Source organism: Phocoena phocoena, chromosome 18, assembly GCF_963924675.1.
Source record: "Phocoena phocoena chromosome 18, mPhoPho1.1, whole genome shotgun sequence".
Classification (NCBI taxonomy): domain Eukaryota; kingdom Metazoa; phylum Chordata; class Mammalia; order Artiodactyla; family Phocoenidae; genus Phocoena; species Phocoena phocoena.
In genome coordinates, this window is record NC_089236.1 from 32,014,726 (window position 1) to 33,110,533 (window position 1,095,808).

The following is a 1,095,808-nucleotide window of genomic DNA, read 5'->3' on the forward strand; positions in this document are numbered from 1 at the left end:
CCTAAATGCAAGATTTTGTCAGGTAATGACCTCACGATTTTCACCGTATCTCACAATTGCTGTCTGGTGGTGATTATAGGGTAGGGAGCAGTGTGTTTCTTGGGAAGATCCAGATTAGGCCTGGGAGGGAGGTAAGTTGTCTGGCAGGACTGACATGCAATGAAAGATTATAAAAACCTGGTTTCTCCAGTCTGACAATGAGTATGGTTAGAAAGGAACTTAATTGCACCATTTAAGATTAGGAAAGGTACAAGGGGAACAAAGTTATCAATTCTAAGCTTAAAATGCCATCGCACAATATGAGAATAAGTACTCATATGAATGGCACAGCAAGAAAATTTAAAAACCAATAAAATGAAATACTTCTGCACACAGTGGAATTCAGTGCTGCAGGAGATCAGAGTCAAATGCAGCAGCTGTATTTTAAAAGGAAGCTGAATAATTTTATGACCACTATAAAAGAGGAGACAGGCTTAAATTGCTACAGGAGGTTAGAAATGAGGAAAAACTTCATAACTACAAAAGTCGTAAGACCTGTGTGTAGGCTTAGTCAGAGTATTTTGATTGGCCACATTTTCTTTAGCTTTACCAGGATTTGTCACTCCTATTAGCCAAACCAGAAACTGTTCAACCTCAAAGCCCATGACCTTTTGTTTTGCTCTGTGTGGCTCACCATCTTTTGTCTTCCCCATTTGTAACATTACCAAGGCATTTATCACAGACTCCCTGGTGATACCTCCCTGGAAACACGTCCACCAAAGTGACTGGCCAGATGCTGTTTACTTTGCACACAGATTTCTGAAAGCTACTTTACGTCTTCAGTCTCTCCTCCACTTCAAGTCACATTATAGCCCTGAGGAGATACTGGGAGCAGACTCCAAACTACACCCAGAAATGCCATTAGATTTCAAATCAGTTGCTTTAACCTCTTATGCACCACAGACCACAATAATCCATCAGACGATGCAGGTTTAACCACATTCTGCCTCTCCCCAGTAGCCAACAATAGGCTTTTAGATAAATTAGGATTTTCATTCTGTTGACTGTGTATTGCTTCACACTCCCTACGGGATCATTTCTTGGATGGTGGCACCCTGAAATAATCCCTTGCATTGGTGTAGCACTTCAGAAGTTACGGCATATTTCTGTATCCATATCATTTGATAATCATAGAAGCTCACTATGAAAGTCAGGGTAGGGCAAATATTAACATAGCCTGTTGAAAAATGAGAAATCAAGCTTCATTTCTGCTCAAGCGCTTATACTTTCTGATTCCTGGTCCTTTTCAATACAAAAGATGACTTACTATAGCTAAGAAAGCTGGCCATTTTATTCACAAATCTCCCTCCTTCCTCTGCCACTTTACTTAAATTCTCTGCCACATCTAGAATGGTCTGCTGTTTCTTTCTAATAGTTTTAGTTTACTAAATGCTATTTACTCCATGAAAACAACCTTCATTCACTTAAAATAATCTCATACCCCAAGCAATTATCCCTAATACACACATTTCTCTAGGCCTCTTTCCCTAGTCTTCTGAAAAATCATGTTTGCATCCATAAACTACCCAGGAACAGATAAGGTGAATCAAATCCACAATGTTAGTCATTTTATATGCCTCACAAATTCAGGAACATCTTCCATATGAGTGTTCATAAATTCTTTCATTTATTCAATAAATATTTGAGCATTTTCTATGTTCCAAGACACTGAGGATATGTAGCAGAGAATGAAACAGACTAACATTCCAGACCTTATTGAGTTTAGAGTCTAGTGGGGAAGGCAAACAGTAAACAAAGTAACTAAGAAATTTATAGAAGTGATAGAGTCTAAAAAATATAAATTCGGTAAAGAAGGAAAAAAGTGTCAGGATGGAGGCAAGTAGATAAAATTTTGATAAAGTGGATAAGGCTTCACTGAAAAGATGGACTTTTGAGTGAAAATCAATGAAGCAAAAGAGATAGCCATGTGACTATCTGAGGGAAGAGTATTTCATATAAAGGAACAGCAAGTGCAAAGGCCCTGAGGCGGAGGTCTGACTATGTGTTTCAAGCAAGAACAAAGAAGCCTGTGTGGTCAGAGTGGAATTAAGGAGGACATAGTGGTAGAAAGTAAAGTCAGAGAGACACTGGAATGATAATAATATAGGGCCTGGTAGGAGATGGAGACCATGTGTGAAGAGAATGAGATGAACTAAGTTATACTTTACAAGATATCTATCTGATTGGTTGAAACTAGGCCAAAATGGGCAAGAGCAGAAGAAGGAAGATCATTTAGGAATCTATTGCATTAATGCAGGCAAGTGACTCAGGAGTCATAGTGAATGTGGTAGGAACGGGATAAATTTAGGATATATTTTGAAAGTAGAATCAGTTGATTTTATGACAAATTATACGTAGAATACCAGAGAATGAGTGGAGTCGGGGATAACACAAAGATTTTGGCTAGAACAGGTAGGCAGATGAATTTTCTATTAATGAAGATATGGAAGGCAAGTATAAGAGCAGATTTGGAGGTGGGGAATATCAGCAGATCTACTTGAGAAATGTTAAGTGTGTGATGTCTATTAGACATTCCTGTGGAATCTCAAGTGAGCATTGTGTATATGGAATATTTGGATGCATTTGGATTTTGAAGTTCAGAGAAGAGGCCCAGGCAGGAAACATAAACATAGGAATTAATAAGCATGTAGGTGGTAAAGATAATATTTAGAAATGAAACAGGATGAGATCCCCTGGGGAGTGGGAGAGAAGGGTTAGAAAAGAGAAAAAGTTTAAGGAGTGAGCCTTGCACATTTCAACATGCAGAAATTGGAGAGACCAAAAAAATGGTAAAGATATATCTAGAAAAGTAAAAGAAAATCTAGGTAAATGTGGCATCTTAGAAGTCAGGTGAAGAAAGTATTTCAAAGACAGAGTGATAATCTAAGTCAAATGCCTCTGATAGGTCAAGCGAAATATGAGAAATAATCTTTAGATTTAGCAACAAGGAGATCATTGGTGACCTTGTTAAGAATGGTTTCACTGGTATAGTGGGGATTAAAGGATAATTTAAGTGGATTAAAAAGAGAGAGGAGAAGAGTAATTGGAAACAGAAAGTCAGCAAACATAGATAACTCTTTCAAGGGAAAATGAGATCATACCTAAAGGAGGAAGTAGGGACATGAGAGGGTATTGTTTTTTTAATATTGGAAAAATAAGGACACAATTATAATCTAATTGGAATAATCCAATTTAAGGAGGTTTGGAGAGCTACAAAAAAAGGGGGAGAATTGCTGAAGTGTTGTCTCTGAGTAGGGAAGGCAGGATAGGGTCTAATCATTCATGGAGTGTTTAGCCTTAGCCAGGAATATGAAGTTCACTTACAGCAAAAGAAAGAAGGTAGAATTGAGATAAAGGTAGGTGATTAGAGCATGTGGAAATTTCTTCTGATTGCTCTTATTTTACCAATGAAGTAAAAAGCAGCATTGTTAGACCAGAGTTAGAATGGGATGGGGGTACTTGGGATGATTGAAAGAGAGGAAGTACATAGCACGAATCTAGGAGACTGGGAGAATGAATGGATTGGTAGGATGGCTGGCAGCCTTAAATTCTGCCTTGAAAGTAATGATCATGTGTTTAAAGTGAAAACAATCATCGTGAGTTTGATTTTGTCTCACTTGTACCAGCTGCCTGGATTCAGTCACAGAAGTACTCAAAAGCTTGTTTTAACAAAGGTTGTGATTTAGCCGAGTATAACAGAGGGAAAGGGAACAAGGGAGTTGAGGGTACAGTAGGCCCTCCATATGCATGGGTTCTGCATCTGGGGATTCAACTAACTGCAGACTGAAAATTTTTCTTGTTTTAAATTCCACAAAGTTCCAAAAAGCAAAACTTCAATTTGCTGTGTGTCAGCAACTACTTACATAACATTTACATTGTATTAGGTATTATGAGTAATCTACAGATGATTTAAAGATACAGGAGGATGTGGGCAAATTATATGGAAACACTACTCCATTTTACATAAGGAACTTGAGAATCACCAGATTTTGGTATCCCGGGGCGGTGAGGGGGGTTCTGGAACCAATCCCCTATGGATACTGGATTTTGACGGATGACTGTATTTGCAGATGACAAGTGAATGAGTATAATGATTGGCCATAGATTTCAAACTAGATAAGAGGTTAGGAGAGGAGGTTAGAGATTTAGAGAAAGTGAAAAAGTAGTAGGAACCGGGGGGCGGGGGGTGGCGGGAGTGAAAAATTGTTGCAGTTGAGGTAACTGAGGAGGCAAACTGGGAAGAAGGGGTGGGGTTGGTAATCAGTTAATGAGATGATTGAGGTAAAATTGTTTGGATAATAAAAAGATCAAGATTATAGCCATAGGAGTGGTTGGCTGAGGTCCAATGAAGGCTAAGAAACTGGGAGTGCAGAGGACTGACTGGAAAGGTGATTTGTGTGGACTTGTAATCACTAAGCATGTGGCATGAGTGGTGCTGGAGTGAGGAGTAGTAAGATAAATCCTCAAGGGATGCAGCATACTAGCCAAAGGGATGGATGGGACAGTGGATGGTGGCAACAAAAGATGTAGCAGATGATACTGCAGTCTGATGACAGGGGAGTAAAAGTTGAGTCTATTTAAGGAAGAGGAGGGTAGACAGAATGATCTGAAAGTGGTCAAAATGAAACAACCTAATCCATCTCATCCTTTTTACAAGAAATGTGGGAGATAAATGCTATATTTGAGGGTGTCCAGGGGAAGTAAGCCAGGCTTTAGTTAGACAAGAAAAATGAAAGGAACTTTGACAGAAGAAGTTGAGAATATAGGGATGTTTTTGCAGTTGACCATTTGTTCCAGAAAAGTTAACATGGTTCAGGAGCTAAGAAGTGAGGCAATGAGGATGAGAGTCTGGAATGACTTGGGGTCCCTGGGCTTTTTGTGATAACTGACCTGAACAGAGGTGAAAGGCATGTGAGGTTAGTCCTCATGGCTTCAAGGCTGTGAGCTCTCTCATCATTATAAGTGGGCTCTCATTCCAGCGAGTGAGCTCTTGTTCAGGAACTTCAAGAGTTCTAGACTCTTAATTGTGGAAATGTGGAAGTTGCAGAGGGGCAGTCTTATTCTTAAGGCACAGCTAATCTCCTAAACCCTGCTGCTGTGGCCTGCAGAGGAGTGGCTGTCCCTAGTGTTCTGACGCCTTCTTGACTTCTGTCAATAAGGCTCCGAGGCTGCAAAGACTGCAAAGGCAAGAGTGAGCCCTCCTTCTGGTGTCCACCTCTCACTGCAGTGGTAGCCAAGGTCGTCCAAAGAGAGCAAAATAGCTGAGGTGGCTTGTGGAGAGTTTTAAGGAAAACCTTAACCATACATCCACATATATTTGTTTCATTAGAGTACATACATATATTTCATTCATTAGAGTATATGAAATATTTACCAAAAAAAATTTTTTTGAAGGAAGGAATATTGAGAAGCCTACAGCTTCAAAGGAGATTTAGCTGGTCTCCTTTGGTTATTATTATTTTTTTTTTTTTCTGAGTGTTAACACATCAAGCTCAACCTGAGGAAACAAGGGTTTGGTAGTAAATTCCATATGTTTCCCAGATAGGGTTACTAGGTAAAATACAGGATAACCAACTAAATTTGGATTTTAGATAAGCTATGAATAATTTTTCAAAATATAAGTATGTCCCATGCAATATTTCTCTTTATTGTATTTTTATTTGCTACATTTGACAATCTTACCCCAAGGGAATTTTAGAAACTTAATAGAAATGTTCAGATGGCTAACGGTGGTCTGTCTTAGAGTAACAAGCCCTGAATGCATATGTCTCAGAAATAGTGGAAAAGTTTTAAAGCCTCCTTCTCCCAAGTTACCCATTCTAGATTTCCTGTGTCACCAACTGAGTTTGGAAGTATACAGCTAAAGCTGAAATAAGCCAATAGTCACCTAAGGTGCTTCCTCTCTGTTTTGCCCAATACACTCCATTATTCCCAACGTCCCCACAATTTCAAATGATGGTTTACAGAATGGAGAGAGAAACAGTACAAGAGATTGGATATGGTAACCATTAGAAGGTGGTTTCAACGAGATTCCATAGTCATGGGACAAAAAGGAGACATTCTTAGGGATGGTCCCCAGGGCAACAACCCTATCCTGTTGCAGGCGTTTCACAGGACTGACCTCCCCTGTGGGGTCTCTGGCATAGCTCTGGATAAATAAATGTTCTACATCTTTCCACCCTAACAGGTTTTAAAGAAAAAGAAAAAAATGGAAGATGGAAAAAATCTTTTCTAATGAAATGTTTCAAAAATTCCCAATTTAAATATAAAGAATTTAGAACAGCACATTAAGCTTGCCACCTGTGTTCTATTTACCTAGAGCAAAGATGATGTTCCCTGATTACTGAAGTTCATCAATGACCAGAGCACACCCTGTGTTATACTACCTACTGGTGAAAGTCACATGGGTGGCTGAAACATGAAAGAAATGCATTATGTTAAAATCTACTACCAATCCAGGAGGCAAGAGCCAGCTGGATAAATCAGAACAGATTTCAAATAATCACTCTATATGAACCTGCAAATTTATCCACATCCCTATCTCAAAAGCTAACATATTTCATGTTCTTTCTCATATTTAAATCTAGATAAGTGAATTTCCAATATCCTTTGAGGATGTAGCTGTTGTTTAACACTGTGATTTCATATTTATACAGCTCTTCTCATTGTAGGATCTTAGACCATTTTGCCAGCATAATCCAGTATTAATAACCGTGAAATAAACAATAATTTCAGCTCCGGTATTCTACTGGGCAACTAATCAGGAACACATTTATTTCCCTGGGCATTTGGAAGTTCCTGTTTTAACCTCAAGGAGAAAAAGCAGCCAAATCTTCTGACCCCGCAGAGGAAAATAAAAATAATTAAGGCCAGCCAACAGGACGAAAGAGTGATGTTTCCAAACAAACTCCACTTGTGGGAACCTCTAGAAAACCACTTTATATGTTTCAGGAAAGAAGAAATTGGTTTGGTAATGTGGTGACATTTTTTTGACAACATTTATGTAGGAAAGGAAACCAAGATTATTGTATGGATTATACTACTTGGATAAGTTTGTATTTTTTGATTAACGTGGCAACTCCCCAAAATCCAACTATAAAAAATCAACTTGGAAATGTGTTTTTCTTGTGAATGAATGATTGGATGCAGCCTCTTCTATGAGCCCTGTACCTAGAATATTATATCCTCTCCCTTCACCCCAAAATCTTACTCTACCCAACAATGTAGCCAGAATGGTTATTTGTATCACTGATAACTGATGCCTGATACAGAGAATGTTTGTTTCTAGAAACCTCAGTAACCTTTTCTCATCTCAATGGATAAATCCAATCCCATTTTATTTTTCTTACCTACACACCATTTACCTAATTCCATATCAAGCCAGCTTCCTCAGGTACTTACACAACCTTTTTCCCAATATTTAAATATAGGACCATAAGTAAAAAGGGGTTAGCACAAAGTACTAGTTCCTGAGTCAGGGAATAACCATTGAGAATTTAGTTTAAAACTGGTAGACAGGGGCTTCCCTGGTGGCGCAGTGGTTGGAGGTCCGCCTGCCGATGCAGGGGACGTGGGTTCGTGCCCCGGTCCGGGAAGATCCCACATGCCGCGGAGCGGCTGGGCCCGTGAGCCATGGCCGCAGAGCCTGCGCATCCGGAGCCTGTGCTCCGCAACGGGAGAGGCCACAGCAGTGAGAGGCCTGCGTACCACAAAAAAAAAAAAAAAAAAAAAAAACAAGCAAACAAAAAAAAAACTGATAGAAAGAGCTCCATGCAAGAAAACAAGCAAGTGTATCTATTCTGTCTTGTAACCAAGAAAACCATCCTGTGTGTGTGTGAAAATTAGCTGTAAAACTTGGCAGATTCTTACCAGATGCAGAGAATGATTTTTAAGCAGTTGAAATAACTAGGATAAACAGGCCTCTTTAAATGACATTGTGCATGTCACCACCTTACAGCACAGTTTATTTTAGTTGATTTGCATATCGAAATTCTTGGTACTGCATCATTTGTCCCATTTTAAAATGAAATCTCCTCTTCAAAGTTTCTTTTACTTTCTTTTTTTTTTTTTTCTCTTTTTGAATCCTCCACACATCAGACTTCCTCCCCCAAAACAGATGTCATTCACTCAAATCAGGTCACGAAACTGAAGAAGTAGCATGCTGGGAAGACAGACTGAGCCCTGGGCATCATTAGGCAATGCAGGATTAAGTACCTCCAGAAAGGAATTGCATTTCCATGTCACAGTGGTCTGAGATGGATTTAGGACAAGACAAGGCAAGTAATAAGTATGTCTGTTGAATTTCATGAATCCTACTAATCAATTAGTTGCTAAGATATAAGAAGATTTTCTCTATCCTCTTCCTCACCCCCAGTTCTACATAGCCCAGGAAGTTATCAAGCACAGGGGACTGGAGTGATCTGCCAGCGCTCAGCTGCTGCAGGGGGCTCCTAAATGGAAAATTACTCTGATTGTGGCAGTACAATTTCAGATGGCAAGCACTGTCCATGATAGTGAACCTCTCTGCTGAAGCTCAGAAAAAGGCCGAAGTGTTTATCCCATTTTAAAGACACAATTAGCTCAAGTTTTTATCTCCACGTCTGAAGAGCCTAAATCAGACTAGTGCCCCGTGAGCATTTCTGATGGAGAAAAGGAGAACGCAGTCCCACACTGGGTTAGTTCCTTTTTCTTTCCATTAACTGACTTTTTGAATAAGCAGCAATTAATCACCCTCCTCTGCCTACAAAGACAAAATTAGAGCTTTGTATGCTAACTCTATTTGATGAGTATTTAGGGTAAAGAAATAGCAGTATAGTCAGCATCTTCAACATCAGAATAAGAGCTTATGCAGAGTGTCGTGAACAAGCAAATTTTTTTATCTCCACAGGAATTTTTCGACACAAATCATTTTTTAAAAACCAGAAAGTTATTGAATCATCTTTGGAGGCGTATGAAGTAAAAATGAATATATTTTTAGTGATTTCATAAAACAAGTGCAAAGAACACACAACGAAAATGTGTTGCTCATTAGTGTTACCATAAGAGTTTACACTTAATCCAAGCATTCTTCCGCTGCACTGGACCTTTTTGATGTTTTTTTATTTAAGTATTAGAGTACATTCACTCACTAAATATTTGTCCCTTGAGGCAGAATGTGATTTTTGAAAACTTTCAAAGCTCATATGGAAATTCTTCTCATCTGACGAATAAGAGCCCCCAAAGTGATCATGTTGAAAAACAATACTTCTTGGTAAGCACCATATTTATCACATCCACTCAGTGAGGCAACATTTATGGACTGAGACATTGCCCTGTGTAAGGTGCCAAGATGGAGAGATACAAATAAGAACACATGTGCACCCTACCCATTAAGGAGCTTAAAGTCTATTGGGGAGAGAAAAATAGATAACCTTGACAATTGCAGAATGCCTTTAATGACTCACAGAGTGAGCTGAGAGGACCCACAAAGGAATTATTAATGAGAGGACTGGTTAAGAATGTTGAATTTGATCTGGGCCTTGAAAGATGAGTAAAATTTTAACAGAGGAAACTAGTAATGGATGGGAATGGAAGTTCGTGTTAAGCAAATGTGAGAGAAAAGCCACAATACACAAGAAAGAGCAGAGTGTGTTTATGGTGCCACAAGTATCCTGTTGTAAGTTGTAAGTCTTATATGAAAAATAAGAGGCTAGAAAAGTAGAAATGTGGTCATCAAAAAATATACCACTGAATAGGACCTGAGAGAACATCCGATTCTACTCTCTTGCTTCATAAATAAAGAAACAAAAAGTAGCTAGCATAATTTGTAAGGTCCCAAGGATCACTAGATCTAGCCAGAACTGAACCCAAATCTTCTGTCAACCAGTTTCCTTTGCACCACTTCATGTGTAGGTTGGCATCACCTTCTGGAAGTCTGTCCTTGTAAGCAATAATGAGTGTGAAGTTGTTGAGCAGGAGAGTGATATGATCAGATATACATACATCAAGGAAAACTTTGAAAGCAGTTAGAAGAGACTGGAGGGAGAAAGATTGATGAAAAAGCTTCTATAGTCATCTAAGTTAGAGATTATGGCAGTCTGCACCAGACCTGTGATGACCGAAATAGAAAGGAAGCAGTGGATTCGAGTGTCATTTCAAGAATGAAATTGCTGCAACTTGGTGATGAGAGAGAAGAAGCTATTACAGATAATGATGAAGCTTTAGAGCTTCAGTGAAGGATATTACCCCATCACCTGAGAAAGGAAAAGGAGAATGAAGAAAAGACTTAGAGGGATAAAATAGTTAACTCTGTGTTTTCCTATCTTGGTGAATGGCATTCAATTGCTCATGAGAAGCTAAGAAGTCTTTGTTCAGCTTTCTGGACCCTAGATCATACATGCAAACATCAGTGCACATGAGGCTAAAACATCAACTTTATTATCAACTGGTGAAGAACAATAATGAAAAATAAGGTTTGGGACACTGTATTGGAGATGTACCAGAAGAACTTTCCTTTTTCACCTCAAGTCAAGTTTTGGGGAAAGAGTAATATGTCCACAGGGCAGACCCTGAGTCAACTTCCCAGGCAGCATTAAGGGCAGCTTCACCACCCAGATGGAGACAGGATGCAGAGGAGAAGCCCTCCGCATAAGAGCCAACAAAGAAAGGGGACGTCTTCTGCCTGGTTCTTTATTTTGAGGACACTAGTCCCACCCTCTAATAAATGGTTGTCCAATGAGTATTAAACTCTGACCAAGCTGAATACTCCTCCTCAAAGGAAACAGAGAGACGCAGAAGCTTCCTTCCCAGCATGTCCCTGCAAAAGTCAAATTTCCAACAGAGTAAAAAGAACAGAGAACTTCCTTCCTCTATTTTCTAAGTCAGACACCTGAGAGGCACCTTCAACAACATTCTCTTCTCCCATAGCAGTTGAGTGATGCTGAAGTCTGATCAGCTCTATCTCCTGAGCACAGCCCAACTCTGTCCTCATTTGCCTATCCCCACTGGTATTTTTTTCTTATTTCCCCTAGACCAGTGCAGTAGCATCTCCCAAATGATGTCATAATCTTTGGCTTCACAACATTCCATTTCATTCTTTACAATACTGAGAGATACTAAAATGCAATGTAATTCTCTCTCCTCTCACTTAAAGCCCTCCACATGCTCCCAGTCATTTGGAAAGCATCCAAATACTTGACAATGTTAAATTTATTGCAATTATTTGTCACCGTATCCTACTATCCTACTAAATTCTGGGTTCTCTTATTCAGGAACATTGTCTAATTTATTTGCGCATCGTTTCAAAGCATAGCAATGTGCCTTAGTGTTCAAAAATGTATTCTGACCTGTACAAAACCCTTCCATATCTGATCCTGCTTAGTTCTCCAACTTTGTGTCCTGTCACAGCCTCATCAATTCCTACCTACTTTTCATGCAAGTTTTAATTCCAAGTATTCCAAACTACTTGCTGGTAACTGAATATTTTTTGCTCTTTCTCCTCACATTTGCACACAGTCTTTGCTCCCTTCCTTCTGTTCCTCTGTTCCTCTTAGATATATTCCTACATATTATCTATATTTCAAAATAGCAGCTCATGCCTCCTTCCTGCAAATAGCCTTTCCTAATATTAATCGTTTCTTCTCATTACAAAACTGGACCAGGGTGAGTAGAAGACTCTTCCCATAGTATCTATGCATATTTCTAACCCTGCATTTATCAAACTGCTTTATAATGGTGATTTATCTTTTTTCCTATATAGATGTGTGAATGAAAAATATTCCCTGCCATATCAGTAAACAAAGGATTTTGCAACCATCAAGCTATCACATTACAGCTGCCCTGATGGTGAGCCCTGAGGGAACTCAGGGTGAGAGAACACAGGATACTGGCCACAGATAGCCGAGGTGCATATTCAAAGGAATGATTTCAGTGAGCCCAGACTCTTGCAACTTCCCATACATAGAAAAACACTAAATTACTTAATTTGAGATATCTGGCTTTCTTTAATTAACAATAATCTTTTGATGTTCTGACTACCTGGTCTTTGTTGCAAAAACTCCTGTACATTCTGGCTCCCCTTCTTTCCTCTATGGAGAAGTCTCTCAGAGTTACCTGAGATGCTGTGTCCCAGGCTTAAGTCCTCAGATTTGTGCCCTGTATAAAACATAACTCTCAACTTTTAGATTGTGCCTTTTTTTTTCAGTTTGACAGTTGCTAAGTTTCCTATGTAGATGTTAATATGCAGACACAGGTCTTCATGTGAATGATATATACATAGATTCAGTAACTGTTGAAGGAAAAAAGGAAGGAAGGAAGGAAAGAAGAGAGGGAGGGAGGGAAATAAAGGAGAAAGCAAGGAAGGAAAAAACAAGTTCAGTATTTTACATATTAAGTTTTTCAACAGAATATTCATTGGGACTTGTCCAACAGAACCACAAGGTGGAAGGTTGAGCCTCTATTCCTCTGTCTTCCTGCTAAATACTTTGTTTTACCAAACCTTCAGAAACAATTCAATAACTAGAGGGTTCATTTTAAATTGCATTTTAAGTTAGAAGAGTAAACACAAATCTTTTAGGAAAAGCCATGTTTTATTAAATATTTAACTTTCTCCTAAGACTTATGGAGTTACGCAAGTCAGAAAAGGTCTGCTCTTCAATTAAATGGTGCAACTATAAAAAGTAAATAAGGTCAAATTTGACTATGTTTATGAAGTATTTGACAATTCCCTCTACTACTAGAAGAGTATCACATCCCTCCAGTACATTGTCTGGTTGCTGCCTTCCCTCTGGGCAACTGCATTTCATGGTCACGGTGAGAATCATGAAAAACAACATTCCAAAAATTAAAATAGAGTCTACTTTTTCTCTGACGGAAGTCAAAGGTCCTTCAAAAAATTCTTATAGGAATAAACAAGAATACATGAAATACTATAAAAAGATAAACCCATTATAGTTAAATTAAATAAGTTATAGCAGCAGGAAGAGCTTAGGACAATAAGAGATATCAAGACCAGTTTAACGTACTATATAAGTAAGTTGTAAGAAAACAAGAAACTTTATTCTGCAAAGTTCTGCTTTTAGCACTTCTGCTTCATTGGAGAAGAAAGAAGAACAAAGAAAATTAAGGTTCTTCTTAATGATAGCATATATGTAATGGGGCTGACACTTCCACTCAACAGGTTTTGTCTTTTCCTTTTCTGTTATCATTTTCATGACAAACCTATGTGACTAATGTTTTTCATTCAGCCAATAAATGTTTATTGCATGCCTATTACATAAACACACGGTTAACAAAACTCAGTCCTTGCCCTGAAGCTTAGCAGGTAAATTAACCAAAGGCAAAATCAAGGTGTGATAAGGGCTAAATTGAGGAAGCAGGTAGAAAGAGAACATAATTTAGTCTGGGGGAGGGGCTAGAGTGCGGATTTCCAGGTGGAGGTAATTGCTAAACCGACATAATCAAGCAAAGAAGAGTGGCTTAGCAACAGGGAAAAGGAATCAGAGGACAGAGAGGATGTTCCTGTCTGAAGGAACAGCGTCTGCAAAAGAAAAAAAAAAAAGCATATTTGTAAAGGATTTACCAACATTTCAATATTTGTAATTTATATTGTGGTGGAAGAAAAGATAGGAGATGAGGTTGAAAAGATAAACAGCAAAATCATGAAAAATCTGAAAGGACACGTGAAGGAGTTGGATTTTATCCTGAGGACTGTGGGTTGCACCAGAGTTTTAATCACATAGTTTGGGTTTTAGAAAGACTGTAGGTCATTAGTGTGGGATAAGACAAGACTGGAGACAGTTTGGAGATGGTTCTGATAACCTAGGTAAGAGATGATGATGGCCTAATTCAAGAGAGCAGTGATGCTGTGGAAAGACATGGAGATACTGGGATGGTATTAGGAATGAAGAAGATGTGACAGAACTTGATATGTAGTCGTGGGAAGTTAAACCAGAAGAAATTGCTCTCTAGGCTTTTTATACCATGTCTTTTCCTTTTTTTTTACATGATCTATGAAAGCTAAGCACTAATGGTGGTTAAACACCCTATGAAGCCATGGAAGGCTGCAGTGTGGGCTGCATCCAGTTGTTTATATTGATGGCCTAGGAACAGTGATAAAAGAAATGAAACATCCTGCCCAGTTAACAGGAATTTTTTCACTGCTCTAGGAAAATGGAACATTCAACATTATGTTTAGGAAGATAAATGAAAAATACTTGAAAAGTAAGAAGAACAAGGACTGAGGTTTATAATCATTATTCTCCATATAAATTACTAGCAGTTTATAAACCATCCATAAATACCTCCATGAATCTGATGTGTTTCAGAATTTAGTTTTGCTGTTTCATAACAAAAGAAGTTTCTATGATTATTATTTCATATGAGTTCACATCCCATGTTTTTTTCTTTGAACCTACAGTTCAAACAAACCTCAAATCTAATCACAAGACTTTAGGTTTTTTCCTCTAAAATCTGAGAATAGATTGAAATTCTTTTCACATTTGCATGAAATCTATATGGAAAGAATAGTTCCCTATTAAGAGCCTTCTCAGCCAAAGATAAATATAAGCAAATTTTAAAATGTTCCAAGTACCATCAAGTCTGCTTTTTAGCACATCAACCATGAGACAAAAAGAAAAAAAGGAAAAAGTACTGTGTGATTTGAGCAGAGAGGAATAACAGTGAAAGTCTAAACAGACCACACTGATAGTCTCCTTTAAGGAAATAAAAGTAAACCAGACTTCTGAGAAGGGAGAAGTGCCATGAGGCACTAAAATGATCAGTTATATTGCAAGAAGGGAGAAGACAGAAGGGAGTTGTTCATAAGCAAAATTCTTCCCCAAACTCCACATAACAAACTAACCAACATAATACTCAAGGGAACTTTATTCTTTTACTGCTCCTTCTCTGAATGGTCAGAAGTAAAATCTAGTAAATACATGTTGATAGGTTTGAGTCTGGGAAAAACAGTATCCTAACATTACAACCCTTGGCTATAACCCAGCAAATATATGGCCAAGCCAGAAATTTCTCCAACCATTACAATGGAACCACACAGCAAACACCAGGAATATTTTAAGTTCCTCTGAGTAGTATTTATTGTTACTACATCCCTTAAAAAAGAAATTGCCTTAAATTTTTGAGATGAAACTTTTTAAAAAGTATTTTTAGAGATGTTAGAAATTAGACAAACACCTACCTTGATCTAACACCCTGCCTTGGGAGGATAAAGGCCCCTGAGAAGCTTACCTTATGTGGAAAAAGCATCTTGGCAGATGTGATTAAGTTAAAGGTCTTGAGATGGGAAGATGATCCTGCAAAATCTGGGTGGGTCCTAAATGCCATCATGGTGTCTCTGCAGAGAGGCCAAGAGGGAGATTTGACTCAGAAGAGGAGAAGGTGAATGACCACGGAGGCAAAGAATGTAGTGATGCAGCCAGAAGCCAAGGACCCCTGAGTCACTAGGAGCTAGAATAGACTAGGAACAAGGCTCCCCTAGTGCCTCCAGAGGGACCAGGCCTTGCCAACATCAGTGATGCTGATTTTGGACCTCTGGCCTACAGAATTGTAAGAGAATAAATGTATCTTGTTTTAAGCTACAAGGTTTGTGGTGACTTATCACAGCAGCTACAGGAAGTCCATACAGACATCTTGGGTATACTGGGGGATGGAGATGCTTCTCATCACTCACTTTTCCACTCAGCAGTTCTCCTACACAATGCACTCATGGCCTTGTGCATATTACCTCGTAAAGAGGCAGAGCTTTAACTGCTTTAACTGAAGAGAGTCTCCCAGGTATCCTCACCAAGAGGAAGTTGAAACTTCTATGCAATCAGAACAACCAAGCCCCACTCAGGAGCAGAGTTAGGCGGTGGGTAAGAGACTATATCCTTTTCAATGCACTCCTGCTGCCAGTTGCCCCTGGACCCATTCTGGTAGCAAATCAGTTTGTACGACTCACCGACTCACCAGTAGGGAGAAATCAGAGGCCAAGTGTGGGGTGATGGGAAGCCTTCCAGAGAAGGAGGCCCTTGTCTCAGGTCCAGCATTCACAAGCAATGTGACTGTGGGCAAGTTGCTAACCTACTTCACAACAGTGTCATAGGGCAGCTTTACGATTAATTTGGAAATGCCTTTTGGTCTACAGAAAATCCATTCTGCCTGTGAGATTTGTATCTCCCAGAGCTACTGATTTGCATACCATGCAATTCTGCCAAGGAAACGAGCATCTGCCTGCAGTAAGTACCCATGCAGAGTTCTCTTACAAACACAGGTTCTCGGCTCAATCCAAATAAAAATGAAAGAAAGGGAGAGGGAGTCTCTTCCATTTGTTTCAGTCCTACTGATGAAATCCTATTTGACAGATTCTGATTCTGTTTCACAAACAGGTATATTGGCAAGCGTTAATTTCCTTGAACCCTGTGAAGCTGTTGGCAAATTGTGTTCAAACGCTTTTGGATCCTCAGGAATAGGGCACTGTATAAATCCAGGGAACAATTATGTGAGAGAGACAGAGCCTTTATCTCCCAGTCTTAATAAAGAACTAAGCATAACGCCTATCAGACTTGTAGTTCTGACGCCAAATTGACCCCTCTGGGAGCTGGGAAAGTCTCAATCTCTTTCCTGCCTTGTACAGCAGTGGTAATAAAAGAGCATACGCTGAGGATTAACTAAAGTTCACATACTGCCTTGAAGAGAAAAGTCTTAAGTGCTGAAAATTTACATTAGTGGGAGGGGAAAGACTGGAGAATGGAAAAAAGAATGGAAAGTTCCAGAAAGTTATAATGAGAAATATAAATTGAAGCAGGTCTAAGGGAAAGATGAGAGATCAGATGCATCAAGGTAGGGGGTAGGAAAGATTGCCCCCCCAAAAAAGACTTTTCCTCCATCTGTGTTGGCTTAGGCAGGCTCTTCCAGTCCTAATGGGAAGTGTATCCTTTAGGCAACAAAAGAGTAATGATTCCAAGTGTAGAAAAGAGAAAGCAGCAGTAGAGTACCAGGGCATAAGAAAAGGGAAAAGAAGACAAAGAACAAAAACGGTTAAGAGAGGGAAAGGGACGTGATAAGACAATAGAGAATGAAATTCATGAAATCCATAACAGGGTCTAAGAAAAGAGGCCTTTAGTCCCCAATCTATTTTAAGGGCAAGCATTGTTGTCCTGATTTTATGAAATCAGAGCTAGCCCATACTGTCACCTTCCTGCTACAAAAACAATGTGACCAAACCAAATAGAGAGATAGTCTAGCCTCTTGGCATATGGCAAAAAGAAATATTTTATTCACATTCAAAATTCCTAACATAAAATACTCTGACCACCAAAGCTGTATTTGCACACAAAAAAGCAATTTGGCAGAATTTCATTAAAAAGTTGGATACAATTAAATTGGTTTCCAGGCTCCTATAATCAAGTAAATGGTTAGTTTTTTTGTTTATCTGTTTACTTTTTAACCTAAGTTGACTAAGCTTTCCATAGATGTAGCTGACAACAGTGCCTACAAAAGGTAACATTTTCAAATTTTCTCTGAATCGTTAGAAGCAAAGTATTATAATGCATTTTGATTTTGTACTGGATAATTCCAAAACCATCTTGTGGTTTTACAAAAACCTTGGCCAAATTCCATCAGATAATAGTCATGTCTCTCTTTGTGATATGAAGGGGAGTAGAGAGGGCAGGTGACAAAATTGGACTGCTCCACAGTCCAGAGAAAAGACATTTCCCCAGCTCATGAGTGAGCAGATCTCAGATTACATGACTACTCTGCCAGGCTGTTTCTTCAGCAGTGCTCAGTCCTTTTACTCTGTTCCAAATAATTAAACCATATCATCTGTGTAGCATTTTAAGTTATAATGATCTTATTTTCCCAACAGCATCATTCATTTATTGGACAAAAGTATTGAATAGAATTCAGTTAAGGAATAGAAAGCAGACTAGTTATTTCAATCAAGGATGATTTATACAAGGAATGATTAAGTAGGTGTTAAAAAACTGGAAACATGGTTTTATCACAGGTAGGGTGGTATTGTCCAACATGGTAGCCACCAGCCACATTCGGCTTTTGAGAGCTTGAAATGTCATTAGTCTGAATTGAGATGAACTGAAAGTGTAAAATACCAGATTTCAAAGACTAAGTGTGAATAAAGGAAGGTAAAGTATTTCATTAATAATTTTTATATTGATTACATGTTGAAATGATAATATTTTGGGATATGTTGGGTTAAATAACGTATTTATGTCATCTATTTATATTTACTTTTATACTTCAACTACAAGGAAACCAAATTTTACAAATGACTTGCATTTTCTTTCTACTGGGCAGTACTGGATTACAGGCTTAGAAGGCCCCCTGGAACTGGAGTCTTTTGAGAGGGTGCTGCAGGTTGGTGTTAATGTGTCTGAGAGAGAGTGATGGAGCTGGTTCTGGAGGCATGGAAGTCTGCAAATTGGAGCTGATTGTTGCTGAATCAAGTGTCACTGCCATGGTGAAGGAATGTTGGTGCAGGGATGCTGACAGGAATAACAGAAGAACAAGTAGGAGGAAGTCTCTTCTTTTCCAGCCTTGTAATTTTCCTCTGTTGCCGCCAATCGGCAGAACCTAAGAGGAGCCCAACTCTGGGAGAGAAATGTGATTGGCAGGTTCCCAGCCCCAGCAGCACAAAGCACAACATTGAAAGGAGAGTTTGGTGTTGAGAAGCAAATCGCTTAATCACCAGCGTGACAGATGCTCTTTGCTGTCAGGCATGGTTTTTAGATATTAGGGATGCAACCATGAACCAAAGTCCCTGGCCTCATACAGCTTCCATTCCAGTGAGATGGGCAGACAATAATAAATACATAAATAAGATAATTTCAGAGTGATAGGTGTTACAGAAAGAAGAAAACAAGGTCATGGGTTAGAAGGTGACATGGTGAAAGAATGAGTTGGACACTGCTTTAGATAATGAGATCAGGAAATGTCTCTCTGAGAAGATGACATTGGAACTAAAGTCTGAATGGAGGGATGGAGACGGGTAGGGGATAAGAAAGAGGAAGCATTCCAAGGCCAAAGGAAAAATACATGCATAATCTCTGAAAAGAGAATGACCTGAGATTGTAGCTCAGCGGTCCCCCAACCTTTGTGGCACCAGGGAGTGGTTTCATGGAAGACAATTTTTCCACGGATGGGGGACAGGACGGGGTGGGGGTGGTGGCAGTGCTGGCGGGGGTGAATGGTTCAGGCTGTAATGCGAGAGATGGGGAGCTATGGGGAGCAATGGGGAGCGAGCGGCAGATGAAGCTTCGCTCGCTCCACTGCCATTCACCTCCTTCTGTGCAGCCCGGTTCCTAACAGGCCGCAGACCAGTCCGTGGCCCAGGGGTTGGGGACCCCTGTTGCAGCTGAAGCAAAGTTGCCGGGAGAAAAGATGATAAAGGGTGGTTGGGAGTGGATTATGTAGGGTCCCTGTAAATCATGGTAAGTAATAACGGATTTTAACTTAATTGCTATGGGAACCACTGCAGGATATTAAGCAGGAAAATGGTATGATTTGATTTACATTTGTAAAAGGTCATTCTGGCTGCTGTGTAGAGCACTGGGCTCTAGAGGGGCAAGCATACGACGGAGACCAGGAAGCTATCGCAATACCCAGGAAAAAGATGATGATGATGCCTGAGGCTGTGGTGGAAGCAGTGGAGATGTTGAAAAAGTGACTGTATTCAAGATATGGATTAGAGGTTTGAGCCAATAGTACCCATTAAGATCGGGGTGATTCATGTAATTCATTTGAGTAAATTTTCCAAAGACCTGACACACTTTAAATGCTGAAATTTTAAGAAAATGTTCTTGTTTTTTTTCATGGAAATAATTCAAAGTTGTACAAAACGTTTCTTGGCCTTGTTCTATAGAAAATCTCAACCGAATTTACAAACTGTTATTTCTACTCAGGGTCCTGTTCTCCAATTTTGTCTGCCATCTGACACAGTCTCTGTCAATTTCTTGAGTTCCTCAACTCCAATTACTTAGACTCCATATGTTAAAACTCTGCTTGTTTTGAGGCAGATCTTAATTAGGATGAAAAGATGATTTTTCCAGCTAATCTAAGCCACACACTGACTATGCCATTGAGGTACAAATTGCACCTGCCTGGCTCAGGTCAGCATCTGCTGCCCCAGTCTGTCCATAAAGCCTCTGCTTACAAAAGCCTTCATCTAACCAAAATTATCCTTGCTTCTGAGACATCAGTCATACTTAGCTGTTGTGACCCACCAAGGTCAAAATCAACATGATGTGTACTTATGAAAACTGAATAACCAATCATTCAGAAAAGCTTATCTCCATATTACTTTAAGTCCCAATTTCCAGTACTTGTCTGTTTTCCAGTGTTCCTAGCTGATTCATAAAGTTGCTAGGGTTTTTAAGGGGCCAATAAATGATCTTTCTTTTTTCATCTGCCAAGATGTTAATGGGAGTCCAAACTGAAAATCAAATTATCATTTACTGATGGATCTAAACTAGAGACTGGCTTGGATTTAAGGCTAAATGACTTTGCTAATATGTCCTCCTAAATTAAACTTAACGCACCATACTACAAACCCACTACCTTCAATGAAATGGTGAAGGTGACAATCAGATTAGAGTTGGGTGAAAAGCAAATAGAAGGTGAGATAGAAAATAAGGCTTGATGATTCACAAAGGTGGGCTCCTGAAAGGAATGGAGAAATTGAGCTGTAGTTGATAGGGATGTCAGATCAATGAAACACTATATTTTAAGAAGGTAAGTAGCGGGACATGTTTACATGTACATGGAAATAAGCAAGGAAAGAGGGAAAGACTGAGGATGTAGGAAAGTGGATGTATATCAGGAAAGGTGATTGAGAGTCTGTGGATGGGATTCAGAGCAACAGTGCAGAGACCGGCCTCCATAGTAACAGGTGGGAACATAACAAACATGGGGGCAAATGAACTTAGGTTTCTAGATTTAGCTGTGGGCAGATGGAGTTTTCATTCTATGTTTTCTATTTTCTGAATGAAAAATGAAGTGAGGTATTCAGCTAAGAATGAGAGGGTGGGAAGTGTGAAAAGAGAGAGGGTTTGAAATTAAAATCTTGCATGGGAGCAAAGTTACTGAGGAAACATTTCTGAGTGGTGGTGAAGGTCCATTTGAGGTGCGTTCACAGGAAACCAGTCAGTTCAGACAGGTAACTTTCTCCAGCAATATTTAGATGCTCAGGGATATCCAAGGAGAAGCTGGTCGTGTGAACTCAAGTAAACAGGGTTATCACAGGTCAAGGAGGAGGAGAAATGGAGAGTCAAAGGAGTTGAGGACGTTTGCAAGAGCATGATTATATTAATTTATTTAGCAATAATCCTCTAACTCCTAATGTATGTCAAGAACTAATCAAAAATATATATACACTAATAAGTATAAAATGGATAACTAATAAGAAACTGCTGTATAAAAAAATAAACTAAATAAAATCAAAATATTCAAAAAAAACCACACAGTGAGATACCACATTATACCTGTTAGAATGGCTAAAATTAAAAAAAAAAAGAAAGAACTAATCAAAAATACCCAGCTAACTAATAGGTAGATGTAGGTGCAGGCCACTATCTAGGGGTTCTACCAGAACTGGGTGCAGATTTTTTCTTTAACCTCTTTTTCTTATTTTCATTTTTCTTAGGAAAAAACTAAAAAAAGGAAAACAACAAAAGACAACATATATTTAGTACTTACTATGTGTCAGGTACTCTACAAGGCACTTTTAAAAATTATCTTACTGCTTCCTATATCAATATTATGAAAAGATCACTATTATTAGCCCCATTTGCAGATGAGGAAAAAGTATGAAGATATTAAGCAACCTATGCAGATAACCACAGCACATTCTGAACTACTGGCTTTAGAGCCCCTTGCTTCCACAGGTTGTCTTCATCACTTGCATTTTTACTTTAACACATAAGAAGTGGGTCCTTTATTTGGAGATCCCTTTGGAAGAACTTTAAACTCTGTTAAAAACTGGAGTGAAATTATTATTCCAAATTTTCTGATTTTAAAAATTGAGCAGTCTTGCCATACAAGTAATTATTTTAAAACTTTACAAAGAGGTAAATAGCTACTCTAGTCTCCTTCCTTCCTAAACTCTCTTGTGGGTGATACATGCTGAAGAAAATATTTATGCCTTACCTAATATTTTCTACTTAAAGGATACAATCTGAATTTCTAAATTTGGGCCTGAAAATAAACAGAACTGTCCCTCCTTAATTCCTCTTCCTTCCTTCCTTCCTAATCAAACCAAGATAATTGTTCTGCCCTAGAAAATGTTCAGTGAGTAACATACTATTGTTTTTTTTTTTTTCCTATGCAAAGCCAAACTTAAAGAGACACCCCATCCTATTCATCAACAATCACAAAATTAACGAGGAATGAAAGGACTCAGGCTTTAAAGCAAGGATTATGTAGGGGTTAAGGTCACTCACATTTTTAATGTGGAAAGTTTGACAGGGAAATAGGAGGTGTTCCCTTATTACCTAGAAAAAACACACAGTTTCTAAAGCTGAATCATACAAAATTCCCTTTGACTGACTATTTTTTAAGACTATGTCATATTTGAATGTATTCAACCATCACTGTCTGGAAAGACAAATCCAGGTCAGACAAACATTAAAAAATGAACACTTCTGAACAACAAAACTAATTGGTCATGCATGACATTTAGCAAGGTTTGGTAATAGCTATCATTTGCTGAGGATGTACTGCATTCTAATCCAGAGAGTCTCAATCTTGGTTACACATTAGAATCACTGGGGATTTTTTTTAACTTTATTTTGAACTAATGTTAGACTTACGGAAAATTGCAAAAATAATAGAGTGAGTTCTCATATATCCCTCACCTGTTTCCTGTGACATTAACTCCTTACCCAGTACAAAGATCAGAGCCAAATTAACATTAGTACACTATATTAACTCAATTAAAAATCTTATTAGAGTCTTTGAAGTTGTTCCACTCATGTCCTTTCGGATTTGTCTGGATTTGTTTTCTCATGATGAGAATGGAGTGATGATTTTTGTAAGAATACCCAGAAGTGATGGATCCTTCTCAGTATATTATATCAAAGAGCTCATGATATCCATGTCTTTTTCCTGGTGATACTAACTTGGATAACTTCGTTGAAATCATGTCTACTGGATTTCTCCACTGTAAGGTTACTATGTCTCCCTTAGTATTTAATAAATATCTTGATACTTTGAAACTATGCAAATACTGTTTCTCCTCAAACTTTTATCCATGAATTTTAACATTCATCAGTAGATCTTGTCTACAACAGTTATGACTGTGGTCTTATAAAGTGAGTTTCTATTTCTCTAGTTCCTTCTACATTTATTAACTGGAATTCCACCTGATACCGAGTCCCCACCACAGGTCAATTATATTAAAATATACTAAGCATATACCTGGTCCTCACAATGTGGCTAATAACCAGATGTTATTATCTGCTTTGGGATATGAAGAAACTGATACTTGGAATGACAAAAACTTAGATTTTTACAGCCAATAAGTAACTCTGATCTGCTGTCTCCAAAATCCATGCTCTTTTCACTGTCTAATCTTCTTCCCTTTTAAGTTCAGCTCACTGCTCTTGATGTCATAATTTGTCCCAGTTAAAGCCTACTCTCTCTACTAACTCTAATCATCTGTAATTTTTGCCTAGATCAGTCCAAGGTTGGACACATTTTTTTTTCCCGGAACCTTTTGACATCCACCTGCTTAAAGAGTAAGGAACAGTTGCCAGCTATGTTTTTTGCCTTTATCTGGACAACAAATCATTGCAGAACAATATGTGGGTGAAAAAAAAGGGTATGTCATATACATATCAAACCATTTATATATTTAGGCTAATAGGCAACCTTTTGAAGAAGTATAATCCAAATGCTCTCTGAAGGAATTAAACTCAGCAAGCATAGAAACCTATGTGTGTAGTGGTTAAGAGTGAGGTTTTGCTCCTACACTGTTGGTGGGAATGTAAATTGGTACAGACACTGTGGAAAACAGTATGGAGGTTCCTCAAAAAACTAAAAATAGAATTGCCATATGATCCAGCAATCCTACTCCTGGGCATATATCCAGACAAAACTATAATTTGAAAAGACACACGTATCCTTATGTTTATAGCTGTACAGTTTACAATAATAAAGACATGGAAACAGCTTAAATGTCCATCAACAGATGAATGTTTAAAGAAGATGTGATATGTATATACAGTGGAATACTACTCGGCCATAAAAAAGAAAGAAATAATGCCATTTGCAGCAACATGGTTGGACCTAGAGATTATCAAACTAAATGAAGTTAAGTCAGAGAAAGACAAACACCATATGATATCACTTATACATGGAATCTAAAATGTGACACAAGTGAACTTTTCTACAAAACAGAAACAGGCTCACAGATGTAGAGAATAAACTTGTGGTTGCCAAGGGGGAGAAGCTGTGGGGAGGGATAGTTTGGGAGTTTGGGGATTAGCAGATGCAAACTATTATATACAGAATGGATAAACAACAAGGTTCTACTCTATAGCACAGGGAACTGTATTCAATATCCTGTAATAAACCATAATGGAAAAGAATATATATATGTTTATATGTATGTATGTATATATACAACTGAATCACTTTACTGTACAGCAGAAAGTAACACAACATTGTAAATCAAATATATTTCAATAAAATAAATTTAAGAAAACAAAGAGTGGGGTTTTGGAGCTAGGTAGACCTGAGTTAGAGTTTGGCAAATCACTCAATGAATATGTTTTTTAAGTTTTTAAGGTTCTATTTCCTAACTGTTAAAATGCAAATATTAATACTGATTACATAAATTTCTTGTGAGGATTCAATAAGCTCTTAGCACAGGGAGATAAGCAATCAATAACTACGAACTTTAAAAAAAAACTCACTGGAAAATATTTGCAAATGAAGCAACTGACAAAGGATTAATCTCCAAAATTTACAAGCAGCTCATGCAGCTCAATAACAAAAAAACAAACAACCCCATCCAAAAATGGGCAGAAGACCTAAATAGACATTTCTCCAAAGAAGATATACAGAATGCCAACAAACACATGAAAGAATGCTCAACATCATTAATCATTAGAGAAATGCAAATCAAAACTACAATGAGATATCATCTCACACCAGTCAGAATGGCCATCATCAAAAAATCTAGAAACAATAAATGCTGGAGAGGGTGTGGAGAAAAGGGAACACTCTTGCACTGCTGGTGGGAATGTGAATTGGTTCAGCCACTATGGAGAACAGTATGGAGGTTCCTTAAAAAACTACAAATAGAATTACCATATGACCCAGCAATCCCACTACTGGGCATATACCCTGAGAAAACCAAAATTCAAAAAGAGTCATGTACCAAAATGTTCACTGCAGCTCTATTTACAATAGCCCGGAGATGGAAACAACCTAAGCGCCCATCATCAGATGAATAGATAAAGAAGATGTGGCACATATATACAATGGAATATTACTCAGCCTTAAAAAGAAATGAAATTGAGCTATTTGTAATGAGATGGATAGATCTAGAGTCTGTCATACAGAGTGAAGTAAGTCAGAAAGAAAAAGACAAATACCGTATGCTAACACATATATATGGAATTTAAGGGAAAAAAATGTCATGAAGAACCTAGGGGTAAGACAGGAATAAAGACGCAGACCTACTGGAGAACGGACTTGAGGATATGGGGAGGGGGAAGGGTGAGCTTTGACAGGGCGAGAGAGAGTCATGGACATATACACACTAACAAACGTAGTAAGGTAGATAGCTAGGGGGAAGCAGCCGCAAGGCACAGGGATATTAGCTCGGTGCTTTGTGACAGCCTGGGGGGGTGGGATAGGGAGAGTGGGAGGGAGGGAGACACAAGAGGGAAGACATATGGGAACATATGTATATGTATAACTGATTCACTTTGTTATAAAGCAGAAACTAACACACCATTGTAAAGCAATTATACCCCAATAAAGATGTTTAAAAAAAAAAAAAAAACTCACTGTAACCAAATTGCCTAACACTTGACAAGAGATGAGTGCTTTTTAAAGGAATTTTTGGGTAAAGCAGATAAAGGTAATTTTGGCCCTTTAAAAGAGAGCAGATGTTGTGGGCATGTAGAGGTATTTTGGAACAGCCCGTGGGGTGCATAAGGATTCTGATGGAGAAAGGGATAAGAGGAAATGGAGTGTGAACTATCACCTTAACTCCGTTCCCTTGGTGGGGGTGACCATCAAGTCAAGAGCCAGATAAAAGGGTGGGCCAGGGGAAGAGTTGTCACAGCTGCCAATCTGGAATAGCAGGTAGTTAAAACATCACATGAAATGTAAAGAGAGAAGATTTTCCTCAGAATGTCTCTCAGGAATGTAAACCTCTCAGGTATGCACCATATGTGTAAACCATGGGGATGAGGAATTTTATCTATTTCAGTCCCTTCCGTATTCTTGGTGCCTAGAACACTGCCTACCATATAGTAACTGTTCAGCAGAATTATTAGACTACTAGATAATGAATGAATACACTAATAAATTCAAAAGTCTGATTAGGAAGCTTAGCTACTTATAGGTCTTCTCTGTTGCTAACAGGGGTAAAAAATATTAGGTGGCTGGACTGATTTTTCAGGTCTATAGAAGAAAGCATGGGTCCACCTACCAGCTGCTCTCCTTGTCTCTCTCTTCCTCATTAAGGGTTCAGGGTCTCTTCTAAATACTTGTTGAACAAATAAAGAACAATAATTTTTAAAAGGGCACCAAATTATAAACATGCTCACGACATCTAAAAATCTGTTCGACTTTGGCTATATGTCACTGAAAATTACAACTGTACAAAGAGAAACAGTCATTTCTTGCCCAACTATGAAAATGTGAAATAAGATGCCGGTGGCAAAGATTTGAAGTTGCTTTTCTCCCTTTCATGTTTAATAAGAGAGCCCTGGGAAATGTGCCTAGCTAAAGAACTTTATTTCCCAACCACATTTATAAATAGAGGTGGCCATTGAGATGTAAGTGATCTCCAGGGAAACTGCCTTGTCCGTTGGTCTTGTATTCCTGCCTGCAATAAAGTTATAATGTTTGGAGCTCCAAGAGTTATCGTGTGATTTTGAGGATGATGAACAGAAGGGCATAAGGAAACTGGGTCTCTGATGATTTTCTAGAGCTGCCATAACAGTGTCTGTCTCCAGACTTGATCTGTATAGGAGAAAAACAAATTTCCAGCCTGTTTAAGTGACTATAGTGATGTAAGTACCTAACACAATGTTAGTGTTGTGCCCCATCAGATGAAGTGTGTGTTTAGTTGAAATGGTAGAAGCTAAATATGTGTACTTCAGAGAAAGAAAGCAAATACAAGTTTTAATTGACAGTTTTAGTAATTATTAACAGGACGGAAGAAACTACAGTGCACAATTTAAATAAATACTTATTATGAGAGCACTGTTATCTACTACAGAATTAAATAACTGAGCTGTAAGTGTTTTTGTCAATAACGGCACATGTGATATTGAAAAGGATCATAAATCACCTAGTCCAATTACCTGTCTGATGCTCAACTCTTCTCTAGAATATTTAGTAATAAATATTTAGTAAGAAATCATCCAGCTTATGCTTGGCTACATCAAGTGATGAATAACTCTCTACTTCCCACGCCAGTCCATTTTTATCTTTGGACAGTTCTGAAAGTTAGAATGTTGTTTCTTACATTGAGCTGAAAATCTGTTTTCCTTTAGCTTCCATCCACTCATTCTAGCTCTCATCTTTAGAGCCATAATCAGTACATCCAATCCTTGTTCTAAATGATAAGCCTTCAATTATCACACTCCTCTTGAGACAGATGCCCCTGTGAATTTTCATGCCACAAAATCATGCTGACCATGTTTCTGAATATATTGAAATCTGCTTTCCCAGAATCCAGGGAATATGTATGACTACTCTTTTCTTTCCTTGGCATCATATACCTTGAAAGGAAATGGCCACATCCTTTCTAGTTTGTAACAACTTCTATTTTGCCAAAAATTTTCTCTGTTACTCAAACACAGATACAAAGTAATCATTATTCCCAGTTGTTTTCAATAACTCTGAGAGATACATTTTGAGACAAAGCAAGTAAAGAACTTGTCAGATGTTTTACTGTTTGCTGAATGAGACTATCCCAATTATACTTCCCCCAATTTTTGAAATTCCCCTTCTTACTGTGTTTTATATCTATGCAACTTATATGACTTAAATCAGAAATAAATCATTTATTTCCTACATCAGATCAAATGACATTTGGTACATTTCACCATAATATCACTTCTGTCCTTTCACCTTTCATACACACTCCAGTGATCTCCAATAAATTTCTGCTTTTAGGATTTTGGATTTCTAATCAGGCATAAATGATATTGACACAGAGTACTATTGTGAATTTCTCCACTAAACAAAGTCTATTTCTACTCAATTGGATCTATTCTTCTATTACCATATTTCAAACAGACCCCACCCACCAAACTTTGGTGACACCTTGAGATTTTTACCATCTGTGTAATAATATTTAATTCAATTGGTTACCTGCTAAATTCAATTGATTACCTGCTAAAATCTAATATATTGAGCTCACAAAATGTAATAATAGGCAAATAAATGTAACCTAAAAACTTATTTATTTATTTTTTTTTTTTTGCGGTACGCGGGCCTCTCACTGTTGTGGCCTCTCCCGTTGCAGAGCACAGGCTCTGGACGCACAGGCTCAGCGGCCATGGCTCACGGGCCCAGCTGCTCTGAGGCATGTGGGATCTTCCCAGACCAGGGCACGAACCCGTGTCCCCTGCATCGGCAGGCAGACTCTCAACCACTACACCACCAGGGAAGCCAAAACTTATTTTTTTAATTAAAAAAAATGAAACTGAAACTTGGCCAGCTAGCAAGGACATTGTAAATTTAATCTGGAACTAATCTCTGGGTTTGACACCTAAGGGCAGACATCCCATAAGGAACTTCTGCCACTTTTCTCTGTTTCTACAACCGGTGTTATGTGAAAGAGGCAAAATTAAAACGGTCAGGAACTGCAGTTACCCTGTACCTGGAGAGCAGAACTCATTTTTCAGGCTAGATTTTTAAGAGTGTAAAGCCAGGTTCACAGTTTAGGAGAAACATAGTTTCTCATTCACAATCTGTCGCCCAGTCAACCTATTCTACTACCAATATCAGAAAGGTACAGAGATAAAATATAGTTTAAACTTTAAATCCCTCAAACCAGGCTGTCAGGGAGGGGAGAGGTCAGATGCTGACATGCTGGAAAAAAGGAAAGCTGATGATGACCACAGTGGTGATATCAGTTTTTCACCAGATAAGTATGAGTTGGGATGGGATCACGTTACGGTGTTGACGTGAGAGACAGATGTGCCTAGAGAGGGTTAGGTAAGTGGCAGGCGAAGCAATGCATGCTCAAAATTGAGATAAATCATTGGCAATCTCTGGGAATCATTATGTTCCCTACTAAACGTAGAAGAGATTGTTTTTGAATCATATGCATCCTGAAAAAGTCTTTTCTTCTGGGCCCAGAAATTTCCTCCCCAAAGCGTAGGTGGGAAAGATGAGCTCAGTCCACAAGCTTACTCACGTCCTTCACTGGCTTTCACTTCAGCATGTATCTATTTTTCCTTCTCATTAAAAAAAAAGCACTAAAATATGTTATCAGGATACCATTCGGAATTTTCATTCATATGGCATATTAGAAATAATTGCTTAAATTATACAACTATTATGTGGAAGACAACTTATTTTTATTACTAGCTTTATGGGTTGGTATTGACATTTTACATAAGAGTAAGGATAGGTTTCTTCTGTCTTCAAAGACTCCACAGCCTAGGAGAGAAGACAAGACATTCATAAATACCTAATACATAATTTAGACTGTAACATGTGCCTTAAGAGTGAGCTAAAGAGTCCTAGAGGTTTAGAGAAAGAAAAGATTAATTCTGAACTCAAGAACACCACTAGCAAAATGTGCTTTGAATGTTTATGTCCCCCTAAATTTGTATGTTGAAATCCTAATGCCTAATGGGATGGTATTAGAAGGAGGGGGTCTTTGAGGGGGTGGGGGGTGCTTAGGCCATGAGGGTGGAGCCCTCACAAAGAGGATTAGTGCCTTATAAAAGAGTCTCCGGAAAGATCCCTAGCCCATTCCACCATGTGAGGAAAGAGCGAGAAGGCAAAGGCTATGAACCAGGCTGAGGGCTCTCACCAGAAGGCGACCATGCTGGCACCTTGATCCTGAACTTTCCAGCCCTCAAAACTGTAAAAAGTAAAATTTTGTCATTTATAAGCCACTCAGACTGTGGTATTTCATTATAGGAGCTCAAACAGACTAAGACTATTGGTGAAATGACAAGATTCAAACATGAGCACGGTGAGTGCTGATCTCAGTCTTACTGCCCTGCCTTGGCCACATCATTTTACTGTGCATTAGTTTCTTCAAACATTAAATGAGAAAGGAAAAACAGCATTCTTGCCCAAAGTACTCATATCCTCTGGAGACAACTCAGAGATGAACAGATCAATAGACAGATTCCAAATCAAGCAAAAACATCATATTGTTCATGGAAAGCTTCACAGCGCTCAGAATAGAGCAGCAGTGTCGTCGCTCCCCACTGCTGCCATCCTCCAAACTTTACATTCTTTTGGGACGTCCCACAAACCGAGACTATATTGTCAAGCTGGAGTACAACGAGATGTTCACATGCAGCCAATCTTAAAAGAAGGTTAATTTGTGTTAGCAAATTGTCAAATAACCTGTCATGCCTAATTATTTTTCTTTACCCACATCCTTTTTACCCCACATAGCATTAAATAGAAAAAAATTAAAAAGGTCTCCAGGATTGTGTGATAGCTGATCTTTCAAGGCTACTTTGTGGCTAGATAAATAAAAAGAAAAACAGAAACATTGCTATTCCAGAATTTTTTTTCTCTCTTTGAAGACACTGAAAAGCAATAATGATGATATAGATTCAAGGACAAGTGCTTTATCCTTTATAAAGTTGAATGAGTAAGTTGATCCTCTTTATCCAGTATGTTTTTCATGCACAGAGAGATAACATTTGATAAGTTCATGAAAAAAATTACATTAGTACAACAAGTAAGAGAGTATAGGCAGTGAAAATTCATGAAACAAACCAAAATGCAAAGAAAGTGATTGAGTCCCTATTGTAGTACATAAATTGCATTGTTAAAATGATGACTGATATTATAGCTTCTATTTCAAAGACTCCCTTTATATAACAGGTCTATTGTCAAAACTGATAATAAGAAAATACTTTCTCAAGAGCATACCTGCCCATAAATTATTCTTATAAAATTGTAGACATGAGAGAGTTATCTGAAATAATGGCACATCTAAATTGAGAGGTGGGGAGAGGAATTTAAAGGAAGAAATGACACTAAAATATATCACCTTAAAGTGTTTTTTAAAAAGTACACCACATAAAGTGGTCAAAAAAGAGCATGCAGGATTACATTATTTAGAGTTATGTAGCACTCCATATTTTTCAATCATCCTCCATGCATGAATTCATAACAGTGTTCTTCTATAGTTATCTGATTATATATTAGAAAAGTGTCTCTCACTCTCTCTCTGTCTATCTCTCTCCCTCTATCTCTCCAATGAAGAAATTGAGAAGGAAATGAGTCAAGTAACTTGCCTCAGCTCCTACTGAATAAAGACAAGTTTTTGAACATCTAATAAGAGAACTTTCAAATATGATAAGAGAGATCATGTCTGACCAACTTATCTAAAAAAAGAGAGTGAGAGAGAAAAAAAGCCCTCAATCAGGGCTGACCCCAAATTTGTTCTTTATGCATTTATAGGTTGCAAGGAACAGAGGGGGATTTTGGTTATTGTCAAGTAATAGGGATCACTTTCAGTTTCCAGTCCAAGCTTGAGAAATAAAACCTTCTGGAGACCCAACCTTGGGGGTGCCCCCCATCACTTGCATGAGTTTTACCTCCAGTAACACTACCAGGTTCTTACTGAGAAATCAGAGAAAAATCTCCTCAAGCTTCTGGAAGAGGAGGGGGAAAGTAACTGTTCTGAAATATAAATAGAGCATTTTTTTTTCTCCTAAAAAAAGACTTCCTTTAAGGAAAATTGTTTTACCAGAGCCTAACAGATCTGGAGGAAGGGAAATGCCCAACTCCAACCCCCTCTAGCCTTCCTGTCTCACTTAAGGGGGAAAACAGAACAAAATAAAACTGAGACTTAGACATAATCATAGGACTATGGAATGATTCCCTAATTCCCACATGTACCACATCAATAGGGGTCCTGAATAATAACAGGGCATTACAGCTAAAAATTACTGTATAGCTCAGACCTTATTTACAAAGGGGGCTTTAGGGAAACCCAAATACAACCCAAATACAAGAGAAGGCAAAAGCCGGAGAGGACAAAAGACATGACAAAGTTTAGCCTGTGACATCTATAGCAAATAGTGAACAGCCTAACACCTAGCCAGATAAATTAAAAAACCTCATACTAAAGATCTCATTACCTCGGTTCCTTTTACCCAATACACATGTCAGCTTTCAACCAAAAATTACAAAGCATGCTAAAAGACAAAAAACAGTCTGAAGACATAGCAACCATTAGAAGAAGACACAGATCTAGCAGATATTTTGGAATTGTTAGACCTGGAATTTAACTATATCCTTAGGCTACTAATGGAAAAGGGGACAACATGTAAGAACAGATGGGTAATGTAAGTAGAGAGATGGAAATTCTAAGAGACAATTAAAAGGAAATGCTAGAAATCAAAAACACTGCAACAGGGCTTCCCTGGTGGTGCAGTGGTTGAGAGTCCGCCTGCCGATGCAGGGGACACGGGTTTGTGTCCCGGTCCGGGAAGATCCCACATGCTGCGGAGTGGCTGGGCCTGTGAGCCATGGCCGCTGAGCCTGCGCATCCAGAGTCTGTGCTCCGCAACGGGAGAGGCCACTACAGTGAGAGGCCCGCGTACCAGAAAAAAATGCCAAAAAACAAAAAGAAACACTGCAGCAGGAATGAATGTCTTTGATCCGCTCATCAGTAGACAGGATGAAGCCTAGGAAAGAATCAGTGAACTTGAAGATATGTCAATAGAAACTTCTCAAATTGAAAAGCAAAGAGATTTTTAAAAACTGGGGAAAAAAAGGAATGGAATATCCGAGAACTGTGGAACAAATACAAAGGTATAATATTTACCTAATAGGGATATTAGAATGAGAAGAAAGAGAGAAAAGAAGAAATGTCTAAAGTCTTAATGAAGTGATGGCGATTTGTAGTGAGGATACAAGGGAAAATGAGGGAGTGCAGAAAACCACATTCAGCTGTCAAGGCAACAAGTTCCTAATCTAGCAGTAATCTAGCAGTCACTATCCTCACAGGAAAATTTTCTACTGTGAGTGGAAATGGTCTGTTTTCTGACTACTTTCTTCCTTCTCTTCCTCATGTCCTTTATTACATGGCTTCTACCACCTCATGCCTGCTGTGTGTCTCTTAGCTTTGTGATCAATTTATTGTCCGTGTCCCTCTCTGGATGTCCCTATCACTAAGAGAAAATCTGACTGAGTTAATCACCCTCCAGCATCAGAACCTCTACGAGACAGGATTCCTTTATCAAACCACGTGACAGGATGTTGGCCAACCTATAAGATGACTATATGCAGCTCAGGTACCCATTCCTAATCCAGTCATCTCTGAGCTAAGCAGAAGGATCATGTGATAAGATGAATGAAGAACCAGAAGCTGCCTCCTAGTTCATGTTTGGAAGGAACTGTTAGCAAGGTAGTCTCTCAGTATGTTACGAATTTATCTGAATTACCAGGCATTTTGGTAGCATGTTGCAAAAAGCAAACTAGGTACCCAAAGAAAATGGTAACTTTGATTCAATGTATCCTTTTCTCCTTGAGTTCCATTTCTGGTTTACACCATGTTACATATTCCCCACAACCACCAATGGTGGGGCAGGGAGTATGAAAGGTAACACTGCTGATGACAGCTCCAAAGTAAACTCTGAGATTCATCAGAACCTGGACTAGGCTGCCCCTATGACTCAAAGCATTCTGGTGACAGACCAGGGCAGACAGCTACACAGAGTACAAATGTTGATCCGATGTCCCCAAGAACAGCTGTGCACAACTTGATGGTCCTGTTCTTTGAGTTATTTCACTGTGTCACCTGTCCCAAATATTTTCAACCATCCTCTACTAAATGTGGCTGAAAGACATAGAGGAAAATGTGTGTGTGCTAAAACATAGGCATGTGTGTGTATGAAAATTTCCCCTCAAGAGCACACTATGTTTGAAAAGAATTATTTTCCACTTACCTGATTTTGATTTAGGATATTACTTTTCTAAAACAGATAAAATCAATGTAGGAAGAAAGCAGTGTTCTATCAGTAATGTTTAGTTTTCACTGGAATTCAAGTTAAATATGAATGTGCTTTCTCTTAACTAGCTTTCAAGAGATCGTATTCAACTAACTTCCCTGTACACATAGGACACAGAGCAGTGAGGGAGAAGTACCAGACACCAGCATCATTCTCTTTAGTTCTTGACTGTGTCTGACTTTCAAGGGCATTTTTCTCAGGGAGAGAAAGAGTGTTTTGCTCTACCTCCATGTAAAGTGCTGTGAGTGAGCAAAGGCTACAAGGTAGAAGGTGAGAACCCTGTTCCTGTTCAACTAACTCTCTCTGGCCTCAGAGTCAAAAGAACTATCCTCATGCATCACATCCTTTCTATTATCTCTGTGCATACTGTTTCTTGGCAAAAAATACAGTGATACCTTGTGTTTTCCTAGTAGATATCTGTATTTAAGAAATTGATACAAGTGCTTCCCTGGTGGTGCAGTGGTTGAAAGTCTGCCTGCATCGGCCTTGCCGATGCAGGGGATATGGGTTCATGCCCCGGTCTGGGAAGATCCCACATGCCGCGGAGCAGCTGGGCCCATGAGCCATGGACACTGAGCCTGTGCGTCCGGAGCCTGTTGCTCCGCAACGGGGAGAGGCTACAAAAGTGAGAGGCCCGCGTATGGCAAAAAAAAAGAAAAAAAGAAAAAAGAAATTGACACAAAATGCACACCAGTACACTTTTCTCATTTTACCAGTTTTCTCTGATTCCACATACCTTATAGCCTGACTGTTGCATGGCTGTAAGCAGCACATTACATCCTAATCTGTTTCTTATGATAGATTTTTAGGGGAGAAAAGGCAACTATTTTGAATATTTTTTCTTCATAACTCCTTTGCCTTTACCAAGAAAAAACAGTGGCCACAGTTGTCACTATTCAATTTGCAAAAGAAAATACCAAGGTGATTCATTCATTCATCAAAATATATTGAGTGCCCCCAAGACTCAAACAGCCTTTGTAACGTCTGTGGGAACTTAAATTTGTCAGATACTTTTCCTATTATAAAGATGAAGAAACTAAGTCACAGGGAGGTTAGATGATTTATCTAAACTGAGAAATGGAGTATAATTGCAAAAATGAAGTCATTTTTTAAGTCTGGCTTCATGATTGTCAGCCAAATCATTTCACTTACACTTTCACACACAATTGTTACAAATGTTACCATACATCAGGACCCATGAGATCTGTACTTCCTGTAATATACATGTCATGTAAAGTATAGCTCATGTAACATTATGCAATTGTTTGTTTTTACCTGTTACATAAAATTATGGTGAATTTACACTCAATGTTAATTGAAAAAATGTTCAGAGTCGACTTTTTCACTAGCAAAACAAAACAAAAAATGAGCATGTCTCTTAAATTAAAAAAGAAAATTGACCAGCCTTACTTTGTTCCCTCTCCTAAGGGCCTCTTGTCCATGAATTAGCATTAATGAAGGGAGTGAGAGAAGTGAACTCCCCTTACCTGGAGAGCAAAGAAAGCCAGACACATATAGAGAGCTTAGTGTACATGCCGCATAATAGTATTTCTGAAGAGTAGTGAATTCTGTATTCAAACAGAGATCGGCAAATAAATCCAGAGTTCCTGAGAGTTTGATTTTTCCTTTTTAAAGACGAGATGCTCTGATGGTTGGAGGTTTTCATTTCCCAGCCCTAACACAGAGTATGCAAACACAGATACAATGCCTGCAGTCTCAATGTAGATTAATTATTTCTGGCTGCCAGGAACCATGAGTGGGCTATGCTGTTGTCATGATAAACCCCACCCCTCCCTCACTCAGAGACAAAAGAAACACACACATGAAAAGGCCAGAGCCTCAAACCATAGTTATTTCACCTTGAATAGACTTTCCAAATTAAGCCTTTCATTTTGCTTTCTATATTAAACATTGAAAACCAAAAAGGAATTTCAAATCTTGTTTCTTCATTCGTGTATCACAAACTGCTAATTAGAAAAGATTTCTTTTACTAAATGATTTAGTTGTTATGTCTTTTTTAACACTTGAAAGGTTACAGCTTCAGGAAAAGAGGAAAGAGCCTTAATTAAAGAATGAATTATTGAATATTCAGTTTTAATTGATGTTGCCCCAGTACTATTATTTTGCATGTTTATAGATGTTTTATGTGATTCTGTTATCAGAATAACCAGAGAGAGACATCGACTACTGAGCCTAAAAAAGGGGGAGGGTTTCTGCCTGATCACATCCAGTCATTTAAGTTCAAGAATCATCTGGAGTGGTTTCCATGACAACGAGTCACTAATTGTGAACATAAAGTAAAAAATCAACCTTCCCTGAATTTGGCAACTACATGGATGATGCTGAATTTTTTTTGTAAATAGTAAAATGGCACTTTTCCTTAGGCAATTCCTCAAGTCACTTTCCTGAAATGAAGAAGCCACTTCATTATGGAGTTAACTCTGGTCTGGCAATGGTGTCAGATTAAAGCCATCCAGATCTGTCAGGCTTTGACTGCCAGCACCTAGCTTCTGCTACAGACATGGGGAGAAGGTTGCAATGAGGAGTGAAGGATTTTTGCATCTTAGAGCTGAGAGAGTTGCTGAGGACAATGAATAACCCAGTAAATGCTACCAAACACTGGATTTGAACATTCTCTAGACTGGGGAAAGAACAACAATTGAGGGGGAAAAGTGAGTTAAAACCCCAAATCAGCCACTTTCCATGGGGTTAGTCATCCATGCTCAATCACTAGCAAAGGTTTCTGGTTTCTCTGTCTGGCAGATTAAACAAACAAACAAAAAAACCCAGAAAAACAAAAAAGTGAACTCTTTGAGACTTGGAAACCTGTTCAACCGACACAATCACACCATTGAAAATTTACCAGTTGATGACTTGCAGCATATCATTTGTAAAAATTGCTTCAGCCTGAGTTACCTTTCACCAGCTCTGTAAGTCTACTCACTGGGTCACTAGGAGTGAGTAAGAACATTTTGATAAATTCTGTTTCCATGACGATGAATTAACCAGTGAAAATGGGGAGGTAGTGAAGGATCTGTATTCTGTAGAATACTCTCAGATGTTTGCCTGTTTTCATTTTTAGCCATTTAGTTCTCATGGCTTTGTTCCAGGACTCTTTAATTTGCCAGTAGCTGTTTTTCCTACACAGATTACGGGAGTAATTCATCAGTGAATGTTTCATTCAGTGGTCCTATCTAATGTAAGAAAACATAAAAAAGAATTTTTCCAATTATGACTTTCTGTTTATTTAGAAAGAATGTAGTAAGCTTTTTTCCTTTCTTTTTTCACAATCTAGCTTTAGTGTTCTTACTCTCCCTTATTGACCATTACTTTACACAGACTATAACTGCAATTTGTAAGGTGCTGGGATCTGCTTTTAAATACCAATAAATCCCAAAAAGGCAATGATTTTTGAATTTACTGGACTGAAACCCGAGAGGGGGACATAAAGAGAAAATGAACATTAAAACATGTAGGCCCAGTACATGTTACAATGGAACAAAGTGTTTAGGAAAAATTAAGAAAGGAATAGAGCCTTTCCTTTACTAAATTACTTTAAACCGGCTTACTTATTTATATACAATGGAATGTGTTTATGTTATTTCAGCATTTACCCACTTCCTGAATTTAATGATAACATTACTATATCCTTGCAGGGGAGGAGGGGACAATTGATTCTGATGGTTTTGTTTTCCAAATGATGAAAAAAGCAAAGAGAACTCATCTATTTGTACCAGAAAAAAATAGATATGCAACTATTTTTTTCTGAGGTATGAAATAAGAAAAATGTCTCCTCAAAACATGTATTTTCAATCTAATTTAATTTGTATCTCAACAAGTAACTAATTTATCTCATTTTAAAATCTAAGTTCAAATGGTAAGATTTTTTCCCTTGTCTATCTTTTCACCTAAAGCAAGGCAAATAACCAGTTTTCAATTTTCAACTGTTTATTCTGCCATTGTGTAGCCACAAATTTAAAGGATAATTACATTCTTTTCCAAATTCATTCATTTGCTCAGAGCAGGAAGAAATGTTATGCCTAGATGTTGTAGACTGCCAACAATGAACAAAATGATCAGATATCATCTTAATCTGAGACTAAAAGTGCAAAGGACCATGAGATTCACAGGAAGTAAAGCAGAAAATGATTTAACATTTATTATGCAAAGCTCTGCCAATCAGAACTACTTTTGAAACAATTTCAGTAAATAGTAATGCAATAATATATATTTCTGTGAAGAACTGTTCTTCAGGGTCATATTTGCTTTGAGAGCTTGATTTCTCTACCAAGAACAGAAAGAACTCTCACATTGAAAAGAATATGGTAATTTCCTTTTTCTACCTTTTTAACACATACATACCAAAAATATTATTAATATTAGTGGATCTCAGAGAATGTGCATGATTGGAAATCAAAGTAATTGTTTTAAATGAATAAACTCTAGTTGTTGTGCTAATCTATAAACTATTAGAAAAGAAAACCATGCCACTCTAAAATCAGTGTTGGCAGCCCTGAATTTGTTCATCTTGATTTAAAATAGCAAGGGCCACAGTGTCAGTTGACTGGATATGGACAAGGGGAAGTCTAATGAGTTCTTTTGTTCACCTGCCATATGTAACTCCTTCCACTTCTTATGGGCAATGTGCATGGGTTCTGCTAGCAGTGCCATGCTTCCCTTCCTAGACCTAAGGTCGTAACGCAGGTAGCTGGTATTCAGTTCACATTGATGTTAATAGTGTGAGATCCCTCGGCCAGCTGTTGTCTGGGAAATAAAGATGGCATGGCCCACACAAGAGACAGCTGCCTCCACATCAGTGTGACCCGTAGCTGGCACCAGGCAGTGCAGGAGTCAGCTTGTTAATGCTAATGTCTCCGATGAGATAGGAATAAACAGCCACTCTCTCAGTCCTGTAGATTGAAAGTGTCACAAAAATACTGCCAGTCTAGGCTGCTGATCATTAAAAACTAGTACAGATGAGAGGAATAATGGCTTGCTGATCCACCCGAGTCAAGTTTGACATCCTTGTGACACTATTTACAACTGTATAGAGTCTTTCAGGTATTAGTGGGAGAGATTTTGACAAAGAATATAAGCATGAAATTTCTTGAATTTTAGGTTAAAACTGGTCAATAACAGAGAAAGTATAAAAAGAATATGTATATTTATATATATATATGTATAACTAAATCACTTTGCTGTACACCTGAAACTAACCCAACATTGTAAATCAACTATATTTCAATAAAATTTTTTAAATAAAATAAAACTGGTCAATAATAAAACATACTATATACTCCGATAATTTCTTTTCACAATACACATTAAATGGTGTGCTCAACATCTATTTCATATGTCGCATATGCCACAGAACATCTATTACTTAAAATTGTTTTTAGCACTGACAGGGCACTACGTAAATATTCAGGACAATGACATTTTCAAAGGCTTATTACTTTGCGTATGAACATAATACATAAATAAATACATAGTATTTATCATAAATATGGTCACATTTAAAAAACAATGAAAAGAAATATTGAATGTATATTCATATAGCAATATAAGGATTAATAAGGAAATATATATTTATGAGTCTAAAGAACAGTATCTTCTAATATTTCCAATCTGTTCCTGAAAATGTATCTGAAATACTTTTTTAATCATATAGTATTTTACTTCACTGAGATCTCACTACTTAAATACATTTTGCAGTGAACCTGTTAGTAAAGCCAGAAATATATTTGCAATATGAAAACTATTCTCTCCATATCTGTTTTGCAACTTTATTTTTTTTATAGCTATGGTTTTAAAATGATATGTTTAGGGACTTCCCTGGTGGCGCAGTGGTTGAGAGTCCACCTGCTGATGCAGGGGACACGGGTTCGTGCCCCGGTCCGGGAAGATCCCACATGCCGCGGAGCGGCTGGGCCCATGAGCCATGGCCGCTGAGGCTGCGCGTCCGGAGCCTGTGCTCTGCAACGGGAGAGGCCACAACAGTGAGAGGCCCGCGTACCGCAAAATAAATAAATAAATAAAATGATGTGTTTAATATTAAAAGTTTAAAGTACATACATGCTTTTGTTGTTGGCATTTTTCCCCACTTTTATCCCCAGAAGTGATACTGAGAGATATAGCTTCAAGGGCAGCATCGAATCTCTTTGGAGCAAAGAGATTTGATCAAGAATGCTGGCCCAGGATCCAATATCCCACATGCCCAGAATCTAATCCCAGTGGCTACATACTGCTCCCTATGGTACAAGAGGTTTATATATATAGTTGACAGCTTAGGATCTCTGCCCCAAGCCAAGAAAACATCTATTGAAGGATGTTTAGATGAATGAAAGACATAGTGTTCTACTTAATGTATAAGTCAAGGCTAACCCCCATCGGTAAATAATATAAGATTTTTAACTGCATTGAAAGATTATTTTAAAAAGCCCTTTTAGTAGATTGCTACCAATTCAGTGAGCTAGCTGACACAGTCATTCACTCAACAAACAGTTATGGAGTATTCACTATTTCTTTTCCCCATAGTTGGCTAGGTGTGCACATAAGATATATAGAGGTAGAGATAAAGAATCTAATGATTATAAAGCAATATGGAAGAGTAACCACAGAAACGCAACCAGAATAATTGTATTGGAGGATTGTGGGAAGGGAGAGAACAGTAAGGTTTAACAATATGATAATTAGGGAAAAGGCATTCCATACAAAGGAACAGCTGAACAAAGAAAAGTGAAAATTAATCTATTACATATAGAAAACCACAAACAGCTCAGGGTTGCCTGAGTGCCCAGTCTAAGGTAGATGGTAGAAATGAAGAGTGACAGAGATAGACAGGGGCCATATCAATGAGGTTCCATAGTCATTAACTACTTGCATGTTACCTTGTCCCAATGACCTTTTGGGAGGTGAAGGTAGCAGTTCTGATGAAAGATAATGACAATGACAGAAAATATTCGACAAGAAGATGAGTTGAAAATATGTTTAGGAAGTAGAATTATCAAACATTGGTGATTGATTGGGCATCTCATGAAGAGATGAGAGATTTCAAAATACTATATGATGCACAAGTTCTACCTGGAGCAACTGGCTGGATGGTGGTGCCAACCAACTGAGGGAAAAGAGCCAGCTTAGGGAAACTGTGTTGAAACAGAAGTGTCTATGGAACATTCTTGTAGAGATGCCCACGTAGTACCTGGGTAGATGAGTCCAGAGCTCAGAGCACAGACCTAGATTTGGAATCCACCGGTAAATAATGTTATCTGAAACCAGGAGACTGAATAACATTGTTCAAAAAATATAGAAAGTGAGGGGCTTCCCTGGTGGCGCAGTGGTTAAGAATCTGTCTGCCAGTGCAGGTGACATGGGTTCGAGCCCTGGTTCGGGAAGATCCCACATGCCACGGAGCAACTAAGCCAGTGTGCCACAACTACTGAGCCTGTGCTCTAGAGCCCGTGAGCCACAACTACTGAGTCCACGTGCCACAACTAATGAAGCCCATGTGCCTCGAGACCGTGCTCTGCAACAAGAGAAGCCACAATGAGAAGCTCGCACACTGCAATGAAGAGTAGCCCCTGTTACCCACAACTAGAGAAAAAAAAAAAACCCGCACGCAGCAATGAAGACCCAACACAGCCAAAAAATAAATTTAAATATATGTATATATAGAGAGAGAGAGAGAAAGTGAGATAAGTTATGAATTCAGGATCCAACCCTGGGACACAACAATTATTTTAGCGATTTCCAAAAGTAGCCAAGAAAGGAAACAGCAAGGAGTTGACCAAAGGAGGAGAATCCATAATACATTAATATTATGGGAGCCACAAAAGTGAAAAATGAAGCACAAGGCTCCAGTAAGATGAAGATGGAAAAATACAAATTAATCTCCCTCTCTACCTCTCCCTACCTTAATACAAATCTACATCATTAAAAAAAAAAAGAACTTAGAAACCTAAAATGAAGAAACATTTGGAAAGGCCACAGTCTGTATACTCACATATTATTTAGGAGTTTTATAAGTTTGTTCTATTTACTCATTCTCTACCTTATTCTCAAAGCACTACAAATTTCTTAGATAAAATTCCTAAATTCAGTCTTCACAATTAAACTTGTAATAAATGTTAAGCAAAAGTCAGTTCAGTGTTATTCTCATTGACAAGTACCAGGAGTGCAGATTCTATCTCTTGCCAATTATGGGTGGAAACTTTGGCTTTAATGTCATGTTGAGAGTGCAATGGGTATTTTGTGAGAGATGAGAAGCCTCACCCATCAATTGAGTCCTAATAGAAAAGCATAGTATTCTTCAATGCAGACAAGAAGAGCAAGTTGTAAAATGGAAGGAAACTGGACTATAAAGCCAGACAAAGTAAACTCACTGTAGACTCCTGGGTAGAGGACAGCAGAAATGCATTGGACTGTTTACTTCTTGGCATTGTGCACAGAAACAACCCTTCAACTGGAGACATAACTAACATGCCATCAAAGTTTTGTTGTCAGACACTGTCAGATTCCAGTAACAGTTCAGCCTTTCCCAGCTGTGTGTCTTAGGCAAATACCTAATGTTCCTAAATTCTACTTTCCTCATTTGTATCTACCCCAGACGCTTGTTGTGAAAATTAAGAGGTAACATGTAGAGCATTAGTCTAGTACAGCGGTCTCAACACAGGGTGATTTTTCTCCCCAGAGGACATCTGGAAATGTCTGAAGACATTTTTGGTTATTAGGGCTGGGGAGGGGTTGGCTGTTACTGGCTTCTAGTTAGGTAAGAGTTTGGGGATGATGTTAAACATCCTATAAGACACAGGACAGCATCCAAGAATGAAGAATTATCTGACCCCAAATGTCAACAGTGCCAAGGATGAGAAATCCTGATCTAGTAGTTGTACACACATTATAATAACTGGTGTTTCCTGAGCCCTCACACCATGCTAAGGGTTATTTAAGTGCTTGACATTATCTCATCTAACCTCACCCAAATACCATGAGATTAGTCCTAGTATTATCCCCTGTTTACAGAATAAGAAACTGACAGACAAAAAAGAATTTAAGTAATGTACACAGAGTCACATAACTGGTAGTGGTAGAACCAGGATTTCATAAATATTAACTATTATTACATTTCATAAAAAACTGAAAAATTGCTCAGGTATTTTCAACTCTTAGCATCAGATAACAAAGATTGTTTTTTTCAACTTTCATGCCAACATTAATAAAAATCCAGGCAAAATTGATATGTTGCATGCTTTGACTTCCTTACTCAAGTGTTTCTTTAAATGTGGACAAAATGAAAATGGAGTAATGGTTAAAAGGGCGGGGAGGGGAATCTAGCATTTCTTAAGAGCACCTTAAAAAGACAATTGCCAGAGCTCCTTTTAGAAAAGTCTTAGTGTTAAAAATCAGTAAAACCTGACTTCAGTAACTGGCATTAGGTCCCCTCTAATGCTGAAGTCAATAGCTCCTCTTGTAATGGTGTTATGGTTTAAGCACTGCTTCAGGCCTATGTGAAACTTGAATGTGGGATCAAAGAGATAAAAGGGACCTGACTCTATCACTTTCACTTATAGCCTGAAATTCCTAGGATTTGTACATTTATGCAATCTTCAGTGATGTGTCATCGATTGTTTTTAAAAATCTTTTGCATCAATGTCTTTTGGAAGGTATTTTTCTCCTTTTTAAATCTCCCTTCAGGGAAGCTGAGCTATAAGCTGTTGAGTATACATGTGTATGGACCTGAAACCCTGAAAGGCAACAAATGCTGAAATGTGAGCATACATATGAGTATTTTGACAATTATAACAAAATGTTTATGGAAATTTGTGGATCCTGAATTTCCAAGATAATTGCATGTTGAGGGAAAACAGTATAGTATAAAGAAGGAAGCAATATGGTATAGTGGCTAAAAGTGCAAGATTTATCCTCTGGTCAGTATTCAAATCCCAACTGTATCATTTAATAATTATGTGATCTTGAAAATTGACTTGACTATTCTGAATCTCAGTTACCTTTCTTATTGAAGAAGGAAGACAGAAGGTTTGAGCAACAGAGGTTGGTGTTCAGTGACTTATGAGTTGAATTTGAAAGGTAGCCAGGGATTAAGTAATGCAGAAATTTATATACCATAGTAGGATTTTGGATTTTATTCTGTGATGGGAAATCATTGGACATTTTTTAGTAGGGGAGTATCATGATGGCAATTTATGTTTTGAGAGGATCACTACGGGTCCTACGTGAAGAAGAGACTCTAGGGAGCCAGGAGTAGATGCAGGACAACCAAGAAAAGACAATTGCAATAGTGCAGGCAAGATGTGTTGGTGGCTTCAAATAAGAAGATGACACCTCACACCTGGCAACAGCCAAACCAATTAGATTCATGACTCAACATAACTTCTGATAGATTGAATATGAGTTGTGAGAAAGAAAATAAAAATGATGCCAAAGTTTTGGGTCTAAGTAACTGGATGAATGGAGACAGAATAAGAAACAGGTAAAAAGGAAGGGGTATTATAGAGTTTAGTTAGAAATAGTAATTAAGCATCCATGTGGGAATATTCAGTCAACCATTGGATATAAAAGTGTATGCGTTCAAGAAAGAGGCCAAGAATGGATCTTAAAATTTAGGCATTAAAAGAGTAGAAATATATTTAAGCTATGAGAACTGAGTGAGATTGCTATAGGAATATGTTAAAATAGTAATGAAAAGAGACTCTGGGTCTGATCTCTAGGGGTCTCCAATATTTAGAGGTCAAGAAAATAAGAAAAATGCAGGAAAATTATGGGAGGGGAGTTTCTTAGAGTCAAGCAAATAAAGTGCTTCAAGAAAAAGGAAATGACCTACTGTCATATGCTACAGAGGCACTGAGTGAGATGAAGGAAGAATTGACCATTGGCATTGTCAAGATAGAGGCCATTGGTGACCCCGAGAAGCAAACATTCAGTGGAGTGATGGGTCAAACACCTTATTTCATGAAGTGAGTTCAAGAAAGAATGAGAGGAGTAGAAATGGAGAAGGGAAAATTAACTAACATATGTTTGTGAAAATTAAATAAGAAACTATATGGGAAGCATTTAGCTCAATACTTGGCACTTTACAAAGTGCCAATTGATAGCTACCATCACTGTTTTTATAATTTTTATGTAGTCATCCCCTATCATTTAAATATTAACTGTATCCACAGCCAGACCAAGAGAAATATATGTGTGTATTAATATATTAGCATTTTTGTCAAGGTGTTCAATAAATATGTATGTATAATTATCTTATTTTTTCCTTACAACATTCTGTGGAGAAAAAAATATAGTCGTGTAAGTTTTTCCCTGTTTCACAGCTGACAACGTTTAGGCTCATAACTTATGACTTACCTAAAGTCACATATAAAACCGGAGTGAAACCAAGATCTAATGGCACTTGACTCTTTTCTCTTTTCAGCAATAAAGAATAAAAGTTCAGTTATATCACCAAAGGGAAAAACAAAAAATATCAATGAGAATTAGACAATGTAAATACAAACATACCTTGTTTAGTGGGTTTTGCTTTATTGTGCTTAGCAGATATTGTGTTTTTTACAAATTGAAGATTTATGGCAACTTTGCATTAAGCAATCTACTGGCATCATTTTGCCAACAGCTTTTGCTCAATCCATGTCTCTGTGTCACATTTTGATAATTCTTGCAGCATTTCAAGCTTTTTCATTATTATTATATTTGTTATGGTAATCTGTGATCAGTCATCTTTGATGTTACTATTGCAAAAAGACTACAACTCACCAAAGGCTCAGAAGATGGTTAACATTTTTTGGCAATAAAGTATTTTTAAGGTATATTCATTTTTTAAAAAATATAATGATATCATTAATAGACTACAATATAGTGTAAACATAATTTTATATGCACTGGGAAACCAAAAACTTCATGTGATATTCTCTTTATTGCAGTGGTCTGGAACAAAACCCATAATATATCCAAGGTATGCCTGTATCTGACTTGAATAATGAACACCCAAAAGATATTTTTAATTCATTAATCATTTGCACATGTTCTGTTAACCATCTGGTACACTCTGTTCTTTTTAGACATGGTCAGATTATTCTATCAAGTGAGAAAATGTTCTGCCATAAAGACAGATTAAAATGTTTTAGTCATAGAAATTATGTAAGGGAAGGTAGAAAAAAGCAAAACATTTCTTTAAGTATACACTTAATCAATCAAGAAACGTCAATTTCTTGCAATTATCCATGTTGGGTAGTTGGTTAGGTACTGGGCATACAAGAGGAAATAGCCAAGCATAATTTCTGCTCCCTTGACATCTATAGTCTAGTGAGATAGATAATAATCAGAGTTAAGAGACAGAGGAATATGTTCCAAGTGAAAGAAAAGGCAACACCCAGAAAAAGAACTAAACAAAGTGGAGATAAGTAATCTACCTGATAAAGAGTTCAAAGTAATAATCATAAAGATGCTCAATAAATTCAGAGGACTGGATGAACACAGTAAAAGTTTAACAAAGATTTAGAGGATATAAAAAAGAACCAAACAGAGCTGAAGAATATAATTACTGAACTAAAAAATACACTAGAAGGAATCAACAGTAGATTAGATGATATAGAAGAATGGATCAGCAAACTGGAATACAGAGTGGTGGAAGTCATCCAAGTTGAACAGAAGAAGTAAAAAGAATTTTTTAAAAATAAGGATAGTTTAAGATAACTCTTGGACAATATCAAGCATACTAACATTAGAATCAATGGGTCTCATAAAGAGAAGAGAGGGAGAGAGAGAGGAAGGGGCAGGGAACTTATTTGAAGAAATAATAGTTGAAAACGTCCCTAATATGGGAAAGGAAATAGATGTCCAGCTCCAGGAAGCAGAGAGTCTCAAACAAGATCAATCCAAAGAGATCCACACCAAGGCACATTACAATTAAAATGGCAAAAATAAAAAATAAAATAAAATCTTAAAACCAGAAAGAGAAAAGCAACTAGTTATGTACAAGGGAATTCCCATAAGACTATGAGCTGACTTTTCAGCAGAAACTTTGCAGGCCAGAAGGGAGTAACATGACATGTTCAAAGTGATGAGGAAAAAAAAAACCTACAACCAAGAATACTCTACTTAGCAAGGATATTATTCAAATTTGAAGGTAAGATAATGAGTTGTACATAAAAGTAAAAGTTAAAAGCATTCAGCATCACAAACCAGCTTTACAAGAAATGTTAAAAGGACTCCTCTAAGCAGAAAAGAAAAGACTACAACTATAAATATAAAAATTATGAAAGAAAAAATCTCATTAGCAAAGGCAAACATACATAAAGGTATGTTCAACCACTTATAAAGCTAGTAAGAAGGTTAAAAGACAAAAGTGGTAAAATCAACTATATCCACAACAAGCAGTTAAGGGAAACACAAAACAAAAAGATGTAAAATATAATTTCAAAAACATTAAACATGAGGAGAGGGGAATAAAAATGGTAAAAATGTGGGATTTTTAAGATGTGTTCAGACTTAAGAGAAAATCAACTTAAAATAATCATATCAATAATATATGTTGTTATATATGAACCTCATAGTAACACAAACCAACAACCACTAACATATATATATATATATATATATATATATATATATATATATATATATATATATACACACACAAAAGAGAGAAGAATCCAAACAGAGCACTAAAAATAGTCATCAAATTACAAGGGAAAAGAACAAAAGAAAGTAACAAAAGCAAATACAAAACAACCAGAAAATGACAAAATGACATTAAAGACATACCTATAAATAACATAATTACTTTAAATATAAATGGACTACATGCTCCAGTCAAAAGACACAGGGTAGCTAATTGGATAAAATACAAAGACCATATATATGCTGCCTACAAGATCCCAATTTAGATCTAAAAATACACAAAGACTGAAATTGAGGGAAGGAAAACAGTATTCCATACAAGTGAAAATCAGAAGAAAGCCAGGTAGCAGTAATTATATCAGGCAAAATAGACTTTAAACAAAAGACTGTTGCAAGAGACAAAGAAAAACATTACATAATGATCAAGGGATCAATCCAAGAAGAAAATATAACAATTGTAAATATATATGCACTTAACGTAGGACCACCTAAATACATAAGGAAAGTATTAACATATATAAAAGGAGAAACTGACAGTAACACAATAAAAATAGGGGATTTAACACCCCACTTACATCAATAGATCAACCAGACAGAAATCAATAAGGAAACACTGGCCTTAAATGACACATTAGGCTAGATGTACTTAATAAATATATGTTCCATTAAAAAGCAGCATAATATACATTCTTTTCAAGTGCACATGGAACATTCTCCAGGATAGATCACATGCTCGGCCACAAAACAAGCCCTGGTAAATTTAAGATTGGAATCATATTAAGCATTTTTTTGACCACAACTGTATGAAACTAGAAATCAGCTACAAAAAAAAAATGAAAAACCCACAAACACATGGGGGATAAACAGTATGCTACCAAACAACCAATGGTTCACCGAAAAACTCAAAGAAGAAATTAAAAGATACCTGGATACAAATGAAAATGAAAACACCATGATCCAAAATCTATGGTACACAATGAAACAGTTCTAAGAGGGAAGTTTATAGAGATACAAGCTTACCTCAGGAAACAAGAAAAATCTCAAATAAATGCCTAACCTTACACCCAAAGGAGCTAGAAAAAGAGGAACAAACAAAATCCAAAGTTCATAGAAGGGAAGAAATCATAAAGATAAGAGCAGAAATAAATGAAATCGAGACAAAAAAATAGAACAGATCACTGAAACTAAGAACTGGTTCTTTGAAAAGATAAATGAAATTGATAAACATTTAGCTAGACTCATAAAGAAAAAAAAAAAAAGAGTGAGGGCCAGATAAATAAAATCAGGAATAAAAGAGGAACAGTTGCAAAAACACCACAGAAATACAAAGGACTATGAGATTACTACAGACAATTATACATCAATAAAATGAACAACCTAAAAGAAACAAATAAATTCCTAGAAACATCCAATCTCCCAAGACTGAATCAGGAAGAAACAGAAAATATAAACAGATTAGCAGTAATGAAATTGAATCAGTAATAATAATAAAAAATAATTCCCAACAACTGAAAGTCCAGGACCAGAAGACATCACAGGTGAATGCTACCAAATATTTAAAGAAGAGTTATCACCTTTCCTCAAATGATTCCAGAAAAATTTGAAGAGGAAGAAATTCATTCTATGAGCTTCCATACTCAGTCTACAAGGCCAGCATCACCCTGATACCAAAACCAGACATTGACAACAAACACACACACACACACACACACACACATGACATGCCAATATCATTGATGAACATAAATGCAAAAATCCTAAACAAAATAGCAAACAAAATTCACACTACATTAAGAGAATTATTCACCATGATCAAGTGGGATTTATGACAGGGATGCAAGGATGGTTCAAAATCTGCAAACCAACCAATGTGATATACCACATTAACAAATTGAAGAATAAAGTCTATATGATCATCTCAGTAAATGCAGAAAAAGCTTTTGACAAAATTCAACATCTATTTATGATAAGAACTCTCAACAAAGTGGTTATAGAAAGAACATACTTCAACATAATAAAGGCATATATGACAAACCTACATCCAACATCCTACTCAACATTGAAAAGCTGAAAACATTTTCTCAAAGATCAGGAACAAGACAAGGATGTCCACTCTCACCACTTTTCTCCAGCATAATATTGGAAGTCCTAGCCACAGCAATAACACAAGGAAAAGAAATAGAAGAAATACAAATTGAAAAGGAAGAATAAAACTGTCACTGTTTGCAGATGACATGATACTATATAGAAAATTCTAAAGATGTCACCAAAAAAACTTTTAGAACTAATAAAAGAATTCAGTAAAGTTGTAAGATACAAAATTAATATATTGCAAATCAGTTGCATTTATACACACTAACAACAAACTGTCAGAGAGAAATTAAGAAAACAATCCCATTTACAATTACACCAAAAAGAATAAAATACCTTGGAATAAATCTAACAAAAGAAAGTAAAAAATCTGTACTCAGAAAATTATAAGATATTGATGACAGCAAACATGAATGGAAAAATGCACTGTGCTCATGAACTGGAAAAATTAATATTGTTAAAATGACCATCTTACTCAAGGCAGCCTACATATTCAGTGCAATCCCTATCAAAATACCAATAGTAGTTTTCACAGAACTATAACATATAATTCTAAAATTTGTATGGAAATACAAAAGACCCCAAATAGCCAAGACAATCTTGAGAAAGAAGAACAAAGCTGTCTGTATCATGCTCCCTGGTTTCGAACTATACTACAAACCAGATTAATCAAAACAGTATGGTACTGGAACAAAAACAGACACATAGATTAATGGAATGGAATAGACAGTCCATAAATGAACCCACACTTATATGGACAACGTAACCTACAACAAAGGAGGCAAAAATATAAAATGAGGAAAAGACAGCCTTTTCAATAAATGGAGTTGGAAAAACTGGACAGCTACATGCAAAAGAATCACACTGGACTATTTTCTCACACTTTACACAAAAATAAACTCAAAATGCATTAAAGGCTTAAATGTAAGACCTGAAACCATAAAACTCCTAGAAGAAAACATAGGTAGTATGCTCTTTGACATCAGTCTTGGCAATATGTTTTTGGATCAGTCTCTTCAGGTAAAGGAACTAAAGCAAAAATAAACAAATGGGGCTACATCAAAGTAAAAAGCTTCTGCACAGTGAAGGAAACTAACAACAAAATGAAAAGGCAACCTACTGAATGGAAAAAGGTATTTGCAAACAATATATCTGTTAAGGGCTTAATATCCAAAATATAAACAAAAAACAAAACTCATTCAACTCAACACCAAAAAACAAACAACCTGATTAAAAAATGGGCAGAAGAACTGAATAGACATTTTTGTAAAGAGGACATACAGATGGCCAACAGGCACATAAAAAGATGCTCAAAATCACTAATCATCGAGGAAATGCAGATCAAAACCACAGTGAGGCACAACGTCACACCTGTCAGGATGGCTATTATCAAAAAGGCAACAATTAACAAGTGTTGGCAAGGGTATAGAAAAAAGGGAACCCTTGTGCACTTCTGGAGAGACTGTAAATTGATGCATCCACTATGGAAAACAGTAAGGAGGTTTCTCAAAAAATTAAAAACAGAACTGCTATATGATCCAGCAGTTTCACTTCTGGGTATTTGCTGAATAAAACAAAAACACTAATTCAAAAAGAAGTATGCATTCTAATGTTCATTCCAGCATTAGTTATGATAGCTGATACAAGGGTCCACTGATAGAATAATAGATAAAGAAGATATAATGGAATCATATATATAATGGAATAATAGTCATAAAAAAAGAATGAAATCTTGCCATTTGTCATGACATGGATGGATCTAGAGGGTATCATTCTAAGTGAAATAACTCATACAAATAAAGACAAATATTGCATGATGTCATTTAAATGCAGAGTCTAAAAAACAAAACAGACAAAACAAAATGAAAACAGATTCATAGATACAGAGAACAAACGGTAGTTGCCAGAAGGAAGGAGTGTAGAAAACTCGGCGAAATAGTTGAAGGGGATTAAGAGGTTCAAACTTCCAATTATATAATAAATAAGTAACAGGAATGTAATATACAGCATAAGAAATATGGTCAATAATGTTGTCATAACTTTGTATGGGTACAGATGGTTACTAGACTTATCATGGTCATCACTTAATGTATGCAAATGTTAAATCATTATTGAGTACACCTGAAACTAACATAATATTGTATGTCAACTGTATTTCAATTAAAAAAAGAAATAACAATTAAACCAACAAAATATATTTCATTAGTAACAATAGATGCCAGAAGACAATAATATCTTTAAAGTTATAAAGGAACATCACCGTCAAGCTAGAATTCTATACCCAGTTAAACTATTGTACAAAAGGAGAGAAAATAAAGATATTTTCAGAAACATAAAAAAGAAACATATATCATTTGTATGAAAGATAAGAAAATATCTGCATCCTTTCGGCAAACCATGTATAATCACTTCCAGAAGCTTGGAATGAAGAGACTCTCAAAAAATACATGCATTCAGTAAGGCACTTTGGTAAAAAATATAAAAGGGAAATTGGGTTGATTTTCTTTTAAGGAATCCATATTTCTTGTTTCCACATTAATGAAAATAGAGAGTAGTGTACTTCATTTACATATCCTTGTAAGAGGCCACTGAAGCCAAGGTGAAACATTAATAGAAATAAGCATTAAACAATTCTGAAATGCTTCCAAAATGTGTGAGCTGCTCCTAAGTCTCCAGGTAATCAGTATGGAACACTACTTACTGCTTCTACAAGGCCAAAGTATTCAATCCACGAGAGACTAGGGTTTCTTTGGAGCTGCATCCAATCTAAGGTAATGCATACCTCCTGAGAAACATGCACTTCTCCATCAGTGAGAGAATGGCTGATAAATTGTGTGTCAGCCTTCAAATCAGCTACTTCACACTCCAGTCATCTTTGTTAGCAACCAAACTAATCCTTCTTGTTCACCCAGTCCTTTGACACCCAAACTGCTTGGTACATGTTTGCACCAACCCATGCCTCACTGCCACTGTCTCTCCAAAATCTTTCAATTGTGTTCTCTTGAATTCCATTCTGATTAACCCTTACATCTTTAAACTCTTCCTGAACAATGTCTTCCACCTTGGTTAAGAACTTGGAGCTTCTGATGTGAGGTCCATGAACTATGTTTCAAGGAGTCAGTGACATGCTTAAAAAGACAATTTTTAAGTTTTCTTTCTATTATTTTGAAATATGTCTTTGTTAAAAAAAATTGTGTCTGTATTATAAGGATACTGTGTTATTACAAAAGGTCTAGGTTGCTTAGTTTATATGATAAAGCAACATGCAATCAACATTAAAACTTTTTATAATGTTTTGAAATGTTTTCTATTGACAAAAATTAAATAAAATGTCTCTGCCTTATGATTAAAGAGAAATATTAGTGTTAACTTTAAGCATAGATTAACTTGCAGAAAACCTCCAAGGAAATAAATTATAAGGATCGTTTTATATCCTTTGGTTTTACCTTTGAAAAGGAACACACAAGCCACAATAATTTTTGTATCAAAAGGTTTGCATGAATGGATGCACAAAGCTAGCAAAAGGCTTGCCTTGAATTTGTGGACCTTTATACACACACACACACACACACACACACACACACACACACATACACACACACTCATATACTTGGATTGGAAACACTGTAACATTACCAAAACCTTGCCAAGCCAGGAATCAAGATCCATCCTGGACTCCTCACTGTCTTTCACTCTTCACCCCACATCTATTCACTTTCCAACACCTATGGATTAAACTCTTAAATATCTCTCAAATCCATCCACTTCTCTCCATACCCACAGCCATCACTCCTGTCCAAGCGAGGTCACCTATTACTACAATTACTGCAATCTTTTCTGTGCCTCTAGTGTTAGTCCTCACTTCCTTCAATTCTGCAGTCAACCAGGGTGATTCTTACATTGCAAGACAAGAGAAAGAGAGAAAACAGATACATCACTATGGTTGTTTTTGAAACTGAGACTTTTTGGAAATTCTGGGGGAAAGTTGTGATGAAGGGAAAACTATTGAGGTAGAAGAAAATCTTAAATAATCACTTTGTTTATTGAAGATTAAAGTCTTGGGGTTAATTTGTAATATAATTACAAGTAAAATAATATAATGAAACTAGAGGTTGCTTTTGGACAAATCAGAGTTTGTTGACTTTGTTGTTTTATTTTTAATGCAGTAAAGGTTTATTTCTGTCTCAAAGTTTTCAGCCAACATTGGTTGCTGGGGGAGGGAGGGTCCTGCTCCCTCAGTTGTAGGGGGCAAGGCTGAGAGGAACTCCACTATAACGGCGATATATCATCTGAAGTTCATGCCTTCTTCAATTCCCCTCTGCAGGGAATGCATAGCACAAGGGTCTTTACACATTTTTTGTCCTGCTTTGGTCTGGGAGTGATCCACTGATTAGAACTAGTTGGAAGTCCCTCTCTAAAAGCAATGGGCTTGGGAAACATGGTTTTCTATGTTCCCAGAATAGAGAACTGGATCATCTCTACAAAGTCTTTCTATTCACTTTATACTTCAGTCAATTTCTTTGTTGTGTAGAGAATTTTCTCACCCACCCACTAAGGGAAACAACCCCATAGTACACTAAACACAGAGCCAGGCTATTTCTTTTCTTATTCAGGTCACATATGGTCCTTTCCATCTCATTATGAGCAATAAAAACCAGGTCTCATCACTCTATCAGATGGCCACCAAGGACAGCTCCCTGGCTCATGGAATGATCTGGGTTTTGCTGCATTTTGGCTGGACCTGGGGAGGCCTTTTTGTATCTGATGATATGAAAGAGGAGCAGTTCCTCTGGGATCTGAAAGTGGAGATGGTAAAGAAAGATATCTGTGTGGCCTTTACAGAAAAGCTTCCTGCCATTAAGAGAACATATGAAAAAACTGATGTGACTCCCATGTCCAGAATCAGTTTCATTCACAAATGTGCACATAATGTGTCATGATATAGGTTACTTCATGATCCTGACATGCTGCGAGAATTTTATTTAACCTCAAGGAAGCTGTGGATCATGTCAGTGATTTGTTTTTTTTAATGTTAGGGTATGTTAACTTGTCACATGGTTAGCCAGAGAAGGGAGTTATTCTTTTATGTTCTTTGGGATGGGATTCATGGGGTAGTTGAGGCTCAGGAAAGGCAGGAGGTGGGATAAGAGGCTGTGATCTGAGAAGGAACAGATCACAGATTGCATAAATCTGTAAGGATAGCTAGAGCCAAGGGAAGAAGTCAGCAAGGACCCCCATGACAGCTAATGACAAATGAACTGACTTCCAAGTTTCCTTTTTCTCCTCTGTAATCCTCTTATGAAAGCCACACATATTTAGAAAAGCATGTTAGTATAGCCTTGGAGAAGGAAATAAATAGGCTCTATTTATGCTTGTGGCAAAGCAGTATGGGAGAGGACAGCAGCTCACAGAGCAGTGATGGGAAGGCCAGGAGTGTACGTGAGGGGCCTCAAGCAGTAGTTAGGAGTGAGCAGTGAAGGGCAACAACTGGTAAAAACAGAAGCCTTCCTTTTCTGGAGATCCTCAGACAAAATTTTGTACTTAGAGCAGATGGAACATTTGTTCAACGAACTTATATTGTTAGTTAATAACACTCCTCTAGGTGCCGGGGATAAGAGAAGTGAACAAAACTACCACAGCCTAGGCCTTGTGGAACATAGGTCCCTGTGCAAGAGATGGATAATTTAAAAATACCGTAAATTATGTCCTATGGTTTTAAGAGCTGTGGAAGAAAGAAAGTGTGGTTGATGTGATTGCAGCATCTGGGGAGGGCTCCATGCCATTTATAAGAGGAGATCAGGGGGACCTCCCTAAGAAGATGGCATTTGAGCACAGAGCTGAAGGAGTTTGTGATTGATTTATACAGATGTCTGCAAGAGAATGTTCTATGTGAAAGGAACAAGTGAAAAAGATGAGACTCAAGTATGCATGATATTTTTGATAGCTTAGTAAAGAAAGGAACTCATATGTCCATGTGACTCACTGCTATCCCCATTGGCATATATTGGCATCAAATCTTATTTTCCACTGAGAAAGTCATTAATTTCATCAGAAACCGAACATGACTGACCAGTTTTTCCTGAGGATTTAATCAAGAAATGAAAGCAGAATGTGAAAATATTAACTTTTATACTAGAGTTTTCTGATCTTCCATAGGGCAAATCTGGAAGAATTTGATTAACCTCTGGGGAGATATTTCACTATTTGTTTTGGGGGTTTTGTTTTTCACTTTTTGTTTTTTGGAGGTTTTGGGGGGGCTTTGTTTTTTGTGGGTTTTTTGTTTGTTTTGTTTTGGTTTGTTTTTGTTTTTGTTTTTGTTTTGTGGTATGCAGGCCTCTCACTGTTGTGGCCTCTCCCATTGCGGAGCACAGGCTCAGGATGAGAAGGCTCAGAGGCCATGGCTCACAGGCCCAGCCACTCCACGGCATGTGGGATCCTCCCGGACCGGGGCACAAACCCGTGTCCCCTACATCAGCAGGCGGACTCTCAACCACTGCGCCACCAGGGAAGCCCGGGTTTTTTGGGTTTTGTTTTTTGTTTTTTTGAGAGAGAGAGCAAAAATGCCAGACAACTCTAATAGTTTTTCAGAACAGAGTTCATTCATGATTTGCCTTATTTGGAAGCCATGTTTGGCCACATTAATGTGATACATCTTTTTACTCAAGGTCTTCCATCATTGTCAGGGAGGTTATTACAAGAATATGTGCATTTGGGTCAAGCTGCTCACTTTTGAAGAGAAGATTAGAGGTAGAGGACTATATAAATGTAATGTTAATGAAGTGTTTCCACAGTTTAAAATTAAGAGTGACAAAGCTTTAATGTCTCTGCAAGCAGAAAGCTGCAGATACCTGGAAATGAAAGAAAGAAAGAAAGAAAGAAAGAAAGAAAGAAAGAAAGAAAGAAAGAAAGAAAGAAAGAAAGAAAGAAAGAAAGAAGGAAGGAAGGAAGGAAGGAAGGAAGGAAGGAAGGAAGGAAGGAAGGAAGGAAGGAAGGAAGGAAGAAAAATGTAGTGTGCCTTTGATGTGGGAAAGGCCAAGGATTACTAAAACATTTATCTTTATTTTGATGCCAAGAAATATGGAACACTCTGACTTCAAAGGCTGAGGCAAGAAGTGGAACCAACCCTCTCCTAGTTCACCCTCAGATAACAGTGGGCTTGTGTGGGGAATTCCAGAGATCACCCAGTTCTCCAAGTTGAGTAGTTGAATTCAATGTAAAATCATTTGGGTGATGAGTGAATGTAACATCATTGAATGATGAATGAATGTAATATCATTTCCCTTGTCTTCAAACAAAAGAAGCTACCTTCAAGGACTATGACACAGACACTCTCAGTGTCAGGAGGAAAATTATAATAATTCATGCTTTGATTTTAAGGTCACATAAGTAGAAGTAAACCGTAAAGAATTTAGTTTCCCTTCCTTCATTCCTTCCTTTCTTTTTCTTTCTTTCTTTCTTTTTCTTTCTTTCTTTCTTTCTTTCTTTCTTTCTTTCTTTCTTTCTTTCTTTCTTTCTTTCTTTCTTTCTTTCTTTTCCTTCTTTGTTCCTTCCTGCTTTCCTTTCTTTGTTTTTTACATTTGCAGATATCTACAGCTCGCTTCCTTCCTCCCATCCTCTCTTTTCTTCCTTTCTTTCTCTTTCTTTTTTGTGAATAAACCTGAGCTTTCTCATTAAGCTTTAATACACATTAAAATTTACTTTTAAAATCTGCATAATTTGCAATTATGTTAATTTTTTAGGAAATCCACCATTTGTTGTTGGCATGAAAAAGCAAAACCAAAAGATGCAATTATTTGTAGAGATTGATTTTACATTCTGTCTCTGAAAAGAAATCAATTTTCAATTCAATAGAATACCTTGTATGCAGTTCTTATGTATATGTGTGTTTATATGCAGTTTCCTAGGAACAAGTCTGTGGCTTTCATTAAATTCTCAAATGACTTTCAAAGGAATAAATACAAATTTAGAAAGCCAAGGCCCACTGCCTTAAATCAAACCCTAGCTCTACTCTGGGAATAGTTCTTCTTCTCCTGTTTTCTCCAGTATAGTCTGTTAATTTCCTCAAACTTCACAGCTCTCAACACTTGAATATAGTCTCCACTACCATTTCCAAATCATTCCTCATCCACCATCTTGTATAATGTTTATCCTCACAGCATCACTGTCCTCCACCAACTTCCTTTTCATTGTCCCTTACTTACTAAAAACTTTATAAGCTAATTCACAGTCTTCCTCTCCATTCTAGGTTCTACCAGCAGTAACAGAAAGTTGACCATATAGGTGAACAATATATCCAAAACTGTCCTCAAACATTTCTTTATTTCTATAATTTCAATGACCTTCCCCAACATTCTAATTCTGTTACCCACATCCCATAGATAGGACCTCTTCCTTTGTCATCACTTGAAATGTTCATGTCTGATTTCCTAAATTTAAACATCACAACCTAATAACCACAATCTTAACCTTCCAATTCTTTCACTCAGCTACTTACATAATACCTGTAGCTGCAAAGCATCCCAATGGTTACAGCAAGAGCTCTGGAGCAGACACTCTGGGCTTAACAGCAGTTTTACTATGTTTAAGATGTATGAACATGAGCAAGTTTCTTAACCTCTCTAAGCCTTTGTTTTTTTCTTTTGGAAATAATAGTTGTTGTTGAGAAGATAACATACCCCATAACATTTAGCATGATGCTACTGAGGAAGCATGTAATAAATCATAGTCCTTTTTATTATTATTTGACATTAACAAGATCTCTAGTGACTTCCTTCCTTTAATTTCTTCTTTGTTAACTCACTTCTAAACCCACTTCCCTCTCTACCTATCTTAAAAAATGTAGTCCTTCACTTTAGACGTTCTTCTGCCAGCACCCTCAATTCTTTTACCCCACTGTACTTCCATTGCACTCACTGTACAAAATGCCAGCCCTAGATTGCCATTAAAAAATAAAAAGGCATATGACTTGGTATGCTGTCCTTGGGCCAGTATAGGTGTTCAGTGAATTTTGAGTGAATTAATGAATGAATGCTACCATAAATTCAAGGCCTTCATAATACCTTCAGAACTTCCCAGTAGACTTATTTCTTAGTCATCTCTTTTCTTTTTTTTTCAAAGAAGTTATTTCAAACATTCTCTACTCTTCTGTACACTACCACCTGATTTCTCAGGAATTGCAATCTATATATTTTCCTCTCACTCCTGGTTCATACTCTTTTGGACCTTCTGCATCAGCATTGAATCACATATGAGTCTCTTTCCTGCCCAGATGCAAACAAAACTATCTCTCAAAGTTAAATCCATCCTTCTTCATATTCTCTCCAGTTGTTGCCCTATTTCTTGGTTTTTCCCATCAAAAGTTCTTGAAAGAATTATCTAATATTCATGATCTATACTTTCTCACCTCCTGTTTACTCCTCAATATGATTTGAACCTCACCAGACAATTGGAACTCTTTCTGCCAATGTTATTCGTTGCAATAAAAGCTTGACATTTTGGCAGTAATTGACATTGCTAGATATTTTCCTTTGAATGCTTTTTTCCCTTGAGGGTTTTTTTTTTTTAATAACAGCTTTATTGAGATGTAATTCACATACTATAAAGTTCACACTTTTCAAAAGTACAATTCAATGGTTTTTAGTATATTTACAAAGTCGTTCATTGATCACCATGATCTAATTTCAGAATATTTTATCACCTCCAAAAAGCAACCCCATACCCAGTAACAGTCACTCCCTACTCTCTCCTCCCCAGGCAAACATAAATCTACTTTCTGACTCTCTGGATTTGCCTATTCTATTCAGTTCATACGATGAAATCATACAATATGTGGGTTTGGCTTCTTTCAATTAGCATATTTTAAAGGTTCATCTACATCGTAGCATGTATCAGAGCTTCATTCCTTTTTGTGGTTGAATAATATTCCATTGCATGAATATATCACATACATGTTGTTCATCCATTAATTAATTGATGTGCATTTGAGTTGTTTCCACTTTTTGGCTACTATGAACATTCCCGTGCAAGGTTTTGTGTGGATATGTTTTCAGTTCTCTTTGAGTGTATACCAAGGAGTGGAATTGTTGAGTTACATGGGCACTCTATATGTAACTTTTTGAGGAACCATCAAACTGTTTGCCAGAGTGGCTACACCAGCAACATAAGAGGGTTCCAATTTCTCCACATCCTTGACAACATTTGGTATTGTCTATCTTTTTAATTATAGCCACCCTAGTTGGTATGAAATGGTATCTCATTGTAGTTTGGATTTTCATTTCCCTAATGACTAATGATCTTATCTTTTCATTTGCTTCTTAGCCATTGTTTATTCTCTTTGGAGAAGTATCTATTTTTCCCTTCCCTCAGACTTCTCTGAGATCATACTTTACTGGTTTTCCTCTCTCTTATATAGGTTCCTCTTCATCCACCCATATTTTAAATATTGATGTTTTTCATTACTCTGCTCCAGATCCTATCCCTAGGTGGCTTCGTTCATCCCAGGAAATCATTAAAATCTAAAGATCAAATATTCCTAAATCTCTACCTCTTGTTCAGTTCTCTTTCCTGATATCCAGATTTGGCTATCCAACTGTCTACTGGACATCTTCATCTGTATGTTCTATAAACATCTCATACTGAACATGGTTAAACTTGAATTCACTGCTCTCCACCTAAACCTCAACCCATTCCTCCCAAGATGAAGCCATTCAGTAGATTACCCAAGCCAACATTCTACCTATCTTACTTTTCCCATTCCATTAACTCACACATGTAAAACATCCAAGTCCACCTTATTCCATCTCTTAAATTCTCTAAATAGGGTCCTCCACTATGTCCCTATTATCAGTGCCCTAGGTCAGCCCTGTTCATTAATTACCTGAACTAATCACAAATTAGAGTGGAAAATACAATAGACTGGCTCCCTTAACACCAGGTCAGCCAATCCTGCCAACATGAACAGAGACTGGCATGCTTAAGGACTACATTTCCCAATCTACCCTCAAGCTGGGCTTTCCACACTGAATTTTCAAGCAGAATTATGTTCCAGGCTAGAGGATAGAAGTAAGTATGATGAAATGGCAGTCACTCAGTTCTCTTGAAAGCACTGACAGGGAAGCAAATTTGTTATCCTGTGGCAGCTTTCCTGGAGATCCTTATGCAATGGTTCTTAAACTTGGCTGTGTACAAGCATCACCTGGAGAGGACTTTTTGTTGTTTAATTTTTAATACTATGACTGGGCCCTGCTCCAGGTCAATTAAATACAGTCTCTGGAGGTGCAAGCCCGGCATCCAAGGGATGCTGGTGGGAAGCCAAGTTAGGGAAAAATTACCTTGATGTCTAGCTGGTCCCTAACTTCCTGGTTGCCAAGCCCAAGCCATGGTAGCAGCCATAGCTCCTGATTCAGCAGCTTTCCTGAGTGTGGCCGAGGCAGTGTGATTCATGAATGGGAGGTGGTGGCAGCAAACGCAGCAGTTCATTGGCCAGCCAGCATGGCAATGTGACTTGTGCAATTGTTTCTGGAAGCTCAGACTAGAGTCAGCTTCTCCAGCCCTTCCAACAAGTCTGTAAGCTGCTTAATACTCTGTAATAAATCCCTTTCGGCTGAAACTGGCTAGAGATTGTTCAGTTGTCTGCTACTGAACCTTGACCAATACAGCTACCTAAAATTCAAATCAAGCCACATGACATTCCTGCTTTAAATAATTTACTGGTCTACCCTGTTCTCACATTAAATCTAAAATGCTTTTAAATGACTTACAAGGTCTTTTGTGATATGGCACCTGCCTTTTTTAAGGCATGTTAGAAACATGCATTAAAGTAATTTAGAAATGCATAGCTTCATTGAGGAAATTAATCTTGGAAGAATTTCTTGAAAGGAAAGATTTGGACATATGGGCAACACTAGCTGTACATGAATATACATCACTGCATCTTATATTATTATTTTTAAAAACTGTAAGAATTCCATGGATATTATTGGTAGTAGTGAAGTGAGAAGTATTTTGGTATACTCATAGGGTGAGTATTAGTTAAAAGAATCTCTGGGTGATAGTCTTGTGAGTGGTTTCTTTTTTTTAATTTTTATTTTATATTGGAATATAGTTGATTAACAATGTTGTGTTAGTTTCAGGTGTACACCAAAGTGATTCAGTTATACACATACATGTATCTTCTTTTTCAAATTCTTTTCCCATTTAGGTTATTACAGAATATTGAGCAGAGTTCCCTGTGCTATACAGTAGGTCCTTGTTGGTTATCTATTTTAAATATAGCATTTTGTACATGTCAACCCCAAATTCCCAATCTACACCTCTCTCCCACCTGTCCCCCTGGTAACCATAAGTTCATTCTCTAAGTCTGTGAGTCTGTTTCTGTTTTGTAAATAAGTTCATTTGTATCATTATTTTTAGATTCCACATATAAGTGATAAATGATATTTGTCTTTCTGTGTCTGATTTACTTCACTCAGTATGACAGTCTCTAGGTCCATCCATGTTGCTGCAAATGGAATTATTTCATTCTTTTAATGACTGAGTAATATTCCATTGTATATATGTACCACATCTTCTTTATCCATTCATCTGTTGATGGACATTTAGGTTACTTCCATGTCTTGGTTATTGTAAACAGTGTTGCAATGAATATTGGGGTGTATGTATCCTTTCAAACCATGGTTTTCTCAGGATATATGTCAAGGAGTGGGATTGCTGGCTCATATGGTAGCTCTATTTTTAATTTCTTAAAAAACCTCCATACTGTTCTCCATAGTTGTTCTAACAATTTACATTCCCATCAACAGTGTAGGAGGGTTCCCTTTTCTCCACACACTCTCCAGCATTTATTATTTGTAGATTTTTTGGATGATGACCATTCTGACTGGTATGAGGTGATACCTCATTGTAGTTTTGATTTGCATATCTCTAATAATTAGCTGTGGTGAACATCTTTTCGTATGCTTCTTGGCCATCTGTGTGTCTTCTTTGAAGAAATGTCTACTTAGGTCTTCTGCCCATTTTTTGATTGTTTGTTTTATGATATTGAGCTACATGAACTGTTTGTAAATTTTGAAGACTAATCCTTTGTTGGTCGCATTGTTTGTAAACATTTTCTCCCATTCTGTGGGCTTTTTCATTTTCTTTATGGTTTTCTTTGCTGTACAAAAACTTTTAAGATTAATTAGGTCTCATTTGTATATTTTTGTTTTTATTTCCATTACTCTGGGAGGTGGATAGAAAAAGATACTGCTGAAATTTATGTCAGAAAGTGTTCTGCCTAGGTTTTCCTCTAAGAGTTTTATAGTATCTGGTCTTACATTTAGTTCTTTAATCCATTTTGAGTTTATGGCTGTGTATGGTGTTAAAGAGTGTTCTAATTTCATTTTTTACATGAAGCTGTCCAGTTTTCCCAGCACCACTTATTGAAGAGACTGTCTTTCCTCCATTGTATAGTCTTGCCTCCTTTGTCATAGATTAGGTGACCATAGGTGCATGGGTTTATCTCTGGGCTCTCTATCCTGTTCCAGTGATCTTTTTTTCTGTTTTTGTGCCAGTACCATACAGTCTTGACTACTGTAGCTTTTTGTTATATCTTCTTCTTGGATTGATTCCTTGATCATTATGAGGTGTCCTTCTTTGTCTCTTTAACAGTCTTTATTTTAAAGTCAATTTTTTCTGATATAAGTATTGCTACTCCAGCTTTCTTTTGATTTCCACTTGCAAGAAAAAATTTTTGCATCCCCTTAGTGTCAATCTGTATGTTCCCTAAATCTAAAGTGGGTCTCTTGTAGACAGCATGTATATGGATCTTTTTGTATCCATTCAGGTAGTCTATGTCTTTTGGTTGGGGTATTTAATTCGTTTACATTTAAGGTAATTATCCATATGTGTCTTCCTATTGCCACTTTCTTAATTTGTTTTTGTAGGTCTTTTTTCTTTCCTTCCTCTTTTCTTCTCTTTTCTTGTGATTTGATGACTAACTTTAGTGTTGTGTTTGGATTCGTTTTTCTTTTTTGTATGGGTATCTTTTGTAGATTTTCAGTTTGCAGTTACCATGAGGTTTTGATGTATCAGTCTGTATATAAACAAGATTGTTTTAAGTTGCTGGTCTTTTACTTTCAAATGCATTTCCAATATCCTGCATCTGTGCTCTCCTGTTCTCACAATTGCCAGTTTTGATATCATATTTTTGTGAGGATGTGATTTCCAACATTTACTCTATGTTTGCCTTTACCAGTGAGCTTTTCCATTTGTAGTTTTCTTTTTCTAGTTGTGGCCTTTCCTTTTCTGCTTAGAGAGTTTCCTTTAGCGACTGTTGTGAAGCTGATCTGGTCATGCTGAATTCTCTTAGCTTTTGCTTATCTGTAAGTTTTTTTTATTTCTCCATCAAATCTGACTGAGAGCCTTGCTCAGTACAGTATTCTTGGTTGTAGTTTCTTCCCTTTTATCACTTTAAATATATCATGCTACTCCCTTATGGCCTGCAGAGTTTCTGCTGAGAAATCATTTGATAACCTTATGGAGTTTCCTTGTATATTGTTTATTGCTTTTCCCTTGTTGCTTTTAATATTTTTTCTTTGTTTTTAATTTTTGTCAATTTGATTACTATGTGTCTTGGCATGTTCCTCCTTGGGTTTATCCTTCCTGGGACTCTCTGTGCTTCTGGACTTGGGTGACTGATTCCTTTCACATGTTAGGGAAATTTTCAGCTATTATATCTTCAAATATTTTCTCAGGTCCTTTCTCTCTCTTCTCCTTCTGGGACCTCTGTAATGCAAATGTTGTAGCACTTAATGTTGTCCCAGAGGTCTCTTAAACTGTCTTCATTTATTTTTTCATTCTTTTTTCTTTGTTCTGTTCCATGGCAGTGATTTCCACCACTCTGTCTTCCAGGTCAATTATCTGTTCTTCTGTCTCAGTTATTCTGCTATTGATTCCTTCTAGTGTATTTTTCAATTCTGTTATTATATCATTCATTTCTGTTTGTTTGTTCTTTAACACTTCTAGGTCTTTGTTAAATATTTCTTGTACCTTCTCTATCCTTGCCTTCATTCTTTTTCCGAGATTCTGGATCACCATCACTATCATTATTCTGAATTCTTTTTCTGGTAGGTTGCCTATCTCCATTTCACTTAGTTATTCTTCTGGGAGTTTATCTTGTTCCTTCATCTGGGACATATTTCTCTGCTGTGTCATTTTGTCTAACTTTCTGTGATTGCAGTTTCTGTTTCACAGGCTGCAGGACTGTAGTTTTTCCTGCTTCTGCTGTCTGCCCTCTGGTGGATGTGGTTATCTAAGAGGCTTGTGCAGGCTTCCTGATGGGAGGGATTGGTTCCTGCCCAGTGGTGGGTGGAGCTGGGTCTTTTCCCTGTGGTGGGCAGGGCCATGCTCTGGAAGACTTGAAGCCACTTGTCTGCTGATGGGTGGGACTGTCTTCCCACCCTGTTGGTTTTTTGACCTGAGATATCCCAGCACTGGAGCCTACAAACTGTTGGGTGGGGATAATGGCATCCTCCGGGAGGGTTCATGCCATTGAGTACTCCCTAGAACTGCTGCTGCCAGTGTCTTTGTCCCCACAGTAAGCCACAGCCACACCCCTGCCTCCACAGGAGACCCTGTAACACTAACAGGTACATCTAGCTCAGTCTTTTATGGGGTCACTGCTTTCTTCCCCTGGGTCCTAGTGTGCATGAGACCTTGTGTGCTCCCTCCAAGAGTGGAGATTCTGTTTCCCCCAGTTCTGTGGAATTCCTGCAATCAAACCCCACTGGGCTTCAAAGCCAGATCCTCTGGGGGCTCCTCCTCCTGTTGCCAGACTCCAAGGCTGGGAAGCCTGACATGGGGCTGAGAAATTTCACTCTTGTGCGAGAACTTCTGTGGTATAATTGTTTTCCAGTTTGTGGGTCTCCCACCTGGTGTGTATGGGATTTGATTTTATTGCAGTTGTGCCCTTCCTACTATCTCGTTGTGGCTTCTTCTTTGTCTTTGTATGTAAGGTATCTTTTTTGGTAGGTTCCAGCATTTTTTTTGATGGTTGTTCAGCAGTTAATTGTGATTTTGGTGTTCTTGTAAGAATGGATGAGCTCACTTCGTTCTACTCCGCCATCTTGAGCTAATCTCCTATTTTTGGTTTCTTATACTTTATTCTTATTTCACTTTTTTTTTCGAAGAACATGTATACGTCCATCAGAAAAAAAAAAAAAAGACAGTTTCACTATAGGAGGAGGAATTTTACATTTATAACAGACAAATCAAATCAAATAAGCAGCCCTCCTTACAGAGCAATGCCCTAACAAGTCAGAATTCTTTCTGGGTGACTTAATGGACACATGCTCTCCATTGACAGTCTCCTTTCATGAAAGCCACTTTGGTCATTGCTATGGTCTTTCCAGTGTAGAGAAGGTAATCGGAAATATTATAAGGACATGGAGATATTCAAATATTTGTAAACTGTATTTATCTGCTTTGTCTGTGGGTTAAAAGTAAACGAGTCTAAACAAAGAAGAAAGGTAAAAGCAGATCTCAGGAAATTAGGACAAATCATCAATAATTCTGCTATCTGCTTCTGCTTCATCTCTTACATTAATAGCATGTGTTATACCAAAAGGGAACACAATTGGGTATTGACTAATGCACATACTGATAAAAAACATCATCAAAACATGTTCCCAGTCCCTAGCATGCACCAGGAGCCATGGGAAGAGCTTTAGAAAATGATAAATACCATTAAAATTTCATAGAGTATCTCATCTGGTTCCTTCAATATCCCTGTGTGATGGGAATTCCTGCATCATCACGTTACAGGTAAGAAAACTGAGGTTCCGGAAAATTAAGTCCCTTGCTCAGGTAAGCATAATTCATAAGTAGCAGGCCAGGTTTCTTAGCTAGCTTTTACTATTCATTTAAGTTCTTTTTTTTTTTTTTTTTAACATTTTTATTGGGGTATAATTGCTTTACAATGGTGTGTTAGTTTCTGCTTTATAACAAAGTGAATCAGTTATACATATACATATGTTCCCATATGTCTTCCCTCTTGCATCTCCCTCCCTCCCACTCTCCCTATCCCACCCCTCCAGGATGTCCCAAAGCCCCGAGCTAATATCCCTGTGCCTTGCGGCTGCTTCCCCCTAGCTATCTACCTTACTACGTTTGTTAGTGTGTATATGTCCATGACTCTCTCTCGCCCTGTCAAAGCTCACCCTTTCCCCTCCCCATATCCTCAAGTCCATTCTCCAGTGGGTCTGCGTCATTATTCCTGTCTTACCCCTGGTTCTTCATGACATTTTTTTCCCTTAAATTCCATATATATGTGTTAGCATACGGTATTTGTCTTTTTCTTTCTGACTTACTTCACTCTGTATGACAGACTCTAGGTCTATCCATCTCATTACAAATAGCTCAATTTTATTTATTTTTAAGGCTGAGTAATGTTCCATTGTATATATGTGCCACATCTTCTTTATCCATTCATCCGATGATGGGCGCTTAGGTTGTTTCCATCTCTGGGCAATTGTAAATAGAGCTGCAATGAATATTTTGGTACAAGACTCTTTTTGAATTTTGGTTTTCTCAGGGTATATGCCCAGTAGTGGGATTGCTGGGTCATATGGTAATTCTATTTGTAGTTTTTTAAGGAACCTCCATACTGTTCTCCATAGTGGCTGAACCAATTCACATTCCCACCAGCAGTGCAAGAGTGTTCCCTTTTCTCCACACCCTCTCCAGCATTTATTGTTTCTAGATTTTTTGATGATGACCATTCTGACTGGTGTGAGATGATATCTCATTGTAGTTTTGATTTGCATTTCTCTAGTGATTAATGATGTTGAGCATTCTTTCATGTGTTTGTTGGCATTCTGTATATCTTCTTTGGAGAAATGTCTATTTAGGTCTTCTGCCCATTTCTGGATGGGGTTGTTTGTTTTTTTGTTATTGAGCTGCATGAGCTGCTTGTAAATTTTGGAGATTAATCCTTTGTCAGTTGCTTCATTTGCAAATATTTTCTACAATTCTGAGGGTTGTCTATTAGTCTTGATTATGGTTTCCTTTGCTGTGCAAAAGCTTTGAAGTTTCATTAGGTCCCATTTGTTTATTTTTGTTTTTATTTCCATTACTCTAGGAGGTGGGTCAGAAAGAATCTTGCTGTGATTTATGTCATAGAGTGTTCTGCCTATGTTTTCCTCTAAGAGTTTGATAGTTTCTGGCCTTACATTTAGGTCTTAATCCATTTTGAGCTTATTTTTGTGTATGGTGTTAGGGAGTGATCTAATCTCATACTTTTACATGTACCTGTCCAGTTTTCCCAGCACCATTTACTGAAGAGGCTGTCCTTTCTCCACTGTACATTCATGCCACTTTTATCAAAGTTAAGGTGCCCATATGTGCGTTGGTTTATCTCTGGGCTTTCTATCCTGTTCCATTGATCTATCTTTCTGTTTTTGTGCCAGTACCATACTGTCTTGATTACTGTAGCTTGGTAGTATAGTCTGAAGTCAGGGAGCCTGATTCCTCCAGCTCCTTTTTTCGTTCTCAAGATTGCTTTGGCTATTCGGGGTCTTTTGTGTTTCCATACAAATTGTGAAATGTTTTGTTCTAGTTCTGTGAAAACTGCCAGTGGTAGTTTGATAGGGATTGCATTGAATCTGTAGATTGCTTTGGGTAGTAGAATCATTTTCACAATGTTGATTCTTCCCATCCAAGAACATGGTATATCTCTCCATCTATTTGTATCATCTTTAATTTCTTTCATCAGTGTCTTATAATTTTCTGCATACAGGTCTTTCGTCTCCTTAGGTAGGTTTATTCCTAGATATTTTATTCTTTTGGTTGCAATGGTAAATGGGAGTGTTTTCTTGATTTCACTTTCAGATTTTTCATCATTAGTATATAGGAATGCCAGAGATTTCTGTGCATTAATTTTGTATCCTGCTACTTTACCAAATTCATTGATTAGCTCTAGTAGTTTTCTGGTAGCATCTTTAGAATTCTCTATGTATAGTATCATGTCATCTGCAAACAGTGACAGGTTTACTTCTTCTTTTCCGACTTGGATTCCTTTTATTTCCTTTTCTTCTCTGATTGCTGTGGCTAAAACTTCCAAAACTATGTTGAATAAGAGTGGTGAGAGTGGGCAACCTTGTCTTGTTCCTGATCTTAGTGGAAATGCTTTCAGTTTTTCACCATTGAGGATGATGTTGGCTGTGGGCTTGTCATATATGGCCTTTATTATGTTGAGGAAAGTTCCCTCTATGCCTACTTTCTGCAGGGTTTTTATTATAAATGGGTGTCGAATTTTGTCAAAAGCTTTCTCTGCATCTATTGAGATGATCATATGGTTTTTCTCCTTCAATCTGTTAATATGGTTTATCACATTGAGAGATTTGCGTATATTGAAGAATCCTTGCATTCCTGGAATAAACCCCACTTGATCATGGTGTATGATCCTTTGAATGTGCTTTTGGATTCTGTTTGCTAGTATTTTGTTGAGGATTTTTGCATCTATGTTCATCAGTGATATTGGCCTGTAGTTTTCTTCCTTTGTGACATCCTTGTCTCGTTTTGGTATCAAGGTGATGGTGGCCTCGTAGAAGGAATTTGGGAGTGTTCCTCCCTCTGCTATATTTTGGAAGAGTTCGAGAAGGATAGGTGTTAGCTCTTCTCTAAACGTTTGATAGAATTCACCTGTGAAGCCATCTGGTCCTGGGCTTTTCTTTGTTGGAAGATTTTTAATCACAGTTTCAATTTCAGTACTTGTGATTGGTCTGTTCATATTTTTTATTTCTTCCTGATTCAGTCTTGGCAGGTTGTGCATTTCTAAGAATTTGTCCATTTCTTCCAGATTGTCCATTTTATTGGCATAGAGTTGCTTGTAGTAATCTCTCATGATTTTTTTTATTTCTGCAGTGTCAGTTGTTATTTCTCCTTTCTGTTCTATTGATTTGAGTCTTCTCCCTTTTTTTCTTGATGAGTCTGGCTAGTGGTTTATCTATTTTGTTTATCTTCTCAAAGAACCAGCTTTTAGTTTTATTGATCTTTGCTATTGTTTCCTTCATTTCTTTTTCATTTATTTCTGATCTGATTTTTATGATTTCTTTCCTTCTGCTAGCTTTGGGGTTTTTTTGTTCTTCTATCTCTAATTGCTTGAGGTGCAAGGTTAGGTTGTTTATTCTGAATGTTTCCTGTTTCTTAAGGTGGGCTTGTATTGCTATAAACTTCCCCCTTAGAACTGCTTTTGCTGCATCCCATAGGTTTTGGGTCGTTGTGTCTCCATTGTCATTTGTTTCTAGGTATTTTTTTATTTCCTCTTTGATTTCTTCAGTGATCACTTCATTATTAAGTAGTGTATTGTTTAGCCTCCATGTGTTTGTATTTTTTACAGATCTTTTCCTGTAATTGATATCTAGTCTCATGTCGTTGTGGTCAGAAAAGATACTTGATACAATTTCAATTTTCTTAAATTTACCAAGGCTTGATTTGTGACCCAAGATATGATCTATCCTGGAGAATGTTCCATGAGCACTTGAGAAAAATGTGTATTCTGTTGTTTTTGGATGGAGTGTCTTATAAATATCAATTAAGTCCATCTTGTTTAATGTATCATTTAAAGCTTGTGTTTCCTTATTTATTTTCATTTTGGATGATCTGTCCATGGGTGAAAGTGGGGTGTTAAAGTCCCCTACTATGAATGTGTTACTGTCGATCTCCCCTTTTATGGCTGTTAGTATTTGCCTTATGTATTGTGGTGCTCCTATTTTGGGTGCATAAATATTTACAATTGTTATATTTTCTTCTTGGATCAATCCCTTGATTATTATGTAGTGTCCTTCTTTGTCTCTTTTAATAGTCCTTATGTTAAAGTCTATTTTGTCTGATATGAGAATTGCTACTCCAGCTTTCTTTTGGTTTCCATTTGCATGGAATATCTTTTTCCATCCCCTTACTTTCAGTCTGTATGTGTCTCTAGGTCTGAGGTGGGTCTCTTGTAGACAGCATATATAAGGGTCTTGTTTTTGTATCCATTCAGCCAATCTGTGTCTTTTGGTGGGAGCATTTAGTCCATTTACATTTAAGGTAATTATCGATATGTATGTTCCTATTCCCATTTTCTATATTGATTTGGGTTCGTTATTATAGGTCTTTTCCTTCTCTTGTGTTTCTTGTCTAGAGAAGTTCCTTTAGCATATGTTGTAAAGCTGGTTTGGTGGTGCTGAACTCTCTCAGCTTTTGCTTGTCTGTAAAGGTTTTAATTTCTCCATCAAATCTGAATGAGATCCTTGCTGGGTAGAGTAGTCTTGGTTGCAGGTTTTTCTCCTTCATCACTTTCAGTATGTCCTGCCACTCCCTTCTGGCTTGTAGGGTTTCTGCTGAGAGATCAGCTGTTAACCTTATGGGGATTCCCTTGTGTGTTATTTGTTGTTTTTCCCTTGCTGCTTTTAATATGCTTTCTTTGTATTTAATTTTTGACAGTTTGATTAATATGTGTCTTGGCATATTTCTCCTTGTATTTATCCTGTATGGGACTCTCTGTGCTTCCTGGACTTGATTAACTATTTCCTTTCCCATATTAGGGAAGTTTTCAACTATAATCTCTTCGAATATTTTCTCAGTCCCTTTCTTTTTCTCTTCTTCTTCTGGAACCCCTATAATTTGAATGTTGGTGCATTTAATGTTGTCCCAGAGGTCTCTGAGACTGTCCTCAGTTCTTTTCATTCTTTTCTCTTTATTCTGCTCTGCAGTAGTTATTTCCACTACTTTATCTTCCAGGTCACTTATCCGTTCTTCTGCCTCAGTTTTTCTGCTATTGATCCCATCTAGAGTACTTTTAATTTCATTTATTGCGTTGTTAATCATTGCTTGTTTCATCTTTATTTCTTCTAGGTCCTTGTTAACTGTTTCTTGCATTTTGTCCATTCTACTACCAAGATTTCGGATCATCCTTACTATCATTATTCTGAATTCTTTTTCAGGTAGATTGCCTATTTCCTCTTCATTTGTTAGGTCTGGTGCATTTTTATCTTGCTCCTTCATCTGCTGTGTGTTTTTCTGTCTTCTCATTTTTCTTATCTTACTGTGTTTGGGGTCTTCTTTTTGCAGGCTGCACGTTCGTAGTTCCCGTTGTTTTTGATGTCTGTCTCCAGTGGCTAAGGTTGTTTCAGTGGGTTGTGTAGGCTTCCTGGTGGAGGGGACTAGTGCCTGTGTTGTGGTGGATGAGGCTGGATCTTGTCTCTCTAGTGGGCAGGTTCACGTCTGGTGGTGTGTTTTGGGGTGTCTGTCGCCTTATTATGATTTTAGGCAGCCTCTCTGCTAATGAGTGGGGTTGTGTTCCTGTTTTGCTAGTTGTTTGGCATAGGTTATCCAGCACTGTGGCTTGCTGGTCATTGAGTGAAGCTGGGTGCTGGTGTTAAGATGGAGGTCTCTGGGAGATTTCCGCTGTTTAATATTATGTGGAGCTGGGAGGTCTCTTGTTGACCAGTGTCCTGAAGTTGGCTCTCCTACCTCAGAGGCAGAGCCCTGACTCCTGGTTGGAACACCAAGAGCCTTTCATCCACATGGCTCAGAATAAAAGGGAGAAAAAGTAGAGAGAATTAGTAGAAGTATGAGGAAAGAAAGAAGGAAAGGAGGAAAGGAAGGAAGGAAGAAAGAAGCAAAGAAGGAAAGAAAGGAGGGAGGGAGGGAGGAAGGAAGGAAGGAAAGGAAAGAAGGAAAAAAGACAGAAAGAAAGAAGATACAGTAAAAATAAAATAAAGTATAATATAGTTATTGAATTAAAAAATATTTAGAAAAAAAAAAAGGGACGGATAGAACCTTAGGACAAATGTTGGAAGCAAAGCTATACAGAGAAAATCTTACACAGAGTCATACACATACACCTTCACAAAAAGAGGTAAAAGGGGAAAAATCATAAACCTTGCTCTCAGAGAGCACCTCCTCAATTTGGGGTGATTCGTTGTCTAAAGGAGGGAAGGAAGGAAGGAAAGAAAGAAAGAAAGCACGAAGGTAAAGTATAATAAAGTTATTACAATTAAAATTAATTATTAAGAAAAAAAATTAAAAAAAAAAAAACCATGGATGGATAGAGCCCTAGGACAAATGGTGGAAGTAAGAGTATATAGACAAGATCTCACACAGAAGCATACACGTACACATTCACAAAAAGAGGAAAAGGGAAAAAAATCATAGATCTCGCTCCTAAATTCCACCTCTTCAATTTGGGATCATTCCTTGTCTATTCAGGTATTCCACAGATGCAGGGTATATCAAGTTGATTGTGGAGCTTTAATCCGCTGCTTCTGAGGCTGCTGGGAGAGATTTCCCTTTCTCTTCTTTGTTCTCACAGCTCACGGGAGCTCAGCTTTGGATTTGGCCCTGCCTCTGTGTGTAGGTCGCTGGAGGGCGTCTGTTTTTTGCCCAGACAGGACGGGGTTAAAGGAGCCGCTGATTCGGGGGCTCTGGCTCACTCAGGCCGGGGGTGGGGGTGGGGGGAAGGAGGCGCACTGCGTGCGGGGCGGGCCTGCGGCGTCAGAGGCGGCGTGACGTTGCGTCAGAGGCCGGCGTGAAGTTGCACCAGCCTGAGGCCCGCCGTGCGTTCTCCCCGGGCAAGTTGTCCCTGGCTCCCGTGAACTTGGCAGTGGCGGGCTGCACAGGCTCCGCGGAAGAGGGGTGTGGATAGTGACCTGTGCTCGCACACAGGCCGCTTGGTGGCGGCAGCAGCAGCCTTAGCGTCTCCTGCCCGTCTCTGGGGTCCGCGCTTTTAGCCGCGGCTCACGCCCGTCTCTGGAGTTCCTTTAAGCAGCGCACTTAAACCCCTCTCCTCGCGCACCAGGAAACAAAGAGGGAAGAAAAAGTCTCTTGCCTCTTCGGCAGGTGCAGGCTTTTCCCCGAACTCCCTCCCGGCTAGTCGTGGTGCACTAACCCCTTCAGGGTATGTTCAAGCCGCCAACCCCAGTCCTCTCCCTGGGCTCTGTCCAAAACTGAAACCCGAGCCTCAGCTCGCAGCCCCGCCCGCCCCGGCGGGTGAGTAGAGAAGCCTCTCGGGCTGGTGAGTGCCAGTCGGCACCGATCCTCTGTGCGGGAATCTCCCCGCTTTGCCCTCCGCACCCGTCTCTGCGCACTACTCCGCGGTCCTGAAGCTCCCCCCGCCTCTGCCTCCCGCAGTCTCCGCCCGCGGAGGGGCTTCCTAGTGTGTGGAAACTTTTCCTCCTTCACAGCTCCCTCCCACTGGTGCAGGTGCCGTCCTTATTCTTTTGTCTCTGTTTTTTCTTTTTTTCTTTTGCCCTACCCAGGTACGTGGGGAATTTCTTGCCTTTTGGGAGGTCTGAGGTCTTCTGCCAGCCTTCAGTAGGTGTTCTGTAGGGGTTGTTCCACGTGTAGATGTATTTCTGGTGTATCCGTGGGGAGGAAGGCGATCTCCGCGTCTTACTCTTCCGCCATCTTCAAGGTCCCCCCATTTAAGTTCTTTTTTATGCAGCTTACTTAATTTTATTAATTCTATTTTATTGTGGTAAGAACACTTTACATAACATTTACCCTAATCAAATTTTAAGTGTACAATACATATTGTTGACCATGGGTAAAATGTTGAAAAGCAGATCCCTAGAGCTTACACATCTTGCTTACTTAAAACTTTATGCCTAGGGCTTCCCTGGTGGTTCAGTGGTTGAGAGTCCGCCTGCCACTGCAGGGGACCTGGGTTCGTGCCTCCGTCTGGGAGGACCCCACATGCTGCGGAGCAGCTGCGCCCATGAGCCATGGCCACTGGGCCTGTGCATCCGGAGCCTGTGCTCCACAACTGGAGAGGCCACAACAGTGAGAGGCCCGCGTACCGCAAAAAAAAAAAAAAAAAAAAAAACCTTTATGCCCATTGATTAGTAACTTCCCATTTCCCCAGTCCCTGGCAACCACCTTTCTATTCTTTGATTCTGTTAATTTTGACTATTTTGGATACCTCATATAAGTGGAATCATGTAATATTTGTCTTTCTGTGACTATCTTATTTCACTGAGCATAATGTCCTCAAGATTCATACATGTTGTCACATATTGCAGAATTTTCTTCTTTTGCAAGACTAAAATATACCACATTTCCTTTATCCATTCTTTGTCAATGGACACTTTGGTTGTTCCCACATCTTGGCTATTGTGAAGAGTGTTAAAATGACCATGAGAGTGCTAATATTTTTTTTTAATTTTTGAATTAAAAAATTTTTTTTATACAGCAGGTTCTTATTAGTCACCAATTTTATACACATTAGTGTACACAGGTCAATCCCAATCACCAAATACATCACACCACCACCCACAGCCTGCCATGGCTTTCCACCCTTGGTGTCCATACGTTTGTTCTCTACATCTGTGTCTCAATTTCTGCCCAGCAAACCGGTTCATCTGTACCATTTTTCTAGGTTCCAATTATATGCGTTAATATATGATATTTTTTTTCCCTTTCTGACTTACTTCACTCTGTATGACAGTCTCTAGATTATTCCACGTTTCAACAAATGACTCAATTTTGTTCCTTTTTATGGCTGAGTAATATTCCATTGTATATATTTACCACAACTTCTTTATCCATTTGTCAGTCAAAGGGCATTTAGGTTGGTTCCATGACCTGGCTATTGTAAATAGTGCAGCAATGAACATTGGGGTGAATGTGTCTTTTTGGACTATGGTTTTCTCTGGGTATATGCCCAGTAGTGGGCTTGATGGATCATATGGTAATTCTATTTTTAGTTTTCTAAGGAACATCCATACTGTTCTCCAGAGTGGCTGTATCAATTTACATTCCCACCAACAGTGCAAGAGGGTTCCCTTTTCTCCACACCCTCTCCAGCATTTGTTCTTTGTAGATTTTCTGATGATGCCCATTCTAACTGGTGTGAGGTGATACCTCATTGTAGTTTTGATTTACCTTTGTCTAATAATTAGTCATGTTGAGTAGCTTTTCATGTGCTTCTTGGCCATCTGTATGTCTTCTTTGGATAAATGTCTATTTAGGTCTTCTGCCCATTTTTTGATTGGGTTGTTTGTTTATTTAATATTGAGCTGCATAACCTGTTTATATATTTTGGAGATTAATCCTTTGTCCATTGATTTGTTTTCAAATATTTCCTCCAATTCTGAGGGTTGTCTTTTCATCTTGTTTATGGTTTCCTTTGCTGTGCAAAAGCTTTGAAGTTTCATTAGGTCCCATTTATTTATTTTTGTTTTTATTTCCATTACTCTAAGAGGTGGATCAAAAAAGATCTTGCTGTGATTTATGTCAAAGAATGTTCTTCCTATATTTTCTTCTAAGAGTTTTATAGTGTCTGGTCTTACATTTAGGTCTCTAAACCATTTTGAGTTTATTTTTGTGTATGGTGTTAGGGAGTGTTCTAATTTCATTCTTTTAAATGTAGCTGTCCAGTTTTCCCAGCACCACGTATTGAAGAGATTGTCTTTTCTCCATTGTATATCCTTGCCTCCTTTGTCATAGATTAGTTGACCCTATGTGCGTGGGTTTACCTCTGGGCTTTCTATCTTGTTCCATTGATCTGTGTTTCTCTATTTTCTGCCAGTACCATATTGTCTCGATTACTGTAGTATAGTCTTAAGTCAGGGAGTCTGATTCCTCCTTTTTTTCCTCCAGTTCCTTTTTTTCCCCTCAAGACGGTTTTGGCTATTTGGGGTCTTTTGTGTCTCATACAAATTTTAAGATTTTTTGCTCTAGTTCTGTAAAAAATGCCATTGATAATTTGATAGGGTTTGCATTGAATCTGTAGATTGCTTTGGATAGTAAAGTCGTTTTCACAATATTGATTCTTCCAATCCAAGAACACAGTATATCTCTCCATCTGTTGGTATCATCTTCAATTTCTTTCATCAGTGTCTTATAGTTTTCTGCATACAGGTCTGTTGTCTCCATAGGTAGGTTTATTCCTAGGTATTTTATTATTTTTGTTGCAATGGTAAATGGGAGTGTTTCCTTAATTTCTTTTTCAGATTTTTCATCATTAGTGTATAGGAATGCAAGAGATCTCTGTGTATTAATTTTGTATCCTGAAACTTTACCAAATTCATTGATTAGCTCTAGTAGTTTTCTGGTGGCATCTTTAGGATTCTCTATGTATAGTATCATGTCATCTGCAAACAGTGACAGTTTCACTTCTTCTTTTCCAATTTGTATTCCTTTTATTTCTTTTTTTTCTCTGATTGTTGTGGCTAGGACTTCCAAAACTTTTTAAAATAATAGTGGTGAGACTGGACATCCTTGTCCTATTCCTGATCTTAAAAGAAATGCTTTCAGTTTTTCACCATTGAGAATGATGTTTGCTGTGGGTTTGTGGTATACGGCCTTTATTATGTTGAGGTAGGTTCCCTCTCTGCCCATATTCTGGAGAGTTTTTATCATAAATGGGTGTTGAATTTTGTCAAAAGCTTTTTATGCATCTATTGAGATCATTGTATGGTTTTTGCTCTTCAACTTGTTAATATGGTGTATCACATTGATTGATTTGCATATATTGAAGAATCCTTGCATCCCTGGGTTAAATCCCACTTGATCATGGTGTATGATACTTTTAATGTGCTGTTGGGTTCTGTTGCTAGTATTTTGTTGAGCATTTTTGCATCTATATTCACCAGTGATATTTGTCTGTAATTTTCTTTTTTTGTAGTATCTCTGTCTGGTTTTGGTATCAGGCTGATGGTGGCCTCATAGAATAAGTTTGGGAATGTTCCTTCATCTGCAGTTTTTTGGAAGAGTTTGAGAAGGATGGGTATTAGCTCCTCTCTGAATGTTTGGTACAATTCACCTGTGAAGCCATCTGGTCCTTGACTTTTGTTTGTTGGAAGATTTTTAATCAGAGATTCTATTTCATTACTTGTGATTGGTCTGTTCATATTTTCTATTTCTTCCTGGTTCAGTCTTGGAAGGTTATACCTTTCTAAGAATTTGCCCATTTCTTCCAGCTTGTCTATTTTATTGGCAGGGTTGCTTGTAGTAGTCTCTTAGGATGCTTTGTATTTCTGCAGTGTCTGTTGTAACTTCTCCGTTTTCATTTCTAATTTTATTGACTTTAGTCCTCTCCCTCTTTTGCTTGATGAGTCTTGCTAAGGGTTTATCAATTTTGTTTATCTTCTCAAAGAACCAGCTTTTAGCTTTATTGATCTTTGCTATTGTTTTCTTTGTTTCTATTTCATTTAGTTCTGCTCTGATATTTATGATTTCTTTTCTTCTGCTAACTTTGGGTTTTGTTTGTTCTTCTTTTTCTAGTTCCTTTAGGTGTAAGGTTAGATTGTTTATTTGATATTTTTTCTTTTTTCTTGAGGTAGGCTTGTATAGCTATAAACTTTCCTTTTAGAACTGCTTTTGCTGCATCCCATAGGTTTTGCATCATCGTGTTTTCATTGCCATTTGTCTCTAGGTATTTTTTGATTTCCTCTTTGATTTCTTCAGTGATCTCTTGGTTATTTAGTAATGTATTTTTTAGCCTTAATGTGCTTGTGTTTTTTACATTTTTTCCCCTGTAATTCATTTCTAATCTCATAGCGTTGTGGTCAGAAAAGATGCTTGATATGATTTCAATTTTCTTAAATTTACTGAGGCTTGATTTGTGACCCAAGATGTGATCAATCCTAGAGAATGTTCCATGTGCACTTGAGAAGAAAGTGTAATCTGCTGTTTTGGATGGAATGTCCTATAAATATCAATGAAATCTATCTGGTCTATTGTGTCATTTAAAGCTTCCGTTTCCTTATTAATTTTCTGTCTGGATGATCTGTCCATTTGTGTAAATGAGGTGTTAAAGTCCCCCACTATTATTGTGTTACTGTCGATTTCCTCTTTTACAGCTGTTAGCAGTTCCCTTATGTATTGAGGTGCTCCTACATTGGGTGCATATATATTTATAATTGTTATATCTTCTTCTTGGATTGATCCCTTGAACATTATGTAGTGTCCTTCCTTGTCTCTTGTAACATTCTTTACTTAAAAGTCTATTTTATCTGATATGAGTATTGCTACTCCAGCTTTCTTTTGGTTTCCATTTGCATGGAATATCTTTTTCCATCCCCTCACTTTCAGTCTGTATGTGTCCCTAGGTCTGAAGTGGGTCTCTTGTAGACAGCATATATTTGGGTTTCATTTTTGTATCCATTCAGCAAGACTGTGTCTTTGGGTTGGAGCATTTAATCCATTCACATTTAAGGTAATTATCGATATGTATGTTCTATGACCATTTTCTTAATTGTTTTGGGTTTGCTTTTGTAGGTCCTTTACTTTTCTTGTATTTCCCACTTAGAGAAGTTCCTTTAGCATTTGTTTTAGAGCTGGTTTGGTGGTGCTGAATTCTCTTAGCTTTTGCTTGTCTGTAAAACTTTTGATTTCTCCATCTAATCTGAATGAGATTCTTGCCGGGTAGAGTAATCTTGGTTGTAGGTTCTTCCCTTTCATCACTTTAAGTATATCATGTCTCTCCCTTCTGGCTTGTGAAGTTTCTGCTGAGAAATCAGCTGTTAACCTTATAGGAGTTCCAGTGTATGTTATTTTTCTTTTTTCCCTTGCTGCTTTCAATAATTTTTCTTTGTCTTTAATTTTTGCCAATTTGATTACTATGTGTCTCAGTGTGTTTCTCCTTGGGTGTATCCTGTATGGGACTCGCTACACTTCCTGGACTTGGGTGACTATTTCCTTTCCCATGTTATGGAAGTTTTCAACTATAATCTCTTCAAATATTTTCTCTCATCTTTCTCTCTCTCTTTCTCCTCTGGTACCCCTATAATGCAAATGTTGTTGTGTTTAATGTTGTCCCAGAGGTCTCTTAGGCTGTCTTCATTTCTTTTCATTCTTTTTTTCTTTATTCTGTTCCACAGCAGTGAATTCCACCATTCTTTACTCCAGGTCACTTATCCATTCTTCTGCCTCAGTTATTCTGCTATTGATTCCTTCTATTGTAGTTTTCATTTCATTATTGTATTGTTCATCTCTGTTTGTTTGTTCTTTAATTCTTCTAGTTGTTTGTTAAACATTTCTTGCATCTTCTCAATCTCTGCCTCCATTCTTTTTCTGAGGTCCTGGATCATCTTCATTATCATTATTTTGAATTCTTTTTCTGGAAGGTTGCCTATCTCCACTTCATTTAGTTGTTTTTCTGGTTTTTTTTTCTTGTTCCTTCATCTGGTACATAGCCCTCTGCCTTTTCATCTTGTCTATCTTTCCTTGAATGTGGTCTTTGTCCCACAGGCTGCAGCATTGTAGTTCTTCTTGCTTCTGCTGTCTGCCCCCTGGTGGATGAGGCTATCTAAGAGGCTTGTGCAAGTTTCCTTTTGGAAGGGACTGGTCGCTTATGTCTCTTTGAGATCTTGATTTCAATTCTTTTGGATAAATATTCAGAAGTAGGATTGCTGGATCATATGGTAGTTCTCTTTTTAATTTTTTGAAGAACTTCAGTACTCTTTTCTAGAGCTGTTGCACCAGAGATGAAAGATTTGCATATTGAAAACTACAAAATGTTGATGAAATAATTTAAAGAAGACAAACAAATGGAAAGATGTTCCACATTCATGAATTGGAAAACTTAATATTGTTATGATGCTCATTCTACCCAAAGCAATTTACAGATTCAACATAATCTCTATCAAAATTCCAATGGCCCTCTTCACAGAAATAGAAAAACCAATTCTACAATGCATATGGAACCAGAAAAGACAACAAGTTGCAAAATCTATGATGAGAAAGAAGAACAAAACTGGAGGCATCACACTTTCTGCTTTCTAAATATATTAAATAGCTACATTAACCTGAGTTTTGAAAGGAAAATTCACAGAAACTATCCAGGTCTTAATGCCGGGTCTGCAAGTGGGAGGAGGATGGAGAAGCTGGGGTGCGAGGAAAGGCTGAGGGAAGAGAATAACAAAGGAAATTTTCAAGGAAGTGAGTAGCATAGAAAAGAGGAGGCCCCACTCATCACTTCTTTACAAAAGAAAATTTGGAGAAATATGCCCTTTTGGGAAACAAATTTAGTGGTTAACACAATGTCTGTGTGTGTACACATCCATTCCACAGCGAGAGGAAAAAACGCCTTCTCTTCTGTTGGTTCCAGGAAAGGCCATCCTAAACCAAGGGATCAGCAAGCATCACTGTGTCTTATTCTTCCTGCCAGAGTGTGTGGAATTACCTATACTGCTCATTTTTAATTGAGAAATTCAACTTATAGTAAATTTCTACTTTAAAAACATGAAACGGTGCTGAAGTAAGTAATAAATACAAGAGAAAGTAAATTCTCACCTCCAATTCCTTCCCCACTCTACCACCTGCATCTTTTCTCTAAAGGTGACTCTGTGAAACGGTAGCATTGTCCCTACACAGTTGAGGTTCCTGCCCAGAACAGAGCCTCCCTTTTGTACTTCCAGGAATTAATTTTAAAGAAACACACACAGGTACATTGTATACATGGATGTTCATTGTATCATTATTGATAACTATAAAAAATTGAGGGAAAAGATGCCCATGAATAGGAGTATTAAATAAATTATGGAAGAGCCATACCATGGAACAATAAACAACAATTAAAAATAAGAAAGTGGACTTACAACAGGAATGTTTAGAAATAGCCTCCTAACAACCCTTCCTCATTAGGGTCCTGGGAGGGAATTTAAGTTTGGGGAGTTCTGGGAGAAGCCTTTTTATCCTAAACAGCTAATAATAGTGCTCTTCAACCCTAAACATTAAAGGGAACTGAAAAAAGTGAAGTGACAGTACACCTGACAATATAAAAAGTAAATGACCCACATGGATTGAAGGAGGCCAACACAATAAAACTCTGCTAGTAAGACATTTAAGTTATTTTTGCTACTGCCTCTACTATTTTGTTAGTGTTCCATCCAGGCATCCAAAATATTCATGCTCTCTCTCCCTTCCTGTTATCAGCTCAAAGGCTGATCTGAAATCAATCATTTACAGCTTAGTGGGAATGTGTTGCAGAGCCAATATAGGCCTGGCTGAATCACTCAGGGGCCTATTTCCAGAAGTTCCTGGGCTAGAGAAGTACATGTAGCTAAAGTATTTAAAATAATTGTGCAGTGGCATTGTTTTCTGCTATTTCCCCCATTTTTAATATTTTTATTACAAGTGTATGGTTTTCTGCTACAGAGGTCAGTTGTGTTTTTGAGGACTAACCTGACAAGATAAGGATTATTTTCTAATATTGGTCAATGGGAGGATGTGACCAAAATTTCAAAATTCTTAACATTCACATTAGAAAGAAATCTGTTTCTAAATTTTGAACTACGTGGATGCTAAATCAGAAATTAAAGGTGGTTAAACACCACGAACTGCTCTCAAGTAGATATTTTTGCCTTTGGAGCAGGGGTCTGAGTGTCATTGCTAAAGATAATGGAAAACCACTGAGGTCATGAGGAAGAGTGACAAAATAAAAGTGACACAGAAACTCAATTTGTTAGTGGAGTGTAGAATGGACTCAAAAGGATAGAGGTGGAGGCAAGCAGATTAGAAAGCTCCCGTTGTGTACAAGTCACTAAAATGCATATTTTACACATGTAACCTCACTTACTCATCATGACAATAATCTGCCATAGATATTTTGATACTTATTTTACAGATGAAAAGACTGAGACTCAAGGAAATAAAACAGCTCTCCTAGTATCACATTGTTATTAAATATCAGTGCCAATTTGAGGAAAGAGAGAATCTAGAATAAATTTATAACATCTTAAGGCCTGAGATCAGTTACTTTGATGATCCTCTCTCTAGAACAGCGCTTCCAAATTGGCTGAGCATTGCAATCACTTGAAGAACTTTTTAGAATACCTAGTCCAGCATTGCACACCAGAAAGATTCTGATTATCAGTCAAGTTTGGGAACCTCTGTTGTCATCCAGATGATCTTCTGGTCATTTTACTAAAAGAGAAACTAGTGCAAGGGATGACTAATTCAGCATTAGACCTATTAACTTTGAGATAATGGCAGGGCACCCAGTAGAATCTCTGCATAATTTAGTTGGAATCATGAGACTAGAGCTGGGAAGAAATATCAGGACTAGAGGAATACATTTTGGATTGATCTGCATGGAGGTGGTACTTGGAGTCATGAAAGGTCTCCCAGGAAGAAATGGAGGGGGGAAGAATAGATGCTGAGGATAGAGCTCTGATAAATAGCCACAGGGGTGGAATGGGAGGAGGAAGAAACAGATAGACACACTGAGACATTCTTCTTTAGATAGAAGAAGAACCAGGAAGATAAAATGCCACAGGAGTCAAATGAGTGGAGTCCAATTCTATAATCATTAAAGGTAATAGTCATTAAGGAAAAATTTGGATTTAATAATTGAAAAGTTACTGACAAATCCTGAGATTATTATTTGGGATAGAGGGCAGGCAAAAGGAGTTGATGAACTTGGTGAGAAAAAGAAGGAAGCAGATGTAGGCTTCAGGGAAGTCTGGCTATGAAAGAAAGGGAAGAAAAAGTAGCAGCATCTGGACCACAAAACTCAATGGAAGGTGTTTTAATTATTATTGTCATTGGAGTATTTGGTGCATGCTAAGTAAGTGTGAAAGCATAATATTAAATTTAACTATAAAACAATTTACCCAAGCCCAGAGGAAGTATCTCCAGTTCTAAACAGGGCTTGGTCATGTTAACAACACATACTTATTGAATTTCGCATGTTAAATTTGACTAAGAGGTTATCAACAGGATTCAGTTTAAAGTTCAAAAATAAAGTTTGGGATCATGTTGGGATGAAACCAGAGGAGAGGTAGTCCTGGGGTTCTGTACCTCATGTTTAATACTTCAAAGATGTGTAAGTGCAGCAGTCTGCTTCAAAGGAGGGGGAAAAAGGCAGACAGCCTACCATCTCACAAAACTGTTGACAAAAATTAAAGTATGTATGTGAAAGTGTAACATAAGCCACAATACCTGTTATTCATAAATTTGGTTTAAGCCTATGTGATGAGATATAAGACTAATGAGGGCAGAGAAAGTCTTTAATTCACAGCTCTAACCCCAGTGGGTAGAACAGCGCCTGGTATGTAGTAGACTCTCACTCGTTGCTTGTCAATGAATAAATGGTCATCTCTCATATTAAAATAAGTTAAATCAATAGAAAATTTTGTTGAATGATTTAATCCTACTCCTTGAAATGTCAGACTATCCTTAGAGGAATTTAATTTAAAGGTTCTGAAAATAGGATAGAGTCACATATACAAAAGGGTGTTTAAAAATTGAGATGGTAGAACACACAAATCAATCCTCTAAAGATAACCTCAAGACCTATGTCCCTAGTTCATTGCCATTAATACTTGAAAATCAACTCAAGCATCGTCTCCTCCAAAAAGCCAGCCTTGACTCCCCAGTCTGGGTTAAGTACTCACCACACCCCCGACACAGATCCACCACACCCAGAACTTCTGTAGTACTGTGGGAATATTTCTTTCATAGTACCTTTCCTATTGCTTTGAAAATCACTTGTGTCTTCCCCACCAGTCTTTAAGTCTCTTTAGGTCAATAGAATTGTCTTATTCTTTTTATAGTTGCTAATTCCTAACATAGTATCCGGCACTTAGTAGATGCTAAACAAGTTTTCGCTGAAGCGAACTGAATTTGTAAAAGACCTTCATAGATGGTATCAGTTTTATAACCTGATTCACTCATGCATTAGCTTTCAGCCAGTTTTTCAGCTAAGCCCTGTTCATACCTGGAAGGAATGATAACATATCACTTCATAAAGACTTTCAGGACCACTTTCAAGTTACCAAATGTCATTTTAAAAGAATTTTGATCAATACTAGTTTAAATTAGATATCAGAAAATCCAATGCATACGTAAGTGTTTGCAGTATTTATATAAAGCTAAATTCAACAATTTCATCCATTTCCTTTCCTCCATTTAGCCTGACATTTCAGCTGATATTCCTGAACTGCTGGGTAAAGCAAATGCATTTCAGTTAGAGCCAGTGTCTCCCGTGAGATTTTGCCAACAGGTACTCCAGCTTCTTCATTCTATGTACTCTTTCCCTTTACTTGCTGGATTACTAGAACTAGAATTCTGTATTAAAGAATTTACTGTGATTGCTCTAAAGACTGATTTTTACAAATAAGTCTCTTTTGGATTACATGCAAAATGAAAATTTAAGGACCAACTACACCCCCAGCATTGTATGAGAAGTGGTCAGTAGACAGTGTCCTGATGTTTTCTTTCCTACATCTTTCCTCAGTACTGAAATTCTGGGGGAAAAAAGATATTCCAGGAATGCAGCTTTATGTTCACAACTCTTAATATTCCAAACACATAGAAAATCCCACTCTAAGAAAATATAGCATAACCTTTCCCTTCTGAATATGACATACCAGCCTAAATCCATATATTCCAAGTCTCTCTGGTAAATATACACTTTGTGTTACCCATCTGTGCAACTGCCATATATTTTTAAAGCCCACAGTTCACAGAAAACTGTCTTAGAGAAACAAACAATGGAAAAGTATAGAAATATCTGATTTATTTCTCTGAATAGGGACCTCCCCAGAAGAAAGTGTACTACAGTATCTTCAAGGCATTGTGGTTTATCTTTGGAGGAGGAGAGTGAGTGTGAAGAAGGCATCATTTTCCTGCAGTCTTAAATGGAATCTCTAGTTATATTTGCAAAGATAAAAAGTATTTATGATTCTCAAGATTTTTTGAAAGTTGGCTTTGACATGTACTAATTAACCTTGAACTCCCTGGATACTGCTTCATTCTTCTTTACCCAAGAAATTTGCATATAGGCTTCCCTGGCTAATTTCAATTGTTTCATTATCTCCTGTGCTTTTCCCTCTCTCACATCTCCTGCCTCAACAGAACAAACCTTCTTGCACATTTTACTTTGTCTTATCCAGATGAACTTCCCCAACTATTATTACTCTGCAGCAGCCCCTGCTGGTAAAAGGCATCATCCAATTTATCTGTCCCTTCTCAATCAGCTGTTTTTGTCAAGCCTGGTGGTTAAATCCCCAACGAGCTATGTCACAGTCTAACCCTGGTGACCCACAGGCTCAGCAGAGCCTGGAACAGGGCTGCCAACCATCTGCAGGGGAGCAAATGTGCCTTGTTTCCAGTGTGGAAAGAATGCCAGAGGAATGCATAATTTTTAGGTGTCTTTATTTCCCTTGTTTCTAGAGCACATAAGGAAAAAGGGGATTTGAAACTGTGTGTGACTAAATGATAAAGGAAAATCAATACAGCAAAACAGACCACCAGAAAATCTTCAGTTGAAGCACAAGTTGTGACATGATGTCAAAGAGGCATTCTTTTCACAGAGAAGGCGTATTAAATTATGCGAATGCTGACTGCTCTTCCAAGGACTGTTGATAGATACTTAGGAGAGGAAAATCTTCCTTTCTGGTTGACCTTAAAATCTGTCTTATCTCAGGTCTTAAACGCTTAAATGTGAACATAAAACATTTTTTCATTGATCCTAGAAAAAAAAATATTCTCAACCTGTCCTCTTTAGTTGTGGCTTATCAACTGCCCATGCATATAGAAAGATCTATGTGTGTATAGATAGGTAGATAGATGTATAGATATATTAATTCTCAGCTAAAGAATAAATACATTTATCATTCAGAATGATAGAATTAGAGTGGAAAACACCCAGGTGATTGCAATTTGTTTTGCCATGCGCCCATGAAAACTCCCTATAGCGGAAAAAAAAATAGAGCAGGCAGGTTATGATAATAGGATATATCTGTTTTTCCTCACATTTGTCATTATATTTAAGCCAATCTTCCCAAAAAGTGTAAAATGTATACATTCGTAATAGGGATACAATTCCCCCAAGACTGATATGCATGGGAAAAAGTGCTGTGGAACTAATCTACAAGCACATGTAACAGAGCAAACAAGGCATTGATTGGGAGAAATAAAAAAGAAGAGAACAATGCGAGACAGGAAACAGGACACAGAAGACAAACCAATTTAAAGATTTGGAGTATGTGGCTATTTTGGTGTCAGGAAACCTAGCTTTAAAAGGAAGGGTGAATAAGCCTAAAACAATGGGAGATGCATTATTTTTGTGCGCAATCTCAACAGGAACAACATCCCTTCAAAAGAGACACCTTGGGGTTACTTCTAACTCAATAAGTTACTTTTATTTAATAGCAAATAACACCACCAGGTGTGCCAGTTACCAGGAGACTGTTAACCAAGCCAGGTAACCCAGATGGATGAGGCTTCTCAATTAGCACTATCACACAATGGGCACACCAGGGCACCCAAGGCCAACAAAGCATGATGGGTGAGAGTAGAATCTATTTGAATGAAATAGAATAATCCCAATGTTTTTTTCTTCTATTTGAAAACCAAAGTTGTCCCCAAAGAGCCAGCCTGATATAACAAAGCAGAGCAATCCAGGCTGAAATAACAGAAACCTCTTAGGCAAAGCTGCTAAACAGTTGTACTTTTTAAAGCAAACAGACAAAAAAAAAAAAAAAAGAAATCCAAACGAAACACTGTATGTTCCCTCAATACAAAAGATAAAGTATCAAGTTGTGACAAGGGGCTTTGACTTACAGCAAACCTTGACTTCAAGAATCAGTGTGCAGATGAGAAACTGTTAAGTCATCTGACCTTTGTCTGTACTCTGGTTGGCAGACACCCACAAAAATACTTCCCAAGAAATATCACTCCCATAAAGCAATGCAAAAAGTCACTAATGTATTACTGTATCTGGCAAGGGGAACACTCTAGAATTTATTCATTGCTAATGAATTACCAATAGGAGAGTATATGTATATGCCTTTGTGACTTGGGGGGAAAGGCCATGAGGACCCAGCTTATTAAATTTTGTAAATCATAAGCCTTGTCTGAAAATGCAGAGCACTGTAGCTGATTTAGTTGGAGGCCTAGAAACTGTGCTGTTAGGACCATTAAACAGGTCTAGAGTTTAAGTTGCGCAGTAAATTATACTCAAAAGAAACAGACAGAGATTTTGCCTCATGTTTTCTGTCTGTGAAGCACAAACCAGCTGCACCGCAGTGGCCCTGTGATATGGTATCAGATTTTTACATGAATATGTCAAGCTAGTGCACCTTGGTTGAGCTCACCTGAGAGGACTGTGGAGTTCTCCTGTGAATTTTAATGTCGAAAATGGAGAACCAAATTAAATTAAGCTTTTCCTATTTGAAACATTTTCATAGCTGGAATAGATACAGCCAATACTCTTTTTAGGTTATGCCAGCTTTTACAGTCACTTTCAACAAACAGCCATCATTAGAAATAGCAAGGACAATGCAGTTGATCGTTTAAAAATAAAAGGTTGTCATTTTGATTTTTTTCTTAAAAGAAATAATGAATTGCCTATAGCCACTATGACTGAAACACCCCTTTAGAGGCCACAAATAAATGAGGCCATAAAGAAAGCATAGTCATATGTCAAAAAAACCTGATCCAATTAATCATTCTTTGTAGTAATTCTGTTACAAAACTTTCTAACATTTGTTTCTATTGAGATGTAAACCCTTAGCTGGTAGTTTGCAGCCTATTCAGTTACTTAATTTTATATTCATTTTTCAAAATGAAGGATTATTTTCCATACAAGACTAAAATTTTGAAAGTTCCTAATGACTAAGTTATAAATAGCCAATTATTTCATAAAAAGTGGGAAACAATTATTTTCTGAAATGTAGAGACTAAAGGAAAATGCTTTGGAGTATGTAATATAACATGAGTATTTATATTTTGAAAAAGGATTACATTCTATAATTGTTGCATAAACATTTAATTGGCTAAGAATAAATATCAAAATTGACCCTGTTACATTCATATAATCTGGGAGTATGTTTTTCAATCATCATAGAAAGAAAGCTATGCTATTCAACATCACTTTTAGAATGGAGCCCTACATACAGTAGACACTCAAAAATGTTGGTTGATGATAAACATGATTCTGCCCATTCTATAGACTTTTTAAACATAAAATTCTGACTTAGTTTTCCATGGTAAATTAGGTGAAACCAATCATCATTGGCAATTTATATCTACAAAGCTCTCTTCAGGGCAAAAGAAAATTAGTGTCAACCATTTATTGAGGTCTTCCTACCATCCCCAAGATTCTGTATACATAGAACTTCACAATGTAATACAACAGAACATTGCTTGCTTAAATTCATTAAAAAAAGTTTTTCCCACTCGGATACTTTTTATGTTAAGACACAAGAATCTAGTTTGGAAGATATGATTAAAATGTGGTTTGATATCAATAGAAGAAGGAAAGGGCAGAAATCAATACTGCAGGAGCTAATAAAGACAAATGTTCTGTGATTCACCAGGGAAGAAATAATGGATGAACAATTGAATATGATTCAGCAGTGTAACACTGTCACCAAAAGGCAAATGCTATATCGGATTGCATTAATAGACATATCATGTAAAACAAGCAAGGTTTCAGTAGCAGTAGTTCTCAACACTATCGGTTAGGCCAAAATTAGAAAAGCACCTGTTCTTTGACCACAATCATTGCACAAAGTGTTGTATAGAGTTCACAGGAGAACAAAACACAAAGAAAAATAAATGAATTAATATGGATTGTTAGGAAGATAGATACATAGATACATAGACAGACAAACTATCAGACACAAAGTTTAGAAAACCAGACTTGCTTTCAGAGATCAAGAGAATTAAGTCTATGTTCAGTCAAAAGAAAAGCCAAAACCAGCTAAGAGAGGACATAATTACTATAAAGCCAAATACACAAAGGGAACAAGATCCAAAAAGAAGATAGGGACAAGTTAATTTTATTAGGCAGTGATAGAACCAATAACAAATGGATTCCAGTTGTTTCAGACAATGATTTACATTAAACAGAAAGGAAAATCCCTAGCACATAGACAGGCATGCAATGATTCAATGGTATGCCTGGGATCCCAGTCATTGGAAGTATTCAAAATAATCAGGATACTCATTCATTCAAAAGTGATCTGGTTAATGAGTGCATGGCTGAACACACCTTCAAACATTTATAGTTGTTTTGACATATATATATATATATATATATATATATATATATATATATATGACATATATATATGACATCTAGTCAGATTGCTTACCAATAGAGCAAAGTTGAAAGAAGCAGCTGAGGAAATTCAACCTAAAGTTACAGATTCCAAGGATCACTGAACCCCCACTTTGTCAAAAATAATCTCAGAATAAAAAGATAAGGAAAATACTAGCTAATTTTATTGAAAATTACTATATACCAAGCCCTGTCCTGTATTTTGTACTTATAAAACCTCATTTAGTATACAATCATATATACTATTATTATCATATTACTATAATTATCTCCATTTACAAATGAGAAACTAAAGTATAGGGAGATTAGGTAATTTTGCCCACAAGTGCCCACAGTCAGAATTTTGAACACCATCAGTCTAGCTGCAGGGTCTAGAAGGCTATCCTGACCCTCAGTTACCTAGGAATATACCACAGACTCAAAAGCAATAAGTAGAATGGGCTAAGATGACAGCTAAGTAGAATGGGCTAGCATGACAGTATCAATAGGTAATGACAGTTGGAGACTAAAGAAATAAACTTACGATGCAGAAGAGAAAATTTAAATTAGGAATAAGAAAAAATTTACACTTAATGGATGACATTAAGATTAGAAAACACATTTTAGAAGGCTAAGGAATATTCTCTCTAGACTTTCTAAAATTCTAAGTAGTTTAGATTTTCTTTTAGTGACGATTTAGTGAAATTTCTTTTGGATGTAGAATATTACATTAAGTCCTCCCAAACTCTTTTATAACATATGATTTATGTAGATCATAACATTGCTTGGAAACATTACACTAGAGGACTTCTAAGGAAATATTTAATTTCTAATATAGATTAATTTCATATTTAATTTCTGTCTAATATAGATTAATCTAATTAACAGAGACAGCTGGCTACATAACCATACCACCAAATTTTGCACCTCTTGAGTCCCATTGAAAGAACAGGCAGTTAAAAATGGGAATAGAAAAGCAATCTAGAACATAGTCATGATTATGACAATGACCTAAATTGTATCACTCATAGTATAAGCATACCAAATTTGGAAACATTATTCAAAAATGTATTCATGATATAAGAAAGAATGTCTAGCTGCACAACAGACACTATATTAATGCTGCTTCTTATAAAACTCCAATGATTATAACTAGTTTCTTCTTGCCTTAGAGCTTCCAGGTATTTCAATACGCCTTGTTCTTCTGTTTCTTTTCTTTCTTTCCCCCTTCCCTGAACTGGTCTCATTGAAAGCATATTTCATTTCTGATCAAAACAATGAGCCTACAGGTGACATAGGACTTCCTCCTTCAACTCTGATCTCCATTACCACCTTGAACAGGTACGCAGTAGCACCAGTTCTACTGGGAGTGTTTCCCCACCTGTCCCATTATTCTGTTCTTTCCCACTATCTAAGGGTCTTTAAGGGCATTTAGAACAACATTGTATTTTTTCATAATGGGTTCATTCATCTGTCCCGTGTGGATAAAATTGCATAACTGATTTAGGAATTTTCTCAATAAAACTCTTATGTTGGAGATTAAAGCTTTCTGTCCAATACAATTTTTAATTTTCACATATAATACTGGTGAATTCATGAATTGAACACTAGAGTCAAAAATAGCATGCTTCCTCTGGATCGTAAATCCTGAGCCTTCTCAAAAAAAAAGAAATCAGTAGCATTCTTCATAAAAAATGTTGGCTTTTCACCGTTCTTCATTGAATATCCACTGATTGACAAAACACTGTTTACACCTAGGAAGGTTTAGGACAGATAGGATTGGTTCAAATATTGGTTCTGCTACTTACTACCTGTATAAATTGACAACTCTGCACCTATTTCAGCATGTTTAATGGGAATAACTTTACTACTTTACTTATGTTGCAGGATAACTGTGAAGATTAGAGATGAAATCAAATTACTATGATATCATGCATGTAGCAGATACACAATGAATGATAGCTTTTAAAATTATGTTTATAGTGTAATTACATGTTAAACTACATTAGAAAGCCAAAGAATATTCTAAAAGAAGGCAACGGATTTTTATACAGAAAATCTGAAAGTTGGGATTAGAAGTGTCTCTCCCAATCTTCCATTTCTGTGGACCTACCTTGTACCTCCATGACTTCTATAGTGATGGAGTGGTTTTAAGAAGACAGAGCCCCAAATCCCACAATTCTTCCATCAGAGAATCTCAGAATTTGTTTGGTGCACTGGGCTTCCAAATAAGGTTTTATCTGATAAAAACTTTCTTTTAGTAGAATAACCTAGGAAGCTATGTGAGATGTCCAAAATTCAAACAGATATTTTTCTAAATTCTTAAGAGTTGAGGTACTAAACAATTTTTTAAGTATATGAAAAAATGCACAACTTTGTCAAATTCAGGGGTCTCTAATGTTAGAAGGAAAAACATTCTGCATATTTTAAGAGTCAAGGAGATGCAAATTTCAATCAAGAGGTGTAGCCCCCTGAAAGAGGATTATAGAGTAATTGGACTCGTGGTGTATCTGATTAGCTGTGGCTTTAAGTTGTGAAGTCACTGTCGCATACAATATATAAGAGTCAGTCCACCTTATCTACATCACAAGCAAAGAATCTGCTGCTTCCTGAAAAGAACTTCTGATTGTTAATAACTTCAGCAAACTGAGAAGGCAACCAAAAACATCCCTCTTGAGAAAGCCACTCTAAAGAATGTTTGAGGCAACAAAACTGCATCCCCCAAAGGAAACATTGTTCAAGCCATGTATATTTAGAATTAAATATAGAGTATTTAAGATAATCGTGTGTTCATTTATTTATCCATTCATTCATCCAAAAGTATCTATTGACTATGTGCTAGGGCCAGGTACTGTTCTGGGCACTGTGGATACATTAATGAGCAGAACAGAAAAAGTCTCTACCTTTGTCAACTCTGCCTTCTGGTCAGGGAATAAATATAATAAACATAATAAATGAGTAGAGCTGATGATGCCAGTGCCCTGTTTACATTTCCTCCACCCTCATGGGTTGAAGGCTATTAATTGTGAATAAACAACTGCAGGTCTGCCTGAGCTGCAGGAGCACAGTCCTCCGACACTCAAGAAACAGCAGAAATGAGCTTTCAAGTCCTGGAAAGAGCCCTCATCCAAAGACAGAAGTGGTGCTGGGTGATACACACCCCAGCTCCTCACCTCTTGGTGGCAAGCAGTTGAGACTCAGCTGTCCACCAAGATAATCTGCTTGATAACCTACCTCTCCCTGACCCACTACCCTACTCCCCTACCTGTTTTTCTTGGGGTTAACTCCCAAATAAACTACTTACACTCAAATTTTGTCTCAGGATCTGCTTCCAGAAGAACTTGTCTGTCCTAGGCAACAAGTACATTACATAGTAGGTTAAAAGGGGATACACGCTATGAGAAAGCACAGAACATATTAAGAAGGATCTGAATTAAAAGGCAAGGGATAAGGTGGTGGAAGGCATTTGAACAAAGATTTGAGGAGATAAAAGGGTAAACCATGGGGATAAAGGGAGGAAAGCTAATGCAGAGTCCCTGCAGCAGGAGTACGCCTGGTGCCTTCAGGACTTTGGAGGAGACCATTGTGACTGCAATGGAGTGTGTGAGGGAGGGAGTAGTAGAGTATGGGATATGAGTGAGGTAACAGCTGTAGGGAGGTATTAAAGATTTTATAAGCTCTTATAAAGACTTTGGGTGTTAGCCTAAGTAATAGAGTGATATGCAAGGATTTGAGTGGGGGAGTAACATAATCTGACATTTTAAAATCTTTTTAGTTACTGTGTTGAGAAAAGACTGTAGGAGGTAAAAGATAGAAGCAGGGAGAACAGTTGGACATCTATTACAAAAATACACGCAAGAGTCCATCAACAGGGACTTCCCTGGTGGTCCAGTAGTTAAGACTCGGTGTTCCCAAAGCAGGGGGCCCCAGGTTCGATCTCTAGTCAGGGAACTAGAGCCCGCAAGCCACAACTAAAGATGCTGCATGCCGCAGCTAAGACCCAGAACAACCAAATAAATAAATAAATAAATTAACAAATATTTAAAGAGTCTATCAACAGGTGAATGGATACATAAATTGTGGTATTTACATACAATGGAATATTATTCAGCCATAAAAAGGTATGAAATACTGATACATACTACAAAGTAGGGTAAACCTCAAAAATATTATGCTAAATTTTAAAATGCCAGACACAAAACGTTACATACCGTATGATTGTATTTATAAGAAATATCCAGAATAGGTAAATCCATAACGACAGAAACATAATAGTAGTTTCCAGGTGTTGGGGGGAAGATGATTTGGGAAGTAACTTCTTAACGGGGACAGGGTTTTACTTTGAGGTGATGAAACTATTTTGGAACTAGATAGAGGTGGTGGTTGACAACATTGTCAATATACAAAATGCCACTAAATTATTCACTTTAAATGGTTAATTTTATGTTATGTGAATTTTATCTCAGTTTTAAAAAGAAAAATCTAAAAAGGGGGAAAACTATGTGCAAGTGGGCTTCCCTGTTGGTGCAGTGGTTGAGAGTCCGCCTGCTGATTCAGGGGACGCGGGTTCGTGCCCCGGTCCGGGAAGATCCCACATGCCGCGGAGCGGCTGGGCCCATGAGCCATGGCCACTGAGCCTGCACGTCCGGAGCCTGTGCTCCGCAATGGGAGAGGCCACAACGGTGAGAGGCCCGCATACCGCAAAAAAAAAAAAAAAAAAAATATGTGCAAGAAATTATGATGGCTTGGACCAGAAGGCTAGTAACAGAGGTGTTGAGAGTGGTATGATTCTGGACATATTTTGTAGGTGAAGTCAAGACAATTTCAGGACCAAATGTCAGTGTGAAGAGTCAGAGATAACTCCAAATTTGGGGGCTTGAGCAACTATTAGTATAAAGTTGGCATTTATAGATACAGAAGGTTGCCATTGGAGTATGGTTAGGTTAGAAGATCAAGAGTCCAGTTCTGAATATGTTAAGTTTAAGAGGTCTGTAGATAGTCAAGTGGAGTTTGAGATTTCTAGCCTTATGGCAAAAATTTAGAATCATATCCATTGTATTATTATGTTCACTGAACAATGAGTCAGTAAACATTTGGTATTTTAAATATGTGTTGTGTTTAAGGGAATTCAGCTAATTGGAATAACACATCAGGCTTGTAATTCTGAGTCAAAATGTATAACCAGAATTTAAATATATTGATGATTTTAAGTGGAAATTTTGGTTTTATATATCAGATCACTTAAAAAAACAAACTTTTTCATATTTGTAATTTTAATTTATTAGACTCATAAGAAATAAAATTCGTGAAACTTGCCAATGATATCATTGACATAGTTAAAAAGAAAATATTAAATCTACTAATGAAGTTTAAATGATTTAGAGGTATATACACTTGCAAACAGATCCAAATGTTATTCAAAGGCCTTTAAAAGTTATTGTAGACTTACATAGTAAATTTTGTAGAATAAAACTAAAGGCTTAAGGAAGAACTAGGTTTTTAAATCTCTAACTTTAATAAGTAGACTATTATGCCTTAAAAGCAAGTTAACTACTGAATGTTTTTTTTCTACACCTGAGGGCATCAACAAACTCATATTTAATAGCTTGCTCTGATGAAAAATGAAGAGGTTTGAATGTCTACTTTCTGAAGACCAAGGAAATTAAATGTGCTACATAAAATTTCAAAGCCTAAATTTCCAGATATTTCCTAATATTATTCATGTCTAAAGGGAGTCATGGTTTAATTGTGAGTTATTTTGGAAGTTTGGGCAATCTATGTTGCATGTCACGTTATTCAGGAACATGCTTGGAGGCCCAACTTGTTAAGGTGTTTGATGCCTTTTATTACTGCTGTTGTTTTAGCTATTCAACACAACGTGTCCAAAATTCCAATCCAATGCACTTTGTGACACAATAGCCCTGTGCATAGGAGAGAATGAAGTTGCCCAAAATGTCCCAATATGTCACAACCAAGGCGACAGCAGATACAGTCAGTGAGCAAAGAGAAGAAGTTACATCTGAACATGTGAAAGGTGCCACGTTCATTTTTTTCTAGTCCATTAACATATCCAGATAGAGATCACAGCAGAAGTTTAAAATATTAAGAAGAATTTGTGGATACATATAAAACTGTGCTGATTAATTCTTTAAATTATTGTGTATAAGTAATACTGAGCTCTGTTGGATTACAGCTATTTCTAAGTTTACAACAAGTGGAGTTTCACTGCACTTACTCTTTATGGACTTATTTTAATAGTTTAAGGCATCTGAAATTTTGGGTTGCTCCCATAAGTAGAATTAATTTAGGTGGTTTGATAACTGATTATTTATGAGACCAGTTGGAGGTGGAGTAGTGATATTAAAGTAGAAAATCAGTTTAAGTAGCTGAAGTTTCCAGCCAAGCTTTCCGAATTAGTTTAATTCACTAGGTAATTCCTCATCCAACTCTGAATTTTATCTTTTGGGGACAGACTATCCCAGAATATTTTTAAAAACAAGAGTTAACCACAGAAGAGTAGAACATGCAATTTTGTAGAACTTAAGATATATGAAAAGATAACCTATTAAAAATTATCAGTCCTATCTGTCATTTCTTGTCCAACTCATTTGGCTTTATATTTAAAAATTTTACTAGTGTATTTCCAAATCTTAACTCTAAATATAAATGTTTATCTTTTAACTTTGTTTAAAAAAATTCTTGCCCATTTTACAAATTCATTTTTTGTAAAATTAGGAAAATACAAGAATGTTTCAAAAAGAAAATAAAAACTTCTCACAAATTTACTACCCAGACTCAACATTTTGATGTATTTCTTTCCAGGTTTCCTTCTGCATGTATATAAAGACTTTATTTTTAAAATTTGGATTATATTTTTTATCCAGTTTAGCTTTCTTTTCTTTCCTAGGTAACTTCACTTTGTGGACATTTTCCCAAACTTATAAAGATTCATGAGAAAAGTTTTTTAATGGTTATATAGTATTTCATTGTACAAATGTATCCTAATTTATTTAACCATTTCCCTATTGTTAAGTATTCTGATTACTTATTACTAAATAACAACCTAATTAATACTTGAAAACATGTGTGTGCCAACAGAATAAAAATTGACTAAAAATATGTATTATAAGGAAGTTACTAAAGAGTTAAAATATTATTTCTTATTTTTAAAAATCTGTTCTATTATCCTTCTCCTTGGAGATACATCTGATTATATAATTTTAGTACTTATACCTATTCTTTGATTTTCTTCTTTTTGCTCATAGTTGAATATACAGTCAGCTTAATTATATGGGTCTATTAGATTCTGAATTGGTGACATGCTAAGTTTTCATTTTTATCTCAGCTATATATCTACAAATGTTTGAGAGATTTACTTCTGATTACTTGTATCAGCATTTTGCTTTTTCTGTTTTCCAATATATTTTTTGGAAATAGTGAGGACGATCCAATGTGATATTCAAACAATTATACAAACACTGCTATTAACACAAACCTGTCATCACTATCAAAGCTGAAATGGTAGCTGGCATTTCATCTGTATATACCAGCAGCAGAAAGCAACTATAGCTCACCAGCCTAAGGAAAAAAATATATATATATTGGAAAAACATGAGGGCTTTCACAGGACCAAAGGGAAGTCAGGATGGAAACAGGAAGCAGGCAGCTCTACAGGGTCCCTGTGACAGGAAACACTAGAAGTTTGGCCCTGGCACTGCTGTGACTAGAATTAATAAAATCTTTTTTTCTTACATCGTCACACTCGAGCTTGAATTTTCCCAGAAGAAAGTGTCCAATTGGGCAAGTTGCCCTTGATAGTACTGGGGGTGAGAAGAAGGATCTGGAGGGAGGAGCCTACAAGGATGTTTTGGATTCTCTAGTGAGCAACCAGGCACATGGACTTACCTTTACTTTGTTGTCACAAGATGAAGGAGAGGGAATTCCTCAATGGGAATCAGGGTGCACTTAGGAAAAAGGGAAGTGAATTCTAGACTGCCAACTCCATGGGGCAGGAATCTTTAGGTTTCTTATCCACTGGTGCTACATACAGTAGGTGCTTAATAAATATTTGTTGAATCAAATAGAATTGGGTAGGCAAAAAAATAAGAAAAAAAGAAATGAGGGAGGAAGGAAGGAAGGGGGAGGGAGGGAGGAGAAAGAAAGAAAAAGGAAAGGAAAGGAAAGGAAATGAGAGAAACTAAACTTAATTCAGGGTGAATACTTCCTTAATAAAATAAAGAGCTAAGCTAGATGACACTTTTTCTTTTCAATACGAATAAGGAGTGACTCTAAAGCAACGTGATTGATTTTCCTGGATGGCTTGCATATTGACTTTGAAGGCAATTTTCAAAGGGAAGCTTTGAAATGATCTTAAGCAATGGCAGTAATGTTGGTGTAATAGAGAGCTTCTCTATGGGGGCACTTTAAAGGACTCATTTAGATGTTTAAGTCCTGGTAGGTAGGCTTTTAAAAAATTCACTTGTGATACCACATTGCACATTTTCTATAAACTAATTGGTTAAGGAAAGCAATATAAGGTAATAAGAAAACTAAGAGAGGAGCAGGAAGAATACTACTCTAAACATGGTAGGTTTAATAAGATTTACAGATCCAATATAATTTGGGGACCTAAATGATTTCTTAAACACATTTGTAAGACCTGTTAAAAGCTATACTAATAGTTACCATATATCTAATATTGACTAGGTATAAGGTACTTATACATTAAATTACATCTATACATTAAATTATCTATAATACTCATAACATCCACCCAGCTAAATAGATACCGTTGCTCCAATTTTACAGGTAAGGAAACTGAGGGTCAGAAATTTGAATTGTCCAAAGTCTTGCAGTAAAGAAAAACAAAGCTGTGATTTGAACCAGTCTGTTCAGTGCCCCACCCTAAGTGTGACACTGAAAGCAACACTCTCCAAAAGCAACTGAGCAAATGAGGCAACATCCCCTGTTCTCCTTGAAGATATAAACTTATGAGCATATTTACTCCCTACCTGCATCTCCAAAACGTTCTCACACAAACCATTTAATATATTTTCTAAATGATGCTAAAGTCAAGCAAGCATTTAATGTTATCAAACCCATCTTTCCATTTTTTTTCTTTTCAACCCAATTTATCTTTAAATTTATGTTTAGGTTTACAAATCTAATCATGTATTTAATATATAATACTAATTTTCAAAATCAAAGTGCCTTAAACATTACCAAATAGATGGATAGTGATGAACTTTCTCTTAAATGAGAACTTCAGCATATGATTTGCATTTGCACCAAATTCTTATTTTATGGAAAAAAAGTCCTGTTTTCTATAATGACCAAGGAATAGGCCTAGAGATATCCCTTGTAAAGACTCCTTGATGCCAGAGCGTATCAGCATGAAAAAGTAATAAAAGAGAGCTCACAGAGCTCTAAAAAGTTTATGGAAAGAACAACTACTTCATAATGAGAGTTTCCAGATCACAAAGTAGAAAGAAGAAATCCAACTATAAATCTATATTCAGACTACAGCAGAGGAAATAGGATATGAGATAATTTTTGCCTTAATTTTTGAGCAGCACAGATCTTATGAACGGAGATGGAAGCTATTCAATAACATTTATTGCGAGGCCTCATTCAGTGCTTTCCACGGGTGGGCAGTCAATAAATCTTATCTGGAGATGATATTTATGCAATGATAATCAGTCTACCTCAGCATAGCAATTTGGGGGGAGAATATTGTCTGTAGCAAGGTTAAGCCTTGTGAAGTAAAATGATAAAAGTAAGGGCAAAGACCAGATGTGGAAAGTATTCAAAAAAGAAATTAAGGTTTATGCAATATTTGCATAAGCATTGGCAACTACAATTTAGAAAAGTAAATGCATTTTCAGAAAAATTTGAAACACATTTTGGTAAATGTAGGGAAAGCATTAAAATTAGACATGATTCTCCGCCCCCACCCCAAACTTCACCAACCAACACATATTTATTTCCTCATTCAAACAACGAAGACACAGACACAGAAGAAATTTGACCTTTGTTTCAGGGCAGAGTGGGATCAGTCATATACAACGGAGCCCTTTTATCTTTGTTTCTTGACTCTATGTAGACTAAATTAACAAGTTATAAACACGATCCCTAGAGTTTTGTCACACAAAATATCAAACTAAATAATTTCATACATTGACTTAATGGTATGCTTCATCTGTAAAAAATAATTTAAACATAGAGTTTAAAATGGTTGATTTTAAGTTGAGAATCTTTATGTTCTTTGAATGAACTAAAATTCATTACCTCATTTCAACACACACACACACACACACGCACGCACGCAAGAGCACTCTCAGTGGACACTCAGGTGCTAGTATATGAGCTGGTCTCGTGTTTAGAAACAAAACATCCCAAGCCATGCTGACAGTTAATGTAGAAAAAAATCTATACTTTCTGCTTATGAAAAATTTATTTTTACATAATTTTGTATGGAATTTTAAAATAATAGAAATTTCAATTATTCTTTTTTTCTATCTAGTAAGAGAACTCTAGTTTGAGGAATGACTTATGGTGAGGAATAAAATGAGGAGTAGAGAAGGAAAAAGCTGCTATGACAACGTTTCTCTAATTAGGTGGCACGTAGAGTTATTTCACTCCATTCACCATAAAGTTATACAACATGCATGTTTTAGAAGTTGTTAACGACTCAAAAATAAAATGTAAGGTTAAAAATATAAATAATTGGAGCTGAAACTGTCACCTTAATAGTCTAATTTCTCATTTAATGTTTGTATGATTAGTAAGAAGGCAAGCTACATAGCAGACAGGACACTCTGTTATAAACCCAAAAAGGAAAAAGATAATTGACTGCAAACTTCAGGTTACCCAACCACTCAAATCATTTCTATGTTAGGGTCTAATTTTAGTTTTCTTAGACGAGTCTATATCCTCCTTCCTTTTCCCGTTCATAAACCCAGTCTGAAGCTCTGTAGCTAGCATAACTCCCCGAGATTTCAGCAGCCAGCTAGGAACAGTAACTTTTACCTGATCTTTTCTTTTCTTTTTTTTTTTTTTTTTTTTTTTGCGGTACGCGGGCCTCTCACTGTTGTGGCCTCTTCCGTTGCGGAGCACAGGCTCCAGACGCGCAGGCTCAGCGGCCATGGCTCACGGGCCCAGCTGCTCCGCGGCATGTGTGATCTTCCCGGACCGGGGCACGAACCCGTGTCCCCTGCATTGGCAGGCAGACTCTCAACCACTGTGCCACCAGGGAAGCCCTACCTGATCTTTTCTTATAGAGAAAATGGGGAAGAAGAAAACCCAGGCTGTTCAGTTAGCAGAGACAATGAAACCTAAAATAGATTTCTTTTTCGTAGTTGGAGGGGATATGTAGATGGGGCAGGCAAGGGAAGTGTAAGAGGCAAACTTGTCCCCAGGAGCTGCCATCAGCCAAACAACCAGGAAGATAAACTGAAAATAAGAATAACTTCTTTTCACTGGGGCTTCTCATTTTCCACAAACTGCTCTGCATCCATATTGCAACTTCATCTCTGACTTCCTTCTGTAAGGAAGTCTGTTGTCACAATTCAAACGAACAAAGTTTACAGTAAATCTTTACAAAAAGACAGCTGAAGCCTTGGGAGCAAGTCGCTCTGAAAACCTGGAGAGGACAAAACTTCACAGTGCACAGAGACCAAATCAAATAAATTACATATTTGTGCCAGTACCTTTTGGAAACATATTGGACTTCACACGCACACACACACACACACACACACACATACACATACACACACACGCACACACAAATTAGAAAATTCTGAATGTGTCACACTTTCCTCATTAAGCCTGACATAAGAACATGTGTGCGCATACATGCATGTGTGTATGTAATGTGTGCAGGCAGGGGGGAGAGAAAGAGAAAGACAGAGAGAGAAGGAGAGAGACAGAAAGACAGAGAGAGAGAAAGAACTGTAGCAAAACCCATAGAAAGAACCCAAAAGAGATGAAAAAAGTTTTTTCCATTCTTTGTAATGTTCAAGTACTTAGGAATTACTATATCAGGATATACCCCATTCAGGCAAAAAAAGTTTCATGTTAGAACTTCGGGGAAAATGTTTTGGAATAGGATTCTATATGAGTCTGGTTGAATTAGAGGTGGTCAAATAAGGAGCATAAATTAAACACCAGTCAAATTTAGGAACATTGGCTAAACAAGGTGCAACAAATAAGGTGTACAGAAAAAATTTATTAAATATCCACTCTTCGTCCATTCAACTGTCATAAATATTTGTTGAGCACCTACAACATTCCAAATTCAACCTCTGCTTTCAGTGAGTTCACAGATAACCTTATCCAGGTGACCAAAGGTGACACTTCTGGGAGTCAGGCAGCAAGGATCAGAAATTCAGGCTAAAGAGAACAAAGAGAAAAATCAGATACCTGGGCAGAGGAACGAAGCCAAGAGAACCTGGGCCCTCAGACCAGTTGATCTGCCTCGATTAGCAGAGAGATGCTCAATCTCAATTCAGGAAGGCTCCTGAATCGCAGATGGGAAACTAAAGTTGACCCAAATCCTATACAGTCTTCTCTCCTCCCGTGTCAGTCCCCATATCCCCTATTATCACGTCCACCCTCACTTCCATCTTTGTACATTTCTGCTCAAACCCTGTATTTTAGTACAAAAAGACTGTTAAACGCATTCTTTCTGACCATCTCCTGCCTCTTCTCTGCTCTCACTCCTCACCCAGATGATGGAACCAATTTCAGATCTGCACATACAACACACTCTTTCATACTTACATGCTTCTACCCGAGCCTCCATGTGACAAGTTCTCACACATGCTAGGCATTGTGCCAAGTGCTCAATGTGAATTGCTCATGTAATCCCCATGAAGAGGCTATGATGGTTATTATTCTCTCCCAAGGAAAGCCGACAAGGAAACCGAGACTTAAAGAGTTAACTTACACAATAATTCACAGCCATGAGTTGAAATGAGGTCCGAAGCCTTGAAACCTGCCTCCAAAGTCAATTTCATCATGAGTCAGACCATTTCACACTAACTCCTATCCCAAACAAACTTCCTCACTCCATCATTTGACTTCGATTCTGTTTTCTATATCCCCTAAATAACCTGTCATTTCTCTGTCACAGCACTTATCACACTCACCTTCATAGATCCATTTACTTGATTGTCTTTTCTCCAGTATCTAGAATAAGCCCACGAGCCCCTTGCACTTGCAGAATTTAGCCCAATGCCTGGTATTTGAAAGGTAAACAATGAAAGTTGTTGACAGGAATAAATAAATGTCATGAGGTTATGAAATCATGAGAATTGGAAGGATTAAAATATAAATTCATCTAATTTCCAAGCCATTCTTCTTCCAGTGTACCATACTGGCTCCCAGGTAATTGTGGATAAAAGTGGAAACAAAATTTTCCATTCTGTCATCCTTGAATTAAGTGAGTGGGAGAATCAGAGTTAAAATCTACTGTTTCTTATATCTGGCACACAACAGGAGCTCAATAAAAGTTTGTTGAATAAATAAGCCTGGTCCTGGTGTATAGGTAGCTGCTGACTCCTCACATAGGTTGACAGTGAATGTGTTACTTAGATTGTGATCTGTAGACCAGTAGGATTGGCAACAGCAGGGAGCTTGTCAGAAATACAGAATCCCAGGCCCTGCCCCATATCTGCTAAATCATAATTTGCACTTTATCAAGACCCCCAGGTGACTAGTATACACGGTAAATTTGAGAAGCACTGCTCTAGAATGTATGCTGTGTATGGAGATGCGGTTCCCACCCAAGGGACTTGCAATTTAAGTTAGAGAGAAAAATTCTCCAGGTCATAAAATACAGTAGATTAGCACCATAAAAACAATATTAATGTGAAGGAAGAACAGCATTGATGTAAACTGAAAATTATAGAGAAGAAAATAATGCAATATTTCAAGGAGCTCTTCTTAGGCAGAGGACACAGAGCTCTCAATACAGGTGCTGACTGCAAAAGTTTGGTAGTGAGCCTCCTGCCCAGCACACCTGCCTTTAAATCATAATGAAGACAGATCTCAGAAAACCCATGTGGTTGGCTTCATATTGCAACTCAAGGAGAAGACTTGTATAATGGACAAGGAAGCAGGATCTGGAGGTAAACAGCCTGGGTTCAAATCCCAGCTCAACCATTGACCAGCTCAACAATCTTGACATTGGGCACACTGGTTAAACCTCAGGACAATATGGGTACCTAACTCATAGAGTTGTGATGAGCATGGGATGAAACGATCCCTGAAAAGCACTTAGCAGAATGTCTGACACAAATAAGCGCCCAATAAAAATAATACGTAATTACATAAACAAGATAATTCTTGAAATACATAGGCAACTGGTTTGCTTTGGCATGGCTCCCCTGCCATGATAAGCTTGATGGGTAGCCTGGGTTGTCCCATCCCTCTTTCCAACTCCCCATCCCCAAATGTGGTCGCTTGGCTCCTAATCAGGGCCCATGAGCTAGGGTGCAGTTGAACCCCTTAACCTTATACGAAAATGTCGCATACAGAAGTATTTGTGCATATTTCTTCAAAAAAGTTCATAGCTTTTACTAGATTTTCAAAGGCATTGATGGCCTCAAAAAGTCATTAATCACTATTCTAAATGAGGTGGGATAGCACATCAAAAGCAGGTAATAACAACAGACTTGAATTCGGTCCTGACTTCATGAGTTGAGTGACTTTTCTAAGGTATCGTCTCATCTTTAACGTGGGGATAATAACACCACCTTATTAATATCATTTCCTGTGAGGGATTGTGTAACTGTCAAGTGAGATGCTGTATGAAATTGTACCCTAGCTGTAAAAGGCTTCCAGGTGTTAGGGGCAGCTGTTATTATTAGTGATTTCTCAAACATCTCCCACTCACTCCAAGGAACTGTGTTCTCAGGAAACATCCCCCTTTGAGAGCCACAAGTCAGGTAAGCTGGTTAGGAGGCTTCAGTGCCCACAGCTTGTACCCCTGAGATGTTTATAAGGATGGAGATGGCTGAGTGAAGCAAGATGGAAACAGCAGCTGGGATGAGTGGTTGCAATGAAATGTTGCTTAAGCAGGAAGAGGGGATGGTGGCAGCGTCTGGCTTGGCTGCCATGGGTTGCTATACTTTGATCTCTGGACAGATGTCTCAGGCAGACATGCCCAGATGTGTCTTCCAGCCAGTGCTGTTTTCTCTTCAGCAACACATCTCCAGGCAGCCTTGCTGTGACATTTCCATTTATCAACAACAAAAGTGAGTGGAATACAGAATGAAGAAGTCAAAAGATTCTGCTTCTTTAATTAAAAGAGGTCAAAACAAAGCAGTATAGAGAAAAGGAAGGAAAACAAGCTACATGAGTAGATGGGGACATAAGCTTGGCTTTGAACCTAGACATTTCCACAGTAATCAAGTGGATTGTCAGGAAGCCATGAATGTATAGCTGAGGTGCAAGTAAAAATGAGACTGCGAGGGGTGTGATAACAGTCCTACATCGACAAAAATTTCATCTCATAGGACTCTTGTACAGGACGCCGACAGTGGGCTAGCTCTGTGCTGAGCACAAACACGGCTTCAGAGTTTTTAAAGATGTGTTACAGTCTTCGTCGTGTTCTTGAACAACTCATTCCAATCAACCAGTCTTTCCCAGCTAGCATTCCTTTTGAATTTCAGAAAGGAAAAGGCAGGTTCTCTGTCTTCCCCTTATTGATTTCAAATCAGAAATAAGGATATTAAATCAGTTAATGAAGAAATGACATAGGAGAGCCATGTTTTTTAAAATGTCATATCCTTGATAATATGGAAAAATAGGATGATGTTTGGAGTTTCCTGTCTCTAGGATTGAATCATGTTTGGGTCAGCCCATGACCATATATAACTGATGTCCATGGCCTGGCATTTGCTTGCATTTCTTCTCTCTGAGCTTTACTGCTTGAACAGTGCTAGTAATGAGAGGAAATGTATTTGTCTCTCATAACTGTCAGAGATGACACAGAGAAGCAAAAGGAATGTGGGCGGTGCTGTTTTGTTTCTAATTAATGAGGGTTTTCAAGCATTTGTGTAAAAAAAAGAAGTTGACATTCAAAGGGTCGTAATCTATTGCCCTTTTCAATGTTTTCCTTTAAGGAAAAAGAAGACAAATTTTTATGTAAAGAAAATATTGTGTGTGCAATTCAATGGAAATGATAGGGACAGCCAGAAATGAAATACAAAAAAAAAAAAAAAAAATCATCCAGGTACCATAAAGCAATGCATAGCTGAAGGTACCTTATTACTTTGTATCATACCTTCTCATTCTGAATAACTACTGTTATGTAATATGATTCATTGATGTTTAATAATAGAAATAACCACAGTCAGATGCCAAATCAAGGAGAAAAGATCTGCACTTTGAAAAAAAGAACTCTGTTAATATACATGCCACATAAATGTTAAGAGCTTGAGCTCTGAAAGGAATCCTGCAGTGGGGAGCTATTGAGAAAAGCAGTTCTGAGCTAAAGAAGTGTGGGGGGGAGGGGGCGGGTGGCAAATCTAGTTACAATTCTGGCTATTTCCCAGTTGAAGTAAGTGACACTATGGAAGTACATCTAGGCCTAGCTCTGTGTGTGTGTATACCACCACACACAGACACCCTTTCTGGTTGCCTAGTAGCAGCTGGCAGAATTCAGTGGGCAGTGTGTCCATCCATCAAATATACCTACTGAAGTGTCTAATGAGAAGAGAGCTCTGTGTTACTCATCTTAAGGGAATAAAAAAACAAACAGGGCTTCCCTGGTGGCGCAGTGGTTAAGAATCCGCCTGCCAATGCAGGGGACACGAGTTCAATCGCTGGTCCAGGAAGATCCCACATGCCATGGAGAAACTAAGCCCATGAGCCACAACTACTGAGCCTGCGCTCTAGAGCCCATGAGCTACAACTACTGAAGCCCGCATGCCACAACTACTGAAGCCCACATGCCACAACTACTGAAGCCCGTGTGCCTAGAGCCCATGCTCTGCAACAAGAGAAGCCACCACAATGAGAAGTCCACGCACTGCAATGAATAGTAGCCCCTGCTCACTGCAACTAGAGAAAGCCCACACGCAGCAACAAAGACCCAACGCAGCCAAAAATAAATTAATTTAATTTAATTTAAAATTTTTTTTAAATTTAAAAAAAACAAAAAAACTAGACTTTATATCTCAAAGACAAAAAGCAAAACATAAGAATATCTCTACAAGGTAACATAGCAACAAATAGAAGGTATTCATATTGCAAAGCGCAAAGTCAAGAAGTAAAGGGATGCCCAATACAGTGTTTAATAATTACCATAAAAAGAAAAGAATATACTTGTGATGAAGATGTGGGTTCAATCATTTATGTCTTCCTGAAAGAGGAGAGTTTTTAACAGACAAGGAGTGATGGAGATCTATGAGAATTCACAGGTGAATGGAACATTCTGTTACCATACCCAGAATTTAACTAGCCACAAGTAACAAAAAATTGTGATGGACAGCAATTCAAAACAATGGGGATTTCTTTGTTTCACATAACAAAAAGCCTAGAGATAGGCAGCTGCTGGTATTAATTCTGCAGTCTCAAAAGATAAGAGCTGGAATTTTTGTGATTTGAGGGATCCTCCCTCTTGATCACAAGATAGCTGCTGCAGGTCCAGTCATTGTAACTTCATTCAAGGCAACAACAAAGCAAAGAAAGGATAAAAGGATGACAGAGGATGGGAGGGGAGGAAAGAAAGAATGATTAGTACTCATGGTATATGTAGTATATGCCACTTTTACTAGGAAAAGTAAAAGTCTTCACCAAGCCCCCAACCCCCCTGCAGACTTCTACTTGTATCTTATTGGCTAGAAGTGTTTCTCAGGACAACATGGGGATTCTGACAATGTGAGCCTTGAGTTTTTCCAGTCTCCAGAATGGCTGGCAGAAAGAGTTGGGGGATGTCTAATGATCTACAAAAATTGGTGCCTGCCACAATTGGACAGACAAATAAGAGAACATATACAGGTTATGGAGAGATTCACTTTCAGGACTGAAACTATCTAGATGGTATTTTGAAAGATTTTACAAAGCACCCAAAGAAAGCATAAAAGTAAATTGTGGGTAGAAATAATATCTAGAATATCTTGCTTACAAAAACATTCACACCCTTATTATACACTTTCACACTTTTATGCACTGGAAAATTTCTATCCATGACAGAAGATCAGCCATCTCTGAAACAGGATATGGCAGTAATTGACCATGCTGCACACAGGAATTCTATGACACAGGTTAAACAAGAAAAGAGAAGCCACTTTCACCAGAGCGAAGCTACAAAAACGGGTTGTTAGAATAGAATATATATACTTAAAGCATCTCCCACTGAAGTTCCACATTTCACCTCTCTTCTCTGGTCTGTTATCAAACAAGTGACCTCTGTTTTTTGTAGCACCTAGGCACTTTGTCTTGTTTGGGGATGTTTTATTTAATTGCAGACACATCCTGCTGGGTACCCTTGTCCTGTTACCTGAAATGAGGAGGAACTGTAGGGGGTTTTGCTCTCTGCTTACTGCCTGTCAATGAAGTCTTTATGCATTGGGACTTTTGAGGCTCTCCACAACCCCATGATTTGAAGTATTACTATCCCTATTTGAAAGTTGAGCAGCCTGAAGTTTAGAGAAGTAAAGTTAGATGACTGAGAAGGAACATCATAGAACAGCAGCCTGGTACCAAACCAAGACCATCAGTCCACAGAGCCTGCTGTGGTGCCTCCTGAGCACGCTCTGATTTTGGAAGTCTAAGAGACTAGCCAAGAACCAGCAAACTAGCAAAATTTCTGCATTATGTTAGATGTTAAGTGAATGAAACCAATTCTACTCTGGCCTCAAAAGAGAGAGTAAAAACAAAAATATTTTCCAACTTTGAGAGCACCAGGTCAGTTTGATTCAAGCCACTGTGGTCATCTGAAAGCCATTCTATGGTTCAGAGAAAGTAGCCATGGCATGCTGGGCATGCCAGTAGTTAGGCATGCTGGGAGGTCCCCGACTATTTGCAGGACATGAGGTAACAGAATCCCATGGAAAGAGTGAGAACCAAACAGTTTTGAATGTAACTCCTCATTCTAAGTATCACTAGCCATTGTCCTCAGTTAATAGCTGAGTTCTCTGAGCCTGCTTTTCCTCTTGCGTACAATAGGGTTCATAATGTCTACCCAGTTGAAGTAATGTATGCAAAGCACCTTGCATAGTGCCTGACACAGACAGCTGGTGCTCTAGAAGGAGAGCAAACATGGGTGCTTGAGCCCTCTGTTAACACTATGGTCTCCATGTGATGATACTCCACAGGCCAGGGACCTTCCAAGGTATGACCCCAAAGTGGATGAGGGAAACAGTCAGCAGGACAGTTCTCCATGTCCCTGCCAGCCCAGGACAGGGCAATCTGGGGCTCAGTGCTACCTGAAAAGCACATTAATATAGTATTGGGAGAGTTTGAGCACACAGGAATGTGATAGAGAGAAGATACCAGAGATTAGGACTACTGAGAGATTAGAAGATGAAAGGGAGACCCAAGAGAACATAAGGCTTGCTAGCTGCATTGACCTTTTCCAAGTTACCTCGGTTTGGTTTCCTCATCTGTAAAATGGGGCTAATTGATAATAATACCTTCCTCATAGGGTTGTTGTGAGCTTAAAATGAAGAAGCACTTAGAACAGTATGCAAGGGCTTCCCTGGTGGTACAGTGGTTAAGAATCTGCCTGCCAATGCAAGGGACATGTGTTCGAGCCCTGATCTAGGAAGATCCCACATGCCACAGAGCAAATAAGCCCATGCGCCACAACTACTGAGCCTATGCTCTAGAGCCCGCGAGCCACAATTACTGAGCCCGTGCGCCCCAACTACTGAAGCCTGTGTGCCTAGAACCCGTGCTCTGCAACAAGAGAAGCCACCACAGTGAGAAGCCCATGCACCGCAATGAAGAGTAGCCCCAAGTCGCCGCAACTAGAGAAAGCCCGTGAGCGGCAACAAAGACCCAGCACAGCCATAAATAAATAAATAAATAAATAAATTTTTAAAAATTAAAAAAACAAAACAACAGTATGCAAAAAAAGAAAAAAGATCTTCTACCAGGAAGATCAAATGCTCCACAATTAAATAAGGTGAGGTTTTAAAGCCTTAGAATTTCATAAAATTATGTTACTCCCAACAGCAGAGTGGAGTGGAGTGGAATTGTTAGTGTGAACTAGGAAATGGGTGAGCAAGCAGTGAAAGCCTGGCCGTGGAAAGCCAGAGATGAGCCAGAGTTAGAATGGATACAAGGGTCAAGCCAAGTTTTGGAGTGGGTTGTTTTGGAACAGGGTTTTTTAACCTTGTCACTATTGCTATTTGGGGCTAGATAATTCTTTGTTGTGGGGCTGTTCTGTGCATTGCAGAATGTTTGGTAACATCTCTGGTCTCTACTCACTGGATGCCTGTAGCCCCTCCCACCCCCAAGTCTTGACAATCAAAATTGTCTTCACACTTTGCCATCTGCCTTCGAGGGCAGGGAAGGGAGAGAGGAAGGGGCTACAAAATCACTCAATTGAAAACCACTGCTTTCTAATGCAGAGATCACGGTATGTTTTAAACCACAAGGAAAGAAATATATAGTTTCCATTTCCTGTCATGTCAAGCTTTTCTGTTTCATATCAATATAGAGGAAAAATGCCAAAATTTCAAATGGTAACAGGAAAAGGAAAAATAGCAATGACTGTCAACTTGAAAGGATGGGAATCAGCAGGTTCTTTATTGCTGTTTTTCTATGCAATAGTGCAAGACAACTGGGGGAAAGTATTGAACTGTAATTTTATTTAATTTCAGGATATGACCAAATTAAGAATAAATAATCTCTATTTACAAAATAGAAAAATTTGTATTAGCTTGAAAACAAATTTCCAGTCAAGAGTTTTGAAAGAACTCAATTGGCTTACAGTATCTTTACTGTCTGGACAGAAAGAAGCAATGAATATGACAAGAAGTCCTGATAGCTTTAGTTTGTCTTTTGTTTTTTTCAGACATGATGCACTTAGAATCTTTCAATTGCTCTTACCTCCTGGCTTTCTTTCAATATGAAAGCTTTAGCATTCAGTCATGAAATACTGCATCCCAGTTGTTCCTTTTTTTTTGATGTTGGGGGTAGGAGTTTATTAATTAATTAATTAATTTTTGCTGTGTTGCGTCTTCGTTTCTGAGCGAGGGCTTTCTCTAGCTGTGGCAAGTGGGGGCCACTCTTCATCGCGGTGCGCGGGCCTCTCACTATCGTGGCCTCTCTTTTTGCGGAGCACAGGCTCTAGACGCGCAGGCTCAGTAGTTGTGGTGCACGGGCTTAGTCGCTCCGCGGCATGTGGGATCCTCCCAGACCAGGTCTCAAACCCGTGTCCCCTGCATTAGCAGGCAGATTCCCAACCACTGTGCCACCAGGGAAGCCCAGTTGTTCCTATTTTTAAAGAGATTCCGCAGAGTTGATATTAGTATAGTTTAATGTTTTAGGCAGAAGTTCAAAAAATAAATAATTCAACCCCATATCTTTACTTAGTCACATATTAAAGAAATATAATTTATAACAAACATCTGCTTTCCAGGATTAGAGTAACAGACGGCAAAGCAAATTGGGTGTGAGAAATGACATACACTCATGCATTTATGTAATTAAACCTTAAAAGAATAGCTGAGTGATATTTTTCTTCTAATGCCAATCCAAGAATTAATAACACTCAAGTTAGTGTCAGGTCTTATAAAAGTACCATCTTAAACATAATGACCTGGTCCAATGGTAACACCTGTTAGTTCTCTTCCTAGACAGCTCTCTGATGTACATGCTGGGGTGACACTACAGGGAAACAAAACAACTAGTCAGCTCAGAAGGGGGGAAATCAATAAAATTGTTTATTTGGCATTGTGAACACACCTCTCCAAAAAAGGTGATCACATTTAATTTTCACTTTCCAATTGTTAGCTTTAAATTGCTTTGATAAAAATGTACAGGAAATTACTATAGCGATTGCTCTGTGTTATCTTTATACCAAAATGTATGACGTTTATATTTTCTTCTGCCTCTTATCAAGAAGAAATAATGGATATTTGAAAAAGTATTTGCTGGATTATCTGAAAAAATCACCAAAGATAAGGACTTTAATTTTAAAAATAGCCATTAGGTTAAAACCAATAAACTCTGGTGTAGAGCATGTTGCAAATGAGGTCAAACTCTTGAGTTAATTCTGAAATAAGCTGTTTATTTTGGTTTTGTTCCATGACTATAGATTGTAGCTTCCAACCAGGCCAGCCAAATCAAAACCACAGATGTTAATCCAAGACTACTCTCTAGTATAAACGAATCAATTCAAACCCGTGACCGTTACTGGAAAAACAACTCAAAATATACAGACCCACCCTAAAACATGACTCAGTAATGGGGAAAAAATCAACCAGCAGGCCTGGTTCTTATGGTTGATCAATAATGCTACCTTCATTTAGGGGGAAGAAAACCAATATATTTTCATTTTGAATTGCAATAAACAAAGGGAAGTTCTACAATTAGCTCAAACTCAACCAAAGATTACTAGTTACAAAGTATCTGTGCCTCTCTATGAATCAGCAAGGTCAATCTGCAGACATGGCCTATAGATTCGCAGTTAAGTTACAGCTGGCCTCAGTCACTCTTTTAAAACTGTTATTAAACAGGATTTGAAATGCCATTTGTTGAGAGATGACTTAGATTATAGGGTTCCAAATGGAAAGAAAGTTATAATAGAGTAAGAAGGTAGAGCATCCATATTCTACAGAATGAAGTTCCAAATGACCAAAAAAACCTTTACTGAAAACAGTGAGGATCAAAATCCCATTCTGTACCATAAACACTAAACCCAGAAATCTCACCCAAACACTTGAGTCTTAAAGCAAGCTGACAATACATAATGTTTTGAATGCTGCAAAAGGATGATGATAAAAACAGAAAAGAAGTTTTTAGTGTCGATTAGAAAACATCTTGGAAATGACTTCATCTGTTGTTGATAATTAATTTTGCAAAAAAAAAAAGACAACCATATTATCTCACCTTCGAGTTCTTGCAAGTTGTTCATTCATCACATTACCTTTATGAAAACAAGATTAAATAACAAAAGCATATTCTGGTATTAGGGATTCCTTTATAAAAGCAATCTTAACATCCAAACAGTTTCAACCCACTTTCTCAACTTACTACATTTACATCTTTAATGTTCACCATAACTGATGCTTAAAATATTAAACTCAAGGCAGTATAAGAGTCTGAAAAGTCAATTTGTGTTTAATATACCTTGTTTATGAAAGCATAAAATTAGAAAATACATTTTCAAAAACATTCAAAATGTATGATTGAAGCAAAGAAATAGAAGTTGGGATGATAGATAGGTAATCAGATGGTTTATGTTCAGCCATGCCAGAAAATTTAGCTGTGACCAAATATTTATTGTTCTGTTACAGAGCTCTTTTTAGTCAAGCTGTCTAAATTTGCTCTCCATCAGTGGTTCTCCACTTCTGTGTATATGTAGGAGGGGAGAGGATGAGGGGGCAGGGTAGGGGACTAATGGGGAGGACATGTCAAATGCCCAACTGCATAGTTCCTCTCAAATAGATCTGACTCTGTAAGTCTGAGGGGATCTTGTGTAGACCTGTATTATAAGTAACCCAGATGACTCTGATGTAAGTGGTCCATGAATAATACTTACATTAAGAAATATTGCAGCCTTCTGCTTAACACTGGAGAAGCTTTGCTTACATCCTTAATACTCTCTACCAAACACTCTCAGGAAGGCACATTCCTCATAAAAGATTCCTCCTTACTTCTTACCAATTCCTTGGGGTGTCTTTCCAGTCTCTGCCTCCCAAATCTCCTTGAATCTCTCCCTGCATCATTTCCTTCCACTTGAAACTTGATAATTTGGACTGTCCTTTACTTCCTGAAACTGCGCTTGCCTGATGTGAAGATTCTAGTTCCCCTGCAAATGCAATTTTCTGCAAGGTACAGACAGTTCTGTTCTTCTTTCAGCGTAGCTGCTATCACAAGTTTATGACATTCTTCTTTTGGAAAAGGCAGAGTGGTGTAAGACAAACAACCAGGAAGCTGGAGTCCAGAAACTTAGGTTTGCATTTTGATGCATTTTGATGCTGCTAATTCTGACTTAGGATGTTGAGGAAGTCACTTTATGCTCTGAGCTCCAGTCTCCTCACCTGTAAAATAAATCAAATAATGCCTAACTCTTAGGATATAAGTTAGGGTTAAATGAGATACTGTCTGGAAAAAGTCCTTTGAAAATGGTAATTTCCTATAAATTTGGGAAATTTTTGCGAAGCAAGAGAAAGACCTGCCTATGATCATTTTGAAATCCTTGTCTCATGTGGAACAAAATATGGAACTTCTAGCTACTTTTTCATGAAGGGTAAAAAGCATAATCCCTTGATAATAATTTAGTTCTTTAGCCATCAATAATGCTAACTCTTTAGTGATCCAGAAACCAACTGTTCTAGATATTTTCCATTTTTCACTTCCTTCCTTTCTTCCTCTGTCCTGCTTTGATGCTCAGGAGTTGGTTCCTGCAGACCACATCTCCTGGAATCTCTTGCTAGCTGCCTTCTGGGTGGTGTTGGCCAACAGAAGGACCAGCAGGAGATGGTTGGCAGGATAGAAGCTGGGCTGTTTCTTCCCTACTCATTCCCCTTTCATACCATATCTGTGGTGGCAACTGTATCCACTCACTATGACAGCAACCCTCTCCCTCCACAATTCCAATGCTCACTGGGTTCCAGTTACATATTTCCTTCCCTCAGTCCCTCAGCCCGGGGTGTGAAATAGGTTCCTGCTTTCAGCCCCTGAGGGGAGCACCTGTTCATCCTTCATTTATTCTCATTTGATCCCAGCTTCCACACCCCTAAAAGTATGCCTTCTATTAAAGTCTTCTCATTTGAACCATCGGGAATGAATTCTGTTTCTTGCAGGGACCCTGACTGATACACCAGTATAGTAGTAAACCAACTACATGCATGGAATTTTTGAAGGACATGGATTTAAGTTCATTTTTATGATTAGGGTTTTTTGTTATTGTAGAGTATCTTCCAACCTCCTGTTCTTAGTCATAAACAGACATTACTATTAATATTGAATCATTTGCCTGGGCCAACATGGTGAAAAAGATTATTGCCCTAAAGCTAAATAGAAACAAATTCTCTCTCCTGAAGAATCTCTCTGAAGTTTCTATTACCATGGTGGTACTTTGGCTTTGGAGTGTTTTTCTTTTCTTTCTTTGTTTTCTTTGAATGACAAAGAAATGGAAGTTTTCTATGGAGGGGTGGTATTTTTTCCTGTTACTAAGGTGAGGTGAGAAATGATTTCTTCTTTTTAAATAAATGTTTATAAGTTTTTATGTGCATTAAATTCCCTCAATATTTTTACGGAGAAAAAAAAATTAATGAAGAAGTTATTAACATTGGAAAATAAGCTATCTCAATTACACAGTAACTTTTTCTCAATGGTTTTCTTAATATTTATATATTAACATCATAATGACTCAATACAATTTATACAATTTGCAGCCATTATTGTGAAAAAAGATCCCTTAAAATAATACCTCCACCTTACAGACAGATTTGACATGCCATAATGACTCACGGAGAGCCAAATGCAGGATTACATGATAAGCCAGAAGCTGTGTCATGGTCTACCAGGCCAGGTAAGTAATACACATTTCGTAAAGGAACCAAGTAAATAGTTACAGAAACAGGAAAGTCTCTGTAGAGTAAATTGCGCTCAGGCAATTTTTAAAATATGGATTATGGAAGATTCTCTTCTCTCCTTTTCTCTAGGCTTACCTTTTTAATAAGAACAAAAGTAAAACAAATGTGTGTGCACAAAGACACAGAATACATTCTAATAACTTCAGGGACTCTGCTTTAATCTACTGAAGATATAGTTCAGAGTAGAGAAATGACATCTTGAGACCCCTTCATTCTATCTGGGTGTTACAGCTGAGATGGGCCTGTGTGAAGCAAGCTAAGAACAATATGTGCTGTTCTGATGCCTGAATATTATAGGTGCAGGAATAACTAGCTTGCAGAGCTTCAAAGAGCAGAGACGATTTCAACCTTAATAACCTCTGTGGCATTTTTCAATTTTCCAGGCTGCCAGTCAAATGAATGCATGTCTGGGGTTGGAGAGGAGACAAGAAAGGGAAGAGATTAACCTCTGAGATCCATGATATAAACTCCATTGGCTAAAACTGGTCATGTGTTAGAAACCAAACACGGATAGTGATAACCCTCTCTATACACTGAGCTCAGATGTTAGAACAAAGGTTCTGGGAGGGAAATTGGGATCTTCAGGGTTGCCTGGCTGAAATAATCATGGAATGTTAATCATTCTTATTTTCTTCTTCCCCTAGATTGAAAGCAACCCCGCAGTCTCCTCCTGATCTTCAAGCTAATTAGTTCAAGAGATTGTTCTTACAAAACCGTTGAGTGTCTTTTCAAATGAGAAAGGCTTGCAGAAAACTCAGACCTGCCCCTGCCCAAACTCCTCTATCTCACCAAAGTGAGCAAACAAAACTCTTGATCTGGCACCTTCCTCATACACAACCCTTCCTCAGGCTTGCTTTATCCATCGGGAAATTAGAAACTCCCCCAAGAGGTGAAGATCTCCTAATTATGGATGCTCTAAGAAAGCTAAGATTGCTACTATTGCCAAAGAAATACAAATTATACGCAGAATGAACTTGCTCAAAAGAAGAAGCCATTGTGCAGATGTCTCACCACACCTTGACTTGTTTCTTACATTTTCTGGTATCAAACACTTTCAAGTTTTCTTTCAAAGTGTATCTTGAGGCTCTGCTTTTACATTCAGTGCTCCTCCCAGAACTTCTGTGCAGGCACTGGGCATGCCAAAAATAAGACAAGGAATCACCCACTTCTGGAATAAGGTCCATGAAATTAGGGAAAAACCATGAGGAATAGTCTGTTGATTCTGTCAGAAATCACCAGTCCCAGCCCTTGAGTTTGGGATAGTGTCACCATGATACTGCCAAGGGGCTGCTGACTCCAGGGCTGACTTCACCTGAGCTGATCCTTTTTCATTAATTTATCTATTTATCTATTCATTTATTCATCTGTGAAATATGTAATTTGTAGATATGACATACAGAATTCTGTGACAGACACTAAAGAGAAATAAAAGCAGTCCAAAACATATATATCTTGCTAAGGAGAGTCTGCCCCACCTTAATCTACCTGTTTTTTTGTTTTTGTTTTGTTTTTTTTTGGGCCAGGCCTCACAGCATGAAGGATCTTAATTCCTAGGCCAGGGATTTGAACCCATGCCCCCTGCAGTGGAAACATGGAGTCTTAACCACTGGACCACCAGGGAAGTCCCGATGTAGCTTACCTCTTGTCTGAATAACTATAAGAGTGTCACACCTAGCCTCCCTTACCCACCCAAGTACACTTCTAATCCATTCTCCACACTGCCCCTAGGCCAGTAATATTTTCAAATACAGCTCTGCTGTGTCTTCCCCTCACTGCAAGATAAAAACTGCACAAGGTCCCTGAAAATCTTCAGCCTTATCTTGCACCGTTGTTCCTTTACATATGAGCTTCTTCCATTCTGGCTTTCTTTCTTAAATAAACTTTTAATTTGGAATAATCATTGATTTGCAGAAAAGTTGCATAGGTAGTAGAGAGTTTCCATACACAACTCACTCAATTTCAGTTTCCCATAACGTTACCATCTTATGTAACTATGATATGTTTGTCAAAACTTAGAAACTAACATTAGTACATTACTATCAACTAAACTCCATACATTATTTAGATTTCACCAGTTTTTCCATTAATGTTCTTTTTCTATTCCTGGGTCTAATCACCCTTCCCTTCTCTTAAATGCTTATCCCATCATACAGCAATTATGCATGTCATTGTATCACTTAAAATATTCTCTTACCCTCACTCTTCCCCCCAGCTCTCTTTGCTATGTGGTTTCTACTCATTGTTCAGATCTTAGCTCAAAAGTCACTTCCTCAGAGGACTCTCTCTAAAGCCTGGGTCTAGGGCTGGTTTCTGTGTAATGTGCCTTTATACAACTACGTGCCCTTCCTTTGTAGCACTTTTCTCTTTGATGTGATTATTTAATTTTGTCCCTATCTGCCACTAGGCTCTAAAGACCATGAAAGCAGAAAGCCTGTCTGTTTTTCCTAATCATTGTATTCCCCAAGTCTTAGCACGGTGTGTGGCATATCATATGGACTCAAAGAATGTACTGAATTAATAGATGGATAAAAGAATGAAAGAGAAGAGTTAAGTGATAATAGGAGGAAGCACATTATAGAACATCAAAATGAGTGACCCAGACAATACAGATGATCACAGAGCTTCAAAAGAGGGAAAGATCAAAGTGAGAGGCAGAATTACAAGAAAACTTCATGATAATAGAGAGTGGGACTTTACCTGGACCTTTTATTCATGCAATTAATAATTACTGAGTATTTACTAAGTGCCAAGCCCTCAAAGTGTTTTGTTCATTTTAAGCAAGGAAATGGTGTGATCAGTGTGACATGTTGTAAGAAACAATGGAGCAATATGGAGGATTGACTGAATAAGAAAGAACCCAGAAAGTTTTAAAAAACAGTAAAGATAATAATTCAGCTAAGAAATACTGAGATCTCAGACTAAGGCAAATGTGATGAAGAAAAGGAGATACTGAGGAGGTCAATTCAACAAGCACTTGGAGATAACAAATATTAGAAAATGAGATTCCCAGCAGGTTAAATAGCAACAAGAATGAGTTACAAGTTAAAAATTAACATGGATATTTGGAATACAGCGAGAGTACTTCCAGGTTGAAGTAAAGGGCTCATGATGGGAGCTATGGAAGAGAGACCTGGATAGATAAATTCTGCTTTTGAAAAGTCAAGGAGATTGGACTTTATTCTATTAGTAATGAGTCATTAAGCAATAATGACATGATGAAAGTGAGATATAGGATGAAGAGAATTTAGACAAAGGAAGGCTCATTGAGAAGCTGCTGAAGAAATCTAAGCATTTGCTTTAGAGTGTTAGTGTTAGAAATGAAGAGGAAGTGGCATCCCTATCACATTTTTTAAAAGAAGATTGATTTACAAGTACCTAAATCAGCATCCAGTGTATTGATAGTATCTAGTGTAGAGTATTTTATCCTCGTTTTATTTGACTTACTCTTCTTTATGGAGAAAACATCCTGGAAGACTAGTAGGTTTTGAATACCCATCAATATTCATTGAAAACCCTTTATATGACAAGAACATGGAACATACAAAAAAAAAGTACATATGTGGTCTTCCTTTGAAGTATCTTTTTTACTCTTAGCTTTCAGGAGAAATGAATATATGTGATATACTTCTGTGGTCATGTTCCTCCAAGATGACCCCCATGATCTCCACCTCCTGGCATTCACACCCTGTGTAGTCCCCTCCTGTGTTGTATTGGGCTTGGTCTGTGAGACCAGTGACCTAGAGCAGAAGTGATGGCTTAGCATTTCCCAGAGTACATATAAAAGACTGCATCTTCTGTCTTGGCTTTTCTTCTCTTTTTCAGATCACTCACTCTGGGGAAAGTCAGCTGCTGTGTCATGAAGACATTCAGGTCACCTGTGAAGATGCACCTGTGGTGGGAAGGGAAGCCTCTGGACAACAGTCAGTGAGGAACTGAGGCCTGCCAACAACCACATGAGTGAGCTTGGAACTAGATTCTCAGGCTCCAGTCAAGCCTTGATTCAACTGCAGCTGTTGCCAACAGCGTGACTGCAGCTTGAGAAAGTAAGCCTGAACCACCCAGCTAAGCTGCTCCCTGTTTCCTGCCCCTGAGAAACTGTGAGAGACAATGTTTGTTGTTTCAAGCTGCTAAATTTGGGGGGTAACTTGTTACACAACAATAGATAACTAAGGCAACTTCATACTACTAAACATTGAAAACTAGCAAGGAAATCATGTTTCCATCTTTGTCCTCGCTGCTAAGAAATGTAAGCTAAATATGATTCTTGATTTTGGTTGCTTTTCTCAGTCTATAGTTATTGATTTATCTTCTTCTCCCCCACCCTTTATTTTTTGTTTCCTATCCTTTGTCCTCTGTACACTGATTTTGGTTTTATTCTTCTTACTCCTTTATTGTAAAGCTCCTAAAGCCTTTTTGGAAATAGATGCAGGATAAAACAACAAAGTAAAAATAGCAGACATTAAGCTAGGGATCCAGCCGCCATCAGAGAGATCACAATCTCATGGGAGAGAAAAGAGACCAAGTAATGTGACACAGTCTATTACCAGTGTTCAACCACACAGAGATTGCTGTTAGAATTCCAAGGAAAGGGATACCAGAAAAGTTGTATTTTAGGTCAAGTTCCCCAGAAGCAGACCTTGAGATAGGATTTACATTACAAAAGTGCCCTCAAAATAAACTGCTAAGGAAATGAAGAAAACAAGACAGGGAAAGGGAAAAAGCCAAGCCAGGAACATTTTGAAAGTCTCATGGAAGATGGTTTCAACCTGATCCTATATGATAAGTCAGGAATATGAGAACGGCTTAGAGAGAGAGTCCTGAGCTTCCATACTTCTGTACCCATTGGCCAAGGGCCTCTGAAAGACAGGGAAGCTCCCAGGCACACCAGCTCCTGGTGGGACCCCTTGAACTGCAAAGAAGTGGCATCAGTAGCCTGAGGGAAGTCCTCAAAAGACAGCTGCAGTTGTCAGCAGTCAGAAGAAAGAACATGCTGAAACCAAATGAGAACACAGAAATGGTGAAGAGATCTGAGGGCATCTGCATAGAGCACCAAGGTCTGCTCTATTAGGGAAAGTTCCATTCAAGGAGAAGGCTCATCACCTGTAAGGAAACTTATGGGATAGCTAGAATTGGGATAGACATGAAGAAGAAAGTATTTTACAGAATCTGAGATGACTAACCAATTATAAAACAGGTAGAACCTCTTGGAACTCTAGAATGATTCAATATTATAACTTAGACACTTAATTCTATTTCTAATCCCAAGGTGGAATCTTAAGCCCACCTCTTTTGGGGGTTATTAAAACACAATCATTTGTCTTTAGAAAAGAGATGGTGAAAGGTTAGAAAAATCTCATGCTTCTTCTAAACCTTAGACATGGTATTTTTCACCCATTCTGTTTCTAAAGTACAAATACAGCATAAAACTCTGAGCTAAATCTTAAATAAGAAGAAAGCCTGGTGGAAGAGTATGAGAATCTCTAAAGTGTTTTAAGACTCCCTCTTCTATTATTATCATTATTCCTGGGCAGCTAAAATTTGGAGACCACTTCAAATACAAGCTATTTAATAATATGTCTCTTTCTCTTTCTCTCTCTCTCTCTTTCTTTTTTTTCCAGAATTTATCACTAATAAGTAAAGTGTTGTAATAGCTTTTCCTCCTATATACACTTTATGATATAGTCTAAATTTATCTGGAGTTGAGCATGAAGGCATAAATCACTAAGCCCCTGCTTGCCTGATCAAGAGCCTATCTTCTAGAAAAATCAGGCCTCCAGGGGCTGCTGTTCACAGAAACTCTATTTTCTGGCTCTCTGTCAGGGTTGCAGACACCTCTCCCCAAGGATTCATCAACTGCCAAACAAAGAGGAAGGCAGGTCAATGATACCAAAATCTGTAGCTTCAGGAGCTTCTGAAGTGTCTGACCAGAAAAAAAAATAATAATAAAGAGAGAGAGAGAGAGAAAGGAAAAACATTTTCAAAGGAACAAAAACACATGGTCTTTGAATTCATAGGCTACGTTCTGGAAAGGAGACTCTCAGAACCCCATAACAAGCAAGTTTCTGGGACTCTAATGATGGGCTACCAACCAGCCTAGGTAGGTACTGATCATTATTGTTTTATTAGATAGAGTCCAGTTTTGGGTGCTATTCTATCATTTTGACAAAAGAATTTCTTCATGACATCTTTTGTCATGTTATCCTGACTTAAATGTGGATGAACGATACTGAATGATTCACATTTACAGAATGTAGGCTCTGCCTTCTAACTGAATATTTCTCTTTCAATTTGACCCCAGATACCCTTGTACTTTGGAAACACCAATTTATAGCACAAAATGTTAGAATTCCAACCCAAAACAGGAGCCACTGCATTGAGGGTTGTCACATATTATAGGTGAGAAAGCTGAGATTTAGAGAAGTCATATAAACCTGCTTAAGGCCAAGCAAAGCTTGTAGTAGAAGACCAGTTACTTGTCTTTCTAGCCAAAGCTCTTCCAGATATACCACAGTTCAACTAAGAAGGTTAGAGGCCAATTTAAACTCCAAAGTGGTGCTGTATAAGGATTTAAAGAATCTTTTGAGGGTGAGACATAGTGCAATGAAAGCTGGATAGATGAGACAAAAAACAAACTCTATCACTTCAGCATCGAATGAGAGAAGGCTATCAGGCAAGGCCACTTAGGGGCTGGATAGAGGAAGAATGACAACAAGCTGGGGACAGAGGCAGGGTAAGTATGGCAAGTGGGGTGGGCTGAGCTAGGCTTTTCAAGCTTCCTGTGGATCAGCTAATTTGAATAATTCTGTGGGTTCCCGGGTATAGGGGCTGCCCTTGTTGTCTGGCATCTGGCTTTGGGGCAATTACGGTGGGTGCATATTAGCCCTGGAGTGTGGAAGCTCCATAAGGGAAATGGTTGGGATATGGACTTGACCAGTTCTGAGAAGGGGAACTGACCAGCCTTTAGCCATGGGTGAGCACAGCATCTCCAAAACAATTACAAGTGTTTATGAAAAAATAGAATTAGCCCTAGGCCAAACCACAGATACTCACAGAAGCAGCTATGAAAAAATAAAGAAAAATAAACAACACCGTTAAGAATCAAAAGACCTGGGTTTGAGTCCCTCTGTCACTCATTTGCTATGTGGCTTTAGGCAAGTTGTTTAACTTCCTCTGTATCCCAGGCTCTTCATCTGTGCATCGAGAATTCATATAATTCACCTTACAGGATTGTGGTGGAGATTAAATATAAATTAATATAATAAATTATAAAAAAATAAAAAAATAAAAATAAATTAAATATTAAAAATAAATTAAATGTAATTAAATATAATAATGTACATCTAACAAATACACATATTTCATATGTTTATATAAAATATAAGGTTGTAAACAAAGGGATTTTCACCCTAATCATAGATACCACTCAAATGTAATGATATTAAAATATTTCTTAACATCTTTATTGGAGTATAATTTCTTTACAATGTTGTGTTAGTTTCTGCTGTATAACAAAGTGAATCATCTATATATATACATATATCCCCATATCCCCTCCCTTTTGCATCTCCCTCCTACCCTACATATCCCTTCCCTCTAGATGGTCACAAGGCACAGGATCACCCTGTGCTATGTGGCTGCTTCCCACTAGCTTTCCATTTTACATTTGGTAGTGTATATATGTCCATGCCACTCTCTCACTTTGTCTCAGCTTACCCTTCCCCCTCCCCGTGTCCTCAAGTCCATTCTCTACGTCTGCGTCTTTATTCCTGTCCTGCCCCTAGGTTTGTCAGAACTTTTTTTTTCTTTATTTTTAGATTCCATATATATGTTAGCATACGGTATTTGTTTTTCTCTTTCTGATTTACTTCACTCTGTATGACAGACTCTAGGTCCATCCACCTCACTACAAATAACTCAATTTCATTTCTTTCTATGGCTGAGTAATATTCCATTGTATATATGTGCCACATCTTCTTTATCCATTCATCTGTCGATGGACACTTAGGTTGCTTCCATGTCCTAGCTATTGTAAATAGTGCTGCAGTGAACATTGTGGTACATGACTCTTTTTGAATTATGGTTTTCTCTGGGTATATGCCCAGCAGTGGGATTGCTGCGTCATATGGTAGTTCTATTTTTAGTTTTTTAAGGAAGCTCCACACTGTTCTCCATAGTGGCTGTATCAATTTACATTCCCACCAACAGTGCAAGACGGTTCCCTTTTCTCCACACCCTCTCCAGCATTTATTGTTTGTAGATTTTTTGATGATGGCTATTCTGAGTGGTGTGAGGTGATACCTCATTGTAGTTTTGATTTGCATTTCTCTAATGATTAGTGATGTTGAGCATCCTTATAATGATATCAAAATATTTTAAAGGACCATATTCTTATCACTACATATACCTACAATCCTTCTAATTCTCAGAGAGTGTCTTTTTACTACCAAGTAGACAGAAGTATTAATTGTAGATTCTTGATATAATAGATCAAGATAGCTCCTTCCAATGTGTTGTGTTCTATTGCCTCAAAATAATAAACTGACAAGACAATATCATGCATCATATTAGTGGCAGCTTATTCAGTGAAACTCTCAAGGAGAGGAACCTGCAGCTCACAGACAGATGCTAGGTTTCATCCTTTGTTAGCTCATCCTTCTTTGTAAACTCCTGAATTTCACAGAGTAAGAAAAATCTTAACTTATAATGATCAGAAAAAGGCATGATTCATGAAAACACTCCAAGTTCTTGGAAACACAAAACTATAAAATTATCAGGGGTAAAAGCAAGATAAAAATAAATCATTTTGAACTTAGAAGGACTAGTTTGGGGTAAAGATTTATAAGGGGTATGTAGGAATGGGAGTCTGACTATAAAACATTCAGAGTTCTTTTCCAGACTTCAGAAGTTCTCAATGATTCTCAGTTCATTTTTCTCAGGAAGCACAGTTCTTTTGATATCAATAAAAGAGACTCAAATTGACCTCACCGCTGAGTCTTTCTCATTAAAATGTCTTCCCTCATCAGAAATGGGTGGTAGAGCAGACCCCCAAGGAAGGAAACGGTCTGTCAGTTAAAACCCTTGTTCACATTCTCTCAAGAGCTAAAAAGTATGTTCCAGGAAGACCTCAAACATTTCCAAGAGATAGAGCTTTTCTTTTGTGTCCTTTCTCCACAGAAACAAGACACCGGTGAATTACTCAACTACATATATTTTCAAAGCATCATAGTGTGAGTACTTTTAAAATGCCTATAAAGCAGTAGTCTGCGTAGTGCAGTTCCCAAAGAGTGTCACTTCTAATGAAGTCCAGCCCAAACAGGAATTTCCAATCACTACTCACAAACCCCAAGTATTAACTGTATCTGCTTACAAGTGCATAAAACCTCTCATTATGTGTATACTTGTCTATTCTATAACCTTGAAACTCCTGGGAGCCTCCTGCTACCCTAGTCCAAGTTCATGTACTCTCTTACCACTCTCCTGTTTACCAAGAATTTTCCTCCTGTGTCAGTGGCCAGAATGAGGTCATATAATAGGAAAGAACATATCTGACTCCATATTAGATCTATTTCTTTTGCTTTAACGTTGGTATTCTATTGCTTTAGCTTTAGTTAAGAATGTTGCCTATACCCTGAAATGTACAGGATAGACTATTCTCAAGGCTCTGACCTTTAAGGGTGTAACACTTTTCCATTCATATAGAGATAACAAGTTGCAGAATAGTGAATAACATTTGTCTTGTTGGAGGTTTACAGGAACATGTGACCTGACCTACCTGGACAGCTATAAGAGCAAAAGATTCCAACACCAAGAAGTTTGCAATAACCAACCACACCCCCTCCCCTTTCAGCATAAAAGAAGCCTGAATTCTGACTTGGGTACGATGGCTCTCTAGGATGTTAGTGTGCCATCTTCTCAGACTTTCTGAATAAAGTCATTATTCCTTGCTCCAACACCTCATCTCCTGTTTTATTGGCCTGTCATGTGGCAAGCAGAACAAGCTTGGACTCACACATCCACTTCTGGTGACATATCCAGCCACTGGTGAGGGGAATTAGACTACCACACTTGGCTAGGACAAGTCAGGATTTATTGCTGAATCATGTGGGAAGGGGTGGGCACTGAACACATTAAGTTCTAAAATGTCCATTGGTTAGGAACCCAGCAGGGTCTGTTAGCATTGTCATTTCCTGAGTACTGCATTTAGCATTTTAATGCAATATTTTATTTTATCTTCAAATACTCATGAGCTATTTATTACTATTCTCATCTTACATATGAGAAAACAGTTGTGGAAAGAATCAATACCATGCCTGATAGATCAGTGATATGCCCAGTGTCACATCATTTTTCATAGTGGAGCCAGAAACTACAGCTAAGTTTGATTCTAAAACCTTTACAATTACCTAGCATGCTGAACTTTTCAGTAAAAACTTCAGCAGCTATGGTTTCTGTTGAATCATCATAATAAGTTGCTCTTGAATCATCAATTTGTTTTCCTTGGAAGTTCTTGGCAAATAACAGATGAAAGATACTGGGCTTGGACACTTCTTAGTTATCCCCAAACCAACTCAGTCAGATTCACCTATGTTGAGATTGTTCAACAAAACAGCCATATGAAAAAATAGAGAGAACCAGAGGCTTGCCATGAAGCTCTGAGAACAATAGAGTTATTAAGAAGAAATACCAAAATATCATTGATTCGCTGGAGAAAATGTTCCTGTTCTGATCCTCACATGCTGATACTACAGATGGACCCAGCTTAGCTGAGGCATGCTCTGTGCTTCAGCTGTTTACTTAAGCAGCACCAGGGTTCTCAGAAATAGTTGCCATGCCAACCAGCTCCAGGACTATATATACATTCATGACCAGGGCTTATTCTTAGGGCTTTGTTACCTCTCTTTCAAAAGTTTGAATCTCTTATTGCTAAACTGCTTGCATTCATGCATTACAGTCTCTGATAGTCAGGCGGCTTCCTTTTCTCCAGCAGGTGAAAAACCCAAGTGGAGGTTTGCAGCTTGTGCAGAGCAATCTTTTGACGCCACAGTTTTATAGTCAGGGACCAGACTGCTCTTTTTGCCCAAGCCTCTGAAGATTGGGTGTTTAGATGATAAAGGGCAGTGCCTTTTGTCATCTATTATTAACTGTCACATGTGTGCATTACCACGGAAGTTCTCAAAGGGGAAGTAAAGTGTGATTTTGAGGTACTATGATCATCATGCTTTTTAAATTTCTTTGCCGCATTTTTAATGAGGCACATTTCAGAATAGCATCAGCCAACAAATTTGGCCAATCAATCCAGCTCATGTCTCCTGCTACTGCTGTATTTAAATAAACCTGCAATGTTGAAAGCTGAAGAGAGAAAGCTCTTTAATTACCTTTTCTCCTGTTTATGTTACTTTGATGGTTTTGTTCAAATGCATCTGAATTTTCAGTCTGTTTATTTTCTAATTATTGGATGACTACATGCAGCACTGCCATTTCAATTAGATTTTGATGGCTGATAAAACCACTGTTGACAGGGAGTGCACAAATGAATTTGGGTAAACCAGATTAGTGATGTTTGTGTTGCTGCATTTAAATAAAACCAAATATCCTGGTAGCAATGTGATCAAATGTGAAAAAAAAATTATAAAAAAAGAAAAAGCAGTACTGTGAGAAATCAAGTTTTCAACAGAGAAGCTGTTTCCTATTGAAACATCATTTTAAATCCTCAAGTGTGCCGCCACTTCTTCAAACATATTAAAACCCCCAAAACAATCATATAATCTCTTCTAACAAGAGGTTTGTAGCTAGACAGATTGCTTTAAAGGAGAAAGAAGTAGAAAGTCAAAATCTAAATACTGATAATACATGCTAAATCGATCTGAATTGATAAGGTAGAGAAAGCATGGTGATAAAGCTTAAGAGGTTAAGACTTTATGTTCACCCAAAAGATCAATACCTGGGGAGGAAGAAAGCTTGGAAACATTTCCATCTCCAACTAACAACTGAAGTATACATAGCAGAGGAGGCAAAGAAGAAACAGACAGGCTATTTCCCCGGGAACAGACCCTGCCCCAGCGGGGCTCAGGCTTGCTTTGTTATCGATGTAATAACTGTGCGAATGATAATCTTGAAGTGCTAAAATATTTGCAAAAAGGAGTGGATATCTGCTGTTTCTCTCAAGTCATTAAAGCAAAGCCAGAGAGTTTAAACAAAACAGAACCATGTGTAGTTGGCCAAACTGAACAGAAACTAACATCCGTGCAGGGTGCATCACCCGCCATGCCCTCTGCTCCACGCTGTGCCATGAAGCAGCCTCCCAGCTTGGAACGTGTAGCCCACCTGGCTGCTCAAGGGAAGAGCTGGGATAAGAACCCAGGAGTGACTCCAATGTCTTTGATCTTGGCCATTTGGCAATGGCAGGTTATCTAGTTTGATTTCATCTTATAAAATATTCACTTATTATCTACTATTTGCTCTTCCTTTCCCTCCTCACTGAGTGGGATCTGAGGTCTTCACCAGGAAAGCTCAGCCAGGATTGGAAGTGAGCGAGAAGTACTGCCTACCATCTACGTGTTCACAAACAAAGCCTGATGTTAAATGTCTGGGAGAACAAAACCCAGAATGGTTGGCTACACTCTCACCTTTCAATCAGATGTTTTGATATAATAGACTAATAACAGCTAACAACTATATAGAGCTTTCTATATGCCAGGCACTTTCTTAAACCCTTTGTAGAGAACTCTTAGTTACTAAGTAGAAGAGCCAGATTCTGACCTAGGCAGTCTTGCTCCAGAGTCCATGTTCCTGCCTGACAATATTTCCTGAGCCTGAGAGGATGACTGAGTGGGCATGTGATCTTGCATCATGCATATATAAGTGGTGCTTGCATCTAATCGTATATCTCTGGTCCACTGAACAGTGAAACAAAATTGCTTTTCTATTACCTGTTGTTTTTCTTGATTACTGCTACTGATAGTTGGCCTGATAAAAATGTGTTTCTAATTGTTATAATGTATAGAATTTCTAACATTTCCATATGCCAAACTTATGAATAATATATTTATACCCTGCTTCACAAATAAATTGCCTATATTCTCTACTTTCACACTGAAGGAAACAGCTCTAAGAAACTAACATCTACTTGTAATGCATTCTATACCTACTGTTCAAATGTATACAGCATTTCATTTGGTCCTCACAGCAAGCGCATGAAGTAGTATAGGTGTTATTGTCTCAGAGTGAAAAGGCAAAGAACCAGGCATGGGTAAATGAAAGACAATAATCAATGGGATCCATTCTCAAAAATAAAAGAATAAGATGGAAAAATGATAGATGCTGTGACTGAAGAAGTTGACTTGCCCATAATGACTGTTGAATAAGTCAGACAAACTGCTTAAGATCCTAGGGAGGCTAGACAGAGGCCTATTAGCCCAGAAATTACAATTATTGTTTTTTGAATACCATACCATGGACTGTGGGGAGTTAGATAAGGAGAACCGAAGTCTCTAACTTTAAACGACTTATAATTTGACGAAGAGATATGCACATAAGTCCATATAAATAAGAAAAAGATTTAACACAGCTTCATCGTTTTGGTTTTTGCTGTGCAGCTTGTGGGATCTTAGTTCCCTGACCAGGGATCAAACCCAAGCCCCCTGCACTGGACCACCAGGAAATTCCCAACACAGCTCCACCTTAGCTCCCAATAAAATATTGATACTTGAAAAAAATAACTGTCTGCTAATCTAATATCCACTAGATTACTTACAGGATTATTGCAAAAGAAAGAATTAAAGTTATTATTGAGAAAAGAATAAAGAGCACAATGAAATCATTGAGTAAGATTCTTGAACAGATGGAGAGGATTTCATGTTGATGGGTAGGATAATGCTGTAGGTGGAGGAGCTGTTGTAACCCAATTGCTGCTGGAAGTTAGAAGTCACGTTAATAAAAATTTCCATTGTATGAACTCAGGACCAAGATCTGAAATGAGAGTAATGATGGAGTTTGAGTGTAACACATTCTTATCCAGCCAGTCTAAGAAGTTGGAAGAGTGAGCACTGTACTCTCTTGGTTTCTTGTTCGGTGGTAAGGCTGTGTTGGAGAAAAGGAAAGTTTTATAATGATAAAAATTCTAAGGACTTCCCTGGTGGTTCTGTGGTTAGGAATCGGTCTGCCAGGGCAGGGGACACGAGTCCGAGCCCCGGTCAGGGAAGATCCCACATGTCACGGAGCAACTAAGCCCTTGTGCCACAACTACTGAAGCCCGCACACCTAGAGGCCGTGCTCCACAACAAGAGAAGCCACCGCAATAAGGCAGTACACTGCAACGAAGAGTAGCTCCCGCTCTCTGCAACTGGAGAAAGCCGGAGGACAGCAAAGAAGACCCAACATAGCCAAAAATAAATAAGTAAATAAAATAAAATTTAAAAACTATTCTATACTATATGTCTAACATGAAGATTACTGCCTTTACCTGTTATGATCTTAGTTGCATGTTTTTATACTGGTGAAAGACAGAGCTTATTCATCTACTCTCTTATTTGACCCCTCCTTCTTACCTTCCCTCTCAATAAACATCACACATCTACGATAAAAAAAAAAAAAAAACGAATCCCAATGGACTGGGTTAGGTTGTACATGCGAGAGCTGTCTGGGGAAAAGAAAGAAAGTTGGCTCTTATCAACATATTATGACAGAACCAGGAAGACATCCCACCATAAGTACCCAGGAACTAGACCCAGAGGTTATTTCAGGGGTCACACTAAAATAGCTGCTTTTCTGCTTTTAATTTCAATTACATATGACAGTTTACCGCAACATAACCTACAGATAAATTGTGATTCAGAACCTAAGAAGGTATAAAATGTTACACATCTTATCAGAATTTTGTTTACTACAGACTTTATAGTCTTACTGTTAAGTAGTGTATGGCCTTAAGACACTATGCCAATTTCTCTGAATATCTTTTTCTTCATCTGTAAAAGATGGGATTGAATTGGGAAGAGATATAAACTCCAAAATCAGCTAAAACTGGAGTTCTAGGCACTGTGACATAATGATCTTGCAGCACATTGTATTACACTGATGTGCTTCACCCCAGCTCTTCTTTCATCGTGTGATAAAGGGATTCTGTCCAGTAAACAATACTACTGTGTAATACTTGAACTCATAAGCACTTATTTTTGCTGTATTATTACCAGCATTTTTTTTAATATTTCTAAAAAATGCTTTTTTCCTTGTCATCAAATATAGTAGTTTCTTCACATTGAATTTTCAGAAGAAATAAAGATGGAGAGTTTTCAGAAAGGAGAAAGATATATTCTGTTTCAAGTCATTTTCATCTTTTCAGTCTTGCACTGCATTTTAAGTCTCATATGACATATTGATAATCAAACTTCAAAGTATCTAGGAAAAATTCAAATCATCCCCTTTCTTTCCTCTTCTACTCTTCTATTAGAGGAAATGTAACAAAGGGAGGTGAGAAGAATAGAGAAAAGGAAAGGAGAGGAAACTTTTCAAGATTTTGGACTGTCACTATCAAAATAAAAGTTCTTACAAACACCTTCCCTGTAAACAGAAGGAGTTGAGAGTCTAGCCCTTCTTGAGAACATGTTTCTTGCCCTTCCTCCTCTGTGCTGCTTGCTCTGTCCACAATTTTACCCCTGCTCTCCTCTCTGTAATCTCTCCACTTGGCTCTCTTTTCTTCGTGCTGTCCCTGCCCCCAGCATCTCTTCTGCTCTGGCCCCTTTGGCTGTCTCCAAGCTGCCTCTGCTCCTCCGTTATCCTATTCTATTTCAGTAGCCCTTTCCATGACCTCCTCTGCTCCCCCTGCCCCCCACTCACCCTTGTGATCTTTCTGGCCTCCCAAGCTTTTCCTATGATCACTCTCCTTGGTTTTTCTCTGATTTCTCTGCCCTCTCTGGCTTTCTCAACTTTGTTTAGAACTCAGAAAACCTTAAAAGGTTCAGAGATTAATTTCAGTTTGGATAAGCACCCAAACTTGTGAGTGCTTACGCTGATTCTTTACTAAAACTTTGGATCTAAAATCTCACTGGGAAGGTCAGCCTTATAAAAGTTCAAGTTCTTAGAATTTTATCAAGAGAATAATTTCCCCTCAAACACTAGCCTTTCTGCTTCTAATTCTGGGTATGACGAAAAGAGGGCCATTGTTTACTATGCACAATTTATCTTCTTTCATGGGAGGTGGGCTCTATACATGATTAGAAATCCCAGTAGGGCACTAAGGAGAGACCCAAGCAAACATATTTTTATTCATTCAGTAAAGGTTTATTAAATGCCTGCTACATGATAGAAGTGCAGGAAACTGTGCTTTACTTCAATCTCAATGAAGTAATCATAGACTTACTTTTCATAAATACATTTTATAGACTGTATACTTTGTGACCTTAAATTAGATTAGAAATGTCAAAAATGGGGGCTTCCCTGGTGGCGCAGTGGTTGAGAGTCCGCCTGCCGATGCAGGGGATGCAGGTTTGTGCCCCGGTCCGGGAGGATCCCGCATGCCGCGGAGCGGCTGGGCCCATGAGCCATGGCCGCAACGGGAGAGGCCACAGCAGTGAGAGGCCTGCGTACTGCAAAAAAAAAAAAAAAAAAAGAAATGTCAAAAATGTTACTGTGTAAGTCTCCCTACTACTCTTGCTTCACTGTCTAGAATTTAAAGATTAGATATTGTTATTTACTTTCTTTACATTAAAATACATATTTCCATTATCCCTATCACAGAGCAGCTTAGGTGCTTTTAATCAAAAGTTTTCACTGATTCTGTTACCAAACAAAGTTTGTGTGCCCAATGTACAGTGAGGCCAAACAAAGTGAAACATCAGAGTTTGGAGCAGAGAAAGGTTTATTGCAGGGCCAAGCAAGGAGAAGGGGTGGCTCATGCTCAAAAACCCAAAGCTCTCTGATGGTTTAGGGGGCAGAAGTTTTTATAGGCAAAATGTGGGGTGAGGGCTGCAGGGTATGTGACTTTTTTCTGATTGGTTGGTGATGAGGTAATAGAGTGGTGCTCTAGGAATCTTGTGCTCAGCCTCAAGTTGCCATCCTCCACCTGGGTGGGGGTCTTAGTTCTGCAAAAGAACTCAAAGGTATTATTATATATATCCCTTGAGGGGGAACCAGAACCCTGCCCCAAAGCTACACTACTGTTTCTTGACTTCTCCTCCCTTGCCTCTGCCTCCCCTTACTTCCCTGATTAGCAATTGTTTGAACCTGCCCTTTGGAACTCAGGGAAGATCAAGGAGGCTGAATGAAGCCTATTTCCTAAAAACAAGAAGCAAGGGACACAGAAAGGTTTTGACCTGGGAGCCTCACAGGGTCCTGCTCTGTTTCAATTCTCCCTTTCCTGGTCAAGTCCTTACCATAAAGAATGAAAAATGAATAGGATGAAATCATAATTCTTTTTGCTTGATGTCTCCATCCACTATTTAGTATATTTCTTTGTTTAGCTTTTATTTTTACATTTTTTATGAAAGCTGGAAAACTGAATTTTTATAGTCAACATCAAGCTAGATTGCATAATCTGAAAATATCTGAAATGTTGAACCAAAAGGTAAATTCTATCTTCTGTCCTACTTATATATGGACATTTGCTCCTGTATCCCTTTGTTATAGGAGTCCCAAACTGGAGGTTCATGGGCCATGTCTGCCAAAAGATGTGTTGTATTTGCCTGTAAAATATTTTTTAAATCTGAACATGAATCTGTAGCAGACTGATAATCTCCACTTTGCCATAATCTCCAGTAATATCCAGTCATCTACTTGTGAAATCATGAACCTCAGATTGAGACTTGAACCCACGGGCCAAGACTTGAACCTAGGCAAAACCCAGATTGGGACTTGAACCCACCTTCTTTTAACTGAGATCACACACTTAGTCTCAGGTCTTAATGAAGTTCAGGTTCTTGATGTCTCATCGCAGAAAGAATTCAGTGAAAGACAAAGTGATACGTAAGAAATAGATTTATTTAGAGAGAAATGCACTCCCCAGATACAGTGTAGGCCATCTCAGAAAGTGAGAGTGACACCAAGGTATGGAGTTGTCAGTTTTTATAGGAGTGGGTAACTTCATAGGCTAAAGAGTGGGAGGAGTATTCCAGCTATTTTGGGGAAGGGGTGGGGATTTCCAGAAATTGGCTCACTGCCCGCTTTTTGACCATTATGGTCAACTTTGGAACTGTCATGGCACCTGTGGATGTGTCATTTAGCTCACTGATGTGTTATAATGGGCGTATACTGAGGCTCAAGGGCTAGTGGAAGTCAGTTCGTCTACCATCTTGGACCTATTTGGTCCTAATCAGTTTATGTCAGGTTATGTCATTCTTTTAAAGGTTGTGCCCTGCCCCCTTCCCTCCTGTTTTGCTTGTTCTAGTTCACACATTTATATTACTCACCTAGTTCCATATGCATTTGCATTTATGATTCGTAGCTGAGTGTAAAAAGGGAGGTGAGATATGGAGGGACATGAACTTTTGATAATAGCTCAATACATCCTAACAATAGGTTTGCTTGAAATGTAGTGAGAAAATGCAAACTTCAGGGCTCGTTCTCCCACACCTTCTCTGTATGGATGAAAAAATAAGGTGAACTAAGGAAAGGAAGCATTCTATTTTCTTGATAACTCCCAAGAGACCCTTCTACAGTGTTTGGGATGAGTGAGCCTGCATTCTTAGACGAATTCTCTTTTAATAGAAGCTAGCAGGAATATTCACTTTCTCCCAAACAGGGGGATGTTGCTTTCCAGTGTTAAATTTTATTCAAGGATCAGGAAGATAATATTTATAAGTAAGCCCTTAAGTAAAATTGAATAGATTATCAGGGTACCTTTTATGGTATGGTAAGGTAATGTCTGAGTACAAAAGGGCAGCGAGATTACAAGAATTTGTCCATTTCCTTAATTCTGGCAGAATTGTACCTACATAGAAAGTGTCACTGACAATTGCAAGTTCCTTCAGAAATCAAGGGGCCAGAAATAAGTTGAACCTACACTGGATATGCTGCTTCTCAACTTGCTCTATAGTCACCTCACTCGAATTCTGTATCAGGATCAAAATTATGTTTCTGTATGGGAGGAGGGCCGAGTAGTATACAGTATAGGATTAATTTAGCCCAGATTGAGGTTTGACCTTTGCCCTCAGCTCCTGGGAAGTAATCTCTACACCTTTAGAATGTCCACTGATAAGAGTGTCTTTGTTGGTGGTGGGGGTGGCGTGGTTGAGCCATGCTAGATAGTCTATACTAACGAAGTGACTTATGGTGGGGAGCTTTGTCCACATGGCATCAGCTCAGTCTCTGGATGGGCTGGAGACTAAGGTCAGCCACATGGACAGTCAACTATGTCTATATGACTGAGCCCCAGTAAAACTCTGGACATTAAAGATCAGGTAAGCTTCCCTGCTGGCACTACTCCAGGTGTTGAGAGAAATAGGCACTGTCCACACAACTCCACTGGGAGAGGAAAACTGGGTGTTCCATTCCGTATCTTCTGAACCCTCCCTTTGCAACTCTTCCCTCTGCTGGTTTCATCTGCATCTTTTCACCATAACAAACCCAAACCATGAGTATAACAGCTTTTCTGAGTTCTCCAAGTCTTTCTAGTGAATTATTGAACTTGTGGATGGTCTTGGGGACCCCCGAAATTGCAGGTGGAGAAGGTCAGAGGGATGGGGGAGAATCTGTAATGCTTTAGAAATTCTGCAGTAACTTTCTAAGGGTTCTAGCCCTATAAAGCCAACTATTGTCAGAAGACAGAGCTCCTCAGACTTTCAGCCAGCTCACAGAAATGGGGTCTAGGCATCCAAGAAGGGTAGCCTGAGCTTCTCAGCAACAACATATGGATTCTTCTTCCTCTTTCCAATGTAAGCCCCACCAAGAGAGAGAAAGAAAATCCAGCCAACTCACCTTTCCTTCATTCTCAGCATCTTATTCGATAAGTTTTCCTAAACCTGCTTCTCAATATCATCTGATTAAGGAAAAAGATAATTATGATATTAATGTCTTGCTTCCCAACACTGAGTGAAGTCACAGGCATTTAACTTCACACTTCAAAGAAATGGGTTCCAGTGTACAAGACACCTATTATTCAAATGCAAATCTCAGAGTGAGACTGAAAACTCAGTTTCTTTTCATTTCTGACTACAAAGAACAGATGGCATTTTCACTGAACTGATCTCAAACTGCCTGTGGGACTGGAGTAAAAACACAGGTATGTGTATAGATCCACCTTAGAAAGTAACAAATTATATTTGGAAAAATATACATCTAGACTAATTCACTCCTGATACTAATAACATGCTGCCAAACACTGGAAAAGTTTTCCCCTACCTATAATTTTCCTTCTTAGTATAAAGTTCTAAACCCTAGAGCAGAAATATAGGAAGCCCAATGGTGCACACCCAGGGTTTCCTCTCTCCTAGTATATCTTCCATACTATAAACATAGGGCAGGGCACAGCCAATGTGGAACATGGTACAGACACCAGGGCTGCTACGACGCCGACTCCTACTACTTACAGAACGGTTTTCGAGTACCTGTCACTGTGCTGAGCACAGCCATTATCTTTTTCCATCCTCTCAACAGCCCTGGAGGGAGAAGGTGTTATTCTTCCCATTTTATAGAGACGAGGAATCCAAAGTTTAGAGAGGTTCAAGGGCCTGCCCAAGATTCCAAAGCTAGCAACTGCAAAATCAGCCTTCCACCCCAGTTCTGTCCACCTAAAACAGTTTTTTAATCGATGCACATTCGGCGCTCTAGTTAATTAGAGACTGATGCTAGCCATTTATCTTATGGGTCATTAATGGATTGCTAATATTCAAATACTTAAAGTACAGTAAAATATCCTTAAGATTAAAAGTACTCAAATTATACAGAATATAATGAAATTTTTCTTGGATGCTTCAGATGATACTTTAAGCCCTGCTAACATCTCAGGTGCATCTTCCTGCAGAAGAGTGATTGTGCTAAAGAAGTGTAGGTCAGAAGAATAACAGATAAATCAGCTTCCACTTACATATAATCACTACCTTAATTCTCATAAATACTTTTGCAGAGTTCATAATGTAGTGATCTACTAACTTTTTTTCAATTCAACTTAACAAGTCTTTATCTAGTGCCTTATTTGTGCCAAGCCCCATGGTAAGCTCTGTGCAGCCGTAATAAGTGTAATATAATGCCTGTCCTTAAGGAGGACACATTCTGACTTTGGAACAGTATATTATCCCCCTCGCAATAGAATTACCTTATCAATATTTAATTGGCTGTAAGTGGAATATTAACAGCAACAGATCTACATTTTAAAAAATAACAATTGGTATGTCCACTGATTTGTAAAGTGGCTACTATTTTTCTCTTCTCCTCTCCTTTATGTTATCTATTTCAATGAGCTATAACTTTACCTCCTATGTCACCCAAGCTTATTTTGAAACTCTCTCTCTCTCTCTCTCTCTCTCTCTCTCTCTCTCTCACACACACACACACACACACACACACACCTTACTAAATAAATCGTTTGATGGTGGTATTTATGGTATTACCTAGCATCTATCACTGCTGCATATTCACAGGGATTTTGCAAAAATCTCTCTTATGACTCTTGGGAGGGAAAAGGAGCAGGGAACAAAGGCAGAAGAATGAGAGGAAAGAAGCATAACCTTCCCTTTGGCAGATGTCTGAGAAAAGGAGACCCTTTATGAGATCACTGCATCAAAGGGAAGTAAGAAGTTTCCAGGCTGCCAGTCACAAAGCCACCAAAACTCACTTTTAATGAAAAAAGAAACTGTTAACTCCTGCACTGTTGTAAAATACTTACCAAAGACACCTCCCCTGCTAAGTGCCATTCATTTCAGGAGTGAAATGCTGTAACAGAGAAAAATGCCCAGGGCAACTGGGAACGGGGAACTGTGTGGTTTAACTGTCCCTGTAGGGGAGGGAAAGTGTCTCTTTCCTTGACAGCTACCCCACTTAACTACTGTGCAGTCAGCTCTACTTGGCACCAGTGAAAATTCAGCCTTCCAGTAGATTCCCTGCCATCTGCCTTATGACTATCAGCCTACAGTCAATACACCTTGAATGCTTAAAATCCTCAATGACCCCAAGGGCTGCCTTTTGGGGGCAATTAGAAGATCCATGGGAAGAAAATCTTTATTTTGCCACTTGGCTTCAGTTTATGAATTTAATTGAAATTCTGGAAGACAACATTCAACTAAACATTATTTCCTGATTTTTTTTTTCTTCACCTTGGTGCTTTTTTGGTATCCACAGCCAGCAGCCATGGAAGCTGAGGGAGTGACAAATGGCCATCAGGAAGGCTTGAGTCTCCAGAAAATCAGCAGAGATTTTATTCAACTAACAAGGAGGAAAAAGAAGAAATGAAAACAGAAACAAAATAAGCTCAGCTTTTGGCCCCAGGGCTCTACCAGGTATGTGCCAATTTATTCACCCTGAAATCTGAAGAGATTCCAGATGGAAACATTTTCATTTGTTTTTATTATTTCTTTACTTTATTCAGATTTTTAGTGGTTACTACTTAAAAGTTTCCTTTACAGGGCTAAGAAAGAAGCAAAACAATTACCCAAAATCTATGGAGAGAAGAGAAGTGTTTACTCACTTAGATCACTGTAGTATGGAGTATATGTCTCAGTAAAGCCAATATCTGCTTTTCCAAAATGTATTTTTCCACAAGAAAAAAAAAAGTTTATTTTTTTTTGTACAAAACACATGACTGGGCTTGAGTACAATCAAAACATGTCTTCCTGATCCATTTGAGCCCTAGCTAAATGACCAAAGCTAAATGACTATTCACCAGTTCAGTCCAGGACCTGAAAACTTAGATAATTGCTTGTATCTTCATAGTCTGTAAAGTCTTGTGAACAGTGGTATAGATGGTAGAAACAGTTTTTTAATCCAGCTAGTATTGTCCTCCCCACAGTTACGTTTTTATCCCTGGTAATTTCTGTCTAGTTCCTCTTGTTGAATGATTCCTCTAGATTTGGATTAATAGACACCTTAAATTTCTTCAATTCAGATCCACATTAATTAGATTCATAGCTCTACTCATTTTCCTAGGCACACACTTAAAGAAGTCATAAGCCCAAATATAAATAATGCTTCTGAACAAATGCATTTTTCAATACTGTATTTAAAAATACACTAAAGCTGAAACAAAAGCTTCCCAGTTAAAATAGAAAGTGATGAAGTTTCAACCAAAAACATATTAACCATTTAACCATACTGCACCTGTGTTCCAAGGACAGTTATTTTAGCTTCTTAAAGACATTTTAAAATGCAATTTAAGTTATTTCGTAGCATCTTAACGTGGTTTTCAATCACTTCCATTTGGAATTAAACTTAGATTGACTTTACAATCAATACTCATCTTCCTTTTTTTCCTAGATTTTTTGGAGACAAGAAGTAATTCTCTATGTTGCAAAGAAGAGTTTTAGTTGCATTAAGAATTTCTACTCTGAAGAGAAAGACAAATACCCTATGATATATCTTATATGTGGAATCTAAAATATGACACAAATGAACTTATCTATGAAACAGAAATAGACTCACATACATAGAGAACAGACTCGTGGTTGCCAAGGGGGATGGGGTTGGGGGAAGGATGGAGTGGGAGGTTGAGGTTGGGGTTAGTAGATTTAAGCTATTACATATGGAATGGATAAACAACAAGGTCCTACTGTATAGCACAGGGAATTATAGTCAATATCCTGTGATAAACCATAATGGATATATATAACTGAATCACTTTGCTGTACAGCAGAAATTAACACAACATTGTAAAACAGCTATACTTCAATTTTTAAAAAATTAAAAAGAAGAAAAAGAATTTCTACTCTGTCAGAATCTGAATCAAAAAGAATAAGCATGGTAACTTTTTTCTTAAACTGAAAAGTGAGTGAAAGATCCCAAGTGTATGGCTCACACATCTCAACTCTCAGGTCAGTGTCCTGGAAGAGCAAATGGTGTTTTTCCAGCCTCTAGATCCCTGTTGCATTTGCTGGGATTCTCTCATTAGCAGTTTCTGGAAGCTGGAAATGAGTTCCATAGCCATGACTGATGCTTTGAACTCAATAGGTTTCTCTGGGGAAAAATTTTACACCAGGGTTCCAATTAGAATCTAAGGCTGATTACTTACATTTATAGACCTCCGGTCTAAATCCAAGCTTTCCTCATCACTGAATCGATGTTTCTTCACTAGATGATTGATTGTGGGAGCATTTAGTGGTTCCTCCCCAGAAGTCTTCTTTCTATTGCTTTTGGGGAAGCTCCAATGGCTTTGCTTTAGCAAACAGAGAAACTGGCTATGAGGTAGCTCTGGAGCCTCCCTGCCTCCGTTTATAACCCAACAGCACCACTTACCAGCATTGCCACCTTGAGAAATTTGCTAATCCTCTCAAGGTCTTAGTTTCCTTATATATTAAATGTAAATACTTAACAATACTGGTCTTAAAGAGTTCTTTTGAAGATTAACTGTATAAACTATTACAGCACTATAGTAAGTACTCAAAATATGGGATATTGTAAGCTATTATTATATATGTTATATATGTATGTTATATATTATTAGATTTTTTCTGGTTCACTGGAGTCTCAATGGGGTGTAACACAAATTATAGCATAACCTAACATGCCCTTGAAAATCTCCCTAAGGTAGTATGTACTCTTTTTGGTACAGAGCCTTGAAAAGACACAGCATCTATATCAAACACAGTTGGTGCCCTGTTGATATCCTTACTGTGTGCAAACACCTGCCAACTCTCTGCTCAAGGACTTTTCATATGTCTGTGGGCCCACCCTCAGCCCATGTTTAGGGTCAGCCAGAAGTCTGGAGAGTTAATGCCTCTCAGAATCTTCAACAAATGACAAACAAGCAGTTGATAGGTAAATGTCACTTATTCCTTGGCCATCAGTTGGGACAAATGAAATATGTTCACACTGTCCTCCAGAGTTCCCTTGAGGGGCTGAGCTCCAGATATCCTCAGAGATAACTGTTCAGAGGACACCTTTAATTGTCTTCATCTCCTTCATTCACTTCTCTATTCTCCCAGTATTTCCTGCGATGACCTCCCATACACATCACTTACACTAGAATCTTTGTCTCTAAGTCAGCTCCTGGGAACCCAAGAAGAGCTCTCAATAAAACTGTTATATTTTCTTTCAATAAAATGTGGAAATAAATTGTTTCTTTTTGGTTGAGGACCTAGTAAAGTAACTGACTTGGCTTGAAGGCTATACATTACTTATATGTATTTATATTACTTATATGTACGTGTGTATTCTTAGAGTTGAAATCATAGTGGAACTCAGCAGCGTGGTTCTGCCTTTCCACTCCAACTTCCAGAAGTTTCTCCATTCTTCTGAGAGGTTCCTTTAGAATATGGGCCTTGGCTCCCCTTTTTCTCTTCTATTCTTGAAAAATTGACCTCAAGTCAGTAGCTGGGGCCAAACCAGATACATAGCTTTGCATTTCTGAGGAAGAAGGGAAGGCAAAGCAGCATCAACAGAAAGGATATTAGAACTAAGTAGGAAGAGAAGAGTTGAGGGGTTGGGGAGGGGGCTTGGAGTGGCATGTTGTAACCTGAGTAGAGCATACATAGCATAAAGATCAGGGTTTCTAAACACTATTTGTTGCTAAAAGGAACGAGGGCTGATTCCAGGGCTGATTCCTGGCTTCTAGATGATCTTGTGCCAAGGACAAAAAGAAGTGCTCCAGGAATAATGGGGCTGTGTCAACAGGATACAGAGGTCATCAAGAAGGGGCTCCTACTTGTCAAATCTGGGACAATTTGAGCATCAATAGAAAACTATGTAGCAACAAATTATAACCATTCAACAAAATAGAAATCTGTGAGTTCATACTGATCTTAACTAATGAATTAAATTTGATGAAAAACAGGATATTTACAAAACCTTGAAGCACCTCCCACACAAAACACATCTTAATTACAAAGGGAAAAGGAGTGACATTACTGTGAAGAATCCTGGCAGACACCAACTAATGCAAATGTTCAAACTTAATATAACTAATAATAGAACAAATCAAAATTGTGCACCACCACGTGATAGAATGCAGTAAGAAGTTTACTGCTGTGATATTCCTGCTGAAGACATATAACATGAAAATAATCAGGAGGAACTATTAGTAAAAGGCAAAATAGAAGGACATTCCACAAAATATCTGACATTCAAAAATGTTAAGGTCATAAATGTTGAGGTAGAACTGAGGAACTTTTCTAGACTGAAGGAGACTAAGAGAAATGACAGCAAAAGGCAACATATGAGACTGGCCTGGATTCTTCCCATAATGGACATTATGGGAAAATTTAAATGAGATCTGAAGGTTAAACAGCAGCAATCTTAATTTCCTGATTTTGGTGTACAATTTGGTTATATAGGGGAAAGTCCTTGTATATAGGAAATACACACAAAAGTACCGCATAGGCCACTTACTCTCAAATGATACAGAAAAAGAAAAAGGGGGGTGGTATATTCACTAGTCTTAAATTTTTTCTCTAAATTTGAAATTTTTTCTAATTTGGTAGCCAGAGAAAATACCTATAGATACCAATATTTAAAGATCCTTCCCCTGCCCCCCAAAATTCAGTTAACCAGAAGACCTCAGTCAACAAGCTCTATCAACAAAATGCAGGTTTCATCAGGTTTTCAGTACCTCACACCAAAGTGTGAATAATCAACCAAATATCATTAAACTCTTTAGGAAAGCTTACACCATGCCCAAACAAACCACCAAGGGACAAAATAATCCAGACAAAAACACACATAAGAAAAAGAGAGCATTGGTTCATTTTTTTTTTTTAAACAGTATCTGTGGGGCATTCACAAAGTCACCACATAAGATAGTGGAGGTTTTTTGAATGAGTTCTCCCATTTTCAACACAAAATTCAACTTTGCCCACATTCTTTTGACATACTCTCCCAGAATAGTTGAAATTTACTAAAGCAATCACTGATGGCTGTTTTAAAGAGAGCTGATGGAGCTGTAAATCACTGAAACTCAAGTAGTAGTTTACTACCTAGGCTTTAGAATCAGACAGACTCTGGTTTGAATCATAAATCTGCCAATCATATTGGATGTTCTTCTTCCTGATTCTTCTTTTTTCATCTGCAAAATGAGGACAATAATACCTACCCTCACTGTATGGTTGTGAAGAGTAAATGAGATTATATTCACAACTTTGAACATTAAAAAGTACTCATCAAGTGATGCTCTTGATAGTACTTTTATTACTCACCATTAGCTGTTCATAGTCTCAAGATAAATAGGTCTTCCTTCTGGAAGAGGCCCTGAGCTCATCATTTGTCTCAATCATGTTCTGTCAAAGAAATGTCCATGGCCAGTTTCTACTGATCACTCCACTCTCCTCATGACACCCATTCCACCAATCAGTATCTATGTCCCAGTTTCCTAATTACTAAACTGTTGTCTCTCAGCGTCAGACCCTATTTAATATACTCTGTTTGGCAACACAAGGGCTGAGACTCTAAAAACCTTCCTCTTCCTTTGCCAGCAGCTCCCTGTTAGGCTCTGACACAAGGGGATGCTAGAGGGAAGTTCTTCCTTCCTGTTTGCATCCTGCTTCCATTTTGATTTTCTGTTGCTGCTTGACTTTCCTCTTCTGTGTCACTCTGACAGCTTTTCTTCACCCTGATGGTTGGTTCTAATGTAGTCGTTGATCTCAGTCTACAACACTCAGAGAACCGGCCTCAACACACGACTCCGGGACAGAGGCTCTGCAGAGCCCCTCTCACAGCCACTCAGTGTTAATAATCCCAATCTCTTCCCTCTTCCTGCCGTCCTGGGGTTGTGCTTAGTGTTCCCTTTCGACCTTTTCATTTCTGCAGTACCTGGTAACAATAGGTATCAAATAGTTCTTTATTTTAAATTCTTTCTATTAAAATAATGGGTGTGTATTTTACCTCCTGAGTGGACTCTAAGTGATACACATGGGTTGTACATCCTTCTTAAAGTCCTCTTTAGACTCTATCCCAGGATCCCTTCTGGGAATAATCTTGAGCCATAAGCTTAGTCAGTTCTGCACCAACCTACTCAATATAGGCATTTCTCAAATAACTTTGAGCTCCATGACTGTTCAGGCTAACCATGGCTCTCTGTCAAAGTAACACTTGTCACTACATCTGATCTTTCCATTCACGTCCACTGGCCCCTTAGAGACAGACACATGTGTTTTACCTGAGTGCCACTAACCATTTCCCTTCACTTCCTACCTCCCACCGAAATCACCTGTAAAAGGTTTTTGAGTCAGGCTAGTAACGTAGCTGAGAAAATTGTTGAAACCAAAGGTAGTAGAGAAGGATAGACAGACCCATACGTATCATGTTTTTATCACATATTCTGCCTCTCTTCCATTTCTCCTACCTCCAGGTCACTCCAAAAAAGCCATCAGTATTTTCCTCAAACATCATTTTCATCTTAGCACTCCCTTCCTCAAGCAGATACAATGACTCCCTATTGCGTACCAGATCAAGAAAAAACTCCTAAGTTAGACCCTGGGTGTCATTAAGGTGGCTTCAACCAATTAGACTGTAACAGTCTGTAGGTATTCCCACTGGGGAAATGGGATGTGTGGGAAGTGGGCCTGGGGTTCAGCCACTCTCAAAGCAAACACTCTGGAATGTGGTGTACTGGGGAAAGGACAGACGAGAAGCCATAATCTCCATGGAATGTGTTAAAGCCCAACAGGGAATCCCTCCAGAAATGGAGCAAGTCTTTTGGAAGAGCTTGAAGTGCTCCTCACTTCAGTTACATGCTGTCAGGGGCCACAGACATCTTCAAGACTATTTGAGGGCCAGGAAAACTTCATTCTTTGACACCAGAGGTTGCTATGCCCCTTTGTAGAAGGCCATTTATGTACAGTAAATTGAGTCCTTCACCTGCATTAAAAGAATTTGAATATTTTACCTGTCTCAATGGGTGTTTCCATCAACCACACATATCCACCAGATAAATTTCTACGAAAAGACTGTTTAAAAAATGCTTATTAGGAAGACGAGGGGAAGATGGTGGAAGAGTAAGATGCGGAGATCACTTTCCTCCCCACAGATACACCAGAAATACATCTACATGTGGAACAACTCCTACAGAACACCTACTGAACGCTGGCAGAAGACCTCAGACTTCCCAAAAGGCAAGAAACTCCCCACGTACCTGGACAGGGCAAAAGAAAAAAGAATAAACAGAGACAAAAGGATAGGGACGGGACCTGCACCAGTGGGAGGGAGCTGTGAAGGAGGAAAGGTCTCCACACACTAGGAAGCCCCTTTGCGGGCGGAGACTGCGGGTGGCGGAGGGGGGAAGCTTCGGAGCTGCGGAGGAGAGCACAGCAACGGGGGTGCGGAGGGCAAAGCGGAGAGATTCCCACACAGAGGATCGGTGCCGACCGGCACTCACCAGCCCGAGAGGCTTGTCTGCTCACCCGCCGGGGTGGGCGGGGCTGGGAGCTGAGGCTCGGGCTTCGGTCGGAGCGCAGGGAGAGGACTGGGGTTGTTGGCGGCGTGAACACAGCCTGCAGGGGGTTAGTGCACCACGGCTAGCCGGGAGGGAGTCCGGTGAAAAGTCTGCAGCTGCCGAAGAGGCAAGAGACTTTTTCTTCCCTCATTGTTTCCTGTTGCGCGAGGAGAGGGGATTGGGAGCGCTGCTTAGAGGAGCTCCAGAGACGGGCGTGAGCCACAGCTAAAAGCGCGGACCCCAGAGACGGGCATGAGACGCTTAAGGCTGCTGCTGCCGCCACCAAGAAGCCTGTGTGCGAGCACAGGTCACTATCCACACACCCCTTCCGGGGAGCCTGTGCAGCCCGCCACTGCCAGGGTTCCGGGATCCAGGGACAGCTTCCCCGGGAGAACGCACGGCGCGCCTCGGGCTGGTGCAACGTCACTCCGGCCTCTGCAGCCGCAGGCTCGCCCCGCACTCTGTACCCCTCCTTTCCGCCGGCCTGAGTGAGCCAGAGTCCCCAAAACAGCTGCTCCTTTAACCCCGTCCTGTTTGAGCAAAGAACAGACGCCCTCCGGCGACCTACACGCAAAGGCGGGGCCAATCCAAAGCTGAGCCTCAAGAGCTGTGAGAACAAAGAAGAGAAACGGAAATCTCTCCCAGCAGCCTCAGAAGCAGCGGATTAAAGCTCCACAATCAACTTGATGTACCCTGCATCTGTGGAATACATGAATAGACAACGAATCATCCCCAACTGAGGAAGTGGACTTTGAGAGCAAGATTTATGATTTTTCCCCTTTTCCTCTTTGTGTGTGTGTGTTTTCCTCTTTGTGTGTGTGTGTATATATATGCTTCTATGTGAGATTTTGTCTGTATAGCTTTGCTTCCACCATTTGTTCTAGGGTTCTATGCATCCGTTATTTTTTTCTTTCTTTCTTTTAAAAAAAATCTTTTTTTGTAATAATTATTTTTTATTTTAATAACGTTATTTTATTTTATCTTACTTTATTTTATTTTATCTTCTTTCTTTCTTTCCTTCCTTCCTTCCCTCTTTCCTTCCTTCCTCCCTCCCTCCCTCCCTTCTTTCTTTTCTTTCCTTCTTTCTTTATTTCTTTCTTTCCTTCTTTCTTTCTTTCTTTCTTCTTTTTCTCCTTTTTATTCTGAGCCATGTGGATGAAAAGCTCTTGGTGCTGCAGCCAAGAGTCAGTGCTGTGCCTCTGAGGTAGGAGAGCCAACTTCAGGACACTGGTCCAGAAGAGACCTCCCAGCTCCACATAATATAAAACGGCGGAAATCTCCCAGAGATCTCCATCTCAACACCAGCACCAAGCTTCACTCAATGACCACCCAGCTACAGTGCTGGACACCCTATGCTAAACAGCTAGCAAGACAGGAACACAACCCCACCCATTAGCAGAGAGGCTGCCTAAAATCATAATAAGTCTGAAGACAACCCAAAACACACCACCAGACGTGGACCTGCCCACCAAAAAGACAAGATCCAGCCTCATCAACCAGAACACAGGCACTAGTCCCCTCCACCAGGAAGCCTACACAACCCACTGAAACAACTTTAGCCACTGGGGACAGACACCAAACAATGGGAACTACGAACCTGCAGCCTGCAAAATGGAGACCCCAAACACAGTAAGATAAGCAAAATGAGAAGACAGAAAAACACACAGCAGATGAAGGAGCAAGATAAAACCACACCAGACCTAACAAATGAAGAGGAAATAGGCAGTCTACCTGAAAAAGAATTCAGAATAATGATAGTAAAGATGATCCAAAATCTTGGAAATTGAATAGACAAAATGCAAGAAACATTTAACAAGGACATAGAAGAACTAAAGAGCAAACAAGCAATGATGAACAACACAATAAATGAAATTAAAAATACTCTAGATGGGATCAATAGCAGAATAACTGAGGCAGAAGCACGGATAAGTGACCTGGAAGATAAAATAGTGGAAATAACTACTGCAGAGCAGAATAAAGAAACAAGAATGAAAAGAACTGAGGACAGTCTCAGAGACCTCTGGGACAACATTAAATGCACCAACATTTGAATTATAAGGGTCCCAGAAGAAGAAGAGAAAAAGAAAGGGACTGAGAAAATATTTGCAGAGACGATAGTTAAAAACTTCCCTAATATGGGAAAGGAAATACTTAATCAAGGCCAGGAAGCACAGAGAGTCCCATACAGGATAAATCCAAGGAGAAATACGCCAAGACACATATTAATCAAACTGTCAAAAATTATATACAAAGAAAACATATTAAAAGCAGCAAGAGAAAAACAACAAATAACACACAGGGAATCCCCATAAGGTTAACAGCTGATCTCTCAGCAGAAACTCTGCAAGCCAGAAGGGACTCGCAGGATATATTTAAAGTGATGAAGGAGAAAAACGTGCAACCAAGATTACTCTACCCAGCAAGGATCTCATTCAGATTTGATGGAGAAAATAAAACTTTAAAGACAAGCAAAAGCTGAGAGAATTCAGCACCACCAAACCAGCTTTACAACAAAAGCTAAAAGAAATTCTCTAAGCAAGAAACACAAGAGAAGGAAAAGACCTACAATAACGAACACAAAACAATTAAGAAAAAGGAAATAGGAACATACATATTGATATTTACCTTAAATGTAAATGGACTAAATGCTCCCACCAAAAGACACAGATTGGCTGATTGGATACAAAAACAAGACCCATATATATGCTGTCTACAAGAGACCCACTTCAGACCTAGAGACACATACAGACTGAAAGTAAGGGGATGGAAAAAGATATTCCATGCAAATGGAAACCAAAAGAAAGCTGGAGTAGCAATTCTCATATCAGACAAAATAGACTTTAAAATAAAGACTATTAGAAGAGACAAAGAAGGACACTACATAATGATGAAGGGATTGATCCAAGAAGAAGATATAACAATTGTAAATATTTATACACCCAACATAGGAGCACCTCAGTACATAAGGAAAATACAAACAGCCATAAAAGGGGAAATCAGCAGTAACACATTCACAGTAGGGGACTTTAACACCCCACTTTCACCAATGGACAGATCATCCAATATGAAAATAAATAAGGAAACACAAGATTTAAATGATACATTAAACAAGATGGACTTAATTGATATTTATAGGACATTCCATCCAAAAACAACAGAATACACATTGTTCTCAAGTGTTCATGGAATATTCGCCAGGATAGATCATATCTTGGGTTACAATTCAAGCCTTGGTAAATTTAAGAAAATTGAAATTGTATCAAGCATCTTTTCCGACCACAATGCTATGAGACTAGATATCAATTACAGGAAAAGATCTGTAAAAAATACAAACACATCGAGGCTAAACAATACACTACTTAATAATGAAGTGATCACTGAATAAATCAAAGAGGAAATCAAAAAATACCTAAAAACAAATGACAATGGAGACACAACGACCCAAAACCTATGGGATGCAGGTAAAGCAGTCCTAAGAGGGAAGTTTATAGCAATAGAATCCTACCTTAAGGAACAGGAAACATCTCGAATAAACAACCTAACCTTGCACCTAAAGCAATTAGAGATAGAAGAACAAAAAACCTCCAAAGTTAGCAGAAGGAAAGAAATCATAAAACTCAGATCAGAAATAAATGAAAAAGAAATGAAGGAAACGATAGCAAAGATCAATAAAACTAAAAGATGGTTCTTTGAGAAGATAAACAAAATTGATAAACCATTAGCCAGACTCATCAAGAAAAAAAGGAAGAAGACTCAAATCAATAGAATTAGAAATGAAAAGGGAGAAGTAACAACTGACACTGCAGAAATACAAAATATCATGAGAGATTACTACAAGCAACTCTAGGCCAATAAAATGGACAACCTGGAAGAAATGGACAAATTCTTAGAAATGCATACCTGCCAAGACTGAACCAGGAAGAAATAGAAAATATGAACAGACTAATCACAAGCACTGAAATTGAAACTGTGATTAAAAATCTTCCAACAAAAAAAGCCCAGGACCAGATGGCTTCACAGGTGAATTCTATCAAACATTTAGAGAAGAGCTAACACCTATCCTTCTCAAACTCTTCCAAAATATAACAGAGGGAGGAACCCTCCCAAACTTATTCTACGAGGCCACCATCACCCTGATACCAAAACCAGACAAGGATGTCACAAAGAAAGAAAACTACAGGCCAATATCACTGATGAACATAGATGCAAAATTCCCCAACAAAATACTAGCAAACAGAATCCAACAGCACATTCAACGGATCATACACCATGATCAAGTGGGGTTTATTCCAGGAATGCAAGGATTCTTCAATATACACAAATCAATCAATGAGATACACCATATTAACAAATTGAAGGAGAAAAAAGCATATGATCATCTCAATAGATGCAGAGAAAGCTTTCGACAAAATTCGACACCCATTTATGATAAAAACCCTGCAGAAAGTAGGCATAGAGGGAACTTTCCTCAACATAATAAAGGCCATATATGACAAACCCACAGCCAACATCATCCTCAATGGTGAAAAATGAAAGCATTTCCACTAAGATCAGGAACAAGACAAGGTTGTCCACTCTCACCATTCTTATTCAACATAGTTTTGGAAGTTTTAGCCACAGCAATCAGAGGAAAAAAGGAAATAAAAGGAATCCAAATCAGAAAAGAAGAAGTAAATCTGTCACTGTTTGCAGATGACATGATACTATACATAGAGAATCCTAAAGATGCTACCAGAAAACTACTAGAGCTAATCAATGAATTTGGTAAAGTAGCAACATAAAAAAGTAATGCATAAAATTCTCTGGCATTCCTATACACTAATGATGAAAAATCTGAAAGTGAAATCAAGAAAACACTCCCATTTACCATTGCAACAAAAAGAAAAAAGTATCTAGGAAGAAACCTACCTAAGGAGACAAAAGACCTGTATGCAGAAAATTATAAGACACTGATGAAAGAAATTAAAGATGATACAAATAGATGGAGAGATATACCATGTTCTTGGATGGGAAGAATCAACATTGTGAAAATGACTCTACTACCCAAAGCAATCTACAGATTCAATGCAATGTCTATCAAACTACCACTGGTATTTTTCACAGAACTAGAACAAAAAATTTCACAATTTTTATGGAAACCCTAAAGACCCTGAATAGCCAAAGCAATCTTGAGAACGAAAAATGGAGCTGGAGGAATCAGGCTCCCTGACTTCAGACTATACTACAAAGCTACAGTAATCAAGACAGTATGGTACTGGCACAAAAACAGAAAGATAGATCAATGGAACAGGTTAGAAAGCCCAGAGATAAACCCATGCACATATGCTCACCTTCTCTTTGATAAAGGTGGCAGGAATGTACAGTGGAGAAAGGACATCCTCTTCAATAAGTGGTGCTGGGAAAACTGGACAGGTTCATGTAAAAGTATGAGATTAGATCACTCCCTAACACCATACATGTAAGGCCTAAATGTAAGGCCAGAAACTGTCAAACTCTTAGAGGAAAACATAGGGAGAACACTCTATGACATAAATCACAGCAAGATCCTTTTTGACCCACCTCCTACAGAAATGGAAGTAAAAACAAAAATAAACAAATGGGACCTAATGAAACTTCAAAGCTTTTGCACAACAAAGGAAACCATAAACAAGACTAAAAGACAACCCTCAGAATGGGAGAAAATATTTGCCAATGAAGCAACTGACAAAGGATTAATCTCCAAAACTTATAAGCAGCTCACGCAGCTCAATAACAATAAAACAAACAACCCAATCCAAAAATGGGCAGAAGACCTAAATAGACATTTCTCCAGAGAAGATATACAGACTGCCAAGAAACACATGAAAGAATGCTCAACATCATTAATCATTAGAGAAATGCAAATCAAAACTACAGTGAGATATCATCTCACACTAGTCAGAATGGTCATCATCAAAAATCCTAGAAACAATAAATGCTGGAGAGGGTGTGGAGAAAAGGGAACACTCTTGCACTGCTGGTGGGAATGTGAATTGGTAGAGCCACTATGGAGAACAGTATGGAGGTTCCTTAAAAAACTACAAATAGAACTGCCATATGACCCAGCAATCTCACTACTGGTCATATACCCTGAGAAAACCATAATTCAAAAAGAGTCATGTACCAAAATGTTCATTGCAGCTCTATTTACAATAGCCCGGAGATGGAAACAACCTACGTGTCCATCATCAGATGAATGGATAAAGAAGAAGTGGCACATATATACAATGGAATATTACTCAGTCATAAAAAGAAACGAAGTTGAGCTATTTATAATGATGTGGATGGACCTAGAGTCTGTCATACAAAGTGAAGTAAGTCATAAAGAGAAAGACAAATACCATATGCTAACACATATATATGGAATTTAAGAAAAAATAGATGTCATGAAGAACCTAGGGGTAAGACAGGAATAAAGACACAGACCTACTAGAGAATGGACTTGAGGATATGGGGAGGGGGAAGGGTATGCTGTGACAAAGCGAAAGAGTGGCATGGACATATATACACTACCAAACGTAAAATAGATGGCTAGTGGGAAGCAGCCACATAGCACAGGGAGATCAGCTCCGTGCTTTGTGACCACCTAGAGGGGTGGGATAGGGAGGGTGGGAAGGAGGGAGACGCAAGAGGGAAGAGATATGGGAACATATGTATATGTATAACTGATTCACTTTTTTATGAAGCAGAAACTAACACACCATTGTAAAGCAATTATACTCCAATAAAGATGTAAAAAAAATGCTTATTAAATAAATCTATGATGCCTATCTTAAATAAACAAACAACTACAATCTTTAGTTCTTTGTGTGGTCACTCTTTTGGTTTTATTACATTATATAAGGTTGGCCAAAAAGTTCGTTCTGGTTTTTCCCTAAGATAATATGTTACCTACAAGGAAAATTATCTATGCCTAATTTATAAGTTTTAAAGAGATTGTTCAGGTTATTTCTATATGATTCTAAATAGCCAGCTAAAATTAGAAAATTCAGTCAAAAGTCTACATTTCTGACCTATATGATATCAAACACCTAGATATTTAAAGATACCTGGATCATTGATTGGCATATCTTATAGATCAGCCTAAGGAAGAAAGATAATTAGGACATGTAAAACACATTTCCATATTTTTAGTGTTCCTACTGAATTTTTACTTAGCTAATTATGATTTGGCTTTAATGTTAAATATTATGTTTGGGGTTTTTTTCTTATAAGTTGACTTGGTACTAAATTATCCTTATTTTTGATGTGTCTGTCACGACCTTAAATATATTTACTGTCATTCATTTCACTTCAATGTTTCTTCTCAGTTATGCTCTTGCCATTTACTCTGTTTTAGCTGTTTTGTGATTAGGATATGACATATTTCAAGTTCTTTCACTCTATTTCTTGAAGATTTATGGTTTTAACAACTTGATTTCTTAGTTAATGTTACAAATCTCTCTGATTTCAGGAATCTATAAAAATACTGAAGGCAAAATGAGAGATATAAGCACAAGAAAGTTTCTGTTACCTAATTTCACCAAAAAATGAAGATTTGATGAACAGGGTGGGGGTGGGCGGTACTGCCTATTTAAATCCATCTGTGGCCCACATTCTGAGCTTCACATGTGGCACATTACAAGATATTTTATATTTTTTGCTTATTTCCATGAAATAAAATATGTTTACTATACATATACTACTGAAACAAGTAGTTTATTCACACTTGAATGTAAAGAACATGCTTCTCTTGATGAGTCATCTGGAGGTGGTAAATGTAAGTAGCAATGTATTTATTTTTGTAAATGTCCTTTAACCCACACTGCTGGCCAAACTTCAGGTTCAGCCTCATTTGATAGGCTGCTTTAAGAAAAATAACTCTCACTTAAAAATAAATAAACATATGACCATCAATAACAATTTCTTCTATTTATATTTCCTTGGAATGCATCATATCTCATATAACTGAATTTAAATACATTCTCAGATTACTAAAATGCCACTCATTCCAAAAGTCCTTTGGAATGTGCCTACCCCATGAATACCAAGATGCACTTAGAATAAAATCCAAACGCTTTAACCCTGACCGACAAGGCCTTGCCTGATCTGTCAATTGCTCATCAATTATTACTCCCTTATTTAATATATCCCAGCCATACCAATCTTCATGTTACATGACTTGCAATGCTCATTTTCCCCTCAGAACCCTTGCATTTGCTGTTCCCTCTACCATGAAGGTTGTTCCTCCAAGTCTTTGGATAACCAGTTCCTTCTTATTCAAGTCTTACCTCAAATGTCACATCCTCAAGAGGTCTGCTCTAAAATTTTAACTGCTCTCTACTCCATTTCCTTGGATCATCGCATTTATCTGTATCTGACATCAGGTATTTTCTTGTTGTCTGCCATAGGCTGAGTCTCTGAATAGCCTCATTCTTCCCTGGGGCTTCTCCTCCATTCTGACCATCTAAGTGTGGTCCTTAGATTCTCTCCAGGTTTCTGATTTGTTTTCTCACTCTCTGCTGGGACTGGGGGCTGCCTCAAATCTTTACATGTTTATGTTTGACCCTGATGCCTGTCTTCCTCCTACCAGCACCTTCTGTCTCAGAACTAGATGTGGCTCCCTGTACCCTCATGCCTTGTTTTCACAAAGGGACCTTCCTAAAAGTTATTATCTTTAAGCTACACTCACTAGATCAGAATCTTTGGCTTGGACCTAGGAACTTTGGTTGAATATTCACCTCCTTAAGAAACAGGCTGAACATGAAGACTGTTTTCTTACTCCTCCAACATTCCTTGAGATGGTAAATTTTCTTGACTCTCTCGTATTTCTTGACATTTACAGGAACCTCATTTCCGGAAATAAATGATTTCTCATTAATTTTATCAGGATGCCAAAATATGATTCATGCAGCTTAATGCAAGCAACACATGGCACAGTGAGGTGGCTAGTTGCATGAGTCTGGGTTCAAATCCTAGCTATACCATTTACTAGCGATGTGAACCTGGAGATATTTGTCAAGCTCTCTTAGCCTTATCCTCCTAGGTATAAAATGGAGGTAATAAAACAGTCTTCCTGAAAAGGTTGTTGTGAGGATTCAGTGAGATAATGTGAAGTGTTTATATCTGTGCCACACACGCTCACACACAGTGGAGGTGCAGAATGATACAACCCTATGGAGAGGAATTTGCAATATGTAACAAAACCATATGTGTATTTTACCTTTTGGTCCAGCATTGCACCTACAAGTACACCTCCACAAGTAGAGTACAGCATAGACACAAGGTTACTTGTCAAGGCTTTGTTTGTGATAGCAAAGTATTGAAAAAAATCTAAATGTGCCACCGCAGAACGCTGATTGACACAATAGAGCACTATGCAGTTGTGAAAAGAGTGAGAAGTACTTGTATGAAGTGATATCAAGGGATTTCTATGATGTACTAAGTGAAAAAATCAAATGCAAAAGAATATTATGATATATATGTAAAACCTTCACCATAAGACAGAAAATCAGAAATATGTATGTATCTATACATGCATATATAGAAACACATACATATAGATATGCATGTATACCTATGCAAATATTGATACACATATTCATATGTAACTTATTTACTCACTTTTGAAAAATGAAATATAGGAAGAATAAACCAGAAACTAATAAAAACAACAACCCATACGTGGTAGATGGAAATTGGGAGAAAGATAGAAATAAGGTTTCTCTGAATAGATTTTTTTTTAATGCAGTTTTGCCTTTTGAACCATATGTTTTACATATTCAAAAATTAAATTTAAATGAAAAAGGATTTACAAAAAGCAAGCTCTAAAATTGAATACAAACAGAAAAAAATGAACTTAACCATATATCAACTTGATGATATAACCACACAGAGAAGCAGAATGTTTTGAACACTGTAGTCTTGACAATACACTTGGTAGGACCTTATCAGGCAAATCCAGATTGTGGGACTTTCTATAGGGTGTCCGTCTTGGAATCTTCAAAAATATTAATGTTAAAACTGAAAAAAATAGGCAAGGGAGACTGTACTAGATGAACGGGGACCAAAGAGACAAGATAATGAAATATAATGTGTGATCCTTTCTTGGATCTTGAATTCAACCACAAAAAATAGCCATAAAGGACATTATCGGGACAGTTGGGGGGAATTTGCATATGGACTGTAGGTTACAATATATCATCATATCAATGTTAAGTTCCTTGGATATGATCATAATAAGATGTTTTTGTTCTTAGAAAATATATGCTGAAGTATTTATAGATGAACTGTCATGATTCTACATGAACCTTACTTTCAAACTTTAGGCAAAAAGAAAGACAGAGAGAGGGAAAGCAAACGGGTAAAATGTTTATATTACTCTTTCAACTACTCTGTAGGTTTGAAATTTTTCAAAATAAAATTTTGGGAGGTAACCTCCAAAACAAACAAACTAAAAGTGATCTGTGCCTGCTAGCTATTACTATCTCTGATTCTCCCAATCTGGGAGGCTGTGAAAAGGAAACCTGGAATAAATACATATGGCTGATAATAAAAAAGAAATCGTGTACTGGGATCTATTTTCAGCTTACTGAAGCATGTCAGTTGATACTTATTCATTTCCCATAACATTTGCCCAAACAAATAAAATTGCCTCCAACTTTTAAAAAAGGAAGTGAGACTGTCTCCAAGCCTCCCTGGAAAGAAGCAGTTAAATCTTATCCTTATTTTGCCTCCCTCTTATTTAGTGATGTGCTTTGGCAGAAACTCAAGGGGAGTATAGTTCCTGCCAGCCTCTGGGAAAAACGCAGACAACACTGTCTCTCTCCCCCGTGAATTACACTGGGGGACATGCCGCTGCTTCCAGCCTGCCCATCTCAATTATGATGACAAAGCATCAGGCCAAGAGGCAAACCCCTGGGTAGTTGGGTCTATATTATTTCAGATTTTAAATACTGAAAGCAAGACAGAAAACCTTTCTCCTAGATAGGGAGTGGGAAGTATAATTTACAAAAGATTAAGCTCCCCTTATCTGGGGGCATTTAAAGATCTATAGGACCTTCCTTTTATATTTCTGGTACACAATTGACCTAACAAAACACCTTTACACACTCCTAAATTACATACTTTTAAAAAGTCTTTTTCCCAGATATATAATATTTGCCCCACAAGATGATGAAATGACAATTTGCCACTGGCCTTCTATTTTTCTTTCTTTCAAGACTTAAAAGCCTGTTTCATTTCTATTGCCGGATTGTGTCCAGGTATAGAGAGACACCCTTTGTAACTGGTTAAAAGCTACAGAAAGGCTCTATTGAAACAAAATGCTGCTCATATCCCGATCCATGCCAGTAGGAATAAATCGCACAAAAGCACCTAAAGAAAACCGTTTTATAGTTACTACTGTGGTACATTCGCTGACAAGGGAGAGATGCTTACATTTATAGATTTTTTTTTTTCCTTTTGTAGAGGCAGAATCTATAAGCAGCTGAAGAATTGTGTATTATCACCGCTGGAATTTGAATTCAGCTAATGAGAACTAAGAGCAAAAGGAAGATGCTTTGTGAGGCTTCTTGGTCTTGGCCCTGTACATGGGCCATAAAATTAGGCTGCCTTGCTTCCCTTCAGGACTACAGCACCTCTCTGCAAATGTATTTCAAGATTCCATTTTCACATGCATAAAAATATTAAAATATGCACCTCCTTAAAGCATGCATCCTAAGCTAATTATGAAATTGAAGCTATCAATACCAAGGTAATCTTATGATATCTTATATTTACATAGTATTATGTACCTCTGTGTTTGACAGCATAGTCACAGACATAATCTCACTTAATCCTGGGAACTCTGTGAGGTAGATTGAGTGGTTCATCTTTCCATTATGCAGTTAAAGCAACGGAACAAGACATTCTCAATGCTGAAACTTTATGTCTACCATTTATCAGAACTGAAAAACTCTGACTTGAGAGAGAGAGGAAGAGAGAAATATTCAGCTTTTTCACTTACTAGTTGTGTGGCCCTAGACAAATGACCCAACTTCTCTGAGCTTCAGTTTCCTCAGCTGCAAAATAAGGGAAATAATACCTACCTCTTAAGAATGGTTTGATGGTTAAATAATTTATTTTTGAACTTACACTCAAAAATGATAGCTATTTATTTACTGACTCATTCAATAACTATTTTAGTGTTTTTAGCATTTGACAGACAAGAAAGATACAGATCTAGAGGAAGCAAGTAATATAACCATACTCTTAAGATACAGTGCTAGCCTTCATGAAACTCACAGACTTGAAGATTGGTATACATTTAAATAAACCATTAGAATGTAGTGTGATATTATGGAAAGCCTGCAAAGGCCACCATGGACAGTGTGAAGGTTTTACATTGCACAATCCAGGGGGCAAAATTCATGTCACAGTGTCTGTGAGTGATGACCCTAGCGTTGTGTAATGTACCACCTGAGAAGCCATCCACAGCAATCCTGCTGGTAACAGACAAAGGTTAATAATAGCTTCATAGAGGTAACATTTAATCTAGGCCATTCCAGAAAAGAGAAAAAGTGCATGAGAATATATGAAATGAACATGGAATTGCAAGACCACCATTGCCATAGTAGGTGGAGTACACATATGATCAAAATATGAAGTTGAAAAGATAAAAAGAGACCATGTGGTGAAAGGCCTTGTAAACCATGCCAGATGCAGTTAACTCTCCCATAATGTGGGGATTAGGGGCGCCAACCTCCCACACAGTCAAAAATATGCATATAACTATAGTCAGCCCTCCATATCGTGTTCCACATCCTCAAATTCTATGAACCGCGGATCCTGTAGTACTGTAATATTTAGAACCGAAAAAAAAAAAGCTGCATATAAGTGGACCCACACAGTTCAAACCATGCTGTTCAAGGGTCAACTGTAATTTGTACTTTACTCTCAACAACAAAGAGCTTTAGTGTAAATATATGACTGCTGCCTTAGCGTACCTTCTCCATTTCCCATCAGCCTCCAATGTCCATTTGGAGATAGTTCCAGGGATTGTCCAAACAAAATGAAACCCAAAAATGTTATTGATAATGCTGAGACCACTGTACAGGATTCACTGTGGCTAAGAGGGAAGACAGCCTTAGAATAAAGTGGACACTCTGGCAGGTGTACTGGAGTGAGAAGAAGAAACCAGGCTCCTGATGACTACATTGAATCCCTGGGTCCAGACTTGTCTGAAGTCCACCTACTTTGGGATCTTTGGTGATGTGAACCAATAAAATTCTATTTATTACCTAAACCACTTTGAGTTTTGCTTTCTGTTTCTTTCCACCAAAAGATTTTAACTAATACAAGTGCCAACAAAAGACTCTAAGCAAAGAAGTAGCATAATTGTATATACATTTTATTAAAATATTACTGGTAGGAACTGGGAAAAGAATGTACTAGAAGAGGCCAGAAGTCAATAGAATAGTCTTTCACCAAAGTCCAAGCAAAAAGGGAAGACAAAAGGATGAGCTGTATATCCTGTCATAAAAAAAATCTTCAAGGAATATTTTTTACAGTAAAACCAAATTGCAAAAAATTTTGTATAATATAATCTTGCTTAATTTTTAAAACCTTCTTTATTTATGTGTCACTTCACATTTTACTACTATATTCTGCCTGAATTTTTTTAAATGAGAACTCTTAGTTGTATAATTTAAAGAAAGAAAATTTAAGAAATAATGACCAAGTGACTCAACTCTGTGGCCTTGAATGGAAAGGATGAATTTGAAAGACATTTAGAAGTCAATCTATCTAAAGCCATCCTTTTAGGAAAAGGATGGCTTTTAGCTCCACCTCATATATGACTCCACCTCATACATGACTCTTTTCTTGACTACCCCTTCCCAGGATGATCTTTCTCCTTTTAAATCCTAATATTCTCACTCTCTAGATGATCATTCAGTCTTTCCCACATTCTGCCTTGTACTGAAGATTAACTTTTTATGAATGTTTTGATATATCTTCCAAATGGTTATAATCTCCAAGAATCTTGGTTTATGCTACTTTTATAGCTCCACTACACCTAGCCCTGTGCTTTGTATGTTGTAACTATTCAAATATGTCCTGGTTTGCTGGGTGTTCTTTCACACCCATTGTAGAGAGGGCACTACACTGCCCTCTCTATTCTGCATTCCCCTACCAAACTCCAAGCAACCCTTGACCAAACAGGCCTGGAAATCTCCTGAGAATGTTTCTGTCCTGCAACGTTAGAACTCTTCCAGGTTCTAGTTTTAGCACTGCCTCTGTATTACCAAAAGGCCTTGGGAAAGTGTCAACCTCTGTGGGTCTCTTCCTGTCTGTAAAAACCTTCACAGAAATATCTGGAGAGGCCAAGATTAAAAGTCAAGATACAGGGCTTCCCTGGTGGCTCAGTGGTTGAGAATCTGCCTGCTAATGCAGGGGACGTGGGTTCAAGCCCTGGTCTGGGAGGATCCCACATGCTGTGGAACAACTAGTCCCATGAACCACAACTACTGAGCCTGCACATCTGGAGCCTACACTCCGCAACAGAAGAGGCCGTGATAGTGAGAGACCCATGCACCACAATGAAGAGTGGCCCCCACTTGCCACAACTAGAGAAAGCCTTCACACAGAAACTAAGACCCAGCACAGCAAAAATAATAATAAATAAATTAATAAACTCCTACCCCCAACATCAAAAAAGAATTTTCCATCAGGCAGGACAATCACATACTTTGCTAAATAGCTTTGGCTGGGTCTGTAACTAACCAACAACATTTCTTTAAAAAAAAAAAGTCAAGATACATGGGGCATCCTTGTTGGCACAGTGGATAAGAATCTGCCTGTCAATGCAGGGGGCAGGAGTTCGATGCCTGGTCCAGGAAGATCCTACATGCCATGGAGCAACTAAGCCTGTGTGCCACCACTACTGAGCCTGTGTTCTAGAGCTGGTGTGTCACAACTACTGAAGCCCACGTGCCTAGAGCCCGTGCTCCACAACAAGCAAAGCCACAGCAATAAGAAGCCTGTGCACCACAACCAAGAGTAACTCCCGCTCGCCGCAACTAGAGAAAGCCCACAGCAACAAAAACCCAACGCAGCCAAAAATAAAAATTAAATTAAATCTTAAAAATAAATAAATAAATAAGTAAATTTTAAAAAACAGTGTACATATGCCTTAATTTAAAAATGCTTTATAAAAAAAAGTCAAGATACTCAGAACCTGTGAAGCACAGAAGGAAAAAGCTGGCTGGTGCAGGAAGACAACAATGGAGAAGAAATAACATGTCTGAAGGAAGATAATTAAAGTACATTCTAGAGAAAGTACAACTGATAAAGACATCCATTTGAGAAAAGCAATAGGACAAGAGGACATAGCTAAAGGCTTTGCACCAGAACGCATGATCCAAGTAAATAAGCTGTCCTTAAACGACTACAACAAAATCACAAACAGATTTGATCTGGTTGTGTTTTGTTGTCAAGGTCATTTATTCAATGAGTTCATTTAGTTTCTATATTTATGAAGCACTGTGGTCAGTATTGAGAAGACAGTAATAAGATAAGCATGATCCTGCCCTCATGAAGCTTTAGTTCTAGTGAAGGATAAAGACAAGTAAACAATCAATTGCAATACAGTATGATGAGTGCAGTATTGGGAGGGCACCACTCACATTGTAGTCTGTGTACCTGGACATTTACATTTTTCCCTGAAGGACATTTTCACAAACTGCAATGTGGGTAGTGCTCTGGATAAGAAATATAATGGGTGTTATGGATTGAATGTTTGTGTCTCCCTGAAATTCATATGTAAAGCCCCAACCCCTAAGGTGATTATATTTAGAGACAGAGACTTTACGAAGGTAATTAAGGTAAAATGAGGTCACATGGTTGGAGCGTTCATCTGATGGGATTAGTGTCCTTGTAGGAAGAGACATGAGTGGAGAGAGCTCACAATCTTGCTCTCTCCTCACCATGTGAGGACACAGCACGAAGGTGGCTGTCTACAAGCCAGGGAGAGATCTCCCACCATAAACCAATCCTGCTGGACCTTGGTCTGGGACTTCCAGCCTCCAGAAAATTTCTGTTCTTTAACCACCTAGTTTGTAGTATTTTGTGATGTCAGTTCTAGCAGACTGATTCAATAGGAAAATCACAGAGCATTATAGGGGCACCTAACCCAATCTTAAGGGTTTATTGAAGTCCTCCCAAGAGAAAATGAAATTTAATACCAGATCCAAGGAATGAGTAATAGTTAGCAAGTCAAAGGGAGAGTTGGTAGAGGGACTGGGGGAAGGTGTCATGTGGAAATGTTTCCCAGGCAAAGAGAGGAGCAGATACAGAGAACAAGACACAGTCACGGTCCACACTGAGTGAGAGGGGCACAGTTGTAAAAGGATTAGCAGGACACAGTCACACAGGTCTTTTATAAACCTTCATAAGAAGTTTGGATTTTACCCACAGATCTATAAAAATGCTATAATATTCCTAATATGAAAATTAACAATAATTGGAATCATTTGTTCTATGTAAAATAATTTGCAATCTGGAAGGAAATATTCACTTCTCCAGTTTTTCAAACATTTGCTCAGCACCACATGGTTAGCCGTCAGTGACATTTGTTTAATAAATGATGGGTTTAGGCTTTTTCTGAGGTTATTATGATCCTCATCTTACCATTGCAATGTACCACGGTTCCACATCAAAGGGTTTTTTAATGACCTCTTATTGACATGGTAAAAAAGCCTTTCTCTAAAGAAATCCATGTAATAACAGCTTAAAATTCAGGCTTGCAGTCAGATTGCCTCCTAAAATTCAGCCCTGGCATCACCAGATCAGCCAACACAGTGCTGGATTTGGGAGGGTCAGGTTTAAACCATCCACTCTGGCCTCCAGAAAAATTCTGTATTCTTACTCTTCCTGCAAGCTGCCGATCCTTGGATGAGTATTACCACTACCATTTTACATTTCTTATCTTTCCGGAAAACAATAGCTAAACATCGGAGCATGAAATAATATTTTGTTCTGGGGTCTGCTGAACATGTCAGGTCAAATTCTCCTTTTTTTGGCCTTCAAGTTGTTTTGTGCACTCCCCAAATAGCATTGCACCATATTTCGTCTTCAGGAAAACAGACATTTTGAAAACAAGAGTTGATGGACCTTGACAGCCAGCTCCTTAGCATGGGAGATAGTTACTCTGACCTTGGGGTCCTTGCCCTTCTCCAAATTCCTCCCACAGCATTGTGAACTCATGGCTGCTGGGAGTCCACTGCCTACTGGACATACCTTAGTCTCAGCATTTGGAGAAGATGGCCAGCTCCCAGAAATCTTGAAAATACTTTTTCATACTGCCCATTTTTTAGTGTGTATCTGATGCACATAAAAATCTCAATGTGATGAAACTAAGAATTGGAGCCATGGGATGAGGAAGTCATATAGACTCAGGTTGATAACGTGAGCAAACCCCCACCCCAATACAGTACCACTGCTGATTGAGCTGGCAGCAAGAAGTCATTTGGAGGAAAGGTGTTTCTGTGATCAATCATCTTTGAGCATCCTATTCAGAAATATCAGGCTTTAGAACTCAACAAAAGAGTCTTCCTGAGAAAGCAATGAGACACCCAAATTGCTTCAGAAACAGAGATGTCACTCACCCTACTGAAACTCTAGAGGAAGGTCAGCGAATGCAGCTCACCTGAATTCTTCACCACTCTGTATAAAGATGGCTTTGGCCAAGTCATTGGATCTATTTCACATAGAAATAATATTAACCACCTACTTTGCCTGAATAACTGTTCTCACCTCAGTGTGGGATTCACTCTTCTAGAATCCTTATAGGTGCTTTTCTTTCCTCTGGGGCAGCTACCAGCCCCTTTACCACGAGTAATGGACAGCATATCTATCGGTCACTTCTTTATTTTCACTTGTCTTTGTCTGCTTGTCTGTCTTAGGTTAGGTTTGCTGGAAACAGACCCTGAGACAGAGACTTGCACACAGTTTTATTGGGGCATGCAGTTAGGACCGACGTGCACACGGAAGTGAAGAACAGAAGTGATGGAAAGGAGTTTGCAGTAAGAGGAAGGAGATGAATTGGGATGTAGTCACACTGGGGGCCAGACCTACAGAGAGCACTGAAGCTAGCATGGTCCTTCAGAGTTGTCCCAGTTACGGCAAGGGGGCTGGGGCTTTATATTCCTCAGTTGACAGGTTCTTAGGTGAGGGCTGCTCTAAGAAGTGATCCTGGCCTTGGGTAAGGCAACTCCAGCAGATAGAGAGCGATTCCTGGGGAGGGGCTCAGCTGTGAGTCTTCAGCAGCAACACCCCCAGAATCTGGGGGACTGGTGTCTTTCACTGGAAGGGGGTGTGGATGCTGCCCCACAGCATTGACCACACCCCTTCACCTGATAATTTGAGGAGCAGCGAGGGATGGAGAGAGTCTGACTTAGGGTGATTAAGTCACATTTTCTCCCCTCTTATTTAGGTCAGCATCCCCTTTTCATTCCTCCTCCCTCCTAAACTCTGGTGGTATGTTAAGGAAATGCTCCAAGGGGGCTCTTGTTTCCACTCCTCCAAAAGGATCAGACTAAGGCAGGCAGCTTAGGCCAAGGGTCTTGTAGTTTTAAATTCTGCAGTGCTTAGATAGGTTTAAATACATTATGTAATATTTTTTACAAGAGGAAATTTCTAATACTCACTTCTAATTTCTCTTGCTAGCTTTGAAATGCAAAACGCACAGTATTTCCGCTACATTCTGGTCCAATAAATTTTTGTCCACCATCCAAGAAGGCTTACAGCCATTGTTTCTATGGGAAAATGTGTATTGAGTTCCAACTACTGAGATCAAAAGAAGTCTTGGAACATTGCCAGCTGGGGACTGCCACACGTAGTGGCTGAAATGAGCACGTCATAATTGTCAAACCCTTCAAACACACAGAGGAAGAGCAACCAGCCGATTAAAAGCTGAAGTTGCTCAAACTCATGCTGGAGGGCCAAATTATAGTTCACGTCAATTTATTCCCAACAAATAAATCCAGTAACACACACTCCAAAACAAGGTAGGCTATCTCTAGAGCTCACACGTTTTAATGGAATCGCACTTCATTTCTGGAACAAGCACATCTTGCCTAAGCAGCTCAGCTCTCATTACCAACAGGGTCTGGTCACTACTCCCTCCATCGCCAGCATTATCCCCGTCATATGAAGGAAGCTGGCATGAGGAAGGATCAGGGCTGCAGCCTGCAGCTGGGAAGGCGGGCCTGCCCCTGCCCCAGCCTCCACCTGGGACTCCCTCCGGGCTGCGGGGCCTGAAATGTCCCTTTAACTCTCTTTGGCTCTTTTACCTGTGAAACAGGCCGCAAACAGCCTTTTCCAGGAAGACTCAATGTTCATTCAACGTAATCAAAGAAAAACCCGCCCTCAAGGGAGACACAGAGCTCAGAGCAGTTTCTGAGGAATGACTTACTTTCCTCCTCAAAGGGGGTTAGAATTTCTGAGGTTCGAGGCCCTCTGATTCCTTTGACAGCGATGTTCATAATCGCCGGCTCTCCGCTGGCAGGGCGGCACCACCGAGGAAAGCCCGGTGTGAGATGTGCCCAGTGCAACGATGCCGGTTAAATAAGTACCCTTCATCACCTCCCAACAGTCAAGGAGTTTAAAATCCTGTCAATTCATCCCACGTGAGGGAGATTATGTGATTTCCATGTTCAAGTGCCCCTGTGGTTTGATTTGCATAAGCAAAGACTTTGGGGGCATGGAAACAAAGGATCAGTGTGAAGGACCGGAGCGCTGTTAGCATAGAGCATTCTGATTTCCAGACAGCGGGTCCAGCAAACCACTGGCACCTTCCCCCACCCCCACCCCCCACCCAATCAAATCTAGGATTTGAAGATTTCTCATCTACTATAAGGAGAGAGGTTACGGAGCTGAGGTTTACCAGGAAGGCTGTCTTCTTAAGCATAATAATTTCTTTCCTTAAAGGGCTCCCTTCCTCCCACCACCTCTTTCTCTTCTGATGTTCATTCCAAGGCATAAATATTCTGCCTGATAATACTGGGAGAGGCAGCCACAACCATTTCCAACACTGGAGAGCACAGAGGGGAGCTCTGTCTTCATCAACACACACACACACACAAAAATGTATTTATTTTTATCCTGTTTTTTCATCCACTCATGGAATATTGATCCAGCACCACCTAATAAAAAGGACATTGGTTAGGAAATTTGAAGACTTGGATTTGTCCTGACTTTGCCACATTAGTTATCTGGGCAACTCACCTATGTCCTCTGCAACCCAGTTTTCTCCTCTCTAAAATAGCAGAGATGGACCTGAAAACCCTTGGATTCCTTCCATCCCTAACATAAGAAAAATTAATAAGACAACCCAGTGCATGGTCATAGCAGACAGACTGAACAACTGGAATGTAGGGGCTGAAGGCCAAGGGGAGTGTCCCAGAAGCCCCACCTTAAGTATGCTGTCACCTGTCACTTTAAGAGTTTGTCAGCTACCATCCTTGAGCTAGTCTCTACTTCTTTGAAAGAATATCAACAAATGTGTCTTAGGAGTGTTGGGAAAGTTAAATATAGTACTTCTATGTGAAAAGCACTTTGCAAATTATAAATGCAATACACTGCTACTAATGTGTTAACTCAGGTGAAATTGAAATTCCAAGTACTAACAGCAGGATGTTGTCAAACAGTCCTTTAACCCATTGGTTTTCAGGGGAGTGGACTTGGGAGTGATTTTACCCCCCAGGAGATATTTGGTAATGCCTGGAGACATTTTTTGTTGTCACAACCAGGAGCAGAGGAGAGGGGCTATTGACATCAGCAGTACAGCGGCTGGGGATGCTTCTAAACATTCTGCAAGATCAGGACAGTCCTTCGCAACAAAAAATTATCCTGCTTAATAGTAGGCCTAATACTCCAAAATCATCCTAAACAGTGGCTGCCTGTTTTCCCGGGAAGGAAGACAGGTCCAGTCAGAATGGACCACCAATACTTAGATCCTGTGAATATACCTAGACTCCAACAGAGTCCTGTAGTCCCATGACAGAGCTCCAGCTAAAAGCAGTTTCCCTCAAAGATTTCATCACCAAGCTCTTAGCTACAAGAATTTGGATAGAGGTTGTCCTGTGACCAAAACGTACCCTACGTGGAAGGGCAGGAAAATCATGAGCATGTGAATAAGTATGGAAAACATAAGCTCTCTTTTTCATTGGGGTCAGGGGAAGAAAGTCAAATCTCTGTAACATATTTATTACATGTAATTAGGCAATGGGAGTTGGGGAAAGAATGTATGCAGATTGCACAAGACATCCGGTATACTGTGGGCTGAACTCACTGAGTCTGTGTGTATTCCATCCCATGCAAAGGAGTAGCTCATTTTCTCTGGAAATCTACCAATCTAAAGGTCTGCTGTGAACAGACAATATAAGAGTTTAAAATATCTGCTATAATTGATATTTCTTTCAGTTACTTCTTTAAAAAGAGGTTTGCTCACTAGCCAGGTGTTACAGAATTTGAAGCGTGAGTAGTTCTACTGAATGTCTGTTGAGCATTTGCACTAGAAACACTGCTTGCAACCCAGGCTGAACAGTGAACATGATTCTGTTGGATCTTTAGTGGGTTGGTAGCTTTAGTCTCCAACTGGTTCAACACCTCAGATGGAGAAAAATAAATAATGAAACCAGAAACTTTTATTTCACATTTAAATAGCAATGTTTTTGTCCCAAAGAAAAAAATAATTTTAAAAGCATTTGACTTATTTCTCACCATAATGCCTTAAGGAGGATGTTACCATAAATGGGGAAACAAAATTGTAAGGAATAAGAAAGCTTTGAAGGTAGGATTAGAACTCAAAACTTTTAAATCATTGAAACTCATGGCAACGGTTCTGAAAATGCAACAGTTACCTTCTCTATACCTTCTCCTTAAACTTGACGTTTTCCCGTTCCGTGTTACGCCAATATGTTCTCTAAAAGCCTTTTTTTTTTTTTTTTTTTTTTTTTAATCACAGTGACTTGGTAGGTGAGGGTATTGCAGTGCTGGCCATTCCCTCTTGACTTGTCACATTCAGACCAGATTTCAGTCCTTGGGCCTGGTGTTAAGGTCTCTGACACCTCTGACCACACTGAGAGTTCTTCCTTTACCCTCTTGAAATGTTGGTGCAGGCACTGGCACTGACTCTCCACAGAGATGAAGAGCCTGGCAGTGAAATCGCATAGTGGAGGTGAAGACCTTGTAAAACACAGAGCAAAAGCATGATGGTTTTAAGGTGAATCAAGGTCACTGCTCCTGGGAGTTTGGTGAGGTGACATTGACAACACCTTCAGAAGCCCTGGTTTTGTAGTACACTGGTCATTGAGGTCTCTTTGAGAGGAAGTAGCTGATTAAGGTATATGCAGATAACAGTCCAGATTTTTCCTAGGTCTGAATATAAACTTGGCTGGTCTTTTTGAAATGGCATAAAATCTGTCAAGTCACCAGGCTGTCATTTTTTAAATTCCTGCTACAACGAACTAAGTGGCACCTCCCAGGAGTTACCCCATGTTCAAAACTTGTTCTTATAATTAAAGGATAAAACAACCTGATAAAACTCTAAGAATATAATTTAGGTTCCAGGAGACTCCAACTATTGCGGGCCTACTTTTGTCTCTGTACTTCCCTTAGGACCTAAGTGAACTCTTAAACTTTTTAATTAACAGTTTATTATAAGAAATTCATAAAAGGTATTATTCTCCTATCATCCTGTAACATGCATGCAAACATACACATTTTCTTTGTAGAGTTCACTTTTGAGGTTTCTGGTTAAAGACAATCCCAGCTTCTAAAAGGCCTTCTTTGGTTTGAGCTAAAGAGAGACGAACAGCTCAGGAGGTTCCTCTCAGAACCTGTAGATCACTTTTATTAAGGGTGGGGAGACACGGGAATGGATGAAGGTAGAGGGAAGGAGACTATCTTCCATAGATGTGTATATGTTCAAACTGGAGGAGAAGTTCTCAGTGGTGCGTAGGTTAAGGAATCTTAAATAAGTGTCCAAGGAGCTTTTCCTGAGAAAGCAGTACTACCCCTGGTAGGATCACCTACACGGGCTGGTTTTATCAGCACAATTGGAAAAGAAGAACCTCAAAGCCAAGCCTCTGGGAGAACAATAGCCTGACAAAGAGATACAGGGAGAAAATTCATCTTAGTGAAAATGATGTTTATTCAAAAATACTTCCAGAAGCTATCACACTTCAAGGAATAAAGATATTTTTTTCTTTCTATAAGGAGGAAATTGAACCAATCACACTGTTAGAGCAGTGGTAACAAAGGAAGCTCAGCCAGACCCAAGATGTGGGCAGGTACTTATAAGACCCTCAGGTGGAGGACCTTCAGGATGGTGGAGGAGTAAGACATGGAGATCATCTTCCTCCCCACAAATACATCAAAAATACATCTACATGTGGAACAACTCCTACAGAACACCTACTGAAAGCTGGCAGAAGAACTCAGATGCCCCAAAAAGCAAGAAACTCCCCACATACCTGGCTGTGTGGCTGACAGGGTCTTGGTGCTCCAGTCGGGAGTCAAGCCTCTGAGATGGAAGAGCCGAGTTCAGGACATTGGATCACCAGAGACCTCCCAGCCCCATGTAATATCAATCAGTGAGAGCTCTCCCAGAGATCTCCCTCTCAACGATGAGACCCACCTCCACTCAACAATGAGCAAGCTCCAGTGATAGACACCCCATGCCAAACAACTAGCAAGACAGGAAAACAACCTCAGCAATCAGCAGAGAGGCTGCCTAAAATCATAATAAGGTCACAGACACCCCAAAACACACCACTGGATGTCGTTCTGCCCACCAGAAAGACAAGATCTAGCCTCATCCACCAGAACACAGGCACTAGTCCCCTCCACCAGTAAACTTACACAACCCAGTGAACCAACCTTACCTACTGGAGGCAGACACCAAAAACAATAGGAATTATGAACCTGCAGCCTGCAAAAAGGAGACCCCAAACACAGTAAGTTAAGCAAAATGAGAAGACAGAGAAATACATATCAGATAAAGGAGCAGAGTAAAAACCTGCCAGACCAAACAAATGAAGAGGGAATAGGCAGTCTACCTGAAAAAGAATTCAGTGTAATGATACTAAAGATGATCCAAAATCTTGGAAATAGAATGGAGAAAATACAAGAAACATTTAACAAGGACCTAGAAGAACTAAAGAGCAAACAAACAATGATGAACAACACAATAAATGAAATTTTAAATTCTCTAGAAGGAATAAATAGCAGAATAACTGAGGCAGAAGAACGGATAAGTGACCTGGAAGATAAAAATGTGGAAATAACTAATACAGAGCAGAATGAAGAAAAAAATATGAAAATAATTGAGGACAGTCTCAGAGACCTCTGGGACAACATTAAATGCACCAATATTTGAATTATAGGGGTCCCAGAAGAAGAAGAGAAAAAGAAAGGGACTGAGAAAATATTTGACAAGATTATAGTTGAAAACTTCCCTAATATGGGAAGGAAATAGTCATTCAAGTCCAGGGAGTGCAGAGAGTCCCATACAGGATTAATCAAAGGAGAAACATGCAAAGACACATATTAATGAAGCTATTAAAAATTAAATACAAAGAAAAAAATTAAAAGCAGCAAGGGAAAAATAACATACAAGGAAATCGCCATAAGGTTAACAGCTGATCTTTCAGCAGAAACTCTGCAAGCCAGAAGGGAGTGGCAGGACATATTTAAAGTGATGGTGATGAAAGGGGAGAACCTACAACCAAGATTACTCTACCCAGCAAGGATCTCATTCAGATTTGATGGAGAAATTAAAACATTTACAGGCAAGCAAAAGCTAAGAGAATTCAGCACCACCAAACCAGCTTTAGAACAAATGCTAAAGGAACTTCTCTAGGAAGGAAACACAAGAAAAGGAAAAGACCTACAATAACAATCACAAAAGAATTAAGAAAATGATAATAGGAACATACCTATTGATAATTACCTTAAAAGTAAATGGATTAAATGTTCCAACCAAAAGACATAGACTGACTGAATGGATATGAAAAAAAGACCCATATATATGCTGTCTACAAGAGACCTACTTCAGACCTAGGGATATATACAGACTGAAAGTGAGGGGATGGAAAAAGATATTCCATGCAAAGGAAACCAAAAGAAAGCTGAAGTAGCAATTCTCATATCAGAAAATATAGACTTTAAAATGAAGACTATTACAAGAGAAAAAGAAGGACACTACATAATGATCAAGGGATCGATCCAAGAAGAAGATATAACAATTGTAAATATTTATACACCCAACATAGGAGCACCTCAATACATAAGACTAATGCTAACAGCCATAAAAGGGGAAATGGATAGTAACACAATCATAGTAGGGGATTTTAACACCACAATTTCACCAATGGACAGATCATCCAAAATGAAAATAAATAATGAAACACAAGCTTTAAATGACACATTAAACAAGATGAACTCAACTGATATTTATAGGACATTCCATCCAAAAACAACAGAATACACTTTCTTCTCAAGTGCTCATGGAACATGCTCCAGGATAGATCATATCTTGGGTCACAAATCAAGCCTTGGTAAATTTAAGAAAACAGAAATCGTATCAAGTATCTTTTCCGACCACAATGCTATGAGACTACATATCAAATACAGGAAAAAAAACTGTAAAAAATACAAACACATGGACGCTAAACAATATGCTACTAAATACCAAGATATTACTGAAGAAGTCAAAGAGCAAATCAAAAAATACCTAGAGACAAATTACAATGAAAACACGACGATCCAAAATCTATAGGATGCAGCAAAGCAGTTCTAAGAGGGAAGTTTATAGCAATACAATCCTACCTCAAGAAACATGAAAAATCTCAAACAAATAACCTTACCTTACACCTAAAGCAATTAGAGAAAGAAGACCAAAAAAACCCAAAGTTAGCAGAAGGAAAGAAGTCATAAAGATCAGATCAGAAATAAATGAGAAAGAAATGAAGGAAACAATAGCAAAGATCAATAAAACTAAAAGCTAGTTCTTTCAGAAGATAAACAAAGTTGATAAACTATTAGCCAGACTTATCAAGAAAAAAAGGGAAAAGACTCAAATCAACAGAATTAGAGCTGAAAAAGGAGAAGTAACAACTGATACTGTAAAATACAAAGGTTCATGACAGATTACTACAAACCACTATATGCCATTAAAATGGGCAACCTGGAGGAAATGGACACATTCTTAGAAAAGCATAACCTTTCACGACTGAACCAGGAAGAAATAGAAAATGTAAACAGACAAATCACAAGCACTGAAATTGAAACTGTGATTAAAAATCTTCTAACAAACAAAAGCCCAGGAACAGACGGCACCACAGGCGAATTCTATCAAGCTTTTAGAGATGAGCTAACACCTACCCTTCTCAAACTTTTCCAAAATATAGCAGAGGGAAGAACACTCCCAAACTCATTCTACAAGGCCACCATCCCCCTGATACCAAAACTAGACAAAGATGTCACAAAAAAAGAATACTACAGGACAATATCACTGATGAATAAAGATGCAAAAATCCTCAACAAAATACTAGCAAACAGAATCCAACAGCACATTAAAAGGATCATACACCATGATCAAGTGGGGTTTATCCCAGGAATGCAAGGATTCTTCACTATACGCAAATCAATCATTGTGACACACCATACTAACAAATTAAAGTATAAAAACCATATGATCAACTTAATAGATGCAGAAAAAGCTTTCGAACAAAATTCAACATGCATTTATGATAAAAAACCCTACAGAAAGTAGGCATAGAGGGAACTTACCTCAACACAATAAAGGCCATATATGAGAAACTCACAGCCAACATCATTCTCAATGGTGAAAAACTGAAACCATTTCCACTAAGATCAGGAAAAAGACAATGTTGCCCATGCTCACCACTATTATTCAACATAGTTTTGAAAGTTTTAGCCACAGCAATCAGAGATGAAAAGGAAATAAATAGAATTCAGATTGGAAAAGAAGAAGTAAAACAGTCACTGTTTGCAGATGACATGATACTATACATAGAGAATCCTAAAGCTTCTCTCAGAAAACTATTAGAGCTAATCAATGAATTTGGTAAAGTAGCAGGATATAAAATTAATGTACAGAAATCTCTTGCATTCCTATACACTAATGATGAAAAATCTGAAAGAGAAATTAAGGAAACACTCCCAGATACACTGCAACAAAAAGAATAAAAAGCTAGGAGTAAACCTACCTAAGGAGACAAAAGACCTATATGCCAAAAACTATAAGTCACTGATGAATGAAATCAAACACAATACAAACAGATGAAGAGATATATCGTTTTCTTGAATTGGAAGAATCAACATTGTGAAAATTACTATACTACCCAAAGCAATCTATAGATTCAATGCAATCCCTATCAAATTATTAATGGCATTTTTCACAGAACTAGAACAAAAAATTTCATGGTTTGTATGGAAACACAAAAGATGCCGAATAGCCAAAGCAATCTTGAGAAAGAAAAACAGAGCTGGAGTAATCAGGCTCCCAGACTTCAGACTATACTACAAAGCTACAGTAATCAAGATAGTATGGTACCAACACAAAAACAGAAACATAGATCAGTGGAACAGGATAGAAAGCCCAGAGATAAACCCACGCACCTATGGTCACCTTATCTTTGATAAAGGAGGCAAGAATATACAATGGAGAAAAGACAGCTTCTTCAATAAGTGGTGCTAGGAAAACTGGATAGCTACATGTAAAAGAATGAAATTGAAACACTCCTTAACACCATACACAAAAATAAACTCAAAATGCATTAAAGACCTAAATGTAAAACCGGACACTATAAAACTCTTAGAGGATAGCTTAGGGAGAACACTCTATGACATAAATTACAGCAATACCTTTTTTGACCCACCTCCTAGAGAAATGGAAATGTAAACAAAAATAAATAAATGGGACCTAATGAAACTTAAAAGCTTTTGCACAGCAAAGGAAACCATAAGCAAGACGAAAAGACAACCCTCAGCATGAGAGAAAGTATTTGCCAATGAAGCAACTGATAAAGGATTAACCTCCAATATTTACAAGCAGCTCATGCATCTCAATATCAAAAAACAAACAACACAATACAAAAAATGGGCAGAAGACCTAAATAGACATTTCTCCAAAGAAGACATACTGATTGCCAACAAACACATGAAAGGATGCTCAACATCACTAATCATTAGAGAAATGCAAATCAAAACTACAATGAGGTATCACCTCACACTAGTCAGAATGGCCATCATAAAAATATCTACAAACAATAATTGCTGGAGAGGATGTGGAGAAAAGGGAACCCACTTGCAGTGTTGGTGGGAATGTAAATTGATACAGCCACTATGGAGGACAGTACGGAGGTTCCCTAAAAAGCTAAAAATAGAGCTACCATATGATCCAGCAATCCCACTACTGGGCGTATACCCTGAGAAAACTATAATTCAAAGAGCCTGGTACCACAGTGTTCATTGTAGCACTATTTACAATAGCCAGGACATGGAAGCAACCTAAGTGTCCATCGACAGATGAATGGATCAAGAAGATGTGGCACTATATACAATGGAATATTACTCAGCCATAAAAAGAAAAGAAATTGAATTATTTGTAGTGAGGTGGATGGACCTAGAGTCTGTCCTACAGAGTGAAGTAAGTCAGAAAGAGAAAAACAAATACTGTACACTAACACATATATATGGAATCTAAAAAAACCAAAATGGTTCTGAAGAACCTAGGGGCAGGACAGGAATAAAGATACAGACATAGAAAATGGACTTGAGGATGGAGTGGGGGAAGGGTAAGTTGGGATGAAGTGAGAGAGTGGCATAGACATATATACACTACCAAATGTAAAATAGATAGCTAGTGGGAAGCAGCCGCGTAGCACAGGGAGATCAGCTCGGTGCTTTGTGACCACCTAGAGGGGTGGGATAGGGAGGGTGGGAGGGAGAAGCAAGAGAGAGGGTATATAGGAATATATGTATATGTATAGCTGATTCACTTTGTTATACAGCAGAAACTAACACAACAATGTAAAGCAATTATACTCTAATAAATATGTTAAAAAAAAAAAAAACCAAAGACCCTCAGGTGTAGTTTGTGGTCTCTGCTGGAGAGTGAGGGATTCCAGGAAGACAGATGAAACAAACGTTCCTATAGTGTCTGTCTCAGAACAGCAAGAAAACTTCCTGAGATCAGAGCATCCTGGAACATGCCACCTCACCCTTGCTCAGATTTTACATCGAAACTAATTATCAATATTCCATTTGACACAAAAGTGCTTTAAAATAGAATGAAAGAAGCTTGATAAATATGAAAAGGCAAGAAGGTATATGTAATTACTTCTGTTCCCTTTGCTGATAACTTATCCTATGTGGTTCCCTTTGTTCCTCAAATCTAAAATTGTCATATAGATCAAAACAAAGTCTTCTTTTAAAAAAGACTTTAAATAAATAAATGAAGAATCTGTTTAAAGAAATATATTCTGAGATACACTTGTTTAGTTTCCTCAGTCACTACCCTGATATTAAGTCAAAGTTACAATACACATACTCTCCTAGTGAAATGCTTAAGATAAAACAAGATTTAATAAATGTTTCAAGCTTATCTGTGAACAGTCACACTTCTCCCTCTGTCTTTTCATTTACTACATTTTTCCACATAAAGAACGCCATATCTGAGCAACCATTTTAAAAATAAACAAAGCTCTGTGGGTGGCTGATCTCAGATTGTGTCTGAGATTCATCTTTGTATCGGTGCTAATCTGTGTTGTCGTCCAGTTTTGATGCTTCCCCAGCCTCCAGTGGAAGGCACTCACCTAGGAAACAGAAGATTCATTTTTCAATTGCCCCAGAAGTTTCTTTCTCAACATGAATGCTTCCATGAGTAGTTTATATCCCATTGACTATAACCCTATTACCTCTATTGGGAACAGATGTTGGTATGTTGTAAAAAACTAATATTCATCACAAAAATTTCATTTAGATCATTGTACATGAACACATAGAGACAAATGCAGGGCTAAAGTAATAGAATTCAAGAACATGGAAAAATTCAGAAATAGCTTATTCTTGCTATGCACTTTATCTTCTGGAAGTAAAAGCAACAAACTGTGCCAAGAATTGATTGGGAATTAATTATAAAATTCTCTGACCTAAATCAAATTATAAATTATGTGAAAATAGAATTATTTCCATACATTGCAAAATTGTACTTTCCTGAGTATATCTGTTTTACTATGTAGTATTACATACTTTTTCAATGGTACTCTATGCTAATCATTGTCATTTATTTTATACACATTTTTAGCTCAACTCTACTTATAAGGACACTTAGGATTCCAAACATGCACAGTTTTATGGAAAAATACCATTTTTGATATATTGCCCAGTAGACACTGATAATGTCAAATCTTTTGAGAAGCTTGCCAAATAGTGGTAGATTTGTTAGTTATGATTAAAGTGAAACAGAATGCCTAATACATATTGACCAAAAAAGAGAGATTGTTGGAAGATTCCAGAACAGTGAGGTGCTATCAGAGGGTGTTCTTAGATGTCCACCAAAGGCAGTTCATTACTTAAGGCCAGGAAAGATTTATGAGGCTGCAAAAGGAACAGAGTGTAACAATTATTCAAAAAGGATATTTGAATTTAGGTATCAAAAATTTGAACAGCCTTAGTTACATGATATTTGACAAGGGAAATGTCACTGTCTTTATTTTTGAGTCTTTAGAAATGAGTTTGAAACTTGGAATAAGTATAAAATCATCAAAGAGGAGCTCAGCATCTCTTAGTAGGACTGTCCCAGTTCAGCCATGCTGTTATCCGTATGATGTTGTAAAAATTCAAATAAAGATTGAAGGTGTTTTTCCTCACCTGCTCCTGTCTGGTAAAAGTACTCATGAAGAACTTAAGTATCAGAGCCATGCTCAAGTGGTAGAGAATTATGTCACAGAAGTTAATTTTTTAGAATTAAAATGGGAACTAAGATATCTGATACAAATCCCTTGTTTTACAGATATAAATATTCACATTTGGAGAAGCTGAATGTTTTTTCTAAGTACACATGGTGAATCAGTGGAGGCTGTTAAGCTTGAGGGTGGGTGCTCTGGAATTGTACTGCCTGCTGAGCATCCCCCTTCCACCACTTGGTGACTATGTGACCATAGCGTGTTTCTTTATTAATCTTTCTAGGTTTCTATTTCAATTTCTTCATCTGTAAAACAGACATAATTATAGCAGAGTGGAAGCCCTCTTATTCAATGTCATAAAGACAACAGTATCAAAATTTCATTGTAAGCAGTGATACATTAAAAAATACACAATAAATTATTTATTTTAACCTAAAATGTATTTATTTTATTTATCCATCTTTCATGTAGGGCCAAGGCCTTTACCTTGAGTACAAGCCATCCTACTTTGTTTCCAGTCATCCATAAAGGTTCCATTCCTTCAAAGTACAGCAAGCATTTTAAAGACATTGCAAGTCCATCTAAGCACAGAACTCTTTTAGATTTTTACAGTTTCCAAATGTATAGCTGTTGTCTTACCTGTACTTAATTCAACACCTTTTTGAAAACTATATCATATTGATTGAATCCACCCAGTACATTCAAATTAGTTTTTATAAACATAACCTTCTTTTCTACTGGGATTCTTACTTCACTGAATTGTGTTATATTTAATAAAAATATGTTTTGTTGTAACAAGTGCAACTGGTATAGTCAGATTTGGGTCCGAATATCTCTGACTCGATAACATGTACCTTGATTTAGAGGAGTAATGGTGGTCAACTTCCTGAAGATGTGCCTTAAGTATGTCAGTGTGTTTTACAGATGATATGGAGAAAGGTAAGTAGTCTTCTCAATCCAGGTGGTCAAGGAAACTTGTACTGAAAGTTCACAGAATAGTGCCAGTATGTTAGCTATTCAAGTTTAGAACTCATTTCTCCTAACTTCTTGTCAAGTGTCAGGAAGGGGAAATTTCTCCCCTACTCCTCTTGAGTTCTTTTGGCTGGTCTAATAATTAAATTGATCAAGACAGATTAACAAGAGAAAAAGACTAATTTAATTCATATGCACAGAGCTCTCATAGAAATAGGGCCCCCGAAGTGACCAAAGTAGGCTGTTTATATATCATTTTTAGACAAAGAAAAAAGTATTTATGAAAGGGGCTGTACTTCGGGTAGGAGACTAATGAAGAAATAACAAAGTCTGTTTATACAGCTTTCTTAGCCTTGAATTCCCTAACTTTGTTGATAAGAATGCTTTCTATCCTCCTGGTATAGGAAGGAGGCCTTCACATGGGAGATTTATTTCCTGCTTTTAGGGGAAAGTTGGGGGGTAAGAGTGTTTTTTACATATCATTTTTTAACCAGCTGTTTCTCATTTAACTTTAATTCAAAATAATAAGTATGCCATTGAGGTATGTGTTGGGGCGGCCTGCCCTTGGCCCTAATACAGGAGATAGATTGATGCTTGTAGGTAGATATTCTTCTTTCCTCTCCACATTTTTTTCACATTGACATTCAAAATTAACTTTGACTCTCTATTTAGTTACATTAATAAAAATTACTACTTGATTACATTATATATCCAAGGTTTGTTACAATAGTAAAGACTGGTGATTAACTCTAGAGTCATGCTAAATACAGTCCCCATAAGAAAAATGTTTTTATTTTTTTAAGAGTTAGTTTCTATTTTTCTCACAATTAAGCTACATACAGTTTAAGAGTCAGATACCGTATGACACTGATTCAAGTCTGCACATTTACCCACATTTTAATATCTTGGAGATCTGGATGCCTTCTTACTGTCCATGACATCTCATAATTACCATGGACCAGGTGGCAGTCATAACATATGACGCTGCCTGAACATTTACACTCCTTAAACGTATCAACATCAAAATGCAGAAGTGACAGCAACTTGGAAGAGAATCACAGAATCAATAGATCAGTCATTTGAGGAATCCCACGTCACTAGTGATCTCAATGGCCCAGAGAGCCATACAGTGGTATGGAAAAATACAAGCACTGACAGCTTTGAGCTGAAGTAATTCAAAAGAATTTGAAGTTTTAGGAATAATATCCAATTCATTTCACTTACATTTTTGTTTTACATGTATTCACAGGAGGGATGTATGATCAAAAAATACTATATCAAATAAATATAAATGAGCTCTTTCATTAATATTATATAAAGATTAAAATGATCCTGACAATAGTGCAGTAACTAGTACCAAAGTAGCACTCCCATCATAAATGAGTGTAATAATGGAGCAAATATATGAGGCAACTGGGTTCTGGTACTGGACTACAAACAGTGTAAGGCTGTGCTCCCTGAAAAAGGAACTCAAGATGTGAGTCTCATTCGTAATAGCCCAGCTGTCTGACTACGGACAAATTCTTGATTACAGTGCAATGAGCTGGAGTCCAAGCAGATCAAGGCAATTTATCTGAGCTGAGGAGCCAGAGATCAGACTTGGGGCAACTGAAGCAGCTAGAATCTATAGGACCAGGACGCCAGAGGCAGAAGCTGCATGGGACTTTAAAAGTTTGAATGGGGTTTCCTCATGCACCACATGACAAAAGGCTGTGCTGTGCATGGTCAAAATGATATCACATGAGGCTTGCCAGAGAGCAGCTGCTACAGGGTTCAACCTGGAAAAGAGATAGTAGTGGTCAAGCAGTGCTTGTTAAAATGTCACTAGCACTTTGGATATCCTCCAGGGCAAAAAAGACTGCCCTTTAGAAGTAAAGCCTCTGTCTTACTCCATACCCACCCAAACAAAACCTAAAACCAAACTCTGACAAGATCAGCTGGAAGACAGAGTGCAGAAATTGAGTCCCATCAAGAGGAGGTTGGAAAACACCTCCAAACACCTTTCCGAACATCCATCCTGACAAAGCATATAACTAAGGCTAAGGTTACAAAATGCAAGGTGATCAGCCAATAATTGAACTGACTGCTAAAATAAAATCAACATTTTCCAGAGTCTCAAAAATGTACTATCAAAGATGATGGCTATAAAACCAAATCCAGGGACTTCCCTGGCCGACCAGTGGTTAAGACTTCACCTTCTAATGCAGGGAGTGTGGGTTCGATCCCTGGTAAGGGAGCTAAGATCCCGCATGCCTCAGGGACAAAAAAACAAAACATAAAACATAAGCAATATTGTAACAAATTCAATAAAGACTTTAAAAAAACAAACAAACAAACAAATCCATAAAGAAACAAGAAAACGTGAGGCATAGTCAGTAAAAAAGCTGTCAAGGGCTTCCTTGGTAGCGCAGTGGTTGAGAGTCCGCCTGCCGAAGCAGGGGACACGGGTTTGTGCCCCGGGCTGGGAAGATCCCACATGCCGCGGAGCGGCTGGGCCGGTGAGCCATGGCCGCTGAGCCTCCGCGTCCGGAGCCTGTGCTCCACAACGGGAGAGGCCGCAACAGTGGCAGGCCCGCGTACCGCAAAAAAAAAAAAGCTGTCAAAAAAAAAAACATTCCCAAGATTACTCATATGTTTGATTTACCAAAGACTTTAAAGCAGCGACTATAATAAATATGTTCAAAGAGCTAAAGAAAAATTGTTTTAAAAGTAAAGGAAAATATGGTTGGTCATAATAAGTAAATAGGTAGAAAAATCTCATAAGATAATTTTTAAATTTTTAAATATAAATTGTAAAACTTAAAGTAGAACAACTAAAATGAGAAAATGGGGTTAATGGCATATTAAAGTTGGCAGAAGATTTAGTGATCTTCAAGATATATGAAGAGAGATAATCCAATCTGAAAATCAGAAAGAAGAAAATACTAAAGAAAAATGAACAGAGCCCCAAGAGGTCTCAAGTGTTAAAACTGGAAAATGATAGATGATAGATATAGACAAAATACAGAAAGGAATGGAGAGAGGGAAGGAGGGAGAGAGGGAGGGAGGGAGAGAGGAAGCACATAAAGATTTGAAAAGAGAAACAGAGAAGCAGAATTATCTCTGTTTACAGACCATATGATTTTCTCTACATAAAATTCTTAAGGTATCTACAAATTTTTTTGAAATTAATATGTGAATTTAGCTAGCAAAATTTAATACACAAAAATCAATTGTATTTTTATACACCAACAACAAACTGGAAAGTTAAAATTAATTGAATAAATTTAATTTAAAAAGTACATGATCTCTATACTAAAAACTATACTGCATTATGGACAGACATTACAGTGGACTAACTGGAGAGATATACAATATTACAAGTTCAAGTTCATAAACTGGAAGGCTTGATATTATGATGTTCATTCTCCCCAAATTTGAACTACAGATTCAAGCAATCTCACTTAAAAGTCACAGCAGTAGAAGTTAATAAGCTCATTCAAAAGCTGATATACAAATAAAAGAACCTAGAATAGTCAAAACAATTTTAAAATTAAAGAACAAGCTATAATAATTACACCATCTCATGGTAAGACTTACTAAAATTTACACTAGTCAAGACAATGCAATAATGGTGTAATGATAGACAAAAGTATCATGGAAATAGAATAGAGTCCAAAAACTGATATACATATATGTGGCCAATTGATTTTTTACAAAAGCCAAAATGTCATCAAATAAAGAAACATATTCACTTCATCAAGTGGTGCTGAAGCTACTAGATACCTGTATGGAAAAAAAAAAATGAATCTTGACCGCATCTGACACCATATACAAAATTAGTTTGATAAAATTCATACCTAAATTTAATAAAGACAATAAAATTCCTAGAGGAAAACATAGGAGAAAATCTTTGTAAACTTGATATAGGTAAATATTTCATAAACAGAAGACAAAAAATAATTGATAAGTTGGACTTCATCAAAATTAAAAATCTCTGACAGAGCCGGGATCAGGGTGAGGCAAGAGCAGCCAAATCATGCTCGTTCAGAGTTAGTCTCTGTCTTTATTTAAAAGTTTGATATTTTGTTCATCATGAATTTTTTATACTAATTTTAATTTTTAAACTATGGGATTAAAATAGTATTTATACTATTATAATAGTATTTATCTTTAGTTTTTTGGCATCCTTTTAAACTTGTGCTTGAGACAAGTGGTTTACTCTCCTCACACTAGTCCTGGCCCTGATCCTGTCCTTCCTAAATTTTGAACTCTGTATCCTCAAGTCAGTGGATCCGCAGGCTTGCTTTTGGTTCCCCATCCCTGCTGTGTAGCTGGAACACCCTTTCCAGTCAGTAAACTGGGTCAGTTACAGAAAATACCTCATTTGTTTTCCTTCTCCAGGAATCACTGTCCAAGTACCTATCTTCCAATGGGTGAACATCATTTTTTCATATGTTTTGTCCAGTTTTCTAGTAGTTTAAGAAGGGAGGGTAGTTCTGGTCCCTGTGTTCCATTATAGCTGGAAGAAGTACTTGCAAGAGTTTTGAAACGTATTTTTATCTCTAGTGTTTGTATGTTTAAAGTTCAGTGAATATGGCAAGCTCCTCAATTTATACCGATTTAGAAGAGAGGGTTATCAAAAAAAATTTTTTAAGTATTATAATTTTTAATCTATATTAACATTTTGCAGGTGGCCTGGTGACCATTGATTTTTATAATGCTGACTTTATTTTTAAGTCTAAAAATATTTGGTAATTACTTGTAAGAATGCTGTGGGAAGTACACTGAACCAAAGTTATGGACAATGTGCAGGTGTGTGACACATGACTGTCTGTAACAGGATCCACAATGAAAGAACCAGAAGTTGCAGGGTTTCGTGACTGACATTGAAGTTATTTCTATCTCATATGTGGAGATGTATTCCATCTGCATGAGACAGGCTAGAAATAAAGAGAACTTTTATACTTGTCTCTATTCCTATGAAACTTTGAAAGATGTTTTATCTTCCCTTCCCAAAACAGGGATAAGGTATTAGTTCCAAGAATGTGGACTAGGCTCAGAGGAGGAAGGTCAGTTGCTCTCAAACTGCAGGTCTCTGGGCTAGAACCAGGAGAGGCAGGTGGGAATGGCCAAGAGGAAGAATGAAGTATTCAGGTTCCTAAGCTATGAAATGAAGACCAGAGAAACCAGCCACAATAAGAAGGTCTGAATTCGAGAGCAGGAGGTTAGAGGCAGCAGCTTGTATATCCTCAGAACTGAGAGTGGATGGAACAGCTTGTAATCTAGCAATTTCTGTCCCTCCATTAGTGAGCATTAAATATTTCATCCAGAGGGACAGATCATTTCATTCTGTTGTGATCAGCAGCACGCATTTACTAAGAGAGAACAGTAATTATACAACAACAACAGAAAAGAAATTTGTGTGCATAAATTATCTCCCTAAGGCATAAGACATTATTTAGATTAGTTTAGATTAAGAAAATTATCTTTTTACTTCCTCTTACTGACCAAACATAGAACAAGTTTTGGCATCTTCTAGCACCGCTGCAACATGTTTACTGCAACAGAAATATGAAAGAAACTGCCACTCTGCAAGGTGAAAGAGGCCCATTCATTATTTTTCTTTTTTTGATTTTTGAATTTTTATTCTGAGATTCAGAAAAGAAATTTACAATTGTCAGATTAATTTAGAGAGTGTTGAAATACTTAAAATCATGGTTAACATTACTTCTGTGATATTCCTTGTGCCATGCCAATTACTCAAGATGGTTTCTTAAAAGATTGAAATAGTACAGTATATCAATGAACTTTCTTTTCTAATTCTTGAAACTTCAATGTAGACCTGTGGAGGAATGTACAGTCAGGCCCATGGATGCAGAGGGCCAATGACACTAGTTATTTTACATAAGGTACTTGAGAATCTCTGGATTTTGGTATCCACGGGGATGGGTGTTTGGGGGTGTCCTGGAACTGATCACCCGAGGATACTAAGGGACAAAATAAAATTCACTCTCCTAGCATTTAGTTAACTGGCTTTTGGAATGCATCTAGCATAGTCTCTCCTGGTTGTGAAGTGTGGACAAAGGAGCTAGACAGACTCGAGGGTGTTTGAGGGATGACCATGGACAAGCTCTTGGATCCCCGTGAGCCTCTGTTACTTCTGTAAAATGGAGGTTACCTTCCTTACTTCTTAGGGTTGCTCAAGAAACATGTCATTGTCTGAGACTTTCCGGGGTGGCCAGCCTTCGGTTACAACAAAGTCTGCTGACCTAGTGGAGCTCTGAAAAGACAGGGGGTCTGAGTATTCCTTTTCAGACTATAGTAATTTGAATCTACCACCAAAGCTAAGTTGGTATTTATCTTGGACTAATGGAAAAATTAGGCTTCAGTTTTGTAGACCAATAAGTCAGAAAATGTGCCTGGTTGCCTTTTTGTTCCTGTCTCTCCTCTTCGTTGAACTTTTGTGAAACTTCCTTTCCTCCCCATGACCAGACCATTATTGACTTTTCTCTCTTATGTATGGGAGGTCCCACAAACTGCTTCTCGCAGTCTGCTGTTTATCTTCATCACTCTGTCTTTAGAGAGATCTTTCTTGTTGTTAGAATAATTGAGTGCAGAGAACTAGGAAGCCGTTTTCAATACACAGTCCTTTGAATGTGGTTCAAATAAATTGAGGCTCCTTGGTTGGCAGCTCTTTTTAATATAAAAGAGCTTGAGACTGCAGTACTACATGGTAAATGTGACATGGGATCCATCTCTTCTGTATGATAATGACTCCTTTCATCTGTATCTCCAGCCCAGATCCCTCTTTTGAACCTCGTATGTCCAACCTTGCAGGACACCTCCAGTAGGATAGCTTAAAGAATGACTACATCCAATCCTTCCTGAAGGTCAAAGCAACTCATCATTTCTGACCCAGTACCCAGGGGAAAGCAGTAGCAGGTCGGCTATGAGGCACTGGAATCTGCAGGAGCAAAGCCTTCCTTCCGAGGCCCATTCATTCTTAAAATCATTCCGTGTTCTCTTCTCCCTGCTGAGGCTGCCAGCCACCTGCCAATTGTGATGTATTTTATGATGTAGGTGGAGGGAGCTAGACAAGGATCACCAATTAATTTCCTTCCCAACAAACGACAAAACGTATCAGAAACTGGTGACCACTGGGTCTTGGCTTCTACCCCAAAGGCAACAGTTTCTCCTCTTTGACAACTACTTTAAACTTGGAATGAACTCAGCAGTTCTTGCCCCTATGGCCACAACTATCTAAGCCAGGTCTATAAATAGAATGTTTGGAAAATATGGTAGAGATTCTCTGATCCAGGCCTCCCAGCTTAGACAAGCTAACTGAGGCCCAAGAAGTTATATGACTTATGCAAAATCAGCATAAATCAAAGATATGCAACTCACACATTTATCCAGTTATTATAGTCAGGGATACCTTTCTTACTTGCCTTACCCTGTCTACACAGTTTAAAGATAAGTCTATTTTTATTCAAATTATGAAACTAGTTTGCAAATATGTGGTCAGGCTTCTTTATAACCAGAGTAAACTAAAACTTTTAACTTAATAAACAATTAAATAAAATTCAATAAGTTGAATATTTTAAAAGATCAAGAAAAAAGCAGGTACTAATTGCATTAACAAACACTTGAGTGTTTATAATATACAAGATGCTGGGCTAAGTTCTAAGGAGGCTAATGGGGCAAATGCAAAGAAATTTAAGGTAACCTCCAGCATCAGCTATGTATTGCTGCCAAAAAAAACAAAACAAAACAAAAAATGAATCTGAGCAGGTTAAGACAACAATTTATTATATTTCAGGATTTTTTTTGAATTTTATTTTATTTCTTTTATATACAGCAGGTTCTTATTAGTTATCCACTTTATACATATTAGTGTATCTATGTCAATCCCAATCTCCCAATTCATCCCACCACCACCGCCACCCCCGCCACTTTCCCCCCTTGGTGGGCTGACCAGGCAGTTCTGCTGATCTCAAGTGGACTCTGGGGCTGCAGTAGGCTGGTGGCTTGGCTGGCACTGGGTGCTCTGATGGCTTGCAGTCTAAGTGGGAATGTCTAAAGTAACGGAGATGGCTGGGCCTCTCTCCACTTGATCCTTCATCCTGGGCTTCTTCACGTGATGGCAGAGCATTTCAAAGAAGCAAGAGCAAAACCAAAATCTGCAGTCTCCTTGAGACTTCCACAGCATCAAGCCTATTATGCTCTTCTGTACAAAAGGAGAAAAAGACCCACTCAGATGTAAGTGATGAGGAAAAAGAGGCTTCATCTCTTTGTGGGAAGAGCTGTGAAGTGTTGGTGATCATTTTTAATCCATCACTTCTCTCTATCTCAGGAACTTAGAATCTAGTTGCAGAAATCATAAGTATAAATTGCCACCAGACATAGCATTATTTTACTGGTATGTGTGAGGCAAGTTTCTAATGCCTTTATATGTATCATCTATCTTAGTATTCATTATAATCCTATGAATTATTTTGAGTGATAATAGATTTTATTAGTAGACATGATGAAACCTTAGTACCTAAAAGGTTAAGTAACTTGACCAAGGTCATGCAGTTTGAAGGCATTGAAACAGAATGCAGGCCCAAGCAGTCAAATCTAAATCCCATTCTCTTGAACACCACAGTTTGTGAAATGCTGTTAGGGTACTGCAGTAATTTTCTATTGCTGACATAACACATTGCCACAAAGATATTGGCTTTAAACAATACAAATGTATTATTTCACAGTAGTGTAGGTCAGAAGCTTGGGTTGCCTTGGCTGGTTTCTCTGCTCCAGGTTTCACAAAACCAAAATAAAGGCTGGGCTCTATTTTTTTTTTTTTTTTTTTTTTATGGTATGCGGGCCTCTCACTGTGTGGCCTCTCCCGTTGCAGAGCACAGGTTCCGACGTGCAGGCTCAGCGGCCATGGCTCACGGGGCCAGCCGCTCCGCGGCACGTGGGATCTTCCCGGACCGGGGCACAAACCCATGTCCCCTGCATCGGCAGGCGGACTCTCAACCACTGCACCACCAGGGAAGCCCTCTATTTTTTTTAAGTTCTTTTTTTTTGTTAATTGACATATAGTTGATTTACAATGATGTGTTAGTTTCAGGTGTGTACAACAAAGTGATTCAATTATATATTCTTTTCCAGATTCTTTTCCTTTTAGGTTATTACAAAATATTAAGTATAGTTTTCTGTGCTATATAATAGGTCCTTGTTGGTTATCTATTTTATATACAGTAGTGTGTATATGTTAATCCCAAATGCCTAATTTATTCCTTACCCCTTTCCCTTTGGTAACCATAAGTTTGTTTTCTATGTCTATGGATTTATTCATTTGTATTTTTTTTTTAGATTCCACATATGAGTGATATCATATGATATTTGTCTTTGTCTGGCTTACTTCACTTAGTGTGATTGTCTCTAGATCCATCTATGTTGCTGCAAATGGCATTATTTCATTCTTCTTTATGGGTGAGTAATATTCCATTGTATATACATATCACATCTTCTTTGTCTATTCATCTGTCAATGGACATTTAGGTTGCTTCCATGTTTTGGCTATTGTAAAAAGTGATTCAATAAACATTGGGGTGCATGTATATTTCCGAATTATGGTTTTCTCTGGATATATGCCTAGGAATGGGATTGCAGGATCATATGATAGCTCTGTTTTTTTAGTTTTTTAAGGAACCTCCATACTGTTCTCCATAGGGACTGTACCAATTCACATTCCTACCAACAGTGTAAGAGGGTTCCTATTTCTCCACACCCTCTCCAGCATTTGTTATTTGTAGACTTTTTGTTGATGGCCATTCTGACTGGTGTGAGGTGATACCTCACTGTAGTTTTGATTTGCATTTCTCTAATAATTAGCAATGTTGAACATCTTGTCACATGCCTGTTGGCCATCTGTTTGTCTTCTTTGGAGAAATATCTATTAAGGTCTTCTGCCCAGTTTTTGATTGAGTTATTTATTTTTTTAATATTGAACTCTATGAGCTATTTGTATAATCTGGAGATTAATCCCTTGTCTGTCACACCATTTGCAAATATTTTCTCTCATTCTATATGTTGTCTATGGCCATAGCACCCTGAATGCACCCAATCTCATTTGATCTCAAAAGCTAAGCAGGGTCAGGCCTGGTTAGTACTTGGAAGACTGGGCTCTTACTGGGAAGTTCTGGAAAGAATCTGTTTCCTAGTTCATCTGGGCTGTCGGAGGAATTCAGTTTCTTGCAGCTGAAGGACTGAAGTTTCATTCTCTTGATGGCTGTCAGCCTGGAGTCACTTAGCTCCTAGAAGCCTCTCTCCAGTCCTTCCATGTGGGCCCCTATATCTCAAAGCCAGCAACAGTATATGAAATTGTCCTCACACTTATATCTAACTTTTCCTTCTGCTGCATCTCACCTGACTACTCTTCTGCCCCATCTCTCTTACTGCAGCCAGAGAAAGTTCTTTTCTTATAAGGGATCATGTGATAAGATTAAGCCCTTATCAATCTTATTACAGGTAATAAGATTAGGTGATCCAGGATACCCTCCCTATTTTAAGGTCTGTAACTTTAGTTACACCTGCCAAATTCCTATTGCCCCATAAGGTCACACATCATGGATTCCAGGGATTAGTGTATGGACATCTTTGTAGGTTATTCTGCCTACCACAGGTATTAAGTACTACTGGAGTTCAGAGGAAAATGAGATCATGAAGACTGGGAGGTTGGAAAGTGTTCAGGGATATAAAACAAAAGTTGGCTTTTAAGAGGATGCATGAGACCTGCTCTTTGTGTTGGGGAGGAAGAAATAAATGCCCATGCGGGAGGCTATTCCAGTTAGTAACAAGAATTGCACAAGTAAGGACACTCAGGAAAGTATAAGGCATTTGTAGTAAATGATAATGATTAGAACAATGGATTTGTGGAAGCAATTAGTGGGAAGATATGTTAGAATACAGATTAAGGTCAGCTGGTGGGAAACCATTAATGCCACATAGAGGAATTTGAGTTTTATTCTACAGCCAGCAGGAAGTCATTACATTTTTTAGAAATGAGTGAATAATAAAATGATCTTCTGAATGAATCCAACCAGTGTATAGGAAAGATAGGACTGGGGAGGGCAAGAAGATGGCAGAGTAAATTAGGGGACTATTATAGTCATCCAGTTGTGCAATAATAAGTGTGGATAGAAAGGAAGGGAAATTGGCAAGAAGTCTCAGGAAGAAAGAAACAGCTGCACTCTGGGATTGATTGAAAGTTGCATGTAAAAGAGGAAACTGTGATCTTAGAGAAATGGTAGAGGGGTGGGACGGGATGAAATCTACTACAAAGAGGAAGGTTGAGTCAGGTTAAGCATTAAGTGTGATTCCAGTCTGGGAAGAACAGCTCTGCCCTAACAGGGAGGGGTTGGGGTCAGCATCCTGTTCAGCCTTCATGTCCATGCTTAGGGTAAGAAATGGACTCCCCACTAAGCGGGTACCCACCTGAGTTCCCCTGACTTCAAGAGCCACAGCTCCAGGCACAGAAATGCAGAGACACTTTTCCCCCTGAAAAGTTCCTTTCAATATTTGGAGTTATTTTCCAAACAGTGGTTTAATTAGTGTTTATAATTTCTGCACTTAATGAAAAATTTACAGCTCCACGTTTGCTTCTGAGGATTCTATGTATTTGTGAAAGAACTTTTTTCTTTCTTCCTATTTTTTTAATGCAAGATTTTTATAGACTCAAAATCTTCTGAACTTTAATCTTTGGGAGCATCTCTGCATCTCAGAATTGATGTATATAATAATAAAAAATATCCCCACTGTACTAGAGGATGGATTAAGAGATCACTCCTGAAGGCACTTCTTAATAAACATTCTTTGGCAGGCCTGAGATTTACAGGGGCCATCATCAAAGCAGCCATGTAAATGGGGACATATTGACAACTTTCCCACTTAAAGGCAGAGCAAAAAGGATTTATATGCTTCAGCCACAGCTCTCTTGGGAACTCAACAAGGGACTTATTTTGTTTCTCTTTTAATAGCTCCTTTTGGGTACTTTATGGACCAGTTCTCTCATCTCAAGCGTCCAATCCCAAGACATAAATTAATTTTAGATGCACCTTTTATCCACCTTGTCTGCTAAGGCAATATTCACTATTTGTTTTGGTTGCCATGGAGATAATTGACTTCCTGGTGTGGCAGGAGTCTTATTTGGGGGTATTTAAAGGGTTTGGGTCCAAGGATTCTTTAATTTACACACACTGAGGAAAGTCATTTCATCAATGGAGCATTTGTATATATCACCCACTTATAATTGGAATGATTTTTTTATCACCTTGTGAAATTTCCCTTTTTATTTTCCATCACTTCCTTTTTTTAAGGTTTAACCTCTACTCTCCAAGGTGCTGACTAAAACCACAGCAAAGGGCAAACAGTCCATTTATTACTGTTGTGTAAGATGCTTGGACACAGCCTCCCAGAAGAATTCTATTTGAAAAAACAGCTGAAGAATCTGAGAAAATGGTGGATTATAGAACCCTATTCAGGTGGATGAAGAGGCTACATTTTATTAAGGCAAGAAACACTTTGAATACCAATTCATAAAATCAATCTCCTAGTGATCAATTCCGGCTGCTAAAGATTGGTCCCTCTGGAGTTTATGTACCAGTTCTGAAATTTACAAAGGTGATTGTTGGATTCTGCTGTAAACTGTTAGAACAGGCAGTGTGAAAGCCCTTTTCAGTACAATGAGAAAAATTAAGAAATGGCAGTTTTGAAACACTCAAAGAGAGGTATACAAATAAGAAAATGATAAAATATAACATTTTACACACATTCCCTCTTACCATCCACATTTTGACTACAACTACAGATCATGAACATTTGCATAACAGATTATAAAAAGACCTTTAAAGGCACTTAAAAATATAACTACCAGAAACATACCATATTTATTGCACTCCACAAATTTGATGTTTGAAAATCATATGATTTATAGTATTTCTACACATATATTTACAACACCCAAAAAAGTCCCTTAACAATTATCCACAGGGCTAATATTTTTGCTAAAATAATTTTTTGTTGTAGTTCAAAAAGCTATTACCGAAAAATAATTAAATCAATGATCAGCATGAGAATCCTTAGGAGCAATAACAGTGAACAAAACTCTAAGAACCCACTTCAGTTTTTAAGTGCACAGCACAAAATCAATTTGCTATGACCCTGAGAATCAGCCTTCTTCACCACATGACAACAAAAGAAATGGGGATGAAAACAAATTAAAGTATGTTCTTAAAAGTCTTTTTTGCCTTCCAAAGATTTCAGGGTCTCTTTAAGCTGTGAAACTTTTAAAGGCAGCTCTTTGAATGTTTATCAATATCGTTATATATTCTTACAGTAATGGCTTTTAGGCTGACCCTAGAAACTCATGATTCCCTTTCTGATTCCTCTTTCATTCTCATTATTGGCTTATTCCACAAATATTTTTGAGGGTGTATCATGAACATAACACTGTACTAGTCAAAGGAGGGAAAGAAAAATAATTGATGCAATCTAGACATGCACTAAGGTAAGGATAACACAAGGCAGATAATTGGGTGTATGCATCCAGAAAAAAAAATGCCAAAGGAATCCAAAGTGGAGGGGACTGCTCCACTATAGTGTTCCCATACATAGACTCCTTTAACACTGCTGATTCCCAAAGGTATTTCACATGTGTAGGAGAGGAAAAGGCATTCCAAAGGGAAAAATGTACACATGGAGGCTAGTATGCATGGAGACAAATAATCACTGAGTCTTACATGCACTCACTCGCTGCCCCAACACAGTCCTAAGTTCATTCTATATATTAACTTGTTTCATCTTCACAGTGACATCCTCATTCTTGAAGGAGAAAAGGTACTATTATCATTCCCTCTGTCTAAGGAGAGCTGGAAAAGCACCTTGTGGCCAGGCTGAGAAAGGCCTTCCTTCGATTGCCCTCTCTAGGCTCTGGGGAGCCATATTTTTCTTTTCTTTTTCTTTCCTTTTTTTTTTTTTTCTTGAGCAGGGATAAGCTCAACTCAGCTTTGCGCTTTAGAAAGATAACCCTGAAGCAAAGAGGAGCATGGATTGAAAGGGATAAAATTTGGAGGGACTTTTCTTTCAACAAAAACATATTTATAGATAACCCTGTGCACACATACATACCATGCACAAAACTCACATAATACACTGCACACCCACACACAGCATGTAAATGCACATATACCACATACTCCAAACACACACATGTACACATGCATACACATACACAACAAACACACATATGTACACACAAATACACATCACAGGCACATATATATGTACCACACATAGACATTCACACATGTCTCACATATACATATATGTACATATACACTCAAATATGGCACAGAACACACCCACTAGCACCACATGCACACATACAACATGTAAACCACACATATATACATCACACACACTCACAACACCGACACACTGACACATACTCACATTCATTCCCTGGCTTCTATCATGAGGTAAATGAGCTCAAAAGGCAATGCTCATGAAAATTACTTTATATCATTTATTTTCTGTTCTCTGATAGACTGGACATTGTCAGCAATCCTGAGCCTGCAGCAAAGAAATGTTGCAAATCTCCTTCATCTTCTATTTCTAATGACCTGACATTAGAAAGACTTTGTGTTTCTGAGCTCAGCGTCCGTGCCAGGAGGGCTATCTGGAAAGGCAGCACAAGGGACTTTGGGCAGCACTGTCCTCAGCTACTGCAGATGATGTCCTGGTCACTTATGTCATAAATTAAGAAAAACCAATACATTTTGGTTTCCCGAGTTTCATCTGGTTTCTTTTTAGAAATTGTCTGTGTTAAACCTGGAGAAAGTCAGTATATAGACCAAGACAGTGACTCCAGCCTGCCAGGGGATCCCCCTGAGTACATATAGACTAACTTAAGCAGTTTTCTTTATGTCTCATTTTCTACATTTCTTTTTATAATTAACACAATATATAATTTCATCATTTATAAGAATAATATATCTGTATCTATACAAAATAAAAACTTTTTTTTACTCAAAATAACTGCCACCTAGGTGGTAAATTATATTCATATTGTGATTCATAACTTGTAAATTTCTTTAAGCCTTCAGGAAATTCTGGAAAGCAAAACATTTTTGAGTGCACGTGACTTAAGTTTCACTTAGGGACCATGAAAAACACATCCTTTAGAACACACGTAGAACATTTACAGGAAATGTGGTCCATGAGATATGAAGCCTCTGTTTGGTGTGAATGGAAGATCACATTTTCATAGTTTTAGGTCAAATTACATCAGTTTCTTTCCAGTTAAAAAAAAAGTGTCATACTAGAATGTTAATATCTTTAAAACCTCTGAGATGCAATATTGTGATCTCTCAGGATAATTTACTTAAGTGAGACCAATAAACTGCAGCAGCTGTAAATACCCAGAGTTGTGCTTAGGAGAAAAGGATTTCCAGAATAAACCATTTGCAGGGAAAATAAAATCTAGCATCCTTTATTTTGAGAACCTACGTTTAGAGCGGAAGAAAAAAACCTCCAATATATATCAGTGTAGAGTTTTCACACTTTATCATAAGTATGAATAATTCGACTTGCTGCAGTAATTTAGGACTTAAGACCAATGTATGACTCTAGGAATAATTTCATTGAAAGAAACAACCAAAGTGATTTCTTTTAGTTTCTTCCCTTTCCTCCCTTTTTCCTATCTGTCAACTGTCCAGTATTATTATTTCTACAGAACTGCATGCAAAATATATTCAAGAAGCATTTACTGAGCCCCCCATTCTGCTAGGTTCAGAATGAGACATAAAACTGCAGGAAGCTTCATATTTGCCCTAAGTGAGCCTGAAGTCCAGCAGGAGGGATAAGACACTCATGGGAATGCCTAAAAACAAAAGCCCAGTTACGAGGATGAGCAGAGCGGCGCAAACTGCTATAGGAGCACAGAGCTGAAGTTGAGAATCACCAGACTGCAGGCTGAAGAAGACATATGCGTAATTCCAACAATGGGAGATGAAATTCCCATTTCAAGGACCTAAAGTTTAAGTCTGTTGAGGGACATTTTGACGACAGCAGCAGATGTTTGAGACCCAGTGCTAGAAACAGGGAGAGTTAATGACTACAGGTGGCTATCATACCAAAATGACAACAATAACAAAAAATCCATAACAACCAAAGTGGCTTCTGCTAGATGTGCTGGCATATTTTCAAACACTGAAAAGTGTTGCTCATCAATTATCTTTCAATTTGATTTCCTTTTTCTCTGTATGCTGGTGAAGTGCTTTAATGAACATTCACACCATCTCAGTGGAATTGGGAGATAGTGCTTTGTGGAAAAACAGGTGAGGTTGTTGCTCAAGGATGTCTGAGTGTTTCTGCCCAAGGGGTACAGCAGTGGACTCACAAAGCCCTTGCTGGGCCCAGGACAATCACAGCGACTATCAAAGCAAGAGGTTTTTGGTCCCTGGGGAGTTTTTGAAGTGGGATTTTATGGAAGACTCTGTCAGAGAGCCCTCAAGGCTCTTCGTAAGAGTTCACACACATCCCTCCTCTTCCTCCCCTTGGCACCTGCAACCTGAATTTCCCACACAGAATCACATCCAGATCTACAACGCAGAAGAGCCCATTCGATCAGAGGCATCCCTCCCTGCCCCACCAGTGGGGAAGAGCTCCACTGTTAATATTTCTGCTGAAGTCTGAGCAGCCCAGAGCCTATAGGTTAAGTAAATACATTATCAGAATTTCCAGCCTCCAGGGGAAACAGCAATCTGCCATTTGCAGAATGCCTATCGTGTTCCAGAGCCTTACATATTCTTTTTTCTCTAAACAATAATCCTGTATGGTTAGTTACTATTATTCCTTTTTCATAGGCTTCAAAAGGCAAAATAATTTGCCCAAGACCCCATGACAGAGAGTGGTAAGACTTTCTGATCCTAGACCATTGCTCCTCTCTGTTCTGGGACTGGAAATATAACCCACAAGTGAATTATATATTGCAGTCTAAGCAGTGTAAAACCATGGTGATCAACTAGGTATAACTATATTGGGCTAACCCTGAGAGAAATTGAACAAAACCCCTGGAAAGCCCAGACCACATTATTCTAGGTTAGAAGAGGTTGAGGAAGGAGCTCAGACTGGGACACTGTAACCTTAACCAGATAAATGAATTCCCTGCCCACAGGGGCCAGTGTGATGGAGCCTTGCCCTCTCTTTTATAAGACAATATTTTCACAGACACGAAACCCTCTCAGAACCTTAAACTAGGGCTTGATGATTTGCTTGTTCACACATAGTGCCTACTGAAGTGTACTGGATGGAAATCTGAACCCAAGCAGGTTATAACTTCATGACTTTTCCCTATGAGTAGTTAATCTAAAAACCAGAGATTTCAACATGGACGTTCCAAGTTGCTGTGCCATCCCTTAGGAAATAAATGGTACTTATTCAAAAATTACTGAAATCTCATAGACTTGAAATGGGCTGACCCCAAGGCATAGGGATGAACAGAAATGAAAGATGAAAGGATCTGTCCTAAAGAACAATCATCTTATTCTCCTACTACCTGTGACTTGGAATGAAATAGATCCTAGATTAGGCAAGTTTTCCAGCATCTCATAGACAGCATACTTTCATTTCCCCTCTTCCTTTTCTTAATTGGCAGTGGTCTCTGTGGAGCGGTCGTGTTCAGAGTAGGATGGGTGTTGAGGTTTATGCGGAATGGAGAGAGATGAGAAAGAGGAGGAAGCAATTAATTCTTTTAATCATTCATTTCACAGTATCCGAGTACCACCTTTGTACAAGCTGGGTATATCATTTAGGAAAATAGTCAACACTCCCTGCCCTTGTGAAGATTCCATTCTAGTGAGGGGACAGATGAAAAAAGAACAAATAAATAAAATGTACTGCATGTTAAACAATAAGTGCTAAGGAGAAAAATAAAATAGAAGGGCATAAGAAGTGTCTGGGAATGCAATTTTATGAGGGGATAATTTAACATGGGAGCACATGTTACTACTCAAAGACTTCTAATTGGAATTGTCCTAACCCTGGTACAGTAGACTTAGTTGGTACATTAGTTTCCTAAGGCTGCTTTAACAAAGAACCACAAACTGGGTGAATTAAACAGAAATGTACTGCTTCACAGGTCTAGAGGCTAGAAGGCTGGGATAGAGGAATCAGCAGGGCTGGATCCTTCTGAGGGCTGTGAGAGACAATTGGTTCCAGGCCTCTCTCCTGGCTTCTGGTAGCCACAGGTATTCCTTGGCTTGTAGATGGCATTCTCCCTGTGGCTTCACATTGTCCTCCTTCTGTAAGCATCTGCATGTGCATGTCTGTCTCTGTGTCCAAATTTCTCCTTTTAATGAGGACACCAGTTACATTGGATTAAGGCCCACCCTGATGACCTCATCTTAACTTGATGATCCTAAAGATCCTATTTCCAAATAGGGTTGAATTCACAGGTCCTGGGGTTTAAGAGTTCAATATCTTTGGGGGGAGACACAATTCCAACCATAAAAATTGGTAAGAAATGCTTTAAAAAATGTAAAGTCCTTACAATAGCACTTGGAGAGAGGAATCATTAAAGGGGTTGATTGCTCTCATCGGGGAATGGTGATGATGCCTGCTTCTATATTTAATAAAGGCTAGTTTCAGCCCTACAAACATTTGTAATGAATTATTTAATGTAAGCTGGCAAAAATATACCCATTGAACAAAGATGTTGTCGTCTGTTGCTATTGGATTTGTCTATAGAACAAGAAAGGAATTAGTGATCTCTAAGGGACTATAGCAACAGAAAAGGACAGGGAAAGGTCTCCTTAGCCAAATCATAGCAACTGAGCACACATTGGGTTAGTACCTGTGCTAGCAGCAGCTCAGCATTTCCTCCTGGGTTCCCTAATAAGCATATTCTCTGTTCACAAAGGGTGGAAAATATTATCAAGCTAAATTTTTCCCTCTGCCAACGGTTAGGGATAATGTGCACCATGTGAATCAAACTGATCACATAAATTAAGCCTTTAAAGCACAATATCTGAACATTTCCCAACAGAACATTACTTTTCTGTATAAATTAAAAATGTCTAAAAAGGGGTTTATTAGAAGGAGACTATCAAAGCTTTTTATGAACATGCTTTCTCTTTTGATCTATATAATTTTCAAAAAGTGTTAGACATATCATGATTTCTAGCACAACTGGAATTTTAAATCTAAGAATCAGAAGGAAAAAATGCAAATAGAAAAGACATGATTTTGAAGCCATGTCTGTTCTGCTGCAATTAGTCATTAAGCAGAGGAAATGAATTTCAGTAAAAAGCTTGCACTATCTAACACTTTATCAACCAGAAAGCTCCAGAAAAATAGCGTTTCTAATATCCCCCAACACAAATCTTCAATCTATTAACCACAGGATTACAAGAAGGTTATTATTTGCTTTCTTACTGGTTTAGGGAGGAGAGAGAAAATTACATCTTTGCATCAGTGAGCTTTTTCAAACAATGGAGATTTACATGTCAATCTCCTGATTATTAAATATTATCTATGTGATTTTCAACTACATCCAATAGAAAAATAATTTTAGTCGCAGATGATATTTTAGAAATACTAACTATGTACTTTGAATTTACATAGAGCCTTGGAGAAGATCAAAGTCCTTTCAAGGTATGCTTGTGGATCACTGAGCCAGAACAGATCTGAAGTGGTCATTTATTTCCTAGCCCTCTCTTCAAGTATGTCAATATTAAAATATCAAATATTAGCAGACTTTTCAGGTTCCATTCTTAAAGAACTCAATCCATGTAAGGCAAGTTAATAGTGCCTCCTTGTACTTGGGAGATTACTAAATAGTAAATATAGGCTTCATAATGAGTCCAGGTTGGTGGCCATGGGAGGTGATGGAAAAATAATCCTTGTTTGAGTGGCAACTAAGGAAAAGTAAAGTCCCTCACTTTTGAAAGGTTAGTCCGTCAAGTTACTGGACCACAGAATACTCAAAGGATACAAAGTCAAGTATATTACTTTGCTAGGACTTCCATATAAAACCAGAGACTGGGTGGCTGAAACAACAGAAATTTATTTTCTAATAGTTCTGGAGGCTGGAAGTCCAAGATCAAGGTTCTGGCAGAGTTGGTTTCCTCTGAGGGCCATAAAAGAAGGGTCTGTTCCAAGCCTTTCCCCTTGGCTTGCAGATAGCCACCTTCTCGCTGTGTCCTCACATGGTCTTTCCTCCTTGCATGAACACCCCTGGTGTCTCTCTCTGTGTCCTAGTCTCTTCTTATAAGGACATGAGTTACATTGAATAAGGTCCACCTTAACACCCTCATTTTAACTGAACTACCTCTTTAAAGGTCCTATCTCCAAATAAAGTCATCTTTTGAGATATTGGGGGGTAGGACCTCAATGAATGAATTATGGGGGGAAACAATTCTGCCCGTAACAGCAAAAGATGGGGATCATCTATTGAGCTCAGTGATCATGACTCTACTGTTCATAAAGTTTTGCACATTATTCTTGCTTGAAGGATAAAGGCAGGCATCATCTTTTTTTTTCTTTCTTTCTTATTAGTCATCAGTTTTATACACATCAGTGTATACATGTCAATCCCTATCACCCAATTCAGCACACCACCACCCCCACTCCCCCACGGCTTTCCCTCTTTGGTGTCCATACGTTTGTTCTCTACATCTGTGTCTCACCTTCTGCCCTGCAAACTGGTTCATCTGTACCATTTTTCTAGGTTCCACATACACGCATTAATATACAATATTTGTTTTTCTCTTTCTGACTTACTTCACTCTGTATGACAGTCTCTAGATCCATCCATGTCTCAACAAATGACTGAATTTCATTCCTTTTTATGGCCGAGTAATATTCCATTCTATATATGTACCACATCTTCTTTATCCATTTGTCTGTCGATGGGCATTTAGGTTGCTTCCATGACCTGGCTATTATAAATAGCTCTGCAAAGAACACTGGGGTGCATGTGTCTTTTTGAATTATGGTTTTCTCTGGGTATATGCCCAGGAGTGGGATTGCTGGGTCATATGGTAATTTTACTTTTAGTTTCTTAAGGAACCTCCATACTGTTCTCCATAGTGGATGTATCAATTTACATTCCCAAAAACAGTGCAAGAGGGTTCCCTTTTCTCCACACCCTCTCCAGCATTTGTTCTTTGTACATTTTCTGATGATGCCTATTCTAACTGGTGTGAGGTGATACCTCATTGTAGTTTTGATTTGCATTTCTCTAATAATTAGTGATGTTGAGCAGCTTTTCATGTGCTTCTCGGCCATCTGTATGTCTTCTTTGGAGAAATGTCTATTTAGGTTTTCTGCCCATTTTTGGATTAGGTTGTTAGTTTCTTTAATATTGAGCTGCATGAGCTGTTTATATATTTTGGAGATTAATCCTTTGTCCATTGATTTGTTTGAAAATATTTTCTCCCAGTCTGAGGGCTGTCTTTTTGTCTTGTTTATCGTTTCCTTTGCTGTGCAAAAGCTTTGAAGTTTCATTAGGTCCCATTTGTTTATTTTTCTTTTTATTTCCATTACTCTACGAGGTGGATCAAAAAAGATCTTGATGTGATTGATGTCAAGAGTGTGCTTCCTATGTTTTCCTCTAAAAGTTTTACAGTGCCCAGTCTTACATTTAGGTCTCAAATCCACTTTGAGTATATTTTTGTGTATGGTGTTAGGAAGTGTTCTAATTTCATTCGTTTACAGGTAGCTGTCCAGTTTTCCCAGCACCACTTATTGAAGAGACTGTCTTTTCTCCATTGTATATCCTTGAATTCTTTGTCATAGATTAGTTGACCATGGGTACATGGGTTTATCTCCAGGCTTTCTAGCTTGTTCCATGATCTATGTTTCTGTTTTTGTGCCATATTTTCTTGATTACTGTAGCTTTGTAGTATAGTCTGAAGTAAGGGAGTCTGATTCCTCCAGCTCCATTTTTTTCCTTCAAGACTGCTTTGGCTATTCGGTGTCTTTTTTGTCTCCATACAAATTTTAAGATTTTTTGTTCTAGTTCTGTAAAAAAAATGCCATTGGTAATTTGATAGGGATTGCATTGAATTTGTAGATTGCTTTGGGTAGTATAGTCATTTTCACAATATTGATTCTTCCAATACAAGAACATGGTATATCTCTCCATCTGTTGGTATCATCTTTAACTTCTTTCATCAGTGTCTTATAGTTTTCTGCATACAGGTCTTTTGTCTCCCTAGGTAGGTTTATTCCTAGGTATTTTATTCTTTTTGTTGCAATGGTAAATGGGAGTGTTTCCTTAATTTCTCTTTCAGATTTTTCATCATTAGTGTATAGGAATACAAGAGATTTCTGTGCATGAATTTTGTATCCTTCAACTTAACCAAATTCATTGATTAGCTCTAGTAGTTTTCTGGTGGCATTTTTAGGATTCTCTATGCATAGTATCATGTCATCTACAAACAGTGAGAGTTTTACTTCTTCTTTTCCAGTTTATATTCCTTTTATTTCTTTTTCTTCTCTAATAGCCATGGCTAGGACTTCCAAAACTATGTTGAATAATAGTGGTGAGAGTGGACATCCTTGTCTTGTTCCTGATCTTAGAGGAAATGCTTTCAGTTTTTAACCATTGAGAATGATGTTTGCTGTGGGTTTGTCATATATGGCCTTTATTATGTTGAGGTAGGTTCCCTCTATGCCCACTTTCTGGAGAGGTTTTTGTAATAAATGGGTGTTGAATTTTGTCAAAATCTTTTTCTGCATCTATTGAGATGATCATATGGTGTTTATTCTTCAATTTGTTAATATGGTGTGTCACATTGATTGATTTGCATATATTGAAGAATGCTTGCATCCCTGGGAAAAATCCCACTTGATCATGGTGTATGAGCCTTCTAATGTGTTGTTGGATTCTGTTTGCTATTGTTTTGTTGAGGATTTTTGCATCTATATTCATCAGTGATATTGTTCTGTAATTTTCTTTTTTTGTAGTCTCTTTGTCTGGTTTTGGCATCAGGGTGATGGTGGCTTCATAGAATGAGTTTCGGAGGGTTTCTTCCTCTGCAATTTTTTGGAAGAGTTTGAGAAGGATGGGTGTTAGCTCTTCTCTAAATGTTTGATAGAATTCACCTGTGAAGCCATCTGGTCCTGGACTTTTGTTTGTTGGAAAAGTTTTAATCACAGTTTCAATTTCATTACTTGTGATTGGTCTGTTCATATTTTCTCTTTCTTCCTGGTTCAGTCTTGGAAGTTTATACCTTTCTAAGAATTTGTCCATTTCTTCCAGGTTACCCATTTTATTGGCATAGAATTGCTTGTAGTAGTCTCTTATGATACATTGTATTTCTGTGGTGTCTGTTGTAACTTCTCCTTTTTCATTTCTAATTTTATTGATTTGAGTCCTCTCCCTCTTTTTCTTGATGAGTCTGGCTAATGGTTTATCAATTTTCTTTATCTTCTCAAAGAACCAGCTTTTAGTTTTATTGATCTTTGCTATTGTTTTTTTTTGTTTCTATTTCATTTATTTCTGCTCTGATCTTTATGATTTCTTTCCTTCTGCTAACTTTGGGTTTTGTTTGTTCTTCTTTCTCTAGTTCCTTTAGGTGTAAGGTTAGATTGTTTATTTGATATTTTTCTTTTTTCTTGAGGTAGGCTTGTACAACTATAAACTTCCCTCTTAGAACTGCTTTTGCTGCATCCCATAGGTTTGGATCATTGTGCTTTCATTGAAATTTGTCTCTAGGTATTTATTGATTTCCTCTTTGATTTCTTCAGTGATCTTTTGGTTATTTAGTAACGTATTGTTTAGCCTCCATGTGTTTGTGTTTTTTACATTTTTTCCCAGTAATTCATTTCCAATCTCATAGTGTTGTGGTCAGAAAAGATGCTTGATATAATTTCAATTTTCTTAAATTTACTGGGGCTTGATTTGTGACCCAAGATGTGATCTACCCTGGAGAATGTTCTGTGCACACTTGAGAAGAAAGTGTAATCTGCTGGTTTGGATGGAATGTCCTGTAGATATCCGTTAAATCTATCTGGTCTATTGTGTCATTTAAAGCTTCTGTTTCCTTATTAATTTTCTGTCTGGATGATCTGTCTATTTGTGTAAGTGAGGTGTTAAAGTCCCCCACTATTTTTGTGTTACTGTTGATTTCCTCTTTTATAGCTGTAAGCAGTTGCCTTATGTATTGAGGGGCTCCTATGTTGGGTGCATTTATATTTATAATTGTTATATCTTCTTGGATTGATCCCTTGATCATTATGGAGTGTCCTTCCTTGTCTCTTGTAACATTCTTTATTTTAAAGTCTATTTTATCTGATATGAGTATTGCTACTCCAGCTTTCTTTTGATTTCCATTTTCATGGAATATCTTTTTCCATCCCCTCACTTTCAGTCTGTATGTGTCCCTAGGTCTGAAGTGGGTCTCTTGTAGACAGCATATAGATGGGCCTTGTTTTTGTAACCATTCAGCAAGCCTGTGTCTTTTGGTTGGGACATTTAATCCATTGATGTTTAAGGTAATTATCGATATGTATGTTCCTATGACCATTTTCTTAATTGTTATGGGTTTGCTTTTGTAGGTCCTTTTCTTCTCTTGTGTTTCCCACTTAGAGAAGTCCCTTTAGCATTTGTTGTAGAGCTGTTTCATTGTGCTGAATTCTCTTAGCTTTTGCTTGTCTGTAAAGCTTTTGATTTCTCCAGTGAATCTGAATGAGATCCTTGCTGGTAGAGTAATCTTGGTTGTAGATTCTTCCCTTTCATCACTTTAAGTATATCATGCCACTCCCTTCTGGATTGTAGAGTTTCTGCTGAGAAATCAGCTGTTAACCTTATGGGAGTTACCTGTATGTTATTTGTCTTTTTTCCCTTGCCGCTTTCAATAATTTTTATTTGTCTTTAATTTTTGCCAATTTGATTACTATGTGCCTCAGTGTGTTTCTCTTTGGGTTTATGCTGCCTGGGACTCGCAGCACTTCCTGGACTTGGGTGGTTATTTCCTTTCCCATGTTAGGGAAGTTTTTGAGTATAATCTCTTCAAATATTTTCTTGGGTCGTTTCTCTCTCTCTTTTCCATCTGGGACCCCTATAATGTGAATGTTGTTGTGTTTAATGGTGTTGCAGAGGTCTCTTAGGCTGTCTTCATTTCTTTTCTTTCTTTTTTCTTTATTCTGTTCCACAGAAGTGAATTCCACCATTCTATCTTCCAGGTCACTTGTCCATTCTTCTGCCTCAGTTATTCTGCTGTTGATTCTTTCTAGTGTAATTTTCTTTTTTTAACATCTTTATTGGGGTATAATTGCTTTACAATAGTGTGTTAGTTTCTGATTTATAACAAAGTGAATCAGCTATACATATACATGTGCTCCCATGTGTCTTCCCTCTTGCGTCTCCCAACCTCCCACTCTCCCCCTCCCACCCCTCCAGGCTGTCCCATAGCCCCGAACTAATATCCCTGTGCCTTGCCGCTGCTTCCCCCTAGCTATCTACCTTGCTACGTTTGTTAGTGTGTATATGTCCATGACTCTTTCTCGCCCTGTCAAAACTCACCCTTCCCCCTCCCCATATCCTCAAGTCCGTTCTCCAGTAGGTCTGCACTCTATTCCTGTCTTATCCCTAGGTTCTTCATGACATTTGTTCCCCTTAAATTCCATATATATGTGTTAGCATACGGTATTTGTCTTTGTCTTTTTGACTTACTTCACTCTGTATGACAGACTCTAGGTCTATCCATCTCATTACAAATAACTCAATTTCATTTCTTTTTAAGGCTGAGTAATATTCCATTGTGTATATGTGCCACATCTTCTTTATCCATTCGTCCAATGATGGGCGCTTAGGTTCTTTCCATCTCCGGGCTATTGTAAATAGAGCTGCAATGAACATTTTGGTACATGACTCTTTTTGAATTTTGGTTTTCTCAGGGTATATGCCCAGTAGTGGGATTGCTGGGTCATATGGTAATTCTATTTGTAGTTTTTAAGGAACCTCCATACTGTTCTCCATAGTGGCTGAACCAATTCACATTCCCACCAGCAGTGCAAGAGTGTCCCATTTTCTCCACACCTTCTCCAGCATTTATTGTTTCTAGATTTTTTGATGATGGCCATTCTGACTGGTGTGAGATGATATCTCATTGTAGTTTTGATTTGCATTTCTCTAATGATTAATGATGTTGAGCATTCTTTCATGTGTTTGTTGGCATTCTGTATATCTTCTTTGGAGAAATGTCTATTTAGGTCTTCTGCCCATTTTTGGATGGGGTTGTTTGTTTTTTTGTTATTGAGCTGCATGAGCTGCTTGTAAATTTTGGAGATTAATCCTTTGTCAGTTGCTTCATTTGCAAATGTTTTCTCCCATTCTGAGGGTTGTCTTTTGGTCTTGATTATGGTTTCCTTTGCTGTGCAAAAGCTCTGAAGTTTCATTAGGTCCCATTTGTTTATTTTTGTTTTTATTTCCATTACTCTAGGAGGTGGGTCAGAAAGGATCTTGCTGTGATTTATGTCATAGAGTGTTCTTCCTATGTTTTCCTCTAAGAGTTTGATAGTTTCTGGCCTTACATTTAGGTCTTTAATCCATTTTGAGCTTATTTTTGTGTATGGTGTTAGGGAGTGATCTAATCTCATACTTTTACATGTACCTGTCCAGTTTTCCCAGCACCACTTATTGAAGAGGCTGTCCTTTCTCCACTGTACATTCCTGCCTCCTTTATCAAAGATAAGGTGTCCATATGTGCGTGGGTTTATCTCTGGGCTTTCTATCCTGTTCCACTGATCTATCTTTCTGTTTTTGTGCCAGTACAATACTGTCTTGATTACTGTAGCTTTGTTGTATAGTCTGAAGTCAGGGAGCCTGATTCCTCTAGCTCCTTTTTTCGTTCTCAAGATTGCTTTGGCTATTCGGGGTCTTTTGTGTTTCCATACAAATTGCGAAATTTTTTATTCTAGTTCTGTGAAAAATGCCAGTGGTAGTTTGATAGGGATTGCATTGAATCTGTAGATTGCTTTGGGTACTAGAGTCATTTTCACAATGTTGATTCTTCCCATCCAAGAACATGGTATATCTCTCCATCTATTTGTATCATCTTTAATTTCTTTCATCAGTGTCTTATAATTTTCTGCATACAGGTCTTTCGTATCCTTAGGTAGGTTTATTCCTAGATATTTTATTCTTTTTGTTGCAATGGTAAATGGGAGTGTTTTCTTGATTTCACTTTCAGATTTTTCATCATTAGTATATAGGAATGCCAGAGATTTCTGTGCATTAATTTTGTATCCTGCTACTTTACCAAATTCATTGATTAGCTCTAGTAGTTTTCTGGTAGCATCTTTAGGATTCTCTATGTATAGTATCATGTCATCTGCAAACAGTGACAGCTTTACTTCTTCTTTTCCGATGTGCATTCCTTTTATTTCCTTTTCTTCTCTGATTGCTATGGCTAAAACTTCCAAAACTATGTTGAATAAGAGTGGTGAGAGTGGGCAACCTTGTCTTGTTCCTGATCTTAGTGGAAATGCTTTCAGTTTTTCACCATTGAGGATGATGTTTGCTGTGGGCTTCTCATATATGGCCTTTATTATGTTGAGGAAAGTTCCCTCTATGCCTACTTTCTGGAGGGTTATCATAAATGGGTGTTGAATTTTGTCGAAAGCTTTCTCTGCATCTATTGAGATGATCATATGGTTTTTCTCCTTCAATTTGTTAATATGGTTTATCACATTGATAGATTTGCGTATATTGAAGAATCCTTGCATTCCTGGAATAAACCCCACTTGATCATGGTGTATGATCCTTTTAATGTGCTGTTGGATTCTGTTTGCTAGTATTTTGTTGAGGATTTTTGCATCTATGTTCATCAGTGATATTGGCCTGTAGTTTTCTTCCTTTGTGACATCCTTATCTGGTTTTGGTATCAAGGTGATGGTGGCCTCGTAGAAGGAATTTGGGAGTGTTCCTCCCTCTGCTATATTTTGGAAGAGTTCGAGAAGGATAGGTGTTAGCTCTTCTCTAAACGTTTGATAGAATTCACCTGTGAAGCCATCTGGTCCTGGGCTTTTGTTTGTTGGAAGATTTTTAATCACAGTTTCAATTTCAGTGCTTGTGATTGGTCTGTTCATATTTTCTATTTCTTCCTGATTCAGTCTTGGCAGGTTGTGCATTTCTAAGAATTTGTCCATTTCTTCCAGATTGTCCATTTTATTGGCATAGAGTTGCTTGTAGTAATCTCTCATGATTTTTTTTATTTCTGCAGTGTCAGTTGTTATTTCTCCTTTCTCATTTCTAATTCTATTGATTTCAGTCTTCTCCCTTTTTTTCTTGATGAGTCTGGCTAGTGGTTTATCTATTTTGTTTATCTTCTCAAAGAACCAGCTTTTAGTTTTATTGATCTTTGCTATCGTTTCCTTCATTTCTTTTTCATTTATTTCTGATCTGATTTTTATGATTTCTTTCCTTCTGCTAGCTTTGGGGCTTTTTTGTTCTTCTTTCTCTAATTGCTTGAGGTGCAAGGTTAGGTTGTTTATTCGAGATGTTTCCTGCTTCTTAAGGTGGGCTTGTATTGCTATAAACTTCCCCCTTAGAACTACTTTTGCTGCATCCCATAGGTTTTGGGTCGTTGTGTCTCCATTGTCATTTGTTTCTAGGTATTTTTTTATTTCCTCTTTGATTTCTTCAGTGATCACTTCATTATTAAGTAGTGTATTGTTTAGCCTCCATGTGTTTGTATATTTTACAGATCTTTTCCTGTAATTGATATCTAGTCTCATGGCGTTGTGGTCAGAAAAGATACTTGATACAATTTCAATTTTCTTAAATTTACCAAGGCTTGATTTGTGACCCAAGATATGATCTATCCTGGAGAATGTTCCATGAGCACTTGAGAAAAATGTGTATTCTGTTGTTTTTGGATGGAGTGTCCTATAAATATCAATTAAGTCCATCTTGTTTAATGTATCATTTAAAGCTTGTGTTTCCTTATTTATTTTCATTTTGGATGATCTGTCCATGGGTGAAAGTGGGGTGTTAAAGTCCCCTACTATGAATGTGTTACTGTCAATTTCCCCTTTTATGGCTGTTAGTATTTGCCTTACGTATTGAGGTGCTCCTATGTTGGGTGCATAAATATTTACAATTGTTATATCTTCTTCTTGGATCGATCCCTTGATCATTATGTAGTGTCCTTCTTTGTCCCTTTTAATAGTCCTTATTTTAAAGTCTATTTTGTCTGATATGAGAATTGCTACTCCAGCTTTCTTTTGGTTTCCATTTGCATGGAATATCTTTTTCCATCCCCTTACTTTCAGTCTGTATGTGTCTCTAGGTCTGAGGTGGGTCTCTTGTAGACAGCATATATAAGGGTCTTGTTTTTGTATCCATTCAGCCAATCTGTGTCTTTTGGTGGGAGCATTTAGTCCATTTACATTTAAGGTAATTATCGATATGTATGTTCCTATTCCCATTTTCTATATTGTTTTGGGTTCATTATTATAGGTCGTTTCCTTCTTTTGCATTTCTTATCTAGAGAAGTTCCTTTAGCATTTGTTGTAAAGCTGGTTTGGTGGTGCTGAACTCTCTCAGCTTTTGCTTGTCTGTAAAGGTTTTAATTTCTCCATCAAATCTGAATGAGATCCTTGCTGGGTAGAGTAGTCTTGGTTGCAGGTTTTTCTCCTTCATCACTTTCAGTATGTCCTGCCACTCCCTTCTGGCTTGTAGGGTTTCTGCTGAGAGATCAGCTGTTAACCTTATGGGGATTCCCTTGTGTGTTATTTGTTGTTTTTCCCTTGCTGCTTTTAATATGCTTTCTTTGTATTTAATTTTTGATAGTTTGATTAATATATGTCTTGGCGTATTTCTCCTTGTATTTATCCTGTATGGGACTCTCTGTGCTTCCTGGACTTGATTAACTATTTCCTTTCCCATATTAGGGAAGTTTTCAACTATAATCTCTTCAAATATTTTCTCAGTCCCTTTCTTTTTTTCTTCTTCTTCTGGAACCCCTATAATTCGAATGTTGGTGCGTTTAATGTTGTCCCAGAGCTCTCTGAGACTGTCCTCAGTTCTTTTCATTCTTTTTTCTTTATTCTGCTCTGCAGTAGTTATTTCCACTACTTTATCTTCCAGGTCACTTATCCGTGCTTCTGCCTCAGTTATTCTGCTATTGATCCTATCTAGAGTACTTTTAATTTCATTTATTGCGTTGTTCATCGTTGCTTGTTTCATCTTTAGTTCTTGTAGGTCCTTGTTAACTGTTTCTTGCATTTTGTCCATTCTACTTCCAAGATTTTGGATCATCCTTACTATCATTATTCTGAATTCTTTTTCAGGTAGATTGCCTATTTCCTCTTCATTTGTTAGGTCTGGTGGGTTTTTATCTTGCTCCTTCATCTGCTGTGTGTTTTTCTGTCTTCTCATTTTGCTTATCTTACTGTGTTTGGGGTCTCCTTTTTGCAGGCTGCACGTTCGTAGTTCCCGTTGTTTTTGATGTCTGTCTCCAGTGGCTAAGGTTGTTTCAGCGGGTTGTGTAGGCTTCCTGGTGGAGGGGACTAGTGCCTGTGTTGTGCTGGATGAGGCTGGATCTTGTCTCTCTAGTGGGCAGGTTCACGTCTGGTGGTGTGTTTTGGGGTGTCTGTGGCCTTGTTATGATTTTAGGCAGCCTCTCTGCTAATGGGTGGGGTTGTGTTCCTGTTTTGCTAGTTGTTTGGCATAGGTTGTCCAGCACTGTGGCTTGCTGGTCGTTGAGTGAAGCTGGGTGCTGGTGTTAAGATGGAGGTCTCTGGGAGATTTCCACCGTTTAATATTATGTGGAGCTGGGAGGTCTCTTGTTGATCAGTGTCCTGAAGTTGGCTCTCCTACCTCAGAGGCAGAGCCCTGCCTCCTGGGCTGGAGCACCAAGAGGCTTTCATCCACACAGCTCAGAATAAAAGGGAGGAAAAGTAGAGAGAATTATTAGAAGTATGAGGAAAGAAAGAAGGAAAGGAGGAAAGGAAGGAAGGAAGAAAGAAGCAAAGAAGGAAAGAAAGGAGGGAGGGAGGGAGGGAGGAAGGAAGGAAGGAGGGAAAGAAGGAGAAAATGTAGAGAGAATTAGTAGAAGTATGAGGAAAGGAAGAGGGAAAGGAGGAAAGGAAGGAAGGAAGAAAGAAGCAAAGAAGGAAAGAAAGGAGGGAGGGAGGGAGGGAGGAAGGAAGGAAAGAAGGAGGGAAAGAAGGAGAAAATGTAGAGAGAATTAGTAGAAGTTTGAGGAAAGAGAGAAGGAAAGGAGGAAAGGAAGGAAGGAAGAAAGAAGCAAAGAAGGAAAGAAAGGAGGGAGGGAGGGAGGAAGGAAGGAAGGTAGGAGGGAAAGAAGGAGAAAATGTAGAGAGAATTAGTAGAAGTATGAGGAAAGAAAGAAGGAAAGGAGGAAAGGAAGGAAGGAAGAAAGAAGCAAAGAAGGAAAGAAAGGGAGGGAGGGGGGAAGGAAGGAAGGAAGGAGGGAAAGAAGGAGAAAATGTAGAGAGAATTAGTAGAAGTTTGAGGAAAAAAAGAAGGAAAGGAGGAAAGGAAGGAAGGAAGAAAGAAGCAAAGAAGGAAAGAAAGGAGGGAGGGAGGGAGGGAGGAAGGGAGGAAGGAAGGAGGGAAAGAAGGAAAAAAGACAGAAAGAAAGAAGATACAGTAAAAATAAAATAAAGTATAATATAGTTATTGTACTAAAAAATATTTAGAAAGAAAAAAAAAAGAACAGATAGAACCCTAGGACAAATGTTGGAAACAAAGCTATACAGAGAAAATCTTACACAGAAGCGTACACATACGTGTTCACAAAGAGAGGCAAAGGGGGAAAAATCATAAATCCTGCTCCCAGAGACCACCTCCTCAACCTCGGGTGATTCGCTGTCTAAAGGAGGGAAGGAAGGAAGGAAAGAAAGAAAGAACGAAGGTAAAGTACAATAAAGTTATTACAATTAAAATTAATTATTAAGAAAAAAAAATTTTTTTTTTAAAAACCATGGACGGATAGAGCCCTAGGACAAATGTTGGAAGCAAAGCTATACAGAGAAAATCTTACACAGAAGCATACACATACACGTTCACAAAGAGAGGCAAAGGGGGAAAAATCATAAATCCTGCTCCCAGAGACCACCTCCTCAACCTGGGGTGATTCGCTGTCTAAAGGAGGGAAGGAAGGAAGGAAAGAAAGAAAGAAAGAACGAAGGTAAAGTACAATAAAGTTATTACAATTAAAATTAATTATTAAGAAAAAAAAAATTTTTTTTTAAAAAAACCATGGACGGATAGAGCCCTAGGACAAATGTTGGAAGCAAAGCTATACAGAGAAAATCTTACACAGAAGCATACACATACACGTTCACAAAGAGAGGCAAAGGGGGAAAAATCATAAATCCTGCTCCCAGAGACCACCTCCTCAATTTGGGGTGATTTGTTGTCTAAAGGAGGGAAGGAAGGAAGGAAAGAAAGAAAGAAAGAACGAAGGTAAAGTACAATAAAGTTATTACAATTAAAATTAATTATTAAGAAAAAAATATTTTTTTTTAAAAAAAACCATGGACGGATAGAGCCCTAGGACAACTGTTGGAAGCAAAGCTATACAGAGAAAATCTTACACAGAAGCATACACATACACGTTCACAAAGAGAGGCAAAGGGGGAAAAATCATAAATCCTGCTCCCAGAGACCACCCCCTCAACCTGGGGTGATTCGCTGTCTAAAGGAGGGAAGGAGGGAAGGAAGAAAAGAAAGAAAGAACGAAGGTAAAGTTCAATAAAGTTATTACAATTAAAATTAATTATTAAAAAAAAATTTTTTTTTTTTTAAAAAAAAAAACCATGTACGGATAGAGCCCTAGGACAAATGGTGGAAGCAAGAGTATACAGACAAGATCTCACACAGAAGCATACAGGCACACATTCACAAAAAGAGGAAAAGGGAAAAAAATCACAGATCTCGCTCCTAAATTCCCCCTCTTCAATTTGGGATCACTCCCTGTCTATTCAGGTATTCCACAATGCAGGGCACATCAAGTTGATTGTGGAGCTTCAATCCGCCGCCTCCGCGGCTGCCGGGAGAGACCTCCCCCTCTCCTCCCTGCTCTCACAGCTCACAGGAGCTCAGCTTTGTACCCGGCCTTGCCCCTGCGCGCAGATCACTGGAGGGCGTCTGTTTTTTTGCTCAGACAGGACGGGGTTAAAGGAGCCGCTGATTCGGGAGCTCCGGCTCAGTCAGGCCGGGGGTTGGGGGATGGGGGAAGGCGGGGCACTGCGTGCGGGGTGGGCCTGTGGCGGCAGAGGCGGCGTGACGCTGCACCAGCCTGAGACCCGCCGTGCGTACTCCCGGGGAAGTTGTCCCTGGATCCCGGGAACCTGGCAGTGGCGGCCTGCACAGCCTCCGCGGAAGAGGGGCGCGGAGAGTGACCTGTGCTCGCACACAGCCCCCCTGGTGGCGGCAGCAGCAGCCCCAGCGTCTCCCGCCCGTCTCTGGGGTCCGCGGTTTCAGCCGCGGCTCGCGCCCGTCTCGGGGGCTCGCGCCCTCAGCCGCGGCTCGCGCCCGTCTCTGGGGTTCGCGCTTTTAGCCTCGGCTCGCGCGTGTCTCTGGAGTTCCTTTAAGCAGCGCTCTTAAACCCCTCTCCTCGCGCACCAGGAAACAAAGAGGGAAGAAAAAGTCTCTTGCCTCTTCGCCGGTGCAGGCTTTTCCCCGAACTCCCTCCCGGCTAGTCGTGGCGCACCAACCCCTTCAGGCTATGCTCAAGCCGCCAACTTCAGTCCTCTCCCTGCGCTCCGTCCAAAACCGAAACCCGAGCCTCAGCTCGCAGCCCCGCCCGCCCCGGCGGGTGAGCAGACAAGCCTCTCGGGTTGGTGAGTGCCGGTCGGCACCGATCGTCTGTGCAGGAATCTCCCCGCTTTGCCCTCCGCACACGTCGCTGTGCACCACTCCGCGGTCCCGAAGCTCCCGCCTCCGCCTCCCGCAGTCTCCGCCCGCCCTAGTGTAATTTTCATTTCAGTTATTGTATTGCTTATCTCTGTTTGTTTGTTCTTTAATTCTTCTAGGTCTTTGTTAAACATTTCTTGCATCTTCTCGATCTTTGCCTCCATTCTTTTTCCGAGGTCCTGGATCATTTTCACTATCACTATTCTGAATTCTTTTTCTGGATGGTTGCCTATCTCCACTTCATTTAGTTGTTTTTCTCAGATGTTATCTTGTTCCTTCATCTGGTACATAGCCCTCTGCCTTTTCATCTTGTCTATCTTTCTGTGCATGTGTTTTTTGTTCCACAGGCTGCAGGATTGTAGTTCTTCTTACTTCTGCTGTCTGCCCTCAGGTGGAGTAGGCTATCTTAGACTCTTTTGTAAGTTTCCTGATGGGAGGGACTGGTGGTGGGTAGAGTTCCAGGCATCATCTTATCCAACTGCACAAGCTACAACTTTGATCTGCTTGAATAAAGAAGACTTAGCACAATATGGACAGTTAATGCAGCACTCCCCACTGCAGCACATGAAGCTGTCAGCCTCTCCCTTCTGCTCTTGAAATAAAGAGGAAATGCAGTGTGGATTATGAGAGTCAAGGCTTTAGAAACCTCAAAATAGAATACTGGGTCCATTGGGAGATTTTAAAACCTTGTCTACCACAGTGTCTGATACAATCAGGAGCTATCTGAATAATATATCTCTAAGTAAGCTAACCTCCATCATACTCCTTCTTGTTTGTATCTTTCAGCGGACAGCAACCCCTGTCAGAGCAGAGATGTACCACATTCACTAGATTTCCCCAGTTCTAGCCATGGTAGTAGATACATAGTACTGTTGACCCTCGAACAGCACGAGGGTTAGGGACATTCAACCCTCCACACTGTGGAAAACATACAACTTACAGTTGGCTTTCTGTATAAACCTTTACCCATATCCACAGTTTCACATCTGTGGACTCAACCAACCATGGATCATGTAATTCTGCCATATTTATTACTGACAAAATCCACAAATAAGTTGACTTGTGAAGTCCAAACCCATGTTGTTCAAATGTCAACTCTAATTGAAGCCTGTTGATGAGTGAATATACCTTTTCCTTTAGGGGCAGCTCTAGGGCTACCACAGTCATAGGTGAGACAAGTTTTAAGCTTCCTGTATCACTGCCTTTGGCTTTTCCAAGTAATCTGATTCAGATTGTCTGCACATTCTTGATGAGAGAAAGGTAGTCTGAGCTTATCAGTCATGGGTTTTCACTTTTTTCACCATTGCTCTATGTAGTCTCATTATCTAGCTGAAGGAGACAACTCTAAACAGGACTGACTTTCCATTGATTGGCTTTGCTTCTGGTTTGATTCATCTGAATGGCAATCAAGGAAGGGCCTTCACAAGAGTGCAGCTGGCAGTAAGGGTTTATTTGCTTTTATACTTTACATAATACAGGGTAAATTTTGTTTCTTCTAACTAAACATCTGACATTATCCATTTCACTAAATTTCTCACAAAGTGTCCTCCTAATGAACATGCACTAACTTATAATAAGTCACACAACTGTGACTGAAAGGCAGCCATGTCCATGTGCATTTTTATCGTGGTCTATGCAAATTTAAAGTCTGCATGCCTGCCGGGTCCTGTTTCCTAGTGTGAGGACTCCTAGACACCCCTCGTTTGCCAGCATTCCTGGGGAAGAAACATGGACCGAGCATTAGAGACCTCTCCCAGCTACAAGAGGAATCTCAGTACCAGCACTGCTTCCCCTGGCCCTCCCCTCTCCAACTTCCTGGAAATGGAGGTCATTCCTCTTTTCTAGAAGACCAAGGGTCCCTGCCCTGCTCTGAGTGTCACAAGATAGAGAAGACAGAATAAGCAGCAAAATAAAAGATTGGATGCTGTTTCCAGGAATTCACTCCCATTCTCAGATTACAGATTATCTAAAGGGAAAATTTCACTCAACCAAAAAATCCGTTCAGCTCTGTGAAGCTGCAGATGTTATAAATGGACTCTTTCCTAAAGATCACCAAACCTTGAATTTTTCCTGCCAGAGAGGAGCTGATCTTCATGGATACCCATGTTATTACCAGACATTAAGAAGGAAGGTGAACTCTGTTCTCTCCTCACAAAAGACATTTTTTGCCTTTCCCTCTCCTCGTCCACTGAACCCACTATGTTTATAAGTACAAGCTACGACTCTGGAGATGGAAAATCTGATACTGTCAGCACAAGTGGAACAAAATGAAAAGGGAAAAAAACCTACATCCATCTGGACTTCCATATGTTCTGTAGCCAGGAGGCTAATATAATTCCTTGAATGTTGGTTATAAAGCAATGTGATATGGATAACTGCTATGCACTGAGCTTATTTAGACAAGTGTTCTTTCTACTCAATAAACCTTTGAAAGGATTAAAGTACAATCACTCCCAATTATCTACTCATAATTTCTTCCCTTCTATCAGAGTTTGGACCATACCCTACAACTGGTCCCTGTTTTTATCCCAGTCTGAGTCCCTGTCCACTGGACCAGGGGATAGAGTGTAACAAGATGCATGAATTCAGGGAAGGTTAAGAAGTTGAACATGACAAGGGTGCTGGGTGCACAGCCAGGCAGAGGGCTGATGACAGTTCTGCCTAATGAGTTAGGAGCCAGGCTGTACATAGCCTTATATGTTATGGAATGGATTTCATATCTGAGCAACAGGAACCCTTTGCAGTAATGTGATGCTTTTTGTTTGAAAGAAATAATCCTGGTGACAGTGTGGACAATATGCACAAGAAGAGAAAAAAGATGAGGGGACAATTTGGTGGGATTGCCATGGTCCAGCAAAGAAATATGAAGACTAAACTAAAGCAACCCCTGTAGGTATGGAGAGGAAAACCCAAGTTGAATGTTGTACTCAGAATTATACACTGTGAAAAGTTACTCTCCTCTTGTCAAAAAACAAAGCAAAAGTAGAACCCCCAAGGAATCCTTCTGGGGATTTTCACAGCCCCTATTATATAAAGAAGAATATTAGGGAGTCTTCACACTTGTTGAAAAATACTGGGGAAAAAAGTGGGGGGAACCTTAAAATTATACACTTTATTTCTTTATCTTATACACCTTATTTCTTTACCTTATACACCTTATTTCTTATCTTTATCAACAGTCATTAATATTTTAATTTCTCATCTTAACGTGTAAGTTGCTTCATGATTTCTAAAACTCATAGTTTTCTGTATCCTAATTTTATTCTGTTACACTGAGTATAAAAACACCCTTGGTGTTTTTTTCTTTTCATTTTTTTCTGATGACACCTCAGATTTCCACCTCCAAAAGCTCAGTAACAACTTTGACCATGGGCCCTTTAGTACACTTCATAATAAAATTAAAACTAAATAGATTTCAACTTAATGTTTCTACATCCTCTTTTATATATATCCTTTAAAGTTGGAGACCACACAATGGTCTTTGTGCCAATTATTTTTTAAAAAGAGGGGAGTTTTGCAAGATACATTTCCCCCTAAAAATTTAAATCTTCTGCTAAAATCTGGTCAAAATTATTGCTACATGAAAGAACTGAAAAGAGCCACGATTCAGTGTGGGTAGATGAATACTACTATAATATAATTTACAAAGATTGCACCGTGCTAACCAAACTCTCTTTTGTTCTACAGTTGGAGTAATTGTGTATTCCAAAGATTTTCACCTGTTAGGAAGGATGGGCCGGCTTAGCTGAACACTGTTTTGTAGGTCAGCAAGTTCAAGGTCACCCCTTAGAAGCAGCTTCTGAAGAGCTCCAGAGCATGACGTGAATTGGATAACCATACCAACCTCAGCAGAGCTTGGCACTCAGATGCTCAGGGACCCACAGCCTGGATACAGAGGAGTCTGAATCTTAGACATTAGAAGTGGGTGGGATGACAGGATTGTGAGACATGTTTTAAAAGAATTAAGGATTCCGAAAGAGTGGGAGGAAATCACCTCATGTCCTCACTGAAGCTTCTTGTGAAGCCTGGACACTAACCCGCTGCAATCAGAAGCAGATGTTTCTGATTTCTAGCTTTCTCTTTGTTATGAAAATAAGCACAGGTTAAAAGAGAACTGCGTTTGTTGGACCATGATTTGAAGCACGAATCCCACAGGTATGGGAGAGATGGGAGAAATGGCAGCAGAAGCCCTCACCTGTTTTCTGATGGGCTGTGCAGAAAGACAATCTCTTGAGAAGTAAACAAGTTTGTCAGTTCACTAAGAAAGCAGCGAACCAGCTGTCACTCTATTGCACGACACTTAGTCTTTAATTTTATCCCAAAGACACAAAAACAGACATCCAATACCACCTCTCCGTTCTCCTAAGTAATACATTGGAATTGAGATTCTCCAAGTCCACAGAGAAAAAATGTAATTGTAGTAACTAGAATAGGGAGAAAATAAACATATATATATATATAAGGGAGAAGTAGTCATCAGCTGCTAACTTAGGATTGGTTTTTCAGTGGGTCTTCCTAATCCTGTCTGGAGTCTTTATAATAAAGGCAGCTTCCATTTTCACCAGTATAAGCCTATATTTCAAAAGCAAATTGGATACCTGCATGAACAAGCAGGCAGTTAGGCAGCTAATTACTGTTTGCAATTCAATTACCTAATTACTGTGGGCAAGTGTAGGGTGTTTGTGCAAGCAAACAGTGCCACCCACAAATATTGCAGATTTGATTAAGAAGACTTAGGTGCAAAGATCCGTGTTCACTGCTAGTGCCTAATAGGCTCAATAATTTTCCCTCTGGGCCCAGGAAAGTCCAGATTAAACACTCTTCTAGGAATGGAGTGGGGAAAAGCCCACCTAAGCAGACCTCACAAGCTTCTCTCCATGTCAGGCTGATGCTAAGATGGAGCTCTGCCTCACTACTCAAAGTATGGTCCACAGAGCAGCAGTATCAGCATCTTTTGGGAGCCTGTTTGAGAAGCAGAATCTCGGGCCCCATCCTAGAACTACTGAATTAGAATTTGCATTATTGTAAGATGCCCAGGTGATTCATATGCACCTGCGTGTTTGAAAAGCACCACCATAGATAGCTCCTCCAGAAACAAGGTTGGCCTTGGTTCTAAGTCTGCAGAGTTAGGTTGGGGGGTGGGGGGGAGTGTTATCCTAGGAAGTTTTCCTTTAAAATGAGAGCCAGGATGGTAGAAGGAGATGACCAGTGTTTATTCAGCCACAATGAGCAAGCTTGAAGCTTCAAGAGAAATCCTAAAGAGGAAAGCTTTCAGGAATAAATCCTGAAAATGCTAATACTGAGAGTACTCAGCACGCGCCCTGGGAGACAGCAAAGACGATAGAGCTCGTTACCCCACTAAAGGCTTTCACGTGTCATTCCATGAGCATTCTCCTCTCATCTAGGATCCGTTTGCCTGGTAATATTTATCTACATCTGGGACTACATGTTCAGCCACAAAATCATTCTGTGAATGCCCCCAACCAGGACTTTGAGTCCAATTAATCAGTACAATCCTCCTCCACAGAAGAGCAATATAAGAGGACTCTATTTTGTGGTCTCTGCCAATCTCCACAGAGACCGACCACATTGATGCCTTTACCCAAACGTTGCTGAGACGATGGCCATGCAGCGTCAGGGAGAGGATTTTTCTACTCCCAGAGAGACTGCTTCAACCACCTCATCAATCTTTCTCACTTTGCATGGTGCTGGAACCTGAGAGCATGACATTTTAGGCAAAATAGTGTAGTTTGTCTTCATGATCTAGAGGAAAAGCACTGCACTGGAATCAGGGACCTGACCCCACCACTTAACAGCTGGGCAACCTCGGGCTCAGTCTCATCATCCAGAAAATGAGGGGATTGAATTGGATGGTTTCATTAACTCCCTTTCCAGTTCCCACAATAATGTGTCTTCATCTCTCCATAATTGGGCTCACAGCTTCTAAGCCTACCTCCAGATGCCCCATAGAGCACATGAGACCTTCCATTTCCCAGCGTGGGCCTTTTCAGCTATCTCCCACCTATACTTTCCTACCATGAATCTCATCCAGTTCAGAGCTTCCTTCAGCTATCTGTTCCATTGGACACCTTCCACAAAGCTGTACTCTAAAGTATTAGCAGCTAATTTAAATGTGTGAACTTTCCCATGGTGTATTTAGGCTTGAATGGAAAACTCTTGCCTTAGCGCAGAGGACTCAATTTCTAATGATGAAACTTTAAACTTGCTTCCTTGATAAAGAAACTATGGTGTGTCTACACATAGCCAAAGCACTGATCATGAGGCCACAAAACACAATCTGTCTCTTTTTGTTCCAGCAACTGAGGCCCAGAGACATGAACTCACTTGCCCAGGGAGTTGTCAGGATTAGAATGAACATTTCCTGAATCTCAACACTGTAAGGAGGTTCATCTTTTTTATTGTTATTGTTATTAAAGCAATTGCAATTTGAGGTAAGTGCTGATCAATCAGCATGATCATTAACTTTGTATCTTAAAAGGTCAATGGGAGACCAGATCTCAGACAGGAAATGGTTTTCATCTCAGGACTTCTTCTGAAAAGGAAATGAGAAAGTATCTTTCACAATAATGCTTTACAGTAGTTACCCAAATGAAAGTTAGTGGACTCTTAAAATCAGTCATTCAATAACCCAAAGGGAAAAGGCAACATTGCTGAGAGCACAGAGATTATTACAAGAGACCAAGACAGAGAAAAGGATGCAAGGAAACCTCTGACTGTCAGTCACTGAGGTCAATGACTTTGCATCTTTGTCTGGGCTTGGATTGGATGATCTCTACATTTTTCTCATACTCTGAAAGTATTTTGAAAAAAAGTGTAATAGGTAGGAATAATGAATCAAAAGCCCAAAATGAAGGTTAGTAGGAATAAATAAAAGGTCTGATATGTGGATCCATATAAATAACTGTACAAGGACAGGATGAAGTGAAGCCATTGTTCAGCAGCTCTATGATTTTTTTAAAAGTCACTGATACCAGGGCTTCCCTGGTGGCGCAGTGGTTGAGAGTCCGCCTGCCGATGCAGGGGACACGGGTTCGTGCCCCGGTCTGGGAAGATCCCACATGCCGCGGAGCGGCTGGGCCCGTGAGCCATGGCCGCTGAGCCTGCGCGTCCGGAGCCTGTCCTCCGCAACGGGAGAGGCCACAACAGTGAGAGGCCCGCGTAACGCATAAAAAAAAAAAAAAAAAAAAAAAAAAGTCACTGATACCAGTCAATCTCATATGACTTTGAAAGGGTTAAGTTCAAGCAACATTAACATATGTTCATTTGAATATAAATTAAGGAAAATTATAGTCCTCCTCTTCTTGGTTAGACCACATCTAGAGTTGCATTTCATTTTGATACTGCATTTAAGAAGCACGTGGATAACCAGAAGAAAGTGGTCAGAATGGTGAAGGGACTCTGAACTTTGTCCTGTGAGGAATGATAGAAAGATGCAGAATGTTTAGTCTGAGGGGGGAAAAAGGCTCCATATGACCTGATGAATACTTGAAGGGCTGTCATTTTCAGGAGGGGCTGGCGTTATTCTGTGTAGTCCCAGTAAGTGGAGTCAGGGTCAGTGCAAAAGAGTTGCAGAGGGAGGACTCTGAGAAGTCAGGGGCGTCCAAACTCAGAATGGGTGACCTCAGGAGGTCACTCACCAGAGCAGTCCAAGCCCCTCTGTTTGTTCTTCTTTGGAAAATATCCAAGCATCACATGAGTGGATGAGCAAGGGGACCCTTCCCAACTAAGGGTCTATGAAATGAAGAGAGAAGCTGGACAGAAAGAGAAAGCAGAGATGAGCACGTGCCAGGTGTTTATTACTGCTTTAAATGAAACCATTCCTGTCTAGGGAATAGCACTAAATCACTCATTTTCACAGGGGGATAATTTTAGTCTATTTTGCTAATAGACATAGAAGGCACTTCTACAGCATTACGACAATTAAGGCACTCTTGATGTCACTGATATAACAAGGCTATCACCTATTAGTAAGTTTTATTTTTCACTAATGAGACACAAATATCTTGTGTTTATAACTAGATAACTCATTTTTTTCTGTACCTAATATGTGAATTCACTACATGTGCCTTAGTTAAGTTTGTCATATCTCATTAACAAACTGTATTTTTACCTGACCAGTGGAAAACTCATCATGTTAATGGCAACTCTTATTACTTCATGAAGAAGTGTGTTGCCTTTGCTTTGTATTCATTCTAGGTTTCTTTGTTGCTGCCAGTGTAACTATAATTTATTAAGATGTGGCTGTCTTCAGTAGTGTCACCATCTGTGTTATTAATACAAAAGCAAAACAAAATCTGCTCCTTTTATCTTATATCTACCACTGCCCTCACCCCCAAACGCAATGATTGTCTTATTTTGACTTGGCCTAGAGGCATGAATTGTTTCCTGATTTTAAGAGCCTCTACTTGGAAAGTGTTTGAAGTTCACCTCTTCTCTATAGACACAAGAGAAATCACTAAAACTCTGACAATACACATCACAATCAAATGTGCAGATGTCTACAACTATTAATTAGTACAGATATTGAAATTATCAGAGAAAAACGTTCCTCTGTGGTTTGTATCACTATAGTCTGTTTTGAAATTGTACTGTATTACTCCCAATAAAGGCCTGGAGACAGAGAAGAAAGATATATCAATTCATAAAAAAGTGAGCATTTTTTATAATTAAAACAATAAGCTACTAATTCTTTTTGGGAAAAGGAAAAAAAAGGAGCAGTGACTTTTGGACAGCTAAGGGGTAAAATAAGGCCCCTGATTCCTAGAAAGTAAAGGAAAAGAACCTGTAAGAATGCTGGAGAAAGTACATAAGGGGATGTGAAGACGCCAGAGGCCACTTTTTCCTGCTTTTTAGTTTTTCCTGGGTTATAGTGAAGCCAACTGCCAAAGAAAATAGTTATGTCAGCTTATATCTGGGCAGGAGGTAGAAACAGCCTCAAATAAGAGGAGCCCTGGGCCAGTAAGAGTCTCTCCTTTGTAAAGGCCTCTGAAGAGCTACACTATCCCTCGGTAACCCTCCAGAGCCTCCCAAGAAATGTTCTTTGAATGATCATTCTCGGGGAGTTCAGTCCATTAAATGACCTGGGATTTCAAGCTCATGTCTTTCTCTTGATCACCACTATTTTTACCAAGGTTCTGGCACATATTAGAAGCCGGAGGGAAGGAGCAGGAAAGCCCACAACAAACAGGCCACACAACAAGCTCCTAAGTCTTGGAAGCCGCTGCCCTTCACTGGACCTCCTCCCCACCAATCATGGTTGTCAGAGAAACCAACTCTCTGTCCAGATCAGCCTGTTCTAACAGCCCACTGTCAGAGCGTTAGTGACCTTTGAAGAAAGGGGGAAAGAATTATTTGAAATAACCAGTATTTCTCAATGCTCTCTGGGGATAGAGGTGTGGGGGGGTTATTTTTATATTTGATTTTTAATACACAACTATGAGTTAGCAAAAGTAAATATCACATTCTCCAATGGACAAATGAAGAAATCAAGTCAAGAAGAAATTGAGACTTTCCATGGTTGTCAGTGTCACTCAACTATGGCCAGTCATTCAAAGGTCATATGGAGATAAACAAAATTAAGATTAGAACCCAGGTGCCCAAATCCCTAATTTAAAGCTCTTTGGTGAAGTCAATATCCCTCTTCCCAACACTATCTAGTTCTCTTCAAAAAGAAAAGCTTTTAATTCTGCATGAGTTCCAGAAACTGTTCTAGATTCTGATGAATCAGTTAAGTCCACAGAAACTCAAAACTTTTAAGTTAGACAGGTAAGTCAATAATTACACGATTAGTTCTGTGGATAGTAATACAAGCTCAAAGAAGATGCTACAGGAACACAGTAGAAAAAAATCTCAATTTTGTCTGAGGATGTCAAAGGTAGTAATGTTTGAGCTAGTTCTTAAAATGTAAGAGTTTCCAAAGTAGAAAAGAGGCAAGAAATGTCCTGAAGAAAGCATAGGGTAAATAAAGGCAGAAAAATATACAGACCACAGGTATTCTAAAGGAATGGGCAATGGTTTAGAGCCACTACATTGGGACTGGGTTGGGAAGGGTCCTGTATGCTAGGTTAGTGAACTGGCACTCAGTCCTGTGGGCCAAGGGAGCTATGGAAGGATCCTCTAAAACCAGTGAGTAACAACTGTTATCAACAACCTATTAGGAGCAGAGTTCCAGGTTGCAGACACCACTCTACTGGCATGCTGGCATGAATTGAGAACAGCAAGGGTCCTTTTGCTTATACTAACCTTCCTCCCCCAAGCTGATATCACCATTTCACCTCCCCTTCTACACCATCCAGGAGGCATCTCATGTAATTGAACCTCCATAGAAAGTTCTATGTTTGCCGTGAATGGAGTCATTCATCCAACTACAGGATCTTCATTATAATTGCAGGAAGCTCTCACTGTGGGCTGCATTAGGAGAGCATACTCAGGGCTGGCACGAGGACAATGGGCTGGTAGAGCCAGCTGCTAATGTCATGTCCAGCTTTTATGCACAAAGTGAATGGGAGTTTAAAAAAAGTCAACGTCCATTATCATTGTGATTCATCTTCTTCCCATCAGCACCAGGATGTCTCAGATTAGGTTATCTGGCATTTGGGGAAAAGATCTAGGGCCAGGCTGAAGGGAAAGGGTGTCACTGAAGAGGCAGGGGTTCTTCTGAGGCCCCAGCTGCAGACACCACGCACCAAGCTGAGAGTCGAGCCAAAGTTGGCCTGAACAAGGGCTGAAAAGGCCTTTATAAAACAGAACGGGGCTTCCCTGGTGGCGCAGTGGTTGAGAGTCCGCCTGCCGATGCAGGGGACACGGGTTCGTGCCCCGGTCCGGGAGGATCCCACATGCCGCGGAGCGGCTGGGCCCGTGAGCCATGGCCGCTGAGCCTGCGCGTCCGGAACCTGTGCTCCGCAACGGGAGAGACCACAGCATTAAGAGGCCCGCGTACCGCAAAAAAAAAAAAAAAAAAAAAAAAAAACAGAACGTGAACCCTGGAGCCTCCTGCTCCCAGTAAGAGGAGAATCAGGGAATGGTAGGAACTGACTGTAATTTTCTTTTTCTGTGGTAGCAGAGCAAGGAGAAGTGTCACTAACAGAAGGAAGAGGAAACAGGAGATCTTTATGCTGAGCCGCTAAATTCACTGGAATCTGAAAACCGCAATAGGTTAAGTTCACTTCCAACACCATTTGGCGTTTCACCTTGTGTGTTCAAGAACCTCGGGTGCAAGGATTTTAAAAATACAGCCGTCTCATCTGCAGACAGGGACAGATTGCCTGAAACCTTGGGACTAAACTATGAGGCTCTGAGTGCCTGTATCTGTGAGGGTCCAATCAGAAAAGGAATTTATTGTGCAGATTTGACTTACAAAATTGAGGGAGCTAGTAAATAGTCTCTGCAAAGCTGTTGTCTTTGCATCTGATGCTGGAGCCTGATGTGCAGAGGGCAGGCAGCCCAGAAGGGAAGGTGGATGTAAAGTGGGCAGTGAGGGGGGATGAGCTGGAATCTGGGGAGAGTCCCTCACAAGGACAAACTCACACTTGGCCAGGAGTCAGAGAAGCTGCAGAAGGATTCAGGAGAAGACGGAGCAGTTGTAGACCCAGCTGCTGCCCCTCACCCTGGCAGTGGATGAACAGATGCTCACCTCTGTGTAGGAGTGACAAAAGGACCTGGTGACCCTGCCCAGTCTTCCAAGCATAAAAACAATAGGGTAGTTGCTGTTACAGTTGTGCCCCCTAAAGCTTGCACAAAAATATCTCTTGTACCTGCCTTGATTAGAAACATACAAGGAGGGGGATTCTGGGAAATGCAGCCCAGCCTGGTCAAGCCGACATGCTGCAGAGCAAGAACATGCTTTTAGAACTGACTTTGTGATTCTAACTGAACGTGGATGGTGTATAGGTGTTGTGTCCATTTCTTAGGGCTCCTGTAACAAAATGTCACAATCTGGGCAGCTTAAAACAATAGAAATTTATTCTCTCACAGTACTAGAAGCTAGAATTCCAAAATCAAAGTGTCAGCAGGACTACATTTCCTCCAAAGGCTTTTCTGGAGCCCAGGGAAGAATCCTTTCTTGCTTCTCATTTCTGGTGGTTGCCAGCAATCCTCAGTGTTTCTTGGCTTGTGGCAGCATAACTCCAGTCTCTGCCTCTGTCTTAAATGACCTCTTCCCAGGTTCTCTGTGTGTCTTCTTTTCTTCTTCTAGGGACACAAGTCATGCCGGCTTTAGGCCCCACCTTAATTCAGTATGACCTGATCGTAATGTAACTAATTACATCTGTAGAGACATGGTTTCTAAATAAGGTCACATTCTAAGGTTCTGCATGAACATGAATTCTGTGGGGGACACTATTTAACACAGTACGAATGTCATAAGGGAAAATCTAGACCAGGAAATAAATGGAAATCTTAGAATAAAGAATTCAACCCAAGAAGAGCAGCCTCATTCCAAAGAATCATGTGTTCAGGAATGCAGTTAGGATCCCAGTTAGACACTAAATCTGTTGACCTTGGAATTCAGGCATATCTAGAAGACTGAAAGGCAAGCACTTACTGTTTTCTCATTTATCTCATTTATTTCCTCATAGGACATATCATATTCTTATTCAAATTAGAAAATCTAGACTCAGAGAGATTAAATAATATGACCAATATACAACCAAGAAGCAGTAGGGTGGAATTTGAACTCGAGACTATCAGCTTCCGTAGGACATCTTCCTTCATTATCCACATTGTGTACCAGTAAATAATATTTACTGAGTAAATATTAAGAAACTTTTCTGGACCATCTCTAGCTGATCCTTCAATGCTTACATCCTCTCTGCAGACTCCCTTAACTGCCCTGGATGGAGTGACTTCCTCCACTGATCTCCCACATTTTGATCACAGTTCCAAGACTGCACTCATTCCATTGTGCTGTAATTCTCTATTTGCATATCTGTTTCCTGCCTCCTGTGCCAGTTCTTATCATTGCGGTATTCCTGTGCCCAGCCCAGTGCCTGGCACATAATAGGAACTCAAATCTTAATTGATTAAAGTTCTTCAGAGAAGAAACACTACTTTCTAAAAATTTCTGGGAATGTTGTGTCTATATCCTCCCCCAATACACTATTTTCAGACTTTAGAGACTCTGAACTTTTCTCTTATGCCAAATGAAATATTTCTACTGCAATGCAAATTTTTACTTCTCTTCCCTTTTCTGAAAAGGTATAAAACAGCTAGTCTTCTGAAAAACTTCAGAAAATGTAGCAAGTAATTTTATGTGTCCATTTTTCTTTTTCTGGTTAATAATCTTACTTCCACAACCTAATTTTATGATATTTTTTGAAAATCTGTTACCTGTACTTATGAACACACATAAATGTTTTTCATTTCATTTTTTGTTTTTAGGTCATTTCAGAAACTTAAAAAATCCACATTATTCCCAGCTATGCTTTGGGTTCTATTTCTTCCCATGCATCTTCTCTATTTCTTGCTACTTTGCTCATTTCTCTAGGAAAAAGCATCTGCCTTCATCAGACTCACTCACTCCCCAGGGAAACAGACCACCATGAAAACTATACCAAAGGGGGAAAAAAAGAGGCAAGGCAAGTTTTACTCAGGGCCACCACCTAAATTTAGGCTCACTGATTACCCTGGGCCTTGCAGCAACTAAATATTATTTTTACTTATCTAGTAGCCTTCGGTTTACTCAGGCCTGTATTATCCACAATAGAGGCTACAAGTCAGAAAGGGTCAATTTCTTTTAGCCCATGGCCAGCTCTCATTTCCTTAAGTATTTCAATCCATGCCTAGTGATGTACTTGATCCTGGCCATCAACATGTGCTCCACAGACAGGCAGCAGCAGCATTTCCCTGGAGGCGATTAGAAATGCAGCATCTCTGGCCCCTCCTCAGACCTACTGTGTCAGAATCTACATTTTCACAAGTTTACCAGCTGATTCTTATGTACATTAATTTTTGAGATGCATATCCCTAGATAATTGGAGGTAACTGTGAGTTAGAAGTAATACAAATAAATGGCATTAAAAAACAAACAAAACACCTAGGCTGGAATCCTGGCTGTTCTATATTTCTTACCTATGTGACCTTTGGAAAATCACATGGCATTTCTGACCCCCAATTTCCTCAACTGTTTAAAAACACTGTAAAGTAATCTAAGAGTCACTTGCATCAGAGTCTTCAGTCCTACTCTATAACCACTAAATCAGAATTTCTCAGAGATTTACATTTTAAAAAGCTTCCCAGGTTCTTATGCACATTTTAATTTAATGGTCACTGTTGTCAATACATGTAGGGAATAATCTTTTCTATCTTGACATCAATGCTAGTGACATGAGGGAAGAGTACAGTGATTTGAATAATTCTCTCACTAAGTTGGTGTCTGTACTGTGTTTCATCTTCCTTCTTTAGTCTCCATCATAGGTGAAGAAGGGGTAGTCTTCCCTCAAACTGAATCATAACAGGAAGATTGCTTTATGGAAGAACTCAAAGACTGACAGTCATTTGAAAACATTCCACCAAGACAAAGGCATGTGATGCTTAGTGAGTTATTGTTATTAACAGTGGCTATTCATTGCTCTTCTGATTTGTCTAATACTAAAAAGGTTTCCAGGGAGATGTGGCTTCCCACATTCTCCTTCACAAGATGTTTCTACACCTAGCAGTTAAATAAAACACAGAAAACCGAGCACTCCCTTCTCACTGCTATGCAAGCTTTCTAGATCAAAGAAATCCCTTCAGCAGTCCTATACAATTAAGTTAGAGAGCCATGATGGAAATCAATATTCGGTAAACCTCTCCTATATGCCAGGCACTGTGCTAGTTAACCTATGGCCTCAGATTCAGAGAGAAAAAAAAACAAAAAACCTGCAATCTTAAGAGCCAGGGGTTTATTTATTGCATTTTACAGATAATGATGAGAATGAGCATTTGGACACATTACATTCTGTTTTCATGCGTAGGTTTGATTCTGAGCTTTAGTTAGCTCATTAGAGTCTCAAAAAAAACAAAAACACAAAAACCTAAGAACTAATACTCCAGTGGTGCTTAACGTACAATTCATTCACCATCTAATCCTATTCACAGTTTTCACTCTCACAGTATCACGCAACTTAATTCATGAAATATTGTTTACTGCTGGCTCTACTCCCTGGGCCCCTGATAGGCAAGGTGAGGGCCAGTTAAGTATGAAATGATGATGACACCTATGAAGACTGCCTTGCATCCTACTCTAGAATGGGATTGATACAAACAAATGAGCTGATACCACATGAGTAAGAAACATTTAATCAGGGACAGACTCTGGAAACTTCCACTGGTATCTGGCTGAGGGGGACAGACCAGGCACAGGAAGGATCTTAACGTGCAGAGATGGAGGGTCGAGCATCGCAGGAGAAAGATCAGATAAGCAAAGGTTGGGCAGCAGGGCAGTTCAGGCTCTATTCAAGAAAACGGGAGTGGTCCCATTTGGTGGCAGCACAGCAGATATGCAGGAGAGACCTGGGAAGGCAGGATGATATCACGAAAAGCCTTGAATGTCAAGCCAAAGAGCGTGTCATATATTCAGAAGGTTTTGGAGCAGAAGAGCACTTGATTAGAGCTGCATTTTAAACATCACTCTGCCAGCTCTGTGTAGAGTGCTTGGAGGAGAAAAAGAGATAGAGGTAGGGAAGGAGGCTGTAGCCAAACCAAAGCCCCTGGATGAGTGAGAATGGAAAGGGACAGCTGATATGAGAAACCTCCATGGAGCAGAATTGTATGCACCTTGCTGGGGACTGAGCATCAGTAGCATCAGAAGGCAGGAAGAGCTGAGAGGAGGCCACCTGTGATCCTTGATGTCAGCTAGATCGGCATTTGTACCCCAACTCTGTTCAGCTACCAAAACTCTCTTGAGTCTGAAACCTTATTTGTAACAGGGAAAAATTAACCTTACAGGGCTCTGGTGAGGGGTGACTGAGTGAACTTGTAAAATATCTGGTCCAGAGTGCGCCTGATACCTTGGCTTCCTCCTTTCCCTGTGTTCTTGTTATTTAAAGCACAGGGCATGTTGGGGGAGGGATGGAGTGGGGGGTTGGGGTTAGCAGATGTAAGCTATTATGTATAGGATGGGTAAACAACAAGGTCTTACTGCATAGCACAAGGATCTATATTCAATATCCTATGATAAACCATAATGGAAAAGATAAAAAAGAATGTATATGTATGTATAACTGAATCACTTTGCTGTACAGCAGAAATTAACACAACATTGTAAATAAGCTGTACTTAAATTTAAAAAAACAGAAAAGAAAAAAAAAACAGGACATGGACCCGCAGCAGCAGTATCTAGAAACATGTTAGAAACGTAGACCCTCACTCCCCACCCTAGACCTGCTGAATCAGAATCTGCCCTTTGACATGATCCCCAAAGATTTTCATGCACATTAAAGTTTGAGAAGCATTACCCTAGGCTGTCCATCCAGGTCCCCCAGCTTTTGTCTGACTTCTTAGCTTTGACTCCCCCATTCTTTCCTCCACCTCCCATCCTCCAAGAAAAACTGGGGAAATGAAGGGGAAAAATACCATAAAGCCTAGAAGAATGTCTTCTGACTCTAACGTAATAACATTAATTTTTCTCTTTTGTTAAAACTGTCACTAGAAGGCATTTTTTTTTAATTTCTAAGAAGTGAGTTTCAACAATATTTGAAGAAAAATGACTTCCAAAGACAGATTTAGTTGGCAGTTTTTCTGCTGTGTTTGTGGGGAGTGGGGGCTGTCTCAATATTTCCCAGGTGGTGCAGTGGTTGGGAATCCGCCTGCCAATGCAGGGGACACGGGTTCCAGCCCTGGTCTGGGAGGATCCCACATGCCGCAGAGCAGCTGGGCCTGTGCACCACAGCTACTGAGCCTGCGCTGTAGAGCCCGTGAGCCACAGCTACTGAGCCCGCGTGCTGCAACTACTGAAGCCCATGCGCCTGGAGCCTGTGCTCTGCAACGAGAGAAGCCACCGCAATGAGAAACCCGCACACCACAACGATGAGTCGTCCCCGCTCGCCACAACTGGAGAAAAGCCCACATGCAGCAACGAAGAGCCAATGCAGCCATAAATACATACATACATACATACATAAAAGAAAAAAGCACACCTGCAGTGAAGTTTTTACATGGGCTGATAAAGGAAAAGACAGTGCTCCAGTGACAGTACTAATCCAATTTTATAAGGTAACAAGCAGGACCTGTGGCTGAGAGACGAGAACCTTTGATTTTGTGGATTAAGGATCAAGCTCAGTCCTGAATGTCTGTACATTTGGCTACCATTCAAACCAAAGATTTTAGGCTCTCGACACTGAAGCAACAGCATGGTAAAGGATCAAAAGATGGAGATTTCTTCATAAGGGAGGGTTAGTTCAGGTTCTGCCAATGTAGGTATTCTCTACATAACATCCACAAGCATGGGAAAGTAGCTAAGCTGGCAAGCCAGTGGCTCAAGGCAGCAAAAACAGACATTCTGACTCCAAACAGAGAGGACAGCACCGTGAGCTCTAAGCCTCACGCTTGCAAAGCTGTGTTCATGATGAGAACACAAAAGCCACAAAACAAACAACCCTGGATCAACACCTCAGAAATTCACCAGCGCAGATCCAGGACTCCTTACCAGAACAGTCCTCCAAATACTTTTCTGTAAATGGGAAAAACTTCTAGAATCTCCTAACTCTGATGAGAATCTGCAACTGATAAAACATTCCCTGATTTTATTTCAGACTAAATAAGTGAGGATGGCATGGATTAAAAAGTATATGCAGTTGACTGGATAGTCTACCACATTTAATATAATTTCTTATTTTTAGTGATGGCACCATTATGATAGAGAACAAAGATCTAGGAAGGTGAGATTCTCCGCCACTTAGCTGAGTTCTTAAGCAGGTGGAAAGCCACCTTTTAAGTATCCATGTTGTTGTCAATAATGATTATAGTTAATTTCCATTTATAAAGCAACAGACTGTTCTTACAAAATGTTACTGTAAGGGTAGTAGATAATTCCCAAATGTTAAAACTGAGACAGAGAGAGGTTAATATCTTGTCCAAGGATATACAACTGATAAAATATGAAACTGCCCATTATATTTACATCTTTCTGACTCTCAAATCCTATCTGCTAATTCACATTGCCTCCACTAAGTCAGTACACCTTACTGTGCCTCACTTTCCTTACCTGTAAAATGAAGACTGTATGGTCTCCCATGTCATTTTCTACCCTGATATCTTTTTTTTTAACAATTTTATTGAAGTATAATTCCTTTACAATTGTGTGTTAGTTTCTGCTGTATAAAAAAGTGAATCAGCCATACATATACATATATCCCCATATCTCCTCCCTCTTGCGACTCCCTCCCACCCTCCCTATCCCACCCCTCTAGGTGGTAACAAAGCACCAAGCTGATCTCCCTGTGCTATGCGGCTGCTTCTCACTAGCTATCTATTTTACATTTGGTAGTGTATATATGTCTATGCCACTCTCTCACTTTGTCTCAACTTACCCTTCCCCTTCCCCATGTCCTCAAGTCCATTCCCTACGTCTGTGTCTTTATTCCTGTCCTGCCCCTAGGTTTTTCAGAACCTCTTTTTTTTTTTTTAGATTCCATGTATATGTGTTAGCATATAGTATTTGTTTTTCTCTCTTTGACTTGCTTCCCTCTGTATGACAGACTCTAGGACCATCCACCTCACTACATATAACTCAATTTCATTTCCTTTTATGGCTGAGTAATATTCTATTGTATATATATGCCACAACTTTTTATCCATTCATCTGTCGATGGACATTAGGGTCGTTTCCATGTCGTGGCTATTGTAAATAGAGCTGCAATGATCATTGTGGTACAAGACTCTTTTTGAATTATGGTTTTCTCAGGGTTTATAAGAAATTATATTAAATAATTTTATTAAATAATAAGAATATATTAAATAATATAAATTTAATTAATAATTAAATGATATGAATTTAATTATATTATTAATTAAATATAAATTTTATAAATAATTTATAAATATAATAATTTATATTTTAATATTTTAGTATTAATAAATTTATTTAAATATAAATAATTAAATAGTATAATGTTAATTATATTATTTATTAAATATAAATTTAATTAATAATATAATTAAATATATTAAATAAGAAGAAATTATATTAAATGTGGTAGACTATCCAGTCAACTGCATATACTTTTTGATCCATGCCATCCTCATTTATTTAGACTGAAACAAAATCAGGGAATGTTTTGTCAGTTGCCCAGTAGTGGGATTGCTGGGGCATATGGTAATTCTTTTTTTAGTTTTTTAAGGAACCTCCATACTGTTCTCCATAGTGGCTGTATCAATTTACATTCCCACCAGCACTGCAAGAGGGTTCCCTTTTCTCCACACACTCTCCAACATTTATTGTTTGTAGATTTTTTGTTGATGCCCATTCTGACTGGTGGGAGGTGATACCTCATTGTAGTTTTGATTTGCATTTCTCTAATGATTACTGATGTTGAGCATTCTTTCACGTGTTTGTGAGCAATCTGTATGTCCTCTTTAGAGAAATGTCTATTTAGGTCTTCAACTCATTTTTGTATTGGGTTGTTTGTTTTCTTGATATTGAGCTGCACGAGCTGCTTGTAAATTTTGGAGACTAATCTTTTGTCAGTTGCTTCATTTACAAATATTTTCTCCCATTCTGAGGGTTCTCTTTTCATCTCGTTTATGGTTTCCTTTGTTGTACAAAAGTTTTTTAAGTTTTATTAGGTCCCATTTGTTTATTTTTGTTTTTATTTCCATTTCTCTAGGAGGTGGGTCAAAAAGGATCTTGCTGTGATTTATGTCATAGAGTGTTCTGCCTATGTTTTCCTCTAAGAGTTTTACAGTGTCTGGCTTTACATTGAGGTCTATAATCCATTTTGAGTTTATTTTTGTGTATGATGTTAGGGAGTGTTCTAATTTCATTCTTTTACATGTAACTGTCCAGTTTTCCCAGCACCATTTATTGCAGAGGCTGTCTTTTCTCCATTGTATATTCTTGCCTCTTTTATCAAAGATAAGGTGAGCATATGTGCATGGGTTATCTCTGGGCTTTCTATCCTGTTCCATTGATCTATCTTTCTGTTTTTGTGTCATTACCATACTGTCTCAATTACTGTAGTTTTGTAGTATAGTCTAAAGTCCAGGAGCCTGATACCTCCAGCTCCATTTTTCTTTCTTAAGATTGCTTTGGCTATATGGGGTCTTTTATGTTTCCATACAAATTGTGAAATATTTTGTTCTAGTTCTGTGAAAAATGCCATTGGTAGTTTGATAGGGATTGCATTGAATCTGTAGATTGCTTTGGGTAGTAGAGTCATTTTCACAATGTTGATTCTTCCAATCCAAGAACACGGTATAACTCTCCATCCGTTTGTATCATCTTTAATTTCTTTCATCAGTGTCTTATAGTTTTCTGCCTACAGGTCTTTTGTCTCCTTAGGTAGGTTTATTCCTAGGTATTTTATTCTTTTTGTTGCAGTGTAACTGGGAGTATTTCCTTAATTTCTCTTTCAGATTTTTCATCATTAGTGTATAGGAATGCAAGAGATTTCTGTGCATTAATTTTGTACCCTGCTACTTTACCAAATTCATTGATTAGCTCTAGTAGTTTTCTCAGAGCATCTTTAGGATACTTTAAGTATAGTATCATGTGATCTGTAAACAGTGACAGTTTTGCTTCTTTTCTGATTTGGATTCCTTTATTTCTTTTTCTACTCTGATTGCTGTGGCTGAAACTTCCAAAACTATGTTGAATAATAGTGGTTAGAGTGGACAACTTTGTCTTGTTCCTGCTTTTAGTGAAAATGCTTTCAGTTTTTCACCATTGAGAACTAGGCTGGCTGTGGGTTTGTCATAAATGGCCTTTATTATGTTGAGGTAAGTTCCTTCTATACCTACTTTCTGGAGAGTTGTTACCATAAATGCGTGTTGAATTCTATAAAAAGGTTTTCTGCATCTATTGAGATGATCATGTGGTTTTTATCCTTCAATTTGTTAATATGGTTTATCACATTGATTGATTTGAGTATACTGAAGAATCCTTGCATTCCTGGATAAACCCCACTTGATCATGGTGTAAGATCCTTTTAATGTGCTGTTGGATTCTGTTTGCTAGTATTTTGTTGAGGATTTTTGCATCTGTGTTCATCAGTGATATTGGCCTGTAGTTTTCTTTCTTTGTGACATCCTTGTCTGGTTTTGGTATCAGGGTTATGGTGGCCTCGTAGAATGAGTTTGGGAGTGTTCCTCCCTCTGATATATTTTGGAAGAGTTTGAGAAGGATAGGTTTTAGCTCTTTTCTAAATGTTTGGTAGAATTCTCCTGTGAAGCCATCTGGTCCTGGGCTTTTGTTTGTTGGAAGATTTCCAATCACAGTCTCAATTTCAGTGCTTGTGATTGGTCTGTTTATATTTTCTATTTCTTCTTGGTTCAGTCTCAGAAGGTTGTGCTTTTCTAAGAATTTGTCCATTTCTTCCAGGTTGTCCATTTTATTGGCATATAGTTGCTTGAGGTAATCTCTCATGATCCTTTGTACTTCTGCAGTGTCACTTTTTACTTCTCCTTTTTCATTTCTAATTCTATTGATTTGAGTCTTCTCCTTTTTTTTTTTTTTTGATGAGTCTAGCTAACAGTTTATCCATTTTATTTGTCTTCTCAAAGAACCAGCTTTTAGTTTTATTGATCTTTACTATTGTTTCCTTCATTTCTTTTTCATTTATTTCTGATCTGATCTTTATGATTTCTTTCCTTCTGCTAACTTTGGGGTTTTTGTTCTCCTTCCTCTAATTGCTTTAGGTGTAAGTTTAGGTTGTTTATTTGGGATGTTTCTTGTTTCGTGAGGTAGGATTGTATTGCTATAAACTTCCCACTTAGAACTGCTTTTCTGCATCCCATAGGTTTTGGGTCATCATGTTTTCACTGTCATTTTTTCTAGACATTTTTTGATTTCCTCTTTGACTTCTTCAGTAATCTCTTGGTGATTTAATAACATATTGTTTAGCCTCCATGTGTTTGTATTTTTTACATTTTTTTTTTCCTGTATTTGATATGTAGTCTCATAACATTGTGGTCGGAAAAGATATTTGATACGATTTCAATTTTCTTAAATTTACCAAGGCTTGATTTGTGATCCAAGATATGATCTATCTTTGAGAATGTTCCATGAGCACCTGAGAAGAAAGTGTATTCTGTTGTTTTTGGATGGAATGTCCTATAAACGCCAATTAAGTCCATCTTGTGTAATGTATCATTTAAAGCTTGTGTTTCCTTACTTATTTTCATTTTGGTTGATCTCTCCTTTGGTGAAAGTGGGGTGTTGAAGTCCCCTACTATGATTGTGTTACTCTCTACTTCCCCTTTTATGGCTGTTAGCATTTGGCTTAGGTATTGAGGTGCTCCTATGTTGGGTGCATAAATATTTACAATTGTTATATCTTCTTCTTGGGTTGATCCCTTGATCATTATGTACTGTCCTTCTTTGTCTCTTGTAATAGTCTTTATTTTAAAGTCTATTTTGTCTGATATGAGAATTGCTACTCCAGCTTTCTTTTGATTTCCATTTACATGGAATATCTTTTTCCATCCCCTCATTTTCAGTCTGTATGTGTCCCTAGGTCTGAAGTGGATCTCTTGTAGACAGCATATATACAGGATTTGTTTTTGTATCCATTCAGCCAGTCTCTGTCTTTTATTGGTAGCATTTAATCCATTTATATTTAAGGTAATTATCGATATGTATGTTCCTATTAACATTTTCTAAATCCTTTTGGGTTTGTTGTTGTAGGTATTTTCCTTTTCTTGTGTTTCCTGCCTAGAGAAGTTCCTTTAGCATTTGTTTTAGAGCTGATTTGGTGGTGCTGAATTCTCTTAGCTTTTGCTTCTCTGTAAAGATTTAATTTCTCCGTCGAATCTGAATGAGACCTTTGCTGTGTAGAGTAATCTTGGTTGTAAATTGTTCCCTTTCATCACTTTAAATGTGTCCTGCCACTCCCTTCTGGCTTGCAGAGTTTCTGCTGAAAGATCAGCTGTTAATCTTATGGGGATTCCTTTGTATGTTATTTGTTGCTTTTCCCTTGCTGCTTTTAATTTTTTTTCTTTGTATTTAATTTTTGGTAGTTTGATTATTTGTGTCTCAGTGTGTTTCTCTTTGGGTTTATCCTGTATGGGTCTCTCTGTGCTTCCTGGACTTGATTGACTATTTCCTTTCCCATATTAGAGAATTTTTCAACTATAATCTCTTCAAATATTTTCTCAGTCCGTTTCATTTTCTCTTCTTCTTTCTGGACCCCTATAATTCGAATGTTGGTACATTTAATGTTGTCCCAGATGTCTCTGAGGCTGTCCTCAATTCTTTTCATTCTTTTTTATTTATTCTGCTCTGTGGTAGTTCTTTCCACTACTTTATCTTCCAGGTCACTTATCCGTTCTTCTGCCTCAGTTATTCTGCTCTTGATTCCTTCTAGTGAACTTTTAATTTCATGTATTGTGTTGTTCATCATTGTTTGTTTGCTCTTTAGCTCTTCTAGGTCCTTGTTAAACATTTCTTGCCTTTTTTCCATTCTATTTTGAAGATTTTGGATCTTCTTTACTATTATTACTCTGAATTCTTTTCCAGGTAGGCTGCCTATTTCTTCTTCATTTGTTTGGTCTAGTGGGTTTTTACCTTGCTCCTTCATCTTCTGTGTTTTCCTCTGTCTTCTCATTTTCCTTAACTTACTGTGTTTGAGGTCTTCTTTTTGCAGACTGCTGGTTTGTAGTTCCCATTGTTTTTGATCTGCGCCCAGTGGCTGTTCCCAGTGGTTAAGGTTGGTTCAGTGGATTGTGTAGGCTTCCTGGTGGAGGGGACTAGTACCTGTGTCCTTGTGGATTACCCTGGATTTTGTCTTTCTGGTGGGCAGGACCACGTCCGGTGGTGTGTTTTGGGGTGCCTGTGACATTATTATGATCTTAGGCAGCGTTTCTGCTAATGAGTGGAGTTGTGTTCCTGTCTTGCTAGTTGTTTGGCATGTGATGTCCAGCACTGTAGCTTGCTGGTCATTGTGTGGAGCTGGGTTTTAGCATTTAGATGGAGATCTCTGGGAGAGGTTTCACCATTTGATATTACGTGGCGCCAGGAGGTTTCTGGTGGACCAATGTCCTGAACTCGGCTCTCTCACCTCAGAGGCACAGGCCTGACACCTGGCCAGAACATCAAGACCCTGTGCCTTCTTTGTCTCCACCATCTTCTTCTGGCGCTGTCACCAGGGAAAGCCCTGTTGTTAAGCTAGGTCTCAGTGTCCTTACCCTGACATCTTTGATTCTCTGTGAGGTTAGGTTAGTCAATTCATATACTGTAAGGTATTGTGATGGTTAATTTTATGTGTCAACGTAGCTAGGCTATCGTGTCCACCTGTTTGGTCAAAACTAATCCAGATGATATAGTGAAGATATTTTTTATAGATGTGATTAACACTTACAACCAGTTGGCTTTAAGTAAAGGAGGTTATCCTCAATAAGGTAAGTGGGCCTTATTCAGTCATTTGAAGGCCTTAAGAGAAAAACTATGGTTTCTCAGAGAAAAAGTAATTTTGCCTCAAGACTATAATGGAGAAACCCTGCCTGAGTGTTCAGTCTTCTAGACCACCCTACCAGTTTTGGACTCAAGACCCCAATTCCTACCTGAGTTTTCAGTATACCAACCTGTCCTATAGATTTAAAACTTGCCCCTACAATCTTATAAGACAGTTCCTTAAAAAAAAGAAAAAAGAAAAAAAATATATATATATATATATTTCCTGAAGGTTCTAGTTCTCTGAAGAACCCTGACTAAGTGACAGGAAATAATTTATAAATTTTAAATACAGTGTTTCTCAATCATTTGGCCTAGATGAAAGCACTAAACACAATCAAAATCAGGTATGTAGAAGAGTAACATAAGCAACATGAAAAAATTGATCTGGGGCTTCCCTGGTGGTGCAGTGGCTGAGAGTCCGACTGCCAATGCAGGGGACGTGGGTTCATGCCTCAGTCCGGGAAGATCCCGCATGCCATGGAGCAGCTGGGCCCATGAGCCATGGCTGCTGAGCCTGCATGTCTGGAGCCTGTGCTCCGCAACGGGAGAGGCCACGTCAGTGAGAGGCCTGCATACTGCAACAAAACAAAACAACAAAAAAATTGATCTGCTCCCAGATTGACCTTAGACTTCTGAACCTTCCAAATTATGAGAAATAAATTCCTGTTGTTTATAAGCCACCCAGTCTGCGGCATTTTTTAATAGCAGCCTGAGAAGTCTAAGGTAAAAGACAAAGAACTACAAGACAGACAGAAAACAATTAACAAAATGACAATAGTAAATCCTTTCCTATCAATAATTACTTTAAATGTAAATGGATTAAACTCCCCAATCAAAATACATAGAAAGGCTGAATTAATTAAAAAACAACAAACAAAATCGTATGTGCTGTCTACAATGATTCATTCTACATTTAAGGATACACATTGGCTTAAAATGAAAGGATGGAAAACATATTATGTGCAAATGGTAACCAAAAGAAATCAAGAGTGGGCATAATTATATCAGACAAAATAGATTTTAAGTCAAAAACTGTCAAAATAGACAAAGATAAAACATTATATAATGATAAAAGGGTCAATTCACAAGAAGATATAACAATTATAGCTCAACATCAGAGGTTTATATACCTAAATACATAAAGCAAATATTGACAGAACTGGAGAGAGAAATAGACAGCAACACAATAATTGTAGGAGTTGTCCATACCCCACTTTCAATAATGGATAAAATATCCAAACAGTAGATGAATTAGGAAACAAAAGACTTGACTAAAACTAAAGGTCAAATTGTCCTGGGACTTCCCTGGTGGCACAGTGGTTAAGAATCTGCCTGCCAGTGTAGGGGATGCAGGGTCGATCCCTGCTCTGGGAAGATCTCACATGCTATGGAGCAACTAAGCCTGTGTGCCACAAATACTGAGCCTGCGCTCTAGAGCCCACAGGCCACAACTACTGAGCCCGTGTGCCACAACTACTGAAGCCCGCATGCCTAGAGCCCGTGCTCTGTAATGAGAGAAGCCACCACAATGAGAAGCCTGTGCACCACAACAAAGAGTAGCCCACACCTGCTGCAACTAGATAAAGCCCACATGCAGCAACAAAGACCCAATGCAGCCAAAAATAAATAAATAAAATAAATAAATTTATTTTAAAAAGAAAAAATATATCAAATGCCCCTAACAGGTATATATAGAATGTTCCACCCAACAGCAGCAAAATACATGTTCTTCTCAAGCACACATGGAGCACTTCTAGGACAGATCACATGTTAAGTCACAAAACAAGTCTTAACAAATTTAAGAAAATTGAAATCGTACCAAGTATCTTTCCAGCCACAATGGAAATCAATAACAGAAAGAAAACGAAATTTTGCCGTATGTGGAAATTAAACTATATACTCTCGCACAGTGGAACAAAAAAGAAATCAAAAGGGAAATTAGAAAATATCTCAAGACAAACAAAACACACAACATACCAAAACTTATGAGATGTAGCAAAAGCAGTAATAAGAGGGAAGTTTATAGGGATAAAAGTCTATATTAAAAGAGAAAAAAAAAATCTCAAGTAAACAACACAACTTTACAACTCAGAGAATTAGAAAAAGAAGAACAAACTAAGCCCAAAGTTGGCAGACGATAAGTAATACTAAAGATTAGAGCAGAAATGGAAAATGGAAAAACAACAGAAAAAGTCAACATAAATGAGTCCATTTTTTGAAATGATGAACAAAATTGACAAACCTTTAGCTAAACTGACCAAGAAAAGGAGAGAATATTCAAATAAATAAAATCAGAAATGAAAGAAGTTAATAACTGATGCCACAGAAATAAAAAGGATGATGAGACAACTATAAACAATTATACTCCAACAAATTGGATGACCTTGAAGAAATGGTTAAATTCCTAGAAACATACAATCTATCAACACTGACTTATGAAGAAATAGAACATCAAATAGGCCCATAATTAGTAAGAAGATTGAATCAGTAATCAAGACCCTCCCATCAAAGAAAAGCCCAAGACCAGATGACTTCACTGGTAAATTCTACCAAACATTTAAAGAAGAATTAACACCAATTTTTCTCAAATTCTTCAAAAAATTTGAAGAGAAGGAAACACTTCTAAACTCATTTTATCAGGCCAGCTAATGCTGATACTAAAGCCAGAAAAAACACTATAAAGTCAATATTCCTGATGAATATAGGTTTAAAAAAATCCTCAACAAAATAGTAGCATACAAAATTCAACACACTTTACAAGGATCATACACTATGACCAAGTAGGATTTATCCCTGGATGTCCATGTTCAACATATGAAAATAAATCTATGTGGGTGATACATCACATTAACAGAATAAAGAATAAAAATTACATGATTAGCTTTATAGACACAGAAAAAGTATTTGATAAAATTCAACACTCTTTCATCATGAAAAGACTCAACAAACTAGGAATAGAAAGATTGTACCTCAACATTATAAAGGCCATACATGAAAAACACACAGCTAACATCATACTCAACAATGAAAAGCTCAAAACTTTTCTTCTGAGATCAGGGACAAAACAAGGATTCCCACTCTCTCTGTTTCTATTCAACATAGTACTGGAAGTCCTAGCTAAAACAATTAGTCAAGAAAAACAAATAAAAGGTAGCCAAATCAGAAAGGAAGAAGTAAATACATCTCTGCTCACAGATGACATAATGTTATATGTAGAAAACCCTGAAGACTCCACACATACACACAAAAATTAGGACTAATAAATGAATACAGAAAACATGTAAGCTACAAAATCAACAAATAAAAATCAGTTGCATTTCTATACACTAGCAATGCATACTCCAAAAGGAAATTAAGAAAACAATTCTATTAACAATAGCATCAAAATGAATAAAATACTTGGGAATAAACTTAAGCAAGGAGGTGGAAAACCTGTACACTGAAACCTACAAAACATTGCTGAAATAAAGAAAACACAAATAAATTGAAAGGCCTCCCACGTTCATTGATTGGCAGATTTAACATTATTAAAATGTCCATACTACCCAAAGTGATCTACAGATTCAATTCAATCCCTATCAAAACCCAATAGTATTTTTTACAGAAATAGGAAGAAAAATCCTAAAATACATATGAAACCACAAAAGACTCTAAATAGCCAAAATAATCTTAAGAAAGAGTAAAGCTGAAGGCCTCACACTTTTTGATTTCAAAACATGTCACAAAGCTACAGTAATTAATACAATATGGTACTAGCAGATAGACAGACATATAGATGAATGGAACAGAATAGAGAGTCCAGAAATAAACCCATGCATATATGATCAACTGATCTTCAACAATGATGCCAAGAATACTCAATGGAGATTGCATTATTTCTTCAAATGGTGTTGAAAACCTGGATAACCACACACAAAAGAATGAAATGGGACCTTTATCTTATACCATACACTAAAATCAATTCAAAATGGATTAAAGGCTTAAATGTAAGATCTAAACTCATAAAACTTGTAGAAGAAAACATAGGGGCAAACTTCTTGATGTTGGTCTTGGCAATGGATATGACACCAAAAACACAGAAAACAAAAGCAAAAATAAATAAGTGGGACTATATCAAACAAAAATCTCTGCAAAGTAAACAAAACAATCAAAAGGGTAAAAAGGCAATCTATGGAATGGGAGAAAATATTTGCAAACCGTATATCTCCAAAGGGATTAACACCCAGAATACTTGAAGAACTCCTATAAGTCAATAGGAAAAAATAATAATAACCTGATTTAAAAATGGGCAAAAGATTTAAATTAAAGAAGACATACATATAGCTAGCAGGTATATGAAAGATGTTCAACATCACTAATCATCAGAGAAATGCAAATCAAAACCACAATGAGATATCACTTCATATATATTAGGATGGCCATTATAAAAATAAATAAATAAATAAAACAGAAAATAACAAGTATGAGTCAGGATGTGGAGAAATTGGAACACCTACACATTGTAGTAGGAATGTAAAATGGTGTAGCCACTATGGAGAACAGTATGGATGTTCTTCTAAAAATAGAACTACTATATGATCCAGCAACCACTTCTGGGCATTTATCCCCCACAAAGAAGCTAAACTCAGAATATCCAAGAGATGTATGCACTCTCATATTTACTACAGCATTGTTTATAAACCTTCTAGACAAGAGGTAGAAACAACCTAAATGTCCTTTGACTGATGAATGAATGAAGATAATGTGGTATATACATACAATGGAATATTATTCAGCCTTAAAAAGAAAGGAAATCCTGTGCTATGCTACAACATGGATGAAATTTGAGGACTTTATGCTAATTGAAATAAGCTCCAGAAGGATATATACTGCATGATTCCACTTATATGAAGTATCTAAAGCAGTCAAACAAAGCAGAAAGTAGAATGGTGGTTTCAGGGCTGGGGGAAGAGGGAAACTGGGAATTGTTGTTCAATAAGTGTAATGTTTCAGTCATGCAAAATGAAAAAATTCTAGTGATCTGCTGTATGACATTGTGCTTATAATTACCAATACTGTAATGTACACTTAAAATTTTAAGATTATGTCTTGTGTATTTTTTACAATTTTTTTTAAAGGTAGGTATATGTTAAAACTGAAAGTAAAAGCGAACTAGTGAAAGGAATTATAAGAAGTGTAATTTTTGCCTCTAGACCTATGGCCAGCCACAGTCAAAACCATGTATAGTTTTGTTTTTTGAAATATATTCCATAATTTTCCAAGGCAACTCCCTCCTTTGTCCTTAGGAAATCTTTCTTTAAAATTCTTAACTCTGTCATGAGATATGGCATTTGTGCCTTGCCCTAAGTCTAAATGTTTTATTCCGTACTTGTCCGTGCCCTTAGGATTCTCTGTGTGCCTTTTCTTCCCTGTACTATAAAAATTTTTAAATGACTCTGAGACTTTACCATGCTATAAACCACTAAAATTCCTTGGTATTGACCAACAGATTGACGATCCTTAAACGTCACTATGAAATAACCAATTCAGTCAGCAAGGTAGTTATCAGATTTTATTCTCTTGGCTATGCTTTTCACTTTGTTACCTAGCCCTTGCCTTTCAAAATGCCTAAAATTAGGTTTAGTTTACCTGTGCTAGCTACATGTGGCTAGTTATATCTAAATTTAAATGACTTAAAATTAAATAAAATCGAAAATTCCATTTTCTAGTCACACTAGCCACATTTCAAGTGCTCAGTAGCCACATGTGGCTAGTTGCTACTGTGTTGAGCAGTGCAGATATAGAACATTATCATTACAGAAAGTTCTATTGGACAGTGCTGTTCTAGATCCTTCCTTCACCCTCCAAAAACCCCACCCTTAGTTGGCATATTAGCAGAACACTTAGCCTCTAAATAAAGTTCACTTGTCTCATCTGAAAAGTGAGAATAGTACTTTTCTGATTCAAGAAAGAGGACTGACCCAGATTATTCTGATGTTTCTTACTAGTCTGATAGTCTCATTTCTGCAAACCCACTAAGACTTGACCCTTGGTCAAGAAAATAACTCCATTATAATAATGTTTCTCAGGAAAAAAATCAAATTTGAATTACATCATCTCAACTCACAGCCTCTTTGCCAAGAATATAACCTACTTAAGTGTAGGAACTGCATTCCAACTTCACGAATTCCTTATTCAGTCCAATATGGCAGGTGGTACTTAAATCGTATTTTTTCACACCCCAAGTGGCCTTGAAAACACTGTGATAAGAGAACCAGCCTCTCTATGAAGGGTCACAGCATCCCTATAAGAAGACATCTGGGAAGCAGAAAATTCATTTAAAAATGCAAACTACATAGTCCTATAAGTAATTAATTGGGGAACATAAGTTGTATTTGAATTAAAATTGAACCTTTGATTACATTTAATGTCTGGTGGATGATTAATGTTTAAAGTGTTTGTTGTTTACTAAACAAGGAATTTGTCTTTTCTTACCATCTGAAAAATCTTGTTTAAAACACGTAGTTTCAGAGATATGATCATTTCTTTGGCACTTACTGGACTGTTAAATTGAATTCATGCTGTCCTTCCACATTTTCCAGCCTACGCAAGAAGTATGAAAATGGGAACGGATGAGCAAAGCCTGGACATGTTTCCATATCCACTGTGTTAACGTTTATTGGTGCAAGTCAGCCCTGCACACAGATCTACCACCTGGACCAAGATAAATGGTGAACAGTGTACTTGTTGCTTGGGCAAATTCACTTCCACATGCAAGACAGAAGTTTCCTAACTTGGAATGTTATTCACTATCACTGCAAACTTTATTGAGATCATCATTTTATCTTAGAAACCATTTTATATCAAAAACCCAGATATGGTTGAAAGACAGTAGTTCCCAGCGCAGGATATAATAGGAAAGGTTATCAAACCACCCTTCCTTCTTTGCCTCAAATAGTCATCTTTGCTCTAGGGTTTCCTGAGCAGGGAAAATGAACTGGGGGAGGACTGGGTAATTCTCTCCATCCTTCCATTAACCTTCCCAGTCTTCTATGGTGCCAACTCAACTTGTTGTGTTATTCTTGGCTTCCTGCCTCCTGAAGAACCTGAAAAAAAAAAAAGCCCCTCTCTCATCCCCAAGTTTTACTAGTTGAGATGTGATCAATAAACGTGGATGATGGACTTCAAGTACTGAAAGATTGACCGGTGATGTCCAAAAGCTGATTGTAATAACACCCACCACTATTTGTTATGGGGCCAAGCAGTTTATACACATTCTTCTATTTAATATCAATAATCTTTCAGGTGGGTATGATTTACTGTATTATGAGATGAGGAAAATGAGACTCAAATTGGCTAAATATTGTGTTCAAGATAACAAAGCTAACACATTGCAGCGACAAAATTAGAGCCCAGGTCACTATGATTCAAAAAGCTTGTTCATTAATATTGCCCAGCTAGGAATGCCCTCCCAGACTGTAGGCATGGACTACCAATTCTCCCATCATGCTGCCTGAAACTGAAAAAGTGGCATATCTCATCATTCTTTGGGCAGGGCAAGATAAGGCTAATTTTAGAAGTCTAATGAGAAAGAATTAAGGTACATCCTGTTAGACAGTCAACATAAGTGGCTCTCATTAGCACAAAGAAAAACCAGTTTGTATGGTCAGCAAAGGAAGCAGCCTCAGCTTTCTTTTGTGATTCTCAGCTGGTTGCCCCTTTAAGTAGCTTAGCCCACATAGTCACATTCGTAGATCCTCTAAATCAAAACCTTTTTTAAAAACACCCATTATTTGGTAGTAATGATTCCTAACTACCAAAGAGTAAGACACACCCTCTCAGGAAAGAACACTGAAGAGGTTTCTCTGAATGTTGGTGAGTTTCAGCTTTTCAAGAGAAAGCCATCTAAAAGAGTGATTTTACACAATTTGTGAATTTTATTCAATTCCAGCAAACTTTTATTGGCACCTGCTCTACATGGGAATTGTGCAAAATGCTGCAGAAGAAGCAGAGAGGTGTAGAATGAGATTGTTGTCCACTGGAGTTTCACGGTTCATTGAGAAAGACAGATACCCACCCAATATGTATAATCTGGCAGACAGTAGTTAAGCTGCAAAATCGATCTCCAGCTAAAATGCAAGAGGAGGGTAGGAGAGGAAAAGAGTGATTCTAACGATAGGCAGGGTAGAGACAAGTCTGAGAAGGGATTGTAGAGATGCGGGCTCTTTGGGTAAATAAAGGCAAGTAAGACATGGATAGGAACTAGCATCCCAGAAGCATAGAAGAAAGCATGTATGCATCTGAGAAATAGTAATAGTCTGGGAAGGCCAAACAGTAGAGTGACTGTGGGGAATCAAGAATATTAAGGGCAATCAGCCTGGGAAGATGTTGGAAACCAAGTGTATTGCCATAATTGTCAGGCTCCCCCTGTAGACCCTTGCTACTCAGAGTCTGGTCGAGGGAATTCCTTGGAAGTACCATGGTTAGGATATGGCGCTTTCACTGCTGTGGCCCAGGTTCAACCCCTAGTCGAGGAATTAAGATCCAGTAAGCCACCCAGAATGGCCAAAGGAAAAAAAAAAAAAAGTGCACTAGAAAGAACAGGAGCCTCAGGAACATCTGGGAACTTGTTAGATGTGCAGAAGCCCAGGTCCCACCCAAGACCAATCACACCAGAATCTACAATTTTACAAGATCCCCAGGTGAATCTTTGCACATTATGGTTTAAAAAACACTGCTGAGGACAATGGGTGAGCCATTGACGGTTCCTAGGGAAGAGGAGTAGTCTGATCTTACCTGTGCTTGGGAAATGCAACTTTGTGAAGTGGTATGGATGGCATACAAAATGGCCATTGGATGAGCAGTTATTCAATGATCACATTCTTTATAAAAATAAGACCAGTTGTCTTCTAGAATAATAATTACTAAGTGATACCCCAGTAGTCATAGCTCCATCACATTTAACTTTGAGGTAACTCGGATATTAATTTTTTTAATGAAATTTATTCATCGCATGGGAAGATGAAGGGAAATCTTCCTACTGCCAAAAGTAGACATATTTTTCACTTTAATTCATAGGTCTGGAATCTATGTAACCATGCTGTTTGATTTTAGATGGTTCAAATCTTTTAAAGCTATCTGAAATCTAATAGCCAAGGACCCTGTAATATGAGATAAAATTAATCAGGCAGGCTCAGCGCCCTAAATCCAGAATAGTCTGTAGCAACTCTTGGACCCTCCCACTTTCTCCAAACACCCGTTTTGAGATAGCCAGGATAATTTTCATTACCTGCCCAGACAGCTGTGGAGTGTTGTAATTCATTGTTAGATAACTGCAACATTCCTCCTTAGAAAAGGATACTTCTTGTCAAGGATGCAGTTATTCTCAAAGGTTTAGTATATTTCTTAAACAGTGATGTACCCACCACGTGCAGAAATAGCCTAGCCCTAGAAACCTCAAAGCCAGGCCACAGCTAACATGCTCATCCCTGCTTGGAGGTCAGTACTACAAATACCCTCTCTAGGTTGCTTGTAATCTCTGCTGCTTTAGCAAACAGTCTAAACCACTCCTGTTGGAAAATCCTCTGGACTCCTGAAAATAACTCCTTACTAGCTGAGCAAACCTTAACCCTCCCCTACAAGCAGATAAGAAAATGCCACACATCTAGAAGGCAAGAGGTAGCCAATTTTTATCTTTAACTCTCTCCTCCCTCTACATCCACAGAACAGCCCTGCTATCTTATGATCTTTACTATGAAACTGCAGAAAGGAGAGAAGTGAAAGAGCTAAAAGAAGATAAAATCTCTCCACTCTATGTGTGCGTGCGTGTGCATGTGTGTGCGCATGCATGCACACAGTCATGTGGGAGGGATGCAGAGTCGACCACATAAAATTGAAAATCACCTCAGATGACAGCGAGGAGACAGGACTTGCAAGACTCTGGGGGCAGAGATGATTAGAGTGAGTAGGTGTGTTGGGCGAGGTCTAAGAGGTTAGACTACGTACTTAGATTACTTGGGAAATGTTGGACTTTAGGTCAAGGGAGGTTCATTGCTACGCCACTTCCTGTAATCAAGATATCACAAGTGACAAACAGGACAAATATGAGGGAAGTTTTATACTCGAAAATCACTTTTTCTATGTTCATAATAACCTCTTATTTGGCACTATTTTCATTTTTTAAGACACCTTAGCATTGGCAAAATATGTCCAGAGGCAATTAAATCCCTCTAGTTTCTTCTGTGAAATTGATGTTTAATAACTATTTGGGGAGTTTCTCCAAATAAAAAATTCCATTTTTCCCCATTTCTATTTTAAGATCTCTGACAATCAGTCAATTTAGTTTGACAAGTAATGCCACAAGTAAAGCTACTTCCTAGCTTCATAAAATCAATCACAAACTATATCCCCTGTGGTAGAGAAGAGACAGTCTTTGTTCGTTGGCACAGCCTGGAAGTACCCAGAAACCAGGCAGCAAAGCTCAGCTGGTCCAATGCAGTCAGAAACCTCTCTGAATCCCTATGAGTACCTACTGCAGATCAGGTGCTTTGTTAGGGAGAGGTTGAGAGAAGACAAATAAGGCATAAACCCTGTCTCACAAACCTTATATAATATGAGGGAGGCAATCAAGGAAAGGGTCATTGTAATCCAGGTTTATCACTATAAATCAATACGGGACAGCTATCCACAAAGGGTTGGGAAAATCTTCTTGACCAATTAGGGGGAAGATCTGTCCAAAATTTAGTTCTTAGAAGTTCATTCTGATGGAGGATTTCAGTCAACCCGGAGATGCCCAGGCAGGGTTAACCAGCTCTGAGAGCAAAAATCAAATATCATATGATATCAGTTGTATGTGGAATCTAAAAAAAGGATACAAAAGAAATTATATACAAAACAGAAACAGGCTCACAGACACAGAAAACAAACTTATGGTTACCAAAGGGGATAGCAGGGGTGGAGGAGGGTTGGGAGAGATAAATTAGGAGTTTGGCCTTAACATATACACACTACTATATATAAAATAGGTAAACAACAAGGACCTACTGTATTTTTTGTTTTGTTTTTTTCCCTTGATATCTCCAATTCCTACCTTTACTACTACTTTCAAATTTGTCTACCACTTATTTGGAATAGTAATACAGTGAAAATTTATTTGACTTAAGGAATAGGCAGGTAGCCAATTGGAGGAGAAAGAAACAATTAAGGGAAACTCAGCTATGCCCCTCAAAAACATATAAATAGCCTGGATAAGTGAGAATTATTTAGTCCATTGTTGCCTTCTCACTTTGTATTGTCTAAGTTATTTTGGTTTTGAGTCTAAGTTATTTTGGTTTTGAGTGTCTTTGATTGTTATCTCCCAGAGAAGAAATCTCTAGTTAGTGAGTTAGTTAGTTACTTAGTTAGTTTTTTGTGCATGATGGAGGGCCAAGTTTTATTTCCACAACCTTGAATATGACCATGGACGGATTGCTGACAGTAAAATCCTTTTTTCTTATTTTGAATTTTATTTTATTTTATTAATACAGCAGGTTCTTATAAGCTATCTGTTTTATGCATATTAGTATATATATGTCAATCCCAATCTCCCAATTCATCCCACCACCACCACCACACTGCACTTTCCCCGTACATTTGTTCTCTGCATATGTGTCTCTATTTCCACCTTGCAAACTGGTTCATCTGTACCATTTTTCTAGATTCCACATATATATATATTAATATACGATATTTATTTCTCTCTTTCTGCTTACTTCACTCTGTATGACAGTCTCTAGGTCCATCCATGTCTCTACAAATGACCCAATTTCGTTCCTTTTAATGGCTCAGTAATATTCCATTGCATATATGTACCACAACTTCTTTATCCATTCATCTATCGAGGGAAATTTAGCTTGCATCCATGACCTGGCTACTGTAAATAGTGCTGCAATGAACATTGGGATGCATGTGTCTTTTTAAATTATGGTTTTCTCTCGGTATATGCCCATTAGTGGGATTCCTGGGTTGTATGGTAATTATATCTTCAGTTTTTTAAGGAACCTCCATACTGTTCTCCACAGTGGCTGTATCAATTTACATTCCCACCAACAGGGCAAGAGGGTTCACTTTTCTCCGCACCCTCTAGCATTTGTTGTTTGTAGATTTTCTGATGATGGCCATTCTGACTGGTGTGAGGTGATATCTCATTGTAGTTTTGATTTGCATTTCTCTAATAATTAGTGATGTTGAGCAGCTTTCCATGTGCTTCCTGGCCATCTGTATGTCTTCTCTGGAGAAATGTCTATTTAGGTCTTCTACCCATTTTTGGATTGGGTTGTTTGTTTCTTTAATATTGTGCTTCATGAGCTGTTTATATATTTTGGAGATTAATCCTTTGTCCGTTTATTAATTTGCAAATATTTTCTCCCATTCTGAGGGTTGTCTTTTTGTCTTGTTTATGGTTTCCTTTGCTGTGGAAAAGCTTTGAAGTTTCATTAAGTCCCATGTGTTTATTTTTGTTTTTATTCCCATTACTCTAGGAGGTGGATCAAAAAAGATTTTGCTGTGATTTATGTCAAAGAGTGTTCTTCCTATGATTTTCTCTAAGAGCTTTAGAGTGTCTGGTCTTACATTTAGGTCTCAGATCCATTTTGAGTTTATTTTTGTGTATGGTGTTAGGGAGTGTTTTAATTTCATTCTTTTAAATGTAGCTGTCCAGTTTTCCCAGCACCACTGATTGAAGAGACTGTCTTTCCTTCATTGTATATTCTTGCCCCCTTTATCAAAGATAAGGTGACCATACGTGCGTGAGTTTATCTCTGGGCTTTCTATACTGTTCCATTGATCTATATTTCTGTTTTTGTGCCATTACCATGCTGTCTTTATTACTGTAGTTTTGTAGTATAGCCTGAAGTCTAGAAGCCTGATTCCTCCAGCTCTGTTTTTCTTTCTCAAGACTGCTTTGGCTACTCAGGGTCTTTTATGTTTCCATACAAATTGTGATTTTTTTTTTTGTTCTAGTTCTGTGAAAAATGCCATGGGTAATGTGATAGAGATTGCATTGAATCTGTAGATTGCTTTGGGTAGTACAGTCATTTTCACAATGTTGGTTCTTCCAATCCAAGAACATGGTATATCTCTCCATCTCTTTGTATAGCCTTTGATTTCTTTCATCAGTGTCTTATAGTTTTCTGAGTACAGACCTTTTGCCTCCTAAGGTAGATTTATTCCTAGGTATTATATTCTTTCTGTTGCAGTGGTGAATGTGATTGTTTCCTTAATAGATGCAGATTTTTCTGCATCTATTCATATGGTTTTTATTCTTCAATTTGTTAATATGGTGTATCACATTGATTGATTTGCGTATATTGAAGAATGCTTACATCCCTGGGATAAATCCCACTTGATCATGGTGTATGAGCCTTCTAATGTGTTGTTGGATTCTGTTTGCTAGTATTTTGTTGAGGATATTTGCATCTATATTCATCAGTGATATTGGTCTATAATTTTCCTTTCTTTTTTTGTAGTCTCTTTGTCTGGTTTTGATATCAGGGAGATGGTGGACTCATAGAATGAATTTTGGAGTGTTGCTTCCTCTGCAATTTTTTGGAAGAGTTTGAGACGGATGCATCTTAGCTCTTCTCTAAATGTTTGATAGAATTCACCTTTGAAATGATCTGGTCCTGGACTTTTTTTTGTTGGAAGATTTTTAATCATAGTTTCAATTTCATTACTTGTGATTGGTCTGGCCATATTTTCTATTTCTTCCTGGTTCAGTCTTGGAAGGTCATACCTTTCTAAGAATTTGTCCATTTCTTCCAGGTTGTCTGTTTTATTGGCATAGAGTTGCTTGTAGTAGTCTCTTTTGAGGCTTTGTATTTCTGTGGTGTCTGTTGTAACTTCTCCTTTTTCATTTCTAATTTTATTGATTTGAGTCCTCTCCCTCTTTTTCTTGATGAGTCTGGCTAAAGTTTTATCAATTTTGTTTATCTTCTCAAAGAACCAACTTTTAGTTTTATTGATCTTTGCTATTGTTTTCTTTGTTTCTATTTCACTTATTTCTCCTCTGATCTTTATGATTTCTTTGCTTCTACTAACTTTGGGTCTTGTGTATTCTTCTTTCTCTAGCTCCTTTAGGTGTAAAGTTAGATTGTTTATTTGAGATTTTTCTTCTTTCTTGAGGGAGGCTTGTATTGCTATACACTTCCCTCTTAGAATTGCTTTTGCTGCATCCCATAGGTTTTGGATGGTCATGTTTTCATTGTCACTTGTCTCTAGGTATTTTTTGATTTCCTCTTTGATTTCTTCAGTGATCTCTTGGTTATTTAGTAATATATTGTTTAGACTCCATGTGTTTGTGTTCTTTATGTTTTTTTCCCTGCAATTTATTTCTAATCTCATAGTGCTGTGTTTGGAAAAGATGCTTGATATGATTTCAGTTTTCTTAAATTTACCGAGGGTTGATTTGTGACCCAGGATGTGATCTATCCTGGAGAATGTTCCATGTGCACTTGAGAAGAAAGTGTAATCTGCTGTCTTTGGATGGAATGTCCTATAAATATCAATTAAATCTATCTGGTCTATTATGTCACTTAAAGCTTTTGTTTCCTTTTAATTTTCTGTCTGGATGATATGTCCATTGGTGTAAGTGAGGTGTTAAAGTCTCCCACTCTTTTTGTGTTACTGTTGATTTCCTCTTTTATAGCTGTTAGCACTTGCCTTATGTATTGAGGTGATACTATGTTGGGTGCATATGTATTTATAATTGTTATGTCTTCTTGGATTGACCCATTGATCATTATGGAGTATCCTTCCTTGTCTCTTGTAACATTCTTTATTTTAAAGTCTATTTTATCTGATATGGGTATTGCCACTCCAGCTTTCCTTTGATTTCCATTTTCATGGAATATCTTTTTCCATCCCCTCACTTTCGGTCTGTATGTGACCTAGGTCTGAAGTGGGTCTCTTGTGGACAGCACATATATGGGTCTTGTTTCTGTATCCATTCAACAAACCTGTGTCTTTTGGCTGGAGCAATTAATCCATTCACATTTAAGGTAATTATCAATATATATGTTCCTATTACCATTTTCTTAATTGTTTTGGGTTTGTTTTTGTAGGTCCTTTTCTTCTCTTTTGTTTCCCACGTAGAGAAATTCCTTTAGTATTTGTTGTAGAGCTGGTTTGGTGGTGCTGAATTCTCTTAGCTTTTGCTTGTCTGTTCAGCTTGATTTCTCTGTCAAATCTGAATGAGATCCTTGCTGGGTAGAGTAATCTTGGTTGTAGGTTCTTCCCTTTCATCACTTTAAGTATATCATGCCACTCGCTTCTGGCTTGTAGACTTTATGCCGTGAACTCAGCCGTTATCCTTCTCAGAGTTCCCATGTATGTTATTTGTCATTTTTCCCTTGTTGCTTTTAATAATTTTTCTTTGTCTTTAATTTTTGTCAATTTAATTCCTATGTCTCAGTGTGTTTCTTCTTGGGTTTATCCTGCCTGGAACTCTCTGTGCTTCCTGGACTTGGATGGCCATTTCCTTTCCCATATTAGGGAAGTTTTCCACTATAATCTCTTCAAATATTTTCTTGGGTCCTTTCTCACTCTCTCCTCCTTCTGGGACCCCTGTAATGTGAATGTTGGTGTGTTTAATGTTGTCCCAGAGGTCTCTTATGCTGTCTTCATTTCTTTTCATCCTTTTTTCTTTATTCTGTTCTGCAGCAGTGAATTCCACCTTTCTGTTTTCTGGCTCACTTATCTGTTCTTCTGCCTCAGTTATTCTGCTACTGATTTCTTCTAGTGTATTTTTCATTTCAGTTATTATATTGTTCATCTCTGTTTGTTTGTTCTTTAATTCTTCTAGGTGTTTTTTCTTTAAGTCTTCTAGGTCTTTTTTAAACATTTCTTGCATCTTCTCGATCTGTGCCTCCATTTTTTTTCCGAGGTTCTGGATCATCTTCACTATCATTATTCTGAATTCTTTTTCTGGAAGGTTGCCTATCTCCACTTCATTTGCCTATCTCCACTTCATTTCTCTGCCTATCTTGTTGCTTCATCTGATACATAGTCCTCTGCCTTTTCATTTTGTCTATCTCTCTGTGAATGTGGTTTTCATTCCACATAGTGCAGAATTGTAGTTCTTCTTGCATTTGCTGTCTGCCCTCTGGTGGATAAGGCTATCTAAGAGACTTGTGGAAGTTTCCTGATGGGAGGGACTGGTGGTGGGTAGAGCTGGGTGTTGTTCTGGGGGGCAAACTCACTAAAACTTTAATCCGCTTGTCTGCTGATGGGTTGGGCTGAGTTCCTTCCCTATTGGTTTTATGGCCTGAGGCAACCCAGCACTCGAGGCTGCAGGCTCTTTGGTGGGGTTAATGGCAGACTCCAGAAGGGCTCATGCCAAGGAGTCCTTCCCAGAACTTCTGCTCCCAGTTTCCTTGTCCCCGTGGTGAGCCACATCCACCCTCCACCTCTGCAGGAGACTCTCCAACACTCGCAGGTAGGTCTGGTTCAGTCTCCCCTGGCGTCAGTGCTCCTTCCCCTTGGGTCCTGATGTGCACACTACTTTGTGTGTGCCCTACAAGAGTGGAGTCTCTGTTTCCCCCAGTCCTGTCAAAGTCCTGCAATCAAATCCCGCTAGCCTTCAAAATTTGATTCTCTCGGAATTCTTGCTGTCATTGCTGGACCCCTAGGTTGGGAAGCCTGACATGAGGCTCAGTAGCTTCACTCCAGTGGATGGACTTCTGTGGTATAATTATTCTCCAGTTTCTGAGTCACCTACCCAGTGGTTATAGGATTTGATTTTATTGTGACTGTGCCCCACTTACCATCTCACTGAGGCATCTCCTTTGTCTTTGGATATGGGATATCTTTTTTGGTGAGTTCCAGTATCTTCCTGTGGATGATCAGCAGTTAGTTGTGATTCTGGTGCTCTCGCCAGAGGGAGTGAGTGCACATTCTTCTACTCCACCATTTTGAACCAATCTAAGGCCTCCTGTGTAGCAAAGGGAACCATACTCAATATCTTGTAATGATGTATAATGGTAAAGAATCTGAAAAAGAATATTTGTATATATACATAAACTTGAATATGTATATGAAATTGAATCACTTTGCTGTACGCATAAAACTAACATAGCATTGTAAAATAGCTATAATTCAATTTTATTTTATTCTATTTTATTTTTGACTGCGTTGGATCTTCATTGCTGCATGCAGGCTTTTCTCTGGTTGCAGCAAGCAGGGCTAGTCTTTGTTTTGGTGCATGGGCTTCTCATTGTGGTGGCTTCTCTTATTGTGGAGCATGGTCTCTAGGTGTACAGGCTTCCATAGTTGTGGCTCGCCGGCTCTAGAGCACAGGCCCAATAGTTGTGCTACATAGGCTCAGTTGCTCCGCTGCATGTGGGATCTTCCCAGACAAACCCATGTTGCCTGCATTGGCAGGCAGATTCTTAACCACTGCACCACCAGGGAAACCCTATACTTCAATTTTGAAAAAGCATTTAAAGTTAAACTATTGTGTCCTTGCACAAGATGAGCTACCCCAGCACCACATGCAGAATTCAAAATGGATTGAATCCCGTAGTCAGGATGACCCCTGAGCATCTGTAGAAAGTTCTTGTGTGCTAAATCTGTGGTTGGTTCAGTGGGAAAGACTAGTTAGTCGGGGTTCACCACTATCAAGCACTTTAGAATGAGCAAGGACCACAGAGCTGAATGGACTGCCTGGGTTTGAACCTGGCTCCCCATTTACCACATATTGGACCTTCGGCTCAACCTCTCTGTGCCACAGTTTCCTCATCTGGGAAATGGGGATAATAATAGCACCTACTTCATAGGGTTGTTATGAGGAGTAAATGAGTTAATATTTGTATAGTTTTCAGAATAGTGCTTGGCCCTTAGTAAGTGCTTTGAAAGGTTATGTTAAATAAAAGTCAGTATCATGAGCCCCTTCCCCATTCAATGTCTATCAAGCCAGGGTGGCAAACCATAATTCATTCCAGATAATATCTGCTTTTCTATAGATGAAATGACCTTTCTCTGGGGGAAAGAGAGCATCTGTCTGAAGCAGCCTTTCTCTCTACCAAAAAAGATTCACTAGGATTATATTCAAATCATGTCCCCTTCCCTCCAGTGAATGAATGGCATACATTTTCCCAAGACACTGGCCATGGTGGGGCCCAACATCTCCTTCTTGTATGAAATAGATATTCAACCAAAAGTAAGAGGTGGTCTCAAGGGAATAGAGATCTCAAGATCTGATAACAAGTTAGCATTGAACTACAGTCATATCCTTTATTCTCTCTTCTCTTAAATTCAACATTGAAATTAATTCCATTAATTGGCTTTTTTGTCTTAGAATATAAAATTAATTATCATAAATCTTCTGTTTTTCCTATTGTTCTCCACAGAAGCTGGCAAATAACCTTCCTTCTCTAGACCCCTCAAAAAATTATTTTTTAACAATTACACTTAGGCATACACATTATCCTCAGACTGACAGACTTCTAAAAAATTAATTTCCCCATCGTCTTATCAGAGGTCTGCACTGAAGCAGCAGCCACATGGAAACTGTTTATAAGCTGCACAGGGCAAGTAAATGCCAGGAAGCAAAATTGGCTGCCTTTAAGATTTTACATAGACATTCCAAGTCCCAGAGCTATTTCTTTTCCAAAATTTTAATAATTAGTCTTTTTCTTAAGCTTCGACCCAAAAAGAGAAGAAGAAAGAACAAAAGCTTCCTTCAGAGGATATTAGGATTGTATTAGCCTACTTTGTCTGGCAGCTTAATAAGCTTCCCACTGAGAGGGTCAGGAGCCACAGACACAGCCCCTCCCAGGCTCACTGCAGATAAAAACTTCACTGATACACACTTGAGTCCCTGACTCGCAAGTTAACACTCCCTGTTTGTCCAGACGGCCATTCTCCTGAGTGCAGGCTGACAATCACGTCAAAGGAGGCTAGGACCTGACCACCAGCCTCATTTTCGATTGTGAGTAAAATCAGGGTTTGAAGCCAGGTCTCTGAAGATCTGGTGCAATGACATGAACTTGGTCCCCTAATAAATCACAGCTGAAATCAGTGTGCAGGAGACCAAATGCTATATGATGCTGCTGGCAAGATGAATTCTATTATAGTCTCACTTGTCCCCTTTTGCCTTGGCTTAAAACTTTCAAAGAAGTTTAATCAGAGTTTCCAAAACTCCATGTTTATCCTTTGTTTAAAAGCAATTTTTTTGTTCTTTTGGGGTATCATCGTACAGATGACCTCAGGGGGAAAATTACATATTTGATATTTATCCTGAGGGCTGTGGTCTCTCACAGGAGCAGAGTTTAGAACAAAAACCATATATGAATTTAGAAATTCTGAGTGAAGAAAGAACAAAAATTACACATCAAGCCATTTTTGAAAGAGCAAAAATTACATATCAAGTCATTTTGATTTATTTTTAACATTTTACATTTTCTATCTAGAAATGCTGAAAATAAATAATAATGCCTGAAAATTACTATTTACCTTCTGAATTCAGCTTCATTGGAGCAGGTGATACTTAAGAAAGCATTGCCAGTAAATATCGAAACATCACAGAAATATTGATGTCTTACCTCTGTTTTCTTCTCAGCAATTTTTAAATGGGCCAAGTGGTATAAATTCAGCATTAAACACGTAAAGTACAAATATTTTTTCTTGATTCTTAACGCAGAGATGTGTACTCACAAAGAAAAATCAATTTGGCAACCTTGTGTGTACACGACAGTTTTCATTTCCCCACTTGCTGAGAAGAAATGCAAACAATGGGCACTGCTGAATGAAGTGACATTTAGAGAATTGTGATTTTTTTTCACTACCACCTTAGTCACACTTAAAATTTTTATTTCAATTACATGAATAAACCTTTCCTACATATTTGAAATCCAACCAGTAAAATTCTTTGCAAGGAAGCAAAATTTTCACCTACTCAAATCACCCTTTTATGCTTATTGTCAAAATGATACATGTAATGGCATCAAAAGGCTGAACAAGTAGAAAACTCAGGCTCTTTGGGCAATATTTTACAAATTTATCCATGTCTTCACTTGCCCTAAACTGACTTCTTTTAACCTTAGACTCATGCCTTCTGCATCTAGCCCATCCTTAGTTTCATGACCACATGATTCTAACTGCTGAACTAGAAGCAGCTAATTTACAGTCTCACATCATAAAAGAATCAGTTTTCCTCTTTAAAGAGATAGTTAATCATTGATGGTTATGCCTTCTATACTTAGAATATTCTCTTAGTCATATCCTACAATTTGGAGAGTGAGTTTTGGGGGAAGTAGACTGTCTGCCCTGCTATTTTGCCAGATGAGCACTTTTTCCTAAAGTACCTTCATTTTCCTGAGTAAACCCATTTCTCAGCTTCCCTGATGTGGAACAACAACAAATACCCCAGCCATCGGGCTTCACATGTTTCATACTCTGGGAAACAAAGGTCTTTTTCAACATCAGACCCATTTAACATCCATGCCAGACCCTGATCATTATTTCATTTGTTTCTTCAAAATAGCCTTGCAGGATTGGTCATCTTATCATATTTTCTAGTTGAAAAAACAGAGTCAGAGAGGTTCAGAGGAGTTAGGCTCACTTAGCTATCAAGAATTTGAGTCTAAGTTGTATAGCCATGTGTAAATCAATGAAGTTAGACACACCCTCTCACCATACACAAATATAAACTCAAAATTGCTTAAAGACTTAAACATAAGACATGATACCATAAAACTCCTAGAAGAGAACATACACAAAACATTCTCTGACCTAAATCATACCAATGTTTTCTTAGGTCAGTTGTCCAAGGCAATAGAAATAAAAACAAAAATAAATAAGAGGGACCTAATCAAACTTACAAGTTTTTGCACAGCAAAGGAAACCATAAAATGAAAAAACAACCTACAGAATAGGAGAAAACATTTATAAACAATGTGACCGACAAGGGCTTAATTTCTAAAATATACAAATAGTTCATACAACTCAACAACAAAAAAACAAACAACCCAATCCAAAAATGGGCAGAAGACCTAAATAGACATTTCTCCAAAGAAGAAATTCACAATAGCCAATAGGCATATGAAAAGATGCTCAGCATCCCTAATTATTAGAGAAATGCAAATCAAAACTACAAGAGGTACCACCTCACACCAGGCAGAATGGCCATCATTAAAAAGTCTACAAATAACAAATGCTGGAGAGGGTGTGAAGAAAAGGGAACCCTCCTACACTGTTGGTGGGAATGTAAGTTGGTGCAGCCACTGTGGAAAACAGTATGGAAGTTCCTCAGAAAACTAAAAATAAAATTAACGTATGATCCAGCAATTCCATGCATGAGGATATATCTGGACAAAACTATAATTAAAAATGATAACTTGCACCCCTATGTTCATAGCAGCACTATTCACAATAGCCAAGACATAGAAACAACCTAAATGTCCATCAACAGATGAATGGATAAAGAAGATGTGGTACATATGTACAATGGAATACTACTCAGCCATGAAAAAGAATGAAATAATGCCATCTGCAGCAACATGGTTGCAACTAGAGATTATCATACTAAGTGAAATAAGTCAGAAAGAGAAAGACAAATACCATATGATATCACTTATATGTGGAATCTAAAATATGAACCAAATGAACCTATCTATGAAACAGAAACAGAATCACGGCATACAGAACAGACTGGTGGTTGCCGAGGGGGAGGGGGATGGGGGAGGGTTGGAGTGGGAGGATGGGGTTAGCAGATGTAAGCTTTTATATATAGAATGGATAAATGAAAAGGTCCTACTGTATAGCACAGAGAACTATATTCAATATCCTATGATAAACTATAATGGAAAAGAATATTTTTTAAAAGTATGTTTATATAAGTATAACTGAATCACTTTACTATACAGCAGTAACTAACACAACATTGTAAATCAACTATACTTCAATTTAAAACAAAAAAGAATTTGAGTCAAAGGGTCTGCACCTAGAACTTGGATTCCAGTAAGGAGTCATCTTGCTTCTGTTTCTGGACACAAGCAAAATATAATGGTGAGGATTTGAAACTTGTGTTCAAATCCCACCTCTGCCCCTTCCCAGCTTGGAAGAGTGAAATAAGGCTAGAGACGGACAAGGCCCATAAGACGTTAGTTTGTGAAGTTTAGAGAGTATGTAAAAAGCACTTAGCACGGTGCTTCCCATGTAGCGAAGTGTTCAATAAGGAAGGGGCTATCAAAGCATGGCAAGTCCCAAACTGATTTAAGATACTCCAAGTCACAGTAAGTGTCTTCAAGACATCGCTAGAGTTAAGATACAATAGGCTTGGCCAGTTTTTTAGTCATCCAGGGCTTTAATAATAATAATTAATAAAAATATCTTTTATTAAAAGCTTACTACAGCCAAGCACTGTGATTAGCACTTTCTATACAACATCTTCACTGATTCTCACAACCATGCAATGAGCTAGAAATTAAACTTGTTTTATAGATGACAAGCCAAGGACTTGGAGTGGTTCTATACATAGCCGGCTAGTTATGTGAAGGAGTGGAGCTATAAACCGAAGCTTTTACTATAGTTCTGTGAACTACCCTTTGATTATCTCTGTGGCAGGATATGTAGTTGTTTGTCTAAATGCTACTGTTTTATTGGCTTTTTTTTCTCTGCTACATTAAAAAGATGGAATGAAAACATTTCTACTCACCTCCTAGAAAATGTGAAGATTGAGCTCTCCCTGCCCTCCAAGAAAAAGAAGCTATCTTACCGATTGCTAACAATTTGGGTTCCAAAAATGCTGAACCCAATAATGGGTCATCCACTCTGCAAGAACATAGGAAAACAGGGTTTCAAGAGAGCTGAAGTCTCTCTAAGAAAGAAGGAGAGATCCCTCCAAAATGAAAGTAAGTCAGAAGGCAGCAACTTGGAAGGAGGAGGTGAATAAAAACAGTCACAGGAACAGGAGCCTCATCCCCAAAAGTAAGCCTTACCAAGGACAGCCCTGAGGGCCTGGGTGAAAGGCAAGAGCAGAAGTGGTGAAGAACATCATTCGGAAGCCAGCCTGCCTCTGAGCAAACCCCACTTCCACTTACTTACTTGTGACATTTGACAGGGGACTTATCGTCTCTGCTACTCAATAGCTACCTCAGTTTTCCCTTCTGTAAAATGGAGATAATATTACTATCTACGTTATAGGGTTCTGAGGATGAAATATTAAGCCATTAGAACAGTCCCTGTCCCAGGGTGTGTGCTTAGTAAGTGTAAGTCATTATTTATACAATATTTGCAAGCTCTGGAGTTGGGTGGAGCTATGTCACCATATGACCAAAATAGAGCCTTTGCACGGACGGCACCCACACCCTATGTTCTCGCCAGCAGATTCTCCTGTTGGAGCTAGTTCATTCCTAAAGAAGGGGGACATTTTCCCCTCTACTCTTCTAGGTTCTTGGCTGAGATCCCCCGTTATAAAAGATAGATGAACAGGAGAAAAAAACCCCACACGTTTAACAACATATATACCTCCTGTATACATGGGAGAGACCCAGGAAAACTGAGCAATTCTCCAAAATGACCCAAGACACCACCTTAAATACCATCTCTAGCTAAAGACAAAAGATGTTGGGGAGTACGGGGAAGGCCAGTTACAGGCCATTACCAGGAAAAGTGCAGTAAACAAGGGCATGGTAGTTATGCCTTCTCCATTGATAAGAGTTTCTAGAGATCTGGTTATCCTCTTCTTCCTGCTACAGAAAGGAAAACATGCTTAGAAATGGACAGTCCCCTTACGCATGTAAATGTCTCTTAGAAAAGGGTAAGTGCTACTCAGTCTTCAGAGCTTCTCCGTTGTCTGCTGTTTCTGAAAAATAATCAGCCTAAAATAATCTTTATGCCAAAGAGGAGTATTTGGGGGTAACAAATTCTGCTCCCCCTCAGATCCAAAAGTACCCCTGTGGTCTCCCAGCAGGAACAACTCTGCTCTGCCCCTTTCAAATGCCACATGGGGCCACTGTAATGCTGAGGTCAGAAAGCACAGTAAAGTCAGAGCCCAAATGACTAAGAACTGGAACCCCAGTTCCTGGTCCTTCTGCCCCGCCCCCCCCCTCCAACGCCACCTACCACTTAGTTCTATTTTACTCATTTCCCTCATCTGTAAAACAAAAACACCACCCACCTCACAAGATTGTTATGAGTATTCACTGAGATAACAAATAAGAAGCAGCTAGCATAACACCTGACACATAGTAGGTTGTTTAAAAGATTTATTTCCTTTCTTCTTTCCTTAAGCTAAAGACAGCATTTACTAAACACTGTTAAGGGACTAATAATTTAAGGTTAAAAGGCTAATGGGAAGCAGGGAATCAGTTCTAGCATTAAGACACTGCTGCCTATACAATATCTACTGATTTATTCCTTCCCCAAATATTTGTTTCTCATGATGTTTATAGGTCAGAAAGAATGACTTCTATGTAGGAATAAAATGAGGATAACAATAATAATGATTATTAATAATATCTAACTTCAGATCATAGGCAAAGTGCCTTCTGTTTCTTTAATAGAAACATCTATGTTTTTCTCTTTAGGTCCCTAGAAAACGTAATCATAATTTACTCCTGTGTGTTAGGAGGAAATCAGCCCTGCTGCAGTCATTAAATTCATTTAAGTCCACACAACAGAAGAAGATGCTCTGGAGGTCCTCTTTCATCGTTAACTGAGCACCTAGGTGGTGTGGACAGAAGTGAAGAAGATAAAGCCACTTTGAGTAATAAAAGAGAAAAAGCACTGATTAATAAAAATTAATCCGATTTTACATATTAATGGATACAGACCCTCCATCTGTTTACTATACCCATTGTGTGACAATGCAAGGAAGGTAATGAGGAAAACTACTGGAAAGGCCCCACGGTTTAAAAGACCAGAAAAGACTAGAAACAGAGGCTCACTTGAAGGACCGATTATGATGCTACACCTAACTCCTCAGCAGGACAGCTAATTTCTCACACCAATCAGTCCATTGCTAGAAGTGCTGAAGAGGAAAAAAAGAAGTCCCTGCTGCACACTATCCTGTCTCTCCCCAGATTCTAAATCTTCACACACAAATAATTTGCAAGCACAGACATCTCTGAGATTCGGTGAATTGTCCCTCCCACCTCTCTTTGTTCCCTCAATCCTAGAGGAATGCTCCCAGCAGACAGGAAATGTGACCCAGAAGTGTGGCAGCATGTTTGTGTCTTGTTTCAGGAAGATGAGTGGTTCCCAGTCTCCTCCAGTTGAACTCACACGTTCCATCTTTGATGAAAAATTTAAACAGTCCTGGCTCATTTGGAGCTCTTTGTTCTCAGGGCCAGTTTAGGAAACAGCCCTCAGGACACAGCCAGTAAACGGCTTGGTGGTACCCACTGTGCTCTGAGTATGTAACCTCAGGAATCAAGACAAGCTATGGATATTTTCATATTGTGGCTTTTTAGGCAGGATTCCTTGCTACCAACCAGTAATATCAATCCTGATCTAGGTTAGATTTCAAGAATCTATTTCAGTGGTCAAATGCTGGTTAATAGAGTGGATATAATATATGCCCATAGCCTTCTAATTAGTTCCAATGTTTCTCTCTGAGTATAAAATGTCATTAGAAGTATTCTTAAAGAAATAACTGGAAGATATGTAGATAACCCACACAAATATCTATATGTAGCTGGGCTTTACACAAGTGAACCCAGACAGAAAATGTATCAATATTAACTAATAACAACAATCGTTCATTTACTCTCTTATTGTCATAGGATTGAAGGCTAGGGAAGTCAGGGTTGATTAAAGTAGAGGGTCTTGGGTTCAAACTGATACCAAGAGCACAAACATGCTCAGAGCTGCCACTAGCCAATACAGAAAATGTAGACGGATCCCTGCCCCAACCCTGAGCAGAGGCAGCCCTGTGGGCCCAGAGTTTGTTGAGCAGAAAGGGGATCTGAATTTTTGATCCCACTTGTGACTTCAGTGGTTGTTGTATGTTTCACAAGCAGCACAGTCACAGAGAGCTGCAGACTCCGTGTGCACAGGGCACCTCCAACAGCAGAGTGAAAGAAGGCATCTAGATGGGTTGGTGCTGGTAATAGGGACTGTCCCACAGGTGAGTCTTCCAAAAGGTAGACTCTGCCTCTTCCTGTGGTTATTCAAGTGAAAGTGAAAAGTTCTCCCATTCATGGCATAAAAGCAAGCAAAAAATAACCACCATATCACTTGCCAACCTTGTCTCCTTGACCGGGGGGATTTTGAAGACAGAGGGAATGATCACTTGGTTCTTTGCATCTGTATCAAACCAGCCTCTCCTTCACTGTTGGATTAATGGTTTGGGACACCTAGTGCTGCCACGAAAAGTGCTAGCACACCAAACACCTTGACACAAGCAGCTCGTGTAGGAATGGCTTTAGTTTACAATCAGATGTAAGACATGTACGATTATATTCTTTAAATACATGGGATATATTTTACCTTTTCAAATGAAAATTCCAACACATTACCGTTCATAAATGAAACAAACAAAAAGTCATAATCAGGAAAGAAGTTAGAACCCGCCCAAATAATTTCTTCTGAATTGTCTCTCTATCTGCTCCATTTCTCTTTTCCCCACCCTCCCAGAGTCTGTTGTTACCAGCGAGGAAACATGAATGCTGAAGCAAGAACAAAAGGAAAACAGAAACATATATTTATGTAAACTTGTATTGATTCAACTAGGAAGAAACCCCACAGCTTTCAAGGTCTGAGTCACAAATCATTATGACCAGAAATGCTGATGTACTAGGAATACGCAAGGACTTTTGCTTGTTATCATGGGTCAGGCCTGTTGCAGTGCTAGAGTTAAGCTGAAAAACATTAAATATAGTTTTAAGCTTCCATTTATCAGGTGATATTTTGGGAAAGGGAGGACACAGTGGCTGTGAGTCCAGGCTTGTATATTCAGCTCCACATGTAGTCACAGACAGATCCACATTCAGGAAAATCAGAGGGAGGTCGCATCACCTTTCCAAACATGAGAAAACTCTGTTCTTCCCAAGATGACCTGAAATGTTCTAATTATTGGTTATTCCCTCTGGTTGGTGATGCAGCCAACAAGCACGTAGAGTTCAGTGAACCCACAAGTGCACAGCTGTTATCTTTGACTTGTGGCCAAAACAAAAATTGGAACAGAATTTACCCAGACAAGTATAAAGGCTTCTGTTTAAAGCCGCTATTTTCTAAGTCAGATAAATAGCTTTGAAATGGAGAAGAAATGAATTCTTTTCTAGAATGTCTGAATCAAAGTGAGGTCAACGTCTTGAAGACAAGATGTTAACACAGATTACCCACACAGGCTGCACAAGTCTCCCAAAGAATGAGGGAGCCTCCATGCCTCCAGGCCGCCTGTAGTTCTACCTGTTTCATCAACTTGTTTTTGTGTTTGGAAACAACCTTCTGCATTCAGGACAGGTAGCTATGTTGATTTAGTTAGTTCATGATATAAAACAGCAAAGGACAGCAAACCACTGTGTTAAAAGCTTCCACGAGCTGGCAGTGGCATAGGCCAGTGACCTCTTTTTCCAGTAGCTTGAGAGGCTCTTATCTGGCAGTAGGAGGGCAGAAAGAAAGAGAGTAGTTTCACTTTGGGCTTGCGTCAGTGATTCTGCCCTTTGAATTTCCACTAAGAAATGACATTAACAAATACCTCACTTTTTGTAGGAAGCAAAGGGACTGGTAAGAAATAGCTGGTGGGAGAAGCAGGGGAAAATCACCCTCCCTGTTCCTTACACAAACACCACATGCCTATGCTAATCTGGCAATCCATCTTGCAATCACCAAGCAGTACCCAGCAAGGAAGCAATTTGCACGGCAACAGTGGTCCTCAGAGCTTTTCATAGCTTGACGCCTATTGCGACTGCTTATACTGGAGCAGCGGGTGGGTATAAAATAGCAGAATCTGAGCCTACAGAAGCAGCATCCCAGGGTAGAAGAAGAGATTTTTTTTTTCCAGTAGAGCGAATATGCGTATCAATGTACCTGAATGGAGAGCTGGGTCCTGGTGAGCTGTCATCATCAGCAAATCTGTCTGTACTTCCATCTCAAGTGGTCTATTTTGGTGATAAAAACGCTTATGCAGCAAGGGTTTGAAAAGCCTGCTTCTCTTGAATCCAAAGGGGTTATGGACCATGTCTGCAGAGCAGACAGCCCTCAGCCTACTCTCAGCTTTCATTCATTCCCAAAATCTCCCTGCACTCTTCACTTGCAGCAGTAGTAAAATGGCACCATTTACCAAGGCCTTTCAGCACAATGCATCCACACATGATAAGGAATGACCAAGCATCGTGGGCTGTTCTAAAACACTCTATTGTGAAGGTGGTCAGACGCATAATTGGTGTCGACTTCATACTAATTTGGTCAGGGATAGTTATCAGAAGTCCATTGAACAAATGGATGGGATGTTTCAAACCCATGAGCGTCAAGCTTCTCCAAAAAACAAGAAGTGACAGCTGAAGTCATGCTTAACAGAATTGGTTTTAAAATGTGAAGTGGGTTTTAAAAGCAGCCCTGCCTTCGTATTGGGTGTGAATGAGGCTTAGCAAGAAATATCAAAAGAGGAGAAATCCCTGTCAAGGCGGAGACTCTTACTTTGTTCTCTGTGGATGACAAATAGATACCTCTAGATAATACTTGAAAGGACTAAGTTGTGTGGGCAGCAGATGGGTGGGCGGCCAAGGCTGTGTGAAACAGCATTCCAAGAAAGCAATTCAGCCAACTTCACAAGCAGCACATTAGGAACAATCCCTGTAACAATTCCTGACCTGCTGTTTCTCTGGTAATTTGTTCACCAGAAATCAGCAAGGGAAATTCTGCCTCCACCTTCCTTGGACTGCATGTGTCCTGCTGCTGGTTGTCTGGTTCTTTTACCCTACTTCTACTCAAGCTTTCTTGTAATTCTCGAACACTGGAGTTGGCAAACTTGTTCTGTAAAAGGGCAGATAGTGGAGATTGGTTCAAGATGGTGGAGTAGAAGGACATGCTCTCACTCCCTCTTTCGAGAACAACAGAATCACAACTAACTACTGAACAATCATCAACAGGAAGACACTGGAACTCATCAAAAAAGATACTGCACTTGCAAAGACAAAGGAGAAGCCGCAATGAGACGGTAGGAGGGGTGCTATCACAATAAAATCAAATCCCATAACTGCTGGGTGGGTGACTCACAAACTGGAGAACACTTATACCACATAAGTCCACCCAGTGGAGTGAAGGCTCCAAGCCACACACCAGGCTTCCCAACCTGAGGGTCTGGCAATGGGAGGAGGAATTCCTAGAGAATCAGACTTTGAAGGCTAGCAGTATTTGATTGCAGGACTTTGGCAGGACTGGGAGAAACAGAGATTCCACTATTGGAGGGCACACACAAAGTAGTGTGCACTTTGGGACCCAGGGGAAGGAGCAGTGACCCCATAGAAGACTGAACCAGACCTACCTGTTAGTGTTAGAGGGTCTCCTGCAGAGGTGGGGGGTGGCTATGGCTCACCAAGGGATAAGGACACTGGCTGCAGAAGTTCTGGGAAGTACTCCTTGGTGTGAGCCCTCCCAGAGTATGCCATTAGCCCCACCAAAGAGGCCGGGTAGGCTCCAGTGTTGGGTTGTCTCAGTCAAAACAACCAACAGGGAGGGAACCCAGTCCCACCCATCACAGACAAGTGGATTAAAGTTTTACTGAGCTCTGCCCACCAGAGCAACAGCCAGCTCTACCCACCACCAGTCCCTCCCATCGGGAAACTTCCACAAGCCTCTTAGATAGCCTTATCCACCACAGTAGAGACAGCAGAAGCAAGAACTACAATCCTGTAACATGTGGGGGGAAAAAAACACATTCACAGAAAGATAGACAAGATGAAAAGTCAGAGGGCTATGTACCAGATGGAGGAACAAGATAAAACCCCAGAAAAAAACTAAATGAAGTGGAGATAGGCAATCTTCCAGAAAAAGAATTCAGAATAAGGATAGAGCAGATGATCCAGAACCTCGGAAAAAGAGTGGAGGCAAAGATTGAGAAGATGCAAGAAATGTTTAACAAAGATCTAGAAGAACGAAAGAACAAACAGAGATTAACAATACAATAAATGAAATGAAATATACACTAGAAGGAATCAATAGCAGACTAACTGAGGCAGAAGAACAGATAAGTGACCTGGAAGACAGAATGGTGGAATTCACTGCTGTGGAAGAGAATAGAGAAAAAAGAAGGAAAAGAAATGAAGACAGCCTAAGACAGCTCTGGGACGACATTCACATTATAGGGATGCTAGAAGGAGAAGAGAGACAAAGGACCCGAGAAAATATTTGAAGAGACTATAGTCAAAAACTTCCCTAAAATCGGAAAGGAAACAGCCATGAAAGTCCAGGAAGCGCAGAGAGTCTCATACAGGATAAACCCAAGGGGAAACATGCTGAGACACATAGTAATCAAACTGGCAAAAATTAAAGACAAAGAAAAATTATTGAAAACAGCAAGGGAAAAATGACAAATAACATACAAGGGAACTCCCATAAGGTTAACAGCTGATTTCTCAGCAGAAACTCAACAAGCCAGATATACTTAAAGTGATGAAAGGGAATAAACTACAACCAAGATTACTCTACCCAGCAAGGATCTCATTCAGATTTGATGGAGAAATCTAAAGCTTTACAGACAAGCAAAAGCTAAGAGAATTCAGCACCACCACACCAGCTCTACAACAAATGCTAAAGGAACTTCTCTAAGTGGGAAACACAAGAGAAGAAAAGGACCTACAGAAACAAACCCATAACACTTAAGAAAATGGTAATAGGAACATACATATCTATAATTACTTTAAACGTGAATGGATTAAATGCTCCAACCAAAACACACAGGTTTGCTGAATGGATACAAAAACAAGACCCATATATATGCTGTCTACAAGAGACCCACTTCAGATCTAGGGACACATACAGACTGAAAGTGAGGGGATGGAAAAAGATGTTCCATGCAAATGGAAATCAAAAGAAAGCTGGAGTAGCAATTCTCATATCACAAAAAAATAGACTTTAAAATAAGGACTATTAAAAGGGACAAAGAAGGACACTACATAATGATCAAGGGATCAATCCAAGAAGAAGATATAACAATTGCAAATATTTATGCACCCAACATAGGAGCACATCAATACATAAGGCAACTGCTAACAGCTCTAAAATAGGAAATTGACAGTAACACAATAATACCGGGGGACATTAACACCTCACTTACACCAATGGACAGATCATCCAAACAGGAAATTAATAAGGAAACACAAGCTTTAAATGACACAATAGAACAGATAGATTTAATTGATATTTATGGGACGTTGCATCCTAAAACAGCAGATTACACTTTGTTCTCAAGTGCACGTGGAACATTCTCCAAGATAGATCACATATTGGAGCACAAATCAAGCCTCAGTAAATTTAAGAAAATTGAAATCATATCAAGCATCTTTTCTGACCACAACACTCTGAGATTAGAAATCAATTACAAGGAAAAAAACGTAAAAAACACGAACACATGGAGACTAAACATACGTTACTAAATAACCAAGAGATCACTGAAGAAATCAAAGAGGACATCAAAAAATACCTAGAGACAAATGACAATGAAAACACAATGATCCAAAACCTATGGGATGCAGCAAAAGCAGTTCTAAGAGGAAAGTTTATAGCTATACAAGCCTACCTCAAGAAAAAAGAAAAATCTCAAATAAACATTCTAACATTACATGTAAAGGAACTAGAGAAAGAGGAACAAACAAAACCCAAAGTTAGCAGGAGGAAAGAAATCATAAAGATCAGAGCAGAAATAAATGCAATAGAAACAAAGAAAACAATAGCAAAGATCAATAAAACTAAAAGCTGGTTCTCTGAGAAGGTAAACAAAATTGATAAACCATTAGCCAGATTCATCAAGAAAAAGAGGGAGAGGACTCAAATCAATAAAATTAGAAATGAAAAAGGAGAAGTTACAACAGACACCGCAGAAGCATCCTAAGAGACTACTACAAGTAACTCTATGCCAATAAAATGGACAACCTGGAAGAAATGGACAAATTCTTAGAAAGGTATAACCTTCCAAGACTGAACCAGGAAGAAAGAGAAAATATGAATAGACCTATCAAAAGTAATGAAATTGAATCTGTGATTAAAAATCATACAACAAACAAAAGTCCAGGACCACATGGCTTCACAGGTGAATTCTATCAAACATTTAGAGAATAGCTAACACCCATCCTTCTCAAACTCTTCCAAAAAATTGCACAGGAAGGCAACTCCCAAACTCATTCTATGAGGCCACCATCACCCTGATACCAAAACCAGACAAAGATACTACAAAAAAAGAAAATTACAGACCAATATCACTGATGAATATGGATGCCAAAATCCTCAACAAAACAATAGCAAAAAGAATCCAACAACACATTAAAAGGATCATACACCATGATCAAGTGGGATTTATCCCAAGGATTCTTTAATACACGCAAATCAATCAATGTGATACACCATATTAACAAACTGAAGAATAAAAACCATATGATCATCTCAATAGATGCATAAAAAGCTTTTGACAAAATTCAACACCCATTTATGATAAAAACTCTACAGAAAGGGGGAACCTACCTCAACATAATAAAGGCCATATACAACAAACCCACAGCAAACATCATTCTCAATGGTGAAAAGATGAAAGCATTTCCTCTAAGATCAGGAACAAGGGAAGGATATCCACTCTCACCACTATTATTCAACATAGTTTTGGAAGTCCTAGCCACAGCAATCAGAGAAGAAAGAGAAATAAAAGGAATACAAATTGGTAAAGAAGAAGTAAAACTGTCACTGTTTGCAGATGACATGATACTATACATAGAGAATCCTAAAGATGCCACCAGAAAACTACTAGAGCTAATCAATGAATTTGGTAAAGTACCAGGATACAAAATTAATGCACAGAAATCTTTGGCATTCCTATACACTAATGATGAAAACTATGAAAGGGAAATTAAGGAAACACTCCCATTTACTATTGCAACAAAAAGAACAAAATACCTAGGAATAAACCTACCTAGGGAGACAAAAGACATGTATGCAGAAAACTATAAGACACTGTTGAAAGAAATTACATATGGTAACAACAGATGGAGAGATATACCATGATCCTGGATTGGAACAATCAATATTGTGAAAATGACTATACTACCCAAAGCAATCTATAGATTCTATGCATTCCCTATCAAATTAGCAATGGCAATTTTTACAGAACTAGGACAAAAAAAAATCTTAAAATTTGTATGGAGACACAAAAGATCCCGAATAGCCAAAGCAGTCTTGAGGGAAAAAAATAGAGTTGGAGGAATCAGACTCCCTGACTTCAGACTATACTACAAAGCTACAGTAATCAAGACAATAAGGTACTGGCACAAAAATAGAAATATAGATCAATGGAACAGGATAGAAAGCCCAGAGATAAATCCACGCACCTATGGTCAACTAATCTATGACAAAGGAAGCAAGGATATACAGTGGAGAAAAGACAGTCTCTTCAATAAGTGGTGCTGAGAAAACTGGACAGCTACATGTAAAAGAATGAAATTAGAACAATCCTTAACATCATACACAAAAATAAACTCAAAATGGATTCGAGACCTAAATATAAGACCAGGCACTATAAAACTCTTAGAGGAAAACATAGGACGAACACTCTTTGACATAAATCACAGCAAGATCTTTTTTGATCCACCTCCTAGAGTAATGGAAATTTAAAAAAATAAATAAACAAATGGGACCTAATGAAACTTCAAAGCTTTTGTGCAACAAAGGAAATCATAAGCAAGATGAAAAGACAACCCTCAGAATGCAAGAAAATATTTGCAAATGGATCATCAAAGGATTAATCTTCAAAATATATAAACAGCTCATGCAGCTCAATATTAAAAAAGCAAACAACCCAATCCAAAAATGGGCAGAAGACCTAAATAGACATTTCTGCAAAGAAGACATACAGTTGGCCAAGAAACATGAAAACCTGCTCAACATCACTAATTATTAGAGAAATGCAAATCAGAACTACAATGAGGTATCACCTCACACCAGTTAGAATGAGCATCATCAGAAAATCTACAAACAATAAATGCTGGAGAGGGTGTGGAGAAAAGGGAACCCTCTTGCACTGTTGATGGGAATGTAAATTGATACAGCCACTCTGGAGAACAACATGAAAGTTCCTTAAAGAACTAAAAATAGACTTACCATATGATCCAGCAATCCCCCTACTGGGCATATACCCAGAGAAACCCATAATTCAAAAAGACACATGCACCCCAATGTTCATTGCAGCACTATTTACAGTAGCTAGGTCATGGATGCAAGGTAAATTTCCCTCGACAGATGAACAGATAAAGAAGATGTGGTACATATATACAATGGAATATTACTCAGCCATAAAAAGGAACGAACTTGGGTCATATGTAGAGATGTGGATGCATCTAGAGACTGTCATACAGAGTGAAGTAAGTCGGAAAGAGAAAAACAAATATCGTATATTAACGCATATATGTGGAACCTAGAAAATGGTACAGATGAACTGGTTTGCAGAGCAGAAATTGAGACACAGAAGTAGAGAAAAAAACGTATGGACACCAAGGGGGGAAAGAGGCAGGGGTTGGGGGTTGTGGTGTAATGAATCGGGCAGTTGGGATTGACATGTATACACTGATGTGTATAAAATGGATGACTAATAAGAAAAATAAATAAACAAAAAATAAACATTAAGAAAAAGAAAGAGCAGATAGTGAAAAGATTAAAAGTCAATAGGCCATTCAGTCTCTGTCACAGCTACTTAACTTTGCCATTGTAGCAGGAAGCCAGCCAGCCACAGACCAGACACAAATGAATGAGTGTGGCTGGGTTCCAATAAAACTTTATTTACAAAAATAATTTGGGAGCCAGATTTAGCCCACGGCCATAGTTTGCAGACTCGCTTCTCTAAAATACTTTATCTTAAACAAAGTCAACCCTGGGAAATACTGTGAATTTTCAGTTCCTAGTCCACATTTCAACAACCTTCTATGGTAAATTGTTAGAGTAATGATTCCCTCCCCACGCCCAATCTCTTTGTGCCTTCCACTAGCCATGCCTCTGGGCAGTCTCCCCACATAGTGACTGTTATGAGCTGAATTGTGTTTCTCCAAAACTCATATGTTAAAGTCCTAACCCCTGGTAACTAGAATGTAACCATATTTGGAGATCAGTCTTCTAAAGAGGTGATTATGTTAAAACGATTACGTTAGGGTGGAGCCCTTATCCAAATTGGCTAGGTAGAAGGGACACCAAGGAAGCACATGCAGAGAAAAGATCCTGTGAAGAGGCAGCAGGAGGGAGGCCATCTGCAAGCCAAGGAGAGAGGCCTCAGAAGAAACCAAGCCTGCCAGCTCCTTGATCTTGAAGGTGCAGGCTCCAAAACTGTGAGAAAATACATTTCTGTGTTGAAAGCACCCAGTCTGTGGTGTTTCGTGAGTTGAAAGCACCCAGTCTGTGGTGTTTTGTGAAGGCAGCCTGAGCAAACTAATATGCTGACTCTGGGCCACACACGTGACTCACCTAGGCCAGTGGGGCAGGACAAATACGACACAAGCAGAGACTGGAACAGTGTCTCTTGCTGCACTCGAGATCCCTGCCAGCAACCCTGTGAACAAGTCTGGGTTACTCTGCTGGATGGTAAGAAACACACGGCCAGTCCTCTTGTCACCCCAGCCTGCAAGTCAACCCAAAGGCAGCCACCCACGAATGCAGCAGGGCCTAGCTGAGCTCAGTGGGAGAACCAAAGAACTGACCTGTGCTAACTGCTGACCCATGGGCAATTGCTGGTGTTTTCAGCCACTAAGTTTGGGGATAGTTGTTACACAGAATATATACCCACCGTGTCTCCATCATTTTCCATGTCTTTTCTACCGCACCACTCAGACTGACACCCTTGCCTCCAGCTTACTTGGGCTACTTCAAAGCTGCACTTCCCTCCCCCTCCACACTGCCCAGTAGTTCAGTCCATGCTCATCTGTGCAGGACACAGCTCTCTAGTAGGTGGGCGTATTCATTTTCTGTTGCTGTGATAACAAATTACCACAAACTTAGCAGCTCACAACCACACACCTTTATGATCTCACACTTCTGTAGGTCAGAAGTTTGACACAGGTCTCCAGGTTAACACTGAGGTGTCGGCAGGGCTGTGCTCATTTATCGGAGCCCCCAGAGGAGACTATGTTTTCCTGCTCATTCAGATTGTTGGCAGAATTCAGTTCCTCGCTTCTAGAGGACTGACAACCTTGCTGGCTGTCAGCTAAGTGCCATTCCCAGCTTCTAGAGGCCACCTACATGTCTTAGCTCCTTCCTCCATCTTCAAAGCCAGCAAGGTGACGTCCCTCTCATACTTAGAATCTCTCCTGCATCTTCGTCCATCACATTTCTCTAACTCCAGGTGGAAAAGTTTTCTGCTTTTTAGTGCTCATGGGATTAGATTGGACCTACACTGATAATCCAGGATAATCTCCCCATCTCCATAACTTTTATCAACTTCTGCAATCACGTCTGCAGAAATTTCTTTTGCCACATAGCATAGCATATTCACAAGTTCTGGGGATTAGGATGTAGAGATCTTGGAGGAAGGTGGGGTCTGTTATTCGGCCTACCACAGTTAGCAACCTGTGGCAATGAAATCAGAGGCTGTAGTTCTTTACCAGCTCTCAGTTACAATGGGAATTTTTGAAAGGCTAACTCCAAACTCTCAATGTGGCCACCTCCCCACCATAACCACCATCACAGCCACTCCAGTGCTTCTACATCATTTATTTATTCTAGAGTAGTCTTCACCCACACCTATGTACTCCTCCATCTATGTAGCTCTTATACACACTTAGTTGGAAATTAGGGTATATGGACCATGACTCCCTGAACACAAGGTTTTTAAGAATGTTGTCTGGATTCCCTTATGTAATTGTCTTGGGCAAATGAGCTCTAACATGTAGTCGTTTTTCTAGCCAACTGCTTCAAACTCTATTAAGCTCACCTCTAAGGTTGTGTGCAGGAAAAATGCCAGTGTTATGAGCAATGTCACAAGTTCCTACCCCTCTCTACTTCGAATTTTGCAAACTGGTTTATTGCAGTCAATTAGAGCTACCAGAACCTGTTCTATATCAGTTAGGATGACTTCAGCTGCAAGAAAAAGAAACCCTGATTTAAACTGGCATACACAATATGAAAAATTACTATTTCACGTTACAAGAAGCACAGACACAGATCAGACTTCGGGGTTAGTTAATTCTGTGGCTCAAAAAAATAATCGAGGTCAAATTTTGTTCTCTCTCTCTCCATCCTACCATTCTTGGTGTCATCAAGCTGGTAGCAAGGTGTCTGCTGCTCTTCCTGGCATCACATACAATTGTAACATCCAGAGGAAGAAGAGAGATCGCCTCTTCCTGCATCTCTATCTTTGTTGTGAGGAAATGTTTTCCTACAGGTTCCCCAGTAGACTGCCCCCTGGTTTCATTAGCAGAACTGACCTCATTTTAAAGCAGGACATGGGAAGGAGAACATGTCACTTCATCAAGCCCTTCCCTGATCAGCCTTTTAAAATAACAACTGCTCCCCAGCACCATCTTCCTACATCTCCTTCTGGCCCTGCCAAGGCCCTATTTTCCTCCTTAGTCTTTATCACCATGTGTTTTGCACTGTTATTTGTACATTTTCTTTTCACACATACTATAACATCAACTTCATTGTGTCAGGGATCTGGAACTTCCTTACTTACCTAAAAGAAGGCATGGCACATAATAAGTTTCCTTCAATATTTGTTAAACAAATGTGATACCCCTTGAACCAGTCAGGTCCTTGGAGCTGGAGGTAAGATCCACTTCCCCATTTGGCTGCAGTGGGGTGGGCAGGGTACTGAACAAAAGTGAGTTTGTGTTAAGAGTAGATAGGCAGTGAATGTTAGATAGGCAACTGACAGCCTCATTTTTAAACCCATTTCCTCACCAACACCATCAACTATTGGCCTGGGGAACGTTGAAAAGACAGAGACTTTGGTCATAGTGAATCTTAAAGCGGTTCACTGGTTTCAGGTAATCTTCCAAGGAGTCTTGGTATAAGGACCAGACTCACAGAAGCTTCTCTTCACAGATCCATTTGTCCTAGCATCCTAGCATCGTTTGGGGTAGAAGGGAAGATTACTGATGTTATCAAGTCCACTGACCTTTATTTAATCTTTTGCTACTTTAATATTTGGAACACTTTATATATTTTACCCATATAATTCTGAGGAAGCAATCAAACTAAAGTTTACATAGTAATAAGAAGGGGTTTTATCCTGGAAATAATCAGGATAATCTAAAGCAGTTAGTTGGGACAATAAAAGGAACTAAGGAAAGCCATTAGGCTGGTGTCTGGCTATTCAGACTACTCCACTGAGGGAAGCCTGAGCAGAGTTTGGAGAAAGGCAGCAGGTGAGCCTATTCCTTTCATGTGGCATAATTCATAATATTCCTCATCACATTCTGCTCTCAGAGGTCTTGAGAGCCACAAGGGAGGGAAACACCAGGTCTCTCAGGCCTCCTGCTGGAGGCCCCTCCCTCAGAGAGGAGCCAATATACTCACTGCAGAGAGATACCTGACAAGCACCTTGTGTATGCCTGTCCTGGAAACCCCTTCCCACTCTCATTCCCAAAATGTTTCTTTGTCCTTGCAAAGAAAACAAAGGGACTATGTGGTCTGTTTATCCGGAATCATTAGAGGGGGACAACCCTGCGACACTGTGACCCAACCTAACCCAGGCTCAGAGTCTTCTTCCCACTTGGACCTATTCTGCCTAAATAATGCCTCTTACCCCACTTAGCTCTTGCCATCACTGCCTCTCCCAAGGCTCTGCTCCTTCAGGGGGCCACTTCCCTCCCAAACCAAAGACAACTGTGCCCAATTTCCTCCCCTGGATCCTCAAGCTGCTTCTTGAAATTCCTTATGGTCTCTAGAACCAGCTCTTCTCAAAGACACCCTCTGAGGAAACCCTAATTATAATCAGTGGTTCCATTAATTATTTTCTTGCTCAAATTGTTCCAGCTTTGGGCACTAAGAGTCCCTTCAGGTTAACTCCTCCTACGTCCTTACAGCAAGCATGCTTCCTTTTTCCAGCACTTCCTTGTGCCGCAAGATGATCCTGGTTAATCTTGTGTTTTCCCTGCCCTACCCCTGGAATCAATCACTTCTTTATGAAGCTCTGGTTCCTTTTATTGAAGAACGGTGTTCAGAAACCAAGATCTGGACACCAGGCATACTCTGCTATTGCAGTGCCATTGTTTCTTAGGCCTTCTCAGCAAACAGAGCTAGGAAATACCTGTGTGTATACTAACCCATGCGTACACACATATCTGTATTCTTGTATCCATCTGTGTGTGTGTGTGTGTGTGTGTGTGTGTGTGTGTGATATATATATATATCTCCAAGTCCATGAGTTTATACTGATACCTCTGATTCCAGGCCAACCTTATAGGTTTTAGCCTTCCCCCTTCCTCCAATAATGAGAAACCTGGTTTAATGTCTACTTTATTACTTATAAGTGAATATATGACCTCCTTTGTTCATCTCTAGTGTATACATGAAGTGTTTCAGGATTTCTAGTCCATGCCCCTGTTAGAAGCACATTTACTAACTAGATTACAGCATTTGTATACAGTTACTTTTGTCTTTAGTCTTCGAGTATTCAGTCAGAATACTCTTTTACAAAGTTACTTAGGTTCACTCTTTTCTAGCAGTAAGATTCTTGACTGAAGGCTTCTTCAAGCAACCTGTGTCCCTTCTCATAAGCATGGGACCCTTTCTTCACTTACATATGACCTTAGAGCATTGGGTTTTGACATAATGATCCCTTTTCTTCTAGAGAGCAGGCACATTTAAACACACTTCTGAGGTCCTACTTTTAGATCCTTAGCCTAAACAAGTGTCAAATATATATTGCGCCAGATCTTTAAATGTCTTCTTTACAAGATTAAACCTCTTAATTAAAGATGGAGAATGGGCTTGAGTCTTGTGTATATTGCAATTATGCTTTATTATTTTTCTATACAATACTTTGGATGCCTGAGATGATCATTATAAATTTCTTTTTATTATTCTAAATTTGTATTATACCCTTAAGTGGTATATTGGATTGCTATAGTTCACAACCTCCAGCCATAAAATACAAAGCAATAAAATCTTCTAATTAATGCATACATATGAAAAGTTTATAATGAAATGCAAAGCTATAATTGGACCCAGTTCCCCGTCTCACACAAAATAGCAATAGCTATGAACTACGGGGGAAAAAGAGCTGGAATATTCAGCATTGAAATTGAATTATTTACAGTAACTTAAAGAAAAAACATTATTCCATATTTTAGAGAGAAGAAATAGCCATAAAACCAAGAAGGAAAAATTTGTCTCAATTTATCATTACACAGGAGGATAAGGTCTACTACACTCATGACACACCAAGGTGGGGGAAGACTGTAGCCAATTTATAGATGTGGTAGCTAAGGAAATAAGCTCATCTACTGACTATAATCTGCCCACATATACTCCTACATACAGCCAACACACACACACACACACACACACACACACACACACACACACACACACACTCCTCTATGGGGAGCCTTAAATTCTCACTTCCTTTTGAGTTTTTGTCCTACATATTTCTATACATATATTATGTCTCTTGCTGCAAACGCAGTTGTTCTATCTTTGAGTACACGTTATCTCCAATCATGACTTCAAATGACCCAAAAATACACTTTTCACAAATAATTTGTTTCCAAATTCTAAAAAACTGAAAATAATAATTTAGGAGTTCTGAACTTTACATGAAATGGAAAAAATCCCACATCATTATATTAATGTTAGGACCTAACTGACCAAAGTTGCTTCACCCTTAGTCTTCTGATTAAACACAAACTGTCACCACCATCCCTACAGTTGCCAAAGCCAGATCCTGGAAATCATCTGTCATTCCTCACTCTCTCTGCCCTGGGGCACATTAATCTACCAATAAGTCCTATTAGTTCTATCTCCAAAATGCAGCATGAATTCTTCTACACCTTTCAGTTTCTACTGTCGCAGTCCTAATCCAGCCTACTAACAGTGATTAGTTGAACCACTGAGGTTGTCCCTTAACTGTTATCCCAATATCCATTTTTCCCACCTTGAATCCATCCTCTGTACTGCAGTAAGTGAGTGACCTTTCACAAATATTAACTAATAATATTACTCCTTTGTTTAAAGAATGTTAAAAGTTTCCCATTTCCTTCTGGGGACTCATCTTGCCCCACACTTCACTCAGTCTCTGAACTCATGCCCATAACCACCTTTCGGTTCCGTTCTGCCCATCCCTCCCACTCTACACCTAGTTAGTTCCTACCCATCATTCGTATTTCAACTCAAATGTCACTTCCTCTAAAAACTCCTCCCTAACCTCACAGAGTAAGGCAGGGTACCTCTCATCTATTGTCAAAACACAATATGCTTTTTCTTCGTAACACTGATTATAACTGAAATTCCACATTTGTTTCAAAAATTATTTAATTACTCTCCTTCTACCCCCATTGGACTATCAAGAATTATGTCTACCTGGGTTCTCTCTAGCATCCTGAGCAACAAGGAGGGTGTCTGGCACTTAGTAGGTGGTCAATAAATATTTATTCAATGAATTCTGGAAAGAAAAGGAATAGCCTGAATATATAGAATTTTCATTTTTGTCTTATTTATCAACTGTCAACAGCAGGTGAAATAAAACCCTGTCAGTGCACGTGAATCTCCTACTGTGATCCCTGAAGTTCTGCTGAGCTCAAGACAGATGGAAACCCTGCAGCAGCCTCATAGAAGGGCTCTCAGGTATGACCTGCATACAAAGTAGGGAGCAGGAAAACACTCCAGGGCAGAAAGCCAGCAGCCTGTTGACATCCATAAAATACAAGGCCGGCTCTGGCTATGACCCTCTCGGGTCCAGTAAAACATGGTACAGATGGAGAAAAGGAATGGGCTGATTTCTTGGAGTTATTCCAGAAAAGCTGAAAATATGACCAATATTTGAATATATGACCATTTGTCAGCCACTCTTGTATGACCTAATAATGTGCGATCATCTTTTTAGTCTCAAAAAGCAGGAGACTAAATGTTTCAATGGTGATTTTTCTTCTTTCTGTCATTTCCAGGTGACATATTTTAGTAAGATATTTAGTAAATATAAGGGTAATGCTTTCTGATCCTCTCTTTCCTTGCTCCCACAAAAATATCGCATCCTGGCCTTGGAACATGGAGGCAGGAGAGTAACCCACCTGGAGAGGGGACACACCACCTCCAGGAAGGAGCCAAGAGCTCAGGAACACTGGCCCAGGGTGTGCAATGAAGGCTTGCCTACTCTGGAATGGAGCAACATACAGGGGTCTGGTCCCAGGGGCCTGGCTGACACCACGAGGGATCTCCAGGCGGCAGAATTTCTGGGCATCAGGTGGTGCCTGAGGCATGGACAGTGAAAGATGCTAGAGGCAGGATTCAATGCAAAGAAAAGGGATAGTGGGAACCAGGCAGGTAGAATCAAGGACCATGGCCAAGCAAATGCTTCATGATTAGGGGGAGGGAGAGAATTGAGAAACAAAGAGGATAAAGCTGACCAGGTTGACCCCTACCTTATCATGCTTCCTTTCCCTTGAATCTTCCTGAGATTCTATCTGCAGGCTCTTAATCAGTCATCTTCTGATCTTTGTCCCTTGGATGAACCTGCCAGGAAAACCTCCTCAATCAATTCACCCATCTACCTCTCCTTTCACATGTTTGGTCTGACGACTGTATAACTCAGAATAAAATTGTCCTAACTGTGTAGAATGGTACAATTCCTAATTAACGAACCCCACCCCCACCCGTGCCCACAATCTGAGCTCCCAGTGCACCTAGTCACCTTTCTCCAGATGCCGTCCCAAAATGTTAACATCTGAGCAGGGTCTTTTGAACTGTCTCCGCTCCCATCAAATCCCATTCCTACCTTGACTCTCAGCCAACTACACCTCCTATTCTATGGAGAAAATAAAAGCCATAGGAAAAGAAACACCTCAACCTCCTCTCCCTACTTTTTGACCTCAAAAGGTGTCTGGATAATTGCTCTCTTCTTTTCCACCTCAGAAGGAGAGGTGGTTCCTCTGCTGCGGATGGTGAAGCCCCCCCACCATGCGCTCAGGATCACATTTCGTCCAAGTCCTCACAGAGCCTTCTCCATTAATTATGGCCTCCCTTCCCTTCCTCTGTCTGCAGCTTCTCCTGTGCTACTCACTCTTGGCAGGTAAGTCTCTCCCTGCTTAAAAGAACTGTTGTCCCTTTAACTCTTTCCTTCCCCACTTTCATAGGTGACTTAAAAGGCCTCTTTTTTTTTTTTTTTTTTTTTTTGCGGTACGCGGGCCTCTCACTGTTGTGGCCTCGCCCGTTGTGGAGCACAGGCTCCGGACGCGCAGGCTCAGCGGCCGTGGCTCACGGGCCCAGCCGCTCCGCGGCATGTGGGATCTTCCCGGACCGGGGCCCGAACCCATGTCCCCTGCATCGGCAGACGGACTCTCAACCACTGCGCCACCAGGGAAGCCCAAAAGGCCTCTTTTATACTTAACAATTTGTACTTTGTCCCCTCTGATTCACCTGGCATAACTGAAACAGCTCTCACCAAATCAACAACAACCCAACGGACACTTTTCTGTCTGTTTCACTCACTGCATCTGACACCATTGGCCACCTTCTCTTCTTGCAGCTCCTATGACCCTAACCCTCAATCTCTCCATCCCTTTGTAGTCTCTCCTGCTGACTTCTCTTCTGTTCCCTTCCTTGTCTCAGCGTCACATATTACTTACAAGAACTCACCCACCAGCCATTGCTGAACACTTATACACAGAGGACTTTCAAATAGCAATCCTGTTCTCCTTAGTTCCAGACCCCCCTGTCCATGAGTTTACTAAAAGCTTCTCTTTAGAAAGCCCAGAACTATGTCTAACTCATCACATCCCAAATTGAATAAAGCTTCCTCACAAAAAACATCTCGTCCCTGATGGCTTCTCAGTTCACCCCTAGTCACCCAAACCCAGAGCCTGAGAGGCCATCGAGATTCTTCCTATCCTTTGCCTTCACACCCAATCCTATTGACTGTCCCTCTTAAATACTTCTGCACAGCTGCACTCACATCCATCTCCACTTTCAATGCTATGGTTAGGCTCTGGTCATTACTTTCTTGAAATGTATCACTGGACTCCTGATGTATTTCCTTGTGTCTCCTCTGCTCCCCCTTAAGTATATCCTAAAGAGTTCTCCTCTGCTTTTGTCCCTTAAAATACATACTACAGAGAAAATACCAAAACTTCCTAGCATGTCATACAGATGATTCTCAGTCTGAAGAACACAATTACCACCCCTATTAATAAGTATGTTATTTGGGAATTAATAATACCTACTGCCTAAGGTCTTTGTGAGGCATAAATGAGTTAGTACATATTAAATGGTCAGAAAAGTATCTCATACAAAGAGAGTACTCAGACAAATTAGAGAATATTCCAGTAAGAATTCAATAAATGTTCAATAGATAAATAAATGACTGAGACACTCGGCAGAGGGTTTGGTGGTTTGCATCCCAGTGTTCTGTAAGCACAGAAAACTAAATATGAGCACAGCAGACCTCAGATTCCAGGCTAAGGGGGAGGCAACTGCTACTATGATGCCAGTTAGGAAGCTCGGTGGTCCAAAGACCACATTCCTGGGTTTTGCAGATCAATTTGAGATTAAAAAATCACATTAATTGTGAGATCTCTTTTTTGGTTTCTTATTTTTATTTCCGTTGGGGATGATTCATTTGCACGTTCTTCTCTGCTTGTTCACTTTGAAACCTTTGAGTACAGACACATACCGGGCAAGAGCTATATTGCACACAGTGGAAACTCAACTTCTAACTGAGTTCCTTAGGTAACTGATGATGATAAGATGATCAAATGATGACAGTGAAGATGCTAATAAACAGTTTCTTCTCTTCCCCACCTACATTACCTAAGCTTGCCAAAAGAAGCCTCTAATCCCTGTAACCTTAAGGAAGATTTTACATAAAAACACAACTGTGGGCTTCGCTGGTGGCGCAGTGGTTGAGAGTCCGCCTGCCGATGCGGGGGACACGGGTTCGTGCCCCGGTCCGGGAAGATCCCACATGCTGCAGAGCGGCTGGGCCCGTGAGCCATGGCCGCTGAGCCTGCACGTCCGGAGCCTGCGCTCCGCAATGGGAGAGGCCACAGCAGTGAGAGGCCCGCGAACCCCACCCCCCCAAAAAAAACAAACAAAAAAAACACAATTGTTTTGCAGGGTCCCAGGTGGCAGATCCTGTCTCTGTCTGAGTCACTGAAATTTATGCTGCAAAAGGATGTCTCTGTGCTCTTCCACATCAACCTCCAAGACACACCTGAACCTCCATGAATGCCGTCATTGTTATTTATCTAAACTAGGCCTGCAAGCTGTTTATTTTTGGGCAGTGAGCTTCTCAAGTTCCAAGTTTACCTCTTTCCAGTTGAAAGAAGGTCATTCTGTGTACCTGGATTTGGGGGAAAAAAACAAAGGGTTGGATGGAGGGAACTTCCTTTGTACTACTATGAGATATGATTTAAAAAATACTTAATGTTCCCAAAACCTTTCACTGGGGCAGGATGCAGCCACAACTTTCAACATGAAGACCACAAAACACTGCCAATAATGGAGAAACATATTTCACTTCAGTAATTACAGCCAGGAAAGTATGTTATTTTTAAGAGAAACTAGCTATTACATTTTAGATATTTTTATTCTTTTTACACTTTACGGTTCTAGGATTCAGAAAGGATCGTGTTATACAATTAAATTCTCTCTATAAATACACAAAGCAAATATAAGATGTTTAGTATGGTGCCTGGCACAGAATAATATAATACATGGTCATCATTGCTGTTGTTATTCTCATCATTTTGATCATTATCTCCCATAGTCTACTAGGGATATGACCAGGAAAGAGAGCCAATCATAACTTTATCTTCTACTTAGGTGATATAAATACAGACAGATACAGATGAAGGTCTTTTGCAGTCATCACATCACATTCACACAGTAGCCCTGTGAGGTAGGAAAGGTAACATAATTATCCTAAGGAATTATCCCATAATTATCCTAAGGAAGGTGACCCCGAAAGCAGATCAACACCCTCCCCACCTGCGGCAGTCAGTGGAAGGTTTGAGCATGCAATTCTGCTTTTCAGACTCCTAGCTTCTTACTTTTTCTCTTTGAGGTTGAGAGGAGGGTGCAAAGGAGACCGGGAGACAGAGATGTGAGAGAGGTCAGGGGATGAGAGATAGTTATAAGGATGTTGTTTCCCAGGTTACATCTGTCCCTCAACCAATACAAGGTATAGAGTTGTCAACTGATTTCATTAGTGAGCGTAGCTTATGAAATTTCTCTCTTTACTTTGTTATCATCCCCATAAACTGATTGTAAATAGACATTAGCCTACTTTCATGGTTTGTTGCTTCTTGTACCAGCATGAAAGGTCAGAACACAGCACTATATCCTACAAAGGCTCAAACTTCTCTTTGAATTTATAATACTTGTTCTAAAGGAGAAGTGAGATTCTGACAATCATGGGTTGATTCCCCATCATGCTCCCTGGCTTCTTGGCTTGATAAGCTAGACCTTCAACAGTGCCAAGCATATGCTAACTGCCCTGGCTCACCCAAGGTATGCTGGAGGCCTTAGGAGACCATATGTTAGGCATCTGACATATGTTTAAAAAGGAGCTGGTCATATTTCTGAAGAGGTTTTCTATAATGTAGCTTCTGCGCTGCTAGAACTAGCCCTGTAGCTCACCATGTTTAATTCATGTGTAATTACATTTGAATCCATGAACTTTCCCACGAAGTCTTCACAATTGCACTCCCGCCGTAGTAGTCTTAGTTGCTGAATTTTTCTGTGGTTTAAGCACAAATGTCAGTGCCTTGTGAAGTTTCACAGTTATGCTATTCACTGTCATTTCTCAACCAGCCATGAATCAACATAATTTGATGATAGCTGCACAATTATGAAAATACTGTCAAGTAGACATCACCCATGTGAACCTAGTGCTAAGCATTATTGTAATGAACTGAGGGAAAAGTCATGAAATTCCTAGCCAGCCTGAACTTAACAGAACACGAAGTCATTTAACTTAATTGAAAGTGTTAGCAATGAGTGTTTCTACTTCAGCAACAGAAATTCCACACAAATTAGAGCTGCTTAGGGAAGGACTGCCTTCTGGGTTGCCTTTCACACAGAGATGAAAAAGCGACCAGATTTACCCTGGCATTTCATATGCATTCAGCCTCCTTCTCCAGGTACCATTTGATAATCTCCTACTACCACGTTTAAATCAAGTCCTACAAAGTTCTGTATCAGAAAGTCGTGGAATCACAGCTGAAAGAAACTTCCAAGGTGACCTAATCCTTCACATTCATTTCACAGATGAGAAACTCAGACCCACACTCCCAATATTACAGCTGTATAGCAGTAGCCTGGACCTGGAACTCAGGTTTTCTGACACCCTACCCAAGAAATAGTTTTAGACATGTACTAGAGCACATCTCAGAAATGGTAGCTGAGCGTTACGAGTGAAGACTGAAGCTTTGTTCCAACCTGAGCAATGGAACACCAAGGGCTCAAACTTGGTCTTCTTCTCCACTCAGATCGACCAACCCTACTACTCTGGCTTTATGCCTGAAAACCTCACCATCAGAAGTTCTTCTTTGGATTTAAACCATTGGGTTCCAAGCAGAATCTTGTTTAAATGGAAATAATGCATTAGACAGCAGAGGCTGTCCCCTGAAATGGCCCAAGAAAGTGTGGATTTCCAGTCAGCAATCAGGGCCTGAACGAGTAGGACAGAAGACAGAGGTAACTGATGCAATGGGATGAGGGAGGATACCCTGGGCATGGTACAGAGCCATGCTGGGTACCTGGAATCTGAATGTCTGGATAGTAAACATGCCTCTGAGGGGCAGAATGAGTATTTATAATAGGTGGGGAAATGGAGGGAAAGAGACTGATAAAGAGCATTGGAGTAGGTGGGTGGCTGATACCCACACACTAAGGACCCATGAATAATGACCAATGACCAGTACTTCATTCTCTGGAGAAGAACTATATCTCCTAGCAGCATTTTACCTTTTCATTCCTTTCTTTCTCAGAAAAGGGAAGAAAATTTCTGCATCTCTCTTAGGCACTTTTGCCTAAGGTTTTCTATAAGTATGTATTACATACAGGTGTTCAATCCCTTAGCTAGAAAGGCCTCGGTTTGAGAAAATCTTCTGAGTTCAGGCAGCAGGGAGAAACCTCCCAAACAAACCATCCTCCTCCCATCCTTTTGCTACAAAGCTTCCTCGAGGTGGCCTTGGTCAGTTTTGAAGTCCACAAAATACAGGAAAAGAGCTGCAGCTATTGCCTAGCAGCACCTCTGCCTCTCTTCCCTTTTCTCCACATGCATACCTTATACATGTAGGCTGGACACAGTAGTTATGGTAACACTTAAGGGCTCTGGGACCAATCCTGCCCTGCTTTAAACTGGGTGACGATATAATAAGGTAGGCAATTCCCATAGTAGGTAATCTCCACTAGGGTTGAGATGCAGGTCATTTTCTGGTGTGTATAAGTGAATCCACCAGCGAGGCCCTGTGCTAGTCAATGAAAGTAGAGAGCAAAACCCAGAAACACAGGCCCTATTCTCAAGAGCTTCCAATCCAGTGCAGGAGAGAGAGCATCTATGGAGAGAGATACCCAACAAAAATAACAAGATCAGCAAAGGGAGGAAAGGGGAGAGGAAGGGAATGCAGAAGAGGCATGAGAGGGAAGGGAAGAAGTAAATGGATGAAAGAGAAGGACTGGGACATGCATCTTTGCGTAGACGATGATAACAGTTAAGTGAGCACTGCGTCCCCAGCATAGTGCTGTGATATATACATTACCTTAGTTGATGGTATTTGTGATTTTACATCTCCAGGAAGAAACTGGAATCATTAGTAGATTAGTACCTGTCTCCTAAGACTTACCTCTAGGAAAAGGAACGGAGCAAAAGTGCATCAATTACGGATGACAAAGCAAAGCTGGGGCCTGTGGTTTGAGAGCAGTGAGTCAATGGCCGGAACTCTGCCTTAAAGCTCCTTCCTCTGGGCACATTATCTGCCATTTTATCAACTTGGCTTTGAGTGTCTCCTAATATCTGGCACAGCACGCTGGACAGCACAGGTACCCAATGTTCATGTGTGGGTTTGCCTTTGATTGTAACTTCTTGCATCCCGAGTGACCCCTCATTGTTGTCATTAGTGAGGGACCAAATCCTTACCCTTCAGTTTATCAGCAATTCAAGTTTCCAAAGTGCTTGACAGATCCAGACCCACTGTAGACCTTTGGCCGATCTATCCTGATATGCACAGCCATTAAAACTCCCCTCCTGTGCCTGCACATGCCGGCCAGTTCCTCCAAGTGCCAAGTCACTCTCAAGTGCCAAGAGTGCAAGTGGAATTGAGATATTAGTGATGCAGAGGTGGTCAAAAAGTGGCGGGGGACAAAGGAACAGCAGCACTTCATGCTAAGGACTTTTTCACCCAGAGCAGGCCAAGCCTTTGTCTGCCAGCTTGGAAAATGCTGGCCACAACTCACCCTGGGCTTGCCAGGGTCAGAGATTCTATTGTGAAACGCTCTCTAGGCCCAGGGAAATAATTATTAACTGTGGCTTCCACAGGCTGGGATTATGCCAGGTGGAAAAAACCCTGGACTTTAATCTTCCGATCTGAAATGTCAAATTGGGCCTAAATACTTCCTAGGGCTGTAAGTTCTGCTTAAGGCATCAAGCCAAGCTCTTGATGCCTTAAGACCTTCTGTTCTCAACTCAGTCTTTTCTTTTGCATTTCCATGTTAATTAGAATTCTCTGCAAGGGAGAGAACAATTGTTCTGGCTATTATGTACTATCAACAGGCCATTTTCAAGCTTTTACTCAAAATTCAGTGATTAGACCTCAGTCATCATGCCTTCCGGTTACTCTCACTTAGCCCTTCACACTTGCTGAGTAGACAACAGTCAATCATGTGGTTCTGAGACTCGGAACATATTAGGCCTCCTTCCATTCTTTTTTTTTTTTTTTCTTGTACGCAGGCCTCTCACTGTTGTGGCCTCTCCCGTTGTGGAGCACAGGCTCCGGACGAGCAGGCTTAACGGCCATGGCTCACAGGGGCATGTGGGATCCTCCCGGACCGGGGCACGAACCCGTGTCCCCTGCATCGGTAGGCAGACTCTCAACCACTGCGCCAAGGAAGCCCCCTCCTTCCACTCTTAATCTCATTGCCTACAGAACTCTGAGGGGAGAGGGCCAAAGATGAGTCCTCCTCCTGGGACCAAAGCCTAGGGTAACTCACTTCCATAAAAGAGACAGAGAAAGCCCTTCAGAGGCTAGCGGAAAACAGGCCCGAAGCAACATCAGGCCGCACGAGGAAGCTGGTCACAACCAGGCCGGCAACGCGGACTGTCAAGAACAAGGTGGGTGGGTTCGCACACAGCAGTAAAATGAGACCAGAGCAGAGGAGCGCGCTTCGGTCTCTCCAGATGGAGACCCGCGTGGGTGCCGCGTGCGCTGGCGGGCCAGCCTGACTCGTCACCCGCCATTCTTCGGCCATCAGGAGCGTGGTCGGCAGCCTGGGGGGTTACTAAAGCAAGAGCAAACACAAAGTCATTGCCTTAGTCTGTCTCTTAGCTCCATCTACTCTTTGGAAGCCGGAGAATTATTTTCCCAGAGTAAAGAGGACCCGTGCAAACTAAGCTCTCAAGGAACAGCCAACATTTTGAAAGGACGAGTCAGACTCCACCTTTGATGTCTGGCTGCTGACAGCTCTCCAGGTGCCCCCATCCCCTTCCCCTGCCCCACATCCCAGCTAGCTGACGAGGAAGCCGTTGGCGCTCACAGCCAAGTTCAAACCACACAAGCCACAGTCCGGAGGTGGGGAACATCACCCCAACCCCTCCCCGGCCACAGCTCCCTAAGTACCCTAGAATCTCCCTTCTCTTCTCAAGCTTTTTTCAGGCCAGCTCGGGAGCCTGCTTTGTTCTCCCCAGAGAGCCTCATTATGTGAGTAATAAACATTTTTACACCTTCTTGATGCCCGTGTAATGTCATCATGACCACAGTTGAGGTGGAGGTCCACCTGCCTCCCTGGATGGACCACAGCGCCTTGTTCCAAATGCAGATGAGCAAATATTATTTAAAAACTTGACTTGGGGAAATTGCCAAGATGTATTCTTAAGCATAGAAAGCAATTTGTAAAACAAGTGTTGTATTATTCCATTTATATAAAAATAACTATTTGTATATCTATTTTATCTATAAACTAAAACCTGTTAAGCCTGGTCACTCCTAGATAGGGGAGTGGAGACTAGAAAGGGATTGAAAGGTTACCTTCTTTGTTTAATCTTTGCTTATGTAAGGCTTGAATCATTTACCATAGATGTATTACACTGTTTGTCTACGGCACTACCAAAAATTAAAATAAATCAAAATATTGAGACTAAAATAATTTTAAAACAAATTTTAAAATAGTTTTACTCATCAGACCAGCAAAACTTTTTAATGGGGATATCTCACGTTGATGAGGATGTGAGGAAACAGGCACTCTATGAATTGCCAGTAAGCCAGGGAGAAAACTGATAGATAGATACGTAGATAGATGATAGATAGATAGATAGTAGATTGAGAATTATAGATCTATAGATATATATGTGGCCTTAAAATGATCAAGTCCTTTGATCCAGTAATTTTATTTCTAGTGATCAATCCTAAGGAAAAAATTAGAGCTATGCATAGTAATCTATATGAAAGAACCCCTATCGCATTATTTTGAAAGTTAATTTTTATTTCTATCGATGGAATGTATGCACATAGTTTAAACAGGAAGCGAGTTATAAGATTTATGGTGAACATAGCCACCCCTGCCCCCCTATTTCCCATCTCAGAGCCCATTCCATAGATTCCATCTCTTTCAACTCTTCGATAGGCTTCTTCTGATGTGTAACTCGTATTTTAAAATAACATGCCTATCCTGCTACCTCTTGATTCGTTAATTATAGACATAATATACTGATCTTATTATGGTGGCTGAGACTTCAGCTGTCCTGCATCATCCCCATCCCCACTCATCCTTACTTCCTGTCCCTTCCTCCTCCCAATATTATCTCACAATCTTTATTTTATATTATCATAGCTACATATATACTGTACTGAGTCAAGAAGTGTGCTACAATTACATTTCCTTTCTTGTACAACATTTTTCCTGAAGTTAATAGTTTCTCCTTTTCTCTACAACGCCCCCTAATATTTTTCGATTGTTTAACTAGATGTTGATCTAGATCAAGTAGTCAGCTCCTCCCCGCAAGCACATCTAGGGCTACCCTTTCTTCCTTCTCATTTTAGATGGATACCAATTTTTCTTGGTCTTCCTCTATGTTTACTCCCTATTTTGCTTGAGCTCATCTTCCAGCTGCCTCCCAAGAAGGGAAGCAGGGAAGATCTTTTCTTTTTTTAAGTATTTTCATGTCTGGAAAATCTTTTCTTATTTCTCTTATAATTTCTTCATCTTTGTCTTTATGTCTCTCTTACTAGTTTGATGTTAGACTTTCTGGATTGATTTTCTAATTTCTTTTCTTTCTTCCATTTTCTGTCCCCTTTGGTTCTATTTTCTGAGAGTTCCTCAACTTCATCCTCTAGTCCTTTTATTGAATTATGTATTCTACTACCATATTTCTAATTTTAAGGGCTCTTTCTAATCTGTTGGTTTTTTTTTTATAGCCTCTTGTGTTTGTTTTATAGATGTAGTATCTTTTATTGCTCTGAAGATATTAAATATAGATTTTTGTTTGTTTTCTTCTGCATTGTCTCTGTGTTTTATGGGACATTTTTTACTTGTTTGTTTGTTTTTCTCTTTAATGTTGGATGCATTCCTCAAATATATAGTGATCCTTGGCTGAACATTCACATTTAAGGCTGACAATTTCAAAGTTGCTGATTAGAAGTTCAGCGTTCCTGAGTATGACTTGTCCATCAGTGGAGTGTGGTGCACATGGCCATGACTTGTCCACTCGTGAGCTAAACTGGTGATGTTTAGCTCTGAAGAAAACAAGGCTTTTGGTAAAAGAGAAATATCAGTATGTGGAGATCCCTTCTCTGGAAGAGTTGTGTTTCTTTAAAAATTCTCTAATCCCTCACTGGGGGCAGGGGAATTTTGTGAAGAGGCATCATAAAACTGACTATTAGTGTTACCCAACCAAGCGTAGTTTCACTCGCAAGCACACCATAAAGTCAATCTATTGACAGCTGGTTGTGGTGAAAGAAAATGCAGTGTTTATTATAAGGTATCACACAAGGAGCCCAGGACAACTAGTGCTCAAAAAGCCCAGACTTCCCTATGGCTTTCAGCAAAGCATTTTTAGAGGCAAGATGAGGGAGGGGCATCCCAGGGTATGTGATCAGCTCGTGTACAATTCTCTGATTGGTTGATGATGGTGTCACAGGGGTTACCATTATCAATCCTAAGGCACCAGGAGGCCTGGGGGCTATGTGCTCATGGTCATCAAGTAGTTAATTTCTTCTATTTGGTGGGGATTTTAGCATCTGTAAAACAACTCAGGAATTATGCATCAGATTCTAATATCTAAGTACTTCAGAGAGGAGCTAAAGCAGAGGATTTGGGAGAGAGGTCTGCCCTGGGAAGGCCCCATAGGGTCCTGTGTAGTTACATTTGCATTCTAGAAAAGCAGGGATTAGGGAGGACAGTGAACTGTGGAGGATTCCATAGATTAGTGCAGTTTAATGGCCCTGCTTCCAGCTCTCTTCCCCACCCACTGCAAGTACTATGATGCCTAGTGTTACTAGGAGAGGGGAGACAGACAAATTGACAAAAGAGGCAGGTAAAGTATAGAGTCTGAAGGAACTGATATGTTACTGGGATGGTATGCCATACTCCTCAGAATTCATGGGGCTGGAGACTTCTGCAAGACCAATGCAGTTTATTGACACTTAAGGTTTCCTAAAGATGAATCCTACTCTTAGGACTAACTCTGGCCAACATAAGGAGATAAAGTGTTGTAAGCTGGATAAAAAGTACCAAGCAGCAGCCTCCATAGAGCTATATTGCTAAAATAAATCTTCCTGCTAGCTGGTCTGAAGCTCGCTGTTTCTGTGTATTGAATTTCAACCTATTTTTATAGTCATGCATTCCTATAAAGATGCTTATTACAGAATGCAAAGACCTGATTAGGAAGACTAGCTACAGAAAATGAATTATGCAAAGAAAAGAGCTTGCATTCTTAATCAATATACTTGCTAACAAATATGCAGCAAAGAAACAACAGGCTAAGAGCCACTACCCTAGAAATAAATGCTTGTTATTCTAAGAAGAGTATCATTTAGAAATAAACCACATCATTTGGAAAACTTATGTGAATGACATCCTACAACTCAAGCAGATGAAAAGAAATTGCTCTTGTGCCATCACTGGGACGTAATGAAAAGTCTCTCTGCTCTCTTCCTAAACTCTTGGTTCAAGTTACACTCATGTCAGGATCAAGAAAAAACTCACTTCTACAGCTTTCTTGGTACCTTGCTCAAAGGAATGAGAAGCTTCCAAAAGAAATGTTCAAAGATGGCTTTGAAATGATCAGGAGAATTTGGGGTCCCTAATACTAGTCTCTCCCACCTTGAGGGTAGTGATTTCTTACTATGGAAAACTGAAATTTTCCTTCACTGAACTTCTCTGTATATGTGAGAAGTCTTATACTACCCCAGGGAGGTAGGCTTAGTACAGTCTACAGTGGACACTATATAGCAACTCAAATATTGAATAGCTTTAATGCCACATATCTACCCATGCATATATCTACCCATGTCTACCAATGCCTATACATTATTAGTTACCATAAGTGGTTAAATATCCTATGAAATGTCCTCCAATCCTCAAGACTATAAACAGGTATTCCTACTGTATCCTGATATGTATACTTACTCAATCTTAGCAGTTATAATTGCCTATTGATACATCTATGTCCCTTCCAGACTCTTAGTTATGAAGGCGTGCATGGGGCATCATCCAACATTACATACCCTGCCCAATGCCCAGCACAGTGCTGGGTACTTAGCAGATGCTCCTGCTGCATGAAGGAGTAGCTTACTGTGTCTTTATTAAAAGCTCTTCATAGAGCTTCCCTGGTGGCACAGTGGTTGAGAGTCTGCCTGCCGATGCAGGGGACATGGGTTCGTGCCCCGGTCCGGGAGAATCCCACGTGCCGTGGAGCGGCTGGGCCCGTGAGCCGTGGCCGCTGAGCCTGCGCATCCGGAGCCTGTGCTCCGCGACGGGAGTGGCCACAGCAGTGAGGGGCCCGTGTACCACAAAAAAAAAAAAAAAAAAAAAGCTCTTCATAAACCTTGCCTCACTTCTCATTTCAGCTTCTAAATAATTGAGAGGTAGATATGGAGGTACAAGGGGAGAAAGCGTGGAAAAGGATCAAATCGTCAAAATGAATTTGACTCTTCACCTGTTTTTGGAACTCGAATTTTGAAAGCCACAACTCCACCTAATTAAATGTTTTGAAAGAATGTAACTTGATGCAATCACCTTAGTAAACAGTTTAGCACTATCCTTTAAAGTTGAATTAACATAGTCTACAACCCAGCAATTCCATTCCTACACTCTTTAAGAACTCTTGTATATGTGCACAAGGGGACATGCACATGTTTATTGTAGCTTTGTTCACAACACCAGAGAAATGGACACACCTAAGTGTTGATTGAGGAGAGAATGTGAAAATAATGGAATGGCAAGTGAGCTGAAGTGAACTAAAGCTACACAAAACAAGGGTGAATCTTAGAAACATGTGATGGTTAGTTTTACATGTCAACTTGGCTAAGTTATGGTGCCCAGTGGTTTGGTCAAAAACTAGCCTAGTTGTTGCTGTGGAGATACTTTTCAGATGTGATCAAAATGTATAATCAGTAGACTTTAAGTAAAGCAGATTATCCTTCATAATGTGGGTAGGCCCCAACCAATCTGTTGAAGGACTTAAGAGCAAAGACTGAGGTTTCTTTTTTTTTTTTTTTGTAATTTTCAACATCTGCTCCCCACTTTCTTAGGCTTGAAGAGAATGGCAACATTTCTGTGACCCAGGAAATTAGGGAGAGCTTCTGTTCTTTTTTTTTTTTATCTTCATTGGAGTATAATTGCTTTACAATGTTGTGTTACTTTCTGCTGTACAACAAAGTGAATCAGCTATATGTATACCTATATCCCCATATCCCCTTCCTCTTGAGCCTCCCTCCCACCCTCCCTATCCCACCCCTCTAGGTGGTCACAAAGCACCGAGATGATCTCCCTGTGCTATGTGGCTGCTTCCCACTAGCTATCTATTTTACATTTGGTAGTATATATAAATCCATGCCACTCTCTCACTTCATCCCAGCTTACCCTTCCCCCTCCCTGTGTCCTCAAGTCCATTCTCTACGTCTGCATCTTTATTCCTGTCCTGCCCCTAGGTTCTTCATAAACACTTTTTTTTTTTTAGATTCCATATATATGTGTTAGCATACGGTATTTGTTTTTCTCTTTCTGACTTACTTCACTCTGTATGACAGAGTCTAGGTCCATCCACCTCACTACGAATAACTCAATTTCATTCCTTTTTGTGGCTGAGTAATATTCCATTGTATATGTGTGCCACATCTTCTTTATCCATTCATCTGTCGATGGACATTTAGGTTGTTTCTATGTCCTGGCTAAGTGCTACAATGAACATTGTGGTACACGTATCTTTTTTTTTTTTTGGCTGCATTGGGTCTTCATTGCTGCACATGGGCTTTCTCCAGTTGTGGCAAGCAGGGGCTACTCTTCATTGTGGTGCACAAGCTTCTCATTGAGGTGGCTTCTCTTGTTGCAGAGCACAGGCCCTAAGTGTGCAGGCTCAGTAGTTGTGGCTCGCGGGCTCTCGAGTGAAGGCTCAGTGGTTGTGGTGCACAGGCTTAGTTGCTCCGTGGCATGTGGGATCTTCCTGGACCAGGGATCGAACCCGTGTCCCCTGCATTGGGACCACTGTGCCACAAGGGAAGTCCCACATGTATCTTTTTGAACTATGGTTTTCTCAAGGTATATGCCCAGTAGTGGGATTGCTAGGTCATATGGTACTTCTATTTTTAGTTTTTTAAGGAACCTCCATACTGTTCTCCATAGTGGCTGTATTAATTTACATTCCCATCAACAGTGCAGGAGGGTTCCCTTTTCTCCACACCCTCTCCAGCATTTACTGTTTCTAGATTTTTTTATGATGGCCATTCCGACCAATGTGAGGTGATACCTCATTGTGGGTTTTTTTTTTTCTTTTTCTTTCTTTAATGAACTATAGTTGCTCTACATTATATGTTACAGGTGTACAATATTGTGATTCACAATTTTTAAAGGTTATGGTCTGTAGTTATTATAAAATATTGGCTATATTCCCCATGTTGTACAACATATCCTGTGTATAGCTTATTTTATACATAATAGTTTGTAGCTCTTAATCCCCTAATCCTTTATTGCCCCTCCCACTTCCATCTCCCCACTGGTTGTTCCCTATATCTGTGAGTCTGCTTTTTTGTTATATTAACTAGTTTATTGTATTTCTTTTTAGAGTCCACATACAAGTGACATCATATAGCATTTGCCTTTCTCTGACTTATTTAATTTAGCATAATGCCTTCCAAATACATCCAGGCTGCTGCAAATGCCACATCTTCTTTATCCATTCATCTGCTGATGGACACTTAGGTTGCTTCCATATCTTGACAATTGCAAATAATGCTGCTATGAACACTGGGGTCCATGTATCTTTTCAAATTTCAAAATTTTTCTTTTTCTTCAGATATACACCCAGGAGTGGAATTGGTGGTCATATGGTAGTTCTTTTAGCTTTTTAGAAACCTCCATACTGTTTTCCATAGCAGCTGTACTAATTTACATTTCCACCACCAGTGTGGGAAGATTCCTTTTCTCCTAGGTGTGATATTCTTTATAGTCAGTGCCTTCACATACATTATTTCATTACAGTCCCTTAACAACCTTATAGGTCACACAGAGAAAACAAAGAAACTAGGAATCAGAGATGTAAGTTCTCACCAAGATCATACAGCTGTGGCAGAGGGAAGAATAAAACCCAGGTTTCCCGGCTCCGTTCTACACCTGACTGCATAATGTTTATATTTAGGCAAGGGGACACTGAAGCAATGCAGGAATCCTTAAAGGATTGTAAGAGTTCTCAAGACATAGTCCTCGGTTACTATCATTTGTCTCATTTTTTGGCTTAGACCACCAAGGTACCTGCTAAATCACTTGTAACCTTGCAAAGGGTTACAAGTAGCCACTTCATCTGTGACCCTCACCTTCTAACACCGATCACTCTCTGTTAGACTAGTTATGTTGTCACCTTGGGTGCTTCAAAGAGTGAGAGAAACACACTCCTTTATCAAGGTCTTGGGTAAGGGCAGTATGGGGGTCTATCATAAAGGAATACATTGGGGCTACATCAGAGGTAAGACCCCCAAAGACGGATGGTCAGAGAAGGGCCCTGTTTTGAGGGAGGGCCAGGAGAGGGTAAATGCCACAGTAGAACCTCAGCGTTCTCTCTGATCTGTGAGCAGCCCTGTGGCGGAAAGTTCCAAAGTAAATTGTAGACCTTCTCTCCCCATCCCCAGGATCATGAGCATAAGTTCTTTAAATATTATTTTTTTATATTTAATTCTATTAGAGCATAAGTTCTCTAAATATTACTTTTTATATTTAATTCTATTAGTTATTACCTATATTTGTGTGTATGTAAATATTTAATATCTTCTTACAGAGGTAGCATCCAAGAAACAGAGAGGTTAAGTACTTTGTTCAGGTGCATTCAGCATATTCGGTGGTGTAGCAATAAGGACTTTTGTGCCTAGAAACATTATTTATTATAAGTTGTTTATATTATTATACTGTCTCCCCAGTGATATTACCAGGTCTTCAATGCCAAGGTCTAGATCGTATGCATCTGTCCCATACTGCCTCTTGGCTTTCATGTCACATCCACAACTCCTATCCTTAAATACAGCTTTGGGGCTTGACAACTAGAGTTGACTAGTTAAGTGGGTCGTAAGTTCCATCTTTAAATCATCCAGCTGTTCTTTTTTCTCAAGAATAAAACCAACCCGGCTGGTAGGTGGGAGTTTCCCACTGTGACCCAGGAAGTCGAGGTCAGGAGACAGGTGTGGAGGGGAAAAGTGGAAGGGAAGAGGGAGCAGCGAGGGGGTGGCAGGGACTTAAACCTTCTCCTGGTCTACCAGAGCACTGTGGTGGGGCTGCTCACGGACAGGGGTGGAGGTGCCCCAAGTCGTTATTTGGAAGGAAGCTTATTTCTTGCTGTGCTCTGCAGTCGGGTAGGAATGGAGGGTCAGGGCATAATAGGATCATTGAATGTTGGAGCTGGAAGAGGTCCCATGAACTGAATCTAATCATTTTGGAGATGATGAAGCTGAGGTCCACAGGGGGACATGCTTGGCCCATGGACACGACTGGAGCCTAGTTATTCCAACTCCACTGAGATCTCTTCTTTGTCTAATAACTCATTGTGGTTTTGATTCACATTTCTCTAATGATTAGTAATGTTGAGCATCTTTTCATGTGTTTGTTGGCAATCTGTGTGCCTTCTTTGGAGAAATGTCTATTTACATCTTCAGTCCTTTTTTGGATTCGATTGTTTGTTTTTTTGATATTGAGCTGTATGAGCTGCTTGTATACTTTACAAGCAGCTTAATTAATTAAGAGATTAATCCTTTGTCAGTTGCTTCGTTTGCAAATGTATTCTCCCATTCTGAGGGTTGTCTTTTCGTCTTGTTTATAGTTTCCTTTGCTGTGCAAAAGCTTTTAAATTTCATTAGGTCTCATTTATTTATTTTTGTTTTTATTTCCGTTACTCTAGGAGGTGGGTCAAAAAGGATCTTGCTGTGATTTATGTCATAGTGTGTTCCGCCCATGTTTTCTGCTAAGAGTTTTATAGTGTCCGGTCTTGCATTTAGTTTTTTAATCCATTTTGACTTTATTTATTTATTTATTTTCGGTATGCGGGCCTCTCACTGTTGTGGCCTCTCCCGTTGTGGATCACAGGCTCCAGAAGCACAGGCTCATCGGCCATGGCTCATGGGCCCAGCCACTCCGCAGCATGTGGGATCTTCCTGGACCAGGACACAAACCCGTGTCCCCTGCATCGGCAGGTGGACTCTCAACCACTGCGCCACCAGGGAAGCCCTTGACTTTATTTCTGTGTATGGTGTTAGGAAGTGTTCTAATATCATTCTTTTACATGTAGCTGTCCAGTTTTCCTAACACCACTTATTGAAGAGATGGTCTTTTCTCCATTGTATAGTCTTGCCTCCTTTGTCAGAGGTAAGGTGACCATATGTGTATGGGTTTATCTCTGGACTTTCTATCCTGTCCCATTGACCTACATTTCTGTTTTTTGTGGCAGTACCATACTGTCTTGAATACTGTTGCCTTGTATTACTGTACAATAGCCTGAAGTCAGGGAGCCTGAATCCTCCAGCTCTGTTTTTCTTTCTCAAGATTGTTTTGACTATTCGGGGTCTTTTGTGTTTCCATACAAATTGTAAAATTTTTTGTTCTAGTTCTGTGAAAAATGCCATTGGTAATTTGATAGAGATTGCATTGAATCTGTAGATTGCTTTGTAGTGTAGTCATTTTCACAATGTTGATTCTTCCAATTCAAGAACATGGTATATCTCTCCATCTGTTTGTATAGTCTTTGATTTCTTTCATCAGTGTTTTATAGTTTTCTGCATACAGGCCTTTTGCCTCCTTTGGTAGGTTTATTCCTAGGTATTTTATTCTTTTTGTTGCAATGGTAAATGGGAGTGTTTCCTTAATTTCTCTTTCTGATCTTTCGTTGTTAGTGTATAGAAATGCAAGAGATTTCTGTCCATTAATTTTGTATCCTTCTACTTTACCAAATTCATTGATTAGTTCTAGAAGTTTTCCAGGGGACTTCTTTAGGATTTTCTATGTATAGTATCATGTCATCTGCAAAGAGTGACAGTTCTACTTCTTCTTTTCCAGTTTGGATTCCTTTTCTTTCTTTTTTTTCTCTGATTGCCATGGCTAAACCTTACAAAACTATGTTGAATAATAGTGGTGAGAGTGGGCACCCTTGTCTTGTTTCTGATCTTAGAGGAAATGCTTTCAGTTTTTCACCATTGAGAATGATGTTGGCTGTGGGTTTGTCATATATGGCTTTAGAAGGAATTCTGCCTCAAGATTGAAACAGAGAGACCCTGCCTGAGTTTTCATTTCCAGCCTGGCAGCCTGGTCTACAAATTTCAGACTTGCCAGTCCCCACTATCATATGAGTCAGTTCCTTAAAATAAATATATATCTACCTCCCTTTGGATCTGCCTCTCTGGAGAAACTTGACTAACACAATGCATAAACATCAGTGATAAAAGCATATAAAATAACATCCAGTGGTACTGTGTTACCATATTTATAAAGCTCAAAAAGAGAGAAAACCAACCAATATAATGTTTGGGGATATATACATATGTGGAAAAATTATTTTTACAAAGGAAAAGATAAGCCCCACACTGCATGATTCCACATAACCTCTGTGCAGGGAAGCAGGGGAGGGAGCTCAGGCTTCCCTTTTACAGGAAGTTGGTAATGTGCTAGTTCTTACATAGGGTGCTAGTGTTGTGAGTATTCGTTTGATTATTATGTCTTACATTTTATATGTATATTAAATGTAGAGTTTTTATGAAGCAAATATTTTATGCTTAAAACTTTTTTAATAACAAATCTTATAGACACCTATATAAAAGAACATGCTGCTGAGTTTCTTTTGTTGGCTTAGCCACTGTTTTTAACATAAAATATTTCTTCCTGGAAGCCTCTCTCTGTTCTTTTTTCTTTAGTAACACTCTTTCCTCTTTTCTCTTTGTCCCACTTATACTTTTCACAGTTTCTAATCCATTAACCACTCTGACATATGGATTTAAAAGCCCTTCTTATTACACACTCTGTTGGATTCAAGTTCTCCAAGTCTGATTTTCCCAACTCTTGTTTCATAATAGGTAGCTTTCCATTAACCTTGATTTTCAACCCCCCTCATCTGGTTGTACTGCCAGCTCCCTCATGCTCACTGTGCCCAGGCTCTGAGCCCTGTCCAGGGAGAGTACCATATTCCCTGTTGACTCCTTGGGCTTTGATTATCTCTCCTCTTAACCTTGTTCTTTTAGTTAAATAATTTCTCTTAGCTAAAAGTTCACACTGTTCCTGTAAATTTCTTTCCTTCCGTTCTCTCTTTGACCTTCTCTAATCCAGCTTTTACCCACTTCACTCCATTGAGACACAAAGCTACCAATTACCTCCTCCAGGGGGCTCAGCCTCCTGACCTCTGCACCAGCCAGGCCCCCTTGGCCTCACAGCTCCCTTTGATCTTCTGAAACACTGTCCTTGGGTCCATTGATAACTCCTGCAAGGACCAGGCAGAATGTGGTCTTTTGCCCAGAATGCAGAACAGCATGCAGCTGACCTGCCATATTTTGCTTGCTACAAAGTAGCTTCCAGCTCAGAGAGAGAAGCCTTGACAGGAGAATCCTTTTCATTTGAAAGGGTTGATTGTGCAGGCTGAAGTAACTTGAGGAAAGAACAGAGCTGCCTATGATTAGAAAATGCAAATCTTCTTTCAAATAATTTTTCATCAACTTAACAAATAGTTGAATAAAATGAAAATTCTGAGGGAATTTGAATTGGGTCCAAAGTTCACTGTAATAACTTGTCTCCACTTTTTTTTTTTTTAATTTTCTGAGCAGCATATTTGGGGTTTAGTTTTATAACTAAACATGTGAGCAGCATATTCCAATTTTTTTGTTTGATTAGCGTTTATTTTGATTTAGAAAGAGCTAGAAATAATCTTTTCTTCTCTGAAATGATACTTTTAAAAAATCTTCCTTTATGGCCTTTATTGTAACATCATATATGAAGATAGGATGTATTACTTACAATATAGTTGTTTGGATTTGAGTTGATAATCTGTACTTGGACATTCAAGATAGATTCTCACAATATATCTCCAAATTACCATTATTGATTTATCTCTATAATTGTATACAACTAGCTAAACAGGACTCTTTTCTCCCTATGCCTTTATTTTTCTCCTCCATATCTCTGCTCCTGTAAAGTGTTTTTTGTCTTTTGTTTTTGTTTGTTTGTTTCCTGGCTTAAAGACCTCCTTGCCCTCTCATTTCCTCTGGTCAAAATTCCTCCCATTATTTGACCAGCAGTAGTACTCAGATTATACCCTCTCTGACCTTATTTTGATTTATGTATTTGCTATATTATACCTTTAACTTTTTATTTGGAAATAATTTCAAGCTCACAGAAAAGTTGCCAACATAATACAAAGCATAATACCTTTTACACAGATAAACAAATTTTAACATTGCAATATTTGTTGTATCTTTTCCTTTCTCTGTAGGCATGTGTTATGTCCAATATCTCCCTCATGAACTTCTTTCAGATGGGTGGTATTTATCATGCCCCTTTATCCCTTAGCATTTCAGTATGTATTTCCTAAGAATGAAGCTATTATTTTATGTGTCCTTGGTACAGTTATCAACTTCAGGAAATTTAACATAGATATGATACTTTCAATCTAAGCAGTCCATATTCCAATATTGTCAATTATTCTAATAAAGTCCTTTTTAATTTTTTTGTAACCTCTAACACAGGATCCAGTTTAAGATCACATAGTTCATTTAGATTGCATTTAATCAAAGTCATGTCATTTCTTTGAATTTATCATCACAGCTGATAAGCAAACTGGAGGTAGTCATATTAAGAATATATAAAAATCCTGCTCTTCATCACACTCTTCCCCCAAGATTTAGCATCCATTAATGATTCTTGCCCAAATAAATCTTTATTATGATAATTGGAAAATGGTGAATTTCCAAGTCCACTATTCCATCCACATTTTTTTTTTTTAGCGGTACGCGGGCCTCTCACTGTTGTGGCCTCTCCCGTTGCGGAGCACAGGCTCCGGACGCGCAGGCCCAACGGCCATGGCTCACAGGCCCAGCCGCTCCGCGGCACGTGGGATCTTCCTGGACCGGGGCACGAACCCACGTCCCCTAGCATCGGCAGGCGGACTCTCAACCACTGCGCAACCAGGGAAGCCCTTCCGTCCACATTTATCTGTCTGAATTTATTCTTAAAGGAAGAACCCTCCCTTTTCCAATTTTTTTTACTATATTAATATTATCTGTATAGACTCATAGATTCCTATTTTATTCAATGGGTTACTATCCTTATTTACTGTGATGCTTAAAATTGTCCCAGATTTGGCCAGCAAAACTTCTTCAAGCTGGCTTACCTATGCTTTTGTTATGTCCATGCACTTTTTTGATCACTTCCTTACTTCTGGCATAACAAGATGGTCCAGGCTCATCTTATACCTTCCTGTCCCAGCCCTACAATAAGCCATTTATTCATTCATATCACAAACATTATTTTAGTACCTACATGTGCCAGGCATACTTCTAGTCTTCACAGATGAAGTTAACAAGAAGAGACCAACATTAGTCTTTTTCCCCATATCTCACACCCATTCATCCTATTCTTTGTGGTGAAGTACATGAATTTCTCACAAGTTGGATTGCATATTTACTGAATGAAAAAAGTTACTTTCTTAAGTTATTTTCTGCTTATCTCAAAGTTTCTCTCTTGTCTGAATCGCAGGCAGGGTGGTCCTGTGAGTCAGTAAGAAGTAACTACAAGTCTAGGGCTGTCTTCAGCCAGCAGGGAAGGTTGCTCTAGGGGCTTCATCCTGGGGTCAGAGCGCACCCCAGTGTCCCTGCTGGCCTGCTGTAGTGCCAGCCTGCTGGGGACAAAGCTGGCAGGAGGGCCTAGATGTCGGCTGTTGAGAACACAGGGCACTGGATCAACACTTTAGGGAGGAGGCACTGTAGCCAACTCAGAGATCTGGGTTAATCAAGAACAATATGGTACAGTCCCCCTTTATCCAAAATTTTGCTTTCTGTGGTTTCAGCCAGCCATGGTCTACAGTTTTCTGAAAATATTAAATGGAAAATTCCAGAAAGAAATACTTCATAAGTTTTAAATTGCCAGCTTTCTGAGTAGCTTGATGAGATCTCTGGCCTCAATCCCACAGGACCTGAATCATCCCTTTGCCTGGTGTGTCCACGCAGAACACACCACCTGCCCATTAGTATAAGAAAAAACAGTATATATAGGGCTCCGTATCATCCTCGGTTTCAGGCATCCACCAGGGGTTTTGGGACACATCCCTGCAGATAAGTGAGGGCGGCTACTGTATTGTTGAAGAGCCATATGATTCTCCATCTTGCTCCCTATGCTTCAGTCACAGAGGCTTTCTCGCCATTCCTTGAAAAAGCCAAGCTCTGTCTCATCACAAGCTCTGGGTTCTCCACACTATCCCATCTCTTACCCTCCAAGACCCTTACTAACCCTGTTCATTTCTTTAACGTTAACTTTACAGACTGCACAACAGATCCTTAAAGAACATGGCGAGGAGCTTGGATTTTTATTCAGGGGCAAGAGACTTTAAAAAAAAAAAAAAACTATCATGACATTTAAGGTAATTGACTATAGATGTACATACCCTCTCACTTGAGCTAAGAAATGTAACAACCTAGATGAAAATGTTAGTACTCTCACCTCTATAATCTAGAAGACTTGCTTGCAATCTGAAAATTTAGAAATGAACAAATCACGGCACACAGATTCAGAAGAAATGAAATGTCCCATGGTGAGGCTTTAAGCAGAACCTCCTGCTTTATCGAGGGATGCAACTTCCTGCTTTGGTCATGCTGTTTGAAATTATTAGTGGACTGTTAGTTAGGTACACCTAAGGGACATTTGAGAATGTAATTTAGAACATTTAATATAGATGAAATGGGAATGCTTTTCATACCCAGTTGTGCAAAGCTGAATGCAAAAGGGTAGTTGACTGAAAAAGTGTATTTGTGTTAGTAATGCTGAATTTTGAAGACCTTTCTCTCTATAACCCCACTACCTTTTTTTATTCATCTGGAAAGTGGTGGGAAGCAGGAAAATGTCCCAGAAGAAACGCTATTTTTAAGCATGTACATTTTGGGAATTTGAGGCTTTGAAAAATTATGTAACCAATCAATCTGGTAATTGGATGGCAAAATAATCAGATTATGAATGTTTTATTCACCAATAGATAAAATTATCTGTAGTCAAGATTGGAGAGGTTTGCTAAACAATTAGATATGAAGAAAATATTGGTATAGGTTTTTAAAATTATTTTTCTGATTATAAAAGTAACATTAAAAAAGCTGAATGTCTTGAAAAAAATGATATAAATTTGTTGCAATCTCCTCATCCAAATATACTAAGAACTATTATTTTGATATGTCAGTGAATAAGTTGAGGTAGGTCACACAGTAAAGAGAATTCTATATTCTGACTTCTGCAATCATTTTCTATTCTATTTCTTCTTGTCCTTAAATAATCTTCAGTATATGATTTTGAGTGCCTACATGTTATTCTGGCATGCACATATACCTAATTTATCCAACAACTTCCTTCTTTGGAGGAATATAGGTTGTTTCCGATTTTTAGTTATAATGAACAATATTTTGGATTTCTGGTTTGAAAAATGGCAGATTAACTACAAACACTTTGGCCCTCTCTTTTCCCAAACCCAGCTGAAATATACATATGTGTATATATATATAACTATATATATGTATATAGTTATATATATATAGTTATATATACATATAGTTATATATATAGTATATATGTTGGAAATCTTTAAACACATACAATTTATTGAGTCTTGGGAGAAACTATACGCCTATTTATGTGACTTTTAAAGTAACCTGGCTTGCATCAGGAAGCTTAACAAAAGCTTCTGATGATAAAGTAAGTGGTTCTTATTATGTTCAAATCTGAGTGCTTGGTTTTTGACACTTTCCCTTGGTGTAGGTAACACCACACTTGAAGGCTTTCTACCTCCATGTGATCATAGCTCTTCTATTACTGCATTTATTACTTCACATTGTAACTATTTGTTCACAGACCTGTCTCACACACTAGCCTAAAGGGTCACAGAAGCCAGGAACCACATTTTGATTCCTTCAATACATATTTTTTGAGCACCTGTTACATATCACAGTGTGACAGGAACAGGAAAAACAATGATGAACAAGTAAACATGGCTTATTTCAGCAAATGCAATGTGGTCTGACCCCCAGACTGGTGCATTAATTAGTTATTTCCACTGTGATGCTGCATAACAAACCACCCCAAAACTTGGAGGCTTACAAGAGTCAGCATGTGTTCTCCTGCCCACAGGTCTGCAGGTTCTCTATAGTTTGCTCGATCCGGGCCGGGTTCCTGCAGACATTCTGCTTCAAGCCGAAGTTTGGCTGGGCCTCGCTCCTCGCTGTGAGTTGGGTTCTGGTCTAAGACACTTGTGTTCATTCTGGGACACAGACTTCTCAAAGCATGCTCTCCTCATGGTGGATTGCTGAAGCACAAAATGTCAAATGCATTAAAATCGTCTGCTCCATGACGTCCATTAACTTTCTATCGGCCAAGGCAATGGCCAATGTCAATGCAACCTCAGCGTCAATGCAACAGGATGTGACCACTGTGGGAGGGCACTGCCAAGTTCCATAGTCTGCTTATAACAGGGTGAATGTCAAGAATGGCAAACTATGATTCAATTTACTCTACTAGGTTACTTTTTTTTGTTACAGCTAACCATCGTACCCTGTACTGATCCTTTTAAATTATTCATTGCCCTTATAAATAATTTGTTCAGTATTTGTCTCCCTACTCATCTGTAAGCTCCATTAAGGTAGAGATCTTGCCTGTTTCACTCACTAACTAGTCACCAAATTATCCTAAACACATAGAAAAGACTCAATAAATTAGTATTGAATTAAATTGAATTGGTGGTGAGTGTCATGATAGGGAAGGTCAGAGAACTAAGAGATCATATGGAACAGAGTTTCCTAGCATTGCCTGCTTATCGGTATCACCTGGAGAATTTTTAAAAACTCTCTCTGGCTTCCCTCGTGGTGCAGTGGTTGAGAGTCCGCCTGCCGATGCAGGGCACACCGGTTCGTGCCCCTGTCCGGGAAGATCCCACGTGCCGCGGAGCGGCTGGGCCCATGAGCCATGGCCGCTGAACCTGCGCGTCCGGAGCCTGTGCTCCGCAGCGGGAGAGGCCACAACAGTGAGAGGCCCGTGTACCGCAAAAAAAAAAAAAAAAAAAAAAAACCTCTCTCTGTCTGTGCCTCACCCAGACCAATCAAAGCAGAGTGTTCTAGTTTTAATCTGAGAAAATGGAGATGGGGCCTTGGCATGTTTCAAACGCATACCAGGTGTTTCTAACATGTAGCCAGGGATAAGACCCACTGATCTGGGGACACCTATCTTGGATTTGGGCAGCAAGGACTAGTCTGTGAAGAAAGTGTATTTAAGCAGAGACTACCCCAGGACTGATGAGTAGGTTTTGGCCCAGCAGGGAGAGGTGGTGGCCATGGAGGCGTTTAGCAGAGAAGTTGTATGTGCCAAGGCACTGAGGTAAGAGAGAGCTCCTTCACCTGGTGTCTGGATCAGGCGCCAGTGAGGGACGTGGAACCCAACAAATGTCCCTCTGGGCAAAATTCTCAAAAAATGACTGGAAAACTTAGGATTTGGAGGAAAGTTTTCCAACCAGGAAGCAGAGGTTTCTCAGGAAGGGTTCTGCCTGGTCTGAGTAACTTCCCTCAGTGGCTTTCCAGGGTGAGGCTTTTGTTTAGTGCAGCTTTTGCCTGAGTGTATTTTTGTTGCTGCTGTTATAATGCTGAACTCTTTCCAGCTCTTCTTTGTTTATGTAACTCTAAGCAGCCATCTAATTTCGAGGATATGACAATCTTTCCATGCAGCATTTTTGTCCGTGGTGACTGCTGAGTTACGTCTTCATAATAGGCAAGCAAGTTTATTTTTGTTCACGTATCAGTGTAAGAAATAATCATACCAAGAACATTTCGGCTTTAAAAAAAAATCCTCTTTAAGAGAGACTTGATGTAGCTCAGTAGTCTCCTCCTGCAGATCCATATGATGAATCTATTTCAGATGTTTTTACCAGTGAAAGCTTGTTGCTCTTCTCAAAATGACTTACTTTCTTGTACTCAATAATGAAAAATATTTATCCGTTATGTTTTATTTCTTGTCTTAGGAAGCTTAGAGATAAAATTGCAGAATTCAATATTAGCCCAGGTTTGGGATATAATTCTCTTCCTGCCTATCATATTTTAATTCTTTCCTTTTATCTTTAGCAATTCTACTCTACATGTGTCTTCAGTGGTAATCTACATTCGATACTTTTTTGAAGCAAGAGGATTACAAATTACAGAACTCTTACTAGATGCTGTGGCAAAAAAAAGGCATGTAAGACTCATTCACTGTCCAGGAATCTTCAACCTACTAAATATTCAGAGAGGAATTTCTCTTCCAATAAGTATATTAATGAAAGGCTTGTAATTTTCTAGGCCTCAAATTATCTCGACAATAGGCTAAAACTAAAACTGTATTTCCTTGCATTCTATCTGAAAATTGAAGTTATAACCATTTTAATTAAAATTCTTCCAACGGTATACAGGATATTCTTTTCTGCAAAGACATATATGTACAGATATACACACATATGAAAAGGCAGTAGTAGTTGATAAGACCAATGTATCATTGTGAAGGTTGGCAAATATGAAAAGCTTATTTGTAGCAGGTATATGGGCATTAACAATGAAATAGTAAGTGCATAAATAATTGCTGCCTGCTGCCTTTTTTGCAGCTTTCCAGAGAAAAAATTATCCATTGAGATCAAGTAGTTTTAATCATTTTGCAACAGAGAAGATAATCTAAGAAAACCGAGTACCCTGTTCGAAGAAGTTAATGAAAACAGGATTCAATAAACCAACAAGTTGAGACTTTCCAAAGAAAATTAGGCCATTCCAGATCCCGACGCCAGGGTTGTCTTCTAATCTACCTCCTTTGAATAAAAAGAATAATTTTTTAAACCCTCTAAAAATTATTCCTTGCCACAGTTCTGCCTTCCAAATCTAATTAGCAATTTTTATTATCTCATTTTAGTAACATCTGTTAAGCTTGAAAAATATATTACTGGCTTTCTATTGATCTCTTTCTGGTCTGTATTTATAGAGAAGAAAACTTCTTATTTCTATTTACCAACATGAAAGAAAAAGAGATTTAAGGCAAGGCACTTAGCACAGAAACGTCATAAACTTCCACCTAAATAAGCAGTTACAGAAGAGCAGATGCGTCTTGATTGCTTTGGTAAACGGTGCTGTCATAGACCAGTCAATACAGTTAATGCTAACTGTAATGTACTGTTGTCAAAATTGTACTTATTCCTAAACTTAATTTCTGATTTATGTCATTTTACATAAAGTAATTCTGAAAAGCTAAAGCTTATTGCATTCATTCCTGCTGATGGGAGACCGACATGACAAATATCTTCTATTATGAGTATTTGAATATCAAGTTCAATATACCTTGTGGGTTCAGGATTGACTGGTGTTTGCTCAGTCATCCCCCATCTGCCCCGGACTTCTGGTAACACAGCTTGAAATACCAGTGAATCAAAATTGACAGGTCTTGGGACTTCCCTGGTGGCACAGTGGTTAAGAATCTGCCTGCCAGTGCAGGGGACACAGGTTTGATCCCTGGTCCAGGAAGATCTCACATGCCACAGAGCAACTAAGCCCGCGAGCCACAACTACTGAAGCCCAGGCGCCCTAGAGCCCGCGTGCTGCAACTACTGAGCTCATGCGCTGCAACTACTGAAACCCATGCACCTAGAGCCCATGCTCCACAACAAGAGAAGCCCATGCACCGCAACGAAGAGTAGCCCCTGCTCGCCACAACTAGAGAAAGCCTGCGCGCAGCAACAAAGACCCAACACAACCAAAATTTTTTTTAAAAAAAGATTAACAAGTTTTGACCTGAGCTGTATTTATAGAAAACACCATGTTTGTCTCCAGAGGCAATATCCTTCACGAAGACCTATAGAAATACTTACAATGCACTGTGGAGTGCCTTGGTCATTTTGTTCAATAAGTGGTGCATTTCTAAAATGGGAGAAGAATGAAAATTCAAGTTTTTACTTTGATTACAAACAAGTCTCCAGTGAACTGTGGTTGTTCCTTACACATCAGTTCCTATTCCTTGGGGCAAACACAGGAACTGTAGGAGCCAGAGCCATCACGTGTTGTTCTAAAGAAGCTGGAAAGTGTCAGAGCTCCCTGCTTCTATGGATGTAGAAAAATCCTGCCGGATCCTTCTCCTAGGCAGTATCATGTCAGAGAATTTGCGTAACACAAACTTGTGTTAAGCACTGCTTTCTCTTTCTCCAATCATCCCAATCTTTCCCTCACTCTCTCTCTCTCTCCCCTCCCTGGCTCCCTTTCTTATTCTATTTATACTACCTGGTTCACATTTACCTTTATAGAAATTTCTGACTAGATAATTCACACCCTTTGTTGGGGGGCGGGGGTAGGGGGCCAGGAACAGAGCAGAACGTTAGATTCTATGCTAACACACTTACAGAAGAGACTCTAATAATTTCCTACAGTTATTCTTCTCAGCGTAGTATGGAAATGCACTCATTAGTTTAATTTTTTTTCCTTCTGATTGCCAGAATTATTTATTGCTGAAAATTGAAAATTTGTATTATAGTTATTATTCATTTTGATTGGTTTAAAAATTCAGTTTGTTAGGAATCTTAAAGAAAAAAAAATCCCACAAAGTTTATATGTGGTTCCAAAAGGCAGCAAAGGAATTTGAAGAGAAGAGATCTGCTGAAAAAGAAAAATGTTTTAGCATTTTCAACTGACCAGAGTGGAATCAATGAAAAGCAGGAAGTCTCAGAAGGAAACTGCAGCAAAGTAAAAAAGGGTTTATAAAAGAATAAATAGCCATTTTGAGAGTTGTGTTGGAAGGGATAAGGTGATTTTTTTTTTTTATCTGAAGCTATAATGAAAAGAACAGAATTACAGATTTGATGCCTCTATGGGAATCAAACTTTTCCACGACAAGAAATAGACTTTCATCTACGGCTAAAAATCTTGAAAAGACCTAGAAATATGGACCTGATTATTTAGAGTTGATTCCATCACAATCTGTGGAGAAACAACGCATAATAAAGGATCAGGGTGATCATGTCAATTGAGGACAGTCCCATGAACTAATCTGAATGATTATTTGAGCTGGAGGTTTCTTAGGCTACAACTACCTATAGACAAGAAATGAGTGGATTATGGCACAATCTTCATTGTTACTATCTGTGGAGATTGTTCTGCAATCACTTCTGCAGCTGTGATTGTTATCAACAGCCAAAGTGAACATGAGCAAACAGCGTGGGGCAGTGGGGGGACACACCCAAGGAACCGAGGTGAGGCTTGAGCCTCTTTTTTTCTCTTCCACTAACCAGCCACTTGATGTCCCATATGGGGAAGCCCTATAAACTCCTATCTCTTAGTTTCTTCAACTTTCAGATAGGAATAATATAATAATATTCACTTATCTACTACCCCACTGGGTTGTTATGAGTATCAAATTATATGAAAGAAGGAAAAGAACTTTAGAAAAAGATTTAAACCATTGATAGATTTGTTGATCTATGGTACCAAGGATCATTCTTGCATCTGCTCAAAGCTCAAATTTCATTACAATTTATGGCATGCATATTAATTTTATTGTTTTTTAAACTTAGTCTTAACACATTCCTACTTAAAAACTAGTAGATGAGATGGTTTTTGCAAAGGGACTTGTCTTTTGTTTTGCTGTAAGTGGAAAAGTCCTATTGCAGAGACTCATTTTTTAGTACTTGGAAGACTTTGGAAAGAAGTTCAAATTCAGAGACAAGTTTTAAATCCCCTTCCCAAGTATTTCTATGGTAATGGCAACAACAATATTAACACTAACTGCAGTGACAAAGTCCTTGATTTCCCCTTATGGTTATGCTGAATGCATACTGTAGTTTGAAAAAGATAAAGCAATACTTCCTGGGAAAAGCCAGCTAGCCTCCGACAAGTTCGCATAGAGAAGGAGAGCCTTCATGTGGTTACCAGGGGTCTGGATCATGGATACTCAGGTTGGAAATTCAGTGGTCCGCGCATCCAGAGGTAACTGGGCTCAGAGACATACTCACACCAATCCAGCTCCCAAGTCTGATGTTAAGAATCCACAGCGCCAATTTATTCACTTATGGCAAAACTGTCCTTCTGCATGGGTAGATCCAGACAGGGCAATGCTCACCAGAAGATTGCTTGATGGATATAGAGTCAGAAGCTTACTGCCTGACCTGAACATCTGCTGTGAGATACCTGCACTGCACAGGCCAGGACCTTGAGCTCATGGTTCAGGACACCCAGTCTTCCGGAGAAGGCTGGAGATGGAGAGCCCACCTTCGTCCCCTTTGACTGGCCCTATTATTGACCAATCAGCTTTCAGATTAAGACATTTTTTCCCTTTGCCACATGAATACCTTCCCTTCAATTTTAGCCTGGGAGGCGTTCTGCCTCTGTAAGGTAATCATATATCTTTGCTCTGATATATTAAGTGTTTGCTTCATAGAAACACTTGGAGGGTAATCTTTCCAGGTTCCTGGGCTGCACCTCACTGTGGCCCCAGGTCACGCATCACCAACCATTCTTCCTCACATTTCCCCAGCCTGCTCTGGGCCTTTGAGCGCGATTCGGTCTGGAACGTTCACCATATCCTGTGAAACTTCAGTACCATTTTAAAAGTCCATTCCTCTGTGTGCACTGGGTAGGCTAGTGTTCACTAAGAGAGCTACGTCACCAAACTCAGACTGTGGGGCATAAGTCATTTTGCTGGCATAGCCCTTCCCTCCAATGGAGAAAAATAGAGAATGAACATCCTCTGCATTTTGCAAGAATGACAATGTTGAAATCAGTCTTCGAAGAATCATTCTAGTTCCATGGGCCCATAGTAGCTATGGGATCTCCTCTTGACTAGGAAGATTTCACTTCATCAAATAAAAAAGCTGTATTTTGTCAAATAAAAAAAAAGTTGTCACTAATCACCGTAATACTCCCAGATTCAAGCAATTACTCCATAACTGAATCACTTTACTGTACACCTGAAACTAACACAACATTGTAAATCAACTATACTGCAATTAAAAAAAAAGATTCAAGCAACTACGCCAGCCCTAGCTCCAACGGGCTACATGTGTAATCACAACTAACATTTATTGAATGCTTTCTCTGTGCTAGGCAGAGTATTAGCATTTTGCATGGATTACTTCATTTAATCCTCACAATGACCTTATGTTGTAGGTAGTTTCATTATCCCCATTTTACGGATGGGGAGACTGACAGTAAGAACAGACAGATGGTAGAATGTGGAGCCAGGACATAAACTTCCCGGTGAAATCTGAAACAGTGTGGTGACGAGAGTGTTCCATTACTGAAAGCCTTTGTTTTTCCCATGGTACTTGTCCCTATGGTATGCCTGATCCCTACAGCAAAGATGGATCTAGATATTTTTGCAGTTGCTAACCATCTTGGCAAGAGCTGGGCAAATAAAAAGTCAAAAAGTGTAGAAACTTGTATTTTGTTGCTACAGAAATTGTGCCAGGCACTCCTCGGATCAGTTATGATTCCCAGCAGACAATTTTCTCAGCTGCCACAGAGCCATAAACACAGCTCTGGGATCTACTGATCAATGTTCTGAGCTGTCCAGGAGAATGTCACACACTGAGAAGTATTCAGATTTGAACTGAAAAAAGGGTTTTGTGCCCTACAAACCATAACTGAAAAAAAAATTGTCAAACATTTTTGAAGGACTCACAGTTTTCACGTAATTTCCAGAACATTAGACATTTGCTGGTTGTGTATATGCATCTTTTTTTACTTTCAGGCCTATGTGGTGATACAGTTTTCACCTGAGAGCCCCAAGGAGAGAAACTTCTGCCTCACCCAATACTCATAGGGTTAGAGACAGCATTTTTGTTTCCTTCTAGAAAACCAATAAGGACTTCCCTCATAAATGGACCACAATCCCTGTATGTATTGCTATCTCTTCAACCACACTATTTGCTCCTCCAGAGGAAGCTATTGTATAGGCCACTGCAGGCCCAGGCCCCAGTGGGACTCCGCCAGAGGTGATATCTAAACACAACTGTGGCTCACAGTGGCCTTCCGACCACTCAGATCCATGAATTTGGCACCTACCATGTGCAGGCCACTTTGCTATCAACCTTCAGTGTTTTAAGTTTTATAAATGTACCCAAACGCTGAAAATTATTTGGCCAGTGTGAAAATTTTAGATCCATGCTTAATATGTATATGAAATGTCACTTAGCCCAGGGGTCCACAACCCCCAGGAACCGACCACACAGCAGAAGGTGAGCTGCGGGCAAGTGAGTGAAGCTTCATCTGCTGTTCCCCGCGGCTCCCATTACTGACTGAACCATCCCCCCCCATCCCCCACCCCCGTTCTTGGAAAAATTGTCTTCCACAAAACTGGTCCCTGGTGCCAAAAAGGTCGGGGACCGCTGACTTAGTCAAATAAATTGTCCTGTTGTGTCATCTGGACCGGGACGCACGCCTTTTAGAATCAGAGGACACTCAACCTTCAAAGCTGGTCGACCCCACTTCCCTCCCCCACACCCATCTCCAAGTCACCTCTCATCCCCTACATACAAACACACACTTTTTCAAAACAAACCCATGGAGCAGCTATTCGCATGGCTACTCCATCATTAAGATCTATCACTTCCCAGCACCTTATGGCTGTAATAGAATTCCCCCCCTTTGATGAATGCTTGTTCAACAACTCTCACATTTGCCTACCCAAGAAACTCTTTCCTGCGGGAGGAAACAAAATTACACCCTCCTTTACAATGATCCAGCAGAGAACATGAGATCACCCAACACATTACAGCTTCTATCAGCGGAGCCACATGCTCCCTCTTGAGAAAGGAAGGAAAATGAGCTGCCAGCTAAAAACTCCTAAAGAGCGTCACAATTACAACTTTTCATTGGTGCTCCCAGTGACGGTACCTCTGACCTAGAACAACTTAGACACGCAGATGTACTCCTGAGTCTGCTCATTAGCCTAATGAGGATCGAGTCAGGCAAAGAGTTAATTTGACTAATTTAATCAACAAGCCCTTCGACGTGTCTACTGGGAGAAAGCCAAAGTGACAGAGACAAACAGAAACACACAGAGGAGAGGAATTTACTGAGCTGTGCTTGTGATTAGGCAGAGCCATAGCCTGAAAACATAATAGGATAAAAGCTGGAAAAAGCCTTAATGATTGCTTACCCCGGCCACTTCATTTGTTAAGACCTAATGAGGTTAAGAAATCATTATAAAAATAAAACTTATTATAAAATGAGTAATACATGGGAAAGCGTTTTCAAAACTGTAAACTGCTGTGTGTGTGCATATACAAAATATTATTAAATTGTTTTCCCAAACAACATAGAAGAAAAACTAAAGCAATGTATTCATTGTTACATATTTTCATAAAACAAATACTATAAATAAGTGTCTTCCCCTTCCCAACCCCCACCCCCAAAACCCTGATTCTTTAGCTGTGTGGACACACTTCACACTCAGTCTGATAAGGACATAGTTTGAATTTATTATAAAAAATTTCCTCTAAACTTTTCTTACTCTTGAAGACTCTAGAAAAATAAAGCATTGATGAGTGTTATTTGATGACAAATGTAAATTTTAGTTTTACCAGACTTAGAGATTTTCAGTTAATACTTGGTGTAGGTGATTTATGTTTTTGATTAATGGTTTTCAATTTCTTTAAAGTTCTACCTTAAAATGAGCACTATAAAATGTCTATTTAATGTTGGCAGTACTCCTGACAATGTGCCTTGATCTTACAATTAGAGATTAAGCCACAATTGCTCATCAGATTCTGTAATTCTAAGAGACTTGATTGAGGGTTTCTTTCTGGACAACGGAATGTCATTTGCATTGATTATTTCATTATATTAATTTTCTCATCACTTTTTCTTTTCTTTTTTCTTTTTTTTTGTTTTCATTTGAACACTATTAAGGAAGTTTTTTCCCAACAGGCTCAAGCCTAAGTGGATGAAAAAAAGGAAATGAATGAGTTTCTTCAGTTAAAAACAAAGGAAAGGAAGAAAGAAAGGGTTTATGGAGATACTAAGCCATATAGCCTATAAATTGTTCCTTTTTCCTTTTATCCTTGATGATAGTTTGTAGAATTAAAAGAGGATGGAGAAATTTATATTTTGAGGGTGAGTCTTTTAAGAAATTAATCTTTTGTAATGTCCTTTCTATTTAATGATACTGCAACAGACAGGCCAGGCAATACATAATGTTCCTTTTCTGTAATTTTTCTTAAAAATAATTTTTCCCTATTCAATTATTGATGGAGATTCTATTATGTATACTAGGTATAAAGTTTATATTCTTGTAAAAGAGATAGACATTAAATAAATAAACAAATAAATATGACCATAAAACATAAGTGCAATAAAGGAAAAGAATTGTGTTCCATGAGAGAAAAACGGGGATAACAGTATTTATATGTGAGTGTGTCAGGGGTGGACTCTCTGAGAGATGTAAAGAACAGGTGCAAGTTTAGACTCATCAAGTAGAGGGAAGAGGGACCAGGCAAAGTAACAGAAAATGCAAAAGATCTGAAAACAGGAAAGACCTTGGTGGGTTCAAGGAATATCATCAAGGTCAGTGTAAATGGAGTAAAGGAGAAAGTGGTACAAGATGAGGCTGGAGATGAGGCCACTGTCCAGACTGGAGTGATTGAAGAGTGAATAGGGGAGTTGATATAGACCAGTAGTGAATTGAATGCAGGATTAAGTTTCTTTGCTTCCTCCCCAAATTCATTATAAAATGACAAACAGAAAATAAATCTTTTATAAAAGGCATAAACCCCCAAGAACAAAGAAAGATGCAGAAGAGACAAACGGCATCAAAATTTTATAGAGTCTGAAAAGCATGTGAGCAAGTGGTAATTGATTTATCAACTCTGAGAAAGTCAGCAGTGGGGAAAGTGAAGAAGTTGCCCAGTTTACCAAGTTACCTCTAGACATGGGGTAAAGGTGAATCTAAAAACAGAAGGATTGGTCGAAAGTCCATTCAAGAATCAGAGAAGGGCTTCCCTGGTGGTGCAGTGGTTGAGAGTCCGCCTGCCGATGCAGGGGACACGGGTTCGTGCCCCGGTCCGGGAAGATCCCACATGCCCCGGAGCGGCTGGGCCCGTGAGCCACGGCTGCTGAGCCTGCGCGTCCGGAGCCTGTGCTCCGCAACGGGAGAGGCCACAGCGGTGAGAGGCCTGCGTACCGCAAAAAAAAAAAAAAAAAGAATCAGAGAAACTCTGTACCAGTCAAGAAATGATTCAATACAGAGAATTAGCCACTTACAAAACTGTTGGGAAAACTAGAGAAGTGCAGGTCAGAGAAAGCCATGGTTACTTCTCAGTTTCGCTGTCAGTTTTCAGAAAATCAAGAAGTTGCAAAACTTCAGAAAACTGCCAAAGATGATCACAGCTGTCTGAAGCATCATAGCAGGTGATTTGCAAGAAAATACTCTGAGGCTGCTGTAAAATCTCATATATGCTGAAGTCCACAAAATTCCCTACAACTGCCAGGGGGCAATAAATAACATGGTTTCCACGTTTTTGATGCCTTCCATTCTTGTAGGTGTGTCTCTTATTGGCAGACTTGAATCCAGAACTTGGCCAGCAAATAATTCTGGGAATGTAGTTCCTGGGCTTCTAGCTCCTCCAATACAAGCAAGAGCTCAAAAGAGTCATGATAGCAGGGGGAACAGAAAGAGTACTGAAGCTGAGTTCCTACATCTGTTCAACACGGAGTCCCTCCCAGACCCCACTGCCCATTTGTGCAACTGAGCAATAACCCTTTCCTCTTGTGGGTAGAAGATGAGGGGTAGGACAGATCGTCTCTTGACTGGAGCACTAGAGTCAGCTGATGGCTGGGAGACCATTCTTAAAACTGGGGTGTTAGAGAAACTGAACATATTAAATGTTGAGATCACCCCCAGACCTCTTCTCCCATTTAACTCTAGGTTTAAGCCCCCAGGCCAGATATTGTAAGAGCCTTCCCTAGAAAACCTGACAAGCCCCAAAGAAAAGGCTGCAGAGATACTTCTACCAAGGATTTCTCCCAGAAAAAGTCCTTGTCAGATCACTGTATAGAGAAGCCCACAGTGGCAAAAGCCAAGGATCACCAGCATTTGAGGAAGATAACAAATATGAAGATCAGAGCCCAAAATAAACAAATAAACAAAAAACAAAACAAACAAAAAACATGGAAGACAGAAGCTATAAAGGAAAGAGAAAAATGTCAGAAACAAAAGCTATCATCAACTATCCTCAGAGACTAAGGAGGGTATATTGAAACGAGAACCGAAAACTATTTTTTAATTGAAGTATGATAGCAGAACCAAAAAAGTTCTGCTTTTTAAAGTTTCTTAGTAGAAACTTTAGCAAATAGTTACAAAAATATCCCAGAAATTAGAGTAAAAAGACAAAGAGGTTTAAAAAAGATAAAAGGAGAGAAAATATAAAGGATGATCCACATAATAGAAGCTCCAAAAATAGAGAAATGAGGAAATTATAAAAGGAGAAGAAATTATAGTAGGGAAAATTCAAGTTAATATACCAGAAATGAAGGACACTGTACTTAACACAATGAATGAACATGGACCAAGAAACATTAGAACACTAGGAACAAAATCTTACAAGCCTTTAAAGAGGAAACCAACATAGGACTTATATCAGGGATTGGCAAGCTTTTTCTGTAAAGAGCGAGATCATAAATGTTTTAGACTTTGCAGGCCATAATATCTCTGTCAAAACTATGCAGCTCTGCAGTTATAGTGTGAAAGCAGATATAGACAGTATGCAAATGAATGTGCATGGCTGTGCTCCAATAAAACTTTATTAAAAACAGGCAGTGTGTCATACTTTGCTAACCCCTAACTTACATAAAGAATCAAGAATCAAAATGGCATCAGACTTTGCAATCAACAGACTGAAGACTGCATGACAATTTTTCAATGTTGGTAAAATTCTGAAGGAAAAGTATTTGTCATGTAGAATTCTATCCCCAGCCAAATTATGAAATAAAAGTGAAGAGTGAATAATGTCTCAAAAATGTTATTTCCCACTGACCTCTTCTCAGGAAGCTAACCAACAGTGAGCTTCATCAAAATGAGAAAGAAAGTCAAGAAAGAAAAAGACATAGGATCCTGAAACCAGGAATTAGTCTCCATTTCTTAGAACTCAGATTATGGTAAAGCAAAATACCAAGCCTGAAAGTCATACAGCACACAAGGGCACCCACTCCAGACTGGAGCAGAGCACAAGGTTTTGGTAGAAACGGCTTCAGGAGGATGAGATTGAGAGAATATCAACTATGTTTATATGGATTCAGAAAACACACAACTACACAGAAAATATCCAAATAAACAAAATGACTGTTATTAACTCCAAAAGAACAAAAAGTTGTGCAGGAAAAAGAAAATAGTAATCATTGATCACTGTATGACTCAACTCTGATAATGGTCTCAAAGTCATAATAAACATTATACATTGATCTAATCAAATTATGATAGAGTAACTAAAAGCAAAAATAAAAATGGGACCTAATTAAAAGCTTTTCACAGCAAAGGAAACCATCGACAATATGAAAAGACAACGTACTGAATGGGAGAAAATATTTGCAAATGATATGACTGATAAGGGATTAATATCAATGTATATAAACAGTTCATGCAACTCAACATCAAAAAATCAAACAACCCAATTAAAAAATGTGCAGAAGAACTGAATAGACATTTTTCCAAAGAGGAAATGCAGATCCCAGCAGGCACATGAAAAGATGTTCAATATCACTAATCCTCAGGGAAATGTAAATCAAAAACACAATGAGATATCACCTCACACCTGTGAGAATGGCCACCATCCAAGAACACAAATAACAAGTGTTGGCGAGGCTCTGGAGAAAAAGGAGCACTTGTACACTGTTGATGGGAAGGTAAATTGGTGTAGCCACTATGGAAAATGGCATGGAGGTTTCTCAAGAAACTAAAAATAGAACTACCATATGATCCAGCAATTCCACTCCTGTATATATATATATCTGAAAAAAAAAAAAAGACACTAATTCAGAAAGATACATGCACCCCAATGTTCATAGCAGCATTATTCACAAATGTCAAGATGTGGAAGCAACCTAAGTGTCCATCAACAGATGAATGGATAAAGAAGATGTGGTATATATGTACAATGGAATACTACTCAGCCATAAAAAAGAATGAAATTTTGCCATTTGCAGCAACATGGATGACCTTGGAGTGCATTATGCTAAATGAAATAAGTCAGACAGAGAAAGACAAATATTGTATGATATCACTTATATGGGGAATCTAAAAAATACAACATAGCAGTGTACATATGTCAATCCCAATTTCCCAATTCATCCCACCCTCCCTTTCCCCTCTTCATATCCATATGTTTGTTCTCTATGTCTGATGTCTCTATTTCTGCTTTGCAAATAAGTTCATCTACAGTACTATGTATAAAATAGATAACTAATGAAAACCTACTGTATAGTCCAGGGAACTCTACTCAGTGCTCTGTGGTGACCTAAATGGGAAGGAAATCCAAAAAAGAGGGGATATACATATATGTATGGCTGATTCCCTTTGCTGTAAAGCAGAAAGTAACAACATTGTAAAGCAACTATACTCCAATAAAAATTAATTTAAAAAAATAAAATAAACATTAGAGGATTTAGAAGCTAAAAAAAATACAATAAACTAGTGAATACAACAAAAAAGAAGCAGACTCACAGATACAGGAATCAAACTAGTGGTGGGGGGAGAGGCAATAGAGGAGTGGGGGGAGTGAGAGGTACAAGTATTGGGTGTAAGACAGGCTCAAGGATGTATTGTACAACACAGGGAATATAGCCAATATTTTGTAATTACTATAAATGGAAAGTAACCTTTAAATATTCCATAATTTTTTTCAATTTTAATAAAAATTTAAAATATTATGATAGAACTACATATACTGAAAAGATGGAGGGTAAGAACCGCAGTGTGTGGGAGAGGTGGGTATTTGTGGAAAAGAGAGCTAAAACTGTCTCCGATAGCGGAAAATCAAATAATATGTAAAGCTTAAAGTCTAAAAATAAGTAGTGCTATAAACATTTAGAGTTTTAGAGGCAAATACCAAATGAATCAGCTGCAAAAGTTGAACATGGTTGTGTCAGGGTGTTCTGCATTAAGGGTGGCAAGAGTCATTTAAGAAGGCTTATGGAACAATGCGACCCTTTTAAACTCCGAGTGTATATAAAACTTAGATTTTTTTAAGTTAAATTTTAAGAATAATGAATATTTTTCCATCAGTAAGAAAATAACCAAATGGTAAATTTAATCGGTAGATTTTGTATAGCTCTTAAAGTAATCAGATGGGACTCACGTTTTAAGGTGGATAAAGCTCAATAATAATGTGGAACAGAAAACAAAACAAAGCAAACTTCAGAAAGAGATGTGGAGTGTGGTAGACATAAAAAGTTTAAAAGCATGGAAGACAGTACTGTGTTTTATTTATACATACATACATATGTACTAAAGAATGAAGACTTGTGTGGCAAAAATAAACAACAAATTCAGAATGTAGTGGTCTCTTGGAGGGAGGACGATGAGGTCAGAGAGCAGTGCCAGGAATGCCTTCACTCTAGAATGTTTTATTTCTCTAAAAATGTCTCTTAAGCAAACGAGGTGAAGTAATCCAGTTAGACAAATCAGGAAGACATTAGAGATGCAAGAAAGAGAAGGATAAACATGAAGAGCAATCATAACTTTAAAATCAGAGCTGTGTTCCTTTTTCTGACAACACTTCACCCCTCCATGTAGAGTCTTCTTTCACTTCTCTTTTTTCCGTTTTGTTTTGTTGTTGTTGTTTTGAGTGTTGTCTGTGTGGTCTTTCCATCAGCATTCCAATGTGCCCTCGCAATGACTACACCTCCCTCCACTTAGAGTCCTGCTCCGTCAAGCTTCCTGAGAGGGTTTGTTACACACTGAGTCTCCATTTCCTTACCTCCCATCCACTCTTAAGGGTTTTCTTGTTTTTGAAGTAACTATGCCTCAGTAGGATTATATTCTGACTAAAATATAGTGTTATCAATTAAAATTGTTTTTTACCTCCGCCCATCCTGCCATCATATCTTTGGAAAGGGGAAGCTATAACTTAAAGCACTGTGAGATTTACAGCACAATTTCATCATTAAACATAATGCGAAATCAGGAAGTAGCAATTTCCAGGATTGGTTCAGTCTTGCAACACTGTCACCAGGAGCCAGGCTCCTTCTACACGGGCATCCTCAGAGCATTGGCTGGGTCAATCTGAGGAGATTTGCCCCTCGCAAATGTGGCCGTGCGGATGCCACAGTCCCAGTATCAGCTTGAAGAAAAGAGTTGTTTCCTCGAATCCACCTCTTTTATTACAGAGGAAGCCTATCTTAACAACTAAAGCAGACGTTCCTTTGGGTTGCATTCACCAGGGTGGGGGTATGTGCTCATGCCATAAGTACAAAGTGGGATGGAAATGAGAATCTAGAATTTTCAGTCTCTAGAGTGGGAGGCAGGTTCTGCCAGCAAGCAAGTGGGGGGTTGGATAGGCAATCAACAGTGCCTACCACTTACCTTGGGTGGCTCAGAATATCCACCACCATACCCCACAGAGGGCACAGCAGTGCCAGTGGACAGAGCCATACTAGCAGAAGTAGCAACAATGCCTACCAAAGCAGTACCCAGATAGAAAGGCGGTACCAAATGGAAGCCACAGTGGTGCCAGCAGACACAATGGTGTCCGGCAGAGAGAGCTGAGTCCAGCACAGGGACAGACTACAGTTGCATTGTTTGATATGGTCACCAATATCCACAGGTGGCTCTTAAACAAAAATTAAATCTAAAATTCGGTTCCTCGGTCACACTAGTCACATTTTAAGAGTGCAGTAGCCACGAGTTGCTACAGCTATTGCTACTGTATTGGACATCCCAGATCAAGAACATTTTCATCTTCACAGAAAGTTTATTGTTTTAGCACTGGACTAGAGCAAAGGAAGAACTTCTGAAGCGACAAATCCACATTACATAGGAATAAGATTAAATTACAGCTCATCTGCAGGCATCTCCAGGGATGCCTGGAGTTATGGTACAGACCCTTGGCCAAGATAGCAATGAAATGTTCTAGTTAATGATTTATGATGTGCTGTTTAAAGCCCCAAATTCCCCTGGAGATGCCCAGTGCCAGCTTGTCTGCATTGTTTAGTGACAATGTATAGATTGATGTTCCCCACCTGGTTTACCTGCTCACTCAGCCTGATTTTGGCTGTGTGATCAGTGAGGTATGAAAGATCTCCAAGCAAACTGGTGCCTTGTCTTCCCTGAAACAGATATCTCGTGCTCATATTGGTAGACCATGATCCTGAGACGGAGCATATTCTGTACAACAGAGAAAGGACCCTGGAAGCTGTGCCCAGGTGTTCCAGCCTCTGTAATGTTGCTTTGTGCTTTCTGGCTCCTGGTGCCTGTATCCTTTGCTTGTAATCAATCTTTCATGAGCATATACCTTGTTAGAGTCCTTCGAGTGCTTTCAATTATCTGACCCCAAGTAATTGGTGCGTCCCATGGTGGCCCATCAGATTTGGTCATTAACACATACAAAACACCCTCTGGACACTGCCAGAAGTAACTAGGCTGAACTTTAGAAGGCTCTGGAGGTCCCACTCTAGCAAGTGTAAGCAAGAAACACCATGATATATACAAGGTTTTGTTGTTTTCTTCACTCTTACATGTCAAAAGGGAGTCATCAATGAAGTGATATAGTTTGACGTGAATAATGAAAGAGATTATTTATGTTCAAATCCTTGGAAAGATCATTTTATTCCATAAACCTCAATTTTCTCTTCTGTAAAATGGAAACTATTACAGAATTCACATCATAGGACTGTTTGAGGTTGATTTGTATACCACATATAGTGAGTAAAATGCTGATCATAAAGTAAGAACCCCAGAAATGTGAGCTCTTGCTATAACTCTCCCCAAATAAAGATATCTGTTAATAATGAACATTCATAACAAACTGAGTAATGCATTACCTTAAAGATCTCATTGTCTGTCTTGGGTTTCTTTTTTTGATTTTATCCAGTAGCATTGTCTCAATTATCTTCCAATTTTACATATGTTTTGTTTTCCTTTAAATATTTTACACAAACACACATTGTATCTGAATACAGTGTTACATCTGTAACACTCAGTGCTACATCTTCCAACCCCAAATAGCATAATATTTTCATATGCTCTGCTGATGAGCTTAGTTTTTATTAAAAATGCTATATTTTTATCCCATGCATGATACTTGCTCAGTGGGAAAATTATGAATGTAATTGTTAGACCACTAACTCAGATTTCTTTCCCTGGTGGTTAATGATGGCTTCTAATCCCAGTGGTACAACTGTTTTCTAGCCGTCTGCTGGTATAATCTTTTCACTTCATAGTGAGATCTCACAGCTAGTAAATGGTAGAATTGGGACTCAAATCCAATCAGACCCATATAAATGTTGAAGTTGTAAGAATATTTGGATGATATGATACATTGGAGAGGATATCATTTATGATAGAAATAAGAGATTGTGAAGAGACAAAATTTTTTTTAAAGAAATTGCTTGAACCAATTTATAGGACAAAGCTGCAGGAGAGATAACAAAGTATAGGATATTGGTCTTACTGTTAAAGAACCTAGACCCCTGATTGGACCTGTCCTACTCAAGTTTCTTTAAATCATATGAAACAGAAACCCATTCAAGATAACTCAAATAAAATTGTGATTTATTGTAAGGCTATCTTAAACAAGAAAAGGAAATATGGCTGAGCCTCATGTAAACTAGATTGGAAATCAGAACGGTTCTAGGAATTGAGGCAGGGACTTACTCTCCCTCTTTTGATGATAAGATCTCTAAACTCTACCTTTCATGAATCCTTTAATCTGAATTACTTTCTGTCTTGCCTGGTTTCTTCTGCTCACATATCTGAACATGGCCTAACACACCCTGACTCTGAACTCTAGGGCCCATTGCCTCATATGACCAACATTGTGTCTGTCATTTCTGTCGAGTAGGATCCTCCTTACCATTATAGTCATTCTGCATTGCTTGCCCTTGACTTAGAAGCTCATCTGTTTATCAGTTTGGCTGGAGGTTTGTGAGCACCTAGAGCTTTATAGGACTGTGGAAAGTAAGCACCTCCAAATATATCCTTTTTACATATATATACATGCCATTCAAAGGCATTTAGGGCTACCCCAGTGGTGCCATGTAAGGTATACGCCAAATATATAGTAAAAAGGGAAGTACTCCAACGTTTCCATGGTAGTAGATATCCATGTGGGTGGAAGCTCTAAGAAGCCTCAATAGGGGAGGTGAATAGTAAATGGTATCTTGAAGAATGGGTATACGATGACATGGAAAGAAGATTAAAGGGTGCTCCATTCAAGTAAAAGGGCATGAAGGTAGGAAATATTAAGGTGCATTCAAGGAGTGGAGTTTTTGAACTGAAGCAGAGTATTCATATACAAATGTAATTTAAAAATAAGTTTGTAAAATGTAAATTGGTAATCAAGGAAGGCCCTGAAGTCTGTATTACAGAGAACAGATTTCATTCTAGAGGAAAATTTGGACAAGACATTATTTAAAATATTTTCTTTGGGGGGTACATAAGGAGAAGTTTTGGTATTGGGGCTATTTGAAGATGGGTCTTGGGTGGTCCAGGACTGGAAAAAAGAGGAAATGTGATATAGCATACTCTACTTCTAAGACTCCATCCTTAGGAAATTATGAAAGATAAAGACCAAGATTTTTGTACCAAAATACTCATGGCAGCACTACAAATAACAGAAAAACCTGGAAATGATTTAAATACCTAACAACATGAGGTTCATTCATAAATTATGTATATCCAGATGCTATGTCATTAAAAAGAAAGTTTCTGGAGAATATTTGGTGATGTGGGGAGAGGTGAGGTGGAGCTGCTCATTATATATTAAACATAAAATTCAAGGACAAAGCTAGTGTTTATGCATATGGTACTGCCTAAAACTTAAACATCAAATCTTCAGAATTGTTATAATTCACTCTCTACTTCTTAGACTAACATTACAAATGACAGAAAAGGCTCCAGCCTTCAACAGACTTTGCTTTCCATCCTGCAAAATTTCTACCTGCTTAGAATGGAAGAGGAGGGGAAAACACAGCAAATACACACACACAAAGAATCACTTATTTTGCCACCAACTTATTGGAATTGTGGGTAAAATCAGAATGAATGTACTTCAGTACATGGACTATCTGCTTTAAATTGGCAGGTTCTTTTCTGCTTGGTTCCTAGTTACTGGTCAGATTTTGGAGAGTTGGAAAGGTCAGCTAACCTGCACCTAAGTGATGTGTCCATGTCTGAGTTTTCTTTCATGTCTGAAAAGAAAAGGAGAGTGGCAAGAGGACACAGTGAAAAAAGGAGAGGTTCCTCATTTAACTGTCGAGCCCACAGAGTTTGCCCTGGTTTAAGATAAAGAACCTGGAGGCTGTCGTAAAGCTTGAAGGGTTTATATTTATTACACAAACCCAGGCCAGCAGATGGACGTGGAATAGTGTTGGGAGCCCCGAGCAGAACAGAGAAGAGGCAAAGAGGGAAAAATATAAATTTCACTCAAATCACACCCAGGGCAGGTAAATGGGTCCTTTTCTTTCTTTAGGCTGCTTTCTATCCACATTCACCTCCTGAGAGAATAGAACTCTCTGGCTCAAAATCAGGTTTTTGAGGATCAAATCTCCTATTTCTCAGTTCTTGGCCTATCTGACTTCCCAAACATCAACATTTCAAATTTTTAGAAATATTTGACATGTTTCCTGTTGATTTAATACAAACCAGTGATTTTTTTTTTTTTAAGAAAACTCATTTTAACACAATGAAAACATGACAAGAAGCAGCATGCAGCCAGTTCCCTGCTGATGGTGTGGCCGCCTCTCAGCAGACACTTGGGAGGGCCTCAGAAGTCAAACAAGGAGAGGAGCTCAATATTTTATGTCAGGGAAAATTCCTCTACATCTTCCCTTTTTCCTAAAGATGAAGAAGTGTTGTAGTGACTTTCTAAGGTGCTATGGTTGACATCTTTATTAATGATCTTGCAGAGACAGCAAATGGTACTTAAATGAAATTTGCAGGTGACTCTAAATTAAGAGCTGTTGCTAATACCAGTGAAGACAACACAGTAATAAATAAACCTGCGATGGTTAAAAATACAGGGAAGCAAAAAGAAGGAAGAGATACAGAATATGCAATACAAATATGATAGCAATACAGAATACGTGTGTCTTGTAATGTTATGTGAGAGCTACCATGCCCCCGAAAAGGAGACCTATATTAGGGTAAATATGAAGGCACTGGCTCATGGAGAGAGGAAATTCCATGTCCCTTCCTTACAACTCTAATGGACCTGAACTTGGAACAGCATGTCTAATTTGGAGCCCTGTATTCAATCTGAAAAAGCCTGAGAATAGAGAACAAAGCCGAATGGAGAATCACCAAGTGTGATGCAAACAAAAGAGTTAATGGGGATAAATATTTATAATTTCAAGACTAAAGAAAAGAAAAGTCTGCAATTATTTGGAAGGTGCAAACACCACGAATAACAATTATTTCGCCTGGGGAAAGACTTATAACTAGAAATAATGAAGTTAACTATGGCATTATTTCAGAAATATCAGGAAACTTTTTTCCCATCCACAAAAGCTATTAGATCTAAGCGATAGGTGCAAAGAACATTCTTCCAGAACTTCCCATTCTGTGGGGAAGAGGAGAAGTAGTGGGAAGGATTGTAAGGTAGTTTAAGAGAAAACATTAGCCCACCAGTGAGCAAAGAGCAGGGAAATCAGGACCCTAGGGCTCAGTAGCACCAACACAGGCCTCTGAGGGCCTTGAGATAGGGAGCTGTGGGCCAGGGTTATCCAGCTAAGAGAATGCATTACAAACAAATAAGGAAGACTTGTGATTTCCAGAACTCCTTCCAGTCCTGGAAAGGATGAGCAGAAAAGATTCCATTCAGATATCAAAGGAAATGCTTAGAAGAGATCTCTGTCCCATATTCCTGGGGTCCTCTAAGAATTAACTCTCCTGTAGTGGCAGGTAGGTTATTCATCCCAGCAGCAAGTGTACTAAGAATAGACAAAACTTTCAAGTGAATATTGATACATTCTGACAACAGTGAACTCACAGTTCAGTTATGACAAACTCTCAGGTCTGACAATTTCTCCTCTCATCTCTTCCGGTTAGTTGTTATTAAAAGAATTACAGGATAGAGCAACACATCATTGGCAGGCCTCAGCTCTGCCACATAGTAGTATGATATCTTGATTAAGTTACTTGACTCTTATAAGCCTCAGTTTTCCCATCTATAAAAAATGGATATCATAATAATGTCTAGAAACTGTCATTTGCCTACAATTTCCAAGATCCAAGAATCTTCCTAGTCACTTAAATGAATGTTTCATAAATTATTAGTTTTGTAAATACTAGTTTTGTAAGGTAGGAAGTGGGCAATGGATGATATCAGGCAGAGCTCTTGATTACATACAACAAAGCCAGCTCTGGTGATGAAATAAGAAGTTTTTAAAAGGGATATTTAACAGGGACAAAGATGTTGTGGAAAAATTGGCTATTCACATGCAAAAGAATAAGACTAGACCCTTCTATTACATCACTCACAAAAATTCACTCAAAATGATTACAGACTTAAATGTAAGGCCTGACACCATAAAACTCTTAGAAGAAACCACAGGGAAAAGCTTTTTAACATGGGTCTTGGCAATGATTTTTCGAATAAATTTAATCAGAGAAATGAAAAAATGAAGAAGCAAAGAAAAGCAGTCAAACAGGACAAAATAATAATAGTTTAGCTATTAAACAAAGTCAAGGACCTTTAGTTCCTCCTCAAGGGTTACAGATAATATTCTGAGCTGTATCCTTTGAGCTGTTTTGCAGATACTGAAACCCCCACCAGGTGGAAGAAGTTAACTGCATGATGAACAGAGTGCAGCCATGACATAAGTTGCTCCATCTTACATAATTCTAAGAACTGGCCTCAAAGAAATGGGATCAAACTGATTCTGGATCTGAAGATTAATTGTACTAACAACAATCAAGATGGCACTGATCAGACCACACATGGCTAATTTCAAGATGATTGCCAGAGCTGACTGTGCTATTCTGCATGTAGCCCCCTCCCTCTGCTTATACACCCCTAAAATCCTCCTTTAAAAGGTCTTGTTCCCTGATTGGCAGCAGGGAGTTGGCTTTTGTACATTAGTCCACCTTCTCCCCTGGTTGCTGACCTCCTGAATAAAGCAACTTTTGTATTCCTACCAACACTTGTCTCTCAGGTATTGGCTTTTGAGCTGTGAGCAGCCAAAACTGAGTTCGGTAACCCAAGGAGAGGAAGTAAACACTGTTAGAGTTATTTGGTGATAATAGTGAAATATGCCACTATTACCCACTTCCTTGGTTTCAGGACCCCTGCGTTCTGGCTATGGAGGAAATGGTGCCACATATTGGTCACTGGCTCAGGTCAAAACCACATCTTGGAAAATAACACACAGCCTGCACACAGAGCTGTTATCCAACCAGAGTGGTAACTGAGTCTTCATGGGCCATCCCACTGAGCTACCAGGCCAGCTGTTTCTGAATGTCAGGGTACACAGTAGGGCCAGTGAATCCTATGGCATGGGCACATTGGCTCATGTCTTTTACTCTGAAATAAATTCTCTGTTCTGTAAATTCTGGCCCCAGCTAAAACCTTGGGAAAAGGCAATCATCATACACTTCTCAAATGGGTAGCCAGTTGGATCTTGCCGCCACAAAGTTCTCCCCTGACCCTTTTCCAGGCAGTTTAGGGGGTGAGGGAACATGATTCTCAAGATTCCTCAGGATCACATAGCAATCACAAGGAAGGTATTCCAGCCCAGCAGGATTCTGAGAGGCCAAGTTTATAGCAGTCTTGTATCTCCAGTCTCTCTACCTTCCCCTCTTTCCTCCTCTCGATTATCCTTCTCCTCCTCCCCCCTCCCTTCACCTCCCCCTCCTTCCTTTCTTTTAGCCTTTTTGCTATATTTTTTTCACTCTCCCTCTCTCTTTTCTCCTTCCTCCCTTTTTTCGCTAATTCTTTCTTCTCCTCCTTCACCTTGGACATTTTTTATCATTTCTGTAGTTTCAGTCGCCTAGTTTCTTCTCCAAATGGGGAGAGGCCCAATTCCTACCTAAATTTCCCAGGGCAACCTTTATCCCACTTGACCCCCAGGCATACTGTAACTTAGAACATTCAGAAAAAACAAACAAACTTTAAGACTACTACACTAAATTATTCTTCCTAGCATAGAAACATTTCTCATTTGTCTTTATTTTAAAAGTTCAAGCTTTGATTCTTTCACTTAAAAAAATTATTCATTTAGATATCAGAGGAAGTGTTTGCAAATTCCTTAATACATTCTTTACAAATTTTCTCAGTTTCAATTTTTATCTAAGATAATTTTTCTTTCAAAATAAAAACCCTCTTACACATCGATGGTCTCATTAGATAATTGTGTTTTAAACTGAGCATTTGATAGGCTTTTAATCTGTCTACATATTTCTATGTTTGTTTACTGTGTTAGATTTAAGTACATATTTCCAAGAACAGTACTTTTAACCCCTTTGGATATTTTCTTATTTGTGTTGCTATTGTTATTTTACCCTTTTCTAACTTGTTTTGACAAATTTTATTTTGTGACTTTGATCTTTAGTAATAGATCCATGATAAAAGTAATTATTATTTCTGTTACCTGACATCTTTCAAAAACTTTGAAGCCCAAGTTTAAACATTGTCTATTGACTGTCAGACATCTGTTTTAACTAATAATACAGTTTTATGGAAAAGATAAAGAATTGCCTAAAATTTCAGTAAGGATTTTTCAGTTGAGGCATAAATGGGAATGTATAAAAGAAAAAGCAAGTTATTGCAAAAAGCATATGAGTAGAAATCGTCTAAAATAGAAGGAAATTTTCTAAGAATAAGAAAATGTAGTTGGAACATGCACACACAAACACACAGACACTCTTCTCTTAATCCTTTTGGGTCTTGGATTCCTTTGAGAATCTAAATAAAGCTTTGGATTTATCCCCAGACAGAAATACATTGACACACAAGGTCCATGGAGCCCAACTTAAGAACCCATCAACCTATCTCTAAGGAATAATATTAGATAATTAAGTCAAAATACCTTCTTGCTCCCCTTTTGCTCCAAAGCCCCATTGGTTGAAATTTAGTACAATTGTCCCTTAGTACCTATGGAGCTTGATTCCAAGACTCTCATGGATACCAAAATCTGTGGATGCTAAAATCCCTTGTATAAAATGCCATAGTATTTGTGTATAAACTGGGCATAGCCTCTCATATACTTTATTTATTTTATTTGTGTTTGGATTTTTTTTTTTTTTTTTTTTTTTTTTTTGCAGTATGTGGACCTCTCACTGTTGTGGCCTCTCCCGTTCCGGAGCACAGGCTCCGGACGCGCAAGCTCAGTGGCCCTGGCTCACGGGCCCAGCCATTCCGCGGCATGTTGGGATCTTCCCGGACCGGGGCACGAACCCGTGACCCCTGCATCAGCAAGTGGACTCTCAACCACTGCGCCACCAGGGAAGCCTGTGTTTGGATTTTTTTCCTTCCAGTTTTATTAAGGTATAATTGACATATAGCACTGTATAAGTTTAAGGTATACACTATAATGATTTGAGTTACATACATCATGAAATGATTACCACAGTAAATTTAGTGACCATCCATCACCTCATATAGATACAAAATAAAAGAAATAGAAAAAAAATTTTCTTCCTTGTGATGAGAACTCCTAGGATTTACTCTCTTAATAATTTTCATATGTAACATACAGCAGCATTAATTATATTTATCATGTTGTATTTTACATCTCTAATACTTATTTATCTTATAACTGGAAGTTTATACTTTTGACCACTTTCATCCAATCCCCCTCCCCCTAACCCCCACCTCCAGTAACCACAAATCTGATCGGTTTTTCTATGAGTTTGTTTGTTGATTTTGAAGTATAATTGACCTACAACACTATTTTAGTTCCTAGTGCACAATATAATGATTCAAAATTTCTATACATTTCAAAATGATCACCATGATAAGTCTAGTTACCATCTGTCACTATACAAAGATATGACATAATTATTGACTATATTCCCCACACTGTACATTTCATATCCATGACTCATTTATTCTGTAACTGGAAAATTGTACTTCTTAATCACCCTCACTTAATTTCTCTCATGCCCCACCTCCACCCCCGACAACCACCTGTTTGTTCTCTATATCTATAACTCTGTTTCTGTTTAGTTACATTTGCTTATTGTTTTGTTTTTTAGATTCCACATAGAAATGAAATCATACAGTATTTGTTTTCCTCTGACTTATTTCACTTAGTATAATACCCTCTAGGTCCATCTTGTTGCAAATGGCAAGATTTCATTCTTTTTTATGGATGAGTAATATTCCATTGTGTGTGTGTGTATATATACCATGTATTCTTTATCCATTCATCTATTGATACCTGGGTTGCTTCCACATCTCAGCTATTGTAAATAATGCTGCAATGAGCATAAGTGTGCATATATATTTCCTCTGTATACTTTAAGTCATTTCTAGATTACTTAGAATGCCTAATATAATGTAAAACATATATAAATAGTTGTTAATACAATGTAAATGCTACATAAATAGTTGCCGGTATGCAGAAAATTCAAGTTTTGCTTTTTAGAAAGTTCTGGAATTTTTTTCAAATATTTTCAATCCACTGTTGGTTGAATCTATGGATGCAGAACCTGTAGATACAGAGGGCCTACTGTATTCATCCTGACATAGAAGTAAGGTCAGTACTACCTGTGATTTAATCTTATGTCCATTACGACAGAGCAGAAAAAGAAAGAAAGAATGAGTGAATGAAGCAAGCACAACTAATTATGGGCGTGACTGTGAAAATACTGTGGGCCCAGGTTTGGAGAAAGTCATTCTAGGCAGAAGAGACTTTTCTGGGCAGAGCAAAAGGAGATGGTGTGAAGCACCATGCTTTGTGTGGCAAATCACCAGTGTGAAGGGGCAGTGTAAGAGATGGGATCACTCCATGGGGGTAGGGAGGGGGCTGGTGTATGTAATGACTGGCACCTAGACTTTACCCTGTGGAGAAAGAGTTTTGCACGGTAGATTAACTGGTCAGTTTTGAATGTCAGAGTGTTCACCCCGGCCAGAGTGTGGAGAGGACATTTGAGGAGGATGAGACCAGAGTGCTGGAGGTAGAACCCCCACTAGGAGGTGGTGGTAGAAGTCCAGGACAAAGAGGAAGAGAGACTGAACTAAGGCAGTGATGATAGATATAACAAGAAGAGAAAAAAAATTGAAAAACATGTAGGAAATAAAAAACACAGGACTTGGTAATGGAGTGGAGATTGGAAGTGATGGAAAAGTCAGTATGCTATCCTTCTTAGGGGTACTGGTGTTTTACGGAGGACTTAAATTGTAGGATAAACAGCTTTAGCATCCCAAAACCACTCCACTGAGGGCTTTGGGTGGTCTCATGCTGAGAACACAGCCTCATCACATGACATTTTCCTTCTACTAAATGACAGCCAAGACTGAAGTTAGGAAGCAGAAAAATTGAGGGGAATGAAGTAAAGAAAGGAGACTCACAAAGAAGTTTATACACCTATAAATGTCCTTGTAGTCTCCCACGTCACACACACACACACACACACACACACACACACACACACTGAGCCCCCAAAACGGAGAGTGCTCCCCTATCAGTGCCACACACCTACAGTCTGTTTGACCAGGATTCTTGTGCTACATAGAATGCAGTGCCATTGAGTGCCTAAAGTATGTTTTCTTTGATTTTCAGAATACATTCTTTCATATTGAAAAATTGCTCCCATAAGTGCTTACCCTAGTAAAATCACGGCTTATGATTCATATGTCTGATTCTGCTTCACTGAATTTTGACTCTTTTTATAGCTGATATATTTGGGGGATATTTTCTAATTTCTGGAAAATTCCCTCTTTCTCTCTTCTTCCGGTCACTGACCACTTGAAAAATAGAAGAACCACAAAGACAAAGGAAAGGAAAAGAGTGTGTGTATGAGAGGAATATGAACTACTGTTAACTCTTGATGGTTATATCAGGGCCCTTCACCCAACTGCCTTTTCTCCATCAAGCCCAGCATAGCGAGTGTCTCCTGAGAGGGTTTTGGCCCCCTGACACCCACTGATAATCTCCATTGGTGCTTCCCTTAAGCAATCCATATAAAAATACAATAAAAACATATATATAAGTAAAACAACACGGTTTCTTTTTTTCTTTAGCAAGCCCAATTATGAGCCTCCCAAGTTCCCATCTCCAACCCACTTGCTGTCCCTAAGCCATTTCTAGTAGTTTGAACCATATTCAATAACCCTTTTTACATGTCAAGAATGGTTGCATGTCCACAGTTTCACATGGTTGAACTTAATATTGTAGAAATTCTAGAGCCACTGATATCTACAGTGTGCCCTTTCCTGAGATCATAGGGAAGAAAAACAATCTGATCCATTCTTTCTGTGAATGTACCTGTTGCAACACTTCTGTGAATCCCCCATTCCTCCTACCCCACTTGAGGATTCTCCCTTCCACAGAATTTGTGTTGGGTTGAAGGAGTAATGACAGGTAGTCTGAAAAACTTAGGGGTTTGCTTGGAAAAGACCAAAGGAAAGACATCTGCAGCCTAGCCTGTGTCAGAAACAGTGCAGTAGTGCAGAATTCTCCTCCAGCTTCCCAGGACCACCCCACCAAGGACCATGGTGGTCTTGTGCTGAGGACACAGTGCCAGCACATTGCAATATGAGAATCCATTTCCCTCCCACTAGACCCAAAGCACTGTCCTGGCCTCCTAAGAAAGATCCCTCCCTCCTGTATACAAAAGGAAAAAATATATAGATTTTATAAAATGTGGCCAACAAGAAAAAACGAAAGAGTCCAAATTCTGAAGACCCTGCTGGAAAAATTCATATCTGACTTTAATAATCAATAGCATATGCTGGCATGTGGCTATCATAACACACGCTTGCTATACGCCTGCAGACTGTGATACAATCAAGCTTTCATGTATATTTATGTGACCAGGAGGACTTTGTATTTGACAATTTTAAAAGATGCATGGACTCGGCTCTGTTTAATTCTGACATATTGTTCTATTAACCATAGGAGGCCATTGGCTAAATTGTACTAACATGGACATGAGGGTCCATGATGGAAATTTATCAGAATGATAGGAAAATATTCAGATTTCAGTTTTCTTTAACAGTGAAATTTGAGAATATAAGCATATTGCGCTTCCAAACGGCCATCAGAACTAGATTTAAGAGGACCTCATTGTACAACAAATGCATTATTAAAATAGGTTTTTATGCATGCATTAAAAGAGAAGCAGCTTGACAACTGATGGAGCAGGAAAGACCAGATCCACAAAATTGTAGCAAATGAAACTACAGACTCAGGGAGTCAAATTCAGCAAGCCTGGAGGAAGCCCCTAACGGTGAAGGAAACTGGCATTTCAAAAAATAAGCAGTTATTTAAGTATTTATTTTGCTTCAATAATGCAATATTTACTTAACTTCCTCAATGCTAATTCCATCTAGACAAGTCATTTCAGTTCTCTAGGCCCTTTCATTCATTCAGCATCTGCGGGTTGGATGTCTCAATGCGATAGTTATTGTAATAGACAGAAGTTTGCAAAGGGACTACTCATGGTCACTGCCCTTAGGAATCTGACAGTCTAGAGAGAAAATAGACAGAGATACTTGTTGACAGAACACTCTAGTTTGGTGTTCCTCTTGAAGGAGATAAGAAGTAGCAGGAAATTCCTGGTTGCCAATGGGAATTTCAAGAGCATCAAAGAAAGGTGTTATAGGGCCTGTGAGCCCCAGAGAGCATGTTCCCCTCTCAACATTATCCTTGTTTAATGGGGCCTTTTAAGGGGCAGGGTATGTGTCTGCCACTGTCTCAAGCGATGGTGATGGGTTTGCAGTAAATCATTCTCGTGTGTGATCAATGACATGCATATTCAGGATGCTAGTCTTGGTGAGCCAAGATAATCAACTTATTGCAAACAACATGTGGGATTAAAAATGTATTAGACTTGGGGTCAGAAGGCCTGGCACTGAGTCCCAGCTCTGCCACTACCGGCCTATGTGACCCTGAAAAAAATCACTCCAGTTGCAAGGAAATCTCAGCTGTGAAATGTTGTTGGAATAATGAAAGTCACTGGAGGCCTAAGTTTCTATGGCTTAGTGGAACTGAGCCTTTGCCCAGCAAGCCTAACTAGACATCTTTAAATGAAGGCCACAATGGAGCATTTTGACTTTGTCTCAGAGCCACAGGTAGAATCCTGCCTTCACAAGACCACATGATCATGCTGATGAAGTAGATTTTGTTGCCTTTAGACATTATCTATTAAGAACTAAAGACTAAAGATCGATGCAATCAGTGATTATATATTGAGCCTATACCATGGGCTCTGGGAAACAGTGGGGATAAAACAGAGTCCCTTCCTCTCCCTGCATCAATAAGCAAGAAAAGCATTCTGGAATTTATCAAGGAAGTCAAATATCTTCTAGTAGCATGCATAGCTACTATGAGAACCCTACGTCTGACATGATCTTAGAGACCATACAGGAAAACATCCTCATTTTTCATTAGGGGAAATTAAGACCTAGACAGATATCTTTCCCAAGTCACTCAGGGAGCTAATGACATTCTTCATTTATCAACAAATATTTGAGCTCTGGACGTTTTGCTGGATGCTGTGAAAACAACAGTAAACAAAGCACTCACAAATCTTTTTTTTTTTTTAAAGGGGCAATCTTTCTTGAGTTTATTTAATTGAGGTTAAATAAACTCAAGAGTTAAGTACAATTGCTAACATATTCTCCTGTTTCTAATGACCGTGTGACATTCTCATACCTGCTAGCTGTGTTTGCTGATCAGATTAGCCTCACAAATCTTACAGTCTAATGGGAGAAAGATAAGTAAACATGATTTGATAAGCATTATGATCTGGAAACCCATTTTATAGGAGTGCCAGAGAGGGTTTTCTTGAGGGAATCAAGTCTAGGCAAAGCTCTAAAGGATGGGTAGGAGGCAAAGACCTAGGCCTGTGAACCCAAATTTAGAGTTCAACCCTCTTCTACCAGCCAGGACTACAGGAACCACCTGAGATTCACTGCTCAGTGGGGAGTGGGTAATGGTCCTGGAGGAGATTTACCTGCCTCCAGTCCTCTCTGACACACAATGTCCGCTGGCTCCTGAGAACCTTAGTCTGGGTTCGCTCTGCCCCTGCTTCAGTGAATGGTGGATAGGATAAATGTAGTAGAAAATGTACGTCCAGCTGAGTTGAGCAGACCTAGGTCAATCCCAACTCTGACAGTGACAACAGCTGTGACCTGTGGGTCAACCCTCTCTGATTCCCACTTCCCAGCTGCACAATGAGGAAAATACCTCTTTAATAAAGTTATTTAGTCTTCAGTCAAATAATAAATATAAAATAGAGCCTCCAGCAGCCAGGCCAGATCAAGAGCCCACAAAGAGTAGCTTTGAAGGGTTAGGTAACTGCAAACACCTGAACTTGCAGGCTTCTTGTCAGGGGTTACTAATAGAATTTGCAAAGGAAACAATAAATTCAAGGTCTCTATACACTAAGAAACTATCTTCTGTTCTGCTCCTCTGCTTCCTCATTATCAATTAGAAATTATTATAAAGTTTCTTGGTGCTTTACATCAAGGCCATTAAAAGATATCTCCATAAACCCTCCATCCCAAGCTCGTAACTACTATGGGCTTACTGAGAAAAGCACCAAAATTAAATTCAAATGTACAGATTTACTGATTAGAATCAATTCAGTCAGACATAACATGTAAAAAGAAGCACAATTTCTGTTGTCTTGTTCTTCTGGCATAAATTAATTATAGCTTATCCAAAGGAATTTTTCATGAAGGACCTAACAAAATTGTAAATGGAGAACTGGGAATACTTTAAATAAAAGAAGCAAGGGCTTCCCTGGTGGCACAGTGGTTGAGAGTCTGCCTGCCGATGCAGGGGACACAGGTTCGTGCCCCAGTCCGGGAATGTCCCACATGCCACGGAGCGGCTGGGCCCGTGAGCCATGGCCGCTGAGCCTGCGCATCCGGAGCCTGTGCTCCACAATGGGAGAGACCACAACAGCGAGAGGCCCGTGTACCGAAAAAAAAAAAAAAAAGAAGCAAGTACTCCATCCCACTCCTGATTCAGAGGGGTTCTTCCAAGGTGGATAGAAATTTAGCTCCCCAAGTGATCCTCTTTGACTGGATACAGAACCAGGTGGGTGAATGGGTGACGTCCAGACACGTAGACTGCATTCCAATGCATAATTTCTCTGCAGGAAACTGGGAGTTCTAAATTCAGTGAGGATCACCCTAGCTGTTGGTCTCCCGGACTTTAGTCCATATAATTTCCTTCTTACATCACCTTCAAATCTAGCTTCTCATCAGACTTTGCAAATGATGGAAACGACAAGTTGCAAACTAACCACACTGAACCTGAATGAAAGGGGATGTGGAGGACCTGGAGGCTGATAATATGCCTGTAGGTCCTGACATAAAATTTCTACTCTGTCTTTTTAGATGCAATGATGATATCAATTTACTCTTTTCTACTCAAGGATGTTATGCAACATCAGCTCCCAGTCTCTGACTTACAATTTTAATGATCCCTAACCAATAGATCTTCTTCAATCTAGCTACAGAAATCCTAAGGATTCCTCTAACTGCTGTACAAGCAACTTGCAAGTTTTTTGTCTCCTTTATACACATATGCCAATGTTATCAACAAAAGTCAAACTTGTCACATGAGAAAGGGAGCATAGTGCAGTATTACTAGCCCTGAGAGAGCATCATTGTTTGAATTAATTAATCCAATTAGTGACCCTTGTACCCTTCCAGCTAATTGTAAACCTCTATCAATGGGTGATTACCCCATATAATTTTAACGAAAAGAGTCAAAATTTCATAAATAAGCAAGAGTGCACATAAAGGGAATGTATGGTTATTCTAACCAATGGAAAAGAAAACAATTCTAAGTTCTCAAACTCAGCGTGTGTCCTGATATCTCTCACAACTTCTGTGTCACTGTTATCACCGAACACACTGATAATCTAACAGCTATTGAAAGAGGCACTCTTCCTAGGGCTTTGATATCATGTCAGTTCTCTTGTTCCCTCTCATGTCCCAAGGTCCACACGCTAAGGCAGTGATCTGAGCAGGGATGGTCAAATGGGATACTCGTAGCCCTGGGAGTATAAAGGCTTTCCAAGGGGTATGGGAATTCCTATAGTCGTCTGGGCATTCCTTTTTTTAAAAATGAGGTATGACTGACAGAACATTACATTAGTTTCAGGTGTACAATGTAATGATTCCATATTTGTATCAAGATGCAAGATGATCATCACAATAAGTTCACTGGACATCCGTCACCACATATAGTTACAAAAAAATCTTTTGTGACAAGAACTTTCATGATCCATTCTCCTAGCTACTTTCAAATATGCAATACAGTATTATTAACTGTAGTTGCCATCCCTACCATGGTGGGGTTTATGACTAAATTGTGTCCCAGCCTCTCCTACGTGCTTTGAGCTATGTGGGCCTCCTCTCATTCGCCTGATGGGTAGGAGCCTGATGTGTAGCCAGTTTTTAGGTTTTATCCAGAGCAAGTTATTCTATATGTACTTGTAGATTTGGTGTGTTTGTGGGGGGAGATGAGTTCAGGATCCTCTTATGTCACCACCTTGAACCAGAATCCCCCTATAGATTTAAGAAAATCAATTTCCAGGTTCTCAGACTCCACTCATACCCTTTCCTAAGAAGGATTTGCCTGAGAATGCACCTGGGTTCACCAAGAGCCCCTTTCTTGCTTTACAAAAAGTGAGCCACAGCTTCACTCCCCACCCCCACTGTAAGAATCATCAGGGGAGAGGACCTTCTTTCATGACTACGCAAGACACTCTAAGTTCTTACAGCTTCCAGTCGTTTCCTCTTTTTTATGTACTTCTGATAAGAATGAAGGTGGGCATTAAAAATGAAAAATGTTGGTCCCTGTTTGTATGTTCTAAAAGCACATATACAATAAAGTGGGGCTAATGATAATAAAATAAAATAATGTGGAAGTAAGGATCATTTTTGCTTAATGACTTTACTTCTTTTATACTCAGATTATTATCAAAAGAATCTGTTGAGAGTAAGGCAAAAGGAGTATCTATGGGAAATATTGAAGTCTAAAAATGGTACCTTCTTTTTATGTATTTAAATATAAGCACTTCTTTTCAGCTATTCTCAGTGCTCATCCCTAAGACATGTTATTAGCTGGGAAAAAAGAAGCTTGCATCAGAAAAAAGAAAAGTACTTTCCATCAGCCAAAACAGTATGGGTTAGTGACATAGATCTTTTAAATGTAAATGGAATGTTTCCTAGGTTTCCAAATTTTGCAAGATAGATTAGGTAAAACCCACATATAAACCTCTATAAGATTTCTTTCAGAAATTGGTGTGTATTATTAAATAAGGTAGTTAAAACTATTTTATCTAGTCATATCTTGAAATATTTATTCTAATCTTCATCTTATGAAAAGTTTAGTATTTCTACCTGCTATTAATAAAATAGAAAATTATGCTAGCTGCCAGACTGATTCATTTTCAGCAGTTTATATACATTTCTCTTTTGTTTCATATGTAGGAACTTTGATCATAGTGTCAAACTAAAATAATGGAGTTATTACTTATGTGTATAGCTGCATATTATTTAATTATACTTAACAACCAGACACCAAAATATGATGTACACACACACACACCACGTATGCACATGCACACATATTTACCTAAGAAATGTCATGACTTTTACTATAATCTCTAATTTTTTGGTGACATAATTTTACCTATACATTACACTACATTGTTACAAATTAAGTAACGAGAAACTATATATTGAATTATTTTGTTTTTATGTCTTAGTATAAAATGGATAAATTAGATGTATTAAATCAAAAACATTTAAATATTGACTTAACAGTTTTAGTAATCACTTTTATAAGATGTATTCTATAATTTCTTTCTTCAGAGTTTCCATTATATACTTCAAAACCCACTTACTGATACATTTATTTAATTTAAAAATGAAGTCAGAGAGATCTCCAATTCTAGGAAAAGATGGAGTAGACACACTTCTCTATATTCCACCAACTAAGTACAACTTAAAATTCAGTACATTATATAAAAAAACAAACAAGAAGGCTCTGAAAGGAAGAAGGTGGACCAGTGAGGGACCTTGGGACCTATGGAACAGCATAGCAATAAGTTCCGTAGTTTTTCTGTTTGCCTTCTATATATTCTAGACTGGGCACCAGAGAAGCCAGAAACACCAACAGGTACAAGGGGGGGAAAAATCCCCCCCAAAGCCTGCTTTCTCTAGCCAAAGGGCCAGGAAAGGGTTACCCAGCAAGAAAGAAAACTTTTAGACAATACTGCCCTACTCCAGCCACATACCATGAAAAAAGTCAAGGCCATACTCCTACTCCCAAGGTGTGCCTTCCTACTGCCAGGGTGGTGTCAGACAAGGCTAAGCAGGGAGCCAGGACATTCACCACCACCCAGTGGTAAAAAGAGATCCCAGTGGAGGCTACATGAGGAGTTTAAACATCCACCTCTGTCCAACAGTAACAAAGGCACCCTCTCCCAGAGTGTTCATGGAATCTGGACATCTACCTGCACCTGACAGCAACTGAGTGGTGTCCACCTTTGCCCACCAGCATGCTGTCAGAGGAAGTCTGCTAAAACAAAATATTTAAATAAAATCCAGAGTCTAATACACAATACTCAAAATATACAGAATATAATAAAAATAAATCACTCATCTTACCAAGAACCAGGAGAATCTTAACTCAAATGAGTGAAGATAATCAAACATACCCCAACATGGAGATGACACAGATGGTAGAATTATCTGATAGAGATTCTAAAGCAGCCATGATAAAAATGTTTCAGCAGCAATTACGAACATGATTTAAACAAATTTTAAGAAATAGGAAGGTTCAGGAAGGAAATAGAAACCTCAGCAAAGAAATAGAAGATATAAAAAAAGAAAAACAAATGGAAATTTTAGAACCAAAAAAAGCAATAGCTGAAATTTTAAAACCTCAGTGTATGGGGTCAACACCAGAATAAGAGGACAGAGGAAAGAATCAGTTAACTAAAAGACAGAACAATAGAAATTACGCAGTCTAAGCAACAGAAAGAAAAATGAACTGAAAACAATTAAGAGAGCCTTAAAGATTTGTGACTATAACAAAAGATCTAACATTCCTGGTTTTGATATGTAAGATGTAACCAGTGGGGGAAACTGAGTGAAGGAAACTGATCTCTCTCTACTGGTTTTGGAATTTTCTGTGAATCTATAATGATCTAAAAATGTTTAAAATTTTTTTCCAAAAAAATGAAGTTAGACATCTTCTGAGATGAAGTTAAGTTAATCAGTTTGACAATGTGCCTTTGCTTTTTAAGTAATCTCTATGTTGATCATTAATGAGCTAAATTTTCTACTCTAAATTTTAGATGAAAAACTATTTGAGCTACATGATAAAATAAAAGTATTTTATCAAAATATAATACTGGCAAAAGTGGAATAAAATTAACACTGTATTTGGTTTCCCTATCCTTTCTGAGTATACACCGGGTTTGAGTAAACAGGGTGCCTATAAGTTTTTAAATAATAGGTACAATTAATTGTCATTTGATAAGTCTGATAGAATCTTTTTGGCATACTTTGCTTTCCTGAAATCAGAAACTCAAGTTCAAGGAGACAGGGAAAATTATAAAAGTTTCTAAACTTAAGAGCAAAATTATATATATTTAAACTGGATGATAATGGATATTAAATCATTATGGGGGCTTCCCTGGTGGCGCAGTGGTTGAGAGTCCGCCTGCCGATGCAGGGGACATGGGTTCGTGCCCCAGTCCGGGAAGATCCCACATGCCGCTGAGTGGCTGGGCCTGTGAGCCATGGCCGCTGAGCTTGCGCATCCGGAGCCTGTGCTCCGCAACGGGAGAGGCCACAACAGTGAGAGGCCCGCGTACCACAAAAAAAAAAAAAAAAAATCATTATGGTATTTAGATTCCACTGGATACATCTAAAAGGGTGATGTAACAGTTTCACACTTAAGTGTCAATATTTAGAAAATACCAGAAATCTGCATCCCTTTGCAATTATCTAAACTTATGGTAAAAAAGTCTTTGAGGTCATTTTAAAAATACATAGAAGGGCAAAAAAATGTTTGAAGACCATATCCATAAGCCCAGCATCTCTCAGACCTGACCTTCTTCCCAATGGTCCCAGACCACTCTGGGTGCTGACCATCTATCACCACCACATGGCTACATAGCCACTCACACTGGATTTGTAGGATTCAACCCCTCTTCTATTTGCACTTCTATCATAGTCACTACTGGATTCTTCCTAGGGCTAGTCTTAGAGTCAGGTGTTCTGGGTGTGGAGATAATAGACTTTCAATGCCAATCTAAACAAAAAGTGAATGAGACGATTAGTCAAGGAGGTTTGTGTCTCGAGCACATTTGACCTAGGACTGCTTCTGACCCATTTGATCTTTTTAATGCTTCTTTGTCAGTTCTTGGTCTCCTTTACAAGTTGTGTTTAGTTTATTTTAAGAAATATTTATAAAAACTCCTATATACATAACACTGTACTTTGTGCATAGATAGATAGCTTATATATCATTGCATATATATTTTGAACATACATATTTATATTGTATGTACATTAAAAGGAAAATGTAAGTGAAATAAATTGATTAATATGTTCCTGAAATTTCTTCCAATTCAGAGTTTATCTTTTCAATATAACTTTTTGAGTCAGAGTTTTTCATGTTTATGTCTTTCAACACAGTGTAGGATTTTCTTTCAAGTTGCTGATACTCTTTCTGCAAGTATCTGCCCATTTTTTCTTGACTTTATGGAGAAGCTGTCAACAAAAGATTTCAAACAAGATTCATGATCCTTCTTTGAAAGCCTTCCTTAAATAGTGTGTTTACAATGAGGGTTTGCAGTTGTTCAGTCATGTTTCCATAAATAATAACCAACTTTAAGTATGTGCATAAAACAACAACCATGTTATAACTGCTGTCTGCCCGGCCACCAGCAATCAGAAGATACCAGCAAATATAAAGGCTCTCTGATTTCAGAAATGATAAGATGTAGGGGAAAAACTGTGTTTTAGATTTGATCTAATATGGTAGTATAAAGGAAAGAATCATTAACTTTCTCTAGGATGGTCTGGGTTGATTCTCAGAGGTCATACCTGAATATGTTTTTGTTCATTTGTTGTCTTATTGCTGGATAGGCCTCCATCAGGCAGATATGGGAGGGGGAGGAGAAAACATGGAGACATGAAGCAGCAGAGCACAGTGGGGTACAAATGAGTTGGTGAGAGCTTAAGGTGAGCCTGGACGCCACAAGTAGCCTAGATCTCAAAATAAAAAGTTTAGACTCTGTTGGGAAGGTAACTATGAGCCACTGAAATTTTAAAGCAGTGTTGAGATATTAAAACCCACTCCAGTTGCACAGTAAAGGAGAAGATTAAGGGATATATTTCCAGAGAGCAAGGAAAACAGGAAAGTCTATTAGGCAAGAGAAAAGTGCTGCTGAATCGAACCCCGCCCCAATTCAACCCAAGCATGCGTTAAACCTTTAAAACCAAGAAAAGAGCTTTATAGGTACTCTCCAGTAGAAGGCCAGCAATAGGAACTAGATAAAGTTCTTGTTCTCCAGAAAATGTATTAAGAACTCAATAAACATTTGCTGACAGGAGAGAGAGAGAGAGAGAGAGAGAGAGAGAGAGAGAGAGAAGGAGGAGGAGGAGAGGTAGTAGTAGTAGAGGAAGGAGAAGGAAAAGGAGGAGGAATGCAGGGAAGGAAGGAAAAAAGAAAGAAGGAAGGCAGAAAAAGAAAGAGAGAACTTTTCAAAGAATCAACATTTCAAGTAAGAGATGCTATCTGCATTTTGAAAGTTTAGAAAGATTATAATAGATGATAGAGGAAGACATCTAAAAGAACTTTTTTCCCACCGGGCAAAGTTCTGGTAAATTTCTTCATGCCTCCTTCTACATCTTTACCCTATCTCTCTTTACTCACGTCAGGGTTAGAATTAGGATTTATTTCATTCTCACCTCGGTTTCTGAGACTCCAGTTTTACATATGTTAGACTTTATATATCATTCCATAGTACCTTGAGGCTCCATTCAATTTTTTCAATCTTTTTTCCTATGAATTGAGACTTGATCATTTTTATTAATCTATCTCAAGTTAACTGATTTTCCTCTCTCATCTACAGTCTACTGCTAAGCTACAGTCTACTTCAGTAACTTTTTAAAATTTTAAGATATGGTATTTTTATTTCTATAGAATCCAAATGGTTTTTCATTATCTTTGTGGAGATTTTCTATATTTAATTCACTGCAAACATATTTTTCTTTACATCCTTAAGCATAGTTAAATAGTTGCTTTAAAATCTTTGCCTGCTAATTCTAACATCTTGTCCACCTCAGAATTTGTCTTTTCTCTTGAGAACGGATCATATTTTCCTGGCTCTTTAAATGTCTAGTTATTCAGGATTGTATCCTCAACATTGTAAGTACTGTGTTTTAGAAACTGAATTCTTTTATATTCCTCTGAAGAGTGTAAATTTTCTGTTTTAGTAAACGATTATCTGATTGGAGTCAAACTGAAAACACTGTCTCTTGGAAAATAGCTTAAAACTTAGTTCAGTTCTTTAATATTTGGCTGGAATCTGTCCCATGCATGGTTTGACATTTAGCCAGAGACTTGGGCAGATTTTGTAACAGAACTTGGAGCTCTCCCTCTCAAAGTCTCTGGAATTTCCTCATCATTTGTCAATACCTGTGGTTGCCCAAACTTGTGCTCTGGTTCTTTAGGCCAGAAAAATTGAACATTTTCTTTTAGAGTTTTTTTTTTTTTTGAGGTACGCAGGCCTCTCACTGTTGTGGCCTCTACCATTGCGGAGCACAGGCTCCGGACGCGCAGGCTCAGCGGCCATGGCTCACAGGCTTAGCCGCTCCGCGGCATGTGGGATCTTCCTGGACCGGGACACGAACCCGTGTCCCCTGCATCGGCATGTGGACTCTCAACCACTGCACCACCAGGGAAGCCCCTCTTTTAGAGTTTTAGTGACATCTTGATGCCAACTTTGGCCTGCCCTCAGACTAAATACTATTGGAAAATGGGTAATTCATCCATGCAGTTCACTTTTTTTTTTTTTTTTTTTTTGGTACGTGGGCTTCTCACCGCTGTGGCCTCTCCCATTGCGGAGTGCAGGCTCAGCGGCCATGGCTCACGGGCCCAGCCGCTCCGCGGCATGCGGGATCCTCCCGGACCGGGGCACGAACCCGCATCCACTGCATCGGCAGGCAGGCTCCCAACCACTGCGCCACCAGGGAAGCCCAGTTCACTTTTTTAAAGTGTCAGCTTCTCTCCAGAATCTGCCTGCTTTTGTTCATTCTCTCATGCCTTTAGGTCACTGGTTTTTCAGTTTTGTCCAGAACTTATAGTTACCAGCAGGAGGGTAGGCTCAGTAGAGGTTACCCAAGCCACACTGGAAGGGGAGGTCAGATTATGACTAATCCTAATTATGATTTATAATTTCTTACTGAGCCTTTGCTCAGTAAAGTAATTTGCTCGGTGATTAACAAATAGATAGATAGTTGGTAGATGATGATGATAGGTAGGTAGATAGGTAGATAAAGAAATAATCTCATTTAATCCTACAAGAATCCCCAGGGGAGGAACTTGTTATTGTTTACATTTTACAGACAAGGAAATGGAAGTGGAGAAAGGCTAGAGGTCACACTCCAGTAACAGATTCAAACCCAACTGTTTTAGAGTCCGAAGTCCAAATTCTTATTGCTTTAAGGAAGAAAATTAGCTCTCTCTACCAAAAGGTGCCCTGAGGCACCAAAGATGGCCCCAGGCAGGTTTCTTAATCAGAAACCAACTTTAAACTAGATGATTGCAGGTGCTTAGAAATTCATTTCCTTACTCACTTAAAGCAGTGTTCCCCAACTTGGCTTAACAGAAGGATCACCTGAGGGGAAGCTCTGACTACAGATCAGAGACTTTTAATCAGTCTCCAGGGGCTGGGGATGAAAATCCAAATATTTAACAGGCTCTCCAGATGATTCAATGTTCTTCCCAGTTTGAAAACACTTACTTAGAGAAATGAGCACCTGGTACCCAAACACTTTATTCACAACTGTTTCCTGGTATAAATAATGATGATAATAAGAAATGCTAATTATCACCTAGAGCTTACCTCAGGCTCAGCAGGCTCTTTTCTAAATATTTTACATGTATTATCTCCTTTAATCCTCCCAGCAAACCTGTAAGTAAGTCACTATTGCTTTTATGAGGAAACTTGCCCACAATCATACCAGGAAGAAGAGGAGCAGAGGTTAACTAGGCTGTTTGATTCTACGACCACTCTTTTTATTACCATGCTATTTCATTTCCACTTGTCCAATCTGCCACAACTGAAACAGGAGGGAAGGGGGCAGGGCACAACATTTGAAGGAATGACATAGCCCAAGGACATGACATAAACTGATTAGAACCAAATGAGTCCAAGATGGCAGAGAAGTCGACTTCCGCCAGACCTTGAGCCTCAGTATACACTCAGTATATACTCACTATAACACATCAGCAAGCTAAATGACACACCCACCAACATCATGAGAGTTCCAAGGCCACCATAAGGATCAAAAAGTGGACAGTGACCCAATTCCTTTAAATCCCCGCCCCTTCCCAAAATAGATTACTCCTCCCACTCATTAGCCTATGAAATTACCCACCCTTATAAAAACTGACAACCCCATACCCTGGTGCCTTTCTCACCTTCTGAGGTGGCCCACACTGTCTATGGAGCATGTTTCTCTCTAAATAAATCCACTTCAGGACTTCCCTGGTGGCACAGTGGTTAAGAATCTGCCTGCCAATGCAGGGAACATGGGTTTGACCCCTAGTCTGGGAATATCCCACATGCTGTGGAGCAACTAAGCCTATGCACCACAACTACTGAACCTGCACTCTAAAGCCCACGTGCCACAACTACTGAAGCCCGCGCGCCCTAGAGCCCGCACACCGCAACTACTGGGCCCAGGCACAGCAACTACTGAAGCCTGCACGTTCTGGGGCCCATGTGCCACAACTACTGAACCCGCATGCCACAACTACTGAAGCCCGTGTGCCTAGAGCCCATGCTCCACAACAAGAGAAGCCACCACAATGAGAAGCCCATGCACGTGACTGAAGCCTGTGACTATAGTCGCTGTGCAGGCAACGAAGAATAGCCCTTGCTTGCCACAACTAGAGAAAGCCTGCGCGCAGCAACGAAGACCCAACGCAGCCCAAAAGGAAATTAATTAATTAATTAATTAAATCCACTTCTTACCTATCACTTTGTCTCTCACTGAATTCTTTCTGCGATGAGACATTAAGAACTTGAGCTTCATTAAGTCCTGAAACCAGTTGTGTGATCTCAGTTGGAAGACTGTGGGTTTTGGCTGGGTTCGAGTCCTGGCACACGGGTTCAAGTCCCAATCTGAGGTGCATGGTTTCACAACCACTCCTAAAAAGAAGTTTGTGTAAACATGTGGCCATTATACATATTTCCCAAGGGCCAAGAATAAAATTCATAACTCAGCCTGGAGAGAGTCCCTTTTCCTTGACTGAACTCATTGAAGCTTTGGGTCGTTCTCTGGGCAGTGTCAGAAGGTCCTGCTTCTTTGATTACTTTCAGCAGGAAGATAGGAGAAGAGTAGGAAAGAGCACCAGAGAGCACAGCCAACTGAATCACAACCTAGTTATTTCTACACACTTACAGTAGCAGCCCCTGCACTAGGTGTCAGTGTATAAACCAGATGAGGAGTTTACAGACAAAGGAAAGAGGAATACAACAAACACGATGCCAACTACTGCAAACTGACCTATTGACCACATGCACAATTCTTAGGGTCTTTTATAGAAAATGGTGGCCACCAAAGAAGTTTCAAGTAGAGAGAGTCAGCCATTTCCTGACAGTAAGTTATGCTTAAAACAAGTCAGACCAATAGATGTTTATAAACTAAAATTTTATTATCAAAGCAAGTATTAAAAAAAATTTCTTATGACTTCTGTAGACTGGAGAAGGCCTCCATTCTCTTCCCTTTCAGATGTTTTAACCACTAACTTGCATGAAAGGCTCATTTTAGGACAACGCCAAGTTTCCAGAGGCAAGATTCTGTCACCCTGATAGCCTGACAGAGTATAGAGCTCATGGCTACAAACCAGACCTTTCAAGTGCAGTCCCTGAGGGTACAGTCACAAACCTTGCTAGATTCTTATACCCTATTTATGCTATTTATTAAACTTTCATTGGATATTAAATTCCTTAATTTCACAACTGACAGCTCATTTTCTAATGTTCCCCACATTAAACAACAGGCTGCATTTTATGCAAATAGAAACCTATTTCTGACATCAAATATGCTAATTAGAAACAATGTTGTTGATGGAGATGTGGATAACTGGAGGGCCTGCAATAGCTACCTCTGGAGTGTGGTCCTTTCTGATAGAGTGCTTTCTGACCCTTCAGCTATACTTAATTAGCATCCTAGCTGACCAGTCTTGACCGTGCTTTCTAAATTAATCCCTGGATATGGGCTTAACCTAAAGTTTACATCTTGTAATATCAGATTGTAATGTTAAAGAACTTTAAAGATAATTCCACTAACAACGACAAGAAACTAGAAACTATGGAAAGCACTATAAGGAAGCCAATTACAGGGCGTTTGATAGAGAATAAGAAGGGAAACCCATTTCCTCTCACCAGGGACCCAAGACTGGAGGAGGCAGGGAGACTCAGGAGTCAGGGATCTCCTTTCCTGCTTTTTTCTCCCAGTCTTACTGCCTCAGTTGTCCAGAAGTACAAGCAGGGCAGAGCGGAGAATGTTCGAGGGAGTGTAGATAATAGGAATCATTAACAGTCAGAAGGGACAGGTAACTTGCGTGCCAGGGATCAACAGGAAAGCTTCCTGAAAATACCCCAACTCTTACCTTCCCCCACCACCAACAGAGCTGGTGTAGTCATCTCAGTGGACCTTAGGCACATGGATTCCTTCTTCTCAGAATGCAAGCAATTCTAGGCTCTCAGAGCCCTTTTCTGCACAGACCACCTCTAATTGTTGTGTCTGATGCCTCCTCCACAATTTTTCCTTAACTCCTTCCCCTCTGTTCAGCCTCATCCAACATTTCTCTATGAAAGCCGTCTCTGGTCATTCATACTTTCCGGCATGGCACAGCTTTTCCTCTGCTTCCTAGTTCCTAAATGATGACAGAGGGTGGATTCTGTTCATTTTTATACTTCCACTGGTGGGGCTTTTTTTTTTTAACAACAAAAAATGTTATGTTCTGTATACTCATTATACAAAGAAATCAAGCAGTATACAAAAGAATAAGGACTAAAGCAATAATCATGTTAAATCCTACAACCCAAAGAGAACTACGGTCAGTAAACAAACTTTCAAATATCTTACTACAAACAAATACACATAAATTTGTATAATTTTACATAAACAGGGCCTTATTATGCATGTTAATTTTATCATAGCCATGTTTTTTTAAACACATATTTTGGCTTGCTTCCACATTCATACATTCTAATATAATCAAACATGTACACATATAGGGATGAGTTGTTTTTAGTGAAAACATATTATGAATTCTTCCTTTCATCTTGCTTTTATCACTTAACAATGCATTATGGAAAATCCTCTAAGACAGTGGTTTAAATTTCATTCTTTTTAATGTCAACATAATATTCCATGAAATTACCAGGGTTTATTTAACCATTCTCTTAAGGAAGGACATTCACTTGTTTCTAGATTTTGTTTGTTTGGGTTGTTTTGGGTTTTTGTGGGGTTTTTTGGCACTACAAACAATATATGAATACTTCTTTTACATATATATCCTTTATGTATTGTCACTTTTACTTCTTTGACTATAAGTGAAAAATCTACAGGCCATTAGGGATTGCTTTAAAATTTCTTACAACCACAAATAAGACTGCAACAAACATTCTAGTCTACACCTCGGATTGTTTCCATAGGTTAAGTTCCAAAAAATTAAATTAGTAAATTAATGAGGTAGAACATCTTCTTCACACACACTGCCAAATTTTTCTCCAGAAAGACTATGGTTGTAGCCTTTTCAATCTTTCTAGCAGTGTAAGAGTGTCTATTTTATAGCACCCTCCCTAGTACAAACTATTCTTCATTTCTTCATTAACGCTGTTTTATAAGAGCATCCCTAATCATAATCGTCACTCTGTGTGTCCACATCTCTTGCCAGATCCTGAAATTTTGACGTTCAAATGCCAGTGGTTTACTTTTTCTTTTCTTTTTTATCCTAAGGTGGCACTCTCTGTGAAGTACCTTTAGTAACTTCTGGAACAAAAGGAATTCCCTTTTACTCTGGGGCAGTTTTCACTATTGTTGATTACAATCTAGTTTATATCCCAAAACAACCAATAATTTTATCTTCCAAGAGACAACCTTTATTCCTTGAGGTTTCTAGCACTGATGAATATAAACTACCAGAATGAGGGTGTCTTCTTTTTTTTTTTTTAACATCTTTATTGGGGTATAATTGCTTTACAATGGTGTGTTAGTTTCTGATTTATAACAAAGTGAATCAGCTATACATATACATGTGCTCCCATGTGTCTTCCCTCTTGCGTCTCCCTCCCTCCCACTCTCCCCCTCCCACCCCTCCAGGCTGTCCCAAAGCCCCGAGCTAATATCCCTGTGCCTTGCGGCTGCTTCCCCCTAGCTATCTACCTTACTACGTTTGTTAGTGTATATATGTCCATAACTCTCCCTCGCCCTGTCAAAACTCACCCTTCCCCCTCCCCATATCCTCAAGTCCGTTCTCCGGTAGGTCTGCGCCTCTATTCCTGTCTTATCCCTAGGTTCTTCATGACATTATTTCCCCTTAAATTCCATATATATGTGTTAGCATACGGTATTTGTCTTTGTCTTTCTGACTTATTTCACTCTGTATGACAGACTCTAGGTCTATCCATCTCATTACAAATATCTCAATTTCATTTCTTTTTAAGGCTGAGTAATATTCCATTGTGTATATGTGCCACATCTTCTTTATCCATTCGTCCGATGATGGGCGCTTAGGTTCTTTCCATCTCCGGGCTATTGTAAATAGAGCTGCAATGAACATTTTGGTACATGACTCTTTTTGAATTTTGGTTTTCTCAGGGTATATGCCCAGTAGTGGGATTGCTGGGTCATATGGTAATTCTACTTGTAGTTTTTTAAGGAACCTCCATACTGTTCTCCATAGTGGCTGAACCAATTCACATTCCCACCAGCAGTGCAAGAGTGTCCCCTTTTCTCCACACCCTCTCCAGCATTTATTGTTTCCAGATTTTTTGATGATGGCCATTCTGACTGGTGTGAGATGATATCTCATTGTAGTTTTGATTTGCATTTCTCTAATGATTAATGATGTTGAGCATTCTTTCATGTGTTTGTTGGCATTCTGTATATCTTCTTTGGAGAAATGTCTGTTTAGGTCTTCTGCCCATTTTTGGATGGGGTTGTTTGTTTTTTTGTTATTGAGCTGCATGAGCTGCTTGTAAATTTTGGAGATTAATCCTTTGTCAGTTGCTTCATTTGCAAATGTTTTCTCCCATTCTGAGGGTTGTCTTTTGGTCTTGATTATGGTTTCCTTTGCTGTGCAAAAGCTTTGAAGTTTCATTAGGTCCCATTTGTTTATTTTTGTTTTTATTTCCATTACTCTAGGAGGTGGGTCAGAAAGGATCTTGCTGTGATTTATGTCATAGAGTGTTCTTCCTATGTTTTCCTCTAAGAGTTTGATAGTTTCTGGCCTTACATTTAGGTCTTTAATCCATTTTGAGCTTATTTTTGTGTATGGTGTTAGGGAGTGATCTAATCTCATACTTTTACATGTACCTGTCCAGTTTTCCCAGCACCATTTATTGAAGAGGCTGTCCTTTCTCCACTGTACATTCCTGCCTCCTTTATCAAAGATAAGGTGTCCATATGTGCGTGGGTTTATCTCTGGGCTTTCTATCCTGTTCCACTGATCTATCTTTCTGTTTTTGTGCCAGTACCATACTGTCTTGATTACTGTTGCTTTGTAGTATAGTCTGAAGTCAGGGAGCCTGATTCCTCCAGCTCCTTTTTTCGTTCTCAAGATTGCTTTGGCTATTCGGGGTCTTTTGTGTTTCCATACAAATTGCGAAATTTTTTGTTCTAGTTCTGTGAAAAATGCCAGTGGTAGTTTGATAGGGATTGCATTGAATCTGTAGATTGCTTTGGGTAGTAGAGTCATTTTCACAATGTTGATTCTTCCCATCCAAGAACATGGTATATCTCTCCATCTATTTGTATCATCTTTAATTTCTTTCATCAGTGTCTTATAATTTTCTGCATACAGGTCTTTTGTATCCTTAGGTAGGTTTATTCCTAGATATTTTATTCTTTTTGTTGCAATGGTAAATGGGAGTGTTTTCTTGATTTCACTTTCAGATTTTTCATCATTAGTATATAGGAATGCCAGAGATTTCTGTGCATTAATTTTGTATCCTGCTACTTTACCAAATTCATTGATTAGCTCTAGTAGTTTTCTGGTAGCATCTTTAGGATTCTCTATGTATAGTATCATGTCCTCTGCAAACAGTGACAGCTTTACTTCTTCTTTTCCGATGTGCATTCCTTTTATTTCCTTTTCTTCTCTGATTGCTGTGGCTAAAACTTCCAAAACTATGTTGAATAAGAGTGGTGAGAGTGGGCAACCTTGTCTTGTTCCTGATCTTAGTGGAAATGCTTTCAGTTTTTCACCATTGAGGATGATGTTTGCTGTGGGCTTGTCATATATGGCCTTTATTATGTTGAGGAAAGTTCCCTCTATGCCTACTTTCTGGAGGGTTTTTATCATAAATGGGTGTTGAATTTTGTCAAAAGCTTTCTCTGCATCTATTGAGATGATCATATGGTTTTTCTCCTTCAATTTGTTAATATGGTTTATCACATTGATAGATTTGCGTATATTGAAGAATCCTTGCATTCCTGGAATAAACCCCACTTGATCATGGTGTATGATCCTTTTAATGTGCTGTTGGATTCTGTTTGCTAGTATTTTGTTGAGGATTTTTGCATCTATGTTCATCAGTGATATTGGCCTGTAGTTTTCTTTCTTTGTGACATCCTTGTCTGGTTTTGGTATCAAGGTGATGGTGGCCTCGTAGAAGGAATTTGGGAGTGTTCCTCCCTCTGCTATATTTTGGAAGAGTTCGAGAAGATAGGTGTTAGCTCTTCTCTAAACGTTTGATAGAATTCACCTGTGAAGCCATCTGGTCCTGGGCTTTTGTTTGTTGGAAGATTTTTAATCACAGTTTCAATTTCAGTGCTTGTGATTGGTCTGTTCATATTTTCTATTTCTTCCTGATTCAGTCTTGGCAGGTTGTGCATTTCTAAGAATTTGTCCATTTCTTCCAGATTGTCCATTTTATTGGCATAGAGTTGCTTGTAGTAATCTCTCATGATTTTTTTTATTTCTGCAGTGTCAGTTGTTATTTCTCCTTTCTCATTTCTAATTCTATTGATTTGAGTCTTCTCCCTTTTTTTCTTGATGTGTCTGGCTAGTGGTTTATCTATTTTGTTTATCTTCTCAAAGAACCAGCTTTTAGTTTTATTGATCTTTGCTATCGTTTCCTTCATTTCTTTTTCATTTATTTCTGATCTGATTTTTATGATTTCTTTCCTTCTGCTAGCTTTGGGGCTTTTTTGTTCTTCTTTCTCTAATTGCTTGAGGTGCAAGGTTAGGTTGTTTATTCGAGATGTTTCCTGCTTCTTAAGGTGGGCTTGTATTGCTATAAACTTCCCCCTTAGAACTGCTTTTGCTGCATCCCATAGGTTTTGGGTCGTTGTGTCTCCATTGTCATTTGTTTCTAGGTATTTTTTTATTTCCTCTTTGATTTCTTCAGTGATCACTTCATTATTAAGTAGTGTATTGTTTAGCCTCCATGTGTTTGTATTTTTTACAGATCTTTTCCTGTAATTGATATCTAGTCTCATGGCGTTGTGGTCAGAAAAGATACTTGATACAATTTCCATTTTCTTAAATTTACCAAGGCTTGATTTGTGACCCAAGATATGATATATCCTGGAGAATGTTCCATGAGCACTTGAGAAAAATGTGTATTCTGTTGTTTTTGGATGGAGTGTCCTATAAATATCAATTAAGTCCATCTTGTTTAATGTATCATTTAAAGCTTGTGTTTCCTTATTTATTTTCATTTTGGATGATCTGTCCTTTGGTGAAAGTGGGGTGTTAAAGTCCCCTACTATGAATGTGTTACTGTCAATTTCCCCTTTTATGGCTGTTAGTATTTGCCTTACGTATTGTGGTGCTCCTATGTTGGGTGCATAAATATTTACAATTGTTATATCTTCTTCTTGGATCGATCCCTTGATCATTATGTAGTGTCCTTCTTTGTCCCTTTTAATAGTCCTTATTTTAAAGTCTATTTTGTCTGATATGAGAATTGCTACTCCAGCTTTCTTTTGGTTTCCATTTGCATGGAATATCTTTTTCCATCCCCTTACTTTCAGTCTGTATGTGTCTCTAGTTCTGAGGTGGGTCTCTTGTAGACAGCATATATAAGGGTCTTGTTTTTGTATCCATTCAGCCAATCTGTGTCTTTTGGTGGGAGCATTTAGTCCATTTACATTTAAGGTAATTATCGATATGTATGTTCCTATTCCCATTTTCTATATTGTTTTGGGTTCGTTATTATAGGTCGTTTCCTTCTTTTGCATTTCTTATCTAGAGAAGTTCCTTTAGCATTTGTTGTAAAGCTGGTTTGGTGGTGCTGAACTCTCTCAGCTTTTGCTTGTCTGTAAAGGTTTTAATTTCTCCATCAAATCTGAATGAGATCCTTGCTGGGTAGAGTAGTCTTGGTTGCAGGCTTTTCTCCTTCATCACTTTCAGTATGTCCTGCCACTCCCTTCTGGCTTGTAGGGTTTCTGCTGAGAGATCAGCTGTTAACCTTATGGGGATTCCCTTGTGTGTTATTTGTTGTTTTTCCCTTGCTGCTTTTAATATGCTTTGTTTGTATTTAATTTTTGATAGTTTGATTAATATATGTCTTGGCGTATTTCTCCTTGGATATATCCTGTATGGGACTCTCTGTGCTTCCTGGAGTTGATTAACTATTTCCTTTCCCATATTAGAGAAGTTTTCAACTATAATCTCTTAAAATATTTTCTCAGTCCCTTTCTTTTTTTCTTCTTCTTCTGGAACCCCTATAATTCGAATGTTGGTGCGTTTAATGTTGTCCCAGAGCTCTCTGAGACTGTCCTCAGTTCTTTTCATTCTTTTTTCTTTATTCTGCTCTGCAGTAGTTATTTCCACTACTTTATCTTCCAGGTCACTTATCCGTTCTTCTGCCTCAGTTATTCTGCTATTGATCCTATCTAGAGTACTTTTAATTTCATTTATTGCGTTGTTCATCGTTGCTTGTTTCATCTTTAGTTCTTGTAGGTCCTTGTTAACTGTTTCTTGCATTTTGTCCATTCTACTTCCAAGATTTCGGATCATCCTTACTATCATTATTCTGAATTCTTTTTCAGGTAGATTGCCTACTTCCTCTTCATTTGTTAGGTCTGGTGGGTTTTTATCTTGCTCCTTCATCTGCTGTGTGTTTTTCTGTCTTCTCATTTTGCTTATCTTACTGTGTTTGGGGTCTCCTTTTTGCAGGCTGCACGTTCGTAGTTCCCGTTGTTTTTGATGTCTGTCTCCAGTGGCTAAGGTTATTTCAGCGGGTTGTGTAGGCTTCCTGGTGGAGGGGACTAGTGCCTGTGTTGTGCTGGATGAGGCTGGATCTTGTCTCTCTAGTGGGCACGTTCACGTCTGGTGGTGTGTTTTGGGGTGTCTGTGGCCTTGTTATGATTTTAGGCAGCCTCTCTGCTAATGGGTGGGGTTGTGTTCCTGTTTTGCTAGTTGTTTGGCATAGGTTGTCCAGCACTGTGGCCTGCTGGTCGTTGAGTGAAGCTGGGTGCTGGTGTTAAGATGGAGGTCTCTGGGAGATTTCCACCGTTTAATATTATGTGGAGCTGGGAGGTCTCTTGTTGATCAGTGTCCTGAAGTTGGCTCTCCTACCTCAGAGGCAGAGCCCTGCCTCCTGGGCTGGAGCACCAAGAGGCTTTCATCCACACGGCTCAGAATAAACGGGAGGGAAAGTAGAGAGAATTATTAGAAGTATGAGGAAAGAAAGAAGGAAAGGAGGAAAGGAAGGAAGGAAGAAAGAAGCAAAGAAGGAAAGAAAGGAGGGAGGGAGGGAGGAAGGAAGGAAGGAAGGAGGGAAAGAAGGAGAAAATGTAGAGAGAATTAGTAGAAGTATGAGGAAAGAAAGAGGGAAAGGAGGAAAGGAAGGAAGGAAGAAAGAAGCAAAGAAGGAAAGAAAGGAGGGAGGGAGGGAGGGAGGGAGGAAGGAAGGAAAGAAGGAGGGAAAGAAGGAGAAAATGTAGAGAGAATTAGTAGAAGTTTGAGGAAAGAGAGAAGGAAAGGAGGAAAGGAAGGAAGGAAGAAAGAAGCAAAGAAGGAAAGAAAGGAGGGAGGGAGGGAGGAAGGAAGGAAGGTAGGAGGGAAAGAAGGAGAAAATGTAGAGAGAATTAGTAGAAGTTTGAGGAAAGAAAGAAGGAAAGGAGGAAAGGAGGATAGGAAGGAAGGAAGAAAGAAGCAAAGAAGGAAAGAAAGGAGGGAGGGAGGGAGGGAGGAAGGGAGGAAGGAAGGAGGGAAAGAAGGAAAAAAGACAGAAAGAAAGAAGATACAGTAAAAATAAAATAAAGTATAATAGTTATTGTACTAAAAAATATTTAGAAAGAAAGAAAAGAAAAAAAAAAAAAGAACAGATAGAACCCTAGGACAAATGTTGGAAACAAAGCTATACAGAGAAAATCTTACACAGAAGCATACACATACGTGTTCACAAAGAGAGGCAAAGGGGGAAAAAATCATAAATCCTGCTCCCAGAGACCACCTCCTCAACCTCGGGTGATTCGCTGTCTAAAGGAGGGAAGGAAGGAAGGAAAGAAAGAAAGAACGAAGGTAAAGTACAATAAAGTTATTACAATTAAAATTAATTATTAAGAAAAAAAAAATTTTTTTTTTAAAAAACCATGGACGGATAGAGCCCTAGGACAAATGTTGGAAGCAAAGCTATACAGAGAAAATCTTACACAGAAGCATACACATACACATTCACAAAGAGAGGCAAAGGGGGAAAAATCATAAATCCTGCTCCCAGAGACCACCTCCTCAACCTCGGGTGATTCGCTGTCTAAAGGAGGGAAGGAAGGAAGGAAAGAAAGAAAGAAAGAACGAAGGTAAAGTACAATAAAGTTATTACAATTAAAATTAATTATTAAGAAAAAAAAAATTTTTTTTTTAAAAAACCATGGACGGTTAGAGCCCTAGGACAAATGTTGGAAGCAAAGCTATACAGAGAAAATCTTACACAGAAGCATACACATACACATTCACAAAGAGAGGCAAAGGGGGAAAAATCATAAATCCTGCTCCCAGAGACCACCTCCTCAACCTGGGGTGATTCGCTGTCTAAAGGAGGGAAGGAAGGATGGAAAGAAAGAAAGAAAGAACGAAGGTAAAGTACAATAAAGTTATTACAATTAAAATTAATTATTAAGAAAAAAAAAATTTTTTTTTTAAAAACCGTGGACGGATAGAGCCCTAGGACAACTGTTGGGAGCAAAGCTATACAGAGAAAATCTTACACAGAAGCATACACATACACGTTCACAAAGAGAGGCAAAGGGGGAAAAATCATAAATCCTGCTCCCAGAGACCACCTCCTCAGTTTGGGGTGATTTGTTGTCTAAAGGAGGGAAGGAAGGAAGGAAAGAAAGAAAGAAGGAACGAAGGTAAAGTACAATAAAGTTATTACAATTAAAATTAATTATTAAGAAAAAGAAAATTTTTTTAAAAACCATGGACGGATAGAGCCCTAGGACAACTGTTGGGAGCAAAGCTATACAGAGAAAATCTTACACAGAAGCATACACATACACGTTCACAAAGAGAGGCAAAGGGGGAAAAATCATAAATCCTGCTCCCAGAGACCACCTCCTCAGTTTGGGGTGATTTGTTGTCTAAAGGAGGGAAGGAAGGAAGGAAAGAAAGAAAGAAGGAACGAAGGTAAAGTACAATAAAGTTATTACAATTAAAATTAATTATTAAGAAAAAGAAAATTTTTTTAAAAACCATGGACGGATAGAGCCCTAGGACAAATGTTGGAAGCAAAGCTATACAGAGAAAATCTTACACAGAAGCATACACATACACATTCACAAAGAGAGGCAAAGGGGGAAAAATCATAAATCCTGCTCCCAGAGACCACCTCCTCAACCTCGGGTGATTCGCTGTCTAAAGGAGGGAAGGAAGGAAGGAAAGAAAGAAAGAAAGAACGAAGGTAAAGTACAATAAAGTTATTACAATTAAAATTAATTATTAAGAAAAAAAAAATTTTTTTTTTAAAAAACCATGGACGGTTAGAGCCCTAGGACAAATGTTGGAAGCAAAGCTATACAGAGAAAATCTTACACAGAAGCATACACATACACATTCACAAAGAGAGGCAAAGGGGGAAAAATCATAAATCCTGCTCCCAGAGACCACCTCCTCAACCTGGGGTGATTCGCTGTCTAAAGGAGGGAAGGAAGGAAGGAAAGAAAGAAAGAAAGAACGAAGGTAAAGTACAATAAAGTTATTACAATTAAAATTAATTATTAAGAAAAAAAAAATTTTTTTTTAAAAAACCATGGACGGATAGAGCCCTAGGACAACTGTTGGGAGCAAAGCTATACAGAGAAAATCTTACACAGAAGCATACACATACACGTTCACAAAGAGAGGCAAAGGGGGAAAAATCATAAATCCTGCTCCCAGAGACCACCTCCTCAGTTTGGGGTGATTTGTTGTCTAAAGGAGGGAAGGAAGGAAGGAAAGAAAGAAAGAAGGAACGAAGGTAAAGTACAATAAAGTTATTACAATTAAAATTAATTATTAAGAAAAAGAAAATTTTTTTAAAAACCATGGACGGATAGAGCCCTAGGACAACTGTTGGAAGCAAAGCTATACAGAGAAAATCTTACACAGAAGCATACACATACACGTTCACAAAGAGAGGCAAAGGGGGAAAAATCATAAATCCTGCTCCCAGAGACCACCCCCTCAACCTGGGGTGATTCGCTGTCTAAAGGAGGGAAGGAGGGAAGGAAAGAAAGAAAGAACGAAGGTAAAGTTCAATAAAGTTATTACAATTAAAATTAATTATTAAAAAAAAATTTTTTTTTTTTTAAAAAAAATAACCATGGACGGATAGAGCCCTAGGACAAATGGTGGAAGCAAGAGTATACAGACAAGATCTCACACAGAAGCATACATGCATACATTCACAAAAAGAGGAAAAGGGGAAAAAATCACAGATCTCGCTCCTAAATTCCCCCTCTTCAATTTGGGATCACTCCCTGTCTATTCAGGTATTCCACAATGCAGGGCACATCAAGTTGATTGTGGAGCTTCAATCCGCCGCCTCCGCGGCTGCCGGGAGAGACCTCCCCCTCTCCTCCCTGCTCTCACAGCTCACAGGAGCTCAGCTTTGTACCCGGCCCTGCCCCTGCGCGCAGATCGCTGGAGGGCGTCTGTTTTTTTGCTCAGACAGGACGGGGTTAAAGGAGCCGCTGATTCGGGAGCTCGGGCTCACTCAGGCCGGGGGTTGGGGGATGGGGGAAGGCGGGGCACTGCGTGCGGGGCGGGCCTGCGGCGGCAGAGGCAGCGTGACGCTGCGGCAGAGGCCGGCGTGACGCTGCACTAGCCTGAGACCCGCCGTGCGTACTCCCGGGGAAGCTGTCCCCGGATCCCGGGAACCCGGCAGTGGCGGCCTGCACAGGCTCTGCGGAAGAGGGGCGAGGAGAGTGACCTGTGCTCGCACACAGCCCCCCTGGTGGCGGCAGCAGCAGCCCCAGCGTCTCCCGCCCGTCTCTGGGGTCCGCGGTTTCAGCCGCGGCTCGCGCCCATCTCTGGGGCTCGCGCTTCCCGCCGCGGCTCGCGCCCATCTCGGGGGCTCGCGCCCTCAGCCGCGGCTCGCGCCCGTCTCTGGGGTTCGCGCTTTTAGCCGCGGCTCGCGCCCGTCTCTGGAGTTCCTTTAAGCAGCGCTCTTAAACCCCTCTCCTCGCGCACCAGGAAACAAAGAGGGAAGAAAAAGTCTCTTGCCTCTTCGCCGGTGCAGGCTTTTCCCCGAACTCCCTCCCGGCTAGTCGTGGCGCACCAACCCCTTCAGGCTATGCTCAAGCCGCCAACTCCAGTCCTCTCCCTGCGCTCCGTCCAAAACCGAAACCCGAGCCTCAGCTCGCAGCCCCGCCCGCCCCGGCGGGTGAGCAGACAAGCCTCTCGGGTTGGTGAGTGCCGGTCGGCACCGATCGTCTGTGCAGGAATCTCCCGCTTTGCCCTCCGCACCCGTCGCTGTGCACGACTCCGCGGTCCTGAAACTCCCCCCTCCGCCTCCCGCAGTCTCCGCCCGCGTAGGGGCTTCCTAGTGTGTGGAAACTTTTCCTCCTTCACAGCTCCTTCCCACTGGTGCAGGTGCCGTCCTTATTCTTTTGTCTCTGTTTATTCTTTTTTTCTTTTGCCCTACCCAGGTACGTGGGGAGTTTCTTGCCTTTTGGGAGCTCTGAGGTCTTCTGCCAGCCTTCAGTAGGTGTTCTGTAGGAGTTGTTCCACGTGCAGATGTATTTCTGGTGTATCCGTGAGGAGGAAGGCGATCTCCACGTCTTACTCTTCCGCCATCTTCCCGCCGACCGAGGGTGTCTTCTTGATAAAATACAGATAATATTGAGCTGGAAGAGGCTTAAAGCCTTCATTTCTTCAAGACTTTTGCTTCTCAAGGATATCTGGAAACTAAGCATCCATGAGAATTTATTTATCCCAATGATTCTCAAGCCTAAAGTCCATCAGAATCACCTGAAGGGCTTGTTAAATGACCTGTTGCTGAGTCCCAACCCCAGAGTTTCTGATTCTGTCGGTCTGGGACCCGGTTCCAGAATTTGCATTTCTAGCACATTTTCAGGGGATGCTGATAATGCTGGTTCATTAGCAACACTTGAGAACCACTGATGTCGCCTACTTCCCCACTCCCCGTTTCAGTAATAGAGCCAAGTATTTAATAGGCCTCACCATGAAGTTCTACTATTTCTCTATAAAGTATCCCTCTTTTTCTTAGTTCCATCCTCTGTGACAGTAAAGAGCAGCTGATCAGCACATTCCTCATTATAACCTTTCATACCCTTGAAGGAAAATATTAAGTTTTCCTCATTCTCTTTTCACCCATCTAAAGTCCTGATTCCCTCAGCCTTTTCTTATAGTCATATATCCACCTGCTCATCTTTTTTTTTTTTTTTTTTTTTTTTTTTTTTTGCGGTACGCGGGCCTCTCACTGTTGTGGCCTCTCCCGTTGCAGAGCACAGGCTCCGGACACGCAGGCTCAGTGGCCATGACTCACGGGCCCAGCCGCTCCGCGGCACGTGGGATCCTTCCGGACCGGGGCACGAACCCGTGTCCCTTGCATCAGCAGGAGGACTCTCAACCACTGTGCCGCCAGGGAAGCCCACCTGCTCATCATTTTTTTTTTGTTGTTGTTGTTTTTTGTTTTTTTGTTTTGCGGTACGCGGGCCTCTCACTATCGCGGCCTCCCCCGCTGCGGAGCAGAGGCCCTGGACGCGCAGGCCCAGCGGCCATGGCTCACGGGCCCAGCCGCTCCGCGGCATGTGGGATCCTCCCGGACCGGGGCACGAACCTGTGTCCCCTGCATCGGCAGGCGGACTCTCAACCACTGCGCCACCAGGGAAGCCCGCTCATCATTTTTATGGCTCTTCCCTGAAGGCCATTTTCAATTTCCACCCCACTCCTGTCCCCATCTCTGTTACTAAGAGGACATGAGGGGAAGGGGATGTGCCAACAAAAACCTTGAATGCATAACTTTGGGGGCTACTCCTCCAGGTCTTTAAAGTAACTTCACAGGAATCGGTAATTTTTTTCTCAGTTCTTTATGTTAAAAATTATAGTGTTACATGAAAGGGTAGAAAATATTTGTCACTTTCTTCATACTTATCCAAACATAATCAGCTGCATCTTTTGGTACCAAAAATATCCATTCGTTTATTTAGTCCACAAATATTTATTGAACACCTAGAATGTGCCAGGCACTGTGAACACCGTATCTGGTGGATGTGGTATTAACTTTTGGTCAGGTCAACTTGTTTAGGCAGGTCCTAACCACCTGAGAATGTGGAAAATGTTTCCACAACTCCACCCACAGTATGGCCAAAAAGATAAAGTTTAGCCACCCACAAGTTATTTTAGCCTCTTCCAAATCTACTATGTTCATATAGAAATGAACCTAGATTATAATCAACCTTCCATTATCTACAAGGAGGTAATAATATTTTCTATTATTCAAGTTGGTATGTTATTTAAAATAATCATTTCTGTTTGTCTTTGAGGTGTGTTCTGAAACATGCATATTCGATTTAATGCTGTCACGGCAAGCACTGATTAGTCACAAACTATGTCTGAAACAGTCTTCGTCCTCAAACGGTGGAAGGAGAGTGACAACTCTGTGGGTCTCTTTTATAAAAGCACGAATCCCATTCATGAGGGCTCCACTGGGCATTAGGATTTCAACATATGAATTGGGGGAGAGGGGGACACAAGTGTTCTGTCAGTAGCAGAAACATTTTTTAAAGGTTACTAGATGATTTTCCCCTGCCCTGAACACTATTCTGTACTTTGAGGCAGCAAAAACTTGCATGGTAAACTGCATTGTGCATTCTCCGTGTTATGCATTCTTGCACCATGCTTGTGGTGTTAGGACACAGGATGGTTATCAGTGAGCCAGGAAGCACTCTTCTCAGGTTACCCTGTGGGATGTGCTCTGCATATGAATTGTTTAGTCCTCTTTCTACCAGTTATTCTGGCTTCTGATGAAAGGGTTTTGACTCCTAATGCCCAACAAAGTGTATGCAAATAACGGTGCTGAATTTATCTCAAGGAAACAACAACAATAAAACCATCCCATAAAATGGGAAGATGCAACTTTTATGATAGCTTGAGTCTCCTTCAAGGAAATGACCATGGAAAAGGAAAGAAAAATCTGTAGACAATGAGGGATTGGTGCACTTTAACCTAACAATAGGCTCCAGACATTACCTTAGCTGACGCCAGTCTGTGGCTTCTGAGAATTTGAAGAAAATGAGGAGGATTGATTTTCAATGTGTAATACCAAGTCCCCATTTCCTTAGGCGCTGTGCTAATCCTATCCTTTCTGATATTAATTCCATTCCTTCCAGGAACATATGGACCACACCCTGAGGGGAAGTGAGGCAAGAAGTGAGCTCAGAGGCAAGCCTTTGAACTTCACCCCCTCCAAACTAATTTTGGAAGCTTATATGAAAATTCCAAATATAGTACTAATGATTTAAATTCAATAGTACATTAAAATAATAATTCCTTATCTCACCAAGCATAATTTTTTACAGTAAATTTGTTAATATAACATTTTAAACATCAAAATAAGTAGAAAATATAATAGTACATTCAGAAGAGGTGTTGGATAAAAATTTATTCCTATTCTTAACTTTAAGGTCTCTAAAAATTAGGAATAGAAAACTATTTTCCTATAATGAATACCTATTTCAAACCAATTGGCAATATCATAGTCAATGGTAAAATACTGTACATATTTCTAGTAAAATCTGAATGAAGCAATAAAGCCTACTACAATAATTATTACACAAAAATCCCTCTTCTTTATTCAAAAATATATATTAAGCACATACATTTTTCTAGGCCCTGGGGGTATAAAAATGAACAAAATAAAGTCTGTTGTCTTGAAAGTTCTCATCAAACAAAAAGATATAAAGATATAGCCATTGGAGGAGCTTCCTTGGTGGCACAGTGGTTGAGAGTCCGCCTGCTTGCTGATGCAGGGGACACGGGTTCATGCCCCAGTCCGGGAAGATCCCACATGCCGCGGAGCGGCTGGGCCCGTGAGCCATGGCCACTGAGCCTGCACGTCCAGAGCCTGTGCTCCACAACGGGAGAGGCCACAACAGAGAGAGTCCCGTGTATTGCAAAAAAAAAAAAAAGATATAGCTATTGGAAAGGAGAAAGAAAATTATTGTTACTTACAAATCATGTAAGTTTATGAAGGCAGTAGTTTGTGTAGAAAATATCAGATAATAAACTGAAAATGAACTAGAATTAATAAGTGAAATTAAAAACATAAATGCCTCCAAATTAATATTGGGTGGAAATGTTATGCATAAAGTAATAAAAAGATAAAATAACTAAGTACCTTACCAAGGAATATGCAGACACCAGAATGAATGTGAAGAGTACTAGAATACGCCACCCCAAAATATGCCTCTTTGGCATATGGATTATTTGGGGCCAGACTACTGAGATCCAGCAAAGGCAGAGCAATCTATTTACCTCTCCCTAACTGCCTAAAAATAGACCACAGTTGACTCTTGAACAACTCAGGGGTCAGGGCGCCAACCCTTCAAGCTGTGGAAAATCTGCGTATAAATTATAGTCTGCCCTCTGTATCCACAGTTCTGCATCCATGGATTCAACCAACAGTGGATCATGTAGGACTGTAGTATTTACTATTGAAAATAATCCACATATAAGTCGATGCACACAGTTCAAACCATGTTGTTCAAGGGTCAACTGTAGAAACATCCCCTTTTATAAAGGAAATTTTCATTTGTAAAGGTGTCTCAACACCCAGAAGAGAGCTACCCCTGAGATAATCCTTATCACCTGAGACTCTTACCCGCATAAGACAACACTTATTTACCATCTATTTTCTCCCCTCACCTTCCTATATAACTTGCCTCTTTGCCCTGAAGCCGCAAACCCCTTTTTCTTCGTTAAGTGTCAGATGGTATAGAGCCTCAATCATCTGGCTACCATTTTGAGTCTCGTTTCTTTACAAAACTCTGGACATCAGTCATCATAAGTAATGAAAATTGTTTTTTCTCTCTTTAATGTCTTTACCAGTGTGAATCTCAGGCCCTAGCCATTGAACCTATGAAGGCAGAGGAAGAGGGTTTTTCCCTCCCCTACAAGTGAAACTATAAAGTCTACAGAAAGATCCCAAAGAAAATGTGACTAAGTGGAAAGGCACACTAACTAATCTCAATTTCTTCCAAAATAATATATACAGCTTGAATACAATATCAATTAAAAGAGCAATGACTTTTTAAAAAATTTGACAGACATGATTCTAAATTTAATCTGAAAAATTAAAAAGCAAGACTACCTGAGAAAATCTTGAAAAAGATAAATGATAAAGGAGGGGTTTCTTTACCAGATATTTTAAATCTTCAGAGCTACAGTAATAATTTTTCAAGTGTCTAATTCTGAGAAAATATTCAGACGAAACAATAGAACTGCAAATTTATAGGATAAGGAATAAATTATTCAATAAATAATTTTGGTTACATCAACAATTTACAAACAATCCATTTAGAACCTCACATTACAGTTGAATTTAAAAAATTAAATATAAAAATAAGTTACTCAAAAAGTTAAAATATAATTATGCCAAGACCCAGAAACTATACTCTTAGGTATACAGCAAAATAATTAAAAGCAGATATTCAAACAAACACTTGTACACAAATGTTCACAACAGCACTATTCACGATAGCCAGAAGTGGAAACAACCCAAATGTATACCAATGGATGAATGGTTAAAAATATATGGTATATCATATAATGAAATATTATTCATACAAGGGATTGAAGTGGTTATGTTACCAGAGTTGCCACCAGACCCTTGCAAAACCCCTCCCTTGAAAAGGAGCTAACATATATTTTTAAGTCACAGGTCTGTACACAAAGAAAGGAAGCTATAGGAAGAACCAGAGAGAACCAGCTAAAACCAAGATGGGATTAATCTGACCTCCAGCTGACCCTGAGTCTCATTCTACATTGATTTTACTACATTAGCTAACACACCTACAAGCACCACAATGGGAATTCAGTGACCAAAAAACCATTTCCAGGAAAGCCCTGCCTCTCTCCCAGAAAACTAATGCCTATGCCTCCCCATCATTTGTCTCACTCTTCCCCATAATGTCCTTAGTCCTTAAAATAAATTCCTCTCACCATTAAGGAGAGAAGTTGATTTGTGAAATAAATTCCCACTTCTCCAGTCTCTGGCCATTGAATAAAACTTGCATTACTTCAATCTCAGTTTTGGTTTCATTTTTGGCTGCATGAACCCAACAGAAAAAGAAGGCAGAAGCCTAGGGCTCAAGCAGGGGTCCATATGACTTAATTTGGTAACAGTTATACATGCTCCAAGATGGATGAACCTAAAAAATATTTGTTGGGGAGGAAGAGTTTTTCCTCTACCCTTCTAGGGTCTTCTGGCTGGTCTAAGAATTAACTGACATGAGACGGATTTTCTCCTGTTGGAGAAAATCAAACAAAAGTTTAATAACATGCATACATGGGAGAGACCAAACTGAATAACTCCCCAAAACTAACTCACTCCCCAAAATGGTGGACACCCTCACCTTAAATACCATCTTTAGCTAAAAACAAAAGAGGTTGTTGGGCCTAGGGATTTGGGGCTTCCAAGGGAAGGAAAGCAATTCATGTGGAGATGGAAAAGCAAATGTTCGGTAAACAAATGTCTGCTGGGCTATTCAGAGACAGTGGGACAAAGAGAGTAATTTTAACAAATAGACTTTGCTGGGTTCCTCTCTGTCGACCACATCTATCTAGTTCATATTATCTATGGTGATGGCTCCCTTGGTGGAACAAGTCCTACATTCTTCTGGGCAGTTATGGAGAAGGTCAAAGGTTCTTCCTGAGTCTTTGGGGTCTTAAAAATAATCTGCCTGGATTAATCCTCATGCCAAAGAAACACATTTTGGGGTGGCAAGTTTTGCTCCATACACATTATACTAAGTCATATATTTTATAAATTAAATGGTTATTCATATATGTAAAATATATACATAATACATTAAAATATATAATAAATATGTATAATAAAATGATTAGTTATGTGAATTTCACCTCAATAAAAATGTAAGTATATAAAATTACAGAAAAAAAACATGGATGCATGTGCTCTAAAATCTGGATTTGGAGGAGCTTTCTATATATAAAATCATGAAAGAAATCAAAGGAAAGGATGAATACATTTGATGGGTGAAAATATTTATAATTTGGTGAGTCAAACTAAATAAGAAAATGTACTATATAGATAGGATTCTGAAAAAATATGAGTCATTATGTCTCCAAACTTGCCTGCCCTCCCCCATTTATAACTCTTCTCTGGTTCTCTAACCTCTTGTTAATCTGATCTAAAGAACCAGTTGAAAGGCTATCAGACATATACATAAAATTTGTTTCACACCTTGCCAACAGCATGAAATAAGCCTTAATATAGGGTTTATGAAGACACTATTTATGCCCACAAAGTGTTGAATTTAAAAAGGAGCAGATCATAGCAAGATTTGTCACAAGTCTTACTTTGGTTCACCTATAAACAGATTTTATTAGATTTTTATTTAGATGCTCTGGGCAGATTGTTTAATTTTGAAATTAAGTTTCCAGGTTGGCAGTGGAGTTTTAAATACTTGAATTCTAGAAAGGCAGCAGCTTTTAACCTTTGTATTTCTCTTTTAAAAGCTAATTAGGAAATCAGACCCCAAAGGACTGAATCCATAAAATGTTGGCTTTGTAATACTGATGGAACAATTTAAGTCACCTGCTATTTTGGTGTCATCCGATTAGTCACTGGAATGAGATATTCAAAGAAATCTTAAAAGATTTTAAAAAATAATTTAGGAGCTCCACCGCCTTGGTTAATATTACAAACTATTGCTTGGAAAATTAAATCTGAATAGAGAAGTATTTTAGACTTTCTTATCACTCCTGGCTAAATGTTTCCTTAATTTATTATGCACTTGATCAGTCGGTAAACTTTGGTGATAATTCCTAGCTGTGGTGTCAGCTGGAGCTCCAGAGCCTGCCCATTATCTCTGTGGGTGCCCTGGTGCCCCGTGGGCACTCACCACAAACAGCTGGAGTCCACTGAGGGGAAAAAAGAGCACTAAAGCTCTTTCTACCTCCAAAGGCATTTCCAGCCTGGGAGCACTTGAAATGCTCAGCGACATTCAAAATTCCCCTTTCCTTCAGCAGAAGGTTCCATTTACAGCTATGATCTTCGACCTCTTCAAATGAGTCTAAAATACCTCCTGACACTGAGGTAATTTTTTCCCCTTTTATCTTAAATATGGCCAGGATCCTATGAAATCCCAATGTGCAGGGTGACCCAGGTATGTGTGCCTCAGGGATGAGCTTCCTAGGACTCCCCTGTCAGCATCTCCATTTGAATTTTCTTCTCTTAAATACCAATCGTGTGAAGCATATTTCTCGTTAATTTAATCCTCAAGAACAAACAGATTTTTTTTTTCCATTCGACAAGTGGAACTACTGAAAGTGAGCAAAACCCTGTGGGGCCCTCCCAGTACAAATCTTTCGGTGTCTCCATTTTTTTATCTGTAGGAAATAGCCTTCATTCAACCTCCTTGACCTTCCCTGAGTTCCAAAGGGCAGGTTCAAACAGTTGCTAATCAGGGAAGGGAGGGGCCGCAGGGACAAGGGAGGAGCAGACAAGAAACAATAGTGCAGCAATGGGGAAAGGGTCCTAGTACCTCCTCAAAGAATATACATAACAGCCTGCTACAGAACTCTGAGTCACACAGGAACTAGGGCCTCCACCCACGTGTTGGATGGTAACTTCAGTCTGAGCACAAGCAGTGGACCCCAGACTAGTTGGAACCAGAAGGCTGATGATTGATATTCCCAGAGCAGCGCCCTGTTACCTCACCACCAACCAATCAGAAAAAAGTCACACACCCTGCAGCCCTCTCCCCAGATTTTGCCCATAAAAGCTCTTCCCTGAAGACTAATAGAAATTTTGGGCTCCTAGAAGTGCTTAGGAGAGGTGTATGTGCCAAGGAGTAATTAAACAATATGTGTGGATGGCAAATGAGAAGCCTACAGGGGAAGAGCAGGCTTACAAAGGAGGGTGGGCTTCGTTCTGCTTTGAGGTCCGTGACTCAGAGATGAAATGGATCTTCAAAGGTAAAGGATTTTGCTTATAGATATGAAGAGGAAGAGAACAAAGCATTCCTGACTGTGGCCACTAGTCTCCAAAGACCATCACCATCAATTCCCTCCCACCTCATACCCGAATGATGTTTGTTCCATCAAGAGTTGGATCTAATTTCCCAACCGTTGAATATGGGCCGATCTTAGCGACCCATTCTAACTAGTAGAAAGAGGCAGAGGTACACTGTGCGACTTCCAAAACCAGATTTAAAAAGGCCATGCCACCTCTACCTAGTGTGTGTGAGGTGCTTGCTTTTGGAACCCAGACACTATATATTATGAGGAAGCCCAGGCCTCATGGGGGAACCTGTGTGGACAGGAGCCAAGGACCCCAGCTGTCAGCCTGGCTGAGCCCACAGCCACTATGAATTGCCACACATATAAATGAGGAAAACTTTGAGGTGACTCCAGCCCCAGTGACTGTCTGACTTCAGCCTCATGAGAGAACACAGGTGAGAATCACCTAGCTGAGCCCAGTCATCCTCTACCACCCTGAGTGAAAATAATTGTGTGTAAATGACTGTTGTTTTTAAGCCAGAGTATTTTGGGGTGGTTTGAAACAGGAGGGAAGGGGGCAGGGCACAACCTTTAAAAGAATGACATAGCCATAGGACATGAAAAAAACTGGTTAGAATGAACTAGGTCCAAGATGGCAGAAGATTCGACTTCCAGTAGAACTTGAGCTTCATTAAACACTCATTGTAATGCATATCCATGCTAAATGACATACCCACAGGCACCATGACAGTTCTGAGGCCAACCATAAAAGGCCAAAAAGTGGGTAATAGCCCTATTTCTGGAAATCTCCACCCCTTCTCCAAAATAGTTGGGATAATCCTCCCACTCATTAGCTTATGAAATTACCCAGCCCATAAAAACTAACTACCCCATATTTTGGGGCCTCTCGCCTTCTGAGATGGCTCACACTCTGTCTGTGGAGTATGTTTCTCCCAGGGCCATTCTTACCTTTTGAGATGGACCACGTTCTGTCTATGGAATGTGTATCTCTCTAAAAGAAATCCACTTCTCACCTATCACTTTGTCTCTCACTGAATTCTTTCTGTGACAAGACATCAAGAACCTGTGCTTGGGCTTCCCTGGTGGCACAATGGTTGAGAGTCCACCTGCCGATGCAGGGGACACAGGTTTGTGCCCCGGTCCGGGAAGATCCCACATGCCACGGAGCGGCTGGGCCCGTGAGCCATGGCCACTGAGCCTGTGCGTCCGGAGCCTGTGCTCCGCAACAGAAGGGGCCACAGGCCACAACAGTGAGAGGCCCGCGTACCGCAAAAAAAAAAAAAAGAACCTGTGCTTCATTAAGTCCTCAGACCAGGTGTGTGATCTCAATTAAGAGACGGTGGGTTCAAGTCCCAATCTGGGTTGTGTGGGTTTGAGTCTCAGCCCTTGGGTTTAAATTCCAATCTCAGTGTTGGCTGGGTTTGAGTCCCAGCTTGTGGGTTCCAGTCCCAATCTGAATTGTGCAGTTTCCGCTTCTTACATAGAAGTAGAAACTAGAGCACAAAGGAGGAAGCCGAAGTAACAGCACAGGGTCAGTGAACAACAGCCTGACTTCAGGCTCACTGAAGCTGAGGAAAGGGGATAGAAGGAAAGCATGGCATAAGGCTGCAGGGTCAGGCACAGGATATGGACAGTTGTTGATGCCATACCAAGGGGGGCAGTCTATTCTATGGGCAATGGGGAAGCCACTGAAGTGGTCTTAGAGGGGACGTGGGAGGTTAATATGATCAGATCTGAGACAGCCCTTCTAGCAGCAGTGTGCAGAAGCCCTGGGAATACTCCATTCATCCCAGTAGAGAGGGTGAGGGGCCCTGAAAGAAGGCCAGAAAGAGGAGGGATGGAGCATGGAGGGAAGATTTAAATGTGCTAGGGAAGATAATCTACAGGATTTGGAGGTTGCCTGCATTTGAGGTTGAGGGGAGGAGAAATTAAAGAAAACTTGTTCATTCATTAAATTCTGATTGACAGACTACTAAGTACTAAGCATGTTTCTGAGCCCTGAGGATAAAGCAATGAATAAGGCATTTGGTCCCTCATGAACTTATATTCTAGTGAGGAAGAAAAACAAATGGGTTTAAATGAGTTTAAGACAATTTCTAGTTCATGCCTTTTCTATTAATCCATCTTCTCATATACCAGGCAGTATACAGGAGAAATGGACAATTTTTCAGAAAATAAGATGAACTCCTTAATTTAACATTCTGATGGTGATCCACGGGCAAATTATCTGGGTGCTGGAGAGAGTTCAGGACTTGTTCTTTGATACTGTTAGACCCTGTGTGGAAATCCAGAAACATGGAGGTCAAAGGAGTACCCTGGGTTGTCTCTTGTGGTCTTTGGTCCCAGAGACCACGGCCATGTGGCCAAAAGGAAGCATGAAGGACACGCTTGAGCCAGGAAGGAAGTGATTCTCATTCATTTTTCTATAGTCAGGTAGGCATTTGTTAATTCAGCAAATATCCGTCATTCTGACTGCTGGGCATACTGTAGTGAAAAAGAGAAAGAAAACCCCTCAATTCATGGGGCTTACATTATATTAGGGAAGACAGATAATAAGAGGTAAAGAAACAACATAATATCTGTATAGTAGCTTCCTATTGCTGCTGTAACAAAATATCAGAAACTTAGCGGCTTAAAATGCCACAGATTCATTATCTTACAGTTCTGAGGTTTAGAAGTCTGAAAGTGGATCTTATGGGTTAAAATCAAAGTGTCAACAAGACCACATTCTGAGAATCCATTTCCTTGCCTTTTGTAGCTTCTCGAGGCCACCTGCATTACTTGGCTCATGGCCCCCTTCCTACAACAGCCTCATTCTGACCTGTTTCCCCTGTTAATCTCCCTCCCTGACTCTGATCCTCCTGCCTCCCTCACATAAGTACTCTTGTCCCACGCAGACAATCCAGGATGATCTTGATATCTTTTACTTAATTACATCTGTAAAGTCCGTTTTTCTATCCCTTTTGCTATGTAAACTGACAAAATTAATGACAGATTCTGGGGATTAGGATGTGACATCTTTGGGGACCATTATTCATCCAACCACAGTCAAGTTCTGACTACTACAAAGAAAAATAAAGCAGGATAAGCAGATGGAAGGTATGACTGGGGAGAAAAGGAATGAAAGGAGAGGTCAAATTGGGGCCTGATTATGTAAGATTTTTAAACTGTGGTAAGGACTTGGGAGTTTATTTTCAGTGTGTAGGGAAAACTCTGGAGGATTGGCCAAGTGTGGCATGACTTGGTTTACAGTTTTCAAGGTTTACTTTTGATGCCATGTGGAGAAATTTTTAAGGAATTTCATTCCAAAGAATAACAGAAAAAAAGGACTGAAGGACAATGCACGGTCAAAGGAGGTGTTGTTGCTTTTGTTTTTATTCATTTTTTCACATTAGAGATATACCAGCAAGTCTATGTGCCTGTGGGAATAGTCTAGTGAAGGAGAAATGGGTGATACAGGAAGAGAAGGGATTAAAAGCAGAGGCAAAGTCCTTGACTGGGCAAGAAGGCAATAGGATCCAATGCACAAGACGAGGGGTTAATGTACGATAGGAACAGAGATGATTCTTCCTTCATTAACAAGTGGGAAATGTAGAACCAGAGGGAAGGGACAGACGTAGGGAGACCAGTACACTGTACCTATCTCCCTGGTGGAATAAGAAGCAGGGGTATTGCTAAATCTGTGTGTGTGTGTCGGGGGGGGGGGGGGGTGTTACAGGAGAAAACTAAGCATGAAATATTTGAGAGTGACAGAATGCTTTGAGTATGGAAATGTTGTAGGTTTCCTGGGCAATATCGAGAGCCCCTTGAGGATTGTAGTCATTAATTTAAAGCCAGCAACATTGCCTGCATGCTTTGGTTTCAGCCATGATCAGCTGCTTGGGAACAGTAATGAAGAATATGAAAAGTTGGATTTGATCAAGATTAGAGTTTTGAATGTAAACACAATGGAGAGAGAAGGGGAGAACGGATTTGAGGGTGTGTAAGGGAACAATTATAAATGTGGACTCTGGCATTTAAGTTATATAAAGGAGCAAAGTGAGGACATGGGGCATTGAAGGACAGCAGAAAGAGGTAGGGTCAATGGATAGAAGGTCTCAGGGGGATAAAAAATTATTGGTATGGGGGTATTAGAGTGAGATGGAAAAATGGAGGTAATGATCAAAGAGGGATGCCTCAAATTGAGATTTTGAAAGAGATGTATGTAAGGGTAACAAAGCATACCATGGATTTGGATAACTAAGGTGCAATGGAAGGCAAGAACATTAGAAGTAAAGACAAAGTGTTGGACAAATTATCCATATAGATATAAAAACACAAAGGATAATAATAGAATAGTGATAGGAAAACTTCCAGTGATCCAGGGCCTAAATTCTCCAACTAATTAAGGCAAAAGATTAGAAGGATGGTAAGTGATTATTAAAAAGAGGAGTACCAAATAGCATAGTCAAAGACATTGGGTAGGGTTAGGGAGGCAGGGGAATGATGGTCTGGAAGTGGGAATGAAGAGTATTACCACTCTAGGTCCAGTGGTCCATGGAGTGGTGGGAAGGAAAACGGCCATCATTTGAGAAAGCTACAGGGAAAACACTGGCCTCAAGGGACAGCCAGATTTCCTTAGGAACGAGAAGGTGGAAGGCACTTTGAAGCTTAGGATTTAGGGGATTTTGCTGATGACACTCAGTGAGTTCTAGAAAATACAGTTGCCAAGTTTAAGGCTCTGAGGTGTAGGAACTGGGGTCGGGAGAGAGCTGCACAGAGCCATGATGGGGATAATGCCCTGGGCACTCATGGGATTAGTCTGATGTTCTCTCAGGGCAGGAGCCAGAGAACATTTTCTGTAAAGAGCCAGACAGGTTTTGTGGAACATAAGTTCTCTGTCACGACGATAACTCAGCTCTGGCAGTGCAGCCTCAGACGTGCGTAAACGAATGAGGGTGGCTGAGTCCCAGTAAAACTCATTAGAGGAAACTGGCAGTTAGCCGACCCCTGCCTGAGGTGGAGTTGATTGATGAGTTTTGGGGACTGTTAGTTGGGTGGTTGCAGGGATAAAGCAGGTTGAGGTCAGAGGAGGGTGGTGGGAATAGTATTCTCACAGAGAGTTCATGTTATTCTAGGGCCCTGCATCCTACCAGCAGGGTGAGGGCTGGGTAATCCCTGTGGCATCTGGACCTCTGCGGGCCTACTCAGACCCTGCTGTGGCCTCCTGGGTTTTAGCTAGACTAATGGGTAAATGGTGTGGTCACCTTCCAAAACACAAGTGAGGAAGAAGAGACACTTTTGAGGGAAAAATGTTGAGTTTCATTTATGATGTTGACTTTGTTATCCGAGTAGAGACGACCAATTGAATTAGGGTCTGGAGCTCACAAGATGTCTGGGTGGGACATATAAAGGCACCATCCTTGGGTAAAGGATAAATTGAAGTCTCACTCAGGCTTTAACTGAAGACAATCCCCTTGGGAACATTTAAGGGCAGGCAGAAATGGTTTCCAGTTTTATATATTGATAAAATCAATCCCATGTTTTCTAAATCCCATCCTCATTTTGTGCTGGATGGGCACCAAGATTTTGAAAAGTATGAGATGGAAAGTTTCCACATTCACAGATCAGATAAATGCACTACTTGTTTGAGGTTGTATAACCGAGGAATGAGTGCATGAAAAAAAGTCTTGAATCTCCTGCAATTATTTCAGTAGAGCACAATGATTAATGAGTTGAGGGTTGAAATATCCTCTTTCCTTTTGATGGCTCATTTTTCTGCCCATCATCACCTCTAGAAGAGGACAAAGAAATGAAATCATTTAACATTACTACCAATTAACAGCTTCTGTGGAGAAACTAATGGAAACTCTAGCATAAGTGGACGTTTTTAGGTTGTCTCTTTCTGTGCCCTGAGAACCCAGAAAATCAGTATGAGGTAGTGGAAATGTGGTGGTCTGTGCTGAGAATCTGAAGACCTGAATTTGAGGTGGTTTAGGTACAAACAGGACAGGTGACCTTGGGTTCCTCACTTAACCTCTCTGCCCTGCAGTGTTCTCACTTGTAAAGTGCCAACTACATGCCAAGTATATGCCAGACACCATGCATACCCCTTGCTTCATTTAATAATTCCTACCTGGGCTTCTCTGGTGGCGCAGTGGTTGAGAGTCCGCCTGCCAAGGCAGGAGACACGGGTTCGTGCCCCGGTCCGGGAAGATCCCGCGTGCCGCGGAGCGGCTGGGCCCATGAGCCATGGCCGCTGAGCCTGTGCGTCTGGAGCCTGTGCTCCGCAATGGGAGAGGCCACAACAGTGAGAGGCCCGCGTACCGCAAAAACAAATAAATACATAAATAAATAATTCCTACCTAAAACAAGGTTGCTGTAAGAGCCACGGGAAATGGATATAAAAGCACCTTGTAAACCATAAAGCAATACACCACATCAGGCATTCTATAACACTAATCACGGGTTTTCAGTGGCCCTAATTGCCACAGAAATAGCAATCAGTTTGCCCATGTCTGAAAGCCTCATTCTGGGGTTCCGTTTTCTTTTGTGTTGCTGTTTTTCTTCTTCTTTTTTTTTTTTTCTTTTTTGGATGTGCCCCACGGCATGTGGGATCCTTTTTCCCCCGACCAGGGATCAAACCCATGCCCCCTGCATTGGAAGGACAGAGTCTTAACCACTGGACCACCAGGGAAGTCCCTGTGTTACTGTTTTTCATTATTGTTCTTAGGTTAAGGAACCAAACCTCCCATTTACTGCTTATGTTTTATACTAAAATTGCCAAACTCAGAAAAGGGAAGGTAAAGTTCTAGAATTCTTCAGTGACCCGAGACCCAATCCTCTTACTAAATGTGCTGTGACTTTTATAAATCCCAATCTGCTGCCCTTTCTAAAGCTCCCCTTAGCAAAGTAAAGGGTTTGGAAAAGGAATCCACAGGAGTGCTCTTTTCTGACCTGAGGAGGCAGTGCCATTAGGATATTATGGCATTCTTGCATTATAATTTACACCTGCATTTCATGCATTTTATTCACCGCCAATAATTATTGAATAATTACTGTGTTCTCCCACTGCGGGCTCTCTTTGTACTCCCACTTCTCCCTAGGGTTTCAGCTAGATTGTTGCCTCTTGAAAGTTTCTTTCCTTCTGAAAAGCAGGCAGGTGGCTTGTAATTGTTATTTTTGAGCCAAAAATTTAAATAGGCAAGCTTTCTACCCAGTAGCCTATCTCCCCGGTTTCCGTGTGTACTGTTTACTGGAAGGATAACAGGAAGCAGCTTGTCCTAGGAAGTCACTGCTACTTAAAGACCTTAAAATTCATGTGTTTGTGACTCCCGTGTTACCTATTTTCATGTAGCATCTTCCAAATCTGCTAAGCTGATTTGAATTGAGATAAATTAGATCATTTGCAGCCCAACTTGCCTGCCAAATTCAAACTGGCACTTGAAGCACTTTATGTATGTTTGGGGGTTTGCTGGAAGACAAAATCATCAAGACTTAGCTATAGTGAAGGAGTTTGTTTGTTTTCCTGTATGGAAAACAAGTTAACTCCTGCTTCTTTTTGCTTTTTACTCCTTTGCTTCAAAAAAAAAAAAAATAATTCCGCAGTCACCTGGTTAGTCTGTCTCCATATACATCCTCTAACTCAGAGATTTCTATCTTCTTGCCAGGAAACAAAAACTTCAGAGATTATAGATAAATCTAAAGTATTAGGTATAATCTGATTGCTTTACCTACATGATCTTTTAGTCATTTCAGTGTCACTGCTCCCGGGGAAAGTCTTGTTAAGACTGGAATTTTTACTCAACATTCCTTTCTGTTAAAAACCTATAATTACTCTTGGAACGAACTTAAACTTTTGTTACTTCCCAAAGAGTGCTTACGCTGAATCCTAAAGTGTTCATTGGGTTTTTGCCACCTACTTTACAACCACAATGAAACTCAATATATGATGGTTTAATAGACAAGTGTTTCTTGAGTCTGATTTTTGAAAATGGAGAAAAAAGCTGTTCTGGACTCCAAAGCTTTCACATAATTTATTATTCCACACATTTGTTATTGCGTATTTCACAATAAATACACAAAGGCTGCTTTCTGTATTTATTCAGACTTAGAAATTGTAACCAAAATGACCCAAGCCCTGGTATCACAGGATAACTGAATACTTATTATTAGAAGGCAAATTTTACTGGATAAATGCAGACATTGCTCTAATTGGTTGTACAGTGTAACACCCAGCACTTACTAAGGCAAAGTTGTTTACACTCATCTCTCAGTTAATCCTCACGTCAAGGTGTCCCTAAAGTAGGTGGGTAGAAAGTAGGAAATAATATGATCCTCTGCGCTATAGCACAAGAGTTGAGCTACTTGGAATTGGTTTGGAAATCTAAGCTCGGGACACTCAGAATATCATCTTGTTCCCAGGAGTCTCCTCAGTTTCCAAGTGATTTTCCCATAAGAAAAGAGAAGATAATAAATAGAGTCATAGGAATGTTTGAAACTTCATTTTATGTTGTTGTAAATAATACATTCCTTTAAATAATATCCCTTTGTAAGCTCATGTGTCACCTCACCCAGCCGTCTCTATTATAAAAAACTCAGATTTGGGACACGACAGATTGGCAATCCCAATGCCCCAATTGTTGTAAAATGTTTGATAAAGTTGAAGTCTGCCTTCATGTATATTTTAGACATTGGTCAGTTTATTCATTTAATAAATTATTACTGAACATCTGTACATGTTAGATACTGCACTAGGGCTGGTGATAAAACAAATAAAGCATAACCCCTGCTCTCCCTAGAACGCTCAATGATGCTAAATGTAAAATCAGAATGAAAATCTAGGAGATGAAATTATTTAGATAGAGAAATGACTGACCTCAAGAAATAATCTGTGCATGGCCAAGATGTTACAACACATAACCAGTACACAATCACTTGTGTTGAGTCAGAGATATTAACTAATCCAAATACAGTAAATAGAAGAAAGTGAAATAATTCACTTACTCATATATCATGTATTTATCATTCGCATACCTTTCTGTGCCCTCACAGAACTTACAGCCCTTATTTACCAGTGTCTCCCTCAGTTTTCCCAGCTGTGAATATGTCCCCACATCCATTCAGTTGCCTAGACCAAATAGCAGGAATCAACCTTGATTCACTTCTTTCCTTCAACCTCAAACCTCCCCTGACCTCTCACCCCCAATTCAGAAGCAAACTCGGCCAACTCCAAAACACACTGAATGTACACTGTCTCACGGTCTGCAGTCACTGCTCTTGTCAAGCCCCGCCACCTCTCGTGTGGCCCTCGGTGGAGCCCTGAGTTCCCTGCCTCTGTTCTGCCCTTCCAACCCCAGCACACACAACATCCATTTCCAACTCAGCAGCCAGAGTAAACTTCTTAAAATGGAAACCAGCTGTATGTCAATTACATCTCAATTTAAAAAAAAAAAAGGAAACCAGATTGTGCCACTTATCAGTGCAAAGTGGCTCCCCTTGTACGGAATAAAATTCAAACTCCTTTTTTGGGGCTATGAAAGCACATATGATCTAGTCCCTGTCTTTCTCTCCAAGCTCAACTCCTACTATCACGGCCCACTCCCAGCCATACTGGACTTTCTGTGCCTCATGTTCACCAACTGCCTTCCCACTTTGAGCCTTTGTACAGGCTGGTCCTCCTAATCTTTACGTGGCTGGTTCCCTCATCACTCAGATCACAGCATAGAGTTATAGCCTCAGACATCTTCTTTGAGCTCTCCCTTTACCATCATATCACCACCAGTTTAATTCTCCACATACCACTTATCACACTCTGGGGGTATCCCTTTTTATTGGTTTATTTGATTGTTGTCTGTCCACCACCATTAAAATGGAAACTCCATGTCTATCTCATTGTGCCTAAAACAGTGCCTGATAATGTACCCAGTGCTCAATAAATATTTGTGGAATAAAAGGATGAATGATGTCAGCTAGAAAAGGTTGGGGGGCAGAATGAGGAACTGGAGGGAGAGGCGGGGAGGAGAACTGGGTTTAACCTCAAATCTGTCGCTCTGCAGTTTATGTGATCTAGCCCAAGTTATCAATGCTAAGCCATAATTTCCTCTTCTGTAAAGTAGGAATAATAACTGTGAGCATATAAACTGCTCAGCTTTCTTCCTGTTATGTGTGGATGCTAAGTAAATATTAGTTTTAATGTGATATTATTAGGTGTGCTCTGTTATGGACCTGAACACTTCTAATATGTCACCCCATGAGTGGGATGAACTACACCTCCATAGCTTCCACCTCTTTCAATACGATTCTCTGCAAGTCAAGCAACTCTCTGATTATTAACTTGACCTCCTACATACCTGATTCATTAGTATCCTTGGCTGCCAATAAAAGCATATTTCCTGATGAATATTAATAAGATAACACCATGTTTACATTTAGTCTCTTTTGAGTTTTGTTAGCTTGAGTCAGTCCCCTGAACTTATTCCTCTCTGGGAAAAACCAAACACAGAGGTGTGGGGCCTCCAAGGCTGCTGTCCAGGCCCTGCCCAATGGCTGCACCAAAGGCCCAGGCCCAGGAGAGCAACCCCAGGCTGTCCTGGACAGCCGTTCCCAGTTGTGCACATGGACTCCCGTGCTTTGAATCTAATCACTCTTCCACATGATAACTCTTCTAATACTGAAAATTTTCTATTTTTCTTTTACCTCCCTCCCCCAAATCTTCCCTCGAAGATGGATATCTGCATAGAATGAGAAATCACTGGGGCCGTTTTACAGTTCTGAGCTTCAAATGGGTCAGGAGTGACACCGGCTGAGACATTTCATGTGTTTTTCTTTTAATCTGTCTTTGGGGGAAAGAGCTATATCTGTTATAGACTTAATATTTTTAGAAATTTAATGGGCTCATTTAGAAGTAAATATTTTAAATGGGCCACCCACTCATTGCCTTAACTGCATCTTACTGTGGCATTATCACAGAGGCTTCAAACCTCAGGGACCCAGAAACCTTTTAACACTCTGTTTAGTAAACGATAAACTCTTGGTTGATGATCTGAGTTCACTCTCCCTTAGCGCAGATCAGGCTGCTGAGCAGGTGATATTTCAGTCATTTGAATGTCAGTCTAAAAGCATGAACATCTCTGCCACACATCATCAGAGCCCCGGGTCATTTACACTTGTGGTTGTCTTACTTCACAGCCCAGAGCTTTCCCCGAGCTGCTGTCATTCTGACCCTGAGGCCGCCCTTCACAGCCTCCTGACTCCACTCCCCACATCCCCTTTCAAGCCGACACTGAGCAGAAGTTGACCTTGTCCCATCAACCACTTACCCACACAGACCCAATTAATCTTTGGTTGCCAGTCAGTCTAACTCACTTTCCTCCTTGAATTCTATAGAATCTCACAGAAGGGAAGTTTCGGCTTCATTTTCTTCCATGTGGAATGAACTGTGGCTGAAACATAGATGGCTGCACTATGGAAGGATTTGAGGACCCCTGGGGACCAAAGGCATCTTCTTGTCAGAGTGTCAGTGTGTGGGAACCTACCCCTACTCCTTTCTTTTACTCTTTAGGGCTTCTTTCCAAGGATAAGAAATTCCTAGGTAAATAACCAATTGCTTCCAACCTGGGAGTCTGCTCTAAGACAGATTCCACACAAAAATAAGGGGAAATGGATGGAAAAGGGCACCGAAGAAGGCATTCTGAGTGTCTCAAGGTGTATGAGGGTGCTGGGTGCCTGTGCATAGTGGGTGCCCAAGTGAGTTTAACCATGATTAGACCTGGCTTCAGTCAAGAACACAAAAACGTAAATCAGTTGTTATTTCAATAAATGTAGGGCAGAAGTCTATCATGAGGACTCGGTTCATCAGTGTTTAGAATATTCAAAATGCATTCAGACCACTTGTAAGATGATAACTATTGTCTACATGAGATGCCTATATCGTCATTGACCTGGATTTGATGAGCTGCTCACACGAGTAGAGTAAAGATTTGATTTGGGGTGCAAAGACTGAAAAGAAAGACAGCATTGCCCATGGAATGAGAAACTCAAGCAGTGGGGAAGATCAGTGGTCCATCCCACATTCCAACACCAGGGAAAACATCCCATGGTGCCATCCTTGGAGTTTGTGAGGCCCACCCATTGTAACAACAGTTGGGGAATATACTTGGGTCCTGTGATAGGCAGAATAACAGCTCCCACCCCCAAAGGTTTTCATGTCCTAATCCCCAGAAACTTTGCATATGTTAAATTACATAGTAAAGGAGAATTAAGGTTACAGATAGAATTAAGGTCTCAATCAGCTCACCTGGAGATAGGTGAGATTATCCTCAATTATCTGGGTAGGCCAAATATAATCACAAAAATCTTTAAAAAGTAAAAGAGGGGGCTTCCCTGGTGGCACAGTGGTTGAGAGTCCGCCTGCCGATGCAGGGGACATGGGTTCGTGCCCTGGTCCGGCAAGATCCCACATGCTGCGGAGCGGCTGGGCCCGTGAGCCGTGGCCGCTGAGCCTGCGCATCCGGAGCCTGTGCTCCTCAACGGGAGAGGCCACAACAGTGAGAGGCACACATACCGCAAAAAAAAAAAAAAAAAAAAAAAGCAGTAAAAGAGGGAACCTGCAGAGGAGGTCAGAGTGATGATATAGGACGGACTTGACCCCTACTGCTGCTTTTGAAGATGGGAGAAGGGGGCCACGAAGCAAGAAATACAGACAACAGGAAGAGTCAAGGACAGATTCTCTCCTAGAGCCTGGAGAAGGAACACAGCCCTGTGGGTACCCATGAGACCCACATTGGACTTATAATCTATAGAACATGTAAGATAATACATGTGTGTTGTTTTAAGCCATTCAGTTTGTGATCACCTGTTACAACAGCCACAGAAAACTAATACAGGTCCCTTCCGAGGTGGAGATCCAGATGCCCTCCCACCAGGGATAATTTATCCAAAGTAGTGAATCATTTTTCAGTCTCTGTGGAGAGCACCTGCTCATCTTTTACCAAAAGCTAAAAGCTTCCCAATTCCACTCTCTCTTGTGGCATATGCTATTCAGACCAGCTCCTCTGTGGCCATAGGCATTCATAAGCCCTGGGTGGGCAGCAGAATGCTAAGGGAAGAACATCCATTATTGGAAGTCAAAGTGAAACTTACGTTAGAACTTTTCAGCCTACTACTTCAAAAGAAGAGCTAAACTTGAAGGGCGTTGTTAGGGATCTGACTGTGCAGCTTTAGCAAAACAAATTCAGAGACAAAATGTGTCCTATATCTCTAGTTTACCTTTATTGTTCCAAAGAATAGCAGGGATCTTAGAAGACTGTCATCTTACAGCACAGTGTGTGGAGTTATAGATGGAGGGGCAGTACTAATGGAGCTGCCTTGCTTTAGTAGGTTTAAGGAAAATCCTTGACATTATTTTCCTGCCGTTTTCTAAATTAAATTTATAAGAAATATTATGTATCCTGCTGTGCTGTGTGAAAGCTATATTCCTGTAAAGGGCTTATAATCATATTTTAAAAGCTGGAGGGTGAAGTTTGTTCATGCCATCAAAGTCACAAAGTAAAAACTAGAGCCTTACCTTGTGCATTTTTATAATTGTAATACCTTTTGATATATATAACACCACAAAGTGCTTCCCTGATATTGTTTCATTAATCCTCAGAACATCCCCACTGGAGAGGTATATTTTTATCTCCACTTTGCATATGGGAAAACTGAGGCACAGTAAGTGTCAGCAATTTGCCTTGGCCTGCCAGTGGGTTGGCCTCACAGCTGGCACCGAAACGCCAGGATCTTAGCCCGAAGACGATTCACGCCATTCATCAGACAACAGTCATCTTGCTAATCTACCTTTCTGCAGGTACAGAAATAACTCTAGGAGGACTTCTGCATTGCTCAAATTTTATCTTCAAGGTCCTCAAGAAAAAAACCCTATAAATAGATTTTCTGTTAATTCCACTACATCTGCTTAAAATAATTATGAACAGTCAGTAGTTCGGAGCGGGAGGGTTCACAGTGGGGGCGTTTTGAAAATTTAGTGGGAAATGTGGATGCTCTGGGAAAATGCAACAGGGACTGAGTCTGGGGAGCCGGAACAGGACTGTCGGGGAAGCTGGAAGCTCCCACAGCCACCTGCCCACCGGAAGCACTCATCTCCTCTCAGACCACGGAACTCCAGACCTTTCGGGACATCATGTTCCTGGGCAGAGAGGTTACTCCTCTTTTTCTACAGGCTTTGATTTTACCCTAGCTCTCAAGCCACTGCTTGACATGCTTTCAACCAATGATTATGCTCCAGGTTTGAACATCTTGATAGAAAACTACAGTAACCTAAAATCTTTACCCCTGCCCTGTGCCTTTGCAGGAGCAGGAGGTCCAAAATCTCCTTCTCTCTGCTTGTTCCCTCAGTTGTATTTCCCTGAGCAACATAGAACCAAAGTCTTGAGAATCTTACAAACAACAGAGGTGAATAAATGATGTTTTAAGCCCCACTATGTATAGGCATTAATCTCGGTATGTCACTCCAGCAGCCTCACTAGAATTAGGCTGCCCCTGTTGTTTAAGGGTGTTTTATCCTCAACACCCTTTAATAAAAAAATTGGGATATTGTTCCTAGTTCTTCTTCCTGAGAACTTTTTTTCTTTTTTTTTTTTTTTGCGGTACGCGGGCTTCTCACCGTTGTGGCCTTTCCCGTTGCGGAGCACAGGCTCCGGACGGGCAGGCTCACCGGCCATGGCTCACGGGCCCAGCCGCTCCGCAGCACGCGGGATCTTCCCGGACCGGGGCACGAACCCGTGTCCCCTGCCTCGGCAGGCGGACTCTCAACCACTGCGCCACCAGGGAAGCCCCGTGAGAACTTATTTAAAACAAAGGTAGTGAATTTATTTGGATAATTAACGTTTTCTATTCCTTTCTTCGTATGCCCATATGCTATATGTGTCACTGTGTTGCAAATGCTCAGTTGTTCTGTGAGTTATTTATACAAATAGTTGATTGACTATAGCTGCACAGAAGCACATTTTAGAGCAAAGTTTCCATTCCAGGATTAAGATTAACAATGGGGAGACAAGGGGCTTGCTCTGCCTGTTCCCTCCTGGACAGGGTAGGTGGTCTTACACAGTGTTGTTTCTCACACAGGGTGTGGGGTGCCAACTGGAGGGTTTCCCAGACCTGCCAGCCAAGCCCCAGCCATATCCTCTCACTTCAGATCATTCCAGTCTGTGCCAGTGGTTTTATGCTGCCAGCACCCCGGGTTCTAAGGGTTCCCGCTGGCCACAAGCATGCTCAGCCTGAGAGGAGGAACTGTCAGAGGCACTGGGGAGTGACCACCGCTGGTGCAGCACTAACCAGATGTGAATTGGGATGAGTGGATCCGTGTTCCACCCTCCTGGCCTCTCAGGTAGAATACTTCTGAGGCATATTCTATACCATCTCCCAGACGCCCCTTAGAGGATGCAACCCAGTCGCCCACAGAAGTAACCTGTCCTCTGAGCACCCTGTCTCGGCTTCCTTCAATTCCCAATCTCACTTCCCCACTCCCTGTTGTCCCCTCCTGGAATAACTTCCCAAATAAACTCAAGGTTGGCTTCTGGGGGTACCCAACCTAACTCACCCATGTTTCCTGGACTTCTGTCTTCCTATTGAATCATAGAGTTGCACGGGACCTTCCAAATCATCTAGCTCCTGACAGACCTTTGGGGGTGGAGGAAGGGCAAGAAATCAGGACTCTGGCCATTTTCTTCAGCTAGAGCAGGGGAATTTCTATGTGTTTTACCTCTCATCTTCCAGGTAATATTCCACTTGAACTAAACGATCTAAACCTTGAAAAAGTTGCTTGAAAACCATAGATCTAGGGAAACGTATTTCCCTATCCAGGAACCCCCTCTGTGTTAGTTTCCTATTGCTGCTGTAATAAATTACCACAAACTTTAAAACTACAGAAATTCATTTTTTCACAGTTCTGGAGGACAGAAGTCTGAAATCAAGGTGTCAGCAAGGCCAGTTTGCTCCAGAGGCTCTGTGGGAGAGTCTTTCCTGCCTCTTCCAGTTTCTGGTGGCTTCAGGCATTCCTTGGTTTGTGACAGCATCACTCCAATCTCTGCCTCCATCTTCACATGGCCTTCTCCACTGGCTTTGCATCCTCTCACCTTTTGTCTTTCACAAGGACTGTTCTCATTGGATTTAGTGCCCACCCAGATAATCCAGGATGATCTTAATTTATTTATATCTGCAGAGATTCTTTTTCCAAATAAGGTCATATTCACAGGTTCTTGGGGTTAGGACATGGACAGATCTTTTGGGAGCCACCATTCAACCCACAACATCATCCATGGTGTCTCTGGCCATCACAGCACAAACCTGTAATGATTAGCTACTCCTTCCTTCACAAGGCAGGTGATTCCATCTTTGCTAAATTCAAATTTCATAAAGAGAGTCTTCTTACTGTGCCCAATATTGTGCCCAAATTGACTGTCTATAACTTTTCCCCATCAGTCCTGCTTCTGCCTATGGTGACATCCAGGGGAAATTCTGTTCCTTTCCAATGAGATTAATGAATTGAGCTGAGCCTAAAAATTTGGGGTCAGAAAAATTTGGAAGTTTGTAACGTCAGGGCAATCTGGACAACTAATTCAACCTAATTCATCAAATATTATGTGTTTACTTTGTGCAGTGTACTGTGGTGGATGGTGCAGAAGATTCTAAGATGGGTAAGAGAATCCAGGATGCAGTTTGTGAGCATCTAGCAGGGCCACAGGACATGTTCACACATAACTATTACACAACTAACAATAAGACAAGGTAGAAGGTGATGGAGGTCATAAAAGAGGCTTAACAAAGTGCACTGCGAGTTAGATGACAGAGAATGTACCTTGCCATCCTCTCCAATCTATTCTCCACACAGAAGCCAAAATAAGTTTTAAAAAATTCTGAGTATGTTCTTTCAGGCTCAAAACTATACAGTGGTTTTTCATGAAAAAAAAAAAATAATTGAACTCCTAGTATGGCCTTCAAATCTCCTTCTGACTGGGCCCCTGCCTGCCTCTCAACCTTGTCGTGTACATATTCTTCCTTGCTTCCTGGAAAGGCACCAACCACATGAATCCACGTTTAGTTCCTCAGTTATGCCAAGCTCTGTCCTAGCCCAAGGCCACCTCCCCAGTTACTCCCCGAGCCTGGAACCCTCTCACCCCCAATTTTTTCACCAGTTAGGTCTCAGACTCAAAGAAGATTCTCTTGATTCTTTCATAGCACCATAACATTTCTTTATACCATTTATTACAGTTTGCCGTCACACACCTTAGGTGTGTAGTTGTTTGAAGTGGTTCTTTGCTAGTAAACAGCAAGTTCATCGGGGCTATTATTTCCCACAATGCCCGCATGGCTTATCACAGTGCCTGGATGATAGATGTTCAATAAAGGCATTTGCCAAACAAGTGATTCAACGATGAAATAACAAGAGCAACCAGATGAAAGTTTCTGTAGGAGGTGACATTTGAGGAAAATTTTGAAGAATTGGTAGAGTTGGGGCAGGAAAAACGTTCCAGAAGAGTGAAGAATGTATAAATGGGAAGTTCAGTGCTTACTGCTTGGAACATGGCAAATAACAGAGTTTAGTTTAATATAAGGATATGTCTTGGGCAGGGATCCACCAACTTATCTGTAAGGGGCTAAATAGCAAAGATTTTAGGCTTTCTGAGCCATGGAGTCTCTGTGGCAACTACTCACCTCTGCCACTGCAGTGTGAAATGTGACATAGATGGCATGTGAACAGGTGGGTGTGCTTGTGTTCTAACAAAACTTTATTTACAAAAATAGGTGATGGGGACTTCCCTGGTGGCGCAGTAGTTAAGAATCCACCTGCCAGTGCAGGGGACACAGGTTCTAGTCCTGGTCTGGGAAGATCCCACATGCCGCGGAGCCACTAAGCCCACGAGCCACAACTACTGAAGCCCGCACACCTAGAGCCCATGCTCTGCAACAAAGAGAAGCCAACACAGTGAGAAGCCTGTGCACAGCAACAAAGAGTAGCCCCCGCTCGCTGCAACTAGAGGAAGCCCGCGCACAGCAATGAAGACCCAACGCAACCAAAAAATTAATTAATTAATTAATTAAAAATAGGTAATGGACCAAATTTGGCCAGTGGTTTGCAGTCTGCTGGCCCCTGGTCCAGGGAATAATGAGAGGGTTACCATCCATTTGAGGCTGGTACAGCACCCTGAATTCTAAACTGTGGATTCAATAAGTTACCAGACAGGTAATAGGCCTACATATGGCCCAAAAAGCCATAGCAAGTTTTAGATAATGAAGGTATGTGATTAAAGTGGTGTTTTTAGTATGGTTAATCTGGCAGCATCCTCTGATCCCTGAATCAGAAGAGATTAGAGACACAGAGAGGAGCACTTGGGTGTCTATTGTAATAATAATAATCTAGATAAGAGATGATAAGAGCCTTACTTGAAAAGAATGAACATAAAGCAATAAGGGAAACTGAAATATTAAGTCTGAGGTCTTCATCCTGAGTATTAGAAAATGGTGCAAGGCTAGTAGGGAAGGAACAGGCAAGTGAGGGGGAAGAAAGCTTTGGTGTTGAGGGAAAATGGCCAGCGGAGTTCTCACATGTGCAGTTTAGGTAAGAGGAGAACATACAATGGGATATATAACAGATGAGAGAAAAGTTAGGGTTCAAGCTAGGGATCTGTGCTGTGGATGCAGACTTGGGTGAAAGCCTGAGCGAGTGGAGAGAGGGAGGGCATGGTGCCTGAAGACAGATGTTGGCGATGATCTTCACTGAGACACTGAGTAGAGGAAGAAAGTGTTAGTAAGTGACCCAGGATAGCAGAGGCCATGGGAAGCAAACAGGGAAGGTCCCACAAGGAAAGGTGAAATCAGGCCCAAACAAATTCCTGTCCAGAAAGCCAAAAAAAAAACAAATCTGTTTCTGGAATTATTTTTTAAACTATATTCATAACATGGTGCATTAACCAGAAATGATGCACAAAAATTAGCCTGAGTGAGACTGGCCTTAAGGTTGGTACCACTCTGTTCTATTCAAGAATGAACATGAGGGACGGAGTCAAGATAGTGTCCTAGGAGGATGTGGAATTCACATCTCCTCACAACTAGGGTAACTACCAGGCATCGGTTGGGGACCATGGACACCTAAGGAGACAGGAGGAATGCCCAGTTACCAGCTTGTGGGATCTTGGTTCCCAGGCCAGAGGTTGTATCTGAGCTCCTGTGGTGGGAGCTCCAAGTCCAAACTGCTGAACTAACAGAGAACCTCAGACCCCAGGGAATATCAATTGGAATGAGGCCTCCCAGAGGTCCTAATCTCAGCACCAAGGCCCAGCTCTATCTAACTGCCTGCAAACTCCAGTGCTGGACATCTCAGGCCAAACAACCAGTAAGACTGGAATACAGCACCACCCATCAAAAAAAATGAAACGACAAAAAACATGTTACAGATGAAGGAGCAAGGTAAAAACCTACAAGACCAAATAAATGAAGACAAAATAGGCAACCTGCCTGAAAAAGAATTCAGAGTAATGACAGTAAAGATGATCCAAAATCTCGGAAACAGAATGGAGAAAATACAAGAAACATTTAACAAGGATCTAGAAGAACTAAAGAGCAAGCAAACAGTGATGAACAACACAATTACTGAAATTAAAAACACTCTAGAAGGAATCAATAACAGAATAACTGAGGCAGAAGAACAGATAAGTGATCTGGAAGATAAAATGGTGGAAATAACTGCCAGGGAGCAGAATAAAGAAAAAATAATGAAAAGAATTGAGGACAGTCTCAGAGACCTCTGGGACAATGTTAAAAGCACCGACATTCAAATTATAAGGGTCCCAGAAGAAGAAAAAAGAAAAGGTCTGAGAAAATATTTGAAGAGATTATAGTCAGAAACTTCCTTAATATGGGAAAGGAAATAGTCAATCAAGTCCAGGAAGCACAGAGTGTACCATACAGGATAAACTCAAAGAGAAACACACTGAGATACATATTAATCAAACTATCAAAAAATAATACAAAGAAAAAATATTAAAAGCATCGAGGGAAAAGCAACAAATAACATACAAAGGAATACCCATAAGATTAACAGCTGATCTTTCAGCAGAAACTCTGCAAGCCAGAAGAGAGTGGCAGGACATATTTAAACTGATGAAAGGGAAAAACCTACAACCAAGATTATTCTACCCAGCAAGGATCTCATTCAGCTTCAATGGAGAAATTAAAACTTTTACAGATAAGCAAAAGTTAAGAGAATTCAGCACCACCAAACCAGCTTTACAACAAACGCTAAAGGAACTTCTCTAGGCAGGAAACACAAGAGAAGGAAAAGACCTACAAAAACAAACCCATAACAATTAAGAAAATGGTACTTGGAACATACATATCGATAATTACCTTAAATGTAAATGGATTAAAGACTCCAACCAAAAGATAGACCAGCTGAATGGATACAAAAACAAGACCTGTACATATGCTGTCTACAAGAGACCCACTTCAGACCTGGGCACACATACAGACTGAAAGTGAGGGGCTGGAAAAAGATATTCCATGCAAATGGAAATTAAAAGAAAGCTGGAGTAGCAATTCTCATATCAGAAAAAATAAACTTTAAATTAAAGACTATTACAAGAGACAAAGAAAGACACTACATAATGATCAAGGGATCAATCCAAGAAGATGATATAACAATTGTAAATATTTATGTGCCCAACATAAGAGCACCTCAGTACATAAGGCAAATGTTACCAGCCATAAGATGGGAAATCAACAGTAACACAATCACAGTAGGGGATTTTAACACCCCACTGTCACCAATGAACAGATCATCCAAAATGAAAATAAATAAAGAAACACAAGCTATAATTGACACATTAAACAAGATGGACTTAATTGATATTTATAGAACATTCCATCCAAAAACAACAGACTACACTTTCTTCTCAAGTGCTCATGGAACATTCTCCAGGATAGATCATATCTTGGGTCACAAATCAAGCCTTGGTAAATTTAAGAAAATTGAAATTGTATCAGATATCTTTTCCTACCACAGTGCCATGAGACTAGGTATCAATTACAGGAATAAAACTCTAAAAAATACAAACACATGGAGGCTAAACAATATGCTACTAAATAACCAAGATATCACTGAAGAAATAAAAAAAATACTTAGAAACAAATGAAAACATGACGACCCAAAACCTGTGGGATGCAGCAAAAGTAGTTCTAAGAGGGAAGTTTACAGCAATACAATCTTACCTCAAGAAACAAGAAACATCTCAAATAAACAACCTACCCTTACACCTAAAGCAATTAGAGAAAGAAGAACAAAAAAACCCTAAAGTTAGCAGAAAGAAAGAAATCATAAAGATCAGATTAGAAATAAATGAAAAAAAAAAAGAAGGAAACAATAGCAAAGATCAATAAAACTAAAAGCTGGTTCTTTGAGAAGATAAACAAAATTGATAAACCATTAACCAGACTCATCAAGAAAAAAAGGGAGAAGACTCAAATCAACAGAATTAGAAATGAAAAAGGAGAAGTAACAATTGACACTGCAAAAATACAAAGGATCATGAGAGATTATTACAAGCAACTATATGTCAATAAAATGGACCACCTGGAAGAAATGGACAAATTCTTAGAAGAGCACAACCTTCAGAGACTGAACCGGGAAGAAGTAGAAAATATAAACAGACCAATCACAAGTAATGAAATTGAAACTGTGATTAAAAATCTTCCAACAAACAAAAGCCCAGGACCAGATGGCTTCACAGGTGAATTCTATCAAACATTTAGACAAGAGTTAACATCTATCCTTCTCAAACTCTTCCAAAGTATAGCAGAGGGAGGAATACTCTCGAACATTCTATGAGACAACCATCACCCTGACACCAAAACCAGACAAAGATGTCACAAAAAACGAAAACTACAGGCCAATATCTCTGATGAACATAGATGCAAAATCCTTAACAAAACACTAGTCAACGGAATCCAATGGCACATTAAAAGGATCATACACCATGATCAAGTGGGTTTTATCTCAGGAATGCAATGATTCTTCAACATATGCAAATCAATCAATGTGATATACCATATTAACAAATTGAAGGATAAAAACTATATAATAATCACAATAGATGTAGCAAAACGTTTGACAAAATTCAACACCCATTTATGATAAAAACCCTCCAGAAAGTAGGTATAGAGGGAACCTACCTCAACATAATAAAGGCCATATATAACAAACACACAGCCAACATCATTCTCAATGGTAAAAAACTGAAACCATTTCCTCTAAGATCAGGCACAATGCAAGGTTGCCCACTCTCACCACGATTATTCAACATAGCTTTGCAAGTTTTAGCCACAGCAATCAGAGAAGAAAAAGAAATAGAAGGAATCCAAATTGGAAAAGAAGAAGTAAAACTGTCACTCTTTGCAGATGACATGATACTATACAGAGAGAATCCTAAAGACGCTACCAGAAAACTATTAGAGCTAATCAATGAATTTGGTAGAGTAACAGGATACAAAATTAATGCACAGAAATCTCTTGTATTCCTATACACTAATGATGAAAAATCTGAAATAGAAATTAAGGAAACACTCTCATTTACCATTGCAACAAAAAGAATAAAACACCTAGGAATAAACCTACCTAAGGAGACAAACATGTATGTAGAAAACTATAGGACACTGATGAAAGAAATTAAAGGTGATACAAACAGATGTAGAGATATACCATGTTCTTGTATTGGAAGAACCAACATTGTGAAAATAACTATACTACCCAAAGCAATCTACAGATTCAATGCAATCCCTATCAAACTACCAATGGCATTTTTCACAGAACTAGAACAAAAAATTGCACAATTTGTATGGAAACACAAAAGACCCTGAATAGCCAAAACAATCATGAGAAAGAAAAATGGAGCTGGAGGAATCAGGCTCCTGGACTTCAGACTATGCTACAAAGCTACAGTAATCAAGACAGTATGGTACTGGTACAAAAGCAGAAATATAGGTCAATGGAACAGGATAGAAAGCCCAGAGATAAACCCATGCAGATATGGTCACCTTATCTTTGATGAAGGAGGCAAGAGTATACAATGGAGAAAAGACAGCCTCTTCAATAAGTGGTGCTGGGAAAACTGGACAGCTACATGTAAAAGAATGAAATTAGTACACTTCCTAACACCATACACAAAAATAAACTCAAAGTTGATTAAAGACCTAAACGTAAGGCCAGACACTATAAAACTCTTAAACACACTATGACATGAATTACAACAAGTTCCTTTTTGACTAACCTCCTAGAGAAATGGAAATAAAAACAAAAATAAACAAATGAGACCTAATGAAACTTAAAAGCTTTTGCACAGCAAAGGAAACCATAAACAAGATGAAAAGACAACCCTCAGAATGGGAGAAAATATTTGCAAATGAAGCAACTGACAAAGGATTAATCTCCAAAATATAAAAGCAGCTCATGCAGCTAAATATCAAAAAAACAAACAACCCAATCCCAAAATGAGCAGAAGACCTAAATAGACATTTCTTCAAAGAAGATATACATATTGCCAGCAAACACATGAAAAGACGCTCAAAATCGCTAATCATTAGAAAAATGCAAATCAAACTTACAATGAGGTATCACCTCACACTAGTCAAAATGGCCATCATTAAAAAATCTACAAACCGGGCTTCCCTGGTGGTGCAGTGGTTGAGAATCTGCCTGCCGATGCAGCGGACACGGGTTCATGCCCCAGTCCGGGAGGATCCCACATGCCACAGAGCGGCTGGGCCCATGAGCCATGGCTGCTGATCCTGCACGTCTGGAGCCTGTGCTCCACAACGGGAGAGGCCACAAGGGTGAGAGGCCCGCGTACTGCAAAAAAAAAAAAAAAAAAATCTACAAACAATAAATGCTGGAGAGGGTGTGGAGAAAAGGGCACCCTCTTTCACTGTTGGTGGGAATGTAAATTATTACAGGCACTCTGGAGAACAGTATGGGGGTTCGTTAAAAAACTAAAAATAGAATTACTATATGACACAGCCATCCCAGTACTGGGCATATACTGTGAGAAAACTATAATTTAAAAAGAGTCATATACTACAGTGTTCATTGCAGCACTATTTACAATATCCAGGACATGGAAGCAACCTAAGTATCCATCGATAGATGAATGGGTAAAGAAGATGTGGCACATATAAACAATGGAATATTACTCAGCCATAAAAGGAAACAAAATTGAGTTATCTGTAGTGAGGTGGATGGGCCTAGAGTCTGTCATATAGAGTGAAGTAAGTCAGAAAGAGAAAAAGATATACTGTATGCTAACACATATATATGGAATCTAAAAAAAAAAAAAATGGTTCTGATGAACCTAGGGGCAGGACAGGAATAAAGACACAGACATAGAAAATGGACTTGAGCACACGGGGAGGGGGAAGGGTAAGCTGGGACAAAGTGAGAGAGTATCATTGACATATACACACTACCAGATGTAAAATAGATAGCTAGTGGGAAGCAGCTGCATGGCACAGGGTAATCACCTTTGTGCTTTGCGACCACACAGAGGGGTGGCATAAGGAGGGTGGGAGGGAGACACAAGAGGGAGGGGATATGGGGATATACATATGCATATAGCTGATTCACTTTGTTATACAGCAGAAAATACGCAACACTGTAATGCAGTTATACTCCAATAAAGATATTAAATTAATTGATTAATTTTAAAAATGCAGAGGTTAAAAAAAAAAAAGAAGAACGAACGTGACACAGAAAAGCAACAGACCTATTTGCTTTCTTTATCCTAGGCAGGCTTGCATATGTCAAATGACCTGAAAAAATTCGATAATCTGTTCATTTGCTCTTGTCTCTCTCTGAGACTCCATCGATGGCTGATTTATCAGTGCAGCCGGGGATTGCACAGGGGCATTCTCTGCATTTGCTTTGATGCTCTGATGCCAAAGCACATTATCATGACCAAAGGCGGTTAGTTCCACAGAAAACAATGGCTCGTGGTTAATACCACCCTGTTGGCATATAACAGGGGAGATGACTGGCGATAATGCGAGAGCAGAGAGTTCACTGCAGCTCACGTCTGTCCTTCAGCTGAAGCCTATTGGCACTGTGCTATCATGCTGCCCTGCATTCCCAGGAAGAGTGGGCTGTGTTTGTTCTTAGAACAAAGGCTCAGCATCCTTCTTGGTCCCAGCTAAAATCAGGAGGGGTGATGTCCATTCGCAGAGGACTGACAAAGGCTGATTTCACTGGATTTTTTACCTCTCACTCTCTAAGTCAGAGGCCTTTGACTGCAGATTCATGTGGTTAGGCCAGCAGAGAAATTAGCAAAAGGAGGAAAGCAATGATCCTAAATAACCTTTCCTGGAAAGGGCCCAATTTATCCTCACCTGCTGATCTCTGCACACTTTCCAGGTACTCTTGAATTTAAATGACTGTTTATTAGTTTCTTTGGATTCTCTTTATGAAAGATTTACCATTCTGCATTTTATGGAAGAAAAAATTAAAATCTTCTGCAGCATCGCTGGGGATTTTACAATCAGAAAGTAGAAAACTGCATTTCAAATTTGAAGCTAATGAGAGCATGTCCTGTAATAGATGGAATGTAAGGCTCTGTGTCTGCAGAGGGAAGGGATGGAGAAAACAGGCTATCTGCCTGCTGCTGTTCTCTGTCACCAGAAAAATCTCAACTTTACCATCTAACAAGAAAGGTTTGCAGCCTGGAACAAGTCATGCCTCAAGTGAAAAACAACTGTTACCAATTCAGTTAACAACGTATGTGATTTTCACAAAGTCATCTGGCTACAGAATAATGAGTCAGTTATTTTTCTAGAATGACTTCTCATGGAGTTTGTGAATACATTTCAAACTTTAACACTACAGTGTTGCAGGTATAAAAGCTACCAGGCCGTAAATTAAGCTGTGCTGTCATTTGCCTTTGCCCCTGCAGATCCATTTTCCCACCTTCTCTGTGCTGCAGGAGGCTGACATTTAAAAACTCTTTCACCAAATCTCCTTGTTCTCTGGTTTCTGATTAGGCTTGTCCAATAGGGGGTGCCAGCAGGAGATCAGAGGACAGGATGAGGGAGGCCAGGGTACCTGTCCTTTCCCTGCCAAAGTTTGAGCAGTGGCTGTGTTTTGCCATGTGGCCCCTCCTGTGGGCTCGGGTCTCAGTGTCTCTTCCTTTGCCCCTGCAGACTCAGGGGCACTAAATGACTTCCCACTCTTTGCCCCTGGTGCTTCCCCATGCTCTGCCATCTCTTTCATACCTGGCCACACCTCTGGAAGTAGTCCTTTCATTAACTTCTCTTCAGTGAAACCCTTTGAAGGTACCTTTGCTTTCTGACTGCTCCTTGAAGGAGACCAGGGCAATATTTTAATGATACCCATCTAAAAATATGTAAAGGGAAGTATGGAAATAACTATGTATATCCTAGTCACAATTTGAACAGGACTATTGGGAAATTTGATAGAATAACTTGATAGAAACTGTTGTGGTCTGAGCGTGGGTTGGAAATCCGGACATAAGGCAGAATGTAAGGAAGATAGAGTTTATTAAAGAAAAGGATGGCTGCAAGAACAGTGGCTGACTTCCTGGTAGCCAGGGAAAGTTGACAATGAGCATGGGTTTCTTGTCTGTTTTTATAGCCAGGGAAGCTGCAAGTCATCTGTTGACTGGGCAGAGTACGTATACTTTCAGTGTGCTGAGCGGGAGAAAAATGTGGCAAATGTCTTTCCTTATGTAGGATGGGAAAGGGACAGGGCATGCTGCTTGGGAAGGCTCTGAGACATTGCAATGGTCGCATTATGACAGTGTTAGGAGTCCTGTAACTTTTTGTTCTGGCAATATTGGCCCTTTGAGCTTATCTTGTTCTTTGTCCCTGGAGCACACCAAAGAAACTTGATAGAATAAACCTGAATTTCATCTGGAAGAAAAAGTATTCAAGCACATAGTCCAAAATTTTCTGAAACATATTTAAAAAGCAAAAGCAATGAAAGAGCTCTCAATTTAGCAGATATGTCAATTGATTTTAATATTTCACAAATTGAAACAAATTAACACTTATGCAAGAGCAGAAGACAGATGAGTTAAAGAGAATAGAGAGTCTAGAAATCCACACAAAAAATGTGGGGAAAGTGTTGAGGAATGTATGAAAATGGTAGTATTTCCAATCATTAGTGAAAATAATGATTATTTAGTAAAAAGATTTAGGGTAACTGGCCAGCCATTTGTAAAAAGTAAAAAACTGGATTCCCAACCTCATTACTTATATCACAACACATTGCAGAGAAATCAAAGATTTTAATGGGAAAAAAACCAAACAATAAAAATACTCAAAGAACATAATTTATAATCTTGGAGCAATTGTTTATGGTTGTTTCTAATCATGTCAAGTAAATATGAAATAATATAGTTTTCATTCTTAATTGTTATGTAAAATACAAAATTCTGTATACTTAAGAAAAACTCCACAGTATATATATGAGGGAAAAATTTTTTTTTTAATTTTTATTTTATTTATATTTTTATACAGCAGGTTCTTATTAGTCATCAATTTTACACACATCAGTGTATACATGTCAAACCAAATTGCCCAATTCATCACCCCCCCACCCACACCCCCCCACCATTTTCCCCCCTTGGTGTCCATATGTTTGTTCTCTACATCTGTGTATCAACTTCTGCCCTGCAAACCGGTTCATCTGTACCATTTTTCTAGGTTCCATATACATGCGTTAATATACAATATTTGTTTTTCTTTCTGACTTACTTCACTCTGTATGACAGTCTCTAGATCCATCCACGTCTCAACAAATGACCCAATTTCATTCCTTTTTATGGCTGAATAATATTCCATTGTATATATGTACCACATCTTCTTTATCCATTCATCTGTTGAGGGAAATTTACCTTGCATCCATGACCTGGCTACTGTAAATAGTGCTGCAATGAACATTGGGGTGCATGTGTCTTTTTGAATTATGGGTTTCTCTGGGTGATATATGCCCAGTAGTGAGCTTGTTGGATCATATGGTAACTCTATTTTTAGTTCTTTAAGGAACTTCCATGCTGTTCTCCATAGTGGCTGTATCAATTTACATTCCCATCAACAGTGCAAGAGGGTTCCCTTTTCTCCACACCCTCTCCAGCATTTGTTCTTTGTAGATTTTCTGATGATGCCCATTCTAACTGGTGTGAGGTGATACCTCATGGTACTTTTGATTTGCATTTCTCTAATAATTAGTGATGTTGAGCAGCTTTTCATGTGTCTCTTGGCCATCTGTATGTCTTCTTTGGAGAAATGTCTATTTAGGTCTTCTGCCCATTTTTGGATTGGGTTTTTAGTTTCTTTAATATTGAGCTGCATGAGCTGTTTATATATTTTAGAGATTAATCCTTTGCCCGTTGATTCGTTTGCAAATATTTTCTCCCATTCTGAGGGTTGTCTTTTCGTCTTGTTTATCATTTCCTTTGCTGTGCAAAAGCTTTGAAGTTTCATTAAGTCCCATGTGTTTATTTTTGTTTTTATTTCCATTACTCTAGGAGGTGGATCAAAAAAGATTTTGCTGTGATTTATGTCAAAGAGTGTTCTTCCTATGATTTTCTCTAAGAGTTTTAGAGTGTCTGGTCTTACATATAGGTCTCGAATCCATTTTGAGTTTATTTTTGTGTATGGTGTTAGGGACTGTTCTAATTTCATTCTTTTACATGTAGCTGTCCAGTTTTCCCAGCACCACTTATTGAAGAGACTGTCTTTTCTCCATTGTATATCCTTGCCTCCTTTGTCAGAGATTAGTTGACCATAGGTGCGTGGGTTTATCTCTGGGTTTTCTATCTTGTTCCATTGATCTATGTTTCTGTTTTTGTGCCAGTACCATATTGTCTTGATTACTGTAGCTTTATAGTATTGTCTGAAGTCAGGGAGTCTGATTCCTCCAGCTCCATTATTTTCCCTCAAGACTGCTTTGGCTATTCGGGGTCTTTTGTGTCTCCATACAAATTTTAAGATTTTTTATTCTAGTTCTGTAAAAAATGCCATTGGTAATTTGATAGGGATTGCATTGAATCTGTAGATTGCTTTGGGTAGTAGAGTCATTTTCACAATATTGATTCTTCCAATCCAAGAGCATGGTATATCTCTCCATTTGTTGTTATCATCTTTAATTTCTTTCAACAGTGTCTTATAATTTTCTGCATACATGTCTTTTGTCTCCCTAGGAAGGTTTATTCCTAGGTATTTTATTCTTTTTGTTGCGATGGTAAATGGGAGTGTTTCCTTAATTTGTCTATCAGATTTTTCATCATTAGTGTATAGGAATACAAGAGATTTCTGTGCATTAATTTTGTATCCTGCAACTTTACCAAATTCATCGATTAGCTCTAGTAGTTGTCTGATGGATCTTTAGGATTCTCTATGTATAGAGAACTTACTGGCAGTATTGTGGAATACATAGCCTGATTTTTTTTCTGCTGAAAACAACTAAAAATGCTGGATTAAAAATTGCTAAAGCTCTTTAAATATATTACTGAGCTGGGATAAAACTAAGGAGTTTCCAGAGGTCAAAAGTGTAATTGTAGTAGAACCCTGTGAGATAAGTGAGGACTGAAACAGTTTTCATTCTGAGAGTGTCTGCCAACCCTTATGACCCAGATCTTCTCTTTTTGTTGCTTCTACAAGGAGAAGGGGACAAGATAAAGCAAAGGCCTGACTGGGAGCACTAAGGTTATACCTTTCCCTGTAAGAGTGAACAAGAACTAAGGCCTGTTGTGTAGAAGGAGAGAGCAGGGAAACTTGCCTGCCACTGCCTTGGCACTGCATGGACCAGTCCATTTCCACTGAATGGAAAAATCCTACCCTGAGGATTTGCCAGCCTTCCTGGGGTTCTGCACCCAGAATTCTCATTTTCTGGTACAGTTAGTCCAAAAAGGTTCCAGCTGGCAGTGACCCCAGGCAACAGGCAGAAGCAAGTACAGATTCTCTCTGAAGGCATGAAAATTCAACCCAAGCCTCAAAGAACTCTTAGAGATAAGATTCCAAAATGTTTAGACATCAGCATTATCAGATATAAACTCTAAAATAGTGTATTTAATATGTGTTGGTAAATAAAAGAGAATAAAAATATGAAAGGAGGGGCTTCCCTGGTGGCGCAGTGGTTGAGAGTCCGCCTGCCAATGCAGGGGACACGGGTTCGTGCCCCAGTCCGGGAAGATCCTACATGCCACGCAGCGGCTGGGCCCGTGAGCCATGGCCGCTGAGCCTGCGCATCCAGAGCCTGTGCTCCGCAACGGGAGAGGCCACAACAGTGAGAGGCCTGCGTACCGCAAATAATAATAGTAATAATAATAATAATAATAATATGAAAGAAACAGCAGGGTACTAGATACAACCAAGCAGACTAGAAAAAGAAGCAAACAGATTTCTAAAATGAACCATATAATAGTTAATGTTAGAAACAGTGGGTGGATTAAACCGAAGATTAACACCAGCTGGAGAGAAATTACTGTCCTGGAAGATAGATTGGAAGAAATTATCCAAAAGTACAGTTAAGAGACATGGAAGATAGACAACATCTTGGACATATCTAATTTTCCAAAAGATGTTAGAACAAAAGAGAAAACATACCCAATGAGAAAACGGCCAGAAGTTTTCAGAATTGTGGAGAGACAACAAAGTTCAAATTCAGGAAATTAAATGAATCTTGGGGAGAATAAATAAAAACAAAGCCATACCTATATAGGTCATAGTGAAACTGCAGAGCCTCAAAGATAAATATAAAAATATTCAGCAAGAAAAGCAAGATTACCTCTAAAGAACAGTAGTTAGACTGACAACCAATATCTCAATAGCAAAAATGCAATTTGTGGAATGATACCATCATTGTGCTCAAAGAAAATACGCAAACATAAAATACGTCTTTCAAGAGTGAGAGTGAAATAAAGAGAACTTCTCAAAAACTGTTTACTACTGATAGATTCTTACTTAAGGAAATTCTGAAGGTAGATGCAAAATGATTCCAGAAGAGTTTGAAATAAAGAAGAAATGATACTGATAAATATAGCATAAATGAAAAAAATGTGTAAAACGGTGATAACACTAATTTATGGAGTTAAAAAGAAAGAGTGTATGTAGTTTTGAAGGGTCTAGTTGATGTTAAAGTATTTAAGAAGTTGTATTATTTGGAAGAAGAGTTAAACAATGAAAAAAAAATATATATATATATATATATATATATACGTCTCTGCCCGTGGTTCCCGGCACAGACCCTTGTAATTTTATGGGTGATAAGAGTGCAAGGAGCATCCCTTGTTCTAACATTTAGTCTTTCTTTGACCCTGTCCCTGACACAGGGCTCCTAAGCTCTTGTGAATTCCTAAGTGATAAGGGTGATAGGAGCATCTTTAGTTCTAATGCGGTGACTCCATGTGGATTCCTGGATGGAGGCTGATCACCAGAAAGACCACACCATGATGAGAAGCTTGGAATTTGCAACCTCACCCCCCTTTCTCCAGAGAGAGGAGAAGGGCTGGAGATGGAGTCAATAATTGATCATGCCTACACGAGGAAGCCTCCATGAAAATCTCAATAATTGGGGGTTTGGGGAGTCTTCTAGGTTTATGAGCTTATCCATGCTGGGAAGGTGACACACCCCAACTCCACAGAGACAGAAGGTCCGGTGCTCAGGACCCTCCCAGACCTTGCCCTATGTATCTCTTCATTCGGCTATTTGTCTGTATCTTTTATGATCATCTTTAATAAACTGGTAATGGTAAGCATTTCCCTGAGTTCTGTGAGTCGCTCTAGCAAATTAAGCAAACCCATGGAGAGGGTCATTGGAGCCTCTGATCTCTAGGTGGTTGGTCAGAAAAGCAGGTGATAACCTGGGCTTTTGATTGAGTTCTAAAGTGTGTATGTGTGTGTGTGTGTGTGTTTGGGAGGGTGGTAATTTGTGGGACTGAGCCCTCAACCTGTGGGATGTGATGCTATCTCCAGGTAGATAGTATCAGAATCAAATTAAATTGGAGGACACCCAGCTGGTGTCTGAGACTTGCTTGTTGTTGTGGGAAAAACCCCACACATTTGGTGACCAGAAGTGTCAGAAGCGTCCTGTGTGAGTAGTAAATGAGAGTCACAGGAGGAAAACGCAAAAGTGAAAAATTGGGTTTTTCCCTGCATAGGAAGAAAAAAAATGAGTTTTTCAGTTACAAAGAATAATTAATTAACTTTTAAAGATAAAGCTATCAAAATAGGGAAACTACTAAAAGAATAGAGTGTAACTTTCAAACAGACAGAGGAAAGAAATGAAGTGAGAAAAGTTGGAGGTGGGGTAGAACAGGACTAAAATGCAATTTTTAGGAATATATACACATACGAAAAACCCACAGAGAAAGCTTGTGGAGACTGGACACAAAGTGTGGCCGCTAGTCGGGGCTCAGTGGAGTTGCCAGCAGGATGGTCTTGGACTACCCAGGGCAGAGCTGGGGAGGAGGGCGCATGAGGACCAGTTTTCAGGAGCACCTTCATCCCAAAATGTTAGTGGTGATGACTCTTAGTGAAATTTCAGGTATTTGTCAGTTTCTTCATATTTATATTTATAATATTTACATAAAACTAAGATATGTATGAAACTAAATTTATCTGACTGCAGGACACAACAAAGGGAATTTTCCGTGTTTTGAAAGGGCCAATGTTTGTAATTCCCTAGAAGTCACCCTGAAGCTATTTTTTTTGGAGTTTCTAATGGTCTAACTGAATTTCCTAAGGTGGGCTGTGCTTTATAAACTCTCAAGCCCCATCTATGCTACTGTTATCACTACCTTTCCTACATGGGTTAGTATTTAGCAATCATTCTTCTCTCAAGAGATCATTTTAATAAAACCACATTCATGCTGCGACACGAATGTGTCATCTAGCCACATTTTTTTCTTTTTTTTTTTTCTGCGGTACACGGGCCTCTCACTGTTGTGGCCTCTCCCATTGCAGAGCACAGGCTCCAGACGCGCAGGCTCAGCAACCATGGCTCACGGGCCCAGCTGCTCCACGGCATGTGGGATCTTCCCGGACCGGGGCACGAACCCGCGTCCTCTGCATCGGCAGGCTGACTCTCAACCACTGCGCCACCAGGGAAGCCCTAACCGCATCTTAAAACTATGTCATCTTACAACAGAGGACTCCCATATTGTGGGCCTTCTGTAATTATTAATACATGTAAATAATATTTTTTCGATCATTTTACCTGTTCTAACTACTATCCTGTTGTTTATTTTCTCCTCATTGCCAAAACGCCTCTACCCTCCATCCTTTTCAGCCCTCCCTCCCAACACTCACACATGCCCCGCCCCCCCCCCCCCCCCCCATGTGCACACTTCCCAGTTCTTTCATTTTCATCGATGGCACCATCATCGTTTCAATTTCTTGGGCCAGGAGTCATGATTCTTCCCCTTCCTTTATACATATAACTAGTTGTTCAATATTAAATACAAATAAATTTCTCCAGGAAATAATATCCCTAAAGGCAGAAGGGAAGATCAGGGAAGCGGCTGTGGTGGAGATCATCCATTTTCCCACTCTTCTCCCCTCCTTTGGGCGCACAGCCGCGGTACAGTTCTAAGCTTTCCCTGTAGCGAGGTGATTCGCTTCTTGTCACTGGGACGTGAACACAAATGGTGTCCGCTACTCCCAGGCCTGGCCAGGAAAACCTCTGGTGTCCCCTCCTTCATGGTCTTTTTCTCCTTAAGCTGCCTGTCCCCCACTCTCCCCACCTCCTCACCAGCAGCAACCCCAGAGCCAGATGCTGAAGTGGCAAAGCCACTGCCAGCCTGGGCTCTGAAAGACTTGTGGGGCATCCTGCCCCACCTGCAGGCCAGCCCTTAACCGCTCTGGGTTGTGAGGGGAGCAGGACGTGAACTGCCAGCGTCTTGAGCCCTGAGTCTTCGGGTCTCTTTTTTTTTTTTTTTTTTTTTTTTTTTGCGTGGTGTGTGGACCTCTCACTGTTGTGGCCTCTCCCGTTGCAGGGCGGGCTCAGCAGCCACGTCTCACGGGCCCAGCCGCTCCGAGGCATGTGGGATCCTCCCGGACCGGGGCACGAACCTGCGTCCCCTGCATCAGCAGGCGAACCCCCAACCACCGCGCCACCAGGGAAGCCCTTCGGGTCTCTTTGTTTGCACTGTCTTCCTACCCTAACTCAACGAGTGGCACATTTTCAAGAGTTGCTCCTAATAGCCTGAGAATGAAACTTCGTTCTCTAATGATTTTCTCTAAAGTTCTTTTCAGATGAATTCTTAAACACTGTGTGGTGTTTCACCCATGAATGTCAGATTTACCTCATTAGTTAATTTGATCTCCTGGGTGCGGAACTGTTCTTCTTTTCACTCAGTGTGATACAGAGGCACACTCTGTGGGGTACATCTCAGATGCCAAAAGTTAAGCAGAGCGGTATTTTCCACTAGAACCATTTGGTTTGTTACAATTACGGATGGAAATGTGATCTGGAAGCTGAAGCCGCAGTTCTGAGAGTGCAAAAATAGCAGCAACAAGTCATATATTTACAGGAAACAAAAGGTTTAAAACTAGAATTATAACAGAAACTAAACGACATGGGCTGTTCTGGAATAGGATGCAGGAATTTCAGAAGAGTCGTCTCCTGTTTTGATGGCTCTTCTTGAGTCTGTCTCAGATGTTATCCAAGTATAGCTGAGCCGTTTATACACATCCCACAAATTTGACACCGGATGCCTTGAGAAATCATATGGATATTTCTTAAAGGTCTTTAGGAAGGAGCGCTGCAGGGCTTCAAACATGGTACACACAGAAAAATGCCTTCTGACGCCTCTTCACCCTCCATCTCCACCAGATACCTACAGTGGCTGCAAAAGCACCTCTCACTGTGGAAATCTCTACATTTTCCTCCTCTGTCCTCTGCTGCCTTTTGCTCATCCCTCTCTGTTCTTTTCAGTGTAAATCCTGCTACCCTATTCTACAGATTCCCCAAATATCCACCCCTCACTCAGCTCCCTGATCTCCGTGGAAATATCCAAGCAAAGGGATGCGGGTTGGTAGGAAAGAGGGTGTGAGTGAATTCTTCCACATTAATTTTTTTGTCCCTATCATACTGATATGTGAGCTTTGTGGGATTGTATTGATCAGATGATTCTTTTCTATGCTCTATCCACTTTTTAGGAAGAAGCTCTTAGTTCTCCAACAGACCCACAGCCCTTAGCTAAATGAATTGGGAAGGTTTTAGGGAAGTGCAAGGCCCAGAAATTGAGGGGTGAGGCTTTGATCTCTACCAATGTCAGTTGTAATTCTTAGTTACCAGTTTCGGAGGCTAATGCTCCAGGCCACTGACAGAAGGGGTTGGGAATTGTTCAGTTTATTTCCATTTTCCCCAGAACTCTCATTCTATGGAGGTCCTAAAAGCAAGGTTGTGTAAGGCTCATTTGTCCATCTTTATATGATCTTTGAGGACAGGTACCTCTTCAGGTTGTTTGCCTGAAGACTTAGAGAAATAAAGGAACAGGGTATTTCCTTGTCTGCAGACAAAAAGCAAACCAGTGGAAGCGCCTGTCTTAGCCCTCTGATGGCTGTGGTTCTGTCCAAATTCTTGCTCTGCAATAGGGAATGATGGGCATTAACTAGCACTACCATTTCTAGCTCTCAGTGACCCTCAGGTCTGTGTCAAGCTGATTTCCATGAGCCAGTGAGAGCAGGAGATTAGAAGATATCCGCCTTTTCTGTTTGGTCCCAGTCTGATGCTAGCAGTGTTCTCAGCTAGGAACGTCCACAGGACTTGTAGTGAGCCCCAGGGAACGCTCCCCTCTGCCACCAGGGCCAATGTGGTGGCTGGACCAGCCTCTGTGGTCCTTATGACTGCAGGATGCCCTCTAGTAACACATCGTCAGGGAACTTGAGGAATAAGATTTATTACTCACATGTCCTGGTGGGTACACGGCACAGAGTGAGAGGGAAGGAATGTGGACCTGGGGCCTGCCTTCATTAGGGTCCAAAGGTAGGGTGTCTAGGGTGTCAGGGCTTCACTCTATTGGCAAATTTAAAACATAAGAGCACAGGAAGAGAGAAACAGGGTCCCCTAAGTGGTCAGTTATCTAGTTACGCAGGGCTTTCTCAAAGGAGAACTTCATGGGTGGGGCGGCCTGATTCCTTACATACTTGTGTAGCTCAAATATGTTAATTTGAGGTGGATGGTTGTGAAACGGATGCCCAGCAGTCAAAAGCTTACTGTCAGACACTTACAATACACTGACCACACTGAAGCCCTAGGAGCTGAGAATCCTAGTGTCAGACAATTCGCTTCATTTCACTTGCTGGGGAAGAGGGCCACGAACTAGAATTTGGGGTTCTAGGGGGCTCATGTTTCTGTTGCCCTTTTCATTTGTCTTCAAGCCCTCACTGGCTGGCAGCCCGCCTGGCAACTCACTCCTGCAGCCTCTGCCTCGCATTCTGAGTGCGGGGTCCCGGCCTCGCTGACAACTTCATGTTTCCTACAATCATTTCCTTTGTGACCTTTACAGCTGTCAAATGAGCTTATGGTCTTTTTTTCCCTCTAGTGCTTTACCCTGAAGTGAAATAAAGCTACACATTAATCAGCTTGGGTTCCCAGACACTTTGCTCTGAGCGTCCTCTGTAGTTCTCTGCCGTCTAGTAGAACATGCGTGTAGGAGCAAGGCTGGCCTGCCCTTTCAGAACACACTGTGCTCTCCAAGGCCGCGTGATAGAGCTTGTTTAGATAAAAGCGCCAGGCCTGTTTTGGTAGCTTCTGTTTGGTTTATTTGACTTTGGTGAGATCATATTAAAGTTTCATGCTTTCTGGGTGTGTAAAATTGATGAAGCATAAATTAGTTGGCTGATCTGTGCATTGTTGCTCTATTGTTCGTAAATGACTGTCTTTGGGAAGCTCCCTAGTGGATACAACCTTGTCTGCATGGATCTTAGATAAAACACCACTGTTAGCATTTGTCAGAAAAGTATGCATCTGTGGAGAAAAAAAAAATTTTTTTTCAGTTCTCTGAAAAATCAGACAAGATGTTTATTTCTACATATTCTTATTTCTCTCCCCATCATTTCTAAAGAATGTATGTCCCACAGTGATGTGGGTGATCTAATGGCATGTACCAGTAGTGTTGAAAATTAGAGTGACAGGGCTTCTCTGGTGGCGCAGTGATTAAGAATCCGCCTGCCAATGCAGGGGACACAGGTTCGAGCCCTGGTCTGGGAAGATCCCACATGCCACGGAGCAACTAAGCCCAGGCACCACAACTACTGAGCCCGCGATCTAGAGCCCGTGTGCCACAACTACTGAAGCCTGTGTGCCTAGAGCCTGTGTTCTGCAACAAGAGAACCCACCACAATGAGAAGCCCGTGCACTGCAATGAAGAGTAGCCCCCGCTCGTCACAACTAGAGAAAGCCCGCGTGGAGCAACGAAGACCCAACACAGCCAAAAGTAATAAATGAATTAAATAAATAAATAAATAAATAAATTAGAGTGACAGACAATCTCAAACGCTATGGTTATTTTCTAAAATAAACACAGGAAAGCATATACTGAAAATGTATCAAGTAGGAAGGTGATATGCTTGCCTTAAATACCAAGATAATTTAGTACAGGCTGATTTTTGCCATAATTAATATAGTAACAGATGTTCACCTTGGAATACCTCAAATATAAATCTTGATGCATGTAAAATTAATAAAAATGTGAAGCCTCCTAATTTAGTTAGATTTTGCTTTTATGAAGATGAAATAAAACTTAGGATGTTTGATACCATGAGTAATTGTTAGTTATTTTCCTTTTGTAGGTGGCTTAACAAAATTTATACAACCTCCTGTCAAATTAAAAAAAAAAATTCTAATGGTTCAAGAAAAATATATGTCTGTGTGTTGTCATAGACAAAGTAGGATGCTGGCTTGGTTACCTGCCGCTCAACCTCAGACTTATTTTTTGTCCCCAAATGAAAATTTCATGCTGTTTCCATCTTCAGGGCCTCTGTCTATATTGTTCCCTCTACCTGGAGCTCTCTCTGTCTGCCTAGTTTACCATTCTCTCCACGTGAATTGTCACTACCCAGGAGAGCTTCCCTGACCCCCCATCAACACAGTTAGCCTCCCATTGTCCTAAAGCCTGTTTCCTAGACCATGCACACTTACTCTGTCTTCCTTGGTGACTTATACACCCCTCAATGGCAGAGGCTCTGTTTCTTGAGCCTTATATCCCCAGTTTTTAGCAGAGTCCCTGGCATTACTGATTGAGTGGGTTTATGGTAAGGACTGATATCTGAACAGCTTATGATTGGCTCTTGCATCTAATTGATATTTTATATGCACAGCTGGAATTTAGCAAAACGGTCAGAGTTGTCCAAGAATAAACCAATATCATTCTCTGACAGATCCTTCAGTTTTCTTTCATTAAATGAATTGTTCATTAATTATTTGCAACACAGTTGAAGTAAATTTTATTAAGCTTTATGGTATCATGCAGGACACTGAAGATACGGTAATTAACAAAATATAGAGCTTGTTTTCTGTAAACAAGTCAGATACTGGAGACGTATGCCACTAGATTTGTGTGTAAGGATAATGTCAGCAACTCTTAACTTTAAAGGATTGAATTTGGGAACAAAAAGGATGGACAGATAGAAACTTTATACTGGAATGTTTTAGTAATAACAGGCAAGTTTGCTTTTCATCTAAGTTGTCTTTTAAAAATTCAATTATTTATTTGTTATTATTGCTGACTATAGAATGGAAAAAGCATACATATGGGAGGCCAATACCTAGTTCAGTTCATGTACAATAAATCTCTTATCTTCAGTATGATTGGAACATAAATTGCTGCTCATCCAAATAATGGAATTCAGAAACCTCTCAAAAAATGTTAATCCAAAATGCACAGCTTACTACTAATCAAAGGTATGAGAAATACCTTGATGAGTGAACTGAAAACTAAAAACTTTACACATTCTGAATTTATTTTTTAAAAAACCCCAAGCTCAAATGTACTCAATTTTCTAGATATTATTAAAAGGCCTATTTTAAACAAAGTGATTGTTTTGGCAAAAAATAAGTCTTATCAAAGTTACAACTTATGTATTGTACTTCCATTTCCCCCTAAATTCAGAAAGAAAAAAGGAAGCCAAGGGAAAACCAAAAATGATGTACATTGTTATTTTGCTGAGAGGCTAACGGTTTGGGAAGAACTCATCTTTTGTACATACCATACTAACAGAAATCTCACGAGTCTTCAAAACACGGAGGGCTTGACAAGCTGTTCATCTGTGCAGAGAAAGCATTCCTAGTGGGAGCAGTGTCTGCAAAGTCAACTAACCTCAGAGGACCCAACATTTCTGTCTTGGACCAACGATGGCAGCAAATGTTCATGTTTAAACTTAGTCGCCTTATGTGTGATTATTTAACAATACTGTACTCAAAGAGAAGCATTGATGACAGGAATTCAAATGAGAAAATATTTCATAAAATTATCTATTTTCATCTTTGATATATAGGTATAGGAGATTCTGGGAAATCATAGCATTTTGAAACAAAATAATGAAGCTGAGTGGTGAGTCATCTCTAAGGGCAAGTACAAAACTGTCTGCAAAACATGGAGCAGGCAGGGTGTTTGAGTCTTACATCTCCACTGTTTTTCTAGAAGGCATTTTAGAATTGCAAAAGGAGCCAGTATAGCTTAAGATCACAGGGTCTGGAGTTTTCGAATGCTTAGATTTTAATTATGAGTTCAATCCTTACTGGCTGATGACCATGGATAAATTATTTAACTTCTCTACTCATTCACTGGTGAAATGGGCTCCAAAAGCAACTCTTCTTCATGAGGGTGTTACACACATAAAGTGAGATAAGACACATAACATGCTTGGAACAGTGCTTAGCCCACATGAATGTTTTCCACATGCTGGGAATGACAGAGGCAGCACACCAGCCCAGATCCTTAGCAGCTATGCTTTCCCACTAGGCTTTTTGCCTTTCCAGACCCCTTCTTTCTAGGATAGGGCTGATTTATTTCAGTTGCAAGACCTGGTGCAGGTACATGAATAAACCAGGACAGTTATTATGACCCTCAGATAAGCAAAGCGGAGTGTGTGATGGAGCGAAGGTGATAAGCCCAAGGCTAGGGTGCCCACTTATGATTTCATAAAGTCACAGAACACAGATTCTGAGAGTGATAAAATCCTCCAGGGCTCATATATGCTAACCTTCTACCTAATAGATTCCTTCATTACGTCCCAATCAAACAGAGACTGGCCTTTGCTTGCTGAAGTAAGTTGGTGAAGGAGGCTGTGTAATAAGGGCAGGGAGTACAAAGAGCAAGGAGACAGGGGCTCCGATGGGGGAGCAAGTCCGTTCATCCCTCAGATGAAGAATAAGGGGTCTGAATTAGGTGACCTCCAATGTCTCTCATAAGGACTTGTTTGAATTTTAAGTCTCGATGACTTCATAACCTTGAAGGGCAGCCTCTCACTGGGCGGCTCTATTGTTAAAATACTTTCCCATAGAGGTTGTTGGCCCCTGCTCTATCCTCTGGAGACACACAGGATACGTTCATTATCTTTTCCATACTAATCTTTGAAGGATTTGAAGGCAGCTGTCCTGTCCTCTGAGTCCTCCCGTGCTCTGAACACAGACACACTGTGCGTCAGTATTGCTTCCAGCCCTCACCGTGGAGACCTCCCTTCTAGCACTGCTCAGCAAATCTTCTCTGATCTCGGTGGCCTATTCTGCCCTCCTCCTAACTCCCCACATGTGTGCATGGCCTCTGTTCCCACCCACACCCTCCAGTCAATGCACCATCCCAAACCCAAATCAACAAAGATGTCAGTCAACCCAGAGTCTGTATAGTGTTGGTTGACAACACTTTATAGTTCAGGCAAGGCATGGTGTCTTGTTTCTGAGCTTTAGGGACGGCCAAAATGCCGACAATCCCAATGGGTATGTGAGCCATAATTCTGGGAATGAATCTGGTTGCCATTCTGTAGGATATCCAAAGCTGTAAGAGGGCTGTGTTGTTCCTAAGAAATGGGCCACTAGACCCCTCCCTCACATGCTGTCCTACCAGAGGACTGTGCCCACCAGCTTCTCCTCAAAATGGCACGGGGTGGGGGTATGTGTTTGCTGTGGAGGGTAACTATTGCTTATTCACTTGGATGCCTTTCTATTTCTTCCTGCCTCAATCTATCCCTCTGCTTTTCTACTCAGAGCTCTGTGAAGTGTTTTCAAAATCCTATCTTGTCTCAACTCTGCAGGAGGATGGAGGAAAGGGACTCTTGTCCATGTTTTGACCGCAGCGTTAAAGGGGAATTGGCTCCCCTTGAAGACAAGATGGTGGCGACAATGCTATTCAGACTGAAACAAGGGGAAGTTGGGATGCAGCGTTCCGTTCAATGTGTGGGCATAGATTCCCTCATTTTGTTGCTTCTCAGTTCTCCATCAGTAGGCCTTCAACCCTTACAGGTCAGATGTAAAATGCATATGCCCTCAACGAAGGGTAACACTGCTGTTACTATACACTTTAAAGAACTCAAAGGAGGTTCAAGTATAGAGGAGGAGAAGCCAAAAGGATGGCAGAAGCCCAGCTTCTCAGGAACACTGGGGCTTATCAAAATCAAACTTACCTTCCTCATGCTCTACCTGGGGCATGCCCAGAGAACGGTCATCCTGACCGAGGTCACCCTCCTGAACAGGGCATCTGGTCTCCACAGGCATGGCTGCCGTTCCCATGAGCCACTAATATCTTTATGCTTAACAGTGTCCTTGAAGTGTGCCTGTTCTTACGTAATTGTGTTCTCCTCCGGCTCATCAGACAGAAGCTGTTAAGCTTCTCTGTAGAGTATGAGGAGAGCTATTACAACATATCAAAAAACTCCCGAAGTGGAATCATGAGAAAGTGCCTGAGAGGCAACACTTCCAAGTGACTGTCAGGATAAAGGAACTAATCGTTGAAAAAGTGGGTGGTACATTGGTGAACTTGGTGAATACATGTTTCCTATAACATCCTGAGACCCCAGAAGTTACTAAGGCATGAAGCTGCTGGACACTTCTCGGTGGACACTCTGGACACTTCTTCAATCTCTAAGAGACCTTCAGTATTCATTTCATAATGTGAGACATACATTTAATCTAATGGGGGCAGTAAATATTCTGCAGAAAACATATGGAGTAAGTTCCAGGACATTTTAACTGACTTTCTTATAAAGTTAAAAAAAAAAAAAAATCAGATGTTTTCTTCGGGTCAGCACTCCTTTATTTGGGGGAGAGGCTGTGGAAGGAGGGGAGGGTAACGGATACAAGCTATAATTCAGGAGGGTGATACAAGGAAGGTCAGGCAGGACAGAATGATGTGTGAGATCATGTTAGAAATATCACCAGATTCCTTGGGGAGTTATAAAAGTGCCTTAATTCTTGTCCTTGCCAAACATCCTATAATAGTACGACAAGATTTTATTTATTACCCCAAATTGGACTCTGACGCTCTGTGTGGGCCACAGGTGTGGGATGTCAGTCACGGCTCTCACAATCAGCAGAATGGCCCTTGTTAGGTCATTAAGGAAAGGAAAGGAGTCAAGATGAGACCCTCCAAAGAAATGCCGTTTTTTTCAGGCTGGAGAGGCACTTGTTTGTTTTTATTAGGCAACTGCTTGGTTTTGCATGGAAAGGGCCATCTGTGCCTGATAGAAGGGAAGGGAAGAAATACCTCATTTAAAAATCAACCTTCCCTCAGAGGTCGGATACTTTAATAATGATGTCTAAATGTTGTTGCCAGATTGTGATATATTTTAACAGAGAATGCTTTACACATATTGAACTTTAAAATTATGACAAAGCATGTAAATAAAAATATCCATATTATTAATATATCTGTACAACTATAATTTGCCTTTATACATGTTATTAAGTATATTAAATCAAATATGCATGTTATTAAATATTTATGGTTAATCTTTTATGCAAAGATAGACCTGTTAATCTTTTATGCAAAGATAGACCTGTTCCACCAGGATCAGCCATGCCTGTGAAAACAGATATTTTGGGGAAAAATTAACTGGAATATACCCATCTGAGCACTTGGTCTCCCTCTCAAGAAATAATTCATCAGAATGCTTGATTCAATCTGTTTAATTATTTTATTCTGGCATCTTAATGTTTGACCATCAATCACACCCAGTCAGATTATATATAAAATATTAACATTAGATTGTCATTGGAGATTCATGTTTAAAATAAATATTTAATAACGCATAGTTAGAAAGCAAGGAAAAAGGAGAAATTTTTATAAATAGGTTTTTAATCCAAACATAACATGGAATAAAAATGCCAAGAAAAAATGTAAAGTCTCAAACTTCAGATACAATTAAAAAAAAAAAACTAAGGTAAATAATAGACTTACTAAAATATGTTAAAAGGCTGTTGTAAAAGAAAATGAATAGGCAGTCCTGAAGTGATAATCCAAAAATTCGGCTTCTAATTTCATCAACAGAATCCCTTTAAAAAAATTATATTTCAAATAGCTTAAAAAATGTATAACAACATAGATCTGCCAGAACCTGGAGCATGTTAGTGATATTCATTGGAAGGAGGCAATTTCTGGAATTTTCAAAACATCTTTTATCCAATGGTTGGAGTTTCAAAATGAATAGTAGAGGGGGAAAAAATCTATCATTTTTTAAGGTTTCCTGAAATAAATTAAGATTCCTTTTAAGTTCTTGTCTCTTGGAGATGCTGAAGGGAGAGTATGGTTGCAGACAAATGTGACACTCTAACTAGGTGAGTAGGAGTCGAAGAGCCTACCACAGCCAAACCCTAATTAGGGGCACAGCTAACTTTCATTCTAACTCAAACCCCATCCCCACCTTAGCTGTAACCTCTTCCTTCATACCTATTTTAAAAGGCAATGGTCTGGGCTTCCCTAGTGGCGCAGTGGTTGAGAGTCCGCCTGCCGATGCAGGGTACGCGGGTTCGTATCTCGGTCTGGGAAGATCCCACAAACCGTGGAGCGGCTGTGCCCCTGAGCCATGGCCGCTAAGCCTGCGCGTCCGGAGCCTGTGCTCCGCAACGGGAGAGGCCACAACAGTGAGAGAGGCCCGCGTACCACACACACACACAAAAGTCAATGGTCTATTTAGAAATAATGAATTTTTATGGTTTAAGGTTCCATTATTTTCATTTTATAGGGAGATTTGGATTCAGTTCTGAAATGCCATCCAGTCTCTGTGGTTCTTTGGCAGCTCCACGTGTTTTGCTAAACAGTAGCTCTTGAGCAAAATAGTTGAACAGTTTGGCCCTAGGACGTATTTTAAGAACAGTCATGCCTGGCAAGGGCAGGTAACAGCTACCATTCAACAATTCACCAGACAAAAATGAGTCACTGCCAGCTACAATTCCTGGATCTCAAAATTTTTAATATGAAGAAAGAGACAATGAATGCCACTTTTAAAAATTTTCATTCATATTAGCAGTTTATATTAGGACCTACAACTTTCCAAAAGTTACATTCTGTACAAAAGGTTGTCACAAAACTAATCACCAAATATGCTCCCAGTGTACCTGTTTATCTATAAATGAAAGTTTAATTAATAAGATGAAATGTAGCACAGATATGTACATTATAGATTTAGTTTCTAACTAGTAAACTCAGATCTACATTTGATTATGATACTTTAAAATGAGAACGAATCACCCAGGAAATAATCATTTGCGGCTAAACTAACATTTTGAAGTCATTAATAACTCCTGTTTTTGAATAATGGTTTTAGTTGTATGGTAACAACTAAAAGAGTTTTGGAGTTACTTGGTATAAATAATTGCATTTTTTCATATAAATTACTGAAATGTTTACTTCCTCATATAAACACTAGGTGTTTGGCACATTTTGTTTAAATATTCAAGTATGTTAACAAAAAAGGACATACATGCATATATGATTAATTGCCCCCTTATTTTTAAATTACTTTAAATATTTGATTGGGAAACTTGTTAGCAACAAGTCTTTGCTTTTGGACCACTCAGTGATCACTTAGTGGTCTGTGTTCTTGCCAAATTCTCTCCCCTGATGTGAGAGAAAGGGGAAGGGAATCTATTCGGGGCTTGTCACTAGCCTGGATGGAACACCCTCATCAAGGCACCGACCAGTGTGCCTTTTATCCACTAATTCAAATGAACAAAATCTGTTTGCTCAGAAACACACCCTTGTACCGCAATGTCCGCCTTCAAATTAAAGGTCATCTCTACAGTTTCCATCTGTAGTTGACTAAAGGAATACTAGGAATTTTAAAACCCTAATTATAACCCCCGTCTATTGTTGAAAGAAATATCTGCAACAGAAACCAATGTTTCTTGGTTGGCTCTTACCTTTGTCAACTCTTTGTTTTGTGTTTTCCTCCTCATAGCTATAGGCCTCCTATTCAGGCCTGTTCAGAACAGGCTCCCTCAGCAAGGGCGAGGCAGTACAGGTGTGTACAGTTCCCGGCTACTGGCCCTCGCCTGAAGGTTGTCCTTCAGCCTCTGCAGACAGATGCTCTGGGGGCTGATTGCTCAGTTTCGGGACTTCCTTGCCTTCCTCTGCCCCTGGGAGGTTGTGTCATCTTCACTTCCCTTTACTGGCCAGGCTGCTTCTCCCCTGTGTCTGCTCCCTGGCCCTAAGTTAACAGAGTATTTACCTGCCATCTGGTGTGTCCAAACTACTGGGTTGAATTTCAGTTTTATTTCTGATAATCACAAGTCTTTGCAAAATTATGTTAAGAACAGTCAGAATTCCTTCATTTAACTTCTTTCTTTGTGGTTAGGTCTTCCATCTGCTTAAATGTCCTTCACCTTTCCTGATTTTTAAGATTTGCTCTCAGGAAAACAGGAATTGCAACTGGAGGGCAAAATGCACATTTCAGCGATACAGATGAGAACAACTTATTCCCACCTTGGCTGTGGATAACACTCTGTTCCCCAATGTCTATAACCAGGGCCTGGCTCAGAGTTCTAATTAATTAACTTTATTAACTTGGAGCTGAAAGGAGGTGACAACTTAAACAAGGAAATAAAAGGCAGTGGACCTCGCAGACTAGTTCCATGTAACTGCTTTTTTTTGCGGTACGCGGGCCTCTCACTGTTGTGGCCTCTTCTGCTGCGGAGCACAGGCTCCGGACTCGCAGGCCCAGCAGCCATGGCTCACAGGCCCAGTCGCTCCGCGGCACATGGGATCCTCCCGGACCGGGGCACGAACCCGCGTCCCCTACATCGGCAGGCGGACTCCCAACCACTGCGCCACCAGGGAAGCCCCTATGTAAGTGCTTTTTAACTGGAGGTAAAAGAACAGTCACTTGCTTATTGTACGTCATAAAGCAGAAGAGATGCTGAGATAGACTGCAGAGCACAGTCTGTTTCCAGCTAATCCAGGGAATATGGTAATTACAAAAAAAAAGAAGCAATTTTTTTCATTTAGTGCAAGTAACAAGTTTATTTTCTTTGATATAGAATTAACAGTTAACTTTATGCCCCCAGTGAGGTAAAATTGCAACATTTGCATAGGAAAGCTTTCCTTGAAACACTTCAGATCTTTGTTAAAGTTATTGATTGTCAGATCAGAGAATCTGCAATTTCTAGTTTGTTCACAGAAATTAAAAAATTCCTTACTTGGGAAGTTTCAAAATGGCAATTCGATCCTAGAGTCATAATTACCGGGTGGGGGGCGGGGTGGCGCGGGGGGAATGCTCTCCCGGCTAAGAGTTTCGGCAGCGCTGTAATACTGTGTACACCCACTTTATACAAAGGCATGTACATTTTGCAAAGAGAGAGCATATATTCCTATTTATCATTTTTGGAACTGTGTTCAATTGCTGTTAGTCTCCTACAGGGTCTAATTAACATGAATTCAACAATGATGATAATGAGCTTACCAATCATTTCCTCTTAGATGTTATATTCAGTTTTATGTTTTCCGTGCTACGCTGATAGCATACAGATCCCAATTAAAGAGAAACCTGGGCCTATATAAATAACATAAATGAAATATACATGGGGTATGTAGCAAGACTTGAGGTTGATGATTTGATGTTCATTAATGTTGGAAAATACTAAAGTAAAAATTACAGTGACTTGGGAAGATGGTATTTCCTTAAGGACACACTGCTGAACACATGGCCACCTACCTGCTCTCTAAAGCATTATATGAAAATTCAACCACCAAATACAGAACACATGAACACCAGGAGACAAAAAAAGCATTAAAGCCCATTACAATCTTGAATAAGCCAAGACCTCAAGTACATAGGAAAAGCACTGCAATCATGTATTGAGTTTTATTTTTCTAATATATATCATAATTTAAAACCATATAAAGTCACTTATATAAGAAGCAATTTTTTCAAGTGGTATAGCTTAGAGCATGGCTTTATATTTGGCTTAATCATTTTTACCACTTTAATTTATAAAGCTCGTAATCTTGCCAGCAGGGCTTCAACTTCGGGAATGGATTCGTTTTTAGAAACAGAGCCAAGAAGTTCCATTTCCTTTTTTCTGTTGCTTTCTACATTACAGGCTTCCTTCTTCTCAGCTGCCTTGATCCTCTCGGTAGACGTGTGAGTGTCTAGATTATAATTAAGCTCCTTGGTGACTGCAGTCCTTGTGGAGCTGCAATTGATACTGTAGTGTGAATGTGACCCTTCTGTCAACTGCAACTTCTGATTTTCTACAGTAAGGAAGAAAGAAACATAAAACTTATCACTGTGATAAGCAAGCACTGTGCACATTATGAAACATTAAAGTAATTATTCTCAACAAACAAGTCCTCTTAGACAGACTAAACTAAAAAATATTCAAAAGAGTAAGGTAGATTTAAAATAAACACGCAGAGGTTAAGAATAAGCTAAAAAATATAAATAGACAACTATTTCATTAGCAGACACGGATATGGAGAACAAACTAGGGGTTACCAGTGAGGAGAGGGAAGTGGGGAGGAGCAATATAGGGGTAGAGTATTAAGAGGTACAAATTATTAGGTATAAAATAAGCTAAAAGGATATATTGCATAACAGAAAATATAGCCAATATTTTATAATAACTATAAATGGAATATAACCTTTAAAAATTGTGAATCAGTATATTGTACACCTGTAACATATAATTTTGTATATCAACTATACTTCAATTAAAATTAATTAACTAATTTTAAAAGTAAATAAATTAAAAAAAATTTTTAAATAAATGCTGAATTGGAAAAAAATAAATAAATAAACACACAGAGGTTAAGAATAAGCTAAAAAATATAAATAGACAACAATTTCATTAGCATTAACACTTATTTCCTACTTCTTCTGTGCCTGAAATGCCCATCACTCAGTTATTAGCAAGGCTTGGCTCTGCATTTCATTTAGGTCCCTGCTCAAATGCTATCGAGAGAGGCCGTCTCTGACCATCCATCTAAGATAGCACTCACCTTTTCATCTCTCTTATCTTCTTACACTCATCTTTCCCTTCACAGAACTTATAACCACCGGACACATCATATACTTGTTTACTTGTCTGTTGTCTATCTCTTCACTAGAATGTAAGCTCCAAGATAGCAAGGACATTGTTCTAAATACTGCTGTAACATCGGTGCCTAGGATGGCCGTGGAGCACAGTGAATGCTCAGTAAATATGCATTGGGCAAAGAATTTATTTCCACACTCTATGACCCAAGACAGGCGTTAGTTTGAATAATAAAAAGATTAATTTCCTTTTTAAACAAATCTAAGGAGGAAAGTTTCTAATAGGAATTTTAAAATTCAATGCTTTCTTTTAAAAAAAATACTGAATTTGGCAGGCAAATTGTTAAAACTTCCTAGCAAATCAAAATAATGTCATAATTTGCCAAACACGTACCCATATATTCATACAGACCTATAACCTATACACACATATATATTCTTTCATTGGTAAGTGACAGTGATCCGGACTTATCCAGGCTGTGAGGAGAGAGGTTTAATAGCTAACGGCTAAATGGTGCTAGCTGATTGACTTTCCCAAAGAGCAACAGATTTTCTTTTAATTAACTTGACTCTCACATTGCACAACCTTATAAGTGATCTCTCTCGTAGATCTCAAATTAAAAAAAAAAAAACAGACACCCTCAATATTCATGTAACCTTGAACAGAGCTTGAAAATGGCTTCAACAAACTTGACATGACATTTAAAGTTTTTTGGTTATTTGCAGAGAGATGTTCCATTATCCCAATAGTGATTACAGGAGCAGAAGCAGTCACTCATGACAGTGTGTTTTATGTGAGTGCTGAAAATTCCAACCGAAAACAGCTTGTACATTAAAAGGTGACTGCTGAAGATATTTACTGCACTGTCATTTCCTGACCAGGGGCTTCCGATGATGGATGAGTATTTTACACACTTTCCTGGACAATCTCAACAAGATTTAGAAGTCTGATCACTTTTTAGCTCTTGGAAGAAAATAAATACACTTTTCCTATCATCACCTTCCCTATCAGGTGGGCAATTGTTACTCAAAAGTTACTAACAGTTCAGTGACTTTCTCTTAGAGCTGTTTATGCTCTATAGTTTATAATGTACATATCATGCTTGCAGTAAAAAAGCACAGCTGACACTCTATTCCTACAGTTTCCATGACTGCACAAATTTATTTATTTTCTAGCACCCACTCTCCTGCCCCAAGGTGTTTGAAAACTGCATCGTAGCTAAGTGCAAATTTTTAGTCAGCTTACTGCTCCTTCCCCAAAAACGTTCCTACCTTTTCTTGTCATTTGATTTCTTGTAAACAACTCCATCATGATGATATCTCCAACAAGCTAGTTTATTCTGCCGCTGGGCGACTCTCATTACATTTTTGACGACAGAGAAGAGATTAAATTGGCTAAAATATGGGTCTGTAATATACATAAGTAAAGTATTCCATACCTTCCCTGGCTATAATGTATCAAGCCCAATTCCACATGTGGCAAAGTGAAAAGAGCATGGGATTTTAAGGTAAATCTGGGTTGAAATCCAACCCCTTGGCCCTAACAAGTTATCTCACCTCTTTGAGTCTCAGGTTCTAATAATCAATCTCCACCAGAACTAAAGGAAAGGATGTGGGTGACACCTCCTTTGAGGTACCTCCCTCCAAGCTTTCCAAGGGAGGCTTCTACCACCCAAGGCTTGTTCAGATGCTCTGACCTTTCTGACTTTCTGGTGACCATACCCATGAGAGCTGAAATGCCATTCTATTAATAGCTTGTATTTATGTAGCACCTTTATTTCTAAAGCATCTGTTGCACTTGAAACATTGCCACTGTCATTTTATAGACTGAGAGGTAAAAAGCAAAAGGAGGTTAAGTCATTTGCTTAGACTTAGTTACTAAGTAAATCAGTGGCAGAAGCCAAATGCTGTCTCTGGAGATAGTAAGGCTGTCTTAAAGAAATTTAAAAAGCTTTTTGCCAAGAAAAAGTGCTAAGTAATTCAAAGCTAAGTTTCATAATAACGATATCCTGTACTTATACTTCAAAATGCTTTCTGACAAATTTAATACGCCCAATAACTTTGTAAAGCAGATAGTATACCTATGTAAACTACCTCAGCACTGTATCTCCAAGGTCACACATGGACTCCTTTTCTCTCCTGGTATTACTTAAGTTCCTGACTGCGAACTTCAAGTTCGACCTTTATTCACTACAGTTCCCTAGCACTCACTGTCCATTCTCCTAGACAACCCTTTCAGCCCTTCTTCTCTCCCATCAAACGTCCAACCTGTTCTCCTTCACTCTCATTTCACTCACTCATAGAAGCAATCAGAAGAGAACCCCCATAAGCTTCCTGTGCCCCCGACACCTATATGCTGATTGCAGGCACGCCCACTTCTTCCCTCCTGGGGATCTCCTGTGCTCCCCTCTGAGGACAACCAACCCCTCAAGGTGGGTGCCAGCTTGTCCATCCCTCTGGCAGATGTGCCCTCTCTCTACTGCATCGTAAAGGTTTCCTTCTTCATGCAATCATTCCCCTCAGCATGTAAATACTGTGTAGTAACAGTCTCAATCTTTAGAGAAAAAATCTCTATTTGATTCCACATCCTGCTCCATTTACTGCTTCCGTTGTTGACTGCCTTTGTAGCAAAACATCTCAGAAGAATTGCCCATACTACTGTCTCATTTCCTCTCTTCCCATTTTTCTCTTGAACTCACTCCAGTCATGCTTTTGACACTTTACTCTTCTGAAACAGTTCTCGCCAAGGTCACTAATAAACTAGTGTTGCCAAAAACAAGACCTGTATACACACTTGGATATTTTTGTCCTCCTTTACTCGACCTATACCAGATCCAAGGATGAAATGCCCAGCAGAGTCTGGGTTTTTCTTTACTGTTTGCTCTTTGAACTTCTTTGGACCCTTAGGTGGATAACAATGGGTGGCCAATGCAGGCAAAAGTGTTTCCACCCTACTGAGAAAACTCCAGATAGTTGTGGGCTAGCTTTAGGGACAAAATGATAAGAAGAAAAACCAAGCTGGCATGTAACTCTTCTGTGGTTTTAGGTGGAGAATCTTTCATGAGAAGCAATAGACAAGATAGTATGAAATGGAAAGAGGTCATTCCTGAGACCACTGAAGAAATAAAAAAGAAAGTGAGGGGCTTATTTTAGAATGAGCTTATAGCTGTTAGAAATTCCTAGATAACACTTCTTCACTCCAGCCCTCACATTTATCTCTCAGCATCCCAACAGCCCCCATCTGGGTCCCCAGCCTTGGGAGGCCCAAACTGTGGAACTGAGGAAGTCACACCCTAAACTGCAAAATGACAAATGAAGTTGGGTTGGAGAATGAATCTCCTGTCCCACTGCAAACTAGAGAAAATGTTTACAAGTAGAGAAAGCTCTCAAGTTGCAAGTTCATTTTTATACAGAAATTTTATTACAATGTTGGTTCAAGGCCAGGTGTCTTTTGCCATTACTATTATTTTGAGAGTCCACTATTGGTGGTTTCACGTGGGTTGAACTGGAGACCCAAATTCTACACAAAAACATGCACTTAGTTTATAAATAGTTCACTTCAAACATCAGTGGGATACCACAACCCTGCAAGTTGGCGAAAACTCTATATAGGTATTCAGAGGTATGAAATAAATTATAATTGGAGGCCAGTGGGCTCATAACCTTTTTTATATGAAATTAGTTCCAAATACAAGATGACACACTTGGACACACGGACTCTTTCAGTGGAAGATAAGGCTGGATGTCAATAAAAAGAGAAGCATTTTCTATTTCCCCACAAGTCAAATCCTTACCAATACACATTTTTAAATGGAAACAAAAAACATTAAGGCAAAGTAGAATGATTGCTTAACTCTCCAAAGATAGGAAGCTTGTGCTATTATTTTATGGATTGAATCCAAGGTTGTTTTTTGTTTTTGCCTTTAAGACACTATAATCGATGTCTGTGAAGAGAAGTATGATCTATCTAGGACTATTGCCAATATCCAGGCCCTTGGTGATTGGAGTACAGATGGGCAAGGACCAGCTGCCTTTCTTAGTGCTAGGTCAGTAAGGGAATCCTGTGGAAATATTAAACAGGGTGAGAATACATGCTGTTTTCCTTTAAGATAGGAAAACTCATTTATTTCAATTTAATTCCTCATATGATTCTTACTATAAGAATTGATTCTGGAGTCCCACAACAGCTTTTTCCTGAAATTAAATGAAAAGTTGAAAATTGTTGAAAAGTTGAATGGCTCTCAAATACAGAGAACCCACTAGACTTAAAAAAGAGAGAGAGAGAGAGAGAGAGAGAGAGGGAGAGAATAAAAGCCTTAAACCACATCCGGGGCTGGATCCCATATGACCTTGGCAGACTACAGATTTGGATGACAAATAAAGCTAAAAACAAACAAACAAAAAACCCCCCCAAACCCACCATCCTGAGCTAACTTTTGCATTGTTTCTTTTTTAAAAAATAAATAAATAAATTTATTTATGGCTGCGTTGGGTCTTTGTTGCTGTGCACAGGCTTTCTCTAGTTGCAGCGAGCGGGGGCTCCTCTTCTTTGTGGTGCACGGGCTTCTCATTGTGGTGGCTTCTCTTGTTGTGGAGCATGGGCTCTAGGCGCGCAGGTTTCAGTAGTGGTGGCACGTGGGCTCAGTACTTGTGGCTTGCAGGCTCTAGAGCGCAGGCTTCAGTAGTTGTGGCGCACGGGCTTAGTTGCTCTGAGGCATGTGGAATCTTCCCAGACAAGGGGTCGAACCCGTGTCCCCTGCATTGGCAGGCGGATTCTTAACCACTGCGCCACCAGGGAAGTGCGTGCCTTGTTTCATTTTTTTTTTTTTTTTCCCCCCCGCGGTACACGGGCCTCTCACTGCTGTGGCCTCTCCCGTTGCGGAGCACAGGCTCCGGACGTGCAGGCTCAGCGGCTATGGCTCACGGGCGCAGCCGCTCCACGGCATGTGGGATCTTCCTGGACCGGGGCACGAACCCGCGTCCCCTGCATCGGCAGGCGGACTCTCAACCACTGCGCCACCAGGGAAGCCCCGTGCCTTGTTTCTTAAGTAACACGAAAGACATAGGAACCAGGAAAGTTGCTGACAAAAACGAAAATATAAACATATGCAACTTGGCATCTAAATGAGAAAATATTTCAGCCAACAGCTGTTATGCTTCCTGAGCTAAGAAGGCAAGGCTAAGGCCCTGGCTGACAGCCCTTGCGGAAAACCCTCTCTGCTACAGGAAATCTCAGTTATGGTTCAGAAAGAGGCATTATTCCCTTTAAGTCGGTATTGATCCTCCATCACATTGTGGTTCTAATGGGCACTGGCTTCTCAGAAGTGCCAACTCTCAGATGAAATATAAAATTGAACTCCTGCCTTTTGTGGTCAATGGTGAGGCTGTGGCAGTTTTGACAGGAGTAAGAATATAGAACTCTGGTGTTCTAAATTGACTGCATCTATTCAGTCTTCCCGAAATTTGATCTCTCCTTACAATTCTTTACCTTTTGCTCTTAACTATTACTTTGACCTATTAAGTAGCTGTTTGTTTCACCCCAGCAATGCCATTACTTTGACAGGAGAAGAAAATGACCCATAAATATAATTTTTAAAGCACTACTGGGTCTACATGATAGTAAAATGTGTGACAAATATATGTTTTTAATCTATGCAATAACTGAAGTTAGTGCTGGCCGCCAGCAGCCCATATCCCTGTGGTTTTTCTTACTGTTGATTTACTGATGCTATAAATAATTGTCTTCCCTTTCTTCATTTTGCTGTTTATTTTATCTTTTGTATTGAAAATATATAAAAATGATAAAAAGAGCAAAAAGGGCATTTTGTATATAGTAAAAATTTTTTAGGAGTGCCAAGAAACTCTTATTGAAACCAGTTATGTAGAAACAGAAACAACAAAACAAAGCAGTTACTCCCCTAATTCTACAAAACAGACAAGACAGAGATGATAGATGCAAGTTATTTCTGAATAAAGGAGATAACTGACAATTAAATTAGAAGGTTTTTTGCATAAACTCGTCATATATACACTTCTATTCAGTCTTGGTCTATCTCACTGCCCTTTAAATAAAAATTTAAAGACAGAGCTGCCATTTTACAATTTCCTATACTGGCCTTCCTAATTTGACACAGTGTGAGAAGGAACTAGAGATGCTGCAGGCTCCTGGGCACAGGACAACCAGGATAAATCCAGCTCTTTTCTCTAAAGGGAATAGTATTGCAAACCCTTCCAGTCAACTGCTTATCTTTCTGATTTGCAATATATTACCTGAATTGAATGTCTCACTCTATATTTGCTTCCCTTTTTCTCACCTTTCTACCCAGTTATTAGCAAATTCTAATTTGGCTTTCAGCCATACCTCTCTGTTAAAACTTCTCCTTACAAGATTATCAGAAGCCTCAAAATCCCTCAACTCAATGGAATTTTCCCATGCCTCATTTTCTCTTACAATTGCAACACTTCAGAGTGTGTGTAATAAAGAATTTGGCTAGTCTTTTCCCACTCCTGAGCCCCTCAGACCATGCTTAATAATTTATGCTAATGAGGTGACTCATGACGGGACCCTATTTAGTTTGTGGTAATGAGTGATTCAGAATGGGGGATGGCCAAATCAGAAACACCAATCATGTGACTGGAGGGTTGGGAGGTGGAGACTGAGTTCAATCATGTGGCCTATCAATCATGCCCAAGTAATGAAGCCTCAGTACGAACTATGGGCACTGAGGATCAGGTGAGTTTTCTTGGTTGGCAATAATTATTATCACACACTGACAATATGATGTATATTGTCACACACTGATGCGCTGGGGGGTGGAGGGTAATATATCCCTGAGGACAGCAGAAGTTTTATGTTTGGAACTTGTTTGGCTAGTTCTGGCTTGTGTCCTTTTGCTACAACAAAGCTGCAATAGTAAGTAGAGCATTTTCTTGAATTCTAGGAGTCATTCTAGTGAATTACTGAACTGAGGAGATAGTGAAAACCCCTAAATTTGTACCCAGCTGGTCAGAAGTGTGGGAGGACTTGGGAGCCCTCAAACTTGCAGCTAGTGTATGAAGTAAGGGCAGTCTTTTAGAGGACTGTGACTTGTAAAGTTTGGTCTAACTCTGGACAGCTGGTGTCCAGCTGTAATAAGTAATTGTAATGTACAATTGTAATTGTAATGTAATAAGTCATTACATTACAGATACATTATATGTTATCTATAACTTAACATTAGTATCATCGCCTTACCTTTATGCATAGATATGCTATAGCTTGCAAGCAATTCCCCACACATCTACTCATTTTACTCTTATAACACTCCTGTGAGATAAGTGACATGGATGTATTTACCTTGTTTTACATAGAGTTGAGGCAGCAGACATAACTTTCAGGCAGAGCCAGAGACAAAACTCAAGTCTTCAAACCCCTGGTTAGCACCTTCCATCATGACAAGGCCCTTTACCATGCTTACTCTTCAACCTGCTGATGATTCATTCTTAGTCCTCTAATTTACTTTACCTTCTCAGACCTCCCAAACACAAGGATACCTCTCTTCGTGTGGCCATTTCTCATGGTTAGATCCGTGGCTCATTTCTGTCCTTTCTACATTCTCTTTACCAAGATCTTACAACTTCAACCATCTCCTCTAGGAAGGAGACACCCACATCTGCATCTCCAGCCCTAATGGGAGAGCTTTGGTACTGTGCTTATCTCAGCATTTCCACCTAAACTCCCTACAATAATCACACAACACATTTTCGAGTCAAACTTTCACATTCAAAGCAACTTCCTTTTTATACTAACATACCAAAACCAATCATAGCATCTGTTTACCAGTCCTGCTATCTGTCACTGACAGTTGTCTCAGCTACCAGGCACTTGTGGTCACCAGTGTGTGGCTTAGTAGCTATTAAATAAATGGTTTCTAAAGTATGCAATTGCCTGTCAGCTAATAGATACCAGATAATAAATAATTTATTTATAAATTATAAATAATCGGTTGGTCTGGTGGTTTATAAGGACAAGAAGGTAGGAAAGTTACACAGGGATATGGTTTGATATTACAGTTATTGAACACATACTATATATTAAACCCTTTACATGTTATTTAAAAATTTTTCCAACAACACTAAAATATAGGTATTACCAACTGTTTCATAAGTGAGGAAATTGAGGCTTAGAGAAGTTCATGAACTGTCAAGGCCACACAGACTTTGATATTTGCTTCTGGGAAACCCAATCCAAATCTTATTCCTCCATGCATGGCTCTGGGGGCACATGACGAGGCCATGGCAAAAAGATACTGTGAAAGGTAAAGAGCACTTTATATTCTGGGGTTTGAGGACAGGCCTATTCCCAGTGCTAATGACCAGGAAGGAAGCTGTTATCCTGAAGCCATTTCTAAGTAGTATCTTACAGTGTGCTTTCAAGTATTTTTCTTTACTTTTTATATTTCCTAATTCAATATTTATTAGATATTTCGAATGTACAGATTTTTTTTTTCTGAATGAGTAATGTATCCTATTTCAACTCCATTTCACTTTCATAGAATCATATAATATAGAATCATGTAATCTCAGGATTGGAAAGCCCTGAGTTAGTTGGTAGAACCACCTATCCAATGCTTGAATTCCATTCACTCAGCATTCTGTCAAGTGGCTGTCTAGCCTAAGTTTGAAGAACTCCAGTCATAGCCTCACAATCTCACGAGGCAATATATTCCTCTACTAATTAAATGTTTTACTTTACATTTATCTAGTGTTTGTTCCCCTGAAGTCTTAGTCACTAGCCCTACTGATTTTCCCACTAGGGCTATATTAAGAGTCTAATTTCTCTTCCACTCACCAGCCCTTCAAATACTTAAAGACAGCTATCACACTCCCCACATCTTTGCCAAGCCAAACAGCCACAATTTCTTCAACTGTCCCTCCAGAGATCATGAGCTGAAGTTATGGTTAAGTCAACTCATTAGGTAACCTGCTGTGTACTTATACACCATGCTAGGTGCTGAGTCCTTGAAACATTTAGGGTCCTGTCATTTCTATGAACATACAAAACCATATTCATTTAGTAGTTCAAAATTACAGAAAAAAAACAAATCCAACTAGTGTATCCAGTACTATAACACAAAAGAATAATTTGCTCAGAGAATCCTTTTGAATATAACCTTTAAAAAATTTCCATATAGACTTAATACTTGAAGTTGGACAGGAACCAAGATAGCAGAGTAGAAGGACGTGCTCTCACCCCCTCTTGCGAGAAAACCAGAATCACAACTCACTGCTAGACAATCATTGACAGGAAGACACTGGAACTCACCAAAAAAGATATCCCGCATCCAAAGACAAAGGAGAAGCCACAATGAGACGGTAGAAGGGGCACAATCACAGTAAAATCAAATCCCATAACTGCTGGGTGGGTGTCTCATAGACTGGGGAACACTTATATGACAGAAGTCCACCCACTGGAGTGAAGGTTCTGAGCCCCACGTCAGGCTTCCCAACCTGGGGGTCTGGCAACGGGAGGAGGAATTCCTAGAGAATCAGACTTTGAAGCCTAGTGGGAATTGACTGCAGGACTTCGACAGGACTGGGGGAAAGAGAGACTCCACCCTTGGAGGGCACACACAAAGTAGTGTGCACATCAGAACCCAGGGGAGGGATCAATGACCCCAGGGGAGACTGAACCAGACCTACCTGCTAGTGTTGGTGGGTCTCCTGCAGAGGTGGGGGGTGGCTGTGGCTCACTGTGGGGACAAGGCCACTGGCAGCAGAAGTTCTGGGAAGTAATCCTTGGTGTGAGCCCTCCCAACTCTGTCATTAGCCCCACCAAAGAGCCCAGGTAGGCTCCAGTGTTGGGTTGCCTCAGGCCAAACAACCAACAGGGAGGGAACCCAGCCCAACCCAACAACAATCAAGATGATTAAAGTTTTACTGAGCTCTGCCCACCAGAGCAAGAGCCAGCTCTACCCACCACAAGTCCCTCCTATCAGGAAACTTACACAAGCCTCTTAGACAGCCTCATCCACCAGGGGGCAGACAGAAAAAACAAGAAGAACTACAGCCCAGCAGCCTGTGGAACAAAAACCACATTCACAGAAAGACAAGATTAAAGGCAGAGGGGTATGTAGCAGATGAAGGAACAAGATAAAACCCCAGAAAAACAACGAAGTGAAGTGGAGATAGACAACATTCCAGAAAAAGAATTCAGAACAATGATAGTGAAGATGATCCAGGATCTCGGAAAAAGAATGGAGGCAAAGATCGAGAAGATGTAAGAAATGATTAACAAAGACCTAGAAGAATTAAAGAACAAACAAACAGAGATGAAAAATACAATAACTGAAATGAAAACTACACTAGAAGGAATCAATAGCAGAATAACTGAGGCCGAAGAACGGATAAGTGACCTGGAAGACAGAACGGTGGAATTCACTGCTGTGGAACAGAATAAAGAAAAAAGAAGGAAAAGAAATGAAGACAGCCTAAGGGTCCTCTAGGATAACATTAAACGCAACAACATTTGCATTATGGGGGTCCCAGAAGGACAAGAGAGAGAGAAAGGACCCGAGAAAATATTTGAAGGGATTATAGCTGAAAACTTCCCTAACATGGGAAAGGAAATAGCCACCAAAGTCCAGGAAGCACAGCGAGTCCCAGGCAGGATAAATCCAAGGAGAAACATGCCGAGACACATAGTAATCAAATTGGCAAAAATTAAAGACAAAGAAAAATTATTGAAAGCAGCAAGGGAAAAGTGATGAATAACATACAAGGGAACTTCCATAAGTTTAACAGCTGATTTCTCAGCAGAAACTCTACAAGCCAGAAGGGAGTGGAATGATATACTTAAAGTGATGAAAGGGAAGAACCTACAACCAAGATTACTCTACCCAGCAAGAATCTCATAAAGATTCGAAGGAGAAATCAAAAGCTTTACAGACAAGCAAAAGCTAAGAGAATTCAGCACCACCAAACCAGCTCTACAAAAAATGCTAAAGGAACTTCTCTAAGTGGGAAACACAAGAGAAGAAAAGGACCTACAAAAACAAACCAAAAACAATTAAGAAAATGTTCATAGGAACATACATATCGATAATTACCTTAAACGTGAATGTATTAAATGCTCCGACCAAAAGACACAGGCTTGCTGAATGGATACAAAAACATGACCCATATATATGCTGTCTACAAGAGACCCACTTCAGACCTAGGTAAACATAGAGACGGAAAGTGAGGGGATGGAAAAAGATATTCCATGCAAATGGAAATCAAAAGAAAGCTGGAGTAGCAATACTCATATCATATAAAATAGACTTTAAAATAAAGAATGTTACAAGAGACAAGGAAGGACACTACATAGTGATCAAAGGATCAATCCAAGAAAAACATATAACAATTATAAATATGTATGCACCCAACATAAGAGCACCTCAATACATAAGGCAACGGATAACAGCTCTAAAAGAGGAAATCCGACAGTAACACAGCAATAGTGGGGGACTTTAACACCTCAATTACACCAACGGACAGATCATCCAGACATAAAATTAATAAAGAAACACAAGCTTTAAATGACACAATAGACCAGATAGATTTAATTGATATTTATAGGACATTTCATCCCAAAAAAGCAGATTACACTTTCTTCTCAAGTGTGCATGAAACATTCTCCAGGATAGATCACATCTTGGGTCACAAATCAAGCTCAGTAAATTTAAGAAAATTGAAATCATATCAGACATCTTCTCTGACCAAAATGCTATGAGATTAGAAATGAATTACAGGGAAAAGAAAACATTAAAAACACAAACACATGGAGGCTGAACAATACGTTACTAAATAACCAAGAGATCACTGAAGAAATCAAAGAGGAAATCAAAAAATACCTAGACACAAATGACAATGAAAACACGACAATCCAAAACCTATGTGATGCAGCAAAAGCAGTTCTAAGAGGGAAGTTGATAGCTATACAAGCCTACCTCAAGAAACAAGGAAAATCTCAAATAAACAATCTAAACCTTACACCTAAAGGAACTAGAGAAAGAAGAGCAAACAAAACCCAAAGTTAGCAGGAGAGAAATCACAAAGATGAAATCATAAAGATCATAAATGAAATAGAAACAAAGAAAACCATAGCAAAGATCAATAAAACTAAAAGCTGGTTCTTTGAGAAGACAAACAAAATTGATAAACCATTAGCCAGACTCATCAAGAAAAAGAGGAAGAGGACTCAAATCAATAAAACTAGAAATGAAAAAGGAGAAGTTACAACAGACACCATAGAAATACAAAGCAGCCTAAGAGACTACTACAAGCAGTTGCCAATAAAATGGACAACCTGGAAGAAATGGACAAATTCTCCGAAAGGTATAACCTTCCAAGACTGAACCAGAAAAAAGTAGAAAATATGAACAGACCAAACACAAGCAATGAAATTGAAACTGTGATTAAAAATCTTCCAACGAACAAAAGTCTAGGACCAGATGGCTTCACAGGAGAATTCTATCAAACATTTAGAGAAGAGCTAGGACTCATCCTTCTCAAACTCTTCCAAAAAATTGCAGAGGAAGGAACACTCCCAAATTCATTCTACGAGGCCACCATCAGCCTGATACCAAAGCCAGACAAAGAGACTACAAAAAAAGAAAATTACAGACCAATATCATGATGAATAAAGATGCAAAAGTCCTCAACAAAATACTAGCAAACAGAATCCAACAACACATTAAAAGGCTCATACACCATGATCAAGTGGTATTTATCCCAGGGATGCAAGCATTCTTCAGTATATGCAAATCAATCAATGTGATATATCATATTAACAAATTGAAGAATTAAAACCATATGATCATATGTATAGCTGATTCACTTTGTTGTAAAGCAGAAACTAACACACCATTGTAAAGCAATTATACCCCAATAAAGATGTTTAAAAAAAAAAAAAAAAAAAAAAAACCATATAATCATCTCAATAGATGCAGAAAAAGCTTTTGACAAAATTCAACACCAATTTATGACAAAAACTCTACAGAAAGTGGGCATAGGGGGAACCTACCTCAACATAATAAAGGCCATATACAACAAACCCACAGCAAACATCATTCTCAATGGTGAAAAACTGAAACCATTTCTTCTAAGATCAGGAAGAAGACAAGGATGTCCACTCTCACCACTATTATTCAACATAGTTTTGGAAGTCCTAGCCATGGCAATCAGAGAAGAAAGAGAAATAAAAGGAATGCAAATTAGACAAGAAGAAGTAAAACTGTAACTGTTTGCACATGACATGATACTATACATAGAGAATCCTAAAGATGCCACCAGAAAACTACTAGAGCTAATCAATGAATTTGGTAAAGCTGCAGGATACAAAATCATTGCACAGCAATCTCTTGCATTCCTATATGCTGATGAAAAATGTGAAAGATAAATTAAGGAAACACTCTCATTTACCACTGCAACAGAAAGAATAAAATACCTAGGAATAAACCTAACTAGGGAGAAAAAAAGACCTGTATGCAGAAAACTATAAGACACTGTTGAAAGAAATTAAAGATGGTACCAACAGATGGAGACATATACCATGTTCTTGTATTGGAAGAATCAATATTGTGAAAATGACTATACTACCCAAAGCAATCTAGAGATTCAATGCAATCCCTATCAAATTACCAATGGCATTTTTTACAGAAGTAGAACAAAAAATCTTAAAATTTGTATGGAGACACAAAAGACCCCGAATAGCCAAAGCAGTCTTGAGGGAAAAAAAAGGAGCAGGAGGAATCAGACTCCCTGACTTCAGACTATACTACAAAGCTACAGTAATCAAGACAATATGGTACTGGCACAAAAACAGAAACATAGATCAATGGAACAAGATAGAAAGCCCAGAGACAAACCCAAGCACCTATGGTGAACTAATCTATGGAAAAGGAGGCAAGGATATACAATGGAGAAAAGACATCTCTTCAATAAGTAGTGATGGGAATACTGGACAGCTACATGTAAAAGAATGAAATTAGAACACTCCCTAACACCATACACAAAAATAAACTCAAAATGGATTCGAGACCTAAATGTAAAACCAGACACTATAAAACTCTTAGAGGAAAACATAGAAGAACACTCTTTGACATAAATCACAGCAAGACCTTTTTTGATCCACCTCCTAGAGTAATGGAAATAAAAACAAAAATAAACAAATGGGACCTAATGAAACTTCAAAGCCTTTGCACAACAAAGGAAACCATAAACAAGACGAAAAGACAACCCTCAAAATGGGAGAAAATATTTGCAAACGAATCAACAGGCAAAGGATTAATCTCCAAAATATATAAACAGCTCCTGCAGCTCAATATTAAAGAAACAAACAACCCAATCCAAAACTGGGCAGAAGACCTAAATAGGCATTTCTCCAAAGAAGACATACAGATGGCCGAGAAGCACATGAAAAGCTGCTCAACATCACTAATTATTAGAGAAATGCAAATCAAAACTACAATGAAGTATCACCTCACACCAGTTAGAATGGGCATCATCAGAAAATCTACAAAGAACAAATGCTGGAGAGGGTGTGGAGAAAAGGGAACCCTCTTGCACTGTTGGTGGGAATGCAAATTGATACAGCCACTCTGGAGAAGAGTATGGATGTTCCTTAAAAACCTAAAAATAGAATTACCATACGATCCAGCAATCCCATTACTGGGCATATACCCAGAGAAAACCATAGTTCAAAAAGACACATGCACCCCAATGTTCATTGCAGCACTATTTACAATAGCCAGGTCTTGGAAGCAACCTAAATGCCCATCAACAGATGAATGATTAAAGAAGCTGTGGTGCATATATACAATGGAATATTACTCAGCCGTAAAAAGGAACGAAATTGGGTCATTTGTTGAGACATGGCTGGATCTAGAGACTGTCATACAGAATGAAGTAAATCAGAAAGAGAAAAACAAATGTCGTATATTAACGCATGTATGTGGAACCTAGAAAAATGGTACAGACGAACTGGTTTGCAGGGCAGAAGTTGAGATGCAGATGTAGAGAACAAACGTATGGACACCAAGGGGGGAAAACTGCGGTGGGGTGGGGATGGTGGTGTTCTGAATTGGGCGATTGGGATTGACATGTATACACTGATGTGTATAAAATTGATGACTAATAAGAACCTGCTATAAAAAAATAAATAAAATAAAATTGAACAATTAAAAAAAAAAGAAAAAACTTGAAGTTGATTTTCAGCCTAATAAAAGCTGCTTAAAACTATCTGGTTTTATTCATTAGAGAATTCAATCCTGGGATACATTTGTAATGAAGATGATTTTAAATGAAATAATTTTATGTATGACTTTATATATAGAAACATTCCCTTACTTCTCTCCAGCCTGTCACTAAATATAAATGTCACTACCTATATCCAGGAGATAGTAATATGTTCAAGGAGCAAGAAAAACAAACTCATATCCATCTAATTCTGATCTAACTTGTTAGAATGTAAGCTCCACAAAGGCAAAAATCTTTGTTTTATTCACTTAGAATAAAACAGTACTTAGAATAGTGCCTGCTTTATAATGAGTGTTTAAAACATAATTTCTTGAGTGACTGAACCTAAGCATGGCATAATTTTACCACCTTGTTTCATATTAATCCTTCCCAAAGAAAACACTTCAGAATAACATTCCCTGAATAACAAACTGATTACATGTCATTTTTATTTAATGTATATTTTTGTGCTTTCTGGCCTCTTGAGGACCTAGCCTTGAGTCTAGAATAGCTCTGTCCAATAGAAATATGAGTGTCAGGAAAGCGGGCTACATAAGCTACTTAAAATTTTCTAGTAGTCACATTAAATATTGGGAAAGAAAATCAGGTGTAACTAATTTTAACAATATATTTTACTTAACCAAATTTCAACTATTATTTCAATATGTAAGCAAAATAAAAAATGTATTAATGAAATCTTTAACTTTTTTCTTGTACTAAGCCTTCAAAATCAAATATGTATTGTACACTTAGAGATCATCTTAATTCAAACTAGCCACATTTCGAGAGCTCAAGAGCCACATATGACTATTGGCTACTATATTGGTAGCACAGTAACCTGGAGTTCCTACAGTGCTCATACCTATAAATTTTTGAGTCAGATATTCCAGTGATGGGTAACAATCTCAGTTGGATTTTGTACTGATAGCTAATAATTATTATTAAAAATAATTTAGGAATTATAATTTTTTAAACTTTAGTTAGACATTCAAATTGGAATAATTCATATCCTAGTGGAAATTAATATTGTTCATTTCCCCATATTTACTAAAAATACTTCTATAATTTGTTATAAGACACCATATAGGGATGTATGGTTCACAGGGCTAAAGCATAAATAAGTAATATCAAGATCACAGGCCCCAACCTTATATGGATATGCACATTGGAACTTTTCTCCTCAGTATCAGGGATGCATTTATATCAGCAATTTATTTCCCTGTGTAATTCAGACTAGTAATCTTACCTTCATTCTATGGTCACAGGTTGTATAATAATCATAATTAGTTACCAAATAAATATGTGCTGTTTGAATTACATAGGGAAATAAATTGCAGATATAAATATAACCCTAATACTGAGGAAAAAAAAAAATCCCAAAATACATACCTTATTGAGATTAGGTCAATAAGTGAAAGATAACGTATGAATGGAATCAGTTATTACAGAAGTAAAATGCTTTTCAAACATTACTTTTTTAGCTACATGAAAAACAATCAAATGAAAGAATGCAATATTCCAAAATTTAGCATTTCACTGTGATTTTGTTTTATACAGAAAGGAAGACACAGTTGTACATTCCTAGGTAATTTGGATTTACGTGGCTTCTGTGAATGGTAAAACAGACAATGGCTAAAGATTCAAAATGCAATCATGAAATTGATTGCTATAATGACATACCTACTGTTTCTACTATCTCTGTTTTGACATATGTTTATCTAGCCCCCAAGGCATAGGGAGACCAGGTTACCATTCAGACTCTTCTATTTTTACTTCATAGTTCTGTAGACATTTTAGTAAATCAGTGAAAACTAGAAGGATCTAACATATTAAATGTGACTCTCCTTCTTTCCAAAATGAGATTGACCTTTATTTCTCGTCACTCTCCTATTCAAATTGGAACAGGACCTACATTGGGACCAGGTGCACAGAGGCGCCACTATTAAGGCTGAAACACCTGCCTTTTTTGATTGTTCTATTCATAGCCCAGCAGCATTATTATGTACTGTATTAATGGTACCAAGTTTCATTATGAAATCTTAAACTACTTCTAAGATTTTGGTTTCTTGTATTTCTAGAAAATGAGTAAAAAAAAAATTTGGCACAAGTCATTGGCATTACCATAGAGAGTTCAGGCTAGTAAACTACTGCCTCCTACTGTCAGTTTGAGGAAAGAAGTACCTCAGAGGACCTTCCCCAACCATATTCCTTTTTTACAGATTTACAGATTACTGGCCTTCTTCATCCAAAGTACAATTCTGCATACTATGCCCTTGGACTGGTAACCTAGGAAGACATGTTGATGTTTTCTGAATTTCTCTGAATTCTTTCCCTGCTTAGACTACTACATATGTGACAAAAATCCAACAAATACTCTGAGTATGGATCTTATCCACTAAAAAAAAAAAAAAAAGCTGCCTTTAACAATAATTTCCACATACATATCAGAAGGAAAAGGCAAGAAAAAAAACTATATTATTTTGAAATATTATAGATTTCTCCTAAATAAAAAAATATTAACAAGTATGAGCTAAAATAATATAGTAGGACATAGAACAGAAATGTTTAAAAGCTTGAAGTTACGTTTCTAAAATATGGAAGGGGTACATGACAATTTAGGGTAAAAACTACTCAGTTTTAGAACTAGCATATTTGGATCAATGACTTGGGTGCTGGATGTACAGTCCCTTGTGCTCAGCCTGCAATCTGACTTCTGATGGTTTCAGCTGAGTCAAAGAATATTGATCTGCATTTTAAAGGTGAAATTTTTGATTGGCAAAACAAGTCGGGCAAAGAGGACCTTTCTTAGAAGCTGCTCCCTTTTAATGAGGAAACAGTAAAAGGAATAAGTCAATGTCACTTCAGTTATTTTCTTGCAAATAAAACCCTAAGCTCGGTTCCTATGAAACCTCACGCTGCATTGAGATCTCTGAAAAACTGGTTTCTGTAAACAACTCATTTTGAATGCAGCACAGGCTGGGCCTGCACTTCCTAAGACCCTGTGGACGCACAGTCGGATCTGACCACGTAATTCCCTCTTTCCATTTACTGCTATAGATTCCTGCCTCAGGCTTTGCTAGCCAGCAGGGACTGTTTCCTCAAAGACCTGCTTCTACCCATCTTCCCAGGGCTTTGGAGCACCTCCTGTCTCTATGGTAACACGAAACACAAAGCAGTAGAAATGTACTGTACAGCAGGCAGGAAAGAAATTAGAGTGCAGTACTCTTGGCAAGCTAAAGAAGGTGCTGACTGCAGGAAAATGGACAGAGAACAAGATGGAGCAATTGTTAGCTGTTCCATTTCTTGTATATTCTCCTTAAAGAGCTACAAGTGTTAGCACAGAAGAAGTCTTAAAGTATATGGAACTTTATAATCCTCACGGTATTTGAAATTTAAAAAAAATTACTGCAGATCCACACTAGCCATATATGTCCAGCAATTTATAGTTCATTAAACTATTGAGATGAAAGTATTCAGTTAATTGAGATACCAAGTACGAAAAGAAAAAAAAATTAAATCAAATATTCCAAAATGGTTTATGTTAAAGACAGGAAAATATGTTACTATCATATGGCAGAATGTTCTCATTTTTTATTATTCAGCCTTAAGATAATGTGAATTTTTTTAGTCTTTTTCAGTTTGGGGCACCATACTAAACGGAATATCTAAGTCTATTTAGTTCAGTGTTTTAGTATAATCAGTTCATCTCCCCAAATTGTTGGTCAATTCTTATCTGCTTCCTGTTTACAGACAGCATCCTTAACTTGTGATGAAGTATATAAGGAACGGTAATGCTATTCAATTTGAATCAGAAAATATTCACATAAACCTATAACATCTGCACATTATGAAAGACATATTATTCATATAGACATTTGATAGCTATTCTAAAAAAATTTCGTGCAAAACTATAAAATAATGCTGAACATCGATGCTGGAAGCTTGCTATGAACTTCAGAATGTCTATTAAAAATGCTGTAGAGGGCTTCCCTGGTGGCGCAGTGGTTGAGAGTCCGCCTGCCGATGCAGGGGACACGGGTTCGTGCCCCGGTCCAGGAAGATCCCACATGCCGCGGAGCGGCTAGGCCCATGAGCCATGGCCGCTGAGCCTGCGCGTCCGGAGCCTGTGCTTCGCGGCGGTAGAGGTCACAACAGTGAGAGGCCCGCGTACCGAAAAAAAAAAAAAAAATTTTGTAGAGAAACCTGACTACTGGGCTCAGGGCAGCATGTGCTGACACATTTCAAGCACCTGAACTCAGAGATTCACAAAGCTGGTTCTGGACTCTGTCCTTTGAGGCAGCACCCCAAAACTCAAGAGCAGGAGAAATTCAGAGCAACTATAATTTCTAGTTATAAAATTTTCTATACACTCACTCGTATAACTCTATTATTAGAAGCTGAGATTTCTTTCCATAGTCTTAGTTTGTTGTTGTTTTTTTAACCCATCAACTGAGGTGCAGCAATGAGCTATAGCCACTAGAGGTCACACAGTTACACCTGTCACTAATCATTAAGTTGGTATTATAGCACTTCAAATAACTTTTAGTGACTTAAAAATATGGAACATAATACATTCTTTTACAACTGTTACAATATAGTAATAATATGTCTGCTAATTGACTATTCTATTTCTAATGGTCTTAGATTTTGCAGTGGTACTAGCTTTCCATATGGGCTCTCACTTGATTGGAAGAGGAAAGAATCCATTGCAAATAATGGAATCCCACAACATAAAAAGGGTTCTTCTGGAGTATAACAGAGAAGTGCTGTGTTCTGCAGTTTTACCAAGTCCATTTGGTGACCCTAACATTCACGGCCCTTCCAACATGAATGACTTTATTTCTCTAATGTAATAGTTTGTGTCTGTTTTCTCCTGGGGTATACAAGCCTTATCATCTTATATCTTATTAGAGGAAAGAAGTAATTATAATGAAGGAGTGGGTCACTCCTCATCTGTCCAATGAGGTTTACTATGTGACAAACCAAAAATATTGGTTAAAAAAAACAACAACAAAATTTTCAACTATAACACAATCTGCGAAGATGGAACTCAGGTTTAGTTCCAACAAAAATATAGTCATTATCACCATCTTATTATAATGAATAAAATTACAATTAATAAAATAATTGCATGTAAGTTCCCCCCCCACTTCAGGTTTTGTTTTATAAAAGACTAATAATAAAAACAATACTAATGTGTTTGAGCACTTAAGTGCCTGTCTGCACGAGGTGTTTTACATGAGTCATCATACAATCTAATGGAGTGTGATATTTATTCTCCCCGTTTCACAGTTGAGGAAGGGATGCGTTGAGGGGTTAAGAAAATTGCCCAAGGTCAGGAGGAAAGTGAAGGTGGAGGGAGGATTCAAGCACAATTGGAGCCAGATTCAGCTCCAGGCTTCAAACTATAGCACTGTTATCTAACTGAAAAAAAAAAAAAAAGCTACAAATGCTGAAGGAGAAGCAGACAGTATTCCTATATTAGCACAAGGAACCAAAAAGGAACTACGAGACACTTCACTTTTACCAATATTGTTTCTGACAAATACCTTAAAAATTTATTGAGCTCTCTAGTTGAAATGAACCAGGAATATACTTTTCCAGGGTTTTTTCTTGTATGGTATAAAGTACTGCCTGTACTTAAAACTGCAATATAACTAGTTATTCATAGAAGAAAAATCTATAGCCCAGATTCACTAGTACATTAGAAAATAGGTAAAGCTAGTTATTTTGACATTATTACATGTAATAACTTTACATTTTAATTGATACTACCCAAATCTGTACCAAGGAGAGTCCAGAGTTATAAAATTTTCTAGTTTTTTAAAAAATAAAATGAACCACAAATGCCTCAATTCTATCTTAAATTAGAAAATTTTTGCATATATTTTTCTCTTACTAGCAATCCATAATTGAGGAAATTACTATTCCTTAAACTAAGACATGCATTTTTTTAGCTGTACTTATGCAGTGAACTCTATATGCAATTCTTCTACCCATCTCTATTCCTCTGTCCTAAGCATTGCCTACAATAATCTATAATCCCTCGAGTCTCATCAAATGCTACCTCCTGATTTCTCAAAAGGTTGTGACGTCCCTTGCCTTCTGCTGTACTTCTTTCATGTGTTACACATCCTGTTTGCTTAGTGTTATAGTTTTTTGTGTCCCTGCTACAGGCCAGAGTCGAGTGACAAGACCATAAAATACTGGGAGTAGGATCTGTGTTTTTCTAATCCCTCGTGGTGTTAGACGCAGTGCTTTATATGCAAATGTGTGTTGTATTTCATCATAAGAGTCAAGGGGGCAGAGTCTATGTTCCATCATTATTGGGCATGATGTAGGATACAAGATGGACAACTGCTTTCACTCCTTTAGTCAAAAAACGCTGAGTATGTACAGTGGGCCACGCTATGCTAAGTGTCAGGAATACAGCAGAGAATAAGCAGACATGGTTCCTGCCTTCAGGAAGCCTGCCATCTAACTGCCTTGACATATCTATATTCATAGAGATATTTCCTTATTATCTTCCATATATAGCAAACAGAAATAGCAAGAACTGCTCAAAGTGTTCTGAGCTGTCAATTATGTCTCTCACTTTTTTAATGCATTATTGGATTTGGTATCTGTTACGGTTTTTAGCAAAACTAGGATCCATGTCTCTTAAATAATAAACACAAATGTTTAAGTCCTGTGGGTGTGTTAGATTTCAAAAGAGAATGCGTAGGGTGCAGGGGGATATGTCACTTGTAGGAGATGATGAAGAAGGGAACAGAAGCAGTGTTGAAGGTAACAGGGCCTAATCAGAGAAAATCTAAGGAGAGCGAATGAACTAGGCTACTTGCGAGATGGACTGACAGGCAAGAGACAGGGAGGGAAAAAAAGAGCCTATGTAGAAATGCAGGTAAGGAGCTGATCAAATCAGGAATAGTTTATAAAGGGTGAATTGGGCAGGATTTGGGGAATACCACATGAAGAAGGAGATGGATTTGTAATCAGAAGTTCTGAGTTCGAGACACTTTTGCTCCAGATGTAGTTGAGAATGGTGGCTGCCTCCACTGTTCTTTCCTTGCAGTTAAAGTCCTATTATTCTCCTTGTTGTCAACACTGTATTAAAAGGGAGAATTATGACCTGAATTCATCATTCCACCTCGCCCACTCTTAAGACACTGGTGTTCTAGTTTTTCATTCTCTCCGGTCAGCCTGAAACCAGGTCAAAGTGCTTTGGCACAGGAAGTCACTCCCCCGGAAGCCTCCTTAACCCCGGCCCCTCCATCCCTGCTGTTCATTCTCACAGTTCTTTTCCTTCTGCACTTACTATAAACATGATGTGTTTGTGTAATTGCATATTTAATATGTTTTCTCCACTACATTCTACCAAAAATATCTCTCACAGGGTCTCAGCCAAATAGTAATGATGAAACTGCTACCATTTAGTATGCCTCTGTGTGCTAGACATGATTGGAGGGGTCTTTAATAACATTTCCCCAGGTCATTCTCACACACTCTGCGAAGCTGGTTTTTTTTTTTTTTTTTTGCGGTACGCTGGCCTCTCACTGTTGTGGCCTCTCCCGTTGCGGAGCACAGGCTCCGGACGCGCAGGCTCAGCGGCCATGGCTCACGGGCCCAGCTGCTCCGCGGCATATGGGATCTTCCCAGACCGGGGCACGAACCCGTATCCCCTGCATCGGCAGGCAGACGCTCAACCACTGCGCCACCAGGGAAGCCCGAAGCTGTTGTTGATATCCCCATTATACAGGAAGATAATCAAGGCCAAGAGGTCAGCCACTGATCTGTCAGACCATGACAATTCTCTTGGCTTTGCTGCTGTGACTCTTCCCCGTCTCTTGGAGAGGCTGTGATGATCTCCTCAGGCAGGTTAAAGGCCTTTTTGTGGGAGGCAAGTTTAGCTTTACTCCTTCCACTGCTCTCTACAGATTTGGTTTTAACTGAGCTTACCACCGTGGAACAGCCTTTTTGTTTATCAAGCTGTATGCTCATTGATTTGTTTCTTTGGATTTATGTGAAAGAGAACCAACACCAATTTTCCCTGGCTCATCTGGCTAGCTGCAAACTCCACATTTGTGACAACTTGGGTCAGAAGGTGCTCTATTATGGGGTTAGTTTATATCTAAAAGGAAAAATTGTAAGGGTTTCTTTTTAGCACTATCATTCACTTTTTATATCCTGGAATGATTCTTTTAATCTCTGTTAACTTCAGCATCTTTCTTTGTTTACTGGCCCTGATTAAATAAGCCAAATCTACACAGGATATTTGTGACAAAAACAATATGTATGAAAGCTCTTAGATGGACAGATCACCACACAAATGTACAGCATTGTAAGGGTCCACTCATCACAAATCTTGAACGTGGCTGTGTTTCAGCCTCTTATCTGATGTTTACAGCATAAAGATTAGTAACACATACTCCTGAAGTCATATAACTCTGAGTAAAAACAGAGGCATAGATGCTTTTGGAATAATTGATCAAGATATGTCTTTTAATGTAAAAAACAAAAAGAAAAATTCATTTCTAATATTTTCAGCATAATCCATTTCATCAGCAAACTGGCGATACTTACATGTATCATTAAATTCGTGGTTAAAGTCATAAATCCACTCATGTGTATTTATGTGTTAATTTTCTGGGAATAGGTGGGTGGATATCCAAATTCTGACTATATCTCATGAGAATGGCAGCTGCACTACTTATGAATTATAGCTCTTCGTCATTTAAACTAAGCTGGCAGCTTCCTCTTAAAAGCATGATAACAGCAGTACATTTAAGAATCAAATTTGAGGATTTCAGGGCCTCTACCTATTAAGAAAGAGATTATGAAAAGCTTTGTTTTGGGGGGGGTGTGGCACTTGGGGTAGAAAGGAGATTTTTTCATTCGTAGAGCCAGATAAATATTTCACATTTCTCTAAAATGTTGGTGCTTTTCTAAGTGACTTCCTTCTACTCTCACGTTCAACTAACCTGAAAGAGACATATCTGTGACTTTTTGTCTTTTTGAGTAGTAACTAACATTATGTTCACGAATTAACTGGGAATGAGGAAACAGACTAAGAAGAACCATTGAAATCTCTAATTAAATATAAGCACTCTTGTTCTTGTATTCTCACCTTTTCCAAGTGTCTTCCTCATTCTCCTTGGCTATCAAATACAGGTCTCAAAGAAGCAGGTGTGTGGACACATTAGCACACATGGCATCCATTTAATCCTCCTGTGAGGTGGTTATTGTTTATCCCCATTTACCGACAAGGAAATTGAGCCCAGACATTAAGTGGATTACTCCAGTGGCACAGTGAGGAAAAAGCAGAGGCAGAATGAACACTTAAAAGTCTCTCTGTCTTATGTGAGACCCTGCCATCGTCTTCTGGGTCACAGATTAGCTGTTTTGCTGAAGGGAGTGCTCTTTATTGTAGAAGTGGTTGGCTAATATGAACAGATATGGAAAAGTGGTATTGCTGGAGGTTGTGTAGGAAAAAAAAGAATATAGTGGAGTTTCAGGAGATCTAAGCAGCTATGAGCTTAAAGACTTTGTAGCAACAGAGCTTGAGTAAGAAAAAAAGAATTTTGTTGATCATAACTCTTGCTTTTATGTGGAATCTGTTTGGGGATCGATAGGTTTATTCTGAAATTCCCCTGTTTCTCTTATTTGCTTTTAATTTGAGATAAACAAAAATCTATATTCAAAGTTAACATTTCAATAGTTAAGAGTTGGAAATCCCCAAACAAAATGTGCCACTACCTGTGGCTTTATGACATTTAGGCTCAGCTTGGTCAGTGCCAAAAGGAATGCTTTTCTAAGATCCTTTTCCATTTTAAAGTTCTTTGATTCAATGAAGAAAATGATACTAAAAATAATGTGATAAATATTTGTTAGTAGAATCTCCTATATGAGAAAGAAGTAGATAAACCACAGAAAATGTGACGCTCAGCCTTTTATCCTTTCTTCTGAAACAAAGGAGCATGCAGAATCCTAATTTCAGATGATAACATGACAGACTATTTCTAAGATGTAAATTTGCCAGTTACTATTGGCTGGATTTAGTACCTTAGAGATATCACGTATACTTTTTATCTTATACTGTAAGAATAACATCACAAAGGCTATCTATTTACATCAATGTTCTACTAGGAAAAGAAAAAACAATCACAGGTGGTTACCAGCAGGAGTACTCACAGGTTATAAAAGAATAAATAGGAAAATGATGAAGCACTTTGGGCTCTTCAGGGAAAAGTTACTGCTATTTAAGAAATTCAAGGACCTTTTTCCCATTGAGATAATATAAAGAATGCTTTCACTGACAAAACAGGGCTTTCATTTTTAACATACTTATATTTTGTAGACATTTACTTTGTTGTGCCACATACAGTTTTCTGATCTGCTTTGGGTTAGAGGTGCAGAAAGTTTTGCAGGCTAATAAGCCTTTTGCCTGGTTGGTGTCAGAAGTTTATCACAGTTTATACACCCAGGGTGAGCACATTCTAAAGCAGATTCCATCACCACACATCCTCATGTAAAACCATGTACACCAAAGCATTGCAGAAACAGCCTTCAGAAGTAGAACAGAGCAGTGGCACAACAATGAAAAACATTGCAGAGACCAGAACCTTTCATGATCTTTGACAAGTGATGGTACAGAAAACAGTAACAACTTCAGAGCCATGGAGGTGCTGGGGTTCATGTAAAAGCAACATCCCTTTCTCCTTGTCTGCTCTTAGTGGAGCCTCCCCAGAAAGAGTGAGTCTAGACCAAAAGGCAATATTAAAAACAAAAGGTTAGAGATTATCATGGGATATTAATTATGCAAAAGAAGGCAAACTGAATTTAATCAGAAGCAGCAGACTCGGGGCAGGAAGAATTTTCTCTTTTTGACAGAAGCAGTTAGGAAAACATTTATGGTAATACCACAGCATCTGCTGATTACAGTCAAAGCTGCAGGACACCAACGTTAAATCACTGAGCCATCCTGACAGCTCCTGGGTACTCAAGTCACATCAAACAGCAATTTACAGTGAAATTCATCCAAGTCTAAAAATCAGCCAACATGTTTAAACCAGAGAGAAGTAACTTAGTTTGGACTTTTAAAAAACAATTATAAAAGGGAATTACAGCTGACAAAACTTTTGATCTAATATATGTCCTCGACAAGTACATATTTTTAAAGAACACATGAATTTTCAGATCTATTAGTGTACTTTGTGATCAATAAGTTTTGAAATTTGTAGCAAGAAAGGACTTTATAAGGTCAAAAATGTAGGAAGTAGAGTGTTAACTCTTTTGACAAGTCAGGACAAAATCTCACATCTCAGTGCTTTGAAATGATACATCTAAAGGATTCAGAGCATAATTAATTAGAATGATAATTTTTTTTTTTTTTTTTTTTTGCGGTACATCAGCCTCTCACTGTTGTGGCCTCTCCCGTTGCGGAGCACAGGCTCCGGAAGCGCAGGCTCAGCGGCCATGGCTCATGGGCCTAGCCGCTCCGCGGCATGTGGGATCTTCCTGGACCAGGGCACGAACCCGTGTCCCCTGCATCGGCAGGCGGACTCTCAACTACTGCGCCACCAGGGAAGCCCAGAATGATAATTTTTGAACAATTACCTTGGCTGCTAAGCAAATATGAGTAAAACAGAAAGCTCAGAGAAATAATGAACTGCAACATAGTATAACATTAGGATGATTATTCTATAAACTGCCTACAGAAGGACAGGTATTACCCATCTGGAAGTTGCTAAAATGGTAACTAAAAGAGTACTGAACTTCTATAGATACTAATGACTAAAACTGTCATACTTACGTGTTTCAGTGGGCTTTCTTATGGTCAAAAACACAAAGATTTAAATTTAAATCTTTGAATGACCCAAGAGACCAGAGAACAAAAGATTGTGTTCAAGTCTCCTGAGATTAAAATTCACAAAAGTAAATGTCTCATATTTTATCCAAAATCACCAGCACAGATTTTCTTTCCACAGTTGCTTTGGGAGTTCAACTAAATATTATTCATGACATGAGAGATTAAAAGAAAAGGAAACACAAACTTTAAAATGACTGTTTTTGAAGGAAGCCATTGAAACTCCAGTCACAAGGGATGGCTCTATTGTTGTCTTTTTCTCAGCTAGATAAACTGCTTCAAAATATGTTTGCTACAGTTAATCACTAACACAATATTCATCTGCAATTTTAAAATCTGAACTTCTTCCCAAACACATTAAAAATGTCTCTACACCTCTATTTATAGACATAACCTATTGATGGCAAAAATGCAACTGAGTAATCAAAAACACTGACAAAAAAACTAACAGCAGAAAAGGTCAAAAAATGAATCCGCTGAAAACTTCAACTTAACAAATAAGTCAATATGTAATTGAATAATGAATCGATGAAGGTTTACAGTGACCTACATGTATGAGCTACAGAGTTACATACTACCAAGAAGTTGAAGGTACTGTTGCTGGTCTGAAAGGGACCGTGGACAAAAGAAGTGCTTATTGGGCTCATTTTTTAGTGTTAGGGAAGTACCAGATGAGTTGTGCACACAGCAAACGCACTAGGATTTCAGAGGAGTGAGGTGTACCTGGGGATAGTTTAAGTGAAGGCAGGCTTCACAATGGCAGGGACTCAGCTGCGCTTTGCAGTAAAAAGACACTTTTTACTTAGGACTTAAGACACTTCAGAAACAATTTGCAGAGCACCCCACTTAAGGGGAAATTTACTAAAAAATGTTACAAAGGTCCAACCTAGTAGATCTTAAGGTTCAGGACAAGTGACACTCATGCAGATGAACATATGAAGGCAATCAAGAAAACATAACATGGGTCATCAAATACTAACATTTTTAATATCAAATTGTGTCAGGAATATCACACAGAAAACGTTTTTCTAATGGTGTTTGACCCAATAACGACTGTTTCCACAGAAGGGGTTACACGTTTATTACATACTATTGGACCCTCAGGCACAGAAGGAAAGCAATGACTGAGGGAGAGACAAATGTGAACCTCCTGTTACAGAAAGTTAAAAATTTCAAGAATTTACCAACTTCTTTCTTTTGTTCCAGGAAAGTCTCTTGAAAGGCCACAAATATTCTGGGGAAGCTTAAATATAGGGCAGAAAATAAAGAGGGTTTGGACAGACTGAGGATGGAAGCATTCCAGCCAGTCAGAGAGAAGGGGTTGAGCCTCCAGCATTTTGTTTGGAGGACAGCAGACCCCTGCTGATCCATCACACTCTGTCCCCTCTGGCACGCACACAAAATAAAGGAATGAATGAGTGGGGAAAGTGGGAAGCACAGGTGGCATGGTAAAAACAGACGAAGGAGCTAAAATGGCTTGCACTAAAATAAAAAACAAACAGAGTAGTCATTGGCAAACAGATGGCTCCTAATAGAGAAGAAAGCTGGATTAGACAGTTAGTTGGAGCATGTATCTACTGCTCCAGAATCAATGGAGAAAGTTTCTTCTTCCTGGGACAAACCAGAATTCTGGGTAAGGAACAAGAAGAGAGCTATTCTTTAAGTTTGGGTGGAGATGCTATGTGACAGAAGTTAGTTTCTATGTAGAATCCCATGGCAGGTGTTGGGGAACACATTGCTTTTAACGTAGGCATATTCAGCACACTAAGGAAACAACTGCATAAAGCAGTAAAGATATAAAGTATGCAAAGTGGAGCTTGAAGCAAACCCATGACAGAAGAGAAAATTGAAGAAACTGAGAGCATATTTATTAGCCCTCCAGGACATTTTAAAATCCTACCAAAGTTACCACTCTGTCCAAATAATATTAAGGATAGACAACATTCAGAACTGGAAGGTCATCAACCCCAGTGTCACTTTGCCCAAGAGGAAACTAAGGCCCAGAAAGATTAACTCAAAGGTCCTAGAGCTGGACATTATGGAAGGAGGGTAACATGATGGTTGTCCAACTCCCAGCTTCGGGGGCAGGCCAAATGAGGTTTAAACCTCAGGTTTACTCCATTAAATGTTTATAATTCAGTTTAATTTCATTTGTCTGTAGGTACTTTATACCATGACACACATTGCATTTATACAGTGTTCCCCCTATATGTCTCAATATGTACTTATACCTTGCTCTTTCTTCAGGGGGAGCAGGCAAGAAATACCAAGCTGGGGGGGAAAGATGTAGAAACTCAGGGATAGTCAAGTCAAGCAACTTATGAGGCAAGTTAGTGAAAGAAGCTTGGCCTATATGCAGCTCTTGTTGCTGGGTCACGTTACGCTTGCCCATCGGTATAATTTGCCCCGGAATTCAGTTTCTACACAGAAGAGGAATTTATTTACTTAATGTAATGAAAGTACTGCACATTTGTACCACTGTTGCTTTCTGCTATTTTTCATTACAATTGCATAGTGTTTCAGCTACATTATGGGTTAAACAGACTCTTGAGGTCTAGCCTGGGAACCTACCCACCATTTGTAACATTTATAACATTGTTTCTGTGGGAAATTGCTTTGTGAGTTCCAAAACAACAGATTTAAAAATTAACTTTGGGAATATAAGTGGTTTCAAAGCAGAAGACTGTCCCTCAGACATTTCACATAATTGGTTACTTAATTCATGCATTGAAGAAACAGTAACAGATTGCCTACTACACACCTACCAGTCATGGTGCTGGGGCTGAGAATGCAAAGGTGAAGGAGGTCCTAGACCTTGAGGCACTCCTATCTAGCAGGGAGAAGCACATTATTAAAACAAATAAATTATAAATAAGTGCTAAAACAGAGTTATGGGGAAAAATGCTGCTGGAGCAAAGAGGACAGAGGAACTAAGCCTCCAAAGGACTGATGGTGGAAGTAACATTTGTGTCGAGTCTTGACAAATGAGTTCAAGTCTATCACATAAAGAAAGGGAGGAGGGCATCTCAGGTAAGAGGAGCAGAAACAAAATACCAGATGTGAAAGGGTCTGGTGGGTTTGGGGAAATGATGGCAGGAATACTGGCAGAAGGAGTTGGGCTGTGCACTGTCAAGATGCTTTTTATTCATAAAAACTTAACTCCTGGAGAAAGGACTAATAAAGAAAATCATTCATCTGTCAATGAACAGTTAGGTTGCTTCCATGTCTTGGCTATTGTAAATAGCACTACAACGAAGACTGGGGTGCATATATCCTTTCAAACCATGTCTTCCTCTGGATATATGCCCAGGAGTGGGATTGCTGGATCATACTGTTCTCTGATTTTAGTTTTTTAAGCAACCTCCATACTGTTCTGCATAGTGGCTGTATCAATTTATATTCCCACCAACAGTGCAAAAGGGTTCCCTTTTCTCCACACCCTCTTCAGCATTCATTGTAGATTTTTTGATGATGGCCATTCTAACTGGGGTGAGGTTATATCTCACTGTAGTTTTGATTGGCATTTCTCTAATAATTAGTGATGTTGAGCAGCTTTTCATGTGCCTCTTGGCCATCTGTATGTTTCCTTTGGAGAAATGTCTATTTAGTTCTTCTGCCTATTTTTTTGATTGTGCTATTGGCTTTTTTGATATTGAGCTGAAGGAGCTGTATGAGCTGTTTATAAATTTTGGAGACTAATCCCTTGTCAGTCGCACTGTTTGCAAATATCTTCTCCCATTCTGTGGGTTGTCTTTTCTTTTTGTTTATGGTTTCCTTTACTGTACAAAAGCTTGTAAGTTTGATTAGGTCCTGTTTGTTTTTATTTCCATTACTCTAGGAGATGGCTCAAAAAATATATTGCTGTAATTTATGTCAAAGAGTGTTCTGCCTATGTTTTCCTCTAAGAGTTTTATAGTATTCGGTCTTACATTTAGCTCTTTAATCCATTTTGAGTTTACTTTTGTGTATGGTGTTAAAGAATGTTCTAAATTTTTTCTTTTTTTTTTTTTAACATGTAGCTGTCCAGTTTTCCCCACACCATTTATTGAAGAGCCTATCTTTCCTCCATTGTATAGTCTTGCCTCTTCTGTCATAGATTAATTGACCATAGGTGCGTGGGTTTATTTCTGGGCTTTCTGTTCTGTTCCATTGAACTATATTTCTGTTTTTGTGCCAGTACCACACTGTTTTGATGACTGTAGTTTTGCAGTATAGTCTGAAGTCAGGGAGCCTGACTCCTCCAGCTCCATTTTTCTTTCTCAAGATTGCTTTGGCTATTTGTGGTCTTTTGTGTTTCCATACAAATTTTAAGACGTTTTGTTCTAGTTCTGTGAAAAATGCCATTGGTAATTCGACAGGGATTGCACTGACTCTGTAGATTGCCCTGGGGAGTTTAGTCATTTTGACAATATTGATTCTTCCAATCCAAAAATATGGCATATCTTTCCATCTCTTTGTGTCATCTTCAATTTCTTTCATCAGCATCTTACAGTTTTTGGAGTACAGGTCTTTTGTCTCCTTAGGTAGGTTTATTCCCTGGTATTTTATTCTTTTTGATGAGATGGTAAATGGGATTGTTTCCTTAATTTCTCTTTCTGATCTTTCATTGGTAGTGTATAGAAATGCAACAGATTACTGGGTATTAATTTTGCATCCTGCAACTTTACCAAATTCATTGTTGAGCTCTACTAGTTTTCTGGTAGCATCTTTAGGATTTTCTATGTATAGTATCATGTCACCTGCAAAAAGTGACGGTTTTACTTCTTCTTTTCCAATTTTGATTCCTCTTATTTCTTTTTCTTCTCTGATTGCTGTAGCTAGGACTTCCAAAACTATGCTGAATAAAAGTGGTGAGAGTGGACATCCTTGTCCACTGATCTGAGAGGAAATGATTTCAACTTTTCATCATTGAGTACGATGTTAGCTGTAGTGCTGTCACATATGGCCTTTATTATGTTGAGGTAGGTTTCCTCTAAGCCCAATCTCTGGAGAGTTTTTATCATAAATGGGTGTATAATTTTGTCAGAAGCTTTTTCGGCATCTATTGGGATGATCATATGGTTTTTATTCTTCAACTTGTTGATGTGGTGTATCACACTGATTGATTTGTGGATATTGAAAAATCTTTGCAACAAATGCTAAAGAAACTTCTCTAAGCAGAAAAGAAAAGCCTACAACTAGAGACAAGAAAATTATGAATGGAAAAGCTCACCAGTAAAAGCAAACATATAGTAAATGTAGGAAATCATCTAAACACAAACACGATATCAAAACAGCAATTATGAGAAGAGGAGAGCACAAATGCAGGATATTGGAAATACATTTGAAATTAAAAGACCAGCAATGTAAAACAATCTTGTTTATATATAGGCTGCTATATCAAAACCTCATGGTAACCATAAACCAAAAATCTACAACAGATATGCACACAAAAAAGAAAAAGGAATCAAATAAAACACAACACTAAAGTCAGTCTTCAAATCACAAGAGAACAAAAGAGGAAGGGAAGAAAAAAACATACAAAAACAAATTCAAAACAATTAACAAAATGGGAATAAGAACAAACATGTCAATAATTACCTTAAACGAAAATGGATTAGAGGCTCCAACCAAAAGACACAGACTGGCTGAATGAATACAAAAATAAGACCCATATTTATGCTGTCTATTAAGAGACCTACTTTAGATGTAGGGACACATACAGACTGAAAGTGAGGGGATGGAAAAAGATATTCCATGCAAATGCAAATCAAAAGAAAACTGGAGTAGCAATACTCATAGAAGACAAAATAGAGTTTAAAATAAAGACTCTTCGCTTTGCTGTGCACCTGAAGCTATCACAACGTTGTTGATCAGCTATACTCCAATATATAATAAAAAGTTTAAAAAAAATGAAGAAACCCCCCCCCCCAAAAAACCCCACAGATTCCAATAATGTCTGGTGCTTCCAACAGCTATTATACTGGAACTGTCTGTTAAAACTTTGTGTTGTGATGTTTATTTTTATGCTCACCCCAGAATATAATTGGATACTTGAAAAAAAAAAAAATGACTTGAGGGAAATAAGGGAGTAAGTCATGTGGTTATCAAAAAATGAGTGCTCTGTATTTGTCAACAATGGAATCAAAATAGAAGGTTAGTGCTAGGTTAGTTTAAGGTCTAAAATATGGGGGGAAGATTCTAGCAACTAAATAAGAATAATGTTTTAAAAAAAAGAAAAGAAAGACTCTTACAAGAGACAAAGAAGGACACTACATAATGATCAAGGGATCAATCCAAGAAGAAGATATAACAATTGTAAATATATATGCACCCAACATAGGAGCACCTCAATATATAAGGCAAATACTAACAGCCATAAAAGGAGAAATCAACAGTAACACAATAATAGTGGGGGACTTCAACACCCCACTTACACCAATGGAGAGATCATCCAGATAGAAAATCAGTAAGGAAACACAGGCTTTAAATGACACATTAGACCAGATGGACTTAATTGATATTTATAGAGCATTCCATCCAAAAGCAGTAGAATACACGTTCTTCTCATGTGCACATGGAACATTCTCCAGGATTGATCACATGCTGGGCCACAAAGCGAGCCTCGGTAAATTTAAGAAAACTGAAATCATATCAAACATCTTTTCTGATCACAACGTTATGAGACTAGAAATCAACAAGAAAAACCCTGTCAAAAACACAAACATGTGGAGGCTAGACAATATGCTACTAAACAACCAATGGATCACTGAAGAAATCAAAGAGGAAATAAAAAAATACCTAGAGAGAAATGAAAATGAAAGCACAAGGATCCAAAACCTATGGGATGCAGCAAAGGGGGTTCAAAGGGGAAGTTTGTAGCAATACAATTTACCCTGAGGAAACAAGAAAAATCACAAATAAAAACCTAACCTTATACCTAAGGCAACTAGAGAAAGAAGAACAAACAAAACCCAAAGTTAGTAGAAGGAAAGAAATCATAAAGATCAGAGCAGAAATAAATGAAATAGAAATGAAGAAATCAATAGAAAAGATCAATGAAACTAAAAGCTGGCTCTTTGAAAAGATAAAATTGACAAAACTTTAGCCAGACTCATTAAGAAAAAAAAGGGAGAGGGTAGTTTTTTTTTTTTTTTTTTTTGATATTGTGTTGTATGAGCCGTTTGTATATTCTGGAGATTAATCTCTTGTTGGTCACATTGTTTGCAAATATTTTCTTCCATTCTGTAGGTTGATATGGTATATTGACAGAATGGCATATTACTTAGCCATAAAAAAAAAATGAAATAATGCCACTTGCAGCAACATAGATGGGCCTAGAGATTATCATACTAAGTGAAGTAAGCCAGACAGAGAAAGACAAATATACGATATCGCTTATATATGGAATCTAAAAAAAAAAAGTAATACAGATGAACTTATATACAAAACAGAACAGACACAGACCCACAGACATAGAAAACAAACTTACAGTTACCAAAGGGGAAAGGTGGAGGGGTGAAAGGAATAAATTAGGAGTTTGGGATTAAAATATACACACTACTATAAATAAAATAGATGATCAACAAGGACCTTTTTCTTGATACCAAGAAGAAAAAAACATATGGTAATCTGTGAAATGCAGACTATAAAATGTGCTTAAGGTGTGCAGGGAATAAGAAAGAAGCACAGGGAACTATACTCGATAATTTGTAATAACCTATAAGGCAAAAGAATGTGAAAAAGAATATACACACACACACACACACACATATGCATAATTGAATCACTTTGCTGTACACTTGAAGCTAACACAACATTGTAAATCAACTATACTTCTTAAAATATAGAGAAAAAAATTCACTCTCTAGCAAAAGTGAACCCCACCCCCACCCCCCAAAAAAGAAAGGATCAAAATTAGTGTATAAGCAAAATTGGTCCATATTGGGGCCTCTTGGATTATCTTATCACCTTGGATTTTCCAAAGGAAAGAGGATGGCTAGATCAAGAAAGTTAAATAGATCCCTGGCTTGCACAGAAGATGGAGATTTCTACCTACTCATTTCATTAGTATTGTTTTTAACTCCACGTGTTATATTATTAACTGTCACCAATCTTTTGCTGAACTATATCAAATCAAAGATGATAAAAGCTTGCCTAATGATATTTAGTGTTTAAGGAAATATGATAAAGGATCAGCATTTAAAATAAAAATTGGCATATTTTAACCATTTCCTTATGCTTGCTTCTGTTAAACTAATGTTCTTTATATGAGCAAAATTATAATCCTTTTCACTATATGAAACTGTCTCACTGTAAACACATGCTTCAGGAAGATTCAGAATAAAAGTTCATCCAACATTTCAGTCTGTACACAGATCAATTTTAGTTAATGCATATACGTAAACAAAAGAAAGGAAGCAAAGCTAGAGAAAGGTAAAGAAAGAAACAAAAAGGAAAGAATGTTTCAGCTCAAGTACCTTTTAAGTTTACAAGGAACTTTTTAATATTCAAGTACATGATCCACTTGCAGAGGGCTGAAGGAGAGTGTTTAGGACTAAGTAAACTATATTTCTTTCAAGTGTAATATAAACAAAAGGATACAGTCCACTGATCCACTGTAAACACTAGTTAAAAATAATCTTGACCCTTCAGTGTAACGCTTACACAAGGTACACGTTAGGACTTCATTGAGCCTAAGGCAAGTTAAAAAGCATTTAAAAAAGCCACTCACAGCATTTAGAATGTAGGATACCCCAGCTGTAGTGGTTAGTAATCTGTTCTATGTTTTTGGTAACTAAAAACAGAATGAAATTTTATGTTTTTCCTATCTTACTTGGTACAGATTCCTCATAGCTTTGAGAAATTACTGGCTTTCATGGCTATTTTCCCAAATCCTGAGAATTTATCAGTGAAATTTTGGTGACAGAAAGGAGGGTTAGGTTTAGGACTAGTGTGCTAAGAAGGGGTGTGAATGATAAATAACTCATTGTAAATTTGGAGCCAAAGAGGTTATTAGTTTCTAGTTGTGTCCCTCCTCCAGCCCTTCTACATACCACCCTTCCTGCAAGAAGCTCTATATTCTCAGCTGTCTGGAATCCTTAGCATGATTCCCAACTATAACCCACCTTCTAGAAACCAAAGAGTACTAGAGCCCAAGCCTCACTCTATTCTGTTTGAGGCTGACTATATTATAGTCACGGAACTTTAGGTTTTCTTTTACTGACAAGGAAACTGAAGCCCAGAGTGGTCAAGAGACATGCCCCAAATGAACAGTCATGGTACATGCTTTCCATATAAAACACACCAACCACCAGCACCCCTTCCTCTTTGAGGCCTCTGAAAATCAGTCTGTGCACCTCAATGACACTACAGAGCTGCTCCTTGATTTTATGGTTTGCAGGCTGTGTGTTGTTCCCTAGGAAATATTTTACCTGTCAAAAGTATGAAATACTGTATATAATAAAGTCTTTCCTCTGACTCCAACTCTTTCTTTAATCACAGAGCTTATATTCTATTGGGAGAGGCAGGCATTAAACAAATAATCCAACAAATATGTAATTATAATTTGTAAATGCAATGAAGGAAAAGTAAAGGATGCGATTATGAAGTGTAACGGGGGACCTGACTTAAGTTTCAGAGACAAGGCAGTTATAGGAATGCTTCAGTGAGAAAATAATACTTGAGACCAGAAAGATAATTAAAGAGTTAGTGAGACAGGTTTAATGGGAGAACTGCATTCCAGGCAGAAGGATCTACATAAAGCCCTTGGGTGGAAGACTCTTGTGGTTAGAATGTAGTGACCAAAAGTAAGAGTGACTCACTCAACTGAGATTGCAGAGGTCTGGAATTTTATTCTAAGAACCATGGGATGCCACTAACAGATGTTAAGCAGGAGTGTGACCTATCCAGATGTGCATTTCTCTGATGGTCCTTGTCATAAAACTCAGAGTTTTTTTTTAACTTGTTATTTTATATTGGAGTATAGATGATTAACAATGTTGTGCTAGTTTCAGGTGTACAGCAAAGTGATTCAGTAATACATATACATATATCTATTCTTTTTCCAATTCTTTTCCCATTTAGATTGTTATATAATATTGAGCAGAGTTCCCTGTGCTATACAGTAGGTCCCTGTTGGTAAACACCACTATATTTAAAATGGATAACTGACTAGAACTCAGCTTTTAAAGTATATGTCCTGAGTCCAAAGAATGAATAGAGTTAACAGTGCAAAGTCTTCTCTCTTATTTGTAAAAACAATTCAAGGCAAGTGCTCTTTTGATAGTCTTTATGTAGCATCATATAAAGTACCCTAGTGTTGCAATCTAACATGAAAACAAACTGCAGAACAAAAATAGCATACATCCCAATCTTAGAGAAAAGTAACAAAGCTTGGGCAAAATTCACAAAGTATGTGATATCTTCAAAATAGTGAAAACTATATAGTGTTTTTTATAAAAAAACAAAGGAAATTGTTACAAAATGATATGACAGATTTGAGTATCTTATGAGTTGCAAAGTAAAACTGGAGGCATAATTTATATTGGAAATTGTATTTTCTTTTTCTTTTTTTAAATTTAATTTTTATTTTATATTGGAGTATAGTTGATTTACAATGTTGTGTTAGTTTCAAGTATACTGCAAAGTGATTCATTTTCATATATCTGTTCTTTTTCAAATTCTTTTCCCATATAGGTTATTACAGAATATTGAGTAGAGTTCCCTGTGCTATACAGTAGGTCCTTGTTGATTATCTATTTTATATATAGTAGTGTGTATATGTTAATCCCAAACTCCTAATTTATCCCCACCCCCACCTTTCCTCTTTGGTAAGCATAAGTTTGTTTTCGAAATCTGTGAGCCAGGAATCCCACTCGAAAAGATACATGCACCCCAATGTTCATTGCAGCACTATTTACAATAGCCAAGACATGGAAACAACCTAAATGTCCATCAACAGAGGAACAGATAAAGAAGATGTGGTACATATATACAATGGAATATTACTCAGCCATAAAAAAAGAATGAAATGATGCCATTTGTAGCAATATGGATGGATCTAGAGATTATCATACTAAGTAAAGTAAGTCAGACAGAAACAAATGTATGATATCACTTATATGTGGAACCTAAAAAAATGATATAAATGAACTTATTTACAAAACAGAAACAGACTCACAGACTTCGGAAATTGTATTTTCTAGTCTGAATTTTAAAGGATCTTTATAATTCTTATTTTAAAAGGCCAAAAGTGAATTTTCAGTGAAATATTTTCTGAAATAAACTTTCTGAAATGACAATCTGTTTAGTATACAACATTCTAAATTCACCATAAAGAAAAATCCTTAGCAATATCCTGAAAGGTGATTGTTCAAATAAGTGGCTTTGTTTTGGTGATCCTGAATTATTCCTGTGGTGCTATATATAAACCACAGGTGCCAAATACTCCACCTTCAATTTGCCTACCTTTGTAGAGAAAGACAGATATGAGACGCTATTAAATTTTTTGGCCTTGAAATTAATAACCAATAATCAACCTCAATAATACTAAAAAAAATAAGTTGGGACTTCCCTGGTGGTCTAGTGGTTAAGAATCGCCTTCCAATGCAGGGGACATGGGTTTGATCCCTGGTCGGGGAACTAAGATCCCACATGCAACTAATCCTGCACCACAACTACTGAGCCTGCAAGCTGCAACTAGAGAGAAGCCTGCATGCTGCAACAAAGATCTCACGTGCTGCAACTAAGACCCGATGCAGCCAAATAAATAAATAAATAAATAAACTAATTAAATAAAAAAAAAAAGTCTTTGAATGGATCTAATCAAGATAAAACAAAATCAGAGACTGGCAAAAACTCAGAGAATTGTGTATGACCACCAACCTCCATAGGACACTCAAGATTTATTTGCTATAGGAATCAAGAATCTCTTCTCAGGTTAGGGTTTTTATTCTAGGAATAAGTTTATGAAGTTGATACATTTTGATTTTTGTCTAGCTTATGAGAAAGGAGGACATGTCATTTTTTATTTGTAGTACAATTCCTAACAGAAAAATGTAAAGCTCTACATCAAAAAGTTACATAATACACTGGAGGAAAGCATATTTTCATAGTTTCTAAAGTTAAATTCGTTTCTTAGTTGGGTACTTTAACAACCTAAGAACTGAAAACATCATAAACCAGCTGATATTTATAGCTTCTAAAATACCTGATTGTTAAATAAATAATGCTCTTGGGATACTTACATTTCTGCTTAATAAAGGAAATTAGCCTTAACATAGCTTCTTGGTGAATATAAGACTTTAGTAAATACTTGCTTAGTCTCCAATTTTTAGGAAAATTTTACTAAAAACAACAAAAAAAAGAGAGTAAAAAAAAAGTTATAGTTCTAGAATGAAACAAACTTGTTTAGTCATCTGAAACATCTGGTACTGAATGTGGATTTCTTAATTATTGAGAAGGCCCTGAAATATAAATATTCACAGGTTCAAAAGAGTGCTGCCAAATAGGTTATCAAGCAAAAAATACGCAAGCACCTGGAGAACAAAATCCATCTGTCTGACTGAATTTAGTTGAAAATAATTTTTTAGACTTGTTAGTAAAACCCTCATGCAAAATTTATTTGATTGAATAATTTACCAAGAATATTTCCATAAGCATCATAAAGTACTACAGTGGATAAAAATGAATATACTAATCATCTTTCTAACTTTGAACCACTGCCATAGCGTCTAGTGAATATATTTTGTAGATTTCTAGTTAGGTTTCATCGTGCACGCAGTCTCAACTTGAAGAACAGGATTCCCGTAGATATGATGGGGCCAGTCCCATCTATAGGGAAAGGCAGGTAGGAGTTAATATTCCTGGGTGTAGCAGATGTTTACTTGAAGGTAAGCATGGGTGTCTCTCCCTCAGAGATGAGCACTGTGGGGCTTTCCTCATCTTCCCTGGTTCTGGAACTCAGGTGATGGCTAGAGTTAGGATGAGAAAAGCCAGGGGGAGTAATACTAAATCCTATATTCTCTCTCCTGGGGCTTGCTTTTGCAAATAAACTGTGTATTTGGAAATAAACCACTGTTTAATATGTTCGGATAATTCCCCCCTTCAAATATTTACAAGTTAAAAGGAGACTGTATTAAATGAGATAATAGAATGTATGTAAAGCATTAAGCATGGTACTTCTTATGTAAAAGTCACAAAAGAAATATTTCCATCAGGTGCCCACTTGCCCACTCCGCTAAGCATCAGAAAACTTAACAGCAAAGTTCCTAACAAAGAAGAGGGGTCAGCAAACAGGTAAATCATCTCCTATTAAGTGAACTGTCACAACCCAATTGGATTCACGGTTCTGATACTGAAACGAGCATTTATTCTTTCTGAAGACTAAAAGATGTACTTAAGTTAGTACTAACCTTTTATAAGAGTAAGAGTATTCTAACAAAAGGACATTAAGTAGTAGGATAAAATGACCCTTATCTAAAAAAGAATGACAATTCAAGCTGAATCAAGCAATTAAAAAGATATACACTGGTACATTTTCTTCTAATCTAACAGTATGGAAAAAATGGCTTTAAAAAAAATTCCTTGTTCCACCACCAAATCCTCTCAGTGTGGTTATCTTTAAAAACAAAACAAAAATCAGAGACTATGATATACTCTCATCTTCCAAACACAAGAAAACAGCAGCTTACTAAATCCTTACTGAGGCTTGAAAGGTAAGGATGCAGCAACTCTTGTCTTTCACTCAAAAGAATTTCCATTTTAGCTGTACCCAATCACATTCACTAGTTTCTATTCAGATGAGATGGTTACTTGATCTTATGCTTTTAGCCAGAGATCAATCAAGATAATCTACTAAAACCAAAATGGCATATTGGGGGACGGCTTGAAGATGGCGGAAGAGTAAGACGCGGAGATCGCCTTCCTCCCCACGGATACACCAGAAATACATCTACACGTGGAACAACACCTACAGAACACCTACTGAAGGCTGGCAGAAGATCTCAGACCTCCCAAAAGGCAAGAAACTCCGCACGTACCTGGGTAGGGCAAAAGAAAAAAAGAAAAAACAGAGACAAAAGAATAAGGACGGCACCTGCACCAGTGGGAGGGAGCTGTGAAGGAGAAAAAGTTTCCACACACTAGGAAGCCCCTTCGCAGGCGGAGACTGCGGGAGGCGGAGGGGGGAGCTTCGGGACCGCGGAGGAGTGCACAGTGATGGGTGCGGAGGGCAAAGCGGGGAGATTCCCGCACAGAGGATCGGTGCCGACCAGCACTCACCAACCCGAGAGGCTTGTCTGCTCACCCGCCGGGGCGGGCGGGGCTGCGAGCTGAGGCTTGGGTTTCGGTTTCGGACGGAGCGCAGAGAGAGGACTGGGGTTGGCGGCTTGAACATAGCCTGAAGGGATTAGTGCACCACGACTAGCCGGGAGGGAGTCCGAGGAAAAGCCTGCACCTGCCGAAGAGGCAAGAGACTTTTTCTTCCTTCTTTGCTTCCTGGTGCGCGAGGAGAGGGGTTTAAGAGCGCTGCTTAAAGGAACTCCAGAGACGGGCGCGAGCCGTGGCTAAAAGCGCGAACCCCAGAGACGGGTGGGAGACGCTAAGGCTGCTGCTGCCACCACCAAGGGGCCTGTGTGCGAGCACAGGTCACTCTCCACACCCCTCTTCCGCGGAGCCTGTGCAGCTCCCCACTGCCAGGTTCCCGGGATCCAGGGACATCTTCCCCGGGAGAACGCACGGCGGGTCTCAGGCTGGTGCAGCGTCACGCCGGCCTCTGCCGCCTCAGGCCCGCCCCGCACGCAGTGCCCCTCCCCCACCCCCACCCCGGGCTGAGTGAGCCGGAGCCCCCGAATCAGCGGCTCCTTTAACCCCGTCCTGTCAGCAAAAAACAGACGCCCTCCAGCGACCTACACGCAGAGGCAGGGCCAAATCCAAAGCTGAGCTCCTGTGAGCTGTGAGAACAAAGAAGAGAAAGGGAAATCTCTCCCAGCAGCCTCAGAAGCAGCGGATTAAAGCTCCACAATCAACTTGATATACCCTGCATCTGTGGAATACCTGAATAGACAAGGAATGATCCCAAATTGAAGAGGTGGAATTTAGGAGCGAGATCTATGATTTTTTTCCCTTTTCCTCTTTTTGTGAATGTGTGCATGTATGCTTCTGTGTGAGATCTTGTCTGTATAGTCTTGCTTCCACCATTTGTCCTAGGGCTCTATCCGTCCATGGTTTTTTTTAAAAACTTTTTTTCTTAATAATTAATTTTAATTGTAATAACTTTATTATACTTTACCTTCTTTATTTCTTTCTTTCTTTCCTTCCTTCCTTCCCTCCTTTAGACAACGAATCACCCCAAATTGAGGAGGTGGTCTCTGAGAGCAAGATTTATGATTTTTCCCCCTTTACCTCTTTTTTTGTGAGGGTGTATGTGTATGCTTCTGTGTAAGATTTTCTCTGTATAGCTTTGCTTCCAACATTTGTCCTAAGGTTCTATCCGTCCCTTTTTTTTTTTCTAAATATTTTTTAATTCAATAAGTATATTATACTTTATTTTATTTTTACTGTATCTTCTTTCTTTCTGTCTTTTTTCCTTCTTCCCTCCTTCCTTCCTTCCTTCCTCCCTCCCTCCCTCCCTCCTTTCTTTCCTTCTTTGTTTCTTTCTTCCTTCCTTCCTTTCCTCCTTTCCTTCTTTCTTTCCTCATACTTCTACTAATTCTCTCTACTTTTTCTCCCTTTTATTCTGAGCCGTGTGGATGAAAGGCTCTTGGTGCTGCAGACAGGAGTCAGGGCTCTGCCTCTGAGGTAGGAGAGCCAACTTCAGGACACTGGTCAACAAGAGACCTCCCAGCCCCACATGATATTAAATGGCGGAAATCTCCCAGAGACCTCCATCTTAACACCAGCACCCAGCTTCACTCAACGACCAGCAAGCCACAGTGCTGGACAACCTATGCCAAACAACTAGCAAAACAGGAACACAACCCCACCCATTAGCAGAGAGGCGGCCTAAAATCATAATAAGGCCACAGACACCCCAAAACACGCCCACTAGAGAGACAAGATCCAGCCTCATCCACCACAAAACAGGCACTAGTCCCCTCCACCAGGAAGCCTACACAACCCACTGAAACAACCTTAGCCACTGGAGACAGACATCAAAAACAACGGGAACTACGAACCTGCAGCCTGCAAAAAGGAGACCCCAAACACAGTAAGATAAGCAAAACGAGAAGACAGAAAAACACACAGCAGATGAAGGAGCAAGATAAAAACCCACCAGACCTAACTAATGAAGAGGAAATAGGCAGTCTACCTGAAAAAGAATTCAGAATAATGATAGTAAGGATGATCCGAAATCTTGGAAATACAATGGACAAAATGCAAGAAACAGTTCACAAGGACCTAGAAGAAATAAAGATGAAACAAGCAACGATGAACAACGCAATTAATGAAATTAAAAATACTCTAGAAGGGATCAATAGCAGAATAACTGAGGCAGAAGAACGGATAAGTAACCTGGGAGATAAAGTAGTGGAAATAACTACTGCAGAGAAGAATAAAGAAAAAAGAATGAAAATAACTGAGGACAGTCTCAGAGACCTCTGGGACAACATGAAACACACCAACATTCGAATTACAGGGGTTCCAGAAGAAGAAGATAAAAAGAAAGGGACTGAGAAAATATTTTAAGAGATTTTAGTTGAAAACTTCCCTAATATGGGAAAGGAAATAGTTAATCAAGTCCAGGAAGCACAGAGAGTCCCATACAGGATAAATACAAGGAGAAATACGCCAAGACACATATTTATCAAACTGTCAAAAATTAAATACAAAGAAAGCATATTAAAAGCAGCAAGGGAAAAACAACAAATAACACACAAGGGAATCCCCATAAGGTTAATAGCTGATCTCTCAGCAGAAACCCTACAAGCCAGAAGGGAGTGGCAGGACATACTGAAAGTGATGAAGGAGAAAAACCTGCAACCAAGACTACTCTACCCAGCAAGGATCTCAGTCAGATTTGATGGAGAAATTAAAACCTTTACAGACAAGCAAAAGCTGAGAGAGTTCAGCACCACCAAACCAGCTTTACAACAAATGCTAAAGGAACTTCTCTAGGCAAGAAACACAAGAGAAGGAAAAGACCTATAATAACGAACCCAAAACAATTTAGAAAATGGGAATAGGAACATACATATCGATAATTACCTTAAATATAAATGGACTAAACGCTCCCACCAAAAGACACAGATTGGCTGAATGGATACAAAAACAAGACCCTTATATATGCTGTCTACAAGAGACCCACTTCAGACCTAGAGACACATACAGACTGAAAGTAAGGGGATGGAAAAAGATATTCCATGCAAATGGAAACCAAAAGAAAGCTGGAGTAGCAATTCTCATATCAGACAAAATAGACTTTAAAATAAGGACTATTAAAAGAGAAAAAGAAGGACACTACATAATGATCAAGGGATCGATCCAAGAAGAAGATATAACAATTGTAAATATTTATGCACCCAACATAGGAGCACCTCAATACTTAAGGCAAATACTAACAGCCATAAAAGGGGAGATCGACAGTAACACATTCATAGTAGGGGACTTTAACACCCCACTTTCACTCATGGACAGATCATCCAAAATGAAAATAAATAAGGAAACACAAGCTTTAAATGATACATTAAACAAGATGGACTTAATTGATATTTATAGGACACTCCATCCAAAAACAACAGAATACACATTTTTCTCAAGTGCTCATGGAACATTCTCCAGGATAGATCATATCTTGGGTCACAAATCAAGCCTTGGTAAATTTAAGAAAATGGAAATTGTATCAAGTATCTTTTCTGACCACAACGCCATGAGACTAGATATCAATTACAGGAAAAGATCTGTAAAAAATACAAACACATGGAGGCTAAACAATACACTACTTAATAATGAAGTGATCACTGAAGAAATCAAAGAGGAAATAAAAAAATACCTAGAAACAAATGACAGTGGAGACACAACGACCCAAAATCTATGGGATGCAGCAAAAGCAGTTCTAAGGGAGAAGTTTATAGCAATACAAGCCCACCTTAAGAAGCAGGAAACATCTCGAATAAACAACCTAACCTTGCACCTCAAGCAATTAGAGAAAGAAGAACAAAAAAACCGCACAGCCAGCAGAAGGAAAGAAATCATAAAAATCAGATCAGAAATAAATGAAAAAGAAATGAAGGAAAGGATAGCAAAGATCAATAAAACTAAAAGCTGGTTCTTTGAGAAGATAAACAAAATAGATAAACCACTAGCCAGACTCATCAAGAAAAAACGGGAGAAGACTCAAATCAATAGAATTCGAAATGAAAAAGGAGAAGTAACAACTGACACTGCAGAAATAAAAAAAATCATGAGAGATTACTACAAGCAATTCTATGCCAAAAAAATGGATAATCTGGAAGAAATGGACAAATTCTTAGAAATGCACAACCTGCCAAGACTGAATCAGGAAGAAATAGAAAATATGAACAGACCAATCACAAGCACTGAAATTGAAACTGTGATTAAAAATCTTCCAACAAACAAAAGCCCAGGACCAGATGGCTTCACACGTGAATTCTATCAAACGTTTAGAGAAGCGCTAACACCTGTCCTTCTCAAACTCTTCCAAAATATAGCAGAGGGAGGAACACTCCCAAATTCCTTCTACGAGGCCACCATCACCTTGATACCAAAACCAGACAAGGATGTCACAAAGAAAGAAAACTACAGGCCAATATCACTGATGAACATAGATGCAAAAATCCTCAACAAAATACTAGCAAACAGAATCCAGCAGCACATTCAAAGGATCATACACCATGATCAAGTGGGGTTTATTCCAGGAATGCAAGGATTCTTCAATATACGCAAATCTATCAATGTGATAAACCATATTAACAAATTGAAGGAGAAAAACCATATGATCATCTCAATAGATGCAGAGAAAGCTTTCGACAAAATTCAACACCCATTTATGATAAAAACCCTGCAGAAAGTAGGCATAGAGGGAACTTTCCTCAACATAATAAAGGCCATATATGACAAGCCCACAGCAAACATCATCCTCAATGGTGAAAAACTGAAAGCATTTCCACTAAGATCAGGAACAAGACAAGGTTGCTCACTCTCACCACTCTTATTCAACATAGTTTTGGAAGTTTTAGCCACAGCAATCAGAGAAGAAAAGGAAATAAAAGGAATCCACATCGGAAAAGAAGAAGTAAAGCTGTCACTGTTTGCAGATGACATGATACTATACATAGAGAATCCTAAAGATGCTACCAGAAAACTACTAGAACTAATCAATGAATTTGGTAAAGTAGCAGGATACAAAATTAATGCACAGAAACCTCTGGCATTCCTGTATACTAATGATGAAAAATCTGAAAGTGAAATCAAGACAACACTCCCATTTACCATTGCAACAAAAAGAATAAAATATCTAAGAATAAACCTACCTAAGGAGATGAAAGACCTGTTTGCAGAAAATTATAAGACACTGATGAAAGAAATTAAAGATGATACAAATAGATGGAGAGATATACCATGTTCTTGGATGGGAAGAATCAACATTGTGAAAATGACTCTACTACCCAAAGCAATCTACAGATTCAATGCAATCCCTATCAAACTACCAATGGCATTTTTCACAGAAATAGAACAAAAATTTTCACAATTTGTATGGAAACACAAAAGACCCCGAATAGCCAAAGGAATCTTGAGAACGAAAAAAGGAGCTGGAGGAATCAGGCTCCCTGACTTCAGACTATACTACAAAGCTACAGTAATCAAGACAATATGGTACTGGCACAAAAACAGAAAGATAGATCAATGGAACAGGATAGAAAGCCCAGAGTAAACCCACGCACATATGGACACCTTATCTTTGATAAAGGTGGCAGGAATGTACAGTGGAGAAAGGACAGCCTCTTCAATAAATGGTGCTGGGAAAACTGGACAGGTACATGTAAAAGTATGAGTTTAGATCACTCCCTAACACCATACACAAAAATAAGCTCAAAATGGATTAAAGATCTAAATGTAAGGCCAGAAACTATCAAACTCTTAGAGGAAAACATAGGCAGAACACTCTATGACATAAATCACAGCAAGCTCCTTTCTGACCCACCTGCTAGAGTAATGGAAGTAAAAACAAAAATAAACAAATGGGACCTAATGAAACTTCAAAGCTTTTGCACAGCAAAGGAAACCATAAACAAGACCAAAAGACAACCCTCAGAATGGGAGAAAATATTTGCAAATGAAGCAACTGACAAAGGATTAATCTCCAAAATTTACAAGCAGCTCATGCAGCTCAATAACAAAAAAACAAACAACCCAATCCAAAAATGGGCAGAAGACCTAAATAGACATTTCTCCAAAGAAGATATACAGAATGCCAACAAACACATGAAAGAATGCTCAACATCATTAATCATTAGAGAAATGCAAATCAAAACTACAATGAGATATCATCTCACACCAGTCAGAATGGCCATCATCAAAAAATCTAGAAACAGTAAATGCTGGAGAGGGTGTGGAGAAAAGGGAACACTCTTGCACTGCTGGTGGGAATGTGAATTGGTTCAGCCACTATGGAGAACAGTATGGAGGTTCCTTAAAAAACTACAAATAGAATTACCATATGACCCAGCAATCCCACTACTGGGCATATACCCTGAGAAAACCAAAATTTAAAGAGTCATGTACCAAAATGTTCATTGCAGCTTTATTTACAATAGCCTGGAGATGGAAACAACCTAAGTGTCCATCATCGGATGAATGGATAAAGAAGATGTGGCACATATATACAATGGAATATTACTCAGCCTTAAAAAGAAACGAAATTGAGCTATTTGTAATGAGATGGATAGACCTAGAGTCTGTCATACAGAGTGAAGTAAGTCAGAAAGAAAAAGACAAATACCGTATGCTAACACATATATATGGAATTTAAGAAAAAAAAAGTGTCATGAAGAACCTAAGGGTAAGACAGGAATAAAGACGCAGACCTACTGGAGAACGGACTTGAGGATATGGGGAGGGGGAAGGGTGAGCTTTGACAGGGCGAGAGAGAGTCATGGACATATACACACTAACAAACGTAGTAAGGTAGATAGCTAGGGGGAAGCAGCCGCAAGGCACAGGGATATTAGCTCGGTGCTTTGTGACAGCCTGGAGGGGTGGGATGGGGAGAGTGGGAGGGAGGGAGATGCAAGAGGGAAGACATATGGGAACATATGTATATGTATAGCTGATTCACTTTGTTATAAAGCAGAAACTAACACACCATTGTAAAGCAATTATACCCCAATAAAGATGTTTAAAAAAATGGCATATTATTTAAATTAATAATCACTTTTGAGAAATAGTTCAAGGGATTTCATATAATCTAGATTGATTTTTAAACATTTAACAACATATGACTAGTAATGGTGGAATATTAGAATACAAAATTTGGGGCAATCTGAAAACCTGTCAGTCGATATGATTATCATTTGAGAACATGTGGAGTTATTTCTTAGAGACAATGCCATGTTCCCTTATGTCACAAACCTGTTACCATGATAGGGAGGACAAACGCCTGCCATATAGTGCTATGCATCTTGTTACAATAGGTTCATTCAAATTTATAATACAATCTGTGATGTCGATGCAATCACTTTAGATCTCACTGTTATTTCAAACAAATCCATAACTGAGCAAAGAGGCAGGATGTTGACAAGAGTTAATGTGTGTTTTACACTGTTTACAATTGCTTTCTAATCTACTAAATGGCTGTGAAAATTGATGCACTGTTAGGGGTGCTTTTATATACTAGTACAGATAAAGAGCTGTTGCATTGCTGTAATCTCTGTAATGCTAAATTGAATTTTCTACAGTGCTTTACCTTTTCTCTATTTGTATGTGATAAGTAGGCTCCTGATTTTATGCCAACCCTTAATAAAGAAACCAAAAAATCTTCTCATTTTATTAGTTAAGATGTATTAATTGATATGTACAGGCTTGTAATTCTATCCTATTGTAAAACAAAACTTTTAATTGTATTTCAAATAGATTAAGAAATCACATCCCAAGAGATCTGGATTATCTCATTCTAAATCTCTGAATCATTTAAGTTGACTAGCATGTGGTATATTAAGGCTATATAACCCAATGATAGTTGTAAAAATTCAGACACATCAACGTGAAATATTATTAGTAATACCTCCTCATAGTACTCTACATTTTGACAGTAACAGGCAAGAGGGCAGAAAGGCTTTTGAAAGAAGGAATTGAGGTTCATGTACCAACATCGATAATTTGTGTGTGTGTGTGTGTGTGTGTGTGTATACATATACACACACACACACACACAGTATATTTAAATATCACCACAAACAGGCAATGTGTGAGTGCCCATTATTCATCATAGCTCCTAGGAGACTGTATTGCCTCTTTGGCCTCAACAGACATGTATTGTAAACGTGTGACAGATCTAAGAATCATTCCTCCCTTTCATGACTGTGACTCCTGTTTCAGGCTTACCAATGGAACAATCTGGAGTCTGAGGTTTCACTTCCATACAAGCTATGAATAAAGACTACCTTTTGATTAAAGCAAAGAACGACAAGCATTCATGATGTTTAAAAACAACTTTAAATCACCCAACTAATTATCAACTACTTGTTTATTACACTAACCTTTTTATATTTACAAGAAAGGGGTTAGAAATAGTGAATGATTAGGCTTTCATTGTCAGATGTTAATTGTGCTTGTATTTTATAAAATGGTTACTTCTATAAAAAATTTTGTTTAGAAATAAATAATGCCCCTGGCTTTTTTTCTACTAATATTTTAAGTGCTGGTAGTCAAAGAAAGGAAAATTCTGTTATGTGTTGGTAAGAACTAAACACCTAGGAAAGTTCAATAAAGTACATTTGACCAAATATGCATAAAACAAAGCTTATTTTACGACTATTGAAACAGGGGCAGCATCTTTCAAAGATCTGTCTTCTTCCTTTTTATACTTATCAATATATTTCATACTCTTACTATTTTTCTCTTTACAAGTTATTGCATTGACATTTATAAAGTGCATCGTTAAGAAAATTAAATAATTGGTTGTCTGATTACAATTTCACTCTGAGCTTAATATGGGGTTTTAAAGTCTTTTCCCGTCTGCTGTCTCTGATTCCCTGTGGTAAAGTGGTCTTTTCAAGGACTGAAAATAATTTAAAGTGATGTCTTTCTAATGAAGGAACACAGGACTATTTTACTGCCTCAAAACAACTAATAAAAGAAAAGGAGAAAAAACAAAAGTACTAACAACAAACTTTCTATGACAACCTGATACATCTGGAAATCGGAACTTTAGAACACAGCAGTTATTTAAGCAACTTGACTATTAAAATAATATTTAATGATACTAAAGATAACAAAGCACCAACAAATATTCCTTTCATCTGTTTTTCTAAAATTTGTCTTGAAAACATTATGGAATAAATATGCAAAAAACAAGTGTTGCTAAATTAGTACATAAAAAAGTATTGTAATTGTATATTTTGACAAAAAGAATAGCACAATAAGCCCTATTCCTGCTTTCCTTAAAAATAGGAAGTAAGCAATATTCTTATTTCCTTAAATCAGCTTGAAGCAATTTATTTCCTATGAACAACACAAATACTACACGGCAAGGATTAATAGGTCTAAGAGAATTAGGATGGCATGGTAAAGAGGTCCTCGATAGTGCTCGCAAGTATTCACTGAGGCAAAGTGACAAAAATAATGATTCCTGAAGCTAAATTTATATAAATGTAAAATTACCATATGTCCTTTTCTTGGGGGTGTTAAAATATTCTTATTAAAAGTGAAATATATGTGTAACAGAGAAAGACAAATATTATATGATATCACTTATATGTGGAATCTAAAAAATAATACAAATGAATCTATATACAAAACAGAAACAGACACAGACATAGAAAACAAACTTATGGTTACCAAAGGGGAAGGTGGGAGGGAGGGGAGGGTAAATTAGGAATTTGGGATTAACAGATACAAACTACTGTACATAAAATAGGTAAGCATCAAGGATTTACTGAATGGCATAGGGAACCATATTCAATACCCTGTAATAACCTATAATGGAAAATAATCTGAAAAATAAAATATATAACTAAATCACTTTGCTGTATAGCTAGAACTAACACATTATAAATCAACTATGTTTCAATTTAAAAAAATGAAATATAGGTGACTACAAAGGATCATTTTTCTATCCATTCATTCATTCAACAGTTAGTAACTAAACTCCTATTATTGGTCAGGCTCTGTTCTAGAAAGAACAGACAGTAAAACTGAAAAGGTTCCTGCCCTCATGGACCTTGAATTCTGGGGGAAGGCAGTAGGTAGGCTCACAAGACACAAACAAAACAAGTAAATGTATCATATGTCAGAGGGTGGTTGGCATAATGGAGAAAAAGGGCAAAGTAAATGCACTGAGGGCTGGGGTGGCTATTTTACAAAGAACGGTCAGAATAACTTTCTCAGATCAAGAGAAAACGGAGCGGTGATCTGCAGGAAAACTGGATGAGCATGCATAATTTTGGAAGGAAAAACATTCCGGGCAGAAGGAACAGCAGGTACAGACTAACATGTTCTAGGGGTGGCAAGGTGGCTGGGTCAGCTGACAAGTAAGCCAGGGCAGAAGCAGCAGAAATGAGGTCAGAGACACGAGGAGGGTAGATGGTTTGGCCTTGTACATCTCTTGTCCCACTGGAAGGTTTTCAGATGAAAAGCATCCAGTCTGACCTACACTTGAACAAGCTCACCCTGGCTGCTGTGTTCAGAGCAGACCAGAGGAGGACGAGGGTGGAGTCCAGGAAGCCAGTTAAGAGGTGAGTCCAATAATCCATGTGACAGAAGATGTGACTAGATTTGCTCTCCTTCCTAAGAGGTCCAGAGAAAACACGAGATGTCGATTCAACAGCAATTTTTAATAGACTTTTAAATTTATTTCCCAGCATCCCACACTTTTGAGGAATTCTTTTAGGCAGAGACTGGTCTTAATTCCAGGTTTTTGTTAGAAAGTGATTTCAGTCATCCACTCCATCACAATCTGTAGCTGGACTTTCTCCAGGGAAGCAGAGCCCGCTGGGCAGTTAGTGACCTTGCACTGACTGCTGGAGCGGAATTAGCATGATGGCCTCACTTGGATTTTCTTTTCTTTTTTTTTTTAAGATTTTCTTTTTTGATGTGGACCATTTTTAAAAGTCTTTATTGAATTTGTTACATTATTGCTTCTGTTTTAGTTTTTTGGCCGTGAAGCACGTGGGATCTTAGCTCCCCGACCAGGGATCGAACCTGCACCCCCTGCATTGGAAGGCGAAGTCTTCACCCCTGGACCACTGGGAATTCCCTCACTTGGATTTTCTAATCTCTAAATTGGATGGAAAGAGCTATTCTTTTTCTTCCTTTTCCTTCCAAACTTCTTGTTATATCCTTGCTGCCCCTAAAGTCATATGGCTTCTTCACTTCTTTTACCCTGTGATCCTCTGAGCTCCAACCTCACATTCTCTCTGTCAACTTTAAATGTTGGCACTTTCTTCTAGAGAGCTCACCTATGCCCATGGTTTCAACTGTAGGTTTTTGGCTACAAACTTTACACCTCTATGCTAAACACTTTTCTGAGTTGCAGATCTCAGTTTCTATCTGGGTATAGAATGCCACCTCCTCCTTCAACTTCCTCATGTCTAAAAGCAGACTTAGTTTCTCCCTGGGAGAAACACCTGCTCTTCTTCCTTACCTTCACATTTTTGTTTAGTGGTACTGCCATTTTCCTGCTTAGCCCCTTGCAGTAGTTCTATCCTGGGGAAGGACAAAGGGGAGGGAACAGGAATTCTAACAGCATATTTCTCTACAACGAATTGTCCGCTTCCCTTTTATCCAGCAATCACTCAGGTAGAACTCTTTGTAATAGTAGCCAGATATTTTTCTGGCAGGAGCTTCTTGTTTTGGAGAACCCTAGAAAAGAGTGAGCCATGTGTGTGTGTAGGGGTGCACACACAGGTACACACAAATTCCTTTGTTAGGCCACAGTGATATTTTGGCAAACAACTGTCCACGAAGAATGTAGTATTGGAAGGTGTGGCAGATACAGTGCTCACCAAATATTCCATGTGCATTCCTACATTCCCCGGAATGCTCTGCAATTATGTTGGGGTCATGTGACTAGTTCTGGTCTCTGAGTATGAGTTGAAGTGATGTGTGTCACATTGGGGATGAGGAAGTTAAGAGACAAAGTGTCTCCTCCTTTCCTCCTTCCCTTCGGCAGAGACTGTGGTCTTCCAGAGAGTGTAGCTACATGATGGAAGGAGGTCTCCTAACCTACGCTGGACCTCATGTGGGAGAGAAATAAACTTGTACTGTGTTAAGTCAGTGAGATTCCAGGGTTTGTTTGCTATGACAGTTAAGTCATCATTACCCTGACTAATAAATATTGGGTACCCTTGGTAAGTCAACGTTAAAGGTGAAATAGATTATTTTAGTACTCGTGTCATTCTAAAATTTCTCTAAAATCTTAATTTCCATTAATATTTCCTTCTGGTATCATCTTTAGGATAATGAGTCCAGAAATTTCTTTACTTAGTAAAGGAAGTTACCCAGATCAAGTTTCAAGGCTATATATCTTTTATTCTAGTATTGAGGGATTTGGTAAGTAAGTTTTTGCTAACATTACATTGACTCTCTCGTTTTCTCAAATGTGTGTGTGTGTGTGTGTGTGTGTGTGTATACACATATTACTTAGCTTCTGCCTTCTAGTCCAAAAATATCACACTTAAAAATTGCTCTTGTCCTTCTGTTCATATTACTTGCTTTATTCCATTGAACCTATCTTGAGGTGTATCAGACCTACAGATACTAAATGTTTGCAATATAGCTATAATAAATTTCTGTTTCTGGACTTTTTTGGGTGAAATTGTGACTGAAGGTAACCCCTGGATGTCAATTAGATGTCCCCTCACAGCCATCTCTGAAATCTCCGTTTCTCCTCTAACGTCTGAATTAGGTGCCTCTCCAGGGTCTCTTACAGCCCTTTAGCATGGGGATGGGAACAGTTATCACATTACAGCACAAATGCTTGACTGTCTATCTCTGTCCCAAAATTGTAACCTATGTGAGGTCAGATACCAAGTTTGTCTTTCCAGTACTTAATATAGGGCCAAGATTATAACTGAAGCTCAATAAATATTTGCTCCCGTACTGAATGGATTAAGGAAAATTATTTTTGAATTTTTAAGCTAGTTCAAGACCACCACCTTGGAACATGACTTCTTACTGTGGGGATTATTAGCTTTTTCCTAAGGAGAAGATTCATAACTTTAATCAGATTTTCAGAAGAATCTGGGTACTCTTCAAAAAGGGAAAAAGCCACTGCCTTAAAGTCACACACACACACACACACGTGCACACAGGCACACATACACAGGACTCTTGATGACCAGTTCTGTGTTGTTGCATCTGCCCATTTCAACACTCACTGACCACCTCCACAGAGCTGCCTGGGCCTCCCTGAGGACACTCACCAATTTATTGACTCTTTCCTACTGGAAAGTTTTGCGTTCTCTAAAACCTCTGATATTTGACCAAGAACTGTCTTTCTCCAGATTATTTATAAAAGTGTTAAGTAAGCCTAGAGCTAATATCAATCCCTGAAGAGACCTAGTCCTTAAACTTCTCAACCTTTTCTTCTTACCTTTTGTTTTCCTTGTCTAAGAAAGTTCCTTTACCATAATTAATCCTCTCATTCAACCTCAGCAAATGAAGATTCATATTTATTTTCCCATCTTGGCTATAAGAATTACATATTTACACATCTTTGAGCAGGAAGACAATATATAACACTCAGGTATCATTCATTTTAATATCTTCATTTGTCAGGAGAAGAAATGCCTTATCCTTCTAACCAGGTATCTTCCTGTCCCCTAACATACAATATACTGAAGAATAAGCTACTTATAATTTAAAAAATCCATGCTTAACTAATTGAATGTGGTTATTTTCAATCTTTAAAATAGAAAACAAAATGTAAGAATTTAAAAAATGAATAACTATATTGATTTTCTTGCTAGTTATTACATTCACTGTGGAAAAGTTGTTATTTAAAAAAACTTATGCTAACAAGCCTTGATCATATCCTAGGGACTAGGGGAAAAGGATTTCTGAAAGCCAACCTGAAAACAAACACACGCTTTCCCTGACTCTTCACATTGCACATTTAGTGGCACAATTATGATGGTATCACAGTCAGTCACTCTTAGGAAGTATTTTTTTAATTAACAACAGAAGAAAAACCAAAGCTAATTTTTAAGGCTTAAGATTTCCCCCACCCCTTAATATTGTAAAACTTAATAAACAGAAACCTCACTTAAAATTGAGTTGGGAGGCCAAAGGGGAAGCTCTCACACCCTATGACGATAGCAGAGCTCAATAGGAAGAAGAAAGACTACCTTTCTTGCCTGGTAAGGACTCAGACAATGAGAGGAATCTGGGTACTCTTTTTTTTTTTTTTTACCAGCAGCAGTTTTTTAACCACAGCAGTTGTTTTATCACAACTCAGCCAAGGAAAAGCCACTATACCTCAAATTCTCAAATCCTCACATAGGCTCTTTATTTACTATAGCCCTTCCAGTTTCCTTTCCCTTTTTAAAAGAGGACTCTCCTTGCTGTGTGGGAACTGCACATGGCTTGCCATGGTTGCAAATCCTGAATTACAATTCTTTATTGATCCCGAACAAACCCATTTTTGGTGGAGAAATAACTGGCAGTCTATTTATTTTAGATCAACAATACGAAGTGAGTAAACAAAACATAAAAATGTAAACATAAGGCATATGTCAGAAATATTATGGGTTTGGTTCCAGACTACTGCAGTAAAGCAATAAAGGAAGTCACACAATTCTTTTGGTTTCTCAGTGCATATAAAAATTATGTTTACACTATACTGTAGTCTATTTAAATGTGTGATAGCATTATGTCTTAAAAATGCACATACCTTAATTTAAAAATACAACATTGCTAAAAAATCATCATCTGAGCCTTCAAGTGAGTGGCAGTAACATCAAAGACCACTGATCACAGATCACTATAACAAATATAATCATAATGAAAAGTTTGAAATACTGAGAGAATTACCAAATGTGACACAGAGACATGAAGTGAGCAAATGGTGCCAATATGTTTCTTCTATGCACGGTTGCCACAAACTTTCAATTGGTAAAATAAAAAAACCCAAAACCAAAAAACCAAAGACACACAAAAACACAGTGTTCGTGAGGTATGCCCATATATTCTTTATCTCTAGATAAACTTTAAAAAGTCTATCAAGGCTTCAAAGCTTTACATGCTCGGCCCCCCTTTGCTTCTCTGACCCTAAATCTTCTCTCTCCCAGATAATCCCTCCATCACATACCAGGTCCCTTGATGTTTTTTTAAAAAATGCCAGCATACTCCAGCCTCATGACCCTGCCTTCAATCTTCTTGTTTTCTCCATCTGCAAAAGTCACCTACTCCTTCATCTCCTTCATGTCTATCCTCAAATATTGCTCTTAGGGAGGCCTTCCCTCATTTCTTTCTTTAAAACCATATACCTCCTCATGTCCCCACTACCAATATTTAGCATTCTCTATCCCTTTTCCTACCTAATCTTCAAAAAAATATTACTTCTGACTCCTTTCCTCTCCTCCTTTTGGGGTTCTAATTACACACATGTAAACCTGAGCTGCCAGTATGGCAGCCACAGCCGCATGTGACAGCCACATGGAGAGTCTAGAATGAGATGTGGCCGAGTGTAAAACACACATTGATTTCAAAGACTTTGCATGAATAAAAGAAAGTGAAGTGTCTGATTAACAATATCTTCATATTAATTACATGTTGAAATCATATTTTACTAAATAATGGGTCAAATAAAATATATTTTTAACATTTTTCTTTTTTTTTTTGCGGTACGTGGGCCTTTCACTGTTGTGGCCTCTCCTGTTGCAGAGCACAGGCTCCGGACGCGCAGGCTCAGCAGCCATGGCTCACGGGCCCAGCCACTGCGCAGCACGTGGGATCTTCCCGGACCTGGGCACGAACCCGTGTCCCCTGCATCGGCAGGCAGACTCTCAACCACTGCGCCACCAGGGAAGCCCTAAAATATATTTTTAAATTAATTTCAACTCTTTAAGTTAATATGTATTCTGCCATCTTATGTCTATTGGACAGTGCTCTTAAACATTTTTGGGTGTTTCATGTTCATTACATTTTTTCTCCTTTTTTTTCCTCTCTGTGTTCCTGATTGGATATTTTCTAATGACCTGTCTTCTAGTTCACCAATTCTGTTTTGTCTATATTGACATTTCAACCATCATTTTACCCATCAACTTGTTTTCATATTCTGTATTTTTCAACTCTAGAATTTCCATTTAATTCTTTTTATAGATTTTAATTCTTCAGCAAATCACTCCATCTTCTTATCTATTTTTCTTTTCCTTTATTTTCTTGAATATTTTAATCTCATTTAAAGTCCTTGTCTAATAACTCTAATGTCTGGATCATCTGTGTATCTATTTCTAGTGTGAGTGTGTTCATACGTCCTGATCTCTTGTCATAACTAGAAACATTTTATTGCAATCTATATGTTAAGTATATACTTATGCCCTGATGATAATGCTTCTCCCTGAGGGTTCACACTCTCCTCTCCTAGGAAGAATGAGTGAGTGACTACCTTAGGATTCACTCAATCAGGGACTGAACTGACCCCAGCCTAAGCTGTAGTTTTAGTAAGACTCAGTCTACTCTGATTTCCCCAGTTCCTAGGGCATTGTCCTCTAGAGTTTTTGAATGACAGCCTGGCAGGTTGTGATGTCCTCAACAAGGTGTTTTCTGCTTAGACTTTTAGTCTCCTGCAACTCCTAACCTCCCACAGCTTCGGAATACAGTAAATGTCACAAAGGGGAAACTGGCTCTGTGCTGAGGACCTTCCAGGCTCCTTTTCTGCCAGTCCAGCACCACACAACTGCCAGAACTTGACTGGTTTTGCTGCTCTGAAGTAGCCGCCCTCTTTCTGGGGCCAAGGCAAGATTCCCAGCCTCCAGTCTCCAGCCTTAGGGATGATGACCTGCCACCAGCTCCACCCTCACCCAGAAGCAGAGGTTTGCTTTATTATTTTTTCCAGAGCACACTTCACCATCTAACACACTATGTATTTTATTTTCTTAGTTTATCACCTTCTCGCTTCAGTAGAACATATCCTCCAGGAGAACTGGAGTTTTGTCAGTTGTTTTACATCTGCATCTTCAGTTCTCAAAATACATGGAAAGAATAAAAGAATGAATTTGTGACCACTGCATTGGTAAGATAAGAGAAGCCTGAATAAAAGTGATTCTTAAGTAAAGACGAACCGATTTACCCCTCCGAGAAATATTCATTCTACCAAAAAAACAAAATGTACTTTCTTGGCATGACAAGAGAACAACCATGAATCTTTAAACCTCTAAGGACCCTGATTAACAACAACTCCTTCAAAAGTTTCTGTGGGAAGTTATACTCTCACTCCCTTGACGTCCCTCTGATTCTGCTCAGAACAATCTGTCAACTTTTTTATAATGGGCTTCAGGGCCAGCAGCATCTTAATTTTCAATGGTGGCAAAACATTTTCCCCTTGAAAGTAGGCTTGGCTTTAGAAAAAAAAAAAGAATCCCTTTGGAGTGAGGTTTGATGAAAAAGGAAACTCATAAAATCATTTCTGATCAGTGAAGGGAAGACTGTGTGGTAAACGGGAATTCTGTTTTATTTTTTTTTTTGAGTTAAGTTTTATTTGGAGCAAAATGAGTACTGCAGCCTGGGAGACAGTGTTTCAGATAGCTCTGAAAAACTGCTCCTGGGAATTCTTGTATGGTTTGTAAACTGGCTCTGAAGGCAATTTCAAGAAACTGGAAAATTCATAAGAGTGAAAATACTGTTGAAATAAGTATTTTAGTGTTTTGTTTCATTAGTTTAGTCCTATGGTTAAACATATAATTTTCAAAGTATACAATGCCCATTGGAAGGTAAGAATTAAGAATACATGGAAGAACTAAAATATTAAGAATACAGAGAAGTCTAGGAATTGTTATGGTAGATGAAATTTTTTTTTTTTTTGCAGTACGTGGGCCTCTCACTGCTGTGGCCTCTCCCATTGCGGAGCACAGGCTCCGGACGCGCAGGCCCAGCGGCCATGGCTCACGGGCACAGCCGCTCTGCGGCATGTGGGATCCTCCCGGACCGGGGCACGAGCCCGTGTCCCCTGCACTGGCAGGCGGACTCTCAACCACTGTGCCACCAGGTAAGCCCTAGATGAAATTATTTAGAGTTTACAAAGCCTTTACTAGATATCATGGTGATCATTTCACAATGTATGCAAATGTCAAATCGTTGTGCAGTACACCTGAAACTAACATAATATTGTATATCGACTATATTTCAACCAAAAAAAAGGATTGAGCAAAACAAACAAACAAACCAAACACCCCACAAAAAAACAAACAAACAAAGTCTGTATGTCCCAGCTTAGAATGCAACACTTTGCTGTGCTAGTGTCACTAAGCAGGTCTCTAACAATTCTGTGTTTCATGAGACTGAACTGTGTCCATACTGTTCATAGGTTTCCTTACTGTTGATATCTTTGTTATCCACTTAGATACAAGTCTGCATGTATTTTTTACATCTTACAATTCTGAATCACCCTCAAAGTTAAACAATAATACATATTAAAAAAAAAAAAGTAAGGAAATAAAGCCACCTCTTCCCAACTTCAGTTGAGGAGTCAGTAGATCAAACAGAGAAGAAGAAATGAGAATCATTAAGAACATGAGTAAAATACAAACTATGAAGCTGAAAGTTGGCTGCAAATAATGGTGCTTAAGTTAATTCAATATATTTTCTTAATATACTTTGAAGAATGTTCTGATATTTTAATTTATAAACTATGAGAAGACCCAAAATGAAGAGATACTCAAAAGTGTCCAAAGCCACACGCAACCACTTTAAGAGGCTATTTCTTTTGCTACCTAGATTCTTGAACAAAATAAGCTTTAGCTGTGAGAGATCTGTTACTAATACCAGGAAATAAAGTAGTCCCCTGAGAGGTCACCTCTCTTCCTTCTCCTCCTTCTCTCTCCTGTTAGTCATTCGCAGATTACTATCGATAATTTAGGTTAGTCATATGAGCATTTTTGGACAGTAAGAAAGTTAAAATTGATTTCTTCAAATTGAAACTACCAACAAAAATATTTTATATTAATAACATATTTTCTATGGGACTATTTTGATTGAGAAGAATTGACACATACGTATAAATGGAAGGAAGTAATTATGATTCTATTATTAGCAGTTATTGTGGAAATAATTTCAGAAAATGGTTATATCCGTCTGAGAAAACAGACTTTAACACAAAATGAAGTCATATTCATTGCATGAAAAAAATGATCAGCACCTAGTAGTAAAGCCAGCTAAATGTGTTTCTACCAAGCTCAGAGTTTAAGTTTTCATGCATTTTTAAATGTTTCTGGTCTCAAAACATTGAACAGCTGACAATTTCCCCCAAGAGAACAATACCTTGAGGAGAAAGGCAATTAGAATATGGATTGACCAGCAATCAGTAATCATTACTTGGTACATTAAATGTAGTACGCTGGCACCAGGTTAAGTAATTTAGAAACTGGTTAAATATCTGGAAAACAGGGCTTTCTCAAGTTAACTGTGAAAGCTCAGAGAAATAAAATGGACTTTCTCAGTTACAACATATCAGGAAGAAAACTGCTGAATAAGGCTTTAGAAAGTTAAAATTGGGTGAACATATTAAAGGCAATTGGACTCAAAGGGATTGAAGTAAAAATCTGTTATTTCTGGAAAGTTTAAATCCCCCACAGTTTACAACTTAAAAGAGTGGATGATACATTTCATGTCAAGGTTCAATATTTCCACGAAGGTAGTTTATATGAACTGTACAATTCAGAAAAAGCTTTTCATAAAATTCTTAAACTAGAAAAGAAGAAATGAAAATTACTTATAAACCAGTGAGACAAGAACTTCCACAATCTCCCTTCACTGGTGACATCTTTCCACCTACCTCACTGTCCCACACACCCTACCTTCCCTCCCATTTCCACCCATGAACTGTCCGAGCTCTAACAGGGCCAACCCATCCCCTGCAACCCAGACCACACAGCTTATCATTCAAGGACAAGACTCCAGTGACCCACTCACCATTTTCTAACACCATCAATTTCTCCCCACGTCATTGGATTCTTCTCTTTAGCAAACAAACGTGCCACTGTTTCTCTCATCTTAGACAAATGCCCTTTCCTGGACCCCAATTCATCCTCAAACTACCAACCCATTTGTCTCCTTCCTTTTATAGCAAACTTCCTAGAAAAAGTTATCTATAATCTCAGTTTCTAGTTCCCCTTATTCCCTTTTGAACCCATTTCAATCAGGTATCCGTCCTACCCACTGCACAGTCACCTCCGTGATAATAAATCCAACCGTCACTTCTCAGTTCTCACCTTACTTGACCCCTCGTCAGTGGTGGACACAGGCATCACTGCCTCCTTCCTGAGATCACCTTCCTTTGGCTTCCAGGACATCAGAATGCTTCGTCTTCCTGCTCAGTGTTCTGATGTGTCTCCTGCTCATCCTGAGACCTTAATGTTAGCCAGTCCTAGAGCTCAGGCCCTGAACATTATCTTTCTGCCCACACTTACTTCCAAAGTCAGCTACTCAGTCTCACTGTTTAAATACCATTTGCCTACTGAGAATTCCCAAATTTATACCTCCACAGGCCTGACCTATATTTGGTATGCATGTTCTGAATATTTTAAAGATGTATTGTTTTTATAATCTCCCCCCACCTCCCATGCTGCCTTTCTTCCAGAGTTAAAAAAAAAAAAAAAAAAAAAAAAAGGACTCTATTTATTGTGGACAATCAAAAACTAATTTAGGGCTTCCCTGGTGATGTAGTGGTTAAGAATCTGCCTGACAATGCAGGGGACACGGGTTCCATCCATGGTCAGGGAAGATCCCACATGCCGCGGAGCAACTAAGCCCGTGCACCACAACTACTGAGATTGTGCTCTAGAGCCCATGAGCCACAACTGCTGAGCCCGCACACCATAACTACTGAAGCCTGTGCACCTAGAGCCCATGCTCCACAACAAGAGAAGCTACCGCAATGAGAAGCCCCTGCAATAAGAAGCCCGCGCACTGCAAAGAAGAGTAGCCCCCGCTCGCCGCAACTAGAAAAAGCCCAGGTGCAGCAATGAAGACCCAACGTAGCCAAAAGTAAGTAAATAAAATAAATAAATTTATTTAAAAAAAAACTAATTTAAAAGTGCATTCATTCAAAAAACCTTTATCGACATGTATGATTTTCTTAACTGCTAGGTATGAGGGCTATAAAAATGAATAAATCACCTGTTCTCCCATAACCTAGGTCTAACTATATTCATACACATACAAATTCATTAAAGTCTATGAAGAAATAAAGAGGATCTATGCCCATTTGAAACAAAATAGTAACTGATAAAATGTTTTTAAATGGGCACATAATTTTGTGCTCTTTCATATTTTTATTGAATAACTTTTATTTCTGAGTGAGCCTGTAATTTTATAGAAGCATTAGTTTAACATGATTCACTTTTATTAAGTTGGTCTTTTTGAAAAATAACAGATGGATGACAGAAAATTTGTGCTTTAAAAAATTATAGTATATCTGCAAATATCTTATTACAGACTTCAAGGAAAAAAAATCCTTCATTATTGTTATTTCAGATGTATTCTCTACATTTAAAGTTAGTTTAAAAAAATGACACAACACATGATAATCAAAACTACAATTTGAAAAAGGCATGCAATTTAAAACATGGAAGGAGATTGGGGATGTAATAACAAAATGGTGATTCAACTCTCAAAAAAGTATACAATCCAACTTCTACTGAATTTGAACTCAATCCTTATCCAATTATTGCTAAACAAACAGGGTGAAGGAATAATAAAGAACTTGTTCAACTAACAACATGGTTAAAAACATGGGGTGTGAATGCTGGCTCTGTCTCTTCCAAGTTGTGTGAGCATGGGGCAGTCTAAGTTTTAGTTTCTTTATCTGTAAAACGAAGATAAGGCTGGCTCTCATCTCATGACAGTGATTACTAAGTAAGAGAATACATGTAAATACCTTAGCACAGTGCCTGATCTATAAACTAAGGACTTAACAAATATTAGCTATTATTACCATTATATTTAATTTCTTAAATTTGTTTACTACATCTTGTTTTTTTTCCTAAGAAGTTTTTTTTTCACCAGAGCTATTCAAATGAACAAGTAACAAAAATAATTAAAACAAAGAGAATATTCACACTGAGCTCTGAATTCTGCCTGAAAGTTTTTAAGCAATACAGTTCATTACAGAGAACAAAGCTATACTTTGAAATCAGTTTGTTCTGTCAAAAAGACAAAATGCTCAGAGGATGTAACTGAACGACCATAATGCACCCTGGCCAAGAAGTGGGGCTTTAACTTGCTCTTTAAAGTACATGCAGGTGAGCACTGTTCTTTCCATTTTAATATAGACTTTCCCCCCCATCTGAAGTAGATAATTGTTGTACACTTTTAAGTCACTTTGTCAGTGTTCTTGAACTGTGAAAGTAATTCTGTGTTGAACTCATAAAATATACTCTCCAAGGTCCAAGTTTAAGTGAGCACAGTGATTTGTTTCTTAACAATAGAGCCCAACTAAATTTAAAAACTCCTTTGTACTGGACAGTCCTTGAAGCTTTCTTATCCACAGCTCTTCTGAGCAAAGCAGCCAAGGGCAGTAGGTTCCCTTTAGATACTTTGTGCCTGTAACCAACTATCACCACCCCGTCACCTCTCATGATCAAAGTCTCTACCCTTGCCTCCATTCCCACCACACGTTCCCACTGCCTCAACGATTCCCTTTCCTGCTATCACGGCCACCGCCATTACCCTTATACCCCTCCTCATGATCGATATGAATAAATTAAGCCCTTTACTTACATTATTCCATTTAATCCTCACAACAACTTGAGATGTGTTATTTTATAGATGAGGAAATCAAGGCACAGAGAACTTAAGAATAGTTTTTGGCCTATGTTCATGTATTTGGTGAATGAGAAAGCCAGAATTTAGATCAAAGTTTTAATAACTACAAAGCACATGTTCTTACCATGGCCTAGTGTATCACTGGCACAGAGCTAATACTAAAAAATTATTTGTTGCATGAATGGATAAATAAAAGTTGCCACGCTTTGGGTCATGAAGCAGTGGTAAGGGTTCACTGGACAACTGGCAGGAGATGCTGACTGACAGGATATTCTAGACTTGATATTATCTAGCTCACCCTGTAAATTCCTTTTGTGGGACAATGAAACACAGAGAGAGGGGCACACATAGTATAGGAACACTAAAAGGACAAGAGAGAAGGCAATGGGGTAGAGTCATAAAGTCAAGAAAATCGGTGTAAACATAAGCCAAAAAGGTAAAAAGCATTATATCTGCTGGTAGTAACAACAGCGGCAGAGACAGAGGACACATCATTTGGATGGCACAGCACCCTTGAGGCAATGGCAATAACCTGAACATCACTCTGTACTCCAAGTGGCTGACTGATGCCGAGGCTGCCAACGTGCTCTTTCAAACTCTTTCTGGTTCCTCTTTTGCCATCCAAGCACCAATCCTTTTCTCAGAATACAACAGTCTCATCCATCTGCTCAAGTCACATGTTTATTCCCCACATACAATCCCGTATCGTGTTCTGTATTTTCTCTCTATCCTCACTGCTTCAGTTCTGGTCGAGCCCACCACCATCTCCTGTCTGGATCATGGCAAGTTCCAGCCAATCTCCATCCATTCTCCACATGGCTGGCCTTCCAGCCCCACCTTCTGCACTTGGCTAGGACTTACTCATCTCTCATTTAAAACACTTCCTTTGGGGAAGCTCACCCTCAGAGTGGGGTTGGTCCTCCTGTTAGTGAGTCTTTTGACATTCGCTATTTTTCTAACACTTGTCACGCTGACTTAGAATTACTTGTTCAATTTAACAAGTCTCTGTTTCTAGATCACAGGCTCCTTGAAGACAATACTGTGTTTGTTTTGTTCAATCCTATACTCCAAGTACAGTGCCTGACCCAGAAGGAGTATACAATAAATATTTGCTTAATAAATACTGATGACTATTTCTTCACATAACACATCATCTGCAGTATCCTGAAGGTCTCTGTTTCTAGAAACCTAAAAAAAAGAAAACACTCAAGGTATGATCTGAAAGTGTTTGCAAACAGAACTAGAAACTAGCCCACCTCCATGGAGGACTGACATCATACATGTACTGTGCAGAGTGATCTGGGATGGGGAAGGGGTGGGAGGTAGAGTGCCTTCAGTATCTAAAGGGAAACCACTGACAATCTTTAAGTGGTAGAATGACCTGATCAGATCTGTGCTTTAGGTAGAAAAATTTGGTGGCAGTGGATGGACTAAGGAGTGTTAAGACTCGAAGAAGGAAGAGCAGGGGTGCAATTAGAACACTACATGTGAGAGGCTTTTTTTTTTTTTTTTTTTTTTTTTGCGGTACGCGGGCCTCTCACTGTTGTGGCCTCTCCCGTCGCGGAGCACAGGCTCCGGACGCGCAGGCTCAGCGGCCATAGTTCATGGGCCCAGCCGATCCGCGGCATGTGGGATCTTCCCGGACCGGGGCACGAACCCGTGTCCCCTGCATCGGCAGGCGGACTCTCAACCACTGTGCCACCAGGGAAGCCCTGAGAGGCTTTTTTAATGGCAGAGACAGCCTCCCATATGGCCACGTGTTTTAGTTCTGACAGAGAAGTCAGTTAAAGGATTGTCGGGATAGATTTTTCCTTCCTGAGAGCAGAGACTCAAAAGAAGAGATCCCTTTCCCAGACCCTGACATCTCTGGACATGGCTGTGTGTGGCTGTGATGCCAGTTACCTTGCAAGCATAAATTGATGAGCCCAAGAAAAAACAGCCATGGAGAGCAAAGAGGAAGGTTAAAAAGAGTCCAAATCCTTGATGACATTGTTGAAGGCTTTATAAAGATTAAACTAAAAATAAGTTTTACTTAAAAAAAAAAAAAAAGTCGAGATCTTAAACCTCTGTCCCTCTTCCTCCAATAAGATGTCATATTCTCAACTGTGAAGGTAAAGTTTACCTTCACAGGGCTTTTTCCACTCATCCCATCCAAATAAGTTAGCATGCTCCAACTTTAAGAGACACATTACTTATTAAAGTGACTTAAATAAGAGGTGTATTTATTATCTCAGTTATCAAGAAATCTCAGCTTTCTTGGCTTCATGAGATGGCTGACTGGGGCTCTCAGGGAGCTGGCTGGGGTACGAAGAGCATGAAATCCCATTTCCTAACATGTAACATACAGCTCTATTTTATATGAAAAGTGAACATAAGTAAGTATTCTACCCATCAAAAAAACTCTCCAATTAAATTCCCCCTCCCCCCAATACAATAAGAAAACTGGGAGACAAATGAGGAGGGGCAGTACTGAAATAATTTTCTTTCTTTTAATGAAAACTTCTTATAAACTGAGATGCTTATGTACCAGCAAGTAGGATAGACCCTATTTCCCCCTTTATCTATCTATATGAGGCATATGGTTGTTTTCCTTCCTTTTATCCATCCAATAGTAGCTACTATTCATCATATAACCATCTATTACTTAGATGTTAATGAGAGCACATCACTTTCTCTGCCCTCAAAGAATTATTCAGAATTCACCTTAAGAAGACATCACAAATTATCTGCTTAGCGAAGTTCCCAGCACATGGTAGGCAATCAAATATTTGTTTAATGCATCTGTTCTCTAGCATAATATTTATGAGGGTTCTGAAATTTTGTGAAGGTAAAATCTTCAGGATACAGCATCTGATTAGAGGAGGGGGTGAGGAAATAAATCACTAGAAGGTACAATTTTGAGCTTTGGAAGGTATTTATTAGATACTAAACCCAGTCCTTCATATAAACCTCAATTTCTTCATAACATTCCTGCCAAACAACAATTCTGCCTGTGCTTGAATCTTACAACTGGTAAAGAGGTCGTTCCGTGCTAAGGGAGGTCAGCCTGTCATTATACAGTCCTGACTGTTAAAATGGTCTTCTTTAGAGTGAGACAAAATCTGTTCCCCAGTTAACAGAGGAAATTCCCATAGTCTGTCCCAGTTATGGCCCTTTAAAGAAAAGTAGTGGAAGTTTGATGGAATTAAGAGTGACCTAGTGACACAAGACGAGGTAAAACTTTGAATAAGTCCTATAAACAATCTGAGACTGATGTTCTCTTTATCTAAGACGAGAATGACAATCTTCACCTGCCATACTCATTGTAAAAAATAAATGAGATAACATAAGTGAGCACACACAGCGCTTGCTGGCACGTAAGCAGTTTTTTAAGGTGTGCACGAAGATGACACCACTGAGCACTTCTAAAGATTACCTTTTGCAAAAGGATGAGAATAAGTGTTCAAAAACTACACTGTAAAGTGGACCAGCCATATTAATATCAATTAGATAAAAAATCTTAATGCACAGATACGTCATTTAACAAATAACCTCAGTTATATATGGGTTATAATGTCTAGAGCCGTATTAGTCTCTTGATGAAAATTTTTATATTGAAATGCATAAATATTCGTGATTCCACTTTTCTTACATTCACAGGAATAATGCTGGACTTGGACATCCAAGAAATGTTAATTCAAAAGCGATGATAATGAAGATGATGTTGACAACAAAAATACAGGTACCTCTCATGGAGAAGTGCTCTGTGCCAGGCAACATACCAAACTACTCACATCTAAATAGCTTTATGTGCTCACAGAAACCTTCTGAAGTAGATATTATTATTAACATTTCCATTTTATAAATATGATACTGAACCTAAGATAGCTTAATTTACTCAAATAAGGTCACACTATAAGTGGCTAAGGCTGAATTTGAAACCTGGTCTTTGATGTTATATTCCCTCTATTGGTTCCTTAACACATAAAATAAGTGGGTCTGAGAGAATTATTATAAAATATATTCACTCACTGAATTCTATTTTAAATGACATTATCTACCAATAGGGGAATATGTGACTAGCTCACATTATTACATCATCTCTCCTTTATGATGACTGTGACTAGTGACTGGTATGCCTATTAAAAAAATAAAAGGTAATACTAATAAAAACATTCTAATTTAATTTTTTAAAAAAAATTTTGTACACTGGAGTAACTCTCACAAAATGCACCCAGAAACACAGAACGGTATATATCAAGCACGAATGTAATATTTTCAAAACCACTGACAAGATACATTCAAAAGCTCTGCAACATAACTGTCCAGGAGTGTTGACATTTTAAATAGTAATCAAAATATAGGATCAACAAGGGCTGGTATAATTTTAGAAAAACACTGCTTAGAACTACTCTGAGTTTGCTGTGAAACAATTAAAACTCTTAACCATCATTTAAATGTTAAAAATTTATAATATATGGGGTACAATTTTTAAATTTTCAATTTTTAATCTATATGCATTTATTTAAGGTGCAAGCACTTTCTTAGGGGCCTACTTTACAGTTTGCACAGAGGGTAGCCATCTGTCAGCCAGCCACCTTCAGTGCCATCCAGTGATCCATGGTGGAAGGAACCTGTGGTCTCTGTTGCTTCATCTAATTCCAAGTCCTGCATTAATTTGTCACCCAACAGCTCACTCCTCCTGGTCCAACCAAGGCCAAGTCTGACTACTCACTCAGACCCTTTGGGACAAATCTTACTTTTTGGCCATGTACTTAATAATGAATATTATATAACGAAAATACTATCTTTATAGAACTAAACCCCCCACAAAACCCATAATGGTTACATTATGTTTCCAGTTACTTATGCAAGAGAAACATTGGTAACTTTTCCCTATAACCATAAACCCACCTCAATATTACCACCATTGAGTTGATAGTAATGAAGAGAATTATAGTATAGGAGGATAAATCTTCCAAAGTGCTGCCCTCTGAGTTCCAAGGGTAAAAAGAAAACAAAACAAAACAAAAAACCAATTATTAAAATAGACAGTCCTATATGTCACTAATCATATTGAACTTTTAATCTCTAATCCATCTCTACAGAGAACACTAAACCACAACAGGGAAATTTAACAGCAGAAAGAAAAATCAATAATTACTGAACTGGCATATACCAGGCACTAGCCAGGTCCCTTATATATTCATTTTCCGACTCATAACAATCTTTTATGGTTGGAATTGTTATTTCAGTGTTATGGTGAGCAAACAGGCTTAAAGGTCAAGGTTATGCTGTTGGCTACCTTCCTGACACGATGTTGCCTGTGGTGAGGAAAAACTCACACTAAACTCTCCTCCCTTTAAAAAGAATATTATTGAACATAAACCACTCTAACATGTCCTAAAACTTTAGAGAAGGTACTGTGATAAGTCCTTGTAATTACAAAGCTAAATTCCTCTTGTTCTATATTCTATGTTTGAATAGCTCAAAAAGAAAATCAAAGCTGTCTAGCACTTGACAATCCATCCAAATTTTCAGAAACATAGATAGTGTTTTATTCAGGGAAAAGCATTATAAATTATAAAGACCAGAGTATTGCTGGCCTAAATAAAACAGACTACCTAATCCTATTCACAGTTACTGAATGGGAAGTACTAAAAGAATTAGCTTAATGCCATGAGACTATTAAGATGATAACAGGAAGAAAGGAGATCACCATAACCAAGTTTCGAAAGTCAGATGGTCCTGTCTTCTAATAATATCTCTTAAAGACAAACTCTGCATGTACTATACAGTATGTGTAATTGAGACATCTTTGATAGTGAAATGATGAGAAAGGCAGAAAAAAGTAATATCTGTTTTAAAAAAGTAATGATTATTTGTTAAATCCTTTCAGTAGACTGTAATCCAATACAGTAACCCTTGGAGCTGTTTTTTTTTTTGGTGGGGGGGGCTGGAGGGGAAGGGTAAGCTGGGACGAAGTGAGAGAGAGGCATGGACATATGTACACTATGAAATGTAAAATAGATAGCTAGTGGGAAGCAGCCACATAGAACGGGGAGACCAGCTCGGTGCACTGTGAACACCTAGAGGGGTGGGATAGCGAGGGTGGGAGGGAGACGCAAGAGGGAGGAGATATGGGAATATATGTATATGTATAGCTGATTCACTTTGTTACACAGCAGAAACTAACACAACATTGTAAAGCAATTATAATCCAATAAAGTTGTGGGAAAAAAACATAATTTCGTTTAGTTCTAACAGAAGTGAGAGAAAGTGTGGCCAGATTTTCTTGAGATGATTTTAGCATACAAAGCATTTTGATTTCTCCCAGATTAAAGTCTACATATTTGGTCTTGTAGTGTCTAATATGATTACTTTTTTTTAAATTTAATTTTTTTTTATACAGAAGGTTCTTATTAGTCATCAATTTTATACACATCAGTGTATACATGTCAATCCCAATCGCCCAATTCATCACACCACCACCCCCAACCCCCTGCGGCTTTCCCCCCTTGGTGTCCATACGTTTGTTCTCTACATCTGTGTCTCAGTTTCTGCCCTGCAAACCGGTTCATCTCTACCATTTTTCTAGGTTCCACATATATGTGTTAATATACAATACTTGTTTTTCTCTTTCTGACTTACTTCACTCTGTATGACAGTCTCTAGATCCATACACGTCTCAACAAATGACTCAATTTCGTTCATTTTTATGGCTGAGTAATATTCCATTGTACATATGTACCACATCTTCTTTATCCATTCGTCTGTCGATGGGCATATAGGTTGCTTCCATGACCTGGCTATTGTAAGTAGTGCTGCAATGAACATTGGGGTGCATGTGTCTTTTTGAATTATGGTTATCTCTGGGTACATGCCCAGGACTGGGATTGCTGGATCATATGGTAATCCTATTTTTACTTTTTAAAGGAACCTCCATACTGTTCTCCATAGTGGCTGTATCAATTTACATTCCCACCAACAGTGTAAGAGGGTGCCCATTTCTCCACACCCTCTCCAGCATTTGTTGCTTGTAGATTTTCTGATGCTGCCCATTCGAACTGGTGTGAGGTGATACCTCACTGTAGTTTTGGCTTGCATTTCTCTAATAATTAGTGATGTTGAGCATCTTTTAATGTGCTCCTTGGCCATCTGTATGTCTTCTTTGGAGAAATGTCTATTTAGGTCTTCTGCCCATTTTTGGATTGGGTTGCTTGTTTTCTTAATATTGAGCTGCAGGAGCTGTTTATATATTTTGGAGATTAATCCTTTGTCTGTTGATTCGTTTGCAAATATTTTCTCCCATTCTGAGGGTTGTCTTTTTGTCTTGTTTATGGTTTCCTTTGCTGTGCAAAAGCTTTGAAGTTTCATTAGGTCCCATTTGTTTATTTTTGTTTTTATTTCCATTACTCTAGGAGGTGGATCAAAAAAGGTCTTGCTGTGATTTGTGTCAAAGAGTGTTCTTCCTATGTTTTCCTCTAAGAGTTTTATAGTGTCCGGTCTTACATTTAGGTCTCGAATGCATTTAGAATTTGTTTTTGTGTATGGTGTTAGGGAGTGTTCTAATTTCATTCTTTTACATGTAGCTGTCCAGTTTTCCCAGCACCACTTGCTGAAGAGATTGTCTTTTCTCTATTGTATATCCTTGCCTCCTTTGTTAGAGATTAGTTGACCATAGGTGCGTGGGTTTACCTCTGGGCTTTCTATCTTGTTCCATTGGTCTAAGTTTCTGTTTTTGTGCCAGTACTATATTGTCTTGATTACTGTAGCTTTGTAGCATAGTCTGAAGTCAAGGAGTCTCATTCCTCCAGCTCCGTTTTTTTCCCTCAAAACTGCTTTGGCCTTTTGGGGTCTTTTGTGTCTCCACACAAATTTTAAGATTTTTTGTTCTAGTTCTGTATAAAATGCCATTGGTAATTTGATAGGGATTGCATTGAATCTGTAGATTGCTTTGGGTAGTAGAGTCATTTTCACAATATTGATTCTTCCAATCCAAGAACATGGTATATCTCTCCATCTGTTTGTATCATCTTTAATTTCTTTCATCAGTGTCTTATAGTTTTCTGCATACAGGTCTTTTGTCTCCTTAGGTAGGTTTATTCCTAGGTATTTTATTCTTTTTGTTGCAATGGTAAATGGGAGTGTTTCCTTAATTTCTCTTTCAGATTTTTTATCATTAGTGTATAGGAATGAAAGAGATTTCTGTGCATTAATTTTCTATCCTTTAACTTTACCAAATTCATTGATTAGCTCTACTAGTTTTCTGGTGGCATGTTTAGAATTCTCTATGTATAGTATCATGTCATCTTCAAACAGTGACAGTTTTACTTCTTCTTTTCCAATTTGTATTCCTTTTATTTCTTTTTCTTCTCTGATTGCCGTGGCTAGGACTTCCAAAACTATGTTGAATAATAGTGGTGAGACTGGACATCCTTGTCTTGTTCTTGATCTTAGAGGAAATGCTTTCAGTTTTCTACCATTGAGAATGATGTTTGCTGTGGGTTTGTCATATATGGCCTTTATTATGTTGAGGTAGGTTCCCTCTATGCACACTTTCTGTAGAGTTTTTATCATAAACTGGTGTTGAATTTTGTCAAAAGCTTTTTCTGCATCTATTGAGATGATCGTACGGTTTTTATTCTTCAATTTGTTAATATGGTGTATCACATTGATTGGTTTGTGTATATTGAAGAATCCTTGCATCCCTGGGATAAATCCCACTTGATCATGGTGTATGATCCTTTTAATGTGCTGTTGGATTCTGTTTGCTAGTATTTTGTTGAGGATTTTTGCATGTATATTCCACAGTGATATTGGTCTATAATTTCCTTTTTTTGTAGTATCTTTGTCTGGTTTTGGTATCATGGTGACGGTGGCCTCATAGAATGAGTTTTGGAGTGTTCCTTCCTCTGCAATTTTTTGGAAGAATTTGAGAAGGATGGGTGTTAGCTCTTCTCTAAATGTTTGATAGAATTCACCTGTGAAGCCATCTGGTCCTGGACTTTTGTTTGTTGGAAGCTTTTTAATCAGAGTTTCAGTTTCATTATGTGTGATTGGTCTGTTCATGTTTTCTTTTTTATTTTTATTTATTTATTTTTTGTGGTACACGGGCCTCTCCTGTTGTGGAGCACAGGCTCCCGACGTGCAGGCTCAGTAGCCATGGCTCACGGGCCTAGCTGCTCTGCGGCATGTGGGATCTTCCCAGACCGGGGCATGAACCCATGTCCCCTGCATCGGCAGGCGGACTCCCAAACACTGCGCCACCAGGGAAGCCCCTGGTCATATTCTCTGTCTTTCCTGGTTCAGTCTTGGTCATATTCTCTGTCTTTCCTGCAGGCTCAGTAGCCATGGCTCACGGGCCTAGCTGCTCTGCGGCATGTGGGATCTTCCCAGACCGGGGCATGAACCCATGTCCCCTGCATCGGCAGGCGGACTCTCAAACACTGCGCCACCAGGGAAGCCCCTGGTCATATTCTCTGTCTTTCCTGGTTCAGTCTTGGAAGGTTATACCTTTCTAAGAATTTGTCCATTTCTTCCCGGTTGTCCATTTTAGTGGCATAGAATTGCTTGTAGTAGTCTCTTAGGATGCTTTGTATTTCTGTGGTGTCGCTGTAACTTCTTTTTCATTTCTAATTTTATTGATTTGAGTCCTCTCCCTCTTTTTCTTAATGAGTCTAGCTAATGGTTTATCAAGTTTGTTTATCTTCTCAAAGAACCAGCTTTTAGTTTTATTGATCTTTGCTATTGTTTCTTTGTTTCTATTTCATTTATTTCTGCTCTGATCTCTATGTTTTCTTTCCGTCTGCTAACTTTGGGTTTTGTTTGTTCACTTTCTCTAGTCCCTTCAGGTGTAAGGTTAGATTATTTATTTGAGAGTTTTCTTGTTTCTTGAGGTAGGCTTGTATAGCTATAAAATTCCTTTTAAGAACTGCTTTTGCTGCATCCCATAGGTTTTGGATCACCGTGTTTTCACTGTCATTTGTCTCTAGGTATTTTTTGATTTCCTCTTTGATTTCTTCAGTGATCTCTTGGTTATTTAGTAACGTATTGTTTAGCCTCCATGTGTTTGTGTTTTATACGTTTCCCCCCCTGTATTTCATTTCAAATCTCATAGCATTTTGGTCAGAAAAGATGCCTGATATGATTTCAATTTTCTTAAATTTACTGAGGTTTGACTTGTGACCCAAGATGTGATCTATCCTGGAGAATGTTCCGTGCCCACTTGAGAAGAAAGTGTAATCTGCTGGTTTGGATGGAATGTCCTGTAGGTATCAGTTAAATCTATCTGGTCTATTGTGTCATTTAAAGCTTCTGTTTCACTATTTATTTTCATTTTGAATGATCTGTCCATTCAAGTAAGTGAGGTGTTGAAGTCCTCCACTGTTATTGTGTTATTGTCGATATCCTCTTTTAGAGCTGTTAGCAGTTGCCTTATGTATTGAGGTGCTCCTATGTTGGGTGCATATATATGTATAATTGTTATATCTTCTTCTTGGATTGATCCCTTGATCATTATGTAGTGTTCTTCCTTGTCTCTTGTAACATTCTTTATTTTAAAGTGTATTTTTTTTTTTTTTTTTTTTTTTTGCTTTACACGGGCTTCTCATTGTTGTGGCCTCTCCTGTTGCAGAGCACAGGCTCCGGATGTGCAGGCTCAGCAGCCATGGCTCATTGGCCCAGACACTCTGCAGCATGTGGGATCTTCCCAGACCGGGGCACGAACCCATGTCTCCTGCATTGGCAGGTGGACTCTCAACCACTGCGCCACCAGGGAAGCCCCTAAAGTCTATTTGATCTGATATGAGTATTGCTACTCCATGTTTCTTTTGATTTTCATTTGCATGGAATATCTTATCACAACCCCTCACTTTCAGTCTGTATGTGTCCCTAGGTCTGGAGTGGGTCTCTTGTAGACAGCATATTGATGGGTCTTGTTTTTGTTTCCATTCAGCAAGCCTGTGTGCTTTGGTTGGAGCATTTAATCCATTCACGTTTAAGGTAATTATCAATATGTATGTTCCTGTGACCATTTTCTTAATTGTTTTGGGTTTGTTTTTGTAGATTCTTTTCTTCTCTGTGTTTCCCACTTAGAGAAGTTCCTTTAGCATTTGTTGTAGAGCTGGTTTGGTGGTGCTGAATTCTCTTAGCTTTTGCTTGTCTGGAAAACTTTTGATTTCTCCATTGAATCTTTATGAGATTCTTGCCGGGTAGAGTAATCTTGGTTGTAGGTTCTTCCCTTTCATCACTTTAAGTATATCATGCCACTCCCTTCTGGCTTGTAGAGTTTCTGCTGAGAAATTAGCTGTTAACCTTATGGGAGTTCCCTTGTATATTATTTGTTGTTCTTCTGTTGTTGCTTTCAATAATTTTTCTTTGTCTTTAATTTTTGCCAATTTGATTACTATGTGTCTCGGTATGTTTCTCCTTGGATTTATCCTGCCTAGGACTCGCTGCCCTTCCTGGACTTTGGTGGCTATTTCCTTTCCCACGTTAGGGAAGTTTTCAGCTATAATCCCTTCAAATATTTTCTCGGGTCCTTTCTCTCTCGGGTCCTTTCTCTCTCGCGTCCTTTTGGGACCCCTATAATGCAAATGCTGTTGCGTTTAATGTTGTCCCAGAGGTCTCTTAGGCTGTCTTCATTTCTTTTCATTCTTTTTTCTTTATTCTGTTCCACAGCAGTGAATTCCACCATTCTGTCTTCCAGGTCACTTATCCGTTCTTCTGCCTCAGTTATTCTGCTATTGATTCCTTCTAGTGTAGTTTTCATTTCAGTTATTGTATTTTTCATCTCTGTTTGTTTGTTCTTTATTCTTCTAGGTCTTTGTTAAACATTTTTTGCATCTTCTCGATCTTTGCCTCCATTCTTTTTCCGAGTTACTGGATCATCTTCACTATCATTATTCTGAATTCTTTTTCTGGAAGGTTGCCTATCTCCACTTCATTTAGCTGTTTTTCTTGGGTTTTATCTTGTTCCTTCATCTGGTAGATAGCCCTCTGCCTTTTCATCTTGTCTATGTTTCTGTGAATGTGGTTTTTGTTCCACAGGCTGCAGGATTGTAGTTCTTCTTGCTTCTGCTGTCTGCCCTCTGTTGGGTGTGGCTATCTAAGAGTCTTGTGCAAGTTTGCTGATGGGAGGGACTGGTGGTGGTAGAGCTGGCTCTGAGCTGGTTTTTAATTATCAATAAGGTTAGAGAGGAAACGAAACCCTTATGTCAAGGAGATATCTGTACTCTCATGTTCATTACAGCATTATTCATGACAGCCAAGGTATGGAAACAACCTAAGTGCTCATCAATGAATGAATGGATCAAGAAAATGTGGTGTGTATATATATGTATACAATATGTAATGGAATATTATTCAGCCTTAAAAATAAGGAAATTCTGCCATTTCATCCTGGCAACATGGATGAATCTGGAGTGCATTATGCTAAGTGAAAGAAGCTAGGCAGAAAGTACCACATGGAATTACTTCTCTGTGGAATCTAAAAAAGAAAAATAAAAAAAGAAACTCATGGAAACAGAGAGTAAAAAAGTGGTTCCAGGAGTAGGAGGTGGGGGTGGGACAAACAGGGAAAGATTGGTAAAAGGGCACAAACTTTCAGTAATAAAATGAATAAGGTCAGGGGATCTAATGTATAACATGGTGACTACAGTTGATAACACTGCATTGTATAATCGTAATTTGCTAAGAAAGCAAACCTTAAATGTTTTTGCCAAAAAAGAAAGAAAGATGAATATGTGAAATATGTGAGGTGATGGATGCATGAATTAACTCAACGGGGGCGCTGTTGCAATGTATACGTATGTCAAATCATTACGTTGTACACTTTAGACATCTTACAGTTTTATATGTCAACTGTAACTCATAAAAGCTGAAAAAAGACTGGAGAATAGTTTTCCATATAAAATATTACGGCTTTTGTGAGAAGTAACAGATACCTCACATTCATATACTTTAATGAGAGTGCCACCTCATAAAAAGCTTTTTTCCCCCCAACTCTACTGATAATTTATAGAAAGTATATTCAGAATCCAAACCTGAAACAAGTATACTGTGACAACCACTGATAGTGCATCTCTTTACCTGAGATTTAGCTCATGGTCTGCCTCTGATAAGAAACACATCTTTCTAAAAAGTCCTTTGTTTTCTTTAGTACAAAAAACAGTAGGCTGCTCTTTTTCTGTAACACCCCATATAATGCCTTCCTTCCAGAATATTTTTCCCCTTGAACTTAAGCCATGAAATAAAATGTCCTGCTCGAAAAACACTGTATAAGTGAAATGGGACCTGGGTACTTATGTAATTTGGGCTGAACCATAGAATGAATAAAGAGCAATATTCTTACTTAGGGAAAATATCTATCAAATACAACATTTAATATCAGTTCCATGTCACATTTCTAGGTAAAATTTCAGTTTACAAATAAGATACTATGATTTGATGAATAATGTATTAACAAACTATGATACGTGTAAGTTATTTAAAAAGGTTGGTCCTAAACAAGAAAGTAAAATACGTGAAGTCTGCCTTTGGCCACTGCTCTCCCTGGTGATGTTCTGTTCCAGGGAATACTTTCTCTCAAGCTGTTCATGTCCTATCTGCTACAGGCATTTCTTTCACATGGGTACCCTGTGAGGTAAACTTCTCTCTACATCTCCTTTTCTTCATGTTGGGGAAACCTGTTTATAGAGCCATGACTTTTGGCTCTTATTGACTTCTTTCTCCTCCCTGGAATACAGGAATGACATGGCATTCCACTAGCCGAACTGGACCAGGGGGCAGCCTCCAGACTAAACGCTAAAGGTTAAAGATGGTAAGCATCAAGACCGAAGGAGATAATCCCTCACCCTCATCCTTTCCAACCTGGGCCTGGAAGAACGACTCCTGCAAAGAAGGGTGCCAAGAAGAGGGACTGCCATCAATGAAGTGGTGACCAGAGAATATACCATCAACATTCACAAGCACATCCATGGACTGGGGTTCAAGACGCCTGCCTCTCAGACACTCAAAAAAATTAGAAGTTCTCCATGAAGGAGTTGGGAACTCCAGATGTGCACATTGACATCAGGCTCAACAAAGTTGTCTGGACCAAAGGAATCAGAATGTCCCATACTGGATCCATGTGTGGTTGTTTAGAAAACGTAATGAGGATGAAGACTCACCAAACAAGCTCTATATGTTGGTTATTAATGTTCCTGTCATCACCTTCAAAAATCTACAGTCAGTGTGGATAAGAGCTAACCGCTGTCAAATAAAGTTATAAAACTACAAACAAAAAAGACAGGAGTCCAAGTCCCTGATGACATTGTGGAACTTCCATATAAGTATCAGACCGACACCTTTGAATTTCTCTAACTGAAGTATTTAAGTCAATGATATTTGAGTTTTCTCTTACATGCACTTGAACCTAATCTTAACCAATATGCATTTTTGCTGGGGAGGGGGAACCTGGCTGGTTGGAGGACAAAGGGGAGGGGGATTGTTCACACCACTGCATCTTCTTTTGAAATTCTCAATTTGAACCATGTGAATGTTTTACTTAGCAAAAATTAAAATTAATTAAAATATAGATTCTTAAATTATTAATAAAATACTATGCCTGAAATATTACAAACTATTAACATGTAATGAAAACATTTAGGTTTATTCTATGAAAAAAGTTCATAAAAATCTGGAAATAACTTATTTTAATAAATATGGGCAATGTATAATAATATAAACCTCAATAGTTTCTTCTGTAAAACACGGAAGTACATCAGGCCAGGAAACGCTGTGTCACCTTTGTAACAAAGGCAGGTTCCACATGTGGTTGGTGCTCAAAAATGCTGGTTGAACGAATAAAATGTCATAAAATATATCACCAACGCAAGGGTTCTCCTCTGTATGTGCCTGTCAGTTATCTATAAAGCTGAATGTATGAGAAAGACTTTAGGCAAACAGAGAGGAAAATGACTAGAATTTTCGAAGCTTAGCAGAATACAGTTCTTGGTAGTTATTTAAGCTAGTAAGTAAATATTTTAAGCCCATTTATTTATCTGCCCCAATAACTCATTTTCATTGACTGACTAGCATATGTAACAATCCCAAATGAAATTTTAAGAAGTATTTATGTGGGGTGAGGCATACAGGTGCTATTAAAGAAGTATTGTAGGAACTTAGCCCTAATTCCCATGATTTTTATTTTTCTAAGATTTTTACCCTATTAAAGCAATCCAAAATAATGCAACTTACTAAATGTATACTTGGCTGAATTTTCATATTGAAAAATTCCACAAATAACTCTCTAAACATTACATAAGTCAAGATTTTTGAATTATATTTTACATTTATACTATAGCACATCTTTTTTTGTTCTATTTAAGAAAAAAAAATCATCCGTTTTCCCACAAGGGATTGTTAACAATTATAACCAACTTATATGAAAATTTGATTAGAAAAGCTCAAGTGGAATTTGCAAGTATGGCCTTTTTACTGAAAGAATCCATGAAACTTGCAAAAGATTGATAGTAATGTGTAACTTACTTTGTCAGTTTCATTTTTTTTCATGTCTCGGTAATAAATATTATTTTGATAAATAAAGATGATTTTTATTGCACTGTGATTTTTATACAACAATGGCTCCTCAAGTAATATAAAAGGAGGAACCATACTTCAGTACTCAAGCTGTTAACTCATGTTTCTTTTAAAGTTATTTGTCAACATTTCCACAACTGTATAAGAACCAGGTGAGCTTGAAGATGGCGGAAGAGTAAGACGCGGAGATCGCCTTCCTCCCCACGGATACACCAGAAATACATCCACACGTGGAACAACTCCTACAGAACTCCTACTGAAGGCTGGCAGAAGACCTCAGACCTCCCTAAAGGCAAGAAACTCCCCACGTAACTGGGTAGGGCAAAAGAAAAAACAGAGACAAAAGAATAAGGACGGCACCTGCACCAGTGGGAGGGAGCTGTGAAGGAGGAAAAGTTTCCACACACTAGGAAGCCCCTCCGCGGGCGGAGACTGCGGGAGGCAGAGGGGGGAGTTTCGGGACCGCGGAGTAGTGCACAGCGACGGGTGTGGAGGGCAAAGCGGGGAGATTCCTGCACAGACGATCGGTGCCGACCAGCACTCACCAACCCGAGAGGCTTGCTGCTCACCCACCGGGGTGCGGGCGGGGCTGCGAGCTGAGGCTCGGGTTTTGGTTTTGGACGGAGCTCAGGGAGAGGACTGGGGTTGGCGGCTTGAGCATAGCCTGAAGGGGTTAGTGCACCACGACTAGCCGGGAGGGAGTTCGGGGGGAGGCCTGCACCGGCCGAAGAGGCAAGAGACTTTTTCTTCCCTCTTTGTCTCCTGGTGCGCGAGGAGAGGGGTTTGAGAGCGCTGCTTGGAGGAACTCCAGAGACGGGCGCGAGCCGCGACTAAAAGCGCGAACCCCAGAGACGGGCGCGAGCCGCGGCTGAGGGCGCGGGCCCCCGAGACAGGCGCGAGCCGCGGCTGAAGGCGCGGACCCCGGAGACGGGCGCGAGCCGCGGCTGAGGGCGCGAGCCCCCGAGACGGGCGCGAGCCGCGGCTGAAAGCCCAAACCCCAGAGACGGGCGCGAGCCGCGGCTAAAACCGCGGACCCCAGAGACGGGCGGGAGACGCTAGGGCTGCTGCTGCCGCCACCAGGGGGCCTGTGTGCGAGCACAGGTCACTCTCCACACCCCTCTTCCGCGGAGCCTGTGCAGCCAGCCACTGCCGGGTTCCCGGGATCCAGGGACAACTTCCCCGGGACAGCGCACGGCGGGCCTCAGGGTGGTGCAACGTCACGCCGGCCTCTGCCGCAACGTCACGCTGCCTCTGCCGCCGCAGGCCGGCCCCGCACGCAGTGCCCCTCCTTCCCCCATCCCCCAACCCTCGGCCTGAGTGAGCCGGAGGCCCCGAATCAGCGGCTCCTTTAACCCCGTCCTGTCTGAGCGAAAAAACAGACGCCCTCCAGCGACCTACACGCAGAGGCAGGGCCAAATCCAAAGCTGAGCTCCTGTGAGCTGTGAAAACAAAGAAGAGAAAGGGAAATCTCTCCCAGCAGCCACAGAAGCAGCGGATTAAAGCTCCACAATCAACTTGATATACCCTGCATATGTGGAATACCTGAATAGACAAGGAATGATCCCAAATTGAAGAGGTGGAATTTAGGAGCGAAATCTATGATTTTTTTCCCTTTTCCTCTTTTTGTGAAGGTGTACGTGTATGCTCCTGTGTGACATCTAGTCTGTATACTCTAGCTTCCACCATTTGTCCTAGGGCTCTATCCGTCCATGACTTTTTTTTTTTAATTCTTTTTCTTAATAATTAAGTTTAATTGTAATAACTTTATTATACTTTACCTTCGTTCTTTCTTTCTTTCCTTCCTTCCCTCCCTCCTTTAGACAACGAATCACCCCAAATTGAGGAGGTGGTCTCAGGGAGCAGGATTTATGATTTTTCCCCCTTTACCTCTTTTTGTGAAGGTGTATGTGTATGCTTCTGTGTAAGATTTTCTCTGTATAGCTTTGCTTCCAACATTTGTCCTAAGGTTCTATCCGTCCCTTTTTTTTTCTAAATATTTTTTAATTCAATAACTATATTATACTTTATTTTATTTTTACTGTATCATCTTTCTTTCTGTCTTTTTTCCCTTCTTTCCCTCCTTCCTTCCTTCCTCCCTCCCTCCCTCCCTCCCTCCTTTCTTTCCTTCTTTGCTTCTTTCTTCCTTCCTTCCTTTCCTCCTTTCCTTCTTTCTTTCCTCATACTTCTACTAATTCTCTCTACTTTTTCTCCCTTTTATTCTGAGCCGTGTGGATGAAAGGCTCTTGGTGCTCCAGCCAGGAGTCAGGGCTCTGCCTCTGAGGTAGGAGAGCCAACTTCAGGTCACTGGTCAACAAGAGACCTCCCAGCTCCACATAATATTAAACAGCGGAAATCTCCCAGAGACCTCCATCTTAACACCAGCACCCAGCTTCACTCAACGACCAGCAAGCCACAGTGCTGGACAACCTATGCCAAACAACTAGCAAAACAGGAACACAACCCCACCCATTAGCAGAGAGGCTGCCTAAAATCATAATAAGGCCACAGACACCCCAAAACACACCACCAGACGTGAACCTGCCCACTAGAGAGACAAGATCCAGCCTCATCCAGCACAACACAGGCACTAGTCCCCTCCACCAGGAAGCCTACACAACCCACTGAAACAACCTTAGCCACTGGAGACAGACATCAAAAACAACGGGAAATACGAAAGTGCAGCCTGCAAAAAGGAGACCCCAAACACAGTAAGATAAGCAAAATGAGAAGACAGAAAAACACACAGCAGATGAAGGAGCAAGATAAAAACCCACCAGACCTAACAAATGAAGAGGAAATAGGCAATCTACCTGAAAAACAATTCAGAATAATGATAGTAAGGATGATCCGAAATCTTGGAAGTAGAATGGACAAAATGCAAGAAACAGTTAACAAGGACCTACAAGAACTAAAGATGAAACAAACAACGATGAACAATGCAATAAATGAAATTAAAATCACTCTAGATAGGATCAATAGCAGAATAACTGAGGCAGAAGAACGGATAAGTGACCTGGAAGATAAAGTAGTGGAAATAACTACTGCAGAGCAGAATAAAGAAAAAAGAATGAAAAGAACTGAGGACAGTCTCAGAGACCTCTGGGACAACATGAAACGCACCAACATTCGAATTATAGGGGTTCCAGAAGAAGAAGAAAGAAAGAAAGGGACTGAGAAAATATTTGAAGAGATTATAGTTGAAAACTTCCCTAATATGGGAAAGGAAATAGTTAATCAAGTCCAGGAAGCACAGAGGGTCCCATACAGGATAAATACAAGGAGAAACACGCCAAGACACATATTAATCAAACTGTCAAAAATTAAATACAAAGAAAGCATATTAAAAGCAGCAAGGGAAAAACAACAAATAACACACAAGGGAATCCCCATAAGGTTAACAGCTGATCTCTCAGCAGAAACCCTACAAGCCAGAAGGGAGTGGCAGGACATACTGAAAGTGATGAAGGAGAATAGCCTGAAACCAAGACTACTCTACCCAGCAAGGATCTCATTCACATTTGATGGAGAAATTAAAACCTTTACAGACAAGCAAAAGCTGAGAGAGTTCAGCACCACCAAACCAGCTTTACAACAAATGCTAAAGGAACTTCTCTAGACACGAAACACAAGAGAAGGAAATGACCTATAGTAGCGAACCCAAAACAATATATAAAATGGAAATAGGAACATACATATCAATAATTACCTTAAATGTAAATGGACTAAATGCTCCCACCAAAAGACACAGATTGGCTGAATGGATACAAAAACAAGACCCTTATATATGCTGTCTACAAGAGACCCACTTCAGAACTAGAGACACATACAGACTGAAAGTAAGGGGATGGAAAAAAATATTCCATGCAAATGGAAACCAAAAGAAAGCTGGAGTAGCAATTCTCATATCAGACAAAATAGACTTTAAAATAAGGACTATTAAAAGGGACAAAGAAGGACACTACATAATGATCAAGGGATCGATCCAAGAAGAAGATATAACAATTGTAAATATTTATGCACCCAACATAGGAGCACCTCAATACATAAGGCAAATACTAACAACCATAAAAGGGGAGATCAACAGTAACACATTCATAGTAGGGGACTTTAACACCCCACTTTCACCCATGGACAGATCATCCAAAATGAAAATAAATAAGGAAACACAAGCTTTAAATGATACATTAAACAAGATGGACTTAATTGATATTTATAGGACACTCCATCCAAAAACAACAGAATACACATTTTTCTCAAGTGCTCATGGAACATTCTCCAGGATAGATCATATCTTGGGTCACAAATCAAGCCTTGGTAAATTTAAGAAAACTGAAATTGTATCAAGTATCTTTTCCGACCACAACGCCATGAGACTAGATATCAATTACAGGAAAAGATCTGTAAAAAATACAAACACATGGAGGCTAAACAATACACTACTTAATAATGAAGTGATCACTGAAGAAATCAAAGAGGAAATAAAAAAATACCTAGAAACAAATGACAATGGAGACACAACGACCCAAAACCTATGGGACGCAGCAAAAGCAGTTCTAAGGGGGAAGTTTATAGCAATACAAGCCCACCTTAAGAAGCAGGAAACATCTCGAATAAACAACCTAACCTTGCACCTCAAGCAATTAGAGAAAGAAGAACAAAAAAACCCCAAAGCTAGCAGAAGGAAAGAAATCATAAAAATCAGATCAGAAATAAATGAAAAAGAAATGAAGGAAACAATAGCAAAGATCAATAAAACTAAAAGCTGGTTCTTTGAGAAGATAAACAAAATAGATAAACCACTAGCCAGACTCATCAAGAAAAAAAGGGAGAAGACTCAAATCAATAGAATTAGAAATGAAAAAGGAGAAGTAACAACTGACACTGCAGAAATAAAAAAAATCATGAGAGATTACTACAAGCAACTCTATGCCAATAAAATGGACAATCTGGAAGAAATGGACAAATTCTTAGAAATGCACAACCTGCCAGAACTGAATCAGGAAGAAATAGAAAATATGAACAGACCAATCACAAGCACTGAAATTGAAACTGTGATTAAAAACCTTCCAACAAACAAAAGCCCAGGACCAGATGGCTTCACAGGTGAATTCTATCAAACGTTTAGAGAAGAGCTAACACCTATCCTTCTCAAACTCTTCCAAAATATAGCAGAGGGAGGAACACTCCCAAATTCCTTCTACGAAGCCACCATCACCTTGATACCAAAACCAGACAAGGATGTCACAAAGAAAGAAAACTACAGGCCAATATCACTGATGAACATAGATGCAAAAATCCTCAACAAAATACTAGCAAACAGAATCCAACAGCACATTAAAAGGATCATACACCATGATCAAGTGGGGTTTATTCCAGGAATGCAAGGATTCTTCAATATACGCAAATCTATCAATGTGATAAACCATATTAACAAATTGAAGGAGAAAAACCATATGATCATCTCAATAGATGCAGAGAAAGCTTTCGACAAAATTCAACACCCATTTATGATAAAAACCCTCCAGAAAGTAGGCATAGAGGGAACTTTCCTAAACATAATAAAAGCCATATATGACAAGCCCACAGCAAACATCATCCTCAATGGTGAAAAACTGAAAGCATTTCCACTAAGATCAGGAACAAGACAAGGTTGCCCACTCTCACCACTCTTATTCAACATAGTTTTGGAAGTTTTAGCCACAGCAATCAGAGAAGAAAAGGAAATAAAAGGAATCCAAATCGGAAAAGAAGAAGTAAAGCTGTCACTGTTTGCAGATGACATGATACTATACATAGAGAATCCTAAAGATGCTACCAGAAAACTACTAGAGCTAATCAATGAATTTGGTAAAGTAGCAGGATACAAAATTAATGCACAGAAATCTCTGGCATTCCTATATACTAATGATGAAAAATCTGAAAGTGAAATCAAGAAAACACTCCCATTTACCATTGCAACAAAAAGAATAAAATATCTAGGAATAAACCTACCTAAGGATACGAAAGACCTGTATGCAGAAAATTATAAGACACTGATGAAAGAAATTAAAGATGATACAAATAGATGGAGAGATATACCATGTTCTTGGATGGGAAGAATCAACATTGTGAAAATGACTCTACTACCCAAAGCAATCTACAGATTCAATGCAATCCCTATCAAACTACCACTGGCATTTTTCACAGAACTAGAACAAAAAATTTCGCAATTTGTATGGAAACACAAAAGACCCCGAATAGCCAAAGCAATCTTTAGAACGAAAAAAGGAGCTGGAGGAATCAGGCTCCCTGACTTCAGACTATATTACAAAGCAACAGTAATCAAGACAGTATGGTACTGGCACAAAAACAGAAAGATAGATCAGTGGAACAGGATAGAAAGCCCAGAGATAAACCCACGCACATATGGACACCTTATCTTTGATAAAGGAGGCAGGAATGTACAGTGGAGAAAGGACAGCCTCTTCAATAAATGGTGCTGGGAAAACTGGACAGGTACATGTAAAAGTATGAGATTAGATCACTCCCTAACACCATACACAAAAATAAGCTCAAAATGGATTAAAGACCTAAATGTAAGGCCAGAAACTATCAAACTCTTAGAAGAAAACATAGGAAGAACACTCTATGACATAAATCACAGCAAGATCCTTTCTGACCCACCTCCTAGAGTAATGGAAATAAAAACAAAAATAAACAAATGGGACCTAATGAAACTTCAAAGCTTTTGCACAGCAAAGGAAACCATAACCAAGACCAAAAGACAACCCTCAGAATGGGAGAAAACATTTGCAAATGAAGCAACTGACAAAGGATTAATCTCCAAAATTTACAAGCAGCTCATGCAGCTCAATAACAAAAAAACAAACAACCCCATCCAAAAATGGGCAGAAGACCTAAATAGACATTTCTCCAAAGAAGATATACAGAATGCCAACAAACACATGAAAGAATGCTCAACATCATTAATCATTAGAGAAATGCAAATCAAAACTACAATGAGATATCATCTCACACCAGTCAGAATGGCCATCATCAAAAAATCAAGAAACAATAAATGCTGGAGAGGGTGTGGAGAAAAGGGGACACTCTTGCACTGCTGGTGGGAATGTGAATTGGTTCAGCCACTGTGGAGAACAGTATGGAGGTTCCTTAAAAAACTACAAATAGAATTACCATATGACCCAGCAATCCCACTACTTGGCATATACCCTGAGAAAACCAAAATTCAAAGAGAGTCATGTACCAAAATGTTCATTGCAGCTCTATTTACAATAGCCAGGACATGGAAACAACCTAAGCGCCCACCATCGGATGAATGGATAAAGAAGATGTGGCACATATACACAATGGAATATTACTCAGCCTTAAAAAGAAATGAAATTGAGCTATTTGTAATGAGATGGATAGACCTAGAATCTGTCATACAGAGTGAAGTAAGTCAGAAAGAAAAAGACAAATACCGTATGCTAACACATATATATGGAATTTAAGGGAAAAAAATGTCATGAAGAACCTAGGGGTAAGATAGGAATAAAGACGCAGACCTACTGGAGAACGGACTTAAGGATATGGGGAGGGGGAAGGGTGAGTTTTGACAGGGCGAGAGAGAGTCATGGACATATACACACTAACAAACGTAGTAAGGTAGATAGCTGGGGGGAAGCAGCCGCAAGGCACAGGGATATTAGCTCGGTGCTTTGTGACAGCCTGGAAGGGTGGGATGGGGAGAGTGGGAGGGAGGGAGACGCAAGAGGGAAGACATATGGGAACATATGTATATGTATAGCTGATTCACTTTGTTGTAAAGCAGAAACTAACACACCATTGTAAAGCAATTATACCCCAATAAAGATGTTTAAAAAAAAAAAAAAAAAAAAAGAACCAGGTGAAACAATGATGTGGGTTTCTCTAATTCCTACCAAATGAAAATCCAGTCCTGTAAATAACCCTGTAAGTATTTCTGGACTATCACTAATTCTACCCTATTTGCCTCTCACTATTGCCTTAGGAACCTTTTCGCTTTGGGTCTAATTGAAAAATAATGGTTAATGACAGAGAAAAGAGGATGTACCATCCAAAGAAAACTTGGGTGGATTTGCGTATGCCCCACTTGGCATCAATCCAGCCATAACAGTAGGTGAAAAGGGAAGGAATTCCAGTCCCATCAGGTTACTTGCTTGTGTCTGGAGGAACCAAAACAGAAACAAGGTAGATTAGTTCTGAGAACAGTTTCTGAGCACCATCAAAGTAACGGCCAGAATGGTGCTGGCAGCTCATGCCCTTTTAGGAGCATCAGAAGCAAGGCAAACACTTCTGAATAAAGATACAACCATATAAAGAAGCATGACATAAAACTGTTGTCAGAACATTGTACATAAGACATGTCATTACCCCTGTCAAAGATTCTGTGTTCAAAGCCCTTAGGAATTCAAGGTCAGAAAAAAAAACTTGCCACTGTTCAAGAATTGGTATATGACCTTACAGACGGAAATACTAATGATCTAACTTACAGAAGGTCCTCAGAAACATTTTCCAAAAAGCGTCTGACAGCCTTATGACATGGTCTTTACTGATTTTTCCCTTCTGTAGGGGGCAGATTAATCAATAAGATGTGATGATTACTTGTGAACAAGGTTATGGAGAACTGACAGTCAACGTCCATTTTAGCCACCTACTACAGTGCCTTCCTGTATTATACTGGCTGGAAAGCTAAGAACCATCTCAAAGATCCCCTCACAGTTTGGATATGATTTGGTTTGGCCAGTCTCCAAACTGCTCAAGGCTTAGAAAGGTGGAAGTAAAGTAGAGGCCGTGTTTTTGCTGGTTTTGCTCACAAATGTGACTTTGGAAGCATCAGCAAGTTCCCAGTATCTGGTCACTAGCTTTGTGGGTGCTGAAAGGGAAGATGGGTATCTGCTATGTTGGGGTAGACAGCAAGGGCCCTGTGCAGTTCTGTAGCTGGCAGTAATGACGGTAGCTTCCAGATCATAGGGACTTTGTGTCAGGAGTGGCGGTGAGGTTCTAGAGCAGCAGCTTCCCAATTGAGCAGGCAGTTCTGTCTCACAGAGGAGGGAGCAATTGCCTTGATGGCCTGTGTCCTGGCTTTGGATATTATTCATAAAACTCAATCTAGAGTGCTTCTTCATTTCTCCCAATGATACTGCAATCCATTTAATATGCCATTATCAGTACTTCTCTGCTTAAACTGAATTCTGGTCTCAAGCTGAACCTCGATCTAAACACGTGCCAGCACATACATACTCCTTCCAAGAAATAAATTTCCAGTTTGTAGTGGAGAGGAAGAGCAATACAGGGTTCAAAGTCTATAGGGAAGGGAGCACTTCAAAATAATGTTCAGGGACTAAAGGATGCTACTCAGCTCTCCTGCACTCAGAATCTTTTGTGCTCTTGGTGACGCTGACATGTGTTCAAGGATGAGAGGCCAATGTTTAAAACAGTTCCTTGATGCAAAGTGTCCAGATTGTTAGTAGAAGTACTTCCAGAATAATATCCAAGATTTAAAACCCCAAGGATAAAAGAACAGTAAGTACAATAAGAACTAAGCTTTTCAGAGTCAGCGAGACCCTACTTCCCAGGACTGTATTTCTGAAGCTGCAGGCCCCTATCAGTTTCCGGAGGCAATGGGGTATTGAGATACGCTATACACACTCCCACCATACAGACTTCCAACTTCCCATAAGATGCTATCTCTCTGGCAACTTTAACTGGAAGCTTAATTTAACTGTACTCTGTGTGTGTGTGTGTGTGTGTGTGTGTGTGTGTGTGTGTTCTTTCCCTACCAATCCATACCTCACTTGAAATAGCCCCTTGATAAAGCTTCCTTTTGTGGTTGATTATCATGTACGGCTTAAAGCTCCTTTGTTAAGTCTCTCCTTGCTAGAAAATAATGTTTTTTCTATCTATCACCATCAACATCTCAACAAAGGTTAAAAGAAGGAAAAAAAAGACTAAGTTTTTGTGATAAAGGGACAGTTCCCTATTACAGTTTGTGAGGCTTAGCCTGCAGGCTGTGGGTAGGGTTGCCAGATTTAGGACAAAAATTTGAATTTCAGGTTAACAATTGTTTCAGATAAATAACAAATAATATCTTTAGTATCAGTAGGTCCCACGTAATATTTGGGATATATTTATATAATATTTTTAAAGTATTTATGGGAAATACTGATATTAAAAAAGTATTCATTGTTTATTAGAATTCAAATTTAACTGACCATCTGTGTTTTATCTGGCAATCCTACTTGTGCAAAACTCCTTGCATGCACTACCACTGCAGAGTGATCTTATTCTATACCAAGCTTAGGGGTCCGAGATTGTCTAAAGGACTTAAGACACCTCCAGATAAAATGAAAGAGCTCAGTGTGGATAATTCATGGCATTTTAAATAATGGGGAATAAAGACTAAAGTAAACTCTCCATTGGCCTTAGACCCTTGGTATTTCCTGGGTTTTGTTTCCTTGAACCTAGATTCAAGTATTCTCTTGCCCAGAGGATGTAGCCCAAGTTTTGGTACTCTAGAACCAGCTCTGCTTCCTTTCTTCCCACTGTCTGTCAGGAAGCTCAGAAATAAATCACAGTACTGACTTTTCAGTTACTTCTCCATGCTTTAAATAGACAGGGTACCTTAAAATCTTTTAAAAAAGAGAGGGACCATAAAATGCTTACTGAATCAAATGAGCTGGCTTTCCTTTATGGTAGTCATGGATAATCAGTGATAGAAACAGCTCTAAAAATTACAGACAACAGTAGTCACCTTCCTAATTTTTCCACCTGTGGGGAATAAAACATAATTATTTCCTTTACTTTAATAGCTATATGTTAGAAATTTGGCTATACAAGCTTTAAAAGAGTGTAGTGTCCTATACTATTGCTGCTGTGATGAACGTACAACCCAGAGCAGAAAAGCTATTCCAGAGTTTCAACTTTTATTTACTAAGGCATGTACTGGATAACACAGAGAAGAGAGCAGTATATCAAGCAGTTTTGTGTTTTTATTTCTTAAAAGTATTCTGTTACTAAAGTATGAGAAGTGAAAATGTGGTTAAACTTTGAAATGTAATATATATCTGGAATATAAAATAATTTGCAGCATAGTTAAGTTTTGCTCAAGTCTGGAGAGATAACATGAAAAATTCTCAGACTAGCAGTTTGCTGACTAGAAAATCACTGTATTTTCAATCAGCCTAATATGGCAGTTGTTTTTCATAGGCAAAGAAAAGCTAAAGGGAGACTTACAGCCTGTAGATATTCGGCCTAGCTTGGCAAAATTTAGCTGCTAGTTTCTTCCTATCCTTGTTATATGTTTTCCATATGGGACTTATTATTATCAACGAGAAATAACAGAAGCAAACAGAAGCAAGAGGAAAGGTCCAGACTGGCATGCATTAACTGCTTGTCAACTATGGTTTTCCTAATGAATTGCCCTGTTGCTCTGTATCTCACTGATTACAGTACAACGGCTTTCATTAGTCACTGCAAATAAGACTTGGTGCCACCTTATTTACATCTATTGCAAATAATTAGCATTTCATGTTAGAATCATCCAAGGCACTTTTGAACTTACAGCAAGACTATTTGACATCATCCAATACTTTTTTCCACCCTGAACAAGCTTAAAAACAGATTCTGTGCTTTTTAGTTACAATGGTGTCACCAATGAATTCTACCATGGCTTAAATTCCTGCCAATATTGTAGCTGGGGATATCAAAACGCTGCAGTAATTAGACCTTGCAAGCCTGACTTCCCTAGTGGTAGAACTGTCACAGAAGGGGGGAATTGATATTCAAAGTTTATAATAACTCAAACCTCTACAATTATTGCTAGAACACGAATACTACCATTTTCAACGGCAGAAAGTGACTTAAGAAAAATGGCTTATTACAAAGATAAAAGACAGGAAAAAAATAGCATCATACGCTTTGCTGACCAATGTCTTTTCTCTGCTAAAATTTTATAATTACTTATTAAAACTCAAACCTTGATTATTATTAACTTGGGGAGAAAGTATTTCTTTTGAAAACATAGCTGCCATATTTAACAGATTACGAGGTCCATTCTATCACATAAACTAGAACTTCACTTTACAAGTGTTGTATTCTAGAATTAAATATATAGATTTACATATATTATTTCATATAACCAAATTGATAGAAAGAATGTTGTACAAAGCCAGTTATTTCCACCCCTATATAAATAATAACTGTGTGTGCATGTATATGTATGGACCTACATATGTATACACATATGTAATTCTTTATATGCAACTGATGTTTTCTCCAGCATGCACATACAATAAGACAGGCATCAATGAATCAAATGATTCTGAATTTCTCTGAATATGTTGTTCACAGATAGAACTAGCTAATCTAAACATAACACCTCGGGATAGGGTAACCATCACCCCCAGGCAGTGGTGGGGTCCATTTTCCTGCTCTCATTTCTCTGACCTCGCCATCGCTGGGCTCTGTACTATGTGTATAGATCCTTATATCTACTTCAGGGCCTCATGAGATAATTAAGCCTCCTGGTCCAGCTAACCAACTAAGGAATCCCCAACCCTTTCTGTATTTCTTCCAATTCACTGAGGCACAGATCTAGTGTGAGAGTCTTCAGATGGCTGATCTCGCGACCCCTCACTCATAAGAGTGTTGATCTTTTGGACTCTTCCTGTCTCAGAGTTAACTATCCTCACTAGACATTTGAGAAAAACAGGCAAGTGGGTGTTAAAATGCAATTTACTAATAATGATGGTAATAATAATAAAATTAGCCTTAGGTAATACAGAGAAGTAAACACAAATACATTAAAAATAATAATGTATGACTTTTGGCTAAGAGCTCCCAATGAATGTATAAGAGATTAGAGGCTAGAAATCAATGATGATAATAAAATGTACTCAGTTGATAAAGGCATTTCATACAAATTATCTTTTCTACAAAAAGACTGAAGACCTTCAAAGAAAGAGGGTCTCTTTTTCACATTAAATATTTTATTCTTTACCGTGTCTCTCAGTGGAGGCAGTGAATTAATTCTATCTAAAGAAGCCTCTTCAAAAACAAAGCCAACCTCTGTTGATTTCTTGTAAGGTCACTGTGACCTGCAGGAACAAAGGAGTGTTTATTTCCCCCTGGCAACAGCTAGGTGCTCAAATCCTTAGGGGTATAGGTTGTTGTTTAAGAAACTGGGATAATAATTAGGTCTTATATCCTTGAGGTCACATAAAGCATAGTAAACAATTATTTAATATTCAGGGAAAAGGACTATTAGAACTTGTCTGGGCTGACACACAGTCAGCCTCTTTCCCAAATGTTTGCCTGAAATGAACCGGGAAATTTGGAACTCTTTCCCATAGGAGTCCTTATACTCATTCATCCATTTTTCTCAAGTAAAGGATATGGACAAATGCATGGGTTTGAATCCCACCTTGGACACTTACTAGTTATTTAAACTTGAGCAAGTTATTTAACAACTTTCTGTGAAGTCCCTCTTTTATACACACACACACACACACACACACACACACACACACACACAAATATAAATATCTATGCCTTATGGGATTTTTGTGATGATGGAGTGAGTTACTACATGTAAGGGCAAAACATTACCTAGCTATATAGTAAGAGCTACATAAATGTTGGCTGTTATTTCTATTGTTAGGAAGATGTGATGTAGAGAAAATAAACCATCGTGAGCTTATGCACTTAAAAAAGGAATTTCTTGTCTAGTCTATTACTAAAGTGGGCTGGTTATGGTCTTATGCAGCCAGCCTACCACCATATATAGTTGTCACTTGGTATCCAAGGATACGAGGAACCCTGGGCTCCAGGAACCCTATGGATACCAAAATCCATGGATGCTCAAGTCCCTTATATATAATGGCATAGTATTTACATATAACTTATGTAACCCTGGAACATCCTCCAACATCCTCGGTATACTTTAACTCATCTCTAGATTACTTAAAATACCTGAACCAATGTAAATGCTATGCAAATAGTTGTAAATACAATGTAAATGTTATATAAATAGTTGCTAGCCTGCTGCAAATTCAAGTTTTGTTTTCTGGAACTTTCTGGAATTTTAAAAATATTTTCTTTCTGGAACTGGGTTGAATCCGTGGATATGGAGGGCCAATTGTACATAATTTGACATGCAGCACTAATGTTCACATTTTGGTCTCTAACAGTCTTCTCCATTAAAGAAAGTGATTCCAAGTTCTACAGCAGGGAAAAAAAATACTCAAAATGAGCCTGGAGCATCTTGTTGCCAAAATGTAAGGACACATTAAAAAACGCCTGGGTCAGTGTTAAAAGGATACAGAAACTTGAAGACGGTTCTTACTGGACAAGTCTGACAATTTGGGCATCAAAAAGAAAACAGAGAAATTAGTCTTTTGGGAGTTGAAATATATTCTCTGAGTTTCTTGTTGTTGCTTTGTGTCATAATATCTGGTAAGGCTAGACCTCCACTGGCCTCTCTCTCTCCCTTTTTTTTTTTTTTAATATTTTTTCTAGTTTTTGCTTCTTTGTTTTTCCATTTGAATTAGCTTATCTATTTCTAAAAAAAATTCTATGGATAATTTTATTGTAAATGACTTAATGTTGACTGATATCTTTATGAACTAATACATAAAGAATTCCTAGAAAAAAGTAGGAAAAAGACCAAATAACACAACAAAAATAGGAAAAGGATATAAAGAGATGTAAGATATATAAAAATTAAAAGAGAGAAAAGATACTGGTAACATTAGTTGACTCTGAAAAGAAACTGTGTATAAAGGACAAGGGTGGGAGTGAAAGTTTTATAAAGTTTTAATTTTGGACCATAAGAGTGTACTATCTATTAAAAATGAAATTAATTATAAAATAAATACAATCATGGCTTAGTAGAATAAGTTAAGTATGTATAAACAGTAGTCAATTGTGACAATTAAAATGGAAAATTAATATATAGGACATGAAGTAACACAAAAACAGGTGACTATAATAAGATATATAAATTTTTACTAATTTAATACATAAGGAAGTTTTTTGTTGTTGACTTGTAATGTGTCTTTAATGTAATCACAACTATATTCCAAGGATGGAGGTGTGATCTCAATTTGTATGGATGCACACCGCTTTCTCATTTGAGAACATCATTAGTGTGTTGTACACACCTTGTTGAAATGGGAATCTGCCCTGTGGAAATTTAATGCTCTTAATGTAACCAGAAAACATTAATTGTGACAGAAGGGACTGGGTTGAGTCAGATCACTCATACAACCGAATGCCCTGATTTTCAGCGGTCAATACCAAAGATTCTAAATTCTGTCCCTGACTGATAACAATACAATGCACTCTCTTCTGAACGTTGATGTTAAAGGGAGGCCCAGCCACCAACTGCAGTGACAACACAAGACCACGTGTCTGGGATGGGGTGTTTGGGAGTCATCTTACATCTCTTGTATATATAATTTATAAACTGGATTTGATCCTTGTTCCATAGGGAAGTATTTATACCTAATGAAAAAAAGCCAATACACTTATGTAGGTGAATTTTTCTCCACCTGTATAAAATAGAGAAGCATCTATTTAGGGCACTATAAGTAAGGAACATAGTTCCACAAAGACAGGATATATTGCAAGAAGTAGGAAGAGTTCCAAAGGAGGGCTGCAAGAGGTCAGATAAACCAGTATTTTGGCAGGAGAGTAGACTCTGCTCACTGAACTGCTCTCAGCTCCAGGGAGCTGAAATCTCTGGAGGACGTCACTAATCATGAGATACTCAGAAGGCACAATAATGCACTTGGTGGAGTAAGTTGGAACAGCTTGTGACCAAAACATTCACATGGTGAAGAAAAAAGCACCAGGTTTCCTGGCAAGGTGTGGACTTTAGAATTTCCACCAATACAGAATGCTGCTGCAAGAGAAGGTGAACTTTGTAAGGTCCATAATGGCAAAAATAGCTAGAGCCCCAGCATCTACGACAGATGCTACCCGGAGCTGCACAATGAACATCTATCTATTGAGTGAATTCTCAGCATTCGACTACAAAACGTAGATGAAGAAACTGTAGAATTTTGTCCAACGGCAAATCATATTTCAGGCTTAAATGTTTAACGCTAATTAATGTCTCATAAAGTTCAAAAGAAAATCCAATCATGTAATTATATTAAAAGAGAACATTTGGAACACTGAGACAAACAAAGCACAACAACAAAAAACAGTGCCATTTTGAAAAATATTAAGCAATCTAATTAGACAGCCACCATACCTACTTCTGTATAACACTTTTGACCTACAAATTGTACCTTCACACAATACAGGCAGCTCTGTAATTACAACGATCACCACAGTTAAAAAGCTTAGAAAGAGAATGAGCTAGTAAATCAACGTAGAAGACGTAACTGCCATATTCAAAGACCATGCAAGCCTGCTTGTTATCTATAGTTCCATATAATTATTCCAAAAAAAAAAAAAAAAAAGGAAAACAGCAAGAAGAAACAGAAAGTCAGGTTGCTTGCCTTTTCTTAGCTGAAATGAAAATGTTTGTACCTAAATTTAGAAAGATTTCTAGCTTATTTTCTGCTTGTTTTACTTGAATTTGAAGACTTTTAACATCTAGATAGTCTTTACTGATCATCTGTCAGAACCCTGGTGTCTACATCACTGAAAATATTTTAAAAGCCTATTATTATGAGAACATTGATCTGATCAATGTTCTGATCATTGTGCTAAACTACGCTGAAACTTTGTAGGATATTAGAGTAATTTAGAACCACAACAGTGAGTTAACAATCTCCAACTTTGACCCTCATTGTTCTGTAAAATTTGATTTGTCATGTTTTCTTTATCTGTACAGAATGCTATTAAAACATCTTTCCTAAGCAGTCCTTTTCCAGAAAAAAAATTACCTTTCCCTACTCCTTCAAAATTTAGTTCAAATAACATTTTGTTTATAAAGTTTTTTAGTCTATCCATATGCTTTCTCGTTAGTATAATCTAAGTATTTATAATTTTATTTGTTATAATCTGATATTAAGAAGGTTGGTTGTTAATGATGTAATATATACAATTGTGTTTGTCCTGTTTACATTTCAGTCTATACATTCCTTGAAGGCCTGGAGCTCAATTTCTCTTACATCTTAACAGGAGACTGTGGGGTTTGCATTAACTTTTCTTTATAATTAATTAATTAATTAATTATTGGCTGCATTGGGTCTTTGTTGCCGTGTGCAGGGGCTACTCTTCGTTGCGGTGCGTGGTGTCAACACATATGCACACACATACACACACACACACACCTGTATGTTTGCCCAACTGACTGATATATACATGCCTTCAGAAATCTGTTTTCATTCAGACAATGAGGCAGATATAGTCAGTAATTCAAACCTTCTACTGTGTTTAGTTCCTGAAGGTGCTTTATTCAAGGAAACTCAACTTATTTATATTCTTCAAATTCAGGAATCAAGGTCATATATGAAGGTAGATATCTGGTCCATATTATCTCCCTTTCTTTGCTCCCCATTAAAGCACACATTCCCATCAAATGGCTTAGTAATGGAAGTGATATATAATACATGATGTTCTGCATTAAAACAAATATAGTAAGTATTACTTATAGGTAACAGAGTCTTAGGGTAAAAAGAAAAACATGAAAGGCTAGTCTAAACCAACAAAAAGCACCATAAAGTCTGTCAAAAACAAAAACCTAATTTTCTCTTTTTGCTCATCAACATCATCTCATATCAAAAGTTAAAGTTTGCGGGCTTCCCTGGTGGTGCAGTGGTTGAGAGTCCGTCTGCCGATGCAAGGGACATGGGTTCGTGCCCCGGTCCGGGAAGATCCCACATGCCACGGAGCGGCTGGGCCCGTGAGCCATGGCCGCTGAGCCTGCGCGTCCGGAGCCTGTGCTCCGCAACGGGAGAGGCCACAAGAGTGAGAGGCCCGCATACCGCAAAAAAGAAAAAAAAAAAAAGTTAAAGTTTGTGAATTATTGAATTGATGAGTAAATTTGCCCCTCTAGACCATCTGACTTTGCCTCTGAGGGCTCGTGTCACCTCCTCTTCATGTCAATGTCTTGCATGGCTGAGTTGCCACAATCTGCTTTGGTCACTAAAGCTCAAGTCATTCGGAGCCATCAAAACAATTATAACAGCCATTGCTGTCTGACACGGCCAACCAGTGATTGATAACAAAACCTGTCTGCTTTCAGTTCTCATCTGACAGCAACAAACCAGTCCCAGCCTGCTCTTACTGGAATTTGTCATAAATCAATAGCAATTCCACCAGGCAGAAAGGTGCTGGCAACTCTCTTTAGTCCATCTGGCCTCATTTTCTTTTCAAATTTAAAAAATATATAACTATTAAGGTAGATTAATGCCTAAAGTTTATTTCTTGAAGTATCTAATATTACATGAAAGTAATCTCAGAATTTAACACCACATAATGTTCTTATTCTTTAATTTGATTTTTAAGGTGAATGACTAAAACACCACTAAAACTTTGCAAGAGGAAATTTTAGGTTCAAATGCTACAATTTTATGTATAATAGAGACAAATGACATTTCCTTTTAGATTATTTCAGATCCGACATCATGTATTTAAATGACTATTTAAGAAATATTTCAACAAAATCTCCCCAAACCAGATTTTTTTTTTTACTATTTAGCTATGACATTATAAAATGGACTAAACATTTAAATACAATATTATAAGCAAATATCAGTCAATAAGCATTGAATATTAATTGCATGTGGAAGACTGTACTTTGCAGATATGCATACATAATTTTTTTCTGCAAAAGTTATTACTTATGGACTAAGACTAGTGCCCTTTACATATTTTGTGAAGTTGAATAACACTGAGTTATTTGAAGGAAAAGAAAACAACCCTGATTGAATTTGTAGAACTTGGAGAACACTTTGAGAATTTGTGACACCTCACTATGCAATTTTCAACATCAAAAAATACCTAATAAAAAACCTGGATACATCTGGCATCACTTAGGTAGCAAGCTCATTTAAGCGGGAATGAATGATTCTTGCAGGAATCTTGCACAATAAAAGTAAAACAAAGATCATTCATAATAACACAAGCATTTATATAAGGGGAGAGGAGAAGGAAAGGGAAGAAACATTAAGGACGTATTTTACATAAGGCACTGATAGGGCCTTTATATACATGATTTCCTTGGCTCCTCAAACACCTAAGGTAGACATTTTTATTCCAATTTTCAAAAAAGGACATAGGGGCATGTCAAACTGAATTTGAAGTCAGTTCAACCTGATTTCAATGCCTATATTCTTTGTATGTTCATTTATCATTTACTTACTACTAATTGAGAACCTATTATGTGCTCTATGCTAAACTAAGCATCAGACATAGAAAAATGAATAAAACACAGGCACGGGGACTACAGGTAAACAAAACAGACACCAAACCAGAGAGGTTGTAGCAGCCATGGATATAAAAAGAGAGCATCGCAGTGAGTAAGGCAGTAACAGTTCTACCAGCTCCAAACCCCAACATGTATGTACTCACAAAGCTTGATTTAAATCTCAGTTCAGCTAACTAGATACATGATCTGGGATAAGCTACTCTCCTAGCTTGCCTTTTTCTCACCTATAAAAATGGATTTACCTCAAAAAGGTTGATTTGAGTTTGAAATGAATTAACCTATTCAAGAAAACACTGGGCATTTGATAGTTGCTCATTAAATATTACTTTCACTTCCCCTTTAGACACAAATCCTCACCTTCAAACACCTTCCAAGTTTAGTTGCCAATCCTCAGAAACGTACAAGACCTACCTTCTTCACTTAAAATGTAAAATTACCTGATTTATAGAATTCCCTGACCAAAACTGGTACCCGTGGTAACGATGGTTTGAGGTCATTTTAATAAAGATCTTCGTCAGGAAGGTGGCCTGTGAAAGTACAGGGACCACAGCAGTAAGAGGGTGAAGAATGGGGTCTCAGCACCTGGAGTGGCTGCTGAAGAAGTAGGAAGGGCTCAGCAGAGCTGCCTCCAGGAGGACTGTGCTCTACATGTTGGCCAGACCCAGAAGATGCAGACTTGCTAAAGCAGTATCTAAGGTGCTTAAGGCTTGTCGTGTTCCCTTCAGTGCACTTCCTCTCTCCTTCTGCTGGAAAGGGAAGGGGCTGTTACGTTAGGCAGCCCCCAACTGGTAAAGATTTGCCAGACTGTCAAATACTATGACTACCAAGAAGAAAATATGCACAAGAGACTATATTCCTCAATATTATATAATTAAAACCTATAATTCCACTAACCCATGAAGATAGATTTAAGTGCCATAAGGGAATTCTGTAGATCAAGTCAGTTCTGCATCTGTTACAATAACAGTTACAGATTGACCTGAATTTCTCTTACTAAATTTTAGATAGTCAACAATTGAACATTATTACCTATGTCTCTTTTATACTGAAATATTTTTACCAATACATCATCTGTCCACAAAAACTTGACTGTGTTCACAACCAATGGCTTTCCCACTTCTGGAAGTTTTTTTCTTTCCTTGTTTTTTGGTCAAACAGCAGTGAAGCAATTCAACTTCAGATTAAGAACATTTCAGGGGTGAAGTTTAAATTCTCTCCTTACTGGCCTTCCATTTCTCCTGACCATGCTGTAAGGATCTATCTCCCTCATGCTTAGGTCCAAAGTATCAAAACTGACCACTGTTAATAGAGGGATTATTAAAGGGATTTGAAGTTTTGAATCTGCATCTTGTTAAGAAGGTGATCCTCTAGAATAACGTGCTGTATGAAAATAAACTAATGACATTTCATCTACTGAATTGTAATTTGAATCTTGAATGTATTTGACATTCTAATACAGAACTACTGGAAGCTGCAAGGTATAGTAGAAAACCCACATTAGATGCAAGAATTAGAAATTCTTTATTCTCTGTGTACCCATGTGAGATAGTTAACTACTCCGAGTACCCATTTTCTCATTTATTAACTGGGAATACTAATATCAGCATGTGTGGCTCCTGGTGCTGTTCAGAGGACCAATGACAATACCACCAGTGCCAGTAGCATCAGAAGTACAATACCATCTACGGTTTTTCAGGTCTGTAAGTATCATCTGGACCAAGCATTCTGTGAAAAGCTTTGAAACACAGAATTTAATTAATACCTACAGCAATCTACAAAATACATGCATTTTATGGATTTTAAAGACGAGGATCCTTGAGGCATAGAGAGAGTAAACATTAAGTAAATGTCAAAGCTGGGATTTGAACCCCGGTCTGCTTATCCCAATGCATATCCTCTTACCACAGTGCTACACTGACTCCTGTTAAGCACTACAAAAATGCAACCAAGGGCACTGGAAAATACACAAGAGTGTACGTACTTACATGCCAATCATGGAAGTTTAGCAGACATGCACCACGCACCTTTTTGATACCGTGTATGCACCCTTCTCACCTACTTATTCAAGGTTAGGTTGCAGAATCATCTCAGAATATTCTTTCTTTGTTTCCTTTGAAAACATACTCTTGTCTAAGAACAATTAAGGGACATTTTAAGCACAGAACTCAAGAGATACCTACTTTGGAGTCAGAAAGATCCAAATTCCAATCCATCCCTACCATATTCTACCTATGAGACCATATATTAATGATTTCACCACTCTTTACCTTGGAAATAGGAATAGTCTGACTTGCTTCACAGCATCATTGTAAGAGTTAAGATAAGTAAGTACACAGTGCCTGTCACATAGAGAACGCTCAGTAAACGGTGCCTTCTAATATTAATTACAATGATAGTACTAATGACATTTAATTAGCCGGTGTACTGGGATTTCCCACATGCTATGTCTAACACCCTGGACCAAGGCCTTCTAGAAACTGTAAAATTAGCAAACGATGAACATCTAAGAAGTAATAAAAATGTCATGGAAGAAAGTGAAAGCAAGTTAAATTCTAGCTTTGGTATCTTGAGAAAAATGTCATCAAGTTGTATGTAAAGGTTCAAGAAACTTAACGAGCTTGAATTAGATAACTTATCTATCTTTCCTTTATAAGTTAGAATCATTTGATCTATATTAGAGAAACAATATATTTACTCCTCCTCTCATATTTTTCACACTATAAGGGAAGAGGAGAAGGGGATAGTGGAACAAGAAGATGAATAGAGAAGGTGTCGCCCAAAAGCATGGAGGGCATTTTCTCTGAGCTGGTGAATAGTGGAGTAGCTCTAGGTATCCACAACTAAGGCCAGGAAGGGAAAAGGAACAATGGGGATGGTGAGCAAACTGGGGTGAGGTTAAGAGGTGACCTGGAATTGTAGGGGAGCAAGGGGGCTAGTTATTTCCTGTGCCCCACTCTAGCCATTAACAGGTCATTTTTACAGTTTAACCACCTGTCATCCCTGACAAGACAAACATGATCACCTTAAAGAAAAATTTAAAATCAAGCAGGTGCTATTTAAAAGAAAGATAATAGGTAAAAGGGATAGGGTAATTAGGAAAGAAGAAATACACAGAGAAGTTGTTTTTTTCTCCTTGAATTTCCTCCCTTTACAGGGATATTTTAGGAGTACGTGCATGGAAGACAAAAACACAAAGAGAAAATGTGAGTAAATATAAAGGGAAAAGAAAAAATTCTAATAGTCCTTATGCTATTATACTACTTATTTGAATTTCTCATATCTGCATAATACTACAAATTTAATATTACAGACTTAAGAGTATTTTAGAAAGAAGAATACCAATGAAAGGAATTGCTAGCAATCAGGGAACTGTAAGTATTGCTAGCAATTAGAGACAGGGTTGCAAAATGTTACTTATTTAGATATATATTCCACTTTATAATGCTAAGTTATTTACATAATCTTAAATAAATTAAAAATGATTAGCTAGACTGATAAAGATTTCATACAAGAGTAAAATCTTTAGCCCAATTCAAATATAGCTAATATGCCTAGAGTAAAAGTTTATAAAATAAAGTCTCTTAAATTCCAAAATTGGACCTTTGAATATTATTCAATATAACATGATTTATAAATAGAAGAAAAGAAGTCTGTGGAAATTACTGGGGAAATTATTCATGATTTCTTATTTGATTTTTTGTCGTGAGCACTACCTTAAATTGACATAAGAATATTTTTCAGCCTCCTCTATGTAGTTTCAACAAAATAATGCTAAATCAAATTCATGTAGTGTAAAGTAAAAAATATATGAACAACAAAAAATTTTCAAATATTTACACTTTGCTCTTTTTTGACAGTTTGCACTTTCAAGTTATGAATTAGAAATTGTAAAAATTTGGAATTAAGAGCAAAATATGTTTTTGTATGCAGATCTGGTATTAATGTTACAAGAAAAGTGGGAAGAATTAAACGTATTATTGTTTAAAATATATACATAGGATGTGAAGCTAAGGCTTACCGAGTAGAGAGAGAGTTTAGTTAGAGAAGACTGAAAAGTTCTGAAGATGGAGAGTGGTGATGTTTGCACAACAATATGAATGCATTTAATGCCACAGAGCTGTACACTTAAAAATGGTTAAAATGGTTAATTTTATGTTACATATAATTTACTACAGTAAAAAATACATATATGAGAAAAAGGATGAAAAATACAAGATAAAGATGTAAATAAAAGGAATAAAAAATAGAAGATTAAAGACTTCATATTCTGAATAGTAGCATTAAATATAGGAGATTAAAAAAAATCTTTTTAAAAAAGCTTTTAGAAGAAAATAACATTTATGACCTTGAGGTAGGCAAGATTTCTTAAACAGGACACTAAAAGTGTTAACCATAAAGAAAGGTTCAATTAATTGGACTACATTAAAATTAAGGTCTTTTTGTTTTAAAAAAATGAAAAAGTGAAAAAGACAAGCTACAGGGTGGAAGAAAATATTTGTATTACATATATCCACCAGAGGACTTGGGTCCAGAATATATCCAGAACTTCTCAAATTAATAGGAAAAAGACAACTTAATAGAAAAAGGGACAAAGACTTAATCAGGCATTTCATGAAAGAGGTTACAAAATTAAAGGAAATACAAGTTAAAGCCCCAATGTAACACCAATACACACCAGTAGAATGGTTAAAATAAAAAAGAACTTTAAAAGACTGGCAACACCAAGTGTTGCTGAGAATATGAGGCAACTGTAATTTCATTCACTGCTGATCGAAGTATAAATTAGTAAGATTTATTTGGAAAATCTTCTGGTAGTATTCGTGAAAGCTAAACATTAGCGTACACTATTATCCAGCAATTCCACTCCTAGGTGTTTACTTGATAGGAATGCATATATCTGTGCACCAAAAGGCATGTTTGAGGATGTTCATAGTAGTACTATTCGGAATAGCTCCAAACTGGAAACCAACCAAAGGTACTTCAACAGCAGAATGGACAAGTTATAGACCATTCAAATAATGGAACATTAGCAGTAAGAATTAGCAAACAGTTGTTCTGTGTAACATCACGATTGACTATAATAGACATGTTGAGTGGAAGAAGGCAAATTCCAAAAAGAACAGACTAATACTCCATTTATACGATGTTCAAAAAGAAGCAACAGTACCCAATAGTCTTGGAAGGCACAGAATGGTTATCCTTGAGAGGTGATGGTGGGGGGAGGGAGCAGAGGAGTTAGGGACTGGAAGGGTCTAGTAATGGGGCTTCTGGGGGTATTGGTGATGCTCTGTTCCTTGGTATGAGTGAGGTTACATGGCATGTTTATTTTGAGAAAATATACTGAGCTATATACTTCTACAATTTGTACCTTTTTCTGCATGTATGTAATATTTCAGTAAAAAGTTCAAAAATGAAACAGCACATTAAAACTTAAAGTAGAAAACAGTTAAATGACAATGTAAAAAAATCCTCAATTTTCAATGAAATAATGGAAAGAATCATAATGCACTAAAAGGCTTATCTGTAAAACACTGAAATGGAGGATGCTAATTGCTGACACATACCCCTGCAGATTTTCAGCAAACACAAATTCTCTAAATTTAAGTTTCAGAGTCCTGAACAGTATTTGATTCAAAAGCCAAATGAAGAAATGGCTGGGGCAAAGCAGAGACAAGTCAGACACCACAATACAGTACAGAATGTGGGCTTGAAGGAGAAATAATGGTGACATACCACCTTCCTAGCCAAGGGAGACAGTTACAGGCAAAGCAGTGACAACACTAGGTTCCAAGACAAAAAGCCTGTGACATAAGAAGCATTACCACAAGCCACAACTACCTGGACACTGAAAAGCAAGAGAACACCCAGGGCAATAAGAAAATATTTGAAGAGATTTGAATCTCAGCCTGAGACTACACGAACTCACTGTCACCACCCACCCATCTCAATCCCTCCTCATACTATTTCCAGCAATCCACAAATGAGTAGTAATCTAAAAAGAGCAGCGTGTGATTTGAATACAGATCCTGCTAAAAGGAGGGAAAAAAAGAGAAAAAGAACAGATCAAGACATGTCTACTCAACACAGTAGGTCATGTTTTTACTTTATTTTATCATATTTTATGTTTATATTGAAGCAGCTTTGACAATTCACCCTTCACGAATTATGACAAGATTCTTCAGAATTGAAGAAATGATAGACTTTGAAGGTGGCAGTGCTCAGAGTGGGAGTTCACATTTTTAATCTTAATGAAATGTTGAATGTGAAATACAGAGGCACCATTCCGAGAACAGGAAGAAACTGCACAAGTTGAAAAGTTTGGGTCACACTGGGAACTGCAAATGGCTCAAGTATAGCCAAGTCGTGGAGTCCGGTGACGGAGCGCAGAAAGGTGAGGCTGGGGAGGTACAGGCAGGATCACGTGAGGGGTTACATTCTGAACCACTGGCATTTACACAGAGCATGAAAATGTCTGTATTTTTGGATGATCTCTTTAGTATTAGTAGTGCAGAGGAGTTAAGTGGATGGGAGGAAACCTGGAGGGAAGGAGAGTAATGGGGATACTATAATAAAACCAACCATCTAGAAATGAGGATGGATGGGAAGAAGGCAGTGGTGTTCAAAGAGAGGGAAGGCCAGGTGTGAGCAACCTCATGGAAGTGGGATAAACTGTACTTGGTGACGAATGCTGTGTGCATGTGGTAGTGGAGGTGACAAAGCAAGGGAGGAGGTTTCCATCATAGGGATGGTAATAAAGGTTGGGTTAGCAGGAGTTAGGATGTAGGATAAGAGGCTCCAGATGCACCATGTGGTGGAGGTGCCTGAGGAATGACTCCCCACGGAGAGAACTCTCTCATCCTAGCCTCAACACTTACAGGTCTGCATGACAGCCCAAACTGAGGACTGTCCTGAAAAAGTATGAAGTTTCCTTTTCTGAACATTTTAAAGAGAAAGTGGCCAATTATCTTTCTGTAATGGCTACTCATAGATCTACTGAAGGGTCTCCTGTAGCCTTTTGATTCTGTGACAACTGCTCTTTCCAGAGTCATATAGGGATGCTTGGGGAATTAATGGGATATTTGTAAAACATTTTCATTTCCTTTAAAGTTTTTATTTACAATCCATTTACATACATTTAAATGCAGCTAGAAAAACACATTTAAATTCAATTTCCTTTGAAATTACCAAGGGAATGCAAAAGGGAGAATTTAAAAAGCACTTTAATAGAGGAAAAAACTACACACTACAGGTATCACTGTCACTTCCTTGTCTCAAAACATACACACACACACACACACACACAATCAAGTAAACCGGTGGCAAACCATTTCTTACACTAAGTTTGTATTAGAATCAATTCTTTAAGTTTCTATACTGCTGAAAAACCATATGGGTGCTGGTTACATGGTGAGTTCATTTTGAGGAAATACACTGAACTCATGATTTGTGCATCTTCTGCACGTATGAAAAATTAAATAAGAAAATTGCAGCAACTAAAACTAAAACCTCAACTTTTAAAATGATTAAAAGTGTGATACTCCATGAAGATGTAATATCCAATATCTGGATTCTGATACCAGTCAATTATCCAAAAAATTATGATCTAGAGACAAATTACATTATGGGTAGAAATAATAATAACCATTAAGGTCACTTAATACATATATCTTCTGGGCACTCTGCTAGGTATTAGGGAATGGGAAATGAAGACGATGGTCCCTGTCCTCCAGGAGTTACTATTCCAGTAAGAATGACAACTGCATCGACAAATAACCAGGTGGCACAGGGAGCAGCACAGAGCAGCTGGGATTATTTTTCTTTGACCAGGAGTGGGATGGGAGGTGGGCCTGGAAGGTAACATCTGAAAGGGAGCTTTGAAACGATGTATGTGCCTGACAAGGGAGAAAAAGAATCTCAGGGAGTAAGATATGGAGCGACTAAAATATTTTAGTTAGGGACGAGTAGAGTCGAGTTGATGGACAACTTGTAAAACTCAGGGCATTTTTGTTCCAGAAAGGTTTCTTGCTGCACTTGCTTTCATAAGACCTGACAACTTTATCCTGCCTGGAAGTAAGTATTTTAAAACTTAGTTACTTTTTTGTTGTCTTTCTTTTTCCTCTGGCTTTAACACACAGCCTGAGGTTTGTCAGCATGCTAAACAAGAACAAAGCAAAAGAAAAAAAAAAGATGGAGAAATAGAAGGGAGAAAGGACCAAAACCCAACATGGCAGGGGCCAGTACTATTTCAAGTGTGAATATTGTTTAACCTAGGGGTTAACTATCTTTTAAAAACAGAATGCAAAAGGTTTTAGCAATTCTTCTGCTATATCTGGAGGGTGATCCTTCCAATACTAGAGGAGCACTTGGAATAAGTATTTCAGATAAATAGTTCAAGGGTACTGAGTTCCCTTATAATTTTAGTGGGTAAAGGGAAGAAACGGTAAAGGGAAGTAAAGCCATTCACTAATGGCTGGTGTGGAAGGAAACTCACAATGGAGACAGTGTTGCTAAGCGAACTCTCTAAGATGGAGGCCAGAAGCCATTGAGGAAGCGTAGCTTACACATGTCCCAGTCTGCATGGAATCTCATCTTTTTACCACTTACTGTCCTAATTAAGGCATCCAGAACATTAGCCAGAAACTCAAAATACTTATCAGACTCTTGTCCTGAAAGAACTTGGGACATTCCTGAAAGAACAGCCATTCCTCAAGGACAAATATTTCCTTTCTTGTGTCAGAGTACCGCTTCACGGCTATTGCTTTATAAACCCAACTACTTCTCTTCCCTGAATCTGTGTCTCCCAAATTATAATTCTTAAGACCCCATATAAACTCTTTTTTTACTTGCAGGCTTCTGTGCTTTCTTTTCTTTTTTCTTTTTCAGTTGACACTGGTGTGTGCAATAGAGATATTCCTTGTTCAACTGAGAATTACCTGCGAGCCAATGGTTACCAGTTCCCAAGTGTATGTAATATATGAGGCAAAACGAGGTTGCGAATTGATTAGTATTTATCCAGTGCTGGTACTCCAAAAGACAAGCTCTACATTGTCTGGATTATGGAAAGCCTTGGTTCCCTTACCTCTAAGAACCATAATCAGCTTAGAAGGATCTGAAACCATGACTCCTCGGATTCTCCATTGAGGATGAAGACTTGGTGTTGTAGATTGGTTCAAGATGGCGGAGTAGAAGGACGTGTGCTCACTCCCTCTTGCGAGAGCACTGGAATCACAACTAACTGCTAAACAGTCATAGAAAGGAAGACACTGGAACTGACCAAAAAAGATATCCACATCCAAAGACAAAGGAGAAGCCACAGTGAGGTGGTAGGAGGGGCGCAATCACAATAAAATCAAATCCCATAACTGCTGGGTGGGTGACGCACAAACTGGAGAACACTTATAACACAGATGCCCACCCACTGGAGTGAAGGTTCTGAGCCCCACATCAGGCTTCCCAACCTGGGGGTCCGGCAACGGGAGGAGGAATTCCAAGAGAATCAGAGTTTGAAGGTTAGCGGGATTTGATTGCAAGACTTCCACAGGACTGGGGGAAACAGGGACTCCACTCCTGGAAGGCACACACAAAGTAGTGTGCGCATTGGGACCCAGGTGAAGGAGCAGTGACCCCATAGGAGACTGAACCAGACCTACCTGCTAGTGTTGGAGGGGCTCCTGCAGAGGCAGGGGGGTGGCTGTGGCTCACCGTGCAGACAAGGACCCTGGCAGCAGAAGTTCTGGGAAGTACTTCTTGGTGTGAGCCCTCCCAGAGTCTGCCATTAGCCCCACCAAAGAGCCTGGTAGGCTCCAGCGTTGGGTTGACTCAGGCCAAACAAGCAACAGGGAGGGAAACCAGCCCCACCCATCAGCAGAAAAGCAGATTAAAGTTTTACTGAGCTCTTCCCAGCAGTGCAACACCCAGCTCTACGCACCACCATCCCTCCCATCAGGAAACTTGCACAAGCCTCTTAGATAGCCTCATCTACCAGAGTAGACACAGCAGAAGCAAGAATAACTACAATCCTGTAGCCTGTGGAACAAAAAACACATTTACAGAAAGACAGACAAGAAAAGGCAGAGGGCTTTGTACCAGATGAAGGAACAAGATAAAAACCCAGAAAAACAACTAAGTGAAGTGGAGGTAGGCAACCTTCCAGAAAAAGAATTCAGAATAATGATAGTGAAGATGATACAGGACCTCAGAAAAAGAATGGAGGCAAAGATCGAGAAGATGCAAGAAATGTTTAACAAAGACCTAGAAGAGTTAAAGAACGAACACCTAGAAGAATTAAAGAACAAACAAACAGAGATGAAAAATACAATAACTGAAATGAAAACTACACTAGAAGGAATCAATAGCAGAATAACTGAGGCAGAAGAACGGATAAGTGACCTGGAAGACAGAATGGTGGAATTCACTGCTGCAGAACAAAATAAAGAAAAAAGGATGAAAACAAATGAGGACAGCCTAAGAGACCTTTGGGACAACATTAAACACAACAACATTTGCATTATAGGGGTGCCAGAAGGAGAAGAAAGAGAGAAAAGACCCGAGAAGATATTTGAAGAGATTATAGTTGAAAACTTCCCTAACGTGGGAAAAGAAATTGCCACCCAAGTCCAGGAAGTGCAGAGAGTCCCAGGCAGCATAAACCCAAGGAGAAACATGCTGAGAAACACAGTAATCAAACTGACAAACATTAAAGACAAAGAAAAATTATTGAAAGCAACAAGAGAAAAACGACAAATAACATACAAGGGAAGTCCCATAAGGTTAAAAGCTGATTTCTCAGTAGAAACTCTACAAGTCAGAAGGGAGTAGCATGATATATTTAAAGTGATGAAAGGGAAGAACCTAGAACCACGATTACTCTAACCGGCAAGGATCTCATTCAGATTCCACAGAGAAATCAAAAGCTTTACAGACAAGCAAAAGTTAAGAGAATTCAGCACCACCAAACCAGCTCTACAAAAAATGCTAAAGGAACTTCTCTAAGTGGGAAACACAAGAGAAGAAAAGGACCTACAGAAACAAACCCATAACAATTAAGAAAATGGTAATAGGAACATACATATCAATAATTACCTTAACCGTGAATGGATTAAATGCTCCAACCAAAAGACAGAGGCTTGCTGGATGGACACAAAAACAAGACCCATATAAATGCTGTCTACAAGAGGTCCACTTGAGACTTAGGGACTGAAAGTGTACAGACTGAAAGTGAGGGGATGGAAAAGGCTATATTCCATGCAAATAGAAATCAAAAGAAAGCTGGAGCAGCCACACTCATATCAGGTAAAATAGACTTTAAAATACAGAAAGTTACAAGAGGCAAGGAAGGACACTATACAAAGATCAAGGGATCAATTCAAGAAGAAGATATGAAAATTATAAATATATATGCACCCAACACAGGAGCACCACAATATATAAGGTAACTGCTAACAGCTATAAAAGTGGAAATAGACAGTAACACAATATTAGTGGGGGACTTTAACACCTCACTTACACCAATGGACAGATGATCAAGACAGAAAATTAATAAGGAGACACAAGCTTTAAATGACACAATTGACCAGATAGATTTAATTGATATTTATAGGACATTCCATTCCAAAACAGCAGATTACACTTTCTTCTCAAGTGCACACAGAACATTCTCAAGGAAAGATCACATCTTGAATCACAAATCAAGCCTCAGTAAATTTAAGAAAATTGAAATCATATCAGGCCCATCACTCTGAGATTAGAAATCAATTACAGGGAAAAAAAGCATAAAAAACACAAACAAGTGGAGGCTAAACATTACATTACAAAATAACTAAGAGATCACCGAAGAAATCAAAGAGGAAATCAAAAAATACCTAGAGACAAATGACAACGAAAATATGATGATCCAAAACCTATGGGATGCAGCAAAAGCCGTGCTAAGAGGGAAGTTTATAGCAATACAAGGCTACCTCAAGAAAGAAGAAAAATCTCAAATAAACAATCTAACCTTACACTTAAAGGAACTAGGGAAAGAACAACAAACAAAACCCAAAGTTAGGAGAAGGAAAGAAATCATAAAGATCAGAGCAGAATTAAATGCAATAGAAACAAAGAAAACAATAACAAAGATCAATAAAACTAAAAGCTGGTTCTCTGAGAAGATAAACAAAATTGATAAACCATTAGCTAGACTCATTAAAAAAAAGAGGGTGAGGGCTTCCCTGGTGGCCCAGTGGTTGAGAGTCCGCCTGCCGATGCAGGGGACACGGGTTCGTGCCCCGGTCTGGGATGATCCCACATGCCACAGAGCGGCTGGGCCCATGAGCCATGGCCGCAGAGCCTGCGCATCCGGAGCCTGTGCTCCACAACGGGAAAGGTCACAACAGTGAGAGTCCTGTGTACCAAAAAAAAAAAAGAAAAAGAGGGTGAGGACTCAAATCAATAAAATTAGAAATGAAAAAGGAGAAGTTAAAACAGACACCACAGAAATACAAAGCATCCTTTGTATTTCTTCCAAGACTGAAACCAGAAGAAAGAAAATATGAACAGAACAATCACAAGTAATGAAATTGAAACTGCGTTTAAAAATCTACCAACAAACAAAATCCAGGACTAGATGGCTTCACAGGTGAATTCTACCAACATTTATAGAAGAGCTAACACCCATCCTTCTCAAACTCTTCCAAAAAATTGCAGAGAAAGGAAAACTCCCAAACTCATTCTATGAGGTCACCGTCACCCTGATACCAAAACCAGACAAAGACACTACAAAAAAATAAAACTACAGAACAATATCACTGATGAATATACATGCAAAAATCCTCAACGAAATACTAGCAAATATAATTCAATAGCACATTAAAAGGATCATACACCATGATCAATGGGATTTATGCCAGGGATGCAAGGATTCTTCAATATATGCAAATCAGTCAATGTGATCCACCATATTAACAAGTTAAAGAAAAAAAAAAAGATCATTTCAACAGATGCAGAAAAAGCTTTTGACAAAATTCAACACCCATTTATGATAAAAACTCTCCAGAAACTGGGCATAGGGGGAACCTACCTCAACATAATAAGGCCATATATGACAAACCCACAGCAACCATCATTCTCAATGGTGAAAAACTGAAAATATTTCCTCTAAGATCAGGAACAAGACAAGGATGTCCAGTCTCACCACTATTATTCAACATAGTTTTGAAAGTCTTCTCTGATTTTGGGAATCAGAGAAGAAAAATAAATAAAAGGAATACAAATTGGAAAAGAAGAAGTAAAAGTGTCACTGTTTGCAGATGACATGATACTATACACAGATAATCCTAAAGATGCCACCAGAAAACTAGCAGAGCTAATCAATGAATTTGGTAAAGTTGCAGGATAGAAAATTAATGCACAGAAATCTCTTTCATTCCTATACACTAATGATGAAAAATCTGTAAGAGAAATTAAGGAAACACTCCCATTTACCACTGCAACAAAAGGAATAAAATACCTAGGAATAAACCTACCTAGGGAGACAAAAGACCTGTATGCAGAAAACTGTGAGACACTAATGAAAGAAATTAAAGATGATGCAAACAGATGGAGAGATATACCATGTTCTCATATTGGAAGAATCAATATTGTGAAAATGTGTATACTACCCAAAGCAATCTACAGATTCAATGCAATCTCTATCAAATTACCAATGGCATTTTTTACAGACCTAGAACAAAAAATCTTAAAATTTGAATGGAGACATGAAAGACCCCGAATAGCCAAAGCAGTCCTGAGGGAAAAAAACGGAGCTGGAGGAATCAGACTTCCTGACTTCAGACTATACTAGAAAGCTACAGTAATCAAGACAATATGGTACTGGCACAAAAACAGAAATATAGATCAATGGAACAGGATATAAAACCCAGAGATAAACTCATGCACCTATGGTCAACTAATGTATGACAAAGGAGGCAAGGGTATACAATGGAGAAAAGAAAGTCTCTTCTGTAAGTGGTGCTGGGAAAACTGGACAGCTACATGTAAAAGAATGGAATTAGAACACTCCCTAACACCATATACAAAAATAAACTCAAAATGGATTTGAGACCGGCCACTATAAAACTCTTAGAGGACAACATAGGAAGAACACTCTTTGATGTAAATCACAGCAAGATCTTGTTTGATCCACCTCCTAGAGTAATGGAAATTAAAACAAAAATAAGCAAATGGGACCTAATGAAACTTAAATGCTTTTGCAAAGCAAAGGAAACTACAAAGAAGATGAAAAGACAACCCTCAGAATGGGAGAAAGTATTTACAAACGAATCAACGGACAAAGGATTAATCTCCAAAATATATAAACAGCTCATGCAGCTCAATATTAAAAAAACAAACAACTCAATTGAAAAATGTTCAAAAGACCTAGACATTTCTCCAAAGAAGACATACAGATGGCCAAGAAGCACATGAAAAGCTGCTCAACATCACTAATTATTAGAGAAATGCAAATCAAAACTACAATGAAGTATCACCTCACACCAGTTAGAATGGGCATCATCACAAAATCTACAAACAACAAATGCTGGAGAGGGTGTGGAGAAAAGGAAACCCTCTTGCAGTGTTGCTGGGAATATAATTTGATACAGCCACTAGGGAAAACACTATGGAGGTTCCTTAAAAAACTAAAAATAGAATTACCATATGATCTAGCAATCCCACTACTGGGCATATACCCAGAGAAAACCATAATTCAAAAAGACACATGCACCCCAATGTTCACTGCAGCACTATTTACAATGGCCAGGTCATGGAAGCAATCTAAATGCTCATCGACAGGTCAATGGATAAAGAATATGTGGTACACATATACAATGGAACATTACTCAGCCATAAAAAGGAATGAAATTGGGTCATTTGTATAGACGTGGATGGATCTAGAGACTGTCATACAGAGTGAAGTCAGAAAGACAAAAAGAAATATCGTATATTAACACATATATGTGGAACATAGAAAAATGGTACAGATGAACTAGTTTGTACAGCAGAAATAGAGATACAGATGTAGATAACAAACATATGGATGCCAAGGGGGAAAAGTGGTGGGGTAGGGGTGGAGGTGTGATGAACTGGGAGATTGGGATTGACATATATACACTAATATGTATAAAATGGATAATTAATAAGAGCCTGCTGTAAAAATATAAATAAAATTCAAAAAAAACCAAAAACGAGGTTGTACCTACGTATAAATATAGATTAAGTTGTCACTCAGTATAGTCCCATTCCCAATAGCCCAGACTTTGTTGAAACAATGAGCTGCTAATAGCTCGGAAACTGCAGGCTGGACCTAGAGTCGTCCTTCTCAGCTCTAGGTGAACTGTCACTAGTAAACTGACTAAAAATGAATGCATATAATCAATGCACACTTTAGGGTTTTCTAAAAATTATTTTTTAAACGAAGAAATTTTCTAATGAAATTTTAGCCAATTATGTCTGTTGTGTTTGTTTGGCAGTTTCCGCTAATGTTGAAAATATGTTTCAAGCTAGTCTAAGTAAATAGTCTGGAAGGATATGGATTGAAAATGAATCTTTTCAATCTACTGGTTCATGCAGTCACAATTATTTTTTTTTTGTACTCTGGGGTATGCTTTTTTTTGTTTTGTTTTGTTTTGTTTTTTTGCGGTACGCGGGCCTCTCACTGCTGTGGCCTCTCCTGCTGCGGAGCACAGGCTCCGGACGCGCAGGCCCAGCGGCCATGGCTCACTGGCCCAGCTGCTCCGCGGCATGTGGGATCTTCCCGGACCGGGGCACGAACCCGTGTCCCCTACATCGGCAGGCGGACCCTCAACCACTGCGCCACCAGGGAAGCCCTGGGGTGTGCTTTTTAAAGAACTTTTTAATACCTTAAAAACAGCAATTCTGTCCATGTTCTGTATTGCTAAAAATTTATTTCCAGTCAATACGACTTACATTACCTAGTTAACATCGTTTTTTAATTTTATATATCTGTTATAATCAGATATTGGAAATATTTTCATTTTAAAGAAAAACAAACATCAAAAAAGAACCAAAATGAAAAATATGAGCCAGTCAGTTGTGAATATTTCTGGAATTGACATCAACATTTTAAGACTTTTTTTTTCACATTGAAACCTGATATTAAAAGGTAAGAGAGATTACCCCCAGACCATTGTTTCCAAAATGTTCTTTCTCCAACTAGGGGTATCTTACGAACACAATAATCATCTTAGAAATTTATTGAGAAACAGAGAACCTACCCCCAGAGGCTCTGCTTCAGTAGGTCTGGAATGAGGCTTCCCAATGATTATGACACACAGCAAGGTTTGGAACCACTGATAGTTTTTCTCATTATGTATAATTTATAGAGTGCTAGTTTCTGGCTTTTGACTAATCATTTTCATGTAATGACTGACAAGAAAAAAATGAGTCTAACTTTTAAAAATTTAACCTTGAACTATCATCCAAAAGTTATAAAATCATGCTAAGTTTCAAAAAAGAAAAAGGAAAAAAGAATATATAATTAGTAGGTGGAATCATTAATTTTTCACCAGTTTTCTTAGGAGCAAATGCTGGGCACAATGAAAAAGAATGTTGAACTGTGAATAAGACATGTTTGGCTAAAAGTAATTGAGAAATAACTGTAAAAATGAGCCAAACTGTAAACCACAAAACTACTAAAAAATATCTAACAGGTTGCCAAGGTGATCCATGTTACCAATTACCAATACATGAAAAAAAAAACACAAAAAACGCCACCATTATTCAGGACTGTCAGTGAGGTGTATGTACTTAAGGAATGGACTTCCCGATAATGTCCTTGGAAGGCTTGACTGTGGCATAGAAAAAGAATCTTCTAATAAATATCCATATGAGGTACAGATTTTGCAGCTACATTTTTAAGTCAGGCTGCCTCCATCTATGTATTGCTAGAATGGTTCATCAGTCTTCCAGGGAGAAACACAGTGGGACATACCTTCTTTGAGCTTCCTTGATTTAAAAGAAGGGACAAGGAGTGAGTGGTCTGAGCCGGGGGTAAAAACGAATTTTAAAACTTAGGTCACTCATTCCCTCATTTTCCCAGTGGGGTGGTTCTTTTAAGCCATCAGGCTCTGTCTTCCCCGCTGACGCCCACCCACCTCAGAAGAAATCTCAAGCTGAAATGGAGGGCCACCTAACTTCATGACTGCTCAGACACATCTCCTCTCGGGTTTCCTGGCACACACCCTAGCAGGCGCTCTCTCTTCAAGAGGCCAACTATCTCACATGTGATCTATCATTTCAGGAAGTGATTATCCTGTCACCCACACCAGACTGGGGCCAGGAGAAGCAGCTTGGGCCCTGGATTCCGTCTCCTCATAGTCAACTCCTCCTTCCCAGGTGATAGTCACTCCAATCAAGTAACCTGATTCTAAAAGCCTGTGTACTGTCACTTCCACTAGAAGTTGTTTGGGAATGCTTTGGTTTGTTTGGCCCAAGTGAGCAAGATGTTGGCATCCTGTATCACTAAAAGCAAAGGCCTACAGAGAACCCAATAAGACAAGCTGGGCTGCAGGTTTCTACACTGGGAGGCTCTGGAACACAATCAGCAGTGGTCTGGGTCTGCCCCTGGAAGAAAGTTGGTGGGGACTCTAGGTACCACAAAGAGCTGGCTTTCCGGATGAGGTTTAACATTCATACGATGTGCTTTCAGAACACTGCTTGATATCAGAGCACTCCTCATCCCATATTCAGATTTTAGGACTTTCATCTCTCTGGCCATTAAGAGAAAGAACTTTGGTTGAGTGAGGATGGATGGTCTACTCTGATTTCTCCAGAGGGCTACTGTAGACCAATCGTGATGGAAATCTACCGTGCCGTTTATCATCCAGTCCACTGCTAAGCTATATGTTAACACAAATTCTCTCTACCAAAAAAATAAAAGAAAAAAAATGGATGCACAGCCTCATGGTAAGGTTAGACTTCATTTATTCTCTGAACACTATGGGAGAAGTCATGATTGGTAGTAAATTTGACAGTAAGGAACTTTGTTGACTGAGGAATTAAGAGCATTAATAACAAATAAGCTCTTTTCTCATTTATTATACTGAGAATGCAGTGTTTTAGAAGTACAACCAAATATTTTAAAGTTGAGGATTTAGTAAAAATAACCTTTAAAAGAATATTCCAAAAAAGCTTATTAAGGAATATCTGAGATACCTTATATATAAAATTCACAAAAAAGATATATACATTTAAAAAATATTATTTATGGGCTTCCCTGGTGGCGCAGTGGTTGAGAGTCCTCCTGCCGATGCAGGGGACACGAGTTTGTGCCCCGGTCCAGGAGGATCCCACATGCCACGGAGCGGCTGGGCCCACAAACCATGGCCGCTGGAGCCTGTGCTCCGCAACGGGAGAGGCCACAACGGTGAGAGGCCCGCGTACCGCAAAAAAATAAATAAATAAAAAAAACAATATTTATTATATAGTTTATAGGTATTTTCTTGTCTTAATTAAAAATTATTAAAAGAAGAAAATAGTACATCTTAGAAAATTTCAACAAGTAAATTTCAAGTCTTTCCTCCTTGGAATTTATGGACTGAATATCTAACCAGTGGGATGGGACTAATTTGTTTAGTGTTTGAAGCACACAAATGACTTACTATGCTCACTATCATAGGACACTAATTTCTTTCAGGGCACTGAATGATATTCAGGTAGTTGCCTCCCTGGAAAGAGCAGGACAAGCAATAAAATTATTAAATACACATAGAGTTCTTTCAAGGAAGAAAAAAAAACCAACATTGAATTGAAAGGCCTTCTTTCCCTACTTGCCAGTAAAAAGAGGAATCTGTAGTTATGATAGGGCTATCTTTATACCAATTCTGACCATCTCAATACAAACAAATATAAAGCTATGGTGAGGAATAGCTTGCTAAAACAAGCCTATGATACTAGTTCCTCTACATTTTAAGGACATTTCAGCCAGGATGTACCTTTAGTCTATTCAATTAAGAGACACATACGTTAAATTTATACCTAAAAAAATACTTTGAAATTTATTACTATGTTTATACAGTAGCTGCTTTTAAAAATCTCATGAACTTGACTATTTCTAAGGATCAACACACTTTTAAAGGGAAGCTATAATAGTATAATTGTGCCTCACATGTTTTCTCTTACCATTATAATATTTTTTTCTTCCCCAAGTACCTATAACAATTAGGCTTTACAATGAATTATGAGCCAGGTTAATAACATTTTCTCAAATTAAAGTAGCACGATAGACCACGCAATTGGTAGATATCACTTGGTCATTTATTTTTCAAAAGGGGTCTGTTCTCATTTATGTTGAGTTGATTTTCAGTTTCAACACATTTCTGGCAACTAAATCATAAGTCTCTAAAAATAAGGTTTTATAAAGAGAGGGGGGAGTTACCAGTATTAACTGAATCTAATACCTATATGAATTACAATTGGTTGGTTCTAGCCAAATGAATTATTTTACCTTAGGCCACAGTACTGCAGTTTCAGATGGAAATAAAAGGAAGAACCATTGATCTGTCTCCTACAGCCTCTGGGCATTCCAGTACTGCATTTAGCCTGGATAAACAGTTGTTATGATATGCCTACCACCCACCTCTGAGGGACTGGTGTCAAATTAATCTCCATGTCATCAGTACCTTCTCAACAGGTTTTAAACAGTCTTCTCTTTTTCTCTAAGTCCCAGATCAACAGTTGTCAGGGTCTGAGTCAAGCTGTGCTTCTGCCCACAGTGGCACTGTCAGCACTGTCAGCTACTCAAATAATTTTTTAAGCAGAGCAGCCGGTTGCCTTCAGCAGCAATGCTTTTGGGGGCACTTCGTGCTGTTCACCCAGAGTCTCTGGCTGCTCTACAACTGTGCTAGTTAAGGGATCGACAGAAGGAACAACAAATGGCTACAATTAGCATTCGCCCTGCTCTCGCAAAAGAATTTCATTGCTATGGCAACGGGAGTTGCCCAGACAACATAGGGCTTTGGCTGAGAATAGTGTACTGCATTATACCAAGAACAGAACAAAATAGCCAGAGATCAGGCTCTCGCTTCACGGCACAAAGATCTCTGCCACCATATTTAAGTTTAATTAACGAGAGCTGATTTCTTAATTTTGTAAGACAAGGTTCTGGCTGCTAATAGCCTGAAACAAAATATCATTATTGATCCATTCTTTTAAAACTCCAGTAAAATAATTAGAGTGATCACATTAGGTGATCACATTAGATTCGTCTTAACTTGATTTTTCTATTTCCTACCTTAAGAGGCAGGCTTTACTTATATTGCTGTTAACAGTGTTATTTACAAACTCATTTTTCCCTCAATCAGTTGCTATGATAGAAATGTATACAATGTTTGAAAAATTAACAGGAGCTTCCTTACACCTGGATGGATATTCAACCAAGCCTTAGCTGTGTGTAATTTTAGGAAGGAACAACAATATCTAAGCAATTTATATCAAGAGCTACAATCGTACAGTTATAGAAAATCATTTAAAATCAAACAGAAGCCTGTTTATCACTGTTTTTAAAGTAAACTTTTAAAGCAGAAAGCTGAAAATGTCTTGAAATCGGTTTGGTAGTAATACAAGTAAAATGGAAAAAATTAATCTAAATGACACAGAAATAAGCTACCTTGGCTACCATTAAATGGCTCTGCATTCAAGCTACATAATTGGATCAGCCCCACGCATAGTCATGTAAACCATTCTGTGGATATGATCCAGGAGCACTTTTTAATGAGCCATGAAGGGGAGGATGTACAGGCAGCATGGGACAATGAGGTTAGTGGCTATTATTTGGCAGATGACGATCCTCTTTTCTAAAATTTCCAAAACTCAAATATTTCCCCCTCCCAAACCAACATTCCTGTCAGCACGGGACCAAATATTATCATCAATAATAACAGTGAACATTTATTGAATGCACAGTGTTTTGTATGGCTTGTTAAATTCAGTTTTCACAATTACCCTATAAGGTGGGCATAGTTTCCACCCACTGACATATGATGAAACCAAGGTGCAAAGAGATTCAGTAACTGCCAGCATATAAGCAGAAAAGCTGAAACTCAAAACTAGGTCTATCCTATAGTATTCTCTTTATTTCAGCTATATTGTGTTACACCACAACTACTAATGTAGTAATTTTAAAGCTTCAGTCTTTTTTGAGAACAACAGTAAGTACAAATTCTAAAATGGGAAAAGTCTAAATGAAAACAAAATTAGCAGTACATATAATAAGCATAATGATGCTCAATTTAGTCATATTTCTTAATTATCTGGGGATATGGATTAGTCGGTGTGAAGAGAGAGAGAGAGGAACTCTCACTGAGCATATTAGTTACTGGTTTTGGTACAAAATGTCTGAAAACATACATACAAACAATCTGACCAGAAATTATAACCCTTAACTTATGTAGACATTTATTTTCATTTCATAAAAGATTATTTTTAAATTTATTATTTATTTATTTATTTTTGGCTGCGTTGGGTCTTCGTTGCTGCGTGCGGGCTTTCTCTAGTTGTGGCGAGCGGGGGCTACTCTTTGTTGTGGTGTGCGAGCTTCTCATTGCAGTGGCTTCTCTTGTTACAGAACACGGGCTCTAGAGCGCAGGCTCAGTAGTTGTGGCGCACAAGCTTAGTTGCTCCTCGGCATGTGGGATCTTCCCGGACTAGGGCTCGAACCCGTGTCCCCTGCAATGGCAGGCGGATTCTTAACCACTGTGCCACCAGGGAAGCCCATAAAAGATTATTTTAAAAAGTAAACACTTTATTAGTAGTAAATAGCTGTTAATGAAAAGTAAGATTATTTTATTGTATGGTAGAAATAATCCTGCTTTATAGTTTTTAAATGATACCTCCAGAGTTCAGGTCATACAGTATTACTTAGCACTTCAGTTAATGCCAGGTCAAAGAACAAAAACAAATAATTTTAGAGTTAAAAAAAATTGTTTATATATGTAGATAAATAAACTTGACTAAGTCTAATTTTAGTCCAATCTAATGGTAAAGGGCAAATATTAGAAGACTTTCCAGGAAATTCAGCTTCTACTTTCATGAATCACTAGATATTTATTTATGTAATTCTAATTTAAGAAAACAAGAGTTTTTGTAAATCATTAAACTTCAGACAAAATGCAGTACAAAGTGATCTTTTTTTATAGTCATAAAAAATGCTATAGTAATGGAAGTCTGAAAAATATAGCTTTTTATCAAACTGATATTTTGGGACTCAAAACTGTATTACATAGGGAAAATTACTTCATTTTGAACATGTTTGAGCAGTGGCACTATCGAGATTTTTGAGATAGAAAAACAATGTGTAAAATGACAGGGGAGAAAAGCAAGATCCTCCCTGATACTGCCTGATGGCCACTATTTTCCAAATAATACCTACGTTTAATTTGACCATAATTAAACGTCATTTATAATGAAATAAACACATTAAAAAGGTACGTGCAAAGAAACTCAGTGCAGTTGTAGCTTCTATTCAATTTGGTATAAATGTTTCTTGTACTTACGAATATTTTAGGATAATAGAAGCAAAATTGTAAAAGTGCCCACCAATACAAGATAAAATAATTAAAGGAATGTATGTGAAAGCCCTCTGAAAACTGTAAATGTGACATAAAAATGTGTGTTTCATCAAAAATGTGTTAGCTTTCAAAAGCTCAAAGAAATCACTCTTGATGTTTACTTATTTTAAGTAAATCAGTGGAGAAAAGAAGATGAAGTACATAAATTGCCTCCGCTTCTAACCCACCCCTTCCAATCTATCTCTATTTCTAAAACCCTCATCTAGGCCATCTCTAGCCTTCTTCTCCTGGGACACCTTCACTTTTCAGCTATTTTTAAACAATTTAAATACATGCTGAACTCAAGGCAAAATTCCTCAGTTGACTGTTCCAATTTACTCTGTCACAAAACAGGAAGTAAACACAACTTTTGTCTCCACCTTATCTTTCTGTACCCTAAATCATATTTTTGAGTGCATCTTCTATTCTAGAAAAAAGTAATCTGATTCTATTCAAGGATGGGCAGTTTATTGAAGTGATTCAGAGAATGGAATTTGCTGTCACATATCTGGGTTCAATTCCTAGCTCTGCCATTTACCAGCTTTATGATTTGGGGCAAGGATTACTTAACCTTTTTGAGCCTCTGAATGAGACAATGTAAATAATGTACTCAACAATGTCTAACACGTAGTAAGTGGTCAAATACTGGCTGCTTTATTCTTTATGGAATCTTATTTTTTGAAATAGATTCTCACTCCTCTCACCCTTTATGTCTGGGGCAATCTATTCTCTCTGTTTCTACCGTTTAGCAATTAGCATCTTGTAGACAGAAGTCCTGAGTTTGAATCCTGGCTCTGCCACTCAGTAGTTATAATTATCTGCAAAAGAACCCTTTCCAATAATAAACATAGCACATTAAGAATGAAAATCTAAACTATTTGCTTACATAAAAACATGCTTAAACTTGTAAAAATCAAAAGTTCCAGATTAGGGACAGATCCCAGACCAATCATCTCTGTGTCACTTAAATTGTTAACGATCAGTCTTGTCAAACCAAACCTTAAATACCTTCCACTATCAATTCCTCAATTAAATGATTCTTAATCATTACTATTTCTTTGAACTGTTGCTATGTATTAGGCTGTGCTGAGAATCTTCCATGCATTATCTGACACAAATTTTTACAACAAACCAAGGCAGGAATGATTAGAATCACATTTTATGGATGACATAACTGAGGCACAAGGAGCAAGTAACTTGCTCAAGGTTACACAACTAATAAGAGGCAGATGGTACTCTTGACCTCTATTCTCTACAGCCACAGTTAGTGTCACAACATCCACCTGACCAATGAACTGTAGATTCAATGTTCAATTTTTGTGTTTAAATGCTTATATGTCCTGTGTTGTTCATGCAGCTCATGTTACATACACATTCTCCTTAGAGTTAAAACTACATAGAGTCAGATTCAGCACTTATTTTCAACTATTTAGAAGTCACGGAACTTGATTCAATAACACACAACCTGTAAGCACTAAATAAATGTTCACTGATAATGAAGAAAATGTGCACGGCCAGGGCAAAGTCAAGGTAGCATCACACGCACGCTAGAAATAATTTGCAATAAAATTATAAAATATTAAAACGTAATGAGTACAATCTCAATTAGGAAATTGAAAATCTGCTCATTAAACTTGCAGATGATACTTAGTTGGGCAGGGGTTACACACTTTCGAAGAAAGAAATACAATTTAAAATGACCTTGATAGATTAGAGAAATAGTTCATCAAAAACAGATAAAGTTCAATTAAGAGAAGAACAAAATGGCATACTTAAGAACCAAAAGCATACCACACAGATAAAAATGGGAATGAGTAGTTAGGCAAATTGATGGGGGGGAAAAAAAAAACCCAAGCCCCAAATGAAACAACCTGATTATCTGTTGGCAATATGGGCTATTCTTCTCTCTACCTATCAGTGTCTTACAACTCTGGCTGCACTTCGGAATCACAAGGAAAGTTTTAAAAAATATTGTTCATCATGGACCAATTAAATCAGAATCCATGGAAATAAGGTTCTATATTGGTGTTATTTAAAAACTCTCTAGGTGTATTTAATGTGGCCAAGGTTCAAAATGACTGGAAATTATAACCAATCATATCCTTTATAGCCATATGAAGAGCCTTATGAAAATAATATCACAGCTGTTATGTGTGATTAGATAGTGAGATATAAGTTCACAAAAAGAAGCTATTTAATAAAAAAAATCTAATATTAATCAATCATGATTCCAAATACTCAAGAAACATGATGATAGAAGATCTGTGGTTCTCCAAGTATAGTTCCTGGATGAGCAGCCTCTGGGAATTTATGAGAAATGCAAATTCTCATGCCCACCACAAACCTCCTGAATCCGTAACTCTGGGGTAGACCTAGCAACCTGTGTTTGGTTAAGCCTCTCAAGGGATTCTGATAGATGCTAAAGTTGAGAACCAAGTTTTCTTACAGCGTCTGTTTTCTCTTATAATTACAATTAGGATTGTTATATGCTTTCTTTTGTAAGCCATCCCAAATTCTTCCTAGAAGTAAGTAAGGTATATAAATTATAAATTTTTAAAAACTCACATTTTAGCCAAGTGCTCATAATGTATAATGCCTTCATTACTGAAATACCTTTTATTAAAAGGATTCATGTGATAAATTCAGTGAAAAAAAAATCTGTTAAAATTGCTGCCAAAATTGTCCCGAAGCAGTTTGTTGGTTGGCTCAGTTTCTTTACCTTTCAACTGGCTCTGCTGGCATCAAGTAGACTAAGTTTAGTCACAAGCATCTATACAGATCTATTAGCTGCTGCCTAATGGCCCAAAACCCTCAGGGAAGGAGGTGTGAGTCCACCTGAGATTTTTGCTTTCCCTTTACCACTTATGTGCCACTGGGATTTAAGTCTGTCTCTGATTTCCATCCCTCTATCTCTACCTCATTACTCCAATAAATCAAGAGATGGTTATATGTATTAACAACCAAAATGTAAAAAAAAAAACCTACTCCTGGACTAGCAGCATTGAAAAATCATCACAAATAAACAGTAATAATAACTCCTCCTAGCTGAGAAATAAGACAGAAGAGATAACAACATTAAAATGTATGGTTTTTCCTTAATGGATGACATATTTTGAAAAGAAATACTGAGAAAGTTTCTTTCCTCCTCCTCTGTTTCTGATCTCCCTGCCCCTCACATTTTGTCAGTTATAATAAAAGACAAAAAGATATAATTTAATTGCTAATTAAAAATGCAAAACAATGAGAAACGATTTTGCCTAATTGCTGAAAATTGTGAAACACATCTAGTGCTGTTGAAGGTTTGAGGAATGGACACAGTCACTGGATGCTGGTAGGAGTATAAATTAGTATAATCTCTTCACTGTTCCCACGTTAGTGTGGCAATATGAATAACAAAGCCTTAAAATTGTTCATATCTGTTAACTTGTCCTGAATAAATAGTGCTGTTTATTAAACAGTAAAAAATTTTAAACCATGTAAAGGTAAAACCCTAAAGAAGCTGGTTAAAAATGTAGGGCCCATCCTTACTATGGGATAGTCTAATACCACATTTTATAGAGAAGGAAGCATGGTAAGTAATGAACTTAAGAACACATACTTAGTAAACTACATATCATTTTCCCCCTTCCATAAATTAGAATCAACATTTAAAAACTAAGAGTATGGTTCAACTGCTACGGAAAACAGTATGGTGGTTTCTCAAAAAATTAAAAATAGAACTGCCATATGATCCAGTAATCCCATTTCTGGGTATATATCCAAAAGAATCGAAAGCAGGATCTTGAAGAGATATTTGCATTCTTGTGTTCATCGAAGCGCTATTCACAATAGCCAAGAAGTGGAAGCAACCCAAATGTTCATCAACAGATAACTGGATAAACAAAATGTTGTACATATATACTATGGAATATTATTCAGCCTTAAAAAGGAAGGAAATCCTGACGCATGCTACAACATGGATGAACCTTAAGGACATTATGCTAAGTGAAATAAGCCAGTCACAAAAAGACAGATGCTGTATGATTCCACTTATATGAGTACCTATAGTAATTAAGTTCATAAAAACAGAAAGTAGAATGGTGGTTGCCAGGGGCTGAGGGAAGGTGGAAATGGAGAGTTGTTGTTTAATGAGTTATAGAGCTTGAGTTTTGCAAGATGAAAATGTTCTGGAGATCTGTTTGTGCAACAGTGTGAATATACTTAACATTACTGACCTATACACTTAGAAATTATTAAGATAGTAAATTTTATGTGTTTTTTTAAACCACAATTTAAAAAAAATTTAATAAAAATAAATAAATAAAAACTAAGAGTAGCTTCTACTTCATATTAATTCTGTATCAGTTTAAAACTACCTTAATATGTTGATATTTGACCTTGGAAGATATGATACATTTTTTTGTGACATATAAATGACAGTGATCTTCTAGGAGAAATGTATACATTTATTCACTTAATCTGGATCTAACTCATCAATAGTAGAATCATGTGCATTGAACTGAATTTTTTCTTTGGTAATAGACTATGTATTCAAAAATAGTTTATAAAAAAAGCTACTCAAATTTTATCATAAAATTAAATCTAAATGCATCACAAGTTTGTTACTTTGAGAGTTCACCTCTGATACACGTTTGTGAGTTACAAGTTGAGGACAAGGTTTTACGGCAATAGTTTACCATACTCAATATTTCCTGATTAATAGTAAATATTAGGGCATAATGGAATTTATATCAGGATTAGCGTTGTAAGGCCCAACTTCAAGACCCAGTTATGCCATCATGTGTTTATTCTTTCTTCCATGTATTCACATATTCACTCATGTATTCACTCATTCACTCATTTATTCATTCATTCATCTTACAAATGGTTTTCTGAAGTTTTACCATGACATAGCTTTTCTAGAATAATGTTCTTGTAGTGTCCCCAGTTCAGTCAGAAAAGTTAGAGGGGCCCTGAATTGCTCTCACATGACAACAAGGAGGAAAAGACAATGGACAGGTACACCAAAGGGAATTTAACAGAAGAGGGTAAATAAGCAGCAGAGTCTACAACATGCTTGCTCTTTTAACATATATTGACCAGACCTGTCATACTAAGGTCTCTCACTAGAACATCTGAGTGATGTGGAATATTATATTACTAGAAAGTAACACAGTCTTTCCTTTAATGGGCAGTTTGACATAAGTGTTACAGTGGAGTTCTAAGTTGTATCAAAATCTATTTATTCTCAATATGAAAAACACCTACAAGCCAATAGAAAAATATGCAAAAGACTTGAATAGGCACTTCACATAATAAGATATTCAAAAAGCCAAAAGAACATGGAATGGTATTCAAGTTACTCATGAGGGAAAGGCAAATCAAAACCACAATGAGCTATCCTACCAGAACTGCTGAAATGAAAACTCTCATACACTGCTGATGGAAGTATAAACTGGTACAATCATTTTAGGAAACTGTTGGTCAGTATCTGCTAAAGCTGAAGATACGCTTATCCACTGAAACAGCAATTACACATCTAGGTATATTTCCTTTTTTTTTTTGGAGTATATTTGCTTTACAATGTGGTGTTAGTTTCTGCTGTACAGTGAAGTGAATCAGCTATACGTATACATATATCCCCTCCCTCGTGGACATCCCCCACCACACACACACATCCCACCCATGTAAGTCATCACAGAGCACCAAGCTTAGCTCCCGGTGCTATACCACAGGTTCCCACTAGCTATCTATTTTACACATGGTAGTGTATTTATGTCAAACCTATTCTCCCAATTCATCCCACCCTCCCCTTCCCCCCTGTGTCCACACATCCATTCTCTAGTTCTGTGTTTCTATTCCTGCCCTACAAATATGTTCATCTGTACCATTTTTCTAGATTCTACATGTATGCGTTAATATACAATATTTGTTTTCCTCTTTCTGACTTACTTCACTCTGTATGACAGACTCTAGGCCCATCCACATCTCTACAAATGACCCAATTCCATTTCTTTTTATGGCTGAATAAATTGCATTTTATATATATGTACCACATCTTCTTTATCCATTCATCTGTCGATGGCATTTAAGTTGTTTCCACGTCCTGGCTATTGTAAATAGTACTGCAATGAACATTGGGGTACATGTGTTTTTTTGAATTATGGCTTTCTCAGGGTATATGCCCAGTAGTGGGATTGCTGGGTCATATGGTAGTTCTATTTTTAGTTTTTTAAGGAGCCTCCATACTATTCTCCATAGTGGCTGTATCAATTCACATTCCCACCAACAGTGCAAGAGGATTCCCTTTTCTCCGCACCCTCTCCAGCATTTATTGTTTGTAGGGCACAAAAACAGAAATATAGATCAATGGTACAGGATAGAAAGCCCAGGGATAAACCCATGCCCCTATGGTCAACTAATCTATGACAAAGGAGGCAAGAATATAAAATGGAGAAAAGACAGCCTCTTCAATAAATGGTGCTGGGAAAACTGGACAACTACATGTAAAAGAATGAAATTAGAACACTCCTTAACACCATACAAAAAAATAAACTCAAAATGGATTAAATACCTAAACGTAAGACCAGACACTATAAAACTCTTAGAGGAAAACATAAGAAAAACACTCTGACATGAATCACAGCAAGATCTTTTATGACACACCTCCTAATGAAAATAAAAACAAAAATAGGCAAGTGGGACCTAATGAAACTTAAAAGCTTTTGCACAGCAAAGGAAACCATAAATAAGACAACCCACAGAATGGGAGAAAATATTTGCAAATGAAGCAACAGACAAAGGATTAATTTCCAAAATATACAAACAGCTCATGCAGCTCAATAGGTATATTTCTGACAGAGCCAGAAGACATGTATAAGAATGTTCTTAGCAGCACTATTTGTCACAGCCCAAATCTAGAAACAATATAAATATCCACGAACAAAAGAAAAAAAAATTCACATATTCAGAGTGGAATGCTAAATAACCATTAGAACAAACAAATTACAACCTCACACAACAACATGGATACAAAGTGTAAGACTGTATTTATAAAAAGGACAAAGTAAGTCTAGTTACTGCTGTCACAGTCAGGATATGTGTGGGATGCGAGGCTATGAAAGGGAGAATCTGCAAGGGGCTCTGTGTTTCTAATGACGCTGTTTCTTGATCTGGGTATTGGTTACATAGGTAAGCTTACTTTACGAGCATTCATCAAGCCAGATACTCAGGAAGTGTGTACTTTTCTATATGTTATTCTTCTATATACAGTATACATTTAAAATGCAGTAAGAAGTATAAGAGTATAAGAAATGTTTAAACAAAACTAAATAATACTTCCCAGTGCAGTGAAATGCATAGTGCCAAGTACTTTACTGAAACAAGGGGAGGGCTTTGCTGAGGCAACAATTTGTACATTTATAAGTCTTTTATTCCTGATTTTGAAATACTAATAAGAACAGATACTACACTTGATCTTAGCCAAAAGGCTGAGAAGCGATAACGGAATCACTTTACTGTACACCTGAAACTAACACAACATTGTAAATTAACTATACTCCCATATAAAATAAAAATTAAATTTAAAATTTTTTCAAATAATAAAGAATAATTTTACTTAAAAAAAAGAAAGTAGAAATAGTATTTGGTATTTCTTGAAAGAGGACAGTGAAGGGTTAAAGAAGATCTTAGTGTAAAACTATAAAGACATTCTAGGTAGGACTACAGATCTGTTTAGAAGAGGAACACGTGACTAACCCTATAGGTCTACAACATGGAAACAAATAAATCACGCTTTTCAAAACAGACAGGCATGGACCCAGGGGCAGAGAAACTACCACAAAGAGAGCATACCAGCAAGACATGAAAACTCATCACAAACTAATAATTAAAAACATTACTCTCAAAACCTTCCCTTTTCCTGGCTTTAAAACAAACAAATATGTAGAAGACACAGAGTTAATTTCTAGGAAACATTACAAGTTACTATGACATAGTACCTAGAGTTATTGACTCTGCCTACTTAGTTCCATTACTGAATATATTTATCTCTCACCCTGAGCAGATCATGTCTTTTTATATTTAGGTGAGGAAAGGGAATGGGGATCAGTGAATGAAGAGAAAGGAGGTTAATAGAATGGAGAGTAATAGGCCTTGTCCAGTTTCCAGCAAATGAGTAGCAAACAGACAGAGCAGTTCAGGAAGTGATGAAAACCTTGAGACCTATTAGAGAGGATACTGCTGCCAACGGCTGCGAGTGTAGCAGGGATCCCAGGGGCTCTCTTGGGCAGCGCTTCTCTCTGCCTGGGAGACTGTACTAGTTACCTCTTCACGCCCTACGCCCTTCATTTATTTCTGCCTGCACGTTCAAAAATAGAGCCTCATCATCATTATTTGAGAAGTTGCCTCATGACAGGTCACAATGAATTTTAAAAGATACTTTTCTCTTTTTTTCTCCTCCTTTGGGACATGGGGAAGACTAAGACAAAGGGATGAAATTATACTTTTCACCCAATGATAAAATATACTGTGGATTAAATAAAACCCTGCTCATGGTTTAACAAACATCAGCTTAAGAATACCTTAGCCTAACTATATTAACAAGAATAAGAAATAAAAGGACTAATAATAAAAGTTTCTTGGTTGTGTCTTATACTTGTAACCTTAAAATTCTATGGATTTTGAGTTATTAGCTTGTCAGAATCAAAGTACAAGGTGTTATTAACATTTTTAATGCTTAATCTAAACAGTGTTTTTTGGTTCATCTTTCAATATGGGTAGGAGAATTTTGTTTTCATTTGCATATTAGCACTTTTCTGCTGCATACATGCTTTAATGGGAAAAGTATGAACATATAATTTAACGACCTAATCATATTTCAAAATAAAAAGAATTGCCAGAATCTTTTAACCTTGAGGCTACGATAATGCACTGGGTGAGGGTACATGAAGTCGATATATGAGGTAAATGGTGATGCACTAACACTTTCTTTAGCATACTTCAATGTTCCTTTATTTCATTATTCCTCTAGAAATCGGGATTAGGCAGCTCCTCTAATTAACCCAAAGATGTTTGACTAATAGAAGGAGATTGCGAGCATAATTAGTTAAATGATAATGTACATAGCATTTAATGATCATTGTCATTTATTCTAATATCAGAGCTAATAAATGGTGAAACTGTTTAAGCCAAATGCTGTCATATCACAATAATGTACATCATGGCTAACACTAATAATTTCTAATTTACTTGGGAATCAGTGGGACATGCAGCTTTCTTAATGCATGTCAATGCTTTCTTAAATAAATTTATAGACCCTCATAAAGTAGAAAAATATTTACCTCCTTACCTAGACTACATAACAAGTAGTCATACCACCATTCCCCTCCAAAGCACAAATAGTTCTTCTAGCTACATTAGCTATATCCTTGGCTTTCATGAGGCCAGTGTAATGTATTAAGACACTGATTTAAAAACACTCAATCAATAACTGTAACTAATATGAATTCCAAATGCAAATCTCATCCCATTCTCTTGTTTTCTAAGGATTCAGTGAATACAGATTAGCCATCAAGTTCTTATGCAGCACCAGAAGGCTACTTTTGCTCTAAAAGGCAAAAAAAAAAAAAAAAAGAAAAAAGAAAAAAAATAGAGTGGTGCTTGATTTTCTCTATTATGCATTTCCATCATTTTCTCTCACATTAAGAATTACAAAGGACAAATATATTCAGATATGTGCTGCAAAATCACTGGCCAATGCTATCTACAGGACACAAAAAAAGTGGGAAGACTGTCTGATTTATATGGAGAAGCACAGTCATTATCCTGAGCTAGAGGTACCACCGTAACTCACTCTCATCACCCATATCATCACTCTTTAAGAATGCATAGTGAAGAGCACTTTAGTCTCCTGATCACATAAAGATGAAAAGCTGGAAGCTAGAACAGAGAGAAGTCTCCTTTATACACAGTTATTAGAAGAGAGAAAGTGAAAAAGAAAAATGAAAAATAAAAGTAAAATCTGTGTATTTTAGTCAAGAAGGAGATAGACAACTTACGAGAGATTTTAGCTTCTGGTTATTCTCAATAGGGATAAACTGAGTCATTAGGTGTTTCGCCATCCTGACTGCCCACCTGCTGCCCATTTAGATGTTTCCTACTTCTAACTTTAACTTTCTTTAAAGTTAATGGTTACTTTTGAAGAAATCCAAAAGGCTTCCAATGAAATACAGCAGTCCACTGTCCCTGACTCTTCTTTATTGATGCTTCTCCTACTATCTCTTGATTCATCAATTATAGACATTACTTATTGATTTTCTATTGTGATAGATTGAAGCTTAATATCCTCACAGCTTGGGTCTCTCCATAGGGCTGCTCACAACATAGCTTCCCCCAGAACCAAGAAACGGGGAGACACAGCACCCAAGACGAAAGTCACAGTATCTTTTGTAACCTAATCTCAGACGTGACATACTATCATTTCTACCCCATTCCGCTGGTTATACAGACTAATGCTGGAAAATGTTTGGGGGGTGGGTTACATGAGAAAGAACAGCAGGAGGCAGCGATCACCGAGGGCCATCTTGGAATCTGCCTACCACAGTGCTTTTACTATTATGACTGTAAAATAGCATACAAGGCCATGCCAGATTCCAGTAGTGTACCATGATTATACAGTTGACCCCTGTACAGCACGGGGATAGGGGCCCTGACCCTCCACGCATTTGAAACTCTGCATAGGATTTATAGTCAGCCCTCCATACACGAGGTTCCTCCCAACTGTGGTTCCGCATTCATGGACTCAACCAACAGCAGATCGTGTAGTATTATAATGTTTACTATTGAAAAAAATATGTGCATATAAGTGAACCCATGTAGTTCAAACTCATGTTGTTCAAGGGTCAACTGTATATCACTTTTTTCTAGAATTAACAATTGCTTCTGATCTTCCTATTGCCTATCACTCTTTCCATACTTGTCCCCAAAGCTTCATAATACAATTATACGATTGTACACAGTCGTATAGTTATAAAAATATAATAAAAATTGTACAGTCAGATTATCTGTAAATTCTACATTTTCCCCCTTTTCTTCCCTAGAACTCTGTATGTTTATGCTTTTCAAAAACCTGTACTGTTTTTTCTGCTACTATATTTTTCATATCCAAAAGATTTTTGTTTCTAATCCTTTTATACATATATATATATCTTATATATATGACATATATCATCCTATTCTTTTCATCGTTGAAATATTTGACATCTTTGCAATTATTATGGTGTTATTCTCTGTTTACTAAGAGTTCCTCTGGTTTGTTTCCCTTCTTTTTTCATGTTGAATGTTTTCCTCAAATGTCAGCTGATGAGTCCTTGGGCCAAATTAATATTTCAGAGAAAATAATTTGTGTGAGTAGGCTTGTTAACTAGTGGGCTTCTCTGTGGAATGCTCTTGCAGTAAGTTAGCATTTTTTGAGGGAAGGGGGCCCGTAATGCCAGTATCTGAAGGCCTTTTCTCTAGACTGTTCATTATCTCCAGAAAAATCTTCTGTCATCTGCTTGGAGTATAAGCTTGGCTTCCACTGAGTGGTGGCTGGGGCCAGAAGAAGACTGTGCCATTCACGTCTCCTCTTTTCTCCCGGAGATCCACCTCTGTGTTCAGGTAACCCCTGTTTCCAGTGCAGTACCTCACCTCTGGCTTGCACCCCATTTATAGTTTCCAGCACAATTTTTCCAAATAACATCTGTACCTCCCACCTCCTGGAGGGGAGGAGGAAAGGAAGGGAGGGAAGTGCAGCCGGAGGGTCACAAGTCTGGACTTGGGAGCCATGCTGCCTGGATGGAGGTTGACCTGCTCCTTTGCCATCACCCCCGCTTTCAGCTGGATGTCTCATTCCTCTTGTCAGTGGTTCCTGGCACCCGTGACTCCTGAGCCCTTATGTGATGCTGTGAGGAGCACATCAGTCTGTTTCTCATTGGGATCCCCCACTGTTGGGAGTTGAACAGTGTCACCCAAAATTTATGTTGAAGTCCTAACACCTGGTACCTGTGAATGTGACCTTATTTGGAAATAGGGCTTTTGCAGATGTAATCAAGCTAAGGTGGGGTCACACTAGATTAGGGTGAGCCCTAACCAAATGATTCGTGGCCGTATAAGAAGGGCATGTGAAGACACAGAGACACACAGGGAGGCCATGAGAAGACGGAGTCTGAGCTGAGAGTGATGCAGCCACAAGCCCAGGAACACCGAGGACTGCCGGCCACCTCCAGAAATGAGAGAGGGGGAACGGGTCCTCCCTCAGAGCCTCCAGGAAGAACCAACACTGCCAACACCTTGATTTCGGACTTCTAGCCTCTGGAATTGTGAGAGAACAATTTTCTGTTGTTTTAAGACCCCCAGTTTGCGGTAATTTGTTTGGTAGCCTTGGAAATGAATACACCTGGATTCCAATTTCCTCTCTCCCGCATCATCTGCTTCCCTGTCTTTATATGCGGTTGTTCCAGGTTAAACATTTCTTGACTTCATAGAAGTTGACACTGGTTTTCGTTACTCCTTTTCCTTGTGGCTTTGTGGTGACTCTCATGGGGAAAAGGAGGTAAAAATACCTTTATTATTTTATTTTAAAACCAAAAGTCTCTATAGACTTTTAATTTTTTGTCTTTTTCTTTTCTAAACTAATTCATGCCAATTAATGCACTTTAAGTGCAGTATAGGAACTATTCATAGTAACAGAATTAATTTCAATCTCTCCAATTAGCACACCCATTCTGCATACTACTGTCACTTTGCTCAAGAATTTAGAATCTTTCTATTGACACATGCATCATGGAAGGTAGGCAGAGAAGGGGAAGAATGAGGAGGAACTAACATCTATTGAATTTATTAACTATCTACTCAACTGTAGGTACTTTAGTATAGTCCCTATTTAATCTTCCAAATAGTCTATGAAGCACATAGTGTAATTTCTCTTACAGCTGAGGAAAAGGAAATCCAAAGGTTAAATAAGCTGCTAGGGTCACCCTTTTATTAAGTCAAGAAGTCAAACCAAGGCCTGTCTGCCTCTAAAGCCCGAGCCTGACTCCATGCTGTTTTCAAGTCATACTGTTTGACCAGATCACCCAAAGCTTCTATAAACAGGATTCAAGAATCTGGCTAGTTTTATGCTTTCACAAATAGTCAGTGAGTAAGAACAGCTATTGCTATTTTTTAAGTAATTACAATACCTGACAGGCACTTGGCAAAACCTTTATTTCTGATACTGATGACAATCTTGAAAAGTGGTTTCTGTATCTGTGGCTACTCCAGACTGAACTTTAATGAGGGGCAAATAAAATAAAATATAAAAGTAAATCTAGTAGTACCTTAGAAATATTGAGTTTAGCACCAAGTGTTGTTTTTGTAGGAAAAGATCTCAGACACATGATATAGTTGGCACATGCCTGGAGGAAAACCAGCTGCATTAGGGTCCCCACCATCCCTGCTAGAGTGCCTTCCTCATATGTAGCACGACACCCAAACAATGCTTAAACACACTGTTTCAGCATTGTGCTTAGATGGCATAGATGTTCCAACAGAGTGTCCATTATTTTCCTAATTAAATACTATGCTATTTTAAAACATGAAATACCTTATCCTCTAAAAAAGGGATGACTCTGCTTGGCTGGTGCTCTAAAGCAGCAGTCCCCAACCTTTTTGGCACCAGGGACCAGTTTCATGGAAGAAAATTTTTCCAGGGACGGTGGGTGGGGGTGTGGTTCAGGCGGTAATGAGAGCATGGGGAGCGGCAGATGAAGCTTCGCTCGCTGCTCACCTCCTGCTGTATAGTCCGGTTCCTAACAGTCCGCGGACCGGTACCGGTCCGTGGCCTGGGGGTTGGGGACTCCTGCTCTAAAGCACACTCAGTTGGCCTACTGCTGACCCCTATGGTTACATCTGGAGATTAACCTTTAGAACTTTTAGGCAGTTGGAGAACAAAATGCCCTTTGTCGCAGGGCCTGTGAAGCACCTGGGCTACTTTTCTTTCCCTCAGACTTTACGGACAGCTATTATTACACAAGTAATAGCCTCTTTTTTCAGCTGGGCCATTGATGCAAAAATTATCTTGCATCTCCCTGAGCAGTAACCTCTCACAATCCATCTAGGAGACATGCCATTCTCCACTGCCCTTGCCTTCCTTCCTCACCCAGAGACTGTCACTTTCAGGAGGAGACCTTATATCCTAGTTCTCAGAGAAAAAAAGACTTCATCACGTGAGACCTCCAAACTCCCTTACTCAATATTTGTATCCACTTCTCTCCATATATCCTTTCTTTCCGCCGTCCAGGTGCTCCGCATCTGTGCTCTCCCATCCCATCCCCCAGCAACCTCACCCTCAATACTGCCCAACCAAACACTCATCCCTCCCTTCAGGATACAGACAGTAAAGCCAGAGCCATACGAAAGGCAAAGAAACACAACCCCTTCATTGAACTACAACCTGTTCTAGTTCCAGCTATTTCCCTTTTGTTTCATTCTTTCATACCCAGGCTTTTAGAAAGGACAGCCTCCACTACTCTAGCCAACACTGTCTGGCTTCAGTCTCTACTATTCTACCACAACTGCTCTTCCAGAGGTGAACAGTGACACCTGTGCCCTTCAATCCAATCTGTGCCTGGGCGCTCCTCCATCCTTTCCTTACCTGGCCTTTCTGAAGCCTGTGGCTTTGCTGACTGCTCTTTCTCTTGGTCTCTGGGAGACTGCTCTTTCCCAGCTGCATAACCCAGTGAGCCCTGCACACACACCTTCCTGCCTGGGAGATCTAGCAGGACTAATGACAGTCCTGGGTACAGGTGATGTCTTCTCCTCCCTGCCTCCTGAGTGAACCTCCACAGTAGCACAAGTTCACTGGACCTTAACTGTTTATCCTAAACAATTTATTTGTCACTAAAATTGTAGATCCACCAACCATTTGATATGTTTTCCACATTTGTGATTATGTCAATGAAAGTTTAGTTTTCAAATGACAAAAAAATAACAGTAAAAGTCATTTGAGAACTAGACTCTTATTGACGTAGTCACAAATGGGGAAAACATGTCATGTATATATGCATAAAAATGTAACCTGTAAAAATAGAGAAAATTTGTAACAAACCAGTAATAAAACAATAAAATAATTATTTTTTATTCTTTGGAGAATTTGATAAAATCAACAGATCCTTTGAGCAGGAAAAAAAATATGCCCAAGCACAAAATCTAAAATGAAAGTACAGAGTTAAAGGAGCTTCTAGAGTCTATCCATTGACTCCTTATAAATCCAGACTCTGAACCTATGCTATAAGAAAAGGAGAGATTTAGAATGGGCCCCAAAATTTAAAGATAACAATTATAGTCCACTGTGTAACACAAACAGAACAAGAGACATATTAATCATAACAACTATTTCAGAGAAGTCAAGGACATAACTTTTCTTATACAAGAGTTCTTTATCTCCTTTCACTCAATTTAGTCTCAGCCTTCAACTTACATCTGTGAGTACTCATTAAATGAGAGGCATTTGCTATTTCTTGCATAAATGTCCTTTTAAAACAACTTGAGGTCCTCACTACTTGAGAACTTTCTAACCTGTTCATGCTTAAGAGTCTGTTTGACAATGACTAGCCAAAAGGTTGTCCTGCCCTGACTATAAATTAGAAAGGCCTTTCTGTCTACCCACAGGGCATCCTTACCCAGGCAGGAGCCCTGCTGAGTTTGTTCTTCCTTTTGCTTGACTACATAGTAAATAGCAGAGACTGATGTTTGAATAAAATGTGAAATCACCCAAATTGTTTTATATTCGTGGGCTAGAAAAGTCTCCTTAAAAAATGTTTAAGTCTTTTGACACTTACAGGTAGTACTTAATTCTGCTTGAAAGCCCAAGTGTAAGGGTGTCAAAAACAATTAGTATTTTAATAGTTCCCTTCCTTAGGCAGGCACAAATTCATCAGAAAGAGAACAAAAAAGATTCTCAAGAAAATAAGCCAATGACATTTAGCAAAATCATATAATTTGACTATATTATCCTTTATGCTCTTTCTACTTTAAAATAGGATACAGTTAAAAAAAAATGGAAATGGTAGTTGTCACCATTTACTACTTTGATAGATAAGGTTTTCTAGACAAAGACTGGTTTGGTGTCGTGCTCACTGTTTTCAGAAAAGCCTTATGGTAGTTAGTGCTCAATAGACACCACTGAAAACCTTACAAATTTCATAATTCTGCCTCAAGACAAATTCTTGCTGTTTTGGAAAAAGGTAGGTCAAGAAATAAGGGGACCCAAGGCTGAGTCAAGCCGGGAGGGGGGATGGTTGTGTGTGAAGTTTTAATATATCAACAACAAAGCCTGTCTTGTGCGCCCCCCTTAGTGTTATTTTGTGGGAAATAATGCCAATTCAAAGATATCTACCTAGCTTCACATTTAATTCTGACTTCCAGTCTTGGAGTGGCAGAGCAGCTGTGCCTGGAGGCAATACAATCTTATTTCTATAAAAATCTCTCAAAGCTCCATACATAAGTGGAAGAGTCAAAATAGATAATCAAATCCAAATTAAGGCTATTAAGAATTGATTTGGTGTAAAGATAATATAGCAAGATTTTGTTTAGGTTATGGATGCTCACTGAAAATGAGTAATCCTTGTTTGCCTAAAATTTTGATTATGTTTTATCTTATTTTGTCACAGTTAAATAGTTTTATCATTAGGGATTTTAATTGCATATAGTTTATAGAATTCTTTCTGATTACTCTATATCCAGTTAATTAAAAAAAAAAATCCCACTGTACCACTTAATGAAAAGAGAACCATCTAATGAGATGCAATCAAACTGCAGGCAGATGCACCATAAGGTGTGGCCGAACAATTCATATTTGTGAAAGCTTTGTCACAAACACTTTACAGAGTCTACAAGGGAAAAGAAGTCCCTGAAGAGAGTAGAAATCACTGTACCCTGAAAAACACTAGTCACTCAGTGGTAATACCACTCAGTTTTATAAAGAAAAAAAGAAAGAAACAACCAAAGGAAAAGAAATGGGAGTCATACCAAGTCATTTCAAGGACGTGGAGTCATACCAAGTCCTTGAAAGTCTTCTTTCAACCTTCAAAATGTAGGCTCCACTATTATGCAATCCTTCCCATCTTCATCCTTTTTCTGTCTCTCACTCACTCTGTTACTCACCTGTGTCCATTCCTAAGGCTCAGTCCTTGACTTGCATTCTCCAGCTTTGAAGATTTCCTGCAGGTAACTCATCTGCTTATGCAGTGTTAGCAAGTCTTTGTGAGGGTATCAACACAGAGCTCTAGACTTGGCTTCTCCCCTCGCACCTTGATCAGCTCTCTAACTCTCCCCATTCCTTGCAGCCAAACCATGTCGGCTCAAAGCGGCTACAAAGTCCTTTCGATTCTTTCTTCTCTCTAACATTTGTCACTTTGACTCCATACAAACTGCTCAGACCTGTCATTTTCCTGCTCAAAAACCTCAGTTTTTGAGTCCAAGTTCTTGGTCTGGCATCAGACTCTCAATATACTTATTCCCTATCTGGTCCTTTATTTTTAACCAGGCCAGGTGATTCACTAACACTGATTCACCAACACCCAAATATGGTATGATTTTATTAAAATGCGTTAATAAAAACTTTGATTACCTTGACTTACTATTTTCTACAAACTATAGAAAATCTTTAGATTTCAAATGCGCTGTATTAAGTAAAGAAATGAGATAATGCCCTGTACTCATTAGCAGATGCTTTCATTTATTTACTGTTGTTAAACTTTGCTTGATTAAGCAAGGGAAAGAAATCTAATTAATAAGTAACTCTCCACTGCTAAGGAGTAAATAATCCAATCAAGATTGAGCCTAACCCTTCACATCTAACGCAACAACCTTCAAACCTGTGATGATCAAATAGCTCCTTTTGATGACAGATAACATATTAGGGAGAAGATGAGAAGGATAACTCCTTCTAGCTACAGATAGAGCTTTAGCAATTGGCATACTAAGTCCTACTTATTTGGGTGACAACCGCAGACCCGATTTTGCTCAATGTACACTAATTGTTCTATGCAAGCCTAAACATAAGCATGTCTGTTCATTCAACACATTCTTACTAAATATCCATGTGTCGGGCACCAACCCGTGGAAGAACTGGGGTTACAGCAGTAAACAAGCCAGAAACCCTCCTTTATTGTCTTGTCTGCACCCTGATGGGACTCAGGAGTAGTGTGGCAGACACTGAATAAGAACATTTTAAGGCAAACGTGTGTTGCATAATAGGAAAAACCAGGGTGCTAGTAAGAGCATATAGGTGCTTATAAGAGCATACAGTTTTACAGGGTTCAGACTAAGGTTCAGAAAAGACCTCCTGGGAAAGTGTGTGCATGCTGCTTCTGCTTCTTCACTCACGCTTGCCCTCAGGGTTTTGCCTCATTTCTACTTATCCTTCAAAACTTAGCTTTGATTTCAGGTCCTTCTAGAAGCCAAGTTTGAATTGTCCTCGTAAAGTCTGGATTGGTCTTTCAGACTTCTTGGTGTTCCAAAAGCTCTGTGCATTACCGCTATCTTGGCATTAATCAGATATATGAGAATTGTTGCTCATCTGTCTCTCAACTGGATAGTGGATTCTTAGAGGGAATCACTACATATTAAGTGCCCAGCAAGTGCTTAATACATTTTGCTAAATAAATGAATGAGTGAAGGTTTAGCAAGGAAAAATACCAAATAATTAATTTCTTCCTAGGTCTTAACAGACAAAGCAAAAGATAAAACAGGGAAAGGTTTTAACCAAAGTATTTTGGGTAGAGATTTGGAGCACAACACAAGGGCTGAATTATTCAGTGTGTACAATTTCTGGAGTTAGAATATTGTACTTTTGAGGTCATCTTTTGTCAAAATATATTCTGTGATATTTTAGCCCCAAGGTCTCACAGGATACTTTATCAGGATTTTCTCATTCTGCAATAAAAGATGATCTCTCTCTCTCTCTCTCTCTCTACACACACACACATATATAGTCTAAGTCTATATTTATAATCTAAAATTTCCATGATCTTTCTAACAGAGTATAAACTTATTAGATTAATTTAGATCTTTTAATAGAGAGTTTATTAAAAGAAATAAATAGTGGTCCTCATTCAAGAAGGTGGTTTATCCTTGTAATCCAAGCCTCAGATAAAGAAAAGAATGCTATCTAGTGGTTCAATCTGAGAACAAGGGAGAAGATAGACCAGAGGCTAGAAAACCTCTGAAAGGGTGTGAGGGTGTATCTCAATAGCTCGAACTTATGTCACAAGAGAAAAAAATGTACACACGTGGTTCACCCAGATGATGGGAAGAGGAAAAGATAGGGATTCAAGCAGTTGTATTCAGAGCACGACGTGGGAGAGAGATTAAGAGCTTGGACTCAAAAGTCAGATGGACCTGGGTTTGAAATTTGGTCATAGGACTGGACACAAACTATCAGACCTGTTCAATCCTTGGTTATTTTTGACTATAAAATAGAGATAAAAACATTGACTATCTGATAGGATTATTGAGAAGATTAAATGGGATATGTATAAAGCATTTCAACATATTGCTTGGCTTTTAACTTAAATAACTCAATAAGCAAAGTAACAGTAAATATTAACTTATTATTATTACTATTAATATTATTATTTTATTTAGGATGCAAACAAATTTAAAATAATTGTAGAAAATCTCACATATCTTTTAAAACTAATGAGATAATATCAACTACTATATATTTTTAGAAAATATAAATATCAGGTGTTAGTTTTGTTTAAGTACATGAAAGCAAATTAAAAAATAAACGGGGTTTCCATGTTACATTTCAGTTGCATAGTTCAGTTGTAGGGTTAGTACTTTCAGTGAAAACACACTAATTTTTAGAAAAAGATTTCAAAATGAACTCTGAAATGTCATCTTTTTCTAAAAAATATGCATGATGCTTGTTGCAATGTCCTTAACCAAATTCTGCATTTTTCAATGTCTAGTCAGATAAATCTATCTTTATACATACAACCCTTAAAGATTAGTCTGGTGGTTTGAATTTTTTTCACTTGGTTAGAAGTATAAAGGGAAAACAAAAGAAATATCAATGAAAATAAGTTTTTAAAATATTTTAATCCACTACATTTTTATTAGAACGGAGAATTTGATCTTTATGGTATATCTCCTTTGGTTTGCTGTATAATCTACTTGCTTAATTATCACAAAAGCCTTAGAACTTACGATAGTACATTGGCCTTGGTAGAGACAGAAATGTAATGCTCACCTGCTTTTTTCATCTGGACCAAAAGTATCACAATTTACAATTATAGATGAAACTTTGTAGCCTGGATATTTTACTGACATTACAGTCACAGAAGGACTGTGTTTCTCAAGGCCAGTACACAAACTTATTTTAAATAATTTCTCCCTGCATAATGGCCAAAATATTTATTTTAAATTAAACACAGCATGGGTATATGTATGCCATTACAATCATATCATATCATGGCTGTGGGTCTTTTCTTTAATGACTTACAATGGGGGCTGAGTTGTTTATTTCATATATTGTATTGATAATAATAATTTAAAAATCTAAGTACCTATATTCAATCAAACAAGAAACATGATGGAAATCAAAACTATATTATGGTTGTGTCACTAAAAAGCTCTGTACTCTAAGAAAGTTTTCAGCATCTCTGAGTTTCTCTGTCCTCTACAGTTTTTGCCATTATTTAGTATATCACAATGACTCTAAATAATAACCCAAAGCTAGGGATTAATTATCCACAATGAATTTTTCTGACTTATTACAATTTTTTCTTCCTATTGTTAGACTACGAAAAGGCAAAACAATAAAAACATACTATTGAAAAAAGTCAAAAGATCTATTTAAAATTTTGGTGTAGATTTTTACCTTTTCTCTCATTTATTAAGCATGTATACTTTCCCTTGAGCAGTAAGGATCTACACAGCTATTAAAAGATCATTACATTCATGTCTTTTTCTTATTTACCGCATACTCTTTTTTATGTTATCCTAGAAATTCTACTTAAGTTTCTCTACTCAGTCAGACATTAATACTTCTAGAACGTAATTCATCTGTATCCAAAACAACTCTCGAAAAAAATCTGTCAAGTATCTTTTCATTTCTAAATCTGGTAAACTTTGGTAACAATCTCACTGAATAAACGGCAATCACGATGGATGAATTTGACTTTGACTATGAAAGGTAAGCAGAACCCTGTAATACATAACAGTGAGGGAAAGGGAACCAAAGTAAACAAAACCCAATCAACACAAAATGGCATCTTGAAGACAGGAAGAGGGCTCCATGAGGTTGCGTGTTCAGGAGCCAGTTAGAGATGTCTGAAAGGAGTCAGTCTCAGATAAATATTGGAGACTAAGTTAACTCACCTTCTTTTTAGTGATTCTAGCACATCCCGCCACAATAATATCACGTGAAGCTCACCTGTATTAAAGATTTTGCCAAAATGCTGGTCACAGTGTTTCACACTGTACTGGCAAATACGGTACAGTAAAACAGGTAACAATTCAATATTTCAAATTGTATCTTAATGTAAAGCAAATCCACTACTTAAAATAGTTCTAAGAAAGCACAATGCTTTTGAAAGGATACACTGGACAACACTGATCAGAAATGTGTGAGATAACTTCAAATAATAATATTAAAAGTAAAACGTGCACTTGAGACCTGAAAGAAGAATCCTCGACACTACCTCAAGGCAATAATGGAAGGATGGAAAATATGAGTGTACAATCGCATCGCAAATATGTACATCCACACATTTTTACTATTTTAGTCATACTGAAACTCGAGAACTTCACAGCAACCTACTAAAATCACAGATCAAGAGGATAAAAGTAGATAAGGAGAATGTGCAATTTATGAATACAGTTTATTACCATGGTTACAAACTTTCAGAACAGGCTGAGACGCTGGACTGAGACTTCGCCGAATATCTGTTAAAAAAATATATATAAAAGAATCTTAATATAGAGGTCTGTTCATCTCAGGAAGTATAACAGTATTCGACGTATTTCCAAGGTTAAGTATTTCTGGAAGCAAAGCAATGCTTCAATACCCTGAAATACTTGAAGCAATAATGTTATGACTTTTACTTCTCATTTAATTATGCTACTGTGAACTCCACTGGGATAAGGTACATATGGTTCTTTAGATGAGACCTGTCACACTAATCAGGCTTTTCCAGGTTCAGTGCATTGATCTGTTAATGCGCTACTGACACTGGCCAACTGGAACGCTTCTCTCTCTGACACTTGCAAGGGAAGGATTAAACAAACTTATAAAACTTCTGAAGAGTTGTTGCCCACAGCTCTACATTCTTGACACATGACTTTAAAAGAATTACAAAAAGTGGGGGTGGGGGGGATGCTGGCGCGCGCGGGGTGCTGGGTGGGGGGGGGGTTGTTCTTTGTGATAGTCCCCTAGAAAGGAACAGGAAACAAGTGTAATGTTCACCTTTCCGCTTCGGTGTCCTTTTCCTTCGGTCGCGGAAGGCAGCCCCCGACTGCAAGGCCTCCAGCAGACTATCCATCACTCCTGTCTCATCACCCTCTGTGAAAAGAGATGCAGGAATTCCATCAGCCCTCGGGGTTACCATAGCAATGTCAAAGCATGCGCAGAAACTGGTGATGGTATGGTAGGGGGAAAAAAGATCAGATGCCAGGACTAAGCCAGCAATTTCAATATATGATATGACTTAACTCTCTCATAAATCAAATATCTTTTAATGAAATCTGTCTCATTAGTGTCCGTGTTACTGTCCACTAAAGAGAACCGAGTTCGACTGATTCACTTCAGAGCACTGCTTTTATAGTCTGGTGGCAAAATAACTTTAAATGGAAGGTGGTTCTAGTCATATCTGTGTCTCAGGTTATCATAAATCACATTTCCCTCGTAGAAATGGGTTATTTTCAAGGCATCGGCTCCTTTTCTAAAATTGACCAGGTGTGGGAGAGTATTTCTGTTGTCGTTATTGAGATTCTGCTGTCTAAACTTATACAAAATTATATTTCCAGGCTAATTTCTGTGAACGTGCTCCCAACAATTGATTCTTCATATCAGGATAATTGTCCCCAGACTTTAGGTGACACAGAACAATCACTGCAAACTTTTACAGAATGTATGAAAAGTTTGTCTTCTACAATGAAAAATAAACCAAAAGAGGCTCTCAAAAATCTAAATGATTATATCACATTATGATTAGTTTAAATTGATATTCTGTATATAATTGATGAAGATGTGGTTATAGAGCCATTTCTCTCTATCTGGTTATCTTGTAATAATCTATAGCTATTTACAGTTGTCAATGATAAATGTTATTTAAAGGAAGTGGTTAAAAAAAAAAGCTTCAAAGAAACTATTGGATCAACCTAAATTCATGAAAATGCCAAAGATTTTTTTTGTCCCTTAGAGAGAAGTTATTTTCAGGCATTCTCTATGAAATTGTATGTCTGGTATACCGTCATGTGTAAAGTACTAGAAAACTATTTTCCTCTGGATTTTTTATTTCTTTTTTTGAAACGCAATCCCTTTATAGGGAACAGATGACAAATGAATGCAGTAGAGTACAAATAACACATTCATTTACAGTTTATAAACAGATATGTGAATATAAACATGTGTCAGCCCTTTTCAATCTGGTTCTGTTTCATTTTTAGAGAAGTACTAAACCTCGTAGGTGTAATCCAAAAACAGGTGGGTGAGAAACAGAGTATTTGGAGGTTGTTAACTTACACGTAAATTTAATTCTAAAGTGGCCTGATGGCTATTTTAATTAAAATATGTCAAATATTTCAGACACTTTAGTAACTATCTTTGAAAATTTACACTCAAACTCAACTATAATTTTTCTAAAAAGAACTCCAGGTAAAGCTAAATATTTAAGGTTGTGAATATATTTCATTAGTAAAAGGAAACACTGAACATTCTTTTGTAAGTTTGCTGCTGTTAGTGGCACTGATGACGTGATTGTGAAAGTATTACATGTGTATTATAAGCCTGAGCAGATGGGTAAACATGCTGATGCTGTTGGCAACAGGGATGCTTGCTGTGGGATGCGAGATACAACTATGGAGTGGGAGAAGGAGAGGAAGAACCATGAAGTGCTGGATTGGATCTAAAGGTATCATAGAAGATCAAGCTTTAAGAAAAACGCCTTTTCTAGCTTCGTGGCCCAAAAGAGCCTAGAAGTAATGACACTACAGTAGCAATGAGCACAGCTGGCCCTCAGATCTTGGTTTCTAAATATTATTACTCACTAATAGGAACCGGAATACTTAGAAAAATGGCTGATTCTAGGACTGAGATCAAGAAAGTATGAAATGAGTTGAGAAAATATTACTGTGCCAGAAAATAAGAAAGTGCTCAAAGACAGACAGGGATATATCAAAAGGGCAGAGGAGCCAGACTGAAGGATAGCCTTGGCCAAATTTAGGACAGTTTGAGCACTGAATGGGTAATGATGGGAATGGATTATTACACACTGGAAAAAAGAATCATGCATCCATACTGATGCTGAAAATTTTTAAATTTATTAAATATCGGGGAAGAAAAAGCTCTGCTTTAAATAAGAATGTCAACCAATAGATGTCAAAGATATAAAGAGGACCGAGTTCCATTAATATAAGAGATAGATAAGGGAAACAGAAAATTCACCATATCACAACTCACACAGTAAGAATTAATTAGGCAGAAATCATCAATGGTTACAAAACCCATTGTATGTAAGGTTATGGAGGAACATGGTGTGGAGAAATCTCAAAGATATCACCTTACCCAACTAATCAAATTTGACATCACCAGTAATGGGGCACACTGACAATAATTGTCTCCTGAAGTGATGCATTGAGATGGACACAATATAAACTGTGTAAAAATATTTAACCTGGGAATTCCCTGGAGATCCAATGGTTAGGACTACGCACTTCCATTGCTGGGGGCACAGGTTTGATCCCTGGCTGGGGAACTAAGATCCCACAAGCCGTGCGGCATGGCCAAAATAAATAAATAAATAAACAAAAGCTTAAAACCATCTTTAACAGAAACAAACCCAAAAAAGGTCAAAAACAAACAAACAACAAAAAAATTTAACCTGCATCTAAACGTTAAGGAAACCATCTTACAAATCCAAAGTGAGCGACATTCTGTGAAACAACTGGTCTGGTTTCTTAAAAATCATCAATATCATGAAAGACCAAGCAAGAGAAACAGAGGAGAAAAGCTTAGGGAAGCAGCATTCTAGCTTAGAGGAGATTAAATAGACATGGCAACTAAATGCAACACACAATCTTCCATTAGCTCTCGGATTGTAAAAAAGTCACAGATGACATTATTGGGATAATTAGACAAATTTTAAATTTGCTGGGTATTAGGTAATTACATTGTACCAATGTTGGTTACCTGAGTTTGATAATTATATTATGATCAGGGAGGATAATGTCACTGTTCTTAGGAGATAGATGCTGACATGTTCATGCTCACTAAACAACTTACATCACAGTTCCACGTTCCCAATTTCATGCCTTTGATCATGCTGTTTTGTTTACACAGAACATCCTTCCCACTTTCTGCACCAATCTAACTCCTTCTCCTTCAAGATAGATAACTGAGAATCCTTTCCTGAGCTGTGTGTGCTGAACTGGTTGCCCCTCTGTGTCCTAATGACTTGTGGTACATATAGCAATAAATCCTTTACAATATTGTTTACTTGATGGTTTCTACCACAGAGAGTTTGTCGAGGGCAGGGATTGTGGTTTCCATTTATCTCTAACACCGAGCAAAGAAAGTGTTCATTAACGTATGCTGACTATATTAACAAATGAAGCACTAGCGTGGTCAGCTGGAAGGAGTCACCACGTAGAAGAATAAAGGTCACAATGGGGAGGGAACCAGCGGGAGCACATTCCCACCACCACTGTAAACAGCACAGCTTTGTTCCCTCCTTTCCCTGGGCTCACACAACCATTCAGTTGCCAGACCTTGCTCATGTACATGTCAGTATCCCAAGAAGTGATCCATTGTTTCCTTTTCTGCCTAAACTTAATGTTGGTGGTCCAGAACTGAATTATTTTTCACCTGAAATATCGCATGAGTTGCCTAAAATGATGTTGCTTCTCGTTTCTCCCTAATTCTAATTCAGCCCATAGAGCACTAAAGCGGAATCATGATCCCCTGGTCAAAAATTTTCAATACCACTCACTTCCCACAATATAAAGTCCCAACTCTTTCTCTTGGCCCTGACACTGACTCCAACTGCTTTCTAAATCTTATCTCTGGTTTCCAACATCACAATCTGTTCTTCAGCTAAAGGCAACTGCCTGTGATTCTCCACAAACATTTTCTCTCCCATCCATCAGTCTCTACCTGGAACTTCTATCCTCGGTCTTGTCCCCCAGAGCTAATGGCTTTGCTTGGCCTTCATTCCCCACTCCCACAATGGAAAGAATAGTGTATCAGAGAAAGGAGATCTGCATTCTAGTCTGAGCTGTCAACTGGCTACATGTTCCTACATGTTCCTGACATGTGTAATAGAGATAATACCTATCTAGGGTTGATGAGAGGATCAAATGAGATCATACAAATGAAAGCAGTGGTAAATTGCTAAGAGATAGAAAATGTAGGGAAATAAATTCATAAATGAACTCCATAGTGCACTATAGGGAGTTTATGTAATATCTGATTAGGTTTTCAGCATTGTTTTAGATCCATTATAAATTAAGTAACTCTTTAATAGCATATGTGATTAATAACATCATTTCTAAGGGAAGCTCTGATCAGAAATACAGGTAGACTCTTAAAACAATCCAATGTGTAAGATGGAGACATAAAATGAAGATGTTTTTCCAAACGCTGAAAATGCATTTAGAATATTCATTTGACACATGTTTATTGAGGGCTATGATGCGCCAGAACATTACTAGGCATGAAGGATATCTAGATCCCAAGAATTAACAAGAAACGTTTTCAGCTCTCCAGAAGCAGAACAGTGTGCTAGCTATGGGAGGGTTCTATCGGAGATGTAAGTTTTCCTAGTGAATTATGACCTGGTGAACAAGCAGGATTTGACCATGGCAGGGACCGGGGTGGGAAAAGCATACCTGGCAGAAGAGATAGCAGGTTCAAAGGCAAAAGTTATAAATAAAAACAAAAGTGAGGTACAATAAAGTATTTAAAGGACTCATATTTACATTATTCTAATACAAACCAGAGAAATAAAAACTAGCCATTTTTATTGTAGACTAGAATTCAACTTCTTTAACTACAAGTCAATTGATATTCAAAATCTTTATTATAGTCTCTCTCCTGCTGTTAAAACTCTTTTAAATAAATAGACTAACTGCAATAGTCAAAGCTGTGCTTTGTGTGAATAACATATCACCTTGTTTAATTTGTAAATCGTATTTTAAGAAGTCGCACAGCATCAAGGGAAATGGAGAAGGGAGAGGTAGGGATGAGATATTTTTAAAGGAGAATCAAGAGGATGTGAGGACAGGCAGAGGGGGATCTGCTAAGGAGATCACATGGGAGACAACTGGGCCATAGGAGAGAACAGTGGCTGAGAAACTAAAAGCAAATCTGCTGGGTTGACCATTTGGAAAAAGGATTGTTCCTTATTTCACAGACCTGTCAGAGAATTTGGATAAAACAGTGACAGGTATATATACACAAATACCCAGCACATTTTTAAAAAAGATATTAGTATAAACCTAGAAATAATATTGTTGTCCAATAGGAAGTAATCATGGCATGCTAACTGGAGGGGTGAGGAATATTTACACCATTGCACTATTATAAACACTGGCTATTCGTTTGACCATCAGGTATGATAACATTATAACGTGAAGACAGCAGAGGTAAAGGAGAAGGGGTATACGAGGAAAGTATAAGCGGGGAGAGGGTATAAGGGAACTAAACCTTCTACCACTTAGGAACTCAATGACTAAAATGAAAAACTGACAAATAATAATCTAAGTACATTATCTAGAAATAAGGAAGAGGTAAATATCAGAAAAAAAAAAACCCACTAAGAATTAAAAGTGGTTGCCTCTGGGAAAGGGGAGGAAGTTGAGACGGTGAAGGAGAGTGTATTTTATTTTGCTATAAGCCTACTGTGTTTCATTTAGGAATGTGTGGAAATCACACTGATAAACACAAAGAAACTAGAAAATTCCTGACAGGAAGAGGCAACCAAGAAGGAGGAAGAGGAGAGAAAGAAGTTGCTTCTTGACCTTAACGTGCTTTCCTATGACAAGGGGAAGAAGACAGGTAACAAATGGTCCAATATACAATGATGAGCATTGTGATGGAGATCTCCACCCAGGAAGGACACCTGGCATAGGGCAGAGGGAGAAGGGAAAGCCGTCACAGAAGGCCTCCTGAAGACCTAAGACTTAAAGGAGTCTTTACATTTGCCAGAGCTTCCTGAAGAGGGAAGGCTCTGCAGAGTTCACAGAAAAGCTGTACAGGGGACATGAAACACTTGGGAGAACTCTCATGTCCATGGGAATGGAGGGCAGGTTACAGTAGGGGTTACTGAGAGGTGATGCTGAGGAGACAGGTAGTGGCCAAATCACCAAGCGCTGAAGAATATGCCAGACTGTGGAGTTTGGAAGGGAGCCATTAACTTATTTTAAATGAAGAATTAACATGGTCAAATTTCTACTTTACAAAGATCACTCTGAGAAGAGACAAGACAAAGGGCAAGGAAAATAAGGAGAAGGCAGGTTTCCTGGTTTAAGTCCAGGCAAAATGCGATTGTGGGAATCAGGTAAAGAACAGAAGGTGAAAAAGGAAAAGAGAAAGGAGGAAAAACGGAAAAATCTTGGTCTGCGTGAATGTGAGTACTAAAAAATGAAGTCGAGGCTAATTTCCAAGTATCTGGTTCGGCCAGTTGGATATATGTTGGTATTATTCACCAAGTACTGAATTATTTTTGTTTCATGGTAGAACGGGGCTGAGACAAGAGAAGAATTCAGTTTGGATATGTTGAGATCTTCATGAGATATCCAACTGCAGGTGATTAAAGGTGTCTAGAAGGATGATGGTTTCACAGGTTTAAAACTTCGGGGAGAGGAATTAATTATACTAACAAGTTGAACTTAGAAGCATACTGGTCATACTGGAAGCTACAGAAAAGAACATAAGCATAGTGAAATGGTAATGAACACAAGTTTTGAATTTAGACAACCTGTATTTAAATTCTGGCTTTCCAATTAGAAATCAGTGTGGCTTTGGGCAAATTACTTAACCTTACTAACCTCCATTCTTTTTTCCTCAACTTTGATGTGTGATTAATAATAGCGCCTACTTCATAATATTATTGGGAGGATTAAAGGAGATAAATCATGTGTGACACTCAGCAGGGTGCCTGGCACATCATAAGAACTTAATAACAGTTAATCTTTGCTGTGGTCATTACTGATGTTATGGCAGAGCATGAGTTCTGTTAGGAAGGGTATGTGTTAGACATAAGGAAAGAGCTGAGGGGAAGCCACATGGCAAGCTAATATGCAAAGGGGATTTTAGGAAGAACCAACTGTTCTCAACCTGTGACCATTTTCCATTGTGTTCACTTTGCACGTGCTTCCAGAGCTCCCCTTTTCACTCCCACAGTCTCTGGCACACTTTCTTTAAGTCTCATCACATTTGATATGACTTTAGTAGTAGTAAGACATATAATAACCACCTGGAATTTGGCAAGAGGATAGGGAAGGAAAGCTCAGTTTCTCCAAAGAATTGTTGAAAGTGTGCAGCTGATACTCAAAATTCAGAGACTCAGAATTTAACCCACCTCTTTCTAAAAGAAACACAAGACAGTTGCCCCAACAAAATTACATGAATTTACTGTTCATGCTGCTAGTTATAGACCTTCTGGGGACAAAGCTGTATTTGATTTACTTGCTAACCTAGTTCAGTCTTTAACCTTCTAGAACAAAGCTCAAAATACTACTTAACCCAGACAGCAAAAAGACAGGAATAACACAAAACAACATCTTCGAACATGTCTTAATCTAGATGTGAAACTGAAAATTTATTTGAGTCAAGGGAATTAGAAAGCCAATTTTCATTCATGATAAAACGATAATTAGAACAGTTCTCTTGTATATTATAATGACTGGCTCAACCATGAGAAGTGGAATTTTATATTTAGAAACCCAGTACTTTAATATTTCTGGTTTTATTCAGTATTCTTCAGTATTTGCATATCTTGAATTAAATATATTTCCTGTTACAAGTTAGAAGGAAAAATGGAGAATCTTTTACAATGAAGTAAGGTTGTTTTTCTTTTTTCCAAAAGAAACTTAAGAGCAAAGTCAAGGAGCCAAAGTGTTGGGCTTAAATCTTGGCTCTTGCCAGCTGTGTGCCCCTTAAAGACCATCTTGTGCCTCCCTATTTCCTCCTCTATAAGATGGGGATAATAACAGTACGCTCCTCAAAAGGCTGTTGTGAGGATTAAGTGAGCTAATACATGTAAAGAGCTTAGGATAATGCCTCACACACAGTAAGGCTTCAACAAATATTACTATTATTTTTAATATTATGATGACTCTTCTTTTTCACTAATATGGCACACATTGCTGAATGGCCAGTGCAACACATCCATTCCCTACCCTCTCTTTGTCTGCTTCTACTACAGAGGCTGGAAAAGTTAAAACCTCATTTTCCAAAGCTTCCTTGTAGTGAAGCTGAGGGTGGCCCTATGATGCATTTCTGACTGATAAAGTGTAAGTGATCACCTGTATGGTGCTGCTAGAAACAGAAGAGGCAGATGCTGATAGCCACTCTCCCCCTTCCTCCTATCTTGAATATCTACCGGAGCTGTGACAGCTGTGGCTGCCATCGCACGTTGCTACCCCTTCTCGCTACCTTGAATATGCTTGGACCTGTGACAGTCATCATAACTCTGAGCACAGACCACGGGGCCATTCTTTTAGTTGCTCTGGATAAAATATAAGGCTATATTTTTCAAAGCTTGAGTGAAAACTATTTTGCAGATACATTTGAATGTGTAAACCATAATTATTATACTATTTATTACATTGTATTCAGATTGGAATCTAAATGATTTCATGTCTTATAGTAAGTAGAGTTATAGAGATATTTGTAAAATAAAGAATTTTTCTTATATGAACTCTCCAGTCTCAAAAAGAAAAAAAAAATCCATTACTGGATGTCATATATAAAGCATGGTTCTATTCTAATTATACAAACCACTAAGAAAAAGCGGTAAAATAAATATACTGTTATATATAAATCAAAGTATATTGTGTATTGTTATTAACTTTTAATCTCCAAATTTCTTATGATCTAGATTCTGTTGTAAGAAAGTGATTTGGGCATCATAGTCATTCAGCCTAACTCATGAAGATATCTAATTTACCTTCTTCTGGAATTTTTTATGAAAGTTCTTTCATTTTAAAAACTAATATAGGGCTCCCCTGGTGGCGCAGTGGTTGAGAGTCTGCCTGCCGATGCAGGGGACACGGGTTCGTGCCCCGGTCTGGGAAGATCCCACATGCGGTGGAGCGGCTGGGCCCGTGAGCCATGGCCGCTGAGCCTGCGTGTCCGGAGCCTGTGCTCCACAATGGGAGAGGCCACAACAGTGAGAGGCCTGCGTACCGCAAAAAAAAAACAAACAAACAAACAAACAAACAAAAAAAAACTAATATAAACAATTGACCAAATTCCAGAAAAATAAGTTACTTGTCTGCTCACTTAATTCTCCTCTCAAATAAAAAGGGCACAACCACTTTTAGAATGTAAGCACACTTAAGGCACAAAATTTAAAGAAACCATATAGTCAATGAATGAGTTTGTCATTACGAAATATTATAGCAAAAACTTAGTTGTGCTGTATTAAATAGACATCCAACATTAAAAAAAAAAATACACCAAAACACAACTTCAATCAGACAGACAGAATTTCCCAAAATGTGTACCACAGAACGCTAGACCCATGAGAAGCTCTGTGTGTGTGTCCATGTATGTGTACTGTGGGGGAAGTAGGGCGGTTCTGTTGTCAGATATGCTTGGAAAATAATGTATAGTATATATTGCTCTTGGCAGTTCATATTGAGTATTGAAACGAAATTCATGGTTGAATTTCACATTGACTAAGAAAACTCAATTCATGATTCATGATAAATGTGGCATTTCAAATCAGTAGAGGATAAGAAAAGATTCAATAACTACTATGATGGTAGTTTATTTGGATCCCACCCTGCTATTTACACCAAAATAAATCCCAGTGGATCAACTATTTCAACATGAAAAAATTAAATTGCAAAATATAGCAGACAGTATAGAAAAGTATATTTTTCATTGGTTCTGAAAGGAGACGATTTTCCTGGGAAAAATCTGAATACCCAAATGTCATATAGTTTGTACTATAATAAATGTCTATAAATCACAAGAACAATAAGAACAAAGTCTACACATAAACAATGAAAGGAGAAACCAGGAAAAAAAAAAAAATTGAAAACAGGTATTCCCTAAAACTGATTTTCTTGAAATAAAGAACATTATGACTCAGGAAAAAAAAAAAAAATCAACAATCAATAAAAAAATAACAAAAAATCAGGCAACTAATGTGTTCAGGAAATCCATCATAAAGACAAACAAATAGGGCTTTTATATAGAGGATACAACCCACAACGTCATTCATAATTAAAGATTTTCCAAGTACATCAATGAGAGATCATTTTTACCTATCAGCATGGCAATAATAACAACTGAGGATAATTGGTAAAGGTTGGAAAACAGATCATTCCACACATTATTGGTGGAAATATAAAACTAATGCAACCTCTTGGGAATGCAATTTGGCAATCTGTATCAGAAATAAAACTGCACATACCATTTGATGAAATGATTTTTTTCTAAGAAAATTATCTTACTTATAACTCATGAGTGCAAGGGCATATGTACAAGGATGTTTATTACAATGTTTATAATAACAAGTGATTGAAAATGACCTAAATGCCCATCTGCAAGAGACAGACTTAATAAACTATGACATTCATATACTAAAATATGCTGAGATGAGGAAAAAATAATGAAGCATATTTAAATTGTTGATATGGACCATATCCAAAACATAGTAAGTGAAAAAAGCCAATCACTTATCAATGAGGACATTGAGTACAGACCTTTCTATGATCACTCACGGCTATTAGCTACAAAGCAGAGGATAAATTTCCTGACTTCCTGCTTAGCAATTACTCCACCATATGATGTTGAAGAATGGCACTAACTAATCATTCTTTCTGTGTTAAATGTTTGTTAAAATATCTCCCATGTAAGTATCCAAGTGACCAACTCTGATTAGCTTGTTCACAGTGACCTTTTCTAACAATTACTAAAGAAAACAAAATTTAAAACCAGTATTGACTCCCTGGCAAAAAGAACGCTGCCAAAGTTGTGTGTTGTACAGGGCTGAGGGTGCTGAACAGAGGTCTTCAGATGCAAAAGTACAGAGTGTCTGGGGAAAAATAATGTATCTATTTAAATACATATGTAGATGTGAAATGATAATGACATTTAACAAGATGTGACTATCACTCACAGTGAACACCCATGACCCTATAATCACAGAGTAACCCAGAGAGGAAAAGGTTAATTACACTGTAGAACACCACCATTCTAAGCAGAAGCTTAACTTGTCACCCACAAGAGCTTCATTTTATCCTGAGAAATTAGTCTGACAGTGCTTAAGCTCGGCAATTGCTTACTTCCTGTTGAAAATATATTAGATGTATTTTAAACTTGTTTTAATATTTTCATATATTAGAAAAATCTGAAAAGACTTTTCAATGGCTTTGTTCCTCATGAAGTTTTTGAACAAAGAGTGAAATGATTTCAGAGAGAGAAAATAAAAATGCTTATTCAATACCAAGAATCAAGGGGAGGCTAAGCTAGGGAATAGAGGTGATTTTGCAGGAATTTTCTTTCAGGAGAAGCTGGGACAAACGGACTTGAGGCCATGAGAGGCCACTCTCAACCAGCGGTACCTGGAAGAGTGAATGGGGCCCAGAGGGAACCACCAGTCATGCTGTGACAGCAGCATATGGTACATACTGGAAGAAGGGGAAAATAAGGTCAGGAAGGGAGGCTGAAGGAGCTTGGATTCAAGGCTGAAGAACTGCCATAGAATGTTTTTGAAAGGTGTGAAATAATCAAAATTGGACTTCACTATGATTAAAGCTGGCACAGTGTGAAGGTGTCAAGCCTGGGTGACTGGGAAAACAGTGGTATCGTTAACCCAAAATGAGAACATAAAAATCAGGTTTTATGTGGAACATGACAAGGTAGGTTTTAGATGAACTGATTTTGAGGTGCTGGCAGAATAGTCAAACTCTTTTGTCCAGGAAGTAGTTGGAAATATAAAACTATAAAGTCTGTAGTTCAATTCAATCTTACAAGTGTGCACCAAGGAATATGTGGCAGGCACTAAAACCAGGCCCTGCCCTGTTCTCACGGGACTTGCAGTCTTAGGGCAATTTCAACACATAATTCGTCGCTACCTGTATGACGAATGTTCCAAAAAAGAAAGCCAAGTGGTATGAAATTGCTTAATACAGAGACAGTAGGTTAGAGGTATAGCTATGGCTGCCCAGTGATGATTTCAGGGGTTATTCTTTGGTACCTGTACTTGTATTTTCACTTAAATTTCTGAAGATAGGTTTTATTTGTACTTTAAAACACATGACCCTATAGATAGCACAGTAAACAGTGGAAATTTGTGTATTAGTATTTTGGGTGCCAAGAACGTTCTTAGTCAAGTGCCACCTCACTACTGCCAATCCTGCCCAAAGTAATTTTACTAGATTCAGGTTCTAGGTTCATTTCGAATATGAATTTGTGGTTCAAAGTATTAAGTATTCATTATTTTTTCAGTTCATTTCAAAGGAGAAATACAGATTTCTTCTGCACAAATGTAGTATTCCTTTCCCAATCAGATGCAGGAATTATTACATTAATATTACAAACTGAAGATATTTAAAAATCCTAATCAGGTTAACAGCAACATATTTTTGAAAGAAAGGAAGTCAGAAAAGATAATAAGGCAAGTCTGAATGAGTGGAAAGTGAGGAGGAAAAGGAATTGACATATGCTTTGAGAAAGCAAATAACACAGAAAAGAAAAGAAAATGGGAGACAACTGAACTTTTGATTAACTCATTAACAATTGCAAAGAAACTGGAGGCAAAAATGTGCTAAACTCTCTCAATAGAACAATGGAAGTTTTTCCCTCAGCTACAAAAAGCTGACAAAATGAATACAGAAGCCCCTAAATAAAAACTGATATTAGGTAAGTTTGAGAACAATTTTATTTAGAAAAGAAAAAATGCATAACAAAACGAACATAAACTAAATGTGAGTTAGATATATGAGGAAACATCATTGAATGCCCATGTACTAGGATCTGTGTGGAGCATTTTACCTAGATTTTCTGATATAAGTCTCCAGCCCTGCAAGGTAGCTATTATCAGATCCATTTTAAAGCCAGGGAACCTGAAGCCCACAGAGGTAAAGTAATGCACCAAAAGCCCTACAACAGGTAGGTAGCAAAGGGGAGGTTTGAACCAAAATCTTTTGATTCTGAAACTGACATTCTTTCCATTACACTCACTTTTCTTGACCCTCTGTATTGTGACACACTGATACTACGATCCTCTAGATACTCTGCATCTGCGTTGTGTGATAACTGAGAAGTACTCAGACCCTCAGCTTTGTTGAGCTGTACTTAGAGTTGCTTTAGGAAATGCCTCAGGGCACAAAGAGACAGTGGCTTTCATAGCTGGGAACTCAACCAACAAGCACAGATTAGGCCTCCCCAAATTCACTGGGAGCCAGGCACCTTTCTCCAGAACCAGGTGATAAATGAGATGCAGGTCACTGATGACTCCTTCCTTATAGGGAGAGGCCAGAGACATCTTCCTTCTCCCAGGACCAGGAGCACCTGGACATACTAGAATCAGTCCAGTCTGCAGTGGCCTCCTGGTCCCTCCCTACAAGCCACCTACTGGACAACTGCTACAGTTGGATTAAAACCTTGAGGCCAGTCAAACCACTATCACGATCATTCTCAGTTACTCCATCTAAGAGATAAGTTCTTTCTGATCCCTATTTCTTCCAGTATTTATTAACATAAGCAACTTCTCTACTATCTTGATGTCTTCAATGAACACTCCTTTCATTGCAACTGGAAAACTGGAGGGATGATCTCCCTGCCCCCTTCTAGCTGACATTGCTCATCCTCTCATACTTCTTTGTCATCTGACTTTGTCACCTGATTCAGTCTTCCTCTGCCAGTCAAGTCTTGCCATCATCCTGCATGAATTCAACTCCATGTGAACTACTAATCCAACAGCAAATGAGTTCCTTGACCTCCCTCATCTCCAGGGACGAATCCTTTCTCCCTACTTTCCATCACCCACCCTCATATCCATAATCTGAACTTTACTACCATCCACAACTATTTTATTTCTATTAATTTGGATTCATACAAGCCATCTGTCCTTATTTTCTCTCTCTTTGTCCCTCTCCCTCCCCCTAACCCTCGTCCTGTCATCTATCCACGGAAATCTCCTACACCCTGGCCCCACTGTCTTCACTTTCTTGCCTATCCGTGGTTCATCACTTTGACCACGGTTCACTGGCCAATATCTTATTTTCCTCCTCCATTACGGTCCTTTCTCAGACTACTGGTGAAACTTAAATGAACTGAAAATTCTATCTTCTTGGCACTACACACTAGCTGCTGAATAACTGTGGTGAAAAATAATACTGCAGGATCAGGGCTGGGACATAATCACAGCTACCAACCTCAACTGGATTCTTAGTACTATCCAACACACCATCTATGTTTTACCTGGAGGCTCTCACTTCCACTCCCTGAGAGGGGCTGTTTCAATGCTTCTTTCAAGGCTTTCAACCGACTACCCTTCCTCAGCAGAGCACTTGCTCTATTTCATATATAAAATAGAAACTACTTGATGAAAAAAACAACTTCCTACCATCAAATCTACAAATGTATCTGCACCTGGGCCCAGCTTTTTCTCCTTCCCACTCATCACATTAGCAGAGCATGTCACTTTCCAAGACAACTTCCTCCACCTGTGCTGATATCTCATCCTCCACACTCTTTCCAGCTGCCCTCAGGACCTTGCTCTATTGAGTATCATTCTTCCCCAACCTCCTTTCCTTCCTCATTTTCCCCAACCTACAATTAAACAAATTCAAACACATGCTTTGCCCTCTCGACACCAAACCCCTCTAGCTACTGCCTTTCTTACATCTCAGCCTCCCTTCCCATACTCATTTAACAACCCTCTCCTCTCTCCTTAAGGCTGATGTCAATGGGACAATTGTCAGTCTGTTTATTCTGTGATCTCTTGGCAGCATTTGACAATATTGACTACCCTTTCTCCTTTGAAATGGTCTCTTCCCTGGGCTTCATGATACCAGAATTTCTTAGTTCCCCTCCCACCTCCACGGCGACTCCTTCTCACACTCTCTTCCCGGCACCTCTTCCTCTGCCTACACGTACACCATTCCTCACAGTCTCCACTGGCATTTTAACTCCCACAGCTTTGCATGTTGAGAACTCCAAGCTTCCATCACCAGAGCACAAGCTCTACTCCTGAGCTCTGGCTACAGTGACCAACAATCCCCATTTGCCAAAGACTAAGGGGTTTCCTGGAATACAGGGCTTACAGTGTTAAAACTGGGAAAGGCTCAGGCAAACTGGGATGAGTTGGGCACCCTAGATCATACCCAGTCATTCACTAGACATGGTAACTCAGGTGTCCTACAAATACTTCATCACCATTTCCCCCAAACTTCATCTTGTCCTGGTGTTCCTTATCTCAGTGAAGGGCACCACCTGTTAAAGTCAGATGGCAACTGTTGAAGACAGGTATACATAGAAGGATCTCTCTATCTCAAAGCACTGAGCTCCCAGTCTCTTTTCTTACTGGGGAAATATCCAGTAAGTTTCCTATAGAACCTGTTAGCACTTACAAATTCTCCCCAATGAAAAAACAACAAAAACTAATGTATCTTTTATCTGAAAAGTTACAGATCTACTGGAGAGCTCCAGTGGGGCAACATTTCTTTCCTCGATGCCGGTGCCACGTTCTTTTGCCATTCATGTTCTTGACACTAATTTTATAAATTATAAAATTATAAAATTTATAAAATTTCTTCTTTAAACTCCTTTGGATATTTCTAACATGCTGTTATGGAATGGTTAATTTTCCTCTTCAATAAGCTAAAATAAAGCAATGTTTCTCGAGTAAGGAAACTCTGGGAAACAGCTTGTATTAACTTATGAATACCTCAGCCTGAAGACATGGTACATATCCTGCAGGTCACTGGGAAGCAAAATGGTTGCCCTTCACAGCTTATTCTGTAAATCTGGGGTCCCCAGCCCCTGAGCCACAGACTGATACCAGTCCATGGTCTGTTAGGAACCGGGCCGCACAGCAGGAGGTGAGCCGAGGGCGAGTGAGAGAAGCTTCATCTGTATTTACAGCTGCTCCCCATTGCTCACATTACTGCCTGAGCTCCGCCTCCTGTCAGGTCAGCGGCAGAATTAGATTCTCATAGGAGCATAAACCCTATTGTAAACTGCTCACGTGAGGGATCTAGGTTGTGTGCTCCTTATGAGAATCTAATACCTGATGACCTGAGGTGGAGCTGAGGCGGTGATGCTAGCGCTGGGGAGCAGCTGCAAATACAGATTATCCTTAGCAGAGAGGTTTGACTGCACAGAGACCATAATAAATCAATTGCCTGCAGACTAATATCAAAACCCTATCAGTGAGTGGCAAGTGACAATTAAGCTGCATCTTACGGAGTAGACTAGACATAAGCAACAGACTTCGGGTGTCACTGTCTCCCATCACCTCCAGATGGGACCATCTAGTTGCAGGAAAACAAGCTCAGGGCTCCCACTGACTCTGCATTATGGTGAGTTGTATAACTATTTCATTATATATGACAATGTAATAATAATAGAAATAAAGTGCACAATAAATGTAATGCGCCTGAATCATCCTGAAACCATCCCCCCACCCCCCTTCCGTGGAAAAACTGTCTTCCGTGAAACTGGTCCCTGGTGCCAGAAAGGTTGGGGAGCACTGCTGTAAATGGTCTGTGGACCTCAGTTATCTCCACATGACTCCTGACTCTGGGTGTGCTCAATCAAACAACGCCTTTAAACTGCTTGGACAAGTAAAATACAGCCCAGTGCACAAAGGAGAATGAAGAAAAGTTTCAGATTAAGAACCTACAAGAGAAGAGCAAGATCTAAGACTCTTTAGACTGAAGAAAATAAGGGAAATAAATAACTTCATGGTACTCAACTTATCATATTTACATCTCCTCATCTTAATTCAGCACCAGACAGTAAAGAGGCTTAAGTTACAATGCAAACTTGAGACCAAATTACAGAGTTATTGGAAAAGAAACAATTAACACAGGATCAGACTGCCTGATGGGAAAGGGAAATGGTGTCCTTTCCTTTTTCTCAAATTTAAGAAGATATTCTCTTCTATTTCTGGGAGTTTAGGTTTAACACTGTTGGAATGGGAACCTTGCTGTGCTTTCACAACTTGAAACCTTTTACTAGACACACAGCTACAAACATATCTGATGATTTTCCATGCTCCACATATTCATCTAAGCGTGAACTTCCCATTTTCATCCTCTTGCCAGCCATCTTGTGATCACATTTGTACATATTAGTGCTTTCACCAGGGGGTATATGCATCAGTAAGAGGAGAAGCTGAAATAAGATTAGTTAATTTGCTACTTCATTAACAGCTGTGGTAAAAAGTCCAAAGAGAAAGGAGCTTGAAACTAGCTAAAATGAGGGGTTTGCATTGTAAGCGAATCTAAATTATCTATGTCCCCTACTCCTGCGGATAACTGGGAGTCAGCTGTGCACACATCTGTGGGTGTTTATAAACATTCACCATCTGTGAGAAGCTTATGGGTTGTAAATGGTGAGCTAATTAGTGAAATGTTAGTCATTCCTAATGACAGTTTTTATGGATAAAGGTTTTACCCAGGTTAAATTGATCTCGGAACCTTGTTGCTCACTGGAGGCTACTCTACGTTTTATTACAAGACTGAGGACCTACACTACGCTGAATAAGTCACATTAAAGATGCATTATAACTAGATCAGGCTGCTAGTTTATGCATGTTAATGAGTTCTGCTTTTAATAGACTGAAGTGCTGATTGAGTATTTGTCAGGGAAGATGAGAAGTTGTCAATCTGTAAAAAGGTCAACCGGTTCTATAATAAATGGCATTTTCATTTCTGTTCTACATACATACTAACCACGTTCCATTCAGAAAATTAAGATAGCATAGAAGCAAACTAGTAATTGACATGAGACAATTCATTACTGAAAAGATTTGTCCATATACATACATACATACATATCTGCATATATACGTATTTCCCTAAGTTCCCCATATCAGTAACTTTTTCTAAACTCAGGTCTCTCTCTTACTGATCAAAAATGTGGAGAAAACGTTCGAAACAGGTTAACTTTCAAATACATTTGTCCTATAACCAAATGGGAAGCAAAACAAAAACAATACACTGCACATGGAGAGAAGACTCCTATTTACTGCCAAATGGAAAGAGTCTTACCATAATAGAGTTTGTATTTTAATAGAGGACAGTGTTGTAGAATAAGTGAGTGGAGAACTAAACAAAGTTTGATTGCCTGGGCTCTAACAAGGCTCGTTTTTTTACTTAAAAATTAATTTGCAGAATATAAATGAGATTTCAGAGGCCAAAGGAACCTTATTTTATGGATGAGAAGACTTCTGTTCTGGGAAGCTACCTGGTCTGCAAACCTGGTCACGCTGACCACTAGGCTGGGCCACTCAGCACTGTACCAGGCTGCTCATAGTCCAAGGGGATAACAGCACTGTCCACAACATGGTGAACTGGGGCAAATTAAAAAAAACTAGCCTATATAAAATGTTACCCCTTCCCACGCTTCCAGTCCCCACGACCCTGCTCTATTTTATTCTCCTCAGAACTTACTGACTTCTAACACTATAGTATATTTATCTTAAACACTGTCTTCTCCACCAGGATACAAGCCCTCAAGTGGCAGGGATGTTTGCTCATTTTATAGTGCCGTGACATAATATGTGTTCAATAAATATTTGTTAAATGAAGGCAACATTTTGATAGGAAGGATATTTTTCACCATTACAGTAATAATTCTATTAATGAAGGAAGGCACTCCACTGCCAATTTTTATAAATTTTTGGTCAGAAATTTAAAACCACAAGAGCAAATCACACAGGAACCTTAGGAATGTCTTTTGTTATGCTAGATAAGGTGTGATTAATGCTTTAAAAAAATCACAAAATACTGAAACATCGCATATGCCAGGTAAATAAACAAGAAAACAAATTTTAATACTGAGAATCCCAGAGCCTTGGAACTGAATATCTGAGCTGATACCAGCTGAAGTGGAAGGAGGAGGAGTGACCCATTTTCCTTCAAAGGGGAGAATGGGACACATTCTCTGTCTTACTTTACCGGCATCCCAAGCCTCTGTCAGACTCCAGGGGAAGGGTGCCCCTAGCTTATCCTTATGAGCTAACATGATTTGTTTTTAAATGTTCTTGGTTAGTGTAGTTACTAAAACACCTAAACTGTCTTTGTTAACAAAGAAGTTTGTTTCTTTCCTCTAAGAAAGAAGCTAACATGTGCAGTTGTTGTGTTTCATAATCTATGCCAGGCCCTTTCAGGTAAAATTACCCCCCAAATAAAAAAGGCTTTAAATTGGAGATGCAAACTCAACGTGTCCTAAAGCTAGTATAGGCATCATCCACCCTGTCGTGGAAGTTTCTCCCTGCCTCCCCACACCTAATCAGCGACACAGACCTATTGGTACTACCTCTAACTGCCTTTCCAATCTATCTTGTCTTCCTGTTTTCAGTACATTTTGGGCCTTTGGCATTTAACTCCTGCAAAATTGCAACGGATTCCTAACTGGTCTCAGCCTTTCTACTCCCTCTACATATACTCATCCATCTGCCTTTTTGCCATGAGATCCATCTCTCTAAAAGAAGACAATGCCCTTGGAGGATGAAGCAGAAACCCAAAACAACACACTCCCCAGTCTTCCAATTTAGCTTCACCTTTCCCCACAGCTCTACTCAATGATCATTCCAGGCCTGCTACACTGTTTATTGCTGTCCAAATATGAATTTGATGTCTCTGTGTCTTAATTTAGCCCAGTGGATTCCAAGGCTTATTGGAAGGCTCAGTGGAAGCCCTGACTTATTTCAGTTTGTGTTCACTTGGTATCCACCTAATTCAAGATTCTGAATTTCTAAGTACCAGTAGAGGTCTGACCACTACTGCTCAGATGTCAGCCCACCTCCCTTCTTCCACCATAATGTGGAAGCCAAAAGGACCTTTAAAATATAGGGCCTATCCACATAGGAGGGGACGCAAACCACATACTTGGGTGTTTTTTTTTTTTTTTTGGTCACGTGGCACGCGGGATCTTAGTTCCCTGACCAGGGATCAAATCCACACCCCTTGCATTGGAAGTGTGGAGTCTTAACCACTGGACTACCAGGGAAGTCCCCATACTTGGGTTATAAATGAAAAAGATGCCCCCATCTGCTGGGAGAGAGACTAGAAAATGAGGAGAGTCCATGCAGCATAGGATCCCAGCACACTGCTCCTCATTCCAGAAGGATATGGGACTAAAGGGCAGAATTTCCCATGGAGTCACAGAGAGTGGAATCCAAGAGTGGAAGCATCTTGTGTCCAACGAGCAGATCTGGGAGAGTGGCGGATCCAGGGAAGCATCGTGCGGATGCATCATGTGCTCCCGAGAGGTGGCCCGGGAACAAGTCTAGGCACAAGAGGGCTGCAGAAGCCCTCCTAGGACTTGAGAGCTGTGGGAGGAACACAGGAACTCCCTATGGGCACTAGCTGGGGAGAAAGGAAGTTAGAGAGAAAGTCCAACCAAAGAACGTGGATATACTCCTGAGAATCACCAATGTCAGGGAGCAAAGGAGGTAGGTATCTATGAGCAATCTGACAGATCTCTGGCATCACCATACAAGAGCAAAACAGACATCACCTTTACCAAAAGCAGGCAGGAGAAATTATGTGGAAGTAGGGAGGGTGTTCTGGGCCCAGACAGAACAGAACCAAGAAGAATGCACATTCTTAGATGTGTACCCCAAGCCGACTTTCAAGCTTGGGGACCCCTTTAGGGAGAGAGCTTGGCAGGGAATTTCAAACATGAATAACTGAATTCTACACTGGAATTACTGAGCTAAAACACACAGAGACAGAGAATTGACTAAGTTGTTTACCATTAGGCAGGCTGGTGGTTCAGAGTCAGAAATTAAACTGTATTTATAGAAATATTACATCTTTGCGTGTAATATTTCTATTACATCTATAGAAATATTACACATGGATTTGTTCTCTTGACTGAAATACCTATTTGCTACCAATACTATAAAAGCAACAAAACAAAACCAACATGACAGATGTCATATCTCATCTTAGGATTGGGTCAATTTACCTTTAAGTGAGTCTGCTCAAATAGAATATGTACAATTGAGGAATTTTTGTCCTGCAGACATGAATTCCATAAATATTTTAAAAGTGCTTATTGAATACCTGCTAGGGAAAGATACTATATTAGAAACAGAAACTCACTTTGAAAGGTTTATTGTTTTTTTAAACATGACTAATTTTGTATGAAAGAATTTTATTTTTGTGAGATTTCTTGAGAAATAATAGTATGTTTGATTTTCATGTATAAAGAAGCAGATTTTTTATAGCTAAATCAGAACATTAATTGAAGTATCATTCCAAATAACTATAGCAAATGTTTCATGTCATTTTCTTCTTTTTTCACATTTTATAGAAGATAAATATCTATTAGTGAAATGAGATAAACCTTTTACTCCAAAGAGGCCTCTGATAAGTTTTTAGGAGGAATACAACAAATTCTCAAATTTTTTGATTTTTATTTTCATAATTAACTGACCTCAGATTGCAGAAGGCTAAAAGCATGCACACACACACAGGCCTCCCTTAGCTAAGCTGTAATTCTCAGATGGAAATTCTTCTACCTTGAAGAGTTCCTCAGATTCTAACAATGTAACCACTGTTGCAGATATTTCTCCCTTCTCTTCTTACCTTTCTCTTTTTAAAGTTGATAGATGGCAACTGAGTTGGTATTCCACTTCTATTCCACCAAAGTGCACTGCTTTAGGAATAGGATGGTGCCTAACATAAAATGGGAATTTCCTCCCCGGGAGGAGGAAAGATTGGAAAAACAACACTCCTTCCCAAGCTCTCCCTTATGACATGAGTGCAGTAGTTCTGAACAAAGCTTGATGTCATTTGGGCTCTTCTAATTTTCCAGGCAGAGAAGAAATAGTTCATAAACTCCCTACTATGCCTCCAAATATAACATGAAGCCATTTTATGTTCAATCCCAGCAGATGATTTAGGAAACATCACTTCCTCAGACTGCAATGCTGGGCACAGAAAAGTGAAATGGGAAAATCAGTTAGGACACAGTATAACCCCAACCCCATGTTTCCTTGGACCAAGTTCCTTGAGCATCCCACGGAAAAGCTCTCCAAGGGCTGCAGTCTACAGGGAAGGTGAGCAACATTAGGGTCTTTCTGCAAGGATGAAAGGTGCTTCCAATGATCATAAATGATATTTTCATCTACCAAAGTTGAAATCAGAGGATAATGATAGAGGCACAGCAAAATGGTAGAATCATCTATTAAAACATTTAATAGATCTATTTATTTACTTACTGATTTAATATCTATCTAATAAAAATACTCCATGCAAACAAGAAATAGTGAGCGACTACTATCAAAAGTTGCCATGTTTTTTTGAGAGCTTAACATTGTTCCATTTAAAATAAATAATGGAGGGCAAAGAAAATGAAAAGAAAGTACTTTTATTCACTCATGAAACCAACAGAAAATATAATCTAACTAGCATTGAGAATATCCACTGGAAACGAGCTAATAACTGCAATTCAGCACTAACACAATCAATAGTTATAAAATATATCTGAAGTGCAATAGAAAACCCCCCTTTTTCTTAATTCGCAGCTTTTGAATACAGAGAGTCCCTTTTGTTCACCAATCTTCTTGACTTTATGACATTTGAAGGCTATTCTGAGTTAACTTAAAAAAGAGGTACTGTTGCACATTTAGAAGCTTAGAACTAACGGCAAGTCAAAGAATCAGAGTGGGAATGGCTTTGGAGGGAAACTATCCAGCCTCCTAATGCAGTGATCCTTTACACAACCCTCTTGAAAATTAGTGATGGAGCCTCTGACTCAACACTAATTTGACAAAAAATGTTTCCACTTTGCAAGAGTTGCTGCGTGAATACCACTAATAGTTTAAAAATGAACATTCAAAGGATTATATTACTAAAATTACTGTCACTTTTACCCATTAATGATAATTACTGGTGAAAGTTCTACGGTGACACAAATTATTCTAGCCAGTAATGTCTCCCAAGAGTTGCTTGTTCCAAATACAGTCAGTCATCTGTTTTCTGTATTACACTAGTCTGTCAAATTCTTCCTGCCTTGGGGCATCCTCTCCTGTGTTAAGGCTGCCCTCAATGTTGACTTTGTTAATATTATGCTGCTTCTAATTTTCTGGAAGAACATTGGGTACCTGAGGAAGGAAGCTATTCAGGAAACAATATTTTAAAATCCTATCACAAAATAATGTCTAATTTCATCTAAACACTAATGCCTATTTATACTACTTTCAAGTAACACATAAATATTCAATTTCTCTGCTTAATTTTCCCAGTCTGCCCTAGGGTATACTTATTTATCATCAAAAGCCAAATATTACTGAGTTCCTCTTTTACTCAGCAAGATAATCACTTCAGACTTTGAGCAACCTTCATGACCAAGTTCAACACCACTGAATGGATTTCCTTCAACTTTAAGGATTTAATGTCAAAATGACCAAAAATAGGAAGAGAAAAGAGACAGCCTATTAATAAAGAAAAAGCTGGCTCCCCCTATGACCTTTTGACACATTGATATTTTCATCTCAAAAGATATACAAACAATAGTATAGAAATACTGGGGACAAAAGCTGGGATAAAAGGATAGGAGCACAATGGTTGTGCTAGGTTGGTTACTGGAACAATTGACAGCCCAGGCTCTTGTTAGCATTTCAAAAGTTCAAGTGCACAACTTTCCATTTCAAATTAACAGAATCTAAAAGTCAGGTAATTTTTCTGCTGTTGGAAATGTGTTGAAAGATTAAGTTTTCCCTAACAATTACCATGATTTGTGTCAATATTTTTACTCATTTAACTACTAGATCCTCGTTTTGCAACACAGATCAGCCATTTTGCAAATGCATGCTTTGGCTATAGGAAGATAAGAAAAAAGTTAACAGAACAATTTTTTTACTCTGTGTCATAAAACTCAAAAGAATAGTCTCTATAGATTATTTATATTAGGAGTTGGCAAACTTCTTCTGTAAAGGACCAGATAGCAAATATGGGACAAATGGTCTGTGTCCCAATTACTCAACTCTGCACTTGTAGCAAAAAGGCAGCCACAGACAATATGTAAAGAAATGAGTGTGTCTATTTTCCAACAAAACTTTACTTACAAAAAGAGGTGCAGGTTGATTTGGCTCAAGGGCTGTAGTTTGATCTACTACTTTACATATAGATAACAATATGCTCAACTGAACACAAAATGGAAGAGATGTCTTTCAGCCAATTAAGTACGTATCATTTGTTTGCCAAATCTTCTGACTGCCTTCCATGGTATTTACTATGTGCACACAGTGTGCTAAGTCCTACGAGAAGAACGCATAAGGCCATATTCTTGAAAAATGCACAAACTATTAGAAGCACAGGACTAAAGCAAATAAAATGAGGATAACCAAATATTCTGCACATAATTTATATGGCAAGACTATAATGGTTTATAAAAAATGACTATTATCAAGAGCAAATATTAGGAGAAGACTTTTTGGAGAATGCAAGAATTGTTAAATCACATTTTGTTAGATTCAGTCAGTTAAGAATTAGAGAAAAGGTATTTATGGGAGAGAGAACATCAGAAATAAATTCAGAGAAGTAGGAATAACTATGCCAGAGGTACACTGGATAGTATAACCAGTTCAACAGAGACAGAGGACAGTCACTGAGAATTTCAAGTTCATGGTCTCTTATCTGTAACCTCTTCAGTCAGATATTTCAGAATTGAAGTTTTTCAGACTGCAGAAAGGTCAAAAAGGTGTATATGCCGTAAAATCATAATACACCCAGAGCAACTTAGAGCAGTACCCTCTAATTAAAAATTTAAAAAAAAAAAAAAAAAAAAAAATTTTATTATTTCTGCAGCATGAATATTCACATTAGATGGAACCTCTTATCAGTTCAGGTCAGATTTGGCATCAAATCAGTTTGGACACTAAAGTTACTTTAAAAATTTTGGTTTTCAGAGCATCCTGCATTTTTGAATTATAAAAGGGGATGTAGACATATTTAACTGCTTGAAGGACCCAAGAAATTCTGTTTTGGTTGCAATTTTGTCTGATTGCTATAGTTTTTTTGACTAGCATACACACACACACACACGCACACATATATATAACAATTGGAAAAAAGGTAAAATTTATACCATCCCTGGTACATGTGTGTGTGTATATATATATATTATACACACACACACGTATGTATATACATACATATACATGTATACATATGTATGTACATACATATGTGCATATATATATGTGTGTGTGTATATATATAGTGTAAAATGTTGGGTTGGACTCTATTAAGGTAACAACCAGGTTCAAAAGTCTATCTTCTATGGATCTAAAACAATTGGAGGTTTATGGAGGCCTCTGTTTCTCAGGGTAAATGTTAAAAACAGAGGTTTAAAAAATGTTTAAAGGGAATACATTAGATTACAGAAACAAGATAAGTCTGTTAAAAGACAAAGAGATTTGTGATTATGCCTGAAATAAGACAACATTCAATGTCTATCTCTGAAATTGAAGAGAACAACTTCCCATCAAATACAAATAATAATTCCACTCAGAACTGGCAATCTGACTTGTCACATGGTGACAACAATCCACCGGCTTGGAAAGTGTACACTGTGTAAATAACTACTGATTAGGGAGATAGTTATCTAAGGAGTACTCAATGTTATACACAAAGAAGATGCTACTGTGATTGAGTCCTCAATTACAGTACAATAAGTGTAACTGATGTTATCAAAGTTATAGCATCTCCATATTGTAATAAGATCAAAATTACTGATTGATATGATTTCTGCCTAGAATATAAACAGGGTGAGTCTAGGCTTAGTAAGACAAAAATTTATGAATAAGTGATGTTAATATAAAGATTTCTTTGGTAAAATTCGTAAAAGAAATCTGTGCTATACAATAAAGATTTAAATGATTTTTCCCCGATGATTGGCATTTAATCTCTCACTCCAAAACAAACCTAAACAACAAAAATTGGAGTCTATTTTCTACTTGGCATGTAGTTAATATTATATAATATTCATAAAAAGGGCAATGAAGATGATTTTTATTTATTTTTTTATTTTTTGCGGTATGCGGGCCTCTCACTGTTGTGGCCTCTCCCGTTGCGGACCACAGGCTCCAGACGCGCAGGCTCAGCGGCCATGGCTTATGGTCCTAGCCGCTCCGAGGCATGTGGGATCTTCCCAGACCGGGGCACGAACCCGTGTCCCCTGCATCGGCAGGCCGACTCTCAACCACTGCGCCACCAGGGAAGCCCTGGTTTTTAAATACTGGATGAGCAGTAAACCAATCAGTGTGAGGATGTACCATAATGATGTTTAACAAAAAACTACACACATAGCTCAAAGTTAAAAAAAATAATAATAATCAAGGTTTCAAGATATGTTGTGCTAGAGAAGTCTGAGAGCCTCCTCTCCTAATTTCTCTTCTCTGGGGCATTTTGGAAGGAGACAAAATGGTATGTGAGCCTTGCACAGCTACACAGAGAAGCCATCTATGAGTGCACACAAAAGCTATTCTCTAAATGAGTTTCCACAAATTGAACCTGTGTTTTCCAGTGAGAGACTCCTGCATACAAATGAAAACCTGTATAGCTATTAGTGAGACTCTCTAGGAAAAGTCTCCCACCAGACACCTCTTGATACTATTCATGGGGTCTCAGTCTCTTAATACCATCAGTAAAAAAAAATGTCACATGGTAGAGATGGGGGGTGGAGACGGGGTGTCTCAGGGCATTTGTGCTCCAGTAAAGCACACTAAGGTGTTTGTGCCCTTTCAAAAATACTATACTGCAAGTTCCCTGGGTTCTTAACTTCTAACCTGGGTCAAACAGTGAAAATACTGAAGACATTTTCACCCCTTTCAGAGCTGTTGAGCTCTGGGCCCAGAACTATTTAGACTATTGAAAAATCCCTCCTTCAAGAGGGGCAGGGGGGGGGGGCAGAAGACCTAAATAGACATTTCTCCAAAGAAGACATACAGATGGGTAAGAGGCATATGAAAAGATGCTCAACGTCACTAATTATTAGAGAAATGCAAATCAAAACTACAATGAGGTATCACCTCACACTGGTCAGAATGGGCATCATCAGAAAATCTACAAACAACAAATGCTGGAGAGGGTGTGGAGAAAAGGGAACCCTCTTGCACTGTTGGTGGGAATGTAAATTGATACAGCCACTATGGAGAACAGTATGGAGGTTCTTTAAAAAGCTAAAAATAGAATTACCATATGACCCAGCAATCCCACTACTGGGCATATACCCAGAGAAAACCATAATTCAAAAAGACACACGTGCCCCAATGTTCACTGCAGCACTATTTACAATAGCCAGGTCATGGAAGCAACCTAAATGCCCATTGACAGATGAATGGATAAAGAAGATGTGGTATATATATACAATGGAATATTACTCAGCCATAAAAGGGAACGAAATTGGGTCATTTGCAGAGATGTGTTTGGACCTAGAGACTGTCATACAGAGTGAAGTAACTCAGAAAGAGAAAAACAACTATCTTATATTAATGTATGTATGTGGAATCTAGAAAAATGGTACAGATGAACCAGTTTGCAAGGCAGAAATAGAGCCAAAGATGTAGAGAACAAATGTATGGATGCAAAGGGGGGAAAGTGGGGTGAGGGTGGGGGGATAAATTGGGAGATTGGGATTGACATATATACACTAATATGTATAAAATAGATAATAAGAACCTACTATGTAAAAAAATAAATAAAATAAAATTCAAAAAAAAAAGATACAAATGAACTTATTTACAAAATCGAAACAGACTCACAGACTTCAAAAACAAGCTATGGTTACAAAGGGGAAATGTGGGGTGGGGGGAGGGATAAATTAGGAGTTTGGGATTATATATACATACTACCTTATATAAAATAGATAATCAACAAGGACCTACTGTATGGCACAGGGAGCTCTAGTCAATATTCTGTAATGACCTATATGGGAAAAGAATCTGAAAAATAATGGATATATGTATCACTGAATCACCTTGATGTACACCTGAAACTAACACATTATAAATCAACTATACTCCAATATAAAATAAAAATTAAAAAAAATTAAACCTCTTGTAAATCATGTATACTTCAATAAAAAAATTAAAAAGAAAAAGTGGGGCAGGGAGGTGCTAGTTCTAGGCATTGGGATATACAAATCTTTGGATAAGCAGAAGAATCAAAGTAGAATCTGAAGCATTTGGGAAGCATTTCTAATTTGGCAATTCTCTCAAAACTTCCCAAGACAGAGGAAGAGGCTATCTAGTTTAAAACCATTGATATGGCACTAAAGAGACAGTTGTCCTTCTCACAGGTTTTCAGGGAAGACAATTCTCAACAAATGTATACAATACATAGGTATAGTCTAGTGCCAGTAACCAATTACTAAAATTGTTTTGGTCTCTTTTTTCTGCATTATGGTTAAGTCATCAGTGGTAAAGGAATAACAGCACAATAGTTAAAAATATGACTTCTGGGACTATCATATTAAGTGAAGTAAGTCAGATGGAGAGAGAAAAGTATATCACTTAGAGATGAAATCTAAAACAATAATATAAATCAACTTATTTACAAAACAGAAACAAACTCACAGACATAGAAAACAAACTTATCGTTACCACAGGGGAAAGGAGAAGGGGGAGGGATAAATTAGCATTATGGAACTAACAGCTACACACCACTATATATAAAATAGATAAATAATAAGGATTTACTGTATAGCACAGGGAACTATATTCAATATCTTGTACTAACCTATCATGAAAAAGAACCTAAAGCTGTACACCTGAAATAACACAATATTGTAAATCAACCATAGTTCAATTAAAAAAATTTAAAGAACTAAAAATAAAAACATGACCTCTGGTCAGAAAACATGAGTCTTGGCTTCACTTCTTGCTAAAACTGTGACCATGTACAAAAGGAATTAACTGACTCTTTGATAAAAATAGTCTTCTAAGATCACTGCAACTATTACATGCAATAATGAACACATACAGAGCCTGGCAAATATGTGATACATAAAATGGTGGTGGTAGTGGTAATGATAGCAGTAGTAGTGGGTATTGTTGCTTTTATTATTAGTATTATTATAATTATTATTATTCCTTAAAAGATGAAGGTAAGAAAAGAGAAATAATCATTGCCAATGCAATCTAATTTATTTATTCTTCTAAGTAGAGAAATAATTAAAACTACTGTTTGATATGCATAAATGGCCAAAAGATGCGAAAAAACTGAAAGCACTACTCTATAAAACTAGAATATATGCAATTATGGAAAATAATCTAAGTTTTACGATATATGTAGAGGACATGGTAATTGTCAAGCCTTTGAAAGCAAGTATACACATTAATTGCATAACTTTGAGACTGGCAGAGACATTCCCAAGTAGTATTTCTGTAATATGTATTTCCTCTAAAATGGAGGCCTAATTGCTTAGTTATTCTAAATTGCAGAATGGAAAACAAAGGAGCAGTTTTGGCCATGTAGGTATACAACAGATTTCTAAAAGCTAATTATCTCTTTATTTAATAGACTGAAGTTGTACCAAATGAGACATTTAAGTCTAATAAATAATAAACAAATTGTAACCTAAAGACTAAAATATAGAAGCTGCTCATACAGTTTTTATTGCTCCATTAAATAAGCTCTTATTTACTTCCTTCACAAAACATAATTATACAACACTGGGTCCATTTCAAGACCATTCTGATGTGCTATTTAAAAATTAAGTGAATCAACTTAAATACTCAGGAAGTCTTAAAGCATAATATTTGAATTCTATTATCAAACACCCTATTCATTTCCATGATTAAGAAACAGAAGTGCAGCTTTGAAAAAGTTGTACATAATCACATAAAATCACTATTTGTCTTACTAGAAATGATCACACATAAGGATAGCTACACACTTTAAATAAATTTCACTGTCTACACTTTAATTTCTACATCAGATGTTTAATACTTTCAGTATCTTCTAAATAAAAATAATTCAAATTTAAACATCAACCTCAGAGAATGTATTCAAACTTCAACCAATTAAACAAGGACATGATGAAAATGTAGTTAATTTGCTTGTTTGTTTAATGTAATACCAAATCATTCAACAGAAATAACCACAACTACATATGTGAATATTTAAGAGACCTCCAGGCTTATCATTTTTAAAGAAAACAAAAATGAGACAAATGACCTTTTAATGCCATTACATAATACAAGATGCTGTGCTTCTTAGTTTTGCTGCTCAAAAGGATTTTTAATGCTTCATTTTTCTTCTTAGGGAAACAGCCCACTATCCCATGTTTATTTTCATTCTACTAACAAAAATAACATTCTGAAATGATAGTGATAATAAATAGTAGACTTGAAAATAGTTGCTTGCTGTCTTGCCAAGGGCAAGTAGTGATTTTGATGGATAAGAAAAGCAGGGATTGAATTTACTCTACTGCCTCGGGTGATGGTACAAGAATTTGTACATCTGTGAAAAAACACAGTTCTTATTTGCATGGTGAAAATACTAAAGTAATGAAAATATACGGAAGGAAGCTTCCTGTGGGTTTAGGGTAGGGTTATGTGAAGATTTTTCTCCTTCTCTATCATTCAGGGGTATGTGTTCTACATACAGAAATAAGAAAAAACAAGAAGTTCCTGGTCCAGAGAGGTGGCAAAACACTACTATAAATTGAACAATTTGCCCTTCTACATTCTTTTGAAAAAAGGAAAGCCAGGGCAACAGCTTCTACAAAGATTAGAGCAATACCATATTCTGTATGAAAATATAACACCCAGAAAGAAAAATAATATAAAGTTTTAGCTGATCCTCACAATAAGAGGTTTAAAAAATTTCTACTATTAGCATATATAGCATAGTAAATATACATGAGACTGGTTATCCTATCAGTTTATAAGGAGTTTTAAAACCAATATTTTAAATGAATAAGTTTGATATACATTAATATTCTCTTTAGCTCTGAAGACCAAATTTCATCTCCAGCACACAACACAGCCAGTCTCTATTTTCATCTCATTATCCTGTCTTACTTTACTTCTCATAACTTTTTATAATCTGAAATTATCTTACATATGTGGTTGTCTGATTCACTCATTATAATTATAAACTTCATCACAGCAGAAACCTTATTTATCCTTATTTATCACTGCAATCACAGCATATAGGAAAAAAAAACTGTTGATGAATAAAAGAAACAAAAGTGGCCTAACTATTAATTTTTTCTGTACCAATAAAATAATAATGGAAGACCATAGCAATTATATTTTTCATAATAATACACTGTATTGACAAAAAGCATGTTCTACATCTAATGTGGAAAGAAAAAGGTGACTTCATATTTGTACTATTTTTAAAACAGTACTATTTTTAAATATGAAAAAAGGTATCAACGAATAGTAATAATATATTTGATTCTTATATGACTTACTTGGCTATAAACACTACATTAATACTGAGACTGAATATTTTGTTTTTCTATGCTAATAATCATGTTATGGTTAAAGAAAAATTAAAGACATTCAGAATAATCATCATTTACTGGGATTTTAGAAGAGGTCTTTTACTTTGGTGAGAAAATTATATATTTAGGTGCTAGGAAATTTGGGATATAGCCCTAAATTCTTTAAAATTCTACAGTACAGGAAAATAATTCAAAGTTGATTTACAAAATTTTCAAAAGAACTGCATCATAGCTTTCTATTGTATCAAATGCTGTATGATCTTTTATCAAATGATTGATTAAATTTATTAAAATATTCACATAATATATAGTATTAAAGTATTTATTTAATATTGTTTATATAAATCAATGTTAGCCAGACTATCCTTTGAAGAATACTCTCCCAGAAAATGTCAAAATGTATGGTACATATGGATCTCTGCATATAAAGGCTTTGGGAGCTCCCATCAAGTGAGAGCCTTACATTTATTTGAAACCCATCTACGATAATTTCCAGACCATGTTTGGGAAGAGATAGTATAGAAAAATTTCATAAAATAATCCAATAGGTCGAATAAGATGAGCTCCAATTTACAAAAGATGTAATAGAAAACTTTCCTTAAATTTATTTGAAAAATCAAAAATATTCAAATTTATTTTAATAATTAAGAATAGAAAAGTAACAACCTCAACATAAAATTACCTATCTGAAGACAAAATAAACCAGCTATTAGCCATAATTGATCGTCAAATTTTAGAACAGTTTTGATAGAATTCAGAAACAGACCCTAGTATATTAAAAATTATATATCAAATATATGAATGATTAAGAAAGAATTACAAATAAATGGAGCAGAATAGTATTATGAATAACTTAAACTAAAAAAAGATTGAAGCGGAATATGAAATTGCTGAAGGGATGATTTTCTAAACCTAAAGATGATAGAAAAAAAATCACAAAAACAAAGATTACAATAAAACATTACATAAAAAGAAACACATGTCAAGATATAAAAATAAAAAGCCAAATTGAGAAAATCTATTTAAAAGGTAAATATTGATGCATAATAAACTAACACATAAATCAATTAGGAAAAAGACTAAGACAGCACAATTCACAAAGGAGGATATACAAATCCACCATAAACACTTGAAAAAATGTCCAGATTCAGTAATATTCAAAGAAATGCAAGTGGAGATTAAAAAATACAACTTTTTAGTCCATTAAATTAACAAAAACCTTAAAAAATGAGAATACTCAACTAAGACACATTCATAAACTAACTAAACATTAAAAGTTGGTGAAATTAGAATAATACTTCTGGAAATCAATTTGGTAACATGCACCAAAAGTCTTAAAAATATTTACCCTTTTCTATTCCATATTCTAATAATTACAAACATTTTCAATTAGTTATAAATAAATAAATATCACAATGAAAAGTTGGAAATAACTATTTTTCTATGACCTCACATTGACTAATGCAACATGGTATATCCAGTGGAGGCAACAACATAGATATTACAAATTAAAAATCACAAGTTATGTAAAACATGAAACATTCAGGAAGTCCAGCAAGGTAATGTGAGACACTAAACTCACGTTGTTAAAAGGTACAAGCTTTTAAAACTGAAGGAAAAATGTGTCAAAATATTAACAGTGATTCTTTGGATTATGGATAATGGTCTTTGATCCAATACTTTTTAGGTGATTTTCTATAACATGAAAATATTATTTTCAAATTGGAAAATAAAATTAGTTATTTTTAAAAATGGAAACTTCCTTCAGGAGAAATAGAAATTTAAATGAAAACATTATTAAGATTACATTGGATGTGAGGTTTCATTAAAATTTTTGCTTCCTGTCAGGTTTTAACTTTCCAGACTGATTGCTAAAAAGGCTCTGTGTGACAGACCCCTAGGTAAAACCCACAAACAGTACACAGCCAATCTGCCATCAAGTAACTCATCTAGATGACTTGTTAACCAACACAAAATGAGCTAATGTTCAATATCAGAATGTCTGGTAAATTAGGCGGTAATACATTATTTTAAAAAGGTGTCCAGAAGTTTCTTTTAAAAATCATTGCTAAGTTTTCCTGATCTCCATTTTGTTAACACTTTAAGATACTTTTGAGAACACTTCCTGAATTTCAAATGTACTCCTGTGAACAAGAAATTGTGCTTGGATAATTTTTTCCCCTAGAAGAAATGTGTACAATACATTAAGATACTCAGCTTGCTTTATTAAAGATAAAATATGCCTGTAAAAGTGAAAGTAAAGAAGGCAAAAAAGGCATCTCGGTTTACCCCAGGGAAACCTTAGATGAATTTGCAGCCCTGAGTTGTAAACTATGGTAATTGAGAAGTGAAGTTGATGGATTTTAATTAAAGTTTTCTGCAATCCTTAGTGGCTTGGAGGTGGAAGAGACAGAATTTTGAGAGGGTAAAAATATAACTACAATTTACTTAATTCTTTTGCTTCTAACTTAGTGGTAACTTTTAGCTTTAGAAAATATACATATACGTCTCTGTAAAACAGTAGTTTTTCTACGTTTTCTTTTAAATTTTTTCCAAGAACGTTTTTTTTTTTTGGCTGTATGCGGGCCTCTCACTGTTGTGGCCTCTCCCGTTGCGGAGCACAGGATCCGGACGCACAGGCTCAGCGGCCATGGCTCACGGGCCCAGCCGCTCCGTGGCATGTGGGATCCTCCCGGACCGGGGCAAAAACCCGCATGCCCTGCATCAGCAGTAGGACTCCCAACCACTGCACCACCAGGGAAGCCCCCAAGAATGTTTTAATAAAGAAAATTTCAGGGACTGCCCTGGTGGCGCAGTGGATAAGAATCCACCTGCCAATGCAGGGGACACAGGTTCGATTCCTGGTCCAGGAAGATGCTACATGCCACACAGCAACTAAGCCAGTGTGCCACAACTACTCAGCCTGCGCTCTAGAGCCCGTGAGCCACAACTACTGAGCGCATGTACCACAACTACTGAAGCCCGCGTGCCTAGAGCCCGTGCTCCACAACAAGGGAAACCACCGCACCGCAACGAAGAGTAGCCCCCGCTCGCAGCAACTAGAGGAAGCCTGTGCGCACCAACAAAGACCCAACGCAGCCAAAAATAAATAAAATAATTTTTTTTATAAAAACAGAAAATTTCAAAATACAAAGGTAGAGAAAATGGTATAGTGAACACATCCAACCCTCCAAGTACCCATCACCCAACTTTACCACGTATTATTTACAGCCAATCTTGTGTCATCTATACACCTGCCTACTTTCCAGTCATGCTAGGCTATTTTGAATGAAATCCCAGATATAATATCTTTTCATCTATAAACTTTCAGTACAAGTCTCTAAAAGAGACTTTAAAACATATTCACAACAATGTTGTCACGTCTACAAGAAAAAATAAAGTATTGAAATTTTTCAGACTACTTTTTTCTACATTTGTTTGGATCAGAGTATATATAAGTTTCATTTATTACAATTAGTCGATATGTCTCTTTAAGTCTCTTTTAATCAGTAAGTTTCCCCTCCATCATATTTTCCCCTTCCTTAAGAGTATTTTGTTAAAGAAAACAGGTTACTTGTCCCAGAGAATTTCCCACAGTTTCCTATAGTTAATTTATTCACTGACAAATTCTTGCAGATTAGTTATTTAAGTAGTAGCCAAAGAACTGGTTATTTAAGTAGTTGCCAAAGAACTGCTAATATAATGGAAATACAACAGTACACCAGAGGACCAAAATCACCTATGACCAATATCAGAATTAAAACACTACTTGTTAGTAAACTAAAGTGGGGAAAGCCCATAAAAGAAAGAATTGCTCTACTGTTTAGGTATACAAATAAGCGATCATGTCTTCCTTTTTCACAGAAGTATATTAAACTGCTGATAAAGTAACCCATATTAATCTTGGTGTACACAGTATAAATAGCAAATTTGATAGTACTCACCAGTCTTCATTTCTAATAGGCGCTTTTTCTTTTGTTGGCGTTCAAGTCTTTCCTTCTCTGCCAATTCTTTGGCTATCCTGGCACGTTTTTCTTTTTCCTCTGCTTCTCTTTTTTTGAAATTGTCCTTCATTGCTTGCTATTACAAACAAATTTTGGAAAATGATCAATATTAACCACAGTGATTCCACAAAGAAAATGGAAAATTATTAATCTGTAGAATTGTGATTAAATGTCCTTTAAGTAATGGCTACTTCTTATATTAGTAACACAATCTTTTAAAATATTAGCACATGAACCTTTGTTAAATGTGTTATGTATGTAAAAATACAACTGTTATATTTAAAACACCTGCATATTAGTGAAATCAACTAAGAGAAGGAAGACAGAAACTAAAGATAAAAGAGCATTTAATTTACAAATCAAAACCATTTTCCTATACATACTTCCAAAAGAGTGTCTAGAATATGTATTAGTCTCCCGTACCTCCTCTGCTAAGTAAACTATTGAGTACGAGAAAAATAATCACGGAAGAAATGATAGAAAAGAGCTGAAATTTTGTAATGGCTACCTTATATTACAAGCCATTATTTAACAATTTCTTTCATACAGAGAGAAGTGTCATAAGGATGACTAAAGAAATATTTAGCATTTCAAAGTCAGGCCCTCTGACTGTTCATCAAAACCAATAATGACATGTGAACCATAAGAAGATCTCAATAGATATGTGATTAGTTACATTCTTATTTTTTAAAGTTTTATGCAAATCAAGAAATGCCACTCATGTGGCATTTGTGGGAATTAGCAGGTAATCATAGATTTTTCAAAGTGCCAAAAAACAGCATGGCATCATATTACACTCTCCTGTGGAGACCATATTCTCAGGACCAATGAATCCAAACAGGTTATCTAATTGCTAGTTTATCACTAATAGAACTAAGTAGAAAAGTATATAATTAAACTTCAGCAAGTAGGTGGCATGTTATTTTGGGGGGAGGCTTTAATTTCTTCTTTACTATAATATTCTTTTTTCTTTACCCTAGGGATAACGCAAGTTCTTCTTTAGAAATAAAATAAAAAAACAAAATAAAGTATTATTGATCAAAACAATAAAAGGAAAATTGCAAAGAAAAAAGGAGGAATAAAAAGCACAGAATAAAGGGAATATTAAACTCATCCATTTATCCATCCATGCAATAAACATTTACTGAGAGACTGAATAGTAAATGGTAAAGCTAAAGACTTGGGAAATAGAGATATAGTTCTAAAACAAGTTTACATTCTGTGTGATAGGGTGGGACAGGAGGAAAAGACAGACGATAAACAATTAAAATCTTTAATAAATATAGTACTACAGAAAAAAAATTAAAAGAATGATGTGATAGAATGCCTGGACAGTTAACTTACATTAGGTGGTCAGATAAGGCTTCCCTTTCTGATTTGATTCAAGCTCAAAGTCAAGGAGCTACCCAGATAATGATCTGGGAAAAAACAAATGCAAAGGCTGTTGATGGGTTGGAGAGAGAAGAAAGAGGCCAGTATGGCGGTGTTAGATAAGGTCAGAAGATATGCTGGGGCCTGATCATTTAGGATCTTCTAGAACAAGATAGGGGGTTAGAGTTTCTTTCAAGGAAGTAGGAAACAACTAAAGACTTTCAAGTAAGAGAATGCGAAACTAAGTACTCTAAGTTACAAGTACTAATGAAGCACCTTTGTTCCAAACTATCTTTTCAAAGATATTTATATAATGAACACTCTTGGTAGAGGTAGTGTCTACCTCTTAAGCAAATGGATTTGTTTACTGTCCAGTATGATAAACTGGAGCAAAGGTCAAATAGTCTTACTAATTCTGAAAAACGATTGGGTTCCCTAAATTCAGGATTTCCTTCCAGTAATACAAAGCACTATGTGTGTAGGTATTAAACCCAGCCCTCTTCACATTGCCCTGTGGGAACCTGAGATCAGTAATCTATGAAATTATTTACTATAGCTATGACTAGTGCTGTAATAAACCATTCTTTGTTTCTGACCCCATGGTCTTTTGTCTTTACCAACATCCACAAAACTTTGGAAATCATGAAACTTTGATAAATTCTCAGATTCTTCACAGTTTGTGACATATAGTAACACTAAATATTATTGCTAAGCTATGAAATACCAGCTGCAATAATACATATTTTAATATGCAATCCCTCCTTTCCTCAAAATGGAATCTGCATCCTCCATTCTGACTCAGAATGATTGTGTGCTTGTTCACTACAATGAAAGTAAGAGGCAGAAGCAAGACTTGAAAGCTAGCTACAGTTTATATTTTTTCCACCATGTGGCTTCATATTGAGGCAGCATACGTTAAGCACTAGCTATAAGACGACAGCTGCTAAAAAGACAACATAAGTTAGGAAAAGAGAAGGCAACCTATAAAATGGACAACCACGAATAAATGGACAAATTCTTAGAAAGGTATAATTTCCTAAGACTGAAGCAGGAAGAATTAGAAAATATAAGCAGACCTATCACAAGTAATGAAATTGAAACCGTAATTAAAAATCTTCCAACAAACAAAAGTCCAGGACCAGATGGCTTCACAGTCAAATTCTATCAAACTTTTAGAGAAGATCTATCACCGATCCTTCTCAAACTCTTCCGAAAAACTGCAGATGGAGAAACACTCCCAAATCCATTCTACAAAGCCACCATCACTCTGATACCAAAACCAGAAAAAGAAATTACAAAAAAAGAAAACTATAGACCAATATCACTGATGAACATGGATGCAAAAGTCCTGAACAAAATACTAGCAAACAGAATCCAACAGCACATTAAAAGGATCATACACCGTGATCAAGTGGGATTTATCCCAGGGATGCAAGGATTCTTCAATATATGCAAATCAATCAATGTGATATACCACATTAACAAATTAAGGAATAAAAACCGTATGATCATCTCAGTAGATGCAGAAAAAGCTTTTGACAAAATTCAACACCCATTTATGATAAAAACTCTCTAGAAAGTGGGCATAGAGGGAACCTATCTCAACATAATAAAGGCCATATATGACAAACCCACAACAAGCATCATACTCAAAGGTGAAAAACTGAAAGCATTTCCTCTAAGATCAGGAAGAAGACAAGGATGTCCACTCTCGCCACTATTATTCAACATCGTTTTGGAAGTCCGAGCCATGGCAATCAGAGAAGAAAAAGAAATAAAAGGAATACAAATTGGAAAAGAAGAAGTAAGACTATCACTGTTTGCCGATGACATGATATTATACATAGAAAATCCTAAAGATGACACCAGAAAACTACTAGAACTAATCAATGAATTTGGTAAGGTTGCAGGACACTAAATTAATGCACAAAATTTCTGGCATTCCTATACACCAACAACGAAAAATCAGAAAGTGAAATTAAGGAAACACTCTCATTTACCACTGCAACTAAAAGAACACAATATCTAGGAATAAACCTGCCTAAGGAGGCAAAAGACTTGTACTCAGAAAACTATAAAACACTGATGAAAGAAATCAAAGATGACATAAACAGATGGAGAAATATACCATGTTCTTGGACTGGAAGAATCAATATTGTGAAAATGACTATACTACCCAAAGCAATCTACAGATTCAATGCAATTCCTATCAAACTACTAATGGCATTCTTCACAAAATTAGAACAAAAAATTTTACAGTTCATATGGAAACACAAAAGACCCCTAATAGCCAAAGCAATCTTGAGAAAGAAAAATGGAGCTGGAGGAATCAAGCTCCCCAACTTCAAACTATACCACAAAGCTACAGTAATACAGAATGGTACTGGTACAAAAACAGACATATAAATCAATGGTACAGCATAGAATGCCCAGAGATAAACCCACGCACATATGGGCACCTAATCTATGACAAAGGAGGCAAGAAAATACAATGGAGAGAAGACAGCCTCTTCAATAAGTGGTGCTGGGAAAACTGGACAGCTACACGTAAAAGAATGAAATTAGAGCACTACATAACACCATACACAAAAATAAACTTCAAATGGATTAAACACTTAAATGTAAGACCAGACACTATAAAACTCTTAGAGGAAAAACACTCTTTGACATAAACCACAGCAAGATCTTTTTGACCCACCTCCTAGAGTAATGGAAATAAAAAGAAAAATAAACATACGGGACTTAATTAAACTTAAAAGCGTTTGCACAGCAAAGTAAACCATAAACAAGACAAAAAGACAGCCCTCAGAATGGGAGAAAATATTTGCAAATGAAATAAGAGACAAATGATTAAACTCCAAAATATACAAATAGCTCATGGAGCTCAATATCAAAAAAACAAACAATCCAGTTAAAAAATGGGCAGAAGACCTAAATAGACATTTCACCAACAAAGACATACAGTTGGCCAAGAGGCACATGAAAAGATGTTCAACATCACTAATTATTAGAGAAATGCAAATCAAAACTACAATGAGGTATCAACCCATGCAGGTCAGAATTGCCATTATCAAAAAATCTAGAAACAATAAATGCTGGAAAGGGTGTGGTGAAAAGGGAATCCTCTTGCACTGTTGGTGGGAATGTAAATTGATACAACCACTATGGGAAACATTATGGAGGTTCCTTAAAAAACTAAAAATAGAACTACCATATGACCCAGCAATCCCAGTACTGGGCACATATCCTGAGAAAACCATAATTCAAAAAGAGTCATGTACCAAAATGTTCACTGCAGCTCTATTTAGCCAGGACATAGAAGCAACCTAAGTGTCCACTGACAGATGAATGGATAAAGAAGATGTGGCATATATATACACAAGGGAATATTACTCAGCCATAAAAAGAAATGAAATTGAGTTATTTGTAGTGAGGTCGATGGACTTAGAGTCTGCCATACAGAGTGAATGAAGTAAGTCAGAGAGAGAAAAACAAATACCATATGCTAATACATATATATGGAATCTAAAAAACAAACAATAAAACATGGTATTGATGAACCTAGTTGTAAGGCAGCAATAAAGAGGTAAACATAGAAAAGGGACTTGAGGACATGGGGTGGGAGGGTGAAGCTGGAGCGAAGTGAGCGTAGCATAGACATATATACACTACCGAACGGAAAATAGTTGGCTGGTGGGAAGCAGCAGCATAGCACAGGGAGATAGACTCGGTGCTTTGCGATGACCTAGAGGGTGAGACAGGGAGGAGCGGAGGGAGGCTTAAGAGGGAGGGGATATGGGGACATGTATATGCATATGGCTGATTCGCTTTGTTGTGCAACAGAAACTAACACAGTATTGTGAAGCAATTATACTCAATAAAGATCTATTAAAAAGAAAAGATGTGTGGTTTCACAGACAAGTGTGTATATCTGTATGTGTGTGTGCATGTGCACCTGTGTATGTATGTATAAGGGAGATGGGAAAGGAAAGGTGGATTGTGGAGGACAAAGGTTAGGCAAATATTTGGGAATCAAAGCTTATTTCTTGTTTGAGGGAAATGAGTAAGAGGAACGGGTAATAGACAAAAAATATATCATGTAGCTTATTTTTCAAACTTATTAAAGCATACAATTTCCAGATGTGAATTTTCTACTTTAATGACTGGATGCATTTCAATGAGAACATTGAATAGATCACCTATTACCAGATATAATTGCCACACCCTTTTAATATTCCATTGGGCAATAAAAAGTCAAATTTACTTCTTAGGATCTATAAAAATAATGTTTACCTTTAGAAATAAGGTCTGAAGTAGTTCTTAAAGCTATTCTGTTTTATGGAAAATGCACTATAGAGTTTCATTTAAAAGCCTATCTCATTGAAAACATATCTTATTCTAACATTATAACTATTAGAAGAATTTTAGCTGGAAAAATACCAACAGACAGCATAGAAATAGGCAGTTAGTCTGAAAATACTATCTCAGTTCAAATAGTAATTTGGAGTTTTCTTTTATTCTAAATTTTGAGAAGTAAAAGCAGCCTAAAACAGAAAAGTTTAGAAAACCGCATTATTCTAGATATCATTGCCTCTTAGTTACTTCAATTCTAAAATTTGAAGCCAGAAAGGAAAGTTAAGGGTGAACCATATACATAGTTATCTATAAGAAAACAATTTCTTTTTTAATCAACTTATTCTTGACCTGGTTTTCCATATAGTCAGTTGGTAAATAAATTGCACTGCCACTGACTACTTTCATCTATGTAATGCCAAAAGAAATTCTTTGAGTGCTTGCAAAACTTCCAGACATAGCCTGGTACATGCTCTTGTCTGAAAGATCTATGGGCTTACCAGTCTAGAGGATTTTAAAACATCAGTCACATTTTGACTGTTCACTTCAAAGGTATAACCAATAATTTACCTGGGTTCCTAAGGCTCACGTGCTTTTTATGGTAATAGAAGATTCTAAAATATCTCTAAAAAATACAGAGGTATATTAATAAATGTACATACAAAAATATATAGATATATGTTAACAAATATACGTGTGTCTGTATGTGCTCATGTCTGTGTGTTTTGGAAGAAAATAAAATACACCAGTTCACAATTGTTTTCCTCCTAGAGTTTGTTTTCTACATAACTAAATGTAATAACAAGAACTTTCCCACTACTAGTTTAAATACACATTATAGCATTATACAACACATTTTCTCTCAGAGAAAGCAAAATAAACCAAAGCCAGTAAGTTTAAATGAATGTGTGTATGTGTATGTATGTAAAATTTAGAAGTCTTGCAGAGTATAATCCTCCAGAAATCGTGGCTATTATCATAAATGTTATCTTTGAGTTTTTTATATTTGCATTATCCTTTATTGTAAACTTCTATGACTTGCTTTTTTCACTCTACGTTTCTAAGATTCATCCATATTTTTATGTATAACTTGTGTTTTATTATTTATTCTCCTATCAGTGGGATTTGGGTTGTTTCCAATTTGGGACTATGATGAACCATGCAGTTACAAACATTTTTGTATGTTTCCCTGTGTATATGTGTAAGAGTTTTTTTTTTTTAATGGCAGGTCTCATTGGCTCTTAGATCTGTTTAGAAATTGTTGAAAGATACTCTTTAAGTGAAAGAGAACAGAACATTTTAGAACATAACATAAGCAGTGAGGATAAGTATTGCTTGTTTCTGTTCAAAAAATATATAAATATAAGAGTTCTGGGTCCCATTATAAAATATTATTTTACAACGTGGGTTAGGGTCAAATACCTTGAAAGCCACTGCTTTCTAGGATAGGAGCACAACTGATAAATGAAAGGAGAGGGTTGTCTTCAGTCTCACTAGGTGAGGTGAAAGTGTTTTCAAAGTGGTTGAGCCAAAGTACACCTCCACCATCAGTACATAATCATAGCCTACATACTCACCAAGACTGTTATCATCAGTTTTTACCTATATGGAAGGTATATAATAGTATCACATCATGCTTTTAACTTGTATATCTATGTTATTAATTTAAGTATTTTCTCACATGTTTATAAAATATTTGTATTTCCCATTCTATGAAATGCCTATTCCTATCTCTTATCCACTGTTCCATTAGGTTATCATTTTCTTTTTTTTTTTTTTTTTTTTTCAGTGCGTAGGCCACTGTTGTGGCCTCTCCCGTTGTGGAGCACAGGCACCAGACGCGCAGGCTCAGCGGCCATGGCTCACAGGCCCAGCCGCTCCACGGCATGTGGGATCTTCCTGGACCGGGACATGAACCTGTGTCCCCTGCATCGGCAGGCGGATTCTCAACCGCTGCGCCACCAGGGAAGCCCTATCATTTTCTTAATGACTGTAGTTCTTCAAATATTTTGGATACTAATCTTTGGTTAGCTTTATGCTTTTTAAATATATCCTGGATTGTAAATGTCATTGTACTTTATGTATATTGTCTTGCAGTAAACAGAAGTTCTCAAATTTATGTAGTAGTCAAAAATCTCTTTTCCCTTATTGTTGATACCTTTAATATATTATTTAAGAACTCCTTCCCTACATCAAAGACAACAATATTCCTCCATATTTTCTTCTTAAAATTTTAAATGATGCTCACATTTCAGTACCTACTTTATTTAACTGGGATCAACATTTGTGAATACAGTTGTGAATAAAATAAGCTGGGAATCCGATTTAATTTTTTCATATGAAAAATGAGTTGACCCATAACAATTTCACAAGTAGCCTATCCTTTCCCCCACTGATCTACAAAGCCATCTCTTCTGGATTTCAAGTGTCCATATACATGTTGATGTTTTGGGGCTGTTTTAGTACATTTGATCAATGTATCCATGTTTGCACCAATAACACTCTGTCTTAATTATGATAGCTTATATATTCTTTTTCTTCTTCCTTTTCTTCTTTAGAAATGACTGCACTATTCTTGGGCCTTTGCTTTGTCATCTATATTTCGGAATAGACTTATTAAGTGTTTTGAAAAAGCTTATTAGGATTTTGAACAGAATTGCTGATTCTGTAGATTAATTGAGAATTGATATCTTTATATCATATCTTTATATCAATATTGAATCTTTCTATTTATGAACATGATGTGGCTCTCCATTAAGTTTCATCTTTTAAAAGTCTATTGAAAATACTTAGAATTTACCCCATTCAGGTCTTGGACATCTTTTGTTAGATTTATTGTCTGTATCTTCTCTTCCTATTTCTTATAAATGATGTATGTTTTAAAAATTATGATTTTTCAATATTTTGTAACTAATGTGTAAAAATATAGTTGATTCTATACATTCCATTGATACAATTTCTTATTTTTAATAATTTTCCTGTAGGTTCATTTTTGCATTATTCCTATGAATTATTCCTAGGAATAATGCAAAAATGAACCTACAGGAAAATTATTAAAATTATTAAAAATAAGAAATACATAATGCACGATTAGTTTCTTCCTTTTCAGTTTTTATACTTTTCATTCTTGTCTTATTGTACTGTAGTAGCTAAAAGTTAAATTTCCATTATTAGGTAAAGAAGGTTCCCTTTGTCCTACATTTCATATTTAGGGATAGAGGGTTCAACCAGTTTATTGTTCTTGCTTTAAAATCTGAACAGTTGAATTTTATCAAATGTTTTCTCAATCTATTGAAACTCTTAATGTAGTGACATGGATATTCTAATACTAAACCACACTTCCATTTCTGAGATAAGCTCAACTTGGACATGAAGAATTTACCTTTTTGAACATTTGGTCATAATTTTTTTTACACTCTATTAGTTTGGAATAATTGTTTAATTAAAATTTGGGAAAACTCATTTGTAAAACTTTCTGGGCCAAGTATTTAATTTGTTGGAAGATTTGAAGTCATTAAATTAAAAATTAGTCATAGACCTATTCAAGCTTTCTATTTATTTTAAAGTCAGTTTCAATATGTAATTTTTTTCCTAGGAACTTATCCATTTCATCGACCTTTCCAATTCTACAAATTTTTACAGTATGCTCTTTTTTTTAGTATCTTCTATATCTATAGTTATATTCCTTACATTCTCAATATTCTCTTTTTTCTTGATTAATCTCTTCAGAAATTTATCTAATTAACTTGTCTTATCGAAATAAGCACATTTTGGTTCTTAAAAACTCTCTTAAGTCATTTTTCCCCTTCATTTCCTTCCATTTTTTCTGGATTGTATAATTGTTTTTAAATTTCTGAAGTCAGATGCTTACCTTATTAACTTTGTCTTTCTGATTTTTTTTTTTTTTTTTTTTTTTTGTGGTACGCGGGCCTCTCACTCTTGTGGCCTCTCCCGTTGTGGAGCAGAGGCTCCAGACACGCAGGCTCAGCGGCCATGGCTCATGGGCCCAGCAGCTCTGCAGCATGTGGGATCTTCCTGGACCGGGGCACGAACCCGTGTCCCCTGCATCAGCAGGCGAACTCTCAACCACTGTGCCACCAGGGAAGCCCTGTCTTTCTGATTTTTTAATATAAAGACTTAGGGTATAAATTTCTTTACACCACTATTATTTTGGCCCACAAATTCTGATGTATTTTCAGTACTTTCAGGTCTGTTTTTTTCTATGATTTCTTCCTTGATACATGAGTTATTTACTATGTTTTTAGAATTTTTAAAAAAGGTTTTAAAAGGTCACCCTTTTAAAATTTTATTTCTAACTTCATGTTATTGTGGTCAATGAATAAACCTGAAACATACAAATTTATCAAGATTTGTTTCACAATCTCTAGTATGCGATTAACTTGACAAAAGGTCTACCTGTGATTGAGAAGAATATGTGTTCTTTAATTGCTGGGTTGGGTTCTATAAACATGTATCAAATCAAACCTATTAATTGAATTATTTAAAGCTCCCATATCTTTGGCAATATTTTTATGCTTGACACATCAATAAGTTAGAGAACTTTGTTGAAGTTTTCCAATATAATGCTATCTGTCAACTTATTCCTATAGTTTACCATAATTTACATGTTTATTTTGATGCCATGTTATAATGCACATGCAAATTTTTGAATCGTATCTTTCTGGTGAATTAAGCTTTTTATCATGAAATAATATTCCCTTAAGTCTATTTTATCTGTTATTAACATAGTTTCCCTTTTTCTTTTAATTAATATTTGCCTTGTATTTCATTAACTGTTTTGTTACTTCAAACTTTTCCATATCCTTGGGTTATTGGTTAGTTTCTTATAAACAGCATAAGACTATGTTTTGTTTTTGGTCCAATCTTATGGTCTTTTAAAATGTTATTATAATTTGTAAAATATTTGTGTCCACAACTTACATTATTTCTTCTATTTGTCCTGTTTAATCTATCCTCCTTTTACGTGTAGTTTTTGTCTGTTTGTTTTACTTCATATGTCTTTCTTAGTCCATTTCTCACCCTATAGTTTGGAACTTATACTATTTTTTACTGACTATACTTGTAATTTTATCACACAAATTAATGATGTTTAAAGTTAATTGATATCTTAACCTCCCTTTCTCCCCTTTGAACAATACAGAGAATATAAAATATCTGAACTCCAAACATATCATTCAATTTACTTAACAATTTGTCCAATAGTTAAGCTCTGTCTCCCCTTCTCTGCAAAACAAGCTACACATTGTTTTATTGTATACTTCATTTCTATACATTTAGTTTCATGGTAGGTATGCCTTCTTGTCTCTCAAATTTTTCTTTAAGTAAAAATTCTGCTTCTTTAAATGCATCCTTCAGAGCAGGGGTGAGCAAACTACAATACTTGTTCGGCCACCTATTTTTGTAAATGGAGTTTTATTGGAACATAGCTGCACCCATTCATTTACCTACTGACCATGGCTGATTTTGCATGGCTATAGCAGAGCTAAGTAGTTGCAACAGAGGCTGCATATATTTAATATCTGGCCCATTGAAAAGTCTGCCAATCTCTGCTTTAGAAGGTCTTTTAACAAAGGGATATTCACAGAAAACACCTTTATTATCTGTTTATATGAAATTAGTTTAAATTTTGCCCTTGTTCTATAAAGAGCTTATGCTGAATACCCCAAATTAAGAGAACAGTAATTTTTTTTCAACACTTGAAAATATCTCACTTTCTTCTATTTTCCATTTTTGCTAATGAGAAGTCATCTGTATCTAACTGTTGTTGCATTAGTGATTGTATCTTTCTCTTTGGCTGCTTTTAAGATTTTGTCTTTTAGTGTTCTACAGTTTCACTACAATATTTTTTAAGTGAATTTCATTTTATTCATCTGGCTTGGTGTAGGTTGTACTTCCTATTCTATGGATTCTTGATCTGGAAAACTCACAGCCATCATTCTGAATATTGTCTTTCATTCATTCCTTCGAGTCTATCTTTCTGAGACTCTCATGGTACAAGGGGTAGCCCTTCTCACCCTGCCCTCCATGTTTCTTAACATGTCTTTTACACTTCTAATCTTATTGTCTCCCTGGATTGCACTGGACAATTTCTTTAGATCTATTGTCTAATTTGCCATTTCTTTCTTCAGCTGAATGTAGTCTGCTGTTTAATACATGTTTAATTTCAACCATCATGCTTCCATTTCCTTAAATTCTATATTAATTCTTTTTCAAACCTACTTCGTCATTTTTGGTAATTTCCTGTTTCTTTCTCTCTCTTTAATCTTATCTGTTATTCACTTCAACATCAAAAATTGTTATTCAATATCTAGAGTCTTGGGGGGTTATATCTATTGTTCTGTTCTATCATGATCATTTCACCACACAACGCCTTGTTTCTTTGTGTGTTTGTTGATTGCGATTAAGTGCTCTTATTTGATTAACCTTAATTTGCAAGAATCTAGAGGATCAAAATTGTAATTGCCTCTTGCACAGAGTTTTTAATTTGCTTCTGTAAATAATCAGGTATCATTTGTAACCTGTATAAGTTTAATTTTCTTTTGTCCTAGGCTTGGCACATAAATCTTACGCAGTGTACCTAACCTGCATTTAGCCCTTAATCTTGGCATCCCAGGGCAAGCCTGGCTTTCCCCCTTGTATACCTATGTTATGTTCAACATGTAAGTTTCAGCTTTGTCCTTATCTCTTTAACCCTTTTTACCCTCAGAGATCTCCCTTGCTTTCACACAAAACAGCCATGTTTTAAAATGCTTTGTTGTATTGCAGTGGGATGGATATTTAAGAATCCATATTAACAGATCAATGGAACAGGATAGAAAGTCCAGAGATAAACCCACGCACATACGGTCACCTTATCTTTGAAAAAGGAGGCAAGAATATACAATGGAGAAAAGACAGCCTCTTCAATACGTGGTGCTGGGAAAACTGGACAGCTACATGTAAAGGAATGAAATTAGAACACTCCTTGACACCATACAAAAAAGTAAACTGTAAATGGATTAAAGACCTAAATGTAAGGCCAGACACATTTTTTTAGAGGAAAACACAGGCAGAACACTCTATGACATAAATCACAGCAGGATCCTTTGTGACCCACCTCCTAGAGAAATGGAAATAAAAACAAAAATAAACAAATGGGACCTAATGAAACTTAAAAGCTCTTGCACAGTAAAGGAAACAATGAGCAAGGTGAAAAGACAACCCTCAGAACGGGAGGAAATATTTGCAAATGAAGCAACTAACAAAGGATTAATCTCCAAAATATACAAGCAGCTCATGCAACTCAATAGCGATAAAACAAACAACCCAATCCAAAAATGGGCAGAAGACCTAAACAGACATTTCTCCAAAGAAGATATACAGATTGCCAACAAACACATGAAAGGATGCTCAACATCGCTAATCATTAGAGAAATGCAAATCAAAACTACAATGAGGTATCACCTCACACCGGTCAGAATGACCATCATCAAAAAATCTACAAACAATAAATGCTGGAGAAGGTGTGGAGAAAAGGGAACCCTCTTGCACTGTTGGTGGGAATGTAAATTGATACAGCCACTATGGAGAACAGTATGGAGGTTCCTTAAAAAATGAAAAATAGAACTACCATATGACCCAGAAACCCCACTACTGGGCATATACCCTGAGAAAACCACAATTCAAAAAGAGTCACGTACCACCATGTTCATTGCAGCACTATTTACAATAGCTAGGACATGGAAGCAACATAAGTGTCCATCGACAGGTGAATGGATAAAGAAGATGTGGCACATATATACAATGGAATATTACTCAGCCATAAAAAGAAACGAAATTGGGTTATTTGTAGTGAGGTAGATGGAACTAGAGTCTGTCATACAGAGTGAAGTAAGTCAGAAAGAGAAAAACAAATACTGTATGCTAACACATATATATGGAATCTAAAAAGTTTTTTTAAAATGGTTATGAAGAACCTAGGGGCAGGACAGGAATAAAGACGCAGATGTAGAGAATGGACTTGAGGACACAGGGAGGGGGAAGGGTAATCTGGGACAAAGTGAGAGAGTGGCATGGACTTACATATACTACCAAACATAAAATAGATAGCTAGTGGGAAGCAGCCACATAGCACAGGGAGATCAGCTTGGTGCTGTGTGACCACCTAGAGTGGTGGGATAGGGAGGGTGGGAGGGAGATGCAAAAGGGAGGTGATATGGGGATATATGTACATGTATAGATGATTCACTTTGTTATAAAGCAGCAACTAACACAACAATGTAAAGCAATTATACTCCAATAAAGATGTTTAAAAAAAAGGAATTCCTATTAACATATTGTGAAAAGCAAAGTCCTCAAAAGTTTGTTCTTATAGAAGGTTGACCAACACATAATCTTTATTTCTTAAATACTTTCGTAGGGACTTCCCTGGTGGTGCAGTGGTTAAGAATCCGCCTGCCAATGCTGGCGACACGGGTTCGATCCCTTGTCTGGGAAGATCCCACCCGCTGCGGAGCAATTAAGCCCATGCGCCTCAATTACTGAGCCGGCATGCCCAAACTACTGAGGCTCGCGTGCCTGGAGCCCCAGCTCCGCAACGAGAGAGGCCACCTCAATGAGGAGCCCGCACACTGCAACGAAGAATAGCCCTGGTTCACAGCAACTAGAGAAAGCCTGCGCGCAGCAATGAAAGACCCAACGCAACCAAAAATAAATAAATTTAAAAATAAATAAATAAAATGAAAAATAAATTTTTAAATACTTTTGTATAATGTGGCAGTTCTTATACACTGTATATTTTTCCCTGGGTACATTACACATGTATGTTTTAGAATCTAAAGGTAAACAATTTAACATTGCACAGCCATATAAAGTCAGTCCTAGGCAGGCACTCAAAACAGTTTGCTGAATGAAAAGAATGTCTTAAAAAATACAGTAAATATGACCTTTCACTGCTTTCAGAAATTATTTTTAAAAATCTATCTGAGCTTATTACTGTATATTAGAAAGAGCATACTGGTTAGAAGGAGGAAATCTGAAGTCATATTGTCTTTGTTTGAATCTCCACCTGACACTAAATAGCTGTGTGACTTGTATCTCAGCTTCCTCTTCAGTAAAATGGGTAAAATAATACTTACTTTATGAGGATATTTTAAGAATTAAATAAATTAATGCATGAAAATGGCTTACAGAAGTGCCTGGCACATCGTAGGACCTATATAAATGTTAGCAATTATTAATATTATTAGTAGTAATATTATATTATTACAAACTTATAAAATTATTTTCATTATTACTATGTCATTAACCAAATACCTCAAACACACAATTATTTATCCAGTAACAAATCAATGAAGAGCAATTTCTAGCTTACATCATTTATATGTTTCTATCAAGAAAAAGGTGGGATGCCAATTTTCACAGATCTTATGAGAATATAAATTCCTTCCATACAGAGACATTGGAATATGATTGTACATGGAGTTGATAGGAAGTACCATCAAGGCATGCATCCAATACAGCTAGATTACTTGGCAGGGAAGATAAAGAGATGAACTAAACATGGAAGCTAGGTGTACTCTCGACCTCAAGTCTAGCTATTTACTGCTAAAAATTTAATACATATATATATATATATATATGAATTATATATAAATGTACACATACACAGCTTATAGGGATATTTTAAGAATTAAATGACCTAATACATGTAAATGGCTTACAGAAGTGCCTGGCATACACACACACACAGACATTGTTTTTAATACTCTGGTAAGCTTTAAGAGATTTTTTTCTGGAAAAGAGTTTAGTTTCCTGTGTTCTTCCCCCCAATAAATTCCTCACTTGAAATTTGACTTTTCTGATAAACTAACTTAAAACATTGCCCAATTATACAATTAATAGTTGTTTTACTTTCCCCAAAAGTAAAATTAAAAAAAACAATGTGCATATTACCCCCTCCCCAAAAAGTCTAAGAAATAGTCTATATTCCAACTATGCCTTTACTTGACAAATATATTAGCCTTAAGTTATAAGATAAAATTGTAGTAAAATAAAATTTTGAGTATAAGACACAAGCAGACTTCCACAGATCCTTTTTTTTTTTTTTTAAAGAAGATGGTGGGGGTAGGAGTTTATTAGTTTATTTATTTATTTTTGCTGTGTTGGGTCTTCGTTTCTGTGCGAGGGCTTTCTCTAGTTGTGGCAAGTGGGGGCCCCTCTTCATTGCGGTGCGCGGGCCTCTCACTATCGCGGCCTCTCTTGTTGCGGAGCACAGGCTCCAGACGCACAGGCTCAGTAGTTGTGGCTCACGGGCCTAGTTGCTCCACAGCATGTGGGATCCTCCCAGAACAGGGCTCGAACCCGTGTCCCCTGCATTAACAGGCAGATTCTCAACCACTGTGCCACCAGGTAAGCCCGATCCTGACTTTTTGATTGCACTTCTCCATTTGATTCTTAGCTTATTTAAATAGTTTAATCTGTCCAACTCAACATTTTTCAACATATGATAATGTCTTGTCTATTTTTGTAACAGAAAATTTTGGCAATTTTATTAAATGAAAAAAATATTAAGTTTATAAGTGTCTTCTTGTTCAGAGTTATATTTCTTTCACCATTAATGGATATTTAAGCTATGTCAGCCAGGGATCTCTTAATACAGTTTTTACTAAACTCAAAAATCTTTTCTTCTTGCCTAAGTATTAAATTTTGTCTCAAGTCCCTAAAATGAGATTAGACAAACTGAATTTAAATCTGCATGCCTTCCAAAGAGGTGGATGTTAGGACTATGAAGACATAGGCTAATTCTCTCAAAGTAAACAACTACATAAGAGTCCAGCACATTCTTACTAAATGCTTGTTAGGACTTTACCTAACCTTAAGAAGAGGCAACACTCAGCTATATGGAATGACTGCTTCCCGGAAATTCCTGATGACTACTTTAAAAATGCATTCCTGTACTCCTGTATATACACAACATGAAAGAAAAAACATTTAGATAATTAATACCAGTCATAAAAGTCTCTAAGAATGTACAAGGTATGTGATGTACTTATCAGCTTTCCATCAAAATTACTTTTTTAACTAAATAGATTATAACTACCTCATGGAAAATACGTTTATTCTTAGAAAACTTTATTTGCAATAATTATAAGGTAGATGCTTTAGAAAGGAATCTAGAATGACAGTAAAAATTAATCAAATTATTTTCTCTGGTATTACCAAATCCAATTAAAAAATGCTATCAGTGAGAACAGGAAAGCATGATATACTATACACCGGCACCAACGCTTCATCATCTTAACATTCAAGACAAAGTGTTTTTAGTTGAACTTTCTACGACCCGTGAAACTTATGAAAATGGAAAACTATCCTTTGAGAATGTCCCAAAGGATGTACAGGTGCTGATGATTAAACAGTTTTAGCTTCAAGTTGCTCTTTATTGTAAAGTCAGTCTCAGATGAAACACCAAATTACTTATTAGCCCATCAGGGACTTAACATTACTGGCCCTTCATAATTATGCCATGAGTTTGTTTGTAATTCGTCCAAGTACTTTGCAAAATTTTCAAGCAAATGAGATTTTTCAAACTATTAAACAATGTCTTTAATAAATAAATATGAAATGTTCACAATTAAGGTTTTCCCAAAGTAGAACTTGATTTTTCCATTAAATATGTTCTCTTCTCTTGTGTTCTGAAGTGATATACTATAAAAAATATTCTTTTTCTTTTTATCTGCCAATCATGAGGCTAAATAAAGGCATGATTAGGCACAAGACAGCAGCCATGAAGAATGGTGCTTAAAGATAGGCCTGTTGATAGGACAGCATTTTTTTTTTTTTTGAGCTATTGCTAATCAGCTCTTCAAGGAAAATATCCAACCAAAGCCCAACAATATTCCATATAAACATGGTAATGTTTAAACATAACACAAAAAGTAGCCTTAAGCCAATAGTGTTTTTTCTGTCCTTCTCTCTCTCTCTTTTTTTGTTTTTCGGTACACGGGCCTCTCACTGTTGTGACCTCTACCGCCGCGGAGCACAGGCTCCGGACGTGCAGGCTCAGCGGCCATGGCTCACGGGCCCAGGCGCTCCGCGGCATGTGGGATCTTCCCGGACCGGGGCACGAACCCGTGTCCCCTGCATCAGCAGGCGGACTCTCAACCACTGCGCCACCAGGGAAGCCCCTGTCCTCTCTTGTTCAGGACATGGAAGACCAGTATATCTGATGTACAAAGAATATGCCATTTTATTCATTTTCATTTGTGGTATCCTAGTTTAGTGCTATCTTTCCAATTACATGGGTTAATATACTTATTATGCTGTATCAGTTATGTAGTTGATTTCTTTTTTCTCCATTATCAATTGTTGTTCTTATTACTGTATTAAAATAATCCAGTCTTTACTTTTTGCTATATTATTTCCATATATGAAATACTTAAAATGTAAAAGGGATATACAAATCACCAGTCATTTAGTCATACAGAAATCTGTCAGTAAAATGCATTTATTATCCCACTAAGCAATGCATACTAAGAATAAATCTTATCAGTAAAGAGAAAAATTAAGCCAAGTAATCTAGGTGTGTTTTTATTGTGAAAAGCCTAAAGAACAAAGATTAGAAGAACCTAACAGAATTAATTTTCAAGGCTGCAAACCCAAATATTCAGCACCTGGAATTGATCTAGTTCTTTAAATAAACAGATGCTAACAGGTAAGAAGAAAAGAAGATTCTATAGTTAGAATATTTATTTTGTTCTAGGTTTGGAGCTTTATACTTCTAAGTACGATCTCAGAATAACAATGGTGCCAGTGAAGATAATTTTCAAGTCGTAACCTCACCCAAATCAGCAAGGATAGAAGATACTTCTTATTATAATTACATAAGCTGGCTCAACATCCAATCACAGGACTTTTACATGATTTTCTTTTCTCTAATAGTGTATAATGAGTCCATCTACAAGATTTAAGGAGCATACAGAAAATGCTTAATGCCTTGGAGTTCCTGCTGGTCACCTAGTTGGTCTATATAGTAATCATCAGAAGTGACATTTAGAGTTGAGAAGCATCAAATTGGGGTAATTTAAATGATTTGGCAAAATGAGTTTTGTTCTAGCTGTACGCTATATGAAAAAAATTTACACTAAAAATACCCTCTCATTGGATGATTTCATTTTTGTTTGGCAAATCACTACTTTAGTCTGAGTATTCACTAGAAGGATAAATTGTATTTGATCAACACATGCAGCAAGACAAAATGAGTTATAACTGATTTTATATTTGTTTACTACACGGTATCTTTCAATTGTGTGAACCAAAAATCAACTTAAAGTCTGCAAACAGCATGAATGATAAATCTTTAACTAGATGAAACATAACTTTAACAAAACTGTAGACATAATCTAAAGACAAAGCTATTGATGGAAAATAGGTAGCCATTTATTTATTTCAGAGTATTTTATATGGAAGCATAAAATTAAAAAGAGGTAAAATCCTTAAACTATAGATCTTATTAAAATGAAATGGGAAAGGTAAAAATTACTTCTATCCTATGTAGAGAGATCACTTATTTTGAGGGTATATGAACATTATGTTACTTGATCTTCAAACTGTAACATCCTTAAGAAACACATGCTGTTATTAATGGGGAGCTGAGACTCAGGAGGTTAAGTAATCTGCCTAAGTCATAACACCCAAGGCACTCGGATGCCAAAGCCTGCACTCCCAGCCACTGCTGTCTCCCCAGTAGTGATGTGGACAGGAAAAACATCACTATTAAAAACAAACAAAGGGTGAGGCTTATCATAGGCAGAATTCAGCAATCATTTAAAATGTGAAGAAATCAGAGGAAATTATTTTTCTTTGACTGTCATCACACAATTCAGATGGGAGGTATATATGTGGAAAACAAAATTTAGGGAGAAACAAACTGGACTTTAATAACTGTAAAGTTCAGCACATATACCTAAACCCAGTGCAAAAAAAAAAAAAAAAAATACAAGGCTCCTCCACCTTTTGTGTATGCAACAGTAATCCCTTTTAAGGCAGGGATTGCTTTCTGCTATCCTCAAAATCCTAACGCTAAAGCGGGGTGTCCAGATATGCAGGGTCTTTGAACCTATTAATAAAGAAGGATGTCTAGTGACTTTTCTAGTACTTCAATATCCCAACAGAGAATGTTTATGTGCTCAGGATAAAAGCTACATGAACCAAAAAGTTTGACTTCTTTAAGTGTAATCACATCAACTCTATACATGAATATATAATATTGTAAACTCAAAGGGTCTACATAGTTACATATGTCTAATTAAAACAGAAAAATGACATATTCTTAATAAGTAAAACTTATTAGAAAATTTGTTTTCAAACATGTTACTTATAAGAAGACAAATAACAAAGGAATCCTAAGCGTTCGGAAGTATTTCTCTAAGATGAGATGTTAAGTAAAATAAATGAGGTGTCAGGTGAAATTTGCTCAAGGAGTTAAGAGTGTTGTTGTACTGTGCTAATAATTCTGGGTAAAGAAAGAAAATAGCAAAAGACCTTCCAATGATAAAAAAGAAGCATCATCAGGATAAGACGTGAGTGTGTTGAAGAAGAAACCATGTAATTTGGTCCCAAGGGAGTAAAAGCAGTTTGAGCAAGACTGTGTAATAAAGATGAGTGGGAGGTGGGACCAGGACATACATATGCTTCAAAGCCACAGTGACCAACGAGAGACACAAAAATTAGTTTTAAACTCAAATGACAAACATGAACCTGCTACAGCTGTTGGATAAGATAAAGGGAAGTAAGTCAGAAAGAGAAAAACAAATATCGTATGCTAACACATATATATGGAATCTAAAAAAAAAAAAAAAAATGGTTCTGAAGAACCTAGGGTCAGGACAGGAATAAAGACACAGACGTAGCGAATGGACTTGAGGACATGGGGAGTGGAAAGGGTAAGCTGGGACGAAGTGAGAGAGTGGCATGGACATATATATACTACCAAATGTAAAATAGGTAGCTAGTGGGAAGCAGCCACATAACACAGGGAGATCAGCTCGGTGCTCTGTGACCACCTAGAGGGGTGGGATAGGGAGGGTGGGAGGGAGACGCAAGAGGGAGGAGATATGGGGATATAGTGTTATAAAGCAGAAACTAACACCATTGAAAGTAATTATACTCCAATAAAGATGTTAAAAATACATATATAAAGGGGGACAAGAGGCTCCTTGTAAGATCCAACCAAAATTCCATAATGAGCTCAATTCATCCTGGAGAAGCATGTTATCTCTTTTAATAACAGGTGCATTGGTAATGGCATATAACAATGAGTCTAAAACCAGACCACAGTGGAAAACGATGATTGCTATGTATCACTACACGACTGAAGGCACGAATTTCATTTGGTGAAGTTTGATTCCTGGTGGGTCACCAATTTGCTCAGCCTATAGTGTGAGGCCAAACATTTCCACCTAGTACCTCCAATTTGAACTTTATGCCTCACATGAGTCCTATGGGAAATAAAAATCTATTACAGAGAGGTGCTGACTCTGTACTGCTCACCTTAACCCTCATCCCAGCCACAAGGCTTTGCATTAATAGGCCTATAATTTTAAAAGTGAACATTTTATGCTTTGAAATAGAACCAGACCTGCAAACATTTTTCTATCGTGAGCTCATCAATGTAAATAGAAAGTTATTCTATCAAGGGGTGAGGAAATAAGGTGAGCCTTGTGCTGATTCCCTCTAGTAAGTTATAAAAAACACCCTTAAAAATTACATTTTGATTGTTCTTACAAACTCTCTGAGAGCAATGTACTTGGAAATGGTAAAAAAAAAAAAAAGTACAGGCTTTGGAGTCAGGCAGGTCAGGCTTCCATTTAATCCTGCCCCTGCCAATTCTTAAGTGCGTCTGCCAAGGCATGGATTTTCTTTCTCTGGCCTGTAGTTCCCTCCAGGTAACATTCTGTACCTCATAAAAATGTTGTGAAGACTAAATGGGATGACACATGAAGAGCACCTAGCACAGGGTCTTAGCAATTCCATCAGTGGCAGCTGTATTTGGTTGAAGATGATAGAAAAGGGGTAAGTTAAACTGTCACAATGAACAGCTGTTCCTCAGAGGAAGCCACAAGATCATGAAAGCTTCCCCCCTTGGTCTACTGGGCTTGAGGTAGCAGACTGAAACAGATGTTCCTTTGTTACCTATTGTAAAAAGTCTCTCAGGGAGACAAAAGGAAGGAGGGCAGGAAGGAAGGAAGGAGGGCAGGAAGGAAGGAAGGAAGGAAGGAAGGAAGGAAGGAAGGAAGGAAGGAAGGGAAGATGCTGAACAGCTCTATCTCTGCAAATTAGTTGAGAGATCCTAGTTAACACTGGTGAGACTCCCTGGCTTAGCATCTCCGTTCAGTCACCTGCTAGCTGTTACTATCTATCTAAGCCTCAGTTTCCTCATTTGTAAAATGGGAATAATCCAGTACACATACCACATCTATTTGTTGTTGTAACAAATGAGAATGAGAACACCTGGCACTTGGTTGGCAGTATATGTGTTAGCTATTAGAGAATGCCACCCACCGTAGATGGGGGCATCTGATACTAGATGAAGGAAATTCTGAGCACAGATTAGAAGTGCGAGTACAATAATTTAGTCCGGCAAAATATGGAGGGAGTGTGCCAGGCATAGGGAACAACGAGCAGAGTGGCCAGAACTTGAGAGAAAACATTCCATGGTAAGCTGCTGTAGTGGAGGGCAGGTGTAGAATGAGGACAGTGCTCCAACTTCTTGTGTAATACAAAACGGACCTCCAATTTACCAGAACATTTGCTGCTCATTCATGACCAGGGATCATGAATGTCAGTGGATGAAGTAATAGTGTAAACATAGTTTAATGTATCAACTATACTTAACAATGTAAACATATCTTAAGTGTATCTTAAAGAGAAAATATATTTTTTGCCTATTGTATTAATGTGGCTTTCCAGAACAAACCTTCAACATATTAAAGGTCCACATCTATCCCCAATATTTTCATACTAACTCATTGAAATTAGCCTGGTTTTCACAATTGAATTATATGGAATTAAATAGCAACCTAAGAGATCAGAAGACATTGACAAATAGACATCTATTTGTCAGTAATTTCTATCAGTCTTGACACTGTGGTCTTTTTAAAGATACAGTGTCCAAAATTCAAGGAGTATAACCATAAAGAAAGGAAGAAAAAATTTGTGTGTGAAATTATACTTCCCTTACAGTCTTCTTTATGCTTATTTTTATTCTAAAGAAAATTCCCTCTCCAGATTACTTATTTAGATAAAGTGTTTTATACTTAGCTCTAATGATTTTAATTTAGTACAATGTGTATATGAGTGTGTGTGTGTGTCTGTGTCTATATGTATGTGTGTGTGATAGCAGCTACTTCTAGGACCCATGTAAACTCTGAAATAGGCAAAGTATAGCTGTCACTCTGTGACCCTCCACCTTGAACCCTTCTCCATTCAAACATTTTCTCTCTCTGCCCACCACCTAGTAACAGAAATGCCAAGTCACCCAGAGAACTCCTACCAGACCTCAGGAAGATGTGGAATTAGATCTGGTTTCAAAACCAGACAATTCGGCCTTGGTCTCTTTCTTCATTTGCCAAAGGGGGATAGAAACAACGAAAAGATACAGAATTATCATGAAGATTGACTGAGGTAATATATGTTAGGCATTTGGAAAAATGTCTGGTTCATAGAAAATACTCAATATCTGATGGGTATTATTATTTTATATATGCATTTTATAATTTTATGCATAATTATGTCATGGGTCCCCAAGACCACCCTCAGGCTTGATAATTTGTTGGAAGGACTCACAGAACTCAGAAAAGTTGTTACACTCACTGTTAACAGTTTCTTACAGTGAAAGGATATAGATTAAAATCACAGTTGTCTTCTCCCAGTGGAGTTTCATTATTCCAGCAACAATGTGTGACAACACGTGTGATGTACTGCCAACCAGGGAAGCTTACCCAAGCCTTGATGTCAAGAGTTACTGAGGGGACTTCCCTGGTGGTCCAGTTGTAAAGAATACACCTTCCAATGCAGGGGACATGGGTTCGATCCCTGGTTGGGGAACTAAGATCCCATATGCCTCAGGACAACTAAGCCAACTACTGAGCTCGGGTGCCTCTACTAGAAAGCCCGCATGCCAAAAATACAGAGCCCACTCACCCTGGAGCCTGTGCGCCACAACTAGAGAAGGGAAAACCTGCATGCCACAACTAGAGAGAAGCCCATGCACCACAACAAAAGATCCCACGTGCCGCAACTAAGACACAATGCAGCCAAAAAATAAATAAAATTTAAATAAATAAATAATAAGACTTATTGAGGTCAGTCATGCAGGCATGAATATAGACTCCCTGCATGAATGACCTTGGCTACTCAGTCTCCAGCACCCCACAGACGACGAACTGACACAGTGTGGCCCAAGGCCCCTGGTGAACAAAAGTAGGTGTTTACCGTAAATCACATTTTTTGCATAAACTATCTAGCTTGGCCCAAGGCCCCAGGTATACAAAGATGGCCATACCGGGCAGGATATTCCAAGGCTCACAGCTGCTCTCTCCAGAGCCAGTCAAGGGCCACTACTTTCTCTAAAATGTACAGGGTTTGAGTACCTTAAGCCCACTGAGTTAACCCTTTACTGCATAATAATTTATTAAGCAACTACCATGCACCAGGAGCTATGATACTTAATATATATTATCTCATTTAATATTTAAATACTCTCATGAGAAAGGAATTAACATCCCCTTTTACAAATATGGAAACTGAGGCTCGAGAAGGTTAAAAGGATTCATAGTCATATATTAACTAGTGTGGAATCCAAACCTTGCTCTCTCAAACTGCAAAGCCTTTGCTACTTCCACTAAGCCATGTTGTCTCATAAAATATTATAAAAATTAAAGTAGTATATTATACATCACGAATATAGGCACATAATAAATATATTTAATAGATTCATTTCTGGTAGTGAAAAAATAATTTAAAAAATCACTTTGAATTTGTGGAGGAAATAAACTAGAGCTGTGAGCAAATGTGCATTTATTGTAGACCAGTTTTCATTTAAAATATTGAGTTTTTATTGAAAGGGTATCTTGTCACAACCAGGTGATTATAATCAAGTCCAATAAATTCAGCAATAAAGTTTTCTGGAGATTAAAAAGCAATTCAAACTTCTTTAAATTCAACCTTCTTTTTCTTTACACCTCAAAACTTTTTAATCCCCACAACATTTGCTGAAACACAAAAGTGACTCACCCATCTATTAAGAATAACGTAATTTTTCGTTGCAGAAATGTATTACCAGTTTCCCTAGAGGAAACAATGCTTTCTCAATTTAATACGTGTGTGGTTTTCTCCCCCATCTAATCAGCTAATACTTTTCAAAAGATCTTTTTAATGCCTAAATGAAAGGATTCCACATCAGAGACCTGACCTCCCTATTATAGTATCTAAAGGAAACCCTAGGAATGTAAAATCCATTCAAAGGCAAATCGCAGGTAGCTTATTATACAATGCATTAAGAAAAGGGGAAAAAAGCTTCATAAGAACTGCACAGAATTTGGTAAAATTATACCACAAAAATACAAATTGATCTTAAGTATAAAGAAACAAATTCATAGCCAAACACTTACTACAAAAGTGCTTTGTAGTCAGCCAGGAGGGGAGTCTTTATGAAAAGCTTCAGAATTTGTCACTTTTTCAATCAAAATTTCTGATTACAGCTTAATGTTGGGAAGGCCAAAAAAAAGGACAAAACACATTTTTCAATAGATTTAAAAATCTGAAATTTTTAAAGCTAACTTTCAATATCAGAAAAGGTAGATTTTACTACAGACAACAAGAGTAGAATGAAGTAATAAGAGTAATAATAGATAGTAATATATTATATTATATATATAATATAATATATAATGAATATATAATTATATATGTAATATAGTAATATATTATAGTAATATAATAATAGTAATATAGATACAAATACTTTTAAAAAACAAATTAAGATTTTTAACATACCATGAACATGGTTCTGAAGTTATTCAAATCAGTCAAAAAGTCTTCCACAGACACCTTCTTCACATCGATGGCATAGTACCCCATTATACTCTGGTATAACTTGTCCATGTTTTCATGTAATTTTGAAAGTTTCTCATAGTGTTCTTTTGCACTGATAACAAAGATGTATATTACAGTTAAGGTATTCTGAAGTTTACAAAGTAATGCTTTAGGGGAAAAAAAATCCTATAAGTCCAATGTTTTAATTTAATTGTTAGCCATTATTACATATCTCCAAAATGCCAAAATTAGCTCTAATAGTTAACCATTCTTACAATTCAATCTACACTGTACAGTGATGAAATCTTAAGTGTGCTTCCTAATTAACACTGGTGAAGTTATCAGAAAAGTTATTTGTATATTTAATATGTCTCTTTTACAATTAAGTTCAAGGAAATTTTTCTTCCAATTTGCCTATCTTATCAGATCATGCAATATGATTTAAAATTATAGTTCAGTAGTTTCAATGATATTGAAATCAATAACATAGGCATTTTGCATAGTAGTTAAACTGGACAACCTGGGGTCAATTTCTAGCTCCTGCACTTGGTAGTATTGTGCCTGTGGACAAATGCCTTCATTTCTCTGTGCCACAATTTTGTCACCTGTAAAATGGGAATAATAATAATAACATCACTTATAGGGCTGTTGTGAGGACTAATGAGTTAATACATACAAAGTTCTTAGAAAAATGGCATTTCGTAATACATATAAATACTTGGTCTTATTATTGCCCACTTATTCAATTTAAGCTCTACTTAAGGTTCTAAAAGCAATAAATTTTTTAAGAGTTACATTAAAAACTTCTTATATTGTATAAGTAAATTCATGTTTTAACTTCTTTGGAAAATTGGTATACAATTTCTTCTATGAATTACATGATTTAAAATTATGATTACATACACACACAGAAATGTTCTTTTCTCACTTATTTATGACAATTAGTTGAAAGCACACTGAGACTGAGAAGACTAACTTTCTGTGAATGTGGTGGTGGCATTAGAACACATTTTCTAAACAAACAATAGAATTTCCTTTGTGGTGTGACAGATTGCTGTGGTAGCCAGATAAAAAATCTCCATACCACATTCTGAAAAGATGACTCCGCTACAGCATCAGTCATAATTATCTATGGCTCTTTTAAACTGGGACATTAAACTTACTGAAGTCATTATATTGTCTCTAACACAAAAAGATAAACAGATATTAACACATTTTTTCAGAAGTCAGAAAATAAGAATAACTAGACTCAGACTGGGAGAAAATAAAAAAATGGAATGTTTATGTCTAAAAAGAAAAATTTTCCACAATTTCAAAAAGATATGGTTCCTCTGGTCAGAGCATTCTCCAGTACAGGATGAAATAAGGAAAATGATACAGGCCCTCTGTTTTGAGAAAAAGAATGAAAGAAAGAGGTAGCACTGTTGCCAGATATGTGGTGAACCTGGGGCAGAGAAGAATGCTGCTCCCACAAGGAAAAAAGGCATCCCCATCAATCACCTGTACCCATGTCTACGGTCAATCTACAGATTACATACTGCCCTTCCATGCCTGTTTTTTTTTGTTTGTTTTTTAATACCATGCTCTGCTTAGTTAAATATATAGTATTTTAGAAGAACAGACTAGAATGTAAGGAGTCTAGATTCTAATGCAAGAGGTGATTTTGATTTTTTTTTTCTAATGAGCTTAGAAAATCTATGGATCTTTCTTTGGCTAGTTTAAGCAGCAAAATGCCTCCTCATACTTTCTAAGAATCTAGATCATAATAGTATCAGTGTTCGATGCATTTATATGTAGCATCATTTTTTAATCCTTGGATGAACAAAAGATTTTGTATTAGTAAAATCACAAGAAATTATAATACAGTCACACGTTTCCATATACTTTGTCTCGTGAAACATCCATATTTGTGAAATGCTGTAAGTAAATTTATGTAAATAAAAATCACACTTGAAATGCATTCAGAAACTATCATTAAATGGAACATATGGTGATTGATTTGTAATGTGCAGTAAGTATCCCTTCATTTACCTAGCAAATTGAGAAATCAACATTGGTTTATATATTCCATCTATAAACTCTCACCTAAAATTTATGTCCCAGATAGAGACTATATCCACATGGATTATTTATATATCCTTAACTCCTGCCTAAAAGAGGAATCATTTTCTGCCTTTGCTTGTCCAAATCTATCGTTCCAAGTTTGGTTCAATTCTTCCTCTTCCATGAAGCCACCTTCTCTAATCTCTGCAACTATGAGTGATCATTTCTTCCACTGAATATATAGCACTTTTAGTCCAGGTATCTCTGTAATGAAGTTCTCTGTTTTCCCTTCTAGTACAATCCCCTAGTAGTGTTTTGTTTTTGCCATGTGATCACCTGTGATTATTAGCTCTTTTTCTAGATGCTGTATTAAGTCTAATCATCTGCAAACTACATTGGTGCCAATGACTTATTTCACCCTACTGTCATCACTCAAACTTCGGTGGGAAGAGTAGCAGGCCTCCTCAAAAGTCTGATGTAAGTCAAGGAACTTCTCTTCATAAAATTGCACATATACACATTCACACACACACACGAACACATACAATTTGGATGTAATGTTAAGAGCTAACAGAGTTCCTAAAAAGTAGTTACCCTGGACAACAGGCTGCATTACTATGGTGGGTGTTTCTAATTGTATGGTTCTACAGCTACTCCTTTTTTGCCCTTATCACTGCTTATAAGGCTTTGAGTTTTAATAAATATGAGTAATTTTATTCTAATACCTGGTAATATGCCCATTCACAGGAATCAGTTTGGCAAATAGGTTAAAATAAAGCCCTATTACTCAATAACACTTTTTAGATTGTAGGTTAAGAATCAAAAGTTAATGACATATCAGAAGTATGCTTGAGCATACTTAAATAAAACAGTAAAATTCTATTAAATGATGTGATGGGAAAGAAGACCAAGAGCCAGAACGATGGAAATTACATGGTCTTGTTTTAACAGCTAGAGAGTTAACTTTCTTATCATTTTTATCTACAAAACAATTTGCTCCCAAAGGAAAGTAAGTAGAGCTTTAAATAAGTGGAATTACCCAGAAAAACAGTAAAATTGTGATTGAACTGAAACAATTCTGGAAATAGCCAAATAAATTCTCAGAAGTTTAAAATGACTCTTTGATAGAATGGAATAAGTGGTTACCTTAATGAGGCACTCTACATCATTACTGCTGGGTACTTTCTCATTAACAGATGAGGGAACATTCACATAAAAAATCATCATTATCCAAAAGAAAAAAACAAACACAGATGTTCTTGTGCCAACTGTTAAACTCCAGCTAGAAGTTAATGCCCATATCCATAGTAGTCATAAGGCTTTATTTTTTCCCCCAGAAAGTTCTATATTTGTAAAGAGCTTGAGAAAAATAGGTGAGCTATACAACAAAATTAAACTCTGATAAAATTCATTACAGAAATATTGATATATATCCAACTACTTGATATTTTTGTAAAATCTATTTTCTTTTCCTTTACCAGGACTAAGGCCAAATTCTGATTAATTTCTACTTGAACAAGTATAATTTTCCCATGTGAAGGTACATGACAACCAGAACTGTGTTCACACACATTGAACCAAAAATGTTTAGTGTTGGCCAACTAAGTAGTCAGAATGAGATGTGGGATTTAACTCCTGGTTAGCAAGTACTGTTCATTCCCAAGCCACCCAGCCACCCAGCATAAATTTATTCTAAATGTAAATTTACATTTATTCTCATGTTTTGCCCCCATTATTGCACCTTCCCCACCAACGATGTCTATTACTTCCATTAATCATCTTACAAGGACCAGCTTCAATCAGTCCTACAATGTTTATAGTCTAAAAATTTTTTTTTTTTTTTTTCGGTACATGGGCCTCTCACTGTTATGGCCTCTCCCGTTGCGGAGCATAGGCTCCGGACACACAGGCTCAGCGGCCATGGTTCACGGGCCCAGCCGCTCTGCGGCATGTGGGATCTTCCCGGACCGGGGAACGAACCCATGTCCCCTGCATCCGCAGGCGTACTCTCAACCACTGCACCACCAGGGAAGCCCTATAATCTAAAACATTTTATAGATCTTCTTCAGTACCCAGAGTCTGGCCAGCCAGCCAGCCAGGTTGACAGCCAATCTATAAGTAGTCACTAAACACCACTAAGTACCACTCTTCTAGACATGAGGAAAACGAGTAGTTAACAAGGTAAGCAAAGTCCCTGCTTTCATGAAACATGAATTCTAGAGTGTGGTGAACAGGTAATAAAGAAGAAAATTAATGAGATATTCAGACAATAATAAGCATGATGAAGAAAACAAAAGTTTGTGTGTGATATTGTATACAGTGACAGAGGCTAACTTATGCTGCGTAGTCTGGGAAGTCCTGGCAGAGAAGGTGGCAGTGACTGAAGCATGACTGTCAAGAAGCCGTGAACACGACGTTATAAATGTAGTAAGACTTCTGAGAAGAAAGAGATCATCATAGACTTGAGGATTCATACAGGATGAGAAGTATATACAATTTTTAAACATATTTATTGGAGTATAATTGCTTTACAATGGTGTGTTAGTTCCTGATTTATAACAAAGTGAATCAGCTATACATGTACATATATCCCCATATCTCCTGCCTCTTGCGTCTCCCTCCCACCCTCCTTAAACCATCCCTCTAGGTGGTCAAAAAGCACCAAGCCGGGCTTCCCTGGTGGCGCAGTGGTTGGGAGTCTGCCTGCCAATGCAGGGGACGCGGGTTCGCGCCCTGGTCTGGCAAGATCCCACATGCCGTGGGGCAACTGGGCCCATGTGCCACAATTACTGAGCCTGCGCGTCTGGAGCCTGTGCTCCGCAACAAGAGAGGCCGCGATAGTGAGAGGCCCACGCACTGCAATGAAGAGTGGCCCCCGCTTGCCACAACTAGAGAAAGCCCTCGCACAGAAACGAAGACCCAACACAGCCATAAATAAATTAATTAATTAATTTAAAAAAAAAAAAAAAAAAAAGAAAAAGCACCAAGCCTATCTCCCTGTGCTATATGGCTGCTTCCCACTAGCTATCTATTTTAAATTTGGTAGTATATATATGTCCATGCCACCCTCTCACTTTGTCCCAGCTTACCCTTCCCCCTCCCCATATCCTCAAGTCCATTCTCTATGTCTGCACCTTTATTCCTGTCCTGCCCCTAGAGTTTTCAGAACCATTTTTTTAGATTCCATATATATGTGTTAGCATACACTATTTGTTTTTCTCTTTCTGACTTACTTCACTCTGTATGACAAACTGTAGGTGATCCACCTCACTACAAATAACTCAATTTCGTTTCGTTTTATGGATAACATTCCATTGTACATATGTGCCACATCTTGTTTATCAATTCATCTGTCGATGGACACTTAGGTTTCTTCCATGTCCTAGCTATTGTAAATAGAGCTGCAATAAACATTGTGGTACATGTCTCTTTTTGAATTATGGTTTTCTCAGGGTATATGCCCAGTAGTGGGATTGCTGGGTCATATGGTAGTTCTATTTTTAGGTTTTTAAGGAACTTCTATACTGTTCTACATAGTGGCTGTATCAATTTATATTCCCATCAACAGTGCTAGAGGGTTCCCTTTTCTCCACACCCCCCAAGCATTTACTGCTTGTAGATTTTTTTTTTTTTTTAACATCTTTACCGGAGTATACTTGCCTTACAATGGTGTGTTAGTTTCTGCTTTACAACGAACTGAACCAACTATGCATATACATATATCCCCATATCTCCTCCCTCTTGTGTTTCCCTCCTACCCTCCCTAGCCCACCCCTCTAGGTGGTCACAAAGCACCAAGCTGATCTACCTGTGCTATATGGCTGCTTACCACTATCTACTTTACATTAGGTAGTATATACATGTGCATGCCACTCTCTCACTTTGTCCCAGCTCACCCTTCCCCCTCAAGGCCATTCTCTATGTTTGTGTCTTTAACCCTGTCCTGCCTCTATGCTCTTCAAAGCAATATATATATATTTTTTACATTCCACATATATGTGTTAGCATATGGTATTTGTTTTTCTCTTTCTGACTTACTTCACTCTGTATGACAGACTCTAGATTCATCCACCTCACTACAAATACCTCAATTTCGTTTCCTTTTATGGCTGAGTAATATTCCGTTGTATATACGTGCCACATATTGCTTAACCATTCATCTGTCGATGGACACTTAGGTTGCTTCCATGTCTTGACTATTGTAAATAGTGCTGCAATGAACACTGTGGTAGATGACTCTTTTTGAATTATGGTTTTCTCAGGGTATATGCCCAGTAGTGGGGTTGCTGGGTCACATGGTAGTTCTATTTTTAGTTTTTTAAGGAACCTCCATACTGTTCTCCATAGTGGCTGTATCAATCTATGTTCCCACCAACAGTGCAATAGGGTTCCCTTTTCTCCACACCCTCTCCAGCATTTATTGTTTGTAGATTTTTTGATGATGGCCATTCTGACTGCTGTGAGGTGATACCTCACTGTAATTGCTATTTGCATTTCTCTAATGATTAGTGATGTTGAGGATCCTTTCATGTGTTTGTTGGCAATCTGTGTATCTTCTTTGGAGAAATGTCTGTTTAGGTCTTCTGCCCATTTTTGGATTGGGTTGTTTGTTTTACTGATATTGAGCTGCATGAGCTGCTTGTATATTTTGGAGATTAATCCTTTGTCAATTGTTTCATTGCAAATACTGTCTGCCATTCAGAGGGTTGTCTTTTCATCTTGTTTATGGTTTCCTTTGCTGTGTAAAAGCTTTTAAGTTTCATTAGGTCCCATTAGTTTGTTTTTATTTCCATTTCTCTAGGAGGTGGGGAACTTCCTGTGATTTATGTCAGAGTGTTCAGCCTATTTTTCCTCTAAGAGTATTATAGTGTCTGGCCTTACATTTAGGTCTTTAATCCATTTTGAGTTTACTTTTGTGTGTGGTGTTAGGGAGTGTTCTAATTTCATTCTTTTACATGTAGCTGTACAGTTTTCCCAACACCACTTATTGAAGAGGCTGTCTTTTCTCCATTGTATATTCTTGCCTCTTTTATCAAAGATAAGGTGACCATATGTGTGTGGGCTTATCTCTGGGCTTTCTATCTTGTTCCATTGATCAATATTTCTGTTTTGTGCCAGTACCATACTGTCTTGATTACTGTAGCTTTGTAGTATAGTCTGAAGCAGGGAACCTGATTCCTCCAGCTCTATGTTTCCTTCTCAAGATTGCCTTGGTTATTCGGGGTCTTTTGTGTTTCCATACAAATTGTGAAATTTCTTGTTCTAGTTTTGTGAAAAATGCCATTGCTCGTTTGATAGGGACTGCACTGAATCTGTAACTTGCTTTGGGTAGTATAGTCATTTTCACAATGTTGATTCTTCCAATCCAAGAACATTGTATATCTCTCCATCATTTTGTATCATCGTTAATTTCTTTCCTCAGTGTCTTATAGTTTTCTGCATACAGGTCTTTTGTCTCCTTAGGTAGGTTTATTCCTAGATATTTTATACTTTTTGTTGCAGTGGTGTATGGGTGTGTTTCCTTAACTTCTCTTTCAGATTTTTCGTCATTAGTGTATAGGAATGCAAGATATTTCTGTGCATTAATTTTGTATCCTGCTACTTTACCAAATTCATTGATTAGCTCTAGTAGTTTTCTGGTAGCATCTTTAGGATTCTCTATGTATATTATCATGTCGTCTGCAAACACTGACAGCTTTACTTCTTCTTTTCCGATTTGGATTCCTTTTATTTCTTTTTCTTCTCTGATTGTTGTGGCTAAAACATCCAAAACTATGTTGAATAACAGTGGTGAGAATGGACAACCTTGTCTTCTTCCTGATCTTAAGAGGAAATGGTTTTAGTTTCTCACCACTGAAAAGATGTTGGCTGTGGCTTGTTATATATGCCCTTTATTATGTTGAGGTAAATTCCCTATATGCCTACTTTCTGGAGCATTTTTATCATAAATCGTTGTTCAATTTTGTTGAAAGCTTTTCTGCATCTATTGAGATGATCATATTTTTTTTCCCTTCAATTTATTTATATGGTTTATAACACTGATTGATTTGCATATACTGAAAAATCCTTGCATTTCTGGGATTAACCCCACTTGATCAGGGTGTATGACCCTTTTAATGTGCTGTTGGATTCTGTCTGCTAGTATTTTGTTGAGAATTTTTGCATATATGTTCACACGTCATATTGACCTGTAGTTATCTTTCTTTGTGACATCTTTGTCTGGTTTAGGTATCAGGGTGATGGTCACCTTGTACAATGAGTTAGGGAGTGTTCCCCCCTCTGATATATTTTGGATGAATTTGAGAAGGATAAGTGTGAGCTCTTCTCTAAATGCTTGATAGAATTCACCTGTGAAGCCATCTGGTCCTGGGCTTTTGTTTGTTGGAAGACTTTTAATCACAGTCTCAATTTCAGTGCTTGTGATTGGTCTGTTTATATTTTCTATTTCTATTTGTCTGTTTCTATTTTCTATTTCTTCCTGGTTCAGTCTTCGAAGGTTGTGCTTTTCTAAGAATTTGTCCATGTCTTCCAGGTTGTGCATTTTATTGGCATATAGTTGCCCATTGCAATCTCTCATAATCCTTTGTATTACTGCAGTGTGAGTTGTTACTTCTCCTTTTTCATTTGTAATTCTATTGATTTGCATCTTCTCCCTTTTTTTTCTTGATGAGTCCAGGTAATGGTTTATAAATCTTTTTTGTCTTCTCAAAAAATCAGCTTTCAGTTTTATTGATGTTTGCTATTGTTTCCTCCATTTCTTTTTCATTTATTTCTGATCTGATCTCTATGCTTTCTTTCCTTCTGCTAACTTTGGGTTTTTTTTGTTCTTCAGTCTCTAATTGCTTTAGGTGTAAGGTTAGGTTGTTTAATTGAGATGTTTCTTGTTTCTTGAGGTAGGATTGAATTGCTATAAACTTCCTTCTTAGAAATGCTTTTGCTGCATCCCATAGGTTTTGGGTCATCATGTTTCCACTGTCATATGTTTCTAGGTATTCTTTGATTTCCTCAGTGATCTCTTGGTTATTTAGGAGTGTATTGTTTAGCCTCCATGTGTTTGTATTCTTTCCAGATTTTTTTCCTGTTATTGATATCTTGTCTCATAGCGTTGTAGTCAGAAAAGATACTTGATACGAGTTCAATTTTGTTAAATTTACCAAGGCTTGATTTGTGACCCAAGATATGATCTCTACTGGAAAATGTTCCATGAACTCTTGAGAAGAAAGTGTATTCTGTGGTTTGTGGATGGAATGTCCTATAAGTATCAATTAAGTCCATCTTGTTAAATGTGTCAATTAAAGCCTGTTTCCTTATTTTCATTTTGGATGATCTGTCCATTGGTGAACGCGGGGTGTTAAAGTACCCTACTATGATTGTGTTACTGTCGATTTCCCCTACTATGGCTGTTAGCATTTGCCTTGTGTATTGACGTGCACCTATGTTGGGGGCATAAATATTTACAATTGTTATATTTTCTTCTTGGATTGACCCCTTGATCATTACGTAGTGTCCTTCTTTGTCTCTAGAAATAGTCTTTATTTTAAAGTCTAGTTTGTCTGATACGAGAATTGCTACTGCAGTATTCCTTTGATTTCCATTTGCATGAAATATCTTTTTCCATCCCCTCACTTTCAATCTGTATGTGTCCCTAGGTCTGAAGTGGGTCTCTTCTAGACAGCATATATACGGGTCTTGTTTTTGTATCCATTCAGCCAGTCTATGTCTTTTGGTTGGAGCATTTAATCCATTAACATTTAAGGTAGTTATCGATATGCATGTTCCAAGTACCATTTTCTTATTTGTTTTGAGTTTGTTATTGTAGGTCTTTTCCTTCTCCTGTGTTTCCTACACAGAGAAGTTCATTTATCATTTGTTGTAAAGCTGGTTTGGTGCTGCTGAATTCTCTTAGCCTTTGCTTGTCTGTAAAGGTTTTAATTTCTCTGTGGAATCTGAATGAGATCCTTGCTGGGTAGAGTATTCTTGGTTTTTCCCTTTGATCACTTTAAATATGTCCTGCCTCTCCCTTCTGGCTTGCAGAGTTTCTGCTGAAAGATCAGCTATTAACCTTATGGGGATTCTGCTGTATGTTATTTGTTGTTTTACTGTTGCTGCTTTTAATATTTTTTCTTTGCATTTAACTTTTCATAGTTTGATTTATATGTATTTTGGCATGTTTCTCCTTGGATTTATCCTGTTTGGGAAACTCTGTGCTTCCTTAACTTAATTGACTATTCCCTATCCCATATTAGGGAAGTTTTCAACTATAATCTCTTCTAATATTTTCTCAGTCCCTTTCTTTTTCTCTTCTTCTTCTGGGACGCCTATCATTCGAATGTTGGTGTGTTTAATGTTGTCCCAGAAGTCTCTAAGACTGTCCTCAATTCTTTTCATTCTTTTCTCTTTATTCTGCTCTGCGGTAGTTATTTCCACTATTTTATCTTGCAGGTCACTTATCCGTTCTCTGCCTCAGTTATTCTGCTATTGATTCCTTCTAGAGAATTTTAAATTTCATTTAGTGTGTTGTTCATCATTGTTTGTTTGCTCTTTAGTTCTTCTAGGTCCTTGTTAAACATTTCTTGTTTATTCTCCATTCTATTTCCAAGACTTTGGATCATCTCTATTATCATTACCCTGAATTCTTTTTCAGGTAGACTGTGTATTTCCTCTTCATTTGTTTGGTTTGGTGGGTTTTTACCTTGCTCCTTCATCTGCTGTGTTTCTTTGTCTTCTCATTTCGCTTAACCTACTGTGTTTGGGGGTCTCCTTTTCGTAGGCTGCAGGTTCATAGTTCCCGTTGCATTTGGTGTCTGTCCCCAGTGGCTAAGGTTGGTTCAGTGGGTTGTGTAGGCTTCCTGGTGGAGGGGACTGGTGCCTGTATTCTGGTGATGAGGCTGGACCTTGTCTTTCTGGTGGGCAGGACCACATCCAGTGGTGTGTTTTGGGGTGTCTGTTAAGTATTTTGCCTTTAGGCAGCCTCTCTGCTAATGGGTGGGGTTGTGTTCTTGTCTTGCTAGTTGTTTGGCATAGAGTGGCCAGCACTGTAGCTTGCTGGTCATTGAGTGGAGCTGGGTCTTAGAGTTGAGATAGAGATCTCTGGGAGAGCTTTCACTGTTTGACATTACATGGAGCCAGGAGGTCTCTGGTGGACCAATGCCCTGAACTCAGATCTCCCACCTTAAGAGGCACAGGCCTGACATCTGGCTGGAGCACCAAGACCCTGTCAGCCACACGGCTCAGAAGAAAAGGGAGAAAGAGAAGAAAAGAAAGAAAAAGAGAAAGAAAGAAAGAAAGAGTGAGAGAGAGAAAGATAGAAAGAAAATAAAGTTATTAAAATAAAGATTAAGAAAATTAAAATGCAATAAAAAAAGAAAGAAAGAAAAAAAAAGACAGAAAGAAAGAAGAGAGCAACCAAACCAAAAAACAAAGCCATAAATGATAACCAGCACTAAAAAAAAAAAGGACAGACAGAACCCTAGGATTTATGGTAAAAGCAAAGCTATACAGACAAAAATCACACAAAGAAGCATACACATACACACTCACAAAAAGAGAAAAAGTAAAAAGTATATATATATATATATATATATATATATATATATATATATATATTAAAGAAAAGGAAGAGAGCAACCAAATCAATAAAGAAATCTACCAATGATAATATAGGGTAAATACTAAAGTAAGGTAAACATAAAACCAAAAAGAAATTAGATGCGGAAAGCAAACCCTAAGTCTACAGTTGCTCCAAAAGTCCACTGCCTCAATTTTGGGATGATTTGTTGTCTATTCAGGTATTCGAGAGATGCTGGGTACATCAAGTTGATTGTGGGGATTTAATCTGCTTCTCCTGAGGCTGCTGGGAGATCCTTCTCTTCTTTGTTCGCACAGCTCCTGTGGTTCAGCTTTGGATTTGGCCCTGCCTCTGCCTGTAGGTTGTCTGAGGGCGTCCGTTCTTCGCTCAGACAGGACGGGATTAAAGCAGCAGCTGATTCGGGGTCTCTGGCTCACTCAGGCCATGGGGAGGGAAGGGTACGGAGTGTGGAGCGAGCCTGCAGTGGCAGAGGCCACCATGACGTTGCAACAGCCTGAGGTGCACCGTGTGTTCTCCTGGGGAAGTTGTCCCTGGATCACGGGACCCTGGCAGTGGCGGGCTGCACAGGCTCCCAGGAGGGAGGTGTGGATAGTGACCTGTGCTTGCACAGAGGCTTCTTGGTGGCTGCAGCAGCAGCCTTAGCGCCTCATGCCTGTCTCTGGTGTTTGTGCTGATAGTCGCGGCTCGCGCCCATCTCTGGAGCTCGTTTAGGCGGTGCTCTTTTTTTTTTTGCGGTATGCGGGCCTCTCATTGTTGTGGCCTCTCCTGTTGCGGAGTACAGGCTCCGGACGCGCAGGCTCAGCAGCCTTGGCTCACAGGCCCAGCTGCTCCGCAGCATGTGGGATCTTCCTGGACCGGGGCACGAACCCGTGTCCCCTGCATTGGCAGGCGGACTCTCAACCACTGCGCCACCTGGGAAGCCCTAGGCGGTGCTCTTAATCCCCTCTCCTTGCGCACCCTGAAAGAATGACTCTTGCCTCATAGGTAGTTCCAGACTTTTCCCGGACTCCCTCCAGGCACACTAGCCCCTTTCAGACTGTGTTTATGCAGCCAACCCCAGTCCTCTCCCTGGAAACCGAACTCCGAAGCCCGAGACTCAGCTCCCAGCTCCCACCCGCCCCGGCGGGTGAGCAGACAAGCCTCTCGGGCTGGTGAGTGCTGGTCGGCACCGATCCTCTGCGGGAATCTCTCCACTTTGCCCTCTGCACTCCTGTTGCTGCACTCTCCTCCGTGGCTCCGAAGCTTCCCCTCTGCCCACCCCCTGTCTCCACCAGCGAAGGGGCCTCTTAGTGTGTGGAAACATTTCCTCCTTCACAGCTCCCTCCCAGAGGTGCAAGTCCCGTCCCTATTGTTTTGTCTCTGTTTTTTCTTTTTTCTTTTGCCCTACACAGGTACGTGGGGAGTTTCTTGCCTTTTGGGAGGTCTGAGGTCTTCTGGCAGCGTTCAGTAGGTGTTTTGTAGGAGCTGTTCCACATGTACATGTATTTCTGATGTATTTGTGGGAAGGAAGGTGATCTCCACGTCTTACTACTCTGCCATCTTGAAGGGCTCTTGAGCAGGATATTTTAATCTGAGACTTAAAAGTTTATTAAGAATGGGTTAAATGGAAAACAAGCGAGAGAGAAAACAGGCAAGGGAGGAAAGAAGACTAATTCAAAAGAAAAACTCTCCTCTTACAAATCACTCAATTACGCAACTTCCCACTCTTGCAAATGGACCATGTATTATACTAGCTTACATCTCACCCATTTTACTCTTCTATTTTACTCCTAACCACAGTTCAATTAAATAAAAATGTACTAAATTCATTTACCTGAAAAATGCTGTGCTTTATGCAGTGTGGAATATAGATATAAGGAAGATGCAAGACTTTCTCTCAGTTTTAGCATCTACATAGTAATTTGAGGAGCATCCAAAATATTGCTATACAGTGTAATAACAAAAAAGAAAGTGTGAAAATAAAGTGCAATAACAATGAAGAAATTTAAAGACTATAAAATGGAGAAGAGTCGAATAACGTGTCACGTAAGTTGTGTGACAAATACAAAAATATAGAAATGTCTAGCAAAATGATTTTTCCTAAGAGACTTGGGAGAGGGGGTAGGATGAGGAGAAAAGAGAAAGGTAAAGCCTTGTGCAAGGAGAATTTCAAGGGTGATGCTCTAGGATCTATTTTCTATTTTCCTCAAAATAACATATATTCCAGAATGTAAAGGTCAGAAGAAATGAAAAAGCATCGCATGACACCAATCCTGGCATTTTCCTAATTTTCTCACTGATAAAGAATTTAATAAATGTGTATACCTCACATATAATACTTTATATATAACAATATTGGTGACCCTACCACAAAACACATTACACATTTTCAAGCAAATATTTACAGTGAAACTACTCTACTCTAATTATACTTTTGACCAGGCTTTGCAATCGAAAAGTAACATAATAATTACTGAAAAGTCAATGTGATATATATGAAATAATTGTGCATGCCTTTTAAAGAATGTACTAAATTTGTATTTTTTAATATTAAGAAGTGTATGTAAAGAAAGCAAGTACTTGCAGAATAAAAATACAGTATACTATAGTTGAGTGCTATTCATGAAATTTCATTTCGTAAAATTATAACAAAATTGTACACTATAGTTTAAAACAATTCAGTTAACAGATTAAAAGTTCACTAAATCATGATTGTTTAATGTAAATATCTATTTGCAAAAATGCATTCTTAACAACTTAGGTAACACACATATGCTTTCAGAATTTGTTGATGATCCAAACATTTGATATGTGCTTTAGCTAATAAGCACTAATACTTAAAACATAAAATTCCAGTGTTAACAACCCAAACTTTAAACACATTTTTATTCATTGTGCATTTAGTTTCCAAATTCTTCCAGTTTCTAAATGTAAGAAGCTCACAATTTGCCATTTTAATAAGATCTGTATAAATGCATTTAATATTCAAAATCTGACTTGTTGTCAGTCCTAATTAAAGTAAACAAAGCTTTGCAATGAATGAATTTAATTACTTTGAAACTAGTATGTCTAACTAAGATGAAAAGCAAACGAGTACAATCTAATCTCAGCAAAGAATATTTATGATTATAAGCTTTGTCAATAGCAAAGTGCACCAACTGTTCATATATCTGACTTCCAAGAGATACATGAATGCTAATCAGTTCATTAGAGGCTTCTAGGTTGTGATATTTAGCGACAGGATGTAGAAGCTTTCTTGTCCATGGAGTGTAATTGTACTCAGAATGAAAAATTGTTTCCAACAAAGCTTCATCCTTCCTATTTCTGATTTCCTGCTCATTGCTTTTTATGAGCTACATGCCTTTCAAGAAGCTGACATCATTCAGCTTCTGTGTCATATGAACACAAGTATGCATAGGTCCTGAGATCATCTGCTGAGCAGGATTCTACCACCTTTATTCTAAGCTCAGGAATTTATCTCAGGTCCTATGTTCCAGGTAACTGAGCTTCATAATTAGTACACATACCGTATATTACCAGAAACTGTATGCAAGCAAAACCTTTTATAAAATGCTTTCTATCTATAGGGAACAATAAAAAGTGCCTCAGTGAACAGTTCTTAATGATTACAATTGTCACATATGAATATTTTAATTTGATAAAACTGGGGTGGGGGAAGCTAAGAATGATGAATCTGATACAATTCTGCAATAACAAATTTTGTTTAAAAAGCATACTTTGCCAAATCAGAAGGTGTGGCAAATATATATTTGATGGATAAACACAGATTTTAGTTTTAAAAAAACAACCTTCTCAAACGTAGTGATAAAGGCATCCTGCCTAATAAAAGAAGAAACTGGGTGGACAGGAAACATATGAAAGGAAACAAACACATTAGCCTGAATTGATTGTTGCTGGAGTGCATTTTTATGATATCTCCCAAAAGAGACAGTGAAGAAAGCTAAAATTGAACTAATTAACAATTAAGCTGAAAGTATATAATACAATAAAATCTATGACAAGCTAGGTAATAATTTTGTGATTTGACAAATCTCAGGGGAGAAGAGATAGAAAGAGGAAAAATAGTTACTTTATTTCAAGTATCTCAGTTTAAAATAAAATATTAGGAGTATCTATTTATAAGAGCTCGTTTAGAAGTGGGTTATCCTTTCATATAGAATTCTGAAGTCCATATGGAATTTTGATAACGCATAGTAGTAATACTTTATTTGAAGGCAAAAGATATCTAATTTCACAGAATGGTTTGGAAAGCAACTAAACATTAGTTTCCGGAAATAAAAAAAAAAAGTTTACTACTTCAATCACTCATTAGAGATTAACTGACAAACTTAGTGAAACCGAAGATAAATGAATTTCAAGGAACCTTAAATTAAGCAGGACACAATCCTAATGCTATTAGTTTTTATGTATATATGTATATCCACACACACACTTCCACATAAACATACACACACACATATTTTGTCAATGTTATTTTGGGTCTAGAGAATACCTACACCAGTAGTGATTGGGATAGGTTCGGTTCTGATTTTGGAACCATGTCGTATTTCTAAAGGAGATTTTAAAGCTTCTTGAATATGAGTTAATTTTTAATATATAACAACTCTTGAAATTAAGCTGACTAGTCACAACAGTTTATAAAGTCTTCATCTGCTTCCTAAAACATTTCAAAAGTATCTAAATCACAACATGACATTAGATTCAAACTTCCTCAAATTGAGTTTTCCTATCCTTTCAGTTTACCATGAACATCAGAAGGAAATAGGGCATATGGAAGGAAAAAGATGAGACAACATATTATTCATATTAATAAAAAGGAAAAAAGGATTGAAATCAATAAACTTCTATATTATTCTTGATAGGTAAAAGCCTTGATAAATTTCCTTGCAAGAAGGCAAAGGTTAAACCTTCTATAATTTGGCTCTGTAGGGTGATCTCTGGTTATGCAAGTATACTTAAAATGTTAAGTAAATCGTACTCCTAATTGACTAGTGACTTAAGTTATTTAGATATCAAAGGATATGGACATCTTTGTCACAAACTTATCATGCAAGTCCTCAGGAGGGGGAAAGATTTTCAAATCTTTCTCAAGCTGTTGAAGCTGCCTTCCCATCTGCTTCAAATTCTTTTCCAGCGTTTCTACAGAAACTAAGAGAGAGAATATTATACGCATTAGAAGGACAGAATTATAATATAAAAAAGTAAAACACTCTAGAAACAAAACATTTGTGAAAAACCTTAAAATAATAATGGAAATCCACTAAAATAAATGAAAGGTAAATTTCATTTAAATTTTTTGATTTTTAAATCCAGAAATGAAGAAAATTTAATAAAAGATTATTTAAAACAGAAGATGAAATTTAGGAAAAGCTCACATGTACAAACCACATTCAAGAAATACTTTTTGCTGAAAATCAGAGTCCTTGACCTCTACAAACAAAACAAAATAAACAGTCTATTCAGCAAAAGAAGGCAAAGAAAGACAATGTTTTTAAAATTAAAACTATTTCAATATAATTTTAGCATTTTTCAAAATCATGATCTTTTGAGAGGGAAAAATAAAATATACATGGAAAACATGGGGAAAGTATGCTCTTCTGTTCAAGGTCTCCCATGACAGGAATGAAAAGGTATCAGGGGTTATCTGAATAACATGTGAAACAAATGTCAAACTTTCTTCAGTGGTACTATAAGGACAATCTGTGTTTATTAACTAATAAAGATTTTTTTGTGTGTACATTCTTGCCCAGTGCAAATCACAAGTGATTTCACATACAGCTAAACCCAGGATGGATGGATAGATGGCTGGATGGAAGAGAGATATACTATAATTTTTAATTAACATTTAAATTGAATGTGTTAGCACACCATTGGACAAAATCACATACTTAAAACATTATGATTAAGCTTGCTGATCAAATTTTATTACACACACACATCAAATTTGGGAAACACCTAGTGAAAAGACAAATAAAATCTGAGGAACTCCCATGTAACAAAACGCACAAGGCAAACACTGGGAAGGAACATAGGTGGATTATTTGTTTTTTTCTGACACCTAATACTTCATTCCAATAGCTACCAATTCTCCAACGCCAACTGGGTGTCTCCCAATTCACTTCAATCCTGACATGCATTGCCTGGAGTTAGCCCAGAACCCACAGGTTTAAGGACTTAGTCTCACAAGACTGCCCTCACTTCACAGGACAGTCACAAGTCCCAGGGATCACCCATACTTCTAACCAATGATAAATTCAAGGGTTCCCATGCCCTCCCCACCAACCCATTTATTTTTTATAATGTGAAAAATTATAATGTGAGTTCCCTCACAGAACTCAGGGAAGTACTTACTATACTTGCTACTACAGTTTTTCTTATAAAGGATATAACTCAGGAATAGCCAATGGAAGACATGCATAGGGCAAGGAATGGGGAGGGAGGGGTAGCACAGTCTCCATGCTCTCTCCAGGTACGCTGCCCTCCCAGCATGTCCCTGTGCTCACTACAGCAGAAGCTCCCTTAGCTTCGTCATTTCAGTCTCATCGCAGCTTTCACGACACAGGCACAATTGAGTACATCACTGGCGATTGGTGACTGAACTGGAGCTCAGAGGGTGGGCTGAAAGTTCTAACCCTCTAATCACATGGTTGGTACCTCTGTCAACCAGTGCCCCCATCCTGAAGTTCCCTAAGCTGGCCCTCCCCCCATCTACCTTGAGTCATCTCAGTAGCATACAAAATACACTCTCATCATTTAAGAAAGATTTTAGGAATCAGGAATAAGACCCAATATATAGTTTTTACTCTGCCACATGGACACTGAAGTGCATGTCTGGTCAGAAGGCAGAACTCCAGTACCTGTGAGGAGGTATAAGATGAGTACGTTTTTGATTTATGAGTTGTCACCCTCAGAGCTGCCTAATAGCCTGGGCAGCCCTCATAGGAGACCAGCTGCTTGTAATTGAACATAAAGCTATCCCAGTGAGTGAGTGCTTCTCAGTGGGAAGAGAGAAGGGCTTCAGGTTCAGATGAAAGGCTTATCAGGGGATCCTCTGAGCCTCTTCCAACTCATTGGTAGCAGTGGGTCAGGGACTACGTTCTATCACTGTGATATGAAGCAACTTCTCACTGGCTCAATTTCCACATGAGTGAAATAGGAAGAATCTCGCCTCATACCTTTACCTCACTGCTATTTCATAAAGATCAAATGCTATGATATAGGATGAAGAATTTTTTTTAAATAAAATGGATTATGAGATGTTACTCTTATTCTTAGAACTCAGTAAGACATGAAGACCTTAAAGATTAAAGTCAGTAATATTAGAATCTAAGGAAACTTAAAAAGAAAATCGTCATCATCACCATCATCATCATCATCAACATGCCAGGAACAGTGTTGTAGAACTCAGGCTAAAAAGAAAAGTTGCTAATTTCAAGAGCAAAATGTTTGGGATGTTAGGAAGCTTTGGGGCATATTCAAACATTTAAGGTTGACATCATAAGGAGTAAGCAGGTTGTCTTAAAAAATGGTTCTGTGGCTACTCTACAGATAGAAATCCCATTACGCCATTATTTAAGCTTCATCAGCACTATCTGATTACATTTATGTATTATCGTTAAGAGAATTTAAGTGTGATTGATCAACTTTTCACTGCTGGCTTTTAAATGAAGACCAAAGCACAACTGAAAGAAAGAAACGTGTGTGCAAGTTCTAGGAGAATAAAATATCCAATGTTTGGGGCCATCTGATGGGTAAAACTAAAGAGTATTTAAGAATTTCTTTGGTGTTTTTCTTTTTCAGCAATTATGTTCACAAAGATAGCACCTTTAGACATCCGTGAACATTATTTAGCCACACTTTTCTCATGTGTCAAGTTTTTTGAGGTCAGTGACTCTAATTTTTTGTATTAGAAATCGCAACTGGAGCACAGAATTTTAAATTGTACACCCTCAAAGAAGTGTTAATTTACTGGTGTCTCTGTATCTGACCTGTGTATGAATTTTATCTTTCAACTTTGTCACATTTCTTAACCAAGAAATTAATCTTATTTTTAATTCCTTTTCATTATTTAGAAGTAACAAAACATAGCCATCATCAAACAGAATTCACTAGATTTTTTTAAGGTAATTTCAATTTTTGCATTTTACTCAATATTCAATCAGATGGGATGTCACCTCAGATACCATGTATCTCTGTCCCCAGCTAACTGCCCATCTGTAATCTCCACACGTTAGTGGGCAGCAGAACCATAAATTCTGTTTCCTGTGCTAGAAACCTGCTAGTCTTGACCCTTCCCTCTCCTGAACCCTCAGATCCAAAGGATCGTGACATTCCTCACATTTTACTTGACAAATAGGACCTACTTCCTTGCTAGGTTGAACACTATTCAAGGCATCTGGAACACTTTTCTCTGCCCTCTTGTCTCCTATTGTTTCTCTCAGAGCCATATCCACACTGTACATGGAAGTTTCCAGACAAACATTAATTTAAAGATGTCTCTTCCCTGCTTAAAAACCAGACAATAGGGCTTCCCTGGTGGCGCAGTGGTTGAGAGTCCGCCTGCCGATGCAGGGGACGCGGGTTCGTGCCCCAGTCCGGGAGGATCCCACATGCTGCGGAGCGGCTGGGCCCGTGACCCATGGCCGCTGGGCCTGCGCGTCCGGAGCCTGTGCTCCGCAACGGGAGAGGCTGCAACAGTGAGAGGCCCGCGTACCACAAAAAAAAAAAAAAAAAAAAAAAAATCATAAAAAAAAAACCCAGACAATAAACCGCTTACATGACAACATCGGAGTTCCACCCACAACTTGGCTCTACCTCCTAATCAGCCACACTTTACAGTTTACAACACTTTACAGTTACACACTTTACACTTTACAACAGTCCTGCTTGAGCTCCCTTCCTCCCAAACCCTTTCATCTATTCCGTACCTGATGCTGGAAATACCGTGTCTATTTGCCTTGCCCACTCCACCCAAGTCATTCTTATTCATACTCTACAATATGATTCCAAAACCCCGGTCAGGTCCCTGGTGACGTGCCTTCCCTACGTGTCATACCTGGTAATTATCTCTATCTTTGCAATTACTACACTCTATTACTTTTATCGTTTTATGTATCTTCCTTTCCCAACTAACTGGGGATTCCTAAGGGAAGAGAGCCATATTTTACTCATCTTTGTACCTTGGGTTACATAACATAGTACAGATACTCAAATGTTTGTTGAAGGAATGGATTTTGTATTTAACTTTAACCTCTTGAGATAAAAGCATTAAAAATGGGAAAATATAACAGATTAAATATCTAAAACCTTAAAATCCAAGACAGACTTTTCTCCAAGTGCCTAGTTATTATGATAATTATACACTAGAGGTGTTAGAAAAGTTCTGAATAAAAGTCAAAATCACAACCATAAATATTTAGATTTACAGAAATCATGAATATAGGCTCTCCATAATATGATGGCCTCTATGATTTACCACATTAAGATTTCAAATAAAAAAGGAGAAATTGTATACATTTAAGTAATCTCTGTAATTAAATAATAATTGTCTATGAATATCTCCTGGAGGTATTGGTCATTATTTTATAACAAGCTTACTAAGAAATGTCACAGTCATTCTTACATACCATGATACATTTCAGGGAAGTTGATTCCTTTAAAGAATGCTTAAACAGCAACTTATTAACAAAAAACTGTAAACATTCAAACTAAATTACCCTCCCTATGCTCCCAGACACAATTGTTCTGTGAGAGAAACTAGGGCCTATAGCATTTCAAGCTTTCAACATAGTGATTTTTCCTAGACAAATGTAATAATAAAGGTATTAATAAAGCTGTAAGAATATTTCACAAATGCACATTAAAAATAATAAAATGAATGGACAAAAACCTCAGCACCATTAAAAGAAATCCCTAACATTAAATAGGCCTAGAACAAAATCTAAGATCTACAGTATCATTATAACATTCATTATGTTGATGGAAAAGCATAAAACTGAAATAAGATGGTAAAAAAAGCAGAAACTCAAAATAAATTGCAGCTTGGTTTATAACAGGCAAAGGTGTAAACTGAAAGAAGCAATGCTAAGTGACTGGCCAGTCACCCTCAGCTTGTCTTCTGCTCAGCTTTTCCTTCTTCCCATTGTTCTGATTCTTGATGGAACTCCACATAATAATACATTATAATTTGCATTCCCTAATTAACTTATTATATTGGGTTGGCCAAAAAGCTTGTTTGGGTTTTTCCATAAGATGTTACAGAAAAATCCGAATGAACTTTTTGTCCAACCCAGTACTACAGAAGACCTGACTTACGTTCCACTTAACAATTTTTCAACTTTACGACGGTGGGGAGAGCTATGCATTCAATAGAAACCATACTTCATACACTGAATGCTGACCTTTTCCCAGGATAGCAATATGTGGTACACACTTTTGTGATGATGGACAGTAAGCCGCAGTTTCTAGTCAGCCATGCAAGAGTAAACAATCGATACGCTTACAAACCATTCTGTACCCAGAGAACCATTCTGGTTTTCACTTTCAGCACAGTATTCAATAAATTACATGAGCTATTCAACACCTTATTATAAAATAGGCTTAGTGTTAGATGATTTTACCTAACTATAGGTTAATGTTACGTGTTCTGAACATGTGTAAGTTAGGCCAGGCTAAGCTATGAACTTTGGTAGGTTAGGTGTATTCAATGAATTTTCAACTTATGGTATTTTCAACTTGCAATGGTTTTATCTGAATGTAACATCATCATAAGTCAAGGAAGATCTATACATGCAATGATGGTTTTGCTGTTACCTTTTTTATATACATCACACTGCAAGGGAATTGCCTATATTTGTTATGGAGTCTGGAGAGAGGACAGGTAGGCAGAAGGCAAGCAGAGGAAATGACAAGCACAACCAGTGAAAGGGCTCCAGTCGGTTCTGCTGACCCATTTCCCCCACTCTGGGCAGAAAAGAAGTAGCCTTGTCCTCTCTGACTATAAAGAGGGTGCTAAAGGCATAACAACCTTTTTACAAGAGAAAACAATATTAGTGGGAGAAGCCTATCTAATGGAAAATCATGTTTACCTATAAGAATTTGAAAACTCCTTTCTGCAAATAAGATGTTCAAGAAAATGGTAAATATTAAAGAAAAGAGGCCCATAATAGAGATGTTTGTAACAATATTCAAAATATTCCCTCAAGATAATGGTTTTGTGTGCATGTCTGTGGGAGGGAGGTGTGGCTGCTTCTAATGTGTCCCATGATAAATATTAAGGATAGACTAACTGACATGCAAATTATGAGATGAGTTTTCATGTATGGCTACTGGAGACCATGCAGCCTAACAAGTCCTAGACTGCATGCATATCTCTAAACTTGAAAAATTCCAAATTTTTTCTCCTGCTTAGATCCTGCTTGGAATTCCCCTGAACTCCAACTGCCCACTGAGTATGTTTACTTAATATTTGATAGGCATCTTAAACTCACATTTTCAAATTGGAACTTATCTTCCTTCTGGAATCTGCTCCTGCACCTCAGTAAATGATTGGTGTTATGACTCCTCTCTTTCCCTCATACCCCACACACCCAATCACAGAGTAAATGCTGTTGATTTCTACCTTCAATGTAGGTGCATTGCCTAAATCCTTCTCACCACCCTTGCTACAACCTCTTGGTCCCAGCCAACATGCTCTCTCCCCTGGATTATTCTTACAGCATCAAACTGGTTTCACTGCATCTGCCCATTGTTCCTCTACATTTTTCCCCAAAGAAGCAGCCAAAGCAATCCTTTGAAAATGCAAGTCAGATGTCACTCTTTTGCTCAAAGCCCTTCCAATGGCTCCCCATCTCAGAGCCAAGTCAAAATCCTTATAATGGCCAATAATGTCCTATTGGATCTGCTACCTTTCTGACCGTATCTCCTATTATGCCCTCCCCCCCCTGCCTCCCTCTGATCCAGTCTCACATCCATATCTAGGGCTTAGGTACCTGCTCTTCCCTCTGCCTAGAGTGCTTCTCTCACATACCTTGTCATGTCTCCTCACTCCTCTGTCAGGCTTTCACGCAAAGGCCTTCTCTATGGGGCCTTCTCTGACCTCCCAACCTACATTCCAAAAAACAAACAAAAAAACATCTGGCCTAGGATTCCACAGCTAACCACCTGACATAATATACATTGACTTCTTTCTTTGTTCTGTATCCACTACCTAAAATGTAAATTTCAAGAGAGTAGAGACTTTTTCCTTTGTGTTCATATACTACTCTATCTAGTACCCCAAATGGAACCTGAGACAGAAGAGTCATTCAGAAAACAACTCATGAAATACTGAATGAACGAATCTTATTTAAACCACTGTTACTTTTTTTCCTGTCACTTAAAGTCAGTCTAATGCTTATTCTTTTTTGTTTGGTTGTTTTTGGTTTTTTGTGTTTGTCTAATCCTTATTAATACAAGTGCCTAGGACAGTGTCTGCCATGCAGCAAGAGGTGGATAAACTTTTTGGAAAGAATTCTTTCCTGATAGGGTCAAAACATCAAAAACTATTAATAAGCACTAGTTCTTTTTTCCGTAAAATATATAGTTTGACAGACAGCTACTGAGAAGCTGCCATCAAGGTGACAGACATATTTACGTGACACAAGGGTCTCCCAACTGATCAGTTTTAAATCTTTGCTTCTGAGGACAGAGGGGAAGATTATCTAAAAAGAGGTTTTCTTTAGGTTTTCCTATGAAGGAGAGTAAACATCTGTTTAGATGTTTTTATTACTTCTATCATCTATCTTCAGTATTAGTTCATATTTCCATATGGCACTCCTCAATAATTCTGGGCTGATAAATTTGATTTTACATAACATGCAAATACCTCCAGGAAAAAAATAACTATAAGTTGTTGAAGAGTTGCTGGAGACTAGTTGTTTTCAAAGGTTGTTTAGTAGTAGGAACCCTTTTTCAAAAGAAATTTTATATCAAAGTTCAAAATATGAATTAAAAATAGTGTCAGGCTGAAGCACAGAAGGGTAAATAGAATCCATTTTCCATATTCCATTCCTTATGCTATTATGTCCAATTGGAGAAAATGCATTGAGCTGTACATTTATGATTTATGCAATTTCCTCTATGTATATTATTATCTAATTTTTAGAAAGTACAACAGTTTTTCAATAACACAAATCTACAGAATTCTTGGTCTTGTACTCTAAAACTTGCATGATTTTTAGGCAAGACAGTTGGAATCCGTTCAAACAATTTTCAAGAATATATATTAAAATTCTATAATAATATATTATATCCATGTTTACCTGAATCATTAATGACAGCATAGGCAGATGTGTGTAAACAAGGGGCAAGACAGGAATAAAGATGCACACCTACTAGAGAATGGACCTGAGCATATGGGGAGGGGGAAGGGTAAGCTGTGACAAAGTGAGAGAGTGGCATGGACACATATACACTACCAAACGTAAAACAGATAGCTAGTGGGAAGCAGCCGCATTGCACAGGGAAATCAGCTTGGTGCTTTGTGACCACCTAGAGGGGTGGGATAGGGAAGGTGGGAGGGAGGGAGACGCAAGAGGGAAGAGATATGGGGACATATGTATATGTATAGCTGATTCACTTTGTTATAAAGCAGAAACTAACACACCATTGTAAAGCAATTATACTCCAATAAAGATGTTAAAAAAAAAATCACTGAAAAACAACTACGACAAATGTAGAGAATATTTACATGGTGCTTACTAGGTGCTACATACAACCTTTATAAATATGTACACATACAACCCTATTTAATCATCACACCAAACCTCTAAATTAATACTACTATTATACCCATTTTATATATAAGAAAACTGAGTCCTAGAGAGGATAAGAAACTCATCCAAGGTTATTCCTCTGGCAATGGGCAGAGTTGGGGTTTGAACCCCAGGTGTCTAGCTCCAGAGTCCATGATTGTAACAACAGCCTCTCCTATAATATAATGCCTCTATCACGTTTTTATTTCACCACTGAAATCATTTATTGGAATTACTGTAATTGTCACTGCCTATCAATAAAAACTCCTTAAATTCAGCGGCATATTATGAATTTCAGCTTTAACTGCTTCAGTATTTGCATATGATGAAATAAGAAAAAGGTATTTCGAAGCTCATCATCAACAATAACCCTTAAACACCAAAACATTTCACAACATAATATAAACGCTTTCTATATATAAAGCTAACAGTGCAGTTACCCTTAACTATTTCATAATACTCAGAGATGATGGTGCTGCCTCCATGCACTTATAGGAGTGATGACAAGGATGACTGGAGCGGGTTGAATAGTGTCCCCCAAACTCCATGTCCATCCAGAACATCAGAAAGTGACTTATTTTGAAACAGGGTCTTGCAAAGAGAATTAGTTAAAGATCTCAAGATGAAACTATCCTGGATCTAGGGTGGGCCCTAAATCAAGTGATTGCTGTCATTAAAAAGAGATGTGAGGATACAAAGACATGGAGAAGAAAGCAATATAAAAATAGAGGCACAGGGATGCCAAGGATTGCTGGCAGCCACTAGAAGCTTAGAGAGAGGCATTGGATGGTTTCTCCCGAGAGACTACAGAAGAAACCAATCCTACCGACACCTTGATTTCAGATTTCTGTATTCCTGAACAGTTAGAGAATGAATTTATGTTGTTTAAAGTGACCTGGTATGTGGCGATAGTTTATGGCAGCCCTAGGAAACTAAAACTACTAATTCAAGATTTTGCAAGCTATATAAACACAGTCTGGTTTTGGGAAGCAGCTGGCAATTCTACCTTCAGCATCTTATCAGCTCCATGCCTCTTCACCCAGTTGGTAACATGTCAGTTTTGTGAGCAATGAGATTCAACAGACAGCCATAACTGTGTTTGCTCCATCCACTGCTTAGGTTTCTTTATAGTATACAGATTTGTTATGTTAAGCTATCCTTCAAAATGCTGGAAAATTTTCTTTCATCTACCTGGTTTGTAATTTCTCACTTCATGTTGCAAAACTGAAGTGCAATAAATACTGCTTCCCAGCCAGCAGTCTAAGAAAGCTCCAAGACCTTGGTCGTCACTGTTGATCCTGTCCTGTTACTTGATGTTAGCTATGGCTCATAGGTGACACTGATAGAACTATTCAAATAGCTATTTCAAATCTGTAGCTGGCCAAAAATCTGCAAACACTGTAAACTGTTAGTTTCTTGAAAAGACTAATGCTGTATTGATGCCACTTTCAGTCTGCTAACCTCCAAAAAAGATACAGAGGTCTTCCTGGTGTGGTTTCCTCCTTCATCATCATCTATCAGCCCAAGCAGCAGCCAATTCAGGAAATGTTCCTAGCTCAGTATCTTAAAAAGCAATCTTTAGCTGCAAGTAGTTCCTCCATGTCAGTGTTCTTCAACGTCACTCTAAAGAAGCCTTAATCCTTCTAGAGATTTTGGCCATGTTCTGTCTATATTCCTTTCTGCTGCCTTCCAAAATAGTTTATATTTGCACCATAAAATAGTGTAATACAACCTTATCACACTCAGGTCTCCAATTTAAACTTCTGATGCCAATCTACATAGATAATCCTTGGAAATAAACTGGCAGGACTTAAATAAAATGTTGCTCATCAAACAACTTGGACCTAGTGGCTCTTTACCAGTACACTGCACTCCCAGTACACTATAAATATTTTTCATAAATCCTGCAATTACCTTGTGAATGGTTCAGTTATATTTCATCATAACTTTTTATGTTAAAAGTATTAATTTGCTGAATGTAAAATTTTATATATATAGCCCTTTTAGTAAGTATATGGAAACCTACATGTGAATTGCCTTTTAAAAATAAATTTATTTTTAAATTATATTTAGCTTGTAGTAATATTAAAATTGTTTTACAGTCCCTGAGTATATGTATTAGATGGCTACAGACAGTCAAAATATTTGAGATATAACTACATAGGAGTCATAAACTAGCTTTCCAGACATAGCTTCTTACTCTTCATCTATATGTGGAATCAATGGTACACAAGTAGGAGACATCGAATACTTTCACTATTTCCACAGGACAATGGAAAAAAAAAAGGTAAAACCATCTATTCACACCTCACATTTAGAAAACTGTCAACAGATAGTTCAGAGTGTTACTAGTCTTTGTTAGCTACTTGCTTATAAGAAAATTACAACTATTAAAGTAGTAAAACAGGGAGAAGTGGTAAAGAAGTATATGTAGGGATATAATGAGTAAAAGACATGATAAAACAAAACAAAAACCTAGTACACTTAGTTCAGTGTAAATGAATGCATTTTAAAATAAGATCCAGGAGATGCCACAGATCTCACCCTGAAAATTAAATGTAAATGCTCATGAATATATTTATTTAGAATGCCTCAATATTTCCTCATATATGTACTAATTTATGTGTCGTCTATTCATAAAAAGGAATTGAGGCATACTTGGAATTACTTAAAATCATGTGATAATTCATGGCTTGTGTAAGAACCTTTGCTATTCCTAAATTGATTACTAGTGAACATCCAACACAGCAGGTCTAGGGCTGTTTCTTCAACTTATCTGATAAAGTAAAAAATCACGCAGTATAGGCCACTCTATTTTAAAGCCAAAAAACTAAGCAAGAAGAATGTCTTAAATTATTGGATTAGTTTGCTAGGGCTGCCATCACAAAATGCCACAGACTGGGTGGTTTAAACAATAGAATTTATTTTCTCACAGTTCAAAATGTTGGTAAGTTTGATTTCTTCTGAAACATCTCTCCTTGGCTTGTAGGTAGCCACCTTCTCTCTGTGTCCTCACATGGCTGGTCTGGTATGCACACTCCTGATGTCTCTCTGGGTCTAAATTTCCTCTTCTTATAAGCACACAGGTCATATTGTACTAGGGCTCACCCTATGGGTCCCATTTTAACTTAAGCACCACTTTAAAGACCCTCTCTCCATATACAGTCACATTCTGAGGTACCAGGGGTCAGGGTTTCAACAAACAAAGGGCGTCAATATATGGGGACAGAATTCAGCCCATAACAGAATATATTTTGTGATCTTTATTGACAATTAAAGCAATATCCTACATGGTTGTCTTCTGTAACTAAATTATCTTACTATAAATGCCCCCACCATCAACAATGTGTCCTGTCAAATTATTTCATTGTATTGCCAGAAATATACACTAAGAATGTGTATTTTCATAAAACTCTTAATACTTTACAATTGGTTTAAAATATCAAAGGAATTTATTTATCTTGCAAAATTATGAGGCCCCAACTTTAACCTCCATGACTTAATGGTTCCAACTAACACCATGTTGGTTGTGTTGTTAATTTTGTTGCATAATAAACATTTTTATATATTTACAATATACACTTAAAATATAAAATGCAGTTGAATTAATAACTAATACTGAATATCTAAAATATATATCCAACTTGCTAATACATTTTAATTGGCATTTTTGGAAGTCTATAGCATAAGGAGGTTAATGGAAGCCTTTGAAAATGCTTTTTGCTTGTTACAGCAGATGAATTTGAAATTTTCAAACACTCTGCATTTCCAGGTGACAGCCACCTGGAAATTAAGCATTCTAAGTGCTCACAATAGGTGAATAAAAGACAAGCATTCAGTATTTAGTAAGGCATTTATCATAAAATGTTGGAAAGTCATGAGGAATTGAAAACCAGGAGATGTATTTGACTAGACAAATATTTGGGCCAGACCAAGGTATTACTAGCGAAAAGCAAACAAACAGTCTTAAAAGCAGAGAGGTCTATAAAACAGAGCAAACAAAAACTCAAATATAAAACATCAAAGAATGCTCCTGAAAGTTGAAAATGTGGAAATGGAAAAAGTGAAAAAAATTAAAAATGGGCAATCATTAAATCCACTCTGATAATACACTGAATACTGTCCTTTCTCAAGAAGCTAATTTCATTCCCAGCAGTTCCAGGAATAGTCTCTAATCTAGAGTAGTAGTTCTTGAATAGTGGTTTAAGATTTTCTGGAAAACCTATGAATTTATCATTAAAGAAAGATTGGAATACACATAAACTTAGGTGAGGTTCCCAGCAAGCATCAGGAAAAAGTACCAAAGGGAAAGGGACATTTGCTTTAAGGTACCTGACAAAGGAGAGATCTAGACAACATTCTAGGCCACAGCTGCCACTTCCCACAGAACCTACCACACAGCTCTCAGCTGATGTGCTAAAGGCTAGGAGGCAGGGGAAATGAGAAAAAGGAAATCAGAAGAAAGTGAGCCAAAAAGGATTTTTCTCAAGTAAATAAAATCTGGGGAGGACAGAGTAAGGGAGTAGGAATCAAGAGCCACATTTTACAGCACATCATGATATAGACACTGAAGTGTAGCTGGAGATGGCAAGTAAGCTGCTGGATATGCAAGTGTGGAGCTCAGAAGGAAGTCTGGGATATAAATCTGTAAGTCATTAATGTAACGATGCTATTTAAGCCCTTGGAGACTAAAGAGATCACCTAAGGAGAAGCTACAGAGAGAAAAAAGAGAAGGACTCAGTATTAGGCTAATAATATAAGCAATACTTAGAGGGTGCATAGAAGAAGGGGAGGAAGTTGCGTATATAAAGAAAGGAGACAGTTGGGACAGAAGTCAGATGTGAGTGAGGTAACCGGGGCTGCACCAAGACACAGAAACCACACCTTGGACCAGCAGCAAGACAGAGCACAGTTTCTGACACAGTAATCACACAACACATGCTTGTTAAATGAATGAGTGAACAAGTGAGTTACAGACTAGACTAGCATGGTATCTCTAGAATTCAGAGTTAACTATTTAGGGAAAAATGGAAATATATGGAAGAGCTATAATACCTTAAAAAAGACACGGGCTGAACAAGGTGACACTGTAAATTTACCTTGGTATTATTTTAATACACTCCAAATCCCCCCAAAGTTTGGTCATATTTTCTATTCATTAATAAAACACCATTCCAAATTAATATGAAACAGGTTATTGTGAAAAAAATCAATAAAACCATCATAGATTAGAGTTCATTAATTTCAACTGTTTAGACAAGGGAAAAACGTACTCAACCCTTAGAAGTCCATAAAGAAAAGAAATATTACAATGGTATACAGAAATACAATAATGATCAAAAAATATTTTCACTGAAATACAACAGAAAAGCTTTAAGCCGTTATCTTTTAGCAAAGAAGCAGCCCTAATGAAGTAGATTCTTGAAAACTGTCATATGGGTAAGCTCATTAGTTACAATGAAAGCTCCCCCTGCTGATCCAGGAGTACCTAATGGCCAGGATATGTTATGTCTCAAAAACAAAGGTACTTTTAAATTCATGCGATAGCTCACTGAGGAGATTTCAAATCTGGAAACATTCAAATGATGATGTATAATATAAGAGCACTGAAATTTTCCAAAGAAAACATAGACTTATTTCATCCAAGACTACATTAATTCCTCTAAAATCTCATTCATTAATAGGGTAATAAACTCATGAAAAGAAATCTAGCTCAACAATCACCTACACTGTAAAAAAAATCTCTCAGCAATGGCTTTTCTATTTCAAATATGAAGTTGGCTGCTCCCTGTGAAACATATTCTCAGTATCTGCTGACCCATACACATATGCATGCCTCCGCTGTAAAAGATGGAAACTAAAACCCCTAAAGGCCCCAAAATGCCCCACAGAAACACCAAAAAAGAAAACAAACAGAAGAATATCATTACCAAGTTACAACTCTGCAAGCAAACCCTTCTGAAAGTTACATACTTTTCAAAAGCAAAATATTATAATATTTATACAGAATTTTAAGTACAATCAAATGAGTCAAAATAGATAAATGACATTTATCTTAATTCATAGCAAAAACTGCTAGAAAATGTATTATACAATGAAAAATACATCTGAAAGAGAGGTATGTTCCAGCTTACTATTTTGTTTAAGAACTAGTAGGAAAAATAGTAAAGTGACCAGAAATTCAAACTGCTATTATGAGAAAATGCCCACATTGATTTTATTTTTGCTAAAAACCTAATGCTGATGTAAGCTATTAACTACTTAACCATCTTTTCCCCAGAAAAAGAAATTGCTCTATATTTCAAGGCACTTGAAGATAGCACTTCTTCACCTAGTACTCTGTTGCTTATCAAGCTAAATATTCATCAAGAACATGTATTTTCAATTCCTTTTCATCCCATTTACTTAAATTTTATTCCAGAATTCCAGAAAACTCATTTTAAGAAAGGTGCCTTCCTTGAGTTAATGAACTAATCACGTAAAAGCTATTGCGAGTATCTGTGAGTTATTTATTTATTTATTTAGTTTTTTGGTACGTGGGCCTCTCACAGTTGTGGCCTCTCCCATTGCGGAGCACAGGCTCCGGACGCGCAGGCTCAGCAGCCATGGCTCATGGGCCCAGCCGCTCCATGGCACGTGGGATCTTCCCGGACTGGGGCACGAACCCGTGTCCCCTGCATTGGCAGGCAGACTCTCAACCACTGTGCACCAGGGAAGCCCTCTGTGAGTTATTTTTAATGTTCTTTTCCTCTGTGCCTTTTTGCCCAGTCTCACATTGTTTAATATGAGAAGATGATTTGGATTATTTTCCCTTCTTAAATTCCCTTAAAACACTTACAGCTATACATAGGGACATTATCTTACTATGCCATGAACATATTAAGGTACACAAGGGCAAAGTAAGGAGTAATCCATTAGAACATTAGGATGCAAGAGTGAAAAGTTAAAAGACTTATTTTTTGCCTTAAAGATCCATATTAATTGTTTCCAAATTAATTTTTCAACAGACTATATGAGATATACATTTCAAAGAAACATATATCTCAGGAAAAAGTGTGAAAGAACATCTCATCCAATCACATATCTCTCTGCAAAAAAAAGTGCTACAATCCCCACTTTATAGAAGAAACAATTTAAACAGGGTATGAGGACAGCAGAAGCAAGAAGAACTACAATTCTGCAGCCAGTGGAATAAAAACTACATTCACAGAAACATAGACAAGATGAAAAGGCAGAGGGCTATGTACCAGATGAAGGAACAAGAAAAAACCCCAGAAAAACAACTAAATGAAGTGGAGATAGGCAACCTCCCAGAAAAAGAATTCAGAATAATGATAGTGAAGATGATCCAGGATCTTGGAAAAAGAATGGAGGCAAAGATCGAGATGATGCAAGAAATGTTTAACAAAGACCTAGAAGAATTAAAGAACAAACAAACAGAGATGAAAAATACAATAACTGAAATGAAAACTACACTAGAAGGAATCAATACCAGAATAACTGAGGCAGAAGAACAGATAAGTGACCTGCAGGAAAGAATGGTGGAAGTCACTGCCACAGAACGGAATAAAGAACAAAGAAAGAAAAGAAATGAAGACAGCCTAAGAGACCTCTAGGAAAACATTAAATGCAACGACATTCACATTACAGGGGTCCCAAAAGGAAGAGAGAGAGAGAAAGGACCAGAGAAAATATGTGAAGAGATTAAAGTCGAAAACTTCCCTAACGTGGGAAAATAAATAGCGACCCAAGTCCAGGAAGTGCAGAGAGTCCCATACAGGATAGACCCAAGGAGAAACAAGCCGAGACACATAGTAATCAAATTGGCAAAAATTAAAGACAAAGAAAAATTATGGAAAGCAGCAAGGGAAAAACGACAAATAACATACAAGGGAACTCCCATAAGGTTAACAGCTGATTTCTCAGCAGAAACTCTACAAGCCAGAAGGGAGCAGCATGATATATTTAAAGTGTTGAAAGAGAAAAACCTACAACCAAGATTATTCTAGTCAGCAAGGATCTCACTCAGATTCGATGGAGAAATCAAAAGCTTTACAGAAAAGCAAAAGCTAAGAGAATTCAGCACCACCAAACCAGATCTACAACAAATGCTAAAGGAATTTCTCTAAGCGGAAAACAAAAGAGAAGAAAAGGACCTAAAAAAACAAACCCAAAACAATTAAGAAAATGGTCATAAGAACATACATATTGATAATTACCTTAAACGTGAATGGACTAAATGCTCCAACCAAAAGACACAGGCTTGCTGAATGGATACAAAAACAAGACCCATATATATGCTGTCTACAAGAGACCCACTCAAAACCTAAGGACACATACAGACTGAAAGTGAGGGGATGGAAAAAGATATTCCATGCAAGTGGAATTCAAAAGAAAGCTGGAGTAGCAATACTCATATCAGATAAAACAGACTTTAAAATAAAGAATGTTACAAGAGACAAAGAAGGACACTACATAATGATCAAGGGATCAATCCAAGAAGAAGAAGATATAGCAATTATAAATATATATGCACCCAACATAGGAGCACCTCAATACATAAGGCAACTGCTAACACCTATAAAGGAGGAAATCGAAAGTAACACAATAATAGTGGGGGACTTTAACACCTCACTTACACCAATGGACAGATCATCCAAACAAAAAATTAATAAGGAAACACAAGCTTTAAATGACACAATAATAGATTTACTGATGTTTACAGGACATTCCACTCCAAAACAGCAGATTTCACTTTCTTCTCAAGTGTGTACAGAACATTCTCCAGGAGAGATTACATCTTGGGTCACAATTCAACTCTCAGTAAATTTAAGAAAACTGAAATCATATCAAGCATCTTTGCTGACCACAACGCTATGAGATTAGATATCAATTGCAGGGAAAAACACGTAAAATACACAAGCACATGGAAGCTAAATAATACATTACTAAATAACCAAGAGATCACTGAAGAAATCAAAGGGGAAATCAGAAAATACTTAGAGACAAATGACAATGAAAACACAACGATCCAAAACCTATGGGATGCAGCAAAAGCAGTTCTAAGAGGGAAGTTTAAAGCTATACAAGCCTACGTCAAGAAACAAGAAAAATCTCAACTAAAAAATCTAACCTTACACCTAAAGGGACTAGAGAAAGAAGAACAAACAAAACACAAAGTTAGCAGAAGGAAAGAAATCATAAATATCAGAGCAGAAATAAATGAAATAAAAACAATAGCACAGATCAATAAAAATAAAAGCTGGTTCTTTGAGAAGATAAACAAAATTGATAAACCATTAGCCAGACTCATCACAAAGAAGAGGGAGAGGACTCAAATCAATAAAATTAGAAATGAAAAAGGAGAAGTTACAACAGACAATGTAGAAATAAAAGCAACCTAGAGACTACTAAAAGCAACTCTATGCCAATAAAATGGACAAACTGGAAGAAATGAACAAATTCTTAGAAAAGTATAACCATCCGAGACTGAACCAGGAGGAAAAACAAAATATGAACAGACCAATTACAAGTAATGAAATTGAAACAGTGATTAAAAATCTTCCAACAAACAAAAGTCCAGGACCAGATGGCTTCACAGGTGAATTATTTCAATCATTTAGAGAAGAGCTAACACCCATCTTTCTCAAACACTTCCAAAAAATTGCAGAGGAAGAAACCCTCGGAAACGCATTCTATGAGGCCACCATCACCCTGATACCAAAACCAGACAAAGATACTATCAAAAAAAAAAAAAATTACAGACCAATATCACTGATGAATATACATGCAAACGTCCTCAACAAAATACTAGCAAACAGAATCCAGCAACACATTAAAAGGGTCATACACCATGATCAAGTGGGATTTATCCCAGGGATGCAAGGATTCTTCAATATATGCAAATCAATCAATGTGATACACCATATTAACAAACTGAAGAATAAAAACCATATGATCATCTCAATAGATGCAGAAAAAGCTTTTGACAGAATTCAACACCCAATTATGATAAAAACTCTCCAGAGACTGGGCATAGAGGGAACCTACTTCAGCATAATAAAGGCCATATATGACAAACACACAGCAAACATCATTCACAATGGTGAAAAACTGAAAGCATTTCCTGTAAGATCAGGAACAAGACAAGGATGTCCACACTCACCACTATTATTCAACACAGTTTTGGAAGTCCTAGCCACAGCACTCAGAGAAGAAAAAGAAATAAAAGGAATACAAATTGGAAAAGAAGGAGTAAAACTATCACTGTTTGTAGATGACATGATATTATAAATAGAGAATCCTAAAGATGCCACCAGAAAACTACTAGAGCTAATCAATGAATTCGGTAATGTTGCAGGATACAAAGTTAATGCACAGAAATCTCGTGCATTCCTATACACTAATGATGAAAAATCTGAAAGAGAAATTAAGGAAACACTCCCATTTACCATTGCAACAAAAAGAATAAAATACCTAAGAATAAACCTACCTAGGGAGACAAAAGACCTGCATGCAGAAAACTATAAGATAATGATGAAAGAAATTAAGGATGATACCAACAGATGGAGAGATATACCATGTTCTTGGATTGGAAGAATCAATATTGTGAAAATGACTATACTACCCAAAGCAATCTACAGATCCAGTGCAAACACTATCAAATTACCAATGGCATTTTTTATGGGACTAGAACAAAAAATCTTAAAATTTGTATGGAGACACAAAAGACCCCGAATAGCCAAAGCAGACTTGAGGGAAAATAATGGAGCTGGAGGAATCAGATTCCCTGACTTCTGACTATACTACAAAGCTACAATAATCAATACAATACAGTACTGGCACAAAAACAGAAACATAGATCAGTGGAACAAGATAGAAAGCCCAGCAATAAACCCACACACCTATGGTCAACTAATGTATGACAAAGGAGGCAAGGATATACAATGGAGAAAAGACAGTCTCTTCAATAAGTGGTGCTGGGAAAACTGGACAGCTACATGTAAAAGAGTGAAATTAGAACACTCCCTAACACCATAGACAAAAATAACTCAAAATGGATTAGAGACCTAAATTTAAGACCGGACACTATTAAACCTTTAGAGGAAAACACAGGAATAACACTCTTTGACATAAATCACAGCAAGATGTTTTTTGACCCACGTCCTAGAGTAATGCAAATAAAAATAAAAATAAACAAATGGGACCTAATGAAACTTCAAAGCTTTTACACAGCAAAGGAAACCATAAAGAAGACAAAAAGACAGCCCTCAGACTGGGAGAAATATTTGCAAATGAATCAACGGACAAAGGATAAATCTCCAAAATATATAAACAGCTCATGCAGCTCAATATTAAAAAAACAAACAACCCAATCCAAAAATGGGTAGAAGACCTAAATAGACATTTCTCTAAAGAAGACATACAGGTGGCAAAGAAGCACATGAAAAGCTGCTCAACATCACTAATTATTAGAGAAATGCAAATCAAAACTACAATGAGGGCTTCCCTGGTGGCGCAGTGGTTGAGAATCTGCCTGCCAATGCAGGGGACATGGGTTCGAGCCCTGGTCTGGGAAGATCCCACATGCCGCGGAGCAACTAGGCCCGTGAGCCACAACTACTGAGCCTGCGCGTCTGGAGCCTGTGCTCCGCAACAAGAGAGGCCGCGATAGTGAGAGGCCTGAGCACCGTGATGAAGAGTGGCCCCCGCTTGCCACAACAGGAGAAAGCCCTCGCACAGAAACGAAGACCCAACACAGCCATAAATAAATAATTTAAAAAAACCCCCAAAACTACAATGAGGTATCACCTCCCACCAGTTGGAATAGGCATCATCAGAAAATCTACAAACAACAAATGCTGGAGAGGGTGTAGAGAAAAGGGAACCCTCTTGCACTGTTAGTAGGAATGTAAATTGATACAGCCACTATGGAGAACAGTATGGAGGTTCCTTAAAAAACTAAAAATAGTATTACCATATGATCCAGCAATCCCACTACTGGGCATATACCCTGAGAAAACCATAATTCAAAAAGACACATGCACCCCAATATTCATTGCAGTACTATTTACAATAGCCAGGTCATGGAAGGCAACCTATATGCCCACTGACAGATGAATGGATAAAGAAGATGTGGTACATATATACAATGGAATATTACTCAGCCATAAAAAGGAACCAAATTGGGTCATTTTTTGAGACGTGGATGGATCTAGAGACTGTCATACAGAGTGAAGTAAGTCAGAAAGAGAAAAACAAATATCGTACATTAACGCATATATGTGGAACCTAGATAAATGGTACAGATGAAGCGGTTTGCAGGGCAGAAATTGAGACACAGACATAGAGAACAAACGTATGGACATCAAGGGGGGAAAGCAGTGGGTGTTGGTTGGGGCTGGCGGTGTGATGAATTGTGAGATTGGGATCGACATGTATACACTGATGTGTATAAAACTGATGACTAATAACACCCTGCTGTATATAAAAAATAAATAAAATAAAATTCAAAAAAATAAACAGGGTATGAAATGATAAAAGTGATTTTTTTTTAATTTAAAAGAAAAATTCACTATACTACTGGAACAAAGTATCTTTCTTTAAGTTGACAAATGACCATTGGCCTGTACAAAAAGAATAGAGATACTCTCCCAGACCAAATGAGATGTCTTCCAAAATGTATATCTATACATTTGTATATATTCAACCAAATGTGTATTCGTAAATTCATTTTTTTTTTTGAGGCAAGTAAAGTTTTTTTCCCACAGAACTGATGTGATATATAACCTGGATGCTTCAGATGTTCAAAAAAACTGCATAAGTCATATTCAAACCAAATATAAATAATAGGACTATCCTTTCTCTGACTCTTTCTGTAACCAGATCTAAGCCCACAGCAGGGGCTAAGAAGGAGCTTAGAAACTGAGCTATTAGGAAGGAGTGACTGGAATCTATGGCAGTTTGGTGCCTACTGGGGCAAAGGAAGCGGGCTCTACTTGCAAGGTAGGCAGATGGAGATTCAGAATCAGGCCAAGGGGGACACTGACTACAGGTGCTTGGCTCAGATGCATAATCATCCCAGGTGCTTATGAATGACTCATCCAAAGAGAACTGCACTGGACACAGTGGAAGTGGCTTAGCAGCAGAAGGTGGGGCTGGCAGGTATTCAGAAGGTTTAAACTGCAAAACTTCCAATGCAAGAACATGGTATATCTCTTCATCTGTTTGTATCCTCTTTAATTTCTATTTCTTTCATCAGTGTCTCATAGTTTTCTGCATACAGGTCTTTTGTCTCCTTAGGTAGGTTTATTCCTAAGTATTTTATTCTTTTTGTTGCAATGGTAAATGGATGTGTTTCCTTAATTTCTCTTTCTGATTTTTCATGACTAGTGTATAGGAATGCACGAGATTTTTGTGCATTAATTTTGTATCCTGCAACTTTACCAAATTCATTGATTAGCTCTAGTAGTTTTCTGGTAGCATCTTTAATTTTCTCTAAGTATAGTATCATGTCACCTGCAAACAGTGACAGTTTTACTTCTTCTTTTCTGTTTTGGATTCCTTTTATTTCTTTTTCTCCTCTGATTGCTGTGGCTAAAACTTCGAAAACGATGCTGAATAAGAGTGGTGAGAGTGGGCAACCTTGCCTTGTTCCTGATCTTAGTGGAAATGGTTTCAGTTTTTCACCATTGAGAAAGATGTTGGCTGTGGGTTTGTCATATATGGCCTTTATCATGTTGAGGTAAGTTCCCTCTATGCCTACTTTCTGGAGAGTTTTTATCATAAATGGGTGTTGAATTTTGCCGAAAGCTTTTTCTGCATCTATTGAGATGATCATATTGTTTTTCTCCTTCAATTTGTTAATATGGAGAGATATACCATGCTCTTGGATTGGAAGAATCAACACTGTGAAAATGACTATACTGCCCATAGCAATCTACAGATTCAATGCAATTCCTATCAAACTACCAATGGCATTTTTCACAGAACTAGAACAAAAAATTCCACAATTTGTATGGAAACACAAAAGGCCCTGAATAGCCAAAGCAATCTTGGGAAAGAAAAACGGAGCTGGAGGAATAAAGCTCCCAGACTTCAGACTATACTATAAGCTACAGTAATCAAGACAGTATGATACAGGCAGAAAAACAGAAATATAGATCAATGGAACAGGATAGAAAGCCCAGACATAAACCCACACACATATGGTCACCTTACCTTTGATAAAGGAGGCAAGAATATACAATGGAGAAAAGACAGCTTCTTCAATAAGTGGTGCTGGGAAAACTGGACAGCTACATGTAAACGAATAAAATTAGAACACTCCCTAACACCATACACAAAAATAAACTCAAAATGGATTAAAGACCTAAATGTAAGACCAGACACTATCAAACTCTTAGAGGAAAACATAGGCAGAACACTCTATGACATAAATCACAGCAAGATCCTTTTTGACCCACCTTCTAGAGAAATGGAAATAAAAACAAACAAATGGGACCTAATGAAACTTAAAAACTTTTGCACAGCAAAGGACACCATAAACAAGATGAAAAGACAACACTCAGAATGGGAGAAATCGGAGAAATTTGTGTCCTTTAGCTAATATTTGCAAACAAAGCAACGGACAAAGGATTAATCTCCAAAATATACAAGCAGCTTATGCAGCTCAATATGAAAAAAACAAACAACCCAATCCAAAAATGGGCAGAAGACCTAAATAGACATTTCTCCAAAGAATATATACAGATTGCCAACAACACATGAAAGGATGCTCAACATCGCCAATCATTAGAGAAATGCAAATCAAAACTACAATGAGGTATCACCTCACACTGGTCAGAATGGCCATCATCAGAAAATCTACAAACAATAAATGCTGGAGAAGATGTGGAGAAAAGGGAACCCTCTTGCACTGTTGGTGGGAATGTAAACTGATATAGCCACTATGGAGAACAGTATGGAGGTTCCTTAAAAAACTAAAAATAGAACTACCATATTACCCAGCAACCCCACTACTGGGCATATACCCTGAGAAAACCATAATTCAAAAAGCAACATACACCACCATGTTCATTGCAGTACTATTTACAATAGCCAGGCCATGGAAGCAACCTAAGTGTCCATTGACAGGTGAATGGATAAAGAAGATGTGGTACATATACACAATGGAATATTAATCAGCCGTAAAAAGAAACAAAATTGAGTTATTTGTAGTGAGGTGGATGGACCTAGAGTCTGTCATACAGAGTGAAGTAAGTCAGAAAGAGAAAAACAACTACCATATGCTAACACGTATATATGGAATCTAAAATAAAAAAAAAAAATGGTTATGAAGAACCTAGGGGCAGGACAGGAATAAAAACCCAGAGGTAGAGAATGGACTTGAGGACATGGGGAGGGGGAAGGGTAAGCTGGTGCAAAGTGAGAGAGTGGCATGGACATATATACACCACCAAATATAAAATAGATAGCTAGTGGGAAGCAGCCACATAGCACAGGGAGATCAGCTCGGTGCTTTGTGACCACCTAGAGGGGTGGGATAGCGAGGGTGGGAGGGAGACGCAAGTGGGAGGAGATATGGGGTTATATGTATAGATATAGCTGATTCACTTTGTTATACAGCAGCAACTAACTTGACATTGTAAAGCAATTATACTCTGGTAAAGATGTTAAAAAAAAAAAACAACTGCAAAATGATATGTTTTTGTATATAGGACCTCACTATCCAGTCAAAAAATTAAAGTCATAGCTCCAATAATGACAATTGATAAAGTAAATGTCCTACAACTTTCTCTCTATTTTTAAAATGGCATATTCAGTATGAAAACACAGTGACAAAGTGGCAAGTATGTTCAAATAAAAGACATTATTTTCTGTACCAACTGAAGACCCAGAGCACGAAAGTCTTTTCTGTAAAAGCACAAACCTTTACTAGCTTTGTCCAAATGTTCCAAATCATTCACAAAATTGAGGATATCAGGGTAGTTTTCTTCACATATTTGCACAAGAAAATGTAGTAGTGTTGTTTTCTGATCTGCTGATTTTGTGTCCTTTAGCTAAACAGAATGAGAGGGAGAAAAAATACAGAGAGTCAAAAATATGTTGATAGTCTCTCTACTTAAATAATGTTAATACTGTTTTTTATAGATAAGAAATAAATGAGCTGTAAAATTAGTTAATGCTATTTTTGAAAAGCCACTATTTAAACACTTGAAAAGCTACTCTTCATATACTGTTGTTTGGTCTAAGTCATTAATATTTACTGTAAAGAAGGAATAAGTTTAATTCAATCTAGTATGCAATGTTGCATGGGGGAAAAAAAATATGGTGAAATGCCCAGGAAAACAGGACAACCTGGGAATGTATATAATATCAACACTTGAAACAATCCCACATGCTTGCTCATTTTTTCATTTGGCACAGATTTATAGAATGCCTACTGGGTACGGCAGGAGTCGGAGACGCAACAACCAATAAGTCATTCCTCAAGAAGCCATTTAGTGGGGGCAGGGGGGAAACCCCAGAAAATACGCATTTCCCCTGTGTGACAAAGAGTATACTAAAAATAATCATACAGTATGCCTAGGAGGACAGGGCACCTGAACTGAACACCAGCAGGCAGGAAGTTGTATGGGTTGGGGAAGGGAAGGAAAAAACTCAAAGTCACAGTATCAGAGGCAGATGGAGCAGCATTTGAAAAAGACCATAGATGAGGAAGAAAGTGGCACTTTAGAGGAGTCCACGTGACTCCAAAATAAAAGTACATGTTGCGGGAAGGGGGAAGTAGGGAGAGTAGAAAGAAATATGAGGAGAAGGCCAGAAAATTAAAAGAAAGGCAGACCATGCTATGGATATAGGATTCTGGTCCCTAAGAACTGGGAGGTTTTAAACTAGATGAGAGCTAATCAGACGTACATTTTAGAAAGCTCCTTGTAGCACAGTGTGGATAAAAGATTAGAGCAAGGGTAAAAACAGAGCAGGAAGAATAATTTTAAAAGCTGTAGCAATAATCCAGGCAGGGAAAGAAAACAGCCTGAGATGAGGTAATGCCTTAGGCATGAGATAATGGGACAGGGTGGGCATGGAAACCCACATGATGACATCTATTGAAACGGGACAGAAAGAATGAGAAGAAGATTTGGGTGGGGTGGAGAAAAAAGAATTGTTTCAGTTTGGGACAAGTGAACTTGAAGTTTTTGAATAACATCTAAGTGGAGACGCTGGGAAAGGATATAGATATATATAGGTGTAGAACAGTGTTCTCAACCTTTATTTCATTATTGCTGGCTAAGTTTTTTTAGGCGTATTTTTCCGAATCATTTGCACCTATGAAATTTTAAAATGATACATATACTGTATATCTGTTTATGTACTGCATGTACATCTGTGTTTTACACATAAAAACAGAGGCAGATAGGAAAGATATTTGTGCTCCCCGAGAACGAATTTTCCATCCCTTGAGGGTGATAAACTGTAGAGAATACATAGTGAGAACTTATTCTAGGAGTACCGGTTTGTGAGCTCTTAGCCTCCAAAGCTAAAACGTTGACCAAATAAACACAAATAAGTACACAGCATAAAAGAAAGGAGAACAGAGGCTTGAAGAGAAGGCCAGGATGGACCAATCCTAATCTGAAAAGGCCGAGGAATGAATCAGAAGGGAGAAGGGCTAGGCTACAACCTAGGTACAAATAGAGGTCAGCCTAGCTTTTGTGAGTGATGGGGGTAGGGGGTGTTGGGTGTGAACACAGGGCAAATACATAATCTGATAGTGTTCCCTACAAATGAGTAATCATCCAGATCAGATACACATATAAGGGGAGAAAAAATCGCTCTTTTCACACCAGGATTTAATTTAGAGTTGGAAATTCTTGGTATACTTAACTGTGCACAACCCTATTGCTTCCTTTCCAACAATTTCCTACCTTAAAATAAGTGTATACACACACATACACATGTATATCTATATGTATTTTTTTCAAACTCTATGTCATTAAGTATTATATCACTATCAGAAAAATATCAAATGAAAGTTACTATCCGATTGTGGCAGAAGGAGATATTCTGTGCCATCACAAATATTAACACACATGACTTATTAATGCACAAACTATCTTGTCCCTGGAAACACAGAGCTACCCTACTATAGACAGCCAGGCTTTCACATGATTACTCTTATAACAGGTTCAAATGCTGCACTGGCCTATTCAGCATGCAAACCATTCAGCAGCAATTGTTCCTGGCACTTTAAAAACTGACTGATATGAACAGAGTCCATTATTTGATGCCTCTTAAAAGGAACATAAATCACAACATTCATCTGAGTGTTCTGAAAAATTATTCCTCAAAAACTGACTCTGATCACTAGCTAGACTGATTGCCACTAACGTGTGAATGACCTGCTAAAACATAACACTAAAATTGGCCTTTAACTAGCTATGTCACCTTGGGCAAGTTACTGGACCTCAGATTCACATAAATAAAGTGAGAATATGGAACTGGACAGGAAAAGGAAACTCTAAATTCACTTTCCACTCCAAAAATATTAAATATACTTTACAGTGGACTTGTGTTAGTAGACATTGCAAAATCTATTTTTAAAAAATACTAGAATAAAAATGACAAAACCTAGTTATAATCTCAGTCCAGAAGTTATTGTTGCATGCTTGGGTCAGTTAAAATCTTTTGGTTTCAGCTTTCACATACACTGAGAATGTTAATCCGATTTATAAAAGTTACCTTTCAACTCTACAATTTCATTCATACTATCATCTTTAATGGATAAGGCTAGGGTAAAAGTAGCAAACTTTTACAAATATAATAGTTTTCCCTGGTACAACCATCAGTCAGTATAAAAACTGTCCTTTGATTTTAATTTTGCTATTTTTTTTAAAGCACTCTAATGGTTAACTCTTCTGTTCCCCCACCTCCCTCTTTATAGCAATGACTAGAGAATACTATTCCTTTGGTGGACTCCCAGTTCCTGACTGTCACCAATTTACACCTTTCTTATCATGCTCCATTCATTTGAAACTAGACACATGTCCTGTGTGGAATGTCGATTAAGACAAGCACCTGGAAAGAGCTTTCCAGGGCTATTTGTGATATAGCTAAATGGCCAGCAATTGCTAGGATTAATATATCAAGAGATCTCTATGATCCAACAATAAGCAACTGGATCAATCTTGATCTTTATTCATGAGCAATAAGAATTCAGAATTAGAATTCTGTAACCTATATAGCATCTACCAATTTAATAAATGTTAAGGATGCAGGTCAAACACAGATTCAAATATTTAGAGACAATCATAAAGCTAAACACTAACTTATGGAGGAGGTTGCTATCCTGGCTGTACTATTGAAAACATCAACTGGCTAGCAACTCACATACTGGTCACAGACTAATATTTAAAATATACTCACTGAATAATAAGTAGAAGTCTCCCATCCCTCCAGAACAGAATCTATATTTAACAACCAGGAGACTTAAAAAAAAAAAACACTCAAATTCCCAAATAAATAAATCTGAAAATATACCTAATAAAAGATAAGAAGTTAAGAAACACAGAGAGTGACTATTTGTTGACAATGCATGGTTACTTACAAACTACTAGTTGCTCTAAATTCCAGGACAGAGATTCTTCATTCAGTTCCTAACGTTCTCAGGAAAAACTGCACAGTGCCGGGAAGGTATTCTTCCTGCCTCAATTACTCTATTCCCTTCCTTCCTTCCTTCCCCCAAATCACTTAAAAAAAAAAAAAAAAAAACCCGAAACAAAAACCAAACAAAAAAACCCTCCCAGAAAGCACATGAAAATATATGAAAGCAGAGCAAAATATATTTATCACAGTCTTCATTTACTTGCTCAGTATTTTTTCACCTTTTGATAAACATTAACAACAAAAAGGGCACACTCTATTTCTACTAATTATTCATATCTACATAATCAGCGATTGAGCTAGAACAAGGAGAGCTTGAGAGATGGTGCTAATTTTGTTGAAGAGAAAAAACAACTTGAGCATACTCTGTAGTGCTAACTCTTGGAAAGAAAATGAAGCTAAAATATCTGGCTTAAAAATTTATTCTTAAGTTTAAAAAATATGCTTTTTTAAAATTTTCACCGACATTGCTTGACAGGATTCCTTTGGTATCACTGTCAAGAGATTTATCTTACTGATGAGTAATCGTCACTGTTAAGGAGAATTTCTTGTTTATATATTGTTTCTTTAAGGAACATTTAATGTGGCATAGATGTCAAATAAACAAAAAGATGGATGGAGTTTCTTCAACCGCTCTGTTCATTCCAGACAAAATAATGTTAAAAGCAGATCCTGTAATAAATCATGGCCTAGTTGTCAGTCTGGATAGAACTCCTTTGTAGCTACAATGCAAGGTTTGGGAATATTTTTAAGCTATTCAGCACGAACTTGGATGACATTTAAAGAAAATTCCATTGTTTTAGTCACAAGAGAGAAAATTCCTAAAATAAAAACTAAGTATCGTCGGTGATTTTCAGAATCCAAAGAACTACAACCCCTTACACTCTGAATAATAAAACTTTATCTTAAGAATATTGTCAAACTAGTAGCTGTTCCCCATTATCATGTTCCTATACTTCAATTACGTTATCCAGACAGCATTGACTCTTTGGATGTTGTAGACATTACTGAACACCAAACAAATGACAAAATTATGAGGGTCTGTAATGACTCCATGAACATTCTAGAAGACCCTACCTTGTAAACAGTATGAATGCTGAGGACAACAGCAGCCACTCTTATTTGTGTGGCACTTCCTAAGAGACAGGGATTGGCCAAATAATACAATACCTGTTAAGTGCTTGAAACGCACACCATCCTTATGAGGAAGGAACTGGTATTAAGAGGGCAAAAGAGATGTGAAACATCATGTAGCATACCCCAGATCACATAGCTACTATACAGTAGAGCCAAGATTTATTTGAACCCACTTCTGTGTGAATCCAAAGCTCTTAACCACTATAAAATGCAGTTCCTCTACAAAATCTTTATTTAATATAGATTATTATGCATCAAAAGAAATAAAATTCTCAAAAACACAGTGGATAAAAATAGTAGTAAAACAGTAAAATAGTGTTCATTAATGCAATATAAAATACTGAAGCCCTATAACCTGCTAATTCTAGCCTGGAAAGCCTCTACACCCCTATCCTGAGGTCACTTCTAGTTCTAAAAGCATGGCATTCTTTCTATTGTTTTATCTATACAATTAATAAAATGCTACCTGAATCTTACCTCAAATGCAAAGTCTTTCCATATTGCTAATAGATCAGTGCTCACAAAATATGATAAAAATATGGTTGAATGAAACTGTAAAGTTTCATCTTTAACAGACCCAACCAAGTATATCTATTAACATCATACTCCATCTTAAATAATTTGCAGAATAAGGTGCTTTGTATATGTTTGAAACATCTCTAAGTGTAAGTTACATGTATCCACATGAAAATGGATGTGTGGATATGAACTGCCAAAGAATATATCATAATTGTTCAGATATGAAGCTCAAAAAGTCAATGCGTAGGTTCAAATTCACTAGTGAAACCAACTACAATTATAGAATGAACTGTTTCCTGATATATATAAATACATTTTTAAAAATCAATCACTGTGCTGATTAAATTTTTAAAAATACTGTGTATCCCTCCAAAATGAATGGAAATTTAAAATCTTAACATAAATTAAACAATATGCTTTGCATCATCTATGTCACTGCCGTCACTATTAATACCTATAATAAAACTTTCATAGTGATTTTAAAGATAGGTAGCGATAAACTAATATTAGGTAAAATAGATATTAGATAAATTTATAGCATTCACATATTAAAAATCATATTTATTGCTTAGTTTTCATTTTAAAATGATGAGAGTTGAAACATTAAATAAGGAAGAAAATGCTTTAAATAATGTCAGCTTCTATAATTAAACTGACTTCTACTATATCTCCATAGACACACTATCTCTGAATTATATTTTAAACATATTTCTCTTGGATTTCAGTGAGCACTTCAGCATGAAAAGCATTTTTGCATTTTAGTAAAATTTTATCTTGTTGCATTATATTGTTCAATGTTCTATTATTTATACTATTCCCTTATTTCACAAGAGATTTAAAATAGCTCAGTGTTCTTTAGTTAATATAAATGGCTCAAATACATTAATTTTAAATTAAATAGTTTTTATACTTCTTAATTTTTTTAATTAACAGACTTTACATTCCAGAGCAGTTTCACTTTAAGACAAATAGAGCAGAAAAGACAGATTCCCATATACTCTCCCCTCCACATACACAAATTCCCCTATCAGTAACATTTTGCATTAATGTGTTACATTTGTTAAAATTTATGTACCTTTATTGATGATATTGATACATTATTATTAATTATTAACCTCAGTTTACTTTTGGGTTCACTCTGTGTTCTAAAGTTGTATGGGTTTTGCCAAATGCATAATGTCACGTATCTACCATTACTGAGTCATAGGGAATAGTTTCAACATCCTGAAAAATCCCCTGTCCTCCACCTATTCATCTCTTCCTTCTTCCCCCTCCCCCCAAACCTCCAGAAACCACTGAATTTTTTACTATCTCTATAATTTTGTCCTTTCCAGAATGTCATATAGTTGGAATCAGAGTATGGAGGCTTTTCAGATTGGCTTCTTTCACTTAGTATTATGCATTTCTCCATGTCTTTTCTTGGCTTAAGAGATTTTCTTTTTATGACTGATTTAATAGTCTATTGCAGGGGTCCCCAACGCTCAGGCCACAGACCAGTATGGGTCCACAGCCTGTTAGGAACCTGGCCGCACAGCAGGAGGTGAGCAGCAGGGAGGCGAGCAAGTGAAGCTTCATCTGCCACCCCCTGTCGTTCCCCATCGCTGGTCTATTGTATGACTATATGTATGACTATATCAGTGGGCTTTATCCATTCAGCTATTGAAGGACTTCTCGAGTTGCTTCCAAATTTTGGCAACCACGAATAAAACTGCTATAAACATTTGTATGCAGGTTTTTTACTCCTTGGGGTAAACAGGAATGTGATTACTGAATCCTATGTTAAATCTATGTTTAGCTTTGTAACTGCCAGTCTTCTAAAGATGCTGTACTATCTTGCATTCCTTTCATCAGTGAATGAGTGATCCTGTTGTGTCACATCCTCAGTAGCATTTGGTGCTGTCAGTGATTTGGATTTTAGCCATTCTAATAGATGTGTAATGGTGTCTCATTTTTTTAATTTGCAATTCCCTCACGACATATGATGTTGAGTATATTTTCATACAGTTATTTGTCATTTGTAAATCTTCAGTAAGATGTCTGTTCAGGCCTTTTTTAAAAAACTGGGTTGTTGGGCTTCCCTGGTGGCGCAGTGGTTGAGAGTCCGCCTGCCGATGCAGGGCACACGGGTTCGTGCCCCGGTCCGGGAGGATCCCACATGCCGCGGAGCGGCTGGGCCCGTGGGCCATGGCCGCTGAGCCTGCGTGTCCGGAGCCTGTGCTCCGCAACGGGAGAGGCCACAACAGTGAGAGGTTAAAAAAAAAAAAAAAAATTGGGTTGTTTTCTTATTGTTGAGTTTTAGAGTTCTTTGTATATTTTGGATACAAGTCTTTTGTCAGATAGGTGTTTTGCAAAGATATTATCCCACTCTATGGACTGTCTTTTCACTTCAAAGAGCAGAAGTTTTTAAATTCAAATAGTGGCTAACTTATAAATGTCCAGTTTTTCCAGCATCATTTCTTTAAAAAACGATTCTTTTCCATTGAATTATCTGTGCTGCTTTGTCCAGGATCAGTTGACTATACCTGTGTGGGTCTGTTTCTGGGCTCTCTATTCTGTTCCACTGACTGTCTATCTTTTTCCCCCCAATACCACAGTTTTGATTACTGTAATTTTATAGTAAGTCTTGAAGTCCGTCCTTCCCCTTCCTCCTCCTCCTTTTCTTCCTCCTTCAGTGTTGTATTGACTATTCTGAGTCTTTCACATATCCATATAAAATTTAGAATCAATCTGTCAATACCCACAAAATTACTTGCTGAGATTGTGATTGGAATTTCATTGACTACATGGATCAAGCTGGGAAGAGCTGACACCTTAACAATATTGAATATTCCTTTCCATGAACATGGGATATCTATTTCTTTATCAGATTTTTTTTTATTTCTTTCATCAAAGTTTTGTCATCTTCCTCATACAAATATTGTAGAAAATTTTTGGTGCTAAAGTAAATGATATTCCATTTTTTGTTTCAAATTCTAATTTTTCATTGCTGATATTAAAAAAGTAGTCAACATTTTAATGCTAATCTCATATCCAGAAACTTTGTTCTAATTGCTTATTAAGTTCCAGAAAGTGTTTTTCTTTCTTTCCTTTTTTTTGATCAATTTTGGGGGATTTTCTACATAGGCAATCATTTTACTTATGAGCAAAGACAATTTTATTTATTCCTTCTCAATCTGTATACTTTTATGTCCTTTTCTTGTCTTGTTGCATTAAGCCAGGACCTCCAGTACAATGCTGAATAGAAATGGTGAGAAGGGACATGTTTCCTTGTTCCTGATCTTAGGGGAAAAATATTTAGTTTCTTATCATTAAGTATGATGCTCTCTGTAGTTTTTATAGATGTTCTTTATCAACTTAAGGAAATTCCCCTGTATTTCTAGTTTGTTGAAAGTTTTTGTCATGAATGGGTATTGTACTTGATTAGCTGCCTTTTCTGCATATATTGATATGGTCAAATGGTTTTTCTCCTTTAGAGCCTGTTGATTTGATAAATTACATTAATTGATTTTCAAATGTTAAACCAGCCTTCCATACCTGGAATATATCCTTCTTGGTCATGGTATCTAATTCTTTTTTACATATTGTTGGCTTTGATTTATAATATTTTGTTGAGGATTTTTGCATCTACGTTCATAAGAGATATTGGTCTATAAGTTCCCTTTATTATAATGTCTTTGTCTGGTTTTGGTGTGCACTCATTTCATCATCAGACTCTTCCCTGCTACCTAAGCACATATGTTCACAAATACTATTGGCTAAGTATTACTATACAGATAATAGTGTTGCATGTTTTGTCTCTGATCCAGACCTTTGATAAAAGAAAGCCTCCTAGAGTATCAGGAATGGGGTATCTTGTTTAATTTTTTATTTTCATTTATAGAATGTGTAAAAACAGGAGACTAGATTGAACCAAAGATGGCTGGTAAGATTCATTACTACCTCTGATGGGTAGTAGCTATCTCTAAGCGTGGTGTTAAGGAGGATTCTGAGGCTGTCTGCTTCAGGGAAAGGAAGTTTGACAGATTAGCAATGCTGGTTTTGAGACGATAGCACATAAGCAGTGCATTTGCTGTTCATGAGCAAAGCCACTTATCTTTTATAATTTGATTAAAGGAATAATTCTAATTTACAATGTTTAATAGTAACTGAAAAAACAAAGGTAATGTGAATAAATTTACCAAAAACTACTTAGTAAAGCTAATTAAATAATTCCTGGAAAATGCTACAGACTAAATGTGTTAACGAATGAGTCAAAGAGGGTTAAGGACTCTAAATAGTTTCACATTGCTTTGGAAGTCAGTATTTTTCAGTGATTTAATTGGCTGGATGTAAAATAAGAATGGCATTTGTTATCTGTAAGTCTTTGGCCAAAAACTGCTTTATTTTCGAAGGGTGGCAAAACTTACTAGGGTGGTTTTCCAATCTGATAAAGAATAAAAAGCCCTCTAAAATCCTTATAAAACAGTAAATGCAGATGGAACAATGGATTTGTTTGGGAGAAGTCTTTCTTAAAAATAACTTCATGGAGTAAAGGAAAAGGTGATATACAAGAATCAAAATTTCACAAAGATTCACAGTGGCAACCCACGTGACTGTGACAGGCTTATGAAATAGAAACTGTCTGTGACAGGCAGAGGGATTTGCCTCCTGCTTTTCATAATCACTGAAACTCTACTTTCCAAGGTCAAGTCCTGCAAAATAACTCAGAACACTGACCATCAACTTATTTCAGTTCCACCATGTGCCTGAGATTCATACTCCTTTCACTCCCTTTCTTCCCTTGCAGAATAATGTCCAGCGTGGCATGAAAGAAAAGCAGCAGTTTTGGAAATATTTTCACCTCTCATCCTTAAGTGAGGAAGTAGAGTTGTTTCATTTCTGATTTTGTTCTTGTGTTGGTTAGGTTTTGCTTTTGTGTTTGTTGGTTGGTTGGTTCCAGGCAACCAATTGGGGGGTTTTCATTCTGGGATAAGTAAGCAGGGCAGAAGACAGACAAAGTGATTTTCAGTTCAGTCTGTGCATTAAAATCACCTGGGGGAGCTTTTTAAAAATGCCACTAAAGAGGATCCACATGCATACATGCTGAAGTAATTGATCTGACGTGAGGCTGATGCATCAGTATTTTTTAAAGGGCACTGTGGGTTGAGAATCGATGTCCCACAAGGAGAGCTGTTCACAACTTTAAGAAATCACTCACTAGAGTTGGTGACAGCATTAAAGAATGAGGAAACTAAACATTTTTTCTAAAAAATCTTCCCCATCACAGCTTTGGTGAAGTTATTCTACTTTCGGTTAGCCTGTGCTCGTGAAAGAAATATACAGACCAGATAAGAATTTCATGCACTAGAAAAGATAACTTAGACAAAAATCAATCTGACCTGCCACCACTGCCTTTTATCACCTAACTCCCAACACCAACAGCCCCATTACTATGTATCCTTTGATAATTTCACCTTTGAGAGGAACTAATCGCATATTCTATTGATAACAGAAAATCTCCTACAAAGTAATGATATGGATAAATTTATAGAGGAAATCAATAGTGAATTTTTCTGCAATTTTCCCCCCAAATGACAGCATAAACTGATAGAAATAAGTTATTACAATTGGTAAACTCTTTCAAAATTTATATTTACTATCCCAATACAGGTAGTCACTTTATTTAGTTATACAGAACAAAGAGCTACAATTTACAGCTCCATCATCCAGTTGTATTGATTGAGATGATTTGTTACTCAGGAATCAAACATTTCAGTAGACATTAGTAAATATTATCAAACACATGCTATAGTCATTGTGCATGGATTAATAATGTCTGCTTTTTAAATAACAAGTTAAAATCATCTCATATATCTAATATGGTGTTGAACTTTGATGGTTGAGTCAACTCATTTTTTGCTAGAATGCTGATCTACTTGGCTCTACGCACAGATTCACTATAATTACTAATTTCAACACTAATGACATACAAATTTTTCTAGGTGGGCATTCTGGTCAGGCAAGCACCTACTATTTGCTGCTTGTATTTCTAAGGATACAAATTAACCAACACAGGTCCTGAAAAAAGAATATAATCTCAAACTGCTTATTATCCAAATTTATCTAAAGTTTAGCAATATCTTTGGAGGATTTTATGAATGACAAGCAGTCTGTCCATTCTTCTATATAGTCTGAGGTTTATCCTTTTAAAAAGCCAAGTCGCCAGAAAACAAGGTATTGAATACTTACACCATTTTGATTAAACTAGGGATAGCATTACTGTAACTGAAAAGTACATATGTATCTTACTATGAGGGTTCTCTTGGAGTGTTACCCCATAAGAGGCTCTGAGTACATATTTGTCAGGGGAGGGGAGGGGAGAGGAAGATGGAGGAGAGAAGGGGAGACGGTTCTAAAAGAAAGAACCTCATGAAATGGATTTTTTCACTTGCTGTTTAAAGGAACACTGCTCAACACTGTATTTTCCCTTTATAATGACATAAATGCAAAATTTCTCGTGAAGTTCAGCTTTGGCTAATAAGAGAAACCACAATTTTTAGCTCATGAAAAGTTTCATGACCATGTTTTGCACTTCACTTTTTCCATCCGAAAGCCTCAAACCTATACGTCTACTTTAATTTATGTTTACACCTTAATACATTCTAGTCTATGGTTACTTTATATCTCATATTTAACATTTATATTTATTTATCACAGACCCTATCGAATCTTTAAGTAAAAGAAAGTAAAATCTTTTCTCTCTGAACTCATTTATTGTAATTAGTCATCTCAATTACAAATGTATACAAAGATATAATATAAACCCTAAAACCAAACTACAATGCATACGGGATTCATGACTCATGTATTTATTTCTAAACAACGCAAAGTTAACAATTTAATATGAATTTTCACACACTGTTCATACTTAAGCTAAATTTATAAAGGGCATTTACAAGTAAAGATTTTGGATATAGAATAGTAAATGTCATATAATTACCCAGCATGTTCAAACAGATTAAAATATTACCCTGTCTTTCTACTGTCAAATAAATATGGAATTCCCTGTGTGGGGGCTTATCATCAAACCAAATGCTTTACACTCGGTGTGAAAATCACAATGGTCAACGATCAAGCTGCTACTTCTGATGACAAACATGATGAGATGTCATCTTGTTCAATATATGCTTATATAGCCTACTTGACATGTAGGCTAATAAAAAAATATGAAGTTGTAGTATTTATTTTGTTTCTTGTACAACATAAGGCTCCTTATAGGGATGATCAAAATAGCCAGTACTGTTGACTGAAAATACAGTCAACTCTATTACCTGGAGACAGATTAACTGGTTTGCAGCATGACTATAGTAAAATCGTAGCAGCATGCATTGTATTTGTAAGAGGTTTTAAATCACTATGCATCAGTGACTGTATATAAACATGAGAGGATTTCTATTTTCAGCTACATAATAACATTGTCTCTACACAACACTGTATGTACTGCATTGTGTCCACTGCACTGTTACCCATTCAACAGCTATTTGTTCAGTATTTACTATGTACCAAGTACTGTATTAGTGAATTCCACCTCATTAATCAGACCTAATCTCTTGTCTACACTTCTCTTTCAAGGCAGAAATAAGGGAGGGTATGTGGTCAACTTCTTGTGAGTTGGCTGTAGTTCTGAGATGCAAAATCTAAAGAGGAACAGACACTTGGCACTATGAAACAAACTCCAGTAGGTCTGTACGTGTGGAATTAACTTCTCCCCCACCTCGCTCCTCATCCTGTTTTTCTTCCTTTGCTTCCCTTCTCAGAAAAAGCCTGAACCTGGCAGTCTTACTTGCCTCCTTATCCTTCAGCCTCCAAGTTAATAATCACCATGCCCTGACAATAACTAGATGTTCCTTAAATAAATGTGTACACTTCCCTCCATCCCCTTTCCCCTTCTACGCCTTTACCACTACCTTAGCTCAGACCTCCAACATCTCAAAGCACAGTGACAGTTTCATAGTGGACACTCAAATATTTGGTAAAACATTTGAATAATGTTTTACCAGATGCCTTCTAAGACACTGAGGTAAGCTAGGAGAAGGACACACCAAAATCAGCCTGAACTCTTCTCTTTTGAGCAACTACTTCAAACATGTCGGTAGCAAGGAGTTATTTTGACCCCTCCCTTTTTCCTTCATTCCCATCTATCTTCTCAGCTCCATTTCCTCTGGCATCTTCCCAGGTCACATGACACAGGTCAGCCCATCACCGAGTCTATCCCCACTATACCCCCCCCCCAACCCAGCGCTGTCCAATAGAACTTCCAGCAATGATGGAAATGTGCCATATTTGCTGCCAGCATGTATGGACACTGAGTCACTTGAAACATGGTAAGTGTGAGGAATTAAATTTTTAATTTTATTTAAATAGTAATTGATTTAAATTTAAATATGTATGGCTAATGGTGACAGTACTGGGAAGTGCAGCTTACCTTTCTTCCATACTGCTGTTAGAATTATCTTCCTGGAAGACAGATGATAATATCACTTGACTTACAGAAGTAACATGTCTCCATAAAACCTTCAGTATAAGGTGTGACATTTGAAGCTCTTCACCATCTAGACACATCTACTATCACATTTCCATTTTCTCCACTCCTCTTCCATCCAGGCTCCAACTGTGCCATGATATAACCCTTAATGTGAACTGTTGACACTTGCTTAGAATGCCCTTTCCTCTCAGGGAACATCCACTCATCCTTCCAGATCCAGCTCAAATTCCTGATCCTCTCTGAGTGTGAACCTGCCCTTCCTTAGCCAAGCTAGCCACTCTCTCTTAACTCTGCTGCCATAACTTTAGTATAGAGCGCCATTAAAATATCTAAGCATAATTAATGGCTTACATGTGAAAAATATGAGTCCCATTATCCCAGGTAAATATTAATCACATACATTAAATGAGATGATCAGGTCAAGCATTTGGCACGGGGTAAGTAAGCATTCTATAAATGTGCAGTCTTATGAATCACATCATAATACTTGCTAGGAATCTTAACTGAACACAGCAGGCTAAGAAAAGCAAGGAGAGGAAAATAAAAAGATGGAGATGGGAGAGGGGAAAAGCTCACAAGTCACCGATACCAACAGAAAGCATAAGCCAGGGAAATTGTGTAAGAAAAGCCATGAAAGCATGAAGAGATCAACTATTCAGTAAACCCATAGCTAAAGCTGAACTTGTTTCTCACCTTCCAATCTAACCGGTAATCGCAATAATCAAATTCCTTAATCAGGGAGTGTAGATGTTACGAGGTCAAGAACAAGAGAAAGCTTTTCTTGTGATGTGTAACTGAGAAGAATTTGTTGTAAGCTGATCAATAAAGCACTGGTACTATGGCCCACTTCTTAAGACAGAGAGCTCTGTTATATACAACACTGAATACATTTGCTGTAAGAAAATTTAAACTATGGAAGAACCGGGAAGAAAAAAAATCTCTAAACTTACTCAATTTTCATCTCCTCTAAAATTATATTTAGATAGAAATATTTCAAAATAATTAATAACATCCGAGTTATGTCTATTCCTAATATAATGATTTTCCCTTTATATAAAGCAGTCTCACTTTTCTCTCCCTTTAGTCAGCTTTCAAAAAAGAAAAATGCAAAGAAATATTTAAATAGTTAAAGGTAAAGATTTTAGTGGCAATTCCAAGCAATGCTCAATATATATATACTGTCATATGCACGTATTTATATTGAATGAATATTAGGTTTAAATAATATTTTGATGTTCCATTTCATCAGTTCGAGAAAGCACAGGTTTACAACATAATTTTGCAGTTAAACAAAATTCTTCAGTTGAATTTGCAGATCAGAGAAAATTAACATTTGGATTTAGTTCAGAGGCTGAGTTGAGCTCAGTTCACTCTGGGTTTGGGTTGATGGTTCAGTTTAAGTTCTTGACAATGAGCACATCAAAATAAAAAATAAGTAATGTAATCAGGGCTGACATTTAAGAATAAGTGTTCAGGCAAATTATATGTTCTGAAAAAACAAACTCACTTTACAGAGAGAGCTAAGGTTAAATCCGAAGGTTTGAGCATTCCGGGAGCCAGCATTCATGTAGTTTCCCATTAGCAACACAAGTTCCAGCAACTTGCTAAAGCTCCTGCTCTTCTTTATCTCTTCGCAGGCAGTACTGACAGCCATGATGTCAGGTTTGATGTTGTTCACCTGCTCTTCAAACTGAAGCTTAAAGAGAATAGCACTGAGCCGTGGCCGTAGTCTCTTCACATTGCTCATCTGATTGAAAAGAAAATAGCAGATTTCCTTTAAAATGCATGGTATACTTTAGTACTGTGCGGCTGCAAGTAATCTGGGATGATTTATTGGTATGACAGTATGGAAAAAGCAATATGTCCCCTGAAACTGATAGCAGGAAGAGAGAAAAGCCCTGCGTGTTTTTGTGAGGAATCCTGAGTCATCACTCAAAGAAAACATTAAAAATTTAGATGCTCGATGAAAAGAGAGCTTTACTTAAATGACAACGTTTAAGAAATAAAGTACATATATCTTTTTTTTTTAAAAAACTGAATTTTTAAAAGGTAACAGGACACAGAGACAACAAATTACAAAGCATTCATAGCACTGCTTTAATTTTTGTTCAATACTGAAATATGCTGGGTCATGTTTAAAACATATTCAGAAAGGTCTAAAGAGGGTTTGTTTCCTCAAATAGCAATTGATGTCCACAGGAGCCCTGCTGACTAACAGTATGTGTTAGATTGAAGGAGAGTAAATAGGTCCCAATCTGTACTAAATTGACTTTCTTCAGAAACACAGGACAGCAGAATGACTCCTGACACATGCTAAATTAGCAGAGACAGAGTTAGAAAACATGGGCAGAGCAGGAGACAGAAGCCGTGCAAAGCCACAGGTCTACCACGTGCCAGGTTAGCCCCGTTTGGGACTCTGCGTTTCCTTACTGGGTATAAAGGGGGTTGAAAATGTTGAAAGAACAAAAGGGCTAGAGGGTCAGCAACTTCTTGCCTTAAATTTACCCCCGAACCATGTGCTAGCAACACACGTGAGGGGGTAGAGCCTGAAGGCTGGAGACATACCACATTTAAGTTACATGTGAATTCCTTGACCAAACATGTTAGGAATTTGAGACTTAGATTGATGGGGCAGCAGTGGTAAAACAGGTGAACTTCAACAACGATTATAAACATCAAAAGCACTTTGAGGCAAGGTCAGAAAAAAAAAAAAACAGTGACAGAACATGATAGGATCAAAATAGGGAATAGTTCTGTTAATCACTGACCCTCAAGGAAAAGCTAAAAAACAATGCCAGATGAAGCTTATAGGATTTCTGTTAAAAACTAACTGCTCATAATATAATGATTGTTATTTAAAATAAACTGTACCATACAAAAGCCTGAACTTATTAGATTCCAATAGGATACTACAGGCACTGCTTTAATGACTTAACAACATAACCCAGTTTACTCATCTAACAAAATCGGAGCAATAAAGAGCTCTCAGTAGATACCTCTGAGAGAATATCTTCAGAGGAACCAAGTTCTTACAGTCACTAAATAGTTTCTCAGCAAATAATATATCTAATTTACATACAGCATTCTCCCCAGCAACTTGATGTGTTAAATGCTTATGTGTATGCAACCAAGACTCCAAGAGCTCAACTAATATAATTAGTAAGAAGTCTCCTCTACAAAGTATTCTAAGGAATGTCTTAAAATTCCTTGAATTCAAGAAATGTCTTCAAAATCCCATCTAGAGAAAATAAAATTTTTTCTCCTAGAACAGAGTAAAGAAACTGTAAGCTCAAAAATGACATTTTTTTAAAGTACAAAGAAACATTACTAATAATGGTTTTATAAAATATATTTTAGTAATATAAAAATTTATGAAAGACAAAGTGAGACCTTATTAGAATACCAATTCTTAGTGGGCATGAATCATTGTTTGGACATTGTATGTCTAGCACACAAAGTAGAGGTAAGCAGTGATTACTTCTGATAAAGTCATTTCACTTGTTTTAAAATGCTCCCAAATGGACTCACTTACCTGGAACTTGTACCCTTACTTTAATTATTACAAATGTAATATTTGTACACATTCATATTATACTAGACCAAGGCTGTACCATGCTCTGTTACATTTAATTTATCCTTTAGAATACTAAGACATATAAGGGAACACTCACATGAGCTCATACAGTTATGGCCATTCAGAAGGTGTATGATGGGCCCACAGCATCTCTGCTTTCAGCCTATGCCCTCATTCATGATTATGAAATCAGGTATTTGGTACTTTGCAATAACAAGAGAAGAATTCTCCAGTACCCCATGCAAAACATTAGTATTGCAAAATATATTAATTTTAACATATATTAATGTACTACTTCATGTGCAAAGAGAAAAAAGACTACTTAAATGTCTACATTAAACTACCCTGGGGCTTCCCTGGTGGCGCCCGCCTGCCGATGCAGGGGACCCGGGTTCGTGTTCTGGTCCGGGAAGATCCCACATGCCGTGGAGCGGCTAGGCCCGTGAGCCACGGCCGCTGAGCCTGCGCGTCCAGAGCCTGTGCTCCGCAACAGAAGAGGCCACAACAGAGAGAGGCCCGCATACCGCAAAAAAAAAAAAAAAACCACCCCGAAGTATGTTAAAGCTTTCCTGCTGACAAGCTAACCATATGTAGCCAGTACAAAGTAATTAATTTTCCTAGAAAAATATAACCTAGATTTGTATGAGTAATGAGTCTACCTGGCACTAGGGACAGGTACCTTGAAAAAATAGAGTAAGTCTGTGATGTAATGCAGAACAAAGTGCTATGAGTTTATCAAATACCCTGACAAAGCCAAGTCAGGAAAGGTAACCTAAACAGATCTTTGAACACCTTTTTAAATTAGATGTCCTTTTCATATTGTTCTTTCTTCCAAATTTTGAAAAGTGAGTATTTTGGCTGATAAGAAACAAATGCATTTTAGTGAACAAAATTACTGTACTAGAAAGGAATTTGAGAGATCACCAGAACTAGATCCTGTCCAGGGTCTACCATTTAGCCTACACTAATCCCCTAGGCCAAATGGCTGCCCCTTTTATTTTAAAAATAACAACAACAAAAAAAAGTCAATGAAAGCTAATGTTCTAAGATCTTGTAATCTATGAAGATAATGGCAGAGTTATTTTTCTCACTGGGCAAATCAAATTCTATTTCTTCAGATGGGATCAAAGAAAAAAGGTAAAAAAAGGGGAAAAATATATATATTTTTTAAATCCTGAAGAATGTTTCTTCACCCCCTCACATATTCTATCAACACTAGATATTTGCTGGGACTTCCCTGGTGGTCCAGTGGTTAAGAGTCGGCCTTCCAATGCAGGGGACGTGGGTTTGATCCCTGTTCAGGGAACTGGGATCCCAAGTGCCACAGAGCAACTAAGCCTGTGTACTGTGGAGCCTGCGTGCCACAACTGGGGAGCCCACGCCTCTGGAGCCCATGCGCCACAACTAAGACTCGATGCAGCCAAATTAATAAATATTTTTAAAAAACCACTGGACATTTGCATTGTTTGCTTGCCCAAGAATCTAGAACTATGACTTGTCTGCCAAAGACTAGACTGAAGGCATAAATGGAGAGCTATGATGCTCAAATAATATTCTCAATGGTAACAGAAAGTCATTAAAAAAGAGATGAAGAAAGGAAGGGTTACTGCCAAAGTTTAACTGTAAGATAGTTAATAATTAGAATGTTAGAAGAAATTAGAATTCAGTTTTACAGAGGTATCCTTTACATTTATTAGTACAGAGTCCTAGCAATGTAAACACATAGCACCAAAATCTGACAATAATGAGTTATAGTCTGAAGACCAACCTAAAGGCATAAGAAAGAAAGTAAAAATATTTTGGTTTTATTACTATTTTTTGAAAGCAGGCAGCAGTACTCTGGCAACCACCCCAACACACCACTGCAGATGTCATGTGCCTGAATGAAAACACCTTAAGAACAGTGACTGGATAAAATCAACAAACAATATCCAGAACACTAAGGGTAATTTTTATTTCAAAATTTTGTTTGTTGGCAATATACACATTGTTGGAGCAGGTACAAAGTAAGATGAAAAGACCTTGAGAAAATCTGTGAACCAACAAGCATTGACTGGGTGCCCACTCAGTGCTGCGAAAGGCACAGAAGTGGTAGTTGCTGCCCTTATATCACTGAATTCTTTCCATCTGTCTTAAAGGGCAAAAAGGAGAAAAAGTCTTCAGGGAGATGTACTCTCCCATAATCTCACTATGGTTATCTTTTTCTCATATAATTTTAAGTTTATCCATTATTTCACAGGGGGAAAAAACAGAATCCATCTGACATTTTTATACCAACTACATTTAACACTATATCCTCTTTATTCAGTTTCTTTTATAAATATGAGATTTTCAGAAGCCAACTTATTCAAAACTTGTTGGGTTTTCCCCCACTTCTTGCCTGCAGCCTTGTGTAGGTGCACCTCAAAAGAAATTTGAGAACATCCTCTGTATCTTCATTATTCTTCCCTAAAGTTGTGCTAAGACTAATTAATCATTCAGCTTTCCTTCCAATACAAGTAACCTGCTGATTGAAAAGCTACTAGCTTGAGTCTTAATTGATTTACTACTCTAAACCTTTACGTTATACATGTTGTAAATACATAATTATAAGGAATAATGGGACGGCATTTCTGTAAGGTTAAATGACTCCTTCAAGGGCACAGGGACAGTAGGGCATAAGCCTAGAGCTAACTTGTTGCCAACTAACTGTGCATGCCACTCAGAGAATCACAATGTGGAAATTAATAACCGCAACTTAAAAGCCACCTGATACTCAAACTATCAATACTTCTACTATGTTTTCCTATGAGTAGGAAGAGACTTTAATTTCCCCATGGTAGTTATCAGACAAATCACTATGAAGACAGGTTGATCCTGCTGTGAGCTCTGCCTGCTACTACTTCATATTTCTTTCCTTTCTTCTTGGTATACCTAACTACCCCTGTATGTTTCCAGATCCACTTTTGTTGTCCCATTACACGGCACTCTCCACTCTTATTTCCATATTTGCTAATTCTTCCACTCCCCGTAAGAGAGGTGTGAGAAGCAAAGAGACTGAAAAAACGAGTGCATCTTTGTGAAAGACAAGACTAGAGAAAACGACAAAGGGTTGAGGGAGAAAAGTGACATCTGAGAAAGGAAGGTGATCTAACAACAGACTTAAGACACTTAGGAAAAAGTTTTGAACTTGATTTTTCTAATTAAACTATATGAAAAATGTCTTCCCTTTACTGTTAGCTGGCCAATATTTTCATAATCTCCAGAATTCTCAGGAAAAAAAGTTCATTTCACTTTAGGAAAGGCATCAAAAACATAGCTATTCAAGTGCCTTATGCCTGGGTAGTGCTTAGAATATCAAGAGTATTTTTAAAATAAATGTGCTCTTATGATAATAAAACTCATAAGCTAAAATTATTTTTTTTAAAACTACACAACAGCAAAGTACATTTTTTGTACTTTGCTGTGGCAAAGTCGCATTTTTTTTTTTTTTTTGCGGTACACAGGCCTCTCACTGCTGTGGCCTCTCCCGTTGCAGAGCACAGGCTCTGGACGCACAGGCTCAGCGGCCATGGCTCACAGGCCCAGTCACTCCGCGGCATATGGGATCCTCGCAGAGAGGGGCACGAACCCGTGTCCCCTGCATCGGCAGGCGGACTCTCAACCACTGCGCCACCAGCGAAGCCCCAAAGTCGCATTTTTTACATTTTTCCAAAGGAGCAAGGTAAAGCCAAGAATTATACAGAAAGAAAAAAAAAATTAAAAGGATAAAATGTATATTCCTCCAGGTAGTCAAGAAATAGACAATTAGCTATAGACATCAGATATGCTTTCTCTTTGTCTACAAATGCTTATCAATTCTGGACCACGAAGGATTTCACAGGAGGTCCAAATGAGTTCCACAGATACTCAGGATCTGAAAGTGGTAAAGTTAGAGAGCGAGAGACTTCTTATTTAATTTGGCAGTCTTAGCAAACACTCAACACATAAGTTTCATATCTGATGAATTAAAAAGCTGGCATAAAACCCAGAACCTTTCTGGTGTCTTAAATTCATTCATGTCTGCTTCCAGACAATCCCCACCCTAACATAGGAAACCAATGTTTTGATTGCTATCACTATAACTAAGTTTTGCCTGTTCTTGAAATTTATATAAATGAAACTTTCAGGAAACACTTTTGGTGTCTGGCTTCTTTCACTCAATAAAATGACTTTGAGATTCACACACATGTTAGTATGATTGAGTACTGTGTTCCTTTTTATTAATATTTCATTGCAAGAATGAGCAATATTTCATTGCAAGAATACACCAAAATTTGTTTAGCCTCTTTCCCAAACCAAAGCGTTGATGGACTTTTTGGTTTCTTCCCAGTTTGGCGCTGTGTAGTGGGTTGGAATGAATAGGCATTGGAAGGATAAGTCCTAAACCAGGTATCTGTGAAGGTGACCTTATGTAGAAATAGGGTCTTTACAGATGTAATTAAGTTAAAGATTTCCAGGTGAGATCATGCAGGATTCAGGGAGATCCCTAAATCTAATGCCATGTCATTTTACAAGAAAGGAGAAAGTCACACACAGGAGGAGGCAACATGAAGACTGTGAAGATGGAGGCAGAGACTGGAGTGATGCTAAAAGTCAAGAAATACCAAAGGCTACAAGCAGCTACCAGATGCTAAGGGAGAGGCATGGAACAGATTCTTCCTCAGAGTCTCCAGAAGGAACCAACCCTGCCAACAGCTTGATGTAGGACTTTTGGTCTCCAGAAATATGACAGAATAAATTACTGTTGTTTTAAATCACTAACGTTGTGGACATTTGTTATGGCAGCCCAGGGAAACTAATACAGGAGATTATGAATATTCTTGTATGAGTCTTTTCATTTCCATTAAATAGTATAGTGTAAATGCATACTTAACCTTACAATAAATTGTCAAACTTTTTACAAAGTGGCTTATGACATTTTATGCCCCCTTTGCCAATGTTATGCTTTATTCTTGAAGCTTTTATCTTTGCACATTTAGGTCTATATTCCATCCCTCATTAACTGTTCTGCGTGGTGTGATGAAGGAGTTGAGATTCATTTTAGTCAATAGAATATCCAAGTTTCGCAGCATCATTTGGTACAAAGAAGTTCCTTTCTCTACTCACTAGCCCTAAAGTCTTTGTTGAAAAATCAATTGATGGTATCTTTGTAAATCTATTTCTATACTTTTGAGAAAAACACTTATATATCCTTAAACCAAAACCTTACTGTCTTGATATCAAATCAGTAGTCTAGGTCCTCCCAGTTTGTTTTTCAAAATTGATTTTGTCCATTCCAGGTCCTTTGCATGCCATATGAATTTTTGTGATATCTTGTCAGTTACTATTATAAGACCTGCTGGGATTGATTGAGAATGTGTATCGTATGTGTATTAGGAATCTATAGATCATTTGAGGGAAAAATGAGATCTTAACAAATTGAGTCTTCCACTCCAGGAGCATGGTATGTATCACCATTTATTTACAACTTCTTCAAGTTCCCTCACCAATAATTTGTAGTTTGCAGTGTAGAAAATTTGTGTATGTTCAGGGAAATGCATCCTTAAGTATTTTACATTTTTTGATGCTATTGAAAACAGTACTATTTTTATTTTGCTTTCCAATATATCATTGCTTATAGAGAAAAATACAACTGATTTTGGTACAGTGACTATTTTGTGACCTTCTAACAAAGTTTACTACAGATTCCTTATGTATTTACATAGATAATAAGTTCACTTACATCATTTTCAATGTACAGGCCTTTTGTCTCATATTTTTTTTATTACACAAGTTAGAACATATATTATAATGCAGAAAAGTGACAAAAATAGATATCCTTGCCTGGTTTCCAATCATAAATGACAAAGAATTTAATCTTTCCCAACTAAGTATGAGGATAGCTCCATGTCTTCCATAGATGTCCTTTATCAGGTTGAGAAACTTTCCTTCTTTTTCTACTTGCTAAGAGTTTTTATATATCATAAACAAGATACAATTCTGTCAAATGCTTTTTATTTTGTATCTAGATAATTATATGGTTTTTCTCCCTATTTTCTGATAATATGGTCAACTACATTAATTTTCAAATGTTAAACCAACCTTGCACAGCTTGGTAATGACACACTCTCCTTTTTAGGCATTGCACTATTTGATACAAAAATATTTTGACAATTTTTATATATATGTTTATGTATGATATGGGTCTCTAATTTTCTGTAGTAGATTCCATTCTTTGATTCCTGATGGAAATATGAGAATTTAGTTTTCTTTTTCAGTGCTTTCATTTTCATTAGGTTTAAAATTATTTCTTCTTTGACCCATAAATAATTTAAAACTATGTTATCCAATTTTCAAACAGTGAGAGATGTTCTATTATTGTTGTTGTCCAATTTAATTCCAATTTACATAGAAAACATACTCTACAAGATTTCAGTCTTTTGAAAATTACTGAGACTTATTTTATGTTCCCATATAGTCTACCTTGGTGAATGTTCCATGTGTATTTGAAACGAATGTATATTCTGCAGTTATATGGGCAATGTTCTATAAATACCAATTAGAACAAGCTGGTTGATAGAACTGTCTTGATTTTCTAATTATTTACTGATTTGTCTCTTGATCTACTTTTTCTAGAGTTTACTGAAAGGGGGCATTAAAGTCTCATTATGATTGTGAAGTTATCTATTTCTGCATTTAATTCTACAGGTTTTGCTTCATGAATTTTAATGTTCTTTATTAGGTGCATGCATATTTAAGATGATTGTTTCTTGTAAATTACTCCTTGTATCCTTGTGTAATGCCTCTATTTCTTATAATATGATTTGCCTTGAAATATACATTCTCTGAAATATACAAAGCTATGCTACTTTTCTTATTGTCTAGTATCTATTTTCCATGTGTCCTTTCTGCTTTTTACCTCTCTTTTATCCCTTCCTGCTTTTGTGTTTATCAAGCAATTTTTAGTATTCCATTTTATTTCTTCTACTGGCTTCTTAACTATATCTCTTTACTATATTTTCCTGGTTGCTCTAGGACTACCAATATGCCTCTTTATGTAGTCTACTTAGAGTGACTATTAAGTCAGTATTGTGCCTGTTCATAGGTTTCATTTCCTGCCTCCCCCTTCCAGCATTTCACTCACACTTCCCACCTTCTGGCATTTCATGTGTGTTATAATGTTACAACAGCATAATTTCATTTGTCCTACCCAATCATTCGTGCTACTATCATATCTTTTACTTCTATATACACATAAACCTCATCCTGCAATGTTATTTTTTTAATTATTAGTTTTAAGTAAATTATGAGAAGAAAGAAAACATAGTTCGTTGATTCTTTCACATGGTTTCCATTCCTTTTTGTGGATATCACTTTTCATTTAGTATCATTTCCATTTGGCCTGCAGGACAACTTTCGCATTTCTTGTAGGGCAGGTCTGATGGTCACAAACTCTCTGTTTTCACAGATCTAAAAATGTATTTATTTTACCCTATTTTGGGAAGGGTATCTACTAAAGAGATAATTTTGAGTTTACAGAGTTTCTTTATTTCAACATTTAAAATACACCCTAATGTTGACTTCTGCTTTCCATTATTTCTGCAAGGGCAGCTAAATCTCTCTCCTCGTTTTCTTACATGTTTTCCCCTCCTCAAATCACTTTCATGACTTTGTCTTTGTCTTTCAGCAGTTTGACTAGAATGTGCCAAAGTGTCTTTCTCTTTATATTTACCCTGACTGGGTTTTGCTGAGGTCCTTGAACCATAAGTTTATATTTTCCACTCAATTTGGCATTTCTTGGCCCGTATTTCTTCAAATATTTTGCCAGCCACAATCTCACTTTCTTCTTTTGGGACTACAATTACAGGTGTTTTAGACTGTTTATCTCCAATATACTATTAACCCATATACTGAATATTTTAATTCCGTTATTGAACTTTTCAGTTTGAGAATTCCCATATGGCAAATTTTTATAGTTTTCATTTCCCTGCAAAGATTCCTTAATTAAGATCATGTTTTCCTTCAATTCTTGAAAGATAATTTGCTTTAGTTCTTTGAACATATTTATAATATGCACATTAAAGTCTTTGCATTTGAAATCTAAAACCTGGGCTGTCTTGTTTATTTGACTGTTTTTTACAATACATCCCATTTTATTAATCTTTACTTCTTAATGAAATGATGAAATGTTATAACCACTCTTGAGTTGTAATATTCCTTTGAAGAATGTTCCTTCTTGTTTTAGCAGGCAAATCAGTCATTGGGTGATCACCTTAAATTTCTCAGTAGGCTTATTTAGAGGCTTAATAGGCTTGAGCTCATACTTTGTTAGTGTGGCTCTGTGGAAAGTGGGAGTTGTTTCTCTAGCCCCTCTAACTTGGTAGGACTCTTTCTTCCCAGAGAAGCCTGTAGACTTGATTATAGGTTTTCTTAGGGTGAGTCTAGAGTAGGTACTCCTTTAGGATGTTGGTCTTCTTTCCTAAGGTATAACTTTCCAGTTGTTTGAATGAATACCAAGTAAGTTAATGAGGTGTCAAGAAGCTATCTCTATTCTGGCAGGGCCAGAACTCCAACGCCTCCTGGGAATGTGGACCCCTAGTATCTCTCTTCTACTCTCACTGTGCAGCAGGTGCTATCTGGCAAATCTTGCTCAGTATATGAACAGCTCAGCCTCCAGGCACAGACTCCAGGGAGACTCCCACATGGAAAACTGGAGTCCCTTTCTGCACAGTTCATTCCCCTATAATGGCCTGCCCTGTTTCAGCTGCTATAAATTCTGATCCCTGCTTCCACGCTCGAGAGAAAACCACACTTTCTGCTCAAACCCCAGCTCTCTGTGCTATTATCGGAAAACTTTCGCCAGACCAAAAGCTGGGCATTCACAAGTTCATGCAGTTTCTATTCTCCCAAAGCTTGCAGTTTTCTTCTACTGGTTGTCTATGGCCTTAAAATGGAGGACCTGAATATTTTATCCATTTTATCATTGTTAGTGGTTTACCCAGCTTTTAAAAAATGTATTCCTAAGTATTTTATAGTTTTGTTACTGTAAATGGAATTTTAAAACCTTTTTATTACAATTTCAGTTTTAAGAATACAAAAAACTCTTTACCCAGATTAACCAAGTGTTTCCATTTTGTATCATTTGCTCCATCATATTCTCTCTCTTCCTCTTCACATATATGTATTATAAAGGAAATACATATGTGTATACATACTATAATATAATACATAAATATTTAGCTACGGTTATATCCACCAGTTTTTCCAATCAATGTAAAGTTACAACATATTCCCTATATAATTAATGTTACTTACAGGAAGATGCTTTGAGACTATATAAATATAGTATGCATCCAACTTATTTTCATCAAATTTTCACCTTTGTGTTAATGGGGAGAGCCATTAAGTAGAATACTGGTTATAGTATTTACTGAACTTTATTAAAAATACACTTTACAGACCTTTCCAGATGGCGTCAAGAATGAGATATAAAATAAGCCAGTCTATATCTACAACAATTACACCTTAAGCCACCACTGCGATAAAACTGCCTAACTCTAGAGTAACTTAGTTTCATTAGTCCAGTCTCCCTTTTCCATTATGTTTCCAAAGTAGTCTTAGAAGAGAATATCGAGACCTGTATGATGAGATTTGCAGAATACAGGAAATGCTTCTCAGGCACTAGATGATACTCAGATCTAAAAAGCAACCTTAAAACAATGTTGTTTGCAAAGTGATGAATCATAAGAGACCTTTTTGCTTACAACTACAAAATGCTTTAGGCTTTATTTCAAATGAATGATGCATGGCTAGTAATTAGTATGTGACTATAATGATGTTTTGTTTCATTTTTGCAAATGAAACACATTAAGCAGATTGTGCCATAAAATTTCAATACTACATAGATGGTCTAACTAGAAAGCATCATGTTTCTATACCAAAAAACAACCATAATTCCTATTATGGACTCAAATGCCCTACTTTTTTTTTTTTTTTTTCGGTACGCGGGCCTCTCACTGTTGTGGCCTCTCCCGTTGCGGAACACAGGCTCCAGACGCGCAAGCTCAGCGGCCATGGCTCATGGGCCCAGCCGCTCAACGGCATGTGGGATCCTCCGGGACCGGGGCACGAACCCACATCCCCTGCATCGGCAGGCGGACTCTCAACCACTGCACCACCAGGGAAGCCCAATGCCCCACTTTTTAGTTGCCTATTTAGAAGATTTAAAATCCCAAAGAAGAAAAAGGAGTAACTGACAAAATTTCCAAAAACTTAATTTCAAGTTCAACAACTCAATAATTTAAGCTCCTACATAAACATACTAAGTAACTTGTACTTATTATTAACTCAAGTTAATCTTTAAATATCAAAAATAAATTTTCTCCAGTGATGAAGATACAGAAACCAGTGCTAAAAGCAACTTCGAGTACAGTGGGCACCTACAGCAAACAAACACACAAGAGTGACTGCCACCATAAAAAATGAAGGACATCCTTTAATGTCAAAAAACTATGGTTCACAGCTGAGCTGTACTAGTTACTAGTTGAGTGAACAAGTTGCCTCAGCTCTGAAATGGTAATGCCTATTTCTGGAGTTATGTGAGAGGCAGATATAATTACTCATTTATTTATGTATCAGAGTATTTACTGAATACTTATTATGTACCAAACTCTGTTTAAGGCCTTGGGGAATCACACTGAAAATAAGATGACAGGGACCTGGTCCAAATGGCTGTACTAAAGTAAACAGATGGAGAAAGGGAGAGAAAAAGACAGAAAAACAATAAAACAAATAGACAGGATCACTGTAGTTAAGGATAAGTGCTCATGAATAAGTAGGATGATGGTGGGGGGGACACCAGGATGATGAGCCCTACCACAGGAAAGTGGCACCTGGGCTGAAGCAGAGGTTGCAGCAGGAGTAAGTGCAAATCTGAGGTGGGAGCAAAAAACGAATGTGGCTGAGACACAGCGGACAATGAAGGCAGTGGTAAAATATGAGACTGGGGCTTTCCTGGTGGCGCAGTGGTTGAGAGTCCGCCTGCCGATGCAGGGGACACGGGTTCGTGCCCCGGTCCGGGAAGATCTCACATGCCGCGGAGCGGCTGCGCCCATGAGCCATGGCCACTGAGCCTGCGCGTCCAGAGCCTGTGCTCCGCAACGGGAGAGGCCACAACGGTGAGAGGCCCGCATACCGCAAAAAAAAAAAAAAAAAAAATATGAGACTGAAGAAACAGACACAAGATTATCTCACAAATTATAATGAAAGTAGAAACCATTAGAATGACCAGAAGGAAATTCCCCTTCTGGCCAAAGATGGAAAAACAGGGACTGGACTTATCTCCCTTCCCCCTGTTGCCCTGAGGCAACAGTTTTCAGGCACTGACTCCAGGCAGTGTGGGATGGTGGTGCCTGAGAAAGGGGAAACAGGTGTGCCCCGTGACCATCCCAGCTTACTGTTTAGAAAGAGTTTCCAAACTGCAGCACAGGAAGAAGGAACCCAGGTGGAGCAGGAGGTGTCCATGATTGAGAGGGAGGTGAGAGTCTGGGAATGCCAAGGCAGCTAGAGTTCTCAGGACAGAGTATCAGAATGGAAAGAGTAGCACAGACAGAAAGCTCCAGAGATCTCAAGAGTCTCCCGCTCATGTCTTTAACTGTAGTATCCACCACATACATGTGAGAAAACTACTGAAGGCTGGGGAAAGAATCAGTCAAAAGCACTGGAGGTAATAGTGCCCGATCCTCAGACAAAGCTGGGAACACTTATTTGTTCTCAACAGGCAGAGTGGAAAAACCTCATAATTCATGGGACATTGAGTAGGGTACTCAGAAGGGTATTGCCTTAGTTGTGGGGAAAAATAAGGTCTAGTCTCAAGGCTACTCTGATACCATGTAACAAAGTTTAAAAACAAGCTATAAAAGTCTGAAACGGTTTCCAAGTAATTTAACTGCCTCCTAAAACAAAGTTCAAGAATATTTATAAGAATACAAAGGTATCTAGAGTACAGCATGGTAAAATTTTTGTTTGGAGCCCAAAGGATCAGGAAAATACAAACAATGAGGAAAAAATTTGATAAAAACAGACCTACAAATGCACAGATGATAGAAATACTAGATGGGAAAGTTTAAAGTTATTATATTTCATATGTTTGAGAAGGTTGAGGAAAGATCAAGGATTTTAAGCTGAGACATGAGAGGTATTTTTTCAAAAATACCTGAACTGAATTTCTAGAATAGAAAGCTATGATATCTGAGCTGACTAAATAGGAAAAACAGCAAATTAAACACCATAAAAGAAAAGATTAGTGAACTGGAATGCATGTCCAAAATGAAAAAAGAGGAAAAAGAAAATAAAAAGGGCATCAATGAGCTGTGGAACAAGTTTAAGAAGCCTAACGTATATGTAATAATAGAATAATATATGTGTAACTTAAGTCTCTGATATAGAGGAGAGAAGGGAGGTATAGAAAAGATATCTGACAAAAATAATGGCTAAAAAAATTCCAAATTTAAAGAGAATTATAAACCAACAGATCCAAGAAACTCAATGAAACCCAAGGACAAAAATATGATGAAAACTACACCCGAGGTACATCATAATCAAATTATTCAAAACAACCAATAAAGAAAATCTTCAAAAACAACCAGAGAAAAAAAGAAACATGTACAGAGGAGCAAAGTTAAGGGTGATGGCAGATTTCCTGCCCAAATAATTCAAACAAGAAGACAGTGCAGTAACATGTTTAAAGTGCTGAAAGAAAGAACTATCAACTTGGAATTTCATACCCATGAAAACACTTCAGAATGAAGGTTAAAAAAGACTTCCTCAGACATATAAAAACTGAAAGAATTCATTAGCACTGGAAGAAATGTTACAGGCAATTTTTCAGGCAGAAGAAAGATGATTCCAGATGGAAGATGTACACAATAGAGTGAAGAATGCTGGAGTATGTAGATAAAAAAGACAACTGATTTGCTGAAAGTAAAAATAACAAAATGTTATGAGTTTAAACATACGCCAAGGTAAGATGTGTGATAACAAGTGCACACAGCCCAAAATGGGAGAACATTGTTGTGAGGTTTCACACCACACTTAAGGTGGTATCATATCCTTTGAAGGTAGTTAAAAATATATTATGTAAACCCTAAAGCAACCATAAATAAAACAAAAATAACTAATTAACCAACAGAAAAATAGTTATTAAAATACTCAATCCAAGAGAAAAAGAATACCAAAGAATAGATGAGATAAATAGAAAATAAATAACAAGATGGGAGATTCAAATCCCACCATATTAATAACCACATTAACAGAAAATGGTCCCTCTAGTTAAAAAAGAGAAATCATCACACTGGATTTAAAAAAAAAAAGCAATACTCAACTAATATGCTGCCTGTAACAACAGTAGGTTAAAAGGAAAAGGACAAAAATTAGCCACTAATCAAAATAAAGCTGGACTGGCTATATTAATATAACACAAAGTAAACTTCAGACCATTAGAGTATTTAAGCTTGGAAGTGACATAATCACATCTACTTTTAAGACTCTGCCCCTCACCGCTGTGGCCTCTCCCGCCGCTGAGCACAGGCTCCGGACGTGCAGGCCCAGCAGCCACGGCCCACGGGCCCAGCCGCTCCGCGGCACGCAGGATCCTCCCAGACCGGGGCACGAAACCGCGTCCCCTGCATCGGCAGGTGGACTCTCAACCACTGCACCACCAGGGAAGCACACATTTTCTTTTATATTAAAAGATCTCTAGCTGCTATGTGGAAAAGGACAGAGCATTCAAAACATGAGGCATAGGGCCTGAAACACAATAGGTTATCAACAAATGGCAAACACAAAAATATACACAGTTATGATGGGCTGACCCAGCATTACCACCCCTGAGATTTTATCCTTTCTTAACAATATTATTCTAAAATGAATACCCATGCTTTATTCTACTTTAAATTTGTCTTCCCGTTGCCATTCATTAACATGTATGAAACAAAAGCACCTTAGGCGTGGCAACCCCTGCCTGACTTTCAGAATTTCATTTAACAAAAGAGGGATTATGAGAAATCATTAAAATACCATAAACAAGATACTTACATTCAAGAGGCACTTTGGCTAAATCCCCTAAACTCACAAGTGGTTAATTAATTACATGTTCAAGATTAATCAGTGGACCAGGTAAAGGTTAGTCACAGAGTAAAAGGGAAAGTTGGAGCTGGACATCAAAAAGTCGAACTCGGATCCTTGGATGCGATGCCAGCCAGCTGACCCTTTTATCTCTATCTCCAGAAGCTGACCTCACTAGCGGGCACTAAAGTTTGGGGTGGTACTTCAGGGTAGCAGGGTCAGGGTAGTGGAAGTAAGAGAAAGTGACACAGGAAAAACTATGGCATAGATTAGCTTACTCAAAAGTAATAAAGAATAAGAGGGCCTTTTCCGGTAACATTTGTTATCTGAGCCATATTTTAAAATAATAACTCTCCTCAAAATACCCTTAAATGATCGACTCTTTGCCTCGACTTTATTTTTTCCTATGCCATTTTACAAGTTCTTGCTCCTTCTCTAATACCAGAATATTAATGGCAAAGCTGTTTCTGTATTTATTCCAAACTGAAACCCATTAGGAATGACACCTCTTAGTATTGATTGCTTGCAGTTTTTATTCTGTTTCTACATTAGGACAAATACAGTTCATTCAGGGGCTTCTAAAAGCAAATCAATGGCCTTTCAGAAATTCATTCAGTGTTTGGGTTCATGCTTCAGTTCAAGCCATTCATTGATTTGGTGGGTGCGTTTTGAGAGCGTTCAAATCAAATCACCCTGATACATTTTTCAGGCAACTCTTCTGCCCTTCAGTAATAAAGTATGTCTATTGCTTTGTCTGAAGATGCCAGAGGGCCCAGGTCTGTGATCTGCACTTCAGGCAAAATGGGAGAATTATGTGGATACTGACTAAGGTGTGGTAAGACAAAGGAAAGTGTGAAGGCAGGATTTAGGCAAGGCACATAACTAACAAAGGATTAGGCTACAGCTAAGACCCGTGGTTAGAAAAAAATAGATGGAAACCTGAATTTTGGGGTGGTTAAAGTTGAGGGGAAAAAGTAGTCTTCAACTGGCAAAAGAGGTAATTACTAAAGCCAACAGTCAGAATGAGAGAGTTCCAAAGGAGATTATAAAAATCCACTAAGAAATAAGAGGCTAAGAACAAGCAAAGCAAAAAAAAAAAAAAAGGCAAAAAGAGTGCATAAAGTAATAGAATGAGAACAGAATAGCAAACAGACAATTAAGCAATAAAGGAAAGGACCGTCATGAAGCTAACTGAACTAGTTTCTTCTTAATTGCATTCAAAGTATAGAATGCCTCGGGATTCCCTGGTGGCGCAGTGGTTGAGAGTCCGCCTGCAGATGCAGGGGACATGGGTTAGTGCCCCGGTCCGGGAAGATTCCACATGCCGCGCAGCGGCTGGGCCCGTGAGCCATGGCTGCTGAGCCTGCGCGTCTGGAGCCTGTGCTCCGCAACAGGAGAGGCCACAACAGTGAGAGGCCCGCATACTGGGGAAAAAAAAAAAAAAAAAAAAAAAAAAAAAAAATATATATATATATATATATATATAGAATGCCTCAAAAAACTCTGGGTCAGAAATTAGGAAAAGCATAAATAACGATAGTGTCGAGGAAACCCATAATACAAAGCTACTGGAACCTTAAATCCTTTCAGAATATACCAGCATTCAATTGATCAGAATGACTGAGGTGCTTTACTGTGGTGAGTAGTTCCAAGTGGAGCTACTTACAAAGTAAACACTGATAAAAGAGGACTGAAAGACTACTTGCTCATAGCACAAAACTTCAGTAAAGCAGGGACGGGACTAGTCCTGAGCAAAAATGCAATGTAGGCTAAAGTCTACCTTTAAAAACCTTCCCTTTGCATTCATTAGCCTTTCCCACCTCTCGTATATATACAATTCTTTACCAATAGATCAGGAATCTTGTATTTAGAAGCAACACAGTATGGAGGAAACAAAATAAAATATGGAAATGTGGACTCAAAAATCCTGAATTTCTTTCTACAGAAAGAAACCCATAATGTGACACCAATGAACAAAACATTGACAGAATACTAGTCCAATCAGTTTCAGCATAAAGCCACAAACTATGAGAACTCAAACATATTAAAATTTATACTGAATTGACTATTCAATATATTAATGTAAGTCAGTGGTGGTCAATAACGTTGTCAATAAGTGGTACAGTACACATACACACACTCAGAATTAGATATTTCTAGCAGATGGAAATTTGGACAAAAATAAAAGTCAAATGATTTGGTAGCAGTGATATTGGTGGTATGGAAGTTAACCTTAGCTTTTCACTAAAGGGGAAAAGAGTTACTTTGTTCCCCATCTTATTCCTTAAATAAATATGTCAACTTGGACACAAAATTGGCATTCTTGGTAAAGAAAGAAAAATAGCATTAATAACTGATAATAGCTAAGTTTCAGGACAGGAAACTTGACCCAATGTTAGAGAAAAGAAAACAAATACACTTATCCTTTCAAAAGAGCCAAGTCTGGTATGGAAGATAAGGATGTTTAATGACACATACAATTTAATACAAAATAAAAATGTAAGTAAAGAGGGAAAAGAACCAAAAAGCAACAACAAAAAAAGTTTTTAAAGCCCAGACAAGTGTGTAAAGAACCAAATAAACAGGACTGAAACACCGCCATCCTCTGTGCCAGGAGCCACAAGCAAATTAAAATGAATAAAACTTACGCAGTTGAGGTTCTGGGTATCCCAAAGATATTTTCAAGGGCTCTTAACACCAATTCCCTGTCAACTAGGGGACAGAAAATGAGGAGAAGGCTTCTCAAGTGAAGTGAGTGCTCACAGAGTGATGGAGCCAGATAAGGCAGTTTATATTCCAGGCTCTTCAAGGAAGGACAGAAGATTTCCCTCCCATTTGGGCCCTGAGTTTCTAAAGATAAAAAATGGTTAGCATTTAGTTTCTACAAAGAAAAGCAGGGACGGGACTAGTCCTGAGCACAAGTGCAATGTAGGCTAAAGTCTACCTTTAAAAACCTTCCCTTTGCATTCATTAGCCTTTCCCACCTCTCGTATATATACAATTCTTTACCAATAGATCAGGAATCTTGTATTTAGAAGCAACATGGTATGGAGGAAACAAAATAAAATATGGAAATGTGGAGTCAGAAATCCTGAGTCTGAATCCTTCTCTTCTGTTTATGAGGTGTGTGTGGGGGTGGTTCTGGGTTGTCACCTCTTCTATATGAGTTTCAGTTCTTACAAGCCTAAGAGGCTGTCGTATCAGAGGGATAGATCTACCAGGTCAATGTATATAAATATACCTTGTGAACTGTGCATCACTAAAGCCAAATAATATAATTGTCATGTAATTACTTGACTGTGGTATAGTTGCTAATTTGATACAATACCTATGTCACTGACTTGAAACTCCAAAATTAATCTCTCTCCTTGCTCCTATTATCCAAACTCGCATCTTCTAAGTGTAATAAGTCTCAGAAACCATATTAAAAAATAATCAGACTAAACTAATGTAGAGTAAGTTTTTAATCTCCTCTAGCTCTCCTATTGCATGACATGATTTACAAGCAGAAGGTTAACCTGCTATATTATAATATCTCAGATAATTAAAATGAATTTGGGAGTATTTTTTGGTCCTTGAGCACACTTTCTATAATAACCATCAAGCTATTATCGTATGCAACTGGGTGATTTTAATTTCAGGAGATTCCTAAGGCAGAGACCCTCAGTTGGATATACCTAGTCAGAGAGCTAGAGGTTATTTCTGGCTCCAACACGTGCCACTAATACGAGACGTTCATCCTAATCAGGTTTTCAGTAATTTGAATTGTCCCCCTGAAAACTGGTCCCATGAACAGAAAATAAATACTCCAGCACCATATCTCATCATGAGACCTGGAAGTCATGATAGCTGATCATAACTGAGATGGTTCATGAGTCAGAATTGGCCTTTAGGCCACACTCCTAACCCATGATCTTTGCTGCTTTGGACATTAAATTGTGTATATTTAAAAGTCAAAGTACAAAAAAGTCTGGGAGATCTAAAAAAATGGTCAAAGAGAGTTATTAGAAAACAATTGTGGAGTGAATAAAATCATTGAGAAAGAGGAGGGTATGAAACAGCTCAACAGAATTGAGCACTTATTATTCACTATTGACTCCACACATGCACGTTCTCCCTTAAATCTCACTACAACCTAATGAGATAGGCTCTAAATTCACATACATTTTATAAATAAAGAAAATTAAATTGAGGGGTATTAAGAAACTTCCCCCAAATTTTATAGCCAGTATATGGTACTTTAAGAATTCAAACCCAAGTCTGTCTAATTAGAATAGAAATGCAATGAAGGATATTTGAAGGAACCTGGAATACCAAGACAAAGTCATTTTAACCCAGATTTGTGTTTCAGTACTAGGAACATGTGGCATGGCAAGTCTCAGTAAGCCAAGAGCTAAATGGTTTTAGTTTTTCAGTATTTAAAATAAACCATAAAGCACCTTAGGGAAAGTTATTTATCCATCTATCAGATATTTATTAGTGATTATTACATGCCAGGTATTGTTCAAGACATTAGAAATTCACCAGTAGGTGTCTCAGAGAATGATTCCTGCCATGATCACGGTCATTCTTATGATAAACTAATAGACAGATTAATGGACAGAACACAATATAGTAAATGAGAAGGTAATGAGTGCTTGAGGGAAAGATAAAGCAGGGAAGAGGAAAAGAAGTGTTATGGGCAATTTCAAATAGGGTACTCAGAGAAGACCTCCAAAAGTTGACATAGGAAGAAAGATCATAAAGGACATGAGGAAGCAAGCCATTTGGATATATGTAGGAAATAAGTCCAAGGAGAATAAACAGCCAATGTAAACCTCCCAAGAATGTGATTGGCATGTTTGAAGAACAGTACAGAGGCCACGTGGTTAAAGCTGAGTTAGGGGAGAGTGGTAGAAAATGAGGCACGAAACAGCGAGGCAGGGGCACGTATGCAGAACCTTGTCAACTATAGCAGGAATTTAGGCTCCTCCTATGAGGTGGGAAGTCAGTATAAGGTTACAGGTAGAGACAGAACATTATCTGCCTTATGTCACTAGCTGCTGTGTTAAGAACAGACTGTGATATCGATAAGTTGACATAGATATCACTTCTTAATATTATCAAATTATTTCACAACATTTTACATTTTACTTTCATGTTAGATAGAACACAAACAAAATTGCGTATCTTTTGCCACCACATGAAAAAAGGGGTAAGATCAATATAAATCACAGTTGACAATTCCGTTTTTGAGAAATTTACTAGAGTTGGCAACTCAATGAAATAGCATATCATTCTGATCATGCTGTGTTTTTATTCGTTCTAATAAATTAAAGAATTGCAAAGTTATTTAATATAGCTGACATTCTACTAATTTCAGGGGAACAAAGGTAACAAAAGTTCATAAGAGAATTCATTCAGAGTTCAATTCCACTTATCCTCCCACTCTACAGAGAACACAATTGGTAGTATGTAAGTGATTTTTTCCCATTAATGGCAGGATTTGATATTACTATTTTGATGTAGATTTGAACTAAATGAACTCAATCCCTTGATTAAACAAGACTTTATCACAGAATATGCCTGCACACTTTTGGCATTTTAACTTTATCTTAGTTCATAATATAGGCGCTATACATTTATTATTATGATATATTAGAGATCATTCCAATTTCTTTCATATGAGAGCAAAATCTAGAGGCAAAAGTAGTCTTTTCTTCCTTTCCACAGATACACATTCTCATGACCACTAGCTTCTTTCCAAAGGTCCCTGATGAATTATATTCCACAAATGCCAAACAGCCCTCTCACCCTTCCTCATGCTTAGTTTTTGAAACAAACTGCAATAGTGTCACATTATAAAATCACCTTGTACAATTCCCTAGACCATGGATTGCAATTTTCCTCAGAGAGGTGGTAACCAGCAGCAAAAGCAAACAAAACGTTGCTGACAATGAGTCTCTCTCAAGGGAGAAGATTGAGAAAACCAGTAAGCTTTGCATATTTTGCCTTACCCTTCACTGTCTCCTGTGTTACATTTCTAATTCACTCCCTGGCTGATCTCATCCAGTCCCACAGCTTTAAATTCCACATGTACGTGACTGGCTCCCAAATTTATGCCTCCAGCCCTGAACTCCCAGCTTACATCCTAACTACATATTTCATAGGTCCACTTAGATGTCTATAGGTGTTTTAAGTGATCTTCCCTCCCAAAGTCTGTCTCTCTTACAAGTCTTTTCCTCTTCTCTGTAAACAGGATCTCCTATCTTTCAAATTATACAGGCCAAGCACCTTGGGGGTCATCCTTGACTCCCTCTCATACTCTAAATCCAATCTGTCAGAAATCCCGGCTTCCCTACTTACAAAATACATATGGAATCTGCCCTTCTCACCAGAGACACTGCCATCAAGCCTATCAAGCTACCACTATGTCTCACCTTAATCATTGTCATAACATGTTAACTGGCCACTGCCTTCAATTTATGCCCCCACCCCACAATCTGTTCCTCACACAGCTGCCAGAATAATCAATCTGATCTAAATCTAAAGCACAGATAGGATAATTTCACTTCTTTGTTTAAAACTCTCCAATGGCTTTCTGAGGATAATGTCCACAGGCCTCACAACATGGCTGCAAGGTCCTGGTGGTATCTCTCTGATGTCCCCTCCTATTCCCACACCCCCTCATTCACTTTGCCACAGCCCCGGCCTCAGCTGTGTCACACTCACATATCCCTCAAAGCCTGGCGCTTGTGGTCTCCTCTGTCTATAACATGCTTCCCCAAGACAGCCACACAGGCTTCTGCTCAGATGAGAGAGGCCTTCCCCAGCCATGTTAATCTCACATGTATGCACCACCCTCATGCCACCACTTCCTGAGGAGTACTTAGTATTACTTGATATTACATCACGTTTTTGTTTCTGTGTATATTGTTACTATACTCAACCAAAATGTAAGACCAAGAAGGAGTAAGAGACATGTTCACTGCAACAAACTCAGAGTCCAGAGCAATGCCCAGCACACAGTAGGTGTTCTATAAATATTTGCCAAATAAATGAACAAACGAATGAATCACTGCTGAACCAAGGAGACGGGTATTGAAATAAAACACATGAGACAGCAGTACAGTTACCAATATAATCTCAAGGTCTAAATTCATCCATAAAACACCTGGTAATCCAGACCCCTGTAACACCAAAAGGCTGAGGCAACACTAATGGACCCGAAGCTATTTCCTCAGAAGCATCTAATGAGAACTCAGATCAATACCAGAGATGTTCTTAAATATACTCAGTCTATCAGCAGTGAAGCTATGTTAAGTTCAACCATAAAAAAGCCTCTAATTTTCTGTGAATTTCAGTATATTTGCCTAAATCGATAAATCTGTTACACAGTATTTTATACTACCTGTTAAACATGTAAAGAAAAAGGTGTAAATGGACTTTTAAGAGTTCTGTCAACATGTACCCCCATTGTGTCATATGTAGGCAGAATTAAGAAGAAATCTGTGAGAGAAAAGATCTTCAGAGAAAATACTACGATGGGCAAGACAGATATTAGCTGACAACTGATGTTTAACTACTTAAACCAGCAGACATTAGCTGACAACGGATGTTTAACTACTTAAACCAACAGAATTTCTATAAGTTTCACTAAAAATTCAAATGGCACTGTGATCATTTTGACTTAGACTGCTAAAGGAGATGAAAAGCAGAAATCAGATCATAAGGAAAATGATAGAAGTATTACATGTCTGAAGAATTTCAGGCTACAGATCAATGACAATTGAAAGCAAGCTAAATTAATAAGCCCTAAACTAGGTGGAAGAAAAGCCATCTGTGCTAGTGAGCCTATATTAAGTCCTGGATCCTGGTAGAAGCATGTCAAGAAGGTTGCAAAGCAAAGTGACAAGAATAACTGAACAACAGCTGAACGTTTGTGATCTTAAGAGAAGCAGACCTCTAAGATTTAAATAGCTATGGATAGAGTTATAACAGTTTATTATTCTAAACAAATGTCCTCCTGGGTAGATTTGCAGATGAGACTGCCAGAGTGCTATCTAGAGCATCATGGAATGTGAAGGACCTGGGACAACTGGACAGGTACCAAAAAGCAGCAACTGAAGACAAATAGAACTTCATATTTTCCAGGAGGAGAGACTGGCAAGATTTATGCCACTGACAGACAAAACTGAAGATGAATTATTAAAGAGTAAAGGAAATAGTAATTATAAGAAGCCAAAGTGGGTCCTTGAAGAAGACACTGTATTGCACTAATTCCATGTCTTTTGTTAAGTTTTAAAGTGATAATTCTGTGAAACATGAATGATTTTTTATCTGGACATTTGCAAAGCACTCAAAATAATCAGCACTTGAGGAATGAGAGGGATGGATACTTTAAATATGGGAAAGCGATGGCTCAGTGGACATCTTCTTTCAGGTCCCTCACCAATCTTCATCAGTCTTTTCTTAAATTGTTTCAATAAGCTGTGATTCTTATACCAAATCACAATTTCCTCAACACTTTTTAGAATATACAACCACTGAGTACCTGAGTATTGACAGACTTAAACACCATGGCCTTCTGAGTTAAAGAAGGATCAGGAAAAGGTCCAACGTAGGTGTGGTACCAGGAGAAAAGTGGAATAGTGTGACAAGTCTACAAGTTAGGTGGCAGAATCATATAGGATGATTATATTCTGTTTTGAAAAAAAGTGTGAAATTATACTTTTATGCCCAAAAGTGTTGGGTACTTGGTCTACTTCTGAATTAACCCATTCTTACCCAGAGAAATAATTGTCTGGAGACCCATTTTAACAAAAATTAAAATAACTATCTCAGGGCTTCCCTGGTGGCGCAGTGGTTGAGAGTCCGCCTGCCGATGCAGGGGACGCAGGTTCGTGCCCTGGTCCGGGAAGATTCCACATGCCGCGCAGCGGCTAGGCCCGTGAGCCATGGCCGCTGAGCCTGCGTGTCCGGAACCTGTGCTCCGCAACAGGAGAGGCCTGCGTACCACAAAAAACAAAAACAAAAACAAACAAAAACAAAAAAACTATCTCAAAAGTATCTAACATTTTCATTTCAAAATGTGATTTAAAAAAAATACTCTGTATTATACCATAATGATGGATACATGTCATTATATATTTGTCCAAATCCACAGAATGCACAACACCAAGAGTGAACCCTATAGTGAGGGTGGAAGGGAGACACAAGAGGGAGGAGATATGGAGATATATGTATATGTATAGCTGATTCAATTTGTTATAAAGCAGAAACTAACACACCACTGTAAACCAATTATACTCCAATAAAGATGTTAAAAAAAAAAAAAAGAGTGAACCCTAAGGTAATCTATGGACTTTGGACAATTATGATGTGTCTGTGTAGTATACCATGTCAAAAAGTTCCAAGCATACATGAATACTATGGCTATATTCCAGGGTAATAAGAACCATTTAGATATATACACTGGGCATTATGGTAGCAAAGAGGCAGGATCCTGAATTCTACAGGGAATAACAGAAATGCTAGGGAAAGAATTCCAGAAAGGGCTTCCTCAAAGCAAAAAGAAAGGAAAAGCAGCCTGTTGACAGCCCTGAGTGTGGTGCCTTGAGAGCACAGCAAGTTGTGGAGGAAAGACGAAGCACAAGCAGAAAGTAAGACAGTGGACGGGGCAGGAATTACCTCCTTAAAGACCTAATGCTGGGTGACTGGGTGGCTAGGAAGGAGGGGATTATGGAGAAGTCTGAGGAAACACTTGGGGGTGATCGGTATGTTCATTATCTTAATTATGGTGATGGTTTCATGAGTGTACTTATGTCAAAATTAATCAAGTTCTGCAAATTTTAAATATGTGCATTTTACTGTATGTCAATTATAGCTCAATGAAGTTTTGTTGGTTTGTTTGTTTTTAAAACTTTAATGCTATTCTAAAAATTTTAGACGTCCATGTAAAAGTTATGGGAAGCAACTGAAGCAGTTTAGGGAGCTAGTGAGGGATGGTCAGTGGCATTTCATTGCTTATTTTACAACTTTACAAGATGTTCCACACAATCAAACGAAAGACTTAATCAACTGCTATTTATCATGTTCCTATTATGTGCAAAGAACCAAGCTTCTCCCAAAACACAGAACGTTCCTTTAAGTAAGTAATGTGGATCTTCAATTCACTCATGTGAATTACAGATGTCTTCTATTTAAATAAACACTCAAATTTGATACAATCGATAAAGTCACTAAGGTTGTTTGCATTATATAATCAACTTTAATTCCAAACAAGAATTATGTAAAATAGTAAACAAACAAAATGCAGCTTACCTGGACATCTGTGTTTGTTTACATTATTTCTCTTTGGTAGAAAGGCAGTGTTCAAAAGTAACACATCCAAAATGCTAATAACCAATGTCAATTAAAGACCAAATAGAATATATAAAATATAACATGTAAATGAGAAATATGTTTTACTTTTGTCATGTATTACTTACATACAACTAACCAGGGTTCTACGTCCTATAGAGTATGGTATACAAATATAGTATTCAGAAATATGTGAATATCCATTAAATTGTACGTCCTTGAAGCTTTCTTTCAACTATCCTTCATTAAGGGAATAGTTACAGAAAAAGTCATAGTAGGGACCATGAAATACCACATAGGAATTTCAAAACAACACATTATAAAACTAAAAGCCTCCAAAACATATTTCACGGTGAAAACTTTCAGAACAATGTGCTTATGAACATGCATACATTTGTAAATACAAAGAAATAGGATCGGAAAGTCAACAAAATGTTAAAAATGATCATTTATATGAAATGCAGTGGGTAGTGAGATACAAGGAGCTTCTACATTGTATTCAATATTTTTATATGCTATTTAAATGTTTTATAACACGAATATTTAGGTGTATTTTAAAATGAGGCATTTTTAATGCAGGGAAATTTGCATGAACTTCCTACAATATTTTTTGATTAAAAAACAAAACAAAACAGGTCTCTACTGCACAAAGTTTAAAAGCCCTGCCCTACAGTGACACCAAATGGTGGTAGATCAAAATACAGTACACAAACAGAACATTGTTTAATTCAATTTCCTATAAACATTATGATTCCTTTGAAGAATTGGCAGTTTAACAGAACTAAATAATGTGGAAACAAATACTCAAAAACCTAGAATTTTTAATCAAAGAAAGTCTAGTACACCAAGTTTCAAATGCAAATTGTAGGCCTCTTTCTAAACTTCAGCTAAATCTTGTAATCCCACTGAATATTTACATATCTTATTTCTCACACAGTTAACCATGCTACTGTGAGCACAGTGATTTTACCTAATGGCTTATTGATCAGAAGATCACTGCTAATATAAAAAATACAGTCACGTAACTAAAATCAGGTTCTACACAATGGGAACCAACTTTTGGTAAGTAGGCAATATTTTGGGGAAATAAATGAGAAGGTTCTGGGGCTAAAGAGGGAAGGGAAGAATCCAAGAAAAGAGACAGTTAACTGATCCAATGAGTGAGAGTTTCTAGGAAGAATATTTTCATTTCTAAATCTTACTGATAGAAAATTAAGTTGAATAAAGCATGAGGCAAGGACATGCCAAATATGAACCAATTTCTCAGCAAAAATTTGTGTCCTGGACTATCCAGGGAAAAGAATATTTCAAGTTCAGCACATCGGTTAGTACTCAGTGTCTTCTGCCCAAAACCTAAACCAACAAATAAAATTAGCATGTAAACTGTCTCATTCATTTCAAGTCACACAGAAAGATATAGAGATGAACCACCTCCCAGAACGCTCCTCTAAAATAACAAAATACCATTTGACTAGAACACTTAGTCTCTCAACATTAAATGACAGCTTGTTCAGACTTTTTGATGGGTTATTGTTTTTCTTATGCCAAAATCCCCTGGAAAACAAAGGACATATAAATACACTATCAGCCACAAAACAAGTCAATAATAGCATTAAACTACTAGGTCCTGAATTCACAGCACTGGATATCAGTTCTAAAAGGTACCAGCCACCACCATGTCAACACCACTACTAGACTACAAGGCATAGACAGGGCCAGCTCTGGAACACCTGAGAACTGTCCTGCTCAAACTGGCCAATGCCCGAGTCAGAAGGGCTGCAGGGAGAATTAGTTCAGGGAGATACCTTAAGATTCTGAATTACCAGTAATAACAGATGAGTGACTAAACCCTTAGAACCATAAAAGTACCCAGGTCTAGTACACCTGCATTAAGACTGTTTTTTAAAGAATAGAGATAATATCAGGATTAAAGAATTTTGCTTCCAATTTCAAGGGAGAAATAAATAAAAGTGGATATGAAACTCTGTATTACAGGAAACCTGGAAAGAATATAGACATAGCAAATGCTTTAGTGGTTGAAAGAAAGCTTAAAGGATGTACAACTTAATGGATATTCACATATTTCTGAATACTATATTTGTATACCATACTCTATAGGACATAGAACCCTGGATAGTTGTATGTAATACATGACAAAAGTAGAACATATTTCTAATTTATATGTTATATTTTATCCATTCTATTTGGTCTTTAATTGACATTGGTTATTAGCATTTTAGATGTGTTACTTTTGAACACTGCCTTTCTACCAAAGAGAAATAATGTAAACAAACACAGATGTCCAGGTAAGCTGCATTTTGTTTATTTACTATTTTACATAATTCTTGTTTGGAATTAAAGTTGATTATATAATGCAAACAACCTTAGTGACTTTATCGATTGTATCAAATTTGAGTGTTTATTTAAAAAGAATACTTCTGTAATTCATATGAGTCAAATTAATGAATTTACATAACTGGATAAAAGAAAAATGTAAACTGACTGGCAAGTAACACAACTGCAGGGTTTTAACTGATTTTCGTTAAAATGAAAACAATGCTAGAAATCATAATATCAGTGTATAGAACCTGAAGATGAAACAGAGCTAACAGCAAGTCTATCTATAGTGAAAACAAATAAAAAGGCAAGCTTTGGCCCTATTTGGGTGCAAAGGTTATCCCAACCTTTGACTCTTCCTTGTTTATGACTCTGTGATGAGTTTTCATCTAGAAATGATTAGCACTTTAGGTTTAGTCAATAAGTAAAGGCTTTTCTACAAGAGAAAAGTCTTGTAGGAATCTGCAGTTTAGCTTAACTCAAGATAACAGCCCGTCTTTGACATATACACAATTACATTAAGCATATAACTTTTAAAATAAAACAGGGCTTCCCTGGTGGCGCAGTGGTTGAGGGTCCGCCTGCCGATGCGGGGGGCGCGGTTTCGTTCCCCGGTCTGGGAGGATCCCGCATGCCGCGGAGCGGCTGGGCCCGTGAACAATGGCCGCTGGGCCTGTGCGTCCGGAGCCTGTGCTCCGTAATGGGAGAGGCCACGGCAGTGAGACACCCGCGTACCGCAAAAATAATAATAAAAATAAAACAGCATTATAGGAATCTTTAAAAATGTACCTGGTAATTATAATCAGTTTCCTAAAACCACCAAATTTATATCATTTATACAATGTCGATAAATTGAAAACACATCACTCTTTAATGAATTAGTGAACTTATTGAGCTTTTAATCCAGAAAGGAGAACAGAAAACTTCAAGGCATTCCATGCTGTTCATCATTTTTTGGGTAACTCTCAAGTATTGTTCAGAACTCTAAGCAAATTTTCCTGTCTTTTGGGGGATGGGCGGGAGTTTGAGACATAGGGAGAGCCAGATTGGAAATGGTGAATAATTGATATGGAAAAAAAGGTGAAGTTGAAGAACATTACCATTTGTCACCCCCTCCCCCTCATTTTTTCTTCAACTGTCTTTCTGCTTTCTTCACCAAGACAATTATATTTTACAATGTTAGTACAACACAAACCAGAACTTGAAACAATATTTTTAGGAATATTCATAATCAACAGGTAATGAAGCTCTGTTCATATTTCCATAGCAGATGGTTTTCAACAGCGTCACTCCTTTCTCATTATATTCCATTTGTAGTCAGGTATGATCCAGCATGGAATGTGGAGAGTCAAGGTCAAGTTTGTGTTGACCTGTCCTGAAATGGAAGTGATCCATTTCTGTCTTAAAATCAAAACTATAACCTCTAGCTCTGGTATCTGGGAATATAATTGTTTTAACTTTCTGATCCCTCTGAGCACACTGCTTGTAAATCATATCTCTTTGATGTGAACTCTCATTTTCAAAGGCAGGCATAACCTGGCTATTTAAATAAACCTGAAATATCTGCAAGTTTGAGTTCATTCTTCCGTGACAATCACTAGAAAGAACATGGGAATAGTTTTAAATCTCTGTGATGATATGCAACATAAAAGGTTACTCGTTAAATAGACATTTTCACATAAGTTTGCATGTGTTTCAGGCTTAATGTGGATGGGAATATTTCAAAATTATAATTTTACATGTTATGCTTTTCATTCAAGAGTCAAAAAAGATGGGCAAAAATCAAAACTCTAAGTAGTCTGCGGTTAAAAATGTAATGCAAATTCTCTTGTGTCTCATATGGAAGATATGCCAAATAGGGATCAAGAGAACGACAGAGTGACCAGGTGAAAGAAAATAAATAAGGAAATTAAAAAAAAAGAAAAGAGAAAAACAAGATGAAGAGGAAAGAGTACTCTGGAGAATTGGGTAAAAAAAAGCATTTTTCTAAAGATAATAAATTTAAAAGTTTTATAATAAAAATTATAAGGCTGTGAACAGGAAAAAGGTGCTTTTTTTTCTTCTGAGTTTGTGAACTTTGGGTTCAGGATGGAGGGGTGAGGGAGGAGGGGAGGTGCTGTAGGGAGGGCTGAGTAGAATGGGTTCATGAAGACAGAGGAAGGAGTTTAAGAGCAAACGTCGACAACATGCCAAATATAGTATGTAGACATAGTCCTTTAGTTATCCAACCCAAATTTTCAAAATTATATCAAATACAATTCCATCATGTCCCTAGAAGTTGGTAATAATATAGCTGAAGGCTGCAGGAAAAAAATAATCTTATATATTAAAAAAAATGAAATACTACTTTAAAATATCATCATGATGGCTGAGTGTAACCAATCTCAAAATGATAATTTAATGGTAGAAGGAAAGAGCAGGAGAAAAGAAAGCTTGATAAAAAATCTTAAAGTTACAATACCACTAATATATAACACTGGAAAGTCTTTTTTCACCTCTTTAGACCCCAACTTCTATAAAGTAGGAAGCCGGAACAAGGTGATTATCAAGGTGTCTTGAAGATTTTCTAAAATGTATTCATTTTTCACCCTCATTGCCAAGAAAGAGACTATATTTCTAATTTCAGAGTCTAAAATATGAGATGAACTGAAGTGAATGATTAGAATGAAAAACTGAAGCTACTCCTGCAATATGTTGGAATACACAGCTCTAGAATAAATCACAAATATACTCTCTAGTCTTAGGAGTACAGGTTTCATTTTACATTTTGACATTAAAAGGAGAACTTTAAAAAAAATCATGTTTATGCTTTTGAAAAAAATCCTTGGACTTCATTTATGGCTAGAATTTCAATATATATTTTAAAATCAAGATAATTCCCCATAAATATCCTCAGGTTTAAAAAAAAATGCAAGATGGACATTAAATGTTTTTGAGCAATGATGATGTGAAATGAAAAGCCTTACATTTCCTTTTCTCTGTTTTTGCACAGTATGAAAATCCCCTCCAAAGAGAGCTGACACTGAGAGACAGTACTTACCACAACAGCAAACTGCTCGGGTTCACATAAGTTGTTATAGTCACTCTTGAATTGAGACAGTGAATTTAACTGTTCTTGATCAGGAAGATGCTTCATTAAGTTCTAAAAATTAAAACCAAAAGAAAATATCTTCACTAAATATGCTTCTTAAATTCTAGGAAAAATTTTTAATAAACTATGGGAAGGAAATCATTGAAGAAGTTAATCTTTAGTTTTATTTCTAGGTAACCTCCCTAATACTAAACCTTAAGCTACATTCTCTGCATCTTGAAAACAAAAATTTTCCTCTTCTCTATCCAGGGTTATTATATATTCAAATCAAGTACTACTGAATGTTTATTTGAGTAGCTATATATTGGAGAAAGAAGAATTCAACCTATACCAAAGGAACAGCTTTCTCACCTGGATAAATGTGATCAATTACATTTCAGCTTTAGGGAATTAAATGTCATAAATTTCAGGCAAAGCCAAACATATTTTAGCACTTCACTCACAGGGATAAAATAAATCATCATATTGCTATTAATAGGCAAGGTAAAGAATGGAAAAGAAATCAAGGGAATTTTAATGACAGCATTTACAAGATTTAACCAATATGATTACAGTTTTAATAATAAAAATGAAGACATCTCTAAAACAAAGTAACTTTTCTGATGTGAAAGAAAATTTGAAAAGGCATTGAAGACACAGGATGATACACCTTGCAGATGAAAGCATATAGAGAGAACTTAAGTGCCATGGCTGTAACAGCCCTTTGCCTATATCATCTGCAGCCCAGAAACCACAGGTTCATTTGGTTGTTCTGGCTCCTTTGTCCACGCACAGCCACAGATATGGATCACTTCCATTTCAGGACATGTCAACATGTCACAAGCCACACACTTAGACAACAGAAACACTCCCAATGGAGAAAGACCAAGGGAATAAATATAATTACACTTCTCTGTTAAACCATCCCTTAGACAAAGTCTATATAGATCCTCTGTATCAAAATATAATCAAAATATAATCGACTATAATAGTATTATAGCGAGTTAGTATACGGATATTAAAATTAAGAAAGAAAAGAGTGGTTGGTGCTCACAATTCCAAATTACACCATCTATAAACTCTGTACAAGCCCAAAGTCAAGTATAAATTATAATTAACCCTATATCATGCTGAATATATTTAAGGAGGAAAAATAACCCCAAAGGTGTTATTAGTTAAAAAATAATGTTAGAGAATGTTACATATCAAAGAGTTAGATCAAAGAACAAGTTTTTGACTCACTGTGTACCTTTGGACATAAACTTGGTTGACTGGCCAAAAACAAACAAAAAAGTGGCAATTTAAGATCATCCCTAAAAAAAGTATTCACCATTAATACTATCAAACTGAATAAAAACAATAAAGGTATATGATTTTCCCATATAAACAGAAGCTTCCCTTAGTAGAATTGCCTGAGATCAAAACACCTGGTTATTAATATTTTCTTTTAATCATTCTAGTTGACATCTGATCTATTTATTACATTGGGCTTCTGAATTTCTTCAGCATCCTTTCAGATAATCATCATATCCCCTTAAGTATTTTTAGTTAATATATACTTAAGTTTTCATCTTTCATCACAAATTCATTAATTTTTCACTTCATTATTTTTGCTTTCTAAAGTAATGAAACTATTGTGATTTGTAAGAGTACAGGCCCGACCTTCCTTTGTCTCTCCCTGCATCATATTTCCCATCCTAAGCTCCTATTGAACTAAATTCTTCAGTTGCCCCCACACACCCAGCTTTTCCCTCACATGATCCCTCTGCTTTTTTCTACATACATGCCATATTCAACCTTTAAGGACACTTACACACAGATACGCACACTTAGCACATTACCTAGTTCTAAAACAACCTCAACACAGCCATGTTTATCCTGTATTATAGTTATATATAAATGCCATCTCCCTTGCCACTCCAGAAAGGTAAAGTCTATGTCCGATTGAGCCTAACACCATGCCCTGCACATGGTGAGCACCATGAAATACGTGCTAAATTAATTAATTAATTAAAGACTGATGGGACAAAGGTAAATGGGTAACAACGAGGTGGAAAAATAACATGCAAAGATGACATCAATACTGACATCTTGTTATATATGAATAAATAACTAGATATGCCATAATAAGATCATGACAATGAACAAAGCCTACCAAAATAATGATTATTACAAAGTAATGCTTTTTCCATGCCCTGTTCAAAACAGGCAAGTTCTTCACTTTACAATTAGAAAGTATTTTTAAAATTAAAAACAAGACTTCAAATAGCATAAAATTCTTATTGTTAATGAATATTTGAAGACTTTGCATATGTCTAAACTAAATTTTTAGATTTTAAATTCATAAGATTGGTTTTATATTTAGCAAGTGTGATAACCAGAATAATGCCCCAATCCCACTAAAATGTTCACACCTAATCCTCAGAACCTGTGAAATATTAGGTTACATGACAAAGGGAATTAGGGTTTGGGATGGAATTAAAGTTGCTATCAGCTGACCCTAAACTAGAGAGATTATCCTGGATTATCCAATGTGCCCAATGTAATCACAAAGGTCATTAAAAGTGGAAGAGGGAGAGAATAACAGAGTAAGAGGAAGATGTGACTATATAAGACAGGAACAGAGAGCTGCAACATTGCTGGCTTGGAAATTAAAGGGAGGCATCAACCAGCCAAGGAATGCAGGCAACCATGAGGAGCTGGAAAAGACAAAGAAATGAACTCTCCTCTGAAGCCTTCGGAAAGGAATGCAAGTCTGCTGACACCTGGACTTTGGCACGGTAAGGCCCACACCAGACTTCTGTTCTACAAAAATGTAATACATTTGTTTTATAGTAAGCCACTAGATTTGTGGTAAATTGTTAAAGCAGTAATAGAAAACTAATATATTAATAAATTATATGGAACTGAATGTTCTTAGGACATGAATTTTAAAATGCAAACTTTTTTCCATCTCAAACAACAAAAGCCACATGATCATCCAAAATATTCATATAATCAACTTAAAAGCTACTCTGTAAATATTTAACAAATACATTGTAAAAAATACATATGCATTAAGTAGAAATATTCTGTTGAAGGACTTACAAATCTACTCTCAAGAACAAAGCACATTCACGATCAACAGCAATAAACACAAAATGTAGTAAAGAGAAACTACTAGAGGGAAAAAAAATGCTTGAAAAAGGTTTGTTGAATTAGGTAGTTTATGAGTCTGAGACTCAGCACAAATCACTGATGGGATTATATATTACCACCACACTTAGAAGATGGGACAGACAAAACCAAGAACTTCCAAGGATACCACTTACTGATGGATTAAAACATCTAGAATATTTTTAATCAGTTGTTAACATAACTAATAAGAATAAAAGATAGCAAACTGAAGATATTATTCTCCCACTGTATGATTTGTGGTCTGCTTCTCCAACTTTAAATTCTGTCAAGACATGCATTACTGTACCTTATGTATAGAATTCAGCAAGTAATTCTGAAACCATACTAGCACTCATTAAATAATCCTGTGAGTAGAAAATATTTTAAAAATCTTCCAGCCTTCTGAATGATTCAGAATACCATGCAAACAAATTTCTAGAATTCATGGGAACACAAATGACTCAAGTAAGGGTTGTTAATCAAGATAACTCTAAATAAAGAGAAAATTCCCTCAGTATTCTATACCAAACAATAATATACCTTTATAAGACATATAAGCCCAAGAAAAATACATTCTATAAGGATTATACAAATATATTTAAATTAGCATATTACTAGGCTTAACTGTAACAAAAACATAAACATACATGTAAAAGTAAACAATTTGCCTTTCAAAAACAGTCATTTGAAATAATTGAAATGTAATCATTTGATAGCATTATATTTAGTTTGCAGTTAAAAGAAGATGCAGAGCTTTATCTCCTGGCAATGCAGAAGTTATGCTCAAACTAATTATGCAGCAATGATTTTCCAGTTGAATGATTTAGTTTAAGAATTTTGCTTCACTTACAGATTTCTATTTAATGAGAAGCTTGCAATGAAATATTGGAATTTAAGCTCTCTGCCTGTTTGTTTACCTGAATCATAGACTCTCCCAACTGTGTTTCATCCACTTCCAATATCATCATTTTGATTTCCTCATATGGCACCCGAAAAGAACTCAGGAAGATTGCTAAGAGGAAGAGGAAAAAAAAGGTTCATAATGAAGAAGGTAAGAAAACAATTTGAGATGTAGTTCTATATATAAAATCAAAAATAATTCATAAAGTGAGAGATTTTAATTATTTAATATAATTACTGTGGGGGAAACTTTCATTAGCACATTTTATACTCTTCTCCAGTTTTAGAACTAGCGTTTAAACAACAGTCCTATATTATTATGCTGGTTCTGAGGTTGATTTTTAATGCTTAGTTATTAGCCTAACATAGGAATGGTGCCAATTTTGATGTGATTTTAGAAAACTGAAATATGTTTAGAACACTATAGAGATATCACACTGTAATGAAAAGAACCATAAAACCTCAATATGTACATGTAATATTTATCTACTCATGTGTGTTATTAGCCTGCATAATTTCTTCTGGCCTTACTAAATAGTTCAGGAAAAAAATTTTTTTAAGAAAACTGCCAAGCAGTGCATTAACACTTTTCCAAGTTATAATAGCACTTCACTGTTCAGAAATATTGTAGACAATATGCCAGAGAAATACATTTTTTATGTAACTAAAGCTTAAATATGCAATATTAGAACACAAATTTCAATGGAAAACTGTCCAAATGGACTAGATGGGATAATATGTTATTACTGAGAATTTCAACATTATTTCCATTTTTATACCTCATACATCTTATGTTAAAACACAATGATTTCAAAAGTATATAAGAATATTTTCATAGCATTAGATTTAATGCTTTTACTGTTTACCCCTTATTTGACTAGTATTATTGTTTCTTCTGTCCAGTGACAGATGTCACTTCTTGAACACACACAGACCTTGCTACCACTACTTACTACTTTGTTTTATATACCAATCATATCATTTCACTTGTAGGTATTTTCATATAAAAACACTATTTTACATAAGACAGAGAAAACATGATCTTTCTTGGAGTAAGGCTGTATTCCTGAGGATACCATGGATCAATTACAGACGAACAATGAGAGCACCATCTGTGTTATCATCAGCTTCATTCACACATTTTGAACTCACACAGTCATAAATGTGGGATAATAGTGCTAGAAATTATAAATGTGTATAATCCTCAATATCCCAAGCATAAGGTGGAACAAAGGAGCTAAATGATATTGTAAAAGATAGAGATTAGTGGAATTATAAAAGGATAACCCCATTATAGACATTAGAAAGCACAAAAATATAATAACTATATGATCTCAAAGAGATAATCAATGAATAATTGATAGAGAGGGAATAAAATCTAAATCTGTACATCATGTATAAAACAAGTTGCATATGATTGTAGGATTAAATATAAATATTAACAAATAGGAATACTAAAAGAAATTTAGCATGGCAAATTAGCTCATTTATGGTTAGAGAAAAACATATGAAAAGATTGATATCTGAAAAAATAAAAAGAAAACACTAAAACAATTAAAAGCACTTAAAACAATTAGAAAGCAAGGAAATTGGGGGGATAAACCTGCCTCAAAATTCAGAGGGCTTTCTCCCACTTCATTTAGAAAATAATGAGGTCCAAAAAAAAAAAGAAAGAAAACAATGAGGTCCAAATAGGAAAATGAGAAAAATGTATGAAAACGCAAAGGAATAAGAAAAAAGTTACAAAAAATAATAAATAATATGTTAAACATCAGAAGTAAGCAAATTGAGAAGGCAAATTGTTAAGATAGTACCTGTATTGCAAACTTAGAAAGATAGTAAGATTAATCAGAATCCTTAAAATTCCCTTTGAGAGACAGTAAATTCTACTCAAGAAACCTAACCATGGACACAATAACAAAACATAGAAAAGGTTATAATGTTAAATAGCAAGATTAAAAGGAAAGAATTATACCAAGGTATAATATAGTAATTGAGAGAAAGAAATTTTGTATTTCAGGCAGCATGGCAAAGTAGACAGAGAACCTTGAAATATTTTTTAAAAGTTATTTTTTATCTTAATCTTAAATCTATTTCTGAGCTGTAGTGAAAGAAAGGAAAATAGAAATCCTGAAGAAAATGAAATAATTATTTAAAGAAATGAAAGAAAAGTTTGAAACACTGGACAGGAAAGAAAAGAACATTATTAAAGAGAAACAAAGATTTGAGGGAGAAAAAAACTTTAAAAATAAAAATATATATATTTAGCTACTGAAATGGAAAACTCACATGGATTAGACATGAGATAAAGAGAAAATTGGTGACATAGGCAGAGAAGCTACCCAAAACACAAAGACAAAGAGATGGAAAAGTACTAGGTTAAGAGACATAGAAGATGAGTAAGGACACCTAAAAATGTCTTCTTGGAGTTCCAAAAGGAACACATGCACATACACAGACGCGCGCGCGTGCGTGCGCACACGCACACACACACACACACACACACACACACACACACCAGGGAAGAAGGATATTTAAAGAGAAAATGTCATTTTCCAGAATTTTAGAGAGAGACAAATCATCAGAACAAGGAGGCTCAACAAGTCCTAAACATAATTTTTTCTTTAAAGCTACATTAGCTTCTTGTAAAACACCAAGCATGGGAGAGTTTGTACAGTGGGAACACTCAAGCTTTGATACTGGAAGAGAAAATTGGTACGAATGCAGAACAGGTATATATACTTAGGGTAGAGGTATACTTAGAGAAAAGCCAAACTTTTTCTGTAAACGGCTACATGGTAAATATTTTAGGTTTTGTGAGCTATACAGTCTATCACAACTACTCAACTCTGCTATTGCAGCCCCCAAAGCAGCCACAGATAATATGTAAAAGACGGCCCTGGCTAAGTTCCAATAAAACCTGTATAAAAAAGCAGGCAATGGATGACATTTAGCCTGAGAACTATAGTAAGCCACACCCTTAGTATCACCAAAAGTAGGAAACAACCCAGAGGTCGAATGAAATAAAGTATAATATTCAAAGAATGTTATACACACTAAACTGCAATGAAAATGAATACACTACAGCTAGATGCATTAACATGGTATGATTTTGTACATGTAATATTCAATATTAGTCAAAACCAACAACTTATTGTTTAGGAACATGTATGTGGTTGGTAAAACTGTAGAGAAAAAAGGAAGGGAATATTTAACTCAAGATTCAGGATAAGGTTACTTCTCACAGGAAGGGGGATAAGATTAGAGAGGGTCATATATAAGTCCCTAAGTATTAGTAATGTTCCATTTCTTTAGGTATGAATGTTTGATTTATATATCATGCATTTCATATATTCTCTCGTATGTATAATATGTCATAACAATATATTTAAAACAAATTTAAATGAATAATATGAAAACAAAATGCATCTGGTGGAAAATGGTGACATACTGTGTGGTAAAGGATTAAGTTTTGGAAAAAGATGACATACTGTGTGGTAAAGGATTAAGTTTACCCAAGTAAGGTCTGGCTCCTATGAGGTATTCTGTAAGCCCTAATGCTCTGTGTGAAAAAAGTGTCTTTGTTTACAGGGGGCATTCACTGGACCACACCAGACAGTTTATGCTAATAATGTGATTTATGGTGGGGGCTTTGGGTCACACAATATTAGCTTGAGCTGTGGAGGGGCTGGGAACTAAGGCCATCATATGGGAGTTCAGCTATAATCAAGACCCAGTAAAAACTCTGAACACCAAGGCTAGGGTGAGCATCTCTATTGGCAATAATCTGTGAGAACTGTCACACATCATTGCTGGGAGAAGCTACTACTGTCCATGGCTCCACTGGGAGAGGACAACTACAAACTTTATGCTTACAACTCTCCTGGACCCTGCTCCACATGCCTCTTCCCTTTGCCAATTTTAATCTGTACCATTTTGCTGTAATAAACTATAACCATGAGTAAAACAGCTTTCAGTCAATTCTGTGAGTCCTTCTAACAAATTATCAAACTTAAGAGTGGTCTTAGGGACCCCCAAATTTGCAACTGGTGTCAGAAGTAAAGGTAGTCTTGGGGACCCCCTAACTTTGCAAATAAAACAACTATATGATCTCACTTATACAATTACGTAACTATATAAACATAAATAACATAATGTACAATTAATAATACATGTTTAACAACATACAATAATACATGAAAGAAAAAATTAAATGTGAATAGAAAAACCTACTTTGCAGACAGACGTAACTTATTCATTAACTTTCTTCTATATTTGTAATTCATCCACTACTTTCAGGTATTATTCCATAATTAACATATATATTAAACAGATGTATTTATAAAGATTGAACTATGTTTTTTTTATAGTTTATGAATAAGTTTTGGGGAAAACATTTGCTATAACTAAGGGCAAATAAACTACAGAAGAGTTGAAAATGCCTAATGCATAACACAAATCAGAAAATAAGCATAGACCTTTAAAAAAATTTTTAAGTTATTGAGAATAATGAGATACTCATTTAAAGCTTAAAAAATATCCATTAAACTGAATCTTTGTACTACCATGCATTTTATCCTTCAAAATGTGATTATATTGACCCCAGTGGGAAGCTTTGAATGCAGTGAAGGAGTGTAAAATGTGCAGATTTTGGAACCAGTCACACATGTTTTTTGCAAGGGAACTTATAAATATTTAAACCTTTACATTAATTCCTAGGTTTCAGGGTTCCTCCCTTTATAGCTCTACTACCCACTCCAAAAAATCTGGTAAAGCATATGAACCTTGTAAAACTCCTGAGCCATCTCTTGATCCTAGAATGGCTAGAATTCTATCTTTTAAACTGAGCCCAGAGTCTGCCAAAACCTTTACAAACTCAAAATATACGGATCCCAACCCACCTTTAAATAAATAGGTAAATAAATCTGTGGATTTTAGATCCTTTCTGCAAAACTCTGTGAAATATTTCAGTTAAGGGAAATCTAAGAGAAAGTATCTTAGATTTCTAAGTGATATGATAGAGTCTTGTCACCATCACAAGACTCTTCTCAGAATTCAGTATCTCAGAAGACTCTGAATTTCCTAGACAAAAACCAGCTGTGAATCAGACTATAATTACAGTAAAGATTATAGGCTGCTAAAGCTTCTTAAAGCTTAAATCATAACACTTGCTACAATCAGAGAGGGTAAGAATAATCTGAGATGGATTACCTCATAATATGATGACCTGGTATGAATTCTGACCTTTTGATCTTATACGTTAAAACATGTATAACAATTAAATGAATGAATACATATGCCCTAGCTACAGCAACCCAGACAACAATATCCTTCTTTATGATAATATAATTTTGTTATCTCTAAACAGGAATAAATATGCCCTATACCTACTGGCCATTTTCAAAATCAGCAATCTTTTTCAAGTCACTGAACTGCTACACCCACCAGATACCCTACTTACAATGTCAATACTACTACCTACATGATGAGACTGTAGTAAAGGTTAAAGAGCTAAATACAGAACTAGCACACCAGCTATTACAGTTAAATTTGAAATCCCATTTAGCACATGTGTGTAATATGTAAGTAGAATCCTATTCAACAAGTCAAGTATTCAACTTTGAGATGGCTATTTAGGCTATCTTATCATGGCTAACCCATCTAAAAAGAATTATACTCAAAATGATATTTCTTTAGGACACCTACCTAACAAGACAATTTGTAACGCAGGTCATAAACATTTTTCAAGACAAAAATCATCTTTCAAATCACAGAGTATAGAACTTTTTGACATTATCTAAGTTACTAATTCTTTTAACAGAGACAATGTTCCTTTAAGAGGGAAATGCCCTGAAATATCTGTATCACATAACAAACCCCAAAATTTCACTGGTCTAACCTCCCCTGCAAAACATATTTCTAATTCAGACTACATGTCCATCACACACCAGGAAGACAGGCTCTTTTACTTATCATCCTCATATCAGGATGATGAACACCACTCTGGGTGCGGGGCAGAGAGCACTGCTCCCATAAGCAATTAACGCTTCCACACATAAGTTACCTCATCCCCATTGATATTTTCATTGGCCCAAGCAGGTCACATGGTACCACCTAACTTGAAAGGGGCAGGTATGTGCCCAGAAATAGAAAACTGTGTATTGGCCAATAGCACTAATGTCTGCACACTGCCCGTGGGGATTCTGTCAGGCTTACACTGCAGAAAAGAGATGGCCCTCTGCCATAATGAGTTGCAAAGCAAGAGGGTTCCAAACCTTTCACAAAAGGAATGTCAACTCTGCCTTCTCTGTACACTAACTTAACTCCCTCTTTAATCAATAGCATGGATCTTTATCCTCTCATCAAGAATTGTTTTGTCCCAATACTTGCAAAAAGCTCACTTGAGGAATGTAATAATTGAAAAGCAGACTAAAAGCCATGTTAGCTCTTCATGCCTCTAGACTCTCCATATTTTATCCCTCTTATAGCATCAGAAAAGTAATATATCCAGATCATACTATCTCAGTTCCAAATAGAACTATCTTTGATGCATTTAAGATGCAGTTAGAAATCAGTCAGAAGCAAAACTATTTGCCCTCTTCTCCCACAATAATTCAGTCAGGAAAACAATTCAATACTAAGAATTTAGCTCCTGTAACAATAATTAAATCTAAAATATTTCCAGTCAGTACTTTTGAGGAAAGGCTTTGAACTGCTCAGATGGGATAACAGAATTCATTTTAATCATCATCCTTATTTCCATTAACATTCCAACCTCCTTTGTGTGTGATCAAGTATCACAAATAATAGAGATTCAGCGGTATAGAAGAAATAATCCACTACCAATATTTTTCAAAATATTATGTCATCACCTAAATTCCATAATTCTTTACTGTTATACTTAAAAGAAAGACTTTAAAGGGTAGGTCTCTTTTCAGTTACGGGAAATATATTTCCCTTTCTTAGTTTTATCTTCTAATATGCATTAATCTTTTGAAGAATTTAACTCATAATTTACCTAAAGGAAAGGAAAATTATCTTTGAATTTATTATAAATGATAATAATAAAATTAACATAAAATGAAAAGCAAGTCAAAAAGAAAATGAAATAATTTAAAGGAATTCAGTGGTGTGTCTCACTAATTTAATTGTATTGAAATCTGATACTTACAAAGGTTCTGGGCAACTTTAGAATCTAGAAATTTAAGTTCTTTAATTCTTTTCTTAATAGCTTTCTTCTCTTCAAAATCTTCTTCTCTTCTCTCTGTAAAACCAAGGATAGATCCATGTTAAGGGTGGTAGGCACTCAATTGCCAAAAGACAGGATATGAACTTTGTCATAAAAGAATCTAAAAAAAGATATAAATCATTTAAATCAGTTATAAAAATAATAGAATAATAGATATCCCAAGCCCTAAACTATTTCAGATAGGGAGTGGCGGCTCTTTCCCTAGAAAAACTACTAAGAGTAAATATTTAGAGGTCTAAACAGCAAAAACAAAAACAAAGCTGATGTGCACCATGGAAACCAATGCTATCAGGTGAAGAATAAGTACAGTTAGCTCCTTGGAACAATGTACAGTACACAATTATAAAAGTAAATGTATTACACTTAGGATAGGTTAAGGAGTTAGCTCTAAGAGCGCTAAACAAAGACAAACACCCAGCTGTTTTACGTTTGATATACCTTGTTCATTTAAAAAGACAGCTCATATAAAACTTGAAGAGTAGAATGTTTACAATTCGTTTTCCAAATCTTTGAAAAATATTCAAATTTTGATAATCAACCTACTTTATCTGAGCTTTTAAAACTCAGCAAATGCATTTAACCTCTCTGTCTTTGCTAAAAAATAAGTAAGAGAATAAATACATCATGCTAAACAACAATATATGAACTGTGATTATAGCACAGCACATGATAGTCAAGGTTAACAGCTGTAACCAATAAAGCGATCCTGTCATCTTTCCTCTCCTCTCTTTTGCATACGTTGAGAGCACTTCTGATGAACGTAAGTCATCTTTACAAAATTAGGATCTTGATAACAAAGAACAACGGATCAAATTGTTTAGTTAGATACGTACAAATAAATCACTAATGTTGAAGAAGAATAACTTCAAAAACAATCTTCATATACAAGATAGCACATTATAATTAAATTCTTTGTATATCAGAAAAGCATTATAATTACATGTTTAGGTACATAGTGTGAAATAGGGATCAAATTTTATACTTTTCAAAATGTTTATTAACTAATTATCTCTATCATTTTATGAATAATCAACCATCTTCCTCAACTGATTTTATATTACACTTTTATTCTATGTGTTTTCCTGGACTTCTAATTCTGCTCCACTGTTCCATGTACTACTCTTGTGTTATTATCATTCTGTCTTAAGCACTATAGGATTTATGATATATCTTACTATATAATTGGCTGTTCAAATTACTTTTCATCCTTTTCTAAACTTGCTTCACTTTTCTCATTTATTTTTCCACAGGAACCTTAGAGTAATTCCGAAGTTCCAAAAATAAAATCCACTTGAATTGTATTTGAATTGCAAGGCGTTTGTAAACAGATTCAGGCAAATTTGATATGTTGACAATTTCTAAACTTCCTAATCATGAACATGACATGTGTCTATAACTTTTCAATTTAACACAGCACTCTGTGTAGGCATCCTGTGTATTTATTGTTAGTGTTAGGTATCCTAAGTATGTCTATTACACTCCTATTATACTCCTCGGGGTACTGATTAATTCTACATTTCCCCACTATACTTTGCAACTAGTTACTGCTGGAATACAGAAACTGTTGAATTTTACATATATGTTTTATAATCATTCACTTTACTTATTTATTCTTTCATTCAAGTAAGAAGTGTTTATTAAGCACCAATTAAAAAAGACCATGCTAGACAAAATGGAGATGTCTTGACCTCAAAGAATTTAAGGATCAATAGAGAGGACTGCAAAGTAAATGGCAATTTCAGTACATAGATATATCGTCAGTGTTTGGGTAAAAACCACAGGATATTAAAGAAAATTAATCTCTACTTGCCAGAGACAGTCTTCATGATATCTAAGCAAAAGCTAGAAAGCGAAAAGAAGTTAGCCAGGTGAGAAAGTTTTAGGGTGCGGGAAGGAAGGACACAGATAACAGAAGGATAGTGTTTCAGGTTCTGCAAGAACTTGAAGGGCACAGAAAGAATTAAGAATAATAAGAGCTGGGGTCTTCCCTGGGGCCGCAGTGGTTGAGAGTCCACCTGCCGATGCAGGGGACACGGGTTCATGCCCCAGTCCGGGAAGACCCCACATGCCGCGGAGCGGCTGGGCCTGTGAGCCATGGACACTGGGCCTGCACGTCCATAGCCTGTGCTCCGCAACGGGAGAGGCCACAACAGTGAGAGGCTTGCGTACCACAAAAAAAAAAAAAAAAAAAAAGAATAACAAGAGCTGGACTTCCTTGGCAGTGCAGTGGTTAAGAATCTGCCTACCAATGCAGGGGATACGGGTTCGATCCCTGGTCCAGGAAGATCCCACGTCCAGGAAGATCCCACATGCCACGGAGCAACTAAGTGCATGTGCCACAGCTACTGAGCCTGTGCTCTAGAGACCACATGCCACAACTACTGAGACTGCGTGCCACAACTACTGAAGCCCACGTGCCTATAGTCCATGCTCCACAATAAGAGAAGCCACCGCAATGAGAAGCCCGCACGCCACAACAAAGAGTAACACCAGTTCACCACAACTAGAGAAAGCCCGTGCGCGCAACGAAGACCCAACGCAGCCAAAAATAAATAAATAATTTTTTAAAAAAGAAGAAGAGCAAAGAATATTGGGTGTAAATAAATGACACCAGAAATTAATCAGACATCAGATCATGCAAGACCTTTTAAGCCATGATAAGAATTCTGGCTTTTATCCTCCGAGCAATGTGGAGCCAGTGAAGGCTTAAGCATGAGAGACATCAAAAGAACTGAATTTTAGAAAAAACTCAGCTTACTGAAGGTTTATTGAAAGAGTGGCAAAAATAATTGTAGAAGGGCAAGACAGAAGGGAGTTGTAGTAATCCAAATGAGAAAAAAATGGGACCTCACCCAGACCACCAGGATGGAGAGAATAGATGAGCCCTCAAAGCAGAATCCAGTCCAGACCCATCTCTTGAGCTCCAACTTGACTATCCAACTGCCTACTCTCACACCTCTACTTGGATGTCTAATGGGCACCTTCAACTTCACGTGTCCAAAACCCACATTCACACACCTCCATGCTGCTCTTCCTGGAATTTTCCTCATCTTAGAAATGGGAATGCTCTTATTGCAATTGCTCAAGTCACAAAGCTTGAAGTCATCCTCTTTCCATTAACCCAAAACTACATTTAGTCCATCAGTGAACCCCATCAATTCTAACTCTAAAATATTCACTAAAATTTAATATTAGATTTAAAATTTAATATTCACTAAAATAAGCAGGGGCTACTATACTCCCCTGCTTGTGGCTACCATCCTTTCTCACCTGGATCACAATTGCTTTCTAACTAGTCTCCCCATTTCCAAGCTTGACCAACTGCAGTCTCTTCACCACAACGCAGCAAAAGACTCCTGTTAAACCTTAACAGAAAAGGTTTACTTCTCTCACTTCCTTATACAGAATAGCACACCAACCCCCGCCCAGTATTTTCTATCAACATCACTCTGCCTTTTTTCTCCTCCAAAGCACTTACTCCTCACATATCATAAATCTGATACTGTCTCTCTTCCCCCATTAGAAAGCAAGTTGCTAGAGGCAGGAACTTTGTTCACCGTTGTATACTGAGCATCAAGCCTGGAACGTAACAGAAGCTCAGTAAATGTCTGTAGGTATGTATGTACCTGCAGACTAAAGGAGAAAGAAGGGTTTAAGTAACCAGGCAGATGATGGTGGTGCTGTTTATTTAATTCAGCAACAAATGAGGAACAGTTTTGACCTAGTCCAGTTTTAAACATGTGTAGTTTGAGGAGCTCTTTTATCTCCACATAGTCATGTACAAGAGGCAGCTGAATGTACAGAAGAGAAACCTGAAACAATGATACAGGTATCAGTCCTAATAATTATTCTACTGACTGTCACAGGTTCTCCAAGTATCAGCAAATAATGACACATTTGTCTCCTTATTCCTAGTATTGAAATCTTTTCCTTGTCTTGTTATACTGGTTAAAATTTTCAGATGAACGCGAGTAAAAATTTTATTAGTGAACTTCCTTTCCTCAACCTGACCAAATGGCAATCCTTTACTCGTTAGAAAATGTATACATTTTATTTTCCTATCTTTATCCTCAAGAAAAAGGCTGATTCTAAGTTTTTAAAAATCAGTTTATTTCTCAACAGCAGTAACCTGCCACATTCTGAAACATTTTCTGGTCTACATAAAGAAAAAAGTCTAAGAAACGAATAACCTTAAATTTTAAATAATATTGACTGAACATCTACTAGGCATTGCACTGAACACTTTCTGTTGCACTTGCTTATATAATTCTCATAAGAGTAATACTATTTCTGTGACTACTATCATCACCATCATAATCATGATGAGAAAGATAATGCTTAAGGTAAGTAGCTTTAAAAGCAACAGATCTGATAAAAGAATAAGGGTCATTACACTTTGACTCTAATATTCTTTCCACTAGTTGTAAAATATGTTAGGTGTCACATTAAAAAAAGAAAAAAGTTTATCTAGCAATCTTGACCACTTTAACCTGCAAATCAGAAACTGAAGCAATTTTAACCAATTCGGCTTTTTTATAAAAATGACAAATTAGACTCTTATTGAGTTTAATGTATCAGCATGCCCATAATGCAATGAAATCATGGCTTTCTCCTCTCTTATCTGCTCCACATAGTCAAAGGATGGCTGGGGAAAGATGGAATGGAAATAGGGTAAAGGGGGAAAGAAGCAGAGTTTTCTAAGACAGAAAACAAGATTCAAAAAAAAAGGTAGAAATATGCTTATGTAGATATGAAACCAGATAATCAGTTTATTATCCAAACAGACTGATTTGGTTAAAATCTTTCATACTGAGAAATAATGAAAAGTACTGCTGGGGAAAAAACACAGCCAGATAATGGACTGCCTCAAATCAGAGTAAAACCAGTGAAAATGTTTATGCAAATGTCACTGATAAAGCAGGATATACATGTTGACAACAACAGGGATGCATTAAAGAGGAATAGGAATAAAGGAGGCTGTTTAGCAGGAATGAAATTTTTTCACAAAATCCTGTTTCAGTTTCCCATGCTGACAGTATCTCTGTGGAATACTAGCCAGGAGAGTGCAGGGTCCTGCAGGGAACTCAGGCTTGGAATCTCAATGCCACGTTCTGCCATCCTGGCCCCACAGAGTACCAGACAGAGTCCACTGCGGCTTACATCCCTCACCTGGAGACACTGGCCCTCTAAGGACTTGTGAGAATGAAGTGAAATGATCATTACCTTCCTGAAACCATCCCCTACCTCTGCAGTGACAGAGAAAAAAGGGATAAGAAACAGAGTGCCTGACCACAGCTCAGGAGCCCAGAGGCGAGCACATTTTAGATTCATCCCATCCACTGGTGGAGCTCCTATTCTAAACCCAGTACCAACACATTTTCACTAAAAGACTAGCTCTCCTCAAGTATGAGTCATAAAGTCAGATTATTAGTGCCATCTGTACTTGTGATCTAGCTTTTCTGCCATTAGAAGTCCGTGTTTAACCTTACTTCCTAGAGATGTTGAGTAAGGCTACATTTTTCCGAGAGAAGATTAATCCTGTTCAAGAATGGTTCTGATCACTAACACAGCATATGCCGCATTTCATGAGGGTTTTATGTCAGAAAGGAGTCAAAGATGACAAAACTCTTTGTTGCCGAGAGCTATGAACTGAAAAAGTCTTTTTTAATTACATTTTCTCTTTATTCTTTTCCTATTTTCAAAGTTTCAAAAATAGCAGCAAAATTATATAAAGAATCTCCTTTCAAAATCTTTTCTTTCATACTAAATTTTCCATTAAATATCACAGTTCCATGGTACATGGTTATACATCTTACTCTAGTTCATTTTCCATTATTTTCTAATCAGATTTATTAAAAATGTGACCTTTTTCTAGGAATAGGATTCCACATAAATTTTACGGTACATTATTTAACCACTGCAAACAATTCTAGAATGTGCACAATTCTCACAATTCTAAACGTGTGAGTACCTAGTAGAAGCACAAAATGTAATAAATACTATAGTTTCTCTTTCCACAGTTGAGTATTTTAAATCAGTAAATGTGAATAATAATTTTTTATTCTATTTTTGTCAGAGCTTCCTGGGTAACTGTCTTATGACAACGTTTTTAAAATACTAAGCATTTTAATTTTTTCTGGTTTTCATTTAGTACAAGTGCTATTAAATTTTACATGTTGTATGTTTAAAATAAATTACGTTTTTTTTGTTCATTAGATTATTATAGCACTAGCCTTCAGAGGATAAAAGGAAGTGACTGAATGATTAAATAACCATTCTCTATGACACTGAAAGAAGCCAATAAAAATCATCTCAACTACAGAAATAAAGCGAACATAAATCATATGATTAGGAAATGAAAACTGAGGCCTACCACAACCTTCAAATAGGGTGAAAGGTGGGGGCAGGGAGAGAGCTATAAACTAGAGATTATTTGCACAATTGTGGTTGCTTTTCTTCCTGACTTTTCTAACTACTGAGGTTCTAAGAGGCCAATAAAGAGTATCAAAAATTTATTGGGCCGAAATTTAGAAGCAAACAGCCCTTGAATATGAAGTTTAACTACCTCATCTATCAGTGAGGAAACCTAAGTAGAGAAAATGTGAGTTACTTGCACGAGGTCACACAAAGGCCTCGGCTGTCACCAGATCCTAGACAAGAACACTGACCACTGCATCACAGGCCCAGAGCAGCTCTGGGACAGGGAATCTGCAGCAGGAAAACAGTCTGCAACCAAGCTCATAAGAGGAAGTTAACTCCCCAAGCGTTGCTTTTTCAGGTAATGGAATTTTCCTTTGCTGTACATGTTTACTGGGAGAGTAGGTGAGGCAGTGAGTGGACCCAGGGAAGGAAGACAAATGCTTGGTCTCCTGAACACAATGAGCAGAATTTAAAGTTATGGAAAAAAACTATACTTCCAAAGGGAGAGTCGAGAATTCACCCATCACTACTCTCACATGGTGGCTCCCTTTGGATGAGGCGCAGTTATTCAGCTACATGGGGTGAACGGAATGGAAGTCTTAGGGGTGGTATTGAGAACAGGTGAATGGTTGAGAAAACAAAGCAGATTTCTGAGAGTTAGTACTGCTGGAGTTGTGATAGGACGATATGGTTTCAAGGAAGATTTAGGCAGCTCGAAGACAGAAGATACATACAAAATCCATAGAAAAAAGTGAAAACTTGGAATAAATTAGCATTTTTTAAGTTGGCACTATCCCCTTCGCAAAATATCAAAGTAAACACTTTGGTACTGAAAACTATAATTGTATAAATAGCTTTAGTCATATCTGATCTGTCAAACCCAGTTTTAATATTTCTAGGCACAAAAATAAATGGCTATGTGCCTAACTGCAAAGAAAATAAATAGGGCAGGAACAGATTATTTTTTTACTCAAATATTAATATATGACTGCCATAACTAATCAGAGCATTTTACTAGCAAAAAGATGTCTGTTTGGCAACCCAAGGCTAAGAATTATATAGTATATAAGAAGACTAGTTGAACCACTAAATAAAATCTTATGGAATAGATGATTTCAACATCAGTAACGATCAAAAGTATAGCAAATAAATGCACATTTCTCTATACAATTAGAAGACAAGGGTATAAAACAACTTTTCTTGAAGGACTTTTTCTCTATAACTCAAGTCCTATATGGATAAGGGAGAAGGATTTCACTACTTAACAAGCCTTGAACTAGAGGTGTAGCTAGATTTTTTTTTAAATGATGTACAAAAGGATTATTAAGGCATTGAGAATACACTTTATAAAAAACAAAACATAAACATATACTTCAAAGTGATCACATGATTTCTACATACTTAACTAAAAGCAATTTGTTTTCTGCATCTCTTTTTCCTATATGAAAAGACAAGCTGATAAAAACAAACTGTTATAAAAACTACTTCATCTCTAAGGACCTTTGCAACCACAGAAATAAGCAATATTGCTCATCTCAAAAGTATTACCACTACAAACTAAAAGAACCACTTTCTTCAGGTTCCCTTGCGTGTAAACACCCCTTAATGACCAAAGACTTAAATAGCAGAAAAACAGGAGTTCAAACCAAATAAAATTATCAACACCCTTCAAAATCACATATTCAACAACTTTTTTTAACTCAACAAGCTTTGCTGGGGTGAAAAATAACCCTAGGACAGTTAAGCCTATTTATCATGTATAACTTAGTGTTAATTGTTTTAATTAAATTAGTTACAAATTGAGATGAGTTTTGATTGAATAAACCATAGGTATGAGGGAAGAAAATAAAAGGAATCACTCAGCTACCAGAGAATGAAGCCCATTCTCACATGATCTTTCTTAGCTCATCACTTCTTATAAAAACATCCCTAAATTGTATCCTAAAAATCTCCCCATTATAAGGAATGTTTCTAGAACTGACCCCTATGAATTATTTCTGAATGCTGCTGTTTCCCATTCATAGAATAATATGTGTATTCATAAAAAATATTTTTTCTAACTATTGTTTTTGCCAGTACAAGCTACTCCCATATATCCTCTGATGATATTAGAAAGTAGAAATATACCTCTGCTAAAGAAATTACAAAGCAAAGAATAAAAGTTAATGTATGACATGCTAATGCATACACAAGAGAATCAACTGAAGGGGAAAAGAACCTTATTATGAAAAGAATGAGAACTCAGTGTACATTCCTAATTTAAAAGAAGGATTAAGTCCAAATGAGGACACAGGTTATTCAGGATATCTAGCATGCTGTAGAATGGAAAGACTTAATAAGCCAACTTATTAGTATTTGTACACACAGTGCTAAGTAACCTGGGAATAGAAAAAGTAACAAATTATATTAACTGACAGATATAAAGCAATGCCATATTAAATAGGGAGAAGGTCGATGCTCTCACTCCCTCTTTCGAGAACACCAGAATCACAACTAACTGCTGAACAATCATCGACAGGAAGACACTGGAACTCACCAAAAAACATACCCCACATGGAAAGACAAAGGAGAAGCCACAATGAGATTGTAGGAAGGGCACTTTCAAAATAAAATCAAATCCCATAACTGCTGGGTGGGTGACTCACAAACTGGAGACAACTTATACCACAGAAGTCCACCCACTGGAGTGAAGGTTCTGAGCCCTATATCAGGCTTCCCAACCTGGGGATCTGGAAATGGGAGGAGGAATTCCTAGAGAATAAGACTTTGAAGGCTAGCGAGATTTAATTGCAGGATTTCGGCACAACTAGGGGAAAGAGAGACTCCACTCAGGACACACAAAATGTAGTGTGTGCATCAGAACCCAGAGGAAGGAGCAGTGACCCCATAAGAGACTGCACCAGACCTACCTGCTAGTGTTGGAGGGTCTCTTGCATAGGTGGGGTGTGGATGTGGCTCACCAAGGGACAAGAACACTGGCAGAAGTTCTGGGAAATACTCCTTGGCGTGAGCCCTCCCAGGGTCCACCATTAGCCACAACAAAGAGCCCGGGTAGGCTACAGTGATGGGTAGCTTCAGACCAAACAATCAACAGGGAAGGAACCCTGCCCCACCCATCAGCACACAAGCGGATTACAGTTTTACTGAGCTCTGCCCACCAGAGCAACAGATAGCTCTACCCACCACCAGTCCCTCCCATCAGGAAGCTTCCAAAAGCCTCTTAGAGAGCCTCATTCACCAGAGGGCAGACAGCAGAAGCAAGAAGAACTACCATCCTGCAGCCTCTGGAACAAAAACCACATTCACAGAAAGATAGACGAGATGAAGAGGCAGAGGGCTATGTACCAGATGAAGGAACAAGATAAAATCCCAGAAAAACAACTAAATGAAATGGAGATAGGCAATCTTCCAGAAAAAGAATTCAGAATAATGATAGTGAAGATGATCAAGGCACTCGGGAAAAGAATGGTGGCAAAGATCAAAAAGATGCAAGAATTGTTTAACAAAGATCTAGAAGAATTAAAGAACAAACAAACAGAGATGAATACAATAACTGAAATGAAAAATACCCTAGAAGAAATCGATAGCAGAATAACTGAGGCAGAAGAACGGATAAGTGACCCGGAAGACAGAATGGTGGAATTCACTGCTGCGGAACAGAATACAGAAAAAGGAAAGAAAAGACATGAAGACAGCCTAAGAGACCTCTGGGACAACATTAAACACAACAACATTAACATTATAGGGCTCCCAGAAGGAGAAGACAGAGAGAAAGGACCCAAGAAAATATTTGAAGAGATTATAGTCAAAAACTTCCCTAACATGGAAAAGGAAATGGCCACCCAACTCCAGGAAGCACAGAGAGTCCCATACAGGATAAATCCAAGGAGAAACACGCCAAGACACATATTAATCAAACTGTCAAAAATTAAATACAAAGAAAACATATTAAAAGCAGCAAGGGAAAAACAACAAATAATACACAAGGGAATCCCCATAAAGTTAACAGCTGATCTTTCAGCAGAAACTCTGCAAGCCAGAAGGGACTGGCAGGACATATTTAAAGTGATGAAGGAGAAAAACCTACAACCAAGATTATTCTACCCAGCAAGGATCTCATTCAGATTTGATGGAGAAACTAAACCGTTAACAGACAAGCAAAAGATGAGAGAGTTCACCACCACCAGCTTTACAAAAAATGCTAAATAAAGGATCTTCTCTAGGCAAGAAACACAAGATAAGGAAAAGACCTACAATAATAAACCCAAATCAATTAAGAAAATGGGAATAGGAACACACATATTGATAATTACCTTAAATGTAAATGGATTAAATGCTGCCACCAAAAGACACATACCGGCTGAATGGATACAAAAAGAAGACCCATATATATGCTGTCTACAAAAGACACACTTCAGACCTAGAGACACATACAGACTGAAAGTGAGGGGCTGGAAAAAGATATTCCATGTAAATGGAAACCGAAAGAATGCTCGGGGGGTTCCCTGGTGGCGGAGTGGTTGAGAGTCCACCTGCCGATGCAGGGGACATGGGTTCTTGCCCCGGTCCGGGAGGATCCCATATGCCGCAGAGGGGCTGGGCCCGTGAGCCATGGCGGTTGAGCCTGTGCTCCGCACGTCTGGAGCCTGTGCTCCGCAGCGGGAGAGGCCACAATAGTGAGAGGCCCATGAAACGCAAAAAAAAAGAAAAGAAAGCTGGAGTAGCAATTCTCATATCTCACAAAATAGACCTTAAAATAAAAACTATTACAAGAGACAAAGAAGGACACTACATAATGATCAAGGGATCGATCCAAGAAAAAGATATAACTATTGTAAATATTTATGCACCCAACATAGGAGCACCTCAATACATAAGGCAAATACTAACAACCATAAAAGGGGAAATCGACAGTAACACATTAATAGTAGGGGACTTTAACACACCACTTTCACCAATGAACAGATCATCCAAAATGAAAATAAATAAGGAAACACAAGCTTTAAATGATACATTAAACAAGATGGACTTAACTGATATTTATAGGACATTCCATTCAAAAACAACAAAATACACATTTTTCTCAAGTGCTCATGGAACATTCTCCAGGATAGATCATATATTAGGTCACAAATCAAGCCTTGGTAAATTTAAGAAAACTGAAATTGTATCAAGTATCCGTTCCAACCACAACGCTATGAGACTAGATATCAATTACAGGAAAAGATCTGTAAAAAATACAAACACATGGAGGATAAACAATACACTACTTAATAACGAAGTGATCACTGAAGAAATCAAAGAGGAAATCAAAAATTACCTAGAAACAAATGACAACGGAGACAAGACGAACCAAAACCTATGGGATGCAGCAAAAGCACTTCTATGAGGGAAGTTTATAGCAATACAATCCTACCTTAAGAAACAGGAAACATCTCGAATAAACAACCTAACTTTGCACCTAAGCAATTAGAGAAAGAAGAACAAGAAAAACTCCAAAGTTAGCAGAAGGAAAGAAATCATAAAGATAAGATCAGAAATAAATAAAAAAGAAATGAAGGAAACAATAGCAAAGATCAATAAAACTAAAAGCTGGTTCCTTGAGAAGATAAACAAAATTAATAAACCATTAACCAGACTCATCAAGAAAAAAAGGGAGAAGACTCAAATCAATAGAATTAGAAATGAAAAAGGAGAAGTAAAAACTGACACTGCAGAAATACAAAAGACCATGAGAGATTACTACAAGCAACCCTATGCCAATAAAATGGACAACCTAGAAGAAACGGACAAATTCTTAGAAATGCACAACCTACCAAGACTGAATCAGGAAGACATAGAAAATATGAACAGACCAATCACAAGCACTGAAATTGAAGCTGTGATTAAAAGTCTTCCAACAAACAAAAGCCCAGGACCAGACGACTTCACAGGCGAATTCTATCAAACATTTAGAGAACAGCTAACACCTATCCTTCTCAAACTCTTCCAAAATAGAGCAGAGGGAGGAACACTCCCAAACTCATTCTACGAGGCTACCATCACCCTGATACCAAAACCAGACAAGGATGTCACAAAGAAAGAAAACTACAGGCCAATATCACTGATGAACATAGATGCAAAAATCCTCAACAAAATACTAGCAAACAGAATCCAACAGCACATTAAAAGGAACATAAACCATGATCAAGTCAGGTTTATTCCAGGAATGCAAGGATTCTTCAATATACACAAATCAATCAATGTGATACACCATATTAACAAACTGAAAGAGAATAAACATATGGTCATCTCAATAGATGCAGAGAAAGCTTTCGACAAAATTCAACACCCATTTATGATAAAAACCCTGCAGAAAGTAGGCATAGAGGGAACTTTCCTCAACATAATAAAGGCCATATAGGACAAACCCACAGCCAACATCGTCCTCAATTGTGAAAAACTGAAAGCATTTTCACTAAGGTCAGGAACAGGACAAGGTTACCCACTCTCAACACTCTTATTCAACATCATTTTGGAAGTTTTAGCCACAGCAATCAGAGAAGAAAAGGAAATAAAAGGAATCCAAATCAGAAAAGAAGAAGTAAAGCTGTCACTGTTTGCAGATGACATGATACTATACATAGAGAATCCTAAAGATGCTACCAGAAAACTACTAGAGCTAATCAATGAATTTGGTAAAGTAGCAGGATACAAAATTAATGCACAGAAATCTCTGGCATTCCTGCATGCTAAGGATGAAAAATCTGAAAGTGAAATCAAGAAAGCACTCCCCTTTACCACTGCAACAACAAAAAAATAAAATATCTAGGAATAAACCTACCTAAGGAGACAAAAGACCTGTATGCAGAAAATTATAAGACACTGATGAAAGAAATTAAAGATGATACAAATAGATGGAGAGATATACTATGTTCTTGGATTGGAAGAATCAACACTGTGAAAATGACTCTACTACACAAAGCAATCTACAGATTCAATGCAATCCCTATCAAACTACCAATGGCATTTTTCACAGAACTAGAATAAAATATTTCACAATTTGTATGGAAACACAGAAGACCCCGAATAGCCAAAGCAATCTTGAGAACGAAAAACAAAGCTGGAGGAATCAGGCTCCCTGACTTCAGACTATACTACAAAGCTACAGTAATCAAGACAGTATGGTACTGGCACAAAAACAGAAATATAGATCAATGGAACAGGACAGAAAGCCCAGAGATAAACCCACACACATAAGGTCACCTCATCTTTGATAAAGGAGTTAGGAATGGACAGTGGAGAAAGGACAGTCTCTTCAATAAGTGGTGATGGGAAAACTGGACAGGTACAAGTAAAAGTATGAGATTAGATCACTCCCTAACACCATACACAAAAATAAGCTCAAAATGGATTAAAGAGCTAAATGTAAGGCCAGAAACTATCAAACTCTTAGAGGAAAACATAGGCAGAACAGTCTATGACATAAATCACAGTAAGATCCTTTTTGACCCACTTCCAAGAGAAATGGAAATAAAAACAAAAGTAAACAAATGGGACCTAATGAAACTTCAAAGCTTTTGCACAGCAAAGGAAACCATAAACAAGACCAAAAGACAACCCTCAGAATGGGAGAAAATATTTGCAAATGAAGCAACTGACAAAGGATTAATCTCCAAAATTTACAAGCAGCTCATGCAGCTCAATAACAAAAAAACAAACAACCCCATCCAAAAATGGGCAGAAGACCTAAATAGACATTTCTCCAAAGAAGATATACAGACTGCCAACAAACACATGAAAGAATGCTCAACATCATTAATCATTAGAGAAATACAAATCAAAACTACAATGAGATATCATCTCACACCAGTCAGAATGGCCATCATCAAAAAATCTAGAAACAGTAAATGCTGGAGAGGGTGTGCAGAAAAGGGAACACTCTTGCACTGCTGGTGGAAATGTGAATTGGTACAGCCACTATGGAGAACTTTACGGAGGTTCCTAAAAAATTACAAATAGAACTACCATATGACCCAGCAATCCCACTACTGGGCATATACCCTGAGAAAACCATAATTCAAACAGGGTCACAAACCAAAATGTTCATTGCAGCTCTATTTACAATAGCCCGGAGATGGAAACAACCTAAGTGTCCATCATCGGATGAATGGATAAAGAAGATGTGGCACATATATACAATGGAATATCACTCAGCCATAAAAAGAAACAAAATTGAGCTATTTGTAATGAGGTGGATGGACCTAGAGTCTATCATACAGAGTGAAGTAAGTCAGAAATAGAAAGACAAATACCGTATGCTAACACATATATATGGAATTTAAGAAAAAAAAATGTCATGAAGAACCTAGGGGCAAGACAGGAATAAAGGCACAGACCTACTAGAGAATGGACTTGAGGACACGGGGAGGGGGAAGGGTAAGCTGTGACAAAGTGAGAGAGTGGCATGTACATATATACACTACCATACGTAAAACCGATAGCTAGTGGGAAGCAGCCACATAACACAGGGGGATCATTTCGGTGCTTTGTGACCACCTAGAGGGGTGGGATAGGGAGGGTGGGAGGGAGGGAGATGCAAGAGGGAAGAGATATGGGAACCTATGTATATGTATAACTGATTCACTTTTTTATAAAGCAGAAACTAACACACCATTGTAAAGCACTTATACTCTAATAAAGATGTAAAAAAAAAAAAGACACTGATAAAAGAAATTAAGGATGATAGCAACAGATGAGAGATATACCATGTTCTTGGACTGGAAGAATCAATATTGTGAAAATGACTACACTACCCAAAGCAATCTTCAGATTCAATGCAATCCCTATGAAATTACCAATGGCATTTTTTACAGAACTAGAACGAAAAGTCTTAAAATTTGTATGGAGACACAAAAGACCTCAAATAGCCAAAGCAGTCTTGAGGGAAAAAAGCAGAGCTTGAGGAATCAGACTCCCTGACTTTGGACTATACTACAAAGCTACAGTAATCAAGACAATATGGTAATGGCACAAAAACAGAAATATAGATCAATGCAACAGGATAGAAAGCCCAGAGATAAATCCACGCACCTATGGTCAACTAATCTCTAACAAAGGAGGCAAGGATATACAATGGAGAAAAGACAGTCTCTTCATAACTGGTGCTGGGAAAACTGGACAGCTACATGTAAAAGAATGAAATTACAACACCTCCTAACACCATACACAAAAATAAACTCAAAGTGGATTAGAGACGTAAATGTAAGTCTGGGAACTATAAACCTCTTAGAGGTAAACATAAGAAAAACACTCTTTGACATAAATCACAGCAAGATATTTTTTGATCCACCTCTTAGAATAATGTAAATAAAAACAAAAAGAAACAAACGGGACCTAACACAACTTAAAATCTTTTGCACAGCCAAGGAAACCATAAACAAGACTAAAAGACAACCCTCAGAATGGGAGGAAATATTTGCAAATGAATCATCGGACAAAGGATTAATCTCCAAAATATATAAACAGCTCATCTGGCTCAATATTAAAAAAACAAGCACCCAATCCAGAAATGGGCAGAAGACCTAAATAGATACTTCTCCAAAGAACACATACAGATGGCCAAGAAGCACATGAAAAGTTGCTCAACATCACTAATTATTAGAGAAATGCAAATCAAAACTACAATGAGGTATCACCTCACACCAGTTAGAATGGGCATCATCAGAAAATCTACAAACAACAAATGCTGGAGAGGGTGTGGAGAAAAGGGAACCCTCTTGCACTGTTGTTGGGAATGTAAACTGATACAGCCACTATGGAGAACAGTATGGAGGTTCCTTAAAAAACTAAGAATAAAATTACCATATGACCCAGCAATCCCACTACTGGGCATATACCCAGAGAAAACCATACTTCAAAAAGACACATGCACACCAATGTTCATTGCAGCACTATTTACAATAGCCAGGTCACGGAAGCAACCTAAATGCCCATCGACAGATGAATGGATAAAGATGTGGTGCATATATACAATGGAATATTACTCAGCCATAAAAAGGAACTAAATTGGGTCATTTGTAGAGATGTGGATGGACCTAGAGACTGTCATACAGAGGAAGTAAGCCAGAAAGAGAAAAACAAGTATCGTATATTAATGCATATATGTGGAACCTATAAAATGGAACAGATGAACTGGTCTGCCGAGCAGAAATTGAGACACAGATGTAGAGAACAAACATATGGACACCAAGCGGGGAAAGCTGCAGGGACTGGGGGTGGGGGTGTGATGAATTCGGAGATTGGGATTGACATGTATACACTGATGTGTATAAAATACATGAGTAATAAGAAAAAAAATTAGAAGTAAACATAAGAAAAAAAAGTAGTAATATAAATAAATAGGGAGCAGGTCATCCCTGATGTATCAGTGTGCAGGGAAAACAATACAGAGTTTCATCAGAGTGGCCTGCAAGACTATCCAAAACCTGGTAGGAGAAATGTGATCAGACATTAAAATGACCATTATTCCAAAATACTGAGAAAGAATTTCAGGTTTAAGAAGCAGAGGGCTTCCCTGGTGGCGCAGTGGTTGAGAGTCCGCCTGCCGATGCAGGGGACACGGGTTCTTGCCCCGTTCCGGAAAAATCCCACATGCCGCGTAGCGGCTGCGCCCGTCAGCCATGGCCGCTGAGCCTGCGCGTCTGGAGCCTGTTGCTCCGCAACGGGAGAGGCCACAACAGTGAGAGGCCCACGTACCGCAAAGAAAAAAAAAAAAAGAAGCAGAATTTTAAAATGAACATAATTCTATTCAATGACAGGATGCTTACATTCTTTAGGATCTTGTATTTTTGCAAAAAACTAATCAGAGTGTGGAGGATACACACAAATTTCACATTAACATTTTAGCGTTAGGAAAAGAAAAATGAAGCTCTGGTACTCTATCATAAAAACCTTGGACTTTTCTACAACTATGGGTTTGGCATTGCCCTGGGAAAGGGGTATATATGTTGTCTCTAATCAAAAAGATGCCGTAGTGTGTGTGTGTGTGTGTGTGTGTGTGTGTGTGTGTGTTGTGTGCACGGGAGCCAGTATAGGGAAGAAGAGATGGAGACAATGCCTAGATGTTTACTCAATTCAATTCAACCTTAATTATACAGTCTTTCTGATAAGTAGTTATCCTGTCCCTCTGATTTTATATTCCTGTCTCCGATAGCTCAGTTAAAAATTCAAGTTATTTGCCTGATTTCTCAGTTATTGAATCTTTATTCCTCTGTGTTCCACGATACTGCCCATGTTCTAGGTCATTCTGGTGTTCTACCTAAAATGGAGCTCCATTATTTGTCTGGGCTATTTTCTAGAATCAACTATTATGTGCTAATTTCCTTCCCATAACCACCTGAACTTTGGCTCACGTACACACCTGTTTTCCGTGCATCACCTTCCTTTGATGCAACCCAAATGTTCCATATATACCTTTCCACTATAGGGAAGTGGTTAAGGGAGCACTAGGAGGGTACATGTTATACTGTAACTGGGAAACTGTTCTAAAAATGATCTTTATTTGGCAGACAAGAAATTGGGGAGTTAGTGCTTGATGGTTACAGAGTGTCAGTTGGAGAAGATGAAAAAGTTCTAGTGATGGATGGTGGTAATGGCTGTGCAACAATGTGAATGTATTTAATGCCATAGAACTGTGCTTCAAAATAATTTAAATTGTAAAATTCTGTTATGTAAATTAACCACAATTTTCAAAAATAGGAAAACTATTTATTAAGGCTGGATTTCAAACCATTTTTTTAATAATATTAATTTGACCTCTTCTTGATTTGGAAATATATGTAGGAATGAGTACAAACTTTTTTTTTTAAATAGAAGAAACAGAAATCTAAGTGATTCCAAAATTCTTGAACCAGACCAAGCTGGGATCACTTAAAATGCGTATGGTTTTTTCCCACTTTCCCAAGAAGTGGTGAGGCCAAGATGGTATTTACTCTGCACAATACCCCCACACATATACAGTGGTTTGACTACTTCTCTGATGACACAGAAAATACTGCTACAAAAGAATCCTTCCTCTCTTACCCCTCACCCTGGATTATCTCTTCAAATTGTACAAGGAATTTAATTCTTGGGCGATTCAGTGTTTTAAGTACCTAATCATATTTCCATTTTCTTGAATGTCACAACCCAGCTCTCAGATTTCTAAGAATATGGTAGCCTATGTCAACTACTCTGCAATTAGAGATGACAAGGGAGAAAACAAGGGTGGATTTTTATACAAAAGGAGATCTAATTCCTCTTCTCACTTCTTCTTATCCCTCCACTTTAAGAGGTTAGGCACACAGTGTAGTCCTCCCACCTTTTAATTCCTTCCTTGCTTAAGAGTTGGCACAGGTAAGAGAGCCTGACATTTTCCAGCACCGGAATTGACCCTCTCATCTCCTTTGTTGCTGCTCCATCTAGGCAGCTGCTACATGGGTTCTTGGCCTCAAACCACTTACCTGAGGCCAGAGTCCTATTTAGCATATTCAGACAAAAGCCACTGTAATAAAATGGTTTTATCTTCCTGTGCTGTGGATCCCTATGGGTATATCTTACTATATAAAAAGGAGAAAGGAGAGCTGATCCAAGACTGGATTCAGAAACCCCTGATGCTTTATAATCTCCAAGCCCAACAAAAATTCCTCAGAATTTAAGAGGAACATAATTTCCACCTCCTTCCAAATGTCTATATTTAGAGTTACTGGTTTTTAAATCATAATTTCCCAATGTCTTCCAGCCTGCCTCCTGAAAACCATCTTACCTTTAGTAGACTAACCAAATGTGCTATTAAAAGGAAAAAAGAAACTACTTAACAGACCATTCTGTGAAAGGGGAAGGGAAGAAACATTTCATTAATGGGAATGCAGTGGCTTAAATTTTATTAGAGAATCTCACTTTAAACTCAATTACTTCACAATTATGTTGGGCCACCTGACACTTGAGCAGAGAAGCATTAACATCTTAGTGGAGAAGAATCTACAGGAACTGAAACATCACTCACTTACTGTAAACTATCTAAACTTACTAATTAAAAACTATCTCTAGTTTAAATGCTGTATGAAAATCTCAGACATTAAAAGTTAATGAACAAAAGACATATACCAACAAGCCAATGCAGAACAGGAAATGAAATATTAAACAAAACAACAATTCTGACATCTAGGAACACCTATTAATTGGGACTCTCTGGTGCATGTCAAAATTCCTAATCTTGAAAGTGTTTTAATATATTGTATTTCTATTCTTAAGACTATTCTACTTCATGCAGAAACATCAACTCCATATATCAAATGGTTACTTGAATTTCTGAAAGCTTCAAATCCTTTTTTCCCCCAATTAAAATGGATAGTAAAAAAATCATCTAATAAAAATCTCAATTTACAAGAAAACTAAAGCAGAGTGAGGCTAAGAGTCTGACAAATGCACATCAGGATTCCGGACTCCTGTTCTTGTGCTTATTCCACTGGAAATTTTACCATCCTGGCCGCCTGAAACCTATCTAGTCTACCTATCAGTAGAAACTGAAAATGTGATAATGTTAGAAGTGAACAGAATTAAAGGCGGGGAGTCACTCTACCCTGCAGAGAAAGTAGAGCCAGATAATAATCGGAGATGATAACTGAAGATTAATTTTTTTTTTCTTTGCTGAGATTTTTCCCACAGCCTTGCCATTTCAGGATCAATGGCATTTATTTCCTCTGGGGTGAAGATAACACTTAGAATAAGAGGTCATCCCTCAACACTGAGTATAAAATTAGATTACTGTTAATATCCACAGTGAGACAAAATCTTGAAAGCCATGTGGTTCAATTGCAAGAACTGAGTACTTAGAGGGAAAAAAATTTTAATGCATTTGCAGAATTTTCCTTTAACTACATAAAACTGAGGACAGGATCCCACGAGCAGTGGAAAGGAAAGATGCAGAATGTAAGGGAAGCACGAAATCTTAGACACAGGGAAGACAAAAAAACCCTTCTTGGGCCAATGGAGAATTTGTAGGGGATCAGATTTTAGACCTAACTGTGGAGGGTGTGTTCCCCTCCTCCTGCCACAGATGGAAGTGGGCTGGGGGAGAGGCCTGGGGAGTAAAGAGACACCAAAGAGGGTTTGGAAACCTCAGAGCAGACTGTCTCTCAGTGGCCTTTTACCAACACAGGGCAAGCGCTGGAGAAGAATGGCGCCCACACATTTAGACAGTGAGGGCGCCTGTAAGAGTATCTTGCTCTGTAAACAGGGGCGTGCAAGTGCTAAAGCATCAGTAGACATATTTTCAGAAATACGTGCTCTACTACATTAGACTTCTCAAATAATGATTGAGAAATTCACACTGGATGTAAATTCCTCTGCAATTCTAATAGGAAAACAATCTATACTAGCAGTAAATATTATATTCTAAACTTTAAAGACTAAGTCGGTGAGAGGAACTGCAAAAAAATATTTCTTCCCAATATGTACATACAAATGCCCCAAAGGAAAGTAACATGTAAAATATACTTTTCTATTGACACATAAAACTTGACCTCAAATTATCAAATTTAAAATCGTATCCCAATACTTAGTCCTCCTAGGTTACTTGAATACTCACAATGCTTTCTCAGCTTTTCACAAACTGCTCCTTCTAAGCCTGAGGAAGATATATGCAACTTTTCACTTCATCAATTACTTCTGTCCTCACAGGTGAGCAAACATTCTTCAGGAATAACCATTACACAGATTCTCTGTATTACAAATGGGTGTCTCTTTTGATCACTGGCACCATTTGGAATAATTAACTATCAAATATATTGCCTTCTGAATGCAGTTTACTGAATTAATGGAACCTTGTGTATGTAATATACTTGATAAAAATTTCTTCCACTTCAGAAACCTAAGGTCATTCCTAAGCTGTGACTGTTTAAAAATAAAACAAATGACTTACATATCTTGTTACAAGTTTGGGGATTCATTTACATTGACTAAGGCAAAGTCACCCTTTTACCTTCTAGTTAAACAATACACATATAAAATATATAAGAATTTTTTTAAAAAAAAGACTGAACATACTATTCCAGCTAATTGCCAAATTATTCTGGAATTGTTCTCTAGGAAAAAGAAATTAATTTTAAAATTCATTATAAAACAATTCAAACAGTATAAAAGTACATAAAGTGAAGGTTCCTTTACACGTTACTATAAATATTCCCCAAAGATAATGAGTACTGGTAATGATAGTTACTGGTAACAAAAACTGCTACTGGTAGTCTTCTAAAAGGCTACACATAAAATGGGTATGAGTATAAACACAAACAGATGTATATTACGTGCATACCAAACTATATTTTAGGTTTTTTTTTCTTTTTAACCACATTAGCTTTTACCATATATTATATTTTACTTTTTTCACAAAGCAATAAACCCTTAATATTTTTCTATATTCATATTTATGGATTGACCACATTCTTTTTAACAGCTTCATAGTATATCTCCTAGGTACCGTAATTCAACAATATCATAATTTAACTATTTTCCTTACTGGTGAGTATTTAAGTTGTTTCTAAACTTTTGGTATCAAAAATGTCATTACAGTGAACATCCTTATACATATATTTTTTCCTATGTGTATAAGCTTTTTGTGTCTACTTTTAACTGTGCCTAAGTGATAATCTCATTCCCTTATATGAAAAAAAGAAGTATGGTCAATTTATCACTATTAGCACAGTTCTTCTACTACCTGGATAAAACAGATTTTTAAAAATTTATTTTGGTAGCTTATAAATATTAAACTAAAATAAACTCTGATTTTACTGATATGTAACTGAGGCCAGGAGAACTAACCTTTCTAAGGCCATACAACTACCTAGTGGTAGATTCAAGACTAGAATCCAGCTTGATTCTAGGCCATTCTCACTGTACCATACTCCACTTCCTGGAAGAGGACATCCAGGGCAGAGAGCCCTGTCAGAGCAGTGATAACAACTGGACCTGTAATGGTTGTCAGTATGGAGTTCCCCAAGGATGCCTTTGCCACTATAAAGACAATCTTAAGTTTCACTCACTCACTCACTCACTCAGAAGGCACTGAGGCTATCCACAGAAGAACTGGGAAAGTAAAACAGTCCCTGTCCTTAAAGAATTTTAGTTAAAGTTGGAGCAATAAGATGGGCAGAGATAAAATTATAGAATAATACAATCACTTACATAAAGTAGAAAGTTTTAGAGAAGTCAGCATCATTTGATACATAACCAATCAAAAGCCCAGAAAAAGAGTTTATTGAAAAATTAGTAAAATTTTGAATGACTAAAAGAAATGAGGCCAATCAAGAAAAAGATGCATGGAGGTTCAGAGAAGCAAAAAGAATAACATATGGCCAGATTGATCAGGGAAATCTTCATGGAGCAAGGGGTATCAGATGTGGGCCTTAAAAGATGAATAGACAGGCCTAGAATGCATTCATTTTCTCTCACCCCCATAAATAGTCGCTTTCTGTATATAAATATATGAATTTGTATATACACACAATATAGTAAAATATAGTCCTGAATAAGTTTTCTATAGAATGTAGAAGGAAAGTTGAGTAAGAAACAAATCCAAAGGGCAAGAGCTTCGGCTGTTTCCAGTCTTATTGCACTTAAGGCAGCTGCAGAACAGGAGGGTTTAATTTAAGAATTATCATCATACATGAACTCCTCGTGAATCTCTGAGACAAAAGAGAAACCAATCCTTACAGGGAAGCAGAACTAAAGCAATGGACACCATGATTTGTATGCAATGGGATTTTTGATAGTTTATTTATTTAAATATATTTATTTATTAATGCAGAGTTGACTCAAAAACTAATTAGTTTCAACCAAACTTTTCTGTGTGTTAGAAATAAAGGGGCTATAGCCCTTTTCACCTCTTTTAAGAGAGGCAAAGCTTCTAAAAAGAACTTGCCGTTAGCATCAATCTTTCTAGGTTCGTAGCAGGCCACTTCCTAGCTTTGTAACACCACCACCACCCAACCTGGCCAGCAATGCCATCATCATCACCATCTACCTTCCTATGCCTAAGTTAGCAGGCATTTCAATAGTGTGTCAGTTCTTCCTCTGCCCCCACCATTCCTTCTGCAGGAACAGCGTTCTCCTTCCTCCCTGCTTTCAAAAATCATAGTCATCCTTCAGAACAACTCAGATTTTCCAAACAGTCCAGGCTTCAGACTTCATCTCCTGCCATTTTCCACTTCATATAATGTGCCCAAGCCATACTGAACTTGATGGATCCTAGGTTACAGATTCTTTCTTCCAACCTGAGGAACTTTGAACGTGCGATTTCCTGCATCTGGAGATCTTGTCCCTTGATCCCTTGCCTGGCAAATTCCTACTTCTTTTTGAGTCTCCATTTAAATGTCATGACCTCAGAGGCTTTCCATGACCATCCTCTCCAATCCAGCACCTATCACAACTTGCTCATTACTTTCAGAGCACATTCAAAAACTATGGTTATTTTTCTTTATCTACCTATTCATTTTCTATCTTCTCCATTTGAAAATACACTACACGAAGGCAGGATCTGTATCTGTCTTGCTCAGCACTGCATCTCAGGAGATAGCACAGTACCTTTTATAGGGGAGACATCCAATATTATCTGTTGTTTGGCTGACTGGTTGTTTGGTCAGCTGGCTGGTCGACTGAGCTGCATGATTTGCCATGATTTATTCAATAACCAAAACCAGAGCCATTGCTTGCTGATGGCAGATAACTGCAATCCTAGTCATAGAATTAAGAAGTAGCTAGCCCTGAGGGAGTATGATTTGTATATCCAATTTCACTCACTGACAGAAAAAAAGCCACAGGAGCACGAAAACGTAAGCACTTAATACAATAAGGATTACAGAGCTCTGAGGAGAAATATTCCTTAAGCACAAAGCTGCTGGGCTAGAGATAAGAAGGACCCTCTTCTGCAGAGGAGTATCGATCCGCAGAATAGATGTGGGAACAAGTGCCAAGAGGTACGGGTGGGTATTCCTGTCCTGTTTCTTTCAGAACTCAGGGTGTGTGCATGAGTATTTTCTATAATAATCATGAATTAATTTTTATTTAAACCTATAAATTAAATTTTAAAAGCAAGCTTTACACATTCAAAATATGCTTATATAAAAAAATTAAGAATAACCTTCTGGGTTATTATTAAAATCTCTTACATTAAGTAGGCAATGAATTATAGGGAATATAAAAAAGAAAGAAAATATTTCTCAATGATCAACAAATAACCCAAATGCATCCAATGACAGTTCTATTGGCAAAGGCTTTAAGTCTACTAAGTTTAGCCATCAAATTTTTCACCTATTAAATCATAACTATAGATCCTATTAACTTTACCAGTTAATGTTTATTTAACAAACATTCCTACTTTTTCTGTTACAAGATGCAAAGCACTATGATCGTTATGGGTGGTCCTTTCATCTAAAAATGTTAAAAACAAATATCTGTATAACGTTTTACACTTTACAAAGCATAGTTTCCAGTTGGAACACCAAGTTCCAGTTTATCAGTAATGAAGAAAATGATGAGGAAACAAAAGCCCTATCAATACTACTTCATATTGTTCCTTATACTGTCATTTCTTTAAAAAAAAAAATGTACAGTTCTTGTTCAATATATAGCAAATGAAATGCAATGTTCGCAAAAATCAACCCGAAAGATTCCAAAAGAATATATACACAGCTAATTTTAATTAGTATACAAATAACAAAATACAGGCAAACAGACACAAAGGAAAGGACATGTTGCTGATGAATATTGGCCCAGGCTTATCAACATGAACAGCTACTGGATAAAATAATTTGATCATACTTAAAATTGCAGTTATTAGTCTAAAAAAACATAAGTACATAATAGACATGTTGAAAAATTTGTTAAACGACACCACCACTGCCAGGCACATCTTTAAAATAATGTGTAATATAAAATGAGAGAATGTGAAAATCTAGTACAATAGAAAAAAATGGAAATTGTAAAATAAAACTGATGGCTGAAGTGTGGTGCTGCACTGGGGGTCAACAACACTGTGTCTATTGTTCAGCTGAAACACACAATCTGCCTTTATATACCACTATAATGTTCAATCAAAAACTGTCAATCAGCACCATTTGTTTGTAATCCCTCATCAGAACCCATTGCCTCAGTCTGAACATTCACAGGAAAGAATGCAGAGAGCATATCTTCAACCACTTAACCTTCATCAACCAACATTCATGCACACTCATTAACATTTTCTTCATACCACTTTCAAGCATGACACAGCTCATACCAGAATAATAATTCGCTGATAATTGTTCAAGACAACAGCTGGACAGGCAGAGTGCAGAGGTGAACACTCTCATAGATTATGGGGTACAGTAATGCATTACAATTAGTATAAAAACTCATATGCTCATGTTCAATAGTTTTCAAAAAAAGTTAAGAAAATGTCATTAGCAAAAACAGTGATCCTAACTTTAACTCTGCATGGCCCACTGTCTGGTTCTTTTAACACTTTACTGTTTTGAAATAAACCAGTGGCAGCCATCGACCCCAGTTACTGCACCATTGCATTAACAGAAGCAATAATTTTGATGCAGTACCATCTGACATAATCTAAACCTATGATCTAAGTTAAAGACTATCAAGAGGGAAGGGAGAGTTTCACATCTTTCTAATAACATTGTTTTGTAATAAATCTCATAAGATTATTGTTTATTAAAAACAGTGGAACTAAATACTGTACTTTAAAAACGTGAATCCAGGGCTTCCCTGGTGGCGCAGTGGTTGAGAGTACGCCTGCCGATGCAGGGGACACGGGTTCGTGACCCAGTCCGGGAAGATCCCACAGGACGCGGAGCAGCTGGGCCCGTGAGCCATGGCCACTGAGCCTGCACATCCGGAGCCTGTGCTCCGCAACAGGAGAGGCCACAGCAGTGAGAGGCCCGCATACGGCAAAAAAAAAAGTGAATTCAGAGAAATTAATACCACTGAAGAAACCTGGAATGATATCAATAAAAAGAAATCCTAGATATAGAAGGGAGCTTAGAGAATATCCAGTCCAATGTCCCATTAATAAAAGCTTCAACAGCTACTCTACTTCTTTGCCATGATGCAATACAAATAAAATGAAATTAATATGATAATGATAAATTAGTTGCCATTTATGAAGTAATGTGAATCAGGTATCATGCTAGGTATTCAATAGACACAGTCTCTTAATAATACTTTAAGAAGCTATTAACCTTCTTTTTCAAATGAGAAAATTGAAGTTAATCTGAAAAAGAGTGAAAATGTATCCAAAGTCAAAGAAAACCCAAACAAACAGAAAAAGAAAAAACAGAGATAGGATTCCAATCAGGCAGTCTGATTCAAAAGCTGAAGGTTTTCACTGTTAATTTCTGCATTAGAATCTTGTTTCTATTTCCATTATTTCATTTTAACATTCTGGCCACAAGATTGTTAGAATTAGACCTATCTCTGCAAGGTTTTTATAGTAAGTCCCCTACGAGCTCCATTCCGAGAGCTCATTCATAAGTCCAATTTGTTCGTAAGTCCAACAAAGCTGGCCTAGGTACCCAACTAACACAATTGGCTTCACAGTACTGTACTGTAAGAGGTTTATAATACTTTTCACACAAATAATATATAAAAAACAAACACAAAAAATGAAACATTTTTAATCTTACAGTACCTTGAAAAGTACAGAGGTACAGTACAACAGCTGGCATACAGGAGCTGGCATTGAGCGAACAGGCAAGAAGAGTTACTGACTGGAGGAGGGGGAGGAGGTGGGAGATGGTAGAGCTGAAGGATCATCAGCAATAGGAGACAGAGGACAAGCTGCAATTTCACTCACGCCTGACATTGATGGCACAGGTTCTGGTTCCTTGCTGGAACAAAATGCACATTCACATCTTTGAAAGTTCACAACGTTAAGGTTTGTATGTAGGGGACTTAACTGCATTCCAAGACACAGCACTTAATGTTCCACAGTTTTCTACTCTTCTCATGTCCAAGAAACCTGCTCTTAGCATTCATAAAATCTCTAACCCTGTAGTTCTACCTAGTTTCCCTCTGACACTCCACCAGCCTTTATTTCTTTCACCACCCACCTTAGATTTCCAGATCAAACTTCTTAAGGTAGCTCCTACTATGTCTTTTCCGTCTTGCTTATTTGACATTTAACCACAAATGTGTGGGAGGTGGATCACCAAACCTAAGTAAATACAATGTCCGTTTCTGCAGTCCTATTTCCAATTAGTGATCCTTGTTGAAGGAAATCACATAACCTACATTGGGATCCACTATGCTTTAATAATATTCAATATGATCTAAAATAAGACCTCAGTAACATAACCCAGGGGTCAGCAAACCATAGGCCCATGGGCTAAGGCCCATCTGCCACTTGTTTTGTAAACAAATTATTAACTGGAACACAGCCATGACCAACAGTTAAAATAGGGTCTGTGGCTACTTCTGTACTACAACAGCACAGGGGCATAAGTATGACAGAAGCTATAAGCCCACAGAGACTAAAATAGTTACTATTTCACCTTTTATAGAAAAGCTTTGCCACCCTATGCTGGAGATCCATAACAGCATCTCAAGTCAACTGGATAAAAACCCATTTGTCTTCAGCCTAGAATCTATAGACACCAGCCTAATTCATGCTATAAACCTAAATTACCCCATGGTTCTACAATTCTTTCCAAAGTCCATCAGCTAATGATTATCTAAACTTGGTTGATTATACATCCACAAATCTCTCTCATATGTATGCATTCCCACGGAAGTATCCTAGATTCAGGACTTCATCACCAATCCCCTGGTAATTAAATTAGTCTCTGATATTCCAGCCCCTGGACTTTCTATGTCACAGAGCAGCTCGATACTGAATTTTCATGCCAAAGCATAGATTATATCATGTTACACATTTATTCAAAACAGTCCAACCTTTGTGATAGAATTTAATATATTTAATATTTTAAATTATTAACTTAATATATATAAATGAGTGACATGAACCTCTTTCCAGGTTCATCTTCCAGGTTCATCATTGCCCCATCCATCTCCCCATCCCCACAAAGACTGAAGTACACTCCATCAGTACTCTTAACTTCCAAGCCTACATATTTGCCAAACGTGCCCAGCAAACATGTTCACAGTTTCAGCTCCCTCTCCTTGCGTGTTCATTCACTCATCCATCCAACTGGCTTATAAAGCACAATTAACATCAGACACTGGCCTGAGTAAAGGGAATGCAATAGGGAGAAGACATGTATCTGCACATGGAAAGATTACAATCTAATAGGAAAAGAAACATTAAATAAACAAACAGATATGAATTTTACTTGAATCACAAACCAGTGTAATGAATGAAAAACAAAGGGCAATGTGGGACTGAATTACAAAGGGATCTACCCTAATCTGGGAAGCTAGAGAAGGCATGTCTCTAAGAAAATGACACATAAGCCAAGAAATGAGTTATGTATGGGGTCAGCAAGGTGAAGCTACCTCCTTCATAAGGTCTTTTCTAATTACCCCAGTGTAAATCAACAGATTTTTAAATATGTCTAATAGTTGTGATATAATGACTTGATGTAATATGGTCAGTCAAGATATGATAAAAGCTACTTAGCATAGAAAGTATGTATGAAAGTAACAAAAAATTATACTGCATATACAAATGTTGAAAGGATAAAAGGAAATACAGTCAAATCCTATAATTAATTCAAGTAAGGTAGTAGAGTTTAGGGTAGTATTTTTTCTTTCAGCCACTTCTAAATTTTCTCTAACATAATAGTTTTATAGCAGTTTAAATAGTTAAGTGCATTATCTTTACATAATTTTAATAAAAATGTAAGTAATATTTTGTTGCTTGATTACTAACACACATATAATACTTTATAGTTATAATACAGAATAACCCATAAAACATTTATCTTTCATGTAAAATTGCAAGCTTCCCAGTTATAATACCTTTGAATCCTACACCACATTTCACTCAATAAACTTGTTATATTTAAATATTATTTATATCAAAAAAAAAAAAAGAAAGAAAAAGAAATATTAGCAAGGGTGTAGAGAAACTGGAACCCCTGTATGTTGCTGGTGGGAATATAAAGTAATTCAGCTGCTTTGGAAAACAGCTGGCAGTTCCTCAAAAAACTAAACATAGAATTACCATAGGATACAGCAATTCCACTCAAAAAAAATCAACCCAAAAGGGTTGAAATCAGGTACTCAAACAAATACACGTACAAAAATGTTCAGAGCAGCACTATTCACAATAGCCAAAAGGAGGAAACAGCACAAATCCATCAAAGAAAGAATGGATAAACAAATTATGGTATAATACACACAAGGGAATATTATGCAGCCATTAAAAGGAACGTAGTAGTGATATATGTTACAATGTGGACGATTCTCAAAACTGATAGCTGAAAGAAGCCAGATACAAAAGGCCACGTATGGCATGATCCCATCTAAATCAAACACCCAGCTTAGATCAATTCAGAGACAGAAAACAGACTGGTGGTTGCCAGGGCTGGAGGGAAGAGACAATGGGGAGAAACTGGTTAATGGTACAGGGTTTTACTTTGGACTGATGCAAATCATCTGTAACTAGATAGAGGGGGTGGTGGCACATGTACTAAATGCCACTGAATTGTATACTTTGGTTAATTTTATGTGATGTGAATTGTACCTCAATTAACAACAACTATAAAAAAATCAATACTCAACAAAGGAGCGATTTTAAGGAAAAAAAAAACTAAGAACAATAAAATGTGTTACAATCTGTTTGCTAACAGTTATTCCTGGGGTTTGTAGACATCAAATCAAGGTCCATCCAACGATAACAGAATTTACCTAAACTTTTTCCTCCTTCTTATACAGATTCTTGCTGCTAAAACAGGAAAAAAGGGTGAAGCATTTTAGCATCTAGATTCTGAACTTACCCCACTCTCAACCACCTTCATTATTCTCTGTATTTTTTACCTAATTTAGCCTGTTATTCACTTAGAGCTAAAGTCATCAGTGGTAGAGTTAATTGGAATCTAGATCATTTAAATAATTCTACTCTCCTTCCAAAATTCCTATTTGCTTAAAGTGAAAAAAGACAGTTTGCTTGAGGAGGTTGAAATTATTATATTTCTGCTTTAAAGGAATAAAAAAACATTAATTTCAGCCAACATTAATTTGGTGCCCACTAGGTGCCAGGCAGTTCCTTAGGTACTTAGGACGAAACAAAGATCCCTCTCCTAAAGGAGTTTAAATTCCAATTGGTGCGGAGAGAGAAAAAGACAAATGTATACCTACTAAATAAGTAATAAACAATATGTTAGAAGGTGATAAATGGTATTTTAAGAAAAGAAAAACAAGGTAGGGAGAGTTGGGTTGGAGAGGTTGTGGGTGAACACAGGCAGTGTGGCAGTACTAAACTGGGGGTAAGTACAGGAGCCTCATTGAGAAGGTGACATTTAAATCAAGACTTGGAGGTGGTAAGGGGCTGACTCGAGCAGACACCTGGAACAACAGTGCTCCAGGCAGGAAAGAGCCCAAGGCAGGAGTCTACCCGTTATGTCTGAGATGAATCACAGAGGCTCTCCAGTGTGACTGCAGTGTAGCAAGGAAGTGAGAAAGCAGAGGAGCAGGAGTGAGAGTGGTTTCCAAAGCTTCAGCCCTCTCCCAGCAGAAAGGGCTGGCCCATGTAACGGCAGACAGGATGGCTGCACAGAGGTGGAGGCCAGGCAGGCTCTCCAGTGCTAACCTGGTGAAGGACACATCGGCAACAAGGCAGCAGAGGCTCCCATGGGGAATTTTCCTAGGAGATAAAGAATGGGTAGGGACTGCAAATTAAAACATTCAGAGTAAGTGATGACACAGAGAGAGGCAATGCAATGCATGGCCAAATTTAATGGAAAAAGTAGACCAAATTTACCAGAGAATGGTGTGTAGAATAGAAAAATAGCAAGAAGTATACAGCTAAAAATACAATTTGGACCTATGCAGAAGGCTACAAATGCCAGACAGGGAAGGTCTTTTTTCTTTTAATCCCTTAGAATGAATGCACATGTGGGAGACCTGTAGGGACGATAAATCTGAAGACAGTTTATATTACTGTCTTAAAAACAGAAAGACTATGAGAAAACAATACAAAAAAAAAGATTTGAAGAAAGTACATAATGAGTGAAATGGCTATCATGGCTTCTAAAGTTTAAAGGACCAAAACAGAAGATACGTCATTATGCTGAACTGTTAGTCACGGTAGCTGGTCTCAAGGTCATTTCCACACCGATGCGTATCGACTTCAACCCAGGCTCCCCCCAACATGCTCCCACGCCTTTCCCTCCCTCCTTTTCTCTAGTGTCCCAACAGGAGAGAGAGGAACGAACATGAGGCATGAAGTTAAGAAGTAAACCCTTGACTTTCAACTTCTTTCTAATGATGCTACCTTGAGGATTAGATTTTTAACTTCTCCAGGCAACAGCTTCTCACACTAACTCTTATAATGTGAAGACCGGGCCCAGTCAGGAGCTGAGCAAGCACCCACTTCTTTACTTTGTAAGTCAGTTCCTTTCTCTCATTCTTGTTTGCTTCCACCAGCTGTTCTAGCCTTCTTATAACTCTAGAATAAGCAAGAATAATGAGGGCTTCCCTGGTGGCGCAGTGGTTGAGAGTCCGCCTGCCGATGCAGGGGACTCGGGTTCGTGCCCCGGTCCGGGAAGATCCCACATGCCGCGGAGCGGCTGGGCCCGTGAGCCATGGCCGCTGAGCCTGCGCGTCCGGAGCCTGTGCTCTGTAACGGGAGAGGCCACAACAGTGAGAGGCCCGCGTACCGCAAAAAAAAGAAACAAACAAAAAAAAAAGAATAATGAGAAATTTTGATTTACTGACATTGTAGGTTATGCTTATTCATGAAGAACACACTGACGAAAATGGCTCTTTTGACAAAGCACACCTCAGAGATACAAAAGTGGGCATGGGACCATCATGTCAGTTTCATTCTCTGCACTCAACAATCCTGCTGAGGAAAAATGATAGCTAAAAAAGAAAAAACCAGTAATCCACTGATTAGTCATTTTTGGATTGCCTAGTCTACAGAACAGTATTCTTTCAGATATATACATATATGTGTATATATACATATATGTATGTATACACACATATAGAGTAAATTCTATTACAAAAGTACTGTTACCACACTGAAGTTGATACAAACTGCAGTTTTCCTTGCTATTGGTATTAAAAGCAGATAAATCTGCTTAAGTTTAATGGAAATACAAATGACTGGTCAATTTTAAAAACTCATATTCACTTTTACAGATAGATAAGATTTTAAATGAAGTTAAATAAAACTTGGGAAAATTAAAAAATATTATTCAGAAAAAGGATAATTTTTAAACAAAAACTTAAAAGCTCTGAAAACTAATGTCCATCATTTAAAAACAAACACAATTATCCCACTGGCTATTTCAACGCTTCTGGGTTGAATCTTACACTAACGGGACCAAGAACGCCAAACTATCCCATTGTGACCTGTGAAACCCTCAAAAATAATTGGTTCTCTAATTGAAAAAGAAAAGAAGATTAAAGAAGGGAGAAGAGCCCTGCTTCAGGAGGAAAAAGTCTCAGACAATACGATGACAGAAGAGTAGACTGGCAAGTAACTGAGCCAACAGTTAAATTAAAATAAATTGCTTACTTTGTGTGAAATGTGGTTGTATTAGATCTTTTGATAAATGTGATATCCCTCAGTGGTGAAATTTTTCCAATTAAAATAAACTTTTTATATATTGTATTTAAATTATCCAGTGAAATATGCAATTATAATAACATTTCCCATCCTGTAATGAAACTGTATGTTCGTATTAGGTCTGAGTAATATTTGGACTAGGAAAAGGTCCCTATTTATATAAATGTTATATAAATATTTATAAATATATAAATATTACATAAATATAATAAATATGATTCAGATAAAAATGTTGTGAAACATCGTAAAACAAGAGTAACAATCTGTATTTTAAAATATAATTAAACTTTAAGGTGAGGGAATTAAGTTTTTCAACAAGGCAATATAGAAACAGTCATCTCCCACAAGTTTATAATGTATAAAATATAACACATTTCTTTTTCTAAATTAGAACCAGTCTTTCTTTCTTCCTTACATAGTAACAAGTGAAAGTCAAGAACCAATTTGTTTTTAAATACCAGTGGTTCTTTACCCTAGCTTTTTGAAGGGTATTTCTGGCTTGGAAAAAAAAAAAAATTAAGTAAAAACATATATACAGAATTTACTAACATCTTAGAAAAAATGAAATTAATAGTATACATTACAAACTGGAAAATATACAGTAGGCTGTGATACCTTTTCACATTAATTTAATATAGTATATTTAAATAAAGAAGAGGAAAAATCACTCCTGGCACTTAAGACATGATATGAGGATTTTTTCTAAAACTCCGGAAAGGCACTTGGCTGTGGTAACAAAAACATATGTTGGTGTGATTAGTAAAGATCCAAAGCTCAATAAACATTTAGTGAACAGAACAAATGATTTAAACAGTTAAGCCAAAATGCCCCAGGACCCAAAAATGACATTCCTATAAAGGGAATGCAGGGCTAAAGGAGACTGGCATAATTTTAATGAGCGGAATCAACAGGGCCAAGTACCTTGTGAAATGCTGCAATTTTATGGCATCCAGTTATCCCAAACCCGTCCTCTGTCAGAAGTGTCCACGTCCTAATCCTTGGAGTCTGTGAATATCTTACCTTACATGGAAAAGGGAACTTTGCCAGTGTGGTTAAGGTTAAAGACCCTAAGATTAGGAGAGTCTCCTGGACGATCCAGATGGGCCCAATTTAATCACATGAGTCTTTAAAGAACCTCTCCTGACATAGGTCAGAATCTGAGAAGCATGTACTCAAGGAAATCAGGTGGGGAAGACTCAGCTCACTGCTGCTGGTTTTGAAGAATCTAGAAGGAGGCCACAGACTGAGGAATGTGGGCAGCCTCTGGAAGCTGGAAAAGGCAAGGGACAGATTCTCCTGAGAGCCTCCAGAACATAGCCCTTGATTTTAACCCAGTGAGACTAACCTACAGAACTGTAAGATGGTAAATTTGCGTTATTTAAGCTACTAAATTTGGAGTAATTTGTTAGAGCAGCAATAAAAAACTAAGACAAAGCCCCACCTGTGAGCATAATAATTCCTCCCACCTTTGCCAGCTAAACTATGCTGAAACTGGAGGGAAAGAGAGTAAAACGGATGAGAAGCCAATCTAGAGTCCTGACATCACTGGGATACTGAATTTACTAACTCTGGGACTACCAACCACCAGACTTCCCTTTTAAATCACTTTTAACTGGGTACTGTCTCCCGCAGGCAAACTTTCTCACAGAGTCACCAGAAAAGATCGATTTACATACACCAATGCAGCATGTAAGTTTCTAAGTTCATCATCCAATCTTAGATTTGGGGGCTGTGAGTCATTCTAAGATAAACACTTTTCACTTCAAGAGTTTTGCCTCCCCTATCTATTACTAGACAGGCTGTCAGAGAAGAAGAAATACCAACACCCATTTTCAATTAAGTTCCAGACATCTGTTCATGTATTTCCTTAGTTTGTCATCAGTTCAGGAAACAAGAGTTAGGCTAAACCATATGTATAAAATACAATTGCATACAGTTGACCTAAATAATTTCTTTAGCTTACATCACAGAGCTGGAGGAGTAACCTATTCTTGAGAAATTCTCTCTCCTGTGAACATCATGCTAACACTCTATGAAACGAAGAAAATGAACAGTTATCATTCTTCCTGCAAACCCTGGGGGGAATTTAGGCCATCAGCTCTACTTGGTACTCTTATTTGCCTATCAACTAAAGGTTCCCTACGCCTTAATGCGCCCCAGTTCCACAATGACATTAAGCCGTCCGTACCATCCTCGTTAGGTTGAAACTGTAAATAAGTGTCAAAAATAATGAATTATTGGGCTTCCCTGGTGGCACAGTGGTTGAGAGTCCGCCTGTCGATGCAGGAGACACGGGTTTGTGTCCCGGTCCGGGAAGATACCACATGCCGTGGAGCGGCTGGGCCCGTGAGCCATGGCCGCTGAGCCTGCGAGTCTGGAGCCTGTGCTCTGCAACGGGAGAGGCCACAACAGTGAGAGGCTCACGCACCGCAAAAAAAAAAAAAAAAAAGAATTATTAACACGATCCAGTAAGGTTTTATAAAGAAATGAATGAGCTTTCCAAGATCACTCTCGAATCATCAGCTCAATGCTCTAAAACAGAATCACACCAAGAAAAACAAAGTTAAATTTTTCAATTTTTAGAGTTCATGAAATTGCACACCAGCTCCATTAATGGGTACCAGCTCCACTAATGACATAAACTGAAAGAAAAAAAAAAAAATCACAGAAAAACTTTTAAAAAAAGAGGGAAATAAAATCCCAAACAGGTCTTTACATTTATTCCTGATTCAACAGATCCTTCTCTACAGAAACTTAATAAAGCATTTGACAGTTAAGATGTACACAAAAATGAAAGAAACAAGAGGTATAGACCAGTATTCTAAAAGTCTTCCTAAGTGGCTATTAACATAGGTCCATTCACAGAGCAGTTTCATGGTTTAGAAAGCTTCATTTGGAAATAAGGCCAGGGACTTCCCTGGTGGCACAGTGGTTAAGAATCCACCTTCCAGTGAAGGGGACAAGGGTTTGAGGCCTGGTCCGGGAAGATCCCACATGCCACGGAGCAACTAAGCCCGTGCGCCACAACTACTGAGCCTGCACTCTAGAGCCCGCGAGCCACAACTGCTGCTACAATGAACTGGGCATTGCAAAATATGTTTTAAAATATTCATCATATAATCCTCACAATAAACTTATGAGCTGGATCTTATCTCCCCCATTTTAGAGAGGAAAGACCTACAGCTGTAAGGGCTGGGGTCGCACACTTATAGGTGGATTCCACAGTACCTCACTTCTGCAGACTCCACAGCGTGATGTTAGTATTTACAGTTCAAATACTTACAGAAGTAAAGAGAGGTACCAAATGATGAAAGATGGTCTTAATAAAAAACGGCAGGTTTTTAAAGCCTTTAATATAAATTGTGGGATGAGGATGAACTGCTGTGGGACAGTGGTAAGGTGGCAGGAGATGAGAGGAAAATTATTTTAAATCAAAGAAGAGCACTTTAAATAAAACATAATAGGATTTCTTTTAATCAGAGAAGCAGCATGGCATAGCAGAAGGAGCAATGGCTTTAGACTCAGATCTGTATTCCATTCACAGTGGCGGCTCCTTTTAGCTGAACTTCACTTGAAGAGCACAACTTTTTCTTACTGATAAAATGTATACAACATTTGCCTGGGGCCCTTTGCAGAATTGTTTTGAGGAGCAAATAAAACGATATAAATGAAGTAAACATAACTGCTAAAAAGAAAGACACATTATTAATACTGTTGTTTTGTTACTGTCTAATTAGGGAATAAGTTTTCTATTTTTTCCATTTTTGATATATGCTTTTATTAACAAATGCATTATGGCCTGTTAACATGGATTTAAAAAATGGATGGCCAGATGTTGGAACCACCATAAAAACTTATTCTAAGCTGGATAAAATATCTCATTACAAATAACACACTAGCTAGCCCTTTAAATTACAAAACAAACAAACCCAAAAACCACATACCTGTGAATAGGCAGCAGTTGAGGCGAGGCCCCTGACCTCCACCTCACTCCCACCTCTACGTGCTGCAGCAGGGTCCTTAACCTTTTTTGCCATGGAGCCCCATCGGCAATCAGAGAAGTGGACCCCTTCTCAGAATAATTTTTAAATGTGTAATTTAAATACATAAGATTTCAAAGGAAGCAAATTGTTCTCGAACGCAGTTATTAAAATGCACTGTTTATGGACTGGTAACAAACATGTATGGCAACCATGGAGATGGACTGCTCAGATCTCCCTTTAGGAAAGAACTTTCCACTCGGTTACAAAGGAACACACTTAGCTGACAGGCTCCAAGCCATGAGCACCCTCAGGACCCTCCTCAGTTTTGGAGCCCCAGCCAAGGACTGAGCACGGCAGAAGTAACCAGGCCTGGCCATCACGGCCCAACCTGGGACTCCTCTGACAGGCATTCTGGGCTCCAGCACTCCCTCCCAGCTGCGCTGGCTGAGAAAATTTCTCAGATTTGCATCACAGTCCCAGGTTCTTCCTGCCTAGTCCTGCTCTCAACTGCCTTTACCTTACACATACATTACCCATCCCTTGCCCCTTTAAAAAAACCCTCCTGCACGTCAGCATCTCAGCATCTGCTTCCTGGAGGACCCAACAGACAAAATATGCTTCTTTATTAATGTCTTAAGTAACAAGGTCTAGCTGCAGGTCTAATAACTACTCTAATTTTGAAGTAGTGATGAGTTTCAATGATATTTCAATGTACCTGAAGCAATTCTCATGTGATATGAAAGTACCAATGAACCTTACAGGTAGAAATGACATAGGTACTGCTGCGTTTGTTGCCTATATTTATCATTGAAGGAAAAACTAAATTTCAGTTAGAGGTTAATGAAAGTGATGATGCTAAATTTTTTTTTTTCTTAGCCAAGTTCATAGGCCTCAAGTTAAGAACTCCTGGTGTAGTGTGTGTCTGACTTTGAAATACCCATTCTTTTAAGGCACAGACACCTACTCAGACAAGTCAGAGCTGTGATAAGCAAAGGTCTCTAAACTGGCATTCTCCTCAGATGCCATGACAGCCATGAAAGCTTGTGGTAAACACAGAACATGTTCAAGGTATCAGAGCATATGCCCAAATGACCTAACCTTGAGGGACCAAGAAAACAACAACACCACCACCCAGCTTACCTAAACACATGAATATATAATCACCTCCAAACCTAAGTTATGAAATTCAAAGTTATAAAATTACAATAAAGTTATTTACACAGAAAGTTTTTTTTTCTGTTACAAAAGAATTTACTACACTGTTTATTTAATATCAAATTCCTATAGCATAGAATACAGCAAGAAGCGCTTATCACCTTATGACTCTCCTACCATGATCCCACTCCCTCCTTGTGCTCCAGGGATGGATCCAGGTACAGTGCTAACTCCATGTGATTCTCTCTCTTCCAAGCCTGGCAAGTGGTGTGTGTGGAGGAGGGCATGGGGGTCAGAGAGAGTAGAGAAGAGAGGAAGTGAATGGCCAGATTTACAAAATACTACTTTAAGATTAAAATAGCACATTCAGAAGGAGGAGCCTCATTTATATTTTCAGAAGAACAATGGTGTGCACTAACTATGAGTGGGAGTGCTGAGTGATAGAACATACTGCAGACAAGGCAGTCGAAAAATGCACTTTGAGCAATCAGAGGGCAACAAGAGATGCCAGGGTAAATGGGGAAGAAGACAGAAGAAGGAAATGCAGGAAATGGAAGAGAAATCCTAAGAGACAAAATCCTAAGCGATGACAATGGCACGTAATGACCTTACAATTTTGTTAAGGTTTGACAGCTACAGGCGCACCACTGAAAACTGCTACCAGAATTAAAATACCATGATGAGCTACTTGTAATATGGAAGAGAGACAGCATCCCCCAATCTACCACTAGTCAAGTGACACTAGTTGAATCCAGTGCCCTAATACCATTCTTTTCTCCAGTGGAAGAAGAAAAAAAGAGAATAGAAAAAAGGAAAGAAAAAAAGCCATGTTTATGGGCATACCCCCCCCCAATACAATACATACAAGTCCAAGCCTCCTCCTTTTCTGTTTATAGCATCAGTACAATATATAAGAAACATGCCTATTTACAGGGACCTTTAAACCTTCTATCACACCATGCCAAAGATATGCTGGGTAACTAAGTGTGTAACTGAAGCATTTTGTGGACTTGAAAGTTGCCTGTGGCTCCAACCTAAATAACCCCTTTCTTTATGCTCTCTCTATAGGTTTTATTTCTCTAAAGCTTTCAGGATAAATTTCTGTTTCTTTTGTAATCCAACAGAGAATATAATTGGTAACAATGAGATACTCTCTAATGGTGAAACAAGCAAGACATTCCTGACCTATCTCATAATTTCCTTAAGTTCTTTCCAGATTCAGCCACAGACAAGAACCAAAATAAATCCCTAGAGAAATATTTAATTTGCCACTGACTTCCTGTCCAATCTTCCCAAACTAGTGTTTGTCAAGTGTCTTTTCAGAAACCTTTAAGATGTTGAAGATATGTTACATTCATTTTAGCATCATCTCTATATTAACATGCTCTCAAGAACCATACTTCTGTTATAAATTATATTGTTCACTTTAATGTAGGCTTCTGAGGTAGTTCAGGATTTTTTATACACTTTGGTTCATACAGAGGAATAAATTGTGTTTCAGATACAAAGCAACAAACTGAACACAGCCAAGTCACTGGGATACTCCATGGTTTATCACTCCCTATCCCAATACTTTGTCCACTGAACTATGATGTCAGAAATCGAAGCTTGATTTGTTTTTAAGTACATAATCCATTAACTGTTTCCATATGCCATAACTGTTCAGTTGAGAAATTATTTATAAACCAGTTTATTGGCCCTATCTGGCAAATATGATGCACCTGTTATAAAATTTGATTACTTCAGAAAGCTAACAATTGTGGAATCACATTTTCATAATAAATCAGTCTATGAGAATTAGACTATTCATATACTTTCGGAAAGCCCTTTAATCCCTATTAAGTTAACAGTTTGTGAATAATGAAAGTAATTAATATTAATTTTAGTCCATAAATCCAACACCAATAACCCGTTAGTATACGTTAATCCATTTTCCAACAGCCTGTAAAAATTAACCAACAGATGCTTCCACTCTGGTAAAAAATATGCAGGTCATTAGCATTATTTTGATGATACCAAATGTTCAATATAGTATATGAACATTGTGATTAAATTTCTGAGAGATATACAAACAATGTTCTTTTATAACCTTGTTAAGTCTTAACAGAAGCCAGAGACAGTAAAACATGGCAGTCTTTTCTACAATCAAGATCAGTACTGGTTGTCCCACTCCTTGTTCTCAGACTTCACCTGCGAACTTGACTGCACTTCACCAAGGCCACAGAGTAACATGAGTACAGGGCCCCTCACCACAGTGTCCCCAGTGCTAAACACAAGGCCTCACATTCAACGTGTCCCCTGTAAATACTTGTCGACTTGAACAATGGTAGCCAAATAGGATAAAGAGAAAAAGCAGAAGAAATTAAAGAGGCAGATGAGAAAAATAAAAGAAAAAGATGATCAGGAAAAATGTCTACATGTTATTTTCAAAAGAATCTAAACTATGGAAAGCTAAGATGTATCTCAAAAGTTTAGGATGGAGAGAAGCAAGGAAAGCAAAGTGAGATACTTAATAGGGAAATAAAGTATAAAAAAGAAAATGATACTACTGAATCAGAAAAAAAAATGTTGATTTCATAGGAAATGGCTTAGAGGGGGGTTTCCGTACTCCTTAAGATATGACACAAGGGGGCTTCCCTGGTGGCGCAGTGGTTGCGAGTCCACCTGCCGAAGCAGGGGACACGGGTTCGTGCCCCGGTCCGGGAAGATCCCACGTGCCGCGGAGCTGCTAGGCCCGTGAGCCATGGCCGCTGAGCCTGCACGTCTGGAGCCTGTGCTCCGCAAAAAAAAAAAAAGGTATGACACAAGGCACACTTCATTGAAGCAATGCTATAAAAGTCACAGGGAGAGGATTAGTTTAGAAAGCAAAGTAAGTAAAATCTAACTGGAAAAAAAGGAAGAAATATAATAAAGGGCAACATGAGTTAAGAGGGAATGTCCAACTCGCTTACCAAGAACATCTTGCTCCATCTATGAGTCAGTGGGGCAGGGTGCTATTGTGGGGAGTTAGAACTGTTTTGCAATCGTAGACCAAGAGAAAAACCTCAGCAGAGATGTGGTAAAGTTTAAACAAAGTCACATGAAGAAGATGCAGCTCAGGGCTGGTATACCACAGGTACTCAATAGGGATTATTAGTTCCTCTTCCTCTTCCAACTCCCAGGTTATGAGACCTCTGAAACCCAACAATCTTAACCTAAATGTCTCATAAACCTAAAGCAGTGTAAAATAAATAGCCATACTTAGGACAAAAAATAAAGAACATGAGAGAAAATCCCACGGTTCTTTTTAGATTATTGGATTCAGTTCCTTTCTTTCTTTTTCCTTTCTGCCAATTTCAAATGCTTAGGAAGCACAAAGATTGGCATCTACCATTTAAAATGCCTGGAATGGAACATTCAACTATGTCAGAGAAAGAGCCCTGGTTCTTAGTCCAAACAGGTACTTCAATTAAAAAAAAAGTTTAAAAAAATCTTTTCTCTAGAAATCCACAACTCTTCAGTAATCTGAATTCTTTGTCCTTCCCTGCCAAATTGTGATGCAAGCCAATGATGACAATCAACTAGCAGCCCATGCCTCTATCTCCCCCTGCCTGCTGGAGAGTGGAGAGCAACTATATTTCTACCTGGAACTCAACAATGAATAATAGGTTTAATTTTGAATTCTGCAGAAATGACAAAATTGATTCAAAGTAACCTTTGGTGTCACGTGAAACAGGCTAATATTCGCAGCCAGGCCACGAATAAAGAGACAAGGAGCAACCTATCCACCAGCCCTCTGTCTTGTCCAAGTTTTCTAAGCACCCCTCTCTTACCTTCCTTTCTGACCTTTCCTATAAAATATCTACTGAAATCCTGTCTTTCTGAAAGCAGCAATGAATAGCCTTTTCTAATGAAATACTAATAATGCCAAAAAGAACACTTAAGGCTCCTCAAATAATGCTTTCTAGGAATTATTCCTTAAAATCCGGACCAAAAATAGTCACCTTCTTAGCTCGCCACCTGTTGGCATTGTGAAATGTTGGCACTGCCCCACGTTACAACCCTGGGCTTCCCTATCTTTCTGTTGATCATGGAAATATCATCTACTGTACCAGAAAAGAGGAAGCAGCATTTGAGCTGAGAGAAAAGAAGTCATAGCCTCTGCCAGCCTCTAAGTCAAACCAAGGAGAGATTCAGGGCAGTGTGGATGCATGCACCAATCCAGAGAGGCACTGATAATATGGAATATTCAGAAAAGGACCATTATTTCCTCACCTTAACCTTTACAACTAGTATTAGATTGAGCAAATATGTTGATTTTTTTCAACCTTAAATCGTAAGACTAAAGTTAGATGACAAGAATTTTTTAAAGGTCCAATTATTTCATTTAGGGCTAACACTACAGCTAAATTAAAGACATGCTAACAAGTTTCCCTTTTGAGCCTCATTAATTAAGAAAGTAATCAGAGTAAAGAGGGAAAAAAAATAGAGAAGCTGGATCCCAGAATTACTTAAATAGCTTTTAGGTACCACCCTTTCTACCTACTAGAAAAGCAGAGGGAAAACTAATCAATTCCAGATTATGAAATCTGAAATTCTGAAGTGTTCTACATGTAAATACACATTTTAACTGCCATATATTTTCCCTGATTGCCTGAAGAGTGCACTAATCTTATTCAAAGAAAATTTTGATTCTCCATAATCAAAAGATAAAATTAAGATCTGCTTACTTCACAAGTTTTCCTATGGTAAGCTTGCTAAGAAAATGCCCCTGGTTTTCAAAGATCAAAATATATCATTTTTACTATTTTGGTCAAGACCAATGGTGTTCCAAAATATCTGATAAAGGCTTTGGATTTAACACAAATTCTAGAAATCTAATTTACAATTACCTTTCAGAGTTTCTAACTTACAATTATTTTTTTTAAGTTTTTAATTTATATTTTAGAAAGCATTTCAAAGGAAAGCAAATGATTTTTTTGCTATCTGCCAACATCCCTTGGTCGCTGTGATGATCAAGTTAAATCACGTATATAAAGCATCTAGCATGGTGCCTAGTACACAGTGGGCACTTTAAGAAATCAATTCTTCTGTCTATACCAAGCCTTCCCATCTCCATCCAGATGGAGAAAAGCCCGTGCACAGCAAAGACCCAACGCAGCCAAAAATTAAAAAACTAATAATAATAATTTTAAAAAATAATTAAAACAAACAAAAAAAGATGACGACTGACCTAAGTGCCTTGTACTACAAACCTAAAATGTGTTACTTAAAAATGAACTGAACAGTATATGTGCATATCAGCCCTGAAACATAAGTGGTAGGCCCATGACACTGGATGAGAAAAAATCAAATTTCAGACAAGAGTAATTCCTAAATATAATTGTTAAAAAGAGAAAAATCACACTGCACAGGTAAAAGCTATCTGTGATGGCTTTTGAAAATTAATTCCATTGCATTTAATGAAAAGATGTTATAATCTACTCATAGATTCTATTTCAAACTAATTTTCAAGATGCTCTATAAATTTGATATTTCTATCCCGTGTGAGTCATACTAATTAATTATGTAATAGTCACTGTAACATTAAAGGGTGGGAAAATTCTGACTAGAGGAAGACTTACATTTTGTTTTCATTTTTCTATTTCTCATTGACTACAGGGAATTTTCACACCAAAATTTTCTCTGAAAATACCCTCCTTTACGAAAGTCTAATTTAGAATATCTTCAAAGAAGGTATTATAAAGAAATTTTTTTAAGTTTTGTATTAAATCATTTGTTTTTTAAAAATTGTTCAGTTGATACTCTATATAAAAAATTAACTTCAGATTATGCATTGGATTATTCATTTATCCATTAGTAACATAAAAAAATACCATTTATATGACACAAATAATACTTTCTAAAGGTAAGCATATAAAAAGTTACAATATTAAAATACTAAGAGTAACAAATAACCAAGATATTAAACTTACCTTTTGGTTGGCAACAAAACATATTCTCAAGTTTACAAAGCAAATCCACATTTTCATACTTATTTTCATTTGCTTTTACCCAGAAACAGTCTTCAGTCATTTCTTGAGGTCTGATCTGCAGCCAGAGAGAAGACAGATTCACACACAGTTGAGTGCTTCATCTGTCCCCCACACCCAATCACCATGTATACACCCAGTGCCCCAGAGCTGCCAGCAGATGTTTATGAAGTAATCTCTGTAAGATTTTTTTCCCAAAGTATGTTCAATGAAATACAAGTTCTGCAGGAAGTTAATGTGTTATTAGGGAGAAAAAAAAAAAGGTTCCGCTCTCAAATAGTTGGGAATTTGAAGTTGAATGAAATGAAGTTTGTTTCTTCTCAATTATACTTCTCCTAGTCTTCAGCAATGCTCAATCTATGTGACCATGGAACCATCATTCTGCAGGATTCAGAATTCCTATGTCTCGACTAACTATCCACTTCTGACAAGTAGTAATACTTTTCCCAATAGCTATCAATATAAAAAAGGTTCTAAGAATACTATTTTTTTGGTACTTTTGAAAAACACTTCAAAATACAGAGTATAACCACAATAATGTTGAATTGGCAATTTAATTACAATCAAATCCCATTGTAACAACTAACATCAATTCCTACCCAATTTATAAACCAGAGAGCTTTAGTCAATAGCAAAGGGCTTTGACTCAACATTTTTATTTAAAATAATGCCTGTTTATTTAATGTCATTTTGAATAGGGATCCCATTGGAAACTAAATACAATAATATTTAAGTTTTAATCTAGGTAACAGTATTATTTCTCTATTTATTTCTGTTTTACCTTTAACCAATTCAATCTTCTCATGCTGGTCTCTGGTTTAAATTCTTTCTTTGGTTTTAACCCAAAAGGCAGGGTTGGTGGCGGAGGAGAGGTTCGTCCACAGAGAAATCCCAGGGGAGGTGGTGGAGGCACAGGACCACCACCAAATGGCATGGGCATTCCTGGAAGGGGAGGGGGTGCAGGTGGGGGGGGAGGGGGTGCAGGTGGGGGGGGAGGGGGCAAGTCTCCACAAGAGGGCAGTGGCTGCTGTGGAGGAAGTGCTGCTGCGTGGCCAGTTCCATTTTCTTTTGAAGAAGGCAAATAGGTACCCGGTGGCAAGGCACCGAACTATAGGGGAAAGAAAAAGAAGAAATATGACAAAGAACTCTCTATAAAACACATTAAAGTACACTTTTCTCAAAAATAAGGTATTATTTTAAACCAAAAACAACTGAATTTCAGTAACGTCATGTGGTTTAACCTAAAAACAAAATTTCAAAGATTTTTTCCCCAATTTAAGAATATTATAGCTTTTGTTTTCATAAAAATGTAATTGTCAGAAATATTACTCCCCGTTTTGAGGTAGTTATGGCCAACCAGGTGGAGATGTCCAGGAGGCAAATGGCAACATGGGCCTAAAAGATTTGAAAGTCAGCAGTCTCTACAGGACAGCTGAAGAAGCCATGGGTGTAGATATGTTCACCCAGGGTATGCAGCATGAGGAAAGGTTTATATACAGAATTCTACAGGACACCAGCATTTAAGTGGTAAGTAAAAAAAAATAAGATCCAGAAAAAGAGAGGTAAATAATATTGGCACATCGTGCCTTTGCCCTTGAGAAAAAAAATCTAAGATTCTTAGTAGGACCTTCAGAGCATGTCACGATCTGGTCCCTGTGACCACTAGGCACTTCTGTCCTTATGTTTCCATGTCATAATAACAATAGATACATTTTTACTATCATAAAGGTGATCTGGGTTGATAAATAATTCTTTGTGATATGGTTATTTCCTGAAATACTAACTTCAACTCTGACCCATATAGCTATAGGAGTATTAATAAATCATTTAAAAGTTTTATGGCACAATTATGGGAAATAGATCATGTATAAAGGCTTGAAATCGATATCCAAGGTCAGCACAAAGAAAAAGTATTTAAGAGAAGTTGAGACCACAGTCAAAAAACATGCCTTATCAAAAACATTAAGTATAAAGAAGAATCACTTTAGTGTTATGCTGGGTTGCTGTGATCATGAATAGCACAGCCCTCTCAATGTTAAGGATGTATGTACATTATACTCACACTCAGTATACATTTATGGTTAACAAGTAATGTCTTAAAACAAAGGTATGGTTGAATTTCTGCTCTAGATTTTGATGGGTGTGACAGACTTATCACTGATGGGGCCAGACACTGTGACCACCTTGCCCCCCATTCTATCCCCAGCACCTAACAGTACTTGGCTGTTAAGTGACTGAAGGAATGAAGTCACAGATAATAAAACATATTTTATTCATAACCTTTATAATCAGCATAGCTTTGATCAAAGAGAAGTATATTAAGACAAATGCATAGATTTCATGAGAAATACAAACTTATCCAAAGGAAGTATTTGTCAGTTGTTATTCAAAAATGAATACTGTGGCCGGTGTCAAGTCTCTAATTACAGGCTTTCCTCTAATAGACATAAACAAAGGTCATCACTGTACACAATTTAAAACAACACAGGAGATTCCTTGATTTAATCTGCTTCAAAATGTAAATATATTCCCATTTTATATAAAAGCACATGCAGCAATAACATATCCAAAGATGGTGAATATGTTTTCTATAAATTGAAATTTTCTAGAGTAGATTTACGAGTAATGCTTCAACTGGGAAAAATTAAAAAGAAAGGAAAGTCTAAATTTATACTAGCCCAGACCAGGAAAAACTTTTCATGAATATTTCAGCCATTGTCTATAACTCAATCTGAAATTAAAAAACACAAACGTTTTTTTAATATGAGAGACAAGGAGCCACATAAGAAAGATGAAAACTTTCAATAAATTGTGGCACCTTCTTTTGCAGCACTAAAGAAAGATGATCAGTGAGAATTTTCTTGTAGATAGATTCTATTTTTTTTTTTCCAAAACTGAACACTAACATATAGCTCTTAGGGTATCTTCAGACAGACTCTGCAACAAAACTATACACTAAAGTATAAAAGAAAACAAACTCTCAAAATAACATAAGAAATAGTATACCTAAGACTATTTCAACATAACCATAAATTAGGATGAAAGGAAAACAGCAAAACTATACTTATTGCTCATCATCTTATGTGTAAATCTACATGAAAAAATTTAGCTGTGAAAATTCTACTTCCTTACTTTCATCCATTTAAAACATGTAGATGATGTATTTCTTGCTACCTAAATGCTTTATGTGTAGAGAGTGTATGTGAGTGTATGTATTATCTGCTCCATAATCCAGATTTGCTCTCTTTTTTGTCATGTTTTAAATCTGTTTACTTTTGGAAATTGAAAAATTATCAGAAAATGTTCTCATTCAGCTAGAGGTTATCTTTCAGTGCAAGGTACCCATAGGCTGAAGGTTTTCAAAAAATAAATAGCTTGAGCAATAATTTTCTGTAGTGGGATAAAGATCAGTGATGAATGACAAATCTAAGAATAAAAGACTTTCTTACCCTTAACGCTTAATTAGCTAGCAAACACGTGACATCAGGTACAAAACCCAAACGAAACATAAGGAAGTAGATTAGTAAAAGTTTAGACATTCTTAAAAATGCAAGCAGAAAAAAAGGGGCAAAATCATTTTAAAAATAAACACAGCAGAATAGAAATACATATAAACAATAATATGAAAACATACAAGGGAAATTAAAGTTTCAACATTTTGATGCTATGAAGATATGATACGACCTTTGCTCCCCTGGTGAGCTTTCAATACCCAAATTCACTCCAGGTAGATGGTATTTTACCTGTGATTTAAAAGCTTGTAACTCTGCTTGAAGCTCATTAATCTGTGCCTCTTTTTTCTGCAATTGAGCCTGAGTTTCTTGGTGGTCGGTAAACTCTTTTTCAAACTGAAAAGGAAAAAAGAAAAAGAAACAAAAACACACAAGAAAGAGAGAAAGATGAAAATACAAAGCACTATTCTTCATCTAGAAATTTGATTCTAATGATCTGTTGGTAGAACATAAACTTTTATGAAAGGAGTGGTAGATTTTTGCTAAGTCACCCACAGCTTTTCTCTAAGTCCCTCTAGGTCCCACCAAAATCATTCATTTGCAAAGGAGCAGACAAAGCCAGAAATGAAATCTGTGACCATCTCCTCTCAGCAGAACAAACTGGGCCCACAGTTATCCAGAACCCTGGCATTTTTCTTAAAAGTCCCTAAATATCATTGCAACTTTGTGTAAAATAATAGAGAGCTAGGCATTGTACTGAATTCCCTGACCCCTACCTGCAAGAACTTATACTTGAAACTTGTCTGAAGTTTATCAACATGATTTAAAAGAATTCCACTTTAATATTTATTTATCAATAAATAACTCCACTTTGTAAATGCATCAATTACTTTCTTTTTTCTTACTACAACATCATGAGGTTTAAGGACCTGATGCAGGCTCTAACCTTCAACAGTTTAAGAGGATAAAGTCCATTTTATTTATCACTAATCTTTGGGAAGTTAATGATAAATTAGTCTTTCAAAGTCCTTAGTGCAACACTTTGTGGGAGGAAGGCAAATAATAAAATTTGGTGAATCGAATGAGTTTTCTAATTGATACAGCCGCTCATCACAAGTCACCATCCTGTATTCAAACACCTTCACCTCACCATCATCATGACTAAAAACCTCTACTAGCAGAGGTGAATTCAAATAGAGTACTGTCTCATAATCAAGAACAAGTATTTGACTGCCTTTTAAAAATAAAAAAATAATAATAATAATTTAAGAAAATACAAATATTTCACAAATGTAGCCTTGAGAGAGTTAGGGTTGGGCTCAAGGTTAGGATTAGGGACTCCATACACTGATGGCTTCCAAGTCCCTATCACCAGCTCAGCTTCACATCTGCACTCCAAACTGTAAACCAGTCTATAAATATATTTCCAACTTAATGAACATTTTTCAAGACTAAGAAAGCATTCCAGTATTTTCAAAGCCAATATTATCATCTTCTCTACAAACTTCGATTTTTGAATACTGCTGTTCCATCTAAAAGATAGCACATATATCATGACTCCTTTGCTCTTAAACCTTTAGTGGCTTCATTATAAAAGCCACACTCATTAACCTAATATCTAAGTATCCCCTGATATCTGGTCCCATACCATCATTTTCCTTTATTCAATAAATACCTAATAGCATGACTATTATGTGTTTCTCAGAATAGCAGGGACTAGGGGTACAGAGTTTAAGAGAGTATGATCACTGTGTTTAGTAAGCATAGTGTCTGGTGGCAAAGTCAAAGCAAACTAACCACCCAAAATCTATGAAAATTACCAGCAATAAAGAGAGAAAGACTGGAGGCATGTGCGTCATTCCTGGAGGAATGAGGCTTGATCTCAGGTTTAAAGAACTTGAGTCATTAGCTGAGAAGTGTAGCTTGCATTTCAACTAGAGTGACTAGCACAGGGTGTACATGAATGGCAAGCCATCCCCTGTAAGGGGCACAAAAGGAGGTATGAGAACAAACTGCACAGGATGAAGCTGGAGGTAGACAGGAGTGAAACTGTTGAAAGGAATTTCACAATAAACCAAGAAGCTTTTTTCTTTTTTGTAAAACCTAAAAACTGTAGAGAGCTATTAGAGTATTTATCATAAGAAAACAACATAATCAAATTTGCACTTTGGAAAACCCAACCAGCAGCAGTGTGGACAATGGACTGAAAGATAAATACTAGAGGCATAGAAATGAGTGTAGAGCTACTGAAGTTATCCAAGCAAGAACTGAAGCCCTTCCTAAATGAAGGTAGAAAATAGGGTAACGGAAAGAAAAGAAAAAAATATATATATATTATATATATATATATATAAACACAATCCAAAATATTAGTGTCTGACTGAACAAAGTAAATGAGTGAGGGGAATATATCTAAGATCACGACATTGTTCTGTTGCTTTGCAAGCCGGCAACAAAGTACTATAATTTGAGGGAATGACACACTTATGGGCAAGAACGATGAATTTGGTTTTGAAGGTATTAAGCTTCAGATACTTATGGGAAATTCAAAATAAATTTATATATGCCTCCACGACTTCCTTGGTGACGGAGTGGTTAAGAATCTGCCTGCGAATGCAGGGGCATGGGTTCAAGCCCTGGTCCAGGAAGATCCCACATGCCACAGAGCAACTAAGCCCGTGTGCCACAACTACTGAGTCTGCACAATAGAGCTTGCATGCCACAACTACTGAGCCCACGTGCCACAACTACTGAAGTCCACGTGCCTAGAGCCTGTGCTCCACGACAAGAGAAGCCACTGCAATGAGAAGGCTGTGCACTGCAACGAAGAGCAGCCCCCACTCTCCGCAAGCAGAGAAAGCCCGTGCACAGCAACAAAGACCCAATGCAGCCAAAAATAAAAATTAAAAAATAAATTTATTAAAAAGAAAAAATTTATATATGCCTCCTCCTCGGCCATCTCACCTTGTTGCCTCACACTAATACATCAGGGCTCACATTAGCTCTTACTTCCTTGGGTAAGTCTTCCCTGGCCACACAAGATCTATAGGCTTACAAACCACACAGGGTTTTCCTACCACAACAATTATCACACTGTAATACAAAATTATCAAAATGTAGTATCACACACCTCAATAATACCCACCAACCTGGAAGCTCACTAATAGTGAGAACCTTTTCTATTTTATTCATCACCTTTCCAAAGCTTTATATTTATAATTAAACTCAATAAATATTTGTTGAGTGAAGTCATGAGACTGTTTCTGTCACACCTTCCTTTATATGTTGTATAACCACGTCAATATCATATATACCTTTAGGTCCTCAATCTCCCAGCCTCAAAAATCTTTGAGAGGTCATTTTCTCTACTCTCCTTTATACGACTGCTCAGCCAATGTTTACTGCTACTTAGCAAGAAATAAAAAACTAAATTCTTAGGAGATTAAGAATGAAGAAGTCTTTTTCACAATATCAATATGTACACTATCCTATCTTATAGGCCTTACAATAAGATGCAAAAGGAAAAAGAATTATTTATAGGAATAAAAATAAAACTATAAAAACAACCAGTCATAATTAGTACACTCAAAGAAAACTTATTAAAATTAACTTGACCATACTGACAGTATCTGTATTACTTACCAAAGAGATAAATTTCTACATCTTCCCCTATAAAACGATCAGACGAAATATAAAGTGTGCTTTAGCATTTTTATATCTATAGTCAAATCACAGTAGCCTTGGGGATAAAATGAATCTCCATTAAAGATGTACTTTATAAAAACTGATATGATAGCCTTCTTCTCCAAAAGAGTTAGCAGAGCAGTATTATGCTTACAAAATTACATGCAAAAATGTCAAGAAACACAGTTAAGGTTGAAGCTCTGCTTAATTTCATTCCCTAGGGTAAATGTATTAGTGCATCTGTACAAGAAGGTGGATAACTCAATATACTCTATGTACTTTCTGACATTTCTGGTCTTCATTTTTCAAATTTATGCACTAAAATAAAGAATGTGTCTAGCAACCATGATAGCTTCCTGCCTAAAGCAAAGTATTTACATGTGTCCTTATAAAGCTATCAGAAAAAAATTCTTGCTGACACATACAAAATGGTGTGGCAACAGAAATCTTCTATGGAGCAGAAAATATTTTCTGAATATACCTAACACATATAACTGCTGACTAAAAGGAGACAACTAACCTTGAACAAGTTCTTTCTTCTATTTACATGAAAAGCATACAATTTTAAAACAATGTCTTAAGAAAGATATCAAGTTTAACACCAGTCATATATGAATACTGTATACATAAAAATGATTATAAAAGCAAATGTAGGGGAGACCTTCAAGATGGCAGAGGAGTAAGACTTGGAGATCACTTTCCTCCCCACAAATACATCAGAAATACATCTACATGTGGAACAACTTCTTGAAAACACCTACTGAACGCTGTCAGAAGACCTCAGACATCCTAAAGGCAAGAAACTCCCCAGGTACCTGGGTAGGGCAAAAGAAAAAACAGAGACAAAAGAATAGGGACAGTACCTGCACCTCTGGGAGGGAGGTGTGAAGGAGGAAAAGTTCTCACACACTGCAAAGCCCCTTCACTGGTGGAGACGGGGAGTGGCGGGGGGGAAAGCTTCGGAGCCACGGAGGAGAGCGCAGCAACAGGGATGCAGAGGGCAAAGTGGAGAGACTCCCGCACAGAGGATCGGTACCGACCAGCACTCACCAGCCCGAAAGGCTTGTCTGCTCATCCACCGGGGCAGGTGGGGGCTGGGAGCTGAGGCTTGGGCTTCGGAGGTCAGATCCCAGGGAGAGGACGGGTTGGCTGCGTGAACACAGCCTGAAGGGGGCTAGGGGGCCACAGTGAGCCAGGAGGGAGTCCAGGAAAAAGTCTGGACCTGCCTAAGAGGCAAGACATTGTTTCTGGGTGCGTGAGGAGAGGGGATTCAGAGCACCACCTAAAGGAGCTCCAGAGATAGGCAAAAGCCATGGCTATCAGCACGAACACCAGAGACAAGCATGAAACGCTAAGGCTGCTGCTGCAGCCACCAAGAAGCCTGTGTGCACGCACAGGTCACTATCCACACCTCCCCTCCCGGGAGTCTGTGCAGCTCACCACTGCCAGGGTCCCGTGATCCAGGGACAACTTCCCCAGGAGAACACACGGCTCGCCTCAAGCTGTTGCAACATCCTCAGCCCTCTGCAGCTGCAGGCTCTGCCCGCGTTCCGTACCCCTCCCTCCTCCCCGCCTGAGTGAGCGAGAGCCCACGAATCAGCTGCTACTTTAACCTTTCCTGTCTAAGCGAAGAACTGACGCCAGAGGGTGACCTACACGCAGAGGCGGAGCTAATCCACAACTGAACCCCAGGAGCTGTGCAAACAACGAACAGAAAGGGAAATTTCTCCCAGCAGCCTCAGGGGCAGCAGATTATATCTTCACAGTCAACTTGATGTAGGCTGCATCTGTGGAATACCTGAATGGACAACGAATCATCCCAAAACTGAGGCAGTGAACTTTGGGAGCAAATGTAGACTTGGGGTTTGCTTTCTGCATCTAATTTGTTCCTGGTTTTACGTTTATCTTAGTTTAGTATTTAGAGTTTATTATCATTGGTAGATTTGTTTATTGATTTGGTTGCACTCTTCCTCCTTTTTTTTCTTTTTTTATATATAGATATATATTTTTTTCGTTTTTCTCTTTTTTTTAGTGTATATGTGTATGCTTCTTTGTGTGATTTTGTCTGTATAGCTTTGCTTTTACCATTTCTACTAGAGTTCTGTCTATCCTTTTTTTTTTTTTAAAGTATAGCTTTTAGCGCTTGTTATCATTGGTGTTTTTTGGTTTGGTTACTCTCTTTTTCTTTCTTCTTTCTATTACTTTTTAACTTTTTTTATTTTTAATAATTTTTTTTTAATTATTTGATTTGATTTGATTTTTCTATATTTTTCTCCCTTTGCTTCTGAGCCGTGTGGATGACAGGGTCTTGGTGCTCCATCCAGGTGTCAGGCCAGCACCTCTAAGGTGGGAAAGCTGAGTTCAGGACATCGGTCCACCAGAGAACTCCTGTCTCCATGTAATATCAAACAGCAAAAGCTCTCCCGGAGATCTCCATCTGAATGTTAAAACCCAGGTCCAGTCAACAACCAGCAAGCTACAGTACTGGACACCCTATGCCAAACAACTAGCAAGACAGGAACACAACCCCACTCATTAGCAGAGAAGCTGCCTAAAAATCATAATAAGGTCACAGACACCCCAAAACACACCACCAGAGGCAGTCCTGCAAGACAGAAAGACAAGATCCAGCCTCATCCACCAGAAAACAGGCAGTAGTCCCCTCCACCAGGAAGCCTACACAACCCACTGAAACAACCTTAGCCACTGGAGGCAGGAACCAAAAACAACGGGAACTACGAACCTGCAGCCTGCGAAAAGGAGACCCCAAACACAGTAAATTAAGCAAAATGAGAAGACAGAGAAACACACAGCAGATGAAGGAGCAAGGTAAAAATCCATCAGACCATACAAATGAAGAGGAAATAGGCACTCTACCTGAAAAAGAATTCAGAGTAATGACAGTAAAGATAATCCAAAATCTTGGAAATAGAATGGAGAAAATACAAGAAATGATTAACAAGGACCAAGAAGAACTAAAGAGCAAACAAACAATGATGAACAACTCAATAAATGAAATTAAAAATTCTCTAGAAGGAAGTGATAGCAGAATAACTGAGGCAGAAGAACGCAGAAGTGACCTGGAATACGAAATAGTGCAAATAACTACTGAAGAACAGAAAGAAGAAAAACGAATGAAGAGAATTGAGGACAACCTCAGAGACCTCTGAGACAACATTAAATGGACCAATGTTCGAATTATACGGGTCCAAGAAGAAGAAAAGAAAAAGAAAGGGTCTGAGAAAATATTTGAAGAGATTACAGTTGAAAATTTCACTAATAGGGGAAAGGAAATAGTCCAGGAAGCACAGAGAGTTCCCCATAGGATAAATCCAAGGAGAAACATGCCAAGACACATACTAAACTATCAACTATTAAATACAAAGAACAAATATTAAAAGCAGCAAGGGAAAAACAACAAATAACACACAAGGGAATGTCCATAAGGTTAATAGCTGATCTCTCAGCAGAAACTCTGCAAGCCAGAAGGGAGTGGCAGGACACATTTAAAGTGATGAAAGGGAAAAACCTAAAACCAAGATTACTCTACCCAGCAAAGATCTGAATCAGATTCGATGCAGAAATTAAAACCTTTATAGATAAGCAAAGGCTAAGAGAACTCAGCACCTCTAAACCAGCTTCACAACAAATGCTAAAGGAACTTCTCTAGGCAGGAAACACAAGAGAAGGAAAAGACCTACAATAACAAACGCAATTCAATTAATAAAATGGTAATAGGAACATACATATTGATAATTACCTTAAATGTAAATGGATTAAATGCTCCAACCAAAACACAGACTGGCTGAATGGATACAAAACAAGACCCGTATAGATGCTATCTAAAAGAGACCCACTTCAGACCTAGGGACACATAAAGACTGAAAGTGAGGGGATGGAAAAGATACTCCATGCAAATGGAAATCAAAAGAAAGCTGGAGTACCAATTTTCATATCAGACAAACGGACTTTAAAATAAAGACTATTATAAGAGACAAAGAAGGACATTACATAATGATCAAGGGATCAATCCGAGAAGAAGATATAACAACTGTAGATATTTATGCACCCAACATGAGAGCACCTCAATACATAAGGAAAATGCTAACAGCCATAAAAGGAGAAATGGACAGTAACACACTCATAGTAGGGAAGTTGAAAATTTCCCCACTTTCACCAATGGACAGATCATCCAAGATGAAACTAAATAATGAAACACAAGCTTTATATGATACATTAAACAAGATGGACTTAATTGATATTTATAGGACATTCCATCCAAAAACAACACAATGCACATTCTTCTCAAGTGCTCATGGAACATTTTCCAGGATAGATCATACCCTGGGTCACAAATCAAGCCTCGGTAAATTTAAGAAAATTGAAATTGCATCAAATATCTTTTCCGATCACAATGCTATGAGACTGCATATCAATTACAGGAAAAAGTCTGTAAAAAATACAAACACATAGAGGCTAAACAATACACTCCTTAATAATAAACAAGAGATCACTGAAGAAATCAGAAAGGAAATCAAAAATACCTAGAAACAAAGGAAAATGAAAACACGCCAACCCAATACCTGTGGGATGCAGCAAAAGCAGTTCTGAGAGGAAAGTTTATAGCAATACAATTCTACCTCAAGAAACAAGAAATATCTCAAATAAACAACCTAAACTTACCCCTAAAGCAATTAGAGAAAGAAGAACAAAAAGCCCTCAAAGTTAGCAGAAGGAAAGAAATCATAAGGATCAGATCAGAAATAAATGAAAAAGAAATGAAAGAAACAATAGAAAAGATCAATAAAACTAAAAGCTGGTTCCTTAAGAAGATAAACAAAATTGATAAACCATTAGCCAGACTCATCAAGAAGAAAAGGGATAAGACTCAAATCAATAGAATTAGAAAGAAAAAAGGAGAAGTAACAACTCACAATGCAGAAATACAAAGGATCATGAGAGATTACTACAAGCAGCTATATGCCGATAAAATGGACAACCTGGAAGAAATGGACAAATTCTTAGAAAAGTACAACCTTCCGAGACTGAACCAGGAAGAAATAGAAAATATAAACACACCAGTCACAAGCACTGAAATTGAGACTGTGATAAAAAATCCTCCAACAAACAAAAGCCCACAACCAGAGGGCTTCACAGGTGAATTCTATCAAGGATTTAGAGAGCTAACACCTATCCTTCTAAAACTCCTCCAAAATATAGCAGAGGGAGGAACAATCCCAAACTCATTCTACTAGGCCACCATCACCCTGACACCAAAACCAGACAAAGATGTCACAAAGGAAGAAAACTATAGGCCAGTATCACTGATGAACATAGATGTAAAAATCCTCAACAAAAAACTAGCAAACAGAATTCAACAGGATGTTAAAAGGATCATACACCATGATCAAGTGGCGTTTATCCCTGGAATGTAAGAATTCTTCAATATACGCAAATCAATCAATGTGATAAACCATATTAACAAACTGAAGGAGGAAAACCATATGATCATCGCAACAGATACAGATAAAGCTTTTGACAAAATTCAACACTGATTTATGATAAAAACTCTCCGGAAAGTAGGCACAGAGGGAACCTACCTCAACATAATAAACACCATATATGACAAACCCACCACAAGTAGCATACTCAATTGTGAAAAACTGAAAGCATTTCCACTAAGATCAGGAACAAGACAAGGATGTTCATTCTCGCCACTCTTATTTAACATAGTATTGGAAGTCCTAGCCACAGCAAGCAGAGAAGAAAAAGAAATAAAAGGAATACGAATTGGCAAAGAAGAAGTAAAACTGTCACTGTTTCAGATGACATGATACTATACATAGAGAATCCTAAAGATGCCACCAGAAAACTACTAGAACTAATCAATGAATTTGGTAAGGTTGCAGGATACAAAATTAATGCACAAAATCTCTGGCATTCCTATATACCTACAACGAAAAATCAGTTAGTGAAATAAGGAAACAATCCCATTTACCACTGCAACAAAAAGAATAAAATACCTAGGAATAAACCTACCTAAGGAGACAAAAGACCTCTATGCAGAAAACTATAAGACACTGATGAAAGAAATTAAAGATGATACAAATAGATGGAGAGATATACCATGTTCTTGGATTGGAAGAAGCAACATTGTCAAAATGATGATATTACCAACAAAAAATTTCACAATTTATATGGAAACACAAAAGTCCCCGAATAGCCAAAGCAATCTTGAGAAAGAAAACCGGAGCTGGAGGAATCAGGCTTCCTGAGTTCAGACTATACTCAAAGCTACAGTAATCAAGACAGTATGGTATTGGCAGAAAAACAGAAATATAGATCAATGGAACAGGACAGAAAGCCCAGACATAAACTCCCGTCCATATGGTCACCTTATTTTTGATAAAGGAGGCAAGAATATACAATGGAGAAAAGACAGCCTCTTCAATAAGTGGTGCTGGGAAAACTGGACAGCTACATGTAAAAGAATGAAATTAGAACACTCCCTAACACCATACACAAAAATAAACTCAAAATTGATTCAAGACCTAAATGTAAGGCCAAACACTATAAAACTCTTAGAGGAAAACATAGGCAGAACACTCTATGACAGAAATCACGGCAAGATCCTTTTTGATGCACCTCCTACAGAAATGGAAATACAAACAAAAATAAACAAATGGGGCCTAATGCAACTTAAAAGCTTTTGCACAGCAAAGGAAACCATAAACAAGACAAAAAGACAACCCTCAGAATGGGAGAAAATATTTGCAAATGAAGCAACTGGCAAAGGATAAATCTCCAAAATATACAAGCAGCTCATGGAGCTCAATATCAAAAAAATGAACAACCCAATCCAAAAATGGTCAGAAGACCTAAATAGACATTTCTCCAAAAAAGATATATAGATTGCCAACAAACACGTGAAAGAATGCTCAACATCACTAATCATTAGAGAAATGCAAATCAAAACTACAGTGAGGTATCACCTCACACTGGTCAAAATGGCCATCATCAGAAAATCTACAAACAATAAATGCTGGAGGTGGTGTGGAGAAAAGAGAACTCTGTTGCACTGTTGGTGGAAATGTAAATTGATACAGCCACTATGGAGAACAGTATGGAGATTCCTAAAACACTAAAAATAGAACTAACATATGGCCCAGCAATCCCACTCCTGGGCATATACCCTGAGAAAACCATAATTCAAAAAGAGTCATGTACCAGAGTGTTCACTGCAGCTCTATTTACAATAGCCAGGACATGGAAGCAACCTAAGTGTCCATCGACAGATGAATGGATAAAGAAGATGTGGCACATATATACAGTGGAATATTACTCATCCATAAAAAGAAACGAAATTGAGTTATTTGTAGTGAGGTGGATGAACCTATATTCTGTCATACAGAGTGAAGTCAGAAAGAGAAAAACAAATACCATATGCTAACACATATATATGGAATCTAAAAAAATAATAATAATGGTCATGAAGAACCTAGGGGCAAGATGGGAATAAAGACACAGACTTACTAGAGAATGGACTTGAGGACATGGGGAGGGAGAAGGGTAAGCTGGGATGAAGTGAGAGATTGGCATGGACTTACATATACTACCAAATGTAAAATAGATAGCTAGTGGGAAGCAGCCGCATAGCACAGGGAAATCAGCTCGGTGCTTTGTGACCACCTAGAGGGGTGGGACAGGGAGGGTGGGAGGGAGACACAAGAGGCAGGAGATATGGGGATATATGTATATGTGTAGCTGATTCACTTTGTTATAAAGCAGAAACTAACACAACATTGTAAAGCAATCATACTCCATAAAGATGTTTTTAAAAAAAAGGAAATTTAAACTATCTGGGATGCACTCAAATCAAACACTTGAAAGTTTGCTACTACTTTCCCACGATGAATTGAAGTATTTACTGAGCTTGGAATACAGAGTCAGTGGGGTGAAAGGTCACCATACAACACAAACATTTATCAACTGGAACACTTATGACACTTAATTTAAAGGATCTAATAATTTGTTTCCCCCTGTAAACTAAGTTGCTTCGTAGCAATGGTGATATATCCACAGCTGTAATCCAAGCCTACAGCCAAAGGCCTGGGAGATAATATCATCTCACTAAGTATTTGATGAAACGTAGGACTTCTTGGACAGGATACTTACAAAGTTTTTCATAAGTTACAAATAACTTATGAAAGTGTCTACCATTTGCAAGTTATGTTTTATCTTAAAAGTCTATAAAAAATGTACAATTCTCTCAAGATTCATTTAGGGCCTGACACATCAAAAATGTAGACTCTCTGGAATAGTGCCTAACTCAGTGTAACTGTTCCTTTTGTATGTGTTCATTGAGGTGGTGGTAGCAGTAATTACCATGATTCTTTGAATGTGAGGAACCAGCCCTAAGAATTCAAATCAGAATGACTACTTAAAATGTAAAGAATCCAACAACAACAAAAAATAATAAAATTTAAAAGTAAAATTTTAAAAACAGAGAAAAAGTCCAATAGATACCCATTAAGTAGAGATAAAAGCACAAAACAGTACCTTAAAGAAAAGTGGGGAATGGCTAGATGGTCAGCAATGCTATTGACCAGAAACAAATGAAACTGCTGACATTCAATACTTTTTATCTATGAAAATGATAATTTTATGTGGTTCCTCTTAGTCTAATGAAGTAACTTTAATCAAAACAGAAAGCAAGTTAAACTTTTTCTCTTAAAATTTTTAGACATAATTTCAATCTTAAGGGCCTGAATTATATGATGTCTTGAGAAATACTCCAATCTTAAAATGCTGACTCTATACATTGTCAATCATTTATTCATTCAACTCATTCAAAGAATATGTTTTAGTTCTCGGTCCAGGAATTGTTCTAGGTGCCAGGATAGTGAATAAAGCAAACACAAATCCCTCATAAAGTTTATTCCAGAGGGAGAAATAAACAAGACATTTGTATATACACACATAGATACCTAAATTATGCAACATATCAGATGGTGATAAATACAACAGTAGAAAAACAAGAAAAGGAGCACAGGGAGGGTCAGAGTTGGGAGTGGGGAGTTTAAATGTTTAAATATAATGGTCCAGGAAGTCCTCCTCAGAGAATGGCATTTGTGCAAATACCTGAAGGAGGTAAAGAAGGAAGTGAGAAGAAGGCACAGAGTCCATGAGGCAGAAGCAGAGCTGCAGGAGCCCCCATATAGTCTTGCAAAGTTAGTCAAATTACTTACTTTCTTGTTAAGTTCTGATATTTTCTCTTCAAACTCTTCTAGTTTCACCTGATACATGCAAATATCTAAAATTGCAATGACAAAATCTTTATTAAATTCATTGTTACTTTAAAAGTTCAAAAAGAAAAAAAACAGAAAAATTAGAAATAGTGTCAGTAATAAAATAAACAAAATGGTGAAACATATAATGTTGGAATGGAGGATTTTCTAAGCATGATACCAAGGTCACAAAATATAAGGAGAAAGATAAACCAAATTACAATTCTAACCTTGTATTAGGCAAAAGGAGGAGGGAGTTCAACTGTAACATACAATACTAAAAGGCTGCTATCCTCAATTCATAAATATTTTGAAAAAAGAGAAGAGGATAGTCAATACCAACTAGGAAAATGTGCAATAGTAATGAGCAGAAAATTAGGAATAAAAAAGTTAAAAATTGCTAAATCATAAGAACAGATACTTGATTTTCCCTAGTAATATGAAAATATAAAAAGTTTTAATGAGGGCTTCCCTGGTGGCGCAGTGGTTGAGATTCCGCCTGCCGATGCAGGGGACACGGGTTCGTGCCCCGGTTTGGGAAGATCCCACATGCCGCGGAGCGGCTGGGCCCGTGAGCCATGGCCGCTGAGCCTGCGCGTCCGGAAGTTTTAATGAGAAATAAGCAAAGATTAAATGATCCCTAATGTCAAGTATTGGAGATAGCACAGGGAACCCTACTCTCCTAAAAACAGTGGAAGTATAATTAAGGAACTTTGCTGATGAGAAACGATGCAATATGTACTAAAACTTAAAATTAATATTTTCTTTCACCTAGTAATGTATTTCTAGGACTTTGCCTTTAAGCAAGAATATTCATTAAAATATTATGTTAGGGCTTCCCTGGTGGCGCAGTGGTTGAGAGTCCGCCTGCCGATGCAGGGGACACGGGTTCATGCCCCGGTTTGGGAAGATCCCACATACCGCGGAGTGGCTGGGCCCGTGAGCCATGGCTGCTGGGCCTGCGCGTCCGGAGCCTGTGCTCCGCAACGGGAGAAGCCACAACAGTGAAAGGCCCGCGTACCGCAAAAAAAAAAAAAAAAAAAAAATTATGTTAGCAAAAAACTGCAAATAACTTAAATGTCCACCAATAATAGATTGACTAATAAGCTCTGATATGTATCCACATGATGGGATACTTTGCAGGAGAAGTAATTCATATTATGAATGAATTCATTATGGATGTCTCATGAATGTATTGTATCCCTTCTTTCTTTTTTTAATGAAAGTAATAATGAACATGGTTTAAGAAAATATACCACAGAACAAGTTAGAAGAAGCAAAAGTCAACCAAATCATTGCATCCAAAACTCAGTCCCGCTTCCTAAATGTTTCCTCTTACAACTCTGGTGGTTAGCTTCCTAACTCTAAATAAAGTATGTACACCATTATTTTCTGATTTAACTATTTAGGACATTATAGATAACTTCCTACTATGAAATAAGAAAACACTGTTTCCCATCTAATCCCAATTTTTGATAATTTTACTTTCATTTGGCTGGCTCTATAGCACTAAATTAATACTTAATCCTCTGATTCCTGTTGCACAGACAGCATCTCTTGAATCCCTCTTTTAATATATGGAGTTATCTGTGCCCTATACTTTCCAATATCTGTCTCCCCTACTGTCCTCTCTCACCTAAGCGTGTAAATACAGGGACACTCTCTTCTGTACTTAAGTCTTCTGCATTGTGTCTATAAGTTTATTCTAAACATTTACAATAAATAAACACAATGGACTTATTATAACTATGTAACATGTTTCACTTATATAGCCGAGAAGTATTCAAAGATTATATAGTATTTCCTTCTCAAGAATTCAATGTCAAAACCTCTCACCTACTCAAGAAAAAATATTCCTAATGTCCAGGTAGAAAAAGTTTTCTCTTCGGACACTATTCAGAATCATTCCACATTTTAGTTTGCTACATATTTAGAGCATATTTTTCTTCATTTCTATGTCCCTCCCACACCCAAGAACTCCTAATTTCTTCTCTCCTTCAGAGAGAAACAAATATTCACTTTATCAGTCTCACTAGTATTATCTACTCCTTTCTCATTCTATACATTCCACACTTCTTCCTGAACTCAAATATTATATGAAGAAAAAACAACTTCATGCAAATAATAGATATTCCTTTTTAATGCTAAACCAAGATTTGACATACGGTAACTTCTTAAACATTAGTTACAATGTGGAATCGGGTATGATGTCAATGACCATTTTGTACTGTTACCTTTAAATCATTTAGACACATCAAGCCCTGGTCATTTGGGAAAGAGTGGTTTGCAGAGTCATGCAGATCCTCCAAATGGTGACACATCTCATCATACAATATCAAAATAAACAGATAGGGTAATACCACCACTGATCTCATCAGAAAAAAATTTAGGACCGCAAAGCTGCCAAGATGATGGTAGCAAGTACAAGTTTTCCAAAACTCAAATATTTACTTGAATATTCCAATTTTATCATTGGTAACATATTCTATCATTTTCATTGAAGTTACAGACACATATTATTTCATTTTTAGGAAAGTGTGTGCCAAACACTCACATCTGAGTAGCCACAATTTGTATGACGATCCTTTTTTCAAAGTTAAAAAAAAAATGCAGGCATTTCAGCTGGCAGCTCAGACGATTACACAAGTATTTCCAATTGGACTCTGGTTTGCAGCACAAGTGATTCACACACACAATATATTGAATATTGAATATATTCACACAGAATATTGAAATGATGTGTGTGCAAAGGTAGATATTTAATAAACTTAACATTTTTTTAGTTCTTTATCAAGGACATTCTTAAATAAAAAATGGCACTTTTTTTGTTTCATTTCTTTTGTTTTACTGAGAATAAAGAATCCCATGGCTACTAATACAGTTTGGTGCCACTGCCTTGATTCACAACAAAGTACCAGCAGTTTTCCCAATATTGCTCTGAAAATATCAAGAGTAAAAATGCCAAATAACTGTCTCAGTATTGTTATGAAAATAGTTTTGACTATTAGGACCTCCTGAAAGGTATCCAGGACCCTCTGGAGTCTACAGCCCACACTGTGAGAAACAACACTCTAGCACTAACCCATGGGTAAGGGACATAAGGTATTTTCATTTAAATAACAGAGAAACACTCACCAACAAACTGACTTAAATCTAAGTCTAGTCTTTTTCGATATGTGAAGTCTGGATCCATCCCATCTCTGTGCAGTACAATCTGGGATACACACTCATCAATTAATTTGAAGTACTGTTGCCTAGAACCAAGGAAAAGAATAAATGTACACTCTATTAGTGTAACTTTACATCAAAACATTTCAGTAGCTCGATTTCTACTTCAATAATATACAATTGTATAGTTTCAACAGTTGACATATAGATTTAACATGGGAGTGAGAGTAAATACAACTGCCACTTTCTTTCTAATGATTTTAACACATTACATTTTTTATGATCTTTTAGCTATAAATACAGTGTGCTTTAAAGATCATTTTCTTGCAAAGGTCAGAATCTTGACTTAATTAGTAGGCAGTAAGAAATAGAATATTAAAATGAAGTGATATGTACTTAAAAGCAGTCCTCAGCAGAGATCATCAACCTATCACTGTACCATACTGAAAGAGCTACCATTAATTCATTTTACTAATACAAACCAAAAGATATATTTTCTAAAAAATTATCTGGAAGGTTCTTAAAAACATACAGTTCACTGTTTTTAGAATGTTTGTGATACTGTGAATTATAAACAATATCAAATGAATGTTCCTTACTCAAAAGAAAGCTAGAAAACTTCAGCATAACAATTTTTGTCCAAAATTTAAATTTAATTAAAATCCCCAAATAGGCTTCATGTGTTAGTACAATTAAGTTCAATCCACCTGTGTTAGTAATAAGCTAAAATACATCCCTTAAAACTCAAGCCAACAAACGTGAAAGAAATATCCCGAAGATTTTACAAACAAAACCAAACTACAGTGATAGAGAGAGTGGGTAATATTCTAATGAATACAGTCCTCCATCCGAACCACCACTTAGGACTATTTCTTCTCAATGACTTTTTGCACAGTTTTCCTCTCCAACCCCTTCTCACCACGTATGTGACGATGCCTCCAGCTACTTGAGACTTCCTTCCCTGTATACTATGACCTACTGCCCTGGACCATTTACCTGGTACCTAATAAACCATCCATGATGCTGAATAAAATTCACTACAGCTTAACATTAGCAAATAAGACAATGTTCATTAATTGTCATAGAGTAAAAATATTCAAGGCATAGTGTTCTTGGATACAAATTAAAGCAAGAAGGTATTATCAATGCTTTCCTCAATTTTCTCAACTTCTTTCAATGAAATAATCTCCCATTCCCTAATATTTTAGCTATAATAACCACATTTACACTTGAGGTACATAAATTGCACACACGTTTCTAGCTATCACATTTAAAAACTGAGATGACGCACTCTGTCCCTTTTTTAACTCTAATTTAATGTTATCTTGATGTTGTTTTAATAAAAACATGGCTTAAATTAACACCAGCTATTGTGTATAATGTTTTTAAAAAACATAATGTCATTAAGTGTTTTCTCACTTCCACCACCCTAAATTATGAGCTCATTTATAATGTAGCTGAAAATTCATGCAAAAACTCTTTCAGTAAGGCAATACTAGTAAAGAACAATGTACGTCTGGAATTCAGAAATGTAAATCTAGAAAATAATCTCTATGAGTGATATTGGTAAGGTAGTGAATATGTCAGAGGAATATGTAAACAGCGTAATTAGGGGATAAACATAAATGTCATTACTTCATTAATAAAAGTCATTTTTGTTGGAGAATATTTTGAAATCACCTTCACTTTCTCTGCAGTTTTCTTTTTTACCAAATATCAGAAATTATCTCCCATGCACATTCAACTAACATGCTATTCTGCACACAATAAGCCATTAGTAATTTGTTACAGAATTGAATTTGATCTTCTATCCACCTTCCAATTATCTTACTGCATTTGATTTTTCTGCGGGACCTTTGATGTACATTCTCCAATCAAGTTCCATTTCAGTAAAATTTCCTTTTGTTCCAGATGTGAAAGTAAGCAAAGATTTTAATTTTCCTATGCACTAGTTCTTTTAAATGACAATATTTTGCATTCTACAATGAAAATTAACTAATAAAAAACTTCAAAAGTTGTATTTATTAATGTCAATATTAATTTTAAATGTTCATCAGTCGAAAATGTTCAGATAACTGAATATTTCTGAAAGGTGAAATCTAGGTCCATTCGAGATAGTAAAACCGAAAAATGAAGGTAAAACCAAAAGAACAAGATTTATGAATCTTGGACTACACAGCAAAAAGAGTAAAATTTACTGTATGTTAAGTAAAAGGATGAATATATAATAAAAGTATTATGTAAGTGACCACAATTCTGACTCTATCTTGTAATAAATGTATACTCACTATAAGAATCAACAACAACAATAATAGTAATAAATAACTGAGAATTTTAGAACATAGGAAAGAATCGATGGGATCACCTTCACTACGGCAGTCATGGGAAGAATTCTGCCTTCATAGCAACCATATCTGGAACAAAGACCAAGGGCCTCGGGCTTAAAGAGCCAAGAAAGAAGGCAACACAGACGAGTATCAAACTTAAAAGGTGTTACTCAAAAAAATGACCAAACTAGATGAACTTCTATGCTTCACTAATGTCACTTTGGTAATGCTACAATGTAATATTTCTTTAGACTCTTGATTCCACTAAAGTGAAAGGCTCGCCTGAGTGTGCCCCACTACAGTTGTGCTTTTTAATGTTTTGAAGTTAGACACAACCACATGCTCCCTGGAACACAGATGAAGGGATTAAATAACCCCCTTTGTTACACTGCAGACACATTCAACGCTTCAAAAGCAAACAGCAGTCTTAAATTCTTGGAAATTCAAGCAGCAAAAAATCAGAGGTTGACAAGACCAACCACACAGGTATCAAGAAAAGGATGGGGCTACTTTAGAATAAATGGAAGTTCCAAGTTTATTTTTAGGTAAATCTTCAGGAGAGTATAGTATTACAATTAGTGGGGTACCTATGATACTTAAAAATATTATTAATCAAGTATTAGTATTTTTTATCTAGCATTTATAGAGTGGTTAAATATTTAAAGTGTCTTATTTTAATAAAATATGAGAAAGAAGCAAATGAAGACTCAAAACAGGTTCCTGAACTCTATTTTAGAATACCACGGGGACTTCCCAATTCTACAAAGTAAAGAGGTAGGGTGGATGATCTGTACTCATCTCGAAGAACCTAAAGTTTTACCACGTTTGGACTTTTATTCTATTCACTTGTTAGGTACATCAAAAACCTAAATTGCACCCTCTGACATCACCTAGAGGACACAGCCTGAATGAGACTATCTAGCAACTCCTTCTACTTGAAATTAGAGTAAGAAAAGACACATTACCCATAGTATTTGAGAATAAATTTCAGCAAAATTAAATTAAAGGTGACCAAAATGGTTTTATATTCAAAGATCTCAGCTTCCTTCATAAAACAGTAATAAAAGAGTTAAGAGGGTATAGAGGACATTTATTGAGCATACACCATACGCCAGATATTTGGCTAGGAGTCTCACTCATGTTACCATTTTAATCTTCATAACAGTCCAGCAGCTCAAGTGTTACTATCCATATATAACTACAGATAAACATGGATAAACAATTATTTTCTTTAAACAATTTGTTACGCTCAAGATGTCTAGGATATAATCAAACTTGAGAAGTCATTTGTCTAGCGTTCTGATACAGTAGCAACATTAAACACAACTGTATTATTAAGGAACTTGCTAGCTACTTAAACACTAATAAAAGTGATGTTTAGTATCTGCCATTCCTACTGCCTACGGACTAACCAGAAAACATTATTCATCACGCAGTAAACTAGTAATTTGTTGCTAGTTTGCATTTTTATTCAGCTGAAAAGTTGTGACCAAGAATCTGCTGGAGCTTAGAAAGTAATAGTAATATCATTTTATACCATCTTCTACCTAAATATATGCCCAGAGGAAACAGTGCATTCTATGAATCAATATTATGAAAGAAATACAAAACTTAAAAATATTTGCTTGCCCAAATCAAACATCAGGTGAATTTCACAATTAATAGAATTTTATTAGTGAAAGAAAATATTAGAATATAGCTTCCTCTTACCTTATAAAATAATCATTTCGAATCAGCAAAAGATGCTGCAGAATTGAAATGAAATATCCCTCTGCTCTGGTTTCCTTAACTGTGTTCCACACCATGTTGTGAAGATCATTCGCTTCAGTAAACTGATTAAGGAATATGTGGATTTATTTATCCTCTATACCGAACAACTGCAATACTGTGACACGGAATCTGCTCTGTAAGGCTTCGAAAGATTACTGTGTATCTTAACCTAAAATAGGCATCATATATACTCAGCATATAATAAAACACATGTAGTTAGGAATGAGAATAGAGGGAAAACTATGTGCAAATGACAACCTGACCTGACACTTCCTGGCTTCTCCTCCACAATCAACTCCAACCAGTATTCCTCTCTTGAGCCAAGATACTGCTGGCAGAAAGAGTAGTGGGCAGCTGGCTGTTAATGAAGTCTTTGGGTTCTGGGGGAGCCCTGACCAAGAGGGCTGGTGCCAGGCGTTACCTACCATGGAGCAGCCCCAGTGGAAGACAGAAAGGTGGCAGATCTCTGGACAAGCACAGACATCTGCAGATGCACAGAATTAACAAAGGCCCGTATGAGGATACACCCAAGGTACAGGGTAGGAACTAAGCAGCAGGCTAAGGGCACCTATTCCTAATGATGAAGGCACTAGGGGGAGTGGAGGTGCCAAACAAAAAGAACAGATTGTACATGTGTACATAAGAGGCTTGTCTAAAAAGCATCCATTTGTAGATTGTAACATCCATTTGCATATGCATGTATTCACAAAAACGCACATAAACTAATAAAATAAAAAAGGTTTATACAAACATCCTTCTGATTCAATAAAGGTTTGATTTTATATCGTTTATCTAGAAATGGCTTCAGAAGTTTAATATTTTATGGGGTGGGGGCTGTTTAAGGGTTAGCAGTAATTTTACATATTTGATTAGACTTCAGAACAAAAGGATATTCAAGTTCAGCTCTAACATCTTCGAGGCGATGGAAGAACTCAATCAAATCTTCTTCCTTATGCTCGTCAAAGACTTTAAGTTGGATATCCAGGCCATCATTCTTAATACGTTTTAAATTCTAGAGATATTAAATAGGAGTTATAAGGAATAGTTTTGTTTTTAACGATGCAAAAAATTAATGAAAAACATAAACAATAAACCAACCATTCAACTTGATTTACAGCATTCAAACACTTAAAGTGTTAAATAATACTCAAACCTTATCATCTATTTCAAAAATAGATTTTATACTCAAGCCTTTTTTCCCACAGATAAATTATTCTTGAAGGTAATTTATCTAAATTTCCCCCTACTCAAGTACTTCTCTAATTTAAATATTAATAAGGAGACTGCAGGGCACTTACTGGCAATATCTCTTTCAATCCACAACGCATAAATTCATTTCTGATGTGAAGCCTGAAGTCCAAATCATCAGGAGATGTAACAAGGGCATTGATAAGCTGCATACATGCTACCTACAATAAATTACACAGCAAGACTTAGACTTGGATTCTGACGTTAAAGGAGTAATAGAACTGAAACATCAAGGCTGTGTTCCAAGTATTATCAAATATCTTCCTTCACAGGTGAGTCTATTAAAACGATAATTTGTATGTAAAATATTTTAGTCAATTACAAATTAGACAAGAAATATAGTTTCAGGGGACTTTTTAATTCACTCCAACCAAAAGTTAAGTTCTTCTCCAAAAATATCATTCCATACACATAAGACATAAACTGAACACACACTAGTTGAAAAACTATAAATATCCTTAGATAGATCCTATCCTAAAATAGGATAATAAAATAATTTCCCATTCATCAAGAGAAACCCAAAGACTTTAAGTCAATGAGAGTTAGCAAAGGCCTGAAACTAGTTAATGGGGTTGTTATAACCAAAAATTATATTATGAACATTGCACAGCTAATTACTAGAAGTTAACTTATCAGGCAATGGTTCCTACACTTTGACAAAAATTCAGCTTACTGTGTGTTACACTTATTAAGAAGACATAAAGAAATAACATAGCTAACTAAATGCTTTAGTATATAACGTAAATGATGAAAATTAAAAATTGCTGTATTTTCCCATTCATATTTAACAGTCCGACTTTCAACCTGGATCTCCTTTTTTTTTTAATCCCTGGCTGAATTATATCTTTCATTATCCAAAATCTATATAATGGAAGCAAAAGAGGTTGCTTCTAGAGAAGCAAAGAATTCTTTGCTGTTGTTGATGATGTTATTTTTCTAAGTCCACATTCTACCAAAATCTAACAAGAAAGACCAGCTTACTGATCAATGTGTTTAACCTCATGCTGTTCCCTAAATTGTCCTTTCTCCATCCCTTAAGGCAAGGTTATATGAATTTAAAATGCCATTTTGGGATTAAGACACCAACAGGGGTCTCAGTTCCTGCTGGTTGAAATATATTATAATTGTTCTATTTGATATCTAAACACTAAAATCTGGCCAGCATGCCTCTACTGTCAAAACTTGAAAGAGAGGGAAAAGGAAAACATATTTAAAAGGAAAAAAGAAAAAACTTAAAACGGCGTCTACCTTTCCAGTACACGTTCACTCAGCTGTAACCAGTTCATGTCAGAAAGTCAAGTTTAAAATGCTTTCTTTCCACTTCCTTGCCAGTCATTACCCAATACCCACAAATGTTTTTTTCAGCATTTTAAAAGATCTCAAACAGCATACAAATATTTAAATTAGCATACTAATTTAATTTCTCTATGTTCAGAGAAATTAAATTAGTATTAGTCACCAGGTTTCCAGGAAAAGATGCAAATTATAGACAACTCAAAGAAAGAAGCAAAAATAAACAACATAAAAATTAGCAGCAAATATCACCTAAATGGAAAGTTGATATGTGTAGAATAATATTAGCATGAAATTGAGGAGAAAGAAGGGAAAAGAATCATCCAAATTATTCCCAGGAAACGTTTTAAAAGGCAATTTTTCATAAAAATAAAACTAGGAACTGACTTAAGCCGAAATAATGAATTTAATTCTTTAGGATCCCTTCCCAACTGTAACAGTAATTTGCCACTATCATGACCTACAACCACTCTTTGATTAATTTATATCATGTAAACATATGTCTACATACAGTAAAATGTATTGATTTACATCTTTAGAGATAAAAAATTCTATAATCAAGATAAAGACCAAAGAGTTCCTTCTAGATTTCTAATACAGATATTGAGACATTTAGACCTTTTTTATCACATGATTTCACACTGGTATAGCATAGCAGCATAAGTGGGAGCCAATCTGGCATCTATCCCATATAACTCAATTCCTAGAGACAGTAGAAAAGGCTCAGGAACTAAAAAGGTAAAATAGGACATGTTGCCTCCCCTAGTGAAGATAAGCAGGTTCAGTAACACAAATATACTATGTACTGTAAGAGATGTGTTCAGTATATGATGAGAATGTGGAGACAGTAAATAAAAACAAGGAAAGCTGAGGAACAGTACTGACTCTTAAGGATTAATAGGGAGACAGCCAGATGAAAAGGAGGACCAAGATGTTTAAAGCAGAGCAGTTTACATGTTCAAAGATCTGGGCTCTTTTGCTGAGTTACAAGGGATTCAGATTTCCTGAGCAGTTTGTAAGGCGGGAAGTGGGAGAACAGGGGAAGGACCCAATAAAGATGAAGCCAGACAGAGGAGGCACAGCTTCAAGTGCTATCATACAAGTAGCTTCGTTGAGCGATGAGGAGGTCTTGAACAACATTTGAAAAACATTTGATGGCTGGGTGAACATGTGGTTGAGGCAAAAGGAAAGAATTTACAAGTCCTCCCACCTTTGCTGTTCAACTAGATAGGAGGTGGGACCATTAACAGAGACATAAAATGCAAGGAAAGAAACAAATTTCACAGGAGAATAGGATAAATCCTGCTTCTAAAATTCTGAGATTGAAATGTACATTAGGAATCATACATTCATTTAAGTGAAATTAGTGAATGCTGGAATATTAACAGAAACTCAAGGAAATAATGAAATTGTGATATTCATCATAAAGAATTAATCACCATGTTCTGTTTGATGTTCCCAAAATGTAGCATATATGATCTCCATTAATTTGCACTAATTATGCCATACTAACAGTTTCAACAGCAGGCAAAAGCCACCTTCCTCTGGAACTGACGAGGGTAAGAAAACAAGAGTTTCTGCCCTCCTGGGAGTATCCTAACTTATCTGAAGGTTCTATCTTTGAGCACAAGACCTTCTCTGTTTACTAGCTCATGCATTTCATTCCTTCCAAGCCTGTCAATGATGTCTACTAAGCACTTCTTGGTACCAGGGATGCAGCTATGAAATGAAAAAGACAGGAATCACTACTATAGAAAGAGAGGAGGCAAGACTGAATCCACAGTTTGAATTGCCTGGGCAATTCAAAGGCTGAAATTTATTAAGCTAGAAAAAAATCAGCATAAACAGAGGAAACAGGCTTGGGAAGAAAGATCAGGACTTAAGTTTTGGAGATGTTAAGTTGGAAATATTGTCTATTATTGATCCTCATCGAAAAAACTAGAAAAGGAAATTGGATATAGGAGACTCCAGTTGGAGAAAGAGATTACCATAGCATTTGTATGTAAAAACCAAGATCTTAGATGGAATCACCGAAAGAGTAGTAAAGAGAGAGAGAAGAGGTACAAGAACTGGTTGGGACATTTCAATTGTAGGTTTTGATTTGAAGGTTGAGGAAATGAGTTAAAGAAAAGTAAAAAGCTATCAATGTGGTAGAAGATAAATGAAGAGATTGTGGTGTCCTGGCAGAATGGGAGAAAAGTGTGTCAACAGGGAGAGTGATCAACTGTGTCAAATGCTCTAATAGGTCAAATAAGATAATTACCACTGCATCTGGCAAATTGGTGACTTGACGAGAAGTTTCTACAAAGGGACAGAACTGCTGCTGCACATGGAAAACATTTTCCTTCTCACATGTACCATATGCAACCAGTAAATGAAAGCATACAATTAAAACTGGCTCTAAAATATTCTCCTTGCTCCAAATGTACCTTTATACTTTAGAAATACTGCTCGTTAACCTTTGGTTTAAACAAGGCTTATAAGTAAGACACATCTTTAGGTGTTAGATATGTACTCAGTTCTAACAATATGGAAAGTAAATGCTGTAACCTCATTTGTTACTCTTGCCCCAATTATCAAAAAGGAGCCTTACATGAGAAAAGGTATTTTTAACATAACTTCTAGCTATAAAGATGTGTCTGCACACACAGGCACGCACATATCCAGCTAGAATTCGGGACAGTTGAGGATTTCCTCAAGAACAGCAACAGACTGAAAATGTCCTACAAAAGCTGAGACCAGCAAACCCCACATAGCCAAGGATTAGGAAAATAAGCAGCCAAAACAGTAATTACAAATAGTGGGACAAATGTCAGCAATGTTGTAAACTAGAGGGGTAAAGACATGTAACAGGGGACAAAGTAGATAAACTGTAAGCAAAAATCTCAAAGATATTCAATATGAGGGATAGAGCTTGTCAAAGGCAATCTTAAGAACAAGGCAAATGATCAAAGGAAAATCATTAGAAGTAGAAAGGGGTTAAACAGCAAGACAAAGACACATGCTGGAATTTTCATCACTTAATCAGCAAAGCAGCTTTCTGCCCTTGAAAATGAAGTGAGAAGGTTTCTTCACATGTGAATATGCATCACCTAAAGTTCCTCTAGTACACAATTTAATTTACTGCTGTCTATCACTACGTGCAACACAAACAGGAGAAAAAATAAACACTTTATGCATATTTAACCTTTGGTTTCCAACCCTTTTCAGACAAACAAGTTTAAGTACAAAATGCCAGGTATACTAACAGCAGTGATGCTTGAGCCTCGAACACAGGCCTGTCCAGGTTTTTCAAAGGCCACCAGCACAGATGCTTTCTCCACGATTATGTGGAAGGAATTGAAAAGGTATCCAACAAACAGCAAAAGCAAACATTCTTTAGAAAGTTCACACTTGGTCAACATATTCATCCTGAATATAACATGTTTTCACATGTAAAATGATGGCTATACTACACTGAAAACATATCAGCTTCCGAAGCTAAATTCAGACTGGAAACAAGCACCAGTAAAGTACTTAAATAAAAATCCTATCAGAACCTGTGAATACTTACTATCTGGGCCTGGAAGACACAGGTCAGACCGCTATTCATCTTTTCTACCCCATAGCAGAAATCGTCTGTCTCTCTTTGCACAATCAAATTCTACATTATCAAGTTAAAATGAGTAAATGATGCTTATAGAGAAATATCTTGCCTCCAGTGCAACTAAAGAAACTCCAAAGAATTTTTAAATCTCATGCATTAATTCAGAATATAAACTAAAATAGACTACTACATTATGTAGACAAACACAGAAAGAGTGAAGTATATCAGCATATGTAAAGTCCTATAATTTTACTTATATTTCCAATTAAATATTCGGTAAATGAACACAGTAAGAGGACAAGTCAGAGCTTGAGGTAACTGCATATATCTCATACAGATGCAGAGAAATAAACTGAAGGATTCAAGAGGCCCTAATTTATATGAACAGGAACAGTTGGATTCAAGACAGAACTTGGATTTTTAAAGGTTTATTCAGACACTCCCCCTGAGACATCATGAATTTCTTCTGTGTTCTCCCATTTTGTTGAAACTCCTAGTATTGCAATTTTCATATGAAACATTAGTCAGCTATAAATTCCTGAGTATAAGCTTCTTAAGGACTTAAGCAGTGTATTTCATTCATCTTTATAGTTCTAATATCTAGCAGAACCCTGAACCGCAATCTCTGAATAATTAACTAATTGACTGGTTAATTATGAAATTTTGCAGTTACCTTGAGTCATGAATTAAGTGTTATCTTTTTGGTGGTCTATTGTAGCATAAGTGAAAAAATGTATTACACAGACTCAGAAAATTGGCAGTATACTCTAGGACAAAAATGATTTTTTTAGTTTAGTAGGTGTGTGCTCCACATGACAATATGAGTTCACGTTAGTGTGTTATTTTACTGTTTCTTTAATGTTTATTAGCTTAATGGCATATTATATACTAGTCCATTTTAATATGCTTAACAGTTTGATTCATATAGATACAGTAACCAAACTGCTGCAAACCTCAATAAAAGTAGTGGTAAAAAAAGAGAGGAATTAAAATAAATTGATCTCTGCATCCCTCTGGAATGCCCCAACAGTGATCCTAAAGATAAACGTTCTAGTACACTCTGTATCCTTCATTAAATGTGCGAACGACTTACTTGATATTAAAAATAACTCTAGTTAACACTGACATTTTTGAGGGGGTAGGAGATACTTGAAACAAAAAGAAACAGTAAATCAAGATATGACTATTCATTATAGGAAGACCTTGGCTTGGTCTCGTGCAAAATTAAACTTGGGTACATTTTGAGCATTTTAAGGGGTAAGGGAAACAAAACAAACAGAAGCTAATAACCTTGCCTAAATTCAAAAAGGCATTGTAACTGATTTGTTTCAATGTCATATTTGTCGATTATTGCCAAGTAACATATTTCAAAGTACAGAGTACTTTGTACTACTACTCTGTAGTATCATATGAACCGAAAACAGTGAAGGTTTTGTTCCATTCACTCAACATCAAGGTACAACAAACGCACACCTTTGTGTATACAGGAACAACACCAGGAGCATCAGGCTGAAGGAAAAGAAGCCAAAAAGGTGGCAGAAGGAGGTGCAACGGTCTGCTCTCTGCTGCCAGGCAATTCTCTCTGTGTCTCTGCATGTATTGCAAGCAGAGGTACAGATGGCTTTTCTTCTGCAAGACCTTGACAAGGATGTCTGTATAGCAAACCATCTTGGAAGACAGAGACAGCATCTCCCCTCCAGAGCAAAAGGGCAGGCAGACCCACAGCCCATTCTGAAAGATCTGTGTTCTCCAAGCTCCTGTAACACGACCTGCCATTGCAGCCATGTCTTCAGACAGTCCCTCCAAAATAAAGACTGGACTCAATTATTTCCTGAACTGAGAATCCAAAAATTTATCAGCTGGCTGGGAGGCCTTGTTGAAAGCACTGTCACCTGGTAGCCCAACTGATAGAGATCCCAATTGGGGGTCCCCAACAACTATAAACAACATGTTCCTTCCAGGAACACCATGTGCACCTTCAAAACTATGTATCTTGTGGGGAAGCCAGGCATTAACATGCCTCTCTCTCCCAAAACACCATGACTTACACCTCAGAGGTGCTCATAAGAGATGCTCAGGTGTGTGAGGAAACAGTATCAGCACACGTACAGCCTCAGACAACTGTGGCCATCTCTCCACACCCAGGCGAACTTTGGTTACTCTGGGGAGTTTCCTGGAGAGAACACTGATCACTAAATACGTGCACCTGCAGACAGTTATCCCTACGATGAGTCACTGAATTAGAACAGATGATACGAAATGTGTCCCTGGTTTTAGCTGAAGTAATCAGTGACACTGCATCAGCCCTGCAAGGCACTCAGGTCAGCTTTCACTCACTGGCAGGGTTGTTACAGATGAAGGAGTTGCGCCAGATGTCCTCCTTGCTGAACAAAGGGAAGTCTGTGCAATCATTAATACCTCAGGCCGAGTGAAAAAGCAACAGAAGAAGATAAGAAAGCCTCCTGGTGTCCTAAGATAGACCCTGACGGTTTACAGGATTTGTTCAGCTGATGGGATCTGGGACCTGGAAGGCATGCCTGAAGTCAGTACTGCAGGGCAGCCTCAACCTGCTGCTTGAAGCACTGCTGACCAGCAGGCTTAATTAAATACTCTGGGAGACAAATGGAATGGAGCTCATCACAGCCTGTATCAGTCAGAGTAACTGCTGCCCATGATAGCAGACTTGGATTCTCTAAGCTCAGGGTGTCGTCCCTATAACACAACCCACTGAAACTGGAAACTGGGGTTGACAAAGCTGATACTTGAGCTACTGCTATGGCTGTAGGTAACTGAAGTCCTTTGTTTTTGACCTAGGAGTTCGTGTCTTTTGACAGCAGCACCCATACAAGTGTGGCAGACTAACACGGTAGTTTACAAGTGGCATAAAACCACAGATCCTTTGTGTTCTTGACACTCCAAGAGTCCAGGAAGACACCATAGGAAGGGAAGGTACAGCGTGCCGTCACTGAGGACACAGATGCAGAGGAAAAGTCAAATAGCCAACCCCAAAAACTCCAGGATTCCCACACTTTGATTCCTTTCCTGACAAAAATCTACCACAATCCCATCAGCCCTATGCCCAACAACATGGGTTTGAACAAACTCTTTAGGATCTAGATAATGCTTCTGACACTCTAGCAAAGTATGGCTCTAACAAGAGAAGAAAGAAGACACACATAGAAAGAAAAAATAACAATAAGAGGATAGAAATGAAAATAACAATGAAAATCAAAGTGTGACAGATACTAGAGATTGGTGCACTCACATTATTCCAACCCTCTTCTAAGGAAGACCCAGGCAACACAAGGAGCTAATCACACACCTGAAGACTGGACCCTATCAGAATCAGAGGTAGTCACATTATCTTCATCATTATTATTAGCAGACTTGAGTAAATGTAACAGTCCTCCCTTAAAAAGTACTTTGGAATAAATATACTTTGCACTAAGAGAACAATAAGGAATTTTTTAATTTTACTATCTCCCATTTTCTCCAATTTAAAAGCAAACAATTGGTTTCTATTTTATTCAGAGACAAACTAACAAGTTTTATTTTTAATTTCATTTGCTAATATCACCCCTGACTAGTACATTTTAATAAATGCAACTTAAATAGCTAATGGAATAAAATGGGTACTTAGAGCAATAGCTTTATGGGAAAATTGATAATCAGCTAGTTCTAAAACATTTTTTTTTTTTTGTTAACTTTAGAAACACACAGAGAGAAAAGTATTTAGATATTACTAAAGTACTGCTTGATCATTTTAAGTGAAATAGAATTAGCAACCCCAGAAAAGAGAATCTACTTACTTTTTTCCCCCTAAGTTAGCTATCAGGAAAACAATAACTTTACTCTTAACTTAAGCTTGCTACCTGCTAGCTATTTCATACATTTGACTTAACAGGAAGAAGAAACATCCATTAGAGTATAAACACACAACAAAATGGTTTAGTAGGGAATATTAGAATTGAGAACAATTCTTTGAATTGTTCAATTGAGAACAATTCACAAGAAATGAATTTAAATGATGCTAAAATGACCTTTCACTTCTCACTGAAAATTAAACTTTAAAAACTCTATCAAGAAATTATAGTGTTTATAGGACATCAAAAAACAATGACAAGGGCTTCCCTGGTGGCGCAGTGGCTGGGAGTCCGCCTGCCGATGCAGGGGACGCGGGTTCATGCCCCGGTCCGGGAAGATCCCACGTGCCTTAGAGCAGCTGGGCCCGTGAGCCATGGCCGCTGGGCCTGCACGTCCGGAGCCTGTGCTCCGCAACGGGACAGGCCACGACAGTGAGAGACCTGCGTACCGCAAAAAAAAAAAAAAAAAAAAAAAAAACACACACACACAAAAAAAAATGACACTACTAAGTGTAACAGAAAATATACTTAATTACAACTTAAGCAATTAGTTTCATAAAAGCTAATATAATCAGCCACCTGTATCCTGATAAAAATTCCTCAAGCAATTTCCACAGCTGTCCAGAGAGAGGCTGCTGCTAGCCCCTCCTCTCCACCCTTAATGCCTTAACACTAAATATGGCAAATAAGCCGTCATTAAGAAAGAAATCGTCCCCACAAATATTCACAGTAGCATTGTTCATAATAACCAAAAAGTTTAAAACAGTCCACATGCCCACCACCTGACAACTGATAAACGAAATGCCGGATACCATACAGCAGCATCATATACGGCATCAACAACAACCACAACAAAATGAGGCTCTGATACATCCTACAGCATGGATGAACCTTGAAAATACTATGCTAAGTGAAAGAAGGAAGAAAAGACCACATACGCTGTGATTTCACTGATAACAAACATCTGGAATACGAAACTCTATAGAGGGAGAAAGTAGAGTATTGGCTGCCTACAGCTAGAGATAATGAGGGCACCGAGGGGTGACGGCCAGGGCATGAGGGCTTTCTTTTGGGGATGATGAAAATGTACTAAAATTGACTGTGGTGAAAATTGCACCGTTCTGAATATACATAAAAAAACATGGAATTGTACACTTTAAATGAATAAATTTTATCTCAATAAAACTGTTTAAAAAATCATTTCAAAATTATATCAATTCTCTAGACGAATATATTTTCATTTCTTCAAGTCTTACTGTCTTCTATGGAATAGTAATCTTAATTTATAGTTTTTAATTAATAGTTCTTTTTATCATATTTTATCATAACTATAAAGTTATTTTTCCATAACTTAGCACCTTCAGTAAAATCAGAGTAACTACCCATAATACAAATGAATAAATTTACCCAAGAATTTTTTTGACTCATGCAGTTTGCCTTCAAGTTCATACAGTAATCAGGATTTTAAAAGACCAGATAGATTTAGTTTAATGTCTGGTAGCCAAAACAAATTTAATATGACAAATAACCAAGAATTTTAATGTTGCAATAGTCAAACTTTCCAATTAATGAGTCAATCATGTCATTTACCTAGGCAAAACTTGACTTCGTTCTTAAAGAGCCCTTCTTTATCCTTTCCCTCACAGCTTTCAAACATCAAATGATGTAATAATGTTGTAAAAAAAGTTGGAAGCCCAATTTTATCAAGATTTTTTAAAACTTTTATTTTGAAATAATTATAGATTCATTGGAAGTTGAAAAAAAAAAAAAATACGTACAGGTTGGTCCTGAGTACTCGTCACACAATTCCTCCCATTGGTAACATCCTGCATCATTATAGTACAATACCAAAACCAAGAAGTTGAAATTGGTACAATCCACAGAGCTTTTCAGATTTTACCAGCTTTACACTCATCTGTGTATGCGTGTACAGTTCTATGCAATTTCATCACGTATAGATTTGTGTAACCATCACCGCAATCAAGATACAGAACTGCTTTAATTGCACGACACTCCTTCCTGCTATTTATTTACAGCCACGCCCAACACTTTCCCAGACCCCAATCCAAATCTTTGGCAACCAGTAAAGCAGTAAACTGTTCTTAGAGAACTGTTCTCTATAATCTGGTTATTTCAAGAATGTTATATAAGGCTTCCCTGGTGGCGCAGTGGTTGAGAGTCCGCCTGCCGATGCAGGGGACACGGGTTCGTGCCCCGGTCCAGGAGGATCCCACATGCCGCGGAACGGCTGCGCCCGTGAGCCATGGCCACTGAGCCTGCGCGACCAGAGCCTGTGCTCCGCAGCGGGAGAGGCCACAACAATGAAAGGCCCACGTACGGAAAAAAAAAAATAAATAAATAATGTTATATAAATGAAACCACACTGGGCAACCTTTTAGGACTGGCATTTTTCAACAGTGTGTAACCTTTTAGGACTGGCATTTTTCAATCTGCATAATTCTCTGAAGATTCACGCAAGTTGCGTTAAGTCAGTAGTTCATTCCTCTTTGATATGGAATAGTATTATATGTACGGTGTACCACAGTGTAACCATTCACCTGTTGAGGGACACGGGGTTGTTCCCAGTCTGGGGCTATGACAAATAAACCTGCTATAAAAATTTGTGCATGCAGTTTTGTGTGAACATAAGTTTTCATTAGCAAGTTTTCATTAAATGCTGGGTTGTATAGTAAAGTATCAATTTTAATATCAACACTGGTAATGTTTCTTTAAAAAATGAAGATCACATTTAATCTCCACTGACTTTATTTTTTTAATTTACCAAAATTACTTTTTAAAGCTAGCATTTACTGAACGCTTCTGCTAATGAACCAAGCAGCGTACTAAGCATTTAAACCTATATCCTATGTAATCCTTGCATCAACAATGAGCTAGGTACTGAGATTATTGCCATCTTGCAACTGAGAAAACTGAAGTATAGAAAAGATTTGGGAACTGATCCAGAGTCACTAAAGCTACGATGTGAAGAGCTGGGACTCAAATTCAAGGCTGCCTGACTCAGAACTCTATTGTTTTCATCATTCCTGTAACATGTGTGTCATTAAATACAAAAAGTATGCATTAGGACCAAAAGGTCTTTACTTAGGGAATAAACTTTGCATGGGACTATTACATTTCATGGTGAGATTTTTAAACTAGACATAATTCCTAATAAGCTGCACAAATTACCAAAATTAATATAATAACCTACTGGTATTTGCACAAACACTGTGCAAGTAAAAGTTACATGAGTACTAGCGGAAAACCCAGATAAAGTAATTGTTTAGCTTTTCTCTACACAGTTTCTTTTAGGCTCACTCTTCATTACTCCTGTGGTGAACAGGAAATCTGGGGCCAATGAGAAATGAGAAGGAAAGGGAAATGAGGGTAATGGTAAATGGATTAACAGACCCCAGCCCACCGAGGAACTGAAGGAGCAGGGTTGAGGTCAGCGATGGACACAAAGCCCAGGCCCCCACTCCCAGATGTGGAAGGAGGAGCTCTTTTCCAGAAGCTCCAGGAACTGGACCCACGCAATAGTGACCATACACGTACTCAGATCTTCAAGTCTGCATACTGTCCCGAGAAACCAGTCACACAGGGTTCCTCACCACCATTCACAAACACTGTCACCAGAAGCAGATTCACAAAATACCGTCTTCAGAAATCTCATAATAAATTATTAATATGACAGTCCCTAACATTTTCTGATTTTTCATCAAATACCATGTTTAGTTTTTATTAACATCACTAAGATCTGGCTTTTCCATTCCTACCACAATGAGAAACAATTAAATGGCTAAGGTACACAGAGCTTTCAAGTAAAAATTAAAACTATAATATTTTACTATTAAGTGTGAAACAGATTTACTTCATAGCTATTAACACCTTGCTTTCCAAATTTTACTGCACATTAGAATCACCTGAGGATCTTTCAAAAATCCCAATAGCCAGGTCCCAACCACACCAATTAATTTTTTTTTAATTTGAAGGTAGGAATCAGTCATCGATAATTCCTTAAAAATACTTAGGTTTGATTAGCAATGATTGTAACAATAGTTCTAGCAATAAAATTCTTGTGTCTTTAAGAAAAGGGAGAAATTAAATGAATATTAGACATGCAGCTTGGGTACTATAGTGTTTCAAGTCTAAATGTAACTTTTTGGGAGTGCTTAAAAATCTTTGAAAGAAAAAAAAATCTTTGAAAGGATTTTTCTAAGTGTATCTTGGTCTTTTTACTCATGGACACTCTCAACTTTTCAGATATAAAACTAATACAACGAAAAGCCACAATTCACTCAATTGCCTAGACTTCTTAAAAAATTATAAAAATCAACAATTGAGATAACAATTCATGGACTATGATTATATATTTCACAGAGAAATCTAGTAAGTCAACTTCTAGGAACCTAAGGAAATAATTATAGGTGTACATAAATTTGTATCTATAAGATAAATTATGGTATGTTAGAATTCTGTATTTATTTAAAATGCTATAAAATATTAAATGGCATGTGGGGTTTCATACTACAGTATTAAATATAAGTCAATCAGGAAACAGTTACAAAAAACACTATGAATGATAAACATGAAACCTACTTGCAATTGAACTGAATTGTGCCGAAGACCTTCCACAATACAAGAAAATCTGTCAATTTTTCTTTCTTCTCCAGATGATGTTAAAGCTTCTAAAACTTCTTCAAGGCTATTGGAAAATTTGAAATTATAAAGTAAATTACAAACAGCAAATAACCCAAATAACCCAATACAATAGCTTAATCTACTAAACTCCAGAGTGACTACTCCTAGGCAACCAATAACATTTTAAAAGTAGCTTACTGATCATATAGCACATATCAAGCATGAACTATGTTACATGTTTTAATTCATTTATTCCTCATAATAACCCTACGATCATGTTTATTTACCAAGCATTTATATAGTACTTACTACACATCAGGCACTATTTAAACTGGTTTACAAATATTAACCATTTTTAATGTATATAATTCTATGAACTCTATAATATGGGATAATTATTTTTATGCCATATTATAGGTTAGGAAACTGAGGAAGAAAAAGGTTAAGCCATTTGTTTAGGGTCTCAGGTCTACTAAATGATAAACCTGTGTAGTGAGCACTATATAAATTCTCTTAACCACTACAACCCTACTCTGTCTTGAGTATAAATAAATGAAGCTCTGGTGCCCAAAAACATATAGTACTAAAAAAAAAAAAAAAAAAAAAAACATATAGTACTAAGGAATTACAGTCAAATATAAAGAATAATGGTTATGCAAGAAGTATACTTGCTACTTCTTTAAAGAATGCTTATGCTAACAGTACCCAGCATACTGTAAAAGTTCACACAGCTTGTGGACGTAGACACTTTAGTCCTAAGAGTTATTTACTCATTTTGATGACCTATCCTGAAGTCAAGAAATAATAAAAATAATATGGAAGTGGAGGAGGAGGAGTAGAAGAGGGAGGAGGAAAAAGAGGAAGAGGATTAAGAAAGAGAAGGTAAAGGAGAAGGACAAGAAGAAAGGAAAGGAGGAAGGAAGGGATAGGGAAGGAAAAGGGAAGAAGAGAAAAGAGATAGAAGAAACAAGAAGTAAGGGAGAGAGGGGGGAAGAGGAAGGAGGGGAGCCAAGGGAGGAGGATGGAGGAGGAGCAGAAAGGAGTTGGGGGAGAACAGCAAGTATCTTATGTGTCGACATTAAACTCACACACAGGTTTCTGCACCAAAATTAACATGGTCTTTTTAAAATGGGAAAGTGCAGAAGCTGTACGCCTGGCTTTGCAGCTGGGACTGCAGCAGGCATGGCCTCATCCAGGGATACACACTATAGCTACATATGGGGGCAGAGGGCCAGGGCTGAGTGGTGCCTGTTGACTCTCCAACTAAATCCAAACTGAGCGGCGCAACAGTCATCAGCCCCACAGGACTTCTACATGGACAATTTTTAAATGTGTGCAGGAGGTTTCACTTACAGGGCTCTGCCTACCCTTACAGGAGGGAGGGTCATTTCTGTTTGTTCTTTTGGTTGTTCAGTTTGTATATCTTTATCATTTATAAAAAGTATTTTAAATAAATTTTAAATGCTTTCTTGTAATAAGAACACTAATTTTCCTTAAAAAGAAAAACAGGTTTATTTTTATTTATCTTTTAATATGTATGTAATGGTCTTTTAGTTACAGCTCTAGCAATTGTGGATAATGTCTTTAAAGTTAAAACTTTAGTATGTACTTTACTGTCAAGGACCTTGCACCCTCAACCATTACATTATCAATTACACACTTATTATTGAATTAATTCTATCCAAAAAGTAAATAAATAAATAAGAAACAGAACCAATTTGTATATTTTTCAAAGTCTCCATTTAGAATGTTTATTTAGGTTTTGAGTTCAGAACAGTTTAAATATAATGAAGAAATCCATTTTTCATAGAAACATGTTAGCCCGTAACTACTATATTGATTAAGAGAAAAAAATTACTACTCAAACACTTCTGTTCAGCCAATATAAATCTAAATCACATGCTTAAGTATAGTTCATTTTTTTAAAGTAAATTCTAGACTAAAATAGAATAATGAAAACATTATATGGCTCAAACTGTATTAAATTATTATGTAATGAGAGAAATAAGTTGAGAATACTTACATGCTTTCCTCCCCTACAATGCACACTGCAGAAAGGAGTTTAACCACATCCGTCATCATACTGGGCTTCTCAGGATCAATGGCTCTGGCTAACAAAGAAAGACTCCTCTCTTCACTCATAATTCTTTCCAAGCCATACTACAACATTTTGGAAATAAGAGGTTAAATTTTAGTGGTTAGTTGAAAAAATAGTGCCCTGAAGGAAATGCAGTTAAAATGTTTATAAGATAATATACGTGTACATGTAGTAAAGCCAGAAAATATAAAGAATGCATAACATCCTAAAAAAATTCATAGAAGTATTCCCTTTACATTAAGAACTATGAGAATCAATCAAATATAGATAACCCCTCAAAGGTAATTTGATAGCAATATGACTGATAATTACTAGGATAGATAAGTGGCCAACTAGAGAAAGAGAGAAGCAGTGAGGAATACTGAGATTCCCAACAGGAACATACAAAATGAACAGACTGATACTGAACCAGACACTGAGGCCGTGAGGAGCTCTACTGGGAAGGAAGGTTGGTAAGAGGTACCACAAATAAATGCACAGATCACTATCCCAGAGAAATATAATGTGAGCCACATGTGCAATGTAAAATTTCAAACAAAAAGTAAAACTGATTTTAATAGAATTATTCTGATATACCCAAAATATTATCATTTTAACATATAATCAATATAGAACATTTATTGATGAGATATTTTTACTTTTTTTTTCTCTTCCTAAGTATTCAAAATCTAGTGTGTATTGTACACTTACAGCACATCTCAGTTCAGACTAGCCACATTTCAAGGGCTCAGTAGCCACATGTGGCAACCACATTACACAGTGCGGGCCTAGATAGTAACAGTTCATAAACAGGCAAAAGCTGAAGGGTGATTCGGGCTGATACCACGTAGAAACTGCCATAAGAACATGTGTATTCTGACCTGAACGATATTTTGTTATCAGAAAGACAATGCAGTTGTAAACACATTATATAAATGGAATGATTTTGAATGAGGCCAAAGTTTGCTACTGCCAGGATGTCACATTCAATTGGAATATAGGAGTTATGTTAATGACTTAGTGTTTTGATTTAAGGGTGTATACATCTCTTAGGGTCTACTTACAATCTATGGAAGATAAGTATCAAATAACAGAGGATGAATAGAAGCAATAAAACAGTAGTATTTATCTACCATACATCCCAGAGGATCCTTTTAAAGAGTGAGAATTTAGCTGATTAGAATTACTACTAAGCACTAAAAAGGAACTTAATCTCAATTACAGACCTACAAACTCAAAATTAGCACTAGGTATTGGTATCAAAATAAAATCTATAACAAGCTTAAATCCAAATGCTTTGAACGTTATGAATGTTATGAAAATTTATTTATAAGTTTCCTGTCTTGTATATCGCATTTACGTAAAGAAGCTTCACACTGTGGTGAAATATTGCACTTGCTTTAAACCACTATCTAAAGAACACAGGTACAAAGAAGGAAGTACAAACAGAAGGGTCAAGGGCCCCAGGGTATGATTTTTGAAGGGACTTCTCTGCCCTGTTGGTGACAGGGAAACGTTTACAAGGAAACAGCTAAACCAACCAGGAAATGCTCACTTTTGTGGTACTCTGGGCTGTTTCATAACTGGAAACAAAGAAAAGCAGGCATGGGGCCAGAGACTACAATATGCCTCAACAATCATTCCAGGGAATTGTCAGAGTTTTGTAATGTACCACTTAGACCCAATTCAAAAAGTCAACCAGCCAATGATTACCAAGTACCAAAGGGCTAGCTCTGTCCTAATAAACCTGAGACTGAGTAAAGCTTGCCTTCAGCACTTCCTCCTTCACTTCCCCCACTCTGGGCTGGCCTGAGCCAGCACCTGCCCTTCTGGAATCAGAATCCTGTGGCTCCTCCAGCCATTCAAAGCAACTCATACTGATTTCCTCTAAGGGATACCACCTACCTTCTCTGTCAGGCCCTCTGACCCTAAACCATGTGTCAAGAGTGGAACAGGAGCATTCTCTGATCTAGTTTCGACCAGTGTCCTGTGAACTCAAAGCTGCATCACTGGCAATATTCTCTGACTTCGCTAATGGAAAATTGTACGGTGCTCATTTTGAGACTGGAATGAGGCCAGGTTACCACTACTGTATCTAGAATTAAAGACTGAACTGCTGCCTACTTGTATAAGATTACTCATTCAATTATTTAAAAAAACAAAGCAAAACTAAACCCATTGACTCTGTGAGAGAAATAGTCAACTTACCAGTACTGGCACTTAAAGTGCATTAAATGAAGGCTATTACAAGGTTAGAGAGATAGTGACCAATTTTGGAAGGTCTGTCTCTCCACTGAATGTCAAGGATCCACTCCAGAGTTTAGGAAAACTCAAATATTCTAAACTGAGGACCAGTGATAGGTTCCCTTTGCATTTTACTTGAGGCCTATTATTACCTCATAGTACTACAGGCCACTGAAGGTGTGTTAGGCAGGGGAAGGTGAATACCCTAAATCCCTGTGTCAGATGCCCTACATGAACATTGGTGCTGAATGACTACCCACGTTGAGTTAATACCAGCAGCAGAGATAACGTAGGGAGGGGGCTGGCTTCAGGAAAAAGGCACCCTCGCTGAGGGTACACACCTTAACACAAAAAGTTAACTGACCAAAAAGAAACCCCTGTTTTGACTACCTCTTAATTTAAAGGTATTTATCTTTTCATCTTAACTTTTATTTTCTTCCTAATAAATATTCAAAATCTTCTTCTATTTAAACACTACTATAAAGTTCAATTTAGTATTATAAAAAAATTCAATTTCATACAATGATATCAGATTCACTCATAATATCAATTATATGATTAATTACTAGTACCAAATAAGGTACTAGTACATACATTTTTTTCTCTTAAAGCCTATATTTTTCATCATTCAATGAACTTTTATAAAGATTGCACAGTAAGGTAGAGGAAAAACCATCAACCAATCCTGGAAAAAATATATTTACCAAAAAATTTCACATATAATTATGTTTAGAATTCAGACATTATAATTCCAAGTATCAGTAACTTTTTATTCATAGCAGCATGACAGTAATAAATGCAAATGGAATATATTCCAGCTCCACATAAACTATAAACAAAATAATCCATTATTTAACAATAAATCACATTATATTAATTAGAATACAAATACATAAAGTTTACTCCCTTTCCAATTCAGTCTTAAACCAAGTAGGAATATTATCTTCTATATACCACTTCACTTTAACCATGACATTTCTTAAATTCAAATTATGATCCAAATGCCCCATGCCCCTTTGTTTTGGAAAAATGTTCCTGGGTTTTCGCTGCTTTTAGCCTTCCCATCACCAGTGAAATTTCCAGTTGCTATATTCTTATTTTAGAAGCCCCCCCACTCCGCCTGAAAGCAAGTGTTATATACTCAGTGTGAAAAGATGTCTCCCTATGAGCAATTTGATTCCTTTATTCACTCACTCTTAAAACATACTCTACAAAGGCTACATAATATATCTAAAATCGAATTTTCACAGAACAGTGAGTTCAGTACAGAAAGTACTTGTGATTTCTACATCAGATATTTTCCCTGAAAATCGTATCTGATTGGAGGAAGCAGGGAGGTGAAAAATATTTCATTGGTTAAAAATAGAAAACTTAACTCCAGAAAATGATGAAAAAATCCATAAATAATTCAATTAAAAAATAATTAGAAAATATAAATATTTGCTGAATTTAATAAAAAGAAATGTAAATGTTAATAATTTAAGTACAAGTACTTAAATATGAAGTTCTCTAAAAGTTTATTTTAAAAATGAGGATAGGGTTTCCCTGGTGGTGCAGTAGTTGAGAATCTCCCTACTAATGCAGGGGACACAGGTTCCAGCCCTGGTCTGGGAGGATCCCGCATGCCACGGATCAACTAGGCCCATGAGCCACAACTACTGAGCCTGCGCGTCTGGAGCCTGTGCTCCGCAAAAAGAGAGGCCACGATAGTGAGAGGCCCACGCACCATGATGAAGAGTGGCCCCTGCTTGCCATAACTGGAGAAAGCCCTCGCACAGAAACGAAGACCCAACGCAGCAAAAATAAATTAATTAATTAATTAACTCCTACCCCCAACATCTTCAAAAAATAAATAAATAAGGATAAGGCAAAAATATTAAAAATTAAAATTAATCAGAAATACACAGTTTTGCTATAAAACACAAATCATCACCCAACATAGACAAAAGTTCCTCTCCCGCTGTCTAATGAATGAAAACACCTATCATTACTGCACACATCATGAGATAGATATGATTAGATGTTAGAGCTAGAGACATGGCATGGAATAGAGCTAATTTCTGCAATTAACAGTATGAAAAAAAGGAAACACAGTTAGATAAACCCAGCTTCAGTACAGAGCATAAACCATTTCTCTCTTCTAATGTATCCTCTTTAAATATTCAAACTGCAGTCCTGCCATATTATATTTGGTTTCAATATTACAGTTGACTCTTGAACATCACAGGGGTTAGGGGCACCAACTCCTCATGCAGTCAAAAATCCGAGTATAATTTCTGACTTCCCCAAGACTTAACTACAAATAGCCTACTCTTGACCAGAAGTCTTACCAATAACCCAGAGTTGATTAACACGTATTTTGTATGTTATATGTATTATATACTATATTCTTACAATAAAGGTAGAGAAAAGGTTATTTTAAAAAAAGCAGAAGGAAGAAATAATACACTTACAGTACAAATATGTATTTATTTTTAAAAATCCACATATAAGTGAACCAGTGCAGTTCAAACACATATTGTTCAAGGGTCAACTGTACTTGCATTAAGCATCATTGCTCCTCCACCTCTGGGACCTGTTCATATCTGTTCACATTAATTTCATTAAAAATATAAATCTCTAGACTATAAAAACGAAGTCTTTCTAACTTAATTCTTTGGTAATAAGTATTACTGCAGACCACATTTAATAATCATTTATGATTTCAAAGCTGATTCATGCTATACTTCTGAAAATTAAAAGAGAAGAGGGAAGGGAGAAAAGGGAACAAAAAAGAGGACAGATAAGGATGTAGAGAGGTAGGGAGGAAGGACAGGAGGAAAAGAAAATTAATCTGCGCATGAAGGGTTAAGCACCAGAAGAGGATCTATTCATCCCCAAGTTTCTCCTGTTGAGAGAGTTGATTTGATAGAAAACTAGAAATCAATACTTCAATATTTTTTCCATTATATACTAAAGAGCTTATCAAAGCAATGCATCACTTTAGTGCAAATTCTATATTACATAACTCTTCTTTCATAAGAACTTCTGTAATAACTGATAAAGAACAACTACAATTACCTATGTACATACCTGGGTGTTCATCAAGGCCTTTAGACACTGTATGACTTTGTGCTGATTCTTCTTTATAATTTTTTCTTGTCTGCATAAAAGATATCAATGTTGGAATCATCACTGGACATGCAAATGTAGCTTAATTAGAAATAATGATTAGCAATACCTACATTTTGCCACTAATTAGCTTTTCCAAAATGTCCAGTAATAATCCAAGCCCCTCATGTCCAAAGCTCTCCACCCAACTGAAAAACAGAAGAAAGGGTAGTCATATATTAAGTCAGTATTCTAGTTTGGAATATCACAATAACGCTATATACTCACAAATATTTTACACTTGTTATATTCTAGTCATAAATACAATAAAAGAATAACACTATGTGTAAAATCATTCATGATTCATAATCTTTGTGAAAAAAGGAGCGATGATGTGATAAGCCAGTGATGTGCTGAACCCAGCTTGCACTTGGCTTGTGAGAGCTGAGTGTGCCCAGCTCTTCCATGCCCCATGTCCATTGACATCATGTTAGTAGCTTAAAACCTGCCATGTTGGAAGTATTGACACTACAGAAATCAGCAAATGCTGCCAATCAGAGTATCCCCTCACCCAGAGCTGGCTGTTAAACATTTAATAGCACACCACTGGATAAGCCTCACTCTGGACTATTCCAAAGAGCAGAAATTGGGCAAGGGAGCAATATTTAAAGAGAAAAGATTCCGGTCTACATAAAGAAAAAGATTACTGAAAAAATAAGTCAAAATATTGTAAAAGCATGTTCTAGGATAATTTTCCAAACCACTAAAATACATCTTTATAAATGTTAACAATTTCTTAAATTTCAACGTTCAGTTGTACTTTTAAAAAGAGCTTTATCATTATTTTTATTTATTATTTATTTATTTATTTTTTTTTTTTTGGTTTTTTTTTTTGCGGTACACGGGCCTCTCGCTGTTGTGGCCTCTCCCGTTGCGGAGCACAGGCTCCAGATGCGCAGGCTCAGCGGCCATGGCTCACGGGCCCAGCCTCTCCGCGGCATGTGGGATCTTCCTGGACCAGGGCACGAACCCGTGTCTCCTGCATTGGCAGGTGGACTCTCAACCACTGTGCCACCAGGGAAGCCCTATCATTATTTTTAAATAAATATTTTCATCTTGACCCAACCACCTCTATTCCATTAAACCCATTAATATAATCAAAGTATGTATGTAATTAGGATAGGAGTGCCAATAGACAACAGCTCACCTTGACTATAGGAAAACTACCTTAGGACAAATCAGTGTTGATTTGGAAAGCCTAGCACAATAAATAAAATAATGTTAACAATAAGTCTTCCAAAAAGTAGAGGAAAGAAAAAGATATAATATGCTATATATGTGTATTTCTTTGTATATATGTGCTTGTATACATATTTGTTTGTATGTATGATTTTATGTGTGTATGTGTGTCTGTGTGTAGCCTTCGAAAAATGGAATATTAATAACAAACTTTCATCCAATAATCAAAAGCAGGATGTTATAAAGAATAAAAAATTTAAGTCACATACCAGCTTATACTGCCATTTTCTTACTTAAGACACAATATTAATTCCTTAGAAAATAAGAGTAAACACCAAATGTAATATATTTGCATGAAAAATAAAAATATTATTTTAAAAATTCCAGGGACTTCCCTGGTGGTCCAGTGGTTAAGACTCGGCACTTCCACTGCAAGGGGCGCAGGTTTGATCCCTGGTTGTGGAACTAAGAGCCCACATTTCTGGCATGGTGTGACCAAAAATTTAAAAAAAAAAATTCCCTCTTCTTCACTTGTACACTTCTGTGAACATGGCTTAATCACCTACAAATAGTCAGAGTTTCTGATTTTAACCACCCCCCCACAAAGAAAAGAATTTGCCATTTAGATTGGCAGACTCATCTCAGACTATTTTACTCATCTCTTCTCTATGAAAACCACAGAATAACTAATTCAAGAATGCACTTAAACAGGAAAGATACTCCATGTAAAAGAAAAGACTGAAGATCACTATTATAGCTAAGGTGAAGAAAAAAAGTTCAATATAAGTTGGTGTTTTCAAACCAGGATGCTACTTCAAAAGTTAAGAGTTTACTCTCCACTATCAGCATCGCACAGATTACTTGTAGGCATTTCAAATCTTGCTTTCATATTTCATGAAAACACCTACAGCATCCCACTTAACTGTTTGCCTTGTTGACATCCAATTCTGTATTCATTCTTATTTCACTTGCAACAGGGAAGCTTGAAATCAAACATGCAAGGAGTAATTTGAACGTTTTGCTTGGGCTGGAACTGAGATGTGTGGACAGACTGTTCATCAGACCCTCCTGTCTTAGTACCTCACAGTAAGACTTCAGTATTTTGTTTGAAGTGTTTCTCAACAATCTCTATATTCAAAAGTATATCCATTAAGATATCGTGAAGCTAATATAAATGGTTTAGGATTCTTCATACTGCTATCACCTTCAATCATCATACAGAATAAAGTTACTATTCCTAAAACTGCCTTATAACAAAATATACAAAGTATTTTAAAATTATGTTAATGTAACAAAAAGATTTTCTTGCACATGATATGCTCATGTTGGAGCCCACTATAAAATTCAGGAAGCATATCAATCCAGGTAAATCAAGTCTGAGTAATAAATAATAGAACACAGTTATTTTGAAGATTTATCACCCTATTATAACAACTATTTAACTATACAATACTGGGACCCACAGAATTTCTCAAATCAACTATTTCTGGACCCACTAAATAACTCTCTTCTACAATGCAGAACATGAGTCATTAAAGTAAAACTTATGTCCACTCATGCATATTACATATGAACTAATTCTCTATAAAAGAAACTTACTAAGGTTGAATGTAAAGAAGCATTATACCCAATTACTTTACACTACAACCTTTTAACTCACGGTGGGAATTAATTTCTTGACTGATAATATCAGAGAGATTGGCAACAGCCTTCTGAAAGCCAGACTATACTTTACATCATAAAATATATCAATAACAAGGAAAGTCAGACAGGGTGCAGGGAAAGGAAGATAAGATGCTTGATAACAAAAGAAACACTAATATGTAAACATAAAAAGAAAGCTGATGAAAATACTTACTGAAAAGGTAATATTATAATACAAACTAAATGTGCATAAAAAGTTTCCATGTTTTTCTTAAAAATTTTGCAAGGCCAACATATTCTTGTATTAACAAGTTATCATTCACAAACCCATTCTCTCAAAACCCTTGCCCTCACCCCTATTATTTTCAGCAATGTTATTTTTAAGAATAGGAGCAAATATCATTTCCTATCTCTTCTGGAAAAGATGTTCAAGATAAAAAAGTGATATTGAGTAGGCAGGTCTGCAGTGCTGACAGAGGTTTATTAAAATCGATAGCTTTCTACAGAAGTGAAAAATTTCTCATCATCAATGTAAGAAGCAACCTGGAAAAAAATTATCAACTGATCTATAAATGATCAATATTCAGGAAACAAAATCTGTGCTATTTATTCTGTGCCTGACAGCATAGTGCCATAGGGCATTATGTGGTTTAACTAAAACACCTGCATTCATGGATGAATAAGCACTGGGCAAATGTTTTTTTATTTGTGAATAGAAATGACAGAGATTAGTATGATGTGTAATGGGAAAAAAAATGCTTTAAAACAGCAGAAAGTAATGTGCTGAGTATTAATTTAACACAAAATCTACCTCTTAAAATTCCATAACGGGAGAAGGTGAGATTTCCACTATTGAGAAACAACGGAAATGAGCTGCAGCTGCTCACTGGAGAACTGAAAGATCGAGATACAGAGCTCAATGATATGGGTGCAGTACATCAGACACAACTTCTTTCACAGGAAGAGGATTGGCAGAAAGCGTTGACTTTGGAAGAATGTTGCAGCAAATTAGAAGGAAACGTTGTCTTGATTCCATCAAGGACGAATCTGAGAAATGAAAACTGACAACAACTCTCTCGTACACCTTAACCGGACAGCAGCTACTATTAGAAGCCCTCTTTTTGAAGAGAGAGGGATGCCTTACGGTCCCCATTCCTCAGAGAGGGTGATCACAGAGAGGACATTCAGATGTTAATCCTGTGGTTTGTGAGCAACTTGTATTTTCTAGAGATTTCACAATGGAACTATCCATTAAAAAACTACTGCTACGGTGGACCTTCAAAATGGTGGAGAAGTAAGACGTGGAGACCACCTTCCTCCCCACAAGTACATGAAATATACATCTATGTGTGGAACAACTCCTACAGAACACCTACAGAATGCTGGCAGAGGACCTCAAACGTCCCAAAGGGTAAGAAAATCCCCACGTACATGCCCATGTGACTGACAGGGTCTTGGTGCTCCAGACTGGTGTGAGGCATGAGCCTCTGAGGTAGGAGAGTGGAGCTCAGGACACTGGACCACCAGAGACCTCCTGGCCTGATGTAATATCAATCAGTGAGAGCTCCCCCAGAGACCTAAGACCCAACTCCACCCAATGGCCAGCAAGCTCCAGTGCTGGACACCCCAAGCCAAACAACTAGCAAGACAGGAAAACAATCCTTTAGGCAGAGGGGCTCCCTAAAATCGTAATAAGTTAACAGACATCACAAAACACACCATGTGACACAGCCCTGCCCACCAGAATGACAAGATGCAGCCACACCCAAAAGAACACAGGCACCAGTCCCCTCCACCAGGAAGCCTACACAAGCCACTGAACCAACCTTACCCACTGGGTGCAGACACCAAAAGCAACAGGAGCTATGAACCTGAAGCCTGCAAAAAGGAGACCCCAAACACAGTTAAGTTAAGCAAAATGGGAAGACAGAGAAATATGCAGCAGATGAAGGAGCAAGATAAAAACCCACCAGACCAAACAAATGAAGAGGAAATAGGCAGTCTATCTGAAAAAGAATTCAGAGTAATGATAGTAAAGATGATCCAAAATGTTGGAAACAGAATGGAGAAAATACAAGAAACACTTAACGGGACGGAGAAGAACTAAAGAGCAAACAAACAATGATGAACAACATAACAAGTGAAATTAAAAATTCTCTAGAAGGAACCAATAGAAGAATAACTGAGGCAGAAAAAAATGGATAAGCAAAGTGGAAGATAAAATAGTGGAAATAACTACCACAGAGCAGAATAAAGAAATAAGAATGAAAAGAATTGAGGGCAGTCTCAGAGACTTCTGGGACAACATTAAATGCACCAACATTCAAATTATAGGGGTCCAAGAAGAAGAAGAGAAAAAGAAAGGGTCTGAGAAATATTTGAAGAGATTATAGTTGAAAATTTCCCTAACGTGGGAAAGGAAATAGTTAAGTCCAGGAAGCACAGAGAGTCCCACACAGGATAATTCCAAGGAGTAACACGCAAAGACACATATTAATTGAACTGTCAAAAATTAAATACAAAGAAAAAATATTAAAAGCAGCAAGGGAAAAACAACAAATAACATACAAGGGAATCCCCATAAGGTTTAAGGTTAACAACTGATCTTTCAGCAGAAACTCTGCAAGCCAGAAGGGAGTGGCAGGACATATTTAAAGTGATGAAGGAGAAAAACCTACAACCAAGATTACTCTACCCAGCAAGGATCTCATTCAGATTTGACAGTGAAATTAAAACATTTACAGACAAGCAAAAGCTAAGAATATTCAGCACCACCAAACCAGCTTTACAACAAATACTAAAGGAACTTCTCTAGGCAGTAAGCACAAAAAAAGGAAAAGACCTACAAAAACAAACCCAAAATAATTAAGAAAGTGGTAATAGGAACATACATATCAATAATTACCTTAAATGAATATGGAGTAAATGTCCCAACCAAAAGATATAGACGGCTGAATGAATGCAAAAACAAGACCCATATATATGCTGTCTACAAGAGACCCACTTCAGACCTAGGGACACATACAGACTGAAAGTAAGAGGATGGAAAAAGATATTCCATGAAATGGAAATCAAAAGAAAGCTGGAGTAGCAATTCTCATCAGACAAAATAGACTTTAAAATAAACATTATTACAAGAGACAAAGAAGGACACTACATAATGATCAAGGGATCAATCCAAGGAGATATAACAATTGTAAATATTTATGCACCCAACATAGGAGCACCTCAATACATAATGCAAATGCTGACAGCCAAAAAAGGGGAAATTGACAGTAACACAATAATAGTAGGGGACTTTAACACCCCATTTCACCAATGGACACATCATCCAAAATGAAAGTAGATAAGGAAACACAACCTTTAAAAGACACATTAAACAAGATGGACTTAACTGATATTTATAGGACATTCCACCCAAAAACAACAGAATACACTTTCTTCTCAAGTGCTCATGGAATTTTCTCCAGGATAGATCATATCTTCGGTCACAGATCAAGCCTTGGTAAATTTAAGATAATTGAAATCATATCAAGTGTCTTTTCCCACCACAACTCTTTAAGACTAGATATCAATTACAGGGGGAAAAAACTGTAAAAAACATAAACACAAGGAGGGTAAACAATACAGTACTAAATAACAAAGAGATCACTGAAGAAATCAAAGAGGACATTAAAAAATACCTAGAAACAAATAAACAACCTAACCTTACACCTAAAGCAATTAGAGAAAGAAGAAACAAAAAACCCCAAAGTTAGAAGAAGGAAAGAACTCATAAAGATCAGATCAGAAATAAATGAAAAAGAAATGAAGAACACAATAGCAAAGATCAATAAAACTAAAAGCTGGTTCTTTGAGAAGAAAAACAAAATTGATAAACCACAAGCCAGACTCATCAAGAAAAAAAGGGAGAAGACTCAAGTCAACAGAATTAGAAATGAAAAGAGAGAAGTAACAACTGACACTGCAGAAATACAAAGGATCATGAGAGATTACTACAAGCAACTTTATGCCAATAGAATCGACAACCTGGAAGAAATGGACAAATTCTTAGAAAGGCACAACCTTCCAAAACTGAACTAGGAAGAAATGGAAAATATGGACAGACCAATCACAAGTAATGAAATTGAAACTGTGATTAAAAATCTTCCAACAGGGTTTTGCTGGTGGCGCACTGGGTGAGAAGCCGCCTGCCAATGCAGGGGACACAGGTTCGATCCCTGGTCCGGGAAGATCCCACATGCCACGTGTGGCATAACTACTAAGCCTATGCTCTAGAGCCCGTCAGCCACAACTACTGAGCCAATGCACCTAGAATCCGTGCCCCACAGCAAGAGAAGCCTCCACAACAAGAAGCCTGCAGGTGGCATGAAAGACCCAAAACAGCCAAAAATAAATAAATTAAATAAATAAATTTATTTTTTTTAAAAATCTTCCAAAAAACAAAAGCCCAGGACCAGATGCCTTTACAGGCGAATTCTATCAAACTTTTAGAGAAGAGCTAACAGCTATCCTACTCAAACTCTTCCAAAATATAGCAGAGGGAGGAACACTCCCATAATCATTCTACGAGGCGACCATCACCCAGATACCAAAACCAGACAAAGATGTCACAAAAAAGGAAAACTACAAACCAATATCACTCTGAACATAGATGCAAAAATCCTCAACAAAATACTAGCAAACAGAATCCAACAGCACATTAAAAAGGTCATACACTATGACCAAGTGAGGTTTATCACACGGATGAGACGATTCTACAATATACGCAAATCTATCAATGTGATACACCATATTAACAAACTGAAGGATAAAAACCATACGATAATCTCAATAGATGCAGAAAAAGCTCTTGACGAAATTCAACACCCATTTATGATAAAAACTCTCCAGAAAAGTAGGCATAGAGGGAACTTACTTCAACATAATAAAAGCCATATATGGCAAACCCACAGCCAACATCGTTATCAATGGTGAAAAACTGAAACCATTTTCTCTAACATCAGGAACAAGACAAGGATGCCCACTCTCACCACTATTATTCAACATAGTTTTGGAAATTTTAGCCACAGCAATAAGAGAAGAAAAAGAAATAAAAGGAATCCAAATCGGAAAAGAAGAAGTAAAGCTGTCACTGTTTGCAGATGACATGATACTGTACATAGAGAATCCTAAAGATGCTACCAGGAAACTACTAGAGCTAATCAATGAATCTGGTAAAGTAGCAGGATAAAAAATTAATGCACAGAAATCTCTTGCATTCCTATATACTAATGAGGAAAAAATCTGAAAAGAAATTAAGGAAACACTGCCATTTACCATTGCAACAAAAAGAAAAAATACCAAGGAATAAACCTACCTAAGGAAAAAAAAAGACCCGTATGCAGAAAACTATAAGACACTGATGAATGAAACCAAACATGATACAAATAGATGGAGAGATATACCATATTCTTGGATTGGAAGAATCAACATTGTGAAAATGACTATACTACCCAAAGCAATCTACAGATTCAATGAAATCCCTATCAAACTACCACTGGCATTTTTCACAGAACTAGAACAAAAACTTTCACAATTTGTATGGAAACACAAAAGACCCCGAATAGCCAAAGCAATCTTGAGAAAGAAAAACAGAGCTGGAGGAATCGGGCTCCCTGAATTCAGACTATACTACAAAGCTACAGTAATCAAGACAGTATGGTACTGGCACAAAAACAGAAATATAGATCAGTGGAACAGGATAGAAAGCCCAGACATAAACCCATGCATATATGGTCACCTTATCTTTGACAAAGGAGGCAGCAAAATACAATGCAGAAAAGACAGCCCCTTTAATAAGTGGTGCTGGGAAAACTGGACAGCTACATATAAAAGAATAAAATTAGAACATTTTGTAACACCATACACAGAAATAAACTCAAAATGGATTAAAGACCTAAATGTAAGGCCAGACACTGTCAAACTCTTTAGAGAAAAAGTTAGGAGGAACACTCTTTGACATAAATCACAGCAAGATCCTTTTTGACCCACCTCCTAGAGAAATGGAAATAAAAACAAAAATAAACAAATGGGACCTAATGAAACTTCAAAGCTTTTGCACAGCAAAGGAAATGATAAACAAGACGAAAAGACAACCCTCAGAATGGGAGAAAATATTTGCAAAAGAAGCAACTGACAAAGGGTTAATCTCCAAAATATACAAGCAGCTCATGCAGCTCAATATCAAAAAAGCAAACAACCCAATCCAAAAATGGGCAGAAGATCTAAATAGACATTTCTCCAAAAAAGATATACAGATTGCCAACAAACACGTGAAAGAATGCTCAATATCACTAATCATTAGAGAAATGCAAATCAAAACTACAATGAAGTATCACCTCACACCAGTAAGAATGGCCATCATAAAAAAATCTACAAACAATAAATGCTGGAGAGGGTGTGGAGAAAAGGGAACCTTCTTGCACTGTTGGTGGGAATGTAAATTGATATAGCCACTATGGAGATCAGCATGGAGGTTCCTTAATAAACTAAAAATAGAACTACCATATGACCCACCAATCCCACTACTTGGCATATACCCTGAGAAAACCATAATTCAAAAAGACACATGCACGCCAATGTTCATTGCAGCACTATTTACAATAGCCAGGACACGGAAGCAACCTAAGTGTCTATCGACAGACAAATGGATAAAGAAGATGTGGCACATATATACAATGGACTATTACTCAGCCATAAAAAGAAATGAAATTGAGTTATTTGTGGTGAGGTGGAGGGACCTAGAGCCTGTCATACAGAGTGAAGTAAGTCAGAAAGAGAAAATCAAATACAACATTCTAACACATATATATGGAATCTAAAAAAAAAAAAAATTGTTCTGACGAACCTAGGGGCAGGACAGGAATAAAGATGCAGACATAGAGGATGGACATGAGGACACAGGGAGGGGGAAGGGTAAGCTGGGACGAAGTGAGAGAGCAGCACTGACATATATACACTACCAAATGTAAAACAGATAGCTAGTGGGAAGCACCTGCATCTCACAGGGAGATCAGCTTGGTGCTTTGTGACCCCCTAGAAAGGTGGGATAGGGAGGGTGGGAGGGAGATGCAAGGGGGAGCGGATATGGGGATATATGTATATGTATAGCTGATTCACTGCTGTTATACAGCAGAAACTAACACACCAGTGTAAAGCAATTATACTCCAATAAAGATGTTTAAAAAAAAAAGTTCCATAACTGGAAATACCAAACTCTTCTCTTTTAATTGCTTCAAGAAAAACTTCTAAGTGTATTACCATTTAGCACTTCCTAGTAGGGGTCTCAATGTAGGAGAAAAAAAGAGGTGAAAAGGTGACAGAAGAAATAAAAAGAGGAAGAGGGGCAACTGGTGTCTAGGATTAAATGTTCAAACCACCTTCAAATGTTCAAAGCAGCTTAGGATTGGAAATTGTTATTGCTTCCAGAGACAGAGGAGGAAATCAAAAGTGCAGAGTGGTTTACAGTGTAATTTTGGGTTTATGAAGCAAACACAGTCACCTCATAAAGCAGAAATGGTAATCAGGTCTCAAATTTACTTCCTGGCCAAAGGAACAAATCACCATCTATATGTTTCCCATAGACTAAAGTTAAAGTTATTACCTCTCTTCCCAAGTGTGCTCTAAGGAAGAGAAAGACAAATGCATCATGGATTGTCAGAGTTGGAATAAACCTACCAGATCATAAACGCAACCTCACCTGTTACATACACCTGCAGGACAGGGACTATTTCTTATTTGTCTTTAAATCCCAGCACCTAGCACATATTAAGCACTAAAATAGTTTTGGAATGAAAGTGAAACTCCTTCCACTTCTATATACAGCTGACCCTTGAACAACACAGGGCTTAAGACCACTGACCCTCCATTTAGTCAAAAATCGGTGTATAACTTATAGTAAGCCCTCCACATCTGTATCTGCAGTACCTCCATATCTGCGGTTCAGCATCCTCATTCAACCAACCTCAGATTGTGTAGTATAGTAGTATCTACAATTGAAAGAAATCTGCTTATAAGTGGACCCATGTAGTTCAAACCTATGTTGTTCAAGGGTCAACTGTATAAGGAAAAGGACACAGAGAGAAGTTAAGGTCGCTTAGAAATAGCACTAAGTCTGCCGATGCATGCCCTGGCTCATGACCTTAACTTTATATATTCAGAAAAAGGCACCAAGTGATGACGCATTCCACGCAACATCACTGACACTGTTTCAATCTTCATGTCAGAAACATCAATTCTGACTCTAGAACTGGTACTTATACATACTTAACCAAGAAGGATAAATCTGAGTCCCTGTCCTACATCACACTTTAGGACTTGACTGACTGCTGCTCAAAGGATGATGTTTCACCACTACTAAAACAAATGCTCATTAACTAAGTCAGTCAGCCTTTAGTAGGGGCGCACTGTGTGCTCGATACTGCACTAGGGATGAGAAATACAAAGCTGAATAAAACATGTTCTTTGCCCTTGAAAAAATTCACAGACTACTGGTTGAAACAAATGTCGAGCAAAATTATTTCCATAATGTAAGACATGCTATAATCATGGTGCTAAGGGAACAGAAAGAAGGTGCAGCATCTACCTCTCCTGGGAACAAAGCAGCTGATGTCTGCCCTGAGTCTTGATGGATAAGTCACAGAAAGAAAGAGAAGTCGCTAAGCCAGAGGGAATACATGCAAAAACATTAAATATGAAAGGCATGGCCTGTGCTAAGCACAAGTGGCTGTATCTGAGATAAAAAAACAAACAGGTAGGAAGGAGCCTGTGAAAAACCTATATACAGTCAGCACTCCATATCCATGGGATCAACAAATTGCAGATCGAAAACATTTGAAAAAAAGAAAATTCCAAAAAGTTCAAAAGGCAAAAGTTGAACTTGCCACACACCAGCAACTATTTACATAGCATTTCTGTTGTATTTACAACTATTTGCCTAGCCTTTACATTATTAGGTATTATAAGTAATCTAGAGATGATTTAAAGTATACAGGAGAATGTACATAGGTTATATGCAAATACTATACTATTTTATGTAAGGAACTTGCGCATCCTCAGATTTTGGTACTGATCCCCCACAGATACCAAGGGATGACTGAACAATGCCATGGGCAATAAGAAGCCACTACAGGGTTAGGCATACATGGTAGACAGAGTAATCCCACCCCTACCCCTCAAAGATGGTCATGTCCCAACATCAGAACCTATGAATACCCTACATAGCAAAGGGGGAATTAAAAATGGAATTATGGTTGCTACCAGATGATTTTAAAATAGGGAGATTACTCTAGATTATCCAGATGGACCAAATCTAATTACATAATTCATTAAAGCTGAGACCCTTTCCCAGGTGGGTTAGAGAGATGAAATGGAAGAAAGAAGAGATTCAAAGCATGAGATGGACTCAACCTGCCTTTACAGGCTTTAAAGATGGAGGAAGGGGAATATGAACCAAGGAATGTGGGTGGAATCTAAAAAGCTGAGACAACCCTAAACTGACAGCTAGCAAGGAAACAGGGATGCCAGTCTCACGAATGCAGGGAATTGAATTCTGCTAATAACCCAAATGATCAAGCAAACAGGGTTGAGTCTCCTCATTCTTGAACACACAACATGTCTCCATTTATTAAGACCTTCTTTGATTTCCTTCACCATGATTTTGTAGTTTTCAGCATAAAAGTCCTGTACACAATTTGTTTAGACTTACACCAGAGTATTTTGTTTGTTTGTTTGTTTTGGAGCAGTGGTAAATAGTGTTGTTTTCCAAAAGTCATTGCTAGAATATAGAAATACAATTGATCGTTTTGTTCAGGTAAAAAACAGATAATATAAATTTACCCTCTGAATATTTAAGTGTTCAGTACAGTACTGTCAACTGCATTCCCACTGTTGTACAACAGAGCTCTAAAACTTTTCCTCTTGTGAAACACAATTGATTTTTGTTTATCCTGAATCCTGAAATCTTGCTGAACTCAGTGATTAGTTCTAGTTCAAAAAGTTCTTTGAACTTTTCTGTGTAAACAACTGTCACCTGTAAATAGGGACAGTTTTATTTCTTCCTTTCTGATTCATATGCGTTTTATTTCATTGTGGCCTCATTGCTCTGGTGAGAACTTCTAGCACTGTGTTAAGAGCGTTAAGAGGGAAAGTCCCTGCTTTGTTCCCAGTCAGAGGGGAAAAGCATTCAGTATTTCACCACTATATACCATAGTAGCTACAGGATTTATGTAGATTCATGTTATCCAGTTAAAGTACCCTCTGTATTAGTTTCCTAGGGTTGCTATAACAAAGTATCACACAGTGGGTGACTTAAAACAACAAACTTATTCTCATAGCTCTGGAGTCTGGAAGCTCAAAATTAAATTGTCAGCAGAATCAGGCTCCCACTGAGGCTATGGATAGAATCCTTCTTTGCCTCCTCTTAGCTTCTGGTGGTAGCTGTTAATCTAGGATTCCCATACCTCTGTCATCACGTTGTGTGCTCCCGATGTCTCTTTTCTTCTTATAAGGACACCTGTTATATCAGATTAAGAGCCCATACTACTCCCTATGATCCCATCTTAATTAATCTGCAATAAAGTCACATTTCTAAGGTGCAAGTTAGAACTTAAACATATCTTTCTGGGGAACACAATCCAATCCATAACATCTATTCTTATTTTTATGACAGTTTTTATCATGAAATAGGGGTTAAGTTTTATCAAATGCTTTGTCTGCATCAATTGATATGATCAGGCGACTGTTCTTCTCTAGCCTTGTCCATATAGCATATTAAAATAAGGATTTTTGTGTCTATATTCATGATGGACATTGCTCTGTAAAGGTGGAGGTTTCAGGTTTGTTTTTGTTTTGTCTTGTTATTGTTTTTGTCTGGTTTTGCTATCTGTACACGCTTCATAAATTGCAAACTGTTCCCTGCTCTTGTATTTTCTGGAAGAGACTGTGTAGAATTGATATTATTTTTCTTCAAATATTTGGTAAAATTCTCTAGTGAAATCATCTGTACTTGATCTTTCAAGGAGTTTCAAATTAGTAATTCAATTTCCTTAATAGAGGACTATTCAAATTTTCTATCTCATATTGGGGATGTTGTAGTACTTTATGCTTTTCAAAGAATTGGTCTTTTTCATCCAAGTTGTCAATTTTGTGTGTTTACAGTTGTTTGTAGCATTCCCTTATTACCCTCTTGATGTAGGGTCTATAGTGATATTCTCTGTTTCATTCCTGATATTGGTAATTTGTGTCTTCTCTTTTTTTCCTCATCAATATTAACAAAGGCTTGTCAATTTTATTAATCTCTCCAAAGAGCCAGCTCCTTGTTTCACTGATTTACTCTATTGTTCTTCTGGTTTCAATTTAATTGATTTCTGCTGTTTATTATTTCCCTCCTTCTGCTTGCTTTGGGCTTACTTGCTTTTCTTTTTTTTTTAAGATTCTTTTTTTTTGGCGGTACCACACAGCTCGCGGGATCTTAGTTCCCTGACCAGGGATTGAACCCAAGGCCTTGGCAGTGAGAGCACGGAGTCCTAACCACTGGACCGCCAGGGAATTCCCTATTTTTTTTAGATTCTTAAGGTGATAACTGAAATTACTAATGTGAGCCTTTTCCTCTTTTCTAATGTATGTGTTTAGTGCTATAGTAATGCTTTAGATGTGTCCCACAAATTTTGAAATGTGGTATTCTCATTTTCATTATGCTTGGTATATTTTTTGTTTCTTTCGAGACTTCTTCTTTGACCCAAGGACTATATAGAAGTGTGTTGTTTACTTTCCAAATGTTCAGAAGTCTTCCTGTTATCTTTCTGTTAGTGATTTCTAGTTTGAGTCCATTTTGGTGAGAGAACACATTTAGTATGATTTCAGTTCTTTTAAATTTGATGAGGTTTGCTCTATAGCCCAGGATATGGTCTGTCTCGGTATATGTTCTGTGGTAATAAGAAAAGAATGTGTATTCTTTTATCATTGGATGGAGTCTTCTATAAATATATGCTTTTGCTTGATGGTGGTGTTGAATTTTTTATACCCTTAGTGATTTTCTGTCCACACGTTGTATCAATTGTTGACTTAGTTGTTAAGTCTCCATATCTAATTGTGGATTTATCTATTTTTCCTTTCAGTTCTATTATTTCTTGTTTCATGTGTTTTGCATATCTGTGATTTGACACATACACATTTAGGATTGAGCTTTTGGTGGTTTGACTCTTATTATATAGAATCAATCTCTTTTACTTCCTTACTCTGAGGTCTAAATTATATTAAAAATAGCCACAACTGCTTTCTTTTGATTAACATTTATATATATGTCTATTATGCTTTTACTTTCCATTTGCCTATATCAATATATTTGAAGTAAATTTCTAATAGAAAATATATAACTAGTGATATTTTTAATCCAGTCTGCAAATCTCCTTTAATTAGCATATAACCATTTACACCTAATGTAATTATTGATATGCTAAGGTTTCAGTCAACCATTTTTTTTTTTTTTGGTTTTTGTTTGTCCACTTTATCTTCTTTTTCCTGACTTCCCATGGTTTACTTCAACATGTTTTAGAATTCCATTTTGATTTACCTAATGAGTTTTTCTGTCTTGCTGGCTGCCCCTTTCATGGTCCCCTGGCTTAAGAGTAGTAGTAGCCTTTTACTGGGATTTTGTCTATGCTTATTAGTATTTCTAGGTTGCTGACTTCTTTAGGTCCAAATCTGGGATCAAAGAGGCAAAAAGAAAATTCACAGAACTCACCACCATGTTGTTCCTTGGGTCCCAAGTTCCCTAGCCTACGTGCCATTTTGTATTTATTTCATATACAATGTCTTATTTTTTTAGTTGTGCTTAGTGAGGAACAGGTAAAAGTACATCTACTCCATCTTCTTAGAAACACAAGTTTGAAACATCTACAGTTAACATGTGAGAATAGGCAGAAACTCCCAACCAAGGCACCTGAGAAAAGGCAGTGAAGGTGACATAACAAATCTTAAGGAATACACCAGAAACTAATACAACATTGTAAATCAATACTTCATAAATAATTTTTTTTAAAAAAAATCATAAGAAGAGAGAAAATAGATAAGAGTCAAGGGTCAACTGCTGAAGTGAGGTCAAATAGAAACTGAAAAGAACCATTAAAAGCTGAATTCAAGACCAGTTTATAAATAACTCTGTAATAGTAAAATTCTGATTGCAGAAGAATTAAAAAAAGAAAAAGGGTGGTTAGAATAGACATAATAAATGTAATAGGGGATAAAGATTTGATGGGAAAAATCTGAAGGAGAAACAAGAAGAGGTAAAACAAACAAATAATTAAAATAGGGTATAACAAGCATTAGGACAAATGTAAGCAAAGGATGCTAAAGAAGCAAGTAAGGTAACTACCTAATGTGGCAGGGGCTAGAAAAAAATCCTCAAAGAAAATTTTATGCCTACAGTCTTCACATGGAAAGATGCTAACATATCTTCAGTTTAAAAAGCAGATATGGTAATTTCTACTTTTTTTCAAAAATATGTGTTTTTGTTCCTTTATAGGAAATGTGTCACGTATGCGGAGCTATACAGACACATTCTTAATTATCTCCTACCTAATCAGCTCACTCATTTACCTGCTGGTTTCCAATCCATGTATGAAACACTGGCTAACATCCATGGCAAAATGAGCATTCCAGGCAAGTGTTCTACTCTCTCATACATCCACATGCTTCTGCTCCCACCAAGAATCAGATGGATTGGTTTCCAAATCCATTTTTGCCAGTTGTACTTATTGCTATAATTATGTAATTTAAACTACATAAACAGACAACATATCATTGGGAAAAGTGTTGCTGTTCCTATGAAAATTAAGTCTAATGCTTTGGAAACATTTTTTAAAAGATGACATTTAAACAGTGCTATAGAAGTAGATGTAGACGCAAGCGTAAATATATTGAGAGATCATCAAAAAGATTTTTTTTTAAAGAGTAAGAACTCTATTTTCAGGTTACTTTGTAGAGCCCCCACTTTCCTGTTCCCCAGTAAAACACCATCATGAGGGCAACAACGCATCATGACTATGGTTTATGCAGTCAGCCTTTGTCTCCTCCAAGAACAGCTCTGGGTTCCACATCGAATATCTACAGAAAAAAATGGATGTTTATGTTTTGAACTTTTAAAAAAAAAAAAGGGTATATGTGAATCATTTAGTTTATGATTCCCTGCTTTAACCAACTTTTTTCAAATAAACAGCAATAGAGGTAAACAAGAGAACCTCCTCACACACACCCACTCCTACCCAAGAAGTTACAGTGTCCAAGTAGGTGATGCTATTCATTTCTCCTTCATTTTGCTTTTGTGTATTGTTTATTTTCCTGCCATGAATTTATATTTTTAATAGTAAGACAGCATTTTTTAATTACAAAAAACAATAATTTTACATGAACGCCTAGGGAAGCACAAAGTTATTTTGCTAAAAATCAACATAAGGAGTTTCTTGAAAGAGGAAAAAATACATCACTGGTCACATTTGACAAAGTAACAAATTTCAGACCTTAAACTTAGAAGGTCAGCTTTAATATGTATAATATCCAGATCCAATTTACATTCCTATGTCAGAGCAATATATCACCAATGCTGAATATAATTATAGCTTATTTTAAGCTTTCATTTTTACCTACTCTTAGCAAGGTGACTAATTACTTAAGATGAAGAGTTCTGGGGAGAGTACAAAGCAATTAACATGCTCTGTAGGGCAAAACAAACATACACCTACATCCCATTCAACAGGCCATCCACAAAAATGACACTAAATTATACAGGCGGATAGGGAATTTAGGAACTAAATAATGTTCTGATTGTAAAACCTACCAAACTTCAAAATACAACCATTAACATGTATATTTTCTAGGAATTGACTTTTAAAGAAATTATGTATTTAAAACTAGCTATTTATTCCCCCCTCTAATATTAGATGAAATAATGAAATAACAAACTGAATAATCCATTCTCATAGTTACTTTTTAGCTACAACATATTCAAGGGGATAAAATGTCTAGAGAAAGTATTCCAAATAAAATGTAAAGACAACCAGATAAACTGCAATGACGAAAAACAAAGCACCTTATACAAGAAACATGAGCTCTTTATCTTTAGATGAAAAGATAGTAAGAGAACTACAGATTTAAAATAACATAATCACTATGCACTCTAATGAAAACTTAAGCCTACTATTAAAAGTAACATTGCAGAAATTGAAATAGTTTAAAACTATTAAATAGTTTAAGTATTAGTAAGCAAATTTCTTAGTATCAAATGCATCATTACTTTAGGAAAGCATTAACTGAATTATTCATTTTAAATACAGACTAATTTGACAGCCAACAAATGGGGAAAGAAAAATTGTCATCACACTTCAGGCCTTCCACCATCTGTTCCCACCCTAAATACTTGCTACTACTACCCAATACTAGTCCAACAGATCAGATCAGTCCATAAATTTAACTATTAAGTCCATAATCTGCCCTTGATTCTGTCAAGTTCATTCCTAGCTTCACTCATAATGCTCCCCTCCACAGAATTACCTCTTCTCTAACCAATGAAACAATTTCATCTTTCAAGGGCCAGTTCAAATTTCCTCCTTGTTTGAACTCTCACTAATTTAAGTTTCTCCATTTGCTCAAAGGGTTTCATTGCCGTGATCCCAGATATTCCTCCAGTTACTGCCCATTTATTTCTCTCCTTTCTTTTATAGCAGAAGGTCTCAAATGATTTCATCACAGGTGTAATCAGTACATCTTCATCCATTCACTCCATCTCACTTCAATCTGGCTTCTGCCACGCAGTCTCCACAAAATTACTTTTCTCAAAGGTCACTAACAGCCCTCCCCTTGCTAATTCCCACTGTATTACCTTGCCCCACCTCAGCAGCATTCTATGTGGTTTGCCACCCCCTTCTTTTGAAACACTCTTCCTCTCTTAGGTTCAGGAAATCAGCCTCCTGGTTTTTCCTCCTCCCCACCAGCCAGAGCTCAATCTGTTTTCCTGGCTTCTCCTCCCTTTCTGGGCCACAAATAATTGCTGAGTTCCTCAGAGCTTCTTCCAGGAACTCTTCTGTACCTTGCTCTCTTTCCAGATGCATGTGCACAGATACACACACCCCAGCCCTGGATCTCTGCCATTCTCAGAGCTTTATGTACAATCCACATATAAACAACAGTACATATCTCCACTCCACATTTCCCCACTGAGCTGCAGACTCACATATCTGGCTCCTTGCCCGATATCTCAAATTGTGAAACTCTTGGACATATCAAACTTAACATGTTTAAAAGAGATATTTGATTTTCTTCTCCAAAATGCATGGAATCAGTAACAATCATTTTCCTCTCTCCCAGCATGGATGATGAATGTCGCCTGCCATGCACGAAGGATGTTGTAGACATCAGCCTCTGTAGCCACCCCCAGTGGTGCACCTTGAGGGGATTCAGGATGGAGAAAAACATGATACTGGCCCTGGATAGTTAAGGTGCATATCAAAGGAACAATTTCAACAAGCCCAGACTCTTGCATCTTCCCATACACAGAAAGCTGCTAAATTCATTAATTGAGATGTCTGGTTTTCTTTAATTAGCAGTAATTTTTAGATATTCTGACTACCTGGGGTTTTTTTCTTTTACAAAAACTCCTACATATCCCGGCTCCTCCCTTACCTCTTCCGAACAGTCCCTCAGAGCTAGCTGAGAGGCTGTCTCCTGGGCTTAAGTCCTCAGTAAGTCTGCTAAATAAAACATAACTCTCAACTTTTAGGTTGTGCAATTTTTTTTTCAGTCAACACCAGTTAACAGCACTGCTATCGACCTCTTTGCTCAAGTCAAAAATCCAGGTTTTTTTTCATTCACAGCCCACATCCAATCCATCAACATGTCCTACTGTTTCTACTTCACTTTATCTGCAAAATCCACCCAGCTCCTCGCCCACTACTACAATCCTTATCCAAGCCCCCTCATCCCTCCTGTGGCTACTTCCACAGCCTCCCTTCTGCTCTCCCTGTCCACTCTCTCCCATCTTGAATCTATTCTCTCCACAGAGCAGGAGTGATCTTTTTAAACAGGTAAGTTAGAATACATCACTTCCTGCTTTAAACTCCTTAATAGCCTCCCACTTACTTAGAATAAAAATCCAATTTCCCTACCATGACTTTAAGACCCTCATGACCTGGCCACTGCCCACCTCTCTGACGGTCCCATCCGCCTGCCACTGTTTCTCCACCTCAGGTCTCTGCTGCCCAGGAGATGCTCCAGGACCAGCACCAATGCCTAAGCTTCTCTTATCTAGTTCCTTGTCCTCCTGATCTCTTAAACTTCACCATCTCAGACTTTCTCTGACCAGCTTGCATCTAAAAGCTCTCTATGCTTTACTGTTGGTCCCATACTTTTTCTTGACTGAACTGATGATATCTTTTATTTACTTCTATTTTCTATGACTTTCCCCAGTATGCCTCTTGTTACTGTGGTACCTCACACAGGTAGAATATTACACCCTCGGCTGTACTCTAGTGGCATGTTATCCATGACACATACTTAAGGACTTAATTAGATAAGAGCTGGTGGTACATTTATTCTTTAGTGTTTGTTAGGCATTTCTCTCCAAATGGAATCTGAACAATGTGAGGACCAGGAGAAGTGCTTGCACCTCTTCTAGCTTTGTAACAGGGAGGTCCATATAGACACTAAAGTACCTGGCCTTCTACCCTGAAGAATGAGCAAGACAGGCTCATGCATATCACTTCATTTCATGCTTTAAGTTCCCTATTCTCTCCTTACTATTTAAGTTCATTTAACCTGCGCTCTGATATTCTCTCCTGAGCCCCATATTAAGGTTCTACAACAACAGAACATTTTGTCCCCCTCCTCAGAAATTCACAGCATGACAGAGGAAGCAGCCATACCTAGACTCAAGAGTGAAAAGGCTCAAAACAAATGCACAAGGAAAATTACATGAATTTCTGATCTCTACAACTGTGTTGTCTAATAGGTAGCCACTAGCGACGTGTGTATACTTAAATTTAAATTAATTAAAATTTGATTGCTCAGTCACAGTAGCCACATTTCAAGTGCTTGACAGCCACCTGTGATGAGTTCGAAACACCAAAGACACAGCGCATTTCCATCGCTGTACAAAGTTACTGGACTTCTGTTCAAATGAGCCTAATTTCTCTTTGGCCCTGCAGACACTCCAGGTGACCTTCCTGGTTCTAAGCTTAATGTGAGTGTTTCTTTTCTGTTATGTTTTATAAATTTTAACATACAAAAGATGTTTAACATATGAAAAGTATACCTATTTCTTTCTGATGTACATTACACCTGTAACAAAATAAACAGAAATCTGTGGTCAGTATAAAATTGAGTTTTACTCTATACGATTTTCTGAATCAAAGAAATTAAAACTTCCTTCTATTGCCAATATATTGTGCCTCCTTTAATATTAAGGCCTTTCTTTATTTATAGTTATATATTTCTCTAGTAGAGTTATGTCAGAGAATATCAAGACAAGGATCAACTTACTTAAATTCTTTACTTAACCCACTCAGCAATATACTCAACACATAATGTCAAGACCAAAAAATTAGTCTCAGAACTAAACTATATAAATTTTCATTTGTAGGATACCAAATAACTAGAAGCTTCAGTGCCTGCAGTACAAATAATTTTTCCACTGAAAATATTTATCTTTACCAAAGAAACCAAAGTATTCTGTAAATAACATCATACTGATAGCTATTATAGATTTGAACACAGAAGGTTTATATTTCTGAAAACGCAGACAATTATCACCTAAAAGAAGAAAGTTTCTTATATTTTGCCTTTACATCCATAAGAAATTGTTTAAGATTAACAGCAGTTTTTTTTCCCCAAATTGCAGTAATCAAATCTTTTCAAATAGTTTTCATTCATATATTCTCTCTTTTATGCCTGAATATCAAACTACTCTATTTTAAAAGCAAAAATTTGAGACTCTATGTTACATTGTAACTGACTTTATATTTGAGTAGGATTTTTTAAAATTAATCTTGGCTATTCAAACAGCAATTTATATTTCACTTTGAATAGACTGGGAGACATATATTTTAAAATAGATTGGCAGCACTTTACAATTCTACGACTTTTCATGTCAAGTATAAACTGAGCTATATAGCTCTTATTCACCATTTACAGAAAATATGTATTTCTCTGTTAAAAGCAATTACTCTATTTTCGATGTACTCTACTTTTATTGTTAACCTTGCATTCAAAGTCAAAGCTTTAAGATACAGGTAAAGTTAACTTTGAAACCAAATAATTATAATACATTTTAATATATCTATGAGCCAAAGCCAAGCTACAGTATGAATGACAATACACAAAGGAGAAAGCCTCCCAACCAGCGGGGAACATTCAACCTTCTAGAGAGTCTCTCAGAAAAATGACACCAGCTTTGGAGCTGTTGTGAAAAATGCATTGGAAAGTAATGGCTTGCCCTTCAAAAATATCAAGTTAGTGTTCACTTGAAAACATTAATAACTATTTTCTTCCGGGGCATGTTTTATTAATATTTCATTCATTTAAAGCACTTTGGAAAGAACAGCAAGCAAAATGGCCTAAAATTAGAGGTAATTCTCAACAAATATTTCTTTAATAAGCAATACTGTCATAAAAGTTACAAATCCTGAATGATAATTTACACATAAATAATGCAAGGCATATCCCAAGATATATGGCAATGTCTAAAGAGGTAAAGAAGAATATTAACATCCTACCTTACGCTTTGACTTCTTACTGGAAAACAACCTGGAAAAAATGCTTGTAAGAGGTAAAAGTAAGCACATCTCTGAGGAAATTTCTGTTTAAAAAAAACCACGAACCTCACTAATATTTTTAATCTACCAAAGGGGATGTTTCTATGACTTCTATGATGTGCCATATTGCCAATTTCCTCATCCTGACCACAGGTAGCCAAAGTGAAGGCCACCATGGACCAAAGCTATAGCACTCTGTCAGACCAGCCTCTCCTTTCCTTTCCTACTTTTTATAGTTGGTATGAAGCCCACTCCCTTAGCCTTATCCCACCAAGACTATAGTCCCTGCTGTAGGCAGCCTCCCTTAGATCACTCTTTGATTCTCTTGATACGAATGTCTACTCATCCTTGGAGGTTTTAAAATATAAGCTTTAATCTTTAAGACTTTAACTTCATATGTATTCTCATAGTCTTGAACATAACTTTGAGAAAATAATAATCATGCAATAAATATATCAAAGAAATATGCAGCTACTCAGAAGAACCAAGGCATTTAAGCAGTACTGCATAATAAAATATAACAGAAATGGTATGTATGTGTTGTCCAATATGGTAGCCACAGCCACATGTGTCTACTGAGCACGTGAAATGTTGCCCTTTTTTTCATTAAACTTTAATTAATTAAATTTAAATAGCCACAAGTGACTAGTAGCTACTGTATTGAACAGCACAGGAAAGAAAACACAGAGTCATCTACATTACTAACCTTCCTGACATCATTACTGAAGAGAAAGAAAGAGAAAGACAGAAAAGGAAAATGAAAGACGAAAACTACAAGAATGTACATTACCAAGGAACACCTTTACTCCTCTTGCCCATTCAGAAATTATCACTGTAAATATGTATAAACTGCTAGTTTTTCTAAGGCTGATTTTCAAAAAAAAACTTTTTATCTCATGTCTTAATTTAAATTCCAAAACACCACGAGAATAAAAATAAACTGGAGCATATTATTAAAGAACATTATCCTCCTTCCCTCATTTCTACAAAAGGAGAGGTCTTCTACTATATTCCCCATAAAGCAACATTGGGGGTTACTTCTGGTCACTCCCTCTACCTCGTTATTGGAATATCCCCCAGGAAAAATTACTTTATCAAATTGGTGAAAGTGGAGAAAAAAACAGAACGCTCCTACCTGCATAGGAACCTGGCCTGCAGTTACCTATTCTCTCTACCTATTACTACATGATAAGTGATTCAGTGGGAAGAAGTAAGAAGTATATTTCACCTTCAAGCCCCAGTTTTGCTTTTCACTCTTAGCTTTTCCAGCAGTACAGCTGATTTTGTTTCTTTACCCTGCTTCTGTATCTACTTTTTAAATGTATTCCAGAATGCAAAAGCAAAAAGACGGTGTAATTAGCATCACCATAAAACCCAGTATTTTGCATGTGTACGTGTCAAACAGGACAGAAGTTGAATTACAGGAAACTGAATAAATGGTAACAGGTCTCTTTTTTGTGGGATTTAGGGGTGAGTCATAGAGAAAGAAGACTTTGGGAGGCCAAGCAAAAGAAAGATACTGAAAAAGTGCTGAAGCAAATGCAGGACCTGAGAGATGACTGTTTATTTCACTTGACCAAGTTGACTGTGTTTAAGTAGAGGTCGTTTCAAGAAATTCAGAGCAGGGTAACCCTTTGTATCTTAGAAAGTTTTTGACCTGATTCAAGTCCTGAGGCACACTATAAAAGCACTTTTGTTTACATCTTCTAATACTAAAATAAAGAACCTAAATGTCCAATGAAACTAAAAACTGGAAAAAAACAAAAATTTAACACTTATTGACCTATTATGTATCCCAATAAATAATGCACTGATACTCAGCCCATTTCTTCTCACTCCCCTTCCCCACTTCTATTCTGTTCTGTTCTTGTCTCAAAGGGGCTGAACCTGCAGGCTGCAGTTCCCAGGCTTTGTAATCAACTGCTCTCTGCTAGGTTTGACCAGAGGGAAGGTGAAGAAAGAATAACAAGGATGTTTCTCTCCCTCTCTCTCTCCCTTGGCAGTTTCTCTGCAACAGTTGCATCTTCCCCATGGATCCAGTTTCTTCCATTCAACACCAGGCTGTGAGCTTCCAGAGCATTGCCTTTCCCTCCAGCACAGGGGTGGAGCAACTTCCGGCTGTTGCGAACCTCCACTACCTCACTGCTCCCTATTTGGTTTCTCAGTCTTTCCATCACCCATTTAACCAATTTCTGGCATTAACTTCTTTTTTAAAAAGCGTATAGCATGCGCTCTGGTTCCTGTTTTCCTCTCAGGACCCTGACAACGTGTATAATACACACATATACATATGTGTGCATGACAGTTTGATTCCGATTTCATCTCCAACTTCTTCCTAGGAAAGCATCTTTGGTAAGAACAAGGAAAGGAACAGAAACTCTTTAAGAATCATAATATGGTATAATAAAGCTTTAAGATGAGAAACGTTTGACTTGTAGATGTTTTAGTTTGAGTGCTCTAAATAGCCTGCACCACCCTTACCCCACCACAATGTCATTGATAGAATCCACTGACCAAGACGAGGGACTCTGCAGGCACGGTTGAAGGATGAAGGCCTGGGGGGATTGGCAGTGATAATAAAGGAGGGACAAGAAGCCTTCCTCACTCAAGTACCTCTACATCATATTCATTGTCCCTTCCCTCAACTATGGGAGGGAGAGGGGATGTAGGAAACCCAGACTTTTACCGGGTTCACTCTCTCCATGAATTTCTTGGATGTTTCTGAGGAATATTAACACACCCACAAATGTCTAATGTCAAAGTATGATTTTCAGAAAGATAAAAACATAGCTCACCCAAATAAAGCCAGCAGTGTCAAATACTTACCACATTAATGAGAGAACCAGCAAGATGGTGAGGCTGGTTCAAAAAGAATTGGAAAAACATCGGAAGATATATAATGACTTAAAGAAAGGATAGTAGAAGAAGAACAATAATTTAAATATAAAACTAATTAATATCCTGCAGGGCAATAAACGTGCAACTTCTGGGGTTTATCTTTAAAAAATAAAAATTTAAAAAGCAAGCAACAGTAAGGTAAAATAACATAATACTAACATATGTATTAAAAATTTAGGGCAAAGGCACACAAGACCCTATTAACAGTTCACCACTGAGCAGCAGGCTTTGATAATCAAATGACAAAAGAGATGAAGACTTTTTCTTTTCTGGTTATACCCATCTAAGAAATTCAGATTTTTGACATAGGAATACAATGCCTTTATAATTTAAAATTTCTTAACCAACTTTCTTTTTCCTGGTATTAAACTAGATATCCATGACCACCCTCCCAACAACAGTCACTGAGACATGATTTTAAAATTGTGTCTGAGGTGACAAGAAAGTACAGTCTCCTCAAAAGCAAAATTTAAAGAGAGAGAAAGAGAGAGGAATTTAGACAGGTAAGCCTGCCTCAAGCCTCATCTGCTCTGGGGGACAAACATGAAGCCCTGGAAACCCAACATCTCCTTTGTGGTAGCTAAGCAGAGCTATTAGAACAAGTGTTACAGCCTCAAGCCTGAGAAACGCCAGCAAAAAGCAAGGCTCTCAAAGGGCCACACCTTAAGTAAGAAGGTGACCTAGCAATAAACCTGCCCAGTAAAGGAGGACATCAAGGCAAATTTCTTCTGATAATTCATAACCCAGTCACACACATATGAGGAGGGAAAAAAAACGAAAAAACAAAAACCTCAAACTGGTCATTTTAGTTTAAGGCAGCCCTGGATCATTACGTTCCTAGTAGTAGAAAAGCATTAATTCATTCTAGCAAAATATCTTCACAATAAATCTCAAAGAAAAAGTTCCAAGGAATAGGAGGTCACACTCTAAAATTACAAAACACACAAAGAAACAAGAAATGAGTAAAGGTGAAAAAAATAAATAAACAAATAACCAACACCAGGAGTAGGCCTAGGAGACCTTTATTTACTAAAATTACAGAGAATATAAAATATTTAATATGTTTAGAGAAATAATAAACAGGATAAAAATAAGCAAGGAGGGGCTTCCCTGGTGGCGCAGTGGTTGAGGGTCCACCTGCCGATGCGGAGGACATGGGTTCGTGCCCCAGTCCGGGAGGATCCCACATGCCGCGGAGTGGCTGGGCCCGTGAGCCATGGCCGCTGAGCCTGCGCATCTGGAGCCTGTGCTCCACAACAGGAGAGGCCACAACAGTGATGTGCCCGCATACCAAAAAAATAAAAAATAAAAAAATAAAAACTAAGCAAGGAGCATTATGAAAAAAAGATAAGGAGTTTTGAAACAGCCAAAAATATTATGAGGATGAAATTATAATAATGGAAATTTAAAATACAACTTATAAATTAAATAGCAGATTAGACAATGGTGAAGAAATAATTAGGAAACTAGAAGATATTACAAAGTATTCCCAGAATACAGTGCAGAGAGACAAACAGATGGAAACTTCAAAGAGATTAGGAAATAATGGTGTATGGAGTAAGAAGCTCTAACATACAAAACTGAGAGAGGGGGGAATCAATATTCAAAGAGTTAATGGCTGACATTTTCACAGAACTTATGAAAGACACTAATCATATTCAGGAAGTCCAAAAAACGCCCTAGTAAAAACAAATAAGAAAGAAATTCCACCTAGACACATAGAACACACTATAGAACACCAAAAACAAAACATAATAAAACCAGAGAGAAAGGGCAGATTACCTAGAAGAGCATGAGTTTTAGATAAAAGAGCTTACCTCTCAAAAACAGCAATGTAAGGCAGAAGAAAAAATAATATCTTCAATGGACTAAGAAAAGATATCAGAAAACCTTAATTTCATGCCCTTAGGAAAACTATTCTTCAAAAGTAAAGGTAAATAAAGTCACTTTCAAACAAATAAAACAGAGTTTTACCATCAAAGGACTCTCACTACAGGAATGTAATGATATACTTGAGCAAAAAGTAAAATCAGAAAAAAATGTGCAAGAACCAAAAAAGGATGAGTATGTATGTGTATAAACACATATACATAAATACATATTTGTAGTATATCTCAGTAGTAACAATAGCTAATTTACAATACGAAAAAAGAAAAAAGAGAAAATGTAAATATCACACAGAACTAGCATACAAATCAAGAGAGGATGATTGGTGTTAACGTATTTTAAGTTCAGAGGAAGAGAGACTGCTTTTTTGTGTCCCTTTTAAGTACACGCATGTACAGTTTCCTTTTCAAGCGTGTGCATGTTAAATTTCTCTTCTGTTTTCAGATCGAAGAGAATGTCTTCCAAATTAGTAAATGAGGAAAAGTGAAATGAGAAATTTAAAATCTATCAAAAGAATTTGAGGAAGAAGGAAGAATACAGAAAAGAATGGGGGAGGGGGGAGCAGGAGGAGGAGGAAGAGGAACATGGAAAAGCAGCATAAACTGAAAATTTTAAATGGAATGTCATATAAATCCCAATATATTTCTACAATTGATATGAACAAAGATTATCAGACAAGATTCGTTTTAAAAGCATCCATGTACTATTTACAATGGATGTTCCTAAAATATAAGGACAAGGTATGAAAAATGATTAATTGTGATAAAATGTGAGTAGTTGCACACAGCATACATAAATATATGAAATACTGAGAGGAAAATGCAAGTCTTCAAAGAGCACATAGAAGATGATGCCATTTAAATAACGTTCAAAAAGATATAAAACCAAGCAATATATTAGGAATACATATATGGTAATCTATAATGCAAAGAAATCCAAAATTCAGGACAGTGGTCACCACGGAATAGTGAAGAAAGGGACACTGAATTAAGGAGGGAGGCATAGAAGCTTCAAAGTTATAGACAGTAATCTATATGCTAGCCTCATTAGTAGGTGAGTGGGCACTTATTTCACTATAATGACAAACAGCCTTTTTTTATATGTTTAACATTTTATAAAAATAATTTTTATAGTAAGTCAAACTATTAGTAACTTCAAATTTTTGTCTCGACTTTTTCTCTTCAGATCAGGTTGACACCAAGGAATACAGTGATCTCGTTGCTTGCCACAAGCCTCCTGTCTCTATCCTCATGTGCAGTACGTGGCACAAAACATTCAGCAACTCCAAAGATAAGCTCTCCTACCAGCTTTATGTTTTAAAGCCCAGAAATGCAGGAAAACTACACTCTAAACATAGCACTGATTAAATGGAATAATGACACATACAGGCTGCTTACTTGCTCTGCAGTAAACATATATTTTACTGCAAAATTTTCTAAAGTGATCTTCGCCAAGTTACAGTTAACTTAATCAAATCTGTTCCAAAACCTCCTTAGAAATCTTCTAACAAAATGATAAATTGTGAAATATCTCTTGTAAACTTCAAAATGCACACATTAAGCATGAGTAAAGGAAGATAATGCCTAGGGCTTCCCTGGTGGCGCAGTGGTTGAGAATCTGCCTGCCAATGCAGGGGACACGGGTTCGAGCACTGGTCTGGGAAGATCCCACGTGCCACGGAGCAACTAGCCCCGTGAGCCACAATTACTGAGCCTGCGCGTCTGGAGCCTTTGCTCCTCAACAAGAGAGGCCGTGATAGTGAGAGGCCCGCGCACCGCGATGAGCAGTGGCCCCCACTTGCCGCAACTAGAGAAAGCCCACGCACAGAAATGAAGACCCAACACAGCAAAAATATATAAATAAATAAATATTTTTTTTAAAAAAAAGATAATGCCTAATATCACAAAACACAAAAATCTACGAAGACTGGTATTTCTGAGACAGAAACCTTATCCTTGACGACCACATCAACTTGAGCAAATGAAGATGCATTCTATAACTAATTTGCTATATGCAAAGATGAGTAATGGACTAAAACGCTTAATATCAATCATAATGATGTTAGTGTCTACCTTTTTATGTTTCTACCTCCACGTATTTGAAAGCTCAAACATAACTGTTGACCGTGTTGAGATCCACTAAAAGTTATGTTTGATAATTTGAAGAAATTGGTCTTTTCACTTGTGTTCCAAAAATAAAGCTTCTATGTCTTTAAGCTCAAAACTGTCCTTGATGTTGAATAATCAATAAAACTTCAAACAGAAGAACTATGTGATCTTCAAATCAAGTCTTTATAAAACAAGGCCAATAATTTGGTATTTAAAGCGCTGGTTTTCACATAATTCACTATGCAGATAGTCAAAGGATGACATGTCTCATAATCGTTACGCAGAGTTTCAGAGGTTGGTGAATGGCTCTAAAATACTGCATATCAGGGATGAGGTGGTGCAGGGGTGCTCTACTCTTTCCTTGATTTTTTTTTTTTTTTTTGCGGTACGCGGGCCTCTCACTGCTGTGGCCTCTCCCATTGCGGAGCACAGGCTCCGGACGCGCAGGCTCAGCAGCCATGGCTCACGGGCCCAGCCGCTCCGCGGCATGTGGGATCTTCCCGGACCAGGGCACGAGCCCGTGTCCCCTGCATCGGCAGGCGGACTCTCAACCACTGCGCCACCAGGGAAGCCCTCCCTGATTTTTAATTTAAATAAATCCTGATCCCAAACCAGCATTGGAGAACTGTCATTAATTACTTCACTTGCTTCTTTTTCAATTGTATTCACAGACATTAAAGAATTTCACTCTGATTTTCTCAATAATACTACAGATCTAATAATAATCTCAAAAGCTTACAAAAAGTTGGAATTCCTTCTCTCTTGAAATTTAGTCACATACTGTACATAAAAAAGAAAATATGAAAACTGACTTTATCAGCAGACACATCATAACTAACTGCAAAGTCCAAAGATTTGATCAGAAATAGCTTCAAGTTTTACATGTTCAGCTAAGTCATTCCTCTAATTGGAGCACTGGGCACAGAAATACTCATGTCTCAATTTTCTATCTACATAAAGTGCCATGATTTCAGAAAAATTTCTCCAATTATATGGTTTTCTATTCTTTCCAATTAAAAAGACTATTTCGTAGGAAACAGCAACACTTGTGAATTGCTGATAATATATTCTATTGTACGTATATTGGCTCAATAGAATTGGCCACTCTCAGGAAAATAATTCCACAAATTTTTATTTTTGAAATATTTATTCTTTCAAATGAAAGAAACATACAGCATTATTTCCCACTGTCTTTATATGGAATCACAATAAATAATTGTAATATGCCTGAATTCATACATAAAATCCTCTCACAGTTTTTCTTTCACTATCATGTTCATCTACTCAAAATATGAAAAATTAGAAGAGGTAATGGCAGGGTCTATTTCTTATTATACTAAAATTCCATGGTTATTTCCAGTGCCCAGTAGCTGCCAGATAAACTGAAAAATGACTGTAGCTCCCCAGTTGACCCCAAAATACCCTCTTCCTACCTTTAAACTCCACAGGAACAGGGCCTGGACCTGCTTTGCTATTTACTCAAGCCCCACATCTAAGATGGTACTTGGAAACAAAACATTGGTACTTGGAAAAGAGAAGGTGCTCAATAACCATTTTTTAAATGAAAACATTTAATAGGTAAAGATTAAGATGGAGACCAGAGCTCTTCATGTATGACTATACCTGTCAAATAAACAAACTCCTAATTCAACTTAGTTTCTAGCAATAGCCAACATAAAACAGAAGAAGGTTAAAATTGTTTCAATCAAAACTTCACTGAGCACTTTCTATGTGCTAAAAGCACTGTGCCTGGTAAAGAGAGGTATATAAGACATATGAAATCCCTGGTCTCATGCCCACCATTAATTTACAGCCTAGAGAACACACTGAAAGTGGTAAAATATGGAAAAATAAAGATAAAATTGAAATAATAGAGATTCTTTGTTTACTCTTCATGCTCCTTACTTCAACCTCACTTTCATGTCTCTCAGCAGGTAGGGTCTTTTTATTTTAAATACTTATACTGTCAAGGATCTTTATCATACTGTAGCCAAACTTCAGAAACATCCGGAATATCAGAATATCAAAAAGAAGTCTTTTATATATCATTAACCTCCAATCATAGTTTTTCATTCTGGTCCTCTAGCCCTTTGTCTATATTTTATACTCACACACACACATATATGCATATATATATATATATATATATATATATATATATATATATATACACACACACACACATATATATGTATATAGAGAGAGGGCTAGAAAATATTTATATATATTTATGCAGAAATAAGCATTCATTATACAATAAATCAAAACTAATCTACCTTAGACTCTTGCAGCTCAGAAATTCTGATTCTATGACTGTTCAGACATTTTATAACAATTCCTACTTAAAATTTTTCAAGAATATGCTGGACTAAAAGGCCTAAAAACTGATTTAGCAAGACACCTATTGTAGTGTGGCTAGATACAGGGCAGCCAGTTAAATGTGGAATTCTGGAAAAACAACAAATAATTTTTTAGCGTAACTACGTCTAAAACCCAGATTTTACTGCGTGTCCTATATTTTTATTTGCTAAGTCTGACAACACTAACCTCCTATGGGCTCCTATAAAGATACCAATTCCAATAAAGGAAATAATAAATTAATGGTATTTCTTGTATATCAAACAGGAATGAGCCAATATATATGTACAATACCAAAATTCAGAGTGAAACTCAGCCCCATTAAATTGACAGTTTCTGATGACTGTTCTCTTTTGAAAAACGCCTTAAGTTTTTAAAAAGTCTAAGAAAAAAAAAAGAATGACTTTTTTTAAAGTCCACAGGCTATATATCACTCAGTAATAAACACAAAAGGTACTATGGAGACTGTATTTCCACATGCATACAAAAATTATGTATTCAATTTTTACCTTGAGAAGTTGTTGAGGTAGACCACCTATTTACTCACAGGCACCATGAAGTACTGCATAAAAGTGGCAGATCATGGCATCTGTTTAATTCAGTAATATGCCCTCATGTTCAGAAAGACGAATTACCTCACGGGATTACTCGTCAAAGACACGCGGAGGGACTCCAGGCACGTGAAGAGCCTTTCATCTGCAGACTCCATCTTCAGTTCATGGATGAATTCCTGAGGTGAGATCTGTCGACTACTCTTAACACTTCCCTGTAAAATAAGTTAAAATTTTTTAATTCATGTTGTGTGAAGATTATCCATTAAAATAGTAACTACATTAATCCCACCTTTCATATTAACAGCAGCACACAACTACTCTGAGTAGCATTATTTTGAGAGGATGATTTCCTTACTTCTGCCCATAAATCTATAAATTCATAATCCATGGTATCCACAAAAGATAGCAACATAATATCAAAAGGTTTTCAAATTAAAATAATTGCTTTGTCAAATCCAGACTATCATGGAAAACATAGGAAATATCTGAAAATATACCAATGTGTTTTAGGCACATGCAAAATAAAAACCAAAACTTAATACCAGAATGACCCTATTAAAATTAATATTCCAAGCAACACAGAAAAACCTGTAAATCTTTAAGCACCTAGTTCTAGGCAATACAGACAGAGATTATCAAAACCTAAGTCTGGAAGGAGAAACGCAAGCAAGGAAACAGTACTATTCAGAGCAGTCTAATTCCTCTAACATGCCACCGAGGGACCAAAGGAGGAACACCCAACTTGGCAGAACAGACAAGGGAAGCCAAGGGGAAGGTAAGTAAGAGGGAGGCAAAGACTTAGACAAGAATACCTTTCAGGCTAAAACATCACACAAAAGCACACACCCAAAAAGAAAAACAAAAGCACATAGCACATATAACTGAGGATAGACGCCAGGTCCTGGGGTGGTAGAGCACTACCACACAAACAGCTTTTCCAGGGGGTTTGGAAGGATCACACTGACAGCAGTATGAAATACATATGAGAAGAGCTGGAGTTCATTCATTATTCAACAAACATTAATTCCCTAAGTGCCTGTCGCTGTGCTAAGTGCTGAAGAAAGACCAGTGAACAAGAGACAAAGATACCTACCTGCACGGAGCTTTATTCTCCACAGGGAAGAATAAAGAATGACAGACAATAAATGTAAAATAATTAACATACATCTCACTGTAGTGTTAAGTGCTATAGAGAAAAATAAAAACAGGAGGAGAAATAAGCAGCATTAGGAGGTGGGATGCAATTTCAAACAGGGTGGTCGAAGAAAAAATAAAGTCTCACAGAAAAGACTCTGAAGGCCTCAAACCTGAATGTTAGAATAAAGGTTTGAAGGAGGTGAGAGCTCTAAACATGCAGATATCTGGAAAAAATTTGTGATGGAGGGGACTGCAGGCCTTACAGGCCACCAAAGAACTTGACTTTTACTCTGAGATCAGAAGCATCAGAAGCAGAAAGACCTGTTGAGAAGGTATGTGTATAGTCCAGATGGGAAATGATGAGGATGCCCAACTAATAATAAACTCCAGAATTATATCTATTTAAATTACAGATTACAAATCTAATGGGAAGAAAAGGAACTGTACATGCCCAAAAGCAGCTAAGTTGAGATGGTAGGAAATTAGATGTATTTTTTCATTTCTTTTTATTTTTATTAATTTGCTACAGCATTGCACAAGGAAACATTCCCAATAATGCAAAACAAATTAGCCCTGGGAAACAGCTGATTTTCATAAATAGCAAGTCATAATTTACTAAAGAAAAATATGCCATTCCATGAAATGGGAGCTAACTGAATCCACGTTCTATGGGGTCCTTACAGCAAAGTTCCTAAAGAGATGAGTTCAGGCATCCAAAAACCCTAACAATGCTTTAATTTGCTTTAATGACCCAGAATAGGGCACTTAATGAATGGAATGTCCCCATTAATAAAGTCTTCCAGCTATTATAACTTCTATGTTGGTCAAATCAGCATGTTGGTCCCCCTAAAATTGGGAACAAGAGAAGAAATGTTAGCTCTCACCATTCCTATTCAGTATTGTAGTGAAGGTCTTAGATAGTGCAGTAAGGCAGTAGCAACAACAGACACACAGATTAGAAAGGAAGAAGTAGATATGTCTACTAGCAAATGAGATGATTATGTACATGAATTTAGCAAACTCACAGAATAAAATTCAATATAGAAAAACAATTTTTTTTCTAACTACGACCAGCAATTAGAAAATAAAACTTTTAAATATATCATTTTCTAACAGCATCAAAAAAATGCAAAATCATTAGGAAAATTTTTAACAAAAGAAGGGAAATATCTATACACTGAAAACTATAAAACATTGTGGAGAGAAAAACGACCTAAATAAATGAAGATGCTATACCATGTTCCTGCATCAGATGACTCAGTATCAAGAAATCCATTAATAAATACATTTAAAAAATAATAATTTATAGATTCAATATAATCACCATCAATGTTCCAGCAAGCTTTTTTGAAGAAATTGAGAAGGAGGTTCTAAAATTAATATGGAAATGCAGAGAACCTACAGTAGAACAATTTTGAAAAAGAATAAAGTTAGGGGGCTTACTTTATCTGATTTCAAGATTTACTGAAAAGCTACAGTAATCAAAGTAGAATTAATGGAACATTAACAGAACAGAAGAGAGTACAGAAATATATTGAATCTATGTAGTCAATGATTCTCAACAAAGATCTCAATGTAATTCAATGGGGTAAGAAGAATCTTTTCAACAACTGGTGTTAGAATAATTGAATATCCACATGAAAGAATGTGAACCTAAATTCTAGACCTAAATGTAAAAGCTAAAATTATAAAATGTCTAGAAGAACACATAGTGAAAATCTTCACTACCCTGAGGAAGGCAAAGGTTTCTTAGGATACAAAAGCACCAACTATAAAGTTGGATTTCATCAAAATGTAAACCTTCCACTTTTCAAAAACCTCTTTTTTATTAAGATAGCTTCATTAAGAAAATGAAAGGTAAGCCACAGACTGAGAAAACATTGCAATACATGTCAAGAACTGTGCAGAGGCTGAGATTTTACCATACATACAAGCTAAGTTAGCCTGTTACTGTTTCATGAATTCTGACAATAAACACAAGACTCCTCAGTTAGAGACAAAAGGACTCTATTATACATGTTGGTTCCCTAACCCACCAACCCACAGGGATGACGCAGAGATCCCTGATGAATGACGGATACCTACACACACAGTGGACTGTATAACAATGGAAGAACACTGAGCTTGGGGCAATCACCACTTTTACAGTGAACAGTAACAAACCCGCTCATTATCCACAGAGATATAACTTCATCTCTAAAGTTGCTTCACTGTAAATGCTGTCCTGAGAAATGACCTGGATAAAGAATGGTCAGGCCTTGCATGTTGGCATAACCAGAAAGAATATAAAGGGATATCCAGGGCCCATGGTAGACTGGCTCTCCCAACGATAAATATATCTCATAAACAGCAGTCCCCAACCTTTTTGGCACCAGGGACCAGTTTCGTGGAACACAATTTTTCCACAGAAGGAGAGGCTTGGGGGGATGGTTCAGGCAGTAATGCAAGTGATGGGGAGCGGCAGATGAAACCATTTAATGAACTCCTACAATTCAATAGTAATAAGACAAACAGTCCATTTAAAAATGTGAATAACAGACTTTGCAAAGTATGAATGGCCAATAAGCACATGAAATGATGTTCAAGATCATCTGTCATCAGGGAAATGCAAAATAAAACCAAAAACAAAATAGTGCTACATATCTCCTGGCACGGTGAGGGTGTGAAGCACCTGGAACTCTCCTACACAACTAGTGGAGATGTAAAACAGTACCACCACTTATAAAACAGTTTAGAGATTTCTTTTAAAGTTAAATATACACTGACTCAGCAAGTGCACAACTAGGTGTTAAGCAGGAGGGGAAAAAATCCATACAACATTCAGAACAGCTTTATTCATAAAAGCCAAAGACTGGGAACAATGCAAGCATTTATCAACAAGTTGTTGTATATCCATACAATGGAATACTATGCAACAATAAAAAACTTCACCACTGATAATGCAACAAGATAGATGAATCCAAAAAACTATGCTGAGTTAAAGAAGTCAAAACAAAAAATAGAACATAAGGTATGGTTCCCTTTATAGGAAAGACCGAGACCAATCTGTCAATCTCTTCTCTGGGGCCACTCTGGTTCAAGACATAGAAGCTGAGCTGTTAATTATCTGTGTGTTTGATTAGAGAATGAAGGTAAACGCAGACAACATCTTAAATGGGGCAACAAGTAGACTTTCCCAATAAACACTAGGAAAAAAAGAATTAACTTACTGGCAAAAAATAATTCTTTATTTCAACCATATTAGGATTTTCCAGTTTGAAACATTTACTGTGTAAAGGTCTCTGCATTTTCACCTGAGATTCCTGCCTTAACACCCTCCCCTCTTACCCAAACCAGCATCATCACTACTATGCAGGTTCCTCGTGCTGGCTACTCCCAGACATCAGTTAGATCTGGGTCAAAACTAACTTCCCGGAAGGATTTTTTTATAAGCCACACAAACTGAGTCCCCCCCATCCCATCTATGGATTCCTTTTTCAAAACACTCACCACTCTGTATTGTAATAACTTTAATTGCTATTTATTGCTTAAAGGATATATTGAGTACCTACTGTGTGCCGACATTGTTTATATGATGTGGCTACACTGGTGAAATAAAAGTCAAAGATGACTCCTAGGTTTGGGGCCTAAGCCAAAACGTAGCGCTAACTACTTAAATGGGAAAGGTGGAAGAAAAAGAATGAGTAATAGAGGAAGCAGCTATTTAAAAGTCGTAAGTTTGATCAAATGACATTTTTTTCTGTCTAGGAAATAAAATCTGAGCAGAGACCAAAATAAAGAAAAGCAGGGAACATGGGCATTCTGGAAGAAGGGTATTTCAAGCAAACAGAAAAGCAAATACAAAGCCCTAAGGTAGGAATGAACTTGGCATATTTGAAGGACAGCAAGAAAATTCATCTAAATCCCAGTGAGTGTGACAAAGAGTTATAGATGACAAGGACAGATAAGACAGGCAGACATCTAATCCTGGAAGCAGGGGACTGACAAACCACAGCCAAATGTTTTTGTATGACTTGAGCTAAGAATGGTTTTCACATTTTGAAAGCTTGTAAAAAAGAAAAGGAAGAGGAGGAGAAGGCAGAGAAAGAAGAGAAAGAAACAGCAGCAGAAACAACTGAAGGCATACATAACACCCTAGCCTAAAATGTTTATGATCTGGCCATTTAAGAAAAAGTTTACTGGCCCCTGATAAGGTCTTAAAAACCATGGTAGAGATTTTAGCTTGTATTCTAAGTGTATGGAAAAACATGCATAGAAATTATAAGATAGAGCAAACATTTTTAGAAGATTATTCTAACTACTGTGTGGCACCAGACTCTAAGTGGCAAAACATGAAACAAGGAAACAAATTAGAAGCCTTCTACATTGTCTGGTCAAGAGTTGACAGCAGGGCTTCCCTGGTGGCGCAGTGGTTGAGAGTCCACCTGCCGATGCAGGGGACATGGGTTTGTGCCCCGGTCCGGGAAGATCCCACATGCCGCGGAGCGGCTGGACCCATGAGCCATGGCCACTGGGCCTGCGCGTCCGGAGCCTGTGCTCTGCAAGAGGAGAGACCACAACATTGAGAGGCCTGCGTACCACAAAAAAAAAAAAAAAAAAAAGAGTTGACAGCAGCCTAGTATATGACGTCAGTGATGGAAGGCATAGATTTGCTCAATATGAAGGAAGATCAGATCAGACTTACTGATAGTTTGGATGTGAGGGGTGAGGTGTGAAAGAATTAAAATTCAAAGATGATGACAAAGCTTTTGTTCTCAACAACTAAGGGAATGGTGTCACCATCTTCTGATTACTGTGACCCTGACAAGAGCAGCTTGAATGGTGGATCGGAGATAAGCCTGAACAGGAATTCAAGGGAGAAAGCAAGAAGAAGAATGGACAACTCTTGAGAAGATTCTGTAAATGGGAGCAAAGAACAAGGGCAGTAGCTAGAAAGGAACCTGCAGTGTGATTTGGGGTGTTGGGGGGAAAACCACAACATGTTTGCATGCTGATGGGAATAACCAAGCAAAGAGGAAGAAACTGATGATGCAAAGCATAGGTATAGATGCAGGAAAACAAACAAGTGAACAACAACAAAAAACCCTTAAGTAGGTGACAGAGGATGTGACCTACTATACAAGAGGAAGGATTGACCTTACACAATTGCAGGGAAAGTGGATCATTCTAAGAAGAGCAAAAGCAGAATCTAAGGGAACAGATTCTGGTAGCTTGTTAGATCTGGTGACTAGGAAGTAAGGTACGGCAGTTCTATTCTGATTACATCAACAGTCTCGGTGATAGAAGCGGCAATATAACCAGCTAAAAGTGAGGATGCAGAGCTAAAGGTATGAGAGGAGATATGAAATCATTTTCAGAAAGTAAAAAAGCACGCTGACAAAGGCCATGTGGTAGAATATCTGTTAACGTAATCTGCTAAAGGCTTGCTTTGCCAACTGTGGTCATTCAGAAAACACTAGTCAGTGTGGCTGTGTGCTTCCTCCCAGATGTATGCTGTGCTGACGTGCAAATGCAGAGGAAGTGGGAAGTTCCATTTAACCAAGGGCAGAGTTTATATGAACAGAGAGGCAAATGAACTGAAGATTTATGTAAGATAACAAAGGACTGTGTCTACGGTCAATAATACAAGAAGTAAGAGCATGGTGAGGGTGGGGAGGAGATGGACATGAAAAAATGGCAGAGTCAACAGATTAGCAGTTCTAAAAGGGTTATAGAATTCTTAACATGGGAATGTTAAGTAAGTAAGTAGGTCAGGAAAGGAAGATTGTAAACCATATTTAGAGGTGGTATTTTATCAATATTATCCAAGGTAATGGGTGGGTGAGATTGGGTGGAAAAACAAAGATTGTTGGGAGTGATAAAGTCAAGGAGATAAGAGAATGGAATATTAGTTTGATCATCTATGTGAATGATCAAGTCAGGAAGGATGATGACAGTGGAGGGAGCAGGAAGAAAAGCAATAAGCTAGGTCAGCAAACCTCCTGGGAACAGTCAGCACCTCTGTGTGGTATCATCTTCTCCATTAGAACACATCTACTAGGGCAGCGTCTGCTTCTGGGAGCCTAATTCAGCACTGCGTCATCAGTCCCTGGTTAAGTGCCTAGCATTCAATGAATGAATGAGGTTATAAAATGGAAGGCACACATGGACTAAGGATTACAACAAGAAAGGAGGGGCAGATAAGTCACACCAAAAAAAAATTCTGAAGAATGAATGCTTAGCTAGAAAGGACTATTTCAATGTAAAGACATAGGAAATAGACCAGATAATTGGGAGATTAGTTTTCAGCACTATTTCCCCCCTTTTATTATATTACTATCAAAATACAGGTACAAAAGAAAGGAAATTGAGGGGAGAAAATATTATGTTACATGAGTAATCAGAAATATTCCTTTTAAACAAAGCCCTTCCAGTGTTTCTTTCATTTTAAATAACTTCAAAGGAAGCAGGCAGCCAGGAAGAGGAGGATACTCACGTCTGCCTATCTCTAAGTCCATTAGCCATGAAAATGAAAATACTTAGAAAGCTTTATCCCGTGGCATCAAAACACATTAGCGAGAGAAGGATGTCCGCCTGACATCACAAAAATTAGAATGATATTTATCCAACATAGTTTTTAAACCTTTTTTAATCCCTTAGTAAATTTTACTCTAAAATACCATACGCAGGATAAAAAGAAAAGTACATACACTACTCCTGTCATTTTTTATTAAAAAATATTCTAAGGTACAAAAAGTAATATACCCTTTCACAACTTATTTCCCTTACCTGTTCTATTTCTCTAAAATCAAACATTCATTCTTTTGCTATGTAACTATTAAAGGTAATAGTAACCATTTCCTTTGACCTGTCTTAGAACAGATTCATTTGTACCTGCCTCGATGCCTGCGTTTCATCTTGGTTTAGGTATAAGACTTATTCAGCATATTTCTTCATTATTCTGTCTCATTTATTTGTTTGGAGAGTAATTTGGAATACCATTTCTATGACAAATTAAAAATACTGTGTTGTATTTTGTTTTGTTGTATTTCCGAGTTACTAGTGAAAAGTACTAAAGAGCTGACTTTCTTTCCTTTTTCAAATAACTGAATTATTTCTATACAACCACGGTGAACCCACCACTTAATGATGACCTGATTTTTAAAATAATAAAAGTAAAAAGCTAAATCTAGAAAGTCTGCATGCTCTGCAGGAAGCCGACACAGCATAATGCCCATGTGGGTGAGGACAATGGCCTTTTAGTCCCTAGTAGAGTGTTTAACACATGGTAGGTTGCTTTAAGCAAAACTTTGCCTACATTATCTGAGACATCACAGAATTCAGGAACTGTATCCTTAAAATACTATTCCAATCACTGTAAACTATTGCTCAACTTGTTAAATCATATCTTATTCCTCTCAAAAAGTAGGTAGCCTATACCAAAATTCACCATGCAGCATCTCCAACTGCAGGGAATTGTTTAGTTTTTTTATTATACCTAAACCTATCAAGAAAAATCAGCATTTCTTAACATGAAGACCCAAAATATAGCCTCTAAAGATTAAAAAATTAATCTTTTTTAATTTTTTAAATTAAAAAATTAAATTTTTTTAAATTTAATTAAAAAAGGGAGACTGTAAAAATAGATTGAAGATTTAAGTGCTTTTTGTATGAAGATATGAAGAGTTACTAGACTCAAGATCCTTCTCCATGACATTCACTTTGTAATTTTCAGCAGGTTAACTTCAGAATACAGAAAAATTCCATAAACAAAAAGCCAAAATAGTCAAAACACCTAAGTTCTCATAGTAATGAGTATGTGTACTCTTGCATGGGTGTGTATATGTCTATCTCTATGTCTGTTTATGTCAGTAACAAATTAACTGTCTCAGATTCTCTTTAGCATTGCAATTCCCAAATTCCTGGTACCTATTCAGATGATGAGACTTGTGAAGATAAATAAGATAATATGAAATATGGAGACTATTTAAAGAAAAAGTTTGCATTGATAATGACAACATTTTAAGAAAACAGCAGAGTCACCACTGTACAAAAAAGGGGTGGCACAGTTGCTGCCAAGCGGGTAATTAAAATCTAAATTACTATCATGTATATTGCTATTAAAATGCATTGTGACAATTTCCTTGCATTTTTCAAATGATTTCTAGCATCTCTAATGTTACTGATCAAAAGAAACACCAACCTGTCACTGCAGTATGAATTACTTGTTTTCAGAACATTTGTGATCCCAATAGATCTCCACTGCCAATAAAACCTGTCATTCAGAGATGATATTATGCTATTATGCTATATTAAGATATTGTTTCATAGTAGAAACAATGAGTGATGAAAAGTACTGCAGAAAGGAGCATTCACTAACAAAATTAAGTTTAGCAAAGAACTCCCTTAACGAGTTATTTTTTTCCATAAGCATTTAATGAACACCATTATGAACCAAAAATTCTGCCTATAATTTTGAAAGCTGCTTTTCGTGTACAGTAACAATAACATATGTTAAAAGTTTAGAATTACCAAGTACATTTTACAAAGGAACATGATAAAATACAGAAAATCTACTGCTCTTCCCCCTGTCAGTTTCTAAAATATCTTTATAGAGGAAAAAAAAAAAAACTGATTGACCCCATACTAATTTTAGTCACTAAGAAGTTAACTTGAATAAATAATAAAAGAAATTCAACACACTATATTTCTCTTATTATCCATCAATACCTAACTAGCATCGATTTCCCTTCCATTCACAAGGAAAGCTTTCCTTTGCTGGCCCATTGCCTTCAAAAGACACTTGACTATTTACACAATTTTATGTATTTAAAAAGAGTTGCTCCAACTGCTGAATGCATTATAACATTTCCACCTGCTTACCATGACCAGAACTAAGGTGTTCTTTAGCTTTTAAGCCTCAAAAAGGATATACCATAACAGTTAACAGTCAGCTGCTTCTACCAGAGACTAGTTACTGAATAAACCACGGTGAGCCATACCCCACAAACACACTGCAAAAACTATAGCACCACACACCGTGAACACATAGCATGAAATACAACATGCAGTTATAAAGAATGAAGATATCACTATGAACTGACATGGCATGCTTATCAGAACATATTTTGAAGTGGAAAAATTATAAAAGAATATCTGTAGTATAATACTTTATATATTATAAAAGAGAAATAAGAAAATATACATATATCTGTTTATTTGTACAGGAAGACACAGGAAGGAATAACCAAGAACTAATGAGACTATCCCTTCCAGGGGTGAAAGGGAACATAGTAGATAAGATGGGTGAGTAGGACACCTAAGAGAAAGGACGGTAAGTGACAAGTCTCAGGATATACCTTTTTGTATAGTTCAGATTTTTGGAACTATGGTGATGTTTCATATACTCATAAAGAAAAAAATCAAGAACAATGGGAAGAAAATCCTAAAATGAAATGAATCCAAATACAAATGGATTTCAAATAGATAATAATGGCAGAGAAATAAGCAAGAATATGAAATTTGAAGGTGTGGTTTTGGGAGGGGGGTATTTAGATAGATACAGAGACAGAGAGATACATAAATAGATAAAGATAGGGAATGAAATATATGTAAGATCCATGTCTGTATACACATATCATGTGTTTTCCACATATGGATATACATATATATGTATACATTATACATACATATATGCAATATCCAAATATGCACACTATATATACGTGTCATACATACAAGCATATACATGTATGTATGTATGTCTACATGCACATACATACACATGTTTATGTCCTAGCTCTGCCTGAAGGGCCTAGAAGTAAAGCCATCCTATTAGTAGAAGACCTAGAACCCAGATAATGATTTTTAAATTGCATTCTCCACAAAAAGGATAAGGGCTAGGACAGAACAAGATGATCTTGGAAGATTTATGCAAGACAGTAAGGAAGTGCTCAAAGAATTAAGGGGATATGCCAAAGGACAGAAGAACCGGCTTGAAAGGGTTTCTACTGGTCAAATATAAAGGGGGGGTAGGGGATGTAGAGTGACTGCTTAAAGGACATGTGGTCTCCTTTGCGGCTGATGAAAATGTTCTGGAACTAGATGGTAGCAATGTTTGTACAACACTGTGAAGATAATAAATGCCAATGAATTGTACACTATAAAATGGTTAAAATGATGAATTTTATATCACCACAAGAAACTTTTTAAAAATTTATAAAACAGAAAAAAATAAATTTGTTCTGTTAGAAGTCAGAACAGGAAATATCTTGGGGAGGAGGAAGGGGAATGACTGGGACACTGGAGCTTGCTACTGCAGTCCTAGTTCTCCAGCTGAGTCCTGATTACATGGGTGCATTTACTCTGTAATAGTTTATCTAGCACTAGACTAAAGATATGTGGACTTTATGAATGTAGAGTACTAAAAAGCCATTTTCAAATTTGCTAAGTTTGATGCCTTATGCTATTTCTAAACTTAGACAGGTACATGCAAATAGAATTCCTTTTAAATCTTTAATTTACATTTAAAAATCATGCCATTTAGGAGGAGCTTCAAGATGGCAGAAGAGTAAGATGTGGAGATCACCTTCCTCCCCACAAATACATCAAACATACATCTACATGTGGAACAACACCTACAGAACACCTACTGAATGCTGGCAGAAGACCTCAGACCTCCCAAAAGGCAAGAAACTCCCCACATACCTGGGTAGGGCAAAAGAAAAAACAGAGACAAAAGTATAGGGAAGGGGGCTTCCCTGGTGGCGCAGTGGTTGGGAGTCCGCCTGCCGATGCAGGGGACACGGGTTCGTGCCCCGGTCCGGGAGGATCGATCCCACATGCCGCGGAGCAGCTGGGCCCCTGGGCCATGGCCGCTGGGCCTGTGCGTCCGGAGCCTGTGCTCCGCAACGGGAGAGGCTGCGATGGTGAGAGGCCCGTGTACTGCAAAAAATAAAATAAAATAAAATAAAATATGGACGGGACCTGCACCAGTGGAAGGGAGCTGTTAAGGAGGAAAGGTTTCTACACAATAGGAAGCCACTTTGCAGGCGGAGACTGCGGTGGTGGAAGAGGGAACCTTCGAAGCCACGGAGGAGAGCGCAACAACATGGGTGCACAGGGCAAAGCGGAGAGATTCCCGCACAGAGTATCGGTGCCGACCAGCATTCACGAGCCCGAAAGGCTTGTCTGCTCACCGGCCAAGATGGGTGGGGGCTGGGAGCTGAGGCTCGGGCTTCGGAGGTCAGATCCCAGGGAAAGAAATAGGGTTGGTTGCCTGAACACAGCCTAAAGGGGGCTAGTGTGCCACAGCTAGCCAGGAGAGAGTCCGGGAAAAAGTCTGGAGCTGCCGAAGAGGCAAGACATTTTTTCCTCCCTCTTTGTTTCCTGGTGCGCGAGGAGAGGAGATTAAGAGCGTGAACCCCAGAGACGGGCATGGGACGCTAAGGCTGCTGCTGCTGCCACCAAGAAGCCTGTGTGCAAGCACAGGTCACTCCCCACACCTCCCCTCCCAGGAGCCTGTGCAGCCGACCACTGCCAGGGTCCCGTGATCCACGGACAACTTCCCCAGGAGAACTCACAGCGTGCCTCACGCTGGTGCAACGTCAAGCTGGCCTCTGCCACCGCAGGCTCGCCCCACATCCGTACCCCTCCCTCCCCACGGCCTCAGTGAGAGAGAGCCTGAGAAACAGCTGCTCCTTTAACCCCATCCTGTCTGAATGAAGAACAGACGGCCTCAGGTGACCTACACACAGACGCAGGTCCAAATCCAAAGCTGAACCTCAGGTGCTGTGCAAACAAAGAAGAGAAAGAGAAATCTCTCCCAGCAGCATCAGGAGCAGCGGATTAAATCTGCAGAATCAACGTGATGTACCCCGCATCTGTGGAATACCTGAATAGACAATGAATCATCCCAAATTGAGGAGGTGGACTTTGGGAGCAACGATATATATACTTTTTCCCTTTTCCTCTTTTTGTGAGTGTGTATCTGTATGCTTCTGTGTGATTTTGTCTGTATAGCTTTGCTATTACCATTTCTCCTAGGGTTCTGTCTCTCCATTTTTTTTTAATTACTTTTTTAAAATATTTTTTTAATAATTATTTTTTTTACTTTAATAACTTTATTTTATCTTATTTCATTTTATATTCTTCTTCTTCTTTTCTTTCTTTCTTTTTCTCCCTTTTATTCTGAGCCGTGGGGATGACAGGCTCTTGGTGCTCCAGCCAGGCAACAGGGCTGTGCCTCTGAGGTGGCAGAATCAAGTTCAGGACACTGGTCCACAAGAGACCGCCCAGCTTCATGGAATATAAAATGATGAAAATCTCCCAGAGATCTTCATCTCAACACCAAGACGCAGCTCCACGCAACAACCAGCAAGCTACAGTGCTGGACACCCTATGCCAAACAACTACCAAGACAGGAACACAACCCCACCCATTAGCAGAGAGGCTGCCTAAAATCATAATAAGGCCAGAGAAACCCCAAAACACACCACCAGACGCGGACCTGCCCACTACAAAGACAATATCCACCCTCGCCCACCAGAAAACAGGCACTAGCCCCCTCCACCAGGAAGCCTACAACACCCACTGAACCAAATTAACCTACTGGGGACAGACACCAAAAACACCAGGAACTATAAACCTGCAGCCTGTGAAGAGGAGACACCAAACACAGTAAGTTAAGCAAAATGAGAAGACAGAGAAACACACAGCAGATGAAGGAGCAAGGCGAAAACACACCAGACCTAACAAATGAAGAGGAAATAGGCAGTCTACCTGAAAAAGAATTCAAAATACTGATAATAAAGATGATCCAAAATCTTGGAAATAGAACGGAGAAAATACAAGAAACTTTTAACGAGGACCTAGAAGAACTAAAGAGCAAATAAACAGTTATGAACAACACAATAAATGAAATTAAAAATTCTCTAGAAGGGATCAATAGCAGAATAACTGAGGCAGAAGAACAGATAAGTGACCTGGAAGATAAAATAGTGGAAATATCTACTGCACAGCAGAATAAAGAAAAAAGAATGAAAAGAATTGAGGACAGTCTCAGAGACCTCTGGGACAACATTAAATGCACCAACATTCAAATTACAGGGGTCCCAGAAGAAGAAGAGAAAAAGAAAGGGACTGAGAAAATATTTGAAGAGGTTATAGTTGAAAACTTCCCTAATATGGGAAAGGAAACAGTTAATCAAGTCCAGGAAGCACAGAGAGTCCCATACAGGATAAATCCAAGGAGAAACATGCCAAGACACATACTAATCAAACTATCAAAAATGAAATACAAAGAAAAAATATTAAAAGCAGCAAGGGAAAAACAACAAATAACACACAAGGGAATCCCCATAAGGTTAACAGCTGATCTTTCAGCAGAAAGTCTGCAAACCAGAAGGGAATGGCAGGACATATTTAAAGCTATGAAGGAAAAAAACCTACAATCAAGATTACTCTACCCAGCAAGGATCTCATTCAGATTTGACGGAAAAATTAAAACCTTTACAGACAAGCAAAAGCTAAGAGAATACAGCACCAGCTCTACAACAAATGCTAAAGGAACTTCTCTAGGCAGGAAACACAAGAGAACGAAAAGACCTACAATAACAAACCCAAAACAATTAAGAAAATGGGAATAGAACCATACATATCGATAATTACCTTAAGTGTAAATGGATCAAATGCTTCAACCAAAAGACATAGACTGGCTGAATGGATACAAAAACAAGACCTGTATATATGCTGTCTATGAGGAACCCACTTCAGACCTAGGGACACATACAGACTGAAAGTGAGGGGATGGAAAAAGATATTCCATGCAAATGGAAATCAAAAGAAAGCTGGACTAGCAATTCTCATATCAGACAAAATAGACTTTAAAACAAAGACTATTACAAGAGACAAAGAAGGACACTACATAATGATCAAGGGATCAATCCAAGAAGAAGATGTAACAATTATAAATATTTATGCATCCAACATAGGAGCACCTCAACACATAAGGCAAATACTAACAGCCATAAATGGTGAAATCAACAGTAACACAATTATAGTAGGGGACTTTAACACCCCACTTTCACCGATAGACATATCATCCAAAATGAAAATAAATAAGGAAACACAAGCTTTAAATGATACATTAAACAAGATGGACTTAACTGATATTTATAGGACATTCCATCCAAAATCAACAGAATAGACATTCTTGTCAAGTGCTAATGGAACATTCTCCAGGATAGATCACATCTTGGGTGACAAATCAAGCCTCGAAAAATTTTAAAAAATTGAAATCATATCAAGTATCTTTTCCAACCGCAATGCTATGAGACTAGATATCAATTACAGGGAAAAATCGGTAAAAAAAATACAAACACATGGAGGTTATCAATACACTACTTAATAACCAAGAGATCACTGAAGAAATCAAAGAGGCAAGCAAAAAATATCTAGAAACAAATGACAATGAAAACACGACAACCCAAAACCTATGGGATGCAGCAAAAGCAGTTCTAAGAGGGAAGTTTATAGCAATACAATTCTACCTTAAGAAACAAGAAACATCTCAAATGAACAACCTAACCTTACACCTAAAAAATTAGAGAAAGAAGAAACAAAAAACCCCAAAGTTAGCAGAAGGAAAGAAATCATAAAGAGCGGATCAGAAATAAATGAAAATGAAATGAAGGAAACGATAGCAAAAATCAGTAAAACTAAAAGCTGGTTCCTTAAGAGGATAAACAAAATTGATAAACCATTAGCCAGATTCATCAAGAAAAAAGGAAGAAGACTTAAATCAACAAAATTAGAAATGAAAAAGAAGTAAAAACTGACATTGCAGGAATACAAAGGATCATGAGAGATTACTACAAGCAACTCTATGCCAAAAAAATGGACAACCTGGAAGAAATTGACAAATTCATAGAATTGCACAACCTTCTCAGACTGAACCAGGAAGAAACAGAAAATATGAACAGACCAATCACAAGCACTGAAATTGAAGGTGTGATTTAAAATCTTGCAACAAACAAAAGCCTAGGACCAGACGGCTTCACAGGTGAATTCTATCAAACGTTTAGAGAAGAGCTAACACCTATGCTTCTCAAACTCTTCCAAAATATAGCAGAGGGAGGAACACTCCCAAACTCATTCTACGAGGCCATCATCACCCTGAAACCACAACCAGACAAAGATGTCACAAAGAAGAAAACTACAGGCCAATATCACTGATGAACATAGATGCAAAAATCCTCAACAAAACACTGAGCAAACAGAATCCAACAGCACATTAAAAGGATCATACACCATGATCAAGTGGGGTTTATCCCAGGAATGCAAGGATTCTTCAATATATGCAAATCAATCAATGTGATACACCATATTAACAAATTGAAGGAGAAAAACCATATGATCATCTCAATAGATGCAAAGAAAGCTTTTGATAAAATTCAACACCTATTTTGATAAAAACCCTCCAGAAAGTAGGCATAGAGGGAACTTTCCTCAACATAATAAAGGCCATATATGACAAACCCACAGCCAACATCATCCTCAATGGTGAAAAACTGAAACCATTTCCACTAATATCAGGAACAAGACAAGGTTGCCCACTCTCACCACTATTATTCAACATAGTTTTGGAAGTTTTAGCCACAGCAATCAGAGAAGAAAAAGAAATAAAAGGAATCCAAATTGGAAAAGAAGAAGTAAAGATGTCACTGTTTGCAGATGACATGATACTATACATAGAGAATCCTAAAGATGCTACCAGAAAACTACTCAATCTAATCAATGAATTTGGTAAAGTAGCAGGATACAAAATTAATGCACAGAAATCTCTGGCATTCCTATACACTAAGGATGAAAAATCTGAAAGTGAAATCAAGAAAACACTCCCGACAACCCTCAGAATGGGAGAAAACATTTGCAAATGAAGCAACTGACAAAGGATTAATCTCCAAAATTTACAAGCAGCTCAATAACAAAATTTACATGCAGCTCAATAACAAAACAAAAAACAAAAAACCCATCCAAAAATGGGCAGAAGACCTAAATAGACATTTCTCCAAAGAAGATATACAGAATGCCAACAAACACATGAAAGAATGCTCAACATCATTAATCATTAGAGAAATGCAAATCAAAACTACAATGAGATATCATCTCACACCAGTCAGAATGGCCATCATCAAAAAATCTAGAAACAATAAATGCTGGAGAGGGTGTGGAGAAAAGGGGACACTCTTGCACTGCTGGTGGGAATGTGAATTGGTTCAGCCACTATGGAGAACAGTATGGAGGTTCCTTAAAAAACTACAAATAGAATTACCATATGACCCAGCAATCCCACTACTGGGCATATACCCTGAGAAAACCAAAATTCAAAAAGAGTCATGTACCAAAATGTTCATTGCAGCTCTATTTACAATAGCCCGGAGATGGAAACAACCTAAGCGCCCATCATCGGATGAATGGATAAAGAAGATGTGGCACATATACACAATGGAATATTACTCAGCCTTAAAAAGAAATGAAATTGAGCTATTTGTAATGAGATGGATAGACCTAGAGTCTGTCATACAGAGTGAAGTAAGTCAGAAAGAAAAAGACAAATACCGTATGCTAACACATATATATGGAATTTAAGGGAAAAAAAATGTCATGAAGAACCTAGGGGTAAGACAGGAATAAAGACACAGACCTACTGGAGAACGGACCTGAGGATATGGGGAGGGGGAAGGGTGAGTTTTGACAGGGCGAGAGAGAGTCATGGACATATACACACTAACAAACGTAGTAAGGTAGACAGCTAGGGGGAAGCAGCCGCAAGGCACAGGGATATTAGCTCAGTGCTTTGTGACAGCCTGGAGGGGTGGGATGGGGAGAGTGGGAGGGAGGGAGACGCAAGAGGGAAGACATATGGGAACATATGTATATGTATAGCTGATTCACTTTGTTATAAAGCAGAAACTAACACACCATTGTAAAGCAATTATACCCCAAATAAAGATGTTTAAAAAAAAAAAGAAAACACTCTCATTTACCATTGCAACAAAAAGAATAAAATACCTAGGAATAAACCTACCTAAGGAGACAAAAGACCTGTATACAGAAAATTATAAGACACTGATAAAAGAAATTAAAGATGAGACAAATGGAGAGATATACCATGGTCTTGGATTGGAAGAATCAAGATTGTGAAAATGACTATACTACCCAAAGCAATCTACAGATTCAATGCAATCCCTATCAAACTACCACTGGCATTTTTCACAGAACTACAACAAGAAATTTCACAATTTGTATGGAAACACAGAAGACCCTGAATAGCCAAAGCAATCTTGAGAAAGAAAAACCGAGCTGGAGGAATCAGGCTCCCTGACTTCAGACTCTACTACGAAGCTACAGTAATCAAGACAGTATGGTACTGGCACAAAAACAGAAATATAGATCAGTGGAACAGGATGGAAAGCCCAGAGATAAACTCACGCACATATGGGCACCTTATCTTTGATAAAGGAGGCAAGAATATACAGTGGAGTTAAGACCACCTCTTCAGTAAGTGGTGCTGGGAAAACTGGACAGCTACATGTTAAAGAATGAAATTAGAACACTCCCTAACACCATACACAAAAATAAACTCAAAACGGATTAAAGACCTAAATGTAAGGCCAGACACTATAAAACTCTTAGAGGAAAATATAGGCAGAACACTTTATGACATAAATCACAGCAAGATCCTTTTTGACCCACCTCCTAGAGAAATGGAAATAAAAACAAAAATAAACAAATGGGACCTAATAAAACTTAAAAGCTTTTGCACAGCAAAGGAAACCATAAACAAGACGAAAAGACAACACTTAGAATGGGAGAAAATATTTGCAAATGAAGCAACTGACAAAGCATTAATCTCATTTACAAGCAGCTCATGCAGCTCAATATCAAAAAATCAAACAACCCAATCCAAAAATGAGCAGAAAACCTAAATAGACATTTCTCCAAAAAGATATACAGATTGCCAATAAACACATGAAAGGATACTCAACATCACTAATCATTAGAGAAATGCAAATCAAAACTACAATGAGGTATCACCTCACACTGGTCAGAATGGTCATCATCAAAAAATGTAAAACAATAAATGTTGGAGAGGGCATGGAGAAAAGGGAACCCTCTTGCACTGTTGGTGGGAATGTAAATTGATACAGCCACTCTGGAGAACAGTATGGAGGTTCCTTAAAAAACTAAAAATAGAACTACCATACGACCCAGCCATCCCACTACTGGGCATATACCCTGAGAAAACCATAATTCAAAAAGAGTCATGTACCAAAATGTTCACTGCAGCTCTATTTAGCCAGGACATGGAAGCAACCTAAGTGTCCATCAACAGATGAATGGATAAAGAAGATGTGGCACATATATCCAATGGAATATTAGCCATAAAAAGAAACGAAATTGAGTTATTTGTAGTGAGGTGGATGGACCTAGATTCTGTAATACAGAGTAAAGTCAGAAAGAGAAAAATAAATATTGTATGCTAATACGTATATATGGAATATAAAAATAATAACAATGGTCATGAAGAACCTAGGGGCAAGACGGGAATAAAGACACAGACTTACTAGAGAATGGACTTGAGGACACGGGGAGGGGGAAGGGTAAGCTGGGACTAAGTGAGAGAGTGGCATGGATACATATACCCTACCAAACTTAAAACAGATAGCTAGTGGGAAGCAGCCACATAGCACAGGGAGATCAGCTCGGTGCTTTGTGACCACCTAGAGGGGTGGGATAGGGAGGGTGGGAGGGAGGGAGACGCAAGAGGGAAGAGATATGGGGACATATGTATATGTATAGCTGATTAATTTTGTTATAAAGCAGAAAGTAACACACCATTGTAAATCAATTATACTCCAATAAAGATGTTAAAAAATGCCATTTAAAATATTTTAAACAGAATATAGTATATTTCCCTGCTAAAACATTAAATTAAATGAAAAAAGTTACACTAAGTCAAATAAGGCCAACTTGTTTTTATTTAGCATCTTCAGTATATTTTTTGGAACTGGGGGGAAAAAAGCCCAAATTTGGGGGTGGAGGGAGCTGATTAAATAAACATGGATGTTCTAATTTGCCAGTCTCTGTTTGATGGTTCAATGAAGGATAAAGATTTATTTGGCATATCTGAACAGAAAGAAAAAAATGTGCTGATGCTCTTAGTCATTGGTTCCTTATCTTCTTTACTGTGTTGATTATGTTTATGTAGAAAGAAAAAACACAACAAAACTTCATTGGGCATTTACCGAAAAAGGTTGTAGTGGGATGAGGGGTTAGAAAACACCAGCTGTTCCAGTCTTTAAAATTAGGCAGTTTGTTTTTCCACCCCTCCAGGTAATTACACAATTATTTGCCTCCACAATTCTGAATACTACTTTCAAGTGTCACTGTCACATTTATAGTGTAAGCCCATCTTCCTTTGTTTCTTCTTTCTTTTTCTTGATTTATAGAAGAAAACCACCCTGCCTCCTCATATATACATGCTAGCCTACAAATCTAATCTGTTTATGTTAGTAAAAAGCTCAAAAACATATAACAGCACAAAATCGAATACACTTCTGAGATTATTCTTCTTATAAATAACATTAACAGCTAAGTATAGGACAAAATTAAATAGCAGAGACGAAGAAACAAGATCTTTGCATCAGAATCACATTCCACTGTGACCTATGATTTCCTCGGTGTAAAATATTTACAGTGCTTATAGAGTGGAGGAAGCTGTGCAACTGAAACACACTTGAAATATACCTGTATTATCTGATTTTGTCATAATAAATAAATATTCCCTTCCCTTAAATTATGTTTTAAAGCTGTGCAGTATACAGATCAAAGCAAAGGAAAGGAAGGAAGGACTCACATTCTGTAGAGTGGGTGAGAGAAGGAGCCACATGAACTAATGAATTCATCAAAATGAGGAGAAGCAACTCAAGTCCAAAAGGGGTTAGATGTTCACCCTCCTTGAAACTAAGTATATAGATATGAAAAGGCTGAAACTGTCTCAAATTTCTTAGTATTTCCCAGAATCCCTGGCCTTATTATGTTCTAAGCAGATACTATATAAATGCTTCTTAAATAAATGAGAAAGTAAAGAGGGTAATGGATCTGAATTGACTGAGCAACTTCTGTGTTCCTGCTAACAACATCCAAAAAAGGTTAAAAACTTTGATAGTAGCACGGTAACAATTTTACAAGTTGATACTTTCTAGGATGTTCTATAAAACCTATCTATCCATCTAAGAATTGATTCAATAATAACCATCTGTATCTTTTATGTACCAACCATTATTATGAACACCGAGACTTAAAATCAAGTTAGGAGAAAATCCTGTCCATGAGGTGCTCGTCATCAGGCACGAAAGAGCATCTAAACAGTTGTAAGATGGGGGAGGCTGGATATGAATCCATTCTCAATAAGCAGAAGGGAGGATGTCCCAACTGTCATGTAGATAATCAGGGAAGGCTGCCCATTAGAGATCATTCAAGAACCAAATCTTAAAGGATGGGGAATGCAAAGTAGAATAATACAGACAACAGTTAGGTGAAGGAGCCAGTGCCTTTCAGGAACTACATGTCTACATACATCACTGGTGGTGTAGGGAGGAGAGAGAATGCAGTCAGAAAATACACAGGAACCAGAACACACAAGGTGCCTACTTCACAACAAGGAAAGTAGACTTTCACCCACATATAATAGGAAGTCACTGCAGAATTGGAAATAAAATACAATAAGCTGTATGTTAGACAGATACTCTGGCAATAGTGAGGAAGGCAGAAATGTGAGCCTCTAGAACGCTTATAAGTTTAGAGAGACAAGGCCAGTTCAGAACTTGTAAGATAAAACTCATCTTCTCAGCTCTATTATAACCTTAAAAAGAAGAGGCAGACAGACAGACAGAAAAGCAGAGAGAAGGAGAGAGGGAAGGAGGGAGGGATGAATGAATGAGTTACTAGAGTTGGTCACAAAAGTGGGTTTACCTCACATTAAGGAAACCTAACACGTTCGGTCTCCAAGTCACTTGAGACAAAATACAGGAAGAATCATTTCTCCTGTAATTAGACACAAAGGACTTTCTCTCTAAACATCCCACTCTTCTCAAAAATATTCAATGCTCTACCAAAGAAAAAATATATATATTTTTCCAAGCCTACCTTTCAACCCCATATCCCACTGTTCTCTTTCATAGGAACTTCACTGAAGACAAAAGAACAAATTCCCATCCACATGTGCACATCACAGTTTTCCCCACATACATGCATCTTTGCTGGTGTGTTTCCTACAGCCTGCTATACCTCCACATCCCTGCACCTCCATATGTTTAAATCCTACCTGTCCTCCATTCTTACTCATGCCACCTTCCCATGAAAACCTCCAAATTCCCACTTTCTTATTCACTTATTTCTCCTATTGTACTTTAATTATTCTGCCTGGTTTCATTAACATATTTGTACATTTTATGACTTCTACCAGATTAAAAACTCCTTGGGAATAAGATAAATGTTGGCTTTATATGTTTATATGCATCCCAGAAAACAGGAACTCAAACCATTTAAGAAATTTAAAAATCTTACCTTCATCAAAACTATTAATACATTAGGGTAGTTGGTTAAAACAACAGTTACACTCATTCATTCATTCAAAAATATTTGCAGAGCATCTATTACATGCAGGCAGTGTTCTATATGTTAAAAATAGTGAAATGAACAAAACCATCAAAATTTCCTATTAAGTTTTGGAAATATACTCTTGAGATTTTTACCTATTTGGTAGGTAATTCTTTCCTTCCCAGAGTAGTCCCAGTATCACTACTACTTAGACAGTGATTCAGCATATTTCCTTTCAATTACCTCCTAAACCTTTCCTTCAGGTATCTACCAAGCACTGCCCCTCATGAACCTTATGGATAAATAAGAATATCTGTCCTGGTAAAAAGGATAAACATGTCAGATTCTCAAACTCTGTGGTAGTCTGGAAGAATATGAACATAAATACTACTAGTAAAAAATAATTAATACAAGTTCCTCGTGTTCTCAGACCCGACCTTATATTACATATTTATTGATTATCTGTCTCCTCTATTAAAGTACAGGCTACATGAGAGCAGGGATATGGTCAGCTTTGTTCATCACAATAACCCTACTGCCTAGAACAGTGCCGGGCACAGAGCAGTATTTCTTTAAAGAAAAAAAAAAAATGAATTAATGAATGGACGAATGAATGAGAGTTAAACATCTCTATTATCCTAAGAGATACACTGGTACTATAATGACTCAAAATAAAGATCATGACTTGGAGACCAGCCCTGTGTCAATCCATCAACATTTTTCATCTCTGGACTGGATCTTAAAAAACAATTTTCGGGGCTTCCCTGGTGGCACAGTGGTTAAGAATCCGCCTGCCAATACAGGGGACACGGGTTCGATCCCTGGTCCAGGAAGATCCCACACGCCATGGTGCAACTAAGCCCTCATGCCACAACTACTGAGCCTGTGCTCTAAAGCCTGCGGGCCACAACTACTGAGCCTGCATGCCACAACTACTGAGGTCCACACATCTAGACCCCATGCTCCGCAACAGGAGAAACCACCACAATGAGAAGCCCGTGGGCACCACAACAAAGAGAAGCCCCTGCTCGCTGAAACTAGAGAAAGCCCACACAGCAACGAAGACCCAATGCAGCCAAAAATAAATTAATTAAATAAATTTTTTTCAAAAATCCCCTGGGTAGTTTATAAATAGGCTACCTTCCCAGCCCCTGTCATTAACTTGTACTGTCATCACTGCTAACACAAGAGGAGGGTAAATCCACTCGTCGTAGCTTTGAGCAACAAAACACAGTGCTCCACAAAGAACTGTACACATTCACATATAGGAAGAAGATAAGGTAATTAAGTATCTAATTTGTCAACAGAAAACCAATGAGAAAATACAGTGGTCCTGAAAAGGCATTATTTAATCACTGCTTTGATTGATATATTTCAGAATGATGAATAATGCTCACGATCTGTAGAAACTTATACATTCCCTACAAATTATTACTAAATAGCAAAATAAAATATGACTTTTAATAAAACATATTTCTTGATAAACAGGCTAAGGAAATTCAAGTAGATAATATTAATTTACAAGAATATAATTTTAATGCCATTTCCATTCACTGATATGTATCATAAGCATAGGCCACTTACTAAGCATAAACTGGGTTTATCATTGAAGTACTACCACACCCAAATGTATTAATGGAAAGGCAATAAATTCACACTTGAATTTTAAGTAAGAATGCATAAAACAAAATTATAAAGTTTTAAGTATAAGAAAAGCAAATATCCTATATGTTATAAACATGTTACACTTGAATTCCTGATAAAAAAACTAAATTCTGGAATATATAATTGGTTTTCCCTTTTTTACAGCTACCACCTCACAGGTCATGACTTATAATTAAATACAGTGGCGTTGCTGGTAAATGTTTTACAACCATCTCTCAGGGAAAGAAAAACAACTTATTGGTAGTATTTGCCAATGTATGGGATGTAAGTAATCCCAAATGGCCGATTACAAGCAACAAATGCAATGCCACCAAATGTGACAGAGAAACTGGCTCTAGACCACCAGTGAAAAATACACTGTGCTAGACTAATTTGTGTTTGGCACATACTGTACTTATAAATCATGGATTTATTCATCAGTAACTTACTGTACATGGAGGCATGATAAAAATTACACAATTCCTGCCTTCAGTGAAATTAGAGTTCTTGTGAAAATCGGAATGGCACAATGGCATGTGAATTTCAAATTACTTAAAAATCTAAAACAAACATATTTCTTTCATCTTCACATTTGCAACAGCTAATATTCATTTTAGGTTGCTCAACCACCAATCTCACTTCATCCTGTCTCAATATTAAGTAACAAGTTAACCTAAATATAGCAAAGTGACAATGATTTAAAGATTTCTTCCTAAGAGTTTTATGCTTATTACATGTATGTAATCAGTACTCTAAATTACTTTTTTTTAATTATTTTCTTTCTAAAAGTCTGATTCTCTTTTAATTTGCATCTTCCAATACATTTACTCAACCAATATTATTAAGCATTTTATATATGGCGTGGGCGAGGGAGAGCACGAGCATGCCTGGTGTGTGTGTGTGTGTGTGTGTGTGTGTGTGTGTGTGTGTGTGTGTGTGTGAGAGAGTGAGAGAGAGAGAGAGAGAAAGAGAGAGAGAGAGATTCATTAGGCATATACATTTCTTTTTTGCGGTACGCGGGCCTCTCACTGCTGTGGCCTCTCCCATTGCAGAGCACAGGCTCCGGACGCGCAGGCTCAGTGGCCATGGCTCAGGGGCCTAGCCGCTCCGTGGCATGTGGGATCTTCCCGGACCGGGGCACCAACCTGTCTCCCCTGCATCGGCAGGCGGACTCTCAACCACTGCGCCACCAGGGAAGCCCAGAAAGTTTATTTTTTAATGTTATCATCTTACATAATTTTCTTTTCAGTTATTGTCTTGTTCATCTCTGTTTGTTTGTGCTTTAGTTCTTCTAGGTCCTTGTTAAACTTTTCTTGTTATCTTCTCAATCAATGCCTCCATTCTTTTCCCAAAATCTTGAATCATCTTTACTATCATTACTCGGAATTCTTTTTCAGATTGATTATCTCCTTTTCATTTAGTTGTTCTTGTAGGTTTTTATCTTACTCCTTTGTCTGCAACATATTTCTTTATCATCTCATTTTGTCAAACTTTACTGTGTTTGTGGTCTCCTTTCCACAGGCTGCAGGATTGCAGCTCCTCTTGCTTCTGGTGTCTGCCCCCTGGTGGGTGAGGTTGGTCCAGAGGCTTGTGCTGTTATCCCCTTGATAGGGGGGTTTTGTTGTGGTGACCAGAGCCTGCCCTAGAGATTGAGTGGGGCCTCCCCTTTGTTCTGTGGTTGTCACTGTCAGGGGCAGGGGCTGCTCCCTAGTTGCTGCAGTTGAGGCCCCCGGATCTGTTTCTCAGCTGTGATTCTGATCTACGGTGTGAGGTAAGTGGGAATGGAGCACTCCCACTAGGAGAGAAGCCACTGAGTTTTCTCCCTTTGGAGCTGTTCACCTGTGAATGCGCTCTGTTGTGTCGCCTTTCACCTGTTGCGCAGGCTCACAAAGTACACTGTTGTTGGCACTGCTCTCAGTCCTGCCTTAACTGGGGTTAGGCCGGCAATTGGCCCTGGTGACCCTCAGGAGTTGTTTTCACTGGGCCACCAGCACAGGTCCACTGAGGTCAGGTCCCAGTGCTGCACCAGTCATGCACCTGGACCCGCTGTGGGAGCTATGGAGGCCGCTTGAACTCTGGCCTGGCCCAACCCCCACGAGTACGCACCCACAGAGCCCACAGCTGCTAAAGCCAGACCCGTCCCAGCTGCAGGAGCACTTGTCCATTCGGATGTTTCACAGCCGCTGAATTTAGGAAGCCATCAGCAGGGGTGTAACTCTGCAGTTCATGCAGCCACAAGGAGAGATTTCAGCTCTTTTCCCTTAGTCACATAGCCCCTGGGGCTCAGCTGTGGTTTCAGCCCCTCTTCTGGGCAAATTTCCTAGTGGGGGCACCTATCTGCACCCTCCCGGGCCAGCAGGGCAGGTCCCAGCACCCACTGAAAGATTTCCTAGTAGGGAGAGCTATCCATGCCTCATCTTACACAATTTTCTGCATCTTGCTTTTCTGTGATTTAAACCTCATGGAAGTTTCTCAAATTATCTAGCATAACTTCAATTCATTGTTTTTAATACTGGCATAATACTCCCCGGTATGGCTACCCATAATTTATTTAGCCATTGCCTTTTGTTTCCAGGTTTTTAACTTAGTAAATAATAATGAAAGAAGCATCCTTGTGCATATGTCCTCATCTGTTAGTGCTTTTGCTCCTTCTTCACAGATTCCCAGGAGTGGAATCCCTGGGTCAAAGAGCATGTATATTTTCCTTTTTTCATAAACATTTAAGATAGCTTTCCAAAAATGCTCTATTCATTTTACAGCTCCACCAGCAACATATGAAGGTACTTTTTCCCCACATTCCCACTTAAACAGTAAATATCTGATGGATATAGTTACTTTAATTTGAATATCCATAACTACAAATCTTTACATATGTATTTATCTTCTTGGATTTGTTCTTCTTAAATTGTCCTTAGCCCATTTTTCTATTGGATTTTTTTCTAGTCAACTCATGAAAGCTCACCGTAGGGTAAAAGGTATTAGCCCTTTGTCAAAATCATTAGTAATATTTTTTACTACATCTATTGTCTTTTACCTATGCTTAGTTTGCTATACAAATTCTTCTTTGAACACTTGATTATGCCTATGTTTTCTTTTACAGTTTCAAGGTTTCCATTTCTGAGAGAAAGCTGTTCTGTAGTCAGAAGACAACACCAATGTTCAGAGGCCAAGGGGAAAGGGAAGAGAAGGTCCTGGCATTAGATCTTCATTTTAGCCATCCCTTCTCTTCCAAGTAGGAGTCAATAAATCAATAAATTGCCTTTTTTGCTCAAGTTAGTTCAAGGTAGGCTTCTATCACTGACAACTAAAAGAGATTTGATTAATACTGCAATGTTCTTACCCAAATGAATTGCTAAGTTTGATACAATGTGGATTTTATGACAGTACCAGAAAATCAGTACTATATCAATTATTTCCTGTTCTCATTACCCATGTCAATGTTCCTAAGTCTCCACCTATTTATAAATAGAAAATATCACTACATGGTTTAAGAAAAATGAATCTAATTATTTCTTAATGCACAACAGCTAAAGCTTTTGAAACTTATGTATAATTGACAGTATTATTTAAATTACCCTTAAGAACTACAGTAAAAGTACACTCAGAGTTTCCATTTGAAAAATGTGTCTTTTTCTTAGCACACAATTTCACACAATTTTTATCCTTTGAATTTTCTATCTTTTTATACCATAAGTGAAGTAAGCTTCATTTCCAGATACTGGGCTAGAAAGTTATGGATATGATGCCTAATCCTTAATTTTAGAAAGTACAATTTTACATGGTTGTTCTCATTTTAAAACTTAAGATTCCTGAAGGCCTTGTTCCTATATATATAATTCTACCATTCTTCCTCTTAACAATTAGAGGAAGATGAGAAAAGAAAGTTGGGCTACATAATAACCATTTAATAACAACCACATAAGGCAAAATTTATGTCAACATTTTGCTGCCCCAAATACCCAGTGCTGAGATCCTCTCATGCTGGGAGGAAAGGAGTGAGAATTCAGACACGCAGGCTCAGCACACAGGAGCTCTGAATCTGGGCAAAAACAGAGCCATGAACCCCTATCAAGATCTCTAGGAAGTTTTAATAAAGCCCACACTTTATTTACACAACTTGATGGGCTATTGCAAGGCCTTCCCTGAGCTTTACAAGCCACACTTCAAGGCAGCAGCAGACTCACGGAAGCACTGAGCGCTGTTTGTAGTACCCACGCAAGGGGATATTGAGGAAGCCTCCAGACACCTCCTCTCAACAATGGCCAAACATAAATCCAGAGGCAACATTTGTCTTTAGTCCCCAGACCTCATTCCCAACACCAACACCACACTCAGACTTATCCATACCCAGTGGTATCACAAAGATGGGATGACGGCCAGTCACTCAGTACTGACCTCATCCGTTATACTGTTTCTGCACAACTTCTCTTTGACTCCCAGACTCCTGGAAGCACTTGCTTAACATGAACCCCTCAGAACCACATGTTGCTCCCTTCTTTGGATGATTTCCTAGGCACGTATTCTAGCTTCTTACTTGACCTTCTGGTATTTACTTGCTCCTCAGCCTGGCCTTAACCTCGGAGTCACTTGAACTGGTGCTATTTGCCAGATCAGAATTGTTCTGGCCCATTTGTAGTCAAAGGGAAGATGATATCAAAGTTCTAATTTATCATCTTCATTTACTGTGCCTTCTACTTGTCCCCTATCAGGACAGGCTGTATTAGTCTATACTGTATCCCCTGGAACTCTAGGCTTCTGTAGACGTGGTCAGAGTTGACCACAGGAGGGTTAACCATGGCCTCTAAGGCCCACTACTCTTTTTCAACAGAACAGATCCACTTTTATTTTTGACATATGATGAGGGAGTAGTGAGGGAGCTAAGACTATATAGTTACAAAAAGGTTCTTACACTAAAGAGAATTTTCATTAGTATTTGTTTATATTTTCTAACCTCACATGGGCCCTCAAGAAGCTTTCAGATATTTTTATTCATATTCCATCCCTTCAATACCTGTTTAAATCCCATCGGCTCTTTTCAAAGCTCTATCCCTATCTCTGCCCTATTCTTAGCGTTATGACTTTGCTCCTTAATTCACTAAGAACAGTGAAACTAGGCAGTTGACTCCACTTTCCTCTTCCATCAAGGAAACCAGTTTTCTTCTATCTTTACCAGACTCCCTGCCCAGAAAAACATGTGTGCTTCTTTATTCTTATGACTTTTAACATTAAACTATCAGTCTAATCCCAGTCCTTATTCCCCTCTTTCTCTGTAGTGATTCCTTTTCTACAAACCTTTCAACCAGACCCACCCTCTCACCCAAACTTCCCTCTATTCTGCTTCCCCTCAGGCTACTAATTCATTTCTTTTTTTCTATCACCACTAAAACACTGACAAGTATGGTATTCACTATCCCCCCTTCCTCAATATGCATTCACTTCTTAAGCCTTCATAGATTTGGTTACCTCTGCCCTCATCAGCCCTCTCCCAGAGTTTCTCTTACAAATGACCATCAGGGAACTCCTAATCCATGTCTCTTTTCGGTCCCCCTCTGCTAGTCTCCCCAAAGCAAAACTTTTTTTGCATTTTTCCACCTGAGCCCTCCTCTCCCTAGACTATCCCTTCTAATTCTTCTCTAGCTGTCTATATTCATATCTCTAGATGAAGATACAGCTGTAGCACCTTTCCAGAATCTCCTCCTCTATTCACTTAACAGAAGCTTTCACAATGGTTCCATCATTTCTCTCTTCTTGCTAAGTTAACTTCATTGAGAAGTTTTCAACCATGTCTTTATACCAAAAAACATGAAAACTAATCTCCGGCATGACCAATTTCTGACATGCCATGACCAAATTCATGAATTTTAGGAAAAAATATGTACTTCTTGAACTTCTATATACACAAACACTAAAATTTTCTTGAAATGGGACATTGGATAATGCCAAAAAACACTTAGAGGACAAATGTATTTTTTACAAAGAGTATCTTATACTACTTACTATAAATTACAGTTACTAAGGGTCTCTAACCAGTCTCAGAAAAGGAGTTGGAACATAATTAAGAAAACATTAAAAGAAAAAAAAAGAAAAACATCAGAAATAATGCTGACACTTTAAAAAACAAAGAATATACCTTTCATTAGTACTAATAGATGCTTTACCTAACATATATACCAGACACCATGTGTATAGTAATAACACTCCATATTTCATTCTTTCCACAACTACATCTTGAGGTTGGTATTCTCAACCACATTTTCCATTCTGAATAAAAGTAACCAAAAATGTTTAACAACAGTTATCTCTGGTGAAGAAATTGTGGATGGTTTTCATTTTTTTCTTTTTGGTTTATATGTATTTTCTGCAATGATTATATATTACTTTTGAAACGTATTAAGATGAAGACATCAAGTTTTTGAAAGCAGGAAATCTAACTGAGAAACATTTCCTGGTAAAGGAAGGAATCAAAGAATTTTCAGAAATGAAAGGTAACTTAGATGTTATCAGATCTAGCCCCCTAATTTTTCATATTGAAAAAAAATCAATTTTAGTAATACTTAATAAATTCTAAGGCAGACAGAAAAATCACATGAAATACTTCAAGTATAAATAATTCTTTTCATATAATTTAATGTAGTAATACACCTCTTATGAGTCAAGTCTCCAAGGTTTCCTATATTTTTCATTTATTATGGTATTTTCATCATCCAGCATTGTCACGCATAGGTAAGTGCTTAATAAACACTATTTGGCAATGATCACAAACTGAACATTTAAATTATTCATAGATTTATCCAGATGTTTCCAAAACGTAAGTTCTGTAAATAAAAGTGATTATTAAATGAGTGCCAATTTACTATAAGAATGTAAAATGAATCTGTGTGCTATTCCAAGTTACATTTAGAAGCTCTGCAAACAGCATACTATTAGCTCTGCTGATTTGTTTTTATTTTCCTAATTGAAATGTGGTCCGTGTTATCAGGCCATCTGCGCCATGGCAAAATGACTTGGTAAACAAGATAAAAATGGTATTTTCTGTTAGCAACAACATCAGATTTTGTTTCTGCTAAGAAAATATTATTCTAAAAAGACAGTTTCTGGTACCAGTACCGAAAACTTGGATAAAGGAAGTCGCAGTAGGAGCAGGCTGTAGGAGACTGCGGACAGTCCAGGGTCTCCCCACTAACCCCCCCAAGACAGAGTATGAGTCCTTCTCAACATGGCTGCAGGCAACAATCCAGCACTTTAACATGCACTTAGGGCCCATGTATTCCACCGTACTCGTTTCACCTGCCGATACATTTTGTCTCTACTAAACTGTGAGCTCCTTGATGTACTTGAGACCTTGTCTTAACTGACATTAGCTTCCCCAAGTTTCTCGCATGTAGTTGAAGAAAGACCAGATCACTCCAGCTTAAAATCAAGGAGCAAGCACCTGGCAACATGCAAAAGTCTGATATAATCTGGTAGATGGTTGTCCTGCTCTTCCCCCCACATCATCCTCTTTGCTTTTTGTCCAAAGAAAAACCCTGTTCATCTTGAGAAATACACAAAAACATCAAAAAAACAGGTCACCCATAATCCTACTACTCCTTTTTGTTTGAGTATGAGAGAAAATGGGAATTCTTGCCTCAGTTTCTCCAATTCTAGGCCAAAGTGACAGACAACTGTGAGTGTTTTAACAAGTTTGGTTAGAATACATAGTTTTCCTTTAAATGAATAAATACACACAGGTACCAACTCATTCACATATACATGTACATCCTCACACAACAACTTTCTTTAAACAAAAAGTGGTTCATACTATACATGTGCTTCTATATCACTTTCTATATCAGCTAACTTTCCAAATCATAAACTCATTCATTTTAATAGCTGTATTATCAATCACTACATGAATGTGCTATAAGTTACTTAATCACTTCTCCATTGATGGTTATTTTGGTTATTTTAAGTTTCTTTGACATTTTACCCAGTGCTACAAGGGACAACCTCATACATAGATCTTTAAATATTAAAGCTATTGATAAAAACAGATTCAAAATCTGGGACTGTTAGATCAGTAGGGTATGCAAGTTTTTTATTTTGAAAGATACTGCCAAATTATACTCCCAAAATGTTGAATTGCTTTATATTTCTACACCCTCACCAAACACTTACTGTCAGCACTCTTTTTTAGCTTTTCTATTTTGACAGATGAAAAATGCTCTCCATACCTATTTTAATTTACATATTGAGATTGAACATCTTTTCAAGTGGCTGCTTGCCATTTGTATTTTCCTTGGGCAAATTGCTTACTCATACTAAGTAAAAAATTTCCTATTGGGTTATTCATCTTTTTCCTAATGATTTGTAGGTGTTCTTTACACGTTAGTGATACGTTAGCAACTATTTTCTTCCAGTTTTTTATGTCTTCTAACTTTGTTTACTCCCTCCCTCTCCCTGTCACTGCCCATAGAGAAGTTTTGAGTTATTATATTAACAAATGTACCCATCTTTTCCTTTACAATTTCTGGATTTAAACTTGCTTAAAAACACTCTCTCACTCCAAGATTACTTTTAGTAATATCACCCCAGAATGATATTCTACATTTCATATAACTTACTCAGCCTAGCAAAGATGAGTTTTTCTTACTGAAGAGATAGGCCTAATCGTAAAACTTCAATCTTATCTAACTTAAAGTTCCCCTTTCCTCAGTGTGGCCCTCACTTGGACTAGGAAATCTATAATGTTGAACAGGGCTGTGGATCTTCACTATCTTCCCACCTTGTCCTTCAATTCCATCATCCCTACTCACCACGTTTCCTCCAACACCTTCAGGGCTGAAAAGAGAGAGAGTAGGGAGGAAAGAAAGTTAAGATGTAGAAAACTGCTGTAATCAGGTATCACTGTTACACGCCGGTGCCACTGTCCTCTGGATATGGCTGATAGGCAAATGCTGCCTCCTTCTGTGGGATGCGCATGTGGGTTACTCAGACTCCCTTGCTGAGACTTGGCAGTCCACTCCACATAGACTCTCTCTGTTGGGGGTCATTGCACGTGCAGGTGGGCCCGTTGGGTAAAACTCCTTCCAAGACAACTCAAAGTCAACTCCCTTTGGAGAGGTCCACATCCAGTCAATGTCTGGTACAAGTCCAACTTGTTCCAACAATAGGTCTAAGCCGTTCTCCTTGCTCTGCCACCAAAGCAGTTCACACAGCCCTTACCTTTAGAGCCACCATTCACAAATAGAGCCAGTTTCTAATTCCTATGTCCTTAAATTGGAAAGGATACAGTCAGCTTCTCTCAAATGTCCACTCATTTGGTTCTACTCCCTTAAAAGGTGTCGGAGATAATGCCGTAGCTGACACCTGTATCTCCAAAGAAAGCCTCTATCAATCTTCTATTCTTTACATATTTGTTAACCTATTCTTATAGAGCCTGGAATTGAACGAGCTAATGGTAGCACAATCCATTTCACAATCACTTTTCATGGCCACACTGCTCTGGTATCTGCTATCATTAGCCCACTTGCTATCCTTGGCCTTTGTACTTCTGCCAAAATGTTAACACAGTAGAAGTCACATTTAATATTTCTGCTATAGAAACCTTAGTTTTACTGTTATAATAATTCCTTTTTAGACTTTTTCAGAATCAAAAGAGCCTTAATACTGTAGCTGAGTGCCTTATCTTGGGTTGATAGATTTTTTTTTTTCTTTCCTTCTTTATAATGTCTTATACTTCCTAAATTTTCTGTAACAATGCATTATTTTTGAAATAAGAAAAAAAAGATTGTTAAAATTGTTACAGTTTAAGTACCTTTATTCAGTCCAATCCCCATTAGTCACATTCTTAACTTAGATTTTGTTATTAACTTTAAATAAGCTTTATACAAAAGTAAATAATTGCTTACAGCCATTCTATTCATTCATTTATTTATTTCTATTTTGTTTTAAGATGATATTTGAATTCTGATCATATCTCACAAGAAAACAAGCCTCTACAGAACTTTTAATGTGAAAAGTATTTAGAAATCATATACTTTTCTCAGTAAGGAAGAACAGACAAAACAACAGGATAGTACCATATGGGTTGAAGACCACCTCATTAAGTGATACTCTAGCTTTTTAAGATGTATCTTTGATTTTAATAATTTAAAATTTGAGCATCTGAATAAATGAATGACACTTAAAATGTTACTTGATTACTAAATAAGTTGATCTTAGAATTTCTAATCATTTTGATTATTTAAACAGCCTTTGTCTCCTAAGAAATTTTTTTTAAATGACAGGGGGAAATATATAAAGATCAGAAGCTATAAAAATAAAAATTCTTAGTGAAAGAGTAAAATGAGGACACCAGTTCCTGTCACTTTCTCCTGTAAAAGGAGTTAAGAAGTGAACCTCAAGGGAGGTACATTTTACCAACTGTTAAGATACCCCCATATCTTAAATTACAACTGCCTTCAGATAATGAATTAGGAAAAATCAAAATATAACAGATAATTAGCCTCCTATTAAAATGACCCAAGAGATTACACATGTGCACCAAGATCAAGAATTTATTTTAATTACAATAAAAAGTATGGCCTCCAGAATTGCAGGGTACTCTAACAGTCGTGAGTATGTGCTATAAGCGGAAGCAGTCTGCAGGCCTACCTGCAGACATGTCCAGAGACCCAGAGTTCTTCAGAGAGCCCCACCAAGACTCCCCAGGAAAAGAGGTGCCAGAAATATTAACACAATCATCTAATTTGTGCTGCACCATGTATTCCCTGCCTTCATGGGGTTTCTAGTCCATCACATTAACTCAACTAATTTAATTTATACATGAAGTATGAGGACAGTTCAGATAGGAAAAGCATATGATGCTATGGGCACACACCCCGTTATCCTCATAGTGGATCATCGACAAACCAAGTAAGCAACTCTCTGTCATTTGGCATCCAATATAGACTAGCCTAAAAAGAGAGAAGAAAATATAAGAATTTTCTCCTTAATAATAGTATTTCTGATTACGGATTGTTAAAGTGATATTTGGATTTTAATACATCAGTCCCTATTAGCTTAGATTGTATACCTGCCCACAAAATACATACTGAGTCTTAGAATGTTTGTGAGGCTTCAAAATCCATCACCTATAGACAGTCATGAATTCACAAAGGTAATACTGTCATAAAGGAATCTACCTTGTCCAGATAACTCATGAGCTCGATGCATGTCTTTCTTCTGTCTTTTTCCTCCAAGTACAATACACAAAGGCAGAGCCAGGGCACGTTGTACCTTCTCTGGGCCCTCAAGCACTAACCAAATTGGCAAAGAGAGTGGCAGTACTGAGGTCAAAACAGCACAAACTGAGTCTTTAATTAAATGTGGCTAAGTGGAGGATGGGAGCTAGATAGCGGTACAAGAATAGAGGAACTAGTACAGGCAAGAACAAAAAAGAGTTGATGTGGACAAGATGGAAGTCAACAGGAACTTCGGGGAACAAAGGTTTCCCCATGAACAAAGGTTACTGCAGGTTTGGACATGCTCCCAGAACATTCCTGAGTAGGTATGATAGATTCCATTATAAGAGGATGAATATAATGGGTAACTAAATTAGAGTATAATTTTTGGAAAACTGATAAAAAAAAATTTTTAAGTTAAAAGTTTACTTTTAAAAAGGCACCAAGCCCAGAAATTTGTATAGTTCTTGAAAATAACAAGTCATCAAGTAATTTGTAGGTTGTGCAAAATTATGTGAGTAGGGGAAAAAGGCATATTTATCTGTCTGTCATGAATCTAGCATAGTTAAAGTGTGATAAAAAATGAACAAAAGGGCTTCCCTGGTGGTGCAGTGGTTGAGAGTCTGCCTGCCGATGCAGGGGACACGGGTTCGTGCCCAGGTCCAGGAAGATCCCACATGCCGCGGAGCGGCTGGGGCCGTGAGCCATGGCCTCTGAACTTGCGCATCCGGAGCCTGTGGTCTGCAACGGGAGAGGCCACAACAGTGAGAGGCCCGCGTACCGCAAAAAAAAAAAAAAAAAAAACTAAAAAGAAAAACCAAATGGGTTTGTGAATGAGGCAAAATTTTCTAATGAATTATTAAAACTTTGATTTATAAATCTTAATGATATCTTCAATTCATATTATATATTAGGGATAAAATATTAATACATTAATTTATATTACAGTAAGTCCCCTACATACGAACCTTCAAGTTGTGAACTTTCAAAGATGCAAATGTGCGTTCGCATGTCCAATCACGTAAGGTGTGAGTGAAATTGCAGCTTTCCCTCAGTCTCCTATTGCTGACAATCCTTCAGCTCTACCATCTCCCACCTCCTTCCCCTCCTCTAGTCAGTAACTCTTCTTGCCTGTTCACTTGATGCCAGCCCCTGTATGCCAGCTGTTGTACTGTACCACTGTACTTTTCAAGGTACTGTACTGTAAGATTAAAAATGTTTTCTTTATTTGTTGTGTTTGTTTTTTAATGTATTATTTGTGTGGAAAGTATTATAAGTCTACTATAGTAGAGTACTATATAGCCGATTGTGTTAGCTGGGTACCTAGGCTAACTTTGTTGGACTTACAAACAAATTGGACTCTTACGAATGCACTCTCCGAATAGAACTCAATCGTATGTAGGGGACTTACTGTAATATATATGAAGTATTAATAAAATGGACATGTTTATAATAAACGTTTATTGGCTTAGTGGCATATATGATCAGTTTTTTTTTTAATTGATAGGGTAAGTGATCAAAAAATTTTGGAGACTGCTGACCTAAAATACAGGAAACAAGCCAGAAGCTTCTGTTAACCATCTAGATATACCATGGAAAGAACCTGCGTGAATAAAGCCAAGACATAGCCAAACAGTGCTAAGAGACACGGAAGACCGAGTCCTTACATCACCTGAGAACTTAGATCCAGGCCGGCCTGAAGCCAGCATATCCCAGGGCCTCCCAGATGCAGGAACCAACGTGTTCCTGTTTTTCTGAGTCACTTGGAGCTGAGTCGGTCACTTCTAACAGAGGGTAGAACATTCACATAGGGTAACAAATAAGTTACAGAAAATTGTATTTTTACGACCCCACTGGAGAGAGAAAGGAAAGAAAAAAATAAAGTTCACTGGAGTGTGACTTGTTTAAGGTGCTAGAGACAGACATCCAGTATCAGGCTTTCCACTAGTCTGTAATAGTGATTGATGACCAAAGTATGCTGTAGGCGACACAGTTACTCCTATGAATCAAATTCTGTAAATACCAAGAGGTGATTTTTTTAAATAAACCCCAAACTGTTTATGAAGTATGATAATATCATTCTTGTTAATGTAATAATATACGAGAATGAAAAGAGTTGTTTCTGTAACAAATTAATGCTTAGAAACATCAAGATTAGGCTGAGTTGCTTTAAAAAAAACTTGTTTTCAAATTAGGTATGATCAAGAGAACTGAAAAGATCTCACTGTAAAAATCATACAAATTCTCATAGGTCTGAACTTAGACTGTTTTTACAAGTATAAATTCTTGGCTGAATTAAAATACACAAGTGGTGATCACAGATGATGCTTCATGCTTTATGTAGGAAAAATCAAAGTAGGAACAACTCCTACTCAAAGAAAAGGGCTTGGCTCTGTATTCAAATACTGAGATGTGAATATATAATTTTATGTTCTAAGTAGAAAAAAGATTGTATGTATTTTTTTATGATGACCAGTTTTAATAATTTGTATTTAACTTTTTCTTCCAATATAATCAGATTTAAGAATGCTTCATCTGTAGCATTCACAGAGTCCCATTTTACACTTTGATAAGATGACTTATCAAGAGATTTAAGATAAAGATAACATAAGAGACTTTATTTAATCATTGCCCTACTTCTCATACCATAATTCTCATAAAAACACTCCTAAATTTTATTATTTGGTAAACTAAGTTTTCAAGAGGCATAATGAATTTTCTGAAATCACAAAGCTAGAAGTAGCAAAGCTGGATTCTCAACTCCTAAAAACGAAGTATAGTGTGCCGTGATGAATAAAATAACCTTTTATAAAATATTGTAGAACGCAGCTTTAATTCACACCATCCAGAAAAAATATAATGTATTCTTTGTTCCTATTTCAAATCATTAATATTACTATACTATTTCAGTAATTTTCTTAGTATTTAAAAATAGTATCTAAATATACTCACCATTTTTGTAATTTATTTTACTACTATATATATAATAAAGTCCTAATGTCCATAACATTTTACAATGTGTTACAGAAATTGATGAGTTTAATTACTTAATGTGCACAGATCAATTTGAAATAAATTGAAAATGAGCATGCCGTACACTCTACTTAATCTTGTTACAAACTTGTTTCAAAATTCACTTCCTAATTTGCAACCCAGTAGGTTATATTTTAAAATAATAAATAGAAAACTTTCTTTTACATCTCAGCAGTTTAAAGCCAAAGCAACTAAAGGTAAGAAGAGTCCTACTAGTCAAAAGATCTGACCTCAAGGGGAAAAAAAGTCCTATGCTTTTATTATCTAAACCAACACATCCGGCTTGTTATACTCTTTTTCTTCTTAAAAATGCAAATGAAGTAACATTATACTTCCTTCTCTGTCTATAGAATGATTTTTAAATGAATTACATGCATAAAAGGTAGAAAAATTGGTAGACAAATGAAATAACGAAGGAAAATAATCATTCAAAGTCAATTCTAGTTGGTTAAGGATGGCACGGAAGTACATACGTAAGATGAATAATACATCTTCATTCTAAGTAATACAGGTATCTGCATAAGGGGCCACACATCACTTCTCACATTGCTAAACCATTTTAAAGCACAAGGTGATAGAAACTCTCAGATGCCTATGAACTCCATTTACATGGAGTACATCACTATAATTTTTTAAATGCATTCATATTCAAATCTGAGAAACATGATTCTGAGGCTCATCAGGCCTGCTTAATTGCACCAACATCTGCAATCAATTTAAATTCTTTAAGATAGTCTTTCAGCACTTGAAGTGATTTCATGCTGTGATAGATTTAACACACTCACTAATTTATAGACACACACAAGCAGATGAGACCTATTTTTCCAGGGGTGGGGTTAAAGTACTGAAGGACAGTCTGAATTTCCCAACTATCAGTGGGATATAAGAAAGAATGCATTTTGCATAACTTATTTAAATTATATAAGATGATAGCACTGCACAAACATAATATAGAAATTAAGACTAAAACTAGTGTTTTATTTAATTCTATTTGTAGGTCATGGACCATTAAGAGGTTTGATGACAGTTTACTGGTAAAATAAACAGCAAAATCTAGAGCTATCATTTGACATTATATAGGAAAAAGTCATGCATTAATATATCATCATTTTCTCCACTGAAAGTCAAGAGGGGCTGGGGGAGAGCAAGAGGAAGAATACCAACAATCCAGAAACGGTTTTTTAACCAAACATATAAACTGACCTAAAATGAGGAAAATAATTCAAAAATCAGAAGACTAAAGGACCTGGGCAGATGGCAGCAGGAGCATAGTTTCTGAAAGTGCCTGGATCTCCACAGAAAAAGAAACAAAACAACTAAATAGCAAAACCAAAAACCTAACAATATTGAGCAATAAGGTATCTCCATGATCCTCAAAATATAAGCAGCTGGAGAGAAACCACTAACAGTCACACGATCTGCACAGCATCACGGTCTGTGTGGAAAGAGGCAGAGAAATAAACAAGATGTCTGATGATGTGAAAACAGGAGAATTCTAAAGTAGCCCAGAGGTATTCTTTAGCAATTTGAGAACAGCAGCTGAAAATGATTGGGGTTTGGCCCACACCAGCTGTGGGTGAGCGTAGGAAGCAGAAAAGAGCTGAAGAGACTGGAACTGTCAATATCCTCTGAGTCCCAACACTGAGGTCAGGGTTCCCTTCCAGGACAGCACCCCACAATGTGGAGAAAGTGTTGAGAGTGAAATCAACACGGAGCTAAACATTCCTACTGACCGCAAAAACATAACCATAAAACACAGCAAACTGTCACTTATGATTTCAAAATGAACTAAGAGACATTTAAAAGATATATAAAACATGAAAAAAAATACCTAAAGCAGAATTAGAAAAACTCAGACAAGTGAGGAGAGCAAACTCAGGAAAAAGAATGGAAATAAATCACTTCAGAAATGAAGCTTGAACTAGAAGAAATATAAGAACAAAAAATAATAAATCATATTATAAGAGATTTAGAAATGAAATACAGAAATTTTTTTCAAAAAAATCAAAAAGAAATGAATAAGGTAAAAGGATTTGGGGAAAAGTGGCATATTGAAGATATATAAAAATCCAACATACCGATAATAGGATCCATGAAGAAGAAAACCAAAGTAAGTACATAATGAAAGGGTATCTGCATATTTTATAATCCCAAGTCAGACATATAAATAAAGAGAGCTAGTAATCTATAGGGAATGAAAATTAGACCTTTTAAGAGCAATGCTGTCATGCTTTATGCTAGAAAAATGTTTAAATTGTGGGACTTCCCTGGCAGTCCAGTGGTTAAGAATCTGTGCTTCCACTGCAGGGGGCATGTGTTCAATCCCTGGTCAGGGAACTAAGGTCCCACATGCCACAAGGCCAAAAATAAAAATAAAATTTAAAAAAAAAGAAAAGGGAAAAAAATTGTAAATTTAAGATCCTACAGGAAAAAAACATGTGAGCCAAAGTTTTTATATCCAGTAAAACTGACTAAACAATAATGGGCAAATACTGTTATCAACATGAAAAACTCAGGGAATACTGTTTCCATGACCTCTTCAGACAAATCTACTAAAGAACTAACTTCAGACAAACAAAATGACTAAGAGAAATATTAACAAAAGGACTGGTTGTGAGCATTAAAATACAGTTACTCACAGAATTAAAGACTAAATAGGGGTTAAACACAGTTAGTAAATGCTAAAGGAGTATAAAATGTAATGGCTATATGCTCCATTAGTACAACAAGAAAAACAACAGCTGGAGATGTGGGCAGCACATGCGAAAGAAAAAAATTTTAAATACATATGCATACTTTTTTCCTTTGCTCTCTCTCCACTGAAAAGGCCTACAAACAGTGATTAACCCAATAGCAATAAGTATCCTTGACCCCCAGATTGTTCTTGAAATATCATTTCCCACTAAAAGAAATGACAGATTCCAGGTCTAGTGTGGGAAAAGAGGGGAGTCTGCGTAACCTTACCTTACCAGATAGAAATGAAACAATGTAAAATAACAGGGCCATGCCAACCAAAATGACTAGAAGCCAACTGGACAAGGTCCCACTGGTTGGAGATGGGACAATTTAAGCTTCACTAAGCATAATAATATTAAAAATAATATATCACCTTTAGAGGATGATAGGGAACCAATTCAATACCTTGAAAACTGGCAAATAAAAGAATCAAGCATTTATCCTAAATTTCCTATATCATAAGGTAATCAGTATTTGTGAGAAAATGTCTCTTTATAAATATATTCCAACTAATAAATGAAAATAAAATTACAGAATTTTAATGATAAACTGGATATGAAGTACTCCCTAATACAGAACATACCTCCTACAGTCTTACCAAAGGGATCAAACCTGAGTCTGATCAAGCCTCTGGATCTAGCTGCGGCTTTGCAGGAAATGCAAAGGAAAGAGAAACATGTTAACTTTACCACGAGTATGCAATCGGCAAAATACAGACTACCTTAGATAAAGGCAACCTGAAGATTAAAAAAAGTTAAAGATATTCCAATTTTAAAATATAAGCAACAATAAACTATGATGTCTAGTGGTATAATTTTGGGAGATAAAATTAAAGAAAGTCAAGGAAGTAGTTCCTATAAAAATCAAGGTAAAAAAAAAAAAAAAGTCAAGGTAGTGATTTAGGAAAAAAGCAAGATTTGAGACAGGGTAGATGGAGGGCTTTCTAAGTTGGCTGACAATGTTCTCTTTACTGATCTGGGTGGTGTTCTTATGATAACTTATTAAGCTACATATTTATTTGTTGGTGTTTTCTATAACTGTGTTTCATTTTATAAATCAAAAGTTAAAAAAATCAGAAACCCTGGTTTCTAGTCCTAGCTACTAACTGGGGGCTGTTGCACACTTCATTTGCAAAATGTAGAGATGCTCTAAGATAATTCCAGACCTAATATAAATTAAAAACCACCTCAGGGCTTCCCTGGTGGCGCAGTGGTTGAGAGTCCGCCTGCCGATGCAGGGGACACGGGTTCGTGCCCGGTCCGGGAGGATCCCACATGCCGCGAGGCGGCTGGGCCCGTGAGCCATGGCCGCTGGCCCTGCGCATCCGGAGCCTGTGCTCCGCAATGGGAGAGGCCACAACAGTGTGAGGCCCGCGTACCGCAGAAAAAAAAAAAAAAAAAAAAAAAAACCACCTCAGTAACTACAAAAATCTCTACTAAATGAAAGAGTATAACAAAGCCATCCTTAACAACAACAAAAAAAAAGCCAGAAGATGATTTTTAACTCACCAAAACAATGCAATACAGCTTTCCCAAAGGCTACCAAAGAAAAAAGAAAGCAAAAAATCTAGCGTAACAGTAATAATATACAAGGAGTAGACAAAACCTAAGACTGCCCGAATTTTCTTTTGGACAATTTTATTTTCATACCTCAAAGAATCCCAAGGGCAGGGTTCCCAGTTTATGTAAACTACCCTGGAAAACTTCTGACAGTAAAAGAATTTGAAATAATTTTTACATTGAGGGTAAGAAGCTATACCAACCACACTTATTTTCTTGAGGGTGGGGAGAAACCATTATATTGTACCAGTTAGGAAATGGTAGTAAATCAGGGAAGCATGAAATTAGGAATGAATACCTTTTGTACATCAAGATGATTAACCCATTATGGATTTTTAAAGTATGTATAGAATTTATTCTCTTTAGGAATAAGTAAGAACTGAAAGGATGTCTCTCAAGTACAAACCAAAATAAAGAGGGGTTTAAGTTTCCTGCCACCATTAAAGCTTTAAAACCAGACACACTCTTCTCCTTGTTCATACGTGTTCTACTGGGCATCCTTTTACAAAAAAGACCAAGTTCTTCCATCTGTTACAGTAGATAACCTTCCCCCCTTTGATGATTTTTACAAGAGGCCAAGTGTCGGAGAATTTCTTCGTAGCTACAGTATGCCCTTTGAACACTCATTTTGACATTATGCACGTGCAAACTAGCGTGGAACCTACAATGGCTTGATAAGAGTTTTATGAGTAATGTTCACCATGTTCAGCCTTTCAATCCTATTAACTTCTAGTCTTTGGCTCAATTAACTAAGTGATATATTATTTTTAATATTATTATTCTTAGTGAAGCTTAGTTACACTAAAAGACTCTCATCTTGTCCAGCCCAGTTCTCATCCTTGACTGCACCCTAGAAACACCGAGAGAACGTTACTAAATACTGATGCCTGGGGCCCACCTGACTTAATTGTAAATGACAGGACCCAGATATCAAGATTTTTAAAGCTCCCCAGATGATTCTAATGGATATCAAGGTTGAGCGGCACTGCTCCTGGCAACTTTTTTTCCTATTTCTTCAATTACCTAATAGACGAAATTTTCACATATTGAGGTACGGGGACATTATTCTGGTTTATACATGAGTTAATTTGTATTTTATGCTGACTAAAACAGTCTGTTTGTCGCCTATCAAACATACATTGTACATTTGCTTTAATCATTAAAGAAAAGTGTGCACTGACCAGGAGTAAAGAATGTCCATGTTAAAAATAAAGATTAAATGCCTCCCTACTTGGGAGGCCAATGCTGATACTCCTTAAATGATAAGACTCCCTTCCCAGATGCCAAGGCCATACTGTGTACATGCTGATCTGTGTTTTGGGTATTTTTTTGAAACCCTGAAGGAATGTATCCCTGAGTTGTTTGATGTTCTTTGTTCTGACGAGACATAAAACTGTGCTGAAAACCATGCTTCTCCAGAGCAGTTCCTCAGAGTTATCTGAGAGGCTGTCTCCCAAGCTATGGTCTTCAGTTTGGGTCAAATAAAACTCTTTTCTATTCCCATTATAGATCATTTATTGATTATTTCCACTGACATACCTTTTCCCTTCATTCACTGAAAAACAACTGTACATAATACATAGCATTTTTCTCAATTTTTCACTTATTCCTTCAGAACTGTTCCTTCTTTCAAAAGGTCCATTCCATATGGATATTTGCTCTTCACTTTCACCTCCATTATAATCACATTCCTCTCCTTTCTGGCACTTTCAAAGTTTTCACTACTTTTGCAGTTATCAGAAATAAGCTTAATTATATTCATTAAAGTCTAAAAAGTAAGCATGAACATAGAAAAATATCTTAGATCAAGAAACAACTCAATAACCAAGATGAAAACAACCTCAGATGACCTCTAATGCTGAAACTGGTATAAGCACCATTGGCCCTGTCAGGCTCTAAAATTCTAGTAAATTTTACTAGTAACTAACAATGTTTCTATATCTGGCGAATCTTTTAAAAAGTGCTATAATGAAAGAAAAGATGTCTTAACGAGCCATAACATTTTTAAAAGACCCAAAATACACAATTCTAGTTTGAACCTAATATAATTTCATCCTATATAAAAAAAGAAAAGATGACTGCTTTCTTCATATTCATCTCCTGCCTAAACAAAAACACAATGTAGTTACATCAGAGAACACTGTACACCACTGGTGCTGCTTGGAACGACGTGTAAGAAAGCTGGATGAATCTGAGCTGTTAGAAGATAATTTTAATTGTACATAAATAAAACCTGTCCTATATAGGCACAAATGGAAATTAAAATGCCAGACAGATTAGGAAATACTCTCAAGAAGAAGTTGGTTCATTGCCCTGAGGCTCTGAAATTTTCTCCTAGTCAGCAAGCAAGACCTGGAGACAAACAGGCAAAGTATTGTAAGGGTACTGATGATAAACAGGTAAATGTCTAATACTGAGCTCCAGCCACTTTTACCAAGTTTTTATGTGGCAGGGATGCTTTGACCAAATCCCTAACCTGAAATGTAAGCCAAAAAATAACCTGTGTTTATTTTACCAAGAATGTGTAACTATTTATGGTTCATCTAAGTTTCTAGTGGTTAAAATATATAAGCTTTTTAAATAACAACGATGACAAAAAATAGAGGAAATAAAACAAGGACAACAACAACTTGATTTACCTGTATCTGACAATGTTTCCAAAATTTACATATGAAACTAAATCTAAAAAATAAAACACACACTGAAAGTTATGAAAACACCCTTAATCAAGTCTAGATTTTCTACTTGGAGAAAACGTTCATACATACAAATGAACACACAACTAATATTTTCTCAAAACACAGTTCTCGTCTGATCAAAATATGCCTAGAAGGCTGATACTGCAGAAAACTCTGTCCTCCATGTTTGAGAACACCATGACCTACTGAGCTAGAACAAGTGATAATACCTTTCAAAATACTTTTGAACACTACATATACACACCTACATACATACACATACGTGAAAGTCTATAATACTGCGCTTACGAACTCAATTTACACTCAGCCATTTAATCATGAGAAACTTTTGTTACAATCTTTCTATGTGCCTTTTAAAATTATGTTCTATAATACTTGTTATTTAACTTTATTTTTTGTTAAAGAAGACTAAGCAAGAACTACAGAAATACTTAAGACAGGATTCAAGGAGTAAAGCTAAACGCCATCCAAACTTTTCTAACAAATGCCTCGGAGGAGCCCTTGAAGTCACTTGACTGCAGTCTAGATTGACTAGGAAGGAAAAAAATTAGAAACAAAGTCAAAGAAACTAGTAAACTTCCAGGAGCACTTATAAAAGAGGACTTCTGCTTCATTCCCTGGAAAAAGAAATCAAAAAGGAAAAAACTAAATACAAATAGGGAATAAAGGATGGATGTTATAATTATGCACCTCAGAAATGTGAGATTAGGCCTTTTTTATTTCATGTCAGCCCACCTAAAATGAGCTTGTTACTTGCAGCTGGGATACAGTTTCCAATGACATATTGGGCGGCAGTGGGGGATGTCAAGGAGCCTGTAAGAACTTTGGATTCCAACCTAGTGCAATCCTCAGGAACTAGAAGTATGCATTTTGAAGAGAGATTTTTAAAGCATTATATCCACACCTAATGGTACAGCCAAAAAAGACCATGTGCTGATAAGTCATAGTTGTAGTGGTTGTAGTCTGTATAGAAGTAAACTGCCTGGACAGTGTCGTCATCTCAATGTATAAAAATAAATTAGGAAAAAAAGAAGATGAATGGTTCTTAGAGACATAATCGTTCTTAAAGACATCATAAAGGTGTTATACTACACAGCATAAAACAAAATGTCCCTCAAAACTCTTTAAATGTCTCTCTCTCTCTCCCCCTGAAACTCCACCTCCCCACAGAGGACCAGATATCTTTCTGGTTCTCCTGTCCTATCGCTCAAACACGCCTGGATGATTCTCCTCTTCCTCCTTTCACTTTCTGGGATATAGGTTTTGGCCTCTCTAAGTTGTCTCTAGTTTTGAATTGCCACGCATCACCCTGAAAAAACCTAGAAGTGGAACTGCAAATTTTTTCTTCTCAACAAATAGAAAAGAGATTTTATTTTTACTAATCCTTTGCAACGCGTTGGGGTGGGAGTAGGGGGGTGTAGGCAACTCATTGATCTAAATCCTACTCTCTACAGCTATCCTCTTTAACACATTCTTTAGTTGCATATAAATTAATCCATGGTTTTCTGTTAACCCTGTCATGGGAGACTTCCATATTACCCAGAAAAATAACACCCAGAAAATGAACACAACATATACACTGATGTCACAGATAAAGGGTATGATACACCTAAACAAAGAAGAAATAAGAAAAGGAAAACTTGGTGAAGGCAGCAACTCTATTAGGATATATCTCCCAAGCCTGGTTGGTTCCACTCAAAAGAATCTTGACTACAAAAATCATCACTTAATATCTGAAGGGGGCTTTTAAAAATGTTTAAGGAAAAAAAGGATTAAAAATAATTGAACCACACGTAATAAAAGAATTATACTCACAGTTGGGTTAAGCATAATTAAATACATTTATATGGTAGATTTGTATTTTAAATTCTAGCTCACTTCCATTTAGAAAATAGGAAAATTCTTTGGCAATTGTGGTTTAAGAGATCCTCTCTTGTTCTAGAATTTTCTTCATCCTACCTTGTTCAGGAACTGTGGGTTCTCTTCCATTTGGACTATCATGTCACATCCTACTTATAAGGTCCTTACCACTAATTGCAGAATAGTCTTACCCTCCAGCAAGTCATAGTACATAGGTAAAATCTGTATCGTTCTTTCTTGAAAGAAGTTTTCTCCAATAAACTTGCTGCTAAGCACAAGTCATTTACCAAGGGATGGGCACCTGGCCTTGTAGTGCCTCCCCATCTATGCTCTGAGTATACTGGGTGAGGGGAGGATCTTTTAAGATACTCCTTTGGATGGAAAAAGAAATTTCCAGAGTGAATTAAAGAGATAGCCCACATAGGCCAAAGTGTATCTGGATGGTCTATCAGGATGTTTACAGCAGCAAAGCAAAAACCCAGCTTAAAGCAGCTTCAATAAGAACTGGCATCACCTCATATAATGGAAGAGTTGGGAGGCAGGACTGCACTGGGCCAGAGCAGCAGCTCCATGACGTCAGGCGTCAAGCACCCCACACGCCCTCACAGCCACGACAAGTAGCAGGGAATGGCAGCTTTCCTGCTCTGGACCCTTTTATGAGGGAGAGAAACCTTTCTCAGAAGGCCCCACCAGACCTGGCCATCAGACTGTACTGGCCAAACCTGGATCACATACCCATGCCCTAGGAACTTAGAAACACGTGAATCTGGCATTTTTAGCCTCAAGTATGATATTTGCTTAGTAAATTTTAATAATCTTTCCTAACTAAAGAAATTCAGTCTTACTATTTGGCCACCTAAACTGAAACCTACTAAGATCTTGGAAACAACCTAGTTTGATCGATGGTTTTTATTGTTTTTTTTGTTTCTTCCTATTTTAAAACCAAGCTGATCTACTTTAGGGCTACTTTGAGTGTTAACATTTCAAAAGCGTTTTCAAAAAATCAACTGTAGGCATCAATACTATTTTCCAAAAAATAATATTAATGCTTACCCACAAAAGAGAATCTCAAAGCAAATTCTAAGGCTAAAACGTTAACATCTGACAAAGTCCCCACATCCTCTCTAGAACAACCTATCTATGAACTTTGTTTTTCTCAGAGAAACTTTTTCAGTACTCATTGACCTAAATATACTGGCATAATAAAATCCATATCCTAGAGTTAATAAAATGTGTTTTTACTTCCAGAGCAAAAACAGATGACTGGTCAGCTTGAACTTTCTACAATGTTAACCATTTGCTGAATTATTCAGAACCCTCCTAGGAAAAGCCATGACTCTCTACACACCAATTAAATGCTTTAATCATACTTTAGATAACTAATCTATTTCAATCCTGATAACCTAATTACTTAATTCTGGTAAATAAATTCCAGCCCAAGTCTAAAATAGAGTATTAAACTTTAAAATCAGTGAATGTAAGCTGAAACAGATCCACTGTGAAGGAGTTCAAAATGTTTTATTCTATAAAAAAGTCTGTTTATCTGAAATTCCAGAATTAAACTGCACTATTATGCTAGGGTTTTCTATACCAGTTCTAACTAATGTATTATCTCTTGTAATTATATTAAGTGGATTCATGCTTGTTGGATTTAAAATTCCCTAACAGGAGACTCTGCCCTGATGACTCTACATAAAACAGGTACACCATCTCCACTCCCCCTGCATTTTTTTCCCCACATCACATTTCACCTCCCATTACATGTGTTTGTGTGTTTCTGTCATGTGTGTCCCATTACATGTGTTTGTGTGTTTCTGTCATGTGTGTCTCATTGCTCCATAGGATACAATGACACACTATCTTGGTGCTCAGTCGCCGGGGCCTTAAATACAGACACTTTTATTAAGTGCCTGACATACAGACGCTTAATAAATGTGTTGAGTGAACAAATGAACGTCTTAGAAATGTAGACTTACTAATAAGAAATTTGTATTTTTACTGAGGTACATTTACTTATATTTTTAATTGTGGTGTAATGATTTCAACAGTAGGAATTTCAACAGTAAATCACAAAGAATAATAAAAAACAAACAATTGCTACTACAACCACTGCTACCACAAGAGGCAGCCACCAGTTAAAAATCTGTTACGTTCTAATCATAGAATAAACAATTTAATTCTAACAACAAGCCTATGGTGTAGGTATTAGCCCCATCTTATGGACGAGGGGATTGAGGATCAGAAAGATAAAATAAGATGTCCAAGATCAAACAGAGGATAAATAGTCAATCCAAAACATGGAGCTCTGACTCCTAAATCCCCACTGTTAATTTGTGATGGCCAAGTATCATCAAGGGACAAAAGCAATTCACATCTCAATGGCAAGATACAGAGCCCATAGAAAGAACTGGGAAAAGCACAGTACTCAGTGAATTCTACATCTGAACATCAGGCAGCCAAAAAATGAGACATGTTTAAAAATTAAACATCACTTGAGTCTTTCCTCTAAAAGAAATACCTCAGAATCACTGACTGGTCTAGTAGATAAATGGAGTTAAAGTATAAATAACTTATATTCTTATAAGCTGCCCTTGGGTTAAAGTATTCAGTGAAAACTACAGTGTGTTTAGTTATTTTTCTCCAATCCAATTCTATTTTATGTTCAGCCAAAAGCATTTTCTACTGTCTTTCTACCGAGCCTTGCTTCTTCATTAGCTTCCATCTTATATTTTTCATCCAATCCACTTAGTCGCAATTTTTTTTATGACAACAAAGCTCATTTGTTGTTCCATGAAATAAATATAATTGATTCTGTGTGCTGGTCATGTTTCTCAGACATTTAGTTATTACTTCCACCCACATATTTCATGTTTCCCTAGAAAAGTGGCAGCCACATGGATTCTTAATGCTCCTTTCAGTGTCTACATTTATAATTTGTTACAAGCTAATTTTATCCACAGGGAAACTCACATTAAAGATAGGCCTCTAAGCCACTATTATGTATCCTGATTTAGGTGGTTAGAGTAAAATCAGTCTCACTTTTCTACAATACAAGTATTATCCCAGTTTATAAGTGACATTAGAAATCAATACCCATCTTAATTCACTAACAAGGAGGGGTGTCCTAGAGTGAGTGGACCAAGCAACCACAGTGCTTCTTAACAGTCTGAGTGGCCAAACAGCAAAAGCAGTTTAAAAGTTATAAGGTGAGAAATACTTTCAAATTAAACAAACTTATTATAATACTTGTACCTTTAATTATACATACAAAAGCTCTATGATTACAGTTGCCCGCAAACTTAGGCACTTCATTAGGCAAAGGTATTGTTTTCCATACCACAACATGCTTCAGCAGTACTTCTCAACTTGACAGTTTTACTTACTGTCTTGGAAGCAGTATTAATGTACTGCATCACCATTTCTTTTTTGATACTGAAGTCCTTTTCCCGCAATGGTGCCTTTTTATCTTCATTTAAATTCATATCTTCCTGGAAAACACAATTAAAAAGCCTCGTTTTAGAATCTAAGTAGAGCAACAGTTCTACATACACAATGAACAGAAAATCAATAATTTGTGACTAAAGCAGCATTAACTGTTCTGGAATTATTTACATGTAGCTCTGCCAGGAGAAAAAAGAGAAAGGACCTGGAGATACAGAGAACAGAGTATTCTAGATCATTTTAGCAGGTAAAACACTTAGCAGAAAAACTTTTTAAATTCACAGCAGGCTAGTAAAATTACATTCACATCACTATAGATAATTAGACAGTTGAAGATTTCTGCCTTCCATAAGCTTATTAGGATTCACAATTTATATATAATTGTGAAATATATATATTACATATAAAAATATATTTATCTATATAAATTATATATATTATAGTCAATATATAATATTTATAATTTATATAAATATATTTTAAAATATAAACATATTTTTACAACAGCTGTACCTGAAGCCATCTTGCACCATTCTGAAAGCGCTCCTCCATATATCATAAGAATTAAAAGTTAAATAAGCCAATCCCTTTTCAGATTCTGATAAGCTACAAGCACATACCAAATACCTAATACTGATCCTAGCAAAAGGTGAAGCATCCTACAGCTTTAACTGTCTCTTCTCCACCCCTATCAAAAATATTCATTAATTAATTTATTGCATGTTCTAAATCACATAAAAGTGGCACTCATAAAAAGAATTACCACCTAAAAACCTAACATTTCTCAACAGCACCAATCAAAATAAAGGTTTAGGTAAGCTAGATCTTGCTACAGGCCTAATTCTGACTAAAAACTGCAAGTCAATAATATCCACATAAAGATATGGATTGCGACCAGAATCTATCAGCTCAGTTGACAAAGGAAGGGAGGCTGAGGTAAGACAAAAATGGCTGAAGGAGAGGGCAGCTCAAATGGATTTCCTCCTGATCTTAGCCTTGGGTCATCTGTGTGCAATGTAGGACATCTTAATGTATATAAACTACATATCCACTCAGAAACGTGCCCATAAAAATCAGGACTTTGGATCACCTAGGGAGCCCAGAAAGTTAAATTTCTTCTAAGTTTTATAAGGGTTCTACAATTCAGACACTGTAGTTTATGCCTTTAGCTGACTCCGTTTTTGGCTACCAAAACTGTGAAGCAATTAAAAGTCAAAATTCCCTTCATTTCACCTTGATACAAAATTTAAGATCTTAGAAGTTGTCCCGTTTGATACTCCAATAAAAGGTAGCAATTAGTAATGTCACTCTTGGCTATTCTGGTTAGAAATATCCTATTATGTGAATAATGGTTTAGTTTGTTTCTTTTTTTTTCTCTAAGCCAGTGATTTTCAATACACCTTAACACCACTTAGGAAGCATTCTGGAAATGTCTCGGGGCATCTTGGTTGTCATGGTGACTGCGGTGATGCTACCAGCATTTACAGGGGAAAGGTGTACTACACATTCTGCAACACATGAGCTAATCCTACACAATAAGAAACTGCCCTGCATCCCACAGAGAGATACACAGAGAGAACGAGAGAGGGAAAATCATAATTATCTACGCCTAGACTCTAATTCAATGAAATTAGATGTACAACAGAATTAATATGTAAATTGTTACATATTTAATACTTTATATATTATGTAACTTAATATACATTGAATTTTCCAAGAATCCAACTACTCTGTAAATTATAGTTACACTGTTTTTGTTTTAAGCTTTACCATCATTTGTGTTCCATTTCTGAAATTTAGGTATCCCAGGACAATGCTGCTTGTGGTTTCTGAATCAACAGAACAACACACCTATATCAACCTACATCGTAGCTGTTGTACTCACAGTGGCATGAAGCAAAGACTCCAGAATGTGACTTTATTGTGCCTTCTTGAGTAGTCGATGGCCAACTGTTTACAATGAAATACATACTGTTTTATTATATAGTACAGTAGGCATTATATGTTGATTTTTTTTAAATTATGAGTGGAGATAGTTTATATAATCTATAAAGAATTGAACTAAGAAAAAGTAATGAGGAAGTTAAGGAGCAATTGCCATAAAAGGTGTGTGTGAGGGGCACCTAAGAGCACAGAGAACATCTGTTTTAAATTATTCACTGTATTTTTTATTTTCTGTCTAATGGCCAAATGTGACCCAGCCTCTTTAACCAGCAAATTAAAATACTTAATAGATATAGAAAACTAAAAAACAGAAAACCCATTAGCTGTGGCTGAAATCAAAATAAAATTTTAAGGTGGAGAGTTGTAAGAAAGAAAAGACTACTGCTTTCTTTCTGGAAAGGCATCTTCAAGATAACATGAGCTTATACACAAAAGTTGTATGTTTGGAATTAAGGAAGAAACCCAGAGTTCTCCCAACTTCTTTCCTCTGGCTTACCCCACCTCTCTTGTCTAAATATGACACTCAACTCCATAACGAAAGTTTAATGACAGTGGCTGCTTAAAAATAAGAGGAAACAAAGAAGAAATGATACTACAGAGAAGTTTGGAATCACCTACATAATCGCACAAACCTTCCAGGATCACTCAATAGGTATGTAACTTCATCTAACAGATGGTCCTTCTCTTTACATCCAGGAAGAAATGGCACTCGAAAGAGTAAGAAAAGTTCTGCCCTTTACAAAAGGAAAAAGAGAAATAAGGGAGTGATGGAAAGAAAAAAAATGTATGTATCTATGGAATAGGGTACAGGATTTTTAGAATGGATTTTGAATCTTTATCAGTGGAGAACAGGGCTAAAAAAGAAGAAAACTCTACAAGACACTGGCACTGAACCTCTGAGGGTCACAGAGTCCTAGTGAAATGTATTGGAAGCTCCTTCCCAGAAAATGCACATCCATATTTTATGTTATAGTTCCAATTCAAGTTAAGCTGAACATCTTCTAAAGCTATCCAAGAACCTGGAGGTGGGAGGCAATGCGGGAGCCAAGCATCTCTATTTAATAAGCCCCTGCCTTAAGGCAAAACCTTCAGCATGAGATTTTGAATATCACATAGTCTAAACTCCATGTATGTATTACACAACAGAAAATACAGGCTCATAGAAATGAAATGACTCTTCAGAGCTATCTGGTTGTTAGAAGCTTGAGAACTGGAGCCCAGACACCCAGTCTAGTGCAGTTTCCAGATAACTGTAAAGGGTCTCTTGTGAGCAAGTCATCAGTTTTCACATTAGTGAGTTCACAGCTGGTTAGTATGATCATATCGCATTTCCGTTGTCTTAGGGCACGTTCCCTAGAGGCAGACCTGGGACAGGGATGCAGGTGTAGGTGATTAATGAGGGGGATGCTCTCAGGAAAAGGGGACTGAGACAGGGACATTCGAAAATGTGGCCTCAGCTGGATTCTCGCTTCAGCCTGAAGTGCACAGCAGTAGATAGTACCTGGAGGGAGAGGCCAGCCTTGACACCACCCAAGTCAGTCAGCCATTAGCTGCAGGACCCCAGTTCCCTGAGGCCAAATCTCTGGATTAAGAGGGCAGATGTGAACCACCAGGAGCCAACACTCACACCTGGGTACGCCCGTAACCAGCCTGGTGAAGGGGGTCTTGGAGGGGCACCAACAGTGTCCACTTTGAAAATAACTTACTTTATATTATAATAAGGCTTCTTTCTTAGCAGAACTGAATAATACAGAAACCCACATTTATGGCCTACACAAGCAATATAAACCTCTGTGTGTTAACCAGTTCTTCCATTCAAACATAGGTCAGGACATGTAGTACACTGTATGGATACAGAATGATACTGTAGCTACAGATTTTATAACAGCCCTGAAAAACAGCTTACTTCAATATATATATCTATATATTGATATATATGTAACTCAATAAATATCTCAATAAATAAAATAATAAACAGGAAATACCTAGAACACATAACTGTACAAGGCCTGAGGAATGATTTGAATGAGGCTAATATTTCAGTGGGTATGAGATAAATATCTATTTCTTTAAATGGAAAAACCTTATCAGTTGGCTATTTAACTGAATATAGCTCATTTAAAAATATTTTTTGAGTAGTCATCAATCAAAACTTTAGTGTCTGTCAATCTGAAGAGTAATTATTGGTTTTGTTGTGAAAGTTCTATTAATACCTTAGCAACATACATAATGAATTAACTCACTTATAGCACTACCTTCATATACATGCTTAAACAGTTTTTTGCCTGGGGAAATTGGGAGTTGCAGCATCAAAAAGTAATTTTCCTCTAGTTAATTACTTTCTAATTAAAAACTATACTTAAATTGAATCACTGTGCTACTTCACTATGTGAGTCTGACTGGCACTAGGGGCAGATTTCAGAAATACAGGGAGGAAATACTGAAGAAAAAAAATTAAGGGGCATGCTAAAATAAGCAGGATTCTTGGAAAGTGTCAAGGTCATGAGAGATAAGGAAGTACCACTGATCAGGAGATGAAAGAAACATGGCAAACCAAACATAAGATGTGATGCTGGGCTGTAACCTAGAACAGGAAAAGCACATCAGTGAGAAAACTGCTAAAATCTGAATAAAGTCTGTGGTTTGGTAACTACTGTACCAACATTAATTTCTTAGTATTAATAATTGCACTAAAGTTATATAAGATGCTGGCATTAGAGGACGTTGGGTGAAGGTTATAAAAGAATTCTTTGTACTATTTTTGCAACTCTTCTGTAAGTCTAAGATTATTTCAAAATAAAGTTTTTTAAAAACTAAATTAAAATATTCATAAAACTTCTGCTTTAAAAAAATAATTTGAAAAGAACAAGAAAAATAGAACATCCTACATTCTTTAAAAATACAGTATTTTTTTAAACGTCCACTAAATAAATGTTTGTAGTGTATTGGCCACAATAAATACACACAAACTTGATGGAGGGGAGGGAACTAAAGAAACCACTATCAAGACAAATCTGAGGCTACCGAGAGGAAGAGTTAAGACACAGGTAACAGAAGTCCATTCAAAATCTTTTAAAGGTCAGGCATCCTTCGGAATTTTCCAAAACACAAAGTTCAAGTTGCTCACATGTCTTCCCATTTTCATTCCAAATCTACTCTCTGAACCATCCTTCTCACTCATTCTCAAAGCAACACTTGCTACACCTTTTCACAAGGACCTGGTATTTCTATAATCTTAAATAACGGTTAAGTCTGAGCCAGGCACTGTGCTAAAACACTTATAAGCACAATTTATTTAATACTCAGTAATAACCCTTTGAGGTATGTACTATCCTCTCTTTATTGATGAGAGAACTAAAACTTAGGGAAATCCTGTAAGTTGGCCACAGTCCTGTAGCTTAGATTTGTCTCTCCATTCTTATTTCCATATTATTTATCTATCTCCATTATCTAAAATCCCACTTCCGGGCTTCCCTGGTGGCGCAGTGGTTGAGAGTCCGCCTGCCGATGCAGGGGACACGGGTTCGTGCCCCGGTCCGGGGGGATCCCACATGCTGCAGAGCGGCTGGGCCCGTGAGCCATGGCCGCTGAGCCTGCGCGTCCGGAGCCTGTGCTCTGCAACGGGAGAGGCCACAACAGTGAGAGGCCCATGTACCGCAAAAAATTAAAATAAAAATAAAATAAAATAAATAAAATCCTACTTCCTCTGGGTCTAATGCCATCTGACATGCTCGGTCGCCAACACCTTGCGTTGACTCCTCTGCCAGTCCATGCCTTCACACCCACAACCAGCAATCTTCATTTCCACTTTCCTCAGCCTCGGTCTTCATGACCACACCTGAGCCTTTTCATTAGCTAAAAACTGTTCCACCTCTAGTATCATCATAATCCCCAAGATCCTTTTTTCTGACCTCAATCTTCTATCTTTTCACTTCTCCCACTCCCAAGCCACCTATTTTTTGACCTCAATAAAACCTCCAGTGTCGTGACCCTCTCCATTTTCTCCCAATTAGTCTCTTATGGTCCATCACTTCCTACAACATTGATGGAAAATCCTAGTGGTCTCTCCTCACATTCCCTAGAGTACTCATTTCAAACTTGCCATTTCCAGGAGCTATGAAACCATTGCTTCTACCTACCATTTTCAGTAAGCAAATTTTAATTTCCTCCATGAAAAGGAAACTATAATTCAATTTCCTGTTTCCTCTATTACCAATTTATTTGCACACTAATTTTTCTGTGCCAACTCTTGCCTCTATCCAAAGATAATCCCATTCATTTATGCTCTGGATCCTCTTTCCTTTCACCTCCTAAAAGGGCACTGCACATCAGTTACCCTATTTTAATCCTGTTTCACTAAATTCTTCTCAGTTGGTTGGGTCTCAGTATATAAACATGTTAATCCTTAATGGATTAAAAATTAAAAGAAAAAAGCCTCCCCTCAACCCTAGCTCTCCTTTGTATATGCCTTTCTTTTTCCTCCTTCACAGATAATTTTTAAAAGAACTTTTTTCTACACTTGCTGTCTCTTTTACATTGCATATACTTTTTAGATATTTGTCAAATGAGATATAACAAAACTTCCCAAATATAATTTGCTAATCCTATTTTGGGACAAACATGAAATGCAGGTAATTTTCTGGGAAATGGAGCTGGAGCCAGAGATAACACTCACAGCCCCAGCCTTGAGGAGTAATGGAAACAAAGTCCACCTCCAGAGGCAGGGTCTCCAGGCAGTGGCACTGGCACAGGTAAAACTGGCCAAGCTAAAATCCATCATGTCTTCAGGGAGCACTAGCAGAACCACACACAACCTCTGTGACCTGGAACCGTCAGTGTGTGGTTGAGCTGTGCAAAGCAGCACCTGCTTGAGAGGTGAATAACACTGAGATCCTACCAAGACTTCACTCACCAGGCTGTGTGACTTTGTGTGGTGTTGTGTCCTCTCAGAGGAAAGAAGGTGTACACATTTTTCTAACTTGCACAAGGACACCAGATGGGTAGCTGTGGCCCTGACCTGGAAACCAGGTCAATGACACGTAGTCAAGCCAGCAGCTTTTAAGATGCTCCAGAGGATTTTTCCTATGTGTCAGATGGGATCAGAAGTTCCCACAAACCAGGAAAATCCAAGTTTTCTACTATCTTTAGACACCTTGACTCCATCCTAGGCTGATAAAATACCAATAGAAAATAAATACCTTCTACTTCTTCTCTGGCAAAACTGAGAGAGAAAAAAAGATGTAATCTTAATACTCATGCACATACATGCAACTAGTGAGCACCAAGGTGTAATCAAGCAGAGAATGGCAGAGAGTGGACATTTTTTCAACTGAATTACAAACATAAGACTCACTATTTTCATTCATGGATGTGGATTTTACAAGACAGCATGTTCATTAAATTTACATACATCAAGCTGAGTGGGATAGTTAATTCCACGGAGAGTCAGACTAAATTTAAAATGATTGACTTATTTGGAGAATTAAGTGAATATACAAGCAGCAAATTGAAGATGGTCAGGTGTGAGGAAATTTACCCAAAGAGGGAAAACACTACAGACAGGCAGAAGCACGACTAGAGTTATAAAACGGATCCTGGAAAAACAGTACAATAATGGATCAAAACATTCATAAGGATCAATAAGCATAATATTAAAAGGTAAAAATTGGAAGCACAGCAATATCAAAACCAAACACTCTTATTGTCAACAGCTATCATCTCATTTCAGTAGTGTTCAATGCTTTGTTTCATGGGTTAAAGCCAAAATAATTGTTCTTGGTAGCAGTTTTGCTAATGTTTTTTTTCACTACAGCCACAAATTGGTTATACATTTTAAGAGGTCCACAATGATCCCCTAATTACTTCTCCTGGGACCTCAGAGCTCAACATCCTACAAGAGCAATTTTACCCATACTTCTTCTAAAAGTATAATTCTGTCCTTCACCACACTGTAATTCATCTTCCATATCACACAATGTCAAAAGGTCTTGCTGATGTGTATCCCTACTGAGGAATGTTCTTACTACCATGAGTGGTTTAGTGCCAAATAAAAACATCAAAGATTTCATGATCTCATTCCAGTTAATTATATACTCCCAAATAGTGCACATTAACTGAATCTCATGTAGTTCTGCAATTTAATATATTGTATTCTTAGATTAGGCTTAAGTAAAATTAGAAAACCTGTAAAAGATAAATACAACCAAAACCCTGGAACTTGGAATTAACTTTATCACTACTTTTTTTAAAATAAATTTATTTATTTTTTTTGTTTGTTTTATTTACTTTTGGCTGCGTTGGGTCTTCATTGCTGCGTGTGGGCTTTCTCTAGTTGCAGGGAGTGGGGGCTACTCTTCCTTGCAGTGCGCGGGCTTCTCATGGTGGTGGCTTCTCTTGTTGCAGAGCATGGGCTCTATGTGCGCAGGCTTCAGCAGTTGTGGCACACGGGCTCAGTAGTTGCGGTTCGCGGGCTCTAGAGCACAGGCTCAGTAGTTGTGACGCACGGGCTTAGTTGCTCCGTGGCATGTGGGATCTTCCCGGACCAGGGCTCAAACCCATGTCCCCTGCATCGGCAGGCGGACTCTCAACCACTGCGCCACCAGGGAAGCCCTGGCAGGCGGATTCTTAACCACTGAGCCACCAGGGAAGCCCTATTACTACTTTATATTGAAGATGCCCATAAATATGCTAAAGCTATAAAACAGCTTATCTTTCTTTGCCCATCATTTTTTACTGCGTTCTTATATTAACCTTTATATAATCGTTTCATTTCCTTTACACAACTTTGATTATAAAGAGGTCAGATTTTTTGGTTTCACCAATAGTGGGGTTGGATTCACTGTTCTATCCACAATGTCCTTATTCAATCCCAATTAAAATTAACAGGAAATCAGATAGCTAGCTCATTAACAGGACAGCAGCCATAAAATAGCATTTACCCAGAGACTGACAACAAACTCATAAACGTTGTTATTCGACCGAATATTCTAACTGGAGCTTATAGAAAGAGTGCAAACTATTTCAATTTGAAACCAAATTACAATTTAACCTAATGCCGGTATCAGGGAATAAACAGAGAAGAAACTTAAATATAACTTCTTTTCTCACATGCTATAAATTTTAGCAGAATAGACAAGAAATGAGATCAATATGCAGCATGCTGCACAACTCTACTTTGGAATATAATCTGGCTGAAACTGTTCAAGCTTATGCATAAGCACCTACAATCACAGGCAACTGTTACGTAATTCAGCAGAAAAGAACACTGCTACTTATAAAAAGGGTTTCATTCACTTATTTGCTTTTCAACTTTTCTAAACAAATGGCCATTCCTTCATAAATTACATAAAGGATAAAATGGTTATTTCACAAAGCACAAAGGCTGACTTTTCTAGAGAAGAAAATAAGAATCAAAAAAAGCCTTCATCGTTTGGAAAGGCTGTACCTGCACACTTCCTAATTAGTGAAAGAGCAAGCTTAAACATTAACATAACCTTTATCCTTTTAAAACTCTCCTTTCTAATCATTTGACTGGTTCCACGAACTCCCACCAGGCAAAATCTAAGGCTCCTAAATCATTTATTTTCTCATTTATCTGGATCTAGAAGAAACAACGAGGCACTGACATTATCCCCCTGACAAACACAACCCATGAATCAAGTTGACAATAGCCTTACACTTCTACCCTCTCTTCCTCCTCCTCCATTTGGATTATTATTTGGATTGCTTTTAAACAATCTTTCCCTGAATTTTTCAATTTCTACCTGAAGGAGAGGGAGATGGGTGACAACTAATAGATCAGAACAAAGCATTACCATAGAACCTCTCTCGTTTTATCTGGTCAACCCAAAATATACTTTTATAGTTTATAAGAAATAAAAAACACCAATGATACGGAAAAGTAGATTTGTAAAAAATGCTAATACTTGAAATAAGCGAACTGCTAGTAGGAATCTATAGCAGTCAATTAGCCCTTAAAGAACTAACACAAACGAGTTTTCCTTGGTGTTTCATTCAGACTCCTGGTGACCCTTAAGACATCACTTACACATCCAACACAATAGGTGTTCATTTGTCTGACTGAAGAAATAGCTATGCATAAACCTTTAACACCAACAATGAAAGCAGAAAAAAAGATTTAAAAAGAAAAATTATCTTTAGCGTGTACTCAAAGAGTGGCAATGTGGAATAAAGATAGCAGTAAGAACCCTCCTCCCACCAACTGTACCAAAAAGAATCAAATTCAATTTTATCAGTTCACTTGAGCTCTTCTTTCTTCCTCTGGACCTTAGTTTCAGATATCTGAGTTGACTACAAAGCAAAGAACACAAAGACATCTCAGTATTTAACTCTATGTGTACTAATTTATATCTTTTCTTGCTTAGAGATGGTATTCACCAAAGCAGAAGAAACAGACTAACTCATTCAACAATACATGAAGTATGCACTGTGAAGACACGAAGGGAACAAAGATGAATAAAGTTAAATGTTCATAGTCCAATAAAATAGAGTTCTTATGAAAAGATTAGAAAACTGATCTAATGACATAAAAAATAAAAGAAAACAGAAATGTATCATACATAGTCACTCATTTAATCAGTAATGGAGGATATACTCAGTTTAAAGGATAAAAATTAGCAGAACTACACGTCAACCTCATTGGAAGGCGAGTCTAGTGGAGGGCTAGCCAACTTAATTCAAATAACTGAAATGTAAAATGAAAAAAAGGCGTGTACCAAATACTTCAGGAACAGGAAAAAAAAAAATTAACTCGGGGGTTTCCTAAGGAAAAAGAAAGGAATAAGAATAGGAAAAGATATAAAAATTAGTCACAGATATTCTGATTACATACATAGAAAACTATGAGGAACCCTACAAAGAATAAAAACTGAGAATTCAATAAGATTACTGAATACCAAAAGCAACACACAAATTAATAATCTTAGTAAAAATGTTAATTTTTTTAAAATACTAGTTACATTTTAGAAATAAACCAAGGAATAAAGCTCATAAAAGATGTACACGACCTCTAGGGAGAAAATTATAAACTTTACAGTTCAGGAACAGAGAAAATCGAAATAAATAAATAGATATAAGATATCCAATGTTCACAGAAAAATTTAATATCACAAAGGCATTTATCCTGTCTAAATCAATAAATTTATTGCTATTCCAGTCAAGATCCCAACAGGGTTTATAATAAAACTTAATTAATTGATTGTAAAATTAATATAAAATCACAAAGGGGCCAAGAAGAGCCAGGACAATTTTGAAGAAGGGAAGGGGGTCTTAGATATGAAGGCTTATTATACAGTTATATTAATTAAGACAATGGATATAAATGCAGAGCTAGACAAACAGACCAATGGACAAAATCAAACCTCAGAAACAAACCTACATATGAGCAATACCTTGATGTATAACAGTGGTGATATTACAAATGATGGACAAGAATAGCTATTCAATAAATTCTGCTAGAAAAACTAGTTATCCATGTAGGAAAAGTATTGGATCCAATCTCTCACATCAGACACTAAGATATCATAATTCTAACAATTTTAGGAATGTAGAAGAACAGATCTATAATGTCAGGATAGAGAAGGATTTCTTAAATAATATACTTATGACATATTTAAGACTGTTTAAAAATCAAAATGGAGCAACTATGGCTCAGGCATCCAAAATGGAGCCAGACCATTGTTGATGTGGTTTCAGACACATTCCTGCAACTCTAAGAATTTGAATTTTCTCTGAACTGTATCAAACTCAAGAACAGGACCAGCCATTTCAAAACAATATCTCCTAGTATCTGCTAGCTGCACCCTTGTAGTTTTCTAACAGAGAATAACAAACCTGACTCCATATTGTATCTATTCCTTTAACTCTAACCTTTGTGCTCTGTTGCCTTGCTTAGTCATGATGACTGTGCACCTTTGTAAAAGAAGTTGCCTATAGCCTGAAATATACATGATAGCCCATTCTTAAGGGTCTGCCTCCCAGGCTTGACCTTTAAGGTATAAAACTTTCATTCCTACAGAGATTAAAATGTTCGGGAACAGAAATAACATTTGTCTTGTTGAAGATTTACAGGAACATTGTGATCAGACCTAAGTGGACAGCTGCAAGAACAAGGGATTCCTGCACCAAGAAGTTTGCAAAACCAGCCACACCTCCACCTTTTTTAGTATAGAAGCCTGAATTCTAACTTGGGTAAGATGGTTCTTTGGGACCCTAGTCCACCATCTTCTAGGTCTGCTGGCTTTCTGAATAAAGTCACTATTCTTTGCCCCAGCACCTCAGTCTCTCCATTTATTGGCCTGTCATGCAAGGAGCAAGTTAGCAGCTTGGACTCCGTAGCAGTTTCAAAGTCTGTTCCCCTTCACAGTTATGTAATCAGTTCAGACCCCAGCCAATCCCTGATTAACAAGCACCCTTACTTCTTTCTAACTCCAGTCCTAATTCTTGACAGACAACTTATGTAAATAACCTTGCAGCTTTTTTGCCTTTATAACCCTCCCCAATTTTGTGGTCCAAAGGAACACAATTCAAATGGTCCTTGAATCTTTATCTCCTGGGCTACAATCCTAACAAACCCTAAATAAACACCTGTTTATTCAATCAGGTCTCTGTTTCTGAAATTTTGGTTAACAATACAAAAAGCAGAAACCATAAAAGGATTTATAAATCTGGCCACATTGATTTTTACATTTCTATACTTTCATCCATCCTACCACCCCCAAAAGGAAGTAAAAAGACAAGACTCAGACTGGGACAAAATACTTACAACTCATATAAACTGACACGAGCATTAAGGATATGTGATGAATTCTACAAATCAATAGGAAAAAGAAAAAAACTTCAATGGAAAAAACTGGCAAAAGATATGAACAAGAAATTCACAGAAGAGTAAACCAAAGGGCCAATAAGTGTGTCAAGAAATGTTCAACCTCACTTATGATCAAAGAAAAAAAAATTGTTTAAAGTATTAGGTAACCTGTTTATATCCAACAGACTTTCAAAACTTAAAAAGCCTTATTATACCACTGCAAACTCAGTGACATTCTACAAATTAATCAGGTGGAATCTTCGAGTGTCGAATTCATAAGATACAAGATTAAGGACCTCTTCTAGACTGAGGAGATTTTAAAACATGACAACTGAATACAACACACAGTTCTGAACAGGATTCTTTTGCTATAAAGAGCACTGCTGGTACTACTGGTAAAACTTAAGAGCGTGAGGATTAGTTGACAGAAATTGATCAGTGTTAGCCTCCTGATGGTGGTGGTTATATTGTGGTTAAGTAGGAGGATGTCCTTTTTTGTAGACTAATACTAAAATATTAAGGGGTTATGAGACATTGAGTCAGCAACTTACCAGTAAGTAGTTCAGAAAAAAAGGTTTTTTCCTGTACATTTATCATTAAGACACAGAAAACTTCTTTTTTTTTAACATATAGGAATAAAACCAACAGATTCAGGGTATTGTTCACCTTCGGGAATTAAAGAAGAATGTGATTGAAAGGAGTACACAAAGTATTTCAATTAATTATATATGTTCTATCCTTTTTTGTATACCTCACATACCCTATTTAAAAATACCACTGAACAAAAATAGATTCAACTTGAAAGTACATACTGAAAATTGTTTCAAAATTAACTTTTGAATGCCTTTAGGATTATCTATACTATGTTTCCCCACACTAAAAGCTAAAATATGTATTAAATAGTAGGTCATCTAAGCTCTTAATGCCAATAAACACTTCAAACACATGCTTAAGAGATAAAGCTGATGGCATTTTATAAATGTGCTCCCTCCTACATTACAATAGAGCCTAGTAAACATCTTCCCAAGAAAAGATTAGATCATTACTATTCATACTTAAGTATTCGTGCAACTCTATTAGACCATTTCTTCCATGCTTACAAATGATGACAGGAAGTCCAGAATTTAAATAATTTTTGTTAGAGTAATTCTGTCATCATTGGCATTCATTTAATGCCTGCTGATGATCACATCTTGATAGATGACCTTTCTTGCAGCTTTCGTTCTCTCAACAGATAGTGAAAGTGAGAAAACAAAAAAAGATATGAATGCATGAAATCTCTCTTCCTATTCATTATTTTAATATTTTTGTGTTATTTAGCAAACTGGCAATTAAAGCTAATTTCCACCTAAACACAGTATTGAAGGTGAAAAGAAATGTAGTCTTAGAAATCTTAAAAGTTAGAAAGATGTACCTAATTCAACAGGCAGTTATTTGCGATGATAAACCAGTTGGATGATGCTGCATGGATTTAATCTAGCAGAGAGACATATCAAAATAATAAATAAAGGATAAATTACACAAGGGACTTATACACAAACAGCTCTGAGGGGTGAAAGATCTGTACACTGAACACTGTAAGTCACTGATGAAAAAAGCTGCAGAAGACACAAATAAAAGGAAAAATGTTCTGTGTTCTTGGGTTGGAAGAAGTAGTATTGTTAAAATGTTCATCCTACTCAAAGCCATCTATATATTCAATGCAATCCCTATCAAGATTCCAATGGCATTTTTAGAGAAACAGTCCTACAATTTGTATGGAACCACCAAAAACCATGAATAACCAAAGCAATCTTGAAAAAGAACAAAGCTGGAGACATCACACTTCTCAATTTCAAACTATATTACAAAGCTATAGTAATCAAAACATTATGGTACTGGTATGAAAACAAACACAAAGAACAACAGAACAGAATCAAGAGTCCAGAAATAAACCCATGCATATATGGTCAACTAATATTTGAAATGGGAACCAACAATACTCAATGGGGAGAGATAGTCTCCTCAATAAAGGAGGAAAAACTGGATAATCACATGCAAAAAAAAAAGCAAGAAAAGAAAGAAACTGGACTCCACCTTATACCACTCACAAAAATTAACTCAAAATGGATTAAAGACTTAAATTTAAGACCTGAAACGCTAAAACTCCTAGAAGGAAACAGAGGAAAAGCTCCTTCATGTTGGTTTTGGCAATGAGTTTTTTGAACATGACACCAAAAGCACAAGCAACAAAAACAAAAATAAACATGAAGGATTTCATCAAATTAAACAGCTTCTGCACAGCAAAAATAAAAAATCAACAAAATTAAAAGGCAACTTATGAAATGGGAGAAAATATTTGCAAACCACATATCTGGTAAGTTAATATCCAAAATAAATAAGGAACACATATAACTCAAAAGCAAAGAAACAAAATCTGATTAAAAATGGGAAGAACTAAATAAACATTTTTCCAAAAAGGTTAAACACATGGCCAATAGGTACATGAAAAGGGACTCAACGTCATTAATCATCAGGGAAATGCAAATCAGAACCACAATGGTTATATCACCTCACATAGTCAGAATGGCTGTTTTCAAAAATATATATATCAAGTGCTGGGGAGGATGTGAAAAAAAAGAACCCTTACGCATTGCTGGTAGAGTGTAAATTGTTATGACCACTATGGAAAATAGTACGGAGGTTCCTCAAAAAATTAAAAATAGAACTATCATATGATCCAACAATTCCACTTCAAAGGATACAAACTTACAGTTATAAAATGAATAAATTCTCAGGATGTAATGTACAGAATGGTGACTCTAGTTTAAAAAAATATTATATAGTTGAAATTTGCTAAGAGAGTAAACCTTAAAGTTCTCACCACAGGGAAAAAAATGATAATTATGTGAGGTGATGGACGTGTTAACTGACCTTCCTGTGGCAATCACCTTAAAAAATATACCTCTATCAAATCATCACATTGTATACTTTAAGTTTACACGATGTTAAATGCCAATTTTATCTCAATAAAACTGGAAAAAAATAAGAAAATAAGTTCAGTTTCTAGTTTGTTGAGGTTTAACATTTCTTAGAGAGCTTGACTATAGCTGCTCTTTGTAGAAGACAGAGCAAAGGGTCAGAATATAGGGAATATTCTACAGTATGAAAGGGCTCCAATCCCCTAGAAGGAGTGTGTAGGGAACAATTGATAAAGAAAAGACAAGAGGGACAGAGGCAACATTCAGAGGAAATAAAAAGAAGAGGAGGCATGGAAAGTAAACTGGCATGAATTGGCTAGAGAGGAGAAAAATCAGGAAAAGGAAAAAAGTGTCACGGTACCCAAAGGAAAAAGAGAAACACAAACAAGAGGTCAGCTGTGCTGTGTTACATGTTGCAAACAGGATCTGATGATTGGAAAGCCACTTAGAGTTAGAGGGGTAAACACCTACAGCAAAACAACAGCAAAATGAAAAGCTATTGGTAGAAAGAGCCAGAGTAAACTATTCTTGTGGAGGACAGGCTCTGAATGGAACAAGATAAAGGACAGGAGCTGTGGTAAAGGACACATGAGCTTCCCATGGACAGGATATGGATCCCAGGGAGAAGCAGGCCCGGGCCATCTAAGAGATACTGCATCCTGAAGGTGACCCCACCAGAGGAATGGTCTCATGGAAGTCTGGGGCAGAAGGCCAAAGGAGACGTCACCAGTGACAAGGGAATTATAGGTGAGACTGGGAGCAGGGAAGCCATGAAAATACCACAGGAGAAAGGAATCCACATTTGTAATCCCCTAACCTCTGACAGGCAAAATGGTCCCCCAAAGATATTCATGCCCTAAGCCCTAGCTTCTGTAAATACATCAGATGACATGGCAAAAGGGACTCTGCAGATGTAATTAAGGTTACAAACTTTAAAACAGGTAAATTATTTTGGATTTTCTGGGTGAGCCCAAGCTAATACATAAACCCTAAAAAGCAGAGGACTTTCTCCAGATGGAGGCAAGAGATGCCACAGAAGGGGAATTCAGAGAAATTCTAAGTGTGAGATGTTGTGATGTATCTGAGATGTAAGGGCCCATGTGAAGGATAGGAAAGAGGCCTCTCAAAGCTAAGGCAGCCCCCAGAGGACAATCAGGGAGAAAACCGGGACCTCAGTCCTACAACATCAGGGAACTGGACTCTGCCAACAAAATGAAATCAGAAGAGGATTCTCCCCAAAGCCTCTGATAAGAGCCTCTGACACTGACTTCAGCCTTGTCAGCCTACAGAAACCAACTAAGTCGACCTGGACTTCAGCCTACAGAACTATGAGACAATACAGTGGTGTGGTTTTAGCCATCAAATCTGTGGCAATTTGTCACGGCCAGCAATAAAACTAACACAACACCCCACGGCACCAGTGCTAGATTATAAATACCCTCAGCCAGCAAAGTATTTTTATTCCTCCTCCCCTCATCTCCAATGTCATCCTGGAGGAGATAGGTTCAGTCTGGAGAGCAGGAAAGAAGGGAACTGCAGTGTGGGGAAACAGAGCAGAGCCCACCAGAGCCCCAAGCACAGCCCCAAGCATGGCCCCAAGCACAGCCACGACCACGGCCCCAAGCATGACCCCGACTACAGCCCCAAGCACGGCCCCAAGCACAGCCACAACCACGGCCCCAAGCACAGCCACCACCACAGCCCCAAGCACAGCCACCACCACGGCCCCAAGCATGGCCCCAAGCACGGCCCCGACTACAGCCACAACCACGGCCCCAAGCACGGCCACAACCACAGCCACAACCACGGCCCCAAGCACAGCCACTACCACAGCCCCAAGCGCAGCCACAACCACAGCCCCAAGCACGGGCCTGACCACGGCCCCAAGCACGGGCCTGACCACGGCCCCAAGCATGGCCACGACCACAGCCACGACCACAGCCTGCACTGGAGGCTTTAAGTGGAGCAGCCTTGAAAGAGGGAAAGTGAGAGACTTTCTCTGGATAAAAGTTAACTTATTTAAATTAAACTAGGGTTTTCATTATCTGAAAGCAAACAGAAAACTCTGGGACCTACAGTGAATTTTATCCAGGGGTAGGAAAGAATAAGCTGAAAGAGCTGGTTTAAAGGGGCAATGGCTGGAACAAACAAGTCACTTTCAATCTGTACCTACCATGTTCACCTCGGTCAAAAAGCCAGCTACACAGATCTACTGTGAGTTCAAGAGCAACCACTGAAATTTGACGTCCATAAATCAAAGCTGTATACACAGCAATGCTCACACAACTATTTCACATACCTAAGATCTAAAGAGAAACCAAGATGAGCTTTCAGATAAAAACTCTGCTTTCACTGGATGACACACAGGGAAAAAAAGCCCTTAAGAAGTAGCATAACTAAAAATTCATCACTACTTTTAAAAAGTGCACTGAAAATGTTACCCAGCGACCAACTAAATTAATTTCCTAAATAAAAGTGAAATGAGTACAAATGTTGAAGGATTACACTGTACTTTGCATTCATTAAGTAATCAAGTCGACACACTGTCTTTCAAAGGACCATCTTGAGGAGGGAAAAGAGGTGTTCTTCAAAACAAAGATTTTACTTCATGAAAAAAATCATCTAAGTACCTTTGATAACGTTAAACAAGATTTTTTTAAACTGTACAATGCCAAAACAAAGAATCTAGATACAACTTCTAAATGAAACCTCATTTTGGCAAATGCCAAAAAATGAAAATGGCAGATTATTCAATGTTGCTTCCTCAAAAGAATTTTTATTAATAAAAATGGTACAGATAGGTGCAAGCCAAAAATAAAACCCAACCTAAATCTAGCATCCTCCCCAGATATAAAAACAGCTTTAAATTTGTCAAAGGTGTGGTATCCCACCTGACAAGCCTGAGAAATATCACTAGTCCACATTTAAAGGCGAAAGACCCTTCTCAGCTTTAGAATCTCCAGCAGGTTTTCCCTGCATTGACCACTGTGATGTGGTCAAGGTATCAGAAGGGGAGAAAAAGAAAAAAAAAAAAAACCTTTATTTTTTTTAAAGCCTTTACTTGTGACAAACTCACTCATTAGCAAATTGGGCAGCCCTGAGAAATCAATCATTCATTTTACTTCTGCTGAGTAAAGTGAGTTTGACTACAAAAGATCTTCTGCCAACAAGGAGACCTGTTTAAGATTTAACAAGTGGGGCTTCCCTGGTAGCGCAGTGGTTAGGAATCCGCCTGACAATGCAGGGAACACAGGTTTAAGCCCTGGTCCAGGAAGATCCCACATGCCACGGAGCAACTAAGCCCGTGCACCACAACTACTGAGCCTGCGCTCTAGAGCCCGCAAGCCACAACTACTGAAGCCCGCGCGCCTAGAGCCTGTGCTCCACAACAAGAGAAGCCACCGCAATGAGAAGCCCGCACACTGCAACAAAGAGTGGCCCCCACTCACCGCAACTAGAGAAAGCCCGCGGGCAGCAACAAAGACCCAACACAGCCAAAAATATAAATAAATAAAATTAATTAATTAATGTAAAATTTTTTTAAAAAAGATTTAACAAGTGATCTGGCCCAGTTATTAAAATGTGTAAACACTTCAAAAATGCCAAAATCCATCTGCCCTGTTCATACAATTAAAATTGATACTCTTAGCTAGGAGAAGGGTAAGAAAGCCTAACAGAAACATACTTCTAAAGTCATCATGTTCAGAACAGAATACCATCAACTGTGTTCTGTACTTCCTAGGTAGTTGTACTTTAACAACTACTAGCTGTGGTAAGCCTCCATAAATGTCTAACATCACTGGCCTACTTGCTTTACTTACTCAGATGACACCAGCAATTATGAACCAAAAGAAAAATTTTTCTTAACAAGGTAGTCACAAGTGAACCAAAAATGTACCATTCCAGAATCTCACAGATAATTTAGGTAGTGGTTCCACATATGATACGTGAATGAGGGGGCACTTTATTATCTTGAGTCCTCAAAGGTAGTCTTGAAGAAATCTACCTTATACAAGTCTCATTGACAGATGCAAAGGCTAGCAAAAATGGTTACGTTCTTTTGTTCTAGACTGAAATTATATCAACTTGTGGTGATAAAAGAATTACAAAGGCACACCCCAAATTCAGTGAGTTCAAGTGCAGATTTAACTGTTGCAGGACTATGCAAACCTGGTTATCGTGAGAACTGAGAAAGGACTCTAAGGTCCAAAAATCAGCACACTTAATGCACACAGCAGAGAGCTGTGACCGTCATTCTCAAATGCAACCGACCCAGACAGACCACTTAGATAATCCATTTAAGGCAAAAAGTATATCATTTGATACTTTAGAGGTTTACGTTTTTATGTATTTCTGTGTAAAACAACTGGTATGACATTTTTCTTCGGATTCTTAATTTTGTAATCCTAAAACTCTCTATGCCTTAAGTACTATCTTAGTGACATCAGAAATCACCTATGGAACCTGAGTTTCAGACATGTGTGGTTCCATTAACATAAGCCGAAGCAAAGGCTTTTTTTTACATCAAACGTTATATAAGGAATCAAAATTCTTACCATCATCTTTTCAAAAAGCTCTAAGATTTCCTTCTCTGACAGTGGCTTTGGAATGTTTTCATTCATCTCTGAAGTGCAATCATTGCTTGAAAATGCAGTCTTCAGGTTGGAAAGTGGAGTCCTTTCTTTCTTGCTCCCTGGAATTCTTATGCTGGCAAATCTGTCCAGCTATGAAGAAAGATAAAATAAATAGCACACACGTAAGTATTCTCTTCTCCAACATTATTTACCTAATTCCCAAAATGAAAAAACAAACAGGGTCAATTACATTATCACTGTGATTTCATCAGGAGGCTTTCAATTAATTCAGCACTTAATCTTTAAAATTAAAAGAAATAATAAATATAAAAATAAGAGTCTTCATAACCATCCTGTCTAAAGGCAGAAGAGATACACAACCTCAAAAGATTCCTTCTAATCTTAAGATTATAGAATTAAGAGTCTAATGAGTGACGTTTGCTTTACAGATTAACAAATTAAGCATTTTTACAAAGGTAACTTAGCTAATTTAGTGGTTGGCATTCTAACTAGTACTCAGTGTCCTGCCCCCCAGCCCCTCATCCAGTGTCCTTTTCATAGTACAGACTATGGGGTGGGGAGGTGGGGGAGCAGGGCATGATTTAGGCATTTTAAAAATTGACTTTTACTTACACCTCCATAACTTGTTGGCCTGAGAGACATCACATTTGTCTTTATTCAGGTTGGTCTGTATTTGAACTTCATGAACAACTATAGAGTAGCTAAAGCCTCAGGAAATAAAACTGGATTTTTGCTGCAATGAGATTTCTTCTACAATTATATCATCAAATAGTCCACGGATATTTGAAAATGCATAGACTAGTTTACAAAGTTAATTGTTCATTCATTGAAAATTGCTTGAATTTCACAAGTTCTATTCCTAACAGAGAACCTAGACACATACAGTGTTTCAAGTGGTAACCAGCAAAAAAGGTAAAGAAGTGTGTACTTAAAAAGCACAATGATTCTGGAATTATTCAGCATAACTGTGCACACATTAAGCTACTATTTTCACCATATATATGTGTAGTACATAGTCCTGTACTATTCACTGTAGTAGCTACTAGCTATGTGTGGTTATTTAAATGTAAATTAAATTTTTTAATTCAGTTCCTTAGTTGCCCTAGTCACATACCAAGTGCTCAAGAACCACAAGAGACTAGTGGTTCCCGTATTGGTCAAAGCACACAAAGTACATTTCTATCATGACAGAAGGTTCTACTGGATAGGGCTACTACAGCCCATTAAAGAAATATAACACTTTAAATTCTGTTTAAAAGGACAGTAAGTCACAGTATTGATTATTCACTTCACTAAAGAAATAGGACTTTTTTCAAATAATGATATGCAAAGATAATAATGTTTATCTTTCAAAATAGGTCTTGAAGTTCACTTTGGAGATAATCCCTAGGAAAAACACCATGTACTATACACTCACACATGGTCCATCTAACATGAACTAAACATTAAAGTACTAACAATATGACAGCTTCTGGCAGGATTACAAAGTAGTCACAAAACACCACTGCTCTCATCCTAACAACAAAAGAAGCCAGATACCCTACAAAATTGTACTTGCTACTGTTTTCAACCCATCGGGAAGCTGAGGAAACAAGAAAACCTGTAAGAACTAAATACTGGGACGTGACAAACTGCTTTTATCCCTGACGAACAGCTGAAGAAAAATAAAGGTAAAGAAAAACCAGCCAAGTCTTTTTTATGAACTTTGACAGCTGCATGGGTACTGGCATGAGAGATTAGAATTCCAAGGGCCTCGGTCATGAAGCTCCAACCATGGAGCAAGTCTGCACCCTCCTACCAACTCTTTCCCTCAAGTCTTCACCAGCTACACGGGGTAGGAGGCCAATGGCTGGGGGCAGAGCAGGAAAGTTGAGCGGTATGCTTGCTCCCTGAGGCATGAAAGGTCTCTCCCAATGCAAAGGAGCTGCTCTCCGAAGGCTCTGGACCAGACAGAAGACCTGAGAGAAATCTAGGCCTTCTCAGAGCACACAACAGCTGAGCACAGCTGACAGAGAGCACACGAAGGCTGGGAGCAGGATAACAGGTCTCTCTGAAGAAACAGAGAGACAGCAATGGAACTGAAAACAAAAAAGAGAATGCTACAGTAACCCTAAAGATGGGCATCAGGACTTTAAAGCAGAAAGAAATATTCCACGGTTTTCAAAGCTAAAGTTCAGTTGTAATGTCAAAAAGCAGATTTCCAGAATCTCATTAGCACTCAGATCCTAAGCCCTCAAAACATCTGAGGCCACAGATGAGCTGAATAAAAAACCGAAGCAGCAGGAAACCAAATGCAGCTCAACTAGAGATTATAGTGACTCAGACCCCATTCCAACAGCCTGAAAGAAGGGCATGCCCTTTCTTGGAAGCAAATATTATTTAATTTCTACTGTAATTAAATAAAATGTCCACCATACAATCAAATATTGCTAGACACACAAAGAAGCGAGAAATGCGCCCATAGTCAAAAGAAATCACCTAGAGATGGCCCAGAGGGTAGAATTACTAAACAGACTACTTAAAATAAGATTTATAAAAATATGCTAAAGGATATAATGAAGAGTGGCCATCATGCATGAAGGATGGAGAATTTCAGCAGCAAACCATGGATACTATTTTTTTTTAACAATTAGAATGAAAAATGTATCAGAAATGAAGAGTTCATTAGATGGCCTTAACAGAACCTGAACATTGCTGAGGAAAGAATTGGTGAACCTAAACACATATCAATAGAAAGAATCTAAACTGAAACAAAAAGGAAAAAAAAATGGGAAAAGCGAAAAAAAAGAATAGAGTAACCACAATCCGTGATACAATATTAAATGTTGTAACATAGGTGTAACTGGAGTCCAGAAGCAGAAGAGATAGATAGATAGATAGACAGACATATACATATATCAATTCACAGATCCAAGAAGCTCAGCAAACCCCAGAAAGAATACTAAAATAACAAACAAAAACCAAACAAACAAAAACAGCTAGGAGCCTCATAGTCAAACTGCTGAAAATTAAAAATAAATGGCAAACCACAAAAGTACAGCCAGAGAAAAGAAGACATTATATATAAAACAAAAATGATACAAATGAAAATTTCTCACCAGAAACAATGCCAGCAAAAGACAATGGAATGGCATCTTTGAGGTACTGAAAGAAAAATACCCTTATCCTAGAATTCTATGTTTAGTAAAAATACTTTTCATAAATAGAAGCAAAAGAAAGACATTTCCAGACAGACAAAAGCTAGAGAATCTGTCGGCAGCAGATCTCCTCTACAAAAAGTGTCAAAAGAAGCTTTTCAGGCAGAATTGATGGAAATGGAATCCCATATTTACAAAAAGAAATGAAGAGCAATGGAGAGGTTGCTCTTTTAGAAGTTGGTGATACAAAGATAAATGAGCTATTTAGAACGTAAATAACAACAGTCCAGTGGAGGAGACAAGTACATAGACAGGTAATTATAAAGCCATGTAGACAATGCAGCAAGAAGTGTATACAGTGTATCACAGTAGCAAAGAAGAGGGCCCTCTAACTCACCAACATAAACTTTCCCTGCTTTGAAATAACCCAGAAACATAAAATTATCTCCACATGAATATATGTCCAGAAGTTATTTCTCTATGTACATCAGTACTCCAATCCTTGATACTTGTTTTAAAAAACTAGGGACACCCAACAGCTGTTTTAAGAAATGGAGCTGGTTCCTCTGTCTATCTTCTGAATCACTACTTCATTGCCATCATTTCTACACATGTAATATCAATTCTTGAGTGTAGAAACTATGCTAACTCCTCTTCACACACCACACACACACAAAAAAAGTTAATTAATATGCTAAACATAATGAAGTGAAATTAAGCAAAACATCATCAATGCAACATCAATATTATAAATGTAAACATGTCAATGAACGGGAATAGTAAGTTTAAGCAATTCACAAGCTAATTTGTGAATACTTAACTTCCAACAGTGTAGAAGAAATCAAAATTTTAGTTTTCACCAAAAGTCAAAATTTTTTTAAATAAAAATCTCTGAAAGTCATAAAAATAACAATGACTAATATTTATTGAGCCCCTTCTATATCTATACACTGTGCTAAGAGCTTGAAATGAAGCATCAAGTTGAATGTATTTGTTTAATCCTTCAATGAGGAAACTGTATGTTTAAAGAACAAGCTCCAGAACACTTTTAAACATAAAAATGCCATAGTATTTAGCCTAAAAAATAGCATAAAGAAAAAAAAAAAATCAACCCATTATGTTTTTAGATGTAGGACTGCATTTGTATCAATAAACAATACCAGAATTTGTACAATAATACAAAATCAGCACACCTCCCCCACATGCTTAGCACCTAAACTCTGCAGGAGGGGTGCCTTCTATCCAAGTGTTAAAACAAATGTGCACTGGACCACTAGCCTAGCTAGATAAAGGCAAGATAGGAAAAATTGGCATATTTCTTTTCCAACTTCTAACTCTATAAAGATGAAAAAAATCAGTGTTTCATAATTTCAATGCTTTTATTTATTTTCCCTGATTAGAAAGGAATGAAAAACAAAATAAGGAAGGAGCCGTGGGAGAAAAATAAATACAATCCTTCTATATTAGAACAGTAAACTGAATTTGTTGAATACCTCAGGCTTAAAGTAAAAAGCATTCCCAGGTATGTGATGCTCTATTGAGCACTACAAGTAGTTTCCAAATAATCTGGGCACTATTACAAGCTAGGTACAGAGTGAACATTACTATCAAATCAGTGTAAATGTTCTAAAGAATTTTCATTTATTTTAAGGGATGATACTATGACTCCACACGTAAATGGGGGGAAAAAAAACCACTCCTAATTTATCTTTCATGGAATTACACATACAATTTGCTTAAACCAAGACACAAGAGAACATAAAAGCAAACTTTTAAAACACTTTTGTACATAAAAACACGATAGAAATCCCCATCATACTAACTGTAAGTCGATTGTTATTTAATTTGGCAATTTCACTGCAAGTGTATGTGTTTTACAATGTGCACTTGGACTGCTACTCCTAATTTCACCTGAAATTCTCTTAAAGTTCAGCTAGAAACACAACCCAAGCAGGTGAAGTACACAATCTGCCTTTGTTGAAGAACTGGTTAAATACACAGAAGACTCGGGGAATCCTATTATAATGCTGTTTGGAGGTGGTACACAACACGATTAATATGGCTTCAGCTGTGTCTGGGGTGTACTGGGTTTTGTAAATTAATATCACTTATCTTCAGGGGGAGGTAAATGAGCACTCTACTGAGTATTATCTCATACTGATAATCAGTAACGACAGTTTTAAAAAATTTAAAACTCTATCTGGATGTTTAGCTATTGTATAACACTGTAAGAGTGAAAAAACAGTTTTTACTGTTACAATGTTTTAAATGCTAACAGAGCAGTGATTGTTTTTAATTTAAAAACAAAAGGAAGGGGAGGAGCTTCAAGATGGCAGAAAGTAAGGCTGGAGATCACCTTCCTCCCCACAAATACCTCAGAAATACATCTACATGTGGAACAACTGCTACAAAACACCTATTGAACGCTGACAGAAGACCTCAGACCTCCCAAAAGGCAAGAAACTCCCCCACGTACCTGGGCAGGGCAAAAGAAAAAAAGAACAGAGACAAAAAGAATAGGGACGGGACCTGCACCAGTGGGAGGGAGCTGTGAAGGAGAAAAGGTTTCCACACACTAGGAAGCCCCTTCGCGGGTGGAGACTGCGGGTGGCGGAGGGGGAATCTTCGGAGCCGCGGAGGAGAGCACAGCAACAGGGGTGCGGAGGGCAAAGCGGAGAGATTCCCACACAGAGGATCGGTGCCGACCAGCACTCACCAGCCCGAGAGGCTTGTCTGCTCACCCGCCGGGGCGGGTGGGGGCTGGGAGCTGAGGCTTGGGCTTCGGTCCGATCACTGGGAGAGAACTGGGCCTGGCTGTGTGAAAGCCTGAAGGGGACTAGTGTGCCATAGGTAGCCAGGAGGGAGTCCGGGAAAGTCTGGAGCTGCCGAAGAGGCAAGAGACTTTTTCTTGCCTCTTTGTTTCCTGGTGCGTGAGGAGAGGGGATTAAGAGCGCCACTTAAAGGAGCTCAGGAGACGGGTGTGAGCCGCGGCTATTAGCACAGACCCCAGGGACGGGCATGAGACGCTAAGGCGGCTGCTGCTGCCGCCACCAAGAAGCCTGTGTGCAAGCACAGGTCACTATCCACACAGCCCCTCCCAGGAGCCTGTGCAGCCCGCCTCTGCCAGGGTCCCAAGATCCAGGGACAACTTCCCCGGGAGAACACATGGCGCACCTCAGGCTAGTGCAATGTCACAATGGCTCTGCCACCGCAGGCTCGCCCTGCATCCGTACCCCTCCCTCCCCTAGGCCTGAGTGAGACAGAACCCCCGAATCAGCTGCTCCTTTAACCCCATCCTGTCTGAGCGAAGAACAGACGCCTGCAGGAGATCTACACGCAGAGGCGGGGCCAAATCCAAACCTGAACTCTGGAAGCTGTGCGAACAAACAAGAGAAAGGGAAATTTTTCCCAGCAGCCTCAGAAGCAGTGGATTAAATCTCCACAATCAACTTGATTTACCCCACATCTGTGTAAAACCTGAATAGACAAGGAACCATCCGAAATTGAGGAGGTGGACTTTGGGAGCAACGATGTATATATATTTTTCCCTTTTTCTCTTTTTGTGAGTGTGTATGTGTATGTTTCTGTGTGTGATTTTGTCTGTATAGCTTTGCTTTTACCATTTGACCTAGGGTTCTGTCTGTCCGTTTTTTTGTTGTTCTTATTTTTTTTAATTAAATTTTTTTTCTTAATACTTCTTTTATTTTAATAACTTTATTTTATTTTATTTTATTTTAATCTTCTTCTTTCTTATTTTTTCTCCCTTTTATTCTGAGCCATGTGGATGGAAAGGCTCTTGGTGCTCCAGCCAGGCATCACAGTGGGGCCACTAGGTGACAGCCAAGTTCAGGACACTGCTCCACAACAGACGTCCCAGCTGCAGATAATATCAAATGGCAAAAATCTCGCTGAGATCTCCATCTCAAGGCCAAGACCCAGCTTCACTCAATGACCAGCAAGCTACACTGCTGGACACCCTATGCCAAACAACTACCAAGACAGGAACACAACACCATCCATTAGCAGAGAGGCTGCCTAAAATAATAATAAGGCCACAGACACCCCAAACATACCACCAGATGTGGACCTGCCACCAGAAAGACAAGATCCAGCCCCATCCACCAGAATACAGGCACCATTCCCCTCCACGAGGAAGCCTACACAACCCACTGAACCAACCTTAGCCACTGGGGACAGACACCAAAAACAACGGGAACTACGAACCTGCAGCCTACAAAAAGGAGACCCCAAACACAGTAAGATAAGCAAAATGAGAAGACAGAGAAATATGCAGCAGATGAAGGAGCAAAGTAAAAACCCACCAGACCAAATAAATGGAGAGGAAATAGGCAGTCTACCTAAAAAAGAATTCAGAGTAATGATAGTAAAGATGATCCAAAATCTTGAAAATAGAATAGAGAAAATACAAAAATCATTTAACAAGGACCTAGAAGAACTAAAGAGCAAACAAACAATGATGAACACCACAATAAATGAAATTTAAAATTATCTAGAAGAGATCAATAGCAGAATAACTGAGGCAGAAAAACGGATACGTGACCTAGAAGATAAAACAGTGGAAATAACTACTGCAGAGCACAATAAAGAAAAAGGAATGAAAAGAATTGAGGACAGTCTCAGAGACATCTGGGACAACATTAAACACACCAACATTCGAATTATAGGGGTTCCAGAAGAAGAAGAGAAAAAGAAAGGGACTGAGAAAATATTTGAAGAGATTATAGTTGAAAACTTCCCTAATATGGGAAAGGAAATAGTTAATCAAGTCCAGGAAGCACAGAGTCCCATACAAGATAAATCCAAGAAGAAACATGCCAAGACACATATTAATCAAACTATCAAAAATTAAATACAAAGAAAAAATATTAAAAGCAGCAATGGAAAAACAACACGTAAGGGAATCCGCATAAGGTTAACAGCTGATCTTTCAGCAGAACTTCTGCAAGCCAGAAGTGAGTGGCAGGACATACTGAAAGTGATGAAGGAGAAAAACCTACAACCAAGATTACTCTACCCAGCAAGGATCTCATTCAGATTTGATGGAGAAATTAAAACTTTTATAGACAAGCAAAAGCTAAGAGAACTCAGCATCACCAAACCAGCTTTGCAACAAATGCTATAGGAACTTCTCTAGGAAGGAAACACAAGAGAAGGAAAAGACCTACAATAATAAACCCAAAACAATTAAGAACATGGTAATAGGAACATACATATCGATAATTACCTTAAATGTAAATGGATTAAATGCTCCAACCAAAAGACATAGACTGGCTGAGTGGATACAAAAACAAGACACATATATATGCTGTCTACAAGAGACCCACTTCAGACCTGGGACACATATATACTGAAAATGAGGGGATGGAAAAAGATATTCCATGCAAATGGAAATCACAAGAAAGCTGGAGTAGCAATTCTCATATCAGACAAAATAGACTTTAAAACAAAGACTATTACAAGAGACAAGGAAGGACACTACATAATGATCAAGGGATCAATCCAAGAAGAAGATATAACAATTGTAAATATTTATGCACCCAACATGGGAGCACCTCAATACATAAGGCAAATACTAACAGCCATAAAATGGGAAATCCACAGTAACACAATAATAGTAGGGGACTTTACCACCCCACTTTCACCAATGAACAGATCATCCAAAATGAAAATAAATGAGGAAATACAAGCTTTAAATGATACATTAAACAAGATAGACTTAATTGATATTTATAGGATATTCCATCCAAAAACAACAGAATACACATTCTTGTGAAGTGCTCATGGAACATTCTCCAGGATAGATCCTATCTTGGGTCACAAATCAAGCCTTGGTAAATTTAAGAAAATTGAAATTGTATCAAGTATCTTTTCCAACCACAACACTATGGGACTATATATCAATTACAGGAAAAAAATCTGTAAGAAATACAAACACATGGAGGCTAAACAACACCCTACTTAATAACCAAGAGATCACTGTAGAAATCAAACAGGACATCAAAAAATACCTAGAAACAAATGACAATGAAAACACAATGACCCAAAAGCTATGGGATGCAGCAAAAGCAGTTCTAAGAGGTAACTTTATAGCTATACAAGCCTACCTTAAGAAACATCTCAAATAAACAATCTAACCTTACACCTAAAGCAATTACAGAAAGAATACCAAAAAAACCCCCAAAGTTAGCAGAAGGAAAGAAATCATAAAGATCAGAACAGAAATAAATGAAAAAGAAATGAAGGAAACGATAGCAAAGATCGATAAAACTAAAACCTGGTTCTGGGCTTCCCTGGTGGCGCAGTGGTTGAGAGTCCGCCTGCCGATGCAGGGGAGACAGGTTGGTGCCCCGGTCCAGGAAGATCCCACATGCTGCGGAGCTGCTGGGCCCGTGAGCCACGGCCACTGAGCCTGGGCGTCCAGAGCCTGTGCTCCACAACGGGAGAGGCCACAACAATGAGAGGCCCGTGTACCGCAAAAAAAAAAAAAACCTTAGTAAAAAGTTGGTTCTTTGAGAAGATAAACAAAATTGATAAACCATTAGCCAGACTTACCAAGAAAAACAGGGAGAAGACTCAAAACAATAGAATTAGAAATGAAAAAGGAGAAGTAACAACTGACACTGCAGAAATACAAATAATCATGAGAGATTACTACAACCAACTCTATGCCAATAAAATGGACAACCGGGAAGAAATGGAAAAATTCTTAGAAATGCACAACCTTCTGACACTGAACCCAGGAAGAAATACAAAGTATGAACAGACCAATCACAAGCACTGAAATTGAAACTGTGATTGAAAATCTTCCAACACACAGAAGTCCAGGACCAGATGCCTTCACAGGCGAATTCTATCAAACATTTAGAGAAGAGCTAACACCTATCCCTCTCAAACTCTTCCAAAATATAGCAGAGGGAGGAACACCCCCAAACTCATTCTACGAGGCCACCATCACTCTGATACCAAAACCAAAGAGGTCACAAAGAAAGAAAACTACAGGCCAATATCACTGACAAACATAGATGCAAAACACCTCAACAAAAAACTAGCAAAGAGAACCCAACAGCGTATTAAAAGGATCATACACTATGATCCTGGGGTTTACCCCAGGAATGCAAGGATTCTTCAATATACACAAACCAATCAATGTGATACACCATATTAACAAACTAAAGGAGAAAAACCATATGATCATATCAATAGATGCAGAAAAAGCTTTTGACAAAATTCAACACCTATTTATGATAAAAAAAAAAGCCTCCAGAAAGTAGGCATAGAGGGAAATTTCCTCAACATAATAAAGGCCATATATGACAAACCCACAGCCAACATCATTCTCAATTGTGAAAAACTGAAACCATTTCCACAAAGATCAGGAACAAGACAAGTGTGCCCACTCTCACCACTATTATTCAACATAGTTTTGGAAATTTTAGCCACAGCAATCAGAGAAGAAAAAGAAATAAAAGGAATCCAAAACACAAAAGAAGTAAAGCTGTCACTGTTTGCAGGTGACATGATACTATACGTAGAGAATCCTAAAGATGCCACCAGAAAACTACTAGAGCTAATCAATGAATTTGGTAAAGTAGCAGGACACAAAATTAATGCACAGAAATCTCTTGCATTCCTATACACTAATGATGAAAAATCTGAAAGTGAAATTAAGAAAACACTCCCATCACCATTGCAACAAAAAGAATAAAATACCTGGGAATAAACCTACCTAAGGAGACAAAAGACCTGTATGTGAAAAATTATAAGACACTGATGAAAGCAATTAAAGATGATACAAATAGATGGAGAAATATACCATGTTCTTGGATTGGAAGAATCAACATGGCGAAAATGAGTCTACTACCCAAAGCAATCTACAGATTCAATGCAATCCCTATCAAACTACCACTGGCATTTTTCACAGAACTAAAACAAAAAATTTACAATTTGTATGGAAACACAAAAGTCCCCGAATAGCCAAAGCAATCTTGAGAAAGAAAAACCGAGCTGGAGGAATCAGGCTCCCTGACTTCAGACTATACTACAAAGCTACAGAAATCAAGAGAGTATGGTACCGGCACAAAAACAGAAATACAGATCAATGGAACAGGATAGAAAGCCCAGAGATAACCGCATGCACAGATGGTCACCTTATCTTCGATAAAGGAGGCAAGAATATACAGTGGAGAAAAGACTGCCTCTTCAATAAGTGGTGCTGGGAAAACTGGACAGCTACATGTAAAAGAATGAAATTAGAACACTCTCTAACACCATACACAAAAATAAGCTCAAAATGGATTAAAGATCTAAATGTAAGGCCAGACACCATCAAACTCTTAGAGGAAAACATAGGCAGAACACTCTATGACATAAATCACAGCAAGATCCTTTTACAGCCACCTCCTAGAGAAATGGAAATAAAAACAAAAATAAACAAATGGGACCTAATGAAACTTAAAAGGTTTTGCACAGCAAAGGAAACCATAAACAAGATGAAAAGACAACCCTCAGAATGGGAGAAAATATTTGCAAATGAAGCAACTGACAAAGCATTAATCTCCAAAACATACAAGCAACAGATGCAGCTCAATACCAAGAAAACAAATAACCCATGGGCTCCCTGGTGGCACAGTGGTTGAGAGTTCGCCTGCTGATGCAGGGGACTTGGGTTTGTGCCCCGTTCTGGGAAGATCCCACATGCCGCGGAGCGGCTAAGCCCGTGAGCCATGGCCGCTGAGCCTGCACGTCCGGAGCCTGTACTCCACAATGGGAGAGGCCACAACAGTGAGAGGCCCACGTACCGCAAAAAAATAAAAATAAAAATAAATAACCCAATCCAAAAATGGGCAGAAGACCTAAATAGACATTTCTCCAAAGAAGATATACAGATTGCCAACAAACACATGAAAGAATGCTCAACATCATTAATCATTAGAGAAATGCAAATCAAAACTACCAAGAGATATCATCTCACACCAGTCAGAATGGCCATCATCAAAAAATCTACAAACAATAAATGCTGGAGAGGGTGTGGAGAAAAGGGAACGCTCTTGCACTGTTTGTGGGTATGTAAATTGATACAGCCACTCTGGAGAACAGTATGGAGGTTCCTTGAAAAACTGAAAATAGAACTACCTTACGACACAGCAATCCCACTACTGGGCATATACCCTGAGAAAACCATAATTCAAAAAGAGTCATATACCAAAATGTTCACTGCAGCTCTATTTACAGTAGCCAGGACATGGAAGCAATCTAAGTGTCCATCAACAGATGAATGGATAAAGAAGACATGGCACATATATACAATAGAATATTACTCAGCCATAAAAAGGAACGAAACTGAGTTATTTGTAGTGAGGTGGGTGGACCTAGAGACTGTCATACAGAGTGAAGTAAGTCAGAAAGAGGAAAACAAATACCGTATGCTAACACATATATATGGAATCTAAAAAAAAGGGAAAAAATGGTCAGAAGAACCTAGGGGCAAGATGGGAATAAAGATGCAGACCTACTAGAGAATGGACTTGAGTATACGGGGAGGGGGAAGGGTAAGGTGGGACAAAGTGAGAGAGTGGCATGGACATATATACACTACCAAACTTAAAATAGATAGCTAGTGGGAAGCAGCCACATAGCACAGGGAGATCAGCTTGGTGTTTTGTGACCAACCTAGAGGGGTGGGATAGGGAGGGTGGAAGGGAGGGAGATGCAAGAGGGAAGAGATATGGGGACATATGTATATAATTGATTCACTTTGTTATAAAGCAGAAACTAACACACCATTGTAAAGCAATTATACTCTAATAAAGATGTTAAAAAAAGGGAGATATGTAATTATTAGTCATCTTAGAATTTGAAAAGTCAGAAAAACTATTTGTGATCATAAACATACTTCCTTAGAACCCAGAAGGGATTATTTTCATGCAACGCAGGAGAATTATTAAGCAAATAACAGTTCATTTTAAGTAATGAATTAATTCTATTTGAGGGACTTCCCTGGTGGCGCAGCGGTTAAGACTCTGCGCTCCCAATGCAGGGGGCCTGGGTTCGATCCCTGGTCAGCAAACTAGATCCCACATGCATGCCTCAACTAAGAGTTCGCATTCCACAACTAAGGAGCCGGCGAGCCGCAACTAAGACCGGGTACGACCAAGTAAATAAATAAATAAATAAATATTTTTTAAAAGTTCTATTTGAACACATATACCTGAAATCCAGAAAAATATATCACTTAAAATTATCAATTTTCATGCAATTTTGTACTACATTTAAGAGGAGGAAAAACCTTAACAGCTAAAATAACTTGGCTTTTTAATTATCTTTATTATTAACCAGGCAACTTGCTGATTAAAAACATGGCTCCAGAGTCTGACTTCTGAATCCTGCCCAGCCCCTTGCTTGCTGGGTTACCCTAACCAAACTAATTAAAATTTCCACAATAGTATCTTTGGTGAAGAACTGGTTAGATATACAGAAGACTGAGGGAATTCTATTATAGTGCTATTCGGAGGTGGTACACCACACTTAATTAATATGACAGTGAGTTGTTAATAGGAAATAAAACTACTTCTCACCTTTCAGCTTCAGGTTAAAAGACTGATCACTCTATCTAAAGTAGAACATCAGCTCACCCACTCCCCTTTCTCTGTCACAGCACACGGTTTATTTCCTTCATACATCCTGACATATGACTTACAAAAACCTATAATTTTCATATATTTTGTAAGTGTTGACTCTGCCTCTTTCCCACCAAAATGTAAGTTCCATGCTAGACAAACCATCAACTGTCTTAGTTGTGGTGGCCAGTCTCTAGGACAGCCCCCAATGATCCCCTGACTTGTGTAATCAACAGCACACTGTGAAAATTATGGAGTGTCATTTCCAAGACTAGGTCATAAGAGACATTACAGCTTTTGTGTTGCTCCCTCTTGGATCACTCACTCTAGGATATGCCAGCTGCCAGATCACGAGGACACTGAAGAAGACCTAGGGGGAGGCCCAATGGGCAAAGAACTGAGCTAAAGAAGCTAGAGAAGCAGGGAGGCATCTTGCCAACAGCCATGTGCTTAAGCCATCCCAGAAGCCCCAGTCAAACCTTCAGATATGAGAGCTCTAGACAACCTCTTCACCGCAACCTCCTGAGACACCAAGTCAGAACCACCCAGCTAAGCAAATTCCAAACTCCTGACCCACAGAAACAATATGAGATAATAAATGTTTGCTGTTTTGGCTTAGTTTGTTACACAGCAGCAGGTAACTTTTACAGCCACTGTTGTGTGTTCAGCCTATGGAACAGTTGCTGGCAGAAAGCTAGCAGTCAATAAGTACTTGAAGGTATGGATAAATAAGCAATTACTAGAGATAAAACACATAAAACATAGTGCCATCCCACAAATGTTTACTACTTAAGGGAAAAATATAATAACAAATTACAAATAAAGTATTGTAAATGCCCTCAAGAAAATCATAAGTAAATTAGCAACAGATAGAGACCAGCAATTAATTCTGGGGTTGAGAAGGAACCTCAAGAGAGGCTTTGGAAAGGGGATACACAGGGAATCTGGTGAGACTGATATGAGAATTACAGGAGATGGTGCATGTTACAAGCTAAGCAGTATATCTGCGTTTTTCCATGGTCTTTACTAAAATGCAAGTGACATCACTATTACAAAGAGACATCGTCGTGGGGAGGAAAACTGGCCGTTCACTGTTTCAGGTGTGATAAGCTAACCACCCCAGTCATAGGTTCACCCAATAACAATTCCCACAAACCCACCAACTACCTCATTCTACCTTCAATGTTCCTAAATATTACAAATGGGCATTTCCCACTTTTAACTTGTATTATTGAAATTTATGAGAAGTTCTTTAGCCAGACGCTTCTTTGAAAAGATGAAAAAGTACCACCCCCCCAAAAAAATTAACTACTTACAATGATTTGCTCACATTTAGATTTCATATAGTATTTTAATATTATTAAATAAAAAACATTATATTATTGAATTCCTTTAAATTGCTTGAAAATAAGTTACCACATGCAATATGTATTCCACAGCCAAGTGCCATGTGCAGAGCAGCCAATGGAAATGCCCACGTAGGGAAGAAAGAAGGCCTCAGTCTTTCTTTATCTGTGATAAAGTCACAAGTCCAATCCTACCGTGTATGTGTTCGGTTTCTCATTTGTTTTTTTGTTTTGCCTATGTTTATAATTTTTTTAAATACTAAGTTTCACTTAAAGGTTAATTAAAAAGATTTAATCCTTTCCCATTAAGTTCAATAACACCATGAATTCTACCACAGACCCCTTGGTGGTCCATGGACCACAGGTTAAGAGTCCCTGGTAGGTAGATGTGGAATAATAACAGAAATAGTGGTGGAAAGGAAAGCAATTCAAGTTCTAATGCTTGCAGTGAATCAATGGGAGGGACTAGATGACCTACAGTTGAAACCAACATGGAGAAATGAAATAAAAATGCTCAAGAAGCACTGGAAGTTTTTGAATGAAGAGCTACCAGGAAAATAAAGTCCTCAAATAACCCCTAGGTTTCAAGTAGAGCAAGAGGAAAGCAAACATTCAAAGATAACAGGCTTTGAGTTCCAAAGAGCAAAGTAGGAGGGTTTTCGAAGGCTGGAGAAGTTGGGAGAAACAGACCTGGATGAGGGAGAAGCACATAGGTGCTTAGTGAAGATGTGGATTGATTATGACTTCTGATGTTGACTCTGGTCAGTAGAAAAGTGATTTTAATTGTAATAATTTTAATGAAAATTAACTAGGAAACATAAATCAAACCATGTGGACTGTATCTTCTCAATTTATCTTCTCTCTGCCCTCTGCCCCTACTGCCACTACCCTAGTTCAGGCCACCTGGACAATTGCTGCAGCCTCCTAACTTGTTCCTGTGTCTTCACTGCCCCCTACCTCTACCCCTCCCCGAGCTACTCTCTGCACTGATGTCAATTTGATCTTACCGAAACGCAAATCAAATCATGTCTCTCACTCCTGTGCTTAAAACCTTCAGCCTTTGTAACCCCATTACTCAGAGGATGACCCTCAAATATCTTACCATGGCTCAAAGGTCCACTTTAATCTAAATCTTACTTCCTCTCCAGACAGTCTCTTCACTACTCCACCACCCTTATATGATCTAGATGTAATGAATAACCTAGAGTCTTCTACACATGCACAAGCTATCCCTCATGCCTAGAACCTATCCACACCCACAACTCCTATCCCATCCCCTTTATCTAGCTAATTTCAACTCAATCCTTAGCTTTCAGTTTGAACTACATCTCACATAGGAGCCTTTCTGACACCTCAAGACTGGATTAGATGCCCACAAACCTAGTGCTTTCCATTATATTATATGTATACTACTCTGAAACTGCCTTTCATCATACATATGTTTACTCAACAAACCTTTAACTCCTTCAGAACAAGAATTGTTATTTTATTCACTAAATGTTCCTGGAACTTGGCATGGTCCTAAGCATGTAGTGGGTGTTCTATTAATATTTGTTAACTGGGTTAATTAATGAAGAGCTTCCTACCTTCCATGCCCAGGACACAAGCTACTGCATCTTGCACTTCTAAATCCTTCTCAACGATATTTTAAATAAGGAATAATTAACACAGCGTATCACGGAGAATGCCAGACATTATGCCTTTTATATATTAAATTTAAAAACCCAGACTCTTCCCAACACTGTTATTTCAAAGTGCAGTCCCCTACACTAAAAACAAGTATGAATTTCTGTAATTTAATACCATGGTATAAGATAGTAAGGAAAATACCCACTCAAAGGAAAAGAGCACAAATACATTTTAAAAGAATTTAATATTCAAAATACCTCAAAGTTATATATACCCACATCTACTCAAATAGTTTCTAATTGCATATATTCAAATATTATAATACTATATGCGTGAAAGGAAATATAAATTAGCTCTGTAAATAAGTATCACACTATTTTTAAGACATAGACCAATACTACCCATGCACAAAAATTATCTGAAGACATCAACAATGGCTTTCTACTTGCCAACATGACACTTCCACTAGGAATCCATTCCACTGATATCCAGGAAGTAAAATTATTACAGGGTAAAAAAATTACTACTACTCCTGCCAGCCTGTATTCCAACCTGTCCTTTAAAACTCAGCTGAAAAGTCACCTTCTCTATGAAGTCTTCTCAAAGACCAAAGTTGACCACACCACTGTGCCATTCCAGCCCATACCACTGCACTACAACTGTACACTGGTTGTGTACACATCTGTTTCCCCACTGCTCCCAGAGGGCAGAGACAGATTATTCATTTCTGTATTCCTATACTAGTACTAAGCCCTCAATAAAGGCTTCATGAATGAATGGATAAAAGGATGAATAAACAAGTCTGCATACCCTACTACATCTTAGCATATTCAACTCTGAGAGCTCTTGATCTTATTCCCAAGTTTCTACTGATTTGAAGAGGAGCTCTCTAAACCAGCCCATAAATATTTAAAAAGTCCAAGATAGCACTTAAGTGTTACTACTGAAAATCTAAGTACAGGAAGCTCTAATTAACTCATATTAATGGACTCAGAAAGGCCCACCCAACTTAGTAAATAGTTTAAGTTTTATAGAACTTATTTTCACGTATACTCAGTTGTCCCAGTCCATGCTGGTATACCTACTTTAGACAGAATATTTTGAATATATAGTTTTACAGAAAAGCTGTAGAATATATTATCATACTTTTTGCTTTATCATTCGTTTTTAACTTAAAAAGGAAAAATAAGAATAAAAATAAACAAATTATAGTACAGAAAGCTTTATATCTTACTAGGCCAATATAATTATTTTAAATTATTCTTTTCCATTGAGCATTTTTTGTAAAGTTAATGATTTAGGTCCCGTGACCGTACTTGCGAGTTAGACACAAATTCAGATAATCAAAATCATTTTATTTTCTTTCATAAGTATGACATCTAATTTAACATATATCCCACAAGACACAGCACATCTAGGTAGGCACAGGAATACTCTGCAGGTAGACAAAATCCAAGCCTGTCAGGCACATCCATCTGGAAACTCATCTTTGAGTGAACCAGTCTCACAGAAAACACCCAGGAATATGCTGGAGTGGTCTCGCAGCAGTTAGTTATACTGAGTGAGTCTGAAGGCCCACAGAGAACAGGGAAAGCTTCTCAAAGCACCCATCAGAATGCACACACAGACCATGAACCCCTCAGCGTCTCTAAGACCCCATTCCCGAGGGGAACCAGGAAAGCCTGCACATATACCTGGCAGCAGGCTGCCGTTGTTGCTAGATCTGTGATTTCCATACAGAAGTTTTTCTACGTCCTTTGCAATTAAGAAACCTTATATCCTTTACCTGTTGCCATCTCTCAGTCACACATATATCATTATTCCTTTCGGACAGACCTTTTCAGTTTTGTTTACTAGAAATATTCAAAACAGTTCATTTCTTATCACAGAAAAATTCTTAGATACAATATGTCTTTACAATTATAATTTTCTCAGGATTAAGATCGATGGTTATGATACAACTTTCCCTTATCAGTTTCAAGGTCAGTAGTCTCATATTGGTGGCTGCAAGAGAAAAGCAGAAAATAAGGAGATATATTGAATACGTCTAGATTTTACACTGGCACTCTGAGTGGAGAAAGGGATAGGACTTAAGTGGCAGTATAACTCTCTTGGTAAAGATCATGTTCTCTGGGGCCAGTCTGCCAGTTTTCCCAGCTGCCTCATGTGACTTTGAACAAGTTTCTTATACTATCTCTTGCCTCAGTTTCTCTGTATTTGAAAAAGGGAATAATAATAATGCCCACTCAGAGGCTTGTTGTGAAAACTGAATGTGTTTATAAAGCTAACATTTGGAATGCTACTTGGCACATAGTTAGTAATTAACTGTCCTTACCATCACATAACACTCCTTTTTCCGATCAGCAGCTGTGTTTCTACATTCTCTAAGTAAATTCTCCAGCAACTTATCTTACATCTTTCTATTCCCTGGAAGATTCCTGCATGTTGACTGAGAGACGTATACCAAGTTAGAGAAGCAGGGTTCTACCACGGAGTCCTTATGTGCCATGTCCAAAAGCTTTAGGCTTGACCTATAGATAACAGAAACTGCAATTAAGCAGTTTCAAATAGGATAAAATATGGTCAGACATGCAATTTAGATAGGTCACTCTGGTTTCTGTGCAGGAGGTTGGCTTTTTAGGAAGCAATAGAAAGTTGTGAGAGTCCTGACGAGATAATAAAGGGACTGGTGCTCTCATAGAAGACTTGAGAGAAGAGAATATATTCAAGAAATAATCAGAAACACTGGAAGGGTGAAGTTACCATCTATGAAAATATAGGAATAGAAATGTGTTTAAGAGGGAAGTAAAGCGTTTAATTTGGGGCACATAGAGTTTCAAGTACAAATGAGACATCCATGTGAAGGTATTCTAGGTCAATGCATGAATGTCTCAACTTGAGGGAAAGATCATAGACAGAGATATACACAAAGATATACCAAGTCAAGTACTATATACACAGGAGAGGAGCAACGGCTTCAGGAAAGCAACCTGAGAAATGACAATAGTTTTAAGATAGGCAAAGGAAAAACACACACAATACAGATAGAAAAGGAAAAATCAGAGGGATATGAAAACCTATAGTTTGGTGCCACAGAAGCCAAGAAATCTTTGTTTTTCAAAGAGGAAGGAAATAACTGTATCAGGCAGAGCAGAGAAATCCATTAAACTTCCAAAGACTAAAAAGTAATGAATATCACTGGGGATAAAAAGGATTATTTTATAATGATAAATTGAAACAACACTCCAAAATGTATATGCACTCAGTTGCAGAGCTTCATAAAACATGAAGCAAAAGCTGAAAGAACTAAAAAGAAAAAATTTTAAATCCAAAATTATACTTGGAGATTTCAACACTCCTCAATAATTTTTAGAAAAAGCAGACGGAAAATCAGAATATAGAAGATGTGAACAACACTATCGACCAACTTGGCCTATTAACTATTTATGGACCAATTCTAACAAAAGCAGAATATACATGGAACATCCACCCAGGACAGACCACATTCTGGGACAGAAAGCAAGACTCAAATTGAAAAAGACTGAAATCACACAAAGTATGGTCACTGGCCATAAGGGAATTAAATTACAAATAAGTAACATAAAGATATCAGGAAAATCTTCAAATATTTGAAAATTAAACAACATATACCTAAATAATCAATGGGTAAAAGAAGAAATCAACAGGAAATTTAAAACTATTTTGAATATTCAGAAGATTAGCAGCTAAAGCAGCTCTCAGAAGGAAATTTATAGCATAAAATTCTTATTAGAAAACAAAGTTCTCAATTATTTAAGCTTCCACCTTAAGAAGCCAGAAAAAGAATAAAGCAAAAGTATAGAAATGATAAAGATTAACAAATAAATGAAAATAAAATAAAGAAAATCAGTGAAACCAAAACCTGGTTCTTTGAAAATATAAATAAAATTGACAAACCTCTAGACAAACTAATCAGGGGAAAAACAGAAGACAAATTATCAATATCAGAATTGGAAAAGGGAAATAAATAGAGATCCTACATTAAAAAGATAAGGAAATATCACAAATAATTCATAATTCAACAACATAGGTAATATGGAAAAGAATTCCTTAAAAGACAAACTACCAGGTCTCACTCAAGAAGAAACAGAAAATTTGAATAGTCCTATATTTAGTAATAGACATTTCATTTCAAACAAGATAGGAATGGCAAATAAACACATGAAAAGATGTCCAACATAATTAGTCACTGGAGGAAACAATCTGTCAGTGTCTTATAAAGTTAAAAACACATGACTCGCCCTCCAAAATGAAAACATATGTCCAAAAACAACTGCACTCAAATGTTCATAGCAGTTTTTCCTAACAGCCAAAAACTGCAAACAACCCAAACTGTTGAATATATAAACCAACTTTAGTATTATCAAACAAGGGAATACTATTCAGTAACAAAAAGAACAAATTTCTGGTACACCCAATCACTAGATGAGTCTCAAAAGCATTATGCTAAGTAAAAGAAGCCAGACACAATGGCAAAATACAATGTAATGCCATTTATATGAAATTCTAGAAAATGAACTACTGTATAGTTCAGAAAACTGATCAGTATTTTCCAAGAGCTGGGAAGGGGGAAGAGAACTGACTGCAAAGGACACAGCGGAAACTTTCTGAGGTGATGGAAATGTTTTATATAACTGTAGTGTATGCATGATTGTATACATTTGTCAAAATTCAGACTGCACTTTTAAAATTAATACATTATATTATATGTAAATCATACCTCAATTTTTAAAAGTACATATTACTAATCACTAATATTGTGAATGCATGGTTTACCAAGCATTTTAGTATATATTACTTAATTTAGCTCTTATAAAAACCCCTATAAACAAGGATGCCAAGGCTCAAAAGCTAAATGACATTCAAAGCTAGTACATGGCAGAGCTGGCACCCAAACCCCGCTCCCCTACATTCACCTACATGTAATGAAGAGCACACACTAATGGAGATCTCAGAACTTCCTCTAGTTGCTGTACAGGACGATGTCTGCTAGCTGTAAGTGTGGACTATCCGGTGTCTTGAAGTCAATTTAGTGGAATGGATCACCTTTCTCTTTTTTCATGGAATGGAGAGGAGTAAAAAGGAGTAGAAAGGGGCTTCCCTGGTGGCGCAGTGGTTGAGAGTCCACCTGACGATGCAGGGGACACGGGTTTGTGACCCGGTCCGGGAGGATCCAACATGCCGCGGAGCAGCTGGGCCCGTGAGGCATGGCCGCTGAGCCTGCACGTCCGGAGCCTGTGCTCCGCAATGGGAGAGACCACAACAGTGAGAGGCCCACGTACCGCAAAAAAAAAAAGGAGTAGGAAGGAAGGAAAAGAAAATGATTAGAGTTCATTATGCTTAGAAACATTAAATATTGGTTCTTAAAAAAACTTTCGTTTTGACAGAGAGAATTTCTGTATGTGTGCTGGGCTACAAAATAAAGTGTGTTTCTCACTGTGGGTCCTAGTCAAAAAAGCTTTAAAACCATCGCTGCAGGCCACACAAGGGATTATGACAGTAACGTTGGCTGCAGAGAGATGAAAGGAGAGATGAAGATCAGCAGGAGCGCTGTACTTTAGGCAAATAGTTGTGAGGGACAAGGGAGAAAAAAGCAGGTCAAAAATAACGCCTGCCCCACAGAAACACCCAGTGGACACTTTGATGGAAAACTCAGCATTCTGACACCCACATTCAATTTCGTCCAGCTTACCTTTTCACACGTGCCCCCCTTCACTGTCCTCCTCCCAACCTTTTTGCCTCTACAAGGAAAAAGCTTTCCCTTCAACCCAGGTATAAACAATGAAGCGTTGTAAGCAAAATGATTTTTTTCATCTTTGTATTACCCTAGCACCTTGGACAGCACTTTATACCTAATGGGTGCCCAAATATTCGTAGAGCAAACGCTGTTTAAAGTATATTAAATCTGCCTAGGGGCCTCAAGGCTACAGTAATACTTCATTCCTTTAACCCAACAGTGTCCTATGAAATTAAATTCTGACAGTAATTTAAGAAATAACCTTGAAATGTGAAGTACTTTTGCAGGCCTTTAACAGAGCAACCTAAAGAGATGGGTTTCTAACATTAATGTTTCCCAGGATGTTTCAATTTAATGTTTTTAAAATGCTGTTATTCAAACATATGACTACAGCAGATGCCATTCTTATATTTCTTCTCTCAAGTCCTGCCCAAAAAAGGCTATTCACTTTAGGAAGTTCTAAATTAAAAGCACACATGCAACACGTTGCAGGGGTGGCAAACTTTAATTACAAAACATATCGCTAGCACACATCAAAGCATAATGGCAAATGCTTCCCTGCGCTCTGACTCACCAGAAATAGTTTAAAGAGCCCTCAAAATATCCAGCTATCCTCTCCCTCCTCAAAGCTCTGCATTGCTCTGTAACACACATACCCTGTGAGGGTCAACTGCAAATAAGTCAGTCACACCACCCCTCTGTCCATACATCGGAAAGTATTTTTTAAAGGGGGTAAAAATGGACAGAACTGAATGCAGTAGTCAAGATACTTGAGCTTAAATGAGACTCACCAAAACCCTGTGAGGAAGGCAGAGAAGGTATAAAATAAGTCCTGCTTCACTGACAAGTGAACAATCTAATAATTGATCTGCCAAGGTCACAGAGCTAAGAAGTGAAGTTCTGTCTTCCACCGAGAGTCTTCTGATTCCAAGTCCGATTCTCTTTCCACACGGCATCAATCAACAATGACCAAGAAAGAACTGAGTTGTCGGTGTCTCCTGTTCAAGAGAGCCGTGCTTATTCTCTGACCTCCACAACAATGGGCCAGCTGCCTAAACTAGACTGCCTGCTCAATCTTTCCCTGGAAGGAGAGGGTAGCAAGGAATCCAGGACAGTCAATCATGTGAACATCTAAGATGAAGGTAGGTCAAGGCAACAGTCAGAAATCCAGCCAGGTGGTCAGAAAGGCTGACATCAGGTGCTGGTCAAAGCTTCTCTACTCTGTGCAAAGGCAAGACTCCATCTCCAGGAAGTTTGACCAGGACCAAGCCAGGCCCAGATCCCAGGAAACCACAATACCAGGCAGGTTATCAAAAGAGAGACTTGTTCTTTCATTTGTTGAAATAATTTATGAAAATGCTTAACATGTGCCAGACAACATGCCTGGAAGTATTAATAACAACACACTGTCTCTGTGTTCAAAAGGTTTAAACCAGTGAGAAAGACAGACCATAGGCCAACATCAAAAAAAATCTACAAACAAATAGATGCTGGAAAGGGTATGGAGAAAAGGGAACCCTCCTACACTGTAAATTGGGAATGTAAATTGGTATAACCATTATGGAGACCAGTATGGAGGTTCCTTAAAAAACTAAATATAGAGCTACCATATGATCTAGCAATCCCACTCTTGGGCATATATCTGGAGAAAACCATAATTCGAAAAGATACATGCACCCCAATGTTCACTGCAGCACTATTCACAATAGCCAAGACATGGAAGCAACCTAAATGTCCATCGACAGAGGAAAGGATAAAGAAGATGTGGTACATATATACAACGGAATTTTACTCAGCCATAAAAAAGAACTAAATAATGCCATTTGCAGCAACATGGTTGGACCTAGAGATTATCATACTAGGTGAAGTAAGTCAGACAGAGAAAGACAAATATTATATGATATTATATGTGGAATCTAATAAAAATGATACAAAGGAACTTATTTACAAAACAAAAACTGACTCACAGATCTGGAAGTCAAACTTATGGTTACCAAAGGGGAAATATGGCAGGAAGCGATAAATTAGGAGATTGGGATTAACATATACACACTACTATATATAAAACAGATAACTAATAAGGACCTACTGTATAACACAGGGAACTCTACTCAATATTCTGTAATAACCTATATGGGAAAAGAATCTGAAAAAGAATGGATATATGTATATATATAACTGATTCACTTTGCTGTATATCTGAAATTAACACAACATTGTAAGTCACCTATACTCCAATAAAAATTAAAAAAAAAAAAGACAGACCATAAATCATGTACTGCTTTGATAAAAATATGCACAGGGCACTATGGTAAAACCCAAAAGTTCTGACCCTACCAAGACCAGGGGTAAGGATGAGGGGAGAGGCAAGGAGTGGAGATAGGATGGACAGAGAAAGTCTTCACTGAGGAGGAACCCATTTACTAATGTAAGATCAGATCACGATGGCTTCCAGAGTGGCCCACTGAAGCCACTCCACAACATGACTCTGTTTCTAGAACCTGGAATAGAGATTATGGGTTGGCAAAGTGCAGAGACAGAGTCATGAAACAAAGGTAAGGGTGGGGTCTGAATGAAAAGAGGAAAAAAAAAACTGTAGAGTGCCCACAAAATATGAACAAACCTCAAGAATATCATAACATAGAATACTATTCATCAACAGAAAGGAAGCACTCACACACACCACAACATGGATGAGCCTTGAAAACATTATGCCAAGTAGAAGAATTCAGTCACAAAAGCGCACGTAAGACTCCATTTATATAAAATGTCCAGAAGAGGCAAATTTATAGACAGAAAGTAGACTGGACATTGCCTAGGGCTGAGCGAGTTGGGAATAATTCGGGAGAGACTATTCACAGGTATAGTATATTTTATATAAAAATTCTATATAGTATATTCTATATAAAAAGAATATATATATATTCTTTTTGGGTAATGAAAATGTTCTTAAATTGATTGTGGTGATGGTTCTATAGCTCTGCAAATATACTAAAAACCATTGAATCATACACTTTAAATGGGTGAACTACATGCTATGTGAATTATACCTCAATAAGGCTCTGCAAATATACCACTGTAGATTCTCATAAAAGTTAATACTTAATAATTGCACATGGTTTTATTATTGGCCTTAGGAGCCATCTGAAGGCTAAGTCAGCACAGCAAGTGTGTGGGTTTGGAGCTACATGGAACAAGACTCAAGCCACAGCTACACCACTTGAGAGCTGTGCATACTTGGGTAAGCTACCTACTTAGGCTGCCTGAGCCCCAAAGCACTCCGCACTACAATAAGTACATCACCCACCTTGCAGGGTGAGAAGTTATATACATAATCTGCATAAGTGCTCAATATTACTACCATTTCTGAATATTATCCTATGAGAAATAAATGTTATCCAGAAAAGTTTACATAAATATCCTTTTCTTAGATACTATCCAGAGGAATAAAACATAGCGTTCTGATTCAATTTTTTAAATCGTGCATGTCCAGATCTACATCTCATTCATCTTTTTATGCCCACCTAAACCACGTGACTAAGATGTTACTTTGGATATTGGGGGTGCTAAACACATTTTGAGTGCTCAGTGAGTTCTAGGCACTGTCTCATATTTGACATAAAGTGAAGCTGAATTCAAATCCTAGTTGTTGAAGTGCTGTGCTTGGTCCTCCTTATCATGCTTCTGTATTTTTGGTGCTACTGTTTATTTGGGTCTTGTTGTTATTCTCATTGTTACTTTTTACCGTTAACCAAGAGTTACATTCAAAAATATACTTCTCAGAAAAATTCATTTGAATATATAAGAATCTGTAACGGTGATATAAAATGTTACGTACTTACAAGAAAGCTGACTATTTTCAGCATGCAGAATATAGGATAAGGCATGCTTAGTTCTCTCGTTTTTAAACAAAACTTTTTAAAAATATATGTGTGATATTTTAGTCTGGTTTACTTTAATTAGCAACTACATATTTTTGAAAAGCTGACATGTCTTTAGCTATCCTTTGTACCTCTTTTTGAAGTGTGCGATTCACCCTCAAAGAAAGAGAGATGATTTGAATGATTCCAAGTTGACTAACAACTTGTGATTAAACAAAATTTTTAAATTAACATATTGACTAGTTCCTTTTACTATTTGAAAGCAACAATCTAATGTATTTCACAACCAGTTCTACCTCTTACTTTAGCACTATAAAAAGAGTCCATTTCCAAAACATGCAGTTTGTAGCAATTTCAAAGGTGTTAGTGCAGCACACCATCAACATTACGTGGTTAGTTAAGATTCACAACAAAGGAAACATCAAGGATAATCTTACCATATCATCTGTCAGTGTCCTAATATTTAAATGCTGCAAATGAAAGAAACCAATCATATCAGTAATTTATAACAGCTTTTTTAATATTAGTTAATAGAGTACATTTAAAATCCTACAACACTAAGTTGAATGTAATTCAATTTCTGACAGTCTAATAAAAATGCATTATATATTGTTTTAATCACTTTCTCAAAAAGATGGACAAAAATTACCTTGAATGTGATAGTCTCCTAAAATTTCTTATCTTTGTAAACCTCACAAACTAGAAACCGCACTGTAGTACAATAAATATATTCTCCCAAATAATAGTATTAGCTACCATACAGACTTAGAATGCAATGGATATAGGGGTTTAAATAAGATTTTCAGAAATTTTTTCAAATTATAAAAGTGAAACTTTAAATCTACCATTAGCATGCAGCATAATACATAATGAAGTACTTTGCTGGCTAATTAACTTAAACAATTCTAATATAAGAGAAGAGAGTACTGGAATGACTATTTGCATCTTTAACATCGGTTTGATTTATCACCAGTTATTGACAGTAGACACTTTTCAATTTCATTGCTACTTCTTTGAGAACACTTTTGCCAATTTCCTTGCTAGACATACACAAGGCCACTTTAGAAAGTGAATAAATTAGTTTCCTGCAAAGTGGAGTGCGAAAGCAATATTAAGCATTTAGGGGGAAAAAACAATCCAAGTTTTTATAAATTCTGGAGCTGGGGAAGATTTTGTATTTAAGTAGCTGGAATCAATTTCCAATTCTCCTTCTTCTTATTCATTGTAGCATTAGACCTTTAAAAGGGCAGAGAAAAGTGTCAAGCACATTTCCTAAACGGGAAATTAGGTCAGGTCTACGAAAAGTATAAAAGGATATGTGTTAGCAATCATCATCTAATGGAATAAGTGGCAAATAGGTATCAATAAATTCAATATTTATTGACAGAATGAAATTTATCATTCATGCTTGTAACTAGAATGCACTTTTTTTTTAACATCTTTATTGGAGTATAATTGCTTTACACTGGTGTGATAGTTTCTGCTTTAAAACAAAGTGAATCAGTTATACATATACATATATCCCCATATCTACACCCCCTTGCGCCTCCCTCCCACGCTCCCTATCCCACCCCTCTAGGTGGTCACAAAGCACCGAGCTGATCTCCCTGTGCTATGCGGCTGCTTCCCGCTAGCTATCTATTTTACATGTGGTAGTGTATATATGTCCATGCCACTCTCTCACTTTGTCCCAGCTTACCCTTCCCCCTCCCCGTATACTCAAGTCCATTTTCTAGTAGGTCTGCGTCTTTATTCTCGTCTTGACCCTGGGTTCTTCATGACCTTTTTTTTCCTTTTTCTTAGATTCCATATATATATGTTAGCATATGGTATTTGTTTTTCTCTTTCTGACTTACTTCACTCTGTATGACAGACTCTAGGTCCATCCACCTCACTACAAATAACTCAGTTTCGTTTCTTTTTATGGCTAAGTAATATTCCATTGTATATATGTGCCACATCTTCTTTATCCATTCATCTGTTGATGGACACTTAGGTTGCTTCCACGTCCTGGCTATTGTAAATAGAACTGCAATGAACATTGTGGTACATGACTCTTTTTGAATTATGGTTTTCTCAGGGTATATGCCCAGTAGTGGGATTGCTAGGTCATATGGTAGTTCTATTTTTAGTTTTTTGAGGAACCTCCATACTGTTCTCCATAGCGGCTGTATCAATTTACATTCCCACCAACAGTGTATGAGGGTTCCCTTTTCTCCACACCCTCTCCAGCATTTGTTTGTAGATTTTTTGATGATGGCACTTTTATGCTCATGAATCTACCTCGATGATGATCCAGGTTAAAAATTTGTACAGTGTAAATCACTATCCCAGATTCTCCACCCTTTCAGAGAAGATGTTCCTTCTTCTACGGCAGGAAAAACAGTAACTGGAGGGACACAGCATGAGCTTCGCTTATACTAAAGAGAATGCAGCTGGATAAGTGATCATGCCAGTTCTAGACTGAATTACGTGATCAGTAGACCACATATGCTGACCTAGGAGCAAAGAAATAATAATACTGGATTAACAAAAGTTTAATGTTGAATCCTGGGTTGTAAAATTTACTTTTAATCACTATTAACTTCAGCAGTTGAAATTAACAAGTATGCACAGAGGCCCGTGAGAGTGGGTGTGATCCTGAGGCACTTAGGGTCACAATCTCATCCCAGAGAGCATGACTAGAATTGAACCCAAATCCACATGGCTACTGTATGTGTGCTTTCCCACCAGTAGAGATTTCCAGCCCACTGCATTTGGTTAACCACATTGCTCTCTCCCTCTCCAACCAGAGGTATCACCCCAGTCACAACTCACATCACACCTGAAAGGGATAATTTCAAGTTCCTCTGACAAGAAAAAAGGAATAGAGCCAACTTCTGACACGACAGCATTCTAAGTGGCCTAATGCTTGAAAAGAAAGGCTAATGAAAAAGTATCATGCAGAAATCCTACTTGGAATAGTATGCCACAATAAAGCGAAAACATGTACTAACACAAGTGAAATATTCCAAAATGCCAGTTTGAGTTGCCTTGAGGAAAATGCCACAAAGTGATGTTAAAGAAGAGAAAAGAAACAATGAAAGCAGACAAACAATTTTAAGAGAAATGACACTAGGGCCTATGTAAGATTTATGAACTAAAAACTGCACAGAAGATACAGAAAGTACTATACAGAAAACGTAGGGAATGTAGGTTACATGATGTAAAATTCAGAAGATGTAAATAACCAAGAGGAACATTTTTATTTACCTTCAATGGCCTAAAATAGGACAGGCTTTTAAATTAGAGTTGGACTCATAACTTACAGAAAAAGAGTAGTCACTCTTGAGTAGAAACAAGACACATAAGGATTCATTTTTTTGGTCATAGTATTTTTTTAATTTTTTTTTAATATCCTTAAACTATTTCATTGAGGATCTAGCAACTCAATTAATTTGTTAAATGCTTGGCCTGTTTTTTAAACACTATACAGGCATGCATGTAAGTCCAATTACAAGCTATATTATTATACACAATCTTTCACAAAAAAGAACACGCAATGAATTACAACAGAATTATAATGCTTACATAGAAAAATAAGAAAACTCAAAGGGATGTAAGCGTGCGAAGTTTAACAGTCTGAGAGACAAGCAAGAAGTTAAGGTCAGGTTCACTATTCCTTCTCTTCTGGGAAACACTTATCTATCAATTCTTACCACCAGCAAGATAAGCCAGTAGGGCATGATGACAGCAAATTCAAGGGCCCATGACAGAACTAGAGATATTGACTGACAGAGTAAACAGCTGGAAAACTCATCTAAAAATGTTGGTTTCTATATCTAAACAGTAGAGACAGAATAAGTTTCGATTCAAGATTCAGCTTTCAGAAAACAGAGATTACATAGGTATTTGTTTACCCACATGCAATCTGAAAGAAACCACTAAACACAAGCTAGCATTAAAAAATTTGAGTAGATCTAAGTGTGAGTAATTTCCCCTACAAACTTAAATGTCTAATCACAGTCCACTTCAAATATGATTGGGGGAAAAAAAAGAAAGAAACACTATTTAGTGAAAAAATGTAAAGGTTAGATCAAGTGGCATCCTTTTGTAGGATCTTTGAATGCTAATATTAATTCAAGTTTATTGTAAAGTTTACATTATCTCAAAGTCCTACCTGTTTAGATTACAGACTTCTAAAAAGTGGAGTGAGAGGGAGAAGAGGACGACTGACATAAAATCCTCAGATAACTCTGTGGGGTTTTGGCCTTGCTTTTGGAGATAAAAAACTACAAGGGTGACATCCTTAATGTATAAAAGAAAAAAAAACTTTATTATAAAAAAGTATTGCTTTTGGGCTTCCCTGGTGGCACAGTGGTTGAGAGTCCGCCTGCCGATGCAGGGGACACGGGTTCGTGCCCCGGTCCGGGAAGATCCCACATGCTACCGAGCGGCTGCGCCCGTGGGCCATGGCCGCTGGGCCTGCGCGTCCGGAGCCTGTGCTCCGCAGCGGGAGAGGCCACAACAGTGAGAGGCCCGTGTACCGCAAAAAAAAAAAATATTGCTTTTATACTAGTACTTGAAATACTGTTCAAATGTCTGGTTAACTAAGACACTTAAATAAATGAAGTATTTCTGTTTTATAGCTACCAGCATGCTCTTTACTACATGGTCTGGTTGGGGAAAACAGGAACTGCCCATATCAATCCAGTTCATGGGTAGAATTTGCTAACATTCATACCAAGTAGGAAACAGAATCATAAAACCACTATTAAATGGAATCAAATAGGAACACTCTTAAAAATAACAACCTGATAGCAACATTAGGGTTATATTTGCCAGGGGAGAGAAAAGTTAAAAGCATACAATTTTAGATATATTAAAACACTTACACCTAGATGTGACTTTGTGACCTTTAGTTACATTATCTGGCCTATGACTCTATAGTGTTAATGCTTTATGACAATGAGATAGAATAAAAGTGGTGATAATATCAAAATATAAACAACTCTGAACACAGGACCACTGGTAATTAATTGGCTAAGGTGTGGTACTAAAGCACACTGGGGCTCTTTTCCCAAGCCAAACCTCACCCTTCTTCATGTGGCCCTATGTTTCTCAAACTGCTAATTCTATTTCTCCCTAAAAAGAAAGCAGCTCTACATGTAGACGGGTTTTCTGCTAATGACAGTTCCTAGGATGAATGGTCAAGAGGATCACTCTGGAATTGAAAGAGAGAACAAGTCTTTATAGATTTTTCTTCAAAAGAACATAGAATCAAAAAGGGGGGGGGGGCAGTTTTGACAGAAACACAGAGCATTGTCCTCTATATTCCCATTTAAGCAAGGCATCAAAACCTTTATTGAAGACAGTACATAATGTCAAAAAATAGATCCAGAGCTTACAGAGCACTGTGCAAAATGCTGTCAATATCGAGGTATGGAGAACACCACCACCAGCTTAGTTGACAAATAAGTAACAAAGACCAAATAAATTATGTAATACAAAGCAACATACAAACCCCTGAGGTTCACATGCAATGAAAAAAAGATTCCAAGCTGTAACCTAAGCGTTTTAGCAAATTTTACATTTTCTTTCATTGGTTGGCACATGTGGATTAGCAGACAGCAAAGGCTCTGTCCACTGATGTCCTTAGACACGTGAAGGCCCACCAGGCATCAAGCTAGCAGGCTCGGATCACTGTCAGCAGAGGCAATACACAGTAATATTTTAGAATAATCTTTAGCTGTTGCAATTTAATTCTATTAAGTTTACACCACTTAACTGGGTCATTATGAGAAATTAGCAACAAGAGGAAAAATTAAAAAGATTAAAGCCTCCGAACACAAGTGACTTGGACCCAATTCTCATAAACTAGACCCTCCAAACCAAGTGGTTTTCCGCGTGTTAGTGTGCACAAGAAAAACACCAAGACTTTCTTTGTAAAAGTAGATGGCAGGACCTCAGCTTCCCAAGATCCTGGTGCAGTAGGTCTAAGGTGGGGCTTAGGAACCTGTACACTTAAGGGGCTCGAGGGCACTGCTGCTGCAGCGAGTCTGGGACCACACTCCACCACTATCAGCATTAAACATCCCCTGGGCTGCACACAGACCAACGTCTGTCATGTGCCTCATTTAAAATCTATGTCGCAGAAACAAATGAAAAAAAGGGTGCAGACAGGAAGCACAGAGGATTTTAAAGAAGTGAGAGACAGGGAGCTGGTACGGTTGGGACAGGCTTTAGTGCCCTGAAGTGACTGGCACCAATTAGCACTGATTTAAGAAAATTCAACAATCTCTGAGTGCAGGATGAATCACCAATTGCATCACTTATTCAAATACTTAGTCTCTCTCTAAGGTACAATAATTCAATCTCATAAGCATATATTTAGTACTTAAGTATCAAAAATTGTTCATTATATCAAACCACGACATGACACTATTTGCTTGAAAAAACGGGTGACAGGTTCTGATCAACAGAACACAGTTACACCTTAAGGGGAAAGGGCCAGGCTCAGTCCTCTCTTAATCGTAATCTGTTTAATCATAATTATAATCTGCTCAGTTTTGTTTTAAAGTCCAGCTTATTCCCTTCTACTAATACACTTATAAATACGTGTTTTAATCTAGTAACATTTCTTATCCACACACCTGTCTTTATTTTAATATCAATGCCAATTATAAAGATTGTAGCAATGTAAAATAATACTACTAGCAACTGTGACACTAAACACACCTGTGGATGGGTCGAAGAGGTATCTCCCCAGCAACCACACAACACACCTAGATCTGAAAATATTGTTCTTCAAGGGCTCCAGATTTAACAGCTCAGGAGGGTCCAAAAATAATACTGAAGCTTTCCCAGCTCTGAGGACAAGAGTAGAGCTGGCTCTTTGATACTATAAAGTAAAGCTTTTAAGCTGCCTCGCTCTTCATGTGGTCATTTTTTTAGTTTGAGGTGGAGAAAAGTAAGAGAGATGTTACGAACAGGTGAGAATCAGAAAAAGCTCACCAGCATCTTTTAATCTGTTCATTTACTCAAAATTGTAATCCTGCCCATCTTAGGATGATAAACACCTGTCCACTGCCCATTTTCCAAGGCTTATGCACCTTAGCATCCAAGAATCCAGACCTGCCTTCTCCATGACTCCTTCTTTGTGAAAGACCAGGTTTCAGAAGGAGGCATCATTCAACCATTTACGGACATGAAAAGATTCATTTCTGAGGGCACAAGGTTTTCAAAAGGATCAAAAGTCTACCACATAACTGCTCGAAAACAACCACCTCTCCAGAAAAACCAATTCTCAAATTGCTACTTGTAACTCTCACCTGAATTACACATCACAGGGGCTGAACACCTAACAAGTCATTTTTTATTCTAGCAGAACTCTAGTGCTCCTTTTCTTTCAAAGAGAAAACATAATGACTAATCCTAGTAACACAGCCTTCATACCTATTTTAAGATATTCTCTTCAAGCTGTTCCAGTTTCTTTCACTAAATTACCAGATCAAAAACTCTTCTCCAATGGGTCCAGGAAAAGACAATTCAAATCCCTGAACCCCTTTACAAGGTAGGTCTGGTTCGAGGTCATCAGAACCCAAGACGTTTTTCATTATCTGGAGAAGGCTGAAAAGTAAGATATTAGCTGTAGATGGATTTAAATGGTCCCAGAGCTTCCAAAATCACCCTGAAGTTTATCTAATTACTTTGTTATTTCTGAGAGTGCCTCAGCCTCTTAGATGTCATGTCTAAGACACGAATTTAGACTGGATATTCCTGAGACTTATATAGTACCACGCATCACACTGCTCTATATTTGAGAAGGATTTTATTTGTTTACATTTTAGCATCACCATAAGGAAATAAATCTGGTGAAACCTTCTGAGAGAACAATTTGGTGAAACAAATCCTATGTTCAACCTAGTAATTCTACTAGTAATTACTCTTTAACCTAGTAATTCTATTTGTAGAATCTATACTTAGGAAATAAGAAATACAATCAAGTATTCTTATACATAGATATATATCACTACAGCATTATTTTAAATAGCTAGAATTGTAATCAACCTAAAACTTCCCAGAATATGTGAAAGATTAAATTACAGTCTTACCATAGCAAAAATGCTTACAATATAATGTTACATGAAACAAAGCTGTATTTAAAATTGCATTTGCAATATAATTCTAACTTCATTAATATACACATTTATGGAAAAAAAACAGACAGGAACCACTGTTAATTTTATATATCTGGATTGTGGGATTTGAAACAATTTTTTTTACATTTTTCTGTATTTTCTTAGCTGTCTGGAATGAGCATATTTATTTTTATAATGAGAAAAGTTTTTTTTAATTACTATGGATAATACTTTTCACGCTAAACAGAAAATATATATTTGTTCCTTTTCAAACAAAAATGTATGTATGAGACAGTAAAAGAAATAAAAATCTAAAAAATCTAATAAATACTGTGAACAGAGACTTTTTAATAGGCTGGATTTTTAATGCATATTTTCAAATACATCAGAATACATTAAGTACATTATTCATTTGTTTTCTAAGCCACATATATAAATTAACCAATCTGAAAAGTCTCCTTGGTTTTGTGAATTATTGATGTTGTCACCTGCTAGAGACTTAATTCCAAGAAAACTATATGAATCACTACATCACAAGCACAAATCCTTTTGACACAAATTCAATTTCTGTGGCAACAATAATATATTGACTTAGCTTTATTTTTCTACTTTGACACTTATTAATGTCAGAAATAAAAGAAATCTATCATTTTTCCTTATTATAAATGTAAACTATCTCATGCCATCTTAAGAAAGCTAAGGTAGGGCTTCCCTGGTGGCGCAGTGGTCGAGAATCTGCCTGCCAATGCAGGGGACGTGGGTTCGAGCCCTGGTCTGGGAGGATCCCGCATGCCACGGAGCAACTGGGCCCGTGAGCCACAACTGCTGAGCCTGCGCGTCTGGAGCCCGTGCTCCCAACAGGAGAGGCCGCGATAGTGAGAGGCCCACGCACCACGATGGAGTGGCCCAGGCTTGCTGCAACTGGAGAAAGCCCTTGCACAGAAACGAAGACCCAACACAGCCAAAAATAAATAAATAAATTTAAAAAAGAAAGCTAAGATAAATATCACTCACTTGATAACTCAATGCAAATGAAGACATGATAACAAAGTATAAGAAATAAGACATGATTGCTCAAGTAAGACCTAGTCTCATAATCCTTTTTTTCTTTTTTCTTTTATTTATTTATTTGTTTGTTTGTTTATCTGGCTGTGCTGGGTCTTAGTTGTTGTACGCAGGCTCTTTCGTTGCGGCATGCGGGATTCTCTCTAGTTGTGGTGCGGGGGCTCAGTAGTTGCAACACACAGGCTTAGTTGCCCTGCGGCATGTGGAATCTTAGTTCCCCGACCAGGGATCGAACCCACGTCCCCTGCATTGGAAGGTGGATTCTTAACCACTGGACCACCAGAGAAGTCCCTCATAACCCTATTTTTCTACTACACAATACAATTAGGCTGCCAACATGTGCAAGACACTATATTAAATACAAAGAAGACCCACCCAGTGGTTAAGAATCCACCTTCCAATGCAGGGGACGCAGGTTCGATCTCTGGTCAGGGAACTAAGATCCCACATGCTGCGGGGCAACTAAACCCACGTGCTGCAACTACTGAGCCTGCGTGCCACATCTAGAGAGTCCACATGCTGCAACTACAGAGCCCAATCGCTCTGGAGCCTACACGTCACAACTACTGAGCCTATGCACTCTGGAGCCCACGTGCCACAACTAGAGAGCTCACATGCTGCAACTACTGAGCCCGTGTGCTCTGGAGCCCGAGCACCACAACTAGAGAGAAGCCTGCGCACCACACCTAGAGAGAAGCCACACACCACAACTAGAGAGAAGCCCACACACCGCAACAAAGAGCCTGCATACCACAACTAGAGAGAAACCAAACGCCACAACTAGAGAACTCACGTGCCACAACTACTGAGGCCGTGCACTCTGGAGCCTGAGCGCCATAACTAGAGAGAAGCCCACGCACCACAACTAGAGAAAAGCCATGCACCACAACTAGAGACAAGCCCACATGCTGCAACAAAGAGCCTGCACACCACAACTAGAGAGAAGGCATGTGCCACAACTAGAAAGCTCATGTGCCGTAAGTACTGAGCCCATGCACTCTGGAGTTTGAGCGCCACAACTAGAGAGACGCCCGCACGCCACAACAAAGAGTCCACACACTGCAACAAAAGATCCCACGTGCCAGAACTAAGACCTGCTGCAGCCAATAAATAAATAAATAAATAAATTTTAAAAGAAAAAAAGAAGAGTGCTAGGAGGTAGAGTCAGAGACATAAGGGATGGGGGGCTGTCTAGGGCCAATATATATATATATATATATATATATATATATAAAAAGAGGACCCAGTCCCTGCCCTTATGAGCTTACAACCAAAGGAGCAGCAAGACAAGTAGATGAATAACCAAAATGCAAGACAGTGGGATAAGCACCATAACAGAGGTATTTAATGCTGACAGGAAGAAAAGGCAGCATTGTTAATCATATGTGCATGAATACTTGCTAACGAACATGCAAACATTATAGCAATGATCTAAACCTAAAGTCAAATTAAGCCATGATTTAGGTAAAAGTGGTAGTACAGAATTTGTCATTTTTACACAATGACAGATTCCTAAAACATTCATTCATTCAACAAATATTAAACATTTCTATGTATTGACAAGGGAACCATCAGTAAATAAAACAAAGATTCCTGTCCTAAAGAAGCTTACCTTCTATTGGGGAACAGACAACAAACACATTAATAAGTTATAAAGGATGTTAGAAGGTGATGAGAGCTCTGCTAAAAATGAAAATTAGCACAAAGTAAGGCAGGCCCAGAAAGCAGGGTTGCAATTTAAAACGTGGGAATTGGGGTAGGCATAAGTCTGAATGGGAAGGTGGCATCTGAGCAGACTGGAGCGGACTAAGGAATCAGGGAAAGTGTTTCAGATAAAAGAGCAGGGAGAACAATGGCCATTAAGAAAGAGCACCTCTAGGGTTCAGGGAAGGAGGGAGCCAGTGTGGCAACAGCAACATGAAACAAATCAAAGAGGAAGGAGGGGCAGATCCATCCCAGGCCATCTTAAGGACATGGGCTTTTATTCTTCTAACAGAACAGTCACAAATGTTTATGCATAAAAACATGTTATAAGTAATCAACTTAACTAGTAAATAACAGTTGAATCCACTTTGCCAGCAGCTCTGCTTTGCTGGGTGTCAGTTGTATTGGACCACCCTCCTTTCAGCTGCTGGGGCCTCTCACATGCTGTGATTTTTCTTTGGGGCTGAGAACTCCAAGCAGTGGCAGTTTCCCAGCACCATCCCTACAGCCAGCATGTTGCCTGGGCCTCAGGAGACTGACAGCTAAAGGGGAGAATACAATGTGAGGGAAGAAAACAGACTGAGTAGGTATTGCACATATAAATTTACAGTAAGGGTGGGTGAACCTTCAGTATCATCAAGAAATGAAGATCCCAATTCCGTCGCCCATAGCCCTTTTGTTTACAGTTTCTTGGCCCTGGTCCGGGAAGATCCCACACGACCTTCCCGCGGAGCAACTGAGCCCGTGCGCCACAACTACTGAGCCCGCACTCTGGAGCCCGTGCTCCACAACAAGAGAAGCCACCGCAATGAGAAGCCCGCGCACCGCAACGAAGAGTAGCCCCCGCTCGCCACAACTAGATAAAGCCCACGTGCAGCAACGAAGATCCAACGCAGCCAAAAATAAAATAAATAAATAAAAGTTACCCAAAAAAAGGAGTTGACCCACTGAGTCATTCTTATTCCTTTCAGGTGGTGATGGGGAAGCTAGTCATGTAGGTAAGAGACCCCCAGCATGAACAAACTTGGGGCATCCTGGTACCAAAATGCTTTGCATGAATGCCGGTGGTGGTTCAAGACCTGCGGACAGCACGTGTCCTGTGTGTCAGCCTATGCCTGAGATCGCCAGACCCCTTTCACTGCATATCCTTCTGCTATTGCTGTGCTATATCCTTATTCTGTAATAAAAATGTTCTGTGTATATAAAAAAAAAAATTCCTTTGCGTCATTGATCACTCACTGTCTTGCAGTTTGTGGGTTTGTCTTTTTTTTCTTCTTTCCTTTTTTTTAACAGTGGCAGGGACCTTGTTTCCCTTATCTTTGAACTCCTAGACATATCACAGCACAGGGAACATTTAGGCCAGTGGTTTTCCAATCTGAATATGAGAATCACCTGAAGAGTTTTTGTTTTCTTTTCCTAATACAAGTACCTGAGTAATATACCAAACCAACTGAATCAGAATACCCAAAGATAGGGCCTGCCATAAGTACTTAAGCTACCCCCAAGGTGACTCTAATATACAGCCAGGGTTAGAAACAACTAAATTGGGCAAGCTCAGTCTTCCAGTGCCTAGCATCACCAAAGTCCCACATGTGCAGATATGGCAGACACCTGTTGGGTTTATCTGTCTCGTGCACACAATCCCTTCTCTATGTCATAGGGGTGGGACCAGCAATCTTCATCATTCTTTGTGAGCCAGCCCTGCCACAGCTGAGGTGAGCAGAGGTCAACACTTAAATCCAAGCAAAGCCAATTAAATCCTCACTCTCCCAGAAATGTGGACTTGGGATTCAGAGATGAGAATCAGGACCAAGAACATATATGTATACCTGGAACTGTGAGACTCTGGGCTTGGCTGTGTGAAAATCAAGGTAGCAGAAGCGATACAATGCAGAGATACAACAGTGGAGCAATGCCTGGTAAGAAGCACCACAAAAATGTATGATCCCAGAAAAGGGAATGAGACAAGCTGCCCGTTTTCAGTTCTCAGCTCCAATCCAAGTGAAGCAGCTAAACTCACTGTGCTTGATCCCAGGCGATAGCCCTGTGCATCTTTACAACTGCCCTTTCTAAGGTTAAACTAGATATTGTTATGTTCCTTTAAGCCAAAAGAGGCCTTGACTGAGACAGAACCCAAGATGCAAAATAGATCCCTAAGTAACCATATCATATAGCCCACATCATCACCATTTCCACCGTCACCTACTGAGCATTACCATAGTTACTAATACACCCAACAATCCTATACATCAGCCATTATCCCATCTTACCGATCAGTAAATTGAGTGTCACAAAAGTGATCTGCCAGAGCGGATGAGTGGCCGGGCTGGGAATGGAACCTTGGTCACTGTGACCCCAAACCCAGGCTCAATTTCCTTCCCTTCCCTTCCCTTCCCTTCCCTCAGTCCTCGCCGCTCCGTGGGACAGCAGCTGTTTCAAACCTAGGGAGGAAGACTTACAGTAGAAATGAAGCAGTTTCTGAGTTGTTTATGAGGCAAAGGAATTGGAAATGAAATCTTAACAAGAAAGATAAGCATAGGGCTTCCCTGGTGGTGCAGTGGTTAAGAAGCCACCTGCCAATGAAGGAGACACAGGTTCAAGCCCTGGTCCGGGAAGATGTCACATGCCACGGAGCACCTAAGCCCCTGAGCCACGACTACTGAGCCTGTGCTCTATAGCCCATGAGCCACAACTACTGAGCCCACATGCCACAACTACTGAAGCCTATGCACCTAGAGCCCGTGCTCCGCAACAAGAGAAGCCACCACAATGAGAAGCCCACTCACCGCAACAAAGAGTAGCCCCCACTCACCATGCGCAGCAGTGAAGACCCAACACAGCCCAAAAAAATAAATAAAATAAAATAATAAAATAAATAAAAAGAAAGATAAGTATAATTCCAATTGAACGGTTATTAAGTGTTATAACACTGAGTACAAAGTCTTATCTTAAAAGTTGAGGTGATAAGAAGCTGGGGGGATTGTAATTTCTGAAAACTGACTAACACAAAAATATATGTTTTGCTAGGGAGTTTCCCCCTTTATTTTTTTTAAAGTTGCTTAAGTGTAAAATAGAAATGTAATCAATAGTTTTTATATTTTTATTTGTAGAATTTAAGCGTTAGTACATGCCACAAGCCTTATACACCATGTCCTTCCAAATCAGACTAAACATGAGCCACAAAAATATCCACATTTCAAAATCTCATTCAAAAAAACACACACACATACTTGTCCGAAATTAATTACAGGGCAAAAGCTAAATAAAGAAAATTTAATTTTTAACTTATTGATGGTTAAACTCTTTTTTAAATAATTAAATCACCACTAAGTTTTCCTGCATAATTTGATTACTACTCTTTATTACTACCCTCTAAATTGGTTTGTCACTTAAGTCAAAAAGGTGATTGCATATTTACAAATTTAATATCTGAAAAAGGAGGAAAAAGCACAATTCCAGCTCTTACATGCAGTCCCAGTACTATACATAAAATGTGGTTATGTTTTACATCTCTTAGAAAGACTAACCAAGCCAGATATCATTATTGAGCATCTAAGCTAACAAAACATCATGCCCGGCCTGGTATATAAAGAACTATAAAACACAGCACCTGCCCTGAAGGAGTTTACAATTCAATAGGTTCTAGAGGAAAACATAAATAACCTGGGTCACTTATTTTCCCTTTTCAGTGATTCAAAAATAGTGTAACATAAGTAACCATCACGCCACTGCTACACACGCAGAAATACATGGGTTCCTCACCTTAATACTTTTCACTGCACTTCTCACCCAAAGAAATTTGGGGAATTTGGAGAGAAAAATCCTTGAATGGGGTTACATACAGAGCAGTCCAATACTATATCAAACTTACACTATGTCACACGATGACATAGTGAAATTCCAACACATAAAATTCTATCTCACAACTTAGGTTTTGAACACACCAATTTCTGTAGTCAAGCTGCAGGCTCAAGAAACTACAGCCTAAACTGCCCTTGGCAATCTTCCAACAACACCAAGGAGACTTCAGTGATGACTCTCTAGTAATAACCCAAGTATATTTGTAAAGGACTTCTGAAAACACATAGTTTCATATTGATTCATATTCATAATTTCACATTTCATATTGATCATCGCACGATTCAAACACACTAATAAAACGAGTCAACAAGGTTTATGGGGAAGTCAGCAGCTGACAGCAACAGGCACGGGAAGGCCCCCAGTGACCCTAATAACCTATTGCAAATGACCAAGGACTGCGGGTATAACTTACATATAACATTGTGTAAGTTAAAGACATACAATGTGTTGATCTGATACATTTATATTTTGCAATATGATTGCCACAGTAGCTTTAGCTAACCACCTCTATCACTTCACATAATTATCATTTCTTTTTTGTGTGGAGAACACTTAAGATCTAGTCTCTTAGCAACTCGGAAGTTTATGATACAGTATGGTTGACTATAATCACTATGCTATACATTAGATCTCCAGAACTTATCTTCTGATTGTAAGTTTATACCCTTTAACTCATCTCCCCAAAGTTTATCTCCCTTAACACATTCCCCCACCCTTCTTTTTCAGATTCCACATATAGGTAATATCATATAGTATTTGTCTTTCTCCCTCTGGCTTATCTCACTTAGCATAATGCCCTCAAGGTCCAACCATGTTGTCACAAAGGGCAGAATGTCTTTCTTTCTCACAGGTGAATAAACATTCTATTGTGTGTGTGTGTGTGTGTATATATATATATATATATATATATATACCATATCTTCTTTATCCATTCAACTGTTGATGGACACTTAGGTTGCTTCCATATCTTGGCTATTGTGAATAATACTGCAATAAACATGGGAGTCCAGGTACCTTTTAGAGGTCCAGTTTTCGTTTCCTTTGGATATATACCCAGAACTAGGATTGATGAGTCATATGATAGTTCTATTTTTAATTTCTGGAAAACCTCCGTACTGTTTTCCATAGTGGCTGAACCAGTTTACATTCCCACCAACAGCGCACAAGGGTTGCCTTTTCTCCACATTCTCACCAACACTTGTTCTCTCCTCTTGATGACAGCCATTCTAACAGGTGTGATCCCATGCCTGTTTCTGTCATCGTTGATGTTGTTTTGCTCATAAACCCATCATTGAGGGTAGCTTCAGAGGCTAAGAAAGTGTATCATCTTTGCCTGAACAAGATGTACAAGTTATCCAGCAGGAATAAACTGTCACATCATTGGAAGGCAGTCTGACCTGTAGATGGCCTGTGCCTGAGGCCACAGGCAGTCCATTTAAACATGAATGTGGGCCAAAGTCTAGCATTAGCCACTAGCCACATATGGCTATTTCAAAAGTTAATTCAAATTAAAAAGTCAGCCCTTTGGTAGTATTAGCCACATATGACTAGTGAATATCAAATCGGACACAGCAGAACAGAACATTTCCATCATCACAGAAAGTTGTACTTAACAGCACTGATCTAGGTGGTAGTAAAAGCTAATGAAATGAATGAGCTCATGCTGGAAGGAGGTATCAAGTAAAAAAAGTAAAAGATCAAAGAGACAGTACTTGGGAACACTAAGAGGGTAGGAAGAGGGATGAGCAAAGATTAGAAGAGAAGAATAAGTTACAGCAAAGGTTTGAAGAAGTGAGGGATCAGTGCTAATACCTTGACATCTAGTAAGACGAAGCTTGAAAATCAGCCACTGGGTTGGCAGTTGTTGATCTGCCAAAGCAATTTCAGTGGAATGACAGAAGCAAAGACAGGTTGAGGAGCCTATGGGAGGTGTCTGAATCCCTCCCTTATGAGCGCACTCTACCCTCGGCCGATGCCATCATGACAGCAGCAGCAAGATAAGAGCTATTTAGTACTTACATGTTAACCCCCATTATAACACATTGAAACATCATGTCTAACCTATAATACGGGTACTACTGTTCCCACATCATAGATGAAGAAACAAACAACAACAACAAAAGTAATTTCCCAAGGTCACACAGCTACCAATTTCAGAGCCAGGACTTAAACCCAGGTTAACTTCAGGGCCCGAGTTCTTTAAAATTACACAATATGGACTCCCTGGTAATACCACACACTTGGTCTGTACCACTATTCTCCATGCCAGACTGAATGGGAGCCTCTTGAAGTCAAGAACCAAACTGTACCCACCTGTGCTATGCTTGGTATTAAAGGCCATTCAAATATTTACAGAATAAATGAAAACAGTTAATTCACAGAATTTGGCTATAAGGGAAGGAGACAGCATGGTATTGAGTGGGTCACAGGGTCATGGGAAAGTTGGAGAGGGAGGTTGTTTGGTTTTGCTTCTGCTTTTTCTTTCAGAATGGAAGATATCTGAGCATTCTTACAGGATGGAACCTGTGAAGAGTGAAACAGCTTCATGGAATGGGACTGGATCAAGATCAGTGGCAAAGGGATTAACCTTGAATAGAAAAACAGACACTTCTTCTGTGGATATTGGAAGAGAAAGGATGAAGAGTTGCAGATATAGAAGATTACAGCAGCAGTAGCAGGAAATTGAGCCAGTTCAAGCAGTACGGCCTTTATTTTCTCTCTGAAGAATGTGTCAAGGTGAGTGTGAAGAGTCATGAGAAATCATCTCTAAGATCATTTCAGCAAATGCTGTGGCATGTTCCTGTGCAGTATCAAGTGGGAGCTTCACACACACAGAGAATATCATTAAAGGATCCAAAAGAAAATGATAAAAGTCATCATTGCCTCTGTATGGGGAAAATCTGAACTGGTGGTCTAGGATGTAAGGGAGTCTTAGTGAATTTCACTCTGAACTCATACACTGTTGGGCTTTTTAAGAGTTTCATACATTACTTTTTCAATTTAAAAAACGATTTACAACAAAAAGGAATCAGGCCCATAGAGAAGGTAAAAAGAGTGAATACATACAGTCTCAGCATAAATGCTGAGAGAAGTAAAAAAGGACGTAACCAAAAAGCTAGTTCAAAGCCAGGACTCTGGCCCAGCCTGGCTGCGTTCACATCCATCATTCCCTGTTCCCAGCTGCAGCACCTCAGGACCATCCCAAACCTCTCTCCCTGCCTCAGTTCCATCAAGTGTAACACAAGGGTACCTACTTCAAAGCATTGTATTAGGACTAAGTGATTAAAAGAGTATCCAGCCCACCAAGAGAGCTGAATTAGCATAGCTGTCATGATGATGACTGTGATCAACATCTCTGAAGACCGTGCTAATCAGTGAGTCTGTAGATTCCTGATGTCTAAGGGCGTCAGTTCACAGAGCTGGAGGGGTTTCCACCAGGATGCAGAAGCACGGGTCAGCCACAGAGAAGCCTATCAGGTGTTCCAGGCTTGGAGATAGGAGGCAAGTGGACAAGAAGGCCAGAGCTGCTTTATTTATTTATATTCTACCCTTATGGCAGGTTTGAGGAGGCGAGGAACGTGAAGGCATCCTAGTTCAAAAGGAAGCCCTGGGTTACTTTCATAGGGTGTGGGTTTAGTGTAGAGCAAGTGTTGTCAGCAGGAGGCTGACAGAGAAAGAAAGAGAGGCAAGGTCAAGGGATGGAGGTCTAGATAAAACAGAAAGGAGGGGATATATGTCCAGGGACCAAGTCCTTGGCATGTTCCCCACTGGAATTAAGGTCAGGTCCCTGGACACAATGCAGGCGTCCAGCAGGAATGGAGGAAGGAGGAGGGAGGGGGGAAGCAGAAGAAAGGTCAAAATGCTGTCAATAACTGAGATCATGTCAGCATGCCCTTCAAGATGTCCAGCCTGAGAGAATTCAACACTACATAGATGAATCTCCCCTATTTTGGGGTTCGGGAACCAAAAGAATAAAACTACAGTCTCCACTTACAAAGTTGCAACTTACGATGATGTGAAAACTATACTCATTCAATAGAAACTGTACTTCAAATTTTAAATTTGATCCTTTCCTAGGCTAGTGATAGATAGGTGGTAGGATACTCCCTCGTGATGCTGGGCGGAGAGCAGCCGCAGCTCCCATCAGCCATGCGATCACGAGAGAAACAATCACCTCTGGACCCACACAACCAGGCTGTTTTTCACTTTCAGTACAGTATTCAATACATGAGATATTCAACACTTTATTATAAAATAGGCTTTGTGTTAGATGAGTTTGCTTGACCTTAGGCCAATGTTAAGTTTTCCGAGCACGTTTAAAGTAGCCTAGGCTAAGCTATAATGTTCAGTAAGTTAGGCATATTCCATGCATTTTTTATTATATTTTCAACTTACAACAGGTTTATTGGGTCCCAACCACATGGTAAATCCAGAAAGATCTGGAATAACAACTGTCATGTATTAACTCTTAGGCTCTGTGCCCAAGCTATTGTAACATGCATTACCTCAACTAATCATCACAATACTACGATTATCTATTCCATTTTACAGATAGGATAACTGAGGCACAGAAGTTAATTCTCCCAAGGACATACAGCCATATTTGAATCCAGCCCAAGCCCTCTTTATCACAGTGGTTGGAGGGTTGGAGGGGGTGTGTCTAAAGCCACGCTGCCAGGCCCCTGGAGGAGCTTGAGTCGGCAGGTTCAGTTCTCCAATGACCAGATGTTTCTGGTAGTCTTTACATGGCCTCAAACACCACCACTGCAATCTTTTATAAAAATAAAATAGACATTTAGGGTATATCAATATTATTTAAATTAAAATTAATCATGAATAGATTAATGAACCAGGTGGTGTAAGGTTACAAGAGTAGTTTTGCATAGATTTTCAATTAGCCAAGTGTTCACATCATAAGCTCAAGCTATATCAGGCACCACCATGAGAGAAAGTGACTTCCAAAAGCTTACAAACATTTGCATACAGCAACTGAAAGCAGGCTCGAGATAACATATCAATAGGAGCAAAATGATACCCTCAGAAGATAGGATGAGTGCAGTTATAACATGGTTTTAATGAAGACCATCACTCTTTTAAAGAAATGAAGCTGTCATACTGAGTTTTCTGAATGTAGATTATGTGCATTCTATTTTTCATTTCATTCTCGGGCTGTCAATTTTTCATTAGAAATGAATTGTAATTGTCTTTATGAATTTGCATTCTATCCAATGTTTTTATAAACAAAAACAGTTTAATACTATAGTACAGTCCATAATCAATGTCACCAATTTGTAAATCCTGGTTAAAAACTGAATGTTACAAAGTTTCATTTTATGACACCCAAATAGCCGCCTCAGGAAAATGCAGCAATTACAGGATAAACTCCCCCGCATCTTGGGAAGACACCTCACAATAAAATTGCTAAAGAAATGTAACATTACAGATCTTACAATTAGATTAATCCATGTATCTTACTGAGAGTTTCAAGAAATTCTACACCTTAACCCCAGAAAAGCATATACTTTTTTTTTTCTTTTAACATCTAGAATGACCTAGAATTAGCAATAATTTCCTTGGAGAGCTTTGAGCAGGTTATTTAGCCATCTTTAATCCATGAAGGTTTGACGTAGACCACAGCTACTTGGGTATACCCCAAGGCCCTCAGCACACAGGATGCTCTGAGTACATGTTTGATACATTAAATCCCAGTGCCCCCTTATTTCTGTTATTTAAGATGGGCTATGATGCTCAAAGATGGAGAGATTAGAAAGTTATGGATATTAATTCCATTCATGGATCTATTTTAGGGAAAAATACCCTTTTTTCTGGTATTTAAGATGGGCTATGATGCTCAAAGATGGAGGGATTAGAAGGTTATTAGGTATTAATTCCATTCATGTATCTATTTTCACGAAAAGAGAGAGATATATATTGGAACCCCCACAACAACAACAAAAATACTAATCAAAAATTTTTTAAAAATTAAATCTAGTAAGCCCTTACTTCAAAGAAATGAAGAGTAAATATTATAAGGAGATATAAATAGAAAGGAAGAAATGAACATTTCAATAGAATTTATGATGTTTCATTTCTGAAGCTTACTGGTGAGCAGTTACATTGTGTTCTATACCTCTTTTGTAAGAAAGTATATTGTTTAAAGATTGCAAGGGAAATGTTGACCCTTAGAAAAGCACTTAGAGGTAAACTGTTTTAAAGCACATTGTATGCATCCTTCACTACTGATAAATACTTACTAATCACTTTTCGCTCTTCACGAAACAAAAGACTAAACAAAGGTGCAAAACCTTTGCCTGTTCAAGGACTCTCCTAACGTCTTGTCTTAAGGCATCTCCAGGTTCCTCAAACTGAGGTCTGCAGGGCCCTTCCACAGACTCTCCGATTCTATCAGACTTTTGAAACTTTGTATTTTTCCAAGATTATATTAAACGTTAGAAATAAAGCAAGCACGTTCTGTACAATCTGAATGACCCCTCTAGAACCTCGTTCCATCAGGCACTTTTGGTGACCATGCCTGCATCTGTGTGCTCTACCAATATGGTATCAGCAGGCCCAACAACATGGACATCATGCCACGTACGGTTCACAAGCTCCTGCACTTAAGAAGAATTCAGTTTCGAAAAGTTCTAATTCCAAAATGACACTATTCAAGGAACGATATACCCAAAGCTATGGAAAGTTAAATTTCAAGAGAAAAATGAATATAGAGGCTGGTGGTCTTGGCTCCAATTCTTTATGCTCTTTATCAACAGTTTCATATAATTTACTAAAAAAAAAAAAAAAAAAAAAAAAATTTACATATGGCTCTTTTCTTTTTATCATAAGAGTTCATTACTTCACCCAGAACCTCAAGTCCAGACCTTGTGAAAATAACAGGGATGTTAGATAACAGGCCTCCACCAACAGTGTGCAGCCAGATCTTTGGAGCCATCAGTCTGTGCTTAGCCTCCTCAGCTCTGGAATTCCATTTCTACCCAAGAGTCAAGTTGACAAAAAGGAAAACAGCAAACCACACACATATCTTTCCAGTATTAAATCCAACAGTGATGACTTAATTTCAACAAAAATAATTATCAATCACATGAATGTTGTTAATTTAAATTTTATGGGTTTTATACCTTTGTTTTGGATTTTATATGTAAATCTGTTTTGTAAAAGAGCCATAAGCATAAAGAGTTATACTTGGTTTTATATCTATACATATATAAGTAACATTTTTACTATCATTCAATCCACAATGGAGTATCACAAGAATTTTTTTTTTTCTAAGTTTGAGGTCATTTCCTTTGCCAGTTTCTTTTTGTAAGTTTCGTTGGTACCTAAGTTTCATAGTTGCATAAAACTCGTTTTACAAATAAGAACATACCCCTCAGAAAGCTCCAGAAACTTGCTCTGACCTTTCAGCCATAAGAACCAGAAGTCTGCATTAATGCACATGTCACCACCTGACCTGCCAGGATAAGACCTGGGAACAGAATGCCTCCGCCTCAACGTGAGGAAAAAGTCTGCTCCAATTAAGATTTCCCAGTATAAGAAAGTTATTCCAATATCCAATGTAACATCCCCAATGCCCTAAAATCTAGACCAAAATTGTACTACTACTACTACTATTACTACTAATGATGACAACAACAAACCTATAAATGGTAAATATTTAGAGGTTACAGTGCTGTTACAGGTCCTGTTCTCCGCCCATCACATTAACTTTTAATCTTCCCAACAACCCCATTTTACACATGAGGAAACAGGCACAGAGAGAGGCTAAGTTCACCCAAGTTCACACAGCTAATATGTGACATAGCTGGAATCGAAGCCCTAAAAATGGTACAAGTCACTGCTTGTAAACATCATTCATAATGCCTCTTCTACAAAAAACTGTGAGAAAGGTTGGCAGTGGGTCCTTTGAAGAATAAAATCTATGGCAAAGCATTTCCGAGTACTTTTCATTAATTAGATAGAAACTTGAATACTCCAGCACCAAAACTTAACTTACTGAAACTCTTAAATTCTCCTCTAAGTTAATAATGATTATGTGATTTGCTATTTGAGAAAATTACTCCCAGTGGTAAGGTATTTCAATGCCACCCTGCTGCTATTGAGAGAAAGTTACCTTTGTAGATCCTGTTCAAAGAAGGCTCATGCTTTGATCCTTAATATCTCATAAAGTAAAAGGTTATGCTTAATCTATATTTTATAGACCTAAAAGTCAAATTAGTTTCTGGGATAAACAAGCAGAGTGTGATGGTAAGCATATTCTGTAGCATTCATTTCATTCCTAGTTTGGAGGATACTATGTGCTGAGTTAAAGACAATTACGTTAGTGTAATACATAACAGTTTTTTCTTGTATTATTCTGCAAGCATAAACAAGTTATACACAGGTTAATTTACATTCTAGGTAAAAAGCCAATTTTAAATCCAATCTATAAGGCAGTAAATATATAAAGATTCTAGGACACAGCAATAAAGTTATGCCATATAGTAGAGTTAATTTAAGACAACAATAATAAAAACATGACAAATTTTCACATTCTACCAACTGCGCAAAGGTATTTCAGGTAACATCTGTTCAGAAGCAATTGTTACAAGACAGACTAGATGAGATGCAAGGTTTCACAGTGCAATAAATGTATGTCAGTTTGCTTCTTCATAATTAAAGACCCAAGTCTTTGAAAAAAGCAATTAAGCCTTGCTCTAAATCTAAGACAATTATCCCTGCTCCCACCCCTTTTTACTCACAAAGAAAAGATCCAGAGTGATCCAGAAGTAATAAATACCATATATTATCTATTTTCAGCAGCTAAATATACTCCCCAAAAGCCACTTGATATATTTTGTTCTCTTGATAAATCATCTATTAACAAATAAAAGTAAACTTATTTTTCCTGTTAGAAGGATAGAAGAAAAGAAAGTCTGGGATGATTCAGAGCAATTTACATTCAACGCTCTGTATCCGCTGGTTCTGAATCTGACTAGTCAACCAAACACAGATCAAAAATATTTGGGGAAAAAAAGTTCCAGGCAGTTCCAAAAAGCAAAACTTGAATTTGCCACACACTAGCAACTATTTACAAAGCATTTACATTGTATTTACAACTATATATATAGCATTTACATTGTATTAGGTATTATAAGTAATCTAGAAATGATTTACTGTAGAATGTGCATAGGTTATATGCAAACACTATGCCATTTTATGTAGGGGACTTGAGCATCCATGGATTTTAGTATCCAAGGAGGGTCCTGGAGCCAACGCCCCGTGGATAACGAAGGACGACTATACTTAGAAGACTGGACTGAATAAAGTGATTTTTACCTTATGAAGGTTTCAGTGCCTGCTAGGTTAGGTGGAATTTTGACATGAATAAAACTCAGGTGCCTAAAGCCTTCAACTAAGAACACCATCTCCAATTCTTGACAGTGTAACTCTAGGACAACTGAGAGCATCACTTTAACTGAGGACTCAATGAAGAAATAAATTCAAAAAGAGCACATAGAAATCACCTGTATCATTATCATACTTGCTTTATGATAATGATACAGCACAGCAAGATGAATGAAGGTTCTAGTCATTATTCCAGGAAACCAAACTGTGGTTATCTAATATTCGCTCAAAGCACAAATCTTCCAAAATAAACGATACCACAGGAAGAGATTTAAATGAATCTGATGGTTCTCCTAAAACATACATTTATGAACTGTGAAACCAAAACTTTCAATGTGGTCATCCTCATAACTGCTGTTAGTTTCCTGTGCCTGCCATAACAAATTACCACAAACCTGATGGCTTAAAACAGCAGAAATGTGTTCAACTGGGCTAAAATCAAGGTGTCAGCAGGGCCGATCTCCCGATATGGGAGAAGGGTTCCTTGCCTCTTCCAGTGTCTGATGGCTGCCAGCATTCTTTGGCATGTGGCTGCAACCCCAATCTCTCTGCCTTGTAGTCACCTCACCTTCTCCCTTTCTGTAGTCAAATCTTCCTCTGCCTCCTTCTCATAAGGAAGTGTGTTTGCATTTAGGGTCCACCCTGATAATCCAGGAAATTATCCCCATTTTTTAAAACTTAATTTAATCATGCCTGCAATGTCCTTTTTTTGTCATAAGGTAACATTCACAGGTTCCAGGAATTAACGTGAATGTTAAGACGTGAATAACTTTGGGAGATCATTATTCAGCCTACCACACCTGCCTCCAAATAAGCCTAAGGAAATAAGGCGAGCAGGCACTATTCTCACCAAGCCCACTACAATTTCAACTCTCAAGTTCCCAGAACAATAAGCAAAAGTTCTCCAACCTGATACCTCTTCCCACCTCACAATCTGCCTATAATCAGGAAATCACTAATTCTATATTCATTAAAGGCATTACTAACTATTATTAATGGTTCCTGAATGAAAAAAGAAGCAATAAAACAGTAAAACTCCCACTAGCACGGGAGAGTAATACAGGATAGGGATTAAGGATGTGTACTCTGAAGCCAGCTTGCCTAGGTTCAAATCCCAGCCTCACCCACTGGCAGCTGTACAACCAAAGGCAATTTAACCTCTGTACCTCAGCTTCCCCTTCTAGCAAACAAGGCTAATTAATATTATCTACCTCATAGGGTTGTTATAAGGATTAAAGCACTTGAAAGTTATGAAGCACCTAGAACAGTGCTCGGCTCACTAAGGTTAACTGTTATTGCTAACAATGACCAAACACAGTAGACATACAGATATTAATGGACATGGTGAAAAACCTCTCACAACCAAAACTGATGGTACTGTAATGACATAACTGGACAATAACAATCTATACAATGGAAACCATGATTAGATAGATGCCAGATTTACACTAAAGTCTGTGAGAACTTAAAGGATATTCCTAATTGAAAAAGAAGAGCTACTCTTCCAGCTTGGATAATGGAATTTACTGGCCCCCTTTCAAAGGGCTGGCACACATCCTAGAGACGGAAATTTCCCCAGAAGCCACACGTCCTGCTCTCACTCTGGATCTGGTGGCCACCACTGTGCGTACTGTGTGTTTCTAATAGTGGGAGGTAAGAATGGAATGCCCAGAATCACTGACAGGCTTTTCACGATGAGTAAGAAACTGTTTTGTTTTGTTCTAGAAGGGAAATAGGACTCGGGTCCAGGTACTGACGCTGTGACCTAGGGCAGGTACAAGTTTAATGATCCTACTGAATTCTATTCACCTTCACAGTCTTCACCCAGGTTCTTGCACTGTCCTTCCAGCCTCCACTCCAGCCTCCCAGTAACTATCCCAGTAACTTAATACACACACACTGCTTGCCATATTCCCTGCTGAAACCAAGTTGGTTAGTTCGCAAGCAGCCCAAAAGAAGTTGATTCATTACGCAGCCAAACTATCCTACGTTTATAATAGACAGACTTCTACTATTTACACACATCTATGGGGAGAAGTTCTATGCTAGAGATGTTTATAAACAATTCAGAAGTAACTTGAGGCCCACAACCAAACATGCAGTAGAAAACAAGGATTTGTTTGTCTGCTTTATCCAGGTTCAAAGTAAAACAGGATTTCAGTGGGGACCAGAGCTCCTGCCTTCTTACACTAAGACAGGAGTCAGTGGCCAGGTTAGCCCTGAGTTCCACTACCAGTCTGTAGCTTTGTGGTTGCAAACACCAAGCACCTACATTATCCCTACTCCTGTCCCATCACCAACCCGCACTACTTGTTCCAGTCAAAAGCAGCTGCCCCAGGCAACTACATGACCTAATGATGACTAGGTGACCTGGAGAGATTCAGGCTAGCTAGCATCACTTCATCCCAAATCAAGAGAAAGCCAAGAACCAACCTGATGTCTGGCAGTACAGCAGACTGAACAACCGAACAATCATTTTTTGAGGCATTGCAGAGATCTCGTGAGGAAGAGGTGGTCTCCAAAGATCACCCTCCAACCCATTAACAAGTGTTACTGGAGTGGGACTGAGAACAGTGAGAAGTAGGCAGACTGGGAAGGGCTGCTCAGAAGGTAACCTTGAGATTGGGATACTGAGTCTAGGCCAGGACAGAGTTAGAGCTGAGCCTGGAACCCCAGGCCCTCTAAGAGTCCAGTTCAATAGGGAGGTGGCACCCCCAGGCTCCTGGTGGAAACAGACTCAGATCATCTCCAGAGAAAACCCTCCCCAGTTAGGCCTCCTAGAAGACAGGTTTAAGACAAAGCAATGAAATTATTGAATTTGCAATTATTGAAATATAAAGTTTAACAAGCGCAGAGGGAGAGACCAAGCTACCATGGGTGCAAGTCAATGTCAGACAGTTCAAAGATGCACATACCAGAACTGCCAAATAAAGAATAAAAAGAGTAAAGTAGGAATTGTCTAAAGAAATAAAGGAATAAGAAACAAGGAATATCAGGAATACAGTAACCAGGCAGATTGGAAAAAGAAGCAAATGGAACTTACAGAAATAAAAAATAATTGATAACACACATATTCACAAGTTAAATAGATTAGACATAGCTGATAACAAAATTAGTGAAATGTAAAATACCAAGAAATTACCATGTAAGCAAGAATCTAAATTAGTTTGCGAGATTACAAAGAATCCAAATTACTTCTAAATTAATTTAAAGTTTTGATTCAAATCAGACCTCTATCTAAAAACACACAGTATTTTAGATGTGTTTATTAAATTTAAGCCTTAAAAGTGTTGTCTTCAGACATTTTTTTCATCTTTACAACATACCTAAGAAATGAAAAACAGCACAGACCCTAGAACTCATATCACCTGATACTTTTCTCAAGGAAACTAAACTTAAATATTATCTTAGGTTCTGTTTTCATGACCTCCGTGCTGGAATGAGTCACAGAAAATTACACTTCATGTATTCTGGAGCACAGAAGTCGGAGACAAAATGGAATGACAACATTAACCCAGATGGTAAACTGTAACAGGAAGAAAAGTCATTGCCCAGTGGATTCTTCTCATATGGGATAGAATCTTTCATTACCAGTCTAACCCTATCTTATTTATTCCTCAGCTCTGTCAAGATAACAATCAACAACATAGTTGATCCTCAGGTGAAATTTCACCATTCCTATGGCCATGTTGATACTTAATTTTGTGTAATTCATCCATGTTGTCCCTCATTTTCAGTATTCCGATACATCTCTTAGCTCTGCTCTCAGTTTTATTCATCTATCATTTTTAATTGTTATATGTAGCTACTCACTCCTCCTCCAGAAGACTTTATTCCCTTAATTTGTGTATCCTGACTTACATTCCTAACAACTTTCATTTGTTCACAGAAGGCACATGCTGTGCTGTAAAATTTCACCTATGACTAAAATGTTTTTCCATATTCCTAAGTAAAATGGAGGGGTTAGTATTAAATTTTCAATTCTGTTGGTCCCACCCCAAATGTATCCACTCTCTATGTGATTAATTTGTGATTTATTTACACACACACAACAAAACAATCTTCACTGTCTATTCTTTCACTAGTTGATGCCAACAGAAAGATTTACAAGGTGCTAATCATGACACTTCCTTTGACTGTTGAAGTGAGTCAGAGAAGCAACCAGAACAGGAGGTTTCAAATACTTAGACTTCTTTCCAAACTAAACAAAACATTCTTTAGCAGTGACCACATGACCCGCCAATTTTAAACGAGCTGTTTCAACTTGGAAAATCATAATCTACTTTTAAAAATTCTTCATGGGACTTAAATATTAAACAGAAAAAGAAATACTATCACCTAAAAGTTCACTTTGATATATCTCATGCCCTCAGATGCTGCGGGGGGAAAGGAAAAGTTTAACTTAAAAAAATGCAAAGTCCATAGTGACGTCAATACTCAGACATTTGAACTGCTTCTCACGTCAGCCTTAAAAAATCTGGGGCAACACGATGATCAGGGTATTTGTCAAAGGATCCAAATAGAATTGGACCCTGCCGTCATAAGTCTACGAAGAGATTGGCAACTCTGACAATCTAGAACAAAATGTAGCCCCCAGTTAGGCCCTGTGGGCCCACCCACGTTGTCAGTCAGGTCAGAGCTGAATGACATTGAAGGACCCGGGACCGAGCCGCAGCCTACCGGCACTGTGGGAGCTGCCCCACCCCCCAGCTTCACCCCCCTAACTTACAAACTTAGGGCGTTTCTCTCCAGGCTCATCGGGGCCTCCGGGCGGCGGAGGGTGCTGGAGGCCCTTCCTGCGCGGCATCTTGCGGTCCCGGCAGCTGCGAAACGAGGCAGAGGAGGGATAGGGGGCCCCGGCGGCCGAGCCCTGCGCCGCGAGGTGCAGCCGTGGCCGGTACCGATCCATGCTTCCCCACAGCTCCGGGGGAGTAGGAGAAGAAAGAAGGCGGCAGCTCTACAAGGCACAGGCGGGAGCCCAGGGGTCTGCGGCGCACTCGCCTTCCCGGTTCCGCCGCCCACGCCGCCAGTTGGGTTCAGCCCAACCGCTGCCACCCGGGCCGCATCCAACACATCCGAAAATTCCCGCCGCCGCTGACCGCCCGGGACCCGCCAATCGCGCGCTGCGCGGTCAGTGACGCTCCCGGGAGCCGCCCCTTCCGGTTAAACAGAAACGTGATTGGCCGTTCCGCCCGTTCTTTTCGCTGTTCAAGCTTCTGTTGGTCCAGGCAGCCCACCTTAAGGGAACTGGGCGGGATTGGGTTTGGGGAAGCGTGGAGAATTTATGGGGAAGTCTCTTGTCTGGGTGTATTTGGAATTTGGAGAATGGGTTCTTGCTAACCTGGGAGTCTGGCGAGACCCGCCCTACACCACCATATGAGCAGCGCTGGGATGTGAAATCATCTGCTAACCTTCTCTGCAAGTCTCGGGAGGTCTCGGTGCGATGGCCACTGAGAAAAGTAGTTCTGGGACCCGTACTTGAAGGGGTGCTAAGCGGGAGAGAACCACAGCGCCCACGGCGCTCCATAAGGATGCTTTCTCGACAGATTGTCAAAACGCCTGCTGAGTGCCGGAGTGCTGCGAGCCCGCTCAGGGTGGCAGAGACGGCCACCAAAAATCAGCGCTGGGCCACGCCCTTAGGGAGCTCACAGTCTAATGTGCTTCACAAATCCTTACACAAATAACAAAATAATGTAAATGTTATAGCAGTTATTTTAAAAGTTCATTGAGAACAAAAGGGAGAGGAATTGACATTAAATCTGAAGGAGGGGATTTGGAAAGACGAAAGGAAGGATGCCTAGATTTTCTCTGAACAGAAAAGAGTGGCAGGACTTTCAGATAAAAGACGTTCCAGGCAGGAGCAAGGCCAAGAGGAGTGAAGATCAAAGAGTTGAAAAAACTTCAAGGGCATGTAATGAAGGGCCTCGAGCGAAACCATTCCGAAGAGTTTATTGTGTATAGCCAAGGTCGAGATACAAGGCCAAAGTTGTTTTCCCACACACAAGCGTGCTTTCTTTCCCCTTTAAAAGCAGTCTCTCCCTTTGAACTATTTCCTTAAGCTACCCATCTTCTTACTCCATGGAGGTGGTGTGGGTAAACATGCAGTACTGATTTGGGTACAAGAAACAACTCTAAGAACTCAGGAGATTAGCACAGAGGTTGAGAAAATGGGCCTTAGTTTCAAGTAAGTCTTCACACTACAGTTTTTTTTTTGGGGGGGGGGGGTTGTTTGTTTGTTTTATGTTTATTTGTTTTTATATTTGTTTACCAAACTTTCTGTGCCAGTCTCTGTCCTCAAAAATCACCTTATTTTTAGGGGAAAGTCCAGGAGAACAGAAAGTTCAGGAGAACTGCAAGTAGTTCCTATGTATTGGTGACCGTTAGACCCAGATGCAAATTTTATTCCCGTTATTTACTAGCTACGTGATGTTGGAGGTGATGTTAAAATTTCTTTCTGTTGCCTTTCCATATGCAAAAGGGGATGATAATAATACCTAACAAGCAGTGTTGTCAGGCTTAAATGAGGTAGCATATGTAAAGTTCTTAGAAATGTCTGTGAAAGCCTCTCCCACCAAAGACCACCAGGAGGAACATGTGTAGTTGAACCAGTGGAGTTTGTTACTCATAAAGAATGAGGACATGCACTATGGGATGGGGTTTCTCAGTAAGAGTCCAGAAAAAGAATGAGAAGGGTTACTCTGTATTTCAGCGCCGTCAGGGATTGCGGACAGTTCGATGAGTGTGTAGCTTAGTAAATCTTATCTAGAAGGATGGCAGGCTAAAGAATGAGGCTAAAGCTGTAACTGACAAAGGAGGAGCAGTCATTGATAGTCTTGGGAGGTTTGGTATTTAGTGATTTGCCCACTGACCTTATTCTGTAAGATTGGTTATTTCCTTGAGAAGAACAACAGGGCCTATCTGTGAGTGTCAGGCCAGCTTCTAAAAACACTGAGGCCCAGCTGGAAGTGGCAACTAGTTCCCTCATGTCAAGGGCTGCTTTTTTCTTTCTCAGGTCCTTGGCATGTAGATGGTACTAAATATAAATAAGCAGGAGCTGTTATAATTGATTTTCAGGCTTTACATAGATCACTCTGACATTTTTCTCATAGAAATTCTTTGCAACCACAATGCACCTGTGAAAATAATACATTTGTCTAAATTTCACATTTTTAAAGTACATTTTATATGTGTTTATTATTTAGACATCGCAACAGTATGCACTGCCCCTCGTTCTGATGTCCCAACAAGAAGGATATAATATACCCTACTGAGTCAACAATTTTGGAAGTGATACCTTGTGCCAGCCTTGGTACCCAGGGCTGGGACAAAGTTGAATGGCACCAAAGGCAGACCTGGAGAAGCTTGGAATCCAGGAATATGTTTCTTTCCTTTATCATATCTGTTCATTCTAAACATCTAGACAATTAGTAATGCAATCCTTGTGAGGGTTCACTCTTAATGACTATATAAGAGAGAAAGTTGTGAAAAGTTGAGGGAAGGGATGGATCATTCCCATTCAAAATTTTTTTTTAGTGACAATTTTATGAGATACCATTTTACCCTCATCAAAGTGGCAAATATTACAAAGTTCCACATCACCAAGTTTTGACCAAGATGTAGGGATTTCTTCGTAGATGATAAGAGTGCAAAACTGGTACAGCCAGTTTGGGCAGCAACTTGGAAACACCTAGTAATGGTGAAGGTACATGTACCTATGACCCAGCAATTCCATGTCTAAAGTCTCCCTGGAGAAGGCAAAGATGCCGTACAAAGTATTTCCTGAACATCTGTAAGAGCAAAAAAGGGTAAAGCATTTAGCCATCCTGCAGTCAGGGAATATCTGGATAAATCTCAAAAATAAAGAGGAAAATCAAGTGGCAAAATATATATATATATACATATATATATAAATGTAATGTGTATGTGCGTGATAACACTGCAAAAACACGAGGGAAATAAACACAACAACGTCCTCTAGTTCCAAAGAGGAAAGGAAGAAAGAAGAAGGAAGGAATTAAAGCTGAAATGTTATAGCTGAAGTATTGGTAAATGTTTTTATCTATTAAAAGTGAAACATCTGAAGTAAATCTAGCAGAATGTTAACACATTTAATCTCAATGGTGGGTATATTTGTGTCTATTTTATTTTTTATTATTTTCTGTAATTTTCTGTTTATTGGAAATGTTTCATATTAAGGATTTTTTGGGGGGTTGAAAATAAGTTTTTTATATATAAGGTTTTTAACAAAATACATAAGCTAACAGAAATAAAGTAACTTTAGAAATAGCTCCCTTAACTCTTCCTATTCCTTCAGAAAATTTTAGTTTGTTGGCATTGAGACCACAATGAGCTGTTAAGTTCATGTAAGGAAAAATTAATTTTCTTTTAGGATGACTTTAATTTTTAATTTTGAGTAATCAGTCATATTTCCTCCTCCACCTGCCTTTCCACTTTTTTTTCTGTCCTCTCTTCTCACATGAATTTCCCTTCTCTCCCTTAAATTAGCACAGAGGTGGAGAGCTAGGAAACAAGGAAAACCGCTACATTTCCCTCTTTCAGTTAAACTACAAGTTCAGTTCTTTGCCATGAATACTTTCCAAGTGGTCAGTGCATTAAAACAAGAACCACTTAATAACAAGCCTAATTCAAGCCTAAGTAATTTAACTTTATCATTTTCATCATTGCTTTACCACCTGACTACAGTGGAGGAATGCCTCACTGTACATAAATTCTGTAGCATTTTGTGCTTAATGACAGTGCATTCAAATAATTGTCTGGCCATTAGCACCGACTTTGCGCTTTCATTCCGAACCCTCAATGACAAGATAAAAACAGTGTTGCCTCCCGGATGGGATATGAGGCATGGCTTCTTCCACACTTTCCACATGCTTGTCCGTCTTGGTTAAAATTGCTTCTGTTTTACAATAGAATGTTAGATGAGAAAAAAGCAAATCACATCCTCAGAATGACCACTGATACAGTTATATGATGCATGTGTCTACACCAGTGTTTCTCAGCCTCGGCACTATTAACTTCTGGAGCTGGATAACTCCTTGTTATGGGAGGGACTGTCCTATATACTGTAGGATGTGTAGCAGCATTCCTGACTTTTACCCACTAGTTGTCACCAAAAATTTCCCCAAGCATGGCCAAGTATCCCTGAAGGGCTGAGGAATATTTCACTGTATGGATATAGCACATTTTGTTTATCCATTCATCAGTTGATGGTCATTTGGATTTTTTTCTACCTTTCGACTATTATGAAGAATGCTGCTATAAATATTCATGTACAGGTTTTTGTGTGGACAAAAGTATTTCTTCTCTTGGATACATGCACAGGAGAGAAATCGCTGGGTCATATTCTAACAGTTTAAGGAACTATCAGACTTTTCCAAAGTAGCTGCACCATCCTACAGTCCCATCAACAGGGATGGTTCCAATTTCCCCACATCCTTGCCAACAATTTTTTTTTTTTACCTGACTTTTTGAACTTAGCTATGCTAGTGTGTGTGGAGTGGTATCTCATTGTAATTTTGATATGCTGCTTATTTTTTGTAAAGAAAATGTTACTGAAATACAACTATGCCTGTTCTTTTACGTATTGTCTGTAGCTGCTTTTGCTCTACAACTGTAGCATACTTGGGACAGAGACCATATGGCCTGCAAAGCCTAAAATGTTTACTATCTGGCCCTTTACAGAAAAATATTTTCTGACCCCTGCTAAATTATTTTTCCCCCTTGGTGTATCACAATTTGTTTTGTTCGGTTATTTATTTTTCTTCAATGAGAGTAGTATTCCAGGAAGAAGCAAATATTAATTTTGGACAAATGTTCATGATAGAGCCACATTCTTCCCTTTGCCGTATTACACATTTACACAGGCTTTAACAGTTTCTTTTAAGTCTGTTTAGCAAGGCCAAGAAGATCTTGCTACCATAATGAGTCACTGTGGAGAACAGTTGATTCAAGGTAGGTGTGAAAAGGAAAATTATTATATAGATATGTGATTCTTCTTAAAACACATTTAAGTAATTTGTGCTCTGCTAAGTTTTCTCCAGGGCCTTATGCTGTAAGTTCAGATAGAAATTTTTCATAGGGAATATAGTTAATATATTAACACAGTTTAATGTCATGCTTAATAGTTTCCTGGGATTAGAAACTATCAGATTTTGATTAGAAAATTAATTTGCCCATGTTTGTAGATGATAGAGCCGTTTAAAAGGGAACAGGAATATTCCTTAATATTAACTAACTTGCATTAACTAATATTAACATTTAACTAAGGTTCAGTTGAAAGTGTTAGATGTCACTACCAGATCACACTCCCAATATTTGAAATAAGTAGCAAAAAGGAATTAAGAAATCATTAAGACTGTTGTAAGATTACAGTTTAATTCTTTCGTATTAAAACACAATTACTAACACCCACATATAATTTGTTGAGTCACTTGGATAATAATTTGTCTAATAATAGCAAATAGTAACTACGTAACTCAAAGCTAAAAATACATGTAAAATAAACTAGAATTCTATGGTACCCTATAGAGATTTTCAAATATTCTTTTTCTTTCATTAATGTCTCTTTCTCATCACCATATATGTTTTTCTTTTTTTAACCTCAGATGAATTTCTGTGTTTTGGACATTCTGTAAAATCAAATGTACATAAAGCCTGTCTTTATTGAGCTCTCTCCTGAAGGCATTCTTTTGTGTGTATTATTTGCTTTGGTTCTAATTCTTTAGCTGAGCCCATCCTAATACAATAGAATAAATACAGTTTTGTCAGTTTGCCGTGATTAACCTATTGATGTCTCTATCTGGTCATGAGAGGGTATTGTATAATTAGTTGCAATGGTTAGCAAAGTTAGCATCCTTAGGTTTTTTGCCTATGATTGTCTGAAATATTTACAGTTTCCTGTGAAATCAAGCTCTGCCCTCACCCTGTTCTGAAACTGCAGTCACAAGTGACCAGAAAATTTTATGCTGTCAGGTCTCAATCCTTGATCACCTCTCCATTTGCTGCCATTGATAACAGCATTCTCTTTATTTTTCTTTTTTGACATATAATGTTGTATTAGTTTCAGGTATACAATATAATAATTTGATTTTGTACATATATATATATTTTTTTTTTTTTTGGCTGTGCCACGTGGCTTGTGGGATTTTAGTTCCCTAACCAAGGATTGAACCCGGGCCCTTGGCAGTGAGAGCACAGAGTCCTAACCACTGACCACCAGGGAATCCCCTGTATATATTTTGAAATGATTCCACAATAAGTCTACTTAACATCTGTCACTTTATACAGTTACAAAAAATTTTTTTTCTTGTGATGAGTATCCTTCTTCAACATCTCTACTCGCTTATTTCTGTCATCATCTCTCTAAACATTCTTTCCCTGACCTTTGCTCGGGACAGCATCTCACCCCATAGTATGCCTCAAGGTAGAAAACCTAATTCAGTTCCACTTTTTGCAGGGCCTCCAAATAACAAATGACTGGTGGAATTCATGCTTCTGCGGTACATACATGCCTCAGTTTACTCATCTGAAAAATGAAGAGGTTAAATTGTTCTTCAGATATTCCAACTAAGATGCTCAGAGCTCTAATCTTTCATATCAGTACCTCCAGGGCCACCACAGAAGGGGAGGGAAAAGGAAATGGAATGATTCTGGGCCCTCTCCCAAGATACATTTAAACCAACACTGCTTTTACTTGTACATAGAATTCTTCAACATGAGGTTTCATGTGGAAGAAAAAAGGATTTGGAAAAAAGTAAAAAAAATTATTAAATGAAATGGAGTCTAAATCAGTTTTTCTCAATCTTTTTTTTTATTATCTTTCCCTTAAGGAGCCATTGTAGACGTTTTTCCTAAATGCCTCCCTGTAAAATTTTAATACTTTAGATATGCCATGTATTTATCAGTGCTTTAGACATAAACAGAGACCTTTTTTTGCCCCCTAAGAGCCAGTTTTCATACCTTTGGCATGAGGTACCAAGGGTGATATCGGCTCCCTTCCCATCCTCTAAATGATCTAAATAATCCACTACATAACTAACTGGGTCACTTTGAGCTACTTACTATCCTCTGAGAATCTCTATTTCCATTTACAAAACAGGAGAAATAACTTACAAGCATATTATCAAGATTAATTGAAGTAACATATACAAAAGTGTTTTAGCAAAGTGCTAGGTACGTATTATATACTCAATGTTATTTTTCCTTCTCCTTGAAAGTCCCATCCATTTTGACATTCTATGATATCTCAATTCTAGTATATTCCCAATTTAGGCATATAACAAAACTGAAGCTCTCACAATCTCCACCCCAGTTGTTAATGTTTGCCAGCACCACCGCTGTTCTTCAATATTCCAGACAGCAATCCTGAAAGTTCTCTTTGACGTTTCTTCTCTTTGACAAATTACACCCAAGTCATGGTGGTACAGGGTGAACAGTGAGCACCACCCCAAAATCTGAAAAGGAGGAATGTTTGCCCTTCTGATAATCAAACTAATTAAATTAACATATAATCAGAAATTGTTGGGGTTTTTTCCTACGTTAAAGGACTGATAACTTTGACTTCACGGGTATATTAATCCATGTAAAGAAAAATATTCATCAGAAGGTGGGCAGTCAGAACTGGAGAGGGGAAAAAATGAGACTATCCGGATCATAGATACCTAAAATCCAACACATACAAAAGTGAAATCAACATCTTTGTCTCTTTACCTGCCTCTCACCCAGTCAAGTCACCTCAGCAGATAGCAACACGGCCTACCCACTTACCTTAGCAGAAACCTGCTCCCTTTGGCATCCAGTCTCTAAATCCTGTCAATTCCTAGCCCTTAACACGCCTCAAATCCATTCTCTCCACACCATTGCCCTGCCTCAGACACTATTCTCCTGCACGGCTGAACCAGCTTCTGACTGCCTTCTCAGACTCCGCTCTGGTCCCACCAGTGCATCCTAGAGGCTGCTGCCACAGAGCTCTCTCTGAAAAGGTTATCTGATTGCCTAGTTTCTCCTCGGGTTTAAAATCCAGCTCCTCCAGCTATCACAACTCTCTGATACCTCAGAAGAATAAGACTAGAAACCTCTCAAGCAGAAACTGCCATAAACCAATGTGGCATACGCATTGCCTTGACTGGAGAATGGGCAGCGGAAAAACATTTTAACTAGTTTCCTGATATGAAACATCTACCTTCTCTTAACCTTAAAAGAAAACTTGGGGGCTTCCAGGGTGGCGCAGTGCTTGAGAGTCCGCCTGCCGATGCAGGGGACATGGGTTCATGCCCCGGTCCGGGAAGATCCCACGTGCCGCGGAGCGGCTGGGCCCGTGAGCCATGGCCGCTGAGCCTGCGGGTCCAGAGCCTGTGCTCCGCAACGGGAGAGGCCACAACAGTGAGAGGCCTGCGTACCGACAAAAAGAAAAAGAAAAAGAAAAAGAAAAAAAAATTTCTTTGGGAACTCTGTTCAATTTCTCAGTACTATTCTACTCTTCCTATCATTAGGAAGCCTGATTCATAGCTCTGTGTTGTTTAAATTACTATTTTTCCTTTACTTATTTTCCTAGTTTTAATTTTACTGTAAAATCTCTTCAAGATTCTGCAATTTAGACTCATAATGTCATCTCTCTTTCTTCTATTTTCCGATAAATCTTTACCTTTACCCCAGGTTACATTTTCATAAATAAGTTTCCAAGATTTTTCTTTTCTTAAAGGCAAATGCTGGAGGCTAATTATCATCTCACCGTTTGGTTTCTCTTCTCTTCTTTATTCCTCAAAACTATCACGCAGTTCTCCTGCGATTGCTATCGAAATTCATCTGACCTCTTCCCATTATATTTGTACACCTCTAAACTTACCATCTGTTATTGTCCTTCAGATGGTTACTAAATCCTGAATTCCTTTTAAGGTCCTGCCATTTCTCTAACTCTATTTTCACCTCTCTCAGTTATGTGATTCCCTATACCTAATTTTCACTTCTTATTACCAGGAGGGAGTGAACTGTTGTAAGCAAAATAAAACATCCTCTCTTCATTTATGCTATGACAAGGAAGAGCTGCACCTCACCCATTTCCTGAAAAGTGGTCTTGAGCAAGGACAAACTAGGCTGGCAAAGGAAGAAATGAGGAGAGCTCAGAAGGAGGCTGAAGAGACAGCTGGGTACACCAGGCCCTGTTAAAGTCTTCAGGTGGGATGGACACACAGGGGACTCCAGCCCAGAATTTTTTTTTCTCCTAATTTTTATATTTTTGACAGATAAAACCACAGGGCTATGGAAACATGTGTTAGCCCTCCACCAAACCTGTGTTAAACCTTAGTGTTCAGTCTTAGTCTGTTTACTTTTAGTAACCACGTGTTTCTCTGTCCTTAATAAATTTGCTCAAATGCTTTTTGAAATTAAGTAGTACTTCTAGTTCAACCTAACTTTCTAAACTGAGGTTTTAGAAGACAGGACCTCATTTTAATATTTCAGAATGTAAAGCACATGTTCTTTTTGATCTAATTCATATATGTGATTTCGTGTATTTTGACCATGTCCTCTCTTAGTTTTCTCTCTTCCACTTGAAAGAATTCCTGTCTTTGAGTTCTTGTCTCAGTACAGCAGCAGCCAACCCCTTCAGCTGTTTTGGTTGATCATAGATGAATTTTTCCCTACTTGTCCAAATCTTTACTAACTATAATTACCAGTACCACAAACTGAATTTCAGATGTAGGTAAACCATGCTTCTGTAAGGCAGTGGATACAATTTTCATTTGTTTTTAAAATACTAAAATGCAAAATAGTTTACCTATCAATAGGCCCAGTAGCTCTATTCAAAATAGAGAACTTCTTATAGTAATATGTTGTATGTATAAACATTTTATAAATTGAAAATCACTCTAAAGTATATATATATTATAATTTTCCCTGGCATGTATTTGCCACATGCTATATAGGTATCAGATATGCTTTTTTTAAAATATATTTTAAGTATTTTATATAAATGAAACATATATATTTTTAGGAGTTGTTAACATTAGTTTTCATTCCATGGACTATCAAATTGATGTTGTGAAGCTAGCTGAAAGCATGACAGATGGCCAGAAAACAGCACTTAGTGTTAAAACTGTGTCATAAATCATTCATGAGTGAATACCTTACCCTTCACATATGATCAAGGGTTGATGGTATCACAACCTGAAGACTGATAGAAAGTGCAGGTTTGAAGGTATGTTTGTCACAACTGTTTCCGTTGCAAGTCACAAATTCTTAGCTCAGACTAGCTGAAGCACAGAAGGGCATGTCTTTTCGGATAACAAAAAAATACTAAGGAAGTTCACATAATAAAAAGAACTAGATCTCAGAAGCTGGGCCTGGAGATCAGGATTGGCTACATAATTTGCATAATGAGAAAGCAAGATGCCCTGTTCAAAAATTATTAAGAATTTCAAGATGACTACATCAGAGCAGTCAACATTATGTGTGAGGCCCTTCCAAGTTCAGAATCCTGTGTGACATGCAGGTTGTATGCCCATGAAGATGGTGTGCTAGAGATTCAAGTCAACCAGGACCTTCCTTCTCTCTTTCTCCCTGACATCTCTCACATTCACTTTTCTCTGTTTCTTTTTTCATGTTTTCCTCATTCTTTCCTACTGCAATGGCTGAGCCAGTCTTCTTTGCTAATTCAAGCAAATAATGTTTAGAGAGGGCTCCGACTGGTCATATCTGAGTGAAATGTCTAGGTTTGTTGAGGGGACCCAGCAGGGGAGAGGTGGAGTTACCCAAGTGAGAGAATGGGGTGGGCAGATGCATTCAAATCACAAGGAATTGTTGTGGAGTTCCTTAAAGAAAATTGGGATGCTTGCACTAATAAAGATGAGATGGAACAGTATCCTGAGTAGGCAAAACTGAAATATCCACATAAAACCCATTGGGTTTGACTTGTCATCCTTATTGTTTGTAGTTTTTTAATCTTTCTGATCCACAGTGTAAAGATTATGTGAGATGATTAATACTATAGTATGGACATTCAGTAAATATTAGTTTATTTTACATTCTCTAATGTAAGTGTGCATCACAGGGTATAAAAATGTCATCATTAATTTGGGATAGTGGTACAGTCTTTGGATTTATATATAAAAAGATAAACTGCACAGTGAGTCTGGCTGGCTCTAAAGCTTTTCTGCAAAACTCACATGAGAAACGGTTGAGGGGCTTCCCTGGTGGCTTAGTGGTTAAGAATCCACCTGCCAATGCAGGGGACATGGGTTCGAGCCCTGGTCCGGGAAGATCCCAGATGCCGCGGAGCAACTAAGCCCGTGCACCACAACTACTGAGCCTGCGCTCTAGAGCCCGCGAGCCGCAACTACTGAGCCTGTGTGCCACAACTACTGAAGCCTGTGCGCCTAGAGTCCATGCTCCACAACAAGAGAAGCCACCGCAATGAGAAGCCCACGCACCGCAAAGAAGAGTAGCCCCCAATCGCCGCAACTAGAGAAAGCCCGCGCACAGCAATGAAGACCCAATGCAGCCAAAAATAAACTAAATAAAATTTTAAAAAAACAACAAAAAGAAACGGTTGAGAGAAAGCTGGAGGACAAATGGAAGGGCAGTGACAAGAAACTTGTGTTTACAATGTGAAGACTATTACTCTTCTCCAGAGCAGGTTTCATAAGTAGAGCCAGTGCACATTATTTGTAAAGATTTGATCTGTCCCTTAATTCCCCTCAGTACAGATGGACAGTCTGCCATGATAAACAAATCTCTTCTGAAGATTTGGAAATAACAAGAGGGAATTTTTAAAATTTACCAAGTATAACTTTCCTAAGAATTCTAAGAATCTCTTTTATAGACATTCCCTACCTGCCATTATCTATTCAGGTATCCAGACTGTTTCATTTCTTTGCCTTTTTCATTCAGCTTTTGAACTATATAGAGTTTCCTTTCTTTTACACATGGGTATACTGGCTACACCTTCGCCCATGCATTATTGAAAGTTTATGAAGAATAGAAAGAGGCTCTTCACAGTCTCAGAGAGAAAGGAATTAAGTTTAATTTCTAGGAAGAGCTGAATAGGGAATTTATTATAGACAAGAGAATTAATAAAAGAAAAACATAAAGGTAGAATCAACATTTTGTTTTTGTTACATAGTCAGGATAACAAGGAGAACTGCACAATCACTAATGTAAATAGCCAGTCATCTTAAAAGCTAAACATTTTGAAAATTATCTATTTAACTAACTTGATTCTTTTCTCTGCTTTACTTTTGTTAATATGGACTATATCTTGAGAACTAAACTAAGAAGGAAAAAGAATTCAATCATGGTAGGTGATTAGTAGGTTTGTGTGTGTGTGGTTGCAAAATAAATCATATAATTGAAAATATAGAGTTTTATATGCACTGGTTCATGGAACCTCCTCTGTATATATTTAATCCTTTATTTTTTCATGAAGAAATCATGCTAAGTGTTACATATATAACCAACCTCTCTCTCTCTCTCTCTCAAACTCTGAGGAGTCAACGCTTTTGTAATAGTTCTGGAGAAGCAAGAGTCATAGCTGCAAGATGGATTTTCACATGCATTCAGAGATAGCTGGGACCAAGCAAATAGTCTATTTGCCTTAATTGTCATGTATAAGATTAGACAACAGATGTTTTCTTACATGTGGTTTGCTAATTTATTTCATTCTTTCTGTCCATTTACACGATCCATTCTGAAAATGAGTATTGAGAAAGTGTAACAATCTTCTGCTCCTCTTTTTTTTTTTTTGCCGTACGCGGGCCTCTCACTGTTGTGGCCTCTCCCGTTGCGGAGCACGGGCTCTGGACGCGCAGGCTCAGCGGCCATGGCTCACGGGCCCAGCCGCTCTGCAGCATGTGGGATCTTCCCGGACCGGGGCATGAACCATGTCCCCTGCATCAGCAGGTGGACTCTCAACCACTGTGCCACCAGGGAAGCCCTCTTCTGCTCCTCTTGAAAAACAAAATCTAATTTCTCACATTAATATGTCATCTTTCAATGCCAAAACTTAGGGAGAAGAATGTTTTTTACCAACCACAACTTTATATCATGCACAAATAAATATTCTTTAGCTCCATACAAAAATACCAACACACACCCTTCAAAGAACAGCAGCAGCAAAGCAAAAAAACACAGCGGCTATCACACTATCATGCTCTCCAAGGTATTTAACATCTATAAAAGTGTATCTTATTTTTACTCATAAATTCTGGCAAATTCAGTCACTCTCCCAACCCCCACCATATTCATGCATATTCACACATTCTCTGGAAGTCTGGAAATTTGCCCACAATTATGTTTAAAGCCATGATTTAAATGTGACTAGTTTTGAATGAAATGAATGACTTCTACTAAAATTACTCAACATCAAGCATGTTTTAGAAAACTTTTTAGATCAGGACCCATTTTTCTGTTATGTCTGCCCGATAGTAGTAATGCTAAAGTTCCTTGATCCACTTAATGAGGAAACTGACACGGTTTTCCATTATATAGTAGAGCTGACCATAGAATATTTAAATTGGTTTCAAATTTTAGGTTAATGTTCTTACTGCTGTCCTGCTACTTACCTTAATTTATCTTAGTATTTTATGGCATTGGACATTACTGTCTGCATAATGAGCACAGAAGTTTTAGATGTAGTGCCTCCTCTCTCCTCATTAATGCTGCTACTAAACTTCACTTCTTAAGAAAAAATGATTATATTATATACATATTTCAAAACAGATAATTATGCAGTTGAATGATTACTGCCGTGTGTGGTACTTTAATTCTTATGTGGTGTGTAACTTGATGGTAATCACCCAGAGAATATGTACTCAGTTTACCATTTTTTTAAGCTATAAAAATAAAATAAATATGGTAATAAAAAAATCCAGTTTACAGAAGATTATAAAGCACAAAGCAAAAATCTCCCATTCTTTACTCCTACTTCTGTTTAGCAGAGATAACCACATTTAACTGTTTTTATTTCAAGTTCCTTTGGTCATTACTTCTGTAATACTGAATATTACTCTTACATCTTGTTTTTGCAATTTATAAGTACTCAACAGTATCAACTGACTCAATTATGAAAGATGAGAAAATTAGCTTACCCCTACCCCTTCTACTACCTCCTCACTCCAAGGTTTGCTAATTTAACTTTTATTTCTATTTAATTAGTTACCTTTGTTTTTATTTACATATATACACAAATATTTTTACATTTATAATACATAAATGTGATAATATAGTATATCTTTTATCTTAGTGCAGTTTTTTCTTTCTTTTTTTTTTTTTTTTTTTTTTGCCTAATTTTCCCTCCCTTTATTCAGAAGCACAGTCCCTTTCCATTAACAAATGTTTACAGCCTATAAAGAATCTTTTGATATTTCTTCATGATTTTATAATCATGTAAAACATACACATTGCTCAATGGATATAGAGTTTCAGTTTTGCAAGAAGAAAAATTTCTGGAGATCTATTGTATAAAAATGTGGATATGCTTAACACTACTGAACTACACACTTAAAATGGTTGGAATGAGTAAATTTTATGTTATGTGTTTTTACCAAAATTTAGAAATTTTAAAAATACATGATTATATAATCATACACATATGTTCATATATAGGAAGTCTTCACTTTGCACAGTTCCTACATAAACAAATTTCACTTACCCCAGTTCAGTTGGATAACACCAGTCTCCCAAGAACATGGTTTAAATTTCAGTTGCCACAGTGTATTAACTGTGAATGATTGCATAAAGTACAAACTTCAGGAATTCCCTGGTGGTGCAGTGGTTAAGAATCCGCCTGCCAATGCAAGGGACACAGGTTCGAGCCCTGGTATGGGAAGACCCCACATGCCAGGGAGCAACTAAGCCCATGTGCCGCACCTACTGAGCCTGTACTCTAGAGCCCATGAGCCACAACTACTGAGCCTGCATGCCACGACTACTGAAGCCAACACGCTTAGAGCCCATGCTCTGCAACAAGAGAAGCCACCACAATGAGAAGCCTGCACACCGCAACAAAGAGTAACCCCCTCTTGTCACAACTAGGGAAAGCCCGCGAGCAGCAACGAAGACCTAACGCAGCCAAAAATAAATAATTTTATATTAAAAAAAAGTACAAAGTTCACTGCTAACTTGTCAGTCTACAAACCATCTTGTAAATAACAACTGTACACCATGATCATAACCAATCATGGCACTTTTTTCAAAATCTGTTGATTGGTTGGTCACTGCACGTCTTTTATTCAGGTCATGCACAGACAGCAAAGCATGTAGTGTGTTGTGTCCTTGTCTCCCCGTGATAAAACTACATGACATTTTACAAAATGAATAATCAAAAATGGAAATGGGCAACAAAGATCAAAGTGCAGCCATAAAAGGAAAAGTCATAATGCTGGTAGTGAAATTCCAACTGAACATAAATCGAGTCGTGAAAGAAATAACTGGCCATTGGAATGCTGACACTGCTGCCATTCAAGAGACTCTAGCTGTGCAGCCAGAAGGACTTAGTGAAGATGAACTTATCAACATAAATAAGGAAAGTGATTGTAATAAAAAGAATGATATCCCTGAGGAAGTGATGCCAATAAAAAAAACTTCACGTTAAAAGCATTTCTGGAGATATTTCACAACACTGAAAGGATAAAATGTCAGAAGCTGAATCAATCTTAAAAAGAAGAATGGGGCTTCCCTGGTGGCGCAGTGGTTGAGAGTCCGCCTGCCGATGCAGGGGACGCGGGTTCGTGCCCCGGTCTGGGAAGATCCCACATGGCGCGGAGCGGCTGGGCCCGTGAGCCATGGCTGCTGGGCCTGCGCGTCTGGAGCCTGTGCTCCGCAATGGGAGAGGCCACAACAGTGAGAAGCCCGCGTACTGCAAAAAAAAAAAAAAAAAAAAAAAGAAGAATGACGTGAGTTCCCTGGTGGCCTACTGGCATGGCCCGGGTTCAATCCCTATTTAGGGAACTGAGATAGGACAAGCAGCACGGCATGGCCAAAAGAAAAAAATTCAAAAAAAAGAAGAATGATAATTTGCTAAGGCATAGAAAAGATACTTACTCCATATAGTAAGTTATCCAATGGAGAAGGCAGTAGTCTTCCAATCATCCTTGATAAGTTTGTTTTATAAGTTTTTTACAATGAGATAAAACGATTTAATTCTTAATGCTCCTAATGTTTTAACTTACAGTGTACTAAATATATCGTTTTACATTTGCTAATTTCTCTATACCTAATTGACAGTAAGAGCAATTTTAATGTTTTGACTAAACTTGTTAAGGGTTTCAGAACAATCTTAGTTTTCTCTATTGATTATTAAACCAACGCGTATGGTTTCAGCTTGCACAGTCATTTTTTATGGTCTTACTCTACATGCAAAGAGATGATACTGTAGAAGTTCTTTTGGTCATTGTTTATTTTACAAAATTGAGATCATGTTACCTACACTTTTCTGCATTTTCGTCTTCTCACTCATTTTTTTGTGGAAATATCTTTAAATTGATTAGTATAATTGTAAGAGATTCTTTTTAAATAGTTGAAAATTTCATAATATACATGTACTATGATTTCTTGAACCATGCCTTTACTAATGGTCATGAAAAACGTTTTTAGCTTTCTGCCACAATGATCATTGCTGAATAAACATTTTGTAGAAATAGTCTTAAGTACTATTTGATTTATTTCTATGATATAGATTCCCAAGAGTGGAACTGCTAGGTCAAATGTACACTCTTAGATATCTAGATAGCTTCACCAAAGGCCGTAACAATGCATATTTCAGTCCCTTGTCACTAAGGTAAGTATCCTTTTACTTTGCATTCTCACTGGAAATAGAAATTAGAACTCTTAAATTGTTGTCAGTCAGATAAGGTAAGGTTATATCTTATTGTTAATTTAATTGACTATTATTGAACATTGGAGAGTTTTATGTTTGTTGGTCATTTGAATTTGCTATTTGTAAATAACCTTTTTTTGTGTTCTTTGGTCATTTAAAAAATTGAGGTGTCTTTTTCTTGTCCATCTTGAGCTCTTTGTACATTATATTTTGACTAGCCAAAAAATGTAGAAGGAAAAGCAATTTGGATGGGGTCAGAACTTGCTTTACTAATTAGCTAGAATGTGCATTCAGCAAATCAGTAAGATATTGGTTGGTATAGGAAGAAACAAATAGATCTGCATAACAGAATAGCCTTCAAAAACAAATCCAAGTACATATGATAATTGATTAAATTTATTTTGTTTGTTTACATAAGTGGCAAAATGATGGATTATTTAATAAATTTTTCTGGTAAAACTGACTAGGCTTACAGGAAAAGTCAAATTGGAAACTCTTCTAGACAAAAAATAAATTTCATATGAATTAAAGTTATAGCTGTAAAACTAAAAAAAATTCTTACACAAAAATCTTCGATACTCTATGTATAATCTATGGATAGGAAAATAAAATTTCTGGCAAAAAGGATGAGATCTATTTGACTATACAAAAATTAAAACTTTTCCTGTGGTTGCAGTCAAATTACCAACCAGGACATCACTGTTGTCTGAAGGTTCACTGATGGGGAAAGGATCACTTGCAGGACTTTTCACCACATTGTCTCACAACCTGGCAGCTGAGCAATCCAAGGAAGCACTCAGGGTTAAAATCACAGTCTTTTTTTAATAATCTATCTCAAATTCACATCCTGTCGTTTCTGCTGTATTCTATTAGAAGTTAATCAATAACCCTAGCCCACACTCAAGGTTAGGAGATTACACAAAGATGTGAATACCAGAATACCAGGAAATAGGGATTACTGTGGCTACTTAGAGGCTGCCTACCACAATATGTTACATTCATAATTTTAAATAATATGCATACTTAAATCTTGTTTCTTATTTCAACATCTTTAGATGACATCTCTCAACTACCATAAAATGAGGAAATTAGCTCCTTCCACCTCTCTCAGCAGCACCCCCTCCGCCGTTTCTATCATTTAGACTACTGTCTTTACATTGTCAACATTTATAACATTTACCTGACAAATATAATTACATCTATTGACTCTCTTCACTTTAAGGGAAGGAATAGGCAGGGAGTCCTCTTCTCTCCCATCTTTCAGTCTGAGGGAGGCTTATTCTGGTGGATAATCCCCACAATAGATCCTTAGCCCTCCTTTGGCAGGTTACCCCATTTATTTTTAACGTACAGATGCAAATGAGGAAAATTGCACAGCTGTTCTATAGACTTTGCTTCACATAATCACCTTGATTTCCCTCTCACTCTATTTTTAAACTGTCCAATACAGAATCTGAAGTCTCCCATTACTTGGCAGGAAATAACCATACTCATTCCCCCTATAAGATTTCCTGTGCAGGTATTGGTCTGTAGATTCTTCCAGTCCAGATTACTCATAAATATGCTCCAAACTACTCTCTGTCTTCTAAACTCTCTTATCTGTTGATGTTCCCACTCTTCTTTTTGATTCTTTAATGAATGTATTCTCCTATTTGCTTCTTTACTAATATTTCAATAGAATTCTGGGAAGAATAGGAGCTAAATCCCTTCACCCAGTTGGTCACAGTGGAACAGAACCAACCCTATCTATCTACAAGACAGTTAATGGATACTTGTAGAATAACTAAATTAATTAATATATTAATGGTTGGAGGTGAATGTGATTGTATTAGTTTCCTATTGTTATCACACAAATTACCACAAACTAAGCTTAAAACAACAGAAATTTATTATCTTACAGTTCTGGAAGTCAGTTCAAAATAGGTCTCACTAGGCTGAAATTAAGGTGTCAACAGAGCCCATTCTTTTCTGGAGGCTCTGGAGGAGAAGGCATGTCTAGACTCATGCAAGTTGTTGGCAAAATCCATATCTTTCTGTTGCAGACTGAGATTCCCATTTCTTCCTGGCTGTCAACTGAAGGTTGGTCCCAGCTTCTAGAGATGACTCACATGCCTCAGCTCATGGCCCTCTCCCTCCATCTTAAACCCAGTAACTGCAGATCAAGTCCCACTCATGCTTCAAATCTCACCTGCCTCTTCATGTGTCATCACATCTGTCATGTGCAGTCATGTGACTCCTTAGTCTTGTCCTCTGTTTTTAAGGATTCACCCCAATTATTAAGTATAATCTCATTATTTTAAGGTCAGCTGATTAGCAACTTTAACTTCATCCGCACCCTGAATTTTCTTTTGCCCTGTAAATTTACGTATTCACAGATTCCAGAGATTAGAACATTGACATCTTTGTGGGGCCATTATTCTGCTTTCCACAGTGGTCAATACCCATTGCCATTTATCAGGAAGGGCAATTGTACAATTCTACAGTTTTGGAAAAAGTTTATGGAAGTGTGATAGTGATTTCGTATGCACACAAGCAACAGGGAGCAGTAGCTGGAAACAAGATCTTAGTTCCCGGACCAGGAATCCTAACCACTAGACCACAGAGGCCAGCGGCTAGGACCTGGATCCCCAGTTCTTGCCTGCCTTGTCAAGAAAAAATTCAGGCAAGGAGGCAGAAGGTAAAGAGAAAAGTAAAAAGTTTATTGGAAAAGCAAAGTACATGCGGAAAGACACACAGGTGAACTTAGAAAGTCGCGTCTTTGGGAAGTTTAAATCCTTTATAAGGGGGCAGTTTTCTGGGTCTTTGTCTTCCTTCTGGCCAATCATCTTGATTTGTCTTCCCTGCCTAGTCTGTCTCAGGACCCTTTCCTTAGGTGCACATGCACTTCTCAGCCAAGATGGATCTCGATGCAAAGGAGTCTGGGGGAAGCAAGACTTGTTATGGCCTGGTGTTGTCCCCTGACTTTTGACCCCCGAGGAGCCTTTCTGAGCATATGTAGTGCTTCCCTTGCCCCAAGGAGGGGGGAAGCGGAGAGCCCTTGATCCTTTACTCAAACAAGGTTTTGCCCCCTCTTTGTTCTTACCATGACTGTTATATTAAGACATCCATAAGAGACAAAGCCTGGCTATTTACCCTGTCTCTGTTGCTTCCATTTCAGAGAGTAAATTGGAGGCTGATTTTAAATGTTTAACCTGGAGACCATCTATCTCCTGTCTCAGGAAATGCAAACAGGAGACTAGTTGTAAGTGTCTGGCCTGAAGTCCACTTTTTCCTGCCCCATGAAATATAAGCAGAAGGGCAGTTGTAAATGTCTAACCTGGGGCCCATCTATCTCCTGCCTCAATATGATTTCAGTAAGGTGGTGAAGAAGGTGAGGAATATACTTGACCAAGCAGAGCAAGGTATTATGTAGGTGGCAATGAAAATGAAAACATAGAACATTAATTCTTAATCATAGAGGTAGAATAAATAACTGGGGACAGGATGTCCTATGTCTCGCATATTTTACTTATAAGTAACTAAAATATTCTTATAGCATAATTTATAAATTTGTCTCATTTACAAATTAAGGCAGATAGTTACCTCAAAGAAATGTATACTACTAGGACTAAAAGTAGGCATGGAAAAAATTAATTTGGTAAGCTTTGCAGATATTTCTGGTTAAACTGAATATATGAACCCTGAGATTTCAAATATGTTTCCTTAGAGAGTCGATATATGTATGAAGATAGTGAAAATAACAGTTTACTGGAGTATATTGAAAATGATAATTTTGTTATACAAAATTTAACCATCCCCTAAAATCATAAAATCCTTATTTCCACATTTGCAGTATGATAAAGCCAAGTGTCATATTCTGTGAAGTGGTGAATATCATTTTCTCCGTCGTAAGGGAAAAAGACATTTTTCCACAGAAAAATACCTCCATTAACAAATTTTGAGAATTTCATTGCTAATACATACAACACAGAATGGAAGGAAACTTGGCAAATGAAATTTCATAATGGCCTGTAGATGAATTTTTCTATTTTATATGGCATAGGGAAAAATATACTTTTAAAATGTCCATTTATTGTTGTTATACTATCATTTGTGTTAATAAATAAGTTTGCAGTTATATTACATGTTTCCAACTCTGTATAAACTGTTTCACTAATCAATTCTTGCTTCTAATGCCAGGTAAAGTAAAGTTAAAGGATAGGTTCAGACTTTCATTTAAAGGTTGACCATCTGCCAATGCTACTGTACCATGCAGACAAAAACAAATAAATAAGCATGTTCTGTATTTTACTGATGAGCATATAGGTGAATAAAATTCACTCGTAGTGCTAAGTTCACTATATATAGTGCCTACTGAGGTGTCACATTGTTAAGAATTGTACCTTTAACGTGTTTAAATACACTCATAAACGTTGAAAGCTGATCTGAATATAAGTTTGCTAGTATTTCCTACAAATTGCAGATCTCAAGATGTATCAAAATAAAAAGTGATTGTACCTCACCAGGTTGAAATATGTACTTAATGCTCATATTTACAGTTCACAATCATAAAAGTTACTCAAAGTAGATTTCAAAAATCTTTAGGAATGCTAATTTTATTTAATAAAATTCTTCTGTGTAATTTCTTTGTTCAGATGGAATTTCTAGGTAATATTACTTTTTAATGACTATAATATCATCCTGACATCAAAAGATGGTTGTGGGTTTATGAGCATTTTTATAATGTCAGATTTTTAATATTTTAATTGTGAATCCTTAATAACATGAATTCATTCTTCTGTGCTAACTCTGACATCTTTTCTTTTACAAGGGAATATGTAATTTTATTTTAAGCAGAAAAGAGTCAGTATTTATTCTCTTAAAATTACCATTTGTTTCATTTTTGTGCTCTTATAAAGAGTGTTAGATAAATTGAGAAAACTCTGTTTGTTCTAGGACTTTATCAGAAAGATAATAATGACTAAGACTCTCTCCTTTTTTCTTTCTACCTACATTTTTTGAAGACTTCTCTTATGTGCCATCTAAAAAAAATAACAAAATTAAAATCTTGTGAGAAATCTCATTCTTTTTTGTTTTATAACCTTAGATTTTCAACTGTAGTGGACCCTCACTATATCTCTGCAAATTGCTCTATTTCTAAAAACCACCTTTATGCATAATTTGCACCAGAAAATGAATATATAAATCACTGCACACAAATGTTTTGTGTTTATGAATCACTTTGTGGGTGGCCCTGAAAGTTGCTAAACACAAGGTTGATTTAAATGTGTATGTGGGTTGGTAAGCTAGCCTTACTTACTCGCTAAGGGACAGCTACATTATAAGACAAAGAACTAAAAATAACACCTGCAGCAAAATGACAAATTATTATATGACATGCAAATTTGAGGTCATTCATAATTAGTGATAAGTGAAAAAGTCAAATGTGTGAATGCTTGAGAATAATTTATTAGGCGTAATTTCCCAACATAAAAGTTTATAATTGTCAATACTATTTGTAAAATCTAAAGAGAAGTCAAGTGAAATGGGAAAGAATTAAGTAGAAGGGAGGGAGCTGGGAAATTTGGGTCAGTCAGAGAAATGTAGTGGTATAATGTGATATACCAGGAAGGTCCTGGGATCTATTAGAGATTAGACAAAAGTTCTAATTCTTCCACATCACATCTTCTCTTAAGCCTCATTAATCCTTTCATTAAATGAAATGTTGTACTCAACCCTTTTGTACCACATCCCTGACAGAATCTTAATGAACTAAGAGCCCAAGACAAGAGCAGGAGAGTGTCAATCCTGGAATGAGACTTAAGGACTCATGCATTTAAAGTTTGGGAAGAAGAACTAGGTCTTGAAATATCCTAGCCATTTCTGTTAGCTTGTTTTTTGTGTTAAGCTCTCTTTTTATTACTCTGACTGCCTTTCTGCTCTGTCTCCTTCAGAACACACCTCCTCTGACTTTCGACTTTGCCTGTTCTCAAAGCCACCACACATAGAAGATGTATTTCATGGCTACTGGTGTGTTGTCTGTGTTAATATCTTCTATTCACCCATCCAGGTCTACTCATCACACTTCTCTACCCAGCCCTGTGCCCTAGGAGGGTGACCTGCATAAACTATATCTGTGAACTCCTCTGTCACCTGCTTTCAGTTGTTTTCAGCTAAGGGGAGATTTACTGTGAGAATGGACAGAAGGGAAAGGATGAGCTTGAAATACTGATCCTCCCATGTGTCCCCCATAGCACAAATTCTCCACAGAGGCAATAATAACCTTGTAGAGGGTGAAAATTAGTACATAAGGGCAAAAAAGTATTTAACTAGTTACAATGGTTTGTGGCTGTCTAAATGGCCACAGTACAGAAACAGATATACACTAAATCTGTACTACTAAACTTTCATGTGGGAGAGGTGATTAGGTATAAAATGTATGTAAAGGATCTTTGGGGCAGGGAAAGTGACACCCTGTCCTATACAGTCAGTATATCCTGGCTGCATTCTCCAGCTCGAGGTAACAGCTGTTCTGAGACATGGGCTAGGTAGAAAAGAGAGATAGTGGGAGAGAATAGAGAAGCTCTCTTAATTAACTTTAACTACTGAGAAGAGAAAAAAAGAGAACTAAGTCTTCAAAAGAAGAAGGGAAGGCCTCTCTTTTTCCTTGTTTCTCTAACCTCAGTAACTAACACCTAATCTTATTTTAATGTGTACACTTTCCCCCAGAACAAACCTTTACCTATAAATCAATTAACATCAGATTTCCTGATCCCTTACATAAACAATGAGGGAGTGTTAATAAAACTTAATTTATGTAGAATGTGTTGCAACTTACATAGCTCTTTCAATAACGTGTGCTTATTTTATTCTCAAAATTACTTCATATTAACATTTATAGATGAAGACTAGACACAGATCACTTATGTAACCCAACCAAGATAATAGTTAGTAAATTGCAGTACTAAGACTCAAACATTTTTTAAAATAGATTTTGTGATTTTTCCATTTCAACAGGTTAAATCCAAATAATCCTCAGATGAATCATTATGTTCTTAAATTAGTTCTTTATCTTAAATTTTAGATTCTTAAGGTGTTACAGAAGAGATGGAAGACAATGCCTGTCTTTTCAGGAATTTTTAAAAGATATACTGTTGTTGAAATATAAGTATTTTATACAACATTATGGATATAAAAGCAGATATGAGTAGAGAAAATTAACAACTCCAGTATAACAGTAGAGACTTGACTATATAATAATTCATGAAAAAAAATACCCAACTAATCCAAATGCAGAGAAAAAAATATGTTAAAATCAAGAGGTGTGAAGGAAATGTTCAATCTAAGAGATTTTAATGAAAACCCAGCGTAACATTTAACTCCTTAAGGAGTGAGAACTCTATAGAACAAGTGGCTTGAGCACATACCACTAAAAGATTTTGACGAATGAAATCTATTTGGGAAATGAGATGACAAGGAAGCAAAGTAAACACATAAGGAGACAATTTTAGTTGAAAAGATATATGTTTGCAAGCAAGCAAAATATTCTAATAATATAAAGGATTAACACTAATCAGCAGGGTGTTAACAAATATATCGGGGGGAGGAATTACAAAGTAAGGAAGCAAGCTTACTAATAAATGAGGACAAGCATGAGATCAATTATGTCCTATGACACTGAAATTGTTTTTTTTTAATTTTTCTTTAACAAGGAAAATGAAGAGGAATTTTTGCAATTTAGAAATAATGAAGATCTTGTCAAAGTAACAAGTGATAACAAGCATGATAAGGAATTTAGGTATTCTGGACACATATAAATCAGCAGCCAAAAATGACTGGCTGGTCAGAGGTGAAAAGCAATTAGACAGAGTTTGTTGAGTTCCTTGCAAACCTCATTGTTAAAAGCTAGTGGATATCTTTAGAAAGAATTTGTTGAAAATAATTTTTCGCTGCTGAAGAGAAAGGTCAAAGAACCAAAGCAGGGGAAATGACCATCTGGGAGATATATTGTTAACTATTAACAAAATAATGGTTTCACCACTACAGGAGGAAAACTATGTATTAGAAAAAAATGGTTCCAAGAAAAATGAATAACAGCACATTATCAAGATAAAAAAAAATCCTATTCAGAATTATCTTTTCTATAGAATTATCTAGAAAATGTCTGGTATTTCAACATTCATAGTATTTCCATGCAGCCTTCCTGAACGTTTTATTGGACAAAATGAGTTTGATTTAGATGGAATGTGGCCAAGAGAAATCAAAGCTTTCTGAATGTCTGTAGTAAAGATTATAAGATGAAAATATATCAGATAGTTTTCATACAAGCTATTTGAATTTATCAGTGGAAAAAACATACTACTCAATATTTAACCAAGCTGTTTTAGCAAAAGTAAATTAAAGATTTCTAGTATTGAAGATAGAAATTAGATCAGAAATTCAATTAGATTGAATTAGAAATATTCAATATAATAGTTTCTGAGTCAAAGTTATTTTTTTAAAAATAAGTGGAATTTGTTTCCATTCACAGCTTGACAATTCTTGAATATGTTTATCAGCTGGCTGAAGTACATTTCAATTGTTAGACGTACATGAGGGAAAAGTTCAACAAGTATGAATTTTAAATTTATGTTCATTCTTTTTAATAGCTATGTAATATTCTACAGTATCATTTACTTAGTTATTTTAAGTAGGGACATGTAAGTTATCTGGAACATAATTATAGTAGTATTTATTTAGATAATTGTTTATTCATATCAGTTCATCAAGACTGTCTTTGAAGGAGTTACTGATATTTGAAAAAAAATCCCATGTCAAAACACGTTTATCTATAAAACAATTACATGCTTGAATTTCTCTCTTTACTACTTGCATCTCCTCAACATACAGACACACACAAACTCACTCACACACACAAACCTCAGAGAACCAAGGGCAACAGTGTGTTAAAATATCAAGAAATAGAAAGAGAAAGAGAAAGGGGCAGAGAACTTGTTTGAATAAACAATAGCTGAAAACTTTCCTAAACTGAGAAAGGAAACAAGATCCAGGTCCAAGAAGCACAGAGAATCCCAAATAAGATAAACCCAAAGAAGTCCACAACAAGACATTCTAATTAAAATGGCAAAAGTTAAAGATCAAGAGAGAATCTTAAAAGCAGCAGGAGAAAGCAACTATTTTGGTGAAGTGGAACTCCCATAAGACTATCAGCTGACTTTTCAGGAGAAATTTTTCAGGCCAGAAGGCAGTGGAATAATATAATAAAAGTAATGAAAGAAAAAAAAAAACTATAAGAAGAATGTTCTACTCAGCAAGGCCATCATACAGCTCTGAAGAAAAGGAAGAATTTTACAGACAAACAAAAGTTAAAACAGCTCAGCTCCATTAAACTGGATTGACAAGAGTGTTAAAGGAACTTCGCTGAACATAAACAACTGCAACTAGAAATGTGAAAATTATGAAAAGAAAAATATCTCACTGGCAAACATATAATAAAGGTAGTAGAAAAACCACTTAGGAAACTAGTAGAAGAGTTAAAAGACAAAGTATTAACAGCAAAATCATCTAAATCCACAATAAGTAGTTAAGGGATACACAAAACATTAAAATCTGAACTAAAAAACATTAAATATAGGGAGGTGGAGAGTAAAAATGCAGGGTTGTTAGAGTTTGTTCAACCTTAAGGAATAACTACCTGAAAATAATCAATTATATATAATTATATATAATTTACATATATAATTATATATAATGAGTAAATTGTATATAATTTATATACATAATTTATATATATAATTATATATATAATCTATATGTATTATATATAATTATATATATAATTTCTGAAGCATTTATAAATTTTTATGTATAAATTATGTATAATAAAGTAAATTACATATTATAATATAATTTAACTTATATTATAAATAATATAAAGTATTACATATAACTGTATGTAATATATATTTTAATGTAATAATATATATTATGTATATTATACATATTGCATAATGTCATATATGTTGTATATTATGTACATTATAATGTAATAATTATATATTAATATATTATATTATAAATAATAATAATACAAATAATAAAAATTAAATATACACTAATATTAGATATATCTTAATAGATATTATATATACTATAACATATATTATATATTTATATATTGTAATATATAATATATATCATAATATATAACATAATAATATTATACAATATTGTATATTATGAAATATAATATGCAAACATTATATTTATAATATATTATATAATAATATATTAAGAAATAATATACCTAATATATATTTATATGATACTATATATTTTATTTTATTTATTTATTTATTTTTTGTGGTATGCAGGCCTCTCACTGTTGTGGCCTCTCCCGTTGCGGAGCACAGGCTCCGGACGCACAGGCTCAGTGGCCATGGCTCACAGACCCAGCCGCTCCACGGCATGTGGGATCTTCCCGGACCGGGGCACGAACCCGTGTCCCCTGCATCGGCAGGCGGACTCTCAACCACTGCGCCACCAGGGAAGCCCAATACTATATATTTTAAAAACTGTATTATCTACAGTATATTATATATAATACATAATAATGTATAATATAATATATAATATATTATACAAAACATATTGCATATATAATATTTATATATAAATATGCATTATATATAAAATATTATTTTATGTATGTGTAATATATATTTAATATTATGCTATATATATTATATATCATTAAAATTATATATTATATTTAATATATATGATATATATAATTATACATAAAATATAATTATATTGTATAACATATAATAATATATAATCATATATTATATGAAATATCTAATGTTATATATAATATATAATTATGTAATTAAAATATTATTTTCGTATATATAGTATACTATATATTTATTATTTTATTACTATTATTTTAATATATATAGTATAGTATATAATTATAAATAATATATTATAATAATATATTATAAATAATATTTAGTATATTATTCATATATTATATATATTATATAATTTGTATAATAAAATATATGTAAATATTATAAATTAATATATATCATATATGTATATATAAAATATACATATGAAATATACATAATATGTGTACATAACATATTATGTACATAATAATATTGACATATATGCATAATATATATTATATATAATATATATAATTATATATAATTGTATAATACAATTATGTATATATATGCATAATTATTTTAAGTTGATGATATACATATACACACACACACACATATATGCTTGTATATATGAATGTCATGGTAACCACAAACCTATGACAGATACACAAAAGAATAAAGAAAAAAGAATACAAACATAGCACTAAAGAAAGTCATCAAATCACAATGGCAGAGACGAAGAGAAGCTAGAAACAGAGAAGAACTCCAAAAACAACCAGAAAGCAAGTAACAAAATGAAAATACGTACATACCTAATGAATAATTAAATGTAAATGGATTAAATACTCCAATCCAAAGATATAGGGTAGCTGAATGGCTATAAAAACTAGACCCATATATGTGCTACCAGAGACTCTCTTCAATCTAAAGACACACAGGAGACGTCCCTGGCCATCTAGTGGTTAAGAATCCACACTTCCAATGCAGGAAGCACAGGGTCGGGGAACTAAGATCCTACCTGCTATGTGGCATGACCAAAGGGGAAAAAAAAAGACACACAGACTGCAAGTGAAGGATGGAAAATGGTATTCCATGCAAAAGGAAAGGAAAGAAAGCTAGGGTAGGAATATTGATAATTGGCAAAATAGACTTTAAAAAAGAAAGATTATAAGACACAAAAGACATTACATAATATTAACTGTTTTACATATATATAATAAACAATGATATATATATGTGTGTGTGTGTGTGTGTGTGTGTGTGTGTGTGTGTGTGTGTATACTTTTGCAGGCTAAATAATACGTGACTAAACAACAAATCAGTCACTGAAGAAATCAAAAAGGAAATAAAAAATACCTAGAGATGAGTAAAAACAAAAACATAATGATCCAAAATCTGTGGGATGCAGCAAAAGCATGTCTAAGAGAGAAGGTTATCGTGATACAAGCCTACCACAAGAAACAAGAAAAATCTCAAATAAACTAACTAAGTTTACACCTAAAGGAACTAGAAAATTAAGAACAAACCAAATATAAGTTAGTAGAAGGAAAGAAGTCATAAAGATCAGAGCAGAATTAAATGAAATAGCAACTAAAAAAAAAATAGAGGGACTTACCTGGCAGTCCAGTTGTTGAGACTTTGCTTTCCAATACAGGAGGTGTGGGTTCAATCCTTGATTGGGGAGCTAAGGTCCCACAAGCCTTGCAGCCAAAAACCCAAAACATAAAACAAGCAATATTATAACAAATCAATAAAGACTTAAAAAAATAGAAAAGATCAAGGAAACTAATAGCTGTTTCTTTGAAAAGATAAACAAAACTGATAAACTTTTAGCCAGACTCATCAAGAAAAAAAGATTGAGAAGCCAAATACAATTAGAAATGAAAGAGGAGAAGTTACAACCAACAGCACAGAAATACAAAGTATCATAAGAGATTACAACAAACAGTTATATGCCAATAAAGTGGATAACCAAGAAGAAATAGATAAATTCTTACAAATCTCCTAAGACTGAGTCAGTAATAAATACACAATATGAACAGAATTAAACTGAGTTAGAAAACAAAACAAAAAAACCTCCCAACAAATGAAAGCCCAGGACCAGAAAGTATCACAGGTGAATTCCACCAAACATTTAAAGAAAAGTTAACACTTATCCTTCTCAAACTATTCCAAAAAAATTGCAGAGGAAGGAAAACTTCTGAACTCATTCTACCAGGCCAGAATTTACATCTTATCTGATAACAAAACCGAACAAAGACACTACACCCACACACCCACACACACAAATTACAGGCCAATATCACTGATAAATACAGATACAAAAATCCTCAACAAAATATTAGCAAACTGAATTCAACAATATATTAAAAGAATCATGCACCATAATCAGGTGGGGATTTATCCCAGGGATGCAGGTATAGTTCAACATCTACATATTGATTGATGTGATACACCAAATTAACAAACTGAAGGATAATAATCATATGATCATTTCAGTAGATGCAGAGAAAGCTTTTGACAAAATTCAGAATTTCTCAAAAATTCTCAACAAAGTGGGTGTAGAGGGAACACATCTCAAAATAATAAAGGCCACAGTTAACATCATGCTCAATAGTGACAAGCTGAAAGCATTTTCTCTAAGATCAGAAACAAGGCAAAGATGGCCACTCTCACAGCTTTTATTCAACATAGCTTTGGAAGTCATAGCCACAGCAATCAGGTAAGAAAAGGAAATAATAGGAATCCAAACTGGAAAGGAAGATGTAAAACTGTCACTGTTTGCAGATGGCATGATACTATATATAGAAATTCCTACAGACACCACCAAAAACTATAGAACTAATAAATGAATTCATCAAATTTACAGGATATAAAATTAATATACAGAAATCTACTGCATTCTATACACTAACAGTGAATTATCAGAAAGAGAAATTGGGAAAGCAATCCCATTTACAATTGCATTAAGTACAGTAAAATACCTAAGAATAAATCTAACCAAGGGGGTAACAGACATATACTTGGAAAACTGTAAGATGTTGAAAATGTGTTCATGGATCGATTAATATTGTTAAATTGATCATACTACCTAAAGCAAAATACAGATTCAATGCAATATCTCTCAAAATACCAAACTCATTTTTTCACAGAACTAGAACAAATAATTCTAAATTTTTATGGAAACACGAATAGAGAAAGAAGAACAAAGCTAGAGGAATGATGCTTCCTGATTTTAAACTATTGTACAAAGACACAGTAGTCAAAACAGTATGGTGCTGGCATAAAAATAGACATATAGAACAATGGAACAGGATAGAGAGCCCAGAAATACACCAATGCTTATATGGTCAATTAGTCTACGACAAAGGAGGCAGGAATATACAATGTGGAAAAGACAACTTCTTCAATAATGACATTGGTAAAACTGGATAGCTACAAGCAAAAGTATCAAACTGATTACTTTCTCACACCATATCCAAAAATAAACTCAAAATGAAAGAAAGAATTAAATGTAAGGCTTGAAACTGTAAATCTCTTGGAAGAAAACATAGGCTGTATGCTCTTTGACATTGGTCTTAGCAATTTTTTTTCAGTCTATCTCCTCAGGCAAAGGAAACAAAAGCAAACACACACACACACACACACACACACACACACATACATACACACACAGAGACACAAAACCCCAAAAGACAGAAAACAAATGAAAAACCCAAATGGAACTGTATCAAACTAAAAAGCTTTTGTACAATGAAGGAAACACTCAACAAAACAAACAGACTACATACTGAGTGGAAGAAGACATTTGCAAACAATATATCTGATAACAGGTTAGTATCCAAAATATACAAAGAACTCATAACTCAACATAAAAAAAGCAAGCAATCTGATTAAAAAATGGGAAGAAGATCCAGATAGACATTTTCCCAAAGAAAACAAACAGGTGGCCAACAGACACATGAAAAGATGCTCAACACCACTCATTATCAGAGAAATGCAAATCAAAACCACAATGAGATATCACCTCACACCTTTCAGAATAGCTATTATCAAAAAGTCAACGAGGGCTTCCCTGGTGGCGCAGTGGTTGAGAGTCCACCTGTCAATGCAGGGGACACAGGTTCGTGCCCCAGTCCGGGAAGATCCCACATGCCGTGGAGCTGCTAGGCCCATGAGTCATGGCCGCTGAGCCTGCGCATCCAGAACCTGTGCTCCACAATGGGAGAGGCCACAATAGTGAGAGGCCCGCTACTGCAAAAAAAAAAAAAAAAAAGACAATGAATAACAAGTGTTGGAGAGGATGTGGAGAAAAGGGAACCCTCATGCACTTTTAGTGGGAATGTAAATTGGTACAGTCACTATGGAAAAAAAATGTGGTGTATATATATAATAAATAAATAATATTCCATATATATGTAATATTTCACTCAGCATAAAAAAGAATGAAATCTTGTCACTCGCAACAATATGGGTGGATGTAGATAATATTATGCTAAGTGAAGTAAGTCAGGCAGAGAAAGACAAATAGCATATGATTTCGCTTCTATGTGGAATCTAAAAAGCAAAACAAATGAACAAGTGAATCAAAACAGAACCAGACTCATAGATACAGAGGACAAACTGTCAGAGGGGAGAAGGGTAGGGGGTTGAGTGAAATAAGTGAGAGATATTAAGAGGTACAAACTTCCAGCTATAAAATAAATAAGTCATAGGGATATAGTATACAGCATAGGGAATATAGTCAATGGTATTGTAATAATTTTGTATGGTGACATGGTAACTGGACATTAGCATGGTGATCATTTTAGAAATATATAAAAATATCAAATCACTCTGTTGTACACCTGACACTAATATAATATGGTATGTCAATTATAATTCAATTTTTGAAAGTAAGTAATAGTAAGATTGGAGACCTAAATGCAACTGTGTCAAATAAATAAATAAATAAATAAATATTCTCTGGGGGAAAAAAAGGAAAAGTTTTTATTTCTAAATGTTCCTGCTTAATCCATTCAGATATCACATTCTGCAAATCACAAACAGTACTAAAATTAAAAGCTGAAGTACTAGCTATATCAGAACATTTAAAAGAATGACTGACATACTTGACAATCTCATGGGGGCAGAGAAACCATAAAAGTAAAATGAAAAGTAAAAATAAATACAAGGAAAAAGATAAGTGACAAGGATGGGGAAAACTGTTGTGATGGCATGTAAAGGCTTATATGAAGAAGGCAATGTAAAAAAATGAACCGAGGATATGATTGATGAATCTAGAGAAGGAATAAAAATGACCAGTAAATATTTAATCTAATAATCAAAGACATACAAAGTAAAATAACAATTTGATATTATTGTTGATCCATTGTGCATAAAGAAAAATTATTAACTCCTATGATTGGACAGAGCATGGATAAACTAGGACTCTCATACACTTGGGTATACACAAAAGAAAAATTGGTACAATGAAAGGGACAATTCATTTTTACTTCCACCATAAAAGAAAATCAATTTGGTAACAAGTTTCCAAGTGTAAAATGTGCATACACTTTGACCTAGAAAATCTGTTCCTAAGGCTTTTTTTTTTAAATAAATGATTTCATAACTGATCAGAATTCATTTCTGCGTTTTAAAAAAATATTTATTTGTTTATTTATTTATTTGGCTGTGCTGGGTCTTAGTCATGGAACATGGGATCTTCAATCTTAGTTGCGGCATGTAGGATCTTTAGTTGTGGCATGTGGGATCTTTAGTTGAGGCATGCAGGACCTTTAGTTGCAGCATACTAACTCTTAGTTGTGGCATGTGGGACCTACTTCCCTGACCAGGGACCAAACCCGGGTCCCCTGCATTGGGAACACAGAGTTTTAGCCACTGGACCACCAGGGAAGTCCCTGCATTTTTATATTAATAAACACTTGGCAACAATCAAAATGTCCATCAAAAGGGAATTAGGTAAATAAATTCCAGAGTAACCATATAATAGAGAATATTCTACTATCATTAAAAATATTGATGGATGACAGATGAATGGATAAAGAAGATGTAGTACATATATACAATTGAATACTACTCAGCCATAAAAAAGAATGAAATAATGCCATTTGCAGCAACAAGGATGCACCTAGAGATTATCATACTAAGTGAAGTAAGTCAGAAAGAGAGAGACAAATACCTTATTCTATCACTTACATGTGGAATCTAAAATATGACAAAAAACGACCCTATCTATGAAAAAGGAACAGAATCAAAGACATAGAAAACAGATGGGTGGTTGTGAAGGGGAGGGGGTTATGGGAGGGATGGAGTGGGAGGCTGGGGTTAGTAGATGTAAGCTTTTATATATAGAATGGATAAACATCAAGTTCCTACTGTATAACACAGATAACTATCTTCAATATCCTATGATAAACCATAATGGAAAAGAATATTTTAAAAAAGAATATATATACTATAGATATATTATATATATACATATATATATATATATATATATATATATATATATATATATATAAACTGAATCACTTTGCTGTATGGCAGTAATTAACACAACATTGTAAATCAACTATAGTTCAATAAAAAAAATGTTGATGGAGGTTTATATAAACAGAGTTAAATTATGGTTATATTAACCCAGGTTCTCTCTCCACATATCATTGAATCAATGCATTTAGTGGCTCAGGAGGAGGGCAAATATAACATAATACATATGTATGTGAATGAAATTTTAAACTTAAATCAAGAAGTTTAGGTTTTAGAAGATGTGGTACACATATACAATGGAATATTACTCAGCCATAAAAAGAAATGAAATTGAGTTATTTGTAGTGAGGAGGATGGACCTAGAGACTGTTATACAGAGTGAAATAAGTCAGAAAGAGAAAAACAAATACTATATGCTAACATATATATATGGAGTCTTAAAAAAAAAAAAGTGGTTCTGAAGAACCTAGGGGCAGGACAGGAATAAAGATGCAGACATAGAGAATGGATTAGAGGACACGGGGAAGGGGAAGGGGAAGCTGGGACGAAGTGAGAGAGTGGCATGGACATATATACACTACCAAATATAAAATAGATAGCTAGTGGGAAGCAGCCACATAGCACAGAGAGATCAGCTCGGTGGGATAGGGAGGGTGGAAGGGAGATGCAAGAGGGAGGAGATATATGTTTATGTATAGCTGATTCACTTTGTTATACAGCAGAAACTAACACACCATTGTAAAGCAATTATACTCCAATAAAGACGTTTAAAAATAAAATAAAATAAAATAAAGGCAAAAAATAAAAAGTTTAGGTTTTTAAGAGCTGGAGTTTGTGAGAGAACGATGTTTAGTTTGAAAAGTTTGGCTTTGCATATTAGAAGCCAAAGCTCTGAAGTGTTCAAACAAATGATAGATTTGGATGATTGTCTGGTGAGTTTATTCTCCTTTCTGGGCAAAGAAACAAGTTTATTTTTCACAGACATAGAGTAGAGTAATAAACTTGGCTGCTATCAGTTGTCTCTGATAAGGAATATAGTTCTCTGCATTCCTGTTGACTAAGCTTTGAAAGTGGGATGAGTGGGGAGAATAGAAATCCAATTTCACTTAAGGGGCACCAATGAAGAGGGTACCTAGGTTTTACTTCTCTAAGTACACCCCAGGGACACTGCAGGTCTTTTAAAGAAACTCTATGTTTAGTGTGTGTATTAGTTTCAAATTGCTGCTATAACAAATTACCAGAAACTTGGTGACTTAAAACAATACGATTTATTACCTCGTAATTCTGGAGGTCAGAAGAACAAAATTAGTCTCAGTGTGCTAAAATCAAGGTTGTTGGGAAGGCTACATTCCTTCTGAAGTCTTTAAGGGAGAATCTATCTCTTGCCTCTTCTAGATTCTAGAGTCTACCTACATTCATGCGCTCAAGACCCCTTTCTCATCTCTAAAGCCAGCAGTGTAGCATCTTCCAGCCTCTCCCTCTCTCTGCTTCTATTATTATATCTCCTTTTCAGCTTCTGATCTTCCTGCTTCCCTTTTATAAGGGTCTTATGATTATGTTGGGCCTACCAAGAGAATCCAATATCATCTCTGTTTGTAAAGATCTTTAACTTAATCACACCTGTGAAGTCCTTTTTACCATGTAAAGTAACATAATAACAAGTTCTGATGATGAGAATGTGAATATCTTTGGGGGCCATTATAACATGGTACACTAGCAGCAGAATAGAAATGACTGTATTAGATGTGTCAGCAGGTGGTCCCAAGGGTAATGTCAGTTTGGCATTGGAAAAACAGCTGACAGGGCACAGGTGATGTTAAGCAGTGGATGTTTGTGTCCCTTCGAAATTCATCTGTGAAATCATAACCCTGAAAGGTGATAGTATTAGGAGGTGGGGTCTTTGAGAGGTAATTAGGTTATGAGGGTGGAGCCCTCATAAATGGTATTAGTGCCCTTATAAAGAAGGCTCCAGAAAGCTGCCTTGCCCCTTCTACCATGTGAGGACACCGTGAGAAGATAGCTGTCTATGAACAAGAAGTGGGCTCTCGACAGACACTGAATCTACTGGCACCTTGATCTTGGACTTCCCGGCCTCCAGAACTGTGAAAAATAAATGTTTATTGTTTAAGCCACTCAGTCTATAGTACATTCAGATATAGCAGGCTAAGGCAGATGGGCAGACTTGAAGAGACCTTGTGTTTGGTATAAAGTGCATGGAGAATGTACAATCTGACAGCCAGATGTCAAGGAATGATTCCAAACCTTTGACGAGATGTGACAAGAATGAAAACTGCTGCCTAAAGGGCAGATAAAAGGCAGCATAAGACAGAGGAGGATCATTAAGGATCTAACCTTGGTTTTCTTCTGCCAAGATGACTCATAGCCCTTGACCATTAACCAAAAAGTCACCCTGGGTTAAGCGAAGGAGAAAAAAAAAATCCTGAAGTTCTGTGACTATGTCAAACCATGAGTAACCAAGAAAACAGTGGACTGAGTCTACATGAATTGCCAAGGTTGACTTTTCTACTAGCTGTGGGTTTTCAGAATAAATTAAGCAGTATTTTACTGTAAGTTTCATACACTTCAGTAAATATTTTGAAATTAATAACTAAAACTTACCTTTATTAATATGTAAATATAGCTATAATTTATTATATGAGAAAACACACTATAAAAATATGTTATCCTATTTTAATTGCTATATTGTATTTACATGTGTTTATGCATAGAAAAACGTTTAAAGTTTATGCTCCTAATTAATTTAAACATGGGTCTTTCTGGCTGATTGGAGGATGTGATTTTTCTGTACTCTTTTTCTTTACACCTATCCAATTTTAGATCTGCAATGCGCATGTATTATTTGAATAATCAGCAAAAATAACAAAGCTGTTTCCATTTTGCAAAAAGCTATGGTAAAAATACTATCATTTATTTTAGATAGTGAGACGGTGTGGATAGAACACTGAACTAGCTGCTGGCAAAATGAGATCAAGTGTCAGTTTTCCAGTATGCTAGTCATGTGACCTTGAATAAGCCATCTACAGTTTCTGGGTGCCATCTGGAAACTGGGGACAATGATGCTAGCTATACTACCTCACAGTGGTACCATGTGGAATGCATTGGGCTTGACATTTAATGTGTTATCTAACCCTCAAAACAACTCTTGATGTGTCTATTATTTTTTTTAATTTTATTTTTTTGTGGTATGTGGGCCTCTCACCGTTGTGACCTCTCCCGTTGCGGAGCACAGGCTCCGGACACGCAGGCTCAGCGGCCATGCGTCACGGGCCCAGCTGCTCCGCGGCATGTGGGATCCTCCCGGACCGGGGCACAAACCCGTGTCCCCTGCATCGGCAGGCGGACTCCCAACCACTGCACCACGAGGGAAGCCCCTGTATCTATTATTACCCTCATTATACAAAATCAAATATAGAAAATACATTTTACAGTTCTTTGAAAAACATAATATAAACCTAAGCTATTCCTGCAATACAATCAAGAAGAAATGCTTGCAGTGCTAAATGTAGATGTGGATGTCACATAGAAGCTCTTTAAACAATATACAGATAGATTGATTTCCAGTATGACGATCAAATTCCTTAAAGGTATTCAGCAATTTGAAGAGAGATCTGGGAGTTCTCCGCCTGAAGATAGCCTCTTTAAAACCAGACATTTCAGTGGTATCCTATCACTGCCAGGGTTCTTGATTTAAGCTTCGCTTCTGAGAAATAGATTGTTGATTGAAAGTATCAATTATAAACCTGTGTTTACTAAATTTGAAGTGATTTCCATAGCAGTTCTGTGTGTGTATTTGAAAACACATAAACATATATCTCTTTTATATATGTATATACACATATTATCATGTTAAGTGCTTAGCTATCATTAATTACCTAGTATTCCAGTTAAGATGAGATATAAGTTATGGATACAGATGAGGAAACTAGAATCAGGAATATGGACCAAGTATATTGCCATATGAAATAAAGTGTCTAGAATAATTCTGTATAACCTAATTAGAAAAATGAGTACAAATCCATACTTCCTTATCTCAAAGCTTTGAGGTTACAAGTATTTTAGAATTCAGAGATTTTTGAGTTTCAGAAGGTAATTAAATGCATATAACTTATGTAATGTGCTGATATGTAATATAACCTCCCCAACAGGTCTGTGCCCTATAATCAACCGTATTGTTATTTCTGCAGAAAACTGAATGAATAGTCATACTATAAGTAGGATAAATAGTCTTTAAACAGTCTTATATCAGTTCAGGCTTTGCTGCCAAGTGAGTTTGCAGCAAGCTTAGGAAGAACTTTTCAGTTCAATTAAATGAGGTGCTTCCATTTCCAACTTGTTTTCAGGTTTTCATTTGCTCTTCATTTTCCTGCTCTTGCTGATGTGCTGAGAAGGGCTCACAGTTGTAGAAAGAGATAATGTGAAGACACTGTGTTAACTCTTAACAGAAGATTCATCACTGATGGTGATAAGAAAGTTGTCTACAGGGAAGGAAGTGCTTGTTTCACAGCATCAATGTGTACTCCATAGATGAATAAAGCATATCCATGTCACTGGATGGAAAGAGCTGATAAACAGTTTCCTATGCTAAAGATTTTAGAAGCCTTTAGTTTGTATGAAGACCTAACTAACTCTTGATCTCTGCTTTATGGGCTCTTGCTGGTGATAATGCTTATTATCAATTTCAAGCTCTGACGACCTAGTTGAAGTTATTGGCAATGTTGATATGCTTAGGACTGTAGATACTTTCATAATTTGATGATTATGTGAGTAAGGTGAATAAAGGGTATATTTTTCCTGGACTTTGGGTAGAATATTTCCATTAGCAATAGGTCAAAAATAAGGGTTTTTATCATAAATGGGTGTTGAATTTGTCGATAGCTTTCTCTGCATCAATTGAGATGATCATATGGTTTTTCTCCTTCAATTTGTTAATATGGTGTATCACATTGATTGATTTGCATATATTGAAGAATCCTTGCATTCCTGGGATGAACCCCACTTGATCATGGTGTATGATCCTTTTAATGTGTTGTTGGATTCTGTTTGCTAGTATTTTGTTGAGGATTTTGCATCTATGTTCATCAGTGATATTGGCCTTTAGCTTTCTTTCTTTGTGAATCTTTGTCTAGTTTTGGTATCAGGGTGATGGTGGCCTCGGAGAATGAGTTTGGGAGTGTTCCTCCCTCTGCTATATTTTGGAAGAGTTTGAGAAGGATAGGTGTTAGCTCTTCTCTAAATGTTTGATAGAATACATCTGTGGAGCCACCTGGTCCTGGGCTTTTGTTTGTTGGAAGATTTTTAATCACAGTTTCAATTTCAGTGCTTGTGATTGGTCTGTTCATATTTTCTGTTTCTTCTTGGTTCAGTCTCAGAAGGTTGTGCACTTCTAAGAATTTGTCCATTTCTTCCAGGTTGTCCATTTTATTGGCATAGAGTTGCTTGTAGTAATCTCTCATGATCCTTTGTATTTCTGCAGTGTCAGTTGCTACTTCTCCTTTTTCATTTCTAATTCTATTGATTTGAGTCTTCTCCCTTTCTTTCTTGATGAGTCTGGCTAATGGTTTATCAATTTTGTTTGTCTTCTCAAAGAACCAGCTTTTAGTTTTATTGATCTTTGCTATCGTTTCCTTCATTTCTTTTTCATTTATTTCTGATCTGATCTTTATGATTTCTTTCTTTCTGCTGACTTTGGGGTTCTTTTGGTTCTTCTTTCTCTAATTGCTTTAGGTGTAAGGTTAGGTTGTTTATTTGAGATATTTCTTGTTTCTTAAGGTAGGATTGTATTGCTATAAACTTCCCTCTTAGAACTGCTTTTGCTGTATCCCATAGGTTTTGGGTCATCGTGTTTTCACTGTCATTTGTTTCTAGGTATTTTTTGATTTCCTCTTTGATTTCTTCAGTGATATCTTGGTTATTAAGTAGTGTATTCTTTAGCCTCCATGTGCTTATATTTTTAATAGATTTTTTCCTGTAATTGATATCTAGTCTCATAGCGTTGTGGTCGGAAAAGATACTTGATATAATTTCAATTTTCTTAAATTTACCAAGGGTTGATTTGTGACCCAAGATATGATCTATCCTGGAGAATGTTCCATGAGCACTTGACAAGAATGTGTATTCTATTGTTTTTGGATGGAATATTGTATAAATATCAGTTAAGTCCATCTTATTTAATGTATCATTTAAAGCTTGTGTTTCCATATTTATTTTCATTTTAGATGATCTGTCCATCAGAGAAAGTGGGGTGTTAAAGTCCCCTACTATGATTGTGTTACTGTGGTTTTCCCCTTTTATGGCTGTTAGTATTTGCCTTATGTATTGAGGTTCTCCTATGTTGGGTGCATAAATATTTACAATTGTTATATCTTCTTCTTGGATTGATCCTTTGATCATTATATAGTGTCCTTCCTTGTCTCTTGCAACATTCCTTGTTTTAAAGTGTATTTTTCTGATATGAGTATTGCTACTCCAACTTTCTTTTGATTTCCATTTGCATGGAATATCTTTTTGTATCCCCTCACTTTCAGTCTGTATGTGCCCGTAGGTCTGAAGTGGGTCTCTTGTAGACAGCATATATATGGGTCTTGTTTTTCTGCCCATTCAGCCAGTCTATGTCTTTTGGTTGGAGCATTTAATCCATTTACATTTAGGGTAATTATCGATATGTATGTTCCTATTCCCATTTTCTTAATTGTTTTGGGTCTGTTATTGTAGGTTTTTTCCTTCTTTTGTGTTTCCTGCCTAGAGAAGTTCCCTTAGCTTTTGTTGTAAAGGTGGTTTGGAGGTGCTGAATTCTCTTAGCTTTTGCTTATCTGTAAAGGTTTTAATTTCTGCCTCAAATTTGAATGAGATCCTTGCTGGGTAGAGTAATCATGGTTGTAGGTTTTTCACTTTCATCACTTTAAATATGTCCTGCCACTCCCTTCTGGCTTGCAGAGTTTCTGCTAAAAGATCAGCGGTTAACCTTATGGGAATTCCCTTGTGTGTTATTTGTTGTTTTTCCTTTGCTGCTTTTAATATTTTTTCTTTGTATTTAATTTTTGATAGTTTGATTAATATATGTCTTGGCATGTTTCTCCTTGGATTTATCCTGTATGGGACTCTCTGTGCTTCCTGGACTTGATTAGCTATTTCCTTTCCCATATTAGGGACGTTTTCAACTATACTCTCTTCAAATATTTTCTCAGTCCCTTTCTTTTTCCCTTCCTCTGTTGGCACCCGTATAATTCAAACGTTGGTGCATTTAATGTTGTCCCAGAAGTCTCTGAGACTGTCTCAGTTCTTTTCATCCTTTTTTCTTTATTCTGCTCTGCAGTAGTTATTTCCACTATTTTATCTTCCAGATCACTTATCCGTTCTTCTGCCTCAGTTATTCTGCTATTGATCCCTTCTAGAGAATTTATAATTTCATTTATTGTGTTGTTCATCATTGTTTGTTTGCTCTTTGGTTCCTCTAGGTCCTTGTTTAACGATTCTTGTATTTTCTCTATTATATTTCCAAGATTTTGGATTATCTTCACTATCATTATTCTGAATTCTTTTTCAGGTAGACTGCCTATTTCCTCTTCATTTGTTAAGTCTTGTGGGTTTTTACCTTGCTCCTTCATCGGCTGTGTGTTTTACTGTCTTCTTATTTTGCTTAACTTACTGTGTTTGGGGTCTCCTTTTCACAGGCTACAGGTTCATAGTTCCCGTTGTTTTTGGTGTCTGTCCCCAGTGGCTAAGGTTGGTTCAGTGGGTTGTGTAGGCTTCCTGGTGGAGGGAACTAGTGCCTGTGTTCTGGTGGATGAGGGTGGATCTTGTCTTTCTGGTGGGCTGGTCCATGTCTGGTGGTTTGTTTGGGGTGTCTGTGCCCTTATTATGATTTTAGGCAGCCTCTCTGCTAATGGATGGATTTGTGTTCCTGTCTTGGTAGTTTTTTGGCTTAGGCTGGTCAGCACTGTAGCTTGCTGGTCATTGAGTGAAGCTGGCTCTTGGTGTTGAGATGGGGATCTCTGGGAGATTTTCGCCATTTGATATTACATGGAGCTGGGAGGTCTCTTGTTGACCAGTGTCCTGAAGTTGGCTCTCCCATCTCAGATGCACAGCACTGACTCCTGGCTGGAGCACCAAGAGCCTTTCATCCACACAGTTCAGAATAAAAGGGAGAAAAAATAGAAAGAAGGAAAGAAAGAAGATAAAATAAAATAAAGTTATTAAAATAAAAAATAATTATTAAGAAAAAAATTTTTTAAGTAAAAAATTTAAAAGATGGACCAACAGAACCATAGGACAAATGGTAAAAGCAAAGCTATATAGACAAAATCACATGCAGAAGCATACACATACACACTCACAAAAAGAGAAAAAGGGAAAAAATCTTTGCTCCCAAAGTCCACATCCTCAATTTGGGATGATTCGTTCTCTATTCAGGTATTCCACAGATGCAGGGTACATCAGGTTGATTGTGGAGATTTAATCCACTGCTCCTGAGGCTGCTTGGAGAAATTTCCCTTTCTCTTCTTTGTTTGCACAGCTCCCCGGGGTTCAGGTTTCGATTTGGCCCCGCCTCTGCGAGTAGGTCATCTGAGGGCATCTGTTCTTCGCTCAGACAGGACGGGTTTAAAGGAGCAGCTGATTCGGGGGCTCTGGGTCACTCAGGCCTGGGGGAGGGAAGGGTACGGCTGCGGGTTGAGCCTGAGGCGGCAGAGGTCAGCGTGACGTTGCACCAGCCTGAGGCGCGCTGTGCGTTCTCCTGGGGGAGCTGTCCCTGGATCCCGGGACCCTGGCAGTGGGGGGCTGCACAGGCTCCCGGGAGCGGAGGTGTGGATAGTGACCTGTGCTTGCACACAGGCTTCTTGGTGGCGGCAGCAGCAGCCTTGGCGTCTCATGCCCATCTCTGGGGTCCGTGCTGATAGCCACGGCCTGTGCCAGTCTCTGGAGCTCCTCTAAGCAGCGCTGTTAATCTCCTCTCCTCACGCACCAGGAAACAAAGAAGCAAGAAAAAGTCTCTTGCCTCTTTGGCAGCTCTAGACTTTTTCCCGGACTCCCTCCCGGCTAGTTGTGGTGCACTAGCCCCCTTCAAGCCGTGTTCACGCAGCTAACCCCAGTCCTCTCCCTGCGACGTGACCGAAGCCCGAGCCTCAGCTCCCAGCCCCCGCCCACCCCGGCGGGTGAGCAGACAAGTCTCTCGGGCTGGTGAGTGCTGGTCGGCACCAAACCTCTGTGTGGGAATCTCTCTGTTTTGCCCTCTGCACCCCTGTTGCTGCCCTCTCCTCCATGGCTCTCAAGCTTCCCCTCCGCCACCCGCAGTCTCCGCCCGCGAAGGGGCTTCCTAGTGTGTGGAAACCTTTCCTCCTTCACAGCTCCCTCCCACTGGTGCAGGTCCCGTCCCTATTCTTTTGTCTCTGTTTTTTCTTTTTTCTTTTGCCCTACCCAGGTACGTGGGGAGTTTCTTGCCTTTTGGGAGGTCGGAGGTCTTCTGCCAGCATTCAGTAGGTGTTCTATAGGAGCTGTTCCACATGTAGATGTATTTCTGATGTATTTGTGGAGAGGAAGGTTATCTCCATGTCTTACTCTTCCGCCGTCTTGAAGCTCCTCGTGACTTAAGGTTGGAGAAAAGTTTTCCAGCAGTGACTCACACAGTTGTCTGCTTCAAAAAGAAGCGGGTGTCTATGTATTAATGTCAACACTTCGGATCTAGTAATGGATAGGGTATCCATGAAAGACATAATAATAAGAGGAAAGGCTACAGAAACAGTCTTTAATTAACCTCCTTCCCAAATCTTCCAACCATTCCGTCAAACTAGATCCAGCTGTGACTGAAGACAATAGACCGCTGGTATTTATTGGTCTCTAAGGAAGGTGCCTCACCACTGCAGGTTAATGTAGAAAAGTCAATCTGGGCAATTCATGGTGGACTTGGTCAGTCCAGTGTTTTCTTGGTTACTCATGGTTTGCCCTAGACACAGCACTTTATTTCTCTCTTTTCTCCTTCCCTTCACCCACCCAGGGTGATTTTTCAGTTAATGGGCAAGGACTATGAATCATCTGGACAGCAGAGAGGACAGGGTTTTTTCCTTGATGATGCTCCTTGGTCCTATGCTGCTGCCCTTTGGAAAGTGTCCTCTCTTCTTGCAACGTCTGCTAAGATGGCTGGAGCAAAAGTTTGGTAGAACCTCTCAACAATCTTGAAAGAGTTATCATCCTACTATGAATGGGGAAACTGAGACCCGGAGAGGTTAGGTACTTTGTACAAGGATCACATAGACATAAATGACAGAGCTTGCAGCCTTGTATAGTTCAAAAAATGGAGTGAGAATGATAACTTAGAGGTAAAAAGTAGAATTTTATTTAATACATTGTCTAGCAAGCTTCTAGAGATAGCTATACTTTATTAAATTGCACATAAAAATATGTGGGGATACTTCTTCAAGGAATAAAATGTATACGAATAGCATCAATTTATGATCACAAGAAATGGACCAAAGAGGAGTGAAAAACCCAAGAATGATGAAAACACCTTCCATATATTCAGCATGTGTATTATTTCTATAGGTTTGGAATGAAAAGACATTGTGTAACAGTCTGTGTGCTCATCTAAAATGACAAGAGAGTAGGAGATAAAAATCTCCTAACACAAACAGCAGTTTTGTTTCCAATGACAGTGCAAAGAGCCAAGCAAAATCTACACTAGGTAGTTTAAATTACTTTCTTCAGGCTGACTTTAAGAGTGATTTGATTCCTACTTTGTGCTAGCAAAAATACACCTTTGAGCCTCTGTGTGTTTTATTCCCTTTTCCTTCATTTAAACTCACACACCCACAATCCACTCACCCTCAGACACACACACATAACCCACACAAAATATATATAGATTAAGTCTTCTCTAAATCTAATCACAAATAATACAGTTCTAATGGGGGATGTCCAGGCATTGTGATAGGCTTATAAGGAATGATATTTTAGCTAAAAATCCTTTAAGCAGACCTTATGCCAACTGGCCTTCTTAATCAAATGCTTGACACTATAGGAGACTCATCAAATCCTCTTCATGAGTTTTTCATTAGAATAGTGAACAGACTTAATTTTTCAAGGTACTTATTGGTTAAATTGGTTCTCATTTTGATGTTTTCCTGGGGTAAAAAAAGTAGGGGAAGTTGAATTTGATGCTGAACTGAGCCTGTAGGCATGATACTCAGTAAGTCAGACTCACTAAATGGAAACATCAGCAAGAAATCAGAGGGAGGATAAAACCTTATGGGTTGGGTATGTCTGATATATGTGCCTGGCTTGGCATAGTAAAAACAAATAAATATTCAAGAAAATAAATTTTAAAAAATTGGCCTGGGCATCAAGGAATCTAAATTTATTTTTAATTAGATTTGTGACCTCCTGTTTTCCCCATTAAATATGGAATACTTTTGCATGCCAACAGGATAAAGTTGTGAGAAAATTACTGTAAGCAGAAGTGCTTCTAAAACCTGATTTATCCTTCCTATGCCTAAAATACTTTAACATTTCTGGATGATGAAAAATTAGTAGATTAAAATATAATGTTCTGAGGGTTACTACTCTAAAAGCTCATTAAAATTGATAAGAAAAACACTGAGACCCCAATATAAAAATGAGCAAAGGATATGAACAAACAGGACATACCAACAGAGATAATTAGCAAGCAAACATATGGGAAAATGTTTAACCTTGTTAGTTACCAAAGAAATTCCAGTTAAAATACATTGTGTTAATACCGTACCATTTAAATGTGTCAAGGAAATTATATACTGGTGGATTCTACCAAACATTTAAAGGAGAATTAACATCAATCCTTTACAAACCCTTCTAAAAGATAGAAGAGGAGGGAACCCTTTCTTACTCATTCTATGAGGCCAGTATGACCCTGATACCAAAACCAGACAAAAACATCACAAGAAAACTACAGACCAATATGTTTTATAAATACAGATGCAAAAATCTTCAACAAGATACTAGCAAACGAAATCCTACAACCTATAAAAATATAATACACCATGACCAAGTAGGATTTATCTAAAAAAATCATAGGTAAATATAACATACCACATTAATGCAATGAAGGGAAAAAGCAACATATCATCTCAATAGACGCAGAAAAAGCATTTGATGAAATCCAATACCCTTTCATGAAAAAAACACTCAATAAACTGAAAGTAGAAGGGAACTCCCTCAACCTAATACAGGCCATCTCTAAAAATCCAAAGCTAACATCATACTTAATGATGGAAAACTAGATCCCCCAAGATCAGGAATAATAAAAGAATATCTGCTTTTACCACATCTACTCAATATTGTACTAGAAGTACTAGTTAGAGCAAGTAGGCAAGAAAATGAAATAAAAGTAATCCAAATTGGAAAGGCTCTCTATTCTGTTCTGTTGATCTATGTGCCTATTTTTAATGCCAATATATGATTATATCTTTTAAATTATTTTTATATATATACAAGGAGACAAAGAACATGGACACAGGAAACCAAGTGATTCACTAACATGGTATAATCGTTGGTATCCCACTCCTCCTCATAATTGCATTAATTATGAAGATTATGAATCAACCACAATGTTCTTTAGTATTGTGATGTCGTTATATTTAAAACATTTTGAAAATACTTGAAGGAGGATTTCTGAGTGTTCCTTTGGATATGTCTAGCATATAAAGAAAGATGTGTAGATACTCAGTCTAGAAAATGATTCTGACCAGGATCATAGCAACACTGAAAGATGTAGCCAAGTGCAGTGAGGTAGGGTGCCTACATCCTCTGCAGAGCAGCCTGGCCAAGATTGTCTCCTGGAGGTGCAGCCAGACCAGGGGGGTGAGATGTGGGCCTTCCCACTGACCAAGGCTAGGACAACAGACTGTGTACTATGAAAAGGAAATTTATAATTACAGGAATGGTGACCTTGAGGAATGCTCCTTATATGAATCAGAGACTGGAGCACATCACTGGATCTTTTAACAGAAGTTTTTAAGATATAACATGTTTTTACAATTTTTGATATTACAGCATATTGCATACATATTTACATATAGAAAAGTACACAATCCAAGCCTACAACTAGGTGGATATTTACATAAGTATAAGTTAATTTTGCCACTGCCCAGATCAAGACAGAACTTTTCTGGCAGTACCACCAGGCTCTTGGTGCCCACTCACAGTTGATAACCCAGCCAAAGGCAACAACTATCAGACCTGTATCACCATAGACTTAGGTTTGCTGCGTTTGAACTTGACAAACATGGGATTATTCAGCATGTACTCTTTTGTGCCCCCTTCTCTTGCTCAGTATTACAACTGGGAGATTCCTCCATGATATGCATGTGTCTAGAATCCATTCTGTTTCAGTGCTGTGTAGTATTGTCAATTTACAATGTGGATTTACAATTCCTGTAATCTGCCTCCTGCAGAATGTAGAAAGGTTAACGAATTTCCTTTTATTTAAATTTCACTCTGATGTTAAACACATGCATGATTAAATAAACTATCTTGAGAGGAGGAAGTTTAAAATAATAAAAAAAGAATTTCCCTCAGACTATTTGGTCTTGATAAGACGTCAGATGTAGTCAGCTGGAGAGCTGTTGCTTCTGAATAAATAAAATGGGCAGATGTTTGGGAAAATCTGTAGCATTGTATGATAATCCTGTGGAGAGGGTAGGCAGAACCATGAAGTAGAGGGATTGACCAGTTGGCCAAAGTGGTAAACAAGGGAAATTTGCAAGTCCAGGAGGGTTTGCAGGGAGCACACAGTGATCACACAGCCCTTTGGAGTTGTGGGTTTGAGGCACATGCAGTGTGACTCCAGTGGTCTGTTCTGTCCTATTGTACAGCCATCTTGCCTGTTTCAGGCAGAAGATTAGATTAGGTTCAAATAGAAGTGATGAGGAAAAGGTTTCATTTCAGGTTTAGCTGTCAGTAAGCTGCTGTTTTCAAACACCAGGCTTTCAGACTACAGCTAACAGACTTAGGTTGGAAAAGGAGAATCGATTCCTAAGAGCTATAAACCACATTTCAGAGCTTGCTCTGGGAGGACATCAGAGGTTAGATTATGTTAAATAGTAATAGTAGTAATAATATTAGTGTGTAAGTCTGTTCTTATTTAATGGGGAGATTGGAGCATGTGTTTTCTGTACCTACAGCTGGTGACCTTCTCAGTGGTTCCTCTCACCTCTGCATTCTCTTCTTCTCAGAACTTGGTGTACAGAATCTTTATTTCCTAGAAAGGTAAAGTAATTGTTGACTTGTGAATCTATAGAAGCTGGCAGGTAACCTTGTTGGCTGCTCACCAATCCAGCTTTCTACTGAAAGAGAAAATTTCTTTGTTTGTCATAACTAAACATATTAAGATGTATAGAACATATTTTGAATGTTCTAGCATAAGTTGGCACTCACTAAGGTCTGTGTGACCTTGGGGAAATTAGATCTTGGTGTCTGAGTTTCCTCAACTGTAAAACTATGATTTTAAATTGAGAACGCTAAAGTGCATGTTTAAATGCTGATATAATTTATTTCTAATTCAAGCCATGTAGAGAATCTCAAAAGAGAAAAAAAATTCCCCTTAGATGTTAGGCTTAGCCTTACAACAGCATTGACTCCAGGAACCAAACATTTGATTTTGAATAACCTTGAATTACATTCTGCTTGAATCTGGGTGCTACATTTGGAGCTCACAATGTACCCCACTGAAGCGGCAGAGAAGAACCAGGAGGCAAAAGAACAATTACTTCTTGAAAAAGAGTGATGAGACCCTGACAATAGAGTGGTCTTTTTGGGATAGATAGAGAAAGTGCCGAATGTCAGATAACATTAGATTAATTTGAGATCCAGAGAACATTTAGGTCAGACTAACAAATTTACCTTTATTTGTGCTCTTAGCAACCTGTGTACCAGGTGTTTATTACTCTTGGACAAGAGCCTTCTGTTTATCTGGGAAGAGTTCATTGAGACATGAGTGTCCATTACGTAGGTGTGACGTTAAGTGATAGGAAGTTGGCATGCCAAGCCCATGTTGTAAGGGACCATGTTTTATGAGGAGGAAATGTTCATGATTAAGAATTTCTTAGACAAAATTAGGCTCATGTTTAAATTATCCTGAGTTATAAGATGATCACCAGAGAAAATGTGCAGTCATCCTCCATGGAATTGTGCTTATTTCAGGCAAAATTATTCCTAATGCCCATCCCTCCTTTTAGTGTCCAATATACAGCTGTCAAGTGTTGATGCAAGGCATGAAAATTCCATTTTTCTTTTCTTCTATAAAAAACACGAAAATCCTCCCATGCAATCTTCTAGGCTATTGTCACACAGTATGATTTATGTATTTCTTATATGTTTCTTTCTTTTCAAATCTGGAAGTATATTCTTTTGTTTTATTGGGCTATTTATTCTCTTGACATCCTTGGATGTGAGTTAATGGAACCATGATAAAAGAATAGAGAAGTAGAACAAACAAGCCTGATTGTATAGATTAGGACTGCCTGACAGATTAGGCATGGCAAGGATAGGAACAAAAGATAAAAATCACCTGATTCATGTGCACTGGGATGGTCCAAATAAACCAGTGCTTGAAGGTTTTGCTATACTGTGACTCTGAAAAATAAATGCAGGAAAGATTGGGTTATGACTGTGGGGATTAAGGAAAGATGTTTGCTTTCCTTTAAAAAAATTAATTTTGATACATAAAATGTAAATGCTTAGTCTAAGGGCCTAGCACAATGCTTTGCATTAAATGAGCATTTAATAGATATTTGTTAAAGTCAGGGAAAGGAGTTGATGCATGTGAGGCTAAGGAGATGGAGTAGGCAGACATCTATTAGTTTGTCTTCCCAGAAGAGTTCCCACCTCCTTTCTGGTCAGGCCCCATTCATGTGGCTAAGATTGGAGCATGCTACCATCTGACAGGTCCTGCTGGTTCTGATTGGTGTAGGGATGGAAACCCAAAGTAAAATAATCCTGGTGCCTTCTCTCCACAGTGATTGGCCCAGAGAAGTACCCTTAACAAAATCTGAGCCAATTGGAAGGCCTCCCCAGGATTTTTCAAGTTGGAAACATGGAAAATCATGGTAAAGCTGGAAGAACGTAAGAGTGAAAACCACTGGTTTTTACTCTTCCATACTCAGGAGGAAATAAGTCTGACATGGAGAAGTCAACCCACAGATAGAAACAAGAGAGGGATAAAAGTCCTGACCACATTTGTCCCTGGTTCTAGCTGTTCCTATGGCCCAGTTTTATCCTTGGCCCTTGTGAGATTTGGTCACTTGAGCCAACCCTGCCCCCTTCACCAAAGCTCAAAGAGTCCTAACTAATACAAGGGGCACTTAAAGTAGAAGCAGAACTGGACTGATTTAGAAGTAACTAGACTCTGAGCAATGTGAGGTCAAGGATCATGTCTTTCATCTTTATAATCGCAGTGCGTGAAGTAGTGCTTGGTACTGTTGGTAATCAATAACTGCAGAGTCATTCCAAATACATTTATTAAGTATCCAGGAAACATGCTAAGTGCTGGGAATAAAACAGTGAGCAAGACAATTGCAGTCCTTGTCCTTAAGAAGATTTCAATCAAGAGAGAGCACAGACATAACTGGCAATGGTAATAAAAAGTGATGCTTGATAGAGGAGTATTTAATTAAGGTTATTGGGCAACAAATAGATAGCGTAGCTAATCTAAGCAAAGAAGGGAATTATTAACTAACGGGCTATTTCACAGAACCCAAGGGGAAGAATGCAGCCTAGCCTTAGTGAGGACAGGGACAAGAACTGGAGAGACATTGTCCACCCAGAAGTGTTCTTTCTGACTTTCCTCTCTGCTTCTCTTTATCTTTTCCCAATGACTGCTCCCCAGTCTGAGTGCTGCTCTAAAGCACAGGTCACAGTTATAAAATTGGTCACAGCTTCCAAGAACAAACCTGTCTGAGGAAGATAATCAAACTGACCAGAATTCCTCTGAGGAGGAATATCAGGTATGAAGTAGTCCTTGGGTAAGTTGGTAGGCTGAGTGGGTGAGCCCTCAGGGCATGCTCGAGTTGCACACGCTGATTGCTGTCAGCTCTGTGCATAAAACAAGAAGAATGGGTGTGACCCAGGAGAGACAGTTAGGAAGGAGAGGGTTTAGAGAAGAGACTGAATGACCTCTCTACCCTTCACCTCATTAACAACAAAGACTACAAAAGTTAAAAGATACTCAATGACCAGATACTTGTAATGAAAATGGTGATAGAGAGCTGAGTTCTGTCTGGGTTGGAGCAAAATGAGACAGTCCATGAATAGGCAAGAGGAAGACAGCCAAGTTACACAAGTTAGTGTCCCAGCCACCTGGAGAGACTCATTCTCTTTGCTCCTATTTCATGTTGCCGGAAAAGAAACTCTGATTGGCTGATCTTGGGACTGGTCTGTCTGATAGGCATGTACAAAATGACTGTTGGGTCCACAAGGGGGTAGATGGGATAGTTAAGGGGATTCTTGTGAACTAGTCAGATGTTCTAAAAAGCATTTAATACAGGGAAGAAATGGGTGTCAAGGGAACATATAAGAGAGGTGTCTAATTCATGCTAAATATTCTTTGAATAAAAGAAGGAGTAAACTAGACTTTCTTGTATGGTTTGTCAAAAGCTGTGATATATACAGAAGGAAGACAAAGCCATGAGGCAGTCAAAGTCAAGAGTAAGAAAAAGCCATGAGGTAGGAAGAAAGTAAGTAGAATACGTGGTTACAAGAGAAGTAGAAGCTGAGACAGAGACTCCAGAGGCTTTGCTGATGTGGGGGAGGGCAGATGATGAGATGCGACCCAGCGAGCAGACAAGCGCTGTTCCTGTTCTCCTCAAGGTCTGACTCTGTGAACGGAGGGCTATTATTCCCAAGACCTGGTAGTTTAAATGCTGGACTTGTCCTTTTTTTTCTTATTTCCTTATTTTCTCCAGTATTCTTACAAGTAACTACCATAGTTGAGATGCCCTGAGCACATTTATGTTCCTGAGAATCTGAGAGAGCTTAATAACAAAACAAGGAAGGAAGGAAGGAAAGGAGGGAGGGAGGGAGGGAGGGAGGGAGGGAGGACGGGAGGGAAGGAGAAAGAAAGAGAGAAAGAAATGAGCAGGATCACGGTTAGCACATACATGTTTATAATTGAGTAAGAGTTTCGTTCTCCCCTTCAACCCGGTTCCTTTCTCATAGTTTCTGTTTTCCTCTCCATCCCTACTTCTTTATTCCCTATAAATTCCCTCTCTCAGCCTCCGAATAAAAAACCTATTCTACCCATCTTTCTCCTTTCCCTTTCTATTTAGTTACACATAATGTTGTACAGATGTTCACTGGGTTGCTCAACACTCAACTTATGCAAATTTGACTTTATACAAATTATTACATAAGGCACATAATAAAATTTTAGAGACACAGAAAATTTTGTATTATGTGTGGAAATGAAAAGTATTTTAGTGCATAGATGAATGCTAAGAAGCAAGGCCTAAAATAGCCCCTATGAGGAAAAGGGCAATTGCTCTTCCCCTTCTGCTGTCTCTTAATCCCTGCATTGATGGAGTCACACTCCTCCTCCATCTCGTTTTACTCCACTGTGGTAGGATCTGCAGTGAAGTGCTCAGAACTGGGATCCCACTGCTAGGGGTGTCACATCCTTTTTTTAGCTGAGTGACCTTGGGTAAATCATATAATCTCTCTAAATCTCAATTTCCTACTCTACAAAGTAGAGATAATAAGGTTTCCTTCCTTGGAGTTGTTATAAGAAACAAATCAGATAACCTTTGCATAATGCCCAGCCTGTAATGAATATCCTTGCCTGATATTACTCACCCCAGTAACAGGCTTCTTTCTTTCCTGACCTACAACTTAAGTCCTTTTCAACTTCTGAGTCATGAAAAAAGCATAAGAGATCAATAGCACAAACTGGGGAGCATCAATAGTAGAAAATGTGGTCCTGTGGGGCTTCAGATCAAAAACTAATCTCTTTTTTTTTTTTCGAAGTGAGTTGGATGGATCTGAATTCATACAGCGATGAAGTGAGCTGGAGGTTCCTCTAAAATGCTTTTCCAGGTGTTTGAAAGGGTTCTCAGTTCCTTCTTTGCTGATCCCTTTCTTTCATTCCAGGTTCTCCTGCATAAATAAATGTGGGGGGGAAAGCACTTAAATCAGATTTGGAGGAGGAGAAGGTGGGGAGAGTAATAGTCAAGGTTTGTAACCTAAATATTCTCCCTATGAAAACAACTTCCTACAGAAACTCAGGTCACATGCCTTTAAACTGCAGTACAGTGGAATAAAACAGTTCTCGGCTCTTATTGAATGGGGAATTTATCGGGCTGTCTTTTAAAAAAATCCTGTGGAACCAGTGAGAGTCTCGGGAACCATGTTCATATCCATAATAATGAAGCCAGATAAGGGTGAATGACTCAGATTCTGCCCATCAAACCATCCAAGCACCATGTGAAAAGTTTTGATAAGGCCCCAGGAAGACAGTTTATGCAGTCCATTTGTCATTGAATACGGTCTCATCCTTAGCACAACATTTTTAAACAGTTTGATTTTTAAAAAAATCAATAGTCCTAGAGTAAGAATGATATCAGGACAACAATCTTCAATTTAATATTGAGGGCTTTTTTCACATCTCTTTTAGCTTTAAACCAACTGGCTTGTATCATAGTCTAAATTCCAACAATGACGTTCCAATGCTTCCAGATTAATTCTTTCTTACTTTTGTCATGTAACACAGGTACAGACTCTTTTCTTGCTTACCAGTGGTTTCTGACTTGACTTTTGAGCTGAGGAAACTCTTTTATCAAATAAAACCCTACTCAGAACTCAACAGCCGAAAGGAACTGCTCAGGAAGCATCTGCTATCAGGAAGATCATTGGAAAACCACTACCCTATGCTAAGAATGCTTTGTTTGACTGGCAGATTTCATAGCCAGAATAGAGAAGCAATCAAAATGTAATTTGCTCAAAGTATGGAAATTTGTTAAGTAGCACATAAATAGAACATAATAAAATATAATAGCTACATTTATGAAAAAGTTGCATTACAGTATTATGTCTTGCCACTAGGAATAGAAATGGCTGCAGGTTCAAGACTGCATTTTCCAGTCTGCATTCTCTACTTTCCCTCAGGTGTGACGGGCTGGAGCTCTGGAACAACCCATGATAAGCAGTATGCTCTCTTGCCTCTCTCCTGAGTGAGCATCCCCCCAGTAGTTAGAATTTGTACATGTCCTAAGTCCAGGCCTTTCAATCCTGGTGACTGATTACTGGAAATGTGGTTCCAGATTATGGCCCATCTGGAAGGAACCTCTAGCAGAGATGGTACAAAGACATTTTCCTAAACTGCTCTGACTTTGACATAAAACTGGGGAGAATGGAACTTTTCCTCAACCCAAGGATGTTAAATCTTATTTCGTTAAAAGGAGCTTTGATCCTAGAGGCATTACTTTATAATAACAACCCCCTGTATTATTTTTGAGAAAATTAACCATCTTTATGATGAGCTCCCATTTTCCAACTCCAGAGTGGGATCCTTGGTTTTTATAAACCTAGAGGGGAAAATTTTTCAAGTTTCTAAACAAAGTTACCCAGCAGACTAGTGGAGTAGGGCAGATACAGTAGCATGGTCCTACGTGCGCAGCACAAACCTCGATATGTCAAAGCATCAAGAATTTTTCAGAGGGTAAGACAGTCATGATAATGTATCTTACTCTTGAACCCTTGCATCAAAAAGCTCTTTTTCCTCAGTCTTGCATTTCCTCTGCCATTGTTCCTTCAATGCAGGCAGCCACCATCCCTCCAAGCTGCTGCTAGTCCTATCAATAAGGAAGTTTTGCTTCAGGTCTGTCTCCTCATAACCTACTCCTTTTCACTAGGGGTAGTAAGGAGTAGGGTTGTCCTGGAGCTCTGTCACAAAGGCTCATTAGGGCTGACTGTTAAATTTTCAAAATTTTTGCAAGCCACTCTTAAAAATTAAATTGTGTAAACTTAGAACTAAGCAAATTTTTTTAAACTAATAAACACTCAAAATTCAAAACTTACTAGTTATTTTACAACTACCTGTACTTTTATGCATTCATTGTATGTGTATGGTGGAAATTTCATAGACAGTTATGCTATTTTTTGACTCTTTCCCATTCTACATTCAGCGATGTCAGGTTGGCAACTTGAAATCAATCATGGTAAGAACATTTATACCATGGAAATTGTTGAACACAACAAAATTAGGGCTTTCTTAATTTTCTGGATAGCTAGTTGTTAAATGTTTACCATCACATTCTTGGCAAAGACAGTATGAATGGATGTCTATTCCTTTGCAGATGCCCAACAAAACACTGAGTTAAATTTACATGACTAGCTAGTGGGACATTTCACCATCAACTAGCTGTTTTTATAATGCTGTGAACTCCGATAGTCACAAGTGGAGTCCCTTGTTCTCTCTTTTTCACCAATGAACACTGTAAATCAGTAACAGTAAAGAATTAAGTTAGGTTTCAACAAGAAATAAAAACTACGTCAATCAACTGTGTGGGTAGCACCTTATACTGTTAGAAAAGTGGTAAAGATATGAAACTCATGAATCTATTGCGTGAATATATCAGACAGAGATGGAGAAGAAGCTATCACAAGAGGAAGGACATAAATTGTGTTGTGTGAAAGGAAAGGAATGTATTAAAAGAAAGAAATGTACTGCATGGGTTCATAATTTGGTAATAATGTGAACTCATTAGCTAGAGTCTGGGATATTTTTGCTGGGCAGTAAACAGTTTGTCATAGGTAGAAAGAAGACTTTACTGAAGTTAGAAGGGTTAGATCATAAAAGAATGATTTAGTGGACATCTAATGGTTATTATCATATGTGCTCACATTCAAAGCCAGGCCCATTTGTATGTGGGGGGATGGATTCTTTGTGGGTGCCTTTCTGTATAGTGTCCTTCTAGGGATGGAATTGAGCGTTTCTGCTTTCCTGGAATCCAAGCTCTTCACACCTCTGAATCCCAGACAGTGTCCATCTCTGCCTAAGTCCATAATGTATCCCTATTCCCCAGTGCTTTTCTAGAATTAACTTCTTTCCTGGATGATTAATCCTAACAACATTTTCCTTGGTAGATAAGGTGTGTCTGTTTCAATTAGGGCTGGGACTAGGCTGAGGCAAGTGGACTTGCTTCTGGTGCAAAATTTAAGGGGCAAGAAAAAACTTCAAAATACTTCATAATCAAGATAAATAATATTTTAATGCAATGTTTCAAGATATCAAAATTAATGCAAAAATCCATAATTTATGAAATATCCAAATTTTAAATAATGACAGCATTATTGTTTAGTAAGAAGAGTGGGTGTTCTCACTTGTAAACCAGTCTTCCAAGTGGACAGCTCTTGTTCCCATTTTCATGTCTCTCGTGAGAATTTGCCCAGTTAGCTATTTCCTCTCTCTCCTAGATCTTCAGCTTCCTCTTAAGGAAGATTTGCTCCCCAAAGCCAACAAACTGCTTAAGTGTCAACTACCTTTAAAATAAAAACAAAGCTAAGACTGCCTCACCTCAATTGCCTTGACTCCGCTACAGCGGGCACCTCCCTGATCTTCCTTTTACGCCAAAGTTTCTTTTTCTTTTTTAATATTGATTTTGAAACTCTTTTTTCTTTTTTTAAAATATTTATTTATTTATTTGGTTGCACTGGGTCTTAGTCGTGGCAGGCGGGATCCTTAGCTGTGGCATGTGAACTCTTAGTTGTGGCATGCATGTGGGATCTAGTTCCCCAACCAGAGATCAAACCCAATGCAGGGCCCCCTGTATTGGGAGCACAGAGTTTTATTCACTGCACCACCAGGGAAGTCCCTATACCAAAGTTTCTTGAAAAAGAGTCTGTGCTCAATGTCTTTGTGTTCTCACCTCCCATTGGCATTTGCTCACTGGACAATGTTGATTATTCCTGTCTTCTTGAGGAATCTCTTCTCCTTTGACTTCGATGATGCCATAATTCCCCTCCTGCTTTCCAACTTTCCTTCTCAGACTTGTTTGCAGGCTCATTTATTCCTGCCCTGTCTTAAAATGTTGATAATCCTCGAGGTCTGACACCAGCACTCACTCTCTTCTCCTCCCTCCCTCGGTGACCACATAACTCCCCTGAGATCACTATCACTAATAAGCACATGACTCTCCTTTCCAGCTCTGAAGTCTTTCCTGAGCTACAGATTCCTACGTAAACCACCCACTCACTCTCTTGGCTGTCCCCTAGAAACCTCAAACTCAAAATATCCAAATTGAAATCATTTGCCATCTTCCCAGTCTGCTTTTCCTATATTACATATCTGGTTGAATGGCACTAAAATCCAACAAAGAAGGAGAAGTCACCCTTGAGTCTCCCCTTTCAATGGTCTAGGGCTCTGGAGCCCCATGTTCTTTAGGAGACGCCACCTCCACCATCAATGGAGCTGCCAGCGGAGGCCCCCAGGGATCCCCTTCAATATCTGCGCACAGACCCATAGAACTCCTGTGCTCCTGGAAGGACATCTCACGATGATCTGCCCAGGTCATCCCACTCTTCCTCTCTGCCCTCATCTGCTGCCTCTCTCCACCTCACTCCCTCTGTGCCAGAAATACTAGCCTTCTTATTTCCACCAGACCTTTCTTTCCCCAGATGCTCACATGACTCCCCACTTTCCTTCCCTCAGCTCTCTGCTGATACAAAAATAATCAGAAAGGCCGTCCCTGTCCACCTGACATAAAATCAGCAACTCACTCCCCTGCTATCCTCTAGTGCCCTATCCTGCTTCATTTTTCGTCACACCACTTATACACACCTGACTTATACTTATTTGTCTGTTTGTTTACTGTACCTTTCCCATCAGAATGTACATTTCCTGAGAGCAGAGTCTGTTTTATAAACTCTATATCCTTATCACCTAGAACTGTCTGACATTTAGTAGTTGCATAGTAAATATTTGTTAAATAAATGAATGATTAATTCCTGTCACGTCTACTTTAACATGTATTGTCTCTATTAGTTTCCCCTTTCACACATTCTATAAATGTTGACTCAGGCCCTCGTCTGAGCCCTGCACAGTGCTGGTGTTCACCTATCTGCTGCTCCAGACCTCACTCTCTCTGGCCTGGACTTTTGCAATTTTCCCCTCACTGGTCTCCTTGCTTGCAGTCAAGCCTCCCTTTTACCTGTTCATCATGCTGTTGCTAGATTATCTTTCCAACAGAGCTCAATTTGATAGTTTCTCTGTGAAAGCTTTTTCAATAATTTCAGGGGAATTGCTGGACCTTCCCTGTGTCCCAGTGTATCTTGTACAGGTGGTTATCATGACACATATACCACAGCACTTTGCTAGCTACACATATTTACACAACCATCACACTCTACTTGACTGCAAGTCCATTGAGGGCAGATGCTGTCATTTATTTGTCCCTAAGTCTTATTCATCTTCACTACTTAACAGTGCCAGTGGTATCATGAAAGCTTGGTAAATATTTTTGAATAATAATATAATTTTGAATAAGTGAAGTAATAGTGTATTCAATGAGTTATTTGCCTTTATGCCAGAGTCCAAAGCACTTATTCACAAATCACAGTGTGTTTGTCTAACTTTAGAAATGATGCTACCACACACCTCTATATAATAGGTAAAAAGCAGGTCGTGTTATCTCCATCTAACAGAAGGAAGACTGGATTTATATCTGTTTTCTAGGATTAGTTTGCATCCAAAACTGGATTGATAGCATCAAGTCCAGTGTGCAGATTATTAAATTAGATGTTAAGGGATTATCAGAGAAAAGTAGAAACATTCTCTGCCTTCAAGGATTATATTACTTCAAGGACAGGACGACATGCATAGAAAATACATGTTCATCAAACTCCTTTTAACAACCCTAAAAGTGGACCACCCAAATATTAGGACAGAAAAAGGCCTCTTCCAGCCAAGCTGAAACTCCTTCAGCGGGAGATCAGCGTCTTTGTTCAGATGACAGCTGCCTACCTAGTGAGTGGAACTCCAAGCAGGGAACAAGTTGCCTCTTCTAAGCCTGCAGTGCTCCCTAATGGCCAGCTGTCCAGGGCATGCCGCAGAATCACAGCATTTTGACCGTTCAAGTTTCAGCATCACTTCCACAATTCACCTGGAGGGATGAAGCAGCTGGAGCAGAATGCACAGGGAAATGACGATGAATTCCTAAAGACTATTCTACAATAGGTTATCTATCACTGACAAGTCAATAGGTAGATGCTTCCATTTTGAAGGAAGCTGCTAAAAGAAAAAAATAAACTAAGACCATGTTTCTAAAACTAAATCAAAACTACAGTTATTCAACTTCAAAATTGTGATATTCTGGTTTTCTGTGTAAAAAGAAAATGAGGCAGAAAAATAAAGTAATTTATAAAATAAAATAATTTATAAATTATAAATAATTTATAAGTTATAAATAAAATAATTTATAAATTATAAAGTAATTTATAGTAAATTTCATGTATTTTGAACTGTTCTTTCAAACCCTGTCCCTCAATTAACCTCAAAACAATACTGCAAGGTAAATATTTCTAGCTCTATTTTTATAGAAGAATATATTGTGGGGAAAAAAAGGTCCACATAAAAATATTAATGATTTCTTTCTCTCAGTATGGATCATGGTATTTTATTTTCTTCTATAGATTATATTCTATTAGTCTCATTATTTATTTTGTGGCTTTCCCGAGCTTTGGCCAGGGGAGCTCCCTCAAGTGAACTCTTGTGTCTTTTTCACATGCCCCCATCAGTTTTGGGGCACTTCCTCACTCTCTGGCACCACAATATATACTTCAGGCTCCTCTTGCATTTTTCTTGCCTCAGTCCTGGAATCAACCAAGAATATGCACGCTGCTTTTATTGGACAATGGTTTAAAAACAAAACCAAGATCTGAGTGCCAGGTGGGCTCACTGCTGAGATGTCACTGTTTCTAGACTCTTGTGGGAAAAAAGATAAGAAATACATGTGTGCCTAACACATATATTCCACACACACTCCTCTACCTCTCTCTCTCTCTCTAAATATATTAAAAACTGTGAATTCACACTGATACCTCTGATTCCAAATCCCTAGCCTGCCTCATTTCTTTCTCCAGCAGTGAGAAACCAGACTCTCATTATCCACAACATATTTATTTATTTAATCAATTCTGGAAGGCATGTAAAGAAGTTATTGAATTGCTAACCAATACCTCAGTGAAAAACAAATTTAGTAACAATATTTACTATTGTTCAGTTCTTTGTAGTTAACCTTACAATACATAGTCCAAACACTGTTTTCCAAATTTTTGCTGTGTGTGCTTTGAGTTTCCTCTACTCCCTGATTCATTTTAACTATTTATTGAGTATAACTTACATTTAGAATTACCATGATGCCAAAAGTCAAAGCTTTAAAAAAAAACAAAAACGTTACACCCTGAGCAGTGTCATTCTTCCCTCAGCCTTTCCCCTGTCCGCATTTTCCTATTCTTTCCATCTAGGCCCACCCACCTCCTTTAGGTGACCAAATTAATTAGTTCTGGTTTATGCTTCCTGTGTTTCTGTTTGCACGAATGAGATGATATGGGAATATTTCTCACAGTATATTACACATACTATGACACTCTTTTGCACCTGGTCTTTTCACTTAAAAGTATATCCTGGAGACGGCAGATAGCAGAAGCAAGAAGAACTACAATCCTGCAGCCTGTGGAACAAAAACCACATTCACAGAAAGATAGACAAGATGAAAAGGCAGAGAGCTATGTACTAGATGAAGCAAAAAGGTAAAACCCCAGAAAAACAACTAAATGGAGTGGAGATAGGCAACCTTCCAGAAAAAGAATTCATAATAATGATAGTGAAGATGATCCAGGACCTCGGAAAAAGAATGGAGGCAAAGATTGAGAAGATGCAAGAAATGTTCAACAAAGACCTAGAAGAATTAAAGAACAAACAAACAGAGATGAACAATACAATAAATTAAATGAAAACTACACTAGAAAGAATCAATGGCAGAATAACTGAGGCAGAAGAACGGATAAGTGACCTGGAAGACAGAATGGTGGAATTCACTGCTGCAGAACAGAATAAAGAAAAAAGATTGAAAAGAAATGAAAACAGCCTAACAGACCTCTGGGACAACATTAAATGCAACAACATTTGCATTAGAGGGGTCCCAGAAGGAGAAGAGAGGGGAAAAGGACCCGAGAAAATATTTGAAGAGATTATAGTCAAAAACTTCCCTAACATGGGAAAGGAAATAGCCACCCAAGTCCAGAAAGCACAGAGAGTCCCATACAGGATAAACTCAAGGAGAAACATGCCGAGACACATAGTAATCAAACTGGCAAAAATTAAAGACAAAGAAAAATTATGGAAAACAACAAGGGAAAAATGACAAATAACATACAAGGGAACTCCCATAAGGTTTACAGCTGATTTATCAGCAGAAACTCTACAAGCCAGAAGGGAGTGGAATGATATACTTAAAGTGATGAAAGGGAAGAACGTACAACCAAGATTACTCTACCCAACAAGGATCTCATTCAGATTTGATGGAGAAATCAAAAGCTTTACAGACAAGCAAAAGCTAAGAGAATTTAGCACAATGAAACCAGCTCTACAACAAGTGCTAAAGGGACTTCTCTAAGTGGGAAACACAAGAGAAGAAAAGGACCTACAGAAACAAACCCAAAACAATTAAGAAAATGGTCATAGGAGCATACATATAAATAACTACCTTAAACGTGAATGGATTAAATGCTCCAGCCAAAAGACAGAGGCTTGCTGAATGGATACAAAAACAAGACCCATATATATGCTGTCTACAAGAGACCCACTTCAGACCTAGGTACACATACAGACTGAAAGTGAGGGGATGGAAAAAGATATTCCATGCAAATGGAGATCTAAAGAAAGCTGGAGCAGCAATATTCATATTAGATAAAATAGACTTTAAAATAAAGAATGTTACAAGAGACAAGGAAGGACACTACATAATGATCAAGGAATCAATCCAAGAAGAAGATATAATAATTGTAAATACATATGCACCCAACATAAGAGCACCTCAATGCATAAGGCAACTGCTAACAGCTATAAAAGAGGAAATCGACAGTGACACAATAATAGTGAGGGACTTTAACACCTCACTTACACCAATTGACAGATCATCCAAACATAACATTAATAAGGAAACACAAGCTTTAAATGACACAATAGATTAAATTGATATTTACAGGACATTCCATCCAAAAAGAGCAGATTAAACTTTCTTGTCAAGTGCTCATGGAACATTCTCCAGGATAGATCACATCTTGGGTCACACATCAAGCCTCGGTAAATTTAAGAAAATTGAAATCATATCAAGCATCTTTTCTGACCACAATGCTATGAGATTATAAATGAATTACAGGGAGAAAAATGTAAAAAACACAAACATATGGAGGCTAAACAATATATTACTAAATAACCAAGAGATCACTGAAGAAATCAAAGAAGAAATCAAAAAATACCTAGTGACAAATGACAATGAAAACATGAAGATCCAAAACCTATGGGATGCAGCAAAAGCAGTTCTAAGAGGGAAGTCTATAGCTATACAAGCCTACCTCAAGAAACAAGAAAAATCTCAAATAAACAATCTAACCTTATACCTAAGGAACTAGAGAAAGAAGAACAGACAAAATACAAAGTTAGGAGAAGGAAAGAAATCATAAAGCTCAGAGCAGAAATAAATGAAATAGAAACAAAGAAAACAATTGCAAACATCAATAAAACTAAAAGCTGGTTCTTTGAGAAGATAAAAAAATTGATAAACCATTAGCCAGACTCATCAAGAGAAAAGAGTGAGAGGACTCAAATCAGTAAAATTAGAAGTGAAAAAGGAGAAGTTACAACAGACACAACAGAAATACAAAGCATCCTAAGAGACTACTACAAGCAACTCTATGCCAATAAAGTGGACAACCTGGAAGAAATGGACAAACTCTCAGAAGTGCACAACCTTCTGAGACTGAACCAGGAAGAAATAGAAAATATGAACAGACAAATCACAAGTAATGAAATTGAGAGGGGTGGGATAGGGAGGGAGAGGCAAGAGGGAAGAGATATGGGAACATATGTATGTGTATAACTGATTCACTTTGTTAAAAAACAGAAACTAACATGCCATTGTAAAGCAATTATACTCCAATAAAGATGTTAAAAAAAAAATCTTCCAACAAATAAAAGCCCAGGACCAGATGGCTTCACAGGTGAATTCTATCAAACATTTAGAGAAGAGCTAACACCCATCCTTCTCACACACTTCCAAAAAATTGTGGAGGAAGGAACACTCTCAAATTCATTCTATGAGGCCATCACCCTGATACCAAAACCAGACAAAGATACTACAGAAAAAGGAAATTATAGACCAATATCACTGATCAATATAGATGCAAAAATCCTCAACAAAATACTAGCAAACAGAATCCAACAACACATTGAAAGGATTATACACCATGATCAAGTGGGATTTATCCCAGGGATGCAAGGATTCCTCACTATATGCAAATCAATTAATGTGATATACCTATTAAAAAATTGAAGAATAAAAACCATATGATCATCTCAATAGATGCAGAAAAATCTTTGAAAATATTCAACACCTATTTATGATAAAAATTCTCCAAACAGTGAGCATAGAGGGAACCTACCTCAACATAATAAGGCCATATATAACAAACCCACAGCAAACATCATTCTCAATGGCAAAAAACTGAAAGCATTTCCTCTAAGATCAAGAACAAGATAAGGATGTCCACTCTCGCCAGTATTATTCAGCATAGTTTTGGAAGTTTTAGCCACAGCAATCAGAGAAGAAAAAGAAATAAAAGGAATCCAAATCTGAAAAGAAGAAGTAAAGCTGTCACTCTTTGCAGATGACATGATACTATACATAGAGAATCCTAAAGATGCCACCAGAAAACTATGAGAGCTAATTGATGAATTTGGTAAAGTTGCAGGATACAAAATTAATTCACAGAAATCTTTTTTATTCCTATACACTAATGATGAAAAATCTCACAGAGAAATCAAGGAAACACTCCCATTTACCATTGTAACAAAAAGAATAAAATATCTAGGAATAAACTTACCTAGGGAGACAAAAGACCTGTATGCAGAAAACTGTAAGACACTGTTGAAAGAAATTACAGATGGTAACAACAGATGGAGAGATATACCATGTTCTTGGATTGAAACAATCAATATTGTGAAAATGACTATACTACCCAAAGCAATCTACAGATTCAACGTAATCCCTATCAAATTACCAATGGCATTTTTTACAGAACTAGAACAAAAAATCTTAAAATTTGTATGGATACACAAAAGACCCTGAATAGCCAAAGCAGTCTTGAGGGAAAAAATGGAGCTGGAGGAATCAGACTCCCTGACTTCAGACTATACTACAAAGCTACAATAATTAAGATAATATGGTACTGGAACAAAAACAGAAATATAAATCAATGGAACAGGATAGAAAGCCCAGGGATACACCCACGCACCTATGGTCAACTCATCTATGACAAAGGAGGCAAGGATATACAATGGAGAAAAGACAGTCTCTTCAATAAGTGGTGCTGGGAAAACTGGACAGCTACACGTAAAATAATGAAATTAGAACACTCCTTAACACTATACACAAAAATAAACTCAAAATGGACTAGAGACCTAAATGTAAGACCAGACACCATAAAACTGTTAGAGAAAAACATAGGAAGAACTCTCTTTGACATAAATCACAGCCAGATCCTTTTTGATCCACCTCCTAGAATAATGGAAATAAAAACAAAAATAAACAAATGGGTCTCAATGAAACTTGAAAGCTTTTGCAAAGCAAAGGAAACTACACACAAGACAAAAATACAACCCTTAGAATGGGAAAAAGTATTTGCAAACAAATCAACAGACAAAATCTCCAAAATATGTAAACAGCTCATGGAGCTGAATATTAAAAAAACAAACAACCCAATCCAAAATGGGCTGAAAACTTTTATAGACATTTCTCCAAAGAGGATATACAAATGGCCAAGAAGTACATGAAAAGCTGCTCAACATCACTAATTATTAGAGAAATGCAAATCAAAAGTACCATGAGGTATCACCTCACACCAGTTAGAATGGGCATCATCAGAAAATCTAGAAACAATAAATGCTGGAAAGGGTGTGGAGAAAAGTGAACCCTCTTGCAGTGTTGGTGGGAATATAAATTGATACAGCCACTATGGAGAACAGTATGGAGGTTCCTGAAAAAACTAAAAATGAAATTACCATATGACCCAGCAATCCCACTACTGGGCATATACCCAGAGAAAACCATAATTCAAAAAGACACATGCACCCCAATATTCATTGCAGCACTGTTTACAATAGCCAGGTCATGGAAGCAACCTAAATGCCCATCGACAGAGGAATGGATAAAGAAGATGTGGTACATTTATATAATGGAATATTACTCAGCCATAAAAAGGAACGAAATTGGGTCATTTGTAGAGACTTGGATGAATCTAGAGATTGTCATACAGAGTGAAGTAAGTCACAAAGAGAAAAACAAAAGCATATATGTGGAACCTAGAAAAATGGTCGAGATAAACCAGTTTGCAGGGCAAAAATTGAGACACAGATGTAGAGAACAAATGTATGGACACCAAGGGGGAAAAGCAGTGGCAGGTGGTGGTGGTGGTGTGATGAGTTGGGAGATTGGGATTGACATGTATACACTGATGTGTATAAAATGGATGACCTAATAAGAACCTGCTGTATAAAAAAATAAATAAAATTAAATTTAAAAAAAAGTATATACTGGAAATTAATCCATTTCAGTCAATAAAGATCCTCCTCATTTTTTTTTTACAGCTGCATAGTACTTCACTGTGTGGCTATACCATACTTATTCAACCACCCTTTGGTGTGTGGGCACATAAGTTGTTTCAAATATTTTGCAGTTAAAAATAATGCTGAAGTTAATAGCTGTGTGAGTATACTTTTTCATATTATTGGAGATATATCATCAAGGTAAATTCCTAGACGTGGGATTATCAGGTCAAAAAGTAAGCATATATATGATTTTGTTAGAAATTGCCAAATTCCCCCAAAATGGTTGTACTAGTTTAATTTCTCCCAGCAATGTATGAGAGTTCCTATTTCTCCATAGCTATGCCAACAGGATATGTTGTCATACTTTTTTTTTTTAATTTATTTTTTTTTTGGTCATATTTCTAATTTAATTTTATTTTTTGGTCATACTTTTTTTTTTTTTTTTTTTTTTTTGCGGTACGTGGGCCTCTCACTGTTGTGGCCTCTCCCATTGCGGAGCACAGGCTCTGGACGCGCAGGCTCAGCAGCCATGGCTCATGGGCCCAGCCGCTCCGCGGCATGTGGGATCTTCCCGGACCAGGGCACGAACCCATGTCCCCTGCATCGGCAGGCAGACTCTCAACCACTGCGCCACCAGGGAAGCCCGGTCATACTTTGTAATATCACCAATTACATAAGTGAGAACTTGTATCTCTAGTGCTGTTTTAATTTGAATTTCTCTAATTATGAGTAAAACACTTAATTAATGAATATTTATAATATCATTATATTTTTATTGAACTTATTTTCATATACTATGAACCACTTTTATATCTTTTTGGTGAATTGTGTTTGTGTCTTTTCTCCATTTTTCTACGAAGTTCTTAGTCCTTTATTGCTCAATTTTCAAAGGGGAAATTTAGGCTTCTTTCTATAGGTGTGTCATTTGAAATTCTGTGCACATTCTGATGCTTGTGTGATAAACTTTCATTTATATTATATAGTTTTATTTAACTTATATAATCCATATTTTCCCTTAGAAGGAATTTAGAGCAGCACTTTGCATATTTTTTTGTAGTTATACTGTTTGCACTTTACAAACACATTTTGATCACAATGTGGCTAAATGACAACAGCAGAATCAAAGAAACAAATTCATGCACGACTCCCTCATGCAACGCCTTCATGAGATATTTACTTAGTGAGAACAAACAAAAAATTATTTTTAAAGAAGAAGGTATATCAACTTGTCCATTCTATAATTCTGACACTCATTCTTATAAAAAGCAGGAGAAAGCCTCAGAAATCATTGCACTCAAGGTAATAAATAAAATAAGTGGAAAACATGAAGCAATGGTGAAAAGTACCAAAATGGAGAAGTATGTAGAGATTAAACAGCTTTACTAAGATCGCGTACAGAGTCAAAGACTGAGCTGTGAAAATTCTGGTTACTATTTAAAAGGTTTCATTTAATATTCTTATTAGTTTTATGAGAGAATAAATAAAGAATTTATTAAACTTTGCAGATTGTACTAAATGAGATGTTTTCAACAGAAGAAAGAATAGAAACATGGAACATATGGAACTAACAAGGTTAGAAACGTGTGGGTAAACAACCATGACGTGATTCATCTTGGGAAAACACCAACTAATGTTCATTGTGGGAAAACATTAGTATTTCAAGTGTAAAGAAATCCAAGTGGATAAAATTCTACAGGGCTTGGGAGTGACAAACAGACCTATTAATAACTAATACCGTAAAATCACAGATATTTAAGTTGAAGAAGCTTGAGAAATAAATGAATAATAATAATCAACTGCATTAAGGAGCATTCATCACCTACACAAACAGCTCACAAGTTGTGCCTGGTCAATTCAGTCAACATGTTTTGTTGGGTCCATTACATTTTTAGAAAACTGCATTTGAATTCACTTAGGTCCTGCCACCCATTCCTTCTTGCTTACATTTGGCAAATTTTACCCATTTACTTATCTCCTTGTCCCCTTGTAAGCACTTGTGTTCATTAAGTCTTTTGTGTACTACAATATCCCTCCCCTCTTTTTAATGCAGTTTATTTCTTGAAGAAACTTGGGTAGAATGTGCCACATTCTGGATTTGGCTGATTGCATCATTGTTGTACCATTTTAACTTGATCTTATATCCACGGTATTTCCTGAAAATTGTAAGATAGATCTGGAGCAGGGGTTGGCAAACTTCTGGAAAGGGCCAGATAGTAAACATTTTAGGCTTTATGGGCTACAAAGCTCTGTCACAACTACTCGACTCTGCCACTGTAGGGAAAAAGCAGCAGTAGACAATGTTTAAATGAATGAGCATGGCTGTGTTTCAATACAACTTAAATTTACAAAAACCAGTAATACAGTGTCAGTTGGGGTAGAAGGAGTAACAAGACCTGGACATGAGTGAGAACATGTCTTTCTTCCTTTCAAATTTCAATCTGTCCTGAATCTTTTTGGCGAGTCCCCATTGGATTGGAAATTCTTTCTCCTCAGTCACTGCTCCCATCATCAGTAGTAAGTCTGGCCGAGTGTTCCTGGTCATTCAGGTAACAGGCTTCTGCTTTTCTCCCCAATTTCACTGCTGTCAAAGGCTCGGTTCTCCCAAAGAGCTGATCTCCTCAGGATCCCAACTTCTATGGAGGTAGTGCTTGTCTCTCTTCTATTTTTGTTCTTCTGAAGAGATCTCAAGCCTACAGGTCTCTCTTAGGATTTAGACAGCACTGTCCCTAGGATATGGCAAAGCCAGGAACATCTCTGATTCCAGTCACTCATGGGGTCAGTGCTGCTTCAGAGGCCACATCACCAGGGTAATGTGTGGAGAAATGAAAAAGGATCCACCAGATAGGGCTTCCCTGGTGGTGCAGTGGGAGAGAGCAAGGGACATGCCTGCCAATGCAAGGGACACGGGTTCGAGCCCTGGTCCAGGAGGACCCCACATGTCACGGAGCAACTAGGCCTGTGTGCTATAACTACTGAACCTGTGCTCTAGAGCCTGCGAGCCACAATTACTGGACCCACGTGCCACAACTACTGAAACCCATGCGCCTAGAGCCTGTGCTCCTCAACAAGAGAAGCCACCACAATGAGAAGTCAGCGCACCCTAACCAAGAGTAGCTCCCGCTCACTGCAACTGGAGAAAGCCCGCACAGCAACGAAGACCCAATGCAGCCATAGCTAACTAACTAACTAACTAACTAACTAACTAAATAAATAAATAAATAAATAAATTTAAGAACCCACCAGATAAAGGTCTGGACATGGAAACAGTATGTAAACAGAAGGGCACTGGCCTGGGGCCAGTTTCACCTCCTCTTACAACTCCTCCCTCCCTCCCTCCCACACCGCCTGTTGCCTCTTTGCACCATCTCTACCTCTTCTTTCCCCTTCCAAAGCAACTCTAATGTCAATTTTGTCTGCTTTCCTCTGGATGCCAGTGTTAGAGATGGGAATTAGTTCTTTTCTTCAAGGTTTCCCCTTATCCGAGAAGGTCACTTGATAACAAACTTTCCAAACGAATTGTTTCCCACACACCTTTTCAAACACTCAACTAGCCTTGGCTTTTGTAGTTTGCTGTTTCTGGAATGGCTTTCTATGCCTTTTCTTCCTGGAGAGCTCAGCTCAGGTGATAAAGACATCTCTTCCTCTGTCACAGTGTCCAGGGCTCCTTTCTCCCTGAAACTCAGCAGAATGAGTTCATGCTTCTCTCTGCTCCTCCGTCTCCCCACATAGGCCCTATGATAGCATTTCCCACTTTCTGTTATTACGTTGTAATTAGGTGTTTGCCATTCTGTCTCCCTGACTAGACCTTGACTGCTCGAGGCCGGACATGTTATGTCATATTCCCCTTTGTGCTTCCAGAGCTTTGCAGTATCTGCTGCATGGTGGGTGCTGAGTAATGTTTAAATGATTTCATGAATTATACTTCTTTGTCTCACATGCACATTTAGCACAAATATCAAAAAGGTACAAACACTAAGAGGTTTCACACATTCTGCTAATGCAAGACGGGAAACTAAAGCCCAATAGCTAAGTGAGAAGTTTCTGTTATTCAGCTGTGGAGTATGAAGTATTGCCTCCCTGAAATGGAGAGGGGCACTGAATGAAATGGACAGTTGAGGAAGTTCCACTCTGTATCAATCTACCCCTTGCCTGGTCACTAAGGTTTCAGAACTCAAGGAGGGGTTGGCTTATGGGATGTCTCTTCCTCTTCTAGGGGACAAACTAATAATTTAGGTCTCTCACTGGATTGCATCTCAACCATGTAACTGGCTATGAACATGATCTTTCAGTTACCAAAACCCTGCTGACCTAGGATTCCTCAGAATCCTCAGCTCAAGAAAATAGCATGTCCCAGGAGAGAGAATTTAAAACATAATAAAATAAAACAAAGGAAATCCGATACCCAGTTATGTTGGTATCTTTCTAAAGCCTTACTAGCACCATAGTAAGACTTTCTGCTTCTGTTTCATTATGTGACAGGCAGGGACTGTAAACACTGTCGGTGGCAGAGAAAACAGTGTCTAGAAACAAATAAGAAAAACTAAAGCTGAAACTGGGAATATGTGCAGAGCTTATGCTTTGGTATTCTGTGGTCATGACAGCTTTTGCTCTTATGAAAGTACTGTGTGTGGTGTTCTTTTTCTCAGTAATGATTTCTGAAACTGTGTGACTTGTGGAATTTGCTTTTAAAAAAATGCGTGAGTGTTTAATCGTTCCGGGTGTGAGTAACCACATTCTGTTCGAGTGTGCTTCCAGCCCTCACTTTGCTCCTTATCAGCGACAGTACTCCAAACACTTGTCTCAATTTTAAGATCAAAGCTGATGAAAAACAGACCTCTAAAGGGTTGAATTGCCTTCTGCATTTTTGTGCATCAGAAGAAAATACCTATACCACTTGAAGGGGCTGAATTTTTTTTAGTGCCTCATCTTCAGATTGTGAATTCTGCTTTGTTCATTTCTTACTCTGTCAATGTCATCTGCTTCGTGAAATGTATCTTTTAATTAATTATTCTTGTCTCAAATTGTCTTCTGTGGCTCACTGTCAGGGCAAGAATTCATATTATTAAAATAGGACCTGTAGATAAAGGGAAATATCTTGGCTTATTTCAGCGTGGAATTAACCTCATTTAACCAGTAAATCACCTTAACTGATTTTTCAGAAAAATCTTTTTGTTGTTTATATATTTTTTGAAGTTGCATACAGCATGGCTTTTCTACAAAGCAGCAATTCAGAAACATGAAAACACTAAATTATAGAAGAATTGAGAAGTCTGACTGAGAAAGAATTTGGAGAGAATCCTAAAGCTAGAAGCCAAATCAATAACAACACAACAACAACATCAACAACTCCATTCACATTCAGCTCTACGGGGAATCTCCAAAAAGCCTCTCCCCGAAATGCATTATTAAATATGAGCAGTTTTGTATACGTCCTACATGTCTGCTTGGGTTTTTATTAAAATGATGGAAACAACTATAAATAATACAGAGAAATGTATAAGGTGATAAAATAAGCAGATAGGACCTTTCTAAAGGCAACCTTAAAAGCACTGATAAATTTTCAAAAGTAAAATATTTACCAAAGCTAATAGAACCAAACTTTCCTATGATTTGGAGAATCATAATTTAGTCTATGGGAAAGAAATTGAGGTCTGAGGATTTACATAGATTCCCATACTCTTTTCAATATACTCCTTCAGGAGTGAATATGCAATCCTTTCTTAAGAATGGGGATGAATGTCACCATTCTTTTGGTCCAGATACCAGGAACACTATGATAATGTGCGATTTGGTCATTAAGATCGATTACATGGTGTAGAAATATCGTTGGACTAGAAATGAAGACCTCTAGTTTCTTGCTCCAGATGCACCATTAACTGGTTTTGTGACCTTGAGAAAATCAATGAATTTGACAAATATTCCTTAAGCACCCAGATACTATACACAATGTTGGAGATATTTTGGCAATAGGCAAGATTCCTTGATTTCTAAGTTCTTTCACCTTAGTAAAGAGAGACTGTAAAAATAATCACACTGTAGAATTACAGATGCAACAATATGAAATAGATGGGATGGGGATTGGGGCAAGAGGAGACATTTTGGGAACTTTAAGCCCTTTGGTCTGGCTGGCTTTGAGAGAGTTTGACAAGGTGGGATAAAGATAAATCTGGAGTCGTAGGCAGGAAATAAATTGTGGAGTGGTTTTAACATTATAGTAAAGAGTTGGGACTTTATCATGTATCCAGCGAGTCTCAAATTTTGATGTGCAACAGAATTATATGGGGAACTTGTTAAAACACACATGTCTCCCTTTAGTAATGGCATCAGAATCTTCAGTGGCAGGACCAGGACACTAATGTTTTTGACAACATACACAAAGTTTGCATCCAACATACACAAAATTTGAAAATAACTGGTATCGTCAGTGGGCATCCACTGAAGGTCCTGAAATAGGGAAATAACACCAGATTTGTATTTTAGAAAGTTCACTGTACCATGTGTGTAGAGAATGGACTAGAGGGGCGTGAGTCTGGGACAGGGAAACTGATTGAAAGACTATCTTCCCAGTGATCTATGACCCAGTATCCCTTCCTGGGTATGTGTCTGAGAAAACATCCAATATATGTACCTCAGGAGACAAGCACAAGAATGTTCATAGCTGTGATGTGTGTGGTAGCAAAAAACAGGAACAACCCAGATATCCACTAACAAAAGGATGGATGAATTGTGATATCTTTCAAAAAACAGAATATTCTACAACAGTAAAAATGAGTGAGTATTGTCTACATACAGCAGAATAGGTGAAACTTACAAATAGAGTTCTGAGACTAAAAGAGCGAGTAACTGAAGACTACACATTATATGATACCATTCAAATAGTTTTAAGGTGAGCACTATTAAACAGTTTGTACACACACACTGTTTTTTGTTGTTTTGTTTTTAACAAGCAAGAGAATAAAAACACACAATTTAGAATAGTATTTACCACTTGTAGAGCGCAAGGATGCATCAGGTGGAAACAAACGATAGCTTCAATGGTGTTAGTAATGTTTTGCTTCTTTATTTGAAGGGTGGCTTGATGGCTGTTGGTGTTTTGATTATGCATTATGACTTATATTTGGTAACTAGTCTACAAAGATGAAACTCCAATGCACCATGCTTCCCAGTATTCATGCTCTTGTATAATCCCTTCCCACACTGAACCTGGGGATGTAATCAAGAGGATGCAGCCGAAGTGACACTATGTGACTTATAAGCCGAAGTCATTAGAAACTTTGTATCTGCCTTCTTGGTCTCTTAGAGCACACACACCGGGAAAGCAAGCCACCATGTAGGAAGTCCAACTACCCCAAGACCACCATATTGTGAGGAAGCCCAAGTTAACCAAGGAGAGGCTGCATAGAGACAAGGTGATGTCTGACCAGCTGTCCCAGCTGAGGCACCAGATATATGAGTGAAGAAATCATCATGGGTGCCCAGCACAGGTAAGCTTGCAGATGACACCAGCCCCAGACACCATCTGACTGCAACTACATGCAGAACCCCAAGTGGGAACTGCCCTGCTGAGCTGAATCAATGCTCAGAATTGTGAGCCATAGTAATAAACTGCTGTTTTAAGCCACATGGTTTGCAATAAATAACCAGAATATTATAAATATGTCACATATATCTTCTATACCTATCATATAGTACAATTACTTTTCAAAATGAGATTACTAAAATAACTTGTCAGAATCAGACAGTTTTGGCTTCAAATCCTGGCCTTGCCACTCAGGCTGTGTAGCCCTGGATAAATCACTTCACCTTTCTAAGAATCAATTTTCTCATCTGAGAAAGAGGGGAAAATAGTAGCTCCTAATTCATAAGGAGGTTGAGAGGCTTAGGAGATATAGAATCTATACATCCTTATCCAGGCATAAGTTAAGGACTTAATAAATTATAGGGACAGGCCACACTACACAAACTTGCTTCTTCTGGATCTAAGGAGGAAAGAAAAAAGCTTTTGCTAATGAAGAGTATAGATTATAGCTCAAGAACTGTAAATATCCATGGTGAACAGGATTCAGCCAGAACAAGTGACTATAAACTCTTTTCCCACTCTGTGGTTTTATGAAGCTTCATTGATTTCCTGTGGTTTATTTCAGGTATAAAACATTTGAATTCAGAATTCCCAGGGAGAGATTACCCCAGTTATTTCTCTATTTTTACCATTATCTCTGTCTTTGGCTTCCCTCTCCTGTGGTGCTCTCCACATTGGGCCCTCATTTCCTATCAGGTGACAGCAAAAAATGTAGGGATAATTCAGTCAGTCCACTTGATGGGTGACTGGTTAATACATCTTACAGAAGGATAGGTAAGGACGGAGGAGCATGAAATTGAACGCATGTCCTCTTTGCAGGGTATGTGAAGTCTGGGAAGCGAAGCTGGACAGGTAACTTTAAGAAGCAATCTTGTTTGAAAGATGATTACACTCTGGGAAGGGGTGAAATATGACCATTTTGTGTCCCATAGATATCCTCAGAGTTTAATGAAAGGCAGTTTCTGCCCTTTTGCATTTAGCTTGGTCCACAAGCCACACAGTTCAAGAAGATTAACAACACCAGCTGGGAGGTAAGCATTGCTGTTCTGAAGAGGTTGCTGCCCGTGGAGCTTGTGAACCACGTAACATCAATATCGACGTTGGCTGGAGGAGATCCGCGGGGAATCAGGCATGGTTGAAGCCTGCACAGGTCTGCACAGGGGGCAGGCTCTCTGCCTGCAGACCCCAGAGCTCACAGGATCAGAGGATGACTTCTATCTGTTCTCTTACCAGGACAGAGCAAAGTGATGGGGGTTATAATCCAGCAGGAGGTATTTGGGTCAGATGAGCTCCAGAGGTCTCTTTAAGGTCTAATTCAATGAACAGTATGTTTTTCTTATCTCTGATAAGAGGTAGCATTCTAAAAAAACTTAGTGTACTTCTGAAAAAAAAATTGTACTCGTGAAATATTTGTTGAAACTTCATAAGTGTCTGTACTTAAAAAAACATTTTTTAAAAACCGCAGTTACATAAAGTGTTCAGACTATGGAACTTTGGGGCTTTATTTATTTATATATATTTCTCTTTATAGATTCCTTCCTTCTTCCACTGAATTTTGAGAAGGACATAAAAGTCATTTCCTTTACAAGAAATCCCTCTACTCCCAGCAGTCCTAAATGTTAGAAGGCAAGGTAAGATCACTGGTGGAACCTCAAGGTAGGATTTTTGATACCAGAAAATTCTCTATAGTTTAGCCATAACTAGTATCTAGAGAGTTGTTATTATTCCTGCTTTTCTTGGGGGAAAATATGTAGATTCACATCTCTACCTCGTTGAGCTTTCCTAATAAATTCCAGTGCACTGGATTTTTTTGGAAACAATTTCAAACTTACAGAAAAATTGCAAATACAGTACAAAGATTTTTTTCTGAACCATTGAGCTTAAGTTGCTGACCTGATGTCCTAAAATCCCCCAAATACTTTATGGGTTATATTCCTATATAACAACAAGTACCTAAGTCAGGAGATCAAAATTGATATTTTACTACCATCTAGTCCTCAGATCCCCTTCAAGTTTTTCCGACTGTCCCAATGATGTCCTTTATAGAAAAAGGATCTGGTAGGAAATGAAGTGTGGCATTTAGTTGTTATGTATCCATGGTTTCCTTTAGTTTAGAACAGTTTCTCAGTCTTTTCTTGACTTTCATGATCCTGACACTTATGAGATTACAATCCAGTAGATTTTTGTGGGGATTTTGTTGTTGTTGTTTTTTTAATTTTTTTAAACAGAATCCCCTTCATTTTGTTTCCCCATGATAAGATTGATGTTACACATCTTTGGCAGGAATACCACAAAACAGAGCTCTGTTCTCCTTGCATTCTATCAGATGGAATGTGATTTTGATTTATCTCATTACTGAAAATGTTAACTTAGATCATTTGATTACAGTGGTGTCTGTAAAGTTACAGGTTCCCTTTTTAATTAATAAGTATTTTGTGGGGAGATAATTTAAGATTACAAAAATATCCTGTTCCTCATCTAAGTTTCTATTTATTTATTTATTCATTCATTCATTCATTTCAGCATGGACTTGTGGACTCCTATTTTATTAAATGGATTATAATAAGTTACTGTATTTATTTTGATACTCAAATTGTCCCAGATTTAGCCAGTGGGATCTTCTTGAAGCTGGTTCCTCTGTCCTTTTGACATCTCATCAAAGTTCTTTTAACATTTCATTACTTTCTGGCACAAAAATGTTCCAGGCTTACCTCATCCTTCTGCTGCTCTCGTGCTGGAATCAGCCATTTCTCTAAGGAGCCTAGATCCTTTTAATGGAGGATGGTATTTAGAAACCAAGATTTGGTTTCCAAGTGTGCTCATTGCTGTTGGGGTGTTGTTGCTCACAGCCCTCTCAGCTCTTTCAAGCTCTTTATATTTTGAGAAATTATCCATTCGTCAACATGTGGCAAATACCTTTTCTTAGTTTGAGGTTTTTCTTTTGACTTTATTTATGGTTATTTTGCCTATGCAAAAATAATTGCTCATATCGTAGCTTTATCAAATTTTTGTCTTGGCTTCTGGGATTTATGTCTAACTCAGATATTTCACACTTCAGCATTACAAACATTTCTCCCCGTGTTTTTTTCTAGCACTATAGAAAAAGGTTTTTTTTTAATTCTGAAGTGCATCTACCCAAATGTTGGTAAAAAAATCTGTGTTTCATTGGGAGAGCAAGCTCAGTGCCACAGACTGACACACCATTTGAGGAAAACCAAGACCAAATCCAACTTTTTAGATATGTAGGTATTTTGTGATCTCTTTATACAAACTATTGGTTTTCTGCCCTGGCTCACCATTATCATTACCTTTGAAGCTTTTATAAAACAGACTGCTACCTAGTAATCTACCATACAAAACAGTTAAATCAGACCTCTGGGGATTACTGGATAAAGATTTTTTAAAAAATCTCTACAGGTGATCTAATGTGCTGCCAAGACTGAGAACCACTGATCTATTCCTACATCTTCACAGCTGCCTAAAATTCTACTACTAGCAACTGCTTCCTTTGGATAAGCAATTCCTCTTTGAATATCTTCTTTTAAAACATAAGTATTTTTCAAAATTTAATACTCAAGTTTCTAATAATTTAGCACTGAGTTTAGCAGACTCATATCAAGACATAAGAATTAAAATTATATGTGTAAAGAAACTACATATGCAGCAGACCCACTCTCGTGGGCTGGTTGTGCACAGAAGGCAGCAGTTACCTGGATAAAGGGGATACGGTGTGAAAACAGGAAGAAGACTTGCCATCACAATGATCTCAAGAGGAAACTTAAAGATAGTTCTGGACTTCTGGAAAACAAGAGCAACTTGAGAGGAATGTAATATTAAAAACATGGTTCATTATCCATGTGATTATGGGTAAGTGACTTAACTTCTCAGAACCTCAGTTTCCTTATTGGCAAAAATGAGACTAATATTATTTGTGGAATTATTGTGAGAATTGTATCAGATTATAAAGCTAAAGTTCTTTCCATGTGCTGACGCATAGTAAATACTCAGTAAATTGTTACCACAAGTTAGAAAGAGCTACTCTTACTCCTTCCAACTAGCACTACTTCTAACAGATGACTATTTCTGCATGAGCTAAGTTGTAAACTGTAAATTGGCTTAGATTGACTTCTTGAGGGGCCTTTATATAATATTCAGTGATATCATTATTTAACACTAATCTTATCATAAGAGTTTTGAGCTGAGACAAGTTTTTTAGAAATGAGCATGCACTTCTTGGGCTCCCCTCGTGGTGCAGTGGTTAAGAATCCTCCTGTCAATGCAGACAACACAGGCTTGAGCCCTGGTCTGGGAAGATCCCACATGATATGGAGAAACTAAGCCTGTGCGCCACAACTACTGAGCCGGCGTGCTACAACTACTGAAGCCCATGCATCTAGAGCCTGTGCTCTGCAACAAGAGAAGCCACTGCAACGAGAAGCCTGTGCACTGCAACGAAGAGTAGCCCCTGCTCACCACAACTAGAGAAAGCCCATACGCAGCAATGAAGACCCACCCAATGCAGCCAAAAATAAATAAATAAAATAAATAAATTTATTAAAAAAAAAAAAGAAATAAGCATGCATTTCTTGATTTCTAAGAAAAAGCCAGTAAAAGAAAAACTACACTGAATGAAATTAGTTTTTAAATAGTTAAATTACTCAGTCTCACTGTTGGAATTGTATTGAGGTAATGAATGAATCCAAAATGGTAAATATGCTATAATTGTTTATTGCACTAAAACTCCAATGTTGTAACTTTTGCAGTATCTTGTGTAAGTATAATATATTCTGAAAAATAAGTGATATTACAACATGAGTTGGTCATGGATAATACTGAATATAGGAATTTATTATGGAATTTAAATTAGTATGTATATACATATTTCTTATTTTACCTGACATATGTTAAGAGTCAACTGGCCTTGTGACAGTTTGAAATAATAGACAAAGCATTTCAGAAGTAAGCTCAGAATTATGTAGCCTGAGACATGCACAATTTCCTGTAGTGTCAAGTTAAGTGAATATGAAGTACATCCTTAATAAGCAGAAACAGAAACTGATAGCCCTAATAAAGGAGGAATTCCCTTAAGCTTTTATATACATATATATGAAAAATCTATTAACACAGTTCTTTTATTTAAAGGAAATTGATGGTTTAAGTAAATTGTAGTTATATAGCCATCAATTCTCTTTATAAAGAGCTTCAACAGGGAAAATTTTGCACCTGTTAATCAGTTCCAAGACACGGTGAGTTGAGGGAATTGTATTGATGCCTAAACCAGGCCACAGGTTGGATGGGTGGAAAGGCTATCAGATCTGTTTGCTTTCAGCTAGTGAATTTTTATTAAACATTCAATATGAGCTAGCTCTGTGTTAGGGACTGGGGTAACTCAGGGTCTGTATAATCGAATATAGGATACATGAAATATTACGGAGAAAAAAATTTTTTTTTTTACTAAACAAAAGGGAGATATGTGTATAGATTGAAGTAGTCAGAGAAGGCTTAGTGAGATAGCACTTGACTTGGGTCTTAGAAGTGTTTGGACAGATTAAAGGTGGAGGAGAGGGAAGGAGGCATTCTAGGAAGAACAATGTAAGGATAGAATCAAAGAGGTGGAAATAAGCATGGATGTGTGGGGGCTACGTTCATCCGTTGTTGCTTATGTAAAAAATCACCTCCCAACTTTAGGCCATTTGCTGTTGCCTATTGTTCTACTGATCTGGGCCAGGCCTAGTGGATCTCACTTAGGCTTGTAGTCAGCTAAGAGGTCAGCTAGGGCCTGGCTAGTCTGGAAAAACTCACTTACATGTTAGGCTTGCTGGCTGTTGGCTGAAGGGCTATGGCTGGTCTCCACATGGTGGTCTCTCATACTCCAGCTGGCTAGTCCATGCTCCTCCTCACCTGGTAGGGGTACAGGGGAGAAGAGAAGAGCAGAAGTATGCCAAGGCCCAGACTCACACCTGGCACACTATCATTTTTGCCACGTTCTGTTGGTCAATGCAAATCACAAAGCCAGACTAAAGTGGTGGGGAATTACACTCCTCTTAATAGGAAGAGCTGCAAAATCACTGGGCAAAGGGTGTGGACCACAAGGAGTGGCCTTTTTTTTGTTTTGTTTTTTGCAGTACGTGGGCCTCTCACTGTTGTGGCCTCTCCCGTGTGGAGCACAGGCTCCGGACGCGCAGGCTCAGCAGCCATGGCTCATGGGCCTAGCCGCTCCGCGGCATGTGGGATCTTCCCGGACCGGGGCATGAACCATGTCCCCTGCATCGGCAAGCAGACTCTCAACCACTGCACCACCAGGGAAGCCCCCTGGAGTAGCCATTTTTGTAAACAGTTTTCCACATGGGTCAACCTCACTGAGGTACAGATATTGTGAAAAGGTAAGGAAACAGGGAAAATATATTTTTAGGAAGACTAGCTTGGCAAGAGCTCACACTCAAATCTGAGAAGTCATGGAAGAGACTGAAGGAGATAAGGAGCTGCATCAATAATCCTAGTAAGAGGTATAAGGGGTTTGTCTTTGTTTGGGCTGCTATAACAAAGAACCACAGACTGGGCGGCTAATAAACAACAGAAATTTATATCTCACAGTTCTAGAGGCACCTGCTTGGTCACGTTCTGGTGAAGGCCCTCTTCCTGGTCATGGCCAGTGCCTTCTCGTTGTGTCCTGATGTGGTGGAAGGGGGCTAAGGACTCTGTGGTGTTCCTTTTATAAGAGCTTTAATCCCATTTATGAGGGCTCCAGCTAATGACGTAAGCACCTCCCAAAGGGACTGCCTCCTAGTACTATCACCTTTGGAGGTTAGGATTTAAAATATGAGCTTGGGGGGATAAAAACAAATCAGACGGGACTTCCCTGGTGGCGCAGGGGGTATGAATCTGCCTGCCAATGCAGGGGACACGGGTTCGAGCTCTGGTACGGGGTGATCCCACATGCTGCGGAGCAGCTAAGCCCGTGTGCCACAACTACTGAGCTTGCACTCTAGAGCCCATGAGCCACAACTACTGAGCCTGCATGCTGCAACTACTGAAGCCTGTGTGCCTAGAGCCTGTGCTCCACAACAAGAGAAGCCACCAAAATGAGAAGTCCATGCACCACAACAAAGAGTAGTTCCCACTCGCTGCAACTAGAGAGAGCCCACATGCAGCAACGAAGATCCAACGCAGCCAAAAATAAATAAATGAATAAATTAAAAAACAAAACAAAACAAATTAGACCAATACAGGTCAGGCCAAAGATAGAGGCAGTATTTTCAGGATTTTTATTTGTTTCTTAAAAGTAACCGTGAAATAAATGGTTCAATCCCTTTGAAAATATTTTGAGGCATTTTTGAATTGGTCTTGACTCATAGTCGTGTGTTTCTGAACTGTGTCTTTTGCTGTCCATATCTTTGGGCTATGGCCCATCCTTAGACTCTGGCAGGTCGTAAGTACATAGTATTGTGCTGACTCCCCCAAACAGGACCATATCCAGCAAATCTGCTGGTGTGAGCCCTTCAGGTGTACATTCATCAGCACTCAGCTGTTCAACAACTGAAAGATTTGTGTGTGTGTGTTTGTGTGTGTGTGTGTGTTTGCACTCTCTTTAGCTGAGTTTCCCAGGAGACTTGAAACAAATTCCAATCTTGGTTTCTGAGCTCCTGTCTGCAACCTCAAGTATGCTTACTTTAAAACTGGGCCTTTGAAGTACCTTGCTTCATTCCTTTGTTTTTGGGACCATCTCACCATAATGTCATCAACTATGACCTGCCAAACATCATCATGTATTAACCTTAACTCTGCTTAGAGCAATAAATGATGGTGTTCTTGCTTCTAGCAACTCTAAATGTTGCATCAGGTTAAAAAGGAGAAGTGTTTTTATAAATATCCTAAGACTTATACGATAGCTAACTTCTATAAAAATTACACAAAATAGGGACTTCCCTGGAGGTCCAGTAGTTGAGACTCCACACTTCCACTGCAAGGGGCATGAGTTCAACCCCTGGTTGGGGAACTAAGATCCCCACATGCCACAAGGCACTGCCAAAAAAAAAAAAAAGAAAAAAAAGAATTATACAAAATAAAACAAATATCATAATGAGTATGTTGAGGTAACACTGGCTTATAACATTATATGTTTCATGTGTACCACACTATACTTTGACTTCTGTATACACTACCACATGCTCACCACCAAAAGTTTAGCTTTCATCCATCACCATACAGTTGACCTCCTTTACTCATTTTGCCCTCCCTCCACACCCTTCTCCCTAGAGTGGTAACTAGTAGAGTGGTAACTACTCTAACTAGTGGTAACTAGTAGAGTGGTAACTACTACTCTGTTCCATACTGATTTTCAAAAGTACATTATTTCTTTAGAAAGTCTGAGGAAAAAAATAATAATTGAGTTAGGTCTTGGAGGAACCTTAAGAGGTCAGTCTCAGAATGATTGTCTTGGGAGAGAAAAGTCATTTAATGCCAAGTAAAGATTTCAGATACTCATACTTCCCAAATTGATTAAAAAATTTATTGCTTTAATAACTGAAAGTTCAGTTGTTATTACCTACCCTGATATGCTTTTCAAATGGCCACACTGTTTTGTTCGAATGATTTTGCTTTTCTAAAGACTTGTAAATCTTCTATGAAAAGATTTAATTGCTTCCTATGAAGGAAGGAGGAGAGGATGAAAATGCATGGTGTGAGGCTCCAGAAAAACAAAGCATTTATCTCTATTTCTGTCTGGTGGGAGGCTTTAAGGTTAATAATTGGGAATTGCTCATTTTAAAGCCACATTGCATTAAAAAAAAAATACATATGCTTCCTGCTGATAGGGTTTTCAGACTGCCTAGAATTTATTGTAATTTTATGAGAGAAAAATCTTAATAGCTCAGCAATCAAATACATTATAAAATAATTTTTGAAAACCTAAGTATTTATAATTGTTCCTTGTAAATTTCACTTTTTTCCCTCTTGTACAGTTATGTTATCAGGATTTGGAATCTTAATTTGCAGCTTTCATTCATTTTACAACAGTATAATGAATGTTTTATCTTCCCTGGGACTATTATATCCAGAGATAATAAGAACAGTCATCTGTTATATGGTCTGCATTTCTTGAGTTGTCTTCTGTGATTTTGTTGTCAGCCTAGCAAAATTAATTAGATTAATTCCCTAAATTCTAGAGAATATTATTAGATACCAATTAAGCATTCAGAAATGTATATTTTATATACTAGTTTATAGACTAATTTTAAAAGAAAGTAAACCCGCCTAGATTCATACATTTTGATGTTTAGTCTCCATAATACACTCTAATATCTATTAATGTGTCATTAGTTTTGTAGGAATCTGGTAAAAAGTCATTTATATGTATTTTGAATAAGATGCCAGCTGACCTTAAGCATTTTTTCCCTGTTTGTTTCTTTATGTACATTTTTCAAATAGGGCTAGACACTGCTATATCCTCAAAAACAAAACAAAACTCTGAAAAAGAAAATCACATACACAAATCAGATTGGCTGCTAGTCCTAAATGTCTGACTGGATGCCCATTTATTTTATACTTTTATTATTGTTTTTATTTATTTTTTGAAATAATTTTCAAAAAGCCAATATGCACACAGTTTAACCATCAAGTATAATGATATACAATAGTTCTTTGGCTCACTTCTTCTCAGCTTTACTTACTCACCAGAGATACTGGCTTCAAACACAGCTCTTTTAAAAATTTTGGTAGACAATACTTCCCAGTTTCTCTTGCAGTTGGTTGCAGTCAAGTTTTGAGTTCAGGTGAATGGAAACTGAGCAAAAGTGATGTAAGCCAATTTTTAGGCCCATCAAAAATATCCTGTGTACTATTCTCAACTTTTAGCTGAATGGAGATGACCCTGGCACCTAGAGGATGGGGAGTCCTTGAGTCACTGTTGGTATTCTATGTGTTGGTTGCCATACTGTTTTTCATGTACATTTTTGGTGGTGAAATACACCAGAAAGACTAAGTCGCTCCCCAGTGCATGACTTTTTGTCTCCGCTATTATGTAAGAAAATGCAAAAGTGGTTTCTAAAAATGTAACATCAAATTTAATAAAATTTTGTACCAGATTGAGAGTTGCATGTCTTTAAATGTAGCTGAAAAATAGTACAGGTTTGCTCCATGGAAATGCTTTGTTTTGAAAAGTCCTGCTGATCATGATGGCTTCACTAATATCCCAAGGAACAAGATACAGTCATAGTGGGGTTAATTGTTAACACTTGTACACGTAAACACATAGTGCAAATAGTCTTATTCATAATTTAGATTTATTTTTAACAAACTTGGAGTCAGATCTTGGAATCATTATTTTGATGTTACTGTATAGCTACCAAGACCTCATTCCAGGAATAGTAGAAACATTATCACTGCCACTTGATTGTTCACCTGTATTTATATTCCTAGTGTAATTCTTGATCAGTTGTTTGTGTGTAGGAATCCTTTTATGCCACTTGTCCATTTTATGAAGCTCAGTTAACATTAGGTAACATAATCCAGAAATCCACTGAGTAATACAATTGCAGTATGTAACTATAAGTTGAAATTTGACATAGGAGAAAAGGTGCCATTGTCAACTCCTCCAAGTTACAGAATGTCCACCACCCCACAGGATTTCTTACATATTACACATGCCATTGTCCAGCAGACAGAGTGAGTGAAGATATCAGATTTGATCCGTATATGACTGTACAACATTTAATTTCCTACTTTTGTTCTTGTTGTTTTTTGTTTTTAAAAATAATTGTTTATTTACTGAACCTTGGGCAGATTAGATACACAACCAATTTTAAACTTACATCTTTTAACTCAGTTTTGCAGTGTTTTCACACACACACGCACACAAATTGGCATGCAACAGTTGTCCTAAGGTAAAACACAGTCACCTTAAACTGTTGCAAGTATTTTCACCCAAGGTTGAAAAGTTGCTTATCCTGAACATAAAAACTTTTAATAAATTTAAATTAGTTATATAAAACTCATTACTTGTAGTTTTCCCCTTGCAAAGATCCAAAAAAAAGAAATGTACAAACCCATCTTCAGAGACCAAGAGAAAGTCATTTTATTTTATACAAAACAAAATTCACATGTGCCATAAAAGAAAGACCCAGGAAAAACAAAAACAGAAACCCTAATACTGACAGTAATGTTCAGTACTCTAATTAAACAGTGGCCAAATGCCACTGATCAAAAATAAAACAGTGGCTGTATATCACTGCAAAGAAATCCAAGAGGCTTTTAACTCTTTGGCGTCAGAAATCCAGAGTTTTCCAATTACTTGAACGCATACCTCCTATGTGCCAAGAGTAGAGAAAGTGGATGTGCCAGCATAGAAAGAAAAAGAACTATCGTTCACTGCAACACCCAGAGAATTGGCTTTAATAGATACTTCTTACAAGGTTAGGCAGAAACCAAAACAAGGGTCATTAGCTGCTTGTGTCAACAATTTTAAGTGGAGGTGATTGAGTTCTAGGGTTCAAAGTTAACTATAAGGGGAAAAAGGTTGTTGGCTTAAGTCTTATCTTTAAAGCAAAAACAAGATAGACAAGGTATAAAAGTACCAACCTGGTAGCATATTCTAGTCACAGAGCTCTGCCATTAGGCTGGATAGAAAATGTCAAGATTCAGATTGTTGTTTCTCATAAGGACTCAACAAAATGAATCTTTAATGACTTGAACTGCAGGACAAGGGATCCCAAGAATGCAGTCATTTTAGTAAAGTACTATCCTGAACAAACTGTATTTTATGATGAAAACAAAAGGAAAGAAGATATAATAAGGACTATACACCTATATTCCACTTACAGTGCTTGAGTTCTGGAAGGACCTGTATAATGAAGGCAGAATTCAAATATGAAATCATGCCAATCACATGTCAAATTTCACTATAACTTTCCTAAAAAAAGTGTTTTCCCGCAATATCTCTTAATCACAAAGAAACAGAAGCTGTGAGTGTGCGGTTCAGAAAATAAAAACGTAGAAACTAATGACATTATTATGACCAAGATGTTTGGTAAACAGTGAATTATGAGTTTGGGCTCATCAGGAAAAGGATTTTTAAACAACCCTCTGGACTGCAAAAAAATCTCTTCAGGTAGTAGATCTGTCCCAATGTCATGGAAACTAGAACAAGAGCTTCAAAGAAGGACCAAAGGACCACTCTGCTGTTTGTGTTGTCATTGATTGCTCTGTGTATTCTCTCCCAAACTCCCCTGTTCATGCTTTACAGCTGTTATTGCCACTGCGAGCTCATTAATCATTTCTTCTAGCTTGTTCTGGTGAGCTTCTGTTTCCATGTCTTGTCCTTAGGGGGCCTCCCCATTATCAATGGTGTACATCACTATCTTTGGAGTCACGGTGGACACCCTATTGCTAAAACAAAACTTATATGTTCCACCCATGTGAGCAACAAATGTGTATTTCCCACTGGACTCCCTGTCTCCCTTATAAATTCCTTTATTTTCAGGCCCTGTAGCCTCCACATTGATGTCCAGGAAGCCGCCCTCAGCTACCTCGAAGATGAGGCCCATCTTGGTGCCCGAGGTGACCCGTTTGAAGAAACATTCCTCTGCGTGTGCATCGATGCTGACAAAGTAGCCCGAGACCGTGGCCAGGAGGGCGGCCAGGAGCACGAGAAGCTCAGCGAGCGTCACCATGGTGCTGCTGGGGCCAAAGCCAGCATCGCAGCTGTGGCCTCCGGAACTGCGCCACCACAGCCTTCTCCTAATTTCCTACTTTTTTGATAAAGACTATAGATATGTCTTGACGTTTCCTTCCCTCACTCCAGTGGAGCATTTCCATGTCCACTCTGGAGACTAGTGCGCTCTAAACCCTTGCTGCTCATACTGTGGTTTATGGACTAGCAGAATCAGCATCATCCCAGGAGCCTGTTAGAAATGCAGCATCTCAGGCCCATCCTCAAAGCTACTGCATCAGAGTCTGCGTTTCAGCAAGATCCCCTAGAGAATCATACGTCGTTAACTTTTTTTTTTTTAACATCTTTATTGGGGTATAATTGCTTTACAATGGTGTGTTAGTTTCTGCTTTATAACAAAGTGAATCTGTTATACATATACATATGTTCCCAGATCTCTTCCCTCTTGCGTCTCCCTCCACATCCCACCCCTCCAGGCGGTCACAAAGCACCGAACTTATATCCCTGTGCTGTGCGGCTACTTCCCACTAGCTATCTACCTTACCTTTGGTAGTGTATATATGTCCATGCGTTAACGTTTGAATGAACCTCTCCCTCGTGCGAAAGAGCCTAGAGGCTGGCATTCTGCGTGAAGAGTAGGGCTGGAAGATCCACCTTTCTTTGTGCAGTTTAACGCCCTTGCTTTCGGTTCTGTGCCTCACTCTCATCAGGGTCTCTGTTTAGTGTCCCCCAAGTCCCCAATGTGGTCGATTTCTTCAGAAATGAAATTTCTTGTGGCATCATAGTTTTTCAAGCCTCAGTGTCTCATACAGATTCCTTCTCCTTTCCTTTGCCTGAAATTTCTTTCCCAATCCTTCTCTCCTTCACATGCATCCTTTCAAGACCCAGTTCAAGTGGTATGATCTCAGGAACAGTTTCTCTGGCCTGCCCCCCTCTCCATCCCTCTACCATCACAAACCCACAGATCAACAGAAATGCCTCTTTGGGGGCACCCACCTCACCCAGTGCTTACTCCATCTTTTCACAGGTCCTGGTCATTGCTACCTTATCCCTCTCTTCGACTGAACTGTAAGCACTTAAAGGCCTTTGCTCCCTCAATACTTAGCACAAAGCCTGGCACAGGCACACAGGGAGGTTCCTAGTAAATAGCTGTCGAATAAATGTGTCTGAACTGACCTGAACCTTTAGCAGTTCTCTCACTTGTAGTGAAAGCGCAGGCACCTTGTAAATGTGTCTTCGGTTTTGCCCCGATGGTGTGGAGAGTCTCTCCAGGCTTCTTCTGCTCTGGATGGAATTTCTGCTCCCCCTGGTTTCTTACCTGCTGTCTCATATCTGGACTTGGCCTCTCATTTTGGGGTCTGGGGCTGAAACCAGTTAGACTGCCTGCCTGACTTTCTATCTATTAATCTTGACCCTGAGTGCCGATTCTTGACCTCAGTTCAGCACTAGACAGAGAGCATCGTGAGCTCCTTGGTCCTCAGTCCCTCTAGTCAAACTGGCCTAATGAAAGAGAAGAGTGCAGTCAGGAGTGGATGGATTATGTTTAGGGAAAGCTATGCTGTGGAAATAGGTCGTTGTTTTATTTTTATATTGTTTTGATGTATAGAGTTTGTTTTATCTTTGCTTTTGCCAGATTAACACAGTATTTATATAACCTTGTGTTTCTTTAGAATGACATTTTGTGGGGGCTTCCCTGGTGGTGCAGTGGTTGAGAGTCCGCCTGCCGATGCAGGGGACACGGGTTCGTGCCCCGGTCCAGGAAGATCCCACATGTCACGGAGAGCCTGGGCCCGTGAGCCATGGCTGCTGGCCCTGTGCATCTGGAGCCTGTGCTCCGCAAGGGGAGAGACCACAACAGTGAGAGGCCCACGTACCGCAAAAAAATAAATAAATAAAAATAAAATAGAATGACATTTTGTGGAGAATGGGAAATTGTCATTTCATTCTTTCTTAGTCTAACCCTACGCCACATGCCTGTGATAGAATTTTTTTCTGCAGGCTTTTTGCAGGATTATATGAAATGAACATGACATTTTTGCGTTATTCCAAACAGTATTTCACAAGCTGACCCTATATTTGCTATCCTCAACCTGAGATAAATATGCAAGAATTTACCATTCTGAATATAGTCTATTAATTTTCAACTTAGTGACCTATTTCTACTTCAATCATAAATGCCAAAATGTATTAGCTTAAATTAGCTTTGTGTCTTATGTTTACAATTCTGTGTATTTATAATCGTTCAACTAAAATGATAACTGAGAGACAGTCCCTCAGAATTGAGAAGTTATGTGAGAAACTACCCAGCTGATACCTTCTTTTGTTAAACTTTTTATTTTGAAATAATTGTAAATTCACATGCAGTTTATTCACATGCAGAATAAATGTAAATTCACATTGTAAGAAAAAATGCAGAGAAATCCTGTGTACCCTTTATCCAGTTTCTCCCCGTTGTAACATCTTATAAAACTATAATGCAATGTCACAATCAAAATACTAAGATGCCGAACACTTCTGCTGCCACAAGTATTCTATATGTTACTTTTGTATAGGTTCACCGCTCGTCCCCTCCACTATCACCCTCTCCTTAATGGCTGCCAACCACTAATCTGTTCTCCACTAGAGAACATATGGTAGTTGCATGTTTATTTTACTTTATTAAGAAACTGCTAAGCTGTTTTCCACAGTGACTGTACGATTTTACATTCCCACCAGTAATATTATGAGTGACTCAGTTTCTCCATATCTTCACCAGCATTTGGTATTATCACTATTCTTTATTTTAGGGATTCTGATAGGTATATAGTGATCTAACTGTCATTTAATTTGCATTTCTCTAATGGCAGATGAGGTTGAACAGCTCTTCATGTGTTTATTTGCCACATTATATCCTGTTTGGTGAAATGTCTCTCCATGTCTTTTTTTTTTTTCGGTACGCGGGCCTCTCACTGTTGTGGCCTCTCCCATTGCGGAGCACAGGCTCCGGACGCGCAGGCTCAGCGGCCATGGCTCACGGGCCCAGCCGCTCTGCGGCATGTGGGATCTTCCCAGACCAGGGCACGAACCCGTGTTCCCTGCATCGGCAGGCGGACTCTCAACCACTGCGCCACCAGGGAAGCATTCTCCATGTCTTTTGTCAATTTTCTAATAGGAATTTTGCTCTTTGGTTTTGAGAGTGCTTTATATATTTTAGATACTAACCCTCTGTTGAATATGTGATTTGAAAATATTTTCTGCCAGGCTGTAATTTGTCCTTTCATCTTCTTAACAGGGTCTTTCACAAAGCAAACATTTAAAAACCTTGATGAAGCCTAATTTATCCATTTTTCCTTTTATGGATCATGATTTTGGCATCAACTCAAAGAAGTCTATGCTTAGTCTTAGTTATCCAAGATTTTTCAGTTTTTTCCTTAAAATTTTTATAGCTTTAAATTTGTCTGTTATACCTTTTGAGTTAATTTTTTTGAACAAGGTGTGATACTTAGGCCAAGGGTCTTTTTTTTTTCTACAGATGATGTCCACTTTCCTTAGCACTATTTGTTGAATGGACTTTCTGTCTCCCATTGTGTTACTTTTGCATCTTTGTCAAAAATCTATAGGACATATTTTTGTGGATCTATTTCTGGGCTCTCTATTCTGTTTGTCTACCCCTCCATCAATACCACAAAGTCTTGATTGATGTAGCTATGTAATACATCTTGAAACCGAGTAGACTGATTCCACCAATTTTATTCTTCTTTCTTCAAAAATGTTTTAGCTATTCTAGTTCCTCTGCCTTTCCACAGAAAATTTAGGAGATATATATATGTATGTGTGTATATCACAAAAAAATCTTGTTAGAATTTTTATAGGAGTTGTGTCAAACCTGTATATCACTTTAGGGAAAATTGATATCTTTACTATGTTGACTCTTCTAATCCATGAACACTGTATTTCTTGTTCTTTTTTTTTTTAAGATTTTTTTTTGATGTGGGCCATTTTTAAAGTCTTTATTGAATTTGTTACAATATTGCTTCTGTTTTATGTTTTGGTTTTTTGGCCATGAGGCATGTGGGATCTTAGCTCCCCACCAGGTATTGAACCCGCACGCTCTGCATTGGAAGGTGAAGTCTTAGCCACTGGACCATGAGGGAAATCCCTCTTTTTTTAATGCAATTACTTTATAGGAATCAAACTACTGTTCATGGATGTTAATAAGATAGTTTCTATTATGTACCTGGTGTTTTCTTTTTCTTTTTTTTGATTTTGAACACTGTATTTCTATCGACTTATTTAAATCCTTAATGTCTTATATCAGCATTGTGTAGTTTTAGCATACAAATCCTATGCATGTCTTGTTAGATTTACACATAAGGATTTTGTAAAGCTATTGTACAAGTGTTGTGTTTTTCAGTATTCATATGTTCATTGCTAGTATATAAAAAAAAATCAAGTTTCGTATGTAGATCTTGTATCTTGTCACATTGCTGCATTCACCTATCAGTTCTATGAGATTTTTTTGGTAGAATTTGAAATTTTCTACAAAGTCAATCATGTCTTCTGTCATAGGGACAGTTCTATTTCTTCTTTTCTGATCTGTATGTCTCATATTTCCTTTTCTCGCCTTATTTAACTGGCTAGAAATTACAGCACTACGTTGAATAACATTGGTGAAAGCAGATATCCTTGCCATGTATCATTAAGCATAAGGTTAGCTGTAGGGTTTTTTTGTAGATGTTTTTTATCAAGTTGTGTAAATTCCCCTTATTCTTATTTTTCATGAAGTTTTTTGAATGGTTGCTCTGCATTGATTGATTTTATCATGTTATTTTTTCTTCTTTTTTTAATATAGTAGATTATGTCAAATTGATTACATTGAATAGTTTTCAAGTATTGGAACTGTCTTGCATCCATGGAATAAATCTCACTTGCTCATAGTATATAATTCTTTTTTTAAATATATTGCTGAATTCTATTTGCCAATATTTTGTTAAAGATTTTGCATCTATATTCATGAGGCATATTGTTGTACTGTTGTACAGTTTTCTTATTTTTTACTGTCTTTGTCTGGCTTTGGTATCAGAGTAATACTAGTTCATAAAATGAATTGGGAGCTATCCTTTGGTATTCTATTTTCTGGAGGAACTTGTGTGTAGAATTGGTGATAATTTTTTTTTTTTAAGCATTTGGTAGAATTCTCCAGTAGAATCATCGAAGATCAGAGTTCTTTTCTGGTAATTAAAAAAATTATGAATTCAATATCCTTAATAGCTTTAGGGCAATTCACATTATCTATTTCATATTGGATGACTTGTAGTAATCTGTGATTTTTGAGGAATCTGTCCATTTCTCTAAGTTGTCAAATATATTTGTGTAGAGTTGTTTTTAGTACTGTTGACCTGTGAACAGCATGGGGGTTAGGAGCACCAACTCTCCATGCAGTCAAAAGTCCATGTATAACCTATAATTGGCCCTCCATATCCATGATTCCACATCAGCATATTCAACCTATTGTGTATTGTGTAGTACTGTAGTATTTACAATTGAAAAAATTCCATGCATAAGTGGACCTGCACACTTCAAACCCATGTTGTTCAAGGGTGAACTATTTTTCAGGGTGGGGGTGGTAAATGTTTATTTATTTTTCTTTTCTCTTTTTTTATTGAGGTGTAGTTGATTTACAATATTATATGTTTCAGGTGTACAACATAGTAATTCACAATTTTTAAAGGTTATACTCCATTTATAGTTATTATAAAACATCAGCTATATTCCCTATTCTGTACGATATATCCTTGTAGCTTGTTTATTTTATGCATAGTAGCTTGTACCTCTTAATCCCCTACACCTATCTTTCCCCTCCCCCTCCCCTCTCCCCACTGGTAACCACAAATTTGTTTTCTATATCTGTGAGTGTGTTTCTTTTTTGTTATATTCATTAGTTTGTGATTCTACGTGTAAGTGATATCACACAGTATTTGTCTTTCTCTGTCTGACTTATTTCTCTAAGCATAATACCTTCCAAGTCCATCCATGTTGTTGCAAATGGCAAAATTCCATTCTTTTTTATGGCTGAATAGTATTCCATTGTATGTATATGCCACATCTTCTTTATCCATTCATTTGTTGATGAACATTCCCTTATTATCTTTTGATGTCTGTGGGGTTTTTAGTGATAGCTTCTGTTTCAGTCTTGATATGGATAATTTTTCTTCTCTCTCTTTTTCTTTGTCAGTCATAATAAAGGTTCACCAATGTTACTGATCTTTTTAAAGAACCAGCTCTTTGTTCCATTGATTTTCTCTATTGTTTTTCTGTTTTGAATTTCACCAACTTATGTTCTTTATTATTTCTTTCCTTCTGCTTGATTCGGATTTACTTTGCTCTCTTTATTCCAGGCTCTTGAGGTGGGATGTTAAATTACTGATTTGAGAATGTTCTTCTTTATTAACAGAGATTTTAGTGTTATAAATTTGCCTTTCAGCATTGCTTTAGGAGTGTCACACAAAACTTTTATGCTGTGTTTTCCTTTTCATTCTGTTCATTGTATTTTTTTTTTTTTTTTTTTGCGATACGCGGGCCTCTCACTGTTGTGGCCTCTCCCGTTGCGGAGCACAGGCTCCGGACGTGCAGGCTCAGCGGCCATGGCTCACAGGCCCAGCCGCTCCGCGGCATGTGGGATCTTCCCAGACCGGGACACAAACCCGCGTCCCCTGCATCGGCAGGCAGACTCTCAACCACTGCGCCACCAGGGAAGCCCTGTTCATTGTATTTTTCGATTACCACTTTCCTCTGACCTTCCTGATTTCTGATGAGCAATCCACTGTCATTGAATTATTTTCCCTCATTGATAATGTGTTATTTTATCTGGCTGCTTTCAGGATTTTGTCTTTGTCTTTAGCTTTTAGAAGTTTAATGATGATGTGTCTTGTCATGGATTTCATAGAGTTTTTCCTGTTTGGGCTTCTTCAATCTGTAGTTTTATGTCTCTTGCCAAATTTAGGCAGTTTCCAATCATTATTTCTTTGAGTACTTTTTTAATCTCATCATTTTCTTCTCTCCTCCAGGACTTGGAGGACTCAAATGTTAGATCTTTTGTTATAGTCCCCCAGGTGTCTGAGGCTCTGTTCATTGTATTTTTTTAGCTTATTTCCTCTCTGTTTGTTCAAATTGGGTAATTTTTATTGTTTTATCTTCCAGTTCATTGATTCTTTACTCTGTCACCTCTTTTCTGCTGTTTTGTCCACTTTATTTCAGTGATTGTATTTTGCAGTTCTAAAATTTCCATTTGGTTCTTTTTTATATCTTCTAGTTCTTTGCTAAGGCTTTCTATTTTTCAAAAGTTTCAAGAGTGTTTGTAATCATTCACTGAAGCATTTTTCGATGGCTACTTTAAAATCTTTGTCAGATAATTCTAACATCTCTGCCATTTCAGCATTGACATTTATCAATAGTCTTTTAAAATCATTTTAAGATCTTCCTTGTTCTTGGTATGATGAGTAATTTTCAGTGGAAACCTGAATCTTTTTTTGTTTTGTTATAGACTCTGGATCTTATTTACTCCTCTTATTCTAACTCTCTTTCTCTGACACACTTGTTCTTTTGGGGAAAAAGGAGGGCACTTCCTTGTTAATGCCAGATAGAGGTAGCCTGTGTGGCCATCCAGGCTCAGTTGACACCTGGTCGGAGGGATCCTCATTTCGCTGGATGAGTGGGACTTTCAGCTCAGCTGCGATCTCCACTGATATCACAGTGGAGATGGCCTTGTTACTGCTGGTTGATGGTGAAAGTCCTCACACTTCCTTAGACTTCTTCTGACACTGCCCAAACAGGGAGGAGGAGGAGTGCCTAATTTTTGCTGGACCCGGGTGGAACTACAGACTCTCACATGGTCTCCAGGAATATTGTGTAAGAGAGGGGGCTTATTACTGGTCAGCAGGGGTAAATGTTCCATCTTCCTGCTTGGCCTTCTCAGATATCCCCTTAGTAGCGGTGTTGGGGCACTTTGCTATAGTGTGTGTGAGTGGAAGTCCCAGCTCCTCACTCCACTCAGTCTTTGCCAGCATTAGTGGAGTAGGGCCACAGCCTTTTCTATGGTGCTTGGCTTTTATTGTTTTCTGTCTTGATGGGTTGCCCTTTTTTTTATTGCTTGGCTAGAGAAAGCAGGTTTTGTTGTGGCTTTTTTCCTTGCCTCCATTGGCATTCCCATATTGTTGGCTTCTTCAGCTCCAGGTCTGGATATATGAAGTTAAAAGAAAACTTAGAGAACCCACCACCATGTTTTGTCTCATGTCCCAAAGTCTCTTGTTTGTCTGCCTTCTTCTCTCTACCTTTCAGTGACATCCTACGTGTTTTATATAAAATGTTCAGGGTTTTAAAGTTTTATTTTATATGACAAACAGGGAAATGATGTTTACTCTATGTTCCCAGGAGCAGAAATACAATGCATTCAATTTTTAAAATGAGGAAATTGAAGTCTTGGGTAAGGATCCACAGCTACTAGTGGCATAACTGAATTAGATTCCTGCTTGCTCAACTCTTTGTTCAGTGTTCTCACCATTGTAACAATGAAATGCAGGCATCTGCCTTGAACTGTGATGGTGCAGAGACAGTGTTATGAGAATCCTGTACAGACTCTCACTGCCTCCTGGCCACGTATTTTACTTTACACGTATTCCTTCAGAACCTTTACATGGTCTTAGCTAACTCACTATATTGCTGTCTTCACTGATGGGTCCATAATTCCCACATATGAACAGCTTCGAGGCAGCAGTGTTACTTTAAGGGAGGGCTGAAGAATTAAACACTAACAAATGCTCTCTTTTTACTTAATTATATATTATTGGAGATGGATGGGGATAATGGATGGAAATAGGAGGTGCTAAATAGCCTCAAGCCATCCAAACATTGCCTGCCTTGTATTAAACTCCAATGATAACAATATGCTGATATGGCAGCCTCTGTTGATTTTAATTAATTAATTTAGGACAATGGTGAAATATTTATTTAATATGAATCTGAGGTTATCTTTGCCAGTGAAAGATTAAAGAGGACCTTAATAAACAAATTTGTTTATTTTTCCCATACTGTTGGCATTAGAAAAACATCTATAGCCACATGAAAACAGAATCTGTCATTTATGAGTTCCACTTATCCTTGCATAAGTCTCAAGTATCAAAACTGATTTTTAAGAATGTTCATTTGAAAAACAGCAGAGATAAGATTCAAGGATGCTTGCTCTTAGAGAAGGATTATTTATTAAGGGAAAGACTTGTCCTTTGAAAATTATTATCATAATTATCACTAAGAACCCAATTCTATATTTCTTATTAAGGCAAAATCCCTATTGAGGTAAACACAAGAAGGATGTTGATTGCAGTGGGATATCTATCTGAATAGGACTAAGTAATCAGCTTTGAAATGTCACTCAGTGGAATCAGCAGGGCAGAGGCTATTCCCTGGCAGGTTGCAAAACATTTTTTTGGAATTGTCAAGGATTTTACATCATCCTTGCATAGGTAATTATTAGGTAACTACAGAAGCAATATTTAAAACTCAAGGAAAAACTTTACTGGAACAGAGAAAATAGCATAGAAGTCCAAGGAGCTATATCAACTCATTGACTATGTTGAGAGTCATTGAATCACATACTCTCAGAGTTCAAGCCACTTGGTCTGAACGCACACTGGTGAGTAATTCTACTCCAGAGTCACCTGGCCGTGGTGTTTCTACCTCTCCTCTCAGGGAAATCTGAGACTGGCACAGATGGCCCACTTCAGTCTCTGTGTGCTGTCCTTGTGTCTTCATTTTTTGGGCTTGACTCTATTCCTTCAGGCCATGCAAGTGCTTGGGGAATAAGTAATGAGAATGCAAATTAGCTTAAATCATTTGAAAACATTAAAAACCTCAATACAATAGGCACTTGACATTTTGAAAGGCTACTTCCCAAAACTTTTAATATTCTCCAGACATGGAAAGATCGCTGTGTCGAAAGTATATATCAAGTTTTCAGGTAGCAAACTACAGCCATCCACCACTGAGTTTTCAGATACCGAGCAGCTGACTAGTTTTGCTCACTCACCAAAAATTTTTATAGAAAACATTATCTCTGTAATTGCCCTCAGCTCACTGATTTACTCTTCACTCATTCTACAAATATTTATTGAAGGCCTAGGTTGTGACAGGTACTGTACTAAGCTCTTTAGATAATAAAACATGTACAATCCCTGTCCTTAGGGTATTAGCAGTCTAGTAGAAGAGGATGTCAATGCACAAGTAAATTAAAAAAATATAAAATACAATTTATGATCAGTGCTTTGAAAGAAACAAAGAGGGTAGAGTGATACATGGTACATTGTAGAGAAGGGCTTACTCAGGACTGGTAGGCAGGGAAGACCTTTGAGGGAGTGCCATTTAAGCTGAGAATTGAAAGTGTCAGTTACATAAAAAGTAGGGGACAGGCTATTCTCAGTAAAGGAACAGCATGTGTAAAGTCTCTGAGACTGGAAAAAACACAGAACATCTGAGGGGTTGAAAGGTCAGTGTGGGTGGAGGAAAGTGAGAAAGGTAGATGGGCAGGAGATGAATTTCGTCAGATAGGCAAGGGCTAGATCACGTGAGATCTTTGTAGACCATTTGTCTTAGTCCATTTGGGCTGCTATAACAGAATACCATAGACTGGGTGGCTTAAACAACAAACATTTATTTCTCATGGTTCTGGAGGCTGGGAAGACCAAGATCAAGGTGCCAGAAGGTTTAGTGTCTGGTGAGGGTCAGCTTCTTGAATGACAAATGGCCATCTTCTCACCGTGTCTTCACATGACAGAAGGGGGTGAGAAAGCTTTTGGGGTCTCTTTTAGAAGGGCTCTAATCCCATTCATGAGGGTTCCAACCTCATGACCTAATTACCTCCCAAAGTCCCCACCTCCTAACACCATCATGTTAGGGGTTAGGATTTCAACATATGAATTTTGGGGGGATACAAACATTCGGTATATAACACCATTGTCAGGAGTTTATATTTTATTCTTATGTAATAGGAAGCCGCTGACAGGGTTTTAATAGAAAAGTGACATGTTCATAGACCAGGTCAGACTTGTGCCAACCCAGAGTAGCTATTTTACAGTAGCTATAGAATCTGCTTGTTAATTCTAAGGAAAGGCAGCTGGTAATAATTAATGACATATAATGATTACTTTTTGTTGTTGTTGTGGGAAAAGCTGGTTGGAGAAAAAACTGGTTGGAGGAGACATGAGTGTCAGTAGCCAGCAGAGAAGCCAACAAAATAGTCTACGTGAGATGGTGACTTAGACTATGGTGGCAGTGGTGAAAATGAAGACCAGTGAAAGGATTTGACATGCTATTTCAATGAAATGACAGAGAAAGTGTGTTGATATCAAGCAGCTAGACTGGGTGGATGTGGTGCTAGTTGCTGAAGTGGAGAAGACTGGGGAGACATGGGTGGTGGGCCACATCGAGAGTGTAGTTTTAAACTGATTTGCTGCATTTGAGATGCGGGCAGACATCTCAACGAGGAGGCTGACAAGCATCTGTAAACCAGGACTCAGAGGACAGGTTTTAGGATGTAAATTTGGTATTTGAGGCATAGATATAGAATTGAAAGCCATGGAAACTGAAAAGATCACCAACAGAGAAGGGTATAAGAGAAAAGGAAAGAGGGTTTAGGACTGAATGAGAGGTCAAAGAGAGAGAGAGGCGTCTGCAAAAGAGTCCGAAGAGGAATTGGCAAAGAGACAGAAGGAAAACCAAGAAAACAAAGAGTTGAGGAGAGGAGGAGAAGGAGAAAGATGAATGGTCTGCTGTATTGAATGCCACGGAGACTGGTTCTTGACTTCAAAAAGCATAAACATCAAATCAAAATTAGATATATTTAGCATCTGTTATTTCATGTGTTTTACCTGCCTAACATGTTTTTCCTGCTCACCTGCAGAAATAACAACTGCTGAGTCATAACACTGTCAAATCACATTCTTTAAAGAAAAGTCTCCCATCTTTTCTTTCTTCATGAATTTTGATTCTCCCTGAATTCTCTGGATAACTTCTACAATTCTCTCCATTTTGTTGTCATACACAGAATCTACAGTCTTCAAAAGTCTCCACTTTCCAAATGTAGAACTATTTTAGATGCAGTTTATTATCTTTTGAAAATTATCCTGTTCATTTTAAAACATATTAGCCCTTCACCTTCAATGTATTTGAATTGTTATGTTGTCGGAGCCTTGAAATATTAAGCTTATCGAAAAGTTAGGACAAGTTTTCCCTAGAGGGCGGCAAGTAGTTTTAAATTCAAAGTGGTAAAAAACAGTCCATATCTTAAAATAGAAGCAAATTTTTTCTCTGTTTCACATTCTCTCAAGATATCCACAATCCTTTTAAACTCTCTATTTATTATTAAATACAAGCAATTTAGCTCCTTTGGGAGATTATGCAAATAACTCATCCAGAATTAGCATTTAACATGCAGTTCTTATATCCACACAAATGTTTTGTATAAAGTTGTTTTAAAAAGATTCAAATCTTTATAATTAGGAAGAGAAAATATATTAATAGGAATAAAGGGATACTCTGCTAATCTCCCATATGTAAATTAGCTTATAATTTTCCATCATTTACTTTAGAAGCAACAGAACAATGGAACTTCTCTTCTTCAATATTGCTGTCTCTCTCTTTCTCCTGTCAAAAGTATGTGCTTGTACATGTATATCTAAAAGAAAATGACAAGGAATGTTAAATACTTTAGTTTTGTGGGAAAGGGAGGGTTGGTAACTTGTGAGTGGGCTTGAAGTTGATGCTCTGTGCTTTGGCCTCAAAGGGATGAACTACAACACAGACCCCCTGGGGTTCTTATTTCAACTGGCTGTTCGTCCTTGTCCTCTTTGCTAGGGGCTAGATCCACTCTTGCCCATCTGACCCTTCCTCTACAGTCTCCCCACCCCTCCCCAATCTTTACATGAAGGACAGTATTGTAGAATACATGGGGAAATTGTTCACTTCCATGGGGAGAACTTCCCTGGGAAAGTTCACTTCGTTTTCACTTTAGTCTCTAGCTTGGCCCTTGGAGAAATGCAGGCAGCACATGGACAGTGATCAACAGGGCAGTACTGGGTGGAGTCTTCAGTTTCACTTATCTTCTGGAGCATGACTTTTCTCTTTCAAGTTTCCAGAAGTGCAATGCCCAGTCCTAGGAGTTTAGCATAATTAGGTGATCTAGGATGGTGAAGGATTCACAACCAAGTCAGACACTGAACCATTGAAAGCATTAGGTTGTTGAACCTGGAAGAGGAAAGGGGAACTCTGAAGAGACTTTAAATACAAAATGGGTTATTAAAAAAATTTTTTTTAAATTATAGTTGATTTACAATGTTGTGCCAATCTCTGCTGTACAGCAGAGTGACTCAGTTATACAAATACAGACATTCTATTTTAATATTCTTTTTCATTATGATTTTTTATTTTCCTTTTTTTTTTAACATAAAGTTGGAATAACTTTCTTGAAAAATCCAATCACAGAGAGCACTGCCTTCACTGATGAAATAGACAAACATGTGAAGCATCAGTGCTATCTAACAGGGCTTTCTGGGATAATGTTTTTTTTTCTTAAATTTTATTTATTTTTTTATACAACAGGTTCTTATTAGTCATCAGTTTTATACACATCAGTGTATACATGTCAATCCCAATCTCCCAGTTCATCACACCACCACCACTACCCCCCCGACTGGTCTCCCCCTTGGTGTCCAGACCTTTGTTCTCTACATCTGTGTCTCAATTTCTGCCCTGCAAACCCGTTCATCTCTACCATTTTACTAGGTTCCATATGTAAGCATTAATATATGATATTTATTTTTCTCTTTCTGACTTACTTCACTCTGTATGATAGTCTCTAGATCCATCCACGTCTCTACAAATTACCCAATTTCATTCCTTTTTATGGCTGAGTAATATTACAATATATATATGTACCACATCTTCTTTATCCATTCATCTGTCGATGGGCATTTAGGTTACTTCCATGACCTGGTTATTGTAAATAGTGCTGCAATGAACATTGGGGTGCATGTGTCTCTCTGAATTATGGTTTTTCTCTGGGTATATGCCCAGTAGTGGAATTGGTGGATCATATGGTAATTTTATTTTTAGTTTTTTAAGGAACCTCCATACTGTTCTCCGTAGTGGCTGTATCAACTTACATTCCCACCAACAGTGCAAGAGGGTTCCCTTTTCTCCACATCCTCTCCAGCATTTGTTGTTTGTAGATTTTCTGATGATGCCAATTCTAACTGGTATGAGGTGGTAACTCATTGTAGTTTTGATTTGCATTTCTCTAATAATTAGTGATGTTGAGCAGCTTTTCATGTGCTTCTTGGCCATCTGAATGTCTTCTTTGGAGAAATGTCTATTTTGGTCTTCTGCCCATTTTTGGATTGGGTTGTTTGTTTTTTTAATATTGAGCTGCATGACTGTTTATATATTTTGGAGATTCTTTGTCCAATGATTCAAAAATATTTGCAAATATTTTCTCCCATTCTGAGGGTTGTCTTCTTGCCTTGTTTATGGTTTCCTTTTCTGTGCAAAAGCTTTTAAGTTTCATTGGGTCCTATTTGTTTATTTTTGTTTTTATTTCCATTACTTTAGGAGGTGGATCAAAAAAAATCTTGCTGTGATTTATGTCAAAGACTGTTCTGCCTATGTTTTCCTCTAAGAGTTTTAGAGTGTCCAGTCTTACATTTAGGTCTCTAACCATTTTGAGTTTACTTTTCTGTATGGTGTTAGGGAGTGTTTTGATTTCATTCTTTAACATGTAGCTGTCCAGTTTTCCCAGCACCACTTATTGAATAGACTGTCTTTTCTCCATTGTATATTGTAGCCTCCTTTGTCATAGATTAGTTGACCATAGGTGCATGGGTTTACCTCTGGGCTTTCTATCTTTTTCCATTGATCTATGTTTCTGTTTTTGTGCCAGTACCATATTGTCTTGATTACTGTAGCTTTGTAGTATAGTCTGATGTCAGGGAGTCTCATTCCTCCAGCTCAATTTTTTTTCCCTCAAGACTGCTTTGGCTACTCGGGGTCTTTTGTGTCTCCATCCAAATTTTAAGACTTCTTGTTCTAGTTCCTTAAAAAATGCCATTGGTAATTTGATAGGGATTGCATTGAATCTGTAAATTGTTTTGGGTGTTATAGTCATTTTCAGAATATTGATTCTTCCAATCCAAGAACATGTATATCTCTCCATCTTTTGGTATCATCTTTAATCTCTTTCATCAGTGTCTTATAGTTTTCTGCATACAGGTCTTTTGTCTCCCTAGGTACGTTTATTCCTAGGTATTTTATTCTTTTTGTTGCAGTGGTAAATGGGAGTGTTTCCATAATTTCTCTTTCAGACTTTTCATCATTAGTGCATAGGAATGCAAGAGATTGCTGTGCACTAATTTTCTAACTTGCAACTCTACCAAATTCACTGATTAGCTCTCATAGTTTTGTGGTGGTATCTTTAGGATTCTCTATGTATAGTGTCATGTCATCTGCAAACAGTGACAGTTTTACTTCTTCTTTTCCAATCTGTATTCCTTTTATTTCTTTTTCTTCTCTGATTACCGTGGCTAGGACTTCCAAAACTATGTTGAATAATAGTGGTAAGAGTGGACATCCTTGCGTTGTTTGTGATCTTAGAGGAAACGCTTTCAGTTTTTCACCATTGAGAATGATGTTTGCTCTGAGTTTGTCATATATGGCCTTTATTATGTTGAGGTAGGTTCCCTCTATACTCAGTGTCTGGAGAGTTTTTATCATAAATGGGTGTTGAATATTTTCAAAAGATTTTTCTGCATCTATTGAGATGATCATATGGTTTTTATTCTTCAATTTGTTAATATGGTATAGCACATTGATTGATTTGCATATATTGAAGAATCCTTTCATCCCTGGGATAAATCTCACTTGATCAAGGTGTATGAACCTTTTAATGTGTTGTTGGATTCTGTTTGCTAGTGTTTTGCTGAGGATTTTTGCATGTATATTCATCAGTGATATTTGTCTGTAATTCTCTTTTTTTGTAGTATCTTTGTCTGGTTTTGGTATCAGGGTGATGGTGGCCTCATAGCATGAGTTTTGGAGTGTTCCTTCCTCTGCAATTTTTTGGAAGAGTTTGAGAAGGATGGGTGTTAGCTCTTCTCTAAATGTTTGATAAAATTCCCCTGTGAAGCCATCTGGTCCTGGACTTTTGTTTGTTGGAAGATTTTTAATCACAGTTTCAATTTCATTACTTGTGATTGGTCTGTTCATATTTTCTATTTCTTCCTGGTTCAGTCTTGGAAGGTTATACCTTTCTACAAATTTGTCCATTTCTTCTAGGTTGCCCTTTTTATTGACATAGAGTTGCTTGTAGTAGTCTCGTAGGATGCTTTGTATTCCTGTGGTGTCTTTTGTAACTTCTCTGTTTTCATTTCTAATTTTATTGATTTGAGTCCTCTCCCTCATTTTCTTGATGAGCCTGGCTAATGGTTTATCAATTTTGTTTATCTTCTCAAAGAATCAGCTTTTAGTTTTATTGATCTTTGTTATTGTTTTCTTTGTTTCTATATCATTTATTTCTTCTCTGTTCTTTATGATTTCTTTCCTTCTGCTAACTTTGGGTTTTGTTTGTTTTTCTTTCTCTAGTTCCTTTAGGTGTAATGCTGGATTGTTTATTTGAGATTTTTCTTGTTTCTTGAGGTAGGTTTGTATAACTCTTAACTTCCCTCTTAGAACTGCTTTTGCTGCATCCCATAGGTTTTGGATCGTCATGTTTTCATTGTCATTTGTCTGTAAGTAGTTTTTGATTTCCTCTTTGATTTCTTCAGTGATCTCTTGGTTATTTAGTAACGTATTGTTTAGGCTCCATGTGTTTGTGTTTTATTCCTTATAATTCATTTCTAATCTCATAGTGTTGTGTTCAGAAAAGATGCTTGATATGATTTCAATTTTATGAAGTTTACTGAGGCTTTATCTGTGACCCAAGATGTGATCTATCCTGGAGAATGTTCCGTGTGCACTTGAGAAGAAAGTGTAATCTGCCGTTTTTGGATGGAATGTCCTGTAAATATCAGTTAAATCTATCTGGTTTATTGTGTCATTTAAAGCTTCTGTTTCCTTATTTATTTTCATTTTGGATGATCTGTCCATTGGTGTAAGTGAGGTGTTAAGGTTCCTCACTATTATTTTGTTACTGTCGATTTCCTCTTTTAGAGCTGTTAGCAGTTGCTTTATGTATTGAGGTGCTCCTATGTTGGGTGCATATATATTTATAATTGTTATATCTTCTTGGATTGATCCCCTGATCATTATGTAGTGTCCTTCATTGTCTCTTTTAACATTCTTTATTTTAAAGTCTATTTTATCTGATATGAGTATTGCTACTCCAGCTTTCTTTTGATTTCCATTTGCATGGAATATCTTTTTCCATCCCCTCACTTTCAGTCTGTATGTGTCCATAGGTCTGAAGTGGGTCTCTTGTAGACAGCATATATATGGGTCTTGTTTTTGTATCTATTCAGCAAGCCTGTGTCTTTTGGTTGGAGCATTTAATCCAGTCACAGTTAAGGTAAATATTGATATGTATGTTCCTATGACCATTTTCTTAATTTTTATATGTTTGTTTTTGTAGGTCCTTTTCTTCTCTTGTGTTTCCCACTTAGAAAAGTTCTTTTAGCATTTGTTGTAGAGCTGGTTTGGTGGTGCTGAATTCTCTTAGCTTTTGCTTATCTGTAAAACTTTTGATTTCTCCATCGAATCTGAATGAGATCCTTGCCAGGTAGAGTAATCTTGATTGTAGGTTCTTCCCTTTCATCACTTTAAGTATATCATGCCACTGCCTCTGGCTTGTATTGTTCCTGCTGAGAAATGAGCTGTAAACCTTATGGGAGTTCACTTCTATGTTATTTGTTGTTTTTCCCTTGCTGCTTTCAATAATTTTTCTTTGTCTTTAATTTTTGCCAATTTGATTACTATGTTTCTCAGCATGTTTCTCCTTGGGTTTATCCTGTATGGTATTCTCTGTGCTTCCTGGACTTGGATGGCTATTTCCTTTCCCATGTTAGGGAAGTTGTTGACTATAATCTCTTCAAATATTTTCTCGGGTCCTTTCTCTCTCTCTCCTCCTTTTGGGACCCCTCTAATGCGAATGTTGTTGCATTTAATGTTGTCCCAGATGTCTCTTAGGCTGTCTTCACTTCTTTTCATTCTTCTTTCTTTATTCTGTTCCACAGAAGTGAATTCCACCATTCTGTCTTCCAGGTCACTTATCCGTTCTTCTGCCTCAGTTATTCTGCTACTGATTCCTTCTAGTGTAGCTTTCATTTCAGTTATTGTATTGTTCATCTCTGTTTGTTTGTTCTTTAATTCTTCCTTGTCTTTGTAACATTTTTTTCATCTCCTCGATCTTTGCCTCCATTCTTTTTCTGAGGTCCTGGATCATCTTCACTATCATTATTCTGAATTCTTTTTCTCAAGGTTGCCGATCTCCACTTCATTTAGTTGTTTTTCTGGGGTTGTATCTTGTTCTTTCATCTGGTACATAGCCCTCTGCCTTTTCTTCTTGCCTGTCTTTCTGTGAATGTGGTTTTTGTTCCACAGGCTGCAGGATTATAATTCTTCTTGCTTGTGCTCTCTGCCCTCTGGTGGATGTGGCTATCTATGAGGCTTCTGCACGTTTCCTGATGGGAGGGACTGGTGGTGGGTAGAGCTGACTGTTGCTCTGGTGGGCAGAGCACAGTAAAACTTTAATCCGCTTGACTCCTGATGTGTGGGGCTGGCCTCCCTCCCTGTTGGTTGTTTGGCCTGAGGCAACCCAACACTGGAGCCTACCTGGGCTCTTTGGTGGGGCTAATGCTGACTTGGGGAGGGCTCACACTAAGGAGTACTTCCTGGAACTTCTCCTTCCAGTGTCCTTGCTCTTGCGGTGAGCCACAGCCACCCCCCATCTCTGCAGGAGACCCTCCAACACTAGCAGGTATGTCTGGTTCAGTCTCCCTTGGGGCACTGCTCCTTCCCCTGGGTCCCGGCGTGCACACTGCTTTGTGTGTGCTTTCCAAGAGTGAAGTCTCTGTTTCCCCCAGTCCTGTCAAAGTCCTGCAGTCAAATCTCACTAGCCTTCAAAGTCTAATTCTCTAGGAATTCCTCCTCCTGTTTCCGGATCCCCAGGTTGAGAAGCCTGATGTGGGGCTCAGAACCTTCACTCCAGTGGGTGGACTTCTGTGGTATAACTGTTCTCCAGTCTGTGAGTCACACACCCAGCAGTTATGGGATTTGATTTTACTGTGATTGGGCCCCTCCTACCATCTCACTGTGGCTTCTCCTTTGTCTTTGGATGTGGGGTATCTTTTTTAGTGAGTTCCAGTGTCCTTCTGTGGATGATTTTCCAGCAGCTAGTTGTGATTCTGGTGTTCTCACAAGAGGGAGCGAAAGCATGTCCTTCTACTCTGCTATCTTGGTTCAGGGCTCTGGGATATTATTTTTTATCTGCACCTCCAATGTGTGGGTAGTGGCACTTGAAAAGGGGCTAGTGTGTCCCATTTTTGTTATTGGAGTAAAATTTCTTTACAATGTTGTGTTAGTTTCTGCTGTACAATGAAGTGAATCAGCTATATGTACACCTGTATCCCCTCCCTCTTGGACCTCCTGCCCCTCTCTTCCGTCCCCACCTAGGTCATCACAGAGCACACAGCTGAGTTCCCTGTGCTATACAGCAGGTTCCCACTAGCCATCTTTTTTACACATGGTAGTGTACTTATGTCAAACCTAATCTCCCAACTCATCCCACCCTCCCCTTCCCCCACTTTGTCTACATGTCCATTCTCTATGTCTATGTCTCTATTCCTACCCTGCAAATAGGTATGATTTATCCCAGGAGATTGAATATAATTCCCTGTGCTATACAATAGGACCTTGTTGTTTATCCTTTCTAAATATAACAGTTTGCATCTACCAACCCCAAACTCCCAATCCATTCCTCTTTCCTGGCCCCCCCCCCCCAGCCCAATGGCAGCCACAGGTCTGATTTCCATGTCTGTGATTTTGTTTCCATTTCATAGATAGGTTCATTTGTGCTATATTTAGATTCCACATTTAAGTGATAACATATGGTATTTGTCTTTCTCTTTCTAGCTTACTTCACTTAGTATGATAATCTCTAGTTACATCCATGTTGCTGCAAATGGCATTATTTCATTCTTTTTTATGGCTGAGTAATATTCCGTTGTCTATATATACCACATCTTCTTTATCCATTCATCTGTCAATGGACGTTTAGGTTGTTTCCATGTTTTGGCTACTGTGAATAGTACTGCTATGAACATAGTGGGTGCATGTATCTTTCAAAATGGGTTTAAATATATTCCTTACAGTTGCCTACTGGTAGAACTAGAAAAATGGGTGGAATGTATAAGGGATACACATTTCTCCTTCAACAAACACCTAGGAAACTACTCTGTACCAGGGAGAGAGTGGGCAGACTGGACACAAGATGAAAATAAGCATTTATTCACCTCAAGGAAATTACTGTCTGGTGAAGAAATAGACATGCAAGCAAACAATTATAATTGGTCACGTTAAATATAACCACAGAGAGACGAATAGTTTTCAAAGAGAGAATAGAGGAAGCCCACCTGTATCTGCTTGGGGATGCCAAGGAAAGCTTGACTAGCAGTCTACTCTTCTCCATTCCCACTACCACCACCTCATCCAAAACCCCAGAGTCTCTCATCTAAACTTCTCCAGGTGACTCAGGGCTGGTCTTCCTGTCTCCCATTTGCTGCTTCCTCTTGTTTATCCACATTGCAGCCAGAGCAGTTTTCCAAAAAGGAAAATTGGTCATGTCATTTCCCCCCTAAAAAGCCTTCAGTCACTCCCCATTGCCACATACTAAAATCCAAACTCTCAGTCTGGCTTATTAGGCATAAATGGCCATTGCTTCCATATCTGATCTCGTCTTTCACTGCTTCTCACCTTAAGCTCCAGTTACAATGATCTACTTGCCATTTTCCTAACTCACCATCTCTTTCTGTGCCCTGGGCCTCTGCACATGTGCATTCTCTCTCTGAAACTAACTAACCTGCCCTCAGATTTCACACATACAGATATATTGGGCAGGCAGGAGATTGGGGGTGGACCCTGGCTCAGCGGGCCAGGTTTACAGAAGTGGTTAAACTGTGGGCATCTGGAGCCAAATCCCACTAGGAAAACTCTGGGACCCAGGGCAGGTCATGTGCCTTAAAGTTATCCTACCTGAGGGGTGGTTATATACCAGCTCTGGTCAGACTTTGCTTGAGGGTTCAAGAGGGGAATCAATTCCCCGGCTCTTCTAGCCTGTGTGATGGTCAGCCGTTTATGTTGCCTACTAAAGGAAACCCTACCCTTTCTCATATTCATGCATCTTTCAAACCTGATTAGGCCAAAATACTGTAGACTCTGAGCTGACTATGGATCAATATTTACATACCTGTCTACAACCTCGGAAGTTACTGTACAGTAATGAAAGCCGGCAATTACAAAGCTCTTAGCAGAAAAATATTCCTTTCCAGGCCTGAGCTTGTGCCAGGGAGAGTGAACAGAACTCTAAAACCTGTGGAGGTGTCAGCGTCAAATCAGAGACCTCAGAACTGGGATCTTAATGTTTATCTAATCCCACCACCCAGTGTACCCGTGATGAAGCCGAGGCCCAAGAAGTGCAGTGAGGTGCTCTCAGTTCCAAGTGGGTTCCCAGTTCTCGCCCCAGTGCTCTTTCCACCACATCCCCCAACCTCAGAAACAAGGCTGGATGAGGTCACTGGACTTTCACTCCTACCCTCTTGATTCTGATTATAGACCAGATTTTCCCTGAGAGAACGAGTTCCTAATGGGCAGCCCACGCAGGTTGCAGCAAATTTGTAGTGTCAAGGCCTCCAAGAGACTATTTCATTTTGGAGTCTTTCTTCCACTCTCAGATAACCAAGAGAGGCTGTAAGATGTACTCTTATCTAGAAAGCCAGGCCTCATAGTGTCAACTAGGGTGTGTCTAGGATGGCATCCTTTCCCCAGGCCCACAGGGTATTGGTTACTCTGCCGTCTCCAGATTCCTGTAGCTGCTGTGGGCAGTCACATCCATGCCAACCCCCAGCTGCCCGCAGCCCCACCAAGCAAAGAGGTGCTATTTAGACAGAACTTTCCTCAGGAATGCACTGACTATTGTTAAGTCTGCCTGATTCAACCTCTTGTCAGTCATGTGATTCCAAGAGTCCTCCATCAGAAGATAAAGATTCCTTAGTTAATTTCCAAGCTTCACCTGGAAGCTTACTAAGCTATCTGCATGTCCCCTTTTGTTGGTCCTGAGCAAAAAATCCAGGTCATCTCAATTAACAAGAAAGAGAGAATGAGAACAACGAGTATTTCAGGGAATTAAGAAAAGGTTTACAAATAGGCCTCATGCATACGGTTTGTTTTCTGGTATTTTGTAGGAATTTCTCTCCAATGTCCATTTCTTGCTTTATGACTCTGGCATTATTAGAGCTTCTGCTTATTTACAACCTTTACTGCCCTCATGGCCGCTCCAAACAGCCTTCTCTGTGTATCCTTTCACCTCTATCCCCTCTGCTAATTGCTCAGTTCTGGGTTTTGCTTTTTTCACTTTCAAATTTCTGCGAGAAAAATCTCATTGCCCTGCTTTATCCCTTTTTGGAGAAAGCTGTTGTGTCAAACCACCTAATAAACCTCTGGGGAACCTAAATATTTTCTGGCCTTCCGTCACTTGCTCTAGGAGATGGTGTGCTACATAAAATGTCATATAAAATGCTTAAGGGACCATCGAGACTTGCCTTCCTTGACCAGCAGCTGGATGGCTGAGGTGGGGCACGGGCAGGGGGTGTGATTCCTAGGAGAGCAGTGAACGTGGCCTGTCTGGTCCGAATCCCAAAGAGCCATGTGGATGAGGCGATGTTGCTTCTCCTCCCTCTCAGCAGCCTGCATTCACGCATAGAACGGAGTGACCTCAAGGCTTCCAGGCAAATAATAAACCGTTCTGCTCCCCCTGACAACCCCCCAGAAATATTCCAGATCCCGGTTGAAAGAACCTTTGGTAGGCTAAAAAGGGGGAACATGTATAGATTCCTGTGTGTCCAACTTTATTTCATTTAGTAACTTAGGCAACAAAGAAAAATGGACCCTGGGCCTCTTTGAACCAAACCTTAAATGCATTTTGGTATGTGATTTAGTTTCAGAAAAAGAGACTACTGGCTAAAAACCCTACCTCATGATAATTTAGATATTGAAAATGATGCATTTGTATCTTGGCTACTTTATGGACGAAGGGGCTCCCGAGTTTTGGATGATTCATTCCTTACTATACAGAGCATTTGCCATTACTAACTGAAGATTAAATTGAAGAGACTCTATACCTTACACATGGGAAAATATTTGCATTTTAACATCTCCAGGATGCTATTAAACATCTAAGAAAGGTCCATAAAAGAAAGTGTGTCCTAGAGCTTGAAATAGAAAGTAATTAGAAAAAGTAGAAATAGAGTTCCTATTTTTCAGAAAGGAGCCATATCATCCCATAAATCTTTGAAAAGAAGTTTTCTTTGGCCCTGCTCTAAGCATTCAAATGCTTCCCAGGAGCACCTTGACCTTAAATTAACATTTATAGAGTTTAGCTGACATCAAGCTTTGCAGTTTAATGGAAGATGTAAAGTTGAAGAAGGTAAGTAGTCTAAATAGGTATTGTATATTAAGATCCTAATAAGGATGCATTTCTACAACTACCACCATTTTCATTTATTTCCCCCTCTAGAACAATAGTAACAATTGACAAATATATGTAATGTATTTTATCTCATGAATAATACATTTTTATATGTTAACCTCATAAATCAGAAACAGTTCAACAATAACAGCAGCATTAACGCTGTCTTCTTAAGAAAGGGTGTATGTGATAATATCTGCACTGTCTGACCTTGATAATGGTGTTTTCTGTAGAATCTATGATATAAATATAGGTTGGAAGAAATATTAACCAAGTGTTAAAATAACAAAGAGGCATCTTTTAAAGAAGAAAATATACAGTGTTACCTATTGATTTTGTTACAGATCAAATGAAAATGAGATTCCATTCTGTTCAAACCAGGAATGTCTTCTAAGTGTAATGTGAATCCTGGAGAGTAATATATAAAGCATGAAGATGGTGTTTCAATACTGCTAATGAGTTTTCCTTGGTTGTATTGCAGATAAAAATGGGCTCCCGATATATATACATATTTCTGTACTGCATGAAACCCAATTTATAAACACTTGGCATTAGCACACAAAGGAAAAGTCCATTTCTCCAAGTGTCTAGGTTGCCAGGATAACAGTGGTTTGGTCCCAAGAAAAGATACTTTTGAAAAAGCAGGTGACTAGGAGAACTAGTTCTGCCCTTAGACCTGGACAAAAAGCTCTGGGCTTTGGGCCAGGGGACCTCGGCTGCTTCCTCTTCCTTCCCCCTTGTGCTTGGAGCACCTCCTCAAATGATCTAAGTCCTCCTCCGGTGGCTGTGACCAGCCCAAGTGGCAGTGCCATCCCAGCAGGGTGCCCTGCCCCAGACCACTCTGTGTGGGCCCCAGGCTCCATCGCTCCTCTTTGGGGTGCTCTCCAATACTCACCTCCCAACCCCCAAGTGTGGGGTCAGCCATATGCTCTGGGGAACTGCTGGACTCACGTTGGTGAGGCTTGTCCTGGGGCCCTGAGGCTGGTTGCCCATTCCTGGAGGGCAGCCATGTGAGCAAATTGTTCTTGCAGAAAGTTCAGTCTTTCTGTCAAAGGAATGTATGGGCTACCAGAATGATGCTGCCAGGATGATTTTGGATAATTCAAGTTGTTTATACAGACAGCTTCTCTTTGAAAAAATATTTGTCTCCCCCATCCCAAGGTAGGGATGGCCCTGTGGTAAACAACAAGAATTAAAATTCTAGCCAGATTAAAAGAAGACAAGAATGGTTCCCCTTCTTCAAAGTTGATGAGATATCACTTACACAGGAGCTAAGAAGTAAATTAATTTTTAGTAGTGAAATGTCTGGGAAAATAAAATGTTTTACAAAAAAAAGGAAAATGTAAATCAGGACCTACTGATAGGCATTTATGATGAAAACACTTACTGTAGCATAGAGGGTGAAATCTCTTTTGTAGGAGACTTCCTTGGCCCTATCAGACTCCCCCTTGAGCCCTGCCCCCTGTCCTCTTTCTTGCTTCCCGCTGAAGCCATGGCTACTGTGGACAGGTCTGCACAAGCTCTGATGCATGCTGAAGGAATTGCTTCTCTCACCTGCTGTGGGATCCCTGCCTGTAGTGTGCGACATCTAAGGCCTCGGGTGTAAGAAGGAGTTAATTCCCAGTGGACAACTCTCAACCAAAGGAGTGCCAAGGGAGATCCTAGAGCCAGTGGATAAAGGCTGTGATCCTTCAGGTGGACCGTTCTACACAGCTACTCAGGAGGTGCCCGCAGGGCAGAACTCCAGAGTTGTGACCAACTCAGTCATGAACACTTGATTTGCCCTCTCCTCCTTCCTGCTTTCACTCTCTCTGGTCCTTCACTCTTGGTCCCTAGGATCACTTAACAGAATAAACTACCTGCACAAAAGCCTAGGGCTCAGGCTTTGTTTTCCTAGGAGGAACTTGGGTTAAGACTACAGGCAAACATCCCAGGTCACTGTAGTTATTCCCCTAAGTTCTACATGGCCTCTCTTCCATGAATTATCTATCACTTAAGCATGTCTCAGTGCAACACAAAGAGCCCTCTGCATGTGCATATATTTCCAAAGTTTACCACACTGATATAAAGACACATGGTTATCCCATCACTGCCTGCTGGAGACTATTGATTAAGAAAGAGGGGCCCATATCTTATGTCCCTTTGGTACTCGTACTAGCATCCAAGATGTTGTTTTACATTCACTGGATAGTTTATGGTGTTGGACCACTGGTAACCTGCAGAAAGTGACCGTATAAATAGAACTGTAGACTTCCCTCAATTCAGTCAATGTGGATGGAGGCAAAAAACCATTTTCCTCTAACAGGAATATTACAAACAATGGGTATTATATTTTTTAAGATGTCTAACTGGCTTTATAAAAATGCAGTTTTTTATTTACCTTCTACCTACTTACCAAGTGTCATTGGAATGGTATAAAAATCACTAACTGCTGTGTTTGTATAAATGAAATGATTGTCAGAATATTCATAAAATTTCAACTTTCCTAGGATTCTGTATTTTAGGAAAAACATTCACAGCTGTGCATAGTATAATTTAAATGACTGAAGCCAGGTTGCCAATATATTCAAATTTCCTTAAGACTTAAGGACATCTAGGATATATAGAAAAGTGGACAAGTATTTGTTAAAAATAAACAGGCAAGTCAGAAATAGAGTAATGGAAGTTACACACAGTCACTTACATATACCCACACACGATCAATGAGGCCTGTGGCATCTGCAAGCAACAATTTTCCACAGTCCCAAAGGGAGAGTGGGATGATTAAAGTGTTTCCTCTTGGACAGGCATCGTTGCTCTTTAAAAAGGAGAAAACTCTAGTTCACATCTGGTTGAGGTACATTATTGAAATACATTCCAGACATTGCTTTTTTTGGGCAAACAGCTGGAAATCTTTTTTTTTTTTTTTTTTCTTAAAATTTTGATTTGCCTAATCCTCAGCTTCCTCTGGTGGAGAAAAAAGACAGTACAATTGGCAAAGAAATATACCCCTTTTATGAACACCTCTGTTCCAAGCATGCAATGTAATGTTTTACATATGTTATTTCTAGTAGGGTCACTAAGAAATGCACGATTGATAAGCTGTATCTGAAAAGGTCACACTTGCATGCATTTTGTTGTTGTATCTTATATAGTCCCTATTTTTATTGTTAAAATAGCCTATATCAGCTAGTTTTTAGTCAGGAAAATAGACGCCAGAATAAGTATTTCAAGCAGAGGAATTTCATACAGGGAATTATTTACACGAGTTTGAAGTCTAAAAGAGCAGAGAGAAAATGCTGAAGTAGCCCTAGGGTTAGTAACCTCTGGAAGCAGCTACCATCCCTAGGCCTGGGGGAACAAAAGAGAGGGGAAGGGGATCATCAAGACCTAGGACCTCAGGGGCGGCCTCCACTTCACCCCACAGCTGGTGTTGGTCTCCTGAGGTGCTGGGAGTGCCAAAAACGCCTGAGGCTGGACTGGTGGCTGTTGGAGCTGGAAAACAAGATAGATACCTTCTCCCTTCCTCCTGCCTCCATTAGGGAACCTAACAGAAGGTGGACCCAGGGTAGCCTGGGAAGTGCTGTTCATAGAATCTCAGCCCCAGCATCACAGAGCAGGTCACAGAAAGGTGGCTTTGGAGCTGAGAGACAGTATGCAAATCACCAGTCCAGAGCTTTGCAATAATCATTAATTAATATAGTACCTTTGTGTTTAGATTTTTGTACAGAGCAGACAAAATTTACTTTAAGACTCTTTAAAACCAGTTGTAGTTGTTTTATGCCTTGGAGCTTTGGGATCACAAGGGTACAGAGTAAGGTTAAATGCATCATTTGTAATACTCCTAAAAGATTATTATGAGATGAAAATACTCTGTTAACATTATAAATAAGGTTATGTATTAGATATAAATTAGTATATATAACTATATATTATGCAATAATACATATAATATTTATATATCATATATATTAAATTATGTTTCTAAACTTTTTTTTGTACCTGATCTTATGAATCAGCTGACAGATACAACAACATTTTAGAAAGTTAGATGAGTTTCTATTGGCTTCAAATATAACATGCTACAAAATTTCAGGAAGGGTTAAACTTTCCAAATTCCACACCAGAGAACTTGGTTCAAGATTTACTTTCATTAAGCATCATTGAAGCCAACTTTCTACAGGACCACAATGAGCTTGCATCCTTAATTGGCTCTAAATTAGTAACATGTAGCAACTCTTCCTAACCTCTTCTATTTTTCATCCAGTGGGCTGTTCCCCTAAAACTTCCAGAGTATTAATCTTCTTACATTGTCCCTTTATACATAAAGAGGTGTTATTTATTGACTCAATGTCCAGCGTCAGGAGTAGAAATACTTTCTTTCTAGAGAGCAGAGATGATGAGGAGAAAAACATTTAAAAGTCAGAAAATTGAGTTCAAGCTCAGTTATGCCCCCTATTATCTGGGGTGTAATCTACATGTGGTATACTGTTTTTATAGTAGGGTTTCTCAGCCGTGGCAGGGCTGATATTTGAGGCCAGGTTATTCTTTGCTTTGGGGGGCTGTCCTGTGCATTGTATGTTGCTCAGTAGCATCCCTGGCATCTCCCTACCAGATGCCAGTAGACCCTTCAGATCTGTGACAACCCAAAATGTTCCCAGGCACTGCTAAATCTGCCCCAGTTGAGAACCACTGCTCTAGAGTGTATTTCCTCAGCTAGTTGTAGTTACCACTTCACATGGTTGTTATACGGGTGAGACAGATATTGTATAGGTATCAGTGGTCCTAGCATGGGTTCAAATTAAGCAGATCGGTACACAGTTGGTAAAATGTGGGGTGTGTGTTACCTCTTGGAGGAAATCAACATGTTTTTGACTATGGGGCCTTGCTGCTAAAAATGTGGTCAGATCAATATTGCCTCGCATATACCCAGAGAAAACCATAATTCAAAAAGACACATGCACCCCAATGTTCATTGCAGCACTATTTACAATAGCCAGGTCATGGAAGCAACGTAAATGTCCATCGACAGAGGAATGGATAAAGATGTGGCACATATATACAATGGAATATTACTCAGCCATAAAAAGGAACAAAATTGGGTCATTTGTAGAGATGTGGATGGATCTAGAGACTGTCATAGAGAGTGAAGTAAGTCAGAAAGAGAAAAACAAATATCATATATTAATGCATATATGTGGAACCTAGAAAATCATACAGATGAACCAGTTTGCAGAGCAGAAATTGAGACACAGATGTAGAGAACAAACATATGCGCCACCAGGGAAGCCCAAGATTTAATTTTAATAAATATATTTCAAAGTATTGCATTAAATACTATTGCATTAAAATATTATCTATCTTGATTACTAAGTTTTTTGTCACTCCCTTAAATTTTGTGCCTAGTCCCAGCCCTGATAGATGCAGGCCCAGGCCAGTCTTACTAAATCAGAATTTGCTTTTTAATGAGATCCCCAGGTGATGGAGATGCATAAAAGCTTCCGATGCCCTGCTGTAGTTGCCCCAGAAGTGGCAGCAGGGGGAGGGGGTGGGCATAGGGAGGAGAGCTCTGGAGAGTTTCAGATCTGGGTTCCTCAGATATTCCTCATGCGCTCGTGAGATACTGGCTGCAGGCAAAGCTGTGGGAGCCGTGTTCACGCGGGGTTAGGTGAGACATCTCCTCTTTGGATGCCTAGCAGGTAAAGTGTGACGCAAAGAACGCGACAATCCTCTGAGATGACTAGTCTGCGGCTTTGGAAGCCGGGCGAGTGCGCCTTCTGATAGAGCGCGTTGGCGCCCTCCAGTGGACCCGGGGAGCCACTGAGCGAGACAAGGGCCCGACTCCGCGTGGGAGCCGCGCGCAGGGCGCAGGCGCAGAAAGACAGAGCCGGTGGGTGGGTCTTTCAAGTGGCCCAAGGCCTGCTATACGGTGGTGAGGGCGGGAACCCGTTATTCCGGTAACTTGGCTAGTAGCTAGAAACTGGAGAGAGAGAAGAAAACTTAGGTTACATATACTCTTTATTTTGATTGAAATTTTGAGCGCCTCTTCTGCCCTGAGCAATGGTGGATGAAATGCATGTGGTTAGTCTTCAACAAATATTATTAATTACATAAAAGAGTGAATCCTGAGCTTCAACTCTTGACTTGGCCACATGGGCACTTTTCTCTATGTGAGTACATTATAGACCAGAAATAGTTGTGCATATTATAGCCCTGGACCAGTGGTTCTCAAACCCGTGGAACTTAGTTATTTTGAAGGACATGCCAATTTTTATGCATGCCAAAATTGCATTGACAATTAAAAGTCTCGTGTGCGTGCGTGTGTGTAAAATGATTTTTCTTTAGGTCATTTTTCTCACTTAAAATCATTTTCTTTTCTTCTAGTTTTTTCTTTTGTCTGCTAAGTAAGGGTGGCAGAGAGGACTGAGCCCCAGAGCAAGAGAGTCTGGGGCACAAAATTCTGATATGTGCTATTAACACTGTATTTTTTTAATCATCTGGACAATACTTAAATTTCTTAGATGGTCCTCATCTGCTAAATATGATTATAAAAGTATAGTCCACACTTTAGAGTTTTCAATATTTTAAGCATAAGATCTCCTTTAAAAATAAAAGTGTACAAGGCCTCCCTGGTGGCACAGTGGTTGAGAATCTGCCTGCTGATGCAGGGGACACGGGTCCGTGCCCCTGTCTGGGAAGATCCCACATGCCGCGGAGCGGCTGGGCCCGTGAACCATGGCCGCTGAGCCTGCGCGTCCAGAGCATGTGCTCCGCAATGGGAGAGGCCACAACAGTGAGAGGCCCGCGTACCGCAAAAAATAATAATAAAAGCATGTAATATACATACATTTAATATAATTTTGATATATGTGTGTAAGAAATTAGGGTTTTGCTGGGATGATTTAAAAATATACAGTGTTAAAAGCATGTTAGCAGAATTTTGTGCTCCAGACTCTTGTCCTCCAGCTCAGTCCTCTCTGCCACGTTCACTTGGCAGACAAAAAGTAAACTATGAGAAAGCAAACTATTTTAACTATGAAAGGTGACCTAAAGAAAAATCATTTCAAGACCAAGCTGGTTGCAGCAAAATTCATTAGCCTTCTCCAGTATGAAAGCTGGTGTCTGGGTGACATTCCAAGGTTACTAATGCTTGTCAGTCCAACAACTTTCAGACTCTACGTGATGGGGAATCTTTGGGGTTTGGCATCAAAGGAGAAAGGATGTAAAAATGGCCCTGATGGATGTTCTGAGGTTGTTTGATCTAAATCCAGAGAAAATAGCAGCTATCACAGCTGATGGAGTACCCGCTATAACTGGGAAGACGAATAGTACGGAGGAAAAAAAATTAAAGTCAGAAAAGCTGGTGTCAGACATTTTATCATATCTTTATTTTATTTTTTACAAACCAAGCTTGACAACTTGGAAATCCCTTTGTGCAGTTTATAAAATAATGAATTCTAAATGAAGGCCTGCATTCACCAACAGACCGAGCAATTATGTAAACAATTTCTGTTCCCCAATATGGCTCCCTGTCATTGCATTTTCAAGTCAAGTCACTTCCATGAGGTGGAACAGTAATACATGTGATGCATATCTTTGAAGCGTTAGCTATCAGACATGGGAGGATGCCAGTTACTTGACATCCCAATGACAAGAAAGGTATCTTGTGTTATATTTCTACTTCTGATTTACACTCAGGGAAGAGTCAACTGAAAGACAAAAGTACTACAGGATAATTTGTATTCTTGTATTATTTCTCCTATGTTCAATGGTGTTTATCCTCTGATTTCATTACTATGTGTCTTATTTTCAAGCTCCTTTTAAATACACACACACACACATACACACATATACACTCTCACACTCATTCACTCACACACAACTATTTAAAGTTGCAATTAGTCGTATGCTTTCAGCGTGTTTCCTCGTGTTAATGCTTGTCCTTCCATCTGGTTCCAAGCTCCTGGAGAACAAGCACGGTGTATATTATGCCCTTTGTGTTCTCCCCCCACAGTGAGTGTTCAATAAAGACTATTGACTGACTGACACATCTCCCCTTTTTCTCTTTGTCTCTGACACCTCTGCTTTCTTTCAGAAATGGTATTTTTTAAGTGGCAGTATTTCCCCACTCTGGACTTAGAAAAAGCTCATCTTGGCATCTAACTTTTTCTTTATGTAAGATTTTCAACAATAGACAAGATACAGGTGGAAGGAAACCAATATTCTACTACCCCGTGACAATAAATATGTTTTTAATTGAAGAGTGACAAGTGTCTTAGAGAATAGGAGCTTTTTCCCCAAGAAGAATGCTCATGTGTACATCTGTGGTAAAGTAGCCATTGTAAAGTGATAATACCTCCTGCCTATTCTATCCACTCCAACTACTCCTGAATTCAAGGCAGGTATTAATGGATGGCCCAGCTTTATTATTCTTCTACTGCACAGCGGGTCAGAGACACTGTCTGTATTTGGGGTCTCTGTTGTTCTCACACAGAACTTAAATAGCAGTTTGTTCTCCTTTTGAAATAGAAGCCTAAACCACAATTATTTTTTTAACCTTACCTTAGGAAAAGCCTTGGTAGTTCAGCGATATCCAGAAATATGGACTTTTCAGGAGACATCAAAGTGTACCCTCCATCAATCTGAGCATTGTTTGATCTCACAGAGGCAAGGTAATGTGCCTTTATTACTGTTGCTTTCTCTATTACAGCTATTATGGATTGTACAGTCATGGTAGATTATTATTACAGGGACACTGCTCTCGTGTCACATCCTCCCATTTGCGTCAGCCTCCTGGAAAAGGTGCAGGGGAGAGAATCTCAACCCGACATGGCATCTGTTCTTCATAGCCTCTCTGCTCAAGCAATTATAGCGTAAAGCAGCGTTCTCTTGGTACTGTTTCCGTATCCCGTTTCTTTTCTTTTCATACGCCTAGTTGAAAGCCTCTTGGAACAAAAGAATATTCGGAAAAAGAGTAGGCCACAGACAAAAGTCATGTGGATTAGTGTAGCATGCCAGTGTCTATGGTCATTTCCTACTTTGTTCACCTGCTCACAGGTGCCTGCTTTGTGGTTGCTGCTGACAGTATCTGTAACACCCAAACCAGTGTAACCGCTGGAGTTCCCTAACCTATTTCACACTCTAGTGACAGCACTAGAAGACACCCACTGAAGGTCTTAGTTTGGGTTTCCCCAGAAGAAGACTCTGAGACAAGGATTCTAATGAAAATTTCCCCAGGAAGCCAGGGGAGGTGGTGCCATTTGGAATCCAACGACTCCAGCTTCCCATAGTGGTAAGGGACATGGGGGAAACAGGTGTCAGTGGTGGAATGGCCCCACTTTCCACATGGTGCTGGATCTGTCTCCCCCTGCTTGGGAGTAGAGGAGTCGTGGAAAGACAGAGTGCAGAGAAGGGCAGCAGGAGAAGAGGTGACTGTGGTCCTGGCCAGCCATCCAGGTCTCTGCCCAGGTGGAAAGGGTATTGTGGAGGAACATCCCTGCCTGGGTCCAGGTTCAGCAGCTAGGATGAGGATTCTCCAGTAGACACAGCAAAGGCGATCATGAGAGAGCCTCAGAATTCCCCTTCTTGGGACTTCCCTGGCAATCAGTGGTTAAGACTCTGCGCTTCCGCTGCAGGAGGCACAGGTTTGATCCCTGGTCAGGGAACCAAGATCCCCGCATGCTGCAGTGTGGCCAAAAATAAGTAAGTAAGTATGTAAATAAATAAATGGAATTTGGAATCCAACAATAATAGTTTAAAAAAGAAATAAAAACAACTCATCCATTGGACATTAAAAAAATAATTCCCCTTCTCATTTTTGAAGCACAGAGAGGATGAACTGAGGCCAGAACAAACTTTGATCCTTTATTTGCTCTCTCAACATGTCCCTACACTGTTCTAGGTTCAGGAAGACAATAATAAGAGGTAGTAGCTATAGGACATAGAGCAGGCCCTGGTCTGTGAGGTAGCCACATTTTACAGAGGAAAGCTGAAGCACAGAGAGATTAAGGAACCTGCCCAAGGCCACACAGCTGGGAGGTAGCAGGGCCAGGATTTGAACTCCAGCAGCCTTTCCCGCAGAGTCTGTTCTTGTGACCCCAGCACACACTGTCATGAGAAAATAATGTCTATTTACATTTGTGCTCACTTACACTTCTTGACGTTTTCCCAACATGAAGGACGAAATGGGGGAGCAGTGTCTTGGGAGATTCATAGCTTCCTTTGGGGAGATTCTTGGATTTAGGCCTCATGTCTGGGACCATCAGTGCCTACTCCCTTACTTGCTTTGTATGATTGGTTTTTATAAGTAAAACATGATTTACCAAAGGAAGCAGGCCCAGAGTAGTATCCTTAGCATATGGCAAAGGGCCTCGTGCTTGGGATTATAAACTTTTCATTGATTGTGTCTTACCTCTCTTATGACTTTATATTTCTATTTCCATGTTAACATACCTATTTTTCCCCATCCAGTTTATCCGTGGAATGAAGAGAAGTGGAAACCATTTCTTTCTCCAAGGCAATGATTACAGAACTTAAGGTAAATCCGGACATCATAAACCTTCAGTATTTCTGTCGGGAAAATGTGCTGGGCGTGATAATTATTCAGGCAACTCTTTCCTCCCAGGAAGACAGGCAGTTATTTTGACAGCTTATTTCATAGTTACAGATAAAGTTTACATTGTCAATTAATGGGAATCCACCAGGTAATAGTCATGAGCTCTCGGGGGACAATCTCAAAGCTGTTTCCAAATGTCCTTTATGGCAGCATATGGGCGTATCCTCCACTTCATCACCAGGTCAATCTGCAGTTGCTCTTTAATATGGTATGTTCTTCATGCACCAGTGCAATTTCCAAGTTCCATCACATTTGTTTTTTCCCCCTTGGTGCCTGAAATTTGCTTAAGCTGCTGATTATTGCCTTGCCATGAGCTCTGATCACTATTCTGGATAGTAGGCATTCAGATGTCATCTTTAATTTGTGATATTAATATTGAACACCATCACCGTTCAGTGGTTTTAGTGAAGTATTCACATATAGACTAGCAAAGCGTTTGAACAGTGCATTGAAAACTGTCTGTTCCTAATTGGAACTGTAAAGTTTACCACAGCATCTTCATGACGTGGATATGATTTCTGGTTATAAAGTGGCCTTGGAAGTTTTCTTTCAAAAACAAATGAGATGTGTTTTTGCAGCTCTGTATTTCCTCACCTATTCAGACCATTAATGATTGGTGGTGACAGTGCTTGGGGAACTGTTTTTTACAACCTCACACACTTTAAGAAAGATTAATTATCTCCAAGAGTTTTTACTGGGAATCACATTTAAAATTAGTGACCTAATTAGTTAAGAAATGTATCACTTTATTATGGAGAGAGAAACCTTGCACCATAATGATGGTGTGAAATGCATGAAAAGTCCTTTTATTTTATGACATTAAAGGACGGTGGATTGTCCAGGAACATTTGGACTGCTATTATTAATTATATGATTTGAAGATCACCTTACCCTGCAAGAAACATGGATATCTATCAGTATCTGAGAGAAGTGGAAGGATGCAAAAGAGAAAAACAGAAAAGAAAAGGGAACATCTTCCTTCTTGTGTTGTTAGATGAACTCATGCCCTCGTCTGTTTAAATTGCTTACTTCCTATGACTCTATAAACTTCTGTGTTTTCATTTGCTGGATTAGATTGAAGTGTCAACTATATTTGATGAATGGCATTGGTAATATATGTTCATGTTCGTCTTTGCTCTTTCTGCTTTTATTTATATAGAGTCAGTATAATTTATTTCTCCTGAAAAAGCTTTCAGCAAAAAAGACTTTTTAAAGTACAAATACCTTTTAACAGGGTTCTGGGGTTTGTGATGATCAAATCACTCATCTTTCCTTCTTCTTTCTAGCTTTTTTTTTCTTCCTTACTTTTAAGTCTAGTGACTAAAAAAGAACATAGGAAAGCTCAATGATTGTACCTAAGCAGAATAAAAAGTTAGCATTGCAGACAAGCCTTTAGCTTAAGCTGCTAATAGCGTAATGATATGAAGAACTGTGCAATTACCTGGATAATTTAGTTTAACAATACCAGTCTGCAGCCTTCCCTGTTCAAACACGTTTTATTCTCATATAGCAGCCCAAGCGTAAGATTGCAGATTTATTGCTGTTCTTGCTGACTAGGAGGAACCTGTTTCTTCTTTCGGAGGTTGGGAAGGAACCCCTGGTAATCTTGAGGTTAATTTGGTGTATGCTGTTAATTGTATAATCAGCTATTCACTCTGGATTTTTGCTTAGATCAAAATGTTATGTTTAGGTCAATAGGCAAACATATCTGTTTCAAAGCTTTCGGAGGGTTAATAGGAAAAAAAGGGAATGATTAAATGGACAGAAATCACAAAGTCAGCCTAGTCAGAGTCTGAAAACTACGTAGCACAGTAGTGGCTAGGAAATGAGAGGCAGCAAAAAAATGGGAAAATGTAATAAACACAAAGCTGGTTTTGGAGGAGTCCTTGGTTTCCTTCCTTCCTTCCTCCCTCACTCCCTTCCACCCTCTCTCCCTCCCTCCCTCCTTCTGTCCCCCCTTCCTTCATTCTTTTCTTTTAAAAATATTCTATCCTTATCCTGAACTGCATCCTTCCCTTATTTCTCTCTTCATTCTTTTTGCCATCTAAGAATTTCTCCTGCTAATTGAAATCCAAGGTTCTTCTGTTATTTACCTAAAGGCTGTTGAAACAAATGAAAATGTGATAAAATGCCAAGTTAAATCTGTTGAATCACAGAAATAATGACATGAATGTAATTGTATTTCTGCTTTACAGATCCATTTGTCTGTGATCCATGGGCATGAGGGTTACCATGACCCACTGGCCTGGGGTCAGCACAATCCGTTTTCTTAGTAGCTTCATATCTAGACTTCTCTGGGACTCTGTGAAATGAAAGGGATGATGTACATGCTTTGGAACTCTGGACACATTTGTTCTGACACCAGAGAGTCAAATAAGCTGACTTTAAAATGAAGAGAGTATAAGAGTAACAAATTACAGTCCTGCATGACTGAACGCCAGATATAAGCTCATGAATTTAAAAAAAAGTTAGAAATGAGCCAGATTTTATTTCTCAAGTACATGTGGATAAACTGGGATCGATAGCTTTCAATTTCCATAGTCTTGACAACACAGATGACTCTGGAAGTGAAATCAGCATTAATCAGAATGGAAGAATGTGTGTGTGTGTGTTTTTTTAATGCAAAGATTTCCAAATTATGTGATTAGTATGAAAAGTAAGTTGGATCAAATTCTACCTTTTCTTATTCTTGTAAACACTCTTTGCAGACAGTTGTTATAATTCCTATTCATTTGGGAAAAGAATATGTTAACTTATGGGCTAACATGAAAATGAAGTTAATTTTAAACCACCAGATATTTATATAACCATATAAGCAATCATTAGAGGGGGCTTAAAAATTATGAATATATGAAAATGTTTGTGGACCTGGCTCTGGAATGAATACTATCATTTTGTAATAGTAGGTTATTCTGTCTAGGTTAGTAGGTCCCCTGAGAAAGAACCAGGAATGGTTTTCCTAACATAAGAGAAGCCATTTTTGGCCTAAGTCATTTTGTGATCTAAGCCTGGCCACAATGCTTGCCTTTGAACAGGTCTCAGTAATCAATGATCTTAAGAGAATGCAGGAACAAAGGAGAAGCAGTCACGAAACAATGGTTCAGTGATATAAAACAGAGTCCTAGTTCCTCCTCAAGGGATGTGCATCACAATCTGATACATATCTTTGAGTTCTGCAGGAACTAAGGCCCCACCCAGGTGGAGGATGGTAACTACTTGCTGAGACCCCAGACTGGTCGAACCTTAGGAATGATGATGTTGACCCTTTCTGGCCTTTGTGACTTCAATCAACTAAAGCTTGGACTATGTCAACATTTGCTCCAATTCTATGCTGATTTCTCCTCTGCTCAAGCCCCTTCATGAATACCCATGTGCCCTTAGCTTAAAACTTCCCCAACTTTGCTGTTCAGGGAGACACAGCTTTGGGAAAGATCCCCAGTGTTCCCCTTACTTGCTGCACATAATACATCCTTCCTTCTCCCCATCTTTGGCTTGGTTGTGTCTTTTGGCTTGACACCCACCAAGAGGCACACCCAGATTTGGGGTAGCAATATTATGACCCTTATGAAACCCAGAAGGACCCTGTTTGGGGCAGGGAGACCTTTCGATGTTCCCAGTTTCTTGTTTGTACAAAATAGGCTTCATTCAGCCTCCTTGATCTTCCCCTAGTTCCAAAGGGCTCATTCAAACAGTTGTTGATCAGGGAAGGGAGAGAATGCAGAAACAAGGAGGAGCAGTCAACAAACAATACTGCAGCCTTGGGGCAG

At 38.0% G+C, this 1,095,808-nt stretch overlaps 1 protein-coding gene, 1 non-coding gene and 1 pseudogene across 5 annotated transcripts; all 3 read right to left on the reverse strand.

The window, feature by feature from the left end:
• Positions 1 to 415,377: 415,377 nt before the first annotated feature.
• DIAPH3 (diaphanous related formin 3) lies at positions 415,378 to 971,524 on the reverse strand. 4 transcript variants are annotated; one of them, XM_065896252.1, is made up of 28 exons: positions 971,345 to 971,524; positions 942,901 to 942,933; positions 916,019 to 916,186; positions 895,676 to 895,780; positions 844,857 to 844,987; positions 812,381 to 812,455; positions 812,229 to 812,298; positions 806,859 to 806,995; positions 804,794 to 804,899; positions 791,503 to 791,613; positions 791,098 to 791,216; positions 790,145 to 790,261; positions 786,075 to 786,193; positions 782,901 to 782,965; positions 770,260 to 770,364; positions 767,298 to 767,624; positions 766,460 to 766,574; positions 722,109 to 722,201; positions 714,955 to 715,049; positions 710,852 to 710,953; positions 678,943 to 679,182; positions 663,522 to 663,651; positions 638,821 to 638,945; positions 622,127 to 622,291; positions 596,288 to 596,423; positions 560,706 to 560,801; positions 560,129 to 560,185; positions 415,378 to 415,640 (listed from the first exon to the last, which is right to left on the reverse strand). In XM_065896252.1, exons 1-28 carry the CDS (start codon positions 971,522 to 971,524, stop codon positions 415,378 to 415,380), a joined length of 3,585 nt encoding a protein of 1,194 aa, XP_065752324.1. The 4 variants fall into 4 exon arrangements, with proteins under 4 accessions (XP_065752324.1, XP_065752325.1, XP_065752327.1 ...); XM_065896253.1 differs by lacking the exon at positions 942,901 to 942,933; XM_065896255.1 differs by lacking the exons at positions 916,019 to 916,186; positions 942,901 to 942,933.
• Positions 545,530 to 545,712, reverse strand: LOC136137884 (U2 spliceosomal RNA). The gene has a single exon (XR_010656748.1). It is a non-coding gene; the product is annotated as a U2 spliceosomal RNA (small nuclear RNA).
• An 85,541-nt stretch (positions 971,525 to 1,057,065) lies between the features above and the next one.
• LOC136137534 (transmembrane emp24 domain-containing protein 2 pseudogene) lies at positions 1,057,066 to 1,057,696 on the reverse strand (annotated as a pseudogene).
• Between the last annotated feature and the right edge of the window lie 38,112 nt (positions 1,057,697 to 1,095,808).

What these genes read in the sequence shown, in the direction of transcription:
- DIAPH3 (XM_065896252.1), bottom strand. Translation starts at nt 971,524, where the DNA reads ATGGATCGGTACCGGCCACGGCTGCACCTCGCGGCGCAGGGCTCGGCC. An exon ending in GATGTTAGAGCTGAACTTGA is followed by an intron (nt 790,262 to 791,097) that starts ATATCCTTTTGT and finishes TAATCAGTTTAC; the next exon opens with TGAAGCGAATGATCTTCACA. An exon ending in CCTATTAGAAATGAAGACTG is followed by an intron (nt 560,802 to 596,287) that starts GTGAGTACTATC and finishes CTCTTTTCACAG; the next exon opens with AGGGTGATGAGACAGGAGTG.